The 815,736-nt window shown below is 42.9% G+C and overlaps 2 protein-coding genes across 4 annotated transcripts in view; one reads left to right on the forward strand and one right to left on the reverse strand.

Annotated features, from left to right (window-relative positions):
• The first annotated feature begins 1,245 nt into the window (after positions 1-1,245).
• Positions 1,246-501,887, forward strand: ITGBL1 (integrin subunit beta like 1). The gene is made up of 11 exons (XM_044286160.1): positions 1,246-1,502; positions 53,060-53,259; positions 137,411-137,557; positions 142,221-142,343; positions 156,466-156,606; positions 206,986-207,126; positions 215,722-215,868; positions 427,333-427,449; positions 435,821-435,967; positions 490,008-490,121; positions 501,294-501,887. Exons 1-11 carry the CDS (start codon positions 1,411-1,413, stop codon positions 501,383-501,385), a joined length of 1,461 nt encoding a protein of 486 aa, XP_044142095.1. The 5' UTR covers positions 1,246-1,410; the 3' UTR covers positions 501,386-501,887.
• Positions 501,888-528,193: 26,306 nt separating this feature from the next.
• Positions 528,194-815,736, reverse strand: part of FGF14 (fibroblast growth factor 14) — a 610,672-nt gene continuing 323,129 nt past the window's right edge. Inside the window, exons 1-5 of one of the 3 annotated variants that reach the window (XM_044287813.1) lie at positions 784,096-784,146; positions 746,014-746,124; positions 742,114-742,217; positions 533,051-533,249; positions 528,194-530,675 (exon numbers count right to left, since the gene is read on the reverse strand). In XM_044287813.1, coding sequence (XP_044143748.1) covers positions 530,539-530,675; positions 533,051-533,249; positions 742,114-742,217; positions 746,014-746,065 — 492 coding nt within the window. In that variant the 5' untranslated portion in view covers positions 746,066-746,124; positions 784,096-784,146 and the 3' untranslated portion in view covers positions 528,194-530,538. Of the gene's footprint in view, positions 530,676-533,050; positions 533,250-742,113; positions 742,218-746,013; positions 746,125-783,494; positions 784,147-815,736 lie in introns of those variants that run through there. The other 2 variants (XM_044287812.1, XM_044287811.1) reach the window with 2 other exon arrangements.

The raw sequence follows: 815,736 nt of genomic DNA on the forward strand, positions 1-815,736 counted from the left end.
TCCATTCAGGATGCATCAGGATGTCTTCAGTTCAGGACCGGAACGTTTTTTGGCCGGAGAAAATACCGCAGCATGCTGCGCTTTTTGCTCCGGCCAAAAATCCTGAACACTTGCCGCAAGGCCGGATCCGGAATTAATGCCCATTGAAAGGCATTAATCCGGATCCGGCCTTAAGCTAAACATCGTTTCGGCGCATTGCCGGATCCAACGTTTAGCTTTTTCTGAATGGTTACCATGGCTGCCAAGACGCTAAAATCCTGGCAGCCATGGTAAAGTGTAGTGGGGAGAAGTATACTTACCGTCCGTGCGGCTCCCGGGGCGCTCCAGAGTGACGTCAGGGCGCCCCACACGCATGGGTGACGTGATCACATGGCACGTCATCCATGCGCATGGGGCGCTCTGACGTCATTCTGGAGCGCCCCGAGAGCTGCACGGACTGTAAGTATACCGCTCCCCCGCTCCCCACTACTACTATGGCAACCAGGACTTTATTAGCATCCTGGCTGCCATAGTAACACTGAACGCATTTTCAAATGCTTTCAGTTCACTTGCGTTTTTCCGGATCCGGCGTGTAATTCCGGCAAGTGGAGTACACGCCGGATCCGGACAACGCAAGTGTGAAAGAGGCCTTATCTGCCATGACCTCAGATTTCTTATCTAAATTATGACTGAAGTAATTGTGTCACCCAAATTATCTCTATCATCATATGCACAAGTTTGTTTCTGAACTGCAGTGCACAAAATGAAATATTTCAGTAGTGTGTGAAAACATTTAGCCACTAGCAGTATTATTACGCTTTACTCCAGATAACAGGGTTAGGTTCCTGTTAGCACTGGCCACAAGGCGATTACTTCTCCAGAGAACAATGGCCTATTTACATTAAGGAGTTCAGAAACTTCTGATTTCTTTCCTTTTTTTTTAGAATATAGATTTAACTTTTTCTTCCTCTATTGCTGGGAGTCTTTAAAGCTAATCTTTCAGCTTCTGCGGCTGGTTAACACCAGTTATATATATATATATATATATATATATATATATATATAATATAGCATGTGGGACACACCGCAATACTCCTACTGCAGGTATTTCAAGAATGAAGTTGTCTCTTCAAGGGGAAAAAGTCTGAACAGGGTACTTTGTCTGTCAAAATAAAACATCTGGATTTACAACTGTTTCTAATTACTTGACTGACTAGACTGCAAACTTTAGGATCTGGCACTACAGTCCCTCCTAGAGAGCTGCCCAAACCCTTGCAGGCAACTAATCAAAGGAGCTGTGCAGGAGGATAGCTTGTGAGCCGGTTCTGGCCAGCTTGGAGCACTGTAGCTATAGTGTGAGCTGTGCTTTAGGATAGGAGAGATTCAGGGGCTGTGTACATTCTGAAGATATCTTCTCTTACTAGATCAAGTATGCATGCTGGAGCTCTGCTTAACTTTATGTGGGTTTCTTTCGTCTTCGGTGTTACTGCTGCTGTGCCACAGATTCCCCCGCTGAGTCTGAAGTAAGTGCTTATTTTCTTTGAAGTTTATTAGTTGCGTATTAAACTCATGTGCATGTGGTTTAGAGTCCGTTCTGTAGAATCAAAAATTCTGAACAGAGTTTGCGTTCAATTTTGTATGTTTGTATATACCGGTGCCAAATCTGTAGCTTTGCTCGCAGAGTGAAGGCCTATGGTTTACTGCTTCTTTGTGTGCTAGCATACAGTGTCATTCATGCAAGTAAAATAATAACTTGGGGGGAGAAATGACAAGATTGATCATCATTTTACAGAGTATAATTGGGACTAGCTTCTGGCAGATCTAGTAGGAAAACTCACAGTATATGTCAGTTAAACATACCAGACAGACAAGTTGAACAAAGAATGCTGATGACAATTTTTAGATAAAAAGTATAAATAATTAGAAATAATAATAAATAAGAAAAACAAGGCTAGACTAGGAAGACTACATTAACTGCTGTCACTATTCTATATCAGAATGAGTCTATTCCCAGGAAAACATTCATTCTACTTGCTTTACGAAAAGACACAGTATATGTTATAAAATAGGTATTAGGGAATATATATTGATATATATGGGTTACAGCTTTAAGACAGACAAAAAAACAAACCCCAAAAAAGATTTGCATTGATGTTGGTAATGTTTACATTTGTATGTTTCAAGTAACGGAGGCATTGCAATTATAATTGTTTTAAGGGTAGTGATTAGAGTTGAGCGAACACCTGGATGTTCGGGTTCGAGAAGTTCGGCCGAACATCCCGGAAATGTTCGGGTTCGGGATCCGAACCCGATCCGAACTTCGTCCCGAACCCGAACCCCATTGAAGTCAATGGGGACCCGAACTTTTCGGCACTAAAAAGGCTGTAAAACAGCCCAGGAAAGAGCTAGAGGGCTGCAAAAGGCAGCAACATGTAGGTAAATCCCCTGCAAACAAATGTGGATAGGGAAATGAATTAAAATAAAAATTAAATAAATAAAAATTAACCAAAATCAATTGGAGAGAGGTTCCATAGCAGAGAATCTGGCTTCCCGTCACCCACCACTGGAACAGTCCATTCTCAGATATTTAGGCCCCGGCACCCAGGCAGAGGAGAGAGGTCCCGTAACAGAGAATCTGTCTTCATGTCAGCAGAGAATTAGTCTGCATGTCATAGCAGAGAATGAGGCTTCACGTCAGCCACCACTGCAACAGTCCATTGGCATATATTTAGGCCCAGCACACACACAGGCAGAGGAGAGAGGTCCCGTAACAGAGAATCTGGCTTCATGTCAGCAGAGAATCAGTCTGCATGTCATAGCAGAGAATCAGGCTTCACGTCAGCCACCACTGCAACAGTCCATTGTCATAAATTTAGGCCCAGCACCCAGGCAGAGGAGAGAGGTCCCGTAACAGAGAATCTGGCTTCATGTCAGCAGAGAATCAGTCTTCATATCATAGCAGAGAATCAGGCTTCACGTCACCCACCACTGTAAGAGTCAATTTTCATAAATTTAGGCCCAGAACCCAGGCAGAGGAGAAAGGTCCCGTAACAGACAATCTGGCTTCATGTCAGCAGAGAATCAGTCTTCATATCATAGCAGAGAATCAGGCTTCACGTCACCCACCACTGTAAGAGTCAATTTTCATAAATTTAGGCCCAGAACCCAGGCAGAGGAGAAAGGTCCCGTAACAGACAATCTGGCTTCATGTCAGCAGAGAATCAGTCTTCATATCATAGCAGAGAATCAGGCTTCACGTCACCCACCACTGTAAGAGTCAATTTTCATAAATTTAGGCCCAGAACCCAGGCAGAGGAGAAAGGTCCCGTAACAGACAATCTGGCTTCATGTCAGCAGAGAATCAGTCTTCATATCATAGCAGAGAATCAGGCTTCACGTCACCCACCACTGTAAGAGTCAATTTTCATAAATTTAGGCCCAGAACCCAGGCAGAGGAGAAAGGTCCCGTAACAGACAATCTGGCTTCATGTCAGCAGAGAATCAGTCTTCATATCATAGCAGAGAATCAGGCTTCACGTCACCCACCACTGTAAGAGTCAATTTTCATAAATTTAGGCCCAGAACCCAGGCAGAGGAGAAAGGTCCCGTAACAGACAATCTGGCTTCATGTCAGCAGAGAATCAGTCTTCATATCATAGCAGAGAATCAGGCTTCACGTCACCCACCACTGTAAGAGTCAATTTTCATAAATTTAGGCCCAGAACCCAGGTAGAGGAGAAAGGTCCCGTAACAGACAATCTGGCTTCATGACAGCAGAGAATCAGTCTGCATGTCATAGCAGAGAATCAGGCTTCACGTCAGCCACCACTGCAACAGTCCATTGTCATAAATTTAGGCCCAGCACCCAGGCAGAGGAGAGAGGTCCCGTAACAGACAATCTGGCTTCATGTCAGCAGAGAATTAGTCTGCATGTCATAGCAGAGAATCAGGCTTCATGTCAGCCACCACTGCAACAGTCCATTGGCATATATTTAGGCCTAGCACACAGGCAGAGGAGAGGTTCATTCAACTTTGGGTAGCATCGCAATATAATGGTAAAATGAAAATAAAAATAGGATTGAATGAGGAAGTGCCCTGGAGTCCAATAATATATGGTTATGGGGAGGTAGTTAATGTCTAATCTGGACAAGGGACGGACAGGTCCTGTGGGATCCATGCCTGGTTCATTTTTATGAACGTCAGCTTGTCCACATTGGCTGTAGACAGGCGGCTGCGTTTGTCTGTAATGACGCCCCCTGCCGTGCTGAATACACGTTCAGACAAAACGCTGGCTGCCGGGCAGGCCAGCACCTCCAAGGCATAAAAGGCTAGCTCTGGCCACGTGGACAATTTAGAGACCCAGAAGTTGAATGGGGCCGAACCATCAGTCAGTACGTGGAGGGGTGTGCACACGTACTGTTCCACCATGTTAGTGAAATGTTGCCTCCTGCTAACACGTTGCGTATCAGGTGGTGGTGCAGTTAGCTGTGGCGTGTTGACAAAAGTTTTCCACATCTCTGCCATGCTAACCCTGCCCTCAGAGGAGCTGGCCGTGACACAGCTGCCTTGGCGACCTCTTGCTCCTCCTCTGCCTTGGCCTTGGGCTTCCACTTGTTCCCCTGTGACATTTGGGAATGCTCTCAGTAGCGCGTCTACCAACGTGCGCTTGTACTCGCGCATCTTCCTATCACGCTCCAGTGCAGGAAGTAAGGTGGGCACATTGTCTTTGTAGCGTGGATCCAGCAGGGTGGCAACCCAGTAGTCCGCACAGGTTAAAATGTGGGCAACTCTGCTGTCGTTGCGCAGGCACTGCAGCATGTAGTCGCTCATGTGTGCCAGGCTGCCCAGGGGTAAGGACAAGCTGTCCTCTGTGGGAGGCGTATCGTCATCGTCCTGCCTTTCCCCCCAGCCACGCACCAGTGATGGACCCGAGCTGCGTTGGGTGCCACCCCGCTGTGACCATGCTTCATCCTCATCCTCCTCCACCTCCTCCTCATCCTCGTCCTCCTCGTCCTCCAGTAGTGGGCCCTGGCTGGCCACATTTGTACCTGGCCTCTGCTGTTGCAAAAAACCTCCCTCTGAGTCACTTCGAAGAGACTGGCCTGAAAGTGCTAAAAATGACCCCTCTTCCTCATCCTCCTCCTCCTCCTCCTGGGCCACCTCCTGTTCCATCATCGCCCTAAGTGTTTTCTCAAGGAGACATAGAAGTGGTATTGTAACGCTGATAACGGTGTCATCGCCACTGGCCATGTTGGTGGAGTACTCGAAACAGCGCAACAGGGCACACAGGTCTCGCATGGAGGCCCAGTCATTGGTGGTGAAGTGGTGCTGTTCTGTAGTGCGACTGACCCGTGCGTGCTGCAGCTGAAACTCCACTATGGCCTGCTGCTGCTCGCACAGTCTGTCCAGCATGTGCAAGGTGGAGTTCCACCTGGTGGGCACGTCGCATATGAGGCGGTGAGCGGGAAGGCCGAAGTTACGCTGTAGCGCAGACAGGCGAGCAGCGGCAGGATGTGAACGCCGGAAGCGCGAACAGACGGCCCGCACTTTATGCAGCAGCTCTGACATGTCGGGGTAGTTGTGAATGAACTTCTGCACCACCAAATTCAGCACATGCGCCAAGCAAGGGATGTGCGTCAAATTGGCTAGTCCCAGAGCTGCAACGAGATTTCGCCCATTATCACACACCACCAGGCCGGGCTTGAGGCTCACCGGCAGCAACCACTCGTCGGTCTGTTGTTCAATACCCCGCCACAACTCCTGTGCGGTGTGGGGCCTGTCCCCCAAACATATGAGTTTCAGAATGGCCTGCTGACGTTTACCCCGGGCTGTGCTGAAGTTGGTGGTGAAGGTGTGTGGCTGACTGGATGAGCAGGTGGAAGAAGAGGAGGAGGAAGCCGAGAAGGAGGAGGTGGCAACAGGAGGCAAAGAATGTTGCCCTGCGATCCTTGGCGGCGGCAGGACGTGCGCCAAACAGCTCTCCGCCTGGGGCCCAGCTGCCACTACATTTACCCAGTGTGCAGTTAGGGAGATATAGCGTCCCTGGCCGTGCTTACTGGTCCACGTATCTGTGGTTAGGTGGACCTTGCTACAGATGGCGTTGCGCAGTGCACACTTGATTTTATCGGATACTTGGTTGTGCAGGGAAGGCACGGCTCTCTTGGAGAAGTAGTGCCGGCTGGGAACAACATACTGTGGGACAGCAAGCGACATGAGCTGTTTGAAGCTGTCTGTGTCCACCAGCCTAAATGACAGCATTTCATAGGCCAGTAGTTTAGAAATGCTGGCATTCAGGGCCAGGGATCGAGGGTGGCTAGGTGGGAATTTACGCTTTCTATCAAATGTTTGTGAGATGGAGAGCTGAACGCTGGCGTGTGACATGGTTGAGACGCTTGGTGACGGAGGTGGTGGTGGTGGTGTTGGTGGTACATCCCCTGTTTGCTGGGCGGCAGGTGCCAACGTTCCTCCAGAGGCGGAGGAAGAGGCCGAGGCGGCAGCAGCAGAATAGGCCGAGGCGGCAGCAGCAGAAGAGGTAGCAGGGGGAGCCTGAGTGACTTCCTTGGTTTTAAGGTGTTTACTCCACTGCAGTTCATGCTTTGCATGCAGGTGCCTGGTCATGCAGGTTGTGCTCAGGTTCAGAACGTTAATGCCTCGCTTCAGGCTCTGATGGCACAGCGTGCAAACCACTCGGGTCTTGTCGTCAGCACATTGTTTGAAGAAGTGCCATGCCAGGGAACTCCTTGAAGCTGCCTTTGGGGTGCTCGGTCCCAGATGGCGGCGGTCAGTAGCAGGCGGAGTCTCTTGGCGGCGGGTGTTCTGCTTTTGCCCACTGCTCCCTCTTTTGCTACGCTGTTGGCTCGGTCTCACCACTGCCTCTTCCTCCGAACTGTGAAAGTCAGTGGCACGACCTTCATTCCATGTGGGGTCTAGGACCTCATCGTCCCCTGCATCGTCTTCCACCCAGTCTTGATCCCTGACCTCCTGTTCAGTCTGCACACTGCAGAAAGACGCAGCAGTTGGCACCTGTGTTTCGTCATCATCAGAGACATGCTGAGGTGGTATTCCCATGTCCTCATCATCAGGAAACATAAGTGGTTGTGCGTCAGTGCATTCTATGTCTTTCACCGCTGGGGAAGGGCTAGGTGGATGCCCTTGGGAAACCCTGCCAGCGGAGTCTTCAAACAGCATAAGAGACTGCTGCATAACTTGAGGCTGAGACAGTTTCCCTGGTATGCATGGGGGTGATGTGACAGACTGATGGGGTTGGTTTTCAGGCGCCATCTGTGCGCTTTCTGCAGAAGACTGGGTGGGAGATAATGTGAACGTGCTGGATCCACTGTCGGCCACCCAATTGACTAATGCCTGTACCTGCTCAGGCCTTACCATCCTTAGAACGGCATTGGGCCCCACCATATATCGCTGTAAATTCTGGCGGCTACTGGGACCTGAGGTAGTTGGTACACTAGGACGTGTGGATGTGGCAGAACGGCCACGTCCTCTCCCAGCACCAGAGGGTCCACTAACACCACCACGACCATGTCCACGTCCGCGTCCCTTACTAGATGTTTTTCTCATTGTTATGGTTCACCACAACAACAAATATATTATTTGGCCCAATGTATTGTATTCAAATTCAGCGGGATATAAATTTGAGGCCTAGTATTTAGGCGCTGGGTGACCGGTATGGATTTAGTGACAGAATTAGACTTGGAAATGCACAGAAGCGTGTGTGTGAAGTTATTCTGAATGACCCTATGTGCACCTTCAATATTATATACCCTTTTAGGGATAGATTTCAAATAGCTCTGATATAGCAGAAACCACTAAATTATGAAATTGCTAAATTGGGAATTGTACTTCAACCCAGAACAAAAAATGTGCTTTGACGGACACTAAATATCTTGCCCAGCAACAACAGTACAGCGGTGGGTAACGAGAGATTTAGAGGGATTTAAATTTGAGGCCTAGTATTTAGGCGCTGGGTCACCGGTATGGATTTAGTGACAGAATTAGACTTGGAAATGCACAGAAGCGTGTGTGTGAAGTTATTCTGAATGACCCTATGTGCACCTTCAATATTATATACCCTTTTAGGGATAGATTTCAAATAGCTCTGATATAGCAGAAACCACTAAATTATGAAATTGCTAAATTGGGAATTGTACTTCAACCCAGAACAAAAAATGTGCTTTGACGGACACTAAATATCTTGCCCAGCAACAACAGTACAGTGGTGGGTAACGAGAGATTTAGAGGGATTTAAATTTGAGGCCTAGTATTTAGGCGCTGGGTCACCGGTATGGATTTAGTGACAGAATTAGACTTGGAAATGCACAGAAGCGTGTGTGTGAAGTTATTCTGAATGACCCTATGTGCACCTTCAATATTATATACCCTTTTAGGGATAGATTTCAAATAGCTCTGATATAGCAGAAACCACTAAATTATGAAATTGCTAAATTGGGAATTGTACTTCAACCCAGAACAAAAAATGTGCTTTGACGGACACTAAATATCTTGCCCAGCAACAACAGTACACCGGTGGGTAACGAGAGATTTAGAGGGAATTAAATTTGAGGCCTAGTATTTAGGCGCTGGGTCACCGGTATGGATTTAGTGACAGAATTAGACTTGGAAATACACAGTAGCGGGTGTGTGTGAAGTTATTCTGAATGACCCTATGTGCACCTTCAATATTATATACCCTTTTAGGGATAGATTTCAAATAGCTCTGATATAGCAGAAACCACTAAATTATGAAATTGCTAAATTGGGAATTGTACTTCAACCCAGAACAAAAAATGTGCTTTGACGGACACTAAATATCTTGCCCAGCAACAACAGTACAGCGGTGGGTAACGAGAGATTTAGAGGGAATTAAATTTGAGGCCTAGTATTTAGGCGCTGGGTCACCGGTATGGATTTAGTGACAGAATTAGACTTGGAAATGCACAGAAGCGTGTGTGTGAAGTTATTCTGAATGACCCTATGTGCACCTTCAATATTATATACCCTTTTTGGGATAGATTTCAAATAGCTCTGATATAGCAGGAACCACTAAATTATGAAATTGCTAAATTGGGAATTGTACTTCAACCCAGAACAAAAAATGTGCTTTGACGGGCACTAAATAACTTTCCCAGCTACAACAGGACAACGGTAACGAGAGATTTAGAGGGATTTAAATTTGAGGCCTAGTATTTAGGCGCTGGGTGACAGGTATGGGTTTAGTGACAGAATTAGACTTGGAAATACACAGTAGCGGGTGTGTGTGAAGTTATTCTGAATGACCCTATGTGCACCTTCAATATTATATACCCTTTTAGGGATAGATTTCAAATAGCTCTGATATAGCAGAAACCACTAAATTATGAAATTGCTAAATTGGGAATTGTACTTCAACCCAGAACAAAAAATGTGCTTTGACGGACACTAAATATCTTGCCCAGCAACAACAGTACACCGGTGGGTAACGAGAGATTTAGAGGGAATTAAATTTGAGGCCTAGTATTTAGGCGCTGGGTCACCGGTATGGATTTAGTGACAGAATTAGACTTGGAAATACACAGTAGCGGGTGTGTGTGAAGTTATTCTGAATGACCCTATGTGCACCTTCAATATTATATACCCTTTTTGGGATAGATTTCAAATAGCTCTGATATAGCAGGAACCACTAAATTATGAAATTGCTAAATTGGGAATTGTACTTCAACCCAGAACAAAAAATGTGCTTTGACGGGCACTAAATAACTTTCCCAGCTACAACAGGACAACGGTAACGAGAGATTTAGAGGGATTTAAATTTGAGGCCTAGTATTTAGGCGCTGGGTGACAGGTATGGGTTTAGTGACAGAATTAGACTTGGAAATACACAGTAGCGGGTGTGTGTGAAGTTATTCTGAATGACCCTATGTGCACCTTCAATATTATATACCCTTTTTGGGATAGATTTCAAATAGCTCTGATATAGCAGAAACCACTAAATTATGAAATTGCTAAATTGGGAATTGTACTTCAACCCAGAACAAAAAATGTGCTTTGACGGACACTAAATATCTTGCCCAGCAACAACAGTACAGCGGTGGGTAACGAGAGATTTAGAGGGAATTAAATTTGAGGCCTAGTATTTAGGCGCTGGGTCACCGGTATGGATTTAGTGACAGAATTAGACTTGGAAATACACAGTAGCGGGTGTGTGTGAAGTTACTCTGAATGACCCTATGTGCACCTTCAATATTATATACCCTTTTTGGGATAGATTTCAAAGAGCTCTGATATAGCAGAAACCACTAAATTATGAAATTGCTAAATTGAGAATTGTATTTCAACCCAGAACAAGAAATGTGCTTGAACGGACACTAAATAACTCGCCCAGCTACAGCACTAGGGACAGATTTAGCTGGATATAAATTTGAGGCCTAGTATTTAGGCGCTGGGTGACCGGTATGGATTTAGTGACAGAATTAGACTGGGATATGGCCAAAAAATGAACAGACTATTGCTGGTTAAATGCACTTGGTGTGACAGCTTCACCCTGATGTAGGCTTTAGCCAAAAAACAACCACACCATTGAGGGTTAAATGCACTTGGTGACAGGCGCAGCTTGCCCCTGATTTTGTATATGGCCAAAAAATGAACAGACTATTGCTGGTTAAATGCACTTGGTGTGACAGCTTCACCCTGATGTAGGCTTTAGCCAAAAAACAACCACACCATTGAGGGTTAAATGCACTTGGTGACAGGCGCAGCTTGCCCCTGATTTTGTATATGGCCAAAAAATGAACAGACTATTGCTGGTTAAATGCACTTGGTGTGACAGCTTCACCCTGATGTAGGCTTTAGCCAAAAAACAACCACACCATTGAGGGTTAAATGCACTTGGTGACAGGCGCAGCTTGCCCCTGATTTTGTATATGGCCAAAAAATGAACAGACTATTGCTGGTTAAATGCACTTGGTGTGACAGCTTCACCCTGATGTAGGCTTTAGCCAAAAAACAACCACACCATTGAGGGTTAAATGCACTTGGTCGCAGCTTGTGCTGGCGCACCACAAGACACAAAATGGCCGCCGATCACCCCAGAAAAATGAGACTGACAAACGGTCTGTGCAGCCTAAAAACAGTGAGCAATTGAGGATCAGCAGCTCAATGATCCACAGCTGCAGATCGATCAGTTAATCAAGTCCTTTGGAGGAGTTAATCTGCCTAATCTCGCCCTACTGTCGCAGCCGCAACCTCTCCCTACGCTAATCAGAGCAGAGTGACGGGCGGCGCTATGTGACTCCAGCTTAAATAGAGGCTGGGTCACATGGTGCTCTGGCCAATCACAGCCATGCCAATAGTAGGCATGGCTGTGATGGCCTCTTGGGGCAAGTAGTATGACGCTTGTTGATTGGCTGCTTTGCAGCCTTTCAAAAAGCGCCAAGAAAGCGTCACAAAAGCGCGAAGAAAGCGACGAACACCGAACCCGAACCCGGACTTTTACGAAAATGTCCGGGTTCGGGTCCGTGTCACGGACACCCCAAAATTCGGTACGAACCCGAACTATACAGTTCGAGTTCGCTCATCCCTAGTAGTGATGCATACAGATGCAGCAGAGATAACAGTCACATTGACAACGCGTTAACTAGATGTGATAACTCACCAAGTGTGTGTGTTAACCCTGCTACATCTGTATCATACATGATTAAAGCTATGAACCTGAACCAACTACAGAACAGAATTAGAACGTAGTCCAAACTACAATACATGCCTAGATGGATACACCAGATCTAGTGTTTTAATTTTAAGCATTAACCCTCATTCACACGTCCGTGTCCATGCTTAAATCCGTGAACAGATAGTCAGTGATGCCTTTGTGAAGATGTTCGTGATGGATCCGTGTTGGGTCCGTGTGTCCGTGTTTTTTGCTGTCCTTGTTGCATCTGTGTTTCACTGACTCTGAACAGCTGTAAAATAATTTTCAAAGCATCTCTTCTTAATGATCCGTGAAACACAGATGAAACACGGATGGCATCCGTGTTGCATCCGTGGATTTCATGGGCCCACAGACTATAATGGGCGTGATGGATTTGTGAACATGGACAAAATAGAGCATGCCTCCGTGCTTAAAATAAATGGACCCACGGACCATGGTAAAACACTGATGTGTGAATAATGTGCTGTCCGTGGAGAATATGTACAGCACACGTCCATGGAACACTGATGTATGAATGAGGCTTTATTTTTATTTTTTATATGTTTATAGTTTGCTATACACTTTATGTAGCTGTTAAGGGAACCTGTCACCGGGATTTTGTGTATAGAGCTGAGGACATAGGTTGCTAGATGGCTGCTAGCACATCCGCAATACCCAGTCCCCATAGCTCTGTGTGCTTTTATTGTGTAAAAAACTCAATTTGATACATATGCAAATTATTTTTTCTCTATTACACAGGCGCTTGCACTCCTAATTACTAACGCTGAGGTACCGCAGCGGTATCGCCACCGCTGCTATTCAAAAGTGACACGTGTATTTTATACTATGGTACTGCGCGATGCACTCCCTTTCCACCTTTACCGTCTGTCAGTGCCCTAAAAACACAATCTACAGTAGCTTTATAACTTCAGATTGGTGATTACCTGTTTCTGAGTTTTTGTTTATTCGACTGTATATTCGTGCCTTTTTTCTCGCTCCCAAATCAACATGAAGGGGATTCAGGAGGCGGAACCCTATTGTTTTTACTTTTACTGAGCTTGCCCCTTCATCTCCCTGATGAAGAATAACGTTTTATTCGAAATGCGTTGGAGTAACTTTGGTCCTCCTAGCTATACTTAACTCTTACTGTGACGTCACACAGCGCTCCCTGTGAGCGCGAGCGAGCAAACTTTTAAAACAGAGCTGTGCCGCCGGCCGGGGCAAGCTCAGTAAAAGTAAAAGCAATAGGGTTTAGCCTCCTGAATCTCCTTCATGTTGATGCGAGAGCGAGAAAAAAGGCACGGATATACAGTCGAATAAATAAGAACTCAGAAACAGGTAATCACCAATCTGAAGTTGTATAGCTACTGTAGATCGTGTTTTTAGGGCACTGACAGACAGTGAAGGTGGATAGGGAGTGCATCGCGCAGTACCATAATATAAAATACACATATGCAAATTAACCTGAGATGTGTCCTGTCCCTGACTCATCTCAGGGACAGGACTCATCTCAGGTTAATTTGCATATGTATCAAATCGGTGACAGGTTCCCTTTAAGTTCTCTGACTCCCCCATAAACGTGCATGCACAAAGGGAATGTGTCATCAGAAAATAGCCTATTGTTTAACTTTTTAAAGCATTTTTGCTGATTTTATTTTTAATTTACCATGTTACTACCTATATTAAATCCTGCAGTTTTCACACTGACTACTCAAGGCTAATAATGAGTGCCACTTTATGGTCTGTACAGATCACTTTACTGCAGTTATCTTCTGATCATTGCAGGCAAGGTTAGAATGACAGATATCACCTACTATATATATAGATAAAACAGGATCCACAATTCACAATAGCTTATCTACTCCCTCCTGACCTCTGCACCGATCACAGAGCATGCCTGGAAAACTCTTTTATAGAAGTTAATGAGGTCCCCTCCTGTCCATTGTGTATATGGCCCATGTAGCTGCTGTAAAGCATATCTCTAAATGCTGTTAACAACAGCTCAGGCAAGATGGCAGCCCCCATACTCATGTTCAGGGAATATAAGATAATTAAAGATCACAAATTAGAATGCAAAAACAGATTAGAAAAAAATAATGTGTCACTATTTGGTTTTAATACTGGCAGAAATAAAATTTCTGTGACACATTCCTTTTAAACCAGCTAAATTTGTATGAAAGTTTATTGCCGAAGTGGAGAAGAGTATACTGCGCTGTCAGGTACATCTGGCGATGCCTGTCATTTGAGGAAACAAATGATCAGATGTTTCTCCTGATGACAGATGTTGAGGGACATTCAGCTGCCCTCATAGATATTACTTAGTGGGATATGGGCAGTTTATAGGTCTCGGGCTTAAGGTGCAATGTGAAGGTTATACATGAGAGAAGCTAGTGCTCCTAATTGAACCCATTCTGCTTTACAATGATATTTATTCAAATTTGTCAGTCATGGGAGTTGTCTTGCCAACAAAGTTACAAGTTATGTTCTCTTTTTTATAGTTTATGGCTTCTTTTTTTCTATTCTTGCACTTAATGGAACTTTACAATCTACAGTAAGTGTAAAATGTGTCTTATTTCAAATTAATCTAAATCAAGTGAGCATACAAAAAGGATATACACGTACATGCCCAGAAATAAAGTCTTCCCTATGCTCTGGACTCCTACTGTATACACCATGTTTGTAATGCATATTATGAAACTCTTCTGTCCTATGTGCTAGCGTCATGCAATCCAATTGCATTACAAATTGTAGTCAAATAGGTTTTTCAATTGAGTGTGAAAAAGAAAATCAACTTATACCACTTAAATGTATACCTGATCTATAACGTTTTTCATAGATTGGATCCATTATAGCCTGTGGACACGTTCAACATATATGTTGGGAGTATTTTCCTAGATCATTACTAAGCAAATCCTTATACAGTGGTCCCTCAAGTTACAATATTAATTGTATGTTGAAAAAATTGTAAGTTAAGTTACTGGTTCCAAAGCCACAAATTGTCATCCACGATAAGAGAAAATGAAGATTTGAGAAAAATAAGCAGATAACTAAGGCAGCTAAAACAAGTCCTTATGTAGTGTCCCACTACTTAAAGGTGGGCACTACTCAAGGGTCAATTGGGTCATGTTGTTCTCCACCTCCTGGCTCCTGTGAAACATGGTCAAGGTATTTTGTATTGCATTGTAATGTATATTTTTATGTTATCTCCTGTTTACCAGGCCTGCTAGGGGTGTAGTTCCTCCTCCTAAGCTTTAGAGGGAGCTAGGGAACCCCCTATTATATATAGACAGGTCCAGTGTTAGGGTGTTAGAGGCCAGTGTTCACTTTAGTCAAGTAGTAGCTGAGTGTCAGCTTCTAACATGCAGCTAGATAGTCCAGGTTCCTAACCTGCGTCCAGGATAAGAAGTTTCCTCCTGAAGTTATCCTGCATCTTGCAAAGTACAGAGCAGTGGTAATCCTATCCAGCCAAGTGGAAATCTCAGGGGCAGAAGTTTATTGTCAGCAAGAGGATTTATGCCAGAGGAGGTTTCCCTACCCAAGGATAAAGCCAGCTATTAGGCATACAGGCCTTGGAGAAAGCCAGAAAGGATCTGCAGAAAGTACAGCCTGATCTGTGAGTTTATTTCCCTCTGAGTTATCTTGCTAGGATTCTACCTGCCATTTATGTAAAGCCTGCCTGTTACCAAATATTCTTCATATGGAACTGTCTGAAGCTTGTACATAGTTGAACTGTTCAGTAAAGAAGAATTCTAGTTCACTACAATCGTGTATACCTACATCCTTTTTTCCTCCAAACAATCAGTGTGCCACCATTACTGGCACTGGCATCACGAACTGTAAGGGATCTTGCCACAGGCACGCTAAACCTTTAACACCCAGGGCACCGAACCTATCACCCGGCCTGGTCCCTATATCTAGAGAGTGCCCCAGAGGATCTACGTGCCAGCCTCTTCATCACTGACTGTACGCCTGCCCAGGGCATACTACAAACTGTGAGTACTAAGAGCAAACCTTGGTCTGCCTACTGACCCCCGTGACCTCACATTTGCTCACCCTGAGGGACTGGCGTACTGCACTTACATATAAAAGTCAAAAAGAGCTGCTAACTAGCAACTAATACAGATATTATCACGATCGGCGTAACTGTCACATACGTGACACGGAGGGAGGAAAAGAGGGAGGCCCTGCCCTAGTGAGAGGGAAGGTGGTGACCCCTGACTCACCTTGCGACTGGCGCCTGGCTGCCCTGTCGTCCCTAGACGGGTTCCTCACCCGTACGCCGATCACGTGCCTAAAACCCTGGCTTTCCCTAGGATGAGCCCTAGATAGTGAACAGGGCGGTGGGAACACTAGTCCGCACCACTAGCTCTAAAGGAAAACACCAAGGGGAGGACAGACAATACAAACTAAACATATAATCCCAGGAGGGCAACAACAGGAGACAACAAAAGCCCAACAGGGATCCGGAGGGTAGCACTCTGGAACAACAACCAGATTCTCAGCTCCAGTGGGTCAGCATAGATGTCCAGGCAGGAAGCTCTATAACTGGCAACAAGAGAAGTGTGAGAGGAGAATATAAGGAGTTTGGGAGTGGCAGACAAGAAACAGCTGAGGAGGAGAAGCTACGGATCCCTGAGTGAGACAAAAAGGATAGCAAGGCAAACACAGAAAACAAACACTAAGAAACACCGTGATCTTTAGACATAGAGCGCGCAGCCACCCGCTGCGACTTCCTGACCCCGGGTATAACGGAGTCAGACGTGGCTCTTGACACCCTAGTGACAGTACCCCCCCTTTCACGAGGGGCCTCCGGACACTCAGGACCAGGTCTCTCCGGATGAGAGACATGGAAAGCCTGAATCAACCTGTTGGCGTTTACCTCTGACGCTGGAACCCACATTCTTTCCTCGGGACCGTAACCCCTCCAATGCACCAGATACTGAAGAGAGCGGCGGACCCGACGAGAATCAACAATTCTGGATATTTGAAATTCCAGATTACCATCCACAACAACAGGAGGAGGTGGCAGCGGTGATGGTTCTAGAGGTGGAACATACTTCTTGAGCAGCGACTTATGGAAGACGTTATGGATCTTAAAAGTCTGAGGTAGCTCCAGGCGAAAAGCCACAGGGTTAATGACGGCTACAATTTTATAAGGACCAATGAACCTAGGACCCAGTTTCCAAGAGGGAACCTTCAACTTAATATTCCTAGTAGACAACCACACATAGTCATTCACTCCTAGGTCCGGACCTGGCGACCGTTTCTTATCGGCCATGCATTTGTATTTACCACTCATATTTTTCAAGTTAGCTTGCACCTTCTGCCATACCGATGAAAGAGATGAAGAAAACCGTTCCTCTTCGGGAACCCCAGAAGACCCCCCCTCTTTGAAAGTACAAAATTGGGGATGAAAACCGTATGCACCAAGAAATGGTGACTTGCCAGTGGATTCCTGACGGCGATTATTTATGGCAAACTCGGCTAACGGTAAATATGATGACCACACCTCTTGGTTTTCAGACGCAAAACACCTTAAATATGTTTCTAGGTTTTGGTTGGTACGCTCAGTCTGTCCATTCGACTGAGGATGGAAAGCTGAGGAAAAGGATAAGTGTACCCCTAAACGGGTACAAAAAGCTTTCCAAAACTTAGAAATAAACTGGGTTCCCCGATCCGAAACCACATCGGAAGGGACCCCGTGAAGCTTCACGATTTCACTGATAAACACCTGAGCAAGAGTCTTAGCATTAGGAAGTGCGGGTAGCGCAATAAAGTGTACCATTTTGCTAAACCTGTCTACTACTACCAAGATAACTGTTTTACCCGCAGACAAAGGTAAGTCAGTGATGAAATCCATTGATAGATGTGTCCATGGTCTATTGGGGATGAAAAGTGGCAATAAAGACCCTGCTGGACGTGTATGAGAGACTTTCGCGCGTGCACAAGTAGAACAAGTAGACACGAAATCTATTACATCCTGACGCAACCTTGGCCACCAAAAACGACGAGACAATAGCTCCAAGGTTGCTTTACTACCCGGGTGCCCAGCAAGTGCCGAATTATGATGTTCCTTCAATAACTCAAGACGCAGGTTTAACGGTACAAACAATTTCTCTGAGGGGCAAGAGGCCGGGGCGTCCCCCTGGGCCTCTAACACCTTTCCCTCTAGAACAGAGTGTACAGCAGAGACAACCACTCCTCTTTGTAAAATAGGTACCGGATCACTAACATTACCCCCTCCAGGGAAACTACGAGACAATGCGTCTGCCTTGGTATTTTTTGCCCCAGGACGATAGGTGATTACAAAGTTAAATCTGGTAAAGAATAGCGACCACCTAGCTTGTCTAGGGGTGAGACGCTTAGCCGATTCTAGGTACAGAAGGTTTTTGTGATCCGTAATTACCGTGACGGGGTGGATTGCTCCCTCTAAGAAGTGACGCCACTCTTCAAACGCCAGTTTAATCGCCAACAGTTCCCTATTTCCAATATCATAGTTCTTTTCTGCTGCAGATAATTTTTTGGAAAAGAAAGCGCAAGGACGCCATTTGCCAGGAGACGGACCCTGAGACAATACAGCCCCCACTCCCACCTCCGACGCATCAACTTCAACAATAAAAGGCTGGGAGACATCAGGTTGAATTAGGACAGGTGCCGAGGTAAATCTCTCTTTTAGAGAGGAAAATGCAATTTTAGCGGCGTCAGACCATTTAGAAAAATCAGTCCCCTTCCTAGTCATGTCAGTAAGGGGTTTAACGATCACTGAATAATTTTTAATAAACTTTCTGTAGAAATTTGCGAAACCCAAAAACCGTTGTAGAGCTTTAAGGTTCTCAGGAAGATCCCAATCTAAAATTGCCTGGACCTTCCCAGGATCCATACGGAAACCTGAAGCAGATAATAGATATCCCAGGAATTGTATTTCCTGAACGGCGAAGACACATTTTTCAATTTTCGCATATAATTTATTCGTCCGTAGGACCTGCAGTACTTGCCTGACATGTACTTCATGTGTTTTCAGATCAGCCGAATAAATTAAGATATCATCTAGGTATATGACTACAAACCTGCCGATGAGATGACTAAAAATATCATTAAATGTTGGAAGACAGCAGGGGCATTGGTCAGACCGAAAGGCATGACTAAATTTTCGTAATGCCCCTCAGGGGTGTTAAAAGCTGTCTTCCACTCATCCCCTTCCTTGATACGAATCAGATTGTAGGCCCCCCTAAGATCAAGTTTGGAGAACCACCTAGCACCCGCAATCTGATTAAAAAGGTCAGGAATGAGAGGAAGAGGGTATGGGTCTCGGACGGTTATCCGGTTTAGCTCACGGAAATCTAGGCAAGGACGCAGGCCCCCATCTTTCTTTTTAACAAAGAAAAACCCTGCAGCCACGGGTGAAGAAGAGGGTCTGATGTGTCCCTTGGCCAGACTCTCGGAGATATAATCTTTCATGGCTTGTCTCTCGGGACCCGAAAGATTATACAACCTGGACTTGGGTAATTTTGCACCGGGAATCAGGTTAACCGGGCAATCATAAGGACGATGAGGTGGTAGCTTCTGACAACCCTTTTCAGAAAAAACGTCCTCAAAGTCAGAAATAAATGTAGGTAGGGAAGCTATGGAGGCGATTAAGCAATTGTTATTTAAGCAATTCTCTCTGCAATGCTCACTCCACTCCAATATCTCCCTGGCCTGCCAATCCACCACTGGATTGTGCGCTACCAACCAGGGAAGACCCAATACCACAGGAGAGGGAAGGCCCTCCAGAACGTAACATGAAAGACGCTCCTTATGGTGGTCCCCTACCCGAAGATGTAAGTTATGGACAACGTGAGTGAGGTTTCTCTGAGACAGAGGAGCAGAGTCAATAGCGAATATGGGAATGGGTCTCTGCAGCGTACAGAGAGACAAACCCATAGTGCGGGCAAAATGGGCATCTATCAAATTTACCCCTGCACCACTGTCTAGAAAAAAAGAAATAGACTCCGTCTTAACACCAAAAACAATAACCGCTGGCAACACAAATTGAGATGTTCGTATGGAGGAAACGTATACCCCCCGGCTGACATCCTCCGCACAGCCTGGGGTTAGTAGTTTTCCGACGGTCTTTTGTTTTTGGGAAAAGGAGGGACAGACATTAATGAAATGACCCTTCCCCCACAGAAAAAACAAGCCCCCCACCTACGGCGAACCTCAGGAGGACGGACCTGACGAGAAGTTCCTCCTAGCTGCATAGGCTCATCCAAGTCAGTACAGACTAACTGCTGCTTGGGAGAGGTTACCGATTGCTCAGGAATTTTCGATCTCTCCCTAAGACGTCTATCTATCCTGATAGAGAGGGACATAACAGCATCAAGGGAAAGGGGGGTCTCATACAGCGCCAGCGCATCCTTAACCCTTTCAGATAGTGAACAGGGCGGTGGGAACACTAGTCCGCACCACTAGCTCTAAAGGAAAACACCAAGGGGAGGACAGACAATACAAACTAAACATATAATCCCAGGAGGGCAACAACAGGAGACAACAAAAGCCCAACAGGGATCCGGAGGGTAGCACTCTGGAACAACAACCAGATTCTCAGCTCCAGTGGGTCAGCATAGATGTCCAGGCAGGAAGCTCTATAACTGGCAACAAGAGAAGTGTGAGAGGAGAATATAAGGAGTTTGGGAGTGGCAGACAAGAAACAGCTGAGGAGGAGAAGCTACGGATCCCTGAGTGAGACAAAAAGGATAGCAAGGCAAACACAGAAAACAAACACTAAGAAACACCGTGATCTTTAGACATAGAGCGCGCAGCCACCCGCTGCGACTTCCTGACCCCGGGTATAACGGAGTCAGACGTGGCTCTTGACACCCTAGTGACAGATATTTTACCAGAGAAGTGACCTTGATTGGTTGGATCTGAGTCTGAGGCATTGTATGCTGAGTCTAGTTTCAACTTACGATGGGCCAGAAAAGACCATTGTATGTTGAAAATATTGTATCCTGAGGCCATTGTGACTTGAGGGATCACTGTATATTGACTAAATCTATTTTTTTATTGCAGTAAGCAGACTTTTTTGAGTGTCTATATTTTTTTTAAAAAGTGTATAATAAGAAATAAAAAAATTAAGTGTTTAAAAAAAAGGTTTCACATGTAAAAAAATAAATTAAATTCCCCAAGGAATAAAAAAAAATGTTAAAAATAGAAAATAATAAATAAAGTAGACATATTTGGTATTGCTGCGTCCGTGACAGTCGGCTCTATAAATCACATCACATGATCCACCCAGTCCGATAAACACCATAAAAAATAAAAACTGTCTAAAAAAAAGCCATTTTTTTCACCTAACATCACAAAAAGTGCAACACCAAGTGATCAAAAAGGCGTATGTCCCTCAAAATGGTACCAATAAAACCGTCACCTCATTCCGCAAATGATATACTGCTGGCGGCAGTATGACATAGTCCGTAAATAAGTCTGAGGTCAGGGCAAGCGACAATATAGCGAGGTCCGTAAACAAGGTACAAGGTCAGGGGCAGGCGGCAGACAGGCAGAGTGCATTAAACAAGATGCAAGATCCGGTGCACAGCAATGGTAAGAATCACAGAAACACCTAGTAGCAGGCCCCCTGTTTATACAGAATAATGTGTTGCCGACAAACAATGATTTTTATGCCAGCATAAACGAGACAGTCAATGGGTCCTCTCATTTGTCGGTTGATCGGTGGACATATTTTCACAAAGCAACAATTGGGAATGAGCATTAGTACTAGCGATCATTTTGATGATCATTGCTCTTTGTAAATGGACCGTTAAAGGGGTCGTATCACCATTAAATGTTATTTTAACATAATTTAGCATGAAAAACGAGTTACTTTTGAGATATTCTTTTATTTTCACTGTTTAATCTATATAGCAATGTGCATGTCCACCTATTGAGGTGGTGGCACATGCTCAGCTCCATCCTTCAACTGCAAACAATTATATCTATTGTTAGAAGCTGTAACAGTTACAGAAAGAGAGAGCTGCAGCATAAATAACATGCCTCCTAAGAAAGGAAACACCCCTGAGCTGCTAGTCTTGACCAATGAATAGAGAGATCTCTAGATCCATGTAATGTACAGGTCTAGCTTTAACTGCCATGTATTATATGTCTGATTTTAGTTTTTTACATAAATCATGGCATCCTATCAGTGGGTTCAGTGGTTCACGTGACAAATGCAGTATGTAACACATCACCGCTGCTGCCAATCATTGGCTGCAGTGATCATGTGACCCCCGTCAAACAGGAAATTGATGCAGTGAGACCTGGGGCCTGCAGCTCCTGAGGGAGAGTGATGGAGTTAGCATTTAATGGCAGGGATATGACAGGTAAATATGCTCACCACTCTAGGTCTGGCCATGCTGGGGTGTCTGAAAAAAGCACACCAATGGTGAACAACCACTTTGAGGTATGTCCACATTGGATATGCTGAGGGTTTTCCACCATAGAAGTGTAAGTAAATTTGCAGCATTTACAGTTGGAGCAAAGCGGATGAGATTTAAAGAATTTGGCACAATTTACCCAAACTAACTTTTTGGCTAGAGGTACAATTAGGCATTCACCTGACAGAAAAGAACTTGTGATTATGTGGCTGGAGGTACATTAGGTGGTCACTGGATTAAAATTTGACTGTAGGCCACTGGAGTAGAGGCCCCAAAAATTAAGCATTCACCTGACAGAAAAGGCCTTTTATGCCGCTATATATACAAAAGACAAGGACTACTATTTGTTCTGGGTGGTGGCAGATATGTGTGGGCTGGCATGAGGAAATTCGATTACACGTGGTCGTCACAGGTGTTGAATTTCTCAGAGATCCATGCCTCATTTATTTTTAGAAATGTGAGGTAGTCCACACTGTCGTGAGCTAGGCAAATGTGATTATCGGTCACGATCCTTCCTGCTGTGCTGAACATCCTTTCGGACAGGACACTCAATGAGGGGCAAGCCAAGAGTTCCATGGCAAATTGTTCTAACTCTGGCCACAGGTCAAACCTGCACACTTAGTAGTCCAGGGGTTTCTCGCTTCTCAGAGCGTCCACATATAACCCAATGCAATCGGACACTTGTCAGTCTAGGCCAGTGATGGCGAACCTTTTAGAGACCAAGTGCCCAAACTGCAACCCAAAACCCACTTCTTTAATTGCAAAGTGCCAACACGGCAATTTACCCTGAATACTACAGTCCAATATAATATATCTTTTATGTACTTTATCATTTAGCTATAATAGCCTGCCTACATTCTGTGTGATTCCTGTGCTGTTCATAGCGCGCCTGCGCTGATGAATGGCAGGAAAAGTGTTAGGCATACTGGCATGCCTTAGACTTTTTTCAGGGTGTGGGTGCCAACAGAGAGGGCTCTGAGTGCCGCCTCTGGCACCCGTGCCATAGGTTTGCCAACACTGGTCTAGGCGGTCCATGAGGCTGGATCCGCAGGGTGTCTGTCAATAGGTTGGCTAGAAGAATGATCACATATCCGAAGTGCCCAACACATCTTCAAACCGCCCTCTTCTTGCAGGCGCACCTGTTTCGCTGTGGGTGGAAATTCCTCTGCCAGCACCCGCATAAGCAGAATGCAGCATTTCTTGCAGCAAGGCCTGGAAATGCTGCATTCTGCCAGCCCTCTGTGATGCTGGTAACATGTCCGCCATTTTGTGTTTGTACCGGGGGTCTAAGTACGTTGCCACCCAGTACTGGTCCTTTCCCTTTATGCTTTTTATACAGGGGTCCCTCTTCAAACACTGGAGCATGAAGGCCCCCATTTTCACTAAATTGTAAGCGGTCGAGCGGCCTGGTTCCATGTTGTTCTCGGTCTCCTCCCCCCAGCCACGGACAACACTAGGTATCCCCAAAAGGTTTAAAGTCCCCCTCAAAGCCTGCTCTTCTTGCTCCTCCTCATCCCCCCAGCCACCATCCTCCTTTAACTCCTCTTAAGACTCCTGCTGACTTGTCTCAGATAGAGTAGCCCCCCAGGGAATTAATTCAGCATTGCGACTACCTCAACTTCCAGCTCCTGCTCCTCGATGGCTTAATCAATAACACTACGCAATGCACGCTCCAGAAAAAAAGGCGTAAGGTACAATGTTACTAATGGCACCATGGCTACGACTGCCCAGTTTGGTGATCTCATCAAATGGCCGCAGACGTTTGCATGTGTCGCGCATGAGCAGCCACTGGCGCGATGAAAAGTAACCAAGCTCCCCAGAACCTGTCCTGCTGCAGAGTTCGTATAGGTAGTCGTTAACGGCACGATGATGCTGAAGAATCCTAACAAGCATATACAAGGTGGAGTTCCAGCACGTCGAGCAGTCACAATTCAGACGTCTGACGGGCAGGTGGTGTCGGCGCTGCACGTCAGCAAGGCGAGCCATGGCTGTGTAAGATCTTCTAAAATGACCAGAGATTTTCCTGGCCTGCCTCAAAACGTTCTGGATCCCCGGGTATTTGGCAACGAATCGTTGCACGACTAAGTTCAAGACGTGTGCCATGCACGGCATGTGTGTCATTTTGCCCTGTTTCAGCACGCTCAGCAGATTGGCACTGTTGTTGCACACCATTTTACCAACTGTCAAATTCAGTGGGGTTTGCCATTGATCGGCCTGTGACCGCACAGCTGAAAGCAGTGTACGACCTGTGTGGCTCTTGACTTCCAGGCACAACATGCGCAGCACGAATGACTACATCTCACCTGGCACGTCAAATAGGTTCTGGGGAGCTTGGGGGGTGCATCGGAAGAGGCAGTAGCACTGGAAAAGGAGGAGTCAGCTGAGAAGGAGACAGATGATGGTGTAGGAGGAGAAGAAGAGGCAGGCCTGCATGCAATCCGTGGCGGTAACATGAAATCCAAACGGAAGCCACGGGTTGCATGCTTGTCGGCTGTCAGAAGGTACACCCAGTGGGCAGTAAAATGTATGTACCTTCCCTGCCTTTATTTGATGGACCACGTGTCTGTGGTCAGATGTATCTTGGCACCGACACTGTGTGCTGGAGATATATTCACTTGCCACTGAACGTGGCCATATAACTCTGAGATCCCTTCTGGGAGAAATATTTCCTTCTGTTGACCTTCCATTGCGGTGTGCCAATAGCCACAAATTTTCCAAAGGCCTCCGAGTCCAACAGTTTATATGACAGTATTTGGTGGGCTAGCATTTCCGACAAACTAGTGGTCAGCGGTTGGGCAAGAGGGTTATCTGGCATCATCAACTGTTTACGCTCAAACATTTGGGCCACGGAAGCCTGCCTTCTGCCAGATGAACGTGACGACGATACGGTGGAAGGTGGGGTGGCGGACAAATGGGAGGAGAGAGGAGAAGAGGCAGGACGGTGAGTGCTGGGAGTGTGGGTTTGTGGGTTCTGACGGCATTGCTCCCACTGGGCTCGGTGATGGGAGGCCAGATGTCTTCTTAAGGTGGTCGTCCCTAGGTGAGTGTTGGGCTTACCGCGACTTATGCGTTAACAGCACAGGCTGCAGATGGCAACACTCTTGTCAGCAGCTTACACGTTAAAAAAAGCCCACTCTGAGGAGCTATGTGCCGGCATCCTGGGAGCGCCAGAAGTGATCGTGCATGCTAGATGGCTCGCTCCAGATACATTAGCAGTCGGCTTTTTGCCTCCCGTGCACTGTAAGTTTTGCCTGCCTCTCCTCCTTCTCTTCCCTCTCTGCTGCTTCCTCTCTCCCTCTGAACTCCCCTCCTCTTCCTCACTTGTGGGCATCCACGTGACTTCCATTGACACGTTATCATCATCACCTTTATCACCACTGACATTTGAGATCTTGGAGTAGGTAGCAACACCGGGGACCTCCCTCCTTGGGCTGATCTGGGTACTGTCGTCAGACTGCTGAGTGGCGTCCATTGCTACCTCCTCTTCCTCATCCGATGTCAAGAATAGCTGCGCATAGGTAAGATCTGGTAATGGATGGGAAAATTATTCCTTTGACTTGAGTGGAGGGGCTATGGTGGTGGTGGTTTCTTTGGGGGGCACACAGAAGAGAGTGAGGAGGGTGCAGATACAGAGGATGAGGAGGGTGCAGAAGTGGAAGGCTGAATAAGCCACTCAACCAACTCTGGTGTGTCCTTTGAAGTAATTGCACACGTCTTCTCCAACTTCCCACTTAGGCTCCGGCCTGGTGCACCTGCCCGATCCCTACCAGCCCTGCGGAACAGCATGTCTCTTCCTCTGCCTGTCATTTTCAAAATGACCCTGTGCCTAAGTACCTTGAGAAGAGAAGTATTTGTGAAAGCAGGTATATCGCAGGCCTAAATCAATATTTGGTGGAAACAGGTATATCGAACTCCTTAATCAGTATTTTGTGGAAGCAGGTATATCGCAGGTCTCAATGAATATTTGGTGGAAACAGGTATATCGAACCCCTTAATCAATATTTTGTGGAAGCAGGTATATCGCAGGCCTCAATCAATATTTGGTGGAAACAGCTATATCAAACCACTTAATCAGTATTTTGTGAAAGCAGGTATATCGCAGGCCTCAATAAATATTTGGTGGAAACAGGTATATCGAACCCCTTAATCAGTATTTTGTAGAAGCAGGTATCTCGTAGGCCTCAATCAATATTTGGTAGAAGCAGGTATATCAATCCCCTTAAACACTATTTTGTGGAATCAGGTATATCGCAGGCCTCAATCAATATTTGGTGGAAACAGGTATATCGAACCCCTTAATCAGTATTTTGTGGAAGCTGGTATATCGCAGCCCTCAAACAGTATTTGGTGAAGGCAGGTATATCAAACCCCTTAATCTGTATTTTGTGGAAGCAGGTATCTCGCAGGTCTCAATCAATATTTGGTGGAAGCAGCTATATCAATCCCCTTAATCAGTATTTTGTGGAAGCAGATATATCACAGGCCTCAATCAATATTTGATGGAAACAGGTATATCAAATCTCTTAATCATTATTTTGTGGAAGCAGGTATATCACAGGCCTCAATCAATATTTGGTGGAAACAGATATATCAAACCTCTTAATCAGTATTTTGTGGAAGCAGGTATATCTCAGCCCTCAATAAGTTATTTGTGGAAGCAGGTATATTAGAGTTGAGCAGACACCTGGATGTTCGGGTTCAACAGGTTCGTCCGAACTTCACAAAACCCGAACCCTATTGAAATAAAAGCGGAACCGAACTTTGGAGCACTAAAATGGCTCCAAAAAAGTTGTGGAAAGGGCTAGAGGGGAGCAAAGGGCAGCAAAATGTGGTTAAGCGCCTGGCAAGTGCTCTGCAAACAAATGTGGATAGGGAAATGACTTAAAATAACATAAAAACACAAAATGCAATCGCACACTGCAACCAGCACTCTGCCTTGCCTTTATGCTGGATGTTGAATAAGGCATTGGTGTACATTTTGGCCAAAGCGTAATAAGCCACTCACCGCGTCAAGGTTGCCTTCATGAGTGGTCCCTAACACTAGTTCCTACCTTTTATGGGCGATAAAATAACATAAAATATGTAAAAATAAAAAATAATAATCTTGATCTAGGAGGAGGAAGTCCATATGGAGTAGGAGGTTGAGGTGGCGGTGGATGTGGCGGTGTAGTTGGAAGCGGCGGTGGTGGAGGAGGAGGGGGTAGCCAAAACTGGGTTTTGGGTTTGTTTTCTATTTTATTTTATTATTATTACTTTTTGTTTAAATTTGGGTAGACCCCAAAACATTGGGAAATATAAAAAATAAAACAAAGAGAAAGTGCACTGGAGAACAACAATAGCTGGGGAGGCCAGTATACATGTCTATTCTGCACAAGGTACGGATAAGTTCTGTGGGATCCCTGCCTGGTTCATTTTAATGAACGTGAGCTTGTCCACATTGTCTGCGATAACCCCATCCTGCTGTGCTAAACAAACGTTCTGACAATGCACTGGCTGCAGGGCAGGCCAGCATCTCCAAGGCGTAAAGGGCAAGCTCAGGCCATGTGCCCAATTTGGAGACCCAGAAGTTGAAGGGGGCATACCCATCAGTCAGTATGTGTAGGCGTGTGCACATACTGCTCCACAATGTCGCACGTCCCCGATCCCATTGGATATCTTCTCTATCAACTTTCAATGTTCTTTTATGTGCCTACCATGGTGATCACGGGTAACGGGGAATCAGGGTTCCATGCCGGAGAGGGAACATAAGGAAATAGCTACCCTATCTAAGTAAGGTCAATGGCTGAAATGTGATCAGGCGGAAATGTGGGACAAGTTTTTGAAGTAGAAGCATCCAAGTAAAGGAGGGGATGCGCGGCAATTGCCCACTTCTTACTCGGGGAGGTAGTGACGACAAATAAATATACAGGACTCTTAAGATGCCCTGTTATTGGAATGAGTAATAAAAACTTAAAGGGAATGTCACTGCAGTATTTTGGATTAGGAAATGTTATACAGGAGAGGCCTTGCTGCCGCTTTGTTGACTCTAGATAACTTCTGCCTGATCGCACGTCCCCGTAAAGTCCCCGATCCAATTGGATATCTTCTCTATCAACTTTCGATGTTCTTTTATGCGCCTACCATGGTGATCACGGGTAACAGGGAATCAGCGTTCCATGCCGGAGAGGGAGTGTGAGAAAGGGATACCACATCCAAGGGAGGTCAATTGCTGAAATGTGATTGGGCGGAAATTTGGGACAAGTTATTAAAGTGGAAGAATTGAATGAAAGGAGGGAGCGTGCGTCAAGTAAAGACAATTTTTAGAAATTTAAGTCCATGTCACCTATGCAGAGCAGGTGTTTTTTAACAGCAAAAATGGGTTAATGTCACCCACCAATGGAACAGACAATTTTTTTAAATTTTGGTTCCTGTCAACTATACAGAGCAGTGTTTTATTCATGGCAAAACTGGGTTCATGTCACCCACCAAATGAACAGACGATTTTACAAAAATTAGGTCCCTGTCACCTATGCAGATGTCACGTCGGACGTACACTTTGTACCAAAGATAACACACCAACCAGGGTCTGGACAAGAGACAGGGGAAGGGTCACCTCCTAGCTTATCCCTGACCTCTTTCCCTGCACTGCTCAGCCCACAGCAGACCTTGAAGGTAGGTGTGCTAGTGTCCTCCAGCCTGGGCTAACAAAAACCTTGAACTCCCTAAGAATGGTGAAGTGGGGAGATAGGAGCAGTCTGCTCGCACAGAACCTGGATGGACAAGAAGACACAAACAACCGAACTAGCAATGACACTTATCTCTGAGAGCAGGAACTGACAGCCAACCTTCTCTCCAAGCTTCCCAGACCAGAATGAACAGTATAATCCGCTCAGAACACTGGGCAGTGTGCTATTTAAAACTAAAGACCCCCCCCCCCAGTGCACCTGAGAGAGGCGGATCCAGCACGGCTCCAAAGCAATCACTAAACTCGTGCTGCTATCCTGGCTGACCTCCGCACATCGTCAGAGTGGGGCATGACAGCAGAGTAGGGGTTTGTATGCGGCAAAAATGGTAAAATGTCCCTAAGAATGTAACAGATGATTTTTTAGAATTTTAGGTCCCTGTCACCTATGCAGAGCAGGGGTTTATTCAAGGTAAAAATGGTAAAATGTCACCCAAGAATGTAACAGACGCTTTTGCACCCTGCTTCCTCTTCTGCTGTGCTGGTGCCTCTGTGCGACCACGGCCACTTCCTCCAAACTGCACACGTCACTCGCATGACCTTGATTGTATGTGGGGTCTAGTACCTCATCATTCTCCACGTCATCTTCCACCCACTCTTTACCCCTGCCCTTCTTGTCGGTCTGCACACTGCAGAAAGCCACAGCAGTTGGCACCTGTGTTTCGTCATCATCCAAGACGTGCTGCGGTGCTCCTCCCATGTACTCATCCTGAAACATAAGTGGTTGGGCATCGGTGCACTCACTCTCTTCCACTTCTGGGGCAGGGCTATGTGGATGGCCCTGGGAAAACCTGGTATAAGAGACATCAAAAAGTATAAGAGACTGGTGCATGACTTGGTGCTCAGACTATTTAGCTGATTTGCAAGGGGGTGAGGTGAAAGACTGATGGACATCGGCTGCAGGTGCTAACTCTGATCTTTCAGCAAGGGACTGGGTGGGAGACAATGTGAAGGAACTGGAGGCACTGTCAGACACCCAATCTACTATCGCCTCTACGCATTCAGCCCTACTAAATAACGCTGAAGGTTCTGTCGCCTACTCGCACCTGAGGAAGGTGTTTGACTTGTGTGTGTAGCTGGCACAGATCAACCACGTCCTCTCCCTGCAACAGGAGCTCCACCAACACCAGCAGCACCACGACCAGGGCCACATCCCTTATTTGACGCTTTCCTTATTCTTTGCATTCACCCACCAAACTAACAAATGGTTTATGTTAGGCGACATTGTAACCACCAATAGTCAACAATTAAGTTCACTGACAGTAAGGCTGTGCCGGTGTCATAAAGAGAAAAAAATTCTTGAGGTCACACAGCAGTATGAATTTTATACAATTTTATACATTGGACTGTCATAAATGTAGCAAAGGCCGCAAAAGTAGTGTCTAGCACAAAAAGGGTGTTTTTTTCAAACCACAATATAACAGCAGTATTTAACAGTTGTATTGGACTATCAGAAATGCAGCAAAGGCTGCAAATGTACTATCTAGCACAAAATGGGTGTTTTTTTCCAAACAAAAATATAACAGCAGTATTTAATGGCTGTATTGGACTGTCAGAAATGCAGCAAAGGCTGCAAATGTAGTATTTAGTACAAAATTGGTGTTTTTTTCAATCAAAAATATAACAGCAGTATTTAACGGTTGTATTGGACTGTCAGAAATGCAGCAAAGGCCGCAAATGTAGTATCTAGCACAAAAAGGGTGTTTTTTTCAAACCACAATATAACAGCAGTATTTAACGGCTGTATTAGACTGTTAGAAATACAGCAAAGGCTGCAAATGTACTATCCAGCACAAAATGGATGTTTTTTTTCAAACTACAATATAACAGCAGTATTTAACGGTTGTATTGGACTGTCAGAAATGCATCAAAGGCCACAAATGTAGTATATAGCACAACATGGGTGTTTACTTCAAACCACAATATAACAGCAGTATTTAATGGCTGTATTGGACTGTCAGAAATGCAGCAAATACCGCAAATGTAGTATCTAGCACAAAAAGGGTGTTTTTCAAACCACAATATAACAGCAGTATTTATTTAACAGTTTTATTGGACTGTCAGAAAGTATTTTTTTTCCCACAATGTACCAGTTGTATTCACTGATTATGTCTCACTATCAGATTTGCAGTGGAGGCCGCAAAGGTACTTTATGGAAAAAAATATATATGATTTTTTCACCCACAATTAAACAGATGGATTTAACTGATTTTCTTTCACTATCACAAATGCAGTGCAGGGCACAAATGTACATTTTAGCAAAACATTTTGTGAGAGCAGGTATCTCGCATGCCTCAATCAATATTTGGTGGAAGCACGTATATCAATCCCCTTAATCAGTATTTTGTAGAAGCAGATATATCACAGGCCTCAATCAATATTCGGTGGAAACAGGTATATCAAACCCTTTAATCATTATTTTGTGGAAGCAGCTATCTCACAGGCCTCAAACAATATTTGGTGGAAGCATGTATATCAATCCCCTTAATCAGTATTTTGTGGAAGCAGATATATCACAGGCCTCAATCAATATTCGGTGGAAATAGATATAAAAAAAATCTTAATCATTATTTTGTGGAAGCAGATATCTCGCAGGGTTCAATCAATATTTGGTTTAAGTAGGCATATCAATCCCCTTAATCAGTATTTTGTGGAAGCAGGTATATCACAGCCCTCAATCAGTATTTTCTGGAAGCAGGTATATCAAACCCCTTAATCAATATTTTGTGTAAGCAGGTATATCGCAGGCCTCAATTAATATTTGGTAGAAAAAGGTATATCAAACCCCTTAATCAGTATTTTGTGGAAGCAGGTATATCGCAAGCCTCAATTGATATTTGGTAGAAGCAGGTATATCAAACCCCTTTTTCAGTATTTTGTGGAAGCAGGTATTTCGCAGCCCTCAACCAGTATTTTGTGGAAGCAGGTATATCAAAAACCTTAATCAATATTTTATGGAAGTAGGTATAAAGCAGGCCTCAATCAATATTTGGTGGAAACAGGTATATCGTACCCCTTTATCATTATATTGTGGAAGCAGGTATATCGCAGCCCTCAATCAGTATTTTGCGGATGCAGGTATATCAAACCACTAAATCAGCATTTTGTGGAAGCAGGTATATCGTAGGCCTCAATCAATATTTGGTGGAAACAGGTATATCAAACCCCTTAATCAGTATTTTGTGGAAGAAGGTATATCGCAGCCCATAATCAGTATTTTGTGGAATCAGATTTCTCAGAGGGCTCAATTAATATTTGGTGGATGTAGGTATATTAATCCCATTAATCAGTATTCTGTGGAACCAGGTATATCGCAGTCCTGAATTAGTATTTTGTGGAAGCAGGTATATCAAACCGCTTAATAAATATTTTGTGGAAGCAGGTATATCGCAGGCCTCAATCAATATTTGGTGGAAACAGGTATATCAAACCCCTTAATCAGTATTTTGTGGAATAAGGTATAGCACAGCCCTAAATCAGTATTTTCTGGAATCAGGCTTTTCGCAGGCCTCAATCAATATTTGGTGGAAGCAGCTATATCAATTCCTTTAATCAGTATTTTGTGAAACCAGGTATATTGTAGGCCTCAATTAATATCTGGTGGAAACAGTTATATAAAACCACTTAATCAATATTTTGTGGATGCAGGTATATCGCAGGCCTCAATCAATATTTGGTGGAAGCAGGTATATAAATCACATTATTCAATATTTTGTGGAAGCAGGTATATCGCAGCCCTCAATCAGTATTTTGTGTAAGCAGATATATCAAACCCCTTAACCTGCTCAGGACCGCCGTATGCAGGATTGCGCATATACGCGTCCTCCCGCGAGAGCCGAGTATTTTGCGGATGCAGGTATATCAAACCACTAAATCAGCATTTTGTGGAAGCAGGTATATCGTAGGCCTCAATCAATATTTGGTGGAAACAGGTATATCAAACCCCTTAATCAGTATTTTGTGGAAGAAGGTATATCGCAGCCCATAATCAGTATTTTGTGGAATCAGATTTCTCAGAGGGCTCAATTAATATTTGGTGGATGTAGGTATATTAATCCCATTAATCAGTATTCTGTGGAACCAGGTATATCGCAGTCCTGAATTAGTATTTTGTGGAAGCAGGTATATCAAACCGCTTAATAAATATTTTGTGGAAGCAGGTATATCGCAGGCCTCAATCAATATTTGGTGGAAACAGGTATATCAAACCCCTTAATCAGTATTTTGTGGAATAAGGTATAGCACAGCCCTAAATCAGTATTTTCTGGAATCAGGCTTTTCGCAGGCCTCAATCAATATTTGGTGGAAGCAGCTATATCAATTCCTTTAATCAGTATTTTGTGAAACCAGGTATATTGTAGGCCTCAATTAATATCTGGTGGAAACAGTTATATAAAACCACTTAATCAATATTTTGTGGATGCAGGTATATCGCAGGCCTCAATCAATATTTGGTGGAAGCAGGTATATAAATCACATTATTCAATATTTTGTGGAAGCAGATATATCGCAGCCCTCAATCAGTATTTTGTGTAAGCAGATATATCAAACCCCTTAACCTGCTCAGGACCGCCGTATGCAGGATTGCGCATATACGCGTCCTCCCGCGAGAGCCGAGATTTCCTGTGAACGCACGCACACAGGCGCGCACGCTCACAGGAACGGAAGGTAAGAGAGTGGATCTCCAGCCTGCCAGCGGCGATCGCTCGCTGGCAGGCTGGAGATGTGATTTTGTAACCCCTAACAGGTATATTAGACGCTGTTTTGATAACAGCGTCTAATATACCTGCTACCTGGTCCTCTGGTGGTCCCTTTTGTTTGGATCGACCACCAGAGGACTCAGGCAGCTCAGTACAGTAGCACCAAACACCACTACACTACACTCCCCCTGTCACTTATTAACCCTTTATGAACCACTGATCACCCCTGATCACCCCATACAGACTCCCTGATCACCCCCCTGTCATTGATCACCCCTCTGTCATTGATCACCCCCCTGTAAGGCTCCATTCAGACGTCCTTATGATTTTTACGGATCCACGGATACATGGATCGGATCCGCAAAACGCATACGGACGTCTGAATGGAGCCTTACAGGGGGGTGATCAATGACAAGGGGGTGATCATGCATATAGACTTCCTGATCACTTCCCTGTCATTGATCACCCCCCTGTAAGGCTCCATTCAGACGTCCGTATGATTTTTACGGATCCACGGATACATGGTTCGGATCCGCAAAATGCATACGGACGTCTGAATGGAGCCTTACAGGGGGGTGATCAATGACAAGGGGGTGATCACGCATATAGACTTCCTGATCACTTCCCTGTCATTGATCACCCCCCTGTCATTGATCACCCCCCTGTAAGGCTCCATTCAGACGTCCGTATGATTTTTACGGATCCACGGATACATGGATCGGATCCGCAAAACGCATACGGACGTCTGAATGGAGCCTTACAGGGGGGTGATCAATGACAAGGGGGTGATCACCCATATAGACTTCCTGATCACTTCCCTGTCATTGATCACCCCCCTGTAAGGCTCCATTCAGACGTCCGTATGATTTTTACGGATCCACGGATACATGGATCAGATCCGCAAAACACATACGGACGTCTGAATGGAGCCTTACAGGGGGGTGATCAATGACAAGGGGGTGATCACGCATATAGACTTCCTGATCACTTCCCTGTCATTGATCACCCCCCTGTCATTGATCACCCCCCTGTAAGGCTCCATTCAGACGTCTGTATGATTTTTACGGATCCACGGATACATGGATCGGATCCGCAAAACGCATACGGACGTCTGAATGGAGCCTTACAGGGGGGTGATCAATGACAAGGGGGTGATCACGCATATAGACTTCTTGATCACTTCCCTGTCATTGATCACCCCCCTGTAAGGCTCCATTCAGACGTCCGTATGATTTTTACGGATCCACGGATACATGGATCGGATCTGCAAAACGCATACGGACGTCTGAATGGAGCCTTACAGGGGGGTGATCAATGACAGGGGGGTGATCACCTCATATACACTCCCTGATCACCCCCTGTCATTGATCACCCCCCTGTCATTGATCACCCCCCTGTAAGGCTCCATTCAGACGTCCGTATGATTTTTACGGATCCACGGATACATGGATCGGATCCGCAAAACACATACGGACGTCTGAATGGAGCCTTACAGGGGGGTGATCAATGACAGGGGGTGATCAGGGAGTGTATATGAGGTGATCACCCCCCTGTCATTGATCACCCCCCTGTAAGGCTCCATTCAGACATTTTTTTGCCCAAGTTAGCGGAAATATTTATACTTTTTTGTTTTGTTTTTTCTTACAAAGTCTCATATTCCACTAGCTTGTGTCAAAAAATAAAATCTCACATGAACTCACCATACCCCTCACGGAATCCAAATGCGTAACATTTTTTAGACATTTATATTCCAGACTTCTTCTCACGCTTTAGGGCCCCTAAAAAGCCAGGGCAGTATAAATACCCCACATGTGACCCCATTTCGGAAAGAAGACACCCCAAGGTATTCCGTGAGGGGCATATTGAGTCCATGAAAGATTGAAATTTTTGTCCCAAGTTAGCGAAAAGTGAGACTTTGTGAGAAAAAAAAAGAAATCAATTTCCGCTAGCTTATGCAAAAAAAAAAATTTCTATGAACTCGCCATGCCCTTCATTGAATACCTTGGGGTGTCTTCTTTCCAAAGTGGGGTCACATGTGGGGTATTTATACTGCCTTGGCTTTTTAGGGGCCCTAAAGCGTGAGAAGAAGTCTGGGATCCAAATGTCTAAAAATGCCCTCCTAAAAGGAATTTGGGCCGCTTTGCGCATCTAGTCTGCAAAAAAGTGTCACACATGTGGTATCGCCGTACTCAGGAGAAGTTGGGGAATGTGTTTTGGGGGGTCATTTTACATATACCCATGCTGGGTGAGATAAATATCTTGCTCAAATGCCAACTTTGTATAAAAAAATGGGAAAAGTTGTCTTTTGCCAAGATATTTCTCTCACCCAGCATGGGTATATGTAAAATGACACCCCAAAACACATTCCCCAACTTCTCCCGAGTACGGCGATACCAGATGTGTGACACTTTTTTGCAGCCTAGGTGGGCAAAGGGGCACACATTCCAAAGTGCACCTTTCGGATTTCACGGGTCATTTTTTACAGATTTTGATTGCAAACTTCTTCTCACACATCTGGGCCCCTAGAATGCCAGGGCAGTATAACTACCCCACAAGTGACCCCATTTTGGAAAGAAGACACCCCAAGGTATTTTGTGATGGGCATAGTGAGTTCATGGAAGTTTTTATTTTTTGTCACAAGTTAGTGGAATATGAGATTTTGTAAGAAAAAAAAAAAACATCATTTTCCGCTAACTTGTGACAAAAAAATTAAAAATTCTAAGAACTCGCCATGCCCCTCATGGAATACCTTGGGGTGTCTTCTTTCCAAAATGGGGTCACTTGTGGCGTAGTTATACTGCCCTGGCATTCTAGGGGCCTAAATGTGTGAGAAGTACTTTGCAATCAAAATGTGTAAAAAATGGCCTGCGAAATCCGAAAGGTGCACTTTGGAATATGTGCCCCTTTGCCCACCTTGGCTGCAAAAAAGTGTCACACATCTGGTATCGCCGTACTCAGGAGAAGTTGGGGAATGTGTTTTGGGGTGTCATTTTACATATACCCATGCTGGGTGAGAGAAATATCTCGGCAAAAGACAACTTTTCCCATTTTGTTTATACAAAGTTGGCATTTGACGAAGATATTTATCTCACCCATTTTGTGATGGGCATAGTGAGTTCATGGAAGTTTTTATTTTTTGGTCACAAGTTAGTGGAATATGAGACTTTGTAAGAAAAAAAAAAAAAAGAAAAAAATCATCATTTTCCGCTAACTTGTGACAAAAAATAAAAAGTTCTATGAACTCACTATGCCCATCAGTGAATACCTTAGGGTGTCATTGGTGGGGTGTTTGTACTGTCTGGGCATTGTAGAACCTCAGGAAACATGACAGGTGCTCAGAAAGTCAGAGCTGCTTCAAAAAGCGGAAATTCACATTTTTGTACCATAGTTTGTAAATGCTATAACTTTTACCCAAACCATTTTTTTTTTACCCAAACATTTTTTTTTATCAAAGACATGTAGAACAATAAATTTAGCAAAAAATTTATATATGGATGTCGTTTTTTTTGCAAAATTTTACAACTGAAAGTGAAAAATGTCATTTTTTTGCAAAAAAATCGTTACATTTTGATTAATAACAAAAAAGTTAAAATGTCAGCAGCGATGAAATACCACCAAATGAAAGCTCTATTAGTGAGAAGAAAAGGAGGTAAAATTCATTTGGGTGGTAAGTTGCCTGACCGAGCAATAAACGGTGAAAGTAGTGTAGTGCAGAAGTGTAAAAAGTGGCCTGGTCATTAAGGGGGTTTCAGCTAGCGGGGTTGAAGTGGTTAATCAGTATTTTGTGGAAGCAGGTATATCGCAGCCCTCAATCAATATTTGGTGGAAGCAGGTATATCAATCTCCCTAATCAGTATTTTGTGGAACCAGGTATATTGCAGCCCTTAATCAGTATTTTGTGGAAGCAGGTATATCAAACCCCTTAATCAATATTTTGTGGCTGCAGGTATATCGCAGGCCTCAATCAATATTTGGTGGAGGCAGGTATATCAATCTCATTATTCAGTAATTTGTGGAAGCAGGTATATCGCAGGCCTCAATCAATATTTGACGGAAACAGGTATATCGAACCCCTTTATCATTATTTTGTGGAGGCAGTTATATCGTAGCACTCAATAAGTATTTTGCGGAAGCAAGCCACTAAATCAGCATTTTGTGGAAGCAGGTATATCGCAGGCCTCTATCAATATTTGGTGGAAACAGGTATATTGAACCCCTTAATCAGCATTTTGTGGAAGAAGGTATATCGCAGCCCTAAATCAGTATTTTGTGGAATCAGGTTTCTCGGACGCCTCAATCAATATTTGGTGTAAGCAGGTATATCAATCCCATTAATCAGTATTTTGTGGAACCAGGTATATCGCAGTCCTGAATAATTATTTTGTGGAAGCAGGTATATCAAACCACTTGATCAATATTTTGTGGAAGCAGGTATATCGCAGTCCTCAATCAATATTTTGTTGAAAAAGGTATAAAGAACCCTATAATCAGTAATTTGTGGAAGCAGGTATATCGCAGGCCTCAATCAATATTCGGTGGAAACAGATATATCGAACCTATTAATCAGTATTTTGTGTAAGCAGGTATATCACGGCCCTCAATCTGTATTTTGTGGAAGCAGGTATAGCAAACCCCTTAATCAGCATTTTGTGGAAGCAGGTATATCGCAGGCTTCAAACAATATTTGGTGGAAACAGGTATATCGAAACCCTTAATCTGCATTTTGTGGAAGCAGGTATATCATAGCCCTCAATCAGTACTTTTGGAAGCAGGTATCTCGCAGGCCTCAAGCAATAGTTTTTGGAAGCAGGTATATCAATCCCTTTAATCAATATTTTGTGCAAGCAGGTATATCGCAGCCCTCAATCAATATTTGGTGGAAGCAGGTATATCAAACCCCTTAATCAGCATTTTGTAGAAGCAGGTATCTCACAGGCCTCAATCAATATTTGGTGGAAGCAGATATATCAATTCCCTTAATCAGTATTTTGTTGAAGCTGGTATCTCGCAATCCTCAATCAATATTTGGTGGAAACAGGTATATCAAACCCCTTAATCAGTATTTTGTGGAAATAGGTATCTCGCAAGCCTCAATAATTTTTTTGTGGAAGCAGGTATATCAATCCCCTTAATCAGTACTTTTTGGAAGCAGGTATATTGCAGGCCTCAATCTATATTCGGTAGAAACAGGTATATCAAACCCCTTAATCAGTTTTTGTGGAAGCAGGTATATCGCAGGCCTCAGTCAATAATTTGTAGAAGCAGGTATATCATTCCCCTTAATCAGTATTTGTGGAAGCAGGTATATCGCAGCCCTTGATCAATTTTTGGTGTAAAGAGGTAAATCACACACCTTAATCAATGTTTTGTGGAAGCAGGAATATCGTAGGCCTCAATCATTATTTGGGGGAAGCAGGTATATCAAACCCCTTAATCAGAATTTTGTGGAAGCGGGTACATTGCAGCCCTCAATCAGTATTTTTGGGAAGCAGGTATATCAAGCCCTTAATGAGTATTTTGTGGAAGCAGGTATATCGCAGGCCTCAACCAATATTTGGTGGAAACAGGTATATTGAACACCGTAATCAGTATTTTGTGGAAGCAGGTATATCGCAGCCCTCAATCAGTATTTTGTGGAAGCAGGAATATCAAACCCCTTAATCAGTATTTTGTGGAAGCAGGTATATCACACGCCTCAATAATTTTTATTCTACAACATATTCCAGCCGTCAATCAGTATTTTTTGAAAGCAGGTATATCACACTCTGTAATAATTTTTTGGGGGCAACAGGTATATAATACCCGTTGCAAATAGTTGTTCCAATAGCGCTTGTCTCTCTATATAGCTGCGGTATCGCAGCAGAACTGCACACAACTGATGCACAATACAAATGCACTATAATATACCTTCTATGTTAGAAAGTATATTACAAGTATATCACACCCCTCAGTATATCACACCTATCGATAGCACACCTATATCAGTCCTTAAAAGGACTTTTGTAGCCCTATTAGCTAGCGTTTGGTCTCCCTAACAGCCTGGCCCTGCTCCACAAAGCAACCTCAACCTGCACTGGCAAAGCACAGAATGTAAAATGGCTGCCAGATCGGGTTCTGTTATAGGGTGTGGGTGTGACCATGTGCTGAAACTTCTTAATTGGCTGTCCTGTCCCACCTTATGGATGTGTCATGGGTCAAAGTTCAGTGCAATGCAAAAGAATATGGTGCCGGTGGACATCACCATATGTTTGCATGTTCGGCGAATCGCAAATGCGCAAAGTTCGCAGTGAAACGAACCTCAAGGCCATCCTAGTGACCACTGCCATTGTTTTTCTAATTCATTCCTCTTCTAAGCGCTCCCCATTAGAGATGGCCTTGCAGTTCGCCCAGCGGTTGTTACGCAGCGAACTTTGCTCGTTCGCCGAACGGGCGAACATATGGTGATGTCCGCCGGCGCCATATTCTTTTACATTGTGAAGAACTTTGACCCATGACACATCCATAAGGTGGTACAAGACAGCCAATTGAGACGTTTCAGCACATGGACATACTCCCTACCTTATAAATAAACCCAATCTGGCCGCCATTTTATATTCAGTCTTTTGCCAGTGTAGGGAGAGGTTGCTGTGTGGAGCAGGGGCAGACTCAAAGGGACAACAAACGCTAACTAATAGGGCAATAAAAGTCCTTTTAAAGACTGGTATAAGTGTGCTATTGATAGGTCTGACTTACTGAGGGGTGTAATATACTTATAATATAGTTTCTAACACAGAAAGTATATTTTAGTGCATTTGTATTGTGCCGCAGTTGTGTGCGGTTCTGCTGCGATACCGCAACTACACAGAGTACAAACCCCATTGGAAAAAATCTTTTCTACTAGTGTGATATACCAGTTGCCCCCAAAAAATACTGATTGAAGTAGTGGTGTTATATACCAATAATTTACTTTCTATATAGTGCATTTGGGTAGTGCAGCCTTTGTTTATGGTTTTGCTGCGTTACCGCAGCTACAGAGAGTGACAAATGCTATTGAAAAAAATAATTTCTACTGGTGTGATATACCAGTTTCCCCCCCAAAAAAGTGATTGAAGCAGGGGTGTTATATACAAATAATATACTTTCTATGTAGTGCATTTGGGTAGTGCAGCATTTGTTTGCGGTTTTGCTGCGTTACCTCAGCTACATAGTGACAAATGCTTTTGGAACTAATAATTTCTTTTTTTTTTTTTTTTTTTTGAACAATAGTTTTTTTATTAAGATTTACATGAAATAAAAAAAAAAAAAAAAAAGGTTACAGTTGCATGAATACAATCACATGAATACATTCTTAGCAGAGGTATTTTTAGGCACTTGTGAAACTTCTTTTAGAACATTAGAAATTACACTTCATAAGACAGATAAACTGATACCAGTAATAAGAAATGACATCACAGGTACTTCACATAGCAAAATATTAGTGTACAGGTAACTCAACACGATTGAAATGTTATAACCTAATAGACGCATTGGGAGGTATCTTGCACTTATTGTCGTTCAACCACATATCCCAGTTCTTTAGAAAGGTGAGTTTCGAGTTCCTAGATGACGCCCAAATTCCTTCATATAAACAACAATTATCTAGCGTTCTAAGAATTCTCTTGATATTGGGGAGATCACCGGCTTTCCAGCAGGCAGCAATTTTTAGGCGGGTAACAAATATTAGATGGCTAACAATGGATCTATAATGTTGAGGGAGTTCAATAAGGCCTACAGATAAAAGAGCCATCTTAGGAGAGGGAGCGATTTGGGAGCCTGCTAGATGAGATATTAATTCAAAAATTGAGATCCATAAACAACTAACTGATGGGCAGTCCCACCACATGTGTAGGTATGTACCAGGGGCATTACCACATCTCCAACATGCTTGCGACATTTCAGGAAATATTTTATTCAAGTACATAGGGGTTCTGTACCATCTATAAAGTATTTTTCTCGCTCCTTCTAAATGGTCTGAGCATTTGGAAAGCTTAGATACAGAGTTGAAGGTTTCCCCCCATTCCGCTTCTGTGAGAACAGAGCCCAACTCAGAGTTCCACAAGTCCATGATGTGTTGTAATGGATTTGTGCTAGATTCTTTTAGTAATTGATATCCTTTCGTGATACCTTTATCTAGTCTATGTGTCATATGGATCCAGTCCATTAGCGAATGGTTTTGTGAGGTAAATTGAAAGTTTCTTGGGGATTGAAGTAGATGTCTTATTCTAAGGTATTTATAGAAATCTGAGTTGGGAATGCTGAATTCTCTATGAAGATAAGCAAAGTCAACAAAAACTTCATTAATTCTCAATTGACCAATATCTGTAATACCGGAGGATATCCAGTTACCAATCTGAAGGTCTGGTATGGCTAATTCACATATTTCTAGAGGTAGGGAGGAGATTGAAGAAGTAACTAATTTTTCTGTTATAGCAATGACATACCAGATGCTAAAGATTGCATTCAGGGTTGATAGTGAAGAGACATGTTTAATACCAAAGACCGCTGTGGCTGAGAGCCATAAGTTTAAGTCATGGGCACCCATTATATTTTTCTCCAGTACAACCCATTTTTTAGAGGTATCATTTTTAATCAAGTATCTCATTTGATCAAGTATAGAAGAGGCATAGTAGTGTTTAATAGAAGGGGTGTTGAGTCCGCCTGTTTTAAGTGATCTTTGAAGGATGAGACCTTTCACTCTGGGTTTAAATTTCCCCCATATATGTCGGTTGAGTAAGGTTTGTAGTTTAGATAAATATCCTTTGGGAATGGCAATTGGAATATTACGAAACATATAAATAATTTTGGGTAATATCATCATTTTAATTGCTGCTATTCTCCCTAACCATGAAAGAGAGTCCATTCTTAGGTTGTTTAAGGAATCATTTATCTTATTATACAGTGGCCAAAAATTAACTTTGAATAATTTACTAGTAGGGAATGCAAGCTGAATGCCTAGGTATGTCAATGATTCTACAGCCCAGGGGTATTTGTATGAGTTGGAGATTAAGATTTTGGTAGTTCTGGATAACCCCAGGTCAAGAATTTGGGACTTGTTGATATTAACTTTATAGAAGGACGCTTTGCCAAATTTAGTAATTATATTGTTAATAGCATTTAATGCAGTTGCAGGATTTGATGTTAAGATTAACACATCATCTGCAAAAAGGCCTATGCGATGATCTGTGTTCCCCACCGTTAACCCTTTAATGAGAGGGGAGGATCTAATATGTTCCGCAAAGGGTTCCATTGCAAGGGCAAATATTAAAGGGGACATGGGGCACCCTTGTCTAGTTCCATTCTTAATATTGAATGGAGCAGATAAGAAACTAGATGAGTAAATAGAGGCGCTAGGGTTGGAGTATAAGGACATTACCGCAGACAGGAAAAAATCACCAAATCCAAATTTTTTCAAGGTTGCATGAATGTATTTCCAATGTATCCTATCAAACGCCTTCTCCGCGTCCAAGGAGAGGAGCAGAGAAGGCGTTCGTGTAGAGTATGCTACATCTAAAAGATCTATGAACCTCCTAGTGCCATCTGATGATTGCCTGTTGGGGACAAAACCAATTTGGTCATTAGCTATTATAATAATTTCTACTGGAGTGATATACCAGATGCCCCCCTAAAAAAACTGATTGAAGCAGGGGTATTATATACAAATAATACACTTTCTATATAATGCATTTGGGTACTGCATCATTTGTTTGCGGTTTTGCTGTGTTACTGCAGCTACACAGAGTGACAAACGCTATTGGAACAAATAATTTATACTAGTGTAATATACCAGTTGCCCCCCCAAAAAAAATTGATTGAGGCAGGGGTGTTATATGCCAATAAAATACTTTTTACATAGTGCATTTAGGTAGTGCAGCATTTGTTTGTGGTTTTGCCCGCGTTACCTTAGCTACAGAGAGTGACAAACGCTATTGGAACAAATCATTTCTACTGATGTGATATACCAGTTGCCCCACAAAAAAACTGATTGAGGCAGGGGTGTGATAAACCTATATGCTCTTCTATAGGGACTTTTGTCACAGGGTCATTTTGAAAATGACAGCCAGAGGAAGAGGCAGGCCATTCTGCAGGGGTGGTAGAGGTTGGGCAGGGGCACCAGCCCGGAGCCTAAGTAGGAAGTTGCACAAGGTGCGTCTGATTACGTCAAAGGATGCAACAGACTTGGTTGAGTGACTCACTCAGCCTTCCGCTTCTGCACGCTCCTCATCCTCTCTATCTGTACCCTCTTCACTCTGTGATGTGTGCACCATATTCCCTCCACTCGAGTCAGAGGAATTATTTTCCCATGCATTCCAAGACCATACCAATGCGCAGCCATTCTTGGCATCGGATCAAGAAGAGTAGGTATCAACGGTCGCCACCTAGTAGTCTGACGAAATTACCCAGATCAACCTAAGGAGGGTGTTCCCAGCTGTTACTGCCTACTCCGGGATCTCTTATGTCAGAGGGAGAGACAGAGCAGTAGATAGGGAGAAGAAGGAGTAGAAGCAGGCAGAACTTGCAGTGCACAGGAGGCAAAAAGCAGACTGCTAATGTATCTGGAACGAGGCATCTACCATGCATGGTCACATCTGGACTCCCAGGATGCCGGCACATAGCTCCGCAGTGTGGGCTTTTTTTAACGTGTCAGCTGCTGACAATAGTGTTGCCATCTGCAGCCTGTGCTGTCAACGCATAAGTCGCGGTAAGCCCAACACTCACCTAGTGACGACCGCTTTAAGAAAGCATCTGGCCTCCCATCACCGAGCCCAGTGGGAGCAATGCCGTCAGAACCCGCAAAGCTACACTCAAGGCGCTCCACGTCCTGCCTCTTCTTCTTCTCCTCTCTCCTCCCATTTGTCCTCCACTCCACCTTCCACCGTATCGTCATCGCATTAATCTGGCAGAAGGCAGGCTTCCGTGGCCCAAATGTTCGAACGTAAACAGTTGATGACGCCGGATAACCCTCTTGCCCGATGGCTGACCGCTGGTTTGTCGGAAATGATAGCCCGCCAACTACTGCCATAAAAACTGGTGGACTTGGATGCCTTTTGAAAATTTGTGGCCATTGGCACACCGCAATGCAAGTTCAATGGAAGGAAATATTTCTCCCAGAAGGGATCCCAGAGCTATATGGCCACTTTCAGCGGCAAGTGAATATATCTCCGGCACACAGTGTCGGTGCCAAGATACATCTGACCACAGACACGTGGTCCAGCAAACATGGGCAGGGAAGGTACATAAGGTTCTGACGGCAGTCAAGCATGTAACCTGTGGCTCCCGTTTGGATTTGGTGTTACCGCCACCTATTGCATGAAGGCCTGCCTCTTCTTCTCCTTCTCCTCCTACCCCATTCTCCCTCTCCTCCTTGGCTGACTCCTCCTTTTCCACTGCTACCGCCTCTTCCACTGTTTCCCCAAAGCTCCCCAGAACCTATTCGACATGCCAGGTGAGACGTTGCCATGCTGTGCTGCGGCTGTTGTGCTTTGAAGCCAAGAGCCACACCGGTCGTGCACTGCTTTCAGCTATGCGGTCACAGGTCGATCAGTGGATAAAATCGATATCCAATGACCGTGTAATCTACCTTCAGCCACATACTTGATCTTTTATGTACTCTGAAAAATTTGCAATGATTGTGTGGCAAAATCCACATCACTTAAATGCAGCTTTGTCATGGATTTTTATGCAGATTTAACTTCATTGATGCAAAGTGTTAATTCTATTGTGGAAATCTGCAGAATGAACTGACATGCTGTGGATTTAAACATCTGGATTCTTTGCAGATTTTTTTATACACCATATAGATAACATTTTGTCCTGCTCACTGAGATGGCCGCACATGCACAGTTCCATCTTTTAACTGCCTCCTGAGCTGTGATAGGGAGAGCTGAGACACGCCCCATTCGCTGTGATAGGGAGAGCTGAGTCACGCCCCCTTAGCTGTGATAGGGAGAGCTGAGACACGCCCCCTTCGCTGCAGCAGAAAAGACACTCCCCTTGAGCTGACAGCGTGATATAAATCTAGCAGCAATGAATGAGGAGATCTCTGGTGAGGAGAGCTCATGTGAGGTGCAGAGCTGGTTCTAGCTACGTTAGAAAGACATTGTCATGTACTATATGATGTCTGATTTTCATATCTTACATTAGTCATGGGATAACTCCTTTAAGTTTTTGTTAGGTTTTAGCCACCCATACGTGATTTAATGGTGCTTTTGATAGGTGACCACCCCCGCCTTTCCCTTGTCCCCACCTATGCAAAAAATATTGGGGTTAGTTATATATATTTTTTTAACCATCTCTTTCTTTGGCCAAAATGTATTATGCTGTTTGCGCCAGACTTTGATGTACACTGAAAAACAAAGTCACAAATGGCCAAAGCAACAAATTTGCAGTAGAATTTATTACTTTTCTCAATACTTTTTACTTGTTTAGCCTACATTTATTGAAATTAATAGATTAAAAATGGTGCAAAGTTTTGGCTAGGATTAGATTTTTCGACAGTTTGAAATGAACATTAAAAAGCATGTACCCTTTAATAGATTAGGCATAAATCACACAAACTATCTCCTTTAGGTCTCTTTCACATGTCAATGAATCCCCCTCTGACAATACATATACTCATTGATTTTAAAATGTTTTATTTTTTTATTTTTTTTTACACATCCCTGATTCTCCACTGACTGTGGGTCAGTGGAAAAACCATGGAGTGGTACATAATTTTGGTCCATGATGTGGACCAAACATGCCCACTGAAGTCTATGGGTTAGTGAAAACCACTGACACAACAGGGATGGTATTAATGTTCTGTCAGTGATTTCCACGGACCATTGGTAGGAAATATTCTGGAAATTAGAACTAGCAGGGTACATGGAATATATGTGACATACGGAAGGAAAAAGGACATACGGAACAAACACAGATCCTTCATGAACATTTTCTTTGATGAAACACCAATCTTGTCACCTATGCCATCACGGATGTGTGAAAGGAGCCTTACTTAGACATGTGTATGCCACTTTTACTCGCAGTAAATGTGGACCATTGTATTTTTGGAACATGGGAGGAAGCCCACACTGACATAGTATAACTTTAAAAATGCAGATTTTGCTTTTCGGCAAAGGTGACCTTCGCATATGTCTGACGAACTGATTTTGTTTGATGTCAGAACAGATTGAATGCTCTTCTATGTGAGCAGTTTTGACATTGGTTTTGTTAGTTGTGACAAATGATGTCGCTCTGCCTCAGATGAAAACATTTTTATTTTCGTCTATATCGGTTATCCCTGCTGGACCAGGGAAAATAGTGCACTAAACATCATTGGTGTGTCTAGCTCAGGTGTAGATAGCTGGTGGACACAACTGATATATGTGAACTCTATGACCCAGTGTTTGTAATAATAAAAAGGCAAACTTATTGGGAACTGACATAGAGCGTGCAGACCAGCAAAAAGCTTTAGCTACTAGAGAGGGGTCGTTGATCCAGGGAGTTATTCTGAGTGCCTGATTGGAGTCGGGAAGGAATTTTTTATTCCCCTAAAGTGGGAAAAATTGGCTTCTACCTCCCATTTTTTTTTTTGCCTTCCTCTGGATCAACTTGCAGGCCGACAGGCCGAACTGGACGGACAAATGTCTTTTTTCGGCCTTATGTACTATGTTACTATGTTACAATATTTTCTCACAAGCTCTCTATGGCCTGTAGGAAAAAAAACTATAAGATTCTGTCGCATTGGTAGAGGTATCCGGTTAGATTACACAGGATCTTCCCCTCTGTCTCTGAGACATGCTGGAGATGTGGTGCGGAGAGAGGTACAATGCTACATATATGGTGGGGTTGTGACTTGGTTAAACCTTTCTGGGACAAGGTTTTTGAAGTATACCGTAGCATCTCACAGAAAACAGTTAGCAATTATCCTCAGGTGGCACTCCTCTCCATTCTGCCTGGTTCTATTGCTTCTCAAAAGAAAAGCTTATTGAGATTTTGCATCTCCACAGCCAGATCGGTAATACCTCAACACTAGCGCATGACACTTGTCCCTACTATGATGGAATGGTTCCAGGAAATGTTTTATATTGCTAGGATGGAAGAGATTTCTTCAGAAGCTTATGATGAGTCCTCCACATATCTCGAGATTTGGTTGAAATGGGTTGGCTTCCAGCAGGGCAGTTTCTAGGGAAATTTACCAACAGGGCGAACAGAAAAAAAGCACCCCTCCGATTGTGGGCGTTTCTCTGCCATACCCCATTGTAGTTGATGGGGGCGGCGGGCATTCAGTCTGCAGTGCCGGGTCCAGTGAATTCCGGCAGGCTGCTCTCAGCTGCAGCCGCCTGCCAGAATCACTTATGCAGTTGTGAAAGTAGCCTAATACAGCCCCACATACCTCTTACATCCAGTAATGTCTTCCTTTGATGTTCTCTTTCTATATCTTCTCCATTCAGACCAGACCACCATGATGATTTATATCAGCCATCTCTTCTCTCTGCAGAGTTTGACAGACATCTTAGTTTCCTACTTTTCCATCATCCTCCGACCTTCTCAACATCCCATCATGCACCCCCAAAACTATAATGCATAAATTGATAATACTAATTACACACAAATAGCGCCCCCTTCAATAATTATTGGAACACAATGCTCTAAAAATAACTGTACCCAGCAAATAGTGTCCCTGACACTAATAGTGTAACCATAATGTCCCCCAAAAACAACTGTGCTAAGCTGATACTGTGCCAGGGTGCCCCCACAGTAATAGTGCTCCCAAATAGTGATAATACTGTGCCAGAATGCACTTAGTAGTGATAGTGCTCCTACAGTGCTCCCAACAGTAATTGTGTCCCAGAAGTATGGATATAATGCTCCCATAGTCCCCCAGTTGTGATAAAGCCCACCATAATGCCCTTGGTAGTAATAATTCTAGTTATTGTGTGCTCCAGTGCAAAAAATGCCCTATTGTGTGTCAGTAAAAAAAATAAAAAAAATAAAAATAAAAACATCTTAGTGCCCCCAGTAGAGCCAATGTTCCCAGAATGCCCTCATGTGTTCCAATGACCCATACTGTGTGCCACTAGAAAAACACTTAGTGCCCCCAGTTGAGCTTAGGTGCCCATAGTGCCCCTATAATTTGTGACAGTATAAAATACTCCTATATAGTGCCTCCAGAAGATGCCCATAGTGCTCCTCCCCTGTCCCCATAGTGTCCTCCATAATGTGCCAGTATAAACTGCCCCTATAGACTGCTCCACATAGATGCCCTCATAATGCTCCTCTCCCCCTTCCCCATAGTGGCACCAGAATGGTTGCCAGTATTAAATGCCCCTATATAATGTCCCCATAGTGCTCTTCTCCCCCACTTCTCCATAGTGCCCCCATAATGCGTGCCAGTAAATAGGGACCCCAGTAAATGCCCCCATAGTGCACCTTTGCCCCCCACTTCTCCATAGAGCCCCCCATAATGAGAGCCAGTATATAGAGCTCCCAGTAGATGCATCCCCTCTTCTCCATAGTGCCCCCCATATTGTGCCAGTATATTGGGCCCCATAGTGCTTCCCCTCTTCTCCATAGTCCCCCCCATATTGTGCCAGTATATTGGGCCCCCATAGTGCTTCCCCTCTTCTCCATAGTGCGCCCCATATTGTGCCAGTATATAGGGCCCCCAGTAGATGCATCCCCTCTTCTCCATAGTGACCCCCATATTGTGTCAGTATATAGGGCCCCCAGTAGATGCATCCCCTCTTCTCCATAGTGATCCCCATATTGTGTCAGTATATAGGGCCCCCAGTAGATGCGTCCCCTCTTCTCCATAGTGACCCCCATATTGTGCCAGTATATAGGGCCCCCATAGTGCTTTCCCTCTTCTCCATAGTGCCCCCTCCATATTGTACCAGTCTATAGAGCCCTCATAGTGCTTCCCTCTTCTCTATAGTCCCCCCATATTGTGCTATTATATAGGGCCCCCATAGTGCTTTCCCTCTTCTCCATAGTGCCTCCTCCATATTGTGTCAGTATATAGGGCCCCCATAGTTCCCCTCCATATTGTGCCAGTATATAGGGCCCCCAGTAGATGCGTCCCCTCTTCTCCATAGTGTTCTCCCATATTGTGCCAGTAAATAGGGCCCCCATAGTGCTTTTCCTCTTCTCCATAGTGCCCCCTCCATATTGTGTCAGTATATAGAGCCCCCATAGTACCCCTCCATATTGTGCCAGTATATAGGGCCCCCACCCCCCTTCTTGCCATACTGTACTATAATAAAAACAATAAACACATATACTTACCTTATGCTGCTTAGCGATGCGATGCAGGCCTCTTCCGATCTGTGTCCTGCTCTGTACGGCTCAGGCGGCGCGATGACATCATCGCGCCGCCTGCAACGGCCTCTGATAGGCTACAGGCTTAGTGCCTATAGCCTGTCAGAGGAAGGGCCAAGGGAGACACCTCTCCCCTGCTCCTAAGCACCGTTCATCTGTATTGCTGTCCTGAGGACAGCGATACAGATGAATCTGGAGATGAGCGCTTCCACAATGGAAGCACTCATCTCCACTCCTGCTGCCTCCGGACAGAAAGGGCCCCCCTCCGGCGCTGGGCCCTGTTGATGGCGCCCCCCCCTCTTCTGTCCTGAGTGATGCGCCCCGGGCGGTCGCACCCCTCGACTTTTACTCCTTACTTACTGTTAGAGTGCAGTGGTTTATCATGGACAGAGTTTAGCCTTAAAGAGGTACCCCGGCTGAGAATTATATAACTTTCCCCAACTCCCCGCTCCCGGGGTATGTATATATATATATATATATATACATACATACATTTTTATATATATATATATATATATATATTGAATTTTTCACTTCTCTCTTTCCTTCTCTCTCTCTCTCTCTTCCTCTTTCTTCTTCCTCTCTCTTTCTGTTTCCCTATCTATCTTCCTTCTTTTTTTTTCCATTCTGGTTTCCAGCTTTTTTTACTTTGTTCTTTTTTTCCCTTCAATATATCTAGTAATGTATATGCTATGCTGGATATGTTGGTGACTATGAACAGTCGATGATTACTACTGTATGCCCTGTGTAATACACACCTGCATCTGTGTGCTTGATTTCCTAATACCTCTTGTGAGGATTACATCGTGTATGATGGTATAATGTTCAATAAAAAATGTTTAAACATAAAAAGGCAAACTACAAATATGCTAATGTGGTTGTGCCCTGATGGTATTTTAAGCATTGTGCCATTGTGCTTCCCATAGCTAGATGCTGTCCAGCTGCTGATTTCTAATTAATACTGGATTTATTATGTCTTGTAGGTGCCCATGTTTTTATAGTTCACTTTTCCGCAAAGCTTGTGAGGCTGCATTCTGTGCATATGTCAACACATCCGCCACATTATCTTCTATTTGGATACAAATGGATACAGTGACATTAAGAGCAAACAATTCAATCTGTTTTTTTTTTGTTGCTGTTTCCTCTAGAGTATAATTGAACTCCAGTGTGCTCCTATACCAATCAGTCATTTATAGGTTTACATGTGCTAATGCCCTTTTATTTTATGATAAAATGAAAGCAAATGGTGACATAATGATTGAGTGTAATGTGAATCCTCTTCATGTAGAACTGTATACCGGATAAGAAACTGAGTAGAAAATTAACTCAACCTAAAATATGTACTTATTCAACATTTTCTCATTTATTGTTCATGCACATAGTAGCATTACAATTTTATTTTGTAGAGGAAAAGACAAAACATGGGGTGCTCCCCTTGTGCATTACTCCCAGACTCTTACCTGTCAATCATCAGGTACTCTTTACCTGATGAAGATGACGGACCTGCCGTTGAGACACAATGTGCAATAGCTGTATATAAATAGCAGCAATTATACTTCATAATTATAATCTTTATTTATATAGCACCAACATATTCTGCAGCGCTTTAAAATCAGGGGCTTCAAGTACAAACAGAGCCTTAAATGACATTGCAACAAACAGGTCAACAATTAAAACAAGAGGAATCAGAGCTCTGCTCGCAAGAGCTTACAAAACAATCTATACGCCCATTGTTAACAGTTATGTAAAATTGCCTCTACATCTTCATACACATCAAATTTTATTTGGAGGGCATACAAAGGGGTTTTTCTTACTCCTCTTCCCAGCTGTGGTAAAACTACAACTCCCAAGATGCCCCTCTTGCTTGGCTGCTCGCAGAACTCCATAGAAATAAATGGAGCATGCTGGGAGTCGTAGTTTCACCACAGCTGGAGTGCCAAGGTTAGCCATCACTGCCCTAGAGGCATCACTTACAGCACCTGCTAAATATTTTTCATGCAAATAAGGTCATTGGAGCACCAAGGGGCTGACCTAGCCCCTTAGAGAACCGCTTCACCTCCTCCTCTCCCCGTTGCCACTCCCCTTTATGGCCTGATTGACAGGGCCAGGCATTCTCAGCAAGACTTCATAGGTGCATGCGCTGTTCATCTCAAGAGGATCTCCCCCAGAGATCTGCACTGCGCAAGTGCCAATCCCATCATGCCATCACCAAGTTTCCTGCGCAAACGTTAGATTTCATGGCCAGGCATCTGAACAGTGAGGATGCCTGGCCCTGTCAATCAGGCCATGAGGGACAGAAGCAACAGTGGAGAGAAGGAGGTGGAGCAGTGGTCTAAGGGGCTAGGACAGCACTGACCACCTTAGTTGGATAAAAATAAAAGTAATAATTATGCTCCAATGGTACACCTGCTTGGCTATAAAGGGCTCATTTTATTTACTATGATCAACCCTCCAGATGTTAGCTGAAGGTCTATGGGAAATATGAAACTCAGGAAACAAAAGCAAGGCTGACCCATTTCTCTTTTTCCACACCAGTTTTTGGCATGGAAATGGCTTAAATTTACGCTAGCCAGAGTTAAAGGGGTTAGCCAATCCTATAAAAGCCCCCCCATATGCCGGGCACCCTATACTGAATATACTTACCTGGGTCGCCGCTCCCTGCGCCGCTCCTGGTCCCAGCACCACCGCTGCTGCTTCTCTCCGTGTGCGGATGAAAACATACGGTGTCGGGGGGAGCAGCCAATGGCAGGCGGGGATGGGGACGAGACTCCCTACCATCACCTGCATTGCTAGGAAGGCTCTCCCCCATCCCTGCCTGCCATTGGCTGCTCCCCCCCCCCCCCCCCCAACACCGGATTTTTTCATCCATGAATGGGGAGAAGCAGCAGCGACAGTGCGGGAACCAAGAGCGTCGTGGGGCGCCACGCCAGGTAAGTATATTCAGTGTGGGGGCCTGGCATATTGGGGAGCTTTTTATAGGATTGAATAACCCCTTCAAGTTTGTTCACAGATTGCCTGCATCTCTACATAACTTCCTCTGATTGCACAGAAAAAATGCTACAAAAACAGCAGCAAAAACAAAACAATTATTGTGTTTATTTACAGGTAAAAAATGTCAGAGCCAGATTCATGTGTGTAAGGACCCTAGGACTGGCTTATGAAATGCCAGCCTTAATAAATGTGCTCCTATGTTTATATCATAGGTTACTGATATTTCTTTTTAAATGTAGTTACCCTCAATGTTTTAATATTGCAGATCTTCATCAAGCTGCAGACTTTCACCAGCAGCTTCAGAAAATCGTTGCAGGACGTCAGATGGATTAATATGCAGTGGCAGAGGCAAATGTGACTGTGGGGTTTGTGTGTGTGAAGTGAAAGAACCTGGTAAATACTATGGGCCTTTATGCGAGTGCCATGACTGGGTATGTCACACCTATGATGGACAAGTTTGTGGAGGTAAGTTAACTGAAATCTTGAATAGACAAATCGAGCCTAAAGTTTTGAATGATCCAAGACAGTTCACTTGCACTAAATCAAGTAACAAGTTAATGCAGGACCTGTGGGATATGAATAATAACTTCTAGGGCGATTTTCCATTTGAACTGGCCTTGACCAAAGGACTCAAGATTTTTCTAATTAAAATGGGCAGTGCACAGCAATTAAATGTTAAATGTCAGAATTAGCACTTAGGGGGCTAACATTTCTAATTGGAGTAAGAGCCCCACCAAGGGCAGACGTAGACAGCAGAGGACCCCTGTGCCAGAATAGTCTGAGTCCCTTGAGGGGCTTACCATAGTGCTCCTTACTGTGGCTAGTTTCACACTACCGTTTACGAACCAGCAAACTGTTCCGGCAGGGAACAGCCTGCCAGATGTCTCTGCATTCCGGCATTGCCGGGAGCTTAAACGTTGCCATATGGCCCCATTAACTATAATGGGCACTGATGGAGCTCCAGCTACAACCTGGCAAATATGCCGAGAATCGGCCGGAAGAGATAACAGCCAGGACAGCTTGCCAGAACCTAAGCGCTAGTGTGAAACTAGCCTGTGACTCTCTAGTCAATCCATATGATGAATCAGTTCATCAGTAATTCTGAGCTAAAGAAACCTTGGTGCCTTTGTTATTGTAGTTTGGGGCCCCTTATATAAAGGGCCCCTGTGCAGCTGTACAGGCTGCACCAATGGTATGACTGCCCCTGATCCCCACCATTCAGGTATTGATGGCTCCCATGTGAACACAGCATTCGGTTGGGTTAAAGGTGTTCTGCAGTTTGTTTAAACTGATGATCTATCCTCTGATTAGATCAACAGCATCTGATCGGCGGGGGTCCAACAGCTGTTTGAGAAGGCAGCAGCGCTACAGCACCGCTGGCCCAGTGATGTCATGACTAGTATCAACTGGCCTGGGCGCGGCTAAGCTCCATTCAAGTGAACGGAGTTTAGCCCTGCCCAGGCCAGTTGATACAAGTCGTGACATCATGGGCCACCGGTAAGCAATGAGAAGGCCTCGGCGCTGCTATAGTGCAGCTGCCTTCTCAAACAGCTGATCAGCGGGGGTCCCGGGTGTCAGACCCCCACCGATCAGATGCTGATGATCCATCCAGAGGATAGATCATCAGTTTAAACAAAGTGCAGAACCCCTTTAAGCACTGTTTCAGAAAGATTCTGAAGTGGTTCCTGTGCACTTTTTTAGCCGTTGATACAAGAACCAGCTCATAGGTTGTTATAGAGATCCACATCTAACAATTAGTAAAACTAGTTAGTTTCCTGCATCTCCTTGACATAGTTTTTGACTTTGACTTTTTGTTAAAGGGGTTGTCTGATTTCCCATATTGATAACCTATCCTCAGGATAGGTCATCATTATCAGATCAGAGGAGGTCCGAATCCAGACACCCCCGCTGATCAGCTGTTTGAAGAGACCATAACATTCATACAAGCACTGCGTTCTCTTCACTGTTTATCTGCATGCCGTCGACATTGCAGCAGAGGTGCATGTAATTAAAACTGCCTCGTCTCAATCAAGTGAATGGGACGGAGCAGCTCTAATTACGCTGCAGTACTGCTGCAATGTTGAGAGCATGCAGATAAATAGTAACGAGAATGCTGTGCTTGTATGAGCGCTGCAGTCTCTTCAAACAGTTGATCGCCAGGGGTGTCTGAAGTTGGACCCCTTCTGATCTGATAATGATGACCTATCCTGAGGATAAGATATCAGTATGGAAAACAAGACAACCCTTTTAACCACTTCAGCCCCGCTAGGTGAAACCCCCTTCATGACCAGGCCACTTTTTACACTTCGGCACTACACTCCTTTCACCGTTTATCGCTCGGTCATGCAATTTACCACCCAAATGAATTTTACCTCCTTTTCTTCTCACTAATAGAGCTTTCATTTGGTGGTATTTTATTGCTGCTGACATTTTTACTTTTTTTGTTATTAATCAAAATGTAACGATTTTTTTGCAAAAAAATGACATTTTTCACTTTCAGCTGTGAAATTTTGCAAAAAAAACGACATCCATATATAAATTTATAGTTCTACATGTCTTTGATAAAAAAAAAATGTTTGGGCAAAAAAAAATGGTTTGGGTAAAAGTTATAGCGTTTACAAACTATGGTACAAAAATGTGAATTTCCGCTTTTTGAAACGGCTCTGATTTTCTGAGCACCTGTCATGTTTCCTGAGGTTCTACAATGCCCAAACAGTAGAAAAACCCCACAAATGACCCCATTTCGGAAAATAGACACCCTAAGGTATTCGCTGATGGGCATAGTGAGTTCATAGAACTTTTTATTTTTTGTCACAAGTTAGCGGAAAATGATGATGATTTTTTCTTTTTTTTCTTTTCTTACAAAGTCTCATATTGCACTAACTTGCGACAAAAAATAAAAAATTCTAGGAACTCACCATGCCCCTCACAGAATACCTTGGGGTGTCTTCTTTCCAAAATGGGGTCACTTGTGGGGTAGTTATACTGCCCTGGCAATTTAGGGGCCCAAATGTGTGAGAAGAACTTTGCAATCAAAATGTGTAAAAAATGACCGGTGAAATCCGAAAGGTGCACTTTGGAATATGTGCCCCTTTGCCCACCTTGGCTGCAAAAAAGTGTCACACATGTGGTATCGCCGTACTCAGGAGAAGTTGGGGAATGTGTTTTGGGGTGTCATTTTACATATACCCATGCTGGGTGAGAGAAATATCTTGGCAAAAGACAACTTTTCCCATTTTTTTATACAAAGTTGGCATTTGACCAAGATATTTTTCTCACCCAGCATGGGTATATGTAAAATGACACCCCAAAACACATTCCCCAACTTCTCCTGAGTACGGCGATACCACATGTGTGACACTTTATTGCAGCCTAGGTGGGCAAAGGGGCACATATTCCAAAGTGCACCTTTCGGGTTTCGCCGGTCATTTTTTACACATTTTAATTGCAAGGTACTTCTCACACATTTGGGCCCCTAAATTGCCAGGGCAGTATAACTACGCCACAAGTGACCCCATTTTGGAAAGAAGACACCCCAAGGTATTCCGTGAGGGGCACTGCGAGTTCCTAGATTTATTTATTTTTTGTCACAAGTTAGCGGAAAATGATGATTTTTTTTTTCTTCTCTTTTTTCCTTACAAAGTCTCATATTCCACTAACTTGCGACAAAAAATAAAAAATTCTAGGAACTCGCCATGCCCCTCTCGGAATACCTTGGGGTGTCTTCTTTCCAAAATGGGGTCACTTGTGGCGTAGTTATACTGCCCTGGCAATTTAGGGGCCCATATGTGTGAGAAGTACTTTGCAATCAAAATCTGTAAAAAATGACCGGTGAAATCCGAAAGGTGCACTTTGGAATATGCGCCCCTTTGCCCACCTTGGCATCAAAAAAGTGTCACACATCTGGTATCGCCGTACTCAGGAGAAGTTGGGGAATGTGTTTTGGGGTGTCATTTTACATATACCCATGCTGGGTGAGAGAAATATCTTGGCAAACGACAACTTTTCCCATTTTTTTATACAAAGTTGGCATTTGACCAAGATATTTTTCTCACCCAGCATGGGTATATGTAAAATGACACCCCAAAACACATTCCCCAACTTCTCCTGAGTACGGCGATACCACATGTGTGACACTTTATTGCAGCCTAGGTGGGCAAAGGGGCACATATTCCAAAGTGCACCTTTCGGATTTTGCAGGCCATTTTTTACACATTTTGATTGCAAAGTTCTTCTCACACATTTGGGCCCCTAAATTGCCAGGGCAGTATAACTACGCCACAAGTGACCCCATTTTGGAAAGAAGACACCCTAAGGTATTCCGTGAGGGGCACTGCGAGTTCCTAGAATTTTTTTTTTTTTGTCACAAGTTAGCGGAAAATGATGATGTTTTTTTTTCTTCTCTTTTTTTCTTACAAAGTCTCATATTGCACTAACTTGCGACAAAAAATAAAAAATTCTAGGAACTCACCATGCCCCTCACAGAATACCTTGGGGTGTCTTCTTTCCAAAATGGGGTCACTTGTGGGGTAGTTATACTGCCCTGGCAATTTAGGGGCCCAAATGTGTGAGAAGTACTTTGCAATCAAAATGTGTAAAAAATGGCCTGCAAAATCCGAAAGGTGCACTTTGGAATATGTGCCCCTTTGCCCACCTTGGCATCAAAAAAGTGTCACACATCTGGTATCACCGTACTCAGGAGAAGTTGGGAAATGTGTTTTGGGGTGTCATTTTACATATACCCATGCTGGGTGAGAGAAATATGTTGGCAAAAGACAACTTTTCCCATTTTTTTATACAAAGTTGGCATTTGACCAAGATATTTATCTCACCCAGCATGGGTATATGTAAAATGACACCCAAAAACACATTCCCCAACTTCTTCTGAGTACGGCGATACCAGATGTGTCACACTTTTTTGCAGCCTAGATGCGCAAAGGTGCCCAAATTCCTTTTAGGAGGGCATTTTTAGACATTTGGATCCCAGACTTCTTCTCACGCTTTAGGGCCCCTAAAAAGCCAGGGCAGTATAAATACCCCACATGTGACCCCACTTTGGAAAGAAGACACCCCAAGGTATCCAATGAGGGGCCTGGCAAGTTCATCTAAAAAAAAAATTTTCGCATAAGTTTGCGGAAATTGTTTTTTTTTTTTGTTTATTCTCACAAAGTCTCACTTTCCGCTAACTTAGGACAAAAATTTAAATCTTTCATGGACTCAATATGCCCCTCAGCAAATACCTTGGGGTGTCTTCTTTCCAAAATGGGGTCAGTTGTGGGGTGTTTGTACTGCCCTGGCATTTGAGGGTCTCCGCAATCATTACATGTATGGCCAGCATTAGGAGTTTCTGCTATTCTCCTTATATTGAGCATACAGGTAATGAGATTTTTTTTTCCGTTCAGCCTCTGGGCTGAAAGAAAAAAATGAACGGCACAGATTTCTTCATTCGCATCGATCAATGTGGATGAAAGAATCTCTGCCCAAAAAAAAAAATGGAGGGGAAAGGCGTCTGCCAGGACATAGGAGCTCCGCCCTACATCCATACCCACTTAGCTCGTATGCCCTGGCAAACCAGATTTCTCCATTCGCATCAATCGATGTGGATGAATAAATCATTGCCGGGATATTTTTTTATATATATATATATATACAAAGTGTTTGCCAAAGCATAGGAACGCCGCCTCCTCCTCAGCTCGTATGCCTTGGCAAACGTATCTGTCACTGCAGAGGAGAAAATCCCGTCTTGCAGCGCCGCATACACCGACTTGCGTGTAATCTGACAGCAGCGCAATGCTTCTGTCAGAATGCACATCGGTGCTGCAGCTAGTAGATCGGTTGGTCCACCTGGAAGGTAAAAAAATAAAAAAATAAAATAAGAAAAAACCAGGCCATAACACAATAATTTTATTAACTTTGGAACAGAACATGTAAACTTTAACTTTTGGAACTAAACATTAACCTGTTTGCTTACTGGTGTTTTTTTTTTGTTTTTTTTACCTTTATAGAACAAACCTCTCCTTCCCCATGGGTCAATGTGCAAAGCGCAAATCGCCCAAAGATGTGGCGAAGTGCGTTATGCACTTTGTCCCATGTGAAAGGAGACGTTTGCAGCAGCTGTGAGTGAATGGGCCCTAATAGCCCTGTGTGCCTATCCTGGTGAGATGATCCCTATGCTAGGTGTACCTGTGTGTGGTACTTTCGGAAACACTCCCCTAAGCATAGGGCAGGGTGGTCCGGACAGTCAGGACAGAAATAGCGGGTGTCACACCTTATTCCACTCCTGCTACAGACACGACATTTTTTTCGGGGTGGCGGTCGGTTTGAGGTACCAGCAACGACACTGGGGAAGTGTCGCTCGTGTAGACGGCTAACTACACTGGTGGATGGGGCCACGGAACCTCCTGGATACAGGAGTTTCGCGATGATCTCTTCCTGAAATTTGAGGAAGGATCCAGTTCTCCCAGCCTTACTGTAGAGAACAAAACTATTGTACAGAGCCAATTGAATCAAATATACAGACACCTTCTTATACCAGCGTCTGGTTCTGCGGGAAACTAAATACGGAGACAACATCTGGTCATTGAAGTCCACCCCTCCCATGTGGAGGTTATAGTCGTGGACTGAGAGGGGCTTTTCAATGACACGGGTTGCTCGCTCAATTTGGATTGTCGTGTCTGCGTGAATGGAGGAGAGCATGTAAACGTCACGCTTGTCTCTCCATTTCACCGCGAGCAGTTCTTCGTTACACAGTGCGGCCCTCTGCCCCCTTGCAAGACGGGTGCTAACGAGCCGTTGGGGGAAGCCCGCGCGACTAGTTCGCGCGGTACCACAGGCGCCAATCCGTTCTAGAAACAAATGCCTAAAGAGGGCCACACTTGTGTAGAAATTGTCCACATAAAGATGGTACCCCTTGCCGAATAAGGGTGACACCAAGTCCCAAACTGTCTTCCCACTGCTCCCCAGGTAGTCAGTGTCACGAACTATGGATCCGATCGCTCCAGATCCCACAGCTCTGACGTAGTGGTCTGTGACGGAGTCTGCGCACACACAGAGACCTCACGTGACCGGGGTATTACCACTCGGCTAACACCCCCCCACTATACTTCGGTAACTGCCACCACGTGGGTTCCCGGTCCACGAGCCGACTATCCGGGTCATTCACTATCACACAGATCAGTGGATGAACCGGATATCACTTACTGACCAACCGCAGTCAATCACCCCCAGCTACAATTCCTAAATGCAATTTAACTAACTACCTGGTAACGTCTCTTCAAAGGCAAGGTACGTTGTTCAGCAGCTTAGAATATGGAAGACTTGGCTATTTAGATTTTATAATCTTTAATAAGCGGTAAAAAGCAGTGCATACAAGTCTAATGAAAATGACTATAAATCTACAGAATAATAATAACAATATAAATAATCACGACAGTTCAAATGAAAGGGAAAAAGATGAAAGAATACTTAGTTTCTCTGGAGGGTTTCAGATGGTCGTTCATATGTCCTTTTTGAATCCTTGCAAACCCCTTTTCAGTATGTATCAGGGGAGACCCTCAAAGTTCTTCTGATACAGGGATATGCTGTCAATGTCCAATTAAGTGTCTGGTGATGTTCCATGGGTCTCTCTCCTCTGTCCTTGTGCATGGGTTTTTATGAACTCTCCCATGGGCAGGAGACTTACTCCTGTCAGCCAATGGCAGCAGAGTGACTGTCAATCCTAGGGATTGCCCCCAAGTGTTTTATGACCCCATCAAAGTTCAGTTCCTACAATGAGGATTATACTTAAGCCCGTATCTCCTTGATACATTGGCATATTGTTATACAGAATACATATTTGCGATCCTTATTTATTTACCTACAGAATGAGACCACACACGGTAATGCTGGGACCTGTAGTTCTTCTACCACCCATAGGTCAGCTAAGAAATCACATCCTCTAGTCATATTTGATACCAAATTAACCACAATACTCTGTAGAGCCTAGATCTGGTGTCAGAAAGGGTATAAGTTGATTCATAAATGAAATATGAAAGTGGACTGGTTTTATGCCCAGAGCTAATTAAGGGCTATTAGCTCTCCTCAAACCAGACCTGGAAATTAATGACGTCACGCTCCAGCCAGGCTTGACAGCGAGCTGATCTTATCTTACCGGACAGGATGAGCTGGGCCTGGTATAGCTTTTATGACCTTTTATTGCTGGCCTTACAGAGTAGTGGTAATAAAAGTGTCCATCTATATCATAGGCGACCCAGGCTTCAGAAAGATGAGAGTTCACAGCTTTTTACATAGGCCAGAAGCATATAAGATGGCTACCCAGAGGAATTATGTATGTATGCCGGCACAGTCAGGGCAACCGACCGGCTCCAGGGTCTGATCTTTTCCCTCATAGATCCGAAATTTGTGGGTATAGCCTGTGGCCCTTTCACAGAGCTTATACAATTTGACCCCATACCGGGCGCGCTTGCTTGGGATGTATTGTTTGAAGCCAAGGCGCCCGGTAAAATGTATCAGGGACTCGTCTATGCAGATGTTTTGCTCAGGGGTATACAAATCTGCAAATTTCAGGTTGAAATGGTCTATGAGGGGCCGAATTTTGTGGAGCCGGTCAAAAGCAGGGTGGCCCCTGGGACGGGAGGCGGTGTTGTCACTAAAGTGCAGGAAACGCAGGATGGTCTCAAATCGTGTCCTGGACATAGCAGCAGAGAACATGGGCATGTGATGAATCGGGTTCGTGGACCAATATGACCGCAATTCATGCTTTTTTGTCAGGCCCATGTTGAGGAGGAGGCCCAGAAAAGTTTTAAGTTCGGAAACTTGGACTGGTTTCCACCGGAAAGGCTGGGCATAAAAGCTTCCCGGGTTAGCGGTGATAAATTGTGTGGCATACCGGTTTGTCTCTGCCACGACTAAGTCTAAAAGCTCCGCAGTCAAGAACAGCTCAAAAAATCCCAGGGCCGAATCGATCTGAGCTGTCTCAACCCGAACTCCAGACTGGGCAGTGAAAGGGAAAACTACGGGTGCGGCTGAAGTTGGGGACTGCCAATCAGGGTTTGCCAGCACCTCTGGGATTCTAGGGGCTCTACGGGCACGTCTTTGCGGTGGCTGCGACGGGGTCACTACTGCACGTGCCACCGTACCAGCTTCAACTGCCCTTCTGGTGCTCGCTACTTCACCAGGTTGTACGGCAGTGCTGGTACTAGGTCCAGGAAGGGCTGGGCTGCTGGTGTATACCTCACCACGTAATCCGACAGCACCAGCCCCACTCTGCTGCTCTTGAAGCGGATCCTGCGCAACCTGCGGTCTAGCGACACGGGGCCGGGTACGCCTGGTGCTATCAGGGACCTCAGCCTCCTCGTCCGAACTTTGGGTCAGAGAGCCACTGCTTTCTACAGGTTCGTATTCTGACCCGCTGGATTCATCAGATGAGGGTTCCCACTCCTCATCCGACTGGGTCAGAAGCCTGTAGGCCTCTTCAGAAGAATACCCCCTGATAGACATGTGGGCAACTAAATTTCGGGGTATTCCCTGAGACTACCCAAGAAAAAAAAAGCAAGCCTGTCTTACAAATGGGAGGCTAGCGAAGTACCGGAGGCTGCTGCGGTTGATAAAAAATATCAAAACTGATTTTTTTATCGCCGCAGTGCGTGTAAAGTGAATGTGCAGCGATCAAAAAAAAATATTTTTTTTTGTCACTGCGGTGGGGCGGGCGTGGGTGTACGCACGTGTGGGCGACCGATCAGGCCTGATCGGGCAAACACTGCGTTTTGGGTGGAGGGAGAACTAAAGTGACACTAGTACTATTATAGATCTGACCGTGATCAGTTTTGATCACTTCCAGATACTATAAAAGTACAAATGCTGATTAGCGATACGCTAATCAGCGAATAACGGACTGCGGTGCGGTGGGCTGGGCGCTAACCGATCCCTAAACTACCTAACCAAGGGGCCTAAACTATACTGAAACCTAACGGTCAATACCAGTGAAAAAAAAAGTGACAGTTTGTACTGATCACTTTTTTCCTTTCACTAGTGATTGACAGGGGCGATCAAAGGGGTGATCAAAGGGTTAATTGGGGTGATCTGGGGGCTAAGTGTGGTGTAGTGGGTACTCACAGTGATGTGTGCTCCTCTGCTGGAACCAACCGACCAAAAGAAGGAGCAGAGGAGCACAGCAGCCATATAACCCCATCATATTTACTAATATGTGGGGTTAAATGGCTGCTGATTGGATTTTTTAAAAATCAGCAACCTGCCAGCCAATGATCGTGGCCGGCAGGCTGCTGACGAAATACTGTGCTGCGAAAAGCCGGCCCTCGATGCGCATGCGCGGGCCGGCTGTGACGTAATCTCGCGTCTCGCGAGATGACGCGCCGATGCGTCCAGGAGGAACAAATCAACCACCTCCCGGACGCATCGGTGCGTACAGCGGTCGGGAGGTGGTTAAAAATGTGGTGATATTAAAACATATGCAAACATTTTTCACCTAAGGCCTCATGCACACGACAGTAGTTATGGTCCGCATCTGAGCCGTAGTTTTTGCAGCTTGGGTGCGGACCCATTCACTTCAATGGGGCTGCAAAAGATGCGGACAGCTCTCCATGTGCTGTCCGCATCCATTGCTCCGTTTTGAGGCCCCGCAAAAAAAATATAGCATGTCTTATTCTTGTCTGTTTTGCAGACAAGAATAGGCATGTCTACAATGGGCCGCCAGTTCCGCAAATTGTGGAAGGCACATGGGCGGCTTCCGTTTTTTGCGGATCACCAGTTTGCTGACCGCAAAAAATGGCACGGTCGTGTGCACGAGGCCTTAGAGAGCGCCTATCACCATGAAAATGCATGTTATTGAGCAGGAGGAACTGTGCAGAATGATTGAAGTCATGTGGGTTGTCCCACTCAGCGATTGACAGCTATAGGAATGACTATAGGAATTACAGAGAAGGCTATTAGTCACTGAGTAGGACCACCCATATCATTCTGATACATAAAACAAGCAGAGGTTGAATTAATGAGGTATAAATTAAAATTGCAGAGGTTTAAATGAATAACTTGAAGGATTCGTGGAATCTTTTTCCACACAGCTGCTCAGTTCCTCCTGCTCTATAAAAGGTAAAAGGCTGCCTGTCGATTACACTGCATTTTGAGGTGACAGGTTCTCTTTAAGAGATCTGATACTGAGCTTTTTTTATTTTTTCATTAAGGTGGCAATTATTTTAGGAATTCTAGAGGGTGGATTAATATACTATGTGGAAAAAATTCATGACAACCCTAGAATAGGTTTTTTCCTTAATTGCGGGGGAAGGGAGCTCTAGGCATGTAGACAGAAACCTCTAAGTACTTTCACACCAACGTGTCATTTTCAAAAGCCAAAAACCACAATTAGATCAGCTTCAATGTAAAAGGAATTCCGTTAGGAAAGGAATAAATGTTAAGCATTCCAGGAAAGGGCTTGGCACATTTATAAAAAAAAAAATACTTTGACATGGTTTCTAAGCCAAATATTTTAAAATGAAGGTCTTGAAGCCAGTAATGAAACATTTTAAATTCAAAATGTGTTATTGTTTTTTTTTTTTTAAACATACAGTACAGAAACAGTGAATGGACACTACTTCACTCACCAATAAATCTACAGCTGCTAAATAATTTATTACTTAAAGAGGTTGTGCCCAGGATAGGGGATAACTAGCTGATCGCTGGGGGTCCGGACAATGGAACCCTCACCGATCACAAGAAAGGGGATCCTGTTCCCTCGTTGTGATGGGAGTGGCAGGTTGTGCATGTGCATTGCTGCTCCAATTATTCTCTATGGGAGCACTGGAGATAACAGATAGTTCTCGTGATCGGTGGGGGGTGGAGACACTGGCACAACCCTTTAAAGTGAGTATCTACTCACAGCTTTACTTTTGGATAGGTTGTAGTGCATCGAATTGAACAAAGCCTAGTGTGGACTATATGAGCAGTGGCGCTGAAGTGGTGGAGGATTTGAAAGGTGACTATTTTTTAAAATTTATTTTAGCATAGTTGTTTTAGCATAATTCCTGCTTAACCCCTCCCATAACTCTTATTAATTGTAATATCTAATCAGTTCTCAATTTGTTCCTGTGTTGCTGTGACAGATCAGAGAGATGAAACATCTGCAGGGTAGGTCACTAAGAGAACAGTTTGTGCTGGAAAAACTAAAGGTATCCATACACATTAGATTAATGTTGGCTAAACCCCACAGTGTGCATGGAGCCCATTGAGCCTCCCCAGTTTGCAGATGTCTGTAAAGAACTGGTATGTCAGATTTCTACATCCACTATATTCTTAGGAGAGGGTTGGGAGAAGGTCACCTTAAGAATGGCTTCTTTTATAAAACCTGACTACAGAAGAGACTGTTTGTATCCTAATCCTGTAGCTACCCGTAGGATTCTGTAACTTAACTCTTTCCTGATCTCTGCCGTAATATTACTGTGGAAGTTGGACCTTTAAAGATGACTACTGCTCGCAAGCGATATGGGCAACTTAGCCACTGGGTTTCTGCAGTTACAGGGGTCAAAATAGGGCGGTAAATAGAAAATTTTTTTTTTTGTATTTAAAGAAAAACAACATAAATGTGGCATCGTCGTAATCTTACTGACTTGGAGAATGAAAGTCATGGGTCGGTTTTACCACAGCGGGAAACAATACCCCCAAAACTGTGTCAGAAATGTATTTTTTCCCAATTTTACCCCATTAGATTTTTTTTCCAGCTTCCCACTACATTGTTTGCAATATTAACTAGTGCCATTAGAAAGTACAACTTGTTCCACCATAAAAAGCCCTCATACGGCTATGTGAATGAAAAAAAAATAAAAAAGTTATGGCCCTGGGAAGGCAGGGAGTGAAAAATTAAAAACGAACAAATTGTAGAAGATGTTAAAGGGACACTTCCATCAGAAAGGTTATTTTTTTAACTGTTATTCTTTTCCATTTTGGCAGTGCTATTCCATTGAAAATGAAATACCAAATATTGTCCTTTTAGTAGTCAGCATAGAGGGATAAAACTTGTATATAGATAGGGAACCAATTGTTAGTTTATCACTCCTATGATGGAAAGATGATATATGTTAGTATATTAGTAAATTATAGAGTTGGGATAACAGTAGGTGTAAATTTGGGACAACAGTGTGACAATTTTTTTGTTCTATTGATAGGTCTTAACAAATGCCCACAGAAGAGCTTTATACTTATCAGTGTAATGTGTGATGCTCTAAGTGAGATACTCATCCTCTCTTCCCTCTCTGGTCAGAGTGAATGGTCTGATAGAGAAAGTCAAGGGAGACTGTTTGCCATACTAAAGGTTCAAACAAAGGAGGACACTAAAAAGCCAGGATAGGAAGTAGAATACCCTGGAATGGCTTAAAAATATATATCCAGACAACAGTCTACCTGTTTTGTAGAAAAAAAAGAAAAAAAAATAGAAACAAAACATAGAATATTCACATATAGGTTGTTACCATGTGATATAAAAATTGGATAGTTGTGCCCCTTTAAAGAAAATACATCCAGCAGTAAAACAGGACTGAGGAGGCAAAGAGAATTAAAGGGGTTGTTCCGGTTCAGAGCTGAACCCGGACATACAGTACAGACCAAAAGTTTGGACACACCTTCTCATTCAAAGAGTTTTCTTTATTTTCATGACTACGAAAATTGTAGATTCACACTGAAGGCATCAAAACTATGAATTAACACATGTGGAATTATATACATAACAAAAAAGTGTGAAACAACTGAAAATATGTCATATTCTAGGTTCTTCAAAGTAGCCACCTTTTGCTTTGATTACTGCTTTGCACACTCTTGGCATTCTCTTGATGAGCTTCAAGAGGTAGTCACCTGAAATGGTCTTCCAACAGTATTGAAGGAGTTCCCAGAGATGCTTAGCACTTGTTGGCCCTTTTGCCTTCACTCTACGGTCCAGCTCACCCCAAACCATCTCGATTAGGTTCAGGTCGGTGACTGTGGAGGCCAGGTCATCTGGTGCAGCACCCCATCACTCTCCTTCATGGCCAAATAGCACTTACACAGCCTGGAGGTGTGTTTGGGGTCATTGTCCTGTTGAAAAATAAATGACAGTCCAACTAAACGCAAACCGGATGAAATAGCATGCCGCTGCAAGATGCTGTGGTAGCCATGCTGGTTCAGTATGCCTTAAATTTTGAATAAATCCCCAACAGTGTCACCAGCAAAGCACCCCCACACCATCACACCTCTCCTCCATGCTTCATGGTGGGAACCAGGCATGTAGAGTCCATCCGTTCACCTTTTCTGCGTCGCACAAAGACACGGTGGTTGGAACCAAAGATCTCAAATTTGGACTCATCAGACCAAAGCACAGATTTCTACTGGTCTAATGTCCATTCCTTGTGTTCTTTAGCCCAAACAAGTCTCTTCTGCTTGTTGCCTGTCCTTAGCAGTGGTTTCCTAGCAGATATTCTACCATGAAGGCCTGATTCACACAGTCTCCTCTTAACAGTTGTTCTAGAGATGTATCTGCTGCTAGTACTCTGTGTGGCATTGACCTGGTCTCTAATCTGAGCTGCTGTTAACCTGCGATTTCTGAGGCTGGTGACTCGGATTAATTTATCCTCCGCAGCAGAGGTGACTCTTGGTCTTCCTTTCCTGGGGCGGTCCGCATGTGAGCCAGTTTCTTTGTAGCACTTGATGGTTTTTGTGACTGCACTTGGGGACACTTTTAAAGTTTTCCCAATTTTTCGGACTGACTGACCTTCATTTCTTAAAGTAATGATGGCCACTCGTTTTTCTTTACTTAGCTGCTTTTTTCTTGCCATAATACAAATTCTAACAGTCTATTCAGTAGGACTATCAGCTGTGTATCCACCTGACTTCTTCACAACGCAAGAAATCCCACTTATTAAACCTGACAGGGCACACCTGTGAAGTGAAAACCATTTCAGGTCCTCTTGAAGCTCATCAAGAGAATGCCAAGAGTGTGCAAAGCAGTAATCAAAGCAAAAGGTGGCTACTTTGAAGAACCTAGAATATGACATATTTTCAGTTGTTTCACACTTTTTTGTTATGTATATAATTCCACATGTGTTAATTCATAGTTTTGATGCCTTCAGTGTGAATCTACAATTTTCATAGTCATGAAAATAAAGAAAACTCTTTGAATAAGAAGGTGTGTCCAAACTTTTGGTCTGTACTGTACCCTTATTTTCACCCAGGCAGCTGAAGCTAGCATCAGAGCATCTCATGCTCCCATGTGCTCCCTTGCCCTGTGCTAGATCACGCAGGGCACGGGCTCTTTTGTTTATCATAACACACTGGCGGGCAGAAACTTCCACCCGGCAGTGTGTTCGGTGACGTCACTGAATCTGATAGGCAGGCTTTAGTGCTGCCCTAGATGTTTTACTGGTGATAATGTAATGGGGAAGGGGTAAACACCAGATACACACACAAAGAAATAGAAAACAGTCTAGGCCTCAAAAGCTAAGGAAGAAGGATGGTAACCTCCTAGTAATCCCTAGGCCTTTCCCTAACTTCTGCCAGTATGAGCAGATCCTGATGGTGAAAATGCTCATACGCCATATACCTAGGCCCTGCTGAAACTGACGATCCCTAGGATAGGTAGCAGGAGACGAGACAGCTAGTTCTTTCCCAGATGAAGGAACCCACGTCTCCCTGAAGCCTAGAACAAAACACACCAGCGAACAACAAATAGCAAAGGCAACAAGCACTTAGCTTTGTGATGTCTGGAGAAGCAGGAGATCCAAAACAAACAAGCTCTAGCAACTCCAACAGGAAATATCAACTGCATGGTTAGCAGTGTGAGGCAGACCTAAATAGATACTCATCACTGATAACAAGCAGAACCTGTGGAGAGGTGAGATCCTGCGAAGCAACAACAAACATGAGGAAAACAGAGAGACCTGTCAGATAGCCTCAAGTGCAGTATGTCTATCTGATCTTCTCACCTCTGTTACTGGGGGGGGGGGGGGGGACCGTGACAGCAGCATTTCCTATACAGTATTTTAGCTTAGGGGGGTGGCACTCATAAGTGTGCTAAGTGACTCCTTATTGTAGCAATAGGTGGGTAATCCCAGCACATAAACCACCAGTAATGCTACTGGTTGCAGTCTATGAGATAAATAAAAACCAGACGGTAGAACAAGTAGCATCACAGACAAATATACCCTCTTCCTATGTGGGGGTTTTCAAAATGAGTTTAGAGTAATATAGTAAATATTAAACAGAGGAAGGGGATGAACTGCAGTTTTTTTGTCTCTGTCTGTGAAATACTGTAGCTGTGACTGGAATGGATGAGCTGAAGTGGTGATACCTCTCATTGGTTCGCAGGGCTGACAACAGCAATGGGATCAGTATTTTTAAATGGCAAACAGAGGGAAAAGAAACCCAAAACACAATTTCTGGCTGCCCTACACCTAATACAATCTAAGGGTACTTTCACACTTGCGTCAACATTTTCCGGTATTGAGTTCCATCCTAGGGGCTCAATACCGGAAAAAAAATGATCAGTTTTACCCTAATGCATTCTGAATGGAAAGCAATCCGTTCAGGATGCATCAGGATGTCTTCAGTTCAGTCCTTTTACAGTATTTGGACGGAGAAAAAAACGCAACATGCTGCATTTTTCTCTCCGGCCAAAAATCCGGCATTTTTTTTCATTGGAATGTAAAAATAAATACCTGATCCATTTTTCCGGATGACACCAGAGAGACAGATCTGGTATTGCAATGCATTTGTGAGACGGATCCGCATCAGGATCCATCTACAAATGGTTTCCGTTTGCATACAGATTGACGGTGACGGAACTGCCAGCTGGAATCCAGCAACGCAAGTGTGAAAGTACCCCAAGAAGCGATTGTGGACTTTTTTACATTTTAAGGCAAACTCAGATATTAGCCACGATTAGATTAGAAATAAAACCATATGGATATTACTGTACATGTCTGTTAAAGGGTTAAAGGTCTCTAGTTGGTAACAAAGAATTAATGAAAAGCCTTGGAAATAAGAAAAACACAAAATAGGTAGATATGCAATATCCTGGATTTTACTTTTCTGGCTTCATCACCAATGTTAATTGATAGCAGAGCTCTGAAGCATAAGTAAAATGGCAGATTGTATAACAAATGTATGTAATGTGGGTAGTGGCAGGGTGATTACCCTGGTGAGGAATGTCACAGACCTTTTGCGGGATTTCGTCAACGATGCGGTGGACCGTGGCATTGATCAAGAGGAGCGGGGCAGGCAGAACAGAGGACCTGGGCGGGATAAAGCGTGAGTAGACGGCGCCTCTAGGTGCTGATTTTACGCCCACATAGCACCTAGAGGCTCATTAGCATATTATAAAAGTGCTTTTTTTTTACAAAAACGGCTGCAGGGACAAATGTTAGAAACATAATGTCAGTCAGCTACATAACAGTATTTCTGGTGGTAGAAGCCCTTTAAGAAACATTCCAATAACTGATAAGGAACTGGAGAATAACACATCTCTTTATCACGCACACAAAAAATCCGCTAATAGTGTTTGGCTTAGGTTGTACCACACTTTTATGCTAAAAATTCATTCTAAGCCATGCCTCCTTTGTCAAGTGAGGTGCTCTGGATTATTCTGTTTGTAGAATTTGCTTCATAATAGGCCTGAAACTGGATGTGACATTATGCCACAGGAATGCACCAAATTGTGGCACATTTTACACAAAGGTATCACGATCGGCGTGACTATCACATACGTGACACAGAGGGAGGGAAAGAGGAAGGCCCTTCCCAAGTGAGAGGGAAGGTGGTGACCCCTGACTCACCTTGCGGCTGGCACCTGGCTGCCCTGACGTCCCTAGACGGGTTCCTCACCCGTACGCCGATCACGTGCCTAAAACCCTGGCTTTCCCTAAGATGAGCCCTAGATAGTGAACAGGGCGGTGGGAACACTAGTCCGCACCACTAGCTCTAAAGGAAAACACCAAGGGGAGGACAGACAATACAGACTCAACATATAATCCCAGGTGGGCGACAACAGGAGACAACAAAAAGCCCAACAGGGATCCGGAGGGTAGCACTCTGGAACAACAACCAGGATTCACAGCTCCAGTGGGTCAGTATAGAAGTCCAGGCAGGAAGCTCTATAACTGGCAACTAGAGAAGTGTGAGAGGAGAATATAAGGAGGTTGGGAGTGGCAGACAAGAAACAGCTGAGGAGGAGAAGCTACGGATCCCTGAGTGAGACAAAAAGGATTGCAAGGCAAACACAGAAAACAATCACTAAGAAACAACGTGATCTTTAGACATAGAGCGCGCAGCCACCCGCTGCGACTTCCTGACCCCGGGTATAACGGAGTCAGACGTGGCTCTTGACACCCTCGTGACAGTACCCCCCCTTTCACGAGGGGCCTCCGGACACTCAGGACCAGGTCTCTCAGGATGAGAGGCATGGAAAGCCTGAATTAACCTGTTGGCGTTTACCTCTGACGCTGGAACCCACATTCTTTCCTCGGGACCGTAACCCCTCCAATGCACCAGATACTGAAGAGAGCGGCGGACCCGACGAGAATCAACAATTCTGGATATTTGAAACTCCAGATTACCATCCACAATAACAGGAGGAGGTGGCAGCGGTGATGGTTCTAGAGGTGGAACATACTTCTTGAGTAACGACTTATGGAAGACGATATGGATCTTAAAAGTCTGAGGTAGCTCCAGGCGAAAAGCCACAGGGTTAATGACGGCTACTATTTTATAAGGACCAATGAACCTAGGGCCCAGTTTCCAAGAGGGAACCTTCAACTTAATATTCCTAGTAGACAACCACACATAGTCATTCACTCCTAGGTCCGGACCTGGCGACCGTTTCTTATTGGCCATGCATTTATATTTACCACTCATATTTTTCAAGTTAGCTTGCACCTTCTGCCATACCGATGAAAGAGATGAAGAAAACCGTTCCTCTTCGGGAACCCCAGAAGACCCCCCCTCTTTGAAAGTACAAAATTGGGGATGAAAACCGTATGCACCAAGAAATGGTGACTTGCCAGTGGATTCCTGACAGCGATTATTTATGGCAAACTCGGCTAACCGTAAATATGATGACCACACCTCTTGGTTTTCAGACACAAAACACCTTAAATATGTTTCTAGGTTTTGGTTGGTATGCTCAGTCTGTCCATTCGACTGAGGATGGAAAGCTGAGGAAAAGGACAAGTGTACCCCCAGACGGGAACAAAAAGCTTTCCAAAACTTAGAAATAAACTGGGTTCCCTGATCCGAAACCACATCGGAAGGGACCCCGTGAAGCTTCACGATTTCACTGATAAACACCTGAGCAAGAGTCTTAGCATTAGGAAGTGCGGGTAGCTCAATAAAGTGTACCATTTTGCTAAACCTGTCTACTACTACCAAGATAACTGTTTTACCCGCAGACAACGGTAATTCAGTGATGAAATCCATTGACAGATGTGTCCATGGCCTATTGGGGATGAAAAGTGGCAATAAAGACCCTGCTGGACGTGTATGAGAGACTTTCGCGCGTGCACAAGTAGAACAAGTAGACACGAAATCCATTACATCCTGACGCAACCTTGGCCACCAAAAACGACGAGACAATAGCTCCAAGGTTGCTTTACTACCCGGGTGCCCAGCAAGTGCCGAATTATGATGTTCCTTTAATAATTCAAGACGCAGGTTTAACGGTACAAACAATTTCTCTGAGGGGCAAGAGGCCGGGGCGTCCCCCTGGGCCTCTAACACCTTTCCCTCTAGAACAGAGTGTACAGCAGAGACAACCACTCCTCTTTGTAAAATAGGTACCGGATCACTAACATTACCCCCTCCAGGGAAACTACGAGATAATGCGTCTGCCTTGGTATTTTTTGCCCCAGGACAATAGGTGATTACAAAGTTAAATCTGGTAAAGAATAGCGACCACCTAGCTTGTCTAGGGGTGAGACGCTTAGCCGATTCTAGGTACAGAAGGTTTTTGTGATCCGTAATCACCGTGACGGGGTGGATTGCTCCCTCTAAGAAGTGACGCCACTCTTCAAACGCCAGTTTAATCGCCAACAGTTCCCTATTTCCAATATCATAGTTCTTTTCTGCAGTAGATAACTTTTTGGAAAAGAAAGCGCAAGGACGCCATTTGCCAGGAGACGGACCCTGAGACAATACAGCTCCCACTCCCACCTCTGACGCATCTACTTCAACAATAAAAGGCTGGGAGACATCAGGTTGAATTAGAACAGGTGCCGAGGTAAATCTCTCTTTTAGAGAGGAAAATGCAATTTTAGCGGCGTCAGACCATTTAGAAAAATCAGTCCCCTTCCTAGTCATGTCAGTAAGGGGTTTAACGATCAGTGAATAATTTTTAATGAACTTTCTATAGAAATTTGCGAAACCCAAAAACCGTTGTAGAGCTTTAAGGTTCTCAGGAAGATCCCAATCTAAAATTGCCTGGACCTTCCTAGGATCCATACGGAAACCTGAAGCAGATAATAGATATCCCAAGAACTGTATTTCCTGAACGGCGAAGACACATTTTTCAATTTTCGCATATAATTTATTCGTCCGTAGGACCTGCAGTACTTGCCTGACATGTACTTCATGTGTTTTCAGATCAGCCGAATAAATTAAGATATCATCTAGGTATATGACTACAAACCTGCCGATGAGATGACTAAAAATATCATTAACGAAATGTTGGAAGACAGCAGGGGCATTGGTCAGACCGAAAGGCATGACTAAATTTTCATAATGCCCCTCAGGGGTGTTAAAAGCTGTCTTCCACTCATCCCCTTCCTTGATACGAATCAGATTGTAGGCCCCCCTAAGATCAAGTTTGGAGAACCACCTAGCACCCGCAATCTGATTAAAAAGGTCAGGAATGAGAGGAAGAGGGTATGGGTCTCGGATGGTTATCCGGTTTAGCTCACGGAAATCTAGGCAAGGACGCAGGCCCCCATCTTTCTTTTTAACAAAGAAAAACCCTGCAGCCACGGGTGAAGAAGAGGGTCTGATGTGTCCCTTAGCCAGAATCTCGGAGATATAATCTTTCATGGCTTGTCTCTCGGGACCCGAAAGATTATACAACCTGGACTTGGGTAATTTTGCACCGGGAATCAGGTTAACCGGGCAATCATAAGGACGATGAGGTGGTAGCTTCTGACAACCCTTTTCAGAAAAAACGTCCTCAAAGTCCGAAATAAATGTAGGTAGGGAAGCTATGGAGGCGATTAAGCAATTGTTATTTAAGCAATTCTCTCTGCAATGCTCACTCCACTCCAATATCTCCCTGGCCTGCCAATCCACCACTGGATTGTGCGCTACCAACCAGGGAAGACCCAATACCACAGGAGAGGGAAGGCCCTCCAGAACGTAACATGAAAGACACTCATTATGGTGGTCCCCTACCCGAAGGTGTAAGTTATGGACAATGTGAGTGAGGTTTCTCTGAGACAGAGGAGCAGAATCAATAGCGAATATGGGAATAGGTCTCTGCAGCGTACAGAGAGACAAACCCATAGTGCGGGCAAAATGGGCATCTATCAAATTTACCCCTGCTCCACTGTCTAGAAAAAAAGAAATAGACTCTGTCTTAACACCAAAAACAATAACCGCTGGCAACACAAATTGAGATGTTCGTATGGAGGAAACGTATACCCCCCGGCTGACATCCTCCGCACAGCCTGGGGTTAGTAGTTTTCCGACAGTCTTTTGTTTTTGAGAAAGGAGGGACAGACATTAATGAAATGACCCCTCCCCCCACAGAAAAAACAAGCCCCCCACCTACGGCGAACCTGAGGAGGACGGACCTGATGAGAAGTTCCTCCTAGCTGCATAGGCTCATCTAAGTCAGTACAGACTAACTGTTGCTTGGGAGAGGTTACCAATTGCTCAGGAATTTTCGATCTCTCCCTAAGACGTCTATCTATTCTGATAGAGAGGGACATAACAGCATCAAGGGAAAGGGGGGTCTCATACAGCGCCAGCGCATCCTTAACCCTTTCAGATAACCCAGAGCAGAACTGACTCCTGAGAGCCGGGTCGTTCCACTGAGTATCCGTAGCCCACCTACGGAACTCTGAGCAATATTCCTCTGCTGGCCGATCTCCCTGTAGGAGTCTCCGTAACTTCGACTCAACCAGGGCGACTCTGTCAGGGTCATCATATATGAGACCCAAAGCCCCAAAAAATCCCTCCACTGACCGGAGAGCCTGGGAACCAGGGGGTAACGAGAACGCCCAGGATTGCGGGTCCCCCTGAAGCAGGGAAATAACAATCCCCACCCGCTGTTCTTCATTACCTGAGGAGTAAGGGCGCAGCTTAAAATATAATTTGCAGGCCTCACGGAACGTCACAAATTTGTCCCTTCCCCCAGAAAATCTGTCAGGAAGAACAACCTTGGGTTCTGTAACAACCTGGTTACCCATAGCAACCGCTGGGCTTGCGGTCTGCTGCATTTGCTGCTGTTGTTGGAGGACAGACGCCTTCAATCCTGCCACCTCCAAAGACAGGCCTTGAAGCTGTTTTGCCAAAGCAGCAATAGGATCCATATTGGATTCTAAGTAGAGAGAAAATGTTTTTTTTTTTTTTTTCTCCCAAAAAATAAGGGCCAGTTATAATATCACGATCGGCGTGACTATCACATACGTGACACAGAGGGAGGGAAAGAGGAAGGCCCTGCCCAAGTGAGAGGGAAGGTGGTGACCCCTGACTCACCTTGCGGCTGGCACCTGGCTGCCCTGACGTCCCTAGACGGGTTCCTCACCCGTACGCCGATCACGTGCCTAAAACCCTGGCTTTCCCTAAGATGAGCCCTAGATAGTGAACAGGGCGGTGGGAACACTAGTCCGCACCACTAGCTCTAAAGGAAAACACCAAGGGGAGGACAGACAATACAGACTCAACATATAATCCCAGGTGGGCGACAACAGGAGACAACAAAAAGCCCAACAGGGATCCGGAGGGTAGCACTCTGGAACAACAACCAGGATTCACAGCTCCAGTGGGTCAGTATAGAAGTCCAGGCAGGAAGCTCTATAACTGGCAACTAGAGAAGTGTGAGAGGAGAATATAAGGAGGTTGGGAGTGGCAGACAAGAAACAGCTGAGGAGGAGAAGCTACGGATCCCTGAGTGAGACAAAAAGGATTGCAAGGCAAACACAGAAAACAATCACTAAGAAACAACGTGATCTTTAGACATAGAGCGCGCAGCCACCCGCTGCGACTTCCTGACCCCGGGTATAACGGAGTCAGACGTGGCTCTTGACACCCTCGTGACAAAAGGTCTATGGTAGGTGCAGCCAAATTTGTTCATTTGGCCCAATCTCTTTTAACTTATTACTCATTGGTATACCGGGTGATGATGTATCTCCTTCCTGATACGTGTCTCTGGCTCCTTTGCAGAATACTGATTATTTTAACTCTGACACACTGTTATGGTGGATCTGTGGATGACACACTGTTATGGGGGGTCTGTGGCTGACACAATGTTTTGGGGGATCTGTGGATGACACAATGTTTTGGGGGATCTGTGGATAACACTGTTATGGGGTCATCTGTGGATGACACAGTGTTATGGGGGATCTGTGGATGACACACTGTTATGGGGGATCTGTGGATGTCACACTGTTATGGGGGATCTGTGGATGACACAATGTTTTGGGGGATCTGTGGATAACACTGTTATGGGGGCATCTGTGGATGACACAGTGTTATGGGGGATCTGTGGATGTCACACTGTTATGGGGATCTGTGGATGACACAATGTTTTGGGGGATCTGTGGATAACACTGTTATGGGGGCATCTGTGGATGACACAGTGTTATGGGGGATCTGTGGATGTTACACTGTTATGGGGATCTGTGGATGACACACTGTTATGGGGTCATCTGTGGATGACACAGTGTTATGGGGGATCTGTGGATGTCACACTGTTATGGGGGATCTGTGGATGACACACTGTTATGGTGGATCTGTGGATGACACACTGTTATGGGGGCATCTGTGGATGACACACTCTTAATGGGGATCTGTGGATGACACTGTTATTATTATGCCTCTCATTAGCCCCCATTATGCCTCTCATCACCCCCATATCAGCCCCCATGCCTCTCATTAGCCCCCATTATAAGCCCTTATCCCTCATTAGCCCCCATTTTGCCTATTATTAGCCCCCATTATGCCTCTCATTAGCCCCATTATCAACCCCTATGCCTCATTAACCCCCATTATCAGCCCGTATGCCTCATTAGCCCCCATATGCCTCATTAGCCCCCATATGCCTCATTAGCTCCTTTATGCCTCATTAGCCCCATTATGCCTCTCATTAGCCCCCATATGCCTCATTAGCCCCTATATGTCTCATTAGCCCCAATTATGCCTCTCATTAGCCCCCATTATGCCTCTCATCACCCCCATATTAGCCCCCATGCCTCTCATTAGCCCCCATATCGGCCCTAATGCCTTATTAGCCACCATTATCAGCCCTTATGCCTCATTAACCACCATTATCAGCCCTTATGGATCATTAGCCCCCATATGCCACATTAGCTCCCGTATGGCTCATTAGCTCCCATATGCCTCATTAGCCCCCATTATGCCTCTCATTAGCTCTCATATCAGCCCTTATGCCTCATTAACCCCTATTATCAGCCTTTATGCCTCATTAGCCCCATATGACTCATTAACTCCCATATGCCTCATTAGCCCTCAGTATTCCTCTCGAGGCATAAGGGGTTGATAAAAGGGGCTAATGAGAAGCATAATGGGTAATAATAGGCAAAATGGGGGCTAATGAGGGATAAGGGCTTATAATGGGGGCTAATGAGAGGCATGGGGGCTGATATGGGGGTGATGAGAGGCATAATAGGGGCTAATGAGAGGCATAATAACAGTGTCATCCACAGATCCCCATAAGAGTGTGTCATCCACAGATGCCCCCATAACAGTGTGTCATCCACAGATCCACCATAACAGTGTGTTATCCACAGATCCCCCATAACAGTGTGCCATCCACACTTTTCTATGTTTGTGTACAAACCTTCTTTCCTCCAGACGCAGATGATGTCCCCTCGTCACAGTCCTGGGGATAAATAGATGATGGGATAGATCTCTGTACTGACCCCTGATATATTTATACATATTAATTAGATCTCCCCTCAGTCGTCTTTTTTCTAAAGTGAATAACCCTAATTTTGATAATCTTTCAGGGTACTGTAGTTTCTCCATTCCAGTTATTAATGCAGGATATCATTTTGGGCCCTTGATTTCCCCTTGTTTTGGAGGTTGTGGGGAAAGGGAAACACTTCTGCAGTCAGTGTCAAAACTCCTGCAGAACTGGTACCTAGCCCTTTAACCCTTTATGGACCGGGCTCATTTTCACCTTAAGGAACAGGCCATTTTTTGCAAATCTGAACAGTGTCACTTTATGTGTGAATGACTTTAAAACGCTTTTACTTATCCAGGCCATTGTGTGATTGTTTTTTCGTCACATATTGTACTTCATGACACTGGTAAAATGAAGTAAAAAAAATCATTTTTATTTATTAAAAATACCAAATTTACCAAAATTTTAAAAAAATGTGTGAATTTCCAAGTTTCAATTTCTCTACTTCTATAATACATAGTAATACCTCCAAAAATAGTTATTACTTTACATTCCCCATATGTCTACTTCATGTTTGGATCATTTTGGGAATGCCATTTTATTTTTGGGGGATGTTACAAGGCTTAGAAGTTTAGAAGAAAATCTTAAAATTTTTCAGAAATTTTCCAAAACCCACTTTTTAAGGACCAGTTCAGGTCTGAAGTCACTTTGTGAGGCTTACATAATAGAAACCACCCAAAAATGACCCCATTCTAGACACTACACCCCTCAAGGTATTCAAAACTGATTTTACAAACTTTGTTAACCCTTTAGGTGTTCCACAAGAATTAATGGCAAATACAATTCTGCACTACACTAATTTCACAGTTTATTGCTCGGTCATGCAACTTAACACCCAAATAAATTTTAACTCCTTTTCTTCTCACTAGTAGAGCTTTCATTTGGTGGTATTTCATTGCTGCTGGCATTTTAACTTTTTTGATATTAATCAAAATTGACCGAACTTTTTGCCAAAAAACTACATTTTTCACTTTCTGTTGTAAATTTTTTAATTAAAACTACATTTCTATATATATTTTTCTCAAAATTTATTGTTCTACATGTCTTTGATAAAAAAAAATGCAATAAGTGTATATTTATTGGTTTGGGTAAAAGTTATAGCGTTTACAAACTATGGTGCAAAAATGTGAATTTACGCACTTTGACCTTCTGAGCACCTGTCATGTTTCCTGAGGTTCTACAATGCCCAGACAGTAGAAACACCCCACAAATGACCCCATTTCGAAAAAGTAGACACCCTAAGGTATTCGCTGATCGGCATAGTTAGTTCATGGAAGTTTTTATTTTTTGTCACAAGTTAGCGAAATATTATATTTTTTTTATTTTTTTTATTACAAAGTCTCATATTCCACTAACTTGTGACAAAAAATAAAATTTTACATAAACTCACCATACCCCTCACGGAATATCTTGGGGTATCTTCTTTCCAAAATGGGGTCACTTGTGGGGTATTTATACTGCCCTGGCATTTTAGGGGACCTAAAGCGTGAGAAGTAGTTTGGAATCCAAATGCGTAAAAAATGCCCTGTGAAATCCTAAAGGTGCTCTTTAGAATTTGGGCCCCTTTGCGCACCTAGGCTACAAAAAAGTGTCACACATGTGGTATCGCCGTACTCAGAAGAAGTAGGGCAATGTGTTTTGGGGTGTATTTGTACATATACCGATGCTGGGTAAGATAAATATCTCTCTAAAAGACAACTTTTCCCATTTTTTTATACAAAGTTGTCATTTTACAGAGATATTTATCTCACCCAGCATGGATATATGTAAAAATACACCCCAAAACACATTGCCCTACTTCTTCTGAGTTCAGCGATACCACACGTGTGACACTGTTTTGCAGACAAGATGCGCAAAGGGGCCCAAATTCCAATGAGTATCTTTTAGGAGGGCATTTTTAGGCATTTGGATTCCAGACTTCTTCTCACGCTTTAGGGCCCCTAAAATGCCAGGGCAGTATAAATACCCCACATGTGACCCCATTTTGGAAAGAAGACACCCCAAGGTATTCCGTGAGGGGCATGGCGAGTTTAAAGAAGTTTTTTTTTTTTGGCACAAGTTAGCGGAAATTGTTTTTTTTGTTTTTTTCTCACAAAGTCTCCCTTTCCGCTAACTTGAAACAAAAAGTTCAATCTTTCATGGACTCAATATGCCCCTCAGCGAATACCTTGGGGTGTCTACTTTCCGAAATGGGGTCACATGTGGGGTATTTATACTGGAGCTTTACAGGGGGGTGATCAATGACAGGGGGGTGATCACCCCATATAGACTCCCTGAGGGGTGTGTTTACTGTTCTGGCATTTTGGGCAGGGCTAAATTGTGAGCAACCCTGTAAAGCCTAAAGGTACTCGTTGGACTTTCGGCCCCTTTACGCACCTAGGCTGCAAAAAAGTGTCACACATGTGGTATCGCTGTACTCAGGAGAAGTAGGGCAATGTGTTTTGGGGTGTATTTTTACATATACCCATGCTGGGTGAGAGAAATATCTCTGTAAATTGACAACTTTGTATAAAAAAAAATTAAAAGTTGTCATTTACAGAGATATTTCTCACACACAGTATGGGTATATGTAAAAATACACCCCAAAACACATTGCCCTACTTCTCCTGAGTATGGCGATACCACATGTGTGACACTTTTTTGCAGCCTAGGTGCGCAAAGGGGCCCAAATTCCAATGAGTACCTTTTAGGAGGGCATTTTCAGGCATTTGGATTCCAGACTTCTTCTCACGCTTTAGGGCCCCTAAAATACCAGGGCAGTATAAATACCCCACATGTGACCCCATTTTGGAAAGAAGACACCCCAAGGTATTCCGTGAGGGGCACAAGTTAGCGGAAAATGAAAACTTGTGCCCAAAAAAATATATTCTTGGAACTCGCCATGCCCCTCACGGAATACCTTGGGGTGTCTTCTTTCCAAAAGATTATTTATACTGGCAGGGTATTTATACTGCCCTGGCTTTTTAAAGGCCCTAAAGCATGAGAAGAAGTCTGGAATAAAATTTTACGCATTTGGATTCCGTGAGGGGTATGGTGAGTTCATGTGAGATTTCATTTTTTGTCACAAGTTAGTGGAATATGAGACTTTGTAAGAAAAAAAAAAAAAAAATTCTGCTAACTTGTGCCAAAAAAACTCATAATGCCCCTCAAAAGTGATCTTTATAGTGCCGCGTCGATTTTACGGTGTTTTTGCAGTGATCAGAATAAAAAATATTCTGTCACTGAGGTGGGGCGGACTGAATGCAAGTGTGCGCACAAGATCAGGGCCGATCGGGTTAACACTGCGTTTTTTGTAGAGCCTATAGAACATGTCCTATTCTTGTCCGCAATTGCAGACAAGAAAAGGCATTTTCTATATAGTTCTGGCAATGTGCGGATCCACAAAATGCGGAAAGCACATTGCCGGTGTCCGTGTTTTGCAGATCCACGGTGTCCATGTTTTGCGGATCTGCGGACGTCTGAATGGAGCCTTACAAGGGGGGTGATCAATGACAGGGGGGTGGTCAGGGGTTAATAAGGGGATAATAAGTGACGGGGGGGGGGGGTGTAGTGTAGTGTGGTGCTTGGTGCTACTTATTACATCGCTGCCTGTGTCCTCTGGTGGTTGATCCAAGCAAAAGGGACCACCAGAGGACCAGGTAGCAGGTATATCAGACGCTGTTAATAAAACGTAGAAGGCAAGGAGCGCCATGTGGTTTTTGGAAGGCAGATTTTGCTGGACTGGTTTATTTACACCATGTCCCACTTGAAGTCCCCCTGATGTACCCCTAGAGTAGAAACTCTATAAAAGTGACCCCATTTAATAAACAACACCCCTCAAGGTATTCAAAACTGATTTTACAAACTTTGTTAACCCTTTAGGTGTTCCACAAGAGTTAATGGCAAATGGAGATGAAATTTCAGAATTTCGATTTTTGGGGGGGCAAATTTTCCATTTCAATCCCTTTTATCAAGTAACAAAGCAAGAGATTCTGCCCTGATTCTGTAGTTTATACAAACACCCCATATGTGGTTGTAAACTGCTGTATGACCAAAAGGCAGGGCGCAGAAGGAAAGGAACGCCATATGGTTTTTGGAAGGCAGATTTTGCTGGACTGGTTTATTTATACCATGTCCCATTTGACGCTCCCCTGATGCACCCCTAGAGTAGAAACTCCATAAAAGTAACCCCATATAAGAAACTACACCCATCAAGGTATACAAAACTGATTTTACAAACTTTGTTAACCCTTTAGGTGTTCCACAAGAGTTATTGGCAAATGGAGATGAAATTTCAGAATTTAGATTTTTTGTCAGATTTTTCATTTTAATCAATTTTTTCAAGTAACAATGCAAGGGTTAACAGTTAAAGAAAACTCAATATTTATTGCCCTCATTCGTTAGTTTATAGAAACACCCGATATGTGGTCGTAAACTGCTGTACGACCAAACGGCAAGGCACAGAAGGAAAGGAACGCCATATGGTTTTTGGAAGGCAGATTTTGCTACACTGGTTAATTTACACCATGTCCCATTTGCCTTTGCTGCATATGCCATTGTGAGATACACCCTTTAGATACTGTTGTTCTATTCTGCTAATAAAAAAACACCCATTTTGGGGAAAAAAATCTTTAATTGCGGCCTAGTCTGCATCTGTACGTGTGAGATACACCCTTTGGATACTGTGGTTCTAGTCTGCTATTAAAAAAACACCCATTTTGGGCAAAAGTCTTTAATTGCGGCCTAGTCTGCATTTGTACGTGTGAGATACACCCTTTACATACTGTTGTTCTATTCTACTATTAAAAAAACACCCATTTAGGGCAAAAAACTTAATTTTGCAGCCTTTGCTGCATATGTCATTGTGAGATACACCCTTTAGATACTGTTGTTCTATTCTGCTATAAAAAAAACACCCATTTTGGGCAAGATCCAAAATTTGAGAATTATGAGGAGAGCGTAAAATAAGGGACATGGCCCCGGTTGTGGTGCTGCTGGTGGAGCTCCTGTTGCAGAGAGAGGACGTGGTTGATCTGTGCCAGCTACATGTACAAGTGAAACACCTTCCTCAGGTGCGAGTAGGCGACAGAACCTGCAGCGGTATTTGGTCAGGCCTAATGCGGCTCTACGAATGGTGAGGCCAGAACAAGTACAGAAGATAGTAGATTGGGTTGCTGACAGTGCCTCCAGTTCTTTCACATTGTCTCCAACCCAGTCTCCTGCTGAAAGATCAGAGTTGGCACCTGCAGCCAATGTCCATCAGTCTCTCACCTCACCCCCTTGCAAATCAGACAAGCAGTCTGAGCCCCAAGTCAAGTCATGCAGCAGTATCTTCTGCTTTTTGATAAATCTGTTAGCAGGTCCACCTAGACCTGCCCCAGAAGTGAAAGAGATTGAGTGCACCAATGCCCAACCACTTATGTTTCAAGATGAGTACATGGGCGGACCATCACAGCACGTCTCGGATGATGACGAAACACAGGTGCCAACTGCTGGGGCTTTCGAAAGTGTGCAGACCGACAAGGAGGGCAGGGGTAAAGACGGTGTGGAAGATGATGGGGAGGACGATGAGGTCCACGACCCCCAATTGAATCAAGGTCATGCGAGCGACCTGTGTAGTTCGGAGGAAGAGGCGGTAGTCGCACAGAGCCACCAGCACAGCAGAAGAGGGAGCAGGGTGCAAAAGCGAAGTGGCCGTCCTCTAGATAGTACGCCTGCTACAGCCCACCGCAGCAAGGGACCGAGCACACCAAAGCCAGCTCCAAGGAGTTCTCTGGCATGGCAGTTCTTCAGACAATCTGCTGACGACAAGACATGAGTGGTTTGCACGCTGTGCAATCAGAGCCTGAAGTGAGGCATAAACGTTCTTAACCTGAGCACAACCTGCATGACCAGGCATCTAAGTGCAAAGCATGAGCTGCAGTGGAGTAGACACCTCAAAAACCAAGAAAGGTCTCTGGCTCCTCCTGCTTCCTCTTCTGCTGCAGTTTCGGCCTCTTCATGCACCTCTGGAGTGAAAGTGGCACTTGCCACCCCACAAACAGAGGATCTGCCAGCAACATCACCATCTGGGTCACCAAGCATCTCCACGTTGTCCCACGGAAGCGTTCAGCTTTCCATCTCCCAAACACTGGAGCGGAAGAGGAAGTACCCCCCTACTCACCTGCGATCCCTGGCCCTGAAAGCCAGCATTTTAAAATTACTGGCCTTTGAAATGCTGTCATTCCGTCTGGTGGGGACGAAGAGTTTTAAAAGCCTTATGGCAGTGGCTATCCCACCGTCGTGCCCAGCCGCCACTATTTTTCCAGGCGTGCCATCCCTTCCCTGCACAACCAAGTGGGGGACAAAATCAGGTGTGCACTGCGCAACTGTGGCGGATAGAAGTTTGCCGCATGTCCTTCCACCACTGAGGATTGCAGGGCTCTTTAGTTTGCCTCCTGTTGCTTCCTCCTCCTACTCCGCTTCCTCATCCTCTACCGGCTCCTTATCCTGTCAGCGTAACACCTTCACCACCAACTTTAGCACAGCCAGGGGCAACAGCAGGCAGTTTTAAAACGTATCTGTTTGGGGGACAAACCCCACACCGTGCAGGAGCTGTAGACGGGCCTTGAACATCGGACCGATGAGTGGTTGGTGCCAGTGAGCCTCAAGCCCGGCCTGGTGGTGTGCGATAATGGGAAAAATCTCGTAGCAGCTCTGGGACTAGCCGGTGTGACGCACATCCCTTGCCTGGTGCATGTGCTGAATTTGGTGGTGCAGAGATTCCTTAAAAATTACCCCGATATGTCAGAGCTGCTGCATAAAGTGCGGGCCGTCTGTGCGCGCTTTAGGCGTTCTCACCCTGCTTCTGCTGGCCTGTCAGCTCTGCAGCGTAACTTCGGCCTTCCCGCTCACCGCCTCATATGCGACGTGCCCACAAGGTGGAACTCCAGCTTGCACATGCTGGTCAGACTGTGTGAGCTGCAGCAGGTGATAGTGGAGTTTCAGTTGCAGCACGCACGGGTGAGTCGCTCTGCAGAACAGCACCACTTCACCACCAATGACTGGGCCTCCATGCGAGACCTATGTTCCTTGTTGCACTGTTTCGAGTACTCCACCAACATGGCCAGTGCCAATAATGCCGTTCTCAGCGTAACTATCCCACTTTTATGCCTCCTTGAAAAAATGCTGCTGGCGATGATGGATGGATGTGGCACAGGAGGAGGATCATTTAATAGGGTTTCTGGCCAGTCATTCACAAGTGGCTCCGAGGGTGGGTTCCTGCATCCACAAATGCCAGGTACACAATTGTCCAGCCAGGCCACAGTTCTGGAGGATGATGAGGTGGAGGATGAGGAGGAGGAGATGGAGGAAGAGGAACCATGTTCACAGCAGGGTGGCACCCAGACCAGCTCATGGCCATCACTTGTGCGTGGCTGGGGGGATACAGAGGACACAGACGATACACCTCCCACAGAGGACAGCTTTTCGTTGCCTCTGGGCAGCCTGGCACACATGAGCGATTACATGCTGCAGTGTCTCCGCAATGACCGCCGCATTGCTCACATTCTAACTTGTGCTGATTACTGGGTGGCCACACTGCTGGATCCCCGTTACAAGGACAATGTACCGTCCTTAATTCCCTCACTGGAGCGTGATCGTAAGATGCGCTAGTACAAGCGCACTCTGGTAAACGCGCTGCTGGTGGCATTCCCACCTGACAGCGGGGGCACAGTGGAAGCACAAGGCGAAGGCAGAGGAGGAGGAAGAGGTCGCCAACGCAGCTGGGGCACCGCCAGCACCTCAGAAGGCAGGGTTAGCATGGCCGAAATGTGGAAAAGCTTTGTCAGCACGCCACAACAACCAGCACCACCAGCTGATATAGAACGTCTTAGCAGGAGGCAGCATTTCACCTACACGTACTGAATGATGGGTATGCCCCCTTCAACTTCTGTGTCTCCAAATTAGGCACATGGTTTGAGCTTTCCCTTTGCACCTTGGAGGTGCTGGCCTGCCCTTTAGCCAGTGTATTATCTGACTGTGTGTTTAGCACGGCATGGGGCGTTATCACAGACAAGCGCAGCCGCCTGTCCACAGCCAATGTGGACAAGCTCACGTTCATTAAAATTTACCAGGCATGGATCCCACAGGACCTGTTCGTACCTTGTGCAGAATAGACATGTATACCGGCCTTAACCAGCCATTGTTACACTACAGCTTAATTGCTCATTCTTGTATTTTTGATATTTCACACTCTTCTGGAGTGTATCCTAATAAAAATAAATAAAATTAAAACCAAAAACCATTGTTGGCTACCTCGTCTTCCTCCACCGCTGCTTCCACCTACACCACTACGTCCACCGCCTCCTCAAACTCCTACTCCATATGGACCTCCACCTCAGAAATCTATTTTTTTTTTACTTGTAGGTATTGTATTTTATGTAATTTCACTAATTTGACTGTTACATTTTTGGGTGTGATATACCACTGCTATACCTAGTAGACAGGTCTGTTACATTTTTGGGTGAAATTCTTCAATTTTTGGGTGTGATATATCACTCCTATACCTAATAGACAGGTAAAAAAAAAAAAAAAAATTTGTTACATTTTCGGGTGAAATTCACCAATTTTTGGGTGTGATATACCACTCCTATACCTAGTAGTCAGGTAAAAAAATTCACTAATTTGTCTGTTACATTTTCGGGTGAAATTCACAAATTTTTGGGTGTGATATGCCACTGCTATACCTAGTAGACAGGTAAAAAAAAAAATCACTAATTTTTCTTTTACATTTTTGGGTTACATTCAACAATTTTTGGCTGTGATAGACCATTGCTCTACCTAGTAGACAGGTTAATACATTTCACAAATTTTTCTGTTATATTCTTGGGTTGACAATTTACACTGAGGAAGGGGTGACAAAGGACCCCGAAACGCGTTTGGTGCAAAGAATCCCCCTATGGACATCGTTTTTGCCAACTAAAAGGATTTCTTATACCCCAAGCCATTTCTGTCTAAACCGGAGACCTGAAGCGCTTTGATACAGATGTACTAAAGGGGCGCATGACGCTCATCTGAACTTACAATCCAGCGCTGCAAAGGGAACCGGCAAATACAACAAGCGCCGGAGCTCATATATACTGAGCGGAGCTTGAAAGACAGGAGGGGAAAGGATCGAAGTAAACACCGATCAGAAATACAATCCCTAAAGGCATCGGTATAACAGCGAAACCTTGCACTGCAATCGAACAGTGAGTAACAGCGGGACGCCGCATGAGTTAATCACTGTAATTCACCAGCTGTACTATCGTCTTGTTGCTTGGAGGATACATCTACTGTGGGTTCTATATACCTGCAATATAGACTGCATTCCAACTAAAGCTGAACGGACATCCACATTAAGTCTTTCCCACTTACATCGTTTGGAGGCTATTATATATTAAGGCTTTTTATTTTTCACAACCTACCCAGATTTTATGCAGTTTTTTACACAGTTTTTTTTATATATGTAATAATAAGTGTGTTTTATGAATTGTCTGCCCATGCTATGTCATTTAATAAATTGTGAGGTACATATATTTGAAGAGTGCCCAGTATTTTACTTATATATTATATATTACTTATATATTCTTATTCTTTTAAAAGGAAGGGTGATTCATTTTTTACTGAGAGCACCTTCTTCATTGTTTGCGCCAATCCCGTGCGTCACTTCTTGTAAGCTTTTTCAATTTACAATTTTTGCCGTGAATAAACCCCTGCTCTGCATAGGTGACAGGAAATGAATTTTTTTTAAAATAATCTGTTCCATTGGTGGGTGACATTAACCCATTTCAGGCGATGAAAACCCTTGCTCTGCATAGATGACAGGGACTTAAATTCCTAAAATTCGTCTTTAATTGTCCCTTTCATTCGATCCTTCTGCTTTGATTATTTGTCCCACATTTCCGCTTCATCCCATTGCAGCCATTGAACTCCCTTGGATGAGGTCTCCCTTTCTCACGTTCCCTCTCTGGCGTGGAACCCTGATTCGCCGATAACCGTGATCAACATGGTAGGCCCAGAAAAGAACATCGAAAGTTGATAGAGCAGATATTCAAATGGATGGTGGACATCACAGGGGCGTGCGATCAGGCAGAAGTTATCTATAGTCAACAAAGCGGCAGCAGGTCCTCTCCTGGCTAACGTTTCCAAATCCAAAATACCCCAGTGACATTCCCTATAATTTTCATTAATCATTCAAATAAAAGGGCATCTGAAGAGTCCTGTATTATTATATATCGTCCCCACCTCCCAGAGTCGGGAGTGGGTAATTGCCGCGCGCCCCCTCCTTTCCTTCAGTTCTTCCATTTTAATAGCTTCTCCCACATTTCCGCTCGATCACAATTAAATTTCATCCATTGATCTCCCTTGGATGTGGTCTCTCTTTCTCACACTCCCTCTCCGGCGTGGAACCCTGATTCGCCGCTAACCGTGATCAACATGGTAGGCGCAGAAAAGAACATCGAAAGTTGATAGAACAGATATCCAATTGGATCATCAACATCACGGGGACGTGCGACATGGTGGGGCAATATGTTTGCACACACCTACACGAACTGACTGATGGTTCTGCCCCCTGCAACTTTTGGGTCTCTAAATTGGGCACATGGCCTGAGCTTGCCCTTTACGCCTTGGAGGTGCTGGCCTGCCCTGCAGCCAGTGTATTGTCTGAACGTGTGTTTAGCATGACTGGAGGCGGTTACCACAGGTTATATTTCCCAATGTTTTGGGGTGTACCCTAATTTAAAAAAAAATATAAATACATTTTAAACCAAAAAGCAGTATAGACTACCTCTTCCTCCTTAGATCAAGATTATTATTTTTTATTTTTACATATTTTATGTTATATAAAGTCCTTCCCCTATCCACATTTGTTTCCAGAGCACTTGCCATGCTCTTGACCACATTTTGATGCCATTTGCAGCCCTCCAGCCCTTTCCATTAAATTTTTACAGCCATTTTAGTGCCCAAAAGTCCCGGTCCCCATTGATTTCAATTGGGTTCGGGTTCGGGGTCAAGTTCGGGTCCGGAACTCGAACTTTTTTGTGAAGTTCGGCCGAACCCGTCGAACCTGAACAACCAGGTGTCCGCTCAGCTCTACAGCTAACCTAATCAGTGGTAAAAACAGCTAAGCAGTGTCTGGTCCTGTCAAAATTCCATGGACACAAAACAGGATATTCCGATTTAATAATGTTATCCATATCACTAGAATATGCCATAATAATAGGGTTGGTGGAGGTCCAACCTCTGGGACCTATTAGTCAAGATTTAATGGGGTTGTGCAGTGGAGTAATACTGATGACCTATCCTCAGGTTTGATGGGGTCACATTACTTTTGCATAAACTCTTTAAGTGTATGGGCTTGTATTGTAGTTCACTGTTCAACAGATGATTGTGCAAAGAAAATCTGAACAAGGATCAGTGGGGAGTGATGGCTGTTTCAAGCAATATGCCATCACTTACTATACTGTCTGAGACATGAAATGTTGGGCCGACTTGTGACCCCTGGAATAATGTAGAAGCAGCACGAGTTATCCTTATTTAGTATCCACAGTGTCAGTCAGTTGTAATAATTCCACCATTTATCTGCACACATGGACAAGCTGTATACAAAGGGTCTGAATATACAGTTATCTATTTATGCCTATCTCACAAGGATAACATGTTTTGACATTTGTGCTAGTTGGAAATTTCTCAAAGTTTTCACCTGTGTGAAGTAATATTTTCTGAGAAGACCTTGAAGGCTTGTATTTGTATTTTAAATGTGTTTTAGCATTAAAGTAAAAAAATAGCACTGTTAGCGGCAAAGCATTAGTATGAAGTCAATTTATTGAACAAAATGAAGGAAGTTCTTATATAATTATTTTGAATATGTTGCTTAATTGAATTTTTCAAAAGTGCCTATTTAGTCAGTACAGTACATTTAGTGAAAATAAGTGGAAGGAAAGCTGACTGGTTCTATATTTAAGCTTGCATTATCTTTTCAGGAGCTAGTTAGCTATCAAAAGTCACTTAAAAGTTTTAAACTGTATAAAGGATGTAAGAAATGGATAAACTTTTTATATCTATATATTTTGTATATCTGTTGTGTGTTTATGTTGCATATACTGTATGGCACCAACATATGCCGCAACAGTATACAGATTGTTGTTATTCACTTGAGTCCCTGTGCCCTATGGGACTCACAATCTAATTTCTTAGACACACATGCACACTTTATGCAAATGTCCATAGGTGGAGTCCAACCCAGCATTTAAAGAAACTATTTTAACCACTGAGCCAACCGTGCTTCCTATATGTAAAATTATGAGCCGAAAGGAAATGTCATTAAATTATTTTAATTGTCACTCTCTAACCCATTACTACACTATGAGACAAAAGTTTCTCAATTATCACAGTCATCTGTTTATTATAAAGTTCTAAACAAGTGCATGTATATGGTGGTCTACAAAACTTTAATATAAAACTGTTACTATGTAATCCAGCATGAATATTGTAGATCATATTTCTATAGATGATGAAGCTCAGGACAGTTGTAGCTACTACATCAGTGGTAATCTCTGGGTCAGAAAGACAGGGGTACAAGAGGATCCTAGACCATGAAAGGGAGGTCCAAGAATGAATATTTAAAGGGGTTATCCCATGATTAATGTAAAAAAATTTAAATCAGACATAATATAGCACATGACAATCTCTGTCTAACGAAGCGAGAACCAGTCAAGTACTTCACATGGATTCAGAGGTCTCCATTCATTGCTCCAATTGCTCTGCTAGATGTATTTCAAGTTCAGGTGGTGTTTCCTTTCTTTTGCAGCTTAGGGGGGTTCTCTGTCTCAGGAGGCATGTTCTTTCTGCTGTAGCTTTCTCCCTGTAACTGTTACAGCTTCTAAAGCTAGATATGGCTGTGGGCAGTTGAAGGATGAAACTCAGCATGTGTTTCCACCTCAGTGATGTTATTGAGGTGGATGGAGAAATGGAAAAGAACAAGCAGTAGGTGGCGCTATGCAGATCGATGTTATGTAATTATTCAGTGACTATGCTACATTTTTAATTACATGCAATTGTAAAATTATTCAGATCCAGGTGCCGGTTTGAAAAATGTTTTTGTGGAACAACCCTTTTTCAGGGTGTGCTACGAGGGAAGGAAGGATACACCTTCCTTTCACTGTACAGCCTTAGGGAGCAGCAGTTTGAGGAAAGCCACTCTGATGGACTGTGACAGCTAAAGGCACTACCACTACTATCCTCTGCTTCAGCTCCTCCTGAGCTTGCTTCAACTGTATTCTGATATTTTAGTCCCATTGTGGATCTTGGTTACAGAGTCACTAGGAACAGTGGTGAACCCAGCCTGTGGAAGAGTGCTCACCATTCACCGCTGTATGCACCACTTACTATTCCTGCACCACCCCCACTCTGTTCCACAGGACTCATAACCAAAACAGGCAACATTTGGCTCACATAGGTTTAGGGAAAGTTTCTGCACGTAGCCTGAAATGGGGTGTGGCGGGAAATGGGTGTAGCCTAAGAGACCCCATTTTGCACCTAAACTGTACCATAATTTTGGCATAAAGTGTTCTCTCAAACTCAAGCCAAGCAATAGTTGGTATGCAGTTAGACAAAAATGACTAGCCATGCTAGTAAATTTGCACCATTGTGTGTGAAACCTCTAGCATTTTTTACTGGTAAAAAAAAGATGCTAGCGTTTGTTGGAAACTGCATGCATTTTTAGTGGAATTTGTGTGTTACCACATGTTTGAATAATATTTTCTTTCAAACATCTTTATTCCTATTTTGAAGGAGATGAAAGAAATAACACCTGGAAAAAACTTCATTACTTCAGCATGGTGCATTTTGCTACATGCCAGAGACAGAAAAAATTGCAACAAATTGAAAAAAAAAAACAGCAAAAAAAAGCTTGTGTATCCTTCATTTCATAAGCTTATGGATGAGATTTGTTAAAATCTCTTCCAATTTGAGATTTTCTGCCTACAAAATCCAAAAATAACATCCACAGCATATCCACAGCATGTGCCATATGAACGTGTATAAAAGGGGTATGATGAGGGAAATGGGGTCTCCAGGAGGCCTTAGATAGAGCGATGTAAGATGGGGGTATCGCTGTGGGAGCGGGAGTGGAGACCCCAGTTCCCTCATCATACCTCTTTTTTAGACACGTACATATGGCAAATTTTACATGTACCAGTAGTCTTATGATTTTCCATGCATTCCACGCTGGAACACAGTACACTTTTGGGTGACCTCATAAATAGTGGACACATCCCTTGGCCCCATATTATTCCTCATGGTGTGGACACACATGCCTACCAGCTCTACATACTTTCTTCATCCATCTCTTATTCTTCATTGGCAACTTGGTAAGCTCTACCTACACTTCAGGGGACCCGGTTCCTTGACACAACCCTTACACTATGTATTCTAGCACTGTATAGTTGTTTAATTCTCTACTATTTGTTCCTATCAATCCATACTTAACTGAAGTATACAGTTAACTAACTAAAACTATTAAAACATGGAGTGATTGATATGTAATGTTTGATACCATTAGTTCAGGATTCCTAAACGCAACACCTTGGCACTTTACCATTGTTCCGCAAATTACTAACCTAAAGAAACGTTGAAGATGTCCATGTGAATTATTGTACTACTCATATGGATGTTTTCTATATGATGTCTTCTATATTACTTAGACTTATTTGTATTAACACGCTATACCTTGTGTACATGGAAACGACAATGTAATTCTAATTTTGTTTATTGTTTTTGTCATAGTGTTTGAAAAAGGTTGTAATAGACCGAAACGTCACACTGTCACTTTGAGTTGCCTGCAGAGAAAATCAACAAAAATAAAAAATAAATATTTTTTAGGACGTTAGAAGGCGCTCAGAATTTTAGAATCAACTTTTTAAATTTTCAAAAAAATTTCCCAAACCATTTTTTAAGTACCAATTCAGTTATAAGGTGATTTTGAGGAGCTTAAATAATGGAAACAACCCATAAATAACCTAATTTTAGAAACTACAAATTATTCAAAACTGATGTTACAAACTTTGTTGACCCTTGAGGTGTTACACAAGAATTAAAAGGAAAATGGAGGTGAAAATTAAATTAATTTTTTTTGTAGATTTTTTATGTTAACTAATTTTTTCTTAACGGCAAAATAAACCTCAATATACATTACTCTGTTTCTGCAGTTTAAATATATACCCCATATGTGGTGGTAAACTGCTGTAGGGTCACATGGCAGTGGTCAGAAGGAAAGGAGCGCCATATGGATTTTGGAGAATTAGGAAAACTCCAGCACAAAGGAATTAATGTCTATAAATCAGTATTTATTTCATTAGCAGCTGCGTCAATTGTGACATTTCGGCCAATCTGGCCTTTATCAACCTACAGCACAAAAAAATAACAGTTAAACATAAATAGAGCCAATGGCTATACATAAAATAATGACATGCAATAAATTGTACGTTCTCGTGTCCATATTAATAGTTTCATATAAATCAGCAAAGGGAAAAATTAACATAAAGAGATACATAGTTAGTATTTCACATAAGAAAATCAAAGTCTTCAGATATGTATTTGTAATATGGTTTCATAAAAACATTTATGTAATATGTCGATTATAATTGAGTGTTTTCATTTTGCTGAAAGGCCATATTGCTTTATTACCAGGATACATTGTGTACACAGCTTGCTGAAGCTTTTGGCAAGCAGACGCCTGCTGTCCACATGTCTGACCAGGAGGCCCCCCTCTGATCCCCACTCAGTCACTCGGCTCCTACCATCTCCACTGCCATAAGCAGCAGATGCAACGGCAGACAGTTCAGTCTCATGAACATGAATGAGCAGTTTTTTCATGTACCATGCCAGGCTGACCCAAATCAGCAAATAGAGATGTGTAAACAACCAGGTTTTGTCCTACCTAGGGTCCATTCACACATCTGTAAGTGTTTTGCGGATCCACAAAACACGGATACCTGCAATTTGCGGACTGCACATCACAGACACTATAATAGAAAATGCCTTTTCTGGACAAGAATAGGACATGTTCTATTTTTTTCAGGAACGGAATTGCAGATCCTCAAAAAAACAGATCCCCAAAAATGGATGCGGTTCCTGAAAATGCAGATTCGAATCCTGGAAATGCATCCTTTCCAGCCCCAATGAAAGTGGAACGAATGCAGACCCAAATTACGGACGTGTGAATGGACCCTTAAACTGCATTCTTTCTCTGGTGCATACCATGTTCTCTGACCCCATGGACTTTTGGGTAGGCAGATTGGAAAAGTGGCCAGAACTGGCGCAGTTTGCTCTCTATACTGTCTTGTTTAGTGTCCAGTTTCATCTCCGAGAGGTTTTAATTGTGGCAGGTGGCCTTGTCACACCCATAAGGAAAAAGCTGTCCTTCACCACTGTACAAAATATCACTTTTGTAAAAATGAATGAGGCATGGATTTCACTCGTCGCTAAGGCCTATGAATAGATCTGCATTGCTGATGGTGACTATTTATCGCCGGCCCCATCACACCACTGCCTCTGTCTGGCTGCCTAACATTATGTTGAATACTGAATGGCTGCTGCCGCCGCCACCTCCGCTGCTGTCCCTGCTGCTAATCCTCCTACTTCAGCTTCCATCACCGCTACCTTTAGGCCCCTTTCACACGGGCGAGTATTCCGCGCGGGACCCATTCATTTCTATGGGGCTGTTCACATGAGCGGTGATTTTCACGCATCACTTATGCGTTGCGTGAAAATCGCAGCATGTTCTATATTCTGCGTTTTTCACGTAACGCAGGCCCCATAGAAATGAATGGGGTTGCGTGAAAATTGCAAGCATCCGCAAGCAAGTGCGGATGCGGTGCGATTTTCACGCATGGTTTCTAGGTGACAGTCTATTCACTGTATTATTTTCCCTTATAACATGGTTATAAGGGAAAATAATAGCATTCTGAATACAGAATGCATAGTATAATAGTGCTGGAGGGGTTAAAAAAAATAAAAAAATTAACTCACCTTCTCCTCTTGATCGCGTAGTTCCCGGTCTCTTCTTTACTTCTTTAATGATGAGCTGTGGGCTAAAGGACCTGTGGTGATGTCAGATCACATGCTCCATCACCACGGTGATGGACCATGTGATTGGAGCATGTGATCTGATGTCACCACAGGTCATTTAGCCCACAGCTAGTAAAGAAGAGACCGGGAACTACGCGATCAAGAGGAGAAGGTGAGTTAATTTTTTTATTATTTTTTTAACCCCTCCAGCACTATAATACTATGCATTCTGTATTCAGAATGCTATTATTTTCCCTTATAACCATGTTATAAGGGAAAATAATACAATCTTCAGAACATCAAGCCCGAACTTCTGTGAAGAAGTTCGGGTTTGGGTACCAAACATGCACGATTTTTCTCATGCGAGTGCAAAACGCATTACAATGTTTTGCACTCGCGCGGAAAAATTGCGCGTGTTCCCGCAACGCACCCGCCTCTTATCCGGGCCAAAAATATGACGCTTGTGTGAAAGAGGCCTTACTCTTACACAGCCTCCACTAATACTACACAGTACAGCCTCACACACATCTCCTTTCTTGTCTGTTCCATGCTGTGCTGCTACTGCTGGTGCTACTATTGCTGCTAGTTATTATCCTTACACAGCATACCCTTTCCACATCCACACTTTACTACTGCTGCTCCCAAATAAAAATATTGGAACGTTTGTTAATTTTAAAAAGCATAACAAATGTGACAGCATGGCGTATTTTAAACAGATTGTTTGTTAAGATCGTCAACCATGTGTTTACCCATAGCTCTACATGTCAGTGTCATTCTGACATTATTTGCTGTTGCTGTCATTGTGTTCAGGAGCTTAAAGGAAGGGGTAGAGACTAAATATCTGTAAAATAAAATAAAAAAAGACAACGACAAGATATAAAAAAAAATGTCCTAGGAAACCTCAGAGTGTCATATGCCAATTTTCAGGCCAGTTAGAGCCCTTTTGATTCAGGTATAATTGATTTGGCTATTAACTGATAAAAAAAAAAAAAAATTGATATCAAATGGATTTCAAGAAGTCTCCAGTTGGAATTGATTTAAAAAATAAAAAAAATAAATAAATCAGACAAACCTTAAAGGCTATGCACACTTTTGAAAAAAACAAAACATTTTTCACTAGTTTATTTATGTGGAAAAAATGGTTTATTTAATTGGTTGTTTTTTTTTTGTTTCATTTCTGTTCTACAGCCTGCATGTGCTTCCTATGCACAGCAGACTGCTCTGTGTGCTTTTACAGAGAATCCGTCATCTGATGGGCTCTCTGTAAACTCCCCCTGACACCACACGGGTCCAGGCACTGGAGATTCATTACAGGCTACTTTCTCACTAACGTTTTTTGCGGATCCATCATGGATCTGCAAAAATGCTTCCATTACAATAATACAACTGCATGCATCCATCATGAACAGATCCGGTTGTATTATGTGCTATATAGTCAAGACAGATCCGTCATGAACTCCATTGAAAGTCAATGGGGGCCGGATCCGTTTTCTATTGTGTCAGTGAAAACTATCCATCTCGCTCCGCATCCCAGGACGGACAGAAAAAACGCTGCAGGCAGCATTTTGGTGTCCGCCCCCAGAGCGGAATGGTGACTGAACGGAGGCAAACTGATGCATTCTGAGCGGATCCATTTCCGTTCAGAATGCATTACGGGAAAAAAAGATCAGTTTTGGACCGCTTGTGAGAGCGCAAGATGGATCTCACAAATGGAAAGCCAAAACGCTAATGTGAAAGTAGCCTAAAGCTTGTGCTTCTGCAGGGGCCGCTCTCAGCAGTTCAGAAGCAGGATATAATAGCAGAGTGACACTGTGGTAAAGGGGTTAGCAGAGTTCTATTCTTATAAATATATTAGTCTTCCAGAGCTAGTGGAGCTGAGCCCATCCCCCACTTCTAGTTGGGTGCACTCCACTTCACTAGAGAAAGCAGCCTGTTGCTCCTTTCAGTCTGGTCTGATGTAGAGCAGCATGAAACAGCTAGTACTTGTGCTCACTCCCCATCCTCCCATGGCTCAGTTGTCTCTAGCCAGAGTGGCTGACACAAGGGGGTTCATAAGATCCCCCCAACTGTGGCCTCAGTACTGTTCACAGAGCCTGCTGCTTCCTCCATCCTCTGCATCTCACTGCTAGTAGTCGGGCAGACAGGGGGAGGGAGGGAAGAGTCTGCGGACAGTGAGGATATTATCACAGGAGACTGTAGTAATCCGGTCCGGTGCAACCCCCTCCCCCATGGCTGCCCTTAGCTGTTTCATGGGATGTCTAGAGACAGATGTCCAGACATCTACAAGAATTGTGTAATGTTTACGTACCTGTGCGTATTATGTGAGTCATGTGTATGAATTTGTATGTATATACCTGTAATAACCGTGTATGTGTATAAGGCTACTTTCACACTGGCGTTTTATGCGCTTTATCTGTCATGGACGGATCCATTCAGATAATACAACCGTCTGCGTCTGTTCTGAACAGATCCGTTTGTATCTTTAACATAGCCAAGACAGAACCGTCTTCAACACCATTAAAATCAATGGAGGACGGATCAGTTTTCTATTGTGCCAGTGAAAATGGATCCATCCCCATTGACTTACATTGTGTGTCAGGACGGATCTGTGTGGCTCAGTTTCATCAGATGGACACCAAAATGCTGCAAGCAGCTATTTGGTGTCTGTCTCCAAAGTGGAATGGAGACTTGACTGATGCAAACTGATACATTCTGAGCTTATCCTCTTCCATTCAGAATGCATGAGAATGCAAACTGATCGGTTTTGGACCGCTTGTGAGAGCCCTGAACGGATCTCGCAAACGGAAAGCCAAAACGTGAGTGTGAAAGTAGACTATGTACAGTATGACAGAGGTTGCAATAACACTTTTACATGTGTGATATTTGTGTGTATAATATTCATGTGTATATATAATATATTTTTGAATGTCTTTGAATATAATATCAAGCCTACTGCTGGACATCTTGTCCGGCCCCGACAGTCTTGAACCTGCGTTGCAGCACCAAGTAGCAGTGCAGATAGAGGTTCTACTTCATGAGCAGCGACTGTTCATCTGCTGCTACCTGGAAATCTAGTGGCTCACGCGCTGGTATATATTTATGTGTGCGGTATATTCACTGCTGGTATATATTTATGCGTGCTGAGTATTCGCTGCTGGCATTTATTTATGTGTACAGTATAGTCACTGCTGGTATATATTTACGTGTGCGGTATACCCACTGCTGGTATATATGTGTGTGTGCGGTATATATTTATGTGTGCAGTATTGTCACAGTGAGGAGTGGGGGAAAACTCCCCAGCGAACAATGAAGGGAACGGGAATAGCAACTAGGACTGGACACTGGGGACAGGGGGCAGGTGTCATGGTGGGGAATGGGGGGGAAGTCCACACTGTACAATGTAGGTTGGCGGGATATGCCACTAGGCCTGGAGACATGAATAAAGGGAGCAGTTCACCTTCTAACATATCCCTAAATCCTAGCCCTGGCCTCCTAACTGTATGAGCAAACCCTAATGGTGGGAGGGCTCATACCCGGAACCTCGGGCCTTACTAACCCTAGAGATCCCTGGTAATAATATCAGGACTAGGAGATGACCTGTTTATCCATGACACGGATGAACCATAGTCTTCAGCAGGCCTAGCCACAAGGAAAGCGACAGACAGTAGCATAAACCAGATTGGCAGGCAAGCACCCAGCGCAAACAACACACACTGGAACAACAGCACTTATCTGCCACAACAACTGGATGAAACAACTGCTACTGACTAGTGATTGCCCCTCTGGGAAACCCTGGAGCCCACAGGCAGGTGGTCAACACGGTTCCCCTTCCGAGGAACCCAGGAGACCACTCGCTGGAGGCACAACACACAGGGAAATGCCTTGCATACATGCTGGATGAACAACACCAAAAAACCAGACATGAAACTACAAGACGTACACCACACCCTGAACATAAACCCACACCAAACATCAACACAGGTAAGGTAGGGAACATGGAGGATACATAAGGGATGACAATCTATGTCCAACAAGGTGGCCCTCAAACTGGACAGGTGGTAATGTCCAGGATGGCAGCATAACTCCATCTCCACAAGAAGCTGAAGTCCCACTAACCTCCGGCTCAAAGCCCAAGTACTATAAGACCCCACACCCAGCTCCACCTTGCTCACACTTTAACCCCATACCCACCAGAATGGGAAGGGACAACAACCTTAAAGGGGAAGTGTGTAAACATGCTAAAAACTACATGTTGCTACCGGCAACAAGCATGCATGGTTAAAGTGTCACGGTCCACTACCACCAGACCATGACATAGCCGTGACAGCATGACAGCTCCTAATGCATCTCTAAACCTCACCCTGGCTCCTAACCATATGAGCAGATCCAGTTGGTAGGAGGGCTCATACACAGGAACTTCGGGCCCTACTAACCCTAAAGATCCCTGGAGTCAGGACCAGAGACGACCGGTTCCTCCAAAACACAGATGAACCAGAAGTCTCCCACTGGCCTAGCTGCAAGGAAAGGGGAAGACAGTTAAAAGCAACTTGTTTGGCAGGTAAGAACCCAGAACAACTAGCACTTACCGGCCACAGCAACACACCAGAAACTGCCTGGACCCCCCATGTAAACCGGATACATGACAGCAGCAGGCAGAACTGCTCACTGACTTGTATTTCCCCCTCTCACCGAAGGCACAGACAGACAGGGGAACGTCTAGCATCCATGCAGGACAATACACATCAATGACAGTCCAGAAAAGGAACAACAATTAGACATACAACATACCCTGAACATAACCCACACAGCACATATACTAGGGAAAGTAGGGTAGAATACATAGAAACATAGGGAAGGCATTAATGTCAAACTAGGTGGCCCTCACACTGGACAGCTGGAATATCCAGGAAAAGAGCAAGGCTCCAGCTCCAACCAAGCCTGGAATACAACTGACCTCAATCCTAACAGCAACAGGATAAGTAGAACCATGAGACCACACCCAGAGCCATACCTAAACCCCAAAACCACAAAACTGGGGAGGGGCCAGGAAACAGGAGCAGTGCACACACATGCAGAAACAACACGTTGCCCCAGGCAACTGCATGCGTGGCATACGTGTCATGGCAAACTACACCAGAACCGAGACACAGCCATGACAGGAATATTCACTGCTGGGATAAATTTATGTGTGCTGTATAGCCACTGCTGGTATATATTTATGTATTCGGTATATCTACTGCTGGTATATATTTATGTGTGCGGTATATTCACTGCTCGTATATATTTATGAGTGCATTATATTCATGCTGATGTATATTTATGTGTACAGTATAGTCACTGCTGGTATATATTTATGTGTGCAGTGTATCCACTGCTGGTATAAATTTGTGTGTGTGGTATATTCACTGTCCGTATATATGTATGTGTGCGGTATATTCACTGCTGGTATATATTTATGTGTGCGGTATATCTACTGCTGGTGTATGTATATGTGTGCTGTATATTCACTGCTGGTATATATTTATATGTGTGGTATATACATGCTGGTATATATTTATGTGTGCGGTATAGTCACTGCTGGTATATATTTATGTGTGCGGTATATATTTAGGTGTGTGGTATATTCACTGCTGGTATATATTTATGTGTGTGGGATATAGTAACTGCTAGTATATATTTATGTGTGTGGTATAGTTGATGCCGGCATATATTTATGTATGCAGTATATTCACTGCTGGTATATATTTATGTAGGTGGTTAGACCATCACTTACTCAAGCCTGAACAGCCCCTTATCAGTGAATCTCGGACGTGTGGTGTGGGTGTTCTCCACAGAGAGCACACATTCTTAGGCCCCAGTCTCACAACCACATTTTTTGTCCACATCCGATCCACATTTCTTGTAGATAGGATGCAAAACACTTAATTTCAATGGGGCTGCAAAAATTCAGATAGCACACAGTGTGCTGTCCGCATCCATATGTCTGTTCCACAGTACCTCACAAGACAGAACATGTCCTATTCTTGTCCATTTTGGAGACAAGAATAGGCATTGTTACATTAGGTCTACGAAAAAAAAAAACTAAAATTATTCTACATAGACATCACACAAATGTCATCCATATTTTTTGCAAATCCTTAGTTTATGGACCACAAAATACTGACAGTTGTGTAAATGCACCCTTCGTGATGTTAAAATGTTCATTCTCACAGTCTTGTTTTTTCGCGGGGCATTGGTAATTGATAAAAGAATGGAGTTATGTGCTACTATGGTCTGTGATGTGATAAGGATCAAACACACCCATTGAAGTCAGTGAGTCCGTGAAAACCACTAACAAAACACGGAGTGTTTTTCAATCAGCATTGGTAGGAGATGCTCTTGAAATGTGTTTCAGCCTAGCAGTGTTTGTGCACTACAGGGACATGTAGAGGACAAAAAAAATTTGAAATTCATGTAAACTGTACTATCAATTCACAGGCGGCTTCCAACATTCAGTATGTAGCTGCTCACAGAGACACTGTGCTTGTGCATGTGACTAGTCAGGTGAGAGACCATGTGATCAGTGATGAGGGATTGCCCACAGAGCCAGGTACCAGCATTGCTGAGTGCATGAGAAGGGAGCCGAATAAAAATAAAAAATAAAAAAAACAAGTGCAATTTAAATTTCTGACTGTATCTTACTAAAATACATCAGAAATTTAAATTGCACTTTTTTTTTTTTTTTGCTTCATAGATTTTTCATACACAAACGTTTCCATAGCCTTTAACCCCTTCTACCCTGGGCCACTTTTCGCTCTTCTGCCGAGGGCTTTTTTTGCAAATCTGACATGTCAATTTATGTGGTAATAGCTTTGGAACACTTTTACTTATCCAAGCCATTCTGAGATTGTTTTCTCGTGACACATTGTACTTCACGATAGTCATAAATTTGAGTCAATATATTTCACCTTTTATTTGTGAAAAATCCAAAATTTACCAAAATTTTTGAAAAATTCCCAAATTTTCCAATTTCGATTTCTCTACTTTTATAATAGACGGTGATACCTCATATAATGGTTATTACTTTACATTTCCCATATGTCTACTTCATGTTTGGATCACTTTGAAGATTCAAGATTCGGAAGCAAATCTTGAAATTTTTGGGAAAATTTCCAAAACCCACTTTTTAAGGACCAGTACAGGTCGGAAGTTACTTTGTGAGGCTTACATAATAGAAAACACCCAAAAATGACCCTATTTTAGAAACTACACCCCTCAAAGCATTAAAAACAGATTTTACAAACTTTGTTAACCCTTTAGGTGTTCCACAAGAATTAATGGAAAATGGAGATAAAATTTCAGAATTTCACTTTTTGGGCAGATTGTACATTTTAAGCCATTTTTTCCCAGTTAAGCAAGGGTTAACACTACAGCCAAACAAAACTCAATATTTATTACCCTGATTCTGCGGTTTACAGAAACACCCCACATGTGGTCGTAAACTGCTGTATGGTCACATGGCAGAAGCAGTAGGAAAGGAACGCCATATGGTATTTGGAAAGCATATTTAGTTGAACTGTTTTTTAGATGCCATGTCCCATTTGAAGCCACCCTGATGCACCCTTACAGTAGAAACTCAAAAAAGTGACCACATTTTGGAAACTACGTGATAAGGTGCCAGTTTTATTGGTACTATTTTGGGGTATATATGATTTTTAATCGCTCTATATTAGGTTTTTTTGTGAGGCAAGGTAATAAAAAAAATGGATGATTTGGCACAGTTTTTATTTTTAACAACATTTATTTGACAGGTTAAATCATGTGCTATTTTTATAGAGCAGGTTGTTACGGACGCAATGATATCAAATATGTCTACTTTCTATGATGTTTGTTTCAGTTTTACCTAATAAAGCATTTTTGAAAACAAAAATTAGGTTTTGTATCTCCATTTTCTGAACGCCCTATTATTATTACTTTTTTGCCGATTGTCTTGTGCAGGGGCTCATTTTTTGCAGTAAGAGTTGACATTTTTATTAGTACCATTTTTGGGTACATATGATTTTTGATCATTCATTATTACACTTTATGGAGCAAGGTGACCAAAAAATTGGTTGTTTTGGCACAGTTTTTATTTATTTATTTTTACAGAGTTTACCTGATTAGTTTAAGTGACTTTTTTAAAGAGAAGATCGTTACGGACGTGGCAATACCTAATGTGTCTACTTTTTCTTATTATGTATGTTTTACACAATAATAGCATTTTTGAAACAGAAATAATGATATTTTAGTGTATCCATAGTCTGAGAGCCATAGCTTTTTTATTTTTTGACCAATTGTCTTATGGAAGGACTCTTTTTTTTCGGGATGAGGGGACAGTTTGATTGGTACTATTTTGGGGGGTATATGCCTTTTTGATCGCTTGGTGTTGCAATTTTTGTGATGTAAGGTGACAAAAATGGCTTTTATTTTTACACAGTTTTAATTTTTTATTTTTTACGGTGTTCATCTGAGGGCATTACATCATGTGATATTTATATAGAGCTGGTTGTTACGGACGTAGCGATACCTAATATGTATTTTTTTTATTTATTTTTTCACTTTAGCACAATAATAGCAGTTTTGAAGCAAAAAATAATCATATTTTAGTGTCTCCCTTGCCTGAGAGTTAAAGCTTTTTTATTTTTTTGACTGATTGTCTTAGGTAGGGTCTCTGAGGGGATGTTTTGATTGGTACTATTTTGGGGGGCATGCGCCTTTTTGCTGTTGCAATTTCTGTGATGTAAGGTGACAAAAATGGCTTTTTATTCACATTATTATAATTTTTTTACGGTGTTCACCTGAGGGGTTACGTCATGTGATATTTTTATAGAGCTGGTTGTTACAGACGTAGCGATACCTAATATGTTTTTTTTTTTTATATATATTTCACTTTAGCACAATAATAGCAGTTTTGAAACAAATATGCGCGCATGCATCCAACGGCGCAGACGCTGAACGTGCTGCTGTCCAAGTTGCTGGTGCTGCAGTCCCTCCCTTTCCAAATGGTGGACTCTACACCTTTCAGAGAACTGATAGCTTGTGGCCGAGTTGGAGAGTCCCAAGCCTTTAGTGACGTATTTCAGTAGCAAAAGAAAACTTGTTCAGCGCTGCAGTTATATGTGGTAAAACCTTTTGTGACGTATTTCGGTCGAAAATCTAATTTTATTCAGTGTTCAGCGCTGCAGTTATTTGTGGTAAAATCTTTATTGACATATTTTGGTCGAAAAACTAATTTTATTCAGCATTCAGTGCTGCAGTTATATGTGTTAAAGTGTTTATTGACTTATTTCGGTAAAAAAAAAAAAATTATTCAGCGTTCAGTGCTGCAGTTATATGTGGTAAAATCTTTTGTGACGTATTTTGGTCAAAAAATGAAATTTGTTCAGCAGTCAGCGCTGCAGTTATACAGACGTGGACAAAATTGTTGGTACCCTTTGGTCAATGAAAGAAAAAGTCACAATGGTCACAGAAATAACTTTAATCTGACAAAAGTAATAATAAATTAAAATTCTATAAATGTTAACCAATGAAAGTCAGACATTGTTTTTCAACCATGCTTCAACAGAATTATGTAAAAAAATAAACTCATGAAACAGGCATGGACAAAAATGATGGTACCCCTAACTTAATATTTTGTTGCGCAACCTTTTGAGGCAATCACTGCAATCAAACGCTTCCTGTAACTGTCAATGAGACATCTGCACCTCTCAGCAGGTATTTTGGCCCACTCCTCATGAGCAAACTGCTCCAGTTGTGTCCGGTTTGAAGGGTGCCTTTTCCAGACTGCATGTTTCAGCTCCTTCCAAAGATGCTCAATAGGATTGAGGTCAGGGCTCATAGAAGGCCACTTTAGAATAGTCCAATTTTTTCCTCTTAGCCATTCTTGGGTGTTTTTAGCGGTGTGTTTTGGGTCATTGTCCTGTTGCAAGACCCATGACCTGCGACTGAGACCAAGCTTTCTGACACTGGCTAGTACATTTCTCTCTAGAATTCCTTGATAGTCTTGAGATTTCATTGTACCCTGCACAGATTCAAGACACCCTGTGCCAGACGCAGCAAAGCAGCCCCAGAACATAACAGAGCCTCCTCCATGTTTCACAGTAGGGACAGTGTTCTTTTCTTGATATGCTTCATTTTTTCGTCTGTGAACATACAGCTGATGTGCCTTGGCAAAAACTTCGATTTTTGTCTCATCTGTCCACAGGACATTCTCCCAGAAGCTTTGTGGCTTGTCAACATGTAGTTTGGCATATTCCAGTCTTGCTTTTTTATGATTCGTTTTCAACAATGGTGTCCTCCTTGGTCGTCTCCCATGTAGTCCACTTTGGCTCAAACAACGACGGATGGTGCGATCTGACACTGATGTTCCTTGAGCATGAAGTTCACCTTGAATCTCTTTAGAAGTCTTTCTAGGCTCTTTTGTTACCATTCGGATTATCCGTCTCTTAGATTTGTCATCAATTTTCCTCCTGCGGCCACGTCCAGGGAGGTTGGCTACAGTCCCATGGATCTTAAACTTATGAATAATATGTGCAACTGTACTCACAGGAACATCTAGTTGCTTGGAGATGGTCTTATAGCCTTTACCTTTAACATGCTTGTCTATAATTTTCTTTCTGATCTCTTGAGACAGCTCTTTCCTTTGCTTCCTCTGGTCCATGTCGAGTGTGGTACACACCATATCACCAAACAACACAGTGATTACCTGGAGCCATATATATAGGCCCAATGGCTGATTACAAGGTTGTAGACACCTGTGATGCTAATTAGTGGACACACCTTGAATTAACATGTCCCTTTGGTCACATTATGTTCTGTGTTTTCTAGGGGTACCATCATTTTTGTCCATGCCTGTTTCATGAGTTTATTTTTTTACATAATTCTGTTGAAGCATGGTTGAAAAACAATGTCTGACTTTCATTGGTTAACATTTATAGAATTTTAATTTATTATTACTTTTGTCAGATTAAAGTTATTTCTGTGACCATTGTGACTTTTTCTTTCATTGACCAAAGGGTACCAACAATTTTGTCCACGTCTGTATATGGTAAAATCTTTATTGAAGTATTTCGGTCGAAAAACTAAATTTATTCACACTTTAGTGACATATCTTGATGAACCTCGCGATTCTTCCGGGCTCAAAGCTATCTTGACGCATTGTCTTCTCTTTGTCTGTAGCTACTAGAGGCCTGTTCATGCCAGGCAGGTTCCCCCAGAAGTATCTGGGTCGATGAGCAGCCGATACCTCACTTGCATCAATCTTCACAGAATTAGTCTCCAGGTGGAGAGAAATTGTTTTTTGGAATGCTTTCTGCATTATAACCATCCTCGACTAAACTGAAGACTGGCGGATTCTCTCCTGTCTTAGGCAACACTTAATTTTTATTATTAAATTTATTAAAAATTGAATATTAAATTGAACCAAAACTTGATTAAAATTATAAGAAAGTAAACTTAAATTCACCAATATATAATTTGCCACCTCCACACTATGTCACCTTGCCACTCTGTGGTCTGCTGATGCTGCCGCCACCTCCACACTCAGTCATTGTGCCACCCTGTGGCCTCCTCCTGATGCTGCTGTCGCCGCCACCTCCACACTCTGTCATTGTGCCACTCTGTGGCCTCCTCCTGATGCTGCCTCCACCTTCTCACTGTCATTGTGCCACTTGGTGGCCTCCTCATACTGCTGCCACCTCCACACTCTGTCATTTTGCCACTCGGTGGCCTTCTCCTGATGCTACCGCCACCTTCAGACTCTGTCATTGTGCCACTCGGTGGCTTCCTCATACTGCTGCCACCTTCACACTCTGTCATTGTGCCACTCTGTGACTTCCTCATGCTGCTGCCACCTCCAGACTCAGTCATTGTGCCACTCGGTGGCCTTCTCATGCTGCTGCCACCTCCAGATTTAGTCATTGTGCTACTCGGTGGCCTCCTCATGCTGCTGCCACCTCCATACTCTGTCATTGTGCCACTCAGTGGCCTTCTCCTGATGCTGCTACTGCTGCTGCCACCACCTCCAGACTTTGTCATTGTGCTACTTGGTGGCTTCTTCATACTGCTGCCACCTTGACACTGACATTGTGCCACTATGTGGCCTCCTGATGCTGCTGCAACCTCTAGACCCTGTCATTGGGCTACTCTGTGGTCTCCTCATGCTGTTTCCACCCTCCCCAAACGCTAGCTTATATATATATATATATATATATATATATATATATATATACCTATAATATACTTCCTACATAGTGCTTTTGAATTGTGCAGCATTTGTGTGGGGTTCTGTGGAGATACCGCAGCTATACAGAGGGACAAACGCTATTGGAACAACTAATTGCAACTGGTGTGATTTACCAGTTGCCCCCCAAAAAACTGATCAAGGCAGGGGTGTGATATACCTATAATATAATTCTATATAGTGCATTTGTATTGTGCAGCATTTGTGTGCGGTTCTGATGAGATACCCCAGCTATACAGAGGGACAAACACTATTGGAACAACTAATTGCAACTGGTGACTCCTCCTTTTCCACTCCTACCGCCTCTTCCACTGCACCTGCCCAGCTCCCTAGAACCTATTCAACGTGCCAGGTGAGACGTTGCCATGCTGTGCTGCGGCTGTTGTGCCTGGAAGCCAAGAGCCACACCGGTCCTGCACTCCTTTCAACTTTGCGGTCACAGGCCAATCAGTGGCTAACCCCGCTCAATTTGACAGTTGGTAAAGTGGTGTGCGACAACAGTGCCAATCTGCTGAGCGCGCTAAATGAGGGCAAAATAACACACGTGCTGTGCATGGCACACGTCCTGAACTTAGTTGTGCAGCGATTTGTTGCCAAATACCCTGGGGTCCAGAACATCTTGTGACAGGCCAAGAAAATCTCTAGCCATTTTAGAAGATCTTACATCGCCATGGCTTGCCTTGCTGATGTTCAGCGGTGACACCATCTGCCCGTCAGACGTCTGATTTGTGACTGCAGGACGCAATGGAACTCCACCTTGTATATGCTTGATAGGCTGCTCCAGCAAAAACGTACCGTTAACGACTACCTGTACGAACTTTGCGGCAGGACAGGTTCTGGAGAGCTTGTTTTTTTTTCACTGCGCCAGTGGCTGCTCATGTGCGACGCATGCAGACTTCTGCATCAGATCACCAAACTGGTCAGTCACAGCCAGGGCGCCATCAGTGACATTGTACCTTATGCCTTCTTTCTGGAGCATGCATTGCGCTGTGTCATTGATCAAGCCATCGAGGAGCAGGAAGATGAGGAAGTCGCAATGCTGAATGAATTCCCAGGGGGGCTACTCCATCTGACACAAGTCAGCAGGAGTTCGAAGAGGAGTCAGAGGAGGATGGTGTCTGGGGAGAGGAGGGGGAGGAGGAGCAAGAAAAGCAGGCTTTATACTTTTCTGGGATCCCTGGTATTGTCTGTGGATGGTGGGAGGAGACCAAGGACGATATTGTCACGGCCTAGGGTTTGTTGTGTGACACTTCCCTGCATTTGGTTGTCCGTGGCAACGTGTGGTCTTTAGTGCGTGTGGTGGCAGTGTCCCAGCCCTATGGTTGATCCCCAGGACATGATTGTCACACATGCCGTTGCCCGCGGCAACAGGTGTAGTGTGTGTTTTATGTGTGTATTCCCCTTTAAGTGGCCGTCTTCCCTTACCTTGTGTTTGAAGGGTTAATTCCCTTCTGTGTCTGTGAACACTGGGTGTGTTTGTTGGGTGTGGCTACTTGGGCCTATAAAGCCTCACTGTTAGCTCCAGTCTGTGGGTTACTTCAGCCATGCTTAGCTGGAGCAGCCTCCTGTTATTTCACCTGCCAGTGGGGGCCACCCTTGTGGTCATAAGTTTATGTCAAGTTTATGTGTGATGTCTATTTGATGTTTTCCTTGTTATGTTATGCACCTATGGATCTGGGTTCCTGTGTGTTTGTGTGTGTGTGCTGTGTCCATTTGTGTTTGGGTGTGGACACTTGCTGTCTTGCACGAGATCCAGTCTGAGTGTCTGTGGCAGGTAGGTGTGGAAGTGCTTTTCAGCCTCCTGCCATATCCATAGGCTGTTTATGTTCCTTTCCTGCAGCTTGGCCAGTGCGACCCCTGTTCCTCCGTGTCCAGAAGGAACAGGCCGTCTTACCCTGCTCCTTGTTCCAGGGCAATCCTGAGGGCTAGTAGGGACCCCAAGTCATCCGGTGTAGGAGTCCTCCCACCTTCAGGGTTGACTCATATGGATAGTCAGGGTCAGTTTAGGGACGCGATAGGAGGTGACCTGCTCCCTAATACTGTCGTCCTGGTCAAGCAGCGCGTAACATCTTCTGGCATCGCACGGTTGAGGATTTTTCCCATCCTCAGCCGTGACAGTATGACCACAAAGGCTCCTCACTTGGCTTTCCCTCGAAAGAGGATGAAGCATGTACCGCCATCTGCGGATGGGGTGCATGCACGTTCTCCGGAGGGAGAGCGTTATGGGGGTTTCACCGTTTATGGCGCGGTGAGTGGCATTCCCCGCCATTCCTTTATTACCGGTGTCCGTGTTGGTGTCCCCTTGTTTGTCATTCCCCTCCCCCCTCCCATTGTTTTTTGTGCCTCACCAACTTTCCCCTTTTGTTGGGAGGGGCTTTGAGGGGTGGGAGTATCCCGCCTTCGGAAGAGGGCGCAGCATGTGGCGCCTCTCGTTTTCTGGCACGCATGCTTATCCTCCGGAGGGAGGGTGAAAGGGGAACCCTAGTACAGTGCAGTTCTCTGTAGCAGTGGCTGCAGTGTGGATGAACTTGCACTTGTGGTTGGGTCTCCCCTCGTCCACGTCTCAGTGGTTCTCTGACTTGTGTCGGTGTGGCTGGCTGCAGTCCTTGTGAGACTGGCTTTGGTGTATGCTAATAAAGGATGCAGACTTGCTTTGTGCTGACACTGATTCTATTTCTTTTCCCTTCCCCCTTCGATGTTTGGGGTCCCACACTTGTTTTCCCTTTTGTGTGGGTGAGGGGGCTTTGAGGGGTGAGAGTGTCACGGCCTAGGGTTTGTTGTGTGACACTTCCCTGCATTTGGTTGTCCGTGGCAACGTGTGGTCTTTAGTGCGTGTGGTGGCAGTGTCCCAGCCCTATGGTTGATCCCCAGGACATGATTGTCACACATGCTGTTGCCCGCGGCAACAGGTGTAGTGTGTGTTTTATGTGTGTATTCCCCTTTAAGTGGCCGTCTTCCCTTACCTTGTGTTTGAAGGGTTAATTCCCTTCTGTGTCTGTGAACACTGGGTGTGTTTGTTGGGTGTGGCTACTTGGGCCTATAAAGCCTCACTGTTAGCTCCAGTCTATGGGTTACCCCAAAATGGCACTATTAAAAACTACAACTTGTCCCACAAAACAAAGCCCTCATACAGATACACAGACAGAAAAATAACAAATGTATAGCTCTTGAAATGCGACAATGAAAAAAGAAGGAAAAACGCTTTGTCAGTAAGGCCCAATACAGGCTGGTCACTAAAAGGTTTAGCAGTTAACTGAATCATTAAAGGTGTATTCCGGTAACCATCAATATAACACATGTTTTAGACTAACTCATCCTCAATAATTACCTAATATAATGTAAATTTCACATATTAACCGTTCAGTAGTTATAAAAGTAGTTTCTCTGCCACCCACTGTGTTTCCTCATAAATTACCATGGCATCGACCTGTAGTTCTGAGCCTTTGTTAGGTCGAGCATGCTCAATGTGTTGCTAGCTAAATGTCTTATAAAGCAAAGGGAATGTTAGTGTGCTGCTGATTACTGAGTAGAGGGGCTTGACTGGACTGTATATCAGGTAGCCAATCATTAAACATCAACACCCACAGCAGGAAAGCTAGGGATTGTCGTTTTGTGAGGGAAGATCAGGCGCCATGATACTCTGTGTGTTGCAGGCTCACACAGGAGCTAGACAAATGGATTGCGAGGTAAATTGGAACTCTTGTTATACACTGAACAAAAATATAAACACAACAATTTCGGTTTTGCTCCCATTTTGCATGAGCCGAACTCAAAGATCTGAAACATTTTCTACATACACACCAGACCCATTACTCTTAAATATTGGTCACAAATCTGTCTAAATCTGTGTTAGTGAGCACTTCTCCTTTGCCGAGATAATCCATCCCACCTCACAGGTGTGGCATATCAAGGTGCTGATTAGACAGCATAAATATTGCACAGGTGTGCCTTAGACTGCCCACAATAAAAGCCCACTCTGAAATGTGCAGTTTGATCACACAGCACAATGCCACAGATATTGCAACGTTTTAGGGAGCCTGAATAACTTCCATTTTGTTTTTGTTATCAACTATTATCAATGTATCAATTATTGTTTAGATTTGTATGTTACTGAGCAAACCAAGCCATAAACAGAATCAAAATGTCCACTACAATCAACAGTAAATGATAATAGCTTAATTTATTGTTGAAGAAATAGTGATTCTTCCCTTTGTGTGATTGCTACATGTAAATGATTGTCCGATTTACATTAGTACTACCATTAATATGCATATATTTATATATTACACAATATTATGTAGTTGATAGTTAATCATTTTGTCAAAAATGTATTTGTAAATGGACTAATATTCATTCTACAAGACTTACAATGTGGTGGTGCTATTTATATGTTTAACTATTTATCTGGAGAAGAATTGTGCTAGCAGATTATCAGAAAATTAGATTTCATATTTTTTGCAAAACAGAATATCATTAATACGGATCCTCCTACCTCAGCTGTGCCTTATATGTGAAGTAAATTTATCATTGTCTTCTTGAGGTCCTCCTATGTTCTGTTTTAACAGCATGAGTTGCATTTGTGGCAAATGATGCCAGCTTTGCACTGCACTATTTATAACAAACTAGAAATAAATTAGTCTTTATGTACAAATATATGGACAACATTGTCCATTTTTATTGTTCATTTGTTTTCTAAATGCAGAACTAAGCACCTTTCTAAAAAGTCTTCATTAAAAATTCTCATATCAATTTGCTGCCTTAGATATTGTGTAACACATTCACATAGCTGTCCTGCTTTTCTGCTCCCTCTCCCTTCTCTCAGTACTAGAAATAGCAGCAGGGAAGGGGAAGAGGCTGTACATGGCAGATCAGAGAATGCAGAAGAAAGAAAGTGTCCAGGTTTTCCAGAAGAAACCATCACACCTATAGATAGGGAGAAAGCACAGGGGTAAGAAAGGTGAATCACAAAGGCTGTGTATCAGTGTACAGAGAGAGAAAAGTACTCAAAGCAGAATTAATGGTGGGGGAAAGGATGGCATCACATATTCATTAGCACCAGTGTCTCCCAGCACAAACGAGAAAAGATAGTTAATGATCTGTAGAAGAAGAAAGCAATACAGGAATTAAACTTTATATGCTAATATTTCAGAGGCGGCACTAATTTAGACACACAGAATTCGCATCCAGCATGTACAGTATTACTAGGCGGGAAACGTGCACATGAAAAATTTGTGAAATTAGGCAAAGGTTAGAGTGCATATCAGTAGGTTTAAAAAGGAAGGAATGAAGGAATGAAGCTTGCAGATTGAAAATTACATTTTTATCTTAAAGTAACCAGTGTCATATGTACACTAAAAATAATGTTTTACATGTTCATAGACTTTAAACTCATGTTTTCCATCCACTCATACATTCTTGGATGTTGTGCCTCAAGTTGCATTTTCTTATAATATGGAAAGAATAAAAAGCTTCTTATGAAAAGTATGATTTTTTTTATTTTCTTAAATCCAATGGGTTTATGACCTATGATTGCAGTCATTATAGTATTTATAGGTAATTATGAGATTTGGTCATAGTTTGTGCCTGTGGCTGAAGATAGTTCTTATTGACATTAGCTGTATGTTTGGGGTCTTGGTTCTGCTGCAGAATAAATTTGGAGCCAGTCAGATGCCTCCCTGATTGTATTGCATAATGGATAAGTACCTGCCTGTGTTTGTCACCATTGAGGGCAGCATTAATCCTGACCACATTGAGGACCATAGACACAGTGGTTGGCCAAAGAAACTTAGTGCAGCAGATGAAAGACAGAACATGCTTACTTCTATTTGAAACTAGAAGTTGTCCGCAATGCCATCAGGTCAAACCTAGCAGAAACCATTGCAACCCATGTACACCCATCTACTTTTCAGAGAAGTCTGGCCACAATTGGTCACCATGGAAGAATTGCAGCCCAAAAAAAACTTCAGTGTGGAAACAAGGCAAAGTGACTCAATTATGTATGAAAACACTTTCTATAATGAAATAGGCCACTAAACGCTTTTGCCACAAATAAGTGCACCAGTAAAGTGCATATATTTTTTCTTTCCGTAATGAAATGGGTAAGGCCACTAAACCCTTTTGCCACAAATAAGTGCACCAGTGAAGTGTGTATTTTTTTTTCTTTCTGTACACTATCAACACATATAACCGCCGACGTGAACTGAGAATACATTTTTATTTTTCTACTGAAATAGGCCAGTAAACACTTTCAGCAGAAATAAATGCACCAGTGAAGTGCGTATATATTTTTATTTCTATAATGAAATAGGCCACTAAATGCTTTTGCCACAAATAAGTGCACCAGTGAAGTGTGTATATATTTTTCTTTCTGTACTGAAATAGGCCACTAAATGCTTTTGCCACAAATAAGTGCATCAGTGAAGTGCATATTTTTTCTTTCTGTACGCTTTCAACCACCGACGTGAACTGAGAATCTGTTTCTTCTTGTACTAAAATAGTCCAGCAAACACTTTCAGCAGAAATAAATGCACCAGTAAAGTGTGTATATATTTTTCTTTCTGTACTAAAATAGGCCAGTAAACATTTTCAAGACGTATAACTGCAGAAGTGAACTGAGAATATATTTTCCTTTGTACTGAAATAGGCCAGTAAACGCTTTTAGCAGAAATAAATGCACCAGTGACGTGCGTATATTTTTTTCTTTCGGTACTGAAATAGGTCACAAAACCCTTTTGCCACAAATAACTGCACCAGAGAAGTGCGTATATATTTTTCATTATATAATGAAATAGGCCACTGAACGCTTTTGCAACAAATAAATGCACCAGTGAAGTGCATATATATATTATTCCTTCTGTACTGAAATAGGCCACTAAACCCTTTTGCCACAAATAACTGCTCCAGTGAAGTGCGTATATTTTTTTCTTTCTATAATGAAATAGGCCACTGAACACTTTTGCCACAAATAAGTGCACCATTGAAGTGTGTATATATTTTTCTTTCTGTACTAAAATAGGCCACTAAACGCTTTTTTTTTTTTTTTTTTTAAGTTTCAAAAGCTTTATTGAATAAGTAAGATCTGTTACATATAAATCTGGTCTTTAGGAAAGGAGGAGCAAGCTCCCAATGTACATACATTGTCTGGGTAACAGTAGCAGGTATAGAACAGTCAAAACATAACAACACTAAAGAATGTATGTTAACAGTGTAAATGTTGAATAACCTTTAAGTATTTCTTATCCGTATTCCTAGAGTAAAAGGACATAAATCAAAGATATTGTCTGAGGCGAGTGGGGCAAGATGCGCAATCTAATGGAAGCCTCTGAAAGATCTCCATTTTTCCCAAATGGTTGAAAATTTGTGATGGGACCTATTTTCCCAAGCTGCTAACTCTTCGAATCTGTATATAGAGTCGACTTTATTGGACCACTAAACGCTTTTGCCACAAATAAGTGCACCAGTGAAGTGCATTTTTTTTTCTTTCTGTACGCTTTCAACACATATATATGTGAACTGAGAATGTTTCTTTTTGTACTGAAATAGGCCAGTAAACGCTTTCAGCAGAAATAAATGCACCATTGAAATGCATATATATTTTTCTTTCTGTACTGAAATAGGCCAGTAAACTCTTTCAAGACATATAACTGCAGAAGTGAACTGAGAATATATATTTTTATTTTTAACTGAAATAGGCCAGTAAACACTTTTATTAATACAAATGATGGTAGGTGTCCATAGTGCCAAAATTATAATATGTCAACATGTGTTGTGGCTGAATGAAAGGGCACCCTAAAGCAAAAATAATGGTGAAGCTCCCAAATACATACAACGTAAAAAAAAAACTGGAACTCAAAAGATACCCATAAAAATATATCTTTAATAGCGTATCAACAAATTACAAACGGGGGATGAAGCCACGCCAAAACGTGCATCGGGGTAGCGCCATCCTGGCTCTCACAGTCTCACTTGTTTAGGTGAGTCAGCTTCATGTTTCATATGTGATTATGCTCTTACTTTGATAGGGCTTATTTGCACAGAGCTGCGGTTGGTTCTGGGTGACTGTAATTACTGTTCCATGATCCTAACAATCAGGATCCTGCAATATGTTTGTAATTTATTGGTACGCTATTAAAGATATATTTTTATGAGTATCCTATGAACTCCATGTCTTTTGTTTGTTTAATCAGTAAACACTTTTAGCAGAAATAAATGCACCATGTAAATGTATATATTTTTCTTTCTGTACTGAAATAGACCACCAAACGCTTTTGCCACAAATAAGTGCACCAGTGAAGTGCATATATTTTTTCTTTCTGTACGCTTTCAACACATATAACTGCAGAAGTGAACTGCATATATTTTTTTCTTGTTTGAAAAGATATAAGCCACTAAAGACTTTTCAACATAGCATTTGCACCACAAGAACACATTACTGGAATGACAGAGCTGTATAATGGCTATTTGGATCCCCCAATAATCTTTCCCTGCCCTTGTAAATCGCTTTTCTAGCACTGTTCCTTGCGCCTTCTGACATCTCTCCCTGCACTAAGATGCTGTGAAATGATTCCTCCCTATCCTCTCCCTGCAGTTAACAATCGTTTTAACAATCAGGTTTTTCCAATTCCTGTCCCTAGCGCCTTCTCACGTATGTCTCTGCACTCAGAACGCTTGAAAATGTCTGACTCTAAGATGGCCGCCGTATTTATAGGGCTGTGACATCATTATGGGTCAGCCTGCCTTCCCAGAGTTCCTTGCCCCATGTCCTCACACGTGTAGCCACCATTTTATGAAAAATAGCGATTTATTACCATGAAGCGTGAGTAAATTCTCATCCTTTGCAAATTAAATTTTTCCTGAAATTCGGATCGAATTCCACTTCGTCTTTGTAAGATCCTCACCTGCTTTGCACTCCAGGGGAACCAAGAGGGGTCCTCGTGGAGTTGCGGGACAGGTTATGCGTGTCTCTGATGCACCAGCGCTGACCCCTTTGCGAGTCAGTGTGGAGATGCGTTCGCGTGGACATCGGAGGGGAGGACCGTCGGAGTCCCGGGGACAGAGTGGCCAGGCGAGTGACAAGACGCCGCGGCCAGGGTTGTCTCCGGTGTCTCCTGCGACTTCCGTTTCCGCATCTGGGTCCACGCGCTCGCATACTCGCGCTGAGTCAATCATGCGTCCGTGCGTACGCACGAGGGCAGGTTCGCAAAGGGATACACGGTCGCGAGTACGCGCTTCTTATGCACTTCGTCGACCAGTGGCGCATATTATACTGACTCACAAGAGCAAAGTGGATTAGGGAGCCAGCCATGGGTTAATCAACTTGTGATTGCCTTAGGCCTTGTCCTCAGGTGCAGGGCAATTTGTTCACCTATGGTAGTGGACACTTGGCACCCTGGGATTGGTCAGCAGGCATTTAAAAGGAGGTCTCTCAGGGTGATCAGTGCCCACTGTTATTTTCCCTCAACCAGGTATAGGTCACAACTCCTAGTGACTGAAGACTGCCAGGAACTTTGTCCTTACAGCGGACCCAAGATCTGGAGTGACTCGACTGCCAAGTGCACAGCATCATTCAGCACTGGTTGGGACTATTCCTGGAATCTCCTTGCCTGTTTTTTTGTTATTATTCCTTGTTACCAGCAAGTGTCCTGGACGTTTATGTTTCTGGTGAATAAACACCTTTTTGCTTTCATAACTGGTCTGTTTGTTGGTGCCTTGCATTACAGTCTTATTTGATTCACTCATCTCTAATTGTCATATAAATTTATTCCGCTGCAGGACAGTGACCCTAAACATACTGCCTATGTCATTAACATCTATCTTCAGTGTAAAGAACAACAAGAACCCTGGATGTGTTGATATGGCTCCACAGAGCCATCACCACAGATCTAAACATCATTTGAGCATCCCTCCATCCCAAGAAGATCTGTGGTTAGTTCTTCAAGATGTCTGGAGCTACCTACCTGCCAAGTTCCTTCCAAAACTGTGTTCAAGTAAAAATGTATGCTGTTTTGAAGGCAACGGATGGTGACACCAGATATCGATTTTGTTTATTTCACCTTGCATTTTGTTAACTGATAAAATTTATTTACACTTCTATTTTTGAAAGCATTCTTAATTTGCAGCATTTTTTCCTCAGCTGCCTAAAACTTGTACACAGTACTGTACATAAAACCTTCCTGGTACTGGTCCCAAGTGATATCAGCAGGTTTTGACTTATACCAGGAGGACCTTTCTTCAACGTAATCCATTTTCTAGTGCAAAAATAACATAAGAAAGCAACATTGAGACAGATGTTTGTTTTCTTTTAGAAAGAAGAATCAAGCATAATGCAGAACACGGATCTGGCCTTGGGCTAATCATTTTAGAGTCTATTTCTTCCTTAGATATTATATTGTAGAGAACAGTTTTTACAAAAAATCATTTTATTTAAGCTTCCTACCATATCATAAGGGAAGCATTTTACTATTATATCCAGTATGCTTGCCCTTCTTACATTCTATATTGTGACCTCTGGCAAATACTTTTATATTACAATATGGCTTAAAGATTTAACATAGCTATCAGAGATTTATGTAATGAGTTTTTCCATGAAACATAATTATCTTAATAACATGATAACTGACCTTATTATGTACATAAAACCATAACATCAGGTACGGGAAACAGAAACGTACCATGGATTTCTTTATATGAGAACACCCGGATAGTTTAAAGGGTTTCTGTCACCTGAAAAATGGGTATTAAGCTGGCTGACATTAGCGATGTGCTAATGTCAGCTGAACATAACTATATTAGTGCCATCTCCCTGCCTAAAGCCTTTATTGAGAAAAGCTAACGTTTAAATTATGCTAATTAGCCTCTAGGAGCAGGGGGGCATTGCACCTGCTCCTAGAGGCTCCGTTTGCCCACCTCTTTTCACGCCCTTCTTCTCTTGATTGACCGGGCCAGGGCAGCGCTGCTCTACTCCCGGCGGCTGTGTCTGCAGTGTAAATCTCTCGCCATTCAGTATTCGGCACAGGCGCAGTGAGGAAGCCAGTAGCCACCGAGCTTCCTCCCCTCACTGCGCCTGCGCTGAATACTGAATACCGCGAGATTTACACTGCAGACACGGCCGTCGGGAGGAGAGCAGCGCTGCCCTGGCCCTGTCAATCAAGAGTAGAAAGGCGTGAAAACAGGTTGGAACACCCCCCCCCCCCCCCCCCCCGCTCCTAGAGGCTAATTAGCATATTATAAAAGTTTGGATTTCTCAATAAAGGCTTCAGGCAGTGAGATGGTACTATGGTACTAATATAGTTATGTTCAGCTGACATTAGCACATCGCTAATGTCAGCCAGCTTAATACCCATTTTTCAGGTGACAGAAACCCTTTAAAGGTCACAGCTTTATGCTGTAAACCCATTCAAGCTTTTTGCATTTTTTACCATTTATTGCATATGCCCATCAGCTCAAAAATATACTGCGGTAGAATGAGATTGGAACACCAACATGTCAGAGGATTCTCTGAAATGACAATAGACATGCTTCATAATGCTAGTATTCTCCCCTAAAAGCTTTACTGAAAAGGAACCTCCTTATCCTACTGTTTTCATAGACACATAAGTGTAGTTCAACACTGTTTATTTATCATTGATCTGTGGTTCTGTTCGAGTTATGATACTTTTTCTTAATATGCAAATGAGGCCTTGGGTGCAATGAGGCCTTTACTATTGCTCTTGTTGCACACATTCTCCACTCATTTCTGTGACCAGACGATCCTTGCTGCATTGATTGACATGACAAGGCAGAGACAAAGCAGCCAGGAACGTGCAACAAGGCCTAATTTGCATATTAGGAAAAAGTATTATAACTTGGGAACGAAGCCTCGGATCAACAAAAAAAAACCTGTTTGACAGGGAGGTCGCCGGTAATATATTCTCTTTAAACACGCAGAAAGGTTAATTAACTTCCTATGAATATTGACCCTAGTACATATTGGCAAATGATCTCCTAGATAGCTGCCACTCCTTTACTCCACAAGCAAGAATTTCTAAGCTGGGTGAGAAAAGCACATTACAAATGTTTGTTGTTGTAGTGGAGTCCTTCAGTCGTTTAGACTCCTGAAAACTGCTGACTATAATGTTGATGGGAGAGTATTGTAGACATATCTTCTTTGATGGTCATGGACATCAAGAGAAAGAAATTGAAGTGTTCAGTACCCTCGATTCTCTCAACTGAATGCTTTCCAGCAACTCCCCTATGCTCTGACAGCTCTAGTGGTTTCCTGATTGGACACTAAAGATGTCACCGAGAACAGTGGGAAGGGGCTGGGAAGTGTTCATATCCGGGATAATGCACAAGAAGGGACTGCCTCCTCAGTCATGCAACACACAAGATATGTTTGTCTTGCTCTCAATATAACCTGTACAACTGTAATCCTAACTCCGGTTCTGGGCGATCTAAACTGTTGTGAGACCTCAGATATTCTTTATAGCTGCACTTGCAGCGTCCCACATATGTGTGTGTAAAAGGGACACTTTAAACATCTGCCAATTTATTTAATGTATTTGCAATGTATGGTATTTCCTATTTATCAGGCTGGCAATGTCATTACAACCATTCACCCCTTGGTGGTGGTGGCGCAACATGATATATATATATATATATACACATATATATATATATATATATATATATATATATATAGCTAGGGGTTTGCTAATAAAGAGAGTTAACAGGAAGTGAATTACGTTAGTTCAGAGTGTAGTGAGAGAGGAAAACAAGTATATGGAGGAGAGAAACAGCAAGCCTTATCCACCATGTAGCTGCAATTTCTTTCCTCTGGGACCTGATCAATCCCGGAGAGGACAAACTAAAAGAGTAGTTACAGCATCCAAGCACCAGACAGTAAGTCTGTCTAAATATGAAGCAAGCCTAGTGAGGGTTACAGCTGAATCCAGCCTATGGACTTCACAAGCACAAGTGCCTCAGAGCAACTTTAGGAGTGCCGGGACACGAATGGATAATTGATTGCCAAAATTGTCCTTATTCACTAGAAGCCTACCGGTATATAGTGAACCTGAATATTTCAGGAGAGCATCCTGCAAATAATGTTGCAGAGAGTTTGCCTGCCGCGAGGGAGAACACCCTTATTGGATACTTAAAGAGAAGTAGAAAACAGCATATTTAGTACCAGAGTGATATAGTTTGGACTTCGAATAATTACAGAAGTCTTGCCTGTAAAGTGTCAGCCTTAAAGAGAACTCCTCAACTGACAATTGCCTAAACCCGATGAAACATCCACTGCACTGCCGACCAAGGGAAGCTCTGCTAACTGTGAGTACATGAACTACTAACCCCATTGGTCCAACGTAGCCTCCCGTGTTTCCCCTGTGGTCTGGACGCTGCACTCTATGTTGTCTGGATTTTTAGTGGTATCTACAACAGAGCTTCCAATGCACAATACATGCAAAAACAGCCTAATTCATATTATATCTAGTATAGACTAGAGGAGAACTCATGTACTTATGTCCATACGGTATATATAAATTATGGTATTTATGCTGCTGATTGCAAGTGGAGAACATAGAAGATTATGCAAAGTCAAATTGTGTTTATATGACAAAAGTGACAACTTTTTATTTTACGGCTAAACAGCTTTTTTCTTTTTTAAATCCATTTTAATAATACTTTACCAGGTTGGTAAATAGCCTTATTTAATATGAATGTTTGCTTCAATGCTGACTATTGGGCATTAGGATAATGTGAAAGGCCCAAGTCAACAGAAAAAGGCCTGGTCAGTTAGTACACTTAGGCCCCTTTCACAAGGGCGAGTTTTCCACGCGGGTGCAATGCGTGAATTGAACGCATTGCACCCGCACTGAATCAGGACCCATTCATTTATATGGAGCTGTTCACATGAGCGGTGATTTTCACGCATCACTTGTGCGTTGCGTGAAAATTGCAGCAAGCACTGTTTTGTGTGTTTTTCATGCAACGCAGGCCCCATAGAAGTGAATGGGGCTGCGTGAAAATCGCAAGCATCCGCAGATGACATGGTTATAAGGGAAAATAATAGCATTCTGAATACAGAATGCATAGTACAATAGCGCTGGAGGGGTTAAAAATAAATAAAAAATAATTTAACTCACCTTAATCCACTTGATCGCGCAGCCCGGCTTCTCTTCTGTCTTCTTATTTGCTGTGTGCAGGAAAAGGACCTGTGGTGACGTCACTCCGGTCATCACATGATCCATCACCGAGGTAAAAGATCATGTGATGCCGGCTGCGCGATCAAGTGGATTAAGGCGAGTTAAATTATTATTATTTTTTTTTAAAACCCATCCAGCGCTATTGTACTATGCATTCTGTATTCAGAAAGCTATTATTTTCCCTTATAACCATGTTCGGGTTTGGGTACCAAACATGCCAATTTTTCTCACGCGCGTGCAAAATGCATTACAATGTTTTGCACTTGCGCGGAAAAATTGTGCATGTTCCCGCAATGCACCCGCACCTGTTCCCGCAACACCCGTGTGAAAGAGGCCTTAGGCCCTGATTTATCATACCTTCTCTCTAGAATTCTGGCATCAAAAAGTCTCAAAAATAGGGCTTTTGCAACTTTTTGCACTCTCTTGCACAAAATGTAAGCAATTGCCCAACATTTTGCACATTTTTTGCACTTGCTTGCACAAATTTTCTGTGACTTTTTGCATTTTTACACTGCTCAATCCAGTTTTATAGTGTTGGTGGAAAAGTGGATGTGGTTAGCTATGTTAATGAGTTTCACTCCAGATTTATAATTGAGACTTTTTTTTTAAAAGTCGCAACCGCACTCCAGGAGGAGGGTGGAGTAGGAAAACTGGAGTAGCTTCTCTAGACAAGTGTTAGATCTAAGGGCTCATGCACGCGGTTGCTGATCGGCCGTTCTGTGCATTGGGGATCGCAATCCGCAGACGGATCCAGACCCATTCAACTTGAATAGGTCTGTGATCTGTCCGCAGTGCAAAAAAATATAACATGTTCTATTTTTTTTGTGGTTCGGAGGAACAGAGAGAAACCCCACAGAAGCACTCCATAGTGCTATCGTGGGGATCCGTGCAACCTTCCGGATTGCGGACCTATTCAAGTGAATGGGTCCGCATCCGTGATGCGGGGTGCTCACGGCCAGTGCCCACATATTGTGGACCCACTGTTTGCGGGCCGTAGTAAGGACATGGCTGTGTGTATGAGCCTTAAGGATAAGACAAATTTATCAAGTAGCGTGAAACATTTGATAAATGTGGCATCACAGACTCAACCAAAGCTGACTTAAAATGTTCCCCTCATGATAAATTGCCCCCTTAAAATTTAAGTGCAGGGCTCGCAAAAAACTTTTTTTTTGTGAGTGATAAGTACTCCTCAAATACATCAGTTTTTATTAACCAAAGGTCTCAAGCACACAACTGTATCCATATATTTTGCAGATTTGTGTTGCTGTTCTGCAAATTATAAAAAAATATATTTTTTCTGGACATAAATACAGCCATAGCCATGCAAATTGAAGCCTAAATCAAATCTTAGCTAGAGTGCATGTTAAAGGGCCGATGACCTATATTGCCTGGGAGCCCTGACAGCTAGACAGATGGCTTGTAGAACAGCTCTCACTAATATAATCAAATGTGCTGGTAGGAAAAGTACAGTGAGGTTGTAAAATTAAAGTACTTTCACTCTTAGAAGTAGTCAGTCCAGTGGAATATTTTCATTGTATTTAGGATAGGAATAAGTCACAGTGAGGTTAGAGTATGCAGGATAATCAGGAAAATGATACTACTTTACTGCTCACTGGACCATTTGATGCAATCGTTTTATTACTAAGAGCTTTTGTGTCATCTGTGTCACAGAGCACCCCTGTACGAATACATCATTTAAAGGAATCGTCCTGTGTACTTTTTACGTTTGAATGTGACCTATTCCCACATTTTCTTTTAGTTCAGCATATCCCAAGATGCGGGCCATGAAATGACAAGCTTTATACAAAACATGATTTTGTGATACTCTGCCATGAAATATCTGTACTATATGTGTTTGTGTGTGGCCACCTGGTGGTTTTGTTGTGGCCTGCAGTCTGTCAATGGTTATCCTAATCCTTAATGGAATTTGAGCTAATGTAAGGGTGTACCTGTATATGGGTGAATGCAAAGCATGGCACCTTCATAAATAATCTATTACCACACAAAAGTATGATTTATGAAGAAAGATTAAACTTAAAAACTAAAAAATTAGTGTGAGAGCCAATTAATCACCTAGGACATGGATGTCAAACTCATGGCCCTCCAGATGTTGCAAAACTACAACTCTCATCATTCCCTGATAGCTGTAGTATGCCCAGGCATGATGGGAGTTGTAGTTTTGCAACCGCTTGAGGGCCACGAGTTTGACATCCCTGACCTAGGAAGATAGTTTGGGGCTGACATGTCTTGTTTGTCACCATATTGGTATAGTAAATCATGACCTTTGGGGTATGTACCTAGTCTGCTGAAATGATTAAGAGTTTTCTATAATGTCTTCATTGCATTTCTTGCATTGCTCGTGTTATGCCTAGAGCACAAATGGGTAATCTGTAAAGAAAAATATATACACACCCCAGACAACAGGTCCTATAGGGATAGACCATGTTCTCCACGACCCTTCCAGACCACGCTGTTTAAAAAAAAAAAAAAAAGATAATAATTATGATCTATACTTATATAGCACCAACATGTTCTGCAGCATATTGCAATTTTGTATAAAGAAAATCAGACGTTACAGAGTAACAAACTAATCAACAAGAGACAGGGTCCTGTTTGCAAGAGCTTAAAGTCTATGAGGAAACAGAGGTGACATAACATGTAAAAGTGCTTGTTTTGTACAGTGGCCCTCCCAGGGGTGCCCTAATTCCTAATCGGTGATCCTATCCTGAGAGGAATTGGTGAATACATGACCACACATACATGTTGGTTTCTCTTTTGAAGTATAAGGGCGCAATTTGCTTGTTTGTCTCCAAAACTCCCGTAGACTTCAGTGGAGAGGGCCATGTACAGTAGATATGTTCTACTATTCAAACCGCTTCGATCAAAGCTTAATAAACAGACCTTACTCTTGCTGTATTGTGACTGACTCTGTTTGGAGCTGTGTGCAGGCTTCAAGTCCACAACATGTTTGATTGTAGGACTTTACAGATGTCTCTCTTCCATAACCATGTACGTTTTTCTCCCTCTGTCTCGTCCCAGAGATGTTTGTTTGAATTGTGTTCTCATTATTATTTTTCAATTAGGGTACTTTCACACTTGCGGCAGAGTGATCGGGCAAGCAGTTCCATCGCCGGCATTGCGATATTTTAAATGGAAAGGATGGATCCCGCACTAATACAAGTGTTCAGTTTTTTTGGCCGGAGATAAAACCACAGCAACAGTCAAAAAGATTGAACTGAAGACATCCTGATTAGAGTTGAGCGAACACCTGGATGTTCGGGTTCGAGAAGTTCGGCCGAACATCCCGGAAATGTTCGGGTTCGGGATCCGAACCCGATCCGAACTTCGTCCCGAACCCGAACCCCATTGAAGTCAATGGGGACCCGAACTTTTCGGCACTAAAAAGGCTGTAAAACAGCCCAGGAAAGAGCTAGAGGGCTGCAAAAGGCAGCAACATGTAGGTAAATCCCCTGCAAACAAATGTGGATAGGGAAATGAATTAAAATAAAAATTAAATAAATAAAAATTAACCAAAATCAATTGGAGAGAGGTTCCATAGCAGAGAATCTGGCTTCCCGTCACCCACCACTGGAACAGTCCATTCTCAGATATTTAGGCCCCGGCACCCAGGCAGAGGAGAGAGGTCCCGTAACAGAGAATCTGTCTTCATGTCAGCAGAGAATTAGTCTGCATGTCATAGCAGAGAATGAGGCTTCACGTCAGCCACCACTGCAACAGTCCATTGGCATATATTTAGGCCCAGCACCCAGGCAGAGGAGGGAGGTCCCGTAACAGAGAATCTGTCTTCATGTCAGCAGAGAATTAGTCTGCATGTCATAGCAGAGAATGAGGCTTCACGTCAGCCACCACTGCAACAGTCCATTGGCATATATTTAGGCCCAGCACACACACAGGCAGAGGAGAGAGGTCCCGTAACAGACAATCTGGCTTCATGTCAGCAGAGAATTAGTCTGCATGTCATAGCAGAGAATGAGGCTTCACGTCAGCCACCACTGCAACAGTCCATTGGCATATATTTAGGCCCAGCACACACACAGGCAGAGGAGAGAGGTCCCGTAACAGAGAATCTGTCTTCATGTCAGCAGAGAATTAGTCTGCATGTCATAGCAGAGAATGAGGCTTCACGTCAGCCACCACTGCAACAGTCCATTGGCATATATTTAGGCCCAGCACACACACAGGCAGAGGAGAGAGGTCCCGTAACAGAGAATCTGTCTTCATGTCAGCAGAGAATCAGTCTTCATATCATAGCAGAGAATCAGGCTTCACGTCACCCACCACTGTAAGAGTCAATTTTCATAAATTTAGGCCCAGAACCCAGGCAGAGGAGAAAGGTCCCGTAACAGACAATCTGGCTTCATGTCAGCAGAGAATCAGTCTTCATATCATAGCAGAGAATCAGGCTTCACGTCACCCACCACTGTAAGAGTCAATTTTCATAAATTTAGGCCCAGAACCCAGGCAGAGGAGAAAGGTCCCGTAACAGACAATCTGGCTTCATGTCAGCAGAGAATCAGTCTTCATATCATAGCAGAGAATCAGGCTTCACGTCACCCACCACTGTAAGAGTCAATTTTCATAAATTTAGGCCCAGAACCCAGGCAGAGGAGAAAGGTCCCGTAACAGACAATCTGGCTTCATGTCAGCAGAGAATCAGTCTTCATATCATAGCAGAGAATCAGGCTTCACGTCACCCACCACTGTAAGAGTCAATTTTCATAAATTTAGGCCCAGAACCCAGGCAGAGGAGAAAGGTCCCGTAACAGACAATCTGGCTTCATGTCAGCAGAGAATCAGTCTTCATATCATAGCAGAGAATCAGGCTTCACGTCACCCACCACTGTAAGAGTCAATTTTCATAAATTTAGGCCCAGAACCCAGGCAGAGGAGAAAGGTCCCGTAACAGACAATCTGGCTTCATGTCAGCAGAGAATCAGTCTTCATATCATAGCAGAGAATCAGGCTTCACGTCACCCACCACTGTAAGAGTCAATTTTCATAAATTTAGGCCCAGAACCCAGGCAGAGGAGAAAGGTCCCGTAACAGACAATCTGGCTTCATGTCAGCAGAGAATCAGTCTTCATATCATAGCAGAGAATCAGGCTTCACGTCACCCACCACTGTAAGGGTCAATTTTCATAAATTTAGGCCCAGAACCCAGGCAGAGGAGAAAGGTCCCGTAACAGACAATCTGGCTTCATGTCAGCAGAGAATCAGTCTGCATGTCATAGCAGAGAATGAGGCTTCACGTCACCCACCACTGCAACAGTCCATTGGCATATATTCAGGCCCAGCACCCAGGCAGAGGAGAGAGGTCCCGTAACAGAGGATCTGGCTTCATGTCAGCAGAGAATCAGTCTGCATGTCATAGCAGAGAATCAGGCTTCACGTCAGCCACCACTGCAACAGTCCATTGTCATAAATTTAGGCCCAGCACCCAGGCAGAGGAGAGAGGTCCCGTAACAGAGGATCTGGCTTCATGTCAGCAGAGAATCAGTCTGCATGTCATAGCAGAGAATCAGGCTTCACGTCAGCCACCACTGCAACAGTCCATTGTCATAAATTTAGGCCCAGCACCCAGGCAGAGGAGAGAGGTCCCGTAACAGACAATCTGGCTTCATGTCAGCAGAGAATTAGTCTGCATGTCATAGCAGAGAATCAGGCTTCATGTCAGCCACCACTGCAACAGTCCATTGGCATATATTTAGGCCTAGCACACAGGCAGAGGAGAGGTTCATTCAACTTTGGGTAGCATCGCAATATAATGGTAAAATGAAAATAAAAATAGGATTGAATGAGGAAGTGCCCTGGAGTCCAATAATATATGGTTATGGGGAGGTAGTTAATGTCTAATCTGGACAAGGGACGGACAGGTCCTGTGGGATCCATGCCTGGTTCATTTTTATGAACGTCAGCTTGTCCACATTGGCTGTAGACAGGCGGCTGCGTTTGTCTGTAATGACGCCCCCTGCCGTGCTGAATACACGTTCAGACAAAACGCTGGCTGCCGGGCAGGCCAGCACCTCCAAGGCATAAAAGGCTAGCTCTGGCCACGTGGACAATTTAGAGACCCAGAAGTTGAATGGGGCCGAACCATCAGTCAGTACGTGGAGGGGTGTGCACACGTACTGTTCCACCATGTTAGTGAAATGTTGCCTCCTGCTAACACGTTGCGTATCAGGTGGTGGTGCAGTTAGCTGTGGCGTGTTGACAAAAGTTTTCCACATCTCTGCCATGCTAACCCTGCCCTCAGAGGAGCTGGCCGTGACACAGCTGCCTTGGCGACCTCTTGCTCCTCCTCTGCCTTGGCCTTGGGCTTCCACTTGTTCCCCTGTGACATTTGGGAATGCTCTCAGTAGCGCGTCTACCAACGTGCGCTTGTACTCGCGCATCTTCCTATCACGCTCCAGTGCAGGAAGTAAGGTGGGCACATTGTCTTTGTAGCGTGGATCCAGCAGGGTGGCAACCCAGTAGTCCGCACAGGTTAAAATGTGGGCAACTCTGCTGTCGTTGCGCAGGCACTGCAGCATGTAGTCGCTCATGTGTGCCAGGCTGCCCAGGGGTAAGGACAAGCTGTCCTCTGTGGGAGGCGTATCGTCATCGTCCTGCCTTTCCCCCCAGCCACGCACCAGTGATGGACCCGAGCTGCGTTGGGTGCCACCCCGCTGTGACCATGCTTCATCCTCATCCTCCTCCACCTCCTCCTCATCCTCGTCCTCCTCGTCCTCCAGTAGTGGGCCCTGGCTGGCCACATTTGTACCTGGCCTCTGCTGTTGCAAAAAACCTCCCTCTGAGTCACTTCGAAGAGACTGGCCTGAAAGTGCTAAAAATGACCCCTCTTCCTCATCCTCCTCCTCCTCCTCCTGGGCCACCTCCTGTTCCATCATCGCCCTAAGTGTTTTCTCAAGGAGACATAGAAGTGGTATTGTAACGCTGATAACGGTGTCATCGCCACTGGCCATGTTGGTGGAGTACTCGAAACAGCGCAACAGGGCACACAGGTCTCGCATGGAGGCCCAGTCATTGGTGGTGAAGTGGTGCTGTTCTGTAGTGCGACTGACCCGTGCGTGCTGCAGCTGAAACTCCACTATGGCCTGCTGCTGCTCGCACAGTCTGTCCAGCATGTGCAAGGTGGAGTTCCACCTGGTGGGCACGTCGCATATGAGGCGGTGAGCGGGAAGGCCGAAGTTACGCTGTAGCGCAGACAGGCGAGCAGCGGCAGGATGTGAACGCCGGAAGCGCGAACAGACGGCCCGCACTTTATGCAGCAGCTCTGACATGTCGGGGTAGTTGTGAATGAACTTCTGCACCACCAAATTCAGCACATGCGCCAAGCAAGGGATGTGCGTCAAATTGGCTAGTCCCAGAGCTGCAACGAGATTTCGCCCATTATCACACACCACCAGGCCGGGCTTGAGGCTCACCGGCAGCAACCACTCGTCGGTCTGTTGTTCTATACCCCGCCACAACTCCTGTGCGGTGTGGGGCCTGTCCCCCAAACATATGAGTTTCAGAATGGCCTGCTGACGTTTACCCCGGGCTGTGCTGAAGTTGGTGGTGAAGGTGTGTGGCTGACTGGATGAGCAGGTGGAAGAAGAGGAGGAGGAAGCCGAGAAGGAGGAGGTGGCAACAGGAGGCAAAGAATGTTGCCCTGCGATCCTTGGCGGCGGAAGGACGTGCGCCAAACAGCTCTCCGCCTGGGGCCCAGCTGCCACTACATTTACCCAGTGTGCAGTTAGGGAGATATAGCGTCCCTGGCCGTGCTTACTGGTCCACGTATCTGTGGTTAGGTGGACCTTGCCACAGATGGCGTTGCGCAGTGCACACTTGATTTTATCGGATACTTGGTTGTGCAGGGAAGGCACGGCTCTCTTGGAGAAGTAGTGCCGGCTGGGAACAACATACTGTGGGACAGCAAGCGACATGAGCTGTTTGAAGCTGTCTGTGTCCACCAGCCTAAATGACAGCATTTCATAGGCCAGTAGTTTAGAAATGCTGGCATTCAGGGCCAGGGATCGAGGGTGGCTAGGTGGGAATTTACGCTTTCTATCAAATGTTTGTGAGATGGAGAGCTGAACGCTGGCGTGTGACATGGTTGAGACGCTTGGTGACGGAGGTGGTGGTGGTGGTGTTGGTGGTACATCCCCTGTTTGCTGGGCGGCAGGTGCCAACGTTCCTCCAGAGGCGGAGGAAGAGGCCGAGGCGGCAGCAGCAGAATAGGCCGAGGCGGCAGCAGCAGAAGAGGTAGCAGGGGGAGCCTGAGTGACTTCCTTGGTTTTAAGGTGTTTACTCCACTGCAGTTCATGCTTTGCATGCAGGTGCCTGGTCATGCAGGTTGTGCTCAGGTTCAGAACGTTAATGCCTCGCTTCAGGCTCTGATGGCACAGCGTGCAAACCACTCGGGTCTTGTCGTCAGCACATTGTTTGAAGAAGTGCCATGCCAGGGAACTCCTTGAAGCTGCCTTTGGGGTGCTCGGTCCCAGATGGCGGCGGTCAGTAGCAGGCGGAGTCTCTTGGCGGCGGGTGTTCTGCTTTTGCCCACTGCTCCCTCTTTTGCTACGCTGTTGGCTCGGTCTCACCACTGCCTCTTCCTCCGAACTGTGAAAGTCAGTGGCACGACCTTCATTCCATGTGGGGTCTAGGACCTCATCGTCCCCTGCATCGTCTTCCACCCAGTCTTGATCCCTGACCTCCTGTTCAGTCTGCACACTGCAGAAAGACGCAGCAGTTGGCACCTGTGTTTCGTCATCATCAGAGACATGCTGAGGTGGTATTCCCATGTCCTCATCATCAGGAAACATAAGTGGTTGTGCGTCAGTGCATTCTATGTCTTTCACCGCTGGGGAAGGGCTAGGTGGATGCCCTTGGGAAACCCTGCCAGCGGAGTCTTCAAACAGCATAAGAGACTGCTGCATAACTTGAGGCTGAGACAGTTTCCCTGGTATGCATGGGGGTGATGTGACAGACTGATGGGGTTGGTTTTCAGGCGCCATCTGTGCGCTTTCTGCAGAAGACTGGGTGGGAGATAATGTGAACGTGCTGGATCCACTGTCGGCCACCCAATTGACTAATGCCTGTACCTGCTCAGGCCTTACCATCCTTAGAACGGCATTGGGCCCCACCATATATCGCTGTAAATTCTGGCGGCTACTGGGACCTGAGGTAGTTGGTACACTAGGACGTGTGGATGTGGCAGAACGGCCACGTCCTCTCCCAGCACCAGAGGGTCCACTAACACCACCACGACCATGTCCACGTCCGCGTCCCTTACTAGATGTTTTTCTCATTGTTATGGTTCACCACAACAACAAATATATTATTTGGCCCAATGTATTGTATTCAAATTCAGCGGGATATAAATTTGAGGCCTAGTATTTAGGCGCTGGGTGACCGGTATGGATTTAGTGACAGAATTAGACTTGGAAATGCACAGAAGCGTGTGTGTGAAGTTATTCTGAATGACCCTATGTGCACCTTCAATATTATATACCCTTTTAGGGATAGATTTCAAATAGCTCTGATATAGCAGAAACCACTAAATTATGAAATTGCTAAATTGGGAATTGTACTTCAACCCAGAACAAAAAATGTGCTTTGACGGACACTAAATATCTTGCCCAGCAACAACAGTACAGCGGTGGGTAACGAGAGATTTAGAGGGATTTAAATTTGAGGCCTAGTATTTAGGCGCTGGGTCACCGGTATGGATTTAGTGACAGAATTAGACTTGGAAATGCACAGAAGCGTGTGTGTGAAGTTATTCTGAATGACCCTATGTGCACCTTCAATATTATATACCCTTTTAGGGATAGATTTCAAATAGCTCTGATATAGCAGAAACCACTAAATTATGAAATTGCTAAATTGGGAATTGTACTTCAACCCAGAACAAAAAATGTGCTTTGACGGACACTAAATATCTTGCCCAGCAACAACAGTACAGCGGTGGGTAACGAGAGATTTAGAGGGATTTAAATTTGAGGCCTAGTATTTAGGCGCTGGGTGACAGGTATGGGTTTAGTGACAGAATTAGACTTGGAAATACACAGTAGCGGGTGTGTGTGAAGTTATTCTGAATGACCCAATGTGCACCTTCAATATTATATACCCTTTTAGGGATAGATTTCAAATAGCTCTGATATAGCAGAAACCACTAAATTATGAAATTGCTAAATTGGGAATTGTACTTCAACCCAGAACAAAAAATGTGCTTTGACGGACACTAAATATCTTGCCCAGCAACAACAGTACAGCGGTGGGTAACGAGAGATTTAGAGGGATTTAAATTTGAGGCCTAGTATTTAGGCGCTGGGTCACCGGTATGGATTTAGTGACAGAATTAGACTTGGAAATGCACAGAAGCGTGTGTGTGAAGTTATTCTGAATGACCCTATGTGCACCTTCAATATTATATACCCTTTTAGGGATAGATTTCAAATAGCTCTGATATAGCAGAAACCACTAAATTATGAAATTGCTAAATTGGGAATTGTACTTCAACCCAGAACAAAAAATGTGCTTTGACGGACACTAAATATCTTGCCCAGCAACAACAGTACAGCGGTGGGTAACGAGAGATTTAGAGGGATTTAAATTTGAGGCCTAGTATTTAGGCGCTGGGTCACCGGTATGGATTTAGTGACAGAATTAGACTTGGAAATGCACAGAAGCGTGTGTGTGAAGTTATTCTGAATGACCCTATGTGCACCTTCAATATTATATACCCTTTTAGGGATAGATTTCAAATAGCTCTGATATAGCAGAAACCACTAAATTATGAAATTGCTAAATTGGGAATTGTACTTCAACCCAGAACAAAAAATGTGCTTTGACGGACACTAAATATCTTGCCCAGCAACAACAGTACAGCGGTGGGTAACGAGAGATTTAGAGGGATTTAAATTTGAGGCCTAGTATTTAGGCGCTGGGTCACCGGTATGGATTTAGTGACAGAATTAGACTTGGAAATGCACAGAAGCGTGTGTGTGAAGTTATTCTGAATGACCCTATGTGCACCTTCAATATTATATACCCTTTTAGGGATAGATTTCAAATAGCTCTGATATAGCAGAAACCACTAAATTATGAAATTGCTAAATTGGGAATTGTACTTCAACCCAGAACAAAAAATGTGCTTTGACGGACACTAAATATCTTGCCCAGCAACAACAGTACAGCGGTGGGTAACGAGAGATTTAGAGGGATTTAAATTTGAGGCCTAGTATTTAGGCGCTGGGTCACCGGTATGGATTTAGTGACAGAATTAGACTTGGAAATGCACAGAAGCGTGTGTGTGAAGTTATTCTGAATGACCCTATGTGCACCTTCAATATTATATACCCTTTTAGGGATAGATTTCAAATAGCTCTGATATAGCAGAAACCACTAAATTATGAAATTGCTAAATTGGGAATTGTACTTCAACCCAGAACAAAAAATGTGCTTTGACGGACACTAAATATCTTGCCCAGCAACAACAGTACAGCGGTGGGTAACGAGAGATTTAGAGGGATTTAAATTTGAGGCCTAGTATTTAGGCGCTGGGTCACCGGTATGGATTTAGTGACAGAATTAGACTTGGAAATGCACAGAAGCGTGTGTGTGAAGTTATTCTGAATGACCCTATGTGCACCTTCAATATTATATACCCTTTTAGGGATAGATTTCAAATAGCTCTGATATAGCAGAAACCACTAAATTATGAAATTGCTAAATTGGGAATTGTACTTCAACCCAGAACAAAAAATGTGCTTTGACGGACACTAAATATCTTGCCCAGCAACAACAGTACAGCGGTGGGTAACGAGAGATTTAGAGGGATTTAAATTTGAGGCCTAGTATTTAGGCGCTGGGTCACCGGTATGGATTTAGTGACAGAATTAGACTTGGAAATGCACAGAAGCGTGTGTGTGAAGTTATTCTGAATGACCCTATGTGCACCTTCAATATTATATACCCTTTTAGGGATAGATTTCAAATAGCTCTGATATAGCAGAAACCACTAAATTATGAAATTGCTAAATTGGGAATTGTACTTCAACCCAGAACAAAAAATGTGCTTTGACGGACACTAAATATCTTGCCCAGCAACAACAGTACAGCGGTGGGTAACGAGAGATTTAGAGGGATTTAAATTTGAGGCCTAGTATTTAGGCGCTGGGTCACCGGTATGGATTTAGTGACAGAATTAGACTTGGAAATGCACAGAAGCGTGTGTGTGAAGTTATTCTGAATGACCCTATGTGCACCTTCAATATTATATACCCTTTTAGGGATAGATTTCAAATAGCTCTGATATAGCAGAAACCACTAAATTATGAAATTGCTAAATTGGGAATTGTACTTCAACCCAGAACAAAAAATGTGCTTTGACGGACACTAAATATCTTGCCCAGCAACAACAGTACAGCGGTGGGTAACGAGAGATTTAGAGGGATTTAAATTTGAGGCCTAGTATTTAGGCGCTGGGTGACAGGTATGGGTTTAGTGACAGAATTAGACTTGGAAATACACAGTAGCGGGTGTGTGTGAAGTTATTCTGAATGACCCAATGTGCACCTTCAATATTATATACCCTTTTTGGGATAGATTTCAAATAGCTCTGATATAGCAGGAACCACTAAATTATGAAATTGCTAAATTGGGAATTGTATTTCAACCCAGAACAAGAAATGTGCTTGAACGGACACTAAATAACTCGCCCAGCTACAGCACTAGGGACAGATTTAGCTGGATATAAATTTGAGGCCTAGTATTTAGGCGCTGGGTGACCGGTATGGATTTAGTGACAGAATTAGACTGGGATATGGCCAAAAAATAAACAGACTATTGCTGGTTAAATGCACTTGGTGTGACAGCTTCACCCTGATGTAGGCTTTAGCCAAAAAACAACCACACCATTGAGGGTTAAATGCACTTGGTGACAGGCGCAGCTTGCCCCTGATTTTGTATATGGCCAAAAAATGAACAGACTATTGCTGGTTAAATGCACTTGGTGTCACAGCTTGACCAACCACACTACTGAGGGTTAAATGCACTTGGTGACGGGCGCAGCTTGCCCCTGATGTAGTATATGGCCAAAAAATAAACAGACTATTGCTGGTTAAATGCACTTGGTGTGACAGCTTCACCCTGATGTAGGCTTTAGCCAAAAGACAACCACACCATTGAGGGTTAAATGCACTTGGTGACAGGCGCAGCTTGCCCCTGATTTTGTATATGGCCAAAAAATGAACAGACTATTGCTGGTTAAATGCACTTGGTGTGACAGCTTCACCCTGATGTAGGCTTTAGCCAAAAAACAACCACACCATTGAGGGTTAAATGCACTTGGTCGCAGCTTGTGCTGGCGCACCACAAGACACAAAATGGCCGCCGATCACCCCAGAAAAATGAGACTGACAAACGGTCTGTGCAGCCTAAAAACAGTGAGCAATTGAGGATCAGCAGCTCAATGATCCACAGCTGCAGATCGATCAGTTAATCAAGTCCTTTGGAGGAGTTAATCTGCCTAATCTCGCCCTACTGTCGCAGCCGCAACCTCTCCCTACGCTAATCAGAGCAGAGTGACGGGCGGCGCTATGTGACTCCAGCTTAAATAGAGGCTGGGTCACATGGTGCTCTGGCCAATCACAGCCATGCCAATAGTAGGCATGGCTGTGATGGCCTCTTGGGGCAAGTAGTATGACGCTTGTTGATTGGCTGCTTTGCAGCCTTTCAAAAAGCGCCAAGAAAGCGTCACAAAAGCGCGAAGAAAGCGACGAACACCGAACCCGAACCCGGACTTTTACGAAAATGTCCGGGTTCGGGTCCGTGTCACGGACACCCCAAAATTCGGTACGAACCCGAACTATACAGTTCGAGTTCGCTCATCCCTAATCCTGATGCATCCCGAACGGATAAAACTGATCAGTTATTTTCCGGTATTGAGCCCCTAGGACGAAACACAATGCCGGAAAAGAAAAACGCTAGTGTGAAAGTACCCTTATAAAGTCGATACATACCAGATATTATGTGCGAAAGTTCTAAAGGCTGAGTTCATATCGCTGTTTAGCTTTCTGTTCTTCTGATCCGTCAGAAGAAGAGAGAAAAAAAAACAACAGATCCTGTTGCATCAGTTGTCATCGTTTGAGCCATTTCCTTCTGAGTTAGTTTTTTTTTTAGATGGGAAATAAGTACTGCATCCAGGCCTTTTCTCAGTCTAAAAATACTGATCTCAGATGGAAATGGCTCACACTGATGCAACAGTATCCGTTTTTTACAGGATCCTGTTTTTTCTTCTTCTCCCTTCTTATGACAGATCAGAGGAATGGAAAGCCTGGTATATACGATATAAGAACTTCAATTGGAGAAATACTAGTAATACTAGTAATGTACCCAACCACCCAAAGACCACAAAAGAAAGGGGGAGAAGAAGAAGAAAAAGTGAGGGGTGCTTCAAAGAATTCTCTGCAGCTGTGAAATAAACACTAGTAAAAAGGAGATTTGAAGTTACAAATAATCAGTCTCGTAGCAGCGAAAAGCTTATTTGGGGCCATCGTTTTTCCCACATGAGAAATGTTCCGCACCCAGAATATAATAGTTAGGCCCCTTTCACACTAGCGAGTATTCCGTGCGGTGCGTGATGCGAATACATTGCGCCCGGACGGAATCAGGACCCATTCATTTAAATTGGGGTGTGTACCTGAGCAGTGATTTTCACTCATCACTTTTGCGTCGCGTGAAAATCCTGTGATTTTCACGCAATGCTGGCCCCATAGAAGTGAATGGAGCTGCGTGAAAATCGCATCGCATCCGCAAGCAAGTGCGGATGCAATGCGTTTTTCACGGATGGTTGCTAAGTGATGTTGTTTTGTAAACATTCCGTTTTTCACATGCGTGTGCAAAACGCGTTACATCGTATTGAACCCGCACAAAAAAAAAATGAACGCGATCACAAACAAAACTGAATGAACTTAAAATCGTGCAGTTTTCACTGAACGCATCCGGACACGCTCGTCTGCAAGGGGCCTTAGGGCTGTTTCACACGAGCGGAAGCCGTACGTGACATCCGCTCCGTGAAAGAGTGCCAAGACCCGATGCGGACTGCAGAGGAACGGAGCATTAACATGACTGAGAACGCTCCGTACCTCTCTGTGATCTCTTTACTATGAAATCACAGTGAGATAAAGTTGTCACTGTGATTTTGTAGTAAAGAGATCACAGAGAGGCACGGAGCATTATCAGTCATGTTAATGCTCCGTGCCTCTGCAGTCCGCATCGGGTCTTGGCTGTCATTCACGCAGCGGATGTCACGCACGGCATCAGCTCGTGTGAAACAGCCCTTAAGGTTAAATTGAATATAGAGGTGGAATATAGAACCTAATATCTGAGTAACATCCTTGAGTAAAAGGAGAATTTTAGGCATCAGCAAAGTACAAGGATTAAATCAGCATTTGGGGATTTTCATATATAACATTTATGACTTTTGAGACAGAACCTGAAAAATAACTTTGTGGTGTAGTATGCCATGCAAAATCTTTATTTGTAAGACCCATTATGAATAATATCTGGTGTTTTTTGGTAATCCTTGTCCCACAGATGTTATACACTATATATATTTATATATGTATTTATTTATTTTTTAGTCCCTAGTCTGAGACTATGTCCTTCAAATTGTTTTATTATGATACGCTGATGATTACTACGATGACCCAGTTTACTTAATCATTGTTGTTACTTGATGCTTTTAGGTGTAAAAATGGAGGATGCAGTATAAGGTGGTAGAAAAAAAAACTGATTTGCAACTGGATATTTAATGAGAATGGAGTATTTTTGTACAGTATTAAACAGTATTAAAATGACTATTTATATTGCCTCTTCTACGCACATGAGAAAAAAAACATAAAATTGTGTTTGCTTTAAAAATATTCTTGTTTATTATTTTAGGACATGGAAGGTGTGACTGTGGAAAGTGCCAATGTGATTCTGGCTGGTCCGGAGAAGCCTGTCAATACCCAACTACTTGTGACCTGACACGAAAGCAAAGCAACGAAATGTGCAAAAATTCTCAAGGAGTCATTTGTTCAAATGCAGGTTTGCATGCCATTTATACAAAGTTCTTTGAAATGTAACTTTTAGGTCACTGCAAACTTTTAGTTGAGTTATTATCATAAAAAATCAAGACTAGTGCACAGTGTGCTTTTCAAAAAATGCCAAGCTTCTACCTAGAATTATATGGACTGAAATAACCTAAGAGGAAATTCAGATACTGTAATTTAATAAGAAAAGTAACCGTGCTGAGCATTCTGGAACTGACATAAACTCCAGCTGTGCATAATTATTTTTTTTTTTCATTCAAAAGATGCGGTACGATAATTTTTCTGAATGCATTATTCAAATAATCAGGGATGATATGTGCTGATTTAAAAGCATATATAAAAAATGCACTAATTTTCAACATATAGTGGGCAGAATTGATTTAATAATTTTATATTTTGTTGACATATTTGCTTAGGGCTGGGTTCACATCACGTTTTTGTCTTACCTTTAACATGTACAAAAAAAATATATGTTAAAAAAATCACAATCAATCTGTCACAATAGCGTTCTATTGCAAAAAAAAAAAAAAAAAATACTGTATACTTTAATAATGGAACAGTGTAGTGAACTATGATTTTGTACTCTTTTATCCCCCCCAACATATACACTCACCTAAAGAATTATTAGGAACACCATACTAATACGGTGTTGGACCCCCTTTTGCCTTCAGAACTGCCTTAATTCTACGTGGCATTGATTCAACAAGGTGCTGATAGCATTCTTTAGAAATGTTGGCCCATATTGATAGGATAGCATCTTGCAGTTGATGGATATTTGAGGGATGCACATCCAGGGCACGAAGCTCCCGTTCCACCACATCCCAAAGATGCTCTATTGGGTTGAGATCTGGTGACTGTGGGGGCCATTTTAGTGCAGTGAACTCATTGTCATGTTCAAGAAACCAATTTGAAATGATTCAAGCTTTGTGACATGGTGCATTATCCTGCTGGAAGTAGCAATCAGAGGATGGGTACATGATGGTCATGAGGGATGGCCAAATTCGGACTCTACCATTTGAATGTCTTAACAGAAATCAAGACTCATCAGACCAGGCAACATTTTTCCAGTCTTAAACAGTCCAATTTTGGTGAGCTTGTGCAAATTGTAGCCTCTTTTTCCTATTTGTAGTGGAGATGAGTGGTACCCGGTGGGGTCTTCTGCTGTTGTAGCCCAACCCTCAAGGTTGTGCGTGCTGTGGCTTCACAAATGCTTTGCTGCATACCTCGGTTGTAACGAGTGGTTATTTCAGTCAACGTTGCTCTTCTATCAGCTTGAATCAGTCGGCCCATTCTCCTCTGACCTCTAGCATCAACAAGGCATTTGCGCCCACAGGACTGCCGCATACTGGATGTTTTTCCCTTTTCACACCATTTTTTGTAAACCCTAGAAATGGTTGTGCGTGAAAATCCCAGTAACTGAGCAGATTGTGAAATACTCAGACCGGCCCGTCTGGCACCAACAACCATGCCACGCTTAAAATTGCTTAAAACACCTTTCTTTCCCATTCTGACATTCAGTTTGGAGTTCAGGAGATTGTCTTGACCAGGACCACAACCCTACATGCATTGAAGCAACTGCCATGTGATTGGTTGACTAGATAATCGCATTAATGAGAAATAGAACAGGTGTTCCTAATAATTCTCTAGGTGAGTGTATGTTAGATGTAGGGCAAACACCGGATGTGAACCCAGCCTGAGACAGAATGAAACTCCTGTAGATTCTGTGTTTCAAATATACGGTAACTGCACTTGCGGCAGAATTACAAAAGAAAATTGCACCAATAATTATTGACTTATGAAAGGGGCTGTCCAAATTAAACTAAAGACTTGGACAGTCTCTATAAGTAGTCTAAAGGATGCTTTATACTGCTTGATAGGCAGATTATCACTAACGAACATTCATATGAACTCTTGTTAGCAATAATCTGCCAATGTTAAGGTGCTGCCGAACACTCGTTCATCGGGTATTGGGATCATTGGTGCAGTCACCTAAATCATTGTATGCCAGTAACAGATCATTCGTCTGAACAGCACTCTGTTACCGGCAAACAGTGATTCTGTATGGGGATGAGCGATGGCATTAGCGATCTCTCCTCCCCATAATGTGCAGGAAGGAGCGCTTCCTTTTTGACAAGTGAGCAACGTAAAGGGGCCTTCAAATAACAAAATATCACATACTCACCCTTCTTCTCCTCTGCTGCTTCCATCACTGTGCTCTGGTCCTGTCCACTGCTGTTTGTTTTCCTGGCTGCAGCTATGATGTTCTGGACACATGTCCCATCTACTGGTGAGGCTAATAATTGACTGCACAGTGAGTGACCTGTATGAATGAAATGTCACAACAGCAGCCAGGAAATTTATGTCAGACCCCACCACTGGAAAAAAACAGGGGAGTGTTTCTTCTTTTGTTATTGTAGAGCATTTACAGGGGCTTTTCAAGGTTTTATTGAACTCAGACAACCCTTTTAAGCCTTAGAGGACCCTGACATTTTCCATTTTTGAGTTTTCGTTTTTTCACTCCCCGCGTTCCCATAGTCCTAACTTTTTTATTTTTCTGTCCACATAGCCTTATAAGGGCTTATTTTTGCGGGACAAGTTGCATTTTCTACTGGCACCATTTACGGTTGCATACCATGTAGTGGGAGGCAGAAAAAAAAATCCAAATGGGGTAGAATTAGGAAAAAACACAATTCTGACAAAGGTTTGCATTTATTTTTTACACCGTACGTAAAATTGACCTGTTGTCTTCATTCTCCAGGTCAGTACGGTTACAACGATACCACACTTGTATAATTTTTTTTGCGTTTTAATACTGAAAAAAAATATTAAAGCCTTTGAGAAAAAAAATTACATTTTCTTCACCAAATTCTGCCCCTATAACTTTTTTTGTAATTATGTGTACGGGGCTGTATGATGGACCTTTTTTGGAGGGGCAATCTGAACGTTTCAGTGATACCAATTTGAAGTGTGTGCGACTTTTTGATAACGTTTGATAAAAAAAAAATATTGGGGAGTTGAAGTGGCAAATTAGCATTTTTTTTTTCTTCGTTACGCCATTTGCCGTATGCCATTAATAGTATTATATATTAATTGTATGGGCATTTTTCGCAAGGAAAGGGGGGTGATTTGAACTTTTTAATAGTTTTTATAAAACTTTTTTTTAACCTTTTCTTTTCACTTTTTATAGTCAAACTGGCAATGATTAGATTGCCCATTGTGTTCATTGATGGCTATATAGCCATCATTGAACACTTAATTTTCAATATAACAATACAGTGCTGCCACCTTGTTGCCTGTATTGATGTATTCATCTAATAGACCCTGAAGCCTGCTTGCTTGAGGGTCTAATACAAGACACTTACTAATGTATTGTTATTATCCATATTGCTTCCTTTAGGCCCCTTTCACACGGGCGAGTTTTCCGTGCGGGTGCGATGCGTGCGGTGAACGCATTGCACCCGCACTGAATCCTGACCCATTCATTTCTATGGGGCTGTGCACACGAGCGGTGATTTTCACGCATCACTTATGCGTTGCGTGAAAATCGCAGCATGCTCCTCTTTGTGCGTTTTTCACGTAACGCAGGCCCTATAGAAATGAATGGGGTTGCGTGAAAATCGCATGCATCCGCAAGCAAGTGCGGATGCGGTGCGATTTTCACGCATGGGTTCTAGGTGACAGTCTATTCACTGTATTATTTTCCCTTATAACATGGTTATAAGGGAAAATAATAGCATTCTGAATACAGAATGCTTAGTATAATAGTGCTGGAAGGGTTAAAAATAATAAAAAAGTTAACTCACCTTCTCCTCTTGTTCACGTAGAGGCCGGTCTCTTCTTTAGCTGTGGGCTGAAGGACCTTTGATGACGTCAGATCACATGCTCCATCACCATGGTGATGGACCATGTGATTGGAGCATGTCATCTGACATCACCTCAGGTCATTCAGTCCACAGCTAAAGAACAGACCGGGATCTACGCTAACAAGAGGAGAAGGTGAGTTAACTTTTTTATTATTTTTAACCCTTCCAGCACTATTATACTAAGCATTCTGTATTCAGAATGCTATTATTTTCCCTTATAACCATGTTATAAGGGAAAATAATACAATCTTCAGAACATCAATCCCAAGCCCGAACTTCTGTGAAGAAGTTCGGGTTTGGGTACCAAACATGCGTGATTTTTCTCACGCGAGTGCAAAACGCATGACAATGTTTTGCACTCGCGCGGAAAAATCGCGCATTTTCCCGCAACGCACCCGCCTCTTATCCGGGCAAAAAACATGACGCCCGTGTGAAAGAGGCCTTACTGTCTGGATACATTTTTCCATCACATTATATACTGCTTGTTTCCATAGTTACAACCACCCTGTAATCCAGCAGCAGTGGTCGTGCTTGCACACTATAAGAAAAAATTCTAGCCTCTCTGGTGGCCAGGACCGTGGTAGCGCACGTAAGCTGGTACTTTTTTCTACATTGTACAAGCACAGCCATGCTGCTGGACTGCAGGGTGGTCGTAACCATGGAAACTTTCTCTGTATACGGTAATAAATGCTATTTGCTGAAGTTGCAAACCCCCTTTAATGCATGACCTTCTTTATTTTTAAGGATTTAATGACAACTGATTAATTCCCAATTTACCTTTGCTCTTTTTTTCAGGCACCTGCCAGTGCGGGAGATGTAAATGTGAGAACTCTGAAAATAATGGATTGATATACGGGAAGTTTTGTGACTGTGATGACAGGGAATGTATTGATGATGAAACTGGAGAGATGTGTGGAGGTATGTAGTTATAACTAGATGACATGTATATATTTATATTAAAGACAGAAGTCCAATAGTAATTCACAATTGTGTTACTAAGGGATATGCAAATATGGGCATTCCTGCCCTATTTATGAGAACCCTGTGTGAATAATATATGTAAGATACAGAGACATAGCCCTAAATATTATAATGGTACTTGTGAGGAGATTTGCCTTATTATGCACTAGATGTAAACTGACAACTATTCTTGTCACGGAAACTAATAAAAAAAAATAAACTTTTGTCTACTTTCAAGGAATTTGGAGCTTCCATTTTTCCAGTTTTCATTTTCACATCCTTTACCAGTGATGTACACATTAAGATTCCATTGCCTGTAGTTTATATAGTCTACTATATTTACTTTTGCTTCTAGCTGTAGTATATTTCAGTTTCTGGCACACAGACAGCAGACAACCTAATAAATGTACTCAAAAGGCTGGTACCACTTGAAACTCCAGTCTTCAGAGTCCCATTGATTTTAAGCATTACTCTGTAGTAAGATGCCACCTTTGCCCCAGTTTCTGACATGTTTGATCTGTTACAGTAGACCTGCCCAAGGTAGATTAAGTGAACTTGGCCACTGAGTACTGAAAAGCATAGTACGTAAAAGGGTTTTAGTATGATTTTTAATCTGATTCTAGAAGTGACATCAGCACAAGAACTGTGTCAGAAGCTTTATGAAATGGGTCTTCATGGTTGAGCAGCTACACGCAAACCTAAGATCACCATATGTAATGGCAAACATCACCATTCTCAGAAATGCGTTTCACAATTTGGCAGTGTGATGGATGATTCTGAGCTGGACAGATGGCCAGAGAATGCTTGATACTATAGTACCCACTGTAAGATTTGGTGGAAAGTGTTAATGACAGTAGGCTGTTTTTTATTTATTTTTTATTAATTTTTTATTTGATCTAATCTGTTTACTTCCAGTGAAGGAAAACGTTAATTTTACAGCATACAGTATTAGCCGTACAGTATTAGAATGTATTGGCTCTGATGAGCCGAAGTCATTGATTTGCAAAGTCTCGCGAGACTTGTGCTATAAAGAAACATTTCCAAAACTAAGGTTCGGTTCCAAGGTACCACTTGGAACCGAACCCGAGTTCGGGAAATTGTTAAAAAAGAGATGTACCAATTGGTGAGAACTCCATTGAAAATGCCAAGTTAAGCTTTGTAGCAGTTGTGTATTTTATGCAGTAAGGGAGAAATGTATTATCCCCTCTGTGGCCAAAAACTGGCACCAAAAAGTTGCAAAGTGTGGTGCTTGTTGAAGTTGTGCAAAGTTTTGCGACTTTTTGAGCTAAACACTTTTCAAAGCAGAAAGTGGTGCTTGCTGGTGTAGATCTCTATTTTGAATCTGCATGGTGCATGGACCTGCACGGATGTGCCACAAACATTAAAAAGCAAGCTCCTCTTAACTGTGGCACATCTGATGCAAGTGGTAGAGAGATTAAGACTGGTGTGTAAAACGACAGTCTTGATAAATCTCCCCGTTTATGTCAGGTAAACCCTTGCTGCATCACACCAGCTGTCAAGCATGGAGGTGAGTCATGCTTTACTGCTATTGAAGGAACCGTGAATTCTAAATTGTACAGAATTTTTGGTAAGGGTACTTTCACACTAGCGTTTTTCTTTTGTGAAGGGGATGAAGGGGATGAACTGCAGTTTTTTTGTCTCTGTCTGTGAAATACTGTAGCTGTGACTGGAATGGATGAGCTGAAGTGGTGATACCTCTCATTGGTTCGCAGGGCTGACCACAGCAATGGGATCAGTATTTTTAAATGGCAAACAGAGGGAAGAGCAACCCAAAACACAATTTCTGGCTGCCCTACACCTTATACAATCTAAGGGTACTTTCACACTTGCGTCAAAATTTTCCGGTATTGAGTTCTGTCCTAGGGGCTCAATAACGGAAAAAATCCTAATGCATTCTGAATGGAGAGCAATCCGTTCAGTATGCATCAGGATGTCTTCAGTTTAGTCACTGTGCGTTTTTTGGACGGAGAAAATTTCGGAACACTTGCCGGAATGCCAGATCCGGCATTATTTTGCATTGAAATGCATTAATGCCGGATCCGGCCCTAAGTGTAACGGAAAAACGGATCCGGTTTTGCGGTCTGCACATGCGCAGACCTTTAAAAATTTGAAAAAGATAAATACCGGATCCGTTTTTCCAGATGACAACCAGAGAGACGGATCCGGTATTGCAATACATTTGTTAGACGGATCCAGATCGTCTACAAATGGTATCCGTTTGCATACAGATTGCCGGCAGGCAGTTCCGGCTACAGAATTGCCTGCTGGAATCCAGCGACGCTAGTGTGAAAGAACCCTTGTCTGTCTGCAATTTCTTCATAGAACAAAGCAATGCTAAACACGCAAAAAAAAGAAAAAGTTGAATCCTGCATAACTAAGGAGAACTGATTATTGATAAGCCTATACAGTGTCCTGATGTGAACCTAATGAGATGAGGGTCTGAAATAAAACTTTCCAATGTGCCTAATTTAAATTTAGATTTTTAGCAATGTGCACCAATCTATATTAATAGAGGACATCTGGATGGGGGTTAATTTCTTCATATCATTATACTGTATGTTTTGGTAGAAACTCAGATTTTGCAGTTGAAGGGGCCTCCAGCTAGAAGACTTCATTACAGTCTACAACACATACTGAACAGATTATAAATTCATGAATTATTTAAGAACGATGTTTAGCTTCCTAACAAACAACATTTAAAGTCAAAATGTGCCTTTAATGTGTCTTTTCAAGCCTCCACCATCCAAAGTTTGTTTTTGGCTTTGAAAGTATTTGTCGCTTCCTATGACTATCCTTTCCATGATTAAGTTTCTGTTCCCTCACCCACTTCTCCAGCCCTGGACGCGATTGACTAAACACAATGTTAGATGAGATCAATACGAGTATGATCAATGTTGTCATTTCTAGAACACTTCAGCCCAAGAAAAGGGGACTAACTAGTGAGCTAGAGGTGAAGGCTATCAAACGCTGGTATCTCCAGTTGTACACTTATTTTGAACAATGATGCCTCTTGCTTAGTCGCTGTTGGCAGCCTGTCAGCTTCGGGCAACTCATTTAAAAGATTCAGGATTAGACGTCAGGAATGGATCACAGACTTTATATAACTTCAGCTACACTGCTTGCTCAGAGATCATGGCACATTAAGTTAAAACACAATTTCCCAAGAGAAAATCTACTAAGGGATAAAGATTAGTGTTGATCGAGCACCAAAGTGCTCGGGTGCTCTGGCCGAACACATCAGGATGCTTGGGTGCTCTACCGAAGATAAAATCGATTTTAGAGTAAAAATTGTTAGGAAACATTCTTTCCTGTATATTTACAAGGAATTGGCACTCCAATACACCCTTTGTTACACATAAAGGAGGGCATCATACACAGCCTTGAAAAATTATGATTGATAGCCTGCTGGTGACCATCAAAAACATTTGGCGCAAGGGCCTGCTGATCTGACCATCTAAAACATTATGGGCGAGGGCCTGCTGCCGCTATGGTGACTCTAGATAACCTGGGGCCGATCACATGTTCCCGTGACGGTGACGATCCATTAAGATGTCTGTCCTATCAACTTTCAATGTTATTTTCAGTGCAAACCATGGTGACCATGGGTAACGGGGGAATCATGGTTCTATTCCAGAGAGGGAGCCTGAGAAACAGCTATGGCTACCACATCCAAGCAAGGCAGCACATGGGAAAATTACCTATTAGGTATAATTAGGTGAGGGCCTGCAGGTGAGCTGACCCTGTAAAATATTTTAGGTGTGGACCTGCAGGGGAGCTGACTCTCTAAAACATTATATGTGAAGGCCTTCAGGTTAGCTGACCCTGTAAAAGATTGTAGGTGAAGGCCTGCTGGTGAGCTGACCCTGTAAAACATATGCAAGGGCCTACTGGTGAGCTGACCCTCTAAAAAATTATATGTGAGGACCTGCTGGTGACCTGACCCTTTAAAACATTATATGTGAAGTCCTGCTGGTGAGCTGACCCTCTAAAAATTTATATGCGAGGGCCTGCTGGTAAGCTGACCCTGTAAAACATTATATGCAAAGGGCATATATGCGAGGAATAAGCATGTCTTGATATGATGAAAGAGGAGAAGGAGGATGAGAAAAGGAAGATTCAACCATATACCCTTGTTTGTGGTTGAAGGGGTGCATGGGAATACAGCGTATTCAGTGCATTATAAACAACACATTTAAAGTGCCTTTATGTTAATCGGCTTTCCACCTGTGGAGTCGAGAATTCAGGGTCAATCCAGGCCTTGTTAATTTTTATAAGAGTCAACCTGTCAGCATTTTCAGTTGACAGGCGGATACGCTTATCTGCTATAATGCCACTAGCAGCACTAAATACCTGGTCAGACAAAACACTGGCGGCAGGGCAGGCCAGCACCTCCAAGGCATAGAACGCCAGTTCGTGCCACGTGTCCAGCTTGGACACCGAGTAGTTGTAAGGCACTGAGAGATCATTGAGGATGCTGACACGGTCTGCTATGTACTCCTTCACCATCTTCCCCAAATTTTCCCTACTTGTGAAACTAGGCGCGCATCAGGATGAGGGTGCTGGCGGGGTGTCATGAAACTGTCTCAGGCTTGAGTGTTGCCTCGCCTCTGTTGGAACTGCTGTGTGTTCCCCTTGTCTCCCCTCCTTGGTTAGCCAAGGAACTACGGACTCTGCCGCCAGCATTGTCAGATGTAAATGTTTGGAGCAGTTTTTCAACAAGGATCTTCTGGTATTGCATCGTTTTGCTCATCCTCTCTACCAGAGGAATGAGAGATGAGAAGTTCTTTGTAGCGGGGGTCAAGAAGGGTGAAAGACTAGTATTCCGTGTTGTCTAAAATGCGTATAACGCACGGGGCGCGGGAAAGGCAGCCTAACATGACGTCAGCCATGTGTGCCAGAACACCAATAGGCAAGACTTCGCTGTCGTCATCAGGAGGATTACTCTCAATCTCCTCATCCTCTTCTGCCCACCCACGCTGAACAGATGGAATTAAACTTCCATGAGTACTACCCTCTGTAGCGGAGGCACCCGTCCCCTGCTACTCCTCCTCCTCTTCATTGTCTAAGACGAACTGAGGGTGGTCTGACTATCACTCTGTGTAATGTCTTCCCCCATTTGACCTCTTCCACATGCAAAGCGTCATCCTTAATTGTGAGCAGAGAGTGTTTGAGTAGACACAGAAGTGGGATGGTTACGCTGATAATAGCGTTATCGCCGCTCACAATCTGTGTTGATTCCTCAAAGTTTCTTAAAGCCTCACAGAGGTCAGACATTGATGCCCACTCCTCGCTTGTGAATAGTGGAAGCTGACTGGAAAGGCGACGACCATGTTGCAGCTGGTATTCCACTACTGCCCTCTGCTTCTAGCAAAGCCTGGCCAACATGTGGAACGTGGAGTTCCAGCGTGTGCTCAAGTTGCACAACAGCCGGTGAGCTAGCAATTTCAAGCGCTGCTGCAGCGTTGACAGACCGGCTGAAGCTGTCGATGACTTGCGGAAATGCGCACTGTAACGGACCGTTTCAGCAGACAAGGGGTTAAAATCCGTTTAGGCGATATGCACCTTTCTGAGAGACAGGCACAGCTACTGCAGAACACCAAACTCCCGAACTGGATACAAAATAGCACTCCAAACTGGAACCTCGCGAATAGCTGCTAGCAGACGAACAGGAAAAGCATACAATCAGCTTACACTCCTGGCAATCAGTCTCTAACAGCATACAGGGTAATCCCCCCAATAACGAGACAAGGCTCCGTGTTGAGGGTCAAGAAGTGGTCTGACGTGCTGGCACACCCAGCCTGGTTTTTATTACAGTTGTTTGCAAATACAGGACAGATACAACACATCCCCACAATGCATCATCGTTTCCTCCTCTCTGTCTCGGAGACAACCGAGGGCAATCCAATTATCTCTCAGGACAAAGGGAGATTGCCAATACACATGTGAAGACAACAGGACAGACATCACCATTTAAACACACAATGGGACAATAGAAACACACCCACACAAAATCCTCCCCTCTGCCGGTGATGATTATTGAACACAATGGCGAATATAATTATCAAAGGCAGAGAAATACAGTTTTATAAAACATATCACAGGAACCCCAAAACATGCAATAACCCCATAACCAATATATCCTCGGAACCGGGGGATCTGGGTGAACCACATATCCAAAATTCACGCACATCCGTTCAGTAGTTTGGAAGATACAGTTTTATGCCAGTTACACCGAAAATATGCAAGTTATACAGAAAATAGTCACTAATAAATGTGTCCCCTGGTTGGTAGTTTCAAACTACTGAATGATGTCTCTGTGCACCAAATACAGGCAAGATAGCACCGTGTTGAAAAGTCAGAACAGTGTCTGTGAGTTAAAATGGCCGCTATCTATTGTTCTCACCATGTGCTCTCACCTTGGTTAGCCAAGGAACTACGGACTCTGCCGCCAGCATTGTCAGATGTAAATGTTTGGAGCAGTTTTTCAACAAGGATCTTCTGGTATTGCATCGTTTTGCTCATCCTCTCTACCAGAGGAATGAGAGATGAGAAGTTCTTTGTAGCGGGGGTCAAGAAGGGTGAAAGACTAGTATTCCGTGTTGTCTAAAATGCGTATAACGCACGGGGCGCGGGAAAGGCAGCCTAACATGACGTCAGCCATGTGTGCCAGAACACCAATAGGCAAGACTTCGCTGTCGTCATCAGGAGGATTACTCTCAATCTCCTCATCCTCTTCTGCCCACCCACGCTGAACAGATGGAATTAAACTTCCATGAGTACTACCCTCTGTAGCGGAGGCACCCGTCCCCTGCTACTCCTCCTCCTCTTCATTGTCTAAGACGAACTGAGGGTGGTCTGACTATCACTCTGTGTAATGTCTTCCCCCATTTGACCTCTTCCACATGCAAAGCGTCATCCTTAATTGTGAGCAGAGAGTGTTTGAGTAGACACAGAAGTGGGATGGTTACGCTGATAATAGCGTTATCGCCGCTCACAATCTGTGTTGATTCCTCAAAGTTTCTTAAAGCCTCACAGAGGTCAGACATTGATGCCCACTCCTCGCTTGTGAATAGTGGAAGCTGACTGGAAAGGCGACGACCATGTTGCAGCTGGTATTCCACTACTGCCCTCTGCTTCTAGCAAAGCCTGGCCAACATGTGGAACGTGGAGTTCCAGCGTGTGCTCAAGTTGCACAACAGCCGGTGAGCTAGCAATTTCAAGCGCTGCTGCAGCGTTGACAGACCGGCTGAAGCTGTCGATGACTTGCGGAAATGCGCACTGTAACGGACCGTTTCAGCAGACAAGGGGTTAAAATCCGTTTAGGCGATATGCACCTTTCTGAGAGACAGGCACAGCTACTGCAGAACACCAAACTCCCGAACTGGATACAAAATAGCACTCCAAACTGGAACCTCGCGAATAGCTGCTAGCAGACGAACAGGAAAAGCATACAATCAGCTTACACTCCTGGCAATCAGTCTCTAACAGCATACAGGGAATCCCCCCAATAACGAGACAAGGCTCCGTGTTGAGGGTCAAGAAGTGGTCTGACGTGCTGGCACACCCAGCCTGGTTTTTATTACAGTTGTTTGCAAATACAGGACAGATACAACACATCCCCACAATGCATCATCGTTTCCTCCTCTCTGTCTCGGAGACAACCGAGGGCAATCCAATTATCTCTCAGGACAAAGGGAGATTGCCAATACACATGTGAAGACAACAGGACAGACATCACCATTTAAACACACAATGGGACAATAGAAACACACCCACACAAAATCCTCCCCTCTGCCGGTGATGATTATTGAACACAATGGCGAATATAATTATCAAAGGCAGAGAAATACAGTTTTATAAAACATATCACAGGAACCCCAAAACATGCAATAACCCCATAACCAATATATCCTCGGAACCGGGGGATCTGGGTGAACCACATATCCAAAATTCACGCACATCCGTTCAGTAGTTTGGAAGATACAGTTTTATGCCAGTTACACCGAAAATATGCAAGTTATACAGAAAATAGTCACTAATAAATGTGTCCCCTGGTTGGTAGTTTCAAACTACTGAATGATGTCTCTGTGCACCAAATACAGGCAAGATAGCACCGTGTTGAAAAGTCAGAACAGTGTCTGTGAGTTAAAATGGCCGCTATCTATTGTTCTCACCATGTGCTTCATCCATTGTTCTCACTATGGGAATAGTAAAATCCAAGCAAGTAAGGCAAATTATGCAATCCAGGGACAGAGGGCTCAGTCCCAAGTGCCTTAAGACCCAATAACTTAAGGGACCATAATCCCAGGGCAGGAGGCTGGCAAACAGCCCCCTCCAAAACACTGTGGCGAGGTTGTTTTCGCCACACATCTCTCCCCCCAGGGAAGACTAACCAGATACCTGACCTCACGCCGGTCGGTACCTGAGTTAGTCTGGAAGGCCACCCACAACCAAATACTGGACCTGTTGAATTTAGTAGCCTGACTCTGTCCAGTGAATCCACCAAGATTATATTGGTAGCTGGTACTCCCGGTCTCTGTGTTGCTCCCTGGCTTGGAGTGGAGGTTGCTTTGTGGGCTACCACGGAAGAAGCCTGGTTGGAGTCTGGTTGTTGGAGGGGGAAACCGACTGTCTCCCCTTTGGCTAAACAGCCCTGTTGCTGGGGGAGAGGACCGACTGTCCCTACCCCCTGTGCTGTAAGTGCAGAGACCACGGTCCCATCTGCACTGTTGTGGGGCTTACTGTCTCCCCCTGGTGCGTTAAGCTGCCGCTGGGGAGAGGGGGTAACGAGCTCCTCTCCCATACATACTTACAGCCGCTGGGGAGAGCGACCGACCGCCTCCGCTCCCAATACAGTGTCCTGCTGCTGGGGAAAGGAGACTGGGCTCTCTATTCCCTGTAGGACACTCTGCCGCTGGGGGACAGGACCGACTGTCTCTGCCCCCTGTAACTCCACCTGCCGCTGGGGAATGGAGACTGGGCTCCCAATTCCCTGTACATCACACGGCCGCTGGGGAATGGAGACTGGGCTCCCAATTCCCAAAAAATTATGCTGCTGCTGGGGGGCAGGAACAACTACCTCTGCCCCCTGTGACTCAGTCTGCCGCTGGGGAGGGAGGACGCTGCTCTCCTCTCCCTGCATTTCACACTGCCGCTGGGGAATGGAGACTGGGCTCCCAATTCCCTGCAGGATCGGTGGAGATACCTTGGTCCCATCTCCACCGGCCACCTGGGGTTCTTCCCAGTAACACTCCACAATATCTGCCCAGCTGAATGGGTCTGGATCCGGGTCTGTCATCTTGCTGTCCTGCTGAGCCTTCCCAATGGAGTGGAAGAGATCTCGGTAGTCCTGCTCCAGTTCCCACTCCAGGGTTGCTAGGTGAGCCATGTCTTGCTCTACCTCATGGGGGTCATCCCACTCATGCCTAACCTCCCTCTCATAGAAAATGTCCTGAAGTCTGGACTGTGCAGGGCTCCCAAAGCCAGGCTCTACAAAGTACTCTCATAACAAGCCAGGACCATCAAACTCCTCTCCCTCTGGCTTGTCATGCTCAGCTGTCCAGGGTATATACTGTGCCATATACCACCAGAGCGCCTGGTAGGCATCCTCCAGCCATAGCTCCTGCCATACCCGGTGCTCTAGTTCCTTCACCCATTCCTCCAGGGGCTGCTCTCCCAGGAAGGGCATCCGCAGGGCCACTTGCTTCTGCAACTGCTGCTCTTCACTGGGGAGACTCTCACCCCGCTGGTATTGTACATTATCCAGGGCCTGGTACCAGATGCTTTTCCTTAATGCATCCTGGCCATCCAGGTCCTCCTCCTCGTATAACACTGCTGGTTCCATCCTGTTGCTTTTAGGGTCGCTGTACTGGGACATGCGTTGCCCTTAAATTGTAGAATCCACAGAAATGGTGTCTCCTGTAGCTGTCCTTCTGGCTGTAGGAACGATCCTGCCGCTTGCCACCAATTGTAACGGACCGTTTCAGCAGACAAGGGGTTAAAATCAGTTTAGGCGATATGCCCCTTTCTGAGAGACAGGCACAGCTACTGCAGAACACCAAACTCCCGAACTGGATACAAAATAGCACTCCAAACTGGAACCTCGCGAATAGCTGCTAGCAGACGAACAGGAAAAGCATACAATCAGCTTACACTCCTGGCAATCAGTCTCTAACAGCATACAGGGAATCCCCCCAATAACGAGGCAAGGCTCCGTGTTGAGGGTCAAGCAGTGGTCTGACGTGCTGGCACACCCAGCCTGGTTTTTATTACAGTTGTTTGCAAATACAGGACAGATACAACACATCCCCACAATGCATCATCGTTTCCTCCTCTCTGTCCCGGAGACAACCGAGGGCAATCCAATTATCTCTCAGGACAAAGGGAGATTGCCAATACACATGTGGAGACAACAGGACAGACATCACCATTTAAACACACAATGGGACAATAGAAACACACCCACACAAAATCCTCCCCTCTGCCGGTGATGATTATTGAACACAATGGCGAATATAATTATCAAAGGCAGAGAAATACAGTTTTATAAAACATATCACAGGAACCCCAAAACATGCAATAACCCCATAACCAATATATCCTCGGAACCGGGGGATCTGGGTGAACCACATATCCAAAATTCACGCACATCCGTTCAGTAGTTTGGAAGATACAGTTTTATGCCAGTTACACCGAAAATATACAAGTTATACAGAAAATAGTCACTAATAAATGTGTCCCCTGGTTGGTAGTTTCAAACTACTGAATGATGTCTCTGTGCACCAAATACAGGCAAGATAGCACCGTGTTGAAAAGTCAGAACAGTGTCTGTGAGTTAAAATGGCTGCTATCTATTGTTCTCACCATGTGCTTCATCCATTGTTCTCACCATGGGAATAGTAAAATCCAAGCAAGTAAGGCAAATGATGCAATCCAGGGACAGAGGGCTCAGTCCCAAGTGCCTTAAGACCCAATAACTTAATAGACCATAATCCCAGGGCAGGAGGCTGGCAAACAGCCCCCTCCAAAACACCGTGGCGAGGTTGGTTTCGCCACACACACCTTTACCAGTAGCTCAGGCAAATTGCGGTAGGTGCCTGTTGCCGCTTCCCCACTGCAGTGCTACACTGCTTCCAGCTACTGACTGATGACTGACTGGTGCCTCACGCTGATAATTTGGAGGTGGAAGTGGAGGAGGAGGAGGAGGAGTGGGGTTTGGAGCCACTAAAGTAGGTGCTGGTGGAAACATTGATCGACGTAGGGCCCGCAATCCTTGGTGTCGGTAGCACCAGTGCCTTCCAAGGGTACGACTCGCTCATGGCCTCCACAACAATCACCCAGTGTGCCGTCAGGGAAATGTAGCATCCCTGGCCGAATGCACTTGTCCATGTGCCTGTAGTCAAGCGGACCTTCCCAGTAACTGCGTTGGTCAGGGCATGTGTGATGTTACGGGACACATGTTGGTGTAAGGAGGGCACGGCACACCTTGAAAAATAGTGGCGGCTGGGGACTGGGTAACACGGGACGGCTGCTGACATCAGGCTGCGGAAGGCCTTAGTGTTCCACAATCCTAAATGGCAACATTTCCAGGGCCAGCAATTTGGAAAGCTGCGCATTTAGTGCTATGGCCTGTGGGTGGGTGGCTGGGTATTTTCACTTGCGTTCAAAGGCCTGGGGTAAGCACATTTGGATGCTGTTCTGGGACACAGAAGTGGATGTGGTCACTGATGATGCTTGCGAAGGTCCAGGTGAGGCATCCGGGCCTGCGCCCTTGACAGGGGATTGGCCAGCACGTAACATAGGGGAAGAGGAGCCAGTGGTGTGACCCGCAGACACCGATTGTGGACCCAGGAGTTCATCCTACTTATTACGGTGCTTGGATGCCATGTGGCGGATAATGCTGGTGGTGGTGAGGTTGCTAGTGTTCACGCCCCAACTCATTTTCGTATCGCACAGGTTGCAAACTACTATTCTTTTGTCGTCCACACTTTCCTAACAAAAAAAACGACATACTGCGGAACATCTACCCCTTGGCAAGGGAGATTTCCGCAAGTGGGTGCTCCCTGGAACAGTTGTGGGCCTGTTTGCTGTGTCCTGCCTTCTCCATTTTGGCACCCCACTGCCTCTTTCAGCCTGTTGCGGAGCTGCAGATGCCTCCCCCTCTGTACTGCTGTCCTCACTCTACTTTCCACCTTCCCAGGTTGGGTCAGTGATCTCATTGTTCACCACATCCTCTTCCACTTCCTCACTTTGATCATCCTCCTGATTTGTTGACCTAACCACAACCTCAGTGATTAATAACTGTGTCTCATCCTCTTCATCAACCTCTTGAGACAGTAATTGCGGTTGACTCATTGACAACTGTGTCTCATCATCATCATCCACCTCATTAAACACTAATTGCCGTTCCCCAGCGTCATGTTCTTGTAACTCTGGATGCTCAAGAGGTTGGGAATCAGGGCACGAGATCTCATATCCCTCTTCAAGCAGGCTTGGCGAGAGGGCCAAATCAAGTAATGGTGATGAAAAGAGGTCCTCGGAATATCCGATTGTGGGATCCCTTGTTTGGCCAGACTGTACATGGTGGGAGGAAGGAGGATCAGGGTGAGGATTGTGTTGACTAAACTCCTGCTACTGAGACTGGACTTGGTGGAAGACAGGGTGGTGCTTAACCGACTGGAAGCATTATCTGCTGCAATCCAACCAACAACCTGCTCGTACTGGGCTGACTTCGTGAGCGTTGTCCCGTGCCACCCTGCAAACTGGGACATGAAGCTAGGCATCGTGGATGATTGTTTTTCTTGTGCTCTGGCACAGTTTCTCCGCGCCCAGGGCCATGTCCTCTGCCTGCACCATCAGTATCACAGCCACTTTCCCATGCCTTACTGCTCGCATTCTTTTAAATGTGATATATGCTTGAAAGTATATCACACGTACAGTAGCGTAGGATTTGGAAGTGTATGCGCAATTTTTTTTACAAAGGTATTTGTGATGAGGAAACGTTATACAGGACAGGTACCATAGGTAATGTCACTGTTTGCAGTATCTACGTAAAAAGTACAGTTGATGTCACTGATATTTTAGGGATGTGCACACTTTACACAGGAGATGTGGCGCAAATAATTTAACTGTCCGCTGCGGCCTATTACATGCGCTAAAAATACATATTGCTGCTGTCACACACAATAGTCCTTAAAAGGACTTTTGGGTCTTTGAAAAGTATTTTGTATAAAAATCTTCCTATTACATTCCCTACACTGTCTGTCCCTTGCTATGCACAGCTCTCCCTAACATGGAGAAATTTAGCGCAGGTTGCGCTACAAACAATTATTGCTGCTGTCACACACAATAGTCTTTACAAGGACTTTAGGGTCTCTGAAACATTTTTGTACAAAAAAAATATTCAATTACACTGCCTACACTGCCTCTCTGTCTCTTCCTATGCTCAGCTCTCCCTGACTACGAATGCGCCGAACATGCGTCATCGGGTGCTATATAGCACCCGATGATGCGTTCCGGCCAGCCAATGACTGTAATGCTAGTAGCCAACATGGCTACTGCCATTTCAGTGAGGGTAGTACTTACTAGCATGTTTATTGGCTGCGTAGCAGCCAAGTAACGTGTGGGGAGGAGACTTGAGCATGGCGCTCGAGCACATGCGGTACTTGGCCGAGTACCGCCATGTGCCGAGCATGCTCGATCAACACTAATAAAGATTATGCATTTGTTGGAGAACGGATGCTTTTGGAGTCAAACTGGGCTGCAGGTCTGTTCTCCAAGGTTCTTAATTGACTCCGACCACTGCTTTGTCCACCATCTTTTACAGCATATAATATACTGCTTTTTATTCTCTGTCATATTAATGTGTAAAAAACTTGTACTTTACCTATACAAAAATGACATGAAAGTCTTAGATGAACCTATACACTGTCTTAATCGGCACCACCACAAAATGCAGCCTCTATTGATAAGATCATCATTGAATATGTGTTTTGGCAGCATCTGCTATTAAAAATATATTTCTATTTTTCTCACTGTATAAAATTTGTTTTGGGTGCAGGCCACGGGAAGTGTTACTGTGGAAACTGTTACTGTGAGGCTGGTTGGCATGGAGATAAATGTGAATTCCAGTGTGACATCACCCCATGGGAGATTAAGAAGAGATGCACATCTCCAGATGGCAAAATCTGCAGCAACAGAGGTGTGTCATTATTAATGAACTTCACATCTGTATGGCTTTCAATTAGTCTTACACAATAATTGCATCTGTTTTACCATCATTCGCCTAGTCTATAAATAATGTCTGGAACAATCCGAGCAGGTCTTCTGCATGAGAAGGTAATAAATGCTGCTAATGTGTCATTGTGTTAAGTCTGTGGTAGCAAAACATTGATAAACACATGGTTCATTCACAAGGATTCCTGATAGATGTGCTCTTACTTAGGGCTGAGGGTTTCATAAAGGAAAATGACCCCTAACAAGGTTCCACACTTTACCACTACAGGCGTTGGGGGACTTTGTTTACTCACACAGCAGTATCCATTGATTTTAATTTAATGACCATAGGTCACTGGAAAAACAATGGATGTGCAATACCCCAGATAGGGTGTTTGCAAATTATTTGGTTTATAATACTGTGGTAATGTTTTACTTATGTCATATACTCAGAACCGAAACACAGATACGACACATATAGTGCAAAAAACCTCTTTATTGTGTCTCATATAAAGACATATTATACATGAATATCAACAATAATAAAATGAATGCAGAAAAATGCTGAGAGAGTGATACCCCCAGTCCCTAAATCATCTTACATTGCCCAAGAATAATGTATCATTGCCAATAACAGCGCCTTATCTTATCATGTTGTGTTAAAGTGTAATCCCCAATATACTACCGCATCATAGGTCTATATATGCAAGTAGGGGGACACTAAATACTGCATGCATCACCACTAGTCCAAACACGATCTAAAATGGCCTTTTAACTTAAAGACACTTGTCATATTCCAAAAATAATACATACATGGCACAAGGACAGGCAAGGTATACAGACCAGGAGCTGGGGGGCAAAGCAGACCCGACGTACGTTTCGCCATGCTTCCTCTGGGAAAGTGTCTATCTGATTTCAACCCACGTTTATATACCCCATGGAATCAAAAATGTCCTCCTATATTATCATTTTGCGACGTTTCACCTGTGTGGCAATAGTCATAATTTGCTCGTCATACGGATGGCCTCCTGTGAGAATGGCAGGGAAAACTCACGAGATCGCCCAACCGAGCCAAGTCTATAATCGAGAGAACTTGTGATACTTGTCGGTTGGTTCATTTTCATCCCAGTGCCTGCGCACTGGGAGGGAGAGATGAACCAGCCACTCTGCCGCCTAGGCTACATGAGAATGGTAGTTCCCAACCCTAGATCTATTGCGACCTCCATCTTTAAATAGGGCAAAATGCCCAAATCAACTCGAAGCACACTAAAACAGTTACAGTGCGAGTGGGCAGACTCCCAAATGTATCCTAATTGTTGTGATGTCAAAATGGGCAGGCTTCTATGTATATCCTGACCAGTCAACTACTAATCCAATAGTATCCCATATACCTCATGAATACCAGCTATCATGAAAAGGGGATAAAGGATTAAAAAAGTAGGGAGAGGGGGAGTCCCAACATATAGTTAGCACTGATTTCATAACGTGCCGAAAATGACATGTTATTGGTTTAAGGGGTACATTATCCAAAATGATATACTCAATTAAAATCCATCTAGAGGAGTGAAACACAGTTAAGTTGTCCAATTTGATGGACAATATCAAACATTGAGTGAACAATAGTGCAAATAAAGTGCAGTGTGCCAAAGTGCATTAGTGCCAGGGTACAAACCATGAGCATGAAACCTAAACATGCAAGTGAAAAAATACATAAACAAATGAATAGGGATGAGCGAACTCGAACTGTATAGTTCGGGTTCGTACCGAATTTTGGGGTGTCCGTGACACGGACCCGAACCCGGACATTTTCGTAAAAGTCCGGGTTCGGGTTCGGTGTTCGTCGCTTTCTTCGCGCTTTTGTGACGCTTTCTTGGCGCTTTTTGAAAGGCTGCTAAGCAGCCAATCAACAAGCGTCATACTACTTGCCCCAAGAGGCCATCACAGCCATGCCTACTATTGGCATGGCTGTGATTGGCCAGAGCACCATGTGACCCAGCCTCTATTTAAGCTGGAGTCACATAGCGCCGCCCGTCACTCTGCTCTGATTAGCGTAGGGAGAGGTTGCGGCTGCGACAGTAGGGCGAGATTAGGCAGATTAACTCCTCCAAAGGACTTGATTAACTGATCGATCTGCAGCTGTGGATCATTGAGCTGCTGATCCTCAATTGCTCACTGTTTTTAGGCTGCCCAGACCGTTTGTCAGTCACATTTTTCTGGGGTGATCGGCGGCCATTTTGTGTCTTGTGGTGCGCCAGCACAAGCTGCGACCAAGTGCATTTAACCCTCAATGGTGTGGTTGTTTTTTGGCTAAAGCCTACATCAGGGTGAAGCTGTCACACCAAGTGCATTTAACCCTCAGTAGTGTGGTTGGTCAAGCTATCACACCAAGTGCATTTAACCAGCAATAGTCTGTTCATTTTTTGGCCATATACTAAATCAGGGGCAAGCTGCGCCCGTCACCAAGTGCATTTAACCCTCAGTAGTGTGGTTGGTCAAGCTGTGACACCAAGTGCATTTAACCAGCAATAGTCTGTTCATTTTTTGGCCATATACTACATCAGGGGCAAGCTGCGCCCATCACCAAGTGCATTTAACCAGCAATAGTGTGGTTATTTTTTGGCCATATCCCAGTCTAATTCTGTCACTAAATCCATACCGGTCACCCAGCGCCTAAATACTAGGCCTCAAATTTATATCCCGCTAAATCTCTCGTTACCGCTGTCCTGTTGTGGCTGGGAAAGTTATTTAGTGTCCGTCAACATTTTTTGTTCTGGGTTGAAATACAATTCCCAATTTAGCAATTTAAAAATTTAGTGGTTTCTGCTGTATCAGATCTATTTGAAATCTATCCCTAAAAGGGTATATAATATTCAAGGTGCACATAGGGTCATTCAGAATAACTTCACACACCCGCTACTGTGCATTTCCAAGTCTAATTCTGTCACTAAACCCATACCTGTCACCCAGCGCCTAAATACTAGGCCTCAAATTTATATCCAGCTAAATCTGTCCTTAGTGCTGTAGCTGGGCGAGTTATTTAGTGTCCGTTCAAGCACATTTCTTGTTCTGGGTTGAAATACAATTCCCAATTTAGCAATTTCATAACTTAGTGGTTTCTGCTATATCAGAGCTATTTGAAATCTATCCCTAAAAGGGTATATAATATTCAAGGTGCACATTGGGTCATTCAGAATAACTTCACACACACCCGCTACTGTGTATTTCCAAGTCTAATTCTGTCACTAAACCCATACCTGTCACCCAGCGCCTAAATACTAGGCCTCAAATTTATATCCTGCTAAATCTCTCGTTAACGCTGTCCTGTTGTGGCTGGGAAAGTTATTTAGTGTCCGTCAAAGCACATTTTTTGTTCTGGGTTGAAATACAATTCCCAATTTAGCAATTTCATAATTTAGTGGTTTCTGCTATATCAGAGCTATTTGAAATCTATCCCTAAAAGGGTATATAATATTCAAGGTGCACATTGGGTCATTCAGAATAACTTCACACACACCCGCTACTGTGTATTTCCAAGTCTAATTCTGGCACTAAACCCATACCTGTCACCCAGCGCCTAAATACTAGGCCTCAAATTTATATCCCGCTAAATCTGTCCTTAGTGCTGTAGCTGGGCGAGTTATTTAGTGTCCGTTCAAGCACATTTCTTGTTCTGGGTTGAAATACTATTCCCAATTTAGCAATTTCATAATTTAGTGGTTTCTGCTATATCAGAGCTATTTGAAATCTATCCCTAAAAGGGTATATAATATTCAAGGTGCACATTGGGTCATTCAGAATAACTTCACACACACACGCTTCTGTGCATTTCCAAGTCTAATTCTGTCACTAAACCCATACCTGTCACCCAGCGCCTAAATACTAGGCCTCAAATTTATATCCTGCTAAATCTCTCGTTAGTGCTGTAGCTGGGCGAGTTATTTAGTGTCCGTTCAAGCACATTTCTTGTTCTGGGTTGAAATACAATTCCCAATTTAGCAATTTCATAATTTAGTGGTTTCTGCTATATCAGAGCTATTTGAAATCTATCCCTAAAAGGGTATATAATATTCAAGGTGCACATTGGGTCATTCAGAATAACTTCACACACACCCGCTACTGTGTATTTCTAAGTCTAATTCTGTCACTAAACCCATACCTGTCACCCAGCGCCTAAATACTAGGCCTCAAATTTATATCCTGCTAAATCTCTCGTTAGTGCTGTAGCTGGGCGAGTTATTTAGTGTCCGTTCAAGCACATTTCTTGTTCTGGGTTGAAATACAATTCCCAATTTAGCAATTTCATAATTTAGTGGTTTCTGCTATATCAGAGCTATTTGAAATCTATCCCTAAAAGGGTAGATCATATTGAAGGTGCACATAGGGACATTCAGAATAACTTCACACACACCCGCTACTGTGTATTTCCAAGTCTAATTCTGTCACTAAACCCATACCTGTCACCCAGCGCCTAAATACTAGGCCTCAAATTTATATCCAGCTAAATCTGTCCTTAGTGCTGTAGCTGGGCGAGTTATTTAGTGTCCGTTCAAGCACATTTCTTGTTCTGGGTTGAAATACAATTCCCAATTTAGCAATTTCATAATTTAGTGGTTTCTGCTATATCAGAGCTATTTGAAATCTATCCCTAAAAGGGTATATAATATTCAAGGTGCACATTGGGTCATTCAGAATAACTTCACACACACCCGCTACTGTGTATTTCCAAGTCTAATTCTGTCACTAAACCCATACCTGTCACCCAGCGCCTAAATACTAGGCCTCAAATTTATATCCTGCTAAATCTCTCGTTAGTGCTGTAGCTGGGCGAGTTATTTAGTGTCCGTTCAAGCACATTTCTTGTTCTGGGTTGAAATACAATTCCCAATTTAGCAATTTCATAATTTAGTGGTTTCTGCTATATCAGAGCTATTTGAAATCTATCCCTAAAAGGGTATATAATATTCAAGGTGCACATTGGGTCATTCAGAATAACTTCACACACACCCGCTACTGTGTATTTCCAAGTCTAATTCTGTCACTAAACCCATACCTGTCACCCAGCGCCTAAATACTAGGCCTCAAATTTATATCCTGCTAAATCTCTCGTTAGTGCTGTAGCTGGGCGAGTTATTTAGTGTCCGTTCAAGCACATTTCTTGTTCTGGGTTGAAATACAATTCCCAATTTAGCAATTTCATAATTTAGTGGTTTCTGCTATATCAGAGCTATTTGAAATCTATCCCTAAAAGGGTATATAATATTCAAGGTGCACATTGGGTCATTCAGAATAACTTCACACACACACGCTTCTGTGCATTTCCAAGTCTAATTCTGTCACTAAATCCATACCGGTCACCCAGCGCCTAAATACTAGGCCTCAAATTTATATCCCGCTGAATTTGAATACAATACATTGGGCCAAATAATATATTTGTTGTTGTGGTGAACCATAACAATGAGAAAAACATCTAGTAAGGGACGCGGACGTGGACATGGTCGTGGTGGTGTTAGTGGACCCTCTGGTGCTGGGAGAGGACGTGGCCGTTCTGCCACATCCACACGTCCTAGTGTACCAACTACCTCAGGTCCCAGTAGCCGCCAGAATTTACAGCGATATATGGTGGGGCCCAATGCCGTTCTAAGGATGGTAAGGCCTGAGCAGGTACAGGCATTAGTCAATTGGGTGGCCGACAGTGGATCCAGCACGTTCACATTATCTCCCACCCAGTCTTCTGCAGAAAGCGCACAGATGGCGCCTGAAAACCAACCCCATCAGTCTGTCACATCACCCCCATGCATACCAGGGAAACTGTCTCAGCCTCAAGTTATGCAGCAGTCTCTTATGCTGTTTGAAGACTCCGCTGGCAGGGTTTCCCAAGGGCATCCACCTAGCCCTTCCCCAGCGGTGAAAGACATAGAATGCACTGACGCACAACCACTTATGTTTCCTGATGATGAGGACATGGGAATACCACCTCAGCATGTCTCTGATGATGACGAAACACAGGTGCCAACTGCTGCGTCTTTCTGCAGTGTGCAGACTGAACAGGAGGTCAGGGATCAAGACTGGGTGGAAGACGATGCAGGGGACGATGAGGTCCTAGACCCCACATGGAATGAAGGTCGTGCCACTGACTTTCACAGTTCGGAGGAAGAGGCAGTGGTGAGACCGAGCCAACAGCGTAGCAAAAGAGGGAGCAGTGGGCAAAAGCAGAACACCCGCCGCCAAGAGACTCCGCCTGCTACTGACCGCCGCCATCTGGGACCGAGCACCCCAAAGGCAGCTTCAAGGAGTTCCCTGGCATGGCACTTCTTCAAACAATGTGCTGACGACAAGACCCGAGTGGTTTGCACGCTGTGCCATCAGAGCCTGAAGCGAGGCATTAACGTTCTGAACCTGAGCACAACCTGCATGACCAGGCACCTGCATGCAAAGCATGAACTGCAGTGGAGTAAACACCTTAAAACCAAGGAAGTCACTCAGGCTCCCCCTGCTACCTCTTCTGCTGCTGCCGCCTCGGCCTATTCTGCTGCTGCCGCCTCGGCCTCTTCCTCCGCCTCTGGAGGAACGTTGGCACCTGCCGCCCAGCAAACAGGGGATGTACCACCAACACCACCACCACCACCTCCGTCACCAAGCGTCTCAACCATGTCACACGCCAGCGTTCAGCTCTCCATCTCACAAACATTTGATAGAAAGCGTAAATTCCCACCTAGCCACCCTCGATCCCTGGCCCTGAATGCCAGCATTTCTAAACTACTGGCCTATGAAATGCTGTCATTTAGGCTGGTGGACACAGACAGCTTCAAACAGCTCATGTCGCTTGCTGTCCCACAGTATGTTGTTCCCAGCCGGCACTACTTCTCCAAGAGAGCCGTGCCTTCCCTGCACAACCAAGTATCCCATAAAATCAAGTGTGCACTGCGCAACGCCATCTGTAGCAAGGTCCACCTAACCACAGATACGTGGACCAGTAAGCACGGCCAGGGACGCTATATCTCCCTAACTGCACACTGGGTAAATGTAGTGGCAGCTGGGCCCCAGGCGGAGAGCTGTTTGGCGCACGTCCTTCCGCCGCCAAGGATCGCAGGGCAACATTCTTTGCCTCCTGTTGCCACCTCCTCCTTCTCGGCTTCCTCCTCCTCTTCTTCCACCTGCTCATCCAGTCAGCCACACACCTTCACCACCAACTTCAGCACAGCCCGGGGTAAACGTCAGCAGGCCATTCTGAAACTCATATGTTTGGGGGACAGGCCCCACACCGCACAGGAGTTGTGGCGGGGTATTGAACAACAGACCGACGAGTGGTTGCTGCCGGTGAGCCTCAAGCCCGGCCTGGTGGTGTGTGATAATGGGCGAAATCTCGTTGCAGCTCTGGGACTAGCCAATTTGACGCACATCCCTTGCTTGGCGCATGTGCTGAATTTGGTGGTGCAGAAGTTCATTCACAACTACCCCGACATGTCAGAGCTGCTGCATAAAGTGCGGGCCGTCTGTTCGCGCTTCCGGCGTTCACATCCTGCTGCTGCTCGCCTGTCTGCGCTACAGCGTAACTTCGGCCTTCCCGCTCACCGCCTCATATGCGACGTGCCCACCAGGTGGAACTCCACCTTGCACATGCTGGACAGACTGTGCGAGCAGCAGCAGGCCATAGTGGAGTTTCAGCTGCAGCACGCACGGGTCAGTCGCACTACAGAACAGCACCACTTCACCACCAATGACTGGGCCTCCATGCGAGACCTGTGTGCCCTGTTGCGCTGTTTCGAGTACTCCACCAACATGGCCAGTGGCGATGACACCGTTATCAGCGTTACAATACCACTTCTATGTCTCCTTGAGAAAACACTTAGGGCGATGATGGAAGAGGAGGTGGCCCAGGAGGAGGAGGAGGAGGAGGAGGAAGAGGGGTCATTTTTAGCACTTTCAGGCCAGTCTCTTCGAAGTGACTCAGAGGGAGGTTTTTGGCAACAGCAGAGGCCAGGTACAAATGTGGCCAGCCAGGGCCCACTACTGGAGGACGAGGAGGACGAGGATGAGGAGGAGGTGGAGGAGGATGAGGATGAAGCATGGTCACAGCGGGGTGGCACCCAACGCAGCTCGGGTCCATCACTGGTGCGTGGCTGGGGGGAAAGGCAGGACGATGACGATACGCCTCCCACAGAGGACAGCTTGTCCTTACCCCTGGGCAGCCTGGCACACATGAGCGACTACATGCTGCAGTGCCTGCGCAACGACAGCAGAGTTGCCCACATTTTAACCTGTGCGGACTACTGGGTTGCCACCCTGCTGGATCCACGCTACAAAGACAATGTGCCCACCTTACTTCCTGCACTGGAGCGTGATAGGAAGATGCGCGAGTACAAGCGCACGTTGGTAGACGCGCTACTGAGAGCATTCCCAAATGTCACAGGGGAACAAGTGGAAGCCCAAGGCCAAGGCAGAGGAGGATCAAGAGGTCGCCAAGGCAGCTGTGTCACGGCCAGCTCCTCTGAGGGCAGGGTTAGCATGGCAGAGATGTGGAAAACTTTTGTCAACACGCCACAGCTAACTGCACCACCACCTGATACGCAACGTGTTAGCAGGAGGCAACATTTCACTAACATGGTGGAACAGTACGTGTGCACACCCCTCCACGTACTGACTGATGGTTCGGCCCCATTCAACTTCTGGGTCTCTAAATTGTCCACGTGGCCAGAGCTAGCCTTTTATGCCTTGGAGGTGCTGGCCTGCCCGGCAGCCAGCGTTTTGTCTGAACGTGTATTCAGCACGGCAGGGGGCGTCATTACAGACAAACGCAGCCGCCTGTCTACAGCCAATGTGGACAAGCTGACGTTCATAAAAATGAACCAGGCATGGATCCCACAGGACCTGTCCGTCCCTTGTCCAGATTAGACATTAACTACCTCCCCATAACCATATATTATTGGACTCCAGGGCACTTCCTCATTCAATCCTATTTTTATTTTCATTTTACCATTATATTGCGAGGCTACCCAAAGTTGAATGAACCTCTCCTCTGCCTGTGTGCTAGGCCTAAATATATGCCAATGGACTGTTGCAGTGGTGGGTGACGTGAAGCCTCATTCTCTGCTATGACATGCAGACTGATTCTCTGCTGTCATGAAGCCAGATTGTCTGTTACGGGACCTCTCTGCTCTGCCTGTGTGCTAGGCCTAAATATATGCCAATGGACTGTTGCAGTGGTGGCTGACGTGAAGCCTCATTCTCTGCTATGACATGCAGACTGATTCTCTGCTGACATGAAGCCAGATTCTCTGTTACGGGACCTCTCTCCTCTGCCTGTGTGTGTGCTGGGCCTAAATATATGCCAATGGACTGTTGCAGTGGTGGCTGACGTGAAGCCTCATTCTCTGCTATGACATGCAGACTAATTCTCTGCTGACATGAAGACAGATTCTCTGTTACGGGACCTCCCTCCTCTGCCTGGGTGCTGGGCCTAAATATATGCCAATGGACTGTTGCAGTGGTGGCTGACGTGAAGCCTCATTCTCTGCTATGACATGCAGACTAATTCTCTGCTGACATGAAGACAGATTCTCTGTTACGGGACCTCTCTCCTCTGCCTGGGTGCCGGGGCCTAAATATCTGAGAATGGACTGTTCCAGTGGTGGTTTCAAAGGAAAGGACCGGCACTTCGCTGATGTAGATCACAATGTAGATTTATTCAGTCACATATTCAAAATGGCATAGTGACGCGTTTCAGCACAGATGTGCTTTCATCAGACTGCATAAAACATCTTACACTCCAGCTATTTATACATAAATGAAACACAAAGGAACTGACATCATCAAAGAAGCTCCGCCTCCCTCATTAAATAAAATTCGCATATCAAATAATCGCAATGAAAAATTCGCATTGAAAAATTCGCAATTGAAAATTCGCAACTGAAAATTCGCAATTGAAAATTGAAAATTCGCAATTGAAAATTCGCAACTAAAAATTCGCAACTGAAAATTCGCAATTGAAAATTCGCAAAAAACATATCCACTCTATACTGGCGAAGATTTTCAGTCACATAGTCCATTCTTGCAGTGATTAATCACGCTGAAGAAAAAAAGAAATATATTTATCAGATTGCATAAGGCCGAATGCCTTATAGGAAGCAGGACACATTGTACTCACGATTGAGGCCCCTGGGCTCCATTGTCTGAAGACGATGGATCCAGTAAGCCTCCCTTTTCAATAACAATTTATTTCTGTCACCCCCTCGACGGGGTAATGATACACCTTCAATAATCTGATACCTCAACTGCGAGATGTTGTGTTTTTTATCATAAAAATGAAGGGGTATTGGGAGTAATAAATTCTGTTTACGGATAGTAGATTTGTGTTTACTTAGTCTGTCCTTCATTCTCATTGAGGTTTCCCCCACATATAGTAATCCACATGGACATTTAAGAATGTAAACCACAAATCTACTATCACAAGTGAACGTGCCCCTTAGGCCTCATGCACACGAACGTATTTTTTAACGTCCCGCAAAACGTGGTTCCGTTGTACCGTGATCCGTGCCCGTTTTTTCTTCCGTGGGTCTGCCGTGATTTTTGGAGGATCCACGGACATGAAAGATGAAAAAAAAATCTAAGTCAAGTTTGCCATTGAAATGATAGGAAAAAACGGACACGGATCACGGACACGGATCACGGACACGGATGACAATCTTGTGTGCATCCGTGATTTTCACGGACCCATTGACTTGAATGGGCCCGTGAACCGTTGGCCGTGAAAAAAATAGGACAGGTTATATTTTTTTCACGGCCTCGAAACACGGGTCACGGGCACGGTGTAAAAACGGTGCACAAGCCGAGTTTTCTACGGCTCCATTGAAAGTCAATGGAGCCGCAGAAAAAAACGGAAAACGGCACAACGGCCACGGGTGCACACAACGGTCGTGTGCATGAGGCCTTATTGGAATATTTTCACCTGAGTGAGGGTGGGAGAAACATGAACCCTTTATAACGCTGGAACAATTGACACAGTTTAAACAAGGAAAAGTGCCCCGTCTAGGTGTAGATAAAGTACTCTGTCCTCTTTCTATTTTATTACTTCCCACATCCGCCCGGACTATTTTATCCCTAATATTTTCTGCCCGTTTATAGCATATCATGGGTGGCCTCTGGAACTCTCCTATCCGTGGATAGGACTTAGATAATATGTGCCAATGTTGATTAACAATAGTCCTAAGGCGCTGGGACCAGGGATGGTATTTAATCACTAAGGGGATCCTTGTTTCTTTCTTAGTTCTATCTGGTGGTGTAATCTCAGCTTTATTACGCTGTATTTTCAATAGATCAGGGGGGTAGCCTCGCTCTCTAAATTTATTGGTCATATCGTCTAATCTTGTTTGACACATATCCCTATCACTAACGATCCGTCTAACCCTCTGGTATTGCCGCCCTGCTTCTTACTAGAATTGTTCCAGTGGTGGGTGACGGGAAGCCAGATTCTCTGCTATGGAACCTCTCTCCAATTGATTTTGGTTAATTTTTATTTATTTAATTTTTATTTTAATTCATTTCCCTATCCACATTTGTTTGCAGGGGATTTACCTACATGTTGCTGCCTTTTGCAGCCCTCTAGCTCTTTCCTGGGCTGTTTTACAGCCTTTTTAGTGCCGAAAAGTTCGGGTCCCCATTGACTTCAATGGGGTTCGGGTTCGGGACGAAGTTCGGATCGGGTTCGGATCCCGAACCCGAACATTTCCGGGATGTTCGGCCGAACTTCTCGAACCCGAACATCCAGGTGTTCGCTCAACTCTACAAATGAATGAAAACTAAAATTTCATGTGGAATGATGCATCATTCATTAGGCCTCATGCACACGACCATTGTTGTGTTCCACAACCGAGCTGCATTTTTTGCTGCTCGGGTGTGGAACCATTTACTTCAATGGTGCCGCAAAAGATGCGGACAGCACTCCGTGTGCTGTCCGCTTCTATTGCTCCATTCCGTGGTCCCGCAAAAAAAATATAGCATGTCCTATTCTTGTCCGTTTTGCGGACAAGAATTGGCATTTCTACAATGGGCTGCCCGTTCCGCAAATTGCGGAAGGCACACGGGCGACTTCCGTTTTTTGCGGATCCACGGTTTGCGGACCGCAGAAACGGTGCATTAGGCCTTATCCTCATGATATATAACATCAGTGATACCTGCCAAGACCCCTCAAGTTCAGTTGGAAAGTCTACCTCATATTCCCAACATCGACATCAGTGTAAGTGTATAATTAGGCACTCAAATATAATCCCAACCTTATCTAGACATAATTCAATCATAAATAAGTAAATAATATAAAGATAAGGGACAAAGGACACCAATCTACACAAAAATCTTAAAACAATACACCTACTGCCCTCATGTCAGTCACACGACTCAAATACATTGACAATGAATAAAGTAGTGGGTATAATTCCAAAGATGGATATAGTAGGATTCTGTGTAATACTGTAGCCTATACGTTCGTTGGTCAGTGAATTCTATCTTCATCACGCACACTGGACTCCATTATATAGGGGGGGAGGCCGCACTGGCCACCAATGAGTTAAATACAGGGGAGGGAGGGGGGCCGCACTGGCCACCAATGAGTTAAATACAGGGGAGGGAGGGGGGGGGGCGCACTGGCCACCAATGAGTTAAATACAGGGGAGGGATGGAGGGGGGCCGCACTGGCCACCAATGAGTTAAATACAGGGGAGGGAGGGGGGCCGCACTGGCCACCAATGAGCTAAATACAGGGGAGGGAGGGGGGCCGCACTGGCCACCAATGAGTTAAATACAGGGGAGGGAGGGGGGTCTGCCCCCTGCTGCCTGGCAGCACCTGATCTCTTACAGGGGGCTATGATACGCACAATTAACCCCTCAGGTGCGGCACCGGTGCCGTTAATTGTGCTGATCATGGCCCCCTGTAAGAGATCGGATGCTGCCAGGCAGCAGGGGGCAGTCATATACACAGTTCTTAGTATATTCTAATCTAACTTGAAGCATCCCCTCACTGTGGGAACGCCTCTGTGTTAGAATATACTGTCGGATCTGAGTTTTGACGCTCTAACTCCGATGGTATATGCTAACATAGAGGCGTTCCCATGGTGATGGTGACGCTTCAAGTTAAAGTATACCATCGTATTGGAGAAAACTCTGATCCTATGGTATATTAATAGGGACTCCTGACTTTACATTGAAAGTCAATGGGGGACGGATCCATTTGCAATTGCACCATATTGTGTCAACGTCAAACGGATCCGTCCCCATTGATTTGCATTGTAAGTCAGGACGGATCCGTTTGGCTCCGCACGGCCAGACGGACTCCAAAACGTCCGTGGATCCTCCAAAAAACAAGGAAGACCCACGGAAGAAAAAACGGACACGGATCACGGAACTACGGAACCCGTTTTTGCAGGCCGCAAAAAAAACGGTCGTGTGCATGTATCCATTGCTTTTAATTTAATGACCATAGGTCACTGGAAAAACAATGGATGTGCTATACCCCAGATAGGGAATTTGCTAATTATTTGGTTTATAATACTGTGGTAATGTTTTACCTATGTCATATACTGTTACACCAGCAGTTGGCATATGAGTGGCACTGGGAATGGAGGTAACCACTCAATTTTCTCTCCTCTTAATAGGAGTGGGATTGTCCTACTTCCTGTCAGGAGAGAGAGAGCTAGCTAGGCTAATAAGGAGACAGCAAGCATGTCAAACAGCTCCTGCTTCTTAGGGTTTAGGACCAGAAATCCATCTCCACTGTAAGGAACACTGTGCCAGAGAAAAAGGAAGGTCCAAAGGCTGCAGAAACCCATCAAGCGATGGCGCTCCAGACAACAGAGTGATCAGCCGCAATCAGCTTTACAGACACTACTGCAAGGTGGGGAATAATGGGTTAAGACACCTGTCACCATAACCTAATTCTCTACCAGGTGGGGGATAACAAGTTGAGACACCTATCACCCCAGGGCTAAATATGCAAATCTGAAAGCCTACATTATGTAGTGGACACATACAGTCACAGGTACCAGATTTATAGTCGTAGTAAAGAGGAATCAGGAGAGAGAGCCATCTAACCAGCCACCATACCTCATCATCTGATGACAGAGACTGCAACGTGTAATTTTTATTGCTGGATGTACCACAAGTTACTATTTGCACTCGTTAAAGAAAGCCAAGTTTTGTTCTATTTTGCCTTTCTGGTTCCTTCAAGCCACCTTTTCACTGCATCGAACCTCAGGGAGCGACATCCTGAGAGAGCACACCATGACACAACATCTCATCAGGGCCACAACCACTCCAATCCTATGCATCGGCTCCTTTGGGGCTTGCTGCAGAAGCACGCACTACTTTGGTCTAAGTTGGGGAGCAAACACGCCCATTAAAGTCTAAAGTTCTGTGAAAACCACTGACAAAACATAGCATCCATCCAAGATGGCATCCATGTTCTACTGACTATTGGTAGGAGATGCTCTTTGCCATGCATTCAGCATTCCACTAAGTTAAATGGGAATCGGCAGTGTAGTTCATTGAGTGTGGAATGTTTCTGCTATGGATTTAAAATCCGTCTTGTGGAGTCTGAGTGAAATCCCACGGGTCATTTAACTGCATTGAAATGGGGCTAATCCACATGCAGAGCTGCGGCATGACAAACTGAAAATCCACGACCGAAATCTGAGGGTATAGGTGCATAAAGGCCGTAATTCTGGGTCTGCATCTGTTTCTCAATTTTGATGAATGGGTGAGGACCCATTCATTTCAATGGGACTGCAAAAGGTGTGGACAGCACACCGTGCGCCGTCCGCATCCGTGGTTCCTTTCCATGGCCCTGCAAAAAAGATAGAGCATGCCCTATTCTTGTCCGCCATCGCAGACAAGAAAAGGCATTTCTATCACAGGGCTGGCCATGTGCAGAACACGCAGAGCCAGTATCCGTGTTTTGCGGATCCGCAATTTGCTGACCGCAAAACACATACAGTCATGTAAATGTAGCCTAAGTGTTGGATTTCTGCTGTGGATTCCATTAGAAAAACACACTGGCTGTAACCATGTGAACATAATTTTATTCCTGCACAAATGTTTTATTCTCCTTTCTTCTCTTTGTAAGTTACACTTATTATATTGTTGGTTTTGTGTTACTGGAAGGTAGTTTGTTGCGGGAGCAGAGAAATGGCAGCTCTAAACTGTTAGGCCTCTTTCACACGGGCGAGATTTCCGCGCGGGTGCAATGCGTGAGGTGAACGCATTGAACCCGCACTGAATCCGGACCCAATCATTTCTATGGGGCTGTGCACATGAGCAGTGATTTTTACGCATCACTTGTGCGTTGCGTCAAAATCGCAGCATGCTCCTCTTTGTGCGTTTTCCATGAAACGCAGGCCCCATAGAAGTGAATGGGGCTGTGTGAAAATCGCAAGCATCCGCAAGCAAGTGCGGATGCAGTGTGATTTTCACTGCTACTAGGAGACGATCAGGATGGAGATCCGATCATTATTATTTTCCCTTATAACATGGTTATAAGGGAAAATAATAGCATTCCTAATACAGAATGCATAGTACAATAGGGCTGGAGGGGTTAAAAAATAATTGTAAAAAATTTAACTCACCTTAATCCACTTGTTCGCGCAGCCCGTCTTCTCTTCTGTCTTCATCTTTGCTGTGCAGTAGGAAAAGGACCAGTGGCATAGCTAGAAATGACTGGGCCCCACAGCAAATCTTTGAATGGGGGCCCCCCTCCTACAGTAATTTTTTCGCAACCCCTTCCTTACATGCCACCCCTATTCCTGTGGCTAGTAAAGATCACTCTCTCAGACTAGGCCTGAAGCTGTTCTATCCGTCTATACTGCCACTGTATATAATTTCATTGCGTAATACTGTTGAGGGGGCCCTGACTATATCTTTTAGTCCTCCTTCTCGTGGATGGGCCCCTTCTGGGTCAGGGCCCCAAAGCAGCTGCTTCCCCTGCTTCCCCAATAGCTACGCCCCTGAAAAGGACCTGTGGTGACGTCACTGCGCTCATCACATGGTCCGTCACACGATCCATCACCATGGTAAAAGATCATGCCTATTGTACTATGGATTCTGTATTAAGGATGCTATTATTTTCCCTTATAACCATGTTATAAGGGAAAATAATACAATCTACACAACACCTAACCCAAACCCAAACTTCTGTGAAGAAGTTTGCGGGTTTGGGTACCAAACATGCCGATTTTTCTCACGCACGTGCAAAATGCATTACAATGTTTTGCACTCGCGCGGAAAAAATTGGCATTTTCCAGCAACGCATCCGCATCTTATCCGGCCAAAAAACATGACGCCCGTGTGAAAGAGGCCTTAGGCCATATGTTGGACAGTAGAAGGGAGGTAAACCACTGTCTATTTCCAGGGCTGCAGGCAGTTATGGATATTGACGAATAAGACATGAAAGACCGAAAAAGTAGATAAGAATTTTTAACATAAAGCCTGAATGAAGCCTGTATTTAGACAGGCAGAGATATGATCTGGCAGATCATTGCTAACAAGTGTTTGTAGTAACGCTCGTTAGCAATGATATGGCAGTGTAATACTGCCGCCGAACAAGCGCTCATCGGGCAATCCCAATTAGGGATATGCAAATCGACACCAGATGAAACATCGGAAGTCGGTTTGCACAATACTTTGTTAAAATACTGTACGGAGAGAGCGCACCGTACAGCATTAGAATGTATTGGCTACGATGAGCTGACGTTATTACTTCGCGAAGTCTCAGAAATAAATTTTTACTGTAAAAAACCTTTTGCCGAACTCGGGTTCGGTTCCAAGGTACCACTTGGAACCAAAACCAAGTTCAATTAAAGGTTTTTAACAGCAGAAATGAATTTCTGAAGTTATTAGCCAAAGTCTCGCGAGACTTCGCAAAGTAATAACTTCGGCTCATAAGAGCCAATACATTCTAATATTGTATGGTATAGTATACTACCGAAATTTTATGTGAATCTACTTTGGATGTTTCATCCGAAGTCAATTCACTCATCCCTAATCCCAATCTTTCAACAGGTTTAAAAATCATTTGCAGGAGGAAGATCATGCTGTCTAATCATGATCTGCTGCCAGCCAGCAATGATTCAGTATGGGGATGAGCAAAGGCATTAGCGAGGAGGAGATCGCTCAATGTAATAGCAGCTGTCTCCTCCGCTGGCGAGCAGGCGATTGCTGGGAAGGAACAATTCCTTCCTGACAATTGGCTGCATAATCTGCCTGTCTAATACAGCCTTTAGGCTGGCAGCCTACCAGATCATTGCTAACAAGCATTCGTAGTAACGCTCATTAGTGATGAACTGGCAGTGTAATACTGCCGCCGATTACCCAATGAAAGAGTTCATCGGACAATACTAATCTTTTAACAGGTTTAAAAATTACCATTTGCCAGAGGCAGATCATGCAGTCTAATCACGACCTGCTGCCGGCAAACAATGATTCAGTATGGGGACAGGCAAAGGCATTAGCGATCGCTCCTCCTCTTACTGTGGAGGGGATAGCTGCAAGTAACGCTGGGTTCACACCTGAGCGTTCGCGATGGAGCGCTATGTATGCGCGATTATACAGGCGTTTGCAATCGCGCATACAGAGACAAGCGAACGCCCATTGTCGCGCGTTCCCGAAAGTCTATGTACGGGAAAGCGCGACAAGACGCCCCAAAGAAGCTCATGTACTTCTTGGGGCGTCGGGCGTTTTACAGCACGATCGTACGCTCTGTAAAACGCCCAGGTGAGAACCATGCCGATAGGGAAGCATTGGTTTCTCCTTGTTGAGCGTTTTACAGCGCGTAGGAACGCGCTGTAAAACGCTCAGGTGTAAACCCAGCCTAAATGCGGTGGTCTCCTCCACTGACGAGCAGGTGGTTGTCAGTCGCCTGCATAATCTGCCTGTCTAATACAACCTTTACTCAAACAATGAAATAAGGGTCTCATACCTGTTTCCAGTGGATGGGGGATGGGTAGTTGTATAGGCTGGGTCTGCTTACAGCTGGATAATTACTCTGCATATATATTGCAGAGGATATATTTCATAACGGAGGTAGTAATGCCACATAGAGATGCCAGGACCGCTAGGTGCAACTTGAGACATCCAAGTACAGCTGTTCATTGACTCATGCCCCGATATGTAAGGACACAGCAGATCCCGATGACACCCCTCCAAACACCCAAACTCCCAGCCGGCCACACTCTTGGTTCTGTGCTGACGCATATCGAGTGACCAGAGACAAAATCCAAAGCCTCCCCTCTGGATTAGATTCAGAGCCATCTGGACTTTTCATTTCATAAAAACAAAGCCAGGTTCAAAAGAAGAGAGTAAAACATTTAGTCTTGTGTCTCTGTACAGTGAAGTCTGAGATCTGTGAATTCATAGCGAACCAGTGTTGCCCAGCTCCAGTCCTCAGGTTATCTGCCAGTCATGTTTGGAGAATATCCCACAGATTGAATACCTGAGGTAGGTGTCCTCCTGCATTAACAATATCACCTGCTCAATACTAAGGAAATTATAAAACATGGCAGGAAGGTGGCCCTGAGGACCAGGAGCTGAGGAACACTGTTCTATGCAACATTGCAACTTGGGACCTGTTATATAGACATTCTGCACAGAACATTTTCTATGGAGGTTTACAAACAGGCCAAACATAGCCCCCCACCCACCCTTTCTCTTAGTGCTCGTTCACATGACCGTTGGTGTACCGTTCCTGTATTGCGGACCGCATTTGCATTTGTATCTGCAATACACGGGCTTTGTTCTGTTGTCATTACGCGCATCACGGATGCGGACCCATTCATTTCAATGAGTCCGCAAATCTGGAGATGCGGAACGGAAGCATGGAACGAAACACTACGGAAGCACTACGGAATGCTTTCTGGGGTTCCATTCCATGCCTCTGCACCGCAAAAAGTTAGAACATGCTCTATCTTTTTGCAGAACGGAGGGATCGCGGACCCATTCAAGAGAATGGGTCTGCGATCCCCATGCGCCTGCCCCACGGAAGGTGCCCGTGCATTGCGGACCGCAATTTGCGGTTCACAGCACGGGCACAGGACACCAACGGTCGTGTGAACAAGCCCTATATTATTTCTAATGCTAACGGCATATTCACATGACCAGTAGAGTATTACCTGGTGAAATTACTATGTCTTTTGTATGCAGCTTTTCCTGCACATTTTTTTTTACTGGTTAAATGCTTTTAACCACACAGCATTTTTTATTCACAAATTTTATTGCTTGTATATATGTGCACATACAATGCATAAATGCTATATTGTAATGCAACAGGTGGAAAAATGGTATATATTCCACCAATACTTTACACATAAAATAAGAGATAAATAAGAGATAAAAATGGAAGAAAAACACATTTCTAGTTTGTTTTCTTTTTTAACTCCTTCCCATGCTGTGCCATACAATTACAATGCTGGCGGGTGGTAGTTCTAACTCCAGTGAAGACTATTTTAGGCTACATGCACACGAGTTGTTTTGGTCCGCATCCGAGACGCAGTTTTTGCCGCTTGGATGTGGATCAATTCACTTAAATGGGGCCGCAAAAGATGCGGACAGCACTCAGTGTGCTTTCCGCATCCGTTGCTCCGTTCCGTGGTCCGCAAAAAAAAAAGAAAAACCTGTCCTATTCTTGTCCGTTTTGTGGACAAGAATGGGCAGTAATATTAATGGCTGTCCGTGCCGTTCCGCAAATTGCGGACCGCAAAACACACAACGGTTGTGTGCATGTAGCCTTATCCCTTAGATGCATGGTCAGTTTTTTTTTCTTTTACCTATGGAGGATGCATCTTCTGTAAGGCTACTGGTGCTTGTTTAAAACCATCATGGGTGTTGATGGGTTGCCACGTGAACCACAAGCTTAACCACTTCCAGACCGGGCCATCTGCCTCCTTCCTGACCAGGCCTAATTTTGCAAATCAGAAATATGTCACTTTATGTGGTAAATAACTTAGGAATACTTTTAGGTTACTTTCACATAAGCATTAATATTTTCTGGTATTTAGATCAGTCATAGGGTCTCAATAACGGAAAAAAAACACTTCCATTTTGTCCCCATTCATTGTCAATGGGGACAAAACGTAACCGAACAGAGTGCTCCAAAATGCATTCTGTTCTCATACCGGAGAGCATGCTGTGGTTTGCTTTCCGTCCTGGGATGCGGAGCAAGATGGATCCGTCATGACCCACAATGCAAGTCAATGGGGACAGATCCGTTTTCTCTGATACAATCTGACACTATACAAAACGGATCCATCCCCCATTTACTTTCATTGGATTTTATGACTGATCCGTCATTGCTATGTTACAGATAATATAACCAGATCCATTCATACCGGATGCAGATGGTAACAGAAGTGTTTTTGCTGAACCCTGCCGGATCCAGTAAAAAACGCTAGTGTGAAAGTAGCCTTACTTGTCCAAGCCATTCAGAGATTGTTTTCTCGTGACACATTGTACATCAGGTTAATGGTAACTTGAGTCAATATATTTCACCTTTATTTATAAAAAAATCCAAAAGTTAACATTTTTTTTTAAAGATTCACTGTTTTCTAAATTTGATTCGCTCTGCTTTTAAGACAGATAGTGATACCTCACAAAATACTCATTAATTAACATTCACCATATGTCTACTTTATGTAATTTAAATTTTTTAGCATGTTAGTAGGTTTAGAATTTTAGATGTAATTTTTGAAAATTTAGTTGTGCAGTCATTTTGAGAAGCTCACATAATAGAAACCACCATAAATAACCCATTTCAGAAACTACACCCCTACACACTAATCAACATTGGTTTTAAAAAGTATTCTACAGGAATTCTATAGGAATTAAAGCTAAATAGAGGTGAAATTTCAAAATGTCATTTTCTTTAGCAGATTTTCCATTTTAATCATTTGTTTCCTGTAACACATCAAAGGTTAACAACAAAACAAACTTCAGTATTTATTACCCTAAGGCCTCATGCACACGTCCGTTGTGTGGCCATTCCGTGCATTGGGGACCGCAATCCTTGCGGCGGCCGGGACGGATCAAGACCCATTCCACTTGAATGGGTCTGTGATCCATCTGCATTATAAAAAAATAGAACATGTTTTATATTTTGCGGTGCGGAGGCATGGACAGAAACACCACGGAAGCACTCCGTAGTGCTTCCGATCCGTGCTTCCGTTCTGCACCGCACCGTCATCTCCCGGATTGCGGACCCATTCAAGTGAATGGGTCCGCATCCGTGATGCGGGGTGCACATGGCCGGTACCCACGTATCACGGATGCGGACCCATTTACTGGAGCTGCGTTGCGGAACCCCATGGAAGCACTACAGAGTACTTCCGTGGTGTTTCTGTCCGTGCCTCAGCATCGCAAAAAAAATGGATAACGATCCATCCCGGCCGCCGCACGGACGTTGCCTGTGCATTGGGGACCGCAAATTGCTATCCCCACTGCACCGAAGAGCCGCACAATGGCCGTGTGCATGAGGCCTAATTCAGCAGTTTATAGAAACACCCCATAGGTGGTCGTATTCCACTGTATGGGCACACGGCAGGCACAGCATGGCCATCTGGTTTTTAGAGGGCACATTTTGCTGGAATGGTCTTAGGGCGCTATGTTGCATTTGAAGAGACCCTGAGGTACCCCACAGTGAAAACCCCCAAAAAGTGACCACCCAAGGAATTTTTAAGGGGTGTAGCAAGCACTTTGACCAATTCAAAGAATTCAAAGAATTTATAACCCTTGGCTGTGAAAATGAAAAATAAAAATAAAATTTAACAAGAAAATTGCTTTAGGCCCTAACTTTCTTTTTCACAAAAGATAACAGGAGAATATCCCCACAAATTGCTACCCATTTTCTCCTGAATACAGTAACACCACAATTGTGGTTGTAAACTGTTATTTGGATATATACCAGGGCTCAGAATGGAAGGAGCGGCATCTGGATTTTCTAACATGGAACTTTCTGTCATTGTTTTTAAGAGCAATAACTTTTTTAATTTGTTGTTAAAGGGGTTGTCCGGGTTCAGAGCTGAACCCGGACATACCCTTATTTTCACCCCGGCAGCCCTCCTGAGCCTGGCATCGGAGCATCTCATGCTCCGATGCGCTCCCGTGCCCTGCGCTAGATCGGGCTCGGGCTCTTGTGTTTTCAATAACACACTGCCGGGCGGTAACTTCCGCCCAGCAGTGTGTTCGGTGACGTCACCAGCTCTGAGGGGCGGGCTTTAGCTCTGCCCTAGCCGTTTTACTGGCTAGGGAAGAGCCAAATCCCGCCCATCAGTGCCGGTGACGTCACCGGGGTTCCTGTCAGCCCCATAGAGAGCCCGGTATGTCACCGGAACTCAGAAAAATGCCTTTGCCCTGCGCGATTTAGCGCAGGGCAAAGGAGAGCATCGGAGCATGAACTGCTCCGATGCTCATGTCAGGGGGGCTGCTGGGGTGAAAATGGAGGGATGTCCAGGTTCAGCTCTGAACCTGGACAACCCCTTTAACTGAACTGCATGAGGGCTTATTTTTGGCGGGAGAAGATGTAGTTTTTATTGGCACCATTTTAGGGTACATTTGGATTTCTGGTAGCTTTTTATCAAATTTTTTGGGAGGTGAACTCACAAAAAAAGCAGTTTGGTGTCATTTTTTTTCATTTTTCTATATATTTTTTTTACACCGTTCACTTAGGTAGATCATGTGATAGTTTTGTATATCCCGTCATTATGGATGCAACAATTCCAAATATGTCTACTTAAAAAATATTTTTTTACGTTTTACACAATAAGGCTACTTTCACACTAGCGTTCAGAGCGGATCCGTTCTGAACGGATCCGCTCATATAATGCAGACGGTGGCTCCATTCAGTACGGATCCGTCTGCATTATATTGTATAAAATTTTCTAAGTGTGAAAGTAGCCTCAGACGGATCCGTCCAGACTTTTACATTGAAAGTCAATGGTGGACGGATCCGTTTGAAGATTGAGCCATAGTGTGTCATCTTCAAACGGATCCGTCCCCATTGACTTACATTGTAAGTCTGGACGGATCCGCACGGCCAGGCGGACACCCGAACGCTGCAAACAGCGTTCAGGTGTCCGCCTGCTGAGCGGAGGCTGAACGCCGCCAGACTGATGCATTCTGAGCGAATCCGCGTCCACTCAGAATGCATTAGGGCTGTACGGATGCGTTCGGGGCCGCTTGTGAGAGCCTTCAAACGGAGCTCACAAGCGGACAGCCGAACGCTAGTGTGAAAGTAGCCTAAGAGCATTTTCAGAAAAAGAATCATGTTTTTGTGTTACAATTTTCTTAGAGCCATATTTTTATAATTTTTTAGGCTATGGTCTTGTGTGGGGGGCTCATTTTTTTGTAGGATGAGGTGACGCTTTTATTTCTAGTTTGGGGTACATACGACTTTTTGATCTACTAACATTATTTTTCTTTGGGAGGTGAGGTAACTAAAAAAGCTGTTTTGGCTAATGTTTTTTTTTTATTTTTTTACGGTGTTCACCTTATGGGGTAGATCATATGATATTCTTAAAGTCAGTCGTCATGGATGCGGCAATACCAAATATGTCTATTTCTTTTTTTCTATTTTTAACATTTTTTTAATGGCTTAATTGGAGAATTTGTTTTACATGTAAAACATTTTTTTTTTTATAAACCACTATTATTTTTATTTTATTATTTTTTATTTTGCACTTTGTGTCCCCCATAAGGTCATACATGACCTCTGGGGGACATTAAACTTTACTTTTTTATTTTACTATTGATTTCTCCTGTAACTGGGGCAGACATAGCAGCCCCAGTTACAGGGGGAATACACCCCCAGAGAGGCTGTACAGCATAATATAGTGCAGGGATGATTGTAATCTATGGAAGACCTGTCAGCTCCTGCAGTCTCCCGACCCCGGGGGTCACATGACCACTGGGCTTGGACAGGAAGCGCACACTGCTTCCTGATCTGTATAAACAGTGCTCGTTGAGCTGCCATCTCTGAAAGGATGTTCCAGAACGTCCATTCAGAGATAAACCCGAACGCCCAGGACGTTTATAGTCGATGGGCAGTCGGGAAGTGGTTAAAGGGGTTGTCCGTGTTCAGAGCTGAACCTGGACGTTATTTCTTCTTCCCTCATTCAGCCTGAATGAGTGGGGCATTGGAGCATTTCATGCGCAGGACAATAACTTTTTCTTTAGAGTCGGTGATGTACCGGGCCTCACTATGGGCATGGTTGGCGGAGACTTCCGCCTAGCAGTGATCCCAGTGACGTCACCAGCACTAATAGACTGTCTTTAGCGCAGCCCTAGCCTGTAAAAACAGGCCAGCGAAGCGCTATAGACTGCCCATTAGTGTGGTGACATCACTGGGCTCACTGCTAGGTGGAAGCCTCCACCTAGCAGTGACAATGTAAATAAAACCTTTGCCCTGTGCGATTAAGCTCTGAACCCGGACAACCCCTTTCCAAGTCTGCCATGGACACAAGCCTGTCTGAGGCAGGGCCCAATAGGCTGCCTGCCAGTATTTGGGCTCCTTCATAAGGTGTTCTATTCTGGCATTTTAAAGTGCAGAAAAAATGCATTATGTAAAATGTATTTTTTTTTATATGGAACTAGGGTGGCCAGACAGTCGGTTTTAGGCCGGACAGTCCAGCTTTCAGACTCCCTCTCCTGCATCTGGCGCAGGGCCTGGACGGAAGCAGGGATGTCCTCCTTTTCAGTAGCTCACGCTCAGACAGCAGCACTGTGCTGTCTGAGCGTGAGCTGCCGACACAAACTGACTGAATGAGGCTTCTCTCACCCCCAGTCAGTCACTAGAGTCCACAGACATGGCTCCCTGTGGCTGACTGAGGGGGAGAGAAGCACCCTGGGATGCCCCCAGCTCACCTTCCTGTCAGAGAGTTCTCTCCCCCACCCTTTTTTTCCAGCCAACCATGGGGGCATGGCTTCATAGAGCCAATTTGGGGGCATGGCCAGTGAGGTGCCGCTTTCTGGGGTGAAGCCAGTGGCCACTCTATATGGAACAGTATTTTTATAGACTTTCTAGTGTTGATTTGGTGGCTTTTCTTATTTTGTTTAATTTTCTACTTGTGTATTTCCTGACGTTATTCATAAAAAGCCTATGAAAAAAACACCTGCAGATAAAAAGTCATATATTAGACATAGAAAGTAATAGCCAAATACACGTTTGTGAAAAGGTGCACGTCTGCCAGAAGATGCGATTTTTTTAAATTAGATTGTCGCACAGCTCCACACAAAGCTGAAGAAAGAACTAAGCTACAACTGGAGTGGAGTAAAAATTAGAATGCTTTTGTGCCTAATTCATGTGTAAAAAGGGCGTACCTATTTATTACATAGGTTTAAAAAAAAATGTGCAAAAACAAACAAAATCAGATTTAGTCTAAAACTGAAAATTGTTAAATGAGACACAAATACCTCCAAAAACAGGAACACTTTCATTAGTGAATGTGCCTAAGAAAGGTAAAAAGACCAAAACAGGCACAAATGCTATAACAAATGACCCCCAATGTGGCATTTTCCCCCCAGCCTTACCCTGACCCATACTCAGAGCACATAGTGCACAAAATATGTAGAAGCGCATAAACATACTGTATCACTACGACTGCAAAAGTCTCCAGTGTCCATAACCACTTGATTAGAACAATATCATAATCCCACACTTGGTCATTCTCAGTTATGGAAGGACCTTTCACTGCTGTTCTGTTGGCCACCTGCTCCTTCCATTCAAACCAGGCCAAAACGGCAGGTAACCTCGGTCCACTGTCCACTCCAGAGACTTGGAAACAGTTATTCAAAGTGCTACCTTCTCCAAGCAGCCCAATCAACTGGGCCATATATTAACGAGCTCCCCCTCCAAAGAAGCCCTGAGTCCAGATAGTTTTACCCCGTACCTATTGGTAGAAATGACCCTGATTCAACAAAACAAATAGTTAAGTTGTAAATTTGTCATTAAATGTCATTTAACTTGCAGGATAACAGGCCGAACTTGATGGACAAATGTATTTTTTCGGCCTTATATACTATGTTAACTGTATAGCAAAGATGAAAGCCCTAAAGAACCCCCTTTTAAATACATCTTCACTGACAATAACTGCTATAGAATGAACATCTAATTATCCAAAGAGCAGTTGAAAGCTCTCTCCCATCTCAATTATGAGAAAAGCTTGGCTTCTGCACAGATTTAGTGGAACTATATTTAATATCTGGGCTGCACAAGGAGATGCTTCTAAAATACTGGAAGCTAAGAATAAAATGATTATCCATTAAATTAGATGTTAATCATTTTAATAGTCTCTTTTTGGCATGTTGGCATTTATGTTGTTTTTGACATTTTCAGATATGTAATTTTAATATAACTATTTATCCATCTGAAATATGGAAATCTATTCATGCATAAAATAGGGACTGGACACTGCCAAAAATATTAAATTGTTTTATTTAAAAATAAAATAAAAAAATGCAAATAATTCTCTATGAAATATTGACTATACAGCATTCACAACGATTAGCCATAACTTTGAAACCAGCCGCCTAATATTGTGTACTGTATCTCCCCCTCATACCACCAAAACAACTCTGGCCTCTTGTGGCATGGACTGGAGGTTTCTGCAGTATCTGGCACCAAGTCTTTACCAGCAGATCCTTGCAAGTCGCAAGGTTGGGCTTTCAGTGATTGGACTTGACTTTCCAACACATCTGACATATGCTTGATTAGACTGAGATCTAAGGAATATGTAGGTTAAAGGAATTTTCTGGTAATATTGATTTTTAAGTAATTGCCCGCAGCCTACCTCCTGAAATAGAAGATTCACACTTACCTGCTCCATGACATTCCAGTCGCCCTCTCTGCCTCCACTTTCTCCATCTTCCAGTCCCCACATTGTATACAACTGGAATTGCATGGGCATGGTCACATGCACCACTCCCACCAGTGACTGGCTTCAGCGGTGTTGTGGCCTCAAGTATGTAGCAGGTAATTATGAATCTTCTATTTTGGGGGACAGGCTGCGAGTACTTGACTAACAATTAATATTACCAGAAAAAAAACTTTAAGTTATTTTGGACTCATGTTCCTCAAACCATTCCTGAACAATATATGCCTTTTAGTAGGGCACATTATCTTGCTTGAACAGGCTACTTCCATTCCAGAATCTGATTGCCATAAAGGTGTTTAATTGCTCTGCTACAATGTTTAGATAGGTGGTACCTGCCAAAGTAACATCCACATGCATGGCAAGACCCAAAGTTTCCCAGCATAACATTGTTAAGGGCAATCAATTGCCACCATTGGCTTGCCTTCTTCCTATAGTATATCAATGTGCCATCTGTTTCCGAGGTAGGCGACGCATATGTACCTGGCTGTCTACTTTTTCTTCTATTGCTCTGTGTTCCAGTTCGGATATATGTGCCCTCGGGTGCTTACAGTGGTGGCCTGAGGTCAGTATTGTCAATCTGATTGTTCTGCATCTAGGCATTTTCTGCACTTCTTTGTATGTTTTCCCCTCTCCAATTAATTTTTTAATCAAGGTACGCTGTTCTTCTGAACAATGTCTGGAACAACCCATTTCCTCAGAATTTCAGAGAGAAATGCACTGTAACCAGCATGTACAATATTTGCTACCTTCCTTCCTTAACCACCTCCCGTCCGCCCATAGACTAAAAACGTCCGGGAGGTGGTTCTACATCTGTAACGATCTGCTTTAAAAAAATGTTACTTGACCGAACCCCTCAGGTGAACGCTGTAAAAATAAATAAATAAAAACTGTGCTAAAACAACCAATGGTCACCTTGCCCCATAAAGTGTTATAATGATTGATAAAAAAAAAATCATATGTACCCAAAAATAGTGCCAATAAAACTGGCAGCTTATCCCCTAGTTTCCAAAATAGGGTCACTTCTTGGGAGTTTCTACTGTAAGGGTGCATCAGGAGGGCTTCAAATGGGACATGGCATCTTCAAACCATGTAGAGTTCCTTTTCTTCTACGCCCTGCCGTGTGCCTATACAGCAGTTTATGACCACATGTGGGGTGTTTCTGTAAACCGCAGAATCTGGGTAATAAATATAGAGTTTTGTTTGGCTGTTAACCATCGGTTTGTTAAAGAAAAAATTGGATTAAAATGGAAAATCTGCCAAAAAAGTGAAATTTAAAAAATTGATCTCCATTTTCCTTTAATTCTTGTGGAACGCCTAAAGGGTTAACAAAGTTTTTTTAAATTGGTTTTAAGTAACTTGAGGGGTGTAGTTTCTACAATGGGGTCATTTATGGGGATATTCACTATGTAGACCCCACAAAGTGACTTCAGACCTGAACTGGTCCTTAAAAAGTGGGTTTTGGCAATTTTCTTAAAAATTTGAAGAATTGCTTCTAAACTTCTATGCCTTCTAACGTCCTAAAAAAATAAAATGACATTTCCAAAATGATGCCAACATAAAGTAGACATATGGGGAATGTTATTTTATGAGGAATCACTTTCTGTTTTAAAAGCAGAGAAATAAAAATTTAGAAAATTGCTAATTTTTCTAAATTTTGGTAAATTTTTGATTTTTTCATAAATAAAGGTGAAATATATTGACTCAAATTTATAACTATCATGAAGTACAACGTGTCACGAGAAAACAATCTTTGAATGACTTGGATAAGTAAAGCTGGTCCAAAGTTATTACCACATAAAGTGAGATATGTCAGATTTGCAAAATTAGGCCTGGTCAGGAAGGGGGCAAATGGCCCAAATGGGAAGTGGTTAAAAAAGGTCAATAATTGCCACCCGTTTTTCAAAGAATGAATGACCTCACTCATTGAACGCCACACTGCTATTATTTTGAACATGCCCCTTTCAATTAGTGATTGAATTACACAGAATCAGCAGCATGCATGTCATGACTGTTGGGTTTCTATTACTCTACTACACCTGCTAGTAAATTTTTTGCCATGTAGAAATATTATTTCTACCAAAAACTGTGATTGATCAGGTTAGTGATGTCTGACTGCTATTATTTTGAACACAACTGTAGTTGGCAGCTGATCCACTGGGGTCAGAGTCTCTGGTGTAAGCACCAGGAGCTCAGGATGCAGAAAATGCACCAAAACCACAGGTATGTGTGAACAGGCACAGGTATACAGTAGGTATAGGTCCAGGCTGTAGAGAATCACAGGTAGAAGCTTGCAAGCATTGAAGAGACCAGACTCAAGTAAGACAACAGACTGGAAATTGGGTTGTTGCACTGACAAAATTAGATTAACTAGGTACACAGAACTAGAGGTACTGGAACACATGGGTGGGGCAGGTGAACACAGCAGAACTCACAGGAATACAAGAGGGAATAATGCAGATAAGATGAAAGAGAATAACAGAAGCACCATGGAATAAAGCTTAGAATAGTCTGAACACAGCCCAAGGTCAGGGCAGGCTGAGTCTGAATTCAGGGTAGCGACTCCAATGTTGGGCCAGGCAGATTTCACGCATAGTCCAGGTCACAGTTCCAAGGTCGGGCAGGCGGGAAGTAGGAAAACTGGCAGACAGGCAGGGTACGTCACACAGGCAAACTGCTAAGATATACCTTTGCTGGTTACTAGAGACTAGAAACCTCAAAACTCAGGCAAGGAGGTGGAACCACAGCCCAGCTCAGTAGGGAGACTGATCAGCAACTTAACCAGCACCTAGAGGTGCAGGAGGAAAGGATTAACTCTCAGAGTGCTGGAAGGAAAGTTCACAGAGCACCCAATTCACACAGGAAGAGCATAGCGGTATCTGTATCCAGGACAGCAAGACAGTGGCAGTCACAGACCACCGGCATAACAGCACATCACATTCCCAGGACCGCAAAATACATACCTGTCCTGTGAATGTACCCTTAATGCTAAGGCTGGTCAGTGTATTATATTAATGTAACACTTCTGTAGTGTATGAATGCTCAACTGATTGTTTCGGACACTCAGGGGGTCATCTATTAAGACCTGCGTTTTAGACACGCAGACATCTACCGTATTTTTCGCCCCATAAGATGCACTTTCCCCCCCCTGCATCTTATGGGGCGAATGCTGCCATTTTACATCGCAGTCTGCGATGTGTCAGCTGGAGGGGGGGGGGAGGAGGGGCCGGTGTCATGCAAATGCGGCGGGGCGGTGCGGTCACTGTACTCCGGCCCCGCCGCTCTCACTCACTCACTTCCTTAATGAGTTCCGGTCGGCCACCCGCCCTGCTCTGCCTGCTACAGGACATTTAGTAAGTAGTATAGATGGGGCTGGGGATCGGAACTTCAATTAAAGTTATTATTATAAAAGGTTTAGGCAATAAAGCAGTGAGTGAGCGGCGGGGCCGGAGTACAGTGACCGCACCGGCCCCACCGCATTTGCATGCCACCGGCCCCTCCCCCCTCCCACAGGTTTAGCTCCGGTATATTAGGGCATCTGTGGATGCCACTATTATGGGGTGGGGGATATGTGGATGGCACTGTTATGGGGTGGGGGATCTGTGGGTGACACATATATAGCAGTGCAATCCACAGATCTCCCCCCCATAACAGTGCCATCCACAGATCACCCCCCACATAACAGTGCCGTCCACAGATCACCCCCCATAGCAGTGCCATCCACAGATCACCCCCATAGCAGTGCCATCCACAGATCACCCCCCACATAACAGTGCCATCCACAGATCCCCATAACAGTGCCATCTACAGATCCCCCCCATAACAGTGCCATCCACAGATCCCCCCCATAACAGTGCCATCCACAGCTCCCCCCCATAACAGTGCCATCCACAGATCCCCCCCATAACAGTACCACCCACAGATCCCCCATAGTAGTGTCATGCACAGACCACCATTATTTCAAAACCCACCTTTTGGTTAAAAAAATGTTTTTCTTATTTTCCTCCTCAAAAACCTAGGTGCGTCTTATGGGCCGGTGCATCTTATAGGGCGAAAAATACGTTACATAACTTCGGCGTATCCAGCACCAGTCTAAATGTAAGACAGCTTCCTTGCTGGCTTACACTTAAAACAGACGTAGCAAATGATGAATGAGACTGGGCCTGACGGCCTGTCCCCTTCCCCACCCATGCCACACCCACTATTTTAGACCTGGCGTGAGCAGGGAAAAGTTGCAGATTGCAGTGTGACTAACCATTGCGCCGCAATCTGCACCAGAAAAACACCTAATATAGGCTTATTTCTTCATAATAAATGACCCTATCAATGTCTTACAAAAAATACTAAATGTGTCAAAATATAGGGGTTGGTAAGCCAAAACCCTTTATATACTGCATAGATGTGCCTTATGGTGTATTCATTTTTCTGATTGAATCACAAAGGTGCTCACAAAGCTAAGGGGTTGTTACAGTGTATTAATCGAGGTAATCTTCTATATATCGAATACAGCAAATGCAAAAACTTCCAGCATTTATCAAATATGGTCCTTGGTTTTGCTTCTTTGTATTGCATACTTTATTGTAACTGTATATCAGTATATATCCCTGTAACCTAAAGTGTGACTATAACATCAGCAACTATAAACAAACCACTAACTAAATCAACTACATACTTCATTTAATCAGCCATAAAAGTCTAATGTATACGGATAATATCAATCATGGATCATCCTTCAGCCTCCTTCCACAGCTGTTCTCCTCTGAAATTATTAATAATCTGGATAACAGGGTCGTTCAAGTGCTTTGCCAGCATCTGAGGACTGTGAATGAAGAAGACTCGTGCCCAGCTAAAAACCAAAAGTAAAATATGTGGACTAAGGACTCTTGCACACGTCCGTATAAATTTTTCTGTATTTTGAAGTCTGTTTTTCACGGATCCATTTTTCCGTTTTTTGTTTCAGTAGTGTTTCCGCCATTCAGTTTTGGCCATTCCATTTTTCCATTTGGTTTCCATTTATGATCCATTTTTACAGTGTTTAAACATTAAGTACATAAAAAAATTGGGCTGGGCATAAAATTTTCAATAGGTGGTTCCGCAAAAATCGAATCGATACGGAAGACATACGGATGCATACTGTATGCATGCCGTTTTTTTGCGGACCCATTGACATTGAGCCATGGATCGTTATTTGTGGGCAATATTAGGATAAGTTCTATCTTTCAACGGAACGGAAATACGGAAACGGAATGCATACGAAGTACATTTTTTGCAGAGCTATTGAAATGAATGGTTACGCATACGGACCGCAAACTGAATCCGCAAAAACGGAACGGAAACTGAGGCCTCCTGCACACGAACTCCGTGGCCGTGGGGCAGCTTGCGGGCCGCAATGCACGAACACCGACCGTGGGGCAGCCGCAGCGGATCGCGGACCCATTCACTTTAATAGGTCTGCGATCCACCCGTTCCGCAAAAAGATAGGACATGTTCTATCTTTTTGAGGAATGGAAGCACGGGACAAAACCTCACGGAAGCACTCTGTAGTGCTTCCGTAGGGTTCCGTTCCGTGCTTCAGTTCCGTACCATTCTGCATCTCCGGATTTGCGGACCGCATCTGTGATGCGGAATGCCCACGGAACGGCGCCATTGTATTGCGGATTTGCATATGCGGTCCGCAGCATGGGCATGGGACACCTTTGGTTTACGTTCTGTTTTTTGTAATTTCAAAAAAAAAAAAACAGAATGTACTCTGCGTGCATTCCATTTCTGTTTCGTTCAAAGATAGAACATGTCCTAATATTGCCCGCAAATCACGTTCCTTGGCTCCATTCAAGTCAATGGGTCCGCAAAAAAAATGGAACACATACGGAAATGCATCCGTATGTCTTCCGGATCCGTTGCGTTTTTTGCGGAACCATCTATCGAAAATGTTATGCCCAGCCCAATTTTTCTATGTCATTTCTGTATACTGTATATGCCATGCTTCCATTTCCGATCAGCAAAAAACTGAAAAACGGAACTGCAGAACGGAAGCGGAACGGAAACGGAAACACTACTGAAACAAAAAACTGATCAGTTTAAAATGGACTGCAAAACACTGAGAAAACCATCCGGTCGTGTGCAAGAGACCTAAGGCTTCTTGCACACGACCATATGGCTTTTTCAGTATTTTGCGGTCCACAAAAAATGGATACGCCAAAAATACAGACGTCCATGTGCATTCCGTTTTTTGCGGAACGGAACAGCTGGCCCCTAATAGAACAGTGCTGTCCTTGTCCATAATGCGTACAATAATAGGACATGTTCTATTTTTTTGCGGAACGTAAATACGGACATATAGAAACAAAATGCACACGGAAAACCTTCATTTTTTTTTGCGGACCCATTGAAATGAATGGTTTCGCTTGCGGTCCGCCAGAAAACACGGAACGGACATGGAAAGAAAATACGTTTGTGCTGACCGTTGCCGTATTGCGGATCGTATTTGCAGATCTGCAATACACGGGCGCCGTTCCATGGGCATTCCGCACCACGGATGCGGGCTCATTCACTTCAATGGGTCCGGAGATGCGGAATGGAGGCACGGAACGGAAACCCACAGAAGCACTACAGAATGCTTCCATGGGGTTTTGTCCTGTTCTTCCGTTCCGCAAAAAGATGGAACATGTTCTATCTTTTTGTGGAATGGGCGGATTGCGGACCCATTAAAGTGAATGGGCCTGCGATCAGCTGCGGCTGCACCACGGACGGTGTTCATGCATTGCCATGGGGCGCATACGTTTGTGTATTTTAATACACATAAGGCCTCTTGCACATGACAGTATGGTTTTTCCAGTGTTTTGCAGTCCGTTTTATGTTTCAGTAGTGTTTCTGTTTCCGTTCCACTTTGCCATTTTTTTTCACGTTTGTTTTCCATTGTTTTGCGGATCGCAAAAGGAAACCGAAGCATGGCATATACAGTAATTACATAGAAAAATTGGGCTGGGCATAACATTTTCAATAGATGGTTCCGCAAAAACAGAACGGGTACGGAAGACATACGGATGCATTCCGTATCCATTCCGGTTTTTTTACAGCCCCATTGACTTGAATGTAGCCAAGGAACGTGATTTGCGGGCAATAGGACATGTTCTATCTTTGAAAGGACCGGAAAAACTGAAATATGGAAACGGAATGTGCAATAGAGGAACAGGACACTAGTACGGTGGCCAAATATGCAGTGGGTCAGGATAGATGTGTATAAGTCTATGAGTTGTTCGTGACGCCAATTGCAGCTTGCGCAGGTACTGTAACAGGGCCCTTTAACCACTTCAGCCCCGCTAGCTGAAACCCCCTTCATGACCAGAGCACTTTTTACACTTCTGCACTACACTCCTTTCACCGTTTATCGCTCGGTCATGCAACTTACCACCCAAATGAATTTTACCTCCTTTTCTTCTCACTAATAGAGCTTTCATTTGATGGTATTTCATTGCTGCTGACATTTTTACTTTTTTTGTTATTAATCGAAATGTAACGATTTTTTTGCAAAAAAATGATATTTTTCACTTTCAGCTGTAAAATTTTGCAAAAAAAACGACATCCATATATAAATTTTTCACTAAATTTATAGTTCTACATGTCTTTGATAAAAAAAAAATGTTTGGGCAAAAAAAAAAAATGGTTTGGGTAAAAGTTATAGCGTTTACAAACTACGGTACAAAAATGTGAATTTACGCTTTTTGAAGCAGCTCTGACTTTCTGAGCACCTGTCATGTTTCCTGAGGTTCTACAATGCCCAAACAGTAGAAAAACCCCACAAATGACCCCATTTCGGAAAGTAGACACCCTAAGGTATTCGTCACAAGTTAGCGGAAAATGATGATGATTTTTTATTTTTATTTTTTTATTACAAAGTCTCATATTCCACTAACTTGCGACAAAAATTAAAAAATTCTAGGAACTTGCCATGCCCCTCACAGAATACCTTGGGGTGACTTCTTTCCAAAATGGGGTCACTTGTGGCGTAGTTATACTGCCCTGGCAATTTAGGGGCCCATATGTGTGAGAAGTACTTTGCAATCAAAATCTGTAAAAAATGACCGGTGAAATCCGAAAGATGCACTTTGGAATATGTGCCCCTTAGCCCACCTAGGCTGCAAAAAAGTGTGACACATCTGGTATCGCCGTACTCAGGAGAAGTTGGGGAATGTGTTTTGGGGTGTCATTTTACATATACCCATGCTGGGTGAGAGAAATATCTTGGCAAAAGACAACTTTTCCAATTTTTTATACAAAGTTGGCATTTGACCAAGATATTTTTCTCACCCAGCATGGTATATGTAAAATGACACCCCAAAACACATTGCCCAACTTTCCTGAGTACGGCGATACCACATGTGTGACACTTTTTTGCAGCCTAGATGCGCAAAGGTGCCCAAATTCCTTTAAGGAGGGCATTTTTAGACATTTGGATCCCAGACTTCTTCTCACACTTTCGGGCCCCTAAAAAGCCAGGGCAGTATAAATACCCCACATGTGACCCCATTTTGGAAAGAAGACACCCCAAGGTATCCAATGAGGGGCATGGCGAGTTCATAGAATTTTTTTTTTTTTTTGCATAAGTTAGCGGAAATTGATTTTTTTTGTTTTTTTTCTCACAAAGTCTCACTTTCCGCTAACTTAGGACAAAAATTTCAATCTTTCATGGACTCAATATGCCCCTCACGGAATACCTTGGGGTGTCTTCTTTCCGAAATGGGGTCACATGTGGGGTATTTATACTGCCCTGGCTTTTTAGGGGCCCTAAAGCGTGAGAAGAAGTCTGGAATATAAATGTCTAAAAATGTTTACGCAGTTGGATTCCGTGAGGGGTATGGTGAGTTCATATTTTTTGACACAAGTTAGTGGAATATGAGACTTAGTAAGAAAAAACAAAAACAAACAAAAAATTTCCGCTAACTTGGGCCAAAAAAATGTCTGAATGGAGCCTTACAGGGGGGGGGGGGGGGGTGATCCATGACAGGGGGGTGATCAATGACAGGGGGGTGATCACCCATATACACTCCCTGATCACCCCCTGTCATTGATCACCCCCCTGGTAAGGCTCCATTCAGACGTCCGTATGATTTTTACGGATCCATTGATCGGATCCGCAAAACACATGCGGACGTCTGAATGGAGCCTTACAGGGGGGTGATCAATGACAGGGGGTGATCAGGGAGTGTATATGGGTGATCACCCCCCTGTCACTGATCACCCCCCCTGTAAGGCTCCATTCAGACGTCCGTATGATTTTTACGGATCCATGGATACATGGATTGGATCCGCAAAACACATGCGGACGTCTGAATGGAGCCTTACAGGGGGGTTATCAATGACAGGGGGTGATCAGGGTGATCACCCCCCTGTCACTGATCACCCCCCTGTAAGGCTCCATTCAGACGTCCGTATGATTTTTACGGATCCATGGATACATGGATCGGATCCGCAAAACACATGCGGACGTCTGAATGGAGCCTTACAGGGGGGTGATCAATGACAGGGGGTGATCACCCCCCTGTCACTGATCACCCCCGCTGTAAGGCTCCATTCAGACGTCCGTATGATTTTTACGGATCCATGGATACATGGATCGGATCCGCAAAACACATGCGGACGTCTGAATGGAGCCTTACGGGGGGGTGATCAATGACAGAGGGGTGATCACCCATATAGACTCCCTGATCACCCCCCTGTAAGGCTCCATTCAGACGTCCGTATGATTTTTTACGGATCCACTGGATACATGGATCGGATCCGCAAAACACATGCGGACGTCTGAATGGAGCCTTACAGGGGGGTGATCAATGACAGGGGGGTGATCAGGGAGTCTATATGGGGTGATCAACCCCCTGTCATTGATCACCCCCCTGTAAGGCTCCATTCAGACGTCCGCATGTGTTTTGCGGATCCGATCCATGTATCAGTGGATCCGTAAAAATCATGCGGACGTCTGAATGGAGCCTTACAGGGGGGTGATCAATGACAGAGGGGTGATCAATGACAGGGAAGTGATCAGGAAGTCTATATGCGTGATCACCCCCTTGTCATTGATCACCCCCCTGTAAGGCTCCATTCAGAGGTCCGCATGTGTTTTGCGGATCCGATCCATGTATCAGTGGATCCGTAAAAATCATGCGGATGTCTGAATGGAGCCTTACAGGGGGGTGATCAATGACAGAGGGGTGATCAATGACAGGGAAGTGATCAGGAAGTCTATATGCGTGATCACCCACTTGTCATTGATCACCCCCCTGTAAGGCTCCATTCAGACGTCCGTATGCGTTTTGCGGATCCGATCCATGTATCCGTGGATCCGTAAAAATCATACGGACGTCTGAATGGATCCTTACAGGGGGGTGATCAATGACAGGGGGGTGATCAATGACAGGGGGGTGATTAGGGAGTCTATATGGGGTGATCAGTGGTTCATAAAGGGTTAATAAGTGACAGGGGGGGGGTGTAGTGTAGTGTGGTGTTTGGTGCGACTGTACTGAGCTGCCTGTGTCCTCTGGTGGTCGATCCTAACAAAAGGGACCACCAGAGGACCAGGTAGCAGGTATATGAGATGCTGTTATCAAAACAGCGTCTAATATACCTGTTAGGGGTTAAATAAATCAGATCTCCAGCCTGCCAGCGAGCGATCGCTGCTGGCAGGCTGGAGATCCACTCGCTTACCTTCCGTTCCTGTGAGCGCGCGTTCACAGGAAATCCCGGCCCTCGCGAGATGACGCATATATGCGTGACTCTGCGCAGGGCTGCCACCTCCGGACCGCAGATCTGCGTTAGGCGGTCCGGAGGTGGTTAAGATGTAATAACTCACGTACCAAGTGAGGAATGCCAGAGGGGGATAATGTCTCTGTGTAATGTCAACGGTGTCTCCTACCTTGGTACGGCTGGACTCCTGGATCCTGGCTCAGTTGCAATATAATGAGTGTTGTTAATAGGAGTATTTGAGGAACTTTGGTAGCAGTAAATGAGATCCAGACTGGAGATATAATCCAACTTATCTTTACTGAATAGCAGCATTAATCCATACGAGTTACAGCAATAGTCTTTGAGGTCCCAGCAGGTATTGGCAATGTATGGCAGGGATCAATATCTCTTCTGCTCCTATACTTTATTCCTGGAGAATCTGGCAGGTATTTATCTTCTGCTCTGTCTGTCTTCTGCTTGTAATGGGCCTGACTAACTGAGGAGGAATTTGGCTTCTCCTGGACTCTGGATATGCACTCACAGTACTGCTCGCAGGGAATGGTTCTTCCTGGAGATCTATAGTTCTGGAGGTGCTGCTTGCTTGTCCACAGTCGAGGCTGCAGGGCTCGGACTGGGAAGAGTGATCTTTGGCCTGAGCCGAGGCTCGATCCTGTTTTGGGATCCCTGTTTCTGGGAGCTCCTACTAACACACAGCCTTCCCCTAGCTGGGGTGGCTAGTACACTGAACTAGAACTTCCTTCTCCTCCCCATGAGACAGGACATGGGACCAGCCCACTTCTGCTCACAGAGGAGGGGGCTAAAACTGGAATGAACTATTCCAGTCTAGCAATACTAAACTGGCTATGGTCCTGCTGAACACATTGCTGCCACCTGCTGGTGTACATGGAAATGACAGCATAATATATAAAACAGGCCTAGAAATACATAAAATGACACTAATGACAATATAATTACACAAGATGACAATTTACATACACCTCACATGTTGTAGCGGGGATAAAGAGTTTGGTAACATAACTCCGGGATGTTACAAATGCATACAGAGTACATTCCTTTTTTTGCGGACCCATTGAAATGAATGGTTCCGTATACGGAATACAAAAAACTGAAAAAATTAATAAAATGTTTGTGAGCAAGAAGCTTAAGGCCTCTTGCACACGAATATATTTTCTTTCCGTGTCCATTCTGGATTTTTTGTGGACCGTATACAGAACCATTCATTTCAATGGGTCAGCAAAAAAAAAAAATGAAGGTACTCCGTGTGCATTCCGTTTCGGTATTTCCGTTCCGCAAAAAAAATAGAACCTGTCCTATTCTTGTCCACATCACGAACAAGGATAGTACTGTTCTATTACGGGCCAGCTGTTCCATTCCACAAAATGCGGAATGCACATGGACGTCACCCCTAATGTTTGCGGACTGCAAAATACATACAGTCGTGTGCAAGAGGCCTAAACCAGAGCCTTCTCACAATATGCTTTTAAACTGTGGTTTGCAGTCTTGTACTGTGTGTTGAATTGACACCACTGTTCAATCCTGACACGCAGACACCAAAATTTCATATAGAGATAGATTCTTAGAGGCTGTTCATACAAGTTTATTCTGGATATATTATCCATCCATTGTACTAGCGTGTGTCAGAGCTCGACCGCGAGTTTAAATGACCTGGACACACAACATCATAGGGGTCTATGATGCTGTGAGTTCGGTTCAAATGAGATCTGGGGAATTTGGAGGCCATGTCAATGCGTTGAACTGTTTGTCATGTGCCTCAAACCATTCCAGAACATTTTTTGCAGTATGGCAGGGTGCGTTATACTCCTAAAACAGGCCACTGCCGTTAGGCAATAGCATTGCTCTAAAGGGCTGTACTTGGTCTGCAACAATATTTAGGTAGATGGTACTTCTCAAGGAACATACACATGACCGCCAAGACCAAAGCAAAATATTGTCAAGAGCATCACACTGTCTCTTCCTCCTTTCTTTTTTCCCATAGTGCATCCTGGGACAAGAGACTTTTAGGCCTCTTTCACATGACCGTTTTTTTTTTCCGTATGCATTCATTTCATTGGTTCCGCAAAAAAAAAGGTAATGTATTCCGTAATGCATTCCGTTTCCGTATTTCCATTTTTTCCGTTCCATTGAAAGATATAACATTTCCTATTATTGCCCGCAAATCACGTTCCGTGGCTCCATTCAAGTCAATGGGTCCGCAAAAAAAAAAAAACAGAACACATACGGAAATGTATCTGTACGTCTTCCGTATCTGTTCTGTTTTTGAGGAACCATCTAGTGAAAATGTTATGCCCAGCCCAATTTTTTCTATGTAATTACTGTATATGCCATGCGAAAAAAACAGAATGGAACAACGGATCGTGAAAAAAGGACCGCAAAACACTGAAAAAGCCATACGGTCGTGTGAAAGAGGCCTTATACTGATGACCTATCTTCTGCATCAGGGGCGTAACTATATGGGAAGCAGGGGAAGCGGCTGCTTTGGGGCCCTGACCCAGAAGCAGGGCCGTCTTTAATATTGATTGGACCCTGGGCAAAAATTTACTTGGGCCCCCTGGATCCCGCCTTCCCACACCTTAGCATGCAATCACGCCCTCCACCACAACACACACACAAAAAATCCACACACATGGTAGAGTCCAGTGATGTAAATACTTCCAGTTCTGAAGACTCCAGCGGCTCAGGATCAGTGCTCTGGACAGCTGGGCTCAGGCTGGAAGTGGGCACCGCTCTGCAGGAAGGAGACCAGGGCTCGGCTCACCCTAGTGTTACAGTGCACCCCAGCACCCCACAGTATGCAGTATAGCACCCTATAGTATACAGCACCACACAGTATGCAGTTTAGCACCCCACACTATACAGTACCCCACAGTATATAGTAGAGCAGTATAGCAGCCCACAGTATACAGCACCTCACGGTATACAACACCTCACTGTATACAGCACCCCAAACTATACACGATACAGCCTCCCACACTATACAGTACAGCAGTATAGCACTCCACACTATACCGCACCCACAGTATACAGCCCCCCACACTATACAGTACAGCAGTATAGCACTCCCCCCCCACTATACAGGCCCCCCCACACTATACAGGCCCCCCACAGTATACAGCCCCCCACACTAGACAGTACAGCAGTATAGCACTCCCCCCGACTATACAGGCCCCCCCACACTATACAGGCCCCCCACAGTATACAGCCCACCACACCACACAGTATACAGGCCCCCACACAGTATACAGGCCCCCCCCCCCACAGTATACAGCCCACCACACAATATACAGCCCATTACACAGTATACAGCCCCCACACAGTATACAGCCCCCCCCCCACAGTATACAGGCCCCCACACAATATACAGCACCCCACTATACAGTAGTTTACAGTATATTAACATAACAGCCCCTGTCACCTTTTTCTGATGTAATCTTTAAACAAAAAAGCTCCACAGTTAACTTCTGCAACACTCCTGATAGGACCTGCGATGACCTCATAGCCATGTGACCAGTAATTGCTAGGTTACTGGTCACATGGTAATGATGTCATTAAGGTCCTAGATCAAAACTCATTAAGGTCCTAGAATTAAGATCATTAACACAGTACGATCATGATGCCTGTGTAGCCGACAGCCTGACACCCGGGGCAGTAGCTAGCAGGGCTCAAGAGGCAGCTGCCTTGGGCCCCCCAGGAGCAACTGGGCCCAGGGCAGCTGCCCCTTTTGCCCCTTGGTAAAGACGGCCCTGCCCAGAAGGGGCCCATCCAGGAAGAGGAGGACTAAAAGATCTTGTCAGGGCTCCCTCAACAGTTTTACACATTGGAATTATATACAGGACGGATGGAACAGCTGCCGGGGCAGAGGAATGAGGGCAACATAAATGGAAGGGGTTGCGAAAAAATTACTGGGGGAGGGGGCCCCCTTCAAAAATTGGCTGTTGGGCCCAGTCATTTTTAGCTACGCCACTGTTCTGCATAGATCATCAGTATCTGATCGGTGGGGGTCTGACACCCAGGATCCCTGCTGATTAGCTGTTTGACACGGCACTGACGCTTGTAGTATCTCCATGGCCTTTTCTCTGCTCACTAAGCACAGTGCCATACATTGTACAGCGGCTATGCTTGGCATCGCATCTCAGCCCCATTCACTTCAATGGAGCTGATTTGAGTAGGCCACGTGACTGATAAACATGAGATCACATGGCCTAGGCAAAGCTGCAAGAAGGCCACAGCGCTACTGCAAGTGGCGGTGCCTTCTCTAACAGCTGATCCAGAGGATAGGTCATCAGTATAAAAGTCTCAGAAAACCCCTTTAAAAGTTACTGCTGGCTCTCTCAGAAAACCCCTTCAAGTAATTTGTGCTACAGTAGCTATTCCTTGGGAGTTGAGCTAGCCTTTGTTCCCCATGCACATCAATGAACCTTAGGAACCTATGATGAAGACTTTTAACCACTAGTTTTAGGTTTGTATATGGATTTTATTGTTGTATCTGAGGCATTGGTTTCTTATGCATTCCCTGTTTCTTAGTCCCAACATATGCCAGTGTAAATGCTAGTAAACACTAGTTGTAGACAATATAAAGATGTAAAATGACCAACTATTGTTCTTTTTTGTCTACCAGGAATCATAGTTCTTTCACACTCACGTTTGGTGCGGATCCTTCGTGGATCTGCACAGACGGATCCGTTCAGATAATACAACCGTCTGCATCCGTTCAGAATGGATCAGTTTGTATTATCTTTAACATAGCCAAGACGGATCCGTCTTGAACACCATTGAAAGTCATTGGAGGACGGATCCGTTTTCTATTGTGCCAAATTGTGTCATAGAAAACAGATCCGTCCCCATTGACTTACATTGTGTGTCAGAACGGATCCGTTTGGCTCAGTTTCATCAGATGGACACCAAAACGCTCCTGAACGGATCTCACAAACGGAAAACCAAAACGCCAGTGTGAAAGTAGCCTTACATAGAGTGATGAACTGAAGTGCAATATATTACAATTCATTCAGACTGTTATTTATACAGCAAATATAAATTGGGACTAGATGGATCTAGCTAACTGATGTCTAAAAACAATGGTAGAAAGTAATATATATCTCTCTTTATAGTGAAATCACAAATGGCTGATTATCTAATCTGCATGGGAGTGTCCAGACTCACCCATGAAAGCAGATGTCATGGTTCAGTACGCAGCCCTGCAGGGTGAGGCGAATGGTGAGGTCACAGGGGTAGTTACTAACCGAGGGTGGTTGTAGTACTCACAGTCTTTTATATACCCTGGGCAGACGTACAGCAGTGATGGAGAGGCTGGCACAGGGGACCTCTGGGGCGCTCTCTGTGTATAGGGACCAGGCCAGATGGTAGGTGAGGTGCCCTGGATGTTGCAGGTGTTTTTAATGTGCCGGTGGCAAGATCTCTTTAAATTCGTGATGCCAGTGCCGGCAATGGTGGCACACCGATTTATGGTAGGAATAATAGAGGAACACAATGTTGCTGGTTAACCAAAACTTCTGTTACTGAAACAGTTCCACTATTTACAGTTCTTTTGTTGGTTCCCAAAATAAAAGGTATGTCTCAGGCAGACTTTACATCAATTGGCAGGCACACTGTTCTTGCAAGATACTCAGAGGGTTAAACACTTACAGATCAGGCTGCACTTTTCCCCAGAATCCTGTCTGTCTTTATCCCAAGGCCCGTATGGCCTATTGCTGGCTTTATCCTTGGTTAGGGAAAACTTCCTCAGGTATATGTCTCCTTGCTTTAAATAGATCCTTCTGCCCTTCAGCTCTCTGGTTCGAATGGAATATCTTTTGGCTCTGCACTGCACCTTTAGGGGAACTTGGTCTTTCTCTCAAGAGGCACACCCTTCTCCTGGTGGCAAGCTAGAAGCCTGGGCTATCTAGCTGCATGTCAGAAGCTGCTCCTTAGCTAGAGTCCACACTGACTTCTGACTACACAACCCCTTCCCTGAACAGGACCTGACTATTTATACTAGGGGTTTCCTAGCTCCCTCTACTGTCTAGGAGGAGGAACTACACCCTAACAGGCCTGATACACAGATAACAGGGAAAATACACATAAAAACATCATAGAAAACACAGTGACCCTGACCCGCAGGAGGTGGGAACAACGTGGCCCAATTGACCCTTGTGTAGTGCCCACATTTACCTAGTGGGACACTACAATGGGAAAGAGGGATCAGTCAGTGTTAGATTTCAACATGCTGATCGCTTGTTTCTGTGAGATATAAATCACGGCCAGAGGTGAAAGACTTGGCATATTTCCCTCTTTGCATTAAAAAAAAATATACATGCCAAGCATGCATGTGTGTGTGGTGAGTTGGGAAGAATGTTGGTTACACACGCATTCGTCCTACAGTCTATGGAAAACTTTAGACTCTTTTACTGGTTTAAAGGGGTTGTCCGCCTTTTTAATATTTGTGGCGTGCCAGAACCGCAGGGGCGACACGTGAGGTGCACGGTGGGCCGATGAGGGGGAGTAATACAGTTCATCGGTTTACTCACAGTTAGCAGAAAGCCTCCCTGGGCCGGCAGCACAGTGATGAGGAAGACAGCACAAAACCTTCCGGGGCACACTCTGTGGTAGGGGAGCACCAGCCTAGATGGAAGTTCGAGCTGCCCTTGATGACGGCGGTGTTTAGGGTGCTTGTGGCGGCTGGGTCTCTTGATGGTATTTGTCGTGACACCAGTGCCATTTATGGTGGTACAACCAGTTGTAGTGGTAGTATTGAAGAATGAGGTAGGCAGTGGTAGGATACAACTCACAGCTTTTACTGTAGCTGGTTTAAGTTGCAGCATAAACATTCAGACAGAATACAGTCTCTGGGTATATAGAGGAAGTCTGTTGATTCACTGTTAATAGGTTTTGGCTAGGTCCTGACTCAGGCTGTGGTTCAATAGTACTCTTTTCGGGTATGCTTAGTCCTATAATTTCTGTATCTTCCAAGCTCTTGAACAGGTAGCTAATCTGTCTTCTATACTTTATGGTGAGGCCGCCTGTAGCTAGATTGTCCTTTACCATGTGCAAAGGTGCCCGTTAAGCCTTAGATACTGGCTGTTATCACCAATGTCTCTCTGCTTGGATTTCTTCCAGGGATGGAACTCTATCCTCTGGTTGTAGGCTGAAAGTAACTAAGGCCTTTTTCACACGGACGTTGCGGGAAATGGTGCGGGTGCGTTGCGGGAACATGCACGATTTTTCCGCGCAAGTGCAAAACATTGTAATGCGTTTTGCACTCGCGTGAGAAAAATCGGCATGTTTGGTACCCAAACCCGAACTTCTTCACAGAAGTTCGGGATTGGGATCGGTGTTCTGTAGATTGTATTATTTTCCCTTATAACATGGTTATAAGGGAAAATAATAGCATTCTGAATAAAGAATGCGTAGTACATTAGCGCTGGAGAGGTTAAAAAAATAATAATAATTTAACTCACCTTAATCCACTTGATCGCGCAGCCGGCTTCTCTTCTGTCTTCTTATTTGCTGTGTGCAGGAAAAGGACCTGTGATGACGTCACTTTTTTAATTTTTTTTAACCCCTTCAGCCTTATTGTACTATGCATTCTGTATTCAGAATGCAATTATTTTCCATTATAACCATGTTATAAGGGAAAATAATAATGATCGGGTCTCCATCCCGATTATCTCCTAGCAACTGTGCGTGAAAATCGCACCGCATCTGCACTTGCTTGCGGATGCTTGCGATTTTCACGCAGCCCCATTCACTTCTATGGGGCCTGCGTTGCGTGAAAAACGCACAAAATAGAGCTTGCTTTTCACGCAACGTACAAGTGATGCGTGATAATCACCGCTCATGTGAACAGCCCCTTAGAAATGAATGGGTCCTTATTCAATGCGGGTGCTATTCGTTTAACTCACGCATTGCACCCGTGCGGAAAACTCGCCCGTGTGAAAGGGGCCTAAGAGGATCACAGGAGGAAAACGCTCTCCTGCTCCTCATACCTTGGCACTACCACATCGTCGCTTCTGACTTCACTCACTACTCTGTGATATGTAGCTGCCAGACTGATGCATTCTGAGCGGATCCGTATCCACTCAGAATGCATTAGGGCTGGACGGAAGCGTTCGGGGCCGCTTGTTAGCCCCTTCAAACGGAACTCACAAGCGGAGCCCCGAACGCTAGTGTGAAAGTAGCCTTAAACATGTCCCCCAATGCCAGGGCCCCTAATATAGATTATACTTACCCTGATACCTGGCACCCGAGTAGCTCATGATCCCCGCACGGCCGTTGCTTCAACTCTCCGTCGAGCAGATCAAAACATCCGGCGACGGGCGGAGCAGCCAATAGCAGGTTGCGATGGGGACTTCTTAGCATCACCGATGATGCACGAGACATAGCTCGGCAGGGAGCTTACCATGGCAGCCCTGGGAATCTTCAGCAGCTACCAGGCTCTCACCAATCAGAGGCCAATGATTTGACTGCGGGGGCTTTGATCGGACGCCACCTTCCTCACAGATGCCGCAATTGCTTATGAACGCAGCATCTGAGGGGTTAAATGACAGGTTTGGACATGATCGCCATTCACCGTCATTGCAGCCTGGTGCCAGCTGTATTATACAGCCGGCACCCGCTGTATATGGAGCAGACTCACCGCAGCATCCCACTCCATGCTATTCCCTGTGCATAATGTAGTAGAAGTACGGCACGTGTTAAGGGGTTAATTCATTTAGCTGTTTTGCCAAAATTTTGTATTGAACAGCTCTGGTGCATGATGATGAGTCCCAAATATTCATGAGCTCATGGCTCTTCCTCCCACCTGCTGCTGATTCATATGGAAAAAAACTGTCTTTAGCATAGGTCATCAATATCAGATCTGCTGGTGTCCTCCCGGAAAACCTGCCGATCAACTGTTGGGAGGCCAGTGATGTCACTGTATATCAGTCACATGGCATATTTGCAGTTCAGTCCCAATCAAGTCAAAGGAGATGATCTGCATTACCAAGCATCTCTGCTAGGGATCGACCGATATTGATTTTTTAGGGCCGATACTGATACCGAAAATTTGTGAACTTTCAGGCCGATAGCCAATAATTTATGCCGATATTCTGGGAATTTTCATTTTTGAAAAAAAAAATTCCTACAAAAATCTGCTGAAAATTAATATGTTTATTGTTAACGTGTATTTTTTATTTTTTTGTAAATATTTCTTTTTCATTTATACTTAATATTTTGGTGTTGTTTTTTTTTTTTACAAACTTTTAGCCCCCTTAGGGACTAGAACCCTTGTCCTATTAACCCTGATAGATCTCTATCAGGGTGAATAGGAGCTCACACTGTCCCTGCTGCTTTGTGCACACAGCAGGATGGAGCTTATCATGGCAGCCAGAGCTTCAATGGCTTCCTGGCTGCCATGGTAACTGATCGGAGCCCCAGGCTTACACTGCTGGGGCTCCGATCGGAGGAGCAGGGGAGAGGGGATCCTGTGGCCACTGCCACCAATGATTAATACTAGGGGGGGGGCTTGGGTGGGGGGCGCACTGCGCCACCAATGTTTTTAATACTGGGGTGGGGGGAGCACTGCGCCACCAATGATCAATACTGGGGGGCTTGGGGGGGGCGCACTGCGCCACCAATGAAGAGAAATCTCATTCATTTACAGGAGGCGGGAGCTGGCTGCAGAATCACATAGCCGGCTCCCGACCTCTATGAGCGGTAGCTGCGATCCGCGGCACCTGAGGGGTTAACTACCGCAGATCGCAGCTATTGCTCATAGAGGTCAGGAGCTGGCTATGTGATTCTGCAGCCAGCTCCCGCCTCCTGTATATGAATGAATGAGAGATTTCTCTTCATTGGTGGCACAGTGGCCACAGCACCTCCCCTCCTCTTCTCCTCCTTCCCCTCATTGGTGGCAGCGGCGGCAGCAGCACAGGGGGAGAGGGAGACACTGCTTCCTTCTCCCCCGTGCTGCTGAGGGAACACGGAGAGCTCTGTCAGATGCCGATACCGATAACGGTCAAAATACTGAATACAGCACCCAATGTGCACCCATACAGCAGGCTACAAGCACATATGGGGTGTTTCCTGAATGGGGAGAAAATGGGGAACACATACTGGGGTGGATTCTCTCCTTTAACACCTTGTGAAAAAAAAAATTGTTTGCTAGTAATATTATTTTTAACAAATGTGTGCTTTGAAATGCTTTGACTAGTGTTTCTTTTTTTTTTTTTTTTTCCGGGGACCTCAGGAATCTTTTAAATGCGACATGGCACCTAAAATCCATATCAGCCAATTCAGGCCTGTCAGCAAAATACATATTTTGCTGTTTGCCTGCTGTGCTCCCATACAGCAGGCTACAAACAAATATTGTGTGTTTCCTGAATGGGGAGAAAATGGGGAACACATACTGGGGTGCATTTTCTTCTTTAACCCCTTGTAAAAAAAAATAGGGGTCTGTTAGTAATAATTTTTTCTCACAAACGTGTGCTTTGAAATCCTTTAAACAAGTGTTTCTGCCTTCTGTGAGACACCTGTTTGCTGAAGAGTACCCTTTTCTACCACTTAAAATGTTTGTACGGAGGTGCTCTTTCAAAAATGGGGTCACTTCTTTAATTTTTGGGGACCTCATGAAGTGTTTAAATGCGACATGGCACCTAAAATCAATGTCTGCTATTCAGGCCTCTCAGCAAAATTTATATTTTGCTGTTTGACTCTAGAGCCCTGCTATGTGCCCATAAGTAATTTTTTGAGCACAGATGGGGTGTTGCCGTATTTGGGGGAAATGGGTAAAAAAAAGTGTGGTGCATTTTGTCCTTTTACCCCTTGTGAAAACGAAAGATGTGGGTGTAAAGCAACTTTTTCTGGAAAAAATTAAAATTTTTCATTTTCACACAGCCAAGTATTTCTGATGGGTCAAAGTGCTCACTAAACACCTTGAAATATTCCTTGAGGGGTGTAGTTGCTGGAATGTGGTCACTTTTTGCGGGTTTCCACTGTAGGGCCTCCTCAGGGTGCCTTTATATGCGACATAGCTCCCAATTACCATTCCAGCTAAATCCGCTCTCCAAAAGCCATATGATGCTCCTTTCACTCTGAAGCCTGCTATGCGCCCAAACATAATTTTTTGAGTAAATATGGGGTGTTGCAGTATTCGGGGGGAAATGGGTAACAAAATGTGGGGTGCATTTTGTCATGTTACCCCTTGTGAAAGTGAAAATGTGGGTGTAAAACAACTTTTTCTAGAAAAAATAAAAAAAATTCACAGCCAAGCGTTTCCTAATTCTGTGAAAAGCCTGATGAGTAAAAGTGCTCACTACACACCTTGAAATATTCCTTGAGGGGTGTAGTTTCCAGAATGGGGTCACTTTTGGGGGGTTTCCACTCTAGGGGTACCTCAGGGTGTGTTCATTTGCAAGATGGCGCCTGTCAATTATTCCGGGGAAATCTTCCTTCCAGAAGCCATTTGGTGCTCCTTTCCTTCTGACCCCTGTGGTACGCCCATATAGCAGTATACAAGCACATATGGGGTATTGCTGTAATCAGGAGAAAATTGGAAATATATTAGGGTGTGCATTTTCCCCAGTACCCCCTTGTGAAAGTGAAAAATTTGGGCCTAAAGTCCATTTTTTCTGGAAAAAAAATATTTTTTTATTTCCACAGCCAATTCCATGAATCACCTTTGATGACAACATTCTCACTACACATCTTGAAATATTTTAGAGGGGTGTAAATTCTAGAATGGGGTCCCGTTTTGGGGGATTCCACTGTGGGGCCACATCCGCTCTCCAAAAGCCATATGGTGCTTCTTCCACTCTGAAGCCTGCTGTGTGCCTATACATCAGTTTTTGAGCACACATTTGGTGTTTCTGTAAACTCTAGATTCAGGGTAATAGATTTTGAGTTTTGTTTGGCTGTTAACCTTTGATGTGTTGCAAAAGAAATAGATTGCAATTTAAAATATGCTAAAAAAAGGTCAAATTTTGAGATATCATTTCCATTTTCCTTTAATTTTCGTGGGGCAGCTAAAGGGTTAATATCATTTGTAAAATCATTTTTGAATAGCTTGAGGGGTGTAGTTTCTATCATTTATGGGTGGTTTCTAATATGTAAGCCCCAGAAAGTGACTTAATATCTGAACTGGTCCTGGTTTTGGAAATTTTCTTAAAAATTTTAAGATTTCCTTCTAAACTTCTAAGCTTTTGTATTTTTTTATAAATAAAAATGAAATATTTTGACTCTATTTTACCACTGTCATGAAGTACAATATGTGACGAGAAAACAATCTCAAAATGGCTTGGATAAGTAAAAGTGTTCCAAAGTTATTACCACATTTTTATGTTGCGTCAGATTTTTATGACATGTCAGATTTTCAAAAATCGGCCTGGGATTTAAGGCGAAAAGTGGCTTGTAGTGAAGGGGCTAAAATAATATCTTTCTTGTGAAAATTATTGACAAATAAGGGCTTCATGCAAAGAGGGGTGGGGCTTAGCTTCTTCTTGCTCCTCAGTCCACACCCCTCAGTGCACCGAAGGCCTAATTTGCATAAAAAATAGAATAAACTTATTTGTTTCCCCTCGGAAACGCTCCAACTGATTTTTGCAAGATAGATGTAATTTTAACCAGCAGGATCAACCCTACCAGGAAACATGTCTGGTTAAATAAGGTTGATCCTGACAGTGTTTTTTAAATATTTTATTTAGCACTTATGATTACTAATCTTTCCTTTTGTTTCTTTTTCTAAGGAACATGCATTTGTGGTGAATGTACATGTCATGATGTAGACCCAACTGGTGACTGGGGAGACATTCATGGTGACACCTGTGAATGTGATGAAAGGAACTGTAAGGCAGTCTATGACCGGTATTCTGATGACTTCTGCTCAGGTAAGGTACAGTCTTTGACATTCATACTGTAAGTAGTGCTCGGGGACTTGCATTGAAATGATGTTTGGTAGTGGTGGCATGGAGAATGAAAGTGCTGTAAGCTGCTAAGATTTTGTCTATCTATTGGAGACGTCTTGTTGTGTTCCTTCATGTCTAAGAAAAGTTTTCTCCCCTTACACCCATATATTGTGGTTTATCTGCTGGTAAAATATAGAGAAATTAGAAAAAGATGGATAGCAGGGTGTCCATACTACTGCTGGTGATGTTGTCGGCCAGCAGGACCAGGACCTATGCTGTTGCCTCACCTGGGCAGAGCCATGGAAAGCAATTACAGGAGCCCATATCCTTTACTGCACCTTTTAATAAGTATTCAGAATCTCTCCAGAAGTAATTTAATCCTGTGAACAGGAAATGCCATGTTAAATAATTCCTTGAATATTTTAATAATTCCAGCCCTGTAATTTGTCATTAATATTTAGTAAATGCTTTATGCACATGATTAATTTATTTCTTCATTCTAGCTATGTAGAGATGCATACAATCCCTCTATCATAGGGAAGCCAACAGAGCACAGGCCTGAACGCCAGAGCTTTGTACCATGCATCCATTATTTTACAAACCCTTATATCACAACTCTGCTATCATATATTCCACCTACGGTATACATATGGCTCTGACAATGGAAGTGGCTGAAAAAGCAATTCTAGCATGTTAAATAGTAGCACGTGTCTTGGTGAAATAAATTGAAGCTTTTTGGAAGAAAAAGACAGAGTGCTGCAGTAATTCCGTTTTTATTGGCTTAAAAGGGACCCATATGTCAGGGCCCAACACTGCTGGCACCGCCACTATAAGGGCTTTGATTGCTATAGAAATCAGTGGAGCTGCTGAACTCTTGGTGGTTTATCGGACTATATGACGCACCTGACTATAAGATGCACCACAGGTTTAGATAACATAAAACTAGAAACATTATTTTCTACATATTAAACCTTCCCTGGTGTTTCAATGGAGTGGTGGGGTCAAAGTCAATAAGTTTAGGATCTTGCATTGGGGGGATTAATACAGGGAGTGCAGAATTTTTAGGCAAGTTGTATTTTTGAGGATTAATTTTATTATTGAACAACAACCATGTTCTCAATGAACCCAAAAAACTCATTAATATCAAAGCTGAATATTTTTGGAAGTAGTTTTTAGTTTGTTTTTAGTTTTAGTTATTTTAGGAGGATATCTGTGTGTGCAGGTGACTATTACTGTGCATAATTATTAGGCAACTTAACAAAAAACAAATATATACCCATTTCAATTATTTATTTTTACCGGTGAAACCAATATAACATCTCAACATTCACAAATATACATTTCTGACATTCAAAAACAAAACAAAAACAAATCAGTGACCAATATAGCCACCTTTCTTTGCAAGGACACTCAAAAGCCTGCCATCCATGGATTCTGTCAGTGTTTTGATCTGTTCACCATCAACATTGCGTGCAGCAGCAACCACAGCCTCCCAGACACTGTTCAGAGAGGTGTACTGTTTTCCCTCCTTGTAAATCTCACATTTGATGATGGACCACAGGTTCTCAATGGGGTTCAGATCAGGTGAACAAGGAGGCCATGTCATTAGATTTTCTTCTTTTATACCCTTTCTTGCCAGCCACGCTGTGGAGTACTTGGACGCGTGTGATGGAGCATTGTCCTGCATGAAAATCATGTTTTTCTTGAAGGATGCAGACTTCTTCCTGTACCACTGCTTGAAGAAGGTGTCTTCCAGAAACGGGCAGTAGGACTGGGAGTTGAGCTTGACTCCATCCTCAACCCGAAAAGGCCCCACAAGCTCATCTTTGATGATACCAGCCCAAACCAGTACTCCACCTCCACCTTGCTGGCGTCTGAGTCGGACTGGAGCTCTCTGCCCTTTACCAATCCAGCCACGGGCCCATCCATCTGGCCCATCAAGACTCACTCTCATTTCATCAGTCCATAAAACCTTAGAAAAATCAGTCTTGAGATATTTCTTGGCCCAGTCTTGACGTTTCAGCTTGTGTGTCTTGTTCAGTGGTGGTCGTCTTTCAGCCTTTCTTACCTTGGCCATGTCTCTGAGTATTGCACACCTTGTGCTTTTGGGCACTCCAGTGATGTTGCAGCTCTGAAATATGGCCAAACTGGTGGCAAGTGGCATCTTGGCAGCTGCACGCTTGACTTTTCTCAGTTCATGGGCAGTTTTTTTGCGCCTTGGTTTTTCCACACGCTTCTTGCGACCCTGTTGACTATTTTGAATGAAACGCTTGATTGTTCGATGATCACGCTTCAGAAGCTTTGCAATTTTAAGAGTGCTGCATCCCTCTGCAAGATATCTCACTATTTTTGACTTTTCTGAGCCTGTCAAGTCCTTCTTTTGACCCATTTTGCCAAAGGAAAGGAAGTTGCCTAATAATCATGCACACCTGATATAGGGTGTTGATGTCATTAGACCACACCCCTTCTCATTACAGAGATGCACATCACCTAATATGCTTAATTGGTAGTAGGCTTTCGAGCCTATACAGCTTGGAGTAAGACAACATGCATAAAGAGGATGATGTGGTCAAAATACTCATTTGCCTAATAATTCTGCACTCCCTGTAGTTTACAGTCAGCTCCTGTTAACCTTAGTCATCTGCTGACCATTGTAACTAACAGCAATGGCTCATGTGGTCACCTCCTTAAATGTATCTGAGAAAATGTGCCTCCTGTCCTTGCTCTGTAGTGCTTGTTCATATGCACAGCAGTGCAGTATGCATATTATACACAGACAGGTCTGCAGTACACATATTACACATACACACACAGCACTGCTTCATACAAATCTGACACACACATAGTTCTGCTACATACACAGCTGACACACACAGCACTGCTTCATACACAGCTGACACACACACAGCTCTGCTGCATGCACAGCTGACACACACAACACTGCAGAACACACATCTGACACACACATAGTTATGCTGCATACACAGCTGACACACACACAGCTCTGATGCATGCACAGCTGACACACACAACACTACAGCATACACATCTGACACACACATAGTTCTGCTACATACACAGCACTGCTTCATACACAGCTGACACACACAACACTGCAGCACACACATTTGACACACACATAGTTATGCTGCATACACAGCTGACACACACAGCTCTGCTTCATACACAGCTGACACACACACACAGCTCTGCATGCACAGCTGACACACACAACACTACAGCATACACATCTGACACACACATAGTTCTGCTACATACACAGCACTGCCTCCTACACAGCTGACACACACAACACTACAGCATACACATCTGACATACACATAGTTCTGCTACATACACAGCACTGCTTTATACACAGCTGACACACACAACACTACAGCATACACATCTGACACACACATAGTTCTGCTACATACACAGCACTGCCTCATACACAGCTGACACACACAGCTCTGCTGCATACACAGTTGACACCCACAAACTATTAATAAAAACACACACATTCCTGTACACTGACACTCACAGCAGGCTCTTCCTGGTCTGGCTCCAACCACTGGGTCATCATCAAAGATCCTCAAGCTGCAATTAGTTGGAGAATGCATCTCCTACTGGATAGTGAGAGCTATGTGTCTGAGCACTTTTTAGGCAGATTTTTTCCCCCTAAAAAGTGCATCTTTTATTTAGGTATACATAGCTGAGACGGGCTTGATGTTTTCTAATCTACCCACTTTCAGAGACCTTTGGCCTACATTGCCACCTCCTGCGAATGGCTTAACCCTTTGTGCATTACAATATCCCTCTCCTATTTCAGTGTAGAGTACATGACTGGGTTATTGGTTATTCGCCAGGGCCTCCTGCCCCACTATAATAAAAAAAAACTACCCCCAACCCCTTCTTACCCAAAATGAACACTCACAGACTGTGTTGGATTAAATCGGCCACAGCAGCCGTTTATTAATAAAATAAATAAATACATAACATATATATAACAATAACATTGACATACCCCCTGACGAGGGAGGTCATAGAAGCCCCAAATTTCTAAACATATATGTATAAAAAACACGCCAACCCGGCACTTCCATCTTGCCTCCAGCCGCAAAACTCCAGCTAGGAGACACCAACTGATGGACGTCTCTCTGAACGAAACAAAATGCCCCAACTATGAGAGTCCAGCCCCCCTCCTGGAGGCCCTCCCATTTTCCACACCATCCAAGTCCACCAGCTTCTATGACCTTCCCCCGCCTCAATTGCCGCAACATCACTAAAACGCTATTCACCCTAACAGAAAAACAAAGGGAGTGTGGGAGGGAGATGTCCTCTCTCCTGCTCTTCCTGCAAAATGGCGCTGGTCCGCATGCGCCCGCCCCCTTTTATTACCTCTACCCCTCCCTCTCCAACTCCTGCCCCGCTCGCTCCCTGTAACCCTTACTTACCCGGCCCTGACACCCAAAACCCCCCATGCCTCTCTTAATGCCGATATATACTATATCTTTTATGTTGCTATACAGAGCTGAAGTTGGAAATAGGTTTTGCTCTTTTAAAAGTATGGCTTCAAGCAGACATTATGACTGCTATGCTCCCTACTTAGGCCCCTTTCACACGGGCGAGTATTCCGCACAGGTGCAATGCGTGAGTTGAACGCATTGCACCCGCACTGAATCCTGACCCATTCATTTCTATGGGGCTGTGCACATGAGCTGTGATTTTCACGCATCACTTGTGCATTGCGTGAAAATCGCAGCATGCTCCTCTTTGTGCGTTTTTCACGTAACGCAGGCCCCATAGAAATGAATGGGGTTGCGTGAAAATCGCAAGCATCCGCAAGCAAGTGTGGATGCGGTGCGATTTTCACGTACGGTTGCTATGAGACGATCGGGATGGGGACCCGATCATTATTATTTTCCCTTATAACATGGTTATAAGGGAAAATAATAGCATTCTGAATACAGAATGCATAGTAAAATAGGGCTGGAAGGGTAAAAAAATAAAAATAAATTTTAACTCCCCTTAATCCACTTGTTCGTGCAGCCGGCATCTCTTCTGTCTTCATCAGTGAGCAATAGGACCTTTGATGACATCACTACGCTCGTCACATGATCCATCACCGTGGTGATGGATCATGTGATGAACGTAGTGACGTCATCAAAGGTCCTATTGCTCACTGATGAAGGCAGAAGAGATGCCGGCTGCGCAAACAAGAGGATTAAGGTGAGTTAAAAAATTTTTTTACCCCTCCAGCCCTATTGTACTATGCATTCTGTATTCAGAATGCTATTATTTTCCCTTATAACCATGTTATAAGGGGAAATAATACAATCTACACTACAACTAACCCAAACCTGAACTTCTGTGAAGAAGTTCGGGTCTGGGTACCACAGTAGTTTTTTTTTATCACTTGCGTGCAAAACACATTGCACCCGCGCGCAATCAAAACTGACTGCAATGGCATACCTACTCGCGCGGGTTTGCCGCAATGCACTGGGATGCATCCGGACCTAATCCGGACATACTCGTCTGCAAGGGGCCTTACTCCTGCATACAGTAAGCTTCCAATTTCCTTAGTGAAAAGAATATGTATAAAGCATAGAAGCTGCTAGATAGTGTAAGGTAGAAATGGTGGCCAGGTGCTTTGCATATGTTCTTCTCTGATACCATTTTACATATAGCAGTGATGGTGAACCTATGGCACGGGTGCCAGAGGCGGCACTCAGAGCCCTCTCTGTGGGCACCCACACCCTGGAAAACGGCTATGTTGTACCAATATGACTTAGACTTCTCCTGTCAGTCATTAGTGCAGGGTGCACCATGAACAGCACAGGCAGTGCACTGAATGTAGGCAGGCTATTATAGATAAATGATAAAGTACATGGAAGATATTCTATATTGGACTGTAGTATTCAAGGTATATTGCTGTGTTGGCACTTTGCGATAAATAAGTGGGTTTATGTTGCAGTTTGGGCACTCGGTCTGTAAAAGGTTCGCCATCACTGACATATAGGATATTACAATGCTTGTAGTTATCCTGTTGTGATTATATTTGCAGTTACCCAACTTTAGTAGAAAATATCTAGACGTAAACTCTAAAATTGTACATGAATATCTACTGTACCTTTTCAATATTCTCCAAAGAAAAAAAATCGGGATTAGTCAGACACATCACACGCGCAGGTGCATGTTGCCATAGCTGAAAGCTCAAAAGCAAAAACAAACACAATGCAACAGCTCTCTGCAAACACAGATAATAAAGTAAATACAATTGTGCCATAATCACTATAGAAAATATGCTAATGCTACTTCTAAATGTAAGATTCTTGGCAAATACTTTTTGTACAAAACTACTTGTGCCTGTCCGCCACCAGCAAGGCAATCTCTTTAGGACAGCAACCTACAATAAATACTACCTCTTCCGATGCCATACTTGCCTCCAGTGTTCAAGGAATGCAGGTTTCAAATGCATGCTGAGCCCACTCTGTATTTTAGCTCTCCTCGTGCCAAATGGCCTCCAAAAATTGCAGGAAGAGCAGGCTACAGCTTTATACTAGCACTAATTTCAATATTCTATCTACGAATGACAGCAAGCTTCATTGCTAAGATATCTTGGACCAAATAATATGTGCTGCAATTATGGTATATTGTAACATGACTGTGGCCCATTAGCGATACTAGAAGACTAGCTTAAAGGGGTTGTCCCACAAAAAAATATTCTACAGATTTCAAACCAGCTCCTACAGTGCTGCCCATAATTATTTATACCCCTGGCACATTTTGACTTAAAGTTACTTTTATTCAACCAGCAAGTAATTTTTTGCTAGGAAATGACATAGGGTGTCTCCCAAAAGATAATAAGACGATGTACAAGAGGCATTATTGTGGAAAAAAACATTTCTCAGCTTTTATTTACATTTGAGCAAAAATTGTCCAGTCCAAAATTATTCATACCCTTCTCAATAATCAATAGAAAAGCCTTTATTGGCTATTACAGCAATCAAACGTTTCCTATAATTGCAGACCAGCTTTTTGCATGTCTCCACAGGTATTTTTGCCCACTCATCTTTAGCAATGAGCTCCAAATCTTTCAGGTTGGAGGGTCTTCTTGCCATCACCCTGATCTTGAGCTCCCTCCACAGATTCTCAATTGGATTCAAGTCTGGACTCTGGCTGGGCCACTCCAAAACGTTAACGTTGTTGTCTGCTAACCATTTCTTCACCACTTTTGCTGTGTGTTTTGGGTCATTGTCATGCTGAAATGTCCACTGGTGCCCAAGGCCAAGTTTCTCTGCAGACTGCCTGATGTTGTCGTTGAGAATCCTCATGTATTGCTCTTTTTTCATGGTGCCGATTAGGTTCCCTGGTCCATTGGCTGAAACCCCTTCCTAAAAGCATTAGGTTTCCACCACCATGTTTGACAGTGGGGATGGTGTTCTTTGGGTTGAAGGCTTCTCCTGTTTTACGCCAAATGAAGGAAACATCATTGTGACCAAACATTTCAATTTTTGTTTCATCTGACCATAACACAGAAGACTAGAAGTCTTCTTTGTCCAGATTAGCTTTTGAAAAGGCCAAGCGAGCTTTTGTGTGCCTTATCTGTAGAAGTGGCGTCCTCCTTGGTCTGCATTGTGCAGTGTCCGTTGGATTGTCTGCCTTGAGACATTGCCACCAGCAGAGCCCAGATTTACCAGAATGGCCTTGGTGGTGTACCTTGGATTCTTTTTCACCTCTCTAACTATCCTCCTGGCCAGCACAGGTGTCACTTTTGGCTTCTGACCACGTCCTCTGAGATTTTCCACGGAAAATGTGGAACATCTTGTATTTTTTGCTCAAATGTAAATAAAAGCTGAGAAATGTCCCCCCCCCCCCCCCCCCCCCAATAATGCCTCTGTACATTGTCTTATTATCTTTTGGGAGACACCTATGTCATTTCCCATCAAAAAATTACTTGCTGGTTGAGTAAAAGTAACTTAAAGTAAAAATTTGCCAGGGGTATGAATAATTATGGGCAGCACTGTACATCTGAATACTTTTGTATTTGCATGTAATTAAACATTTAGCATAGACACTGAGTTATTCAATATATCAGTATAGCACCACCTGAAGTTAGATTTTTTTCTTATTTCTTTGACCTGCTCCCTGAGATGGCCACACATGCTCAGTTTAATCCTTCAACTGCCTCCTGAGCTGTGATAGGGAGAACTGAGACACGCCCCCTTATCTGCAGCAGAAAAGTCACTCCCCTTGAGCTTTCAGCTTGATATAAATCTAGCAGAGCAATCAATGGGGAGATCTCTGCATCCATGTGAGGTACAGGGCTGGTTCTAGCTTTATTAGAAAGAGATTGTCATGTACTGTATGATGTCTGATTTGCATATTTTATATTAGTCATGGGATGATCCCTTTAAACTAATTCTATTTAATCGATGTATAACTTGTGCAGTGAGGATCTATCTACTTTCTTATAAATGAATGTCACATTCTAAATTAATGTGGTACTCTATTTTGGATAGTACTGTATTGTTTTTTGGAGAATGCTTGATGGTAATGTGATTAATGGTGCAGGTCATGGGCAATGTAACTGTGGACTATGTGATTGTAAAGAAGGTTGGACTGGAAGAAAGTGTGAACATCCACGGTCCTGCCACCTCTCAGCAGAAGAAAGCAAGAAAAGATGCCAGGGAAGCTCCTCGCTGCCATGCTCTGGGAGAGGTAAGTTAACAGAATAAAGATCTACAGTATACAAGATGTTATTAGAAATATGTGCTATAAGGAGTGTGTATATCGATTTATATTCAGTGGGTCCCTCCAAGGTCACCATAGCACTTTAGCATCAGTATGTGTAATAGACATATCACAGGAGTGTGCCATGATGTAGGCAAAGCAACCAGACCATAGCCTATAGAAATCCTATTGCTTATCATACCAATAGCATTACCTTTCATTGTTAATTAATGTCCTATAACGAACGTTTACGCAAATTGGCAACTTCACTGGTCGTGCTGCTCTCACTACAAATGAAGACAAATTCTGTAGAATTCTTCTGCGTCTGAAAACAAAGTAATGCTTTTGCCAGAAAACAAGCTATATGTACAGCTATAAGACACTTCATCTAAAGTGCTCCTGGTAGGTTTGCTGGTTTGCTCAGGGGTGTGTTACAGTATTTGGAAATGTGGTTATTTTAAGAGAGGGACAATAATGGTTATTCTAAAATACATACGATTCTGCAAAATATGTTATGCTATTGTGTTAGGCGTCATAATACAGAATTCCAATGAAACTTGCCAAATGCCACAAAACCTATTTATGAATTAGATTTTCTAGATGTAGACTGTATGAGAAACACAAGAAATACACTACTTTGAAGTCTTGCATCAGGCCACGTCCCCATCCCAGTGGTATGCAGTACATGAAAGGTATTACAATAGGTTTGACAAAATTCTATTAAGTTCAATACAAAGCACAAGGATTTCTAAATAGATAAAGATAATACACCGGCCTTAAGAACTATAAGACAGAGCAACAAATATGACGTTTTATCGTAATATATATTTTAAGTGTTTTGTTTACTGGTCCTGTACAATTACCAGTTCTAGAAAGTTGTCTTGTGTATTATGTCTTTTCAATGAAGTCAACATTTTTTCTAAGAATATCATGACCTTATCATTTTGGAGCACCAGCCTACTTGAGACACTCTTTCCCCCATGCCGTCAGCTTTTGTTAAGACTGAAAATGGATTACATTTTTAGACTTTTACGAACTCTTTTTCACTCTCTGCACTTGTCTAAATTGCTTTAAGGATAGCTCTGATTTACTTCATGTGGCTTTCTATGGAGGCAGCTTTAATCCTTTGTAGGAGACTTTTCATAGCAGATAATATTTTTTATTTTTTTACATTTTATCCTTAACCTTCCGTGTTTTGTCTCTGCTTAAAGGTATATACCCATCACAATATTTTTAATCACGTATTAACAACCTTTATATGAATATACTATGGGGGTCATTTATTAAGACCAATGTTGTGGATGCTGGTCTCAGCAACCCCTATATCTGGAGGTGGATACGCTGACGTTATGAAGAGGCGCATCCAGCACCAGTATAAAAATAAGCCAGCTTCCTTGCTGTCTTACATTTAGACCATTTTCTACACCTAAAACAGGCGTAGAAAATTATGAATAAAATGGGCCTCCAGGCCAGTCCCTTCCCTGCCCATGCCCTCTTTTTTAGACTTGGCGTGAGCGGGGAAAAATTGCAGATTGCGCTGCAATCTGCACCTGTAATACACCAAATATAGTTGTATTTCAGGATAATAAATGACCATCTAAGCGGTTTTTATACAAATTGATTTTTTTGGGATGCAATTTTTTTTGAAGTCACACCATGTATTCTACTTCCTGTCCTGGCTCTATAACTTCCTTTTTGTTTGGATTTTCAGCACAGCAAACTTTCAGACCACCACTGCGACCAGAGAGAAACCCCTTGTAGTGACTCAATTAGACCATCACACATTATACTGATAAGTACAATGCTTGTTTTTAAAGCATCTTTATTCAGGCCTATCAGGAAAACAATAGAGTTGTCATGCTGTTATTCCAATTCTACACCTATTATTATTATTATAGTGAAGAGAACCCTTTGGATAACATCTTCCTCACACAGGAGCGGTAAACTGACAATGGGCTACCTATCTACATAGAAGGTTTTATCATTTGTGCTGACTTCTAAAGAAGGACAATACCTTGCATTATATTATCAATTGTATAGTCCTACCCAAAAAAAAAGCACCTAAACATTAAAAAATTGCTTTCTGTGAATATTCATTTTACAAAGATAACCAATTTCTGAAGCAAATGCCTCTTTAACCCCTTAAAGGGGTTGTCCGGGTTCAGAGCTGAACCCGGACATATCCCCATTATCACCCAGGCAGCCCCCCTGACTTGAGCATCGGAGCAGTTATGCTTAATCGCGCAGGGCAAACGCATTTTCTGGAGTTCTGGAGTGATGTCACCGAACACACTGCTGGGTGGAAGCCATTTTTACAAATATAAAAAAAAAGTTCAAATCACCCCCCTTTTCTTAAAATAAAAATACTTAACCAATATAAAAAAAAATCATGGGCAATTCAGCATGAAAATGCCCATACAATTCAAAACTAACAATATTAATAGCATACGGAAATTTGCCATTTTTTGTCACTTCAACTACCCATTTTAATTTTTTTATAAAAAGTGATCAAAAAGTCACACACACTTTAAATTGGTATCAATGAAAAGAACAGATCGCCTTGCAAAAAAAAAGCCCTCACACAGCCCTGAACACATAACTACTAAAGTTATAGGGGTCAGAATATGGTTATAATTTTTTTTTTTTTCCCTCAAAGGTTTTAATTTTTCTCATTATTAAAACGCAAGGATAATTATACAAGTGTGGCATCGTTGTAACCGTACTGACCTGGAGAATAAAGATAGCAGGTCACTTTTACCGCATAGTGTACAGTGTAAAAAATAAAAATAAAAACCTTTATCAGAATTGCATTTTTTCCCACTTCTACCCCATTTGGAATTTTCTTCCGCTTCCTACTACATGGTATGCAACCGTAAATAGTGCCATTAAAAAGTACAACTTGCCCCGCAAAAAATAAGCCCTCATAAGGATATGTGAATGGAAAAAGAAAAAAGTTTGGACTATGGGAAGGCGGGGTGGTAAAAACGAAAACGCAAAAAAGGAAAATCTTAAGGTCATTAATGGTTTAAATGCCTATTATTGATGTTAAATCTAGTTTGTTGCTCCATTATATAAATAATGGATACTATATAACCTATAAGCAGAGCATGCTTCCAAGCCAACACTGAACTGATACCTCATTATCGTCCATGGAGCAGACCACTATTCCTTCTACTCCATCTAGGAAATTGGTACAATTTCAGATATGGTACAGCCACAGTCTTGGAATATATCACCAAGGCCACAGCCACAGGGTCTTGGTGAGCTACGTGCCCTGGGTACTGGTTGTAAATGGGAGTGCCTCCATTAACACGAGCAGCAAGCATTTATAAGGGTGTTTGGGCATGTGGTTATGTTGATGTGTACCATTTATTATGCTGTTGGCTCTGCGTGGATTGCACCATTTGTTGCATACTGTATGCCATAATATTTCACTCTTGTGTGGATCACTAAGAAGGCAGTTGTGCAGACTCAGAGTTCACCATTTGAAATGTGCAGACATGTGCATTGTGCTGCACTGATACTGGGAGGGGGGGGGGGGGGCGGGTTTATAAAAACGGCTGCTTTGGTGATATTTAGTGTTGAGTGAATCAAAGCCGAACTAATTAACTTCGATCTGATTTGCTGTGAAGCTGAATTTCCTTTCGCATTGCGGTGATAAATTTATTTTTCCTGAAATAGCGGCAAAAACATACCTCATTCATTTGCGTGAAATAAGGCCTTTGCGGCCATCTTCATTACAGAAACCGGATAAAATCTCAAGCGGTGTGACATCATTATGTCACCGTGCCTAGCCAGCTTGATGACGTCATCACGCCTGCCATTGAGCATGGTGGGCGTGCAGGGGTCTGGTGGTGTTAGGAAACGGTATTGAGGCTAAGGAAGGCCCAAACTCAACTCTTGCACCTGAGCCCATGAGCCTATAGCTACGCCCCTGAATACACCCTAAAATATATATTTTTTTTTTAGCAGCTGCTACCTGACATTGAGTACTGCTGCTTAGCTTACTTGTAACTAGAATACCCAAGTTCTTTTTTTTGTTCTGATGTCCCCAGTCTTTATATATATACAGACGTGGACAAAATTGTTGGTACCCTTTGGTCAATGAAAGAAAAAGTCACAATGGTCACAGAAATAACTTTAATCTGACAAAAGTAATAATAAATTAAAATTCTATAAATGTTAACCAATGAAAGTCAGACATTGTTTTTCAACCATGCTTCAACAGAATTATGTAAAAAAATAAACTCATGAAACAGGCATGGACAAAAATGATGGTACCCCTAGAAAACACAGAACATAATGTGACCAAAGGGACATGTTAATTCAAGGTGTGTCCACTAATTAGCATCACAGGTGTCTACAACCTTGTAATCAGCCATTGGGCCTATATATATGGCTCCAGGTAATCACTGTGTTGTTTGGTGATATGGTGTGTACCACACTCGACATGGACCAGAGGAAGCAAAGGAAAGAGCTGTCTCAAGAGATCAGAAAGAAAATTATAGACAAGCATGTTAAAGGTAAAGGCTATAAGACCATCTCCAAGCAACTAGATGTTCCTGTGAGTACAGTTGCACATATTATTCATAAGTTTAAGATCCATGGGACTGTAGCCAACCTCCCTGGACGTGGCCGCAGGAGGAAAATTGATGACAAATCTAAGAGACGGATAATCCGAATGGTAACAAAAGAGCCTAGAAAGACTTCTAAAGAGATTCAAGGTGAACTTCATGCTCAAGGAACATCAGTGTCAGATCGCACCATCCGTCGTTGTTTGAGCCAAAGTGGACTACATGGGAGACGACCAAGGAGGACACCATTGTTGAAAACGAATCATAAAAAAGCAAGACTGGAATATGCCAAACTACATGTTGACAAGCCACAAAGCTTCTGGGAGAATGTCCTGTGGACAGATGAGACAAAAATCGAAGTTTTTGCCAAGGCACATCAGCTGTATGTTCACAGACGAAAAAATGAAGCATATCAAGAAAAGAACACTGTCCCTACTGTGAAACATGGAGGAGGCTCTGTTATGTTCTGGGGCTGCTTTGCTGCGTCTGGCACAGGGTGTCTTGAATCTGTGCAGGGTACAATGAAATCTCAAGACTATCAAGGAATTCTAGAGAGAAATGTACTAGCCAGTGTCAGAAAGCTTGGTCTCAGTCGCAGGTCATGGGTCTTGCAACAGGACAATGACCCAAAACACACCGCTAAAAACACCCAAGAATGGCTAAGAGGAAAAAATTGGACTATTCTAAAGTGGCCTTCTATGAGCCCTGACCTCAATCCTATTGAGCATCTTTGGAAGGAGCTGAAACATGCAGTCTGGAAAAGGCACCCTTCAAACCGGACACAACTGGAGCAGTTTGCTCATGAGGAGTGGGCCAAAATACCTGCTGAGAGGTGCAGATGTCTCATTGACAGTTACAGGAAGCGTTTGATTGCAGTGATTGCCTCAAAAGGTTGCGCAACAAAATATTAAGTTAGGGGTACCATCATTTTTGTCCATGCCTGTTTCATGAGTTTATTTTTTTACATAATTCTGTTGAAGCATGGTTGAAAAACAATGTCTGACTTTCATTGGTTAACATTTATAGAATTTTAATTTATTATTACTTTTGTCAGATTAAAGTTATTTCTGTGACCATTGTGACTTTTTCTTTCATTGACCAAAGGGTACCAACAATTTTGTCCACGTCTGTATATATATATATATATATGCAGCCATACAATTATTGTGTCCTAGATGCATTACTTTATATTTATCACCATTAAAATTCATATGCCGTCATCTTGTCCATGCTGCCAGCTTATCTAAGTCTTTCTGCAATATTTGACAATCAAGTTGGGTTTTAAGTATCCTACATTGTTTTTGTGTCATCAGTAAGAACTGACACTTTACTCTCAATCCCATTCACAAGATCATTGATAAAGAGATTAAAGAGAACTGGGCCCAACACAGATCCCTGTAGTACCCTGCTGCTGACTTCAGCCCATTTTCAGTATGGATCAAAACTTTCTTTTCTGTCCTATAACCAGTTCATTTGTAATAAATCTATTTTCTGTCCTATAACTAGTTCTTTACCTATGTACATACATGTTCTCCTATTCCATGCATTTGTAGCTTCAGCACAAGGGTCTTGTGTGATACGAGATCTAGATTGCAATATCTAGATAGATCACATCTGCCACATGACAACATCCAGATTTGCACTGACTTTCTGATAGAAACCAAGCATGTTAGTTGGGCTTGACCTGTTTGCATGAATCCCTGCTGGTTATGAGTTACTCATTTTATTCACTGCTATATACTTCTGCATCTCATCTCTTAGGCAATCTTCTACCATAGATGCCAAAATTAACTGATGTTAGTTACACGGTTCCACCTATAGAATATTAAATTGTGCCATTAGAAAGTGCAACTTGTCCCCCCCCCCCTAAAAAAAAAAAAAAGCTTTTATACAACTATGTGAATGAAAAAATAAAAAAGTTATTGCTCTTGGAAGGCAGAAGTAAAAATGAAAAATAAATAAATAAACAAAACACCAGAAATGGCTGCGCCAGGAAGGGGATAGTAAATGTAGCAGTCTACTAATTTGTTATTTTTATTATATATTCGGTGGGATTTAATGGTTTTACACCACTATGTCTCAAAATAATGTGCAGGTCAAATGTGCAAAGAATAAGCACCTATCAAAAATCACCCCTACTTAAAATTTCACTTTTAATAAATATACATTTAAAATTGAAAACTTCTTTTGAGAAGTATAGTATTACATCATAGACGGTCATATAGTATACCAATCACAGAGAGTCTGGGAAACAGACAGATGAATCCAATATTGGGTCTATACTGTATACAAATATATCGAGAGGTGGGGTCACAGAGATCACTCTTTACTCACGGTTGTTACAGAATATATCGAGAGTTGGTGGGATTGATAACGTATTCTCTTCTCTTTGATGTATCCCAACAAAAAAGGAACTCCTCAAATTCATCTTTTAACATATATAGATCCCTATCCATCCCTGGACGCTCGGCCTGCCTACAGGCAGAGTACTCGCTCTGAAAGGGGTGACGCCTCTTCTCGTGGCTAAACCCTTTTAATCCCTATTCTTACCTTAACCGCTACAGGACCGCCGTACGCAGGATTGCGTCCTGCCGGCGGCCCTGCTCTTCTGGGTGGACGCATATACGCGTCCTCCCGCGAGAGCCGAGATTTCCTGTGAACGCGCGCACACAGGCGCGAGCGCTCACAGGAACGGAAGGTAAGCGAGTGGATCTCCAGCCTGCCAGCGGCGATCGCTCGCTGGCAGGCTGGAGATGTGATTTTTTTAACCCCTAACAGGTATATTAGATGCTGTTTTGATAACAGCGTCTAATATACCTGCTACCTGGTCCTCTGGTGGTCCCTTTTGTTTGGATCGACCACCAGAGGACTCAGGCAGCTCACTAAAGTAGCACCAAACACCACTACACTACACCCCCCCCCTGTCACTTATTAACCCTTTATGAACCACTGATCACCCCATACAGACTCCCTGATCACCCCCTGTCATTGATCACCCCCCTGTAAGGCTCCATTCAGACGTCCGTATGATTTTTACGGATCCACGGATACATGGATCGGATCCGCAAAACACATGCGGACGTCTGAATGGAGCCTTACAGGGGGGTGATCAATGACAAGGGGGTGATCACGCATATAGACTTCCTGATCACTTCCCTGTCATTGATCACCCCCCTGTCATTGATCACCCCCCTTTAAGGCTCCATTCAGACGTCCGTATGATTTTTACGGATCCATGGATACATGGATCGGATCCGCAAAATACATGCGGACGTCTGAATGGAGCCTTACAGGGGGGTGATCAATGACAGAGGGGTGATCATCCATATACACTCCCTGATCACCCCCTGTCATTGATCACCCCCCTGTAGGCTCCATTCAGACGTCCGTATGATTTTTACAGATCCATGGATACATGGATCGGATCCGCAAAACACATGCGGACGTCTGAATGGAGCCTTACAGGGGGGTGATCAATGACAGAGGGGTGATCACCCATATAGACTCCCTGATCACCCCCTTGTCACCCCCTGAAGTACCTTGCAATCAAAATGTGTAAAAAATGGCCTGCGAAATCCGAAAGGTGCACTTTGGAATATGTGCCCCTTTGCCCACCTTGGCTGCAAAAAAGTGTCACACATCTGGTATCGCCAAAGACACCCCAAGGTATTCCGTGAGGGGCACGGCGAGTTCCTAGAATTTTTTATTTTTTGTCACAAGTTAGCGGAAAATGATGATTTTTCATTTTTTTTCTTTTTTCCTTACAAAGTCTCATATTCCACTAACTTGCGACAAAAAATAAAAAATTCTAGGAACTCTCCATTCCCCTCACAGAATACCTTGGGGTGTCTTCTTTCCAAAATGGGGTCACTTGTGGCGTAGTTATACTGCCCTGGCAATTTAGGGGCCCATATGTGTGAGAAGTACTTTGCAATCAAAATGTGTAAAAAATGGCCTGCGAAATCCGAAAGGTGCTCTTTGGAATGTGTGCCCCTTTGCCCACCTTGGCTGCAAAAAAGTGTGACACATCTGGTATCGCCGTACTCAGGAGAAGTTGGGGAATGTGTTTTGGGGTGTCATTTTACATATACCCATGCTGGGTGAGAAAAATATCTTGGTCAAATGCCAACTTTGTATAAAAAAATTGGAAAAGTTGTCTTTTGCCAAGATATTTCTCTCACCCAGCATGGTTATATGTAAAATGACACCCCAAAACACATTCCCCAACTGCTCCTGAGTACGGCGATACCAGATGTGTGACACTTTTTTGCAGCCAAGGTGGGCAAAGGGGCACATATTCCAAAGTGCACCTTTCGGATTTCGCAGGCCATTTTTTACACATTTTGATTGCAAAGTACTTCTCACACATTTGGGCCCCTAAATTGCCAGGGCAGTTTAACTACCCCACAAGTGACCCCATTTTGGAAAGAAGACACCCCAAGGTATTCCGTGAGGGGCATGGCGAGTTCCTAGAATTTTTTATTTTTTGTCGCAAGTTAGTGGAATATGAGACTTTGTAAGAAAAAAAAAAATCATCATTTTCCGCTAACTTGTGACAAAAAATAAAAAGTTCTATGAACTCACTATGCCCATCAGCGAATACCTTAGGGTGTCTACTTTCCGAAATGGGGTCATTTGTGGGGGTTTTCTACTGTCTGGGCATTGTAGAACCTCAGGAAACATGACAGGTGCTCAGAAAGTCAGAGCTGCTTCAAAAAGCGGAAATTCTCATTTTTGTACCATAGTTTGTAAACGCTATAACTTTTACCCAAACCATTTTTTTTTGCCCAAACATTTTTTTTTTATCAAAGACATGTAGAACAATAAATTTAGCGAAAAATTTATATATGGATGTTGTTTTTTTTGCAAAACTTTACAGCTGAAAGTGAAAAATGTCATTTATTTGGAAAAAAATAGTTAAATTTCGATTAATAACAAAAAAAGTAAAAATGTCAGCAGCAATGAAATACCACCAAATGAAAGCTCTATTAGTGAGAAGAAAAGAAGGTAAAATTCATTTGGGTGGTAAGTTGCATGACTGAGCAATAAACTGTGAAAGTAGTGTAGTGCAGAAGTGTAAAAAGTGGCCTGGTCATTAAGGGGGTTTCAGCTAGCGGGGTTGAAGTGGTTAAAAATCAATGTTATTCCCAAACCAAAAATTCTAATAAATTTTGACTTGTAGATAGGGCAGTCCCAAGAAACACAAAAAAAATATAGTCCCATTTCAGTGAATCTCAAAGGACACAAACAAAACAATCCCCAACGCTTCGTTTCCCCAGTACTTTCAGCAGTTCTTCAGGGGGTAGTATAGTATATGGGAGACAGTCCGAAAAGGGTCCAATGATTCAATTTCTCGTCCTGGTGTCTCCTCCAAATGAAATCCCTGTGATGTGGGTTCCATATGAGGTGGCGCCACCAGTCCGTTGCCCAGACTCTCTGTGATTGGTATATTATGTGACAGTCTATGATGTAATGCTATATTCTTCTGAGAGGTTTTCTATTTTAAATGTATATTTATTAACCCCTTTAGGACACAGACTTATTTCACCTTAAGGAGCAGGCCATTTTTTGCAAATCTGACCAGTGTCACTTTAAGTGGTGATAACTTTAAAACGCTTTGACTTATCCAGGCCATTCTGAGACTGTTTTTTCATCACATATTGTACTTCATGACACTGGTAAAATGAAGTTAAAAAAAATCATTTTTATTTATAAAAAAATACAAAATTTAACAAAAATTTGTAAAAAATTGCAAATTTCCAAGTTTAAATTTCTCTACTTCTATAATACATAGTAATACCTCCAAAAATAGTTATTACTTTACATTCCCCATATGTCTACTTCATGTTTGGATCATTTTGGGAATGATATTTTATTTTTTGGGGATGTTACCAGGCTTAGAAGTTTAGAAGTAAATCTTGAAATTTTTCAGAAATTTTCAAAAACCCAATTTTTAGGGACCAGTTCAGGTCTGAAGTCACTTTGCGAGGCTTACATAATAGAAACTACCCAAAAATGACCCCATTCTAGAAACTACACCCCTCAAGCTATTCAAAACTGATTTTACAAACATCGTTAACCCTTTAGGTGTTCCACAAGAGTTAATGGCAAATGGAGATAAAATGGAGATAGATTTTAATCAATTTTTTCCACTAACAAAGCAAGGGTTAACAGCCAAACAAAACACAATATTTATTGCCCCGATTCTGTAGTTTTCAGAAATGTGGCCGTAAACTACTGTACCGGCACACAGTAGGGTGTAGAGGGAAAGGTGCGCCATATGGTTTTTGGAAGGCACATTTTACTGGACTGTTTTTTTTACACCATGTCCCATTTAAAGCCCCCCTGATGCACCCCTAGAGTAGAAACTCCATAAAAGTGACCCCATATAAGAAACTAGACCCCTCAAGGTATTCAAAACAGATTTTATGAACTTTGTTAACCCTTTAGGTGTTGCACAAGAGTTATTGGCAAATGGGGCTGAAATTTGAGAATTTAATTTTTTTGCCAAATTTTCCATTTTAACCCATTTTTTCCACTAACAAAGCAAGGGTTAACAGCCAAACAAGACTGTATCTTTAATTCCCTGACTCTGCCATTTACAGAAACACCCCATATGTGGTCGTACACTACTGTACGGCCACACAGTAGGGCGTAGAGGGAAAGGTGCGCCATATGGTTTTTGGAAGACAGATTTTGCTCGACTTTTTTTGACACCATGTCCAATTTGAAGACCCCTGATGCACCCCTAGAGTAGAAACTCCATAAAAGTGACCCCATCTAAGAAACTACACCCCTCAAGGTATTCAAAACTGATTTTATGAACTTTGTTAACCCTTTAGGTGTTGCACAAGAGTTATTGGCAAATGGGGATGAAATTTGAGAATTTCATTTTTTGCCAAATTTTCCATTTTAACCCATTTTGTCCACTAACAAAGCAATGGTTAACAGCCAAACAAGACTGTATCTTTATTGCCCTGATTCTGCCGTTTACAGAAACACCCCATATGTGGTCATACACTACTGTACGGCCACACGGCGGGGTATAGAGGGAAAGGAGCTCCGTGTGGTTTTTGGAGGGCTGATTTTTATGGACCGGTTTATTTACACCGTGTCCTGTTTCAACCCCCCTGATGCACCCCTGGAGTAGAAACTCCCTAAAAGTGACGCCATTTTGGAAACTACGGGATAAGGTGGCGGTTTTGTCGGGACTATTTTTAGGGTACATATGATTTTGGGTTGCTCTATATAACATTTTTGTGAGGTAAGGTTACCAAAAATTGAAATTCTGAAATTTCATCTCCATTTGCCATTAACTGTTGAGGAACACCTAAATGGTTAATAAAGTTTGTAAAATAAGTTTTAAATACCTTAAGGGGTCGCTTTTAGGGAGTTTCTACTCTAGGGGTGCATCAGGGGGGCTTCAAAGGGGACATGGTGTCAATAAAAAGGCCATCAAAATTGGCCTTCCAGAAACCATGTTGTTCCTTTCCTTTTGCGCCCTGCCTGTTAGTGATACAGCAGTTTACGACCACAAATGTGGTGTTTCTGTAAACTGCAGTATCACGGTAATAAATATTAAGTTTTGTTTGGTTGTTAACCCTTGCTTTGTTACCAGAAAAAACAGATTGAAATGGAAAAGTTTTGGCACCGTTTGAATTTTTTTTATTTTTACCGTGTTAATCTGGGGGGTTAGGTCAATGGGTATTTTTATAGAGGAGATTCTTACGGACACGGCGATACCTAATAAGTCAACTTTTTTACAATTATTTAGGTTTTAGACGATATTATCTTTTTTGATACAAAAACATTTTTTTGCATCTATAAAGTCAGATTTTATTTGTTTTTTTGCCGATTGTCTTATGATTATCTTTGCAGGATAAGAGGATGGTTTTATTGGCATTATTTTGGGGGCTACAGGTCCTTCTAAAAAAAATTGCATATTGTGATAAAGTTCATTATTTTCTGTAATGTACTGATAAACATTAGACTTTCATATATTTTAGATTCATTACACACAACTGAAGTAGTTCAAGCCTTTTATTGTTTTAATATTGATGATTTTGGCATACAGCTCATGAAAACCCCAAATTCCTATCTAAAAAAATTAGCATATTTCATCCGACCAATAAAAGAAAAGTGTTTTTAATACAAAAAAAGTCAACCTTCAAATAATTATGTTCAGTTATGCACTCAATACTTGGTCGGGAATCCTTTTGCAGAAATTACTGCTTCAATGTGGCGTGGCATGGAGGCAATCAGCCTGTGGCACTGCTGAGGTGTTATGGAGGCCCAGGATGCTTCGATAGCGGCCTTAAGCTCATCCAGAGTGTTGGGCCTTGCATATCTCAACTTTCTCTTCCCAATATCCCACAGATTCTCTATGGGGTTCAGGTCAGGAGAGTTGGCAGGCCAATTGAGCACAGTAATACAATGGTCAGTAAACCATTTACCAGTGGTTTTGGCACTGTGAGCAGGTGCCAGGTCGTGCTGAAAAATGAAATCTTCATCTCCATAAAGCTTTTCAGCAGATGGAAGCATGAAGTGCTCCAAAATCTCCTGATAGCTAGCTGCATTGACCCTGCCCTTGATAAAACACAGTGGACCAACACCAGCAGCTGACATGGCACCCCAGACTATCACTGACTGTGGGTACTTGACACTGGACTTCAGGCATTTTGGCATTTCCCTCTCCCCAGTCTTCCTCCAGACTCTGGCACCTTGATTTCCGAATGACATGCAAAATTTGCTTTCATCCGAAAAAAGTTCTTTGGACCACTGAGCAACAGTCCAGTGCTGATTCTCTGTAGCCCAGGTCAGGAGCTTCTGCCGCTGTTTCTGGTTCAAAAGTGGCTTGACCTGGGGAATGCGGCACCTGTAGCCCATTTCCTGCACACGCCTGTACACGGTGGCTCTGGATGTTTCTACTCCAGACTCAGTCCACTGCTTCCACAGGTCCCCCAAGGTCTGGAATCGGTCCTTTTCCACAATCTTCCTCAGGGTCCGGTCACCTCTTCTCGTTGTGCAGCGTTTTCTGCCACACTTTTTCCTTCCCACAGACTTCCCACTGAGGTGCCTTGATACAGCACTCTGGGAGCAGCCTATTCATTCAGAAATTTATTTCTGTGTCTTACCCTCTTGCTTGAGGGTGTCAATGATGGCCTTCTGGACAGCAGTCAGGTCGGCAGTCTTACCCATGATTGCGGTTTTGAGTAATGAACCAGGCTGGGAGTTTTTAAAAGCCTCAGGAATCTTTTGCAGGTGTTTAGAGTTAATTCGTTGATTCAGATGATTAGGTTAATAGCTCGTTTAGAGAACCTTTTCATGATATGCTAAATTTTTCATGATAGGAATTTTGAGTTTTCATGAGCTGTATGCCAAAATCATCAATATTAAAACAATAAAAGGCTTGAACTACTTCAGTTGTGTGTAATGAATCTAAAATATATGAAAGTCTAATGTTTATCAGTACATTACAGAAAATAATGAACTTTATCACAATATGCTATTTTTTTTTAGAAGGACCTGTATATGACTTTTTGATCGCTTGCTATTAAACTTTTTGTTATGTAAGGTTGTTTGGACCGTGTTAATCTGGGGGGTTAGGTCATGATGTATTTTTATAGAGGAGATTATTACCGACGCAGAGATACCTAATTTGTATACTTTTATAAAATTATTTTAGTTTTTACAATTTTTTGGGCTGTTTCAAGTCTGAGAACCATAGTTTTTTTTATCCTATTGTCAGTTTCTACAATGGGATATAAATTTAGCACTCCATGGAAGTGTGGTACTCCCTGAAGCAACCAATAATGCAGAGGCCCGGATGATCGGGGCACGTATCACATTGAGTAGTGGTGTCCTTCCTTATCCCCCTCCTGTAACACACTCTGCACCTTTTTTGGGTCCGTCCCTTTGTTCCAGTATGGGGGACCACACCTGGAAAGTGTTGGCCAGGGACGATCCGGGCGCCTCCAGTTCCAGAGGTACTCCGGCCTGCTCTTTCCCAATCCGAAAAGATTGGGTCCTTGAGGACTGCCTCATAGAACTGAAGGAATGTCCCTGTGTTGCCAGCGCACCGGGACAGCACAATAGAGTTGTACAAGGCAAACTGTACCAAGTAGAATGCAACTTTTTTGTACCATGCCCGGGTTTTGCGCATGGCATTATATGGCTTGAGGACTTGATCAGAGAGAACAACTCCTCCCATATACCGATTGTAGTCAACAATACAATCCAGTGGTAGGGGCATGGGTCTCACCCCTGGGGATAGGTGCCTGGAGGGGGTGGGCAGGAGGCCGCATAGATTTTTCCGCACGGTCCCACAAGCGGACGTGGATCTGGGGGTGAGGAACTGGAACACGGGGTATAAAAGTTATCCACGTAAAGGTGGTAACCCTTATCTAGCAGTGGGTGCATAAGGTCCCACACAAGTTTCCCGCTAACACCCAGAGTGGGGGGACATTCTGGGGGTTGAATACGGGAATCTCGCCCCTCGTACACACGAAACTTGTAAGTGTACCCTGAGGTACTCTCACAAAGTTTGTACAGCTTCACACCATATCTCGCCCGCTTTGAGGGAACATACTGGCGGATAATGAGTCTCCCCTTGAATGCAATGAGAGACTCATCAACCGCGACCTCCCTTCCAGGTATATAGGCCTGTACAAATTTGGCCCCAAAGTAATCGATGACCGGCCTGATTTTGTACAGGCGGTCATAGGCAGGATCACCTCGGGGGACATGCTGAATTATCTGAATAATGCAGGCATTTCCAGATGGCCTCAAACCGGGAGCGTGTCATGGCCGTACTGTAAAAAGGGGTCTGGTAGAGGACGTCCCCACTCCAGTAATGCCTGACACTAGGTTTCTTGACTAGGCCCATATGCAGCATGAAGCCCTAAAATGTCCTCATCTTGGCTGCACTGACCGGCGTCCAGCCACCGGCCCTAGCCAAAAAGGAGCCCGGGTGTTGAGCAGCGAACTGTTGGGCGTACAGGTTCGTCTGCTCCACCATTAGATTTACCAGTTGGTCACTGAAAAAATGACTAAAAAAGTCATATTCCGTTAAACCTACTGTGGAAATCTGGATCTTGGCCTACAAAATCAGGAATCACGAGCTCAAATCGCTCTGGGGTATACCAGACAAGTTCACCGGCAGGAGGCTCTGGTGGATTTAACTGGTGGGCCGGAAAACTAGTACGAGCCCCAGAGCTGCTCGTACTAGGGTGGGCCACAGGGTCCCTAACATAGCGGTCCCCTTGCTCCACCTGGCGGCGTCTCCGCCGCCTTGGGGGCTCATCATCATCGCTAGATGATGAGTAGGACGCGGATGACAACAGGAAAGTGGGGTCATCCTCATCCTCACTGGGACTATCGGACTCGGAGGCAAGCTGGACGTATGCCTCCTCAGCCGAGAACATCCAGCGGGCCATAGGGGAGTGTGTGTCTGCGTGTATATGTGCATGCGTGTAAATCTTTATTTGGTGTGCGTGTGTGTGGGGGCACGGGTGTTCACGGACTTATCCCTAAAACAGAAAAAAAGACTAACTAAAAAAAAGGGCAAAAACTGAAGTTTTTTTTTTTCAAAACCGCTGATCAACCGTCCGAAATTGATCAGCAGTGGGGTGTGTGATGCGCTAACAGTGGCCGGACGCTAAGAATGCCGGCCACAAGCAGCGTACGCACACAAAAAAACAAAAAAAAAAACTGCTTGCGCCCCAAAAAAGTTGGGGTGGGGGCAGGGGGGCAAGCGGCAGCACCCCTGGGGGGTCTAGGGTCACACAGCTGTGCTGTGGACCCCAGACACCCTACTTAGGGTGATGCAATAACACTTTTTTTCACAGCAATGTCACATTACCTCTCAGGTTCGCAGGATGGTGATTGGTGGGGTAAAATCACACCACTGATCACCATCCTGTAACGGGTAATCGGGTCCTCAGAGACCCGAATAACCCGGAAACGCAGCAAACCACAGGTCTGAATTGACCTGCGGTTTGCTGCGATCGCCGACATGGGGGGTCACAGGACCCCCCAGCGCATCTAGCCAAGGTGCCTGCTCAATGATTTGAGCAGGCACTGGGTTCCGATCACCACCCGCCGGGGGCCGGTTATCGGAACTATACATGACGTACCGGTACGTCATGTGTCCTTAAGTACTAGGACAACATGCCGTACCGGTACGTCATGTGTCCTGAAGAGGTTAAAAGTAAAATTTAAAGTAGGGGTTATTTTTGATAGATGCTTATTCTTTGTTCACACTCCCTTTAATTATCATACACTGAGCAAAAATAGAAACGCAACACTTTCAGTTTTGCACCCATTTTGCATGAGCTGAACTCAAAGATCTGAAACATTTTCTACATACAGTAAAGACCCATTACTCTGAAATATTGTTCACAAATCTGTCTAAATCTGTGTTGGTGAGCACTTCTCCTTTGCCGAGATAATCCATCCCACCTCACAGGTGTGGCATATGAAGGTGCTGATTAGACAGCATGAATATTGCACAGGTGTGGCCACCATTTGCATCATGCACTGAAACACATCTCGTCGCATAGAGTCAATCAGGTTGTTGATTGTGGTCTGCGGAATGTTGGTCCACTCCTCTTCAATAGCTATGCAAAGTTGCAGAATATTGGCAGGAACTGGAACACGCGGTCGAATACGCCGATCCAGAGCATCCCAAACATGCTCAATGGGTGACATGTCCGGTGAGTATGCTGGCCATGCAAGAACTGGGATGTTTTCAACTTCCAGGAATTGTGTACAGATCCTTGCAATATGGGGCCGTGCATTATCATGCTGCAACATGAGGTGATGGTCGTGGATGAATGGCACAACAATGGGCCTCAGGATCACGTCACGGTAGCTCTGTGCACTCAAAATGCCATCAATAAAATGCACCTGTTATTGTTGTCCATAATATACACCTGCCCATACCATAACCCCACCGCCATCATGGGCCACTCAATCCACAATGTTGACGTCAGCAAACCACTCACCCACACGACGCCACACACGCTGTCTGCCATCTGCCCTAAACAGTGAAAACCAGGAAACATTTGTGAACAAAACGCCTCTCCAACATGCCAGACGCTATTGAATGTGAGCATTTGCCCACTCAAGTCGGTTAGGACGACGAACTGCAGTCAGGTCCAGACCTTGATGAGGACGACGAGCATACATATGAGCTTCCCTGAGACGTTTTCTGACAGTTTGTGCAGAAATTCTTTGGTTATGCAAATCAATTGTTGCTGCTGCTGTACAGGTGGCTGGTCTCAGACGATCATGGAGGTGAACATGCTGGATGTGGAGGTCCTAGTTTGGTGTGGTTACACGTGGTCAGCGGTTGTGAGGCTGGTTGAATGTACTGCCAAATTCTCTGAAATGCCTTTGGAGACGGCTTATGGTAGAGAAATGAACATTCACTGCACGGGCAACAGCTCTGGTAGACATTCCTGCAGTCAGCATACCAATTGCACGCTCCCTCAAACGTTGCGACATCTGTGGCATTGTGCTGTGTGATCAAACTGCACATTTCAGAGTGGACTTTTATTGTGGGCAGTCTAAGGCACACCTGTACAATATTCATGCTGTCTAATCAGCACCTTGATATGCCACACCTGTGAGGTGGGATGGATTATCTCGGCAATGGAGAAGTGCTCACCAACACAGATTTAGACAGATTTGTGAACAATATTTGAGAGTAATGGGTCTTTTCTGTATCTAGAAAATGTTTCAGATATTTGAGTTCAGCTCATGCAAAATGTGAGCAAAACCAAAAGTGTTGCGTTTATATTTTTGCTCAGTGTATATGTGGTGTTAGATCATATGTGCACCATAATTTGTGACTTTTGAAGCTTCTTGCCACTTTTCCGAAGTTCCAAGAAAAGAAAAAGGGCTTAGGCTACTTTCACACTTGCGTTTTTAATTCCAGTATTGAGATCCGGCAGATGATCTAAATACTGGAATTAAACAAATCTGATGCGTTTGTGCGAAATTAAACGGAAATAAACAGATCACTAAATACATTGAAAGTCAATAGGTGATGGATATGGTTTTTTAGCCTCCCCATTTTTTCCATTTTTATGACCGGACACAAAACCGCAGCTTGCAGCTGTTTTGTGTCCGGTCACAAAACGGAATGCTGACGGAATGGAAGAAAACGGATCCTAAGAATATTAGTAACATAGTAACATAGTACATAAGGCCGAAAAAATACATTTGTCCATCCAGTTCGGCCTGTCATCCTGCAAGTTGATCCAGAGGAAGGCAAAAAAAAAAACTGTGAGGTGGAAGCCAATTTTCCTCACTTTAGGGGAATAAAAATTCCTTCCCGACTCCAATCAGGCAATCAGAATAAATCCCTGGCTCAACGATCTCTCTCTAGTAGCTATAGCCTATTAATATTATAATATTAGGAGTTTTTATTAATATTGTTAGGCAAGCAAAGCAGGAAAGGGAGGTGGATGTTATTGTCCATCTTGGGACAAATGATCTGGCTTGCAATAAGGTTTCAAAGGTGAAGGAAGCTTTTCACACACTTGGAAATTATATACGGGAGGTTGCATCAACTGTTTCATTCAGCATGACAGGAAGATGTGCATTAAAGAATTCAATGTATGGCTTGGTGAATGGTGTCTGAACCAAGAGTTTGGCTTTGTGTATCATGTTAGCTCTCGTTGGAATGGAAAAGAACTGCACAAGAAAGATGGTTTGCATCTTTCTCTCAAGGGAACGAATGTCCTCAGTGAACAGTTCCAAGTATTTGCTAAGGAGCATTTAAACTAGGAAAGGGGGGCAAAAGAGTGATAATCCAGCAGTCCGACTGCCCCTGGAACAATGCCAGAAGATGCCAGTAGCACAAAGGGTAAGAAATGACAAGCTCAGATTCTTGTCTACAAATGCTCGCAGTTTAGGGAATAAGATATAATGGAATCTGAGAATATAGATTTAGTGGCTGTTATTGAGACGTGGTTCAATGGGAGTAATGACTGGGATATAACAATACCAGGGTTCTCTCTATACAGGAAAGACAGAGAAGGCAAGAATGGGGGAGGGGTGGCCCTGTATGTGAAAGATAGCATGAAATCGAATTTGATACACATTAGCGAGACCAATTTAGAGCCAGTTTGGGTTACCTTGCAGCTTGATAATCATAAGGTAATTCGTGTAGGTGTGATATAGACTACCTAGCCAAGTCAAAGAATTAGATGATCTACTAGTTGAGGAAATAGCTAAAATGACATTGAAGGGGGAAGTTATCATTATGGGAGACTTTAATCTTCCTGATGTAAACTGGAAAACCAAAATAGATAGTTCTGCCAGGAGTACAGATATTCTAAATTCCCTACTGGGATTATCTCTACAGCAAGTAGTTGAGGAGCCAACCCGAAAGGAGGCCATTTTAGATTTATTATTCACAAATGGGAATTTGGTATCTGATATTACTGTAGGGGAAAGCTTGGGATCTAGTGATCACCAGTCAGTGTGGTTTACTATAAGTACAGTGATTGAGTCACACCACACAAAAACAAAAGTTTTAGATTTTAGAAGAACTGACTTTTCTAAAATTAGATTAGTGGTATACGTGTCCCTATCAGATTGGAACAGTTTCAATGGAGTCCAGGAGAAATGGGACTACTTAAAAGTGGCACTATTCAAGGTAACAGAAAATTGCATTAGGCTTGTCAGTAAAAGCAAAAAAAGGAAGAGACCACTGTGGTACTCCGCAGAAGAGGCCAAAATCATTAAAAACAAAAAAGATAGCATTTAGTAATTATTTAAAAAAAAACGAGGATAACAGCCAAATGTATAAGATTAGGCAGAGAGAGGCCAAGCAAGTTATAAGCGCTTCTAAAGCACAGGCAGAAGAGAAATTAGCTCAGTCAGTGAAAAAAGGCGATAAGACATTCTTCACATACATAAATGAAAAAAGGAAACTAAAACAAGGAATTGCCAAATTAAAAACAAAAGAAGGAAGGTATATGGAAGAAGATAAAGAACTAGCTGACTGCCTCAATGAATACTTCTGTTCAGTTTTTACAAAGGAAAAATGATGGAAAAGGACCTCAGTTAGCAAAGAAGGCTAATGCATCTTATGATGCATGTGCCTTTACAGAAGAGGTTCTAAGTCAGCTGTCTAAAATTAATACAAATAAGTCACAGGGGCCTAATGGGATACACCCAAAGCTATTAAAAGAGCTCAGCGGCGAACTAGCAAAACCATTAACAGATTTATTTAACCAATCACTGGCAACAGGAGTTGTCCCAGAAGATTGGAAATTGGCAAATGTTGTGCCCATTCACAAGAAAGGTAGTAGGGAGGAATCGGGCAACTATAGGCCAGTAAGGCTGACATCAATAGTGGGGAAATTAATGGAAACCATAGTTAAGGAGAGGATTGTGGAACATCTAAAATCTCATGGATTGAAAGATGAAAAACAGCATGGGTTTACTTCAGGGAGATCATGTCAAACTAATCTTATTGATTTTTTTTGATTGGGTGACTAAAATAGATGGCGGAGGTGCAGTAGACATCGCTTATCTGGACCTTAGTAAGGCTTTTGATACTGTCCCACATAGAAGGCTTATCAATAAATTGCAGTCTTTGTGCTTGGACTCCCATATTGTTGAATGGATTAGGCAGTGGCTGAGGGACAGACAACAGAGGGTTGTAGTCAATGGAGTATATTCAGACCATGGTCTTGTTACCAGTGGGGTACCTCAGGGATCTGTTCTAGGGCCCATATTGTTTAATATCTTCATCAGCAAAATTGCAGAAGGCCTCAATGGTAAGGTGTGTCTTTTTGCTGCTGACACAAAGATTTGCAACAGGGTTGATGTTTCTGGAGGGTTACACCAAATGGAAAAGGATTTAGGAAAACTAGAGGAATTGTGAAAATTCTGGCAACTAAAATGTAATGTTTATAAGTGCAAGATAATGCACCTGGGGTGTAAAAACCCAAGAGCAGAATATAAAATCAGTGATACAGTCCTAACCTCAGTATCTGAGGAAAGGGATTTAGGGGTCATTATTTTAGAAGACTTAAAGGTAGGCAGACAATGTCATAGAGCAGCAGGAAATGCAAGCAGAATGCTTGGGTGTATAGGGAAAGAAATTACCTGTAGAAAGAGGGAGGTGCTCATGCCGCTCTACAGAGCACTAGTGAGACCTCATTTGGAGTATTGTGCTCAGTACTGGAAACCATATCTCCAGAAGGATATTGATACTTTGGAGAGAGTTCAGAGAAGAGCTACTAAACTGGTACATGGATTGCAGGATAAAACTTACCAGGAAAGACTAAAGGACCTTAACATGTATAGCTTGGAAGAAAGACGAGACAGAGGGGATATGATAGAAACTTTTAAATACATAAAGGGAATCAACAAGGTAAAAGAGGAGAGAATATTTTAAAGTAGAAAAACAGCTACAAGAAGACATAGTTTTAAATTAGAGGGGCAAAGGTTTAAAAGTAATATCAGGAAGTATTACTTTACTGAGAGAGTAGTGGATGCATGGAATAGCCTTCCTGCAGAAGTGGTAGCTGCAAATACAGTGATGGAGTTTAAGCATGCATGGGATAGGCATAAGGCCATCCTTCATATAAGATAGGACCAGGGGCTATTCATAGTATTTAGTATATTGGGGAGACTAGATGGGCCAAATGGTTCTTATCTGCCAACACATTCTATGTTTCTATGTCAGGAATATTGAAAGGGCTTCACAGTGGCTCAGAATAATTTCCCTATGCCTGCTATTTTTATTGTTAAAAAGTGCATAAATCCTGCTGATACATGTACAGTGGCAGAACTGGAAGAGACCCAAGGGGACCCAAAGGCCATTCTGTCACATAAGAGACGCCTAATTGATGATAGTCCTGATATAATTTTACCATAAAAATATCTACTCCAATTATAGTACATAATATATACTATATGTACTGTATTTTTATAGTAGAGACCTGTTCTAGCTGAATAACACAAATATGAAGGATTTATTCCCTGCATGCCAGAATTCTGGATACAGAAAGTAACTAAAAAGGGCTTTTTTACACACCAAAAATGTGCAAAATTTAGAAAACTGGACTAACATTTCTAGACAAAAGTGTCATATTTAAGGATGTGCCAAATCTATCAAACAACCTGTGACATTGAGTAAATTGGTGCAAAGTATCCCAACACAGATTCAAGAAAAACTGACTTCAAAAATTCCCCTCATGAATAAATTTCCAATGGTATCTGTAAAAAAGCCTCACATCTATGAGCCAGATGGAGTTTCATAATAATTTACTTAAAGAGATTGGGCCAGATTTATCATTAGCTCAGGTCAGAATAATGGAGTGAAAAAGTCCCCAAAAAGTCCCAAACGCTTAAACTGGGCACAAATTTGCGACTTTTTTCTGCTCTGCACTATGCTCGCCAGTTTTCTGAAAGTGGGCGTGTTTTCTTATGTAAATGAATCTCTAGACAGATTTACTATTGGGACTATTTAAAAAGTCGCAAAAAAGTCGCAATTTCACTCCAGTGAGGACCATGCTTATCTTATGAGACTTTTTAATAGAACATGCGACTTTTTCATAAAAACGTGTGACTTTTTCGTAAAGATGTGCGACTTTTGTAAAGCTGCTTACTGACGGATAAACTGCTACCGTCAAACCACATTTATTACAGTCTTAAAGGGCCGATCATAAATCTGACTTGGCTAAAACTGACTTTAGCCATATGTGAAAGTGGAGTGAGCTGTCAGTCATGATAAATCTGGCCCATTGTCTCTCTTCAGCAAGTGACATTTATGCAGAGGAAGTTAATGCAAGGCACTTACTAATGTACCAGCTCCCTTAATGACATAGTTTTCAGTTTTGGCGCATGGACCTGCATAGATGCGACACAATTATTATAAGATGTGGTACATCTGACACCAGCAGGGGAAATCCCCCCCCCCCCCCCATGTTTTTAACTTTTCAGGTATTAAGACTAACATTTCATATATCAGTCTTGATAAAAAGTGCAGACCTCTTAATAAATTTGCTACACCTTCTGCAAGTCCGTGTGCCAGAAAAGCAAGTATTCATAATCTACATGCCAGCAGAGTTGACTTTGCTAGCATGCATGCTGATAAACGAGTGGCCCTGTGATCGCAGCTAGTCAGCCACATTGATTATGCCTGTGGGAAAGTCATTTATTTTCACACATTAATCTTTTACTATATGGAGTGTTCCCTCAAGACACAATAGCCTCAGGATACAATATTTTCAACATAAAATGGTCTTTTCTGACCCATCGTAAGTTCAAACTAGACTCAACATACAATGCCTCAGATCCGGATCCCACCAATCCAGGCTACTTCCCTGGTAAAATAGCTGGATTATATGCCAATTAGCAGCAGTTCCTGACTGTTATTTGTAAGAACTTATTTTATCTGTCTTAGGGCTCTTTCACATCTGCGTTCTTTTCTTCCGGCATAGAGTTCCGTCGTCGGGGCTCTATGCCGGAAGAATACTGATCAGGATTATCCTAATGCATTCTGAATGGACAGTCCGTCCTTCAGGATGCATCAGGATGTCTTCCGTTCCGGAACGGAACGTTTTTTGGCCGCAGCAAATAGCGCAGCATGCTACGCTTTTTGCTCCGGCCAAAAATCCGGAACACTTGCCGCAAGGCCGGATCCGGAATGAATGCCCATTGAAAGGCATTGATCCGGATCCGGCCTTAAGCTGAACGTCGTTTCGGCGCATTGCCGGATGCGACGTTTAGCTTTTTCTCAATGGTTACCATGGCTGCCAGGACGCTAAAGTCCTGGCAGCCATGGTAAAGTGTAGTGGGGAGCGGGGAGCAGCATACTTACCATCCGTGCGGCTCCCGGGGCGCTCCAGAGTGACGTCAGGGCGCCCCAAGCGCATGGATCACATGATCCATGCGCATGGGGCGCTCTGACGTCATTCTGGAGCGCCCCGGGAGCCGCGCGGACTGTAAGTATACTGCTCCCCACTACTACTATGGCAACCAGGACTTTAATAGCGTCCTGGGTGCCATAGTAACACTGAAAGCATTTTGAAGACGGATCCGTCTTCAAATGCTTTCAGTTCACTTGCGTTTTTCCGGATCCGGCGTGTAATTTTGGCAAGTGGAGTACACGCCGGATCCGGACAACGCAAGTGTGAAAGAGGCCTTAGTTATCTGCTTATTTTTCTTAAATCTTAATTTTCTCTTACCTTGGATGGAATTTTTGAGCTTTGGAACCAATTACTCAGGTTACAATGGTCTCAACATACAATCGTCGTCCTGGAACCAATTAATATTGTAACTTGAGGGACCACTGTATACTGTACAAGCTCATTGTAAGAAGTCAATACATTTCACCGGTAAACATATTGACATCGGTATTTCTAATTTCAGTATTTTACTGATTATCTCAGTTGTCCTGATTTCAGTCTGTCATTTCAGTTTTCTCAGCGTAAACTGAGGCCGATTTTCATTTCCAATATGATCAAACCAAGGTGATTAATATTAATTATATAACAATCACTTGCTACCCGCACTACAAATGATATGAATGACCTTACCTGATCAGTAAAAGAAGAGTTTCCCTGTGGCTTTCGATTTCCTTATGTGTGTTTAAGGACCCATTCCCATAACCGTATTTTTAGTCCACATCCGATCTGCTTTTTATTTTTTGCGGCTCATACACGGACCTATTAATTTCTCATACGGTGTGCTGTCCGTTTTTTTGTTTTTTTCGGAATCCGTAGAAATTAATGGGTCATCTGCCACACTCAAAAAATGCAAATCGGATTCGAACCAAAAATACAGTTGTGTAAATGAGGCTTAATCTTTACGAATCCTTCATAAAAGAAAGTCCTGAAACAACCTGTGATACATAAAGTATACCCTGGTGTTACAGTCCCTCCTGTGACAGAGGTGAGAAGATGTGAAGCTATCTGACAGGTCTCTCTGTTTTCCTCTTTGTGTGTTGTTGTTTGGCAGGATCTCACCTCTCCTCAGTTTCTGCTTGTTATCAGTGATGAGGCTCTATTTAGGTCTGCCTCACATTGTTGACCATGCGGTTGATATTTCCTCTTGGAGTTTCTAGAGCTTGTTTGTCTTGGATCTCCTGCTTCTCCATTCTTCTCAAAGCTGAGCACAAGTTGCCTATTCTGTTTGTTGTTCTCTGGTGTGTTTTGGTTCTAGGCCTCAGGGAGACGTGGGTTTCTTCATCTGGGAAAGAACCAGCTATCTCGTCTCCTGCTCCCTATCCTACGGCTTGCTAGTTTTAGCAGGGCATAGGTATTCGGCGTATGAGCATTTTCACCATCAGGATCTGCTCATACTGGCAGGAGATAGGGAAAGGCCTAGGGATTACTAGGAGGTCACCATCCCTCTTCCTTAGCTTTTGAGGCCTAGACTGTTGTCTATTTCTTTTGTGTGTATCTGGTGTTTTCCCCTTGCTCATTACCCGTGACACCTGGTGAGTAAATAACTGTGGAAGCAGTGGTGGAAGCCAGAACAGCTGCTTCTGCTGCTACATTATAGCATAATGAAAGTGATTGTGGTCACATTGTGCCCAATCTGCTGAATTTATGGAGACTTGCATGTTGTGATCCTAGGAATATGTGGGTCACAATGCCACCACAATCACTTTCATTATGTTGCAAAGGTGGAATGTAGTGCTAGCCTACAAGGATCCTGTCAACCCCATTAAAGGGGTTGTCCCACGAAAAATATTCTACTTTTTTTCAAACCAGCAACTGGATTACATGTAATAAAAAATCTAGCATAGCCACTGAGCTATTTAATAAAATGTATTTGTATAGCGCCACTTGCTGTTTGTTCTTTTCTTATTTTCTTGTGTGACTCATTGAGAATCTCGCACATGCTCAGTTTCATCCTTCAACTGCCTCCTGAGTTGCAATAGGGAGAGCTGAGACACACACCCTTAGCTGCAGCAGAAAAGAGCAATGAACGGGGAGATCTCTGAATCCGTATGAGGTACTAGTCTGGTTCTAGCTTTGTTAGAAAGATATTGTCATGGACTATATCATGTCTAATTTCCATTTTTTACATCAGTCATGGGATAACCCCTTTTAAGTTACCCTCTGTGAGGGCAGCATAATGTACTGTGTTACACGCTAATTCCAGCAGTCAGCAATGTGTCACACAACAGCAAATCACAGAAAAGTTTCACGACAAAAAATATACGTGCAACTTGCTGACTTAGAGCTGTAAAAACAGCCAAGTCACAGAAAAGACAAGCGAGTCGCATGTTGCATGCAACTAACATTAAAGACAATGGTGTAGAAGTCGAATAAGAGCATGGTGGCTCGGTGGTTATCACTGGTGCTGTAACAGCAGCTGCTGTTCCCCTGTTTACTGCTGCGGTCCCGGGCGCCATGTTCAGTGGTGATCTGTTGCCAGTGCTTCCCATTAATCGCTGAAGTCCTGGAATCTGTCTGTGTAGGTACTTGTCACACTTCAGCGTGGGAGGGAAACACCAGTGAAGGGTGGGGGGGTGGGACAGGGATCTGGCCTGAGAACTAGGGAAGGAAGATGCATACCTCCTAGTAAAACCCTAACCCAAATCCTGACTGACTGACTGTGTTCATACGCAGGAATACCTAGAGTCCTATCTAGTCCTTTAGGACCCTGGTACTAATGGCAGGGTCGAGACTACCTCCTTTTCTTCTCACTAATAGAGCTTTCATTTGGTGGTATTTCATTGCTGCTGACATTTTTCCTTTTTTTTTATATTAATTGAAATTTACCGAAATTTTTGCAAAGAAATTTCATTACATTTTTCACATTCGATTGTAAAATTTTTCAAATAAAACTACATTTCTATATACATTTTTCTCTAAATTTATTGTTCTACATGTCTTTGAAAAAATGTGTATATTTATTGGTTTGGGTAAAAGTTATAGCGTTTACAAACTATGGTACAAAAATGTACTTTCCGCAATTTGAAGCAGCACTTGTGCCAAAAAATTAAATTTTACATGAACTCACCATACCACTCATGGAATACCTTGGGGTGTCTTCTTTCCAAAATGGGGTCACTTGTGGGGTAGTTATGCTGCCCTGGCATTTTAGGGGACCTAAAGTGTGAGAAGTAGTTTGGAATCCAAATGCGTAAAAAATGCCCTGTGAAATCATAAAGATACTCTTTAGAATTTGGGCCCCTTTGTGCACATAGGCTGAAAAAAAGTGTCACACATGTGGTATCGCCGTACTCAGAAGAAGTAGGGCAATGTGTTTTGGGGTGTATTTTACATATACCCATACTGTGTGTGAGAAATATCTCTGTCAAATTACAACTTTGTATAAAAAAACTTGGAAAAGTTGTCTTTTAGAGAGATATTTCTCTCACCCAGCATGGGTATATGTAAAAATACACCCCAAAACACATTGCCCTACTTCTTCTGAGTACGGCGATACCACATGCGTGACACTTTTTTGCAGCCTAGGTGCGCAAAGGGGCGCAAAGGGGCCCAAATTCCAATGAGTATCTTTTTGGAGGGCATTTTTAGGCATTTGGATTCCAGACTTCTTCTCACGCTTTAGGGCCCCTAACATGCCAGGGCAGTATAAATACCCCACATGTGACCCCATTTTGGAAAGAAGACACCCCAAGGTATTCCGTGAGGGGCATGGCGAGTTCCTATAGTATTTTTCTTTTGGCACAAGTTAGCGGAAAATGATTTTGTAAGAGAAAAAAAAAATTAAAAAAATCATTTTCCGCTAACTTGTGCCAAACAAAAAATAATATTCTAAGAACTCACCATGCCCCTCACGGAATACCTTGGGGTGTCTTCTTTCCAAAACGGGGTCACTTATAGGGTATTTATACTGCCCTGGCATTTTAGGGGCCCTAAAGCGTGAGAAGAAGTCTGGAATATAAGTGTCTAAAAAATTTTACGCATTTGGATTCCGTGAGGGGTATGGTGAGTTCATGTGCGATTTTATTTTTTGTCACAAGTTAGTGGAATATGAGACTTTATAGCGCCGCAGCGATTTTACAGTGTTTTTGCAGTGATCTGGAAAAAAAAAATTCTGTCACTGCGGTGGGGCGGACTGAACGTAAGGGTGCGCACAATATCAGGCCTGATCGGTCGAACACTGCATTTTTTGTAGAGCCTATAGAACATGTCCTATTCTTGTCTGCAATTGCGGACAAGAAAAGGCATTTTCTATATAGTTCTGGCAATGTGCAGATCCGCAAAATGCGGAAAGCACATTGCCGGTGTCCGTGTTTTGCAGATCCGCGGTGTCCGTGTTTTGCGGATCCGTGGATCCGCAAAACACATACGGACGTCTGAATGGAGAATTACAGGGCGGTGATCAATGACAGGGGGTGATCAGGGAGTCTATATGGGGTGATCAGGGGTTAATAAGGGGTTAATAAGTGACAGGGGGGTGGGGGGTTTAGTGTAGTGGTGTTTGGTGCTACTTACAGAGCTGCCTGTGTCCTCTGGTGGTCGATCCAAGCAAAAGGGACCACCAGAGGACCAGGTAGCAGGTTTAACAAAACAGCGTCTGATATACCTTTCAAGGGATAAAAAAAATCACATCTACAGCCTGCCAGCTGATCGCCGCTGGCAGGCTGTAGATGAACTAGTTTACCTCCAGATCCTGTGAACGCGCGCTCCTGTGTGCGAGCGTTCACAGGAAATCTTGCGCCTCGTGAGATGACGCGCCGGCGCGTCAAGAAGGAACTGCCTCTGGAACGCAATCCTGCGTTAGGCGGTCCGGAGGCGGTTAAATGACCACATTAGCAACACTTGAGGCAAGGGCTGTGGCCATTACCAGAAACACAGACGCCTATTGATCCACAAGGAAAACTTGTCAGATCAAATCACGTTTTGACAGTCTCACCAATCTCCTGCCACCAGGAGCTCCGTACAGTACTAGAATGTATTGGCCTATAAGCCGAAGTCATTACTTGGATTTTTTTTATTTTTTTACCAGTACAAATTAATTCATGAAGTTATTACCCAATGTTTTGCAAGACTTTGCAAAGAAATAACTTCAGCTCATGGAGCCAATACATTCTAGTATTGGAACAAAGTATTATGCAAATTAACTTTGGGGGCAGAAAACCAGTCAGTATCTGGTGTGGCCACCATTTGCCTCGTGCAGTTCAACATATCTCCGTTGCATAGAGTTGATCAGGTTGTTGATTGTGGCCTGTGGAATGTTGGTCCACTCCTCTTCAATAGCTGTGCAAAGTTGCAGAATATTGGCAGGAACTGGAACACGCTGTCGTATACGCCGATCTATAGAATCCTAAACAAACATAAGCCATCTCCAAAGGCGTTTCATAGAATTTGGCAGTACATCCAACCAGCCTCACAACCGCAGACCACGTGTAACCACACCAGCCCAGGACCTCCACATCCAGCATGTTCACCTCCATGATCGTCTGAGACCAGCCACCCGGACAGCTGCAGCAACAATCGGTTTGCATAACCAAAGAATCTCTGCACAAACTGTCAGAAACCATCTCAGGGAAGCTCATCTGCATGCTCGTCATCCTCATCGTGGGTCTGGACCTGACTGCAGTTTGTCGTCGTAACCGACTTGAGTGGGCAAATGCTCGCATTCAATGGCATCTGGTATGTTGGAGAGGCGCTTGTTCATGGATGAGTCACGATTTTCACTGTTCAGGACAGATGGCACTGTGGCGTTGTGTGGGTGAGTGGTTTGCTGATGTCAACGTTGAGGATCGAGTAGCCCATGGTGGCGGTGGGGTGATGGTATGGGCAGGCGTATGCTATGGACAGGTGCATTTTATTGATGGCATTTTGAATGCACAGAGATACCGTGACGAGATCCTGAGGCCCATTGTTGTGCCATTCATCCACGACCATCACCTCATGTTGCAGCATGATAATACATGGCCCCATATTGCAAGGACCTGTACGCAATTCTTGAAATTGGAAAACATCCCAGTTCTTGCATGGCCAGCATACTCACCGGACATGTCACCCATTGAGCATGTTTGGGATGCTCTGGATCGGCGTATACAACGGCGTGTTCCAGTTCCTGCCAATATTCTGACGATTTTCACTGTGTGAGGGAAATGGTGGCCACACCAGATACTGACTGGTTTTCTGCCCCCCCCCCCCCCCCCCCGCGTTTGGTGCAGATCCGTCATGGATCTGCACAGACGCATCCGTTCAGATAATACAACCGCATGCATCCGTTCAGATAATACAACCATCTGCATCCGTTCAGAACGGATCCGATTGTATTATCTTTAACATAGCCAAGACGGATCCATTTTGAACACCATTGAAAGTCAATGGAGGACAGATTTGTTTTTTATTGTGCCAGATTGTGTCATAGAAAACAGATCTGTCCCCATTGACTTACATTGTGTGTCAGAACTAATGCATTCTGAGCGGATCCTTTTCCATTCAGAATGCATTCGGGCAAAACTGATCCGTTTTGGACCGCTTGTGAGAGCCCAAGACGGATGTCACAAACGGAAAGCCAAAAGTAGCCTATGCCACACCCGTGACGTGGGATGGATTATCTCGGCAAAGGAGACGTGCTCACTAACACAGATTTAGACAGATTTGTGAACAATATTTAAGAGTAATGGGTAGGGATGAGCGAACTCGAACTGTATAGTTCGGGTTCGTACCGAATTTTGGGGTGTCCGTGACACGGACCCGAACCCGGACATTTTCGTAAAAGTCCGGGTTCGGGTTCGGTGTTCGTCGCTTTCTTGGCGCTTTTGTGACGCTTTCTTGGCGCTTTTTGAAAGGCTGCAAAGCAGCCAATCAACAAGCGTCATACTACTTGCCCCAAGAGGCCGTCACAGCCATGCCTACTATTGGCATGGCTGTGATTGGCCAGAGCACCATGTGACCCAGCCTCTATTTAAGCTGGAGTCACATAGCGCCGCCCGTCACTCTGCTCTGATTAGCGTAGGGAGAGGTTGCGGATGCGACAGTAGGGCGAGATTAGGCAGATTAACTCCTCCAAAGGACTTCACTTGATTAATCGATCGATCTGCAGCTGTGCATCATTGAGCTGCTGAAATTCAAATGCTCACTCACTGTTTTTAGGCTGCCCAGACCGTTTGTCAGTCACTTTTTTCTGGGGTGATCGGCGGCCATTTTGTGTCTTGTGCGGTGCTGCGACCAAGTGCATCCAAGCTGCGACCAAGTGCATTTAACCCTCAATGGTGTGGTTGTTTTTTGGCTAAAGCCTACATCAGGGTGAAGCTGTCACACCAAGTGCATTTAACCAGCAATAGTCTGTTCATTTTTTGGCCATATACTAAATCAGGGGCAAGCTGCGCCTGTCACCAAGTGCATTTAACCCTCAATGGTGTGGTTGTTTTTTGGCTAAAGCCTACATCAGGGTGAAGCTGTCACACCAAGTGCATTTAACCAGCAATAGTCTGTTTATTTTTTGGCCATATACTACATCAGGGGCAAGCTGCGCCCGTCACCAAGTGCATTTAACCCTCAGTAGTGTGGTTGGTCAAGCTGTGACACCAAGTGCATTTAACCAGCAATAGTCTGTTCATTTTTTGGCCATATACTACATCAGGGGCAAGCTGCGCCCGTCACCAAGTGCATTTAACCCTCAGTAGTGTGGTTGGTCAAGCTATCACACCAAGTGCATTTAACCAGCAATAGTCTGTTCATTTTTTGGCCATATACTAAATCAGGGGCAAGCTGCGCCCGTCACCAAGTGCATTTAACCAGCAATAGTCTGTTCATTTTTTGGCCATATACTACATCAGGGGCAAGCTGCGCCCGTCACCAAGTGCATTTAACCCTCAGTAGTGTGGTTGGTCAAGCTATCACACCAAGTGCATTTAACCAGCAATAGTCTGTTCATTTTTTGGCCATATACTAAATCAGGGGCAAGCTGCGCCCGTCACCAAGTGCATTTAACCAGCAATAGTCTGTTCATTTTTTGGCCATATACTACATCAGAGGCAAGCTGCGCCCGTCACCAAGTGCATTTAACCCTCAGTAGTGTGGTTCGTCAAGCTGTGACACCAAGTGCATTTAACCAGCAATAGTCTGTTCATTTTTTGGCCATATACTACATCAGGGGCAAGCTGCGCCCGTCACCAAGTGCATTTAACCAGCAATAGTGTGGTTATTTTTTGGCCATATCCCAGTCTAATTCTGTCACTAAATCCATACCGGTCACCCAGCGCCTAAATACTAGGCCTCAAATTTATATCCCGCTAAATCTCTCGTTATCGCTGTCCTGTTGTGGCTGGGAAAGTTATTTAGTGTCCGTCAAAGCACATTTTTTGTTCTGGGTTGAAGTACAATTCCCAATTTAGCAATTTCATAATTTAGTGGTTCCTGCTATATCAGAGCTATTTGAAATCTATCCCTAAAAGGGTATATAATATTCAAGGTGCACATAGGGTCATTCAGAATAACTTCACACACACCCGCTACTGTGCATTTCCAAGTCTAATTCTGTCACTAAACCCATACCTGTCACCCAGCGCCTAAATACTAGGCCTCAAATTTATATCCCGCTAAATCTCTCGTTACCGCTGTCCTGTTGTGGCTGGGAAAGTTATTTAGTGTCCGTCAAAGCACATTTTTTGTTCTGGGTTGAAATACAATTCCCAATTTAGCAATTTCATAATTTAGTGGTTTCTGCTATATCAGAGCTATTTGAAATCTATCCCTAAAAGGGTATATAATATTCAAGGTGCACATTGGGTCATTCAGAATAACTTCACACACACCCGCTACTGTGTATTTCCAAGTCTAATTCTGTCACTAAACCCATACCTGTCACCCAGCGCCTAAATACTAGGCCTCAAATTTATATCCTGCTAAATCTCTCGTTACCGCTGTCCTGTTGTGGCTGGGAAAGTTATTTAGTGTCCGTCAAAGCACATTTTTTGTTCTGGGTTGAAATACAATTCCCAATTTAGCAATGTCATAATTTAGTGGTTTCTGCTATATCAGAGCTATTTGAAATCTATCCCTAAAAGGGTATATAATATTCAAGGTGCACATTGGGTCATTCAGAATAACTTCACACACACCCGCTACTGTGTATTTCCAAGTCTAATTCTGTCACTAAACCCATACCTGTCACCCAGCGCCTAAATACTAGGCCTCAAATTTATATCCTGCTAAATCTCTCGTTACCGCTGTCCTGTTGTGGCTGGGAAAGTTATTTAGTGTCCGTCAAAGCACATTTTTTGTTCTGGGTTGAAATACAATTCCCAATTTAGCAATTTCATAATTTAGTGGTTTCTGCTATATCAGAGCTATTTGAAATCTATCCCTAAAAGGGTATATAATATTCAAGGTGCACATTGGGTCATTCAGAATAACTTCACACACACCCGCTACTGTGTATTTCCAAGTCTAATTCGGTCACTAAACCCATACCTGTCACCCAGCGCCTAAATACTAGGCCTCAAATTTATATCCTGCTAAATCTCTCGTTACCGCTGTCCTGTTGTGGCTGGGAAAGTTATTTAGTGTCCGTCAAAGCACATTTTTTGTTCTGGGTTGAAATACAATTCCCAATTTAGCAATTTCATAATTTAGTGGTTCCTGCTATATCAGAGCTATTTGAAATCTATCCCTAAAAGGGTATATAATATTCAAGGTGCACATTGGGTCATTCAGAATAACTTCACACACACCCGCTACTGTGTATTTCCAAGTCTAATTCTGTCACTAAACCCATACCTGTCACCCAGCGCCTAAATACTAGGCCTCAAATTTATATCCTGCTAAATCTCTCGTTACCGCTGTCCTGTTGTGGCTGGGCAAGTTATTTAGTGTCCGTCAAAGCACATTTTTTGTTCTGGGTTGAAATACAATTCCCAATTTAGCAATTTCATAATTTAGTGGTTTCTGCTATATCAGAGCTATTTGAAATCTATCCCTAAAAGGGTATATAATATTCAAGGTGCACATTGGGTCATTCAGAATAACTTCACACACACCCGCTACTGTGTATTTCCAAGTCTAATTCTGTCACTAAACCCATACCTGTCACCCAGCGCCTAAATACTAGGCCTCAAATTTATATCCTGCTAAATCTCTCGTTACCGCTGTCCTGTTGTGGCTGGGAAAGTTATTTAGTGTCCGTCAAAGCACATTTTTTGTTCTGGGTTGAAATACAATTCCCAATTTAGCAATTTCATAATTTAGTGGTTTCTGCTATATCAGAGCTATTTGAAATCTATCCCTAAAAGGGTATATAATATTCAAGGTGCACATTGGGTCATTCTGAATAACTTCACACACACGCTACTGTGCATTTCCAAGTCTAATTCTGTCAGTAAATCCATACCGGTCACCCAGCGCCTAAATACTAGGCCTCAAATTTATATCCTGCTAAATCTCTCGTTATCGCTGTCCTGTTGTGGCTGGGAAAGTTATTTAGTGTCCGTCAAAGCACATTTTTTGTTCTGGGTTGAAATACAATTCCCAATTTAGCAATTTAAAAATTTAGTGGTTTCTGCTGTATCAGAGCTATTTGAAATCTATCCCTAAAAGGGTATATAATATTCAAGGTGCACATAGGGTCATTCAGAATAACTTCACACACACGCTACTGTGCATTTCCAAGTCTAATTCTGTTAGTAAATCCATACCGGTCACCCAGCGCCTAAATACTAGGCCTCAAATTTATATCCCGCCGAATTTGAATACAATACATTGGGCCAAATAATATTTTTGTTGTTGTGGTGAACCATAACAATGAGAAAAACATCTAGTAAGGGACGCGGACGTGGACATGGTCGTGGTGGTGTTAGTGGACCCTCTGGTGCTGGGAGAGGACGTGGCCGTTCTGCCACATCCACACGTCCTAGTGTACCAACTACCTCAGGTCCCAGTAGCCGCCAGAATTTACAGCGATATATGGTGGGGCCCAATGCCGTTCTAAGGATGGTAAGGCCTGAGCAGGTACAGGCATTAGTCAATTGGGTGGCCGACAGTGGATCCAGCACGTTCACATTATCTCCCACCCAGTCTTCTGCAGAAAGCGCACAGATGGCGCCTGAAAACCAACCCCATCAGTCTGTCACATCACCCCCATGCATACCAGGGAAACTGTCTCAGCCTCAAGTTATGCAGCAGTCTCTTATGCTGTTTGAAGACTCCGCTGGCAGGGTTTCCCAAGGGCATCCACCTAGCCCTTCCCCAGCGGTGAAAGATATAGAATGCACTGACGCACAACCACTTATGTTTCCTGATGATGAGGACATGGGAATACCACCTCAGCATGTCTCTGATGATGACGAAACACAGGTGCCAACTGCTGCGTCTTTCTGCAGTGTGCAGACTGAACAGGAGGTCAGGGATCAAGACTGGGTGGAAGACGATGCAGGGGATGATGAGGTCCTAGACCCCACATGGAATGAAGGTCGTGCCACTGACTTTCACAGTTCGGAGGAAGAGGCAGTGGTGAGACCGAGCCAACAGCGTAGCAAAAGAGGGAGCAGTGGGCAAAAGCAGAACACCCGCCGCCAAGAGACTCCGCCTGCTACTGCCCGCCGCCATCTGGGACCGAGCACCCCAAAGGCAGCTTCAAGGAGTTCCCTGGCATGGCACTTCTTCAAACAATGTGCTGACGACAAGACCCGAGTGGTTTGCACGCTGTGCCATCAGAGCCTTAAGCGAGGCATTAACGTTCTGAACCTGAGCACAACCTGCATGACCAGGCACCTGCATGCAAAGCATGAACTGCAGTGGAGTAAACACCTTAAAACCAAGGAAGTCACTCAGGCTCCCCCTGCTACCTCTTCTGCTGCTGCCGCCTCGGCCTCTTCTGCTGCTGCCGCCTCGGCCTCTTCCTCCGCCTCTGGAGGAACGTTGGCACCTGCCGCCCAGCAAACAGGGGATGTACCACCAACACCACCACCACCACCTCCGTCACCAAGCGTCTCAACCATGTCACACGGCAGCGTTCAGCTCTCCATCTCACAAACATTTGAGAGAAAGCGTAAATTCCCACCTAGCCACCCTCGATCCCTGGCCCTGAATGCCAGCATTTCTAAACTACTGGCCTATGAAATGCTGTCATTTAGGCTCGTGGACACAGACAGCTTCAAACAGCTCATGTCGCTTGCTGTCCCACAGTATGTTGTTCCCAGCCGCCACTACTTCTCCAAGAGAGCCGTGCCTTCCCTGCACAACCAAGTATCCGATAAAATCAAGTGTGCACTGCGCAACGCCATCTGTGGCAAGGTCCACCTAACCACAGATACGTGGACCAGTAAGCACGGCCAGGGACGCTATATCTCCCTAACTGCACACTGGGTAAATGTAGTGGCAGCTGGGCCCCAGGCGGAGAGCTGTTTGGCGCACGTCCTTCCGCCGCCAAGGATCGCAGGGCAACATTCTTTGCCTCCTGTTGCCACCTCCTCCTTCTCGGCTTCCTCCTCCTCTTCTTCCACCTGCTCATCCAGTCAGCCACACACCTTCACCACCAACTTCAGCACAGCCCGGGGTAAACGTCAGCAGGCCATTCTGAAACTCATATGTTTGGGGGACAGGCCCCACACCGCACAGGAGTTGTGGCGGGGTATAGAACAACAGACCGACGAGTTGTTGCTGCCGGTGAGCCTCAAGCCCGGCCTGGTGGTGTGCGATAATGGGCGAAATCTCGTTGCAGCTCTGGGACTAGCCAATTTGACGCACATCCCTTGCTTGGCGCATGTGCTGAATTTGGTGGTGCAGAAGTTCATTCACAACTACCCCGACATGTCAGAGCTGCTGCATAAAGTGCGGGCCGTCTGTTCGCACTTCCGGCGTTCACATCCTGCTGCTGCTCGCCTGTCTGCGCTACAGCGTAACTTCGGCCTTCCCGCTCACCGCCTCATATGCGACGTGCCCACCAGGTGGAACTCCACCTTGCACATGCTGGACAGACTGTGCGAGCAGCAGCAGGCCATAGTGGAGTTTCAGCTGCAGCACGCACGGGTCAGTCGCACTACAGAACAGCACCACTTCACCACCAATGACTGGGCCTCCATGCGAGACCTGTGTGCCCTGTTGCGCTGTTTCGAGTACTCCACCAACATGGCCAGTGGCGATGACGCCTTTATCAGCGTTACAATACCACTTCTATGTCTCCTTGAGAAAACACTTAGGGCGATGATGTAAGAGGAGGTGGCCCAGGAGGAGGAGGAGGAGGAGGAAGAGGGGTCATTTTTAGCACTTTCAGGCCAGTCTCTTCGAAGTGACTCAGAGGGAGGTTTTTGGCAACAGCAGAGGCCAGGTACAAATGTGGCCAGACAGGGCCCACTACTGGAGGACGAGGAGGACGAGGATGAGGAGGAGGTGGAGGAGGATGAGGATGAAGCATGGTCACAGCGGGGTGGCACCCAACGCAGCTCGGGTCCATCACTGGTGCGTGGCTGGGGGGAAAGGCAGGACGATGACGATACGCCTCCCACAGAGGACAGCTTGTCCTTACCCCTGGGCAGCCTGGCACACATGAGCGACTACATGCTGCAGTGCCTGCGCAACGACAGCAGAGTTGCCCACATTTTAACCTGTGCGGACTACTGGGTTGCCACCCAGCTGGATCCACGCTACAAAGACAATGTGCCCACCTTACTTCCTGCACTGGAGCGTGATAGGAAGATGCGCGAGTACAAGCGCACGTTGGTAGACGCGCTACTGAGAGCATTCCCAAATGTCACAGGGGAACAAGTGGAAGCCCAAGGCCAAGGCAGAGGAGGAGCAAGAGGTCGCCAAGGCAGCTGTGTCAATGCCAGCTCCTTTGAGGGCAGGGTTAGCATGGCAGAGATGTGGAAAAGTTTTGTCAACACGCCACAGCTAACTGCACCACCACCTGATACGCAACGTGTTAGCAGGAGGCAACATTTCACTAACATGGTGGAACAGTACGTGTGCACACCCCTCCACGTACTGACTGATGGTTCGGCCCCATTCAACTTCTGGGTCTCTAAATTGTCCACGTGGCCAGAGCTAGCCTTTTATGCCTTGGAGGTGCTGGCCTGCCCGGCGGCCAGCGTTTTGTCTGAACGTGTATTCAGCACGGCAGGGGGCGTCATTACAGACAAACGCAGCCGCCTGTCTACAGCCAATGTGGACAAGCTGACGTTCATAAAAATGAACCAGGCATGGATCCCACAGGATCTGTCCGTCCCTTGTCCAGATTAGACATTAACTACCTCCCCTTAACCATATATTATTGGACTCCAGGGCACTTCCTCATTCAATCCTATTTTTATTTTCATTTTACCATTATATTGCGAGGCTACCCAAAGTTGAATGAACCTCTCCTGTGTCTGGGTGCCGGGGCCTAAATATATGCCAATGGACTGTTCCAATGTTGGGTGACGTGAAGCCTGATTCTCTGCTATGACATGCAGAATGATTCTCTGCTGACATGAAGCCAGATTGTCTGTTACGGGACCTCTCTCCTCTGCCTGTGTGCTGGGCCTAAATATATGCCAATGGACTGTTGCAGTGGTGGCTGACGTGAAGCCTCATTCTCTGCTATGACATGCAGACTAATTCTCTGCTGACATGAAGACAGATTCTCTGTTACGGGACCTCTCTCCTCTGCCTGTGTGTGTGCTGGGCCTAAATATATGCCAATGGACTGTTGCAGTGGTGGCTGACGTGAAGCCTCATTCTCTGCTATGACATGCAGACTGATTCTCTGCTGACATGAAGCCAGATTCTCTGTTACGGGACCTCTCTCCTCTGCCTGTGTGTGTGCTGGGCCTAAATATATGCCAATGGACTGTTGCAGTGGTGGCTGACGTGAAGCCTCATTCTCTGCTATGACATGCAGACTGATTCTCTGCTGACATGAAGACAGATTCTCTGTTACGGGACCTCCCTCCTCTGCCTGGGTGCTGGGCCTAAATATATGCCAATGGACTGTTGCAGTGGTGGCTGACGTGAAGCCTCATTCTCTGCTATGACATGCAGACTGATTCTCTGCTGACATGAAGCCAGATTCTCTGTTACGGGACCTCTCTCCTCTGCCTGTGTGTGTGCTGGGCCTAAATATATGCCAATGGACTGTTGCAGTGGTGGCTGACGTGAAGCCTCATTCTCTGCTATGACATGCAGACTAATTCTCTGCTGACATGAAGACAGATTCTCTGTTACGGGACCTCCCTCCTCTGCCTGTGTGTGTGCTGGGCCTAAATATATGCCAATGGACTGTTGCAGTGGTGGCTGACGTGAAGCCTCATTCTCTGCTATGACATGCAGACTGATTCTCTGCTGACATGAAGCCAGATTCTCTGTTACGGGACCTCTCTCCTCTGCCTGTGTGTGTGCTGGGCCTAAATATATGCCAATGGACTGTTGCAGTGGTGGCTGACGTGAAGCCTCATTCTCTGCTATGACATGCAGACTGATTCTCTGCTGACATGAAGACAGATTCTCTGTTACGGGACCTCCCTCCTCTGTCTGGGTGCCAGGGCCTAAATATATGCCAATGGACTGTTGCAGTGGTGGCTGACGTGAAGCCTCATTCTCTGCTATGACATGCAGACTGATTCTCTGCTGACATGAAGACAGATTCTCTGTTACGGGACCTCTCTCCTCTGCCTGTGTGTGTGCTGGGCCTAAATATATGCCAATGGACTGTTGCAGTGGTGGCTGACGTGAAGCCTCATTCTCTGCTATGACATGCAGACTGATTCTCTGCTGACATGAAGACAGATTCTCTGTTACGGGACCTCCCTCCTCTGCCTGGGTGCTGGGCCTAAATATATGCCAATGGACTGTTGCAGTGGTGGCTGACGTGAAGCCTCATTATCTGCTATGACATGCAGACTAATTCTCTGCTGACATGAAGACAGATTCTCTGTTACGGGACCTCTCTCCTCTGCCTGTGTGTGTGCTGGGCCTAAATATATGCCAATGGACTGTTGCAGTGGTGGCTGACGTGAAGCCTCATTCTCTGCTATGACATGCAGACTGATTCTCTGCTGACATGAAGACAGATTCTCTGTTACGGGACCTCCCTCCTCTGCCTGGGTGCTGGGCCTAAATATATGCCAATGGACTGTTGCAGTGGTGGCTGACGTGAAGCCTCATTCTCTGCTATGACATGCAGACTGATTCTCTGCTGACATGAAGCCAGATTCTCTGTTACGGGACCTCCCTCCTCTGCCTGGGTGCTGGGCCTAAATACAGACGTGGACAAAATTGTTGGTACCCTTTGGTCAATGAAAGAAAAAGTCACAATGGTCACAGAAATAACTTTAATCTGACAAAAGTAATAATAAATTAAAATTCTATAAATGTTAACCAATGAAAGTCAGACATTGTTTTTCAACCATGCTTCAACAGAATTATGTAAAAAAATAAACTCATGAAACAGGCATGGACAAAAATGATGGTACCCCTAGAAAACACAGAACATAATGTGACCAAAGGGACATGTTAATTCAAGGTGTGTCCACTAATTAGCATCACAGGTGTCTACAACCTTGTAATCAGCCATTGGGCCTATATATATGGCTCCAGGTAATCACTGTGTTGTTTGGTGATATGGTGTGTACCACACTCGACATGGACCAGAGGAAGCAAAGGAAAGAGCTGTCTCAAGAGATCAGAAAGAAAATTATAGACAAGCATGTTAAAGGTAAAGGCTATAAGACCATCTCCAAGCAACTAGATGTTCCTGTGAGTACAGTTGCACATATTATTCATAAGTTTAAGATCCATGGGACTGTAGCCAACCTCCCTGGACGTGGCCGCAGGAGGAAAATTGATGACAAATCTAAGAGACGGATAATCCGAATGGTAACAAAAGAGCCTAGAAAGACTTCTAAAGAGATTCAAGGTGAACTTCATGCTCAAGGAACATCAGTGTCAGATCGCACCATCCGTCGTTGTTTGAGCCAAAGTGGACTACATGGGAGACGACCAAGGAGGACACCATTGTTGAAAACGAATCATAAAAAAGCAAGACTGGAATATGCCAAACTACATGTTGACAAGCCACAAAGCTTCTGGGAGAATGTCCTGTGGACAGATGAGACAAAAATCGAAGTTTTTGCCAAGGCACATCAGCTGTATGTTCACAGACGAAAAAATGAAGCATATCAAGAAAAGAACACTGTCCCTACTGTGAAACATGGAGGAGGCTCTGTTATGTTCTGGGGCTGCTTTGCTGCGTCTGGCACAGGGTGTCTTGAATCTGTGCAGGGTACAATGAAATCTCAAGACTATCAAGGAATTCTAGAGAGAAATGTACTAGCCAGTGTCAGAAAGCTTGGTCTCAGTCGCAGGTCATGGGTCTTGCAACAGGACAATGACCCAAAACACACCGCTAAAAACACCCAAGAATGGCTAAGAGGAAAAAATTGGACTATTCTAAAGTGGCCTTCTATGAGCCCTGACCTCAATCCTATTGAGCATCTTTGGAAGGAGCTGAAACATGCAGTCTGGAAAAGGCACCCTTCAAACCGGACACAACTGGAGCAGTTTGCTCATGAGGAGTGGGCCAAAATACCTGCTGAGAGGTGCAGATGTCTCATTGACAGTTACAGGAAGCGTTTGATTGCAGTGATTGCCTCAAAAGGTTGCGCAACAAAATATTAAGTTAGGGGTACCATCATTTTTGTCCATGCCTGTTTCATGAGTTTATTTTTTTACATAATTCTGTTGAAGCATGGTTGAAAAACAATGTCTGACTTTCATTGGTTAACATTTATAGAATTTTAATTTATTATTACTTTTGTCAGATTAAAGTTATTTCTGTGACCATTGTGACTTTTTCTTTCATTGACCAAAGGGTACCAACAATTTTGTCCACGTCTGTATATGCCAATGGACTGTTGCAGTGGTGGCTGACGTGAAGCCTCATTCTCTGCTATGACATGCAGACTAATTCTCTGCTGACATGAAGCCAGATTCTCTGTTACGGGTCCTCTCTCCTCTGCCTGGGTGCTGGGCCTAAATTTATGACAATGGACTGTTCCAGTGGTGGGTGACGTGAAGCCAGATTCTCTGCTATGGGACCTCTCTCCAATTGATTTTGGTTAATTTTTATTTATTAAATTTTTATTTTAATTCATTTCCCTATCCACATTTGTTTGCAGGGGATTTACCTACATGTTGCTGCCTTTTGCAGCCCTCTAGCTCTTTCCTGGGCTGTTTTACAGCCTTTTTAGTGCCGAAAAGTTCGGGTCCCCATTGACTTCAATGGGGTTCGGGACGAAGTTCGGATCGGGTTCGGATCCCGAACCCGAACATTTCCGGGATGTTCGGCCGAACTTCTCGAACCCGAACATCCAGGTGTTCGCTCAACTCTAGTAATGGGTCTTTTGTGTACTGGGGGGGGGGGGGGGGGTCAGCTCATACAAAATGGGAGCAAAACCAAAAGTGTTGCATTTATATATTTTGTTCAGTGTTGTAGGGCTATATAAGTGAGTATAATAATAAAATAAATAGAAGTCGCATGCAACTTATTTCATGACTACATTGGACTCCTTTCCGGCAGTGAGTTCGCTGAAACTACTTCACATTAACACATAAGTCACAAATCAGTGAAGCCAGCATGTCTCCCACTAATTTATGCGGTTCTCTTTAAGGTTAGGCTTTCTGTAGCTCTACTGGTTGATTTTAACTATTGAGTGACATCTCCAGTGCAGAAAACCACTTACAACTCAATGTACTCATTTTGACTGCAGCTGCAGCTCAATTGTTAAAATCAATCAGTAAAGCTACCAAAAGCCTCTGTATAGCCCCGGCCTAAGGCATACAAGGCAATATAAAGCTGAACAGTCCTGTGAATTTGCTACAAGATTCCTGTATTTGCTTTGAGCAAGAAGATAGGCAAATGACCTGCACACCGTGGCAGTTCACAGAAGTCACAAATCAGTGAAGCCAGCATGTCTCCCACTACTTTATGCTGTTCTCTTTAAGGTTAGGCTTTCTGTAGCTCCACTGATTGATTTTAACTATTGAGTGACATCGCCAGTGCAGAAAATCACTTACAACTCAATGTACTCATTTTGACTGCAGCTGCAGCTCAATTGTTAAAATCAATCAGTAAAGCTACCAAAAGCCCCTGTATAGCCCCGGCCCAAGGCATACAAGGCAATATAAAGCTGAACAGTCCTGTGAATTTGCTACAAGATTCCTGTATTTGCTTTGAGCAAGAAGATAGGCAAATGACCTGCACACCGTGGCAGTTCACAGAAGTCACAAATCAGTGAAGCCAGCATGTCTTCCACTACTTTATGCTGTTCTCTTTAAGGTTAGGCTTTCTGTAGCTCCACTGATTGATTTTAACTATTGAGTGACATCTTCAGTGCAGAAAATCACTTACAACTCAATGTACTCATTTTGACTGCAGCTGCAGCTCAATAGTTAAAATCAATCAGTAAAGCTACCAAAAGCCCCTGTATAGCCCCGGCCTAAGGCATACAAGGCAATATAAAGCTGAACAGTCCTGTGAATTTGCTACAAGATTCCTGTATTTGCTTTGAGCAAGAAGATAGGCAAATGACCTGCACACCGTGGCAGTTCACAGAAGTCACAAATCAGTGAAGCCAGCATGTCTTCCACTACTTTATGCTGTTCTCTTTAAGGTTAGGCTTTCTGTAGCTCCACTGATTGATTTTAACTATTGAGTGACATCTTCAGTGCAGAAAATCACTTACAACTCAATGTACTCATTTTGACTGCAGCTGCAGCTCAATAGTTAAAATCAATCAGTAAAGCTACCAAAAGCCCCTGTATAGCCCCGGCCTAAGGCATACAAGGCAATGTCCTGTGAATTAGCTACAAGATTCCCGACTTTGCTTTGAGCAAGAGGTCAGGCAGATGACCTTCACACCATGGCAGTTCACAGAAGATTTACCGAGGGAAGAGGTGGTTCTTTAGTCATGGCTTAATGGAGATTCTATGTACACTGTTTTAGTCCTTGTTTTGATGGTACAGTATTTGTCATTTTAAGTATCTTTTGAATGGCTTGTGGTCCATCCTCTAGTTTAGGTTGTACATTTTGAGACTTTCCAGTGAATGAATAAATAAAAAGTTGAGTTCATGATGTAAGTACAGTGTATTTGGTTCTTTTTTACAGCTATAATGTTGTAGTTGGGGGTCGGGGTGTTAAAAAAAAAGAGATCGGGAACCTGATCCCATTAAAGGCATCCTTTAAGGGGCCGTCCACCTTTTAGATATTGATGACATAGTCCCAAGGTTCAATGACTTCTTTTTTAATTCTTTAAAAAAATAAAAATGTTGGTGTTGGGTGTCGTTCTGGAACAGGGCTCTAGTGTATGTGGAATGCTTTAAATAGTAATACTAAATACTTCTTCATGATATATAGGTAGCCTGGTCATGTTTCTTATTCCTCATCATTTCCAAGACCTTAATTTTCTTTTCAATTATTACAAACATTCTTTCTCACATCCAAAGGCTGAAAAAGATCTAGTCTTGCTCTCAGATGAGACGTGAATACAATTGCATACAGTTCAGAAAGTTCCCTGTAATCTGCATGTATTTCCTCTTCAGTTTTACTGAGTCCAGGGAAGGCTAAACCTTCTTCTTCCCTTTCATGGTTAGTCATCAACCAGGAAGGACCATCTAGAAGAGCTGTTTAAGACACAGCTGTTTAAAGCTATGTGAGAGGACTGAGTGGTCACTGGCTGTACCTTCAAGGAAGCTAGTATACAGCAGGGTTCATCTTGGTTTGAGATGTCAATGAGGTCTGGTCTCAGTTGACAGCAGGGCTAAATCTGTCAGTCTATAGGTTTACAGGCTTGGATGTAAGCCAGAATGTTTTGATTCACTTACAGAAAGGGGATCTGTTGAAATTGATGGTAAATTGAAAAGTATACCAGACTTTAAGCTTTATTTGGAAGATAGGAAACTCTTTTAACTATAGATACGTAATTATACTATATTATATTCCCAAACTTTCTGTTTTAAGGTCAGACTTTATAAGCAGAAGACACAGCATCCTCCTGGCTTCCCAGCTCTTTAGTGATTAAAACGATTTGTCTCTTGCATAAGCTGGCTGCCCCAGTAACTGAAGTAACCTTAGAGTTCTATCTAAAATCCATTCAGGAGTTCTTTACTGATCAGGGCCCGTTGTTAATGATATTAAGGTCAGAGAAGGTTGCCAACTTTCAAAGTTTCTCTAAGTTATGATAAAACCCTCTAAATATTCCAGTTTTGGATTTAAACTGACAGTTTAAATATCTGCCAGTCTAATACAGATTTGTAATAAGTATTCAACGGGAAAAAATAACACCATCATGTTACATAACGTTCATAGGGATTATCAGAGATGAACTCTAGAATATAGGACACATAAATTGAGTAAAACCGACTTTAACCCCTGAGTGCTCATTTGCCTAAACTCTGAATCATTATAAAGGTAGCGTCTTTACAATTACTGGAATAACAAATCACCTGAGACTTTATTACATATGGCTAATTGGGTTATTGCTTTTCTACAACTGTTCTCAGTAATCTAAATCCTTCTAAGGATTAGGACTCGCAGAGAAATACTATCTTTTTTTTTTTTGTCTCTTTTTAGTTTCTCCTTATCATACTGAACCACTTGCCTTACTTATCTGTAACTGAGGCCTTCAATTCTGTTATTAAAAATTCATTTGGTTTTGGCTGTCATAGCACGGCAAAGAACGTAATGCAAAAACTGTGATACATACCTTCATACTGTTATTGCAGTTTGACTGTATGATAAGCTGTTGATCACTTATCTTTTTCTTTAACCCTTTTAAGCCCATGGTTTTGTCTTGTTTTTTCATTTTTTCATTTTTATTTTCCACTCCCTGCCTTTCCAGGGCCATGACTTTTTTTATTTTTTTCATTAACATAGCCATATGAGGGCTTGATTTTTTTAAGGGGACAAATTGGGGGGAGGGGGGTTATGGCATTACCTACTTTCATTCTCTAGGTCAGCATAATTATGGCAATTCCACATTTGTAGAGTTTTTATTGCATTTTTATACTGACAAAAAAGAAAACCTTTAAAAAAATTTTTTTCTTTTCATCATCATATTCTGACTCCTATACGTTTTTTATAGTTATATGTACGGCGCTATGTGAGGGCTTATTTTTTGTGGGACGATCTGTACTTTTTATTGATACTATTTTGGGGTGTGAGGTATGACTTTTTGATCACTTTTTCTTCAGTTTTATTTTGGGAGGTGAAGTGACCAAAAAAACACAAATTGCCTATTTTGACTTTTTTCCATTTTTTGCCGTTTGCCATATGGGATAAATATTTTTATAATTTAATAGTATGGGCGTTGGTTTACATGCATCAATGCCCATGATGGTTATTTTTTATTGTTTTTTTATTTTATTTTGGGGAAAAGGGGTCATGTTTAACCAAGGCATCTGAGAGGCTAAATTAGCAGGCACCTCTTGGCTATGGTGCCTGCTGTACTCATAAGTGGACCCCATCTTTACAGTCCCACCCGGCGCCATACAATATACAGTGCTGGTCAGAAAGGGGTAAAAGGGAATGTGCCATCAGAAAATGACCTATTGTTTAAATCATATTTTTATGTGAAACACATTTTCAGTGATATTATTTTTTTATTTTCCATGTCAATATCTATATTCAAACAAAAAACTGACCACTGAGCCACATCTTGTTCTTTACAGATCACTTTACTGCAGTTATCTCCTTATCATTACAGGTAGGTTTAGAGTGGCATGTATCACCCCTGTGTATAGATAACACAGAATCCTCAATTCACAATAAGAAGTTTATCTACTCCTTTCATGTACAATGACCTCTGCACAGGTCACAGAGCAGTCTAGGAAACTCCTATAGAAGTCAATAAGGTCCCCTCCTGACCATTGTGACTATGGTCCATGTGGCTGCCACAAAGCAATTGTTTAAATGCTTTCTAAGGCCCCTTTCACAAGAACGAGTTTTCTGCGCGGGTGCAATGCGTGAGTTGAACACATTGCACCCACACTGAATCCTGACCCATTCATTTCTATGGGGCTGTGCACATGAGCAGTGATTTTCAAGCATCACTTGTGCGTTGCGTGAAAATCACAGCAAGCTCTATTTTGTGAATACAGAATGCATAGTACAACAGGGCTTGAGGAGCTAAAAAATAAATAAAAAATAATTTAACTCACCTTAACCCATTGTTCGCGCAGCCGGCATCTCTTCTGTCTTGATCTGTGAGGAATAGGACCTTTGATGACATCACTTTGTTCATCACATGGTCTGTCACATGATCCATCACCATGGTAAAAGATCATGTGACGGACCATGTGATGAGCGTAGTGACGTCATCAAATGTCCTATTCCTCACAGAACATGACGGAAGAGATGCCGGCTGCGCGAACAAGTAGATTAAGGTGAGTTAAAAAAAATATATATATATTTTTTTTAACCCCTCCAGCCCTATTGTACTATGCGTTCTGTATTCAGAATGCTATTATTTTCCCTTATAACCATGTTATAAGGGGAAAAAAACAATCTACAAAACCTTGAACCTAAACCTGAACTTCTGTGAAGAAGTTCGGGTCTGGGTACCACAGTCAGTTTTTTATCATGCGTGTGCAAAACACATTGCACCCGCGCGATAAAAACTGAACAGCGGAACGCAATCGCAGTCAAAACTGACTGCAATTGCGTACCTACTCACGCGGGTTTGCCGCAACACATCCGGACCTTATCCGGACACACTTGTGTGAAAGAGGCCTAAATGCTGTTAAAAACAGCTCAGGATGATGTCAGCCCCCATAATCATGCTCAGGAAATATAATAAAAAATCTTTAATTAGAGAATAAAACCAGATTAGAAAAAGGATGTTTTTCTATCCAGCTTTAACTGGCAGAAAAAAAATGTTGGTGACAAAGGTGGCAATGGCTCATGTATTTGATGTTAGTGTAATTCATTACATGAAAGGCTGTATTGTGACATTCTGTTCCAAAACAGGGACAGTATATTGGAATGACCGGATCTGGCAAATGCTGGACACTGCTGGCACCTGACAGGTCCCATTTGCTATAAACAGGTTTCTGGCATGAATACTGATGTTTTAGCAGACAAGATATCGCTGCATGCTGCGGCATTTCATCATTTATTTACTCTTTACCAGAATCTGTGATGGGGACTTCTTAGGGAACTGCAGCTGTAGATGTGAATTTAGCTGGTGAGATAAATCACTGTGACATCATTGCCCATGGGAATGCATTGAGTAGCTTGAAAATGTTTTCAAAATTGCTGCACTAGGTTTACAAGGCAAAATTAACAGCAGAAAGATCAGTGGCAGATCAGTAGCAGAATTATCAGCAGAAATAGGTATTTTCTGGTGGCAGAAATGCAGCCAAATACACAGATGTTGCACCTACTCATAAAAGTATTTTTCCATTAATTTCAATGGAAAATCATCTTGAAATCTGCTTCTGTCACAAACCTACCTGTCCGGGCTTCAGCGCAGCCATGCCAGTTGACACACGCTGCTAGAGATGGCCTTGCGGTTTGCCCTGCGGTCGTTTCGCGGCAAACTTTGCTTGTTCACGATTCGCCGAACATGCGAACATAAGGCGATATTCTCACGCGCCATAATTTTTTGCATAGTGCCGAACTTTGACCCATGACACATCCATCAGGTGGGACAGGACAGCCAATTGAGACGTTTCAGCACATGGACACACCCCCAACCCTATTACAGAAGTTGATCTGGCAGACATTTTACATTATGTGTTTTGCCAGTGTAGGGAGAGGTTTCCGCCAAATACTGATTGAAGGGTTCCATATACCTTCTTCAACTAAATACTGATTGAAGGATGCTATATACCTGTTTCTGCCAAATACTGATTGAGGGGTGCCATATACTTTCTTCCACTAAATACTGATTATGGGGTGCTATATACCTGTTTCTGCCAAATACTGATTGAGGGGTGCTATATAAATTTTTCCACCAAATTATGATTGAGGGTTGCTATATACCTTCTTCTGCAAAATACCGATTGAGGGATACTATTGATATTTACCTTCTCAGATTAAACTATGTACGGAGGCCCAAATTGGTCCTATAACACATTCTGATCATGCTCTGGTTTACATTACCTTTAATACGCCACACTCCCCACCCAGGGACTACATCTGGTGACTAAATGAGACGTTGTTGGACAGTTCAGATATAATGGAAAGAATTGTGAAGAAGCTAAAAGAATATTTCTCAACAAACGAAGTAGGGGATGTTTCCCCCCCATGTATTATGGGAAGCTCACAAATCCGTTATTAGAGGCAAATTCATCTCTGTGGCCTTTCACCAAAACAAAGAGAGATGAGCTAAGATAGTTGAACTGTACAACAAAATCTCTAAGCTGGAATATACCCATAAACGCTCTCAGAATGACACACTGAGGAAAGAACTGTATGACGCCAGAACTGATCTTAAAAAAATATTAAACTCCAAATCAGCAAAACTTTACTTCTCCCTTAAACAAAAATTCTTTGCCCTTGAAAACAAATCAACAAAGTTTATGTTGGCTCTGTTAAGACAACGTAAACGTAAATCCAGAATTACAGCAATTAAACAATCGAACAATACTTTAGTACGAGACGACAGCAGTATAGCATCAGAGTTTCAGAAGTTTTATTCTAAGCTTTATGACATAAACATTAATGACTCTGAGGGCATTAACAATACAAAACGTGATCTAACCGAAAATTTTCTTAAATCCCTTGATTTGCCCTCCATCTCCATAAACCAGGCCTCCCATTAGTACTAAAGAACTCAATTCCACCCTGAAACAAATGGCCAAAGGGAAGTCCCCAGGACCTGACGGACTCCCAACCCTTTATTATACTACTTTTTCAGACTCCCTTCAACCGTGCATGTTGCAAACCTTCAATTCAGCATTAGCAGATACACCTTTTTCTCCCCAAACCCTAAATGCCTACATCACTCTAATTCACAAGCCTCAAAAGGATCCAAGTTTATGCTCTAGCTATAGACCAATATCACTACTAAATTTAGACATGAAAATCTATGCCAAAATATTTTCCAACAGAATTAGACCATTGCTCAATCACCTAATACATCCCGATCAAACAGGATTCATACCTGGGAGAGAGGGCAAAGATAACACTTACAAAATAAAAAAACTTGATTGATTTGGTGAGGAGAGGGTGGAGGCCTCTTGTCCTATTAGGAACAGACGACAAAAAAGCCTTTCATAGAGTTGCTTGGGCTTTTATTAAATGTACTATGTCCCGGATGGGCTTCCCCCCCCCCCCTTTCATTAGGGCAATCTTTTCAGTGTATGACCATCCAAATGCTTACAGTAAAGTTAACAACATTCTCTCCCAAGCGGTCACAATTAATAATGGTACCAGGCAGGGATCCTTTTCATACTAACAGTCGAGCCTCTCCTATAGGCTATCAGGCAATCTAAAGAGATTACAGACGTGCTTTGCAAAGTGACAGAATTTAAACAAGCAGCATACGCAGATACTTTTGATGGTCTCAAACCCGAAAAAGCATTTCCTGCCCTAGTTGAGATTTTCCAATCTTTCGGCTACATCTCAAACTTCAAAATCAATATCTCCAAATCCCAAGCAATGAGAGTCAATATTACCCCTAAAAACTTGCAACACCTACATAAAGACTCACCATTTGAGTGGACCACAACATCACAAAATCTTTTAGGAATCAACATTCCGCCCAACCCCCAGAAGTTATATGAGCTTAACTATGTACCCTTACTGAAATCCATACCAGGGATCTTGAGTACCTGGTCTCCCACCTTAATTTCATGGCTTGGCCATAAAAACATGTTCAACACCCGAATTGTTCCCAAATTTACTTACTTAATCCAAATGTTACCAATTACACTACTAAGAAGTTTTTCAATTCCTTTTGCAAACTCTGCTCCTCCTATATTTGGGGAAGGACAAAACCCAGAATCGCTAATAAAATCCTATTATTGCCTTTCCAGAGAGGTGGAATAGGCTTTCCCTCTATGGAGAGATACCACAAAGCTGTTCATCTCAGTAGAATAGTTGATTGGCTCAGAAGACCACCAAATAAACAATGGATACTGGTGGAGGAATGTCTGTCCACCTTTCTATTAAGAGCGTTAATCCTCTCTAATCCCATTGACTCTCCACACATGCAGAAAGACAGCTCTCTACTCTCAGTGACTTTACAGGTTTGAGGGCGACGGAGAAGAGAGAGTTCTGCTCAAAATACCCAAACCCATGAGCAGATAATATTGCCCAAAACACTTTAGAATTCATCCTGCTGCTTTTGTCAGTAGTCACATCAATAAATACAAGAGAACCAGTTCCATTGGCAGCCATACATGCCCACGCCATGACACTACCACTACCATGCTTCACTGATGAGGTGGTATGCTTAGGATTATGAGCAGTTCCTTCCCTTCTTCATACTCTTCTCTTCCCATCACTCTGGTACAAGTTGATCTTGGTCTCATCTGTCCATAGGATGTTGTTCCAGAACTGTGAAGGCTTTTTAGATGTCATTTGGCAAACTCTAATCTGGCCTTCCTGATTTTAAGGCTCACCAATGTTTTACATCTTGTGGGGACCCCTCTGTGTTCACTCTGGTGAGTGTTCTTGATCTGGCCAACTGTTGTGAAGGGTGTTTTCTTCACCAGGGAAAGAATTATTCGGTCATACACCACAGTTGTTTTCCGTTGTCTTTCGGGTCGTTTGGTGTTGCTGAGCTCACAGCTGCGTTCCTTCTTTTTCAGAATGTTCCAAACAGTGGTTTTGGCCACGTCTAATGTTTTTGCTATGTTTCTGATATGTTTGTTTAGTTTTTTCAGCCTAATGATGGCTTGCTTCACTGATAGTGACAGCTCTTTGGATCTCATCTTAGAGTTGACTACGACAGATTCCAAATAGCACACTTGAAATTAACTCTGGAACTTTTATCTGCTCATTGTAATTGGGATAATGAGTGAATAACACACACCTGGCCATGGAACAGCTGAGAAGCCAATTGTCCCATTAATTTTGGTCCCTTAACAATTGGGAGGCACATATGCAAACTGTTGACCTGATTTGGATGTAAATATCCTCGAATTAAAGATGACAGTCTGCAGTTAAAGCACATCTAGTTTGTTTTATTTAAAATCCATTGTGGTTGTGTATGGTTGTGTATAGAGCCAAAAATCTTAGAATTGTGTCGATGTCCCAATATTTATGGACCTGACTGTATGTTAAACAATTGTTTGCTTAATTCTATCACATATTTTGCAACATATTCATAATGCATTTGTAGCTACTGTGGAAAATACTGTCCCATTCTTGGCCATGTCCCAAATAGGATCTCATATGGGTTGGTAAGTGGTGTGAAACTCTAGGTGTGACCCTACCATATTCCAGACCTCTTGGGTTAGACTAGCAGTGAATGCTGGGCCCTGATCACTCTCAATTACCCCAGGTAACCCGAACCTACAAACAGTTTCCTGCATTAGTTTCTTAGCAGTGGTGGTTGCTGTCTGGTTTTGGACGGGCTTCTGGCCACCCAGAGAACAAGACTATCACTACTAGCACATATTGAAACCCTTGGCACATTGGCATCTGGATGTGGTCCATTTGGATCCTTTGAAATGGGTACAGATCTCTGGAAAGGCACTTGGCCTGGGTTGCACTTGGCACAAATGAGGCAAGACTGGGTATGTCTTACCAGGACAGGGGTGATTCCTGGGGCCACCCATATTTTGTCAATTAGTTCTTTCATGATGGTTTTGGATTGGTGGGTGAGCCCATGGGCTACTGAGGCTATTAAGGGATAGAGGGCTCTGGGTATGCACACTTTCTTTCCTTGTGTCCAGAGTCCAGATTCTTCTTTGAGGGCTGACTCTTTCAGCCAGGTTTTCTTTTCCATTAAAGTGGTCTGTTTCTGCATTTGTTTCAGTAGGTCCCATGTGACTTATTTTTGTTCCAGGTCTTCCTGTGCTACCATAATCTGGTCTGACTGGACTCTTTCCTCTTTCACGTCTGCTTTCTTGGCTGCTTGGTCTGCTAGGGTGTTTCCTCTGGCCTCGGAGGTGTCAGCTCGAGCATGGGCCTTTACCTTTTCTATATTACTCCAATGTCATGAACCACTCCACAGGCATATCTAGAGTCTTTTGCCATGAGGCAGGCTTCAGTGAGGGTAATAAGTTCAGCCTCCTGTGCTGAATGGTCTGGACGCAATTGTCTTGCACAAAGCACCTCATGCTCACTAGTGGCCGCTATGCCTGTATGGAACTTCCCTTTGTCATCGGCATACCTTCAGCCGTCTACAAAGAGTCCAATGTGGGTTTCTCAGAGGAGTGTCTTGGACTGATGGTGGTGTCCCTACTTTCAGCTTCCATCATTGTGATGCAATCATGATCTTGTTCCTTGTAAAGAGAATTGGTTGAGGTCCATAGTTCTTCTTCCTGAAGATCCTCTTCAGCATGTAGATCAATAAAATCTTCAGAATCTCCAGTATACTCTCCCTTGGAAAAGAAAGGAGTGCAGCAGGATTGAGGATGTGGCATCTCTGAATGGTGACATTATCTTGCAGGAGCAGATTGCACTGGAGTCGGAGGTGGGATTGTGCAGTGAGGTGTTTAGGTCGAGTCTACTGAAGGATGGCAGAAATGTCATGGGGAGCCAAAATAGTGAGAGGGTGACCAAGTACAACGTCAGATGTGACGTCCAGAAGAAAGCTGGCAGCATGGACGGCTCTGGCACAGAAAGGGGCATCTCTTGCCACGGGGTCAAGGCGCTTAGAATAGTAACCCAGGGGTCTGTTGCGACCACCATGAGTTTGAGTCACGTGGCCCTGACGTTCCATGATATACAGTTGGAGAGTAAGGTTGTAGTTGGGGATGCCAAGAGCAGGGGCAGATGCAATGGCGGCCTTCAATGTCTGAAAGGCTTCTCCGGCCTCCATTGTCATCTGGAAAGGAATAGTAGCATTGCGGGGAATGCAGTCATATAGGGGCTGCATTAGTACTGAGGCATCAGGGATCCAGGGTCTGCAGTAGGAGATGAGTCCCAGGAAGGTTCGCAGCTGATGAGGGGTGTCCGGGAGTTGGATGTCAGAGATACTGCTCCAAATCAATGTTAAATGAATACATGCATGGAAAGATCAAACTGAGAAACACACAGCTGGGGGTCAAAGCAAGATCTCCGGTTTATTGCAGAACAGCAGACAGTATATAGGACAACAAATATAGAACAGGACAAAGCGGGGGGGGGGGGGGGGGTAAAGTGGTCTTTTCTATTGGCTATAAACTCTGTATTCTCTGCCAGATCTGTGTGCAAGAGAAAGGTCCCCCCCTCCCCCTTACAGATCGGTGAAGCCGTTACCACACAAGTAAATATTGTAAATGTTAATACTTTATTAGAAATCCACATAGAACAACACAATAATTATATAGTAAAATACATAAAGCAGCAACCATGGGAACACTAGAGTGTGTCAGTAAAAATAGGCTCCAGACATCATATCAAATAGCAGCATTATCACATAGGGCTCATTATAGCAAACATGCGTCCATATATTGCAATTCACCGCTCACCACAGAAACGTGAGGGGCGGTGATATACCTATGCATACCCAGAGTGAAATGCTGCTAATAAAAATCACAAAAAGCATCAAAGTTACTGACCCAATCTGGAGCGTGCTTGAGTTGAACATAAACTGTTTTGAGGCACATAATAAAGCGGAAAGTAAGATTCTTGTTCTAGGCGTTGGCTGGGTGCCTGGCAGCCATTTTAGCTAAAGTATAGTTTTCAACAAGCAAGTATCCATTATGTCTCAATATTCCATAACAGATCGACGTCACGTGGATGCCAACAAGAGAGGAAGAGGGGGGAGTTCAGAAGGAGAGATGGAGCAGCAGATAGGGAGGAGAAGGAGGAGAAGCAGGCAGAACTCGCAGTGCACAGGAGGCAAAAAGCACCATCTGTCACGAACTATGGATCCGACCGCTCCGGATCCCACAGCTGTGACGTAGTGGTCTGTGACGGAGTCTGCGCACACACAGAGACCTCACGTGACCGGGGTATTACCATTCGGCTAACACCCCCCACTACACTTCGGTAACTGCCACCACGTGGGTTCCCGGTCCACGAGCCGACTATCCGGGTCATTCACTATCACACAGATTAGTGGATGATCCGGATATCACTTACTGACCAACCGCAGTCAATCACCCCCAGCTACAATTCCTAAATGCACTTTAACTAACTACCTGGTAACGTCTCTTCAAAGGCAAGGTACGTTGTTCAGCAGCTTAGAATATGGAAGACTTGGCTATTTAGATTTTATAATCTTTAATTAGCTGTAAAAAGCAGTGCATACAAGTCTAATGAAAACGACTATAAACTACAGAATAATAGTAACAATATAAATAATCACGACAGTTCAAATGAAAGGAAAAAAGATGAAAGAATACTTAGTTTCTCTGGAGGGTTTCAGGTGGTCGTTCATATGTCCTTTTTGAATCCTTGCAAACCCCTTTTCAGTATGTATCAGGGGAGACCCTCAAAGTTCTTCTGATACAGGGATATGCTGTCAATGTCCAATTAAGTGTCTGGTGATGTTCCATGGGTCTCTCTCCTCTGTCCTTGTGCACGGATGTTTATGAACTCTCCCATGGGCAGGAGACTTACTCCTGTCAGCCAATGGCAGCAGAGTGACTGTCAATCCTAGGGATTGCCCCCAAGTGTTTTATGACCCCATCAAAGTTCAGTTCCTACAATGAGGATTATACTTAATCGTATATATATAGTAGCCTTAACCAAGGGTCCCCAAATGGTTTACACTAAGGCTCCAAATTTATCCTTAAAGGTAGCACCAACAGTAAGGAATGGGAAGAAAAAGAATATTATGCATAATGTATTCAATTTAAAAGGATTCTATCGGTGCAACAAATGTAACAACTGCAAGAATACACAATTTCCTAAAAAGACCATTAAGGCTTCTTCTACCACAAATACATTTTCATACGAAATTGATACCTTTTTATCTTGCAATACATCTAACGTTCTATATTTAATCGAATGCCCCTGTAGGAAGCAGTATATAGGACGTACAAAAAGACTGCTAAAAACTAGAATTGGAGAACATATGACGAAAATCAGGTCTGGATATGAAAAACATTCATTGTCGAAACATTTTAAAATTCATCACAATAAAGATCCTTCGTTGTTGAAATTTATGGCATTTGAAAAGATTGATGTACATTGGAGAGGAGGGGACCATATCTCGAACATGTCGCGACAGGAAGCAAGACGTATATATGATTTTAATACCTTGCAACCTGAAGGATTAAACGCGGACTTCGAGATATTTGGATTCTTATAAATGACTCGGTGCCCCACATTGATTGGATACCGGTGTTTGACTATTTATAGACGCTCCGGTCTCCTCTGGATGTGGGGCCCCTTGTCCTTACTCCCCCAGACATCATAATTCAAAAAACAAATAATGAACTACTGCAATATATAGTGGAATATTTTAACAAAATTTTAACATAATTTATTGTTTTATGATTATTTTATTTATGATGTTTTTCAATATTGTATGATAAATATTAAATGACAATTAAGAACTAGGATAGGAAATACTTATAAACCTTTGAATATTGGATACTAACCATGTCTGTGAATAGGAAGAATTAGTAAGTTGCGAATAATATCCTGTGAACATGAATAACCGTTATAGTAAGTAAAAAAAGAAAGAAAAAATTGCGAAAAATTTCTCAAAAATGGAAAATTATATGCGAATATATACACATGCGAAAAAAGGCAGATACAACTACTCCGATTTTTAGAGCCTCCCAACCAGATTTTGGAGAGAACCTCAATTAGAACAAGGGGCGGAACTTATAACAGTATTTAAAGAAGGGAGAAGGATCTCATAAACCAGCTACTGATGAAGGGGTACGGAACCCCGAAACGCGTATAGCGATAGCGGATGAGATCCCAGCGTTAAAGAAGAAACTGTACAGCATCTTAAAAGCTATTGTCAGTATCCAACAAGGACTGTTTCCAAAAAAACTGCCCACAGCACCTGCGAGTGATTCTCCGCATAGAGGTTGGTACCGCCTCTGGAACAAAGCAGAGATCACGTCACAAAGTGTTAAAGCTCCGATCACGTGACACTACATGTGGGACGCTGAACTCAAGCAGGAAGAGCGCCATTGAATGAATGTGGGAACTGACATCGGGACGAACTGGTGAGCGATACACGCCATAACCCATAAGAAGAAGGGTGAGTGACCTGATCTGTAGTGGGACGCCATTACGGTCAGAGATATAAAAAGAGTGGACTAACGCAGTAAGTACCGTCAATATACTGCATTATACCATCCCTGGAATTATTCAACATTACCCCGTATATCCGTACTAATTTTGGTATACAGCACATCAAGTGAACTGCACTATAATTTAATACCTTTTTATCGCCAATTGATGTGGCAAATCCCCAAAGGAATTTTTAATACAGCATACGGACTTTGACATATGAACTTTCAACACAGGATATAAATTTATAGGAGTAGAATTTTTAGGAATATATTAATTGCAACTTTTATGAGTATATTAATTGCCATTTTTTAGAATTTTATTGAGTTATATATATGTATATTGTATAATAATAAATAAATGTGTTGTACCCTATATGTAGCTACAGGTATTGAGTGCCCACTATATTCTATATAAGGATTATACTTAAGCCCGTATCTCCTTGATACATCGGCATATTTTTATACAGAATACATATTTGCGATCCTTATTTATTTACCTACAGAATGAGACCACACACGGTAATGCTGGGACCTGTAGTTCTTCTACCACCCATAGGTCAGCTTAGGAATCACATCCTCTAGTCATATTTGATACCCAATTAACCACAATACTCTGTAGAGCCTGGATCTGGTGTCAGAAAGGGCATAAGTTGATTCATAAATGAAATATGAAAGTGGACTGGTTTTATGCCCAGAGCTAATTAAGGGGCTATTAGCTCTCCTCAAACCAGACCTGGAAATTAATGACGTCACGCTCCAGCCAGGCTTGACAGCGAGCTGATCTTATCTTAAAGAACAGGATGAGCTGGGCCTGGTATAGCCTTTATGACCTTTTATAGCTAGCCTCAAAGAGTAGTGGTAATAAAAGTGTCTATCTATATCATAGGCGACCCAGGCTTCAGGAAGATGAGAGTTCACAGTTTTTTTTACATATGCCAGAAGCATATAAGATGGCTACCCAGAGGAGATTATGTATGTATGCCGGCACACCATCCACCATGCACAGTCACATTTTGCGCTCCCAGGACCATGGCACATACTCCACAGTGTGGGCTTTTTTTAACGTGTGAGATGCTAATGGCGTTGCCATCTGCAGCCTGTGCTGTCAACGCATAAGTCGTGGTAAGCCCAACACTCACCTAGGGACGACCGCCTTAAGAAGGCACCTGGCCTCCCATCACTGAACCCAGTGGGAGCAACGCCATCAGCTTCTCCTCTCGTCTCCCATTTGTCCTCCACTCCACCTTCCACTGTGCCGTTGTCATGTTCATCTGGCACAAGGCAGACTTCCGTGGACCAAATGCTTGAGCGTAAAAAAATGATGACGCCGGCGACACCACTTGCCGTCAGATGTTTGATTTGTGACTGCCCGACGTGCTGGAACTCCACCTTGTATCTGCTTGATAGGCTGTTCCACCAGAAATGTGCCATTAATGACTACTTGTACGAACTCTGCGGCAGGACAGGTTCTGGGGAGCTTGGTTTCTTTTCACCCAGTGGCTGCTCATGCGCGACGCATGCAGACTTCTGCGGCCATTTGATGAAATAACCAAACTGGTCAGTCGCAGCCAGAGCACCATCAGTGACATAGTACCTTACGCCTTCTTTCTGGAGCATGCATTGCATCGTGTCATTGATCAAGCCATCGAGGAGCAGGAGCTGGAAAATGAGGAAGTCGCAATGCTGAATGAATTCCCAGGGGGGGCTACTCCATCTGAGACAAGTCAGCAGGAGTCTGTAGAGGAGTCAGAGAAGGATGGTGGCTGGGAGGAGGAGGAGCAAGAAGAGCAGGCTTTAAACTTTTCGGGGATCAATGGTCTGGTCCGTGGCTGGGGAGAGGAGAGGACGATATTCTCCTGGGCGATGAACTGCTTCCAATTTAGTGCAAATGGGGGCCTTCTTGCTCCAGTGTTTGAAGAGGGACCCCAGTATAAAAATCATAAAGGTCAAGGACCTGTACTGGGTGGCAACGTACTTAGACCCCCAGTACAAACAAAAAATGGTGGACATGTTACCAGCATCACAGAGGGCTGACATAATGCAGCATTTCAAGGCCTTGCTGCGAGAGATGCTGCATTCTGCTGTTGTGGTCACTGGCAGAGGAATTTCCACCCACAGCGAAACAGGTGCGTGTACCAATCCTACCGCGGCTGCAAAAAGAGGGCGGTTTGAAGATCTGTTGGTCACTTCAGACATAAGATCATTCTTTCAGCCAACCCATCGACAGCCGCCCTCCGGATCCACCCTCAAGGAACACCTAGACCGACAGGGGTCCGACTACATCGGGGGATACAGCCGATGTGGATGCTCTGAGAAGCGAGGAACTCCTTGACTACTGGGTGTGCAGGCTTGACCTGTGGCCAGAGCTGGCACAATTTGACATGGAACTCTTGGCTTTCCCCTCGTTGAGTTTCCTATCCAAAAGGACATTCAGCGCAGCACGGGGGATCGTGACCGATAAGCGCACTTGGCTAGCTCATGACAGTGTGGACTACCTCACATTTTTTTAAATGAATGAGGCCTGGATCTCGGAGGAATTCAACACCTGTGATGACCACGTGTAATTGAATTTCCTCATGCCAGCCCACACATTTCAGTTCTGTGCTGTCAGGTGAATGCCTATTGGCTAATTTTTGGAGCCTGTATAGGCCAACAGTTACATTTTGTTATCTCTAGCCACATAATTAAATTCTTGGAACCTTAGATGTACAGTCACTTTATACAGCGATAGATCATGGGAAGGGTGTGGAAGCAATGAAGATACAACTGGAAAATGTGTAGAACATATTTTAACACACAATTATTTTAACTTTGGATCAGAATTTTTCTTACAAATAAGAGGAACGGTGATGGGCACCAGGTTCGCCCCCAGCTATGCAAACCTCTTCATTTCTCAATGGGAGGATCAGCATGTGATGCATAGGTTGGGGAAAAACCTGATGCTTTGGCACAAGTATATAGATGATGTGATATTTATATGGCAGAAAAGCGAAGTGAAGCTTCAAAAGTTCCTTGAAGATAAAAATGACAACTTGGTCAACTTACAATTTTCATCCAATATACGTAAAAATCAAATAGAATTCTTAGATTTACAAATTAAAGTAGAAAACAATAAATTATCTTGCTGCACATACCAAAAACTTACAGCTAGAAATAGCTTTATTCTTTATTCTAGCTGCCATTTGCAAGTTGGCTATTAAATATCCCCGAAAGCCCATTTAGACGTCTAAAACGCAATTGTACAAACAATGAAAGATTTGAGCATGAAGCACAACAACAACAATCGGCATCTGGCTGTTTATCAGCGCTCCAATCCCCTCTCCGCGGAAGGCCCCTGGACCCTTATCTACAATCAACATACTTATACAGGACCGAATAATCAAAGATCTGAAGACTGAAATCATTTAGGGCACGTTGGGATTTCTCCACTTCTTGGATATATTTCCTTTTTGCATTTTATTTGTTCATTTTTATTCTTATTTTTATGTACATCGGGTTGAAGCAACCAACAATTTGTAACTTTTTATATAATCTGAATAAGAAAACGCACAATAGAGAAAAAACGCAGCGATACCGCAATAAAAACGCAATAAGACTCTTTGAAATCCAGATTGCACAACTATGAGGCATAGCCTACCCTGAATGTTATTGACCTAGAACTATAACATATTTAACCCTAGATGGGCTCATACAACTCTACAAAGGAGGAGTACTGCAAATATGGCAGAAAATAATCCATTTCGGATCTTTGATCATACTGAATGAGTGGTATAAAAACAGATCCATGGGTAAAAGCGGGTAACCATTGAGGAAGGGGTCAGTTTGAGACCCCGAAATGCGTCTGGTGGAAAGAACATATACCCGTATACCCATGTTAACAGCGAACACTGAATAACTATTTTTATATAGAAGCGCTTCTAACAACTTTACCATCTCCTTGGCAACCAGTACACAGTACTGGGAAAGACCGGCACAAGAACACGTGGGACGCGGAAAGCTGTGACGCCACACCCACAAGACAATCCGGCGAGGAAATCCCAGAAGGGAAACCGGTGCCCACATGAGCAGCAGCAGCCCACAAAGACGCCATAGGATACAGGTAACGAGCACTTGGAGTATTAAGTGCACTGCCACGTGGGACGCCACGATTGGCGCAATACCCATCTGCTTGTAAAAGACATGTACTGTATGTGCGTTTGTACAGACTGCCATAAGAACCTCACAGAATTTTATAGATGCATCTCATTTACCACGGGGGAGTAAAATAAACTTGCTGTGGGGTAACCAATCAAAGTAGCTCCTGTGTACTCCTATAGATAAAAGGGACCACAGCTGTCTGTGAGACCCTATTAGTCACTCATAGGAATCAATATCTGGGAACAGTGCTGATAAGGGAACTTACAATCTTGTATGATACAAGTTCTGGTATCATACTCATGCAAAATCCCGCTGCTCTAGGGGAGCCAGCACTTCGAACCAACATTTTGTGTGGAACCCTTATCTACCTTGGTAAAACCCAAGGGATATAAAATAATTTTTTGGGATGTCCCCAGATGTCGATATAACTGCTCATTGCTTTTAAGATTTTATTTGTGCATTTTGAGGAAGATATATACAAACGAGAGACTCTTCGCCTAAGGGCCATTTTATTGGAATTTTCCATATTCATCTTTTTCTTTTTATTTTATGAATTTTATTGGATTGTGATATTTGTATTTTAGTCTGTGTTCTTTTTTAGTTACAATTAAATAGCAATTTTGACTATTCTCTTTCTCTGCGTGAAACCGGATGTAAAGTGCCTATGTGTACAATACTAATATTTTATTCTTATACTGATTTTGAGCACCTAACATATGATCAGTGCAGTTTCTAGGTAAAATTTCTCTCAGGGAGAGTGTCAAACCCCCCCCCCCCCTCCCCCCCATCAAAACTGCTCGATGAAATCATATCAGAAGAGTACTTGCAACCGTCTCACCATATATATACTGTATTTTTCGCCCTATAAGACGCACCGGCCCATAAGATGCACCTAGGTTTTTGAGGAGGAAAATAAGAAAAATATTTTTTTTAACCAATAGGTGTGCTTTTGGTGGGTTTTGAACTAATTGTGGTCTGTGGATGGCGCACAATTATGTGTATAGATGTAGCAGAGATGGGTGTGCTGGGGCAGCTGTCATATATAGAGATATAGTAGAGCTGAGTGTGCTGGGGCAGCTGTCATGTGTATTAGATGTAGCAGAGCTGGGTGTGCTGGGGCAGCTATCATATATAGAGATATAGCAGAGCTGAGTGTGCTGGGGCAGCTGTCATATAGAGATATAGCAGTGCTGGGTGTGTTGGGGCAGCTGTCATGTGTATAGATGTACACTGGCTATAACGGCTATAACAGTCTACAGTAGAAGTCTCATATTTTTTCTGTCAGTGGCTATGCAGCTCTTATAGCTGTGTGGTAAGTGCTTTGCCTCTGATACAGAAGGTCATGGGTTTGAATCCCAGCAGACACATCTTTCCCTCTCATGAGAAGCGTGCAAGTTGTGACACAGTCTATAAAGTAGTAAGGGCTGCCGGGTTCTGAGAGAAGGTCGCCGCCGTCCTGCATGTCGTTACAGTGCGTGGTGTTTGTGGAAGTCGCTACACCAGCCAAGGAGCCTCCTCTCTGCCCCCTTCTGACAGCGCGGCCCTGCATATGATAGCGACTGGGTGAGCCACCATATTATATCTATAATCACACCCTTGTCGCACTCCTCTGTCTCTCATTATGGTGGCGTATGAATCGCATTTACCATAAGGACCTTCTAATGTCACAGGGTCATGTGACTGTGCCCCCTTATACCCTGCATTGTGCCCTCTTACCACACCCTGTGCAGTGCCCCTAGTCATTCCCTGTACTGTGCCCTCTTATACACTTTTATCCGGTCACGGTATGGTGGTGTTATCCGGTCACTGTACAGAGGTGTTATCCGGTCAATGTATGGCGGTGGCATCCAATAACTGGATGGCCATAACTGTATCCCTTTCCCTGCCATGCCATCCTTTTTTAGACCTGGCATGAGCGGGAAAAATATGCAGGTTGCGGTGCTAAGGAACTTTGCGCCACAATCTGCGTCAGAAATACGCCTAACATAGAATTATTTCTATATAATAAATGACCACCTAATTGTATTATTATTCGGGGATAGGGATAATATCTTTATATTATATAGATTATAGTGTATTAAACTGTGCCCTGTATTTCCCAGTAGAAAATAATCCTTGGGAAGCACAGTCCTCATCCCTGACCACCAGAACTAGGTAGCACTCTGTCAGTACATAGCAGCCTCCCCTCTCCTCCACACTGCTCCACTGTGTACTGGTGCTTATTCTGACACTAGGGCTGGGTTCACATCCAATTTTTGCCATCCATTTAATGCATACCAAAATTGTATGTGTTAACAGATGCCTCAGACTGATGCCGTACAGTGGCGGCCGTTCACCATACAGTTCCATGGTAGAAAAAAATAAATCTTTAACGTATGCATTTTTTTAATGGACTCTGCAGGGTACAAAAACGTGGAGTGCTGCACATTTGTATACATCAAACCGATGTATACATATTGAGAGTTTCCCTTTAAGACGCATAAAAATGGCCCCTGATTAAAATACATATTTTTTTTCTGGGAATTTTTGCCAATGATCCCCCTCTGGTATATTACTGTCCATATTGTGGGACTATTTGTGTACTTCTAGTAAGTGTTTGCTGGCTGCAAATATGACCTGAAGGTTTTTCAGGCTCTCCTGCCATTAAAGTGAATGGGGCCCGCCGCGAACACGCGGTTCGTGAATCGTCCCGGCCGATATACAGTACAGACCAAAAGTTTGGACACACTTTCTCATTCAAAGAGTTTTCTTTATTTTCATGACTATGAAAATTGTAGATTCACACTGAAGGCATCAAAACTATGAATTAACACATGTGGAATTATATGCATAACAGAAAAGTGTGAAACAACTAAAAATATGTCATATTCTAGGTTCTTTAAAGAAGCCACCTTTTGCTTTGATTACTGCTTTGCACACTCTTGGCATTCTCTTGATGAGCTTCAGGAGGTAGTCACCAGAAATGGTCTTCCAACAGTCTTGAAGGAGTTCCCAGAGATGCTTAGCACTTGTTGGTCCTTTTGCCTTCACTCTGCGGTCCAGCTCCCCCCAAACTATCTCGATTGGGTTCAGGTCCGGAGACTGTGGAGGCCAGGTCATCTGGCGCAGCACCCCATCACTCTCCTTCATGGTCAAATAGCCCTTACACAGCCTGGAGGTGTGTTTGGGGTCATTGTCCTGTTGAAAAATAAATGATGGTCCAACTAAACGCAAACCGGATGGAATAGCATGCCGCTGCAGGATGCTGTGGTAGCCATACTGGTTCAGTATGCCTTCAATTTTGAATAAATCCCCAACAGTGTCACCAGCAAAGCACCCCCACACCATCACACCTCCTCCTCCATGCTTCACGGTGGGAACCAGGCATGTAGAGTCCATCCGTTCACCTTTTCTGCGTCGCACAAAGACACGGTGGTTGGAACCAAAGATCTCAAATCTGGACTCATCAGACCAAAGCACAGATTTCCACTGGTCTAATGTCCATTCCTTGTGTTCTTTAGCCCAAACAAGTCTCTTCTGCTTGTTGCCTGTCCTTAGCAGTGGTTTCCTAGCAGATATTCTACCATGAAGGCCTGATTCACACAGTCTCCTCTTAACAGTTGTTCTAGAGATGTGTCTGCTGCTAGAACTCTGTGTGGCATTGACCTGGTCTCTAATCTGAGCTGCTGTTAACCTGCGATTTCTGAGGCTGGTGACTCGGATGAACTTATCCTCCACAGCAGAGGTGACTCTTGGTCTTCCTTTCCTGGGGCGGTCCACATGTGAGCCAGTTTCTTTGTAGCGCTTGATGGTTTTTGTGACTGCACTTGGGGACACTTTCAAAGTTTTCCCAATTTTTTGGACTGACTGACCTTCATTTCTTAAAGTAATGATGGCCACTCGTTTTTCTTTACTTAGCTGCTTTTTTCTTGCCATAATACAAATTCTAACAGTCTATTCAGTAGGACTATCAGCTGTGTATCCACCTGACTTCTCCACAACGCAACTGATGGTCCCAACCCCATTTATAAGGCAAGAAATTCCACTTATTAAACCTGACAGGGCACACCTGTGAAGTGAAAACCATTTCAGGTGACTACCTCTTGAAGCTCATCAAGAGAATGCCAAGAGTGTGCAAAGCAGTAATCAAAGCAAAAGGTGGCTACTTTGAAGAACCTAGAATATGACATATTTTCAGTTGTTTCACACTTTTTTGTTATGCATATAATTCCACATGTGTTAATTCATAGTTTTGATGCCTTCAGTGTGACTCTACAATTTTCATTGTCATGAAAATAAAGAAAACTCTTTTAATGAGAAGGTGTGTCTAAACTTTTGGTCTGTACTGTACGTCCATCCATCGTCCCTAGCAATAGAGCATAATGCTCTGTTTCTCCCTGCAGCATGTGTGTGCTGGGAGAGATTGGTGGCAGGTTGAGTGACAGCCCAGTTGCTGTAAGGATTGTATACTGTTCTACAGAGCGCCAAGTCCATAGACCTATCAGGTTCTGATCTAGGGAGACAGCGCTCTATTTAAATACCCCCCTGGCAATATACCTTTGCCTGTCTCTGACTAGCTGTGTTCCTAGTTCCTGTTTGTGTATTTTTGGATTACGGTACGTGTGTTTTTGACCTCAGCTTGCCTATTTGACCACGATCTGTCTCATGTATTGGTACTCAGCTTCTCGTCTGGTTCTGATCTTGGCTTGGCTTGGCTTTTGGACTACTCTCTGTCTCTCGATTTGGCAATTTGTTGTCCTCCTAGTTCTGACCCATTTCTGTATGACTCTGTGTCTTGTTTTGTCCTTTCGTGTTTGTCTCGCACCCTAGCATAGTAGGGAACGTTGACCAGTTGCAGACGTCCTACCTAAAGTTTGCACTGCGAGTAGGCAAATCAGTTGCTTTTTTTACATTGACGTCAAAGTGAAGCTGTTGGTGTTTTTAAAACTTATTGTGCTTCTGAATCAACAGCACATTTTTCCCTCAAGTGACTACCTAGCAATTTTTTTAAACTGCTACTGGCTAGTATTTCAGAATGATTTTACTTGACAGTAGTGATTTTGAAGAGATTTTCAAGCTACTCAATACTTCCTATGGGCAGCAATATCACAGCAATTCATGTCTCCAACAAAGTTTAATTATAGCACTCATGGCTACTTTTTTCCTCTATTGAGTAACTTGAAATCCACTTGGAGGCCTCAAATTTAGCATTGTTTTCACAGTGATTTGTCTCTAGCAATTAAATCACTCCAGCAATCAAGTCCAGGTGTAGCTGGGACCTAGGATATCTGCAGTAATATATTTGTGGGAAAATACATTCTAAATAAATTTTTTAATGATTCGCACTAATTGTCATTAAAAATTCCCATCCTCCTTTAAATAAAAGTTTGTTTTTTGCACATATGGACATGATGATATGTGTGTTCAGGATGCTGCAGTTTTCCTTCTACAAACTGCCTTGTGTGTGATCCCATGTTTATATACAGCCCTATGAGCTCCCCTCTTTGGATACTTCCCCTTTTCCATACACATATGCAATTTACAACCTCCTAACCCACCCTACTGTTATGTCTAACACTGATAGAAGGGACTTACACACACCATGCAGAAGAAAAATGGTATGAAATTTCTAATGAAGGCTATTTATAAAGTTGTTTGATTTTGCACTTTGAAAGCAACTTGGGCAATTGAAAAGGTATACATAGCCTCTAGGAACTTTTATCTAGATCTCTGCAGGTCCTCTGAAGTAAATGTAATGGTGTTTTGCACAAAGCACAGAACATTTGTTCCGAATAATTGGCCTCTGTAAAAGACCTTACAATATTCCAACAAATCAGAAAATGCTATGCTTTGGCTAAATGCATTATTTATTTGGCAGTAGAAATGAAGGTTTGTTGACAGCACATCTCCACATGTAAACAGGGGATGTGTTGCCAACAATAATAGTAATGAATGGGCACATGAACGATTTAAGAATGATGGTTTGAGTAACCGCTCCACCCAGTGTGAAAGACTGACTTGCTTTATTGTTGATTGGCACTTGTTATGGGCATTTATGTGCCAGTGAAAATGGGCCATTTGATAACAGGGATTGGGGAAAGGGGGTTCCAATTATTTTAATCATAATATGGCCACAAAAATAAGGATGTATTATGACTATGTGAAACTGAGTGATATTATTAAATTCAATGCACCGTAAAACCCAGCAGTTTTGTCTAGAAAGTCTATTCCAGTTTTTCTACACCATTCCTCTACTGGAGTGAGTTTTTTTTTTAAATGTCTATAATAAATCTGGAGTGAAACTCACTTATGTAGTGTAAGGGATCGCTCTGTCTCTCATGGAGTCACAAACACAGTCTTCTCCTCTGACAATGGGGTTCAAGTCCAAAAGGTGCTTTATTTTGGCACTTCAGCACCATCACACACATAAACATCGAAAATTAACACCTGCCTGTCTGGGCTTTACCTATTACACGTGTTGTCTCTACCTCATCTATAAAGCGCCATTCACACACTGGATTACATCCGACTTCCTCAGCCGTATACGGTCCAGCAGCCTCCAGGCTGTGACCACACCAGCACCCTTGGGGGGAGATGGTCCAGAAGTCCTCCCGACTGACCGTGCGACCCTCTTTCCGTAGGCGTCGATGGGCCCCCCAAACTTCAGGCTTTACAAAGCCTTGTGGCCCCTCAGCCCTCCTCTCTGAGACCACAAAGAGCCTCTCAGGCTCCCCTCTCTCTCAGGCTTCCTTAGCCTTTCTCCCCCCAAGTCATACACAGAGGGTTGTTTTATCACTCCTTGATTACAGCAGCAGGCCTCAACTACGATCACTTCCGGCAAAAGTCAAAATATGTACTGGAAGGGTGTGGACTGGCATATCCCACTACCAAACCTATACCCCAGTCCACATGAAATCCAGCCCAGAACAATATCTAGAGAAAACTGTCTCAGCAAATTACACTTTGCTGAGACTACAGTAGCTTTTTGGATTTCAGTTATCTCATCCAGCTGAGGTATCTGGGTGGGATATGCACACCTCCCAGCACTTATACTGTACACATCACCAGAGTAGCTAACCTCGCCTGCTTTCCTACCCATTTTTCAAAACTGGAGTGAGTTGGGCAAAAATGCAAAAAGTCTACATTTTTGCACAACCCTAAAAAGTAACAAAGTCTTAATTTGAAACTTTTTGAAGCCAAAATTCTCAAGTGCAGAGCCTGATAAATCCCCCCTTATGTATGTTTGTTTACTGGTCTTGGAGTTAGTGTTTTTTTTGTATTTTCCTATTAAATTGACTCTAGTGAATCATATAGATGTAATAGGATATATTTCGGGGAAAAAATCAGGAAATAAAAGAAACTATATTTATAGATTACCGTGCATTTTCCATTTCTTAATATTCTCAAATATGTTACACATATATTTATTTTTCATGGGAAATTCTAAAGATATGTGTTAAAATCTTGTTTTAAAAATATTTTCGTATAAAGAGAACGCATTTGCTGTGGAAGTTCATGTGTATTTGACCTCTCAACTATGTAATACCACACAAGGCTAAATGTGTGATACAGTAAAAGCTTTAATTTAACTTGAGAAATGCGTTCTATTACAATTTGCACTTATTTCCTTTCACTAGCTAGCTACAGGAAAGTCAAATGAGTTAAAGTGTAAAGTATAAGTGCATAATTTGAAATTAATTTCCCAAGACATTGCATTAAAATACTGTATCAAAATGCTTTGCCAAATTAAACAGGTTTGAGAAAGGTTAAGTTTCAATGAAATTATGTTACCTACTTAAATGTGTGTTCCAACCAGAAAAACATATTACTTATGCACTGGACATCTGCGAAAGGCATTGCAGTATTCTTTTTTTTGGCCTACAGAAAGCCAGCCTTCATGCCGGAAACCTGACAGACCCAATCATAGTGAAGGCATTCCGTATTTGCCAGATACAGCAAAAATGGATTGTCTGATACATATGTGGACATATCCTTAGAAATGTCAGCTCGGCTGCTTCTGAGACTGCAGCTAGGTGTAGTCTGAACAGCAGGGCGAACGAGCATGCTCCCTGCTGCTCCCTTCAAATTCTCTGTGACTGTTGGAAAGTAGGTATGTGATAAGTACTGTATTTCTGTCTGGAATATCGGCAATTTTTCATCATGTGCACATTTTCACACTGTTAACACAAAATTGACCATATTTAAAGACAGTGGGGCAAAAATATCAGTGGGGGCAAATATCTTACACCACTTTTTATACAGCTTTGGAACTGATATCATTTTTGTCCAAAACATGCACTAAAAACTGTCTAACACAGCACCAAAACAAGGAGCAAAATAGGAGTAGCCAAAAAGCAAAAAGTTGGTGCAAATGGGTTCTAATTTTTTTTTTATGTCTAGCATGTTGTAACTTAAACAAAACTGTGACATATACATTTCATATATTTGGCTCAGCAAGTGTGAGACACACATTCTGATGCAAATCAAGACACTTTTCCAGGTGCAATCACATTGATATATCTTTCCCACTGTTTCTTTTGAAGACAAGAAGCCAACTTCCTTCTATAATCGTATTTAAACATATTTCTAATTTGATATAGTTCTCTATGTGACATAACTAGTTCTTAGACCATAGCCCACAAAGAATATGTGAATGTTATTGTGTCTGCTCATTAAATATTTCTTGCCGAACTCAAGCAGTTCTAAAAGCAGTGGTATACAGTAGATTTTTTGGGTAATGGGCAGACGAGAAATGCATTGCTGGATCAGATTAAGCTAAGGGTTTGTTTGCAGTCTTTAGTCCATGGAACAAGGTTCTCTAATATTGTGTAGGTCTCCCCTGTGTCACCAAAACAGTTTTGACCGATTAAGGCATGATCTGTCCATTTTAGGCATGAACTATAAAAGTGTCGTGGTATCTGACACCAAGAGTTTAGCAGCAGATTCTATAAGTTCTGTAAGTACTTTTTTTTCAACACATCTCACAGATGTTCGATCAGATTGATCTGGGGGATTTGGATGCCAAGTCAACTCCCTGCATTCTTTTTCAAAGTATCATCTATATGAATTCCAGTACCCAAGGTTTCCCAGTATAACATTAAATGCAATATCACACTGACTCTGCTGACTTGCCTTTCCATAGTGCCATCATGGGACCATCTCTTCCCCAGATAAGGGACACTTTTTACATTTAAATTTCACCCGAAAGCCAAATATCCCTAACTTTTTGTGAGTAGTGCATGTACCCCAAAATGATACCAATAAATACTACAGCCTGTCCGACAAAAAACAAGCCCTCGCAAAGCTACACCGGTGAAAACATTAAAATGTTATGGATGTTAGTATATGGTGATGCAAAATATAATTAATTTTTAATACAAAAGGTATTTTATGCAGAAAAAGTAGTAAAACATAAAAAAATTATATAAATTTGGTATCACTATAACATATCAACCCACAGAATATTAAGAGACCTCAGTACTCCTAAGTCTTCAGAATTTTTAGATTTTATTCACCAAAATGTGCGATGTTTAGACCCTACATGGTCTTTTTTAAGCTTGAAAAAGAGCATGTAGGGTCGAAACGTCGCACATTTTGGTGAAAAAAAAATCCAGAAATTCTGAAGACTTGGGAGTACTGAGGTCTCTTTCAATATTTCTGAACGGGGGAACTACAGACTGGTACCAATCAGCACTGGCACCACCACCATATCAGTTGCATAACTTTCTATGTAACAGCAGCTACAATTTTTAAAATTTCTCAATACACAGAATAAAATTATCGTATCATATATACCGCATGAGGAACGCTATAAAAAAACTTGACAGAATTGCAACTTTTGCCCACCTCATGTCCCAACAAAATTGTATAAAAAGTGATAAAAAAGACATATTTACCCCCAAAATGATACTAATAAAATCTACAGCCCATACCACAAAAAACAAACCCTCAGCTACATGATGAAAAGATAAAAATTTTATGGATGTTAGTAGTGTATATGGTGATGCAAAATATAAGGATTTTATGCTGAAAAGTAGCAAAGCAAAAATATATACATTTGGTATCGACATAACTGCATCAACCCACAGAATAAAATCATCATAGATACTGCACGAGGAAATGGTACAAAAAAGAACTATTGTTTGTCCTGCAACAAACAAGCCCTCCCATAGCTCAGTCAACAAAAATTAAAAATGTTATGGCCCCTAAAAACAATTCCAGCAAATTCCATGTTAGAAAATCCTTATGCCGCTCCTTCCCTTCAGAATGCTGTTGTTCCCCCAAACAGCAGTTTACGACCACACATGGTATGTTGCTATATTCAGAAAAAAATGAATAACAAAATATAGGGTGCATTTTCTCCTGTTATGCCTTGTGAAAATGAAAAATGTGGGGCTAAAGCAACATTTTGCTTCCCAATCCTTCAATCAATTTTTTGAGGGGTGTAGTTTCCAAAATGGGTTCACCTTTTGAGGTTTCCTTTCTAGGTGTACCTCAGGGTCTCTTCTAATGTGGCATGGAACCAAAAACCACTCCACCAAAATCTGCCCTCCCTTTCTTTCTGAGCCCTACCGTGTGCCCATGAAGAGCTTTACAACCACATATAGAGTGTTTTTGTAAACTACTGAATCAGGGTAATGAATACTGTGGATTGTTTTGCTGTTAACCCTTGCTGTGTTACAGGAAAAATTAATAACATTTTTATAATCCACACAAAAAAATTCCATTTTTAAATTTCACCTCAATTTTGCTTTAAAGTGGGTAAAAAAAGTTTTGAATACATTGAGGGGTGTAGTTTATAAAATGTTGTCCTTTTTTGGGTGGTTTCTATTATGCAAACCCTTTAAAGTCACCTCAGAACTGAATTGGGCGTGCTAAACATAGTTTTGAAAAAAAATTGGGAACATTTAAAATTTTAAAATTCTAAGCCTTGTAACAAAAATGGTTTTAATTAAATGATAACAAAGTAGACATATGGGAAATGTTAATGAATAACTATTTTGCAAGGATTCACTATTTGTCTTAAATTGGTGAAATTCAAATTTAGAAAATTTGGGATTTTTATAATACATAAAGATAAAACATATCAACTCAAAGTCACAACTAACATGAAGTACAATCTGTCATGAGAAAATAATCGCTTGGATCAGTAAAAGCATTCCAGAGTTATTACCACATAAAGTGACACATCAGACTTGAAAAATTGGGCTTCAGCATCTGGTCCAAACTGGCTTTTGCTAGAAGGGGTTAATCCTGGTCAATATCATTATAGTCATTATTTGGATAAGCCTCCTACACTTTCAATATGCTTTTCAACAAACTAGCAACTAGTATGGGGTTTTAGTAGCATAATAGTAGAGGCTAGACAAATACAAAAAATCTTAAAGCCTATGGTAGAAAATAAAATACTATGGACAACTACATTTACTAGGAAAGCATCATAGACAAGAGTCTTGAAATACATTTAACTGACACAAATGCAACCTATTGTGTTACATTGTAAGATTGATGTTTAAGATCCTTCCTTTTGCTCACAGATTTCAGGTTAGTTAAATACCCCCAGTTCAGTCGGTGTCCTAGGACATTTAATTACTTTATAATAGCCACTTTCCTTCTGTGTCATTAGATTAATGTTATCTGTTTGCTTGCCAGTTGGGTTAAAATGGCCACAAAGTTTCTATCTCTGGTATAGAAATATAATAAACCTGGCATGGGATCTTTCCCCCAAACTTTTAGTAGTGCCACATATCATGGAATGCAAGTTACAAAAAAAAGTCCCCCAAAGCAGGAATTGTGAGAAAATAATAAAATGACATACACTCACCTATTTGATCTCCTGTCACTTTCAGCACCACTGTTCCAGTCCTCCCCGGCAGACATTGTTTTGTAGCAGTGATGACGTGCCCATGTACCATGTACATGGTTCTGAAATATAGCAAATGGCAGAGAATATCAACAAAGGCTATGTTAGTAAGTGACATATAGTCATCTTACATACATATTGGTCAACAACAGTATCCAGAAAGTGGCCAACCCCTTTAAAGGATTTTTTTCTGCCGTTACAACCAGATATTAACAGATCTCCTTTTTTCTAATCTTTTATTTTTTGATTCTATGTTTTTTTTTATTCTATTTTCTGAACATGATCACAGGGGCTGCCATCTTGCCTGATCTTTTCTTAACAGCATTTAGAAAGCATTAAAAAAAATAGCTTTACAGCGCCTCATTAACTTTTATCGGAGAGTCTTCTAGGGTGCTCTGTGACCTGTGCAGAGGTCATTGTACAAAAAAAGCATAGAAAAGCTTTGACAATCACCTATAGTGAATAGTGGATCCTGATGTTATTCTAATCCTGACAGTAACAGTATCGCCTCTGTATATACAGTACAGACCAAAAGTTTGGACACACCTTCTCATTCAAAGAGTTTTCTTTATTTCCATGACTATGAAAATTGTAGATTCACACTGAAGGCATCAAAACTATGAATTAACACTTATAAATAGAGATACACGAATGGTCTTGAGTAAAGTGCTATTTCAAGCTAGACTCCTAATACTTAAGAAATGGGTAGGGGCTGACCCTCCAACAGCTCGGCAGTGGAGAAAAGCAGTTGATGACCTGATTAAAGAAGAGCGGGTGATGGAGGGCCATAGTAGAAAAGTTAAAACTGTTGATGAAATATGGAAGAAGTGGTTACTTTAGGGCTGGACAGATTGAGGATTTTTTTTATTTTTTTTCGTATTACACGTCCCCCTCTCCCTCCCCATAAGGGTGGTAGGAGGGTGGGTAAATGGGGAGTGAAAATATTTGTTTATGTATAGAAAAAAATTTGAATGTTTTCTTTTTGATAGATTAAAAATGTAACTTTTTTCTATTGATGATGAAATTTGAGATGATGGAAATAAAGAGATATTTAATAAAAAATAAAAATAAAAAAAATAAAAAACACCTGTGTAATTATATACATAACTAAAAAGTGCGAAACAACTGAAAAATGTCATATTCTAGGTTCTTCAAAGTAGCCACCTTTTGCTTTGATTACTGCTTTGCACACTCTTGGCATTCTCTTGATGAGCTTCAAGAGGTAGTCACCTGAAATGGTTTTCACTTCACAGGTGTGCCCTGTCAGGTTTAATAAGTGGTATTTCTTGCCTTATAAATGGGGTTGGGACCATCAGTTGCGTTGTGGAGAAGTCACAGCTGATAGTCCTACTGAATAGACTGTTAGAATTTGTATTATGGCAAGAAAAAAGCAGCTAAGTAAAGAAAAACGAGTGGCCATCATTACTTTAAGAAATGAAGGTCAGTCAGTCTGAAAAATTGGGAAAACGTTGGAAGTGTCCCCAAGTGCAGCCACAAAAACCATCAAGCGCTACAAAGAAACTGGCTCACATGTGGACCGCCCCAGGAAAGGAAGACCAAGAGTCACCTCTGCTGTGGAGGATAAGTTCATCCGAGTCACCAGCCTCAGAAATTGCAGGTTAACAGCAGCTCAGATTAGAGACCAGGTCAATGCCACACAGAGTTCTAGCAGCAGAAACATCTCTAGAACAACTGTTAAGAGGAGACTGTGTGAATCAGGCCTTCATGGTAGAATATCTGCTAGGAAACCACTGCTAAGGACAGGCAACAAGCAGAAGAGACTTGTTTGGGCTAAAGAACATAAGGAATGGACATTAGACCGGTGGAAATCTGTGCTTTGGTCTGATGAGTCCAGATTTGAGATCTTTGGTTCCAACCACCGTGTCTTTGTGCGACGCAGAAAAGGTGAACGGATGGACTCTACATGCCTGGTTCCCACCGTGAAGCATGGAGGAGGTGTGATGGTGTGGGGGTGCTTTGCTGGTGACACTGTTGGGGATTTATTCAAAATTGAAGGCATACTGAACCAGCATGGCTACCACAGCATCTTTCAGCGGCATGCTATTCCATCTGGTTTGCGTTTAGTTGGACCATGATTTATTTTTCAACAGGACAATGACCCCAAACACACCTCCAGGCTGTGTAAGGGCTATTTGACCATGAAGGAGAGTGATGGGGTGCTGCGCCAGATGACCTGGCCTCCACAGTCACCGGACCTGAACCCAATCGAGATGGTTTGGGGTGAGCTGGACCGCAGAGTGAAGGCAAAAGGGCCAACAAGTGCTAAGCATCTCTGGGAACTCCTTCAAGACTGTTGGAAGACCATTTCAGGTGACTACTTCTTGAGGCTCATCAAGAGAATGCCAAGAGTGTGCAAAGCAGTAATCAAAGCAAAAGGTGGCAAATTTGAAGAACCTAGAATATGACATATTTTCAGTTGTTTCACACTTTTTTGTTATGTATATAATTCCACATGTGTTAATTCATAGTTTTGATGCCTTCAGTGTGAATCTACAATTTTCATAGTCATGAAAATAAAGAAAACTCGTTGAATGAGAAGGTGTGTCCAAACTTTTAGGCTGTACTGTACATAAGCAGGTAACTGCAGTAAAGTGATCTGTACAGACCAAGAAGTGGTACCTATTATTATTCTTAGTGGCCAGTTGGAAAACTGCAGGATTTTATGTTTTTTCTTTAAATATAGTTAGTGGCATGGAAAATTAAAAATAACCACCAAAAATTCCTTAAAAATATGTTAAACATAAAAATGTGATTTAAACAATAGGTCATATTCTGATTACATATTTCCTTTAACATCAGTTAGCTGACAGGATTTTCGGACAGCTATTGGGAATTTTGCATTTCCCCTTATTACAAATGCAATTCCCTTTCTTTATATTTAACCCATTCACAACTTTATCCATACATGTACAATGAATGTCAGCACTTTAAAGATGGCGGCCACTGTAGCAGGTGCCATATCCACCGGGTTTCTGCTGTTTCACATAGCAGACACCCAGGGCTAATGTCTGCAATCTCCAATTGCTGACACTGAACCCCTCAGATGCCATGGCCAATTGTGACCAAGACATCTGGGATGGCTTTCCCTGGAAGCATTGTGCTCCACAGGCCCGAACCACTTCCCAGGACAGAGATCAGGAAAGCCGTTCATTCTCCCTAATAGCCTTGATCTCTTTAAAGAGCTTCATAAGAAAAATAGCGCAAATTCCTTACACTCCAATATGAATTCATGTTAAAGGCCCCTAAAGGGGCTTAATAGAAGCTAAAAATATTTATTTTTAAATCATCCTCTTTTCCCCATACTTAAAATAACCAATAAAAAAGTAAAGATGCTCGACCTATTAAAATGTAAAGGTATTTATCCCATATGGTGGATGCTGTAAAATAAAAAAAAATAAAAAGGGCCAATACGAAGTTTTTTGTGTGGCTTCACCTCCCCCCAAATTTGACCAAGTGATCACAACTCATACGCACCCCAAAATGGTATCACTGAAAACAATACCTCACAAAAAATGAGCCTCATACAGGTCCGTAGACATGGATATAAAAGTGTTATCAGAGTCAGAATATGGTAATGAAAATGTAATACGCCAATTGAAATTCTTTTTTTCCAAGTAGTATAATATATATATTATTTATATTAAGTATATAAAGTATATAAAAGTAGCATTGCTGTAATTGTACTGATCCAGAGAATGAAGGGCACAGGTCAGTTTTATCGAATGGGGAATGCTGTAAAAATGAAACCCATAAAACTATGGTGGAATCGTGTTTTTTTTCCAATTCCTCTCTCCTGCTCTGCCTCTTAGTGACCATAGAGAGCATGTGTAAGAAATCCCTCTGGCTCCTAAAGGGCCATCAAGTGCACCTTAATCTTCCTCAGCCTATGGTTTGCCATTAGTGTTGGTCTAGTGCTCGGGTGCTTGAGTAGAAAACCTTGGGACGATGGAAGTCAATGGGAGAACCCGAGCATTAAACTAGGCACCCCCTGCTCTGAAGAGGGGAGGATGTCTGGTTCATAGGAAAAGGTCAGAAATTGATAGAAACACCACTGAAAAGGTTCAGGAACAGCATGGGGAGGATGTCTGGATGTGACTTGGACTCCCAGGTTGCTGCTGGGAACGATGTTGTCCGAGCAGTACGCCACTTTTACAGACTGGCAATCCTACGCACCAAACCGAAGATAAAATCGATTTTAGAGGAAAAACTGTTAGGAAATATTCTTTCCTGTATATTTACTTGTATATAAAGTGCAAGTGCTGCCAAAAATTACAAGAAAGAGGCACTCCGATAAAACCTATATATCACATAAAGGAGGGCTTCATTCAAATTGTGGTACAATTGTTCAGGTAGTGGGACTCCTACACTCATAAAACCTATGCATTAAGTGAAAGGGCTGCCAAAAATTACAAGGGACCGGCACTCTAATACACCCTTTATTACACATAAAGGATGGCATCATACACACCCTTGAAAAATTATGATTGCTGGCCTGCTGGTGACCCTCAAAAACATTAGGAGCAAGGGCCTGCTGGTGACCTTATAAAACATTAGGGGCGAGGGCCTGCAGCTAATCTGACCATCTAAAACATTAGGGGCGAAGGCCTGCTGCTGAGCTGACCATCTAAAATAATTTGTGGGTGAGGGCCTGCTGGCAATCTTACCATCTAAAACATTTAGGGGCGAGTGCCTGCCTCCGAGCTGACCATCTAAAAAATGTTGTAGGTGAGGGCCTGCTGCTGAGCTAACCATCTAAAAATGTAGGGGTGAGGGTCTGCTGCTGAGGTGACCCTCTAAAACATTATGGTTGAGAGCCTGCTGGTCACCCTCATAAACATTATGGGTGAGGGCCTGCTGGTGACCCTCTAAAACATTATGGGTGAGGGCCCGCTGCTAAGCTGACAGTTGACAGGCGGATGCACTTATCAGTTATTATGCCCCCAGCAGCACTAAATACGCGCTCTGCCAAAACGCTGGCAGCAGGGCAGGCCAGCACCTCCAAGCCGTAGAGCGCCAGTTCGTGCCATGTGTACAGCTTGGACACCCAATAGTTGTAAGGCACACAGGGATTACTGAGGACGCTGACACGATCTGCTACGTACTCGACCATCTTCCCAAATTTTTCCCTCCTTGTAACACTAGGCCATGCATCAGGTTGAGGGTGCTGGCGGAGTGTCATAAAACTGTCCCAGGCCTTGGAGAGTGTTGCCCTTCATCTGTTGGAACTGCTGTGTGTTCCCCTCGTCTCCCCAAGGAACTACGTACTTTGCAGCCAGTGTTGTCAGGTGGAAATTTTTGGAGCAATTTTTCCACAAGGACCTTCTGGTATTGCATCATTTTGCTCATCCTCTCCACCACATAAATGAGAGATGAGAGGTTCTATTTGTAGCGAGGGTCGAGAAGGGTGAAAGGCAGCCTAACATAAAGTCAGCCATGTGTGCAGAGTCCCAACAGACAAGACTTTGCTGTTATCATCAGGAGGATGACTCTCAATCTCCTCATCCTCTTCCTCCTCTTCTACCCATCCACACTGAACAGATGGAATAAAACTTCCATAGGTACTACCCTCTGTAGCGGAGGCAACCGTCTCCTGCTCCTCCTCATTATCCAATTCGCGCTGAGAAGACGAACTGAGGGTGGTCTGGCTATCACCCTGTGTACTTTTTCCCCCCATTTCTACCTCTTCCACATGCAAAGTGTCTGCCTTAATTGTGAGCAGCGAGTGTTTGAGTAGACACAGAAGTGAGATGGGTACGCTGATAATAGCGTTATCGCCGCTCACCATCTGTCAGGTCAGACATCAATGCCCACTTGTCGCTTGTGAAGAGTGGAAACTGACTGACTGGAAAGGAGACGACCATGTTGCAGCTGGTATTCCACTACTACCCTCTGCAGCTCACAAAGCCTGGCCAACATGTGGAAAGTCGAGTTCCAGCACATGCTCACTTTTCACAACAGTCGGTGAGCTGACAATTGCAAGCACTGCTGCAGTGTTGCCAGACTGGCGGAAGCTTTCGATGATTTGTGGAAATGTGCACACATGCGGCGCACCTTCACCAGTAGCTCAGGCAAATAGGGTTTTGAGAAACCGCTGAACCACTAGGTTGAACACGTGGGCTAGGCATGGTATGTGTGTGAGCTTGCCGAGCTCCAAAGCCGCCACCAAGTTACGGCCATTATCAGACACAACCATGCCTGGTTGTAGGTTGAGTGGCGAGAGCCAAAGCTCAGCGGCAGTGTGCTGTTTGTCATCTAAGCAGATCAGTTTAAGCATGGCCTGTTGCTGCTTCCCCACTGCAGTGCAACACTACTTCCAGCTGCTGACTGGTGCTGCAAGATGATAATTCTGAGGTGGAAGTAGAGGAGGAGAAGGTGGGGTTGCAGCCACTAACGTAGGTGGCGGCGGAAACCCTGATGGAAGTAGGGCCCACAATCCTTGGCGTCGGTAGCACCTGTGCCATCCCAGGGTACAACCTGCTTCCGGCCTCCACAACGTTCACCCGGTGTGTGTCGTCAGGGAAATGTAGCGTCCCTGGCCAAAAGCACTTGTCCATGTGTCAGTCGTTAAGTGGACCTTCCCAATAACTGCATTGGTCAGATCATGGGTGATGTTACGGGGACAAATGCTGGTGTAAGGCTGGGACTGCACACTGTGAAAATTATTGGCGGCTGGGGACAGAGTACCACGGGACAGCTGCCGCCATCAGGCTGCAGGAAAGCCTCAGTATCCACAAGCCTGAATGGCAACATTTCCAGGGCCAGCAATTTGGAAAGGTGTGCATTTAGTGCTATGGTCTGTGGGTGGGTGGCTGGGTATTTGTGCTTTCGTTCAAAGGCCTGGGGTATAGACATCTGTATGCTGCGCTGGAACACAGAAGTGGATTCGCACACGTTAAACAGGAGGTATAAACAGGAGTAAGTAATGTCGCTGTCACCACCTCCTAATAAAACATTACACTGGATGATTGTCACTGATATTTAGGATGCACAAACGTGATATAGGAGGTATAGCGCAAGTAATGTCGCTTTCACCAACGCCTAATAAAAAATGATACTAAATATATTTAGGATGCGCACACGTTAAACAGGAGGTATAGCGCAAGTAATGTTGCTGTCACCACCGCCTAATAAATAATTACACTGAATTAATGTCACTGATATTTAGGATGGGCAAATGTTATACAGGAGATGTAGTGCAGGTAATGTCGCTGCCACCAGCAGTAAAAAAAATACACTGCATGTTACTGATATTTCGGATACGCAAACGTTATACAGGAGATGTAGTGCAGGTAATGTAACTGCGCAGCGGACACCGTCTACAGAAAAAGTACACTGGATGTCACAGATATTTTTAGGCTGCACAGGAGATGTAGCGCAGATAATGTCGCTGTCACCAGCGGCGAAAAAAGTTACACTGATTGATTGTCACTGATATTTCGTATGCGCTAACGATATACTGGAGATGTAGCGTAGGTAATGTTGCTGCCACCAGCAGCAAAAAAATTATACTGAAGGTCATTGATATTTCGGATACGCAAACATTATACAGGAGATGTAGCGCAGCTAATGTCACTGTCCGCAGCAGACACCATCTATGGAAAAAGTACACTGGATGCCAGATATTTTTAGGCTGTGCACACGTTAAACAGGAGATGTAGCTCAGATAATATCGCTTTCTGCAGCGGCCAAAAATTGCAAGCTTTTTAGCACAGGTTGCACTAAAAATATATATTGCTGCCAGATACAACTATAGTCCTTAAAAGGACTATTGGGTCTCTAACAAGTTTTAGCAATTTAGTGCAGGTTGTGCTAAAAATATATATTGCTGCCACACACAACAATAGTCCTTAAAAGGACATTTGGGTCTATAACAAGTATTAAAACTAAAATATTCTTATTTCATTCCTACACTAGCTCTCCCTTCTGCTCTCCCTGACTAAGACTGAGCCGAACACGTGTCATCGGGTGCTATATAGCACCCGATGATGCATTCTGGCCAGCCAATCACTGTAATGCCAGTAGCCAACATGGCTACAGCATTACAGAGGATAGCAGTACTTACCTGCACAAGAAACGTGCGGGGAGGAGACTCGAGCATCGCGATCGAGCACATGCGGTATTCGGCCGAACACAAGATGCTCGAGTAAAATTAGTGTTTGGCCGAGCATGCTCGCCCAACACTATTTGCAATCTCAAGGAATTTAAGGCAGCTTCCACTGTGGGTGGGTGCCTAAGCCTGTTTCCAGATTTGACCTGATCTCCTTATTGAACTTGAGCTGCCAGATCCTCGGAATGACTTTGGACTGTGCCTGCCCTGACTTCGACTTGCCCCTGACTACAATTGTGAGTGACATATCAGTGTTTTGCATCATGTCTCTTGACCCCTAAGGTCAGCAGTCTACTCAGAAGATACTACTTCAGAGGTAGTGGCCTGGTGGTATTCCTGCAGCAGAGTTCAGCATAGGGGTTAAAGGTGAAGACCAGTATGGCCACTTAGATACTGCCCTTAGGAGTAGCCCTAAGTCAAATCTGTTCAGCAGACACAGTGGATCCACATCCACTATGTAACAAACAGTAGATATGACTGGTGGCAGTTGAAGGATAGAACTGAGCATGTATGTCCACCCCATTAGGTGGATGTTCACATTACCATAAAGATGAAACACCAAAGGGTGCCATTATGATGAAGTAACAAGTAACATCTCACAAATGGTAATAGAAAGTAAATGACAAAAATAGCTAGTTATTTCACACTGAATTATATTTAAAAAAAAACATTTCATGACGGCACAACCCTTTAACCACCTCCGGACCGCCTAACGCAGATTCGCGTTCCGGAGGTGGCAGGCTGGCGCACAGTCACGCATATATGCGTCATCTCGCGAGACGCGAGATTTCCTGTGAACGCGCGCACACAGGCGCGCGCGCTCACAGGAACGGAAGGTAAGCGAGTGGATCTCCAGCATGCCAGCGGCGATCGTTCGCTGGCAGGCTGGAGATCCGAATTTTTTAACCCCTAACAGGTATATTAGACGCTGTTTTCATAACAGCGTCTAATATACCTCCTACCTGGTCCTCTGGTGGTCCCTTTTGTTAGGATCGACCACCAGAGGACTCAGGTAGGTCAGTACAGTCGCACCAAACACCACACTACACTACACTACACTACACCCCCCCCCCGTCACTTATTAACCCCTTATAAACCCCTGATCACCCATGATCACCCCATATAAACTCACTGATCACCCCCCTGTCATTGATCACCGCCCTGTCATTGATCACCCCCCTGTCAGGCTCCGTTCAGACGTCCGTATGATTTTTACGGATCCACGGATACATGGATCGGATCCGCAAAACGCATACGGACGTCTAAATGGAGCCTTACAGGGGGGTGATCAATGACAGGCGGGTGATCACCCATATAAACTCCCTGATCACCCCCTGTCATTGATCACCCCCCTGTCATTGATCACCCCCCTGTAAGGCTCCATTCAGACGTCCGCATGATTTTTACGGATCCATGGATACATGGATCGGATCCGCAAAACACATGTGGACGTCTGAATGGAGCCTTACAGGGGGGTGATCACCCATATACACTCCCTGATCACCCCCTGTCATCGATCACCCCCCTGTCATTGATCACCCCCCTGTAAGGCTCCATTCAGACATCCGCATGATTTTTACGGATCCATGGATACATGGATCGGATCCGCAGAACACATGCGGACGTCTGAATGGAGCCTTACAGGGGGTGATCAATGACAGGCGGGTGATCACCCATATACACTCCCTGATCACCCCCCTGTCATTGATCACCCCCCTGTAAGGCTCCATTCAGACGTCCGCATGTGTTTTGTGGATCCGATCCATGTATCCATGGATCCGTAAAAAATCATGCGGATGTCTGAATGGAGCCTTACAGGGGGGGTGATCAGTGACAGGGGGGTGATCACCCTGATCACCCCCTGTCATTGATAACCCCCCTGTAAGGCTCCATTCAGACGTCCACATGTGTTTTGTGGATCCGATCCATGTATCCATGGATCCGTAAAAAATCATGCGGATGTCTGAATGGAACCTTACAAGGGGGGTGATCAGTGACAGGGGGGGTGATCACCCTGATCACCCCCTGTCATTGATAACCCCCCTGTAAGGCTCCATTCAGACGTCCGCATGTGTTTTGCGGATCCGATCCATGGATCCGTAAAAATTATACGGACGTCTGAATGGAGCCTTACCAGGGGGGTGATCAATGACAGGGGGGTGATCCGGGAGTCTATATGGGTGATTACCCCCCTGTCATTGATCACCCCCCTGTCATTGATCACCCCCCCCTGGTAAGGCTCCATTCAGACATTTTTTTTGGCACAAGTTAGCGGAATTTTTATTTTTGTTTTTTCTTACTAAGTCTCATATTCTACTAACTTGTGTCAAAAAATAAAATCTCCCATGAACTCACCATACCCCTCACGGAATCCAAATGCTTAAACATTTTTAGACATTTATATTCCAGACTTCTTCTCACGCTTTAGGGCCCCTAAAAAGCCAGGGCAGTATAAATACCCCACATGTGACCCCATTTCGGAAAGAAGACACCCCAAGGTATTCGCTGAGGGGCATATTGAGTCCATGAAAGATTGAAATTTTTGTCCTAAGTTAGCGGAAAGTGAGACTTTGTGAGAAAAAAAACAAAAAAATCAATTTCCGCTAACTTTTGCAAAAAATAAAAAAATTCTAGGAACTCGCCAGGCCCCTCATTGAATACCTTGGGGTGTCTTCTTTCCAAAGTGGTGTCACATGTGGGGTATTTATACTGCCCTGGCTTTTTAGGGGCCCGAAAGTGTGAGAAGAAGTCTGGGATCCAAATGTCTAAAAATGCCCTCCTAAAAGGAATTTGGGCCCCTTTGCGCATCTAGGCTGCAAAAAAGTGTCACACATCTGGTATCGCCGTACTCAGGAGAAGTTGGGGAATGTGTTTTGGGGTGTCATTTTACATATACCCATGCTGGGTGAGAGAAATATCTTGGTCAAATGCCAACTTTGTATAAAAAAAATGGGAAAAGTTGTCTTTTGCCAAGATATTTCTCTCACCCAGCATGGTTATATGTAAAATGGCACCCCAAAACACATTCCCCAACTTCTCCTGAGTACGGCGATACCAGATGTGTGACACTTTTTTGCAGCCAAGGTGGGCAAAGGGGCACACATTCCAAAGTGCACCTTTCGGATTTCACCGGCCATTTTTTTACAGATTTTGATTGCAAGGTACTTCTTACACATTTGGGCCCCTAAATTGCCAGGGCAGTATAACTACGCCACAAGTGACCCCATTTTGGAAAGAAGACACCCCAAGGTATTCCGTGAGGGGCACGGCGAGTTCCTAGAATTTTTTCTTTTTTGTCACAAGTTAGCGGAAAATGATGATTTTTCATTTTTTTTCTTTTTTCCTTACAAAGTCTCATATTCCACTAACTTGCGACAAAAAAAAAAAAATTCTAGGAACTCGCCATGCCCCTCACAGAATACCTTGGGGTGTCTTCTTTCCAAAATGGGGTCACTTGTGGCGTAGTTATACTGCCCTGGCAATTTAGGGGCCCAAATGTGTGAGAAGAACTTTGCAATCAAAATGTGTAAAAAATGACCGGTGAAATCCGAAAGGTGCACTTTGGAATATGTGCCCCTTTGCCCACCTTGGCAGCAAAAAAGTGTCACACATCTGGTATCGCCGTACTCAGGAGAAGTTGGGGAATGTGTTTTGGGGTGTCATTTTACATATACCCATGCTGGGTGAGAAAAATATCTTGGTCAAATGCCAACTTTGTATAAAAAAATGGGAAAAGTTGTCTTTTGCCAAGATATTTCTCTCATCCAGCATGGGTATATGTAAAATGACACTCCAAAACACATTCCCCAACTTCTCCTGAGTACGGCGATACCAGATGTGTTACACTTTTTTGCTGCCAAGGTGGGCAAAGGGGCACATATTCCAAAGTGCACCTTTCAGATTTTGCAGGCCATTTTTTACAGATTTTGATTGCAAAGTACTTCTCACACATTTGGGCCCCTAAATTGCCAGGGCAGTATATCTACGCCACAAGTGACCCCATTTTGGAAAGAAGACACCCCAAGGTATTCCGTGAGGGGCATGGCGAGTTCCTAGAATTTTTCATTTTTTGTCGCAAGTTAGTGGAATATGAGACTTTGTAAGGAAAAAAGAGAAAAAAAAAAAAATCATCATTTTCCGCTAACTTGTGACAAAAAATAAAAAATTCTAGGAACTCGCCATGCCCCTCACGGAATACCTTGGGGTGTCTTCTTTCCAAAATGGGGTCACTTGTGGCGTAGTTATACTGCCCTGGCAATTTAGGGGCCCAAATGTGTGAGAAGTACCTTGCAATCAAAATGTGTAAAAAATGGCCTGCAAAATCTGAAAGGTGCACTTTGGAATATGTGCCCCTTTGCCCACCTTGGCAGCAAAAAAGTGTGACACATCTGGTATCGCCGTACTCAGGAGAAGTTGGGGAATGTGTTTTGGGGTGTCATTTTACATATACCCATGCTGGATGAGAGAAATATCTTGGCAAAAGACAACTTTTCCCATTTTTTTATACAAAGTTGGCATTTGACCAAGATATTTTTCTCACCCAGCATGGGTATATGTAAAATGACACCCCAAAACACATTCCCCAACTTCTCCTGAGTACGGCGATACCAGATGTGTGACACTTTTTTGCTGCCAAGGTGGGCAAAGGGGCACATATTCCAAAGTGCACCTTTCGGATTTCACCGGTCATTTTTTACACATTTTGATTGCAAAGTTCTTCTCACACATTTGGGCCCCTAAATTGCCAGGGCAGTATAACTACGCCACAAGTGACCCCCATTTTGGAAAGAAGACACCCCAAGGTATTCCGTGAGGGGCATGGCGAGTTCCTAGAATTTTTTATTTTTTGTCGCAAGTTAGTGGAATATGAGACTTTGTAAGAAAAAATAAAAATAAAAAAATCATCATCATTTTCCGCTAACTTGTGACAAAAAATAAAAAGTTCTATGAACTCACTATGCCCATCAGCGAATACCTTAGGGTGTCTACTTTCTGAAATGGGGTCATTTGTGGGGGTTTTCTACTGTTTGGGCATTGTAGAACCTCAGGAATCATGACAGGTGCTCAGAAAGTCAGAGCTGTTTCAAAAAGCGGAAATTCACATTTTTGTACCATAGTTTGTAAATGCTATAACTTTTACCCAAACCATTTTTTTTTTTTGCCCAAACATTTTTTTTTTATCAAAGACATGTAGAACAATAAATTTGGCGAAAAATTTATATATGGATGTCGTTTTTTTTGCAAAATTTTACAGCTGAAAGTGAAAAATGACATTTTTTTGCAAAAAAATCGTTACATTTTGATTAATAACAAAAAAAGTAAAAATGTCAGCAGCAATAAAATACCACCAAATGAAAGCTCCATTAGTGAGAAGAAAAGGAGGTAAAATTCATTTGGGTGGTAAGTTGCATGACCGAGCGATAAACGGTGAAAGGAGTGTAGTGCCGAAGTGTAAAAAGTGCTCTGGTCATGAAGGGGGTTTCACCTAGCGGGGCTGAAGTGGTTAATAAAGAATACCTACAAACTGAAAGAACTCTTTCTTTTTTAGTTCGGTTCATACTAAAGTTGACAGACAAGAACAGTGATGGAGGCAGCTCTGTTCTTACTGTGATGGAAACTTTGGCAGAAACCCATGTAGAGGCTCTTAGTACAAGTGTAAACAGCCATCATTTTTAATTCATAAATGCTGCCTTATATTTCAATAATTTTATATGTTTAGAAAAAGACAATATTCCAACCATATTGCATATCATAAAAACTGTATAATAAAACCATTCAAATACCAGAAATTACATGTATGGTAAAAAAAAAAAAAAAAGAAAAAGCACTGGTCATTGTGTTTCTTAATGCTTTTTGGTACATTTTCAGCTGAACAGACTGTTTCTAAGTAATGGAAGTCCCTAAGCTCTTAACACAGCATCAATGCCTGCTGCTTTTAATGAGTAATAATAACCCTGTACACTAATGGCATTGATTTTCTTCATTTATATCTAATTCTCTTTGGTTCACATAAAGGTGGCAATTTATTGGTATTTCAAGAGTATGTGAGACTTTGATATAGATGATCATTTTATTACACAAGAATACTACTATGGCCAACCAGTGGCGGATCCAGAGCCTGGTCTCGGAAGGGGCACTTTTAGATTATTTTCTGTCCGCCGCCACAAAACAATGGTGCTTATAGAACAGACTCCACAGTGTAGGCTATATGTGTATAACAAACATATTTCACATGAAAACTTACAGTTACTTGGCTTGGCCCTTGGGGATCTCGGACGCCACTTCAACACTTTGGCCGGGGGCTCGGCGGAGCTGATGTTGTGTTTTATCCTAATGAGAAAGATTTCATAATAAAGATTTGGAGAAGGGGCAGAGGGATAGCAGAGCAGGGAGAGGCCGGTGCTGCTACTAGGGGGTCATACCATGGGGGAGTAATAAAGCCCACCATAATGCCCCCCCCAGTAGTAATAATTCTCCTTATAATGTGACAGTGCAAAAAATACCCCCTTGTAATGCCCCCAGTTGAGCTAATGTCCCCATAGTGCCCCCATAATGTGCCAGTATAAAATACCCCTATATAGTGCCCCTAGTAAATGACCCCATAGTGCTCCACACCCTCCTTCCTCCTAGTGCCCCCATAATGTACCAGTATAAAATGCTCCAGTAGATGCCCTCAGTGTCCCCCATAATTTGCAAGTATAAAATACCCCTTAGTGCCCCCCGTAGATGACCCCATAGTACTCCTCTCCCCCTTCCCCATAGTACCCACCATAATGTGTCCCAGTATAAAATTGTACTGTACAGAGAGCCCATATAAAATACCCCTTCTTTGTGGCCTCAGTAGATGCCCCTATAGTTCTCCCAATCATGTGCCAGTATTAACAGCCCCCCCGTGCCAGTAATAATAGCCCCCTATGCCAGTAATAGCAGCCCCCCTGTGCCAGTAATAGCAGCCCCCAGTAATAACAGACCCCCTGTGCCAGTAATAACAGCCCCCAGTAATAACAGCCCTTCTGTGCCAGTAATAACAGCCCCCAGTAATAACAGCCCTTCTGTGCCAGTAATACCAGCCCCCAGTAATAACAGCCCCCAGTAATAACAGCCCTTCTGTGCCAGTAATACCAGCCCCCAGTAATAACAGCCCTTCTGTTCCAGTAATACCAGCCGCCAGTAATAACAGCCCCCAGTAATAACAGCCCCTCTGTGCCAGTAATAACAGCCCCTCTGTGCCAGTAATAACACCCCCCAGTAATAAAAGCCCCTCTGTGTCAGTAGTAACAGCCCCCAGTAATAACAGCCCCTCTGTGCCAGTAATAACAGCCCCCCTTTGCCAGTAATAACAGCTCCCAGGTGCCAGTAATAACAGCCCCCAGGTGCCAGTAATAACAGCCACCGCCAGTAATAACAGCCCCCCTTTGCCAGTAATAACAGCCCCCAGTAATAAGAGCCCCTCTGTGCCAGTAATAACAGCCCCCCTTTGCCAGTAATAACAGCCCCTGCCAGTAATAACAGCCCCCAGGTGCCAGTAATAACAGCCCCCGCCAGTAATAACAGCCCCCCCCTTTGCCAGTAATAACAGCCCCCACCAGTAATAACAGCCCCCCTTTGCCAGTAATAACAGCCCCCAGTATTAAGAGCCCTGCTGTGCCAGTAATAACAGCCCCAGTAATAACAGCCCCCCTTTGCCAGTAATAACAGCCCCCCCCCCCTTGCCAGTAATAACAGCCCCCGGCAGTAATAACAGCCCCCCTTTGCCAGTAATAACAGCCCCCAGTAATAAGAGCCCCTCTGTGCCAGTAATAACAGCCCCCCTTTGCCAGTAATAACAGCCCCCAGGTGCCAGTAATAACAGCACCCGCTAGTAATAACAGCCCCCGCCAGTAATAACAGCTCCCGCCAGTAATAACAGCCCCCCTTTGCCAGTAATAACAGCCCCCCTTTGCCAGTAATAACAGCCCCCCTTTGCCAGTAATAACAGCCCCCAGGTGCCAGTAATAACAGCCCCCGCCAGTAATAACAGCCCCCCTTTGCCAGTAATAACAGCCCCCAGTAATAAGAGCCCCTCTGTGCCAGTAATAACAGCCCCCCTTTGCCAGTAATAACAGCCCCTGCCAGTAATAACAGCCCCCAGGTGCCAGTAATAACAGCCCCCGCTTTGCCAGTAATAACAGCCCCCACCAGTAATAACATCCCCCCTTTGCCAGTAATAACAGCCCCCAGTAATAAGAGCCCTCCTTTGCCAGTAATAACAGCCCCCCCCTTTTCCAGTAATAACAGCCCCCGGCAGTAATAACAGCCCCCCTTTGCCAGTAAAAACAGCCCCCAGTAATAAGAGCCCCTCTGTGCCAGTAATAACAGCCCCCAGTAATAACAGCCCCCCTTTCCAGTAATAACAGCCCCCGCCAGTAATAACAGCCCCCAGGTGCCAGTAATAACAGCACCTGCCAGTAATAACAGCCCCCGCCAGTAATAACAGCTCCCGCCAGTAATAACAGCCCCCGCCAGTAATAACAGCCCCCCTTTGCCAGTAATAACAGCCCCCAGTAATAAGAGCCCCTCTGTGCCAGTAATAACAGCCCCCAGTAATAACAGCCCCCCTTTGCCAGTAATAACAGATCCCCCCTTTGCCAGTAATAACAGCCCCCGGCAGTAATAACAGCCCCCCTTTGCCAGTAATAACAGCCCCCAGTAATAAGAGCCCCTCTATGCCAGTAATAACAGCCCCCCTTTGCCAGTAATAACAGCCCCCAGGTGCCAGTAATAACAGCATCCGCTAGTAATAACAGCCCCCGCCAGTAATAACAGCTCCCGCCAGTAATAACAGCCCCCCTTTGCCAGTAATAACAGCCCCCCTTTGCCAGTAATAACAGCCCCCCTTTGCCAGTAATAACAGCCCCCAGGTGCCAGTAATAACAGCCCCCGGCAGTAATAACAGCCCCCCTTTGCCAGTAATAACAGCCCCCAGTAATAAGAGCCCCTCTGTGCCAGTAATAACAGCCCCCAGTAATAACAGCCCCCCTTTGCCAGTAATAACAGCCCCTGCCAGTAATAACAGCCCCCAGGTGCCAGTAATAACAGCCCCCCCCCTTTGCCAGTAATAACAGCCCCCACCAGTAATAACAGCCCCCCTTTGCCAGTAATAACAGCCCCCAGTAATAAGAGCCCCTCTGTGCCAGTAATAACAGCCCCCAGTAATAACAGCCCTCCTTTGCCAGTAATAACAGCCCCCCCTTTGCCAGTAATAACAGCCTCCGGCAGTAATAACAGCCCCCCTTTGCCAGTAAAAACAGCCCCCAGTAATGAGAGCCCCTCTGTGCCAGTAATAACAGCCCCCCTTTGCCAGTAATAACAGCCCCCACCAGTAATAACAGCCCCCTGGTGCCAGTAATAACAGCTCCCGCCAGTAATAACAGCTCCCGCCAGTAATAACAGCCCCCCTTTGCCAGTAATAACAGCCCCCCTTTGCCAGTAATAACAGCCCCCAGTAATAACAGCCCCCCTTTACCAGTAATAACAGCCCCCGCCAGTAATAACAGCCCCCAGGTCCCAGTAATAACAGCACCCGCCAGTAATAACAGCCCCCCCTTTGCCAGTAATAACAGCTCCCGCCAGTAATAACAGCCCCCGCCAGTAATAACAGCCCCCTTTGCCAGTAATAACAGCCCCCTTTGCCAGTAATAACAGCCCCCCCTTTGCCAGTAATAACAGCCCCCGCCAGTAATAACAGCCCCCGCCGGCAGCCTATCAGAGGAAGGGAAAGGGACACGCCTCTCCCTCCCCTACCGCAGCACAGGCAGGCATCTGTATCGCTGTCGATGACTGAAGATGAGCGCTTCCACAGTGGAAGCGCTCATCTCCCTGTGCCTAGCCGCCGCCGCCCGCCGCCAGCTCGGGGGGGGGGGGGGGGGCAATTGCCCCGTTGCCCCCCCCCCTGGATCCACCACTGTGGCCAACCAGATCATAAAATACCACATACCACATGGAGAATACCACATAGAGACACGTATTAAAAGGTTTGACTACTTGCTGGTGACTGTTAACCAATGTATTTGTAACTAGTGATGGCCTTGCGGTTCACCTGGCAGACAGTTCGCGGTGAACTTTGTGAGTTTGTGATCCGCCGAACATGCAAACATATTATTCTGCATTGAGCCGAACTTTGACCCATGACACAGGTGGGACAGGACAGCCAATTGAGACGTTTCAGCACATGGAAACACCCCAACCCTATAACAGAACCTGATCTGGCAGCCATTTTACATTATGTGTTTTGCCAGTGTAGGGAGAGGTTGCATTTTGGAGCATGGACAGACTGTTAGGGACTTAGGGACACCAAACGCTAGCTAATAGGGCAACAAAAGTCCTTTCATGGACTGGTAACGTTGTGCTATCGATAGGTGTGATACACAGAGGGGTGTTGTATACTTAAAATATACTTTCTAACATAGAAAGTATATTATAGTGCATTTGTATGCTTCAGAAAATACTGATTGAGGGCTGCGATCTTTCAGCCTCCACAAAATAGTGATAGAGGTTTTCCATGTACCTGCATCCTCAAAGATTACTGCTTGAGGGTGATATACCAGCTTCAACTAACAACTGATTGAGGCTTGCCATATATCAGCTTCCACAAAATAGTGATTGAGGTTTTCCATATACCTGCGTCCACAAAATACAGATTGCGGGTTTTGATATACCTGCTTCAACTAACAACTGATTACTAGTGATAAGCGGGAGGCGATATTTTGCGAATATTCGATTATATATTTGTCTTATATTCGCCGAAATCGAATATTTGTCATTATTCTATTTATCGCGAATAATATGGGATTTAATTATTTGCGTATTGCGATTTTAATTGTATAAGGCAATGTTCCTATTGGTTGGCTAATGGCTATGTATTTTACGAATATTCGCTATATTGCTATATATTCTTGTTTTAGAATATGACGAATATTCTAAAAAACTGTTATATCAATATAGCGAATATTTGTAAAATACACATATAGACTGCAATTTAACTAATATAATGCTATAATCTCTTTTTTTATAGTCTAATTTTTTGGTCTTTTCCGAACTTCAGATTTGAAAAAAATGTACACTATTAAAAAAAATACCATAGCACTATATTAGCTAAATTGCAGTCTATATGTGTATTTTACGAATATTCGCTATATTGCAATATATTAGTTTTTTTAGAATATTCTTCATATTCTAAAACAAGTTATAGCAATATATATAGAATATTTGTAAAAATACACATATAGACTGCAATTTAACTAATATAGTGCTATAATCTCTTTTTTTATAGTTTTTTTTTTTCCATATGAAAACATGGTTCCTTCCTGCTTAACTTATTTGTAGGCCAATGATTCATCAAGAAAGAAGCAGGGAGGAATCATGTTTTCAGATGTAAAAAAAATGACGAATATTTAATATAGCGAATATATAGCACTATTTTTTTCGTGAATTAGTGAAGTTGCGATATTTGCAATTAATATTCGCTATTCGAATGTTCGCGCTCAACACTACTGATTAAAGCCTGCTGCAAAATAGTGAATAGTAAAGCTTCCGCAAAATAGTGATAGAGGTTTTCCATATACCTGCATCCACAAAATACAGATTGCAAAAGAAAGCAAAAGGTGGCTACTTTGAAGAACCTAGAATATGACATATTTTCAGATGTTTCACACTTTTTTGTCATGTATATAATTCCACATGTGTTAATTCATAGTTTTAAAGCCTTCAGTGTGAATCTACAATTTTCATAGTCATGAAAATAAAGAAAACTCTTTGAATGAGAAGGTGTGTCCAAACTTTTGGTCTGTACTGTACCTGCATCCACAAAATTACTGCTTGAGGGTGATATGCCAGATTCAACTAACAACTGATTGAGGCCTGCCATATATCCGCTTCCACAAAATAGTGATAGAGGTTTTACATATACAGTGCCTTGCAAAAGTATTCACCCCCTTGACTTTTTTTGTGTTTTGTTACATTGCAGCCTTAAGTTCAATGTTTTGTTAATCTGAATTTTATGTGATTGATCAGAACACAATAGTCTAAGTTTGTGAAGTGAAATGAGAAAAATATATAAATAAAAGTATTATTTAAAAATAGAAAACAGAAAATTGGCATGTGCGTATGTATTCACCCCCTTTGTTAGGAAGCCCATAAAAAGTTGTGGTGCAACCAATTGCCTCCAGAAGTCACAATGAAGTGTGCAATCTAAGTGTCACATGATCTGTCATTACATATGCACACCTTTTTTGAAAGGCCCCAAAGGCTGCAACACCTAAGCAAGAGGCATCACTAACCAAACACTGTCATAAAGACCAAGGAACTCTCCAAACAAGTAAGGGACAATGTTGTTGAGAAGTACAAGTCAGGGTTAGACGGCCGCCCACCAAAACTCACAGATCTGGCAAGGAGGGCATTAATTAGAGAGGCAGCACAGAGACCTAACGTAACCCTGGAGGAGCTGCAGAGTTCCACAGCAGAGACTGGAGTATCTATACATAGAACAACAATAAGCCGTACGCTCCATAGAGTTGGGCTTTATGTGTGGCCAGAAGAAAGCCATTACTTTTCAGCCAAAAAACAAAAGGCACGTTGTGAGTTTGCAAAAAGGCATGTGGGAGACTCTCAAGATGTATGCAGGAAGGCGCCCTGGTCTGATGAGACTAAAATTGAACTTTTTGGCCATCAAAGAAAACGCTATGTCTAGTGCAAACCCAACACATCACCCATAGTGTTGAGCGCGAATATTCGAATTGCGAATTTTTTTCTCGAATATCGCAACTTCGAGATTTCGCGAATATTTAGAATATTGTTCTATATATTCGCGAAATCGAATATTCTTTTTTTTTTATTTTTTTTATTGTTATATTTTTTTATTTCCCACTTCCCTAAAGTTGTTCTTACTTGTCCTTTGGACTCCTGGATTCCTGGCTGCTCCAGTCAGTGCCCGTTGCCGCTTCTGCCGACTTCTGTGCTCATGGAGCGTCCCCATCACCATGGGAACGTCTCCATATACTAGAATGTACTGTCGGATTTGAGAATAACGTTGAAATCGCAATCCGATTAATTCAAGTTATAATAATCGAATTGCGATTTCAACTTTTTGTAATATTCTAAAAGACGAAGTTAGAGCAATATTATGAATATTCTAAAAGACGAAGTTAGAGCAATATTACAAATATTCTAAAAGACGAAGTTAGAGCAATATTAAGAATATTCGTAAAATACACATATAGATTGTAATTTAGCTAATATACTGCTATAGTAATTTTTTAAATAGTGTACATATTTTACAAAACTTAAGCTCAGAAGAGGCAAAAAAAATTAGAGAAAAAAAAAAGGATTATAGCACCATATTAGCTAAATTACAATCTATATGTGTATTTTCCGAAATTTCGTAATATTGCTCTAACTTCGTCTTTTAGAATATTACGAATATTTTAAAAGACGAAGTTAGAGCAATATTACGAAAATTCGTAATATACACATAGATTGTAATTTAGCTAATATACTGCTATAGTAATTTTTTTAATAGTGTACATATTTTACAAAACTTAAGTTCAGAAGAGGCAAAAAAATTTGAGAAAAAAAAGGATTATATAGCACTATATTAGCTAAATTACAATCTATGTGTATTTTACGAAATTTCGTAATATTGCTCTAACTTCGTCTTTTAGAATATTCGTGATATTCTAAAAGACGAAGTTAGAGCAATATTACGAAATTTCGTAAAATACTCATATTAGCCTAGCCATAGTCAATTAGTCATAGGAACGTTGCCTTATACCAGGGATCAGCAACCTGCGGCACTCCAGCTGTTGTGAAACTACAATTCCCAGCATGCTACATTCCTTTCTATGAGAGTTCTTAGAAGAGCAGAGCAAGTATGCATGCTGGGGGTTGTAGTTTCACAACAGCTGGAGTGCCGGAGGTTGCCTACCCCTGCCTTATACTATCAAAAGAAAAAATTAAAATGAAAAAATTTATTAAATCGCATATTATTCGTGATAATTGGAATAATTACGAATATTTAATTTCGACTAATATAACACGAATATTCAATCGAATATTCGCGAAATCGAATATGGGACCTAATCACCCAAAGAACACCATCCCCACAATGAGACATGGTGGTGGCAGCATCATGCTGTGAGGATGTTTTTCAGCAGCCGGCACTGGGAAACTGGTCAGAGTTGAGGGAAAGATGGATGGTGCTAAATACAGGGATATTCTTGAGCAAAACCTGTACCACTCTGTGCGTGATCTGAGGCTAGGATGGAGGTTCACCTTCAAGCAGGACATTGACCCCAAACACATTGCTAAAGCAACACTTGAGTGGTTTAAGGGGAAACATGTAAATGTGTTGGAATGGCCTAGTCAATGCCTAGATCTCAATCCAATTGAAAATCTGTGGTCAGACAAAGATTGCTGTTCACAAGTGCAAACCATCCAACTTGAAGGAGCTGGACCAATTTTGCAAGGAGGAATGGCCCAAAATCCCAGTGGTAAGATAAGGCAAGCTCATAGAGACTTATCCAAAGCGACTTAACTGTGATTGCCACAAAAGGTGGCTCTACAAAGTATTGACGTTAGGGGGGTGAATAGTTCTGCACATTTAACTTTTCTGTTATTTTGTCATATTTGTTTTTTGCTTCACAATAAAAAAAACATCTAAAGTTGTGGTCATATTCTATAAATTAAATGATGCAAATCCTCAAACAATCCATGTTAATTCCAGGTTGTGAGGCACCAAAATACGAAAAAAGGTCAAGGGGGTGAATACTTTTGCAAGGCACTCTACCTGTGTCCACAAAATAACTGCTTGAGGGTGATTATACCAGCTTCAACTAACAACTGATTGAGGCCTACCATATATCAGCTTCCAAAAAAAAGTGATAGAGGTTTTCCATATACCTGCGTCCACAAAATTGCTGCTTTTGGCTACATGCACACGACTGTGGTGTGTTTTGTGGTCCACAAATCGCGGATCCGCAAAACACGGATCCGTGCGCGTTCCGCAATTTACGGAATGGTGCGGACAGCCTTTAATTTAACTGCCTATACTTGTCCGCAAAGTGAGGACAAGAATAGAACAGGTTATATTTTTTTGCGGTACCACAGAATGGAGAACGGATGCGGACAGCACACGGAGTGCTGTCTGCATATTTTGCGGCCCCATTGAACGGCCTTGTGCATGAGGCCTAAGGGTGATATACCAGCTTCAACTAACAACTGATTGAGGCCTGCCATATATCAGCTTCCACAAATACTGCTCTTCTCTAGGGACTTTGGCACAGGGTCATTTTGAAAATGACAGGCAGAGGAAGAGGCAGGCCGTTCCGCAGGGGTGGTAGGAGTCGGGCAGGTGCATCAGGCCGGATCCTAAGTGGGAAGTTGGAGAAGGTGTGTGCGATTATGTCAAAGGACGCACCAGAGTTGGTTGAGTGGCTCACTCAGCCTTCCACTTCTGCACCCTCCTCATCCTCTGTATCTGCACCCTCCTCACTCTCTGCTCTGTGCACCCCCAAAGACACCACCATAGTCCCGCCACTCGAGTCAGAAGAATTATTTTCCCATCCATTCATAGACCTTACCGATGTGCAGCCATTCTTGGCATCGAATGAGGAATAGGAGGTAGCAACGGTCGCCACCCAGCAGTCTGACGACAGTACCCAGATCAGCCCAAGAGGAGTGGTCCCCGCTATTGCTGCCTACTCTGAGATCTCTAATGTCAGTGGTGGTGAAGGTGACAATGATAACGTGTCGATGGACGTGACGTGGGTGCCCACAAGAGAGGAAGAGGAGGGGAGTTCAGAGGGAGTGACGGAGCAGCAGATAGGGAGGAGAAGCAGGCAGAACTCGCAGTGCACAGGAGGCAAAAAGCAGACTGCAAATATATCTGGAGCAAGCCATCCACCATGCACGGTCATATCTTGCGCTCCCAGGATGTCGGCATATGAATCTTCAGTGTGGGCTTTTTTTAACATGTCAGCTGCTGACAATAGTGTTGCCATCTGTAGCCTGTGCTGTCAATGCACAAGTCACGGTAAGCCCAACACTTACCTAGGGATGACCACCTTAAGAAGGTACCTGGCCTCCCATCACCGAGCCCAACTGGGAGCAACGCCGTCAGAATCCACAAAGCCACACTCCCTACCCTCCAAGTCCTGCCTCATTTACTTCTCCTCCCATTTGTCCTCCACTCCAACTTCCACTATACCATCATCGCTTTCATCTGGCACAAGGCAGGCTTCCGTGGCCCAAATGTTTGAACGTAAAAAAAATGATGACGCCGGATAATCCCCTTAAACAATGGCTGACCGCTGGCTTGTCGGAACTACTAGGCCGTCAACTACTGCCATATAAATTAGTGGACTCGGAGGCCTTTAGAAAATTTTTGGCCATTGGCACACCGCAATGGAAGGTCTCCGGAAGGAAATATTTCTCCCAGAAGGGCATCCCTAAACTATATGGCCACGTTCATATAGTTAATATATCTCTGGCACACTGTGTCGGTGCTAAGATACATCTGACCACAGACATGTGGTCTAACAAATACGGGCATGGAAGGTATATAACTTTTACTGCCCACTGGGTGAACGTTCTGATGGCCATCAAGCATGTAACCCATGGCACCAGTGTGGATTTGGTGTTGCCGCCACTCCTCCTACTCCATCCTCCATCTCCTCCTCGGCTAACTCCTCCTTTTCCACTGTTACTGCCTCTTCCGCTGCACCCCCCAAGCTCCCCAGAACCTATTCGACATGCCAGGGGAGACGTTGCCATGCTGTGCTGTGGCTGTTGTGCCTGGGAGCCAAAAGCCACACAGGTCCTGCATTGCTTTCAGCTCTGCGGTCATAGGCCGATCAGTGGCTAACCCCGCTCAATTTGACAGTTGGTAAAGTGGTGTGCGACAATGGTGCCAATCTGCTGAGCGCGCTGAAACGGGGCAAAATGAAACACATGTGCCGTGCATGGCACACATCCTGAACTTAGTTGTGCAGCGATTCGTTGCCAAGGACGCCTTGCGGCAGGGAAGGAAAATCTTTGGCCATTTTAGAAGATCTTACATGGCCTCGGCTTGCCTTGCTGACATTCAGCGGCGACACCACTTGCCCGTCAGACGTCTGATTTGTGACTGCCCGACGCACTGGAACTCCACCTTGTATATGCTTTATAGGCTGCTCCAGCAGAAACATGCCGTTAACGACTACCTGTATGAACTCTGTGGCAGGACAGGTTCTGGGGAGACGACATCCTCCTGGGCGATGAGCAGGAGCCAGGGCGCTCCACCGCTTCCAATTTAGTGGGGGCCTTCATGCTCCATTCTGCTGTTGCGGGCACTGGCAGAGGAATTTCCACCCACAGTGAAACAGGTGCGGGTACCAATCCTACCGCGCCTGCAAAAAGAGGGAGATTGAAGATGTGTTGGTCACTTCAGATATGAAATTATTCTTGCAACCAACCCATCGACAGCCGCCCTCCGGCTGTCGATGGGTTGGTTACAAATTCGTCCATCACGATTTGTAACATGACTATTTGGCACTTTCCAAAATAGCCCTTGTTGAAATTTATGAAGCTTATGAAATCAGCAGAAATGGCACAGAATATCAACAAAATCTATATTAGCAAGTGCCATATATTTATCATACATACGCAAGCAGCTATACCAACATGACATAATATTTAAATAGAATTTCTCTTCATATTGAAATAAGAGTGATTTGTTCAAGTTAAATATAATTATAAATATACCAGTGTACAGCGGCTCACCCCACCACTTCCAAGGACCTGGTGCTCACTCCGCGGATTCACCCAAATCCGTTAAGAAAAAAGCAAATGAATAAAGTAATTGGAGGGCACTCAAATATCTGACCACATTCAAGGCAGGATATCAATAATCCTAATTTATTTGCATAAAACGAATGCATTGGCATAAAACTCATAAAATCTACATACATATAATATAAAACATATGTCAGTGTAATACTCAGTCAGCCCTGTGACCATAAATCATCGCCAGGTCGGCGTCAATCGTAAATGTCCACACTAAATATAATCGCCAGATGGCGCTTGAGTCACTTATGATTGTCCGCACTAGATCACCCGTTCAGGCGTCTGCATGCAATAAGAATCACTGGAATAAACTCTTCAAATAAGCCCCATAGGGCAGAGTACTTTACCCCTCTTCTGTTCCTGTGGACTCATCCAGCAGCAGCCGCTTAAACTCACCCGGCATCCCGAGCGGTTAGCAGGTCTCAAACGCGGCGTCCCACGTGGCCTAGCTGTGTCTCACGTAATACACACTGCTCTTGTGAAAGGCTGGTGATGCGCTGCTCTGTGAAAGGCTGTTGATGTGCTGGTTCCTAGAATCCGGACCGTATATTGATCTTTATATCAGATGTCGTTCACAGGGGGTCGGAGGGGTGGGATGCCTAATGCTATTGGCACCTTAATATTCCATAGTGGAGTCCTGTGCTGTCATGAACCGTACGCGTTTCGGGGATCAAGCCCCTCCTCAGCGGCAATGACAGCTACTAGAATCACTTGTCCTTAAATACCCTCCTTGTAGCAAAGCATTCTGGAACTTTGGTCACATTAGGCACCTGATCTGAATCGACTCATTTACAACCACACAATTTGTTCAACATACTTTACAAAAAGGGGTCACATATCCTCACTTGGACTTCACAATTGCTTTGTATGTCAAAAAACGCACAGTGATTACAAAGACGCACCTGTGTTTTCTGTGCATCCCTAGTATTTTCTGTTTAGTCACTCTTATTAACTGGACAATGTATCAAACAACCATTTAAAACTTATTAAATTCTGCTTAGGCCAATGTAAAAACAAAATTATGCAAAAATTTCGAAAAAACGCATGATATTTACAAAAAACGCATGGTATGTACAAAAAACGCACTTGCATTTTCTATGCGTTTTTTGTGCGTTTTTTTTTTTTTTTTTCAGAAATCAGGAGTACAACTTTTTGGCTGTTAATTTCTTTAGCATTAATAGTCATGTCTGCTCCGAAGCAGTTATAAAAATCTGACAGCATATAAGAGTAGAAGATAGAATATAGTACAGTTCATCTTGTTCCCTTAGGTTCAACTAAGGGATGGAACGAATGACAATGAAGAGAAGTGGGGAGGGAAACTATTTTGGGCCTTAGTGACTAGTGTTGAGCACGAATATTTTAAAAGCAAATTTTTATCGCGAATATTGCCACTTTGAGAATTTATGAATATTTAGAATATAGTGCTATATATTCGTTATTCCTCTCTGCTTCTTGCTTGTGGGCCAATGAGAAGGAAGCAATGTCAAGTTCACAACAATACTTAGTGCACCAATCAGTAATCTGTAGTCAGACCTGCTAAAATGTGAAGTTACACGTAGTGTGAAAAAATATTCTAATCACTGCCGATTAGCGCAATTGCGAATATATTGGAGCAGTTGCCTCTATCTGCATATAAAGCTATTGTAATGTTCTGCCGTGCCAACCATTTTCTCCAGTCTCAGGAGAAACTCATGAAACTTCTAGCAGCTTAAAAACTGTAGCCAAAGTGACCCACGCCTGTATTTTGCTTTACAAATTTGCATTACGCGATTTTTACATTGCCGATTTTCAGCATTCAATAAAATCTTGAATTTGCAAATATATGACGAATATTCTACAAAATATTCATGAAATATTGCGAATTCAATTATATAGCCCCTGCCGCTCTATTAGTTACCAAGCATTTATTTTATTTTTTTCAGAGTCACATTCCATTTTTTTTTCTATTGCTGTAGCATCATGAGGGCTTGTTTTTTGTGTGACAGGTTGTAGTTATAAATAGCACCATTTTGGGACTCATTGATTAACTTTCATTGACTTTTTTCTGGGGGGAGGATGGAAAAAAACTGCAATTCCACCATTATACTTTTTATGTTTTAAATTTTGCAGCATTCACTTTGCAGCATAAATATTATGTCAACTTTATTTTCTATCAGGACAGCTTCCTCATAGTGTGATTCCAGCATTTTAGCTCTTGAATCAGCTTGCCTGCCACTACTTTTATGCTGCCCTCCCTGAGAGAAGTCAGGCTGGAGATAGGTCAGGGATGGAGCAAAGTATTGGAGACAGGAAGACTGAACTGGAGCATGGTCAGATGAAGTGGTGGGTCAGCATTAGGAAGCCCAGACTGGAGTGTGGCCAGAAAAAGCCATGGGTCAGAGCCAGGAGGACCAGACTGTAACATGGTACCAGAAGGAGCAGAGAAAGTCAGAGCCAGGGTACAGGTCATAAGTCAGAAACAAAAGTGTAGTGAGTACCTATATCCCAGAAACTAGGAGACTGGAGTCTGGGAAAAGGCCAAGAGCTCAAAGAAGGTGGTTTGAGACACATTCCACAGGAAGAGGACCTGGACAGAATTGGAACAGGTCTAATCGCTGCTGACACTAAAGGTGGCCACACACATTAGTCTAAAGCTTATGAAAATAGACAATTTCAACCAAAACGCACATTCGTAGGTTGTAATTTAACAACAGATAATTGTTTCAGCTGACTGAGCGTTATTGTTTAAATGAAGTTGGTCATGTTTAATATTTTCGTCTTATAGTTGGATGCAAGATCTTTCGATCAAGGAAAGATCGTTGTTCATGAACAAAATATCTTCTTTTAAAGAATGTTCCCAGAAAGGTCTTTCATCCATTTCCCAGTTTCATTGAAAATGTATGTGCAATTTGAATATCTGTAATGACCACTATGGTCTAAAATGTATATGGTCGTGTCTGTGAAAATAACTTTCACCTGATGTTTGTTTGTTAACTGCTTTTCAACCATAAACCAATTTATCTAATGTGCATGGCCACCTTAAAGCAACAAGTAAGAGACCTGGTTGGGTTTAGATAGCAGACCTTGATGAGCTCATCAGAAACAATGTAGGAGAAATCATCATGTTGCATTGCAACAGTTCCAGCATGGTGTGTGTGATACAGTTGGACTACAGTATTTGTGCACTATTGTATGTTACTCTACATTTTATGGGCTGGGGCAAATTTAGTTGAGTTCTAGGTGAATAGGGTGAAGCATAATGAATCTTTGCCTTGTGTGAAGAAATGCTTAGATACAGCTTTGGATATTGTGGGACTTTCTACCAATCCACAGCATTATTTCAAATCTGAGTAAAATCTGTCCTCTACCAATATTTCCCACATTATGTCTAATCTGCTCCATAACATGTACAATTTCGAAACACTACATTCTCTGAAAGCGGGATCGGTGGTGACTATAAGGCATTATGTGGACATGGAAAGTCATCTTCAGCATGCAAAGAGTAGGAGAGGTAGTCAGTATATTCAGAATTACTCTGTATTATTATTATAATTATTCATGTGCCAAGCCACAATTTGGAATGATTTTGAGATAAAACTCTTGGTGGCTAAGTTACCAAAATATGTATAAAGTTTGTTTTACAAATCTGAAGGTTTATTTAGCAAATATTTTATAAAATATCACAATAGACATTAAATGCAAGTGTGTGTAAATACAATAGCAATAGCTAAAGGGGTATCTTAGAATGTTATGGCACCCAATTATCACAGGAGTGTACAGCATGCAGACCTCGATGCACGCAACCATCTGGAAACAGACATTAGATGGGAGTCCTGGAAGTGTAGCCAGACATTTACGGTATATACTGTATGGTTGATATGCCATTAATGCAGCATTTCAGTTGGTAATATCCCTTTAAGTTTTATTTTTGGCCCTTGGGATTGGTTCAGTCTGACAGCGGAGCCCCATCCAGAGAGATTGTGCTCCCCTGATTTAGCATATGTCATAACAGTATGATTGGTGGAGGCCAAACTTGGTCCCTCCACTGGTCTTGAGAACCAAGGGAATTAACTCTCTACAATTAACTCTCTACAATTTTCCACCTGCTGTCCAAAGAACTGCAACACACTTTTATTTAAAGGGAACTAGTTACCATGAAAATACAGTTCAACTACATTTAAATTCCTGCTCTTATTATGTATTGGAGCCAGGGGTGTAACATATAGTCACGGGGTCCAAGTAGCAAAACTTGGAATGGGGCCCCACTCCACTATGACCACTTTCAGCAGCAAGTTCAGAAAAGCTTATGATTAGTTTACATAATGCCCAGGGCTAACGCACACAGTGATGTCACAGTACAGGAAAAATGATGTAATAATAGTGGGATAATGTACACTGAAGTAATAATAGTGATATAATATAAACAGTGATGCAATTATAATGGGATAATGCAGGCAATGATGTAATAGTTGAAAAATGCACACAGTGATGTCACAGAATAGGAGTAATGGACAGACACAGTGATGTCCCAATACAGGGCTAATGCACACAGTGATGTCACAGTACGGTGGTGATATATAGGGTTGCCATCAGGAATTTCAGTACCCCATACAGGCAAGCTGCGTGCCTCCTTCCTACATTCATAGCCATAAATATTTTTTTATGCATTAGGCCATTCTGCCATACACATCAGTAAGATTTCAGTTTATATCTACCATACTTTTTGGACTATAAGATCCCCAGAAGTATAAGATGCATCAGCCTCAGATCAGATCCAATCATCCTCAGATCAGACCACCGAGCCCCAATCAGCCTCAGATCGGATTCCGCAGCTCCCATAAGCCTTAGATCAGCCCCCAATCAGACCCTATGAACCTCAGATTGGACCCCCAGCACCAATTAACCCCAGTTCGAATTAGCATCAGATCTGAACCCCCCAGCCCCCATCAGACCTCAGATCAGATGTTACAAAAAAAAAAAACTTACCTAGCCTGCTAGATTAAGAACTTTGTCGCACTCTGCTACTTTATAGGGTTCCCACCCCATCTTCAATGTAAATACAAATCACAGCAATGAAATCTACTTGTAGTGGTATGGTTTTTATTCAAAGATACTTTGTGCAAGCGACAATCAACATGTAAATGTTTTCGGCTCGCAGGCCTTCGTCAGACACTAGTCGTGTAAAGAAAAACAGTAAGGCTACTTTCACACTAGCGTTTTTGCTGGATCTGGCAGGGTTCAGCAAAAACTCTTCCGTTACTCATAATACAACCATCTACATCCGTTATGAATGGATCTGGTTGTATTATCTTTAACATACCTAAGACTGATCCATCATAAACTTTCACTGTGTCCATTGGATCAGTTCTCTAATGTGTCAGATTGCGTTTTGCTCCGCATCCCAGGACGGAAAGAAAACTGCAGCATGCTCTCTGGTATGAGAATGGAACGGAATGCATTTTGGAGCATTCCGTTCTGTTCAGTTACGTTTTTCCCCATTGACAATAAATGGGGACAAAACAGAAGCGTTTTTTTCCAGTATTGAGACCCTATGACGGCTCTCAATACCGGAAAATATTAACGCTAGTGTGAAAGTAGCCTAAGGATCAGATATAATAGAAAAATCAAAAGAATAACTTAGTAGACCTCATTTATCAGGTATACAAATAACATAATTTACATTTTTACTGAAAAAAAAGCATATGGGGAAAATTGTACTTAATCTGAAGTACAGGATGAGACAGAAGGCTATTGACAGGCAACATCAGCCCGGTATGCGGTTTCACTAGAGAACAGAAAATGGGATTAAGATAGGAAGGAATACTGAGCAAAGGCATGAACATAAAACATAAAGTATAATATACCCTATGTTCATGATGTATAGACCTTAACCACTACTCTACAAATACAGGATATCCGAAAGAGGGAATATTATACTTTATGTTGTATGTTTTATGTTCATGCCTTTGCCCAGTCTTCCTTCCTATCTTAGTCCCATTTTCTGTTCTCTAGTGAAACCGCATACCGGGCCGATGTTGCCTGTCAATAGCCACTGAAGCAAGAGGACAAGTTCTGTCTCATTCTGTACTTCCGATGAAGTACAATTTTCCCCTGATGCGTTTCTTCTGTAAAAATGGAAATTATGTTATTTGTCTACCTGATAAATGCTGTCTACTAAGTTATTTTTTTTAATTTCTCTATTATATATAATGTTTACTGTTTATCTTTACATGACCAGTTTCTGACGAAGGCCTACAAGCTGGAAACGTTTACATGTTGATTGTCGCTTGCACAAAGTATCTTCAGATAAAAACCATACTACTACAAGCAAATTTCATTGCTGTGATTTGTATTCACACTACCTAGCCTGCACCAGGCAGAGCTACAGAAACAGGACTAACTGTTTGCGAAGATGCTGTGTGCGAAGAAGACCATGGAAGGTGAGTACAGCCAGTACAGTTCTGCCCTCACTTCCCCATGTCTATCGCATGCTAATGCCGCCTCTATAATGGTAGCGGTCATTAGCATTCAGACTATAAGACATGCTGCAACTTTTCCTCTTTTTTGTGGGCAAAAAAGTGGATCTTATAGGCTGAAAAGTATAGTACTTTTATAATGGGTTAAATGAAGGAGAAATAGTTTTGCTATTTTTACTTACAGTACGCTGTTTACTGATCACCCTATATAATGTGCTTACTATATTGTATGGGTTATTGTGATTGCAGGGATACAACATACTGTTTTGCGATATTTATTAGTATGTATGTTACAATTGGCCCTTATATAATTATAAGGGCCAGTTGACACGACTGATTTTGAAAAACACACTTAAAATATCAGCGAGGAATACACATGTCTTTTGACATTTTTTAAGCAGATCTGCGCCAAAAAACGCACACAAAACGCATAGACTTGGAGCTGTTTTTTCTGCTTCTCATCCATTTCAATGGGAGATTCACTACTGATTCTGCCCCAAGATGGGGCATGCTGCTTGTTTTTTTCACGCTTCTTTTTTGCTTCCCATTGAAATGAATGGGAGGCTGTTTGAGGCAATTTTTGGCGCTGATTTTGAGGCAGAAATTCTCCAAAATCAGCGCCAAAAACACTTTGTGAACTGGCCCTAATGGTTTTGCTTCACAAGTTTTTTTAATAACGTTAAAATGTATTTATTCCTTTTGTGCACTTATATAGTGCTACTATATTCTGCAGCGCTTTACAGACATTAGCATCGGGCTGTCCCCAATGGGGACCACAATCTAAGCTAAAGAACAGTGTAGCTTTTACCATAAATTAAAGAAGCTGGAAAGTAAAAATTCAAAACTTCTGCCATAACTTTTAGTAGCAGTATAGTAGGCAATAGATTTACCACTAGTCTATAGGACTGCTCTATTGTAAAGATGTCATTTTATGTGTTTAAAAGGCTACAGTGTAACCATTCATTAAATATTGTGCTTGTGAAGAAAACAGTAATTATTGTTGCTAAAAAAAAATAACAAAGCAAAAATCATTACAGTTTATGTAACATTTTGTATGAACTATCCCAAACAGTATAAGGTATCCCTGTAATCATAGTAAGCTGTACAGTATAGTGAATACATTATTCATGGTGATCAATACATGTATTATTTACAACCAGATAGCAACATATATTCTTTTTTTTTAACCAGTTTTTTTATTTTTTTTCTGATTGCAGATTTGCTTAGAATTTCCTGAACATGATTATGGGGGTGGTCATTTTGCCATTGCTTTATGGCAGCCACATGATCTGAGGGGACCTCATTGAATTCTATGGGATAGTTTTCTAGGCATGCTCTGTGACTTGTATAGAGGTCATTTTACAAGCAAGGTGTAGATACGCCTAGATAATAACCTATTGTGAAGGGAAGACCCTGTGTTATGTATACACAGAGGTGCCATCTCTTATTGTAATCCTGCATGTAACCATAAGTATATAACTGTAGTAAATCTTCAGTCATCTGTACTGACCAAAAAGTGGTGCCTATTATTAGGCTCAGTGGCCAGTGCAACAATTGCAGGATTTTATGGTTTTATTTTAGATATAGATATTGGAATAGAAAATTAAAAAACATCATCAAAAATTCTTTAAAAATATGTTAAACATGAAAACTTGATTTTAAAGATAGGTCATTTTCTGATGACACATTCCCTTTAATTCTGAAGATTAGTGGAGCTCTCATCACTTTGAAGGGTATGACTACACAGCCCGATCGTGTGGAGCTTGCAACTAGAGTTGAGCGAACACCTGGATGTTCGGGTTCGAGAAGTTCGGCCAAACTTCCCAGAAATGTTTGGGTTCAGGATCCGAACCCGACCCGAACTTCGTCCCGAACCCGAACCCCATTGAAGTCAATGGGCACCCAAACTTTTCGGCACTAAAAAGGCTGTAAAACAGCCCAGGAAAGGGCTAGAGGGCTGCAAAAGGCAGCAAAATGTAGTTAAATCCCCTGCAAACAAATGTGGATAGGGAAATTAATAAAAATAAAAATAAAATAAATAAAAATTAACCAATATCAATTGGAGAGAGGTCCCATAGCAGAGAATCTGGCTTCATGTCAGCAGAGAATCAGTCTTCATGTCATAGCAGAGAATCAGGCTTCACGTCACCCACCACTGGAACAGTCCATTGTCAGATATTTAGGCCCAGGCACCCAGGCAGAGGAGAGAGGTCCCATAACAGAGAATCTGGCTTCATGTCAGCAGAGAATCAGTCTTCATGTCATAGCAGAGAATCAGGCTTCACGTCACCCAACACTGGAACAGTCCATTGTCATATATTTAGGCCCTGGCACCCAGGCAGAGGAGAGAGGTCCCATAACAGAGATTCAGTCTTCATGTCAGCAGAGAATCAGTCTTCATGTCATAGCAGAGAATCAGGCTTCACGTCACCCAGCACTGGAACAGTCCATTGTCATATATTTAGGCCCTGGCACCCAGGCAGAGGAGAGAGGTCCCATAACAGAGATTCAGGCTTCATGTCAGCAGAGAATCAGTCTCCATGTCACAGCAGAGAATCAGGCTTCACGTCACCCAACACTGGAACAGTCCAATGTCATATATTTAGGCCCCGGCACCCAGACAGAGGAGAGGTTCATTCAACTTTGGGTTGCCCCGCAATATAATGGTAAAATGAAAATAAAAATAGGATTGAATGAGGAAGTGCCCTGGAGTACAATAATATATGGTTAAGGGGAGGTAGTTAATGTCTAATCTGCACAAGGGATGGACAGGTCCTGTGGGATCCATGCCTGGTTCATTTTTATGAACGTCAGCTTGTCCACATTGGCTGTAGACAGGCGGCTGCATTTGTCTGTAATGACGCCCCCTGCCGTGCTGAATACACGTTCAGACAAAATGTTGGCCGCCGGGTAGGCCAGCACCTCCAAGGCATAAAAGGCTAGCTCTGGCCACGTGGACAATTTAGAGACCCAGAAGTTCAATGGGGCCGAACCATCAGTCAGTACGTGGAGGGGTGTGCACTCGTACTGTTCCACCATGTTAGTGAAATGTTGCCTCCTGCTAACACGTTCCGTATCAGGTGGTGGTGCACTTAGCTGTGGCGTGTTGACAAAACTTTTCCACATCTCTGCCATGCTAACCCTGCCCTCAGAGGAGCTGGCCGTGACACAGCTGCCTTGGCGACCTCTTGCTCCTCCTCTGCCTTCGCCTTGGGCTTCCACTTGTTCCCCTGTGACATTTGGGAATGCTCTCAGTAGCGCGTCTACCAACATGCGCTTGTACTCGCGCATCTTCCTATCACGCTCCAGTGCAGGAAGCAAGGTGGGCACATTGTCTTTGTACCGTGGATCCAGCAGGGTGGCAACCCAGTAGTCCGCACACGTTAAAATGTGGGCAACTCTGCTGTCGTTGCGCAGGCACTGCAGCATGTAGTCGCTCATGTGTGCCAGGCTGCCCAGAGGTAAGGACAAGCTGTCCTCTGTGGGAGGCGTATCGTCATCGTCTTGCGTTTCCCCCCAGCCACGCACCAGTGATGGGCCCGAGCTGCGTTGGGTGCCACCCCGCTGTGACCATGCTTCATCCTTATCCTCCTCCACCTTCTCCTCATCCTAGTCCTCCAGTAGTGGGCCCTGGCTGGCCACATTTGTACCTGGCCTCTGCTGTTGCAAAAAACCTCCCTATGAGTCACTTCGAAGAGACTGGCCTGAAAGTGCTAAATCATCGCCCTAAGGGTTTTCTCGAGGAGACATAGAAGTGGTATTGTAACGGCGTCATCGCATGGAGGCCCAGTAATTGGTGGTGAAGTGGTGCTGTTCCGCAGTGCGACTGACCCGTGCGTGCTGCAGCTGAAACTCCACTATGGCCTGCTGCTGCTCGCACAGTCTGTCCAGCATGTGCAAGGTGGAGTTCCACCTGGTGGGCACGTCGCATATGAGGCGGTGAGCGGGAAGGCCGAAGTTACGCTGTAGCGCAGACAGGCGAGCAGCGGCAGGCCCGCACTTTATGCAGCAGCTCTGACATGTCGGGGTAGTTGTGAATGAACTTCTGCACCACCAAATTCAGCACATGCGCCAGGCAAGGGATGTGCGTCAAACTGGCTAGTCCCAGAGCTGCAACGAGATTTCGCCCATTATCGCACACCACCAGGCCGGGCTTGAGGCTCACCGGCAGCAACCACTCGTCGGTCTGTTGTTCTATACCCCGCCACAACTCCTGTGCGGTGTGGGGCCTGTCCCCCAAACATATGAGTTTCAGAATGGCCTGCTGACGTTTACCCCGGGCTGTGCTGAAGTTGGTGGTGAAGGTGTGTGGCTGACTGGATGAGCAGGTGGAAGAAGAGGAGGAGGAAGCCGAGTAGGAGGAGGAGGCAACAGGAGGCAAAGAATGTTGCCCTGCGATCCTTGGTGGCGGAAGGACGTGCGCCAAACAGCTCTCCGCCTGGGGCCCAGCCGCCACTACATTTACCCAGTGTGCAGTTAGGGAGATATAGCGTCCCTGGCCGTGCTTACTGGTCCACGTATCTGTAGTTAGGTGGACCTTGCCACAGATGGCGTTGCGCAGTGCACACTTGATTTTATCGGATACTTGGTTGTGCAGGGAAGGCACGGCTCTCTTGGAGAAGTAGTGGCGGCTGGGAACAACATACTGTGGGACAGCAAGCGACATGAGCTGTTTGAAGCTGTCTGTGTCCACCAGCCTAAATGACAGCATTTCATAGGCCAGTAGTTTAGAAATGCTAGCATTCAGGGCCAGGGATCGAGGGTGGCTAGGTGGGAATTTACGCTTTCTCTCAAATGTTTGTGAGATGGAGAGCTGAACGCTGCCGTGTGACATGGTTGAGATGCTTGGTGACGGAGGTGGTGGTGTTGGTGGTACATCCCCTGTTTGCTGGGCGGCAGGTGCCAACGTTCCTCCAGAGGCGGAGGAAGAGGCCGAGGCGGCAGCAGCAGAAGAGGTAGCAGGGGGAGCCTGAGTGACTTCATTGTTTTTAAGGTGTTTACTCCACTGCAGTTCACGCTTTGCATGCAGGTGCCTGGTCATGCAGGTTGTGCTAAGGTTCAGAACGTTAATGCCTCGCTTCAGGCTCTGATGGCACAGCGTGCAAACCACTCGGGTCTTGTCGTCAGCACATTGTTTGAAGAAGTGCCATGCCAGGGAACTACTTGAAGCTGCCTTTGGGGTGCTCGGTCCCAGATGGCGGCGGTCAGTAGCAGACGGAGTCTCTTGGCGGCGGGTGTTCTGCTTTTGCCCACTGCTCCCTCTTTTGCTACGCTGTTGGCTCGGTCTCACCACTGCCTCTTCCTCCGAACTGTGAAAGTCAGTGGCACGACCTTCATTCCATGTGGGGTCTAGGACCTCATCGTCCCCTGCATCGTCTTCCACCCAGTCTTCCTCCCTGACCTCCTGTTCAGTCTGCACACTGCAGAAAGACGCAGCAGTTGGCACCTGTGTTTCGTCATCATCAGAGACGTGCTGAGGTGGTATTCCCATGTCCTCATCATCAGGAAACATAAGTGGTTGTGCGTCAGTGCATTCTATGTCTTCCACCGCTGGGGAAGGGCTAGGTGGATGCCCTTGGGAAACCCTGCCAGCAGAGTCTTCAAACAGCATAAGAGACTGCTGCATAACTTGAGGCTCAGACAGTTTCCCTGGTATGCATGGGGGTGATGTGACAGACTGATGGGCTTGGTTTTCAGGCGCCATCTGTGCGCTTTCTGCAGAAGACTGGGTGGGAGATAATGTGAACGTGCTGGATCCACTGTCGGCCACCCAATTGACTAATGCCTGTACCTGCTCAGGCCTTACCATCCTTAGAACGGCATTGGGCCCCACCAAATATCGCTGTAAATTCTGGCGGCTACTGGGACCTGAGGTAGTTGGTACACTAGGACGTGTGGCTGTGGCAGAACGGCCACGTCCTATCCCAGCACCAGAGGGTCCACTAACACCACCACGACCATGTCCGCGTCCCTTAATAGATGTTTTCCTCATTGTTACCGTTCACCACAATAACAAAAATATTATTTGACCCAATGTATTGAATTCAAATTCAGGCCTTTTTTTTACAGACACCTAACACTATCTGGCTATCTATTTAGGTACCATATTACACTAATACAGGCACTTCAGTAATGACAGATTTAGCTGAATATAAATTTGAGGCCTATTATTTAGGCGCTGGGTGACAGGTATACGTTTACAGACAGAATTAGACTTGGAAATGCACAGTAGCGTGTGTGTGAAGTTATTGAGAATGACCCTATCAGCACCTTGAATCTAATATACCCTTTTAGGGATAGATTTAAAATAGGCCTGATACAGCAGAAACCACTAATTTAGGAAATTGCTAAGTTGGGAATTGTATTTCAACCCAGAACAAAAACTGTGCTTTGACGGACACAAAATAACTTGACCAGCTACAGCAATAACCACAGATTTAGCTGAATATAAATTTGAGGCCTATTATTTAGGCGCTGGGTGACAGGTATACGTTTACAAACAGAATTAGACTTGGAAATGCACAGTAGCGTGTGTGTGAAGTTATTGAGGATGACCCTATCAGCACCTTGAATCTAATATACCCTTTTAATGAATAGATTTGAAGTAGGCCTGATACAGCAGAAACCACTAATTTAGGAAATTGCTAAGTTGGGAATTGTATTTCAACCCAGAACAAAAATATATCCTTTGCCAGACAGCAGACAGTATTACAATTGGATGGCCACAGCTGAAACACCAGATTTAGAGTACTGCTATTTTGGCAATTGTATTTAACCCCTTATTAAAATAGCAAGCACAGCCAAGCCCCTGATGTAGGATATAGCAAAAAAATAACCACACTATTGATGGTTAAATGGACTTGGTGGCAGCTTGCCCCTGATGTAGGATATAGCCAAAAAATAACCACACTATTGGATGGTTAAATGGACTTGGTGGCAGCTTGTGCTGGCGCACCACAAGACACAAAATGGCCGCCGATCACCCCAGAAAAAAGTGACTGAAAAACGCTCTGGGCAGCCTAAAAACAGTGAGCAATTCAATAGCAGCAGTTCAATGATCCACAGCTGTAGATCGATCATTGACTTAAGTGTTTTGGAGGAGTTAATCACTGCCTAATCTCGCCCTAACAGTCGCAGCTGCAACCTCTCCCTACACTGATCAGAGCAGAGTGGCGTGCGGCGCTACGTGACTCCAGCTTAAATAGAGGCTGGGTCACATGCTGCACTGGCCAATCACAGCCATGCCAATAGTAGGCATGGCTGTGACGGCCTCTTGGGGCAAGTAGTATGACGCTTGTTGATTGGCTGCTTTGCAGCCTTTCAAAAAGCACCAAGAAAACGACGAACACCGAACCCAAACCCGGACTTTTACTAAAATGTTTGGGTGCGGGTCCGTGTCACGGACACCTCAAAATTCGGTACGAACCCGAACTATACAGTTCGGGTTCGCTCATCCCTACTTGCAACGTTGTTGCGCTGCATTCGAATATTACGCATGGGCTCTAATTAAACTAATAAGACGGCACTGTTCAGTGGGTCTGTATTGTTAATGACTGCAGGGTTTGAAAAGTGCTGTGTGGCCATTAAAAGGGTTTTCTGAGACTTTTCTATTGATGACCTATCCTCTGGATCAGACTGGTTGGGGTCCAACACCTGGGATCCCTGCTGATCAGCTGTTCGAAAAGTCACCGGTGCTCCTGTAACTGCCGTGGCCTTCCGCTCAACAAGTACAGCTCCGTTCATTTGATAGCGGCTGTGCTTGGTATTCCAGCTCAGACTCAGCTGCACCTAGGCCATGTGAGAAATGAACGTGACATCACACGGCCTGGGCTAAGCTACGAGAAGGCCGCGGTGATACTATGAATGCTGGTGCCTTCTCAAACAGCTGATCAGCAAGGATCCTGGGTGTCAGACCCCCACTGATCAGATATTGATGACCTATCCAGAGGATAGGTCATCAGTAGAAAAGCTTTGGATAACCCCTTTAACAATACAACAGTGTGGTCTAATTAGTTTAATTAGAACCCCCTTCGGCCCCATGGTACTTGAACACAGCACAGCCACATCGCAAACACCACATGACCATGCTGTGTGGTCATACCATTCTGATGTAAAACCCTTTTAATCAACTTACTGTACATAAAGGTGATTATCTTAAATACCCCTCCACAGTGACTCCCATTTTCTTCATCGTTACTATATCTGCCCCTTTTCCTGCATGACAGTTATGCTTGAGAAGCTCATGGCTGGCTCAGTGTGAAGGCCAAACCTTATGGAATCAGCTTCTTATTTTTAGAAGCTTTTCACGTTTATAACAATGAATGCAAGAAAAAACATTTGTAATGTGTTTTGGATTTTCAGTTATGAACCAAATGATCCCAGTGCCCACAAATCAGAAGTACAACTTCTAGAATTGAGAATTGTGTGCCAGTATCAATCAGCTATGCCATTTGCAGGACCACTATGCCTATGTGGGAAATCATCCACCCTTCTTGCATTGTGCTGAATTGTGATTTCTGTGTATTAATTGCCTTCAATAGAGCTATTAAACTGCCAGTTACTAAAGGACCAGAATGAATACAGAATCAAAGGATATGAGTCATCCCCATACTCACAATGTCTGATTGAAGGTTCAATAAATTACCATGTATTCTAATGGCTCTGAAACTAAAATACTATTTTCATCAGTTCAGCTGTATTTTAAATCAAGCTATGGGGATAGATTGTTCTGTCAAGAGAGGAATAACTTGACAGTTTTAATCTCTCCTCTTTCCCATAACCATCAGAGAAATATTAATGCATGCAAGTTGTAATAGTATACAATAATTAAGTCATACACCTGGAAATAACTATATCATACCTAGGATTCTTGCTGAGAACCTTTGCTGTAGTAAAATCCACACGTTTTATACTGTTTGCAGGATGATATCCATTCAGTAATTAGATGCGAAGTCAACATTAAAGGGGTTTTTCTGGTTTGCATCAACATACTGTAAAATAATCATTTATGAAGGTAGCTGTAATTTTGAAATGTATTTTGATTACCTTGATTTCACTCATCCTCCGTTCTAGGACCATGTCCATGCTGCCTGGGTGTCTCACAGCAGCAACAGGTGCAGTGATAGGGGGTGCTATTAGTGGTGGTACTGGAGTTGTGGCAAAGAAACGAGAAGTGCATCATGGGTTTGGTTGGATACAGCAACAGGAAATGGTACATACATGATGGAAGCAAACTAGAGGGATTGGTTTTTATGGTCAAATGGGTCAAATTTCAAAAAGAATAGTGAGGAAGCTATACATGAGGTAGACAATTACACAAACATATTTGTTAAAGACCATAGTAATCCCAAAAATTACTTTTAAATGTAAGAAGAAAAATATAGAGTGCTTCCTTGGATATTATTTCCTAACAGGTTGGATGTCCTACTAAATAACCACCTTATTCTCTTCTGTGAAGAGACAATATCTAAAGGCAATAAGAAAAGGAGAGAAACTAGATTGTCACCTGGGCTCACTCAGTCTGGCCTACAGGGGAACAGATGACTTCCCCAGGGGGCTCCTGACAACGATGGGACCCCATTCCTCCACCCCCTGCGCAAGCGGCACATGACACAGTAGATTGAACACACTGAATACAGATCCATTAGGCAGCATAGAGCATCTCAACCATTCCATGACCATACAGAAACTGAGCAGATACCTACAGGCCAACCAGTATCTACTTTTCCCAGGGACCCAGCTTCTCAAAGTTACTGCAGGGACCCAGGCAATCAATAGTACTGGGTGCCCTGCTGCTGCCTACCATGTGACAGCAGGTAGTATGTGCATGTAGCTGTACAGTGGGCCCCCCAATGAAGTTGACTGTTGGGCCTGTCTAGTCCAACACATATGTACATGGTCAAGACTCCAGAAACGTAAGAGGATAATGTGCTACCCACTTCTTAAGACCAGAATGTCATCCAGGAAACACAAGAGAAAAAAGTTGTAGTTCCAAAGAGATGTGACCATACAAATACAGCTTTAGGCCAGTTTTACAGAAGCATAATACGGGCACACGTTGGTGTATGTATTGTGGCTGCAAATCCTGGCCCCATGTGGGTTTGGTCACTTAAACTAACAACATCATACAGACCTTTTATGCTGTTAGTTCAGGTGATCAGACTTGTGACGAGCATCTAGTACCAGAATATGCTGTAGTTATGCTTGATGTGTCTATTAACTGGAGTCTATGGTGCTCTCTTAAATGATTATTTTAAAAAAATTTGAGTCATTTTATTTTGATCTTTGCCCGTGATGAATTGTTGGCATCATACGCATACTGTATGTCATTTTTAAAACATATAGGGGGACATTTAATAAAACTGGCGATTTAGATACCGGTCTTAGTCCCTCTGCTCTTCCTGTTCTATAACATGATGCCTGCAGGTCAGACATCATATTCACTTTGAAAGGTTCCCTTTAAAGTGGGTTTACAAGATGTACTGCTAGAGTGCAGAAATCCCTCTGACACTGCAAACTGACAACATCACAATTACTTACACCAACAAGTTGTCACTGGGCCCCCAATGTTGTCTTATGCATTCTTAATGGTATATTTGGTTTATTGGCTTTTAAATGGAACCTGTCGCCATAATCTGCAGGCAGCATGTTATAGAGCAGGAGGAGCTGAGCAAATTGATATATAGTTTTATGGGAAAAGATTCAGTAAAATGTGCAATTTATTCATTTAAACCTTTCCCCTTTCTAAGCTTAGGAGTCATGTGGGTGGTCCTACTTATTGACTGATAGCCTCCACTGTATGCTTAGTAAAACAGAGTTAGGCTACTTTCACACTAGCGTTCGGGGCTCCGCTTGTGAGTTTCGTTTGAAGGCTCTCACAAGCGGCCCCGAACGCATCCGTACTGCCCTCATGCATTCTGAGTGGATTCGGATCCGCTCAGAATGCCTCAGTCTGGCACTGTTTGTCCTCCACTCAGCAGGCAGACACCTGAAAGCTGCTTGCAGCGTTCGTGGGTCCGCCTGGCCGTGCGGAGGCAAACTGATCCGTCCAGACTTACAATGTAAGTCAATGGGGACGGATCTGTTTGAAGTTGACACAATATGGCTCAATTTAAAACGGATCCGTCCCCCATTGACTTTCAATGTAAAGTCTGGACGGATCCGTCTGAGCAACTTTTCTAAACTATAATGCAGACGGATCCGTTCTGAACGGATCCCATCGTCTTCATTATAGTAGCGGATCCGTCTGTGCAGACACCAGACGGATCCGCTCTGAACGCAAGTGTAAAAGTAGCTTTAGCTGCTAATCACTGATTGGCACCGCCCACCTGACTCCTAAGCATAAAAGAGCAGAGATTTAAGTTTTACTGAATATTTTCCTATAAAATATATACATCAGCCTGCTCAGCTCCTCTCGCTCTCTAACATTCTGCCTGTAGATTGCACAGCATTTTCTTGCTGACAGGTTACCCTTAAGCTCAGTATTTAAGAATACTTTTCTTCCACGCAAAAAGTCGTATCTCACTGTCTAAAGCTCCTGACATGTTGATTCTCTAAATGCCTTAACCCCTAATGTGACACTCAGATATATTTCTGTATTTTTGTAAAGTGAAATATATTGTCAGTTTTAATGCTAAGTACTGGCATGCCATTTATCTGGATCTGAAGTGCGTTCGCAAAGGATATCAGAAAAGGAAACACGTAGATCTACTCTATCACCTAATCCCATATATGAGCCCACTAGATAAAAGTACTTTCACTTTTTCTTACATCCCATTTTTAAAAGTTTGTAGAAATCAGAGTAAGGTTAAATGGACATTGTATCAGTATATATAAAGTGAACCCCCCAGCTTCACAAGAAAAATGTTTATAGTGCCGGTGATGTACTGGGCTTCACATCACTATGCTAAGTGGAGACTTCCACCTAGCAGTGAGCCCAGTGATATCACAATACACAATAAAAGCACACAGAGCTATAGGACTGGGTATTGCGGATGTGCTAGCGGCAATCTAGCAACCCATGTCCTCAGCTCTATACACAAAATCACGGTGACAGGTTCCCTTTAACTAGACAGAGTCCTCTTCTGCTTCTTAGGCCCCTTTCACACGGGCGAGTATTCCGTGCGGATGTGATGCGTGAGTTGAACGCATTGCACCCGCACTGAATCCGGACCCATTTATTTCTGTGGGGCTGTTCACATGAGCGGTGATTTTCACGCATCACTTATGCGTTGAGTGAAAATCGCAGCATGCTCTATATTGTCCGATTTTCACGCGACGCAGGCCCCATAGAAGTGTATGGGAAGCGTGAAAATCGCATAGCATCCGCAAGCAAGTGCGGATGCGGTGAGATTTTCACGCACGGTTGCTAGGAGACGATCAGGATGGAGACCCGATCATTATTATTTTCCCTTATAACATGGTTATAAGGGAAAATAATAGCATTCTGAATACAGAATGCATAGTAAAACAGCGCTGGAGGGGTTAAAAAAAATAATAATAATAATTTAACTCACCTTAGTCCACTTGATCGCGAAGCCCGGCATCTCCTTGTGTCTCCTTTGCTGAATAGAACCTGTGGTGAGCATTAAATACAGGCAAAGGACCTTTGATGACGTCACTCCGGTCATCACATGGTACGTCACATGATCTTTTACCATGGTGATTCACCATGGTAAAAGACCATGTGATGACCGGAGTGACGTCATCAAAGGTCCTTTACCTGTATTTAATGCTCACCACAGGTCCTATTCAACAAAGGAGACACAAGGAGATGCCGGGCTTAGCGATCAAGTGGACTAAGGTGAGTTAAATTCTTTTTTATTTATTTTTTAACCCCTCCAGCGCTGTTTTACTATGCATTCTGTATTCAGAATGCTATTATTTTCCCTTATAACCATGTTATAAGGGAAAATAATACAATCTACAGAACACTGATCCCAAACCCGAACTTCTGTGAAGAAGTTCGGGTACCAAACATGCGCGATTTTTCTCACGCGAGTGCAAAACGCATGACAATGTTTTGCACTCGCGCGGAAAAATCGCGCATTTTCCCGCAACAAACAAGACGCCCGTGTGAAAGAGGCATTACACTACCATCTTCAGTGAGGGACCAGTGAAGTAGGATACTAATTCACTGACTCTTATACTGAAGGACAGGAGTCAAGCAACCAGTACAGGACAGTCTCTAGTAAAGTGAAGGTCCCAGCACTAACCTTGGCCAGTCCAGGCTACAAACTTTTCAAATGCACTGATTTAGAAAAACGGTTGTATTGCAAAGTCCTGCACTATAGTATTTTTTCTTGTGAAATTAGAGGTGCATCTCAATTAGGTTATGATATTCCATTTCCCTATTACAAGGCACTGATGCAGTACTTCACTCAAGTGCATATTGTGAAGATTTGCTCTGGTAGGCAGGGTAAGTGGACGCAGTACAGAGGCAAAACAAGTTCGGAAATCAAAATGTCAGTGTTTATTCACACAAAAGGCAAAAGAAAGAACGACTTAATGCAGTCTTGGTGTTAATTCACACAGCGAAAAGTCCATAGAACAGTCACGTCACCTTTCCAGCGGTTTTATCCCCGGCAGTCCACAGCAGGCTTTAGGGGGCCTATTTCCCAACGTGCAGCCCTTATGCAGCTCTCAGCCTTCCAGCACAGCACCATGCTTCAGATCCCAAGACAGAGACTCAGATTCTGAGTCCAGACCGTCAGGTGCTGCCAAAACCCGGACTGGCACTTAAACTCCGGTCCGGTTTTTGATCTCACCTGGGTGGAAATCAGCCCAGCCGCCCATGTTGGGAGGAAAATACCTGCCTTCCCAAACAAAACCCCTTGCTATGTCACAATATGTAAATCCTGATGACTGCTTCCACCACAAGAGGGTCCTGTCTATTTGCAGTTCTTTAACAACGAAGAGTATGGTTAAAAGGGCATTTCAGGAATAAGTAAAATGTATAAATTAATAAGAAATTGTATAATAAACAAACTAATTCATTGCTATCATTTATTTTACTTGTGTATGTGAGTAACAGGAACAGATGGTCTTTGCTATTATACTTTAAAATGACACTGTCACTTTACTAAGTCTTGAGTATACCTTCAAACTACAGCATTTGGCATGCACACTTCTTCTTGGAATACCCCTTTAATGGAGGAATAGGGCACCATGGTACTACAACCCAACTAAAAGAATTAGCAAAATGCAATTGATTCACTTTGGCTACTAAGTTGTGTGTATTACAAAAAGTTATAAAGCAGGAGGTACACTTCAATAAGTCAACACTGATAAATCCTCACAATGGCATTGTATTATTTATTAGTACACCTGTTATGTGGTGTGCTCTAGCAAAATATTAAAGGACATCTATACATGACCTACAGTAGCACCTACCCCCTGGGTAATGAACCTCAAGGTTACAAATGTTATAACCATTGCAAGTGCTATAATGTATCAAGGTAACAATGATTAGTCTGTCTTAATATATGAGTTCTAAATGTGACCCATGTAATTAGGACAATGCCATGGTAATTGTACCTGTGAAAGGGACTACTGTAAATATACTGAAAATATATAAATCCACTTTGTTTCATTAGGTCTCATAAATTAGGGGAACTAAGGCACATGGATGTTATAGAGTCATCCTATGCTTGGAACCACCAAGGTCTCCTGCTTTGGTCTACCTGGCCCTTCTATGTATAACATAGTTGGCCATTTATTTTACTGTAAATCTTGTAATAAAACATTACAAAAGTACGTAAGATCTAGTGAATTATATTGATAGTCCAGACCAGGACTATTGTTTAGAGGTTAGGTCTGGCATTTGGAGAACTAGTTAGTCACAAATAGTGTTGAACTTAAATATTCGAATAGTGAATATTAATCGCGAATATTGCAACTTTGCTAATTTGCTAATATTTAGAATATATTGCTATATATTCGTTATTTCGAATATTCAGCTTTTTTTAGCATCTGAAAACATTATTCCTCCCTGCTTCTTTCTTGTGGGTCAATGAATCATTGGCCCACAAGCAACTTAGGCAGGAAGGAATCATGTTTGCATATGGAAAAAAAATTATGAATATTCTAAAAAACGAATATATAGCAATATAGTGAATATATTCAGTATTTAAAATATTCGCATTATTTTTTCCTATCTGTACAGTTGTTCGCATACTCCTCCCCGACAAGCGTCCCCGTCACCATGGAAACCCCTGTCGGTTAGAAAATACAATCTGATCAGAATTTTCCCTAAGATCATGAAAACTCAGATCCGATGGTATATTCAAACCCACAGGCGTTCCCATGGTGACAGTATGCCAAAGTGAAATAACAGTACACATTGAAAAAAAGAAAGACGAATATTCTAAATAACGAATAAATTCGCTATATTGCTATATATTCTTTTTTTTAGAATATTCGTCATTTTTTTTCCATATGCAAACATGATTCCTTCCTGCTTAAGTTGCTTGTGGGCCAATGACTCATTGACCTACAAGAAACTTCGTTTTTTAGAATATTCACTATATTCCAGTCATATTCTAAAAAACGAAGTTATAGCACTATAGCGAATATTCGTAAAATACACATATATACTGTAATTTAGCTAATATAGTGCTATAGTATTTTTTTTTTATCGTGCACATTTTTTCCAAAACTGAAGTTCAGAAGAGACAAAAAAAATTTGACTATAAAAAAATGATTATAGCACTATATTAGCTAAATTACAGTCTATATGTGTATTTTACGAATATTCGCTATATTGCTATAACTTCGTTTTTTTGAATATGACTGGAATATAGCGAATATTAGTAAAATAAACATATTAGCCATAGCCATAGCCAACCAATAGGAAAGTTGCCTAAGGCTACTTTCACACTAGCGTTCGATCGGATCCGTTCTGAACGGATCCGATCATATTAATGCAGACGGAGGCTCCGTTCAGTACGGATCCGTCTGCATTAATAACTTAGAAAAAATTCTAAGTGTGAAAGTAGCCTGAGCGGATCCGTTCAGACTTTCAATGTAAAGTCAATGGGGGACGGATCCGCTTGAAGATTGAGCCATATGGTGACATCTTCAAGCGGATCCGTTCCCATTGACTTACATTGTAAGTCTGAACGGATCCGCTCGCCTCCGCACGGCCAGGCGGACAGCTGAACGCTGCAAGCAGCGTTCAGCTGTCCGCCTGTCCGTGCGGAGGCGAGCGGAGCGGAGGCTGAACGCCGCCAGACTGATGCAGTCTGAGCGGATCCGCTCCATTCAGACTGCATCAGGGCTGGACGGAGGCGTTCGGGTCCGCTCGTGAGCTCCTTCAAACGGAGCTCACGAACGGACCTATGAACGCTAGTGTGAAAGTAGCCTTATACAGTTAAAAGAAAATCGCAATACGCAAATAATTAAATCGCATATTATTTGCGATAAATAGAATAATGACGAATATTCGATTTTGACGAATATAAGACGAATATTCAATCGAATATTCGCTAAATATCGCAAAATCGAATATGGCACCTCCCGCCTATCACTAGTCACAAAGAGGAGTTAACATGTTTTTCATGAAACATATAGGAGAGCCAAGTGAGCAGTTACTTCCTCTGCATTGCTGGTTAGGTGTTTTTTTATTTTTTTATATTAGCCAATTCTTGACATCCATTGAGTATTAGTATTACACATTTTTACATATGAACTGCCATTTTTGCAACAGAGGCTTTTTATACTTTTTAGTAACTAGTTTTAGTGCTTGTTATTTATGATATGTCCTTTAATGATATTTTGATGTAGTTTTAGGTATTAGATTGTCAACAAAACCATCTGGATTTTATCACACGTTGTTGCCCTATAGGTGTCTATATGTTGTTTAGCATGGTTGAGTCTATAGGTATAGGATTTGTTGTAAATGTTCTTGTAAAATACATGTATTAAAGTTCAGAATTACCTCTAATCACAGCACTAAGGTTAAACTTTGAATTTCTTGTGACCTCTTCTTTTGCGAAACTTTGATGCCCCCAGGAATTCTTTTAGCACCACTGATGCAAATAACACATAAAGGTGTGACTAGAAAAGGTTATTTTTTCAATATCTTCTGCCTGCTTCTGTTTGCTCTGGTGGCTTCAGTTAATTTCTCTGGTATTTACTGCAGGACAAGTGCAGTAAGATTCACATTGGCTCCTTAACCCTTTAACGTAATAAGTTCATATTGGCTCCTTAAAGGGGTTATCCTATGAGTAATGTAAAAAGTTCTAATCAGACATCATATAGTACATGACAGTCTCTTTACAACAATCTTAGAACTACCTCTGTACCTCACTTGGATCCAGAGATCTCCTCATTAATTACTGCAATTATCCTCGGGACAGGTTATCAGTATCTGTTCGTGAAGGCCCAGATCAGCAAAAGGCACCGGTGTTCCTGTGAGCACTGGGACCTTCTCTGTGCTCACCATGCACAGCACTGTACATTGTATAGCAACTATGCTAGGTACCGCGCTCAGCCGCATTGAACTGAATGGGGCTGAGCGCGATACCAAGCACAGCCACTATAAAAATCAACGGTGCTGTGCTTGGTAAGCTGTGAGAAGGCTGTGGCACTCACAGGAATGCAGCTGATTGGCTGACCCCCACCAATCAGATACTGATTACTTATCATGATGATAGGTCATCAGTATCAATATCCTGGAAAAAAAAACTTTAATACTTAAAAAAAAAATGGGAAAAAAATAATATTTTTTTTCTTTTCATTGCCATATTCTGACCCCCATAACTTTTTTTTATAGTTATGTCAACAGGGGCTCATTTTTGTGGGCTGATATGTATTTTTTATTTATACTATTTTTGAGTGTGTATGACTTTCTGGTCACTTTTTTTCATTTTTTTGTAGTAAGTGAAGTGACACAAAAATAGTGAACCAGCCATTTTAATTTCATTTTTTTCCGGATATCACGTTCACCATATGGAATAAATATTTTTATATTTTTATATCACAGGTGTTTTTGGACACAGCAATGCCTATTTGTGTTTTCATTGTTTATTTTTATTCTGGGGAAAGGGGGTTGAAATTTATATAATTTTATATAGTTAAAAAAAATATTTTGTAGCTTTTTTACTTTTTTTCTAATTTCTTTTAGGCCCCCAAGGGTCTAAAAGCTTTCAATGGTTGGATAGCCACTTCTACCTATCAATGGAAATAAATCCATTGACAAAGATTGAGTATATTAAAACGTAGTGCTGCCACATACAGACCTACATTGGAATATACCTATAAAAGGAATTGCAGCCTCAGCAGGCTCTGGCCTTTCACAGACAATGAACAAAATCCCTGATTGCCATGTGAGAGAGCTGTTCCAGACCCAGATATGCAGTGCTTCTGGATTTTGCGCTCTCAGATGCCACATTTGACCATGGCAACTGAAGAATTAAATGCCGAGTATTGGCATTATTGCTGATCGCAGACATTAGCCCTGGGCATTTGCTGTATGAAACAGCAGAAACCAGATGGCTGTTTCTCATGGGCGCCGTCTTAAAAGACCCAGTTCCTGCTATACTATTATGCAGAGGTTGGAGGGTTAAACATTCAAAATTTTACATTAAAATAAATAATAAATTAACATAATTAGTATCTTTGAGTCTTAATATTTCTGATCTAATAAATTATAGGAATATTTATTATGCACAGTGAATGTTTAACAGAAAAAAATCAAAATGGCAAATTTACTGTTTTCTGCTCATGTTGCCCCCCCCCCAAAAAAAAATTAATAAAAAGTGATTAAAAGGTCCTATTTTACCTAAAATGGTTAAAAAAAAAACTTACCCATCAGAAAGTAAGAATGTTTGTCATGCTATTTTAACTCATGGTGAACAATGTAAAAACAAAACCTCAAGAGAAGTGTTTTTTTCAGCTTCACCCCCCAAATAATTGTTCCCATTTTACAATACAAATTATATTAAATTAAATTGCACCATTAAAAAGTATAATGTGTACCACAAAAATAAGTCCTTATATGGCTATTTGAATGGAAACCTAAAAAACTTTGTGGCTCTTGGAAGGCAGAAATCCCTCCACCAACCCCCTAAATGGCAAAAACAAAAATTGACCCAGTCCTTAAGGGGTTAAAGTGGACCTGTCACTTTTCCTGAAAGTCTGCTTTGGAAGCTATTTACATTGGAAGCTATTTACAATAACTATTCTGGATGATATTTTCTAATATCTGTATGTTGCTGAGTTCCTTAGTTATAGCCACTAGAAGTTTATTAATAAGAAGGCATTCACATGGCATTCATATTTTCAATCCACATCTGTATGTAAACTCCTTGTAGCAATAACTCCAAAATTGATTTTTATGCGACTGTCGTGTCGCAGTCGCAGCATGTCGCAGTGCGACACCATAGACTATCATTATAAAAATTGTTGCGCAACATTGGTGCAACAAAATGTCACGCAACACATGTTGCATTGTACAGTAGTTGTGCCCTATGTGTCGTTCTACTTATTGTCTCGGTACACATGTGGTCGTGTAGCTCTAGCCTAAGTACCTAATAATGGCCGCTTTATTTCTAGAAGCATAACATCTACCTACACTTCACATCAATGGACAGTTTATTAAAATCACCCACACTGTATATACGATTAACATAATAGCAGTCATTTCCCATAGGTAGGCAGTTAAATGACAGAAATCTAATACTAAATCAAAATAATTCTTGCTCAGAGTAAACTGCAGGGCAGGTGACCATGTGCAAAATGGAGCACTGAGAAAAGAGAAGGTTGCTTGATCAGGTAAAATGAAATGTAACAAATATAAACTATTAAATATTTTCAGAGCTTTCACACTGATCATAAATTCATCACATGTAAAAATCTGACAACTCTATAATCTATTTCACTACACTCTTATGTATTCACTGCTTTACTTTGGTATTTCTACCTGGAAAGTGTCAATAAGATGCTGTGATTAGATATTATTATGACTATATTTGTGTTTTAATAATGGCTTATTGAATTCCCAAGGGAAGTTATACATGCACGATCCTCATTAATAGTCTAATTTATACATGTTACTGTTACAGCATATTAATATCTCAATACATCATTGCATTAGATATATATGTGTTGAAGAGCCAGGCATCAAGGTTATTTACAGGGTTTATACAACTGAGTTAATAGAGGGCGCTCTGTAGTTAGAGACTTTCAACTGTTATAGGGGTTGTCTGGAAATATATTATTTCTAACATGTACGGTACTAGCAGCCTGCCTCTGCTACTGAAAGGCTCCACTCCAGTCCTCTGTGCTGGCTCCCATGTCTCCATCTTTCATTACGGGGTTTGTTTTCTTACTCCCTGGCAAGGGCATGGTCACTTAATCCTTTACAGCCAACCACTGACTTAAGCGGCGATCTGGCGCTTGTGGACACATCACAGCAGTTGGCTGAAGAGGAAGAAAACAAACCCAGGACCAGAAGATGGAGATGTGGAAGCAACAGGGATGCACCTAGCCTTTCTGCTGCCTGAGGCGAAACAGCACCCCCCGCCTCCCCGATACCAAATTCTTCAACCTAATCCCTTCCCTCCTAACATTACATATATCACAACAAAAACATACAGGGTAATACAGTGCCCCATACCTCTTACATCCAGTGACGTCTCTTCTGATGTAGATGTTCTCTTTCCTCATCTTCTCCATTCAGTACAGACCGCCATGATGATTTCTTTTAGCCATCTTTCATCTCTGGAGTTTGACAAAAACCATCTTAGTTTACAATCCACATACGAAGAAGTAAGAAAATCAGCGACACTCACCACTTGCAGGATATCATCATTCCATTCTTTATTGTGATTATTAATTAGTGCACAAAAGCATCATATGGCTGGGGCGGACAACCATTCACCTAAAACAAAAACTGCCTAAGCGGTGTACGGCAGCGACGGCCGTTTCGCACGATTGTGCTTCTTCCGGCTACCTGTATGATGCAGACAGGTGTGCCGGCCTATTTAAGGAGGAGCGTGAGATTAACCTCATAAGGGGTATATGATTCTCAAACGCAAATAGGCATCACCTGTGTGTGAATTCAAATGAAAATAATTTACAGCAATCAAGTAACATCTCAAATAAATACACTAAGATCATTCCGATCATTTAGACCTATCGGTCCCATGGCATCCGTGCGAATTGTCCATCGTGCTTCTTTTTGTAACAGGAGACGATGCCTATCACCTCCTTGTGTCATGGGTGGGATCACCTCATCTCCAGCAAAACCCAGGCAATTTTTATCTCCCCCGTGTTTTTGCGATACATGGTCTATAAGACGGGGGCAGCCTTTCCTTGTTTTGATGGGCCTAACATGGGCCTAAATGTCTTCCCTATATAGAAAGCTCCGCATTCACATTTAATCACATATACAAAATATGCGGTTTTACATGTGCAGAATTGTTTCATTCTGTGTGACACATTCCCAATAGAAAGGACCTTGTCCCGGAGAATGTATCCACAGAAGGAAGATTTGCCGCATCGATGGTTCCCTGAGTTTTTCTTTACGCCTAACCACTGACTTGGGTTTTGTTCACACTTCATGCGGCTACTGACTAAATGATCTCTCAGAGTATGTGTTTTTCGGAAAGCAATAAGGGGTTTCTTATCCGTAAATTCATCTAGACACCTTTCATTCTTTAACAGATCCCAATTGTCATGGATGATTTTATTTATCAAATCAGCCATGGGGCTATATTTTTAAACACAAATACGAATCGGTTATCTTCCTCAAGTTTCTTATTTTGGTGTAATAATTCTTTTTGTGTGTTTTTAGCTGCCCTAATAAACGCCTCATCAAGCATTCTCAAAGGATATTCCCTCCTCAATAGACAAACTTTTAACTCAGTGGCCTGTCTTACATAACCATCTCTACTACTGGTGATGTGCCTTAATCGTTTGAATTGTCCATATGGTATGATCTCCTTCACACTGCGTGGATGAAAGCTTCCATGGTGCAGAAGGGAATTCGAAGCAGTAAGTTTTTGAAACCACTCTGTTATAATTTCCCCATCGCGTATAATGACACAGACATCAAGAAACTCCAAAGTTTCCCCCCCCCAAAATTTAGGGGGAATCGCATGTTCATGTCATTCTCGCGATTTAGATAGGAGACAAATTCTTCACACAATGCACGAGTTCCCCTCCACACCATGAAGACGTCTTAGTTTACTACTTTTCCCCATCCTCCCATCTTCTGGACAAATCATCCTACCACCCCAATACTCTGCCTGACGTGCTCCCCAATATTATACTGCAGAAACAGATAAACCACTGATAATACTAGTACCACACAGATAGTGCCCTTTAATAATTATTGGCATGCAGTGTCCTAATATAACTGTGCCCAGAAAATAGTGTCCCTGATACCAATAATGTAAACATAGTGTCCCCCCAAATCCCCCTTCAAAACTGTGCTAAGCTGATACTATGCCAGGGATCCCCACAGTAATAGTGCTCCCAAAATTCCCACCAATAGTAATAATTCTCTGCCAGAGCACACTTGGTAGTAATACAGTCCCCACTGTGCCCCAGAAATAATAATGCTCCCATAGTGCCCATACTAGTAATATTATGTTCCCCACAGTCCCCCAGTAGTAATAAAACCCACCAATATGCCCCCCCATAGTAATAAATCTCCTATGACAGTAGAAAAATGCCGCCTTAAAATTAGCATCAGTATAAAAAATTCCCCTTATAATTTGTGCCAGTGCAAAAAATATCCCCTTTTAATGCCCCCAGTTGAGCTAATGTCCCCATAATGTGTGCCAGAATAAAATACACCAATATAATGCCCCCAAGTCAATGCCTCCATAGTGCTCCTCTGCCCCTTCCCCATAGTGCCCCCAATAATGTACCAGTATAAAATGCCCCTATATAGTGCCCCAGTAGATGCACTCAGTGTCCTGCATAATTTGCCAGTATAATACCCCTTCTTAGTGCCCCCAGTAGAAGCCAGCTTAGTGCTCCATTTTCCCCTTTCCCCATAGTTCCCCCCATAATGTGTCCCAGTCTAAAATGCCCCCATACAGAGCCCCCCGTATAAAATACCCCTTTTTTGTGCACTCAGTAGATGCCCCCCAATAATGTGCCAATAAGAAGTGCCCCTGGATGTCCCCATAGTGTTCCTCTCCCCCCCTTCCCCATAGTGGCCACCATATAAAATACCACTTTTATGCCCCTATAGTGCCCCCCAATAACGTGCCAGTAAGAAGTGCCTCTCGATGCCCCCATAGTGCCCTCCAGGGGTGTTGCTAGGGTCGAAAAAGATCCAGGGTACAAGCCCCAATAAATATGGCCCAATTCTCTAAATCCACACCCCACCACCTGCATTTTTCTTACTTACTATACAGCAGCACATACCTCTCACATCCAGGGTCTCCCAGGTGACGTGTCCTCCGATGTAGATCTTCTCTGTCATCATCTTCTCCATTCGCTCCGGACACTTCTCTCAGCCGCCTCGTCTCTGCAAGTGTGACACATACATCCTAGCTTCCTCACATCTCTATCATCATCCTCTAACCTAGAGCCCCCACAGTGTTATTCTGCTGCTTACTATGCCCCCCAATACCCCCAAGTACTACCCTGAAGAAAAATAAGTGCCATACAGATAATCTTCCCCATAGTAATAGTACTCCTCATAGTCCCACCAATAGTAATTCCCTTCTAGAATGCACTCATTAGTAATACTGCCCCCATTAAGTAAATTTGCCCCTCACACTGCCCCACATTAAGTAATTTGCCCCCCACAGTGCCCCACATTAAATAATTTGCCCCCCACAGTGCCCCACATTAAGTAATTTGCCCCTCACACTGCCCCACATTAAGTAATTTTCCCCCCACACTGCCCCACATTAAATAATTTGCCCCCAGTCTCATACCAGCTGTACGTATATAATAATATACAGGAGAATATACCAGTAGTACGTACTACCCGGGCTTAGGTCCTTGCGACTAGGCTAGCTCATGCTGAATCGACTAGTGGTGCCTGCTGAACACTGGAGGCTGGGCTGGCTCTGGCTAGCTGAGTCGATGCTGACTGACTATGCCTGGGACTGGCTGGAAGTCAGAGAACAAGGGCGACCGACTGTTTCAACAATATGGCTGGGCCAGACGCCAGTGAGTACAGTGGAGTAGGCACTGCAGTGGCACCGGCACCGCGCACGTCTGTTCCCACCTGTAGAAACAAGAATCGGCCGGCGGTGCAGCAGCGCTGATGACTTTGTGATTTCACAGCGCGCTGTGTGATCGGGACGTGCGGCACGGCCCTGCCTTCTGCCATGGGGCTGGAATCGAAACTGATACTAGTTGTTGGGGCTGCTGCTGGCATGAGGTTCGGGGCAGTGGTAGATTGATTCGGGGCCCTGGCCCCGGATAAAAGGCCCTAGCGATGCCCCTGGTGCCCTCCATATTAAATACCACTTTTGTGCACTCATAGTGCCCCCCAATAATGTGCCAGTAAGGAGTGCCCTAGATGCCCCCATAGTGCTCCTCTCCTGCATTGTGTGCCATACATAAAAAAAAAACACTTATGCTTACCTAAATGAAGCTGGCAGCGATGCGATGCAGGCCTCTTCTGGCTGCACCAGCTTCTGATAGGCTGCAGGAACTAGGCCTGGAGCCTATCAGAGGAACGGGGAAGGGAGATGCCTCTCCCCTGCCCTGCCACAGCATCCATCTGTATCGCTGTCCTGAGGACAGCGATACAGATGAATATAGAGATGAACGCTTCCATACTGGAAGTGCTCATCTTGCCATGCCCTGCCGCCCCCCCACTTGTCACCAGGGCATCAGACCAGCAGGGAGCCTTTCAATAGGGGAGGCAGACTGCTGGCACTTGTTAGGATCCATACATTTTCTGAGATTTAAATATCGAAGACCTATCATCAGGGTAGGTCATATGTATCAGATCAGCGAAGATCCAACTTGCAGCATTCTCACCAAACAGTTGCTTGAAGAGACCACAGTACTCTGTAGAGGGCCTTGGCCTCTTCCTAGGCCAGTGACTTTACATTACTTGGTCACGTAGCCAAGCTACAGCTCAGTTCTATTCAAGTGAATAGTGCTGAGCTGCGATACCAACCACAGCCAGCCACCATACAATGGACAGCGCTTTTGCGATTTGCCAAACATGCGAACATATGGAGATATTCGCACCAACCATATTCTTTTACATTGTGACGAACTGTGACCCATGACACATCCATCAGGTGGTACAGGACAACCAATTAAGACATTTCAGCACATGGACATACCCCCTACCTATAAATAAACCTGATCTGGCTGCCATTTTACATTCAGTGTTTTGCCAGTGTAGTGAGTGGTTGCTGTGTGGGGCAGGGACAGACTGTTAGGGACACCAAACGCTAGATAATAGATCCACAAAAGTCTTTCTAAGCACTAGTATAGGTGTGCTATTGATATGTGTGATACACAGAGGGGTGCGATATACTTACAATATACTTTTATAATGAGTCAAAAACACATAGATCTATATAGTGATCACCTGGAAGTCAGGGGTCTAGAGGCTAGGGGCTTGCTAGGGCCATTTTTATATAGGGTAAGGTTCCGGACGGGGTCGCTCTTATCAGGGCGGGTGGTCTGTGGTTAGGCTATCAGGGCCAGAATAGCACCCCCCTGTAGGGCAATATCAGGGACAGTTCTTTGCCCACCCTGTCCTCCAATACCACATCATCATCTAGCACAGGGATAGATGTTTTTTGCTTTCCCTCCGGGATTCATGGATGTGCACTGGTACCCCACGGACTGTGGTAGGACATATGGTTTTTGATTTTGTGCCGCCGAGCACCTGATTTAGTGCCGCTGAGTACTTGTTATTGCCTACCACATCTATGCTTTTTGCTTAACTTTAATAATTAAATTTATTTTCATTTTGAGGGATATCTTCTCCATTCACACGTCTGCAAAATGGGAATTTTGCGAAACGGGTGCAGGCCCATTCATTTTCAATAGGGCCGGAATGTGTTGTCCGCATCCGCATTTGTGGATCCGCACTTCCGCATCCGTGCTTCTGTTTCTGCGAAAAAAAAGAACATGTCCTATTCTTGTCCGCAAATGCAGACAAGATTAGGCATTTTCTATTGTAGTGCTGGCAAATTCCGCAAAACACTTACGGATGTGTAAATGGACGCGCATAGTAACATTATTAAAGGTTACGGTTTATCTTCATGCATATTCTAATGGATTACCTTCCTTGTACAATGTTATAATATACTTCCTATGTTAGAAAGTATGTTATAGTGCATTTGTATTGTGCGGCAGTTGTGTGCGGTTCTGCTGCGATACTGCAGGTATATAGAGGGACAAGCAAATCATTTCTACAGGTGTGATATGCCAGTTGCCCCCCCAAAAAACTGATTGAAGCGGGGTGTTATATACCAATATACTTTCTTTATAGTGCATTTGGGAACTGTATAGTGTATTTGCGCATACACGTACGCGAAAAATATATTGCCGATATTTCACATTGAAAAAAATTGTGAATGGAGATTGCAAATTTGAATAATACATCTGGTATGTCACTGTCCATGTTCTGGGACTATTTGTGCACTTCTAGTAATTATTTCTTGGCTGCAAATATGAGCTGAAGGTTTTTCAGGTTCGCCTGCCAATAAAATGAATAGGACCCGCCGCAAACTTGCGGTTCGCGAACATTTGATCGTATTCCCGCGATCACGTTCGCGAACCGTCCCGGCAGATGTTCGCCCATCACTAGCAAGGAACACCATTGCCTCTTCAAACACCTGATCGGCATGGGGGGCATGTGCCAGATACCTGTCGGTCTGATATTGATGACCTATCCTGGAGATATTGTTGATCCTTCTTGGTCCTGCCCACTGAGATGCACATGCTCAGTTCTATCCTTCAACCTCCACTAGCTACAGCAAAAGGACCCATGAGAAAGGACATGCTCTCTGAGCTGCCAGCTTGAATTAAATCTGACATAATAATTGAAGCAATGAATGTAGAAATCCATGTGAGATACATGGCTGGTTCTAGCATTGTTGTAATTTACTATATGACGTCAGATCTTCATTTTTTACATTAATCATGGGATAACCCCTTTAAGACATAATCACAGATTTAGATACATTTAACAATATTGGTCATAAAATACCCTGGCACAAAGACATGTGCCCTACTGTATTTCTATTACACCACAATTTGGACTATTTTGCCAAGACCAGTTAGATAAAATCTAAATTAAAATGCATTTGCAATTGCAATTTGTAATGTAACAAAACAAGAAAAAAAACAATACTTTTGCATGTCAAGGTATATATGGAAATCATATAGGACATGCCCTTCACTATAAACAAAGCATTTATTCAATAACTCAGCTTCTAGAAGTTAAGACTGAGTGAGCTTGAGGATTACATATTTATAGACCACTGTGTATTTCAGGAGGTCGATCCTTGTGGACTTCAGGGTTTACCAGGAAACCAGGATTAAGTGAAAGTTTCTAATCCTGCGTTCTGTCTAAAGGAGGCGGTGTAGAATTGTAATAATGAAATCTGCTAGACCAGATAGAAGGATTAACAGAAGACATCAGTGTTTCGTACAGAGGTTCAGAGCAACCGTGCGAGCAGTTGTTTTTCAGGATTTAGTAGGTATTGCGATATTGTTAAATATAGCTGCTGTTATTTTCCAGGTGATTCATCATGCTTCACTGCAAAGGGGTACAGCAAAATGTTATCACAAAAACCTTTCTATATAGCTCACGACTCAAGACATAAGGTTCTGTACTCATAATATTCAGATTTATAACACAGACAATTATAAAAGTAAATTAAAAACAGAACGACCATTGTCTCCAGGTTTGTACGGATCTGCACTCTTCCTGAGGTTGAAATCAATAGGCAAGTGTGAAGACATCACAATGACATCAGCTGTTCCCATGGAGCCCACTGAGGACTTCTCTGAAAGAGTCTCAGGGTGGTTGCTATGCATCACATCTCCTAAGTATCGCCTCCAGTTATGCATGAAATGAATCTATTTGTTGCTAAGACATGAAAGCAAACGCAGATTAGTTTACCGGTATTCTGCCTATTATGGAGCAGAGCTGCTCATCTGTACCAAGACTGTGTAGCTCCTCTGTGGTAGGTAGTTTGTTCCCAATGACTAAACAGCGATTTGCCTTTGTGTTCATTCTTAATTAAGATTATTTGAATTGACTTGCAAAGATAATATTTGACTGTGAAGGTGTTTTCCTGAGTGGAACAACAAGAAGAGGCGAGAATTCCCACTTGGAGGGACTTAGTATTTGAATTGGACCCCAACAGAGCATATGAAGCTTCTAGTATATTCACTGAATTAATTCTCCTAGCAGAAATGCCTCAGTACTATGGTTCACTAATGGTAAAGGAAAGGCTCACTTTGCATATGCCAACATGTTCATAGACTTTAAAAGGGTTTTCCAAGATTGTAAAACTGATGACCTATCCTCTGGATAGGGAAAGCTAAGAGAAGGCAGCAGCAATACTGCAAGCGTCGCTGCCTTCTCGAACAGGTTATCGGAGGGGATCACGGGTGTCGGATGCCCACCTATCGGATACTGATGACCTATCAGTACTAAAATCTTGGAAAACCCCTTTAACGGCCAAACATATACAAAAGTGGTACCCTGTAACATTTTAATATACGTGGGCATTAGTGATGAGCGAATTTCTTGAATTCCATTTGGCTAAATGGATCGGGGGATTCGATTTGGGTCCAAGTAAATTCAACTCAAATCAAAAGTGCTCCAATTGCCTGGAAAAGTTGTTGTTGACACTTTGGCATCTTTCAGGATTGTACGCAACTACTTTCAAGCTTCTTATCACCAAGACAATATTATTAATCTTAAAGTGACAGAAAAATATATATCGCTATGAGTAAACGCATGGCTGCTGGTGGTAGCAAACAGCCTCTTTAAAAACAAGCTGCTCTGTAGAATTATTTATTTTAAAAAGTCAGAAAAATGCCTGTGGGTATACCACACACCACCTGGGGTCGAGTGATCTTTCTGCTTCATCTTTCCTTTCAATGGCTATGGGGGTCATTTATGAAGACTGGCATTGTAGACACTGGTCTTAATAAAGCCCCCACTCTGGGGATGGATGACATGAGTTATGATGATGCGCCGAGCTCTACATAACTTCGGCACACCCAGCGCCTCTTCTAAATGTAAGTCAGCTCCCTAGCTGTCTTACATTTAGACCATTTACTATGCCTAAACCAGGCATAGAAAATGATGAATGAGATGAGCCTGTCAACCCACCCCTAGAGATGTCCCGAACTATTCGCCGGCGAATAGTTCCCGGCGAACATAGCTTGTTCGCGTTCGCCGCTGCGGGCGAACATATGCAATGTCCGGTCCGCCTCCTATACGTCATCATTGAGCAAACTTTGACGCTGTACCTCACAGTCAGCAGACACATTCCAGCCAATCAGAATACCCTCCCTCCCAGACCCTCCCACTGCCTATCAAAAAGCAAGGACAGCATCCATCTTAGATTAATTCTGAAGCTGCAGTGTCACAAAGTTGTAATCGCAATGCGATTAATACAGGTTATATTAATCGCATTGCGATTACAACTTAGAGCTGGGTTGCTAATGGTTATATTTATAGAATATAACAAAGATTGAGAATATAGTGCTATATTCGTTGTCAATTCTAGCAATACAACCATTAGGAACTCAGATCTAAGTTGTAATCGCGATGCGAATAATGCAGGTTATATTAATCGCATTGCGAATTCAACTTAGAGCTGGGTTCCTAATGGTTGTATTGCTAGAATTGACGAATATATAACGAATATAGCACTATATTCTAAATCTTCGTTATATTCTAGCAATACAACCATTAGGAACCCAGCAGCTCTAAGTTGAATTCGCAATGCGATTAATATAACCTGCATTAATCGCATTGCGATTACAACTTTCTCAAATCCGACAGTACATTCTAGCATGGGAACGCTCCATGAGCACGGAAGTCGGCAGAAGCTCTAAGTTGAAATTGCAATGCGATTTATAGAACTTGAATTAATGGCATTGCGATTTCAACTTCTGCCGACTTCCGTGCTCATGGAGCGTCCCCATCACCATGGGAACGACTCCATGCTAGAATGTACTGTCGGATTTGAGAAAGTTCAAATCGCAAGTTCTATGAATCGCATTGCGATTTCAACTTACCACACTCTGGGTCAACTATGTAATTTTCCATGGGAGTTTTGCCATGGGTCCCCCTCCGGCATGCCACAGTCCAGGTGTTAGTCCCCTTGAAACAACTTTTCCATCACTATTGTGGCCACAAAGAGTACCTGTGGGTTTTCAAATTCGCCTTCCTATTGATGTCTATTGCGGTTCGCCCGGTTCGCACGTTCGCGAACATTTGCCACTGGCGAACGGAAAATTTTATGTTCACGACATCTCTACCCACCCCCTTTCCCACCAAGACCATGCCCACTTTTTTAGACCTGGTGTGAGCGGGGAAAAGTCGCAGATTGCTTCGCAACTGACCATTGTGCCACAATCTGCGCCTGAAATACACCTAATGTAGGCGTATTTTCGGGTTAATAAATGACCCCCTATATCCTTATCATATTGAGAATAATGTTGTTAGGCTTAAAAAGCTAATAAATATTACTGGTTTCTTTATAATTATATATTGTGCCTATGAATAAACCAGTAATAGGTTTTAGATTTCTAAGCAAACAACAAAAAACACTATTCTCAATATAGTAAGTCCTTTTATTGTTATTATATGATCATATATTAATTATTATAGTGCAGCCTTTTATTATGGATTACATGAGAGAGAGAAAAAATTACTGAAAAAAACCTTACTTAAAAGGTTAGTCTCACTTCAGCAAGTGGCAGTTATAATGTAGAGAAAATTAATACTAGAGACTTACTAATGTATTGTGAATTGTCCATTTTGCTTCCTTTGCTGGCTGGATACATTTTTCCATTACATTATATACTGCTTGTTTAAAACCAATCTGCAATCCATCAGTGGTGGTTGTGCTTGCACACTATAGGAAAAAGCGTCAGTCTCTCTGGTGGCCGGGACCGTGGGATCGCACATAGTTCAGCACTTTTTCCTATAGTGTGCAAGCACAGCCACCACTGCTCGATTGCAGGGTGGTTGTAACCATGAAAACAAGCAGTGTATAATGTGATAAAAAAAAGTCAAGTCAAGCCAGCAAAGGAAGCAATATGGATAATAACAATACATTAGTAAGTGATTTGTATTAACTTTTTTCTTTACATGATAAATTCCACTTGCTGAAGTGAGACAACCCCTTTAAGCCTCTCCTAGGACTTGAATTTAGGATTTCTACATGAATGGAAGCGATATGATTACCACATAGAGAAGCATATTTATTCTGTGCTTATAAGCTAACACATATTACTAGTGTCTTTTTAATAATATATTATGCCTATGAATAAAGTTGTAATATGTATATTGGCTTTCTGAGCAGACCTCAATGTGGCAATGCTATAGTACATATAGTACATGATATGTACATGCTCGGACACAGCTCTGCCTCAGCATGCTGATGTCTAGACCGGTCAATCAAGGGGAGGAAGGAGTGCGCAGAGCACAGGGGTGTTACAAAGCAGTGCTCAAAGGATCCAGTCCCGTCTCCTGGTGCTCTGCTCAACTTCTCATTTGAAAATGAATAAAAATGCAGATCTCTGCAGATATTTAACATACAGACAAAAGATCATTTTAATTAGCATGATGAGCCCTACCAGACATTATGGTAGGATTTGGTAAATTTGTGGGCTCAACTACTGCAAATGCAGGTATTACCTTGTGCCTTTGACATATATATACTTTGCGAAGCATAAAGGGGTTAAAGCTCCCACCTGCTGTCACCTAAATGAAGAAGATATACAGTAATAAGAAGCTGCATATCATTTTAACAACTTGAAAGAAGTAGTACATTCTATTATTTCTGTTTACCTCTAACAAATTCTGTAATTTATTCTGACGGTAGCTCCAAATCCCAGCTTTATTCTAAATGATCTCACAGCTGGTGGTGCCATTGCATTGGTGTCTGTACAAAGTTTTGCTATAGGCAGTGGCAGAACTGTGAGCGATAAAATTTGAATTCCAATAGAATTTGAAAGAAACATCCTCTGGAAATAGCCGATCCCTTGCTTTCATCAGCAAGGTGAGCGCTACAGAACTGTGTCTAACATGCCTCCCAACATAGAAATTAATATTTCCTATTTAGAATTTAACACCGTAAACTGTAACAATTGAACTAATGTAAATTCAGGTACATCATGTGCAAACTATATTTTTTAACATCATAATATAGAACTACAGAATGGTACATTTTCCTCTAACGGAATGCAAAACATACTGATACAATGTAGTAGTCAATTGTCTCCATTATGGGGAAGACGTTTTTACTGACCACATCCATAGAGTAGAATTAATCTCCAGATCAGTTTGCCATCTCGAGCTGCAAACTCTTTCCTGATGGTGACACTGAGTTACCTAATGTGTACAGATCCATAATCTCCATACTGTAGCTTTAGTGTGCTTCCATATTATATATGGAGGCACACAGCATTTTTTTTCTCATCGATTGTCTGACAGTCTGCAAGAAAATAAAAGCCTACATAAAGAAATTCTACTACATGCTGTATTACCGATATACCTTTTGGAGGTACTATATGGTGGAACACAGTCCATGTATACCTGTGGGGTGTCTTTGAGTATCTGCAATATGGCATGCAGTGGAGCCATTATTCAGGATCTCTGCACAAAGCAATACTGTATGCATAAATGTTACAATTCTTCAGTATATTTTCTATGAGCTACAGCACTAAAAAGAGCTTTGTTCCCAAACGAGTAGTCAAATGATATATAGACAACATTACTAACTTTTAAAAATACATTGTAAGCTCATAAAAATGTGTGGTCGGAAAATAAATAATAATGTCTATATGAAGTGCACTACATTTTATGATCACATTCACTAGTGAGATTGGCATATGTTTTCTGAAGTCTTGGGGTTATATTACCAACCTATCCTGGAGCACACACGGAAAATGTCCTGTTTTGTGCTGATCACTTTTCAGCTCTCTCATTGCTATTCAAGGATGGGGACATTTAAAAAAATAATAATCTGGGTAGATGTTTTTGTGGAACATTACTAATCATTTTAGTAGTATACATTTCACAATAAAATACACTCCTCAACTTTGAAATTTAAAGACCAGGAAGGTTGAGTCAAGAAGTTATGCAAATCAAAGAGGTAGCAGGTGTCACTAAGATCTGCAGATGACCACATTTGTAAGCACCTTGCACCAACTGGTGACATGTAGGAAAGTCACAAAAATGAGGTTTAACCCCTTAGGGACCCATGACGTACCGGTACGGCATGGATCCCGAGTCCTTTAGGGCCCATGACGTACCGGTATGTCATGTATAGTTCCGATCACAGCCGCCCGGCGGGCGGTGATCGGAACCTGGTGCCTGCTCAAATCATTGAGCAGGCACCTAGGCTAAATGAGCAGGGGGGGTCCCGTGGGTCAATATAGACCTGCGGTTTGCGGCTTTTTATTGTGCGGGAGGAGGTAGTCGGCGGTGCCATCGGGTCCCCATGGGGCTGTGGGGGGGACCCGATGGCATGGAAGGCAGCGCGATGCCTTCCTGAGGCATCGCGCTGCCTTCCGGTGTAGAGCCTGTGAGATCCAGCCTCCTGGATCTCACAGGCTGGAAGCTGTATGAGTAATACACACCGTATTACTCATACAGCCAATGCATTCCAATACAGATGTATTGGAATGCATTGTTAAGGATTATACCCCCAAAAGTTCAAGTCCCAAAGTGGGACAAAAAATGAAAAAAGTGAAAAAAGTTGAAAAAATTAAGTTTCCTCCCCCGAAAATTAAAAGTTTCAAGTAAAAATAAACAAAAACGTCATTTTCCCCAGATAAAGTTAAAAAAACAATTGGTAAAAAATAGGGGGGGAAAAAATGTATACATATTAGGTATTGCCACGTCCGTATCGACCGGCTCTATAAACATATAACATGACCTAACCCCTCAGATGAACACCATAAAAAAAAAAAAACTGCGCTAAATAAACCATGTTTTTGTCACCTTACATCACAAAAAGTACAACAGCAAGCGATCAAAAAGTCATATGCACCCCAAAATAGTGCCAATCAAACTGTTATCTCATCCTGCAAAAAAAGAGACCCTACCTAAAATAATCGCTCAAAAACGGAAAAAACTATGGCTCAGAATATGGAGACACTAAAACATGATTTTGTTTTTGTTTCAAAAATGATATTATTGTGTAAAACTTACATAAATAAATAAAGAGCATACATATTAGGTATAGCCGCGTCCGTATCGACCGGCTCTATAAAAATATCACATGACCTAACCCCTCAGATGAACACCGTAAAAAAAAACAACAACTGTGCTAAATAAACTATTTTTTGTTACCTTACATCACAAAAAGTGTAATAGCAAGTGATCAAAAAGTCACACGCAACCCAAAATAGTGTCAATAAAACCGTCATCTCATCCCACAAAAATCATACCCTACCCAAGGTAATCGCCAAAAAACTGAAAAAATTATGGCTCTCAGACTATGGAAACACTAAAACATGTTTTTTTTTTTGCTTCAAAAAAGAAATCATTGTGTAAAACTTACATAAATAAAAAAAATAGTATACATATTAGGTATCGCCACATCCGTGACAACCTGGTCTATAAAAATATCACATGATCTAACCTAATATCACATGATCTAACCTGTCAGATGAATGTTGTAAATAACAAAAAATAAAAACGGTGCCAAAGCAGCTATTTCTTGTTATCTTGCCTCACAAAAAGTGTAATATAGAGCAACCAAAAATCATATGTACCCTAAACTAGTACCAACAATACTGCCACACTATCCCGTAGTTTCTAAAATGGGGCCATTTTTTGGGAGTTTCTACTCTAGGGACACATCAGGGGGGCTTCAAATGGGACATGGTGTCAAAAAAACAGTCCAGCAAAATCTGCCTTCCAAAAACCGTATGGCATTCATTTGCTTCTGCGCCCTGCCGTGTGCCCTTACAGCTGTTTACGACCACATATGGGGTGTTTCTGTAAACTACAGAATCAGGGCCATAAATACTGAGTTTTGTTTGGCTGTTAACCCTTGCTTTGTTACTGGGGAAAATGGATTAAAATGGAAAATTTGCAAAAAAAAATTAAATTCAGAAATTTCATCTCCATTTGCCAATAACTCTTGTGGAACACCTAAAGGGTTAACGATGTTTGTAAAATCTGTTTTGAATACCTTGAGGGGTGTAGTTTCTTAGATGGGGTCACTTTTATGGAGCTTCTACTCTAGGGGTGCATGAGGGGGGCTTCAAATGGGACATGGTGTAAAAAAAAACAGTCCAGCAAAATCTGCCTTCCAAAAATCGTATGGCATTCATTTGCTTCTGCGCCCTGCCGTGTGCCCTTACAGCTGTTTACGACCACATATGGGGTGTTTCTGTAAACTACAGAATCAGGGCCATAAATATTGAGTTTTGTTTGGCTGTTAACCCTTGCTTTGTTACTGGGGAAAATGGATTAAAATGGAAAATTTGCAAAAAAAATGAAATTCAGAAATTTCATCTCCATTTGCCAATAACTCTTGTGGAACACCTAAAGGGTTAACGATGTTTGTAAAATCTGTTTTGAATACCTTGAGGGGTGTAGTTTCTTAGATGGGGTCACTTTTATGGAGCTTCTACTCTAGGGGTGCATGAGGGGGGCTTCAAATAGGACATGGTGTAAAAAAAAACAGTCCAGCAAAATCTGCCTTCCAAAAACCGTATGGCATTCCTTTCCAACTGCGCCCTGCCGTGTGCCCGTACAGTAGTTTACGACCACATATGGGGTGTTTCTGTAAACTACAGAATCAGGGCCATAAATATTGAGTTTGGTTTGGCTGTTAACTAGAGTTGAGCGAACACCTGGATGTTCGGGTTCGAGAAGTTCGGCCGAACATCCCGGAAATGTTCGGGTTCGGGATCCGAACCCGATCCGAACTTCGTCCCGAACCCCATTGAAGTCAATGGGGACCCGAACTTTTCGGCACTAAAACGGCTGTAAAACAGCCCAGGAAAGGGCTAGAGGGCTGCAAAAGGCAGCAACATGTAGGTAAATCCCCTGCAAACAAATGTGGATAGGGAAATTAATTAAAATAAAAATTAAATAAATAAAAATTAACCAAAATCAATTGGAGAGAGGTTCCATAGCAGAGAATCTGGCTTCCCGTCACCCACCACTGGAACAGTCCATTCTCAGATATTTAGGCCCCGGCACCCAGGCAGAGGAGAGAGGTCCCGTAACAGACAATCTGGCTTCATGTCAGCAGAGAATCAGTCTTCATGTCATAGCAGAGAATCAGGCTTCACGTCACCCACCACTGTAAGAGTCCATTTTCATAAATTTAGGCCCAGCACCCAGGCAGAGGAGAGAGGTCCCGTAACAGAGGATCTGGCTTCATGTCAGCAGAGAATTAGTCTGCATGTCATAGCAGAGAATCAGGCTTCACGTCAGCCACCAATGCAACAGTCCATTGTCAGATATTTAGGCCCAGCACCCAGGCAGAGGAGAGAGGTCCCGTAACAGAGGATCTGGCTTCATGTCAGCAGAGAATCAGTCTGCATGTCATAGCAGAGAATCAGGCTTCACGTCAGCCACCACTGCAACAGTCCATTGTCATAAATTTAGGCCCAGCACCCAGGCAGAGGAGAGAGGTCCCGTAACAGACAATCTGGCTTCATGTCAGCAGAGAATTAGTCTGCATGTCATAGCAGAGAATGAGGCTTCACGTCAGCCACCACTGCAACAGTCCATTGGCATATATTTAGGCCTAGCACACAGGCAGAGGAGAGAGGTCCCGTAACAGACAATCTGGCTTCATGTCAGCAGAGAATCAGTCTGCATGTCATAGCAGAGAATGAGGCTTCACGTCACCCACCACTGCAACAGTCCATTGGCATATATTTAGGCCTAGCACACAGGCAGAGCAGAGAGGTCCCGTAACAGACAATCTGGCTTCATGACAGCAGAGAATCAGTCTGCATGTCATAGCAGAGAATGAGGCTTCACGTCACCCACCACTGCAACAGTCCATTGGCATATATTTAGGCCTAGCACACAGGCAGAGCAGAGAGGTCCCGTAACAGACAATCTGGCTTCATGTCAGCAGAGAATCAGTCTGCATGTCATAGCAGAGAATGAGGCTTCACGTCACCCACCACTGCAACAGTCCATTGGCATATATTTAGGCCTAGCACACAGGCAGAGCAGAGAGGTCCCGTAACAGACGATCTGGCTTCATGTCAGCAGAGAATCAGTCTGCATGTCATAGCAGAGAATGAGGCTTCACGTCACCCACCACTGCAACAGTCCATTGGCATATATTTAGGCCTAGCACACAGGCAGAGCAGAGAGGTCCCGTAACAGACAATCTGGCTTCATGACAGCAGAGAATCAGTCTGCATGTCATAGCAGAGAATGAGGCTTCACGTCACCCACCACTGCAACAGTCCATTGGCATATATTTAGGCCTAGCACACAGGCAGAGCAGAGAGGTCCCGTAACAGACAATCTGGCTTCATGTCAGCAGAGAATCAGTCTGCATGTCATAGCAGAGAATGAGGCTTCACGTCACCCACCACTGCAACAGTCCATTGGCATATATTTAGGCCTAGCACACAGGCAGAGCAGAGAGGTCCCGTAACAGACAATCTGGCTTCATGTCAGCAGAGAATCAGTCTGCATGTCATAGCAGAGAATCAGGCTTCACGTCAGCCACCACTGCAACAGTCCATTGGCATATATTTAGGCCTAGCACACAGGCAGAGCAGAGAGGTCCCGTAACAGACAATCTGGCTTCATGTCAGCAGAGAATCAGTCTGCATGTCATAGCAGAGAATGAGGCTTCACGTCACCCACCACTGCAACAGTCCATTGGCATATATTTAGGCCTAGCACACAGGCAGAGCAGAGAGGTCCCGTAACAGACGATCTGGCTTCATGTCAGCAGAGAATCAGTCTGCATGTCATAGCAGAGAATGAGGCTTCACGTCAGCCACCACTGCAACAGTCCATTGGCATATATTTAGGCCTAGCACACAGGCAGAGGAGAGAGGTCCCGTAACAGACAATCTGGCTTCATGTCAGCAGAGAATCAGTCTGCATGTCATAGCAGAGAATGAGGCTTCACGTCACCCACCACTGCAACAGTCCATTGGCATATATTTAGGCCTAGCACACAGGCAGAGGAGAGGTTCATTCAACTTTGGGTAGCCTCGCAATATAATGGTAAAATGAAAATAAAAATAGGATTGAATGAGGAAGTGCCCTGGAGTCCAATAATATATGGTTATGGGGAGGTAGTTAATGTCTAATCTGGACAAGGGACGGACAGGTCCTGTGGGATCCATGCCTGGTTCATTTTTATGAACGTCAGCTTGTCCACATTGGCTGTAGACAGGCGGCTGCGTTTGTCTGTAATGACGCCCCCTGCCGTGCTGAATACACGTTCAGACAAAACGCTGGCTGCCGGGCAGGCCAGCACCTCCAAGGCATAAAAGGCTAGCTCTGGCCACGTGGACAATTTAGAGACCCAGAAGTTGAATGGGGCCGAACCATCAGTCAGTACGTGGAGGGGTGTGCACACGTACTGTTCCACCATGTTAGTGAAATGTTGCCTCCTGCTAACACGTTGCGTATCAGGTGGTGGTGCAGTTAGCTGTGGCGTGTTGACAAAAGTTTTCCACATCTCTGCCATGCTAACCCTGCCCTCAGAGGAGCTGGCCGTGACACAGCTGCCTTGGCGACCTCTTGCTCCTCCTCTGCCTTGGCCTTGGGCTTCCACTTGTTCCCCTGTGACATTTGGGAATGCTCTCAGTAGCGCGTCTACCAACGTGCGCTTGTACTCGCGCATCTTCCTATCACGCTCCAGTGCAGGAAGTAAGGTGGGCACATTGTCTTTGTAGCGTGGATCCAGCAGGGTGGCAACCCAGTAGTCCGCACAGGTTAAAATGTGGGCAACTCTGCTGTCGTTGCGCAGGCACTGCAGCATGTAGTCGCTCATGTGTGCCAGGCTGCCCAGGGGTAAGGACAAGCTGTCCTCTGTGGGAGGCGTATCGTCATCGTCCTGCCTTTCCCCCCAGCCACGCACCAGTGATGGACCCGAGCTGCGTTGGGTGCCACCCCGCTGTGACCATGCTTCATCCTCATCCTCCTCCACCTCCTCCTCATCCTCGTCCTCCTCGTCCTCCAGTAGTGGGCCCTGGCTGGCCACATTTGTACCTGGCCTCTGCTGTTGCCAAAAACCTCCCTCTGAGTCACTTCGAAGAGACTGGCCTGAAAGTGCTAAAAATGACCCCTCTTCCTCCTCCTCCTCCTCCTCCTCCTGGGCCACCTCCTCTTCCATCATCGCCCTAAGTGTTTTCTCAAGGAGACATAGAAGTGGTATTGTAACGCTGATAACGGTGTCATCGCCACTGGCCATGTTGGTGGAGTACTCGAAACAGCGCAACAGGGCACACAGGTCTCGCATGGAGGCCCAGTCATTGGTGGTGAAGTGGTGCTGTTCTGTAGTGCGACTGACCCGTGCGTGCTGCAGCTGAAACTCCACTATGGCCTGCTGCTGCTCGCACAGTCTGTCCAGCATGTGCAAGGTGGAGTTCCACCTGGTGGGCACGTCGCATATGAGGCGGTGAGCGGGAAGGCCGAAGTTACGCTGTAGCGCAGACAGGCGAGCAGCAGCAGGATGTGAACGCCGGAAGCGCGAACAGACGGCCCGCACTTTATGCAGCAGCTCTGACATGTCGGGGTAGTTGTGAATGAACTTCTGCACCACCAAATTCAGCACATGCGCCAAGCAAGGGATGTGCGTCAAATTGGCTAGTCCCAGAGCTGCAACGAGATTTCGCCCATTATCACACACCACCAGGCCGGGCTTGAGGCTCACCGGCAGCAACCACTCGTCGGTCTGTTGTTCAATACCCCGCCACAACTCCTGTGCGGTGTGGGGCCTGTCCCCCAAACATATGAGTTTCAGAATGGCCTGCTGACGTTTACCCCGGGCTGTGCTGAAGTTGGTGGTGAAGGTGTGTGGCTGACTGGATGAGCAGGTGGAAGAAGAGGAGGAGGAAGCCGAGAAGGAGGAGGTGGCAACAGGAGGCAAAGAATGTTGCCCTGCGATCCTTGGCGGCGGAAGGACGTGCGCCAAACAGCTCTCCGCCTGGGGCCCAGCTGCCACTACATTTACCCAGTGTGCAGTTAGGGAGATATAGCGTCCCTGGCCGTGCTTACTGGTCCACGTATCTGTGGTTAGGTGGACCTTGCTACAGATGGCGTTGCGCAGTGCACACTTGATTTTATCGGATACTTGGTTGTGCAGGGAAGGCACGGCTCTCTTGGAGAAGTAGTGCCGGCTGGGAACAACATACTGTGGGACAGCAAGCGACATGAGCTGTTTGAAGCTGTCTGTGTCCACCAGCCTAAATGACAGCATTTCATAGGCCAGTAGTTTAGAAATGCTGGCATTCAGGGCCAGGGATCGAGGGTGGCTAGGTGGGAATTTACGCTTTCTATCAAATGTTTGTGAGATGGAGAGCTGAACGCTGGCGTGTGACATGGTTGAGACGCTTGGTGACGGAGGTGGTGGTGGTGGTGTTGGTGGTACATCCCCTGTTTGCTGGGCGGCAGGTGCCAACGTTCCTCCAGAGGCGGAGGAAGAGGCCGAGGCGGCAGCAGCAGAATAGGCCGAGGCGGCAGCAGCAGAAGGGGTAGCAGGGGGAGCCTGAGTGACTTCCTTGGTTTTAAGGTGTTTACTCCACTGCAGTTCATGCTTTGCATGCAGGTGCCTGGTCATGCAGGTTGTGCTCAGGTTCAGAACGTTAATGCCTCGCTTCAGGCTCTGATGGCACAGCGTGCAAACCACTCGGGTCTTGTCGTCAGCACATTGTTTGAAGAAGTGCCATGCCAGGGAACTCCTTGAAGCTGCCTTTGGGGTGCTCGGTCCCAGATGGCGGCGGTCAGTAGCAGGCGGAGTCTCTTGGCGGCGGGTGTTCTGCTTTTGCCCACTGCTCCCTCTTTTGCTACGCTGTTGGCTCGGTCTCACCACTGCCTCTTCCTCCGAACTGTGAAAGTCAGTGGCACGACCTTCATTCCATGTGGGGTCTAGGACCTCATCGTCCCCTGCATCGTCTTCCACCCAGTCTTGATCCCTGACCTCCTGTTCAGTCTGCACACTGCAGAAAGACGCAGCAGTTGGCACCTGTGTTTCGTCATCATCAGAGACATGCTGAGGTGGTATTCCCATGTCCTCATCATCAGGAAACATAAGTGGTTGTGCGTCAGTGCATTCTATGTCTTTCACCGCTGGGGAAGGGCTAGGTGGATGCCCTTGGGAAACCCTGCCAGCGGAGTCTTCAAACAGCATAAGAGATTGCTGCATAACTTGAGGCTGAGACAGTTTCCCTGGTATGCATGGGGGTGATGTGACAGACTGATGGGGTTGGTTTTCAGGCGCCATCTGTGCGCTTTCTGCAGAAGACTGGGTGGGAGATAATGTGAACGTGCTGGATCCACTGTCGGCCACCCAATTGACTAATGCCTGTACCTGCTCAGGCCTTACCATCCTTAGAACGGCATTGGGCCCCACCATATATCGCTGTAAATTCTGGCGGCTACTGGGACCTGAGGTAGTTGGTACACTAGGACGTGTGGATGTGGCAGAACGGCCACGTCCTCTCCCAGCACCAGAGGGTCCACTAACACCACCACGACCATGTCCACGTCCGCGTCCCTTACTAGATGTTTTTCTCATTGTTATGGTTCACCACAACAACAAATATATTATTTGGCCCAATGTATTGTATTCAAATTCAGCGGGATATAAATTTGAGGCCTAGTATTTAGGCGCTGGGTGACCGGTATGGATTTAGTGACAGAATTAGACTTGGAAATGCACAGAAGCGTGTGTGTGTGAAGTTATTCTGAATGACCCAATGTGCACCTTGAATATTATATACCCTTTTAGGGATAGATTTCAAATAGCTCTGATATAGCAGAAACCACTAAATTATGAAATTGTTAAATTGGGAATTGTATTTAAACCCAGAACAAAAAATGTGCTTTGACGGACACTAAATAACTTTCCCAGCCACAACAGGACAGCGTTAACGAGAGATTTAGCAGGATATAAATTTGAGGCCTAGTATTTAGGCGCTGGGTGACAGGTATGGGTTTAGTGACAGAATTAGACTTAGAAATACACAGTAGCGGGTGTGTGTGAAGTTATTCTGAATGACCCAATGTGCACCTTGAATATTATATACCCTTTTAGGGATAGATTTCAAATAGCTCTGATATAGCAGAAACCACTAAATTATGAAATTGCTAAATTGGGAATTATATTTCAACCCAGAACAAAAAATGTGCTTTGACGGACACTAAATAACTTTCCCAGCCACAACAGGACAGCGTTAACGAGAGATTTAGCAGGATATAAATTTGAGGCCTAGTATTTAGGCGCTGGGTGACAGGTATGGGTTTAGTGACAGAATTAGACTTGGAAATACACAGTAGCGGGTGTGTGTGAAGTTATTCTGAATGACCCAATGTGCACCTTGAATATTATATACCCTTTTAGGGATAGATTTCAAATAGCTCTGATATAGCAGAAACCACTAAATTATGAAATTGTTAAATTGGGAATTGTATTTAAACCCAGAACAAAAAATGTGCTTTGACGGACACTAAATAACTTTCCCAGCCACAACAGGACAGCGGTAACGAGAGATTTAGCAGGATATAAATTTGAGGCCTAGTATTTAGGCGCTGGGTGACAGGTATGGGTTTAGTGACAGAATTAGACTTGGAAATACACAGTAGCGGGTGTGTGTGAAGTTATTCTGAATGACCCAATGTGCACCTTGAATATTATATACCCTTTTAGGGATAGATTTCAAATAGCTCTGATATAGCAGAAACCACTAAATTATGAAATTGTTAAATTGGGAATTGTATTTAAACCCAGAACAAAAAATGTGCTTTGACGGACACTAAATAACTTTCCCAGCCACAACAGGACAGCGTTAACGAGAGATTTAGCAGGATATAAATTTGAGGCCTAGTATTTAGGCGCTGGGTGACAGGTATGGGTTTAGTGACAGAATTAGACTTAGAAATACACAGTAGCGGGTGTGTGTGAAGTTATTCTGAATGACCCAATGTGCACCTTGAATATTATATACCCTTTTAGGGATAGATTTCAAATAGCTCTGATATAGCAGAAACCACTAAATTATGAAATTGCTAAATTGGGAATTGTATTTCAACCCAGAACAAAAAATGTGCTTTGACGGACACTAAATAACTTTCCCAGCCACAACAGGACAGCGTTAACGAGAGATTTAGCAGGATATAAATTTGAGGCCTAGTATTTAGGCGCTGGGTGACAGGTATGGGTTTAGTGACAGAATTAGACTTGGAAATACACAGTAGCGGGTGTGTGTGAAGTTATTCTGAATGACCCAATGTGCACCTTGAATATTATATACCCTTTTAGGGATAGATTTCAAATAGCTCTGATATAGCAGAAACCACTAAATTATGAAATTGTTAAATTGGGAATTGTATTTAAACCCAGAACAAAAAATGTGCTTTGACGGACACTAAATAACTTTCCCAGCCACAACAGGACAGCGTTAACGAGAGATTTAGCAGGATATAAATTTGAGGCCTAGTATTTAGGCGCTGGGTGACAGGTATGGGTTTAGTGACAGAATTAGACTTAGAAATACACAGTAGCGGGTGTGTGTGAAGTTATTCTGAATGACCCAATGTGCACCTTGAATATTATATACCCTTTTAGGGATAGATTTCAAATAGCTCTGATATAGCAGAAACCACTAAATTATGAAATTGTTAAATTGGGAATTGTATTTAAACCCAGAACAAAAAATGTGCTTTGACGGACACTAAATAACTTTCCCAGCCACAACAGGACAGCGTTAACGAGAGATTTAGCAGGATATAAATTTGAGGCCTAGTATTTAGGCGCTGGGTGACAGGTATGGGTTTAGTGACAGAATTAGACTTAGAAATACACAGTAGCGGGTGTGTGTGAAGTTATTCTGAATGACCCAATGTGCACCTTGAATATTATATACCCTTTTAGGGATAGATTTCAAATAGCTCTGATATAGCAGAAACCACTAAATTATGAAATTGCTAAATTGGGAATTGTATTTCAACCCAGAACAAAAAATGTGCTTTGACGGACACTAAATAACTTTCCCAGCCACAACAGGACAGCGGTAACGAGAGATTTAGCGGGATATAAATTTGAGGCCTAGTATTTAGGCGCTGGGTGACCGGTATGGATTTAGTGACAGAATTAGACTGGGATATGGCCAAAAAATAACCACACTATTGCTGGTTAAATGCACTTGGTGACGGGCGCAGCTTGCCCCTGATTTAGTATATGGCCAAAAAATGAACAGACTATTGCTGGTTAAATGCACTTGGTGTCACAGCTTGACGCACCACACTACTGAGGGTTAAATGCACTTGGTGACGGGCGCAGCTTGCCCCTGATGTAGTATATGGCCAAAAAATGAACAGACTATTGCTGGTTAAATGCACTTGGTGTGACAGCTTCACCCTGATGTAGGCTTTAGCCAAAAAACAACCACACCATTGAGGGTTAAATGCACTTGGTGACAGGCGCAGCTTGCCCCTGATTTAGTATATGGCCAAAAAAATGAACAGACTATTGCTGGTTAAATGCACTTGGTGTGACAGCTTCACCCTGATGTAGGCTTTAGCCAAAAAACAACCACACCATTGAGGGTTAAATGCACTTGGTCGCAGCTTGGATGCACTTGGTCGCAGCACCGCACAAGACACAAAATGGCCGCCGATCACCCCAGAAAAAAGTGACTGACAAACGGTCTGGGCAGCCTAAAAACAGTGAGTGAGCATTTGAATTTCAGCAGCTCAATGATGCACAGCTGCAGATCGATCGATTAATCAAGTGAAGTCCTTTGGAGGAGTTAATCTGCCTAATCTCGCCCTACTGTCGCATCCGCAACCTCTCCCTACGCTAATCAGAGCAGAGTGACGGGCGGCGCTATGTGACTCCAGCTTAAATAGAGGCTGGGTCACATGGTGCTCTGGCCAATCACAGCCATGCCAATAGTAGGCATGGCTGTGACGGCCTCTTGGGGCAAGTAGTATGACGCTTGTTGATTGGCTGCTTTGCAGCCTTTCAAAAAGCGCCAAGAAAGCGTCACAAAAGCGCCAAGAAAGCGACGAACACCGAACCCGAACCCGGACTTTTACGAAAATGTCCGGGTTCGGGTCCGTGTCACGGACACCCCAAAATTCGGTACGAACCCGAACTATACAGTTCGAGTTCGCTCATCCCTACTGTTAACCCCTGCTTTGTAACTGGAAAAAAAATATTAAAATGGAAAATCTGCCAAAAAAGTGCAATTTTTAAATTGTATCTCTATTTTCCATTAATTCTTGTGGAAAACCTAAAGGGTTAACGATGTTTGTAAAATCAGTTTTGAATACCTTGAGGGGTGTAGTTTATAGAATGGGGTCATTTTTGGGTGGTTTCTATTATGTAAGCCTCGCAAAGTGACTTCAGACCTTAACTGGTCCCTAAAAAAATTGCTTCTAAACTTCTAAGCATCCCCCAAAAATAAAATATCATTCCCAAAATGATCCAAACATGAAGTAGACATATGGGGAATGTAAAGTAAAAACTATTTTTGCAGGTATTACTATGTATTATAGTAGAGAAATTGAAACTTGGAAATTTTAATTTTTTTTTACACATTTTTGATAAATTTGGTAGTTTTTCATAAATAAAAATGATTTTTTTTAGCTTAATTTTATTAGAGTCATGAAGTACAATATGTGACAAAAAAACAATCTCAGAATGGCCTGGTTAAGTCAAAGCGTTTTAAAGTTATCAGCACTTAAAGTGACACTGGTCAGATTTGCAAAAAAATGGCCAAGTCCGTAAGGTGAAATAGGGCCTAGTCCTTAAGGGGTTAAAGCAAAGTTTTTTAGCCACATGAAGCCTCAAAAATTGGATTTAGTTGTGTGGACTGATTGTGTGATGCCTTACACACTACTTGTTGCAAACTGAGAAGGACAGAATCCTTGAATTGAGAGCCCTTAGTTTTTCAGTTCAGCAGATCGCGACATGCCTAGGCTGAGATGTCAACACTGTTCAACTTTTCATGTCCCAGTAAACTGGAAGAATAACAACAAACTGGAATGGCAGCAAGAGGTGCACAGAGTTGAACCTCTGCATTGATAGATTGTCTGATTAGAAGAATGGCATGTAATCATCCTTTCTGTACTGCAATTGAACATCACATCCCAAACCTAGGGCAGAAAACAGGGCCAGCACAAACCATCAGAAGGCGACAACACTGGAAGACAAGCATGACGTCCAGCTACAGGTGTTCCATTGATCTTATGCCACTGCTCTCAAAGGCTGTCATGGTGCACAGCAGGATGGCAATGGAGGCTGGAATGGAGGTCTATCTTATTCAGCAATGAGTCCTATTTTTGTATTAAATTAAAACAGATGGGGATACCACATGGGCAAATTCCATGAAGAGGCCTTCACAAGGGAATGTCACACCAGTCCTACTCCTGAGATTATGGCCTGGAGTGGCATGTATGGTAGCCGGACCCCTATAGCCTTTAATTTAAGGTATATAATATAAGGTTAGCTTTACATTGATCTGGTTGTGGAACCAATTGTATGCCCATGTTCCCAGGAGTTGTTTGTCAACAGGCCAATGCCAGGCTGCATGTTGCATTTGCTAATGTGAGTAGCCTGTGTGGTCTAAATGTGCTACCATGGCATGTAGCATCTCCAGACCTGTCTCTTATTAAGCACATCTGGGACATAATTGGTCAGCAACCTATGCAGTTTCCCAGACCTGGGGGTATCTGCAAAGTTTTGGTTTGTTATATGGTTGCAATGATAATGCTATGTACTGTACACTCACCTGTTCCAGCATGAGCCAGGCAAAGCCAGAGCTAACAATCCTGGCACAGGTATCTCTGGAGCTCAGGGTGTGGGCTGGCTCTAGCCCCTAGTCCAGAAGATTCCTGTGAGAATAGCTGTAAAGAGGGAGTAGGTAATGAGTAGTATCCATGTGCTCCTCTCCCATACACTCCAGCTCCAAGCTCTGGTCACCTAAACAAGTTCCAGGAGATGCAATTAAGAAGAACTAAAGGAACATGATTCACATGGCTACAGCAAGAAAGAGAGAGAGAGAGAGAGAGAGAGAGGCAGGGATCACAAGATAAGACACCCTATGCACCCCAGAATAGTTGACTCTGTGGCCACTGTTGCCAGAGCACACCTTTTAGCCTGAGATACTGTTAAGTTTCATCTGGCCTGGCCTCTAACTCTTAACACTACATGTTGACCATTGCATCTCCTACACATGCCCTGCCAAGCACCCACATGGATAATCACACCATGGGAACCCCTCAATTACCATCAGGCAGAGAGCCTACAGCTAGAGGAAGTGTCCCAAGGGAACACAGGGTGTCCCTCCTTTGCTGCACTGACAGCAGGGACAAACAGCTTGGCCACCACCACTCCCATCCTCTGCTCCAGCTCCTCAGGGGATCACTGCACCAGCAGCTGATCTTGATGATTTGTGTGCCCATGTGGCTTGCGTGTACAAGTGTCTAAAATGCCGGTCTTAATAAATGACCCCCTGACTTTGCTTTGAATGCCTGACACCAAAATTATGAACTGGTGCTCCTTAAAAAGATGTAGTAGCGTTAACACTCATGCTTTATGACATGTGTTATCTAAACAAAATGCATTAAGCAAACACCAACTGCTTTTCAATGGCTTTTGTTTCAAGATAACACGATGAGTTAAGAAATTTGAGTTAAAAGTTTGAGTGTTAACCCTGCTACATCTGTATACGGTATGTGGCAAGAGTGTAATGTGGTTTACAGCTTTAGGTGTAAAAGTAGACCAGGGGGCATGAGTAGCAACTTTTGCAAAAGTCGAACATAGTAAATGAGCCATAATCCAGGTGTAGTCTCACTTTTAGCTCTTAAACATGCACCACTGTGAAAAGTGTCGAGAATAACGAAATGTAGCAAAAATGTTCTAGTTGCCATGGAAATGTCATAGTTGCCATGACTTGTGACTTTTTTATACTACGAAACTGACATATCTGATTTCATAAATGATTCCTCGTGTGTTTTTCTATAGGAATGTCTGTACCCCCTTCTAATCTCACTTCCTCATAACTGCACAATTCATTGTTGCCATTAGAGATGAGCGAATTTTTTAAAAATTCAATTCAGCCGGTTTGCCAATTTTTTTTTGAAAAATGTGCTTCAATCCGAATATATTTGCGGCAAATTGCAATAAAAAAACTGCTATTTCCGGGCTGCATACCTCCTTTATATGGGTGTAGAAACCTGTGCCTTGCAGTAACATGCATACGGAGTGTGTTGGGGCAGTGAAATAATACTGTCAGTCAGTATGACAGGCGTCGCTATTAGAATCACACTGCACACTTCACTTATTTGGGCAGTCACGGGGCAAAAACCGACCAAATAACTCAAGTATTAACTCAGCCTTTCGGGTCGATGTTAGTGTAAAAAAGAAGCACTCTCCTTTTCACCGTCGGCAGCTGACTCCACATAGATGTCTACAGAACCTGTTCTATTAAATGCTTATACAAGTAAGGCCCCCCGACAGAGTGGAGGGTGTAAGCAGTAAGTTTGTGTTGACATCACTGATTCATTTGCCCTTCCTCTGATCCGTCAGAACAATAACCCACAAAAAACGGATCCTGTCTGTGGAGCATGCACCTTCACTCGGTCAGCATTTGCTCAATAATCCATCAGTATTTCTAATGCCCCCCCAAAAAAACAGGAGTGGATCTAAAACATAGATGACACGTAAATGGAATATTTGCATGTCTTCTGTGTTTTGCACCCACTCCTGCTTTTGGCTACCAAATCATAAGCCAATTCTGATGGGACCATACAGGCCTTATAGCTGATACACAGACAGGACAGATCAGAAGAAAGGTCAAATAAATTATGATGTCAGCCAGGCTGAAAGACAAAATAGTGGACCATTCATGAAGTGGGGAGGGTGGGAACAGCATGAGAAGTCCACAGAGTGGACCTATGACATAGTGGTGAGGTGGAAGCAGCATGAGGAGACCACAGAGTGGCCCAATGACAGGGTCTGGAGGTGGAAGCAGTATGAGGAGGCCACCAATTGGCACAATGACAGAGTCTGGAGGTGGCGGATGCAGCAGCAGCATCATGAGAAGGCCACCGAGTGGCACACTGACAGAGTCTGTAGATGGCTGCAGTATGATGAGGCCAGCAAGTGGCAAGGTTACATAGTGTGGATATGAAAGCAGCATGAGAAGACCACAGAGTGGCAAGGTGACATAGTGTGGAGATGGCAGCAGCAGGAGGAGACCACAGAGTGGCAAGGATACATAGTCTGGTGATGGCAGCAGCAGCAGGATCCCACAGAGTGGCAAGGTGACATAGTGTGGAGATGGCAGTAGTAGCAGCAGCAGCATCAGGAGGATACCAAAGAGTGGCAAAGTGACATAGTGTGGAGATGGCAGCAGCAGGATCCCACAGAGTGGCAAGGTGACATAGTGTGAAGATGGCAGCAGCAGCATGAGAAGACCACAGAGTGGCAAAGTGACATATTGTGGACATGGCAGCAGCAGGAGGAGACTACAGAGTGGCAAGGTGACATAGTGCGGAGATGGCAGCAGCAGCATGAGGAGACCACAGAGTGGCAAGTTGACATAGTGTGGAGATGGCGGCAGCAGCATCAGGAGGATACCATAGAGTGGCAAGGTGACATAGTGTGAAGATGGCAGCAGCAGGAGGTGACCACAGAGTGGCAAGGTGACATAGTTCGGAGATGGCAGCAGCAGCTGTATCAGGAGACCTGAAAGTGACCCTGTAAAAGAGTGGGGCGGTGGGTGGCAATACCAGTCCCCTCTGACAAAGATGGGTGAAATAAGGAGCTCTTGGCATCAGATGTGTGGCATCAGGCGGGTTGCAGTATCAGAGTAGTAGCTGAGGCAGGTAGTCAGAAGAAAACTGTGTCTTGTATCAAAGTTTTGGTGTGGCACCTTGGATGATCTAGTTTGGCTACCCAGTATTCCAGCGGATTTTCAATGTGGGGTGGCAGGGTGCTGTCCAAGTATGTCACTATCTGCTGGTTCAGGTCCTGCTCCAGGTCTAGCTGCTGCTGCTGGTGAGTAGTTTCTTCACTATGTGGGTGAATAAAGCTGCTCATCTGCGACTGTAGACTCTGGCTGCTGCTGATGGAGCCGGTACTGCTCCTGCCACCCCACCCCTCCATAGCAGCCATGGCAGTGGAACATGAGCGCAGAGGGCCCCCTGGTCAGACCTGCGAGAGAATGGACGATGGAGCCGAGAGGCACCTGCCAACTGACTACATAGCATGTCTTTGCAGTAGTTTAGTTTGTCCTCCCTCTCGGTGTGTGTAACAAAAGGCCCCAATTCTGGACCAGTAGCAAGGGTCCAACAAGGTGGAGAGCCAGAAATAATCCCTCTGCTGAATGGTGACAATTCGGCTATCACTACGTAAGCAAGTGAGCCTGCAGTGGGCCATTTTTGCAAGTGACTCTGAGGACTCCCTGTCTCCAACTCCACTGCATACTGCCACAGTGTGTCCGGGTCCTCTGTCTTATGTTACTCCTCATCCTGTAGCTCCTCTGGCTGCTCCTGCTCCTCCTTTCCTGTCAGCTGAGTAGAGAAATCACCCATTTGGCTACACATTGCTTGTGCTCCAATGTCCTCCTCCCCCTCCTCTTCCAGTTCAGCCCCCACATGGCTCATGTGGCCATGAGATCGAGGGGCCACGTCTCCTGTCCCCTGACCAGCCATTGTTTCCACCATCTGTTCCAGGACATGAAGCAGTGGAATGACGACGTTCATCCCGTAGTCCTGGTGACTGACAAATAATGTGGTGTCCTCAAAAGTCCTGAGCAAACGCCAGGTGTCATGCATGAGCTGCCAGTGGCGGACATCAAAGTTACACAGGGGAGTACTCCTATCCGCTTGCATCATCAAGACATTGTTGATGGCCTTTCTCTGTTCGTATAGTCCAGGGATGGCCAACCTGAGGCTCTCCAGCTGTTTCAAAACTACAACTCCCATCATGCCCAGGCAGTTTACAGCTATCAGCCTACAGCAGGGCATGGTGGGAGTTGTAGTTTTACAACAGCTAGAGAGCCGCAGGTTGGCCATGCCTGGTATAGTCAGTCCAACATATGGAGAGTGGAATTCCAACGGGTGGAAGCCTATGTTGGGGGATGCCGTTCTGCCACTGCAACTAAAGGAGGGTGTGCTTTGCGGTATGCGAGTCGCTGAAGTGCATGCAAAGTTTCCTGGCCATGTTTAGGATGTCTTGCAGATGGGTAGAAGACTTTAGGAACTGCTGGACAACCAGATTGAACACGTGTGCCATGCAGGGCGCATGGCTCAGCCTTCCTTGACCGACAAAATGTCGGTCCCATTGTCGGTCACCATATTTTCGATTTTGAGTTGCCGGGGAGAAAGCAAGGATTCGATTTCTTGATGCATCACATGGAACAGTTGCTCTATTATGTGGCTCTGTTCGCCAAGGCAAGCCAGAACAGTGTGACACCGCCGAGACCTGCATATGTGGTATGCTGAAGGGGCACTGTGACTTGACCCTACAGTGGAGGCTGAGGACGTGGTGAAGGATAAGGCAGATGCAAACATTGTCGCAGGACCAACGGCATGACAACATGGAGGAAGAAGTGGGGTGACCTGGCCAAGTGGCTGGTGGGGCTGTGCAGGAACCACATTCATCCAGTGGGCCATAAAGGACATGTAATGTCCCTGACCGTAGTTACAGCTCCAGACGTCGGCGCTGCCGTGCACTTCGGCAGACACACAGGCTCAAGGACTGGCCCACCTTCTGTTCTACATGTGTGTGCAGGGATGTTACTGCCTTTTTCGCAAAGAAATGACGCTTGGGACTCTCCACCTCGGCACTAGCCAGAAAAAAAAATGCCACACCGCTGAGTAGATGATTTTCCCCCCAACAGTCCGCACTGACTGATTGCTAGCGCCGCTGACTCCGTGAACCACTGCACTACTACTAGCGGAGGAAGCGGCGGATGTCTCCTCCAGATCTTGGCTGGGCAGTAGCTGCTGACTGTCCTCTAGTTGCTGTTCCTACCTGAAAAGTGGAGCAGAGCCTACAGCAAATACTACTTCTTGTGGCGAGGGAACAGAAAAGGACAGAGGCAGGTTGAGGACAGGTGAGGGCACAAACCTTATCCCGGGCCATGCCCGCTAAGTTTTGTGTCTGACGAACCCACCAACTGTTGGCTGGGGGTGTCTGATGTCACTTGGGAGGACTTGGATGACTGAGTTAACCAATCAAGAACCGCTGGGTTGCTGGTCAAGACACGACCGGTAGATGACACTGGGAGCTCAGGCCTCTCGCTGCGACTACTGCTGCCACGACCCCTTACTCTGCTGCGACCTCTGCTTGCGCCAGAAACATTCATGCCTCTGCCACTCCTCTATGCATGGCCTGGCACTTCTCTGCCTGACATACTTATAGCTAAACTAAACTAATAAAACGGAAATTAAAACACCCTTAGAAATTAAAACACCCCTAAAAGCAACAAATATATTTTTCTTTTTGTACTAAAATAGGCCACTAAATTATTTCTGCGCAAATAACAGCAATCGTGAACTGAGTATATATTTTTCATATTGTACTGAAATAGGCCACTAAATTATTTCTGAACAAATACAAGCAAACGTGACCTGCGTATATATTTCTCATATTGGACTAAAATAGGCCACTAAATGACAAGTAAATAACAGAAAAATTTAACTGCATGTATTTTTCTCTTTTTCTACTGAAATATGGCAATAAACTCTTTTAGCGCAAATAACACCAAGTGTGAACTGCGTTTATTCTTCTCATATTTAAGTGAAATATGACAAGAAACGCTTTTAGCGCAAAAGGACTGGAACGGATTACATGGAGTCCAGGAGAAATGGGACTACTTAAAAGGTGCATTATTGAAGGCAACAGAAAATTGCATTAGACTTGTCAATAAAAGCAAAAAAAGGAAGAGACCACTGTGGTACTCAGCAGAAGTGGCCCAAATCATTAAAAATAAAAAGCTAGCATTTTGTAATTATAAAAAAAAACAGAGCAATGAAGATAAGGAAATCTACAAGATTAGGCAGAAAGAGGCCAAGCAAGTTATAAGAACTTCTAAAGCGCAGGCAGAAGAAAAACTAGCTCAGTCTATGAAAAAAGGGGATAAGACATTCTTCAGATATATAAATGAAAAAAGGAAATTAAAACAAGGAATAACCAAATTAAAAACAAAGGACGGGAGGTATGTAGAAGAGAATAAAGGGCTAGCCGACTGCCTTAATGAATACTTCTGTTCAGTTTTTACAAAATAAAAAGGAGAAGGACCTCCACTAGAAAGGATGACTAATAAATCGTTTGATGCATGTGTCTTTACAGAGGAAGATGTTCTAAGTTTGCTGTCTAAAATGAAGACAAATAAGTCACAGGGGCCTGATGAGATACACCCAAAATTATTAAAAGAGCTTAGTGGTGAGCTGGCAAAACCGTTAACAGATTTATTTAACCAATCATTAGTAACAGGAGTCCCGGAAGATTGGAAATTGGCAAATGTCGTGCCCATTCACAAGAAAGGTAGTAGGGAGGAATCGAGCAACTATAGACCAGTGAGTCTGACATCAATAGTAGGCAAATTAATGGAAACCCTATTAAACCCTATTTAATTTTCCAAATGGAAAAGGATTTAGGAAAACTAGAAGAATGGTCAGAACTCTGGCAACTGAAATTTAATGTGGATAAGTGCAAGATAATGCACCTGGGGCGTAAAAACCCAAGGGCAGAATATAGAATATTTGACACAGTCCTGACCTCAGTATCTGAGGAAAGGGATTTAGGAGTAATTATTTCAGAAGACTTAAAGGTGGGAAGAAAATGTAATAGAGCAGCACGAAATGCCAGCAGAATGCTTGGATGTATAGGGAGAGGTATAAGCAGTAGAAAGAGTGAAGTGCTCATGCCGCTGTACAGAACACTGGTGAGACCTCACTTGGAGTATTGTGTGCAGTACTGGAGGCCATATCTCCAGAAGGATATAGATACTCTAGAGAGAGTTCAGAGAAGAGCTACTAAACTAGTACATGGATTGCAGGATAAAACTTACCAGGAAAGGTTAAAGGACCTTAATATGTATAGCTTGGAAGAAAGAAGAGACAGAGGGGATATGATAGAAACTTTTAAATACATAAAGGGAATCAACTCGGTAAAGGAGGAGAGCATATTTAAAAGAAGAAAAACTACCACAAGAGGACACAGTTTTAAATTAGAGGGGCAAAGGTTTAAAAGTAATATAAGGAAGTATTACTTTACTGAGAGAGTAGTGGATGCATGGAATAGCCTTCCTGCAGAAGTGGTAGCTGCAAATACAGTGAAGGAGTTTAAGCATGCATGGGATAGGCATAAGGCTATCCTTCATATAAGATAGGGCCAGGGACTATTCATAGGATTCAGATATATTGGGCAGACTAGATGGGCCAAATGGTTCTTATCTGCCGACACATTCTATGTTTCTATGTTTTAGCGCAAATAACACCAAATATGAACTAAGTCTATTTTTCTCTTTTTCTCTAGAAATATGGCAATAAACGCTTTTAGCGCAAATAACAACAAAATTGACCTGCACAAATATTTATTGTATTGTATTGAAATAGGCCACTAAATGATATCAGTGCAGTTAACAGCAAAAGTGATATATTTATCTTTTTCCACATAGCACTTGCACTCCAATAACTCATTGCTGGAATGACAGAGCTGTGTTATGAGACTATCTGGATCCCCAAGTAATGTTTCCCTGCACTTGTAAATCACTGGTTTTCACAATGAGGAATTTACGATAACTCTCCCTACTAGCATCTGCACATGTCTCTCCCTGCCTATGAAATGATTTCTCTCACTATCCTTTCCCTGCACTAGTAAATCTCTTCTTTCCTTTTTTTTTTTTTTACAATTCGTTTTTGTTTTACTGTCGCTAGCGCCTGCATACACGTCTGTCCCTGACCAATGTATAATGGTGAATAGCAGCATCTAAGATGGCCGCCGTATTTATAGGGCTGTGACATGACAGGGCTGGCTGGCTGCTGATTGGCTGCATGCATGGCATTATGGGTCATTCCGCCTTCACAGAGTTCCTTGCCCCATGTCCTCACATGTGTAGCCGCCATTGTAGCCGGCTAGGACACCATGTTAGGAAAAATTGTTATTTGTTACCACGAAGCGCAATGAAATTCACATTCATTCAGAATCAAATCTTTCCTGAAATTCTGAACGAATTCGACTTCGTCAGCTTCAATTCGCTCATCTCTAGTTCCCATACAGTAGATTGTTACAGGATTTAACTTGGAAGGTGAAGGCTTGAATGGGTATGAGATGAATGAATGAATGCATATTCACACTGCCTGCAATTCTTCCTTGTGGAATACATGAATATAATTACTACTCTAAGTCTCCCATTGGGTTAATCAAATCTAGGCAGGCAAGGAGAATGATCAAGGTTAAAAATCTAATGATTAAACATGTGCAAAATAGTTGACATTTCCCACTAAATTAATATGTGAACATCCGTATAGTTCCAAGGATTAGGAGTCACTGCACTGTAGTTGCTGGAGAAATATAAGCTCTATATATACATAGAAGTTGTACTTAATATATGCACAGGTAATTAGAGGAAGAAACTAGTCATATTATAAATAATTTTATGTATGCAATTTTCTTCAGTAATTATAATCCAAATAAATAACAGGTAAAGGTCATTCAACAGATCATTCGGAAAACAGATGCACGTTCTGCATATCTTTAATGAAAAGGATATTTTTAGTATGCTACCCATCCTGTCTTTTCCTTCTAGCACTATTGAGGCATCAGATTTAATGGTGGTGCTGGGTCTGTGGCTTTTGCAAGTAATTAAAAGAGTTGTACATGACTAGAAGAAATATGCTTTTTTAAACCATTTTTTCCTGCTTGAAAACAGTCTCGTATGATATGCACATAGTGAATTTAGAAATTAATAGATAGTTTAATCATACGTTAAGTTTTTTTTTTTGCAAGTGCATGTGATGCCACGTGCCTCCAAAAACGTACATTAGAGGGGCATCACACCTTTTTCTAGAAAGAATGCTCCTGTGAAAGCATCTGCTGCCATATGGTGCAGGGGGTGCCAGCCAGGGCTGGACTGGGGTTCCTTGGAACCACCAGAGGAAAGTAATCTCAGGACCCAACACCCATATCATCAATAACATCTAATAGGTTTTGATTTGAAGAAATATAGACCCTAGTGGCAAGTTACTGTCTACAAAGGCAGCTCCAAATGTTTTTCTCTTGGACCTCAGAATCTGGGCCCTCCAGAGGATCTTCTGGTACTCCAAGCCTGATTTGTGTAGTAATAAAGTATTTTGCCAATTCACTGACATATTAACCCCTTAGGGACCGGGCTCATTTTCACCTTAAGGACCAGGCCATTTTTTGCAAATCTGACCAGTGTCACTTTAAGTGGTGATAACTTTAAAATGCTTTGACTTATCCAGGCCATTCTGAGATTGTTTTTTCGTCACATATTGTACTTCATGACACTGGTAAAATGAAGTAAAAAAAAATATTTTTATTTACAAAAATTTACCAAACATTTGTAAATAATTGCAAATTTCCAAGTTTCAATTTCTCTACTTATATAATACAGGGTGGGCCATTTATATGGATACACCTTAATAAAATGGGAATGGTTGGTGATATTAACTTCCTGTTTGTGGCACATTAGTATATGTGAGAGGGGAAACTTTTCAAGATGGGTGGTGACCATGGTGGCCATTTTGAAGTCGGCTATTTTGAATCCAACTTTTGTTTTTTCAATAGGAAGAGGGTCATGTGACACATCAAACTTATTGGGAATTTCACAAGAAAAACAATGTTGTGCTTGGTTTTAACGTAACTTTATTATTTCATGAGTTATTTACAAGTTTATGACCACTTATAAAATGTGTTCAATGTGCTGCCCATTGTGTTGGATTGTCAATGCAACCGTCTTCTCCCACTCTTCACACACTGATAGCAACACTGCAGGAGAAATGCTAGCACAGGCTTCCAGTATCCGTAGTTTCAGGTGCTGCATATCTCGTTTCTTCACAGCATATGCTGTTTTTCGTCACATAGTGTACTTCATGACACTGGTAAAATGAAGTAAAAAAATTCATTTTTATTTATGAAAAAATGCCAAATTTACCAAAAATTTGTAAAAAATAGCAAATTTCCAATTTTCAATTTCTCTACTTTTATAATACATAGTTATACTTTACATTCCCCATATGTCTACTTCATATTTGGATAATTTTGGGAATGATATTTTATTTTTTGGGGATGTTACAAGGCTTAGAAGTTTAGAAGCAAATCTTGATTTTTTCGAGAAATGTTCAAAAACCCAATTTTTAGGGACCAGTTCAGGTCTGAAGTCACTTTACAAGGCTTACATAATAGAAACCATCAGAAAATGACCCCATTCTATAAACTACATCCCTCAAGGTATTCAAAACTGATTTTACAAACTTTGTTAACTCTTTAGGTGTTCCACAAGAATTAATGAAAAATAGAGATACAATTTCAAGATTTCACTTTTTTGGCAGATTTTCCATATTTATAATTTTTTTCCAGTTACAAAGCAAGGGTTAACAGCCAAACCAAACTCAATATTTATGGCCCTGATTCTGTAGTTTACAGAAACACCCCATATGTGGTCGTAAACTGCTGTCCGGGCACACAGCAGGGCGCAGAAAGAGAGGAATGCCATACGGTTTTTGAAAGGCAGATTTTGCTGGACTGTTTTTTTTTACACCATGTCCCATTTGAAGCCCCCCTGATGCACCCTAGAGTAGAAACTCCATAAAAGTGACCCCATATAAGATACTACACCCCTCAAGGTATTCAAAACAGATTTTACAAACGTCATTAACCCTTTAGGTGTTCCACAAGAATTAATGGAAAATAGAGATACAATTTCAAAATTTCACTTTTTTTGCAGATTTTCAATTTTAATAATTTTTTTCCAGTTACAAAGCAAGGGTTAACAGCCAAACCAAACTAAAAATTTATGGCCCTGATTCTGTAGTTTACAAAAACACCCCATATGTTGTCGTAAACCGCTGTACAGGCACATGGCAGGGCGCAGAAGGAAAGGAATGCCATACAGTTTTTGGAAGGCAGGTTTTGCTGGACTGTTTTATTTGACACCATGTCCCATTTGAAGGCCCCCTGATCAGGGGCGTGGCTATAGGGGGTGCAGAGGTAGCAGTCGCTACCGGGCCCAGGAGCCTGAGGGGCCCAAAAACCCTTGTGCCATATAAGAAGACACTGGTATTATTGAAAGTGTATGCAAGTTACACATCTGGCTGGACAGAAGGGGTTAGGTTTAGAATTTGGTATGGAGGAGGGGGTGCAGTTTAAATTTTTGCCTCATGCAGCACAAAGGTTTGAGGGAAGGGGGGGCCCAAGCTGAACTCTTGCACCAGGGCCCATGAGCCTTTAGCTATGCCCCTGCACCTGATGCACCCCTAGAGTAGAAACTCCATAAAAGTGACCCCATCTAAGAAACTGCACCCCTCAAGGTATTTAAAACAGATTTTACAAATGTCGTTAACCCTTTAGGTGTTCCACAAGAGTTATTGGCAAATGGAGATGAAATTTCAGAATTTCCAATTTTGGGCAAATTTTCAATTTTAATCAATTTTTCCCAGTAACAAAGCAAGGGTAAACAGCCAAACAAAACTCAATATGTATGGCCCTGATTCTGTAGTTTACAGAAACACCCCATATGTGGTCGTAAACTGCTGTACGGGCACATGGCAGGGCGCAGACGGAAATGAATGCCATATGGTTTTTGGAAGGCAGATTTTGCTGTCCCATTTGAAGCTCCCCGATGGACCCCTAGAGTAGAAACTCAAAAAAAGTGGCCCCATTTTAGAAACTACAGGATAGGGTGGCAGTATTGTTGGTCCTAGTTTAGGGTACATATGATTTTTGGTTGCTCTATATTACACTTTTTGTGAGACAAGGTAACAAGAAATAGCTGTTTTGGCACCCTTTTTATTTTTTTGTTATTTACAACATTCATCTGACAGGTTAGATCATGTGAAATTTTTATAGACCAGGTTGTCACGGATGCGGCGATACCTAATATGTATACTTTTTTTTCATTTATGTAAGTTTTACACAATGATTTCTTTTTTGAAGCAAAAAAAATCATGTTTTAGTGTTTCCATAGTCTGAGAGCCATAATTTTTTCAGTTTTCATACCTTAGGTAGGGTATGATTTTTGCGGGATGAAATGCCGGTTTTATTGGCACTATTTTGGGTTGCGTGTGACTTTTTGATAGGTTGCTATTACACTTTTTGTGATGTAAGGTGACAAAAAATGGTTTATTTAACACAGTTTTTATTTTAATTTTTTTACGGTGTTCATCTGAAGGGTTAGGTCATGTGATATTTTTATAGATCCGGTCGATACGGACACGGCGATACCTAATATGTATACATTTTTATTTATTTATGTAAGTTTTACACAATAATATTATTTTTGAAACAAAAAAAAATAATCATGTTTTAGTGTCTCCATATTCTGAGAGCCATAGTTTTTTCAGTTTTTGGGCGATCATCTTAGACAGGGTCTCATTTTTTGTGGGATGAGATGACGGTTGGTTTGGCCCTATTTTAGGGTGCATATGACTTTTTGATCGCTTGCTATTACACTTTTTGTGATGTAAGGTGACAAAAAATGGTTTATTTAGCACAGTTTTTAATTTTTTACGGTGTTCATCTGAGGGGTTAGGTCATGTGATAGTTTTATAGAGCCGGTCGATACAGACACGGCGATACCTAATATGTATACTTATTTTTTTCATTTATGTAAGTTTTACACAATAACATCTTTTTAAAAACAAAAAAAAAATGATGTTTTAGTGTCTCCATATTCTGAGCCATAGTTTTCCTATTTTTGGGGCGATTGTCTAAGGTAGGGGCTCATTTTTTGTGGGATGAGATGATGGTTAGATTGGTACTCTTTTGGTGGGCAAATGCCTTTTTGATCGCTTGCTGTTCTACTTTTTGTGATATAAGGTGACAAAAAATGGTTTATTTAGCACAGTTTTTATTTTTTACGGTGTTCATCTGAGGGGTTAGGTCATGTGATATGTTTATAGAGCCGGTCAATACGGACGCAGCGATACCTAATATGTATACTTCCCCCCTCCCCTATTTTTTACCAATTTTTTTTTACTTTATTTGGGGAAAATGTCTTTTTTGTTTATTTTTACTTGAAACTTTTGGGGGGATAACTTTACTTTTTCAACTTTTTTTTTCTCCATTTTTTGTCCCACTTTGGGAATTGGCTGGAAGAGTAATACAGTGAGTATTACTCATGCAGCTTCCGGCCTGTGAGATCCAGGGGGCTGGATCTCACAGGCTAATCACCGGAAGGCAGCGCAATGCCTTCCTTAGGCATCGCGCTGCCTTCCATGTCATCGGGTTCCTCCACAGCCGCATGGGGACCCGATGGCACCGCTGCAGCGATTGCCGACACGGTAGGGTCACGGGACCCCCCCGCGCATTTAGCCAAGGTGCCTGCTCAATGATTTTAGCAGGCACCGGGTTCCGATCACCACCCGCCTGGTAAGTACCGGTACGTCATGTATCCTTAAGTACCAGGACAACATGCCATACCGGTACGTCATGTGTCCTGAAGTGGTTAAAGAATTCCAAATTATTACGGTATATAGCAATAGAGTTAATGAACATTGCAGAGCCATGTGTATGGAGGGCCCTGCAGCTCTGTATTATGCCACACCTTATGTTGTTTCTAGGGGTGAACACCTATGTAAGTCTGATGTCTTTTTGAGGGATTTGCATTTTTTGATGGTATGTTTGCCAATTTTTGTAGGCCAAAACACCAATTCCAGATATTGCATAAGAGTTTACAGGAAATATTAAATGCAGGACAAACAAACTTTTTTTAGTAGTGGCGTTTGTCACCTCTGAGGTGCATGTTTTGGATCAATAATGTTTTTACTTTCATTCTTTCCTTTTTTTTTTTTTAACAGTAACCACTAGTTTTTCCCTCTTCATCTTGAGTTTTTTCCCATAGACGCATGTTAAATTGTGTTAGTGTTTTTTTTAAAGGTGTTTTTGTTTTTTTATGCTTTTTTCTATACAGCTCTCAAGAGAAAATCAAATCACTGGATGGTACATACTTTCCTCTAAAAAACATTAGGCATGCAAAAAACACCAGTAAAAATATAGCAGGTACTATAATACACTACATGGGCAAAAATGCCTCAATAAACTCTACAAAAGCCGTTGGTCAAGTCATGCATTATTCAAGGCATTTTTGAAAAAAAAAAAAGAAACAAAAAACACCTTAAGCAAAAATGTGCATGAAGAAACCCAATAGGGCATCTGGTGTAACCTGCCACAGTTTCTGCTCCCTAAAGTCATCACTGCGGCATACAAATGTATAGGTAGTAAGCTCCTATCCTCTCCCTAGTGGTGGCTTGGCCATTCAAACTAGGCACATTTAGAGTCACCAATCCAGCAGGCAATTATTGGGAAGGGACCATTCCTTCTTCAAAATTGCCTGCTTGTCAGTGGAGGAAAGAGCTGCATTTATATCCACCAATCTACTCCACCATTTGGGGGCAAGAGATGGCTACTGCAATAACTTGTCCTCATACAGATTCATTGTTTCTGGGCAGCAGATCACTGCACATGTTTTTACTTAAATAATGTGGAAAAGTGGATGTTCACACAAACAAAGAGTAAAAAAAAATCACAGCATGTAATTACACAAAAAACAAAGAATTATGGCAGAATATTTGCTTTACAAGCTTAATTTTGTTGATAGCCATTAAGTATTCGATATTCTACTTTGCTTTAAATCCAGATTTCTCTGGTCAGCATAGAAAAAGCCTAATGCTGAAAATAATACTTGAAATGAGGATAGTTACTGATTCATTCATGCAGCAATAGAATTCCCCTTTGGTGAAAAAGATGCAGTTGAGTTGACAGTATGATCTGCTCTTTATCTGTAGTATGAAAATGGAATATCATGTTTAAGTCCTCTGGGATAAGAAATGCCACAAAAAGACAGCTACAGTTTGTCAGAGCATAAAAATATTTTCTTTCTTTGGTTACATGGCTGTAAAGAATTAATTTCTGTGACATTTTGGATATTTGGCTTCTTCCTGCTTCAGTCTATTTGAGTTTATTTGAACTATTTATTTTTATTTTTTTCATTTTACATGCAATACATTATTTTTTTTTAAACTTTTTATTTATTTTAAGCATATAAAATAATTGCATGGTGTGGGGCCCTTGTACCTGCGACGTAAATTCACCAGGTACTCCCCGTTGAGGACATTGAGGTCTAGTAACTCCTTTTTGGCTCAAGGGGCCAGATTTTGGAACCACCTACCTCTGGCCCTGAAAATGATTCCCAGTCTTCTCTCATTCAGACGTGCACTGAAAACATTACTTTTCAAACAGGCATTTGATCTTCCTATATAACACTTATTTTTGGTTCATATAATTTTGGGGGCTTTCCTAAATCTTAGTCTATAAATTCACGGTTGGTAATGTCCCTTCTATTTTAAAGATACCTTTTCCTCACGTTTATTAATTTAGTTTTCTTCACATTCTCTATAGCTCGTCTGAACCCTTTGAACCTTGAGATCCCCCTACCTTCCCTCCCTTTTTCTTGATTCTCCATTATGATAAGTGCTAGGAAATTGGTATCTGGAATACGTGCCTTATTCTCTAGGCCTTTGCGGCCCATGGCAAAGTGTCATACCTTCTTCTTTTTCCTCCATTGTTGAATCAGCCAGCTAAGTACATCAAGACCCTAAGAGTAAGACTGCATGTACACAAGACTATACATCAATTACATACTTAATAAAAGCATTCAATTATACTTTGCTCCCCATGCCCACCCCGATCAACCAAACCCAGCCTCCCAAGCCATGCCCACCCCTCTCTTTATCAAATAATAAGAATATTAATAAATGGGTGGAGAGCGTAAGGGAAAAGGTGTAGGTATCACAAAAGGAAGCCTATCTCTTCCATTCTCCCCATATCTCTGGGTAAACAAAATGTCTGAACCCGGACATACCCTTATTTTCACCCCGGCAGCCCCCCTGAGCCTAGCATCGGAGCATCTCATGCTCCGATGCGCTCCAGTGCCCTGCGCTAGATCGCGCAGGGCACAGGCTCTTTTGTTTTTAATAACACACTGTTGGGCGGTAACTTCCGCCCAGCAGTGTGTTCGGTGACGCCACCGGCTCTGAGGGGCGGGCTTTAGCTCTGCCCTAGCCGTTTTACTGGCTAGGGCAGCGCTAAATGCCGCCCATCAGTGCCGGTGACGTCACCGGGGTTCCTGTCAGCCCCATGGAGAGCCCGGTACGTCACCGGAACTCTGAAAAATGCCTTTGCCCTGCGCGATTTAGCGCAGGGCAAAGGAGAGCATCAGAGCATGAACTGCTCCGATGATCATGTCAGGGGGGCTGCTGGGGTGAAAATGGAGGGCTGTCCAGGTTCAGCTCTGAACCTAGACAACCCCTTTAACCTTACTTACTAGATGTATCTAGTCATTAGGTCTTGGCGTGTTTTGAGAAAGCCAGACTCTAGAGTTTATTTGAACTATTCACATATAAATGGTGCATTGTATGTTTTACTTAACTATTTTGTATATTGTAAAGAGGTATCCCCATCTTATCGTCACAGCTGATAGAAGAGGTAAAGATATGGCACTTGCTAAATACATCTTTGTTTCCAACGTTGTGCTTAATCTCTCTCCTTCTTCATTGTCACGGGTTATGGCCATCATTGAGATCCAGTAGCGGTGTCTGCGCATGAGTGGTTCAGTCTGATTCTTCACTTTGTGTGGTGGGAAGATTTATGGGCATGTGCGATAGTTGCCCACCTGACCACATCTCTGTAACTCTATTGATCTACTGCATCTGGGACAGCTTTAGAACATGTGCATTAGCCAGAGAGCTGTTCGATAGAGCTGCAGAACCTTTGTGATCCTTACAGCACCAGTAGTGCACACGTTCAGGCAAGTACACGTTCAGGCAAGTAGCACAGTGATATCATAAAAGTGCCCCTTGCCTGAACTGTCTATCAAGCTTGAAGGTAATGGCCACTGTTTGAGCAGGAAGAAGTGGGCACCAGCAGGGTCTAAGCCATAACTGACTGGGCACCACAGCAAATATTTGTACGTCCCCCATGACCCTCCTGGCATCACATGTGTGCATATCAAAGGGTGGTTTCACATCCCGTTTTTGCAGCCAGGTGGGGTCAAACACCGGACTGGATTTTAAGCGCCGATCCGGGTTTTGGCAGCACCGAGCTGTCCTTCAATGACAGCTGGGCTGGGATGTGAGGCTTGTGCCACCAATTCGTTGGTGGCACAGTATGCGCCCCCCATCGCCCCCCCTTCCTCCCTCTATTGTAATAATTCGTTGGTGGCACAATTGCGCCCCCCTGCCCACCCGCCCCCCCCTTCCTCCCTCTATTGTAATAATTCATTGGTGGCACAGTGTGCGCCCCCCCGCCCACCCGCCCCCCCTTCCTCCCTCTATTGTAATAATTCGTTGGTGGCACAGTGTGTGTCCCCCATCGGCCTCCCCTCCCTTTATAGCATTAACAACATTGGTGGCCAGTGTGCGGCCTCCCATCCCCCCCCCCCGATCATTGGTGGCAGCGGAGTTCCGATCGGAGTCCCAGTTTAATCGCTGGGGCTCCGATCGGTAACCATGGCAACCAGGGGGCTACTGCAGCCCTGGTTACCATGGTTACTTAGCAATAGTGGGACTCCGATCGGAACTTCGCTGCCACCAATGATCGGGGGGGGGGGGGAGATGGGTGGCCGCACACTGGCCACCAATGTTGTTAATGCTATAGAGGGAGGGGGGACCGATGGGGGGCACACACTGTGCCACCAACGAATTATTACAATAGAGGGAGGAAGGGGGGGCGGGGGGGGCGCACACTGTGCCACCAACAAATTATTACAATAGAGGGAGGAAGGGGGGGCGGGGGGGGGCGCACACTGTGCCACCAACGAATTATTACAATAGAGGGAGGGAGGGGGGGCCGCACTGGCCACCAATGATATTCAAACTGGGGAGGGGGGTCTGCCCCCTGCTGCCTGGCAGCCCTAATCTCTTACAGGGGGATATGATAGTACAATTAACCCCTTCAGGTGCCGCACCTGAAGGGGTTAATTGTGCTGATCACGGCCCCCTGTAAGAGATCGGGTGCTGCCAGGCAACAGGGGGCAGTCTTGTACACAGTTTGTAGTGTATTCTAACTAGAAGCGTCCCCATCACCATGGGAACGCCTCTGTGTTAGAATATACTGTCGGATATGAGTTTTCACGAAGTGAAAACTTAGATCTGAAAAAGCTTTTATGCAGACGGATCTTCGGATCCGTCTGTATGAAAGCAACCTACGGCCACGGATCACGGACACGGATGCCAATCTTGTGTGCATCCGTGTTCTTTCACAGACCCATGGACTTGAATGGGTCCGTGAACCGTTGTCCGTCAAAAAAATAGGACAGGTCATATTTTTGGGACGGACAGGATACACGGATCATGGTCTCGGCTGCAAAACGGTGCATTTTCCGATTTTTCCACGGACCCATTGAAAGTCAATGGGTCCGCGAAAAAAAAAACGGAAAACGGCACAACGGCCACGAATGCACACAACGGTCGTGTGCATGAGGCCTAACAGCCTGTCCTCTGTCCGATGCAAGGAAAGAAGTTGCCACATTAAAAATTGCTGAAAGCCTCTCCTCTAAACACTTCCACAATCCAGCATGACATTGTCACTGAGCCTCAGGCAAAAGTCCAGTAAAAGCCATACCGGGAACCCGAGGCTCGGTGACAAGCCGTCTTGGAGGAAGTGCAGCTAATGCTGCGGCTAGACGTCATCGAGGAGCCTAAAAGTGAGTGGGCCAGTCCTATAGTCTTAATACCCAAGCCGGACGGGACGTTACGGTTTTGTAACTATTTCCGTAAGCTGAATGAGATATCTAAATTCGATGCATATCCCATTCACCGGGTGGATGAGCTAATCGAGAAGTTAGGACAAGCATGGTCGTTTTCTGTTTTGGGCCTCACGAAAGGGTACTGGCAGGTGCCTTAACATAGGCCGCCAAAGGGAAAACTGACGCCATCACGCCTGAGGGGCTGTATCAGTATAAGGTGTTACCCTTTGTCTGCATGGCACCCCAGCCACTTTTCAACGTCTAATGGACTTGTGCAGGGCTGGAGGGCTGAGAACTGTGTTTAGGGGAAACAGGCCCCCTAAAAGCCTGCTATGGACTGCTGGATGTAGAACTGTCAACAAGGTGGACTTTCCATTGTGCGAGAACTAACACCAAGACTGCAAAGTGACATTTTATTTTTGCCTTATGTGTGCAGAAACACAGAAGTTTGATTTAAGAACTGTTAATTTGCCTCTGTACTGCATCCTCACACCCTGTCTACCAGAGCGAATCCCCACAGGGGACACAGTACAATATATGACCAGAGGCACCGTATTGAGTATAAGAGGGCACAGTACAGGGTTTGGTAAGAAGGCACAGTATAGGGTATAAAGGGGCATAGTAGAGTTTAGGAGACACTGTATAGTCCCTTATATCCCTGTACTGTGGCCTCCTACAAGGTATTATAATAGGGTAGAGTGCCGGGTATAGGGCACAATACATGGTAGGAGGCACAGTACAGGGTAGAAGACTCACCAATATCTGAAGTAGAAGGTTGTAGTGGCTGGCAGGCAAGTAGCAGTGGTGCTCAGAGGCGGGAGGGCGAGGGCTGAGACAGAGCTGCCCAGGGTCACTCCTGCTGCTTCTCAGCTGTCTGTCATGACCAGAATAGGAGGTCATCATTGAAGGTGGGCGAGAGAAGAGTGTGTGCGGGTGGGCAGGCGAGAAAGGAGAGCGTGCAGGCCAGCACATACAAGGTCTGCGTGCTTCGTCTGGGAGGGCCCTGTGTTGTCACTGAAGTGTGACTAAACTATCGGTAGAGCAGCAGCTTCCACCCACGAGGATGCTGAAACTCCCTTTAAGCCCTTCCACACCGAAAAATGTATTTCTTATGGATTTACAATTGTTATTATTCTGTGATTCGTTAAGTTTCATGTTACAGGGGCTGTCCTATGATTAAAAGGGTTATTCATACTTTGAATAAAGAATAAAAATAAAAATAAAAAACAGCTCAAAGGTTAGCATAAGATAGCATAAGAAAAAAATGGCTTTCCAATCCAATCCAGCCACTCTCTGATCTCAGCAGTCTTCTGCCATACTACTGTCATTGCCACAGTAGAGTGGAAGTTATTATGCCAGTAGTAAGGCACATGACCACTGAAGTCACTGATTATTATAGCTGTCACATGACGGCTGCTTGTAAACAAGACCAGGGGGAGGGGGGGGGGGGCTAAAGCATCGGCAGGGGATTGGAGAGGTTTTTTCGTTGAATATATATTTTGCAGCAGTTTAAATATGTATTTACTGTTAAATCACTAAAAAAATAAAAATATAATTATTTTATATTTCTGTGTCTACATATTGCTATGATTGTTATGTCTAGAGATGAGTGAATTGAATCCCACGAAGTGGAATTCGATCCGAATTTCAGGCTAAATTTGATTCGCCTAGAAGCCGAATTTCCTCGTGCTTCGTGTCAGCGAATCGATTTAACCTGAAGTAGTGTAAAAAACAAAAAAAATCATACTTACCTCTTCCATTTTCTCTTGACGGGCTGCAGCCTCAATCTTGATTGAAGATCTTAGACGAAATCCCATGTGTGGTGACGTATGGCATCACCACACCGGCCGGCGAGATGACATAATCTTGCGCAGGGCGAGATTTCACTCCAGATCTTTAAGCAAGATGGCGGCGGCTGGCCCATCGCAAGCAAATGGAGGTGGTAAAAAAAAATGTAGGTTAATTTCATCCTGTTTCTACATGTATCAACGCGGAATCTGAGGGGTACAATGAGGGGGGCGAAGCTATCGCTGCTCCCTATCATCATTGCACCTGCGACTCACAAAAAAATATGCTTCGTGACGAATCAGCCGAATCAAACTTTTCATAAATTCGCTCATCTCTAGTTATGCCTCCTTCTGCTGTTCTTTTGATTCCTTCTCAGAATATCCACTTAATATGGGTAGTTGGTCACACATGCTCAGTAGTTCATCCAAATCTGCAGAATCCTCTTGTGCATGGGCGAAAGAGTGACCTCTGCTATTGTGTAGAGGATATGAGAAAAATACCAGGGGCGCCATAACAAGTATGAAGCAGTAATAATATTTAATGATTCCAACTGGAAAAGTGTTTTATTTGTGTGATCTAACAGAAAAATGTAATATTTGTTTGTAAGAAAAGCAATTTAAGGAGGTAAATCAGAAGAATAAACTCTTCTCCCTTTTACCTTGTTTTGAAGAAAAGTTAAAAACAATAGAGGACAGTTACAAACTCTGGCACGCAACTTTTTGCTCTAAATTTTGCGACTTTTCCCCTCCTGCACCACCCCATATCACTTTTAAAAGGTTTGCAGATTTTATCACTTTTTAGGCCTCTTTCACACTTGCGTTGTCCAGATCCGGCGTGTACTCCACTTGCCGGAATTAGGCTACTTTCACACTAGCGTTTGATCGGATCCGTTCTGAACGGATCCGATCATATTAATGCAGACGAAGGCTCCGTTCAGTACGGATCCGTCTGCATTAATAAAGTGTGAAAGTAGCCTGAGCGGATCCGTTCAGACTTTCAATGTAAAGTCAATGGGGGACGGATCCGCTTGAAGATTGAGCCATATGGTGACATCTTCAAGCGGATCCGTTCCCATTGACTTACATTGTAAGTCTGAACGGATCCGCTCGCCTCCGCACGGCCAGGCGGACAGCTGAACGCTGCAAGCAGCGTTCAGCTGTCCGCCTGTCCATAAGGAGGCGAGCGGAGCGGAGGCTGAACGCCGCCAGACTGATGCAGTCTGAGCGGATCCGCTCCATTCAGACTGCATCAGGGCTGGACGGAGGCGTTCGGGTCCGCTCGTGAGCTCCTTCAAACGGAGCTCACGAACGGACCTATGAACGCTAGTGTGAAAGTAGCCTTACACGCCGGATCCGGAAAAACGCAAGTGTACTGAAAGCATTTGAAGACGGATCCGTCTTCAAAATGCTTTCAGTGTTACTATGGCAGCCAGAACGCTATTAAAGTCCTGGTTGCCATAGTAGGAGCAGGGAGCGGGGAAGCGGTATACTTACAGTCCGCGCGACTCCCGGGGCGCTCCAGAATGACGTCAGTGCGCCCCATGCGCATGGATGACGTGCCATGCGATCACGTGATCCATGCGCTTGGGGCGCCCTGACGTCACTCTGGAGCGCCCCGGGAGCCGCACGGACAGTAAGTATGCTGCTCCCCCGCTCCCCGCTATACTTTACCATGGCTGCCAGGACTTTAGCGTCCCGGCAGCCATGGTAACCATTCAGAAAAAGCTAAACGTCGGATCCGGCAATGTGTCGAAACGACGTTTAGCTTAAGGCCGGATCCGGATCAATGCCTTTCAATGGGCATTAATTCCGGATCCGGCCTTGCGGCAAGTCTTCAGGATTTTTGGCCGGAGCAAAAAGCACAGCATGCTGCGGTATTTTCTCCGGCCAAAAAACGTTCCGTTCCGGAACTGAAGACATCCTGATGCATCCTGAACGGATTTCTCTTTATTCAGAATGCATTAGGATAAAACTGATCAGGATTCTTCCGGCGTAGAGCCCCGACGACGGAACTCTATGCCGGAAGAAAAGAACGCAGATGTGAAAGAGCCCTAAGTCTCATTTATCTTCTGCAACATTCAACAATATTGCAACTCCCCGCCAGGCAAGCCCCAGCATGCTTTTAAAGATATAGGCATAAGCCACATCACACTTGCACCAAATTTATCATTACTGCGCACCATTTCATAAATTATGTACACTGGTACAAACCAAAGACAGGCTTAAAACACAAAAAATACTGCAAATGGTAAATTCTTCCCTAATACGTTTATGGAATTGGGAATCACCAATGGACCAGACGTCATATTCAGTGAATTCAGTCAATATGTTCTTCGTGTCTGCAGAGTGATGAGGTTGAGAACATTTATCCCTAACCAAAACAACTCAATGCTTGCTTTTTTACTGATGTCAATAATGAAAGGGATGGACCCACTGTTAATGGACTGCAAGCGCACAATCAGAGCACTGCAGACTGCTTAGAAAAATACATCACTTCCACTTAATGTTGCTAGGTCGTGATCAATTCATGTGCAGCTCTAGAGAAATACATCAGGTTGTCATGAAAGCACAGTGGGTGGGTTGGGTGCATAATTGTCTTCATTATAAATATTTAAGAGCTTACAATAATATTGCAATGTATTTTATGGCAAAACAGTGTATGGATTTTTACTCAATGATGGTGTAGCCACTTCAGAATTTGGTCTAGTGATACGACAGAGCATGTGTGCTGGTTCAAATTTGCATACCCTTCTCGAACCCCCTTACAGGATGGACAAGCAAATAAGTGAGGGCAGGGCCGTCTTTACCAAGGGGCAAAAGGGACAGCTGCCCTGGGCCCAGTTGCTCCTGGGGGGCCCGAGGAAGCTGCCTCTTGAGCCCTGCTAGCTACTGCCCCGGGTGTCAGGCTGTCGGCTACACAGGCATCATGATCGTACTGTGTTAATGATCTTAATTCTAGGACCTTAATGAGTTTTGCTCTAGGACCTTAATGACATCATTACCATGTGACCAGTAACCTAGCAATTACTGGTCACATGGCTATGAGGTCATCACAGGTCCTACTGAGTGTTGCAGAAGTTAACTGTGGAGCTTTTTTGTGTAAAGATTACATCAGAAAAAGGTTGCAGGGGCTGTTATGTTAATATACTGTAAACTACTGTATAGTGGGGTGCTGTATACTGTGTGGTGGGCTGTATACTGTGTGGTGGGCTGTATATTGTGTGGTGGGCTATATATTGTGTAATGGGCTGTATACTGTGTGGTGGGCTGTATACTGTGGGGGGGGGGTGGCCTGTATACTGTGTGGTGGACTGTATACTGTGTGGTGGGCTGTATACTGTGGGGGGCCTGTATAGTGTGGGGGGGCCTGTATAGTGGGGGGAGTGCTATACTGCTGTACTGTATAGTGTGGGGGGCTGTATCGTGTATAGTTTGGGGTGCTGTATACAGTGAGGTGTTGTATACCGTGAGGTGCTGTATACTGTGGGCTGCTATACTGCTCTACTATATACTGTGGGGTACTGTATAGTGTGGGGTGCTAAACTGCATACTGTGGGTTGCTGTATACTATAGGGTGCTATACTGCATACTGTGGGGTGCTGGGGTGCACTGTAACACTAGGGTGAGCCGAGCCCTGGTCTCCTTCCTGCAGAGCGGTGCCCACTTCCAGCCTAAGCCCAGTTGCCCAGAGCACTGATCCTGAGCTGCTGGAGTCTTCAGAACTGGAAGTATTTACAGTCATTCACTGGACTCCACCAGATGTATGGATTTTTTGTGTGTGTGTTGTGGTGGAGGGCGTGATTGCCTGCTAAGGTGGGGGAAGGCGGGATCCAGGGGGCCCAAGTAAATTTTTGCCCAGGGTCCAATCAATATTAAAGACGGCCCTGAGTAGCTTGACTGTAGCTTCTTTATCTGTAGCTCTGCTGCTAATAAACACTTGCTTTTTTCTCCTTCCAAGTTATCTGCAGAGTCAGGTCTTCACCTGTCATACTGTATTTTCATGTGTACTTTACCACCAGTCTTGTGGTCTTGGTCTGGAGTCTGAATTTAGTGCTCTTGTCTGGCCTGAATTGATTTGGGTGTTTTTTTAGAGGGTGTGGATGGACTGCAGAAGTGAGAGACCACATACAGTTGTGTTCAAAATTATTCAACCCCCACTGAAATTGAGTGTTTTGGCCAGTTTGACATTGATTTTGATCATTTCAGTCATCTTGTTTACCATTAAATCAAAGAGGCACTTGTAAGTCAGACAAATATAACATAACATTTATAATGAAATAACCACAAATGTCTTTTCTGTGCTCACATCATTATCAGTTTTATTCAACCCCCAAGTGACATTCAATCTTAGTACTTAGTACAACATCCTTTTCCAGTTATAACAGCTTTTAAACGTGAAGCATAGCTTGATACAAGTGTCTTGCAGTGATCTACGGGTATCTTCGCCCATTCTTCATGGGCGAAAGCCTCCAGTTCAGTCACATTCTTAGGCTTGCGCGCTGCAACTGCTTTCTTTAAGTCCCACCAGAGGTTCTCAATCGGATTTAAGTCTGGTGACTGCCATGGCCACTTTAAAATGTTCCAGCCTTTAATCTGCAACTATGCTCTAGTGGACTTGGAGGTATGCTTGGGATCATTGTCCTGTTGAAAGGTGCAACGTCTCCCAAGCCTCAGGTTTGTGACGGACTGCATCACATTTTCATCCAATATCTCCTGGTACTGAAGAGAATTCATGGTACCTTGCACATGCTGAAGCTTCCCTGTACCTGTAGAAGCAAAACAGCCCCAAAGCATGATTGACCCCCCACCAGTAGGCAAGGTGTTCTTTTCTTCATAGGCCTTGTTCTTCCTCCTCCAAACATAGCGTTGATCCATGGGCCCAAACAGTTCTAATTTTGTTTCATCAGTCCACAGAACACTATCCCAAAACTTTTGTGGTTTGTCCACATGACTTTTGGCATACTGCAGTCGACTCTTCTTATTCTTTGGAGACAGCAAAGGGGTGCGCCTGGGAGTTCTGGCATGGAGGCCTTCATTACGCAGTGTGCGCCTTATTGTCTGAGCTGAAACTTCAGTACCCACATCTGACAAATCTTTTTTCAGTTCCTCAGCAGTCACATGGGGACTTTTCTCCACTTTGTGCTTCAGGTAGCGCACAGCAGTCGAAGTCAGCATTTTCTTTCTGCTACGACCAGGTAGAGTTTCAACATTGACCTTTGCCTTGAATTTGCGAATGATGCTTACTATGGTGTCTCTTGGTATGTTTAACATCTTTGCAATCTTCTTATAGCCATTGCCCTTCCTGTGAAGAGAAATCACCTCTTCTCCTGTCTTCCTGGACCATTCTCTTGACTTCACCATGTTTGTAAACACACCAGTAAATGTCTCGAAGGAGCTGAGTATCACAGTCCTTTTAAATCTGCCTAATTGGTGCTTATTATGCTTGATTGCTGCTCCTTGACATCGACAGGTGTTTTCAATACCTGATCGAAAACACTTGAATGAACCTCTGTTCTTAAGAGTGGTAGTCTTTAAGGGGTTGAATAATTGTGTCAATGAAGAAATCACAAAAAAAACATTTAATACTGTATTACAAAAACAATTGATGTCATTTTAGTTGCATTTGGTTCTTTAAAAGGTCCTTGTAAGATTTCATTCTGAACACAGTTACAAATATACACTAAATTCCCTAAAACCCTTTACAGCATTGGGGGTTGAATAATTTTGAACACAACTGTATATCTAGGCAGCAAAGCCTGCAGTATTCAGGAGACATTGTCATATCAGTCTGGGTCAGATGGAAAAGAAAAAGTACAAATCCAATCAGAGAAGATGTCATTAGTGCTGATAGAGCAACACCAGTTCGGCTCGAGCATCTCGATGCTCGGCATATGGCGTTATTCGGCCGAATACCGCATGTGCTCGATCGCAGAGCTCGAGTCTCCTCCCCACATGTTTCTTGGCTGCTATCCAGCCAATAAACGTGCAGGTAAGTACTGCTCTCACTGTAATGCCGTAGCCATGTTGGTTACTGGCATTACAGTGATTGGCTGGCCAGAACACGTAATATAGCACCCGATGACGCGTGTTCGGCTCAATCTTAGTCAGGGATTGCTATGCTGAGGAAGGGACAGACAATGTAGGGAGTGATATAGGAAACATTTTATTAGAAAAACTTTTCAGAGAACCAAAAGTCCTTTTAAGGACTAGTGTTGTGTGTGGCAGCAGCAATATCTATTTTAGTGCAAACTGTGCTAAATAGCTAAAACTTTACAGAACCAGAAGTCGTTTTAAGGACTGTTGTGTGTGGCAGCAATATCCATTTTTAGCGCATCCTGCACTAAATAGCGTGCAATAGTTAGGCTGCTGCAGACAATGACATTAGCTGTGCAACATCTGCAGTGTAACATGTGCGCTGAAAAAAATGTATCTGTGACATACAGTGTTCTTTTTCAATAGACACTTTTTCAATAGACAGTGTCCGCTTCTGACAGTGACATTAGCTGCGCCACATCTCCAGTGTAAAGTGTGCACATCCCAAAAATATCTATGACATCTAGTGTACTTTTTCAGCAGACGGTGTACGCTGTGGACAGTGACATTACCAGTGCCATATCTGCAGTGTAACGTGTGCGCTGAAAAAATTCATCTGTGACATACAGTGTACTTTTTCAATAGACAGTGTCTACTTCTGACAGTAACATTAGCTGCACCACATCTCCAGTGTAAAGTGTGCGCATCCCAAAAATGTCTGTGACTCCAGTGTACTTTTTCCATAGACAGTGTCCGCTGCGGACAGTGACATTAGCTGCTCCACATCTCGAGTGTAACGTGTGCGCATCCAAATATATCTATGACATCCAGTGTACTTTTTCAGAAGACGGTATCCGCTGCGGACAGTGACATTAGCTTCGCCACATCTCCTGTGTAAAGTGTGTGCATCCAAAAAATATCTGTGACATCCAGTGTACTTTTTCAGAAGACGGTGTACGCTGCGAACAGTGACATTACCAGCTCCACATCTGCAGTGTAACGTGTGAGCTGAAAAAATCTATCTGTGAGATATAGTGTACTTTTTCAAAAGACAGTGTCCGCTTCTGACAGTGACATTAGCTGCGCCACATCTCCTGTGTAAATTGTGCGCATCCCAAAAATATCTGTGACATCCGATGTACTTTTTCCATAGACGGTTTCCGCTGCGGATAGTGACATTAGCTGTGCCACATCTCCAGTGTAAAGTGTGCGCATTTAAAAAAATAGTTGTGACATCCAGTGTACTTTTTATGTAGATGGTGTCCAATGCGACAGTAACATTACCAGCGCCTCATCTGCAGTGTAATGTGTGTGCTGAAAAAATGTATCTGTGACATACAGTGTACTTTTTCAATAGACAGTGTCAGCTTCTGACAGTGTCATTAGCTGCGCCACATCTCCAGTGTAAAGTGTGCGCATCCTAAAAATATCTGTGATATCCAGTGTACTTTTTCAGTAGACGGTGTCCGCTGCTGACAGTAACATTAGCAGCGCCACATCTCCTGTGTAATGTGTGCAGATCCCAAAAATATCTTTGACATCCACTGTACTTTTTCCATAGACGGTGTCCGCTGTGGACAGGGACATCGGCTGCGCCACATCTGCAGTGTAATGTGTGTGCTTAAAAAATATATCTGTGACATACAGTGTACTTTTTCAATAGACGTGTCCGCTTCTGCCAGTGACATTACCAGTGCCATATCTCCAGTGTAACATATGTTCATCCAAAAAATGTCTGTGACATCCAGTGTACTTTTTCCCTAGATGCTGCGGACAGTGACATAACCAGTTTTACCTCTCCTGTGTGACGTTTCCACATCCCAAATACCTTTTTTAATTTGTTTGTGCATGCACTTCCATATGCTGCGTTACTGTACGTGTGACATACTTTCAAGCATATATAACATTTAGTATGAAGAAGGCGAGCAGTAAGGGACGGGGAAGTGGCCATGATGCTGATGGTGCACACAGAGGCCGTGGCCCTGGGCATGGTGAAACTGTGCCTGCTGCCAGAGCACAAGAAAAAAAAATCATCCACAATACCTAGCTTCATGTCCCAGTTTGCAGTGCGGCGCAAGACACCACTCTTGAAGTCAGACCAGTGCGACCAGGTGGTCGGTTGGATTGCAGCAGATAATGCTTCTAGTCGGTTAAGCACCACCCTGTCTTCCACCAAGTCCAGTCTCAGTAGCCAAGAGTCTGCTCAACACAATCCTCACCCTGATCCTCCTTCATCCCACCATGGAGAGTATGGCAAACAAGTGATCCCACACTCGGATATTCCGAGGAGCTCTTTTCAGCGCCATTCCTTGATTTGGCCCTTCTCCAAGCACACTTGAAGAGTGACAGATCTTGTGACCTGATTCCCAAACACTTGAGCATCCACCTCATTAAGCAATTACTGTGTAATGAGATGGATGATGATGAGACACAGTTGCCAATAATTCAAAAGAAATGGACGGCACTGTGCTTACTTTAAGGTCCGGGTGCGCGGTCAATAGGTCGGATCCCCACAAAAATGTAATAAAGAGACCGGCACTCCGTAATTTCTTTGCAGAGAAGAAAACTTCTTTATTCGTCACCCATACGTGACGCGCGTTTCGGCACAAATATGTGCCTTTATCAAACAACAGGTGATAGTAGCTCCAAGCTACTATCACCTGTTGTTTGATAAAGGCACATATTTGTGCCGAAACGCGCGTCACGTATGGGTGACGAATAAAGAAGTTTTCTTCTCTGCAAAGAAATTACGGAGTGCCGGTCTCTTTATTACACAGTTGCCAATAAGTCAACGGCAATAACTGTCTGAGGTTGATAAAGAGGATGAGACACAGATGTACAGAGGGGGAGGGATCTGCAGCACCGCAACAGGCTGGAAGAGGCAGTAGGGTGGCAAAAGGGAGAAGGCGGGCCACACCAAACAGGTGTTCCGCAGTATGGCGCTTTTTTGAGGAAAGTGTGGACGACAAAAGAATAGTAGTTTGCAACCTGTGCAGTACCAAAATGAGCTGGGACATGAACACTAGCAACCTCACCACCACCAGCATGATCCGCCACATGGCATCCAAGCACCGTAATAAGTGGGACGAACTCCTGGGTCCACAATCTGTGTCTGCGGGTCACACCACTGCCTCCTCTTCCCCTAAGTTACGTGCTGGCCAACCCCCTGTCGAAGGCACAGGCCCGGATGCATCCCGCCCTGCACCTGGACCTTTGCAAGCACTATCAGCGACCAAATCCATTTCCCTGTCACTTCCTACCACAGGTCTTTGAACGCAAGCGCAAATACCCAACCACCCACCCACAGGCCATAGCACTAAATGTGCAGCTTTCCAAATTGATGGCCCTGGAAATGTTGCCAGTTAACCTTGTGGACATGGAGGCCTTTCACAGCCTGATGTTGGCGGCCGTCCTGCGTTACACAGTCCCCAGCCGCCACTATTATTCAAGGTGTGCCATACCTGCCTTACACCAACATGTGTCCAGTAACATCACACTTGCCCTGACCAACGCAGTTACTGAGAAGGTCCTCTTCACCACGGACACATGGACAAGTGCATTCGGCCAGGGATGCTACAGTTCCCTGATGGCACACTGGGTGAACGTTGTGGAGGCCGGGAGCGAGTCGTACCCTGGGATGGCACAGGTGCTACTGATGCCAAAGATTGCGGGCCCTACATTGATCAGGGTTTCCGCCAGCACCTATGTTAGTGGCTCCAACCCCCACTTCTCCTCCTCCGCCTCCTCCTCCACTTCCACCTCTGAATTATCCGCGTGCAGCACCAGTCAGCCATCAGTTGGTAGCTGGAAGCAGTGTACACTGCAGTGGGAAAGCGGCAACAGGCCTCGCTGAAGCTGATATGCTTAGGGGACAAACAGCACACCACTGCAGAGCTGTGGCAGGAGATAAGAGACCAGATTGAGCTGTGGCTCTCGCCACTCAACCTAGAACTAAGCATGGTTGAGTCTGATAATGGCTGTAACTTGGTGGCAGCTTTGGAGCTCGGCAAGCTCATACACATCCCATGCCTAGCCCACGTCTTTAATTTAGTGGTTCAGCGGTTTATCAAAACCTACCCCAATTTTCCTGAGCTACTGGTGAAGGTGCGCCGTGTGTGTGAACATTTCTGCAAGTCATCGACAGCTTCAGTCAGTCTGTCAATGCTGCAGCAGCTCTGGAAATTGCCAGCTCACCGGCTGTTGTGTGACGTGAGCACGTGCTGGAACTACACGTTCCACATGTTGGCCAGGCTTTGTGAGCAGCAGAGAGCAGTAATGGAATACCAGCTGCAACAAGGTCGTCGCCTTTCCAGTCAGCTTCCGCTATTCACAAGCGAGGAGTGAGCATGGATGTTTTACCTCTATGAAATTTTAGGAATCTTTGAGGAATCAACACAGATGGTGATAACGCTATTATCAATGCAACCATCCAATTTCTGTGTCTACCTAAACGCTTGCTGCTCATAATTAAGGATGACGCTTTGCATGTAGAAGAGGTGGAAATGGGGGAAGACATTACACAGGGTGATAGCCAGACCACCCTCAGTTCGTCTTCTCAGCGCGAATTGGACGATGAAGAAGAGGAGGAGGAGCAGTTTGCCTCCACTACAGAGAGTAGTACCCATGGAAGTTTAATTCCATCTGTTCTGCGTTGGTTGGCAGAAGAGGAGGAAGAGGATGAGGAGATTGATAGTCATCCTCCTGATGACAACAGCGAAGTCTTGCATGTTGGTACTCTGGCACACATGGCTGACTTAATGTTAGGCTGCCTTTCCTGCGACCCGTGTGTTATACGCATTTTAAACACGGATTACTGGTTATTCACCCTTCTTGATCCACGCTACAAAGAGAACTTCTCATCTCTCATTTCTCTGGTGGACAGGACGAGCAAAACCAGACGGTTCTTGTTGAAAAATTGGTCCAAAAATGTCCATCTGACAACACTGGCAGAAGAGTACATAGTTCGTTGGGCAATGGAGGAGGGGAGACAAGGGGAATACACAGCAGTTCCAACAGAGGCAGAGCAACACTATCCAAAGCCTGGGACAGTTTCATGACACCCCGCCAGCACCCTCGACCTGACGCGCGGCCTACTGTCACAAGGAGGGAAACATTTTGGAAGATTATTATTATTATTATTATTTATTATTTAAGCGCCATTCATTCCATAGCGCTGTACATATGATAAGGGGTGCACATACATAATACAGACAATTGCACTAATCATAAACAAGATGAGTTAAAAACTGGTACAGAAGGAGAGAGGGCCCTGCCCGTGAGGGCTTACAATCTACATGGTATGGGAGAAGGACACAGTAGGTGCGGGTGAAGCAGGTCGTGGCGGTATAGAGGCAGCAGGGTCACTGGTTGTAGGCTTGTCTGAAGAGGTGGGTTTTCAGGTTTCTTTTGAAGGATTCCACTGTAGGTGAGAGTCTGATATGTTGGGGTAGCGAGTTCCAGAGTATGGGGGATGCACGGGAGAAATCCTGGAGTCGATTGTGGGAGGAGGCAATAAGAGGAGAGGAGAGAAGGAGGTCTTGTGAGGATCGGAGAGTGCGTGTGGGGGTGTATCGGGAAATTAGCTCAGAGATGTAGGGAGGGGACAGGTTATGGACGGCCTTGTATGTATTTGTAAGTACTTTGAAGTGAATTCGTTGGGCAATGGGGAGCCAGTGAAGGGATTGGCAAAGGGGAGAGGCAGAGGAATAATAGGGTGAGAGGTGGATTAGTCGGGCAGCAGAGTTGAGGATAGATTGGAGGGGTGCGAGAGTGCTAGATGGAAGGCCACAGAGGAGAATGTTGCAGTAGTCTAGGCGGGAGATAATGAGGGCATGTACAAGTATTTTCGCAGATTCAAAGTTAAGGAAAGCGCGGATGCGGGAGATGTTTTTGAGTTGGAGACGGCAGGTGGTGGAAAGGGCTTGGATGTGCGGTCGGAAGGAAAGGGCAGAATCCAAGATCACTCCAAGGCAGCGGGCTTTGTTGACTGGGGATAGTGTGCAGCCATTGATCGTGATAGATAGGTCTGTAGGGGGGGTTGAACAAGATGGGGGAAAGATTATGAATTCTGTCTTATCCATGTTAAGTTTAAGAAAGCGAGAGGCGAAGAAGGATGATATAGAAGATAGACATTGTGGGATTCTAGATAGTAAGGTGGTGATGTCTGGACCAGAGAGGTAGATTTGTGTGTCATCAGCGTAGGAGTGATACTGAAAGCCATAGGACTCTATGAGCTGTCCCAGGCCAAAAGTGTAGATAGAGAAGAGCAGGGGTCCTAGGACAGAGCCTTGCGGGACACCAACAGAGAGGGAATGAGACGAGGAGGTGGTGCGGGAGTGGGAGACGCTGAATGTCCGGTCTGTGAGGTATGATGTGATCCAGGAGAGGGCCAGGTCAGTGATGCCAAGAGATGAGAGCGTTTGCAACAGAAGGGAGTGGTCAACAGTGTCGAAGGCAGAGGACAGGTCAAGGAGAAGGAGGACAGAGTATTGTTTCTTGGTTTTGGCTGTGAGTAGGTCATTGGTGACTTTGGTAAGGGCAGTCTCGGTCGAGTGGTGGAGTCGGAAGCCAGATTGTAGGCGGTCAAAGAGGGAGCAGGAGGAGAGGTGGGAGGACAGTTCTGAATGGACATGTTGTTCAAGTAGCTTTGAGGCATACGGAAGAAGTGATATGGGGCGATAACTAGACAAGGAAGATGGGTCAAGTGAAGGTTTTTTGAGGATGGGTGTAATGGTAGCATGTTTTAAAGCAGAGGGGAAGACACCAGAGTTTAGTGATAGGTTGAAGAGATGAGTTAGGGATGGGATAAACACTGCAGTGAGGTTAGGGATGAGGTGGGATGGGATTGGGTCAAGTGCACAGGTGGTCAGATGAGATTTGGAGAGTAGAGTGGAGAGTTTACCTTCTGTAATGGTAGAGAAGTGGGTTTTGGGAGAAGAGGACCGAGCAGTTGTGTAGAGGGTCTGTGGGGACTGTGTAGTAAAGCTTTCTCTGATGTGGACTATCTTTTGTTTGAAATATTTGGCAAAGTCCTCAGCTGAGAAGAGAGGAGAGGGTGGGGGCGCTGGGGGACGGAGAAGGGAATTAAAAGTGCTAAAAAGTTGTTTAGGGCTGTGGGACAGGGAAGATATGAGAGATGAGAAGTAAGCCTGTTTTGCATCAGCGAGTGAGGATTTGAATATGAGGAGGGATTGCTTGTATGCGGTGAAATGATCTTTAGAATGGGATTTCTTCCATTGCCGCTCAGCAGCCCTGGAAGCTTGTCTGATGGTGAAGGAGTACATAGCAGACAGTGTCAGTGTCCTCAATGATCCCTCAGTGCCTTACAACTATTGCGTGTCCAAGCTGGACACGTGCGCGAACTGGCGCTCTATGCCTTGGAGGTGCTGGCCTGCCCTGCCGCCAATGTTTTGTCTGAGCGGGTATTTAGTGCTGCTGGTGGCAGTATAACAGATAAGCACATTCTCCTGTCAACTGAAAATGTTGACAGGTTGACTCTTATAAAAATGAACACGGCCTGAATTGACCCTGAATTCTTGACTCCACCAGAGGAAAGCTGATGAACATAAAGGCACTTTAAATGTGTTGTTTATAATAAGCTGAATAAGCTGTATTCCCATGCACCCCTTCCAGCAAAAAAAGGGTATAGGGTTGAATCTTCCTTTTCTCCTCCTCCTCCTCTTCCATCATATCAACATGCTTATTCGTTGTATATATATATTGCCCTCGGATATATGTCCTCGCATATAATGTTTTACAGGATCAGCTCACCTACAGGCCCTCACCTACAATATTTTACAGGGTCAGTTCACCTACAGGCCCTCGCATATAATGTTTTACAGGGTCAGCTCACCAGCAGGCCCTCACCTACAATCTTTTACCAGGTCAGCTCACTTGCAGGCTCTCGCATATAATTTTTTTGAGGATCAGCTAACCAGCAGGCCCTCACCTAGAATCTTTTACAGGGTCAGCTCACCTGCAGGCCCTCACATATAATGTTTTACAGGGTCAGCTCACCAGCAGGCCCTCACCTACAATCTTTTACAGGGTCAGCACACCTGCAGGCCCTCACCTACAATCTTTTACAGGGTCCGCTCACCTACAGGCCCTCAGCTACAATCTTTTACAGGGTCAGCTTACCTGCAGGCCCTCGCATATAATGTTTTATAGGGTCGGCTCACTAGCAGGCCCTCGCATATAATTTTTTAGAGGGTCAGCTCACCTGCAGGCCCTTGCATATAATTTTTTAGAGGGTCAGCTCACCTGCAGGCCATCACCTACAATCTTTTACAGGGTCAGCTCACCTGCTGGCCCTCGCATATAATGTTTTACAAGGTCAGCTCACCAGCAGGCCATCAATCATAATTTTTCAAGGGTGTATGATGCCCTCCTTTATGTGTAATAAAGGGTGTATTAGAGTGCCAGTTCCTTGTAATTTTTGGCAGCCCTATCACTTAGTGCATAGGATTTATGAGTGTAGGATTCCCACTACCTGAACAATTGTACCAGAATGTGAATGAGGCCCTCCTTTATGTGATATACAGGTTGTATCAGAGTGCCTCTTCCTTGTAATTTTTGGCAACACTTGCACTTTATATACGAGTAAATATATAGGAAAGAATGTTTCCTAACAATTTTTCCTCTAAAATCGATTTTATCTTCAGTTTTGTGCGTAATTTTTTCAGTCTGTAAAAGTAGCATACTACTCGGACAACATTGTTCCCAGCAGCAACCTGGGAGATGCATCCAGACATCCTCCCCATGCTTTCCCCTAACCATTTCAGTGGTGTTTCCATCAATTTCAAATCATTTAATATAAACCATGCACCCAGGGCCGGTGCAAGGATTTTTGCACACAAAAGCGAAGCTACATTTTGGAGCACCCCCCCACAACTTGGTGGGGGTGATGTAAAAAGGAGGGCGTGATGTGACAATGAAGGGGATGGAGAAATGTGACATTGAGGGGGATGAGAAATGTGACATTGAGGGGGATGAGAAATGTTACATGGAGGGGGTTGAAATTTGACATGGAGGGGGGAGAAATGTGACATGGAAGGGGGTTTAAATGTGACATAGAGGGGGAGAAATGTGACATGGAGGGAAGAAATGTGACATAGGGGGGTGATGTGACATGGAGAGGGAGAAATGTGACATGGAGGGGAAGAAATGTGACATGGAGGGGAAGAAATGTAACATGGAGGGGAAGATATGTGACATGGAGGGGGAGAAATGTGACATGGAGGGATGAGAAATGTGACATGGAGGGGGTTGAAAAATGCGACATGGCGGGGGATGAGAAGTGCAACATGGAGTGGGGAGAATGTGACATGGAGGGGGTTAAAAAATGTGACATGGAGTGGGGAGAAATGTGACATGGAGTGGGGAGAAATGTGACATGGAGGGATGAGAAATGTGACATGGAGGGGGTTGAAAAATGTGACATGGAGGGGGGAGAAATGTGACATGGAGGGGGTTGAAATGTGACATGGAGGGGGGATAAATGTGACATGGAAGGGGATAAATGTGACATGGAGGGGGTTGAAAAATGTGACATGGAGGGGGGATAAATGTGACATGGAGGGGGGATAAATGTGACATGGAGGGGGATAAATGTGACATGGAGGGGGATAAATGTGACATGGAGGGGATGAGAAATGTTACATGGAGGGGGTTGAAAAATGTGACATGGAGGGGGGAGAAATGTGACATGGAGGGGATTGAAATGTGACATGGAGGGGATTGAAATGTGACATGGAGAGGGGAGAAATGTGACATTGAGGGGGGAGAAATGTGACATGGAGGGGGAGAAATGTGACATGGAGGGGATGAGAAATGTGACATGGAGGGGGGAGAAATGTGACATAGGGGGTTGATGTGACATGGAGGGGGTTGAAATGTGACATGGAGGGGGAGAAATGTGACATAGTGGGGTAATGTGACATGGAGGGGAAGAAATGTGACATGGAGGGGGAGAAATGAGACATGGAGGGGGAGAAATGAGACATGGAGGGGGAGAAATGTGACATCGAGGGGGAGAAATGTGACATTGAGGGGGAGAAATGTGACATTGAGGTGGGAGAAATGTGACATGGGGAGAAATGTGACATGGAGGGGGTTGAAAAATGTGACATGGAGGGGGATGAGAAATGTGACATGGAGGGGGTTGAAATGGGACATGGAGGGGGTTGAAATGGGACATGGAGGGGGTTGAAATGGGACATGGAGGGGGGAGAAATGTGACATGGAGGGGGGAGAAATGTGACATGGAGGAATGAGAAATGTGACATGGAGGGGGTTGAGAAATGTGACATGGAGGGGGTTGAAAAATTCGACATGGAGGGGGGAGAAATGTGACATGGAGGGGGGAGAAATGCGACATGAAGGGGGTGAGAAATGTGACATGGAGGGGGATGAGAAATGTGACATTGAGGGGGGAGAAATGAGACATAGGGGGTAATGTGACATGAGGGGGTTGAAATGTGACATGGAGGGGGAGAAATGTTACATAGGGGGGCGATGTGACATGGATGGGAAGAAATGTGACAGGGAGGGGGAGAAATGTGACATTGAGGGGGTTGAAATGTGACATGGGGGAGAAATGCGACATGGAGGGGGTTGAAAAATGTGACATGGGGGGTTGAAATGTGACATGGAGGGGGGAGAAATGTGACATGGAGGGGGGAGAAATGTGACATGGAGGGGGGAGAAATGTGACATGGAGGGGGAGAAATGTGACATGGGGGGGAGAAATGTCACATTTCTCCCCCTCCATGTCACATTTCTCCCCCTCCATGTCACATAATCTCCTGCTTTTTACATCACCCCCTTTGTGTCACATTTCAACCCCCTTTGTGGCACATTTCAACCCCCTCCATGGCACATTTCCCCCTCTATTAATGTTGTGTAAAAATAAACATTATGCTTCCCCAGAAAATTAAAGCACTGCATGCTGTGTTCCTTTTTTTTTTTTTATGTATGATGGAATCTGCTTTGGAGGCTCCTAATGGAGCCTCAAACACAGTTGTGAACCTAGCCTAAGGCCTAGTTCACACTCAAGTGTTTTGGTCAGTGATTTCCATCAGTGATTGTGAGCCAAAACCAGGAGTGGAGATTACAAAGAGATAAAGTATAATGTAAACAGGTCTTTTGGACTTGGTCTTGACTCATAATCACTAGTGGAAATCACTGATCAAATCACTTATATGTGAACGAGGCCTAACACCTTTAAAGGGGTTTTCGAGGTTTTGATACTAATGATCTATCCTCAGAATAGGTCATCAGTATCTGATTGGTGGGGTCCAGCACCTGAGACCCCCACCAATCAGCTAATTGAGGAGGCAGCGGCGCTCCTGTGAGCGCCGGGGCCTTCTCTCTGCTTACCAAGCACAGTACCGTGCATTATATAGTGGCAATGTTTGGTATCACACTCAGCCCCATTCACTTCAATTGGGATGGGCGTGATACCAAACACAGCCGCTGTATAATGCACGGTACTGTGCTTGGTTAGTAGGGAGAAAGCCGCAGTGCTCACAGGAGCCTCCTCAATCAGCTGACCGGTGGTGGTCTCTGGTACCGGACCCCCATGATCAGTTACTGATAACCTATCCTAGGAATAGGTCATCTAAAAAAAAAACTGTGCGACCTGAACAAGAAGCACTCTAGAAGGTTTTAATCTATACTGAATCTTCTTTGTTATATTCTGGAGAAAAAAAATGATATTTCAACAAGTTGCATTCTCAAGCATGAAAGTACAATATGAGAAAATCTTTTACAATGCAGGTTGATTTTATTTCAGAACCTCTCAGTTCTATAAATCAGGGGCTATAGAGGTTTGTGCAATTTTCCATTACGGTACTTACTGAAGTTCCAGTAAACTGAAAGTTTGAATAATCTGTTAGCTCAGACAACTGGCTGTTTTGTCAAACTTTGTAAAAGGATTATGTGGTCACGGTTTAGAAAACTAAATCTTGTAGTTAACAACTTGCCTGAAACAGGGGGCAAACCTGGATGTGTTTTGGTATATTCAAAACATAACAGTCGTCATGTGTATTACCAACCATATTCACACTTTTCCAAGGTGTCACCCTTTTTGATATCATATATTATCGTTCAAGAATTAGAACCGTATATTTAAAATCAAATTGGCTATTGACCATTTAATTTCATGTCCATTTAAGCTAGAGGTGATTGCCTACCGAAATCTGTGACATTTGGATACTGGCTCAGTATAAGGCCTCTTGCACCTGACCGTATGCCCTCCGAGACATACGGTCCGTGAGCAGGCCATATGTCCCGGAGCGGCATTGATTGTGCACATGGGAGCGCACAGCATCATAGATTACAATGATGCTGTGCACGTCGGGCCGCCCACGGGACTATTGTCCCGCACTCATATGTAATCTATGATGCTGTGCGCTCCCGTACACACGATCAATGCCGCTCCGGGACAAATGGCCCCCTCACGGACCGTATATCTCAGAGGGCATACGGTCGTGTTCAAGAGGCCTAACATCTGACTGTTATATATTGAAAGAAGCAGATGGTGAAAATTCTCATCACATATACACTATGAATTCTTAAAAAATACATAGAACATGACATATTATCAAGCACTCAACAATTCTATGCATATATAAATAGATGATGAATAAACCGATTGGGAAATTAGCATTCAGTATTTTATTCATTGTGCTGGCATAAAACTGTACTAAAGTCTTTTAATGTAGAGTCCTATATATTGGCTATGTGCTACATAGTAATTACATCTATCTATCTCTATCAATTATACACTGCCTGTCCCCAAAAAAAAAAAAAATTGCCACCTGGATTTAACTAAGCAAATAGTTATGAGCCTCCTATTGGATAATTACTGCATGGGCGATTATCTTTCAGCTGGCAATAAGTTATTTAACCCCAACTGATGCAATGAGTTGCTTCTTTTTTCTTAAACAACCATGTCGAAAGACACATCTCATGGTTGTTGAAAAGATGCTAGTCTGTTTGAGAAGGGTCAAATCATTGGCATGCATCAAGCAGAGAAAACATCTAAGGAGACTGAAGAAACTACTAAAATTGGGTTAAGAACTGTCCAACGCATTATTAAAAACTGGAAGGATAGCGGGGACCCATTGTATTTGAGGAAGAAATGTGGCGGGAAAAAAATCCTGAATGATCGTGATCGGCGATCACTTAAACGTTTGGTGAAATCAAATCTAAGAAAAACAACAGTAGAACTCAGGGCTATGTATAATAGTGAAAGTAAGAGCATTTCCACACACACAATGCGAAGGGAACTCAAGGGATTGGGACTGAACAGCTGTGTAGCCGTAAGAAAACCACTAATCAGTGAGGCAAACCAGAAAAAAAAAAAAAATATTTGCTAGGGAGCATAAAGATTGGACTCTGGAGCAATGGAAGAAGGTCATGTGGTCTGATGAGTCTAGATTTACCCTGTTCCAGAGTGATGGGTGCATCAGGGTAAGAAGAGAGGCAGATGCAGTGATGCACCCATCATGCCTAGTGCCTACTGTACAAGCCTGTGGGGCAGTGCTATGATCTGGGGTTGCTGCAGTTGGTCAGGTCTAGGTTCAGCAACAGTATGTGCTCCAAGATTAAGGTCAGCTGGCTACCAGAACATACTGAATGACCAGGTTATTCCATCAATGGATTTTTTCTTCCCTGATGGCATGGGCAGATTCCAAGATGACAATGCCAGGATTCATCGGGCTCAAATTGTGAAAGAGTGGTTCAGGGAGCATGAGACATCATTTTCACACATGGATTGGCCAACACAGAGTCCAGACCTTCACCCCATTGACAATCTTTGGGATGTGCTGGAGAAGGCTTTGCGCAGCAGTCAGACTCTACCATCATCAATGCAAGATCTTAGTGAAAAATGAATGCAACACTGGATGGAAATAAATCTTGTGATATTGCAGAAGCTTATCGAAACAATGCCACAGCGAATGCCATAATCAAAGCTAAAGGCGGTCCAACGAAATATTAGAGTGTGTGCCTTTTTTGGGGGCAGGCAGTGTGTGTGTGTGTGTATATATATATATATATATATATATATATATATATGTATATATGTATGTATGTATGTATGTATATATGTATATATATATGTATATATATATGTATATATATATATGTATATGTATATATATATATATATATATATATATGTATATGTTTATTTTTATTGTGGGGACTCGCTCTGGTAGACAGGATTAGCGGACGCAGTATAGAGGCAACAACAAGTTCTTTGGATCTAAACAGTTCTGTGTTTTATTCACACTTTAGGAAAGTGACAAAACAAGCAGCCATATTCAATCAAAAAGTCACCTTGCGGTTGACGGAGAAAATGAAAAATATATAGTATAATGCCGCCTGATTATACCAGAAACTACATTCCCAAATCATATGTGTGTGTACACATTCTTAAGGTGCGGGGTAGGACTCACTTGAGTGAGGGGCTATAGATTAGATGAAGCAAGCATTGGTAATGAATAACAGATGTTGGCCAAGAAGAACATGAAGAAAGCACGCATTATCCATATATGGAGATGTCCAATGGGGTTGTAGAGAGAGTTTTAACTATCCAATGAGGATAAAACAAGTATATCAAGTTTAGGATGGTTATGTGTATAAGATGAGTGTGGGCCTTCCCCCTTTGAGCATTTTCCTTTGTGCGATTAAAGCTGTTAAAGCATCCGGCTAGCCGCAATAAACCTTATTCTTCCAGAAAAAAGCATTTTCTGAGTGGTTTTCCACAACACAGGGTTGGTGGTAATTCACACCATGCGGCAATTATGCCTCAAAGAGTCCTTGCTGATAGCAGCACCAACCTGTTTTCACGCCAAACAGGTAGCAAGCCTTCATCCAGACACAAGGCTCACAGATCTAACACTGATACCTGGCTTCTGAGCCCAGCTGCCTATTTAAGGACAGCCAGGTGCTGCCAAAACATGGACCAGCATTTAAAATCCAGTCCTGTATTTCACCTCACCTGGCTGAAAATCAGCCCAGCAGCACATGCTGGGAGGAAAATACCTGTTTTCCCAGACCAAACCTCTCACTGTGTCACATACCCACCCCTTTGTTTAACCCTGAGGGGGTGAACACATTCCAGAAAGTGTACCCGGAACAGGGCATCTGTGTTTCCCGGTAACCGGCCTGCCCTGTGTTCCACCGAAAACTCATCCACTTGAGAGGGGAGTGGTCAGTCACCAGGTGGAATTTTCTCCCCAATAAATAATAGTGGAGAGATTCTAGTGCCCACTTGATAGCCAGGCACTCTCTCTCCACTATACTATACCGGGTTTTGGCTGGGGTGAGCTTACGGCTGAGGAAGACAATGGGATGCTCCTCCCCGTTGACTTCCTGAGACAGTACAGCACCGAGGCCTACTTCAGAGGCATCGGTCTGTACTATAAACTCCTCTTTGAAGTCGAGCATCACCAAAACCAGGGACCTGCACAGGGCCGACTTCAAAGCAGAGAAAGCCTCTTTCGCCCGATCATCCCAGCGAACCATCATTGCCTTGTGTCCCTTCAAGAGTCCTGTCAAGGGCACGGCTAGAGTAGAAAACTGGGGAACAAACCTCATGTAATAGCCCACCATTCCCAGGAATTACTTTATTTGCCTAGTGGTGACAGGTCGGGCCAATTCCATATCGCCTCTATTTTGTTCACTTGGGGTTTGATGACTATACCCCAGGTACTTAGTATTTTCTAACCCTATTACACATTTTTTAGGGTTAGCGGTTAGGCCAGCTTTCCGAAGAGAGTCCACTACAGCCTGCACTTTGGGTAGGTGACTTTCCCAGTCGGTACTATGGATGACAATATCATCCAGGTAAGCTGAAGCGTACTCGACGATGTGGACGAAGCACAATGTCCATTAGTCGCTGAAAAGTGGGGGGGACGCCATGCAGACCAAAGGGTAAGACCTTATATTGATACAGCCCCTCAGGCGTGGTGAAGGCAGTTTTCTCTTTGGCAGCCTCCGTTAAGGGCACCTGCCAGCACCCTTTTGTGAGATCCAAAATAAAAAAAAATACCAGGCTTGTCCTAACCTTTCGATGAGCTCATCCACCTGGGGAATGGGATACGCATTGAATTTGGAAACCTCGTTAAGTTTTCGAAAGTCGTTACAAAACCGCAACGTCCCGTCCGGCTTGAGTATTAATACTATAGGACTGGCCCACTCACTTTTTGACTCCTCAATGACGTCTAGCTGCAACATTAGCTTCACCGCCTCCGATATGGCTTGTCGCCTTGCCTCGGGCACCCAGTATGGTTTTAATCAGACTTTTGGCTGAGGCTCAGTGACAGTGTCATGCTGAAGTATGAAAGTGTGTCCAGGGAGGTCCGAGACACATTCGTGTTCCGACTAACGAACTCCTTGGCCTCCTGAGTCTGTTTAGGGGAGAGGCTGTCAGCAATTTTTACTGTGGCAGCCCCCTCTCTTGCATCAGACAGAGGGGTCGGTACCTCTTCTCCTAATAAATCTGGCCGTGGGCTGTCTTCTGTACAGGTTTCCCTATCTTTCCACGGTTTGAGTAAATTCACATGGTAAACCTGCTCCGACTTTTGCCACCCTAGCTGGTGTAACTTGTAGTTTACATCTCCAATTTTCTCAAGTACCTCGTAGGGCCCCTGCCACCTACCCAAGAACTTACTGTCCATGGTCGGCACCAGAACCAAAACCCGATCACCTGGGTTAAAGATACGGACCTAACCCTGCCGATTATAGACCCGACTCTGGGCTCGCTGAGCTGCCTCCATATGCTCCCTAATAAGAGGCAACATTGTCTCTATCCGATCTTACATCTGGGTAACGTACTCAATGACACTTTTATGTGGAGTGGGTTGTTGTTCCCACACCTCTTTGGCCACGTCCAAGAGACCGCGAGGGTGTCTGCCATATGGCAGTTCGAAGGGCGAGAACCCAGTAGAGGCCTGGGGTACCTCTCACACTGCAAACATGAGATAGGGCAGAAGGAGGTCCTAGTTCTTCCCATCTTTAGACACTACCTTTTTCAACATATTTTTTAATGTTTGGTTAAACCGTTCTACCAGACCGTCCATTTGCGGATGGTAAACGGATGTCCGTAGTTGTTTTATGTGCAGCAACTTACTGAGTTCCCTCATCACCTTGGACACCTTGGTCGGTCAGAACCTCTTTAGGTAGTCCTATTCGGGAAAAAATCTCCATGGACTCCTTAGCTATGAATTTAGGCGAGGTATGTCGCAGTGGCACCGCCTCCGTGTACCGAGTGGCGTAGTCTAGAATGAATAAGATGTGTTGATACCCTCTGGTGGACTTCAGTACTGGGCCTATGAGGTCCATAGCTATTCGGTCAAACGGTACTTTGATAATTGGGAGAGGTACTAGGGGACTATGGAAATGTGGCTGGGGCTAGTTATCTGGCAGGTCGGGCAAGACTTACAAAACTCTTCCACTTCTTTGAATATGCTCTGTGGATGGCACTGTTTAGGAGGGGATCTGTGGATGCCACTTGTTAGGGGGGGATCTGTGGGTGGCACTATTTAGGGGAGGGGGATCTGTGGATGGCACTGTTTAGGGGGATCTGTGGATGGCACTGTTTAAGGGGGATCTGTGGATGGCACTGTTTAGGGGAGGGGGATCTGTGGATGGCACTGTTTAGGGGAGAGGTATCTGTGGATGGCACTGTTTAAGGGGGATCTGTGGATGGCACTGTTTAAGGGGGGATCTGTGGATGGCACTGTTTAGGGGAGGGGGATCTGTGGATGGCACTGTTTAAGGGGGGATCTGTGGATGGCACTGTTTAGGGGAGGGGGATCTGTGGATGGCACTGTTTAGGGGAAATATGTGGATGGCACTGTTTAGGGGGATCTGTGGATGGCACTGTTTAGGGGAGGGGGATCTGTGGATGACATTGTTTAGGGGGGTCTGTGGATGGCACTGTTTAGGGGAGGGGGATCTGTGGATGGCACTGTTTAGGGGGGATCTCTGGATGGCACTGTTTAGGGGGATCTGTGGATGGCACTGTTTAGGGGAGGGGGATCTGTGGATGGCACTGTTTAGGGGAGGGGGGTCTGTGGATGGCACTGTTTAGAGGGGAGAACTGTGGATGGCACTGTTTAGGGGGCATCTGTGGATGGCACTGTTTAGGGGGCATCTGTGGATGGCACTGTTTAGGGGGGATCTGTGGATGGCACTATTTAGGGGGGTCTGTGGATGGCACTGTTTAGGGGGGATCTGTGGATGGCACTGTTTAGGGGGCATCTGTGGATGCCACTGTTTAGGGCGGTCTGTGGATGGCACTGTTTAGGGGGGGGTCTGTGGAAAATCTGTTTTACTTTTTGGTTGCGATATTTTGACCCCTATAACTCTTTTTTGGGGCGCCGTCTGATCTTTTCATCAATACCATTCTGGAATATCATGGTAATAGTAACTACATATATGAAAATTGAAATTAGGGTCCAAATGTGACAGTTGTCCTTTAAAAAAAAAGTCACCTTGCGGTGTTGGTGGTAATTCCCACCATGTGGCAGTTCTGCCTCAAAGAGTCCTTGCTGATAGCAGCACCAACCTGTTTTCACACCAAACAGATCCCAACACTGAGCCAAGCTGCCTATTTAAGGACAGCCAGATGCTGCCAAAACTTGAACCGGCATTTTAAATCCTGTTCGGTATTTGACCTCACCTGGCTGTAAATCAGCCCAGCAGCACATGATGGGAGGAAAATACCAAACCTCTCACTGTGTCATTATATATATATATATATATATATATATATATTTTTTTTTTTTTTTTTTTTTTTCAGCTCTGTTACTGTCACCCTTTTTGCTAGATTTCCAACAGAGCCCAAAAACTCCTAAATCAGCGCTAAAAGGATTAGTTGGTCAGCTCTATCTGATGAAAACAGATGTATTCCCACTGCTTTACTCCAGCAGCTGCTACAAAATGAAATGATTTATACTGTGTAGAGACGAGTGAATTGATTTTACCATTTCGGTATTCATCCCACATTTCCAAAAAAATTCTAAGGAATCCGAATTTCTCTATCTCTTTCTCTTCCCAGAAAAAATAAATAAAAAATCTGAGTCCTGGGATACAAGAGAATTTTAGAAGGCAATTGGCGCTTATTTGATTTAGTGCTGAAACTAATTTCAAGAAATTCGCTCAGTGCTTTTTGAAGTTAATGTTCTAGGCAGAAGTACAGCACAGTAAGCTGTCTTCATGTTGTTGGACTAAAAAATTTGGCATCTATTATTCTAGTTATATTGTAGGTAAGGCTTCATTCACATGACCTTTCAGCCTTTCCGTTCTCCTTCTCCGTTTAGGAGCAGAAGAACGGAAAGGACAGAGAAGGCACATAACTGAGCCAAACGGAGCCCTTAGGACCCCATAGACTATAATGGGGTCCATTATGTTTCAGCTCAGAACTTGATTTTGAAGCGGAGACAAAAGTCCTGCATGCACAACTTTTGTCTCCACTCCAAAATCTTCTGAGCGAAACATAACGGACCCTATTATAGTCTATGGGGTCCTTAGGCTCCGTTTGGCTCAGTTATGTGCCTTCCCCGTCCTTTCCGTTCTCCTGCTCCTAAACGGAGCAGGAGAACTGACAGGCTGAACGGTCATGTGAACGAAGCCTAAGAATTTCAGATTTTTTACAAGTACAAAACAAAAACGCAAGGTAGTCAAGAAATCATAGTAATAAAGAAGTTGTCATTTTTTTTATTTATTGAGGTCCAGTTAAGGTCTAGTTGACACAATATGGTAAATTAGGAAACTGCAAATAAATGTAGAATAATGCCAATTGTGTTGGTGCTCTTGATGGACAATATGACAGCACATTTGTTAAAGCTTCTGTAGTCTGGAAACCATCACACATAAGAAGGGTATAGTGTCTGGGACGGTCAGGACAAGGACACTCTCTAAGGCCTCATGCACACGACTGTTGTTGTGTCCCGTGTCCGTTGTTCCATTTTCCGTGATTCTCTGCGGACCCATTGACTTTCAACGGGTCCGTGGAAAACTCGGCTAATGCACCGTTTGTCATCCGCATCCGTGATCCGTGTTTCCAGTCCGTGAAAAAAAATAAGACCTGTCCTATTTTTTTCACGGACAACGGTTCGCAGACCCATTCAAGTCAATGGGTCAGTGAAAAAACACGGAAGACACACGGAAACAAAAGCGGACACGGACGCAGAATAACGGAACCCCTTTTTGCGGACCGCAAAAAAATACTGTTGTGTGCATGAGGCCTAAGTCTGCAGTCTGATCTATACCAGTGTATTACTGTACTGTGGCGGCAGCAGGGATCCAGGCCGCGGTTCCACGGCCCGCACACGGCCGTGTGCATTCGGCCTTAATAAAATGGAAAGTTGGTGCTAAAGCCATATCGTAACTCAATCTTCACAGCCCATGATTGGGAACTACGTGCGGTGACACCCACACTTATTATGCATCATGCAACATTGCTATGATGCTGTTCATTTGGGTCATTAGACCAATGGTTAGGCCACTATTTGAGGCCTAATTTTTTTCCATACAGAAAACACATCATCAGATTGTAAAGGTCATGCCATCGATATTGACTACACATCTATGAGTTGTAATTGGCCACCCTGGCAGCTGACTGTCAGTCTGGCCACCACTATATTTACATGAAAATATTAAGAAGTAGACAATAAGGCTCCATTCACACATCCGCAATTGTGGTCCACATCCGTTCAGCAATTGTGCAGAACGGGTGCGGACCCATACATTCTCTATGGGGACAGAATGGATGCGGACAGCACACAGTGTGCTGTCCGCATCCGCATTTCCGGAGCGCGCCGCCCATCTTCCGGTCCGCGGCTCCGTAAAAAAATGGAACATGTCCTATTATTGTCGGCAATTGCGGACAAGAATAGGCATTTCTATAGGGGTGCCGGCTGGGTGTATTGCGGATCTGCAATACACTACGGACGCGTGAATTTTTAAGTTATCAGCTGGAATACGAGTTGGAACAATTACTGATACCAAGATGTATTCCCAAGATATGTCTCAATGAGGGAATGTAGCACAATTACATCAACGAATGTTGTCATTTACTCACTGCAAACAGAGTTCTTGAAAATGGCAAGGAATTGAAACGTGATTGGGATCATTTATCAAAGGCCAGCCTTTTACGTCTGTCTTTGATATTTCCTGCACCTCTGGAGGATGCATCTAATTTATGAGGCACAGGCTGGAGCACTTTTCGGTCATCATTTGCCTTAGGCTACTTTCACTTTTATTTTTTATTTTTTTTATTTTTTTATGGATCCGTCATGGATCTGCAAAAACGCTTCTGTTACAATAATACAACTGCATGCATCCATCATGAATGGATCCGGTTGTATTATGTCTTCTATAGCCATGATAGATCCGTCTTGAATACCATTGAAAGTCAATAGGGGACGGATCCGTTTTCTATTGTGTCAGAGAAAACAAATCCGTCGCCATTGACTTACATTGTGTGCCAGGAAGGATCAGTCTCGCTCCGCATCCCAGGACAGACAGAAAAACGCTGCCGGCAATGTTTTGGTGTCCGCCTCCAGAGCGAAATGGTAAGCTGGCGTTAATAGTGAATGCACCAGATCCTGTGGCACTGCCCACACCCAACCTCCATCATTCCCCTTTTTCAGAAAGTACCAAGGGTGGCATTGAAACACCACCTGCACCGCAATTTAGGTGCAATGGCATAAAAAATAAATCATTTTTTTTACACCAGTTTCTGGCATACAGGGGCATAGTAAGCGACCCCCAAAGTATATTAGAAAGTTGCAGAACTTATTATCATACGCAATTTACATAAAGAGAAAAGCCCTTTTTTATTGCATAAATAATACATCACCTCAGTGCATTTGCCAAGAGTTAGATGATAAATTGTGATCTAATAAATCTAGTTAAATCCAGTTTTAGGTTAATAAACGGCTAATGTTACACGCATAAAGTGTGAATGTACAGGATAGGAGTTAATCGAATATGAAATGATTCTCTTATTATCTGGTTTAGAAGTGTCACCTAATATTGTAAAAAAGGTTTATTACATTACTGTATTCAACTAAATGTTGTGTGCACACCAGCAAATGATTTCTTTTAATTGAAACCATTTATTTTAACAATAAGACCTTCAGTCATCAAATGTAAAACAGCATCGGGTGATATACTGCTTACTGCAGACAACCTATTCCCTATCATTTCATTATACTGTATAAAGTGTAGTCACTATTATTTTATATTTAAAATGCCCATTATGCTAAAAAAAAATAGTTCAAGTTTATTTTTATCATGAGGCCCACACATCCCTATCGTCCCAGAGTGACGTCAGAACATGCTCTCACAGTTCCAGTGCCAGTGGCATTACAAGGATCCCTCTGGTACCTTCTCATGCTCTGCTGTCCCAGGGTGACAAGGACATAACCTTGATTTGAACCAAAGTGTCCCCACAGTGCCAGTGGCATTAGACTAGAGAAAGCTCCTAGTGCTAAAAACACTTCAAGGCGAGTGATTTGGAATGTATCACTCTAAGTAAACTGTTTTACTATACCAGAATTATTTTAGCTTTTATCATACATTTGTTTTGTGTTTTTTGTTCACACTTAACTTCATTCACATATAAAAATAATTACATGTAAAAACAAAACTATGCACTATAAAAAAGTACTAAAAATGTAAATTTAAATGATAAGATTAGCACAATACAATTCCAGCTGCAAAGCAATTAATACAGTACTATAATTGTATAAATGTACACCAGAATAAGTCAACCAGCCAGCTTAAATAATGGGTAAACTATGTCATTATGATTGTGTCAGTGCCATATACCGTTTGTAACATAGTCTATAAGGCTGAAAAAACAAAAAACAATCTGTCCATCTAGTTCAGCCTGTTATCATGCAAGTTGATCCAGAGGAAGGCAAAAAAAAAAAAAATAGAAGGTAGAGGTAGAAGCCAATTTTCCTCAATTTAGGCCCCATGCACACGACAGTATTTTTTCACGGTCCGCAAAAACGGGGTCCGTAGGTCCGTGATCCGTGACCGTTCTTTCGTCCGTGGGTCTTCCTTGAATTTTGGAGGATCCACGGACATGAAAAAAAGTCGTTTTGGTGTCCGCCTGGCCGTGTGGAGCCAAACGGATCCGTCCTGAATTACAATGCAAGTCAGGGCCCCCCCCCTCCCTCTATAGCATTAACAACATTGGTGGCCAGTGTGCGGCCTCCCATCTCTCCCCCCCCCCATCATTGGTGGCAGCGGAGTTCCGATCGGAGTCCCAGTTTAATCGCTGGGGCTCCAATCGGTAACCATGGCAACCAGGAAGCTACTGCAGCCCTGGTTGCCATGGTTACTTAGCAATAGTACAATAGTAAAAGATTCATACTTACCTGCTGGCTGCTGCGATGTCTGTGTCCGGCCGGGAGCTCCTCCTACTGGTAAGTGACAGTTCATTTAGCAATGCGCCGCACAGACCTGTCACTTACCAGTAGGTGGAGCTCCCGGCCAGACACGAACATTGCAGCAGCCAGCAGGTAACTATGAATCTTCTACTATTGTACTATTGCTAAGTAACCATGGCAACCAGGACGGCAGTAGCGTCCTGGTTGCCATGGTTACCGATCGGAGCCCCAGCAATTAAACTGGGACTCCGATCGGAACTCCGCTGCCACCAATGATCGGGGGGGGGGGAGATGGGAGGCCGCACACTGGCCACCAATGTTGTTAATGCTATAGAGGGAGGGGGGCCGATGGGGGGTGCACACTGTGCCACCAACGATTTATTACAATAGAGGGGGGAAGGGGGGCCGATGGGGGGCACACACTGTGCCACCAACGATTTATTACAATAGAGGGGGGAAGGGGGGCCGATGGGGGGCGCACACTGTGCCACCAACGATTTATTACAATAGAGGGAGGAAGGGGGGGCCGCACACTGGCCACCAACCTATTATTACAATAGAGGGAGGGAGGGGGGGGCCGCACTGGCCACCAATGATATTCAAACTGGGGAGGGGGGGGTCTGCCCCCCGCTGCCTGGCAGCCCTGATCTCTTACATGGGGATATGATAGTACAATTAACCCCTTCAGGTGCCGCACCATGAAGGGGTTAATCACCATGGGAACGCCTCTGTGTTAGAATATACTGTCGGATCTGAGTTTTCACGAAGTGAAAACTTAGATCTGAAAAAGCTTTTATGCAGACGGATCTTTGGACCCGTCTGTATGAAAGTAACCTACGGCCACGGATCACGGACACGGATGCCAATCTTGTGTGCATCCGTGTTCTTTCACGGACCCATTGACTTAAATGGGTCCGTGAACCGTTGTCCGTCAAAAAAATAGGACAGGTCATATTTTTTGGACGGACAGGATACACAGATCATGGTCTCGGCTGCAAAACGGAGAATTCTCTGATTTTTCCACGGACCCATTGAAAGTCAATGGGTCCGCGAAACAAAAAAAACGGAAAACGGCACAACGGCCACGGATGCACACAACGGTCGTGTGCATGAGGCCTTAAGGGAAGAAAATTCCTTTCCGACTCCAATCAGGCAATCAGAATAACTCCCTGGATCAACAACCCCTCTCTAGTAGCTATAGCCTGTAATATTATTACACTCCAGAAATACATCCAGGCCCCTCTTGAACTCATTTATTGTACTCACCATCACCACCTCCTCAGGTAGAGAATTCCATAGTCTCACTGCTCTTACCGTAAAGAATCCTTTTCTATGTTTGTGTACAAACCTTCTTTCCTCCAGACGCAGAGGGTGTCCCCTCATCACAGTCACAGTCCAGGGGATAAATATATGATGGGAGAAATCTCTGTACTGACCCCTGATATATTTATACATAGTTATTAGATCGTCCCTTAGTCGCCTTTTTCCTAAAGTGAATAACCCTAATGTTGATAATCTTTCTGGGAACTGAAGTCCCCCCATTCCAGTTATTACTTTAGTTGCCCTCCTCTGGACCCTCTCCAGCTCTGCTATGTCTGCCTTTTTCACAGGAGCCCAGAACTGTACACAGTACTCCATGTGTGGTCTGACTAGTGATTTGTAAACTGGTAGGACTATGTTCTTATCATGGGCATCTATGCCCCTTTTGATGCAACCCTTTATCTTATTGGCCTTGGCAGCAGCTGTCTGACACTGGTTTCTACAGCTTAGTTTTCTTTTCACTAAAATTCCTAGGTCATTTTCCGTGTCCATGTTACTGAGTGTTTTACCATTTAGTATGTACGGGTGACTTGCTTTATTCCTTCCCATGTGCATAACCTTACATTTGTCAGTGTTAAACCTCATCTGCCACTTCTCTGCCCAAGCCTCCAATCTATCCAGATATATATGTAGCAGTATACTATCCTCTGTAGTGTATATACATATATATATATATATATATATATATATATGTGTATATATATATATCTATATATATATATATATATATATATATATATATATATATATACACACAGTATACTGTCCTCTTCCATGTCAATTACTTTACACAGTTTAGTTTCATATGCAAAAATTTATATTTTACTGTTCAAGCCTTCTACAAGATCATTAATAAATATATAACCACCCTCTGTTTTCTATCACTGAGCCAGTTACTTACCCACATACAGACATTTTCCCCAGCCCAAGCATTCTCATTTTATATACTAATCTTTCATGCGATACAGTGTCAAATGCTTTGGAGAAGTCCAGATATACGACATCCATTGTTTCGCCAAGGTAAAGTCTAGAACTTACCTCCTAATAGAAACTGATTAAATTAGTTTGACATGACCGTTGACCGATCCCTCATGAAGCCATGCTGATATGGCGTTATTTGCTTATTTTCATTGAGGACAGACTCTCTGCAATCAAGTGGTTGAGGTGAATATAATTTTTTGTATTTTCAGCAACTATTTTAGAAAACATTGATTCTGCTTTGTGATTAATCTAATTTTTCTTGAAATCTGGATCAAAATCCACTTTGGATACTTCGATTTGCTCAACACTAGTTATCATGGTTGAGCAGCTGCACACAACCTTCATGGTGTGTTTACATGGCCCGATTGTTGGGCAGATTATCAGGGACTAACCTTCATGGTAACGTTCTTAACATTCTGCCTGTCTAAATGCTGCACAATCTGCCCATCTAAACGTGCAGCCGATCACTTGATGAACAAGCAAAACGCTCATTCATCGAGTAAAACTGCCGTTGGTGCCATTGGTGTTTCTGGACAGCAGATCTTGCAGTCTGAACAGCACTCTGCTGCCCAGAAAAAATGCCACTGTATGAGGAGGATCGAATGCAGTAGCAATTGTCATTCTCATGCGGTATAGGTAATTGCTACATGTAAATGCAGCTCTTCAACTCCACATTATTTTAATGCTCATCATTTTGGAAAAAGATTTCCAGTAAAATTCACTTCCACTGTATAGCTACTTGCAAATATTACCTGCTCACACTGCGATAGACAGCTACAAGATGATTGATTGGGTTCCTGGTAGCGACTTGGAGAAGACAGGACCCTGGATAAAGAGGATGCTGGCCAACCAGCCTCTTTCACTAGAGGTCATCTCAGTCACCTTTTTTCTTCAATTAACAATGCATTTGGAAAGTTTTCAGAGTCAGACCCTTTCACTCTTTTCACATTTTGTTATGTTGTGGTCTTGTGTCAAGTTTTTCCCCCATCATTCTGCACTCAATACATCATGACAAAGTGAAATAGAATGTTAGAAATCTTTGCTAATTTATTAAAAAAGGAAAAACAAACGTATTGCATTAACATGCAGTATGTATTCAGGACCTTTTCTCAGGACGTCCTCTTGGTTATTATGATGCCAGAAGGTTTGCACCTGGATTTGGCAATTTTATGCCAATCTTCTCTGCAGATCCTCTCAAGCTCTTTGAGGTTGGATAGAGTCCGTCGCTGCACAGCCATTTTCAGGTCTCTCCAGAGATGTTTGATTGGCTTCAAGTCAGGGGTCTGGCTGGGTGACTCAAGGACATTCACAGAGTTCACATTCCTTTGTTGTGTTGGCTGTGTACTTAGAGTCATTGTCTTGATGTAAGATTAAGTTTCAGCACAGTCTAAGGGCCAGAGAAGTCTGAATCAGGTTTTCATTAAGGGTCCATTCACACGTCCGCAAATGGGTCCGCATCCGTTCCGCAATATCAGGAATGGTTGCGGACCCATTCATTCTCTATGGGGCAGGAAGAGATGCGGAGAGCACACTATGTGCTCTCCGCATTCGCATTTCTGGAGCGCGGCCCTGAACTTCCGGGCTTCAGCTCCGCAAAAAATAGAACATGTCCTCTTCTTGTCCGCAATTGCGGTCAAGATTTAGGCAGTATATGGGGGGTGCCGGCCGGGTGTATTGCGGATCCGCAATACACCACGGACGTGTGAATGGACCCTAAGGCCTCTTTCACACGTTTCACAGGTGCATTGCGGCAAACCCGCACGAATAGGTACGCAATTGCAGTCAGTTTTTATCGCGCGGGTACAATATGTTTTGCACGCGCGTGATAAAAAAACTGAATGTGGTACCCAGACCCGAACTTCTTCTTTGAAGTTCAGGTTTGGGTTCAAGGTTGTGTAGATGTAATTATTTTCCCTTATAACATGGTTATAAGGGAAAATAATAGCATTCTTAATACAGAATGCTTAGTAAATTAGGGCTGGAGGGGTTAACAAAAAATTTAAAATTATTTAACTCACCTTAACCCACTTGTTCGCGCAACCCGGCTTCTCTTCTGTCTTCTTTCTTCAGGACCTGGGTAAAGGACCTTTGATGACATCACTGCACTAATCACATGGTCCATCACATGATCCATCACCATGGCGATGATGAATCATGGGACTGACCACCATGTGATGAGCACAGTGACGTCACCACGGGTCATTTTCCTCCTGCACAGCAAAGAAGAAGAAAGAAGAGAAGCCGGGCTGCGCGAACAAGTGGATTAAGGTGAGTTAAATAATTTTTTATTTTTTGTTAACCCCTCCAGCCCTAATTTACTAAGCATTCTGTATTAAGAATGCTATTATTTTCCCTTATAACCATGTTATAAGGGAAAATAATAATGATCGTGTCCCCATCCCGATCATCTCCTAGCAACCATGCGTGAAAATCGCACCGCATCCACACTTGCTTGCGGATGCTTGCGATTTTCACGCAGCCCCATTAATTTCTATGGGGCCTGCGTTGCGTGAAAAACTTACAAAGTAGAGCATGCTGCGATTTTCACGCAATGCACAAGTGATGCGTGAAAATCACCGCTCATATGCACAGCCACATAGAAGTGAATGGGTCCGGATTCAGTGCGGGTGCAATGTGTTCACCTCACGCATTGCACCCGTGCGGAAAACTTGCCCGTGTTAAACAGGCCTAAGACTATCTCTGTATGTTGCTTCATTCAACTTTCCCTGAACCCTGACCCGTCTCCCTCTCCCAGCCGCTGAAAAACAACCCCACAGCATGATGCTGCCACCATCATGCTTCACTGTAGGGATAATATTTGGCAAGTGATAGCAGTACCTGGTTTCCTCCAGACATGACGCTTAGCATTGAGGCCAAGACCAGAGAAACTTTTCTCACAGTCTGAGAGTCCTATATGTGTTTTTCTGCAAATTATAGGCAGACTTTAATGTGTCTTTTACCGAGAAACGGCTTCTTTCAGGCTACTCTGCCATAAAGCCTTCTGGAAGTTTCTCCCATTTGCACACAGGATCTTTTGAGCTGAGCCAGGGTCACCATTGGGATCTTGATCACCTTTCTTACCAAGGCCCTTCTCTCTTGATTACTCAGTTTGGTAGAACGTCCAGCTATAGGAAGAGTTATTATTGATCCAAAATTATTCCATTTAAGAATTATGGAGGTCACTGTGCTCTTCAGAACTTTCAATGCAGCAGAAACGTTTACGTTTCTCTACCTCTGTGCCTTCACACAATCCTGTCTCTGAGCTTTCTTCTTCATGGCTTGGATTTTACTCTGATATGTATTGTCATCAGTGAGAAATTATATAGACAGATGTGTGTCTTTCCAGTTTAGCTATCATGAGAAAAGAGGATCCTGAAAAGTATTTATATCTCAATAACATGTGAAGGTGATCTAATAGAATAGGAAAACTTATATACGTTCACCTTTAATCATACTCTAGTACAGTGTGATCAGTAAATATAAACGAAAATCTACCCTTCATAGAATTAGACAATTACCATATGTGAAATTTGGTCAAAACAAAGTCAACCCAATAAGAGATAATTGTTACTGAAGCAGGACAAGAAAAAAGCTGAAAATTCCTTCTGATCAACAATGCACAAACACAAAAAAAACAAAAAACTGAATTATCATCTGGCAACATAACTCCACCATAAAGATGTGTCCACCTTTAAGCAGATTTCTTTAAGGGCTCCAAGTTCTCACAGTATAAATTCGGTGCAGTATGCTAGACAAACCCTTGACGGACTGCAGTTTACAACATATAGCATAACAACTTCCAACAGAGTATCGGGAAATTATGTTTATTTTTTTCTCAAAGCTGGTCATTTTTTGTACCATTCCTTTTGGGATATGTTGAGACAAGAAAAAAGTGAAGCAGGATGCATCTGTACAGTAATGATCATATCTTTAATGGACACATGATGATGGAGCCTCCTTTAACATTACTAAACTCGCAGCTGAGGGGAATCATGAAAGTTATTCTAAAGAGAGACTTTGGTGACCTATGATATTAAGATAATTTATGACAACGGTTTTAACTACAATTAATTAAGTAGAAATACGAGACCAATTATAATGTGGTAAAGCAAGGATGATAAACTTCTTCAAACATCTTCAAAGTTAATGAGATGTTGATAAACAAAAAAATCAGTATTCACCTCACAATGCTGTTTTCTGCAGGTTCTCATGACTATGTAATCTGGACAATCAAGGAGAAGAGAATGGAAATTGTTGAGCCTTTTTTTCGTTCCTGTTGGCAAATCTTTTGCCTAGGTCATAGAAGGGAACAAGACAGAACGTTACCTGCAATAAATTGAGAGAATATAATAAGACGAACGATAAGAGTTTGATGATGAGAAATTAATAATCCTTGCAGATCAGATGTTTGGACATTCTACACACTAACCATCATTGATATACTAAGCAGGGACTGATTTTGCCCACAACTAATATTTACTGGAATGGCTGATATAGCCTATAAATCTGTGGTTACTGTAATATTGAATTCCACATGACCAGAAGTTAGTGAATTTGTGAATGTGAACATTATACAAATTTTTAATATAAAAACAAGTTTTCTGGTTTTCTGTGATTTAAAAAGTATAATAAATCTTTCTGTTGTTTTCCTCTGTGTATACTAGTTTCTGTCCATAGTTTAACTTCCTTTCTATTACACAGGCTGATGTATAGTGAATGGGGCAGGAACGATTGCCATAGCGGTAATTCCTCCCTGCTTCAGGTCTGTTGATGGTCAGCAGCACATTGCTGATTACAGAGGAACATGTGCTTCCGATAATCGGGCATCTTTCCTCCTGATACTGATTGAAGATGCAAATCAGCCAACTAGCGAGAGTTTGCTCGTTAATGGGCTGCTCGGCAGTACAATTATACAGACCAATTATAGGGAACAAGCCTTTCTAGTAGGCCTTCAATACAGAAAGGGATGAAGAGTAGCATTACCATCTTATGGGTATACTCACACATAACGCTTATAGTAATTTCAGTGATAAATAGAACCATGCCCCTTTCTGATCTTAGGACGATGCTGTTTACTATGTGCTGTTATATAGGTTGTGTATTTCTCTTATTGTATATAATGCAAGTTCTAAACAAGTTGTGCATTCTGTGTATAGGTCTGGCCTATATTATACCACATATACACATACAACGCCCTGTACTGTACATCTTGCTCACTTTTATGTAGTCTTCCCCTCCTGTATTTTTCTTATGATGGCGGTAGTATGGAGTGTATTGTGTTATTTAATTCTTCAAAGCATGTAAGAATTCTGATCTGACTAATGTGGATACTTTATACCACAGGGAAATGTGAATGTGGTCAGTGCGCTTGTTTCCCGCCTGGAGACAGCAGGGTGTATGGAAAACATTGTGAGTGTGATGACCGGCAGTGTGAAGACCTAGAAGGCAATATCTGTGGAGGTAAGACTTCCCGTACAATGCCTATGAAGATAAACACATTCACTTTGCATTGGTATGTACATTTTACACATTGAAGGCTGACTACAAAATTGGCAGAATGTGCAATAATCACATTGTAATAAATGAGAGCTCTAACAGCTTTAGGTTACAGATTAGGTTGCAGTTTATACAGAATTCTCATACAATACATTGTATCAACAGCAACACACATCTACTGGTGCAGACTCCTCTGTTAGGCTACTTTTACATTAGCGGTTTTTGCGGATCCGTCATGGTTCTGCAAAAACGCTTCCATTACCATAATACAACTGCATGCATCCGTCATGAACAGATCTGTCATGAGCACCATTGAAAGTCAATGGGGATTGTAACGGATCTCCTAGCACCCTGACCGGGTACCTCCGTCGATAGATGCTCCTAGTGCTTTCCGAGGACTCCAAGCACTCCACTTGACACCGTAAGCGCTGCAGACCCCCACGAACCGCCGAAGCTTGGTTGAGGTCTTACCGTCTCCTACCCACCCTGGACCTATGACAAGGCTCCAGGCTCCAGTGGGTGAACCTCTCCTACATCCAGAGAGCAGGAACAGCTCTTACAAGAGCTAGTAGTAAAGCCAGGGGAGTATAGCAAATCTTCAGCTTATAGCAATCCCCCAGTGTTGATCAGTTACCCAAACACCAGCCTCAACATGATGAAGGATAAAACAGGGACTCTTTATTGAGGCCTACCCGCCCGTATTTATGCAGGTCCCCATCTGGTGGACACTCCCCTAGGGGACCAGATGGAAGACTGTGACACAGGACAGATATGCAGCAATTCAGGATACACAGACACAATACATCCCCACAATGCATCATGGTTTCCTCCTCTCTGCCCTGGAGACACCCGAGGAGTAATTAAATTATCTCTCAGGACAAAGGGAAATCGCCAATACACATGTGGGGACAACAGGACAGAAATCACCATTTAACCTCCTCAGCACCGCCGTACTCAGGATTGTGTCCTGCCGGCGGCCCTACTATTCTGGGTGGACGCATATACGCGTCCTCTCGCGATAGCCGAGATTTCCTGTGAACGCGCGCACACAGGCGTGCGCGTTCACAGGATCGGAAGGTAATCGAGTGGATCTCCAGCCTGCCAGCGGCAATCGTTTGCTGGCAGGCTGGAGATGCAATTTTTTTAACCCCTAACAGGTATATTAGATGCTGTTTTGATAACAGCATCTAATATACCTGCTACCTGGTCCTCTGGTGGTCCCTTTTGCTTGGATCGACCACCAGAGGACACAGGCAGCTCAGCAATAAGTAGCACTAAAACACCACTACACTACACCCCCCTCCTGTCACTTATTAACCCCTTATTCACCCCTGATCACCCCATATAGACTCCCTGATCACCCCCCTGTCATTGATCACCCCTCTGTCATTGATCACCCCCCTGTAAGGCTCCATTCAGACGTCCGTATGATTTTTATGGATCCACGGATACATGGATCGGATCCGCAAAACACATACGGACGTCTGAATGGAGCCTTACAGGGGGGTGATCAATGACAGGGGGGTGATCACCTCATATACACTCCCTGATCACCCCCTGTCATTGATCACCTCCCTGTCATTGATCACCCCCCTGTAAGGCTCCATTCAGACGTCCGTATGATTTTTACGAATCCACGGATACATGGATCGGATCCGCAAAACACATACGGACGTCTGAATGGAGCCTTACAGGGGGGTGATCAATGACAGGGGGGGTGATCACCTCATATACACTCCCTGATCACCCCCTGTCATTGATCACCTCCCTGTCATTGATCACCCCCCTGTAAGGCTCCATTCAGACGTCCGTATGATTTTTACGAATCCACGGATACATGGATCGGATCCGCAAAACACATACGGACGTCTGAATGGAGCCTTACAGGGGGGTGATCAATGACAGAGGGGTGATCAATGACAGGGGGGTGATCAGGGAGTCTATATGGGTGATCACCCCTCTGTCATTGATCACCCCCCTGTAAGGCTCCATTCAGACGTCCGTATGTGTTTTGCGGATCCGATCCATGTATCCGTGGATCCGTAAAAATCATACGGACGTCTGAATGGAGCCTTACAGGGGGGTGATCAATGACAGGGGGGTGATCACCTCATATACACTCCCTGATCACCCCCTGTCATTGATCACCTCCCTGTCATTGATCACCCCTCTGTAAGGCTCCATTCAGACGTCCGTATGATTTTTACGAATCCACGGATACATGGATCGGATCCGCAAAACACATACGGACGTCTGAATGGAGCCTTACAGGGGGGTGATCAATGACAGGGGGGTGATCACCTCATATACACTCCCTGATCACCCCCTGTCATTGATCACCCCCCTGTCATTGATCACCCCCCTGTAAGGCTCCATTCAGACGTTCGTATGATTTTTACGAATCCACGGATACATGGATCGGATCCGCAAAACACATACGGACGTCTGAATGGAGCCTTACAGGGGGGTGATCAATGACAGAGGGGTGATCAATGACAGGGGGGTGATCAGGGAGTCTATATGGGTGATCACCCCTCTGTCATTGATCACCCCCCTGTAAGGCTCCATTCAGACGTCCGTATGTGTTTTGCGGATCCGATCCATGTATCCGTGGATCCGTAAAAATCATACGGACGTCTGAATGGAGCCTTACAGGGGGGTGATCAATGACAGGGGGGTGATCAGGGAGTCAATATGGGTGATCACCCCTCTGTCATTGATCACCCCCCTATAAGGCTCCATTCAGACATTTTTTGGGCCCAAGTTAGTGGAAATTTTTTTTTTCTTACAAAGTCTCATATTCCACTAACTTGTGTCAAAAAATAAAATATCACATGAACTCCCCATACCCCTCACGGAATCCAAATGCGTAAAATTTTTAGAACATTTAGACATTTATATTCCAGACTTCTTCTCACGCTTTAGGGCCCCTAAAATGCCAGGGCAGTATAAATACCCCACATGTGACCCCATTTCGGAAAGAAGACACCCCAAGGTATTCCATGAGGGGCATATTGAGTCCATGAAAGATTGAAATTTTTGTCCCAAGTTAGCGGAAAGGGGGACTTTGTGAGAAAATACCCCCAAAAAATCAATTTCCGCTAACTTGTGCCAAAAAAATAATAATTCTATGAACTCGCCATGCCCCTCATTGAATACCTTGGGGTGTCTTCTTTCCAAAATGGGGTCACATGTAGGGTATTTATACTGCCCTGGCATTTTAGGGGCCCGAAAGTGTGAGAAGAAGTCTGGGATCCAAATGTCTAAAAATGCCCTCCTAAAAGGAATTTGGGCCGCTTTGCGCATCTAGGCTGCAAAAAAGTGTCACACATGTGGTATCGCCGTACTCAGGAAAAGTTGGGGAATGTGTTTTGGGGTGTCATCTTACATATACCCATGCTGGGTGAGAGAAATATCTTGGTCAAATGCCAACTTTGTATAAAAAAATGGGAAAAGTTGTCTTTTGCCAAGATATTTCTCTCACCCAGCATGGGTATATGTAAAATGACACCCCAAAACACATTCCCCAACTTCTCCTGAGTACGGCGATACCACATGTGTGACACTTTTTTGCCGTCTAGGTGGGCAAAGGGGCACACATTCCAAAGAGTACCTTTAGGATTTCACAGGTCATTTTTTACACATTTTGTTTTCAAACTACTTACCACACATTAGGGCCCCTAGAATGCCAGGGCAGTATAACTACCCCACAAGTGATCCCATTTTGGAAAGAAGACACCCCAAGGTATTCCGTGAGGGGCATGGCGAGTTCCTAGAATTTTTTATTTTTTGTCACAAGTTAGTGGAATATGAGACTTTGTTAGAAAAAAAATCAAAAAAAAAATCATCATTTTCCGCTAACTTGTGACAAAAAATAAAAAATTCTAGGAACTCGCCATGCCCCTCACGGAATACCTTGGGGTGTCTTCTTTCCAAAATGGGGTCACTTGTGGGGTAGTTATACTGCCCTGACATTTTAGGGGCCCTAATGTGTGCAAAGTAGTTTGAAATCAAAATCTGTAAAAAATGGCAGGTGAAATCCTAAAGGTGCTCTTTGGAATGTGGGCCCCTTTGCCCACCTAGGCTGCAAAAAAGTGTCACACATCTGGCATCGCCGTACTCGGGAGAAGTTGGGCAATGTGTACGGCGATACCAGATGTGTGACACTTTTTTCCAGCCTAGGTGGGCAAAGGGGCACACATTTCAAAGAGCACCTATCGGATTTCACCGGTCATTTTTTACAGATTTTGATTTCAAACTACTTCTCACGCATCTGGGCCCCTAAAATGCCAGGGCAGTATAACTACCCCACAAGTGACCCCATTTTGGAAAGAAGACACCCCAAGGTATTTTGTGATGGGCATAGTGAGTTCATGGAAGTTTTTATTTTTTTGTCACAAGTTAGTGGAATATGAGACTTTGTAAGAAAAAAAATCATCATTTTCTGCTAACTTGTGACAAAAAATAAAAAGTTCTATGAACTCACTATGCCCATCAGTGAATACCTTAGGGTGTCTACTTTCCGAAATGGGGTCATTTGTGGGGTGTTTTGTACTGTCTGGGCATTGTAGAACCTCAAGAAACATGACAGGTGCTCAGAAAGTCTGAGCTGCTTCAAAAAGCGGAAATTCAAATTGTTGTACCATAGTTTGTAAACGCTATAACTTTTACCCAAACCATTTTTTTTTTTACCCAAACATTTTTTTTTATCAAAGACATGTAGAACAATAAATTTAGCAAAAAATGTATATATGGATGTCGTTTTTTTTGCAAAATTTTACAACTGAAAGTGAAAAATGTCATTTTTTTGCAAACAAATCGTAAAATTTTGATTAATAACAAAAAAAGTAAAAATGTCAGCAGCAATGAAATACCACCAAATGAAAGCTCTATTAGTGAGAAGAAAAGGAGGTAAAATTCATTTGGGTGGTAAGTTGCATGACCGAGCAATAAACGGTGAAAGTAGTGTAGTGCAGAAGTGTAAAAAGTGGCCTGGTCATGAAGGGGGTTTAAGCTAGGGGGGCTGAGGTGGTTAAACATACATTGTCACAACCCTTACAGTAAACACAGACATTTAATATATCCCCAGATAGCTCAAGTCTGAGTGCATAGTATTAGGTGAATGGCACTCAGACTACACGAATACACTAAAATTAGCTATCTGGGTACCCTCACATAACATGTGATACAATTCCAAAGACAGACTTTAAGCTGTGCGGCCGGTCTGTCTTCTCCTTTAAAGTTAGTATGGGCCATAATCCTGAGGCAAGAGGCTGGTAGCCAGGCCCCTCCAAAACCCAGTGGCGAGGTTGGTTTCGCCACAGGGATGGATCCGTTTTTTTTTTATTTTGTCAGAGAAAACGGATCCGTCCCCATTGACTTACAATGTGTGTCAGGGCGGATCCATTTTGCTCTGCACCACATCGCGGACAGAAAAATGCTGTTTGCAGCGTAATTCTGTCCGCGATGGGGATGCAGCCATACAGAACGGAATGCAATCCATTTCGTTCAGTTCAGTTTTTTCCCCATTGGCCTTGAATGGGGACAAAATAAAAGTGTTTTCTTCCGCTATTAAGATCCTATGACGGATCTCAATAGCAGATTTGAAAACGCTAATGTGAAAGTAGCCTTACACTGCGCAACTGGAAAGAAAGGCAGGATTCAGAAATATAAGATTCCACTGTAACCATTAAAGGGGTTGTCCGGGTTCAGAGCTGAACCCGGACATACCCTTATTTTCACCCCGGCAGCCCCCCTGAGCCTAGCATCGGAGCATCTCATGCTCCGATGCGCTCCAGTGCCCTGCGCTAGATCGCGCAGGGCACGGGTTCTTTTGTTTTCAATAACACACTGCCGGGCGGTAACTTCCGCCCAGCAGTGTGTTCGGTGACGTCACCGGCTCTGAGGGGCGGGCTTTAGCTCTGCCCTAGCCGTTTTACTGGCTAGGGCAGAGCCAAATCCCGCCCATCAGTGCCGGTGACGTCACCGGGCTGCCTGTCAGCCCCATAGAGAGCCCGGTATGTCACCAGAACTCAGAAAAATGCCTTTGCCCTGCGCGATTTAGCGCAGGGCAAAGGAGAGCATCGGAGCATGAACTGCTCCGATGCTCATGTCAGGGGGCTGCCGGGGTGAAAATGGAGGGATGTCCAGGTTCAGCTCTGAACCTGGACAACCCCTTTAATAGAGCTGAAGTAACTAGTGGAAGCTATTGCTTGATGGCAGCTGTAATTTTTTATTAGAACTGCACCTCGATAGGAAACAGATCTTATGAATTAGGATAAAATGGTGGTAGTGATGAGGATCAGAAATCTTTAAGAGAATCTGTCACCACAAAACACAGTGCAAACTGCAGGCAGTATATTATAGAGCAGGAGATGCTGAGCAGAATTATATACAGTTACATGGGAAAGGAGTCAGTAAAACCATAGAGTGGTCCTATTAGTCATTGACATGCTCCCCTGAATGAGTTTCCATATAGAGGTATTTATTAGTCACTGAATAGAACCACTCGCTGGACTCCGACAGTCAGAATGATCAGAGATCTAGATGAATAAATTACAAGTTTTACTGAATCATTCCCTATAAAACTATATATATATATATATATATATATATATATATTTATCTCAATATTAATATCAACATGCTGCCTGCAGATTGCACTGAATTTTCAGTGTGACAGTTTCCCGGGTACACCCAGCTTTGAGTGCCATTTTACAGTATTGCATTACTTACGTTGTGTGGATTCTGAGTTATATTATGTGTCACACCTTAGAGTTGCATTTACAATTTTGCTGGTTATCATTGGAAACCATTAACATCACATTAAAGTTCAGTGCTTGGTGTATAGAGGACACTTCCCAGACTGCAAATCACGGGAGCAAGCGCAGTATAGGCATTGAGCCAGCAGGGAACGCCAGGAGATTTATACTCTATGGGGCGCAATTTATTAAGACCGACAAATTAAAAGATCTTAATCTCTGTGTGAGGCTTAGTTCTTGCTGCTGCCAGGGGTGCGACATTCTTTGAACTATGCCAGCTCTTTTGCTGGTGTAGTTTAAGGCCATTTTCTACTACATAAACTGGCATGGATGAATAAGACGGGTCATCCGGTCCGCCCTCTTCCCCGTCCAGAGGATAGGTCATCAGTATAAAAATACTGGAAAACCCTTTTAACTCCATGTGCCACATGCAGAAGCACTCTTTATGTATTACTAAGCTTCACTCTAATCCAGACTGGTGGTGCACCAATATGCTATTGAGTCCAATAGCCAGGATGCATGTGTCATCTCCACACGGAACAATATGGGATTTCCCAGGTTTCTCTTAGGGAGCTCAGGTTCCTGAACGCCGCTCTCACTGCTCACATCTGTAGGCACCAACTACACCCAGGAGACCAAGCCCAAGAGGCCAGGCCTGCCCCTGCCTGGTCATTGTAACTATGCCATTAGTTAACCCTCAGTGTCTCAGCCAGAAGTTACCTAACTACACACTGGAAAGTATAATATTCAACTGGAATAGACACAGCCTTATATAATCACAAGGGTGTACCTCCTTAATCTATAAATCAACAAAAGAGAACTGGTACATGGAATACCTAATAAAATGTATCTTTATTTGACATAAAAACATATAAAAAAAGATAAATATATCCTTTTACAGACAAAAATACATATACAGAGAGACCATACAGGGTGCCAGCAGAGAATGGTCCACAATAGCTGTTATCTTATTATTAACTAGTCATGTAGTATTATATATTTGAAGTGTGAGAAGTCGCTGGTAATTCGTATCAAAATTAGCATACCATATCTAAGCTGTCTCTAAACATCAATGCCGCTATCTCTCACTTCAAATACACATGGTACTACTAGGATAGGGGTATGAATGAAACTATATTAGCAGGGTTGGCACCATATGTTATTCGCAGCCTATTGCATATTCTATGATACAAGTGCCAACACCGATACGCGTTTGTCTCTTACCCCAAAATCCTGTGGTTCAAATGTGGTCAGTCTCTGCTAGGCATTCCTCATCCTCGACGCACGTTTCGCTTATTGCTTCCTCAGGAGGATCACTGGAAAGTATAGCAGATACCAAATTGCATCATTAGAAATGATAAAAGGGCAACTCTCATCTTTAGCAGTGGCCCCCAGGTCCTTGCACCTCTGGGACCCTGATAAAACAGATGAGAAGAAGTAATGCAGTGTGTTTACAGAGTTACTTAAACTATAAAATGGTGCATAAAGGTGGATATACACTTTACTATAGACAAATCAAGAATAAAGCAAGCAGCTAATTCTGAACTCTGTGTATATTATTAATGGTTTTATAGAACACGGCACTTGTTCCTGTGGTCGATGCATTTGTGAGGCCGGGTGGTTTGGAAAACTGTGCCAACATGAAAGAAAATGCAATATGACGGAGGAAGAGAGCAAGAGCCTTTGTGAATCATCAGATGGTATTCTGTGCTCTGGAAAAGGTACGTGCTTGCAATGTAGCACAAATCCATCAGTAATTGTACTGTCAATCAAATGTTTCTTTGCAAAACGTTCCGTGAATGAACACCTCATTTCTGCTTTGCTCCATCTACATGCATTTTGTGTCTCTTCCTGGCAGTTGCAGATGGAAGTTGCATGGATACTATACAATGGGAGCTTGTTCTGATTCACTAGGTGTACGGAGGTACAAAAGGTTTCAATAATATATTTCATTTAGATGTTATCATTGAGACAAGAATTCTTTGTAAATAATGGCAATAGAGCACAATGACACAATGTACTGAAAACTTGACTTGAAACCTGTCCTTCTACGTGTCACTGAGTTATCACTATGAACAAATCATGTCCTTCGGTCTTTGTATGAAAAGACAACTGGATGGCGTCACAGTGCGTCTGCATTATTTTCTCTTCAGACAGTAGATTCTGTGTTGACACGGGGGTCATATCCCATAAACATCATATTTTCCATCAATGCACAATGAATTATACAATATGCATGCTAAATATATCAGAGGGCAGCTTAGATAACACATAGTGAAGGTGAAGTCAATCTTGTGTCTACATGCATTATGAGTGTATCAATAGGGCTTAAAATTGCAAGAAGATAAGCTGTGCAATATAACTACCTTACCAATTCCTTTGCTGTATGTCCCCCACTGCCCCCATTGTTCCTCTATGTATGCTAATGATTTGCTACCTTTGGCATCTGATAAGTTGCCATTATGGATCCTGTGTTAGCGCACACAAAGAGATAACAGGAGCAGTGGGGGATACAAACGACACCGGTTGTTTGTAACTGGAGCAGGAGTAATAGCAGCACACGCTAATGTTCCATTCAGAAAGGGGACTCGGGAACAAGTGGATAGGTGATACTTTGTTCAGGGCTGATTCTAGGTTCTCTGCTGCCTGAGGCAAAAATTATAGTGACTCCCCCCTAACCCCAGTTCTACTGCTAAAGACATATTTGGATGGATATTTTATTTTGTGTTACCAAACATACAGGAGGACACAGCACTACTTACTTCTTACATCCATTGATGTCTCCTCTGATGTAGACATTATTATTCCTCGTCTTCACCATTTGACCCAGACAAGACATGAGGATGTCTTTCAGCATTGTTTTGTCTCTGCAGAGTTTGCCACATAGATATATTAGATTCCTTTTCATCAGTCTCCTCCTCCACCTGTTGCCCCAACAGCATCATCCTGCTGCTACCCTCAATACTATGCCCACTGTGTTCCCTCATGCCTCCAAATACTAGACTCAGAAGTATACTACATAGTCCTCCACATAGTAATCGTGCTCAGAGACTGCCCTTATTAGTAATAGTGCCCCCAATAGTGATAATGCTCCCTAAGAGTGCCCCATTAGTAACAATACCCTCTATATTGTGCCCAATAATAATACCCCCATAGTACCCTCAGTAATAATAATGCCACCCTTGCCACCAACAGTTCCCCCTGCAGTGCCTCCTGTAGTTCTAATGCCCCTGCAGTTATTACTCCCCTTTAGAGCCCCCAGTGTTATGTTGTGCCTTTTCATGAGTTTAAACAGTTGTATGTACTTATAATAGTTATAATAGATATTAATTGCCTTTATGTCACGACTGTGACTGATCCAGACAGGTCTGGGAGGAGAAGGTCGCAGCGACTTGCTACTCGCGATAGCTTGTGAGTTTGCTCCGTGGTTCAGGGTATGTCATCCGGGTTTTGCCTTGTGAACCTTTTTGTCCTGACTGGGAGTTTGTAGGCATCCTTCTCAGGTGAGTCCTGTCTGCCACTCCCAGCTACTATATTAGTTTCAGTTTCACTTGCAGTCATTGCCAGATATAGTCCTTACTTCCAGTGCTATTCTGACCTTTGAAGGAGATCGTTTGACGGTATTGCTGTGGAGCTCTCGTCTAGCGTGGACTATCGTTATTGGGATCACCTTCTCTGCTCGTGACTGGATAAGTCTATCTCTGTTATAGATTGTTTGTTTGTTGCTGTCTTCCCCTGCTGTTCTCCTAGACATGAGTGATGGTGACTAGTGCTCCCATCTGCCTTTCCCCAGTCTAGTCTTGCTAGGGTGACTGAGGGTTTAGGCATCCTGCTCGCCGCACGGGTTCACACCCCGTCTAGGGTATCAGGGCAGACAGGTGCCAGCTTAGGGTTAGTCAGGGGTGGCCGTTCTATCTCCCATCCATAGATAAGGGTCCCCCTTCCCCTCCATCTGGTACGACACGACTGCTGCTGGGATAGCGGTCGTGACACTTTAAGAGCAATGTTGGTTTATATTTACTATTTTGTATAGATTTTTAATTTAGGCCGAAGTAAGTCCATGGGAAGATTACTGCGTCATTCAAAGAGCTAGTGTTATTGTAACAATCTATTATACATTTAGACAGTTAGAAGATACAGACCACTTGCAGAAGTAGAGGCTTCATTATATAACCCGACAGTTATGCTGCACACTCTAGTTCCAGTATGTATAATGCTCCCCATAGTGCCCCCTGTATAATGCTCCCTGTTGGGCCAGTATGTGTAATGTTCTACCCTGTAGTGCCAGTATATATGTAATAAAAACTCCCTTGTAGTGCCAGTACATATAATGCTCCCCAATCCCCCCGGTAGTGCCAGTATATACACGCATGAATAAATTGTTGGTACCCTTCCATTAAAGAAAGAAAAACCTTCAATGGTCAATGAAATAACTCAAAACTGACAAAAGTAATAAAAATAAACATTCACTGAAAATCAGTTAAAGAAAACCAGACATTGCTTTTGAATTGTGGTTCAACAGAAAAATTTTAAACAAACAAATGAAACTGGCCTGGACAAAATGATGTTACCCTAGAAAAGATTGAATAATAATTTGACTATAGGGACATGTTAAACTAAGGTGTGTCCTGTAATTGGCATCACAGGTGTCCTTATACTTCTATCAGTCAGTCTGCCTATTGAAAGGGTGAAAAGTAGTCACTGTGCTGTTTGGTATCATGGTGGGTACCACACTGTAAATGGACCAAAGAAAGCCAAGGAAAGAATCGTCTCAGGAGATTAGAAAGAACATTATAGACAAACAAGTTAAAGGTAAAGGCTATAAGACCATCTCCAAACAGCTTGATATTCCTGTTACTACAGTGGCACATATTGGGGCACATTTATTAAGACCTGCGTTTTAGACATTGGTCTTAATAAACCCCTGCCCTGGTGGTGGATCCGCCGAAGTCATAAAGAGGCACCAGGCCACTTCTAAATGTAAGACAACTTTCTAGCTGTCTGACATTTAGACCTTTTTCTACACCTGAAACAGGCGTTGAATTCAGTCAGAGTGGCCGGCCACAGGTTGGTGAAGCAGGAGCCAAATGCACAGGTTAGTATGCCACTCTTTGTTAGACTACTTTCACACTGGCGTTTTGGCTTTCCGTTTGTGAGATCCGTTCAGGGCTCTAGGACTAATATCCGTTCAGGGCATAGGCTAATAGCCCAAAATACAAAAGGAAAAATGGACAGCACTCCAAAGCTATAAAATATAGAAAAATGTATTCACCCATGTGACACAAAATAGCAGCACCTATTGCTGCTGCTATTTTGTGCCACATGGGTGAATACATTTTTCTATATTTTATAGCTTTGGAGTGCTGTCCATTTTTCCTTATATACTGCCCGTCCCCCCAAAAAGTCACCACCAAAAATATTTTGTTGGACCGCCTTTAGCTTTGATTACGGCAAGCATTCGATGTGGCATTGTTTCAATAAGCTTCTGCAATGTCACAAGATTTATTTCCATCCAGTGTTGCATTATTTTTTCACCAAGTTCTTGCATTGATGATGGTAGAGTCTGACTGCTGCGCAAAGCATTCTCCAGCACATCCCAAAGATTCTCAATGGGGTGAAGGTCTGGACTCTGAATGATCCCTGAACCATTCTTTCACAATTTGAGCCTGATGAATCCTGGCATTGTCATCTTGTAATATGCCCATGCCATGAGGGAAGAACAAATCCATTGATGGAATAACATGGTCATTCAGAAGGGCGTGGCGTAACCGGGCATGTAACATGACGTGTGCTCGCTCGGCTCTGTCCTGCACTCGGCAGTTTATCCTGAAAACCCAGCAATATAATTTCAATAAAAGTGCCCAAAGTGTGCCCAGAGCCGACCTACCTTCCTCAGGTGCCGCTCGAGATCCGACCGGCGAAAATGTCCAAGAGGAGAGAGGGGAAAGTGGCCGATCGTGAGATCCAAGATGGCGCCGGCAGTGAATCCCCATGCCGCACAGACCGCCCAGCTGACCTGCACAGGGAGACCGCAGCTAAGCTGGGTAAGTTTGCCCGCTCTGCTGCCCAGCTAAACGCAAAAGGGGCAAGGGAAAGACATCCTACCTCCAGGGGATCTGCCGATCAGGCTGCTGAGGAGGAGGGGGAAGGGGAAGCTGCTGCATGGTCAGAAGAAAGCTCTGTTGTCCCTGAAGCTGCACATGTCAGCGATCCCTCAGCACAGCTCACTGATACTGAAGATATAGTGGCTGAACCAACTCTTAAAGACGTCCTACACGCTATTACTAAGTGTGGTAACTCGCTGCTAACTCTTAATGTTCAAGTAGGAGCCATTAAAGAAGATGTAGCCAAAGTCTGCCACCATCTGCGAAAACTTGCGGAGCGAACGACCGACCTGGAAAAACGTGTGGGCGATGTGGAGGAGTCTATTCACTCTCTTAAACGTGATGTCGCTGAGTGTACCAGGCGGATGGATGTGTTGGCAGCTAAACAAGATGGCTTGGAGAACCGGTCGCTCCGAAACAATGTGCGTCTGGTGGGCTTACCAGAAAAAGCAGAAGGTACTAATCCCACAGAGTTCTTTGAATCCTGGCTGAAAAATCAATTCGGCCAAGCACTCTGACCCCTCTGTTCACTGTGGAAGGGCCCACACGGTGCCTACTTGCCTATTACCACCGGGTGCACCCCCCAGACCAGTGATTGTGAGGATTCTACACTACAGGGATAGAGATATTATTCTCTGAAAAGCTAGAGAGCTGCCAGACATGGCTATTGATGGCTGCATGGTGTCTCTGTTCCCGGATTACTCCATTGAAGTCCAGAAAAGGAGACTGTAGTACTTTGTATATTATGATACGTATTGTTTTCTGTTCCTACAGTTATAATTACTGTTGATAGCGCCCTACGTTTGGGGTAGATAGGCTGATCACTGGTGCTTGGCCTTGACGACGGGTGCTACCTTGATCCCACCGGCCCAGTAACTCGGGTGTATTTGGTGGGAGCCCGCTGTTCAGGCTACAGCGCCATCTTGGTTCTAATTTTCCTTTTTAGTATAGGTTAAAGTAAGGGGAGGGGTTATTTTACTATTTTATTAGTTAGAGTTTGTAAAGTGTGACCATGCTTTTCCGAAGTTCCATAGTTAGAGTCCTGGAGCGAGATAGGAGGAGTATATTATGCTTATTAACAGTAGATCCACTGGGCCCCATCCGTGTCAATGTCCTGATGAATAGGCGACTGTCATGGCGGGAATAGTTCACTTCCTCAGCTGGAACACCAGAGGGGTAAAAGAAGGTAATAAAAGAAGGGCCATTCTAGATAGTGCCAAACAGCACCACCCTGTGATATGCTGCATCCAGGAAACACACTTACTAGAAGATCAAACTAAGTTACTCAGCCCACATTGGTCTGGACACTGCTACCATGCTACGTACTCTACATATGCAAGGGGCGTCAGCATTTTTGTACACAAATCCATAGCTTTTACCTGCATCACTTACAAGATAGATAGGGAAGAAAGATATATATGCCTGCACTGCACACTGTATAATATCCCGTGTGTGATAATCGGGGTCTATATCCTACCGCCTTACTCCCCACAGGTACTTAAATCTATTTTGGTGTATATGGCGGACGTACCGGATGTTCCAGTCATAGTCATGGGAGACTTTAACAGTACTATTGTTCCTGCATTGGACAGAATGGGAGGAGGCTCTCATTCTCCTGGGTGCGGCCTCACTCCATTCGGAAGGCTTTTGCGGGAATCCCTGCTGCTGGATTTCTGGAGATTGAAAAAATCCGCTAACAAAACAGTATTCGTGTGTCTCCTCTACCTATGACTCCTTATCAAGGATTGACCTCATATTGGGCAATGCGGGTATGGGGAGTGTTCTCCGGGATATCCATTATTTACAGCGTAGACTCTCGGACCACTCTCCGGTTCTGGCGATGGCTGACTTTCAGCCTACCAGAATACGGAAAAACATGGTCTGGAAATTCAATTCGCACTGGTTGAATGTGCTACTGGATCTGGGGGGCATAGGTGAAAAACTGAAGGAATATTTTGACCTCAATCTCCCGTCGGCATCTAAACTTGGTGGTGTGGGATGCCATGAAAGCATATTTACGAGGGCTGTTAATAGGGGATATTAATGCTAAAAAAAAACGAAACCAAATTGACGATACAAAAATTGACCACCACAGTGGAGCTCTTGGAGGCAGCACAAGTTGTGGCTCCAACGGCAGACACTGAGACAAGGTGGAAAGAGGCACAGGAAAAATGAAATGACAAATTATTGCAAAATGCAAAAAATAAACGCTTTTTCCAAAAGCAGTCCTATTATGAGGAGGGAGAAAAGGTGGGGAGGTTATTGGCTTTAATTTCTAAAGCTCAACAGCAGTCATCATATATAGCAGCACTCAGGGATCCAGAGGGAGTAATAAGAGATGATCCCGACACAATAGCCCATATCATGCAATCCTTTTACTCCTCGCTACATGAGTCCAAGACAACAGCTTCAAAGGAGGAGATTCAGGGTTTTTTACAGCAGTTACCGCTGCGTACCCTTTCAGGGGAGCACAAGGAAATGTTAGATGCCCCAGTAACTCTTGAGGAGTTGGAGGAGGCTCTAGGGTCCATGTCTAATAATAAGGCACCAGGGAGAGATGGCCTACCTCCTGAATTGTATAAACGGTATGCATCCATACTTTTGCCGCAGTTACTGGAGGTTTGCAAGGAGGCGAAAGAAGCGGGACGCTTGCCTGCCTCGATGAATGAAGCTATAATTGTGCTCATTCCAAAGCCTGGTAAAGATGATAAAGAAGCGGATTCTTATAGACCAATCTCGCTCCTGCAGACGGACATTAAACTACTGGCGAAAGTGATGGCAAACAGACTAAACCGGGTTATCACAACACTTATCCACACAGATCAGGCGGGCTTCATGCCGAATGCTTCCACTGGTGTTAATGTCAGAAGACTTTTTCTAAATATCCAGGCGAGCCAGGTCCACACATCGAATGCAGCGGTCGCATCTCTGGATGCGGCCAAAGCATTTGATAGTGTGGAATGGCGATATCTGTGGCTAGTGCTTGAAAAGATGGGCTTTGGACGCCACTATATAGAATGGGTACACCTTTTGTATGCATCCCGGAAAGCTGTATTGCAGATTAATGGGAATTTGTCAGACTTTTTTGAACTGCATAGAGGGACGTGACAGAGCTGTCCCCTGTCACCGCTTTTGTTTGCAGTGGCGGTGGAGCCTTTGGCGGAAGCACTGAGACGTGCAGCCTCAGTGCACGGTTTTCAATATGGTGAGCTGACTAAAAAAGCTGCGCTCTATGCAGGTGATCTGTTGTTGTTCATGGAGGACTGGATGAACTCCCTTAAAGGAGCCATGCAGATCATTAATGACTATGGTACACTATCTGGCCTGCGCATTATTTGGGCGAAGTCCGTGATTATGCCGTTAACTAATGGAGGAGCCCCGACTTTGGAAGACGCCATGGGTCTCAGGATCGTGTCCTCCTTTAAGTACTTGGGCGTTCATATAACCTCTGATATAAGGGATTATGAAAGTCTAAATTTAACTCCTTTGCTAAATAAGTTCAAAGATAAAATAAATACGTGAGTTAAACTGCCGCTTTCCATGATAGGGAGGACAAACCTTATTAAAATGATATTGATGCCCCAGTTACTATACCGTCTTCACAATGCACCCTGCTGGATCCCGCTGCGCTTTTTCTATAAAGTAAATGCCCTGTTTAGGGACTTCATTTGGAAAAAAGGTATCCCTCGTATTAAACTTACAACTTTGCACCGACCCAAAACGAACGGGGGCCTGGCCTTACCAGACCCATGGCTATACTATTTAGCGAGCCAGCTACAACACATAAGGGGCTGGGGGGATATAGAGAAGATAAACACGGCGGAAAAGATAGTGGGATATCTCCTGGGATGGCCCTGCTTGTTGTCTGCGCAGGAGGATGGCACCTTTCACACTAAAGGGAGTCAATACGGTGTCTTACGCACCATTCACAAGGTGTGGTGGAAGGCCAGAAGCATAACAAAGATTTCTGGTTACACGGTGTATACCCCAATATGGCCTAATTTGATGTACAAGGAGCTAGACAAAATTCCGGAACTACGGGTATGGAACGCACATAATCTTAATAGGATGGCTCAACTGTACTCGGAGGGTACATTGAAAGAATACACTCAATTACAGCAGGAATTCAATCTCCCTAAAAAAAACTTAGACACGCTATAAAGGCACAGGATGCATCTGAAAAAATTGCCCCTGCACCAAAACATAGTATCATAGATCTTACAATGACGGGTAGTACCACTAACGGGGGTAATATCACTCCATTATAGTGTACTTCTAGATATGCAACTCAAGAGAACACCCCTACAATTGTATGACAAGTGGAAAACTGACATATCGGCCCTAACTGAGGAACAGTGGGAAGGAGTGTTAGGAGAGTGCCCATTGTTGGCTGTTAGTGAAGCGCATAGAGTCTCACAACTGTATCTACTACACAGGGTATACAGAACGCCAGTGGTCCTTAAAAAAATCAGTTATAGGGATAATGACCTTTGGCCAAGGTGCGACATGTCCAGTGCGGACCTAATTCATCTCATGTGGAACTGTCCGAGGCTGAGACGGTATTGGACAGAGGTCATAGAACTAATAAACGCTGTCTTTAATGTAAGCCTAGATGTTGCACCCTTACTGTGTATACTAGGATATTTTGAGGTTTTGTTGGGTATGGCAAAAAAGAAGCTGGCTATTGGGCGGATCCTATATCAAGCTAGGAAAAACATTGCGTTCCACTAGATAGACAGAACACCACCGACGATACATGAACTGGTGGCTAGAGTGCACAATTTGGTTCAAATGGAGAAGTATGTTTATCACAAGAGAGGCTCCATTGAAACATTTTAGGTGGTTTGGTTTTCCTGGATGCAGCATTACAGAGTGTAAGCATCCAAAGGGTGAGGTTATTGATGGTAAGTATGTGTCACTGAGGCTGCTGCTCTCAATGATGTAAATCCCGGAGGTAAATGGCAACCAGTGATGTTAGATTGCTGAGTTTGTGGTAGCTGGAATTTGGGTCCGGGATTTAGGAGTGACTGAAGAGTTTGGGTGGGAAGGTCACTCCCATACTCCATCTCCTGTGTTACCACCTCACCCAGCTGGAAGCTAATTTAAAAGACTCACTGTCAGTGTGTGGTTGGTGTTGGTCTGCAGAGGACTTAGGAGCATTCATCTCCACAGTGTTCCTGAGAAGGGAAAAGACAAGCTTCTGCAGAAATTTTTGCCTGTGTAAAATTTGAACTGTTATGACACATGAGGGCTGAAGATAAGTGCTTTATGTGACTGAACTTTGATGGGCTGATGCCAAGCCATCCTGTTGGAACAAATTTGAGTTGTGTTTTTTTTCCAATAAAACCCTTATGTTGCATCCAACCCTGCCGACTGCCTACCATTTGTACAGCTAACCTCCATATATGGTGTCGGATGCGGGCAAGTGGTTGCTAAGGGTAACGGCTGCATAATTTTTTTTGCTCTGTAATCTGCTTATGTCCTGGATAAAGGCTGCTACATTGTTGCCCAGTGAGACTCCTGCCATGGAGGAGCTGGTTAAGCAGTTTGTGCAGGTCAGTGCTGCCCAGCAGGAAACCAACCGTCTGTTGCTGGAACAGATCGCAGTCCTGAGAGAGAGTGTGTCAGCTCAGCCAAGGAATATGGAGGAGTTAGCTGGGTCTGTGAATGTAAAAAAGGCAGTGCACCGCGCATTGCAAAAAATGACCCCAGATGACGACATAGAGGCCTATTTGGCGGTGTTTGAAAGGATTGTGGAAAGGGAGAAACTCCCTGCGGCTGAATGGACTGAGGTTCTGGCGCCTTATTTGACTGGGGAGCCGCAAAAAGCATATTTTGATTTAACAGCAGAGCAGGCCAAAGACTATGATATCCTTAAAGCAGAAATCATGGCCCGGCTGGGAGTCACCTTATCTGTCCGTGCTCGCAGAGTCCATGAATGGCGGTTTGAAGAGAAAAAACCGCCCCGCTCTCAAATGTTTGATTTGTTACACCTTGTGCGCATGTGGCTGCAACCTGAGACACTGAGTACAGCAGACATTGTCGAACGAATCGTGCTCGACCGCTATGTGAGTGGACTTCCTATGGACATTCACCGCTGGGTTGCTCAAGGAGACCCCAAAACCCTGGATCAATTGGTTTCACTTGTGGAGCGGTTTACGACTACCGAGACCTGTCTGAGGCCTGCAGGTAAACCACAGCAGTTCGTGGGATCCTCTGGTGGTCGTCGACAGAGAGCAACCTCCACAGCCATTTCTACCTCTGAGCAGGAAGACCTAGCCAACAGACAAAGCCTGGGTGGCTCCCCCCGGGGAAAGAGGTTTTTCATTCCAAGAAAGGTACCCTCCCGTTCTGAAGCCCCACTCGAAGGCCAACCTAAGGTCCGTTGTTGGAAGTGTCAGCAACCGGGGCATATTGCAGCACACTGTTCCCAGGGGAGGAGCAAATGGAGTGTGGTGCCACCCGCCGCCTCTCCATGTTTGCTCATCCTGTTTGCAGTGCTACACCCCTGCAGGAACCAGGTCCCCAGGAGCATCAACTCCAGGTAAATGGGGTAAGTGTTGTGGCCCTTTTGGACTCGGGTAGCCTGGTCACCCTCTTGTGTGCTGCCGAACCCCATGACCTGGTCATCCCTGAAAGGCGGGTGGGGGTTGTTTGTATCCATGGGGACACTAAGCATTATCCGCTGGCCAAAGTGACTGTAGGGACTGGCTGCGGGACAGTGACCCATGAAGTGGGTGTGGTACCAGACTTATTACATCCATTGATTGTGGGATGTGATTTTCCGTTGTTCTGGGAAGGTCTCATTCCCACTGTAATGATACGCCTGTTGCATGTTCACCTTCTTTCAGCCCAATTCCTTTAGGGGGAGAAGCCCAAACAGATGCTGTAGGGGTGACCAATGAGGTATCAGACAGTTTTCCCCTTGCAATATTGGCTGGGGATGAGGGTGAGGAGTCTAACCCTGAGCAGAATGTACCGGACATGGAAGTGTCTCGGGAGAACTTTGGGACTGCTCAGTTACGAGACTCCACCCTGAAACATGCATGGGAAAATGTAACTGTACTAAATGAGGTACCTCAGGAGCCTAATGCTAATCAAAGGTTTCCTCATTTTGCTGTCAGTGATAATTTACTGTATCGTGTTACTAAGATGCGTGATGAAATTGTGGAGCAATTGGTGGTACCCATACCTTATAGAAGGATGGTCCTTGATATGGCCCACACCCATTTACTTGGGGGTCATCTGGGGACTGATAAAACAAAGGAAAGAATCCTGCAAAGGTTCTATTGGCCAGGTTGTTACCAAGAGGTTGAAAGGTTTTGCCGATCCTGCCCAACCTGCCAAGTAACTGCTCCTGTGTGTCACTTTCGGAGCCCCTTGGTTCCCCTGCCAATAATTGAGATTCCATTTGACAGAATAGCTATGGATTTGGTGGGGCCGTTAGTTAGGTCTGCCCGAGGCCACCAGTATATTTTGGTAGTGCTGGACTATGCCACTAGGTATCCTGAAGCCATTCCGTTGCGGAATACCTCCTCCAAGTGCATTGCTCGGGAGTTGGTTCATATATTTTCCAGAACTGGCCTACCAAAAGAAATACTGACTGACCAGGGTACACCTTTCATGTCCAAAGTTATGAAAGAGCTTTGCAACCTGCTGAAAATTAAGCAGCTAAGAACCTCTGTATATCATCCCCAAACAGATGGCCTTGTAGAGAGGTTCAATAAAACCTTAAAGGGGATGTTGAGAAGGGTGGTAGAAAAGGATGGGAGGGACTGGGATTGTCTGTTGCCATATCTCATGTTCTCCATCCGAGAGGTCCCCCAGTCCTCCACTGGCTTCTCTCCATTTGAGTTATTATATGGGAGACATCCCAGGGGATTGCTGGATATTGCCAAGGAGACTTGGGAGGGTGAGGCTACCCCTTACAGAAGTGTGATAGAACATGTGGCCCAAATGCAAGATCGCATCAGCAGCATTATGCCCATCGTGAGGGAACACATGCAGAAGGCCCAAGAGTCCCAGAGCAGGGTGTACAATAGAGCGGCCTGGGTGAGGCAGTTCAACCCTGGGGACAGGGTACTAGTGCTGGTTCCCACGGTAGAAAGCAAATTTCTGGCCAAGTGGCAGGGTCCTTTTGAAGTAGTAGAAAGGGTTGGAGAAGTCAATTATATAATACATCAGCCTGGGAAACGAAAGCCCATCCAACTCTATCACGTCAATTTAATCAAACCTTGGAAGGCTAGAGAGTCCCTGGTAGCAGCCACAAAACCCCAAATGGATTGTCACACAGATATTGAAAAGGTTGCAATAGGTGACACCCTGTCCAAACCCCAAAAACAAGAAACCAAGGAGTTACTACAGCAGAATAGGGATATCTTTACGGACCTGCCAGGCACTACAGATGTCATTCAGCATGAGATAGTCACTGACCCCAAGGTAACGATAAACATTAAACCATACAGAATCCCTGAGGCTCGGAGACAAGCGGTCTCTGAGGAGGTAAAGCATATGTTAGCTCTGCAGGTTATTTAGGAATCCAAAAGTGGGTGGTCCAGCCCCATTGTATTAGTGCCTAAACCAAATGGGACCTGGCGGTTCTGCAATGACTTCTGCCGTCTAAATGAAGTCTCTAAATGCGATTCCTATCCTATGCCCCGGGTGGATGAATTAATTGAAAGGTTGGGACCAGCTAGGTATATTACCACACTTGACCTCACCAAGGGGTACTGGCAGATTCCCCTATCAGAGGAGGCAAAGGAAAAGACTGCCTTCTCCACCCCAGACGGGCTCTTTCAATATACCAGGATGCCCTTTGGGTTACAAGGGGCACCCGCCATTTTCCAGAGGGCAATGGACAGGGTCTTGGGGCCCCATAGAAGGTACGCAGCAGCATACTTAGACGATATTGTGGTCTTTAGCACAGACTGGGAATCCCATCTAGGTAAGGTACAGGCCGTACTGGATTCCCTCAGGAAAGCTGGCTTTACTGCTAACCCGGAGAAGTGCGCTATTGGGTTGGAGGAGGCTCGCTATCTGGGGTATATTGTAGGTAAGGGCACAATAAGACCACAGGTAAACAAAGTGGAGGCAATTCAGAAGTGGCCACAGCCTCGGACAAAAAAACAAGTGAAGGCGTTCTTGGGGATTGTTGGCTATTACCGCAGATTTGTCCCGAACTTTGCCTCCATTGCAGCACCATTAACAGACCTCACAAAAGGGAGAAAGTCAGTAATGGTACAGTGGTCTCAAGAGACAGAAAAGGCGTTTCAGGACCTTAAAAAAGCACTATGCAGTCAGCCTGTGCTGATCGCACCAGACTTCTCAAAAGAGTTTATTGTCCAGACCGATGCCTCAGAGGTTGGGTTAATATATTGGGTACATTATGCGTATAATTGTGCATGCTGATCTACTGCCCGACTCACTGCTAGATGCATGGACTTTGGACTCTATTGGTAACAGGGCTATGGGAAGGAGGGTGGAGGGGTGGGAGGTGGGAGGAGGGGGGGCTTTCTGGGGTTTATTGTTGTTCTTTACATGTTATTGAAAAAGACAAATAAAAATTTAAAAAACAAAAAATAAATAAATGGTCATTCAGTATTTTCAGGTAGTCAGCTGACCTTATTTTTGGAGCACATACTGTTGCTGAACCTAGACCTGACCAACTGCAGCAACCCCAGATCATAGCACTGCACCCACAGGCTTGTACAGTAGGCACTAGGCATGATGGGTGCATCACTGCATCTGCCTCTCTTCTTACCCTGATGCGCCCATCACTCTGGAACAGGGTAAATCTTGACTTCTCAGACCACATGACCTTCTTTCATTTCAACTGCAGCAAGATCATAGCACTGCACCCACAGGCTTGTACAGTAGGCACTAGGCATGATGGGTGCATCACTGCATCTGCCTCTCTTCTTACCCTGATGCGCCCATCACTCTGGAACAGGGTAAATCTTGACTTCTCAGACCACATGACCTTCTTTCATAGCTCCGGAGTCCAATCTTTATGCTCCCTAGCAAATTGAAGCCTCTTTTCTGGTTTGCCTCACCGATTAGTGGTTTTCTTACAGATACACAGCTGTTCAGTCCCAATCCCTTGAGTTCTCTTTGCATTGCGCGTGTGGAAATGCTCTTAATTTCACTATTAAACATAGCCCTGAGTTCTACTGTTGTTATTCTTCGATTTGATTTCACCAAAGGTTTAAGTGATCGCCGATCACGATCATTCAGGATTTTTTTCCCGCCACATTTCTTCCTCTAATACGATGGGTCCCCACTATCCTTCCAGTTTTTAATAATGGGTTGGACAGTTCTTAACCCAATTTTAATAGTTTCTGCAATCTCCTTAGATGTTTTCTCTGCTTGATGGATGCCAATGATTTGACCTTTCTCAAACAGACTAACATCTTTTCCACGACCACGAGATGTGTCTTTTGACATGGTTGTTTAAGAAATGAGAAGCAACTCATTGTACAAGTTGGGGTTAAATAACTTGTTGCCAGCTAAAAGATAATCGCCCATGCAATAATTATCCAATAGGAGGCTCATAACTATTTGCTTAGTTAAATCCAGGTGGCGACTTTTTTTTTGGACAGGCAGTGTATATACAACACACACACAGCACTGCTATACACACACCTAACAAACACAGCCCTGCTACTTATAAATCTCTCTCATTCACACTCACTATTATCTTTAGTAAAGAAATATCACATTTCTTTATACTTGCACCACAGTATTCAGGTTTTGGCTTCTCCCACTTATGACGTCATCAAAAGTAATTTAGCTTCCAGTGATCAGAGTTTTCATCTTCTTTCACTGTACTTTAGGACCTGTCAGCATGGAGATAGCTGTGTTCTTTTTCAAGATCACACACCCTCTTGCCTGCACTGATAAAACAGATGGGCACACCTCTCTCATTGATCCAGAAGAGCACTGTATGAGTGCTCTGCCAGATCATAAAGGAAGCAGTCAGGGAGGTCTGGCACTGCTGGACCACCCAGACTGTGCTAAATGTCTTATTAATTTGTTGTCACGAACCAGCGTGTGAGAACCCACTGTGCCACGTGTCCTACCTCCTCTAAGGGCGTTGTTGTCTAAGTGAACTCCTCATTCTTAACAGTACCCCTGATGGTGGGGATAGACTTTCCCGAGTGGGACACCAGGTCGCTACCCCTTGAGGAGGATTGGCACACGAGGTAGCTGGTCCAGGCAGACCATGAGGTACCTGAGCAAGGTACCAGAGGTAAAGATGGAGTCATAACCAGGAGCAACAGTGCAGGACCAAGGGATGAGGCAGAGTTGAAATCAAACAAGCAATAGGTCAGGACAGGAGGCACAGATACAGGTCAGGCAATCCGGTAGGCAACAGGAGAGTCAAGGCAAGCAGGTAGGGATCAAACAGGTAGCGGAGTCCATAAACACAAGTATGGGTCGGGAAGGGGGCTGAGCCACTTATATATGTGCAGGAGAGCTAGGATTGGTCAGCGAGGTCACATGATCAAACCCATAAAGCACAGGAAGTGATGCATGCCTGCCCTTAAGGAAGCACTGCAGGGAACAAGCAGCAAGCATGCTGTGGCCACGGCTGAAAGGAAACTGTGAAGTGGGTCCCAGTACAAACAGTACTTACAAGGATAGAGCCCAGCACTGCAGTGGTGAATAGATAAGCACTGGCATCATATCACCGCTGAACATGGTGCCAGGGACCGTGGCGCTAAGCAGGAGAACCGTGGAGCACAGCAGCTACTGTTACAGTAACCCCCTCCTTTGCTCTCCCTCTTCTTGAAGCCATGACGAGACAAAAACGTCTTAACCAAGTTTGGAGCATGAATGTTTCCCACTGGTTCCTCAGGACCAAAGCCTTTCCAGTCTACAAGATAGTAGACCTTCTTACCACGCTTCTTGAGGTCTAGGATGTCTTTGACCTCAAATACCTCGTCAGAATCTCCAGATACCAGAGTCGGAGTAGAGGAAGCTGTAGAGAAGCAATTAAGAACTACTGGTTTCAGTTAGGACACGTGGAAGGGATTAGGAATCTGCAGAGAGAGGCAGACATAACTTATATGCCACTTCGTTGATCCTCCTTAGTACTTCAAAGGGTCCAAAAAACCTAGGAGCAAACTTGAAACTGGGAACCCTTAAGCGGATATTTTTAGAGGAGAGCCATACCTTATCTCCCGATGAGAACTGAGGCGGTTCTCTTCTTTTCTTGTCTGCATTCGTTTTCATGCGAGTCACCGCTTTGTTGATGCAGTCCTTGGTGTCACGCCGAATCTTCAAAGAATCTCTAAAAGATGAATCCGCAGCTGGTACCCCAGATGATGTAGGAACAGGGAGAGGAGTACGAGGGTGTTGTCCATAAATAACAAAGAATAGAGGATCCAGTAGACTCACTAGAGTGGTTGTTATAGGAGAACTCAGCCCAAGGTAGCAATTGTACCTAGTTGTTGTGTTGGGCCAAAATAAAATGCTGGAGATAGTTCTCTAATATTTGATTGACCCGCTCTACTTGCCCATTGGTCTGGGGAGGATAACCATAAGAGAAGTCTAGCTCAATTTAGAGCAACCTGCAAAGAGCTCTCCAGAGTTTAGAGGTAAACTGGACTCCGCGATCGGAAACAATATGCCAAGGTAGTCCATGCAAGCCAAATATGCATCTCATGAACAGTTTAGCAAGTTCAGCAACTGAGGGCAGTTGTCACAACCAGACAGCTGAGAAGCTCTGACAGAAGCCTTTCAGAACCTCCTCCTTGAGTTTTCTTTGTTTTGAATTTCAGTTCCTCATCTCGTTAGCCTCTCTCAGCTGTCATGTAGTTGGACTGATTGCATCCCTTTAAATTCCTCCCCATAATGCATTAGTGTGCGGCTTATACAACTTCCTGGAGTGTGTGTGCATGCGGATCCTATTTTCCAGCCTTCTACAAGATAAGTGCTGTACATTTATTTGTGATTTTCTGTTTGCTGGATCCCAGGTGACCCTGACTCCCTCCGTGTCTAGTCTAGGGAGCCGGTGGTCATGTCCCCTCACTATTGTAGGGTGTTCAGGTGGTGTATAGTCGAGGTACGTGGATATGTGATCATCTACCATTGGGATTTTCGCATAGGCTGAGCAGACAGGGAGAGTGCCAGGTCTTATGCAGGGGTCTCCCTTTTGTTCCTTAGTTTTGGATCCAGTGAGTCATATATTCATTTTGCATTGTCTTGTTTCCTGTACACCTTCCGTGACAGCAGTCCGGCCAAAGGAATGAAGTGTGCCATCTTGGAGAACCGGTCCACGACCACCCAGATAGCTGTACATCGGGCAGAAGAGAGCAAATCGGTAACAAAGTCCATGGCAATGTGTTGCCACAGGGCATAAGGAACTGGAAGAGGCAACAGCAGCCCAGGTGGATTGGTCCTGGAGACTTTATTCTGAGCACAGACGGTGCAGGCAGACACATAATCACAGAAAAAATATGGGGGATTCAGCCCGCACAACCCCTAGCAGGTGCAGATTGCTATGGCGAAATACAGATACAAACACAAAAACACAAAATGCAATCGCACTCTGAAACCAGTGCTCTGCCCTGCCTTTATGCTGGATGTTGAATAAGGCATTGGTGTACATTTTGGCCAAAGCGTAATAAGCCACTCACCACGTCAAGGTCACCTTAATGAGTGGTCCCCTTAATGAGTGGTCCCCTTTCTTAGTAAGAGCTGAGATGTAAGAGATTAAAAATTCGGGATGAACTGACGATTAAAAATGAGCAAATTCAAGGTAGCACTGCATGGTGCAAAGACTCTGTGGACAAGGCCAGTCCATTACCACATTCAATTTTTCAGGTTCCATCTGCAACACGGCATCTGAGATGATGTATCCAAGGAACAGTAAAGATGCATTTCTCGAGTTAGTTATAAAATCAATTCTCTCTCAACCACTGTAAAATCAAACGTACATGCCTCCGGTTAGTGGTCAAATCTGGAGAATAGATCAGTATATCGTCCAGGTACACTATCACGAAGACAGAGCAGGTCCCGGAAAGTATCGATTACCAGCTCCTGGAATAGCGCTAGAGCATAAAAAAGACCAAAGGACATGACAAGATACTTGTAGTGAATGGCACGAGTGTTGAAAGCAATTCCACTCATCGCTTGGGTCTCAGGAAGCGAGAATGGGTACTGTCAAGAACTAGTGGGTGTGAACCCACTGTGCCATGTGTCCTACCTCCTCTAAGGGCATTGTCTAAGTGAACTCATTCTTCACAGTACCCCTGATGGTGGGGATAGACTTTCCCGAGTGGGACACCAGGTCGCTACCTCTTGAGGAGGATTGGCACATGAATTAGCTAATTCAGGCAGATCAGGAGGTACCTGAGCAAGGTATCAGAGTTAAAATCGTAGTTAGCATGCCGAGTCATAGCCAGGATCAACAGTGCAGGACCGAGGGATGAGGCAGAGGTAAAGTCAAACAAGCAATAGGTCAGGGTAGGTGGCACAGATACAGGTCAGGCAATCTGGGTCAGCAACAGGAAAATCAAGGCAAGCAGGTAGAGATCAAACAGATAGCGGATTCCAGAAACACAAACATGGGTTACGTACACAGAAATACAAGCAGAGACATCAGCAACCTTTGCAGGACACAAGGACCTTGACACTCAGGCATCTGAGAAGGGGGCTGAGTGACTTATATATGTGCAAGAGGGCTAGGATTGGTCAGCAAGGTCTAACACATAAAGGAAGTGAAGCGCGACGGCCCTTAAGGAAATGCTGCAGGGAACAAGCAGCAAGCATGCTGTGGCCAGGGCAGAAAGGAAACTGTGGAGTGGATCCCAAAACAAACAGTACTTACAAGGACAGAGCCCAGGACTGCAACGGTGAATGGGGAAGCACTGGCAACAGGTCACCACTGAACACGGCGCCTGGGACTGCAGCGTTAAGCAGGGGAACAGCATCACACAGCAGCAGCTCTTACAGTGGTCATCAAGTATCTGGGACACACTAAGGCATATATATTAGATAATACCCTCATCCACCATAGTGCCAATATATAATGCTCCTCCTTCCCCCTTCTGTAGTGCCAGTATATAATGTTGCCCCTGTAGAGCCACTGTGTGTGTGTGTGTGTGTGTGTGTGTATATATATATATATATATATATATATATATAAAATACCCTTCCTGTATTGACAGTATATAGTGCTCCTCCACCTCCCCATAAGTACCTGTATATAATTCTCCCCTTGTAGTGCCAGTATACTGTACAAGGCTCCTTCAACCCCCCCCCCCCCATAGCGCCACTATGTATAATACAACTCCATCCCCCTGTAGTGCCAATATATAATGCTACTCCTGTGGTGTCTCTTGCAATTCCAGTATGTATAATGCCCCTCTGTAGTGCCAGTATGTAATGCTACTCTGCCTCATCCTGTAGTGCCCGTTTATAATGCTCCTCTGCCCCCTTGCATAGTGGCAGTATATATAATGCTCCTCTGTCCCCCTTGTTAGTGCCAGTGTACAGGGAGTGCAGAATTATTAGGCAAATGAGTATTTTGACCACATCATCCTCTTTATGCATGTTGTCTTACTCCAAGCTGTATAGGCTCAAAAGCCTACTACCAATTAAGCATATTAGGTGATGTGCATCTCTGTAATGAGAAGGGGGTGTGGTCTAATGACATCAACACCCTATATCAGGTGTGCATAATTATTAGGCAACTTCCTTTCCTTTGGCAAAATGGGTCAAAAGAAGGACTTGACAGGCTCAGAAAAGGCAAAAATAGTGAGATATCTTGCAGAGGGATGCAGCACTCTTAAAATTGCAAAGCTTCTGAAGCGTGATCATCGAACAATCAAGAGTTTCATTCAGAATAGTCAACAGGGTGGCAAGAAGCGTGTGGAAAAACCAAGGCGCAAAATAACTGCCCATGAACTGAGAAAAGTCAAGCGTGCAGCTGCCAAGATGCCACTTGCAACCAGTTTGGCCATATTTCAGAGCTGCAACATCACTGGAGTGCCCAAAAGCACAAGGTGTGCAATACTCAGAGACATGGCCAAGGTAAGAAAGGCTGAAAGACAACCACCACTGAACAAGACACACAAGCTGAAATGTCAAGACTGGGCCAAGAAATAGCTCAAGACTGATTTTTCAAAGGTTTTATGGACTGATGAAATGAGAGTGAGTCTTGATGGGCCAGATGGATGGGCCCGTGGCTGGATTGGTAAAGGGCAGAGAGCTCCAGTCCAACTCAGACGCCAGCAAGGTGGAGGTGGAGTACTGGTTTGGGCTGGTATCATCAAAGATGAGCTTGTGGGGCCTTTTCGGGTTGAGGATGGAGTCAAGCTCAACTCCCAGTCCTACTGCCAGTTTCTGGAAGACACCTTCTTCAAGCAGTGGTACAGGAAGAAGTCTGCATCCTTCAAGAAAAACATGATTTTCATGCAGGACAATGTTCCATCACACGCGTCCAAGTACTCCACAGCGTGGCTGGCAAGAAAGGGTATAAAAGAAGAAAATCTAATGACATGGCCTCCTTGTTCACCTGATCTGAACCCCATTGAGAACCTGTGGTTCATCATCAAATGTGAGATTTACAAGGAGGGAAAACAGTACACCTCTCTGAACAGTGTCTGGGAGGCTGTGGTTGCTGCTGCACGCAATGTTGATGGTGAACAGATCAAAACACTGACAGACTCCATGGATGGCAGGCTTTTGAGTGTCCTTGCAAAGAAAGGTGGCTATATTGGTCACTGATTTGTTTTTGTTTTGTTTTTGAATGTCAGAAATGTATATTTGTGAATGTTGAGATGTTATATTGGTTTCACTGGTAAAAATAAATAATTGAAATGGGTAAATATTTGTTTTTTGTTAAGTTGCACAGTAATAGTCACCTGCACACACAGATATCCCCCTAAAATAGCTAAAACTAAAAACAAACTAAAAACTACTTCCAAAAATATTCAGCTTTGATATTAATGAGTTTTTTGGGTTCATTGAGAACATGGTTGTTGTTCAATAATAAAATTAATCCTCAAAAATACAACTTGCCTAATAATTCTGCACTCCCTGTATAATGCTCCTCTGCCCCCCGTCATGTCAGTATACTAATGCTCCTTGCTCCCTTCCCATTGTTCCAGTATATAATGTTCCTCCGCCCCCCCCCAATAGTGCCAGTATATAATGCCTTCCCATAGTGTGAGGTGCATATATAATGCTTCATCCCCCCGCCATGAGGCCCCCAGTAGTACCTATGTTAAAAAAAAAAAAAAACGCTCACATCACTCCAGTTCTTTGGCGCCATCTGCCTGTTCTGGTGATGTCATCACGATCTCCTGCTCCATTCCACTGCCTCATAGGTTTCAAAAATGGTAGATCAGCCACTATATATTTTTAATGTTATGGCATTCACTACACATGATAAATTTTTTTAATATTTTAATAATTTGGCAATACCAATTATGTTTATTTTTTATTGTGATTTATTAATGTGAAATTGGGAAAGGAGTTATTTGGATTTTTAATATATATATATACAGTACAGATCAAAAGATTGGACACACCTTCTCATTCAAAGAGTTTTCTTTATTTTCACGACTATGAAAATTGTAGATTCACACTGAAGGCATCAAAACTATGAATTAACACATGTGGAATTATATACATAACAAAAAATTGTGAAACAACTGGAAATATGTCATATTCTAGGTTCTTAAAAGTAGCCACCTTTTGCTTTGATTACTGCTTTGCACACTCTTGGCATTCTCTTGATGAGCTTCAAGAGGTAGGAGTTCCCAGAGATGCTTAGCACTTGTTGGCCCTTTTGCCTTCACTCTGCGGTCCAGCTCACCCCAAACCATCTCGATTGGGTTTAGGTCCGGTGACTGTGGAGGCCAGGTCATCTGGCACAGCACCCCATCACTCTCCTTCATGGTCAAATAGCCCTTACACAGCCTGGAGGTGTGTTTGGGGTCATTGTCCTGTTGAAAAATAAATGATGGTCCAACTAAACTCAAACCGGATGGAATAGCATGCCGCTGCAAGATGTCGTGGTAGCCATGCTGGTTCAGTATGCCTTCAATTTTGAATAAATCCCCAACAATGTCACCAGCAAAGCACCCCCACACCATCACACCTCCTCCTCTATGCTTCACGGTGGGAACCAGGCACGTAGAGTCCATCCGTTCACCTTTTCTGCTTCGCACAAAGACACGGTGGTTGGAACCAAATATCTCAAATTTGGACTCATCAGACCAAAGCACAGATTTCCACTGGTCTAATGTCTATTCCTTGTGTTTTTTAGCCCAAACAAGTCTCTTCTGCTTGTTGCCTGTCCTTAGCAGTGGTTTCCTAGCAGATATTCTACCATGAAGGCCTCATTCACACAGTCTCCTCTTAACAGTTGTTCTAGAGATGTGTCTACTGCTAGAACTCTGTGTGGCATTGACCTGGTCTCTAATCTGAGCTGCTGTTAACCTGCGATTTCTGAGGCTGGTGACTCGGATGAACTTATCCTCCGCAGCAGAGGTGACTCTTGGTCTTCCTTTCCTGGGGAGGTCCGCATGTGAGCCAGTTTCTTTGTAGCGCTTGATGGTTTTTGTGACTGCACTTTGGGACACTTTCAAAGTTTTCCCAATTTTTCAGACTGACTGACCTTCATTTCTTAAAGTAATGATGGCCACTCAATTTTCTTTACTTAGCTGCTTTTTTCTTGCCATAATACAAATTCTAACAGTCTATTCAGTAGGACTATCAGCTGTGTATCCACCTGACTTCTCCACAACGCAACTGATGGTCCCAACCCCATTTATAAGGCAAGAAATCCCACTTTCTAAACCTGACAGGGCACACCTGTGAAGTGAAAACCATTTCAGGTGACTACCTCTTGAAACTCAGCAAGAGAATGCCAAGAGTGTGCAAAGCAGTAATCAAAGCAAAAGGTGGCTACTTTAAAGAACCTAGAATATGACATATTTTCAGTTGTTTCACACTTTTTTGTTATGTATATAATTCCACATGTGTTAATTCATAGTTTTGATGCCTTCAGTGTGAATCTACAATTTTCATAGTCATGAAAATAAAGAAAACTCTTTGAATGAGAAGGTGTGTCCAAACTTTTGGCCTGTACTGTGTGTATATATATACATATATATATATATATATATATATATATATATTGTGGGGATCCGCTCTGGTAGGCAGTGGTAGCGAGTGCAGTATAGAGGCAACACAGAATGGTCTTGGTGTAAAACACGATGCTTTGTTTATTCACACGGTGCATACAAGTGAAAGACGGTGCAGTTCATAGGAAGGGTGATCACACACAACAGCAAAATAATAATTCAAACACAGCAAGTCCCTGCTGCCGGCTACTTGAGGCCTGTTTCAGTCACATAAAGCAAAGTCTATTTAAAGCCAGGAGTAAACCTGGCCTGGACCGTGGGGAGACAGGCACCCGCCCGCATATCTGCCTGCTCCCAATAAGAGCCGGCCCGGATCCGCTGTGTTAACAGCATAACCGCTGCAATATGCACTTTTCTGGCTCTTACTCCACCGGTGCCAGGACCCCCGGTGGCACGTACCTGCCGTCTATTACCACCCCAGGTATTCTCCTACATATCCCCCCCCTTTGTTCAACCCTGAAGGGTTGCACACCCTGTTCAATCCTGAGGGGTTGGACACATGTACAACAGTGTACCCGGGAAAGGGCATCGGCATTCCCCTGTAAGCGGCCTGCCCTGTGTTCGACACTGAACTTAAAATTCTGGAGGGACAAGAACCATCTGGTGACCCGGGCACTCCCCTCCTTGGCCCGGCTCATCCACTGGAGAGGGGAATGGTCGGTCACCAGACGGAACCTTCTCCCTAACAGATAGTACCTAAGGGACTCGAGGGCCCACTTAATGGCCAGGCATTCTCTCTCTACCACACTGTACCTGGTTTCCGCTGGGGTGAGTTTGCGACTCAGGAAGACAACAGGGTGTTCCTCCCCACTGATTTCCTGAGAGAGTACTGCCCCTAGGCTCACTCCAGAGGCGTCCGTCTGAACGACAAATTCCCGTGTGAAGTCGGGTGTCACCAAAACCGGGGACCCACACAGAGCCGACTTCAAACGGGAGAATGCCTCCTCCGCCTGCTCATCCCAGTGGACCATCACCGTCTTCCTCCCCTTTAAAAGTCTTGTCAATGGAGCCGCTACTGTGGCAAAGTTGGGGATAAAGCGCATGTAATATCCTATCATCCCTAGGAACGAACGTACTTGCTTGGTGGTAAGAGGTCTGGGCCAGCTCTTGATCGCCTCAACCTTGTCTACCTGGGATTTGACAACTCCCTGCCCAATCACGTATCCCAGGTACCGGACCTCCTCGAACCCGAGCGAGCACTTTTTTGGGTTGGCCGTCAGTCCAGCTTTTCTAAGTGAATCGACTACGGCCTGTACCTTGGGCAGGTGACTCTCCCAGTCCTGGCTAAACACGATGATGTCGTCCAGATATGCCGAAGCATATGGACGATGGGGCCGTAGGATGACGTCCATCAATCGCTGGAAGGTGGCTGGAGCACCATGTAGGCCAAAGGGCAAAACTTGGTACTGAAATAACCCCTCGGGGGTGACAAAGGCAGTCTTCTCCTTTGCCGCCTCCGTGAGAGGCACCTGCCAATATCCTTTTGTGAGGTCGAGGACCGAGAAATAGCGAGCTTTCCCTAGCCGTTCTATGAGCTCGTCTACCCGGGGCATGGGGTAGGCATCGAATTTCGACACTTTGTTGAGCTTTCTAAAGTCATTGCAGAAGCGCAGAGTACCGTCAGGTTTTGGGATGAGGACTATGGGGCTGGCCCACTCGCTCCTTGACTCCTCAATCACCCCTAACCTCAACATGGACCTTACTTCTTCTGAAATGGCCTGTCGCCGGGCCTCCGGTACACGATACGGCTTTAACCGTACCCTGACGTGGGGCTCGGTGACGATGTCATGTCGGACTACCGAAGTTCGACCAGGAAGCTCAGAGAATACGTCCCTATTTCGACTCACCAACTCTTTGGCTTCCTGAGCTTGTTTAGTCGACAGACCACCCGCTATCTTTACTGCGGAGGTGCCCTCCCGGACCTCGGGTGGAGCTGGGATCTTCCCCGCAGACAAGACAGTGCTTGGGCTGTCCCCAATGAGACACTCCCTATCTCTCCACGATTTCAGTAAATTTACATGATATACCTGTTCTGGCTTCCGCCGGCCTGGCTGGGATATCTTGTAATTCACTGACCCTACCTTCTCTTTCACCTCGTAGGGACCTTGCCACCGTGCCAAAAACTTACTGTCAATGGTGGGGACTAGCACCAGTACCCGGTCACCCGGGTTAAATGTCCGGACCTGGGCACTCCGGTTGTATATCCGGCTCTGTGCCAGTTGGGCGGCTTCCATGTGTTCCCGGACGATTGGTAGGACTGTCTCTATACGGTCCTGCATCTTTTCTATATGCTCTATAATACTCTTGTGGGGGGTGGGCTGTTGCTCCCACGCCTCTTTTGCGATGTCCAGCAACCCTCTTGGCCGTCGACCGTATAATAGCTCGAAGGGCGAGAATCCCGTAGATGCCTGGGGCACTTCTCGCACTGCGAACAATACGTACGGCAGCAACAGGTCCCAATCCTTTCCGTCTTTGGCTACGGTTCTTTTAAGCATAGTTTTTAGGGTTTTGTTAAAGCGTTCCACTAGTCCGTCGGTCTGAGGATGGTATACGGACGTGTGCAACCGTTTAACCCCTAAAAGCTTGCAGAGCTCCCTCGTCACCTTAGACATGAAGGGCGTCCCCTGGTCGGTCAGGATCTCTTTTGGAATCCCCACCCTTGCGAACATACCCATGAGTTCTTTAGCTATGAGCTTAGCAGAAGTATGACGTAGTGGGATCGCTTCAGGATATCTGGTGGCATAGTCTAAGACCACCAAGATATGCTGGTGCCCTCTGGCCGACTTGTTTATGGGGCCTACCAGATCCATCCCTATTCTTTCGAAGGGGACCTCGATGATGGGCATGGGTACTAGGGGACTGCGATAGTGGGGCTGGGGGCTCGTCATCTGACACACTGGACAGGATTGGCAAAACCTTTTGACCTCCTCATAAACCCCGGGCCAATAGAACCTTTGCAGAATCCGCTCTTGGGTTTTTTTTACGCCCAAATGTCCTCCCAGCACGTGGGAGTGGGCCAAGTCCAGTACCACACGGCGGTATGGCTGGGGTACCACCAGCTGCTCCACTACCTCGTGCTGCACTTTGTCCACCCTATACAGCAGGTCCTGGTTAAAAGCCAGATGGGGAAACACAGAGTCGGCCCCTGGGTGCTGAGCCACCCCATTTACCACTGTCACCCCTTCCCTCGCCCGTAATAATGTCGGATCCTGGAGCTGGGCGGTCCCGAACGTGTCACGGGATACCTCCAGGTCCGGAATGGACGGGGTTTCCACGGATTCGCCTGCCAACACCTCTAGGGGAAACCTATCGGGATGACACTCTACGGGTGATGTGGTGACCCCTACAGCTGGTATCCCTGCATCGGGATCCTCGGGCACTGGGCCCGATTGTCGTCTGTCCCTAAGGGAAGGCATATTGCTCTTCCACAGAGTCCAGAACAAAGGAAAATCCCTTCCCAGTATGGCGGCATAAGGGATTTGGCGTCCCACTCCGACGACATGCTGCACCTCTTTGCCCAACACGGACATGGTAACCCTGGCAGTGGGGTACTCCCGGCGGTCCCCATGGATACAGACAATGGACAGGGTTTGCTTCTCTGGGAGTGTCTCAGACACTAAGGACTCATGCACTAGGGTCACCAGGCTCCCAGAGTCCAGCAAAGCATTAATCAGATGCCCATCGACCAAGACTTGGCACAGAGATGGCATATCGGTGGTCGGCCTGGCATCCGCGGTACATACAGGCCGGGCAAAGAAAGAGGACCGGCGAGCGAACCCGCAGTCCATGGGTTCAGGTGTTTGAGGACAGTTCGCTGCCCTATGTCCCAGACCGTGGCAGTGCCAACATTGAATCCCCGTGGTCCCTCCCCGGTCTCTCTTCCCTGGAGTAGGACTAGCCTTCCCCCCCCCTTTGTGGTTGGGTCCCTTTTTCCGGATCCCTAGCCTGAGAGGGAGCCCGACGGGATTCCTGCGCCTGCGTTGAGTCCCGCACCAAGTCCTGGGTTGCCACATACCTCTCGACAAGGCTTACTAACTGATCCAGGTTGCCGGGGTCTCCCTGACCAACCCAGCGCTGTATGGCCCTTGGCAGTGTGCGCACCAAACGATCAACCACCACCCGTTCCACCATCTGCGAGGGGCTCAATGTCTCAGGCTGCAGCCATTTTCTTACCAGGTGTAACAGGTCATAGGCCTGGGACCGAGCAGGCCGGGACTCGGAGAAGGCCCACCGGTAGACTCGATGTGCACGCACATAGGTATTAACCCCAAGACGAGCCAACACCTCCCCCTTCAGCCTCTTATAGCTTTTGGCTTCCTCCTGACTGAGGTCGAAGTAGGCCTTTTGTGCGTCTCCCACTAAAAATGGCGCCACTACTTCGGCCCACTGTTCTGCCGGTAACCTTTCCTGTTCCGCAGTGCGTTCGAAGACCATCAGGAACGCCTCAATATCCTCTTCGGGGCCCATCTTTCTTAACGCTAAGCGCACCTTATCCCGGGCAGCAGGTAGGATTGTGGTCCCCCCCGGGACGGCTTGTTGTTGTAACACCCGCATGGACTCCTGCATAGTCGCCAGTTGCTGGGCCAGTAGACTATTCAACTGCCGCTGGTCTCTCAGGGCTTCCTCATGTCTCCGAGTAGCCTCCTCATTACTTTGCACCAAGTGTCTAATAGCCTCCTCCATCTTGTCTGGAGCCACAAAACTTGCTGGCTTAATATATGACATACAGTCCAAACAGCACCATTTTCAGCCTCACTGCCGTTTGCCCGCTGAAGCCACCAATTGTGGGGATCCGCTCTGGTAGGCAGTGGTAGCGAGTGCAGTATAGAGGCAACACAGAATGGTCTTGGTGTAAAACACGATGCTTTGTTTATTCACACGGTGCATACAAGTGAAAGACGGTGCAGTTCATAGGGAGGGTGATCACACACAACAGCAAAATAATAATTCAAACACAGCAAGTCCCTGCTGCCGGCTACTTGAGGCCTGTTTCAGTCACATAAAGCAAAGTCTATTTAAAGCCAGGAGTAATGTCACCTTTTTCTCCTTGGTGAAGTAAGTCCATGGGTCTTGCTTCTAGCCACAGGACACGGATCCCTCCTGGTTTCAGCTGCAGGATCCTGCACAGTCCTCCACAGGCCTCAGCACACAGCCCAGCTCACCTCCACTTCTCACTCTCACAGCCAGAGAACACAGAAGCTTCACATTGCACACCACACCCTTGTTGCTGGTCAGGTTTTAACCCTTCCCTGCAAAACCTGGCCTGGACCGTGGGGAGACAGGCACCCGCCCGCATATCTGCCTGCTCCCAATAAGAGCCGGCCCGGATCCGCTGTGTTAACAGCATAACTGCTGCAATATGCACTTTTCTGGCTCTTACTCCACCGGTGCCAGGACCCCCGGTGGCACGTACCTGCCGTCTATTACCACCCCAGGTATTCTCCTACAATATATACAGTCATGTGAAAAAATTAGGACACCCTTTGAAAGCATGTGGTTTTTTGTAACATTTTTAATAAAAGGTTATTTCATCTCCGTTTCAACAATACAGAGAGATTAAAGTAATCCAACTAAACAAAGAAAACTGAAGAAAAGTCTTTTCAAGATCTTCTGTAAATGTCATTCTACAAAAATGCCTATTCTAACTGAGGAAAAAGATAGGACACCCTTGCCCCTAATAGCGAGTGTTACCTCCTTTGGCTGAAATAACTGCAGTGAGACGGTTCTTGTAGCCATCTACCAGTCTTCGACATCGGTCTGAGGAAATTTTACCCCACTCCTCAATGCAGAACTTTTTCAGCTGTGAGATGTTTGAGGGGTTTCTTGCACGTACAGCCCTTTTCAAGTCACCCCACAGCATCTCAATGGGATTCAAATCTGGACTTTGACTTGGCCATTCCAGGACTCTCCATTTCTTCTTTTTCAGCCAATCTTTGGTTGATTTACTAGTATGTTTTGGGTCATTGTCATGTTGCATGGTCCAGTTCCGCTTCAGCTTTAATTTTCTAACTGATGGTCTCACATGTTCTTCAAGCACCTTCTGATACACAGTAGAATTCATCGTGGATTCTATGATGGTGAGCTGACCAGGTCCTGCTGCAGCAAAGCAGCCCCAAACCATGACACTTCCACCTCCATGCTTCACAGTTGGTATGAGGTTCTTTTCTTGGAATGCTGTGTTTGGTTTACGCCAAACATGTCCTCTGCTGTTGTGTCCAAATAATTCAATTTTGGACTCATCTGTCCAAAGAACATTATTCCAGAAGTCCTGGTCTTTGTCAACTTTATCTCTGGCAAATGTCAGTCTGGCCTCGATGTTTCTCTTGGAAAGCAAAGGTTTCCTCCTTGCACACCTCCCATGCAAGTTAAACTTGTACAGTCTCTTTCTGATTGTAGAGGCATGTACTTCTACATCAACAGTAGCCAGAGCCTGCTGTAGTTCTCGAGATGACACTTTAGGGTTTTTGGAGACCTCTTTTAGCATCTTGCGGTCTGCTCTTGGGGTGAACTTGCTGGGGCGACCAGTCCTGGGCATGTTGGCAGTTGTTTTGAAAGCCCTCCACTTGTAGACTATCTTCCGGACAGTGGAATGGCTGATTTCAAAATCTTTTGAGATCTTTTTAAATCCCTTCCCAGACTCATAGGCTGCTACAATCTTTTTTCTGAAGTCCTCTGACAGCTCTTTTGCTCTCACCATGGTGCTCACTCTCACTTCAACAGTCAGGAGCACACCAAACTAAATGTCTGAGGTTTAAATAGGGCAAGCCTCATTCAACATGCAGAGTAACGATCTACTAATTATGTGCACCTGGTGTGATATACCTGTGTGAGATCTGAGCCAATTTAAGAGGGAATACATGTGAGGGTGTCCTATCTTTTTCCTCAGTTAGAATAGGCATTTTTGTAGAATGACATTTACAGAAGATCTTGAAAAGACTTTTCTTCAGTTTTCTTTGTTTAGTTGGATTACTTTAATCTCTCTGTATTGTTGAAACGGAGATGAAATAACCTTTTATTAAAAATGTTACAAAAAACCACATGCTTTCAAAGGGTGTCCTAATTTTTTCACATGACTGTATATATATATATATATATATATATATATATAAAATTAAAAAGAAAAAAAAAATTACTGTCATTTTTAATTTTTAGGGGTCTATGGCTTATCCCATAGACTGCAAGGTTTAACAGACAGTTTGCCAAAGTCCATCACTTTAGCTGTGGGGCTAAATCAGAAGACAGAAGGAGCCCCTTCCCCTGTTTAAATGCTTTGATGCCATGGTCACTATTGATAGCAGCATCTGCAGTATTAAATGACTGGTATCAGTTATCACCAATCCCTGTCATTGCAGCCGGGTGTCAGATGTATTACAAAGCCAGCACCCTCCACATATGGAATGAGATCAACTTGTGAGCCCGTCTTGTATGACCTTATGAGGGACGCAAAGTGTAAAATAAAAAAATAAAAAAAGGTTTCACGTGTAAAAAATAATAATCCCCAATTAAGTAATTTTAAAAAATGGTAAAAATAGAAATAAATAAAATAGACATATTTGGTATTGCCGCGTCCTTAACGACCGGCTCTATTAATATATCACATGATCCATCCCGTCCGATAAACACCATAAAAAAAATGTGTAAAAAAAAAAGCCATTTTTGTTACCTTACATCACAAAAAGCACAACTCCAAGTGATCAAAAAGATGTATGTCCCACAAAATGGTATCAATAAAACTGTCACATCATCTCGATAAAAATGAGCCCCTACATAAGAAAATCATTTTAAAAAAATGAAAAAACTATAGCTCTCAGAACATGGAGACATTAAAACATAATTTTTTGTTTCAAAAAAGCTTTTTTTTCTTCAAAACTGCTATTATTGTGTTAAAGTGAAATAAATAAAAAAAAAGTAGACATATTAGGTATTGCCGTATCCATAAAAACCAGCTCTATAAAAATATAACATGACCTAACCCCTCAGGTGAACACCATAAAATGAATAAAATAAAAACAGTGCCAAAAATAAACATTTTTTGTGACCTAACATAAAGTGCAACACCAAGCGATCAAAAAGGCGTATGCCCCCCAAAATAGTAGCATTTAAACCATCATTTCATCCTGCAAAAATGCTGTTAGCCCTCGATGTGTTTAAAAAAATGGATTAAAATGGAAAATTTTGAAATGTCATCTCTATATTCCTTTAATTCTTGTGGAAAACAAAGTTTGTAAAATCAGTTTTGAGTAACCTGAGGGGTGTAGTTTCTACAATGGGGTCATTTATGAGGGGTTTCCACTATGTAAGCCTCATAAAGTGACTTGAAACCTGAACTGGTCCTTAACCCCTTCAAGACACAGCCTTATTTCACCTTAAGGACCAGGTCATTTTTTGCAAATCTGACCAGTGTCACTTTAAGTGCTGATAACGTTAAAACACTTTGACTTATCCAGGCCGTTCTGAGATTGTTTTTTCGTCACATATTGTACTTCATGACACTGGAAAAATTAAGTCCCAAAATTAATTTTTTTTGCATAAAAAAATACCAAATTTACCCCAAATTTGGAAAAATTTGCAAATTTCAAAGTTTCAGTTTCTCTACTTCTGTAATACATAGTAATACCCCCAAAAATTGTGATGACTTTACATTCCCCATATGTGTACTTCATGTTTGAATTATTTTGGGAATGATATTTTATTTTTTGGGGATGTTACAAGGCTTAGAAGTTTAGAAGCAAATCTTGAAATTTTTCAGAAATCCAATTTTTAGGGACCACTACAGGTCTGAAGTCACTTTGCGAGGCTTATATAATAGAAACCACCCAAAAATGACCCTATTCTATAAACTACACCCCTCAAGGTATTCAAAACTGATTTTACAAACTTTGTTAACCCTTTAGGTGTTGCACAGGAGTTATTGGCAAATGGGGATGAAATTTGAGAATTTCATTTTTTTGCCTAATTTTCCATTTTAACCAATTTTTTACACTAACAAAGCAAGGGTTAACATCCAAACAAGACTGTATCTTTATTGCCCTGACTCTGCCGTTTACAGAAACACCCCATATGTGGCCGTAAACTACTGTACAGGCACACAGCGGGGCGTAGAGTGAAAGGTGCGCCGTATGGTTTTTGGAAGCCAGATTTTGCTGGACAGTTTTTTTGACACCATGTCCCATTTGAAGCCCCCTGATGCACCCCTAGAGTAGAAACTCCCTAAAAGTGATGCCATCTAAGAATCTACACCCCTCAAGGTATTCAAAACTGATTTTACAAACTTTGTTAACCCTTTAGGTGTTGCACAAGAGTTATTGGCAAATGGGGATGAAATTTGAGAATTTCATTTTTTTGCCTAATTTTCAATTTTAACCCATTTTTTCCACTAACAAAGCAAGGGTTAACAGCCAAACAAGACTGTATCTTTATTGCCCTGACTCTGCTGTTTACATAAACGCCCCATATGTGGCCGTAAACTACTGTACGGGCACACAGCGGGGCGTAGAGTGAAAGGTGCGCCGTGTGGTTTTTGGAAGCCAGATTTTGCTGGACAGTTTTTTTGACACCATGTCCCATTTGAAGCCCCCTGATGTAGAAACTCCAAAAAAGTGACCCCATTTTAGAAACTACGGGATAGGGTGGCAGTTTTGTTGGTACTAGTATAGGGTACATATGATTTTGGGTTGCTCTATATTACACTTTTTGTGCGGCAAGGTAACAAGAAATAGCTTTTTTGGCATCGTTTTTTTTATTGTTATTTACAACATTCATCTGACAGGTTAGATCATGTGGTAATTTTATAGAGCAGGTTGTCACGGACGCGGCGATACCTAATATGTATACATTTTTTTTATTTATGTAAGTTTTATACAATGATTTCATTTTTAAAACAATTTTTTTTTTTTCGTTTCTCCATAGTCTAAGAGCCATAGTTTTTACAGTTTTGGGGCGATTTGCTTAAGAAGGGTCTCATTTTTTGCGAGATGAGATGACGGTTTGATTGGCACTATGTTGGGGTGCATATGACTTTTTGATCGCTTGCTATTACACTTTTTGTGACGTAAGATGACAAAAAATTGCTTTTTCTACACCGTTTTTATTTTTATTTTTTTACGGTGGTCACCTGAGGGGTTAGGTCATGTGATATTTTTATAGAGCCGGTCGATACGGACGCGGCGATACCTAATATGTATACTTTTTTTATTTATATAAGTTTTACACAATGATTTCATTTTTGAAACAAAAAAAATGATGTTTTAGTGTTTCCATAGTCTAAGAGCCATAGTTTTTTCAGTTTTTGGGCGATTATCTTAAGTAGGGTCTCATTTTTTGCGGGATGAGATGACGGTTTGATTGTTACAATTTTGGAGTACATGCGACTTTTTTGATCACTTTTATTATCTTTTTTGGGGAAGTAAGGTGGGCAAAATTTCAATTTCATCATAGTTTTTTATTTTTTATTTTTATGGCGTTCACCGTTCGGGAAAAGTAACATGACCGTTTTATAGATCAGGTCGTTACGGACGCGGCGATACCAAACATGTGTAGGGAATTTTATTTTTCTCATGTTTAATCAGTGATAAATGTGTTTTTTGATTTTTACTTTTTTTTTACTTTTTTCACTTTTTTTTTTGACCCAGACCCACTTGGTTCTTGAAGATCCAGTGGGACTGATGTCTGTATAATACAGTACAGTACAATATATATTGCACTGTACTATATTTTACTTACACTGAACAGATCTATGCTTTCAGCATAGATCTGTTCAGCACCATGGACAGCAGGACGCCTGAGAGGCGTCCTGTTGCCATGGGAACCTTCCCCGTCTGCTCAGTTATGTTCAGAACTGCGCAGACGGGGAAGGGTAAGGACTGGGCTCTGGGGGGGCTGTCTGGGAGCTCTCTCCCTCTCCATCGGGGGGCTGCAAAGGTACAGCAGCCCTCCGATGGGAGAGGGAGGGAGCTCCCTGAGCTGTTAACCTTTTCCATACCGCGGTCCGTACGGACCGCGGTATGGAAAGGGTTAAACGGCTGACATCGCATCACCGATGTCAGCCGTTTATACCAGGGTGCCAGCAATGTGCTGGCACCCTGGTATACCCACTAGACACCAACGATGATTATAATGGGAGGCGGGCGGGGGATCGCGATCCCGCCTGCCGCACCGCCCGCCTCCCGCAACTGCCACACCGCCCACAAACCGCCCCCTGCACCCCGCCACATAAATGGAATTCAGGGGTGCAGGGGGGGTAAAAAAAATCGATTTGGGGCCATTTTTTAGGTTTCTGATCCTTGCGGTCAGGGACCGCAGGGATCAGAAACGACATAAAGCGATCGCCGATAGGGGGGGGGGGGTGCCGAAACTACCCGATCGCCGATACGGGGGGTCACAGGACCCCCCTCGGCATTGAGCCTGAGTGCCTGGCTGTGTGTAACAGCCGGCACTCAGCGCTGTCACCATGTCTGCAGACATGGTGACAGTTTTATGCCATGACGAGTATACTAGTCATGGAGCGCTAAGTAGCAGTGCTCCATGACTAGTATACATATGTCAGGTACTGTAGATTGTCACTCTCTCCTTCTCTGATCGCTTCCCTGACAGGAATGGGGACGATCAGAGAAGGAGAGGCACACAGTCCCTCCCTAACCCCCCTTACCTGCCCCGATGCGCTGCGATTGGTCCCTCTGCAGTATTGGACCAATCACAGCGATCGTGGGCGGGTCAGGGGTCTAATACAACTCCTTCCGGCTTCTAGGGTTGCCTAGCAACCCCAGCACGCCGGCTTCACTGAATCTTCAGCGCTCAGGTCCCTGCGCTGACAGTGAAGCTGATCGCGTACATGCACGTGGGGATGCGGTGAGGCACCACATTCCCCCACGTACATGTACGTGATGTTGCGTGAAGGGGTTAAAAAGTAAGTTTTGGAAATTTTCATAAAAATTTTAAGAATTGCTTCAACAATCCTTAGCCTTCTAACATCCTAAAAAAATAAAATGACATTTACAAAATGATGCTAACTTAAAGTAGACATATGGGGAATATTAAGTAATACATATTTTATGAGGTATCACATACTGTTTTAAACACAGAAATTTAAATTTTGAAAATTCAGAATTCTCAAAATCTTTGGTCAATTTTGAATCATTTTATAAATAAAGGTGAAATATATAGATTTAAATTTACCACTGTCATGAAGTACAATGTTTCACGAGAATACAATCTCAGAATGGCTTGGATAAGTAAAAGCGTTCCAAAGTTATTACCACATAATGTAACACATGTCAGATTTGCTAAATTAGGCTCCGGCAGGAAGGGGGAAATGGCCCGGATGTGAAGTGGTTAACCCTTTCACGTCTGCAATCTGTATATATACGTGATAGCTGCACATACCCCGTGCAGCTACCACGTATATATACGTTCTGGCAGCTCTTTAATCCAAGCGCTGCAAAGCGCTTGGATTAAAGCTTCTGCTCCTGTCCTGCTGCTGTCACGGACAGCATACAGTGCAGTAATGCCGGCAAGGGACCAATCAGAGTGGTCCCTTGCCGGCAATCGATCCGATTGGTTAGTCTGTGCAGACTAACCAATCGGATCGCGGCAGCGTTAAAATGCCGGTTTCAGGCTCTGATCTGCGCTCTGCAGATCAGAGCCTGAAATCGGTAAGGTGTCCTCGTGCCCCCCGATCCTCCAAGCTTTTGGTGCCCGCCTTTGGTGCCCCTCTGTGGTCCCCCCCCCCCATCTGTGCCACGCCGATCTGTGCCTCCTGCGCAGCTGCGCTGATCTCCTTCCTGCCCTGATGCGGTCCGCCCCCCTCCCCGCCCCCTGCATTAATTTTCTGGCCGCCCCCCCCCCCCCAGCGCTGCCCCCGATTCCCCATTCTGTGTGCGATGGCGGCGGCTCCATTCCTGAGCCGCCGCCATCAGCAGAGAGTGTCAGCTCTATGCTGACACTCTCCTGTAACCCCATAGATGCTGCGGTTGCGGCATCCATCGGGTTAACAGAGGGAGGGGGCTCCCCCTCTCCACCATCGGGGCTGCAGCGCTGTGATTGCAGCGCCCGATGGTTGCCATGGCAACCGGACGCTTTGCAAAAGCGTCCGGTTGCCATGGCAAAGGCGTCCAGTGCTGCCACCTACAGGCAGTCTGGAAGTATTATACTTTGCAAAGCAAGAGCATTGCAAAGTATAGTACAACTATCAGCCCCACTGGATCTTCAAGATCCAAGAGGGAACTGATAAAAAAAAGTGAAAATAATAAAAGTAAAAATAAATCAATAAATAAATAAAAATGTAAATAAAAAAAAGACATTGCCTTTTCCTATAAAAAAATGAAAAAATAAAATAAAATACACATATTAGATGTCACCGCGTCCGTAACGACCGTCTCTATAAATATATCACGTGATGGACCCCGTCCGATAAACACCATAAAAATAAATTTAAAAAAAACAGTGCCAAAAAAGCTATTTTTGTCACCTTACATCACAAAAAGTGCAACAGCAAGCGATCAAAAAGGCTTATGACCCCCAAAATAGTACCAATCAAACCATCACTTCGTCCCGCAAAAAATGATACCCTATTTAAGACAATCGCCCAGAAAATAAAAAAGCTATGGCTCTCAGACTATAGAGACACTAAAACATAATTTTTTTGGTTTCAGAAATGCTATTATTGTGTAAAACTTAAATAAATAAGAAAAAGTATACATATTAGGTATTGCCACGTCCGTAACGATCTTCTCTATAAAACTATCACATGACCTAACTCCTCAGATGAACGCTGTGAAAATAAATAAATGAAAACTGTTCCAAAACAGCCAATTTTTGGGTCACCTTGCCCCATAAAGTGTAATAATGAATGATCAAAAAATCCTATGTACCCAAAAATGATACCAATAAAAACCTCAACACTTTCTGCAAAAAACGAGCCCCTGCACAAGACGATCGGCAGAAAAATAAAAAACATATGGCGTTCAGAAAACCAATCCAGCACAATCTGCCTTCCAAAAACCGTATGGCATTCCTTTCCTTCTGCGCCCTGCCGTGTGCCCGTACAGCAGTTTACGACCACATATGGGGTGTTTCTGTAAACCGCGGAATCAGGGTAATAAATATTGAGTTTTGTTTGGCTGTTAACCCTCAATGTGTTAAAGAAGAAAAATATATAAAATGGAAAATCTGCCAAAAAAGTGAAATTTTTTAATTTCATCTCCATTTTCCTTTAAGGCCTATTGCACACGGCCGTTTTTTTTTCCAGTTTACTGGCCGTTTTTTGCGTTCCGTATACGGTCCGTATACGGAACCATTCATTTCAATGGTTCCGCAAAAAAAACGGAATGTACTCCGTATGCATTCCGTTTCCGTATTTCCGTTTTTCCGTTCCGTTTTAACATAGAACATGTCCTATTATTGCCCGCAAATCACAGTCCGTGGCTCCATTCAAGTCAATGGATCCGCAAAAAAAACGGAACACATACGGAAATGCATCCGTATGTCTTCCGTTTCCGTTCCGTTTTTTCCTGAACCATCTATTGAAAATGTTATGCCCAGCCCAATTTTATCTATGTAATTACTGTATACTAAATATGCCATACGGAAAAACGGAACGGAAAAACGGAACAGAAACGGAAACACAACGGAAACAAAAAACGGAACAACGGATCCATGAAAAACGGACTGCAAAACACTGAAAAAGCCATACGGTCGTGTGCAATAGGCCTAATTCTTGTGGAACGCCTAAAGGGTTAACAAAGTTTGTAAAATCAGTTTTGAGTAACTTGAGGGGTGTAGTTTCTATAATGGGGTCATTTATGGGGGTTTCCACTATGTAAGCCCCACAAAGGGACTTCAGACCTGAACTGGTCCTTAAAAAGTGGGTTTTGGAAATTTTCTTAAAAATTGTAAGAATTGCTTCTAAACTTCTAAGCCTTCTAACGTCCTAAAAAAATAAAATGACATTTCCAAAATGATGCCAACATAAAGTAGACATATGGGTAATGTTAAGTAATAAATATTTTATTAGGTATCACTTTCTGTTTTAGACGCAGAGAAATGGAAATTTGGAAAATTGTGAATTTTTCCTAATTTTTGGTAAATTTGGGATTTTTTCATAAATAAAGGTGAAATATATTGACTCAAATATATGACTATCATGAAGTACAATGTGTCACGAGAAAACAATCTCAGAATGGCGTGGATAAGTAAAAGTGTTCCAAAGCTATTACCACATAAAGTGACGCATGTCAGATTTGTAAATTTTGACCTGGACACTGGGGCATCAACGACCCTTGGTCATGAAAGGGTTAAATAAAATTTTTACAATTTTTCATGATACCTTTCCTTTAACAGGTTAAGGAGCTACAATGAAAAGCTTGTATGGTTTTTCATGAAAATATATCTGTATTAACGGGAAATTCATTTACGCAGACCACAAAATTAAGGTTAGGTGGCAAGTTTATAATTTTATCATGTTTGATAGCAGCTTTCACGGAGCATAACTCATTAGTTAATGAGTCTGTAATTAGTTTTCCACGAAAGGTTCCAGATAAGGTATCATCAACACAGACAGATGATAAGAGGATTGAGGGAATTGCTTTGGAAGTGATACAATTATAATCTACAGGTACACATTTGTCAACATCTGTCACTACAAGAACATGGGCACATATTTTCAATTTTACATGGAATTTACAGAAACAGATGTAACAGGACTCGTACTTAGTTGTTTGGGCATTGTATTAACTTGAGTTCACCTGAATTGTGTTAAATGACGAACTGAGCCCTGCTACATCTGTTTGTGTTGTCAGAGCTGGAATTCACGGCATACTAGATCACTATGATACAGTGAGGCTCAGTTATTATTATTTATTATTAAAGCGCCATTTATTCCATAGCGCTGTACATATGAGATCAGATGAGCCGCAATCGGTCTTGGAAATGCAGATGTCATACAGGCCGTCTTTAATGGACCACACATGGCCATGCAAAAGCAACCTTAGACTAGGGTCACATATATTTATGATTTATGTTTAGAGGGACTGTTTGAGACATTCTACTTAACATATGCTGCCGACGTATACAACTTTATGCAAAGTGATGTATACTGTAGAGGCTGCCGCTCTGGGGCCAAGTAAGGACAAAGCTTCAATAATGTTGATCCAACCTTCTTCTTAGTAAATAGAATAAACCAGCCCAAGGCTCCCTTTCCATTGAATGTAAACCTTCTTGAGGGCCATAAGTAGAGATGGCCTTGCGGTTCGCCCGGCGGTCATTTTGCGGCGACCTTTGCGTGTTCATGATTTGCCGAACATGCAAACACATGGAGAAATTCGGGCCCGCCATATTCTTTTACATTGTGAAGAACTTTGACCCATGACACATCCATCAGGTGGTACAGGACAGCCAATTGAGACATTTCAGCACATGGACATACCCCCTACCTTATAAATAAACCTTATCTGGCCGCCATTTTACATTCAGTGTTTTGCCAGTGTAGGGAGAGGTTGCTGTGTGGAGCAGGGACAAGCTGTTAGGGACACCAAACGCTAGCTAATAGGGCCACAAAGGTTATTTTAAGCACTAGTATAGGTGTGCTATCGATAGGTGTGATACACAGAGGGGTGCGATATACTTATAATATACTTTTATAATGAGTAAAAAACACACAGATCTTTATAGTGATCACCTGGAAGTCGGGGGCCTAGGGGCTAGGGGCTTACTTGGGCCATTTTTATATAGGGTAAGGTTCCATACGGGGTCGCTCTTAACAGGGCGGGTGGTCTGTGGTTAGGCTATCAGGGCCAGAATAGCACCCCCCCTGTAGGGCAATATCAGGGACAGTTCTTTGCCCACCCTGTCCTTCAACACCACATCATCATCTAGCCCAGGGATAGATGTTTTTTGCTTTCCCTCCGGGATTCATGGATGTGCACTGGAACCCACCGGATTGTGGTAGGACATATGGTTTCTGATTTGGTGCCGCCGAGCACCTGATTTAGTAACTTTAATAATTTAGTAACTTAAATAATTGAATTATTTTTAATTTTGAGGGATATCTTTTCCATTCACACATCCGCAAAACGGGTCCGCATCTATTCCACAATTTTGCGGAACGGGTGCAGACCCATACATTTTTAATGGTGACGGAATGTGCTGTCTGCATCCGCATTTGTGGTTCCACATCCACTAGCCGATATTTCGCATTGAAAAAAAAAAAATGAATGGAGATCGCAAATTCGAATAATACATCTGTTATGTCACTGTCCATGTTGTGGGACTATTTTTGCACTTCTACTAATTATTTCTTGGCTGCAAATATGAGCTGAAGGTTTTTTAGGTTCGCCTGCCATTAAAATGAATGGGACCTGCCGCGAACTGGCTGTTCGCGAACATTTGATCGTGATCGCGTTCGCGAACAGTCCTGGCAGATGTTAGTCCATCACTAGCCATAAGTCCATTTTTATTCTACAAGAGATGGGTAGGAGGATTAATATATACTACAGGGAGTGCAGAATTATTAGGCAAGTTGTTCTCAATTACCCAAAAAACTCATTAATATCCAAGCTGAATATTTTTGGAAGTAGTTTTTAGTTTGTTTTTAGTTTTAGCTATTTTAGGGGGATATCTGTGTGTGCAGGTGACTATTACTGTGCATAATTATTAGGCAACTTAACAAAAAACAAATATTTACCCATTTCAATTATTTATTTTTACCAGTGAAACCAATATAACATCTCAACATTCACAAATATACATTTCTGACATTCAAAAACAAAACAAAAACAAATCAGTGACCAATATACCCACCTTTCTTTGCAAGGACACTCAAAAGCCTGCCATCCATGGATTCTGTCAGTGTTTTGATCTGTTCACCATCAACATTGCGTGCAGCAGCAACCACAGCCTCCCAGACACTGTTCAGAGAGGTGTACTGTTTTCCCTCCTTGTAAATCTCACATTTGATGATGGACAACAGGTTCTCAATGGGGTTCAGATCAGGTGAACAAGGAGGCCACGTCATTAGATTTTCTTCTTTTATACCCTTTCTTGCCAGCCACGCTGTGGAGTACTTGGACGCGTGTGATGGAGCATTGTCCTGCATGAAAATCATGTTTTTCTTGAAGGATGCAGACTTCTTCCTGTACCACTGCTTGAAGAAGGTGTCTTCCAGAAACTGGCAGTAGGACTGGGAGTTGAGCTTGACTCCATCCTCAACCCGAAAAGGCCCCACAAGCTCATCTTTGATGATACCAGCCCAAACCAGTACTCCACCTCCACCTTGCTGGCGTCTGAGTCGGACTGGAGCTCTCTGCCCTTTACCAATCCAGCCACGGGCCCATCCATCTGGCCCATCAAGACTCACTCTCATTTCATCAGTCCAAAAAACCTTAGAAAAATCAGTCTTGAGATATTTCTTGGCCCAGTCTTGACGTTTCAGCTTGTGTGTCTTCAGGGCCGTCTTTAATATTGATTGGACCCCGGGCAAAAATTTACTTGGGCCCCCTGGATCCCGCCTTCCCACACCTTAGCATGCAATCACGCCCTCCACCACAACACACACACAAAAAATCCACACAGCTGGTAGAGTCCAGTGAATGCCTGTAAATGCTTCCAGTTCTGAAGACTCCAGCGGCTCAGGATCAGTGCTCTGGGCAGCTGGGCTCAGGCTGGAAGTGGGCACCGCTCTGCAGGAAGGAGACCAGGGCTCGGCTCACCCTAGTGTTACAGTGCACCCCAGCACCCCACAGTATGCAGTATAGCACCCTATAGTATACAGCACCACACAGTATGCAGTTTAGCACCCCACACTATACAGTACCCCACAGTATATAGTAGAGCAGTATAGCAGCCCACAGTATACAGCACCTCACGGTATACAACACCTCACTGTATACAGCACCCCAAACTATACACGATACAGCCCCCCACACTATACAGTACAGCAGTATAGCACTCCCCCCCACTATACAGGCCCCCCCACACTATACAGGCCCCCCACACTATACAGATACAGCCCACCACACAGTATACAGGCCCCCACACAGTATACAGCCCACCACACAATATACAGCCCATTACACAATATATAGCCCACCACACAATATACAGCCCACCACACAGTATACAGCACCCCACTATACAGTAGTTTACAGTATATTAACATAACAGCCCCTGTCACCTTTTTCTGATGTAATCTTTACACAAAAAAGCTCCACAGTTAACTTCTGTAGGACCTGTGATTACCTCATAGCCATGTGACCAGTAATTGCTAGGTTACTGGTCACATGGTAATGATGTCATTAAGGTCCTAAAGCAAAACTCATTAAGGTCCTAGAATTAAGATCATTAGCACAGTACGATCATGATGCCTCTGTAGCCGACAGCCTGACACCCAGGGCAGTAGCTAGCAGGGCTCAAGAGGCAGCTGCCTTGGGCCCCCCAGGAGCAACTGGGCCCAGGGCAGCTGCCCCTTTTGCCCCTTGGTAAAGACGGCCCTGTGTGTCTTGTTCAGTGGTGGTCGTCTTTCAGCCTTTCTTACCTTGGCCATGTCTCTGAGTATTGCACACCTTGTGCTTTTGGGCACTCCAGTGATGTTGCAGCTCTGAAATATGGCCAAACTGGTGGCAAGTGGCATCTTGGCAGCTGCACGCTTCACTTTTCTCAGTTCATGGGCAGTTATTTTGCGCCTTGGTTTTTCCACACGCTTCTTGCGACCCTGTTGACTATTTTGAATGAAACGCTTGATTGTTCGATGATCACACTTCAGAAGCTTTGCAATTTTAAGAGTGCTGCATCCCTCTGCAAGATATCTCACTATTTTTGCCTTTTCTGAGCCTGTCAAGTCCTTCTTTTGACCCATTTTGCCAAAGGAAAGGAAGTTGCCTAATAATTATGCACACCTGATATAGGGTGTTGATGTCATTAGACCACACCCCTTCTCATTACAGAGATGCACATCACCTAATATGCTTAATTGGTAGTAGGCTTTCGAGCCTATACAGCTTGGAGTAAGACAACATGCATAAAGAGGATGATGTGGTCAAAATACTCATTTGCCTAATAATTCTGCACTCCCTGTAGACTGTACTGTGGGAGTGGTGGAGTTGTGGCACAAACCAGAATTAGGAAGGGCTTTATTTATTCTTGCTATTATACCCACTATCCTATATTTCTATCCATAAGCATATGTCTATACAGATGCATTTGCCTGTCACTGACTCCCATTATTCTGCATCTCATTGTATTGTGAAGCGTAATAGAGTTGAGGAAAGGTAACATGCATACTAGATAATAATGAGCAAAATTCCAAAAATTCGTTTTGGTCCTATTCGTACAAATCGCCCAAGAAATTGGATTTGGGTACAAATCGATTCTACCCGAATCAAAAGTTCTCCCTCTCACCCAAACAAATCTAAAGAAATTTATGATCATTTTTGTTTCAAAATTCCGGTCAAATACCAATTCTAACGAATCGAATCACTCATCTCTAATACTAGATGAATGACTGCTAAATAGAAACTCTTTTGGTATAAGTTTGGCTAATGATAATTTAAGAGAACATTAGACATATATGACAACAGCATTTTCTTCCATATACACAGAATGTAGAGCCCCAATATGGTCTGAACTCAGAAATACCTAATTGACCCCTCATGATCTGTGTTTCAATGCATCCTGGGTTCCCCACTGTTCTGTGCTTTCTGTTATCTCAGGAAATGACCACTCAGCCAATCACTGGCCGCAGTGGTGGCCTGCCTTAGTCAATTATTGGCTAAGCAGTCATTTTCAGCATTTCAAGAGGGATCAGGAAGCAAAGATGGGCTAGGACCCTCGAGGTGTTGAAATAGGAGCAGCGGGGATCCATTTTCATTTTTTAACACCATTATGATCCTGTTTAAAAGCAAAAGTGTAACATCTGGGCAATCTTTTTAATATGCTTAAAGAGGCATTGTCACCACAAAATGCATGCAATCTGCAGGCAGCATTTTATAGAGCGGGAGGAGCAGAACAGATTTATATATAGTTTTGTGGGAAAAGAGTCAAGAGTAAAATATGTAATTTATACATTTATATATCTCCTCTTTCTGACTTCATTCTACACGAGGAATATGTTATCAGTGATTGATAGCATTCTCTGCATAAGTGTGTATACAGAGATACCTGCCCATCCTGATAGCTGTACACTTGGGATGTGTTATCAGTGATAGCATTTCCCTTGTGTGTATTCAGAGATGGCTGTCGGTTACCGATAGTTGTACATGGGGGAAGTGTTATCAGTGACTGATAGTATTCCCTGTGTAAGTGTGTATGCAGAGATAGCTGTCAGTCACTGAGCTGTACACAGGGAGGTGTTATCAGTGACTGATAGTATTCTCTGTTTAAGTGTGTATACTGAGATAGCTGTCAGTCACTGATACCTGTACATGGGGAAGTTGCTATCAGTGATTGATAGCATTCCCTGTATAAGTGTGTATACAGAGATAGCTGTCAGTCACTGATAACTGTACACAGGGGATATGTTATCAGTGATTGATAGCATTCTCTGTGTGTGTATATATGGAGATAGCTGTCAGTCACTGACAGCTGTACATGGGGATGTGTTATCAGTGATTGATAGCATTCTCTGTGTGTATATATGGAGATAGCTGTCAGTCACTGACAGCAGTACATGGGGGAGGTGTTATCAGTGATTGATAGCATTCTCTGTGTAACTGTGTATGCAGAGATAGATATCAGTCACTGATAGTTGTAGATTGGGAGGTGTTGTCAGTGATTGCATTCTCTGTGTGCGTATACAGAGATAGCTGTCATTCACTGATAGCAGTACTTCGCGAGGTGTTATCAGTGATTGATAGCATTCTCTGTTTAAGTGTGTATGCAGAGATAGCTGCCAGTCACTAATAGTCATACATGGGGAAGATGTTATCAGTGAGTAATAGCAGTCTGTGTCTATAAGTATATACAGTTGCAAGACAAAGTATGCAAACCCTTTGGAATGATATGGATTTCTGCACAAATTGGTCATAAAATGTGATCTGATCTTCCTCTAAGTCACAACAATAGAGAATTACAGTCTGCTTAAACTAATAACACACAAAGAATTAAATGTTACCATGTTTTTATTGAACACAACATGTAAACATTCACAGTGCAGGTGGAAAAAGTAGGTGAACCCCTAGACTAATGGAATCTCCAAGAGCTAATTGGAGTGAGGTGTCAGCCAACTGGAGTCCAATCAATGAGATGAGATTGGAGGTGTTGGTTACAGCTGCCCTGCCCTAAAAAAAACACACCAGTTCTGGGTTTGCTTTTCACAAGAAGCATTTCCTGATGTGAATGATGCCTCACACAAAAGAGGTCCCAGAAGACCTACGATTAAGAATTGTTGACTTGCATAAAGCTGGAAAGGGTTATAAAAGTATCTCCAAAAGCCTTGCTGTTAATCAGTCCATGGTAAGACAAATTGTCTATAAATGGAGAAAGTTCAGCACTGCTGCTACTCTCCCTAGGAGTGGCCGTCCTGTAAAGAGGACTGCAAGAGCACAGTGCAGACTGCTCAATGAGGTGAAGAAGAATCCTAGAGTGTCAGCTAAAGACTTACAAAAGTCTCTGGCATATGCTAACATCCCTGTTAGCGAATCTACGATACGTAAAACACTAAACAAGAATGGATTTCATAGGAGGATACCGCAGAGGAAGCCATTGCTATCCAAAAAAAAAACATTGCTGCACGTTTACAGTTTGCACAAGAGCACCTGGATGTTCCACAGCAGTACTGGCAAAATATTCTGTGGACAGATGAAACCAAAGTTGAGTTTTTTGAAAGAAACACACAACACTATGTGTGGATAAAGAGGCACAGCACCCCAACATCAAAACCTCAACCCAACTGTGAAATTTGCTGGAGGGGGCTGCTTTGCTGCGTCAGGGCCTGGCCGGATAGCTATCATCGAAGGAAAAATTAATTCCCAAGTTTAGCAAGACATTTTGCAGGACAACTTAAGGCCATCTGTTGACCAGCTGAAGCTCAACAGAAGATGGATGTTGCAACAGGACAACGACCCAAATCATACAAGTAAATCAACAACAGAATGGCTTAAACAGAAGAAAATGAGCCTTCTGGAGTGGCCTAGTCAGAGTCCTGACCTCAACCCGATTGAGATGCTGTGACATGACCTCAAGAAAGCGATTCATACCAGACATCCCAAGAACATTGCTGAACTGAAACATTTCTGTGAAGAGGAATGGTCAAGAATTACTCCTGACCGTTGTGCACGTCTGATCTGCAACTACAGGAAACGTTTGGATGAAGTTATTGCTGCCAAAGGAGGTTCAACCAGTTATTAAATCCAAGGGTTCACATACTTTTTCCACCTGCACTGTGAATGTCTACATGGTGTGTTCAATAAAAACATGGTAACATTTAATTCTTTGTGTGTTCTTAGTTTAAGCAGACTGTGATTGTCTATTGTTGTGACTTAGATGAAGATCAGATCACATTTTATGACTAATTTGTGCAGAAATCCATATCATTCCAAAGGGTTCACATACTTTTTTTTGCAACTGTATATGTGTGTGCAATTTATAGCAACCAATCAGATTACTCCTTTCAGTTTTCACAGCTTCATTGGAAAATGAAGGAGGAATCTGATTGGCTGCTATGGGCATCTAAGTTATCAGTAGAAACATCTATTGTGTCTACAAATAATGGACTTTCTAGAGAATGAAAAGTGAGAAATAGATCTGCTGACTACAGTCTGTAGCATACTGTAAGAATCACCATGTTGTGGATTAAAATGAAATCTTACTACCAAGTTACTTGGTAGTTCTAGCAGCCTATATGTAAGTGGCTGCTAGCTGTGCTGTGTAACAGGATGTGGGGGCGGTACATGCTGGTACATGTGAAATCCACAGGAAAGTCCGCAGATTCTTGAAGGAGATGACAGCTCTGAGCAAAATTCATAGAAGAGCTAAACAAACATTTTTTTTTGTGCACAAAGGTGTCCATAGCCTTTAAAGTGTCAATGCTCAAAAGTGAATTATGTGTGAGATGTGCCCACTAATGCAGCCTAGGGCAATATATCAAAAAGCAATGTAGAATATGATTGTATCTTCAATTAAAGGGGTTATCCAATACTATAAACTGCCCCACCATATGACGGGCCCCCCACTCTGAATAAACTTCCCTGGCTCGCCGCTCCCTGCGCCTCTCCTGGTCCCCACGTGCTTGGGAGAAAACATCTGGTCTAGGGGGGAGCAGCCAATGGCAGGCGGGGACGGGGGGCGAGCCTCCCTAGAATCACGGGTGACTCTAGGGAGGCTCGTCCCCGCCTTAAATTGGCTGCTTCCCACCGACACCAGGAGCTGTACAGGGAGGTGGGTAAGAATATTCAGCATGGTGGACCGGGCATATGGGGGGGGGGGGGCAATTTATAGTATTGGATAACCCCTTAAAATATTTATAGATGATACAAAATGTACTAAAAATGGGAAGCTGGAGAGCACCATTTCATTAACCAGAGTTCTCCATCTGAAAGTGGCTGTCCCCTCAGCTGAAAACACTATCCTTGCCGCTTCATTGACAAGGTCAGATATCTCGGTTGCCCTTGAGATTCTCCTGCCTGCATGGCTTCTTTGGGTAGCAGTTTATGCACAGTCACTGCTCCATTGGTAGACGCAGGGCCTCTGCACTTGTGCCGCTACTTGGAGGAGCAAGATTGTCAGGGCCAGCCAAGATGTGTGTCCCTGTCAATCAAGGTTTAGGGGTAACGTCTTCAGGTGCAGGGACAGCCCCTTGCAGGTGTAGAACTCTGGTTGATGAGACAAATTGATTCGTATGACATCACTGGATTTAAGAGGTATGTGGTGCTGTATTACCCTATATGTTTTGTAGAACTGTATGTAATGCTTCCCTCCAGCCCTACTGTTAAAGATAGGAAAGAAGGAAAGGGGTTAGGTTGGCAATTTGGTATGAGAGGGTGCCATTTCAATTTTTACCTCCGCAGCAGAAAGGCTAGGTGCACCCCTGCCCATTGTTAGAAATGGAAGGGAGTCCAAGCTGAACTCTTGCACCAAGGCCCATGAGCCTTTAGCTACACCCCTGATTCCATCTACAATCTACCAACACTGTGTTTGTAATTTAAAGCAGTGGTCTGACCTTTAGTAAGTGATGGCCTATTTTTAGGATGGGCCATCACCAGCTGATCGGTGGGGGGTCTGACTGTCACGACGGACGTACACTAGTACCAAAGATAACACACTAACCAGGCTCTGGACGAGAGACAGGGGAAGGGTCACCTCCTAGCTAATCCCTGACCTCTTTCCCTGCACTGCTCAGCCCACAGCAGACCTTAAAGGTAGGTGTGCTAGTGTCCTCCAGTCTGTGCTAGCAAAAACCCTGAATTCCCTAAGATGGTGAAGTGGGGAGATAGGAGCAGTCTGCTCACACAGAACCTGGATGGACAAGAAGACACAAACAACCAAACTAACAATGACACTTATCTCAGAGAGCAGGAACAGACAGCCAACCTTCTCTCCAAGCTTCCCAGACAGAATGAACAGTATAATCCGCTCAGGGCACTGGGCGGTGTGCTATTTAAACTAATGACCCCACCCAGTGCACCTGATGAGACGCGGATCCAGCACGGCTCCAAAGCAACCACTAAACTTGTGCTGCAATCCTGGCCGACCTCCGTACAGCGTCAGAGTGGGGCATGACACTGACATCCCACATCCCAGCTATTTAGCTGTTCAGAAGTCAGCTCGGGAACTACGGAGCTCTGTCAACCTTGTAGTGGGGGGCTCATTACTTCAGCACTGATCCCATTGAAGATAAGTTTGATGGTGCAGTGTTTTTCAGTATCCGAATTGTGGTGAGCGACATCAGAACAGCTGTTCAGCTAGGGTGCAGGGTGCCGATCAGCTAGTGGTGGCCTGAGGATAGACCACCACTTAGTAAAGGTTGGACAAACCCTTTATACAAGTATACAGTGACTGACCTTTGGTTTCAATAAAACGAGTTGAAAAAAATGTATGCAAAGGTAAGAAAATCGTAATTCAAACTAATATAATAATAATATAATAATATACTAATAATTCTCTAATATAAGAGATATAGAACACATGCATTGCATCTAATACTCTTCAGACTCTTCAGTAAATATCATATTGTTACAAAGGTCACCTGATAGTACGTACATAATACGTACTACTTTAAACTATACAGCTACTATCCCATTGGTTCCGAACAAGAGGAAGACTTCTTGTGATTAAGCTACAGGAACTTTTGAACTACTAGTTCAAAGTAGCAAAGCGTGATGCTCAGTGATGAGCGGCATGGGCAATATTTGAATTTGCGATTTTTGGCGAATATTCATCATATATTCGCGAATTCGAAAATTCGTGATCTCCAGTCATTGTTTGCTGATTTTCGCAATCAAGAAATCGGAAAATTTGCAATAAAAAATTCACAATACGAAAATTTGTGATACGGAAATTCGTGATCAGCACTACTCTTAAAGTCAAAGGTATTACAGCCTTCTCATTGGCCCACAAGCAAGAAGCAGTGAGGGTACTAAATTAAATTTTTTAGAGTATAGAAGATATAGCACTATATTCTAGATATTCGCGAATTCTCGAAGTGCCAATATTCACAATAAAAATTTGCGATTAAATCAACACTAGTGATGCTAACGGATAAAATTATATTTGGCTTATTTGACAGTGGCTGCAGGATAAGTACTCGTGAGAAGATAATTTAATCTGAAACAAAGCAATGAGCGTTTGCAAAGCAGCAGACGTTTCCAAAGAACAAACCTACATAATGACACAAGGTTATAATAAACCACAAATCTAAAGCGGACGTGTTCTATGCAAAGGGAGCCGTGATTCATAGTTCAAACAAATGAAGCACACAAAAATAGAACCAATTTGAAGAGCCAGTAACCATTGTATGGCCAGTGGAGATACTGACCCTTTAGTTAGTTCCAGGCTAAGGGCTCATGCACATGAACGTATGTGTTTTACGGACCACAAAATACATATGGTCGTGTGCATGAGCCCTAAATCTCATCCCTTTTTAATATACCATAGTTAAGGTATGTAAGTTTCTCTCCAATTCGTCGCTTAAAAATCTTGAACTTTATACTTTATAGAATATTTTAGTGAAGGGCCTTGACCTTGAATTTGTCACATCATAAGACGCTTGCAATTTCTTACACATTTGCTTCCAGACCTGTCAGCCACTATTGTACTCCACATTGCATCCTTCTGTCTCTCGGTATTTTGCTTGAAGCTCAGTGCAGTCACATAGAATTATGGTTAAAGTTTTTTCTGGATCCATGATATTAATATCAATATCAGATGGGCGGGGATCCGACATCTAGCACCCGCAACGATGATCTGTTCGCGGCAGCCACTGGTGCCTGAACCACCAGTGAGAACGCAGCCAGAAGCACAGCTAGTGGCTATGCCAGGTTAGGGCAATGCAGCTTCCATTCGCTGGAAATTGGGATGTCGGGTGTTGGAACTTGGACCCCCACTGATCTGCTAGTGGGGACTTATGCTTATCATATTTGATTTCATATTTGAGTGGGGAATTCATGTTTTTTCCAATATGTCTTTTTGGCACTCTGCAGTACTTGTATAATGAATACTTTGATACCTGTAGGGAAACGTCTATACGTTACTATTCAAATCTAACACGTGGCGTAGACTTTCAGGAGATGGTACCTGTGCTAGTCCATGAGCTCACACCAGATCACACGCCATTTCTTGTGGAAATCTATTGCACTCTTTTGAGCAACCAAATCCTTTTTTTTTTGCCCTTCAGAGACTCCCATCTCGGGAAATCACTGGAGGTGCTGATGGTCCAAACTCATCGACCAGTAGTGGTGCCATATGTGACAGGTGTATGTGCCAAAAAATGAGTCAGACTGGAATTACTGTTTAAAAATGACCCGTCACCTCTCCTGTTATGTCTGTTTTAGCAACTACTTGCATTCCCCATGTAATAACAATTCTGGAGCATATTTTCATATAACTGTATCTTGTGGCATTTCTCCATTATTCCTACTAGAAGTTTAGGAATGAATTGCCAGTAGTCTGCAATAAAGGTACTACTGGGTATTACCAGTTGGAGGTGTGTCCCCTGGCGTTGCACAGTCTGCTACTTGCAACACTGATTGGACAGTGTCAGACTGCTCAGGGACACCCCCCCCCCCCCAACTAGTAACACCCATCTATACCTTCATTGCAGACTCCTGGCAATTCATGCATAAACTTCTAGTAGGAATAACAGATGAATGGCACAATATAGAGTTATAAAAAAAAGAATTACATGCAAGTAGTTACTAAAACAGACAAGTCAGGAGCGGTGACAGATCTTCTTTATCTGTCAAGCAGTTATTTGGGGGGTGTATATACTGCAGTGTTATAATGGTATCCTCATCTATTCATTGTTAAATTGCAGACAGATTTTGTCTGCACAGTCCACACATTTCCTTACCAACCACATTGTAAATTGTGTGCATAAAAAATACTGCTCAATAGAATTTAGGCCTCTTTCACACTTGCGTTGTCCGGATCCGGCGTGTACTCCACTTGCCGGAATTACACGCCGGATCCGGAAAAACGCAAGTGTACTGAAAGCATTTGAAGACGGATCCGTCTTCAAAATGCTTTCAGTGTTACTATGGCACCCAGGACGCTATTAAAGTCCTGGTTGCCATAGTAGTAGTGGGGAGCGGGGGAGCGGCATACTTACAGTCCGTGCGGCTCCCGGGGCGCTCCAGAATGACGTCAGAGCGCCCCATGCGCATGGATCATGTGATCCATGCGATCACGTCATCCATGCGCCTGGGGCGCCCTGACGTCACTCTGGAGCGCCCCGGGAGCCGCACGGACGGTAAGTCGGTAAGTATGCTGCTCCCCGCTCCCCACTACAGTTTACCATGGCTGCCAGGACTTTAGCGTCCCGGCAGCCATGGTAACCATTGAGAAAAAGCTAAACGTCGCATCCGGCAATGCGCCGAAACGACGTTTAGCTTAAGGCCGGATCCGGATCAATGCCTTTCAATGGGCATTCATTCCGGATCCGGCCTTGCGGCAAGTGTTCCGGATTTTTGGCCGGAGCAAAAAGCGCAGCATGCTGCGCTATTTGCTGCGGCCAAAAAACGTTCCGTTCCGGAATGGAAGACATCCTGATGCATCCTGAAGGACGGACTGTCCATTCAGAATGCATTAGGATAATCCTGATCAGTATTCTTCCGGCATAGAGCCCCGACGACGGAACTCTATGCCGGAAGACTATAACGCAGGTGTGAAAGGGCCCTAAAATGAACATAAAAGGGATTTCTAATAGAATAATATAAAATGTTACAACTATCTTTGCACAACTGCTTGCTCTGGAGTTGCCATGACAGCAGCGAGAAAACTAATTAGGGATGAGCGAATCGACTTTGGATGAAACAGCAGGAGCTCCGTACAGTATTAGAATGTATTGGCTTCGATGAGCCAAAGTTATTGCTTCGTGAAGCCATGTGAGATTTCGGGTAATAATAACTTCATAAATTAATTTGTACTGTAAAAACAATTTCACGAACTCGGTTCTAAGTGGTACTAAACTCGGGTTCGGTAAATGTTTTTTTTTACAGTACAAATTAATTTATAAAGTTATTACCTGAAGTCTCGCCAGACTTCGCGAAGCAATAACTTCAGTTCATCGGAGCCAATGCATTGTAAAACTGTGCGAAGCTCCTGCTCCGTACAGTGTTGGAACGAAATTTTCATCTGAAGTCGATTCGCTCATCCCTAAACCTATTCTGCATGAAGATTCTGTCATGTGACCTCCACTCGTGTACGTATTTACAAGGTTGAATATCTCTTGAGAGGTTGACCATGCACAAAAGTGTAACCTAATTATGCTACCATGGCAACCCAGGAGCAAGCAGTAAGAAACAATCTCCACAAGATAGGAGAACATGTAGCAATTTCGAATTACATTTATTTTCAACTGTAATTTCAATGTAAAATCTATGACAAAGGAGAGAAAAGGAAAAAAAAAAAGAAAAGAAAAAAGAATGCGGCACTCACCAAAAAATACTCTTTGCAGCTTTATTCACATAAAAAGGTCAGTGTCATACGGGCAAAACACAGCTTGTTTGTTGCCTCCTAGCTGTGTTTTGCCCGCATGACGGTGACCTTTTTATGTGAATAAAGCTGCAAAGAGTATTTTTGGGTGCGCATTCTTTTTTCATTTCTCTCCTTTGTCGCAAATACTACTTGTTTTTCATGCTGAGCACCACCACTACTCACATTCGATCAGTGCGGCACCAAATAAATCCCACACCTACAGCAGTGCCGACCATATCCTCTACGTATTACTACTAATGTAACATCTATTGTGCTTTATTTTAACTATAGCGCCTCTTTAAAAAGTACACTGTACCAGTTTGGTTCTTGTTTGGTTCAGCAGATCTGTCGCTACAAATAATGGCCATTTATGCTTTCAGGTTCCTGCCACTGTGGAAAGTGCATCTGTTCGCCACAGGACTGGTATGTTTCAGGGGAATTCTGTGAATGTGATGACAGGGACTGCGACAAACACGATGGTCTTATTTGCACAGGTAAACAGAATGTTAGATGCAATCACTGTTCTTGTCAAGTACGACTCTTGCTCATCTTGTTGTGTTGCTTCTGAATTCTTCTAGGGCATATAAAATATTCTGCCTAGGAGACTTTTTCTCCAGAGCCGCAATCTTCTTTTTGGTTGTTTTTACAAGTTTGAAGAAATAAAACATGAATGTATAGCACCTTTTAGGCAGAGACATCACAAAAGTGCATCTACTGCTATCAAAGAGTCCAGAGATATGGCTTGTTCTCGGAGTATGAAGATTATGGTGGCCGTAATTGTGATAATTCGGGTAACTGGATGGTGATAGCCTGTGGTGATTGTTCAGTTGTTTGGATAGGTATACAACCCATTAGTTTGAACACTTCTAAACAATACTTAGAGCATATTAATTTTTGCTAATCATTCCCTGCGATTTGTACCCCTTGCATTGCATATTTGCATATATCATACTACTAAATGTTTATTTCAATATTTAAGTGTGCCTAAACCCTTATTCGCTCTTCTAAAGCCCAGCATAGCCTGGCATAGCTTTAGGAGAGTAGTGCTAGTACAGACAGGCGCAGCAATATGCTATGGAGCTCCTGCCTGCACAGCACTCAGTGTGGCTGTAGGGGAGTCCGTACTGAGTTCTCCCATACATGTTAGTGTATAAGAGTACGGATAGCAAGGTTGAAGGCGTGGCCTAATGTAAAAAAAATGCCACCGTGCAATACAAACGCTGTTTTCCGTCTTTACATTTTTTTTAAGTTGGGAGTATGAGATTACAGATAACGGTGCAACTTTTGGTACAGGTTGTACAGTATGTAGATGCTAAGAATGTATACTATTTGTAGCCTACCTAAATTGGTAGGATAGTTTTTATCAATACTATATTCAAAAGTGCCTAATCCTTTAATTTTTAGATGCACTGCTGTACATCAGAGGATGCCAGGGCTTTAAACATGGTGGCATTTAGGAGCTGATCACTGACATTTAACTCCTCATATGCATTGATCAATTGCAATCACTATATATGAGCGGTCAGTTGGAGGGAGGGGCCTTTCTCCAGTGACCCAAAAGCCCCCCCAGTGACAAGATTGCAGAAGACGTTCGGTTGATGTGGCAGCCTGGGGCCCTGTTAAGGTTGCCTGGCCTGCCATTGTAAAATTCCTGTGTTGGGCAGGAATGCAGTGGTTTTACTATTTCGTTGCAGTCTATGGTATAAGCGATCTAATGATTATATGCTTTAAACCCTTAGGGGACTAAAAATAAAGTTAGAGAAAAGTAAAGTTATCAAAACATATTAAAAAAATATAAATATTCAAATCACCTTATTTCCCCATTTTACAAATAAAAATAAACAAACATAATTGATATCAGCACTTCTAAAAATGTCTAAAATGTTAAAATATATTTTATATAGTATTTATTCCATTTGTTTGATGAATTCCTTAACCTACAAAAATCAAAATGGCTGAATTGTCCTTCATTGCTTCATCTTTAAGAAAAATTGAATAAAAAAATTCTCAAAATGTCATATAAACCCCAAAATGGTATCAACAAAAAATAGAGCTCGCCCCCCCAAAAAATGGCCCAGACACAGCTCCTTAGGCCTCTTTCACACGACCATATGTCTTTTTCTGTGTTTTGCGGTCCGTTTTTAACTGATTCGTTGTTCCTTTTTTTGTTTCCGTTTTGTTTCCGGTTCTGTTCCGTTTTTTCTATTCCGTTTTTCCGTAGGGTGTATACAGTATACAGTAATTACATAGAAAAAATTGGGCTGGGCATAAAATTTCCAATAGATGGTTCCGCAAAAATGGAACGGATATGGAAGACATATGGATGCCATTCCGTATGTGTTCCGTTTTTTTGCAGACTCATTGATTTGAATGGAGCCACGGAACGTGATTTGCGGTGTTGTGGAAATTTTATTAGGATGTGTATTTAATATATTGTCATCATGTCTCTCAGTGTCAGGGTAAACCATTGGAGTGGATATCTTCCTGTGTATGTGGAGACACAGCTGCTGGGCGCAGAGGTCTCCGTCGGCGAATGGTCCCTGTGCTATGCACTGGGCTGTGAGCCGGGGGAGACTGATGTGTACAGCAGAGCAGTGTTTTGTTGGCTGATGTATGGACGCCGGCTAGGGCCCCCGTGCAAGACGCAGATTTATTGGCTTGGCGTGGATGCATTTGTTAAGAGAACAATATATGAAAGGAACGTGCGTTTGTCTCTAGTGCGCCTGATCAGCCGCTGGAGATAATGACGTTGTCCTGTAAATAAACATGCATGAGGATCATAGTAACTTTATCTGGCATTGATCACTGAGCAAGGCTGGATAAAGTTTGCTCCAGTGGTTATTGTATACATGTGTTTGTTAGCTGGCTATGTTCTCATCTTCCTATGTCATCACTTCCTGTATGTCATCACTTCCTGTATCCTTGTCTTGGGTCAGCCCCTTTTACACCTTTTGTGAGTAAATAAAAGAGACAGACTGGGCAGGGCGAAGGGGAGTTGTTGCTCAGAATTCAAGATGGTAACACCTATGTCTGACTCTGACTGCGGTTGAGGGAACAGGGGTTTACATTTCCTTACACAAAGTTTGATGCGAGTGGATTACAACTATTAATATTTCTACAACAGTTGGCAATAATAGGCAATGTTCTATCTTTTAACGGAACGGAAAAATGGAAATATGGAAACAAAATGCATACGGAGTACATTCCGTTTTTTTTTTTGTTTTTTTTGTGGAACCATTGAAATGAATGGTTTCGTATACGGACCATATACAGAATGCAAAAAACGTCCCGTAAACATTTTTTTTAAAATGGTCGTGTAAAAGAGGCCTAGTTAGATGGATATATATCTGTTCTTGGTGTCAGAATATGACAATGCAAAGAAAGTTTGTTTGTTTTTTTAACACTAAGCAAAACAAAAACTATATAAATTTGGAATCATTGTAATTGTACTGCCCAAGAGAATAAGGGTTCATTTACACAACCGTATAAATGGATCCGCATCCGTTCCGCAAATTTGCGGAATGGGTGCGGACCCATTCATTTCAATGGAGCCGCAAAAGTTGCGCATCCGTTGTTCCGTTCCGTGGCCCGCAGAAAAGATAGAGCATGTCCTATTCTTGTCCACAACCGCGGACAAGCTTAGGTATTCTCTATATATCGCTGGCCATGTGCGGTCCGCAAATTGCGGAACGCACACGGCCGGTATCCGTGTTTTGTGGATCCGCAATTTGCAGACCGCAAAACATCTTACGGTCGTTTGAATGCACCCTAAAGGTAACCTTTAATTTTTACTGTCCAGTGAATGCTGTACATACAAAGCCCATAAATTACATTAATAATTTTCTTCCAGTTGTCCAGTACATTGTATGTAATATTATAAAGTATATCTTGTCCCGCAAAGAACAAGCCCTTATACACCTACAGTATGTGAAAATTTCTAAAGTTATGGCTGTTGGAGGATAGGAAGGAGTAAATATGAAAATTGTTTCCAGTGCCACGGGGTTAAACCATTTAGGTAATAATGTGCTATTTCCAGTGACTGGCTGAGTATTCCTCTATGTGCTGTCACAATGATAGGATAAGTATTTCCTTATTTTCTAGACACGTGCTATCAGTGTGATTGATAGCTACATCTCCCTCTGTTCCTTCATTTAGGATTTTTGGTGTTTTAGATTCTTTATTTTAACTCACATTATAAACTGTCTTTTCTTGATTTCCTGTGAAAACATAATGTTGCGTTTGACAGTATATCATTTTAGTATTGTTCAGTGTAGACAATTTTCAGAGACATGACAAGACTGAGGATGATGTATCCAAACACTTTCCGCTTTTACAGACTTATTTCACTGTATGATTTATTCCAGAAACTAGAAGAAATATGGAAGAACATGTCAATTGTCCAGACAAGTTACACTTACTGTACTTAATAATATTTTAGCTTATGGATAGAGGTTTGATTCAGGTTTGATTTGGCTGAATCGATTTGAGTCCAAATAGAAAGTGCTCAAATTGCGTGACACTCTGGAATCATATTTTTTCTTAGGATACTTTCACACAAGCGTTTTTCTTTTCCGGTGTTGAGTTCCATCCTAGGGGCTCAATACCGGAAAAAAACTGATCAGTTTTATCCTAATGCATTCTGAATGGAGAGCAATCCGTTCAGGATGCATCAGTTCAGTCCCTCTTGCGTTTTTTGGCCGGAGAAAATACCGCAGCATGCTGCAGTTTTCTCCCCGGCCCAAAATCCTGAACACTTGCCGGAATGCCGGATCCAGCATTAATTTCCATTGAAATGTATTAATGCCGGATCCGGTACTAAGTGTCCAGTTTCACGATCTGCGCATGCGCAGACCTTTAAAAATGTGAAAAAAAAATACCGGATCCGTTTTCCCGGATGACAACCGGAAAGACGAATCCGGTATTGCAATGCATTTGTCAGACGGATCCGCATCCTGCTGCGTCTCATAAATGCATCCGTTTGCGTCCAGATTGCCGGATGTGGTAGGCAGTTCTGGCGATGGAACTGCCTGCCGGAATCCTCTGCCGCAAGTGTGAAAGTACCCTTAGTTATCAGTTCTTTCTTATAAGTATCTCACTGTTTTGTTTATTTTTTAAAGATTTTTCTCTCTCACCAAAAATTCTGATTTGGATACAACCTGATTCACTCATTTCTAGTTATGGCTTTAGAAAGTATAAACCACAACATTAACTCTTGAATTGCATTAAGAAATTTGCCATAGAGTTGAAAAAGCCTTACTGATGCCCCCCTCTTCCTCATCCACAAAAGAGGCTTAAAGGGGTTATGCCACCTTAGACAATGGGGGCATATCACTAGGATATGCCCCCATTGTCTGATAGGTGCAGGTCCCACCTCTGGGACCCACACCTATACTGGGAACGGAGTCGGGGAGAGTTGTGGCTGGAGGACCCCGGGTTTTCCGGAATCTGTCCACCACCAGGCGCAGCTCCCCGCCTCTCCCATAGAAGTGAATGGGAGCGCACCGCACATGGCAACCACTGCTCCCATTCATTTCTATCGGGTCGACGGAAATAGCTCCGTTCCGCTCCGTTCTCCTTGTAGTTGCAGGTCCTAGCGATATGCCCCCATTGTCTAAGATGGGATAACCCCTTTAAAGGGAACCTGTCACCAGGATTTTGTGTATAGAGCTGAGGACATGGGTTGCTAGATGGTCGCTAGTCCATCCGCAATACCCAGTCCCCATAGCTCTGTGTGCTTTTATTGTGTAAAAAAAAAATTAGATACATATGCAAATTAACCTGAGATGAGTCCTGTATGTGAGATGAGTCAGGGACAGGACTCATCTCAGGTTAATTTGCATATGTATCAAATCTGTTTTTTACACAATAAAAGCACACAGAGCTATGGGGACTGGGTATTGCAGATGTGCTAGCGGCCATCTAGCAACCCATGTCCTCAGCTCTATACAGAAAATCCCGGTGGCAGGTTCCCTTCAAGGCAATATAAAAGCTTTAGGCTATGGTTTGGTCACTGATGGCAGGTAAAATGGATTTAATGGCTGAAATTACAGTGGTGCATGAAAGTTTGTAAACTCTTCTGAATTTTCTATATTTATGCATAAATTGGATGTAAAGCTACATCAGAATTTCACACAAGTCCTAAAAGTAGATAAAGATAACCACATCAAACAAATGAGTCAAACATATTAGACCTCTTACACTTGGTCATTTATTTGTTGAGGAAAATGATCCAATATCACGTCTGTGAGTGCCAAAAGTATGTGTACCTTTGTGCATGGGCATAGCTAAAGGCTTATATGGGCCCTGGAGTTCAGCTTAAGCCCACTTCCCTCAGCGCTTTGTGGCCAGGGGCAGGGAAGCACATAGCCTACATGCTGCCTGAGGCAAAAACTGCAATGGCCATCCCACCCCCATGCCAAATTCTTGACCTAACCCCTTCCCTCCAGCCAGAGGTGTAACTTGGCCAGCATGTACTTTCTATAATACTGGTATCTTTCTATAATACCAGTGTCTTCTTATGTGGCACAAGGGTCTTTGGGCCCCTCAGTCTCCAGGGCCTGGTAGCGACTGCCCTATAGCTACTCCCCCATCTTTGTGTCAGTATGGTGTGGTGTGGTGTGGTGTGACCTCCTTATGCAGCAATAACTGCAACTAAACACTTCCAGTAATTGTTGATTAGTCCTTTACTTCAGTTGGGGGGACATTTTATGCCATACCTTCATACAAAACAGCTTCATACTCTGTTGTGTTGGTGGGTTTCCTACCATAAACTGCTAGTTTCTGGACCTTTCACAACATTTCTAGTGGATTGTGGTCAGGACTTTGACTTGGCCATTCCAAAACTTTAATCTAATTCTTCTTTAACCATAGTCTGGTAGAATGACTCATGTGCTTGCGGTCATTGTCTTGCTGCATGACCTACATTCACTTGTGATTAAGCTCACGACAAATACCCTGACTTCTTCCTTTAAAATGTACTGGTATAATTAATTCACAATTCATTGTGCCTCACAGATAGGATGAAGTTTTTATGCTGAAATGCAGTGTTTTCCTTTATCCAAACATAACTCTCATTTAAACCCAAAAATTATATTTTGGTCTCCTCATCCACAAAAATTGTTCCAGTAGCCTTCTGGCTTGTCCAGGTGATCTTTAGCAATCTGCAGACAGGCAGCAATGTTCTCTTTGAAGAGCAGTGGCTTTCTCCTTGCAGTCCTGCCCTGTACAACATTGTTGTTCAGTGTCCTTGTGATGGAAGACTCATAAACATTAACGTTAGCTGAAGTGAGAAAGGTATTTATTTGCTCAGAGGTTGCCTTGGGTTCCTTTGAAACCTAGTGGACTAATACATGCCTTACTGTTGGTGTAATCTTTGTAGGTTGACCATTTCTTGAATTTTCTCCATTTGTACACAGACTGTCTGAATGTTGATTGGTGGAGTCCAAACTCTTTAGGCCCCTTTCACAGGAGCGAGTTTTCCGAACGGGTGCAATGTGTGACGTGAATTCTGACCCATTCATTTCAATGGGTCTGTGTACATGAGCGTTTTTTCACACGTGAAAAACGCAGCTTGTTCTATATTCTGCGTTTTTCACGCAGCCCTGGCCCCATAGAAGTGAATGGGGCTTCAGTAAAAAATGCATTGCATCCGGAAGCAAGTGCGGATGCAATGTGTTTTTCACAGATGGTTGCTAGGAGATGTTATTTGTAAACCTTCAGTTTTTTATCACGCGCGTGAAAAACATCAAAACTCATTGCACGCGCAGAAAAAACTGAACAACTGAACGCAATTGCAGACAAAACTGACTGAACTTGCTTGCAAAATGGTGCGAGTTTCACTGAATGCACCTTAAACGCATCCGGACCTAATCCGTTACGCTCTTGTGAAAGAGGTCTTAGGGCTCTTTCAAACGAGCGAGTTTTCCGTGCGGGTGCAATGCGTGACGTGAACACATAGCACCCGCACTGAATCCTGACCCATTCATTTCAATGGGTCTGTGTACATGAGCGTTGTTTTTCACGCATCAGTTCTGCGTTGCGTGGAAATTGCAGAATGTTCCATATTCTGCATTTTTCACGCAGTCCTGGCCCCATAGAAGTGAATGGGGCTGCATGAAAAACGCATTGCATCCACAAGCAGGTGCGGATGCAATGCGTTTTTCACTGATGGTTGCTAGGAGATGTTGTTTGTAAACCTTCCGTTTTTTATCACACGCGTGGAATACGCATCAAAATGCAGTGCATCCGCTCTGAAAAAACTGAACAACTGAACGCAATCACAGACAAAATTGACTGAACTTGCTTGCAAAATGGTGCGAGTTTCACTGAACGCACCCTGAACGCACCCGCACATAATCCGTATCGTTCATGTGAAAGAGGCCTTAGAGTATGTTTTGTAACCTTTTTCAGCCCGATATGCATCAACAACTTTATTCTAAGGTCCTCAGAAATCTCCTTTGTTTGTGCCATGATACACTTCCACAAACATGTTTTGTGAAGATTAGACTTTGATAGATCCCTTATTTTTAAAGAGAACCTGTCACCGGGATTTTGGGCATAGAGCTGAGGACATGGGTTGCTAGATGGCCACTAGCACATCCGCAATACCCAGTCCCCATAGCTCTGTGTGCTTTTATTGTGTAAAAAAACGATTTGAAACATATGCAAATTAACCTTAGGTGAGTCCTGTCCCTGACTCATCTCACGGACAGGACTCATCTCAGGTTAATTTGCATATGTATCAAATCCAGGTGACAGGTTGCCTTTAAATAAAACAGCATATACCGTTGCAAGAACAAGTATGGGAACCATTTGGAATTATATGGATTTCTGCACAAATTGGTCATAAAATGTGATCTGATCTTCATCTAAGTCACAACAATAGACAATCACAGTGTCACGACCCTGGGTCTTGGTCGTGACTCCTTGGGAGCCGCATGCAGTTACCCGCGGTTTTGGTGTTGTGACAACCGCAGCTGGGGGCACTTAGTGGTTTACCTCAGGTGCGGTTGCCGCGGATAACACGCATGCGTGCGGTTGCCCTTGGCAACGTGTTTTATGTGCACTCCCTTTGTGTGTTTGTTGTGCACGAGGTTGTGTTGGTTGTATGCACTTGGACACCTCCCTTCACCTGCGGTTGTCCGCGGCAACGTCTGGTGTTGTGGGCATGTGGTGGCAGGGTCTCGGCCTGCTGGTTGTTCTTCAGGACACGGCTGCCACGCATGCCGTTGCCAGCGGTAACAGGTGAGTGAGTGTGTGTGCTATTTCCCTTTAAGTTGCTGTTTTCCCTTCTCTTCTGTGGTGTAGGAAGGGTTAACTCCCTTCCCAGTGTGTGTGAGTCACTGGGTGTGTCTGGCCGTTTGGGTGTGGCCACTTGGCCTATAAAGCCTCAGTCCCTGGCTGGGTTCAGTAGGTTGCTCTCAGCCATGCTGGCTGGAGCAGCCTCCTGTCTCCTCCATCTGCCTGGTGGGGACCATCCTACTGGTCATAAACCTTTGTTACCTTGTCTGATGTTATGTTTATGTGTATGTGGTTGCTGGCTTGTTGCACCTTATGGTTCCCTGGTTCCCTGTGTGATGTATGGTGTGTGCTGTTGTCTTTTCTGTTGTTGTAGACAGACAGCACTTTTGCATGGGTTCCGGGCTGTGTGTTTGTGGCAGGTAGGTGAGGTTGTAGTTCCACTTACCTGCCACTGCCATAAGTTGTATTGGATCCCCCTTATTACCAGCTTGGCCTTTCTAGGCTCCTGTTCCTCTGTGTTCTGGAGGAACAGGTAGTCTATCCAGCTCCTAGCCTAGGGACCTGCGGAGGGATAGTAGGGACCCGAGGTTCCTGCGCATGGGTCCTCCTACCCTAAAGGTCGGCCCATGCAGGTTAGGAGTTAGGGTCAGATCAGGGAGACTTTAGGAGGTGACCTGCTCCCTGATCCTGTGGTCCTGGCCTTGCAGCGACCAAACATCTCCGGGTACCGCACGGCTGGGGGTTTCCCCCACCACCAGCCGTGACACACAGTCTGCCTAAACTAATAACACACAAAGAATTAAATGTTACCATGCTTTTTTTGAACACACCATGTAAACATTCACAGTGCAGGTGGAAAAAGTATGTGAACCGCTAGACTAATGACATCTCCAAGAGCTAATTGGAGTGAGGTGTCAGCCAACTGGAGTCCAATCAATGAGATGAGATTGGACGTGTTGGTTACAGCTGTCCTGCCCTATAAAAAACACACACGAGTTCTGGGTTTGCTTTTCACAAGAAGCATTGCCTGATGTGAATGATGCCTCACACAAAAGAGCTCTCAGAAGACCTACGATTAAGAATTGTTGACTTGCATAAAGCTGGAAGGGGTTATAAAAGTATCTCCAAAAGACTCATCTGTTTGATGTAGTTATCTTTATCTACTTTTAGGAGATGTGGGAAAATCTGATGCAGTCTTAGGTTGAATTTTCACAGAAAAATATACAATTCTGAAGGGTTTTCATCCAATTGTCTTTGGATTTTTTTTTTTTTTTTTTTTTCTTAGCTTTTTGAGGCCAATTTGTCCCTGGCTTTGCTGTGTTCATGAGTCCCTACTTGGCATTCAGAGGAGCAATGTAAAATGTTCAAAAAAGGGATGATCTTTTTAAAAGGGTCAAATGAATGGTGTCCATCTGCTTTTTCTGTCAAGGACCCATTCACTTGAATGAGCAAGTCTTGCTCAGAAATTGGACCAAAGTAGTGCATGCTCCAAATATCTCTGTATGGACCAAAGGTCTGTGTGGAAAACTGGTCATGTGAATTGGCTCATTGACTATTATGTGTCAGTGTTCAGTCTAGATGCTGTCCATTCTACACTTGGGCAACCCCCAGGCATGAACATCTCTCGTCTGAATGGGCAGAGAATTCATTCTTTATTGGTTTATACTTATTGGATTAGATCAAAGCCTGGAGCCATGATTACATTAGGCAAAGAGTTGAATAATTTTTTAACAATAGGTTTAATATACTTGACATCCGTAGTAGAATTGCTTTTTTACTGTTCTGCTGTGTGCACAGGTCCTTATGCTGTATAAGGCAGCTATAGAAGTGCATTGAGCCTTCTGTTCTGTCACCTTCTTGACAATAAGTTCATGTGACATAATCCATCAGATGCCACCTGTACAGGTACTGACATGCAACCCCATGCTGTCTCTTGTACTGATCCTGCTTATATTATAGTCTAAGTGCGGCCATGTTATTGTGGGTTTCTCTACGAGCTACAGTATTAGGAAGCATAATTAGCAGATTTATCATAAGTATAAATACGAGTGCATTTTACACTTCCGAAGGTTTCTATAAATAATGCTTAGTCTTATGGAACTAAAAGAGTTAACTTTGGTCTTCAGGTGCAGCCGGTGTAGATGATTACAGCTATGTATCCGTCTAACATGCTATAAAGCCTGAGAGAAATAAAAGACAGCATGATTATAGTGTATAGCACTTTGCTAAGAGCACGGTTGAAAAGATGCTATTAGTTGTCTGAAAGTCTATATTTCCAGTTGATGCTAAATCAAATGCAAAGTGCTGCACACAAAAAGGGAATATTTAGGGGACCAGTTATAGGGTTTTGATTATGACCTGCTACTCTTTAATAAGGCAGTACATTTTGATTGTGACAATTAAACTCCTATTCAATTTGCTTTTAGGCAACGGGATATGTAGCTGTGGAAACTGTGAATGCTGGGAAGGATGGAATGGAAATGCCTGTGAGATATGGCTTGGAAATGAATACCCATAAACGCAAGATGAGGAAATTGGTTAAAATGTGTTCTGTTCCTGTAATATCGGCTACTATTGAATGTACACAATAGTGGAGTATATACCCCGTCATCTGACCTGCTTAATCCGACTGTTCTAAGTCTGTAATTTTGCAATTCATTTAATTTGGGCTGAATTTGAGATATTTTCAAGTGTACGGGCAATAGAAAAGATTGCTTGATTGTATAATTGACATGGTTGTCAGTATATCACATCATCAATCCATGCTAAATGAATAATATGTAGCCAGCTGGCATAGTATGATAGGTATATGTACTGTAATTACTAATACCCAGAGGGGGGTCTTCAACCCCCACTGTAATAATAACCAGCCCCATCCATGACGCTTCGTCACATTAAATGTTTGGTTCATATACTTTGCTCTGATAATTGTTTTTACATTAATCTTATAATAGAACATGTACAAGCAACTTTCTGTAATAAAGAAATGGTTATATGTAATGATATTTTAATAGATATTAAATCTATTGTGTCTCCACTTTGTGAATACTTTCAATGTTATAAGGCGATTATGGCGCAATCCTGTGCCCGCAGACGGTTATATACACAGTCCACAGGTACTGCCCCTAGAAGCAATGTGTACATACGGAATCTGACGGAGAAAACCACAGAGGCATACAGAGGTATAGTAAAGGCCCATGCACCTCTATGGCTGCAATGTTATGGCTCTGCAAAAAAAATTCAAAAATTGAATAGATAAAAACGTAGCTGGGGACAGATTGATATCACTCACATTAATCCATGTCGACCATGAGCTCACAATCTAATTTCCCACCTCAAACACATATACTTGCGAGGACGAATTTCAAAGGAGAAGAAATTCATATCTGTATATTCCTTGTATCCAAATTGCTGCTGAATATTTTATTTGTGCCCTAAGGTACCAGGAGCGCAGTGTAATAATGGGTAAGTCTAAAGCTTCCCTGAGTGACAGTAACTGTCTATACAAACCAGTAGCTAAAATCATTTTACATCTATTATAATGGTATTACTTCTATTACTATATGCTATTATAAAGGGGTCCTTAAGGGGGTTTCCAGTGCTAATTATTTTTTTATCAAGTACCCTTAGCATGCCCCCTGAAACAGGAGATTCATATTTATGTGCTCCATGCCTTCGGTATCTTTATCTTCCTGTCCCCACACTGTTTACATACGTCTGGCCATGGACATGGTCACATGCACCTCTCCAGCCAAAGACTGGCTTCAGCAGTGATGCGGCCACATCAACACGTCACAGCTGAAGCCAGTCATTGCCTGGAGTGGTGCATGCGACCATGTCCATGGCCAGACAGATGTAAACAGCGCTGGGACCAGAGGACAGAGATAGTGGGGGCAGCGTGGAGGACTGGAGTGGCATAAAGCAGGTATTTATGATTCTTCTGTTTCAGGGGACAGGTTGCATTGACTCGATAAAAAAATTACTACTGGAAAACCCCTTTAAGGCTCTACCTAAATTCTCGAAGTCTACTAACCTGTGGAAGGAAGAATGTTGTGCCACCAATAATGTGCATGCTGCTGAACAGGAAGACATCTGGTCGAGACTTCCGCCGAAGAGCCCTCAGTCCAGAGGTAATGCCAATCACGGACATTTAATCCCTATGATGCCGTGGTCAATCCTGATCACAGCATCTAAGCGCGCTGAAAACCGTGGCGATCGGAGGAGCCGGAGTGTGTATGCAGCAGCCCCAGTCTTTGTGAATGACAGGAGGCTGCTGCATAGTATTTCCTATGGAGCCCTTGCCTGTAATAGGGCTCCATAGGAAAGTAGTAAAATAATCATAGACAAGGGCATTGTTTAAAAAATATTTTAATCATCCTCTTTTCCCAAAATAAAAATAAAAGAACTAAAAAAATAAAAAAAAATACACATCATGGGTGTCACTATGTTTGAAAACGCCCATAGTACAATTTCTTTAAATAAAAAGTGATCAAAAAGTCATATACACCCCAGAATGGTATCAATGAAAAGTTCAGATTGCCCCCAAAACATGACGCCCATACAGCTCCGTACACATAATTACAAAAAAATTATAGAGGTCTAAATATGGCGACAAAAAAATGCAACTGATTTTTTTCCCAATTTTTTATTTTTTTTATCAGTTTTATCGTACATCGAACGTCGTAAATGAAAAACCTGTAAAACTGTGGGGGAATAGCATTTTTTTTTTTGCAATTTCACCCCATTTGGAATTTTTTTCTTGCTTTCCACTACATCATATGCAATATTAAAGTGTGGCATTGGAAAGTACAACTTGTCTCACAGAAAACAAACCCTCATATGGCTATGTGAACAGACAAATAAAAAAGTTATGGCTCTGGGAAGGCAGGGAGCGCAAAACGAAAATGCAAAAAAAAAAGAACTTCGGTCCTGAAAAGGTTGTTAAAGGAAAAATGTTTTCTGCCTGTTAAAGCCTGATAGTAACACATTTCCTTTTTTTTGTTTGTTTACTGATTTCAGATTTATTTACTCTGGTTCCTGAACATGACTATGGGGGCGGCCATCTTGCCTGAGCTTTTCTTAACAGAATTTACAAAGCATTAAAAGAATTAGCTTTACGGCTGCCCATGGGCCATAGATGCAATAGACGGGATGGGACCTCATTGACTTCTATGGGAGAGTTTTCTGGGCATGCTCTGTGACCTGTGCAGAGGTCATTATACAAGGAAAGAATAGATGAGCTCTGACTATCAGCTATTGTGAATGGTGGATCCTGTCTTATCTGTCATTCTAATCCTGCCTGTAATGATAACACCTCTGCGTATAGATATGCAGGTAATTGCAGTAAAGTGATCTGTACAGACCAAGAAATGGCGCCTATTATTTGGCTTAGTGGCCAGTGCGAAAACTGCAGGATTTTATGGTTTTTGTTTGTTTGTTTGTTTTTTCTGTTCGTGGATACATTTTAAAAGTTGATTCAGGATCTTTTCAGGCGCTGCCCGGACTCGATGTTTATAATAATAAACGATGATCTTTATTCGATAATAGTCTACGCGTTTCTGGAGCTGGATAGCCCCCTTCGTCAGGACTAGCAGATCAGAAGAATGAAAAAGTAACGGTGATGCAAACTCTCTCTAACTAAGGGTCCATTCACACGTCCATGTGTGTTTTGCGGATCCATGGATCCGTGGATCAGCAAAACACGGATATCGGCGATGTGCGTTCCGCATTTTGCGGACCGCACATTGCCAGCACTTAATAGAATATGTCTGTTCTTGTCTGCAATTGCGGACAAGAATAGGACATGTTCTATTTTTTTCAGGAACTGAATTGCGGCTCTGGAAGGGCGGATCCGCAATTCCGGATCCGGGCAGCACATTCTGCTGCCCCATAGAAATCAATGGGTCCGCAATTCAGTTCCGCAAAATGCGGAACGAAATTGCGGACGTGTGAATAGACTCTTACTTGGATACTTTTTGGAAAGTATCTTTGCAAGGACGTATAAGTTACAAAATGTCATGTAAAAGCAATATTATTACTCCTCACCTGGTTGGATGATGCTGAATACACAAACGTAATCTGTGCAACTAATTTAAAATTCTGTACCGAAATCTGCAATGAAATGTACATGTGTTTTATGGGGATTATATTGTTGATTTTCGTAAAGAATCTAGCCGCTGGTTTCACTCACTGCATTGCAATTAACTAAATCTGTGGTGAAAGTCAGATAAAGCATGCTGCTGATCTGAAAATGTAAAAAACATCCAAGCAGATTTGCTTTTTGTCATGCTTTAACAGTGCTTCTACACGCAGCAGATTTTGTTGCCGAAATTTTCAGCATTGAAAGTCAGTCCTATTCACCCAAATGGGGCTTTCAGAAATCTATGCTTGCCACCAAAACAATCCCATTCAGATAAATGGAACTGATTTTCAGTTGCAGAAATATCTGCAACAAAATCTGCTAAGTCTGAAGGCACCCTTAAAGCATTTACCATTTATTAATTGAGACTACTGGTTTATACATTCCTGAACCTCAAAACTGCAACATCAAGAAGGAAAAGTTGCGGAATTATGGAAATCACAGGATCTATAGACATGTTGATATGCAAATTATAAAAAAAAAGAAACAAAATATTCAAAACTTCTTGATTTAATCACTATAGCGTATGAGTGTCCAGTGTAGAAATGCAAGCACTTACACACCTTGGCATGCTTTCAAAGAGGTTATTAATGGTTGTTTGAGGAATGTTCTGCCATGCTGAAAGCACTTGGGCACTCAAATAATTAAGATCCGCTGCTGGCAGCTTCCTTTGCAGTTGCCGATCAATGACGTCCCAGATGTACACGATGGGAGACAAGTCTGGAGATGCTGCAGGCCATGGTAACACGTTTAAGCCATGCAGGCTGCTCACAGTAGCACAAGCAACATGCAACTGGTGTTGTCCTGTTGAACAATGGCTCCTAGCACACTTTGAAAAGATGGCCGTACCACTGATTCCACAACCAAATCATTGTAAAGCTGAGATGTTAATGTAACTGAAATGTAGACTATAGGGTTTGGGCTACCATACATTACGCAGCCCAGTACCATAATCCTGGGAGTAGGAGCGGTGCGATGTTTCCTTGTAAAGGCCTCGTCATGGCCTTGCCTCTGTGGTCTTCAGACCAATCTCCGACTATCATTGCATAAAGACAAAAGGAGGACTCATTGTTCAAGATGAATGACCTCTAGGGATGAGCGAACCCTAACTGTATAGTTCGGGTTCGTACCGAATTTTGGGGTGTCCGTGACACGGACCCGAACACGGACATTTTCGTAAAAGTTCGGGTTCAGTGTTCGTCGCTTTCTTGGCGCTTTTTGAAAGGCTGCAAAGCAGCCAATCAACAAGCGTCATACTACTTGCCCCAAGTGGCCGTCACAGCCATGCCTACTATTGGCATGGCTGTGATTGGCCAGAGCACCATGTGACCCAGCCTCTATTTAAGCTTAAGTCACATAGCGCCGCCCGTCACTCTGCTCTGATTAGCGTAGGGAGAGGTTGCAGCTGCGACAGTAGGGCGAGATTAGGCTGATTAACTCCTCCAAAAGACTCCATCCAATGATCGATCTGCAGCTGTGGATGATTGAACTGCTGCTATTGAATTGCTCACTGTTTTTAGGCTGCCCAGAGCGTTTTTCAGTCACTTTTTTCTGGGGTCATCGGCGGCCATTTTGTGTCTTGTGTTGCGCCAGCACAAGCTGCCACCAAGTGCATTTAACCCTCAATGGTGTGGTTGTTTTTTGGCTAAATCCTACATCAGGGTGAAGCTGTCACACCAAGTGCATTTAACCAGCAATAGTCTGTTTATTTTTTGGCCATATACTACATCACGGGCAAGCTGCGCCTGTCACCAAGTGCATTTAACCCTCAGTAGTGTGGTTGGTCAAGCTGTCACACCAAGTGCATTTAACCAGCAATAGTCTGTTTATTTATTGGCCATATACTACATCACGGGCAAGCTGCGCCTGTCACCAAGTGCATTTAACCCTCAGTAGTGTGGTTGGTCAAGCTGTCACACCAAGTGCATTTAACCATCAATAGTGTGGTTATTTTTTGGCCATATCCAAGTCTAATTCTGTCAGCAAACGTATACCTGTCACCCAGCGCCTAAATACTAGGCCTCAAGTTTATATCCAGCTAAATCTGTCGTTACTGGTGTGGCTGGTCAAGTTATTTAGTGTCCGTCAAAGCACATTTTTTGTTCTGGGTTGAAATACAATTCCCAATTTAGCAATTTCCTAATTTAGTGGTTTCTGCTGTATCAGAGCTATTTGAAATCTATCCCTAAAAGGGTATATAATATTCAAGGTGCACATAAGGTCATTCTGAATAACTTCACACACACGCTACTGTGCATTTCCAAGTCTAATTCTGTCAGTAAACCTATACCTGTCACCCAGCGCCTAAATACTAGGCCTCAAATGTATATCCAGCTAAATCTGTCGTTACTGCTGTATTGTTGTGGCTGGGCAAGTTATTTAGTGTCCGTCAAAGCACATTTTTTGTTCTGGGTTGAAATACAATTCCCAATTTAGCAATTTCCTAATTTAGTGGTTTCTGCTGTATCAGAGCTATTTGAAATCTATCCCTAAAAGGGTATATAATATTCAAGGTGCACATAGGGTCATTCTGAATAACTTCACACACACGCTACTGTGCATTTCCAAGTCTAATTCTGTCAGTAAACCTATACCTGTCACCCAGCGCCTAAATACTAGGCCTCAAATTTATATCCAGCTAAATCTGTCGTTACTGCTGTACTGTTGTGGCTGGGCAAGTTATTTAGTGTCCGTCAAAGCACATTTTTTGTTCTGGGTTGAAATACAATTCCCAATTTAGCAATTTCCTAATTTAGTGGTTTCTGCTGTATCAGAGCTATTTGAAATCTATCCCTAAAAGGGTATATAATATTCAAGGTGCACATAGGGTCATTCTGAATAACTTCACACATACGCTACTGTGCATTTCCAAGTCTAATTCTGTCAGTAAACCTATACCTGTCACTCAGCGCCTAAATACTAGGCCTCAAATTTATATCCAGCTAAATCTGTCGTTACTGCTGTATTGTTGTGGCTGGGCAAGTTATTTAGTGTCCGTCAAAGCACATTTTTTATTCTGGGTTGAAATACAATTCCCAATTTAGCAATTTCCTAATTTAGTGGTTTCTGCTGTATCAGAGCTATTTGAAATCTATCCCTAAAAGGGTATATAATATTCAAGGTGCACATAGGGTCATTCTGAATAACTTCACACACACGCTACTGTGCATTTCCAAGTCTAATTCTGTCAGTAAACCTATACCTGTCACCCAGCGCCTAAATACTAGGCCTCAAATTTATATCCAGCTAAATCTGTCGTTACTGCTGTACTGTTGTGGCTGGGCAAGTTATTTAGTGTCCGTCAAAGCACATTTTTTATTCTGGGTTGAAATACAATTCCCAATTTAGCAATTTCCTAATTTAGTGGTTTCTGCTGTATCAGAGCTATTTGAAATCTATCCCTAAAAGGGTATATAATATTCAAGGTGCACATAGGGTCATTCTGAATAACTTCACACACACGCTACTGTGCATTTCCAAGTCTAATTCTGTCAGTAAACCTATACCTGTCACCCAGCGCCTAAATACTAGGCCTCAAATTTATATCCAGCTAAATCTGTCGTTACTGCTGTACTGTTGTGGCTGGGCAAGTTATTTAGTGTCCGTCAAAGCACATTTTTTATTCTGGGTTGAAATACAATTCCCAATTTAGCAATTTCCTAATTTAGTGGTTTCTGCTGTATCAGAGCTATTTGAAATCTATCCCTAAAAGGGTATATAATATTCAAGGTGCACATAGGGTCATTCTGAATAACTTCACACACACGCTACTGTGCATTTCCAAGTCTAATTCTGTCAGTAAACGTATACCTGTCACCCAGCGCCTAAATACTAGGCCTCAAATTTATATTCAGCTAAATCTGTCGTTACTGCTGTACTGTTGTGGCTGGGCAAGTTATTTAGTGTCCGTCAAAGCAGATTTTCTGTTCTGGGTTGAAATACAATTCCCAATTTAGCAATTTCCTAATTTAGTGGTTTCTGCTGTATCAGGCCTACTTTAAATACATCCCTAAAAGGGTATATCAGAATCAAGGTGCTGATAGGGTCATTCTGAATAACTTCACACACGCTACTGTGCATATCCCAGTCTAATTCTGTCTGTAAAACGTATACCTGTCACCCAGCGCCTAAATACTAGGCCTCAAATTCATAGTCAGCTAAACCTGTGGTTACTGCTGTGCCTGTATTAGTGTAATACGGTACCTAAATAGATAGCCAGATAGTGTTAGGTGTCTGTAAAAAAGGCCTGAATTTGAATTCAATACATTGGGCCAAATAATATTTTTGTTGTTGTGGTGAACGATAACAATGAGGAAAACATCTAGTAAGGGACGCGGATGTGGACATGGTCGTGGTGGTGTTAGTGGACCCTCTGGTGCTGGGAGAGGACGTGGCCGTTCTGCCACATCCACACGTCCTAGTGTACCAAATACCTAAGGTCCCAGTAGCCGCCAGAATTTACAGCGATATATGGTGGGGCCCAATGCCGTTCTAAGGATGGTAAGGCCTGAGCAGGTACAGGCATTAGTCAATTGGGTGGCCGACAGTGGATCCAGCACGTTCACATTATCTCCCACCCAGTCTTCTGCAGAAAGCGCACAGATGGCGCCTGAAAACCAACCCCATCAGTCTGTCACATCACCCCCATGCATATCAGGGAAACTGTCTGAGCCTCAAGTTATGCAGCAGTCTCTTATGCTGTTTGAAGACTCTGCTGGCAGGGTTTCCCAAGGGCATCCACCTAGCCCTTCCCCAGCAGGTGGAAGACATAGAATGCACTGATGCACAACCACTTATGTTTCCTGATGATGAGGACATGGGAATACCACCTCAGCAAGTCTCTGATGATGACGAAACACAGGTGCCAACTGCTGCGTCTTTCTGCAGTGTGCAGACTGAACAGGAGGTCAGGGATCAAGACTGGGTGGAAGACGATGCAGGGGACGATGAGATCCTAGACCCCACATGGAATGAAGGTCGTGCCACTGACTTTCACAGTTCGGAGGAAGAGGCAGTGGTGAGACCGAGCCAACAGCGTAGCAAAAGAGGGAGCAGTGGGCAAAAGCAGAACACCCGCCGCCAAGAGACTCCGCCTGCTACTGACCGCCGCCATCTGGGACCGAGCACCCCAAAGGCAGCTTCAAGGAGTTCCCTGGCATGGCACTTCTTCAAACAATGTGCTGACGACAAGACCCGAGTGGTTTGCACGCTGTGCCATCAGAGCCTGAAGCGAGGCATTAACGTTCTGAACCTTAGCACAACCTGCATGACTAGGCACCTGCATGCAAAGCATGAACTGCAGTGGAGTAAACACCTTAAAAACAAGGAAGTCACTCAGGCTCCCCCTGCTACCTCTTCTGCTGCTGCCGCCTCGGCCTCTTCTGCTGCTGCCGCCTCGGCCTCTTCTGCTGCTGCCGCCTCGGCCTCTTCCTCCGCCTCTGGAGGAACGTTGGCACCTGTTGCCCAGCAAACAGGGGATGTACCACCAACACCACCACCACTTCCGTCACCAAGCATCTCAACCATGTCACACGGCAGCGTTCAGCTCTCCATCTCACTAACATTTGAGAGAAAGCGTAAATTCCCACCTAGCCACCCTCGATCCCTGGCCCTGAATGCCAGCATTTCTAAACTACTGGCCTATGAAATGCTGTCATTTAGGCTGGTGGACACAGACAGCTTCAAACAGCTCATGTCGCTTGCTGTCCCACAGTATGTTGTTCCTAGCCGGCACTACTTCTCCAAGAGAGCCGTGCCTTCCCTGCACAACCAAGTATCCGATAAAATCAAGTGTGCACTGCGCAACGCCATCTGTGGCAAGGTCCACCTAACCACAGATACGTGGACCAGTAAGCACGGCCAGGGACGCTATATCTCCCTAACTGCACACTGGGTAAATGTAGTGGCAGATGGGCCCCAGGCGGAGAGCTGTTTGGCGCACGTCCTTCCGCCGCCAAGGATCGCAGGGCAACATTCTTTGCCTCCTGTTGCCACCTCCTCCTACTCAGCTTCCTCCTCCTCTTCTTCCACCTGCTCATCCAGTCAGCCACACACCTTCACCACCAACTTCAGCACAGCCCGGGGTAAACGTCAGCAGGCCATTCTGAAACTCATATGTTTGGGGGACAGGCCCCACACCGCACAGGAGTTGTGGCGGGGTATAGAACAACAGACCGACGAGTGGTTGCTGCCGGTGAGCCTCAAGCCCGGCCTGGTGGTGTGCGATAATGGGCGAAATCTCGTTGCAGCTCTGGGACTAGCCGGTTTGACGCACATCCCTTGCTTGGCGCATGTGCTGAATTTGGTGGTGCAGAAGTTCATTCACAACTACCCCGACATGTCAGAGCTGCTGCATAAAGTGCGGGCCGTCTGTTCGCGCTTCCGGCGTTCACATCCTGCCGCTGCTCGCCTGTCTGCGCTACAGCGTAACTTCGGCCTTCCCGCTCACCGCCTCATATGCGACGTGCCGACCAGGTGGAACTCCACCTTGCACATGCTGGACAGACTGTGCGAGCAGCAGCAGGCCATAGTGGAGTTTCAGTTGCAGCACGCACGGGTCAGTCGCACTACGGAACAGCACCACTTCACCACCAATGACTGGGCCTCCATGCGAGACATGTGTGCCCTGTTGCGCTGTTTCGAGTACTTCACCAACATGGCCAGTGGCGATGACGCCGTTATCAGCGTTACAATACCACTTCTATGTCTCCTTGAGAAAACACTTAGGGCGATGATGGAAGAGGAGGTGGCCCAGGAGGAGGAGGAAGAGGGGTCATTTTTAGCACTTTCAGGCCAGTCTCTTCGAAGTGGCTTAGAGGGAGGTTTTTTGCAACAGCAGAGGCCATGTACAAATGTGGCCAGCCAGGGCCCACTACTGGAGGACGAGGAGGACGAGGATGAGGAGGAGGTGGAGGAGGATGAGGATGAAGCATGGTCACAGCGGGGTGGCACCCAACGCAGCTCGGGCCCATCACTGGTGCGTGGCTGGGGGGAAAGGCAGGACGATGATGATATGCCTCCCACAGAGGACAGCTTGTCCTTACCCCTGGGCAGCCTGGCACACATGAGCGACTACATGCTGCAGTGCCTGCGCAACGACAGCAGAGTTGCCCACATTTTAACGTGTGCAGACTACTGGGTTGCCACCCTGCTGGATCCACGGTACAAAGACAATGTACCCACCTTACTTCCTGCACTGGAGCGTGATAGGAAGATGCGCGAGTACAAGCGCACGTTGGTAGACGCGCTACTGAGAGCATTCCCAAATGTCACAGGGGAACAAGTGGAAGCCCAAGGCCAAGGCAGAGGAGGAGCAAGAGGTCGCCAAGGCAGCTGTGTCATGGCCAGCTCCTCTGAGGGCAGGGTTAGCATGGCAGAGATGTGGAAAAGTTTTGTCAACACGCCACAGCTAACTGCACCACCACCTAGCAGGAGGCAACATTTCACTAACATGGTGGAACAGTTCGTGTGCACACCCCTCCACGTACTGACTGACGGTTCGGCCCCATTTAACTTCTGGGTCTCTAAATTGTCCACGTGGCCAGAGCTAGCCTTTTATGCCTTGGAGGTGCTGGCCTGCCCGGCGGCCAGCGTTTTGTCTGAACGTGTATTCAGCACGGCAGGGGGCGTCATTACAGACAAACGCAGCCGCCTGTCTACAGCCAATGTGGACAAGCTGACGTTCATAAAAATGAACCAGGCATGGATCCCACAGGACCTGTCCATCCCTTGTGCAGATTAGACATTAACTACCTCCCCTTAACCATATATTATTGTACTCCAGGGCACTTCCTCATTCAATCCTATTTTTATTTTCATTTTACCATTATATTGCGAGGCTACCCAAAGTTGAATGAACCTCTCCTCTGTCTGGGTGCCGGGGCCTAAATATATGCCAATGGACTGTTCCAATGTTGGGTGACGTGAAGCCTGATTCTCTGCTATGACATGCAGACTAATTCTCTGCTGACATGAAGCCAGATTCTCTGTTACGGGACCTCTCTCCTCTGCCTGGGTGCTGGGCCTAAATATATGACAATGGACTGTTGCAGTGGTGGCTGACGTGAAGCCTGATTCTCTGCTATGACATGCAAACTGATTCTCTGCTGACATGAAGACAGATTCTCTGTTACGGGACCTCTCTCCTCTGCCTGGGTGCTGGGCCTAAATATCTGACAATGGACTGTTGCAGTGGTGGCTGACGTGAAGCCTGATTCTCTGCTATGACATGCAGACTGATTCTCTGCTGACATGAAGCCAGATCCTCTGTTACGGGACCTCTCTCCTCTGCCTGGGTGCTGGGCCTAAATATATGCCAATGGACTGTTGCAGTGGTGGCTGACGTGAAGCCTGATTCTCTGCTATGACATGCAGACTGATTCTCTGCTGACATGAAGACAGATTCTCTGTTACGGGACCTCTCTCCTCTGCCTGGGTGCTGGGCCTAAATATATGACAATGGACTGTTGCAGTGGTGGCTGACGTGAAGCCTGATTCTCTGCTATGACATGCAGACTAATTCTCTGCTGACATGAAGACAGATTCTCTGTTACGCTCTCTCCTCTGCCTGGGTGCCGGGGCCTAAATATCTGAGAATGGACTGTTCCAGTGGTGGGTGACGTGAAGCCAGATTCTCTGCTATGGGACCTCTCTCCAATTGATATTGGTTAATTTTTATTTATTTTATTTTTATTTTAATTCATTTCCCTATCCACATTTGTTTGCATGGGATTTACCTACATGTTGCTCCCTTTTGCAGCCCTCTAGCCCTTTCCTGGGCTGTTTTACAGCCTTTTTAGTGCCGAAAAGTTCGGGTCCCCATTGACTTCAATGGGGTTCGGGTTCGGGACAAAGTTCGGATCGGGTTCGGATCCCGAACCCGAACATTTCCGGGAAGTTCGGCCGAACTTCTCGAACCCGAACATCCAGGTGTCCGCTCAACTCTAATGACCTCCATTCCAGCCTCCATTGCCATCTTGCTGTGTACCACAATAGATTTTGAGAGAGGTGGTAGTGAGATCAATCGAACACCTGTAGTTGGATGTCTGGCTTGTAGCTTAATGTTGTGCACAACCCTTCTGATGGTTTGTGTAGACACTGTTTGCTGTCCTAGGCTTGGAATGTGGTGTCCAATTTCACTTGCAGTACAGAATGGATCACTATGTGCCATTCTTCTAACCAGACGATCCGCCTGTGCAGAGGTTCGTCTCTGTGCACATCTTGCTTTCATTCCTGTTCGTCGTTGTATTCTCAACCACCAAGACATGCAACATTGAACAATGCTGACGTCTTGACCTAGGCTTATAGTGATAAACTATACAGATGGTATTGCACGATTATCCCACACAACATGATCTGAGTTTTGATAATTTATGTAGCTAAAGAACTTTGCTTTCAATCAGGCTTTTATGCCCCTCCCAAATCCCACAGATTGGAGCTAGGTGCTTGAAAATTTGATCTTCTGCAGATCTTAGCAACACCTGCTACTTCCATTTGAATAACCTTACAGCTTGTCCTTCTTTGTGTTCCAATTTCAATGTTGAGGAGTTTATGTAAATTAAATGTTTTTGGATAGACTGAGAAGGGTTCCTGTCCAATTTCTACCTCAGATACAAAAAATAATGCTTTTTGAGGAATGTGTTTTTTTTGTATGATGATATATTTCGGTATATACCATAAATGCAGTGTTGCATTTATTACTGTGGTCCAGGGTTTTGGTTGTCAGAATTATGGGGGTCATTTACTATTGGATATACTCCAGTTTTCAGGCATACTGTATATCTTCCTTGCTTACGCCAGATCTAAAAAAGAGAGGCCTGTTTTAGGCATCGAAAATTGTATAAATTTTAGCCAGCAAGTAAGCTAGCTTACATTTAGGCCGGCGCCTCTTGATAACTTTGGCCGATCCACCGCCAGTGCAGGGGTTATTAAGAACGCCGTCTAAAATGCTGATCTTAATAAATGACCCCCTATATTTTCTTGCATGTCAGACAGGACTGAGCTGTGTTTACAATGCAAATCTGCTTTTGGCAGAACATTACAGCTGAGACTTCAGCTGCTCTATACTGAAATCATAAGCTTCAATGAATTATACTCATTGTCATTGAATTTGCTAAAACTCTAAAATATAAGTGTTCTACCACATACAATAATTTATCCTATGAACAGAACAGCGTCAAAGTCAAACACAGTGCAATGCTGGGATGTACACAACAAGGAAAAAATCAAGCTTGGTAATGAATTTGTGTTGGTGGACTATTTACTGTAAGTCTGTAATTAAAATCGGTAATTAACTTTTTTCTAAAGCTTGGACAAGTACTAATCATATAGTTGAAGCACAGTGTTATGTACTGTAAGATGTGCTTTACCAAGTACTGGAATCTCCATGTTCCTCTAATTGCACTCTTGACGCTACTTGTAGCTATGTGTGGGCCTACATTATTATGATCCACTTCTACATAAGGCTCCCACACAACCATCATGTTGGATGTTATCTACAGGTACGAGTAACCTAATGAGCAAGAAGCATCTTGAAATGAGGGATTTACGGGATTGTTAGCCGGCCACTAATAGGAGTTAATTTATGGATATGGGGTTACCATGTATGTTTTCAAATATCCTAAAAACATCCTATCAAAAAAAATAAAAATAAAATGTCCTACTTGTTTTCTGAGCCACCTATATAATCTGATTCTTCACTATATGGTTAAACACATTTGTTAACCCTTTTGGCCCAGGAGGTTTATTTATTCACTACCTGCATTCCCTGGGCCATAACTTTTATTTTTCCATTCGCAGTCGTATGAGGACATGTTTTTTTGAAGGACAAGTTGTACTTTCGAATTCCACCATTTAGTATTGTGTACGATGTAGTGAGAATCTGTTAAAAAAATTGGGTGAAATAAAAAAACTAAAAACTAAATGCCACAACAGTTTTATGCATTTTGTTTTTAAAGTGTCCCTTATAAAACTGACCAGTTAATTTCATTCTCTGGGTCAGTGCGATTACGGCAATACAACATAGGTATAGTTTTTCTTGCATTTTAATACTGAAAAAAAAAATATTTTTTTATTTTCATTGCCATATTCTGACCCCTATTATTTATTTGTAGTTATGTGATGTCTGGGTGTGTATGACTTTTTGATCACTTTTTATTACATTTTTTATGGAAGGTGAATCACAAAACAGTGAATCAGCTATTATTACTTTTTTATCCATTTTGTTATTTCCCGTATGAGATAAATATTTTTATATTTTATTAGTATGGGTGTTTTTGCATGCGGCAATGCCCATGATATGTATTTTTTTCTTGTTTATATATTTTGATTTTGAGGACAGGGTTTGATTATAATTTTTATATTTGTAATTTTTTTCATTTTTTTTATAGTTCCTATAACAAGCAATCATCAGATTGCTTCTCTCATAGACTCCAATGCATTAGTCTATTAGGATTTAATTGTATTCTTATGGAGCCCTGCCACAGGTAGGCTCTGTATAGAAGCTAATGTGTGGCAGTCTAATACAGAGGGTGCAGGGGCGTAGCTATAGGGGGTGCAGAGGTAGCAGTCGCTACCGGGCCCAGGAGCCTGAGGGGGCCCAAAGACCCTTGTGCTGCATAAGAAGACACACAAAGCACTGAGGGAAGGGGGGCCCAAGTCTAACTCTTGCACCAGGGCCCATGAGCCTTTAGTTACGCCCCTGAGAGGGTGCCATCCAGTTCCCCCGATTCTCGCAAGGGGAAGCGGTACACCCCCACCCAAAAGCGCACACTTCTGGGTTTTGTGCTCCCAGATGCTGTGGTCACGTTATCATGTTTGCTGCTTAAAACTATCTTTAAAGGGGTTCTCCGGGAATTAAGAAAATGAAAATACTTAAATATTACTTTATTATAAATATATTCTCAAATACCTTTCATTATTTATTATGGCTCGTTTTGTCAGGGGAGTAAACATCAGGGGAAACAAAATGGCCGCTGTCCTACCAGTACACACAGAAACTGTCCTAATCACACAGCAGGACAATTTACTTCACAACACTGAGGTAAAGAGCTGCATCATCCTCCTCTCTGCTCTAATTGTCAGTAATTATGATCCTGAATACAGCTGATAAGAACTTTAGCTGAATCTCTGGGGAGTTCAGAGGAGATATGAAGTACATAGTGAATGGATAGGACAGACTGTGTTGATATGGAGCTGTGGTAATGGAGACTACATACAAGTGCTGCTGATCATTACCTCCACCCTCCTCTCTGTACTTCATGTCTCATGATTTCCATTCCCACAGAACAAAGAGGATGAGGCAGCTCTTCAGCTCAGTGTTGTGAAGTAACTTGTCCTCCTGTGTGATTAGAACAGGTTCTGTGTGTACTTGTAGGATGGTGGCCATTTTATTTCTCCTAGTGATTGATCCGTAGACAAAACTAGCCATTCTAACTAATGAAAGGTATTTAGGGAATATATTTATTATAAAGTAATATTTAAGTATTTTGATTTTCTTAATTCCCGGAGAATACTTTTAAATAGGGGATTAAAATTGCCTTTTCTATTGATTATTCAAGATACAAATAGAAATGAGGATAGAACAGGCAGTACCAGGGCTGAACACTGATCCATTATAGTCAATGGCCCAATGGGGGACGCGGAATCCGGGGATGGCACGAACAGGGAAATGCCGTTCCACCCGGCCAGGAAACCCTGCCACATCTGGAGATCCGCCATGGCATGCCTGTCCAGTTGGACGGTTGAATCCTGGTCCAGAGCTAACGGGAGGAGACTGAGGAGACGGGAAGTGAACAACCTGCCCTGGGGCATGATCTTGAAGGCGAAGTTGAGGTAACCTAACAGGGACTGGAGCTCCTGCTTGGACAGGACCCTGGACAAAGCCGCGGAGGAGACGGCGGACTGGATCTTAGCCAGCTTTGCCGTGGGGAGGCTGGCTTCCATGCGGACAGAAGCCAAGATAATGCCCAAGATGTTAACCCTGGTGCCTGGTCCCTCCATCTTGGCAGTCGCCACAGGGACCTCGAGGCTGGCGAACAGCTGGAGAAAGCTTGCCAATCCTGAGGGGATGCCCTGGGGCCTCCCGACGATCAGAAAATCGTCGAGATAATGGATAACCATGTCCAAACCCCCGTGATGAACTAGGATCCAATGCAAAGCGCAAGTGAATCTGTCAAACAGCCATGGGCTGCTCTTGGATCCGAAGGTGAGCCGGTTGGCAAAGTAGTACCCGTCCGCCCAATGCAAGCAATAATATTTCCATAGCTGGGGAAGGATAGGGAGCAATTTGAAGGCGTCCGCTATGTCGGCCTTGGTCAACCAAGCCCCTTCCCCAGCCAGCAGGACATACTGGATGGCCTCATCGATGGGCGAGTACGTCATGGAGAACTCCTCTGATGGGATTAAGGAGTTCAGGCTGGGAATGGGCGACATGTGTGGAGCCGACAAATCATAAATTAAACGCCTTTTATTTGAGGACTGCTTGGTAACCAGGCCAATTGGATTCACCCTCCAAGTCGCGAAGGGGATGGACTGGAACGGGCCCAGCAGGAACCCCTTCCGGACTTCGTCCTGCAACAAGGTATCCACTGCCGCCGGCTCCTGGATAGCCGACAGCAAGTTCCTTCCCTCCCAGGAAACTTGAGGGAGGGCAATGAAACCCGTGTGGAAACCCCTCTCGAATCCGGAGAGAAGGAACTGGGATAACTGGCGATCGGGATGGTCCTGCAATAGAACGCCCAAGAGCTTGATGTTGATGTCAGCCAGTCATAGGTTCTTGTGCTGCCTTTTTAGGCAGCTTGGGCGAGGATGGGCCCTGAAACAGAGGGAGCACATATGCAGCGCTCTACAACTATTGAACCCGCAACCTCCAGCATTGAAGTTGTTGCAAACTTGACTTTGGCATGCGCTCAGCCTTGCTGGAAGATTCCTAACCACTATTATTTCTCCCAAAAATCCATCCCTGCCTTTTACTGTCACGTGGCAGACAATATGAGCCGCTCCCTGCAATTCTCGCTGTGTGGAAAGGTTCACGCCACTGTTGACACCTGGAGCAGCTCTCAAGGACAAGGACAGTACATGTCTTTCACGGCCCACTGGGTCAATGTTTTTTTCCAGCAGCAGTGAGGCAGCGGCCTTGCAATGAGGCCAGGTCCTTTTGACCCCCCCACTCATGATTATGTCAGCCTGGCTCCCACACCAGGCACCTATCTGCCTCCTCCTCCATGGACACGTTCCTGTCCCCAACAGCAGCTGGGCACAGCTTGCACCTTTTGAGATAGTTTCAGGTTACAGGTACGTAGCCGATTTTGTAATTAGGGTGGACCTAGTCCTGAAGTCTATATCTGCCCCATTTTACACATTGAACTACTGGATATCAGCAATGCTAATTTGGTTGCTAGGTTTGTGGTGTGTTCCTGCAATAGCAAGTAGAGGGGATATGCTAAATGGTAAATGTCTAAATGACTGACAGCACCCAATAAGTAGCAGTGATTCCTGGTTATCATTAATTCTTCTTCAGATAAGATAAGGAGCTTCGCACTGTCCAAAAAAAGTTGTCTTCGCATACCTTAGAAGCTGATGCAGATTTGGTACTTCTAAGGCCCCAAGCAAAGTTTTCTCGAAGGGGCCTTGTCACATCACTAAGCTCTTCCCCCAGTGCACCGCTAAGTCCCACTCTCATCTTAACAGTGCAACATGAGCACTTATACTGATGCTCTACAGCTGGGAAAGCCCCACTCCGATGCTAGGCCCACCTACATCTGAACTAGCCGCACAGGGAGTATGTCTGCCTCTGGTCTGATCATTTTATTAAATTATTTTTTCCCCCCCGCTATTTGTGCCCAGGAAGGCCACATTGATCTACAGGGCCCCAAGCTTTTGCTTGGTTTCTATGAAGCTAAAGTTCTCCAGGAGGATACCACTTTGCAATAGTGTGCTGGGACCAGAGTTGCACTTGCAGGAGATTCCTTTAGTCACCTAGTTCCCTGTTCCAAGTGCTACCGTAACTGTAAATTACTACTTAAAGGGCATCTGTCAGCAGATTTGTGCATATAAAACTGGCTAACCTGTTTCATGTGCGCTTGGCAGGTGAAGGCATCTATGTTGGTTCCACGTTCATATGTACCCGCAATGCTGAGAAAAGTGATGTTTTAATACATGCAAATGAGCCTCTAGGAGCAACGAGGGCAAGGCCGTTACTGCCACGCAACCGCTACTTTGATTCATAGGGCCAGATGTGATGACATTTTAACTGCCTGGCCCTGTCAATCAAAGTGGAGAGGACATGGTAGTTGCAGAGAGAGCAGAGCCTCTAGGTGTAACAGCCTTGCCCACGTTGCTCCTATTTTTCAGCAATGTGGGCACATAATGTATGAACATGGAACCAACACAGATGTCTTCAGCTGCCAAGCGCACATGTAACAGGTCAGCCAGTGTCATAGGTACAAATATGCTGACAGATGCCCTTTAACTCTTTGCAGTTTTTACAGCCTCTGATGCACTACATTGTCAGGTTGAATTCCACCTATATGTGGTCATATCTTTCTGAAACTGTATACAACCTGCTATAGAAATTCTTTCTTAAACATGAAACTCTTTTTTATGTATGGTCTGAGAGCATGCATATAAAGCTCAGCTCTCTCTAAATTAGTGGAAGAGGCTTTCCATACTACTTGTCACCAGAAAAGAAGGAATCTTTCCAAACTTCCTTTAGAAGTTTTTTTAATGTTTCACTTTTCCATCACAGAAGTCCATATAATAGACCTGTTTGCATATAATGCCACAATTTTTTACTGCCAGATTCCATATGGGTCCAACAGGAAGAACCTCAGTATGTAATTTTGTTTGACTGTACTGTTTGGGTACACCAGTTTTCATGTGTGCCTACGGATCACCTGCTGGTGGATGGGTGTTGCTGACAGTTGTTCTCCTGTACTTGTTGACTGGGATTGTCAATTATAACTGTCTGACTATTTCTGCAATGTTGTCAATGCAGATCACAGTGCCGATAAGGGGAAGGGACTCCCTTTATCTCCTCACCACCTACCGTAGCATTGCAATTACTGGTGCTGGTGCTGATGACTGTATTGTGACATCATTATTTGTTACTTTATTATTATCATGTAAAGATTTGCTTGATGTGTACATGCAGTATAGCTTAATTCTTTAGAAAATTGACTTCAGTAGAAAAAAGAAGGTTTATTAAATTCTAAAACATGACAACATTTCAAACAAGGGACAGTACATGAACAAAACATGTTAGATGTCAGTAAAGTATTCTCTATTTTGAAAAAGCTCTAAAACTTGCCCTCCGACTATTTCCATGTAACTTATCACAGAAGTTTATTAGAGAAATTGCTAGAGAAATATATATATATATATATATATATATATATATACTGTGTGTATATATATATATATATATATATATATATACTAGAGTATTGTAAAGCCATTTGCAAGTACAATTTTCTGCAATTGCATGTTAGTCAAATGGGTGGAGTTTTCTTGCAGCAGGTTGTCTGACGTCTTGAGGGTTACTAATTAGCTTTTGCAGATTACAGAAGCCACCATTGAACAGCAGAGTATATAATACCAGTGGGATAAATGTTATAAAGACCTCCCCTCTACTTTTCTTTTGGTTTGGTTTTCAGAAATGTTTTTGGGCCATTTTCCTACAAGTTACATAGTGATTTGGCAGATACTATAAAAAGAAAACCAGCCTGGATGCAAATATAGTGCAACCTGAAAAACTCCACTTGGTAAGTAACATTGTAACATAGTACATAAGGCCGAAAAAAGACATTTGTCTGTCCAGTTCGGCCTGTAAAACTCCAAACAAGTGAAAAGGAAACTCTTGGCCTGGTTTCCCCTCTACCCAATGTATTTTAATGTAATGTTAAAGCCGGGCATACATTTGATTACACCCAATGGGACCCCAGATTTATAGCTATGCTGAATTGTGGGGGGACCCTATTAAATTGTGCTGAGTTTGATATATTTTAAAATGTTGCATCTATTGCATTTCCTTGGCCATAGCCAACAGGGCACACTGGTACTGCCTCCTTGGCCAAACTGACGGTGAGAAACCTAGGTCCTCTCCAATGCAATATCCAGTTGGATTCTTGGTCGGTATCTCTAAAATATACTAAAATAAAATGTAGTGTAAATGTACTTTTCCTTTTTTCATTTTCTATGACATCTCCATTCTTATCCTTAAGCTATGTTGTGCACAGTGTATGTTCCAGAGCAAATACCATGGTCTCAGTAGAGATGCCATACACAGCCTGTCTAGTTATGGAATGACGGCATGCAAGGAAGCCAGAGGCATTGTTTCCTGACATTCAGCTCTGTTCTTTCCATGCTATAGTTGAGATGTGTTCTTAAGAAAAAACACAGTAAAAGTTATTAACAAGAATAATCTCTTAGCGAATGAATATGGTACAGTTATAAGACATGGTTTTCTGCATTTAATAAATATGTGAACTGAAGATTGTAATCTATTATATATAAAGGGTTCGCCAGTTGCCCCCAGTGACCAGTTGTAATCTGTGGGGAAAAATAGGGGGGCAAATGTTCAAGTACCTTTCAGCACTGCCAAAAGTAATAAAAAGCATTACGTGGGCCGGAATGAAAGGATGCACTAGGTCCAATTAAGAAATGTGCACTTGTTAATGTATTACTGTATTATTATTGATGGTTCTTCATTTCTTGGTTGTGATTTGTTTGTGTGTGTGTGTATTTTATACTTGCACTATTTCTTAAAGGGAATATGTTTAAATCAAGAATTTATGTTAAGCATATCGTAGCAAATTTTGCTGATGCAGTTTTCCATGTCAATTCGTCGAAATGGCCATCTTACTCTAATCAGTCCAATGATGTGTCCACTCTTAAAATTATTTAACTGGGAAAAATATCTTCGAATGCTTTGTAGAATCATGTGGTCTAGAAGTCAATGATCTCTCACCAAGAGGTACACTACCCAAAGGTAACCCCTGAGAGAAATTTTATAGGGAAGCACTTTTATACCCTCTTGTGGCAATACCCAGTGTCTAATCAGACCACACCCTGTAATTATTTACATATCTGCCTGAGACATAACTGCATGCCAAGATTTTCTGCAACCCAACATTTTAATCTGGATATGTTTTTTTTATCAATGAGTGTGTAATCTCATAGTAGTTTTTAAAAAGATACCTGTCTATACAGGAAATGTCAGCAAATATGACAAATGTTATGTTATGAACATGTACGCTAGCTTGTTGGTGTATAGTTAGAGAGAAGAACTATTCTCATGGCAAAGAGGTGACTTAAAATTTTTGGTCCTCTGTAAATAAATTGTTAATAATTAAATTAATTGTTAATAATGATGTTAAATTAATTGTTTAAAATATCTCAAACAGGTATTTTTATTCTCAGAAGATTCTTGTTTAATTTGTTCTACCTCTACTTTTCTTTTCTACACTGTTTATACTGGATCAAATCTAGTATAATGTTAAAAAAAAATCATTTTACTTTTACAGTGTTATTTTTTTCCATTTTAATGCAGCTATTCATTTATTTAAATTTGATGCACCCTAATTACTTTATTTTTGTGATTGAGAATCCTTTGTGAACAGGTAGACTTTATCTTACGAGTTTCTTTCAACACATTAGAAATAAATCATTAAACAGTGCACACTGAAGCCCATGGGCTAAAGACAGGATCATCAACTTAAAGCTCCAGAGCCTAAATATAAAACCTATATAATAGGGCACCCAGCTATTATGTTCATGTATCCAATATAATCCTGGTTTCCTTCTATGTGGCAGAGGGGCATGTTGCCCACCAGCTATATAAATAAATAAATAAATATATATATATATATATATATATATATATAATAGAATCCTCTAGAGCAAGTGAATTGTATCTACTGTACTTTCGAGGGGGGGCGGGGTCCTTTCAATTAATGTAGATTATTCAAATAGTGATTTTTCAAACCCATTTAAGATCATTGCTTTTGGGTCTGTGGGAAGGCCCTTAAGGTATATTCCTGTACCACTGTATGATGTAAACAGATTTCACATCTACAGAGGGAACATTTCAATTTTCAGAGATGAACATGTTCCTGTGTAAGGACAGTATATGTGTTCCTTGCTTTCCTGTTGCTCATCAGATTTCACCCCAAATTATGTAAGGGTACTTTCACACTTGCGGCAGAGGATATCGGCAGGCAGTTCCATCGCCGTAACTGCCTGCCAGATCCGTCAAAACTCATGCAAACTGATGGCATTTGTCATGTGGATCAGGATACTGATCCGTATGACAAATGCATTTAAATGCCGGATCCGTCTCTCCGGTGTCATCCGGAAAAACAGATCCGGCAATTTTTTTTTTTCGGTCTGAGCATGTGCAGACTGCAATGCCGATTCCGTTTTGCCGGAACACTCGGGGCCAGCATTAATGCATTTCAATAGGAAAAAATGTCGTATCCGGCATTCCGGCAGGTGTTCCGGAATTTTGGATGGAGATAAAACCACAGCATGCTGCAATATGACATCTGAAGACATCCTGATACATACTGAATGGAATGTTCTCCATTCAGAATGCATTAGGATAAAACTGTTTAGTTGTTTTCCGGTATTGAGCCCCTAGGACGGAACTCAATGCCGGAAAAGAATAATGCTAGTGTGAAAGTACCCTTAATCTGATAGTCTAACAGTAATTTTGAGATTCATTACCTTTACCTCTTATATGCAATGCATGGGGAAAAACTGAAAAAAACTAAAATAGGGACAAAGTCCCCCATAGCATATTGAATAAAGGTAAAACAATATGGCGTTTAACAATTGTATGTGTGTTATAATCAAATAAAATAAAAGCCATCTCGGCTTAGGGTCTTCGATGTTTCCAGGGTGGCCCTCACTGATGTAGGTAGTTCAGACAAAATTGCAAAGGTTTGGTGCAATCCTTAACACATAGTTGTCATAAACAAGGATATCAGGAAGTAGTAGATTTTAGTACTCCTTAAAATAACAATGTGTTTCGAGGCAAATAGACTTCGTCAGGTAAAACGAGACATCTCACGACAACTGTACATGATAAGGTTTGTGTTATTTTCTCTGAACTTCCCTGATTCAAGTGAATGTTGCTGCACTGCATTACCCAACAAAGCCCATCAATAACAGTGGTGCTGCTTCTAATAAATAAATAAAAAGTACAACCTTTTCTTAGTCTCAGACCAACACTGTCGATAACAAAAAACTGATTAAAGCATTCTATATTTGAACAAATAGATCAGAAAAAAAAGTTTAATAAGAAAATAATTATTGATGTATAATGGCAACATTGCATTGTTACATGATTGTACAAACAGATATTGATTCTATAGCTATACCCAGTCATCCAAATCTAACTTCTTTGCAAGGAAAAAGAGGATTCTGTTGCAATGAGTAGGGTCTTAAACAATACAGTCAGAATCATACATGACAAAAAAGTATGTGCATCCTGGGAATGTGCACTGACATGCATGTTTGGAAGAGCACACTGTATCATATGTAATTCCAGAATGAATAGGAGTCTTCTATTAGTTAGCACTTGAGACAATAATACATTTTGAAATTGATTTATATTCCCAATTATGGTCAATGTCTTCTCACCTGCAATGACATATTCTCAATGACACATAACATGAGGGAAAAACATCATTTTAATACACTCTTTGGTATGCTTTTGGAAATAGTATACATGACTTGCCTGTGATTTACCTTTGTGTTTGGTGCAAGCCCTTTTTGAATGTTCTCCTGTATGAAAATTGGTGAATTGGTTTATTCCTTGGTTAGTAGGAATCCTTTTATTAAATATGTTGCAATTGTGTATACAACAAATGATAATAAACACAAACTGTACAATGCAGACAAACGCTTTGCATATACTGTATGTATGTAAATTTCGTAATACATACCAACGTTTCTTAATACACATAGCTTACTACATGCAAATCATCATCACCCTCTTCCCATGCAACAGATGAGACATTAAATTAAGAAAAAGTAAGAAAAGAAACTCACAGACAACAAATGTGTCAACATAGTACAGAAAGTAAAACTCCTATAGGACAGTCATTCAGGAAGTAAAAAAAAAAAAAAGAAATAAAAGAAAATCTCTTAGACAACCCGTAAAAACAAAAAAGAGAACAGAACTATTACACACATAACATATTACTCATTTACAAAAATAAATTCAGCCTTGATTTTAACCAGTCAACTGGTTTTCTGGGCACGTGGCCCATCATGTAGAATTTTTTTGAATGGCAATGAAGTAAGAATGTGTGTCTGACATTGGGACACCAGCCCCACACAGGTTATATTGAAATATGTTGTGCAATTTAACTCATGTCGCTAAGTAAGAACATAGAAGAGGATTTCTGCTAATGTGCTTCACTATCAAGACGGGGTCAAGCATTTCTTTCTATATGAAATTAAGTAAGAAAGTCGATTAGGCTTGGTGTATGGTGACTAGTAGCACAGCAAATTTCTTCTGAACAGTCACAGCAGCTCTCATTTAAATCATTGTGAATGAGATAATAAATCTTTTATAAGCCAAATATATTGGTTTCATAAACAGGTAGAGGACATCATGAGTAAAGGAAAAGAAAAGCAAGAATTTACAATACAGTGTTTCTCGCAGACACAGTGCAAAGGGGTTTGGGGGTAAAAAAAAAGGAAAGTTTACCCGTGTATGACAAGTAGGAAAGAAAGCCAGATTAGTAAATTTGCTCCACCTAAGGTTTCCAGACTTAAAGGTCATTTTGGTCCTGTATGCGATTCTCATAAAAGCATGTCCTACCTACATTGCATTTAGAAAGTCTTCAGACCTTTCAACTTTTTTCACATTTTATTAAAACCGAATTTTAGACATTTTTGGAAATTTATTAAAAAGAAAAAACTAATTTCTCATGGACATAAGTATTCAGACCCTTTGCTTTGACACTTAAAATTTAGCACTGACGACCTCCCACTTCGCTTGATCACCTTTGAGAGTCTACCTCGATTGGAGTCTACCTGTGGTAAATTCTGTTGACTGGACATGCTTTGTAAAGACATATGTCCGTCTATATAAGGTCTCATAGGTGGCAATGCATACCAGAGTAAAGCCATGAGTATGAAAGAACTGCCTGTAGAACTCATAGACGGGGACAAAACAAATTCTTCTGCGCTGTAAGTTCACAAGTGTACAGTAGCCTCCATAATTCTTAAATGGAAGACGTTTGGAACAGCCAGGACTCTTCCTACAGCTGGCAGCCTCACCAAACTAAGTAATTGGATGAGAAGGGCCATGGTAAGGATCCTTTATGCAGATGGGAGAATCTTCAAGGAGGTCAACCATAAATGCAGCACTCAACCAATCTGGGGTTTATCACAGAGTGGCCAGAAAAAAAAGCCTCTCATCAGTAAATGACAAATGAAAGCCCACCTAGAGTTTGCAAAACTCTCAGACTGTGATAAACAAGATTCTCTGGTCTGATGAAACCAAGTTTGAACTTTTTGGCTTTCTAAGCATCATGTTTGGAGGAAACCTAGCAGTACTCACCACCTGCCCAATGCCTTCCCTACAGTCTGGCATAGTGGTGCGCATGGGGGTCATGCCATGGGGTGTTTTTCAGCAGCTGGTACAGGGAGGCTGGCCAGGGTTGAGGGAAATAAGAACAATAAAATTATGAGTGAATGATTGAATGATTTTCAATGTATACATTGGAGATAGATGAGGAAAGTTCAGTTATTGTCCCCTCTAAATGACTTTTCAACTATGTAGATAATCACTTTGGTTATGCTGTTGTTCGCACTGATCAAAATGCTTCAGTATGCTTCATTCTTCTCAAAGTGGATCTCAAATCCAAGCTCTACTACTAAAGGACACAAGGAAATATGCCACGCATAGTGAAGCACTACCAAACCATCCAATCCCCTTAATGAGTTTATTGAACTTACAAAATGTTAAACAATCTTGCATATAAAATGCAATCCACTCTAGGACAGCCCAACTCGAATTTCATGATAGATATTTCATTGTGTGGATTGGATGGTTTGAAACTGCTTTACTATGTGAGGCCTATTTCCTTGGGTCCTCTAGTAGTAAAGCTGGGATTTGTGGTCTGCTTTGAGAAGAATTGAACACACTGGAGCATTTTGACCAGTATGAACATAAATTAAGTGATTATCCACGTCAGTGAAAAGTCAACTAGAAGCAACGATAAGTGAACTTTCTTCATCTATCTCTACTATTGTATGCAGTGCACACTCAGAATTTTATCGTGCTTGTTTGAGGTATGTGGGAATGTGGGAATTGACCTCTCCCAATAGAGTGTTGCAGTACTTAGTGTGAATTTGCCCACAGACTATTTATTTAGATTTTGAATCTTAAGGGGTTGAGGGAAAGCTGAATGGAGCAAAGTACAGAGATATTCTTGTCTTAGGGACAACTTCGCAAATGTCCTTGAGCCACCCAGCCAGAGCCCTAACTTGAACCCAATTGAACATCTCTGGAAAGACCTGAAAATGGCTGCCCACTAACAGTCCTTATCCAACATGTCAGATCCTGAGAGAATCTGCAGAGAAGAACAGCAGAAAATCCCCAAATCCAGATATGAAAACCTTGTGGCATTATACCCAAGAAGACTGTAGGCTGTAAACGCTGCCAAAGGTTCCTTAGCTAACTACTGAATAAAGGATCTAAATACTTATGTCAATGCAAGATTTTAGTTATTACTTTCCAATAAATTTGCTAATATTTTCACTGTCTCATTATCGGGTATTGAGTGGAGAATGATGGGGAAAACTTGAAAGTTTCTTTAATATAGCACAAGGCCACAACATAACAAAATGTGAAAAAAGTGAAAGGCTTTGAAAACTTTCAAAATTCATATGCTTCAGAATGACCTCACTGATATCTCAGACAGGGAAGACAACCTACAAGGTGTAGTCATAGTTGTATGTGAGGAACCAATTGCCATTGTGAAAAACACTTCACATGACAGACATAGAGTAGGCACCTTATGACTTCTGGTTCGCTTGAAAGTCCTGGTTCCACATGAAGTGGTTTTGTGTAAAATATGCCACAACCTAAGCAAGGCACCTTTATCGTGTAAATTCTGGTTCCTGAAAGTATTAGGAATATGTAAGATTTGGTATGGAAATTAATATCACTGGACTTTGCATGCTTACCTAAAATATTTCATTTACTGGTCCAGTCTTATCAAACAGGAATATCAAATTAGATTAAGTTAGTGCAGAACTTGCATTGCTGTTGCAAAAAGGGGACACAACAAACAACGTGCCCATGCCAAGCTAAACAAAACTGCAGGAACTGCCAGAGATGGGAATGACCTTAAACATGAGACAGTCATTTGGTGAGCTGAACCATCAGTTAGCCTAAAAAGTCACTAGCAACTTGCAGCAGAGGCGCCTAGTGAATTAATAGGCTCAGTTCTCAAATACTGGCTTAGCCCATGAAATATCTGCCTTCTCTGTGAGTGGGCTACAGGTGCAATTTCATCAGAGTTTATTAAAAACAGGAAGGACTACATTTTTCAAAAGAGAATTATTGTAGGTAGCGGAACATTTGCTAATCATATTGATATATATCTGCTTTATCATGAGGAATCATAGATGAAAAATGAGCCTTAATTCAGGCCTACAAGGCCTACAGAGTTCTATGGACCCACCATCTCAAAAAACAAGTGGGTCTTGCTTACTGGCTAAGGCAAATGTTACCATCACCAGCAAGCCTGTGATATGTATAAAACACACACAAAAAGGAAAGTATAGGGAGTGTCAAACACTAGTCACAGCCTACTTCCCACTACTTGTGTTTGACATATTTCCCTCTAGTATTTAACGCCAACCTGCAGAGCACAAATCCTGTTGACACACTTGACCAGTATATATGTCCTACTACTCTTTATAGACATGTTTTTTTTGAAGGCTTCCTGATTCCCTGATTGCTTTCAGAACTAAGCCATCTGAAACATTCAAGTTCTAGAGGAACGCAATCCCTGCAAAAGGTCACAGACATTGTTGCAAGCAGCCTTGTAAAAAAGGTTAGAGAAATCCATTATAGCGCAGTTTTACAGCGTCTAACTAGAAATTACTTTATATTTGTGTGCTACAAAATAGAACTTAAACATATGGATTTCGCTGTAATTGGGCTCAAAAGGGGGTAAGGATAATTGGCAGCAGGCAAGGTATCAAGTGTACTTGTGAAGTATGTCATTCACATGAAGTGTCACAGTCACAGATAAGATATTAAAAAGGCATTCCATATCTGGTAGGGCATTCCATGGTCTGAGTTTAGCTGGTTCCCCAGGTGTCTTCTTGTGGAGGGAGGGGATACACACTGAGTTTTATCCATCTTCAACACGTTGGTTCTGAAACTGCAAAGAGCCAGTAGTTCACTCTTTGCCTACAAACACTGGAGTGTGGACAGTCTGATGTGGATAATGCTCAAGTGTGCCAAGGGCTCAGCAAGTCACAACAACCTTGGGGGGGTCTGGCTATGATGTCTTACTCTTAGCGACTGGTTTGCCCCCATTCATTATTGCAGATGCACTTGTGCTTTTGCTTGGCGTCGCACGGGCCTTTGGCACTGTCTCTCCAACATCATGCAAGGATGGTTCTCTGTACATGGCAACTAAAAAAAAGAAACCAAGGTTAAAATAGCCGATGGAAAGAGTTTCATGGGCCATGAAAAATGTAATATAATTTTTTAAGATCTGATTTGCATTGCAACAAAAACTAAACAGTGTTTCCTCCAGGCCATGAAATATCTTATTATCAGATACCGAAATCTAATAATCAAACACCATTTTCAGATTAAGCGCTAGAATATAGATAGTAGTAACAGATACCAAGGAGCTGAATTCACAGAATTAAATTACCTTTCATAACAAAGTAATGACTGAGACATGTAGTCAAAATTATAAAAACATAAGAAATAAAGTTCAGATACGTAGACAACCCTGTAACCATAGAACTAGACTAGAAATATTGTATTGAATTATGTAGCTATGAAGGCTTTGGCCCCAAGATCAGGCTTCTGTTTATTCCTAATATAGTACATTTCTTGGAGTAGTACTTTCTAATCAGTACGGTGATAGTACAATAATAGTATATACTTTAAATATAAACAGATAAATATAAAAACACATTGATGAATATTGTAGAATGGCAGTACATCTACTTCAAGAGAGTTTGCCACCTCCAAAACAGTTTTTTTGTATAAAAATATAAAAATGCATTTCTCTGGATTAGAGGACTGGATTTTCACAAGAAAGGTATGGTTATGTTCAGGGACACCAACAGGGGCGTAGCTATAGGGAAGCAGGGAAAGTGGCCCACCCAGGATGAGGACTAAAATATTTTATTGTCAAGGCCCCCTAAACAGTGTTATACAATGACATTATATACAATGACACTGTAGAAATCGGACTGAGCAGCTGCTGTTCCTCGTCGGAGAGAGTGATCTTGTCTAGCCTCAGGAGTGGGGGTTGCACAGGAGTCAGGAGTTGCAAAATGCTGCTGGGGGAGGAGGAGGCCTCGTCATTTCTAGTTGGGGCCCAGTCATTTCTAGTTACGCCACTGTACACCAACCCTACATGGTGGTATGTTTACTTTGAAACTGATTGTGGAGATGACAGACTCCGGACATTTAGTATGATGCAGTGATAGCTTTGTGAGTAATTAACTAGAGGAGCAAATTTGCATGGTACGACAAATGCATAAAATTGTATGCACACTGAGGTGCAGTATAGACTCATGTCAGTTAGGTGCGGATCCTCAAATGAATGGCTGTCCATTTAACTCATGGGGAACCTGCTTCTGCATGGGTTACTTGGGTCCATGTATGGGGGTTACTCTGATGAAACCCCTTTCGGTTGCAATTTTCTGCTGTGATTTACTAAAAGTGAATCATAGTCACATGATGTTGATTCACTCAATGTATCCTAATCACAGATGAATAGAAACAATTGTTTCTTGAATTGGTGAAATTAAAATTGCTCAGATCAGTTTTTCATTTGTTTTCATTTAATTTTATGCCTTATGAAGCAAATACTAGAAATTAAGTTCCTATCATATTTGAGGCATACAGTTGTAACATAACACATTGGGGGGACGAGGAAGACATCTTTTTTTCTGTAACCCTTTTCATTCCAGTTTTACTTTATCAGGCCTCTTGTTTCCAAGTAGTAATGTCTTAGATCTTAGGGGCTAGTAGGGCAAGATTCACACCACTTCTGTGCCTTTTATTAGATGTGCAAAAAAATATATAGCATCATACAGATGGCATCAATTTGAAAGATATTTTTTACGGGAAGCAAAGATTATTTTGCTTTTTTTTTATTTTATACAGATCCGAACATACTGTATACACACAAATATCCATAAGGATAGATAAGTCTTCTGTTAACTTCATTAAAGTATGTTTCTCACCATGACATCCCCTGCATATACACTGTTAGGGCATACAGATGTAGAGATGAGCTCCCCACTCTGTGTGGCTGAACAGAGAGCCAATCTGCTGTCTTCATGAGATGACCCTTTCATCCTATGTTTTTTTATGTGTTTGATCTTATTTTTCAAATGTAGTAATAGTACAGCCAAAAGAGTAATAAAAAGTAAACCTGCCAAAAGGACACAATTGTGGCATGCATCTGCACCATAAAAGTCTATGGACACAAAACAATATATGTCTGGATTCTTTTTTTATATAAAAAAACATGGTGCAAAGTGAGACATAATAGATCCATTGAATATATATTGTTTGTACGTCATCATAAAATACATCTATTTGTTTTATGTGACTTTTTCTAAATAGGCATGGTTGTCATAAGGGTGAATAGTTGGCTGAATGTGATGCATCTTTATTCTATAATTATTGCTAATGGAGCTCAAGATGAGTCCTTGAGCTTTAAGAAACAGAGATCAAAGAAAATGATCCACCCACGCTAAATCAATTAACTGTACTAAGCCACATGCAGCATATTAATGTACATATAATGTACTTACCTTCCAATGGCTTGGGTAGAAAATGAGCTGCTGGTTTTGTTTTCTTGACTCTGTTACCTTTCATAACTTGGCCTTCTTTGTTAAGCCCTAAGAACCAGGCCCTACCAGATTCTTGTTGTCTGTATATCATAGATGAGTAGATGACATAATAGTTCTCAAAAACTGACTCTTTAAATTTGCATTCCAGAGTAAAAAGTTCCTAGGAAAAGAAAAAAAGGTAAAAAGCATAAGCCATATATCTATACATTTATAAAATGATAGCAACAGGATCACTATCTGAGACTTGGGGAGTTGACTGATGATCTAATGAGTTTCAGGGCCCCTCAATTACAAATTTTGAGGTAAAGAAGGATAAGACTGGTTAAAATCCAACAATGCAAACTACCTTTGTTACCACAGGGATCAGGTCACTGTAAGAGGGGTATGGCAGTGACGTTCACCTCTCCTCTTTTGAAAAAAAAATGGATGCTCGACCAAGCCAAGTGTAGGCAATGTTATGGGGACAGTCAGAAGAAATAGCTGTTCATCAGCAGCTATTTCATGTGTAATACCAGCTCAACACAAATATTCAAATACTTTTGTAAATGTACTGCATTAAAGGAATTGTCTAAGACTTTTAACCCATTGGCAGGGGGATAGTCATGGTTTCAAAGTAAAAAAAAAAGAAAAGAAAAAACACTCAGCTATTTAGATTATTACAAGTCCAGTGTCAAGCTCCATTAAAGGGTATCTGTCATGACCATTAAAGGGTATCTGTCATGTTTTCATCAAAAAATCAATTTTAGCATACGTTACTGCTGCAGCAGCATTATGCATAAAGCAATCTTTAGTTTCTTCACATACCACTGTTTTCCTTGAGTTTTTCCCTTAGTTACAGCTGTTTAAACATTTACAATATGAGGACCTTCTCAAGAGGGCTCCTCTGCCAGTTCTCTGAGGCCAAAACTGCCTTCCCTCACTTCATATACACACTTTCTGTAGCCAACAGCTTCCTGCCAGCCAATCAGATTGGATTACCGAGAGACACGCCTCCTCACTCTGTAGCCTAATGGAGGCATGCAGTGTGAAGGACTGCCCCTCTGTCTTCTGTTTATACTAAAAGGAAGACAGATGAGCCCTAGCAACGGTCTTTTAAGGGAGCAGTGAAAAGGGACAGAGCACAATAATGAAAGCTGTTATTATAAGGTAATTACAGATCTTTTGGCAATCATTGACAGACTAACTCAGGTATACATGCCTAGCTCTAATAAACTAGCAAATAAAATAAAAATATGACAGTTATCCTTTAAGACTCAGTGGTCAGGTCCTGTTACTGACACATAACCTCTGAGGTCAGTGACTGGACACAACAAGTCCCACTTGCAGTCCTGCAGGAACTGTAAGCCATGGAGATTAAAGCTTGACAGTGGAACTACAATTATCTGAAAAGATGAGAGTTTTTTGTGATTGAAACCATGTCTGGCAACTGGAGGTGGGTTAAAGGTGATCATACACATTGCAGAGAGGTTGGCTAATGGTTCAACAGCTGTTGAACAAACAATTATCTGGTGAATGATCATTTCATAGTTGCAGCCAAATACATTTTAGTCCACTTTGGATGATACAGTTGTTAAAACTGGCCATACATGTACAGTGAAACTGGTCGATGGATGAAAATTCTTTCTGGGGACATTGTTTGAAAGAAAGCTCTTTCATCCATGAACAATATTGCTTTGATTGAAAGTTCTTTTCTCCAACAATAATAAGACGAAAATTTCAAACACGGGCGACTTCTTTTGAAATAATAGTGGTTTGTCATCAGTCGGCTAAAACGATCAAACAGCGGTTTTTGATCAACTTTAGACTAATGTGCTTGGCCGCTTAACAGTCTCGAACAACCCGTTTATAACCAATGCAGTGCAAAGCATTGTTTGTGCATTAGAAGGACTCACTCAGTTAAGATAATGAAGGTTTACCTGAACCTAAAGTGTAACTGTCATTCAGTTTTTTTATGTGTACGGGCAGAGATACTGAAAATTTTGTAATATACTTTGTTTACTGAAATTGTACATTTCTATTACAAACATAGCTCTAAAGTGGCCCATTTTGTGCCTTAGCAACGCTGCTCTGTCTTCTGTTAACTGTGGAGACATGCTCCACACTGACTGCTGCTGCCCTCAAATGGGCCACTTTAGAGCTATTTTTGTAATAGAAATGTACGGTTTTAGTAATAAAAGTATACTACAAAAATGGTCAGTATCACTGCCGCTACACATTACAAAAAAAAGACAGTTACACTCTATATACTATTCTGTGATATCATGATGAATTATGCCAAGTGTCAAAATCAGTATCTATTAGTACTTATACAGACTATAACATTTCACATCATCTATTTCATCCTCTTGCTTGCCAAATAAAGCAGTTATTGTTATGGCAACTTGTATCTCACTGAGTTTTGTGCCTAATTGGGTCACATAGTGGTAATTTTTATGAGAAGTAAAAATAATTCATTTCACTTTAGAATGGTGAGAAATGTGCGTAAAGTAAAGTCTTAATTTGTTGAGGCATACAATGGAGCTAGGATATATAAAGCAGTGTTTCAATTATGTCCCTCACTCTAAACATACATGTAGAGTAACTATGGGACACCTTTGGGGGCATTTTTTTTTTTAAATACTGCATTCTACTCATTTTGGGCTACAAATCATTTTTTTCAATTGATATTTTGTAAACATTTTCAGCCCTTTTCTCTGTAGAGTTACCAGTCTCTGAGTATTTGCAGGGTAGCAGGCAATGGCTCATGTGTGTCCTTCACCTCTGAATTCCTGACAGCTCATAAACACTCATTACAACTTTTTTTTTTTTTTTTACCAAACTATGGCTTAGATAAGTGTTTGCCAGAAATTCTGAAATAAGGGTACACATGAGTCATTGGGACTTCTATCTGACGGGTCTCAATGTGAACAGAAAGCCAGGGCTGAAAATTGTTAATAAACATGAATTGAAAAAAATAATTTGTATTTGTAGCCAAAAATTAGTAAAAAGCAGTGATTAAAAATATTCCCCCAAAGGTGTAGAAAAAAGATGTGTTGGTAATGCTTGTTAGATTAGCTTCCTCACTGCCTTTCTCTGGGGCTGTAATATCCAGTGGAATCGTTGTAGCAGACCAGTAGGGTTATCAGTGATACGTCCACTTCCATTTATAAATAATCAGAGGTGTAATGTCATCTAATACAGAATTAATTTATGTCATCTTGGCATGCATCATCTTATTTATCATATAATTGAGTCTGGACATACTAAACCAACATGACAGACTCTTCAGCATTCACCACATCCTTGTCTATTTATTAGTCGTAGCCCTTTAGATTTTACTGAAGTTAATTATGCAGCGACTAGTCATTATCTTCTAAAATTAGTGCATATTATTTGGGCTCTAAACATGAAACAGCTTTAATCAATCAATGCCAGGCATTTAATAGCGCTGACGTTGTGCTCTGTTGTATACCAAGTGATATTATCTCGCGTCTCATAAGAAAATCCTCCTACATAACAGCTCATCGAGTCCTCTGCAAAAAATTCTACAAGAGGAAATGGTCTACAGTATTTCTAGTCCACGTGGGAGGCTTATGGGGGTGGTTTTCCACAGTGGATTTTCCGCCATGGATTTTGCTGCATACTGCAAAATCTGCAATAAATACACTCAAGATGAACATGTTACGTGCTGCAGAATTAAAATCCACACTGGAGGTAAATTTACTGCATGATGAAGATTTTTTTTCCACAGGGTGTGGATGACATTTTGTAAAATCTTATGTCCTTTCTTGGTACTGTAATACCCCATGGATAGTTCTCCCACAATTCCACCATGTGTGCACATAGCCTATGTTACTCATAGCAACCAATCACATCGCTTTCTTGTTAAAGTTTACTCTTGAAAAATTAAAGCTGGGCTGTGAGTGGTTGTTATGGGCGACAAACACAGGTTTTCTTTCAGACAGTTTCATAAATCTGCCCCAATAACACTAGTCACGTGTTGCGGTAGTACTCATTGCTCCAGCTGTAGTCCATGGGCCTCATTTATAAAAAGTGTCTAACAGTAAGACTGTCGTCCATAGCACTCAATAAGGGTCTATTCACACGTCCGTAAGTGTTCTGCGGATCCGCAAAACACGGACACCGGCAATGTGCATTCCACAATGTGCGGACAGCACATTCCGGCCCCATTGAAAATGAATAGGTCTGCACCCGTTCCGCAAAATTGCGGAACGTATGCGGACCCATTTTGCGGACGTGTGAATGGACCCTAAAGCTTTTATACATGTTGTTCAAGCCGTTTAAATAATGAAACCTGAGCTGTGATTGGTTGCTATAGACAACAAAGATAGTTTTACGGTAACACTATTAAATATTGTATTGCTATTAAAGGAGTTGTCTCATCTCAGGCACGCTAGGATATGCTCCGATTGTCTTATAGTCATGGGTCCCACCGCAGGTACCCACACCTATATCGAGAACTGAGCCCCTCAAAGTGGTGGCTGCAGGACTCTGATCTGCCCACCACCAAGCCACCAAGCCCTCTCTGCCTCTCTGCCTAGGAGTGAATGGGAGCGCACGCGCATGACCGGCCACCGCTCCCAATCACTTCTATGGGCCTGATGGAAATGGCCAAGCCAGCACTCAGCTATTTTGAGCAGCCGGGTGGAAATGAATGAAGGGTGCATGTGCATGCGCAGTGCACCCTCCACCACTTTCAGGGCTTTGTTCTTGTGTCCATTTGCACCTGCACCTATCAGACGATGGGGTCATATTCTAGTGATATGCTCCCATTGTCTGAGATGAGACAACCTCTTTAATTCCTTTAATGTGGAAAAAAACAGACACATGAAAATGAACTATAGCAATATAGAAATGGTAGGCTGTGTCCCATTTTCCATGCCCACCACCTGTAAGGCATTCCTTACTGAATACATTTAGGCCACACTACCATTTAATATACACTATTTTAACATTGAGAACATATAAGCCTGATGGACATATCAATTCAATTATCACAGGCCCTAACACACTGTATATGGCCTAACCATTAGTTCTCCTAGACATGTATTACTGTGTAAACACAAATGTGAACTTGGATGAGTTGAAGGTCACGTGATGCAAGAATCCGATCTTTTATGAGTGATATTCAGTAAAAGGCATCAAAAGTCCTACTGGTTTAAATAGCAAAACAAAGGAGAATGAACATTTAGCCAGGTGCTGAGATGGGTTCATAGAAATCCATTGTGGGGTCTTAGCACCCAAACCCCACCCAAACTGCAAAAGTTCAGTTAAATTGCAGTTCCTCTTTACATTAGACAGCTGTTATATATTACTATAGACAATGTTTAGAACAGTGTTCTAGGGCAGTGGTCCTCAACTCCAGTACTCAGGGCCCACCTGCCGTTCATGTTTTCAGGATTTCCTTAGTATTGGGCAGCTGATATAATTAGTGTCCATCCATCAGGATTTACCACAGGTATTCATTTTGTGGGATACTCCTAAATCCTGACCGGCAAGTGGGCCCTGAGGACTGGAGTTGGGGAACCCTGTTCTAGGGTGGAGTGATCCACACAATATATTAGTAATGGTCATGAGTAGGGTTCTGCATCGGACAAATTCATGTTCTCTTACAATTTTAGTTACAAACATATGTAACAGATGATTCAATAGTTTGTTGTATATTATGTGTTTTTTTTCTCATAGAGCTATGGAAAAAATTGATCTTGTAATTTAGTATGAATCAACTCACCTACATAATGGGTTAAGAAAATAATAGCAATAAAGTAGAATGCAGTATGAAAAATAGCATTTTAAAATTTCTGATATGCCTATGATGTGATATAGGAGTGTGTAAGTGGTCATTATTAGATGCAGTGAAGCCAGACGGGAGTCATTTTCTTTTTTTCTTTCATTTTGCCACCCAACATGGGTAATATTGATCAAGCTTAAACCATGAGACATATTGGTTATTTCAGTCATTATATGCTGCAATTATATGAGAAATACACAGACTTCAGATAGCCCGATCCTTTAATGGGAAAGACAATAAATATATGATTGGTCTAGATTCAGTTTTATTTTGGCCAAATGAGAGTCTATCAGCCAAAACATGTAACATTTTTACTTTTTTCATCCTTCAGTGGAAAACTTCTGTATATTACTATTATGGTATCAAACAACACATGCCTACCCCTTACTATAGAAGAACCTCCCCAGCAGACATTTTCTGAAGTTTTATGGAGTTCTGAGAGAGACAGCAGTGTCATTGCTGTGCTCTGTGCTTTACTGTTTAATTGCAGATGGCTAGTGGGAGATAGTCAGTGTAGGTTAGATAGTGATATAGTGTAGCTGATTTGTTGGTTCTGCTGTCCATACATGCTACAGACATAGTGCTGTGATGTCACAACAATACTTAGTGCACCAATCAGTAATATGTAGTCAGACCTGCCAAAATATGAAGTTGCATGTATTGCGCAAAAATATGTGCATCATTAATTGCCGATTTGCGCAATTGCGAATATATTGGAGCACTCTATCTGCATATAAAGCTATTGTAATGTTCTGCCGTGCCAACCATTTTCTCCAGTCTCAGGAAACTTATAGCAGCTTAAAAATTTAGTAACAGTGACCCACGCCTGTATTGTGCATACAATGCGCCCATATTACATTGCCGATTTTAGCAATATATTTTTTTTATATATGACAATTATTCGTCCAAATATTTGCGAAATATCATGAATTCGAATATTGCCCCTGCTGCTCATCACTATTTAATATCCCGGAGATGGCAAAAGCAATCAAGTTATATGATGGTGAAGTTCTAAAAGCAATAGAAGAGAGGTTAAAGTATAAAGCAATGCTGGCCGGCCCTTCTAAGCACCGTTCTGTTGATGTGATGTTGTACTTTCAAAACAAGTTCTGGTATAGGTTTATTAATATACCACTGATCCATCATAGCACTGATCTCTAAATATGCTATTAAAATGACACTAGATGTAAGAAAGATGTCTGAGATTGTGTTTGTCACAAATCGAATATACACTGGCAGATATAGATTGTCAAAGTCCAACGATATTACTTGCTGCTGCATTGACAATCTGTCACTTGTGACAACACTGAGGACGGAATGAATGATGATGTGATTTTTTTTTTTATGCTGGCAGAAATACATTTAGAATTATTTCGTCTTACATACAGTATAGGTGACTATTCTATAGGGGGTCAATGCAGGAGTACACCACCAATAAGGCTAGGTGAGGCGATCGCCTCAGGCAGCACCAGGTAAGGACAAGAGGGGTGGTTAGCAGAAGAGCCATGAGCAATGAGCGGTTTCATTGTGGCAAAGGGGTTAGGTTAAGAAATAGGCATTGGGGAGGGGCGCCGTTTCAGGCAGCAGAAAGGATAGGTGCACCCCTGGGTCAATGTATCATTAGGAAGCAAAGGAAAAGGTGTACTAAACCATTATGAAAAACAGCATCATCCAGTTACTATAACATCCGGATATGGGACTATATGCCACTACAAATGATCCATTAGTAGCAGTTATGATAACGGTTGAAGTTTAGGCCTTGGTTCTATGGGCTGAGACCTATAGGATGAGGAGGCAGCAGCACTCTAATTAAAGGAGTTTTCCAGTAATAATGACATGTTATCCAGGGGTGCATCTAGCCTTTCTGTTGCCCAAGGCGAAAACTGAAATGACATCCCCCACCCCCCATGCTAAATTCTCAACCTAACCCCTTACCTCCAGCCTTACTGTTATAGGCATACTTGGAAAACATTACATATAGTGCTAAAAACATACTGGTTAATATAGCGATACCATCGAATATGCAGAGATGAACGTTTCCACAATGAAAGCACTCATTGCCCAAGGCCTTTCCACTGCCCCCCACTTGTCCCTACCTGGTGCTTCCTGAGGCAATCGCCTCACCTCGCCTCATTGGCAGTGCACCCCCGATGTTATCTATTGTCCACCGCCTGCCTCCTGAAACAGAATATTCATAGTTACGTGTTCTCCGCTGCTCTGGTTCTTCATGCTACCTCTGCTGTCTCCATCTTACAGTCCCCGGACTGTTTGCATCCAGCTACGGCCAATAACTGGTTTCAACAGTGATGTGGCCATAAGCTATTTTTGGACTGCTGGGTCTAGCCACCTGTAGGAGCTATGTTGCGTCAACCGTGGTGACTAGGCAGCATTGTGCCAGTGTAGGGATCCACTCAAAAGAGGCTACCTTGACATGGTCAGTGGGCCTATGCATTTTCATCAAAACATATACAAACTGGACATGTTTAGAAATTATGCTGAGAAGCAATAGATCAATGTATGGCATGTGGATGTGCTATCCAGGTCTTTTTTTTCTACAGATTGGCATACCTGCAGCCTTTCTCACAGATATGTATGAACAGTTGTACATCTATAGTGAAGAATGACGATGCCATCAATGATTCTTATAAGAGACCATTCTGAAATGTCAGAAAACACAGCTATAAATGTTTGCAATATATCTAGATTTTGGGGGATAGTATTTCTCCTTATGGAGAGCACCTAGTAGGTGTGAGGAGTCCTATGGGCCAGACAAGACTCCTCAATGAAAAGGGAAAAGAAAAGTAAGTGACGCCTTATGTGCCATCCAGATGCAAGGTAGCTACCCTATAAGTCAATGCTTGACCTTTTAAACAGGCCTTGAGTCACAACTTAGATTTCTTTTTAGATATTATCACAACTTGAATGGAAAGGAGTATACCTGCTGTCAGCTAGACATTGCCAGCAAGTAAGAAACTTTCATGGGGCTTCTAAATGTCCTAACTAGCTGGCAAAGGTTATACTTTTAAAGTGAGGTAGTCCCCTGCTCAGACAAATTTTAAAAAATCACTGGCAACTAGTGGTTAATCCCTATTTTTTAATCATTCATTCAGCAAAACACCAGCTCCAGATGTTGCATTGAAGTCTATGGAAAGAATTAAACACGGGACAAACAGTGTTTTTTGTGGGGATTTTTTCACCCTCAAGGTGTGTTGTTTGGGTCAATGGCTTTTTTTTATCTCAGCATGCAGTCTGATATTTTCTCCCACATATCTCCATAGCTTTTTCTCTGCTTTAAAAATGCATGTTCAATGTGTGCTGTTGTTGTTGTTGTTGTTTTTTTACCAATGCTGTTTTTTTCCATACATCTTTACAGAGGAAGTGACATGATTACCATACAACAAACATCATAAAAAAACACCAGGTGGAAGAACATACTATAAGAGCAGAAATACCTCAAAAAGACTCAGATGAAGTCATATATTTTTTTAGGCATTTTTTTTTGCCTAAGAAAAGAAATGACAGGGACAAAACTGTGTATGAAGGATCCTAACACTCCACAGTTATAGTGAGCTATGAAATTTCATTAGCTCCTCGGACTGAGCTAAATTTAATACGCTTGTAATCTATAGACAATAGGACATTTAAAGGGGTGTACAGCCAGAACATATCTTCAGGATAGGTCATCAATATCTGATCTGTGGGGGTCCGAATCTCGACCCCCCCCACGCCGATCAGCTGTTTGAAGAGGAGGTGCTGCTCATATGAGCGCTACTTCCTCTTCAAAATTACAATGCACATCATCTCGCCTGCAGTGGCGGCGCAGTATAAGTCCTTATTCCATTCAACTGAATTACACCGCACCACTGATACTTCTGAGATGACATGCAGTGTAATCTTGAAAAGGAAGTAGCGCTTGCATGAACGCCGCCTCCTCTTTAAATAGCTAATCAGTGGGGGGTTTCCGCCAATCAGATAGTGATGACCTATCTTGAGGATAGATCATCAATATGTACTGGCTGCACAACCCCTTTAAGGGTTTCAATGAGGTCACTTACCTACACTGGGCCCTTGTGCAGCTGCACACATTACACATATGATATGTGCTTCTAGTATTTTTTCAATGTGCCACGCCTAGCTCGAATCTAGTTAAAGACTCCAATTTCTCATGAAACCAATTTAATACATTATTGCGACATTTAAGCGAGACCCGTGACAGACTGCAATTCACGTCACAACCACTTGTTGGCTGCCCATAGACACATAAAAGATAGACATCTCATGACACAATGGAGGGGAGCTCCATGTATTAAGATCCCGAAATTCACACATGCACTACTGTAGTAATAAGTGAGCCAAAAAGTTCTCATACATATTACTTTCCTTTGAAGGATCAGCTCACAATTTGTATTCATTTCATGTAGGCTGAAAATGGGTTGAATTCAAACCATACCGTGGGTATTAAATCTGCTTCCTTCATGTTACTGAACTGTCTGATTGATGAACAGATATTTTTAGACACTTGAATTGTTTGGTCTAATCAAATGAGAAAGAATTAATCATATGATGTATTCATAATTACTTAGAACACCTCAATACACCATCAAAAGGAAATTACTTTTCAGGTTCTTATTTTAATTAGCAATCTGAGATTTTCTGAAAGGAGCTAAAACTTCTACTTTCCACGCACTCCTAGTCTTTTCAATAGCAGGAAGAAAACATGTATAATATGTATAGTCAATGGATGAAAAAACTTTCCGATTGTTCCGCTGTTCCTTGTTTAACCTTCTGGGTTGGATCTATTATTTTATTTTAAAACATTTTAGTCACTTCATATGGAGAAAATGTGTATGGCTCATAATGAAGGGCCGACAAATGACACTTAGATATCTGCCTGATGATGATTTTTTTTATTTTTTTATTTAAAAAGCAAAAAGTGGCTCCTCGTGACTTTGTGTTATCCATCTCCCATCCATGTTTGACAGAGTGGAGACCAAATAATGAATGAGCGGACTGTCTGGCCATGCTGTGGAGGCAGAGCTCAGTAATGTGGATTCTTCATGCTCAGTTGTAGGAGAATAATTATTGAAGCTGCTTTTATTATTATGACTTTATTGTCATTTTAATATCACCTGTTGGTCATTCTGGGTTTTGCTATTTTCTCGCAGCAGCTGTAATTGTAAATGTCACAGCACATGAAAGCACATCTGCATTTACTGGAAATGTTCTTCTAAGTCAATGTCTCTGACACCCTCAGGAATATCTTCAATCTAGTTAGTGACCCATAAGAGAGTAGTTTTTTTTTTTTTGTTACTGCAGCTGTAGGGAGCTCCATATAATGCAGTGTCAATCCTACTTATATGTGTCTACTAATGTAGTGTCATCTTTGCTCCTAGCAATTTCCTTCCTACAGCTGTTCCTGTACTTATAAATCATTTCTGGGAGTCTAAGGCTTATGCTATTGCACCTGATGCACTGGCCACAATAAATTGTATTTTCTGCTTTTATCTTACCAATAATTTATAATTATAGTGCTTGAAAAGACATTCTATTGTTATTCCTCATCTTATATTGTATTCTTCTCCAGTTAATTAATACAGACCGAAAGGCTTAAAGGGAATCTGTCACCCCGACTTTGGACCATTATCTACATAAGTAGTACGGCTGATTGTACAAATCATTATTTTTCTTTTCCTACTGCCCCCCGTTCTCCCACTGTCAGCGCTAAGAGCAGTCAGGACTGCCATGCATGTGCACAAGTCCTCTCCATTGTGTAGTATGGACTGTGTATTTCAGAGTGCTGACAGTTGGGGGACCATGAGCAGCAGTAAAATAAAATATAGTGACCTGATCTCCTTATCTGCAGTACTACTCATCATGTATCACTGTATATAATAATCCAAAATCGAGTCAACAGATTGCCTTTAACGTACAGACTCTGTTCAACCTGCTTTTTGAAACTCTCACAGCTGCAAGGTGTGCTATTTATTGTTGGAGTTGATTGGATTTGTCGTTTTTATTAAATTGACATTTAAAAGTTAAACCCCCCTTAGAAATGAATAGTTGAACGTTCGGAGAATCAGATTTTAACTGCCATGGATGATGTCCCAAGCACAGTCTAATTACCGCTCAGCCTCACAGACACAGCGCACACGCAGAGCTCCTCTTCTCTCTTACTCTCACACACGCGCTGTAAGCTCTTTTCAAGCACAACGCATTTCCTTAAGGAAATGCCAATCTAGTTTAAAAAAAAAATCCAAAAGCTTTCTGTTGCATTTGCTTTCCTGTCCCCCCCCCCCCCCCCCAGCAGTAGTCATAATTATATTTACCTGTATTACAATTATATTACCCGTATGGTAATAATGATATTTTAACTGCATTCCGTGGGTCAGTACTATGATGGAGATACATTTATATCAGGGGTGGCCAACCCGCAGGCAGGGAGCGTCCCTTCCACATGTGCCACGTGCAAGACTGTAGCGAGAACGCTGACACAAAGCGCTACACAATTGAAACAAGGCACCGCCACGCGCCATTTTTAGAAGGAACCAGGTAGTATACACCCAGCTACACTTAAACTAGGGTGACACAGACTTGATAAAGGGGTCGTCGAGACCCTGAAACGCGTTGTCTCGTAATAAACTTTGTTGTATCCTGCATCAGGTTGTGGTAATGCGCCTTACGATCTTCTATTAGCTGGATCACTCCATCGTGACAAGCTGAGATACGTTTTTCACAGTGGAGACAGGGTCAGCCCTGCAGAGTAAAGCCTCATGCAGACATCAGTGTTTCACAGACTTGTGCTGTACATGTTCTCCACGGACAGCACACGTCCCTATTCATTTTAATGTGTGTATTCACACATCAGTATTTCAGCACGGTCAGTGGGTCCGTTTTTTTACCACGGATGCATGCTCTATTTTGTCCGTGTTCACGGATCTATTATGCCCATTATAGTCTATGGGACAGCAAAAAACGGACCCACGGACCCAACACGGATCTGTCACAGGAGAAAACACGGATTGAACATGGTCTGTGTTACCACTGATCCAAAACTGACAAGGATGTCTGCATGAGGCATAACGGGTGCCTGATCAGGAGCCCGGTGCCCGATCAGGAGAGGTAGGCGATTTCTTTAAATTATGGTACTGAGTACGGGGGTCTGACCTAAGCATGGGAGGTTCTGATGTGAGCATGGGGGATCTGAGCATGGGGGGGGGGTCCTGATCTCAGCATGGAGGGTCTGATCTGAGCATGGGGGGATCTTATCTGAGCATGGGGGGGATCTTATCTGAGCAATGGGGGGCTGATCTTAGCATGGGGGGTCTGATCTGAGCAGGGGGGGGTATGACACTGGGAGTCTGACTTGTATTGTCTGATCTGAGCATTGGGGGTCTTATTTTGGGGACCTGATTTGGAAGTCAGATGAGCACTGGCGGTCTGATAAAAAATATTTTTTTTCTTTTCTTCTCTGCTAATGAAAAAATAAGAAAAATACCTCAGATTAGATAAAAAAATATTTTTTTTCCGCCACTGGAGCTATGTGAGGATTCATTTTTTGTGGAGAGAGCTAGTTTGTATGGATAAGATTTTGTTTACATAGGGCTTTTTGATCAATTGCAAAAAATATATATATATATATATATTTTAGGCAAAGTGACCAAGAAAACATTCTGGCATTTGGAGATTTGTTTTATGGTGTTCACATTGTAGTTTAAATAATGTCTATTTTAACAGATTGGATCATTGCGTATGCGGCGATGCCAGTTATATTATATATGATGGTAAATTGTTCATACTTTTTATATATTTAAAAGCTTTACTTGTTTTACAATTTTTCTTATGTGGAGTTATTCCTTATAGAGGGATCCAGTAACAAAAACATAAACCATGTGGTATACATTTTTTCTTTTCTTTTTTTTAACATATGTGCAGATAGGTGTATCCATGAAACATATATGTTTGAGGTTTCAGTCAGGAAATCCCCCCAATGTAATCTACTAGGGAATGGCCACAAGGTCAGGCTTTATAGTGCAGTTTTGGAAGCAAAAATCAGGAGTGGATATATGGAGAGAATGAATGAAAGACAGATACAACGTCTCTTTTTTAATTCACTCTGGCTTTGGCTTCCGAAACTGTATCAGTAAACCTGACTATGTGGTTGCACCCCTATACTCACTTCCAACTTACCAGCAAATATTCCCTTAGGGAAGTCTACAATAGCAGAGTAGCCTTTGACCCTCTGCAATGTTCCTGACACTGTCATTAGTCCTTTCGAGTTGCCATAGCTGTCCCTACTGATTTACTTCCAAGAGATGTCCCCTCTTGGCCTTTATATTTTCTTCCCTATCATATTTCCGTCAGTGAGAAGCTCATCCATGACTCAGCCTGATCCCTTGTCCAGTATCATTAACCAGACTTTATTAAAAAATCTTGAATTGTGGATCAGAGCTAGAAACTTAGAAATGTATTTATCTATTGTGGTATCAGCAGCTAAATAGATTTTCCTAGTCAAGCCATGATGGCTAACCTCCAGCATTCCAGCTGTGGTGAAACTACAACTCTCAGCATGCTTCATTCATTTCTATGGAGTTCTGAGAACAGCAAAGCAAGTGTGCATCTTGGGAGTTGCAGTTTTGCCACAGCTGGAGGGCCAGAGGTTAGCCATCACAGTGTGGAAAAGGCTGGAGGTGCTTGTGACCAGGTTATTAAACTAGAAGGTCCCATTCACATTTCCATGTCTGTTTGACGAACGTGGAAATATCCGCCCGTGTTTCATCCAAAAAGCTGTCCATGTTTGGTCCCTGTGTCCATTTTTTGCTCTCCATGTGTCATCCGTATTCCACGGAGGGTTAGTTAAAAACTACTGACAGAACAAGGACGTGTCATTGGCTTTTCACAGACCCATATACTTCAATGGGCGTATTTGGTCTGCATCTCCTATCAGTGGTCAGTGAAAAATGGACCATCTGTGTTGTGTCAGTGAGTTTTCACGGACCCAAAGACTTCAATGGGTATGTTTGGTTCCGCAAAGTAGTGCATCTCTCCGTAATTATTTCACTGAAAACCACTGATATGAGACCAAACATAATACAATCATTGGGTACATGGGCTGTATGTGGAAAATGCAGACAGCACACGTCAATGAAAAACAGAATTGTGAATGAGGCCCTAGGCTGGTTTGTAGGGTGGCAGGCTTTGTGACATAATATACCCTACGCACTGTGTCTATTCATGTGTTATAGCCGGTGTAGTTTCATTCCTTCGAGTAATTCAGTTGCTAATGTTTCCCTTTTGGCTTCAATATAATTGTCGTAGTTAAATCTGAATGTATCAGTGATGGTGACAATATAATTAAGGGAAAGAAACACCTTGGCAAGTGCAGCTATGCAAGGCTTAGGCAAGAGAAGCTGTAAGTGGAAAGTTGGAAAAACACACAGATGGAGGCGCTCTGACAAACCGGTAAACAGGAAACATGCGCTTAGCTAATTAGTGTTACTGAAATAGACACTTTCTAAAAAAAAGCTGATACTATGTTTTATATGCCTCAAGCTTTTACCAAACTGTCACTGTGCCAAACAATCCTCTCTGATATGCTTACTGATTATATCCAGATACCATATGGAGGAGGACCTGTAACCTCTCCTGACATGTCTGTTTTAATAGTTATTTGCAGCATCTATTCTTATGACTTGTGCCGTTCCTTTATAACTCCGCTAGAAGTTATGAATAAATTGGTAGCAGTCTGCAATGAATGTCCAGATGGGTGTTACCAGTTGTGGGGGTGTCTCTGCACAGTCCGACAGTATACAATCAGTGCTGCTAGTGTCATACTGTGCAGGGACAAACCCCTAAGGCCTCATGCAATCGACCGTTTTTAAGTCCGCAAAACACGGAAACAGCCCGTGTGCCTTCCGCAATTTGTGGAACGGAACAGTCGGTTCGTTGCAGAAATGCCTAATACTGTGCGCAAAACGGACAAGAATAGGACATGTTATATTTTTTTTGCGGGGCCAGGGAACGGAGCAAAAGATGCAGACAGCACACGGAGCGCTGTCCCCGCATCTTTAGCGGCCCCATTGAAGTGAATGAAGAAAAAACAGTAGTCGAGGCTCACCTGGTCCTGGTCTGAGATGGAGGCACGGAAATTCGCCAGGAACTCAGCAATAGTGGAAATGTAAATAGAAAGAAGAGATCCAGCTTCCAAACAACCATATAATTGCTTTAATGACAAAACGTGCTAAAATGCAGACATGTACATCAGGTCTACGCGTTTCAGATTAAAAAAATACAGATCCTTACTCATGAGTAAGGATCTGTATTTTTTTATCTGAAACGCGTAGACCTGATGTACATGTCTGCATTTTAGCACGTTTTGTCATTAAAGCAATTATATGGTCGTTTGGAAGCTGGATCTCCTCTTTCTAGTTACATTGAAGTGAATGGGTCCGGACCCGAGCCACAAGATGCGGACCAGAACAAGGGTCGTGTGCAAAAAATGTATCATTCAATCCACATTTCCATACCGGTGGCAGGACAACAGTATTCCCTACTTAGGCATCAACCTTTCATTCCCTGTCGAAACTATGACTGATAATAACTTTAATCCTGTATTACTTAAACTACAAAAGGAACTTACTCACCTGCACTCCTATGAATTATCCTGGTGGGGCAGACTCGTACTAAACAAAATGATAGCACTACCTAAGATTCTGTACCATTTTCGCACCATCCCCCTTCCTATCCCAGACCCAACTTAGTAAATTTATCTGGTCCAATAAACCCCCAAGAATAGCCACTGGAATTTTAACCAGGCACAAAAGACATGGAGGCCTAGGTCTTCCTGACATAAAATCATATCATATAACGACCATACTAGATCAATCTATAGATTGGTGGCCCCCAATGAAGGACAAATTATGGATAGACATAGAAAAAAATATAAACGGACCACACGAATTACACTCCTTACTTCTAGCCTCCACAATAGGCAAAGTGAGAAATTCTTCTCTCTCCTTTCCTACAATTAAGGCGACCATTCAAGCATGGAAGTTTTATATCTCAACATGCTCTTTATTCCCAACTTTAAAAATACTAGATATTCAATCACTGGAAATACTTATCCCTGATCTAACGCTTTCAACTTGGATCAATATTGGATATTCATAATCTATATAAAGACAATATAATACATAACTTTCTGTATTTGCAAAACAAATACAACCAAAATAAATCAGATCTATGCATATACCTGCAAATTTGTACTTTTTTAAATAATACCACCTACACACATCTAGCGATCCCACCTCAGACACATGTATATACAACTAACAGATAAGGCTAATTGGGAAAAGGGATTAAAATATTCTACTCCCAACTATCAGAACCTTACTTAGAATCTAAATATTTCAGAATAACCCACTGGACCCAGGAGGTCAATAGATATAGTACAATAGTCCTAAGACTATAAATTCCTGTTTGTGGTCTTTTTATTAAAGCATAACTTTTATTTCTTATTCACATACACAAAAAAAAAAGAACTCTGTAGATTGCTAACAGCAGCAATCGACATAGAATATAGCATAACCTTGAGTAGGATTAATCACTTCAAATAGTGATTAGTACAATATATAGGTCGATCTGCTCAACACTCAACAGAGTTCTTTTTTGTTTTGTTTTTTGTGTATGTGAATAAGAAATAAAAGTTATGTTTTAATAAAAAGACCACAAACAGGAATTTATAGTCTTAGGACTATTGAACTATATTTACTTAGAATCTTACACCTCACATATAAAAAAGTGGGAGAGAGATTTAAATATAAAAATGTCTCTGTCCCAATGAAAGAAAAACTATCACAACTTCAATTTGCAGCTCATCCTGCACTGAACACCATGAAGCCTACTCTAAACTAATATATAGATGGTACTACACACCATATAGACTGTCCAAGATATATGAGAATACATCCAGTATGTGCAACCAGACAGGCACTCTCACCCACACCTTCTGGGAATGCCCACCCGTATCTAACTTCTGGCAAGAAACCTAATCCTAAATGTCATAGGAGTGAAACTCCCTTTCCGACCAGAAATATTTATTTTGAGATTAAATTTAGACAATCTATCTCCCTCTCAAAAAACTGTACTCTGTCCTATACTTACAGCTTCCCTCCAGAGTATCGCACAACACTGGAAATCCACACTCACCCCTCCCATTTCACGGATAATCAGGAAAGTAAATATTAACTACAAAATCGAAGAAATGATAGCAAACAGTAATAATACATCTGCCAAATACTATAAAACTTGGGCGCCATGGAGGTCTATAGTCTACGCCACTCTACTAGATCCATAAGATCAACCAAACTAAAACTCCAACTTTTATCAATATAGGTGGAACTATAACCCTGTTCTTTTCTTTTTTTTAATCTTTATATATATTTTCTTTTTTCGCTGTCATACTGTATTTTCCTCTTGGGAATTTTATCATCCCTTATTCATAACAAATCATATAGATCAGAATAAGGTATATTTGAGGAAACTGTTAATTATTATCTTTTATTGATACTAAACCAATAAAAACGATTGAAACAGGAAATTGCTGATTCCTCCTGAAAATAGTGACATCCATGTTCTAGCTAACAATTCATTCAGAACTTCTAAGCAGGAATAATAAAAGAACAGCACAACATATAGACATAAGAATAGAGGCTCCAGAATTGTTATTACACGGGGAATGCATGAAGCTATTAAAACAGACAGGTCAGGAGCGGTGAAAGGTCCTCTTTAATGCCCTACTAAACTATATTGGTTTAAAATATATAATTAGTGTCACCCAGACACTAATTGGTTATTTTGAAACATTCTCAGAGATCAGGTATAATGGATTGGTTTCCGCCTGTTCTGTATTTTTGCCCCGCACCTGGTTTTGGCTCACAATAACTGATGGAGATACCTGACCAAATCACTGTGACTCGGCCTAACATGGATGCACTTAAAAGGTTTATCTTATTCCACTAACACAATGTTTCTCCCACCTTCTGCTCAGGTAGCAGGTCACACCTCTACACAGTCTACACATGTAAACCTACCATAGCTCATCGGCATATACAGAATGCAATGAGAAGTACCTCCCTGAGGGGGACACCATCTAATTTCCCTCATGCACATGTCCGTTTTGCGGTCTTCAAATTGCAGATCCGCAAATCACGAATGCCGGTCGTGTGTCCCGCATTTTGCAGAACAGAACGTCCGGCCCTCAATAGAGCAGTCCTATCCTCATCTGTGATATGAATGACAAGAATAGGACATCTTATATGTTTCTTTGCGGAGCTGCAGAACGGACGTGCGGATGCGGATAGCACATGGTGTGCTATCTGCATGTTTTGCAGCCCCATTGAAATGAATGGATCTTCTTCCAAGCCCGCAAACAATGTGGCTTGGATGTGGGCCCAAACTACAGTCATATGCATGAGGCCTAAACACACATAAGGGCTAATTTCATAGGGATCCAATTAATATATGGTTGTTACTGTGCGAGAGGAAACTATTTAGCCTGCAGGAAACCGTCAAAAACACAGAAGAGCCTATAAAGTTCATGCAGATATCATTGGTCAAGTTTGAACCCAGCCGTCTAATGCTGCAAGATACAATTAAGGCCAAGTTCGCACTTCAGGGTTTTCCATGCTCCTGATATTGATGGCCTATCCTCAGGATAGATCATTATTTATGATTGATGGGGGTCCAACACGCTGCACCCTTACTGTTTGCCGTTCCCTCTAACCGTGGAACTAGCTCTTTCAATGGAGCTGGAAGCACATCTCCATTCAAAGTGCAGTGATCATGTCGGGTTGCTTCAGTGGCAAGCGAGTTGCGGTACCTGGCATGGGCACTGTACTTTGAACAGGTCCCTCTGTTTCCAGCTCTGTTTAAAGAACTGGAGGCTTCAGAGAGCAACTGATGGGTGGAGGTGGGGGTTGTGGGATCAAAATCTGTGACAAAAAAAGTGACATAAGTAGATTTTGGTGAGGAATTGGTGCAGAAACACAGTGAAAACCGGCGTAGACTTCAAGGCAGTGCACATGTACCCTAAGAACTGCATGACTGTTATATTTAGTTGCACGGCATCCTAGACCGAACCACTCGAATAAGCCCTAAGGCAAGACATGCACAAGCCAGTACAAAATTATTATAGTATACTCTAGCATACCACTACGTATGTGCAGTACTAAAGAACAGGGTACCTGCACAGGGTTATTGTGATAATGTTGTTTGGTTAATTAAAATGTTCCTCTTTACTGTATTTTCTTACTCAATGGTATTGTAAGGATAGGTAGGGGTTAACAACTTTGACTCAATCCCTTTAGTATACTAGGAGATGGACCCGGGTTCCCCTAGTCAGTGAGCGTCTAGCTGAGGAAGAGAGAGGACCTACATATGCTTGCTCCTCAGGACTAGGCCTGAGTCCCAGAGAATCTTCATCTCTCAGACAGTTACAGCTATCCAAAGTGTTCCAGGGAAGGGAGACTAGAAGGTCCAGAATCTGCAAGACGGAGCTAGTCAGCAAGGTACTGTGCTTCTTTAAGACTGATAAAGACATTGCTGCTTTGAGAGGGAATATTGCCAGTGCACCCTTCCACACTTTGAGACAGTTTGGCCAGCCGTATCTTAATTCTGTATGTAACGGATCTCCTGGCACCCCGACTGGGTACCTCCATCGATAGATGCTCCTAGGGCTTCCCGAGGACTCCAAGCACTCCACTTGACACCGTAAGCGCTGCAGACCCCACGAACCACCGAAGATTGGTTGAGGTCTCACCGTCTCCTACCCACCCTGGACCTACAACAAGGCTCCAGGCTCCAGTGGGTGAACCTCTCCTAAATCCAGAGAGCAGGAACAGCTCTTACAAGAGCTAATAGTATAGCCCGGGGAGTATAGCAAATCTTCAGCGTATAGTAATCCCCAGTGTCGATCAGTTACCCAAACACCAGCCTCAACATGATGAAAGGGTAAAACAGGAACTCTTTATTGAACACACAAGCATTGACTTATACACATTTTCCAACAAGGTTACCACCCACAGGGTTTTGTAAAAACAACCAATAAACACGTACAATACACTCAGACACTCCCACACAAAATACTCCCCTCTGCCTGTGATACAATTACCCCACACAATGGGTTGATGCAATTGTATCACAGGCAGGAGAATACACAGTGTCTTCTGTCGTGGAGACAACCGAGGAGTAAGTCAATTATCTCTCAGGACAAAGGGAAATCGCCAATACACACGTGGGGACAATAGGACAGACATCACTACTCAAATATACAATGTCCCACCCTTTACAGTACACATAGACATTTAACATATCCCAAAATGGCATGAATTAGACCAGGGGTTCAAAAGTTAGTAAAAGTCCTTTGTGAACAAAAGAAGCCTGGCTGATGAGTGGGTCTATAATCCTGGGGCAAGAGGCTGGTAGCCAGGCTTCTCCACCACCCAGTGGCAAGGTTGGTTTCATCACACTGTACCTCTCAGCCTGGGAATTACAGAGCCTATACTGAAAACCTCAATTACATGCCTAAGGTTCTACAGAGAGACTTTAGAGGGACAGAAATAAGGAGTACTACAACCCCCATCAATGCTATATATCCATATATTGCCATTGGTAAAGAATTTCACTTTGATCTGCTGATGGAATTATGTCTTAAAGGAAATCTGTCACCAGGATAATCACTATTGAAGTGAAGCCATGGTCTAATAGTACCTAGTACCTTATTTCCAGATGTGCCTTTGTTCCAGCAATAGATGTTTTCTATCTTCTGAAAATCCATTTTTTTGGGTATGCAAATGAGACATGTAAGGTGCCCAGAGCGGCGTCATTCTTGCAGGAAGGAGCCCAGGCACGCTTCCTGCTAGTGCCCAAGCCCGCCCTCATGCTGGGTGCAGGGAAAAGGGGGTGGATTTAAGGCATGAATGTGATGTAGGAGGGGTGGGTGGACACATTGTGGTAGGAGGCGTGTCTGGGCTCCTTCCTGCAAGAGTGACGCCCCTCTGGGCACCTTACTGGCTCATTTGCATACCAAATAAACTGGATTTTCAGAAGATAGAAAACTATTGCTGGAACAAAGGTACATCTGGAAATAAGGTACTAAGTGCTCTTAGGCTATGGCTTTGCCTCAAAAGCAATTATCCTGGTGACATATTTCCTTTAATATTGTTGGATGTACTACTACTCCTATTCTGCACTTTAGCAAAGAGAGAGCTATTTTTTTGCACCAACTGGGCTGGTCATTGACTCCATTACTGTATGCTAGCCATTTCACCTGCCTTGCACCCTGCCAGAACGCCTAACACTAAGGGCACCCCAATTACCATAAGGCAGGAGTCCCTCCCGCTCCTCCCGAGCTGCCTTTTCAAACACAGCAGCAATAAGATCCAGCTACAATCAGCAGAAATATATGTACAGAGAGATAATTGGCTGCTGTATTGGGAATGGGATACGACAGACAATATGCCTGAATATGTCTTCGTGATCATTAAGGGAACAAGCTGAGAGAGCTGTTCATGAATTTCAGGTAAACCATTTTTGAAAGAATTTGCATATCTGTATGACCAGAAAATGCCTCCATGGATATCGACTGTATTAAAAGGCCACGTGGGAGTCAATTTGCTTACAGCTGTACAACTTTGTGTAATATGCAAAATTAGTGTGCAAATGAGTAAATCAGGAGAATAATACATTCATGGGAGCTTACTGTAGCACATATTGCAGAAACTACTGCTATAAGGAAGGTTTTATGTGCCACTGTAGATACACAATATCTGATGGGATGTTTTTCTGTCAGAATCCAGCTTTTCGGCTCCTACAATTGGTCACATATTAAAGGGGTTCTTCGGGTTCAGGGCTGAACCTGGATATAAGCTTTTCTTAATTCCCTGACTATATTATGAGTGAAGCATCTGAGGATTTCCTTGCTCTGATACTCCCCTTTGTTGTGCTGCATCGCGCAGGGCAAGGCTCTATTTGTTGTGTGTCGGTGCCGTACCAGGTACTGGGTTTGCAGCCTTCGGCAGCGCTATGAACCAAACATCTGTGCCGGTGACATCACCGGGCTCACTGCTAGGCAGGGGTCTCCGCTTAGCATAGTGATGCGAAGCACGGTACATCGCCAGCACACGACAAACAGAGCTTTGCGCTGTGCAATGCAGCGCAAAGCAAGGGGGAGCATTGGAGCAAGGAAATATGTAGTCAGGGAATAAAGAAAAGCTTGTATCCAGGTTCAGCCCTGAACCTGGAGAACCCCTTTAAGCATCTGATATGTGCTCATGTCAAGGGATGAGCAAATTTCCAAAAATTTATTCCAGGTCCCATTTGGTTAAATCGGCCTTCAGATCCAATTTGGTAAGGAAAAATTTGACCCCAATCGAAACTGCCCCAATTGCCCTGAAAGTCCTGTATGGTACTCTGAGGTCTCCTAAGACTTTATCCAACCCTTTTCAAAAACCCTAACGCCAAGACTGCGTTAATAATGTCAATGTGACAGTGACATATATGGCTACGAGTAAACGGATGGTAGCTGGGGGTAACAAAAAGCCTGTGTAATTACCGTATACACTGCACTGTTGGATTATTTTGTTTAATAAATAAAAAACTGTTTAAAAATGATCCCTTTTCAGTAGAAGATGCCTTCTTCTCTGTCTTTTGACCTGCAAAATAGTGCATGATTACATGAATATTTCTGTTTTACACTTCTCCTTTGGAAAGTTTTACATATCAGAGGTGCAGTCTATTTATTGAAGGACTTCAATAAATAGCAAATAGAAACACAAATATCATGTTATTTTTATGGTTTGCATCTAATTTTAGTATTGTAAATTGCACAGCTATCCCTGCAGAATTAATTTGTGCTAAAGTGGATTTGAAAGTCATTGATCCATGAATATCTGTTGATCTTAGAAAAATACCTGCTAGGGAGGAACTTCAGAACCACAAATCTCACATGCTTTGAAGAGATAAATATAGGTTCAGTAGTACAAGGAACAATCTTTAGTGAATTGTAGATTCAAGTATAAAAATTATTGCAACCCTTGTTGGAGTCGCTCCTAGTGCGGTCTTTAGCGCTGTACAGGGGCCCCGTAGGCAAAAGGATCCACGTCTATCTTAGAAGCAAAGTAAAAGGCTTTCTACTGCCTACTGCCTGCATTTATTGTTTACAATGACGGATGGATTGGTACAGTGAGTGAGTGGGGTTCTATCTCGCTCATTAAATTAGCAGTTAAAGGGGGTGTCCCATCCCACCGTTTCCATGGTGAGTAGGGAAAAAGTGCCGGCCCCGGGTGGCTGGGCTTACTGATACAGCCAAGCCTGTATGCCATTCTAATGAATGGCGGCCATGAAAACAGTGTACGCGTTTCGTAAGTCTGGAGCGCTTTAAGGGCTGTTTTTGCACAGGGGCCCTTTACTGTCTATGCCTGGCCTTTTTCCACAGATATTATTCATTTGTACTTTTTCACTGATATACTCTTTACATTGAAGTTAATGGTAAATTGCTTTTATGGTACAGTTGCAGTGTCCCTGTAAATGGGTTTTATGTGCAACCTTTATATGTATGCTGCAAAAAGAAAAAAAAATTGATTTATGGTGTATCTATGCATTATCTATGTACCAAGCAGTTAAGAGTTACAAGGCCTTAGCAACCAGTTGTGGCTGCTGTCACCCTTCCCATAGAGAGTGCTTAGAACATTCCCCATAGGGACAGTGGATGCACCCTTTCCATCACTGCATGGCCCAGGGGAGCGTCAGAGTGAGTAATGACTATGACCACCATTCTTGCTACTATTACTCCAATACTCCACTCTCCTCCTGCATTGTTGGACAGTGCCTTGGATAGGATCGTAGAAGAGAGGGTACAGCTATGAATAGGGGCCTCAGCAATCAAGAATGGGTCCCAATCAGGCATTATTGGAAATGATAATCCCAGTACAAAATAATTTTTTGGACTAGAGAATGACTTTGAGCTGTGATTTTTGAACTCGTGACTTGTCTAGAGTACAACACCCTAGTTACTGTATATATACTGTAGGCTCAGTGCTTCTCTACAAGGACCCAATTCACACATTAGTTTTATACTGCCAGATTAAAGCCAAGATTTTACCAGTAAACAAATGGATCCAATCATTTTTTACCTAAAGACCCCTTTACACGGACTAATGATAGGGCAATTATTAGGAAGGAGCATTCCTAAGAATGCTGGTTCCTGATAATTGCCCTGTGTAAAGGTGCTGCTGATCACCCGATAAACAAGCAAATGCTCATTCACCAGGTGAAAATCTTGCTGGCATGGTCACCTAAGTCATTGTTTTTGGGCAGCAGATTGTGCTAACTACCCAGGGGTCTGCTACCCAGAAACAATGATTCTCTATGTGGACAAGCTATGGCACAAGTGACCGCTCACCCCCATACAGGAAGTCATTGTCAATCGCATTCATTTTTTCCCACTTGAACACATTGTGGTATGTTGTTAATACTGGATACTCACATTTTATTTCAGTGTAGCCTGTGCCACTTTCCCAAAGAAGCCGAGGAATATGACATAAGTACAGAACTAGCTTGAAAGTAAGTTTACCAACTTCTCCCAGGGGTCAGAAAACTGTTACCAATACTTTATTAAATATTTCCCCCATAAGTTATCTGAGCAGATCAGATTTTATTGTGACTTTGTTAACTAGAATTAGGACAGAGAGGTCTGCATGGCTTTTTTCACATGGAAATAGAGGACTATTCCTTCCAATGACATCTACAGAGCTTTCCCCATCCGTGTTACATCATTGGTCAATCCAGAAGAAATTACTAGGTTCTGCCAACTTTTAAGTAATGTGTATCGCTATTTTCATGTGTTGCCACAAACAGATATTATTTTATCTTTTGGCACCTGATAAATGAAAGTTTTATGGCTTTTTGTGGGAGAGGCAGAATGGTATAACTTCACCTACTGCCGTTCCAGATACCAGTCTGTAGACTTGTAGGTAAAGGAAAAAAACAATCATTAATTAAAAGTCTGTTCCTTTATGCAGAACAAAACTGGGCCCCGCGGTCAGTTGGGGAATTTAAAAGTAAGATTAAAAGATCCATCTACTTTCATCAGTAAATTAACACAAGCACATGTTTGTAGAAGTCAATGTGTCTCTTTGTACTTTTATTGATTCTAAAACGGTGAGGACAGAGAATTTCAATAGAGAGTTTTTTGCTGGCGTATTTAGAGTAATTTAATTAGTTCATGTCCTTTCAGATAGAATACTTTTCTGCTTGTATTCAATATTGACTTTAGTCATTAAGTAATATGATGATAAATTTATTTTTCCAAGTAAATGGCTAACAAAAAAGGCATTTCTATACACCGAATGTCGGAAGACAAGATAGACTATAGTTCCATATTCATAATTCAAAGGAATATTTTGTGCACTTTTTCTGGAAGGGCAGGCATAATCCAGGGTATGATATTGTCACGGCCTATGGTGTGTTTAGTGACACTTTCCTTCACTTGGTTGCCCGTGACTACGTTTGGTGTTGTATGCATGTGCTGGCAGTGTCTCGGCCTTCTGGCTGATCCCCAGGACACGGTTGCCCGCGGCAAGAGGTGAAGTGTGTGCTTATTTCTATGATTCCCCTTTAAGTGGCCGTCTTTCCTTGCCTTGTGTTGGAAGGGTTAACTTCCTTCCTAGTGTGTGCACTGGGTGTGTCTGAGTGTGGGTGTGATTACATGGGCTATTTAGCCTCTGCTGTGATCAGTAGTCTGAGGGGTACTTCAGCCATGGCTAGCTGGAGTCATCCTCCTGTGATATACCATCTGCTAGTGGGGGCCACCCTTGTGGTCATAGGTTTATGTATGGTGTTATGAAGATGTTTCTTTGGTCTCTTTATTTATCGCAGCTTATGGTTTCCTGGGTTCCCGTGTGATGTGTGGTGTGTGCTGTGTTCTTTGTGTTGTTGTGGACAGCAGCACTTGTACATGGGTTCCAGGTTGTGTGTCTGTGGCAGGTAGGTGTGGTACTAGTTTCACTTACCTGCCATTGCCATATGTCTGTTTATGTTTCCCCTTTCTTTATATAGCTTGGCCAGTGAGACTCCTGTTCGCCCGTATCTAGGAGGAACAGGTAGTCTTACCCTGCTCCTAGTTCAGGGCCACTCTGAGGGCTAGCAGGAATATCAGGTTCCGGAGTATGAGCCCTCCTACCATCAGGGTCGGCTCATACGGCTAGGAGACAGGGTCAGAACTAGGGATTGATAGGAGGTGACCTGCTCCCTGATTCCTGTCCTGGCCTTGCATCGACCATCCATCTTCTGGCATCGCACGGCTGAGGGTTTTCCCCATCCTCAGCCGTGACAGATATTGACAAACAGCTAGAACAGTTCATCTCAACAATAAAGTTGTCCCCCATAGACAGTACCAGAGTTGCCCCTTAAATCCTTCCTGTAATGGCCAGTGTGCTAACTTTGGGATAAGCCTAAAGCCATTGTCCTGGTGATTCCATGGTATTCATCCTTTAACCCCTGTACAGGAATCTGGACTTCACCGCAGGGAACCAACCAGGCTCCAGGAGTAATCCTGGCGTAGTTGACAGGTCAGGGCAGGCTGAGTACATGCGTATGCCATAAAGCAATTTCAAGGTCGGGCAGGTTGAGTATATGCATATTCCAGATAGCAGTTCCAAGTTAGGGGAAGGTGGCAAGGAGCAGAATCATAGACAAGCAAGGTATGGTAGTCAGACAAGGTCAGACAAGGGTCACACCTATGCTGGTTACTAGAAACTAGAAAACCACAAAGCTCAGGTGAGGAAGCGGACCCACAGGCCAGCTAATTAGAGAGGCAGATCAGCGCCTTAGCCAGTAGCCGGACAGAGGGAAAAAGAAAAGAATTAACTCTCGCAGTGCTGAAAGGAAGTTCACTGGGCACTAGTCCCAATACACACAGGGAGAGTGGAGCGATGCCTGTGCCTGCCCGAGACAGCAGGACAGCAACGGACACGGCCGTCAGACTAACTCCACCCATTAGTAAACCCACGCAAAACTCAAACTTGTATGGAAATCTATATATACAAACTTTACTGTATTACTGTGAAGTCAAAAACCTCAATCTTTCTAGCAATTATTTAAATATCAAATGAAAATACTGTGCCAGGATTCAAACCCAATACCTTGTAAAGTATGATCAAAAAGTAATTGCCCATTATCACCTAGACAACAGAAAAGTATAAAAAGGGTTGCTGTCTTTCATAATGTGCATGCAAAATACATGAACATCTGCTTGTTTCTGTCTATAATGAACATTTAACTAGACAACCGTCAAAAGATAACCTGTTTCAGACATATCCAGCATGGCTGACTACTATAAAAGTATGTCAGAGCTTTATTTCCAACACTTTTCCTGATAAAACAACATACAAATCCAGGGATCAGAATGGTAGCCAGTCTTTCCTTCACCTGGGAGAAAGTTTCCTACCTACAAACTGCTTACCCTTGCCAAGGTGACCAATTGGCATTCCCTTCCCTTGGCACCCGGGAGGTAAGCAAAAATGCCAAATCCACAAGTCTGGCTTTCAGGGTTCATATTATTGGTCATGTTTAATAACCCAAACTCACACCACACATATCTTTAGCCTGAGTCCCCTGTGTATCTCCCTTCCCATTCCTTGAACTATGCCTGTTAATGGGATCTGTACAATCCTCCAAAGCTAATCATACAGGAACCATTGTAGCAAAATCAAGGCTAAAATCTGTGAATTTAACGACTTCCTAATAAATAGGCTGGCAAACATTCCCAATATCTGAGGCAGCACTTCTGGCATCTTGGTAGATCCAATCCCACTGGAGGGTGTATCTTCAGATGCAGGGCAGGCCGTTCCCTCACCATTGTGGAACTGGCAAGCTTTTCCTATTTGCCTTTCTGTGGAACTACACCACAACCTATAAGACTATGTGCATACCCAGATCACCAAAGAAAAAGCGACCATATGTAAGCAAAAAATATATACTTTATTAGAACACAATAAAACACATATAAAGGAGTCTTATATCGTTGGGTGGAGTAAAGCAGGTACAAAAGAAGGACACAGAGGGGAGGGGACCGATAAATGTGAATACATATGGGGGGAAGCAGCAAATGTAATAAAATAAATAAATACACAAATGTAAATGTTGCCCCAAGTTAGTAACAGAAAATGAAGGAAATAGATACTACAGCAGGTTTCCACACACAGGCAATGAGCCTAGTAAAGTACATAGCAATACACTACGTGCAGAATTATTAGGCAAATAAGTATTTTGACCACATCATCCTCTTTATGCATGTTGTCTTACTCCAAGCTGTATAGGCTCGAAAGCCTACTACCAATTAAGCATATTAGGTGATGTGCATCTCTGTAATGAGAAGGGGTGTGGTCTAATGACATCAACACCCTATATCGGGTGTGCATAATTATTAGGCAACTTCCTTTCCTTTGGCAAAATGGGTCAAAAGAAGGACTTGACAGGCTCAGAAAAGTCAAAAATAGTGAGATATCTTGCAGAGGGATGCAGCACTCTTAAAATTGCAAAGCTTCTGAAGCGTGATCATCGAACAATCAAGTGTTTCATTCAAAATAGTCAACAGGGTCGCAAGAAGCGTGTGGAAAAACCAAGGCGCAAAATAACTGCCCATGAACTGAGAAAAGTCAAGCGTGCAGCTGCCAAGATGCCACTTGCCACCAGTTTGGCCATATTTCAGAGCTGCAACAACACTGGAGTGCCCAAAAGCACAAGGTGTGCAATACTCAGAGACATGGCCAAGGTAAGAAAGGCTGAAAGACGACCACCACTGAACAAGACACACAAGCTGAAACGTCAAGACTGGGCCAAGAAATATCTCAAGACTGATTTTTCTAAGGTTTTATGGACTGATGAAATGAGAGTGAGTCTTGATGGGCCAGATGGCTGGATTGGTAAAGGGCAGAGAGCTCCAGTCCGACTCAGACGCCAGCAAGGTGGAGGTGGAGTACTGGTTTGGGCTGGTATCATCAAAGATGAGCTTGTGGGGCCTTTTTGGGTTGAGGATGGAGTCAAGCTCAACTCCCAGTCCTACTGCCAGTTTCTGGAAGACACCTTCTTCAAGCAGTGGTACAGGAAGAAGTCTGCAAGGTAAGAAAAACATGATTTTCATGCAGGACAATGCTCCATCACACGCGTCCAAGTACTCCACAACGTGGCTGGCAAGAAAGGGTATAAAAGAAGAAAATCTAATGACATGGCCTCCTTGTTCACCTGATCTGAACCCCATTGAGAACCTGTTGTCCATCATCAAATGTGAGATTTGCAAGGAGGGAAAACAGTACACCTCTCTGAACAGTGTCTGGGAGGCTGTGGTTGCTGCTGCACGCAATGTTGATGGTGAACAGATCAAAACACTGACAGAATCCATGGATGGCAGGCTTTTGAGTGTCCTTGCAAAGAAAGGTGGCTATATTGGTCACTGATTTTTTTTTTTTTTTTGAATGTCAGAAATGTATATTTGTGAATGTTGAGATGTTATATTGGTTTCACTGGTAAAAATAAATAATTGAAATGGGTATATATTTGTTTTTTGTTAAGTTGCCTAATAATTATGTACAGTAATAGTCACCTGCACACACAGATAGCCCCCTAAAATAGCTAAAACTAAAAACAAACTAAAAACTACTTCCAAAAATATTCAGCTTTGATATTAATGAGTTTTTTGGGTTCATTGAGAACATGGTTGTTGTTCAATAATAAAATTAATCCTCAAAAATACAACTTGCCTAATAATTCTGCACTCCCTGTAGTGCCTCAGATAGACCAGGGACCATACATTCAATTGTAAATAAACGTATTAACGGTCACATCACCCCTCCAGCGTTCCTCACTTACCCTGTGCATCTCCCTTCCCATTCCTTGGACTATGCCTGTTAATGGGATCTGTACAGTCCTCCAAAGCTAATCATATAGGAACTATTGTAGCAAATTCAAAGCTAAAAACTGTGAAGTTAACAACTTCCTGATAAACAATGTATTTCTATAGCCAGTCTAAAGGCCCCATAGACATTCAATAGCTGTCCGCCAAACAGCTATCTCTCCTGACGCCCCCATACACATTCGGTTTGGATGAAGATGTATGTGTATTCTATGGGGAGAGCTGAGAAAACCACTGCCCTGGTGGTGGTTTATCTCTAGGGAGAACAAAGGGATCAGGCAAAAGTATTCTTTTCAACCGATCCTTCTCTCCCCCAACATAATCTGTTAGAGGAGAGTCAAAAGATTCTGTAACTCTGTGACAGTATAATACATTTGGAAAGCTATTGGACGGTCAGGGCCAGTTTTAGACAAAATGTGTCCCTGGGCAAAAAGTAAAAGTGGGGCCCCAAATTCTGAAGTATTGCACTATCCATCACATTCAGTCAATTTCGAAAAATATATGATGGTTGCTAGGAGATGTGGATTGTTATTCTTCAGGTTTTTTTTTTCATGTACATGAAAAAGTCATCACAACTGATAGCATCCATGTGAAAAAAAGTGAACCAATGAATGCAATTGCAGACAAAACTGACTGTACTTGCGTGCAAAACCATTAGCTTTTTCATGAACAGATCTGGACACAATCCGTATCGTTTGTGTGAAAGGGGCCTTAGAGCTAATTTTTTGTGCAGTGATGTGTAGGGTTTTTTTGTATACCATTTGAGAAGTGTGTATGCCTTTTTGATGACTTTTTATTCTATTTTTTGGGGAGGTGAAGTGACCCAAAAACAGCAAATCGCCCATTTAGTTTTTTTTCCCATTCCTACGTTATGTAGAGATGCCGTCCTCTACATAATTTAGACGAATCCACCGCTGCTTCTAAATGTAAGACAGCTTCCCCACAATGCCCCCTTTTTATGAATGTACCAATCTTTTATTTGTCTGACCCTAAAGTTTTTGCAATATCTCTGATAGACTTGTATGAGTTCCCATGAACAGTTACCAAATGGAAATTCAACACTTGGAATCATCTCCAGGCCTTACAACTTCTTAATTTGCAAAAAGTGGAGAGCTATGTAAAAATTGGCTTATAAACGGTTCATATAATATTTTTGTTAAATCCATTAAATTAAAGCAATCTACATTTGAATCACATCTTGATTGCTTTGTTAAGATAAATTGTGGTGGTGTACGAAGGCTTGATTGTGAAAAGTGTGTCACTGTCCAAAAAATTCTGTAATTCAACTGTAATTCAGTAGCTGTTTATCACAGCTATTTAGCTACTTCCTGTACTTTACTTAAAAATACCAGTGAAGGAGAACAACCTGCTGACATAAGAAAATATAGCGCATCAAGACAGAACTGAGATCTCAGAACAGATAAAGTCTGATCTGCTATAAGAGCTCAAAACCAGAATAAAAAACCAAATCACTTCATATTTGTCAATGTAATTAGTTAAAACTCTGTTAAAAGTGTCATAAAAAGTAATTCTGAATCTTTTATTACTTACAAATTTTGAATTATGACCCTTATTATAGTCAGCCATATTTATATTGTGTTTTATAAAAATGAGTTCATGCCCATAGTATTCTCACTTGCACTGCTGAACATAATTATTTGAACACCTGAGAAAATCAGTGCTAATATTTGGTACAGAATCCTTTGTTTGCAATTACAGAGGTCAAATGTTTCCTGTAGTTCTTGACCAGGTTTGCACAAACTGCAACAGGGATTTTGGCCCACTCCTCCACACAGATCTCCTCTAGATCTGTCAGATTTTGGGGCTGTCGCTGAGCAACACAGAGTTTCAGCTCCCTCTAAAGATGTTCTATTGGCTTTAGGTCTGGAGACTGGCTAGGCCACTCCAGAACCTTGATATGCTTCTTACGGAGCCGCTCCTTGGTTATCCTGGCTGTGTGCTTCGGGTCATTGTCATGTTGGAAGACCCAGCCACGACTAGGGAAGGAGGTTGTTGCTCAAAATCTCACAATAAATGGCCCCATTCATCCTCTCCTTAATACATTGCAGTCGTCCAGTCCCCTTTGCAGAAAAGCACCCCCAAAGCATGATGTTACCACCCCCATGCTTCACAGTAGGGATGTTGTTCTTGGGATGCAACTCATCCTTATTTTTCCTCCAAACACGACGAGTGAAGTTTAGACCAAAATTTTTTACTTTGGTCTCATCTGACCACATGACTTTCTCCCATGCCTCCTCTGGATCATCCAGATGGTCATTGGCAAACTTCAGACGGGCCTGGACATGTGATGACTTGAGCAGAGGAACCTTCCATGCAATGCATGATTTGAAACCATGACTGTGTAGTGATCTACTGACAGTGACCTTTGAAACTGTAGTCCCAGCTCTCTTCATGTCATTGACCAGCTCCTCCCTTTCTTATCATCAGTGATACCCCACAAGGTGAGATCTTGCATGGAGCCCCAGTCCGAGGGAGACTGACAGTCGTCTTTACCCTTTTCTAACAATTGCTCCAACAGTTGATCTATTTTCACCAAGCTGCTTGGCAATTGCCCCGTAGCCCTTTCCAGCCTTGTGGAGGTCCACAATTTTGTCTCTGGTGTCTTTTGACAGCTCTTTGGTCTTGCCCATGGTAGTAGTTGGCATCTGACTGACTGTGGGGCGGACAGGGGTCTATAAAGAGCTCAGACAGGTGCTACTAAGTTAGATTAATGAGTGGAGTAGAGGTGGACTTTTTAAAGGCACAGTAACAGGTCTTTGAGAGCCAGAATTCTTGCTGTTTCTCAGGTGCTCAAATACTTATGTTCAGCAGTGCAAGACAAATAAATTACTTAATAATCATACAATGTGATTTCCTGATTCTTATCTTATTCTGTCTCTCAGAGTGGGGATGCACCTACAATGTGAATTTCAGACCCCTCCATGATTTCTAAGTGGGAGAACTTGCAAAATCGCAGGATGTTAAAAAATTTCTGTTCCTCACTGTAGATATTGCCTTGACAGTGCTGATATATTCTGTGTTGCAGTTTATGGGAGTGCATGAAGAATGCAGAAAGAAAGGAATACGTAAATACAGATGAATTACTGAAGTAATACTGATGACAATCTGGATGGTACATCATCCGGATTCCGTACGTATTTCGGAGCCAGAATACAGACGGATTTCAATACTCTTTATTTTTTTTTAGCTTAATAAAAGCCAATGTATGCTATCAACAAAGCAGACATTAGAAAGAACTATGTAGGAGTAATCTAGCCTCTATAATGTTTTGCTACGATGCCTCCGGCAGTGAGTAACAACTGTGAAATTAAATCTTTATATACACTGGGATCCTCCATCAAGAAAAGTTTACGCCAACATCAAAAGACACTGTAATATAATTTATTAAGGACTATACTCCTTATTACTGCTACTTCTCAGGAAGTAAGGCTAGAGACTTTGGGAAGGCATACGAAATCCTTTATTTTATTGCTTCTAGCATAAACTCAGCTTTGTGTGCCTTAGCCAGAGGTGGATGTTTTCAAGCATGAGAAAATATATCCAAACCGTTATTTTATATGTTGTGAATCATACATTTAGTTCCAAAACTACCTTACACCTCCATGTGTATTCTTTTATCCAGGGAGACTTGTAAAGCTCGTTTTTGCATTAAGGATTACAGTAATGCATTTTTAGTGTTAACTCAATTCTGCGGACACAGGTTCTAAAAAAATTTTTTGAAATATTAAACAATTCTAACATTGTATCACAAATGTCTAGTGACACAGCACATGAAGAATCCCGGCTAAATCAGAACATGCCAGACATATAAAATGATGCTGGGGCCTAGAGTAGAGGGAGCACACAGGCTGGCAAGAAGCAGGAAGCACGATAAAGAGGAAGAACCATAGATTTAAAGGGGTTGTGCATGGGGTTTAATATTGATGAGTTATCCTCAGGATAGGTCATCAATATTTGATCTTCAGAGGTCCAATACCCGGCAGTCCTAATGATCAGCTGTCTGAAGAGGAGTCATTAAACTGCCCGTTGCCTCGGAAGCAAGTGAATAGAGTGAGTACTTGTAATTACACTATGCCGCTGCAAGAGAGAGATGATGTGTAGTGTAATAAAGAGAAAGCAGCATTCTCATGGAGCGCCCCCTTTTCTTCAAACAGCTGATCGGCATGGGTGCCGGGTATTGGACCCCCGCAGATCAGATATTGATCACCTATCCTCAGGATAGGTGATCAATATAAAACCATTGCACAACCAGTTTAACTGTCACAGGCAAAATAAGGCTACTTTCACACTAGCGTTCGGGGCTCCGCTTGTGAGTTCCGTCTGAAGGCTCTCACAAGCGGCCCCGAACGCATCCGTACTGCCCTAATGCATTCTGAGTGGACGCGGATCCGCTCAGAATGCATCAGTTTGGCAGCGTTCAGCCTCCTGGCCGTGCGGAGGCAAACGGATCCGTCCAGACTTACAATGTAAGTCAATGGGGACGGATCCGTTTGAATATGACACACTATGGCTCAATTTTCAAACGGATCCATCCCCCATTGACTTTCAATGTAAAGTCTGGACGGATCCGTCTGAGGCTACTTTGACACTTAGAATTTTTTTTACAATATAATGCAGACGGATCCGTTCTGAACGGATCCACCGTCTGCATTATATGAGCGGATCCGTCTCAGACGCAAGTGTGAAAGTAGCCTAAGTCTACACACTCATACTGTTCCTCCATATGCATCTGAATTCTTATAAAGGTGCACAACAGTATAGCTCAGTTGGATCTATATATAATCTCAAAGTTTTTAGACTCAGTAAAGGTGCCCATACATATGAGATAAAAGTCAGCCAAAATTGATAATTTGGGCATTTGGCCAATCATTGTTTGAAAAATTTCCGCTTAAAACCTCAACGGCCAACAATGTGAAAGGCTAAAACTACATGTGTATTGCATGATGTGTTTTTGCTCAAGGACAGAATGAATTAATGGATGACTGTTCAGCAGCAATGCAGCCACTCATTACCTTATGTACCGTATTTTTCACCCTATAAGACGCACCTAGGTTTTAGAGTAGGACAATAAGAAAAGAAAAAATCAGTAGATCAGACCAGAAATCAGCCCCCCAGTGTTAATCAGACCTCAGCTCACAGCCCCAACTAGACCCTCAATGTTAATAAGACCCTCAATCAGACCCCCAATGTTAATAAGACCCCAATAAGACCTCAGATCAGACCCAGAATTAAACCTCTGCACAGCCCCCATGCTTTAGATCAGCCCCAGCCTCACATCAGGCCTCAGCCTCAGAGCACATAACATAAAATAAATCAACTCACTTCTCCTGCTCCGGACACTACGGGCTACCAGGATCCAGCTCTCTTATTCTTCCTGCCCCGGCTGTGCTGTGACCCGAAGTGCATAGCGCGAGGTCACAGAGCGCCCTCACGCTTTGCACAGTCAAAGCACAGTCAATGGCAGAGGACCAGGACCAATTTGCTTTACTTTAAAGGACTGGCACATATACCCTACTGTGGCACTGAAACAGTAGACAGACTCTGTCCTGTGTCCAGCGCTGCACATGGGGGGCGCTGGGCAATTTTATTGGCAACATAACTCAGCACAGTAGAGAGATAAGTGGTGGTGAAGGACCTGAGTGATGTCATCATCAGGTGACCAGTACAAGAAGAGAGAGCTCCCTGGGACGACGAGAGAAGCATGCGCATAGGGCTTTCTCACTCCTCGCTGCATGAGATAAGCTCCATAGAAGTCTAGGGGTCCATTTGGATTATGTCCTCAGCAGTGAAGAGAGAAAGCGAGCTCTGTGTTATCAGCAATTTTGAATGGTGGATCCTGTGTTATCTATATATGCATTATACACTGCAATACAGGAGTATAGTAGGATTTTATGTAAGTGACCAAATAAGAAAGAGGAGAAAAAATGTTCCCTCTTACACAATGTTTTTTATCGTGGAAAAAGAATAAGAAACAAACATCTTTTGGATTGTTGCTGTAATTGCATTACTGTTGTTGCTGTAATTGTAATGACCCACAGAATAAAGCTAACATGTAATTTGTAATGCAAAAATAAATACCAAAAAACAATGACAGAATTGCTTTTTGTTTTTCATCCCCCCCTAAAAATGGCAAAATTCCTCAAAATGAAAATAAATTACATTATTAAAGTTAAGCAAAAAGCATAGATGTGGTAGGCAATAACAAGTGCTCGGCGGCACCAAATCAGAAACCATATGTCCTACCACAATTCGGGGGGTTCCAGTGCACATCGATGAATCCAGGAGGGAAAGCAAAACAACATCCACCCCTGGGCTAGATGATGATGTGGTATTGAAGGACAGGGTGGGCAAAGAACTGTCCCTGATGTTGCCCTACAGGGGGGTGCTATTCTGGCCCTGATAGCCTAACCACAGACCACCCGCCCTAGTAAGCCCCTAGCCCCTAGGCCCCTGACTTCCAGGTGATCACTATATAGATCAATGTGTTTTTGACTCATTATAAAAGTATATTATAAGTATATCGCACCCCTCTGTGTATCACACCTATCGATAGCACACCTATACCAGTACTTAAAAAGATTTTTGTGGCCCTAATAGCTAGCGTTTGGTGTCCCTAACAGCCTGTCCTTGCCCCACACAGCAACCTCTTCCTACACTGGCAAAACACTGAATGTAAAATGGCGCCCAGATAAGGTTTATTTATAAGGTAGGGGGTATGTCCATGTGCTGAAATGCCTCAATTGGCTGTCCTGTACCACCTGATGGATATGTCATGGGTCAAAGTTCTTCACAATGTAAAACAATATGGCGGGTGCGAATATCGTCATATCTTCGCATGTTCAGCGAATCGCGAACACGCAAAGTTTGCCACGAAACAACCGCCGGGCGAACCACAAGGCCATCTCTATAGAAAATGCTTGAGCTGACATTACTGTAATTAACCATTGCAATAAACAATGGATTAGTGTACCAATGTAAATGAAATGTGATTACTACAAATACATAATATAATAAATCACATTAAATCATACAGTAAATGCATGTCCTGTCCCACCCCCCCCCCCCCCACTCTGATGGAACTGTAGGTTGAACATGTGCCCTGCTGCTCCAGTCATTCTCCGTGGGAGCGCCAGAGATAGCGGAGTGCTGTACTCGGCAACATCCGGGGCTCCCATAGAGAATCAATGGAGCGGAAGTGTACATGCTCGACCTGCCACTCCATCAGAACGGGGGAATAGCACCTCCCTTCTCAGGATTGGTGGGGGTCCCAGCTGTCAGACGCCCAGCTATCAGCTATTTATTCCTTATCCCGTGGATCACGTACAGTATAAACTTGTCACAAACCCTTTAAAAATTAGATCACTCCGGACAACTCCTTTAGTAGGCCTGCGTATTTTGATAACAGATTTGCTTTTGAAGCCAGTAGCAGGTCAATATGTCACCATGGAGTTACATTTTTAACTCTGTTATTTTCAGAGCGCATGGCTTATAGGAAATAGTGCCTACTTGACATGGCATTTTGCCCATTGCTGTGGCCTCCTAGCTTATTCACAATTTTAGCACATTTTCAGGCTTCGATGAAGGACTGTCCTGTCATAATACAGAGAGGGGGCGGGTGGTCCTTGACACAGTATCCTTGGGCTTGCTCAGGTGCCACTGGAAGACGTGCTAGGACAGTAATGGATATCAGTAAGAGATGCCATCCCAGTTAATATTTATAAGGTGAAAGAAGTGCAATATTTAAGGTCTTTATGTTTACTATGACATATTTCTGAGAAATATGAACTCTGAAATCCTACTTTCAACTGTGACTATACTTACTGACATTGTCTTATCTGGGATGAGCCAAAAAAGAGTCTATAAGTTCCTTTCTATGTAAAGAAAGAACTTTCCGAAGAAAAAAATTGTTGCTTTGTAATTTGTCCAAGTAACAGGATTTCATTAGACAAATGTCTCAATTTGCACCTAAGAGATTATATAGCATATCCAATAGCTCCCCCAGTGTTTCAAAGAAAACATTTTCAAAGAAGTTCTGAAAAAATTACTCAAAGACATTTACTCACTAGAAAGAGATGAAAATGTATTTAGCTGGAGGCTGGATCATACTATACACAATGGACTTTAACACCTTTAACACCTTAAAATGTAAAGAGAGTAAAATAAAGCCCACGTCTACCACTAAATACAAGACCAATGAGCTGTGACATTTGCTTGGAAATTGCAAAATATCGGCTGCAAATTTACTGTAATTCTTTTATGAAAAGAGACTATGCAACATTGAATTGTGGACAGTAAAATTCCATTTATTGACACACATTTGTAATTCTAAAATCGTGATATCAAAAGTTTCTCTATTTGTCCATGTAGAATAATAAATTCAGCAGCCACTAGAATGAACCGGCATTTAAATCATTTTAATTATTTAAGATGGGTATTATATTAGGGAGCAACTGTCCGGCTCTACTACCATGCTTGGTGCATGTATACTAATGGAATTTAAATTAACTTAACAGTGACTGTAATGGAAAATTGACAACCGATCAATTGAGCCACAAATGTGGTCAGTGCAGGTGTCACTTCCTTTTACCCATTCCTCTCAGCATGTTCTAGGGGGTACTCATTGTTAATGAAGGATGGGTATATGAAGATTTACTTAAAGGAGTTGTGTCACAAACATATTCAACATTTTTCATACCAGCACTGGATCTGAATACTTTTGTATTTGCATGTACAGTGGATATAAAAAGTCTACACACCCCTGTTAAAATGTCAGGTTTCTGTGATTACAGCACAATTTTCCCAGTCTTCTTTGCAAAAACACTCCAAATCTGTCAGATTGCGAGGGCATCTCCTGTGCACAGCCCTCTTCAGATCACCCCACAGATTTTCAATCGGATTCAGGTCTGGGCCATTCCAAAACTTTAATCTTCTTCTGGTGAAGCCATTCCTTTGTTGATTTGGATGTATGCTTTGGGTCGTTGTTATGCTGAAAGATGAAGTTCCTCTTCATGTTCAGCTTTCTAGCAGAAGCCTGAAGGTTTTGTGCCAATATTGACTGGTATTTGGAACTGTTCATAATTCCCTATAGCTTAACTAAGACCCCAGTTCCAGCTGAAGAAAAACAGCCCCAAAGCAAGATGCGTCCACCACCATGCTTCACTGTGGGTATGGTGTTCTTTTGGTGATGTGCAGTGTTGTTTTTGGGCCAAACATATCTTTTGAAATTATGGCCAAAAAATTCAACCTTGGTTTCATCCGACCATAATACCTTTTCCCACATGCTTTGGGGAGACTTCAGATGTGTTTTTGCAAAATGTAGCCTGGCTTGGATGTTTTTCTTCGTAAGAAAAGGCTTTCATCTTGCCACTCTACCCCATAGCCCAGACATATGAAGAATACAGGAGATTGTTGTCACATGTACCACACAGCCAGTACTTGCCAGATATCCCTGCAGCTCCTTTAATGTTGCTGTAGGCCTCTTGGTAGCCTCCCAGACCAGTTTTCTTCTCGTCTTTTCATCATTTTTGTAGGGACGTCCAGTTCTTGGTAATGTCACAGTTGTGCTATATTTTCTCCACTTGATGATGTCTTCACTGTGTTCCATGGTATATCTAATGCCTTGAAAATTCTTTTGTACCCTTCTCCTGACTGATACCTTTTAACAATGAGATCCCTCTGATGCTTTGGAAGCTCTCTGTGGACCATGGCATTTGCAACGGATGCGACTAAGAAAATTTCAGGAAAGACCAACTAGAGCAGCTGAACTTTATTTGAGGTTAATCAGAGGCGCTTTAAATGATGGCAGGTGTATGCTGACTCCTATTTAACATGATTTTAAATGTGATTGCTTAATTCTGAACACAGCTACATCCTCAATTATAAGAGGGTGTGCACACTTATGCAACCACATTTTTTTTGTTTGTTTTTTGTTTTCTTCCCGTCACCTAAAAGATTTCAGTTTGTTTTTCAATTGAGTGGTACAGTTTATAGGTCACATTAAAGGTGGAAAAAGTTCTAAAATGATTTATCTTTGTCTAATTTTTTTACCGCACAGAAACCTGACATTTTAACAGGGGTGTGTAGATTTTTTATATCCACTGTAATAAAAAAATGTAGTATAGCCACTGAGTTATTCAATAAAATCTATCTGTATAGCGCCACCTGCTGCTTGTTCTTTTTATTATTTTCTGTCCAATTTATTGCGATGTCCTGTCCGAACATGCTCAGTTTAAATCTTCAAATGCCACCAACCATATGTTCTGTTAGAAGTTGTGGCGTTCACAGGGAGAGAGCTGAATCAGAAAGGACATGCCCCACTGAGCTGCCAGGCTGAAGATAATCTAGCAGAGCAATTGGAGCAGTGAATGGGGAGCTATCTGGACCCATGTGAGGTACTGAACTGGTTCTAGCTTTGCTAAAAACGTATTGTCATATACTATATGATGTCAGAATATAATTTTTTACATCAATTATGGCATAACACCTTTAATGGCAATGCTCTTTGGGAAACAAATTATGGAAATTAGCTTTCTCTCTTCCAAAAAGGTAGGAAAATCTGGTTTGGCTGATATCAGATATGTTTTTTCCTTCTGGAAGACAGCTAATTTACATGTTATTTTCTTCTGTTGTCACAACCTCTCTTTTCTATCTGCAGTGCTGTAGAGTGCTACTACAAAGGATTAATTATTTTCAAAAGGAGTTATTTTAATGTTGACTAATTTCTGGTTAACAATTGGCATATTTAGGTTACCATGGTGATGGACTATGTCCTTCATCTGGCTAGATGAGCTACAGGAAGGATGTGCGAGTTCCTGCAAGGCAGACCAGGCCTAAGTCCAGAGAACCTCTACCTCTGAGACAACAGCTGCCAAAGAACCTACTCTATTACAGAGTAGGAATATAAGGATGAGCACTCTAACAATTGGCATATATTTATAAATTATTTATTAATTAATGCAATTTGATAACGGTGTACTCAAGTTACAATAAAACAATGATCAATACGATAAAATGGAATGGAATAAAATAATATGGAATAAAATAAAGTAAAGTAAAATACAATTGCACTGGTATCAAGTGATTCTAAGGTATCCTAATGGAGATGATCGGGTCCTGATAGTCTAATGTCCGACAGACCAAAAAAGGATCCCAAGAGGTGGAATCGATACGAACGTAAGTCCACACTTTCCAAAGTCTATTGGAGTGAATAATGTAGTTGGTAGTCTCGTCGCATCTGTTAGTATTGCCCAGTGGGACTGTATATCACAACGGTATAATAACTGACAGCTTTCAGCTTTGCAGCTGCTTACCTCTCCTTCATATACCTCCTTAGTCCTGCCGGATGCTTCAGACTGGGTCGGAAGGGTTCGTCGGGTGCAGCTTTTTTTTCCGGCGATTTGATGACCAAATTGCCGAACGCTTACCTCTAAACACTTTTGATCTTGCGGTGCAGAGGCAGCGTGTAAAGTCCTTGTTTGGTGTAAAGGGCTGGCGTCGCACGTTGCTTTGCCTAGTATCCGCGTTGGATGTTAGCGGGATACTGCCGACGTCACTTCCTGCAGTGACGTATTACTTCTTGTTAAGTCCAATGATTCCGGACTGTGGTTTTCCGTTCGTAGAGAATTTTGATTCCCAGCTTTGTTAAAAACCTGTTTGCATGGCCATGCAATTTAAAGAGATACTGACAGGTGTATGGCGCAGAAACCCAGACGCGTTTCGGGAGTTGTCGCTCTCCCTTCCTCAGTGGTTATGCCATACCTGTCGTAATGCACCTTATATACTCTCTCAAGTTCTCTTCAAACTCTGGGTCGGACTTTGGATCGGACTTCTGGATATGGTGTTTCCGTTTCTATGGTGTGTGGACTTCTAATATTCACCATTTGTTTAACGTATCTGTTTCTTTTTTAAGGAATCCCTGATTCAGTATTCATGGATTTCTTTTTAGTTGGTTTTTGTTGCGTCTTTTTAGTCTTTTATCTTTTGATCAATTTCCCATTATCAGGTAGATACCACATCACTATAGACACTCTGTTTAAAACCATGAATGATTATATGCCATTCTGATTATGGGTTACATACAATTCAGACATAAAGGTATATACGGATGATACGATGATCATATATAATATAATTAATAATGTATATATGATTATAAAAAGTGATAGTCATAATGTTAAAATATCAAAACTAAAGCAACAAATGATAGATGCTGGCACAATATCCATAATTGAAAATGGATATCCAAACGCAATGGTGTCAACATTGGGGTTTGTATTTGCACCATTAGTGAAGGACCTCCATTTCCAATTAGTCCATAACTGGTTGGTCCATAGTTTTCGACACAAAAAATATATAAAAATTATATAAAAATATGTGAATAAAACATACCCTTACAAGAAACCAAAAAGTTCCAATTCTGAATTGAGTCCCGATGGTAATAAGCTACCGAATTCATATATCTTTCTCGACTCTCTCCTGGACATTTGTTTGATATAGTTGCCTCCTCTCCAGTGCTGGTCCACCTTCTCCAGTGCCGTAAAGACGAGACTGGCTGGATCACTATTGTGGACCTCCCTGTAATGTTTAGAGAGGGAATGTTTGTCGTAGCCTTTCTTGATATTGGCTATGTGTTCAGCCAGTCTCGTCTTTAATAACCGTTTGGTTCTGCCAATATATTGTCTATTGCATGGGCACTGGATCAGGTAGACCACACCGGTAGAGTTGCATGTGAGGCAATCCTTAATGTCCCAAACAAATGTGTTTTGTGTAGACGGGACTGTAATGGTCTTACGGGGTTTATTGTTGATTCTACACGCAATACATTTGCCGCATTTAAAAAATCCTTTTAAGTCCATCCAGGTTCCCATCATTGTTCTTTTTTTCTCTCTAGATTTCACCGAGGGAGCTATTGTGATACCCAAATTGGGTGCCCTGGTGAATATGACTTTTGGGGATGTAGGCAAGAGATGGCCTATTGTCCTGTCATTTAATATATGGTGCCAGTTTGACTTCACTATTTTCTGTATTTTCCTATGGTCGTCATTAAAAGGAAGAATGATTCTATTACTAATCAGATCACTTGTCTCGGAAGTTTGCGATATTTTACTGCTGGTTTCCATTTTATTTTCAAAGAAAGTCTGTCTGTCTAGTCTCCTAACTTTTTCCAATGCCTTTTGTACCACTTCCTCCGGATAGTCTTTCTCCCGAAATAGTTGACACATTCCAGCTGCCTCCTCCTCAAAACGTGAGTCTTCTGTACAATTCCTCCTGACCCTACGGAATTGGCCAGTCGGGATGTTATCAAGCCATCTTGGGAGGTGGCAGCTGGAATATTGGATGAAACTATTTCTGTTTGTAGGTTTAAAGAAAGTGTGGCAGACAAATCGATTAAGTTGTTTTCTGATCACAAGATCAAGGAATTCAGTCTCCTCCTTGATCATAGCATTGAAGACCAAGTTGAGTTGATTCTCGTTGATCTCCTTCAAAAAGAGATCAAGACCATCCTTTCCACTTTTCCAAATAAACACCACATCATCGATGTAGCGACGCCATAGGGCCAGGTCCGCCCCCAGCCTGGGTGTGATGTGATGATATTCCCATTCTGCCAAGAACAGATTGGCATAGCTGGGGGCGAACCTGGTCCCCATGGCCGTCCCACACTTCTGCAGATAATATACACCCTCAAAACAGAAGTAATTGTGATTGAGGATGTATCTGATACCATCGATGATGAACTGGATATGGGTTTCCTCTAGCTCTCCCTCTCTTTCTATTTGTTTTCGTACTGCGATCATTCCCTGTTGATGGTCAATAGAGGTATAGAGGGATTGTATATCTAGGGTCCCCATGATCCACTCTGGTTGAACGTCCAGATGTTCTAATGTCTGGATGATGTTAGTAGTGTCTCTAATGTAGGATCTTGTTTTTTTCACTATAGGCTGTAATTGTGTGTCTATGTATCTGGACAAGTTTGAGGTAATGGACTCAATGCCCGAAACTATAGGCCGGCCAGGAGGGTTTTCAAGATCTTTGTGTATCTTGGGCAGACAGTAGAAGACCGGAAGTCTTCCCTGTGTGCCCAAGATAAACTCAAACTCCTGCTGTGATATCAATTTCTGCTCAAGACCCTGTATGCAGTAATCCTTTAATTCACTGTCAAATTTTTTGAAGGGGTCATTTTTAAGTCTCTTATATGTTTTTTCATCTCCAAGTTGTCTAAGACACTCACTATTGTATTTCATGGTGTCCAGTATAACTACAGCTCCCCCCTTATCCGCTGGGCGTATAGTGATTGATTCCTTCTTCTGGAGAGATTTCAGTGCTGCGACTTCTTGTTTTGTTAAATTATCTCGATAAGTGGGTCTGATTTTGAGTTTTCTTATTTCGTCTTCCACATTCTTTTGGAAAACTGCCATTTCTCGGCTTATTTCGTTCCTTGGGAACATGGTGGATCTCTTTTTGACATAAATATATGCCAATTGTTAGAGTGCTCATCCTTATATTCCTATTAAATCCATTTATTTTCGAGAGGTAGGGTGTCCTCTCCCTGGATTTGTAGCACCTTATCATAGGCTATAAAGGAGAGCAGCCACCACCAACTTCCTTTTTTTCACATAGGTTTTCCCACCCTAGTGAGTGAGCTCCTCCATATAGCACTATGGACATTTGGCATCATATTCAAAGTAAAAAAACTAAAGCGGATACTTTTAAATTTAATGATGTGGATTATGGCACAATAACAAGCGATAAGAATATGGTGGATTTATTTAGAGATCTTGAAGGTTTACTACATAAGCAACTTAGACAACATTGGGAAATAAGATCACTTCAATTTTATATAGAACATCAAAGAGTTCCCAAAGGACTTATGCTATATAAAACCCCAGCCCAAGATTTGATATGTGAGACATTTGAGGAGGAGTGGAATACACTCCTACTCAACCATTCTATCTCACTTGTCAAACTAATTATTAAAAGGAGAACAGAGATATTAGGGGATCTAAATAAAAAAATTGAAGAACTAAAAGAACAAATAGATAAATTACCGAGAAATGAGGAGTTTGATATCTGGCAAGAAAGAATATGTAGGGGATTAGATAAAATAGAGAACGAGATTATAAATAAAAAAACAAAGAAACACTTGAACACATATAAGAACCCACAAATAGAAGAATTTGGGGATCATTCAACTTTATCACAGAGGGTAATTCCCCCGAGAGAAGTAGACACAAGGGATAGTATACAGAATAATTATGCTGGAGTAGTGAGTAACAGATATGAACAACTTTCTGACCAGCCTTTTTTAGACCACACTCCAGCTCACCACAGGACAAGAATAAGACACAGAGAGCAAACACCTCCGCACAATCAGGAGTCGTACAAACACCAATACAATCTGAGACAGAGACATCATACACACAGCAAAAACACCAACCAGTATCACAATACACAGAGAAAGAATTATCAATCACAATCCACAACAAATCACGGGGAAAATTCAAGACACAAGTACCACAGATACACAGACGAACCCGAAAGACGAGAAGGAGTAAGAGGAAAAGAGTCATCATACACGAGACACAGATAGATAGTTTAACATCAATTATTAATTTGAGCTCGGTCACACTCACTACAGCACAAACTAAGTTATTAGAAAAGGGTTTGAAATTTGCCCCTACCCAGAAAATCGACAAATTCTCAACCTATATAGGTATACAAAAATACATTAGAAACATCTGTCCTTAAAAAACATTTTTGAAGAACCCGATAATAAGAAACGATATTCAAAATAAGGACCAAATAAATCCCACACAAAAAGATCTTGGGAGGGCTGATTCAGGCCTCAAAAAGAGATCTACCATGTTCCCAAGGAATGAAATAAGCCGAGAAATGGCAGTATTCCAAAAGAATGTGGAGGACGAAATAAGAAAACTTAAAATCAGACCCACTTATCGAGACAACTTAACAAAACAAGAAGTCGCAGCACTGAAATCTCTCCAGAAGAAGGAATCAATCACTATACGCCCAGCGGATAAGGGGGGAGCTGTAGTTATACTGGATACTATGAAATACAACAGTGAGTGTCTTAGACAACTTGGAGATGAGAAAACGTATAAGAGACTAAAAATGACCCCTTCAAGGAATTTGACATTGAATTAAAGGATTACTGCATGCAGGGTCTTGAGCAGAAATTGATATCGCAGCAGGAATTTGAGTTTATCTTGGGCACACAGGGAAGACTTCCGGTCTTCTACTGTCTGCCCAAGATACACAAAGATCTCGAAAACCCTCCTGGCCGACCTATAGTTTCGGGCATTGAGTCCATCACCTCAAACTTGTCCAGATACATAGACACACAATTACAGCCTATAGTGAAAAAAACAAGATCCTACTATTAGAGACACTACTAACATCATCCAGACATTAGAACATCTGGACGTCAACCAGAGTGGATCATGGGGACCCTAGATATACAATCCCTCTATACCTCTATTGACCATCAACAGGGAATGATCGCAGTACGAAAACAAATAGAAAGAGAGGGAGAGTTAGAGGAAACCCATACTCAGTTCATCATCGATGGTATCAGATACATCCTCGAATCACAATTACTTTTGTTTTGAGGGTGTATATTATCTGCAGAAGTGTGGGACGGCCATGGGGACCAGGTTCGCCCCCAGCTACGCCAATCTATTCTTGGCAGAATGGGAATATCATTCACATCACACCCAGGCTGGGGACGGACCTGGCCCTATGGCGTCGCTACATCGATGATGTGGTGTTTATTTGGAGAAGTGGAAAGGATGGTCTTGATCCTCTTTTTGAAGGAGATCAATGAGAATCAACTCAATCTGGTCTTCAATGCTATGATCAAGGAGGAGACTGAATTCCTTGATCTGGTGATCAGAAAACAACTCAATCGATTTGTCTGCCATACTTTCTTTAAACCTACAAACAGAAATGGCTTTCATTCAATATTCCAGCTGCCACCTCCCAAGATGGCTTGATAACATCCCGACCTGGCCAATTTCCGTAGGGTCAGGAGGAACTGTACAGAAGACTTCACGTTTTGAGGAGGAGGCAGCTGGAATGTGTCAACTATTTCGGGAGAAGGACTTATCCAGATGAAGTGGTGCAAAAAGGCATTGGAAAAGGTTAGGAGACTAGACAGACAGACCTTTCTTTGAGAATAAAATGGAAACCAGGAGCAAAATATTGCAAACTTCCCGAGACAAAGTGATCTGATTAGTAATAGAATCATTCTCCCTTTAATGATGATCATAGGAAAATACAGAAAATAGTGAAGTCCAACTGGCACCATATATTAAATGACAGGACAATAGGCCATCTCTTGCCTACATCCCCAAAAGTCATATTCACCAGGGCACCCAATTGGGTATCACAATAGCTCCCTCGGTGAAATCTAGAGAGAAAAAAAGAACAATGATGGGAACCTGGATGGACTTAAAAGGATTTTTTAAATGCGGCAAATGTATTGCGTGTAGAATCAACAATAAACCCCGTAAGACCATTACAGTCCCGTCTACACAAAACACATTTGTTTGGGACATTAAGGATTGCCTCACATGCAACTCTACCGGTGTGGTCTACCTGATCCAGTGCCCATGCAATAGACAATATATTGGCAGAACCAAACGGTTATTAAAGACGAGACTGGCTGAACACATAGCCAATATCAAGAAAGGCTACGACAAACATTCCCTCTCTAAACATTACAGGGAGGTCCACAATAGTGATCCAGCCAGTCTCGTCTTTACGGCACTGGAAAAGGTGGACCAGCACTGGAGAGGAGGCAACTATATCAAACAAATGTCCAGGAGAGAGTCGAGAAAAATATATGAATTCGGTAGCTTGTTACCATCGGGACTCAATTCAGAGTTGGAACTTTTTGGGTTCTTGTAAGGGTATGTTTTATATATATTTTTTCTATATATATATATATTTTTCATATATTTTTATATTTATAAAAATTTCTTGAGCCGAAAACTATGGACCAACCAGTTATGGACCAATTGGGAATGGAGGTCCTTCATTAATGGTGCCATTACAAGCTTCAATGTTAACACCATTACGTTTGGAGATGCTTTTTCAATTATGGATATTGTGCCAGCATCCATCATTTGTTGTTTTATTTGTTATCTCATTTTTAATAATATTATGTTTATCATTATCATTTTTTATTATCACATATATGTTATTAGTAATCATATTACATATGTTCATTTTATTATTCGTATATATCTCTATGTTTGATATATTTAATGAATAGTATGTAACCCAAAATTAGAATGGCATATATAATCATTCACGGTTTTAAACAGACTGTCTATAGTGATGTGGTATCTACCTAATATTGGGAAATTGATCAAAAGATAAAAGACTAAAAAGACGCAACAAAAACCAACTAAAAAGAAATCCATGAATACTGAATCAGGGATTCCTTAAAAAAGAAACAGATACGTTAAACAAATGGTGAATATTAGAAGTCCACACACCATAGAAACGGAAACACCATATCCAGAAGTCCGATCCAAAGTCCGACCCAGAGTTTGAAGAGAACTTGAGAGAGTATATAAGGTGCATTACGACAGGTATGGCATAACCACTGAGGAAGGGAGAGCGACAACTCCCGAAACGCGTCTGGGTTTCTGCGCCATACACCTGTCAGTATCTCTTTAAATTGCATGGCCATGCAAACAGGTTTTTAACAAAGCTGGGAATCAAAATTCTCTACGAACGGAAAACCACAGTCCGGAATCATTGGACTTAACAAGAAGTAATACGTCACTGCAGGAAGTGACGTCGGCAGTATCCCGCTAACATCCAACGCGGATACTAGGCAAAGCAACGTGCGACGCCAGCCCTTTACACCAAACAAGGACTTTACACGCTGCCTCTGCACCGCAAGATCAAAAGTGTTTAGAGGTAAGCGTTCGGCAATTCGGTCATCAAATCGCCGGAAAAAAAAGCTGCACCCGACGAACCCTTCCGACCCAGTCTGAAGCATCCGGCAGGACTAAGGAGGTATATGAAGGAGAGGTAAGCAGCTGCAAAGCTGAAAGCTGTCAGTTATTATACCGTTGTGATATACAGTCCCACTGGGCAATACTAACAGATGCGACGAGACTACCAACTACATTATTCACTCCAATAGACTTTGGAAAGTGTGGACTTACGTTCGTATCGATTCCACCTCTTGGGATCCTTTTTTGGTCTGTCGGACATTAGACTATCAGGACCCGATCATCTCCATTAGGATACCTTAGAATCACTTGATACCAGTGCAATTGTATTTTACTTTACTTTATTTTATTCCATATTATTTTATTCCATTCCATTTTATCGTATTGATCATTGTTTTATTGTAACTTGAGTACACCGTTATTAAATTGCATTAATTAATAAATAATTTATAAATATATGCCAATTGTTAGAGTGCTCATCCTTATATTCCTATCAAATCCATTTATTTTCGAGAGGTAGGGTGTCCTCTCCCTGGATTTGTAGCACCTTATCATAGGCTATAAAGGAGAGCAGCCACCACCAACTTCCTTTTTTTTCACATAGGTTTTCCCACCCTAGTGAGTGAGCTCCTCCATATAGCACTATGGACATTTGGCATCATATTCAAAGTAAAAAAACTAAAGCGGATACTTTTAAATTTAATGATGTGGATTATGGCACAATAACAAGCGATAAGAATATGGTGGATTTATTTAGAGATCTTGAAGGTTTACTACATAAGCAACTTAGACAACATTGGGAAATAAGATCACTTCAATTTTATATAGAACACCAAAGAGTTCCCAAAGGACTTATGTTATATAAAACCCCAGCCCAAGATTTGGTATGTGAGACCTTTGAGGAGGAGTGGAATACACTCCTACTCAACCATTCTATCTCACTGGTCAAACTAATTATTAAAAGGAGAACAGAGATATTAGGAGATGTAAATAAAAAGATTGAAGAACTGAAAGAACAAATAGATAAATTACCGAGAAATGAGGAGTTTGACATCTGGCAAGAAAGAATATGTAGGGGATTAGATAAAATAGAGAACGAGATTATAAACAAAAAAACAAAAAAACACTTGAACACATATAAGAACCCACAAATAGAAGAATTTGGGGATCATCCAACTTTGTTACCGAGGGCAATTCCCCCGAGAGAAGTAGATACGAGGGATAGTATACAGAATAATTATGCTGGAGCAGTGAGTAACAGATATGAACTACTTTCTGACCAGCCTTTTTTAGACCACACTCCATGCTCACCACAGGACAAGAATAAGACACAGAGAACAAACACCTCCTCACAATCAGGAGTCGTACAAACATCAATACAATTTGAGACAGAGACATCAATACACACAGCAAAACACCAACCAGTATCACAATACACAGAGAAGGAATATCAATCACAAGTCCACAACAAATCACGGGGAAAATTCAAGACACAAGTATCACAGATACACAGACGAACCCGAAAGACGAGAAGGAGTAAGAGGAAAAGAGTCACCACTACACGAGACACAGATAGATAGTTCAACATCAATTATCAATTTGAGCTCGGTCACACTCACTACAGCACAAACTAAGTTATTAGAAAAGGGTTTGAAATTTGCCCCTACCCAGAAAATCGACAAGTTCTCAACCTATATAGGTATACAAAAATACATTAGAAACATCTGTCCTTAAAAAACATTTTCTGAAGAACCCGATAATAAGAAATGATATTCAAAATAAGGACCAAATAAATCCCACACAAAAAGATCTTGGGAGGGCTGATTCAGGCCTCAAAAAGAGATCCTACCATGTTCCCAAGGAACGAAATAAGCCGAGAAATGGCAGTATTCCAAAAGAATGTGGAAGACGAAATAAGAAAACTCAAAATCAGACCCACTTATCGAGATAATTTAACAAAACAAGAAGTCGCAGCACTGAAATCTCTCCAGAAGAAGGAATCAATCACTATACGCCCAGCGGATAAGGGGGGAGCTGTAGTTATACTGGATACCATGAAATACAATAGTGAGTGTCTTAGACAACTTGGAGATGAAAAAACATATAAGAGACTTAAAAATGACCCCTTCAAAGAATTTGACAGTGAATTAAAGGATTACTGCATACAGGGTCTTGAGCAGAAATTGATATCACAGCAGGAGTTTGAGTTTATCTTGGGCACACAGGGAAGACTTCCGGTCTTCTACTGTCTGCCCAAGATACACAAAGATCTTGAAAACCCTCCTGGCCGGCCTATAGTTTCGGGCATTGAGTCCATTACCTCAAACTTGTCCAGATACATAGACACACAATTACAGCCTATAGTGAAAAAAACAAGATCCTACATTAGAGACACTACTAACATCATCCAGACATTAGAACATCTGGACGTTCAACCAGAGTGGATCATGGGGACCCTAGATATACAATCCCTCTATACCTCTATTGACCATCAACAGGGAATGATCGCAGTACGAAAACAAATAGAAAGAGAGGGAGAGCTAGAGGAAACCCATATCCAGTTCATCATCGATGGTATCAGATACATCCTCGACTCACAATTACTTTCTGTTTTGAGGGTGTATATTATCTGCAGAAGTGTGGGACGGCCATGGGGACCAGGTTCGCCCCCAGCTACGCCAATCTATTCTTGGCAGAATGGGAATATCATCACATCACACCCAGGCTGGGGACGGACCTGGCCCTATGGCGTCGCTACATCGATGATGTGGTGTTTATTTGGAGAAGTGGAAAGGATGGTCTTGATCTCTTTTTGAAGGAGATCAACTGAGAATCAACTCAACTTGGTCTTCAATGCTATGATCAAGGAGGAGACTGAATTCCTTGATCTTGTGATCAGAAAACAACTCAATCGATTTGTCTGCCATACTTTCTTTAAACCGACAAACAGAAATGGCTTTATTCAATATTCCAGCTGCCACCTCCCAAGATGGCTTGATAACATCCCGACCGGCCAATTTCGTAGGGTCAGGAGGAACTGTACAGAAGATTCACGTTTTGAGGAGGAGGCAGCTGGAATGTGTCAATTATTTCGGGAGAAGGATTATCCAGATGAAGTGGTGCAAAAAGCATTGGAAAAAGTTAGGGGACTAGACAGACAGACCTTTTTTGAGAATAAAATGGAAACCAGGAGCAAAATATTGCAAACTTCCCAGACAAATGATCTGATTAGTAATAGAATCATTCTCCCCTTTAATGATGATCATAGAAAAATACAGAAAATAGTGAAGTCCCACTGGCACCATATATTAAATGACTAGGACAATAGGCCATCTCTTACCTACATCTCCAAAAGTTATATTCACCAGGGCACCTAATCTGGGTATCACAATAGCTCCTTCTGTGAAATCTAGAGAGAAAAAAAGAACAATGATGGGAACCTGGATGGACTTAAAAGGATTTTTTAAATGCGGCAAATGTATTGCGTGTAGAATCAACAATAAACCCCGTAAGACCATTACAGTCCCGTCTACACAAAACACATTTGTTTGGGACATTAAGGATTGCCTCACATGCAACTCTACCGGTGTGGTCTACCTGATCCAGTGCCCATGCAATAGACAATATATTGGCAGAACCAAACGGTTATTAAAGACGAGACTGGCTGAACACATAGCCAATATCAAGAAAGGCTACGACAAACATTCCCTCTCTAAACATTACAGGGAGGTCCACAATAGTGATCCAGCCAGTCTCGTCTTTACGGCACTGGAGAAGGTGGACCAGCACTGGAGAGGAGGCAACTATATCAAACAAATGTCCAGGAGAGAGTCGAGAAAGATATATGAATTCGGTAGCTTATTACCATCGGGACTCAATTCAGAATTGGAACTTTTTGGTTTCTTGTAAGGGTATGTTTTATTCACATATTTTTATATAATTTTTATATATTTTTTGTGTCGAAAACTATGGACCAACCAGTTATGGACTAATTGGAAATGGAGGTCCTTCACTAATGGTGCAAATACAAACCCCAATGTTGACACCATTGCGTTTGGATATCCATTTTCAATTATGGATATTGTGCCAGCATCTATCATTTGTTGCTTTAGTTTTGATATTTTAACATTATGACTATCACTTTTTATAATCATATATACATTATTAATTATATTATATATGATCATCGTATCATCCGTATATACCTTTATGTCTGAATTGTATGTAACCCATAATCAGAATGGCATATAATCATTCATGGTTTTAAACAGAGTGTCTATAGTGATGTGGTATCTACCTGATAATGGGAAATTGATCAAAAGATAAAAGACTAAAAAGACGCAACAAAAACCAACTAAAAAGAAATCCATGAATACTGAATCAGGGATTCCTTAAAAAAGAAACAGATACGTTAAACAAATGGTGAATATTAGAAGTCCACACACCATAGAAACGGAAACACCATATCCAGAAGTCCGATCCAAAGTCCGACCCAGAGTTTGAAGAGAACTTGAGAGAGTATATAAGGTGCATTACGACAGGTATGGCATAACCACTGAGGAAGGGAGAGCGACAACTCCCGAAACGCGTCTGGGTTTCTGCGCCATACACCTGTCAGTATCTCTTTAAATTGCATGGCCATGCAAACAGGTTTTTAACAAAGCTGGGAATCAAAATTCTCTACGAACGGAAAACCACAGTCCGGAATCATTGGACTTAACAAGAAGTAATACGTCACTGCAGGAAGTGACGTCGGCAGTATCCCGCTAACATCCAACGCGGATACTAGGCAAAGCAACGTGCGACGCCAGCCCTTTACACCAAACAAGGACTTTACACGCTGCCTCTGCACCGCAAGATCAAAAGTGTTTAGAGGTAAGCGTTCGGCAATTTGGTCATCAAATCGCCGGAAAAAAAAGCTGCACCCGACGAACCCTTCCGACCCAGTCTGAAGCATCCGGCAGGACTAAGGAGGTATATGAAGGAGAGGTAAGCAGCTGCAAAGCTGAAAGCTGTCAGTTATTATACCGTTGTGATATACAGTCCCACTGGGCAATACTAACAGATGCGACGAGACTACCAACTACATTATTCACTCCAATAGACTTTGGAAAGTGTGGACTTACGTTCGTATCGATTCCACCTCTTGGGATCCTTTTTTGGTCTGTCGGACATTAGACTATCAGGACCCGATCATCTCCATTAGGATACCTTAGAATCACTTGATACCAGTGCAATTGTATTTTACTTTACTTTATTTTATTCCATATTATTTTATTCCATTCCATTTTATCGTATTGATCATTGTTTTATTGTAACTTGAGTACACCGTTATCAAATTGCATTAATTAATAAATAATTTATAAATATATGCCAATTGTTAGAGTGCTCATCCTTATATTCCTATTAAATCCATTTATTTTCGAGAGGTAGGGTGTCCTCTCCCTGGATTTGTAGCACCTTATCATAGGCTATAAAGGAGAGCAGCCACCACCAACTTCCTTTCTATTACAGAGTACTCCTGAAGAAATGAGATCATACTTCATAGAAGATCCACAACTGTTTAGGCTGTGCAAGATCACATCAGTAAGCTCATTTATGGCATGAGACTATACTGCTGTGGAAAGAATTATTGCCTCTGGCACCTACCACATTTTGAGATGGATTGGCCATCTGTGTATAAATTCTGCACCCCTCAGGCTGGGAATTGCACATGAATTTAATAAGAACCTGATTGCATGCCTGTGGTTATTTTGGAGAGACTGGAAATAGAGAAAGAAACAGGAAGTACTACATCTGCTATCATTGTTGCTGCCTATATGCCGCTATTGCGAGGTGGCTATAATGTGATCTACTTTGGAACTGTGCCTTTTGCGGCCATACTATATGTACTACTTACTCCTAACATCAATCCAGTAAAGAAATAATTTATTTATGGCAACCAATGGGACTGTTCACCTTCAAGGGCACCCAACTACCACCAGGCAGGAGCCCCAACATCAGGGTTTACCCTGAGGGAAGAAAGGGTGCATCCTCCAGTCACTGGCAAAGAACCGTGAACTATAATTACTACTACCAGAATCATCACTCCTCCCATTCTCGCTTCCCCACCGGTTCACTACACATCTCTAATACTTCTCAATTGCTGTAATCCATGCTTTCTCTTGAGTAGTAGGACTAACTATCGTGGAAACTGACTTCTTGATAGTATGCGCCACATACATTTTTGCCATTGAAAATGCCACACATAATGTTATCTGTACGAAAGATATTAGTTCTCCTTTTACATACCCAGCTAAAGGTAAAGAGACAAAATGTTGTATCAGTTGGTATCCAACCACTGGTAGAACAAAGGTTATGGAGCAAAGCGGCAGTACCAGGCACAGTAGCACATATGTACAAGCTGGATAAAATAAAGGGCTCCCTTTGTTCTGGAGGAGGAACCCAATGATTAAACATTCTAGAAAGTTGTCTCACCAGTGCCACCAACAAGTGACTATCGTTTAAAGAAAATGTCAACCCCTTAAAATTGTATTGAAATATGATTGAAAGTAGCAGCCCCAGCATAGACACCAATACTATTTATGGCATTCATCTTTTTGAGCTATATTTTTGAGTTTTATTCACATTTTGTATGTTTCAAAACTGAAGTTACTGTTAGTGTAGAGTCCTGTTTAGCTTTTCTTACATCTTCATGAATATTTATAATCTCTTTTACCTTTCTAACATAAGCATCTCATTGTGTTGACAGACTTTTTTAAACATAAAAAAACTGTAGGAAAGCATCTATAACGTGGTTGCCCAGATCTAATTTGACATTTATTCACAATGTGTATGGATGTCCTGAAAGAATGGGTTCACTGCACACACCTTTCTTCAGTGTTTCCTGTCTGAAAACTGACAGTCACAAGTAATATATGTCACGCTCATGGAGCATCAGACTCTGTGGCTCTCTGCTCACATTATGTGTGTTGGCATAGAGAAATAATCTAATCAAAAGATAAAATAGACACTTCTTAAAATGTAAGTTGAAGAATCGAGCTGATAAGTAGAAGTTTCTCATACAGTACTTAACTGTGTGAGTCTAAATCAGGTAGACAGTCATGAATTAAAATTAGCACTTAGAATGTTAACAGAGGCTTAGAGTCAATGCTTCCAATATTCGTGCCATTAATTCATTTGGGAAAATATGTGTCCTCCAGCTGACTAGTAGTACAGTGTGTAGCAATGTAGAGCGTCTTACATGATATAAGTAAATGGAAGATGGACATAGCAGTGAACAGTGTCAAGCTACTGAACCCGAAAACTAACCAAGTAAAATAATAGTCTTCAACGCCCTTTAAAATTAGCACCTTTAATGTAAGTTCAATCTGCAGTCATTATGTTATAGATCAGGAGGAGCTGAGTAGATTGATATATCATTTTATGGGAAAAGATTCTGTATTCGGACACCCGACAATCAGCTATTAGAAAAGACCTTGAGCGCTGCAGCCTCTTCCTAGGCCAGTGACATCACTGTACATTGGTCACATGGCCTAGGTGCAGTCCTGCCCCATTCAAGTCAATGGGACGGAGATGTAATACCAAGCACTGCCACTATACGATGTACGGCGTTGTCCTTAGAAAGCTGCCGGGAGCCTGCATCACTCAGCAGAGGTCGTTCCCACTGATGACCTGAGGATAGGTCATCATTATCATTTCAAAGATAACCCCTTTAATGATTGACTTGAATTTAGTTTAAAAAAAGGCTATTTCCAGGCTGCAGAGTGCCTTTATAGTGGTTTAGAACACTGTTCCTTGCAGTAACACGCATAGGGAATCTGCTTTGGTAGAGAAACAACACTGTGAGTCAGTATGACATGCAGATGACAGGCTTCGCTCTTAGAATCACTGCACACTTCACTTATTTGGGCAGTCACAGGGCCAACCCTGACCAAATAACAGAAGTATGAACTCAGCCTTACAGGTCGATGTTAGCTCCAAGAAGAAGCGCACTCCTTTTACACCGTCATCAGCTGAATCCACATAGATATCTAAAGAACCTGTATTAAACGCTTATACAAGTAGAGCTTCCAGGACAGAGTGGAGAGGGTGTCAGCGGTAAGTTTTATTTTTGTGGGTTTTGAACTAATGGTGGTCTGTGGAAGACACTATTATGGGGGGATCTGTGGATGTCGCACTGTTATGGGGATCTTCGGATGACGCACTGTTATGGGGATCTGTGGATACGCACTGTTATGGGGGGATCTGTGGATGGTACTGTTATAGGGGATCTGTGGATGACACTGTTATGGGGATCTGTGGATGACACTGTTATGGGGGGGATCTGTGGATGGCACTGTTGGGGGGATCTGTGGAAGGCACTGTTATGGGGATCTGTGGAAGGCACTGTTATGGGGGATCTGTGGATGCCACTGTTATGGGAGCATCTGTGGATGACACTGTTATGGGGGAAATCTGTGAATGACACATAGTGTATATAGCATCTTATGCTATATATGTGTCACCCACAGATATCCCCCATAACAATGTCCCTGTGTATGGAATATAGTGACCCCAATACAGGGGGTGGAGGCTGGCAACTGGTGTTAAAATCTCAGCAGGGCCCGGTGCAATCACTGTACTCTATTACACCGGGCCCAGCACACACCAGTATTCATATGTTAACTGTAGGCAATCCATATCTAAATTGTAGGCAATTCATATGTAAACTGCAAGGTAGCGCAATCCACATAGTACTCACTATGGAACTCCCGTACTAGCAGGCACTGCAGGCTGGCCAGGCACTCACTTCCTCACGCGCCGGCCCCACCTGCTTCATTAATAAAGTGGGAGGAGCATGCACGTGAGGAAGTGAGTGACTGGCCAGCCTGCCTGCTAGTACGGGCGTTTCATAGTGAGTACTATGTGGCTTGCACTACCTTGCAGTTTACATATGGATTGCCTACTGTTTACATATTGATTGCCTACAGTTTACATATGAATACTGGTGTGTGCGGGGCTCAGTGTATTAGAGTACAGTGACTGCACTGGGCCCCGCAGCGAGTTTCTGTCCTCCAGCCACTCCTCCCTCACTGCTGATACATCACAGCTGGCGATGTTTCAGTATTAGCAGAGTAAAAATGTCAGCATTCACCCCATAAGATGCAGGGAAATTTTCCAGCCACTTTTGGGGGGAAAAAGTGCGTCTCATGGCGCAAAAAAATACGGTAATTCGGTCCATACCGCAAAAGGAACTGTACATTCACCCATACATTTTCGGGAAAAAAAAGCCTGTGTCACATAAACAATTTCACAGCGAAAAGGGCTTTACCACATATAACTGCACCGCTGAACGGCAAATAGACCCTTATTTTTTTCAATTTTAACACCACACAAGGCTTTTCAACATTTAAGTGCAATGCCGAAAGACGAATATATTTTTCTTTTGCCTACGGAGTCCTTCTGTTATGGCTTTGCACAGGGAGCAAGATTGTTAGGCATAATTCTGATGGAACTCCTGATCTTATGAAACTGGACTTGTACTCCAAAGCAGAGGCTCTCCTGTCATGCCTTGTGTGCTGTGGAGATCAAATGCAGATAAAAACACATGAATGTTTTCAACTTAGTGAAGCTGCTTGATTTCATTGTGAATAGATGGTAAAGGCAAAGTCTGCTGGTGTGTTGTCATCAGCGCAGGACGACGTAATTCAGTCCATACAGCAAAAGAAGGGCTACAATCACAAATCAATTTTCCCTAAAAAAGCCTGTTTTGCATAAAAAATTTCATCACTATGTAATTCGGTCCATACAGCAAAAGGAGGTCTACAATCACACATCAATTTCCCCCCAAAAAATCATGTTTAAAATAAAAAATTACACCAATTAAAGAACAATGAAATTCGGTTCATACAGAACAAAGTCTACAATCACTCATCAATTTTTCCCAAAAAAGCCTGTTTCACATAAAACATTTCACCACTACATAATTTGGTCCATACAGCAAAAAGGGCTTCACCGCTGAACAGCAATTAGGCCCTATTTTTTTTTCAATTTTTACACAACACAAAAGGCTTTTGAACAGATAAGTGCAACTCTAAACGGCGAATATATTTTTATTTCGCCACTAATACACGGCAAACAGGGCTTTAGAGTATATGACTGCACTGCTGAACGGTAATTAGGCCCTCATTTTTTTCAACTTTTACACAACACAAAAGGCTTTTCAACAAATAAGCGCAACGCTGAACGGTGAATATATTTTTATTTTGCCACTAATACACGGTAAACAGGGCTTTAGAATATATCACTGCACCGCTAATCGGCAATTAGGCCCTAATTTTTTTTATCCTTTTACACAACACAAAAGGCTTTTCAACAAATAAGCGCAACGCTGAACGGTAAATATATTTTTATTTTGCCACTAATACACGGTAAACAGGGCTTTAGAATATATCACTGCACCGCTAATCGGCAATAAGGCCCTATCATTTTTTTTATCCTTTTACACAACACAAAAGGCTTTTCAACAGATAAGTGCAATGCTGAACGGCAAATATATTTTTATTTCGCCACTAATGCACAAGCATTCATGCTGGAAAAACAGCGGATCCCCGTTGGGTCCTAGTCAATGGGGTCTGGCAGTGTTCCAGCCCTATCCCACTATGCCTGATACAATACTGATCCTCTGCCAGAACAGCCTGCCAGATAGTTTTAACGCATGTGTGTAAGTTGCCTAAGTAGATACACTTGTCGTAATTTATCAAACTGGTGTGAAGTAGAACTGGCTTAGTTGCCTTAGCAACCAATCAGATTCCACCTTTCATTTTCCAAAGGAGCTATCGAAAATGAAAGGTGGAATCTGATTGGTTGCTATGGGCAAGTAAGCCAGTCCTTTACTTTGATAAATGACCCCAACTGTAAATTCTCTAGATAGGTTACCCCTGTACTGTGACATCACTACGTGCATTACTCCTGTAACCTGACACCTCTGTTATCTCTATATTGTTACATCAGTGTGCACATTATATCTGTTATATAACTTTACTGTTGCTTTATCCCACAACTATGATCTCACTGTGTGCATTTTCCCTGTACTGTGACATTACTGTGTGCATTATCTGTTTACATAAGGAAGACCAAAATAATCCAGTTGGTCATGGTGGAGAAAGGCTCCATTACAAGTTTTACTTGGTTGTCAGGAATCAGGATTATGTTTCCGTTTAATTGATTGATTACTATTATATAAAATCCACGCACTTCTGATATGTAGATTAACATTTCCATGACTGTAATTATTTTCTTTTGGTTACTTATGTGTTTCCCACGCGCAGAGCTTTGCTCAGGGACTTGTTTTCATGCACAGAGTTTGTTAGACTGTCATCTAGGTCATTTTGCTATGAGTCTTCTAGAGGGGGAGCACTGTTTGCTTCATTCTTTATCTCATATTAGGGTGAGTCATTTTTGAACTTCTGATGCGGTTCTTGCAGGTAAACAACAAGCTGCACACTTTGTATTCATAGTTGTCAACAGGATCTTTCATTTACAAGGTCAACTAATGGTTGTTGAGGGAATGTAAAGATATGCACAAATGACAGGTGTAAAAGTTTTACTAAAGAACATTTACAATAAAAACAAGGACATCAATGCCTAGAATATGTCTTGAAAAAAGTCTTAAATATATTTTAAGCATCCACTAGGTGTCACTGTTGTTCTAAAACATTAATGTCTGGGAATCGATGTCTTAATAACACATTAAATCTTGGATATTAAAGACTGAGCATTCCAAAATACTTATCTTTAAATAAATGCATCTTCATACAACATGACAGCGATGATCACGAGTATACTTAATCCATAAAGCAAAACATTTTATAATATAGAAAACTCTGCTAGGTGATCACTCAGAAGTGGCATCATACCAGGACATTAGTGTCCAATGGTATCTCTACTGTATACATAGAAACTAGTACTTTATAGAGCATTCAATTGTCTGGAGACCCTGCAATGGGTTCCGTGAGCTTTCAATCACATCTCTGTAACAGGGCATCTATTCTAAATGAATTGAAATCACACTTCTAGCTACAATTAAGGGTTTTTCTAGGACCATACTTAAAACTTTTCCTAGCAGTAGTGCCTGGTAAACAAGAGGTGCAGTGCTTGCTGGAACCCTTCAATGAGATGATCAGTGGGATTACCAAGAGTCATGGTAACATTTGATTTGGTACTGCTAAAGGTAGGTCACCAGCAGTAACATCAAGGTAAACCCCTTTAATTATGCTGCTTGTGTAGTGCATGCATTCCATTTCTGCCTATAGTTTATGAACTAGAACGTGGCTGTACCAGTCTCAAACACACTAACTCTCATAGGACTAATGTCTACGAGAAATAGTAGATTGTGGTGAGATCCACACTTATTATTTGGGATCAGATGTTGCTTATGATTATTTGAACTTTGAGCAGTAGTAAACGTGATAGGTCAAGCCACCAAATGGACAAATCTACAGTCACAACCTCAGAGACTCATTAAACTCCCTAGTGTCCTTGTATATGGACAGATATTCTGCCGGGTGTAGAGCACCAATAAGTGATAACCGCATGTCATTCAGCGCTCGTTACCTGTATTTATGGTATATGCAGCAATTATCATTAGTATGGAGACAAAGGATTGGTCTCCATTGTTTGCCCCCATATAGCCATCATTTGTTAGCAGCACAACCCCTGTTCACGCAAGAAAATGTGCTGGAGACAAACAAGCATTTGTAATGCCACATAAAGATGTGATCACCCGACACACCCGTGTAAAACGGCCCTTAAAGGGGTTGTCTCACTTCAGTAAATGGCATTTATTATGTAGACAAAGTTAATACAAGGCACTTACTAATGTATTGTGATGGTCCTTTACTGGCTAGATTTAATTTTCCAACAAGTTATACACCGCTTGTTTCCAGAAATTATGACCTCCCAGCAATCCAGCAGCAGGGGCCATGCTTGTACACTATAGGAAAAAATAGCTGGTCATTCTTGTGGCCGGGACCGTTAAAGCGCTGTGCTTTTTTCTGTAGTGTGCAAGTACGACCACCACAGCTGGATTGCAGGGTGGTCATAACCCCTAGAAGTGAGCTGTGTATATTGTGATGGAAAAATGAATGAAGCCTGCAAAGGAATTAATATGGACAATCACATTACATTATTAAGTGCCTTGTATTAACTTTGTCTACGTGATAAATGTGATTTGCTGAAATTACACAACCCCTTAAGGTACCCAGACACATTAATCTAAAGTTGATGGAACTGGATGATTTCAACCAAAACAATTCTTCTTTGGCTGAAATATAACAATAAATGATTATTTTAGCTGATCAATGACTGACTGCCATCATGAGAAAAGAAGTTGGCCGTGTCTGAAATTTTCATCCATTTATCGGATGAAAGCTTTTCTGTTCAAAGAAAGATGGTTCTTGGATGATCTTTCTTTAAAAGAACATTCCCGGAAAGATCTTTCGCCCACTGGCTGGTTTTATATAATGTGTATGGAGAGTTTGATTAATTGTAATGGCTAATCTACTTATATGTGTATGGTCGTGTCTATGATCGCTAACCAGATATTCAACCATGAACCAACTTCTCTCTAATGTGTATAGCTACCTTAATACCCTACATACACGTTAGTGTACAGTCAGCTGAACCTGGTAAGAATGTGTGTGGTGACCTCCCGATTCTCCACCAACATCAACAGTTGATATTTTCACCCTATCCTTTTGTTCTCCTGGGGGATAAGCTGGGATAAGTGGGAGAGGTATCTGGCACCAACTTTCTCCACTCTCCCCATTGAATACACATACACATTCGGCTGAACCGAAGGTGTATGTGTATGAGAGTGTCGGGAGAGATACCGTAGCTGTCAAGCGAACGATCATTCAGCCAACAGTTATTGGATATACCTCAAATACACCTAGACTCACATAAACCTATCTTTTCAGAAATATTGAGATTCCAGTCTGCAAAAAGACAAACAAGTACATAGAAAGTAATCCTGTTCGTAACCCAAAATGAGGGAGCATATGCTAATTAGACAACATGACAAGACAGGTGAGCTCATCTGCTCCTCTCAGGATACAAAGCTTCAGTGCAAGGATCCAAACAAGGATCCCAGACAGCAGTACATCTAAAGGGTGGAAGCATCCACCACTTGGTGTGAAATCCAATTTACTTTATTTCAGAAAATGTAGGTTCTCCTTACATCTTTCAAGCAAGCAGAGCCCTTAGTCATAGAAATCATTGTATTTTTACATTTTCTAGTATGTGCCTTTTGAAATAAAGTTAGATTTACTCCCGAGAGATGGATACTTCCTACCTGTCGGACATATGCTAATTGATTCACTTTTTTGACCACCAGGCATAATATCTTTTGCAAGCAAGATTTTTATTTTTTTTTATGCTTAAGACTTACAGTAGCCTCAACTACAGTGGAGAGAAAGTGCAATATCTGAGATACTGGTGCCGCAAAGCTGCAAACAATGAAGTGTAAAGATGCAGAAGCTGCGGATTAGGAAGGATTAGTTATTAAAGAAAAGATGACTGAAAATAAATCAGTGTGAATGTTACATTCATGGGACTGCAATGTCATTAATTAGTCCTGGAACTAGAAGGACTGGGAGGAGGGAGATTATCTCCTCTAGCTGTTGATTGTGATAACATTGAGTCTTTGTTTTAACCGCTTATAGCCATACCAAAGCAAATATAAAAGAGCAGAAGACAATATAAAAATAATATATTCAGTGTCTTCATAGTGGAAATGGGAAAAATCTAAATGAAGTCTTCACCTTGGGTGAAGTTCATAATACCACCCCAGATGACTAGATAGTAATGTATTGAATGGTGGGGGTTGCACTCTGACCAGTTTCCTAATGTAACACTGCCTGAAAAATAGGAGATGTCAAAGGTTCTGAAAATCAATGGAAAAGGGAGCAAGGTCAACCTTTGATAGCTCCATAGTTCCAGTACCCACTACAAACATGAAAAAGTATTAGGGAGCTCAGCTCATCTTAAAAGACTGAACTCATTACTCGAATAGTTTTCCACTACCAGTTGCATTTATTTTGTCCTTATCATTTTATTAAATACATCTCTATAAAGGGGTTCTCCAGGAATAAAAGGGAAAAAAAATATTATATTATAAAAAATATATTCACAAATACCTTTCATTACTTAGAATGGCTTGTTTTTTCTAGGGAGCAATAATCAGGGGAAACAAAATGGTCACCGTCCTATCAGTACACACAAACCCTTTCCTAATCACACAGGAGGACAAGTTCCCTCACCACAATGAGCCATAGTGCTGCTCAATACTCCTCTCTGATCTGCTTGTCAGGAATCATGAATACAGGTGAACCTCTGTGGGAATGAAGATGATGAGGAGACATGAGAGGAGGGTGAGATGTGGCTAATGAGCAGCAGCACTTGTGTACAGTCTCCATTACCACAGCCCCACATTACCTCCGTCTGTCCTGTCCATCCTCTCTGTACTTCATGTCTCCTGATGAACTAAATTCCCCAGAGATTCAACTAAAGTTCTTCTGTATCCTCTCTATTCAGGATTATAATCCCTGACAAGTAGAGCAGAGAGGAGGATGAGGCGGCTCTTTACCTCAGTGTTATAAAGTAACTTGTCCTCCTGTGTGATCAGGACAGGTTTTGTGTGAACTAATGGGTCAGCGGCCATTTTGTTTCCCCTGATGATTGCTCCCCAGACAAAACGAGCCATTATAAATAATAAAAGGTACTTGAGAATATATTTATAATCAAGTAATATTTAAGTATTTTAATTTTCTTAATTCCCGGAGAACCCCTTTAAGAAGTTCTATGATTTTTTTCTATGATATTACAGCTTAACAGTTTATTTATTTTTTGCTCTGTGTCATGGCACAGGGGATCATTTGCAGGGGAAAATGTTTACAGTGCATTGAGAACATCCTATCCTAGGAGGCCAAAAATAGTCAACTCAGCTAGATGGGATTAATCCATGGCTCTAAACATCACAGAAGATGTAGATTTATTATTACTGGCCTAAATGTACACAGGATAAAACTAGACAGGCAGAAACCAAATTTACCACAATGGTGCATGTTTTGTTAAAAATCTGGTTTAACTTACTAGGCATTAGACATTCTTCCCTTTCACATGCAATCTCTTGTCTGGCATACTGTTTCTAATGGCAAAAAAATTGTATACACAACTGATAACTCTGGCTAAGGTAAGCAGTTAAAGACTACCACATCTGACAACTTATAGTGATATAATAGCATTAGTAGAATATATTTCCCTATTTGTCAATAAACCGATTTCCACTAATTAGTAACACAAACCTAATAACAGAAATCACAGTTTCACATTTCAGGTGCGGTACTTGCAAATTGTTAGCTGTTTAATGCTTGTCATATTATTTATTGTCATTTTATGCTCTGTATAGCCAATATGGCAATGTTTGGAAGTGATGGAGATAATCAACTCTGGCACAGCCCCCTACTGGAAGCTTGGGTGTGGATCCTAAATCCGCTCCCAGCTGTGTCTAGAGTTTTCCATGTACTCCATTCCTCTTAGAACTGGACTAAAGTTAGTGACACACCAATATCTGGATGATATACAGAAAGGGAAAAAAGAGAGAAAGAGACAAGAAGGAGTCAATAAGGTATCCTGCTACCTAAGCTATTTAGACTTTACTGCAGTGAGGGGAATACTGTTACTGTTACCCTACACACTCGGACATGACTTGGACAGTCGTAGCTTTAAAACACTATCTCTCAGTGGTCATTACAGCCACAATAGAAAGAGTACTATTGTATGCCATGGATTCTACTAGAAGAGACTTGACAAAGATATACAATGGGTATTGTCAGTGAACAGTCAGGTTCATCCCTGCGTAAAGTATAAATGGAATGTCACCTCTGCCATTGAAAATGGCCAGTGGAGACCACCCATCTAAAAATGTACTACTATCAAACGCTGAAACTAAGGGCTTTGAATACAAAGGAATCAGTGGAGATACGGCTATAAAGGTATGCAGCCACTTTCAGTTATGTGAGACTGTGGCTGTCCCTCTATAAAACAATTTAAAGAAGTATACACTATATTGTTAAACATATTACAAAGAAATATATTCTGTAAATGAATGCACTATAAATGGTATGGACACATTTGATGACATTTTTATTGCACTTCATCAATTATGTAATAAAGAACATTCTTCCAATTGTTTTTTACTAAACGATTTGCTCCAGTATGCCGTTCTATGCTAAATCCATCACACAAGTTTTCTGACAGCTCATCTCAAGCCCATCTGTCCTCTTTTATAATCATTTACTGAATAAAATCTGATTGATAGACAAGACCGCAGGAAGCCCTTCGGATGGAATTGACTGTGAATGGCATTCTGCAGTTTGCCATGTATTGGAATACATACAGGCTGCAGACACACGGAGCAAAAGGTTTAATACAACCAATTAAAAACTTTTTATTACATTTTTTATTTAATGGTAATATGTAGAACCATGCAATGTGCAAATGGCTGCACCAACTTTGATACTTCTTTTGGGCAGGCCATGGTAACACCATTAATAAAGTGGCACAGGGTCATGAAGAGATGAATTAATTTAGTTTTCGCCAGTCCCCATACATATCAGCCTTTTAATATTGCCTTTGATTTTTTATACATCAAACACCACTCTCCAACCGAGGTAGAGTTTTTTTTTATCTGTCCGGAATTTCATTATGGTCTCTCTATTTATGTGCTGTTGCTATGTATGTTCCTTTACAACATATAGACATAAAATCACCACAGTAGGCATCTGATGCAGGAAACTGACACAAAAAGTCACAATGACAGTGCTAAACCTCACAATCACTACATGCAAATAACCTAAAAAAACAGACTTCATACTGCTCAAAGCCTATTACTCTCTAAAGAAAGACACATTAAACTTTGCAAACAATGCTTAATACACTTTTCCTCAAAAAGACTTTTATATTAGCAAAAGAACAAAGAATATGTTAATCAGTACTTAAAAGTGCTCTTGAGGAAATTTGCACAAATAGTTATAATGCTACCTTTATAAAATGCTCCAGTAAGAAATCCTTGTTATTATAAAGGCTAATTTTGAGCAGTAATAACTGTATTATTCTTGCAGAAAAGACTTCTCGTAATGACACATAAGTGTGAAAAGTGAAAAACAACTGAGATAGGAGGGACTTTGATTAGATACAGAGGTAATTAGTATATCAGTCAAATCATTCATACTCTCCAGAAATGTACGCTTTAGTATTTCTACCTGCAGTTTTTTTTTAAATCAGAGACATATTTTACTATGCAAAAATCTAAGAATTAAATCAACAGAACCGTATGTTATTTATTAAAATATAAACCTACACAACATGCTAATAACTAGATATGAGCGAATTTATAAAATTCGGCTGATTCCCTGAATCTTACAAAAAAATTTGCTTTGTGACGGATTACTACGTCAAGAAAGGCATTTTTTGTAAGTGGCAGGTGCAATAACAGGCAGATGCAATAGCGCCGTCCCCCATCATTGTCCCCCTCAGATGCCGCGTTCATACATGATCGCGGCATCTGAGTGTAAAAATAGTGTGAAATTAACATACATTTTTTTTATCAAACTTACTGCCTCCATTTGCTCGTGACGGGCCATCCGCCGCCATTTTTCTTGAAGATCTGAAGCAAAATCTTGCGCAACTCAAGATTATATCATCATGTCGGCCAGTGTGGTGACGTCATACGTCACCACGCACGGGATTTCAGCCAAGATCTTTAATCAAGATGGCGGCTGGCAGCCCATCGTGAGCAAATGGAGGAGGTATGTATGATTTTTTTTCCGTTTTTTTTACACAATTTCAGGTTAAATCGATTTGCTAACAAATTCGGCTTCGAGGCGAATCGAATTTAAACTGAAATTCGGATCGAATTCCACTTCTTGGGATTCGATTTGCTCATCTCTACTAAATCGCATACACAATGTATAAAAAAATTAAGTCATTTATTAGAATACTTAAACAAATAACAGACAGGTGAAATAAAAAGGGCAAGATGCTTCCTCATCTGCAGCAGTAATGTGGGGCTTATGTCCATCCTGCCCCTTTTGTTTTACCTGTTTGTTATTTGTTTAAGTATTCTAATAAACTAATTTTATATACATTGTGTATGTGATTTTTGATAGAGTTTAATAGCATGTTTTGTAGGTTTATAGTAATATTTGGCTAGGTCCTGCTATTTTCGTTGTTATGTTGTGAAGTTGGTATTGTAACCCGTTATTTAATAAAAGACATGGCTCAATTGAATGTGAGCTGGTATGAAATTATATAATACTGTAAAGGGGCCCCTTCATTCTCTGGACCGGTGCAAGTCCTGGAAGTCAGACCTCTATCAATATGAAATTATAATTCTAATAACAGTCAAAAATAATAAGGCAACCATAGGGGAAAGACCTTTAGTAATTTGCAGTACTTTAAATATAATTGTGTATAAATATATGATTACATTTCACGTGTCTTGTTCTATCGCAATCATTTCTCCCTTATTCAGTTGTATTGATTATCAGCAGCATATCGCTAATTACACAGGGTAATGTGTTGCCATCTTTCAATCTGCATAAAATATGCAATCAGCCGGCAAACAAATGTTTCCTCATTTGTTGATTGGTTTTTTAGCAAAGTTATACAGGCCAATTATTGTGAAGGAGTGTTTCTATGAATGCTTGTCCAAAAATCAGCCAGTGTAGTAGTCCCTTAACACCATTTATTATTACCCATCATGTTTCTTCTTAATCAGTGTTCTGACAGAGCTTGCTTTCATGACCAGTACACAGGGCAGTGATTGGGAACAGCCGTCATTGCCGCTCATTGAGCTGAAATCACCCCCTCTGTATGGGGATGAACCATTGTTTGTCCCCATAAAGTTTCATTGTTGCCAGCACATCCGTGTTTAAATAAAGAATCAGATCAGCTGACAAACAAGCGCTTGATCATTTGTCAAGCTGATCACAGATACAGTATATTTACATAGACTATTTATCGCGAACCAGCATTCGTGCATTCCTGACAGTTGGCCCAATCATCTGCCCCTATACATGGACCCTTAATGTGATCTTTATACAAGACATGGGGGGAAATTTAGCATACTCCAATGCCCGTTTTATGGCATAAAAGAGTCACAAACCTTATGCTTGTACTTAAAGCTAGGCACAAGTAGAGTTTCTACTACACCCTCGCCACTTTTCAGAAAATCATACGTGGCAAGGGTGAGGAGGGGTGGGGCCAGCATGCAAATTGATCTTCTTTTATACTGGTTTGCTGGCGTAAAAGAAGAGTTAAATCAATAGCAGATCAGAACTGGCATGGAATACAGTCTAGGTGCACGGACTCCTGGAGGATGCACCTAATTTATGACGAGACACGCGCTTCATCATAAATTAAGCACATTCTCTGGCAAGTATTTCAATCTGATCCGTGGGAAACAATTAGCCCAGGAAGCATTGCTTTATCGAAGCTTAAAGGGGTGTTCTCATCTGAGATAATGGAAACATATCGCTAGCAAATCCCCCCATTGTCTGATAGGTTTGGGTCCCACCGCTGGGACTGAACGGAGCAGCCCAAAATGTTGTCTGGAGGACTCTGGCCCAGCCACCACCAAGCGCTTTCCCCGTAGAAGTGAATAGGAGCCCACTGAACATGACCGGCCACCACTCCCACCGCTAGGCTTTTTTTGGTGGCCCCATCGAAATGAATGGAGGGTGGCTGCTTCCAGCAGCGGGACCCACACCTATCAGACAATAGGGGCATATCCTAGTAATATGCTTTTTTTTTAAACCGCAACGGGCTCCCCCTGCTAAATGGCGCCCTAGGCGACTGCTTAATTCGCCTTACTGGTGGCGCCGGCCCTGGTTCTACGCTGCTGTCAGATCCCTCTTGTCGTTATATCATTTCTGCATAAAACATTGGCTGTAAATTGCATTGTAATGCTTTACTTTGAGCTTTTAAACAGGAACTGCTACATCTGTAGGTGGAGAAAAGATAACATTTCCAATATAACAGCGACATCCATCTTTAAGTATCTGTTTCCTCATATGCATATATATGAGGATGCTGATGTAGATCAAGTGTAGCAGCAAATTCTGCTCTTCTGACAAGATGATAAATGCAAATTCCATCCTATAATTTATGTGCATGCAATTCCTGAAACTTCAGTACTTTCCTGTCTGATCTCTAGCAATAGAGATTCTATATTAAGTTTGTAATTATTTTACCACAGAAACACGATTCCATGTAAACCGTGCTGTGTGGAAGGAGAGAAAAAGTTAAAATAAGACATCTAAGTACTTTATTAATGTTCTGATCTGTTTTACATTTTATTTCTTACTGTTTTCCATGGTTTGGGGTCAAGGGTGTCTTTAGGGCTTTACGCCGCCTGTTAATTGAAGCTGTTTTCAATAGTCATCTGAAGCTGGAACCCATCTCCGTTAACTAAACTATTATGGCACTGCTTAATAGCCTGGTGCAATAGGTAAGGGCAGTTGAAGAGGAAAGCTTTTTAGCTTGCCACAATACACATAGGGGTCATTTATCAAACTAGGGTAAAGAAAAACTGGCTTAATTGCCCATAGCAACCAATCAGCTTCCTCCTTTCATTTTCCAAAGGAGCTGTCCAAACAAAAAGAGGGAATCTGATTGGTTGCTATTAGGGATGAGCGAACTCGAACTGTATAGTTCGGGTTCGTACCGAATTTTGGGGTGTCCGTGACACGGACCCGAACCCGGACATTTTCGTAAAAGTCCGGGTTCGGGTTCGGTGTTCGTCGCTTTCTTGGCGCTTTTGTGACGCTTTCTTGGCGCTTTTTGAAAGGCTGCAAAGCAGCCAATCAACAAGCGTCATACTACTTGCCCCAAGAGGCCATCACAGCCATGCCTACTATTGGCATGGCTGTGATTGGCCAGAGCACCATGTGACCCAGCCTCTATTTAAGCTGGAGTCACATAGCGCCGCCCGTCACTCTGCTCTGATTAGCGTAGGGAGAGGTTGCGGCTGCGACAGTAGGGCGAGATTAGGCAGATTAACTCCTCCAAAGGACTTGATTAACTGATCGATCTGCAGCTGTGGATCATTGAGCTGCTGATCCTCAATTGCTCACTGTTTTTAGGCTGCACAGACCGTTTGTCAGTCTCATTTTTCTGGGGTGATCGGCGGCCATTTTGTGTCTTGTGGTGCGCCAGCACAAGCTGCGACCAAGTGCATTTAACCCTCAATGGTGTGGTTGTTTTTTGGCTAAAGCCTACATCAGGGTGAAGCTGTCACACCAAGTGCATTTAACCAGCAATAGTCTGTTCATTTTTTGGCCATATACAAAATCAGGGGCAAGCTGCGCCTGTCACCAAGTGCATTTAACCCTCAATGGTGTGGTTGTTTTTTGGCTAAAGCCTACATCAGGGTGAAGCTGTCACACCAAGTGCATTTAACCAGCAATAGTCTGTTCATTTTTTGGCCATATACAAAATCAGGGGCAAGCTGCGCCTGTCACCAAGTGCATTTAACCCTCAATGGTGTGGTTGTTTTTTGGCTAAAGCCTACATCAGGGTGAAGCTGTCACACCAAGTGCATTTAACCAGCAATAGTCTGTTCATTTTTTGGCCATATACAAAATCAGGGGCAAGCTGCGCCTGTCACCAAGTGCATTTAACCCTCAATGGTGTGGTTGTTTTTTGGCTAAAGCCTACATCAGGGTGAAGCTGTCACACCAAGTGCATTTAACCAGCAATAGTCTGTTCATTTTTTGGCCATATCCCAGTCTAATTCTGTCACTAAATCCATACCGGTCACCCAGCGCCTAAATACTAGGCCTCAAATTTATATCCAGCTAAATCTGTCCCTAGTGCTGTAGCTGGGCGAGTTATTTAGTGTCCGTTCAAGCACATTTCTTGTTCTGGGTTGAAATACAATTCTCAATTTAGCAATTTCATAATTTAGTGGTTCCTGCTATATCAGAGCTCTTTGAAATCTATCCCAAAAAGGGTATATAATATTGAAGGTGCACATAGGGTCATTCAGAGTAACTTCACACACACCCGCTACTGTGTATTTCCAAGTCTAATTCTGTCACTAAATCCATACCGGTGACCCAGCGCCTAAATACTAGGCCTCAAATTTAATTCCCTCTAAATCTCTCGTTACCCACCGCTGTACTGTTGTTGCTGGGCAAGATATTTAGTGTCCGTCAAAGCACATTTTTTGTTCTGGGTTGAAGTACAATTCCCAATTTAGCAATTTCATAATTTAGTGGTTTCTGCTATATCAGAGCTATTTGAAATCTATCCCAAAAAGGGTATATAATATTGAAGGTGCACATAGGGTCATTCAGAATAACTTCACACACACCCGCTACTGTGTATTTCCAAGTCTAATTCTGTCACTAAACCCATACCTGTCACCCAGCGCCTAAATACTAGGCCTCAAATTTAAATCCCTCTAAATCTCTCGTTACCGTTGTCCTGTTGTAGCTGGGAAAGTTATTTAGTGCCCGTCAAAGCACATTTTTTGTTCTGGGTTGAAGTACAATTCCCAATTTAGCAATTTCATAATTTAGTGGTTCCTGCTATATCAGAGCTATTTGAAATCTATCCCAAAAAGGGTATATAATATTGAAGGTGCACATAGGGTCATTCAGAATAACTTCACACACACCCGCTACTGTGTATTTCCAAGTCTAATTCTGTCACTAAATCCATACCGGTGACCCAGCGCCTAAATACTAGGCCTCAAATTTAATTCCCTCTAAATCTCTCGTTACCCACCGCTGTACTGTTGTTGCTGGGCAAGATATTTAGTGTCCGTCAAAGCACATTTTTTGTTCTGGGTTGAAGTACAATTCCCAATTTAGCAATTTCATAATTTAGTGGTTTCTGCTATATCAGAGCTATTTGAAATCTATCCCTAAAAGGGTATATAATATTGAAGGTGCACATAGGGTCATTCAGAATAACTTCACACACACCCGCTACTGTGTATTTCCAAGTCTAATTCTGTCACTAAATCCATACCGGTGACCCAGCGCCTAAATACTAGGCCTCAAATTTAATTCCCTCTAAATCTCTCGTTACCCACCGGTGTACTGTTGTTGCTGGGCAAGATATTTAGTGTCCGTCAAAGCACATTTTTTGTTCTGGGTTGAAGTACAATTCCCAATTTAGCAATTTCATAATTTAGTGGTTTCTGCTATATCAGAGCTATTTGAAATCTATCCCTAAAAGGGTATATAATATTGAAGGTGCACATAGGGTCATTCAGAATAACTTCACACACACGCTTCTGTGCATTTCCAAGTCTAATTCTGTCACTAAATCCATACCGGTGACCCAGCGCCTAAATACTAGGCCTCAAATTTAAATCCCTCTAAATCTCTCGTTACCCACCACTGTACTATTGTTGCTGGGCAAGATATTTAGTGTCCGTCAAAGCACATTTTTTGTTCTGGGTTGAAGTACAATTCCCAATTTAGCAATTTCATAATTTAGTGGTTTCTGCTATATCAGAGCTATTTGAAATCTATCCCTAAAAGGGTATATAATATTGAAGGTGCACATAGGGTCATTCAGAATAACTTCACACACACGCTTCTGTGCATTTCCAAGTCTAATTCTGTCACTAAATCCATACCGGTGACCCAGCGCCTAAATACTAGGCCTCAAATTTAAATCCCTCTAAATCTCTCGTTACCCACCGCTGTACTGTTGTTGCTGGGCAAGATATTTAGTGTCCGTCAAAGCACATTTTTTGTTCTGGGTTGAAGTACAATTCCCAATTTAGCAATTTCATAATTTAGTGGTTTCTGCTATATCAGAGCTATTTGAAATCTATCCCTAAAAGGGTATATAATATTGAAGGTGCACATAGGGTCATTCAGAATAACTTCACACACACGCTTCTGTGCATTTCCAAGTCTAATTCTGTCACTAAATCCATACCGGTGACCCAGCGCCTAAATACTAGGCCTCAAATTTAATTCCCTCTAAATCTCTCGTTACCCACCGGTGTACTGTTGTTGCTGGGCAAGATATTTAGTGTCCGTCAAAGCACATTTTTTGTTCTGGGTTGAAGTACAATTCCCAATTTAGCAATTTCATAATTTAGTGGTTTCTGCTATATCAGAGCTATTTGAAATCTATCCCTAAAAGGGTATATAATATTGAAGGTGCACATAGGGTCATTCAGAATAACTTCACACACACGCTTCTGTGCATTTCCAAGTCTAATTCTGTCACTAAATCCATACCGGTGACCCAGCGCCTAAATACTAGGCCTCAAATTTAAATCCCTCTAAATCTCTCGTTACCCACCACTGTACTGTTGTTGCTGGGCAAGATATTTAGTGTCCGTCAAAGCACATTTTTTGTTCTGGGTTGAAGTACAATTCCCAATTTAGCAATTTCATAATTTAGTGGTTTCTGCTATATCAGAGCTATTTGAAATCTATCCCTAAAAGGGTATATAATATTGAAGGTGCACATAGGGTCATTCAGAATAACTTCACACACACGCTTCTGTGCATTTCCAAGTCTAATTCTGTCACTAAATCCATACCGGTGACCCAGCGCCTAAATACTAGGCCTCAAATTTAAATCCCTCTAAATCTCTCGTTACCCACCGCTGTACTGTTGTTGCTGGGCAAGATATTTAGTGTCCGTCAAAGCACATTTTTTGTTCTGGGTTGAAGTACAATTCCCAATTTAGCAATTTCATAATTTAGTGGTTTCTGCTATATCAGAGCTATTTGAAATCTATCCCTAAAAGGGTATATAATATTGAAGGTGCACATAGGGTCATTCAGAATAACTTCACACACACGCTTCTGTGCATTTCCAAGTCTAATTCTGTCACTAAATCCATACCGGTGACCCAGCGCCTAAATACTAGGCCTCAAATTTAAATCCCTCTAAATCTCTCGTTACCCACCGCTGTACTGTTGTTGCTGGGCAAGATATTTAGTGTCCGTCAAAGCACATTTTTTGTTCTGGGTTGAAGTACAATTCCCAATTTAGCAATTTCATAATTTAGTGGTTTCTGCTATATCAGAGCTATTTGAAATCTATCCCTAAAAGGGTATATAATATTGAAGGTGCACATAGGGTCATTCAGAATAACTTCACACACACGCTTCTGTGCATTTCCAAGTCTAATTCTGTCACTAAATCCATACCGGTGACCCAGCGCCTAAATACTAGGCCTCAAATTTAAATCCCTCTAAATCTCTCGTTACCCACCGCTGTACTGTTGTTGCTGGGCAAGATATTTAGTGTCCGTCAAAGCACATTTTTTGTTCTGGGTTGAAGTACAATTCCCAATTTAGCAATTTCATAATTTAGTGGTTTCTGCTATATCAGAGCTATTTGAAATCTATCCCTAAAAGGGTATATAATATTGAAGGTGCACATAGGGTCATTCAGAATAACTTCACACACACGCTTCTGTGCATTTCCAAGTCTAATTCTGTCACTAAATCCATACCGGTGACCCAGCGCCTAAATACTAGGCCTCAAATTTAATTCCCTCTAAATCTCTCGTTACCCACCGCTGTACTGTTGTTGCTGGGCAAGATATTTAGTGTCCGTCAAAGCACATTTTTTGTTCTGGGTTGAAGTACAATTCCCAATTTAGCAATTTCATAATTTAGTGGTTTCTGCTATATCAGAGCTATTTGAAATCTATCCCTAAAAGGGTATATAATATTGAAGGTGCACATAGGGTCATTCAGAATAACTTCACACACACGCTTCTGTGCATTTCCAAGTCTAATTCTGTCACTAAATCCATACCGGTCACCCAGCGCCTAAATACTAGGCCTCAAATTTATATCCCGCTGAATTTGAATACAATACATTGGGCCAAATAATATATTTGTTGTTGTGGTGAACCATAACAATGAGAAAAACATCTAGTAAGGGACGCGGACGTGGACATGGTCGTGGTGGTGTTAGTGGACCCTCTGGTGCTGGGAGAGGACGTGGCCGTTCTGCCACATCCACACGTCCTAGTGTACCAACTACCTCAGGTCCCAGTAGCCGCCAGAATTTACAGCGATATATGGTGGGGCCCAATGCCGTTCTAAGGATGGTAAGGCCTGAGCAGGTACAGGCATTAGTCAATTGGGTGGCCGACAGTGGATCCAGCACGTTCACATTATCTCCCACCCAGTCTTCTGCAGAAAGCGCACAGATGGCGCCTGAAAACCAACCCCATCAGTCTGTCACATCACCCCCATGCATACCAGGGAAACTGTCTCAGCCTCAAGTTATGCAGCAGTCTCTTATGCTGTTTGAAGACTCCGCTGGCAGGGTTTCCCAAGGGCATCCACCTAGCCCTTCCCCAGCGGTGAAAGACATAGAATGCACTGACGCACAACCACTTATGTTTCCTGATGATGAGGACATGGGAATACCACCTCAGCATGTCTCTGATGATGACGAAACACAGGTGCCAACTGCTGCGTCTTTCTGCAGTGTGCAGACTGAACAGGAGGTCAGGGATCAAGACTGGGTGGAAGACGATGCAGGGGACGATGAGGTCCTAGACCCCACATGGAATGAAGGTCGTGCCACTGACTTTCACAGTTCGGAGGAAGAGGCAGTGGTGAGACCGAGCCAACAGCGTAGCAAAAGAGGGAGCAGTGGGCAAAAGCAGAACACCCGCCGCCAAGAGACTCCGCCTGCTACTGACCGCCGCCATCTGGGACCGAGCACCCCAAAGGCAGCTTCAAGGAGTTCCCTGGCATGGCACTTCTTCAAACAATGTGCTGACGACAAGACCCGAGTGGTTTGCACGCTGTGCCATCAGAGCCTGAAGCGAGGCATTAACGTTCTGAACCTGAGCACAACCTGCATGACCAGGCACCTGCATGCAAAGCATGAACTGCAGTGGAGTAAACACCTTAAAACCAAGGAAGTCACTCAGGCTCCCCCTGCTACCTCTTCTGCTGCTGCCGCCTCGGCCTATTCTGCTGCTGCCGCCTCGGCCTCTTCCTCCGCCTCTGGAGGAACGTTGGCACCTGCCGCCCAGCAAACAGGGGATGTACCACCAACACCACCACCACCACCTCCGTCACCAAGCGTCTCAACCATGTCACACGCCAGCGTTCAGCTCTCCATCTCACAAACATTTGATAGAAAGCGTAAATTCCCACCTAGCCACCCTCGATCCCTGGCCCTGAATGCCAGCATTTCTAAACTACTGGCCTATGAAATGCTGTCATTTAGGCTGGTGGACACAGACAGCTTCAAACAGCTCATGTCGCTTGCTGTCCCACAGTATGTTGTTCCCAGCCGGCACTACTTCTCCAAGAGAGCCGTGCCTTCCCTGCACAACCAAGTATCCGATAAAATCAAGTGTGCACTGCGCAACGCCATCTGTAGCAAGGTCCACCTAACCACAGATACGTGGACCAGTAAGCACGGCCAGGGACGCTATATCTCCCTAACTGCACACTGGGTAAATGTAGTGGCAGCTGGGCCCCAGGCGGAGAGCTGTTTGGCGCACGTCCTGCCGCCGCCAAGGATCGCAGGGCAACATTCTTTGCCTCCTGTTGCCACCTCCTCCTTCTCGGCTTCCTCCTCCTCTTCTTCCACCTGCTCATCCAGTCAGCCACACACCTTCACCACCAACTTCAGCACAGCCCGGGGTAAACGTCAGCAGGCCATTCTGAAACTCATATGTTTGGGGGACAGGCCCCACACCGCACAGGAGTTGTGGCGGGGTATTGAACAACAGACCGACGAGTGGTTGCTGCCGGTGAGCCTCAAGCCCGGCCTGGTGGTGTGTGATAATGGGCGAAATCTCGTTGCAGCTCTGGGACTAGCCAATTTGACGCACATCCCTTGCTTGGCGCATGTGCTGAATTTGGTGGTGCAGAAGTTCATTCACAACTACCCCGACATGTCAGAGCTGCTGCATAAAGTGCGGGCCGTCTGTTCGCGCTTCCGGCGTTCACATCCTGCCGCTGCTCGCCTGTCTGCGCTACAGCGTAACTTCGGCCTTCCCGCTCACCGCCTCATATGCGACGTGCCCACCAGGTGGAACTCCACCTTGCACATGCTGGACAGACTGTGCGAGCAGCAGCAGGCCATAGTGGAGTTTCAGCTGCAGCACGCACGGGTCAGTCGCACTACAGAACAGCACCACTTCACCACCAATGACTGGGCCTCCATGCGAGACCTGTGTGCCCTGTTGCGCTGTTTCGAGTACTCCACCAACATGGCCAGTGGCGATGACACCGTTATCAGCGTTACAATACCACTTCTATGTCTCCTTGAGAAAACACTTAGGGCGATGATGGAACAGGAGGTGGCCCAGGAGGAGGAGGAGGAGGATGAGGAAGAGGGGTCATTTTTAGCACTTTCAGGCCAGTCTCTTCGAAGTGACTCAGAGGGAGGTTTTTTGCAACAGCAGAGGCCAGGTACAAATGTGGCCAGCCAGGGCCCACTACTGGAGGACGAGGAGGACGAGGATGAGGAGGAGGTGGAGGAGGATGAGGATGAAGCATGGTCACAGCGGGGTGGCACCCAACGCAGCTCGGGTCCATCACTGGTGCGTGGCTGGGGGGAAAGGCAGGACGATGACGATACGCCTCCCACAGAGGACAGCTTGTCCTTACCCCTGGGCAGCCTGGCACACATGAGCGACTACATGCTGCAGTGCCTGCGCAACGACAGCAGAGTTGCCCACATTTTAACCTGTGCGGACTACTGGGTTGCCACCCTGCTGGATCCACGCTACAAAGACAATGTGCCCACCTTACTTCCTGCACTGGAGCGTGATAGGAAGATGCGCGAGTACAAGCGCACGTTGGTAGACGCGCTACTGAGAGCATTCCCAAATGTCACAGGGGAACAAGTGGAAGCCCAAGGCCAAGGCAGAGGAGGAGCAAGAGGTCGCCAAGGCAGCTGTGTCACGGCCAGCTCCTCTGAGGGCAGGGTTAGCATGGCAGAGATGTGGAAAACTTTTGTCAACACGCCACAGCTAACTGCACCACCACCTGATACGCAACGTGTTAGCAGGAGGCAACATTTCACTAACATGGTGGAACAGTACGTGTGCACACCCCTCCACGTACTGACTGATGGTTCGGCCCCATTCAACTTCTGGGTCTCTAAATTGTCCACGTGGCCAGAGCTAGCCTTTTATGCCTTGGAGGTGCTGGCCTGCCCGGCAGCCAGCGTTTTGTCTGAACGTGTATTCAGCACGGCAGGGGGCGTCATTACAGACAAACGCAGCCGCCTGTCTACAGCCAATGTGGACAAGCTGACGTTCATAAAAATGAACCAGGCATGGATCCCACAGGACCTGTCCGTCCCTTGTCCAGATTAGACATTAACTACCTCCCCATAACCATATATTATTGGACTCCAGGGCACTTCCTCATTCAATCCTATTTTTATTTTCATTTTACCATTATATTGCGAGGCTACCCAAAGTTGAATGAACCTCTCCTCTGCCTGTGTGCTAGGCCTAAATATATGCCAATGGACTGTTGCAGTGGTGGGTGACGTGAAGCCTCATTCTCTGCTATGACATGCAGACTGATTCTCTGCTGACATGAAGCCAGATCCTCTGTTACGGGAGCTCTCTCCTCTGCCTGGGTGCTGGGCCTAAATTTATGACAATTGACTGTTGCAGTGGTGGGTGACGTGAAGCCTGATTCTCTGCTATGATATGAAGACTGATTCTCTGCTGACATGAAGCCAGATTGTCTGTTACGGGACCTTTCTCCTCTGCCTGGGTTCTGGGCCTAAATTTATGAAAATTGACTGTTGCAGTGGTGGGTGACGTGAAGCCTGATTCTCTGCTATGATATGAAGACTGATTCTCTGCTGACATGAAGCCAGATTGTCTGTTACGGGACCTTTCTCCTCTGCCTGGGTTCTGGGCCTAAATTTATGAAAATTGACTCTTACAGTGGTGGGTGACGTGAAGCCTGATTCTCTGCTATGATATGAAGACTGATTCTCTGCTGACATGAAGCCAGATTCTCTGTTACGGGACCTCTCTCCTCTGCCTGGGTGCTGGGCCTAAATTTATGACAATGGACTGTTGCAGTGGTGGCTGACGTGAAGCCTGATTCTCTGCTATGACATGCAGACTGATTCTCTGCTGTCATGAAGCCAGATTGTCTGTTACGGGACCTCTCTGCTCTGCCTGTGTGCTAGGCCTAAATATATGCCAATGGACTGTTGCAGTGGTGGCTGACGTGAAGCCTCATTCTCTGCTATGACATGCAGACTAATTCTCTGCTGACATGAAGCCAGATTGTCTGTTACGGGACCTCTCTCCTCTGCCTGGGTGCTGGGCCTAAATTTATGACAATGGACTGTTGCAGTGGTGGCTGACGTGAAGCCTGATTCTCTGCTATGACATGCAGACTAATTCTCTGCTGACATGAAGCCAGATTGTCTGTTACGGGACCTCTCTCCTCTGCCTGGGTGCTGGGCCTAAATATATGCCAATGGACTGTTGCAGTGGTGGCTGACGTGAAGCCTCATTCTCTGCTATGACATGCAGACTAATTCTCTGCTGTCATGAAGCCAGATTGTCTGTTACGGGACCTCTCTGCTCTGCCTGTGTGCTAGGCCTAAATATATGCCAATGGACTGTTGCAGTGGTGGGTGACGTGAAGCCTCATTCTCTGCTATGACATGCAGACTGATTCTCTGCTGACATGAAGCCAGATTGTCTGTTACGGGACCTCTCTGCTCTGCCTGTGTGCTAGGCCTAAATATATGCCAATGGACTGTTGCAGTGGTGGGTGACGTGAAGCCTCATTCTCTGCTATGACATGCAGACTGATTCTCTGCTGACATGAAGCCAGATCCTCTGTTACGGGAGCTCTCTCCTCTGCCTGGGTGCTGGGCCTAAATTTATGACAATTGACTGTTGCAGTGGTGGGTGACGTGAAGCCTGATTCTCTGCTATGATATGAAGACTGATTCTCTGCTGACATGAAGCCAGATTGTCTGTTACGGGACCTTTCTCCTCTGCCTGGGTTCTGGGCCTAAATTTATGAAAATTGACTCTTACAGTGGTGGGTGACGTGAAGCCTGATTCTCTGCTATGATATGAAGACTGATTCTCTGCTGACATGAAGCCAGATTCTCTGTTACGGGACCTCTCTCCTCTGCCTGGGTGCTGGGTAGTGTTGAGCGCGAATATTCGAAAAGCAAATTTTTTTCGCGAATATCGCAACTTCGCGATTTCGCGAATATTTCGAATATAGTGCTATATATTCGTAAAAACGAATATTCGTTTTTTGTTTCCCCCCCCCCCCCCCACAAAATTACAGTACACATATAATTGATTGTTTCCCAAAGGTCCAACAGCTCAGATCTTACTCACATTGCCTAGAAAGTGATTGAGGCGCGAATCTTCGTAAGGCGATTTTATTAGCGCACATGCGAATATCTACACTTGTCCCAGAACAGAGGCAAAGGGCTTTGCATTCATACATTAGTGATTGAATTGAGCTGCGAATCTTCGTAAGGCGATTTTATTAACGCAAATGCAAATATCTACACTTGTCCCCAGAACAGAGAGGCAAAGGCCTGTGCATTCATATAGTATAGCACCATATTCGCGAATACGTAGAACTTCGTAAAATTCGATTTACGAATATTCGTATTTTTTATTTTACTTTCCACCTTACAGATTACATTGATCTGTACTCTGTCAACTACTGTCATCACCCCCCACTGTATCTCGATTGATTCCCAAAAGTCTCACATTCCCTAGAAAGTGATTGAGGTGCGAATCTTCGTAAGGCGATTTTATTAGCGCACATGCGAATATCTACACTTGTCCCAGAACAGAGGCAAAGGGCATTGCATTCATACATTAGTGATTGAATTGAGTTGCGAATCTTCGTAAGGCGATTTCATTAGCGCACATGTGAATTTTGCATAGCATATGTATTATGCGATAATTCGAATTATCGCATATGCGAAATAATAACGAATTTGAATAATCGCGAATATTTTACGAATATTCTTTCGAATATTCACAAAATTTCGCGAATTCGAATATGGGACATGCCGCTCAACACTAGTGCTGGGCCTAAATTTATGACAATGGACTGTTGCAGTGGTGGGTGACGTGAAGCCTGATTCTCTGCTATGACATGCAGACTGATTCTCTGCTGACATGAAGCCAGATTGTCTGTTACGGGACCTCTCTCCTCTGCCTGGGTGCTGGGCCTAAATATATGCCAATGGACTGTTGCAGTGGTGGCTGACGTGAAGCCTCATTCTCTGCTATGACATGCAGACTAATTCTCTGCTGACATGAAGACAGATTCTCTGTTACGGGACCTCTCTCCTCTGCCTGGGTGCCGGGGCCTAAATATCTGAGAATGGACTGTTCCAGTGGTGGCTGACGTGAAGCCTCATTCTCTGCTATGACATGCAGACTAATTCTCTGCTGACATGAAGACAGATTCTCTGTTACGGGACCTCCCTCCTCTGCCTGGGTGCTGGGCCTAAATATATGCCAATGGACTGTTGCAGTGGTGGCTGACGTGAAGCCTCATTCTCTGCTATGACATGCAGACTAATTCTCTGCTGACATGAAGACAGATTCTCTGTTACGGGACCTCCCTCCTCTGCCTGGGTGCTGGGCCTAAATATATGCCAATGGACTGTTGCAGTGGTGGCTGACGTGAAGCCTCATTCTCTGCTATGACATGCAGACTGATTCTCTGCTGACATGAAGCCAGATTCTCTGTTACGGGACCTCTCTCCTCTGCCTGTGTGTGTGCTGGGCCTAAATATATGCCAATGGACTGTTGCAGTGGTGGCTGACGTGAAGCCTCATTCTCTGCTATGACATGCAGACTAATTCTCTGCTGACATGAAGACAGATTCTCTGTTACGGGACCTCCCTCCTCTGCCTGGGTGCTGGGCCTAAATATATGCCAATGGACTGTTGCAGTGGTGGCTGACGTGAAGCCTCATTCTCTGCTATGACATGCAGACTAATTCTCTGCTGACATGAAGACAGATTCTCTGTTACGGGACCTCTCTCCTCTGCCTGGGTGCCGGGGCCTAAATATCTGAGAATGGACTGTTCCAGTGGTGGGTGACGGGAAGCCAGATTCTCTGCTATGGAACCTCTCTCCAATTGATTTTGGTTAATTTTTATTTATTTAATTTTTATTTTAATTCATTTCCCTATCCACATTTGTTTGCAGGGGATTTACCTACATGTTGCTGCCTTTTGCAGCCCTCTAGCTCTTTCCTGGGCTGTTTTACAGCCTTTTTAGTGCCGAAAAGTTCGGGTCCCCATTGACTTCAATGGGGTTCGGGTTCGGGACGAAGTTCGGATCGGGTTCGGATCCCGAACCCGAACATTTCCGGGATGTTCGGCCGAACTTCTCGAACCCGAACATCCAGGTGTTCGCTCAACTCTAGTTGCTATGAACAATTAAGCCAGTTCTACTTTATACCAGTTTGATAAATGACTACCATAATGCCTGTGTGGATTTTATCCCCTTCCTCTATAGTCATGAACCCTTGAGAAAATCTGTAGTTATGAACATACAATACCTGATTATAATCCTGAGGTAAATCTGGATTAATGACAACATATTACTCCAATCACTAAAAACCTGAACTCCACTATACTTTGCTCTAGACTTCAATGTGGATTACAGAACAAATATATGCCATTTATGAACGAGTCCTTTTAATTCAGTTGTGGAGTGTAATAGGGTTTGTGACAGAAAATTGGTATGAAGTGTGAGGGATCAACTCTCTTCTTTAGAGCAGGGATACAAAACCCTGTTTGATCACATTGTTAGATTGTACCACTCCCAAGGGCCACAATTAAAACTAAAGGGTATTTCCATCTGAGACATATTGACAGTATGTGCCATAAATATCTAATAAATGGGGTTCCATTTTTGGAATTCCATATATCCAAAGAAAAGGGGTCCCCTGTTCTTTCATTTGGCACTCCAGGAAAAATAAAATTTGTTGAGGTGGCCACGCATAAGCGATGCTATCTCTAGTGGTATGTGAGACTTGTGGAAACAGCCAAACTCAACCTTCAGCACTCCACCTGTTGTGAAACTGCAACTCTTAGCATGCAAACGTGATCAGATATTCTTGGAGCTCCGACAGAAGTGGATGGAGTATGCCAGAAGTTGTAGTTTCACACAACTGTAGTGATGGAAGTTTCTCTATAAGCTACAATGGAGACACAACCACAACCATCTCTTCTTTTCTAGAATACAGGGAGGAGTCCTAAATACATGGTTGCCATAGATGGTTGGGGACACAAAGAATGGCATTGTGTGTCACATGTTGCACATTACTGGTTTACAGGATCCTCTCCTGCCCAGCACTATATTGTGTGAACTAGGCCCAAAATGTATGCTTGAAAATCACTGAATGTATAGATAAAGCAGGCTAAGTATAAGTAGTGTATCACTGAAGCTAGTAAATGTACCCCTTAATATACTTTTAATATAACATTTAAAATAAGACCCACAGAGTAACAAACAAATAGACATATAAGATAAAAAGTGTACTATGGGACAGATAACCCAGTAGAACTCATGCAAATAGAATGAGGCAATGGGAAAGGATTACCGCCATGTGGTTACTCACAATACTGTAGGTGGACCAGCGGTGGTAATAGCAAATGACTGATGAGGTCACTGCAGGTTCTCCTGGTGAATGATATCACATCCAAGACAGTGATCGACTGATTATTTCAGGATGCCAGTTGAAAGTTCATCAGGGAAACCAAAATAAAGGATGTGAAATGTGAATAAATTCACATCAGCTGATAAGCAAAATGGGATAACTCTCCCTACAAACCTACAATCTCCCTAACTTCAAGCAGGATGGTGCTCAACAACAAGGAGGGCAGTCCCACTTATAAACAACTGTCTCCTGGAATTAGAATCCCTGCCTAAGTAGAATCCCAAAGGTGGTATTGCCTGCAAAAAAAAAAAAGTCGTATGGGAGTACCATCTTCAGTCAAATGTCTCCCGATGCATTTCCCCTACTCAAATGCAGTGGTTCATCAGGGGAGAATCCAAGAAGCACAATGGCTGTGGCAAGATGGTGGCCAATGTAATGACCTGTGGCACGCATAGATTACTGCCGCAGGTTTAAATACCCTATCACCTGATGTAGCCGCGTTCCTCTGTTACAGCTGCGCGCTCGAGTGATAGGCGCATAGGGATGACATCAGAATGGGTGCCCGAATTCTTAGCAAGAATCTCAGAATGTACTGCGCATGCGCGGAAACTTTAGACCCATGATATTTAGAGCGCAAGCTGAAAGAATGAATGCAGGACGGCGCCGATATGTGCGTCCCCGCAACCATAGCAACAAGCAGGGTTGTATAGGGCAAAAATAACAAAAGAAAATGAATGAACCTCTGTTATCATTGGCTCATATAGCGTGGGTAAGTAAGATAAGTGGATATAGGTGTCTCCAAATATTTTTGAAATAATACAATATAAACAAAAATTAACCACTTCAGCCCCGCTAGCTGAAACCCCCTTCATGACCAGAGCACTTTTTACACTTCGGCACTACACTCCTTTCACCGTTTATCGCTCGGTCATGCAACTTACCACCCAAATGAATTTTACCTCCTTTTCTTCTCACTAATGGAGCTTTCATTTGGTGGTATTTTATTGCTGCTGACATTTTTACTTTTTTTGTTATTAATCAAAATATAACGATTTTTTTGCAAAAAAATGATATTTTTCGCTTTCAGCTGTAAAATTTTGCAAAAAAAACGACATCCATATATAAAGTTATAGCGTTTACAAACTATGGTACAAAAATGTGAATTTCTGCTTTTTGAAACAGCTCTGATTTTCTGAGCACCTGTCATGATTCCTGAGGTTCTACAATGCCCAAACAGTAGAAAAACCCCACAAATGACCCCATTTCGGAAAGTAGACACCCTAAGGTATTCGCTGATGGGCATAGTGAGTTCATAGAACTTTTTATTTTTTGTCACAAGTTAGCGGAAAATGATGATGATTTTTTTTATTTTTATTTTTATTACAAAGTCTCATATTCCACTAACTTTTACATATACCCATGCTGGGTGAGAGAAATATCTTGGCAAAAGACAACTTTTCCCATTTTTTTATACAAAGTTGGCATTTGACCAAGATATTTTTCTCACCCAGCATGGGTATATGTAAAATGACACCCCAAAACACATTCCCCAACTTCTCCTGAGTACGGCGATACCAGATGTGTCACACTTTTTTGCTGCCAAGGTGGGCAAAGGGGCACATATTCCAAAGTGCACCTTTCGGGTTTCGCCGTTCATTTTTTACACATTTTGATTGCAAGGTACTTCTCACACATTTGGGCCCCTAAATTGCCAGGGCAGTATAACTACGCCACAAGTGACCCCATTTTGGAAAGAAGACAGACCAAGGTATTCCGTGAGGGGCATGGCGAGTTCCTAGAATTTTTTATTTTTTGTCGCAAGTTAGTGGAATATGAGAATTTGTAAGGAAAAAAGGAAAAAAAAGAAAAATCATCATTTTCCGCTAACTTGTGACAAAAAATAAAAAATTCTAGGAACTCGCCGTGCCCCTCACGGAATACCTTGGGGTGTCTTCTTTCCAAAATGGGGTCACTTGTGGCGTAGTTATACTGCCCTGGCAATTTAGGGGCCCAAATGTGTGAGAAGTACCTTGCAATCAAAATGTGTAAAAAATGGCCTGCGAAATCCGAAAGGTGCTCTTTGGAATGTGTGCCCCTTTGCCCACCTAGGCTGCAAAAAAGTGTCACACATCTGGTATCGCCATACTCAGGAGAAGATGGGGAATGTGTTTTGGGGTGTCATTTTACATATACCCATGCTGGGTGAGATAAATATCTTGGCAAAAGACAACTTTTCCAATTTTTTTATACAAAGTTGGCATTTGACCAAGATATTTCTCTCACCCAGTATGGGTATATGTAAAATGACACCCCAAAACACATTCCCCAACTTCTCCTGAGTACGGCGATACCAGATGTGTCACACTTTTTTGCAGCCTAGATGCGCAAAGGTGCCCAAATTCCTTTTAGGAGGGCATTTTTAGACATTTGGATCCCAGACTTCTTCTCACGCTTTAGGGCCCCTAAAAAGCCAGGGCAGTATAAATACCCCACATGTGACCCCACTTTGGAAAGAAGACACCCCGAGGTATTAAATGAGGGGCCTGGCGAGTTCATAGAATTTTTATTTTTTTGCATAAGTTAGCGGAAAATTTTTTTTTTGTTTTTTTCTCACAAAGTCTCACTTTCCGCTAACTTAGGACAAAAATTTCAATCTTTCATGGACTCAATATGCCCCTCAGCGAATACCTTGGGGTGTCTTCTTTCCGAAATGGGGTCACATGTGGGGTATTTATACTGCCCTGGCTTTTTAGGGGCCCTAAAGCGTGAGAAGAAGTCTGGAATATAAATGTCTAAAAATGTTTACGCATTTGGATTCCGTGAGGGGTATGGTGAGTTCATGTGAGATTTTATTTTTTGACACAAGTTAGTGGAATATGAGACTTTGTAAGGAAAAACAAACAAAAAAAATATATATTTCCGCTAACTTGGGCCAAAAAAATGTCTGAATGGAGCCTTACAGGAGGGGTGATCAATGACAGGGGGGTGATCAATGACAGGGGGGTGATCACCCATATAGACTCCCTGATCACCTCCATCATTGATCACCCCCCTGGTAAGGCTCCATTCAGACGTCCGTATGATTTTTACGGATCCATGGATCGGATCCGCAAAACACATGCGGACGTCTGAATGGAGCCTTACAGGGGGGTGATCAATTACAGGGGGTGATCAGGGAGTGTATATGGGTGATCACCCCCTGTCATTGATCACCCCCCTGGTAAGGCTCCATTCAGACGTCCGTATGATTTTTACGGATCCATGGATACATGGATCGGATCTGCAAAACACATGCGGACGTCTGAATGGAGCCTTACAGGGGGGTGATCAATGACAGGGGGTGATCAGGGAGTGTATATGGGTGATCACCCCCTGTCATTGATCACCCCCCTGGTAAGGCTCCATTCAGACGTCCGTATGATTTTTACGGATCCATGGATACATGGATCGGATCCGCAAAACACATGCGGACGTCTGAATGGAGCCTTACAGGGGGGTGATCAATGACAGGGGGTGATCAGGGAGTGTATATGGGTGATCACCCTCCTGTCATTGATCACCCCCCTGTAAGGCTCCATTCAGACGTCCGTATGATTTTTACGGATACATGGATACATGGATCGGATCCGCAAAACACATGCGGACGTCTGAATGGAGCCTTACAGGGGGGTGATCAATGACAGGGGGTGATCAGGGAGTGTATATGGGTGATCACCCCCCCTGTCATTGATCACCCCCCTGTAAGGCTCCATTCAGACGTCCGTATGATTTTTACGGATCCATGGATACATGGATCGGATCCGCAAAACACATGCGGACGTCTGAATGGAGCCTTACAGGGGGGTGATCAATGACAGGGGGTGATCAGGGAGTGTATATGGGATGATCACCCCCCTGTAAGGCTCCATTCAGACGTCCGCATGTGTTTTGCGGATCCGATCCATGTATCCATGGATCCGTAAAAATCATACAGACATCTGAATGGAGCCTTGCAGGGGGGTGATCAATGACAGGGGGGTGATCAATGACAGGGGGTGATCAGGGAATCTATATGGGTGATCACCCGCCTGTCATTGATCACCCCCCTGTAAGGCTCCATTCAGACGTCCGCATGTGTTTTGCGGATCCAATCCATGTATCCATGGATCCGTAAAAATCATACGGACGTCTGAAAGGAGCCTTGCAGGGGGGTGATCAATGACAGGGGGTGATCAGGGAATCTATATGGGTGATCACCCGCCTGTCATTGATCACCCCCCTGTAAGGCTCCATTCAGACGTCCGCATGTGTTTTGCGGATCCGATCCATGTATCAATGGATCCGTAAAAATCATACGGACGTCTGAATGGAGCCTTGCAGGGGGGTGATCAATGACAGGGGGGTGATCAATGACAGGGGGTGATCAGAGAATCTATATGGGTGATCACCCGCCTGTCATTGATCACCCCCCTGTAAGGCTCCATTCAGACGTCCGTATGTGTTTTGCGGATCCGATCCATGTATCTGTGGATCCGTAAAAATCATACGGACGTCTGAACGGAGCCTGACAGGGGGGTGACCAATGACAGGGGGGTGATCGATGACAGGGGGGGTGATCAGGGAGTTTATATGGGGTGATCAGGGGTTTATAAGGGGTTAATAAGTGACGGGGGGGGTGTAGTGTAGTGTTTGGTGCAACTTTACTGACCTACCTGTATCCTCTGGTGGTCGATCCTAACAAAAGGGACCACCAGAGGACCAGGTAGTAGGTACATTAGACGCTGTTATAAAAACAGCGTCTAATATACCTTTAGGGGTTAAAAAAAATCACATCTCCAGCCTGCCAGCGAACGATCGCCGCTGGCAGGCTGGAGATCCACTCACTTACCTTCTGTTCCTGTGAGCGCGCGCGCCTGCGTGCGCGTGTTCACAGGAAATCTCGGGTATCGCGAGATGACGCGCCAATGCGTCCAGGAGGAACAAATCAACCACCTCCCGGACGCATCGGCGCGTTAGGCGGTCGGGAGGTGGTTAATAAAGAAGACATCAAGATTACCACTATCAAAAATAATTTGAGGTGGAAATTAGATCAATCATGGGATCAAATAAATCCAGATGGACCAAAGATACAGTAAACACAAAATGGACATAAATCCTTCTTGTGTCTGATGTCACTAAGATGTTCCCCAACTCTCCTGCGTAATTCCCATTATGTCTTCCCTACGTATTGAAGCGGACACGTGCAACTGCATAGGTATACCACACCTGATGTTTTACAGTTGGCAAAATCCCAAATATCGTACTCTTTATGTGTCACGACGCTCAAAAATTTATTGGTAATGTCAATAAATGGACAAGCGATACAGCCACTGCATCTGAACATACCATAGACCTTTGTCGCAAGCCAAGTACCCTGCTGTTTTAGGGGTGAGTAGTGGCTATAAACAAGGTGATCTCTTAGAGATCTACCTCTTCTGTAGGAAAGTGCGGGATAATCAGGTAAAATATCTTTCAGATCTGGGTCAATTTTAAGAATATCCCAGCATCTATTAAGGATACCACGCACCTTTCTACTTTTGTTGTCAAAGGTGCCTATGATAAGTAGCGATGAATTATGTTCATCGTTCATATTAGCTAACCTTTGGACCAGGAGTTCAGACCTGTCCTTGTGTAAGGCACAATTAAATGCCTCTTATAAAACACATTGTGTGATAGCCCCTCTGCGTGAACCTATTTAGTAGGTCCCTTGCTTGATGGTGAAATTCATTAACGGTGGAACAGTTTCTACGGATACACAGGTATTGTCCCTTCAGTATACCTCGCCTTAAGCTGGTGGGGTGATGACTTTCCCAGCGAAGCCGTAGGCTTTCTATATGTCTGTGTATGAATGACACCATCCTGCAACCTAATGTCTAAATCCAAGAGGAATATATGATCATCATTGAGCTCATGTGTAAAATGCATTATTATTATTTATTATTAAAGCGCCGTTCATTCCATAGCGCTGTACATATGAGAAGAGGTATACATACATAATACAGACAATTGCACTAATCATAAACAAGACGAGTTACAAACTGGTACAGAATGAGAGAGGGCCCTGCCCGTGAGGGCTTACATTCTACATGGTATGGGAGAAGGACACAGTAGGTACGGGTGAAGTTGGTCATGGCGGTAAAGAGGCAGCAGGGTCACTGGTTGTAGGCTTGTCTGAAGAGGTGGGTTTTCAGGTTTCTTTTGAAGGATTCCACTGTAGTTGAGAGTCTGATATGTTGGGGTAGCGAGTTCCAGAGTATGGGGGATGCACGGGAGAAATCTTGGAGTCGATTGTGGGAAGAGGTGATAAGAGGAGTGGAGAGAAGGAGGTCTTTTGAGGACCGGAGAGTGCGTGTGGGGGTGTATCGGGAAAGTAGCTCAGAGATGTAGTGAGGGGGCAGGTTATGGATGGCCTTGTATGTATTTGTTAGTACTTTGAAGTGAATTCGCTAGGCAATGGGGAGCCAGTGAAGGGATTGGCAGAGGGGAGAGGCAGAGGAGTAATAGAGTGAGAGGTGGATTAGTCGGGCAGCAGAGTTGAGGATAGATTGAAGGGGTGCGAGAGTGCTAGATGGAAGGCCACAGAGGAGAGTGTTGCAGTAGTCTAGGTGGGAGAAGATGAGGGCATGTACAAGCATTTTTGCAGATTCAAAGTTAAGGAAAGCACGGATGCGGGAGATGTTTTTAAGTTGGAGGCGGCAGGTGGTGGAAGGGGCTTGGATGTGCGGTCTGAAGGAGAGGGCAGAATCCAAGGTCACTCCAAGGCAGCGGACTTGGTTGACCGGGGAGAGTGTGCAGCCATTGATCGCATTAGATGGGTCTGTTCGGGGGGTTGAGCAAGATGGGGGAAAAATGATTAATTCTGTTTTATCCATGTTAAGTTTTAGAAAGCGAAAGGCGAAGAAGGATGATATAGAAGAAAGACATTGTGGGATTCTTGATAGTAAGGTGGTGATGTCTGGACCACAGAGGTAGAGTAGGAGTGATATTAAAAGCCATGGGACTCTATGAGCTGTCCCAGGCCAAAAGTGTAGATAGAGAAGAGCAGGGGTCCTAGGACAGAGCCTTGCGGGACACCAACAGAGAGGGAATGAGATGAGGAGGTGGTGCGGGAGTGGGAGACGCTAAACGTCCGGTCTGTGAGGTATGATGTGATCCAGTAGAGGGCCAGGTCAGTGATGCCAAGGGATTAGAGAGCTTGCAACAGAAGGGGGTGGTCAACAGTGTCGAAGGCAGAGGACAGGTCAAGGAGAAGGAGGACAGAGTATTGTTTCTTGGTTTTGGCTGTCAGTAGGTCATTGGTGACTTTGGTGAGGGCAGTCTCAGTCGAGTGGTGGGGTCGGAAGCCAGATTGTAGGTGGTCAAAGAGGGAGCAGGAGGAGAGGTGAGAGGACAGTTCAGAATCGACATGTTCAAGTAGCTTTGAGGCATACGGAAGAAGTGATATGGGACGATAAATGGACAAAGAAGATGGGTCAAGTGAAGGCTTTTTGAGGATGGGTGTAATGGTAGCATGTTTAAAAGCAGAGGGGAATACACCAGAGGTTAGTGATAGGTTGAAGAGATGAGTTAGGGCTGGGATAAACACTGTGGTGAGGTTAGGGATGAGGTGGGATGGGATTGGGTCAAGTGCACAGGTGGTGAGATGTGATCTGGAGAGTAGAGTGGAGAGTTTTTCTTCTGTAATGGCGGAGAAGCGGGTTTTGGGAGAAGAGGACCGAGCAGTTGTGTAGAGGGTCTGTGGGGACTGTGTAGTGAAGCTTTCTCTGATATTGACTATCTTTTGTTTGAAATATTTGGCGAAGTCCTCAGCTGAGAAGAGAGGAGAGGATGGGGGACGGAGAAGGGAGTTAAAAGTGCTAAAAAGAGTTTAGAGCTATGGGACAGGGAAGATATGATAGATGAGAAGTAGGCCTGTTTTGCATCAAGAGAGGATTTGAATATGAGGAGGGATTGCTTGTATGGTCTTTAGAATGGGATTTCTTCCATCACCGCTCAGCAACCCTGGAAGCTTGTCTGAGTTTTTTGGTCAGGTTGGTGTGCCAGGGTTGTCTGTTAATTTTCCGGGTTTTGTTGTGTGTGAGGGGGACCACAGTGTCCAGAGCTGTACTTATTGTGGTGTTATATAGGGTGGTAGCAGCATCTGGGTCTTGGAGGGAAGAGAAGGTAGAGTGGGAGAAAAGAGACAGAAAGCAAGTGAAAGTCGAGATGTTTAAGGTTCCTGCAGGGGTGTGCTAGTGTGTGGATCGGGGGAGCAGCAGAAGAGACCAATAAAGAGAAGGTGAGTAGGTTGTGGTCGGATAGGGGGAGAGGCGAATTAGAAAGGTTAGATAGGGAGCAGAAGCGGTTAAAGATAAGATCCAAAGTGTGACCATATCTGTGGGTGGGAGCTGAAGACCACTGTGATAGGCCGAAGGAGGAAGAGAGTGATAATAGTTTAGAGGCGGCCGAGTGGCAGGTGTCAATAGGGATGTTAAAGTCACCAATGATGATAGCGGGGATGTCGGCAGAAAGAAAGTGTAGTGGCCAGATGTTAAAGTGGTCAAGAAAGATGGTGGCTGGGCCTGGGGGGGAGGGGGCGGTAAATGATGGCTACTTGAAGGTTGGAGGGAGAGTACATGCGAACAGAGTATACTTCAAATGAGGTGAGTGTAATGGAGGGTGGCAGTGGGGTTGAGCTGTAGGAGCAGGTGTCTGATATGAGAAGACCAACTCCTCCACCATGTTTGCAGCTGGGGCGGGGGGTGTGAGTGTATTGAAATCCACTATAAGAGTGCAGCAGGGGAGGATGTGCCAGCCATGTTTCTGTGAGACCCAGAAAGGAAAGGTTTTGAGAGATAACTGTACGACAGTTTGTTACAGACGGAGCGTGCCTACCTATGCAAATGTATTCCTGGGCTGGTGGAAGGACACTATTGTGTTCGCAGATGACCAGTGGTGGACCGCCTACATCATTTTCTGGGGCCGCTTCATAGATTACATTTTTGTCCTATGGAGTGGCTCCAGAGAGGCCTTTCAGGAATTTATGCTTACCCTTAACACGAACAATATAGGGATTCTTTTTTTACAGATTAGCTCAATGATGATCATATATCCTTGTTGGATTTAGACATTAAGTTGCAGGATGGTGTCATTCATACACAGACATATAGAAAGCCTACTGCCCAGTCTCCTTCGCTGGGAAAGTCATCACCCCACCAGCTTAAGGCGAGGTATACCGAAGGGACAATATCTGCGTATCCGTAGAAACAGTTTCACCGTTAATGAATTTCACCATCAAGCAAGGGACCTACGAAATAGGTTTGAACTCCTGGTCCACGGTTAGCTAATAAGAACGATGAACATAATTAATCGCTATGTATCATAGGGACATTGACAACAAAAGTAGAAAGGTGTGTGGTATAGATGCTGGGATATTCTTAAAATGGACCCAGATCTGAAAGACATTTTACCTGATTATCCTGCACTTTTCTACAGAAGAGGTAGATCTCTACGAGATCACCTTGTTCATAGCCACTAAACAGCAGGGTACTTGGCTTGCGAGAAAGGTCTATGGTATGTTTAGATGCAGTTGCTGTATCGCTTGTCCCTTTATTGACATCACCAAGAAATTCTTAAGCGTTGTGACACATGAAGAGTATGATATTTGAGATTCTGCCAACTGTAAAACATCAGGTGTGGTATACCTATGCCAGCGGTTCTCAACCTAGGGGTCGCGACCCCTTTGGGGGTCGATCGGCCCTTTCCGGGGGGTCGCCTGAGGCTTCCTATTGTGGGTCGCCAGCACAACGGCAGCGGCCCCTTATCCTCGCGCACAGGAAGTGATGTCCTATCACTGCCTGTGCTTGAAGGAGCCTGACGTCTGGACGGGTAAGTCAGGCCACCTGTCTGCTGAGGTCCGAGTTTTTTCGTTAATGACACCGCCGCTGAGCACCACTGCCACCAATGATTTAATTGAGCCTGGCTGAGCCTGGCTAATTTTATTTTAATTATTTGGCTGAGCAAGGCTTAATTTATTTGGGGGGACATGAAGCACCGCTGATTTATTTATTTGGGGGACCCTGAGCACTTCTGATTTATTTATTTGGGGGACCCTGAGCACCATTGATTTATTTATTTTGGGGAAACCTGATGCACCACTGATTTATTTGGGGGTACCCTGAGCACCGCTGATTTATTTATTTGAGGGAGACCTGAAGCCCCGCTGATTTTTTTTTATTTGGGGGACCCTGAGCACTTCTGATTTATTTATTTGGGGGGGACTTGAAGCACCACTGATTTATTTATTTGAGGGCTTACCCTGAGCACCACTGATTTTGTTTTATTTTTTTGGGGGGGGGGGGGGGTGGTACTGTGAGCACCACTGAGTTATTTATTTGAGGGGTACTGTGCACACCACTGATTTATTTTTTAGGGGGTATTTGTTGTTTATTATTTATTTTAAAGTTATTTATTTGGTTTACAAATATTTTGTATTTATGCTAAAGTTCTGTGGTTATGAATGAATACTTGTGTATTTGAATTAACATTTGGTGTAATGGTGTCTGTGCGTGTTTTTGGTGGGTCAAAAAGATATTTACATTACAATTCATAACAGTAGCAAAATTAGTTATGACGTAGCAAGGAAAAAAATGTAATGGTTGGGGGTCACCACAACATGAGGAACTGTATTAAGGGGTCACAGCTTTAGAAAGGTTGAGAACCACTGACCTATGCAATTGCACGTGTCCGCTTCAATACGTAGGGAAGACATCACGGGAATTACGCAGGAGAGTTGGGGAATATCTTAGTGACATCAGACACAAGAAGGATACCCCTATCTCACGGCACGTGCATGAAATACACAATGGTAATCCCAAATCACTAAAATTTTGTGTAATTGAGAAGGTGCATCCTTCTCCTAGAGGGGGGGACATCGATAGAAATATTCTACAAAAAGAAACAGAATGGACGTTGCTTGTTTTTTTGTGACGATATAGACCTTGTTTACGCTTTTGATTTATGTCCATTTTGTGTTTACTGTATCTTTGGTCCATCTGGATTTATTCGATCCCATGATTGATCTAATTTACACCTCTAATTATTTTTGATAGTGGTAATCTTGATGTCTTTTTTTTATCCTTTTTGTTTATATTGTATTATTTCAAAAATATTTGGAGACACCTATATCCACTTATCTTACTTACCCACGCTATATGAGCCAATGATAACAGAGGTTCATTCATTCCCTTTTGTTATTTTTACCCTATACAACCCTGATCGCATGTTGGATGCTGTATATCGTATTATGTTGCTATGGTTGCGGGGACGCAAATATCGGCGCCGTCCCGCATTCATTCTTTCAGCTTGCGCTATAAATATTGTGAGACCCGTTACTACGGGTCTCATTCAGTCCCCGCGCATGCACAGTACATTCCGAGATTCTCGCTGAGAATTTGGGCACCCATTCTGATGTCATCCCTATGCGCCTATCATGCGCAGCTGTAACAGAGGGACGCTGCTACATCAGGTGATAGGGTATTTAAACCTGCGGCTGTAATCTATGCGTGCTGCAGGTCATTACATTGGCCACCATCTTGCCACAGCCATTGTGCTTCTTGGATTCTCCGCTGATGAACCACTGTATTTGAGTCAGGGTAACGTGTCGGGAGATGTTTCAGTGAAGATGGTACTCCCATAGGACTTTTTTTTTTTTTTTGCAGGCAATACCACCTTTGGGATTCTACTTAGGCAGGGATTCTAATTCCAGGGGACAGTTGTTTATAGGTGGGACTGTCCTCCTTGTTGTAGAGCACCATCCTGCTTGTAGGTTTGCAGGGAGAGTTATTCCATTTTGCCTATCAGCTGATGTGAATTTATTCACTTTTCACATCCTTTATTTTGGTTTCCCTGATGAACTTTCAACTGGCATCCTGAAATAATCAGTTGATCACTGTCTTGGATGTGATATCATTCACCAGGAGAACCTGCAGTGACCTCATCAGTCATTTCCTATTACCACCGCTGGTCCACCTACAGTATCGTGAGTAACCACATGGCGGTAATCCTTTCCCATTGCCTCATTCTATTTGCATGAGTTTTACTGGGTTATCTGTCCCATAGTACACTTTTTATCTTATATGTCTATTTGTTTGTTACCCTGTGGGCCTTATTTTTTAATGTTATATTAAAAGTGACGTTTTAAGGGGTACATTTACTACTATCTAAAATGTATGCTTGGAAAATATTAGATTTTAATGAGGGCATGAAGCTACAGCACAACTGTGAGGCTCACTCATATTACCTGATTTTTGTGATGGATATTGCTTTCAGTCTCATTAAGCTGTCTGAGTGATTCTTAAATCTATGAGGATACTCCGATGGAAAAATATATAGATATACATGTAGGCAGAAAAGAGAGCAATGGAAGACAACTGCGTTTTTGTAATAATTACATTTAGAATGGCTTTAGATGACAGCTTTGAGAAGACTTCTAGAGTACAGATGGCTCTGCTGTCTGATGTCCACTGAGCCAAAGGGCAACATTCTGAGTTCTCATAGGACCCAGCAGAAAAACAGATATCCAGATGTCATTCAATGTTCATGTAACCCATTCAGATCCATGTGTCAATTTCTTTCTTTTGATGAGAAAATGCATTTTAAAACATGGTAGAATTATTTGTATACATTAACATACATGAGCAAGGGTGTACCTATATTAATGGCAGCTCACATTGCTACTGTGGGTATTCAGATCAAGTTGACCCCATTGCCCTTTACAAGGTCTAAAAGGGTTCTTCTATCCACTAGCACCGCAATGTTATTAAACATATGAATGGTAGACCAACCCAAAGGTCAGTCCAAGCCAATGACTTATCTCATCTGTGAGGTCTGTAGAGGGGATAAGGTGCTATTGACTTCAAATAGAGATCTTCTACATGGTTCTGAATAAAAATATAGTATACTGAAAAGTTACAGAATAATTAAATGTCTTGTTTCATCAAGGCAAAATGTTCTCTTAAAACATCTATTCTGGCAATCAGCTGATCTCTCTGGGTCACGAAGGCTCCACTGATATTTGGGGAAGACTGAGGCTGACCACATCATGTGAAATTATGTGTGCTGGCATTCTGACTCACAGAGCAAGCTAGCTAGCAGGGATCTTCTCTCCGTGACATGCATATACTCTAACCAAGTATATGGAATACAACCGTCTAGGAAAGACATTTGTTTTATGCTTCATTTAGAAAAATTTGAAAAACTCCTTTAAATCCATATAGATTTAAAGAGAACCTGTCACCACACAATGCAATGCAATCTACAGGCATTATGGAATTGAGCAGGGGAGGCTAAGCAGATATATATAGTTTTGTGGGAAAAGCTTCATTAGAACTTGTATTTTACACATTTAATATCTTTGCTCTTTCTGAACTTAAAACTACCCTGTGTACGGCAAATAATACCTCCCCGTGTACAGCTATCAGTGACTGACAGCTATCACTGTATACACACTTACACAGGGAAGGCTATCAATCACTGATAACACTTCCTTGTGTACAGTTATCAGTGACTGACAGCTATTTGTTATGTACACTTATACATACAGAGAATGCTATCAATTACTGATAACACCTACCACATCTCTGTATACACACTTACACAGAGAATACTATGAATCACTGATGACACCTCCCCATGTACAACTATCAGTGACTGAATGCTATCTATGCATACACACTTACATAAAGAATGCTATCAATCTCTGATAATACCTCCCCGTGTACAGTTATCAGTGACTGACAGCTATCACTGTATACACACTTACACAGGGAAGGCTATCAATCACTGATAACACCTCCTCATGTACAGTTATCAGTGACTGACAGCTATCTCTGTATACACATTTACACAAGGAAGGCTATCAATCAATGATAACACCTCCTCATGTACAGTTATTAGTGACTGACAGCTATCTGTTATGTACACTTATACATACAGAGAATGCTATCAATTACTGATAACACCTACCACATCTCTGTATACACACTTACACAGAGAATACTATGAATCACTGATAACACCTCCCCGTGTACAACTATAAGTGACTGACAGCTATCTCTGTATACACACTAAGCCCTAATGCACACGGCCGTTGTTTGTTTTGCGGTCCGCAAACCATGGATCCGCAAAACACGGATGGAGTCCATGTGCGTTCCGCATCTTGTGGAACGGCACGGACAAACTTTAATATAACTGCCTATTCTTGTCTGCATAGCACGGACAAGAATAGGACACGTTATATTTTTTTTTGCAGATCAAGGAACGGAGCAATGGATGCGGACAGCACACGGAGTGCTGTCCGCATCTTTTGCGGCCCCATTGAAGTGAATGGGTCCGCTTCCGAGCCGCCAAAACTGCGGCTCAGATGCGGACCAAAACAATGGCCGTGTGCATGAGGCCTTACACAGAGAACACTATAACTCACTGATAACACCTCCCCTGTGTACAACTATCAATGACTGACAGCTATCTCTGTATACACACTTACACAGAGACAGAGACTGACAGTTATCTCTGTATATACACTTACACAGAGAATGCTATCACTAATAATACCTCCCTGTGTACAGTTTTCAGTGACTGACAGCTATCTGTTATGTACACTTATACACACAGATAATACTATCAATCACTGATAACAATCTCCCCCGTGTACAGGTATCAGTGACTGACAGCTATCTCTGTATACACACTTACACAGAGAATGCTATCAATATATGATAATACCTCCTCCATGTACAACTATCAGTGACTGACAGCTATATCTGTATATACACTTACACATAGGATTCTATTAATCACTGATAACACCTCCCCATGTACAACTGAGCTCAGAAAGCGCATAGACTTAAATGCATAAATTATAAATATTACTGAATCTTTTTCCACAAAACTATACATCAATGTACTTAACGCTTCCTGCTCTATAACATAAAGAATTTTCTACAGATTGCAATGCATTCCTTGGTGACAGGTTCTCTTTAAGGCACAATTAGATAATGGGTTGCATTAACGTTCAATGGGGAAACAAAACTCAATGGGGGAGCAGTTTGACGCGATTCAAATTTGAAAGCACAACCACACATGTGAATCTGACAGAATGTGATATAGGTCAGAATATAAATTACTGCTGTAATTGTGAAATACACCTAAATAGTTATCCTGTAAAAAGATATAGATTTAGACTGATTGATTTGATGTGCCCTGACTTTAATTTGTAAGGGTGTATTTTTATCTGACATCTATATTTTATCTCAAGTTTATCAGTGAATTTTACATGCTCCAGTTGAGATATGACTTAAAAGGTTTTGAAATTACAGTTCAAACACAGCAACAAAGTGGCTTTAACTTTTAATGTCTGCTGTCACCAGCATGGAGAATTTTAGAACTCCAGGGCTTGTTTGGAGGCATTCAAAACATTGCTTTTTCTAACCCAACCTGAGATGATGCTTTATATAACACAGCCAATCTTGTAAAACATAATTTGTAGCTATTATTATGATTATTTAAATATAATTCATTTCTTAAAGGGTTGTGCTGTGCTACAATATTGATGACCTATTTTATACAGACTCCTCTGTCCAGAACTAGAAAGCTCCTTTAGATCAGCGGGGGTGGCAGGAGTCGGATCCCTGCTGAGCAGCTGTTTGAAGAGGTAGTGGTTACTCGTGCAAGCGCTGCTTCCTCTTCACAATTAGCTGTGTGTCATCTCCTTTGCAGCGGCTATACAGTCCCATTCACCTGAGCTATAATTACACTACGCCAGGGATGGCCAACCTGCGTCTCTCCAGCTGTTGTAAAACTACAATTCCCACCATGCCCTGCTGTAGGTCGATAGTTGTAGACAGTCTGGGCATGCTGGGAGTTGTAGTTTTGCAACAGCTGGAGAGCTGCAGGTTGGCCATCTGTGCACTACGCCACCTCTACAAAGGAGACGATTTGTAGGTAATTTTAAATAGGAAACTCTAATGCTTCTCGAAACAGCTGATCAGGGAAATGGGGGAGGGGCCGCGTGTCAGACACCCCACCCTATCTGATGTTGAGGCCCTAGCCCGAGGAGAGGTCTTCTATATTGTAACACTACACAACCCCTTTTATTTGGCTTTTTGGATTCATAAGCTATATGCAAAAATTACAGAAAAAAATATTTTGTTAGACAAGAAGAAAATGTGCATGATATTCTCACAGTGTCTAAACATAGGAATTCCTTACATCTGACCACACAAATGGGATAAGTGTCTATACAACATCCATTGGCTGACAGTTCTCTCTCCCCGCTAGCGGAATAAACTGCTGTCAAAGGATCAGCAAGGTCAAATTTAAAATGTCCTACGCTTAGCTCCCAGAAACACTAGACAGATACTAACCTGCAGGTTTGTTTTTATTTCTAAAAAGTATGGCCAGGTTTAGGCTTTTACATGTTATAAGAAATTAGATAAAACTGTTGAAAGTGTTTAAGAAACTTTATTTAACCCCTATTTAACACCAAATCTTGAATCTATACATGAATCAATAATTAATACCAGACACAGGATTAGCCTAGACTTAAAATCAATTTAACAGAGATTTGACCTTACTTCTGGTTATGTAATAAACACATTTTTCTCAACTAAAATAGTTTTCTTTTCAGGCATCATAAGTGGTTCGGAAAACAACTTAATATTTTCCAATTGAATATTGAAAGTACGGAGTAGGCTTCAAATAAAAATCATCTTTCTGCAGGACCAATGTTTGAAAAAGTCAAAGTACTTACAGGTGAATCTCGAAAAATTAGAATATTGTGCAAAAGTCAATTTATTTAAGTAATGCAAATGAAAAGGAATTGCATTAATGCAGCTTAAAATTTGACTTTTGCGAAAAGGTTCAATATTCTAGGCTCAAAGTGTCACACTCTAGTCAGCTAATTATCCATACCCCCTGAGCAAAGGGTACCGGAGATTGTGACTTTGGGGTTTTCATAAACTATAAGCCATAATCATCCATTATAACAAATAAAGGCTTGAAATATCTCGCTTTGCATGTAATGAGTCTCATATGTTAGTTTCACCTTTTAAGTTGCATTACTGAAATAAATGAACTTTGCACAATATTCAAATTTTTCGAGTTTCAATTGTAGTTGTTCTTTCAATGACAGCATTGTAAATTTTCTTATAGGCACAGACATTGTGTAGAACAATTCTAAATATCAAACTACTTAGATAACTGCAGCAATATCCAAACTGTCATACTATTACAACAACATACCGGTCTATGAAACAGATACTAGAAACAGAAATAGAGCAAGTTCCCTCAGTAAACTGTATAGCTCATGAACTGCTTTTAAAAATTGTATCTTTTTGATGGAAAAAAACTAATTTAGGCAAAATGTCAGCACTTTGAACACAGAAAAAGCCTGTTGATGAGTATCACTGTGTGCAATGTGCGTAATGCTGATTGAAGCATTACAAGGGAAATCTGTATCTTTAATAAACAAGGAATGAGATATGGGAAAGAACCTTCATATAATCAATCATTTATAACACACTTATGTAAGTGAAATATTATGAAAAATCCTGACACGCTCAAAGCAACACACAGATATGGAAATTCAACCCAAATTGCTTCTCTCCATTTATATGGACAAGTATATGACAAATGTATGCTTGCTTTACATGGATGCAACCAACTCAGCATTAAAGAGATTCTGTCATGAGATTTTAGCCCTATACTGTAAGCTAAACATTTGCCCATGTCCGTACTAATAACATGAATCCTAAACTGGCCTTATTAAACCTGCTTGTGGCTCTATTAGCCCAAAAAACTGTTTTTTATAATCGGTCAATTGCTTACCTAAGGTGCCCAAGGGGACGTCAGTTAATACAGGGTGCCCGGCCGTCTGGTGCCCAGTGCCTCCTTCCCAGTCTTAATCGCCGCCCTCCCTGTCTACAGTGACGTCTTCCTTACCTCAGCACTGCCTCCGCCAGATCCGGCTGGCCCTCTGCCGGCGGCGCTGAGGTGAGGAAGGCGTCACTGTAGAAGGGAGGGCGGCGATTAAGACTGGGAAGGAGGCGCTGGGCACCAGACAGCCGGGCACCCTGTATTAACTGACGTCCCCTTGGGCACCTTAGGTAGGCGATTGACTGGTTATAAAAACCTGTTTTTTGGGCTAATAGAGCCACAAGCAGGTTTAATAAGGCCAGTTTAGGATTCATGTTATTAGTACGGACATGGGCATATGTTTAGCTTATAGGGCTAAAATCTCATGACAGAATCCCTTTAAATGGCTTTAAAAGAATTTCCACAAAGACAGGCTTGATATATAAGCTCCATTTTATTTTCCATTTGTTAGATAAAACTGAATCTGTAGCTGACCTAAAGGTGCCCAAGCACTTTCAACAGCTGTGTGCGAACCCTCACTTGGCTGACACCTATCTTTTCAGCTCCCCTATATCTTTTCAGGCTTCTGTCACTCACGTACGTGTGAGTGACAGAAGCCTGAAGATATCGCGAAGCTACCGTGGAATGACCACGAGAGGACGCAAGTACCAACCAGCTTGTATGTAATTTGGCTTACCTGAGCATGCCTGGAGCAGGTAAATATTCTAACTGTGACTAGGTAATAATATATATTAACCAGGAACATTGGACATATTTTAGCACTTTTCGTTAGTGCAGGTTTACAGCTCTTTTATCTATATACCTATATAATATCTATGAGAGCCTATAGACTTTACATTAGAGTTGGCAGCTAACAATGATTCCAACACATTCCATTGATAATTCAGTGTCTTTATAGACAGGCAGATGTCTGAGCATAGACATGAACTTTGACATGATTAGCAGATTACCACTGATGGTTGCCACTACATGATTAGCAGATTACCACTGATGGTTGCCACTACAAAAACATATTAAATTATTGTCATATGGAGTAGGGAAGAGGAAGATGAGCAAAATGAGTAGAAAACACCCATCACAAATCTGAATTTCTACAAGTTATCTGTTGCTAATTTGCTTTCCTGAATAAATGTGTCAAATAATTGATAATATTTGCAAAAACCAGGTAGCTCTTTATATGTTCAGTCTGTTATTTATTGCATATCTATATTTTAGGTTATAGCTAAAGTGGCTGTGCATGTTAGAGTAATCTTGGCCAAACTCACCAATTTCAGAGTGACCTGTTGACCATCTAATATGGATTAGATTGGGCTGTTAAATTTCAATATAACCAATACCTTTGTTCTCTGTAGATAGGCCTTTGTCACAGGTGTCTGGCAGCAACTTACTCCCCTCTCCCTCAAGAATCTTAACCTTACAGATTATTTTGTGATAGTGTTTTCTGAAAAGTACTTAAAATTTATGATTTATGATTATGCTTGATAACAAAATTCTCACAGATTGCCAGCCATTGGCTAACAAACAAAAGGATGTGCATGGTGGCCCTTAAGAGCCGAAGAACATGAGCTCCCTAGATATAGACCGGGAGGCCTTAACAGAGAAGTGTAGGCCACAGCCTGCATCAACCACATGGAATGCTGGTGGCCAGGCATGCTGCAGGTGGGCAGCAGGGGTAAAGTAGGTACAGACCAATGACACAGCAGGGTGACAAGGGTAAGTGACATGGTGCCTATACCCACTCAAAGAGAGTACTGTGCAAAGGTTTTAGGCAGGCTTGGAAAAAAATGCTGCAAAGTAAAAATGCTGTAAATAATAGTGTTAATAGTTTATCTAAAATGTATTCTGCAGCAGGACACCGACCCTAAACATACAGCCAATGTCATTAGGAACCATCTTCAGCGTAAAGAAGAACAAGAGGTCCTGGAAGTGATGACATGGCCCCACAGAGCCCTGATCTCAACATCATTCAGTCTGTCTTGGATTACATGAAGAGAAAGAAGCATTTGAACAAGCCTACATCCACAAAAGATCAGTGGTTTGTTCTCCAAGATGTCTGGAACAACCTCCCTGCCAGGTTCCTTCAAAAACTGTGTGTAAGTGTACCTAGAAGAATTGATGCTGTTTTAAAGGCAAAGAGTGGTCGCATCAAATGTTGAATTGATTTACATTACTCTTGCTTATTCACTTTACATTTTGTTAATTGATAAAACTAACCTATTAGCACTTCTATTTTTGAAAGTATTCTTACTTTGCAGCATTTTCCTCACGGCTGCCTTGAACTTTTTGCAGTGTATTTTATGTGATCTTGTTGAAATGTAATTTCCAGTGCTGTATAATAATCTAAAAATGGTAAAAACATAAAAGTCATAGCCTGTGTGTGGAAAGAACGCTGCCTTTATTATTTGCACAGAGGAAACAGTTTGTAAACAGCTTTACCTTGTCATTGAGCCTACAGTAAAATTGACTTTCATGGAAGGGCAGCCTGGATTTTCTTTAGGGTGCTTTCTGATTTATTTCACTTAACCTCTGTTACTCGCACTGCTCTTGTTTTTGATGTTTAGACTTTATTACAATTAGAAATAAAGATACTGTCTCTACTTTTAACCTTTTTACACATCCTTCTTCCATCCACATTCCCCGCAGCCCCTCAGCAGAGCCATTTTTTTTAGCTATTTCATTGCTGACAGGATGTGAAAGGATTTCAGATGAAAATTAATTGCACTGATACAAATTTACCAAGGGATATGCCTGTGTGGGTTGCTCATTTACCCCATGGGATAATGTGTCAGTAAAGCAACAGCAGCAATATATCAGCGAACCTAAGGTTTGTGATGCTTGGCACAACACATTACACCAATAAAGGAAGTTGTTTCATATTGCAATCACAATGGAACAGCTATACAGGTCTTTAAGAGAAATGGCTTATTGGCTCAGCCGTTGCTATAAGACCATCTTTATAGCTTATGTTCAAATCTTGCTGCATCCATTACTTAAAAGAGAGAAAAACACTGTTTAGCTAAGGAGCATGAACCCTTCCCTGACGATATTCCGTTTTTGCATTTTCGTTCCCTACCTCCCCAGAGCCATAACTTTTTTATTTTTCTGTTCCCATAGCTGCAAATTTTATTTTCTGATGTCTCCATTTAGTATGGCATAGGATGCAGTGGAAAGCAGGAAACAAATTCCAAATGGGGTTGAATGGAAAAAATAATGCAATTCCACCACAACAGTGTTTTTTTTTTACGACGTTCACTTTGTGATAAAACTGACTTGTGTTCCTCATTCTCCAGGTCAGTATCTCCAATGAATCTGGTGATCACACATTTGTATAGTTTTTTTGCGTTTTAATACTGAAAAAAAACTGTTGAAATTTTTTTTTTTTTTTTTTATCACCATATTCTGACCCCCATAACTGTTTTATAGTTATATCTATGGAGCTGTATGGGGGCTAATTTTTTGCATCTGTAGTTTTTGTATATACCATTTTAGGGCATGTATGACTTTTTGATCGCTTTCAGTCAATATTTTGGGGAAGTGATGAAAAAACTGTGAATAAGCCATTTTTATTTTTTTTCCATTACGCCATTCAACGGGATTTTTTTTTAAATATTTTAATAATACAGGTATTTGGGTATTTGGTGATGCCCATTATGCTTTTTTATTTTTAATTTATCTTGATTTTGGGGAAAGGGGGTGATCATTTTTAATATTTTTTAATAAAAAAAAAAATTTTTTTTACTTTTTAAAAAACAATTGTTAGGTCCCCAAGTGGACCACAACTTGCAATCATCAGATTGCAGATTGTACAGAATAATGGAATTTGCTCCATAATTCTGTACTGAAATTGCTATATTCCAGTTGAATGCAGCCACCTGCTGGCTTGAACTGGGATATACTAATAATGAGCATGTAAGCCTAGTACAATCTCTGGCTCTTTATTAAAACAGAGTGCTTTCCCTGATCTCCGCCGGGGGAAAGAGCATCTGACCCCGAAGCATGCACTTCTGGGTTTTAGCCTTCTCAGACACCTTGGTTACATTTGACCATGGCATATGAGGGGTTAAAAGTCCACGCCTGGGATTCCCACCAATTGGGGTACCTGCTGGTGCCATCTTTCGGAGCTGGTGCCATCTTTAAAGACTCAACATTGCCGTACATTTACGGCGGATGTCAGGAAATGTTAAAGTGGGGAGGTCTTCCTGCTAGGACTCCCACTGATTTCGAGAACGGAGACCCCATACCCCATAGAACCTCCTAAAATGAACCGATCAGCAGGTAAGGCACACTGCTGCTCCAATTATCTCCAATGGAGTTCCAGAATTAGCCAAGCACTGTAATCAGCTGTCTCCAGAACTCCCATAAAGATGAATGGAGCACCAGTGCGCATGCCTAACTGGAATACCTCTTTAATTGTGCAGGCTGGTAACTGCCATCATATAAATATGATCTTAGCATAAAGATGTAAATCAAAAGGTGTTGACTTTGGAATATTGAATACTGTGCAGCTCATATCACTGTATTTTCAAGGTCATGTGATGATTATGATTTTCAAAATAAAGCATGATTCTATGAATCTAACATATTTAATCACTAAAATGCTTTTAAAGGTATATATCACCAAAATCATTAAATTCTAGGATTTTGCATACATCAGATTAATATGATACAATAAATGCATTATACTATGAAAAGGTTGTGGTCTTTCATGTTTGCTAACCCAAATGCACATGACTCTTCATTATAAGTTTCACTCTTTTAATACAATAATTTCACAAACTCTTGATTCGTCTGCTTTTGACTTCACATTCACTTCTATGCAACAGTGAATGTCATTGGTCAAAGCCATTGAGCTTTTTGGACTCATTCAGAATTAACAGATGCTCTTTAACTGGACACTCTCAAAATGGCTATCTGCTAACAAAACATTACAGAAAATTCCATTGGTTGGAGCATTACAACAAAATATAGCATATGACTTTAACACTCATGTTTAGTTTATACCAAAATCACACAACAATCAAATTATATGTAAAAAACATATTACATGCTAGATTCTAAATACAGTTTTTTTGTTGTTGCTATAAATACCTTTATGTTCAGGGGTGATGTGCTGCTTGTGGTAACGTGACCACTGAAGCCAGTCATTGGCTGGAGTGGTGCCTGAGACCATGCCCATGTATTTTCTTTTTCAAGAGGCAAGCTGGAGGCATTATTTAAAATATAATTATAACCGGAAAACTCCATTAAGCATTATATGGTGTCCGTAAAAAAATAATGAAATATCCATGTAAGACTGTCCAGTAATACAATAAGTTTAATAAAAATTTGTCTTCTATATCTAATCATCTGAAAAGAAATTCTGCTCCATGATCATTATGACAGAAAAACACCACCAAGAAGTAAGTACAGTACACTGAGATGTGCCCTAAATATGTTAGGCTCCAGGGAATATTATTATGATCCGGGACTGGTTGAATTGATTCGTTTAGACATAGCAAGCTCATGCCACTACTTCTACAGTGCCTCAGCAAAAAGTTAGAAAAAAGCAAAACACACAACCACAATGACTAGAGGTATAAACTGCAAATGAGGGACTAGAAAGCTAAATTATGAGCCCTTCTAGACACATCAAATCACATTTCAGCAGAATGAAGAAGAGCTTGGATAAAACTGTAGCCTGCAGCCAACGGCATGAGCAAGTTATTATGTTCCATTTATTACTGCAGAACGGTAATGGGGTCATATAATGTATGGATTCCTACAGCTCTACATTCCAACAATACTGTAAGATAACAAGTGTTTGTAATCATTGCTTCAAATAAAGACTTGTAAACAAGATCATCTTCAGCCTGTTTGGAAACATATTGTACATTATAATGAGCAAGAAAATGGATCATTAAAAAAATGGAATTTATATTTGAAATCTATTAACATTTTTATAAAAGGCTTTTAATACACCAGAGATAGCAGCTGCTATAAGGCCCAACAACTAAGGGGGCCCATCGCAACTCAAACGCTGCATTTAGGAGTGAAATGTATGTAAGATGAATGTGATCCCGTTCTAAATTTTATGTTGATTCCCATGGTAATACTGTATGCTGTGACATCCCAAAATGGCACAAATTAGACCAGGGGTTCAAGTTAGTCCAAGTCCTTTGTGAACAAATGAGGCCTGGCTGGTGAGAGGGCCCATAATCCTGGGGCAAGAGGCTGGTAAACAGGCCCCTCCAAAACCCAGTGGCGAGGTTGGTTTCGCCACAGTCATTATCTCTAGATTATGACATCAATGTATTTATTATCACTATACCATGACATTACTGTTTATTGTCACTGTACTGTGACATCACTGTGTTTATTATACCTGTACTTAGACAGCACTGTGTTTATTGTCTCAGTGCTGTGACATCACTGTGCTCATTAACTCTGTACTGTGACTTTGTTGTTTACTTTCACTCACTGTCTACATTTCTCTTGTATTGTGACATCACTGGGTGCATTTACCCCACAAGCATTATCCTACTATAATGAAATCACTGTGTCCATTATCCTACTATACTTATGTAGCAAGCCCCAGAGCAGCTGGTGCAGAGGATGTTCCTCCTAGATGAGCTGCCTCTGGGGTCCTTCTAGCCTGGAGGAGCAGGAGCTGGATCGCAAGCTCCCTCACTCCTCACTCTTTACTTTCTAACTCGCTGACTAGCTCTTCCCCTCTCTTGGCAGGAAGTTAGACCATCCCACTCCTACCAAGAAGGGAGGAATGGAATGGTAAATTCCATTCTTCTTTCCAAAAATACCCCATCTGTTGGTGAACAAAGTGTATAGCATGACATTACATGGCAATACACTACAAACCAATTACAATAGTAGAAGCCCCAGGTCTAGGGTACCACATTACCCCACTGTGTACATTATTCCACTATTACAGTATTATCCCTGCACAGTCACAACACTGTGTGCATTGGAGAAAGCAATTACAAGCTCTTCTAAAATTGCTGCTGAAATTGTCCATGGTAGAGTGGGGCCACATTCCATATTTTGCTATGGGGCCACAAGGTTGTTTGTTACATTCCTGGCTGAAAGATATGTGTCCATAGCTAGCATAAGATCACCATAAAGTTACATTGTCCCCATTGCCAAAAGTGTATCCTGAATTTAAATTAAATATCTTAATGGTTTTGCAAAGTAAAAGGATGTCCTCTGAGTGACCTTATCCATGTTCCTGTAAGTAATAGCTTGAGCTGCCTGCATGTCAAACATAGATAACACATTCAAGGCAGAAATTAGCCCTTTGCTAACATATTCCTGATTAAACTGGTCCTAAACTGCCAAAATGTATAAGATAGCCAATTTCATCTCAGTCATGGTTACAGTAGCAGAAGATGCCTTCTTTTCCTTTATTCCAACTAATTATGTTTGTAATTTATTTAAAGTCTGGTTGGGAGTCACATATCAGAGGGAGTTTGGCAGACACTGTGTTAATATCATAGAGATTTTCTGCCTAGCAACATCTCAGGGGAGGAGGGGATTCCTCTGTCGATGCCAATGTTACACCCAGCTAACAAGCTCAACCTGACCTTGACTTGATGCCTCGGAAAAGATTAACATCTAGTGATTCTATCACGTGAGTTGCTGAAACGTGTGTGACATTTATCCCTAGCAGTGGGCACTGTCAGTCTCCACAAAGAGCAGAATCAATAAGACTGAGACAGTACTTTATATGTGTCTTTGCTTTGAGTCTTTGGAATTCCCTCATTTGAAATTAATAAGACACACAATGTGATTATTTCTGCAGGATCTAAACTGATATTAATAATACAGTAGACCTGGCTAAGCATACGGTTTTCACCTAGTTTATAACATATACATTTCTACAGCTTAGATTGTGGTTAGATTATGGTAAGACTTCTGTGAAATATGAATTAATGTCACTGAAACTGGCTGATAATGAACTGAATGAAACTCGTACTGAAAAAGAATACTTATACTGATATTCTGTGGTGAGAGAATAATATACGTCTCTGGGTTGTAGAAAAATAAATATGCACTGTCTGGTGGGTACTCTTTCTCATTATGGAGAGTGCCTAGTATGCATGAAGAGTATTGTTGGTCAATGTTATTCTTGGTTTCTGGGACAAAAATATACTTTAGCATATTTTACTTCTGCTGTAAAGGTAATTTGCATATCTTTGGGTTTCTGGGAAAGAAATCTAAGTTTCCTCTCCTGAAAAAAAGAAAAAGAAAGCTGAGCCTTTCTTATGTCACCCGATATTACAAATACTAAATCATATTTTTTTTTTTAGAACCCAACAGAAGAATTGCCTAGTCTACTATATATATATATATATATATATAGATATAGATATAGATAGATAGATATATACAGTGCTGTCCATAATTATTCATACCCCTGGTTACTTTTATTCAATCAGCAAGTAATTTTTGGACGGGAAATGACATAGGGTGTCTCCCAAAAGATAATAAGATGATGTACAAGAGGCATTATTGTGGGGAAAAAATCATTTCAGCAAAAAATACAAGATGTTCCGCACTGTGGAAAATCTCAGAGGACGTGGTCGGAAGCCAAAAGTGACACCTGTGCTGGCCAGGAGGATAGTTAGAGAGGTGAAAAAGAATCCAAGGATCACCACCAAGGCCATCCTGGTGAATCTGGGCTCTGCTGATGGCAATGTCTCAAGGCAGACAATCCAACGGACACTGCACACTGCTGGGTTCCACGGATGCAGACGAAGGAGGATGCCACTTCTACAGATAAGGCACACAAAAGCTTGCTTGGCCTTTGCAAAAGCTTATCTGGACAAAGAAGAAGACTTCTGGTCTTCTGTGTTATGGTCAGATGAAACAAAAATTTAATTGTTTGGTCACAATGATGTTTCCTTCATTTGGCGTAAAAAAGGAGAAGCCTTCAACCCTAAAAACACCATCCCCACTGTCAAACGTGGTGGTGGGAACCTAATGCTTTGGGGGTGATTTTCAGCCAATGGACCAGGGAACCTAATCACAGTAAATGGCACCATGAAAAGAAAGCAATACATGAGGATTCTCAACGACAACATCAGGCAGTCTGTAGAGAAACTTGACCTTGAGCACGATTGGAGATTTCAGCATGACAATGACCCAAAACACACAGCAAAAGCGGTAAAGAAATGGTTAGCAGACAACAATATTAACATTTTGGAGTCCAGACTTAAATCCAATTGAGAATCTGTGGAGGGAGCTAAAGATCAGGGAGATGGCAAGAAGACCTTCCAACCTGAAAGATTTGGAGCTCATTGCTAAAGATGAATGGGCAAAAATACCTGTGGAGACATGCAAAAAGCTGGTCTGCAATTGTAGGAAGCATTTGATTGCTGTAGTAGCCAATAAAGGCTTTTCTATTGATATTGAGAAGGGTATGAATAATTTTGGACTGGACACTTTTTGCTCAAATGTAAATAAAAGCTAAGGATTATATATTTTTTCCACAATAATGTACATCTTATTATTATCTTTTGGGAGACTCCAAAAATGAAATTACTTGCTGGTTGAATAAAAGTAACTTTAAGTAAAAATTTGCCAGGGGTATGAATAATTATGGGCAGCACTGTATATATATATATATATATATATATATATCCAGAAAATGGACGGCACTCGAGTTAGATGAAATTAAGTGATTCCTTTATTTCATCTAACTGGAGTGGCGTCCATTTTCTGGATACATTGGTGGGGTAAGAAGTCGATTCCCCAGGAACGCGCCACTAATCTCTTCTGACTATAGCCAGTGCCGCCATTGTTCTTGTATATATATATATATATATATATATATATATAAATATATATTAGGTGATCTCCATAATAAAAATAGTACCTGCCCATAAGCCCCCCAAGGCCTTTCACATAAAAAAGGCTGTATGTTCTGATTTGATATTGAGCTATTTGAGGGTGGCTTAGGTATTAACCTAGTTATGCTTGAAGGTCTGTTTAAAAGCTCAAACATTGATTTTGTATGGCCTTACTACATCAGCTTGTATGAGACATTCAGTTCATTCACTTTCTTCTCTACTTGGAAAAAATGCTGAATTCTGTGTTTTTCACAAATTAACTAGGGGAGTTTACTGCCACATGATAGTGTACCCTCACATTTTGGTGTTTGAAAGAGATTTTAGAAAACAGTATCCGTTTTGCACTCTGGAAGTCTCAGATCCCCAAAATACACATACCTTCTGTGTCCAATCTGCCGTTCCATTATAGAAATCGCTATCCCTGTCTGCAAGGCAGACAATAGGATGAACAGCAATTTCTATAATGGTACTGCAGATTGCATATGAAAGCTATCAGTATTTTGCAGATCTGCAGTTACCTGAGAAAAAGCGGATTGTGTTGTGTACAAATACACCATAAAAGAGTTATTTTCTATTAATTTCTTGCAGACAGACATAGGCAAACACAAATAGCTACAGTTACACATGTCAGAAAAAAAAAGACATAGGGAAAGCCATATAAAACATAATACATATAAAAAGCACATTTAGTTCTGCTTTCCTTCTAAAAAGCGCTGACTATCTATCACCAGCCAATGTAGCATAGCCATCCAAAATGTATGTTTGACCCTTTAAACAGGCCTCCAAGGATAACAGCTAAGCCATCTGCAAATCTTTCCTGGCAAATGCCCTTTACTTTGTTAACTTTGTTTTACTGAACAGGCCTTGGGGAGGGGGCTTCTGGGTGGGTACTATTATGGAGGCCACCTAGTATACATGAAGGGTATTGTAGACTAAGCAATGCTTCCCTTGGTTTCTGGGAAAAATATATGCAAATTAGTATGTCTAACATCTCTTTTTCTCTCACTCTCTAATTAACCAAAATTTTTGGGGAAATTCAAGACGAATTCTGAATCAATTCGCTCATCTCTACACTAGATGTTAAAACCAATGTAATTACTATACTTGGTCTTCCTGTAGACTATTCTTTCTCATTCTCAGTGAAATCTGTCAGAGCTGCTTTGATAGCTTAATCTGTAGTTGTTAAGTTAAGCTTGATAATAATTTAACTTAGGCTACTTTCACACCTGCTTTTAGCTGGATCCGTCATAGATCAGCAAAAATGCTTCTGTCATGATAATACAACCACCTGCATCCGTTATAAATGGATCCGGTTTTATTATCTCTAAAATAGCCATAATGGATCCGTCATGAACACCATTGAAAGTCAATGGGGGAACGTATCTATTTTTTATTGTGTCCAATAAAACGGATCCGCCCAGGCTCGGACTGGCCCACAGGGGTACAGGGGAATCCCCCGGTGGGCCCCTGAGCAAGGTGGGCCCCTAGTCTCCCATCCCCTGCACAAGTGGCACATAACACATTAGATTTAGTACACTACATACATATATTCAATGTACAGCACCTCAACCAGCTTATGTTCATATAAAAAAAACTTGTTAGATTATTTATTATATTTGAATGTATCCGTACGGTGGGCCCCCAAAATAAATTTTACTGGTGGTCCCTGGGTACCCCAGTCTGACACTGGATCCGCCCCCATTGACTTACACCACATCGCGGCCAGAAAAACGCTGTTTGCAATGTTATTCTGTCCGCGATGGGGACACAACCAAACAGAACGGAATGCATTCTGGTGTATTCCGTTTCATTCAGTTTTGTTTCCAATGACAATAAATGGGAACAAAATGGAAGTGTTTACCCCCCCCCCCCCCCCATTCCCCCATTGAGATCCTATGATGGATCTCAATAGCGACATGGGAAAGCACAGATATAAAAGTAGCTTTTAGTATTTATGAGCTTTCAGGAAAGCAGTGATAAGGGGTACAGATCAAGCTATGAGCTATTAGACAAGCTATCAAAGAGCTTCTCTGACGGATTTCACAGAGAAGGAGAAAGAACATTTGGCAGTGAAATCTGAAGGCTGTAAAGGACATTAGGGAAATGGTGCTTTTTAACTGCTAAAAAACACTTGCTACTTGCAATTTTTTTTTTTTTTAATGTAATGCCATTTTTCGTGGCCTTTTTTCCCCCCAAACAAATGTGTATGACTATTTAGGCATTTTTCATCTCCTCTATAATAAATAAAATGCTTTAAAAAAGCAGTTTTAAAAAAATTCCACAAAAAAACCACACAAGTATGAATACACTGTATTTCACATAGACTTTGAGCAACATCTGGCGTTGCCTCCTGATTAGGTGACTGGGCACACATTATATGACAGTGAGCTCCTTCCACTTATACAAGAGTTCCCTTTTCTGTACATATGACTATTTGAGTTACTTATGTTGGTTGGGAGCAAAAATTTTCAGTGCTGTCAACTAAACTATGCATCTGATGGTATGGGAGTTTCGTAGGCTAGTATAGCATGTCGGAATGGACAGTAGAAGTCACGGACCTACTGTAATTACAGAGGTTCATTCTGTATGTTATGGTCAGAGTAAGTATTTTTTATCTCTCACTGCCAATATTTATGTGATAGTTTACTTAAACACCCACATTCACAGTAATGTTTATTGCTGCTAAATTTAGTGGTTTACATCTCTACTACAGCCACTGCTAGCACTTTAGGCATTTTTGTATTGTACCATCAGATTAGTTATGAAAGCACTTCTAATTTATAGGATTTTTTATGAAGTGTCTGTAATCCGGTTGCAGGATACATTTCATTAGTATACCATAAGAGCAAGTACGCAATGGCACACCCACACCCAGACCAAACTGGTTTTATACCCAATAGACAAGCCCACACTAATATCCGCAGGGTTATAACTAATACTTAGGCGGGGAAAGGCGAGGACAGCTCCATCATTGGACGCTGCAAAGGCCTTTGACAGGGTGGAGTGGAACTTCCTATGGAGGGTGATGTCTGAAATGAATCTAGGGAAAGAATTTACTCACTAGATAAAGTTAATGTATTACTCCCCTTCTGCACGAATAAGAATTGACGGGTCTTGTTCATCCCCATTCGGGCTTCAGCGAGGCACCAGGCAGGGATGCCCCCTCTCTCCTGTCCTGTTCACAATATTTATGGAACCTCTTGCTTGTATGATTAGACAGGATTAATGCATTCTTGGGTTTGGGATTAGGGGCTCCCAGGATAAAATTAGCCTTTATGCTGATGATATTCTTATATTTCTAAAAGAGGGAGGTGCATCTGTGGCCCATGTAATGAAGATAATTAATGTATGGTTTGGATTCCTTTCTGGCCTTGAGATTAATTGGGAAAAATCTGTCTTTCTCCCAATAGGAAAATTGGAAAATAGAAAGAATAAAGGAATATAAAGACCTGCTTCCTGCCACAGAGATAAACTACCTTGGGGTGAGGATTAGTGCCTCTGCGGGTGACTTTAGCCAACTTAATTTTGCTCCATTGGAAGAGAAAATAAAAAATAAAGTTGGAGTCTGGCAGAGACTGCCACTCGGGCAAACGGATAGACTAGCACTTATTAAAATGGTGTTGCTCCCCCAAATTTTATATATTTTATCTCCTTGCCCAATTTGGATTAATGGTGCATATTTCAATGATATTGATCGGCTTATCAATGATCTGATATGGGGCCGGAAGAGAGTCCGAATCAAGCAGGGGTTCCTGTGGTTGGCAGAGGAGAGGGGGGGAATATCCCTTCCATATATTCAAGGTTACTTTATGGCCGCACAAATCCAATTGTGCATGGGACAAAGAGAGAATGACCTTGTGCAATATTTAATTAGAAATTATGAGGTGTCCCAGAGAGCCATTTTTAGTATCTTGGAATCAGGATACTTGGCTACCCAAGGGAAAGACTGTACCATAAGTGAAATGTTACAATTAGTCTGGAATAAGATTAAAAAGGTGTTAGGGATTACACAAGGTTTAAGATTCACTCCACTTTGGAACAATTTTAATTTAAAGGAACTTATTAAAAGGGGAATAGTACTTGTTTTACATGTCATTGAAGGTGGGAATATTTGAACTGTCAAGGAAATTCTTTACGGTTCTCAAATAGATAATATGGCCTGGTTCAGGTATACACAATTACACCTCCTCTTTAATATTAAGAATAAGCACTTCTTAAATGTAGTAGACAACAGTTTTATAGATTTCTGTTTCTATCGGAAAAATGTAAAAACCTCTATATCACAGATTTATAAACAAATAATAGATGGATTAGCTAATATTACACAATTTAAAAGGGAAAAGAAATGGGAACGGGAGATTGGAGGAGAAAGGAACATTCACTGGGTAAGGGTATACAAAAACATGGCTTATCACTACTGCTAATTTTAGACTTATACAATTTAAAATAGTACACCGATTATATCTTTCTCCTCAACAGATTGCGAATATGTATGGGAAATTGGAAGCTAAATGCCTAAAGTGTCGCTTTGATCAGGTGGATTTTTTACATACAATTTGGAGCTGTCCAATGATACAGCAGATTTGGGCAGAAATACAGGTCCTTCTAAAAATATTAGCATATTGTGATAAAGTTCATTATTTTCTGTAATGTACTGATAAACATTAGACTTTCATATATTTTAGATTCATTACACACCAACTGAAGTAGTTCAAGCCTTTTATTGTTTTAATATTGATGATTTTGGCATACAGCTCATGAAAACCTGAAATTCCTATCTAAAAAAATTAGCATATCATGAAAAGGTTCTCTAAACGAGCTATTAACCTAATCATCTGAATCAACTAATTAACTCTAAACACCTGCAAAAGATTCCTGAGGCTTTTAAAAACTCCCAGCCTGGTTCATTACTCAAAACCGCAATCATGGGTAAGACTGCCGACCTGACTGCTGTCCAGAAGGCCATCATTGACACCCTCAAGCAAGAGGGTAAGACACAGAAAGAAATTTCTGAACGAATAGGCTGTTCCCAGAGTGCTGTATCAAGGCACCATAGTGGGAAGTCTGTGGGAAGGAAAAAGTGTGGCAGAAAACGCTGCACAACGAGAAGAGGTGACCGAACCCTGAGGAAGATTGTGGAGAAGGACCGATTCCAGACCTTGGGGGACCTGCGGAAGCAGTGGACTGAGTCTGGAGTAGAAACATCCAGAGCCACTGTGTACAGGCGTGTGCAGAAAATGGGCTACAGGTGCCGCATTCCCCAGGTCAAGCCACTTTTGAATCAGAAACAGCGGCAGAAGCGCCTGACCTGGGCTACAGAGAAGCAGCACTGGACTGTTGCTCAGTGGTCCAAAGTACTTTTTTCGGATGAAAGCAAATTTTGCATGTCATTCGGAAATCAAGGTGCCAGAGTCTGGAGGAAAACTGGGGAGAGGGAAATGCCAAAATGCCTGAAGTCCAGTGTCAAGTACCCACAGTCAGTGATGGTCTGGGGTGCCATGTCAGCTGCTTGTGTTGGTCCACTGTGTTTTATCAAGGGCAGGGTCAATGCAGCTAGCTATCAGGAGATTTTGGAGCACTTCATGCTTCCATCTGCTGAAAAGCTTTATGGAGATGACGATTTCATTTTTCAGCACGACCTGGCACCCGCTCACAGTGCCAAAACCACTGGTAAATGGTTTACTGACCATGGTATTACTGTGCTCAATTGGCCTGCCAACTCTCCTGACCTGTACCCCATAGAGATTCTGTGGGATATTGGGAAGAGAAAGTTGAGAAAAGCAAGACCCAACACTCTGGATGAGCTTAAGGCCGCTATGGAAGCATCCTGGGCCTCCATAACACCTCAGCAGTGCCACAGGCTGATTGCCTCCATGCCACGCCGCATTGAAGCAGTCATTTCTGCAAAAGGATTCGCGACCAAGTATTGAGTGCATAACTGAACATAATTATTTGAAGGTTGACTTTTTTTGTATCAAAAACACTTTTCTTTTATTTGTCGGATAAAATATGCTAATTTTTTTAGATAGGAATTTTGAGTTTTCATGAGCTGTATGCCAAAATCATCAATATTAAAACAATAAAAGGCTTGAACTACTTCAGTTGTGTGTAATGAATCTAAAATATATGAAAGTCTAATGTTTATCAGTACATTACAGAAAATAATGAACTTTATCACAATATGCTAATTTTTTTAGAAGGACCTGTATATGAACTACTAACTAATAAACTAGGCACGGGTCCAGAAATGGGTGTTTAGCTTGCTATTTTAGGAATATTGGGACCTGATAATCTTAATAGGAAGGACCTTAAGGTTTGGCTTTAGAGCATGTTACTAGCTAGAGTAATAATTGCAAGAAAGCGGGGATCAACTGACCCAACTGAAACAATATGAAAAAATAGCATGTAGATCAAGAAAACAGGTGGTGCAATAGGAAAAGGTATGGGCTAAGTGGTCATATACCCGCCTCCTGAGTGTTTTTTTTTTTATCCTATGAAGTTACTTGCTAGACTGGAGTGCTCAGGATCCACCTGGGTTCCGGAGGCTGCGGGCGAGGAAGGGGAAGAGGGAAGGGCTATTGGGGAGGGTAGGGGAAAAACTAACTTTCTTTCTTTTATATTAAATAGAAACAGGGTGAGGGAGAATTGCCTTTTTAGAGATATTAACATTACCTTTTCTATTTTATATGTATTTATGAAGTGATTGAATGCACTAATTAAGTGGCTCTCTCCCCACAGTTTTTATCTTTTGAATTGTATGGAAAAATAAAGAATATTTACTATTAAGTGTGCAACGGCAAATAGATAAGGCAGTTTTTGACAATTGTTTCACCATATAAGCATTTGAGCTAAAATGACCAGGATGTTATTGATGTATAGTACGCATTATAACTAGAGGTGGGACGAATCCAATTTTTTTTCGAATCCGGATTCGAACCCGAAAAGGTTCTCGAATCTATCGAATCTTTCGAATCTCAAATCCTACGAATCCTGTTCATAAGAATTGTGTGAACAGTGTAAGAACAAAGTGATCCAAACACTTATGGAGTTATCTGTGGATGGCACTTTTATGGGGTGGGGATCTGTGGATGGCACTGTTATGGGGGGATCTGTGGATGGCACTGTTATGGGGGGATCTGTGGATGGCACTGTTATGGGGGATCTGTGGATGGCACTGTTATGGGGGGATTTGTGGATGGCACTGTTATGGGGGATCTGTGGATGGCACTGTTATGAAGGATCTGTGGATGGCACTCTTATGGAGGATCTGTGGATGGCACTCTTATGGGGGATCTGTGGATGGCACTCGTATGGTGGATCTGTAGATTGCACTGTTATGGGGGATCTGTGAATGGCACTGTTATGGGGGATCTCTGGATTGCACTGTTATGGGGGATCTCTGGATGACACTGTTATGGAGGATCTCTGGATGGCACTGTTATGGAGGATCTCTGGATGGCACTGTTATGGGGGATCTCTGGATGGCACTGTTATGGGGGATCTCTGGATGGCACTGTGATGGGGAGGATCTATGAATGACACATATATAGCATCTTATGCTATGTGCCATCCACAGATCCCACCATAACAGTGTTCCTGCAGTATGAATGACCCCCCAATACAGGGGCTGGGGGCCAGCATCTGGATTAGGAATGACAGTGGGGACCGGTGCAGTCCCTGTATTCTAATGCACCGGCCCCGCTCACTGTAGTATAATCTTATGCTCTAACCTGCATTGTTAAGATATAATAATCCATCTGTATTACTTACATTACAACATTAAGTTCCATAGCAGAGAGGAGGGAGGAGGAAGGCCGGGAGGACGGGCGGGCGGCGCTTCACTCACTACGTCACGCGCCCTTGCCGCCTGCTTCATTCATAAAGTGGGCGGTGCAGGCACGTGACGTAGTTAGTGACGCGCCACCCACCCGTCCTGCATCCTCCCTTCTCTCTGCTACAGAACTTAATGTTGTAATGTAAGTAATACAGATAGAATATTATATTTTAGCAATGCAGGTTAGATCATAAGATTATACCACAGTGAGCGGGGCTGGTGCATTAGAATACAGGGACTGCACCAGTCCCCGCTGTAATGGATTAGTCGGGTTCGAATTTAGTAAATGAGGTCGGGATTCGAGTCCACGAATCCCTCGAATCCAACAAGATTTGAGGGATTCGTTGATTCAACGGATACGTCATTCCACCTCTAATTATAACTCTCTCGTTCTTCTTAAGAATATGGAAACTAGGGATCGACCGATATTGATTTTTTAGGGCCGATACCGATAATCTGTGAACTTTCCGGCCGATAGCAGATTATTTATACCGATATTCTGTGACTTTTCATCTTTGAAAAAAATTATTCTACTCAAATCTGCTGAAAATGAATGTTTATTAACGTGTAGTTATTTATTTGTAAATCTTTCTTTTTCATTTATAATTAATATTTTGGTGTTTTTTTATTAATTTTTTTACTATTAGCTCCCTTAGGGACTAGAACCCTTGTCCTACCTTGTCCTATTCACCCTGATAGATCTCTGTCAGGGTGAATAGGACCTCACACTGTCCCTGCTGCTAAGTCCTTTGTGCGCACAGCAGCATGGAGCTTACCAGTAGCGTCCTGGCTGCCATGGTAACCGATCGGAGCCCCCAGAACTTCCACTGAGGAGGGGGGGAGAGGGGACCCTGTGGTCACTGCCACCAATGATTAATACTGGGGGGCGCACTGCGCCACCAATGATTATTACTAGGCTTGAGGGGGGGCGCACTGCGGTAGCTGCAATCCGTGGCACCTGAGGGGTTAACTACCGCGTATCGCAGCTACTTGTCATAGAGGTCGGGAGCCGGCTATGTGATTCTGCAGCCAGCTCCCGCCTCCTGTATATGAATTAATGAGAGACTTATCTTCATTGGTGGCGCAGTGGCCACAGCCCCTCCCCTCCTCTTGTCCTCCCTCCTCTCATTGGTGGTAGTGGCAGCAGCAGCAGCACAGGGGGAAGGAGACACTGCTTCCTTCTCCCCTGTGCTGCTGAGGGAGCACTGAGTGTGCTGTCAGCAGCGCGATCCTTGTTCCCCATACGTTATCGGTATATCAGCAAAATAGATGCCGATACCGATAACGTTCAAAATCCTTAATATCGGCCGATAATATCGGTAAAACCGATAATCGGTCGATCCCTAATGGAAACCATGGGCTGCATAGTATGTCACATAATATTCCATTTCTGACCTGATGTTCCATGCTTTGGCCTATTGTTAATGCCAAATCTATTTTCAGTTCTTTCAGTAATAATATTTCTGGAAATATTGAATGAAATTAATGCATACCTGTTGGGTCCATTTTCCATATGCATCTGTTACCCTGGTGACCCGTATCCACGGCTGTCCTGCTCTCCTAGGCAGGCACAGGTGCCATATCACTCACCCTGTGTCTGTTATAGTTCCAGAACTATGACAGCAGGCCAGGGCATCTGCGTCCTGTGTGTATTAAGGTTTGAATTCTTTGTAGCTTAGTCTTCAGCACTGCAAGGGTTAAACCTCTCCAGCTCTGTGAGCTGCTGTATGGTTGTTCCCAACTGCTAATCAGCTGCTCCTACTTAATATATACCTGGCTGCTTGCTTCAGTCCTTGCCTGTGCAATAGGTCTCTACAGATCCAGCTAGGTCCTTTAAAAAAAAAAGCTGATATCTGCCTGTGTATCAACTTCTGCCTGTCTCCTGTACTCTGATCTCTGCCGACTGACCAGACCTGTGCCTGTTCACCATGCTTAGGCCCCATGCACACGGCCGTGTTTCACGGCCGTGTGCGGGCCGTGGAACCGCGGCCTGGATCCCTCCTGAGAGCAGGAGCGCACGGCGTCACTGGTTGCTATGACGCCATGCGCTCCCTGCTGCCGGCACAGTACAGTAATACACTGGTATAAATCATACCAGTGTATTACTGTATTGCGGCGGCAGCAGGGAGCGCACGGCGTCATAGCAACCAGTGACGCTGTGCGCTCCTGCTCTCAGGAGGGATCCAGGCCGCGGTTCCACGGCCCGCACACGGCTGTGAAACACGGCCGTGTGCATGGGGCCTTACCCTGAAGTGCCTGCCCTGAACTCTGGACTGTATTACGGATTTGCACAAACTCTGCCACAAACCAGCACAAGTATGTGTGAAAAAACTTTAGCCGGGGAATTCTTTTACAAGTAATATATGTTTCCTTTTAAGCAGGATATATAATGATCCACTACATCAGCTACCACCATTACATTTTAATGTTCGCTCTCAGACATATAGAAAGTGAATGTTTCTGCCAAGAATAGGAACATGCTATAGACCTTGAACAATGACAAAAACATAAATACAAGCTGGATTCCATTTGTGCAACATTCGCACAGAGCTTGTCAAATGACACTGAGCAAAAATATAAACGCAGCACTTTCAGTTTTGCTCCCATTTTGCATGAGCTGAACTCAAAGATCTGATACATTTTCTACATACACAAAAGACCCATTACTCTCAAATATTGTTTACAAATCTGTCTAAATCTGTGTTAGTGAGCACTTCTCCTTTGCCGAGATATTCCATCCCACCTCACAGGTGTGGCATACCGAGGTGTTGATTCGACAGCATGAATATTGCACAGGTGTGCCTTAGACTGCCCACAATAAAAATCCACTCTGAAATGCGCAGTTTGATCACAGAGCACAATGCCACAGATGTATCAACGTCTGAGGGAGCGTGCAATTGGCATGCTGACTGCAGGAATGTCTACCAGAGCTGTTGCCCGTGCAATGAATGTTCATTTCTCTAAAATAAGCCATCTCCAAAGGCATTTCAGAGAATTTGGCAGCACAGATTTGTGAACAATATTTGAGAGTATGTCAATCAAGATAAGAGGTAGTCAAACGCACAAGTCTATGTGATCACCAACCGGGGTGCCCACAGTCGAGTAGTATCACCCCACTACTCAGAATAATAATACAACAATCAATAGAAGACTGGGCACACCACAAGATATTAGGCCACAAGATTTAATTAGTTTAAAATAGTTCAAAACATCAATAAAAACAGTAATTCTAAAAATATTTAGGATATTAAACCAAGAATAGGTAAAAGTAAATATTAGGAACAGGGTCAATCTATAAAAATACACGTTATACAAATAGATCTATCAGTGTACTGAGGATCCGGATAAAAAATGGTGATAAAATCGACTGACGGTAAGTACGACTTTAAAGGACACTTAGTCACTGGTAGTAAAAAATCAAAAATCCTTAACAGCCGACTAGTGGCGGCACAGTAGTGGGTATCAAGGTAGCTTGATCTCTTTGACCAGGGTAGATGCAAGTCCGTGTTGCCAGCTATCGGCCCTTAAGCCACCTTGATAGCGTCTGCTGGATTCCCACAACACAGTAGTCAAGGACAATTCCAAGCAGTTAATAGTAATTGCTGTATATGGATAGAATATACGCAGCAGTCGCAGTGATTAGCTCATTTTTCAATGTCCCAAAAGAATATTGGTTTTAGCAACAGTATAACAACCGAAAGGAGATGGATAGAAGATGGCTATGCGTTCCTACCATAGAGAAAGAGGTAATTATTCGTCCATAATCATAGTAAACGGCTTTGTACCTCCTTTATAGCGCCTACAGTGAGAATTTGAATCGTAGCTGCTAGCTGACATACGGCGGCGTCCCGCTATATGTATGTCCCAGCAGTATCCAACTAAAAGTCGCTGAATGTTATATTCGGTAATACCGACCTGAGGTCGGACCGGTCTTACCCGTTTGGAGTGACCCCGACTGCCGTGTTCAGGTGGAGGTTTCCCTTTGCTTCACCAAGGATTCGTTTGCCGTATCGTGGATCAGTGCATACGAGTCCGCCGGTTTGGCTTCGGACCCGATTCAGTCTAGCTTTCCACGCGGTCTTTCAACGGATATTCGGCAGCGGTCTTCCTCTTTGTGTAGTGCACTACTTTTAAAGTGATGGGGGGTCTGACCAGACGCGTTTCGGGGCTAGAGTATCCCCTTCTTCAGTGGTTATCTGTTTCGGGGCTAGAGTATCCCCTTATTAACCACTGAAGAAGGGGATACTCTAGCCCCGAAACGCGTCTGGTCAGACCCCCCATCACTTTAAAAGTAGTGCACTACACAAAGAGGAAGACCGCTGCCGAATATCCGTTGAAAGACCGCGTGGAAAGCTAGACTGAATCGGGTCCGAAGCCAAACCGGCGGACTCGTATGCACTGATCCACGATACGGCAAACGAATCCTTGGTGAAGCAAAGCGAAACCTCCACCTGAACACGGCAGTCGGGGTCACTCCAAACGGGTAAGACCGGTCCGACCTCAGGTCGGTATTACCGAATATAACATTCAGCGACTTTTAGTTGGATACTGCTGGGACATACATATAGCGGGACGCCGCCGTATGTCAGCTAGCAGCTACGATTCAAATTCTCACTGTAGGCGCTATAAAGGAGGTACAAAGCCGTTTACTATGATTATGGACGAATAATTACCTCTTTCTCTATGGTAGGAACGCATAGCCATCTTCTATCCATCTCCTTTCGGTTGTTATACTGTTGCTAAAACCAATATTCTTTTGGGACATTGAAAAATGAGCTAATCACTGCGACTGCTGCGTATATTCTATCCATATACAGCAATTACTATTAACTGCTTGGAATTGTCCTTGACTACTGTGTTGTGGGAATCCAGCAGACGCTATCAAGGTGGCTTAAGGGCCGATAGCTGGCAACACGGACTTGCATCTACCCTGGTCAAAGAGATCAAGCTACCTTGATACCCACTACTGTGCCGCCACTAGTCGGCTGTTAAGGATTTTTTGATTTTTTACTACCAGTGACTAAGTGTCCTTTAAAGTCGTACTTACCGTCAGTCGATTTTATCACCATTTTTTATCCGGATCCTCAGTACACTGATAGATCTATTTGTATAACGTGTATTTTTATAGATTGACCCTGTTCCTAATATTTACTTTTACCTATTCTTGGTTTAATATCCTAAATATTTTTAGAATTACTGTTTTTATTGATGTTTTGAACTATTTTAAACTAATTAAATCTTGTGGCCTAATATCTTGTGGTGTGCCCAGTCTTCTATTGATTGTAATATTTGAGAGTAATGGGTCTTTTCTGTATGTAGAAAATGTTTCAGATCTTTGAGTTCAGCTCATGCAAAATGGGAGTGTTGCATTTATATTCGCTCTGCTACAATATTGCTGTTATCGGAGTGGATTCTTTTTCAGGGAATAAATATACTCATTCTCGTAGACAGTGTAATGTGTTGAAATACACAAGATGTATTTAAATATGACATTTCAATTGTTTAAAAGATAATTTCACTGAAGATCTGAGAGGCTGCTATTTCAACTCCTGATGATGATGATGTACCTATCACTCCATTAAGATAATATACCTTCAATTAGGAATGTCAAAAAGTTCACAAAACATCAACATTCAATTTTTCTACTGCACAGGAACAGCTCATTCCTAATACCATACAGAATTGTCAAGATGTACCTTTCTCTTTAACTTAAAGAGCTTGTGCATCTTTGGTGGGTGGGGGTGTTGGCACCACTCACCCACTTGAGCAGACCTGCAAAGGGAAGCATACTTACCTGCTTGCTGGTGCTGGCTCCCCAATCCTTCTGCCCCAGTTCTCAGTTGCTCCGCTGCACTCCCAGGATATGAACTTCCATGTGAACATTTGTCATGATGCAAAGGAGCAGGTCACCACTGCAGACAATTTGCATCCTGGGAGCGCAGTGGAGCAGCTGAGGCTGGGGAGAGATGGAATGGGAATCCAATGCCAGGAAGCAGGTAGGTATTCTTCCCTTCGCAGGTCTGCCCAAAGATGCACAACCCCTTTTAAGTTAAAGAAAAAAGGTCACATCAAAGTCACAAAATAAGCAACAGATTTAGGTTTTGTTCACCCTGTGTTTTACAATTGTACTGTACAGGTTTAGGTCAGGAAATACTCTCCACCTCCAACAAAAGACACAGTTATACAATAACATACATCACCTATTGAGTCTTATTGTGATAAAAAGTATTATAAACGCCTGTGCATTGCATTTAATTATATCTCTACAAACGTATGCCAAAAGGACACTCTTTTGGCATAAAAAAAATCAATGGGGCTCTATGGGTCCATTTGGTAAATGTGCCGGGAGCAATCCGACATGGCTTAGTATGGACTCCACTAAAGTATGCTTGAAGGACACATGTTAGTAAAGGTGGTGAACTACAAGAATCTGTAATTTATTGGGAACTACGTGTTATACAGAGTGATCATTGGGAGGATTTGTCATGAGGGGAATATTTGAAGTCAGTTTTACTTGAGTATGCATTGGAGTACTTTATGCCACATTTATCAAATGTTGCATGTTGTTTGATAAATTTGTCGTATCCTTAACCACTTGCCGCCGCGCTAACGCCGAAAGGCGTCATTGCGGCGGCTCTCCCAGGCTACGATAACGCCAATAGGCGTCATCTCGCGTGAGCCGAGATTTCCTGTGAACGCGCGCACGCAGGCGCGCGCGCTCACAGGAACGGAAGGTAAGCGAGTGGATCTCCAGCCTGCCAGCGGCGATCGCTCGCTGGCAGGCTGGAGATGTGATTTTTTTTAACCCCTAACAGGTATATTAGACGCTGTTTTGATAACAGTGTCTAATATACCTGCTACCTGGTCCTCTGGTGGTCCCTTTTGTTAGGATCGACCACCAGAGGACTCAGGCAGCTCACTAAAGTAGCACAAAACACCACTACACTACACTACACCCCCCCTGTCACTTATTAACCCTTTATAAACCACTGATCAGCCCATATAGACTCCCTGATCACCCCCCTGTCATTGATCACCCCCCTGTAAGACTCCATTCAGAGGTCCGTATGATTTTTACGGAACCACGGATACATGGATCGGATCCGCAAAACGCATACGGACGTCTGAATGGAGCCTTACAGGGGGGTGATCAATGACAAGGGGGTGATCACGCATATAGACTTCCTGATCACTTCCCTGTCATTGATCACCCCCCTGTCATTGATCACCCCCCTGTAAGGCTCCATTCAGACGTCTGTATGATTTTTACGGATCCACTGATACATGGATCGGATCCGCAAAACACATGTGGACGTCTGAATGAAGCCTTACAGGGGGGTGATCAATGACAGAGGAGTGATCACCCATATAGACTCCCTGATCACCTCCGTCATTGATCACCCCCTGTAAGGCTCCATTCAGACGTCCGTATGATATTTACGGATCCACGGATACATGGATCGGATCCGCAAAACACATACGGACGTCTGAATGGAGCCTTACAGGGGGGTGATCAATGACTGGGGGGTGATCACCCATATAGACTTCCTGATCACCCCCTGTCATTGATCACCCCCCTGTAAGGCTCCATTCAGACGTCCGCATGTGTTTTGCGGATCCGATCCATGTATCCGTGGATCCGTAAAAAATCATACGGACGTCTGAATGGAGCCTTACAGGGAGGTGATCAATGACGGAGGTGATCAGGGAGTCTATATGGGTGATCACCCCTCTGTCATTGATCACCCCCCTGTAAGGCTCCATTCAGACATCCGCATGTGTTTTGCGGATCCGATCCATGTATCCGTGGATCCGTAAAAAATCATACGGACGTCTGAATGGAGCCTTACAGGGGGGTGATCAATGACAGAGGTGATCAGCGAGTCTATATGGGTGATCACCCCTCTGTCATTGATCACCCCCCTGTAAGGCTCCATTCAGACGTCCGCATGTGTTTTGCGGATCCGATCCATGTATCCGTGGATCCGTAAAAAATCATACGGACGTCTGAATGGAGCCTTACAGGGGGGTGATCAATGACGGAGGTGATCAGGGAGTCTATATGGGTGATCACCCCTCTGTCATTGATAACCCCCCTGTAAGGCTCCATTCAGACGTCCGCATGTGTTTTGCGGATCCGATCCATGTATCCGTGGATCCGTAAAAAATCATACGGACGTATGAATGGAGCCTTACACGGGGGTGATCAATGACGGAGGTGATCAGCGAGTCTATATGGGTGATCACCCCTCTGTCATTGATCACCCCCCTGTAAGGCTCCATTCAGACGTCCGCATGTGTTTTGCGGATCCGATCCATGTATCCGTGGATCCGTAAAAAATCATACGGACGTCTGAATGGAGCCTTACAGGGAGGTGATCAATGACGGAGGTGATCAGGGAGTCTATATGGGTGATCACCCCTCTGTCATTGATCACCCCCCTGTAAGGCTCCATTCAGATGTCCGCATGTGTTTTGCGGATCCGATCCATGTATTCGTGGATCCGTAAAAAATCATACGGACGTATGAATGGAGCCTTACACGGGGGTGATCAATGACGGAGGTGATCAGCGAGTCTATATGGGTGATCACCCCTCTGTCATTGATCACCCCCCTGTAAGGCTCCATTCAGACGTCCGCATGTGTTTTGCGGATCCGATCCATGTATCCGTGGATCCGTAAAAAATCATACGGACGTCTGAATGGAGCTATACAGGGGGGTGATCAATGACAGGGGTGTGATCAATGACAGGGGGGTGATCACCCCATATAGACTCCCTGATCACCCCCCTGTCATTGATCAGCCCCTGTAAGGCTCCATTTAGACATTTTTTTGGGCACAAGTTAGCGGAAATTTTTTGTTTGTTTTTGTTTTTTCTTACAAAGTCTCATATTCCACTAACTTGTGTCAAAAAATAAAATCTCACATGAACTCACCATACCCCTCACGGAATCCAAATGCGTAATTTTTTTTAGACATTTATATTCCAGACTTCTTCTCACGCTTTAGGGCCCCTAAAATGCCAGGGCAGTGTAAATACCCCACATGTGACCCCATTCCGGAACGAAGACACCCCAAGGTATTCCATGAGGGGCATATTGAGTCCATGAAAGATTGAAATTTTTGTCCCAAGTTAGCGGAAAGGGAGACTTTGTGAGAAAATACAAAAAAAAAAAATTTCCGCTAACTTGTGCCAAAAAAGAAAATTCTAGGAACTCGCCATGCCCCTCACGGAATACCTTAGGGTGTCTTCTTTCCAAAATGGGGTCACATGTGGGGTATTTATACTGCCCTGGCATGTTAGGGGCCCGAAAGCGTGAGAAGAAGTCTGGGATCCAAATGTCTAAAAATGCCCTCCTAAAAGGAATTTGGGCCGCTTTGCGCATCTAGGCTGCAAAAAAGTGTGACACATCTGGTATCGTCGTACTCAGGAGAAGTTGGGGAATGTGTTTTGGGGTGTCATTTTACATATACCCATGCTGGGTGAGATAAATATCTTGGTCAAATGCCAACTTTGTATAAAAAAATGGGAAAAGTTGTCTTTTGCAGAGATATTTCTCTCACCCACATGGGTATATGTAAAATGACACCCCAAAACACATTCCCCAACTTCTCCTGAGTACGGCGATACCAGATGTGTGTCACTTTTTTGCCGCCTAGGTGGGCAAAGGGGCACACATTCCAAAGAGCACCTTTCAGATTTCACAGGTCCTTTTTTACACATTTTGATTTCAAACTACTTACCACACATTAGGGCCCCTAGAATGCCAGGGCAGTATAACTACCCCACAAGTGACCCCATTTTGGAAAGAAGACACCCCAAGGTATTCCGTGAGGGGCATGGCGAGTTCCTAGAATTTTTCATTTTTTGTCACAAGTTAGCGGAAAATGATGATTTATTTATTATTTTTTTTCTTACAAAGTCTCATATTCCACTAACTTGTGACAAAAAATAAAAAATTCCAGGAACTCGCCATGCCCCTTACGGAATACCTTGGGGTGTCTTCTTTCCAAAATGGGGTCACTTGTGGCGTAGTTATACTGCCCTGGCAATTTAGGGGCCCTAATGTGTGCGAAGTAGTTTGAAATCAAAATCTGTAAAAAATGGCCGGTGAAATCCTAAAGGTGCTCTTTGGAATGTGGGCCCCTTTGCCCACCTAGGCTGCAAAAAAGTGTCACACATCTGGTATCTCCGTACTCAGGAGAAGTTGGGCAATGTGTTTTGGGGTGTCATTTTACATATACCCATGCTGGGTGATATAAATATCTTGGTCAAATGCCAACTGTGTATAAAAAAAATGGGAAAAGTTGTCTTTTGCCAAGATATTTCTCTCACCCAGCATGGGTATATGTAAAATGACACCCCAAAACACATTCCCCAACTTCTCCTGAGTACGGCGATACCAGATGTGTGTCACTTTTTTGCCGCCTAGGTGGGCAAAGGGGCACACATTCCAAAGAGCACCTTTCGGATTTCACAGGCCATTTTTTACACATTTTGATTTCAAACTACTAACCACACATTAGGGCCCCTAGAATGCCAGGGCAGTATAACTACCCCACAAGTGACCCCATTTTGGAAAGAAGACACCCCAAGGTATTTCGTGATGGGCATAGTGAGTTCATGGAAGTTTTTATTTTTTGTCACAAGTTAGTGGAATATGAGACTTATAATGATATAAATCATCATTTTCCGCTAACTTGTGACAAAAAATAAAAAGTTCTATGAACTCACTATGCCCATCAGTGAATACCTTAGGGTGTCTACTTTCCGAAATGGGGTCATTTGTGGGGTGTTTGTACTGTCTGGGCATTGTAGAGCCTCAGGAAACATGACAGGTGCTCAGAAAGTCAGAGCTGCTTCAAAAAGCGGAAATTCACATTTTTGTACCATAGTTTGTAAACGCTATAACTTTTACCCAAACCATTTTTTTTTTCCCAAACATTTTTTTTTATCAAAGACATGTAGAACAATAAATTTAGCAAAAAATTTATATATGGATGTCGTTTTTTTTGCAAAATTTTACAACTGAAAGTGAAAAATGTCATTTTTTTGCAAAAAAGTCGTTAAATTTCGATTAATAACAAAAAAAGTAAAAATGTCAGCAGCAATGAAATACCACCAAATGAAAGCTCTATTAGTGAGAAGAAAAGGAGGTAAAATTAATTTGGGTGGTAAGTTGCATGACCGAGCAATAAACCGCTAAAGTTATGGAGTGCCGATTTGTAAAAAAGGGCCTGGTCACTAGGGGGGTATAAACCTGTGGTCCTTAAGTGGTTAAACCTAACACTTTTGTCTAGAAATGCCACTCAAGTTTTCCTACTCCACCCTCCTCCTGGAGTGACATTGTAACTTTTTTGCGACTTTTTAAAAGTCTCAGTGATAAATTTGGAGTGAACTCATTACCATAGCTAACCCATGCCCACTTTTCCACCCAAATTTCAGTAATGCAACTTAAAAGGTGAAACTAATATAGGAGATAGAAACATAGACATAGAAACATAGAATGTGTCGGCAGATAAGAACCATTTGGCCCATCTAGTCTGCCCAATATACTGAATACTATGAATAGTCCCTGGCCCTATCTTATATGAAGGATGGCCTTATGCCTATCCCATGCATGCTTAAACTCCTTCACTGTATTTGCAGCTACCACTTCTGCAGGAAGGCTATTCCATGCATCCACTACTCTCTCAGTAAAGTAATACTTCCTGATATTACTTTTAAACCTTTGCCCCTCTAATTTAAAATTATGTCTTCTTGTAGCAGTTTTTCTTCTTTTGAATATTTTCTCCACTTTTACTGTGTTGATTCCCTTTATGTATTTAGACTCATTACATGCAAAGCGAGATATTTCAAGCCTTTATTTGTTATAATTTGGATGATTATGGCTTACAGCTTATGAAAAACCCAAAGTCCCAATCTCAGGTACCCTTTGCTGAGGGGTTATGGATTAATTAGCTGACTATAGTGTGACACTTTGAGCCTAGAATATAGAACCTTTTTACTATATTTTAATTTTAAGTTGCATTACTGAAATAAATGAACTTTTGCACGATATTCAAGTTTTTCGGGTTTTACCTGTATGATGCTGTACTTGCAGCATATGACTTATAGCAGCAGCAAAACGTCACCATAAGCAAGGACACACACATATTGGAATAAGAAATGTGTGTCCATTCCATTTTTTTTTCTTTTATTATAATTACAGTATTCTTGATCTCTTACTTCAGGCATTATCTAGCGGCTCATTAGCTTCATAGCCATCAATGTTAGTCCACAGAGGTGTTCTATTTGCCCTCTAAAAAGTCATACTTTTTAGGAAATAAGAAACTCCTTTCAGACTTTAAATAATGTGATTTTGACCCATAAGAATAATCATTAGATAACTAAATATGTGCAATATTTGTTGGGTTAACGCACAAATCCTTTAGTCCAATGTTTTTAAAATAGGAAAAGAATAGAAGCAGTGTCTATGAAAGTCAAATTAAATGCTCGTCTGTGGTCATAAATCTGGCAGTGCAGGAGATATCAAAGACCAGTGTAAAGAGCCCATAGAGTAAAAAAGAAAAAAAAAAATGAACTCATAAAATATAAGTATGAGGGTATAGAAACAGGAAAGATTGAAAGTTAGCTATGTAGAAACATTAAAGGGAATCTGTCACCTGCTTTTACCATTTAAAGCTGTCACCACTGCTATGTTCACTAAAGTACCTTATTTCCAGCAGTCTTCTTTTTACTTTATTTCGTTTTGTCCTTTTGATATAAAAGCGCTTTTTATGATATGCTAATGAGGCTCCAAGTTGCCCAGAGGGGCATTTTTTTCCTTCTCCGGTGCCTAGTGACGCCCCTGCAGTGCCTAAGAACGCCTCCTGATCCTCAAATAACCTCCCACAGCCCCGGCAAATGGTTCCGTCCCCTCCCCACATCATAGTCTACCTTCTAGAAATGCCCCGTCCTTCTTCCTGTCGGCGGCCAGAAAACTTGCACAGGCGCAGTACCGCCTGCGGCCTGCACGATCATCAACCTCCTGAGGGCAACAGCGCTCAGGTTACATCACTGGGCTCAGCGCATGCCCAGTGAGACTTTTGAGGCTGTTGCCCTCAGGAGCTTGATGATTTTCTGGCCGAGGGGTGGGCTCACTTCAGTAAGTTGCATTTATTATGCAAAGGAAGTTAATACAAGCCACTTACTAATGTATTGTTATTCCACTTACTAATGTATTGTTATTATCCATACTTCTTCCTTCGCTGGCTGGTTTCATTTTTCCATCACATTATGCACCGTTTGTTTCCACGGTTACAGACCACCCTTCAATCTATCACTGGTGGTCTTGCTTGCACATAGGCTAGTGCTTTTACCTATATTGTGCAAGCACGGCTGGTCTGTAAATGAGAAGTGTATAATGTGATGGAAAAATTAATCCAGCCAGCAAAGGAAGCAAAATGGAGTGCCTTGTATTAACTTTTTCTACATGATAAATGCCACTTACTGAAGTGAGACAGTCCATTTAAGGTCAAAAGGCTATAACTTTAAAAAAAACTTTACAGTCGTTCGCCTAACTTTCCCTTAACCTGCATAGGAGCATACATGTGTTCACAATAGCCAGGAGGATATAAGCAACTGCCAAAAACCTAAAAGTGGCCCCATGTTGTAGGTTGGTCCAAATTGACAGAAGACGGGACAAAACAAGTAGGCAGGGACAACAGAAGTAGGCGGGCCTGAAATACTGTAGTGCAGCACAGAATACCGCCCCAGCAGAACCAGATACCACAGGGCAGCACAAAATACCGAAGCCTCAACCACAATATTCAACTGTATCACAGTTGAGTTCGGGAGGGCACCTGTGGCCATTGAGTATCAAATCATTATGTACCAGGCTTGTAGCCATCAAGAGAATTTGAGTGGCCCCCTTGGAAATTTCCCTGTAGCGTCTATGGCCAATGCGCACCTGGACACCTCTGACGGCGACTTATATACAATGACAACAAAAGGATCAGACATGTTAAAATCAAGCTGTCCCATACACATTAGGCTGGCTAGTCACAAAATCACCAGATTCAGCCCAAATTCATGTAATGTGTGTGGCCAGCTTAGGGCAAGTCATGGATTAAAACAATGCTCCACCCTGGGTGAACAGGTTTCCACTACCTATTACTGTACCTAGCTGGAAACCAAGTAAAGGCTTCTTTTTAAACAAGTGCCATTAATTCTTAAATATGATTTGCAGTTATCTTCACTGAGGATATAATTCAATTTACAGGACAGCAGATGTAGTCACATGTGTTGGCGTCTACAAAAAAATTCATTTCACTTAAAGCCAGAAGTCATCCCTCTGCCGAATGGTGACAATTTGGCTTTCACTACGCAAGCAAGTTATCATGCAGTGGACCATTTGTGCAAGTAACTTGAAATCTCCACTACATACTGCCACGGTGTGTCTAGGTCTTCTGCCTCATCTTCCTCATCGCCCTGTAGCTCCTCTGGCTGCTCCTGCTCCTCATCTCCTGTTACCTGTGTAGCAAAACCACCCATTTTGCTAGACATTGCTTGTGCTCCAATGTTCTCCTCCTCCTCCAGTTCAGCCCCCACAGGCCCCTGAGATGTAGGTGCCATGTCTTCAGTCCCCTGACCAGCTAGATTTACCATAATCTGTTCCAGGATATGAAGCAGTGGAATGGCTGACAAATAACATGGCCTTCTCAAAGGGCCTGAGTAAACGGCAGGTGTCACGCATGAGCTGACATCGAAGTTACACAGGAGAGAGGAGAGTACTCCTGTCCGCTTGGATCAATAAATCGTTTCTGGCCTTTCTCTGTTCGTATAGACAGTCCAACATATGGAAGGTGGAATTCCAACGGGTGGCAACGTCACATATCATCCTATAGCAGATGCGGGTCACTGATGCAGCAATTGCTTACATTGCTGCATCAGTGACCCGCATCTGCTGTGTTTTAACCGACAATAAAGCTAAGTTTTGTGAACATTTGGTGAGTGCCGCTTTTTCCTCAGTTTTTTCATTTATGCAATTTTGGACTGTCTGCTTTAGCAGAGCACCGCCGGTATCACTGCATGTTTCCTGAAAGAGAGTGTTATTGATATTACATTACGCTGAGTAGTGCCGGCTGTGGTTTCTTTTGTATTTCTACATATCATCCTATGTTGGGGGATGCCGTTCTGCTGCTGCAGCTCAAGGAGGGTGTGTTTTGCGGTGTATGAGTGGCTGAAGTGCATGCAAAGTTTTTAGGATGTCTTGCAAATGGGTGGAAGACTTCAGGAACTGCTTGACAACCAGATTGAACAGGTGTGTCATGCAGGGTGCATGGCTCATCCCTCCTTGATGCAGCACCGACACCATGTTCTTCCATTGTTTGTCCCCATGTTTCCAATTTTTAGTTGTTGCGAAAAAAACAGGATTTGATTTCTTGCTGAAGGACATGGAGCAGTTCCTCCCCTGTGTGACTCCGTTCACCCAGGCAAACAGGCACAGAACAGCATGAGAGTGATGAGAGGGGACACATGGCTTGCATACACCACATGCCTCCAACATAATTCTTGGATCTCTACATTAAAATAATGTATTTGCTGTAAATCGCGAGAGGGGAAAAGTTGGAGACTTTGACTTCACAAGAGATACAGAGCAGCAGAGTTCAGCCACCTCTATTTGCTTCCCGCTATTTAATGCTCAAGAATTACAATTGAGATGTGTATGCCTACGGAGTCCTTTTGTTATGGCTTTTTTCTGATGGAACTCCTGATCTTAAGAAACTGGACTTGGACTCCAAAGCAGAGGTTCTCCTGTCATGTCTTGTGTGCTGTGGAGATCAAATGCAGACGGAACAGATAAAACACATGAATAATTTTAAGTTACTGAAGCTGCTTGATTTAATTGTGAATAGATGGTAAAAGTAAAGTCTGCTGGTGTGTTGTCATCAGCGTCTTCATTATGTTTATTACAGGACCCACGACGACGTAATTCGGTCCATACAGCAAAAGGAGGTCTATAATCACCCATCAATTTTCCCCAAAAAAGTCTGTTTCACATAAAAGATTTTACCACTACGTAATTTGGTCCATGCCGCAAAAAGGGCTTTACCACATATAACTGCACTGCTTAATGGCAAATAGGCCCTTATTTTTTTTCCACTTTCACACTACACAAGGATTTTCAACATATAAGTGCAACGCTGAACGGCGAATATATTTTTCTTTTGCCACTAATGCAGGGCAAAAAGGACTTTAGAATATATAACTGCACCACTGAACGGCAATTAGGCCCTCATTTTTTTCCCACTTTTACACTACACAAAGGCTTTTTAACATATAAGTGCAACGCTGAACGGCGAATATATTTTTATTTTGCCACTAATACGAGGCAAAAAGGGCTTTAGAATATATAACTGCACTGCTGAAAGGCAAATATATTTTTCCTTTTCACTAATCCTTTTCACTAATTCACACCACAAAAGGCTTTAGAACATATAACTGCACTGCTGACACCGAATATTTTTTTATTTTGCCACTAATACACGCCACAAAAGGCTTTAGATCATATAACTGCACCGCTGAATGGCAAATATATTTGATCTTTTTCCACTAATACACACCACAAAAGGCTTTATAACATATAACTGCACTGCTGAATGGAAAATATATTTATATTTTGCCACTAATACAGGCCACAAAAGGCTTTAGAATAGATAACTGTACCGCTGAACAACAAATATATTTTTGTTTTTCCATTAATACACGCCACAAAAGGCTTTAGAACAGATAACTGCACCGATGGACAGCAAATATATTTTTTCTTTTTCCACTAATACACGCCACAAAAGGCTTAAAAACATATAACTGCACCTCTAACCGGCAAATATATTTTTCTTTTTAAAATAATACATGCCACAAAAGGCTTTAGAACAGATAACTGCACCGATGGACAGCAAATATATTTTTTCTTTTTCCACTAATACCCACCACAAAAGGCTTTAGAACATATAACTGCACCGCTGAACGGCAAATATGTTTTTATTTTGCCTATAATACATGCCACAAAAGGCTTTAGAACAGATATCTGCACTGCTGAACAGCAAATATATATATATATATTTTCCACTAATACCCACCACAAAAGGTTTTTGAACGTATAACTGCACTGCTGAATTGCAAATATATTTTTATTTTGAATATAATACACAACAAAAAGGGCTTTAGAACATATAACTGCACCGCTGAATGGCAAATATATCTTACTTTTGCCACTAATACACAACAAAAAGGGCTGTAATTTTAGCACGTCACCACACAACGATTAATAAGCCTTTTTTCCCACTAATACAAGACAAAAAATGCTTTAGAACATATAATTGCACCGCACAAGGGCAAATAAGACATATAAATATTTCCTTGCAATAAACCCTGTTAATGCATGTTTCAAACAACACTTGCACCCTAATAAGAACAGTTTGCTGGAATTACAGATCTGTATAATGGCAATTTGGATCCCCAGTCAGTGCAGAAAGGTGTAATAGGATTGTTCGTATTATCCAGGCTGTAACCTCCACTACTGAACCCTGTTCAACATAAATGCTGTGGAATGATTCCTCCCTATCCTTTCCCTACACCTTGGATAATCTTTCCCTGCACTTGTAAATAGTTTTTTTTAGCACAATGACGTTTTTTCTAACATTGTCCCTAGCGCCTGCTGACGTCTCTCCCTGGATTAAGTACACTGGTAAATGGCAGAATCTAATATGGCTGACGCTATTTATAGGGCTGTGACATAACAGGGCTGGCTGGCTGCTGATTGGCTGCATGCATGGCATTATGGGTGATCCCACCTTCCCAGAGTTCCTTTTTCCATGTTCTCACACGTGCAGCAGCCATTTTAGGCGTTACCACGAATCGCGAGGAAATTTGGCTTAGGTGCAAATCAAATTTACTTCATCCACTTCGATTCGCTCATCTCTAATTAGCACCAAAGTTTGGGCAGATCCTAATTTTGGATCTACTCCCCCTTCCAGGGCCGCCAAGGGTGGGGAGCATCCCCGATGCCCATTCAACTAATCTGCCATTTCTTTTGCTACTGGAGACACTTATAAATGAATAGATGGGACTACTACACAAAATCATTGTTAATAATAGCACTACCATGGTGGCTACCCACGATACCAAGGAACTTTGGGGTATAATGATGTAGGTTATCAAGATACTTGATGATTATTTTCACCAGATAGCAGGATGGTCATTTGGAGTTTAATTGCAGGGACTTAAATATCACTTGCAGGAACTTATAGTCTTCCAGTAATAATAGTGGAGCATACATTTCACAACTATTCATCCGCTTCCAGGCATCAGGGATACTGTCCCTCGATAACTATGCTGTCTCTGCTTGAAAGCAGAGTAATCACCCGAAAGGGGCGGCCCCATTTATCGGTGGCTGTACCCTGCACTGAATGTCCCTACCTATCCGATTTTCCAGTTGGTAGTCCCAAATAACAATAAGGTCTCCAAAATAAACAGTCCCAACCAGTTTCCCCTTTCACATTCTTGGTTCTTTAGGGTACTTAACAAAACAGGCATGATGGCGTACAGTCGATGTGAAGGCCCATAGATGTAATGGCCCGCAGCGCTACGCGTTTTCACATTACATACCAGTTATTGGTGTCTCTAAACTGGAGGTGCGCATGCGTCCCCTTGGACGTACACGCCCAATGTTACGCCCCCTTATCTTAGAGTATAGTGTGCGTCAGTGCACCTAGGGAAGTGGGCGTACAGGGGATCAACTTTGCATGCGTGCGCTCCATACTACTGGCACTATAGTCCCAGCAAGTCGGCATCAGCGCCTGAAAGAGCATGCGCACTGATAGATGATAGTTCGCGCATGCGTCCACCCAGTTACTAATACTTGTATTACCGATATGCGGATTCCTAGCGTTGAAGTGCGCACGCGTGGGAGTCCGTGATTTCAAGTTGACGGAACATGATTCCCACGTATGGTAGTATATAATATAGCTAAAAATAAACTAATTCAAATTGTATATATCAAATTATAAAAGGCTATATACGTAGTTATACAGGGTATTAAGGGCATTGAAACATCAGACCCTAGGTATACATCAGATGTTGGCAAATATCATAACAGGATAGGTAGAGAGGGGGAGAAACCAGAATTACAGTCAAGAGTCTCCACAACAATAAAACCTAATCCCATAGATGTAAAAGTAGATGTTAGATCAATCACTAATCCGATACAGAGGCAACCAGGAGAGGGGACAAAGAACAGCCTTGCCTTGTCCTTCTCTCTAAGGCCAATGCCGGGGACATGCCCCTATTAACCTGGACTCTAGCCCTGGGCTCATTATAAAGCAGTTTCACCTACTTTAGGAAAACTGGGCCAAACCCTACTCGACACTATCAAAAGCCTTGGCCGTGTCAAATGAGAGCATGGCACTACATCCTTCCGCCTCGCCTCCCCCCAAGTGAAGGTTAAGGAACAGGCGTCTGAGAATTAAGGATGTGGATTTCTCAGGCGTAAAGCCAGATTGATCTTCATGAATAACAGTATTAATGATGCTCAATAACCTATTAGCTAGGACCTTGGCTAGTACTTTCATGTCCACGGTCAACAGGGAAATAGGCTGGTAAGAATCCACCTGTGTAAGATCCTTACCTGGTTTTGGGATCACCACTACAATCACCTCTCTCATCGGCCTGGAAAGAATGCCAGTCAGAAGAGAGTCATTGAGGACATTAAGGAGATGTGGGAGTAAGATCTCTTGGTGTTTCTTGTAAAATTCTCCCTACCGGGTGCATACTCATTAGGGAAAGACCTCAACCCAATCTCGAGTTTCTCCAGCGAGATTTTCCCATCAAGCAGCTGTCTATGCTCCACAGAGAGAGTAGGCATGGATATGGTTGATAAATAATCATCTCTGTCTGTTGAGTCAAACATCAGCTTAGACTTATATACATCCTTGAAATGAGCATGGAACACTGCCAAGATATGTTAGGAGCAGCCCCCATATCCAATACTGTACTGACCTCGGTCTCTGTGAGTGGTACAGGGCAGGAGCCGGCATTCCTAGCGGTGTCTGTAAGTTCGGATGCCTTGTCTACCTCCAGATCTGGGGTGTTTGCTGAAGTGTCGAGAAGCGGGCAAACTTTTCTAGTCGTGCAGCCACTTCTGACATCTTCACAGCTTGCGCGGTGCCATGTTGTTTGGCCGGCGTAGCAAGGCCGCATTCCTTCCCCTCCTTTTCTTTGGACTTTTGGCGCGTCATGTTGTCGCTGGAAGGTATTGAGTCACAGGGGAAGCAGTTCCACACAGGCTAGTGGTAAGTTGTCCAGCAAAACAGCAGGTAAACTGAGACTATACGGTAGACTTAGCCAGGAACAAAACACATGCCCGGTCCGGGCCCCCCATTTAAGTTGGCTTTAATCTAATGATGCCTGCAAATGCTTATTAGAATTTATCTTGATATATTGAACGTATTTGTAGAAAGGCAGCAGTTAATGTTCTTGCGGTAACTCAGTTATAAGCTGTACAGTGATAAATGGTGCCTCAAATATCGCAATGAGAAATCTACCGCTAGCTAAAAGCTACATTCTGCATTTTAAGAAATGCGTAAAGATACAACCACATGAATATTTTTGCACTTATGTGTAGTCGTCTTATATTTAAGTGTTATTTTCACCTTTTATTAGCAAAAAACAGTGAAGATTAAGGGTATCCTCTAGAAAATTTGTCATCTTTTAAATATGATTTGTGTCGTTTCTGAGCAGAAAACTATTTGCTGTAGGCTTAGTGACGGGTTTCAATCTTGAGAGTCTGTAGATGCAGAATGTTTAATGGCTTAGACTGTGCCCATTAAGTTAGTCACACCTTAGGTGATACATGGCTTTATAGGGGTTTAACCCCTAGCTCAAAATTACTTAAAGGCTTTAATGTGTTTACAATAAAGAAAAAAAGACACACACCTATTCCAAGCAGCTCCATTCCAGGGAGTCGGACAACCCTTTTAAAAAAAAATTGTCTGTTCTTTCTAAATAAAGCATAACATTGCAGTGTGCTTCTTACCGCTTCTAGTGCCCCTCAGAGCATTCCCCTTTTGGGTGTCTTCCTCTTACTTCTACAATAGAATGACAGCCTAATTATTATATAAATAACCAAAATTGGCTTAGGAACATATGCAGCTCAATGGGTTTATAAGTTATATTTTGAGGTGTCAGACATCTTTCTCCAAGGGTCACCCATATCTGGTCCTACTTAGGTCCAACTCAAATGGTGAAAATATTGCCGCATATTAGGGTCCTTAACACAGTTGCAAAGCCTAGACCTAAAAGAGTTCAACTGCTCTGATCCATATGGGGATCTAAATTAGGTTAACTTAGGTTCAATAACTTAGGTTAAATAGAACCACTACAAGTCTGGGGATATAGCAGCCATAATACATACCATAAAGAGCAGCCATAATATGAAGTCCCTACATACCTTCAATAGCAGTCATATGCTATCTCTCTCGACTCCCTGATACACATTCTCATACACACCTCTGGCAGGAGCTTGTCTCTCAGAAGAACAAAAGGATTGGGTGCTGAAAATCAAAGCTTTCAATAATTCTCTCCCTTGACGACATCTGTTTGCACATAATTTCACTAAATCTGTTTACAGCTGTTCTAGGGTTCAGAATCATCCAGTTTTGCAATACTAAAATTTTCTGTAGGATGAAAACTCATTCTAATGTTTCATTTTTAATAACCTAAAAAGAGGAAGCCCCAAGGTGTATTTCCCTCAACCTTAGGAAGCAAACTAAACATGTTCCTTCAGTTGTTTTCTCCCTCTCAGTTGCGCTCGGCAACCTTAGACATAAAACACAGAATTAACAATAGAGTTTACCTTTTGCCTCCCATTATTCCCTCAAAGCAGGTTCTATAATACAGTTCTTTGATCAAAAACCTTTGCTTCATGCAGACTAGATTAAACAGCTTAAAGTTCACTGCAGGAACATTAGAGTGAGGGTAACCTGCCAGTGACTCACCAGATGACAGTACATGATGGGAACCGTAGCTTCAGATCATAAGAGTAGACAGAGGTTCCTTTATACATTTCAATATGTATCACTTTATTTTTGGAAGTCATTGTGGCAAACCAACACCCTTTAACAAAGCCTTCTGTAAGCAACACATTTTCTGCAGGCATACACAGCAATTTTAAGAATGGCTAAATAATTTTCAAACTCTGAACAAATCCCGATTTAGGAATATTTGTGAGCCCCCTCCCTTCCCCATTAATTTCAAAAAGGAAAACCACAATAGTCCAATAGTCTAACAGTCTAATAGCACACTCCGCAACCCAGATCTAATATAGAGCAATGGTGGTGCACAGCAAACATCGCAGATTGCAAAACCTTCAGCAATAGGAAACAAAAAGAGTACTCTGCCAACCAGTGAATAAAACTCAATGTTCCGTTACTCCACATTTCTTAAAGCATAGCATTCCATATATCCTTTTCGAGAGCACACTAAATGTTCTTCATCAGGGACCAGGTCGTAAAACTGAAACCCATGAAACAATGGCATGTGTTTCCTTTCCCATTCTATCAGCTTTAGAAAAAAAAATCCAGCTTTCCACTACAGCATATGCAATGTTAAATGTTACCATTAGAAAATACAACTTTTCTTGCAAAAAAACAAGCCCCTATACAGCTATGTAAGCAAATAATAAGATTATGGATCCAAAAAGGCAGGGAATAAAAAACAAACAAAAAAAACGGAAAATGATTACATCAGGAAGGGGTTAATGGGGCTTGCAAAATTCCAGGCACATTCTGCAGAAATAAGATTACTCAGATGCATGGGATAGATTGTTCAATTGTATATATTTCTGTATCAAAGCTGCAATGAGTGAACATACCCCAAAAGAGAGGAGCAATATGCAGTATGTATTATCTATTTAAAATAAAAATAAGCCCTAAGGATATTAAAGCAATAAAAAAGGCCCCATTCAGATGGACTTCTGACACCTTATACATTCCATGGTCTGTATATTGTGATACTGCAGCTTTAATAAAAATTGAACTTTTCAGCTTGTTTCCTTCCATGCAATTACTGCTTTCCAGGCTAGGTCTGTGACCCAATGACATCAGTGTGACATTAGTCCAAAAAAACAGTAACAAACAGGTGAAAAAAGAACAATTCCTCTGCCTTTCAGTGAGCTGTATTGAGCTGGAAACCTTTACAAAACAGCAGGCGGAAATGGTATTTTCCACAAAAGGATAAAGTCTACTGTACAGTATATTTTTAGCCTTAAAAAAACAAGACAATTTCTTCTATTTTATATGGCTGATTAGACAGAATCTTTGGACATTTCAGGTCAGATGTATCAGTGTAAAAAAACTTCTGTAAGAGAGTCCCGAAGGAGGTGTGCTCCAAAGCTATCAAACAGATGCTCCATTTTCGAGTTCTTCTTTTCGAAAGTGGTGTTACTGAAGAGTAGTGTTGAACGAATCGAAGTCCAAAAAGTGGAATTCGATCGTAATATCAGGGAAAATTCGATATACCGCAAAGCTGAATTTCCTGGTGCTTTGTGATAACTATATCAATTTTCCCTAAATGGCGGTAAAAAATCAAAAAAATCATACTTACCTCATCCGTTTGAGCAGGAAGATTTGGCCGCCGCCATCTTGATTGAAGATCCTGCGCAAAGTTATAATGGGCCACACGAGATTTCATGTTGGATACAATCAAGATGGCGGCGGCCAGCTCTTACTTTGTAATTCGTTTCTGTAAAAATTTGGCGAAGCTCAATACTTGGCTTATCACTACTAATGAGTACCGGCAGAAGTGAATATCACTAGTGGTTTCACAATCCAGGTATGCAGTAATCAGGTGATCACGGGGCATCTTCCATTTAGGGCTCATGCACATAACCGTCTGTAATGATAATCTTTAGCTAAAAATATCAGCAGCACAAATAATTACAATATATTAATGTAAGTAATATACTGGTTTGGAGCACAGGCTAGCACTAAGTATTGCATACAGTGGATATAATTACAGTTGTAAGAAATATTGGGTTAACACCTATACTTTGGTTTCAGGTTGCAGGTACAGAAGGTTTAGAGGAAGGGCGGCCATAACTAGAAAAGGCTGTGCCCCATAGCAAACTTTTTAATAGGGCCCCCCTACCACAAAGTGTACTCCTATAAACATATATGCAAAATATATAATAGTTCAGTAGTAGACAAGACAAAAGTTATTTATTTGCTCCTTTTGGATTGAACACTTCCATTAGTTGGCTTTTTATACCAGAGTTGTGCACAAATATTTTGGTTGAATATCTTTTTGGCTGACATTATGGCATGGAAAGACATACCCCTTTCTGATATGCCAAACCTAAGTCACACACTCTTTCAGAAAGTCCAGAAAAATGTCTTACACATTTAAAGGGGTTGCCCCACGAAAAATATTCTACAGTTTTCAAACCAACACCTGGATCGGAATGCTTTTGCAACTGCATGACATAAAAAATGTAACATAGCCACAGAGTTGTTCAATAAAATGTATCTGTATAGTGCCACCTAAAGTTTGTTTTACCTGCTCACTGAGAAGGTCACACATGCTCAGTTTCATCCTTCAACTGCCTCCAGAGCTGTGATAGGGAGAGAATGGACACGCCCCCTGAGCTACAGAAGAAAAGACAGACACTCCCCTTGAGCCATCAGCTTGATATAATCTAGCCGCGCAATGAATGGGGAGATCTCTGGATCCATGTGAGGTACAGAACTGGTTCTAGCTTTGTTAGAAAGATTGTCATGTACTATATGATCTTTGATTTTAATTTTTTACATTAGTCGTAGGATAAACTTTTAATAAATGTGGTGCCAGTGTTCTGGTCCAAATTACACCAAAATTGTGGCACATTTTGATTCATAAATCTCAATGGAATCCACTGACTGCAAAAACACATATTGAAAACTGTAAGGAATTAACAATTATCAAAGATGTCTATAAAAGGTCTCCTGGCGATAAGCTGGGGGATTTTGGCATTAAGAGTAGATGTAATTTGCAACCATTACATGGAGCACATTGAAATCAGTGGGCTGCCCATATAATGTATGACATGCTGGTGACTCCAGAGCTACTCTTTGCATTCATTCTCCACTCTACAGGAGGGACAGTCTAGCAAGGGACCCCCACTATTACATCCATATGCTCTCCTAGTGCATATGGGGCTCTGGGCAAGCAGAAATCAGCATGAAAACATCTACTTCAATAGGCTAACAAGGTATCTGCTCCCACTTCTAATGGAAATGGACAGAAGAACTGCATATTGCAGACACATATTGTAGCCCTCCCTGAAAACTAATTACAACAAAATACATCATCACTTTTACACAGACCAGATGACTTTGAAGCGGTTTCTACCAGTATACAAGATAATCAGGTCTCTGTGAAGAGAGTAATAACCATGATTAGACTCTAGCAGTGTACAGGCTAATGCCGCTCTGCACAAACACAGCCCTTATGTAAGCGGCCACTAAAACATTACAGAAATGTTATCAGCGACCTTTGGTGCTACTGGTACCTGCCACAGATAAAGGAGGCATTATATTCTTATTCTGTTTGCATTTTTAGATAAATTGATTCACAATTATTTTGTTTTTCAAAAATATAAGCTGAAATGTCAACTCAATGCACGTAATCATACTATATATGCTGTTCATGTTTTTTTCCACAGTATGGAGTCAAAATATTGATGAACTATCCTCAGAAGAGGTCATCAACATCAAATCGATGGGGGGTCAAACTCTTGGAACCCCCGCTGATCAGCGATCAGGCAAGCGCCACAGCCTTCTCGCAGCATACCATGCACAGTGCCATACATTTTTCAGTGGCTGTGCCTGGTATTGCAGCCCAGGCCCATTCACTTAAATGGGACTGAGCTGCACCAACCTGTAGGTTATTTTACCAATGAATGTGAAAACAATGGCCTAGGAAGATGCTGCAGAGCTCAACAAGGTGCACTGGCCTCTTCTAACCACTGATCGGCAGGGGTGGTGGGAGTCGGAGTTCCTGTGATCTGATATTGATGACCTATCTTGAGTATTTTACTCCATGAAAATGCTTTTATACTGGTCATAAGCATGGGATAGATCTGGGCCAGACTATCTTTCTGAAGTCAAGCAGGTACCCATACACTTTTATCTTGTGCATGGTCAGCTTTATTCAATTGGAGAATACATACATTGGAAGTCTATAGAGCACGAAAGCAAAAGAAACGGTAAAACAGAAGCATTTTATAGTCTCATATAACATCCATTTCTGGATCATTACACATATTTGCAATATGGAGAAGATGTAGACATAAAAACACCAATAAAAAACATGACCGTGACAGGCATTTGCTGGCACATTAGTGAAGTCAGTTTGGAGACCACGCTACAAAGACATTAATACATTCAGATAGTTGACTATGCGTATCCTGCTACAGTCACATTCACACAGTAGACACCTACAGCGTACTTCAACAGTAAGCACTGATACTGTAAACTCTACAGATGCACTAAATACATTGAAATAAAAGTACACAAGCTGTGGACTACTCAGACTGAACTAAATTTTAATACTGCATAAAGTTTCAAAACTTTTAGTGCTGAGTTAAATAAACCTACTGTAACTAACCGAGACAAGAGATCCCCTTTAATGTACACTACAAAGTGAAAAACAAACCGTCAGCACACCATCTATATGAAGTTCTAATCTATTGTTTTCTCCACTTTTTAATTGGCCTTAACTTTCAAGCTCCCATATGCTTTACCGTAATAGCATTTGAAGCTAAACAAAATCAGACACTTTCAAATGTTTATCTTACTGAGAAGAAGGCAGAGCTTGTACAGCTGTGACAATGTGCTGTTTCGTTCCTTCTCCAATTATTCCTGCACTTTGTGATTGTAGAGCTTCCCTTACCACAAGCCACAATTCATATGAGCTTTCCTGTGTTTGAAGCTTCACCACATAGGCAGTTTTTTTCCTTTCTCCAGTCTGTTTTAAATAGTTTTGAAGGGTCAGTGGTTTACACAAAGTTTATTGATCTATATGGAGTCATGGAAAATCCATGCATATATGGTAGGTGGACATGTTTTAGCAGTCAATTATTGGTACTCTATAGATATCATTAATCGCTATGTGATCTGATTATCCATCTCTCAAAAAAAAAAAAATAGCTTATATAAGCTGCTTGTTGTTTGGTCAAGTGTGTCTGGAGAAAGACACTTGCATACTTGTCCACAGGGGTACAAAATGATAATTCAGCTTCAAAGGGGTCATTGAATCTTCACAATCACCCTTTCAACAGAAGCCAACCTGGAGATCAGCTGATGCAGCAGCTCAGTAACCTCCCTGTGGTTAGCTGTTATCACCAGGAAAGGGCAACTATCATTGGCCTATATAGAAATTGAGAACCCATGGTAAAGACCAAAACTGGTACTTATTATGGTGCTGGCTTTGGACAGTGTAACGGCACCGCTTCCGCAGACAAGGGGTTAAACTCCGTTTAGGCGATATGCCCCTTTCCGAGGAGACAGGCACAGCTACTGCAGAACACCAACCTCCCGAACTGGATACAAAATAGCACTCCAAACTGGAACCTCACAAGTAGCTGTCAGTCAGACGAACAGGAAAAGCGTATCCGTCAGCTTACACTCCTGGCAATCAGTCTCCAACAGCATACAGGGAATCCCCCAATAACGAGACAAGGCTCCGTGTTGAGGGTCAAGCAGTGATCTGACGTGCTGGCACACCCAGCCTGGTTTTTATTACAGTTTGTTGCAGATACAACATATCCCCACAATGCATCATGGTTTCCTCCCCTCTGTCCCGGAGACGACCAAAGACAATCCAATTATCTCTCAGGACAAAGGGGAGATCACCAATACACATGTGGAGACAACAGGACAGGAATCACCACCCAAACACACAATGGCACACCCCCACAGCAAACACAGACATGTAACATATCCCCAGATAGCTCAAGTCTGAGTGCATATCATTAGGTGAATGGCACTCAGAATACACAAATACAATACTATTAGCTATCTGGGTAACTCACATAACATACAATTTAACCGAACGCATAATAACATAAAACACAATTCTACAGACAGATTTAAGCTGTGCGGCCGGTCTGTCTTCTCCTTTACAGTTACTATGGGCCATAATCCTGAGGCAAGAGGCTTTTAAACAGTCCTCTCCAAAACCCAGTGGCGAGGCTGGTTTCGCCACACATCTCCCCCCCCCCAGGGAAGACTAACCAGATACCTGACCTCACGCCGGTCGGTACCTGAGTTAGTCTGGCAGCCCACCCACAACCCAATACTGGACCTGCTGAATTTCGTAGCCTGTCTCTGTCCAGTAAGTCCACCAAGGTGATGTTGGAAGCTGGTACTCCCGGTCTCTGTGTTGCTCCCTGGTTTGGAGTGGAGGTTGCTTTGTGGGCAGGGATCAGCGGTACTCTGCCCTGGTGCCAGCGCTACCACAGAAGAAGCCTGGTGGGAGCCTGGTTGTTGGAGGGGGAGACCGACTGTCTCTACCCCCTGTGCTGTAAGTGCAGAGACCACGGTCCCATCTGCACTGTTGTGGGGCTTACTGTCTCCCCATGGTGCGTTAAGCTGCCGCTGGGGAGAGGGGGTAACGAGCTCCTCTCCCATACATACTTCCAGCCGCTGGGGAGGGCGACCGACCGCCTCCGCTCCCAATACAGTGTCCTGCTGCTGGGGAAAGGAGACTGGGCTCTCTATTCCCTGTAGGACACTCTGCCGCTGGGGGACAGGACCGACTGTCTCTGCCCCCTGTAACTCCGTCTGCCGCTGGGGAATGGAGACTCGGCTCCCAATTTCCAAAAAATCATGCTGCTGCTGGGGGATGGAGACTCGGCTCCCAATTTCCAAAAAATCATGCTGCTGCTGGGGGGCAGGAACAACTACCTCTGCCCCCTGTAACTCAGCCTGCCGCTGGGGAGGGAGGCCGTTGCTCTCCTCTCCCTGCATTTCACACTGCCGCTGGGGAATGGAGACACGGCTCCCAATTCCCAAAAAATCATGCTGCTGCTGGGGGGCAGGAACGACTACCTCTGCCCCCTGTAACTCAGCCTGCCACTGGGGAATGGAGACTAGGCTCCCAATTCCCTGCAGGACCGGTGGAGAGACCTCGGTCCCATCTCCACCGGCCACCTGGGGTTCTTCCCAGTAAACATCAACAATATCTGCCCAGCGGAATGGGTCTGGATCTGGGTCTGTCACCTTACCGTCCTGCTGAGCCTTCTCAATGGAGTGGAAGAGATCTCGGTAGTCCTGCTCCAGTTCCCACTCCAGGGTTGCTAGGTGAGCCAGGTCTTGCTCTACTTCATGGGGGTCATCCCACTCATGCCTAGCCTCCCTCTCATAAAAAATGTCCTGAAGTCTGGACTGTGCAGGGCTCCCGAAGTCAGGCTCTGCAAAGGACTCCCATAACAAGCCAGGACCATAAAACTCCTCTCCCTCTGGCTTGTCATGTTCGGCTGTCCAGGGTATATACTGTGCCATATACCACCAAAGCGCCTGGTAGGCATCCTCCAGCCATAGCTCCTGCCATACCCGGTGCTCTAGTTCCTTCACCCATTCCTCCAGGGGCTGCTCTCCCAGGAAGGGCATCCGCAGGGCCACTTGCTTCTGCAACCGCTGCTCTTCACTGGGGAGACTCTCACCCCGCTGGTATTGTAGATTATCCAGGGCCTGGTACCAGATGCCTTTCCTTAATGCATCCCGGCCATCCAGGTCCTCCTCCTCGTATAACACTGCTGGTTCCATCCTGGTGCTTTTAGGGTCGCTGTACTGGGACATGCGTTGCCCTTAAATTGTAGAATCCAAAGAAATGGTGTCTCCTGTAGCTGTCCTTCTGGCTGTAGGAACGATCCCACTGCTTGCCACCAATGTAACGGCACCGCTTCCGCAGACAAGGGGTTAAACTCCGTTTAGGCGATATGCCCCTTTCCGAGGAGACAGGCACAGCTACTGCAGAACACCAACCTCCCGAACTGGATACAAAATAGCACTCCAAACTGGAACCTCACAAGTAGCTGTCAGTCAGACGAACAGGAAAAGCGTATCCGTCAGCTTACACTCCTGGCAATCAGTCTCCAACAGCATACAGGGAATCCCCCAATAACGAGACAAGGCTCCGTGTTGAGGGTCAAGCAGTGATCTGACGTGCTGGCACACCCAGCCTGGTTTTTATTACAGTTTGTTGCAGATACAACATATCCCCACAATGCATCATGGTTTCCTCCCCTCTGTCCCGGAGACGACCAAAGACAATCCAATTATCTCTCAGGACAAAGGGGAGATCACCAATACACATGTGGAGACAACAGGACAGGAATCACCACCCAAACACACAATGGCACACCCCCACAGCAAACACAGACATGTAACATATCCCCAGATAGCTCAAGTCTGAGTGCATATCATTAGGTGAATGGCACTCAGAATACACAAATACAATACTATTAGCTATCTGGGTAACTCACATAACATACAATTTAACCGAACGCATAATAACATAAAACACAATTCTACAGACAGATTTAAGCTGTGCGGCCGGTCTGTCTTCTCCTTTACAGTTACTATGGGCCATAATCCTGAGGCAAGAGGCTTTTAAACAGTCCTCTCCAAAACCCAGTGGCGAGGTTGGTTTCGCCACAGACAGAAATAGATGTTTTTTGCTTCCTACCCACTCCTTTGTTTACCAACCATGCAGTTCCTCTGGAAAATGGATTCCCTTGCCAGTTCTGTACTCTACTCAATAGGAAAGGGGATGCTACTAAACAGCACTGGACCTTGTCTCTCTGACAACCCCATGGCCTGTCTCTATGGTTCTTATGCCTTTGATTACATGCCACCCAGTTAAATAAGTTGCCAGGGTTAGGACCATCAGAGTTGATGATCTTGGCCAAAAGAACAAGAGCTGATCTTTGCAAGTGACTCTCTGCTTTTGCACACAGAGGGAGTCTTGAGAGGGGCCCATTTATTCTGTTCATATATCCTAATAGAAAATGAACCTATTCCTCAGTTGAAGGGGTATCCTACATTTTTTAGATAGTGTAAATTTCAGATACACTGGAAACAAGAAAAGACACATGGGGTCATTTATCAAACTGGTGCAAAGTAGTGTTGATCGAGCATGCTTGGCTGAACACCATTTTGACTCGAGCATCTCTATGCTCGGTCGAAGACCGTGTGTGCTCGAGTCAGTGTATTTAAATCTAATTTAGCCTCTATTTCTGAAAAGTTTCTGCTGGGATTTGAACTCACAACCTTCTACATTAGAGGCAAGAACATTAAACACTCAGCTATAAAGCTGAATGATAAATTGTGTTAGAAAAACCTCATAGTAGTTTATCATGTAGTAAGTATTCCTATGCAGCAGAAGTATCATTTTATATTTAATTGCAGCTTAACATGCAGCTCTATAGCATTGTGGTTAATGTTCTTGGCTCTAATGTAGAAGGTTGTGAGTTCAAATCCTGGCAGAAACATTTCAGAAATTGAGGCTTTGTAATTGTAAAAAATGTATGGCTCTAAATATATATAATCATACTTCTGATTTATATGAATGCATAATATGTGGGAAACTACTATTGATGTTTTTATCCATAATATATTTACATATATTATATTATATTATATATTCTAAATATATAATATATGTAAATATATTATGGCTAAAAACTTATATATATACATACATTAAATTAAGCCTCTATTTCTGCAACGTTTCTGTCAGGATTTGAACTCACAACCTTCTACATTAGAGCCGAGAATATTAACCACTATGCTATAGATCTGAATGCTAACCTGCAGGTATCATACTTACTACATGATAAACTACTATGAGGTTTTTCTGACACAGTTTATCATTCAGCTTTATAGCTGGGTGATTAAGGTTCTTGCCTCTAATTTAGAAGGTTGTGAATTCAAATCCTGGCAGAAACTTTTCAGAAATAGAGGCTAAATTAGATTTAAATGCACTGGGTATTCCCAAGCACTGATTCCATATATGGACATAGATATATATGCACTCAGAGTAGGAACTCCTAAGCGTGTGGGATTCCACTACTGTACAGCGATCTTCTGCATAGACCTCAGTGGGACACGGCACCCTCCCCTCTTCAGAGCACTTCCATTGTGCTCGGGTGCTCTCTAGAGCACCAGAACATCCAAAAGTGTTCTACTAGAGCACCCGAGCACTTTGGTGCTTGATCAACACTAGTATAAAGCAAATTACTTTTCATTTTCCTTTGGAAAATGAAAGGTGGAATCTGATTTGTTGCTTTGGCAACTAAGCCAGTTGTACTTTATACCAGTTTGATAAATCTCCCCCACAGTGTCTCCTAGGGCAATCCATCAAGATGTTTCCCCAGTCAAATGGGAAGAAAGGTGCTCGCCTTGGTTTGCTGTGTCAGACACAGCAACTATGTAGAGCATAGAAGTAGCGCTCACTGGGAGCAGGTGGGCACTGCTGGATGACCACTTAGACCTTAATTCAGATGGAGAACAACAGATATGTAGAAAAAAAATTCTAATTGTGGTGTGCCTCCTGAATGGCAACCACTTCTTCAGAATGAAAGTGCAGGGTTTTTCAATTTGTTTTCTTTTATTGTTAAAACCACATTAGACAAATAAAAGATGTGCCTAGTTGACAAAGCACTTTGGGGTCACAAAAAGACATATTGCATATTAGACTTTGAAATCTAGAAGATGCCATTTCTATTTTGAAAAATTCACCAAATTCATAATCAATTCACCTATCCACATAACAAATCTGCTTTTCTAAATTCTTGCACTGATTTATCATGTTGATAGCCACTACCTAGTATAGTACATTGCACTAAAACCAACAATAACTTCTCTTAAAAATTTGTAATAATTTCTACCATTACATTTCCCCATCAGTAAACAAATCCATAAAGGATATCCTTGAAATGAAATATGCTTTGTTATGAGCTGAGCTTTTTTGCCAAACAAGCTAAGCTAAATTTTATATTCTTTATCATAGTATTGTATTAATTCAATTAAAATAAACCTTGCTGTACATGCACAGAATGTTTGGAGATAAATTGTTATCACAAGAAGCTCCACAGCAAAAAGAGTGTGTAATGTATTCTATAACTCACATTAATGTGTTATTTCACAGTCCAGTGGCTCTAAAATCGCTGCTAAGTGGAAATTACCTTTAAGGTGCACATTATTACAACAATGAACAGTCATTTCATATCGTTATAGGACATTCAAAACTCAGCTGATTCTTCCAATCAATGGCAGTGTTCTAGATGTCTAGGTAACATAGCTACTGAAGAAATAAGAAGAATGAAGAATAACTATTTAGTAAGGAGATCCTTATGTAAAGTTTGGTGGGGCGAGAATAATCGTCTGTTGGGGTTTGGGCTGGGCAGACGTTGCAAATGTTGGAGGAAAGAGAGACCCGTCATATTGATTTGAAAATACCCAATCATCTGTTCTAATGAGAGCTAAGTCTCTGCCATAGGTACCTGGTGATTCCCATTCACTAGAGAAATAATGATGCACTATGTACTTTTATATGGGGATGACAGCTGATGGCTGAATGACACTTTGCCTAAGTTATCTAAAACATAGACCATCTTTAGGTCGTACCTGTCCTATATACTTTCTTCACTTTTCCCTCTCCAAAATTGAATGAAGGAACCTGACCGCGTGACCATACTCTTCAAAGAAGGGTGACCATACCAACAGATGACTATACATGTTGTGCTACATACAAAAATGCTTTTCTTTTATGTGTAAAAACATGGTAAGCCTGCACCAAGAGACCGCAAAAGAAACTTCTAAAAGGTTTGTCAGGACTGACTTAGCATTGAGCTCTAATGCTCAGTGGCTAAGGTTCTTGCCTTTAATGTCGATGGTTGTGAGTTCGAATCCCCACAGAAACATTTTAAAAATAGAGGCTAAATAAAACTTTAATACACAGGCGTCCCCAACAGTGAAAAGTTAGATTTAATTGAGAAAAAAAATCGTTAATATGATCAAATAACACCCGTATTAACCCACATCAACCTTTTTAGCTTATGCAACCAGTATTTTTTGTTGGGAAAGGTTGCATCCCTAACAGCACGTTCATAAGGTCTATAGGCCCGCTCACTGCAGGAAGCTAAGCCTCTTCCGGACTCAATTTGGAAAAAAATACTTTTTCTTTTCATTGAGATATTCTGACAGAGTAACATAGTATACAAGGCCTAAAAAAGACATTTGTCCATCCAGTTCGGCCTGTTATCCTGCAAGTTAATCCAGAGGAAGGCAAAAAAAAAAAACTGTGAGGTGGAAGCCAATTTTCCCCACTTAAGGGGGAAAAAAATTTCTTCCCGACTCCAATCAGGCAACCCCTCTCTAGTAGCTATAGCCTGTAATATTATTACACTCCAGAAATACATCCAGGCCCTCTTGAATTCCTTTATTGTACTCACCATCACCACCTCCTCAGGCAGAGAGTTCCATAGTCTCACTTCTCTTACTGTAAAGAATCCTCTTCTATGTTTGTGTGCAAACCTTCTTTCCTCCAGACGCAGAGGATGTCAGTCATCTTTTTTTTAAAGTGAATAACCCTAATGTTGATAATCTTTCAGGGTACTATTGTTTCCCCCTTCCAGTTATTACTTTAGTTGCCCTCCTCTGGACTCTCTCCAGCACTGCTATGTCTGCCTTGTTCACAGGAGCCCAGAACTGTACACAGTACTCCATGTGTGGTCTGACTAGTAATTTGTAAAATGGTAAAACTATGTTCTTATCACGGGCATCTATGCCCCTTTTGATGCAACCCATTATCTTATTGGCCTTGGCAGCAGCTGCCTGACACTTTTTTTTTTTTTTTTTTTACTGCTTAGTTTGCTTTTTAATAAAATTCCTAGGTACTTTTCCATATCAGTGCTACCCAGTGTTTTACCATTTAGTATGTATGGGTGACTTGCATTATTCCTTCCCATGTGCATAACCTTACATTTGTCAGTGTTAAACCTCATTTGACACTTCTCTGTCCAAGCCTCCAATCTATCCAGATACATCTGTAGCCGTATAGTGTCCTCTTCAGTGTTAATTACTTTACACAGTTTAGTGTCATCTGCAAAAATTTATATTTTACTATGCAAGCCTTCTACAAGATCATTAATAACTATATTGAAGACAATAGGGCCCAATACTGACCCCTGAGGTACCCCACTAGTGACAGTGACCCAATCTGAGTATGTACCGTTAATAACCACCCTCTGTTTTCGATCACTGAGCCAGTTACTTACCCACATACAGACATTTTCTCCCAGTCCAAGCATTCTCATTTTATACACTAGCCTTTGTTGTGGAAATTTTATTATGCGGACATTTTATCTTAGGATGTGTGTGTGTTTTATAGATTGTCATCATGTCTCTCAGTGGTAATGGTAGATTATTGTATACATGTGTTTGTATGGGGTGGGTCCATTGTCTGCACAGCCACATTGGCTGCCCCTCCCTGTCCTTTGATATGTCATCACTTCCTGTATCCTTGTCTTGGGCCAGCCCCTTTTACACCTTTTTTTTTAGACAATAAAGGACGGACTGGGCATGGAGGAGAGTGGAGATGCTCAGGAGAATTGAATCAAGATGGTAGCATTTGGGTGGTTCTCTGGCTGTGGCTGATGGAGGATGGAGTTACCTTTTTCCTTGCACAACTTTGGTGCGAGCACAACTAATATTTTTTACCACAACACCTTTTATGCGGTACAGTGTCAACCCTCATAACTTTTTTTTATAGTTATGTCTATGGAGATGTGTGGGGGCTCATTTTTTGCAGGACGATCTGGGGGGATACAATTTTGGGGTGTATATGACTTGATCACTTTTTATTCCGTTTTTTGGGGAGATAAAGTGATGAAAACACGCAAAATGGCCTTTTTAAAAAAAAAAAATCTGTTACGCCATTCACCATATGGGCTAACTTTTTTAAAATATTTTAATAGTATGGCCGTTTTCAGATGCGGCGATGTCCATAATGTTAATATTTTTTTCTTTTTTGGGGGAATGTGAGTGATTTAAAAAAAATTTTTTATATTTTCAAAACCTTTTTCAATTTTTTTATTTTTACTTTTTGGTAAATCCCCCAAATATTGCTCTATTAATCTGTATAGAAATCACTATATCACAGTTCAGTGCTGCCATCTAGTGGCCTGAACTGGGATATACTAACAATGAGCCTGGAAGTCTAGTACAGGCTGTGTCTTTTTTACAGAACAATGGTGCTTTCCCAGATCTCCGCTGGGGGAAGCAAGCCTGAAGAGGAATCCCATGCTTCGGATTTTTAACACTCTCAGATGCTAATAGAGAGTTGCAGTTGTGCTCATAAGTTTACATACTCTTGCAGGTTAGTGGTTGGCTGAAGCCATGTATTGTCAATCATAAATCACAACACAAACTACCCAAATGACCCTGATCAAAAGTCTACATACCCTGGTGATTTGGCCTGATAACATGCACGCAACTTGACACAAAAGGGTTACAATGGCTATTAACCTGCGATCTGTTTGCTTGTAATTAGTGGCTTTGTATAAAAGGTCAATGACTTTCTTGACTCCTGACAGACCCTTGCATCGTTCATCCAGTGCTGCACTGATGTTGTTTGGATTCTAAGTCATTGGAAAGCAAAAGAATTGTCAAAGGATCTGCGGAAAAGGGAGTTGAACTCTATATAATAGGAATGGGATATAAGAAAATATCAAAAGGACTTGAGAATGCCAATCAGCAGTGTTCAAACTCTAATTAAGAAGTGGAAAAGTAGGGGTTCTGTTGAAATCAAACCACGGTCAGGTAGACCAACTAAACTTTCAGCCACAACTGCCAGAAAAATAGTTTGGGATGCAAGGAAAAACCCACAAATAACATCAAGTGAAACACAGGACTCTCTGAAAGAATGTGGTGCGGTTGTTTCAAGATGCACAATAAGGAGGCAATTGAAGAAAGATGGGCTGCATGGTCGAGTTGCCAGAAGAAAGCCACAAAGTATCCCGCTTACAATTTGCCAAACAGCACAGAGATAAGCCTCAAACCTTCTAGCACAGTCATTTGGAGTGATGAGACTAAAATTTAACTGTTTGGACACAACCATAAACGTTACAGTACATTTGGAGAGGAGTCAACCAGGCCTATGATAAAAGGTACACCATTCCTACTGTGAAGCGTGGTGGTGGATCGCTGATGTTTTGGGGATGCGTGAGCTACAAAGGCACAGGAAATGTGGTCAGAATTGATGGCAATATGAATGTAGTAATGTATCAACAAATACTGGAGGAAAATTTGCACTCATCATCCCATAAGCTGCGTATGGGACGTACTTGGACATTCCAACATGACAATGATCCAAAACACAAGGCCAAGTCAACCTGTCATTGGCTACAGCAAATTAAAGTGAAGGTTCTGGAGTGGCCATCTCAGTCTCCAGACCTCAATATCATTGAGCCACTCTGGGGAGACCTCAATCGTGCAGTTCATGCAAGACAGCCCAAGAATTTAGGGGAACTGGAGGCTTTTTGCCAAGAAGAATGGGCAGGTTTACCATCTGAGAAGATAAAGAGCCTCATCCACAACTTCCACAAAAGACCTCAAGCTGCCATTGATGTTAAAAGGGGCAATACACGTTATTCAGAACTGGGGTATGCAAACTTTTGATCAGGGTCATTTGGGTAATTTGTGTTGTGATTATGATTATGTTTGACAATAAATGGCTTCAGCCAACCACTAACCATGAGTGAAAGAAAAGTTTTAGTGTCATCATTCGTATTCTCTGAACAATGGTTACGAAATCATAAATTCTACAAGGGTATGTAAACTTATGAGCACAACTATATAGGGGTATTCCCCTATGGGCATTTATTGCATAGGCAGAGGATATACCATAAATGTCCAATAGGTGCATTGCACCACCTCTGGGACCCAGTCCTATCTCAAAGAATTGGACCCTGTAGAACACTGTATTTAATGGAGAGAGGACTGCATATGCATATGGGCCTTTTATATCATATCTGTGGATATGCCACAAATGTCCAGATAGGAATACCCTTTTAAATGCTCAAATTCCTGCTAACGGCAGATATCATTACAGGGAGGTTAGAAAATTACTGCATAGAACGTCACATTGAACTCCATAATAAAACAGTATGCAATGAACACCTTGTAGTAGGTGCACACAGCAAATAGAATGTTAAATATAAGGTCACAAATAAAAATCATAATATATCTCCAGGGTGTGTGTGTATATATATATTTTCATACATACAGTGTATATATATATCTGTTGAGCCTATTTGCTGTTAAAATACCTTATATGATGAACCGTGGCCACCATCAGATGTTGTAAAGCCCAATTAATTATAAACAAACATTAGAGGATATAATGTCTGAAACAAAGCAGCTATTCATGGCCAGATCAATAACCTCGAATTCCCCAGACTCTTGCACCACATCCCTCATCGTCAAGCGATTACTGAATACTAATGAAATGTGTTTGTGTGAACAGAAAATCTGTACTATCTTGCAGTTCGGTCAGTGAGCTTGGGGATGAGACATTCTTGTATTTAATGCTTTGCTTAAAGAAAATAACATTTTCTCCAATACTTCACTGCACAAAGGTACCTAGAAATCCAGCAATTTACATGACGATGGTCATGATGGAACACACAATTATTTCAGGGCAAGGCCTGTACACTCTTAGGGCTCATGCACACGACAGTATTTTGCGTTCAGTATACTGTCCGTTTTTTTTGTTCAGTTTGCGGTACATATACTAAACCATTCATTTCAATGGTTCAGCAAAAAAAAAAACTGAAGTATCTCCGTGTGCATTCCGTTTCATTATTTCCGTTTCAGTATTTCCGTACCGTAAAAAGATAGAACATGTCCTATTCTTGTCCGCAAATCATGGTGCTTGGCTCCATTCAAGTCAATGGGTCTGCAAAAAAAAAAAACGTAACACATACGGAAATGCATCAGTATGTCTTCCGTATCCGTTCCGTTTTTGCTGAACCATCTATTGAAAATGTTTTGCTAAGCCCAATTTTTTCTATGTAATTACTGTATACTGTATATGGCATACGAAAAACGGAATGGAAAAACGGAAACACAATGAAAACAAAAAACAGAACAACGGATCCGTAAAAAATGGACCGTAAAACACTGAAAAAGCCATACTGTCGTGTGCATGAGCCCTTACCCTTATATCAACAGATGAATCCGTATATTTTATTCTTTTTTAACGGAACATTTAAAGTGAGTCTATCAGCAGTGTTATTGATGCTAAAGGGCTGACGGACATAAGCAGGACAGAGAACAGGAGGTAATACATGTCTCTGTCCCTGATCTTAATCAATGGAGTGTTTTAAAAATGAATTTTTATTGCTGCCGGCAGCTTCTACTAGTGCAATGGAGGCAGTTCTGCAAGGCTGCAGTGCATCCGTGTACGAGCAGCTGCATAGGCCCTCCCCAATGCCGTGAATGAGAGCCGTAGCGGTCTCCTAGCGGCACACTCTTTTTGGTTGCATGGTGGCTTTTAATTCTGATCTATATGAGCAGTGTTCAGTGTCTCCAGTCTGTCTTTTGGAGTCTATTCTTGCTTCATCACTTTTTAATACAGATCAGGCTGTGGTCATTTCCCAAAACCACTTTTCAATGCTTTACACTGCAGCACTGTTTGTTCACAACAAGCCTATTAAGAGGAGTGGAATGATTACTTTCATGACACTAAAAGTAGAATAACTGTACATTATGTAAAAAAAAAAATAATGTGTAGGATTAATGCTTTATTTAACATCCAGCCTGTTGTTCTAAATGCATAAGCCGTCAAGTATTTTTGCACTTGAATTAAAAAAATATTTAAAATATTTTAAATTTCAAAATCTTCTGTCCTGAATGATCGATAAATATTTTCTTCTGTGCAAGTACAGGCTCGGCCACAGTGGATTCTCAGCACAGCAAAGGTGGATTACCTTACACTGAATCAATGAACGAAGGGTACGTTCACACTTGCATCAGAGGATTCCGGCAGGCAGTTCCGTTGCCGAAATTGCCTGCCGGATCCGGCAATCCGGACGCAAACTGATCCGTCTGACAAATGCATTGAAATACCGGATCTGTCTCTTAGGTGTCATCCGGAAAAACGGATCCGGTATTTATTTTTTCACAGATTTAAAGATCTGCACATGCTCAGACCGGAAGATCGGATCCGTAAATGTGGCAATTTTAATGCTGGATACATTTAAATGGAAATTAATGCCGGATCCGGCATTCTGGCAAGTGCTGCTGTATTTGGCTTAACATATCCTGAGATCTGTGCTGCAAGATGACTGCAAAAAAAACCTATGATTTTGTTATATTTTGTCCTGAGATTTCTATCCTGTATGCGCAGACACCTAGTGGTTGTGATGTGAATTGCAGTCTATCAAGGGTTTTGCTAGCATTCTGCAATATTGTATTTAATTAGTTTTTTGAGAAGCTGGAGCCATTAACCAAATTCAAGAAAAAGTAAGGTAAACACGTTTGTAATATCTTATTCTAATTTGTGGTTCAATAGTTAGATTCTGGTGCTATTAACTGAGATAATTCATACCATTAGACTAAACCATAAATTATTCTAAGCTTCTACTCTGTATATGTAGATTAGAAGTAATATACAGTGTATATAATTTTTTTTGCAATATCTAGTGTTTACATTGCACCTGGTATGGTAATAATGTACTTCTGGTGACTTACAGTAGATCTGAATGTAATGTAAAAGCAAGAAGTAATGCAGTAGCTTATTTTGGGCAGTAGTATAAAGGGATGTGGCATAAAAAAGCAAAGGCAGATTTTGAATTAACAATATGCCACTCTCGAGCTGCTTAGTGTCAAATACACTAGAAACAAATTACATCTAGGAGATGCTGACTGATCATGAAAAACTGCAAATGATTTGTGTTATAGTTGGTTTTCGGTAACAGTGTCAGTAGTTTAATTATAGTGAACACGTGCAGATGAATTTCAATTTTGCTCTGGAGCTAATGCTATTCTCCAGAAGGCAGTTTAACGGCCTGTATCAGATGCTGATGAGCTAATAGAGGAGGAGCATTCATGACCTCAGTATAAATGATGGAGAGGTCTATGAATATCTTCAGGGGCAATTTTTTTATATGATTGCATTTTACTCATTTTGGGCTAAAATCATTTTTCCAATTGGTCTTTATTAAAAAAAAATAGCTAAAGGACTGGCTTTGTATATTTCATCTATTTCATTTAATGTTTGTGTGCGTCGTTAAAAGATATGGACAGTATCCAATATAACAGTGACATCTACGGTACCCCGCCCCCTTAACAGTGACCTCCACAGCCCCCGACCCCTTAACACTGACCCCCCTAAAGTGCCCCATCTTCTTAAAATGGGACCTCCACAGCATCCCACCCCTTAACTTTGACCTTTCACAGCAGCCTGCCCTTTTAACACTGAGTTGCACAGCACCCCCCCACTTAACAGTGACCTCTACAGCACCCACCTTTTAACACTGACCATAGGTTATAGTCCCCTTAACTGACCTCCACCATTCCCGGACCCTTTAACAGAGACCTCCACAGCGACTGCCCCTTTAACAGTGACTACCACAGTACCCCGCTACCTTAACAGTGACCTCCACTGTACCCCGCTCCCTTAACAGTGACCTCAGAGGAGCCTGTTGCCCCTTTATTAGTGGCTCCACAGTCCCCTCCTCCCTTAACAGTGCCTGCCCCTTTAACAGTGACCTCCACAGCAGCCACCCCTTTATTTGTGACTGACACAGTACCCCGCATCCTTAACAGTGATTTCCACAACACCCCGCCCTATTAACAGTGGCCTCTGCAGCAATGTGCTTCTTAACACTGACCTCCATAGCGGACCGTTCTCTTAATTGTGACCTCCACAGCAGCCTGCCCCTAGTGTGGCCAGAGGTCTGGTTTTAAGGTGGACAGTCCAGCTTTCAGACTCCCTGTCCGTCCTCCGTCTGGCGCAGGGCCTAGATGGACACAGGGATGTTCTTTTGCACAGCTCACTCTCAGACAGCAGCACTGTGCTGTCGGAGCTTGATCTGCATGGAGAAAGTCACTCTCCATCCCACCCCTGTCGCTGACAGAAGTAGATTTTTACCTTCATTTTTTCAATCCCCGTCGGCTGCAGAGTGAGAGGGGGTGTGGTCTAACTGGGTTGGGGCGTGGCTTAGCAGGAACGGGGGTGGGGTTTTTAAGTCCACCTTTTGCGGGTGTCCTGAATGGCCACCCTACCTGCCCGCTTAACTGTGACCTCCACAGCACTCCGCTCCATTAGCAGTGTCATCCACAGAGCCCCTTTAAAGCTGACCTGGAGCAGTGAAAAAAAATGGCTGGGTTGTTTTGGAAACCTGGTGTAAAACTGTGTGTGTGGAGGCTAACAGCCTGCGAGCTTCTATTGGCTGATAAGGGTCATGTGACCAATCTTCTATCGGCTAATGCATTTTTGGGGAATATCTCAGGAACGGTACGTCCTAGAGAGCTAAGCCCCAGTCTAAAACCTTCCCGGACACCTGATGTACCTGTGTGCTAAATTTCGTGATTGTAAATGCGACGGTGTGGATTCCTTTAGCGGACATACATACACATACACTCAGCTTTATATATTTGATATTCATCAGTTATAAAGGGTTAATTGTTTGCCTAGCTGTGAGCCTCTTTCTTTCACTTTCAGCCGCTATCTGCTGGCAGGGACAGTGTTAAGGAGAGGCAAACTGGGCAATTGCCCAGGGCCCCCATGGTCTAAGGGACCCCCTGCTTCAGTGCTGCCGTTCAGCTGAACGTCCGTGGAAGCAAACGGGCAGACAGCTGAAAAGCTGCACTTTACAATGCAGTGTACGGTCTCCTCCCTGTACACATAACACAAGTCATTACCACAGTACTGCTCTGCAAACTGACAGCTCCGGACACCAGCAACACTCTTCTACTGGAGCTGTAGGACCTGCCCTGATGTCACATGCAGGAGGCGGAGCTCAGCAGAGAAGAGGGGGGTGAAGGACCTGGGATGACCTCACCATTATGTGACCAGAACAGGAGGCGGGGCTATGCAGTAAATTAATGAAGAAGACCAGTGATGCATGGGAAGAAATGAAGGATTCAATGTAAGTGCCAGGGAAGTGATGGGAGTTATAGTTCTCTCCTCTCATACCTCCTGTTATGTAATATCAGAGCACATTACAAGCTGAGGTATGAGGAGAGGACTAAAACTCCAAGCATGTCCAGCTTGTTATGTAATATCAGAGTACATTACAAGAGGGGGTATAACAAGAGAGGACTACGACTCTCAGCATGTCCAGGCCATTATTATGTAATATCAGAGTACATTACAACACCCTGGATATTCTGGGAGTTGTAGTCCTCTTCTCTTATACCTCCTCTTATAATGTACTCTTATATTACATAATAACAGCTTGGATATGCTGGGAGTTGTAGTCCCATCCTCTTATGTGTCCCCCTGTAATGGGCTCTGATATTAAATTATAATTGCTTAGACATGCTGGTAGTTATAGTCCTCTCCTGTTATACCTCCTGCGGTAATGTGCTCTGCATTAGGGCTGGGACGATGGATAGGGGAGGGTAGTCCTCCACCTAGGGCGCCACTTTGCTACCCATAAAGGGGGGCACACTCATGGACGCCCAACTTCACAAGCTTCAGGCCACTAGGGCCTCAAGCCTGTGAGGCATTAGAACAGCGCAAGAAGCTGCAATGACATCAATGCAACCTCCTGCCCTGGGTCTTGCATGATGACGTCATCACGTGAGCCGGAGCAGGAGTGGTGATGCCATTGGGACCGCATGCATCAGGACGCAGCAACACAAGCCACAAGTAAAACTGTGGTCTGCATCACAGACAGCGGCGTGGAAACCGGGAGTGAGGTGTTTATTTTTTATTTTTTTATACTAACTGTCCGCACTGCTGGGGGCAGGCCCGTTGCTACCCAACAGGCAAAACAAGCAATTGCTTGGGGCCCCGAGCTTGTTGGGGCCCCGAGCTGGCCCGGGGCCAAGCAGAGCTGAGTAACTCAGAAGATCCGATGGTATAGTCTAACCCCCAGGCGTTCACATGGTGACGGGGACGCTTGCCTGTGGGTTAGAATATACCATTGGATCTGAGTTTTACAAGCTCAGTGAGATCGTAAAAACTCAAATCCGATGGTATATTCTAACCCCCAGGCGTTCCCATGGTGACGGGGACACTTGCCTGGGGGTTAGAATATACAGACAGGGCCACGCCGCTCACAGCAGTATATTTATAAACTAATCAGTAACTACTTTAACTTTAATCATTGCTCATTGCTGAGCTCTTTACTTGGATTATTTGGATATCTTACTTTGTCTTAGCTCCGGTAATAGGCGGCACAGGCGCGTGACGTCAGTGGGTGAGCGCCGCCTGCACTGCCTGCTGTTACCGGAGCTAAGACAGAGTAAGATATCCAAATAATCCAAGTAAAGAGCTCAGCAATGAGCAATAGTTAAAGTAGTTACTGATTAGTTTATAAATATACTGCTGTGAGCATCGGGGAAGGGGATCTGTGGATGGCACTGTAGGGGGATCTGTGGATGGCAGTGCCATCCACAGATCCCCCTACAGTGCCATCCACAGATCCCCCCTCCCCTAAACAGTGGATCTGAGGGGGGATCTGTGGAAGGCACTGTTTAGGGGGGGGTCTGTGGATGGCACTGTTTAGGGGGGATCTGTGGATGGCACTGTTTAGGGGGGAGATCTGTGGATGGCACTGTTTAGGGGAGGGGGGATCTGTGGATGGCACTGTTTAGGGGAGGCGGGATCTCTGGATGGCATTGTTTAGGGGGGAGATCTGTGGATGGCACTGTTTAGAGGAGGGGGATCTGTGGATGGCACTGTTTAGGGGGGAGATCTGTGGATGGCACTGTTTAGGGGAGGGGGATCTGTGGATGGCACTGTTTAGGGGAGGAGGGATCTGTGGATGGTACTGTTTAGGGGGGAGATCTGTGGATGGCACTGTTTAGGGGGGAGATCTGTGGATGGCACTGTTTAGGGGGGATCTGTGGATGGCACTGTTTAGGGGAGGGGGATCTGTTGATGGCACTGTTTAGGGGAGGGGTGATCTGTGGATGGAACTGTTATGGGGAGGGGGATCTGTGGATGGCACTGTTTAGGGGGGATCTGTGGATGGCACTGTTTAGGGGGGAGATCTGTGGATGGCACTGTTTAGAGGGATCTGTGGATGGCACTGTTTAGGGGAGGGGGATCTGTGCATGGCACTGTTTAGGGGAGGGGGGATCTGTAGATGGCACTGTTTAGGGGAGGGGGGATCTGTGGATGGCACTGTTTAGGGGGGATCTGTGGATGGCACTGTTTAGGGGAGGGGGGATCTGTGGATGGCACTGTTTAGGGGGGATCTGTGGATGGCACTGTTTAGGGGGGACATCTGTGGATGGCACTGTTTAGGGGAGGGGGGATCTGTGGATGGCACTGTTTAGGGGAGGAGGGATCTGTGGATGGCACTGTTTAGGGGAGGGGGGATCTGTGGATGGCACTGTTTAGGGGGGATCTGTGGATGGCACTGTTTAGGGGAGGGGGGATCTGTGGATGGCACTGTTTAGGGGGATCTGTGGATGGCACTGTTTAGGGGAGGGGGATCTGTGGATGGCACTGTTTAGGGGGGAGATCTGTGGATGGCACTGTTTAGGGGGGAGATCTGTGGATGGCACTGTTTAGGGGAGGGGGGATCTGTGGATGGCACTGTTTAGGGGGGATCTGTGGATGGCACTGTTTAGGGGGGACATCTGTGGATGGCACTGTTTACGGGAGGGGGGATCTGTGGATGGCACTGTTTAGGGGAGGAGGGATCTGTGGATGGCACTGTTTAGGGGAGGGGGGATCTGTGGATGGCACTGTTTAGGGGGGATCTGTGGATGGCACTGTTTAGGGGAGGGGGGATCTGTGGATGGCACTGTTTAGGGGGGATCTGTGGATGGCACTGTTTAGGGGGAGATCTGTGGATGGCACTGTTTAGGGGGGAGATCTGTGGATGGCACTGTTTAGGGGGGAGATCTGTGGATGGCACTGTTTAGGGGGGATCTGTGGATGGCACTGTTTAGGGGAGGGGGATCTGTGGATGACACTGTTCAAAATTCATGCACATTAAATGCAACAGCAGTATTTGCACTGTAAACCTCTTTTTTTTATTTATATAAAGTGTGGGTGAACTTAAACTGTATGGCTATACTGTGGTTCCTGTAGGCTTTGCGTGCATAAGGTGTGGAGGGGGGGGGCCTCCATGTCTATTTTGCTTGGGGCCCCCAAATTCCTTCAAACGGCCCTGGCTGGGGGCACCAGGAAAGGGGGGAAGGATATCATTATATATACTTGGCTCTACTTTTGATTTTGCCCAGGGCTGCATTTTGTCTAAAACTGTCCGTGTCTGCCAGGTATGTATAACCCTACGTGGTAAGCCAGACAGTATAATGGTGGCTACATCTGTATGTGTATGGGGGAGTAGGGAGAGATAGGTAGAGCCAAGCTGAGATTGTATGTGTATAGGGAAGTCGGGAGAGATAGGTAACCGAACCAAGTGTATATGTGTATGCGGAGTCAAGAGAGATGGCAGCCGGATGAACTGAGAGTGTATGTGTATAGGGAAGTTAGGAGAGATAGATGGCAACCAAACCAATTGTATCCAATTGTATAGGTGTATGGGAAGTCAAGAGAGATAGCAGCTGGCTGAACTAGAGATTTATTCTGAATGCCATCACTGGAAGAAATTTACTGCAATATGGGACAATGAACATTTTGCATAATGAAAAGTTCTGCAACCTTCACATATCCTGTGAGCTATTTTAAAGAGAGAGCCCCAAAATTAATTATGGACATGATGAAAAACTGCTAGCAGAGATCTTGAAAACCTAAAGTATACTAAAAGCAGTGTAACATACCATTATTATGCAATCACTAAACTGTATTTACATAACACAGAACTGCCCTTTACTGACCCCTGAAAATGTGTTACCAAAATATATTACCTACATATACATACACATTGGATAACATACCATTATGCACAAAAAAGGCTAAAAACTGACTGCTAATGATTGGGGACATTCTTTCTTGGATCTCTTATCATGTTACATAACTGTCCTCGTTTGTTAAAGTAGTTCTAGTGTGAGAGCTGTCATTTAAAATGTATCAACATTTTTGTAAAATGTGTTTAATTTTAGAGCTAAGTTTGTTCACATAAATTAAATATATTTTTTACAAAGTTACACGTTGGACTGCTGGTATTTAAGGATGGGTTCACACTAGTCTTAGGGATTCCATTATGGCTTTCCGTTATAACATGGTAAAAACGGAAAATAACAGAATGCCCAGACAGAATGCAAAATGGAAGCCTTTAAAAGGCATTCCGTTTGCTTTCCGTCCTAATAGAAGTCTATAGGAAAGCATAACTGATCCGTCTGGGTCCCGTTATGCAAGACGGAAAACAAAGTCCTGTCGACAGGAATATTTTTTTTTTGTTTTGCATAACGGGACCCAGACAGATCCGTTTTGATTCCCATAGACTTCTATTAGGACGGAAAGCAAACGGAATGCCTTTTAAAGGCTTCCGTTTTGCATTCCATCATAATACAAGTCTATGGGCAGAAGAACTGATCCGTCCTTCCGTCTTATGAATTCTGTTATTTTCCGTTATAACCATGTTATAATAGAAAGCCATAACGGAATCCCTAACGCTAGTGTGAACCGACCCTTACTCTGTTCTACTTGTCTCATTCGCCCTTATCCCTATTATCACTGCTGACATCGCCTTTACTTTCCCTTAATCTCATGCCATTGTATTTCATTTTATTATAATTTATATTTGTAATTATACATTTCCTCATGTGCAACGTGTTTTACTAAGCATACAGCATCTGCTTTCTTGTGAGTGAGCATCACCATTTATTACAATATTGGCCCGTTTTGTTACTACATCTAGACTTTAAAAGGGGTTTCCAGCATTCCAATATTGATGGCCGATCCTCAGGATGAGTCATCAATATCTAATCGGTGGGGATCCAACTTCCCGCACCACTATCTGTGTTTGAAGAGGCCGCAGTGCTCCGCTTCCTAGGCCAGTAACGTCATGTTCATATGGCCTATGTGCAGCTTAGTCCCATTCAAGGGAACAGGATTCAGGTGCAATACCAAGCACAGCCACTATACAATGTACGGTGCTGTGCTTAGTAAGCTGTGAGGAGGCCGCGCTGCTCACCAGTGCGCCACAGCCTTTTTAAACACCTGATTGACTGGGGTCCTGGGAGTTGGGCTTCCACTGATCAGATGCCGATGACCTATCATAAGGATAGGCCATTAATATTGTATTCCCAGAAAATCTGTTTAATAAAGATGAATTATTGACTACTTATGTTTGTGCTGGGTACATTTTTGCAGGAGCTGTGTCACAGAAAACAAAGTCAGGACTTACGTAGAGCTATGTGCACAGAGAAGCTGTTCCATAGTGTTCTCTTTCTCTTAGGGAGTGGTCATTGCAAATGTGCTACATTTAAATAGTGACCTCCAAACTATTATTTCAAATTATTTGGTCTATCCATGGTCTTCTATCTTTGACATCTGGCAACAGAAGCCAAAGAACATTATGGTAGGATATAGGTACTTTCACACTTGCATTTTTCTTTTCCGGCACTGAGTTCCGTCCTAGGGGCTCTATACCGAAAGAGAACTGATCAGTTTTATCCCCGTGCATTCTGAATGGAGAGCAATCCGCTCAGCACGCATCAGGATGGCTTCAGTTCAGTCTTCTTGACTGATCAAGAAAAAGATAAAACCGCAGCATGCTACGGTTTTATCTCCGGTCAAAAAAACTGAAGACTTGCCTGAATGCTGGCATTTTTTTCCATTGGAATGTATTAGTGCCGGATGCAGCATTCAAAATACCAGAATATCGGATCCGCCCTTCCGGTATGCGCATGCACAAACCGAAAATAAGCTGAAAAAAATTAAATGCCAGATCCGTTTTTATGGATGACACCAGAAAGACGGATCCGGCATTTCAATACATTTTTCTGACTGATCAGGCATTTTTCAGACTGATCAGGATCCTGATCAGTCTTACAAATGACATCAGTTGGCATACGGAACTGCTTGCCGGATCACTCTGCCGCAAGTGTGAAAGTAGCCTTACTGATTTTTTATTTAATAAAACGATTACCGGTACTTTACAGGGAAGTGAGTCACCTTATTATTGTCATTAGAATTAAAGGGAATCTGTGAACCACTTTTCAATAATAGAACACCCTGCAAAGGCCATGTTAACAACATTTCGATTACACCTGCAAGTTACCAGTGTGTGTGCAGTGAATGTGTAGAAAAATACATTTTATTCATATGCAAATCGGATCCAAAGTGCCCAGCTGGGTGGGCTTTCCTTTTCAAAGTACCCAAGCCCTCCTCTTTCCTCCTAGCCTTGCCCCCCTTTCACCTGACGTCATGCCGCTTCGATACTAAATCTGGTACAGATGACCTCTGATACTCTTCCGGCTCCTGTGCACTACATTCCCTTTTGTGGACTATTGCCTCAGGGATATGTTCTGCAGAGGTTCTGGGGCCCTACACCGTTAATGTTCAGTGCATCTTAGGGTTCCTGTGTGAGATTTGACATCAAAGTGTCATTAAGTTGGGGAAAGGGAAGGAAGGCTTGGGAGGTTAGGAGAGGACTAGGCATTGGTGAAAAGAGAAGGACTTGGGCACTTTGAAAAGAAAAGCCTGCCCAGCTGGGCACTTTGAATCCTATTTGCATATGAATATAATTTTTTTTTTTCTGGGCATTCACTGCATACACTGGTGACGTACAGCTTGGAAAGGCAATAACATGTACTGATTTACTAGAGAAAAGTGGCTTCTTCAAAGGGATTTTCTTTTAAAATTAAACTGTTGACTAATCACTATAAGTTCTTCTTCAGAAAACCCCAGCGATCAGCTGTTAATACTGAAAACACCCTAGGTAAAATGAATTATAATAATATTAATTAATCATGTTGAGGCTCTTCTGAGGCACTGTAATGTTCATGTGAACCCACAGGCCTCATGGAGCCTATGAAGAGAGCCGAAGGAAAAGTCAAAACTTTCAGTCTTTCTGCACCATGTAGGCTTTAATTATGTGTAGATTTGTAGGAACCACCAAATAAAGCTAGACTTCTCTTTTTCTCTTAATTCAGCATATTGGTGGTAAGTTTCCTCAGGTAATATCCTACCTGTTTTCTTTGTTTTAGTATGAAAGAATAATATTTTATACTGTCTTTTTAGGATTTTAGGACCTTTTTTATTTTTAAACACAAATGACAAATTAGATAATTTTGAGTGACCACCTGTAAACAAACAGAAAATTATGTAATGAGTGGTCGGATTTAAAACTTAACATTTAATTAGAAAATATTAGAAAATCGGTCCCATGATAGTGAATAACAACATATAAATAAGGAGCAACGCGGCGGTTTATCACACAGGAACTAATGGTGTACAAAACCAAGTCATACAAACAAATGATGCTCGGCGGCACCAGAAAATAACCAGGTGGTCCTACCGCTCCGATGAGGCGCTCCAGAGACAAGAATTGACTAGCCGGTGTTGATAGATAAGCACACCGTTGCTAGTGACAACTGTGCAATGCAGGGTGGTCTGTAGTGCTGGCTGGCCCTAGTGATGCCCTAGAGCCCTACAATGGCCTATGTGACCGGATAGCGGAGAACCGCCACCAGTCACCTACAGGAACCTCACCCTGGAATTAGTGCGCCCTAATTAGCCCTTGCTTACCTGGTCCCTACACGCATGTTTCGCTAGGAGATGAGTGACAAGCTCATCAGGGGAAAAACACGGGAGCTTGGGCTGAGTCTGCGCAAGATGCACTGACAATGGTGTCAAACGTGCGCCCTGCAAGAAACAAAGTCACACCACGATCCAGATATGGATCAATGTGGTATAGGGGAAGAGGGGGGTTAGGATATGAAGCCCCTCTCCTGATAACCAATTCAGATGCATAGGCTGATGTAGCCTAGGTAGCGCTTAAGAACCGCTACCTTTTAAAGAAGAAACCAGCCCCAGATTTTGGCCAACATATTCTAGATTCTAATTCTGTTACATTTTGTGCCATTAAATACCAACTCTATAATTAGCACTGCTACATATCCGGAGCAGTGCGATCCGACGGTGCCTGGAATCAGCGTCCCGTTTGCCTGGCAACCGTCGCGTCATCTCGCGTGTATCAGCGAGATAGGATGTGGTGACGTCATCTCTCTCACTCACGTCCGCCCGCGTACTTCCCTCTCTCTATGCGGCTCACTGTACTGCGCATGCGCGGGCGTGCACCGCTCCTGTCGACTGAGGGAGGAGCGTCTTAACCAAGCCTCAATCTGGGGCTGGTTTCTTCTTTAAAAGGTAGCGGTTCTTAAGCGCTACCTAGGCTACATCAGTCTATGCGTCTGAATTGGTTATCAGGAGAGGGGCTTCATATCCTAACCCCCCTCTTCCCCTATACCACATTGATCCATATCTGGATCGTGGTGTGACTTTGTTTCTGTGCAGGGCGCACGTTTGACACCATTGTCAGTGCATCTTGCGCAGACTCAGCCCAAGCTCCCATGTGTTTCCCCTGATGAGCTTGTCACTCATCTCCTAGCGAAACATGCGTGTAGGGACCAGGTAAGCAAGGGCTAATTAGGGCGCACTAATTTCAGGGTGAGGTTCCTGTAGGTGACTGGTGGCGGTTCTCTGCTATCCAGTCACATAGGCCATTGTAGGGCTCTAGGGAATCACTAGGGCCAGCCAGCACTACAGACCACCCTGCATTGCACAGTTGTCGCTAGCAACGGTGTGCTTATCTATCAACACCGGCTAGTCAATTGTTGTCTCTGGAGCGCCTCATCGGAGCGGTAGGGCCACCTGGTTATTTTCTGGTGCCGCCGAGCATCATTTGTTTGTATGACTTGGTTTTGTACACCATTAGTTCCTGTGTGATAAACCGCCGCGTTGCTCCTTATTTATATGTTGTTATTCACTATCATGGGACTGATTTTCTAATATTTTCTAATTAAATGTTAAGTTTTAAATCCGACCACTCATTACATAATTTCCTTTTTTATTTTTCCAGATGTTCCAAAGACCTCTTTGTTAAAAGTTTCAATTTTTTTTATTTATAAGCCTTCCAATACAATGATATTTGATTTCCATGCTCAATAGATAAAGGATCTATCGGAATTAAAGCTCAGGGTAGAATAAGGGCATCATATATTAACTTAATTCAATCAAGTCAACCTTTTATGCTGTTTTTCTTGAAGACTTTTTAAAATTATCACCAGGAATCTGTTAAAGTCATGGTTTGCACAGCCCAGACTTCGTTCAATTAAAGCCACACCAGGCTGAGGCAATGGGAGCACACATCACTTACCAAGATTCTCTTAAAGTCCCTTTACATGGGATAATTATTAGGCCAATTATCGGGAATGAACACATGTATGAATGCTTGTTCCCGATAATCAGCCTGTGTAAGGGTGCGGCAGATCACCTGATGAAAGCTTTGTTGATGCAGACACAAAGATCATCATTCCTGAGGGAAAGATTGTGCTACGTAAACAGACATCTGCTGGCCAGAAACAATGATTCTCTAGAAGGCGAGCGGTCTCAGCAGCAATTCGTCCTCAATATTTGTTGCAGGTAAAAGTAGCAGTCACCTCCTCCAATGAGAAGGCAATTTTGGGCCAATTTTTCTTTCCCAATAATTGCTTGCTCAATAGGCCACTGTAAATGAGTCTTTAACTATTTTACCCAAGGTCACTGACTAGTATAATACTGAGCATTGGAGGTCTATGGTAATCTGACATTCCTGTTTGGTTGAAGCTGCTCCAGAAACAGTACCGCATGTCTCCATGGGCTTTATCTGATAGTCTACTTCATCCTTATTCATGTATCTAGAAAAAAAAGGCCCGTTTTGTAATTGTGGACAACCCATTTAGGGTTGTCCCAACATTAAACATTATTTTAACATACAGATGTAGCCGATCTAAACTTTACTCTGGTAACACAAGGCACCATGTTATCTTGGTTATCTTGTAACAAAAGCAATTGAATCCGTTGAAAAATGCGTTATTTTGTTCTTTCTTTCCATTCTTTACTTAGCACGTTAACCATCAAATATAGCTCGGCTGCATCTGTAGTCCAGCATGAAAAACTACTTACTATTTACATTCTGTTACATAAATGCTCAAATTGGAAGATATTCCCTTTACCTTATTATAATTCTGCCCCCTGGTGTTCAATCTTTATAGTGAAGTGCATGGCCTCCTACTGATCTAAAAGAGTAGGTCACACATGCTCAGTTCCATCCTTTAACTGCCACCTACTGCATGTTATTTTTGGAAGGGCTGATTGATATTCTTGACAGGCAATAGAAAATGTATTATAAATTATAAAGCAGAAAGGACACTCCCCTGAGTTGCCAACTTGAAGGACATCTAGCAGAGCAACTTAAGCAATGAATGATGAAATCTCGGAGCCCGTATGAGGAACAGGGCTGGTTCTAGCTTTGTTAGAAAGAGACTGCCGTATACTATATGATGTCAGATTTTTATACATTATATGAGAAGAAAAAGCTGACTAATTTCTTCCATAAACAGTAACCCGCATGTCTATGGGTCTGGTAATTCAGCTTAGCTTCATTAAAGGCTCTCAAATAATCTCCCTGTCCACAACAAGAAAATAAATCTCTGCCTATAACGCCACTATTTGGAAGGTAGCTATCCATATATACAGATGTAGCAGGGTTAACACTCAAACTCTTAACTCAAATTTCTTAACTCATCGTGTTATCTTGAAACAAAAGCTATTGAAGGTGTTTGCTTAACGCATTTAGTTTAGATAACACGTCTCATAAAGCATGAGTGTTAACTCTACTACAGCTGTATATCGTAAAGCGAATGGGGCTGAGCTGCAATACCACACCCCAAATATGGACAGGGGTGAAAATATCAGAGATAATTCTGGACAAGCCTTTGAACATTACATTAATTGGGAATTATACAGTATATAAAATAAAAGCAGACTCATTTTATAGTATCTGCAGATACAATATGCAACATGCATGTACTTGCTGTTGATCTGGAGTCACTTGCTTCAACAAAGCCACTATCCACTATAGACTAGTTTATCTAGTGAAAACACATCACTGACATCCCTGCTGGAGTCAATCAAAAAGAAGCAGAGTCTTAAAAACAGCAATCTGCTACCGCATCTCTTCAATCCAGTTTGTGTTGTTGATCTGCTGGCTGTTCATGGGATCAGGAGCTGAGTGGCAGAGTGGTTTCTTCCTTGCGTTAATAAAATGTTCTTCTCTCCCATTTCTTCGTGGATTTCTAAACCTGTCAGTGCTAATAACATGCAAATGATCTTCACCAAATGGCTATGCTATACTGATTCAATTTCTATTGCCTCTGTGAAACAACGGGAGTCTTCAATATTCTTTGAAAACTGTCTTATTTATTTGCTTAAAAGCTCTATTTATACATTTTACAGTTTACATATATCAGCCCGAGGTAGATAGCAGAAAATCGCCCTGACCTTGAGAAATCACCTTATCACGCTGAGCCTTGAGCTCAAAAAATTATATTGTAAGCCATTTTTATTTTTTTTATCACCGTGATAGTGATTTGACTTCTATGATTCATGATTTATAGATCACCACACAGATGCAATTTTCGGGACGGTAGATCTTATCAGCAGGGGGAAAAGAGGTCTTCTGCTAATACATTATGCTCTCCTGCTGTGTTTAAAATGTTTATATATTTGACTAAAACGTACCAAAATAGTGGCCTGATATTCTTTAGAAACATTAAGACAAATGTAAAATAGTTTGTTATGATTACCTGAGATTTTGCAAAAAGAAAACAAGAATTTTACATTTCTTTTTTTTCCCTAATTGCTATATCAGGCTTGACTTACCAATCAGATAAAGTGATATATCCCCTGACATCATAATACAAACACCTAAGCACTTTCCTTTGAATGTAGATAACAGTTTGTGTATGCATACAAATGCCTCTTTTGAAAATAGTGTTTTTATTTCACTTTAATGTATAAATTTTTCAATCGCGAGAATAAGTGGTTCCTTACCACCTACTTCAAGTATAAGGACAAGTTCTACAAGCAAAAACATGGCTGTTGCTATGGGATCGCCAGTCTCACTTATTGTAGCGAACTTGTATATGGAGGAAGTAGAAAGCAAAGCCCTGACCACTTTCAAGGGAATTACACCGAGTCATTGGTTCAGATATGTGGATGACACTTGGGTTAAAATTCATGAACAAGAGTTACAGGCTTTCACCGACCACATCAACTCAGTGGATCATAGCATCAATTTCACGCGGGAAGATATGCAGAACAACAAACTGGCGTTTCTGGACTGTCTTATAACAATGGAAGAGGGAAGGAAGCTGGGAATAGAGGTCTATCGAAAACCATCACACACAGACCAGTACCTGCTATTTGATTCCCACCATCCTCTAGACCACAAACTGGGAGTAACCCAGACTCTACACCACCGGGCAGAGAAAATCCCCACTAGTACAGAGGCCAAGGCGAAGGAACTCAAACACCTCAGAGGGGCACTTAAAACTTGTGGGTATCCAGTTTGGGCCTTTGTTAAAACAGAAGGAAGGAGAAGAAAGAGCACCAAGACTACCATTGAGGGCGAGAAGCATGACAGACGCAAGAATATGGTTATCCCATATGTAGCTGGGGTGTCTGAGAAACTCAAAAGGATTTTTAATAAACATCACATGCCTGTCTGTTTTAAACCCAGCAACACACTGAGGCAACAACTGGTTCACCCCAAAGACCCAACGCCTAAACACAAGATGGACAACATTGTGTACGCAGTCCAGTGCAATGAGGAATGCTCAGAACTGTATATCGGCGAAACAAAACAACAACTACATCAGCGTATGGCTCAGCATAGAAGAGCCAAAACCTCTGGTCAAGATTCAGCCGTGTACTTACATCTAAAAGAAACAGGTCACACCTTTGAAGGCAGACAAGTACGTGTTTTAGATAAGGAGGCCGATTGGTACAAACGAGGTGTGAAGGAGGCCATCTACGTAAAAATGGAGAACCCAAGCTTGAATAGATGCGGGGGGGGGGGGGGGGGGTTAGACATCTATTGTCTGCCACATACAATGCTGTCTTGACACCTTTTTCTGGGAAGTCTTTATCACCTACTGACTCCAATTAGGATAATGGAATCAACACCTTTGACCCAATGCATCGCGAGATTACGGCGATCTAACTTTGTGAGCAAGAAGGTGATTTGGAGGACGCAGGCGGTGCTGGGCTCCTTCACAGGGGGCATGGCTGGGCTTCAAGAAGGTTAGTACAGCCCCTTGGACTCCTTACCAGGTTCATTTACATATCTATAAAATGATTTTTTAAATACAATAAAAGCACACAGCGCTATGGGACAGGTATATTGCGGACATGCTAGCTGCGATCTAGCCGTGCATGTCCGCAGCTCTATAGGCTAAAACGAGGTGACAGAATCCCTTTAAATAAAATGGTGGATTGTTGTTTTGTTTTTTTGCTGCCTTATGGCAATTTGAATCAGTACCAGTCCTGACAATGGCATGAAAGAGCATAGTTTTATAGTAATCAATGCAAGTCAGTATTAGACAAACATTTTAAGACTATAAATGCACAACTGGTTTGGCTTTTCATATAGAAGCACTTGTATATTATATGACGGTAACTTATTACAATCTCCTCATGTCTCCATTTAACTAGTAAAATAACAAAAAATTGTTCCACAGTGCCCTTGAAAATGTATTGACTTCAGTTCGCTGTAGTCTATCTAGTATTAATTACATATATTAGTCATGCCCCTAAACCATTAATGGGCTATAACTCCAAAGAATATCTCAGTGAACTTATATTTTCATTCCTTCTGAATTTCCTAATAGCCTGCTGAGATATTCGTATATATTTTAACCTGTGAATAAGGTAGCATATTTTAATACAATGAAAATATGTTTAGCTGCTACTGACTAGTGTTAACGGTGTCAGTGCCATATTTTATCATCTGTATAGAAGTATGCAGCGAGTCCCTGAAGATCGGGTGCAGAGAATGGGAGTGGCAGTGGCCCTGATGAGATGGTGTGGCACAGTGTACTCCCTCAGGCCAACACTCCCTGGGGTTCAGTGCAGTGAAAGATAGTTTAAAGAATCAGGCCAGAAGTAAATGTATAACAATCTCTTACAAGACATAACATGTAGCACATCCAGCAGTATTAAGTACAAAGTGCAGTTTCAGGCGCTACTTAAGGATGTATGGTGGCTGGTTGGAAGACTATAGGTTGGCACTAGCAAGCACTTGTGTATTAAGGTGTCTGCAGGTTTAATATTAGTATGGCCTAGCGATGGTTTAGGTAGGTGGTGGTGTCTGAGCTGTTGTCCCTCACCTTGCAGCAGTGTCAGCAGAGTTGTATTTTACTGATCACTCTGCTGTCTTATCTATCAAGTTCTTTCTTGAGGCAAGAATAAGTTGGTCTCACAAGAGAATATCTGATTCCTGAGTTATATACAGTCCCTGGGAATAGGGGCTCTGCATGTGCTTCCTTACTCAACCACTATCAGAACAGGGACTCCTCCTCTCCATGTCTCACTAGACTGGAACTCCCCCTGGCAGGAGGCAGGACCAGCCCACTTCTGCCAAGATGGGGGGAACAGGGTGGTTAGCCCTGTTCTGGCCATCCATTGTCAACCATGAACTCCTCTGCTGGAATAAATAGTATTAACATGAAAATGCAATACATTACATGCAAAACATTAAATAATTGCAGATACACCCAGGAGTGGGGTACTGCAACTATATTGTGTGTGGTGTTTTACGGACATTACTGATTGTATGATTCTGAGGGGTAGGGCTTCACTACACACTACACTCCAGCAATTGTATATACTACATATTGGTGAGGATGGCAAATCATAGGCAGCATCACATAATTACCATCTATTGTAGAGCAGTGTAGGGAGACCCCTCATCTCACTAGGCAGCTCAGCAAGTTGTGGCAACCAGTCCTGCTAACATAACCCTTTAACCTGGCTAGATTTTTTTGAAATGGCCAGAAGGGAACATGTAACCTTGTTTGTCACAGGGAAAAAATAAGGTCAAGTTAGCTTCATATTATTAGTAGTAGTAGTATTAATGCTACGATATTCATTGATTGATAGATTTAAAATGCCATTAATTCTACAGGGTGCTGTACACAACCAATTTATATGGTGTACATGAGGTCAAGGCATGACCGGTCCCGTACTTCCGTTCTGCAAAAAAGATAGAACATGTTCTATCTTTTTGCGGAACGGCCGGATCGCAGACCCATTACAGAGGCTGCCCCATGGTGGGTGTTCGTGCATTGCGGCCCGCAGCGCAGCCACGGGGTGCACACGTTCGTATGCAAGAGGCCTAAGGAGGGATCCGCATTGGATTATGGTTATCCTAGGTAGATCCCTTAATTTGGGTTGTTTTCCCTCCAAAATCACTGTGTACCATTGTTGGGCAGATGTTCCCAGCATGGTGACAGATAGTGATTAGTTGACAGTGGTTGCTGCCCTGGAGCAGGTTTATGCCCAGGGTGGCAACATCTGGGTTAAAAAATAGAAATGCTGCGTACCAGTGCTGGGCAGATATTGCCAGTCTGGTAACAGTGGTTTTATTGGTTAAAAGGTCGTTGCCGGCTGCTGGGCAGATCTGACCCAGGTTGGGAGAGTTCATTTAATTGGTTATTTCTGAGGCCCAATAGTGAGGGGGTTAATTGTATCTGTTTTTAAGCTGCCTGGTGACAGTGCAGCCATTGGTTATTGTAGTTTTAGGCGGAGGGGGGGGGGGGTTGGGGTATAAATTGTGAGGTTTTTGGCTGGTTTTGGCATCACCTGTCCTGCAGTCTTCAAGATGTCATCAATGTCCGCCCGCTCACCATTCTTTGATTTTGATTTATCACGGCTTTATTGTTTGACCTGGGGTCATTTTTTATATTGGTGATATATGATTTGGGCTCAAGCCTATATCTGAGCTCTTATTATCTTTGTATGAAGTTTGTTGATTATTAAATTGTGTTTTGCTGAGTAGTTATCACTTTTAAATTGGTATTATATCTGACCAGGTTAAATTTAATAAAGGCAGTAGCCAATTTATTTATAAATGTATCCATTTAATTTTGTGTGGTGCATTTATTTAATGTGGTAAACATTGCGTATGACCTATAATCCCATTGACAAATATGTTTGGAGTGTACAGCTAGACGGTATTATGAGATAAAATGTAACGGACATGGAAGCCGCATGTCTGCAGAGTGTCCTATTGGCATACATTTGGCTGGTATACATCTGGAAATGTACTGCAAGGGCACCTGATGTTTGTCTTGTATCCTGCCATGTTAACAATGTGGAGTTTACATAGTAAAATGCTATAACATTATAGAACAGCAAACACAGCAATCAATGAAAAGTACCTCAATACGGCGCATTTCCCTATTTGCCCTGTAGCCCAGCGACAATACAAGTTTGTTTTTCATTTGACTTTGATTCTGAGGGGTATTTGAAAGCTGCCTGAATAATAATGATTGCCATCATCTCCTTCTGAACACTGTTATCTCCAGTCCCGTATCCTTCCCTGTGGCTGGAAGTTGTTCTTCCTAGACAAGTCAATTATGAGGGCTTACAGAAAATGCAGCAATCAGCACAGTGACGCATTTGAAATGTCAAGAGAGACCCCTCAGTGCCAAAGCTTTCTCCCCACTGAGAGTTGCTGTAGAGTGCAGATATCATAAACTCAAATCCAGATAACAGCCAGTGACATTTCCACTAATTCCTCAAATAACATAATCGAGGGCAATCTTGGCATCAAGAAAAAGATCGGTCTTCGCTGGTTGTAAAATTAAACAGGCAACAGACGCAGGCGTTGCGCTTCTAGTTTAATTTCCAGCAGTTCAAACATTCGGTTTGTATATGCAAGTCATTGTATTTGGCCTTAAAACAACTGGAATTTATTTTATTTTATTTTATAAATTATTTCATGTGCTCTGAAGGGGAATGCTAAAGAAAAGGCAGATATATCTCTCAAGAAACATCACCAAACACATGTTTAATAGTAATGAAGAAAATACCAGACATCCCAACCTGCAAAAACTCATTTCAGGGAGGTGCACTTCTCATTTCAGGGAGGTTTTTTTTTTGGTTTTTTTCACGAACTTTTTATTACATTTTCCAAACATATGAAGTATCTGCACACTTTTCTCTATGGTGTGGAGGACCGGGATCATTACCCTGCCCCAAATTATCATATTTATATATATGATTAAAGCATCCAGGGGGTGTGAATTTAACACTGGGGTAAATAATATAATTAAAATGGAGGGTTAAATGTGTAAATGTATTAAAAAAAAAAAATACATCTCTTTCAATAGTTATATAGCTACTGAATGAGACAGAAGGGATGCCTTTAACATATATATCTCCTTGAGAATCCAATTTGACCCTAGAGGGTTAATTCAACCGGTAATCTAAACTCTGTCCTGTCACTTCTCTTATCTCTCTGCTCTGCTATCTGACTGAGATAAAACTTTCCGGGAGATATTGTTTCACATGAGGGTGTCAGGGAGCCGCTATCTAATAGCGGGAGACTCCCTGAACCTCCGGGAGAGTTGAGATCCCTGAAATACACAGGGGGAGATTAATCAAAGTTGGTGCAAAGCAAAACTAGCTTAGATGCCTGTAGCAACCAATCAGAGTGATCTTTTCATTTTTCAAAGGAGCTCTGGAAAATGAAACTTGTAACCTGATTGGTTGCTATGGGTAACTAAGCTTATTTCACTTCAGCAACCAGGTGTTTTGGCTGGCAGGTTCGGCAGACAATGTCAGGAATTGGCCAGATATAAACCGTTGCAAGCAGCAGTTTTTGTCCGGCCTATTCTCTGCATATTTGCAGGGGAGTCGCTGGATCTTACCCGGATCCCATTATAGTCATTGGAGTCCTGTGGGAAAGCAGTAGTATCTCTTTTGGAACAGCATGCCTGATTTCCCTGACACAAGTGTGAAACTAGACTAAGCCAGCTTTCCTTTTTACCGGTTTTGATAAATCTCCCCCACAATCTTAATTGGAAATGCCATGAAAACTGTCTAAAAGAAAAATAGTTTTTCTTGCCCATAGCAACCAATCACAGCTCACCTTTCATTTTTCAATAGCTCTGTAAGATATGAAAGCTGCACTGTGATTGGTTTGCTATGGGCAAGACAGTTTCTGTTTTACACAGTTTCAATTATGTGAAGAAAGTGAAAAGCCTATATAATACATACGAATGGGCTTGTTCCTGTTACATGAATTTCTCTAAGCTTTAGGCCTCATGCACACGGCTGTTGGGCGGCTGTGGCCATATTGCGGCCCGCAAACGGCGGGTCAGCAATCCACGGCCGCAGGCCGTGTGCACCCCGCATCACGGATGTGGACCCATTAACTTGAATGGGTCCGCAATTCCGGAGAGACGGAATGGAGTCACGGAACACCGGAAGCACTACGGAGTGCTTCCGTGGTGTTTCTTTCCGTGGTTCCGCCCCGCAAAAAAATTTGACAGGTCATATTTTCAGACATCCCAACCTGGAAAAACTCATTTCAGGGAGGTGCACTTCTCATTTCAGGGAGGTTTTTTGGGTTTTTTTTTCACGAACTTTTTATTACATTTTCCAAACATATGAAGTAATTTAACACTGGGGTAAATAATATAATTAAAATGGAGGGTTAAATGTGTAAATGTATTTTTTTTAAAAAAGCACTCAATAGTTATATAGCTACTGAATGAGACAAAAGGGATGCCTTTAACATATATATCACCTTGAGAAGCCAATTTGACCCTAAAGGGTTAATTCAACCTGTAATCTAAACTCTGTCCTGTCACTTCTCTTATCTCTCTGCTCTGCTATCTGACTGAGATAAACCTTTCCGGGAGATATTGTTTCACATGCGGGTGTCAGGGAGCCGCTATCTAATAGCGGGAGACTCCCTGAACCTCCGGGAGAGTTGAGATCCCTGTATTTTTTCACGGTGCGGACATACCCATTCAAGTTTAATAGTTCCGATCCGTTGCATTGATGTTGCCCGTGCATTGGGGACCGCAATTGAAAAGGACAGTCACAAAAATGTCTGTAATAAATTTCCTGCATGTGAATGTACCCATGGACTACAATTATGTGACTTAGTAGAGTTTCTCAGATATGACTGGTGGTGAGGTGGAATTGAGTCACTCTAAGCAATAAAAAAGTCAATAGGGTAGATTTATCAAAACTGGTGTACAGGAAAACTTTCTTAGCAACCACCTTTCATTTTTTTCGGAGCGCCTTTGGAAAATGAAAGGTGGATTCTGATTAGTTGCTATGGGCGCTAAGGCAGTTTTCCCTTGCACCAGTTTTAAAAAATGTCCCCCAATGGCTCTTGTGGCCCCCACATCAGGCTGTTGTCAGCTGAACTCACAGTTTTAGGTGGGCTCATCTGACAATTTCAAGTGTATCGGGAGTCCCTGACGGATTTGGCTTTTTGAATTGGGTGCCAGACAACTCTTATCTTCCTTTTATTCTCCAGGAAGACAAGAGGTGTCTGGCAGTAGCTTTCTGCTTTCTCCCTGCTGATTGAGTGTTCAGCAAACAGCAATTGAAGATGTAAGGCACCTTTGTCTTACTGCCCGCGACATGGTTTGACCCTATTAATAGTTTCGGTAACACTACAACATCTAAGGTGGCCAGAGGTCCGGTTTTAGGCCTGACAGTCCGGCAGGGATAAAGCTAACCTCCCACCCACCCCATGCAGCTTACCTGAAGTTGGCTCTGCATTTAATTTTTTAAATCTCCGTCGGCTGACCTTACAAGTTCGGGCGTGGCTTAGCGCAGTCGGGGGGCGGGGTTGTAAAGTCAAGCTTTTGAGGTTGGTCTGAGTGGATACCCTAACAACATTCCTGGTACCACTAAGGCACAATAGCAGAGCTGACACCAGGTAGAGAGCCACTGGATGGGAGGCACTGGAACAAGTCAAGCTTAGAATTGATTAGTCTTGTCTGGAAGGTTGGTTGCTAGGCATACACTGCTTAACAACGAAGCTCAGACAGGCTCTGGTAACCAGTCTAGCTCTGATTACTTAGGTGTTCAGCTCACTGCCATTTAAAGGGAGTGTCCAGGAGTTTGGTATCGATGGCCTATCCTCGGAATTCTCCTCACAGCTTACCAAGCACAGCCCTGTACATTGTATAGGGGCTGTGCTTGTTTTTTGCGGCCTGGCCCCATTCACTTGAATGTGACTGAGCAACGCCTCTTTATGGGTGCACATGATCGTATGCATTTTGCGGTCGACAAAACACGGTTCCACAAAATAGACATATGACATCCGCGTTGCATTGTTTTCTTTTTTTTTGCAGACACATTGTAACAATGCCTACTCTTGTCTTCAAAATGGACAAGAATAGGACACGTTTTATCTTTTTTACAGGAATGTGGACTGGATAAACAGATGCGGACAGCACTCATTTTTTGCCGCCCCATTAAAATGAATGGATCTACATCCAATGCACAAAAAAATGTGGATCGGATGTGGACCAAAAAACCAGTTGTATGAATGGGGCCTAACAGTGAGAAGCATATCAGACACCATACCTATGTCTATATCTCACACACCTCAAGCATTTTCATATAGCTATATCATTTCTAGTATAATGGTTTGATTTGGTTTTGAAGTATATCGTAACGGATGTCTTACATGTACCTACATATTCTCAATTACGGTTTTCTATAATTATAATTATGTGTTCTTGCATAGCAAGACCACATACTATTATCTCACATTTATATTATTATGTGTTCTTGCATAGCAAGACCACATAATGTTATCTCACATATATATTATTATGTGTTCTTGCATAGCAAGACCACATAATGTTATCTCACATATATATTATTATGTGTTCTTGCATAGCAAGACCACATACTATTATCTCACATATATATTATTATGTGTTCTTGCATAGCAAGACCACATACTGTTATCTCACATATATATTATTATGTGTTCTTGCATAGCAAGACCACATACTATTATCTCACATATATATTATTATTATGTGTTCTTGCATAGCAAGACCACATACTATTATCTCACATATATATTATTATTATTATTATAGCCAAATTTGCCACCCTAACTCCTCCCACAGTTTTTACACTACATAGACAAAAATTTACCAAAACGTGCAGATTGTACCCGATCGGATTGCTATTACTTTGTGGAGCGATCCCACCCCCGGGGCCCCCGTGGCGGGCCCCGGAAGCCCCCTTTTTTCCCATAGACTTTGACAGGGTAAGTTTTCAAATCGCTCCCACTCGCCAGGCTTTGACGCTAAAGTCACCAAACTTGGGTCACTTAGTCATGGAGTCAACCCGAAAATTTTGGGCACATTTCGGGGACCCCAAAAAGTGGGCGGGGCCATACAGAACCAATCAAAATCTCCCCATTGACTTTAATGAGAACTTCAAATTGCTACTCCTCCCACATTTTTAGGAGTACAAATTCCAGACTTTGCAGACTTGGTCGGCACCCACCCGAGTACCTTGCTTTTGCTTTGTTACCCGATCCCACCCTCCGGGCCCCTGGGACAGGGCCCCCAAAATCCATGTTTTTCCCATTGACTTTGACAGGGACAATTTTCAAATCGCTCCCAGTCGCACAGATTTTAAACTAAAGTCACCAAACTTGGGTCACTTAGTCATGGGGTCAACGCGCAATTTGTTAGCACATTTCGGAGACCCGAAAATGTGGGCGGGGCCACACAGAACCAATCAAATTCTCCCCATTGACTACAATGAGACGTTCAAATTGCTACTCCTCCCACAGATTTAAGAGTATAAATACCGAACTTTGCACTCTTGGTCGGCACATACCCGAGTATCTTGCTTGTGCTTTGTTAACCGATCCCACCCTCCGGGCCCCTGGGGCGGGCCCCCGAAAACCTCTTTTTTTCTCCCATAGAGTTTTATTGGAAAAATGCAAATGTTTGTCACTCATACAGCTTCGGAGTGAAACTCACCAAACTTGGGTCACTCAGTCATGGGGTCAACCTGGAAATTTCTGTCACATTTTGGGGACATTAAAAAGTGGGCGGAGCTACAAACAACCAATCAGATTTTCCCTATTGACTTCAATAAGAAACCTTTAAATTGCTGTCATTCTCACAGTATTTAAGCCAGAATACCCAAACTTGGCACCGTAGGTCATTGGGTGACTGGATTCAAAAAATAATGAAAAAGTGGGCGGAGTCTACAACGGCCAATCAAATTTCAGCCATTTGTTTAAATGGGAAAAATTCAAACTGCCGCTGCTCTTAGACTGTTAATGGCAGGTTTCCCAAACTTGGTACAGTTGGACAATTTAGGATTAGGATTAAAATTTTGAAAAGTGGGCGGGCCCACAAACAACCAATCAGATTTCTTTCATTGATTTCAATGTGGAAAAAAAAAATGCAGAAAATTGAAAAATGCTTCCATGATTGATGTCAGGGGCTTCAAATCTCTGAAATCAGGTGATAGATTAATTTGGATTCAAAAATTTAAAAAGTGGGCGGAGCCAACAACAACAAATCAGATTTTCCCTATTGACTTCAATGAGAAACCTTTAAATTGCTGTCATTCTCACAATATTTAAGTCAGAATACCCAAACTTGGCACCGTAGGTCATTAAGTGACTGGGGTCAAAAAAAATTAAAAAGTGGGCGGGGTCTACAACGGCCAATCAAATTTCAGCCATTTGTTTAAATGGGAAAAATTCAAACTGCCGCTGCTCTTAGACTGTTAATGGCAGGGTTCCGAAACTTGGCACAGTTGGTCACTGGAGGACTGTGCCAATGTATATCTCATTTTGGGGACGCTAAAAAGTGGGCGGAGCCACAAACAACCAATGAGATTTTCCCTATTGACTTCAATAAGAAACCTTTAAACAGCTGTCATTCTCACAGCACCCAAACTCGGCAGGGTGGGTCAGTGTGAGACAAAGGTCAAAATGTATGAAAGTGGGCGGAGTCTACACTCCACCCAGTTACTCCGCCCACTCCAGTTGTAAGCTACTGGTGGAGGCAAGAACACATCACACAATTTCCCCAGAAATTGTACCTTTTCTAGTTATTATTATTATTATTATAGCCAAATTTGCCACCCTAACTCCTCCCACAGTTTTTACACTACATAGACAAAAATTTACCAAAACGTGCAGATTGTACCCGATCGGATTGCTATTACTTTGTGGAGCGATCCCACCCCCGGGGCCCCCGTGGCGGGCCCCGGAAGCCCCCTTTTTTCCCATAGACTTTGACAGGGTAAATTTTCAAATCGCTCCCACTCGCCAGGCTTTGACGCTAAAGTCACCAAACTTGGGTCACTTAGTCATGGAGTCAACCCGAAAATTTTGGGCACATTTCGGGGACCCCAAAAAGTGGGCGGGGCCATACAGAACCAATCAAAATCTCCCCATTGACTTTAATGAGAACTTCAAATTGCTACTCCTCCCACATTTTTAGGAGTACAAATTCCAGACTTTGCAGACTTGGTCGGCACCCACCCGAGTACCTTGCTTTTGCTTTGTTACCCGATCCCACCCTCCGGGCCCCTGGGACAGGGCCCCCAAAATCCACGTTTTTCCCATTGACTTTGACAGGGACAATTTTCAAATCTCTCCCAGTCGCACAGATTTTAAACTAAAGTCACCAAACTTGGGTCACTTAGTCATGGGGTCAACCTGAAAATTTCTGTCACATTTTGGGGGACATTAAAAAGTGGGCGGAGCTACAAACCACCAATCAGATTTTCCCTATTGACTTCAATGAGAAACTTTTAAATTGCTGTCATTCTCACAGTATTTAAGCCAGAATACCCAAACTAGGCACCGTAGGTCATTGGGTGACTGGGGTCAAAAAAAATTAAAAAGTGGGCGGGGTCTACAACGGCCAATCAAATTTCAGCCATTTGTTTAAATGGGAAAAATTCAAACTGCCGCTGCTCTTAGACTGTTAATGGCAGGGTTCCCGAAACTTGGCACAGTTGGTCACTGGAGGACTGTGCCAATGTATATCTCATTTTGGGGATGCTAAAAAGTGGGCGGAGCCACAAACAACCAATCAGATTTTCCCTATTGACTTCAATAAGAAACCTTTAAACAGCTGACATTCTCACAGTATTTAAGCCACAGCACCCAAACTCGGCAGGGTGGGTCAGTGTGAGACAAAGGTCAAAATTTATAAAAGTGGGCGGAGTCTACACTCCACCCAGTTACTCCGCCCACTCCAGTTGTAAGCTACTGGTGGAGGCAAGAACACATCACACAATTTCCCCAGAAATTGTACCTTTTCTAGTTCTTATTATTATGTGTTCTTGCATAGCAAGACCACATACTATTATCTCACATATATATTCTTATTATTATTATAGCCAAATTTGCCACCCTAACTCCTCCCACAGTTTTTACACTACATAGACAAAAATTTACCAAAACGTGCAGATTGTACCCGATCGGATTGCTATTACTTTGTGGAGCGATCCCACCCCCGGGGCCCCCGTGGCGGGCCCCGGAAGCCCCCTTTTTTCCCATAGACTTTGACAGGGTAAATTTTCAAATCGCTCCCACTCGCCAGGCTTTGACGCTAAAGTCACCAAACTTGGGTCACTTAGTCATGGAGTCAACCCGAAAATTTTGGGCACATTTCGGGGACCCCAAAAAGTGGGCGGGGCCATACAGAACCAATCAAAATCTCCCCATTGACTTTAATGAGAACTTCAAATTGCTACTCCTCCCACATTTTTAGGAGTACAAATTCCAGACTTTGCAGACTTGGTCGGCACCCACCCGAGTACCTTGCTTTTGCTTTGTTACCCGATCCCACCCTCCGGGCCCCTGGGACAGGGCCCCCAAAATCCATGTTTTTCCCATTGACTTTGACAGGGACAATTTTCAAATCGCTCCCAGTCGCACAGATTTTAAACTAAAGTCACCAAACTTGGGTCACTTAGTCATGGGGTCAACGCGCAATTTGTTAGCACATTTCGGAGACCCGAAAATGTGGGCGGGGCCACACAGAACCAATCAAATTCTCCCCATTGACTACAATGAGACGTTCAAATTGCTACTCCTCCCACAGATTTAGGAGTATAAATACCGAACTTTGCACTCTTGGTCGGCACATACCCGAGTATCTTGCTTGTGCTTTGTTAACCGATCCCACCCTCCGGGCCCCTGGGGCGGGCCCCCGAAAACCTCTTTTTTTCTCCCATAGAGTTTTATTGGAAAAATGCAAATGTTTGTCACTCATACAGCTTCGGAGTGAAACTCACCAAACTTGGGTCACTCAGTCATGGGGTCAACCTGAAAATTTCTGTCACATTTTGGGGACATTAAAAAGTGGGCGGAGCTACAAACAACCAATCAGATTTTCCCTATTGACTTCAATAAGAAACCTTTAAATTGCTGTCATTCTCACAGTATTTAAGCCAGAATACCCAAACTTGGCACCGTAGGTCATTGGGTGACTGGATTCAAAAAATAATGAAAAAGTGGGCGGAGTCTACAACGGCCAATCAAATTTCAGCCATTTGTTTAAATGGGAAAAATTCAAACTGCCGCTGCTCTTAGACTGTTAATGGCAGGTTTCCCAAACTTGGTACAGTTGGACAATTTAGGATTAGGATTAACATTTTGAAAAGTGGGCGGGGCCAAAAACAACCAATCAGATTTCTTTCATTGATTTCAATATGGAAAAAAAAAAATTCAGAAAATTGAAAAATGCTGCCATGATTGATGTCAGGGGCTTCAAATCGCTGAAATCAGGTGATAGATTACTTTGGATTCAAAAATTTAAAAAGTGGGCGGAGCCAACAACAACAAATCAGATTTTCCCTATTGACTTCAATGAGAAACTTTTAAATTGCTGTCATTCTCACAGTATTTAAGCCAGAATACCCAAACTTGGCACCGTAGGTCATTGGGTGACTGGATTCAAAAAATAATGAAAAAGTGGGCGGAGTCTACAACGGCCAATCAAATTTCAGCCATTTGTTTAAATGGGAAAAATTCAAACTGCCGCTGCTCTTAGACTGTTAATGGCAGGTTTCCCAAACTTGGTACAGTTGGACAATTTAGGATTAGGATTAAAATTTTGAAAAGTGGGCGGGGCCAAAAACAACCAATCAGATTTCTTTCATTGATTTCAATATGGAAAAAAAAAAATTCAGAAAATTGAAAAATGCTGCCATGATTGATGTCAGGGGCTTCAAATCGCTGAAATCAGGTGATAGATTACTTTGGATTCAAAAATTTAAAAAGTGGGCGGAGCCAACAACAACAAATCAGATTTTCCCTATTGACTTCAATGAGAAACCTTTAAATTGCTGTCATTCTCACAGTATTTAAGCCAGAATACCCAAACTTGGCACCGTAGGTCATTGGGTGACTGGATTCAAAAAATAATGAAAAAGTGGGCGGAGTCTACAACGGCCAATCAAATTTCAGCCATTTGTTTAAATGGGAAAAATTCAAACTGCCGCTGCTCTTAGACTGTTAATGGCAGGTTTCCCAAACTTGGTACAGTTGGACAATTTAGGATTAGGATTAAAATTTTGAAAAGTGGGCGGGGCCAAAAACAACCAATCAGATTTCTTTCATTGATTTCAATATGGAAAAAAAAAATTCAGAAAATTGAAAAATGCTGCCATGATTGATGTCAGGGGCTTCAGATCGCTGAGATCAGGTCATAGATTACTTTGGATTCAAAAATTTAAAAGTGGGCGGAGCCAACAACAACAAATCAGATTTTCCCTATTAACTTTAATGAGAAACCTTTAAATTGCTGTCATTCTCACAGTATTTAAGCCAGAATACCCAAACTTGGCACCGTAGGTCATTGGGTGACTGGATTCAAAAATTTATTAAAAAGTGGGCGGAGTCTACAACGGCCAATCAAATTTCAGCCATTTGTTTAAATGGGAAAAATTCAAACTGCCGCTGCTCTTAGACTGTTAATGGCAGGGTTCCCGAAACTTGGCACAGTTGGTCACTGGAGGACTGTGCCAATGTATATCTCATTTTGGGGATGCTAAAAAGTGGGCGGAGCCACAAACAACCAATCAGATTTTCCCTATTGACTTCAATAAGAAACCTTTAAACAGCTGTCATTCTCACAGCACCCAAACTCGGCAGGGTGGGTCAGTGTGAGACAAAGGTCAAAATTTATAAAAGTGGGCGGAGTCTACACTCCACCCAGTTACTCCGCCCACTCCAGTTGTAAGCTACTGGTGGAGGCAAGAACACATCACACAATTTCCCCAGAAATTGTACCTTTTCTAGTTATTCTTATTCTTATTATAGCCAAATTTGCCACCCTAACTCCTCCCACAGTTTTTACACTACATAGACAAAAATTTACCAAAACGTGCAGATTGTACCCGATCGGATTGCTATTACTTTGTGGAGCGATCCCACCCCCGGGGCCCCCGTGGCGGGCCCCGGAAGCCCCCTTTTTTCCCATAGACTTTGACAGGGTAAATTTTCAAATCGCTCCCACTCGCCAGGCTTTGACGCTAAAGTCACCAAACTTGGGTCACTTAGTCATGGAGTCAACCCGAAAACTTTGGGCACATTTCGGGGACCCCAAAAAGTGGGCGGGGCCACACAGAACCAATCAAAATCTCCCCATTGACTTTAATGAGACCTTCAAATTGCTACTTCTCCCACATTTTTAGGAGTACAAATTCCAAACTTTGCAGACTTGGTCGGCACCCACCCAAGTACCTTGCTTTTGCTTTGTTACCCGATCCCACCCTCCGGGCCCCTGGGACAGGGCCCCCAAAATCCACGTTTTTCCCATTGACTTTGACAGGGACAATTTTCAAATCTCTCCCAGTCGCACAGATTTTAAACTAAAGTCACCAAACTTGGGTCACTTAGTCATGGGGTCAACCTGAAAATTTCTGTCACATTTTGGGGGACATTAAAAAGTGGGCGGAGCTACAAACCACCAATCAGATTTTCCCTATTGACTTCAATGAGAAACTTTTAAATTGCTGTCATTCTCACAGTATTTAAGCCAGAATACCCAAACTAGGCACCGTAGGTCATTGGGTGACTGGGGTCAAAAAAAATTAAAAAGTGGGCGGGGTCTACAACGGCCAATCAAATTTCAGCCATTTGTTTAAATGGGAAAAATTCAAACTGCCGCTGCTCTTAGACTGTTAATGGCAGGGTTCCCGAAACTTGGCACAGTTGGTCACTGGAGGACTGTGCCAATGTATATCTCATTTTGGGGATGCTAAAAAGTGGGCGGAGCCACAAACAACCAATCAGATTTTCCCTATTGACTTCTAATAAGAAACCTTTAAACAGCTGTCATTCTCACAGCACCCAAACTCGGCAGGGTGGGTCAGTGTGAGACAAAGGTCAAAATTTATAAAAGTGGGCGGAGTCTACACTCCACCCAGTTACTCCGCCCACTCCAGTTGTAAGCTACTGGTGGAGGCAAGAACACATCACACAATTTCCCCAGAAATTGTACCTTTTCTAGTTATTATTATTATTATTATAGCCAAATTTGCCACCCTAACTCCTCCCACAGTTTTTACACTACATAGACAAAAATTTACCAAAACGTGCAGATTGTACCCGATCGGATTGCTATTACTTTGTGGAGCGATCCCACCCCCGGGGCCCCCGTGGCGGGCCCCGGAAGCCCCCTTTTTTCCCATAGACTTTGACAGGGTAAATTTTCAAATCGCTCCCACTCGCCAGGCTTTGACGCTAAAGTCACCAAACTTGGGTCACTTAGTCATGGAGTCAACCCGAAAATTTTGGGCACATTTCGGGGACCCCAAAAAGTGGGCGGGGCCATACAGAACCAATCAAAATCTCCCCATTGACTTTAATGAGAACTTCAAATTGCTACTCCTCCCACATTTTTAGGAGTACAAATTCCAGACTTTGCAGACTTGGTCGGCACCCACCCGAGTACCTTGCTTTTGCTTTGTTACCCGATCCCACCCTCCGGGCCCCTGGGACAGGGCCCCCAAAATCCATGTTTTTCCCATTGACTTTGACAGGGACAATTTTCAAATCGCTCCCAGTCGCACAGATTTTAAACTAAAGTCACCAAACTTGGGTCACTTAGTCATGGGGTCAACGCGCAATTTGTTAGCACATTTCGGAGACCCGAAAATGTGGGCGGGGCCACACAGAACCAATCAAATTCTCCCCATTGACTACAATGAGACGTTCAAATTGCTACTCCTCCCACAGATTTAGGAGTATAAATACCGAACTTTGCACTCTTGGTCGGCACATACCCGAGTATCTTGCTTGTGCTTTGTTAACCGATCCCACCCTCCGGGCCCCTGGGGCGGGCCCCCGAAAACCTCTTTTTTTCTCCCATAGAGTTTTATTGGAAAAATGCAAATGTTTGTCACTCATACAGCTTCGGAGTGAAACTCACCAAACTTGGGTCACTCAGTCATGGGGTCAACCTGAAAATTTCTGTCACATTTTGGGGACATTAAAAAGTGGGCGGAGCTACAAACAACCAATCAGATTTTCCCTATTGACTTCAATAAGAAACCTTTAAATTGCTGTCATTCTCACAGTATTTAAGCCAGAATACCCAAACTTGGCACCGTAGGTCATTGGGTGACTGGATTCAAAAAATAATGAAAAAGTGGGCGGAGTCTACAACGGCCAATCAAATTTCAGCCATTTGTTTAAATGGGAAAAATTCAAACTGCCGCTGCTCTTAGACTGTTAATGGCAGGTTTCCCAAACTTGGTACAGTTGGACAATTTAGGATTAGGATTAAAATTTTGAAAAGTGGGCGGGGCCAAAAACAACCAATCAGATTTCTTTCATTGATTTCAATATGGAAAAAAAAAAATTCAGAAAATTGAAAAATGCTGCCATGATTGATGTCAGGGGCTTCAAATCGCTGAAATCAGGTGATAGATTACTTTGGATTCAAAAATTTAAAAAGTGGGCGGAGCCAACAACAACAAATCAGATTTTTCCTATTGACTTCAATGAGAAACTTTTAAATTGCTGTCATTCTCACAGTATTTAAGCCAGAATACCCAAACTTGGCACCGTAGGTCATTGGGTGACTGGATTCAAAAATTTATTAAAAAGTGGGCGGAGTCTACAACGACCAATCAAATTTCAGCCATTTATTTCAATGGCGAAATTTAAAACTGCCGCTGATCTTACACTGTTAATGGCAGGATCCCCAAACTTGGTACAGTTGGACAATTTAGGATTAGGATTAAAATTCAGAAAAGTGGGCGGGGCCAAAAACAACCAATCAGATTTCTTTGATTGATTTCAATGGGAAAATTGAAAAATGCAGAAAATTGAAAAATGCTGCCATTATTGATGTCAGGGGCTTTAAATCTCAGAAATCAGGTCATAGATTACTTCGGTTTCAAAAATTGAAAAAGTGGGCGGAGCCAACAACAACAAATCAGATTTTCCCTATTCACTTCAATGATAAACCTTTAAATTGCTGTCATTCTCACAGTATTTAAGCCAGAATACCCAAACTTGGCACCGTAGGTCATTGGGTGACTGGATTCAAAAATGTATAAAAAGTGGGCGGAGTCTACAATGGCCAATCAAATTTTAGTCATTTATTTTAATGGGGAAATTTAAAACTGCCGCTGATCTTACACTGTTACTGGCAGGGTCCCCAAACTTGGTACAGTTGGACATTTTAGGATTAGGATTGAAATTTAGAAAAGTGGGCGGAGCCAAAAACAACCAATCAGATTTCTTTGATTGATTTCAATGGGGAATTTGACATATGCAGAAAATTGAAAAATGCTGCCATTATTGATGTCAGGGGCTTCAAATCTTAGAAATCAGGTCATAGATTACTTTGGCTTCAAAAATTGAAAAAGTGGGCGGAGCCAACAACAACAAATCAGATTTTTCCTATTGACTTCAATGAGAAACCTTTAAATTGCTGTCATTCTCACAATATTTAAGCCAGAATACCCAAACTTGGCACCGTAGGTCATTGGGTGACTGGGGGAAAAAAAAAAATTGGAAAGTGGGCGGGGTCTACAACGGCCAATCAAATTTCAGACATTTGTTTAAATGAGAAAAATTCAAACTGCCGCTGCTCTTAGACTGTTAATGGCAGGGTTCTGAAACTTGGCGCAGTTGGTCACTGGAGGACTGTGCCAATATATATCTCATTTTGGGGACGCTAAAAAGTGGGCGGAGCCACAAACAACCAATCAGATTCTCCCTATTGACTTCAATAAGAAACTTTTAAACAGCTGTCATTCTCACAGTATTTAAGCCACAGCACTCCACCCAGTTACTCCGCCCACTCCAGTTGTAAGCTACTGGTGGAGGCAAGAACACATCACACAATTTCCCCAGAAATTGTACCTTTTCTAGTTCTTATTATTCTTATTATAGCCAAATTTGCCACCCTAACTCCTCCCACAGTTTTTACACTACATAGACAAAAATTTACCAAAACGTGCAGATTGTTCCCGATCGGATTGCTATTACTTTGTGGAGCGATCCCACCCCCGGGGCCCCCGTGGCGGGCCCCGGAAGCCCCCTTTTTTCCCATAGACTTTGACAGGGTAAATTTTCAAATCGCTCCCACTCGCCAGGCTTTGACGCTAAAGTCACCAAACTTGGGTCACTTAGTCATGGAGTCAACCCGAAAATTTTGGGCACATTTCGGGGACCCCAAAAAGTGGGCGGGGCCACACAGAACCAATCAAAATCTCCCCATTGACTTTAATGAGACCTTCAAATTGCTACTTCTCCCACATTTTTAGGAGTACAAATTCCAAACTTTGCAGACTTGGTCGGCACCCACCCGAGTACCTTGCTTTTGCTTTGTTACCCGATCCCACCCTCCGGGCCCCTGGGACAGGGCCCCCAAAATCCACGTTTTTCCCATTGACTTTGACAGGGACAATTTTCAAATCTCTCCCAGTCGCACAGATTTTAAACTAAAGTCACCAAACTTGGGTCACTTAGTCATGGGGTCAACCTGAAAATTTCTGTCACATTTTGGGGGACATTAAAAAGTGGGCGGAGCTACAAACCACCAATCAGATTTTCCCTATTGACTTCAATGAGAAACTTTTAAATTGCTGTCATTCTCACAGTATTTAAGCCAGAATACCCAAACTAGGCACCGTAGGTCATTGGGTGACTGGGGTCAAAAAAAATTAAAAAGTGGGCGGGGTCTACAACGGCCAATCAAATTTCAGCCATTTGTTTAAATGGGAAAAATTCAAACTGCCGCTGCTCTTAGACTGTTAATGGCAGGGTTCCCGAAACTTGGCACAGTTGGTCACTGGAGGACTGTGCCAATGTATATCTCATTTTGGGGATGCTAAAAAGTGGGCGGAGCCACAAACAACCAATCAGATTTTCCCTATTGACTTCAATAAGAAACCTTTAAACAGCTGTCATTCTCACAGCACCCAAACTCGGCAGGGTGGGTCAGTGTGAGACAAAGGTCAAAATTTATAAAAGTGGGCGGAGTCTACACTCCACCCAGTTACTCCGCCCACTCCAGTTGTAAGCTACTGGTGGAGGCAAGAACACATCACACAATTTCCCCAGAAATTGTACCTTTTCTAGTTCTTATTATTCTTATTATAGCCAAATTTGCCACCCTAACTCCTCCCACAGTTTTTACACTACATAGACAAAAATTTACCAAAACGTGCAGATTGTACCCGATCGGATTGCTATTACTTTGTGGAGCGATCCCACCCCCGGGGCCCCCGTGGCGGGCCCCGGAAGCCCCCTTTTTTCCCATAGACTTTGACAGGGTAAATTTTCAAATCGCTCCCACTCGCCAGGCTTTGACGCTAAAGTCACCAAACTTGGGTCACTTAGTCATGGAGTCAACCCGAAAATTTTGGGCACATTTCGGGGACCCCAAAAAGTGGGCGGGGCCACACAGAACCAATCAAAATCTCCCCATTGACTTTAATGAGACCTTCAAATTGCTACTTCTCCCACATTTTTAGGAGTACAAATTCCAAACTTTGCAGACTTGGTCGGCACCCACCCGAAGTACCTTGCTTTTGCTTTGTTACCCGATCCCACCCTCCGGGCCCCTGGGACAGGGCCCCCAAAATCCACGTTTTTCCCATTGACTTTGACAGGGACAATTTTCAAATCTCTCCCAGTCGCACAGATTTTAAACTAAAGTCACCAAACTTGGGTCACTTAGTCATGGGGTCAACCTGAAAATTTCTGTCACATTTTGGGGGACATTAAAAAGTGGGCGGAGCTACAAACCACCAATCAGATTTTCCCTATTGACTTCAATGAGAAACTTTTAAATTGCTGTCATTCTCACAGTATTTAAGCCAGAATACCCAAACTAGGCACCGTAGGTCATTGGGTGACTGGGGTCAAAAAAAATTAAAAAGTGGGCGGGGTCTACAACGGCCAATCAAATTTCAGCCATTTGTTTAAATGGGAAAAATTCAAACTGCCGCTGCTCTTAGACTGTTAATGGCAGGGTTCCGAAACTTGGCACAGTTGGTCACTGGAGGACTGTGCCAATGTATATCTCATTTTGGGGATGCTAAAAAGTGGGCGGAGCCACAAACAACCAATCAGATTTTCCCTATTGACTTCAATAAGAAACCTTTAAACAGCTGTCATTCTCACAGCACCCAAACTCGGCAGGGTGGGTCAGTGTGAGACAAAGGTCAAAATTTATAAAAGTGGGCGGAGTCTACACTCCACCCAGTTACTCCGCCCACTCCAGTTGTAAGCTACTGGTGGAGGCAAGAACACATCACACAATTTCCCCAGAAATTGTACCTTTTCTAGTTCTTATTATTCTTATTATAGCCAAATTTGCCACCCTAACTCCTCCCACAGTTTTTACACTACATAGACAAAAATTTACCAAAACGTGCAGATTGTACCCGATCGGATTGCTATTACTTTGTGGAGCGATCCCACCCCCGGGGCCCCCGTGGCGGGCCCCGGAAGCCCCCTTTTTTCCCATAGACTTTGACAGGGTAAATTTTCAAATCGCTCCCACTCGCCAGGCTTTGACGCTAAAGTCACCAAACTTGGGTCACTTAGTCATGGAGTCAACCCGAAAATTTTGGGCACATTTCGGGGACCCCAAAAAGTGGGCGGGGCCACACAGAACCAATCAAAATCTCCCCATTGACTTTAATGAGACCTTCAAATTGCTACTTCTCCCACATTTTTAGGAGTACAAATTCCAAACTTTGCAGACTTGGTCGGCACCCACCCAAGTACCTTGCTTTTGCTTTGTTACCCGATCCCACCCTCCGGGCCCCTGGGACAGGGCCCCCAAAATCCACGTTTTTCCCATTGACTTTGACAGGGACAATTTTCAAATCTCTCCCAGTCGCACAGATTTTAAACTAAAGTCACCAAACTTGGGTCACTTAGTCATGGGGTCAACCTGAAAATTTCTGTCACATTTTGGGGGACATTAAAAAGTGGGCGGAGCTACAAACCACCAATCAGATTTTCCCTATTGACTTCAATGAGAAACTTTTAAATTGCTGTCATTCTCACAGTATTTAAGCCAGAATACCCAAACTAGGCACCGTAGGTCATTGGGTGACTGGGGTCAAAAAAAATTAAAAAGTGGGCGGGGTCTACAACGGCCAATCAAATTTCAGCCATTTGTTTAAATGGGAAAAATTCAAACTGCCGCTGCTCTTAGACTGTTAATGGCAGGGTTCCCGAAACTTGGCACAGTTGGTCACTGGAGGACTGTGCCAATGTATATCTCATTTTGGGGATGCTAAAAAGTGGGCGGAGCCACAAACAACCAATCAGATTTTCCCTATTGACTTCAATAAGAAACCTTTAAACAGCTGTCATTCTCACAGCACCCAAACTCGGCAGGGTGGGTCAGTGTGAGACAAAGGTCAAAATTTATAAAAGTGGGCGGAGTCTACACTCCACCCAGTTACTCCGCCCACTCCAGTTGTAAGCTACTGGTGGAGGCAAGAACACATCACACAATTTCCCCAGAAATTGTACCTTTTCTAGTTCTTATTATTCTTATTATAGCCAAATTTGCCACCCTAACTCCTCCCACAGTTTTTACACTACATAGACAAAAATTTACCAAAACGTGCAGATTGTTACCCGATCGGATTGCTATTACTTTGTGGAGCGATCCCACCCCCGGGGCCCCCGTGGCGGGCCCCGGAAGCCCCCTTTTTTCCCATAGACTTTGACAGGGTAAATTTTCAAATCGCTCCCACTCGCCAGGCTTTGACGCTAAAGTCACCAAACTTGGGTCACTTAGTCATGGAGTCAACCCGAAAATTTTGGGCACATTTCGGGGACCCCAAAAAGTGGGCGGGGCCACACAGAACCAATCAAAATCTCCCCATTGACTATAATGAGACCTTCAAATTGCTACTCCTCCCACATTTTTAGGAGTACAAATTCCAAACTTTGCAGACTTGGTCGGCACCCACCCGAGTACCTTGCTTGTGCTTTGTTACCCGATCCCACCCTCCGGGCCCCTGGGACAGGGCCCCCAAAATCCATGTTTTTCCCATTGACTTTGACAGGGACAATTTTCAAATCGCTCCCAGTCGCACAGATTTTAAACTAAAGTCACCAAACTTGGGTCACTTAGTCATGGGGTCAACGCGCAATTTGTTAGAACATTTCGGAGACCCGAAAAAGTGGGCGGGGCCACACAGAACCAATCAAATTCTCCCCATTGACTATAATGAGACGTTCAAATTGCTACTCCTCCCACAGATTTAGGAGTATAAATACCGAACTTTGCACCCTTGGTCGGCACATACCCGAGTATCTTGCTTGTGCTTTGTTAACCGATCCCACCCTCCGGGCCCCTGGGGCGGGCCCCCGAAAACCTCTTTTTTTCTCCCATAGAGTTTTATTGGAAAAATGCAAACGTTTGTCACTCGTACAGCTTCGGAGTGAAACTCACCAAACTTGGGTCACTTAGTCATGGGGTCAACCTGAAAGTTTCTGTCACATTTTGGGGACATTAAAAAGTGGGCGGAGCTACAAACAACCAATCAGATTTTCCCTATTGTCTTCAATGAGAAAATTTTAAATTGCTGTCATTCTCACAGTATTTAAGCCAGAATACCCAAACTTGGCACCGTAGGTCATTGGGTGACTGGATTCAAAAAATTATGAAAAAGTGGGCGGAGTCTACAACGGCCAATCAAATTTCAGCCATTTGTTTAAATGGGAAAACTTCAAACTGCCGCTGCTCTTAGACTGTTAATGGCAGGGTTCTGAAACTTGGTACAGTTGGACAATTTAGGATTAGGATTAAAATTTTGAAAAGTGGGCGGGGCCAAAAACAACCAATCAGATTTCTTTCATAGATTTCAATATGGAAAAAAAAATTTTAAGAAAATTGAAAAATGCTGCCATGATTGATGTCAGGGGCTTCAAATCTCTGAAATCAGGTGATAGATTACTTTGGATTCAAAAAATTTAAAAGTGGGCGGAGCCAACAACAACAAATCAGATTTTCCCTATTAACTTCAATGAGAAACCTTTAAATTGCTGTCATTCTCACAGTATTTAAGACAGAATACCCAAACTTGGCACCATAGGTCATTGGGTGACTGGGGTCAACATTTTTAAAAAGTGGGCGGGGTCTACAACGGCCAATCAAATTTCAGCCATTTGTTTAAATGGGAAAAATTCAAACTGCCGCTGCTCTTAGACTGTTAATGGCAGGCTCCCCAAACTTGGTACAGTTGGACAATTTAGGATTAAAATTTTGAAAAGTGGGCGGGGCCAAAAACAACCAATCAGATTTCTTTCATTGATTTCAATATGGAAAAAAAAATAATTCTGAAAATTGAAAAATGCTGCCATGATTGATGTCAGGGGCTTCAAATCTCTGAAATCAGGTGATAGATTACTTTGGATTCAAAAATTTAAAAAGTGGGCGGAGCCAACAACAACAAATCAGATTTTCCCTATTGACTTCAATGAGAAACCTTTAAATTGCTGTCATTCTCACAGTATTTAAGCCAGAATACCCAAACTTGGCACCGTAGGTCATTGGGTGACTGGATTCAAAAATTTACAAAAAAAGTGGGCGGAGTCTACAACGGCCAATCAAATTTCAGCCATTTGTTTAAATGGGAAAAATTCAAACTGCCGCTGCTCTTAGACTGTTAATGGCAGGGTTCTGAAACTTGGCACAGTTGGTCACTGGAGGACTGTGCCAATGTATATCTCATTTTGGGGACGCTAAAAAGTGGGCGGAGCCACAAACAACCAATCAGATTTTCCCTATTGACTTCAATAAGAAACATTTAAACAGCTGACATTCTCACAGTATTTAAGCCACAGCACCCAAACTCGGCAGGGTGGGTCAGTGTGAGACAAAGGTCAAAATTTATAAAAGTGGGCGGAGTCTACAATCCACCCAGTTACTCCGCCCACTCCAGTTGTAAGCTACTGGTGGAGGCAAGAACACATCACACAATTTCCCCAGAAATTGTACCTTTTCTAGTTATCTTATTATTCTTATTATAGCCAAATTTGCCACCCTAACTCCTCCCACAGTTTTTACACTACATAGACAAAAATTTACCAAAACGTGCAGATTGTTCCCGATCGGATTGCTATTACTTTGTGGAGCGATCCCACCCCCGGGGCCCCCGTGGCGGGCCCCGGAAGCCCCCTTTTTTCCCATAGACTTTGACAGGGTAAATTTTCAAATCGCTCCCACTCGCCAGGCTTTGACGCTAAAGTCACCAAACTTGGGTCACTTAGTCATGGAGTCAACCCGAAAATTTTGGGCACATTTCGGGGACCCCAAAAAGTGGGCGGGGCCACACAGAACCAATCAAAATCTCCCCATTGACTTTAATGAGACCTTCAAATTGCTACTTCTCCCACATTTTTAGGAGTACAAATTCCAAACTTTGCAGACTTGGTCGGCACCCACCCGAGTACCTTGCTTTTGCTTTGTTACCCGATCCCACCCTCCGGGCCCCTGGGACAGGGCCCCCAAAATCCACGTTTTTCCCATTGACTTTGACAGGGACAATTTTCAAATCTCTCCCAGTCGCACAGATTTTAAACTAAAGTCACCAAACTTGGGTCACTTAGTCATGGGGTCAACCTGAAAATTTCTGTCACATTTTGGGGGACATTAAAAAGTGGGCGGAGCTACAAACCACCAATCAGATTTTCCCTATTGACTTCAATGAGAAACTTTTAAATTGCTGTCATTCTCACAGTATTTAAGCCAGAATACCCAAACTAGGCACCGTAGGTCATTGGGTGACTGGGGTCAAAAAAAATTAAAAAGTGGGCGGGGTCTACAACGGCCAATCAAATTTCAGCCATTTGTTTAAATGGGAAAAATTCAAACTGCCGCTGCTCTTAGACTGTTAATGGCAGGGTTCCCGAAACTTGGCACAGTTGGTCACTGGAGGACTGTGCCAATGTATATCTCATTTTGGGGATGCTAAAAAGTGGGCGGAGCCACAAACAACCAATCAGATTTTCCCTATTGACTTCAATAAGAAACCTTTAAACAGCTGTCATTCTCACAGCACCCAAACTCGGCAGGGTGGGTCAGTGTGAGACAAAGGTCAAAATTTATAAAAGTGGGCGGAGTCTACACTCCACCCAGTTACTCCGCCCACTCCAGTTGTAAGCTACTGGTGGAGGCAAGAACACATCACACAATTTCCCCAGAAATTGTACCTTTTCTAGTTCTTATTCTTATTCTTATTATAGCCAAATTTGCCACCCTAACTCCTCCCACAGTTTTTACACTACATAGACAAAAATTTACCAAAACGTGCAGATTGTGCCCGATCGGATTGCTATTACTTTGTGGAGCGATCCCACCCCCGGGGCCCCCGTGGCGGGCCCCGGAAGCCCCCTTTTTTCCCATAGACTTTGACAGGGTAAATTTTCAAATCGCTCCCACTCGCCAGGCTTTGACGCTAAAGTCACCAAACTTGGGTCACTTAGTCATGGAGTCAACCCGAAAATTTTGGGCACATTTCGGGGACCCCAAAAAGTGGGCGGGGCCACACAGAACCAATCAAAATTTCCCCATTGACTATAATGAGACTTTCAAATTGCTACTCCTCCCACATTTTTAGGAGTACAAATTCCAAACTTTGCAGACTTGGTCGGCACCCACCCGAGTACCTTGCTTGTGCTTTGTTACCCGATCCCACCCTCCGGGCCCCTGGGAAAGGGCCCCCAAAATCCATGTTTTTCCCATTGACTTTGACAGGGAAAATTTTCAAATCTCTCCCAGTCGCACAGATTTTAAACTAAAGTCACCAAACTTGGGTCACTTAGTCATGGGGTCAACGCGCAATTTGTTAGAACATTTCGGAGACCCGAAAAAGTGGGCGGGGCCACACAGAACCAATCAAATTCTCCCCATTGACTACAATGAGACGTTCAAATTGCTACTCCTCCCACAGATTTAGGAGTATCAATACCGAACTTTGCACTCTTGGTCGGCACATACCCGAGGATCTTGCTTGTGCTTTGTTAACCGATCCCACCCTCCGGGCCCCTGGGGCGGGCCCCCGAAAACCTCTTTTTTTCTCCCATAGAGTTTTATTGGAAAAATGCAAATGTTTGTCACTCATACAGCTTCGGAGTGAAACTCACCAAACTTGGGTCACTTAGTCATGGGGTCAACCTGAAAATTCCTGTCACATTTTGGGGACATTAAAAAGTGGGCGGAGCTACAAACAACCAATCAGATTTTCCCCATTGTCTTCAATGAGAAAATTTTAAATTGCTGCCATTTCAACATTGTTAATGGCAGGGTTGTTAAACTTAATATATTCGGTTAATAGGGGGACTAGAATTCAAATGTTTAAAAGTGGGAGGAGTCTACAACGGCCAATCAAATTTCAGCTATATGTTTTAATGGAAAAAATTCAAACTGCCGCTGCTCTTAGACTGTTAATGGCAGGATCCCCAAACTTGGTACAGTTGGACAATTTAGGATTAGGATTAAAATTCTGAAAAGTGGGCGGGGCCAAAAACAACCAATCAGATTTCTTTGATTGATTTCAATGGGAAAATTGAAAAATGCAGAAAATTGAAAAATGCTGCCATTATTGATGTCAGGGGCTTCAAATCTCAGAAATCAGGTCATAGATTACTTTGGCTTCAAAAATTTAAAAAGTGGGCGGAGCCAACAACAACAAATCAGATTTTTCCTATTGACTTCAATGATAAACCTTTAAATTGTTGTCATTCTCACAATATTAAAGCCAGAATACCCAAACTTGGCACCGTAGGTCATTGGGTGACTGGGGTCAAAAAAATTTAAAAAGTGGGTGGGGTCTACAACGGCCAATCAAATTTCATCCATTTGTTTAAATGGGAAAAATTCAAACTGCCGCTACTCTTAGACTGTTAATGGCAGGGTTCCGAAACTTGGCACAGTTGGTCACTGGAGGACTGTGCCAATGTATATCTCATTTTGGGGACGCTAAAAAGTGGGCGGAGCCACAAACAACCAATCAGATTTTCCCTATTGACTTCAATAAGAAACCTTTAAACAGCTGTCATTCTCACAGCACCCAAACTCGGCAGGGTGGGTCAGTGTGAGACAAAGGTCAAAATTTATAAAAGTGGGCGGAGTCTACACTCCACCCAGTTACTCCGCCCACTCCAGTTGTAAGCTACTGGTGGAGGCAAGAACACATCACACAATTTCCCCAGAAATTGTACCTTTTCTAGTTATTATTATTATTATTATAGCCAAATTTGCCACCCTAACTCCTCCCACAGTTTTTACACTACATAGACAAAAATTTACCAAAACGTGCAGATTGTACCCGATCGGATTGCTATTACTTTGTGGAGCGATCCCACCCCCGGGGCCCCCGTGGCGGGCCCCGGAAGCCCCCTTTTTTCCCATAGACTTTGACAGGGTAAATTTTCAAATCGCTCCCACTCGCCAGGCTTTGACGCTAAAGTCACCAAACTTGGGTCACTTAGTCATAGAGTCAACCCGAAAATTTTGGGCACATTTCGGGGACCCCAAAAAGTGGGCGGGGCCACACAGAACCAATCAAAATTTCCCCATTGACTATAATGAGACTTTCAAATTGCTACTCCTCCCACATTTTTAGGAGTACAAAACTACAAACTTTGCAGACTTGGTCGGCACCCACCCGAGTACCTTGCTTGTGCTTTGTTACCCGATCCCACCCTCCGGGCCCCTGGGACAGGGCCCCCAAAATCCACGTTTTTCCCATTGACTTTGACAGGGAAAATTTTCAAATCGCTCCCAGTCGCACAGATTTGAAACTAAAGTCACCAAACTTGGGTCACTTAGTCATGGGGTCAACCTGAAAATTTCTGTCACATTTTGGGGACATTAAAAATTAAAAAGTGGGCGGAGCTACAAACAACCAATCAGATTTTCCCTATTGTCTTCAATGAGAACATTTTAAATTGCTGCCATTTCAACATTGTTAATGGCAGGGTTGTTAAACTTAATATATTCGGTTAATAGGTGACTAGAATTCAAATGTTTTAAAGTGGGCGGAGTCTACAGCGGCCAATCAAATTTCAGCTATATGTTTTAAATGGAAAATTTAAAAATGCCGTTGCTCTTAGACTGTTAATGGCAGGGTTCTGAAACTTGGCACAGTTGGTCACTGGAGGACTGTGCCAATGTATATCTCATTTTGGGGGACGCTAAAAAGTGGGCGGAGCCACAAACAACCAATCAGATTTTCCCTTTTGACTTCAATAAGAAACCTTTAAACAGCTGTCATTCTCACAGCACCCAAACTCGGCAGGGTGGGTCAGTGTGAGACAAAGGTCAAAATTTAGAAAAGTGGGCGGAGTCTACACTCCACCCTGTTACTCCGCCCACTCCAGTTGTAAGCTACTGGTGGAGGCAAGAACACATCACACAATTTCCCCAGAAATTGTACCTTTTCTAGTATTATTAATAATATTTTTTATATAGTGCCACCATATTCCTCACCACAATTTAGAGAGTTCTTGTAAAACCAAAATAGACATCACAGAATTAAAGGCTTATATACAATTGAAAGACTAGGAATGAGCCTCCTGCTCTCAAGAGCTTACACTCTACTAGGAAATGGGGGTGACACAAATGGAAAAATTGATTCTTCTCCGTAGCATACTCTGCTTTATGCTTCAGAAGAATCATTCCAGCGAGTGCGTAATAGGAAAAGTTTTCCCTTAAGAAAGCATTTGTTTTTTGTTCCCCAGGACACTTACCTGTCTATGTGACATGCAATATTGCTTTCTAGCGACATCGACCATAAGTCATCCACATCACCTTGTTTAAACGTCTCAGGGAGACACTATATTGCACATTTTCATTTTTCTGTTGACACTGATCATCAGTTACCCTGAACTTATCTTGTGAGAGCTTGTCATATATATCGAGGACATACTTTACTTGGGGGTCTATAAAATGGTGACAAGATCCATTGCAGCAGATAGTTTTTTACTAAACTAACATCATAAATCTGAGGATGTAAACCAGAATGCAATGTCCAATGTCAGCACTTAATTTGCTATAAGCTACAGAGCTAGACAGGGACCTGAAAGCAGTTCATAGCTCATATCCAGTTTACATAACTGCCGTGTAACACGTAGACAGTTCTACGTATGGGAGAAATAGCCGGGCGTACTTGGCTATCTCCGGAACTCCTGTGCAGATGAATGGAGCGGTAGTGTGCATGCCCGATCTGCCACACCATTCTTCTGATCAGTGGGGGTTCCAGCAGTGGGACCCGCACCAATATTATAGTTATCCCCTATCCTGTGAACATGGGATAACTTTTTACAACTGGAATATCCCTTTAAACTGAGTTCATTTGACAATTGAGGTGTGCTGAAACCTGATAGTGAAGCTCTCCATTTCTCTACAGCACCCCCACAGGGCACATTAAGTATTACACATTGCTCATTCAAATGAATACCCTGTCTATATAAAGCATGACAGGACAGGTCCTTCAGAGTGAGAGACGCTCTTTGTAGTCATCTACACTCTCGCCAAGAGATAAGAATTAAGATCAGAGAACCTACTTTATTTACTCAAAAGTCTCCTATGAGTAAAATAGGTTTTCAAAACTGAACAATCCCTTTAAATGTATACATTACAAGACAATTCTAATTTATGGACAATCTGTCATTCCTTTCATTGCCAGGACAACTGTCACACTTTTGACAAATACAAATGAAATCTGAATTATTAAACCACAACAAAAAATCATATTACACTCCCATAGATGTTGAAAAGTAGACATTGGGCACACTGGGAAAATGTCACTCAACACTTGACACCATCCTGGGCACCTTCATGCAATTTTGCATCAAAGAATAACGTTTTGTTTAAAAATGCATAAAAAATCATGTTTGTGGCTGCAGAGCCCAGTATCCACAACACCTCCAAAAAATAAAATATCTAAGCTCTAGCCCCTATATTCTAGCCAATGTAAGCAATGAAACACACAATGTCTCATATATGTACTTGGCAGTTAAAAGTGTTTTACCGGATTAGGGCTTGTTCACACGAACATAAGGGCACTGTGCCTGTGCTGTGGACCGCAAACTGCGGTCCGCAATGCACGTGTACCGGCTGTGGGGCTGCTGCATGTAGATCGCAACCCCATTCACTTGAATGGGGTCCGCGATCCGTCCATTCCGCAAAAAGATAGAGCAAGGTCTATCTTTTTGTGGTGCTTCCGTAGGGTTCCGTTCCGCACCACATCTCCGGATTTGCGGACCCATTTAAGTGAATGGGTCCACATCCGTGATGTGGGCCGATGCCCCGTGTATTGCAGAACCGCCACATGCAGGAAGCAATATGGCAATGGAGGGGCAATGGACGTGTGAATAAGCCCTTAGGAAAACAGAACAGGAGCACCATTCTACATGTCGTGTGTGGCTTTGCAACTCAGTGTCAATCACTTCAAAGTAGCTATGCTGCACAAGCAAAGTATGGTGCTGTTTCTGGATGAAAGTCATGTTTTTTAAATTCTGCCCTTTAACGCCCTTATCTAAACACCAACATACACCCCGTATACACCTCCTGTGCATGACTAGTAGGTTGACATATCCCTATTATTTTAATAGGCATCAACGGCTAATGATAAATTATCCAAACGCTTTGTGTTACAGCATCCATTGATTGACAGGACCAGACAGTGTAAATATCATCACACCTGGCCCTGACTATCAAGTACAGAGGGAGCGGCAATTGCAGAAACAGCAGAGCCTCCAGGTGTAATGGCAACGCCCCTGTTGCTCCTAGAGGCTCATTTGCATATATCAAAACATCATTTTTCTCAGCAATGTGAGCACTTATGAACATGGGTGTCTTCAGCTGCCAAGGGCACATGCAACAGGTCAGCCAGTGTCCTAGGTACAAATCTGCTGACAGATGCCCTTTAAAGCAGAAAAACAAAGAATGTCTTACACCAGGCATCCTCAAACTGCGGCCCTCCAGCTGTTGTAAAACTACAACTCCCACAATGCCCTGCTGTAGGCTGATACCTAAAGAGTGTTCCGGCATGCTGGGAGTTGTAGTTTAGCAACAGCTGGAGGGCCGCAGTTTGAGGATGCCTGTCTTACATCTTTATTCACACTGCCAGTTAAAAGTAGTAATAAAAGCGCAGTACTCACTGATGTGTACAGGTAACCCTCTCCGTTCATTGCAATATATAAACCTGTTTTTACGCCTTGGATTGCAACAACACGAAGACCCACTGGTATGAGGTTGAATAATGCTGTAAAGAACAGACATATGTTATAAATATTCTGCTGTGTTGATGGAAGCCACATACATTCACAATATAACAGTACATTAATCCTAGCAAGGCGACCTTTATCATGATAGTCCAATGCACTGACAAAACAGTGCATAGAGGAGACATATCTATTTTCCAAAATTCGTTTAGTGCCAACTACACATTACAATTCAGTGTCTGCAGTTAGCAGTGGATGGGCCCCAGGGGAAATATGAAATCATGCAGCATCACAAAAATGGTTGATTTTATGCTAATTTGTGTCTGAAATGGGATATAATAAAAAGTAATTTCTCTCTAACAGCAAACGGACATCTAGAGAAGAGCACAAACCCAAAGTGCAGCAAAAGAACTGCTGACATTTACCTGTTTACATTTTAGTCGAGGGGAACTACAAAGTGACGGTGATGAAAGGCGAAGGGCGAAAAACATGATGACTCAATGGAAGCAAAAGGTGGGTATTGTTAAGGAATGGCAAGAATGTGAACAGAAAACAAAAACCTGAGATGATAGGATAAAAAGACAAAAAGAAATAACAAGAATAACATGATGAAAAAAAAGCATAGAGCGTAACAGGCAGAAGCAAACCCCATGCATGTGGTCTCTGCACTGACCGCAAAGCTTTCAGGTATTAGATAGAACTAAATTCTTAATATTTGAAGGGGTTGTACAACATTAGAAGTCATGGCTGCTTTATTCTAAAAGTAGTGCCACTCCAGCTCCCAGGTTGTGTGTGGCATTGCAGTTCAGTCCCAATTACTTCAGTGGAGCTGAGCTGCAATACCAGACACAGCACATGTGATGGAGTGGCAATGTTTCTGGAAAAGAAGCAGTTATGATTTTCTAATTCTGTGCAACCCTTTATCATGTGCACCGGTTCTTTGATGGTAAAATGACTTGATTAGTCAGATCGCACTAAGGAAAAACCTAATGTGATGCTTCCACAACTACCTATGCTATGCTGGTTGGCCTATATGGTCAGTTGAACCAATCATGAGTCCATCATGAGACCAATCTTTTGTATTATTTCACTAAACATAGATGGCAGTGGCATTAAAAACTAGACCAAAACATTACAAAAACCCTGTAAGGACTTGTTCACATCAGCGCCAATATTTTCCATTCTTCTGCTCTGTTATACGAGCAGAAGAACAGAAATAACGGAAGCCCCAGATTTGGCACATAACGAATGGATCCAACATTCCCCATTATCGATAAAGGGATCTGTTCAGTTTCTGTTTTGAAGAACATTTTTTAGTGGAGAGAAAAGCCCTGTATGCAGGACTATTCTCTCCGATATTTTTGATAAACTCTGTGACAAGCTTCAAACGGAGCCTCCAACAGAGGTGTGAACATACCCTAAGATGATTATAGTCATACTAGTCTCCACTAGAACAGCTGTGCATTCCCGCTATAAAATCAGTAGTCCTGTTTGATCATAACTGTAAAACAAGTGACCTCAACATAGAAGTGCAATGCCCCCAAGTGGCATTACCACTTCTACACCCTGCTTATGTCTGTATATTTGCAATAACTATTTCATCTTATGCCTTTATTTCAGGTCCTCCATGTAGTGTGCATTTCTTCTTATGCATTTGTATTGTTCATGTAATAACCTGGTTCCCCAGAGGGTGGCAGCAGACTTGGCAGTGCTACCTTACAGAGAGTGGAACCTCCAGCTCTCTTAGACACTCTCCTCTGAGGAGACAGTACGGTCTAGTACGGTCTAGTTGGTTCCTGTATGCCATGCTGTAGGGAGAAACAGCAAACGCTCGTCCCTGAGGGACTGAGCTCTTCATAAAATCCAGCCAGGACAAGAAGTTCCTGGAATCACAGTGAGAGACAGACTTAGAACAACAGCAACAAGCAGAAAGGAAAGCACTTCTATTTAATATTGCTCAGATTCAGCAGAGAGAAGTTCTGCAGAAGTATTTGCCTGCCAAAGTCCTGCTAAAACCTGTTGGGAACCAAGACCAGTTCTGTGGATCCTTTGGATTATCGTTTATGCAAAGTAAAGTAACTGTTGAACTTCCATACAACCAAGTCTGGACTCCATTTTATTCCTACACTATCCAAGTTAACTACCCTTTTGCACTGCTTCGGACCACATCACATCTGGGATCCATGGATATCCAGGTAGGAAAACCGTGACACGTGCACATAACATCTATAGAGACTGTAGGCCACCCTGCGCCACTCCTATCTCTGGGTACCAACATTACCATCTACAAAGGGACCCTTGTGCGTCCGCTGCTTAACCACAACTGGCGTCGCGTTTACTTGCTCTATAAGAGGGACATATTTCGCAGAAACCTCCTAAGGGGCGAGGGATATCCCAGATGCTGAACCCGTGGTTCGTTACAGAAGATAGTTTCCATTTCCCAGCACTGGAGTGTGCAGCAGCAGAAAAAGCAATGAATAAAAACATTCTAGCTTAAAAAAAAAGCAACCATGACTTTTGATATTGTTGACTTCAATATTAGCAAAAATACAACGCATTCTCTCAAGTAGTGTAGAAATGCCATTCCCCGTCTCTATAGGAAGGTTTATGACATCATATACTAAACATTGATGCCATGACTGGACTTGTGTAGGCAATACCTTACAATTTAATTTTAGCCTTGGGGTACATCCTTTAAACTGATGGTCAAAATAGAAAAGTAGATTAGGTTTCCAAAGACACTGCATTGCGTTGAATGAAATTGAAGTATGGACATGTTTGTGTGGAGTCTGTGGACCTTCCAGATGTTATAGACGTCTGCATTCCTGTCATAAATCTCTGCACACAGACTATGGAATTTCATTTGACAGAGCAGGTTATGAGGTATATTTGTAAATCGGGATAAATCCAGGAAAGGGTTCACTTATGGTAGTTGTATTATGTATGAATGCATGTCATTATAGACATAGAATGCAACATACAAATTCAGAGTTATTCTATGCACAATGGACTGTTAGATCACAATCACTGCTGGATTATCTAGAGCCAGTTTCATTTTGAAGCCTGACTCCCACAAGCCTATTTCATTCTGGTAGCTTCATTTAGCATCATAGCTGCCAGATGTCTACTGATACAATAGGACTTTATGGAATTCCCTTATAGCTGCTTGTTCTGGCTGTGATGTAACTCATTGAGTGTAGTATTTTTGCAACAGGTTTTTTCTCTTAGATTACAATCCGAATCAATAGTGTTGAAACATGAAAAACTTTAGGTTAAATTTGTATGCACTGTTGAATATTGATACTCTATAACACCCTGTTCAGAACTTAAAAAAATCAGTATACAACTATATAATGCCCAGTCACCCAAGGCTTTTAATCAGAGTGTGATATAGCTGCATTCTACATGGTCCTGAATTTTGTAAGCCAAAAGCCCAGGAGAGGCAAGTCTGTTAGTGTAGGTCCCATCTGTTGGAAGCCACCTTGTAGTTGGTAGATGGGCCAGACACAATTTTGATCAAAACGTGTGCAAAGAGCTTCTAATTTTCATATAGTAAGTATAGCAGTAATGCAATCAAATATATATATATATATATATATATATATATCTTTGTATGTGTATATATATATATATATATATATATATTTAATTTATTATATAGTAAATCTGTTATAGCAGTAATTTATAAATACAATTTGATGCTAGGCATATAGGTTCTAAACGTATATAAACTTAACAATCAAAACTAATTATAACATGGCTGCACCACACAGCTTGATCATTAACCGTATAGATTTTTCACATAAAGAAGTAGAGAATGAGATTTCTGGTACTTACTAGAGTTGCTGCTGTCATCCTTGGTTCCATCAAGTGTTCCATCTGGGTGCATTTGCAAGTAGTATCCTTGCCGGCAATATAACCTGGTCACTATGCCCTTGAGCTGGGGATCTGAAATACAGATATATTGTGACATTAGTTTAAAAACCTGGCCATCAAGTATTCGTTTTTCTCTTGTTTGTGCCCTGAGCTGTACAGGTAAGCTGTCCATGACTAGTTCTAATGTGAAGGGAGGCTAAGCTACTGCTGTGAAGAACCTAGCCATGGTCGTTATTTGACCTTTCCAAACCCTTTCACCTCCTCCAAGGTGTGTCCCTTTGTTATTTTGAAACACAGCTCTGCATGACTTTTTGATTTTAAGAACTACAGTTTTGAAGATATGCCCCAATTGGAATTATTTCCTAAAGGAAAAAAAAAAGTTTCATTCATAGCTAAGTTGGGAACTATACTTGGAATATACTTGACCAATTAATTGGTACAAAGATCATTTGCTGAAATTGGGATTTCTGCTATCTGAAGTGCTCATAAACTGCCCTGCCATATAAGAACAACTAGGCAAGACAGAGTTTTGATGACATAACCTGCTGAATGATGCGCTTGTCCCCCTTTTACATCATGCTCACCACTTGTCTAAATCTGCAGTCAGATTAAAGATAATTTACGCCATAAAACTAGTGTAAGTAAAACCTGAAACCTTCATTAGCTTCTAGCTGGCATAGATTTCAGTTTCTTCTGCAATGATCTCCTGCCGTATACAAAAAATATTAAGAGGTATGAACCTTATACCAAGACCTGAGTATGAAACACCAGTCTTTATAAATTTCCCCCAGTGTCTCCATAATGCTACTGTGTAACAGAAAATCAATGCGCTGACTATTGTGAAGTCTAATAAACTATATACATGGGAGATATTTTATTTTCTCTATAATAATCACCAAGCAGCTGCCACCAATCAAGAAGTAGATTATTCCTATCCATATAAACACATTGGAGGGAGAAGCAGGTCCAAAGCTATGGTGCAGGACCAATGCCATCTGGCATTTCCATGCAGGATTTAAAACCTTAACCTAGTGACTAACCAATTTAAATTACAATTGTAAAGTACAAAATCAAACGGAATATTTGCCTAGGCGATTATTGGCTTGTCGCACTCCAAATTAACAGCATTCATATTTATAGTGCTAATAATTCCAAATACATGATGATAAAAGGCTCGGAATTGCATTCCACATTGTTTCCAGGTATTTTGATAGGACTCTATTACTAAGGGTACTTTCACACTAGCGTTTAACTTCTCCGGCATTAAGTTCCGTCCTTGGGGCTCAATACCAGAAAAAAGTTTTATCCTAATGTATTCTGAATGGAGAGCAATCCGTTCAGTATGCATCAGGATGTCTTCAGTTCAGTCACTGAACGGTTTTTGTACGGTTTTTGTACGGAGAAAATACCGCAGCATCCAAAATTCTGGCATTATTTTCCTAATTTATTCTAGAGATAATGGCTAGAGCTGAGCGAATTAAATCCACCAAAGTGGAATTCGATCCGAATTTCAGGATAAATTTGATTTGCTGCGAAGCTGAATTTCCTTGTGCTTCGTGGTAGTGAATAACTTTAACCTGAAATAGTGTGAAAAACTAAAAATATCCTCCATTTGCTCGCAATGAGCCACCCGCCACAATCTTGATGGAAGATCTCGGCCGAAATCCTGTGCACAGTGACGCAGTGTGATGACCTCATCTAGGGCCGCACGAGATTTCGCCCAGATCTTTAAGCAATATGGTGGCGGCCGGACCGTCACGAGCATAAGGAGGCGTTAAGTTTGATTTAATTTTACACTGTTTTTACACTCAGATGCCTCGATGATGTATGAACGTGGCATCTGAGGGGTACAATCATGGGGGGGCGGCACTATCGCAGCTCCCTGTCATTTCACCTGCTACTTACAAAAAAATTTGCTTCGTGACAAAGTAATTAGTCACAAATCCAAGCAGCCGAATCAAATTTTCTAAAACTTCACTCATCTCTAGTAATAACATAAAAAGTTTGACAAATTATGAATAAATTGCCTGCCATTTGCAATAAAGGTCCAGATGGATGTTACCAGTTGGGGGCCTGCACAGTCTGACATTATCTAACCAACCAGGTCTGCCAGAGCAAAAGCTACCCTTTGTTAGTGGCTGATAAATGGGTGTCCCAAATAGGGGCATATGGAAATCATTGTGAGACAACCTCTTTGATTCTGATTTTGAAGTTATATGTCCTCTTGCACACGACCGTATGGCTTTTTCAGTATTTTGCGGTATGCAAAAAACGAATACGCAAAAAATACAGATGATGTCCGTGTGCATTCAGTTTTTTGCGGAATGGAACATCTGGACCCCGATAGAACAGTACTGTCCTTGTCCATTAGGCCACCTGCACACAAACGTGTTTTTTTTCTGTTTACATTCCATTTTTTGTGTTCTGTATACAGAATGTATACGGAACCATTAATTTCAATGGATCTGCAAAAAAAATGGAAGGTACTCCGTATCCCTTCTGTTTCCGTATTTTCGTATTTTTGTTCCGCTCAAACATAGAACATGTCCCATTATTGCCTGCAAATATTGATCTGTGGCTCCATTCAAGTCAATGGGTCTGCAAAAAAAACGGAATGCATCCGTATGTCTTCTGTATCCGTTCCGTTTTTGCAGAACCATCTATTGAAAATTTTATGCCCAGCCCAATTTTTTTATGTACTTAGGGTACTTTCACACTTGCGGCAGAGGATTCCAGCAGGCAGTTCCGTCGTCGGCAATCGGGACTCAAACAGATGCAATTGTGAGACATATCCGGATGCGGATCCGTCTCACAAATGCATTGCAATACCGGATCCGTCTTTCCGGTTGTCATACGCAAATCCGGATCCGTTTTGCCAGAACACTTGGGGCCGGATCTGGCATTAATACATTTCAATGGAAATTAATGCCGGATCCACCATTCCGGCAAGTGTTCAGAAGTTTTGGCTGGAGAGAAAACTGTAGCATGCTGCGGTATTTTCTCCGGCCAAAAAACGTAAGAGGGACTGAACTGATGCATACTGAACGGATTGCTCTCCATTCAGAATGCATTAGGGTAAAACTGATCAGTTTTTTACAGGTATTGAGCCCCGAGGACGGAACTCAATACCGGAAAACTTTAACGCAAGTGTAAAAGTACCCCTACTGTTTAAACATTATTGTATGCTTTGTTTCCGTTTGCGATCCGCAAAAATCGGATCACAAACGGAAACCAAATAGAAAAACGGAACGGCAAAACTGAATGGAAGCGGAAACACTACTGAAACAAAAAATGGAAAGATAGATCCGTGAAAAACTGACCGCAAAATACTGAAAAAGTCATACGGTCATGTGTAAGAGGCCTTATGCGGACAATTATAGGACATGTTCTATCTTTGAAAGGAACGGAAATAAGGAAACAGAAGGCATACGGAGTACCTTCCATTTTTTTGCGTATCCATTGAATTGAATGGTTCCGTATACGGTCAGTATACGGAACGCAAAACACGGAACGTTGTGTGCAAGAGGCCTAATGGACAAGGATAGTACTGCTCTTTCAGGGGCCAGCTGTTCTGTTCCCCCCAAAAAATGGAATGCACAAGGACGTCATCCATATTTTTTGCGGATCTGTTTTTCGCGGACTGCAAAATACTGAAAAAGTCCTCCGGTCGTGCGCAAGAGGCCTAAGAGTCATATTGATAGTTTATGCAATCTGTAAAAATGTGTAAGTTCCTATGCAGTTTAGATTCATCTGGCTGAAATCCTAGCTATGCAGGGGGCTGATGTATGGTACTAGTCATTTTTAATTAAAGTACTAATAGGTTCAACTTATTGTTGCTTATTATGGAACCTAAGAATACAAGTCTTGGCTGTTAAATTAGCATTTACAGCATTACAGCAATAAAAAAAGAAGAAAAAAAGAAGAAAATGGCTTTTAATTCACTGAAATTTCAGCATAGCTTGTCTATAACGAGCTGTTGCTTGTGTAATCATGCAAATTACGGATATTCAAACAAAAAAAAATCCACCTCTTCTCTGTACTTATGGGCTTTGCTTCCTTTGTGAGAGCTGTTTTGTCAGTGCGAGTCCTGGCAAGAAGGGTCAATTAAATGACCCTCATTTATTCCGTAACTGTTCAGGGAAACTAGTTATGCCTCAATAAAGGTCTAAAAGAGTAATAATCTGTTGTACAATTATACAAGAGTATGTACAGTATTAGAAGGAAGGTTTTGTTCTCTTTCAACATGTCCCTACCAGAAATATAGACAGAATTATTCTCCTACAGGTAATCACAGGAGTCAATATGGATGTAAGAATTTGGGGAACGTATGGGAAAGGCCTGCTAAAGAGGGCATCATTACCTATATGTGCTGTTAGACTATACTGTAGGTGCAAATATAGTCAGAGACAAAGCATTTACCTAGTGATAAGTCTTCAGTACTAGCCAGTATTTCTATTTTTAAGAGAATGAATCCCAAAGCTAGCCATAAATATTAAGGCTGGATTCACACAATGCAATGTGAAGGCTTTATATCTCATTTATGTTGGCATGTTTAATAGCTTTTTAGAACAAAAACGCTGCGGACAGATGTTACAGATTTTTTTTTGTAGTGTTTTGCCATCTGTGACCTTTGTTTGAAAAGAAGCATGATTTGGGTATGTTAGGGATTTTGGCTTTTTTCCTACAGACTTTTCTATAGCATGTGAAAAGCTGCCAGAGAGACATAAAACACACACAAAAAAAATATGCCACTAAAAACATTTGGTAAACCTCTCCATATTCCATACTTGTAAAGGTGGCCTAAAGCTGACATTTTGAAGGTTTATGTGAATGGTTGTTTGTGATGACTGATACCTATCCAATGCCTACAGCAAAGATGATGTTTTCTCAGCCAATGGAAGGCTAAAACTATGTGTGTATGGCATCATCTGATTATGACTAGTGTTGAGCACGAATATTCGAATAGCGAATATTAATCGCGAATATCGCAACTTAGCTAATTCGCGAATATTTCAAATATAGTGCTATATATTAGCTATATCGAATATTCGTCATTTTCTAACATCTGAAAACATGATTCCTCCCTGCTTCTTTCTTGTGGGTCAATGAGTCTAGAATTGTCGAGAATTGGCCCACAAGCAACTTAAGCAGGAAGGAATCGTGTTTTCATATGGAAAATAAAATGACGAATATTCTAAAAAACAAATATATAGCAATATAGGGAATATATTCGCTATTTAGAATATTCACTTTTTTTTTCCCCCAATCTGTACAGTTGTTCGCATACTCCTCCCCGACAAGCGTTCCATCTCCATGGGAACGCCTGTGGGTTAGAAAATACCATAGGATCTGAGTTTTCCCTGAGATCGTGAAAACTCAGATCCGATGGTATATTCTAACCTACAGGCGTTCCCATGGTGGTGGGGACGCTTGTCGGGGAGGAGTATGCAAACAACTGTAAAGATTGGAAAAAAAAAGGCAAATATTATAAATAACGAAAATATTCGCCATATTGCTATAACTTTGTCTTTTACAATATTTGTCATATTCGTCATATTCTAAAACACGAAGTTATAGCAATATAGCGAATATTCGTGAAATACACATATAGACTGCTATTTAGCTAATATAGTGCTATAGTATTTTTTTTTATAGTGTAAATTTTTTCCAAATCTAAAGTTCAGAAGAGACAAAAAAAATTTGACTATAAAAAAGATTATTACACTATATTAGCTAAATTGCAGTCTATATGTGTATTTTACGAATATTCGCTATATTGCTATAACTTTGTTTTTTAGAATATTCATAATATTCTAAAACAAGAATATATAGCAATATAGCGAATATTCGTAAAATACACATATTAGCCATAGCCAACCAATAGGAAAGTTGCCTTATACAGTCAAAAGAAAATCGCAATACACAAATAATTAAATTGCATATTATTCGCCACAAATAGAATAATGATGAATATTCGATTTCGACAAATATAAGACGAATATTCAATCGAATATGCACAAAATATCTCAAAATCGAATATGGCACCTCCCATTCATCAATAATTATGAGCTTCAATTGGATTATTATTTTTTTAAGTGGTAAAAACAATGGGGGTCATTTATTATACTGAAATACATGCACGGTTAGTTGTGTTGCAATCTGGGACTTTTCCCCGCTGAGGCCAGGCTAGGTGGCGGGTGGTGTGGGCGGGGACAGTCCAGCAGGTCTGTCTCATTCATCGTTTTCTACGTCTGGTTTCAGGTGTAGAAAATGGTTTAAATGTAAGCCAGTCAGGAAGCTGACTTACATTTAGACTGGTGTTGGATGTGCCGAAGTTATGTAGAGGCATGCTACTTTTCATAACTTCGGCGGATCTACCGCCACAGATAGGGTTTATTAAGACCAGTGTCTAAAAAGCCGGTCTTAATAAATGACCCCCAATGTCCCTATTTGGCATTTCCATGGTTAGATCATTCTTACAAATGATCCAAAATACAATTGGTAGAGGACCATCTCGATGTAAGGTATATCTTGTAAAAGGTAAAATGCACTACATACAAAACATTTATGGCAGCATTTTTGTGGTCAGTGGTGTTTTGTTTAATACTCAACATACTCCTGTTATGGCCATTTTTCTGGCATTATTCCCATTCTTATTCTCTCTCCCAGAACTTGAAAAACACGGGAAAAATTATTGTTTTAAACTGTTACAAAATGTAAAAAAGCACTAAAAATAACTTGTCTGCGTGAAGAAGGACTTAAAGGGTTTTTCTGGGAGGACAATATTGATGATCTAGCCTAGAAGTAGCAGCAGTCACTGGAGTGCCATAGCCTCTTCAAGCAGCCGATTGCCAGGTGTGCCAGGAGTCCGGAGGATAGGTCATCAATATTGTACTCCCAGAAAACCACTTTAAAGTCCATTTGCAGCTATAACAAGTCTGTGAGAGGCATAAAAATGTGTGCAAACAATTTAAGGGCTACACACAAGGGAAGTAAACTCTCCGTATGTTCCCTACTCTACCAAAACATCTACTGTATTGATATATTAAAGAATTTCTCATAATGCACTTCCCTAATATCTACAGCACCTCCCTGAAGGGGTTAGAATTCCTTTTCAAAGGTTTGCCAGAATTCAACTTCTGAAAACGGTACAGCATATGATAAAATTAGATAATCTACAGTGCTGCAAAAAAGAGGAGATCATTTCATGGAAATTCATCTAATGTAAAGCAATTCTACAGTATGTCACCTCTCCTCTACAGGGCTATAAAGAAATCAAATGGCTCTGCGCTTTATTTGAAAAGGATTGTGAGCCGTTTGGAAGTTTTATCACCGCATGCCTCAGGATGGGTGGCAATGATGTCAATGAACTTGTGTTTATAATTTTAGAAGCAAAATGACTCTACGAGGGGGGGTTCATCCAGCCACCACCAGACACAGCATGCAGTTATTGATGATTTCAGATGATCAGACAGGCATCATTACATGCACACAACTAGAGGCAATCAGTGACTCAAATACATGACTGCACTAGATATCTATTTCATCCTACATTCACTATCCTTCTGCTTTTTTCTTTCTTGTATGGAAGAACATAGCAATTTATGCCCTTTTATAAGGAGGATACATCTAGTCAATCAAGTTAAATTATACTTGGACTGTTTTAGTCTTTGTGATTATTTTAGAAAATGCAGCATCCCTAGAGTTCTTAATTAGCTGATTAAAGCTATCAAGCTATTTCACAAGTGATGTTAGTATCATGAGGATACATTACTAAAGTATGCGAATAGGACCGGGAGGATTATGGTGGAGCTGCTGTGTTTGAAGTGCAAGCAGTCATTTTGTGTTCAATACACGCATATAGACCTGAGCTGTGTGTTGGCATTTAAACAACTGTTGCCCTTAGGGCACCCGTTCAGTATTCTGAAAGGTTTTCAAAAAGATCTTATTCCTTTGAGCATATCTTGCTGCTTAACTCATTCTTTCCAACTAGTCTTCATTGTGGAAGCTGGTGTGCGTTCCATTGTCAAATCAAATAGGTTTGTCCGATAAACTAAAAATATCGAGCATTAAGTCATACGGGTAACTCTACACAGCTGACAAACTGAAATATCACACTATGATGGAAGAGGGTTGTTTTGTAGTGGACTTCTACAAAGGTTTTAGTCAGACACATGGGATTTTGTATCATTAATATCTTTTTTTAAGAAAAAATGTTCCAGCATTGACCTCAGAAAATCATAAAAATCAATATCCACTGCGATGATAGCCAAGATTTTACACGGCTTCTGCTATATATCTTTTATGTACATCATGACAGACATCTGCTACACCCACACTCATCATATGCCAATGAATGTAACATGTAAGGAGTAATTCAACCATGATAATTAGGGTTGAGCAAATCGAAGTAGACCTCGATCCGAATTTCAGGGAAAATGTTGTGCGTGGTGACCTACGATCTCACCACGCCGGCCAGCATAATGACGTTATCATGCACAGCGTGAGATTTTGCTCGGGATCTTCAATCAAGATGGTCACAAATGGATAAGGTTAGTATTATTTCTTTTTTCAACTGATCAACCCCTGTAAGCCCTCATTTTTCATCTCAGATGCTGTGATCAGGGATAAACACGGCATCTGCGGGGTTCAAAGCCGGGGGACGGCGCAATCTCCGTTCCCCGTCATTGCACCGGCTACTGATACACTACATGGCCAAAAGTATGTGGACATTGATTCTAATTAGTGAATTTGACCATTTCGGACACAGCTATTGTTAAAAAGCACATCAAATCTAGAATACAGCCGTGCACTTCACATTTAGTAGAAGATTAGTAGAAGTTTAGTAGAATATTAGTAGAGTAACCGTGAAGATCTTACTGACCTACATTGTGAATTGTCACTTTTCTTGCAAGTCTAGTCACATGTCTGTCCTGCCAGTGACCTTGAGGTTTTAGGAAGTGTCTTAATCTGGGAACAGCAAGCTCTCTGCAGTACATTAGTTAGACTTTGTTCATATCATGTTTCATCATTTGAACATATACTGGCATATGTCTCCCATAGGCTGCATGTGAAAAAAATGTCTATGGAGCAGGATATGTTGCTGATGTATAAAAATGTGTAATCACTTATATATTTGTACAAGGTTAAAAAAGGTATAAATATGTATACCAGCCTGAAGGAGGCTAAAAGGAAACTTATTTAGCTTTAAACGGATGAAAGGATGTGTTTGGTGTATGCACAGTGAGGTTTCCCACTGCACACTCCTAAGCTGCACGGCAAAATATAGCCTTAGCCTCCCCAGCTTACAGAAGAGCAATGGCAAGTGTTGTATCAAGCTGGCGTAAAGAAAAATGGAGCAGTTGCCAACAACTACCAATCAGATTTCACCTCTCATTTTTCAGATGTCCTCTAAAATTAAAGGCAGCAACATGATTGGTTGCCATTAATAATTATTCCTGTTTTCACATTATCCAATCTTGATAAAATCTTCCCTTTTGTGTATAAAAAAATCATCTGCTATTGGTTTTAAAATATATAAAGTTTGCCTCTGGAAGCAATATCAGCACCAGAACTGCTCAACAACCATATCATGAAACATCAGATCAATAAATCGTATCTTGTATTTCTAGTGCAAGCCCATTAGACATAACACCAAGAGAAAAGCCTTGCAAGAGTGGTGGCTGCTAGTGAAAGATGAACCTAAAGTATGGTACTTCTTTTTAAAGCATATCAGTTCAAAATGGGATATCAGAAAGACTTTGATCAAAACTGGATAGCCAGTAAGAAGCCCAGTGGTTAATGCTATATGTCTATATTTTCCCCACACAATTTATGCACAGAAGACACAACAGCACAAGGGACGAGGCAGGAATGAGGTTCAACCAAACTGGGTCTAGGGTAAGCAAATAAAGGTATACCTGGATCTTGCCAGGAATGGTACAACATAATATAATATTAAATTAGAATTGTGCGATAAAGGCCCTTTAATATGGGCCAATGACTGGGTGGAAGAATGTTCACTGACCAGTATACACAGGGCGGAGATCAGTTGCCAAGAAAAAAAAGTTTCCTTAGGGCTCCTGCACGTGACCGTAGGTGTCCTGTTGCCGTATTGCAGACCGCATATGCGAATCCGCAATACACGGGCATCATTCCGTGTACATTCCACATCACAGATGCGGACCCATTCACTTGAATGAGTCCGCAAATTCAGAGATGCGGAACGGAAGCACAGAATGGAACACTACGGAGTACTTCCATGGGGTTCCGTTCCGCAAAAAGATAGACATTGCTCTATCTTTTTGCGGAACGGATAGATGCCGACCCATTCAAGTTGAATGGGTCTGGATCCATCCCGGCAGCTGCTGGGAGGCTGCCGTGAATTGAGGACCGCAAATTGCGGTCCCTAATGCACGGAACGGAACAAATACGTTCGTGTGCAGGAGGCTGATGATGCCGATTGACTTGTTTTATCATTGCCGAATGCTTAAAGTGGCTCTGCATCAGCCCATCTAAAAGGATCCTACGTTACGGCACATCAATTTCCAGACAAATAAAGCATCATCTATAAGAACAAGTGACTGATCCTTGGCAGGCATGTGCTATGATGTACACTTGGTAATCAATTTATTTAGTACTTCTAATCCTTGAGATTGCTAACAAACCTCTCTAGTAACATCAACAGAAAATGGTACATACAGTCAAAGGCCAGAAAGGTTACTTTGACCTTATTAGTACTTTGTGAATAGTCACCACACTTCTTGATTACCGGTGAGTCGGAACGGTATTCAGGGACTTTCTGCACAGACTGTTGTCAAGGAAATATGTCAAGAAAGCAACTCTCTGGTAATGGCTCTAAAACTATGTGTTCAGTGCCTCAAAAGTGTTAGCTGCTCTTCATTGGCATTTACACCTTAATCCTCTGATACAATATTATGTCTAAGGATGTAGATGCACTCATTGTCTTTGTTGACCCAGAATTCAGGATTCCCTCTCAGCTGTGTTGTAAGGAAATTATGGTGTTGAAAATTCAATATACTAAGAATGAAGCTCCTCAAGGTGGAATCCTTAAAAGAATGATCACGTAAAGGGTTTTTCCTGGTTTAGGATATTGATATCCTATTGATGGTCAATGGTGTCAATGGTGTTTTACACAATTGAGCCACACTGGACAAGGTAGAATTAGGAATACATATTACTGATCAGCAAGTAGCGGTTTTAACATGCCTTTATTTTGTCCATGGGAGAAAAGATTCTTGATTAAAATAAGGCTCTGTTCACATTAGCATTGTTGCTTCTGTTCCTAAAGGACCCATGACATATCAATTTTCAAATTTATCACTAGGAAATCCTGACCACTAACATATAATAGAGCATAGAAGAAAAAAAAAGGGTCATTCCCTATGGTAGTATTGTGGTGTAATCAATGGTGTACTATAAAGTGCAGAAATCCAGAAACCTGGTACTTCATTGTAGCCTTTAGTGCAGTGTTAGCCCAGAGCTCCATGCCTGCACTGCTGGCCCTACACACGGGCATGGGCTCTCTCATTCCCCCCTACTGCCGTGCTGTTAAGCGTGGGCAGCAGGTAGCTTAAACTGTTGTATCTGTGCTCCGTGCTGGAGCTTACTTCCTGCTTGAATCCTGTATTGTTTGTTAGGGCATGCACAGGCATGTCTCTCCTCCTTTTGTGAGGCAGCACGTACACGACCTCTATCTCCCCAGCCTATGGGTGGGTGGAAGGAAGTATTTATAGGTACTTCCTGCCTCAGCAATCTTGGTCACTAGCTAGTCTAGTCCCTTGTGTGAAGGTGTTTGGAAGTACTGTTTTTCTGTGCACCAGACCCCGCTTCTCGATTAAACAGATTTTTTGGTTTGTCGCCTACCTCTGACCTTGGACTACGATTACCGACTTTGCTCGATCACTGCCTGCCCTGACTCCGGACTTCCTGACTACGTCTTTCCCCCTCGGTGCTTGCACTAGTACCTGTGATCCCCTGGTCAGCTGCCACTGACTGATCTAGAGTTGTACCTGGTAACTACCCTAACAGCCCACGCCTATCCTCACCATTAGAAACTCTAGTAAAGACCAGGTAGATACTTAGCCACTCCCCACCAGGGTATAGCCGGTCAGCATAACATGCAGGATGTTGAGCTGGTCACTGTGCAGTCTAGCAGATTATTTTGTTCCTCTCATCGAGTATTGGAACAAAACAAGTGAGAATCAGCTATAGCTCTGATTTCTGGCAATGATAGCCTTCTCTACAGCAGATGTCCATTAAAACTTGTTTCAACTTACATCCTCTGTAAAAAGTACCATCATGCCCAAAAGTCAGAACTACAGTTCTCACTGAGACACTAACACTACCTTGATTGACTTATAATGGGATCTGTGAGGCTTTTAGTACTTTTGAAGGCTTTGATAGCTCTGCAGATTGCACTATTCTTGCCATTGAAAATCACAAAACCTTTGACAGAAGCCTAAAATGGTAGGGTGAATTTGTTAAATAATGCACTGTACAGATCCTGCGATACATACTCATCGACTACAAAATGCCATTTAAACATGTTCTTCTATGATCTCAATTACAGCTATAGCTTCTTAATTTAATGCTACTGCATCTAACAGAATCCAGCAAGCCATTGCTTTTGAGGAAGGTTTATTATACTATACAGCAATGAAGAATTCCAATTAAGTCTTAGATGAACTTTCCCAATTCCTGTAATGTTAATTGTAGAAATGAAAATGCATTTGAGCTATTAACTATTTAGAGGTAATACTTGTATACCCTCCTAATTAAAGAGAAACTGAAATAAAAAAACAAGGAAATATTTAAGATCTAACATGAATTTGGCATTTGTTTCATTAAAACCCTTGCCAAATGTCACTGGAAAGTGGGAACACGATGATGACATGACTCTATGAGTAGACATTTCGTGACTGTAGAAACAGTCTCCCATCCAGGAACTCAAACAAGACAAGAGAGTGAACACAAGATTAATTATGCAGTGATCTTGATCTGGAACATGTCCACGCACCTCGTAAGCTGCAGCCTATATTTTGTAAAAATAATGCTTTTGTACTTTGATTTTACTTTATGCAAGCCTTAAAGGAACTACAGTGAGAGAATAACAATGTCATCAAATACCTCACATCAAGTGGCTTTTCAGTGTAGTCTCAGAAAGGCTACACAGGAGCCTCATATACAATGGCTGCAATGTCACATGGCGGTGTTATGTAGGACATGTTGGGTTGCCATGTCACTCCAGCATAAATGCAAACTGCTCATGTTGCCAGAGCAAAAGAAAGTCATCTGTTAAAACTATATTTGAAGAAGTCTACATTGTACTCATAGTACATGCTACTCACAATTACATTACATTAAAGGGGTTGGCAGGATTAGAAAAAAAAAATTGCTCCTTTCATCCAAAAACAGCTCTACCCCTGTCCACATGATATTTGTGGCATTGTAGCTTTGCCCCTATTAATTCCAGTGGAGCTGAGCTGTAGTACTATGTTTTCTTGAATTCTTTAGGTGTAGTGTACTTATTACATATGAAGGAAGCAACTCTCATGAACATCAGTTTGTCCCTTGTTCAATGAACAACCTACATGTTATGTAAAGGCTATGGACACCTTTGATTTCAGTCTACAGACTTAGTTTCGTCATACGTTTTCCAAACCCCTCATATGCAGTTTGCAACCTGCTCCTACTTTCAGATTTTTCTCATGTGAGCTAGTCCTTTCCAGTAATACAGGATGCTGGTGCCTTCCCCTTGCAAACTCCCTTTGTGTTTTCACCCTACATACAATCTGTGTGATCTGTCCATTTTAGATGCTTCCCCCCATTCCTCCACACACTGTGATCTGCCATGTAAAACCTTCTTTTTCTCCCTGTTGTGACCTCAAACACTGAGACAAGAGAGGAAGAAAGCAGAAAGCACTATCAGACAATTAGATCAGTGCTTTGACATGTATTTGCGCCAGATTCAACACCACCATCAGCTAGTTGAAGGACTTACGCACACTCTGCAGAAGCAAAACAGTAAGAACATTTTAATAAAGACTTCAGAAGAAAATGAAAAATATGAAAATAACTAACAAAAAAAAAAACAATGCAAAGGTGCCCATGGCATGTATCAACATTTTCATACAGGGTAGTGCTATTCAGCATGTGCAGAATTTTCCTAATGGCTCACCAGAGGTGTACATACTCCTCTGACTAACAGTTTTTTTCCATTCGTATCTTATATATAATATATTGGTAAAAAACTGTAGCTGAGTACATTAAAGGAAATGGAATAAGAGAAAAATTGAAGTGCCCTGACTGTAAAGAATATACTGCCATCCAAGCCAAATAGCATGTGCTTCATTTTATTGTTCACACAAAATTGCTCACAGAAAAACATGATATCTCAACAAAGTACCAGTTCTTGGAATCTAACAAAAGACACACTTCCGGTAGGTTACAATATGTGAAAGCTGTTGCCACAGTAACTAAAGCAATTTCTTTACAGCCATTAAACCTTGTGCTTGGTTTGTTTGGAAAAATTGTAGACAGACAATAATAAAAAAGATGTTTTATATATTCAGTGATTGGATTCTGCTTTTGTAAGTTACTGCACATATTTAAAAAAAAAAAAAGTCTAAGAAGAAGATTGGGAAGAAATGTTGTTTTTGCTTTACAAAGTCAAAATGAGAACCTTTGTAGGATCTATAGACAATAATGGTTCTTCAGCATGTAGACAAGTGGAAAGTTACCAGCTTATGGTGGTATGTCATACTGATGAGCGGCAGGGGCAATATTCGAATTTGCGCTATTTTACAAATATTTTGTAGAATATTCATCATATATTTGAGAATTTGAGATTATATTCTTGATTCGCGTAATGTGCGTGAAATATAGGTGTGGGTCACTTGTGCTATATTTTTCACGCTGGCATTAGTTTTCTGAGACTGGAGAAAATGGTTGGCACGGCAGAACATTAGAATGGCTTTATATGCAGGTAGAGTCAAGTGCTCCAATATGTTCGGCAATATCTGCTACACTATAGACCAATCTAACCTACACTGACTATCTCCCCCTAACTATCTGAATTATATATATATAATAGCACAGCAATGACACTGATGTCTCTTTCATAACTGCAATAAACTTTAGAAAATGGCTGCTGGGGAGGTTCTAATATCGTAAGGGGTAGGGAACTTTCCTATTGGTTGCTAGGGATGTTGCTAAGCTGTGACAAAGCCTTCTCATTGGCCCACAAGCTAGAAGAAGGGAGGGATGATCACCTGATGTGTACTGTGTTAAAAAAAAAAAAAAGCTGAATATATAGCACTATATTCTAAATATTCGCAAATTCTCGAAGTGCCGATATTCACAATAAAAATTAGCTTTTCGAATATTCGCGCTCAACACTAGTATGTCATTCCAACTTACTAAATAACGGAGTATGCCACTTGCCGAGATAAGTAAGGCACACACTTATTTTGACAATGGGGCATCTTCTTGCAGCCGCTGTGACTGGAAAGATGGCTGCGCATGTGCTGCTTTCTCCATTTGTTTTTATTGGATTTTCTAAAATACCACAACTCACTTACTTGGCTATTTTCAGAACTCCCAAAGAAGTGAATGTGATGATATCAATGCGTGGTCAGCTACCTCTCCATTCAAATCAGTTCCAAGATAGACCACTGTTGTTAAAATATGTGTGGTCACAGTGGATATGTCATAAATGCCTGTAGCCACAGTATACCAAGCATAGTTCCATACATTCTATAGTGGCCGTGTTTGGTGTTGCAGCTCATATTCTATTCAAATTCATTCACTTGAATGGGACTGAGCTGCACAAAGGCCATGTAAACAATGGACATAATGTCACAGGCCAAGAAGGAGGCAGCAGCATTCACCTGAGTGCTACGTCCGCTTCCAACAGCTGATTGGCAGGATTGATACTCTCACTGATCATATATTGATGACCTGTCCTGAGGAAAGGCCATCAATATTTAAGACAACCCCTTTAGGGCTCGTTCACACGAACGTGTGATGCCAGTTGCCGTATTGCAGACCGCATTTGCGGATCCGCAATACATGGGCACCGTTCAGTGGCCATTCCGCATCATGGATGCGGACCCATTCATTTCAATGAGTCCCTAAATCCGGAGATGCAGAACGGAAGAACAGAACACTACGGAAGCACTGTGGAGTGCTTTCTGGGGTTCCGTTCCGTGCTTCTGCATCGCAAAAAGATAGAACTTGCTCTATCTTTTTGCGGAACAGAAGGATCGCGGACCCATTCAAGGGGTCTGCGATACCCATGCGTCTGCCCCACAGACGGTGCCCATGCATTGTGGACCGCAATTTGCGGTCCACAGCACGAGCACAGGCTTCACACGTTCGTGTGAATGAGCCCTTAAGCTGTATGTATTTCGTGAAGTATAGTCCTGCATTGATGTATGGTCTTGCATATACGGTATGTTTCATACACACAATTGTATCTTGCTGATATTATTGGTACAGTTGGTTCTACAATAAATTGACACTTGTATTAACAGATTTCCCTTTGTCAAAAAATAAGCTGATTATCAAAAGAATGGCAGAAATTTCAACAGCTAGAGGCCGGATAATCATTAAAACTGCTGTCGGTTTAGAAAAAACAGTTTTCAAATACTCTATTTGAGTATTCTAAGTTAATTGTCATTTGTTAGCCAGAGTGGACAGCACCTACAAAGAGTGTCTCCTGGTCTGGAGGACCCTTCATGCCCATACGATACCAGGATTGCAGCTTACATTCCATGGCAACTGTGTAATATCACTGTATATCAGATAGTATAGAAGGGTATAACAAACTATCACAGTAAACAAAACTAAATAAAAACATTGCAATCTCTCGACAAATATCAATTTATAAATTCCAGTAAAAACCGGCTGAATATGCAAAGTGTGTCTAGAAATCAGATAAATGCAGCAGTTATTGGATCAATATGGGTACACAGGGTTGTTAACAATGGGACTAAAATGCCTGTAAAGCATCCAGTCCATCACTACGGTTCAGCTGTAAACATGAAAAATTGACACCTCTTGTTTCAGCTGAAAGAAGTGGGACCATAACGATCAAGTATGGTACATCCAGGTTCAGGACAACCCTTTTCTGCCCCTTTCATTTGCCTGGACTACCCCTGCCTACAAGTGGAGCACCCGTCCTGACAGGGGCGACCCCACTTCTCGGTGGCTGAGGCTACTTTCACACTGGCATTTTGGCTTTCCGTTTGTGAGATCCGTTCAGGGCTCTCACAAGCGGTCCAAAACGGGTCAGTTTTGCCCTAATGCATTCTGAATGGAAAAGGATCCGCTCAGAATTCATCAGTTTGCATCCGATCAGTCACAATTCCGCTCTGGAGGCAGACAGCTAAGCGCTGAGCCAAACTGATCCGTTTTCTATGACACAATTTGGCACAATAGAAAACGGATCCGTTCCCCATTGACTTTCAATGGAGTTCATGACGGATCCGTCTTGGCTATGTTACAGATAATACAAACCGATCCATTCATGACGGATGCATTCGGTTGTATTATTGTAATGGAAGCGTTTTTGCAGATCAATGACAGATCCGCAAAAAAACGCTAATGTGAAAGTAGCCTAAGCCCTGCAGATCCATGCAATAACCCTACAATGAACACCAAGCTTTCTTGTCCCAAGCTTCCCCAGTAGTGGATATTCTGGTTCTTTAGGGGACCAGAGATAGGTGGATAAACTGATAACGTGATATCTAGGGAAAAACATTAGGAAAGCAAGAAAAAATTTATAACTCGATCTTCATTACAAATGATAAATCAGAATTTTTGCAGGAATTTTGACATATTTTTAATTCAAGACTTCTATGCAAAGTGCATCATTCTAGTCTGTGCCCTGGCAGCAAATTCAAATCAAGCAAAGTCTTTATGTAGTAACAGCTACATGCAATGTAATTTATTAAAGAGGATTAGTATGACTCGGAGCAACAATCTTCAGATGCTAGAAAAAAGGAAAATACGTGATGGGAGTATTCTGAATTTAAATATGAGGAAAGCAGTGACAGCTGATCTATAAAATAGGAGTGGGCTCAGGGTGACAGCACTTCCAGATTTAGTCATCAGCACAGTAACATACTGGCACATATACCCTGTATTCCTCACATTAGCATGTATTGTGCTTAGGATTTGCATTTTGCTGATTGACATATTTTCTATATGCTTTTGAGTTTGAGTTAACTTCCATATGTTGCTTTGTATCATGAGATAAACGACCATGACAGTTCTGCATGTCTCAACTAGCTAATCCATTGTAAATGTCCTACAGTTCAGAATAATTTTGGTTTACATTTACAGAATTTTCTTAAAGTTATCATTGGTTTAGAGGGATTTTTCATGGCGCACATCGCCCATATATACCACTTTACTCTCTAGTTTCTCCAGCAATACAATTGACTAAACATTCCACTGGACTAACTACCGTACATATCTGTGATCACATGCACACATTGGAAAGGGCTGTAATGTGCCATGCTTTGTGGAGACACCATACAGCGGCACATGGAGTGCCTACAGCTTTGTAATACAGAACTGTAGTAGGGTCTCCATCTGCCAACGTGCAAGCTTCATGCTTTATGTCCGAGGGCTAAATTGTGATAATTTACCAGGAGCAAAGAGAAAGGAAACCCATGTACCATGTAGTTTGTATAACTGGCAAATCTCTTCGGGAATAAGTGTATTTTTCAAATTTTTACAAAATTGCTGATGTCAGACTGAGAATTGCAGATTATTGCCATTATTGCCAGACTAGGACTGTACAGTCGTGGCCAAAAGTTTTGAGAATGACACAAATATTAGTTTTCACAAAGTTTGCTGCTAAACTGCTTTTAGATCTTTGTTTCAGTTGTTTCTGTGATGTAGTGAAATATAATTACACGCACTTCATACGTTTCAAAGGCTTTTATCGACAATTACATGACATTTATGCAGAGTCAGTATTTGCAGTGTTAAAATAGTAGAGAAGGGATTGCGCTGCAGGAGAGAGTTCTTATTGTATTCACGTCAAATGATATTGGTATTCTTTAAGTATATGAAAATCCTTAGTCAAAAGGGTTCATCTATGCACATCAAACACGGCTATGGTGTGGAAATCTGAAAAAAATAGAAACTGCACTATGGTGTAGTAACTTCTCAAAGAAGGTGTCCCCTGTAAACAGGTTGTACTCACAAAACTCCAGTGATATTGTGCGTAACCAGCAGGCTCAGCGATGTCATCCACCAGAGAAATTCACAATTCTGTGGAACCGCAAGGACGAAGGGCTTCACCGCTTGTGCAAAATCCTGCAGATGTCCACGATCCCATCTGGAACCCTGTGAGGGATCTCGCGGTAAAGAGCTTTTGGGTAAGGTCCGACTGCACCGATTGACAGACGAAGCACTATCACATCTAAATACTCCAATAACGGAAGGAGAGGTGAAACTTACTATAAAAAACTGTAAGGCTCCCGGCCCTGATGGGTATACAGTGGAATTGTTTTAATTACTGACTCCAGAAATCACGCCAACCTTGACGAGATTGTTCAATTTTTTCATGGAAGGCGGAGCTATGATGCCTACAGGAAACATGGCTTACATTAAAGTTATCTTAAAACCAGGCAAGGACCCGAGCTTAACTAGTTCATACAGGCCAATATCGCTAATCAATCAGGATTTGAAAATCTTCTCCAAGATTCTAGCAAATAGATTGGCAAATGACATGCCAGACCTCTTAGGCCCGCTGCAAGTAGGCTTTACTAGAAGGAGAGCAGCAGTGACTAATATTAGAACTGTGCTTGCTGTGCAGGATCATCTAGCCCATAACAGATCTAGAAATAACCAACAAGCCTTTTTGTCGCTGGACGCCAAAAAGGCTTTTGATAATGTTAACTGGCGATGGTTAGGATGGGCTTTGGATGCCTTTGGAGTCAAGGGTCCGTTCCGGATGGCACTGGATGGTATGTATAGCAGGCCACAGGCAAGAGTCAGTCTTCCGGGATTCCTTTCTGACCCATTCGTACTTACGAAGGGAACCAGGCAAGGGTGTCCCCTCTCACCCCTTCTTTTTAATTTAGCCTTAGAGCCATTGGTAGCATATTTGATCCAATCAGACATTTTTGAGGGAGTTAGGGTTGGTAGAAGGGAAGGGAAACTGATATGTTTTGCGGATGATGTCCTGGTATTCATGTCTGACCCCATGGAACATTTGGGAAAAATAGTGGAGACTATACTCTACTATGGTTCCGAGACGGGGTACAAGATTAACGTCAGCAAAAGTAAATTGTTACTATTATCGGAGAAGGCGCCCCCAATCTAATAAATAGGAGGGGGTGGAAGTGGTCCCACATTATTTGACATACCTAGGTATTAAAATAGGGGGGAAATTACCTGAATCCTTATACTCATTGAATTATATACTTCTCATACAGAAGATTGAAATGGAATTAGACAGATGGTCCAGCCTCCCATTATCCCTCTTTGGGAGGGCCCATCTGATAAAAATGATTAGCTTTGCGAGATTATTATACCTAATGCAGACAATTCCTCTGCTTATTAAACACACAGACGTGATTACACAAAAGTTTCACCCGATTTTTATGGAATAAGAAACACCCGAGAATACGTTATGAAAAACTAAGCCTGACAAAGTGGGAAGGGGGAATTCAACTTCCAAATATAAGAAGCTACAACCTGGCAGTCCTAGCTAGACATATTAGAGATTGGATCTGGAACACCTCCTTTTTTCAAATATAGAGTTGGAGAGAGCATTGGTGGTCCCTGGGATCTGGTGGCACTTCTACATTCTAAATGTGCCTTCAGGGGTGAAATCCTATACCCTGATAAAAGATACTACAGCTGCATGGAGAGCAATCAGGAAAATATACAGATTACCGATGTATATTACTCCCCACAAGCCTCTCTGGTCGCTCCCAGCTTTCCCTTCTGGACGGGAGACTAAAATGTTCCATAAATAGAAGGAAAAGGGTCTGGTCAAGTTAAGAGACTTATTGACTTCAGGGCTGGAGATTATGTCCTGGGAAGAAGTTCAGCACAAATTCCTATTTCCAGATTCCCATGTTCTACTATATAAACAGATTAAACCGTTTTGTGCGCAAAAAGCAACAAAATTGGGTGACAGGACAGACTGGCTTGGTTCGAGGGGTTGATAGGTAAGGTGGGATTTATACCATCCAATCCAAAGTACCCAAGCCATAGCAGTTTTTAAAATATGGGAGAGAGAGCTACAAGATGACTCCTTGACCGCAAAAATTAGGGCAGGAATGGAGAGAGTAAGACAGGCAATTAACCTGTAGAGAGATGCAATTTTGTATTATTCATAAAGCAACATAAGCTTTTGATCTCTCGTATAGGGATACCCCTGCTCACTACCTTAGGAGCTGTCCGAAATGTCAACTGCCAAAGGCCAATTTATTACATGGCCTATGGGAATGCCCTAAAATTTCACAGCTTTGGAGGCAGGTGATGAATTATATTAAAGAAGTCTGGGAAGTGGAGGTGAGTCCTTCTCCACAACAATGCATATTTCAATGTATTCCGAGAAATCAGGAGGGAGATCAAACTCAAGCGGTAGTAGTTAAAGGGGTACATCTGCTTATTAAGACACTAGCTATATTCCACTATCCCTACACTAGATGAGGTAATCGGTACAATGAAACATATTCTATACATGGACCGATTAGAGGCAGAGAAACATAAAGGAAAAACTACAACAGCTTTTTTTCATAAGTGGAGAACATTTGCAATTACCTCAAGAAGAATTGAGAGAATTGATGCTTCCATTTCAGAACACATTATGGTATTTGGGAGAGCAGGCTAAAGGCACTCTAGGGAAACTGTCCGTTAGTTAGAATTAAACACTGATCCGCAATGAATAATATCATTTTTAATGTACACAAACGAGGATGGGTATTCATGGAGTATGTATTGTTATACTATCAGATTACTATTGTTTGGGACAGGGAGGGAAGTTGGGGGGGGGGGAACCAATAAAATGGGGAATAATGACATGATGTTTCTATCCTATTGATAACGGATTGTCCCAAAAACTATAAAAATCTCTTGTTAAACCAAGTGAAGTAATATTTGACAAATGTTTGTAACAGGCACTCTGTAAGAGATTTTCTGATCTATGCGATTTGTACATGCATTTCTCTCCCTCAATAAAGTTTATTGGAAAAAAAAAATGGCATAGGGAGTGCATGATGCCAATGAGCCCTTCTTTCCTGTGTATGTCAATGGAAATTAGGACAATTTGCCCATTCCTTTTTGACCCCTAATCATAATCCACTTGAGACAATCACTGTCTGTGGCGTGATTCTTTACTTCTGTTCTGATCCATGTGTCACCCTGAGAACAAACACCACAGTATAGGGTAATGGATAATGTATAGGACAATGTATATTGATGCCTATGGCAGTATCATTCTCTGACATGGGTTTCTTTTGAAAAAGGATGGAAACTTTTTTTAGGGGGGAAGGGAGCCTTAATTTCATGATTAACACTAATATAAGCAAAAAAGTTTCCTTCTCCATTATTAAAAAGTTGTCCAGGATTTTTTCCCAAAAGTAGAAAACTTGTCCATGGGCTGTTTCTGGTATTGCAGTTCAAATATGGCTGAGATGCAAAACCAGACAATGCCCATGAATGGTCCTGTTTCTGGACAAATGATCAGATTTTGATTTCTGTTTTTAATCTTTTTGCCTATATAGAGTGAGTGACATAGGTTTTAATAAAATAAATAATAATGTAGATTCTATTGTGTATGTCTTGTGTATACCTGGTTCTATTGATGTGCCATTTATGGGCTGTCTGCCATTTTGACTTCTTTTTCTCCTTTGATACGGATGGTCCTATTAATGCGCACTATATTTCCTATTATACTTCTGGCTTTGCAGAGGCAGAAAGGGCTGAGTCTCTTCATAGTCTGCTTTGAGTCCTATCTAGGAGCAGGCACTGCTAGATAAGGAACATAGAACTTCTATCTTTTAAAGGTGTTGTCCCATAAAAATTATTTAAATCAGCACCTGGATCTGAATACTTTTGTAATTGCGTGTAATTAAAAATGTACTGTGGTATAACCACTGAGTTATTCAGTAAAATGTATCTGTATAGCACCACCTGCTGTTTGTTCTTTTCCTTATTTCTCTGTCCACCTCATTAACATTGCTGAGCTGGTCACACAGGCTCAATCCCATCCCTATCTTCTTTTAGAAGCTATGATAGTTACAGAGAGAGCGTTGCCGCACACAGATCACACTCACTGAGAAAGGACACACCACCTGAGTGTATAGCTTAAAATAAATCTAGCACATCAACTGAAATAATGACTGGAGAGATCTCTGGATCCATGTGAGATACAGGGCTGGTTTCAGAGACTGTCATGTAATATATGATGTCTGATTTTCATTTTTTATATTAATCTTGGGATAACTCTTTAACTCACACTAAGGAGAATCACAGTGTATTCCTATGAGATGCAGCTTCAGCTGACATCCATCGTGTGACTGATAGACTTTTTCTTCTCAGCACTTACAACCAAAGGTCAGGGGAAAGCAGTGTGAAGCTGTATCTCATTATCACTCAATACACAGGATATTCTGCACACAGTACAAACACAGGAGTGAGTCAGGGGAGTTTTTTTTTTAAGTCTGCAGCTAATTATTGTACTTACAGAGGAACCAGGAGGTCAGAGCTGGTCGGGTCGGGGCAGTGTTTGAGAGCTGCCAGGAGAGACTTGACAGTGCTGTTGTAATCCTAAAGCTCACAGGAAGTCCTCCACACAGGAGAGACTGACATTCTGTCGACACAGGAAAGCAGGCTCTGGACTGGCAGTCAAACTGGGGGTCATGTGACACAGTTGCCCATAAGAAAATGGTTCAAATTGTATGGATGCAACTGAGCTGGAATGAAACAAATTATACTGCTGGAATATTGCTCGTAAGTTAACATTATATGCGTAAGAAATTAGCTTATATATCACTGTCAAATATTGGGTAACTATTTCTAATTGTGAATGCATGCAGTATAAAGATTTACAAAGGCTACAGACTGATGATAAATGTATATATGACTATTCATCATTTGACTTGGAAGATCAAACCATAACCACCTTTGTTCTGTAGAAATAATTTGTCAGCCACTTCAAATGAAAGATTTATCTCAGTAATGACTTTGTATTTCCGTTCTATGTGCTAGGTCCCATCAATAAAGACACTGACATGGCGCATTATGAATGGCTGTCTCTTCCCGGCAGAAAATATAATCCAGTGCATGAAATTGGCATATGACAATTCTAGCTGCGGTTTCTAGATTATATGTCTTATATTTCTTTTACAGTTCTTATGTTTTGTCCCATTTTAGCATTAAAAAAGTTTATTTCAATTACTGTGTTGAAATATAATACTCATAAGCCGCAGCGCAAAAAAAATATAAGGACCACACCGTAATATTACACAGGAGGATAACAAGTCAAATAAACACTAAATAATTCATTCATGACATTAACTTTGGAAAATAATGGTCACATGCACATAATGGTCATGCTTTTCAGTAGTTCTGCAAGTACAAATTAAAACTGCCCCTGAACTAGTGAACTATAAAATTACACAGGAAGCATGTCTGTTCTCGGTGAGGCAGATTCTCACATTGGTATGTAGCTCTTGTTTGAAGTGAACTTAAACCTGCACACACAATTTATTAAAACTTTTTTCTAGCGAGATAGGCGACTGAAGTTCAGGTGCCAATTGCAATGTAGAATCCGTACTCTCGTACACTACTGTGTGTAGGAGTACAGATTCCCCTCTGGCCGCACAAAACACTGTGCAGGTTGGAGCCTGGCCGGCTCCATGGGTCTGGATGTGTTTTTAGACCAAACAGCTAACATGGATTGTAGCCTGTGACTGGAACCTCTGGAGGTGTTTGACCCGTCACCTCCTCTGACTCTCTGGTAATAATCATAGCATTTGAGGCGTTAGCAGAGCGGGCACAGGCAAAGTGGGAGCTCCTGCCCTCTGCTCTTCTAATAGCGTGTGAAGGTTAGTCTCCAAAAGTTCTAAAAGGTCCAAATTGCTGGCTATTATGTATGAGCTTTCCAATGGATTGCATGAGCTATGAAGTTTCATTTGTTCCACTATACTAGGATTTCTCCGGCATTACAAGTCATCTAAGCACTATGTATTTCAGTTTTCATTTACAATTATTAATCTTTATAAATACAGTTATTTGACCAACTGAAAAGCTAAGATTGTTCTCTGCGTGTCCTGGTATTTGGTCTACAAAAACTTACATTGTTTCTGATTTAGAGAATGTATTTCGCCTGGTTGGTTGAGCAACTATGTCTAGCCAGTTATCTTTAGGACAGTTCATAAATATTTATGGCTTTGTCCTAAAATGTTTTCCTTCTGTTTTCTACATTTGTATTTTTCTCATATGATTTATCATAATCTAATGGATTACCCATGTTAAAGGGCATCTGTCAGCAGATTTGCACCTATGAAACTAGTTGACCTGTTACATGTGCACTTGGCAGGTGAAGGCATCTGTGTTGGTCATGTGTTCATATGCGCCCACATTGCTGAGAAAAATTATGATTTAATATATGCAAATCAGCCTCTAGGAGCAATGGGGGCATTGCCATTCCATCTAGCGGCTTCTGCAACTGCTGCGCCCTTTGATTGACAGGGCCAGGTAGGGAAAATGTGATCACACCTGGCCATGTGAATTAAAGTTTAGAGGGAGCAGCAGTTGCAGTGAGAGCTGAGCCTCTAGGAGTAATGGCAACACCCCTGGTGTTCCTAGAGACTCATTTGCATATATTAAAACTAGTGTTGAGCGCGAATATTCAAATATCGAATATTAATATCGCAACTTCGCAAATTCTCAAATATTTTGAATATAGTGCCATATATTCGCTATATCGAATATTCGTCATTTTTTTACATCTGAAAACATGATTCCTCCCTGCTTCTTTCTTGTTGGTCAATGAGTCATTGGCCCACAAGCAACTTGAACAGGAGTCATGTTTTCATATGGGAAAAAAAATTACGAATATTCTAAAAAACAAATATATAGCAATATAGGGAACATATTCCTTATTTAGAATATTCGCCTTTTTTTCCCCAATCTGTACAGTTGTTCGCATACTCCTCCCCGACAAGCGTCCCCGTCACCATGGGAACACCTGTGGGTTAGAAAATACCATCGGATCTGAGTTTTCCCTGCGATCGTGAAAACTCAGATCCAATGGTATATTCTAACCCACAGGCGTTCCCATGGTGACGGGGACGCTTGTCGGGGAGAAGTATGCCAAAGTGGAATAACAGTACAGATTTAAAAAAAAAGACAAATATTCTAAATAACAAATATATTCACTATATTGCTATAACTTCGTTTTTTAGAATATTCGTCATATTCTAAAACAAGAATATAGAGCAATAAACCGAATATTCGTAAAATACACATATAGACTGCAATTTAGCTAATATAGTACTATAGTATTTTTTTTAACAGTGTACATTTTTTCCAAATCTGAAGTTCAGAAGAGACAAAAAAATTAGACTGTAAAAAAAATTATTATAGCACTATATTTGCTAAATTAGCTAAATTGCAGTCTATATGTATATTTTACGAATATTCGCTATATTGCTATAACTTAGTTTTTTATTCGTCATATTTTAAAACAACAATATATATCAATATAGCGAATATTCGTAAAATACACATATTAGCCATATCCAAAGCCAACCAATAGGAAAATTGCCTTATACAGTTAAAATCGCAATATGCAAATAATTAAATCGCATATTATTCGCGATAAATAGAATAATGATGAAATATTCGATTTTGACAAATATAAGACGAATATATTTAATTGGATATTGGCAAAATATCTCGAAATCGAATATGGCACCTCCCGCTCATCACTAATTAAAACATCATTTTTCTTTTTTTGTAACAGGTCAGCCAGTTTCATAGCTACAAATCTGCTGACAGATGCCCTTTAAGGCTATATGCACAGGTAGCCTATGTAGTCATGTTATAGAGTAAGTCAAATATAGACTATATCAGCTATGTAAGAAGTGTAACTAGTTGTACTCATCACATAAAAAGTACAAGACCATCTTCTTCATTATGAATTTATTGGATCAATAAGAATCCCAGTTTACACAGCCTGCTGAACAATATGAAAATGTGTCTTACTGGATTAGGAGTCTGGGACTTCATTATTCCTGCCGTCATGCAATAAAGAGGTGTAATATAAAATAAGCCTTTGTTAGGTCTCCCTGTGTAAAGGGGTATATATTTTTGCATCCCTGTTTTATCACCATCATCTGATAATAATCACATCAGCAGTATTAAAAAGTACTCAATATAAGTGGAAGAATAAGAAGCCCAACAACCACATGAAAAGGTAACAAAGGTCATCTTAAAGGGAATCTGTCACCAGTGACCTCCCTATCTAACTGTTTGCAGTCACATAGCTGTGGTTCACCTCATTAAAACACTATTTTTCTTTTGTTGATCCAAGTAATGCTTAACCCCCTTCCAGACAGAGCGATTTTCCATTTCTGAGTTTTTACTCCCTACCTTCCTGGAACCATAACTTTTTTTTTTTTTTCATTCATATAGCTGCATAAGGATTTTTTGGGTTTGCAGGACCAGTTGTACTTTCTAATGGAACCATTTAATATTCCATGTGGGAAGCTGGAAAGAAAATACGGTTTTAGAGGTTTTGTTTTTACGGCATTCACTATGTGGTAAAAGTGACTTGTGCTCTTCATTCTCCAGGTCAGTATGATTACGATGATATCATATTTGTATAATTTTTCTTGTTTTTTAATACAAAAAAAAACTTTGGAAATAATTATTTTCTTATTTTCAGCACCATAGTCTGACCCCATAACTTTATTATAGTTATGTTTGCGGAGCTATGTGAGGGCTAATTTTTTTGCATGGGTATGATCTGTAGTTTTTATTGACACTTGACGGTGTGTATGACTTTTTGATCACTTTTTATAAAAAAAAATTCAAGGTAAAGTAATGAAAAAACTGCAAATCGGCCATTATATTATATATTTTATTATAGTTGTTTTTCAATGTGGTGATGCCCATGATGTTTATGTTTTTATTGTTTATTTGATTTTGGGGAAAAGAGGGTAATTAGAATTTGTATAATTTGTTACTGCTTTAAAACTTTTTTTTTACTTTTTTTTTTAGGTCTCCAAGTGGACACCAACATGCAATTGCAATTTGTATTCAGGCCTGAATTGTAATATACAATAATAAGCCTAGAAGCCTAGTACAGGCTCTGGTTTATTACTGTCATAGAATGCATTCCCCTGATCTCCGCCTGGGGGAGGCATTCCTACTCAGAAAGCGTGCGCTTCCCGATTTTAGATCTATCTCTCAGATACAAATCTTACATTTGACCAGAGCATATGAGGAGTTAAGTGTCCATGATCGGCATTACTGCTGATCGCAGACATTAAAGGGGTTGTCTCATCTCAGACATTGGGGGCATATCGCTAGGAGCTGAAAGGAGCTGAGGTTGGGTGCAACAGGAGCAATGGTGATGCCCTCATTGCACCAAAGAAAAAGTATCATAACTCGCAAAGGAGCCTCAGATTAACAAATGAACACAGCGTTTTAATCAAGTGAACAACAGATACCTGTCTATGCAAACAGTTGGATAGGGAGGTCACTGGTGACTAATTCCCTTTGAAAGGGTTGTGGGGTTCAGAGCTGAACCTGGACATATCCCCATTTTCACCCAGGCAGCCCCCCTGACTTGAGCATCAGAGCAGTTCCTTTGCCCTAGTTCCGGCATTTGTAGTAGTTCAGGTGACGTACCGGGGCTCTCCATGGGGCTGCCAGGGAGCGTGGTCACGTCACCGGCACTGATGGGTGGGCTTTAGTGATGCCCTAGCCAGTAAAATGGCTAGGGCAGCGCTAAAGCCTGCCAATCAGAGCTGGTGACGTCAACGAACACACTGCCGTGTGGAAGCTTCCGCCCGGCAGTGTGTTATGATAAACAAAAGAGCCCTTGCCCTATGCGATCTAGTGGAGGGCAAGGGAGTGCCTTGGAGCATGAGATGCTCCGATGCTAGCCTCAGGGGGACTGCCTGGGTAAAAATAAGGGTTGGATCAACCCTATTATACTGCTGATTACACTAATTGCTACCAGACATCCCTTGAGAACAAAAGGATTGGGCATTGAAATTTGTTCCTCTCTACTCCCACAGCAAGGAAACATACAATGCAATATCTTACTAGAACCTTAGTAAAAATAGAATTCATAAAATAAACACTATCGGGGTCACATCTTAATGTTTTACACCAGTTTTGCCCTTTTCCAAAATGTGTGCGCAGTGTGGGTGCTAGGAGGTTGGCTGCGGGTAAGAGCTCCGCAGACGGACATATTTAGTAGGAGCACATTATACCAGATTTCAGTTGTGGGATACGAACATCAGAAAAAGCAACACATTTATTAAGAGATGTGCGCGATAGATATTCTACCAGCAGGGTTTTTACCAAGACGGGTGTGTGAAACTCCAGCCTTTAGTAAATGACCTCCAACGAGTCGCACTCATAAATCAACCTATGTGTACAGTATATAAGGACCATTATTCACATCCAAATGGGTGAATTGTGATGTGTCAGGCAGATTGGCCATGACAAGTTTATGAAAACGACTTGTATTAATAAATGAAAGGAGGAACAAGTACTCCTCCTCTAACTGCGTGGCAATGACCTTCACTCCAGGTATCCCAAGAGAAATGTATAATGGTGCCCAGAGTTGTAAGAGCAGAGTATAAAAAGCCTAGTGAGGTGCCGTCTAGATATAAATCATCAAAATGTGAAAATGAGATGGATGTATTACTTCTGTCATCTGCTGCTGCCTCATATCTTGCCTATAAACGGCACATCACTCACACATACATGAAATCTACATCTCCAGAGAGACTGTTGTTACATAATGCAGATACAAGTCACCTACAATAAATCTGTGATTGCCTATGAACAGATTTGTGCTACATTCAGGTTAAATGTAATACTAGTTTTCTTCCCAAACTAATGAGCTCCAAACAACCTAAAAATCTGAATTCATTGGACAAACCACGTTTTGATCAGTATTACAGCAACTGGGAAATGGAGTTTTGTAAAGTCACTTACTGTACTGATAAATGTTTATTGGAAAAGTGACTTTGGAAATATACAGCTTATTATAACCAGCACAGAAACAACCCCGCCACAAATAAATATGTGTTAGACTTAAAAACGACCCATTCAGAATATAAAAACGATACAGCCACGAAGGAATATAAATAACAGTAAGGTTATGGCCTTTAACAAACGCTATATTCCTTAAAGGGGTTGTCTTATGTCAGCAAATGGCCTTTATCATGAAGAGAAACTTATTACAAGGCACTTACTAATGTATTGGAATTATCAATGTTGCTTCCATTGCTGGCTTCATTCATTTCTCCATCGCATTATGCACTGCTCCAAGGGTTACGGCTAGTGTTGAGCGAATCAAAGTATCCGAAATGGACTTCGATACGAATTTCAAGGAAAATTCAGTTTGCCGCAAAGCTAAATTTCCTCATGCTTCATGATAGCAAATCAATTTTGCAGCAGCCTCTTCGCACTCAAATGGAAAAGGTAGGTATAATGTAATTTTTTTTAACTGATTAACACCTAAATTACCTTAATATTCATGTCAGATGCCGCAATCAGTGATGAATGCGGCATCTGAGGGGTTCAATGACGGGGGTGGCGCAATCGCCATTCCCCATCATTTCACCTGCTACTTACAAAGAAATGTGCTTCATGATAAAATCATTCGCCACCAAGAGAATTTTTTTTGCAAAATAAAGCGAAGCAGCCAAATCAAATTTTTAAGAACTTCACTCATCTCTAGTTACGGCCATCGTTGCAGCGCAGAAACAAGGTGGCTGGGATGGGGTTGGCTGCGAATGTGTGCCTATGTGCGATCCCCGCTAGAAGGGCAAACACTTTTTCCTATAGTGTGCAAGCACGGCCACCGCTGCTGGATTGCAGTGTGGTCGTAACCAGGAAAACGAGCAGTGCATAATGTGATGGAAGAATGAGTACAGCCAGTAAAGGAAGCAATATGGATAATAACAATTCATCAGTAAGTGGCTTGTATTAACTTTGTATACAAATGCCATTTGCTACAGTGAGACAACCCCTTTAAGGCTGGAATCGTGTGTAGTTTTGGTGAAACGTTTGATGCAGTTTTTTTTAGCCAAAGCCAGAAGTGGATACAGGAGGAAGAATAAATAGAAGTCTTTCTTTAATATATCCCATTCCTTTGAAAATAAATTAGTTTCCAGTTTTTTGGTGCCTTAACTAAAGGCAGCATAAACCCGTTACAGATCCACTTAGCAAAATGCTGGCACTTGAGTTGTACAATAAACATGTGCCAGTGAGTCCTCATATTCGTGAAGATTCCCCCGTCACCTGGTGCTGATTTACATATATTTTTTTCCTATAGTAATCAGTGGCAGGTGGAAAAAGGGTGCAGGAGGCAGGACCTCATGAACGCAAGGACTCACCAGCCCACGCTGTGCGTTTGAACTGCTCTGGTGTTTAGTAAAGATTTTAGTAAAATGTCTAGGTCAATTCAAATAAGTGACCCAGAATTTTGCTAAGGGAGTCTGTAACTAGTTTATGCCCTTAGGACACCATAAAACTGCTAAAGGATTCTGCTTAAATCCACTCATGACTTTGGCTCAAAAACTTCATGTGTGATTCCAGTATTGACCTTTATTTATCACCTTTCTCCCCTAATCAATGATTTACAGTGACCAATGCATTCTACCTCTTTAAGCTGTACTTTCAAATACTGCCATTTAGAATTCATTACTCCTCAGTCTGTACAGAAGCAACACTTGAGCTTCCTAGTACTAACCTAGTCAGTATACCGTAGATCTTTCAGTATTCAGGCAGACATCATTTATCACCTATCCATTGGGATCCCCAAGAAATACTAGAACAAGCAATTCAGTCCCCTATCCCCCACACCAGCATGAGCATGGGATCATGGTGAGGAAAAGTTTGTAAAGAGCAGAACTGCCACTCCATACCACTCTGTAGACGTAGCCATGCACATTAGATAGAAGTTGGGTGATGGTTGAACAACAGTTGAACAATCATCTGGTAAATGGTTGTTACGCAGATTCTAACATACACATCTCAGTCCATATTGGCATTTATAGTTGTTCAAACTACCCATACATATTCAATGAAACTGGGAAATGGACAAACGGTCTTTCTGGGAATGTTCCTTCAAAGAAAGATAATTGTCTGTGATTGGTTGTCTAAAAAAAATAATTCATTGTAAAATTTCACCCGTCAAACATTCATTTTGATCAACTTTAATGTGTATGGCTACCTATTTCAAAGAACACTACAAAAAGGATTACTGTCTCACATGGTGGCTACTAAGTACTACCCAATATCCACTTTGCCAGGAATAATGCACACAGTTCTAAATTATTTTATATAGTTGACCACAGTGTAGTCATACAAAATAAAAACATTATCTTACATGACGTGAAAGCACATTTTCACTATTTGCGAAAAAGTACATATGTATATTGGATTTTAGGGGTTTTGCCATTGAAAATAATTGTATTCATCTAGATCCCCAAAGTTAGAAGTCCTTGTGTGTATTAAAGGGGGTTTTATTCAAAAGACAACAATTTTTTGCCCTGGAAATCAGTGGCTACTGAAGAAATGAAGTAATAGATGTCATTTAAATGGACCATGTAATACAAGACAGGGCTCATCTCATCTTAGACAAAAGCCACCATCCTAGAGGAATCCCATACTCCCTATGCATGGGGTGTATCCTTACTTTGATTCAGACTAAATGTTTAAAGAGTAACATCATTCATGAATGCACTTAGTTATTGAATAAGTGCTTGCACTAAATTATAATATTCAACCAAAAACTGTATAGCTGCCTTGGTAACTTGGAGGTCTCTAAAATCTTTCAGATCTTTTATATTCACGAGAATGTCCAGTTGTGTATGAAAAACACAAGTTTATTTGGCATGATAAAATGTAAGAAACTTAAAGGGGCTATGCCACAATGTAAAAAAATGAAAATCAGACATAACAGATTACATTATGATCTCCATCTTGCAAAGCTTGAACCAGCCCTTTATTGCACATGGATCCAGAGACCTCAGCATTTATTGCTCCAGTTGGTCTGTCGGATTGTTTTTAGGCTGGTGGTTAAGTGGGCATGTCCTTTCTTAGGGGGTTGTCCTTTCCGCTGGATCTCCCTCCCTGTAACTGTCACAACTTCTACCAGGAGATATGGTTTGTTGACGGATGGAGCTGAGACTGTGTGTCCACCTAAGTAGGTGGACATGCACACTGCTATGATGTAAAGTTAATATCTCAGACCCGGAGCAGAATATAAATTGTAAAATTATCTAGTTTTTCACGCTTAATTAAATATTAATTAACATTTAATTGTGTCAAAACTTCTTTAAATACATCATGTATGAAGCAAGTTTAGAAAATGCTAAATCACTAAAATTAAAAGTAGCGTCACTAAACAGTGCAAATGAGAATTTAGAAATGTACTGTTGCTTTGTCACAGTTTATATATATATATATATATATATATATATATTTCCTTGAATGCTGTATGTTCCTGCAAGTGGAGAATTATGGCTGCTGTCTGCCAAACTGTATGTCTAAGAAACACTAAAAGCAACAGCGCCACCATTTAGAAGTAATGCATTACTGCAAGTTACAATAAAACTATTAATGGCTACAGAAAATGTTTTTCCACCATTACCAACAAAAGTGAGAGAAAGATATATCATTATAAACAAATGTCCCTAATACATTTTTTCTTTTTTTTTCCCAATTGTGCCTGTCAGCAAGTGTCCTTGATCCCATATGGAGGGCAAGTAAGATGTAGCCTAATTTTAATGGTTTGTGGAAGGAAGGTGTCAATCACAACAAAGAATACAGAGCAACAATGTGACCTTCCAGCGGATACACACATTATATGCATAGAAACACTGTATAGCAATGCCATCCAGCACATAGGAGGAATTTATCAAAATTGCCCATAGCAGCCAATCAGATCCCACCTTTTACAGCCCCTTCAGAAAACGAAAAGTGGAATCTGATTGGTTGCCATGGGAAACTAAGCTAGTTTTCATTTACACTAGTTTTGATAAATCTCCTCCATAGTGTACTGCAATGAGCTATTCTACAATAAGCCCAAGCAAGTTCTACCAGTTGACACTTTCATTCCCAACCATCAATGTTCTATAGAAAAACTACAACTCTGACTACTCATCTGTGATGAAAAAAAAACACATAGTCCTAGGTACAGGTATAAGGTATTGTATCCTTAGAGCAGGGATGGCCAACCTGCGGCTCTCCAGCTGCTGTAAAACTACAATTCTCACCATGCCCTGCTGTAGACTGATAGCTGTAGGCTGTCTGGGCATGCTGGGAGTTGTAGTTTTGCAACAGCTGGAGAGCCGCAGGTTGGCCAGCCCTGCCTTAGAGTGATAGTTGGCTACATCATCCCTATCATCACAGTTCAGTTATATCATACGAAAACCAATATCAAAATTCTGATGAGGTTTTTAGATTACTGAGATTTACGGATACCAAGATATATGTTCTACTCTTCCCTATGATTGCAATAATAACCAGACAAGGGTTATCATGACCTATTGCCGTATATTTGATATACCCGCTTGGATTTTCCAATGTAAGAATTGACAAGAATGGCAAAACTGTACCCTTGTTTCTAAAATCTGTTATAAGCTACTATTGAGAGTCTATGGAGCAGTGACAAGGTCTATTAGAGTGCGGAGCTCCTACTGCACCGAGCTGGAAATATCACATTGAATACATTCTGAAGGGCCATTTCCCCACAGTACAAACGCCATAATTGATTATTAATGGCTTTTCCGTTGAATGGCTGTTAACAATTGATAATACCTATTAGTCTGCTGTTAAATAAGCACATTGTTGTGCAGAACTCACTAGATTCTGCAGATTGGGACACATTGCATTCTGTAAGATGAATGTCGCATACAGCGCTCCAGTTCTTTAGTATGGGAAGAGAGATAAGTGCTCTTGAGCATTATGAAATGTATATATATATATATATATATATATATTTTTTTTTTTTATTTCTTACTTATTCATGGTCTTGTCCTCTATGGTGTAATAGTTCATAATGAATTTACACATTTTTAGCAAGTTTCCTAGGACTGTTGATGCAGAAGAGCTATTGTCATATTGTATACTGCAGATATGAATATTTACACGGGACTGTCAAATGAACACAGAGTCAATAAAGAGCCTGGCGCATTGTTTACGCTTATTAGCCAGAGAGAATCTTAAACGCAAACAGGACAAGGAGCTGCCTTGGTATTCTCTGCCTCTGCTGCTCGTGCAGATATAGATAGCTAATTTTCATTTATGCAAACACTTTGCCGAGCTGCTCGCGTGCGGCTTTGTGGGAATGAGTGATAAGACCCAAGCCTCACCTTGAGATGTGCAGCTTCTTCGCCTCTAAACTGTTGTGAGCACACATGAGTAGACTCCGTCCTACCTGCCCTACCTTCACACCATCATTTCTCACACTTTGTTCTGCTCTGATCCCTATGGACACAGGATCTACGTGGGGGATAGTAGCTATGAAAAAAGCACTAAGCAAATCTCCGTCCAGGTTTATGCATTCTTTAAAAATAGGTTAAAAAAAAATACTGTATGCTGGAGCAGAAGACCAGGCAAAGGTGCTATGATATTCACACAGTGTGTCCTCTCGACTTCAATACCTGAACATTAACAGGTGTATGCTTAGGTCAAATGGAATATATTACGGTTTCTGTTGTAGTATGTAATACGGAATATGAAGTATTGCATCTCTGCATAAACTACTCCAAACTGAAAAGTAGTACTTGCGTCATGGCAACTGGGACATTTCCATGGCAACTGTAACATTTTTGCGACATTACACGATCCTCGCCACTTTTCACAGTGGTCTATGTTTAAGAGCTAAAAGTGAGATTAGACCTGGATTATGGATCATTTACTATGTGGCACTTTTGCAAAAGTCACAAAAAAGCCGCAACCCACGCCAAGCAATCTCCTGGTCTACTTTTACACCTACATTACACTCACTCACTATATTAGATTATTAGGAAGGTGCACCAAACTATAAATTTGGTGCAGGCACACAAAGCAATGGCAGATTTAAAACTGAAAACAACCTCATGTTCACCGCCTGGTGCCCGGTCATGCCATTAGTATGCCTGCCTTATAGGATGTGCTAGTGCCTTACAAGCTGTGAGTTAATACTGGCATGCTAAGAAATTACAGGGTTACAATGCCTAGCATGGAAGGGAAATCGCCAGCAGTCAATAGGATTTCTGTGCAGTACATCCCGCGGTGTGCAATACCAAACGAATACACAATTTGCAAACTGTTGAGTGGATTATTAAAGGTGAAGTAATTATTTAACTAGGGCTCTGCTTGACTTCATCACTAGGAATAGTATTTTCTGGTCATAAATGTAAGACATAGGACTAAGGGGAAAAACGTGGTTTGCATCATCCTCACCATCTAGATGTGTATAGTGATGGGGTATGACGGAGCTGCATAGATATAGCAGAATAGTGTTCATTTTCTTTTTATATAAGAAGTGAGATTTACGCATATTAGCACGTACTGCCTATGTCGTTCAAGCTCATCATCAGGCTACTTTCTTAACATTTTGTCATTAAATGATGACAGTCACGCCTTGATGTCTATAGAAATGCATTACTAGTCCCTTCTGCAGGTTATCCATAGAAAAAAAATATTTCACAAGCTACAAGCTACCAACTAGAAGAGACACCTAGTTCCTAAAAACCAAGATAAGAAAAGAGACTCCAGATTTTTTCTTTTTTCTTTTACATTGTGTGCACTAAAAATGCTAATATCCATTTCCTTGAGGAGTTACTGAGCCATTGAATAATTTTCCCTTTCAGCCTACATCATTTATGGAACTTTACTATCACGCATGACACATTAATAGCAATGACATTAACCCTGTTGCTAGAGGGCCCTGCGTGAAACTGTTCCACTGAAGAGCAGAAGGATATTGTGCAGGACATGACACTTTCCACAGATTGACCAAGAATGAATATATGCAAGTTTGCTCAAAAGGACATGAAAGAACAAAACTACACAAAAAAACGGATACTAAGGATCAGAAAGAAGGAACAAATGCACACATACTGGCACTGGGCACAGAGACATGGGGGGAAGACGAAGAGGTAATGAGAAATACAGCCCACAGACACAGACCAACCGACCTTGCCGTCTGAGCCTTCGTTTCCTGAGGCCAAAGATTCGCACTTTGGAGAAGATATCCACCAGGTTGCCATTACATAGGCCTCTGTTTTTGCTTGGGCTACTGCGCCTCTTGCTGGCCGAAGGACGGTCCAAGTGCTGCTCCCTTGCCTGACGCTTTTGACGGATCAGTCCACTTGCAATAGCTGCTGCCATGCCACCTCCCTTGCACCCTTACCGGGCTAGGAACCACAGCGAGGGAGGGGCTGGCAGAAAGTTGTGGTGGGACACCCCACCAAGCTTGAAAAAGGGCCCAGAAAAAAAAATAGTCTATGGAAAACACAGAGAAATAAGCAAAGGGGCTCAGCCCCTCAGGAGAAGGTGAAGCATCCCCCTTTTCCCCGTGCCGGATCACTTTAGAGAACCAGTGGTGATGTGGAAGAGAAGAAAATGGAATATGACAGCCTATAGATGTCTCCTTTAACCGGAGCAGTATACATATGAAGTACACAGACAGTATATGTGAGTATATATAAATTTATATATACATATAAGTAAAAGAAAGATACACAGCTAAAGTGCTGGTATGTTTCAAAAAGAACTTCTTTAGCTGCTTTCTCTCACCTCTTCCAGTGAAGAAACTGGCATCTATGCTTGGTGGCAGGGCAAAGCTCACTGAGGGGGGCTAAGCTTGGCTCCTCGGTGCCACCCACACACCAGACAATGCCTGCTTCTCTTTAGCAAGTGAGCTGAAAAATCTGGATGAAGAAGATGGGTTAAGAGAGGAGGAAGGAGTAGGAGGAGGAATGGATTGGGGAGGCTGGCTTTTCTCTGGCATTGGCATGGTCACAGGCAGCAGGTAAACAAAAGCTGAAGCATCCAGTTCAGTAGCCTTGAAACACGCATCTCCGAAACTCCATGCCTCTTGATCCTCCACGATTTCAGGCACCAAAGAGCACTGCATTTGAAGCAGCATCAGGAGGCAATCTTCTTTCCTGCACGTTCTCTAATCAAATCATCCCCCTCCTCTTCTCTCCACCCCTTTCTTTAAAAAAAAAAACACACACACAGCACAGCTTTGTGCAATTTTCTTGAGAAATTGCTAGTTTCTAACAGATCCAAGCTTCTTGCTCAGTTGGTGTTCTTGATTATAATGTGTTTCTCACCAGAAATTAAGCATGCTTAACGGCAATCTTCTGGCTGGATTGCTTTTTCTGCTTGCAGAGAAAGACTAGAGATAATTCCACCAGAAGCCAAACTGCCTCCTCTCTTCCTGCCACCCTTTCATTTCACAAACAAGTGTCCAGATAGTAAAATCCTGTCACCGCACCACTGTAAAGTTGTGTAAGCCTCTCTCCTGGTGCACAGACAATACTGACTCTCTATAGTGACAGTAGAAATCGATGGAAAATTTATGCAAAAGAAAGCACCTGGAGACAAGCAGGATTCAGAAGACAGCGGCGGCGCACCATTAGGAATTCACAACGCGACGATCCCACAAGCAATAAACTAATATATAATGAGAGACAAGAGATCGCCGCTGTGAATGGAAGATGACAAGATGTGAAGCATCTGACAGCAGCAGCAGGAGCAGAGGCAGCAAGTTTAGCAGATCAAATCCACAGGAGTGTCATCTCCAGACACCTTTGTCTTACGCGGTCAGACGCAGGAGGAGAGAGGGGTTTTCATGCCATTCCACAATCGTGAAAAATGACCCACACCAATAGTTTCAGCCTAAGAACTTCTCATCAATCTGTGTGCAATTTCAGGTGCCTGACTTCCTCAATGCCTTGCCCTATTTGCATGTTCCACTGTGGTAAATGTGTGAATAATGCAGAACGGCTGCAGAAAAGAAAAGAAGAAGGTTAGAGATGAAAAGCTTTTGACTTAGATGCTTACACATTCTAAACAACAGTGTGATAGAGACGTGAAGCTGAAAAGAGTAGAGGTAGTGCTGTGAAGAAAAAAAAAAAAAACACCTTTGGCGCGAACGTCTTGCGGCCTCAAATCTCTCCCACGCAGAGGCTTCCAACTCCAACATTTCTCCAGAGACAATCGCAAACTTTTATCTTTAATTTTATCCAAACTCATACTCAGCACAGCATGTCAAAGTCAAGAATTCATATCTTCCCAATCCCCAGACCACTCACGAGGGGAGGAGGTTTCCAGACGTGTCTACTCTAAACTCTGCATGCATGCCTATGTGCCCTCCCATGGCTCTGGCCACCAGAGAGGCTGGCACTTTTTTTCTATAGTGTGCAAGCACGGCCACTGTTACTAGATTGCAGGGTGGCCATAACCTCTGGAACTGAGCAGTGTATAATGTGATGGAAAAATGAATCAAGCCAACAAATGAGACAATATGGACAATCACATTATATTAGTAAGTGCCTTGTATTAACCTGCATCTATATTAATAAACAGGGTAGTTTCCTACATAATCTACCCAATTTTTATATGAACATTGGCTGGCCGTGGTGCTGTACGCTGCTCATGTAGTACAGTCAGTGTAATGTGCCACGTGCCACTTGTGCAGAGGGAAGGGGCCCACCGGGGATTCACCTGCTTCCCTGACTAGTCTGAGCCTGAGTCTATATAAAACTGGTAGAAAGCTGCAGATTACAAATTTGAGGTATCATCCTGTCTAAAACTCCACTGAATGAGTTCTTATTTCCATCCTTGTTCTAAAGCGTTTTTCCAATTTATCACCTATTCACACGATATAGCTCACAGGATGTACTCCCATAAAAGTGAATGGAGCAGTGGTCACCCAAGTGCACCACCACTCTATTACCACTGGTGACTCAACGACCCCCATTCTCAAAATTAGTGGATGTCCAAGCGGTCAGACCCCCAGAGATCATACATTTGTCACCTATCCTGTGGATAGGGTATTAATGATGTTTATGGGTAAGCTCCTTTAATACTGATGATAAGGATCTCAAGATGTACAAAGATACTAAGTAACCCTTGCCTTCACTAAAGGAGGATGAATATATCCATGGTTTCAGTAGGCTGCAGTATTACAGTATACAGGTATGAAGCACTAGTCCACCTGTTGGTACTCCCATCTTAAAATATCAATGTCTAGAACAGATCTATCCCCAACAATGTCATATTTAGTGGCAATTAATGACTAGTAACATGAGATGATGATAGCTGATCAAGTGACTCTACCTACAAATGACCACTGAGTCCAGGGATTGGCAGTCTAGCCCTACATGTTCCCTAAAATTCAGAAGTAGCTCATATATTCCAAAACAACTGGAAAAACCTCATGCATTTAACAAATATGGAGAATATGAATCTTTATGCTGATTTCTTTGATGTGCATCAATAGTCCACTGTGTATTTGGACTTCTGCAGTGTAATATCTTTCAGCACCAAGGACAGCTCTTATGTAGGAGGCTATGTATGGTAGTTTTGGCATTTTTATGAGTTGAGAAGCCCTGCATTATTGTATATTCTGTCTCAATATATGTCAAACACGCCATAATATCCTATTAGTGTATACATCTTGACATGAAAGCAGATACATAAATTCAGGTTTCAACCTAAAACACTGTAAAGCCACATGATCCTTAATTTCTAGATACATTTCTAATATTTTTAATAAGAAGAGAAAAATGGGGAAATCTGCAGTTGTACATGTGTAACAAAATGTTTACAGCCCCAGAAGAGACGGTAATATTTCAGAGAAAACTCAAGAGAGCCATCTGCTGACGTACTATAAAATAGCAAACATAAAAGGATCGTATGTTACAGCACGCTCTACGCCGATGGTCTCCTTACCTATGACTCTCTGGCTTTTGGGAAACTACAACTCACAGCAAATCATGACTGCTGGAGCTTGTAGTTTCGCAACAGCTGGAGAGCCACGGGTTGGAGATTACTGCTCCATGGAAATATATTTTTGCATGGTGTTCATTTTTATATGACCTGTATTTGTAAACTACTGCCTGTGCTAAGTAATTTAGTGCCGTAATTAGTGTAAGAATGTAGTAATATAGTCGTATTTAATTAGAAAATTGTTTGGGTAGTTGAATAGCTTATTTTATTCCTTTCACAGTGTTACTAATTTACAGTTGATATGAGGATTAATAAACAGCATAGAAATGGGCATTAGAGATGGCCTTGCAGTCCGCACGGCGGTCATTTCGCTGTGAACTTTGCTCGTTCGCGATTCACCAAGCATACAAACATATAGTGATGTCCGCCGGTGCCATATTCTTTTGCATTGCGCCGAACTTTGACCCATAACACATTCATCAGGTGGGACAGGACAGCCAATTGAGATGTTTCAGCACATGGACGTACCCCCTACCCTATAAATAAACCCGATCTGGCCACCATTTTACATTCAGTCTTTTGCCAGTGCAGGGGGAGGTTGCTGTGTGGAGCAGGGACAGACTGTTAGGGACACCAAATGCTAGCTAATAGGGCCACAAAAGTCCTTTTAAGGACTGGTATAGGTGTGCTATCGATGGGTGTGACATACTGACGGGTGTGATATATTTATAATATACATTCTAACATAGAAAGTATATTATAGTGCATTTGTATTGTGCAGCAGTTGTGTGCGGTTCTGCTGCGATACTGCAGCTAGACAGAGGGACAGACGCTATTGGAACAACCAATTGCAACTTGTGTGATATACACTCATTAAAGAATTATTAGGAACACCTGTTCTATTTCTCATTAATGCGATTATCTAGTCAACCAATCACATGGCAGTTGCTTCAATGCATGTAGGGTTGTGGTCCTGGTCAAGACAATCTCCTGAACTCCAAACTGAATGTCAGAAAGGGAAAGAAAGGTGATTTTGAGCGTGGCATGGTTGTTGGTGCCAGATGGCCGGTCTGAGTATTTCACAATCTGCTCAGTTACTGGGATTTTCACGCACAACCATTTCTAGGGTTTACAAAGAATGGTGTGAAAAGGGAAAAACATCCAGTATGCGGCAGACCTGTGGGCAAAAATGCCTTGTTGATGCTGGAGGTCAGAGGAGAATGGGCCGACTGATTCAAGCTGATAGAAGAGCAACTTTGACTGAAATAACCACCGAGGTATGCAGCAAAGCATTTGTGAAGCCGCAACACGCACAACCTTGAGGCGGATGGGCTACAACAGCAGAAGACCCCACCGGGTACCACTCATCTCCACTACAAATAGGAAAAAGAGGCTACAATTTGCACGAGCTCACCAAAATTGGACTGTTGAAGACTGGAAAAATGGTTTCTTGAACATGACAATGAGTTCACTGTACTAAAATGGCCCCCACAGTCACCAGATCGCAACCCAATAGAGCATCTTTGGGATGTGGTGGAACGGGAGCTTCGTGCCCTGGATGTGCATCCCTCAAATCTCCATCAACTGCAAGATGCTATCCTATCAATATGGGCCAACATTTCTAAAGAATGCTATCAGCACCTTGTTGAATCAATGCCACGTAGAATTAAGGCAGTTCTGAAGGCAAAAGGGGGTCCAACACCGTATTAGTATGGTGTTCCTAATAATTCTTTAGATGAGTGTATATGTACTTATAATATACTTTCTAACATAGAAAGTACATTATAGTGCATTTGTATTGTGCAGCAGTTGTATGCGGCTCTGCAGCGATACTGCAGCTATACAGAGGGACAAACGCTATTAGAACAGCTAATTGCAACTGGTGTGATATACCAGTTGATCCCCAAAAAACTGATTGAGGCAGGGGTGTTATATACCTATATTATAATTTCCATATAGTGCATTTGTATTGTGCAGCAGTTGTGTGTGGTTCTGCTGAGATATCGCAGCTATACAGAGGGACAAACGCTATTTGAACAACTAATTGCAACTGGTGTGATATACCAGTTGCCCCCCCCAAAAAAACTGATTGAGGCAGGGGGTCGATATACCTATAATGTGCTTTCTATATAGTGCATTTGTATTCGGTTCTTCTGCGATACCGCAGTTATACAAAGGGGCAAATGCTATTGGAACAACTAATTGCAACTGGTGTGATATACCAGTTGCCCCCCAAAAAAACTGATTGAAGCAGGGGTGTGATATACCTATAATATAATTTCTATATAGTGCATTTGTATTGTGCAGCATTTGTGTGCGGTTCTGCTGAGATACCGCAGCTATACAGAGGGACCAACGCTATTTGAACAACTAATTGCAACTGGTGTGATACCAGTTGCCCTCCAAAAAAACTGATTAAGGGGCTTGATATACCAGCTTCAAGCAAATAATCATTAATGGGTTCTATATACCTGCTTCCACAAATACTGCTCTTCTATAGGGACTTTGTCACAGGGTCATTTAGAAAATAACAGGCAGAGGAAGAGGTAGGCCATTTCACAGGGGTTGTAGCGGTCAGGCAGGTGCACCAGGCCGGAGCCTAAATGGGAAGTTGGATAAGGTGTGTGTGATTACGTCAAAGGATGCACCAGAGTTGGTTGAGTGGCTCACTCAGCCTTCCACTTCTGCACCCTCCTCAACCTCTGTATCAGCACCCGCCTCACTCTCTGCTGTGTGCACCCCCCAAAGACACCACGACCACCACCACCACCAACATAGCCCCTCCGCTCGAGTCAGAGGAATTATTTTCCCATCCATTCCCAGACCTTACCGATGCGCAGCCATTCTTGGCATTGGATGAGGAAGAGGAGGTAGCAACGTCCGCCACCTAGCGGTCTGACGACAGTACCCAGATCAGCCCGAGGAGGGTGGTCCACGCTGTTGCTGCCTACTCCGAGATTTCTAATGTCAGTGGTGGTGAAGGTGACGATGATGACGTGTCGATGGACGTCACGTGGGTGCCACAAGAGAGGAAGAGGAAGGAAGTTCAGAGGGAGAGATGGAGCAGCAGATAGGTAGGAGAAGGAGGAGAAGCAGGCAGAACTCGCAGTGCACAGGAGGCAAAAAGCAGACTGTAAATGTATCTGGAGTGAACCATCTGGCACTCCCAGGACACCAGCACAGTGTGAGCTTTTTTGAACATGTCAGCTGCTGACAATAGTGTTGCCATCTGCAGCCTGTGCTGTCAACGCATAAGTCGCGGTAAGCCCAACACTCACCTAGGGACGACCGCCTTAAGAAGGCACCTGACCTCCCATCACCGAGCCCAGTGGGAGCAACACCATCAGAACCCACAAGGCCACACTCCCGGCGCTCCATGTCCTGCCTTTTCTCCTTCTCCTCTCTCCTCCCATTTGTCCTCCACTCCACCTTCCACCATGCCGTTGTCGCGTTCATCTGGCAAAAGGCAGGCTTCCGTGACCCAAATGTTCGAACATAAAAAGTTGATGACGCCGGATAACCCTTTTGCCCAATGCCTGACCACCGTCTTGTCGAAACTGCTAGCCCGCCAACTACTGCCATATAAATTGGTGGACTCGGAGGCCTTTTGAAAATTTGTGGTCATTAGCACACCGCATTGGAAGGTCACCGGAAGTAAATATTTCTCCCAGAAGGGCATCCCAGAGCTATATAGCCATGTTCAGCGGCAAGTGCATGTATCTCTGGCACACAGTGTCGGTTCCAAGATACATCTGACCACAGACACGTGGTCTAGCAAACACGGGCAGGGAAGTTATATAACTTTTAAGGCCCACTGGGTGAACCTTCTGACGGCTGTCAAACATGCAACCCGTGGCACCCGTGTGGATTTGGTGTTACTGCCATGGATTGCATGCAGGCCTTCTTCTCATCCTCCTACTCCATCCTCCGTCTCCTCCTTGGCTGACTCAGCCTTTTCCACTGCTGACACCTCTTTCGCTGCCCCCCCAGCTCCCCAGAACCTATTCAACGTGTCAGGTGTCAGGTTAGGTTAACGACTACCTGTAAGAACTCTGCAGCAGTGATGGCCAGTTCACATTGTTCGCTCGCGAACATATGCAGGCTGCCATCTTTTTTCACAAGTCCGGCGAGGCACAGGTAAGCCTTTACCTGTGCCTGTGCCGCGAGACGGTCTGAAAACAAATGCGGTCACCAAGAGAAGGCAGTTCCGAGAACAGCCCGATGAAGGGCAAACAATGCGAACTGGCCATCACTGCTCTGCAGCAGGACAGGTTCTAGGGAGCTTGTTTTTTTTTCACCGCGCCAGTGGCTGCTCATGAGCGATGCATGCATACTTCTGCGGCTATTTGATGAGATCACCAAACTGGTCAGTCGCAGCCAGGGAGCCATCAGTGACATCGCACATTACGCCTTCTTTCTGGAGCGTGCATTGCGTCCTCTCATTGATTAAACCGTCGAGGAGCAGGAAGATGAGGAAGTCGCAATGCTGAATGAATTCCCAGGGGGGCTACTCCATCTGAGACAAGTCAGCAGGATTTTGAAGAGGAGTCTGAAGAGGATGGTGCCTGGGGGAGGAGGAGGAGCAAGAAAAGCAGGCTTTAAACTTTTCTGGGATCCCTGGTGGTCTCCGTGGACGGGGGAGGAGACCGAGAAAGACATTCTGCTGGGTGATGAGCAGGAGCCAGGCTGCTCCACCGCTTCCAATTTAGTGCAAATGGGGGCCTTCATGCTCCAGTGTTCGAAGAGGGACCCCCGTATAAAAAGCATGAAGGTCAATTACCAGTACTGGGTGGCAACATACTTAGACCCCCAGTACAAACACAAAATGGCGGACATGTTACCAGCATCACAGAAGTCTGTCAGAATGCAGCATTTCCAGCATTTCTGCTGTTGCGGGCGCTGGCAGAGGAATTTCCACCTACAGAGAAACAGTTGCGGGTACCAATCCTACCACGCATACAAGAAGAGGGTGGTTTGAAGAAGTGTTGGTCACTTTGAATATGAGATCATTCTTGCAGCAAACCCATCGACAGCCACCCTCCGGATCCAGCCTCAGAGAATGCCTAGGCTGACAGGTGTCCGACTACATCGGGTTAACGGCTGATGTGGACGCTCTGAGAAGCGAGGAACCCCTTAACTACTGGGTTTGCAGGCTTGACTTGTGGCCAGACCTGGCATAATTTTCCATGGAACTCTTAGCTTGCCCCTCGTCCAGTGTCCTGTCCGAAAGGACATTCAGCGCAGCAGGGGTGATCGTGACCGATAAGCGCACTCGCCTAGCTCACGACACTGTGGACTACCTCACATTTCTAAAAATGAATGAGACATGGATCTCAGAGGAATTCAACACCTGTGATGATCACGTTTAATTGAATTTTACCTATTACCGTATTTTTTTTTTTTCAAGAGGAGGGATTTCGTTAGCCATGTTTTTAATCCAATTTTATATTTTTAGTTCTTTTAAACATATGTATTTGACATGTATTTGTACTGGACCTGTACTCCACTAGCTTGCAGTAAAATGTATATCCAATGACAGTCTAATATACCTCCAGCCACATAATCACTTGTTCTTTTCTGTACGGTGAATGCATAATTTTTGGGGCCTGTAAGCTAACTGGCCAACTGTAAAATTGTTATACGCTGACCGCTTAATGTACCTCCAGCCACATTATCAATTCTTCTTTTCTGTACGGTGAATGAATAATTTTTGGGGCCTGTAGTCCACTGGCCTGCAGTAAAACTGTTTACCAATGACCGTCTAATATACCTCCAGCCACAATCACTTGATGTTTTCTGTCCGGTGAATGAATCATTTTTAGGGCCTATAGTCCACTGGCCTGCAGTAAAATGTATATCCGTTGACCGTCTAATATACCTTTAGCCACATAATCACTTGATGCTTTCTGTCCGATGAATGAATAATTTTTAGGGCCTATAGTCCACTGGCCTGCAGTAAAATTGATATCCGTTGACCGTCTAATATACCTCCAGCCACATAATCACTTGTTCTTTTCTGTACGGTAAATGAATAATTTTTGGGGCCTGTAGTCCACTGGCCTGCAGTAAAATTGATATCCATTGACCATCTAGTATACCTCGAGCCACATAATCACTTGATGTTTTCTGTCCGGTGTTTTTTGTTCTATATCATCATCCTAGTAAAAACATAGTCTGACATGACCCTGTAATCTACATTTAGACATTAAGGCGGTCATTTATCAATCTAAAATACTCTTAACTTAGATGTATTTCAGGTGCAGATTATAGTGCAACAGTTAGTTACTCCGCAATCTGCGACTTCTTCCAGCTCAAGCCAGGTCTAAAATTGTGGGCGTGGCATGGGTGGGGAAGGGAACGGACTGGCAGGCTCGTCTCATTTACAATTTTTGTATGCCTGTTTCAGATGTAGAAAAAGGTCTAAATGTTAGAACTGAAGGAGGATCCTGCCAAGTTATGAAGAGACCGGCGCCTCTTCATAACTCTGGTGGATACACCACCAGCTTAGGGCTTTATTAAGACTGGCATCTAAAACACCAGTCTTAATAAATGACAGGACATTTAAAAGAAAGAAGGGGATATGCTAAAATAACTAAAGCAATTTTATTCACCTGGAAAATCTTCTGCTGCTGCTGCTCCTGCATCACTACCATGGTGCTCCCGCCAGTTACTGTTCAGCAGGAACAACATAAATGCAGTTAGTGGGTAACATTCATAAACCACCAGCACAGCTTGCCCCACTCCTGATGACCAGCGATTAGAATAGCCTTCACTTGCTAGAGCTGAGAATTTGGACAAAATCCAATGCATCCTCAGGCACTTAGAAAATCCATTGTTTAGTCAGTATTCAATTCAGGTTCAATTCGATTCGGTTGTCCAGCTCAATTAATATCCAAATCGATTCTACCAAAATCAAGAGTGCTCCAATTGGTCTAAACATGTGTGTATGACACTGTGGAATATCCCAAGACTTCTTCTCTCTTGTCTCTCGCTTTTTAAATATATTTTATTCATTTTCTATCTCTCTCTCTCTCTCACTAATATGGATTAGAATTTAAATCAAATTTCTACAAAATTTGGTTTGAATTCAATTATTTTAGAATTAATTCAGACATCTCTAGTCCGTATACACTGGAGCATATGTTTCACCTTACATATGAAGCTATGTTGTCTAGCAATCTAACCGGATTTAGAAATATGGCACTAATGTATGTGAGATTCTTTGGAGCAACCTCACAGCTTTCTTTTGAGCTGCTTATTATTTATAAAAAGTGCCCAAAACTATGCTCAACCAAAAAATATTCACATGCCAAAGAAATTTTACACTAGACATTTTATATGCATCAGAATCACTAAATTGTAAGCAGGTTATCCGAAATTATATACATCAGGTATAAACTGTGGTAGTCATCTAAGGCAAGAGTCTCCAATCGTTGGCACACCAGAAGGATGAGGACCATGGTGCACAATGTAAAATAAATCTGTGTCAATTGTGACAGCAATGTATTGGGGATTTATCTTCAGTGGCTGTAGCTAGTAGTGCTTCTTAACTTACAATTTTGCTGCTATTCCCTGAAATGTTTCCAGTAGAAAGCACTGAGCGTTTTTGGATTAGCACAAGTACTCTTGCTAATTTATGCACTACTCCCACATGCTTACTTTCTGATCTCGCTTATATAATGCACTATGTGGGAGTTGGATACACAGACCGAGAAGGAGAGAAACAGCTGTGTGATAACACTTGTCATGGTGATTTTTACAACTCGAGTATTGCTGCATTGCTAATTGCAAGTGTTCTCAAAAGCTCTAATATCATTATCAGGGCCTGATTTATCCTGCCTAATAACATAGGAACAAGTTAGACGCTGCATGCACTTGTTGTTTAGTTATGCTTATTTCATTACTTTGCTAAGAAAATACATTTTGTGTCATATTCAGTGTAAACAACATATTTCGGAAACAGATGACGGACAGCGGGTGACAGCTCCATGAACACCAGCTTATCTTCCAAAACAATATTTTGGCTTTGAATATTCTTAAAGAGGTTGATATTGATGGCCTATCTTCTGGATAGGTCATCAGTATTTCATCAGTGGAGGCCCAACTTCAAGGACCAGAGCCGATCAGCTGTTTGAAGAGGTTGTGAAGCTCCAGTGAGCGTTACGGCCTCCTCATAGCTTACCAAGGACAGCACCGTACATTGTACGAGAGGTTGTACTTGCTCGTGCAGCTCAGGCCCATTCACTTGAATGGGACTGAGCTGTGCTTAGGTCATTTGACTGATGTACATGACAGTGCTCCCTAGGAAGAGATTGCAGTCTCTTCAAACAGCTGATTGGTGCGGTGCCGGGAGTCGGATCCCCACCGCTCTGATAGCAATAAACTATCCTGAGGATAGGCCATCAATCAGTGGTGTATCTTGGTTTTGTGCTGCCCTAGGCGAGACTAAACTCGGGCACCCCCCTAATATAAATTTGACCCACCCCTTCCTGTCACGGCCAAACCCCTTCCTCTGTAAACGCCACCCCTTCCTCTTTAGGCTCCACCCTTTCCTGTTTTGCATAACAATATTAAGAAATTTATCGTGATAACGATATATATCGCGATAAATACCCGTTTAAAAGAAAAAAACCACAAGGAGGCGTTATACTGTATGGGGGCAGCCTCAAGGAGACGTTATACTGTATGGGGGCAGCCTCAAGGAGACGTTATACTGTATGGGAACAGCCACAAGGAGACGTTATACTGTATGGGAACAGCCACAAGGAGACATTATACTGTATGAGGGCAGCCTCAAGGAGACGGTATACTGTATGGGGCAGCCTCAACTAGACGGTATACTGTATGGGGCAGCCTCAACGAGACGGTATACTGTATGGGGGCAGCCTCAAGGAGACGATATACTGTATGGGGGGTGGGGGCAGCCACAAGGAGACATTATACATACTGTATGGGGGCAGACATAAGGAGACGTTATACTGTATGGGGGGAGGGGGCCGGGCCAGCCTCAAGGAGACACTAAACTGTATGGGGGCTGCCACATGCAAATAGTGCACTCTGCACTGAGTCATAAATAAAGGTGGTATGTGTGTCAGACTGTCTATGGTAGCCCTGGCCTCTCCTTGAGGCTGCCCCATACAGTCTGTATGGGGCAGCCTCCAGGAGAGGCCAGGGCCACCATAGACAGTCTGACATACCACCTTTATTTATGACACAGTGCAGAGTGCACTATTTTCTTGTGGCAGCCCCATACAGTTTAGTGTCTCCTTGTGACTGCCCCCATAAATAAAGGTGGTATGTCAGACTGTCTATGGTGGCCCTGGCCTCTCCTTGAGGCTGCCCCATACAGTCTGTATGGGGCAGCCTCAAGGAGAGGCCCGGGGCACCATAGACAGTCTGACATACCACCTTTATTTAGGAGTCTCACTCTCGCAGTGCACTATTTGCTTTTTAACTCTCGTCTTACTCACTCCTGTTCCTCTGCCTGGACTGGACCTGGACATTCCTCGCAGGGCAGGCCAGGAGTCAGGCGAAGTGGCCAACTCTGTTCTTTGACTGTTTGTGTGAGGAGGGAGGTATGAAGACTTTTCGCGTGGCTGCCGCTTGTGTTGTAAGTATTCCGTCCCACTGCGCATGCGCGAAAAAGAAGGCTCGGCGCAGTAGTTGAAAATTCCGGAACACGGACGGGAGGAAGTCAGGAGGACTCGGGAGGAGGGTCCCTGCTTCACTATGCGGCGCCGGCGATGCCGCTCGCATAGTGAAGGATCGGCAAGCAGCGGACAAAGGGGAAAAAAAGTTTGGAACATTTTACTATCACTAGGCAAACAAGGCATTTTGCCGCCCCATTGGCAAGTGCCGCCCTAGGCAAATGCCTTGTTTGCCTCGTGATAGATACGCCTCTGCCATCAATACCAAAAATCTAATATGACCTCTTTAAGGTTCGGTAAAAAATCATAATCCTTTCTTAGGCAGCTCTAGATGTATATTAGAAGCAGTGCCACCAGAAGTAATAAGTATAGCTTGCATAATTTGGGCCTGTTCCTTCCCTCTGCATGATTTCAATAACTGTGCTGAGTGGTTGGACTCCTCCTGGTCTGGATCTGAAGAGCTGTGCTGTGCGCTCTCAGCCAATCAGCTCAGAGCACACCCTCCACCACCTTGATACCTGAGGACATGCAGGAGGAGACAATGTAACTACAGGCTGCCTGAAGACAAGGAGGAGGTCTCTTTCCCTTAAAAAAATATATTGCAAAGTTTATATAAACCAGTGGCAAATGTGAGTATATAAAACATTAATGATAGGCATGTTTTAAGCTGTTTGTGGAACAGATGTCTTATGTACTTTTTAGGAAGAATAAAAGTAACAGATCCTAAATTAAAAAGTGGGAAGGAAAGCATAATTACAAACCGGATTCCAAAAAAGTTGGGACACTATACAAATCGTGAATAAAAACTGAATGCAATGATGTGGAGATGGAAAATGTCAATATTTTATTTGTAATAGAACGTAGATGACAGATCAAACGTTTAATCCGAGTAAATGTATCATTTTAAAGGAAAAATACGTTGATTCAAATTTCACGGTGTCAACAAATCCCCAAAAAGTTGGGACAAGTAGCAATAAGAGGCTGGAAAAAGTAAATTTGAGCATAACGAAGAGCTGGAAGACCAATTAACACTAATTAGGTCAATTGGCAACATGATTGGGTATAAAAAGAGCTTCTCAGAGTGGCAGTGTCTCTCAGAAGCCAAGATGGGTAGAGGATCACCAATTCCCACAATGTTGTGCAGAAAGATAGTGGAGCAATATCAGAAAGGTGTTACCCAGCGAAAAATTGCAAAGACTTTGCATCTATCATCATCAACTGTGCATACCATAATCCGAAGATTCAGAGAATCTGGAACAATCTCTGTGCGTAAGGGTCAAGGCCGTAAAACCATACTGGATGCCCGTGATCTCTGGCCCCTTAAACGACGCTGCACCACAAACAGGAATGCTACTGTAAAGGAAATCACAGAATGGGCTCAGGAATACTTCCAGAAACCATTGTCAGTGAACACAATCCACCGTGCCATCCGCCGTTGCCAGCTGAAACTCTACAGTGCAAAGAAGAAGCCATTTCTAAGCAAGATCCACAAGCTCAGGCATTTTCACTGGGCCAGGGATCATTTAAAATGGAGTGTGGCAAAATGGAAGACTGTTCTGTGGTCAGACGAGTCACGATTCGAAGTTCTTTTTGGAAATCTGGGACGCCATGTCATCTGGACCAAAGAGGACAAGGCCAACCCAATTGTTGTTGTTATCAACGCTCAGTTCAGAAGCCTGCATCTCTGATAGTATGGGGTTGCATGCGTGCGTGTGGCATGGGCAGCTTGAATGTCTGGAAAGGCACCATCAATGCAGAAATATATATTCAGGTTCTAGAACAACATATGCTCCCATCCAGACGTCATCTCTTTCGGGGAAGACCCTGCATTTTTCAACAAGATAATGCCAGTCCACATTCTGCATCAATCACAACATCATGGCTGCGTAGGAGAAGGATCCGGGTACTGAAATGGCCAGTCTGCAGTCCAGATCTTTCACCTATAGAGAACATTTGGCGCATCAAAAAGAGGAAGGTGCAACAAAGAAGGCCCAAGACGATTGAACAGTTAGAGGCCTGTATTAGACAAGAATGGGAGAGCATTCCTATTTCTAAACTTGAGAAACTGGTCTCCTCGGTCCCCAGACATCTGTTGAATGTTGTAAGAAGAAGGGGAGATGCCACACAGTGGTGAAAATGGCCTTGTCCCAACTTTTTGGGGGATTTGTTGACACCATGAAATTCTTATTCAACATATGTTTCCCTTAAAATGGTACATTTTCTCAGTTTAAACTTTTGTTTCGTGATTTATGTTCTATTCTGAATAAAATATTAGAAGTTGGCACCTCCACATCATTGCATTCAGTATTTATTCACGATTTGTATAGTGTCCCAACTTTTTTGGAATCCGGTTTGTATTGTCATCTATAGTATCTCTGGTTTTCTCTAAAATAGACATGGCAGCCTTGGGTTATTAAAGAGGTTTGTCAGCTCGTCTGTTTAAAATATTCTCATTCCCCATGAGATGACAATTCTGAACCATATTTCCCCACAATTCTGCATTGTGCCATTCCTCTAATATTCCTCCTAGACATTTTGTAATACATTCAACTGGTTGTAACAATTTTCCTTGCCAATGCAGTGTGTCCCTAGATGATCTGTCACTGTCAGCACTGACTGGCTTTACCATTATTTACTAAGATATATCTAGAGAGCTCCTAAGGTGTTGTGACTAAATGGGGAGATTTCTTTATATTTTTGTAATTCTACTTCTATGCTAGTTTAGTCCAATCTTATCATACCTCAGATCAAATCCCCAAATCAGACCCTCAATCTTCATCAGACCTCAGTTTAAGACCCTCCAATCAGGCCCCCAAGCTTTATCAGACCCCCCAATCAGAACAGCCAATACACATCAGACATAAATTAACTGCAGATCCACCACCACTCCCTGATCTTCTGCCAGCCCTGTGCTGCACTGTGACCTGACGTCGCACAGCATCAGGTGATAGTGTATGCCTACATTCACTACGTCCTGACTATATGCACTCAGGACACAGTGCAGCACACCCAGAAGAAGGCCAGGGAGCGGTGAGTACAGCTAGCAATAGCAGAATTACACTCACCGCCCACCATGCCTCCTGCATACTAATGAGTGCTTCCATAATGGAGGACACATAAACATTTAAAAGGGTTCTCCTGAAATTAAAAAAATTAAAATACTTAAATATTACTTTAGTACAAATATATTCCCAAATACATTTCATTAGCTATAATGGTTCGTTTTGTCTAGGTAACAATCATCAGGAGAAATAAAATGACCACCCTCCTATTAGTACACACAAAACCTGTCCTAATCACACAGGAGGACAAGTTACTTCAGAACGCTGAGCTAAAGAGCTGCCTCATCCTCCTCTCTGCTCTACTTGTCAGGGATCATGATCCTGAATACAGATGATAAGAACTTCAGCTGAATCTCTGTAGGAATGGAGTTCAGGAAGAGACAGCTGAAGTACAGAGAGGATGGACAGGACAGACTATGGTAATGGAGACTACATACAAGTGCTGCTGCTCATTATCTACACCCCTCACCTCCCCTCCGTAATTCATGTCTCCTCATCAACACATCATTCCTACAGAGATTCAGCTGAAGATCATATTAAACTGTATTCAGGATCATAATCCCTGACAAGTAAGAGAGGAAGATGGTGCAGCTCTTTAACTTGTCCTCCTGTGTAATTAGGACAGGTTTTGGGTGTACTAGTAGGATGGTGGCCATTTTATTTTTCCTAATGATTGCTCCCCAGACAAAACGAGCCATTATAACTAATGAAAGGTATTTGGGAATATATTTATAATGAAGTAATATTTAAGTATTTTAATTTTCTTGATTCCCGGAGAACCCCTTTAAGGGTGGGTTTGCAGTTGCGTTATAGCATTCCGTTATAGGCTTCATTTATAATGGAATTCCCGGACAGAATGTAAAACAGAAACCTTTAGAGACATTCCGTTTTGATACATCATAATAGAAGTCTATAGGCAAGCATAACGGATCCGTCTGGTTTCCTGTCGACAGGACTTTGTTTTCCGTCCTGCATAATGGAAACCAGACGGATCCGTTATGCTTGCCTATAGACTTTTATTATAATGGATCAAAACGGAATGCCTTTTAACCCCTTTGTGACCACACACACTTTTTTAAAATCGCATTCCAAGAGCTATAACTTTTTAGTTTTTTTCACCAATGTACTTGTATGCGGTCTTACACCATTTTGGGTACATATAATAATTGATTGAAGCCAGCTGTTTAGCTAAAACCCCCTTTGTTTACCTCAGTAAAAAAGCATATTAGTGGTCACTAAGGGGTTAAAGGCTTCCGTTTTGAATTCTGTCTGGGATTTCCATTATATTTCGTTATAAACTGAACCTATTACTGAATGGCATAACGCAAGTGCGAACCCACCCTCACAAATACTTTTTTTTACTGGATGCTATGGCCGATACCTCCAGTATATGTAAAATGTATCTTTTTTTTTTATCCCGAGAAATCATAGTAAAGCTGTTTAACTACTCGGAGTAAACAATGAAGTGCCTATTAAATAACTGCAAGCACAGATTTTGAAAATCATAAGGAATGGATAAAGAAATCATAATAGAAAATTCTTAAACTTTTCAGTAGAGTCATTAGATTTTACACAGATTGTGAACTGTCTCTTTTATGACACAGGCATCATAAAAAAGAATAATCTAGGGCCATACGGTGCTTTGTAATATTATAACTTGACAAACGAACAAAATGAAATTAACATATTGCAGAACAGGAACACAAATCAATTCTTAATGCTTGCCCTATAATCACAGCAGTATGTATCCATTTACACTGAGCAGTATGTTGGAAGAAACCATTTTCTGCAATGAATATTCTGCCAAGGGAAGAAAGTAGCCTGCGATACAGACAAGAAATAATGTACACCACATTTTTGACACTATGTAAACAAACAAAACTAAAAACTCCAGCACCCAAAGTCTCCATAAAAGTCCAAGATTTATTGACTTTCCATTAAAAAGCCTGTGAGCAGGTACTGCATGCACATTTTTGACACTATAGCTAAGTTTACATATTTATTAACCACTTCTGGATCGCCCATAAATTAGGACTGTCCAGGCGGTCCTGCTGTCCTCCATGCTGCTGACGCTTCAGGGTGTGCTGATAAATATAGGATACTTGTCATTTATTGAATGGGAACCAAGCTGAGGTAAGCTGGCACAGCCACTACAGATAGAACAGACCTGGAGGATCTAGGTTCATTATGGTGCTAAGAACGCCTGATTGAAGTTGGTACCAGATGTCAGAACCCCAACTTATTGATGGTCTATGTTGGGTCATCAATATTTATAGCCAGGAAAACCCTTTTTAAGGTAAATGTATAAACAGTATTCAGCAGGCTGCAAAGCTCCATCTAGTGGCGGCTGCAGGTATCCAAAATGTTACTTTTTAAATCTATTCCTATGCAGGGGAATATAGATCTGTATCAGAAAAATAGAGTTCCACCGGCTGAAACATGTACTGTATTAAGAAACGAATCATATAATTTTTAACCTATTTAGATTCATTAAAAAATAGTGATGAAGGGAAAACGTTCATGTCATGTCAAACTAACCATAACACAAAAATTGGAAAAACTCTCCTGTCAGGCTGCTCAGCCATGATGGCATACAGTATGCAGGATCGTATCATTACTATCTATTTTACACCAGATTTCCTGTCCTACAAAAGATAATAATGGTGTGATATTCAATACATCTTGGGAAGACTGACAGGAACACTAACCATCATTGCAGGCTTCAGAGCACATAAAAATAAAGCAAGGCCCCACGCCCTACTCTCCCCCCATGCAGCTGAGAAGCTAGGACATTCTAGGATAAATTGTAAACAGCCATTTTAAATAAGCCTGGTGTCAGGGGATAATAGCTCAACTTTGGGACCTGCACCTATCTCTAGAACAGAGCCTACAAAGTGAAAGAAAGACGGCTTCCCTCCATTCATTTTTATGGCACTTGGCTATTTTCGGAAGTCTCATAGAAATGGATGGCAAGCGCGTCATGCAAGTGCGGCCACTGGTCCATTCATTTCTATGGGGCTAACGAAGTGGCAGTTATTTTCAGCAGTCCCATAGAAATGAGGTGGGACCTGCACCTATCAGACATTGGTGACATATCCTAACAATAGGTCACCAATGTATGAGATGGGACAACCTCTTTAAAGATAAGCAAGTATTAAATATTATAAAAAAACAAAGTAGGTGACATAATGACAAAATGAAAACAAGAAAGCCTGAAGCTGCTTTTTAATTAATAGAGTATTGAAGCCATAAAACGCTGAAATAAATTATTGCAACAATCACCAGGGGCTATAATGGCAAGAAGATTTATAATGTCACAAGCAATCAAAGAGGCAACACATCAATAACAAAAAACAAAACAATTTAGGTTGAACTCCTCTTTTAGAGATATGTAATTATAGACTTATAAGTCTGGTTAAAGAAGCAATTTCATTGAGAAAGTGAAGTCAGTGCACGCTATAAAGTACAACTTGTGTAAAGCAACCTAATGGGGTTTTCTAAGATTAGAAAATCATGGTTGCTTTCTTCCAAAAAGCACCACCCACACCGGTCTATGGATTGTGCCTGGCTTCATAAAAATGGATGGGCCTGATCCGTAATAGCACATGCAACAGGTAAATTGGTGGGACACTGTTTTTTTTAAAGGCATCTATGTTTTTCTAAACCTGGACAACCTCTTTAAGAAGTGCCTGTTACAGGTAAGTATATAAATATTTGTAATACAATATACAGTACAGACCAAAAGTTTGGACACACCTTCTCATTCAAAGAGTTTTCTTTATTTTCATGACTATGAAAATTGTAGATTCACACTGAAGGCATCAAAACTATGAATTAACACATGTGGAATTATAGACATAACAAAAAAGTGTGAAACAACTGAAAATATGTCATATTCTAGGTCAGTGATGGCTAACCTTGGCACTCCAGCTGTGGTGAAACTACGACTCCCAGAATGCTCCATTTATTTCTATAGAGTTCTGAGAGCAGCCAAGCAAGTGGGGCATCTTGGGAGTTGGAGTTTTACCACAGCTGGAGTGCCAAGGTTAGCCATCACTGTTCTAGGTTCTTCAAAGTAGCCACCTTTTGCTTTGATTACTGCTTTGCACACTCTTGGCATTCTCTTGATTAGTGATGAGCGGGAGGTGCCATATTCGATTTTGCGATATTTTGCGAATATTCGATTGAATATTCGTAATTATTCCAATTATCGCGATTAATATGCGATTTAATTAATCGCGTATTGCGATTTTTTTCTTAGGCAACGTTCCTATGACTAATTGACTATGGCTAGGCTATATGTGTATTTTACGAATATTCTTAATATTGCTCTAACTTCGTCTTTTAGAATATTACGAATATTCTAAAAGACGAAGTTAGAGCAATATTACGAAATTTCGTAAAATACACATATAGATTGTAATTTAGCTAATATAGTGCTATAATCCTTTTTTTGTTCTCTAATTTTTTTTGCCTATTCAGAACTTAAGTTTTGTTAAAGATGTATTAAAAAATTACTATAGCAGTATATTAGCTAAATTACAATCTATATGTGTGTTTTACGAAATTTCGTAATATTGCTCTAACTTCGTCTTTTAGAATATTCGTTATATTGCTATAACTTCGTCTTTTAGAATATTACGAATATTCTAAAAGACGAAGTTAGAGCAATATTAAGAATATACGTAAAAAGTTGAAATCGGAATTTGATTATTATAACTTGAATTAATCGAATTGCGATTTCAACTTGGACCTGGTTTACTATGGTTGCTGCTATATTCCATATTCGTTAATTCTAGCCTACTATGGAATATAGCAGTGCTAAGTTGAAATCGCCATGCGATTACTTCGAGTTATATTAATCGCATCGCGATTTCAACTTAGACCTGGTTTACTATGGTTGGCTTCAATGGCTTGGTAGAATTTGTGAATATACGAATGTATTCGTCATATTCCACAAAACGAATATATGAATGTATTCGTCATATTTCACAAAACGAGGATATTCTCCATCTTCGTTTAAGCTACCTATTCATCAACTTCGCGAATACTAGCAATCATATAGGAAAGTTGACTATAGAGACAGCTAAGTTTAATTCGCTATGCGATTATATTACTTAGCTTTTTTTTTATAAATAGAATAATTATAATAATTATCAGGTATTATAATTATTCTATTTATTAAAAAAAAAAGCTAAGTAATATAATTGCATAGCGAATTAAACTTAGCTGTCTCTATAGTCAACTTTCCTATATGATTGCTAGTATTCGCGAAGTTGATGAATAGGTAGCTAAAACGAAGATGGAGAATATCTTCGTTTTGTGGAATATGACGAATACATTCATATCTTCGTTTTGTGGAATATGACGAATACATTCGTATATTTGTTTTGTGGAATATGACGAATACATTCGTATATTCGCAAATTCTACCAAGCCATTGAAGCCAACCATAGTAAACCAGGTCCAAGTTGAAATCGCGATGCGATTAATATAACTCGAAGTAATCGCATGGCGACTTCAACTTAGCACTGCTATATTCTATAGTAGGCTAGAATTAACGAATATGGAATATAGCAGTGCTTAAGTTGAAATCTCAATTCGATTATTATAACTTGAATTAATCGAATTGCGATTTCAACGTAATTCTCAAATCCGACAGTACAGTCTAGTATATGGAGACGTTCCCATGGTGATGGGGACGCTCCATGAGCACGGAAGCAACGGGCACTGACTGGAGCATTAAAAAAAAAAAAAAAAAAAGAATATTCGATTTCGCGAATATATAGCACTATATTCTAAATATTCTCGAAATCTCGAAATCACGTTTTTCGAGTAAAAAATTTGCAATTCGAATATTCGCGCTCAACACTACTCTTGATGAGCTTCAAGAGGTAGTCACCTGAAATGGTTTTCACTTCACAGGTGTGCCCTGTCAGGTTTAATAAGTGGGATTTCTTGCCTTATAAATGGGGTTGGGACCATCAGTTGCGTTGTGGAGAAGTCAGGTGGATACACAGCTGATAGTCCTACTGAATAGACTGTTAGAATTTGTATTATGGCAAGAAAAAAGCAGCTAAGTATCGAAAAATTAGTAGCCATCATTACTTTAAGAAATGAAGGTCAGTCAGTCCGAAAAATAGGGAAAACTTTGAAAGTGTCCCCAAGTGCAGTCACAAAAACCATCAAGCGCTACAAAGAAACTGGCTCACATGCGGACCGCCCCAGGAAAGGAGGACCAAGAGTCACCTCTGCTACGGAGAATAAGTTCATCCGAGTCACTAGCCTCAGAAATCGCAGGTTAACAGCAGCTCAGATTAGAGACCAGGTCAATGCCACACAGAGTTCTAGCAGCAGACACATCTCTAGAAAAACTGTTAAGAGGAGACTGTGTGAATCAAGCCTTCATGGTAGAATATCTGCTAGGAAACCACTGCTAAGGACAGGCAACAAGCAGAAGAGACTTGTTTGGGCTAAAGAACACAAGGAATGGACATTAGACCAGTGGAAATCTGTGCTTTGGTCTGATGAGTCAAAATTTGAGATCTTTGGTTCCAACCACCGTGTCTTTGTGCGATGCTGTTGGGGATTTATTCAAAATTGAAGGCATACTGAACCAGCATGGCTACCACAGCATCTTGCAGCAGCATGCTATTCCATCCGGTTTGCGTTTAGTTGGACCATTATTTATTTTTCAACAGGGCAATGACCCCAAACACACCTCCAGGCTGTGTAAGGGCTATTTGACCATAAAGGAGAGTGATGTGGTGCTGCGCCAGATGACCTGGCCTCCACAGTCACCGGACCTGAACCCAATCGAGATGGTTTGGGGTGAGCTGGACCGCAGAGTGAAGGCAAAAGGGCCAACAAGTGCTAAGCATCTCTGGGAACTCCTTCAAGACCGTTGGAAGACCATTTCAGGTGACTACCTCTTGAAGCTCATGAAGAGAATGCCAAGAGTGTGCAAAGCAGTAATCAAAGCAAAAGGTGGCTACTTTGAAGAACCTAGAATATGACATATTCTCAGTTGTTTCACACTTTTTTGTTATGTATATAATTCCACATGTGTTAATTCATAGTTTTGATGCCTTCAGTGTGAATCTACAATTTTCATAGTTATGAAAATAAAGAAAACTCTTTGAATGAGAAGGTGTGTCCAAACTTTTGGTCTGTACTGTATGTTATTGTAAACACCAATTGTTTTGCACAGTACTATATATATTAAACAGTGATAGCAGTACTGTATATGACTGAGAAATAACAAATTCAATTTTAAGAAATAATTGGTATAATTCAATTTGGAGAGTGGGATTTAACACTGCTAAGTAACATGTGGCAGGTCTAGCAGAGAATGATACTGATTATATATTTGTATGAAAAAGTACAATATTTGCATACCACATAAAATCTACCAGTGGGTTTTTGAACAAGAACATAAAATCACACACAAATCACAACCTATGTGAGTTTAAAGTACAGTATGGTACATTAGTTGCTTCCTAGGAGAATGGTTTTCATGATTTTATATCCGGATAGGCCTTTTTACCGAATTTTCTTAAAATTTGCATGAATCAGTCATTTCGGTCAAGATATAGTTGACCAGAATCAAAAGCGCCACAACTGCTCTAAAAATGTATTTATTATTCTCTAAGGTCTCGGAGTACTGTGTCCAACCACATATCTGACTATGGGTAAATGGATGGTGGCCTGTGGTAACAAATCGAAATGTCCCATGTAGAGTTTCACAGGGTATCAAATTATCAATACCAAATTGATACTTTTGTACCTGTATCGATTCGATACTGGGATTTGACATTTACCGATACTAGGCTGCGCTACTGCACAGCATAGTATCAGAGAACATGGCACACGCTCCTCTCAGCGCGCTCCATGTTCCGTCAGCAGCACAAGGGAGAAGGAGCCTCTCCCTACCTTCCTGTGCCACTGCCACCAATGACAGGAAAGAGTGACAGGAGAGAGGGGAGGAGGAGGGGAGGGGATGAGGCCACTGCCCCACCAATGATGATAACAAACCCATTAATACACATGAAACAAAATCCATGGTACTTCTAAAATAACATGTACGTTTATTCACCAAATATCAGCGATGTTTCGGTCCACTCAATGGAACCTTTCGCAAGCAGTGACAACCCATTAATACAAATATAGTGCACCCCCCAGTATTATAAACATTGGTGGCAGTGGCCACAGGGTCCGCTCCCCTCCTCTTTATTCATTGGTGGTGCAGTGGCAGCTTCTGATCGGAGGCAGTTTATGTAAATACGAGTTGTACGTAACTCGAATGTATGTAATCCGGGGACTGCCAGTACTAAAAGTTTAAATCGCCCTTTCCCAATTTTACATATAAAATAAAAAAAACAATAAATAAATAAACATATTACATATCGCCAAGTCCGAAAAAGTGCAAACTATTAAAATATAAAAAAAATCTCCTATTCGGTGAACGCCGTAAGAGAAAAAAAATAATAAAAACCATGCGATTCGCAATTTTTTTGTTACCTTGCCCCTCAAAAAATTAGGATCGGACTGTTTGATTATGGACCGGACGTTCCATAAAATGCAGAATGCAGGAGGCTTTTTTGGTGTTTTGTTTTTTCGTGTGGTATCGAATGGTACCGAGTATCGCAATACTTTTTTATGGTATCAAAATCAAATCAAATTTTTGGTATCGTGACAACCCTAGTCCCATGTCTTCATATGAACTTTTGTATTGCTGTTATTGCAGTGGTTTGCTGTTTAGGTTCCTCTGCAATCTACCTGTAGTCAGGCTCTGATGTAATCCGATTTTATATACGTTATATTTTGTGATTCTATGCCATTTTATATACGTATATATTTTGGACAGTCAACAGACTTAACATGTTCTGTTGAACACTGGCAAAAAAACACCTTTTCACCTATTGTTTTGTGCATAATTAAGCCTGGAATAAACCTCGTCTGGATTCATTATACATGAAGTGACAAGCAAGTATCAGTGGGTGACAATCACAGCCATATTGTCTAACAAACTGACATTTCAGCCTAGGTATTGAGTTAAGAACACAAAAGTCCAAAAAGTCAACCCTCTAAGGTGGAAGATGCCTTCTTCTCTGTCTGACCTGGACGATGGATTTGCTAGAATCTGAATTGTTTGAAAAATCTGTACCTAATTTGATTAGGTTGAAAACAATTCACTCATCACGAGTCCTGTTAGAATTAACATGTTTTTACCCTTTTTACCCTTTCCACAGCATTTTTGTAAATATTCCTATTAGTTCCTGCTTAGTTGGTACCCAAATGTATACCATGTGCAGTATAAAAGCATTTGCGGACAAAACTATCCATTACCAGGTACTGATGAGTTCCTCTCTGCTGATGGTAAGAGGGAGCAATCAACAGCTGATCAGTCCCCACATTAGCCAGGGACTAATGGGAAAGCAGTAGAGCATGGCATGGAGGAACATATATCAGCAGTGCTGAACTGATGAGTTTGTGATATGTTTCATTTACTAAGTTCTGACATGATGGGCATTTAGACTATATTTTATTGTGGTGGAAACCAACTGCACCAAAGATTTATTAGGCTGTGTACACACAGTGCAGTCTTATTTTTATTTTTTAGCAATACCTTAAATTAGATCCAAAAAAGAAGGGCACAAGACATACAACCTACAATGATGTAACTGAGATAGATGTCATATTGTCTTGATATAGACTATCTTTTTGTTCAACTCAATGATGTATGTTAATTTTCTTTTGAAAAAAATCCATTAAATTGTTATCACCAATAAAGAAGGGCAGTATAATGCATTCCTTTTTATGGCTCCTGTTTTTTAGGATCTGTGTAAACCATGCATGGCCTTTGATCCACAGTAAATATTGAGTTTTCACCTGATTACGACCCTGTTATTTCACATCTTTTTAGCGGATTTGAGAATTGATATTGTTGTAAACAATTACAGACACTCAAAGTGTTTTTTTTTTTTTTGGGGGGGGGGGGGTATAGCCCATCAATGTTGATTGGGTAGGAGTCACATTGACTTAAATGGGACTGATGGGACTGACGTAGACAGCTCTCCGTCAGTCCCTTAGAAATGAACTGAGAGGTTGACCGATATACACGCTACCACTCCATTCAGTAAAGGGACTCGAGAACTCTTTTTTCTCAGGATTGATAGGTGACAAATACTTTTGCTGGGATAACCCCTTTAAAAATTTTATTTTCTTTTTTTCTTTTTTTATATAAGCCCCCATTAGCTTCAACTATTATAACTATTGCTAGACTCAGGCTGGGTTTCCAGGAAGCAGTCCCTTGGTGGCTCCATGCTGTGTGGTCAAAAATCATCTGGCACAACCACAGCATTTACAGCACTTACCATATTCTTTTTATATGCTTTTTATATGTAGTTTATCTGCACTCGAGGAGAACCACAGTAACCTGCAGTAATCCAGTGCAGTTTTGCTGCCCAGTTCCCAGACGTACAGCCTCTTCCCGGCCCAGAGCCACTACATGAAAACTCAGCCTAAGGGCTCATACTTACGACCATATGTATTTTGCGGTCCAGATCCGCAAAAAATATGGATGAACTCTGTATGCATTCCGTATTTTGCGGAACGGAACAGTTAGCCCCTAATAGAACAGTACTATCCTTGTCCGTAATGCGGACAATAATAGGACATGTTACATTTTTTCGTGGAACGGACATATGGACATACAGAAACATAATGCACACGGAGTAACTTCCGTTTTTTTTGCAGACTCATTGAAATGAATGGTCCCTCATACGGTCTGCAAAAAAAATAAAACATTAACGGACACGGAAAAAAAATACGTTTGTGTGCATGAGCCCTTACCATTAGTGTAAATTAGGATATTTTCTGCCAGGCTGTATTGACCAGGTAATATAATCATTGTGGCACTATCTGAGCAAATGTCTAAGCTCTGACAGGAAAAATATAAATATTACTGGGCACCCGGTAAAGCAGCCAGATTGGCATATTTCCTGGTACAACACTAATGAACACAAAACAAAAGTATTTCTCTGCAGCGGTGACAGCATTGTGCTATGTGCCGCACCTTTCAGAAAAATGTATACCTCTGAGACGTCCACTTCTGGCTCATGGAGATAAGCCCTTACATACATTATATTAACAACCACTCATTTCAATTCTAACCAGCAGTCACTTTAATCCACTCGCGGGGCCATCTGCAATATGCCCAGTGTGTACTCAGATACTGGACAAACAGCATCGTCCGTGGAATGGAAGATGATAGAAATACTTTGCATAGGAAATGCGTCATGTACCTCATCGAGATGAGTACATTTACATATTATACACAGGTATACAAGGACTGTACGTTACTATGGAAACTATATACCTAGCAGAATATACAGTCTAGGTCAAACGCAGCAAAGTGGGACGAGCTCTTCATAATTCCAATTCCTAATCCCGTTATCTCATCAACACTCAATCATAGCAAAACAATACATAGCAGAACAGATACAGAAAGGACACCTTTTCCCCCAAATTGATTTAGTAACCTGCTGACGCTATCTCTAGAGCCATGTGTTATACTGCGCTCCAAGTGTTAATGAGAATAGGATGACCCTGCATAAACCATTTAAACTCAATTCTTTTGGGATTAGCAGCCTGTATATACAGTGCACACTGGTAGAACCTCCCTATTGAATCAGATTGTTGCTTAGAGGAGCCAAGCAAGGAAAAATCCAAAAGTAGTTACATAGAATGTCTAGTTCTATTATATAGTATCTCATTTTCAGGTCCTTCAGTCACAAGAAGGACATATGGTTATGATAGAGAAGGGTCCCCCGCTCAGATCGCCTTTCTAGGAATCAAAATTGAGATATCCAAAAGAGTGACTCCTGCTCTTGTAGACCCAACCATTCCATGAATTACATGAACAGGTTGGCCAATTATTCAGAATGTGGCAAGGCTTGTAAGGCTCTGTCCTGTAGGCACAACATCATCAATGACCTTACCTCTGAGGGCTGTCTTCTGCTCATTTTCTCTGCCTTTAGACGTGATGTCAGCATTGATGCCATATCTTAGGGCTCTTTCACACAAGCGGATGCCGTGCAGGTAATCTACTGCGTGAAAGACAGCCAAGCCCCGTTCTGGACAGCAGAGACACTCAGCATTAACATGACTGATAATGCTCTTTGCCTCTCTGTGATCTTTTTACTACAAAATCACGGTGACAACTTTATCTCACTGTGATTTTGTAGTAAAAAGATTACAGAGAGGGAAAAGGCATTACCAATCATGTTAATGCTCCGTGTCTGCTGTCTGGAACGGGCCTTGGTACTCTTTAGCGCAGCGGATTACCTGCACGGCATCCGCTCGTGTGAAAGAGCCCTTAGGGTGTTTTTTTTCCAGCAGGGCTTCAAGCAGGCTTAGATCTGCGATGATCAAGCTGGGAGGGGAAGGAGAGGCAGAGACCTGATGCTACAGATATTCCCCAAGAGTCTTGTGTCAGGGTGTAAACCCAGGGTGCGGGTCACAGGTAACAATTACGCTGGAGGAGTCAAAACGTACTCATCATCTGAAATATAATGTAGTGAAGGTTAAAGGGAACCTGTCACCGGGATTTTGTGTATAGAGTTGAGGGCATAGGTTGCTAGATTGCCGCTAGCACATCCGCAATATCCAATCCCCATAGCTCTGTGTGCTTTTATTGTGAAAAAAACCCGATTTGATACATATGCAAATTAACCTGAGATTAGTCCTGTCCTGGAGATGAGTCAGGGACAGGACTCATCTCAGATTAATTTGCATATGTATCAAATCGGTTTTTTTACACAATAAAAGCACACAATGCTATGGGGATTGGGGATTGCGGATGTGCTAGCGGCCATCTAGCAACCCATGTCCTCAGCTCTATACCCAAAATCCCGGTGACAGGTTCCCTTTAAATGCTGTTGTTATTTATGTTTATTTTTTGTGTAACCGGAAAATCCCTTTAAGAAAGTCAGACGACTTCAATTTGAAAAGGCGTTATCTCAGTGAGGCAGCCATTTAGATCTATGACTAGATCTTACATACTGTAATACTAGGAGTACTTTCGGTAAAGGTTGAGATGTCACACTTCATAAAGGATAGGATTGGGCTTTATATACATATTTTCTATCTATCTATATAATATTTGCTTCATTAGTGATGTTATGAAGGCTGTGCCAGGCAAAAAAGAAAATCTATGACCATTTAATCTCTGGACATTAAAATATGTTTACTACAGTCTTTATTTTTATGTGTGCATTTGCTTTTTTCTTGTCTGTTTACTGCTTTATTTTATTATTTTGGTAAATGATCATTTTCATTTAACTTTTTATGTGTTTTTCTCTGCACCTGGAAATATCAGAGCAATAGGAAGAATTATTATGGGTAACTTTTATTGCAGTGTGGCGCCACTACATCCTTTATGTACAAGGCTCTGTAATGTATTAGATATTTGCATACCCAGCAATAACCTTTAAAAAAAAAATAATAATATGCATAATATATTATTCGGCAGTTGTCACATTCATAGCAATGCAGCTGAAACATACAGGCATCAATCATTCATGGCTAACTGCCTGTAGACTGTGACCTCAAACGGCCCAGTACTAAATATAGGTAGCTGGTACCAGGGGCGTTTATGTGTGCTAGCTCTGGGGCCACCGCTACCAGTCCTCCATGAATCGTATTCTGCACTCCTCATCTATCTTTCATTCTGTCTATCACTCTCATCTGTCAGTGTAAAGGGAGCATTTGCTGCGTGACCTTTTTAAAAGTTTTGACCTGCTCATGGTCATAGAAAAACATCCCAAGGACACTGTTATGTACTAACGTGTAAGAAATATGAATTTATCAAGAATATTACTTTGAAATCTCTAATCTCTGCCTCCAGTAACAAATGAAAGTGGTTCGCAGCAGTGCCTTCCTGCGCTGGGGTCCGTGCAGGACAACATCTCCATGAAGCTTTTATGTTCTCCTCATCTGTCTGTGTGGGTTTCCTCCAGGTACTCCGGTTTCCTCCACACTCCAGAGACATACTTAGAATTTAGATGGTAAGCTCCATTGAAGACAGCAGGTGATGTCTGTAAGGAGCTGCGGAATATGTCAGCGCTATACAGCACAGACCAAAAGTTTGGACACACCTTCTCATTCAAAGAGTTTTCTTTATTTTCATGACTATGAAAATTGTAGATTCACACTGAAGGCATCAAAACTATGAATTAACACATGTGGAATTATATACATAACAAAAAGTGTGAAACAACAGAAAATATGTCATATTCTAGGTTCTTCAACGTAGCCACCTTTTGCTTTGATTACTGCTTTGCACACTCTTGGCATTCTCTTGATGAGCTTCAAGAGGTAGTCACCTGAAATGGTCTTCCAACAGTCTTGAAGGAGTTCCCAGAGATGCTTAGCACTTGTTGGCCCTTTTGCCTTCACTCTGCGGTCCAGCTCACCCCAAGCCATCTCGATTGGGTTCAGGTCCGGTGACTGTGGAGGCCAGGTCATCTGACGCAGCACCCCATCACTCTCCTTCATGGTAAAATAGCCCTTACACAGCCTGGAGGTGTGTTTGGGGTCATTGTCCTGTTGAAAAATAAATGATGGTCCAACTAAATGCAAACCGGATGGAATAGCATGCCGCTGCAAGAAGCTGTGGTAGCCATGCTGGTTCAGTATGCCTTCAATTTTGAATAAATCCCCAACAGTGTCACCAGCAAAGCACCCCCACACCATCACACCTCCTCCTCCATGCTTCACGGTGGGAACCAGGCATGTAGAGTCCATCCGTTCACCTTTTCTGCGTCGCACAAAGACACGGTGGTTGGAACCAAAGATCTCAAATTTGGACTCATCAGACCAAAGCACAGATTTCTACTGGTCTAATGTCCATTCCTTGTGTTCTTTAGCCCAAACAAGTCTCTTCTGCTTGTTGCCTGTCCTTAGCAGTGGTTTCCTAGCAGATATTCTACCATGAAGGCCTGATTCACACAGTCTCCTCTTAAGGGTCCATTCACATGTCCGCAAAATGGATCCGCATCTGTTCCGCAATTTTGCGCAACGGGTGCAGACCCAATTTTCAATGGGGCCGGAATGTGCTGTCCGCATCCACATTTGTGGATCCGCACTTCCGCATCCGTGCTTCCATTTCCGCAAAAAAATAGAACATGTCCTATTCTTGTCCGCAATTGCGGACAAGAACAGGCATATTCTATTAGTGTCGACAATGTGCGGTCCGAAAAAAAGGAATGCACATTGCCGCTTTCCGTGTTTTGCGGATCCGTGGCTCCGTGTATCCGCAAAACAGGTTGCGGACGTGTGAATGGAGCCTAACAGTTGTTCTAGAGATGTGTCTGCTGCTAGAACTCTGTGTGGCATTGACCTGCTCTCTAATCTGAGCTGCTGTTAACCTGCGATTTCTGAGGCTGGTGACTCGGATGAACTTATCCTCCGCAGCAGAGGTGACTCTTGGTCTTCCTTTCCTGGGGCGGTCCGCATGTGAGCCAGTTTCTTTGTGGCGCTTGATGGTTTTTGTGACTGCACTCGGGGACACTTTCAAAGTTTTCCCAATTTGTCGGACTGACTGACCTTGATTTCTTAAAGTAATGATGGTGACTCGTTTTTCTTTACTTGGCTGCTTTTTTCTTGCCATAATACAAATTCTAACAGTCTATTCAGTAGGACTATCAGCTGTGTATCCACCTGACTTCTCCACAACGCAACTAATGGTCCCAACCCCATTTCTA

Source organism: Bufo gargarizans, chromosome 3, assembly GCF_014858855.1.
Source record: "Bufo gargarizans isolate SCDJY-AF-19 chromosome 3, ASM1485885v1, whole genome shotgun sequence".
Classification (NCBI taxonomy): Eukaryota; Metazoa; Chordata; class Amphibia; order Anura; family Bufonidae; genus Bufo; species Bufo gargarizans.

Coding starts and splice junctions, on each gene's coding strand:
- ITGBL1 (XM_044286160.1), top strand. CDS start 1,411: ATGCATGCTGGAGCTCTGCTTAACTTTATGTGGGTTTCTTTCGTCTTC. Junction 207,127..215,721: donor TTCTGATGACTTCTGCTCAG/GTAAGGTACAGT, acceptor TTAATGGTGCAG/GTCATGGGCAATGTAACTGT. Junction 215,869..427,332: donor GCTGCCATGCTCTGGGAGAG/GTAAGTTAACAG, acceptor TTTATACCACAG/GGAAATGTGAATGTGGTCAG.